The following is a 1,147,551-nucleotide window of genomic DNA, read 5'->3' on the forward strand; positions in this document are numbered from 1 at the left end:
TACCTTCCAACACATCTTCAGGAGGGCCAGGGAATCCAGATGGCTCACCTCATACTCTGATCCCCTGAGTCAAAGAGAACATTGCCATGCAGATGACACTGCAAAGGACCCCCACCCCACTCCACAACAGAAAGGTTGGTTTTAAAGTCTCAAGGCCGAAAGGTATCACTTCAGATTTTTTTATGATGTATAAAATTCCTTGAAATTTCTCAACAATCATTTGATAAAAGGCTATTTTTGTTAGTGACTACAATATAGGGGCTATATGTAAATTGACATCATAGGCGCTTTTTAAATAAGAGTGATGTCTAGCAGGTACATTTCTCAGTTTCATCTCTTGTCATTAAGAAGACCTGGGCTTTTGCCAAGTTCTGCATTTTCTCTTTGAACAAGAACACTGGTCAGTGCTGGGCTCTGGCATCTTCCACGCCCGTCCTTTCGTTGTTGTCTTCATTTTCTCTTGACAGTCACTGGAGTCCAGGGATCCGTGAATGCAGATCTTGAGCCCTTTCTGTAAGTGCCCAAATCTCTCAGTCCGTGCCACCCACCTGCCTCATTCATCACCCAAAACAGGATCTCCACTATTTACTAAGAGGTCTTACAAAGCAACCACCAAACACACTTTGTAATATATTTGTTTATTTTCCTGAAATGTCATGAGTAACATTGCCTTAAAATGACCACAGATGCCAGAGGAGGACTGTGAACTCCTTGTTGTTTTGGAATTTGGACTGAGCCTCCAAGGCTGATGAGGAAGGCTGTTATCTGCCACTCAAAGGGAGGTGCAGTGCCAAAGGAGTTGCTAAGTGGTAACCCCAAACATGGTTATGGCCATATTTAACCCAACAGCTCCCTGCTAGAGTATTTACAGAGAGAGGAAGAGAGATTGTGAGAAGGTTGGGAGTGAACATTTTCTCTGAGGAGACTTGCCAGACTGCAGAGTATTATTATGCTTTGGGGGTAAGAAAAAAGACCTTGTTTTGCTCCATCACAAGCTAGGTAAGGGGAGCTTCCAGAGAGCCCCTCATGATGACTCACTCCCCAGGGATATTTGTAAACAACAGAAATCTGCATGCGCCTCTGCCCCCTAGTCCTCACAGTTACTGTCTTAATCATCAGGAGTGTGTGGCCATCAAGACTTAAATTTGACTCTTAATTGTGCAAGACTGAGGGATGAGGCAGTCTGCAGAGTCTCTCAAGGCAGACAGATCAGAGTGCTTGATAGTGTAAGCAGCACGCCTATCATGAGTCTCTCTTGAGCCAGATGAATGCATAAAAAATAACTGGTCTTGAATCATGTTGATAAAGCCCCTTGTCTGGAGTGAGGCATCCCACAGGAAGAGACCAGAGGCATACAGTTAGAAGGGATGGAGGTGGGCGTGGGGTGTGGGAAATGGCCAACCAGAGGCTGCCTTACTCACCTAGGAATAGGGCTACCGGTGGGTCCAAGTGCAAGGATTCAGAAAGTTTACAAGAGTCCAGAAAAGCAAATGATCCAAACTCAGCATCTGGGTACCTCCCACACTCTGGAGGGCACCATGCTAGATGGTAACCTTTTCAGTCCCCTCCTCCTCTTCCCAGCTCTCAACCCAGCTCTGTTGCAGCCAGAAGAGGCACAGAGAGCAGAGCTGAGAAATCGGGAAATGGAAAAGAAATTGACTGCGTCCCACTCTGCACCTCAGATTCCTGGGTCCGAATCAGGCCATGATGGCAAAACGTGAGAATTTTAAATTGGTTGAGCGGTTCATCACATCATCTGTGTATGCCCTATCCACACCCTTCTGCATATGCAGCTGGTAAATTGTCCTTGACTATTTTCACAGCTAAATGCAATGACTCCGTTTGATGTTTGACCACTGGCCGCTTTCAGGCCCCACTTCCCATCAACCCCTTTCTGCTCCACTCAGAGGCAGGTAAGAAAGACGGAGGTGCGCGCTCCCTTGGCCCAAACCACACAAATACATGACAGTGCAGATTCTACAGATCTTCTGGTCTGTTCCAGGTATTAATAAATTGTCTTAGTTTGAGTGCTCTGTGGTTTCCCCATTGAAGGAGGGATCACTCCTGCTTTCTATATCGTGTGGCTATCAAGAATGATGTTGACACACACGCACCCAGGGGATGTGAAGAAATGTATCACCAATGACATGAGACTCTCATGGGAGAGCATGACCAGCAACCCAGCTGTCTGAGTCGAGTCAGGAACAGCAGTTTGGGTTTCATTGTAGTTACATGGGAAGGGCCTGGGTGAGTCTCCTCAGCTCACAGAGTACCCCCACCCCAGGCATCACCTCAGGACCCCCAGGCTTCCTGTGCTTGCTGGCCAGCTGAGGCAGTCCATGAACAGGGAGGAAGAAGCACTGCAGGGAACATTCCTCCAGCGAGCACTGCTGTGCCGGAGTGCGGCCGGGGGTGTGGCACGTGCCCCAGACGGCTCTCGCTGGGACCACTGACTATCCATCATAAGTATAGCTCTTGATAGATGGGTTTCTAGGGGTATTTTTCAAGTATAATATACAATATTATATTCATTTCAGGTGCACAACATAGTGATTTGACTTTTATTACAATGTGATCACCACACTATATCTAGTAAACCATCTGTGGCCCTGCAAACTCATCCCAGTATTATCGACTATACTCCCCTTACCTTTTCACCCATCCCCCAACCCACCCCCTCTGGCAGCTATCAGTTTTTTCTGTTTCTGTGGTCGATTTTAGTTTTGTTTTGGTTGTTCATTTGTTTTCCGTCTTTCTTTTTCTTTTTTTTTTAAACTTCCACATATAAGTGAAGCCATATTCTTATTTCCTATTTTCATTACTTGTTTCTCCCAACAACAGGTGCCAGAGGCCCTAACTGGCCTACAGGAGAAATAATTGAGCAAATCACCCAGCAACTATGTCGAAGATCTACCGTTGGCTTCTGCAGCTGGATGGACTACTTGTTTTTAATTCTAGAACTTTAGGGTCAGCTCATCACCTGAGAAACTATTCAAGGTACTCTTAAATTTTGAATAAAATACCATAAAATATACTGGGAAAAATTGCTTTTTCTCTCTAGATTTGATCAGGAATTAGCCCAATGGACCAAAAATATCATAAACCCTAAATCTCTCTACCCTCAAAACCCTTTCCTTCTGAAATTGATCACTTCTCATCTACTGAGTGCCCATTTTGACAAGGTATAAACAGTTGAAGCCAGACTACAAGAACCAACGGTGCATATCTCTTCCCAACTCTGTTCTGTAATGTCACCTTGGTAGCTTGAAATCAGCCACGTGGGAGTATTTACACCACAGAAATTGGCAGATGCTCTAAATCAGGACTTTGTATCAGAGAGCCAGTTGTTAAACATTCCCTTGCATATTGCCAGTTAAAGTAGAACTGAGAGAAGGGAGAAAAAGTAAACTCTGAAGATTTTATCAAAATATGGCAAAAATGTATAATTTTTAAAGTGTAATGACTTGATTCTATCTCTCTTTCCTTGGTTCTCACTTGATTTATCTTCTTGCTTGGTCCACATATGAGAACAAAGTTACAAATTGCAACATCGCTTCATACTTCCAGGTTTCATGCATTGTATGAGGCAACCTGGCATCTGCTTTAAGAGCGTGGGCCTTGAAATCAGGATTCTGGCTCTGCCACTTTCTATTTATCTGACCACAGAAAACGTCACTAAGCTGGAAAATCTCAGTTTCTTCATCAGAAAATATAGATAATAAGAACTACTATTTTATGAAGTTATAAGGAGAAATAAATAAGATAATGCCTGGCATATGGTGGGCATCCATTAGATATTTGTTAATTAAATGATGTATGAATGATTATAAAAACATTTTGTCCATGTATGGCATAAGCTAAGTAATTAATAAATGTTAAATAATGTAAAATTAATTTCAATAGCCTAGAATTACCCTTATTATTAGTTAATTCATTTTCTTAATCCTTTCCATATGCTCACCAGTCTCTCAAAATGTTATGTCAGGCCCCATTTTTGAAAATTTGATAACTCACCCTCAGATGAAGCAATAGACATTTATTTCCCCTCCAACAAACAAAGTCCATGCACTGCTCACACCAGCTGGGGGAGAAGAGGCTAGATTAAGGATGGCAGGCTAGGGTTGGTGCACCCACACAGCACACCTTGCAGACTCTGGGCGTGCTATAGCATAGTCTCAGGTAATATTATCAACCATCCTGTGCCAACTGCTTTATACATTTTTACAACATGACCTTTGAACAAGTTCATTCTAACATTTATTTTTATATTTAAAATTTAAAATATATCTGAACAAGTCACTAATGACTTTATCCCTTATAATGTTGAGTTATTTTAGAGATATAAAAAAAAGTGGGGTAAAAGCTTTAACTCAAGAATAGCCCATTGTGTATTAAAAAAAAATACTCCCATATTTTTAAATAAGCTTTATTTTTTAAGTGTTAGGTTTATAGAAAAAAATGAGCAGGCACTACAGAGCGTCCTCATATGTCTCCCCCTCAGCCTTCCCAGTCTCACCATTAGCAACACCTTGCCTGGTACATTTGTTACAATCGATGAGGCAATATCCGTGCATTATTATTAAGTAAAGCCCATAGTCTACTTTTGGGTTCAGTTTTTGTGTTCTGTGAGTCTTGACAAATGTGTCAAAAAGTCCATGTATCCACAATGTCATACATAATAGTTTCTTTAAAAATGCCCCGTGTTCCATCTCCCGCCCTTCATCCCAATGAACCCCCAGTAACCAGTGACTTTTTACAGCCTCCATAGTTTTTTTTTTCCACAATAGCTGGAATCACAGTGTATGTAACCCTTTCAAACTGGCTTCTCTCACTTAGCAATATGCATTGAAGATCTCTCCAGGTCTTTTCTGTGGCTTCTTCTTCTCTCTCTCTCTCTCTGTCTCTCTCTCAAATAGCCAAATAATATTCCATTATGTAAATGTACCAGGTTATTTATCCATTACCTATTGAAGAACATCTTGGTTACTTTCACATCTTGGCAGCCCTCATCTTTTGAAACTGAAATGCTAAATTAAATAGAAAGTCCTGAATTTTATTCACTTACGTTATAGAGCAGATTATATATTATTTCTTAAATTAATGTATAGAAGTATGGAAATGGAGTCATGGATGGTCAAATAAATTGCGGTACAATTTTTTTTAAAAAGAAGACAACAAACCCAGCTTAAAATTGTATCATTTTAAATTTAAACATCTCTATATTTCTTTGAGTATCTGCCTTATCTGGTATCAGGGGTGGATTTATGCCTCTGGAAATTTTATTGGAGAGATTAATGGTAGCAATAACTGTTACAGGAAATAGAGACAATAACAACTATTTGCTCTGGCTTTAAAAAAAAAAGGAAAAATGGAAATAAACTGCAAATGCAATGCGCTGGTAATCAGCTGAGAACAGAAACTTTGCTTTCATATAGTGCTGAGTATATAGCAGCTTATAAATCATATTTATGACAGAGAGAACTTTCATAAGGAAAAGTAACCAGAATTAATGAGGTCTGTACAGATCTATTCCCTGTTGATACCCCACCACTTCCACTTTATTTCTTCTCAATTCCCTAAAAATTGGCACACATTTAAGTACCAGCAGATGACTTGTATAAGTAGTTAACAGCCCATTCTCAGAAAAATTTTATTTTGCTAATCCAGGTTATCTCTTGATCATGTTCTTCCCCTTCTCGTTAGCAGGCCTGTGGGACTGTAGCTCAAGTAATAAGTATGTGCTGGACGTAGGCTCAGGGCGTTCTTGGGGTGGACACTGCCAAAGTATGAAGCCCCGTGCTTGCCCCCTCAGGTTTACCATCCACAGAGGGGAGGAAGATGTGGCCGCATGCCACAGGGCTGAGCAGCAGTGCATGACGCATACTTAAATGATGGTTACACGCAATTCACCCATTAGTGAGCTCATTTGGATGGGAGAGAAATCACGGAGACTTGGGGCCATCAGGAGCAGGTAGTGCTTGGATACTCAGGACACATGGAGGATTGGAGTTGGGGCCAAAACAGAGCACCCCAGTGTGACTGAAGCCGGCAGGATTGGGTGGAGGCACTATGAACAAGCTAATTGATCTAAATCCACTCCTTAGGGCAGACAATATTCTAAAGAATAGTTTCTTGTCTTTATGGGGTCAATATCTGATTTCCTCAGCAGCTGGGTGATCTCTTTCACTTGATGCTTGCACCCCAAAGAGTTTTCTTCTTGTGACTTCAAAGCACTGAATACAACCTGGTTAATACAGAAGTAAATCAGTTTTACTTCGGCCAGGCGCAGGTAAAGACAAACTGGAAATCTGCTCCGGCAAATTTACTCTTTCGAAATGCACCCATATTTCTCCGTTTACTGCCCAGATTTTGGCAAAACAGGTAATCAGAAATTTCCTTTTACCTTTTATATGACATGGTGAAGGTAAACATTATGATTGTTTAATATTAATGTATTTACTTTTAATTTTAGCATTAGAAAAAATAATGTCAAACCACGTAACCACCAGCCAGTACAGAAATAATGGTGGCAGTGTGTTCTGCCCAAACCCAATTCACAGTTGGTAGGTATTAAAATGCTAAAATACAGGAGGACAGCCTTACTAGGCTCTTAAAAGCATTCTTCCTTTTTATCATCAAATCTAGCACATGGTTTTCACAAGACAAGAGTGACTTGGGTTTTCATTTGCAACTTCACAGGGACCATTAAAACAGTGGTTGTAGTGACCATAATAAAGCCGAGTATATTGGCTCACATCAAAATCGAAGTGTGGTTGGCCTGGAAAAAACAGACAGCAACCAAAAAAATAAAATAAAATAATACGTTTTCACAGATGATTGAGTTTTTGAAGCAGATTTAATACCAAAAGCTACGGAAAAACTTTATTTTGCTTCACTAGCACTATTCACTTAACAGATGGTAATTAAAGAAATTAGTAAAAAACCTAAGGGCATCATAATGTGGCAACATTTTAAAAGTTTTCAGGCTGTCCAAAATTTTAGCGCTTGCCAAATTATTTTTAATTAACCTCTGTTCAACATACGTTACTCCTTGGCTTCCTCGTCACACACTCGTTTGTGCTCAGAATGACTCACTCATCTCGTCTGTTCAATATCCTTGACCAGTCGCTCACAACTCTCAAACCTCAGCAGTCCTGAGTCCAAACAGCTGTTCTTATTGTTTTAAAACATCATGTATGGGATATTTGGGTCTCCTCTTTAGTCACGTCAGCGATGGTTACAAATAGGGCAGCGATGACGTGGGACCAAGAGCAATAAAGACCCAGTGTCTAGAAGCTAAATTAGGGGGCCCAAGTGCCCAGATTCTCCCATTTTTATTCAGCCTCACTGGTGTGCCTGTTCTGTGTCCCTAAACTGTCACCTGGTCCTCCTCACACCCCCAGGTTCACGCCATAGGCTCTTGCATTCTTGCCATCTCCACGCTGACAGAGGCAAAGGTTTTCTTCCATCTGTGTTGTCAACCCCGTAGCTCCAACTTAGAGGAGCACTTCTTTCAGTTGCTGACACCTCGAGTGTACGTCCTTCCTCCTATTTTCCTTCAGCTTATGATGTCGTGACACATCTTTCTGTCAGCGAGTGTCTCACCTTGGAAGCTGCCTGAGAGGCTTACGAGGTTCTTGTGATTCTTCAACCTTTCTAAGGGCCTCCGATGTTTTGTCATTCACCTTCCCAGATGGTGCCTCCAGGGATGCATGGGCTTCTTGGCCATGCGTCTCAGCCATCAGGGAGCTTCCCGTCTGATAGGGCAATAGGTGTGCAGACCAGAACTTACACTGCACAGTGAGCGCTCTAACAGAAGTGAGTCCAGGACGCTCGGGCGTGGGGAAGAAGGCACTGACCGCACCCGAGGGTGTCAGAAGAGGAGAGCGAGGAGATCCTCACAGGGGTGAGGAGGCACATGTGGCCGAGCCGAGAGGGAGACCAGGGCTGGGCTCATCAGCCAGCAGAGCACAGGAGATTCCAGAATCACAAGGGCTGGGGCTGGAATTCTTCCTATGTACAGGGAAGTATAAGAAGGTAACATGAGGAAAGAAGAAGAATCCAGATTCTGAAGGTTCTTTCATGCTTAACTATGCAATTTGAGTTTTATATGCTAGGCAATGGAGTGTCTCTGAAGTAATATAAGAAGCGAAATAAGATCAACCTTGTCTCTCAGACAGGGTACTCCAATGACAGTGTGAAAAGCCGCAGGGAACAGTTGGAGGTGCTCTGGTTTCAAGCAACATGGATAAATAGGCCACAATTAACAACAACAAAATTATCACCACGCGTTGTTATCTCACTTCATGGCAGAAATTATTAAACAACTTAGACTATAAACAGAACCAGCGGAGCCGCAGGAGTCACCGGCCGTCTACCTAAAGGGACATTAGTAACGTGTGTCATTAGTAACTTTCGTCACTCTGTCCCTCTACTCAAGAACAGATCATTCAAATTTCTACAGGAAAGACTCTGATTAGCCCAATTTGAACCAACCATTCATGTTCTGGAGACCGAGTTAACTAACAGGTGTGGCTACTGAGTCCCATGGCTTGGAGCTGTTGGTGACTTGCTGTGAATTGCACAGGCAACTACCAAAGAGGGTTGAAAGCAATTGTTCTATACTCAGATGGGAGAGGAGATTAACAGGAAAAATTATAGAACATATTGTATATATATATATTTGTCTGTCAGAAGAATATACAAATTTCGTAAATAATTTGATGTGGGAAACAAAAAAATCAAACTAAAATAGCTCTTCTAGCTTGGAAGATGAAGTAATAGCATTACTGGTCATCAATATAGAAAACAAGAAAGAAAGAGAAGATTTAAAGAGGGAGAAGATGGATTACATCCTGGACCTTTTAAATTTGAGATGTCAAGTCCGGCCGGTGTGGCTCAGTGGTTGAGCATCGACCCATGCACCAAGAGGTCACTGGTTCGATTCCTGGTCAGGATACATGCCCAGGTTGTGGGCCAGATCCCCAATGGGGGACATGCAGGAGGTGGACAATCGATGTTCTCTCTCATCGATGTTTCTATCTCTCTCCCCCTCACACTTCCTCTCTCTCTAAAGTCAATAAAGAAAAAAAGAAAAATTAAAAAAATAAATAAATTTGAGATGCCTGTGTGACACACCCACAAATAGATGCCCAATGGAATTGAGTTCTTCCAAGATTATAGCAGGAGTTGGAGAAAAGCTGATGACTGAGCCAGATATTAAAAACCCTCAAAGTGTGTATATCAGAGACATGAAGAATTTCACAACATTGCATTGTTTATGACCAGAGTATAGGAGAGCTGCATAGTATGAGTCTAGAAATACAAAATTCTTTAAATTTTAGAAAAATGTAGGATACCAAAGCAGCAATGGAGAACAGCGTAAGTGCTTTAAAAATGCGTTTAATTATTTAGGAATGAGGCAAGTAAAATGCTATTAAATAAAAATGGCCTATTAATAAATATAATACTTTTAAACACACTAGTTTTTATAAGTCAGATGTTTGATTTTTTAAGGTATATCCAACATGTGGAAAATAAAATGATAAGTAAATAAAACAAGTTCTTAAATTTATATATGAGACTAACGGAAGGCTTACTAGCCTGTAACAGACCTATTTGGTGCTGAAACAAGAAGTCATCCTATTTGTCGACAGAAAAGGCATCTGACCACTAATTGTTAACATTTTATGTTACCAAAGGAAAGGTATCCTTAAAACTCCAGAAAAGTTGCCACCGAAGAATATTGTGTATTTCCAAATGATCTGGGGAAAAAGATTGTTTTAAAAAAGAGTAATAAAATGACTTCCAGACACTATTCATAAGAAGAGGAGGCTTATTTATTTATTTATTTATTTTAATCCTCACCCAAGGACATTTTTCCATTTTTTGTTCAGATAGAGCAGGAGGGAGAGAGAGAGAGAGAGAGAGAGAGAGAGACATTGACGTGAAGGGACACATCGAGTGGCTGCCACCTGCACGACCCAACCAGGGCCAGGGACAAACTGCAACCGAGGTACATGCCCTTAGCAGGAACCGAACCCCGGTCTCTCTGGACCGCAGGCCGACGCTCTAACCGCTGAGCCAAGCTGGCCAGGGCAAGAAGAGGAGGCTTTTTACTTCAGCCAGTCACCACGTCACTTGTTAGTTCCTGCAGAGTTTGGGAGACGCAGCTGGGGCTGTGGGAAGGACTAAAACGCGGGGCTATTCAGGGCCACAACTGAGTACTTACTTATGGCTCCAAAAAGAGCCTTTCGGGCCTATGTTTCAGGCAGAGAATGATGAACTAATGCTTGTGGTTATATTCCAGAATAAAATGTTCAAAATATTAAAGAACCACTTGATAAATTACCAACATATTGAATCAGTTAAAAAAAAAAAGTATAAACAGAAAATAACACCGAAGTGTTAACAGAGAGCATCCCTGAGTGGTAGGGTTACAGGTGCTCTCTTCTTTAGCTTCTATGCCTAGCTTCCGGAAGCCATTTCTTTGATCACTGACAATCTCTGATGCTACATGCTTAGTATTTGTTTTATAATCAGAATAAAGCAACAAATGCTACTAAACTTAATAATAAATATAAAAGATAAATTACATGTAGAAAATTGTTCCTGAATTGATAGGTAGAAAATTGGAAAAATACAGAAAAGACAAAAAATTTTAATATTTTGTTTTTCTTCAGACTGAAAAAATTAAATAAAAGTATGTGCCAAGAGCTCATGGCTGGTGTTCAGTCCTCCCCTGACTCTTACTCCAGGCCCAGCTCTTCGCTCCTCCTCCCTCCAGGAGGAAGGTGTTCTCATCTCCCCGCTGCCTGAACTCCTGCAGCCCTGAATATACATTCGGACCCTCTCTGCGTTGGAAAGGGCCTGCAGTCTGGGTCCCTCCAAAGGCTTGATTGAAGACCACCACCACCGTCCTGGGGGCCAGCCAACTGCAGGGTTAACTCACTGGACAATTGCAAAAAGGATCCTTTTTGAGGGAAGCCTGAAGACACAGCCTCTTTCTGCCTAGATATTAGTGCCATGAAGGAACTAAGAAAGAGAAAGCTCTGTGGCTTTAACAGTCAGCACCAGTCAGACCTTTTTAAGAGTTTGCTTGGCGAGTAGCCTGTTAAAAGAATGGAATCATTTTTCTATGGGATTTGCTAAAATGCTTTTCCCTGCCCTAGGCCACCAACATACTTGTCCTGTATAGAAATACTTTGAACAATTTGACATAAGAATTTATAGTCTTGTTTCCTTCAAGAAGAACAGAGTGCTTGGTTATAGTATGCATGTGTGTGTTTTTTTTTTTAAAAGCAAACCATGAGTTTATTAAGCTTTTGTCGTTAAAATCATTTTCAAAAGTAGTGAGTCCCCTTATTGTTTGGCAGGTGCTTGGCATTTGGTTTCATTGATCTGTGCAATGGATAGAAAATAGAATTGAAAAACACTTTGAACGTCATATTAATCTGTATAGTATAGAAGAAGAGCATTTAATGGACAGTTTAAAAGAACACAGAATGTAGAGGGTAGTCAGCCTCACGTGAATTGAGTTTGGGGGATAGAGAAGAGAAATTTCCCAGCAGCTTGTATGGCTAATGAGATTACTGGAGAGAGAATACTGAGAAGCAATTTTCCAACTAGGAGTTTCACCAAGTGTGGATTCTGGGCCACACGTGGAAATGTCCTAATAACAGATGACACAGAGGTGGAGGCCGCCTACCAGAAGGAAATGGAGCAACGTGCTTCTGCCCAGCACTGAGTGTGACACTGACTGAGCAACCACATCTGAAGGAGACTGATGGATGCATACAGGAGCAGGTGCAGGCTCTCTGGGAAGTCACCAGGCTCTGTTTTGGTACAGTGAGTTCTACTCCTTAACTTTATTTAATTCATCTGGTTCTCTCCTGCTGTCCTGTTGGCATCTTTTAATACTAACAGTTAATTTCCACTCTTAATTTGTCTTTGTCCTTGTGAAAAGTTCTTAGCCATTTTTTCTCACCTTCACTAGTGAATCGCTCACGTCACAACTGACATTGTCAAGGGTCCTTCTTCCATGGCCCTGAGCTCACAACTCCTGCAGCGCAGTAACTTCCCAGGAAGTGACTATGAGCCCCTCGCCCCTAACTCCAACCTATCATCCTTTCTCCCCACCACACAAAAGAAATTCGAATTTTTGCCTAAAAATATTATTAACATCCTGACCTCAAAGAGTGGATTCTTTTATCTCTCTGTCTCCAAATATGTTATGTATACATGCTTTTCTCAACTTCTCCAGCAGAGTTACACTTCTGATTTTTTCCAGAAGCTATATTGTTCTGTGAGAGTCCTAGTGAAACTATCAAAGGTCACTACTAGCAAGAAGAACATTTGGGCAAAACTCCCTTCCTCAAGGACCTCAGCACTTCCTGACAGAGGGAAAATAAAAAAATTCTAAAGGAGGAAGAAAATTAATGAGAGTCATCCCAAAAGCGCACCGTATGGTCCACAAAATGTGCTGACGGAAGCACACAGATTCTAGAAATCAAAAGTGAAGAGCCCTCACGAAGTAGGTCATCCTTCATAACCAGATTCCAAGACCAAATTTCTGTTGCATGAACATCTCATACTTCTAATTTAGCTCACCTCTGTTGTCGTGTGTCTTTTAAAAGTGAATTCAATTCTCGCCTCAGCATGGTTCATATCTGTGGTATAGCTAAATGGCCTCGTCTTAAGAGCGTGATATTGTGAAGAATATGTTTCCCAATTATAACATCTTCTGATTCAAACAAAAGAAGAGATAGAGATGTACATCTGAACTGCCTTGTCACAAAAATTGAATGTTTGTTCAGAAGCAGGAAAGAACTTTCCTGGCTCCCTTCAGGGCAAGTTTCTCAAACTTGATATTATTGACTTTTGGGGCTAGTTAATTCTCCTCTTTACAAAATAGACTTTATCTCTTAGAGCAGTTTCAGGTTCACAGCAAAATTGAGTAGAAAGTACAGACAGTTCCCATATACCCCTTACCTGCCATAACTCCTTTTGCAAGGAGTGTTATAAAATGTTCAGCAACATTCCCCGGCCTCTAGACTCTAGATGCCAGTCACGGCCCCCAACTGTGACAAACAAAATTGTTACTAGTCATTGTCAAATGTCTCCTGGTGGACACATTCATCTTTGGTTAAAAACTACTGTTTCAGAGTTTGGCCTACAGAAAAAAATAGAAGGCAGTTTCTGTCTTCAAGTTTCTTAAGAGACATTATTTGAGCTGTGTTTGACTGAAACAGAAGAACCTGGGTAGATGTCTCATAATTATTTAATCTATTCGTATAAAACCATTACAAACTCATTATAAGTATTCGAGAAAGATAAGACAGTTGGGGTGGGAGAAAAGGGATTATGGGAGGGGCCAGAGACGTTCCCTAAGAAAGACTTGGCGCACAGTGCTAGTGCAGGGTCTGTCTCCAGCCTTAGAGAATCACATGCTAATACACTTTAAAGACTTGCTAAAGAATTGATCAGACTCAGGGTTTCAATTCACAGGAACAGAGCTCCCAAGAGATTATAAAATAGAACAACCATGACTATGTGTTAATTTGCAGTGAGAAACACCACTGTGAAAGGAACTGACATCCATTCTGGTCGTATCTGCGGTCCCCTGAGTGGGTTAGTTGCATGAAGACAGTGGCAGGAGGAAGCTTAGTGAGCATGGAATTCACAACAGGGGAAACAGACTTGTGATCTGCCAGTGTCAAGGGCATCTAGGTTTACTTAGCCTGACATGCCCATGTCTATGTCAGGACCTTTCCCTTTGCGCCAGGCAGCTCTGGGAAGAATCATGTCTGAATTAGTGCTTGCACAGGGTAATGGGCTGGAGAAACATCAGAAAACTTGCTAAAATTCAAGTTCTGATTTAGTAGGACTGAAATGGGGCCTCATCACCAGCATTTTTAACAAGCATCCCAGGTGCTTGTGAAACACTGGTCAACTTTGTATCTGTTTTTTTTTTTTTTTTGCCTCTGCTTCCCTCGGATCCTGACCAATACTGCTAAACAGTCTTTCTCTTGGCCTGTTACCTTCAGAGTTTGCAGTAAAGCTTGCCGGCCTGGAAAAGTCTTTCTCCCAGGTGACGTTGAATATATGGGGATTGATTTCTACTCGATCAGAATGCCAACCAATCTTTCTTACTTTCTTATTGAGAACCAGAAGGCAGGGACACCACAGTTTCAATCCCATGTGACACTTACAAGCACTAAAACCAAAAAACAATGTTTTTCATAAAACAGTGTTCAAGGTAATCGACTTGAGGAAAAGACAATCCTCTCTTTTAAGTGGAGTGAGACCTCTGTGTTGTTGGTTTTAGGTTATTGCTTTCAGTGGTATTACCAATCAGGAGAGCAGAAGCTCATGTAGTGAGTCACGGGCACCCCCACTTCTCTCCCAGGCCCCCAGTTCCTAAACAGAATGTCCTGTTCTTCCTATTAGAACCCATCTGTCCATTCGTTCTAGAAACATTGACTGAATGTTTATTGTGGGGAAGCTGCAATCCTCAGGTTTGGAGATGTGGCTGCTCTGCAGTGCAGAGTTGTAGGGCTGGGACGGGGTGGGGGGTGAGGTCTCCTGATGCAAGGGGGAGGAAGAAGCTAACTCTAACAGAGTAAGCCGTGGTGTGGGAGGGGAGAAAGCACAAGCTTCCCAGAGCAGGTCACACCTGAACTGAACTAAGAGGGCCGAGAGGAGCTCACCCCGCAGACCTACAGGGTGAAATGGAAGGTGCAAAGACAGAGAGGTGTGAGAACCTGGTCAACTTGAGCTCCGCCACTGATTTGGCTGGAATATGGGGGTACAGGGAGATTGCGATGTAATGGTAGGTAAGGCTCTTGCTGAGGAGTTTTGACTTTGTGGATCAATGTGGCGATGAGTCCTCTACTGATGGGCACTTGGGCTGTTTCCAGATCTTGGCTATTGTAAATAATGCTGCTATGAACCTAGAGTTGCATATATTCTTTCTGATTGGTTTTTGGGGTTCTTAGAAGATATACCCAGAAGTGGGATTGCTGGGTCAAAAGGTACTTCCATTTTTAATTTTTTTGAGAAAACTCCATACTGTTTTCCACAGTGGCCGCACCAGTCTGCATTCCCACCAACAGTACACTAGGATTCCCTTTTCTCCACATCCTCACCAGCACTTGTTGTTTATTGATATATTGATAGTAGCTGTTCTGACAGATGTGAGCTGATAGCTTTCTGTAGTTTTCATTTGCATCTTCCTGGTGATTAGTAACCTTGACTAATTTGTTTTTAAAAGTAGATGTTTGGCTTTCTTATGTTTTTATCTCATAGAGCACCAGTAGCCTCATTTGGTACCTGCACCCTGACTTTCTCCAAGACATACTGGCCTTCAGACTGCATGAGCTTGTCTAACCTGCACAGGATCTTTGCCCTTCATCAATTGTGAAACCGAAAACACAGTAAAACCTAAAACCGTGATACGAAACATCCTTCCCTCTTGGGCTCACATTAACAAAGGAACACAATTGTGTGAAGAGCAATATTTTAATTCAGTTGTTGTCTAGGACTAATTCTTTTATGCAGTTTTAAAGTACTGAGAATATTTTTGTTTAATCGACTCACTTATCCAGATAACTATAGTCCTTCTAAATGGTTTCATAGGAAACACATTTATACTTTCTTTAAAGATGCATCCAGTGATCAAAAGAACATCAGGCTCATAGTACAGACAAAGTCCCTCAGTGAAAAATATTTCCTCTGTGCTTCACTCAGCTGAGCTCATGGATCCCTTGACTACTCTGAATTTCCAGCAGGTTTTCCTGTGGCCCAAAAAAAGGTCTGGAGTTATGGGGCCAGGCTGAAGTCAGAACCACAGATAATTCCGAGGAGAGAGCCCCATGGGAGAGATGAGCTCTCTGCAAGCTAATCCTCCCCAGATTTTCCCATTTCTCCCCATTTATGAAAATGATGGTATTTAAATATCTTTCACAAGAGAACTCCAGTTTGTGTTAAAAATCACAAGAAATCAGAAGCTTCTGGATAAGACAAGATCCAGAAAAATCAGTTTACTTTAGCCCAAAGCTCATTTATTTTCATGATGTAACAAGATCATGAAGATCATGGTTGTTCAGTGTTGTTACCTTAGATGACTTTTCTTATTTATTTATTTATTTATTTATTTATTTATTTATTTATTTATTTTAATAGCAGGACATACTCATCAGCCAAGAAGGAAGAGATACTTATTTTCGCTGTGGGAATTTATATGAATCCATAAAATCTAGCCTGTTTCTATGGTTCCCATTTATTCCCATTTCTTGCTTCTCCCTCTGTCCCTTTCTCTTCTCTCTCTTTCCTCTGCCTGATCTTAAACCAATTTGTACAATTATCTCTTCCTTCTCAGTTTTGAGTGATACTCTCTCTTATACTTGCAGACCCTCAGGCCCAGAGGATAATATGATAGTATGTGCAAATCAAACTTGTTTATTTTACTGAAATCTTGACCTGGAGACTGTCATTTGCGCTCAATCTCACTGTAAATAACTGATTCTGAATTTTATTTTCCTCCTAAAAATGGTGATCTTCCCAGATCTCTAGTCCTTTATATGTTATTTCTCTGTACAATGACCTGTTTGAATAGTTTTAGGTCTTATACAATTGACCACTTAAATGCAATAGTTATATGCTTAATTGATTGTTTTCTTATATACATATTTCTTTTATTTATTTATTTTTTTATCCTCACCCGAGGACATTTTTCCATTTTTTTGTTCAGGTAGAGTGGGAGGGAGAGAGAGGAACAGAGAGAGAGAGAGAAAAACATCGATGTGAAAGGAACACATCGAGTGGCCGCCACCCGCACAACCGACCAGGGCCGGGGACAAACTGCAACCGAAGTACGTGCCCTTAGCGGGAACCGAACCCGGGTCTCTCGGGACCGCAGGCCGACGCTCTAACCGCTGAGCCAAACCGGCCAGGGCTACATATTTCTTTTAAATCCCCACCATTTTTAGTTGTGTAGTTTTAGAGGATTTGGGACTATATATCAAGTGAGATTTGGGTTCAAAAGTTACTCTTCCAACATTCTGTGCTGAAGGGGAAATTCCTTTTCACAGTCCTATTCCTTTTGTTACCAATTCACTGTTTTGTGTGTTTGGTTTTTTATGTTTATTTGTTTTCTTTTGTTTTGTTTTTTTTAGCCTCTCTGAGTCTCAGTTTTTTAATCTGGGAAACCAAAGATAGTTGACTATGTAGTTCATAATGCCCATTTGAATTCTAAAATTTTTGTAACTTTGTTAATAAATCAGCAGTTTTTCATTGTTGCAAACATCTTTATTTTTTTTAACTTTATTTAGATGGTTTATTATTGGTAGCAATATAGGTTTTGTAATTTTTAAAATTTGATTTGGGGTGACTTTGGTTGATAAAATTATATAGGTTTCAAGTGTGCAATTCTTTCAGGAATTATTTCTATAGTTCGTCACAAACTCCTTTAGAAGCCCCCTCAGAGAACTAACCAAAAATATGTGCTAAGATCATGATTCAGCCCTGGCCGGTTTTGCTCAGCGGTTAGAGCATTGGCCTGCAGTCCGGAGAGACCCCGGTTCGGTTCCCGCTAAGGGCGGGTATCTCAGTTGCAGTTTGTTCCCGGCCCGGGGTTGGTGGTGTGGGTGGCAGCCCCTCGATGTGTCCCTTTCACGTCGATGTTTCTCTCTCTCTCTCTCCCCCTCCCACTCTATCTGAACAAAAAAAAAAAGGAAAAATGTCCTTGAGTGAGGATAAAAAAAAAAAAAAAAAAAAAAAAGATCGTGATTCATCATCATCTAATTTCTCTAAGCAGCAGTTTTTACGTAGGTAGAATGGGACATTTTTAGACCCCTTTAAGATCTATGATGCTGCCATACATGTGAAGGATTCCTGCTGCCATTTCAATTTAGGATTATTATTATTATTATTTTTTGCTACAGATAAATGTATGTTTCCTATTGTCAGAAACTGAAAACTCCAGAACCCTAGTGCATTTCCTGGCTTTAAGAGAGTTTGGAACCAAATTCATTGTCCAAAAATTATAATATGCCAAATGCTATAGCTAGGAAAGCATCTATTTCATTTCAAATGGATTTTGTTCTCTATTATCCTCAAATGCCTTGCTTGGAGAGCTCTAATTTGTAGGTGTGAGCAGAATACAAGGCTTAAATTCAATTCACAGTACAATCTCCAATTCCATGCTGATACATTTTCAGGTTCTTGGTTACAAATTAATCCACTAACTTCTGTTGGCAGAAACGGAGAGTAAAGATTTATTCTCCCCTGTAGGCATCTCCGTCAGGGGATTAAGAAACTCATTTGAAAGATTAGAGTGGGAGAAAACGGTGTCCTAGAGGCATCCATAGGAGGCCAAAGTGGACAAGCTGTCCAGAGACTGTAGCAGATTATGCAAGAATTATCTGCTCACCTGTGTTCCAATGGAACTGCTTTGCATGCGCAGATCCTGTAGGTTTCTCAAGCCTGCTCAGTTTTCAATCTTCTAGACCCCAGGGGGCATAGCCAGTGCAGCATAATTGCACATGTTCTCACGCTGAGAATGCTAACTACTTGGTTCCTTTCCAACTCACAGGCCTTCTTTCTGGGCTCAGGACTATGGTGTTTTCTCAAGTCAAAGCAGCCACATACACGGTTAATGTGCCCTAAAGACGTGGAGTGCACAACCTGCACAACCATAGCATCTGCTTTATGGAGCATTTCTCATAATCTGGTTCAGAACTCTTTTTGGTTCCCACTAGTGGCTTTGATCAGTACAGCAGTACTCAGACTCTAATAAATGTTCAGCAATCTGTGTCTAAGGAAACTCAAGATGTCTTTTTTTTTTTTTTTTTTTTTTAAGAATAAATAGTTTATTGATTTTGAGAGAGAGAGGAAGGGATAGAAACACCAATGTGAGAGTGTAACATCAATCGGCTGCCTCCTGCATGGGCCCCATTAGGGATCAACTGGGACATGTGACCATGAACGGAACTGGTGCACAGGATGATACCAACTAACTGAGCCACACTGGCCAGGGCCTGATGTCTTTTAAAACCACACGACAGATACTATGCACTGAAGAGAGTTACCACTTCTTTTTGAACTACCACTTTCCTGTGTCCAGTATGAACTCAGCAGATAAGGAGGACATTAAAAAACAGTGATGGTGATTTCTGGGAAACAATAAGGAAAGATAATGGATTCAGTTACTGGTGTTATTTTTTAAATAGTTGTCTAAAATAACTCTTATTTATTCAGTACTAACAAAGTAGAAATGGGTTTTAATGTCATAGTGGAAATTAGTTCAGCTTAGATTTCCAGTGACATTGTAAAAATGACTGCAAGAAAGATGTAGAGATATTAGTTTGACTCATCCTTAAAAGCCAAATGAGATCTAAACAATCTTTGAACTTTTATGAGCATCACCTCCAGATTGCACTTGAATGGCTAAACTCTTGGGCTAGAAATAATCTTTGCTCAGTCAGATCCTAAAAACACTATCTGTCTGTCTATCTATCTATCTATCTATCTATCTATCTATCTATCTATCTTTGCTATATTCCAGTTTTAGGAGAAAGGAGCACAGTATCAAACAGATCATATTCACATTTTCAGAGTAGGTTCAATTTATTTCTCTATCATGTCAAAAGACAGAGGTGATTGAATGTGGTTGAAAACAATGATGTTACAGCTGATGAGGGTCTCAAACATTCACACACTATTTAATTGTCTCCATTTAGCCAAACATTCTTTTTCAAGCAGACATAAGAAAAGTGCATGGTTGAAAACAAATTCCATAGTAAGAGAAGAAAAAAATGTTTGAGCTGACTCCTGAGTTATTACTTCCTTAGAAAATGAAAATCTCATGATAGGATGTGAATATAGAAATGAGATCCACAACCTTGGATTTGAAACTAGTTTATGAAAAGCCTGAATTGGGAAAGATAGATTAACTATTAGATTATGTTAAAAAAAATTAAATTTCACAGCTAAATGCCTTTTTAAAGGAAACTATTTATTAGAGCATTGCTAGAAGAAAGAAAGAGAAAAAGAAAGATGAAAGAAAGAAAGAAAGAAAGAAAGAAAGAAAGAAAGAAAGAAAGAAAGGAGGAAAGAAAGGAGGAAAGAAAGGAAGGAAAGATGGAAGGAAGAAAGGAAAAAAGAAAAAAGGAAAAAAGGAAAGAAGGAAAGGAAGAAAAGAAAGAAAGAAAAGAAAGAAAGAAAGAAAGAAAGAAAGAAAGAAAGAAAGAAAGAAAGAAAGAGAAAAAGAAACAAGGAAAGAAAGAAAGGAGAGAGTAAAGAAGGGAGGGAGGGAGGGAGGGAAGGAGGGAAGGAAGGGAGGGAGGGAAGGAAGGGAGGGAGGGAGGGAGGGAGGGGAGGGAGGGAGGGAGGGAGGGAGGGAGGAAGGAAGGAAGGAAGGAAGGAAGGAAGGAAGGAAGGAAGGAAGAAAAGAAAAAGGAAAAGAAAAAGAAGACTGGGCTTGGGGCATGGGGTCTAAACCACCAGCCACATGGCTAGGTAGGAAAGATAACATGTCTATCATCCCAGAATTCTGCAAGTGTATTTATACATCAAGTATGGAGAGAAAGATGTAAGCTGTTCTGAAAGGATTTACATCAGCTATAGACAAGGGACGGGAGAAGGTGAAGCAGGGCTAGTCCTGGGACAGGAACAGCAGAGCCCCCAGGGAGAAGTGTCTGTTCCTGTGGGTTAGCTGTGGGCACCAGATTCAAAATTCATGTGTATATAAGAATCAGAGGCTCCTGGGGTTCTATAGTACCTGGCTATTCTCTATTTTGCATAATTGCAGAAACAGCCACCTGGAAATTAATTCTAAATTTCAACAGATATACAGAAATGTGAGTCATCTTTTGTCAGAACTGGTCCACAGCTATTATCAGGTTTTGTCTTTCTCTCTCGGGCCTCTGTAATTTTAATTTAGAACATCTCAGAACTTTTTCTGTCAATTATTTCTTGAAGTTTGTTTGAGAATCTCATAGAAATTTCCCCATATGCAGATCTTGTAGCTTTTCCACACCTAAGAATACCCAGGCTTCTATACTCCTAGCATCCCCAGCATTGTGAAATATGTCCACCCCCAAACCCAGCAAACTGACTACACAGAGACCAGCACAGCATTCCACCCCACCTTGCAAACCAACAGGAAGCTGTTTTTCTACTTTACTACTCTAGCAGGAAGAGGACCTTCTCACTTGAAAATCACTCATCCCATAAAAGACTATTGCCATTCAGCCAATAAAAAGCCACTACACATCAGGAGTTGTAATTCCTTCCATTGGACTCTCAATTAGAACAGCCCCTCTGAACATCCCCTTTTTGCTATTAAAGAACTAGTCCCTCCTTTGCTCCTTGGACTTTCACAGGGTTCTCTATTAGACCAGCTGTCAAAATTGCAAATCTTTGTTGTTCCTGAAGAAACCCATTTTTCTGGAGTAGTACCTGGCTATCTATTTGTTGTAGGTCAACATAGTGAAACAGTATAAACATACCTAAGAGTACATAAAACATAAATTAGCAGCTTATTGAAAAATAAAGCAAAAAAAAAAAATCTGTAAACTCTACTCAGGTATAGTATGTCCCAGAAATTCCTCTATCCCTTCTCTATCCTTCATTTCCCACTAGGAACCAATCCTAAATTGTATTATAACCACCTTGTTGATTTTTCATTAAAGTTTTATTACCAAATTGTATATCCCTAAACAATTTAGTTTAATTTTCCTGTTTTTAAACATTTGTAAGTGGAATGATGCAGTATGTGTTCTTGTATGTTCTTTGCTTAACATTATGTCTTTAAGATTTATTAATATTGTTGTGTGGGTACCTAACTGAATCTGTAACTTACACAATGGGAAATATACAGCATTCTACTGATGAAGAATATTTTGTTTCCACTTTTGGTCTATAACCAAACGTGGCAATGGATATCCTTAAACAGGTATTATTGTTTCCATAAGCATGCATTTCTGTAAGGTGTATCCAGGAGTAAAATTGCTGATCATAGAGCATTACTATAATCAACTCTAGTAGATGATCTTAAACATTAGTCCAGAATTGTACCAATTTATACTTCCACCAGCAGTGGAAAAATATTCTCGCTTGCTCGACAGAATTAGAGATTTATTAAATTTTGCCATTATACTAGGTGTGTAGTGACATCTCACTGTGGTTTTTATTTGCATTTCTCTGACGGCTAATTAGTGTGGACGATAAAAAAATGAGTTCTGGGAAGGTAACCTTATAGGATGATCTGATCATAATTTCCTAAATAGGCAGGTCATGGTGAGTAGCCACACCCCAGGCATATAACTTTAGTAGAAGGCTTATCTTTGAAGTAAGTGAGCCCTGTTCATTGTCCCTGTGCATCTAGGTTAATGCCTCTTAGAAATGCTTCTTTTCAGACCCCTTCTTCTAAGGAATGACCAGGCTCAAAAAGAAATGTGATCTCATTAACTATCCTGTAATTTTATCACATTTCTGTCATGTACTCTTCCTTATATTTCTTCCTTAATTCCAAATGCATAAAAGACGCTGTAAACTGTCATTTCTTGGAAGCATTTTTTCTGTCTGTTGAGATTTTGCCTCCAGTGGTATCTTCTTGGACTCAAATAAAGTCATAAAAATCTCTACAGGTTTGTATGCTTTTTATGTCTACAGAGGTTGATTACCTTTTTATATGTTTATTGGACATTTACATTTCTTCTTTTGTGAAGTGACTTTTCCCTGTTTTATTTTATTTTTTGTTTTTAATTGATTTGGGATACATATATTCTCAAAGTGCACCTGTAGAAAATTGTATGTGTTACATATAAATTCTACCTCTTTAGATTGCCTTTCAGTGGTGTCTTTTAATGAAAAGACACTCTTAATTTCAATAAAGTTGTAAGGGAGAAAAATTAATTTTCCCTCTACCCTTATAGATTTTTGGCTGAGATAATAAAAGACAGATTAACAGGAGAAAAATAAACAAATTTAATAACATGTATACCTCCTGTATATACAGGGATATCTAGGAAAACCGAGTAACTCTTCCAAATGGCCCTAGCCAACACCTTAATATCTCCAGCTAAAGACAAAAGAATATGTTGGGAGTGGGGAGCCAGTTAAGGGAGGTTACTAGGAAAATCACTGCAAAAAAGGGTAAGATTGTGATACAGATGTAAGTCTTTGTCTTTTCCATTGAGAAGCATTTCTAGAGATTTAAAGTCCTCCTTCTCTTTCTGGTACAGAAATTCCCCTTAGAAATGCAAATGTCTCTTACGAATCAGTAACTTTTACTCTGGTTTTCAGAGCTTCTCCTCTGTATGGAATTTCTTTAAAAAAAAAAAAATAACCAGCCTAAAATAGTGCTTGTGCCAAAGAGGCATTTCGGGGTGACATATTCTGCTTCCATTCAAGATTAAATGTATCTATTTTTTCAGGGATAGTGGTTTTTTTAATCTTATTGCAGGCAAGAAAGGGGCCACATACTAAACCTGACCAGCTCAGCAGAGGCCTGCATGGAAGACCTTACAAGCTCAGAGACTGAAAGTAGCCATCTAGGATGGTCTGAAATTAAAAGTTCTAACTAAAAGTGAGTTACGCCCCAGGCCCGTATCTTCCTTGACACAGGTCAGTCTTTACCCATACTGAGCCTGTCTATTACCTTATAACATACCTTTGGAATGTCAGAGTAACCCCCTTTATGCCAGACCCCTCGGGGCACAATCAATTTCCCACCAGAGCAGGAGACCAGGAACCCCTCATTGTTATTGCTTAAATATCATCTACATGTGCTATACATGTTCACTGTTACGTATCCTATACCCACCAATGCAAAAGAAGTGTTTATATCTTCATTTTACTCCTTATCCAACTTCAGGGAGTTTCCCGCTTTGCTTTCTTCCACTTCTCTAATCTACCACCAGTGAATTTCATGTAACCCTCCTTAGCTCTCCTACTTTGAGTGTAACGTATAAAATAACTGCAAAACTGCCATTCTCTGGAGTGTTTTCTCAATCTATTGTGATTTTGCTTCTGGCCAATTGTTGTCCGTTTGGCTCAAATAAACTCTTTTAAGACCTTCTTTTAGGCTGGATGTTGTTTTGTCGACAAATATTTATGAAATTATTCTCTAAATGTTGGTGGCAGCACCAGGTGTTAGACCAGAGGGTCAGACTGGACCTTGGTTCAGCAACCTTAAAACTTGGTTCAGAATTTGGTACTTGAGTTCTGGCTAGGAAAGATTTCAGAGGCAAGGCTATAAAAGAAGCTTCATTTAGAAAGTCACAGCCTGGCTGGTGTGGCTCACTGGTGGAGCAACCCATGCACCAAGAGGTCACCAGTTCAATTCCCAGTCAGGGCACATGCGCAGGTTGTGGGCCTGATCCCCAGTGGGGGGCATGCAGGAGGCGGCTGGTTGATGTTCTCTGTCATCGATGTTTCTATCTCTCTCTCCCTCCCCATTTCTCTTCCTTTAAAAATCAATAAAGAAAAAAAGAAAGTCACAGAAATACAAGTGAGCTATAGAAGAAATGGGCTCAGGAAACAAGTTACAGATGCAAAAGAAGGACCCTTGGAGCTTAGGAGAAAGAGAGAGGCAAGGAAAATAGGCCTGGGGGGGGGGGGGGGAGAAGGGAGGCGTGGACACGCTCCTAAGAGGGAGAGCGCTAGGTCCTTCATCCTAAGGGATTTTAAGGATGAAGATTTCAGTGGGAGGTCTCAGCGGAGGATCTCAATAAAATATTTATCAGCTTTCCAGGTATATCCTTTTAGGGTCACGGTCTCCATGGATTAGTAGGCACCAGGGCAGGGGGTCATTAGTTAATGCAGCTGGTCTTGACTGTGGGGTGGCTTGTCTGGATTTGATGCTTTTCTGTGCCTGGAGCTGAAACCCAGCCGAGGCCTAGATGTTATCACTAAGGGTTAATGTGTAAGGGAGTGGTCACACAAGGGGCTGCATGAGTCTCATGAGGCCGCTCTTTGGTGCCTTTTTCCTCCTCTAAGGGGGTTTACCAGATGACTAACTACATGGCAGGGGAAGAAAGGTCAAAGGAGGGTTTGAACCACACGTCAGGGAATGAAAGGACACTTTACGGTGAGGGGCTTGTTTTGCTCATTGTTGGGTACCTGGAGATTTCTGCCCTAGTGACCTTCAGTAGGTACCTGGCCCATTGTCCTTGCTCTGCTCCTGTCTATCTAATTGCCTACCACATAAAGTCATGAAGATATTATTCTATATTATTTTGTGAAAGCTTTATTTTTTTTATTTTTACATTTATGACCATGAAGTACCTATAATTTATTTTCATGAATGATGTGAGGTTGAAGTTCTAGTTTTCCCCTGTATAAACCCAATTGTTCCAACATTATTTATTGAAAAAGGTTTCAGCCCAGCCAGAGTGGCTCAGTGAATTGAGCATTGTCCCAACCACCAAAAGATTGCTGGTTCAATTCCTGGTCAAGGCACACTCTCAGGCTTTGGTTTCAGGCTCAGGCCCCATTGGGGTGCCTGTAGGAGGCACCCAGTCGATGATTCTCTCTCATCAATATTTCTATCTCTCTCCCTCTTCCTTCCTCTCTCTATAAAATCAATAAAACTTATTTTTTTAAAAAAAAGAAAAAAATGTTTTAATTTCCAACTGCTCTTAAGTGCCACTTTTATCGTAAATCAGGTGACCACATATTTAATGGGTCTGTTTCTAAGCTCTCTTCATACTGCATTGCTCTTTTATCTTTCCTTATGCCAATTCTACACTTGGTATAAGTTAATTCTTAATTGCTATAACTGGGAGAAAGGCTAAGCACTAAGGAGCCTAAGGCTTATATAATTTTGTGTTCTTCTGTAAGAAAACAAATTTGATGAATCTAAAATTGGATACAAAAGTGACTGAGAAAATAAACTACAACAAATTATTAATTTTAAAAAGCTGACAAATATATCACTTAGAAGTTATTTTCCTATTTTTTTTTTTTTTTTTTTTGGCTAAATAGTCTCTGTTTGCCTTTTCAGAGAATGATGATTCTGTAATCTCATTTTCAACTAAAAATGGAAAAAAAAAAATCAGTCTTTCCTCTAGCACAGCTCATCAAAATTTATATCTCATTTTGTGGTTTCGGAAAGTTTTGTTCAGCTTTCAACTCATCGTTGTTTAAAGATGTAAATATTTTTGTCAAATTTAGAAAAACAACCACGACAATTTTTTATACCTCAGTTATAGAAATACTATTTGTGTACTGCTCCAAGTTTGTGCCTTACAAATAGATAAAGTCTGATAATTTCTACATTGTAAAAAATGCATTTTTTTTTTTAAATGTACGGTGAAATCATGATTTTATATCCTGCATTCTCTTGCCTGAGGGGAAGCAGAGTTCACCACCCCAAAAATGTACCTTTTGGGATATTGCTTTTTTTAAAAGTTGGTTATTTTTAAGAAATAAAAGACTCAGGAATAACCTTTGACCCTCCCCTTACCTGCCTAAAGAAATTCAGATAGAAAAACCTGCTGAAAGGAAGGAAGCTATTACCTTAGTATCATAATACAAACTAAATTCAGCAGAGTGAAACCAAGCAAAGTCTGCTGGACTCCCATCTGTGTCACATGGTTCGGGTGGGCCAGTGAGAATTTATTGACCAAATTTTTGCTCTCATTTACCTGTGAATCTCCTACTTTTCCTTTAAAGACCCAGACCCCTGCCTCCCTCCCCTTAGTCCAAAATGATATATAAGCCTCAACTGACCAATGCAGTCCAGGGTCTCGAATTCTCAGCGAACCCCAGTATAAACATATATAATAAGTTTGGTCATTTTCTCCTGTTAATTTATCTCATGCTGATTGAAAAAATTTTCCACAGAGTGGCTTCTGCCACCATTTTTTACATCTGTTTTCTCCTCTACCACCCACACACTTCTGGCTCCAGGCATCATAGGACACATTTATGTATTGTTGTAGCCTCTGGCCTCACATCTTCAGGTCACACACTGAGAGTTAACACCTGGGATGTAGGCATATTCCTGGAATCCATTCTTACAATTGAAGGCTAACAATGAAGTTACTGAATATGGACGTGACTTAGATCTACATAAATATATCACAGTAAGTTAATATTAAAACTAATATTAAATATACACCCAATTCAAATCTCCTCATGTAAACCCCACAAATGTTCACAGCCATTCCAAAGTCAGCCAACAGAGAGAAAAATATGAATTCAGAGAGGAAACACACAGCAGTCTTATCTGGATGATTAAAGTATCTTATTCAACATATTTTACTAAAATGTATAATCACGTGAACACAGTGTTAGGACATCTCCAAGGGTCCTGAAAAGGGACAGGTCAAGCTCCATAGTAAATCTGCCTCTGACTATACGTTTAATTTTCTAATATTTATAGCTGGTATAGAAATATGCAATGATGTATATTTAGTAAGTCTCCTAAATTCTCTTAAAACTAAAATTTCATATGTAGTTTCATTTGAATTTTTATTTCAAAATTATATAACTTATAAAAATATTACTTCCTTATTGTTTCTTAGAGCTGTATTATTTTTCTTGGCCAAGACCCTTAGTATCCAGATAAATGAAGGCACCCTTAATTTCATTCTCAAAGTATGCTAGCAAGTACAGTGCTTCCTGTAGATGTCTTTTAGTTACTCTTCCCAATTTATGAAACTATTTTTTTTCTACTTTTAAAGTTTTTAATGACGAAGAGATGTTGACTTCTTTGAATGGTCTTTCTGCAGCTACTGAAACAATACTATAATTTCCCTCCTCTAATATCTTAATATGGAAAATTACTTTGATTGACTTTTGGATGTCAAAGTCATCTCTAGTTTCTGAGATTAACTCAAGTTAGTCATACATCTTACTCCTTTTAGAAATTGCTATATTTTTTATTGATTTTCAAAAGATTATTGCATCCATGTTTATTGGTAAGAATGGCTTGTACAATTTTATTTCCCTGGTTTAGTATCAATGTTACGTTATCTTCATAAAATGGCTTGGGGAGTCTACCCTGTTACTCTATTACTTGGAAGAGTTTTGATAATATTAGAGCCATTTAAACTTGGAGGTTTTTTTATTTGTTTGTTTATTTTATGGTAAATTTTTTATTTCTAGTTCTTTAATGATTGTAAGTCAATTATTTAGAGTTTCATTTTTTGGCTTCTTGTGTCAGTTTTGGCAAGTTATATCAATTTAATTCTCTTTTAACAGGACCAATTTTTGGCTCTTTTGATCCTCTCTATTGTATGGTTTATTTTTATTTCAGGAAGTTCTACTGTTATCTTTATTTATTTTTTCTTCTTTTTGCTTTTCTTGGCTTAATTTCCTCTTCTTTCTATAACTTCTTGAGATGGTTGCTTACTTCACCTATTATCAACATTTTTTCTGATAAATGTATTTTAAATAAGAATACCCTATAGGTATGATTTAGCAACATCTCCCAAATTATAAAATCTTATATTTAAATTATCATTTAGTGTGAAATATTATCCAATCTATTATGATTTCTTCTTTGAACCATATGTTATTTACATAATTATTTGTTAAATTTTCAAACATGAAATTTCCTAGTTTTGTGGTTGTTTTCTATTTCTAACATAATTGCCTTATAATCAGAAAACAAAGTCTATAATGTTTTAATGTTTTACAGACTTTATATGTGTTGAGACATGCTTTATGGCCAATATATACGGTCAATTTTTCTAAATATCAGTATGTGCTTAAAAAGACTGTGAATTCTGCAGTTAGGTATATAATTTTTTTTAAAAAATGAAAGACTATATCCTGATGCCATGTAATACTATCAAAGCAAAAGAAAAAAAAAAGAAAAAAAACTGAGTTACCTGAACAGTATTAGAAATCTCTCTTGTTCTTCCTGTGCTTTTTATGACCCTAGAGTTTTTTTTAAAGCAGCTGGTTGTGAGATAGGAAACACAGGGCCAGTTGTGTCTGCAAATGGGTTTTTCAACTTTGCTCATCTGAGAGGCCCATAGCGGTGTGGTTACATCCAATTTTTATTTTATATTTTCCCCATAAGCCAAGAGACACCATATTTTTAGAATTTCAAATGTCAGTAAATAAATAATGCATCTGGGAAAGAAAAATTTGCTGTTAGTAACGTACACCCACTAATCTATGAATAACTATAAATTTAATTCTGTTTCTTAGAAAGGAATGTCAAAGGGTAATGTTTGATTTTGTTCATTTTTTAAACCTGGACATTCATTTTGAACTTCACACTGTTGCATTCAGAGTCAGTTGTACTTTCGGCCTGTTCCACCAAACATTCTAAAGAATCTTTTCTAGGGAAAGTAATTTCTTCTGTATTAATAACCTACCTAGAAAACAGTAGTGCCAAAACAGTGGGGGTACTGATCAAAAGAAAGACAAGACAATGAACTTCTAGTGAGTTTATGTAACTAGAAATGCATAAGACCAGTTCACAGGACACCAGTTGATGCCCAGATGGCATGAAGCATAGTGATAGAACAAGTCTTCTTTTGAATCTTGTTTTAAGTTGTCCAAGTTCAGGCAGGAGTCCTCAAAGGCTGTGGCTCCATTTTTTTATTAAGTTTTCTATTATTTTGAATAAAAAGGTTTGAACAATAATCACTGAGAATGGTAGTACTATTCAAGAGGTGAAAACAAAGAAGCTGAGTGGACAGGAATACTCCCACCCCTTCCCTTGGTGTCTGTGACCTTGAACAAGGAACTTAACCCTGGTAGCCTCCGTTTTCTCATCTGTGAAACTAGAAATATCATACAAACATTGCAAAATTTCTGCTGAGTTACATGTGAGTAATCCTATGTGTGACTACACAATATACACACATGTTGTGTGTCCACATTGCTTTGGAGATCTAATTATTTCTATGATCATTAGATTAGTATTGGTATCTGGAGGACACAGAACCTGTAATTCAAGGGGAAGGGCCTTACTGGTATTAGAGGCAAATGGATCAGGCTTTTAATGCAGCCAAGTCTCTCCTTGTGGCTGTTTCCCAAAAGCAACAATTTCCATTTAATTCTTTGGCAATACAACAAGAAGAAGTGCTTTTCAGATGACAAGGTCCACTCTATGACACAAGTGGCTTTTACACAGAAAATAACTGGATAATGAAAGCAATATTCAGAGCCTCCAGTCAGACATTATCCTTTTTCATTGTGATTCATTTTGCTTCAGGTACAGACATCTTGGTGTCATTGTGTGGTCTGGTTCCTTTTAGATGTCCTTTCAGATAAAAAGGAAAATAATTTTTCAGCCTTTCTCAAACAGGAAAAGCAAAATGCAACTAATTTATTTATGACTCTTTTTTGTTCAACTCAGTAAGTGTATTTTCTTTTTTTTTGAGCTTTGTTCCAGAAAAATAAAAAATATGGTTCTTTTTACCAGAAGGATTTGAGAAGGGAGTATTTGCTGAATGTCATCAAATAATTCATAGTGTTACTTTGGATACTCCACCAAGTTGTCTCTCTTTGACGTTTCATCATGGAAAAAATGGGTAGTAAGAACTTGTTTCTTCTTTGGGCAAAAAGACAATACAGATACTGACAACAGTAGCTGATTTTTATTCATCACTACCTATGAGCCAAGCATTACTTTAAGCACTTCACATTGATAGTGTTTAATCCTCATTATAACCCTATATTGAAGCTTCTAATTCTGTCCCAATTTTCAGATGAGAAAATGGAGGCCCAGAGAGATTAAACAACTTGCCTGAAGTCACAGAATCTTGCTGCTTTTCCAGTGAAATGACAGAAATAAGTTCTCATCCCCAATACCAAACATTTGGTGCTTCGGCAGAGATGCAAAACTGTCAGTATTGGAATTACTCTAGTAAAGTTTGTCTGTTTTATGTAAGGTGGTAGCTAAAGCCAGGCATGTGATTACTTTCCGGACAAGAAAACCTGGTTCTTTGTAAACATCACAACATACAGAGGGTATACTTCTTATCATTATCCAACAGTAACTTCGGTGTGTGGACCATCCTTTGAGTTCTAAGGCTTTATTTCTCATACTTGCTTTTTCTGAAAGTCTTGGCTCCAATGGACTTGCTCACGTCCCAGCATTCCCCACGCAATACTGTGAGTCTCCACGAAGCTCGGTGCTGCTATGCTTCCTAACATCCTCGCAGCAGCCTTTCTCCCCGTCGCACACGTCCTGAGGTTGTTTGACTTCAGCGGAGCCACAGTACAAAGGAGCCTGCCAAGGAAGGGAAGAATTGAAATCGATGCGACCTCACTTGCGTTTCTTTTTCTGTTCCTTCTCACATTGTTGTGGGAGTAATCTCTCTTGAGTATCAGGCAGCTTTATTGATTTCCATTTTTCTACCACAGAAAATGAAAGTATCACCTTCCTTGCCAGGCCTCCCCGATGGTGTTGTGCTCTGACATCCAACCTTGACTCGCATCTATCAGCGGGATAGAATTGCCTAATCGTTTTCGGCCCCCTTTTCAGACGTTCTGCCTTGCTTATTTTTAATTTTTGCATTCTCTTTTATATTTTTAAATGACAGATGACATAAAATATTCTATTAGTTTTAGGTGTACAACATAGTGATTAGACATTTATATAACTTATGAAGTGATCACCCTAATAAGTCTAGTGTCCATCTGACACCTTACATAGTTATTACAACATATTAACTATATTCCCCATGCGGTACTTTACAACCCTATGACTATTTGTATATCTTAATCCCTTTGTTCAATTTTTTCAATAAACATTTCTTGAGCACCTACTAGGTACCAGACATAGAGCAAGGTGCCTGGCAGAAATGACTTCCTCTCTCAGTTCATTTCTGGCTGGTATTTCAGATCTCATCTTTCTACCAGCACACAACTTCTTTGGAAATATTGTGGTTTTCATTTCTCTGCAGTTTCTGAGCACAGTTTTGAGCATTCTTTCTGTTCGAGCTAGTAATTAACTCGCTCTCTGACCCCTGCTTACACTATAAGATCATACTTTCTAAAAGTCCTGTTTTATGCTAGCTCAATCTTAGCACTGGACACACAGTGTTTTCTTCACTTACTTTGCAAAATCTCTAGCCGTGTCCAACATATTATCATATTGTAAGTAGCTTGGCTGACTCATTTAATCAAAAGCCCAACTTTGTTTTTTCTTGGTAATTCAGTTCAGTTTGCAGCACAATTGTTACAAATTTTCAATTTATTTTTGTATCTGTTTTTATAGCTGCCACTTCTACAATGTGGCAAGCTTTTATCCTTAACTTTAAAAACATCATTTCTCAAAGAAAGTTGTTCTGAAATATAGCTTTTTCCACAAACTGAACACTCACAGTGAAGATAGAATGACAGAAATTAGAGTTGAAAAAGATATAAAAGGTCACCTTGCCTTTTTTTTTTAGCATATACAAAGATGTGTACATAATAATGTTGAGTCTATGTAACTTAGCATTTTAAGCTTAGAAAAAAATGTTGACCCCCCTCTCCATTATGTACTTTCTTAGCTATAGGTTTTGCTAAAACAATATGAGCTTTGCTATTCACATTTTTCTTGAAATCAACTTGTACTTTGTAGTAAAACATATGTTTGATTAAAAATTCATTTTCCTTTTAAAGTATAATAATAATTTTCTTTTAACCCCCACTCCCCCTTTTTAAGAGTAGCATTCTTCTTATCTTTTGAAACAAACCACCTCAAAAAACATGAATAATTTAAAATAACAGCAGTCATTTGTTTTTATTTCTCATGGTTTGACAAGAAAACTGATCTCAGTGGGCGATTCTTGTTCAAGGTCCCTTACAGAGCTGCACTCAGATGTTCATGGCAGCTGGAGTCCTCGTGAAGGCTTCTCACACAAGCACCTGCAGCCTGGAACCTTAGCCAGGGCTTCCCGCCAGAACACCTATAAATGCCCTTCCTAGGCAGCCTGGCCTTTCCTCACAGCTCGGTGGCTTGATGCCAAGGCAAGTATCCCAACACAGATCTAGCAGCTTGACCTAGCCTCTGGAGTTACACAGACAGTCACAAAGGAACAGCCCGGTGTACGGTGAGGGCTGAGAGGGGAGAGTTGAGGGAGAGGAGCAGAGCAGGTGGGGAAATCGACTCACCTCTGCATAAGGAGAGTGGCAAGAACATGCGGAATGGGAGAGAGTGTTACTGCCATCTTTGGAAAATAGGATCGTCTACAAGTAGTTACATGATCAACTATTTATTTTTTTGCAAATGCATAGAGAATTAAGGATATCAGCTTAAATATGAATTTCCATTTTGTTCTCACCAAGCCCTACACAGGTGCCCCTAATAGATACAGCAGTGTGCACAGCTGACCACTATCTTTAAGTTAGATGAAATCAGTGAGAAAGAAGAGGTCTTGCTGATTCATAATCTGTACACCTTATCTTTGAGTGATTGGCTCTAATCATATCTTCAATGAGTCTGAGCTATTTCTCTACTTGCTGTGTGACTCTGATTACCAATGGACTTCCCTGGGCTTCAGTGTGGTTAAATTGTCCCCAAGTTCTGCTTTAACTCTGATGTCCTGGAATTCTAACTAACATTTGCAGATCTGAAACTCTATTTTCATCTGCTAAATAAACATCATTACCAGTCCAGTATCACCAGTTAATTATCCTTATGAATGTGCATGTTTATTTTTCTATTTTGAACCCCATGAAAAACCATGAAATCAATTTCTATCACACGCTCTCTCTTCATATATAAGATAAAAGGATTATGTTTCCACTTGGAGTAGAGTTTATCTAAATCACACATATTATTTTTCCTCTCCCTTTTATCCTAGAATGGTCTTTCAAGCTTCAGAAATTTTCCCATGAAAATAATAACACTGTTCAGACAACGTGTCCTTACTAGGTTTGTTGATAACATCATCGGTCTCTATCAAACATGAATCTGTAGTCACATGATGAAATGGAAAATCTGGATTCCATCAGAAGCATGGAACTCACTTGGGAAACTAGTTATTAGTCTGTGGGACATTCACAGCACGGCCAAAACCCTGTGGATTTACAAACAAACATGAAACTCTAATCTCCAGAACAGCCACAAAAGCTATCTAAACCAATGCCCAAAGCAGCGGTCAACAGTGGTCCTTAATGTCACTTATCAGTAATCTTTTATTCCTTGGTCTAGTCACTCTGGATAAAGTATTTGTTAAGTACAGAGATCTTCTCTTTCCCTATCAATTACAACTTTCAGAGTTTAATTCACACCTTCCTGCATCTCCTAAGAGCATTTCTCTGTTCCCCCAACCAAGAGAATTACCCTGTCTCCCTGTTAACAAGGTGATTTTTCTCTACTCCCTCAATTTTCTCCCTCCTATTGTGACCTTGAAATCAATATGACCTTCTCTGATCTTTTATACAGTAAACTACCTCCTGCAAATACTTTTCTGTTCACTCCTATGTCTGAATACAAATGAGCATCACGGATCGAATCCTCTGTGACGATGCCGCTTATATTCATGGCTCTGTTTATTAGCACACTTCCTGACACATAACTAGACATCAGGGAAATTATCTTCCTTACCTTTGTTCATTGTTTTTTTTTGTTGTTGTTGTTGTTAGTTCTAGCCTTAGTCTTAACTGTGCGTTCAAACTGACTTACGGGAGCCCAGCTGAGGATGGCTGAGGAGCTCTGGAGCCTGGGTCTGAGGGCTGCTGGTCAGGGCCCAGGGCACTGCAGGAGAGCCGCCAGAACCAATGAGAATGCAGACAAGGAGCTCTTTCCCACTTCGAACCACCATGACTCCTGCTCCCAAGGGAGACAGTCCAAGGATTCACTGGCCTTTCTCTCCATCCTCAGGTGTCAGCACTCCCTGGAAGCATTTCTAAATGCAGCTTGAGACTTAGGGGACAAAAGAGACCCACGCTGAAAATGCCACTGTGCTCATCACAGCCTGTCATGCCAATTAGCGTTTGGAAAGTGGTTGGACCCAACATCAAATCAGTGAATTCTGTTTACTTAATGATCGCACGCAGAAATATCTGACCACGGAAAGGAGAAATGTAGCTGTTCTAATACTAGCAATGTGTGCTGTGCTGTTTAGGGAGCATCGCCCCACCCGGCCCCGCCCCCTGCAGGCCAAGGCTGCAGAGTCCTTCTGCAGAAGGTGATTTGCACACCCCGTCCACCACTGCAGCCCCAAAGCTGCTTTTCCTTTGCTGGGAGAAAGTACTTATTAAGCAGCCCACTAGGGAAAATATACCTTAAAGCTAAATGCTATTTTTAACATACAGAAAAATTTCTGAAAATTCATACAAATCAGCATAGTTATTGTGCTTCTTTCCTGCCATCCCCCCAAACTAGTCTTTTCTATTAATGGCCAAGGAGAATACACCAATGCAACCTGTTCTTAAAATGTAAAGAGAATACTTATGGCAGAGAATATTCTCTCGAAAAGAAAATAAATATGCATGATTTCTCTAAGAAGCATGATTAAAATAAAAACAAAGAAAGAAAATTTGAGGAAAAATATATACATTGACTCTAATTAAAATTAAAATCAAAGCATATTGAAATAGACTGATAGATCTAGCTGAGAGATTTTTTTTTTTCTTCTTATCATTAGATGCCTAGTATCAGGAAAGTTGAAATAAAAGGCATTTAGGAGCCTTGGAAATTAGCTATATTCCCTTTTTTTTTTTATCCTCACCCAAAGACATTTTTGTATTTATCTTCAGAAGAGTGAGAGGGAAAGAGGGAGGAAGAGAGAAACAGAAACATCGACGTGAGAGAGACACATCGATGTGGGTGCCACTCACACAACCCCAACCAGGGCAGGGGACAAACTGCAACCGAGGTACGCGCCCTTAGCAGAAACCGAACCTGGGACTCTCTGGTCTGTAGGCTGATGCTCTAACCACTGAGCAAAACCGAGCAGGGTTTAGCTATATTTCTTAATCTCTTATATAAAACAAAATCCTGTATTACCATCATATTTGTCTGAAGGTGTATGTGTGTGTAATTGTATATGTAGAATTTTAAAATAATCAAAATTGAATTAAAATTCTTATGCGATCAAAATATCAAAAAAGAAATATAGTGTTGAAGGTGACAAATTAGGCTTTTGGCATCAACTTTTCGGCACCTCTGGGGTGTTTCGGGGGCGGGACAGCATGCTGTGCAGTGGACCAAGGGAATGCTTTGTTCCTGAGAACCGCAGGTCTGGCCTGAGGGTAGCAGATAAGAGGCAGCTGTGCTCAGGGCTGAACACACACTCCTCAGAGATTCCAGGACACACAAACCAGTTATATGGGTGGTTAGTAGGAAGACAGTATTAATTCACAAATCATAAGAGTCACTACTTCTCTTCCTGGTACAAAGAACACTTTGTGCAAACATGAAGACGAAGTGATTAAGTAGGGTATAATATTTGCTTTTAAAATGTCAAAATTGCCAAAGTTTGTGTTCTTGGATGGGTCCGCATATTTCTATTTGGTTAAAAAACACTGGTTAGTGGATATCTCAATAGTTTACATTAAGATAGTTGGAGAGTTCCTTGTAAGAGGTGATTACACCAGGATGACAATTCTTATCACCCAGAATTTAAATCAAAATTGATAGAATTTTAGTAAATAAAATTTATAAAATAACTATGTTCTAACCTATGTCTACAAAATGATGTTGCACAAATTTTTAAGATCCAAAAGTTCTCTCTCATGATTGTACAATGTCAGCCTCTTCAGGGGGTCCAACAGTTAATATTTCATGGCGTGTAAAAGTAATATGAAATTCAAATTTCAGTGTCCATAAATGAAGTACTATTGGAACATAGTCATGCCCATTCATTTATGTGGCTGCTTCTAAGCTACCACTGCAGAGTCAAGGAGCTGGAACAGTGACCTATGACCCACAAAGGCAAAACTATTTACTCTCTGGCCCTTTAAGGCAGCGGTTCTCAACCTGTGGGTCACGACCCCTTTGCGGGTCGAACAACCCTTTCACAGGGGTCGGCTAAGACATAACAGTAGCAAAATTACAGTTATGAAGTAGCAACAAAAATAATTGTATGGTTGGGGGTCACCACAACATGAGGAACTGTATTAAAGGGTCGTGGCATTAGGAAGGTGGAGAACCACTGCTTTAAGGACATGTTAGCCTAACTCTGCTTTACAACATCCCTAGAACAAAAACTCGAGAGTCTTTTTTTTTTTTTTTTTTTTAAGCCAGGGAGTTTAAAAAATAAAAATCATAGCTATCTAACAAGACAGCAAGAGTTTTCTTTACAAGGTTTTGGTTCCTGTGATAGCAACACCAGCATGCTCACTTGGGCAGCTGGAAGAATGTGATTTTGAGCTATGAGGGAAAATGTGGGTGAGCCAGTAAAATAATACATGAAAGGGCATAGTGTAGGCTTGAAATCCCTGCTAGGCTTGAGAAAATAAAGTGGGTTCCAGAACGTGTGCCTGTTTGCATTTCTTTCTGGCAGGCATGTAAAACCGAACTATTTATAGTGAGTCCAGCAATGGCTAAATGCATATTAGCTGAAGAACTACCTAAGAAAATAGCGAGAGCAGGTCTTTGGAGAAGAGGAGGAGGAGGAAAAGCGACCTTAAATAAACCAGAACAGAAAAAAGTCAAAGAAAAAGAAGAGTGGCATGCATATTTGAAAACATGAGACGGCGTGGCTAACACCGACTTGCAAAGTTTACTTTTAACCAATTCTGAGGAGTTCCCTTTCTCTCCAGAGTGCCTCTGATACGGGCCACGGGGTGTTTCCAGGTCCAATCCTCTAATCTGTACTTTACATTCATTCCAACATGTAAGTAGTGTTTCCAGTGGCCTGTACAAGGCATTTGTCTGACATACTGAGATTGCTCTCTTCGAGCAATGATCAATTAACAGCCACAGCTCCATTTACAATACCCCTGCCAATATAAAACAGAAGAGGAGAAAGAAACCACCCTGTGAGGTGTCTGGTTTTATTCTCTACTCCCTGCAGGTCAAGGAAACAGAACCAGTCTACATGGTTTCAGGTTTCCAGGGCAGCTTGTGGTATTTACTGGCATCACAGTACAAGTCAAATGAGCAAATCAAACTGCTAGTGTTGTGAAAAGAGCCCAGAGCTTGGAGGGAGCCCTGTGCAGGCCTCTTGCGTGACGCAGAGTCATGCTTGGGCTTCTAGAGCCCTGAGGATGTACCAACTTGAGCATATTTTAATATACGTCACTAGGATTCATCTTTTCCTTTTAAGTCAAAGCACCAGCTCCGTGCATCAGGACTCAGGCCCCCGGGTGTCTAAACAGTGCCTCGGTGCAGCAGAGCTGGCCCTGGAAAATCAGAACATGCCTCTTTCAGGGACAACTGTTCCTTTGGGGCCAGCATTGCATTATTGCCTCCTTGGCATAGCCATGGGCTGTGTCACTACCTTAACTGTGTGGCTTTATCTGGTTTTGATTTGATTGCCCTAATTGATTTCTTTAGTTCATTGAATTTGAGCAGCTGCTCTAAAATTCACTCCGCCTTTTTCTCCTATCATCTGTCCTTGCATGCAGCTCCTACATATTGGAACAAGAGGCACTTTTGCTAAAACAAGTAAATTGTTCCTAACTAACTGGGTGGGTTTCGTCTGATAGATCTGATTTTCACATCTCTTTCCCTGGGTTGATTCGGCCATTATTCTGAGCTCTGGTTCTAGTTCTTGCGGCTGTTTCCAGTAATTGAACAAGCAACAGACTATAATTTAGCAAATGGCTTTTAGCTGTGGGTTAACTTTTCTCCAAGTGTAATGCCTCAAAGTCCTTATTTCTCACTCATGCTTAGTTAGAGCCTTCACTTAATGTCAGAATGTATTGTATGAGCCTGTAATATTTTTAGCAATGTTAGAAAATTGGCAATCACTACCTAAAATGCAATGAAGATGAGAAATAAAGTAATAATGGGAGGTGAAATGAGTGTTAGAGGTTGGCAATCGATGGGAAGTGCTGAGAACACCATTTGTATCTAACACTTGCAGAAGAATAAGACCTGTGCATAGAGAGAAAGTTTCTGTATCTTTTAGGAGCCTTATAGCAAATGTAAAAGTACATTCACATCTAATGTAAATGTAAAATGTACAGAGTTAGAAAGTATATCAACTTTATTTGAGAAACACAACATATAGAGTAGTGATTCAAAAAATTACTCCTCTTTCTATTCCATTGAAAACTCTGAAATTATCTAGAGTCCACCCTTTTATCAAAATGTTCAATAGTGTGTTGATAGCTAAGAATTAAATTACCTCTTTGTGGATAAAGGGAATACAGGATATTTAAAGAGTCATTACCAACCTCTTCAACAAATCAACTGAAAGTGGCAGACAGTGTGCATGGGTGACTGTTCTAACAACTACAGAAGCAATATGTAACGTATGTTAAACAGGTCTTTAAAATTATGACAGCCAATGTGTTATAAGCAAAAACATGATTTCACTTATATATGGAATCTGAAGAACAAAATAAATGAACAAACATAAGTGAAATAAGCTCATAGACACAGAGAGCAGACTGATGGTTGACAGAAGAAAGGGTGTTGGGGAACTAGGTGAAAGAAGTAAAGGATTAAGAAATACAAATTGCTAGTTACAAAATAGTCATGGAGATGAAGTAAAACATAGGGAATATGGTCAACTATATAACTAGAGATGGTGCTAGTTGGGATACTGGGAACTCTGTGTAAAGTATATGATTATCTAACCACTAAGTGGTATACCTGAAACTAATACAAAATAAAATTGAAAGAAAACACACACACACACACACACACACACATATACACACTGGATTTGAAATAAAAATGCCTGCATGATTTTTCACAAGTCACTTAAATTTTCCAAATCTTGGTTTTCTTGCCTTTAAAAACAGGATTAGAAATTTGGGCTCTCCATAGAGTTTGAGGAAATGAGATTAATATGTGCAAGACATTTACATAAGATCAATTCATACATTCGGGAGCAACTATATGTAATTTTGGCTTGACAGACTTCTCCGATGGTACTAATTTTTATTTCTTGAACACTTGCTACATAATAAGCCCTCTGCTAAGGGCTCATAGTACACTTCTAATCTTTATAGCAACCCTGAGAAGTTAGGTATTGTCATTATTATTCTGACTATAGGACACGTTTTCTAAGAACTTAGTTTCTATTTGTAATACACAAAGAGTTTCTTTACCTACAGTATTGTAGACAAAGGCCTCAATCCAGAACTTTCTTTTCTCATTCTTTAAAAACTGGCTTCAGCCTCACTTGTACCTGCATGCTACACCTAGGACCCTCTTTGCTTCTTTGGTGGCAATTCTTACCTTATAAGACATGTCAGGACTTTGGGGAGGGGCAGGAGAAAGAAAATCAGGTTTAAATATATGACATAAAAACAGTGATCTGGGAGAAAGGGATTGCAGATAAAATTAGAATTGTAAGTCTGGAACTAAAAGATGTTAATGATGCTGTTTGTTAAAGGGGGAAAAAACTGTTCATTAAAAAAGTCTCTCTTCCATTGTAGTTTTATTTGTTTCAGAATTGTGAGAGTGAGTGCTTCCCTAGAAGCATTGCAGAATTAATTCTATTATTTTCTAAGTAGAAGAGACATCTTGATGAATGACAGTGGAGGGATAGAGTGGAATGAATGAGAGGTAGCGAAAGTCTCCTGTTGGGTTGCCAGAGCGGAGTTAAGTGCACAGCTCCCAGGCCTTGCTGGGCTACAGGCTCTGATTTTATCTGGGCTCAAGGGGTGCCCGCTGGAGTCCATACCTCATGCTGCAGGCTTTGCTAAGGAACCAAGCAGAGCATATGGTGCTTTATATTAAAACCTTTGTGGGTTCCCCCCCCCAAAGAATAATAAATTGTTAGTCTTCAAAGAGACATGATGAAATATATCAGGAAAACTGTAAGTTTGTGAATGAGAAAATGGATCTTAAAATAGCACCCTTATTCACACACTGATAAATTACAGAAAAAAATGCTGTCACAGCTCTGCTAACCCTAAATATTGCTGCAACTCTTGTCGAGCCATTATTTAAGGAAGAAGGGCTCATTATGACATACATGGCCCATAGCCACGTTCCCTTTGTGGCCCCTTCCTAAAAAAAAAAAAAAACCCCAAAACAATGTGTGCATTTATTTATATTATATTTTATAACTCTATTTGTATAAAGATGAATATATTAATATTATATATTGAAACATTTTATTGAACCTAAGCGTTCATTTTTTCTTCTGATTTTAAAATAAATGAAAACATTTTTCATGGACTTTTAAAAGCATGGTGGGCCCCAGGTACGGTGCCTGCTTTGAATGATGGGTACATCTGTCTTGATGTAATTTATTTTTTAAATGCTTAATTTCTGTAACTACACTCATAAATGAAGATGGCGTCTCTTTTAAATTAAGTTGTGTTTAAATCACATTGCTGCTGTTATAGCTAAGTCTTATTTTTTTTCTTTTTCATTTCATCATGCTAAAAAATGCATCCTCATATTCTGCTTTGAAATTTAAGAAGCTTTCTTTCTGGACTAAAAAATTTTAAACTTCTGAAGATACAGGAAAATAATATTCATTCTCTATATAAATTCAACATAGAACTTTTAAATCTGCTTTATTAATTGTGCTATTTACATGCTATTTATCTTAAATATTTATCTTTTGCCACATTAATTCATCAAAGATTAAGGGAAATGTGTTAATCTCTTCAGTTCTACATTTTTAGAAATTTTTTCTTTTATTATTTAGTGTTTTTTTTCTTTATGTATCTCAATGGGATGTATTCAATTCACTAATCTTCATTAAAATTACTATCACTTCAGTCCCACAGCTAACATTCTTTATCTTGCATTTTTGTCTGATATTAACTGTTGCTTTGCTTTCCTTCTCTCTATTTTTTGTGTGCATGTGTGTGTGTGTGTGTGTGTATGTGTGTGTAACTCATCTTTAGTGTTGAATGTATTACAGATGTTCCTCCCTTTTTTTTCCCTATTGACACCCTCTTCCTCAATCCCGCCCCCCCCCCCCCGCCTTCCCCACACTATTGTTGGTGTCCATTGGTTATGCATATATGCATAAAAGTACTTTAATTTATCTCATCTCTCCCTTCCTCCCCGCTTCCCTTTGAGGTTCATCAGTCTAATAACCAATTTGTACTTCTTAATTCCTTCATCTTTTTCACCCATCCCCCAGCCTCTACCCATCTGGCAAACAACAAAAAGTTCTCTGTATCTATAAGTCTGTTTCTGTTCTGCTTGCTCATTTTGTTTGTAGATTTAATTTTGTGTTTTGTTTTGTTTTGTTTTGTATGTGCCCCTAGCAGGAACTGAACCTAGACTCTCTGGTCTGCAGGCCGACGCTCCAACTGCTGAGCCAAACCGGCCAGGGCTGTAGATTTAATTGTTGATAGATATGTATTAATTGCCATTTTATTGTTCATATATTCTTCTTCTTCTTCAAGATGACCCTTCAACATTTCATATAATACTGGCTATGGTGGTGATGAACTCCTTTAGCTTTTTCTTATCTGGGAAACTCTTGATATGTCCATTGATTCTAAATGATAGCTTTGCAGGATAGAGTAATTTTGGTTGTAGGTCATTGCTTTTCATCATCTTGAAGAACAAAACTCCAGGGAAAGAATTAAACAAATGGAGATAAACAATCAGATTCAGACTTTAAAACACAGGTTATAAGGTTGCTCAAGGAACTTGGTGAGACATTCAAGGAACTTATTGAGACCTTCAATGACCTTAAGGAGACCTCCAAAGAACTTAGTGAGAACATCAACAACATAAAAAAGGACCAGTCAAAAATGAAGGATGCACTAACTGAAATAAAGACTAATTTACAGGGAATAAATAGTAGTGTAGGTAAAGCCAAGAAGCAAACCATTGATTTGGAATATAAGGAAGCAAAAAACACCCAACCATAACAGTAAAAAGAAAAAAGAATCCAAAAAAATGAGGATAGTGTAAGGAGCCTCTGGGACAACTTCAAGCATGCCAACATTCACATCATAGGGGTGCCAGAAGGAGAAGCGAGAGAGCAAGAAATTGAAAACCTATTTGAAACAATAATGACAGAAAACTTCCCTAACTTGGTAAAGGAAACAGACATACAAGTGCAGGAAGCACAGAGAGTCCCAAACAAGATGAACCCCAAGAGGCCCACATCAAGACACATCATCATCAAAATGCAAAAGGTTCAAGACAAAGAGAATCTTAAAAGCAGCAAGAGAAAAGCAGTTTGTTACCTGCAAAGGAGCTCCCATAAGACTGTCAGCTGACTTCTCAAAAGAAACTTTGCAGGCCAGAAAAGAGTGGCAAGAGATATTCAAGGTAATTTTTTGCTTTCTCTTTATTTACCTACTATTCTTATATTCTTTTTTTTATATCACTTATTGTATATTTTATCTGTATAGCCTGTAAGTGGATATTGTTTTTGACTCAATATGAGTGGTTCTTTTTATTTGTTTCTTTATTAGAAATATTTAACCCATTTGTATTTTTCTTAAAACAAATATTAAAATTTTATTCTATCATTTGTTTCTAAACTATCTGGATTGGATTTTTGTGTTTTATTTATATATTCATTTATTTGCTTTTATTCCAGAGAATGCTTTTTTGTCCTTTTTCTATATGGACTATTCTTTTTTTGTTTTGGTCTATCCTACAATATACTTTATTTTTTATTTTGCTGATATTAACCTTGCAATTTGTAAGAGTAGCTTAAAGCTCTTTTTCTAATTACTAGACACAAAATTTAAATCTTTTGAGTACTTGAAACAAATATGTTTAAAACATTTTTATTTGTTCTTCTTACATCATGAATTTTTAATCATTATTAATACAATTATTTCAAATACAGAATATTATCATTTTTACTACCACTATTTTTACATTAATAAAATCTTTTTAACATGTTCTTTTTGTTTTTAACAGAAAATTTCCCCCTCTCATTTCTGTATTTCTACAGGTTGGGGGTGGTGGAGGAAAACGTTCCTAGCTTATTAGCATGGTCTGTGATGTGAATTTCCCACTGTTGAGCTTACAGTTGGTATCAAGTCTTGGTTGGTTGGAGTACAACTTCAAATATTTTTATTGGTTAAGGAGAGATCATTAGCCCTCTTTCTGGTTCCTAGCATATTTGAACATGCTGTTCAGACCCATCCACACACCAGTGATAACTTCATTATTTAAAAATTCTTGGGGCACAATCTTTTCCATCAAAAGCCTATACACTTTGTACCATTGTCTTCAGCCATTTACTATGAAAGCACATTCATCAGATGCTGACCTAAATTTCCTCTTATGTAATGTCATCATCATCGTACTACTTACCATCTGCTTTGTCTAGCTATACACCTGATTTTCATGTTCATCTAGTCGCTTGTCATAGCCAACAACCACCTACCCCTACCCTCCCACACAGTTAAACCAATAATCAATTTTCATCCTTACATTCATTCATTATTCATTTATTCAATAAAGTTTTATTGAGTGAGTACAAAATGTCCTGCCTTTTTTCAAGATGATCACAAACACTGCAGTAAACGAACAAGCAGGCAATGACAGCAGAGATTACTTGGAGGCCTGTCCTCAGGCAGGGCAGGAGATGGGGGGCCTAGAGGAGCTCAGAGCATAAGAATCCATTCTTTCTTTCTTCACATAGCCATGCTAGAAAGGACCTCCTGATCTCCTACTGGGACATTCTAATAGCCTGGTAAGGATGACTCTGCTTCAGCCTTTTCCTCTAAATCCAGTCTCTATTGTCACCAAAACTTATCTTTCCAGAGCCTTAATATGATCAGTCATGGATGGCTCTGCCAAAAGCTTTGATTCCCTATTGCCAGTGATCCTGTCTTCATTTCAAATTTTGACATATTTTATTTAGCATGGATATTTACATTAATTTTAATGTTTAAAAAAACAATGCATGGAAATTTAACGCATCCTGATTACTGAATTTTTATTGCCCCTCTAGATTTATTTTGCACCACTCTAATCCTGGGCCTAACCAGGGTAAAATCCAGACTCTCTGGCATACATTCTGAAGCCTATGAAAGCTCGTGCACGTTTACCTCTCTTGTACTCCCTTTCTTGACTCTTCCTTAAACCTTTGAAATTTCCACCGAAGTTGAACAGTTATTCTTTTCTGTAACTTTTTATTGAAGTATAATTAACTTGCCATAAAATTTATTCTTTAAAAATATAGATAAGATCTTTAGCATAACCACAAAGTTATACAATCATCACTACTATAAAATTCCAGAACATTTTCAGCACCCCAAAGAAACTATCCACCCATTAGCAACCACTTCCCTTGGCAACCACTAATCTGTCTCTATGAATTTGCCTATTAAGCATTTTTCTTAAGGCAAGATATGTTCATCCTTGCCTTCTGCCTTTACCTGGAGTATTTTTTCTCTTTTCTTCTATCTTCTTTTTGAGACAAAATCATACTCATCTTTTAAGACCCATATTAGATCTTACTAACATTTTCTCTATTCCTGAAAAAGATCAATGGCCACCTTGTCCTTGCATGCAAGGCACATTTTATACATTGCTACCAAGACACCTGTGACATGTTGTTGCCACCAATGTTTGTCTGTACTCAGTGGTGAGATCTTTGAATGTAGACTTAAAATGTAGGGACAATTGGTTTATTTTGTGTCTTTTCTTCCCCAACATTCACCCTCACATTAAAATATGCTCTCTTTCAATTCCTTTGGGAAACTACTTTTCCCACTTGATTAATTTGCTGTGATAGGGCTGGTCTTCTTGGTATTTTCTGCCACCTATGTGGGATATACATAGATCACAATATCCTGTTCTGTTGGCTTATGTTATTGGTTCACACTGGCTATGTGACCCAATCAGAGCCAATTAGAACACTCTGTTGGGACTTTATATATGAGTCTGGTGAGAAAGAAATCCTTCTTTTCCTATTGGGTCAGATGTTATAAGCATGTGACTTAGATAGTACCTGTGTATAGAAGATCCTGAGACAATGAGGCGAGCTTAGCAAGAGAAACTGAAATAAGAGATGGAGGGAAAAAGAGAGTGTCCTGAAAGTATCATCTAAGTCCCCAGAGAAAGAGATTAATGCCTAAAGTCAGCTCCTCCTTTCTTTCTTTTTTTTTTTATCCTCACCCGAAGACATTTTTCCATTTTTTTGTTCAGATAGAGCAGAAGGCAGAGAGAGGAAGAGAGAGAGAGAGAAACATCGACGTGAAGGGACACATCGAGTGGGTGCCACCCGCACGACCAACCAGGGACGGGGACAAACTGCAACCGAGGTACGTGCTCTTAGCGGGAATCGAACCCCGGTCTCTCTGTACCGCAGGCCGACGCTCCAACCGCTGAGCCAAACTGGCCATGGCAGCTCCTCCTTTCTAACATCACAAGAGCTGTTATATTCCTTTAGTTAAATATATATTATGATAGTTAAATACACTATTTTCGTATTCATTTTTCTATTATTAAGTACTGAGTATGGTGCCTGGCTTGCACATAACAGATACTCATAGGCATTTGTTAACACAATGGGCATGATTAATTTTACAACTTCTTATAATTAAATGAGTCTTTCTTATCTCAAAGCTCTGTAACCCTGAGATTTGCTGGGATTAAATTATGGGACAAAAATCATATCTCTAGGACCAGTTAACAATTTGTCACTTATTTGATGTTTGATATCTATCCTATTCTTCTTTTCATCCATCCCTGGCTCATAATTTGAAAAGGTAAGGAATGTTCTGGCATAGAGAAAACCCATGGAAAGACTTTTCACGGCATAAGTGCTGCCACAGGCCTCAGAGGTTCCTGGAAGCCCCCGGGGCTGAGCATCTGGTTCCAGGTATAGTCCAGACTCTTTGACCAGCTTATTGTGCAACTTGAAGAAGTCATTTGCTTTTTTGGGGAATTTCAACTTCCTCACTTGAAAAATTAGGTTTTAATTAGGTGATTTCTAAGATTTCTCCCACCACTGATATGTTGTGATTTCATGAATCTTTGCAAAGATGTTTCATCAAAATGAATTTGGTTGTGTGGCAAAGATAGGACGACAGTGTTTCTTGTATTTGCAGGTATGGCCTGGTATTGATTTTTTTATCTTAAAATATATAGCATGCACTCTGTCAACTTGTACCTCTGAAAGATTATCATTTGTGGAACTCAAATAATATAATTAAGATACATTTCCAGATATAAACAAATATATATCTATGTGTAGGTAAAATACTCTATTGTGGTCTTCCATTTTTTTTTTTTGGGGGGGGGGGGATGAAATTAAGAACACTGCTTGAATAGATAAAAGTAATTATTGTGTACATTGTAGTAAAACATTATTGATTATAAAAGCAATCTCCTTTTCCTTTTAATGTAAAGAATTTGGCCCCAAGAAAAATATCATTCAGTAAGTTGAAAATAATACTTTTGGCAAATAAGAGGTTAAAATGGCCACACATCAGACTAGGAGTCATAATATTGTGAATACTTTTACTGTGCTTTGTAGATTTCAAGTTCCTCTCTCTACTGTTAATATTACAACTGTGCCCTGAGAGTTTCTTTCATCTCTAGAATCAGAATTTAATTTTTCTCTGTCTTTTGACTATGACTGAAGAATGATTTATTAAGAAATATATAAAAAGAAGAAAATATCTGTGCATGTGTAATGTCCTAGGCATTCTCTTATCAATCATCTCACGTCATTTTCACACAATCTTTCTATAAATATTACTATATAATGAAACTAAAGCTCAGAAAAGATAGCTGCTGGAGCAAGAGCTGAACTCTACGTGTGTCTGACTTTATTGTATGTAACATATAATAAGATTTCAGAAGGAAGGGTTAGAAGGTCCTTTTCATTGGAAAAGGGTTAACAGTTTGCTATTTGCTTTATAGAATATTTAAGAACCAATAGCAGCTTCAAAATTGATGACAAATCAGTTTGTTTACTCATAGTAATAAATAGTTGCCAAGCACTTAGTGAGAGCCAAGCCTTGTACAAAATACTGTATGTGTATAACCCCATTTAATCTTTATACAAACCCTGTGCAAAAAGAGCTATAATTATTGCCACTTTGTAGATTTACATTTGCCCAAGGTGCACAGTTAGTAAGAGGAAGAGATGGAAGCCGAGTCCAACGCTCCCTGACTCAGAGACCCAAACTTTATACCATAATGCCAGGAAATGGATTAAAAGGGGAGCTGGATTCTATACCAGCCTTCTGCTAGCTCATTGATCAACTCTTATACCAAATTTAAATGCTCTTGTCCTTGGCGGTCTCCTCTGTAAAATTAGGAGGTGGAATGAGAACATGCTAAGAATTTCTTCCTCTTTTCCATATATTATGAGTTTCTATGGCCTGAGGGAATTCTCAAATGTACAAGAATAAATATCTCCAGACTTATTCTGCTGGACTTTATTTTATTTCATTTTTTAGTGTGTGGGGTGGGGGTTTGTACACTGAAGGAAGCAGCGGATAAGGCCCCTCATTTTTTTTTTTATGAATTTTTATTTATTTTTTGTTACAGATATTTTACCTTTTTACCCCATTGGCACCCCCCACCCCACCCCCCCTCCACCCTGTCCCCGGCTTAGTTGTCCATGTCCATTGGTCATGCACACATGCATATAAGTACTGTGGTTTATCTCTTCCTACCCCCCCCACCCCCCATCCCCTCTTCTGAGGGATGTCAGTCTATGCCCTACTTCCATGTGTCTGGGTCTACTGTATTCCTTAGACTGTTATGTTCATTATATTCCGTATATAAGTGAGATCATGTGGTATTTGTCTTTTTCTGCTTGGCTTCTTTCACTTAGGATAATACTTTCCAGGTCCCTCCATGTCGTCTCAAAGGATAAGAGATCTTTATTTCTTACCGCTGCATAGTACTCCATTGTGTATATGTACCACTGCTTTTTTATCCATTCGTCTACTGGTGGACACTTGGGCTGTTTCCAGATCTTAGCTATTGTAAATAGTGCTGCTATGAACATGGGGGTACATATATTCTTCCTGATTGGTGTTTCAGGCTTCTTAGGGTATATTCCCAGCAGTGGGATCACTGGGTCAAATGGAAGTTCAATTTTTAATTTTTTGAGGTAGCACCATATTGTTTTCCATAGCGGCTGCACCAGTCTTCATTCCCACCAGCAGTGTATTAGAGTCCCCTTTTCTCCACACCCTCGCCAACACTTGTTGTTTGATGATTTGTTGATGGCGGCCATTCTGACAGGTGTGAGGTGATACCTCATTGTTGTTTTAATTTGCATCTCTCTGATGATTAGTGATGTTGAGCATTTCTTCATATGTCTCTTGGCCATTTGTATGTCCTGTTTGGAGAGGTGTGTATTCAGCTCCTCTGCCCATTTTTTAATTGGGTTCTTTGCCTTCCTTTTGTGGAGTTGTATGAGCACTCTATATATATTGGAAATTAACCCCTTATCTGATACATCATTGGCAATGATGTTCTCCCATACAGTGGGTTGCCTTTCCATTTTGATGATTGTTTCTTTTGCTGTGCAGAAGCTTTTTAGTTTGATGTAGTCCCATGTGTTCATTTTCTCCTTTATTTCTGTTGCCTTAGGTGATGGATCAGTGAAAATTCTGCTGCGTATGATGTCCGAAATGTTGTTGCCTACATTTTCTTCTAGAATTCTTATGGATTCACGGGTCACATTTAAGTCTTTTATCCATTTTGAGTTTATTTTTGTGTATGGTGTAAGTTGATGGTCTAGTTTCATTTTTTTGCATGTAGCTGTCCAATTTTCCCAACACCATGTATTAAAGAGGCTGTCTTTACTCCACTGTATGATCTTGCCACCTTTGTCAAATATGAATTGAGCGTATTGCCTTGGGTCCATTTCTGGGTTTTCAGTTCTGTTCCACTGGTCTATATGCCTGTTCTTCTGCCAGTACCAGGCTGTTTTGGTTACAGTCGCTTTGTAGTATATCCTGATATCTGGTATTGTGATCCCTCCAACTTTGTTCTTCTTTTTCAAGATTGCTGTGGCTATTCGGGGTCTTTTTTGGTTCCATATGAACTTTTGAAGTATTTGTTCTAGTTCTATGCAATATGTCGTTGGTATTTTGATGGGGATTGCATTGAATCTATAGATTGCTTTGGGTAGTATGGACATTTTAATGATGTTAATTCTTCCAATCCATGAACAGGGTATGTGCTTCCACTTTTTTATATCTTCCTCTATTTCTTTTTTCAATGACCTGTAGTTTTCTGCAAATAGGTCCTTTACTTCTTTGGTTAAGTTTATTCCTAGGTATCGTAATTTTTTTGGCGCAATGGTAAATGGGATTGTTTTTTCAGTTTCTCTTTCTGTGAGTTCATCATTGATGTACAAGAATGCCGTCAATTACTTGACATTAATTTTGTATCCTGCTACTTTGCCAAATTCATTTATTAAGTCTAATAGATTTTTGATGGAGTCTTTAGGGTTTTCTATGTACAATATCATGTCATCTGCAAATAATGACAGTTTCACTTCCTCCTTTCCAATTTGGATCCCTTTTATTTTTTCTTCATGTCTGATTGCTGTGGCTAAGACTTCCAGTACAATGTTAAATAAGAGTGGTGAAAGTGGACATCCCTGTCTTGTTCCTGTTCTTAATGGAAATGTTTTTAGTTTCTGTCCATTGAGTATGATGTTGGCTGTAGGTCTTTCATATATGGCCTTTATTATGTCGAGATAGGATCCCTCTATTCCTACATTGTTGAGCGTTTTTATCAGAAATGGATGCTGGATTTTGTCGAATGCTTTTTCAGCATCTATTGATATGATCATGTGGTTTTTATTCTTCATTTTGTTTATGTGGTGTATCACGTTTATTGATTTGCGAATATTGTACCAGCCTTGCATCCCTGGAATGAATCCCACTTGGTCATGGTGAATAATTTTTTTGATGTATTTCTGGATCCGATTTGCTAGTATTTTGTTCAGGATTTTGGCGTCTATGTTCATCAGGGATATTGACCTGTAGTTTTCTTTCTTCGTAGTGTATTTTTCTGGTTTTGGAATTAGAATTATGCTGGCCTCATAGAACGTGTTTGGAAGTCTTCCTTCTTCTTGAATTTTTTGAAATAGTTTGAGGAGAATGGGTGTTGGTTCTTTTTTGAATGTTCGGTAAATCTCCCCCGTGAAACCATCTGGGCCTGGGCTTTTGTTTGCTGGGAGAGTCTTGATTACCTCTTCAATTTCCTTAGTTCTTATTGGTCTGTTCAAGTTTTCTATCTCTTCCGGGAATAGTTTTGGGAGACTGTGTGTTTCTAGAAATTTGTCCATTTCACTTAGATTGTCGAATTTGTTGCCATATAGTTGTTCATAGTAGTTGTTAACGATCTTTTGTATTTCCGTGGTGTTGGTTGTTACTTCTCCTCTTTCATTTCTGATTTTGTGTATTTGGGTTCTCTCTCTTTGTTTCTTGGTGAGTCTAGCTATGGGTCCATCAATCTTGTTTATCTTTTCGAAAAACCAGCTCTTTGTTTCATTGATCCTTTGAATTGTTTTTTTGGTCTCTATGTCATTTATTTCTGCTCCGATCTTTACTATTTCTTTCCTTCTACTTGCTCTGGGTTTTCTTTTTGTTTGCTTTCGAATTCTTTAAGTTGTGAGGTTAGACAGTCAATTAGAAATTTTTCTTGTTTTTTGAGGTAGGCCTGTAGTGCTATGAACTTCCCTCTCAGAACTGCTTTCGCTGCATCCCATAGATTTTGTGTTGTTGTGTGTTCATTTTCATTGGTTTCCAGGAAGTTTTGAATTTCTTCCTTGATCTCCTCGGTGACCCATTCATTGTTTAATAACATGCTATTTAGCCTCCATGTGTTGAAATGTCTTTGCATGTTCTTGTTGCAATTGATTTCTAGTTTCATGCCATTGTGGTCTGAGAAGATGCTTGATATGATTTCAATCTTCTTGAACTTGTAGAGATTTAGTTTGTGTCCTATCATGTGATCTATTTTGAGAATGTCCCATGTGCACTTGAGAAGAATGTGTATTCTGTAGTTTTGGGGTGTAATTCTCTGTAGATATCTATTAAATCCATTTGGTCTAGTGCTTCATTTAGAGTCTCTGTTTCCTTGCTAATTTTTTGCCTAGAGGATCTATCCAGTGCTGTCAACGGGGTGTTGAAGTCCCCTGCTATGATTGTATTGTTGTCGATTTCTCCTTGGAAGTCCTCCAGAAGATTTTTAATATATTTTGGTGCTCCTGTATTGGGTGCATATATGTTTATCAAGGTTATATCTTCCTGTTGGATAGATCCTTTCAATATTATATAGTGGCCTTCTTTGTCTCTAGTTATGGTCTTCATTTTGAAATCTATTTTATCAGATATGAGAATTGCTACCCCAGCTTTTTTTTTGCTTTCCATTTGCTTGGAAAATTTTTTTCCATCCCTTCACTTTCAACCTATGTGAGTCTTTTGTTGAGAGGTGGGTCTCTTGTAAACAACATGTAGATGAATCATGCTTTCTTATCCAATCAGCTACTCTGTGTCTTTTTATGGGAGCATGCAATCCATTTACGTTTAAAGTGATTATTGATATGTACTTATTTATTGCCATTTTTGTTTAGTGTGATACTATTTTTCTTCCCATTTCTACTGCTAATTACAGCAGTCCTTTTAACATTTCTTGCAGTGCTGGTTTGGTGCTAATGTATTCCCTTAGCCTTGTTTTTTTGTTTGGGAAGCTCTTTATTTGATCTTCTATTTTGAATGATAGCCTTGCTGGGTAGAGTAGTCTTGGATTCAGATTCTTGTTTTTCATGACTTTGATTACTTCATGCCATTCTCTTCTGGCCTGTAGTGTTTCTTGTGAGAAGTCTGCTGAGAGCCTTATGGGGTTCCCTTTGTAGGTAACCTGTTGCTTATCTCTTGCTGCTTTTAGGATTCTCTCTTTGTCTTTAATTTGTGGCATTTTAATTACTATGTGTCTTGGTGTGGGCCTGTTTGGGTTCTTCTTACTTGGGACTCTCTGTGCTTCTTGAACTTGAATGCCTTCTTCCTTCACCAAATTAAGGAAGTTTTCTCTCACTATTTTTTTTTTTTTAATATATTCTCTATCCCTTGCTCATTTTCTTCTTCTTCGGGGACTCCTATGATGCGAATATTATTACGTTTCCAGTTGTCCCATAGTTCTCTTAAGCTGTCTTCCTGCTTTTTAATAGTTTTTTCCTTTTGTTTTTCTGATTGGTTGATTTTTTCTACCCTGTCTTCTAATTCACTGATCCGGTCCTCAGCTTCCCCTACTCTGCTTTTTAAACCTTCCAATGTGTTTTTCATTTCGGATATGTCATTTTTTATCTCTTCTTGTTGGTTTTTAATTTCCAATTGGCTTATTTTCAGTGTCTCTATGTCCTTACTCATGCTGTTCAGCTTCCTCAAGATCATGGCTCTGAATTCTAGCTCTGTTAACATGCCTAATTGCTCCACATTGATCTCATCTTCTGTGGAGGTGTCTTGCTCTTTCATTTGGCTTCTGTTTCTGTGTTTCACCATTTTGGCTATCACTGTGGGCTTGGAGCCTGTCAAGTTCTCCCTGTGGGTGTTGGTGTTCTGTTGTTTGTGGCTCCCTCTCCTGTGTTTAGATGAGCGAGGGAGGACCCACGTTGAACACCACTGTCAAGTCTTACTTTCCTGGTTAAAGTTGCCAGCCCAGGAAAGGTACTGTTATCCTCTAGCTTTTTGCCTGGAGGCTAGCAGTCTAGGTTAATTGATGAGTTTTGGGTTGTCAATTGATTGAAAAACTCCCTCTGGTGCTCAGCCAAGGGGCTTTCAGGAGGGTGGGGCAGATGCTAGTTGTTAGTGAGCCTCAATTAGCACTTCAATGGCCCACAGGGTGGGGTTGGATCTCCGAGGGAGGGGCTGCTGCCTCTCCTCAGAGCCCTGGGAAGGAGCAATGTGGCCACTTTCCTGAGTAAGCCCCCTCATTTAAAAAAAATTATCTTTATTGTTGAAAGTATTACAGATATCCCCTCTTTTTGCCCCATTGACACCCTCTACCCCTCTCCTGCCCACGCCCCAGGTCTTCACCACTGTATTGTCCATGGGTTATGCATATAAGTTCTTTGGTTAATCTTCTTCTTGCTCCGACCTTTCCCTCTGAGATTTATCAGTCTGTTCCATGCTTCCAAGTAACTGGATCTATTTTTTTTTTCATCAGTTTATTTTGTTCCCTAGATTCCACATATAAGTGAGATCATGTGATACTTGTCTTTCTATGACTGGCTTATTTTGTTTAACATAATAGTCTCCAGGTCCCTCCATGCTGTCTCAAAGTGTAAGAAATCATTCTTTTTAACAGCTGCATAGTATTTCATTGTGTAAGTATACCACAGCTTTTTTTATTCACTCATCTAGTGGTGGGCATTTGGGCTATTTTCAGATCCTGGTTATTGTGAATAGGGCTGTTATGTACATAGAGGTGCATATATTCTTTCAGATCAGTGTTTCAAGATTCTGTTTTTAAGAAGAAAGAGAGAGAGAGAGAGAGAGAGAGAGAGAGAGAAAGAAAGAAAGAAAGAAAGACAGACAGACTTGTCCTACATCTACAAATTGGGCCCCATGTCCATTTTTGATTTGGGAAGTAGCATTGATTTTACACTGCCTGCAAAATAAATACTGATAGAATTCCTGACTCACTCTATACAAGGTGTCCTCCTGGGCACATTTAGAAATAAGTATAAAAGAGTATCATGATTTCTAGAAGAAGGACCTTTTACAATTAGTACTTCTTAAAAAGCAGATTAAAAAGAGAACTGCCCTGGCCAGTTTTTCTCAGTGGTTAGTGCATCGGCCCTTCGGTCAAACAGTCATGGGTTTAATTCCAGTCAAGGTCATGTACCTTGGTTGCTGTTTGGTCCCCGGCCCTGGTTGAGGTTATGCAGGAGGCAACGAGTTGATGTGTCTCTCTCACATCAATGTTTCTCTTGCTCCATCTCCCCCCCCCCCCCCCTCTATCTGAAGATAATTGAAAAAATATCCTTGGGTGAGGATTAAAAATAAAAAAGAGCAGAACCAACATCAAATCCATAGAATTTTTTCTCATATATAAAAATTTGGGTAAAGAGAAAAGTCTCTATCTGTGTTAATCATCAAGGTTGTTGGGTCAGTAGAAATCACAAACTGTACTTTGGTATCTTTCTTCTTGTATGGTTATTTTATAAAAACTGTGTAATATATCCATAAAAATATTGTACACATAAGTGCAATGTGTACACATAATCCATCCTAAGAACTAGAATAGTGGGGGCACCTTAGAATTCCCATCTGCCTCTCTCAGGTTACATTTTCCAACCACCCTCCTGAGGTAACCCCCAACTTAAATTTTGTGCTGATCATTCCCTTGCATTTGTTTATAATTTTGCCATTTGTGTATATATCAGTAATATAATGTTTAGTTTTGCCTGATTTTGAACTTTACATAAATGGAATAATCATACTATATGCATATGTATTCTTCTATGACTTGCTGTTTTTATTCCCTATTATTTTTTTAAGAGTCATCTATGTAGAGTACATAACTGTTGGTTTTTTCTTTGTCACTGATTAATAGTATTTGATGGTGTTAAATATGCTACAATTTGTTTATCCATTTTACTAGTAATGGATATGTAGGTTATTTATGCTTTGTGTTTTGTTTTGGTTTTGCTATTCCAAACTATGAACATCTATTTATCTCTTTCCTGGTATATAATGCAACAGTTTCTTTAGCATTTAAGCATGGGAGAGGCATTGTTGGATCTTAGCATATGCACATATCAGCTCTAATAAGCTAGTATGATATAATAGGTTGTTTTTAAAAATTAATGAATCTATTACAAATATTGAACATTTTGGAGCATGAAAGAAGCTATAATTCTATTGAATTGTAAAATCTGGCTCCCTGGCTGTACGTTAAACATGATAAAAGAATACTGTGCATATTCTTAAATGGCTTTATCCAAGATGTTGATAAAGCCTACTAAAATAACAAGCAAAGCATTCCTTTGAGTGGAGCTTCTGATATAAGGAGAAAATGTCTGTTCATAAGAACTATAAGAAAATCACCATAGGCATGGATAAATGAAGAATACTGGAGACCATTCTGTTCCTAGAAGAATAATTTAGAAAGATAGGAAGTCATATTTCTTTTCTATTAATAATTACATAGTATTTATATTATTTTAGTCCCCTGAAGATGACCAACCTTCTGTGAGTTCTATATCAATAAATATAAGCTTACAAACTAGGAACACAGAATAATCTATATTGAATTTGCCTCACCCCACCCTTTACACCTTCACCTCACCCTTTACACCCTCACCTCATCAATCCTCCTCCCTACTCCACCCCCACCACTTTCATCCATTCTGGTTCAGTCCTTGTCAATTCTAGAATAACTCTCCTTATGTTCTCTCTTTATCTTTTTTTTTATCCTCACCCAAGGACATTTTTTTCATTTTTGTTCAGATAGAAGGGGAGGGAGAGAGAGGAAGAGAGAGAGAGAGAGAGAAAGAAACATCTACGTGAAAGGGACATATCGAGTGGCTGCCACCCACAGGACGCAACCAGGGCCAGGGACAAACTGCAACTGAGGTACATGCCCTTAGAAGGAACCAAACCTGGGTCTCTCTGGACCTCAGGTCAATGCTCTAACCGCTGAGCCAAACTGGCCAGGGCCTCATGTTCTTGATGAGACTCCACAGAAGTCACAGTGCAGTCAAAAAATAGCTCAGCATTCTCTAGGTAATTGACATTTTAAGGGATATGTTCTTAGAAATAAAAAAGACAATACAGAGGCCTTGTTTGTTTTATGAGTTTATACTTTCCTTACATTATGAAATCTCTTGGAAGATGGCTCTCAAAAAGATTTGCCCGAGTGACCCTCTTCGGTAGTTAATTTCCAACCTGCATGCCATGGATCTCAGTGGACACTGAGAGCTGTTCCGAGTGAACAGTGACTCCATGTGTACTGATAACATTGTCAGGGAGCTAAATAAAGGGTATAGTGCATCTCACACACCTATGGCCAGTGGCTACTCAAATGTATGTAGATAATGTTGTGATGAGTAAATGACAAATGTATTTTACATCATAGTTTAATTCTATGTAGCATTTTTATCCTCTTACTCAATGGATATATAAATTTCAGCTAGTGTCATGGAAGTGAAAATAAATTTTTGATATTAAAAATTTGGGGAACAACTGCTGTATAATATCTCTAACATTATATAGAGAGAGCTATAGAAATATATACCTATAGGGGCGAATGACTGCTTCGGACTGATGGCATATTTTCACCGCCTCCGTTGTGGTTTTCTGGTGACCAGGTTGGTGTGCCGTGGCGCCCAGGAGGCCTGCAGCAAGGTGATGATGGATAGTCTGAGACTCGTGGCGAAGGAATTTCTCTAGTTCGGATTCAAGATTAAGAGTGTGAAATAGAGGAGAAAGAAAAAATGGCGGCAGAGTGAATGGAAGATACACAGACCGTCTTCCAGGACCAAACTGGAATTACAAGGAAAATAAAGACAAATTGTCAGGAAAAAGCAACAGAAAAGCAGCTTGGAAGACCATGTAACCAGGGACACTGACTCAATCCTGGTAGGCTTGTGGAGACATGAGAGGGGGCTGGGAGCCCATAGACAGCAGCGGCCTGAGCTGTGAATGCGCCCTCGGGTTACACTCCCAAGCAGCTCCACAGCACAGAGCCTGGATAGAGGCTGCAACAGCCACAGCCACTCACCTTGGGCTCCGGCAGAGGGAGGGCAGACTGGAATGGAACTGTGTGGGGACACTCTGGATCTGGAGGGCACTCAGAGCTTTTGCTGAGTTGTGGCACACAGGATGGTGGTTATCTTACTCCTTCCCAGGGCTCTGGGGAGAGACGGCCCCTCCCTGGGTGATTCAATCCCACATGGTGGCCATTGAAGTGCAAATTGAAGCCCATTAACAACCAGCATCTGCCCCACCCTCCGGAAATCCCTTACTCTGAGCACCTGAGGGAGTTTTTCATTCAACTCAGAAGCCAAGGCTCTTCAGGTAATCTGATAGCCTCCAGGCAAAAAGCTAGAGGACAACTGTACCACTCCTGGGCTAGCAACTCTAACCAGGAAAGTAAGACTTGACACTGGTGTTTAAAGTGGGTCCTCCCTGCCTCATCCAAACCCAGGAGAGGAAGCCACAAACAGCAGAACACCAACACCCACAGGGAAAGTTTGGTAGGCTCCAAAGCTCATGTGATAGCCAAAATGGTGAAACAAAGAAACAAAAGCCAAATAAAAGAACAAGAGACCTCTACCAAAGATGAGATAAATGAGGTGCAGTTAAGCAAGTTAACAGAACTAGAATTCAGAGCCATGTTCTTGAGGAAGCTCAACAGTAGGTGTAAGGACATGAGCACCATGAATAAAGACAGAAAAATGTTGAAAATCAACCAGTTGGAAATTAAAAACCACCAAGAAGAAATAAAGAATGACATATCAGAAATAAAGAACACATTGGAAAGTCTAAATAGCAGAGTAGAGGAAGCTGAGGACCGGATCAGTGAATTAGAAGATAGGGTAGAAAAAATCAACCAATCAGAAAACCAAAAGGAAAAAATAATTAAAAAACAGGAAAACAGCTTAAGAGAACTGTGGGACAACTGGAAATGTAATAACATTCACATCAGCCCTGGCCGGTTTGGTTCAGCGGTTAGAGAGTCGAACTGTGGTCCAGAGAGACCCGGGTTCAGTTCCCACTAAGGGCATGTACCTCGGTTGCAGTTTGTCCCTGGCCCTGGTTGGTCGTGCGGGTGGCAGCCACTTGATGTGTCCCTTTCACGTCGATGTTTCTCTCTCTCTCTCTCTCTGTCTCTTTCCCCCACTCTATCTGAACAAAAAATTGAAAAATGTCCTCCGGTGAGGATTAAAAAAATAATAATAATAAAATAACATTCACATCATAGGAGTCCCCAAAGAAGAAGATGAGCAAAGGTTAGAATACATTTAAAAAAATAGTGACAGAAAACTTTCCTAATTTGGTGAAGGAAGAAGGCATTCAAGGTCAAGAAGCACAGAGCGCTCCAAGTAAGAAAAACCCAAACAGGCCTACACCAAGACACATAGTAATCTAACTGCTAAAAATTAAAGACAAAGAGAGAATCCTAAAGGCAGCAAGAGATAAGCAACAGGTTACCTACAAAGGAAACCCCATAAGGCTCTCAGCTGACTTCTCAACAGAAAGACTACAGGCCAGAAAGGAATGGCAGGAAGTAATCAAGGTCATGAAAAACAAGGATCTGAATCCAAGACTACTCTACCCAGCAAGGCTATCATTCAAAATAGAAGGTCAAATAAAGAGCTTTCCTTGCCCTGGCCAGTTTGGCTCAGCGGTTAGAGCGTCAGCCTGCGGTCCGGAGAGACCCGGGTTCAGTTTCCGCTAAGGGCACATACTTCGGTTGCAGTTTGTCCCTGGCCCTGGTTGGTCATGCGGGTGGCAGCCATTCGATGTGTCCCTTCACGTCGATGTTTCTCTCTCTCTCCCTTCCTCTCTCTCCCTCCCACTCTATCTGTACAAAAAAATGGAAAAAATATCCTCGGGTGAGGATTAAAAAAAAAAAAAGTAAAGAGCTTCCCTGACCAAAAAAAAAAGGCTAAGGGAATACATTAGCACCAAATAAGCACTGCAAAAAATGTAAAAAGGACTGCTGTAATTAGAAGGAGAAAGAGGAAGAAAAATATAACCACACTAAACAACAATGGCAATAAATAAGTACATATCAATAATCACCTTAAATGTAAATGGATTGAATGCTCCCATAAAAAGACACAGAGTAGCTGATTGGATAAGAAAGCATGACTCTTCTATATGTTGTTTACAAGAGACCCACCTCACAATAAAAGAATCACGCAGGTTCAAAGTGAAGGGATGGAAAAATCTCCCAAGCAAACGGAAAGGAAAAAAAAAGCTGGGGTAGCAATACTCATATCTGATAAAAAAGATTTCAAAATGAAGGGCATAACTAGAGACAAAGAAGGCTACTACATACTATTGAAAGGATCTATCCAACAGGAAGATATAACCTTGATAAACATATATGCACCCAATATAGGAGAACAAAAATATATTAAAAATCTTCTGGAGGACTTCAAAGGAGAAATTGATAGCAAAACAATCATAGCAGGGGACTACAACACCCCACTGACATCACTGGATAGATCCTCTAGACACAAAATTAGCAAGGAAACAGAGACTCTAAATGAAGCACTAGACCAAATGGATTTAATAGATATTGACAGAGAATTACACCCCAAAACTACAGAATTCACATTCTTCTCAAGTGCACATGGACAGTCTCAAAATAGACCACATGTTAGAACAAAAACTAAGTCTCTACAAGTTCAAGAAGATTGAAATCATATCAAGCATCTTCTCAGACCACAATGGCATGAAACTAGAAATCAATTGCAACAAGAACATGCAAAGACATTGGAACACATGGAGGCTAAATAGCATGTTACTAAACAATGAATGGGTTACCAAGGAGATCAAGGACTAAATTAAAAACTTCCTGTAAACCAATGAAAATGAACACACAACAATATGAAATCTATGGGATGCAGTGAAAGCAGTTCTGAGAGGGAAGTTCATAGTACTACAGGCCTACCTCAAGGAACAAGAAAAATCTCTAATAGACTATCTAACCTCACAACTTAAAGAACTAGAGAGCAAACAAAAAGAAAACCCCAGAGCAAATAGAAGGAAGGAAATAGTAAAGATCAGAGCAGAAATAAATGACATAGAGTCCAAAAAAAACAATTCAAATAATCAATGAAACAAAGAGCTGATTCTTTGAAAAGATAAACACGATTGATGGACCCTTAGCTAGACTCACCAAGAAACAAAGAGAGAGAACCCAAATACACAAAGTACAAAAGATCATTAACAACTACTTTGAACAAGTGTATGGAAACAAATTTGACAATCTAAGCAAAATGGACAAATTTCTAGAAACACTGGACCGGGAAGAGATAGAAAACTTGAACAGACCAATAACAACAGAAGAAATTGAAGATGTAATCAAGACTCTCTCAACAAACAAAAGCCCAGGCCTGGATGACTTCACAGGGGAGTTTTACCAAACATTCAAAGGAGAACTAACATCCATTTTCCTCAAACTATTTCAAAAAATTCAAGAAGAAGGAAGCCTTCCAAAGTCATAGTATGAAGCCAGCATAATTCTAATTCCAAAACCACAAAAAGACACTACAAAGAAAGAAAACTACAGGCCAATATTCCTGATGAACATAGATACCAAAATCCTGAACAAAATACTAGCAAATTGGATTTAGCAATACACCAAAAAAATTATTCACCGTAACCAAGTCAAGTGGGATTCATCCCAGGGATGCAAGGCTGGTACAATATTCGCAAATCAATAAACGTGATACACCACCTAAATAAAATGAAGAATAAAAACCACATGATCACCCTGGCCTGTTTGGTTCAGCGGTTAGAGTGTCGGCCTGCGAGACCCGGGTTCGGTTCCCGCTAAGGGCGCGTACCTCGGTTGCAGTTTGTCCCCGGCCCTGGTCGGTTGTGCGGGTGGCAGCCACTTGATGTGTTCCTTTCACATCGATGTTTCTCTCTCTCTCTCTGTTCCTCTCTCTCCCTCCCACTCTACCTGAACAAAAAATGGAAAAGTGTCCTTGGGTGAGGATAAAAAAAAATAAAAAACCACATGATCATATCAATAGATGTCAAAAAAGCCTTCGACAAAATCCAGCATCCATTTCCGATAAAAACGCTCAGCAATGTGAGAATAGAGGGATCATATTCCAACATAATAAAGGCCATATATGAAAGACCTACAGCCAACATCACACTCACTCGGCAAAAACTAAAAGCATTTCCCTTAAGAACAGGAAAAAGGCAGTGATGCCCACTTTCGCCACTCTTATTTAACATAGTACTGGAAGTCTTAGCCACAGCAATCAAACAGGAATTAAAAATAAAAGAGATCCAAATTGGAAAGGAGGAAGTGAAACTGTCATTATTCGCAGATGACATGATACTATACGTAGAAAATACCAAAGACTCCATCAAAAATTTACTAGACTTAATAAATAAATTTGACAAAGTAGCAGGATACAAAATTAACGTCAAGAAATTGATGGCATTCTTATACACCAATGATGAACTCACAGAAAAAGAAACTAAGAAAACAATCCCATTTACCATTGTGGCAAAAAAATTAAGATACCTAGGAATAAACTTAACCAAAGAAATAAAGGACCTATTCCCAGAAAACTACAGGTCATTGAAAAAAGAAATAGAGGAAGATATAAAAAAGTGGAACCATATACCCTGTTCATGGATTGGGAGAATTAACATCATTAAAATGTCCATACTACCCAAAACAATCTATACATTCAATGCAATCCCCATGAAAATACAAACGACATACTTTACAGAACTGGAACAAATACTTCAAAAGTTCATATGGAACCAAAAAAGACCTCAAATAGCCACAGAAATCTTGAAAAAGAAGAACAAATTGGAGGGATCACGTTACCAGATTTTAGGTTATACTACAAAGCCACTGTAATCAAAACAGCCTGGTTCTGTCACAAGAACAGACATATAGACCAGTGGAACAGAACAGAGAACCCAGAAATGGAACCAAGGCATTATGCTCAATTAATATTTGACAAAGGTGGCAAGAGCATACAGTGGAGTAAGGACAGCCTCTTTAATAAATGGTGTTGGGAAAATTGGACAGCTACATGCAGAAAAATGAAACTAGACCATCAACTTACACCCTACACAAGAATAAACTTAAAATGGATAAAAGACTTAAATGTGACTCATGAATCCATAAAAATCCTAGAAGAAACTGTAGGCAACAAAATCTCAGACGTCATAGGCAGCAGAATTTTCACTGATACGTCACCTAAGGCAATAGAAACAAAGGAGAAAATGAACACATGGGACTACATTAAACTCAAAAGCTTCTGCACAGCGAAAGATACAATCATCAAAACGGAAAGGCTACCCACTGTATGGGAGAGTATAATTGCCAATGATATATTAGATAAGGGGTTAATTTCCAATATATATAGAGTGCTCATACAACTCCACAAAAGGAAGGCAGAGAACCCAATTAAAAAATGGGCAGAGGAACTAAATAGACACCTCTCCAAACAGGACATACAAATGGCTAAGAGACATATGAAGAAATGTTCAACATCATTAATCATCAGAGAGATGCAAAACAACAATGAGGTATCACCTCACACCTGTCAGAATGGCCACCATCAACAAATCATCAAACAACAAGTGTTGGCGAGGGTGTGGAGAAAAGGGGACTCTAGTACACCGCTGGTGGGAATGCAGACTGGTGCAGCCACTATGGAAAACAATATGGTGTTACCTCAAAAAATTAAAAACTGAACTTCCATTTGACCCAGTGATTCCACTTCTAGGAATATACCCTAAGAAGCCTGAAAAACCAATCTGAAAGAATATATGTACCCCCATGTTTGTAGCAGCACTATTTACAATAGCTAAATTCTGGAAACAGCCCAAGTGTCCATCAGTAGACGAATGGATCAAAAAAGCTTTGGTACATATACACAATGGAGTACGATGCAGCTGTAAGAAAGAAAGATCTCTTATCCTTTGAGAGGACATGGAGGGAAGGACCTGGAAAGTATTATCCTAAGTGAAACAAGCCAAACAGAGAAAGACAAGTATCATATGATCTCATTTATTTGTGGAATATAATGAACATAATAGTCTGAGGAATGGGATAGTTCCAGAAATGTGGAAGTGAGGTACAGACTGACAATCCCCAGAAGAGAGAGTGGTGGGGGAGAAATAAACCACAGAACTTATATGCATGTATGCATGTGCAATGGACATGGACAACAAAGCTGGGGACAGGGCAGGGAGGGAGGAGGAGGGGGAATCAGTCGGGGGGAAAAGGAGAAACATCTGTAACAAAAATAAATTAATTAATTAAGAAAAAAATAGTGTGAAACAGAGGACGTGGCTACCTATCCATCCGCCGGCCTTTGTGGGGAGCAACTGCGAGGGACAAGGGTTTGCATTTCGAAGAAAATTGAAGATTCAGCAAAATTACAAGAAATTGCTATGGCAGAATAAAAAGGCTCAAACTTCTCAGGAATCCCAATTCAGAGACTGATACCCTGAACATCTGAAACATCTCCATTTAGCTGAAGAGAAAAGACTCAGGAAGTAACTTAGAAAAAAGTTGTCCAGCCTTGTCAGAACAAGTTAATCAGGTTTTGCCAGCAGAGCAATGTAACATTGACCAGGCTTTGTCTGAAGAACTTGTAGCATTGACCAGCCTCAGCCAGAAGAACAATGTAAAGAAGAAAGGGTGAACTTCATTACTATTCCAAAGAAAAATAAAAAGAAAACATCAAATCAAAAAGCACAAGAAAAATATGAACAGGTACAAGCTAAGCGTGCTGCTAGAAAACAAGAATTTGAGAGGAGAAAGCAAGAGAAAGAAGCTCAAAGGCTCTACAAAAAGAAGAAAATGGAAGTATTTAAAATATTGAGCAAAAAGACTAGAACGGGTCAACCAAACTTCAATTTACAGGTGGAGTATCTTCTTAAAAAAAATACAAGAAAAACAATTAAATCAGACATTTTGTTCTCAATCAAGGGTTAAAATACCTGCTGTCTATTGAACTCTGTGTATGTAATGTACTTCCTAATAATTCACTGAATTTGTCAATATAAACTGGATTGCTAAACTATACTAAATATATTATGTCCAAATACTTTTGTTCTTATAAAGGGAAATTTTCTATATATGCTCTGTGGAATATAATTTGTTTCTTATTTATTTGTCTCTGAAGGAAAGGTGACCTGAAAAACTGAAAGAACCTTCTATTTGAATGACAGATTCAAGCATTCATTATTCATTACTGTTGTACCACATAAAATTCAGATGGAATAAAATGTTTTGAAAATAAGGGAGCAGAGCTTTCAATGGAGCATTTCAATGAAATTTTTCAATTTTGTAATCAGCAGTTACAGTTTTAAAATTCATTTTAATAATAGAGGCAAAGACTCTCCTTGGACTTTCTAACTTATTTTACATTAAGCACATGTTACAGGGGGATGGACTTCCCAGAAACCTGAGGGCATGATACCTGGGTGTTGAAACTACCTCCTGTCTCCCACATTTAACTGTGGGGTCTTTATAAAGCAGAGATTGGGGAGAAAACTTGAAAAGCTTGATATTTATAAACATTCCAAAAGTGGAAGTACATATATTGTTAGTGCAAGTTCTTGGGTACTCGGCAGTAGCGTGGCAAGAATTAAACATTCCAGATCCTGTTATTGTGTAAGACATTGTCACTGGAACATTATTGGTATTGTCTCTGTTGGCACACTTGTAAGCTGAGATAGAGTACTGAAATCCTGCTCTTCCTACTTCCCTGCAATTTCTGCAAAATGAGAAAGGCTTGACTATCATCTTTTTAAACAAATGATATTTGTGAAGCATTGAATAATAAAGTTTGTAAAATATTTTAAAAAAGAAATATATACATATACATATCTAGATATTTTATAACAATTCACACAACCAGAAGATGGGAGGATATTAGGGAAAAATTTCTGTAGAGATGTACTTTCTAGCTCTCTGAGACAGCATTTTAAATTATTAAACAGAATACATAACATTTGTACTTGAACATCTTAATTGTAAACAGATAAATTAGACACCACCATAATTCAGCAAGATTTCTCACACTGCAAAAAGAACACAGGGTCCCTTTTAGTTGTATCCTTGTAAACATTACTTATAAATCACTAAATATTTAATAGGAAGAGGCTCAAAAAGCAAGTTGATTGAGTATGAATCAGAAAATAAGTATGAAGCAAAAATTAAATAGCAGTAAATATCTTATTTATTGTCTAGGTTTTGAAAAGTTAAGGTTCATTTTGTTTTCATTTTGCCAACTCAGTTTTGTCTCTAAAGCACACAATTTCTTCCAGACAAGATAATAATTATTAGCAGCCTTGAATATATATGTGGGTGTTATTTTTATTTTCTCATCATTTGAGCAAAATTTCCTTGAATGGAAGAGAGAGATCTTTTCAAAATAGCATAAAATGATACCCCCTCTTTACGACTCAATTTGAACTCTTCCAAGATAATAAAACTAACAAGAATGATCCCTCACATGGCTAAGACTCAGCATAAGGATTTCTCTTGCTATCGCCCCTCAGAGAACTGTTATGGAAAATCACTAAACTGGCTCCTGACAGTGTTTTCATATATAAAACAAAATATAAATGACAGTATTTTCATTACTGCTAATAATGAAAATATTGATGTCTAAATATTTATACTCAGGAAAAATGTGAGATGAGAGCTTGACTGAATAAAACATGTGTTGATCACTAACACAGATTTTTTAAATTTATAAAGCAGTCAGCATCTAATGTCCCACATGGGGTTACATCTTTTTCCCTAGTGATGCTTAGGAGAGAGAGCGTTAAAGTGAAAAACCAAGTGAAGGAAATATATTAAGGAAAATGATAAATTTAAGAAAAATTCTTAATTAGATGGTTCATGAAGTCCCTACTCTTGTTTGTTATTTTTTCTCCATGGGTTATTTAATAAGTAACATGCTTGAAAGAGTTCGTGTAAACAGTGTCTTGGCAGCAGGGAAAGGTAAGATTAGAACTAACTCCTGCAATAGGTCCTGGCAGCCTCGTTGAACTGAGCATTTCTTTAGTGTGAGTTGACGCACAAGAGATTATGTGTAGGACAGTTTGTTCTTTGTATCTGCTGTATTTACAGATGTGAAAATATAGATACCGTAGAAGACATACAGATGAAGAGCCAGTTGAGAACATTTAAATCTGTTACTCTTTTAACACAGTTACGATCCTTGCTTTTGCACTTCAGTAGAAACTTTTATCTTCCCCTACAGAAATAAAAGATTGCCCTGCAAAGACCTGGCTAATGAGAGTTCATGTTTGATGCTCCCTAGCTGGAGCATAAGGGGGGCGCCTTTATGGAAGTGTTCGGAGAGTCTGACTAGCCTTATCTGCTAATAAACAGGGGACACCTATGAAGTCAGACTCCTTGTAAAAGGCTGGACCTCAGCAGTAATCACGCCAGAGGAGTTCATCTGTTCAGAACGATATAATTTCCTTCAGATCAGGCAGTTCCTGAATAATAATAATTTCTTATTTTGAGAGGACAATGATACCCATTTTCCCTCCTAACACTTCCATGTTGCTGTAAGAAGGTCCTTTGGCTACCAAATACCTACCTAGTGGTAACTCTATGGTCTTTCAACTACTAGATTAAATTAACTTTCTCCCCCAAAGCAAGAGGGTGCCTCTTTTTACATGTTTAATTTTTGCTTATACTTAAAAAATATATATTACTAATTTGCTCAAATTAAATTACTTAACCTCTCGAAATCCTAAAATGTAAATCCATGAAGCGGCAGAAACTCTCTCTCTTATTGCACAGGGTTTGTATAGGGATTAAACGAGGTTGTACATATATAGTGCCTTGTACCATATCTCTGTCTCAATATTCCCAATTGAAAGTTTTGTTTCATTGGCTCTGACTGAGTCGCATGCCCACTCCTCAATAAATTACTGCCACCAGGAGACTGCAAGAAACAGTGTGCTGTTAGACATGCCTTTGTCACATGCTCCACTCCTAGAGCTGAGGGTGGAGGCCCACCTGGACTAAAAGAAAGAGAGTTGGGAAGAGAAACTTAAACTAAAACTGGAGCCTTTTTCCAAAAGGAAGGTGGTTTCTGGGGACACAAACTAGAAAGTTCACTGCTTCACCCCCCTGGAAGCTTCTGCTGTCAGCTTATCAGATACAATCTGATCAAATGCTGTTCTTTCTGTGTGTGTGTCAAGGATGTTTAACAATTCACAAATAGAGGTATAATTTTATAAACCTACCAACATGTATTCTCTAATACAATATTTGCAGTTTAAATAAAATTCTTAACTATCTTGAACTCAGTATTAGCTATTCCTTAAGTGGGTCCTTTGCACTAACATGCACAAATGCTTGTAATTTTAATCCAGAATGTGGAATTCAAATTTTACACTAGTCAATTTGAGACAAAGATAAAATTAGGATAATTTACAATTGCATAGATGTAAACAAGGTCAATAAACTCTTTCCTCCTTGTCAGGAAAGCATTATACAATGCTGCATTTAATGTATTACTCCCCCTTCCATAACAGGAAGAGCAAGGATTCATTACAAACACGGTGAACTACAAACATTCCAAGTAGAGCATAAAGATACTATCATATTTAATATCACATTAAGTACTCATAATTTCTCATTCTCTGTTTTTAATATCATGCTCCTTACAGTTCTATGACAAAGTCATATTTTATTCAATTTCCAAACTGGAACACATTTTGTGCTCCATTTCCCTTCTCTTTCTTCATCTGGTTAACTGTTGGGCATGATTAAGAGGTACCACATCTTCCAAGGAGCCTACCCTGACAGCCCCTCAGCAGCTAGTTTTCTCTTAGAATCCTGTAATTATCTCTTATTTCTATCAGGGCATTTGTTACACTCTATTACAATTTTCTGTTTCCACTCCTCATAACCATAATCAAGCTTAAAACTCATCCATAGCTTTGCTTATCTGTCACTTTAAATTTCAGGTCTCTGCATAGCATTCATCACTGCTGACTATTTTTCTTAATCATTAACTCATTTATTTCTTATTTGTGTGCCCCCAGCCAGAAGGACACTCCATGAGAACGTAGACCTTGTCTTCTTTTTTCTTTACATATTTCTAATGCCCAGAAAAATACTTCAATAAACAATTAGTTGAATAAATGACTCCCCCATAAGACACCTTGAAAACAGACTCTATCTTAATAATCTCTATTGATGTGACATTATCTTTGGCATATCAAATGCAGTAGTCTCACTAATTTACTCAGTAGCTATTTGTTATTTCTGTATCCAAGGTATTGGATGATGAATCCAAGTGAGAAAAACAAAGTCCAGGGACAAAAACGCTCAATCCACCAGGAAAATCCCCAAGAATACAAATGCAAACCAATTTTCCCAAGTTCTCCTAACATCCAGAATCATCCTTTAGTTTAATCATATAATATAAAATAATTCAAGAACTCACCCAAGTGAAATCTAGCATCCTTGTTGATACTGCTAAGAATTCATTAGGGAAGGGGGTTTGGTTAGTTTCAGAGGCCATCTGTCACATCTGTCACCTCTTGCTCCAAATCCATTCCTAAGCTCCATTTTTGTTTGTTTTTGTTTATTTGTTTGTTTGTTTTTATCCTCACCCAAGAACATTTTTTTGTTCAGATAGAGTGGGAGGGAGGGAGAGAGAGAGAGAGAGAGAGAGAGAGACATCGACATGAAAGGGACACATCAAGTGGCTGCCACCCACACAACCAACCAGGGCCAGCGACAAACTGCAACCGAGATACGTGCCCTTAGCGGGAACCAAACCCGGGTCTCTCTGGACCACAGGCTGACGTTCTACCTGCTGAGCCAAACTGGGCAGGGCCCAAGCTCCATTCTTGATGTCTTCATGCTGTCTTACTTACTATAGCTGTTGCCTATTATCTCCTCACAAAAGAAAGTCCACACTTTATTCTACCAAACACAAACCTGTTGTATGTAATTGCCTTGTAAAAAAGATTTAGGAATTTAGGGGAAAATTATAATTTAAAACAGAAAACAATCTATTATTATTGAATAGCAGCTCCAAAAGCTCACCGACTTTTCCCAAACAAGAAAGCTCTCACTACCCCTTTTTTCTCCTTAATCTCCAATCTGCCACTGTATTTCTAGAACCTTCCTCCACCCACAGAGATCTTTCTCCCAGAAAATTTCCATTACTTTTTTACCCAGAAATTTTAGCTTCCTTTGTATCACACCTTCTCTCCTCAGTGAGTCCATGGATTGCATTAATGGGGGATCACCAATAGGCTTTCTTAAACAAGAGTTATTTATACCTCTAGATCAAGGAGTGACTTGATTTGAACAGAGCAAGACAAAATACAAACTTTTATCCCTGTTAAATTTCATCTTATTATATTTGGCCCATAATTTCAACCTGTCAAGATCTTTGAGCATCTTGGTTCTGGCGTGCGATATATTCACTACCCCTGCCAACTTCATGTCAAATATAACTTGCTTAAGTGTGTTCTCTGTTTTCACATAAGCCACCAAAAATGGCTAATAGGCATGTGTTGTTTTGTTACAGGTTTCCAAGAGCTAAAAAAAAAAAAAGATACAAATCACCAAATGAGACATCTACAGACAAATATCTTCACACTGAGAGTGAAGGTCTCATGTTCAGGCAGGTGCGTCCCATTTCTCTTGATAATCCCATCACAACTTATTTTGAGGTATGGGTTGCTCTGGCGAGGGAATGAGGTCTATAACGAGCACATGCCATAAAATATAGTTTATTGTGGCAGAGCCAGGGCTAGTCTAAGGCAAATGAGAGGCCAAAGAGAAAATTTAAGACGTCAATCACTCTCAGGGTCCTGCAAAAGCGGGGTAGCACTTGCACAACTTTGGGAGTGAGTGCCTCCTTACATTTTGTACCTAGGCTTCCCATCTGTCATTCTAGTCAAGGTCCCATAATGAGAAGGAACATTTAACTTACAGAAAGTGTCTTTGTCCAAATTTGGTCCTTCAGCCTGAGCTTGAGCTGCCTCACTTCATTGCTAGCTGTGCCCCCCAGCTAGTAACCCGAACCATCCTCGAGCTGTGCTTAAACTTGTCTTCAGTTCATCTCACTAGTGATTCAGAGACCAGGATTACTGAGGGAGAATTCCAGTATCAGAAATAATTTAAAAATAGGCTTAAACAATCTTTTTATTAAAAACATAGACCAAAAAGGCCAGTTTTGTTATTCAATACATTTTGCAACCTTCTTTGTCAGCCACTGTATTATTATTATTTTTTTTCTGTTTTCCTTTCCCCGTTTCTTTGCAGTTTGGTCCACCAATACCATCACTTCCAGGAAAACCAAGTTCAAAATTAATTCTAGCTAAGAAAGTCTACTGGGATCTTCTTGGTAACCTTTTTTGGTGTATGCAACTAACTTGCTCTGTCCAGACCTCCCACTTTTTCTGGAGGTCTGTATAACTACTCTGTGTCCAAATCCTGGTCCCCTGAACTGATGCTTAGGTGATCATGTAGCTAAAAGCCACAGTACTTCTCCCTCTTCCCTCATACCTGTCACTGTTACACCAGCGCTGCTGAATGCCTCTGGAGGTTATGTTCTCTGCTACAAACTTATGTGTATCCCTTTGCCTGTGACATACACCACACACACACACACACACACACACACACACACACACACACAAACTGTTAACCTGGTCGAATACACACAAATCCTAACTCTTCTTTTCTTTTTAAATACTAGGTATTTTGCCCTGGCCAGTTTTGCTCAGTGGTTAGAGACTCGGGTCGGCCTGGGGTCCTGAGAGACCCGGGTTCAGTTCCCGCTAAGGGCATGTACCTTGGTTGCAGTTTGTCCCCAGCCCTGGTTGGGTTGTGTGCAGGTGACGGCCACTCAATGTGTCCCTTTCACATCGATGTTTCTCTCTCTCTCTTCCTCTCTCTCCCTCCCACTCTATCTGAACAAAAAGGTAAAGAAGTATCCTCGGGTGAGGATTAAAAAAAAAATACTAGGTATTTCATAGTTATTTGATGAATGGATGAATGAGCAAATGAGAATGAACAGTAGAGAGCAGATGTTCAACACTCAAGAAGCCATTATTAAATTAACTGAGTTGCTGATCTACCTTGCAGGGTACGAACACTTGGGAGCCAGGCAGACAACAGCTGTGATATCTGAGTGTCTTCACTACAACTACTCCCCACCATTAAGCATTCGAGTCGCAAAATTAAAATGGACAAGTTCAAAGCCTAGTTAATAAAGGGGATTCTGAGAAAAATAATAAAAATGGTATCATGCATGTGTGCTCATGCGCATACACACATAGATATAAACTCTAAAAGACAGCCTGTCCCAGAACCAGCCAAATTCTTTGTCACGCTTGCTTGCCCCAGTATCACCCTTTTCACTGTTTAAAACCAAGTGGCCAAGGTGGAGATTCTCAATGAATATATGATAATGTATTGTGCTAACTTTATGTAAGACAGATTGCATCCCCCCTTAACATTTTAAAATTTGATCCAACTGGATTAAAATTTAATGGTTTTATTTTTGTATTTGCACATTCTCTTATGATCTTTTCACAAGTCCTATTTGCTTTTGCAGCAACTATATTTTAAGGCATCAGGCATTACAAGAAGTACTAGGAATACAGCAGTGAAAACATTCACAATCTCTACCTTCACAGAATTTATTAACTAGAGGAACAGACAAAATTAACCTGTACTTCAGGAAACATTTGGTTAAAAATTTACATATCTCATCTCCAAACACCCCCATTAAAATGTTAAGAACTCACTAATTAGAGAAAGAAGGGGAGTTATAAACAGATGAGAGATTTCAGAACATTTTTAGAGTACATAAAGGAGGTGGAGATGTGGTCACCGATAAATTAGGTCAGAGGAAATCTCCAACCTAGAATACACAGACAGGTGAAGAATCTGAACTCATCTCTAATGCAGAATCTAGGCAAGGCTTGGGCCTGGAAAGTGCTACACTCAATTCAGGGCAAAATTAGACATGAGGTTAAGAGCAGGAGCAATAATATGATGTGTGTATGTGGAACAGTTGATGACCCCTCACAAATATATTTCCTAACCTCCAAATGAAGCAGGCTTCTATTTACCAGGCAACAGGGCATTTCTCTAAAGAGCTGAGGAGCCCTAGAGAAAATACCTTATTTAAAGTGCCACCGATAGAGGAACTTTAATGTATGGTTCCCTCAGCAGGACCCCACCCCCAAGGCCATTACTCTTAAGAGTGCTTACTTGTCAGTTAGCACTGTCCTCGTATATAAAGCTACCAATCAGGTTTTTTGTTTGTTTGTTTGTTTTACCAATTTATACATTAAAAATAAAAAAGACCAAAAAGAGCCAAAATGCACCAGAAGCCCATAGAAAAATTTCAATACGAAAGAGTGGCCAAAATAAACTAGCATAAAAACCAAATTAGAAAAATGAGAAAACAATAACAAACTTTTAATTATCTTAAGAGACTCGTGAAGAAATTGAATCCACAGAACAAGAATAAGCAGCTACAAAAGGAACAACCAGGGAATCAGAAAGCGCCCTTGTATATGATATATATTGCTGCCAAAGTGTCATTGGTGGATTGAAAGATAAAGGTGAGGGATTTTCCCTGAATACATAGTAAGACACAAACAAAAAAGGAAGATGGAAGATAGAAGCAAGGAGAAGCATCCCAGAAGGTTCAACATCTGATTAATAGAACAGAATCTCTAGAGATAAAGAACAGATAAAAATAAAAGAGGAAAAGGATCAAATAAACAGTTGAAGGTAAATCTCCCAAGTTAAAAGATTCAAAGCCTCCAAACTGAAAGAGGCCGTAGAATAACTAGAACAATGAATTCTAATAGACCACATCTAGATTCCTCAATTCTGAATTTTGGAGCATCAGATTTGTAGACAAGGTTTTGAAACCTCTCAGGAAAAGTTGGGTCATGTACAAAAAAGAGAGAATCATAAGCATGAGTATTTTGGTTTCTTTTGTTCTTTGTTTTTATCAGCCACAGTGTTACTGGAAGATATGAAGCAATGTCATGGGAGTTCTGGGAGAGAACAATTTTCAGCCTAGAGCCATTGTCAAATGAGTCAATAGACTTTTTAAAAAACATTTCAAGCATGTGAGGAATCAGAAAAATTACCTTCTCAAATTGGCAGATGTAGGGAAGTCTCGAGGTACCAGCTGTGCTCATGTTTAGAAAAGAACAAATACAAATAAGAGCAGGTAGAGGGCAGGCACATAGCTGTGAATGAAGATCGTGAAAACATCCAACCTTATGGGACAGTTAAATGATCGTGATCCATCCTTGGAGCCTGGTCAACTAAATGTCACAAAAGGCTATTTGTTGACATGTTCATTATATGTTAAGTAATAAAAACTGATCCCTTAGACAGCAATTTACTAATAATATGCCATATATATATGGAAATGCAAATACACACACATGCACACACACACGGGTGGGCAAAAATAGGTTAATAGTTGTTTGCTTAGAAAATAATACAATATTACTAAATAAAATAATAAACTGTTTTGTGTATTCACAACTGTAAACCTACTTTGTCTAACCCACATGAACACATATGAAATAATTTTTTTATTTTAAATAATTTTATTCTAAAATTTTTAAAAGGCAATTCTAGCTTTACAGGAAAAAAATCCTGAAAATACAGAGGTCCCATACACCTTTCCTTTCTCCCCTCAATTTTTTTTTATTATTTACATCTTGTATAAGTATGGTATACTTGTTACACTGGTGAATCAACATTATCAGTATTATTAACTAAAAAGTTTATAGTTTATAGGAGGGTTCACTCTTGGTGTTGTATCTTCTTTGAGTTTGAGAAATGATTTTTAATAGTGTTTTTATCTAGAGTTACAGATTTTTTTGGTAATATCTATTCCCCCCAAATGAATATATATTATTTTTATGATAAAGAAGCATTTGGTCATTGTTGTTAGGTTAAGTAAACTAAACATGCTGTCTCTACTTCCTCATTTTTGTCATTTACTCCTAAACCCTCCTCCATCTAGCTTCTATCCTCAAGTCTTCATAAAGGTTACTTTTCACCAAGATAACAAATGGCTTTCTCATAACAAAGGTACGTGGATGCCTTTGTCATTATTATAAAATTTTCCCATTTTTTAATGTTATTAATCACTCTCTCTTTTAAATTCTCACTTCCTTTGACTTTCCTAAGCCCAGGTAGTCCTAGCTTCTTTCCTACCACTCAGTACCCTTCCCAATATCCTTTCTGAACCTTTCTCCCTTGTCCCACCCCATTGCTGTCAGCACCCTACCTTTGGCCTTTGGTTGTTCTCTCCATTCTTTGCTGGGACAACCTATATATTCCCATGAATTCAACTGGCATCTCCACGCTGTCGACTCTGCCATCTATATTTCCAGGTCAGATTTCTCTTGGAGTTTCGAAACCCTAAGGCCAAGCTACCAACCAAATATGTCCACTTAGATGTGTAAGACTGGTTGTATTATCTTCCTTCTTGACCCCATGCAAACCCGATTCCTCTGTATTTTCCATTTCAGTTTGTATACACTATTTTCACAAGCCAGAAACTGCCATATTGATTTCTCCCTGATTCATTCTACATGAGGTCTGTCTAGGACCCCTCCACTCCCATGTCCCTTGGGTTGGCTCCTCCTCACCATTTCTGCGACTTGCTCCTGTATAAATACTTTCATCACTAAAATTTTCCCTATAGTGATACAATAACTTCTAAGTGATCTCCTAGCCCCTAGTCCTCTCCAATGGTTTGTACCTCCCCACCCAAAGCACATCTTCCTGAAATGTAAAACGTCCCTTCCAATCTTTTGCTCATAATTATTAAACGTCTCCCAATGGCCCTCAGTAAAAATCTTATCCCATAAGAGGCTTTTTTGGTTTGATCCTTTCTCTCCAGTAAAGACTCATATGTTTCCCATTGCCTCCTGGACTCCAGAGCTCTCCATGAACTCGTCTCCCCTCAGAAACAGCCTCCTTCCCCACACGCCGCCTTCACCTGGGCCCTGTCACCCATCCTTCTGGAGCCAGCCTGGGCACTTCCTCAACGAAGTACCCAGAAATCGCCCCACTTACCATCTTCATTTGTAAATTTCTTGTACTATAATGTGAAGTCTTAATGGAAGGAACCACATTTTTCATTTTTATTAGATAGAACTGTATAAAATTGTGTGTGTGTGTGTGTGTGTGTGTGTGTGTGTGTGTGTTTAAGGTCATACATTCCCTAGGTCATATATTAGCAACTTCATGCAATATAACTGAATATATCCCAGCACTTACCATAATACCTAGCACTTAAGGAATGTTAGACAATGTTTTGTTGAAGAAAAAAAATGAATAGGTTTTTCTAATATTGGGTGGGGGGGAATTATTCTTGACATCTGGGTTTGAGATTTGTCTGTACAGTTTAGGAATAAAATAATAAAATCTTCATTGTTATAGGATAAGATCAAATATTTAGTATTTTAAAACCAGAAATTAAACTGTCATCATTTAAGTCAGCAAAGTATGTTAAATTAATGATTGTGACCCTGGCTGATGGGGCTCAGTTGATTCGAGTATTGTTCCATACATCAAAAGGTTTCAGGTTCAATTTCCAGTCAGGGCACATAAACCTAGTTTGCAGGTTGATCCCAAGTCAGGGTGTGTGCAGGAGGCAACTGATCAGTGTTTCTCTCTCACATTGATGTTTCTCTCTCTCTCTCTAAAAATCAATATTTTTTTAAATTTTTAAATTAATGATACCAGCTATACTATTGTTTTGAAGTCTATCACAAAATATCTCTAAGCCAAGAAAAGAATCATTAGTTGGAATAGGAGACATACTAAAAAGCAAACAAAATGTATTTAAGTTCTTAGTATATAAACTACAGAGGTTTTTGTTTTTTTTTTAATGTGATCTACATGATGAGACTCCTTTCATATGGAAGAGAGAAATAGATTGGTTATTGAATATTCTGTCTTCTGCTTCTCTGTGGTTAATCTTCAGTTAACAGTATGTGGTAAAATCGAACACTTTTTCAGTCATCGGCTTACATGGATGTTTAAAAGAAGGTTACCTGCTGAACTGAAAATGAAAATAATATTGACTGAACATAGTGGAATCAGTTGGGCCTTTTAGTGTTTTACATTTGTTTGTTTCCTACTAACTTTCAGAAGGGTTGACTGATTTTGATCAAATTTGCTGCACTTCAATTTCAAGTATCAAGATCAAGAGTAATCTTAGAAGAAATCTTTCAGGGTGCAAAGTTTGTCTCTAGGAAGTTCCTGACATTCAGGAGAGACCAAAACTCTGCTGGAGCAAAATCACAAAGTGGGTCCAATATGTCCCAGATAGCTTCATATCTGTGTCTTCTATATTTCTCTCTATATCATGTCTCTTTCCCTTCCCTCATGGGACCAGACTCATTTCTGACCAGAAACTGAAAGGTCTTTCCCTTGACATAGGAAGTGTAGGCTTCAATAATAAGAGCAAGAGGTAATAGAGGCAGGTGGGCGTTCCCTCCGCCCCGAAAACCCTCCAGCTTCCCTCTTGCTCTGTGGAATATGGTGCAATAGGAATTGTAAAAACATGAAAAAATCATTTAACCTCTCTGAGCTTCTATTTTGTCATCTGAAAAAAGAATGAAAATACTACGTATCTCAAATATGTGAGGGTTATATAAGAAACTGCATAGACAGATCATAACAGAGTATCTGACATAGCGAGTGCTTGATAACTGTCACCTATTGATAGTACATATTTCCAAACAGGTGATGTGGAGCTTATCATTCCAAATCAGAAGTAAAAGTTGTGTATTTTCACTTCTGTGGGCTTGTGTATCCATCGACCAGATCACCCCAATGGTAATATTTATAATACAATATACAATCCAAAAAGCTGATATTGGTAAAATCCACAGTTCATTCCATTTTCACCATGTTTGTGTGCATGTATTTGTGTGTGTATGCATGTGTGCGTGTTTGTGTATGCAGACCTATGAAATTTTATCATATATGTAGATTTGTGTAGTCACAGTGATCAAGATACAGCTGTTTCACCATCACTCTCCATGGTGCTACCCGGTTCTGACCTCACCTGCTCTCCTCGCTCGCCATGCCTAACCTCTGACAAGCAAATAATCTGCGCTTTATCTCTATACTGTTATTATTTCGAGAATGTTGTATAAATGGAATCACATAGTATGTAACCTTTTAAGATTGGCTTCGTATATTCAGCATAATTTCCTTGTGACACTTCCAAGTCATTATGTAGATCGACGGCTTGTTCTTTTTTATTGCTGAAGAGTATTCATGATATGGAAGTGACACAGCTATTTTAACATTTGTTAGGAAATATGAGTGGTTTTAAGTTTTTGGCTTTTAGAAATAAAGGGGCTATAAACATTTGTTTTCAAGCTTTGTGTGAACATAAGCTTTTAAACACTCAAGTTAAAGTTTAGATGCCTTCTAGACCCAGGAGAAGGAAGCAGGGGTCTGGGATCCCAAAAAGGAAGTAGGGAATTCACAGGTAGATGAGAAAAAGCAAACATGTGGCAAACACATTCTTGCTGGGCCACCCAGAAACAGTGGGACACAGGAGGGAGTCCAATAAACAAGGCTGGCTAGATTTCACCCTGTCTGCCATGCTTAATTCACATATGCTAAGGTGAACAGCTAAAGTGAACAGCTTCCTTTCTTTAAGCAGGTTTTTCTATCCGAATTCCTTGAGGCAGGTAGGGTGGAATGTCAAAGATTCTTTCTAAGTCTTTTGTTTCTTAATAGCCAACTTAAAATCAATATCCAAAGTGGCATATTTGGGGATGGCAAACTCTGGCTCCCCTCACAGTGAAAAATAAAATCCATATTCAATCTATAGCAGGTAATACATTACCTTTATCTTTGGCTAGATTGTCTGCTACACACATCTTTCCTGGTAAATTTAACCAAAGACTTCATTTTGAGGCAAAACTGTGAATATGAACAAGTTGTCCCCGCAATTGACTTTTATTTTCGTAGGACTCGGTCAGCAGAAGCATTTGTGAGTGTTTGCACATGCTGAGAAGTGAACCAGTGCTAGGAATTTAGAAAATGTGACTATGATTAATAGCAGCTAGAAAATATTCTTCTTAGAAGAATCTAGGGTTCCCACATACTTTGCCTTTCAATTTCTTTAGCTTCTTGAAAAAGTTATAAAGTCAATTATGAAGAGGAAGCTATTAGTAACCAGGATATTTGAGAGAATGTCCTGAAGTAGGACTTCTCAGAAGAATTGATTGCTGATAGCCTTTAGGTTCAGTCCATTTAAGATAAGATTCCTAAAACCAAAGCTCCTCTTCAACTTTGTTTTTATCCATAAATACATATATGGGATCTTACAATCATTTCATTCACCTAAGCAGTCATACTGCACAAAAACCAGACAAACTTTCGACTCAAAATACATCCCTCTTGGAAGGGGTCCCTGGAAGACTCGGTGCCGAGAAAGCTTCATCTCCTGGCTTAAGTGATTTTCCGCTCCTGGGACGATGTCCTATTATTTTATTTTGTGCCTCACTGAGTAGTTCTCACTTATTCAGTTCTGTTAATTCCCAAGAAGCATTTTATTTTTTCTTCCTCCTTTGGCTTTTTTCCCTCTTGTCAGAAAGAGACATCAATCCCACAGTTGTTTTTTCCTCTTTTCTGCAAGAGTAGAGTTCTAAAATTATTTCATTGTGCCAGGTGGTGAGGTCTTTCCACCCTCTTGTGAATGCTGTTGACAGAACTTAAGCCATTGTCACAAAATATATAGTTTACAGACTCCTCATTTGTAAAGTTAACTTTATTCTTATGATGCACCTTTCAAAACTGTTCCAATCTGTGAGTAGCTACAAAGAAGCAAATCCTATTTGGATAGTGAGGGGCGCACTCAGCACTCTGGCACAGAAAACTGCAGGAGTTTTTCAAATGCTAAAATATCTGTAAGTATTTAGAGGGGGAAAAAAGAAGTGTGCATTGCAAACGTCAAAGTAAGTTTATTTACACTGAAGGATCATGATCACTAATTCGATCAAAATTAGAAGAATAATCACATGAAAAAATTACGTGAAAGGGACATTTACGTGTTCTCTTTTAATGAAGTTTAGTAATTACTTTTTCTGAGATTCTCTCCTTGAAGAATCTCACAGAAATTCAGGGTGGGAGGGACTAAATGACCCCCAGATATAACCACAACCCTGAAAAATGATCAGTGGACATATTCCTAACCACCATTAGCAATGGGAATGACAATTTCCAAAGACTGCTTTTTTTTTTTTTACCTTGGATTTCTGGCTTTCCTGGAATAACTCAGTGCCTTTAAGTATAAGTGTGCCAAATTACTACTGCCCCCACCCAGGAGGCTGCTTCCTCCTCATCTATAATCGTTCCTTGTAAGGAGCCAATATTTTCATCACTAAAACTTGGACTCATCGGTCTTAGCTTTGCCTTCTTATACCACACAGGAGAAATCTAATCCGCTTTCTCTGTAAAAACACTGGGCAAAATAAGCCAGTCAGAGAAAGACAAGTATCACATGATCTCATTGATTTATGGAACATCATGAATAAAATAAGCTGCCAATCAAAATAGGTCCAGAGACATGGAAGTAGGAACAGACTGACAAACTTCACAGGGAAGGTGGGTGGAGGGTTGGGAAGAGATAAACCAAGGAACTTATATGCATATTTGCACAATCAATGGACACAGACAATAGTTTGGGGAAAGCAGGAGGGGGATGGGAGTGGGGAAGAGGGAGTCAATGGGGGACAAAATGGTGTGGGGGGAGACATCTGTAATACTTTCAACAATAAAAAAAACCTCGCTATATTCAAAGACCACCCATCATGTGGCCTCCCTCAAGTCTTCTTCCCTATAAATTAAACATCTTATTCTTCTACAACCATGGGATATGGTTTCTAATCCACTAGCTATTCCAAACACCTCCCTCTGGATAACCTTCAGGAGTCTCTTTAACTATCCTTGAACAGATGATTCCTGGTGAGGTCTAATCAATGCACAATCCAGCATGACCACTTAGACACTTTCTATAAACCTACCCAAACCACAGGAGCTTTCTTAGGGAACACATCTGCTCCTTATTCATTGAGTTGACAGCTGGCTAAACCAAATATCCTCTATCTTAGAATTGTGCAATTTGACTTCTAAACCCAAACATATAATCTTGCATTTAGAGCTCTTGCATGTCTTTATTATATTTACCTGAACATTCAAGCCTTTTAAATTTATATTTGAGTTTTGCTTCTTTATTCAACATATTAACTATTCTTTTTAATTTTTGAATCTCTGAATTTTATTAATATACCACCAATATATTTTTTGAAGTCCATTCATTAAAACTGTTGAATAGAACAGAATGAAACAGTCTTTTGTTATATCCCCAACAGAAATATACCCAGATTGACATCAATCTAATAACCTTTCCCATTCTCTTTTGGGAATAACCACTCTGGCCCAACTATTCCAGCCTGACCTTCAGAAATAATCACCCCTCTCTACTGTTTCCTTTAAACATCGGGAGAAATAGGAAAAACCACAAAGTTTTACAGACACACAATCACTTCTCCCAGGCATTCAAAGTCAAACACAGTGGCAGATACAACTGAGATTGTTATTAATTATGAGCAGCAGAATGAATACATATGGGGATTCTATTTTGGTTCCAGCGTCCTTTGCATAGCATATACTGTACATATATCAATCCAACTGCCTTATACTCTACTAAAAAATATATGCTAGTGTTTGATCTTAAACCAAATTCAGGGCGGGTTAAGAGGGCAAAGTTAGAATCAATGACCCCAAGTTTTAGGAAGAAAGATACTGGCTTACTACAAGGAATGACAAATATCATGTGGAGGCAATTTCCTAGGTGGAGGCAGTGGTTATCTGATGTGTTCACACTTAAAGGTGCTGAATTATTTCAGGGAAAGGAAACAAGGTTTAGTCTCATTGCATTACCTCTCTGTACTGAATCACTCCCAGAATCTATCTCATGTCCAAGGAAATGAACCAGTGTCCTCATCCTACCCGCCCTCTATCTGCCATAGGGTCCAGCCTGACCCTTCAACAGCTGGAACTCTCTCATACCCCAGACTTGTCTTTACCACATCCTCACCCAAACTGAGAACATACATCCCAGGTTGGAAGTTCTCTTAAAAGATGAATATATTACTAAGTTAACCTTATATGTGCATTTGAGTTAAGGTGTTAATACTGATGATAATTATAAATATCAACATACCAATTAATGTTTGCCTTTTGATAAAAGCTGACAGTGCCCTGAACCAAAGAAGTGTATAGTGTATATATTATGGGTTCTTGACATTCATATCAAGGAAGCAACTGTTTTCCTCCACTGACATGCAAAAAAGCCCGTAAGCCATTCCTGTCCTCCTCCAAGGTAGAACTGATCACTATATTTTTATCTTATATATTAATGACCAGACCTATTAACCTTACCTAGTTAGAATTAAATAGAGTCTGGGTAAGAAAGAGCTTTTGCTCCAAAGTTCAGTTTTCTATTTATTTAAAAAAACCTAAATGAAAACAAAATGTTAGAAATATTTCAAAAGGCCATTATTCACAAAAACAATAGTCATAATACCAGTGTCACCAAGGCATATAGCTACCAGCCCTGGAATGTCAGCGTCCGTTATAAAAGCTCCCCCACACCCCTGAAGCTGCACCCCATCTTCACAGGAAATCATAATCAAAATTTTAGAACTGTCATAACAACATCTGTTCCCCTGAAAACTATTTATCAGATCTTGAGTGTTTTATGATATTTTTTTATCACCCACCCAATTTAATTGAAATTAAACTAGTTCACATGCACGGAAACATAAATGTGCATTTTTGGATTGTTTAAAATAAATTTCAATAAAAACTTTATTAGTCTCTTATCTCTGGCAATCTTAGAGCTTACCAATAAAAGGACTTATTTTCAAAGGTTTGCATCAAGTGGTTTATTATTTTTTTTAAAGTATCATTAAAATGTACAAATCACAGTTTCATAAGGGTGTAGAAGGGATTTTGAAACATTATCTTAAGCTTTTAACTCTATAGATTTAAGCCAAAGCTAAACTCAGAGAGAAGAATAGCTTTTTTTTTTTTTTTTTTTTTAATGGAGACTTACTAAAAGGATTTCACAACCAAGAGCATCCACAGTGTGTCATCTATCCCGTTAAAATAACATCCTGGTCACTGACAGAGATCATAACAACCCTTACTTGCCTGAATTTTTCTTTGCGGCTGTCCTGTCTCCTAGTGTGGGAAAGAATAACTCCTTCTATCCTAAGGCATAATGTACTCGAATTGTGCATAATGTAGCTCTTCTCGAGCTATCCTGATCTGTCTTTTTCTCAAGCTCAAATTCAGTAGGGAGTCCAGAGGAAGATAGAGAAGAAATTTTTACAACTTTTATCTCCCAGAAATTTGGTTTGTGGAGGCTCAATATGTCTCAGATCAACCCCCCGAGTGTGTTTTACAGTGATAGTGATGATGGACATTCACAGTCGCTGTAAGCTGGTTGCTATCCCCCCTTTGCGGGAGGGCAGCAGGTAACAACAAGGATTAGAGAATCATGTTGTGTGGGTTCACATTATTAACTGTTAATACTGGTTAATTTGGCAAGTCACATAAACATTTTTAGTTTCTGTTTCCCCGTTCACAAAAATGAGGATAATAATAAGTTTGATGTGAGGAGTTAATACCAAAATGTAGGAGACTTAGTCCTGAGCATACATAAGCACTTCAGAAATGTTGGTTTTTTCATCATCAACATCATCATCTTCATAGTGTAATGAAATTACTTACTCTGGATCATACAGTAAAAGTTTAAACTAAGACTGTCTGACTCTAAACATCAGGTTTTCTGCCTCCCATGTTGTCTTCATTATGTTTAACTTTGAACTACATAAGTGAAGGACAGAAGATAAAAAAAATATCAAGCATCACGAGGAACTAGTAAGTGAAAAGCACCACTTATCAAGAACCAGCATGCCTTAGTTAAGTGATTCTAGTATAAATGTTTCTAAGTCATCATTTCTTCAACCACACAGAAGGAGAACCTTAAATCTCCAATAATGTTACTTCATATTTTACCTTCACAATAACCTATGCATCAGACCGGGCCGATAACATTATTTCTGAGCACAAGTTCAGAGAAGATCAACATTTACCCAGATCACTGAGCTTCTAAAGGTGAAACTGGGACCCAAAGTCAGGTCTCAGGTTTCCAAGCCTGGAACTTCTACAACTATTTATTATCCTGACTTGTTACCATAAATTATTTGTTTGAAGGCTCGCTTTACTTTTATTGTTGTACACATAGTGGGTTGACCCTGCTCAGTAAAATGTGTTCATTAAATTTCTCAGGGGAAGCCAGCATACCTGTAAAACATTACCGGTTGAAAATCATTTCCGCACTCCAAATGAAAGATTTTTATTTTTATGCTACCCATGGTGTTTTTAGCAGGTCCTAAATTGATGTTATTAACATTGACCTTACTTACAATGGATTTGGCTGATTATTAATCAGATACACAGTCCCAGCATCATTTTAGTGAGCATTTCATACTAGCTGTCTTGAGCCTAATTATGAATTTTCTAAATAGTAGCTCTGGCTATATGCCTTTCAATGTAGTTGGTTGAGTCTAAACCACACAGATCAGTCTTTTTGCTTCTCTGCCTGTAGCAATCTGTGTTTACAGTACTCTGTTATCCTTTGAAATTGTTTATTACAAAAGATTTGCCTATGTAAAGATTTTGCAAGCATAGTAAAGATGGATTTTAGTACAAAATAAGATGATCTTACAGAGATATGCAAGAACGTTCACAAGTGCATTTATTAATATTTGATGCACTTAAAAAACCAAAGTGAAGGGGTAAAAGCATCTGTGGTGAGATGAACATATGTAGCAAGTTTGTTCACTGCTTGCTTGAGACTATTGATCTGCCAATATACATGCTGGGTATTTACTCAACTTGTAAGTGTTAAATCTGAGGGATCCGTTAAGAGAAGAATTACAGTAAAACAGAATAAGTTAGTACCAATAATAGAAACTATTAAAATGTATAGAGAAGGTTGTTCCCAACTCAATTTATAGTTACCCTTGTTCAACCATGGAATAAATTATGGATATAAATTATTTCAGCCAATACTTAATAATTTGCAACAAGGGCATAAGGGAGGGATGGTGTCTTCCTATCTTATGAAAAATACTTCCTGATGAATTTCGATGCTAATCTCCAAATATTCTGTACACTGTAATCACTATTGCAAAGAAATAAAAGAACCATAAGTGCATTAGAAGCAGAATGAAAAAGATATGGAAGCAAATTAAAGAGACATTTAGGCTTTTGGGGGAAGAAAAGTAGACGTGTGTTTACTTAATTTCAACATTACTGAACAAAGTGCTGATATTATAACTGGTTTGAGGAATGTGCTTCCTTTGAAAGTCTGAATTTCAACTATAAAACTACCCAAGAGTTTTGTCTTCAAATACAAACATAAACATACACCAGCAACAACCCTATCTCCCCAAAGCATTACTATATAAAGTTTCATTTTATGCCTAGATATTTTTAGAAAAAAATGGCATCCTTTGCCAACACTGTGTAGAGAAATTATTCAGTTGCTTTTAAACTTTATGTATTCGCCCAAAATGTTGCTCTTGTGCAAATGTATTGTAATTATTCTAATAGAATGTGTGGCTACATTTCAAGATGCTCTATTAAACCAATTACTCATTCAAATCTCTACTGGCTCTTTCTTTTTTATAAGCAGGAGGCGGTTGGAAGTATATCACACCAGATGGAGTGGGGAATATATGCTCAGGGTGGGTAACACTGACATCAGGGATAGAAGTTTCCAGAAAACTATCTAAAAGTGGAGAAAAGTGCTCATTCTACTTATTTTGTCTTTTTGATATGGATCTTACAGAGGACAGCATATGCAAGCATATTTCCCAGATGACTGCCCTCAACAAGGGGTGCAGTCATGCCTCACCAGCAGCATACATTGTCATGCCATCCCTCACTTGTAGAGTCCCATGGTGGCTTACAATGGTACCCTACCTTGCTGTTAGCCCTGCTAGGCTTCCTCGACACAATTATCAACTAGGAAGCCTCCCACATCTGCTCCCAGGTTCTTTCCTCTCTAGAAGCACTGATTCTTACAGTGGCCAAGATGGGTGGCACTATGGAAGTCATCCTGTGTCCCTAGCCCAGGACATGGCCACTCCTCTGTGGCTCCCCCATCTCCATGATACAGTGGTGACACCTGGCTACAGAGCTGCCAAGTTTTCTTGTTCAGGTAACCATCAACATGGCTGTGTCCTACTGTTGGGGACACTGCCCTGGGATAGAGCATGAACCTTGCCCTGAGGCTGCCTCCCTGAGGCTGCTTCTCCTTGACGGTGCTTCAGAGCAAATTCAGTCCCTTCAGAGATTCATGTATCATTCCTCCCCCCACATTTTAGGGGTTGTGCCTCCTCTCTGTTCACAGGAACTAGGAATAACCCTCCTTCAACATCACCCTAAGAATTGGAAGTGACTGGTTCTTCTTTTGCTTCTACCTGGAGATTATTTTCTATTAGCTTATGATTTCTTCCTGCAGCTCATCAACATCATCATCCCAATTGTTCTTTATGTTTTTCTTGGGCATTTATTTCTTTTATTGAAAACCTAAATTAGAGATGCAGAGAAAAGTGAAGTTGATTCAGCCTTCCCGGTATATAACATTAGCTAATAAGGAGACAGGTTTTCTTCCACAGAAGCACTGGTTCATATCTATTTGGTCCCCAGATCCCATGTCTGTCTTCCCTCTACCCCACTGTTCTACCATATAACTCAAATGTCCTTCAGCAGCTATATTACAGAACAGCCCCCTCTGTAATTTAACTGAGAAGCAACTATTTCTTCTGATCTTGCAGAAGTCTTCAGTTGGCATCCTGTGAGTGACTCAATGTTGTTTAATAATCTTAATTTTAATGCCAATAGAAAGAGGTTTTGTCAGGTTTAATAAATCTTTACTATTCCCTATTGCAATACACTTTGCTGGCTTCACTTACTTGCATGATCTGAGGTTTAGGTCCCTATGGACAATGTCCCACAAAAAATCTCAATTACAATTTTCACTGCAGAATCACTAGTATGTTTGCATAGTGCCTGGCACACAAGAGGCAGTAAATAAGTATTGAATGAATAAATAAAGAAATACCAACTTTTATTTGAAAAAAATGCATGTATGAGTGAAGAAAGATACATAAAAATATAATAAAATGCACTTCAATAATGAACTATACTAATATCTGATTGCACAGTAAAGCACACCTCAAATTGTCATGCTTCCCCTAACACTTCATTCCTGAAATTTAGTCAGCTCCTGAATAACACCAATTTCCCCCATCCCGGCTCGGTTAGACATCTCTCATTTGTTCTCCCTTAGTACACTGTTCTTAAGGCTTATAGTAAAAGTATTTACTAAGTTCACCTATTACCCTACATAAATCATTCACTAGTGTATATCCTATGTGAGGGCAGGTTATCCCTACCTGTGTCCTATTCAGAGCTGTATCTGTAGCATCCAGTAAAATGCCTGACTCTTTAACACTTAGTGGGCTCTCAATTAATATCTGTTGAATGACTAAATGGACACTTGGATTTACTCAAAATCTTTAAAGGTCTTAGCTCCCATTTTATTTTCTTGACCTTATATGAGGAGAGATCAATCAAAATTACATCCAGACAAAAACATTCAAGGAAAAAGATGTGTCTTTCTAGTAGTTTGAAATTCTTTACAACTACTCTAAAACAATGAGCGGCGAAGTTGAGTAAGAGTACTTGTGTTTGGAAAAGGAAGAGAGAGCACAAGAGAACTCAGTGGAAGTGAACTTGTGCTTCCCAGACCATAGATTGTCTCTCGGGGGTAACAGCGCAATTTCTGATCTGTGAGCTGTGAAGTTCTGTCAAGTGAGAGATAGAACAAAGAAATCTTTCTTTTAATGACAGCCTGCACCATCTGCCAGGAGCTGCCCCTCAGGACCTGACCTGGATAGGACGGCTCCCTGACTATGAGTAGTCCTTCACAGCTTTCAGCTATACATGTTCTGGCAGAAAGAACTTGGTACTTCTTAGTGAACTCAACAAAACAATACTTCAGTACAATTTTTTTTCTACTACTTTATCAACTTTTATTTTGCCTAATTGGTTAGAATCCTCAGATGTGCCTTTGAGTTTAAACACCATCCTTAGAGGAAGGTTGACATCCCCATTCCTAAAGTTCTAGAAACCCTGCTGTTTGCAACTCAGCCTAACCATAGTCCAAAGTGTCTTCCAAAAGAGACATACGGGCAGACACAAAGATAACTCAGGAGAGCTGCTGAAATAGTGTTGTCACCTTATCTTTAGGTCCATTGAGGTACTAAGGAAGAAAAGCTGGACATTCAATTGCAGAGTCTTCAGTAATACCATGTCATAGAATAAGAAAAAAAATGGATTGACAAAAAAACAAAAGGAAGATGTTGAAATATACTAAAGGAAGCAGGATAAAAACAAAGCTGAGGCTATGGAGATAAGATGAAACATCTGGATATGGGACTAAATTGCTTTCACAATCCACTAACCAAATTCAAGTCTTCATTATCTATCTCCAGTACCAGCTTATGAACCTGGAGATACACATGGTTCAATCTCAGGGCAATGTTTTGATCAAAGAAGAATCAAAACAACCAGAAAAAACTTCCTTAATTGTAAATTTTTACTCAGAGTTTTTGCTGGCATTATTCTAACACCATGAAGAGGATCCAGATACATAGAGTTAAAAAAGCATATTTAGCTCCCACATGTCTCCTGCCCCCTTCCCTCAGACTTTGCTGCACTGCTTCAATATCTCTTTCCAAATTCCCCCCAAATCTCTTCCCCTCACCTCTCTTATCCCAGCTCTGGTCTACCTCTTGATCTCTGTAACCCTCCACTTTTCTTATCTCTCTTCTTCCATCTTTTTCTTCTTGTCATCTTTTTTTTTTTTGTTTTTTTTAATCACATGATCCCAAAAAGTGAATTGGGCATTTTCAGATAATTTCTCTGAGATTGGAGGAAGGAGAATCACTGAGGACATAGCCAAAACTGCCTTTTGTAAGTATATTGAAAAAGAAAGACTGGATTCAATTTTTTTGCCCTAACAAGACAACCAATCTTCCTACCTTAAGTCTCTTCAAGGTTATATAGTGCATAATGGGAAAAGGTGATGAGAGAGAGGCACAAACAGCATCACTCAGATGTCTAATGTAACTGAGTGGATGATGCTAATAAATGTTCTTGGTATGGTCCATAGATCTTCACATTCCCCCTGGAAGTATACATAAGAAGAATCCTGATTCTTTGGCTCTTGGCCCCTGAACTATGAACTGTTTGAACCAATCATGGTACCTTTGAAAGTATTAGCTTATGTGCTTTCTTTAGTAACCATTACATTTCTATCACTGTAGCTACATGGATAGATTTTTTTTTGGTATGGGTTTTCAACATCATTATACAAGCTACTTATAGACACCCTGAGTCCAGTATTGGATTTTCACTGTTTGGGTTGTTGATTAGAGTGCAGACTGGTACATGATCTTGGTATTTTTTTTCTCTCTTTTGTCCCTGACCTGAATCTATAGGGTGATACAGTTACCTATACCATTATTGTGTGTTGTGTATAAGTGTGTGCATGTGTGTCAAGAGCTTAATCAGCATAAAAGACTTGTAAATAGTTGCCTCAAGAGTTTTTGATGATCATAGAACATTTTTTAATTAAACATCTCTTATTGGAAACCAATACATTTGAACTTAAATAACTATAACTAGGTCTTCATTGTTCTTAAATATGGAAGATTTGAAATCCTTTGACACCTCTTTGTTATTTCTTTTTTTTTTTTTTTTTTGTATGTGGCCCTAGTGGGAACCAAACTCAGGACTCTCTGGTCTGCAGGCTAACGCTCCAACCGCTGAGCCAAATTGGCCAGGGCCTCTTTGTTATTTCTAATGTCATATCAAAATCTATGGATATACCTATAGACACATTCGCTCTACTCCTGAAAATTTTATTAGGTTTTCTAATTTTTTTTTCATGACATCATAGTTTATCACTAAAGTCTTGGCATGTTGTTAATAGGACACCAAAATTCAGGTTTACACAAAATTTATGTGACCTTACTTGGAAATAGAGTTTTCAAGTCTGAAAATACTTAAGATAATATCATACTGCAATAAGTTGGCCTCTAGATCCCATGACTGGTGTCTTTATAAGAAGACAAGGCACACAGGGACACAGAGGGGAGAATGCTATGTGAAGATGAAAACAAAGAAGATGGGTCTACAAGCCAAAGAATGCCAGGGATTGCCAGCAACGATCAAAAGCTAAAAGAGACAAAGAGGATTCTTCCAAAAGCCTTCAGAGGGAAGATGCCCATGCTGACACCTTAATTTTAAACTTCTGGCTTCCAGGCTGTGTTTTAGTTCTGTTGTTTCCAGCTTCCAAGGTCTTGGTTCTTTGTTACAGAAGCTCCAGGAAACTAACACAGGAAGTATGTCAAGGAAGCACAGAGATCTGCTATTTCTTTACATATTTAGTAATTTTTAAATTTTATACTAAACTTTGTGGGCAAGCCATTGAACAGGCTGAATTCTATCACTAGTTTCTGAAGAATGTTGATATTTGTTTTAGGAAGGAATTCATTCAGCTGGACACAAACTATAACCTCTACTTCTCTTGCATTTGGTAGCAGCTAAAATTTCAGTCAGTTTTCTCACCTTTTTAGCTCTAGCTCTCTAGTTTTTGTGTAATCTCTTTAATGCTTGTATAATCTAGGGTTTAATGATGTGGATATAGTTTTTTAAATAGAATTTTAGTGCTTCCACTCTGTAGATTCCTCTTTTTCAGCATGATTCACTAACTTTCCAGTCATGGCAGTACTTAACTTTATCCATTGACTCCTTTAGTCAGCAAGACAGCAGTTTTCTGCTTCACTGTAGACTGGGGGGAAAAAATCCATATAAATGGTAGTATCTTTCAGTTCTGTTTCTTCAAAGATGATCTTCTTCGAGTTTCTGCCTGCTTTTATCCTATACACATATCTTCAAATATTGCTTATTTAAGTGGTAATTTGTACAGGGCTTATAACTGTTGTCTGCAGTAGGATCAGCTAAAATCAAGATGATCCATTATTACTAGAATCAGCACCTCTTCCTTTTTACTTTTTTTTTTTACAGCCATGGACCCAAAGCTGGGTGAGGAGGGGCGTGTGGGAGATTCGCAGAGTAAAGAGGTCCATCGCTGGACTCCCAGGCAAGGCCAAGGAATGCCTGTTCATTTTTTATGATCTCTTAAGGACCTTCTTCTTTTTATTCCCTTAAATATATTAAACAAACTCATTTTATATTTAACATCTAATCATTCTAACTTTTAATATTTTATAGGTCCATTATATCTTTTTTCTCTTATGTTGACTTTTGTTCTTTATCTATTTGTGAATTTTTTCAGTTCATGGATTTATATTTATTGGTACTTTTTTATACTTTGAGGAATGCATTTAATGTTCTTTCTTGAAAAGTATCCTTATTTTTGTTTCACTTTCATTTTTTGGTTTGTTTATTTTTGTTAGCCATGGAAAAGGAACATCTGATTAAAAATCACTTCAAATTAAATTCTTTTTGGTGGAGAAGAACTAGGTAGTGACAGTTCTGGCTTCAGACCCACATGAGAATTTCTTCCCTGTCCATCTAGAGCCAAATCTGTGGGGAGCAAGTTTCTTTATTTATGTAGTTCACTCTTTAAGTGTGGGTGTTGCACTTCAAGGATTTTGTTTTTATAAAAGGATCTCTAATCCAATTTTAAATATGGGGATTAAATATTATTTCCTGAATACACCCCTTTCCCAACACGGATACCATATGTAAAGAATTTTTTTTTTTCATCCTCACCTGAGGACATTTTTGCATTCATCTTCAGATAGAGTGGGAGGGAGAGAGGGAGGAAGAGAGAGAGAGAAACATCGATGTCAGAGAGACTCATCAACTGGCTGCCACCCACACAATCCCAACTGGGGCTGAGGACAAACTGCAACCAAGGTACATGCCCTTAGCGGGAACCGAACCTGGATCTCTCTGGTCCACTGGTCGATGCTTTAACCACTGAGCCAAACCGGCCAGGACTGTGGAGATTATTTTTAGGTAACTGAGTATTAGTATATAAATGATGTATTATAGAATTGTACACCTGAAGCCTATATAATTTTATTAACCAATGTCACCCCAACAACAATAAAAAATAAAATATATTAAATGAAAAATAAGATATTCAGAACAGCATGGCTTCAGTGATTGCTTACTTTACTAGATTTTTCTACTTTACTATATTTTTTAAAATTAAAGTTCAGTGACATATTATATGAATTTTAAGATGTATTACATATTTATTCAGCATTTACATACTTGACAAAGTGATCATCCTGATAAATGTAGTAATTACTTATCATTATAGTAATTATAATACTATTAACTATATTGCTAGATTGTACAACATCCCTGTGCCTTATTTAATAACTGAAAGTTTTTAGCACTTATTCCTCTTCACTATTTTTACCCATCCCTCGATTCTCCACCTCTGGCAGCCATCAGTTTGTCTTCTCTATATATGAGTCTGCTTCTATTTTATTTATTTATTTTTTTTGTTCATTTTTTTTTTTTTTTTTTTAGATTCCACATACAGGTAAAGTAAAATAATTTGGCATTTGTCCTTCTCTATCTGACTTATTTTACTTAGCATAATAGCCTCAAGGTCCATCCATGTTGTTGCAAATGGTAAGATTTCATTATTTTTTACAGCTGAGTAATAGTCCATTATATATATAATCTCACATCTTGTTTATCTATTCATCTATTGATGGACACCTAACTTGCTTTCATATCTTAGTTATTGTGAATAATGTAGCAATGAGCATACTGGTCAATATATTTTTTCAAATTACTGATTGGATTTTCTTTAGATAGATGCCCAAAGGGGAATTGTTAGGTCATATGGTAGGGAGTTCTAGCTTTAGTTTTTTGGGAAACCTGCATACTGTTTTCCATAGCAGCTGCATCAGTTTGCAACCCTACCAGCAGTATACAAGGCTTCCCTTTTCTTTGTATCCTCACCAACACTTATTTGTTGTCTTTTTTATTAAAACACATCTGATAGGTATGAGGCGATATCTCACTGTAGTTTTGACTTGCATTTTCCTGATGATTAATAATGTGCATCTTCTCATATATTTGTTGGCTATCTGTATGTCTTTGGAAAAACGTCTATTCAGGTGTTCTGTCCATTTTTAAATTGGACTTTGTTTTTTCAGATGTTGAGTTGTATGAGTTCTTTAAAAATTTTTTTATTTTATTATTTTATAAATTTATTTTTCAATTACAGTTAATATACAATACTATATTAGTTTCAGGTGTATACCATAGTGATTAGACACCTCAACAAGTCTCGTACCCATTTGACATTATACATAATTATTACAATATTATTGATTATATTGCCTATGCTATAATTTATATCCCTGTGTTTCAGTTCTTTATATATTTTGGATACTAACCCCTTATCAGATATGTTATTTACAAATATCTTCTCCCGTTAAGTGGGTTAATGGTTTCCCTCATGTTGCCAAAGTTTTTGTTTTTGTATTTTAATATGTTGTAATCCTATTTGTTTATTTTTTTTTCTTTTGTGGTCCTTTTTTTAATTTTTGGATATGTCCTTAATGTCAAAAAGGTTACTGCCTGTGTTTTCTTTTAGGGATTTTATGGTTTATGGTCTTACATTTAAGTCTTAAATCCATTTGAGTTTATTTTTGTATATGATGTAAGAAAATGGTCCATTTTTATATTTTTGCATGTATCTGTCACATTTTCTCAACACCATTTATTCAAAGAACCGTGTCTTTCCTCCATTTTCTAGCCTCCTTTGTCGTGGATTAATTGACCATGTAGATTTATTTCTGGGCTCTCTATTCTCTTCCATTGATCATATGTCTGGTTTTGTGCCAGTACCATACTGATTTAACTACTGTAGCTTTGTAGCATAGTTTGAAGTCACCGAGTGTAATACCTCCATCTTTGTTTTGTTTTTTTTCAAGATTGCTTTGGCCATTTGGGGTTTTTGTGGTTCCATATAAGTTTTAGGATTGTTTGTTCTAGTTCTGTGGAAAACATCATTGGTATTTTGATAGAGACTATATTGAATCTGTAGATTGTTTTGGGTAGTATTGACATTTTAACAATATTAATCTTTCAGTACGTGAGCACAGTACAGTTGTCCCTCTCTACTTCGAGCTTTGACGTTTGCAGCCTCACTCTATTGTGTTTTTTTCAAATATAGCATAGTATTTGAAAAAACCATGATAGAATGAAGCCACAAACATTGAACTGCAAAGTGGCAAGAAAAAACTGTATAGTAAATAAAGAATCCTACTTTGCAGAAATTCATTAACCATGATAAATGAGGGCTGACTGTACATCTTTTCATTTATTTGTGTCTTGTTCAGTTTCTTCCATCAAAGTCATAGTTTTCAGAGAACAGGTCTTTCACCTCACTGGTTAAATTTATTCCTAGGTATTTTATTTTTTTTTTTGAGGCAATTGTAAATAGAATTGTTTTCTTTATATCTCTTTCTGATAGTTTATTATTAGTGTGTAGAAATTCAACCAATTTTCATACATTAATTTTATATCCTATAACTTTACTGAATTTATTTATTAGTTTTAACAGTGTTTTTGGTGGTCTTTGGGATTTCCTATATATGGCATCATGTCACCTGAAATTAGTGACAGTTTTACTTCTTTTTTCTAATTTGCATGCTTTTTATTTCTTTTTCTTGCCTAATTGCTGTGGCTCGGCCTCTACTACTATGTTGAATAAAAGTGGTGAAAGTGGCCATCTTCACTTGTTCCTAATTAAAAATAACAGCTTTCAGTTTTTTTCCATTGAGTATGATTTGGTTATAGGTTTGTCATATATGGCCTTTATTATATTGAATTATGTTCCCTCTATACTCATTTTGCTGAGAATTTTTGTCATAAACAGACTTTGAATTTTGTCAAATGCTTTTCATACATCTGAGATGATCATAAGATTTCTTATTCTTCATTAGTTAATGTGGTGTATCACATAGATTGATTTGTGAATTTTGAACCTTTCTTGCATTCCACTTGATCACAGTATATGCTCCTTTTAATGTATTGTATTTAGATATTAGTCTATAATTTTTTTCTTTTTTGGTCTGGTTTTGGTCTCAGGATAATGTTGGCAACAACAACAAAAAATAATTTAGGAAGCATCCCCTCCTCTTCAATATTTGAAAGACTTTGAGAAGAATATGTATTAAATTAAATTTGAATGCTTGAAAGAATTCACCTACAAAGCTATCTGGTACTGAATTTTTGTTTTGTGGGAGGTTTTTGATTATTGTTTCATTATTCTTACTAGTAATCAGTCTACTCAGATTTTCTCTTCATGATTCAGTCCTGAAAGTTTATATGATTCTAAGAATTCATACATTTATTCTAGGCTTTCCAATTTGTTAGTGTATAGCTATTTATAGTAGTGTCTTATGATTCTTTGTTTTTCTGTGGTATCTCTGGTAACTTCTTTTTTATTTTTTATTTTATTTATTAGCCTTCTCTCTTTTTTTCTTAGTCTATCTAAAGGTTTGTAAATTTTGTATAGTTTTCAAAGAATAAGTTTAGTTTCATTCATTTTTTTCTACTGTATTTTTGTCTGTATCTCCTTTATTTCCACTTTGATTTTTATTTCCTTCCTTCCACTGACTATGGACTTAATTTTTTCTTTTTCTTTCTTTTTTTTTTTTTTTTAGTTCCTTTAGGTGTCAGGTTAGTTTGTTTAGTTGAGATTTTTTTTTTTGTTTCTTGAGCTAGGCTTGTATTGATATAAAATTTCCTGTTAGTGCCATTTTGCTGCATCCCATAGATTATGGTATCAATTTGGCATTGATTTCTTCATTGACACAATAGTTGTTTAGTAGTATGTTGTTTACTTTCTACACATTTGTAATTTTTCCAGTTTTCTTCTTGTAGTTAATATCTAGTTTTATGCTGCTGTATTTTAAAAAGATGTTTGCTATGATTTAAAACTTCTTAAATTTATTGATTGTTTTGTGTCCCAACATATAGTCAATCCTGAGAATTAATGTTTCATATGCAGTTGAAAATAATGTGTATTCTGCTGCTTTTGGATAGAATATTATGTATATATTATCTATTAAGTACACCTGATTTAATGTGTCGTGTAAGGCTGGTGTTTACTTGTTGAATTTTTTTCAGGATGATCTATCCCCTGATGTAAGCAGATGTTAAATTTCCCTAATATTGTAATATTGCTGTCAATTTCTCCCTTCAGTTCTGTTATTAATTGCTTTATATATTTTGGTGCTCCTATGTTGGGTGCACATATATTAATGAATGTTATGTCTTCTTGATGGATTATCTCCTTTATCGTTATGTAATATACATCTTCGTCTCTTATTGCAATTTTGGCTTGAAGTCTTTTTACTCTGATGTAAGTATAGTTACACTCATTTCCTTTTGGTTACCATTTGCTTAGAGTATCATCTTTTACTTCTTTAGTTTGAACCCATGTTTTTCTTTAGAGGGAAGATGTATCACCTGAGGCGGAATATAGTTGGATCTTGTTTTTTAATGTACTCACTCTGTGCCTTTTGATTGGTGAGTTCAATCCATTCACATTTAGGACAATTCTTGGTCTACTCTATGAGGACTTACCACTGTCATTTTACTCTTTGTTCTCTAATTGCTCCATGCCTCCATTGTGTCTTGTCCCTTGTGTATCTGTCTGCCATTTTAGTTTGGTGGTTTTCTGTGATATTTTCCCCAGTTTTCTATTTTTTAAATGTTTCATGTCTGAGCTCTGAATTTTTTATTTGTGATTGCCATGTTGTTTATATAAAGCCTCTCATAGATAATATTGTCCTTTTTCTACTGATTGTATCTTATCTTCACTTGCCTATACAGCTTCCATCTTTTCCCTCCTCGTCTTGTATGTCTTTGTTGTCAAATATATATTTTTTTACAATGTGAGTTTGTTATAAAATTAAAGTGGCTATTTTTAATGCTTCTTTTCTCTTAACCTTTATGATATATTTATTGATTAACACCTTATTCTGAAATATATTAGCAATATTCCAACCTATTTTTCTATTTATTACATTACTCAAAGTTTTGTATACTTTTGATTTTTCATTTCAGGTAGAAGAGCTACTTTTAACATTTCTTGTAAGGCAGATCTAGTGCTGGTGGACTCCATCAGCTTTGTTCATCAGGAAAAACTTTCATTTCTCCATATCTAAAGGATAACTTTGCTGGATAGAGTATTCTTGGCTGGCAGTTTTAATCTTTCAATATTTTTATGTCATTCCACTTTCTCCTGATATGCAGATAGCTTATTGGGGGAAACTTTGTAAGTCACTGGCTCTTTGTTCCTTTGCTGTCTTTAAAATATTTTACCATTGACTTTCAGCAGTTTTAATATAATGTGTCTAAAAGAAGGTCTTCTTACATTGAGGTAATTAGGTGTTCTGTTTGCTCAGTGGACTTGTATATCCAGTTCTTTCCCCAGGTTTGGAAAGTTTTCAGAGATTATATATTTAAATAAGCTATCTACTCCCCTCTCCCGCTCCTCTCCTTTTCAAAAACCTTTTATTATCCTTTTATTTATTTTCTAAAGGAATTGGATAGTTTTCATAGAATTTCTTTATTTAAAAAAAAAAAAATCTTATTACTCTCCCCTACATGAATGATTTTTACATTTTTATCTTTGAGCTCACTAATTTTTTTCTTCCATAGGGTCTGCTCTATTTCCAATAGATTCTTTTTCTCATTTATTTAATTCTTCAGTTCCAGAATTTCTGTTTGGTTTCTTTTTTAGAGCTTCAATCTCTTTGATAAAGTATTCCTTCTGTTCCTTAATTTTATTCCTGAGCTACTTGATTCTTTTTAGAATTTCTGTTCATTCATTTTATTCCTGAGCTCACAGAAATGTATTTTTTAATTTTATTGTAGTTCACTATGTTTCTTCATGACAGCTATTTTGAATTCTCTGTCATTTAGATCTCAGAATCTCAGGATTCTGGAGATTGTCATTTTTATTTTGTGATAGCATGTTACTGTGATCTTTCATGGGTCTAAATAAACTGTTCTACTGCCCCTATTGAAGTAGCAAACACCTTTTTTTTATTTAGGTAAGGCTTTGTTTACTTTGATTCTAACCATTCAACAGGTTGAGAATTGGAGGGCTTGTTTTGTTTTCCAGTACTTGGCACTACAGTACAAATCTTTGGTTTCTCTTGCCTAAGTTGCCCCTGGTTATATTTGAGAGCTAGCACTTTCTACCCTTCACTGCCTCTGCCAGAGGTGTTGCTGGTGCTTTTCTTGTCACTGCTTGTGACCGCAAACTCACTGGTGCCTTGTTAGCGCTGGAGTCACTGCAGTCATAGGGTTTCACTGCCATAGTAACCAGGATAGCAGGTGCCTCTGCTATGTCTGTGTTTCTCTTGGATCACTGACATTATCTATTCCAGTGGAGGATGGGGTGGGAGCCAGGGTCACAGATACCTCCATCTCGTTTGGTGTTGTTGGCTTTGCAGGTGCTGACACCTCCCCTGGAGTGACTGCGGTGACAGGAATATCACCACTGCTCCTTATTTCTCTATGGCCTCAGGCACTGTTGTAGTTAGGATAAGTACATCCCTTCATCTTCATCACTTCATCATCGAACAAGTTGCCCTATTTTCATAGGTTAGTGGTTGTGTGTAAGAATTGTGTGTGTGTGTGTGTGTGTGTAATTAAATGTACAATAATAATAATATGGTATTTGTAACATCTAATATGTCTTTTTTTCTCTTATTTTGTCTAATATATTGGGTAATACAAGTGTAATGGTGACTAAAGGGTGTTATTTCATGTCTAGAGGGCTCTAATAATGTTAAAAAATGTATTTAGAAGGTTGTAAACAGGTTTTCTATGCTTTAACTGTGAAAATATTTGATTTATAAATAAAGAATCCTACTTTGTGGAAATTCATTTATCACTATAGAGTCTGGAACTGATTAACTGAGATAAACTAGGGCCGACTGTATGGGGGGAAATTGAGCTGTTTGGCCTCTGGACGAGGGCTGGTGAGCTGGTTTTCTCTCACTGCTGGCAGAGGCCTTTGTTTCTTTGGTGAGTCCTTCCCCAGGGGGCAGGTGGCTGCCATATCTGGGACTCCAGCAACCTGGCTCACACTGTTTGCCCCGCCCTGGTGATTCCCTGAGATCCTACTCTGCCCAGCTTTTGGGCCCATTCAAGCTGTTTCCAGTGGCTTTACCATAGGTTTGGCCTCTCTTGGATCTTGCTTCAGCATTTCCTAAATTCTCTCAAACAAGCAGCATCTGGTCTCAGCGAACCCCATGCCTCTTGTTAAGTGGCCCGAGGTCTGGCACTAGAAGCAGCCAGCTTTGGTTCACAACTTGGATTTTCCTGGGCACCTCCAAGCCCAGTACAAGAAGCAACTATTGGCAGATCACTTTGTAGCTAATGCCAGGTAGCCCCAAGTAGAACACAGGCAAAGACTGACCTTACCCCAGAGCCAGCACACCCAGTTGACAGCTTCAAACCATATTGAAACACCACAACCCAACCACCTCCACAAGTGACACACTCAGTGAGTGGACTCAGTGGGTACCAGACCCCTACTAAACTGAGTCTTGCTCTGTGTGGTGGGCCCCTACACTGCTGATACTCCAAGGTAGTCAGAGGCCAGTGGTCAGTGGGCACAGCCAGTTCTTACAGCTGATCAGCCTGAGTAAATCCCTCCCATTGACATGCTAACACCAAACAAGACTCAATTACAACAGAAGGGTGTACAGTCCATACTAGGGGTACACCTTGAGGGCCCAGCTGGGGTGATCAAGGAGGCTGTGCCACTGGATCCTACAGGACACCTACAGCAATAGGCCATCCTACAAAGCCTAGGAGGCATAGCAACTCTACCTAATACATAGAAACAATCACAGGGAAGCAGTCAAAATGAGGAGACAAAGAAACATGTCCCAAATGAAAGAAAAAAACAAAATTCCAGGAAAAGAACTAAACAAAATGAAGATAAGCAATCAATCAGATGCAAAGTTCAAAACACTGATTATCACGTTGCTCAATTAGTGACATAGTCCAGGAACTTAGTGAGACCTTCAAGGAACTTAAAAATACCTCCAAGGAACTTAGTGAGAACATCAACAACATAAAAAAGGACCAGTCAGAAATGAAGGATGCACTAACTGAAATAAAGAATAATTTACAGAGACTCAATAATAGAGTAGGTAAAGCCAAGAAGCAAATGATCGATTTGGAATATAAGGAAGCAAAAACATCCAATCAGAATGGCAAAAAAAAAGAGAGAGTCCAAACAAATGAGCATAGTGTAAGGAGTCTCTGGGACAACTTCAAGCATGCCAACATTCACATCATAGGGGTGCCAGAAGGAGAAGAGAAAGAACAAGAAATTGAAAACCTATTTGAAATAATAATGATAGAAAACTTCTCTTACTTGGTGAAGGAAACAGTCACACAAGTCCAGGAAGCACAGAGTCCCAAACAAGATGAACCCAAAGAGGTCCAACCAAGATTCATCATCATTAAAATGCCAAAAGTTAAAGACAAAGAGAGAATCTTAAAAGCAGCAAGAGAAAAGCAGTTCATGACCTGCAAAGGAGCTCCCATAAAACTGTCAGCTGATGTCTCAAAAGAAACTTTGCAGGCCAGAAAGGAGTGGCAACAGATATTCAAAGCAATGAAAACATTGACCTACAACCAAGATGACTCTATCCTGCAAAGCTTTCATTTAGAATCAATGGACATATCAAAAGTTTCCTAGACAAGAAAAAGCTAAAGGAGTTCATCACCACCAAACCAGTATTATATGAAATGTTGAAGGGTCTGCTTGAAGGAAAAGAAGAACAAACATGAACAATAAAATGGCAATTAATACATATCTATCAACAATTGAATCTACAAACAAAATGCGCAAACAGAGCAGAAATAGACTCTTAGATACAGAGAACTTTTTGTTGTTTGCCAGATGGGTGGGGGATGGGTGAAAAAGATGAAGGAATTAAGAAGTACAAATTGGTTGTTAGACTGATGAATGTCAAAGGGAAGGGGGGATGGCGGGTGGGATGAGATAAATCAAAGAACTTGTATGCATATATGCATTACCAATGGACACCAACAGTAGTGTAGAGAATGCAGGAGGGGGGTGGGATTGGGGAGGAGGGGTCAATGGGGGAGAAAAAAGGGGACATCTGTAATACATTCAACAATAAAGATAAGTTTTAAAAAGTGTTTTAGTAGATATATGTTATTCTTAGCATTTTTACACATGCTTTTGCCTTCTCAGATTCATATTTTTTAAAATGCTTAAGATAGAGAATACATATTATCACAAACCCCACAAAAGACAGATTGTCTTTCTATGGTACTTACTACCAAACCAGGCATCATTGAATGGAAGGTGCTATCAATTAAAATTTGATCTGAAATTTTCATAAATTACCAGGTAACCACAATATTTACAGAGAAAAAGAGGAACAGAATTTCAAACATACAAATTTTTCATGAAAACATGCTAAAAATAGACAAACCTAAGATACTAAACCAGTGCTCCAACTATTTTAAACTGGTCTGTTATTTGCTGGGATCAGTCTCATCTCTAGAGGCTGGTTTCTGATGCTATCATGTTTACAAAATATGAGGCTAGTCTTCACATTTAGATTTTGATAATTTTAATATTTTGGACATATTGTTAATATTACATTCTAATATACTGTGCAGAGTAGGCATGTAATAGAAGTAGAGTGTTAGATGTGGTAAGAACCTTCAAAATCTTCTAATTCACCTTCTTCAGATGAGAAATCAAGAACTAAAAGGTGAAATTATTGACTTAAAATCATTCAGCAAGTTAGCAATGTCTTAACTTGGGACACACATGCTGATCAATATATACAAATGTGGTTTTTTATGTGCAGTCAAATTTGAAAAGTAAGATGGGTGTGAGAAAGATAGCCATCACAGGAGTCTTTCAATATTCCAAGTACGCCTGAGCAAACGCTTGTCTCTAATAGGATTTCTGAAATATATATATATTTTTATTTAACAGACCTTGCTTTCTCTCAGTTAATATTCTTCATTGCCCACTGCTTCCTGATTACAACTACATTCCTAACACTGCTCCTCACAGAGAGAATAGTATTAGAACAAGTAGACTCTGGCCATTTCCCCAGTCACTTGTTTTGTAAACTTTCCATTTTTTGCTCTCCTCTTGTGCCTAAATCAAACCTATGAAGTCCTGCTGCATAGCTCCCTTTTATCTTATATTGGCAAGGGTTCTTTCTCCTGCAATCTGATGTACAATTGAAATTTTCAAACTGCTAATCAACAGCACGGATTCCTGGGTCGGAAAGCAGACCATCTGTGTGCCAAACACCTGGGCGTAAAGAAGGAAGACTCTCATTATTGATTCAAAACATGAATATAAATTGGTGAACTCTGGAATGTTACCAGACAATATGCCAGAAGGTGCTAATGAACGAAAAACTTCACACAGTGCCCTGTAGATGTTGCTTCAACATCTCTTCAGCTTTTCTTCTTTTTGTCCCTTTGTACAGAGGGCTGCCAGACTTAGCAAAGAAAGCACAATGTGTCCCATTACCTTTGAGTTTCAGATTAACAACAAATAGATTTATAGTATAAGTATGTCCTGTGAAATATTTGGAACATACCTATACCAAAAAATTCTTATAGTTCATCTGAAATTCAAATTTAACGTGTTTTATATATTGTATCTAGCGTTCCTATTTGTATGCAAATACCTTTAGCTATCTCTGAAGATAATCTGGGCTTTCCTGTGAGTTAATATGTGATTTTCACTAATTTTGGGGAAAGAGCTATTCGGTGAGTTAGTAGTCTTACAAAATTTGCCTCAAGTCCTAACCAGGGAAGGTATATTGGATAGTTCACAAAGTGGGCAAACATTTCCTTAAAGGGTCAAATAACAAATATTTGGGGCTTTGAAGGTCATATAATCTCTGTTGCATCTCTTCCTTTGTAATGTGAGAACACACAGATATTACATAAATAAATAAGTGTGGATGTATTCCAATAAAACTTTGTTTACAAAATTAGGTGTCAGGCCAGATTTGACTCACAGGCTGTAGTTTTCCAACCCATGTTACAATTGAACTTTCATACCCTCAGCATCAGTCTTCAGTTCTACCCTGGAGCTGGAGCCTGTTTTGAGACATCTTGCCTCAGCCTTATGATTTTTTCCCATGGGCCTGATTTTGCCCTAACTAGTTGGGCAAACTTCTGTGCTGTCCCAGGGAGTGAAGGTGCTCAGCCAAGGCAAGGAGCTCTGTGCATGGAATTCTTTGTATTCACACAGCTGGCCTGGCTTGTGCCACTTGGGACCTGGAGTTTTCCAGTGCTCCTGGGAGGAGGCATTAGAGAAAGACACCCTATGTTTAACTGCCCTGACACCCTTCTCCAGGGAAGACCTATGAACCTGAGCCAAAGGGCTGGTGTACACTTGTTCACTGTGTAAGCAAGAGTAGAAGAACCTCTAATATACAGTGGAATCTTACAAAGAATTAACAATACAAAAAATTAAAAACAACAATTGAACTAACACTTAGTCAATATTCCAATGACATTAAATTATTGGGAAATAAGTCCAACTGAATTTAGCTGGAGTCTCAAAAATCATAAAATTTGGATACAACTGTACTCTTTTTAAAAATCATAAAAATAGCAAGATTTTAAGAGAAACAAAAACCAATCTTTTAAAGATATACTCTGAAAATGTGTACTCTATCCTCTGCTATTGCAGGGAGATGAGAATAATCAAATGATCACTTGGGTTTGAAACACTAATTCAAACTAATTAAATTTAGCCCATTATGCTGTTACTTGGTTCATAATACAGATAGATGCTGTCATTTAGGCAAAGTATTATATATTTTAAAAGGTGAATAGAAATATTTAAAATTAAAAATAAAGATAGGGTTGGCAATTTGAAGAAGATAAAAAATTTAAATGAGAAATAACACTGAAGACGGGCAGTGAGAAAGCATCTTGTTACACAAGGGCAGCTGAAAGGCAGACAAACAGGATATGGCTGGTAGGATCAATGGAGAGAGACACGTCTTGAGTAGTTTCCATGACTCACTGCTGAGCCACAGTAACCAGAGAAGTGCAGACCGATTCGAATGGATACAGGGTAAGTGAATAGGGCATGCAAGAAAAGGGGCAACTAGAGTCAAGGACCAAGAGAGGATGCAGTGGGGTGATATCTTAGAGAGATACCCCTCCTGGCGGGACATGTGGAAAATCGAGACACAGACATTGGTTTTATTTATTATCTCTTGCCAGCAACTACTTGTTTACAATACAAGGGTTAAGTCAAAGATGACGGGTGCACCTGATGATGACAGGAAAGTCTTTTTTTACAGTGTGTTTTGCTGTCCTAGGGGTTTAGTCTGCCAAGAAGGATTCAAGCATACATTTAAAATCAATCATGCATGTGACAGCCAACAATGCATTTCAAAAGATCCCTTGGAACAAATGGTTCACTTGCTAAATTTGAGGCACAGATAAAGAGATGCAAAAGCAAATTAAGTGGAAAATAATCACTTCATTAAATGTCTCTTTTTTTTCTTTTCATCCACATCAAAGCCAGAATCAACCTCACACAACAGTAACTGTGGAAATGATTGAAATAAAGTAAAAAAAAAAATTATTGTCATTAAATACCTATCCCCACAGCAAAGGAATAGATCAGGCACAATAACCAGTGGAAAGAAATGAATGAATAATGAATAAGCACAATACCTATTCTGTAAGAACTCAGAATTAAGCTGATGATTGAGAGAGTGTGTCAGAAAAACACCCAGTTGTCATGATATCGGAAATGACCGACATTCTTTGTTAGAATTTGCTAATTTGTAAGATAAATTTTCCCCAAGGTAGAATTCAAATCTAGAGGAAATGGCTCAGGAACCCTTTAGCCAGACATAGTTATTATCACAAAAACAGTAACTAAACTAATCTTCAAAAGAATTTATATATTCAGACCAAATTAACTTTTAAAAAAATGTCTGGCTCCTATGTCAGTATTTTGCATTTGTCACATTAAAATATATAAGAAAGTCTTTATTCTGATGACTTCACTAGATAACATCAAAGGCAAAATTTATTTTGCTGAAAGCATAGTAACTAATCTTTATTGAGCACTTTTAAAGAATCAAGCATGGTGATAAGTGCTTCTGTATAACAGCCCTGGGAAGAATATATTTTACATATCTCGATATATGGAAAAAATGAGGTTAAGTAACTTTCTAAGAAACACAGCTAAGTGATTGTGCAGGTCTTCTACAGCAGACCGTCCCACCCAAAACCTGGGTCTTGATCACTACTGTCTATGACAGGGTTGCCTGCAGGCCCAGGCGAATGGTCACTCACCACTGCAGGCAAAGCCGATGAGGGCCTCATTAATTAGTGTTGGTTGTGCCTGGGTTCGCTGGAGGAGGTTCACTGTTCTGAGTCACAACCATGGCTCGTCTCTTTACTCATGGTAGTGGTTCCTGGCTGGGAAGGTGATCTAATGGGGTCTGGTATCACCACACTGACTTCCAGAGTTGATTCTGCTGATGTGACTGGCTAGGCAGGTGTGCCCTTCTCCCCTCTCCTGTCTGTGGGCAGCCCTCCAGAGGCCCAGACTTGGGTTGTGAATATTCATAGAGGCCTTTCCAAATTCCTGATGGAATTAATCTCCATGCAGTGACTGCTGAGGGCAGTTTAAGGATCAAAGTATGATCCTTAAAACAGCAGAGCAGAAGCACCTGGGGGCTTGCCAGAAAGGCAACTTCTTCTGCCCCACCTCAGACATACTACTAAATCAGTATCTTTGGAATCTGCGTTTTATTACGATCCCTAGGTGAGTTGTAAGCACATTACAGTTGGAGAAACATCAGCTTAGGGGACTTCCTATGGCCATCACTTTTCCTCGTGTTTAGACTCTCCATGGCTGTGTATCACGGGAGTCTTTCAGGACCCTCGAACCCAGGGCAGCCACTCTCACCGAGAGATTTCCCTGGCTGGAATACTAGATACCAGTTGTAGCTACTTGAAAATGTCCCTTGTTCATAGAATTGTAAACTGTGTGTTTCTCTTGGAGCCCTAGTGCTCCTCAGATTCCCAAATGAAGTCAGTGACACAAAAACTTCACCTGGGGATGAGACCTGCCACATCCCCCTTACTCCTTGGCTTTGGTGTGCTTTGTGGCATGAAAGCACTCGAAGATGAGGCTGACAACCACACATTCAGTCCAATGTAAAATTGTGAAATCATGGCATCTAACAGTCACAATTTAGTGACAGATTTGTGATAGAGAAATACCACTCCTGCCTCCCATTCTTTCCTGGCTGTCTCAGCAATCACCTTTCCCTGAATGTTTATTTAATATTCAAGAGATTAATTTTGATTAAGTGTCTAGTCGTATCCTGCCAAACAAAGGTTTATAGTCTACTCAAAGGGGTGCCGTGGGTGTATAAATTATGGAAAGACAATACAAACACAACAAGGAGTTGTAAACAAAATCACCAATTGTTTATGTAATGGCCTGGATGGAAGCTCTGTGGGAACAGAATCTGATTGCCTTATTTATGAGCAAGTTCCAGCACACAATCCATGATAAAATAAGAAAACTAATCTTGCATTTTAATCATCTAGAACTAGGGGTCTTCAGTGCAGACTGCAAACAAATCAAGCAGTCAAAAATCTCCGTTTTTTTAAACGTGGTTTGTGCAGATTTCCTTCAACTTTAAAATTAATTTTCTTCCTATTTTTCATCTTATACTAAAATGTACCCCCACCTGTCTCCACATCTCACTTCCTCCTTGTCTATCTCTGTATCTGTTACCCTATCCTTGAAGTTTTTGCATCTCTTTCCTTGTGATCACATGACTTATTTTAGATCTGGCCAGAGTTTCTTCAGAAGGTTTCAATCTGGATTCTTTAAAAAAAAATTTTCTTTATTGATTTTTATAGAGAGAGGGAGGGAGAGGGGGAGAGAGATAAAAACATTGATGAGAGAGAACATCATTTGGCTGCCTCCTGCATAACTCCTACTGGAGATTGGGCCCACAACCTGGGCATATGCCCTGACAGGGAATTGAACCTGCAACCTCTTGGTGCATGAGTCAACACTCAACCACTGAACCACACCAGCCAAGCAACAATTGAATTCTTAACCCAGAATTTAAATTTATTCTGTATCCTGGACAAAGCAGAAATGAGATTTGTAGAGACAGACATGCCATAAAGGCAGATGCCAAAATAGAGACTTAAGAAAAGACAAATATCAAGGAAGGCAAAATTCAGGTAGAAGAGAAATGAATCAGTAAATACATAAACAGCTAGACAATGAATCAGAGATAATAAAGAGTCTGTAAAAAGGACCAGAAGATTTCACAAGATCTAGACAAAAGACCCTTGACTAATCACTATCTGGGTGTCTGAAATTTTGTACTTATATGTACAGCCAACTTAACCATTATATAAATTAAATAGCACAGTCAATATTCAATTGTCAATGTACTTGACTATTTTTGCAGGTGGAATAGTCAAAGTCATTGTTATATCAAAATTTGAGTTAAATGTTTTTATTTTCTAATATTGTATTAACATCAGTAAAATGATTGTATGTACCACATATGACTTATCAAAAAGTAAAGTAAAGAGCCCCGGTCAGTTTGGCTCAGAGGTTAGAGTGTCAGCCTGCGGACCAGAGAGTCCTGGATTCGGTTCCCACTAAGGACACCTCGGTTGTAGTTAGTCCTCAGCCCCGGTTGGGGTCGTGTGAGTGGCAACCAGTTGATGTATCTGTCTCACATTGATGTTTCTCTCTCTTTCTCTCTGTCTCTCTCTTTGTCCCCTTCACTCTATCTAAAAATAAATGGAAAAAAATATCCTTGGGTGAAGATAAAAAAAAAAAGTAAAAGTCAAGAAGTACTTTGGTAGGTGAGCAGTATAGGATATATAGTCTTTTTTTTTAATATATATTTTTTCTTTACTGATTTTAGAGAAAGAGGAAGTGAGAGGTAGAGAGAGATGAGAACACTGAATGGCTGCATCCTACATGCCCCCCACTGGGGATCGGGCCCACAACCTGGGCATGTGTCCTGACCCGGAACCAAACTGGTAACCTCTTGGTGTATGGGTCAGCACTCAACCACTGAGCCACACCAGCTGGACTGTAATGTAGTCTTCAAAGCATCTTCCAATCTATGGGTAGATCCAAACAGCCTCAGATTGTCAAGTGTGCGACTAATTGGTCTTCCAATAAAAACTGGCCATGCAAAACTCCACTTTGATTCATATGGTTATCTAAGCATTTGATGTTTACCTCATATTTGAAAAATAAAACATACAAGCAAACATATCTAAAAATATTGTTTATGTGATAATATATTTTTTTAAAGTGATGCTAAACATAAAATTCAGGATAAAAGTCACCTCCCAGAAGGAAGGCAATGAAACGCGATAAGGAAAAGCACAACGATTTGTGATTATCTAATTCTTTTATTTGTAGTTCTTAAATTGGGGAATGAATATTCCTGTTATTACTGGACATGCCTTATTTGTTACATATCTTAATATGAATAAAATATTTTTTTTAATTTTTTAAACAAATCATCTAAAATTTTTATTATGCCACCAAAGCCACAGAATGCCAAATGTAGAAGAAAACAATTATGAAAATTAATATTTGAAGACTAATTATATGGGGATTAAAGGAGGCTTACACCTTGAAATATTTTTCTAATTGAGTTGAAAGCAGAGAAGACATCACTCTGCCAGAGAAGCAAAGGATACCTGGGCCTTCTGTTTCTTGATTGTTCACTAATGTACGAAGGACGATTATTTTTCCCAAAATAATTCTAAGCAGTGTTTCCCAGAGAAACTATAAGTTTTGCAGACAGGCCAAGATGGGTTTCAAAATGGAACGTTTTTCATAAATACCAGAGTAACACTTATTTTAGTTTCAATAAATTTCTGTAAATGCCACAAGAGGGTTGAAGGATCTACTATATTTTTTTTTTTCTCTTTTGATTTTTAAAAGCTACATCCATGAGAACAACCAGAAAGTAATAAAGACTTGTTGAAAAAAACTTTATCAGTACATTTGAATATCTTAGGTTATGGATATAGATAAATGAAGATGGGGCACCATAAGGAAAATTTACAACTTGTTGAATGACCTTGCCCTAAAAGTGCTCACTCATTGGTGAGTGGTGTACCACAGGGCTCTTCTGAGCCTCGGGCGGTGAAGTAGAAGTAGTCTTTATCTGTGTAGCTGATTACATGAAAATGAGAAAATTGGCTAATAAAATATAGGCTATAATCACTATCCCAATGTCCTTCACAAGCTAGAAAAGTGGATCAAATTCAACAAAATATATTTACTAGGAGTATATGTAAAGTCGGATGCTTAGTTTTTTTAAAATACAGTAAGAAAGTATATGTGAAAAGAAAAATTACTACAAATGAATTTGATCTCTGTCTGTATTAATAAAAGTAAACTGTACAGAAGATGAGAGGTGATCATTCTCTACTCTGAATCGGCCCATCTCCACTCAGGAAGTTTTGTACTTATTTTTTAGCACTTAGTCTTAAAAGAAATATTGAAGAAAACAACCAGGATAATGAGTTGCCTTAAATCAATATCACATATGCAACAGTGGCTGTCTACACCAGAGAAGAGAAAGGCATGGATAGCAAGGAAGGAAACGTTAATGTTCGACACTATTTACAACAAGAATAAAGCAAGATATTTTTGAGAAGCTATTACTAAGGCATAGCAGGAGCAGAGTTGTTGAGTGGGTGACATGAAGTATAAGTGATGGAAAGAATTACAAAGCCTGCCTCTCCTCATCTCTTGATTAGTACATGGTCAGCAAGGGGGTAGGGGACACTTTCTTTCTCTCTCTCTCTCTCCATACACACAAAACAACAACCAATAATAAATAGTAACTTGCCAAGTGTTTAATATACCTTATGTCATTTAATCATTCTTCCAGTGAGGAAGATACTATTTTTATTCCCACTTCTTTGATAAAAACAAAACAAACTGAGGCTCAGAGAAGTCATGCAGCCAGCAGATGGTGAGAATGACATTTAAACTAAAGCTGTTTCTGGAAACCATGTTCTTATCTCATTAATCCAGTGATCCTCAAGTCTATCTGAACATTAGAATGACCTGGATTGTTATTTTAAAATATCAGTATTTGGGTCCAATCCCCAGAGATTCAGATTTAATTGGTTTGGAGTGAGGCTCAAACAACAGTATAAAAAAAGAAAAATTAAAGAAACTCTTCTCAAGGTGACTGTAGTTTGTGAACTATAGCACTATGCTATTCTGTTTCTTCTTCTACCATTTCTGTGGTAGAAATAATAGCATAAATCAATGTCAGCCCAGCCAAAGCTGGCTTTCCACCACTCCTCACCTCTAATTCACCTCAGAAAGCATTAATCAGGCTTCCACACTCACCATCCACTCGACCTACACATGCTAACGCTACCAATTAACTGCTACCTGAAAAGCCACAGTCCTTTAAATACACCATCTTCCTGCATCATTTCACACTGTGCTCAGAGCATCATGCTTCAAACCATGCCTTTTCCCCATTCGGTAAAGAATGCTGTCTATGTAACTGTCCTGCAGTTCCCAATGAATTTGCTCTGTGACTATAGCTTTTTTATTTCTTTGGGTTCCATCTTCACTGTCTACCTTTCTCAATGAGCACATTTGCATTCCTGCAGTGATATCACCCACTCCTACATTATTAGCTATCCCCTAAGAAAACCAAACCTTCTCTACCTCCAACCCAGTCTCTCCCCTGGGCCTAAGTTCCACACATTCAGTTGCGTATTCCCTATGTCTCAGCCTGCTTCATTGCAGACCAAGGGTGCTGGATCTTTGGGGAGTTATGGCCAGGACCCTGGAGTCTCTTATTTGTACAGGGCCTGTTGTTTTATATATTGTGTTAGGGCAAGGTGGTCATTTACTCGTCAGCTCCTGAGGGTGAAGTAGCCTATTATGCCTTCCAAGCCTACCTCTTTAGCCTCAGAGAGCATTGTACTAATGATGACAAGGAAAAGTTTACTAAAAACAATATTTTAATATAATGTTAAGGAAAAAAGAAATCAAGGCAAGTATGTTCTGTTAGGTCCTTTGCCTATCTCCAGATTCTTTTATATAGTTTTTCTACCTGAACTCAAGCCAAAGGAGAAATTGCTCACACTCATGGTTGATTTTCTATTTCTCAATTTTTTCTTTATCTGATTCTTTGTACCAACTCTTTTTTACTGCAAATATTTAAGTAATGAAATGTAATTTATTTCCCTATTAATTATATATAGTTGATGTATTTTTCTGCTTTTTTTCTTATTTCTGAGATTACACTTCTTAAAAGGTGCCATCCTAAATAAGTATGAATTGTTAGTTATAAGTATCAGTTTTTGATAACACAATGTTCATTAATTTTACCCTGTAAGGTAAAAATACTTTGAAAAAAATACCTTTTTTATTAGTTATTTTTAAATTGTATAACATTATTCTCAATAGTTATAATACTGGCAATATTAGTAACAATAATAGGTAAGTTATTTTATGTAATAAATTTTTTATGATTTATAATGCCTACTATTACAGTTCCATCTTAAATTTTTATCTCTAATATATCAGAACAGAAAAACATTATGGCATCCCATTCTTTATTTCACTAGAGTTACAAATGAGTAATATCTTAAAGATATAAATTAAGCACCTGTTTGAATAACTGAAGTCCAATGTATATGAGTTGCAAGCTCAAAGGTGCTTGCTCAATATTAAATGATAATTATCTGGGTGGATGTGCCATTTCATTCATAATAAGGCACAAGTGCTTTGTGATTTATATAAAGACACAAATCCAATGAGGTGGTTTGCAAAGGTAATAATTCCATTACTGAATATATTAACTTTGTCATATTAAAATAATCTCCCAATATTAAATCTTTAAATCAATTTCTGTAATAATTTCCTTTTGCTTACAAGTGAATATGCATACTGTGCATACTGGATGTGAAGAGTCTCACTTTTTGCTTCATGAATTTAACATATATATATTTTTAAATAATCATTTTCACTATGTTCCAAGTAAGACTTGCTGAAACTTGCCTATGAATACAAAAATTCTTCAAGATATTTACATTTTTTAGTTCCTACTTCAAGCCTATCTCTAAACTGAAAGGTTTAGATAAGATGGTTCATAATCTACTCTGTGATAGAAAAGTTTGAATCAAAAGCTGGAACCTACTGCCATTTTCAATATAAATTTTTTAATAGATCATTAATAGAGAGAAAAACAAGTCGTTTTTATGGGTAACTCACCATCAAGAATGTTCTTTATGGTATTCAATTAAGTATGAAATAGGTTAATTAAGGTTGGATTTCCCTTCATGGTAGCACTATCTAATCTGTAAAACAAAAACTTGATGAGAAATATAACTGGTTGATGTATTTCTGAGTAGTAACTTTAGGAAGAATTGCCTATTATAGACTAGCTTTGGTCAATCTCAGAAGTCAAGCATTTGACCAATACCCACCTGGCCTCTGTGACCCACACACTTACATAAACTACTAGGCAGTCTGCCAGACACTTTTTTCCTGAAGGCTGTGGGCCACAGAAATGCAGATTGAGACATAAATGCTGCCAACACAACTTCTCTTCTTGGGTTTCTATCTAGTAATACTCAGCCAAAATGAACAGTCTTCCTTCATCCCCTATCTCACATCCCCACTGCAGTGTAACCTGAATGTATTAACAATGGAGAATTTTTAGTTTGATAGAGTCCTAGCATTAAAAACAGAAAGTAAATAAATAAATAAATAAATAAATAAATAAATAAATAAATAAATCAATCATTGAAAGTTTAAGGGTAGAGACCAGGAGCATTGATTTCCACAGATATAAATTGGGGTTTTGCAGTCATGTGCCAATGAGGTAGAATGTCAACAGACTAATCTCTGCTCTAGCCATAAGATATAAGGAGTAAAATGCTGCTAAATTTGAAAACAAATACTAGGATTGATAAAGTCATCTGTTGATTTAAACAACTGACAGTGTGAGTGCTCTGAACTCAGTCTGCGGATTACTTCCGGACTAAGCCCTCAACCTGCGTGCTTCCTTCTACAAGTTAGGGATCAGGTACATCTGGATTTCTGGTCCTTTTCAGAACGTCTCGTGCCCACTGAAGATAGTGCAGTGCAGTGGCTAAGAGCATGAATGGACTTTGGAGTTAGACAGTGTGGATTTGAATCCCTCTTGTGCCACCTACTAGCCAAGTGGCCTCAGGAAGTTTATTTAACCTTTACTAACCTTTGTATTTCTTCCAGCTGTAAAGTGGAAATAATAATACCTGTGAGTTATTAACAGAATCAATTGGGATATTCTGTGCAAAGAAAGTAGCATTATGCCTTGCCTATAATAAATACTGAAATGGTAGCTAGAGTGCGAGCAGTTTTATATTCTTGGATTTTTATACTTGCTAGAAAGTGATCAAGCTTAGAAAGAAGAAATGAGTCTTTCTTCCTTAATACTCTAAATTATAGCTCCATTTCTTCCAGTGTTGAGCATCTTTCTTAATTTTCTAATAACATATTACAGATTAATTATAAAAACAGTTATAATTTTAATAACCAGTTTTGAATTTATATGTTCAAAAATTTGTGTGAATGTGTGTCTTTGTTTTCTCCCCATTTCCCTCAGACATGTTTTCTGTGCAATAAATTCAGTGGTCAAGTGCAAACTAACTACCTCATCTGTAAAGCTTTTTCTAATCTATTCAGAAGAATTACTAGCCTCCTCCCTTGTGTTCCCACAAAGGGTATAGTATTTACTTGAGTATTTTGGGTTAGTTTTCTATGTATCTCTCTCCTTTGACAGCATGTAAGCTCCTTGAGGGCAGAGACTATGATTTACTTGACCTTATTGAACTTAGTGGTGTGAAAACAGCTTTAAAATACATGCTTAGAAAAAAGAAATACTGAGAGTCATTCTGGCCAGCAATGTCATTTGGCATTTGGAGAGCCACTAGGGATGGAAAAGTACAACCAGACATTCTGTTCGATTTTCTATATAGTAAATGCCACAGTGAAAAGTGACTAGGCATTTGAGAGCCCCTAGAGTGTCACATTTTGAAGCAGAAGCTTTTGAGTGCTGTTTTAGGATCCATATCTACTCTTGATATTTTGTCATTCAAAGACAATGCACAGCAGAACATGAAATATCAGTAAATGACCTTTTAATTCTTTGCATTTTTCTTTTTTTTCTCCTAAAAATAAGAGAATATATCTTTAGTCTTTGGAGATTATCAACTACTGAAGATTTCGACAATAATGATGTGGTTCTGTTGCACTTCTAAAATTCTCAAGATACAGATATAAGTTAATTCAAAATTTAGCTTATATTTTTAAAATATAAGATGGATGAAAACGGAATAATTCGTGGTAATCATAGTCTTGTGAGGTCAATGCCATTAGTGATAGTGATCTGAGTGTTAATTCATACTTGCTGAGTATGTCAAAATATCACTAACTTTATCTTTGGTAAAATTTATTTAAAAATTATTGGTGATTTTGCCACTTAATCAAATGAACACTTTATTTACATAAATGGAATTTTTTAGGAATGTTGTGAAAATAAGGTCCAATAAAAAAATCAAATAACTATTACAAAAAAGATATATCTCATCTTTTCAGATTTAGAAGGAAAATATCACTCTACTATCAAATGCAGCTACTTACCAATACATAAACAAGATAATCAAACTAATAGAACAAGTTAATAGTTGAAAAAGTAGAAGTTAGGGGGCCAATTCCTTAAATAAAGCAATCTTCTAAAAAACACAAAAAGAAATAGACAATCTGAATATGCCTATACCTATTTTAAAAATTAAATCAATAATAACCTTCCAAACAGAAAGCACCAGAACCAAGTGGATTAAATTCCATGGGTAAATGCTACCAAACATTTCATGAAGAAATTATACCAATTTTCTATAATCTCTTCCAAAAAATAGAGGTAGAGGGAATACTTCTTAACTTATTCCACAAGGGCTAATACCAAAACCAGAAAAGGCATTACAAAATAGGAAAACTACAGACCAATCTTTCTCATGACCATGGATGTAAAAATCTTCAACAAAATATTAGAAAATAAAATCCAACAATATATAAAAAATATTATACACCACAACCAAGTGATATTTATCTCACATATGCAAGGCTCATTCAACATTTCAAAATCAATTAATGCAACCTATGGTCAATAGGCTAAAGAAAAAACATTAAGTATTAATTAATTAATATTAATATGAAAAAGTATTAAGTGATGTAGAAAGAAATTTGACACAATTCAACACCCATTCATGATAAAAACAAACTCAGCAAATTAGGAATAGAGAGGAACTTCTTCAACTTGATAAGGAATATTTACAAAAACCCTACAGTTAACATCCTACTTACTGGTAAGAAACTTGAAGCTTTCCCACTGAGATGAGGAACAAAGGCAAGGATGTTCCTCTCATCACTGCTTTTCAGCATCATACCAGAAGTCCTATCTAGTGGAATAAGACAAGAAACAGACATTAAAAGTATACAAATTGGGGAGGAAGAAATAAAACTGTTTTTGTTGGCAGATGACATGATTATGCAGTAGAAAATCTGAATCAACAACAAAAATCCTGAGCCTAATAAGCAATTACATACATGAACATTTAAAAGACAGAAAGAAAAAAAAAAAAGGCCAGCCAGTGGAGCTCAGTGGTTAAGCATCAACCCACAGACCAACAGGTCACTGATATGATTCCTGGTCAGAGCACGTGCCCAGGTTATGGGCTCAATCCCCAACAGGGAGTGTGCAGGTGGCAGCTAGTCAATATTCTCTTTCATCAATGTTTCTGTCTCTCTCTCTCTCCCTCTTCCTTTCTCTCTCTCTAAAAATCGATACAAACATATTACAAATAAATAAATAAAAGACTGAAAAAAATAAGCAATTACAGCAAGGTTGCAGGATACAAAGTTAATATAAAAAAAGTCAGTTGCTTGGCTATGTGCCAGCAATGAACAAGTGGAATTTGAAATTAAAAACATATCACTATTCACTTTAGATGTTTATCAAAGGTCTTTTATGGGGAAGTAAGTAAATATATAAAATAAATGTGTGATATAAGTAAATGTTGGCTTTGAAGAAACTTTTGCAAACTTAGTTGACACAATTTTGGATCAACTGAAAATAAGCATGACTTTTGAAATCTCTGAATTCTTTGGTTCTTCTCAGTATTCTTTCTTTATCGAATTTATTTATTATTACAATATATAATTATAAAGACTTTTGACAGGGTTGTGTAATTTTTTAGCATGGGTAGATGGGAGTGTTGCTTGTATGTTACCATACAGTTGACATATATTTTTGTCTATCCTTTATTTTCTTAGTAGTTTCATGCTATGTATGTACCATAACCAATGTATTGCCTATGAGAAACATGGAAGATAATGTATTTACAGCTATTGTTACAAGTTTATAATGTATTTTTCTATCTTTTTTATATGCATGTTATATAATATTTAAAAAGAACATTTTTCTTGATTAAGAAAACGATACAGCACTCAAAATCCACAATTTTGATCACTAAAAGTTGCTCATTGTTTTGCAGTATTTTATCATATTGGGTGTCTTGGGTTTTTTAGTTAGCTAATAAATGAATACATTGGATAATTTGGGGCTTCAGCTGGGATTTTATATAGTTGCATTGTAATTCTTTGGTTCTTTGCTATTTTTATTAACCCATGACATTATTTTAATAAATGTTATAACACCAAACAAACAAAAAACCCCACACATTACCATTTACATTAATGCTAAAAAGAACTAGGTATATTTTTTCTTTTTTTTTAATCCTCACTAGAGGATATTTTTCCATTTATCATCAGACAGAATGGGAGGGAATGAGAGAGAGAGAGAGAGAGAGAGAGAGAGAGAGAGAAACATCGATGTGAGAAAGACACAGCGATTGGTTGCTTCCCACACAACCCTGATCAGGGCCGAGGACTGAACCACAACTGAGGTATGTGCCCCTGAATGGAATTGAACCCACAACTCTTTGGTCCACTGGCCTACATTCTAACCACTGAGCAAACTGTCCAGGGCAGAACTAGGTATATTTCTAACAAAATATGTACAAGATCTAAATGATGCAAGCTATAAGGTTTCGATGAACAATATCAAGGAATAACTAAATAAGTGGAGAGAGAGTTTATGTTTGTGGATGGAAAAGCAATATTGTCAAGATGTCAGTTCTTCCCAGCTTGATCTGTAGATTAACCAAAATTCCAATCAAAATCCCAGCAGTTATTCTGTGGCTATTGGAAAACTTATTCTAAAGTTTATATGGTGAAGAAAAAGACACACAATAGCTAATTCAATGTTGAAGGAGAAGAACGAAGTCAGAGGACTGACACTACCCACCTTGAAGATTTATTATAAAGCTATAATAATGCAAACAGTGTGATACTGGCAAAAAATACATAGAGAGAGAGCAATGGAATAGAATGTAGAGCCCAGAAATATAGAGCCTCCATAAATATAGTCAACTGATCTTTCACAAAGGATCAAAAACAATACAGTGGAGTGAAGATAATCTTTTCAGCAAATGTATATTGGAACAATCGAACATCCACGTGAAAGAAAAAAAAAAGGATTTAAACACAGACCTACATCTTTCACAAAAATAAACTCAAAATGAATCTAGATCTAAATATAAAATGCAAAACAATAAAACTCCTAGAAGATAACATAGGAGAAAATCTATTTGACCTTGAAAATGGTGATGACTATTTAGATAAAACAGCACAGCACAATCCATAGGAGAAAGAACTAATAAGTTGGACTTCATTAAAATTCAAGCCAATTAAAAACCAAAACCTCCTTCAGTAGGTGACTGGATAAATAAACTATGGTAAATCCAGACAATAGAATATTATCTGACACTAAAAATAAATGAGTTATCAAGCCATGAAAAGATACGGAGGAAACTTAAGTATATATTACTAAGTGAAAGAAGTCAACTTGAAAGTCTACATACTGTATGATTCCAACTATGTGCCATTCTGGAAAAGGCAAAACTATGGAGACAGTGAAAAGATTAATGACTTCCAGGAGTTACAGTGAAGGGAGGAATGAATTGGTAGAGTCCAGATGAAGTTTCGGGCAGTGAAACAATTCTGCATAAATGATACTACAATGGCAAATATATGCCATTATACATTTGTCAAAACCCATAGAATGCAGAACGCCAATTGTGAACCTAACCTATACTATGGACTTTGGGTGATAATGAGGTGTTAATGTAGGTTCGTGGATTGTAGCAAGTGTATCACTGTGGTTCAGGATGTCAATAGTGGGAGAGGTTGAGTGGAGGGAGGGGCAAAGGGTATATGGGAACAATCTATACTTATTGTTCACTTTGCTATACCCTACAACTGGTCTAGTATAGAAAGTTTATTAATTTAAAAAATCTTCAAGTAATACCCATGGACCAAGAGGTTGCTGGTTTGATTCCTGGTCAGGGCACATGCCTGGGTTGTGGGATTGATCCCCAGTGTGGGGGTATGTAGGAGGCAGTCAACTGATGTGTCTCTCTCACCAATGTTTCTATCTCTCTCTCCCTCTCCCTTTCTCTCTCTCTAAAAAAAATCAATAAAACATATTTAAAAATAAACCTTCAAATAGCAATGCCATTTCATCTCTGCAGACTAGTACTTAAAAATTGAAAATGTCATCCAACTAAATGTGTCAAAATTGAAAATAATGACTTTACTGTATGTATACAAAACTACTTATCATGTAAGATGGGAAATTTTTTTCATGTTCTTCTTCCTCTAAATAATGAGTAGACTTTGTTATTATTCGTAGACTACTGACAACTGAAAAATTGCTCTCTAACTTATTTGATCCCAAAACAATTTTTAAATTATGATGTATTGACAGACCCACAGCAAGAACTCATTAATCAATGAATGGTTCATGTACCTTAAACACTGAAAATGTCACCATTGAGTGCTAAAGACACAAAACCAGAAGATGCCACATGAACAGATGGCCAGCATCAGTCTTCCAACACCCAAGTGTTGGTGGATGCTGCCTCTGCTCTGACAAGCTGACCAAACAGCATGTGTCAGGCTCTTCCTTTATTGATTTCCTAATATTCTTGGGAATTTCTTAAAAGTTAGATTCTAGCATAATAATAAAAAAAAATATATAATTATCTTAAACTTTTTCTTACATTTAAAATTACATCTTAAAATATTGTTAATTTCTTTTTATAGAACACTTATTAATATCTCTAGAAACACTAGTACGTACTCTATAGTACACGATCTGGAAAATTCTGCACTAGGTGATTAAGCCCCTTTAGAATAAAGGCAGAATATTCCATTGTAAGACCCTAAGTGCGAGGGGTGGGAGGCGAGTATGTTCTCTTATCCTGGCAAACATTGGCAGGAAGTTTGCTAAGCCATAGTGTCATTTCTACTCTTAAGAGACACTGCTGGAAACACTACATGTTATATTCCTACAAGAGTTATTAGCTTCCTGATGTACATGTGCATGCTGAGCATGTTAGGGCCAGCAGAAATTATAACCTGTTCTCGAAGATGAAGAACCTTTAAGAAATGATGAATATTAAATTCACAAGTCAGTACTCCGTGTGTGTTTTAGTTTGATATATGGGTCTCTCAGGATCTCTAAGCTCATCAACCCACGATTTCTCTCCTCACTCTATACAATTATCCTGGAAGGAATATTTTCCACACAAAGAAATGAGACAAGGGGGTTTCTGGTCAAGATGGTGGCGTAGGTAAACGTGGTATCACCTCTTCCCACAACCATATCAAAATTACAACTAAACTACAGAACAACCATCATTCAGGACTACCTGAAATCAAGCTGAATGCAAGTTCTACAACTACAAAATTAAAGAAGCAGCCACATCAAGACTGGTAGGAGGGGCGGAGGCAGATGGGCTGGTCCCACACCCATGTGTGGCGCATAAAAATCAGGAGAGATTGATTTTTAACACCTTGGCTGGGAAGATCCTCCCTGAGGAGAAAGGGGTCCCCATCCCACACCAGGTGCACAGCTTACGGTTCCAGTACCAGGAAGAGAAGTCCCCATATCTTCTGGCTGTAAAACCAGTGGGAACTGAGGATGATGGAGGTTGAGGCTGCTGGATCCCCAAGAAGTTCTTCTTAAAGGGCCCAAACATGGACTTACTCTGACTTGCTCCCTCTAAGCTCAGAGGGGAGGCAGCTTGAGGGGCGCCAGAGACACAGAGGGGCGCCAGAGACACAGAGGGGAAAACTGAGCTGTTTGGCCTCGGGACAAAGGCTGGAGAAGTGGCTTTCTCTTGGACAGACGTGTTGGCAGAGACTGATGTTTCTTAGGTGAGCTCTTCCCTGAGGCAGCAGACAGCCACCATATCTGGGACTCCAACAACCTGGCTCACACTGTTTGCTTTGCCCTGGTGATTCTCTGAGGCCTCTCCACACCCAACTTTCAGGCCCACCCAAGCTGTTTCCAAAGGCTTTAACGTAGAATTCACCTGTCTTGGATCCTGCTTTAGAGTTTCCTAAAATCTCTCAAACAAGCAGCATCTGGTCTCAGCAAACCCCATACCTCTCATTAAGTGGCCCCAGGCCTGGCACTAGAAGCAACCAGCCTTGGTTCATAGCTTGGCATTTCCTGAGCACCTTCAAGCCCAGCACAAGAAGCAGCCATCTGCAGATCACTCTGTGGCTTATGCTGGTGTCCCTGGATAGAACACAGGCAGTGACTGACCTTGCCCCAGAGCTAGCACACCCAGTGGACAGTTTCAGACCACATCAAAACACCATCACCCAATCACCTCCACAAGTGACACACTCAATAAGCGGACTCATTGGGTACCAGAGTCCTGCTGAAGTAAGTCTTGCTCTGTGTGATAGATCCTGCTGATCCTCCAAGGTAGTCAGAGGCCAGTGGTCAGTGGGCACAGCCAATCCTTGCAGCTGATCAGCCTAAGTAAATCCCTCCCATTGATGTGCAAACAGTAATCAAGACTCAATTACAATAGAGGGTGTACAATTCATACTAGAGGTACATCTCGAGGGCCTAGCCAGAATGATTAGGTAGGCTGTGCCACTGGATTCTGCAAAACACTCACAATAGGCCACCCTATTAAGCCTAGGAGACATAGCAACTCTACCTAATATGTAGAAACAATCACAGGGAAGCAGCCAAAATGAGGAGACAAAGAAACATGTCCCAACTGAAAGAGAAAACAAAACTCCAGGAAAAGTTTTAAACAAATGGAGATAAGCAATCAATCAGATGCAAAGTTCAAAACACAGGTTATAAGGTTGGTCAAGGAACTTAGTGAGACCTTCAAGGAACTTAAAAAGACCTCCAAGGAATTTAGTGAGACCTTCAAGGAACTTAAAAAGACCTCCAAGGAACTTAGTGAGAACATCAACAACATAAAAAAGGACCAGTCAGAAATGAAGAAATAAAGAACTAACTGAAATAAAGAATAATTTATAGGGAATCAATAGTAGAGTAGGTAAAGCCAAGAAGCAAACGATCGATTTGGAATATAAGGAAGCAAAAACATCCAATTAGAACGGCAAAAAAAAAAGGAATCCAAACAAATGAGGATAGTATAAGGAGCCGTTGGGACAACTTCAGGTGTGTCAACATTTGCATCATAGGGATGCCAGAAGGAGAAGAGAGAGAGCAAGAAATTGAAAACCTATTTTAAATAATAATGATAGAAAATTTCCCTAACTTAGTGAAGGAAACAGACATACAAGTCCAGGAAGCGCAAAGAGTCCCAAACAAGATGAACCCAAAGAGGTCCACACCAAGACACATCATCATCAAAATGCCAAAGATTAAATACAAAGAGAGAATCTTAAAAGCAGCAAGAGAAAAGCAGTTTGTTACCTACAAAGGAGCTCTCATAAGACTGTCAGCTGATTTCTCGAAAGAAACTTTGCAGGCCAGAAAGGAGTGGCAAGAGATATTCAAGGTGATGAAAAGCAACAACCAAGATTACTCTATCCTGCAAAGCTATCATTTAGAATCAATGGATATATCAAGAGTTTCCTAGACAAGAAAAAGCTAAAGGAGTTCATTACCACCAAACCATTATTATATGAAATGTTGAAGGGTCTTCTTGAAGAAAAAGAAGATAAAAAATATGAATAATAAAATGGCAATAAATACATATCTATCAAAAATTGAATCTACAAACTAAATGAGCAAGCAGAACAGAATCAGACTCACAAATACAGAGAACTTTTTGTTGCTTGCCAGATGGGCGGGTGCTGGGGGGATGGGTGGAAAAGATGAAGGAATTAGGAAGTACAAATGATGAACCTCAAAGGGAAGGGGGGAGGGAGGGTGGGATGAGATAAACCAAAGAACTTCTATGCATATATGCATAACCAATGGACAAGGACAATAGTGTGGAGAGGACAGGAGGGGAATGGGATTAGGGAGAAAGGGGTCAATGGGGAAAATATGGTTGGACATCTGTGATATATTCAACAATAAAGATGAGTTAAAAAGAGAAATAAGAATGATACTCAATATCTCTACTTCATATCTCTACAGCAGGTGTCATACTATTTATTTCCATCTGCATTGTATGTTGAATTGAGTTCACTAGAAACCTCAATTAGTGCCAGCAAATAAGTCAGAAAAAGATTTCATGACTGTTAGCTTAGAATGTATGGATGGCAGAGGCCAAGTGAAAAAACATAGAGTATTGTTACCACAAATCATTCATGGAGACAGAATATTATCGTGTGATGCAGGTTCACCAAAATGTTCTATCCATGCCACCTAATAAATTTATTTTCTTTAAATAAAGGTTCAATTACTGAAAGAGGACTAAAAAGCTTTTTTCCCATTGTATAATAAATGCATTTAAAAACTCATTACACTTTATGATTGTGACATAAATATATTCAATTGATGCAAAAAGAAAGCATATAAAACTTACTTGTGGACCCCCCAAAAGGTAATTTGCACTGTAGAGACAAAAGAAAGTAATCTGTAATAGAGATTATTTTAAAAAGCAAAACACTGTCTCAAAAATTTGCTTGATTTCTATTTTCCAATATAGACATTAGCCTAGCTCAGTGTTTATCCATGGTTTAGTCATATATTGTTGCATATCTAAAGATATCGTAAGCTAACAATCCAATCCTGCAACAAATATCAGTTTGCTAAAGAAAAGCACACGTTAGGGAGTAAGAGCAGAGCTGCAACAAACCATCCTTCAACGCTGCCTCGGTGGAAACCCAGACAAGGAAGGTGCGCAGGCAAAGCGTGGACACCACGCTGTGGAAACACTAATACTTGCTTTACCATCCTTGTATACATCATCTTTTTCCCTGGAATATAAAAATTGTACACATTGTATTTTATGTTTCCAAAGTTAAAACAGATGAATGTGTTTTATCTGAGAATTTAAAAGTAATGGCTCTGATGGCTCATGTTTCAGAAAATATCACAATATTCTAAATCTTGAAGAGGCTCAACGTGGTATTAGCTCTATGTTTATTTTGAATATTTTAGCTCTTCTAAATTAAGAGGAGTGTATGGAACTTGCAGTTTCTGCTGTGTAACTTGCTTTGAGAAGGCAGTATTCAGTTCGTTAGTGTATCTCATTTTCCAGAGAAATTTCTGACCCTGAAGAAGCAATTAAGGAAGACCTCTTCCTGGCTGCTCTGCTGAATGTTCTTAGTGCCATCTGCTGCATGCTTCCGGCTACTGTAAAGGGAACTACTTTAGTTAATTCAAGTTTATGAGTCTAGAAGGAGCTGGCATCTTATTTAGCCATTTGCAATCCATGTGTGGGGGAAAAAAAACAAACAAACTATAATAGCATTTTCACATAGAAAATGCTTTTGGAACTATCTTAGAAATAGTTAACAATAAAAATTAGCTTTGTGATTATTACACTAAAAATATTTCTTTAATGTATTCTATTTCCTCTATTTAAAAAGTCTATGTGTAATCATTCCCTTTGACATTTATCAGAAGCATCAGCTTCAGCTCTTCTAAAGTTATTATTGTCTTTCTGCCTGCTCCTTAGAGAAGTAACAAATCTGTTGTATTTGGAAACTGCAAAAATAATTTAATGACACTAATAATAAAGTTTTTTGGGGGATATTCATACTTTAAAGGGTATTTTATTTTAAAAAATAAATAGATATTAAAAATTATATAAGCCCATTATTGCAAAGAGTATTTCCAAAGATACATGTCGGTAGCTAAACTACTGCCTAAGTGAAGAGGAAAATCTGCTTGTAATTATATTATTTTGCAGAATAGAAAAAATGCATCCATGTAGTCAACCCTCTGACTCCTTAACCAACAACATTTGGAAACATGATCTGTAACTCTTCTGAGGACTGGTGCGCATCATGTAACTATATCCCTTTGATACTTTATTTTTTTTTACTTAGGTTGTCTTTTTCTTATATAAAATTCATTACTGTGATATCTGGTGTATGTTAGGGTGGCTACCAGTTAAGACAAAGTTCTTGTATTTATCCTGATTCTAGTCTGTTCTCGTGTTCTAATTCTGAAGATCACAAATGTCCTTAGAGTTCAAGCAAGTATGCTGCTTAGACAACCCTATTGTTTAATAGACCCTCTTCTAGGTCTCGGCTCACCTGGTGGATCATTCTTTGGATCAGTTGCAAAAGGTTCAATAAGTACTAAATTTCAACTAGATTTTCACACTGGCTGTAGCACACATAATGAAACATGCTCTGTTGAGATAATTACATAATTTAATCCTTAACAGTCAAGTTTATTACCTAAATATGTGGGTATAAAATACTCAGAGGACTGCCACAATCTTGATCTTTTAAACTATCTACTAGCAACAATTACACTTGTGATAATGCACTGCGCTAGTTTTCATTTTTGTTCCAGAGAATGATACCTTCCTTTCACCCTGTCTACAGACCATGCCTCATCTGGCAGATAATTAATTCAAGAATCCTATTCCCTGTGGTGTTTTAAGACCATAGCCTCTTAAAAGTACACAAGCCACTTCCTTTATATGGGAAATGAATCAGACAGTGTGATAATGCAAAAGTTGTTTAATTATTTATAAAACAAATCACAATTGCAAAGTTATAAAGAAATTAGAAGCATTAGAGTAAAAGAACAAATGATCAAAAGCCCTGCAAACTAATAACACATATATTGTCAAGATACTGGAACTGTCAGGACTCGAAGAAAGTGTCAGTGATTATTCTAAAAGCCAATTGACTAGAGTTGACAAAAATCTTTCCTAAACACTGAAAATAAAGTAATATTTAGATTTTCTCTTTCTGTCACTAAGTGTTAGTTTATGTACCACAGAGACAGAATTTCACCATGTTTAATGAAATCCTAGGAATTCTTGTCACTTACACCCTACACTGATTAGAAAAAGAGCACTTCTCCTAGAATGCCTATTTCTTTCTAAGATCCCTTTAGTTAATTGGTAAATGAAACCATGAGACAGCTATTGTACTCTGTCTGTCCTAGATATCCCCTTGCCATGTTCCATCCAGTATCCAAGTTTTGATGCTCTCCTGATGCCTCTTTTCTCAGATCCAAGTAATCTGATAAACCCATTCTCTCTACACTGCAGCACCTTGATGAGTTTCCTTTCAAGGGAGAGTTTACGTTATAAGAAACTATATGGGTATAAAAACACCTTCAAAACACCTGGATGTGCACAGTCAACCTGGCCACAGCTGTGTTGGGCCAGGCTTGCTTATTGATTATGGTTGGAAAGTGTGTGCTGCATACACTCAACATTTAGTCTTTTTACTTGACATTATTTAACCCATAACTATTTAAAAAAAAAAAAAAAAAAAAAAAGCAGTAGTGAAATAACAGTTTTAAGCCAAGTTCATTTTGCTCCAAAATATATTTCTTTTTCAGAGAACTACACCTACAGCTATCAAGAGAGCTACATAAAAGCCAGAATTAGACTGAGGACATCTTACAAGTTTCTGCTAGTAATCTTAGCCTGTTCTGTTCAGAGTTGGTTAAAAAAATTTTTAAAAAAATTTTAGATAATTTTTCTACCTTCAGGTTGATTTAATTCTTTAAAACTATCCCCTAACTCAGGCACCTTTCTTCTATCCTGACATATTTAACATATAGTCTAAGTCATGGCACATGTTATTTTAAAATATTTTCTGTTATCTCTCTGTAGGTGCCATTTACACTTAGTTCAATCTTTCCACATCCCCCACCTCACCAATTCCTCTCTCATATTTCTTTTTTACCTTCCAGAGAAGGGACTTCCTAAAACATTTCAGAGAAGACTGTAAAGGTCTAGAAATAAATTCAGTAAAATAAGTCTGGTGAATATAAGATAAGATTTGCAGGAATCCGTTTGGGTGATAAAACAGAAAGGAAATTCAGGATTTGCTGTGATGAGAGAATAGAGTTGTGCATTTTTAGGTAACAGGGCAAAACAGAAAGTCTCTTGAAAACCAACACATCAGTGTACAGAAACAAATTGCTTCTGAGAGAGCCCTTTTTGGTGTTTTGTCAAGCATGGAATGTCCCAAATCTAGCAGGAGAAATGTGAAAAGACACTCCTAAGGCCCACTTGGATTCATCTTTGTGCAAAGCCTAACAATTAAACAGTAGTTCTATCTCCTAACAGGAGCACACACTCAACTCTCCCCTGGGCATTTACAGGAACGAGACTAGCTCTCAGGAGACAGGTAAGGAATCTCAAATTTCTCTGTGAGTTTGCCGCAGGGTAAACATTCTCTGCCCACTGAAGAAACTTAAAACACTCACAAGCCTTGGGTGAGAATGTCTTCATATTTTCATATATTTATTGTACTAAATATTACTGTAGATGATATAGTAGCTTTGGTTTCCTTCACCCCTTGTTTTTCTGATTGCAATATTCACTCTATTTTGCTGAGTAAACTAGATCGATTTTCACGAGATAAGAAGTAGTATAGTGTAGGAAAATACTCTTTCTGCTTTGTTACATGATAGTACTATACAGTCCCATGCAACTACTTTAAGTTTAGTATTGAAAAGGCACCTGTAATCAGCTTTTCAAAATTACTAATCGAAGTGCCTAAAAATATAAGTAACGCTTCCAAATGAACATGGCTATGAAAGTCAGCATCCTTGACCCCACTGGAAAACATAGAAAAGCCACAAAAATCTGAAATCTACATTTTTAATAAAACTAGGAGAAAGCTGTATTCCACATTCTCACCAACACTTAGTGTGGTCAGTGCTTTTAATAGTAGGCATTTGCATAGGTGTGTAGTTGTTATTTGTTCTGATCTTAGTTTGCATTTACCCATAACCAGTGATATTGAGGATCTTTTCATGTGTTTATTTTTCATCTGAATATCTTTGGTGACTTGTCTGTTAAAAGATTCTGCCAATTTTTAAATTGACTTGTTTTTCTTATTATTGTGTCTTGAGAATTCAAATTTTGCCAATCTGTTGGGGTGGGGGTGGGGGAGGGAGGCACAGTAGTATTGTTCTCTTATTATGATTGTTAACTGTCATTTCCTGATTATAAATAAAGTCAACCACTTTTGGGTTCATTGGCCTTTAGGACTATTTTTCAGGGAAGTGCCTATTCATGGACTTTGCCCATTTCTTTCCATTGGTTTCTCTCTCTTTTTTTTTTATTGATTTGTATAAGCTTATTATATGCTATGAATATGACTCTGTTAGCAAATATCTTCTCCCACTCTGTGGCTTGATAATTATATTACCTTTTGATGAATAAAATTTGTAATTCTAACATAGTCTTATTTATTGGTCTTTTCCTTCATGGTTTGTGTTTTTGTGTCTTATTTGAGAAATATTTCCTTTCTCAGATATCAATAATATATTGTGCAGACTTATTTCTAATAGTTTTATCATTGTGCCTGCCCCTTTTAGGTGCCTCATCATCCACCTGTGAAAGATGTAAGATAGGGATCTCCACTTATCTTTCTACATATATACTTAACCATTACTGCACTATTTGAAAGATACCATTTTCCACTGGTTGCCACTGCTTTAGTACAATGTCCATGCATGTATGACTCTGTTTCTAGGCTCTCTCTTTCATCTCATTGGGTGGTCTTAATTATTCTACACTGTCTTAATGCTACTAAGTCTTGAATCTTTTTGAGATATCTGATAACTTGTTATATTTCACAGACTAACATTTACCACTTTGTTTATTTTTCATTCCTTTATGCCTCTCAAATTTTTCATCTGGGGTAATTTTTATTCTTAGTAAGACATCCTTTAGAATTTACTTTTAATATGGTTTTGTGGGTGTTAAACACTCACATTTTTTGTTTGTTTGTTTGTTTATCTGAAGATTTTCCTTAATTTTAGAGGATAACTTCACTGGCCATCTACTTAAAGCATTGAAGATACTATTTTACTGACTCCTAGCATCCTTGGTTGCTGTTAAAGGAGTAAGTTGTCAGTCAATCTGCTGTTACTTTGGAGGTATTTAGTCTACCTTTCCTTACTCCTGTTGTGTATAAGATTTTCTACTTGCCTTAGGTATTCTGCATTTTCATTACTGTATGTCAACATGTGTGCTTCTATTTTACTTCAGACTTCAGATCATTGTAAATTCACATATAGAAGAAATAATACAGAGATCTCATGTATGCTTTTCCTAGTTCTCCCCAATGTTAAAATTTTGTAAAACTATAGTATATTATCACAATCAGAAAATTAACATTATCCAATCCTCTTATCTTTTTCAGATCTCTCCAGCTTTACTGGTACTTATTTTTATGTGTTTAGTTTGATAGAAATTTATCACATATGTAGGTTTATGTGTCTCTTACCCCTGTCAAGATAAAGAATAGTTCCAAAGCCATGAGGGTCCCTCAAGTTGCCTTTTTATTGTTGTACCATCTCCTTCTTGCAGCCTCCTGAGTCTAGGGAGACAAACTACAAAACTCAATTCCTACCCTCATTGTTTTAGATCTTCTCAGTGTATGTTCTATGTCCCTTAGTATGTCATTTGCATTTTTCATCTTTTTGTTCTTTTATGCTACATTCTGGAAAATTCATTTTAACCTACCTTTTAGCTCACTAAGAGTCTTTTCAGCTATTTCTAATTAGTTGTTAAATCTTTTCACTGAGTTTCTACTCTTTTTTTCCTCATCAGCTAACCAGAACTGCTTTTTTTTTTTTTTACTGAAAATACATTTTACATATCAAGTCACAGCATAAACACCTAAAATTATTTTTTTTATTTTTTTAAATAACAGTTTATACTTAACATTATTTTCTATCAGTTTCAGGTGTACAGCCTAATGGTTAGACAATCATATACTTTATAAAGTGTATCCACTGGCACCATATAGTTATGACAATATTATTTATTTTAAGTGATTTTATTTATTTGTTTTTTATCTTTATTGTTGAAAGTATAAATCAAAGAAGTTCCATGCATATATGCATAACCAATGGACACAGACAACAGTGAGATGAAGAGGGGGTTGGGTAGAAGTGAAGAGGAAAGTGTCAATGGGGGGAAAAGAAGGGACATCTGTAATACTTTCAACAACGAGTTCCTAATTTATAGTTTTAGAATGAGAAGATTGAGTTGATTTGTTTAAATCAGTGTATTTTCAAAATAGCTTTCCGTTTCTTATGCCTGTTATTTTTTTATATATTTAACTTATAAGCATAAGCTGCCTTATGTCTATTAACTTAAATATATGAATTCTTAATGATTTTATTCTAGTGTTTTCTTTTTCTTAAAAAAATTTTTTTTCTTTACTGATTTTATAGAGAGAAAGGGAGGGGGAGAGAGAGATAGAAACACCAACGACAAAACATCAATTGGCCGCCTCCTGCATGCTCCCCACTGGGGATTTCACCCATAACCTGGGCATGTACCCTGACCAGGAATCAAACTGGCGACCTCTTGGTGCATGGGTCGATGCTCAACCACTGAGCCACACCGGCTGGGCTCTAGTGTCTACTTTTCTATGCTGGTTCTAATTTATGGTATTTTCTTTTCTTGTGTGTCTGATCATTGTATTGAAAAAAAATTAATTGTAGAAATAACATGGGGCCTCAAAGGAGAAGTTTCATTTGCTTTTGTCAGGGGCTTGGGGCTCTATGAAAATGTTATCTACTGGGGATGCCGGTTCAAGTAAGGGTTTCTTTCTTTCAGGTTTGCACTTCCTCAGAGGGTATAGCTCTTTTCAAACCCTGCAATTAGGTAGAAATTGATTTTGAAGTCTGTCCTTTTGCCCCAGGAGGCTGCCAAAACAGCTCAGTTCAACAGCCCTTCCTTTCAATAAACGAATATCCTTTGGACGAAAGCAGCTTTTAGTTTTGATCCTAACCCTCTGAATTTTCAGCTTATCCTAGATTAGAGCTAGGTAATTCTTCATTATCTTGTTAGTTCATCTATGCTTTTAGAATTTTTTTAAACATTTTATTCAACTTTTGAAAGTTATCATTCAGGATGCTGAAGAACAACTAAATATATTTTAATTATTTGAAAGTTTGAATCATATAAATGTAATAGCAATTTAGAAATCACACATACATACACGCATGTACACTGTGGAAGGATTCCAAACATGCACTTGTGGGAGTAGAAAAATTTGGGAGAATTTTATCACAGCCATCCATGCCATAATGCTCTGTAAAATCAACCACATAACCACAGAGTCTGTATTTTGTTATTTACTTTTGGGGTTTAAAAAAACAAGACGTACAGATTGCTAAAACTTCTTGGCACAGATACAACTAAAACACAGAATGGAGCGTGGCACTGAAGGACAGCAGACTTATTTTCCATATCAATCACATAAGTTCATATACTACTGAAAGTTTCTAAGGCAGCTGAATTTAAAATGATGTATCAGTTATCTTTTTTATTTTTAAAAACGGTGCCTTCACATTAGCTAAAAGTCAAAGATGGTAGCTGTTACTGTTAACATTCAATTTGTCTTCAGAAGCCTGCTGAGCTCTGGGGAAAAGTCCCTCAATGGAGTCCAGGAAGATAAGAGAGTAAGCTCAGACCTTGATCTACAATTAATTGAAGACACAGCTCTATATGGCAGCAGCAATTTCAAAAGGCAATAGCTAAGAGCCTCTTCATCATGGCTCCTTGAATAGCAACTATTCCTTAAGCAAAGAGGGGAAAAATTAAGATAACATTAATAAGGAAAAAACACAAGGACCCACATAAGAAAATCTCAAGAGTATATGCTTGACAAAGATGTTTCTATTGAATATCCTGTATAATAAAGCAGCCAGGTTGGTAGCTCATAATGTGAACTGAAAAATGGTAAGATATTTTCACATAAGAAGAATCATAATTTAAATGAAGACATAAGATGATGTGAAATATTTATAAGTAAATCCCATTTAACACTCTCTATAAATGCTTTCCACTTAACCTTAGTTAAAGTATCCCCAGACAACAAATTCACTCAGATCTACTGTGCTTTACGCTCAAGACATTTTTAACACTCTACGTACAGCAATTGTAAGAGTCAATAGTAAAGATTTGTGAGTTATCAATATCCTGTTGTTCATCTCTTCTTCCTACCAAAAATGCTTTAGTAATGTCAGAGGGGGTTTACAATGAAAAAGGATGTTTAAGAAGTTGCACCAGGGTTGACTCATTCTGAATCGGATGTACTCTGATAGCCCCTGGGTTGTTCTCAGATAACATTAATGTCTCATAGGAAATGAACTATCGGAAGACATTTCTCCAGTTATTACATTTATGAATATGAGTTTGCCCCACAACACTTATTTGAGATAGTTTTTTTCAATTTTTTCATTAAATATTGTGTAGATTCAAAGATATGAATAAAATGTGTTAAGTGCAAAAACAGCAATGCAATACTTCGACAAACACATGCTAACCTACAACCAGTTTAAGAAGTTCAACATTACTGTCACTTTCTAAGCCTCCTAAATGCTGTTCTCCAATCTCATCCCTTTTCCCAGCCCTTCCTCTCTCTATCCCAAGTAACTATAATCGTATTTTTTTGTTATCCTCACCCGAGGATATTTTTCCATTTTTTGTACAGATAGAGTGGGAGGGAGAAAGAGGAAGGGAGAGAGAGAGAGAAACATCGACGTGAAGGGACACATCGAGTGGCTGCCACCCGCACGACCAACCAGGGCCGGGGACAAACTGCAACCGAGGTACGTGCCCTTAGCGGAAACCGAACCCGGGTCTCTCCAGACCGCAGGCCGATGCTCTAACCGCTGAGCCAAACTGGCCAGGGCTATAATCGTATTTTTATATCATTCCTTTGATTTTTAAATTGTTTACCAAGTATATTTATATATGCAAACAGTATATTGTTTACTTTTCTCATGGTTTAGTACTTTATATAAATGGAATTATCAATGTCTTCTTGAATTTTATTTTTTCCTTAGAGATTCATAAACATTGTATGTGATTGTAATTCATTTATTTTCCAATTGTTTACTATTCCCTTGTAGGAATATTCCAAAGTTTATTTATTCAGTCCACTGTTGGGTTGTTTCCAGTTTTGTTTTGTTTTGTTTTTGCTGTTAACAAACAGTGCTTCTAAAATCATCCTTACACATTGTTTCCTGGTATCCATGTGTATGTAGTTCTAGAGAATATAGTCGGGAGTGAAATTTGTAGGTCATAGAACTGGTATACCTTCCACTCAAATAGAAATATAAAATATTTTTGAAGTGATGGTTCCAATGTATGTGTCCATAATAAAGAAAATATCATATTCTCACATGCGTTAACATCTCATTATAGGCTTCATTTCTACTCCTCTGTTTCTGAATGAGAGTGAACCTCTTAAATATTTTCTGACTTTCTGTTTCCCTCAAGTGAAATTACTTCACCATTTTCCCACTTTTTCTCATTTTGGCCCATTTTATTACATTGTTTGTCTTTTTTCTGTTGATTTTGTGTGATTTCTATAATATCCTAAACTCTATTTTTTGTCAGTTATATATATTGCAACTATCTTCTCTTTTTTGGTCTTTTTATTTAATGTATGGATATTCCAAACTTAAGTTTTTTACTTTAATTTACCCATTAATGCATTTTATGCTGTAAGCATAAAAATAATTCTCTATCATTACATCAACTGGAAATTATTTTTTGTAATTACTCTTTACAGTTTATCTCAGTAAGGCAAAGTTTGTTCTGCTCAGCAGTGTCTGATCGCAATGAAATGAAGTTAGAAATAATTATTTTTGTGTTTGTCTTTAGGCCTAATTTTATTTTTTCCCATAATTATTCCAATTCTTTTTTTAAAAGGTCCCATTATTATCATTAATATGAAATGCCAATTCATCATTAATAGAGTTAATATATGTTTCATTCTGTTTCTGGGAACTCTTCCTGTTTTGTTGACTACTTTCATCATATCGTTTTGGTTCTGCTCTTCAGTATAAGTTTTAGAATCAATTAGTTTCCTAAGTTCCTTAACAGAATAAAATATATACAAACAACAACCAAAAAAAACCATGCAAAATCATCAGAATTTTTTTTTTTTAGAATTTCATTGTATTTACAGATTAACTGAAGGGAAAAGTGAAATTTTTAATATAATATCTCCCAATTCATAAACATGGTGTTTGTCTTTATTTATTTAGGTCTTATTTAATATTGTTCAATTAAGCTTTATAATTTTCCCACTGAATCTCTTGAATATTTGTGATAATTTATTCTTAGATATTTAACTTTTTATTTCTATTTTTTAATTAATTTATTTATTTTTGTTACAGATATTTCTCCTTTTTCCACCCTCCTTTTCCCTCCCCGCCCTGTCCCCAGCTTTGTTGTCCATGTCCATTGTTCATGCATCCATGCATATAAGTTCTGTGGTTTATCTCTCCCCCACCACCCCCTCTTCTGGGGATTGTCAGTCTATACCTCACTTCCACGTCTCTGGGACTACCCCATTCCTCAGACTCTTATGTACATTATATTCCACAAATGAGTAAAATCATATGATACTTGTCTTTCTCTGTTTGGCTTATTTCGGCTTAGGATAATGCTTTTCAGTTCCCTCCATGTTGTCTCAAAAGATAAGAGATCTTTCTTGCTTACAGCTGCATAGTACTCTATTGAGTATATGTACCACAGCTTTTTAATCCATTCATCTACTGATGGACATTTGGGCTGTTTCCAGATATTAGCTATTGTAAATAGTGCTGCTACAAACATGGGGGTACATATATTCTTTCTGATTGGTGTTTCAGGCTTTTTAGGGTATATTCCTAGAAGTGGGATCACTGGGTCAAATGGCAGTTCAATTTTTAATTTTTTGAGGTAACACCATATTGTTTTTCATAGTGGCTGCATCAGTCTGCATTCCCACCAGCAGTGTACAAGAGTCCCCTTTTCTCCACACCCTTGCCAACAGATTTCAGGTTATACTACAAAGCCACTGTAATCAAAACAGCCTGGTACTGGCACAAGAACAGGCATATAAACCAGTGGAACAGAACAGAGAACCCAGAAATGGACTCAAAGCAATATGCTCAATTAATATTTGACAAAGATGGCAAGAGCATACAGTGGAGTAAAGACAGCCTCTTTAATAAATGGTGTTGGGAAAATTGGATTGCTACATGCCAAAAAATGAAACTAAACCATCAACTTACACCATCAACTTACACAACAAAATTTCAGACATCATAAGCAGCAGAGTTTTCACTGATACATCACCTAAGGCAACAGAAACAAAAAAGAAAATGATCACATGGGACTACATCAAATTCAAAAGCTTCTGCACAGCAAAAGATACAATCATCAAAATGGAAAGGCAACCCACTGTATGGGAGAGCATAATTGCCAATGATATATCAGATAAGGGGTTAATCTCCAATATATAGAGAGTGCTCATACAGCTCAACAAAAAAAGACAAAGAACCCAATTAAAAAATGGGCAGAGGAACTAAATAGACACCTCTCCAAACAGGACATACAAATGGCTAAGAGACATATGAAGAAATGCTCAACATCACTAATCATCAGAGAGATGCAAATTAAAACAATGAGGTATCACCTCACACCTGTCAGAATGGCCAGCATCAACAAATCATCAAACAACAAGTTTTAGCAAGGTATTTAACTTTTTAATGTCATGGTAAATGTTATATTTGACTCCATTTTCTAACTCTGTATTGCTAATGTATAGAAATATGAATGAAATTTTTCATGAATCTTTAGAGGATTCTACATAAATAAAAAAATTATTCCATCTGTGAAAAAGTAAGAGATTTCAATATTATCTATCATTTAAACTATACGAAGTGCCTAGTTATGTACCCTTCTCATTTCTAATATTGTTATTCCACTCTTTTATAAAATTGGTAATTAAGTTCATTGGGGTGACAATTGTTAATAAGAGTATATAGGTTCCAAATGTACAGTTCCACAATATGTCATCTGTATGTTTATCACCCCAAAGCAAATCTCCAGTCACCACATATTCGCCCCTGATCCCTTTTCCTCTGGTAACCACCATATTGTTATCTGTGTCTATGATGTTTCTTAATTTATTTTTTTCCTTTCTATTGAATTTATTGGTTACATTAAAGGTGACATTGGTTAACAAAATTATACATGTTTCAGGTACACAGTTCTATACAATATCATCTGCACAATGTATTGTGTGTTCATCACCCCAAGTCAAGTCTCCATCCATCCCATTTATACTCCCTTTACCTCCCACCACCTCCTCCTATGCACCTTCTCTCTGGCAATCCCCACAGGAAATCCCCACACTGTTATCCATGTCCCTAAGTTTTTTCCTTTTTTTACTCAATCCCTCCTTGTTTGTTTGTTTGTCTTACTTGTTGCTTTCAGTTTTATATCCCACATAGGAGTGAAATCATATGGTTCTTGACTTTTTCTGTCTGACTTATTTTGCTTAGCATAATATTCTCAAGATCAATCCATGTTGTTGCAAATGGCAGAATTTCCTCTTTTCTTATGGCTGAGTAGTATCTCATTATGTGTACCACATTTTATATATACAATATATATAACGATGCATATCTTTGTGTGTGTGTGTGTGTGTGTGTGTGTGTGTGTCTGTTTAGTTTTACCAGAGTTTGTCAATTTTGCTATCCATTTCAAATCAATTTTTGGCTTTGTTCATTCTCTCTATTGCATGTCTCTTTTCTTTCCATTGGTTCTCTATTATTTTCTGCCCTCTATTTTTTTAAAATATTTTGTATTTATTGATTTTAGAGAGGAAAGGGAGAAGGAGAGAGATAGAAACGTCGATGAGAGAGAACATCGATCGGCCTGACCTCTATTTTCAGAGGGTAAGTTCAGTTTTTGTTTAATTTCTTAAACTCATTTACTTTGAAGTTTTAAATTTATTAACATAATGACTTAAAATCCTATATTTTCATCTAAGAACCATGTTGGCTTCATCATATAAGTTTGATATGCAGCATTTTTGTTATTCTTCAGTTCCCAGTACTTTCTAATTTTTTTTTTTTCCTCACCCGAGGACATTTTTCCATTTTTTGTTCAGGTAGAGTGGGAGGGAGAGAGTGGAACAGAGAGAGAGAGAGAAACATCCATGTGAAAGGAACACATCAAGTGGCTGCCACCCGCACGACCGACCAGGGCTGGGGACAAACTGTAGCGGAGGTACGTGCCCTTAGCGGGAACCGAACCCGGGTCTCTCAGGACCGCAGGCCGACGCTCTAACCGCTGAGCCAAACCGGCCAGGGCTCTAATTTTTATTATGATTCTTTTTTCACTATGTGTTGTTAGAAATGTTTAATTTCCAAAAGTAAGAGTTTTGTCTACTATTTCTAACTTCATTTCACTGTGGTCAGAGAACTTTCTACATGACACCAGTCATTTAAAGTTTAGTGAGCCCTGCTTTATAGCATAGTATGTGGTTCATTTTGTAAAATTTCTAAGTGCCCTTGAACAAAATGAGCATTTTGCAATTGATCCATTCGGTTAAGCTGATTAATTGTGTAATTCATATCTTCAGTTTCCTCATTGACTTTATGTGCCTGATCTCTCAGTTATTAAACAAATGTGTTAAAATTTCTCACTCATCTTAAATACATATATATGAAGACTATTACTAAGTAGATGCATATAAACTAAAATTCTTAAATCTCGCTAGTAAATTGAAACTTCTCTTCACTCTGTAATTACTCTTTTATCTCTACTAATATTTTGTCTTAAAATATATTTTGTCTGAAAATTACATAGTTATAGAGTTTTTTTTTTACTTTCATTTGTGCTATATATCTTTGTTTCACCCCTCCATTTTCAAACTATGTCCTGAGGTTTTAGATGAATCTTTTATTTTTTAATCAAGACTAAAAATTCTTGTCTTCTAACCAATCTTTAATTATATTTGAATACTTTTATATTTCTGCAAATACAATTAGAGGACGATTTCCCCAAACATCACTAAAACACTCTAACACTCACGTAACAAAGCACCGAAGATTTCTACATTACATAGAACATTTTCAACCCAATTTACCAAATTAATTAGTGCTAAATGGATGTTATTGAGTATGCTGTGTCTAGTGTGTATTTATTCTGTGGAGTACTGAATGCAAATTACCTTGACTTTCTATGCTTAATAATAAATATGTACTGTTATATAACTAAACAAAGAAGTTATATGTTAAATATAGTAAGGATTCTATTTAAATTGGAGCTAGGTGTTAGTGCCCCAAGATAACTGTCAGAAGCACACACAAAAGCTAAACCCTCAGGAAAATAACAATAGCAAAAGATAACACATTACCAGGAAAACAGCTGAGTACTTTTGCAAAAACTAAAACCTCTGCAAACGTACAGAGAACTGAACTTTTTGCTGCTATGTGGGTGTATCATAGTTGGTTTTTTATTTCAGATATAAACATTTTGATAAAGCATATGAAAGGCATTATTGCAAATATCTAGCTACTAAGAGCTCAGAAGTGAGAAAAAGCTCTCTTTGGAATTATTTCTACTATCCTATGTGTGTGCTTTCTATATGTCCTGCCTTATTTGATTCTATCTTATTGTCCTACCTCTTTTGTTTGATTCTCTTACTTTTTTACAATATTGATTAAATGTTTTTTCTTCTCATTTTTTCTTTCCACTTATTTGAAAATTATACTTTTTATATTTACTCTTCTATTGGCCAGCTTAACATGTTCAGAGTGCCTACTTAACCTATCAAAATCTGAAATTACCTTTTTCACATTTTTAAAACAATGACCTTATTAAACCTTTATATCTGATGGTGCCTATATGTAATTATTATTGAATATCATAGTTCTATCATGTTATTTTAAAGATTTTTGTATTGATTTTTAGAGAGAGAGAAAGGGAAAGGGAGAGAGAGAGAAACATTGATGTGAGAGCAAAACATTGAGCAGCTGCCTCCCACACACACCCCTCATCGGGATCAAGCCTGAAACCCCAGCCCTCACCTGGAATCAAACCAGTAATCCTTCAGTGCATGGGATAATGCCCAACCAGCAGAGCCACACCAGCCAGGACCATAGGTCTATTTTGTTTTAAACACAAAGAGAAATGTTGTTTCATGCATTCAGTGTTGTTTATTTTTACCCACATATTTGCCACTTTCTTCTCCAACCTTTTTTTTGCATCTTCCATGTAGAATGCATTTCCTTTTGACTGGAGTGCAAAGAGAGTACTTTTGGTACAAATCCTCTCACCTTTTCTCATCTGACAATATTTTTTCTATCTTCAAAGTTATTTTGCTAATTATATAATTCTAGACTGATAGATGTTTTTTCTCATCACACTGAAATATTGCACTATTTTCTGGTTTCCATTGTTGTTGCTGAGAAGTCAATTATCAGCCTAATCATACTTCCTTTCTCTCTGATAGTTTTTTTATAAAAATGTTTCTGCTAGTCTATGGCATTCTTTACTTTAAGTTAGGTAATTTAGGTGCTTGTTTATTTTTTATTTATTCTACCTTAGACTCCTGAATCTATAGATTGAGAGGTTTCCTCAAATTGGCAAATTCCTCAGTCTTTTTTTGTTTGAATGTTACTACCATGTCATTCTTTCTCTATTTCTAGAACTCTGATTATTTTAATTATATTAGAAATTTACACTCTGTTCTCCCTGTCTCTTTTCTGCAATATTTCCTGTTTTGCTCACTGTGCCACATTCTGGACAAATTCTTCAGATTTGCCCAGCCAATGCGGCTCAATGGATTAAGTGAAGTCCCATAGACTGAAAGGTCCCGGTTCAATTCTCCCTCAGGGCACATGCCCAGGTTGTGGATCAAATCCCCAGTGGAGGGCATGCAGGAAGCAGCCAATCGATGTTCTCTTGCATCGATGTTTCCGTCTCTCTTCCTCACCCTTCCTCTCTCTAAAAATAAATAAATAAAAATAAATAAATAAAAATAAAAACATATTTTAAAATTATTCAGATTCATCATCTATTTCTCTAGTCATTCATGAAGTATCTAATCACCCATTAACCCTAACTACTGTTTTTATTTAATTTTTTTTTCATTTCTGAAAGTTCTATGTTATTCTTTTTCAAGTATGCTTGATTAATTTTATAGCATTTTATATTTTAATCCTCCTTTTAAAGCAAATATTTTAAAAGTGTTAAACACAGCCATTTTACTGTGATAAATCCATATTTAAAAGTGTGCTGGTTTCATTCAGTTATTCAGTTTACCAAATGGTGCTCATTCATGTTGTTCTGTTTCCTTGTGTGTTTGCAATTTTGACAATGAGTTCCCATTGGGAATGTCACCTGCAAGTATTCTTTAAGACCTGGCTTGATAGTGGATAGCATGTTTTGAATTCATTTTTTTCCAAGTTCCTGAGGACACTGACAACCTGGGACATCTTTAAACAAACATACCACCAAGTAGCCTTTTTGAACCACCTAGATGACATGACTTCAATCTGTAAATGGTTGTGTACTGATCCATTAAGAATTGTTGGGAATGCCTCTTTTCCCATAAAGCTAATGTCAAGTTTTAAGATAGATAATTTTCCTTTCAATTTTTTTCCAATTAGTCTTTTAATTAAGAATTTAGCCCATTGATGTTCTGTGCCAGGACAATCATCTATTAGACCCCTACCTTGAGTAGCAATGCCTCCTGCCACTCTCTGCCTTCAACCTTAACACCCTGTGAAAACTGGATTTCAAGTTCACTTAAATTTGACAAATATCTTAGGATGGTAGCTCCACTTACCTGTCAGAATTCTCATTTCCATTAGTTTTTTACTTCTGAGGGAAGCTGGATCAAAGTGTATCTTTTTCCACAATACCAGAAACAGACCAATAGTATGTTTCCTTATTACCTCATTAAAAATTCAAGAATTAGTTGGAATTGCATACAATGCCTATGTCTGAAGACAACATTAAGACTCTTTTTTTTTTTTTTTATCCTCACCAGAGGATATTTTTCCATTTTTTGTTCAGAGAGAGTGGGAGGGAGAGAGAGGAAGAGAGAGAGAGAGAAACATCAACGTGAAGGGACACATCGAGTGGCTGCCACCCGCACGACCAACCAGGACCGGGGACAAACTGCAACCGAGGTACGTGCCCTTAGCGGGAACCGAACCCGGGTCTCTCTGTACCACAGGCCGACTCTCCAACCGCTGAGCCAAACCGGCCAGGGCACATTAAGACTCTTGTGTTTATTTAACTAATATTCTTGCTCACGCACCATTTTCAACTTGCATTGTTTCCACTTCAATTGCATTTGAATCCACAGGAACCCCTCAAAAAAATCTTCTACATAAAGTCTGTGACCCCAACGGCACCATGATACATTTTTTTTTTATTCTCCTGAAAAGGAAATGAAATAACACTCCATTTCTTGTGACCTCCCAGAAGACAGAGAATACATAATGTCATCAAATTCCCTGTTAAGTCTTTCTTTTTGTTTGTTTTTTAGTTTCCTTACCTTTGAAATTACATTTGCTTGCAATTTGTGTTTCTATAAAATAATAGAGACAAACAAGGATCTCAGTGTCCTAAATGAGGTAAGAAATTTGTGTTTGGATGTCACTATATGTCTACAATTTCTGCTCTAGGAAAAGTAATGAAGGGAGTCGGAACATCTGCATCTTGACTGGTAGCTCTTTCTGGCAGTGGAGACAAAGAACCGGGACTTAGAAGAAAAAGAAAAAGAAAAAAAAGAACAGGATAGAGAGACTAAGCCTACCTAAGTTTATATACATAGGTGTTTCTGTGTATTTACTTCAGTTTTAGAGCAACTAAAAACACCTTAAATCTGTATGGCTGAGCAATGTTGAATTGGCCAGTTAACCATGTTCCTTTTCAAGATAAAAAGAAATTCAATAAATGGATAACTATTCCAACATGTTGTGACTCTTACTTTCTTATTTTCCCATAACAAAATAAGAAGGCATCTATAGCTGTTATTTAACATTTACAGAGCACCTACCAGATGTTAGGCACTTTGCATGCATCATAGACTTTAATCCTTCTTCTTGTAACCCTTTATTGTCTCCCATTTTGAAAATGAGAAAATTATGGTATAAAAAAAACTAAAAAATGTGTCCAAGTTTACTCATATGTTAAATAGAGATACTGTAATTTAAACTAATCCAGGTAAAATCTCTGATTCCTCTAGTATAATTTATAACAGGAAAAAAATCTAGCAAAAGTTTAGTCATTTTTAAACCAAAAATTGGAACATCATTCAAGGAGTGTTAAGAAAATAGGAATAATTTCATAATTCAAATTTGAGGAGCAGTTTTAATTGTCTATCCCTAAACAAGGAAGCTTAAGGATCTTAATAAATTAGTGAAAGCAGAAATAAAGCTAATGTTTTAGAGGCTATATGTGCCCATACGTGTATATCCAAGTTGTATATATGTAAAAAATAATCACTACCTATAGAAAACATGTCTTTGATTAAGAAAAGAATGCTTTAAAACAAGCTTTGCCATTACAAAAGTAGGTAAATTTATTCACGGACAACATGATAGTGAAAAATGTATTAAGTCATTTTATTCCTTTCAATAGTTTCCCATTCTAAAAGATTTCCTTCTAACCCAGAGACCATTGTTATATAATAAAAGTATTAGTCACGATAGTTCATTCATGTATTATTAATTAAAGAAAAAAGTATAGTCAGTTGATATAATTCTTCTAAAGTTATGATAACAAAATTGTGTGTTTTTATTAAATTTCTTTAAAAAGATACAGTAGGGCACAATGGAAATACAATAAAATAACACTCAGACCGAATTTTCATGCTTGAATCCCTCAATAAATACCTCTAGTAAATTGTGAATAGGCAGCTAAAAACCATATTTAATTTACTTTGCTGATTGGCATTTTATTACCATCCTACCCTAAAGAGCTCTTGTATAAATTTAAATGGAATTAAATAAAGCTTGAATAAACCTATAGTGTCATTTAAAGGATCTTTATTCTAATGCAATCAGGAAAGAACGTCTCAAAGAGCCCTCAAAACTCTGAACCAACTGGCCATTCATTTATTCTCTGACTCTTGCTGCCTCTTTCATTTCTGTCCTGTGATACAGGCAGAAAGAAATGTTAATTTTCATGTATAAATGAAACTATAGTGCTTTAATCTTCTAGAATAGTATTGAGATAGACATGCTTACTAACCAGTTGATTACCTAGTATTGTGTACATGGAAAGATTTTATTTTAAATAGTGAAAACTTTTTCATATAAATATCTAGCATCAATTTCCAATGCACATACTAAAAATTAAAATTCTCAATATAGAAACAAATGGTATATAGACTAATACATATTTCCAAACAACAGCAAGCAAACTCCCCACTTCAGTATCTTCAAAAGCTGCCTTAAAGAGTTTGTCCAAAGCAGGATTTCTTAACCTCAGCGCTATTGACTTTTGGGCAGGATACATCTTTGTTGTGGAAGCTGTCCTGTGCATTGTAGGATGTGTAGTAGCATCTATGCTCTGTACCACCTGGACACCAATATCAATTCCTCCCTATACTCTCAACTTCCCCTACACTGTGCCTACCAAAAATGTCTCTAGGCATTGAAATATCCCCTTGGGAGTAACATCACCACAGGTGAAAAGAATTAGGTCAAGATGAATGAATGCATAATTAAAAACACTCTAGTTGGTCTTAGATTATCAAGTTTTAGATAATCTTTCTATAATTTTATGTTATCATTTAAATCTGTTAAAATAGTTTTAAAGCTTTTGAAAAATTACAGTAGATTACAGGCTGCATTAGCTAGAGATAATATCTGCTCTAGAGTTTTGACACATGGTAAGCACTCAAATAACAAGTGTTACATGAATTGATGAATGGCTGAATGAATAAATTCTCAATAAGAGAATGAGATAGCCGTCTTGTGTAAACCCAGGTAGGATTAGTCATGACCTAGCTAACCACTTTAGAACTGTACAGTAACAAGCCCACTTAGGAATCGGGGCCAGGACTGTGGAGAACAGCACAAATTTCAGGTGTGGGTAGGAAATTATCTGCTAAGCAGCCATTGCTTCATTTAAGGCTCATCCTGTAGAACCATGAAGTCGGAGGTCATCCAAAATATATAACATAGTGCCCTAAAGGAATTTTGCAGCCAAGATGACATCCTCAGGTTCAAGTGGATGGGCAGGTAGGCAGCTGATACTTTGGAAGTTGGTTAACCAGTAGTGGCACACCAGTCACCATTCTGAGACACAAGGTTAAGACTTTAATTCCTGGGGGTGACTGACAAGAACAAAGCTGAGAATTTCTCATGCCAGGTTATTAGACAACAGTGAAAGGAATTTAAACATAAGAATGACTGTGATTCATTTATCAGAGTTGAAGCCCTGGGTGGGCCCATAATCTTCCCTCTTACTGCATGAGTAGATAATTCTTAGTGGTTTGTATGTTGATGGGCAATATTTTAAAGCATTGGATTGCAATTATATTAATACATATTATATGTTTATGTAACACTTACTAAGCTATTCACATGCACACACAATCATAATTTTATAGTTAAAAGAGTCAAATGCTGAAAATTATTTTGGAACACAAATATTATTCTGAGTAAATGTGCTCTTACAGTATACCACAAGAAAAAAGAAATGACAATTCAAAGAATTTGTTAGACACTTATAACAGAAAAAAAGTCATCACAGAGATCCAAAATCTCAGTTCTGTCCATTCAAGGGCTTTGTGGTGACCGCAGACCTTCCTGCCCTGGGAATACCCTGACAATGCATTATACAAACAGCACCAGGGTGCTCCTAACTGCTGCCTAAGAAACAGCACAGACTATTCCAGGGAGGTCAAGGAAGTTTCTACTACTGCAAATATGCCCATCTGTCACAGTCCAAGGACTCACAATCTGGGATCCATAAACCCCAGGTTTTATGAATTGCTTCAGAGTGTCTGTGAACCCTAGGAATTGTATGCAAAATTATGGGTATGTTTTTCACACATTTTCTAAGGCTTTTACCCAATTCTCAAACCTTTGTCATCCAGAAAAGCATCAGAATCATAAATTCAAAGATATTCTACAGTGATGAAATCAACACATCAGCAGACATCTAAAATATCACATTTATTTTAGAGTGAAAGAATTAAACACCTATTACCATTTGAATATTGCTGTTAGAAGTATAATGATATTCAAAGCTATATATCTTAAGGTTTGCCTTGTTGAATTATATTTAGTAGCCTTTAATAAAGTATTGTTAATTAATAAATGAATACATAGCTTAATATATTTAAGATATGGTTGCTTTCATTGCTTTTAACTTTCACACATAGTTCACCTGAAAGCTATCATCTGCAAAATTTCAAGTTTCATTTCTGGGTTATCTCAAGGTTTATCCATAAACCTTATTTTTTTTTACAAGTTCATATTTCTATAATTTTATGTGCCCACTAAATTTCAGTTAAATGTTAACAAGTACAGAAACTAATGTTTTAGAAAATGAATCAGCTTCTTTTTTTTTTTTCAAATTGCATGCTAAATCACAAATTGAACCCCAGGTAAATCTTGACATGCATGAACGTTAGCAGCAGTGGTGATCACTCTGCATCAGAGCTATGCTAAGGTCCTGGCATGAGCTGCTTCATTTCAGCCTCACAAAAGCCCTGTGATAAGGGTATTATCATCCCCACTTTAAACATGAAAGAAATGAAGACTTAGGGAAATTCAGTAACTCAGCCAGGAACCTGGATCCCACAGCTTATATGTTTTATCTGACTCCAAATCCTGGGCACTTTAAAAGCAATTTATTGGTATTTATTGCTCCACTTTCCATTCTCATCATGAAAACAATATTGGGTCTGGTGGCTTCCAATTTCTTCCTCATTTTTAATCTTCCCAGTCACATCACAAAATGTCTTCTTCTTTAAAACAACTTTAATTGTGTCCCTCTTTCCCTCAATATGCTGCCATCTCACATAGAAAGTAACAAGCAAAAACAAAACCAAAATCTTTGAAAAGATGCCAAATAACACTCCTTCTATTTCATTGACCTTATCAAAGCTTCACACCGTAGTAGCAAAAAACAACAACAAAATAATGGAACAACTTGGCTGTGATCCCACATTCCCTCTCTCAGGACACTTGCCTCTCCTACAGATGGACTCTTTTTGTCCTGGAGGATATGATAACTTTCTCAGCCTTCATTACAAATAAAATATAAAATAAAATAAAATAAAACAAAACAAGTGCACTGATTATCCAATATGCCTCTTCCTTCCTTCCAGGTAAAACTAAACATGAGACGAGTATATTTATTAAATTCCCCTCTTTTGAAAAGATTAGATATAAAAATGAGAGCTTTTATTTAAAATGCTATAAAAGAGCTGAGAAGCTGTCCAAGTTGTTTCAGACTCACCACAGACAGTGAAATGCTGTCAGTTGGGACTGCAGCTCGGATGCCCACATGCCGGCTGAGCTGCAGGGCCCGTGAGAGCGGCTCTCATGACCACTTGGGTCTCACATGAGTCAGCACTGCATTTGGTTAGAACCTTCCTCAGATCCAAAGCCTCTGCTTGCTGCTACCTCTCTCCTACCCTTCAGAATCATTATCTCCACTCCCTCCCCTGATTTTTATTTCTATAATTCTGCAAGAGAAGACAGAACAGAAACAACAACTTCTTCAAATAACCTCTGATCAAATCAAAAATCCTTATCTCATTTGATTTCTTTCCAGCATTTCCCTGTTAAAGTTTCTTTTTTGGCTGCTGTGGCAATGATCCTCAGTGGTTACTCAGCTTCCTCTATTCCAGTCTCTTCCCCTTCTTTTTCCTTCTCCCATACCCTAAATGCTCATGGGTGCCAGGTGTGGGTCCTCAGGCCACTTTCTTTGTCGGTAAATCTCCATGATTTCCCTGATAATCTGATCCCAACCTATTACTTTCATCACGTTTATAGTTCTCAAATTTTGATTGCTAGCTCCTCCTTGAGTTGCAGAACCATATAGCCAATGGACATTTCCACTGGGCTGTCCCAGCAGGTGCCCCAAACTCCGTATCAAATAGAAGTCAGCATCTTCCCCTTCTCCAGGGGGCCTCCGGGATGGTCTTTCCTAGTTCAGTGAACAATACTACAACCCGCCCAAGATACTGCTGTCTGAAAACTGAAGGTTGGGCTTCACATTTGTTCATGGATTGGTAGCCATCACTCACGTCCAACATAGACCCTTCATCTTTGAATCTCCAGTTTGGAGTAGTGTGTTCCACACACAGGTGCTCAAACTTTTTTTTTTCTCTTTAAACTGGACTAATATCAAGTGCTTTTCTGAAAGTGGAAATAGGAACATGTAATTTTTTGCTTAATATTCTTTAGTGGCTCCCTATTCAGTTCATGATAAAATCCAAAGTTCTTGCTGAGAACCTTCGCCATGGAGTCCTTGCCTTACTGTCTCCTCCTTACAGTCCCGACTACCTTCAAAAACTCTCTGGGCTCCAGTGGAATCCAACTGTTTCTCACTCTCAAAGAATGATCACCTCTCAAGACTTCACATTTTCTCAAATGTTTTTTCTTTGAATATCTTCCCTTGTGTTTTCACCAAAGTCCATTTATTCCTCAAGGACGAGATCAGCTATTGGTCCCTTCAGGAAACCCTCCGTGGCTTCCCATAACATCCCGTGTGAACTTCTGTGAACTCATCCCCACGTTATAATTACTTGCCCATTTACCTATGCCGCGACTGGTCCATGAGCATGATAAGAATCAGGACTATTTTTCATCTCTGCACCCACACCAGCTAGCATCACACCTGATGATGAATGATCACTCGTCGAAGAGCTGAAAAGGTTTGGGGAGATGCATGAGATTCATAAAGAATGCTCTCTTAATTTCTCTTTGGGAAAAAAATAAAAAAAAAGGTAAAATGTCAGTACCACTAGAGGGCACAGAATTATAACAGAATTTCCCACTACATCAGCTCAAAGATGTTTTCTTTCTGTATCAACCTCTTCACACAGCTTCTAAATATATGAATCTTAAAAATATCAAATAACTGTATTTAAACTACTTCCAGAAAGAAGCGTTTAAGTAGTGGGCTGAAATAAAGAGATCAACGCTGTCCTAACACATCAGAAGACATGAAATCAGCTATAGCCAAGCACAATAAACAGGGTTTTTATGACTATAACTGAAGGTGTGTTAGAAAAAAGATCAAAATGTAATTTCAGTAAACTGATACTATAAGATTTGTGACTATTTTATAATGTTCAATACAAAAAAAAAAAAAAGACCTATGAAGGGAAACCCTTACTTTGTCAAAAAAAAATGAAGAGGAATATTGAGGCTATTTCTGTCTTTAGAATAAAACCCCAAAGCCTACTTCAAAACAACAAATAGAAACTTTCTAAGAGTTTTTTTTTGTAATGAGAAACTGTCAAGATTACTAATATACAATAATAGGTAAGCATTTTATTTCAAAAGTTAACACAATTTAGTAGTTTAAAATATTTTTTGTCTGTGTTTGTTTTTGTTGGCTTTGTTTTCTTTATTTTTATTTTGGACACCATTACAGATGTCCCCATTCCCCCCACCCCCACCCCCCGCATTAAATACCATAAGTTTGAATACTGGCTCAAATACTTACTAGTTTTGAAACATTATTAACTTGTCCACAGCTCAGTTTCTTCTTCTGTAAATTGGATAATAATGCAATATCTATCTTATGGGACTATGGTCAGAATCAAGTGAAATAATTCTTATCAACCACAGTGCCTAAAGCACAGTAATAAAAAAAAAAAAAAAAAAGCTAAAATTTGCTATTATTTTGCTTTGATAAGGGTGATCAGCATATTATTAATTCTTAAGTAAATCAATTTTGATAGTTGCTGGAATGAAAATGGTAAGAACTTTGGGCCCTTTCCTCCCTATTTATTTGCTCTTTTACCAGTCCCTCTTCACATCTACATACACTCACACGACACTCTTTCTGCATCCTTGAGGCCAAGGCTGTTCTGAAAGGGCCATGTCTCATTCCCTGTGTGGGACAGGGCTAGGATCCCTACTGTGTTAGAACCTTCATGTAGTCTGTCCAGGCTCAAATGATCTCTGATGTTACCCTGGGTTCTCCAATTAATTTCTGCTTGTTGGAGAAACATTTTGAGAAACTTAGCATCATATCTCTTACAGATAAGAATTCTTGATTGATTAAAATGGTACTGGGGTACACAATGCTGATATGTTTTAAATAATAAGAGTAGGTAAATGTGTTTACTGAACCAACGGTTATAATAAGTGCAAATGCAATTACGGTTGCTATGATTATTGGTTTGGTTATCATTTGAAAGAGGAAGAAATAAAGCTGAGAAAATGGGTAACATAGTTTAAAGGGCTTTCTATGCCACAGCAAGAAGACTTCCTTCTACCTCTAGGCCTACAGGCAAACAAGAGGCTCAGGCAAGTAACTGAACAGCAGCCAACAATGGATTTCTATTTCTTCATCAGTAAATTCCCTTTGTGTCCTAAGGTTTTAGAAATCTATTTATCATTACCACTCTGGTCGGCCCAGGAGTGTCACAATGGCTCAGGGTACAGTCATAGCACTAACAAGTGGCATTTATATTTCTCACTAGTTGATCAGAACTTCAAACATGACTTGATGGGAGAGTATGTTGAGGTGGTAGGGCTGGGGTTAATGGGAGGATGGGGAGGCACAAGGAAGAAGAAAAGGGGGAGGGCATTTTGTGAAACCAGTTCAGATCCAGCTATTCTGCCTTAAAAGTCTTCCTGGGCATCTCTAGCTCTTGTATAGAAATTTCAATATTACTATTTTAGAGTACCTTGAGAAGAAAAATATAATGGGATAAAAACACACTAAAATAAAATATTTGAAGTAAATATTTTCAGTTGAATCTATCTCCATGTAGACATCAGAGAGTAGGAGTTTCCATGATCAAGTTTCAGGCAGGCACCTTACAATGTGTAGAGAATGAGTGGTTAAAGGCAAATCCTTCTCCAACACATGGGGAGGGCCAAACAACTCACATCTCTACACCAGCAATAAACTTTTGCCTCTGAAAAAGGTGTTGGCTTTTAACTTGTATGCCTCTTTATAGTGCTCTATTGTAATTATTTATGCACAGAATATACACTATATGGTTTTACTCTTTGCCCAATATGCCCATCCTCTTTTCTGATATTTAGGTTTTAATATTTCAGCAAAAAGAATGAAAGGCAGTTTCCTAGCAACATATGTATTCAAAAACACAACAGAATAAGCTTAATCACAATACTTTGCCCACCTCCCCAGTTAAGTCCTGCCTTTTGGGGGAATTTAGCAGGTAGTAAAGGAAGTGAGGTACATACAAAGAATCTGATAGGGCCCTGCTGGCTCAGTAATTGAACATTGACCAGGCATTATGAGGTCACCGGTTAGATTCCAGGTTAGATTCCCGGTCAGGGCACATGCCCAGGTTGTGGGCCCAATCCCCAGAATTTGATAGGAGAGGCTATGCAACCTCACTTGGCCTTCCATCTAGAACAGGCAAGGGCAGGATGGTTAAGTCTTGCAGATAAATGCTGCTCTTAGAACAGTAGTAGTAAGAGACATAGAAATAAAGCCACGTGTATTTTAATACAGATTTCTATTGCAGATGCGAACCACTGGGTGGAAGTCATACTGAACTAGAAGGCAAGATGGCTGGGTTCCTACTAACCCACATACTAACTACCTGTGAACGTTGGGGTGGGTCTCCTTCCCTAGGTTCTCTTTCTAACTGGAGGTTACTCTAAGAAGAGATGATCCCAAAGGTCCTTCCCAACTCTAAACCGCTACTGATCATCAGATCTGATTTTTTATGTTTAATGGCATTTGTTTAATCAACATCACGGTTTCACTAATATTATTGCTGCACCCCCAGTAAGGCATCACTGGGTAATTAAGCAGCTGGCTTTCTTCTGGGGAAAGATCCATGTCCCGCCTTCCAGTGACTTCCTGCCTGCCCACCAGGCCCAACAGCAGGAGTGAGATGGAAGTGGTCTGATTTAGCAGCAGCGGTGGTCAAAGTTTGCAAGAAAAACCTCTTGGTTGAGAGGAAATGGTTTTCATTTTCCTGCCTACAGAAAAGCCAAGGTTTTCAAGTTTAAAGAGTGCACGCGAGTCATTTTAAGTCTCTAGATCGTTCTCCCTGAAAGTCCCTGTACAGAAACTCCGCAGGGAGTCTAAATATAGCAACAGCAAACTCCCCCCAGCTTGAAGCCCCGGCCCTCGCGCGCAGCCCTAGGATTGGAGAGCTTGCTCCAGGGCGCTCTCTGCATCTGCCTGGAATAGCAGGGAACCAAGCAATCTCTCTTGCACCTCCACAGAGCGTGGGTGTGAAGTGTAATAGGGGAAAGCGAGAGTAACTCTGGGTATTGGTGCTTGGCGCTCAGTCATGTGGCACTTCTGCCAGCTGCATGGAGAGGCTCTGGGGCTAGTGCCCGCCATGGGCAGTCTTCCGGGGAAAAGAGGGAGAGAAAGCAGGGTCCTGCCAGTGGCCAGGAGCCGGCAAGAGGGCTTCACGAAAGTAATAGCCGTAACAATAAAAAGTAAACATAAAGCATTTAAATGGAACTGCTGCCAGAGGCAGAAAGGAGCTGTCGCTGGCGTGGGTGTGTGTACAGGACAGAGTTGGGAGAATATCTATCTCAGGGGCGGAGACAGCTGAAATAAGACTTTTGCCTTAGCACTGCCTGGGTTTTAGGCTTCTGGAAGGAATAAGGCACACAGGGTCACTACCTTGCAGCTATGTGCTGTGGTTTTGTGGTAGACGCTTAGTTCTTCCTTCAGTTTAACTTGGTGATCGTTTTCGTTCATTCTGGGGAGGTCTGCTCTGTTAGAAATTCTCAAGCCTGGTTTCCTTTCAATTTCCCCACGCTGACTGTGATGTGTCACTGCTTATACTTTATAATACAGTGTTAACGCAGGCCAGAGGCCGCAGCCGGTGACACTGTGGCCTCCCTCCTCGCCAAGGGCTTTGGGCTGCCCAAGTGTCGGTGGTGGTGGGAGACCCAGCAAGTTTTAACTCTGGAAACGTCTCTCACGGTACAGCACACAAAGGTGGGGTGGAGACTCGGAGAAACTGGTGTCCTGGGCTCTCCACCCCCCAGGATTTCCCCCAAAGACGCTGGGTCCGCCGCTGCCACTGCTGAGACTTCGCAGTTTTATGACGTTCTCGACTTAAATGGAAATTTCTTGAAGGAGGGAAGCGGGTTTCCCCCCCACACACACTCTTCGCGCCACTGTCAGGGGGAGCCCCCAGGCAGGTCGTTAAACCGTGGAGGGGCCACTTTGGAGTTTTTATGCTCTCCCCATATTCCACCTCCGGGCTGGGAAAGATGGAGAGTTTTACTCGCGGGCTTGCTGACTGAGGCTGGGATGGTAAGACACAGCCTGCAAGCTGGAATGAGCCGCGGGGAGATGCCCGGTCCCCGCCTCGCCGTCTCGGCAGTCATGTCCTGCGGGGCTGCACACTGAAGAGCCGTGCGGGACCCGAGAGCCACTGCCCGGAGCGTCGCCCTGCGCGCCCGCTCTGGGACTGGTTGGTACCTGCACGGCAGGTCAGGGCCGTTCCCGCTCACACACCCCTTGTAGAAGGATGGCAGGACCTGGTGCAGCAGCGTAGCGACGGGAGAGAGCAGCGACCTGCATCTGCAGCTTCTCCTCTGGGCACGAGGCAGACTTAATCTTCCGGACAGCTCCAAAGCCCCAGAGAAAACCAAACCAAACTCGCTCTTCGGAAAGGGGCTTTCGAGCCCCGACCCCTCCGAGGGAGGGGGACAGACGCAGCCTGGGCGTGGAAAGTGGAAAGAGAGAAGAAAGGGGGAGCCTGGGGCTGGGTGTGCGCGCGTGGGAGCGCGCCTCTGAGCGACCCGCACTACACGTTCCAGCCCTGGGGCACTTCGGAAGGAGGAGTGGTAGCCACGGGAATCAGAGGGAACAAGAGAAACCCTCTCAAAGTGACGCCCCAAACAGGTCCGGATTGAGAATTCGAAGCTAAAGGCTGCTAGAAATTGGGACTCCTCTTCCTCCTCCGCACACCCCGCTCCACCCCAGCCCCTAAGCCCCTGCGGTTTGCCGGCTTCTTGCTTCTCCGCCCCCGACTCAGAGGTCGAGGGCCGGAGGGACCCAGGTCCGCTGCGGCTTCCTCCTTGAAACCCGCCAGCGCGCATGAGGCCGCTGCCCCCGCCGCAGGCACTGGCGCCCCCCTCGCGGTGCCCGTGGTGATGCCATGCCCCGCCACCACGCGGGAGGAGAGGAGGGCGGCGCCGCCGGGCTCTGGGTGAAGAGCGGCGCGGCGGCGGCGGCGGCGGGCGGGGGGCGCCTGGGCAGCGGCATGAAGGATGTGGAGTCGGGCCGGGGCAGGGTGCTGCTGAACTCGGCGGCCGCCAGGGGCGACGGCCTGCTGCTGCTGGGCACCCGCGCGGCCGCGCTCGGCGGCGGCGGCGGCAGCGGCGGCGGCGGCCTGAGAGAGAGCCGGCGGGGCAAGCAGGGTGCCCGGATGAGCCTGCTGGGGAAACCGCTCTCGTACACCAGTAGCCAGAGCTGCCGTCGCAACGTCAAGTACCGGAGGGTGCAGAACTACCTGTACAACGTGCTGGAGAGACCCCGCGGCTGGGCATTCATCTACCACGCGTTCGTGTGAGTACCCGCGCCCCACGCGCGCCCCCTGCCACGCCCGCTTCCAGGGGCCAGTGTGCCTGCCCCCTGGGACGCGATCCGCGCCCACGCCCTTGCCCGGCGCGCTCGCGGGCTGACACAGGCGCGTACACACACACACACACACTCGCGCGCACACGTGGTGGCTTTTATTTCTTTGCACGTGTTTATGGTCTTCCTCATAGAGCCTTCCAGCTCCCGCAGCCCCACCTCTCCCAGCTCTCCAAACTGAACCTTCTCTCCGAGCACACCCAATAAGCTGTCCGGCAGCTTTAGGCACCAAAGGCGGGAGCCAGACAGACGTGAGAGCGAAGCTGCGCGGATAATTGGGAGCGATTAGGTCTCGAGACACGTCAACTTCAACCAAGCGGGGCGCCTGGGAGCTGGGAAAAGCAAAGGGAGGGCGTGTGCCCGTGTGAGGCTTGTGAGAGTTTACTGGCGAGGTTAGGAGGTGATGGCGGGGTAAGTGGAGTGGAGAGAGTCCTGGGGGCGGAGCCGGGGAAGCTGCTGTTTGGTGGCAAGAACAGCTCAGTTTTAAGTGCGCCCGGAAACACGCCTAGCCACCACCAACGGAAAATCTGTCAGTGTATGTAGGTAGCCCTTCCTGCCACAGAGGTGGCCAAGGTCTGGAAGAGGCCAGCAGGGCCGAGCGAGGTGATGCTCCGGAGAAAGTGGTAGAGGCCAGGGGGCAGTCTGGGGCGCAGGAGCCCTGGCCAAAGTGCAATAGCAGACGCGCAAGTGGGTTGCCCAGGACAGGGATCAGGCAGTGGGTTAAGTAGGTATTTGTGGCGCTGAGTCAAAGTGTGTGTGTGTGTGTGTGTGTGTGTGTGTGTGTGTGTGTGTGTGTGTGTTAAGCCATCACCATCTAGCAGAGAATTCTTAATGAGAAAATGATTGGAAGCAAATGTTTATTTTTCCCTTAGGCATTTAAAACCTTTCAGTGGCTTTAAAGTTTACTACTGTTTTTCCCACAACGTCCATTCATTCAGTCTCCTGTAGAGTTAGGTTTATCTGGACATTTAAAGGTACTTTTATGCCATTACACCCCTTTAATTCCCCCCCTCTTTTTTTTTTTTTTTTTGTCCTGATTTTTTTGTGTTAAAATAAAATATAAAGATGTCAGCCTTAGGAGACCAGTGGAGAAAGTTGCAGCCACTGATACTTCCTTGTTTCCTAGTAAATGGGTTTTGAACACGTGAACTAGGTTTCTTTTAGAAATGAGGCATGCCATCCAAACATAGCTCTCACCTCGGATGGGGGATTGGCACCGACAGCAAAATTTTTTGAAATAACATGGAAGAAGGGGCTGGTTTTGTAAATAGGTGAACCTGGAATTTGACCACGTCCCTAGGAGTCAGGAAATTGGTGGAGTCTACAATCTGTGGGGCTCTGGTGTCTGGAAAATTTTACAGTCCCAGATTGATGTGAACATGTAGCATTAGGTAAAATATTCCAGCCAACTTTCCATCTTACAATGTACACAAGGAGAACGTTGTGTTGCATTATTATTACATCAAAAGGTATAACTTTTATTATTCACTTATGTAAAATTCACATTGATTTAGATGTGATTACTGTAATATATGATAGACATAGAGAAACACTACTGATACTTTTCATGTTCAACCTTTTCGAGTTGACATACAATTAATCCTATTACCTAATGAGCCTAATAAATTATTTTGACCTGTCAGGATCTACTAAAACATTTAGCAATAATGATCTGTGCTCAATTTGGCAGCAAAATATATACTGTATGGATAATGACTTTTTTTTTTAAAAAAAAGAGTATGCTCAAAATATTCATAGCTTTGAATTTGCATTATGATGCCATTCATGGCATTTAATTTTTGGTAAAGTATGCATTGTGTATTTAGAGAGGGTTAAAGACAAAGTTGGTGCTCACACTTTGTATATCCTATGTGTTGCCCTTGAACCTGAATGAGTGCTTCTTGTAATGCAACATATTTTACCCCAAATAGGTTCACATTTAGCAGAATTTCTAAATTTTGACAAATTATTTTTTCAAGAGGTTCCAGTTTGGATAATTCTCTATTCACTAGGTTTAATCAGTCTGTCGATGTCTTTAGTGGTCGATATGAAATAAATTATGTAGTTTTCAGTATGATATGCTAATGTGAAGCTTTGTATTATACATTTCTGGAGTCTGAAACTATAATGTTTGAGCCATTAGATAGGGGTGCTAGGTCCACATTAACATAAAAAGGGAATGAATAGTATCATTTTCAGGGAGGATTGTGCAACTACAGCCGAACCTGTGGGTCGGCCATCTTTGTCAATTGTTGTTTGTAATTTTAAATGAGCTTTAGAATAGTTGGATTTTATGCATTAAGTTAATAAAGGAAAGTTACTTTGAACTGTGAATCTAACAAGACTATTAAGAATAAAGGACATTATAAGAAAACTATCTCTAGAGGGGTGTAACTAACTCATTCTCTGCCAGCCTGGGAATCCCCAAATCTAACTTTAATAACAGTTTTTGTAGCACATTAAGGTTCTTGCCAAGAACAAGTGCACTGTGATTAATGAGGTACTTCAGGGATGGATTTACTTGGTAGACCCAAGTTTTCATTGCCAAGAAGCAGGAAAAGTGTGTTTAGAGTTCTGTTTCAGGTAAAGAATTTTTTTTGTTAAATATGCAAAAAATCATTATTATAATGGTATTTTAATGGTATAAAATGTGGTGTCAAGTATATATATTCTAGCCTACTGATGAGATAGATAGTTGGCAAGAACAAGAGATGACCTATTTCAAATATTTGCTTCCAATCTTTATAAATTGGTGATGAGAGGGTCTATTTCCTTACTGCTCTTTAGGATTTACCAGATAGCTATGTTTCCTGGTTTCTTGTTTCCTGTCTTTAGCTCTTCTTCAGTTTAATAGACAAGATATTCAAGTATGAGATGACATAGTTCTTTGAATGTTGTTTGTCTATTTTTAATTCCTTCTCTTTTTAGGAAAAGTAGAGAAAAGTAATAGTGGTAGGAGAGGTACACATCATGGGGCTCCCTGTATAAATCTGCATTGGTGCAACAAATGTGGTATTGAGAAATAACATGGGAAACAATATGGCAGATACATGTAATTCATCACTTTGTACAGTGTATCTTTGTCTGGTGTATTACCATAGATTAGAATTTGTAGATATTTTAAACTAGAAATAGTCCAGTCACCCAAGTTAGGAATCTGGAAGTCATCCTTGATGCCTTTGTTTTCCTCATACTTGCTCCTAATGACCATTCAAATGATCATTAAATTCTGTGTATTCACTTTCTAAATATTTTTCAAATCTTTTTCCTTTTCTCCTTTGCTGCTGCTGTTTCTCAAAGTTTCTCTATTAGATTATGTGTAATATCATCCTACTTAATCATCTAGCTTCTGTTCTCAGCATTCCAGCTCTGTTTTAACACCATAATGTTCTCCCTAAAATGCAGATCACATCATGTAATTTCCTTGATTAAAATCTTTCCATGACCATCTACTCATTCATTCATGCATGCATGTATCTGCCAACATGTAAGTGCCTAGTATGTGCTGATTCCTAATTAATAAGACAAAGGCCTCCATTTTCAAGGAGGGAATAACTACACAATGGAATGACTACAAGCTTGTAAACAAATATGAAACAATGTTATCTGTGCTGTTGTTGGTATAAGTACAAAGTCTCAAGGGAAAAGAGAGGGAAGTAGAGATGAAGGCAGAAAGGTAAGCCCAGGTTTCAAAGAGGAAATGAAGAGTGAGCTGTTTTTACAAATGAGTAGTTAATTTTTAGGTGGTAAAAGCAAGGGGAAATGAGCAATCCTGTTAGAGAAAACAGCTTGGGCAAAAAAGTGGAATTGTGAATCAACACAGTAATTCTAATACTGTTAAGTATTTGCAGAATGAAGACAGCTGCAAGAAAGAGAGTAAATTAAAGGCATATACACCTGACCTTAGATGGCCTCAGATCCTGGCCATGAAATCTGGTCTTTATCCTGTAGGCAGTAGTGGTCACTGAGTGGTAATACTCAAAGTAAAGATGTAATCAGATAAAATTTGGGGGAATATCTGTCTTTCATTGATTCAGTAAATGGACCAAAGGGTGCAAAATGGAGTCAGTATGGCCTGGAAAAGATTATTGCAGCTGGCCAAGTTTTCTATTTATTCTTATGTTTATTTAATCCATAAATGCATTCTACAAATTTCTGTTTGACTATCCACTACGTTTCATGGACTGTTCTAGAAAGGTGAGAGATTATTACCTAAAGAACTTAGGCAGTAACTGTGGGGACAAGAAGAGTCTAATTAGAGAAATGTTAAGTAGATAGACTTGGCAAATTCTTTTCACCAGTCTAATATGTAGTGTGAGAGGGATGATTCTGACTTGGGTGATATGGACAATGGAAGTACCCCAAACCAGTATTATATGAGACAAAGGGTGAGGGATACACTTTCAGGGAAATATAATGAGTTTAGATTTGGACTTGATGAGTTTCAGATGTTTGTAAGACATTTAGGTGGAGATTTTAAGTGGTAAAGAATTGTGAACCAGGTACATTCAGTCTCTTTCAACCAGAACCATTTTAGGCAAGTAGAGAGCACTCCAAAAAAATGGAATGAATAAATAAATGAATACATTTACAGATACAGTGCTTAATCTAAATGTCTAGATTAGCTAGTCATATTTGGAAGCCTCTAGCAATTCTGTGGTAGTTAAAGCAATGGGTAGAATGAGTGAGATAGCTCAGAGATGCAGAGTAAGATGTGGGTAAGGTGGAGGACAGAATCTGGGAAATACCAACAAGAAGCAGTGAATGGAAGACTGAGAGTCCACAGAAAATCATGACAGAGCAACCAAAAGGCTGAAGAAAAAGCCAGGAGATCTTATTTTCACAAAAGCAAATGAGGGAGTTTGTAGAATGCTGAGGGTCATAAATGTGATGGAAGGGGACTGAGGATGTTAAGAGTTGGGAAAGTGGAAACAGTAGGGTAAGTTAAACTCCCAATTCCTTGCAACAGTTCACAAGACCCTTCATGACATGGACTCTGCCCATCTTTCTTGCCTCGTCTCTAATTTACACCCTGAGCCTCAGACATACCATTCTGTGTCTCTCTGCCACACCTTTACTTAGTCTGTTCTCTTGGACTCCTCACTTCTTGCACTCTAGCTGTCCAGCTCCTACTGTTTCTTCAAAACACAATAGAAGGATGACTTCCTCTTGGGCACCTCTCCCCACCTGCCAGAATGATCTGGATACCCCTTGTCTCAGGTCCCATGGCACTCTAAGAATTATAATGGTGCTTGTTCCACTGCATTGTCATTGTGTGCTACCTGGTCTGTCTCTCCCACAGGAGGTGAGCTCCCCACACAGAAAATATACTTATCTCTGAATCCCAAACACTCAGCACGATGTGTTATATCTAGTAGATCTTCAGTAAATTCTTGCCTAATGAGGAAGGAAGTAATTTTCCTTGGAAGTTTTCCTTAGAGGAATTTCAGAATGAACCAAAGCTGAAAGAACTACCAAGTCTTTTTTATTTTCTTCGAAGATAGTGATAATTCATTTAAGAGGAAAAAGGTATGGGGCTAGAAGTAGGAAACCAATTTCTTTGCTTCCAACTTTCCCACTAATTTGGTTTGTGACTTGGAATAAGTCATTTCACCCTTTTGAGTCTCCAAAACTTTATCTGTGAAATGGGCACAATAGTGTCAGTGATCCAGCCAAGACGATAGAGAATACTGTGGATTATTTAAATACTATTATAAAGAAAAATAGTATTTGTAATATGAAGTGATCTGATTTTTTAAGCCTAGGACATATGCTAACAGGTTAATGGTGATTTCTTTTGGGTGATAAGATTACTGCTGATTTTTATTTTACTGTTGACAGTACTATAAATGTCCCCCATTCCCCACACCTTTGCTCCCCTCTACCCAGCCCCACCCCAGACCTTCACCACTCTATTGTCTGTATCTTTGGGCTATGCATATATTCATATCAGTTCTTTGGTTAATTATTTCCTGTCTCCCCCACCTCCCTCCCCTCTGAGATCTGTCAGTCTATTTCATGCATCCATGTCTCTGGACCAATTTTGTTTATCAGTTTATTTTGTTCATTATATTCCACATATAAGTGAGATCATGTAATATTTGTGTACCTCTGACTGGCTTATTTAGCTTAACATAACAATTTCCAGATCCATTCATGCTTTTTTATCCACTCATCTACTGATGGACACTGGGGCTATTTCCAGATCTTAGCTATTGTAAATAGAGCTGCTATGAACAGAGGGGTGCATATACTCTTTCTGATTGGTGTTTTCAGGATTCTTAGGATATATTTCTAGAAGTGGAATTATTGGGTCAAACAGCAGTTCCATTTCTAATTTTTTGAGGAAACAACATATTGTTTTTCATAGTGGCTACACCAGTCTGCATTCCCACCAGCAGTGTACTAGAGTCCCCTTTTCTCCACACCCTCACCAAGTACTTGTTGTTTGTTATTTATTGATAGTAGCCATTCTGGCAGATGTGAGGTGACACCTCATTGTAGTTTTAATTTGCATCTCTCTGATGATTTGTGACATTGAACATTTTTTCATATGTCTATTGGCCACTTGTATGTCCTCATTGGAGAGGTGTCTATTCAGGGCCTTTGCTTCCCCCACCCCCCCTTTTTTTTTTAACATTTTCTTAACCTCTGAGCTTCAGGGCCACCTCCTAATTGGTTACTTTAACTTTACTTCCAACTCTTAGAGAGGTCTATGGCACATAGTAGCCAAAGTGATCTTTCTAAAGAGTTAAACAGAACCCATCACTCATCTGCTTGGAGGAGGAACCTGTTGTCATTGCCTGTCTCTACCCAGTTCCTTAAAGTCAGTAACTCTCTCCATCTTGTTCTCTGTGATATCATCAGCACCCAGATTGGTCTGCCACATAGAAGATGCCCCATGCATACAGATTGCTTCACTTACTGATACTCCACAGCTCCAAAATGTACTGTTGGTTTCCTGGTGGAAGATAGAATTTGGCTCTGTTAACCACTCCCTGTGCCAGGGCTCAGTTAGACCTGATGAATAACTTTATTATTTACAAATACATTCTATTCTGAATTAAGTCTATTGAAATTGTTCACATTTAATTTTTACATTTGCATTCCTTAAAAATCACTGGTTTCCTTTCATGTAGAGAGGACTTCTACAAGTTATACTGCTTTATACCCTGCTAACATAAAATGCTCAATGTAGCCTTTAAATCAATCTGTTTCCAGAAATTTAAACTGTGCTATTGTATTTTAGGACCATATTATAATTAAAATGTTGAAAAGTATTAAAATATTAGTATTGGGAATGTGATGGCCTAAAAGAACGAAAACATAAGAAAAGACTATTTCAAAATGAAATGGTCTTAATATATGAAACACTATAAACACAGAAGACAGCCAGCAACTTTTTGATTATTGCTTCTGAAGAAATGGTGCCAGTTTCAATTTTTAATTGCAAATGGCTATTTTGGCAGCTGAAAATGCCAGGAGAGCATGTTTTATCCCAGCTCAGTGGTGTGAAACTACTTCAAGTCCAACTGTTGAACAGCCATAGCTCATACTTATGTTTAATGGTTCGTAGATGTTTCCATTTTAATTTCCTTTTTTTTCAACCATTTACAAGAATTCTATTTGAAGTTTTATTTGGCTGCAACCTGGGAGATAGATTGGCCACACAACTGCATGTTTTAATAATTATTGAAATTTTTTGATGGGTCTCAGAGTTTCAGGTGATCTTTTGATCCTTTTTTATCAGTTCGTCTAAAGAATGAGTTTCCAAAATGTTATTGATGTCATCTGTTTCTAAACTTAAAAATAGTTTGACTTTTTTTATTATACATGTATAATACATGTATCACATATATGTGCACATATGTTCCATACCCCCACAACATATACATACACACACTATGTCCTTCAGCAGAGAATGTATTACTGCAAATATTTACTTTTATCTTGTTTTTTCTCTTCCAAAAGCAAATAAGACATTTGAGTAAAATGCAATTTAAAAATAAAAAGAATCTTAGTTACTCTTGATAATGTGGAGATTATATTATAATTTGAAAGATATTTAAAATTAAGTTTATATGAAAAGATGCACTTTTTACAAACTTAGTCATAGTATTTGTTATTTGCATTTATAGTGCCTGTGAGGTAATTCTAGAATCTCTATTCCTTCTTCAGTCAGTGGAAGGATGACCTTTTATAATGATCATGTTATAATTTCTCTCTTTTAAACAGTCAGTTGAGTTTAATATTTAATTAACAGCCATATGTGTACCAGTTAATGGGCCAGAGGCTGGTGGTTCAAAAAAGGAAATGATGTAGACCTTGACTTCAAAGAAATTCCACTGGGGAAGATGATTAGATTTGAACTCAATGATCAACTTTACCTTTATCAATTTGATGATTATGAGCAAGTTGGTTCCAATACCATCCACTTAATCTGTAAAATAGGAGTAATGGTATTACATCAAGGTATCACTATATATATATATATATATATATATATATATATATATATATATATACTGGTGGCTACTATCAAAAATGTAAAGAAAAATACAAGCAATGTGGTGGAGGCCTGTATTGCTATGTTAAGGTCCAGATTTAGATGATAGGCAGTCTTTGAGGCAGATAGGGTTTTGGCAGGTAATCATGCCATTCAATTTCCATTTTAGATTGCTCACTCTGCCAGCTATGCTATGAATAATGGCAGAAAGGGGACACACTGGATGTAGGAGACCCATTTTGGAACTGTTGTTCCAACTTAGGCAAGGTATAATTAGAACTTAGACTGGGGCAATGGTAGTATAACTAAAGAAAAAATATGGCTACTGAATTGAAATGTATTAATGAATAAGTGAATGTGGAAGATGAGGAAGAGGGACAGATTTGTTATTTACCGATTCCCAGTTTGAGTGGTTGGTTAGATAATGGGGTCATTGGCTGAGATCAAGAATTAAGGTGGGCCCTGGCCGGTTTGGCTCAGCAGTTAGAGCGTCGGCCCGCGGACCAGAGAGTCCCACTAAGGGCATATACCTTGGTTGCAGTTTGTCCCCAGCCCTGGTTGGGGTCATGTGGGTGGTGGCCACTCAATGTGTCTCTCTCACATCGATGTTTCCCTCTCTTTTTCCCTCCCGCTCTATCTGAAGATAAATGTGGAAATGTCCTTGGGTGAGGTTTAAAAAAAAGAAAAAAAAAAAAGAATAAAGGTGGAACAAGTTGATGGCAATGTGAAGATGATAAGATAAATTTAGCTTTGAAGATGCTGAGCTTTCAGTGACTGTGGGACTTCCAACTGTGTATATCCAGCAGCTGTGAAGATTTAAAACACGTTAAAATACAGACAAAATATAACACCACAAGGAGAGTATATAAGTCAAGAGGGCAATAGCTCAAGGATGGAAACCTGGGGAATACCAACATGTAAGGAGTAAGCAGAGAATGAAATAGAATAGATGGCATGATGCGTGGAATCACCAGACCAAAAGACGGTCAGGTGGTCATGGAAACCAAGGATATATAGAGCGTTTCGAAACAGTCAACTATGAAATGTAGACAGTGGGAAAGAAGATTGTTCATCACCAACATTGGTCATTTGGAAGATTGATTTTTTGATGAACACTGTTCTAAATGCTTTATACACATCAATTCTTTTAATCATCAGAAAAGCCCTAGGATGTATTATTAGTATCGTCTCCCTTTGACAGACCAGAATTCTGAGGTGAGGCAAAGTTCAATAATCTTGGTAAACAACTGAGTTAATGGCAGAATAGGGCTTTGAACCATGGCAGGTTGAGGCATGTTCTTAGCCTTTTTTATGGATAATGCCTGTGGGCCCAGGCCTCTTTCTGTCATTTGGATAGCATAATTACAAAAACTGTTTCTAGGTGTAGTATAGCTCTTAGCACTATACTTAGTGCAGTAAGTCCTCAATGTCACTGATAGATTCTTGGAAATTTCAACTTCAAGCAAATGATGTATAACAAAACAATTTTTTTTTTATCATCTAATTGATAAAAACAAGAGTTAATCTCCTACGGCATATTTTTTTATTATAAAAGCATCACTTCTAAATAAAGATTCGAAGACTTCCAATATTAAACATTGAAATAAATTTGAGTTATACATACATTTAAGAAAACTTAGTAAGAACAAGTAAGACAATTATTTTCTAACCCACTTATTCCAGTTCAGGATTCTGGGTAGCTGGACCCCATCCTGGCAGCCCAGGGTACAAGGTGGGAACTCACCCTGGACAGGTCACCTTTCTGTCCTGGGACACACTCACACACACCCCAACTCACTCAGACTGGGACAATGCAAACATGATAATTTACCCCCTGTGCATGTCTTTGAGATGTGGAAGGAAAACAAAGTACCTGGAGAAAATTTACAGAGACACGGGGAGAAAGTGCGAACTCCAGAAAGTGGCCCTGGCTGGGATTCACTTTTTTTTTCTTTCATCAATGTTAAAAGAAATAATGTTGAATGAAAAGATGTTGTTCAAGGACCTACTGTATATCCATGGTAAATATTTGTTGAAAAAAAAATGATAGTTTAAATCCCTTATGATCTAGTATCAGAGAATTACGTATATAACTTGGTAGTATTGGGAATGTTAGTTTCGGTCTTCAAATTCTAACTAGCTCATGTTCTAATTTTCCCATAAAGTTTTTTCTGGTAGCTCTGCCTTATTTCCTTAGCTTTATTTACCTCCCATAGCTTTTATTATTTGGACCATGTATTTTTAGCTTTTAATTACATTTTTGCATTGTCCTTTAATTGAATCGTTTATCTAATTCTTTACAAAAAAAATGTGTCTAAAGAAATCAAAATACGCTCTTCTTTTGTATGTCCTATGACATTATGCCAAGGTTTGTATTCTTTATTTTTAACCAAAATTTACCTAGCATATTGCTACCAGGGGGACTATTTGAATGTTACAACTTTTTTTCCAAACAATTTATTTAAGTTCTCCTAGTTTAAATTATGAAGCAACTTGTATTAAGGACCCAAATTGCTATAGCAGCTTCTTAATACCATTTCCTGTGAACATTAAATTCCTAATTTATACTTTCATTGCAGAATACCTATGATTAATTTTTTAAAATGCCAGTTTAATAATGGCTGAACATAGAACCATTTGCTCCAAACTGATTTTACAGAATTTTCTTTCTTTAAGTGAATAAATGAAATACTCTTGTTTTCCTCACACTAATGTAAATATGCCTCTTTGTCTCCCCTGCCACACAGACATTTTTCTGGGCATTTTTTCCTTTCTCTCTTCCATTTGTCCTTCCTCTCCCCAACAAAATCACTCCTAGTTGTTGTGTTTCTTTTTTTCTTCTTCTTCTCTCTGCATCTGTCTTTCTGGAATGGTGTTTCTCTTCATTTCTTTTTACCATGTTGTATAATTTTATTTCTCTTCCTTTTAAAGCTGTCTGCTCTTAATCAAGAGATGCATTGACCCTGTAACTGTTTACAAGCTCCAAGACTGCACTGCATGAGTAGACTGGAACACCTAATTTACACATCGCACTGCAGTTAGTGACAGGCCTCTAGAAGGATGGGGGGCGGGGTTAGAGAACCCTCCCTTTCTGGGAGTTTTAGTTAGGCTCAGATTTCTTAGAAAATAAGAAAGTGAAGGCTTAAAATTGCTCTGAGGTTTTTAAATATCTGTCTGTCCATACATTATTTCTGAAATCTGGTGGTACTCAGATATTCAGTGAATAATTTTTAAAAAATCATACTTTTCATTTTGGAAGTTGACTGTTGTGTACACTTGAGAAACACATTAGAAGTTATTTTCATTCTAGATGGAATTATTATAGAAAAAAGGCACATTAAAGAATTCTAAATATGTTTGTACCATAGTTAAAAGCAGTTAACTTAAAAATATTTCTCACATAGACTGTTATAGTCGTTAGGAGTTTCCTTACTCATTGAGCCAAGAAATAGATCTATAATTTGGCAGCAAAGAGCTGCAATTTCCCTGTTTAATTGGGAAATTAAAACATAGACTCAAAATGCAAGTTGTCATAAGACTACACATGAGATAGACGGTCACCTGTAGTTTTCCAAAGCATAGACCTTTTGAATGCTATTCCCATCACCTTTTATAGAATGGGAACCAAGTTCAGGAAGTCCATTTCTCTAAACCTATTTTCTCTCACACCTGATTGAATCTAGGACTGATGAAGTTGTGAGAATTTAGATCCTCCTCTCTGTGTTTTGAGTCATTGGATCCATTTCTCAGCTTTCTGATTTGCAAAATTAAGACATAACTCTTTAGTGTTTGACTTCATGCTATGTGTAAGGCCCCAAGTAGGATCTACAGGACTGAATGGAAATAAATGCAGCCTGTTCTCTCAAGAGGATATTAATTTCTCATTTACTGAGCTACAAAAACCATCTCTCTGAATTGACTTAGGATAAAAGTAAAGGTTGGCCCTTGTCCAGCGGCATTTGGCTATTGCTCCTACTGAAGGGATTTACTAGGTAAACTCTAGGATCACCACATAGAGAATTGCTGAATGTCAGTTCTCTTGACCCCTTGGGAAAGTTTGGACTTCGGTGTTCAGCTACCTGTGCAGGTGGGCGGGCATTCTGCTCAGGGCATTCCCACACAAAGACCAAACACAGGAGTTCCCACTGATCATAGTAATTTCCAAAGAGTAGCAATTAAACTAGTTAAATTAAATGTTCTAGTTAATAAAACATTCTGAACATGTTTAATTTGCTCCAAAGTATTTTTAAAAATAGAAAAGAAACTAATGCTTCTTTATAATACTTTGGGGATATTATTTTTTTCTCCCTAAAATGGCTTATGAAAAATAATATAATATAAAGTGTGTTTTTTTAAGTCAAATGAAATGCCTCTTTGTTTTCTGCGTACACTCTATGTTTCTAATATTATTAATTTTTTTTACTTTAGTACATGGAAGGAAAATATTATACCCAGACTTTCATGGCCCCTGTTCATTCACTCATTTATTCTTTCTTTCATTTATTCAATATTTGAGTGCCCACCACAAACTGTGTTCTTGAAACATTGTAGAAATACTTCTTCCCATTTGATTTCGATTTACTCTCTTCAGGCGTGTGAAAAACAGCACTTTTCCTCAACTAGAGAGTGGCACTTTAGAGTGAAGGTAAGGTCAGTAAGTGTAAGAATGTTTGTTCATTGTGATCCCTAAGGTACTCTTAACCCAGCTCCTTAAGATTACAACCTAACCTTTCAGGAGTATTTCTGAAGTCGATAGGCAGTCTGGTTAAGGAGTTACAAAGTGACATTAAATTAGCTTTCCATTTACCATGACAGATGATAAAATCCTATAGTAGTGTTGTGTTGCTCCATCAAATGGAGAAGGCAGCCCGGCCGATGTGGCTCAGTGGTTGAGCATCGACCCATGCACCAGGAGGTTGCTGGTTCAATTCCCAGTCAGGGCACACGCCCAGGTTGTGGGCCCAATCCCCAGTGGGGGGCATGCAGGAGGCACCAACTGATATTCTCTCTCATTGATGTTTCTATCTCTCTCTCCCTCTCCCTTCCTCTCTCTCTAAAATCAATAAAGAAAAAAACATATATTAAAGTTAATCATTCCTTAAACAAAAAAAAAAAGGAAGAAAAGGCAGAAAAGTTGAACGGAAATACCAAAGACTTTGGGAGAACACATTTATAACCTTCAAGATAGGGTCTTGAACCCAAAGGGGCTTCTGTTCTTACTCATGCCATCCTTGACAACCAGAAGAAATGACAGTCACTTTATTTAGGGACAACATTTTTACCGAGCTTGAACATTCAAATTGACATCCAAAATTTTTTTTCTAGTGGGAAAAAAAAGCTAGACAATTTTTTTTTTTAATTCAGATCCACCAAGGGAAAAACACACTCACGGAGATGGTTTAGAATCAGCCCAAAGGAGCCTGCTACCCTAGCCATGGAGTCTTATTTCAGTCTTGCACTGAGATGGCCTTGCAGACCTTCCAAATGTAGGATAGGACACACGTAAAGAAAGAAAAAAGTATTCAGTCATCACATTTGTGCCAATCATGTTAACGTCATCAGACCACCAGTTTGATGTGACCTTACTTCAGTGACCCATTATTCCCTTCTGTCAGGGAAAGCAACAGAAGGCATTCCGCTGAAGGTGGAAGTTACCTTTAGCAGGAAAGATTTCCTTACATGGTTCCAGAGCTTTTGTTTCCAGTGTTGTACTTGATGTGTTACTTTACAAATTACTATTCACAAACTAGTTGGGTCATGCTGCTGAGAGCTGTTTTCCAGAGCTGGTGGGTATGGAGTTTTATTCCAGGCTTCAGGGCAGGAAGTGAATAATAAAAATACGTTTACAGATGGCACCAAAATGAGGTCACCTAGACAACCTTAAACAAGAAGAATCAAGAAACTGTCCCATTGTGCTGAAGAAAACAGACTCTTCCTCTAGTTCAAGGGTAGATACCATAATTCACAACTGTCATCAGTGAGAAATCATGCATTCTTTTCCTCCAAAAAAGGTTAATAACAATTACCTGCATTTTTGGTTCTTTGTTTTGGTTTGTTGTTGGTCCGACGTCCCTTTCCATGTTGCAATCCCAGTATAGATTTCCAAAGCACATGGCAACACATGTTAAAGATCTATTCACAGTAAATCTGTTGTAGGTTATTTTTTTATACCTGCGTCAAGAACCACATGTGACACTGGTGGTTACTCCAGAAGAGTGTCTGGGAGGAGGTGGCATGCAAGGGCCTGGCTGGAGGTTAGTTCTGGGAACACTAAAAAAGAGAGACTAGGAAAAAGTGCAAAGGGAGAACAGGAGTGTCTGGTCCTTGAGTCTGGTAGGCAAACGAGATGAAAGAATCCGAGTTCTAAGGTTTCAAGCAAATGTGACTATGAACAAGCAGAAGTTGTTAATTCTGTTTTGGGGGGAAACTGGATGTACAAGTGGACAGGTAACCTGTTTGGACTTTGGGAAAGAAAGACAGAGGGCCATTACCAATGAGGTGATGGATAAAAAAAAGTAATAAAGGTGTTGGGAGAAGAATGTCAGGAGCGAGGTTTAGGAATACCAGCACTTGAAAAGGAAAGAAGAGAAAGGGGTTTGTGACAAAGACAGAAAGCGAAAGACTAGGGCAATACAGCTCCACAGGAGGGCCAAGCTTCAAAGAAGGATTGCAAGGAATTGAGAACATTATGAAGAAGAGAAACGAAGATGTAGGTGTAAAGAGAGCAATAATGTAGAAAGCCAGGATCAAGGAGGAGGGGCCAGAACCTGGAAGAAGACCTAATGGTCTCAGAGTGGATAGCATCAGCAGTGGATAGGAAGTCATCCAATATCACGGGGGGAGGGGGGGGATTATGTCCTGAAAAAACTGCCAAAATAACCCACCTACTAGGTAGTGTGCTGGCACAACAACCCGAGTCTCAGAAGGCACCCCACAGGGCGAGGGGTGTCCTGGAATGAGGTCTGCAGGAGAGAGTGGTGTTCAGAGAGCCTCCGTGAACAGGAAACGCGGTTTGAAAGCAATCTTGCAGTCCTTAAGAGAGATGCTGATAAGTGCAAAGCAGTTCTAAAGAGGTTGAGATAAGGCACCGAGCAGTGCTTGGAGAGGAAAAGGAGGAGACAGATTAGGCTGCGTAGCTGACAGCTCAGTGCCTGGAGTGACGGAGAATGGCCACTTAGGGAGCAAGAGTCAAACCACACGTTTCTGTAGTTCTCTAAGCAGCTGGAGGTCCGGACAATATACAGGCCTAGAGAAAGGGCCCCCCTAGAAGGGAAAAGATGAAAGTAGTTAAGAGAAGATTCGAGAAGAAGAGAGAGAGGGATTTGAGGTAAATATGAGTTTGGAATGGCGTTTCTGGGGTATGATCAGGCAGCAGGGGGAGGTGGATACTGTGGTTTTTGACAGCAGCAAAGGCCCAGTCATGGAGGACCCAGTGTGTGGGATTCTAAGAATCTCTCTGACAGTGGTGTGCGGGGGGCAAGGTCACAGAAGATGGAACCCAGAGCTGGCAACTGTGTGTCCAAGGTAAATCAAATGCAAAGTGCTCTAGAAACCCCCCACAATGAACATGTGCGACCCTGGACAGATCACTGACATCTCTCAGCACTGACCACCTGGTGATCAAGTAGAAGTGTGCAAGTGTGAAAGCTTCTTGTACAATTGCTGGCACACACACACAGACACACACACACACACACAGTAGTTTTTATACTCTTCTCCCTAACCAAATGTAGTCTTTTAGCCTCTTCAGAGGAGAGAATATTGCAATAATAGGTCCATGTAAAAACATGTGCTTGATGAATAAATAAGTGAATCAATGAATTGACATAATACATTATTTATTTTACAACAGCATTGTATTTGGTGACAAGAGTATATGGTCAGAAAGTTTCTGTTATCTGTACAAGCTCCCTGAGCCTGAACAAAAAGATTTCTCTCAGAAGTCAAGAAGCACTTTATAATCCATTTATTTTTTAATACATGGATAAAGCTTAAATTTGAAAAAGTTGCCAGAGGTTGCTGCTTTGACACATTCAAGTGTTGGGTTATAGGGCTGGAAGGACCTTTGTCACCTGCTCTAACACTGTCCTTTTTCAAATGGGAAAGCTGAGACTGGGAAAATGTCAAGGAGCTTGGTCAGGACCAAACACTGAGTGTCAGCGACGGCCAGGCCTTTCCACACTCAGAAATGACTTCGATTTTAAGTCTTGTGATCTGCCTTAGCCTCCCTCTCGTGAAGATTCTTGATGGTTAAAAATAAATAAATAGTGACATTTATTTCAAATACTATTGTTGGTGCAACTATTATATGACAAATATTATATTAAAAAACATTTTAGTAGCTTTTCATTGTGTATATTGACAGAGAAAAAAAATATTTCTCTCTTTCAGCATTTCCTAAACTCCAACAAGAGATATTCATTTCTATGACTTTTCTTTCTTCTAAAGAAATCCTGAAGAAAGGATCTCTTTGAGGGTTAAGAATATATTTACTTTCTCTTTATAGTCTCCAATAAATGGATAGATCAAGTAAGGAACAAATTAATATTTATATCTTCAGTCACAACACTGTGGGTTCTTTCCAAATATGAAAATTTTGTGAGAAATATCTCCAGAATTTGAGCAAATGGGAGTGGAAGTGGAAAAGAGTATGTATAAATGTTATATGAGGATTTCAAAAGCGTCTTTCTCTCCCTCTGTCGCTCTCATGGTAGTTGGTAAATTCATTAGGGGAAAGCAAATGTGTTCATCCAGAAATTCAAATGAGCTCAAACATCTGTATTAAAATGTGCCATGTTAAACAGATCTAGCACTCAGCTTACATGTCCAAGAGAGCCTGGGCCACCACAGTCATGTGTAGACAGGAGCAGCAGGACAAGATGACCCTAACTTCTGAAAGTCCTTGTCCAATTTTATGACAGTTGAGGCACACACCGAGCTTTGAGAGCACGATATCTATTTTTTTTTTTCCTAATGTGAATGGTGAAAATTTACTTAAACTTGTTTTCACCTCCTGATATTTCTTTGTGTATATCTAAAAAGCTTTTCATGGTTAGTATTATCCTTAGAAACTTAGTGGTTCCAATAATAAATTATGAGGAGAAAGAAATTCTGGTGGTTGTTTACAATGGTTGGCCTGTTCATGGCCACTTTTTCATGTGAGTCACATGCACACATTGAGAGGTTGGTGTGTACTTGATGTGCTTCTTCAGACCCCTTTCTTTTTGGCTGGGAAAATTTCCAGGCAAAGAAGTGACTTGGAGAAAACGAAGTCATTTATTCTTACAAACAATTCATTATGCCGATAGTTATTCCCATGAGTTTTGAAAGTCTGCAGTATTCTTTCTTGGTCGTCATAACCCCCCTCACTGTTGTCCTGATTCAGAGCTACTTCATCCACTACCCAGACACAGCCGGCAAGTGTGTCGCAGGGCAGAGAACAGGTAAATGAGAGGCCTGCTGTTCTTTGGCACATATCTGTTGCCTCTTTTCCTTAGAGAAGAGAGTTGGTTTGGTGCCACAAGATAAAGAGCACTTTACAAAGGTTGCCCATTGTCATGGAGCAGATTTGTACACAAATGTAGAGCACTTACATTGGCCCACAAATAAAGGGACCCCGAAGCCATCAAACCTGACCTTACCTAGTCAAGAAAGTCTGGTTATGTGGCTTTTGTTAAACATCCTCAGTGTGGTAGCCACTGCTCAGCCCCAGCAGACTCATAGGTCAAATTTGCACCTTGTGTATTAATGTCAATCTATAAATTTCCATGGCTTCTGAACACAGCCTCAGCTGTTAGGCATTTGTTGCAGAGGCCAGAGCTTTCTTTCATTCAGAGATCTGCGTTGTTTGAAAAGATGTAAGCATAAGAATGTTCCCTGAAGTATTGTTTTATCATTTAAAAAAAATACAGAAACAACATAAAACTCTATCATTAGCAACTAGCTAAATCAATGATGGTGACATTGTCCAAAGGAAAACTGCATTCTTTGAAAAGAAAAAAAAGTATAAGTTCATGACATGGTTTCTAAATGAATAATTAGGTGAAAAAAAATCAAGGTGTAAAACGGTGTACATAGTATATACAGTATCGACTTTTGTAAATAAAAAAATATACACATACCCAGTAGATTCTCACTATTCATGGTACTTATGGTCTATAAAGTCACTGCAAACCAAGAATTTGGAATACTGAATGACTGCTCCTGGCAGAAATGCAGGGTTGAGCTTTTTGGAACTTTTAGGCACATTTTCACCAAGCAATCAATGCATAACCTGGTTTTATGTGTGTTTCTATTTGAAGACACATTATTTCACATGTAGTTGATTTATTCACAGTGAATTCATAGCCAGTAGCACTGCAACTCACATCTGAATGAAGTGTACCTTAGTTGTATGCTCTCTAGAAGCCACATTGCATTCTTCTTGCACTTGAGAACATGAGAGAGCCCTCAGCACTATAGTGGGGGCCATTTGAACAGCAAAATCACCCCCACAAAGGGCAAAAAAGTGACATTAAACAGACCCAAAAAGGACACTTGTTTACAATATGAGAGCTGAAACAAGATGGTGGGAGGATCACTATGTTCATTGTCAGTTGGAAAAGTGGGCGTCAGGAGACTCAGATTTTTGGCCGCCCTTTGCATGTCCGCAGATGACCATGAACGCCCAGCAAACATCAGTGTCAGGGTTACAAACAAGTGTTAGGAGTAAGCAAATTCACAAATATGACATCTGCACATAATAAAGGTCAGCAGTATATGGAAATGCACCCCCCACCCCTGTTTTTGCACATAACAAATGGGAAGTTTCTGAAAGAACTAAACTGCTTGATGGAAGGGAGCTCTGGAGAATAGGACTATAGAGCAGGAGTGAGACAAGAGGCACCTTTTCTTGTAACTCTCTCAGTCCCACATGACTTTTTTTTCTTTACTGTGAACATAGCATGCACCTGTCCCTCTCTCTTTCTCTCCCTTCACCACCATTTATCTCCATTCTCTCAACAAGGCATGTGCATTTTCTGAGGAGTTCTAGGGACATCATTTTATTTGAGCCAAATTTATCATAATGAACACCCATTGAATCAGTCTCTTATAAAGTTGGTCAATATACAGGGTGTCCCAAAGAAATGCATGCAGGTGTCTGTAGATTCTATTACATTTTGAAAATAAAATGTATTTTAATAACCACTGGTTTTATAAGAATTCAAAGTTGCATATACGTTTTTTTTTAGAACATGAGAGAGCCCTATAGTTTTTGCAGATGACGACTGTTTTACAGATGTAAAGAATGATACTCAGAACATGAGTTCTCTGGGTAAAGTGTGTTACAGAATATTACCCTGTCTCCCAGCACGCCAGGAAAGCCCGGACTTCAGGGCACATTAAGTCTGCCAAATATTCTTTGTGAAATTTTTACCACAGAGTGTAGAATGGAAGCTTAATAAGTAGGAAACAACTTAAATAATATCAACGATATAATGACAGGTATCAAATAGGTAGACGGTATATGTGTGGAAATTCCAGGTAGAATTCCAGGTTCTGATTTCCCCTCACCTTCCCCTTGGTGGCAGAAGAGGTGGCAAGTCCCCAGGTTGGTCCCCACTGGCTTCATGCTGGGCTCAGTCAGAGTTCTCGAGTCCCACCTTCCCCAGGACAACCAGAACTCAAGAGCATCCATTTCTGGCTTGTCTTCAGCTCACAGGCTTGGTTTCTTTGATTATTTTGAAATCTTGCCATTCAAAACTTATAACTTTAGAAAAGAGGAAAAAACTTTAATTTTGTCTAGTGTGTCTTTCCTTGCATATGCCATGGTGTTCTTCCCTCCCCCCCCCCCCCCCATGAAAAACCTGAATAGAAAGTAACCTCCCTAAAGGCTCTCTTCCTAATTAATCTAGAAGTTTCCACTCCCCCCACCCAGGTACTTCCTGTGATATATTATAGCCAAGCTGACGATAGGTAAAAGAAAAGATATATAAGGCATGCCCATATCCAATTATGGCTGGGATTCATTAGTCTCCTATGTCATCTTGTGCCTGTTGTGAGTTTATCATCTAAAATAATTCAAATTTCTGAATAATTGGATTTATGCCATCCATCACTGTATCTCTTCTCAAACATTGAGAATATTGTCTTTTAAATATGTTTGTATGCATATACACATATATAATCAAAATGTGTGAAAACACCCCTTCATTTGTGGAAAAAAAATATACAGGCTTGTAAAGAATAACTTTAGCTATGTTTAGCAAATAAAAAAAAATAACTTTAGCAACAAATGGTGAGTTTATTTTAAGAATAAATTTTTTAAATGTATGTACCTCTAAAAATAAAAATAGAAATATTTCTCAAACATTATTTTTCTTACCAAATATGACAGTTATCCCCAAATGGAACAGATTGTAGTTATTACCAATCTTATGTCTGCAAAAGCACAAGGGTTTGGGAAGCATATGGATATCTATTGGTCTGCATACTTTACAGTTGTGTCTGTACAAAGGAGCATTCAGTACAGTAAAGGGAACTTTTTGGATCAGAACTTGTGTGTAGTGATTGTGCTGCACTGGTCAAGGCTTTCTTGAGGTCAAGGATGCCTCTTGGCTGGTAACTACCTGGGATCAAGTTCTCCCTGATTGGCTTAGTGTCATTTGGTCCAGAGTATACATTGTAAGATGGTACAGCTACCCAATGGCAAGTGCACAGCCTAGATACATTGTTACCTTCTAGCCTGTCTGTGAGCATTGAGATATGAGTCACCCTTACTTTGTATTCTTTAGTCACATTTGAAGCGATTCTTCTTGCTTACTAGCCCTATAATACTCTTTAATGATTCAGAAGTCTCAAATGCACTTAACTATTTAATTCTCTCTTTGTAGACAGAGCCATGTGTAAAACCAAACCATCATCAGAAGGCGCCTTAGTAAATGTGTAAGTGTAGAACAGTCAGATTCTGATAAAGTCTTATAGATCTGGGTCCATTGCCTATTCCTATGCTAATTCTGTACAAGGGTTGCTAATAGATCCCTCCCATGCACATCCCCTGCTAAGATAACTATTGCCTAGGCCATGGGCCCCATCCAGCCTGCTACCTGTTTTTATAAATAAAGTTTTATTGGAATACCATCTACATGTTCATGTGTGGATTGTTTATGGACTGTTGTTATGCTGTAACAGCAGAGTTAGGTAGTTACAACAGTTACCTCATGTCCCACAAATCTGAAAATGTTTACTACTCTGCCCAAGTCAGAAAAATCTGTTCTCTGTCATGCGCCCTTGCCCTGTTGGGAGGTGACTTATGGAGACATGGGATAAAACACAAACATGGTAAGTTTGATGTTAGTAGAGTTGAAATTGGAAGCATGCCATTGGTTGGAGTTCAAGTCATGGCCAGTGAGGGAGAGTATAAGGTGGAGTTATGAGGGAGCAGAAACATGACTTAAGCAGAGGAACCTAACCAGGAGACAAAGGGCAGTAGGTCAGAGCCAGAGAAAAGCAGAGATATCATAAGATGAGAGAGAAAGACTATATTGCCCTGAGACAGAGATTAGCCTGTTTCTCCAGCTCCAGGGGTTTCTGACAGCTGCCCAATCCACAGGTATACGTACATAAACCTCCTTTGTGTGTATAAGGCCTGGGGATCTTTTTGCAATTAAAAGAGAGAGACTAAAAGAGACTATGTATTATATATTTGGCCATATCATGGGGCAAATTTAGTTTCTTTATTTTTAAATTCCCATGAGAATAATTCCCCTTTTGGATCTCAGTATTGCCAATAAGCACCAATAAACTAGCTTGGGCAGGAAAGTCATTAGATGTTGTGGAAAAGGGCCATGTTGATAGAAAACTTCAATGTAATGTTAACCTCAGTCAAGATATCTCATGCTTAATAAGATTAGCATTTTTCATTTTTTTTATTTGTTCAGTCATTCAGTAAATATTGGAGACCTACTAAGTATAAACAAATGTGCATAACAGCTTGATGGATGAGAACCTGTACATAACAAGACCTACTCCCAAGGAACACAAGCAATCTTCTAAGGAAGTTGGTCCAGGTACACCAACAACCACCACACAGAGAAACCAGTGGTAATTAAATTTAGTAAACATTTATAGCGGACTCATTATGTACTGAAGCGTAATGCCAGGAACCATGGATACCGACATGGATGAGGCTGAGACTTTGACCTTGGAAGAACAGTAGTGTTGTACAGAAGAAGAAGGGAGATTGCTCCTGCCACAGAGACCAGGGAGGGTATTGTGGGGAGTTGGACAGATGGGCACATGAAGTATAATTAGATTGCCCACTGCAACATCAATGGTAATAGAAAAATTATATATCCGTGAAAAGAATAATGAATAAATAGCTGTCAGCGTCATTGTATGATAAAACACCATCCAGTAGTTGAAAGGATGCATTGGAGCTACATGAATTAATATTGACAAATTTAAAACCTAATGTCAGACAAAAATAATGTGCAGAAACATCCTTACAGTATGAGACCAACTACATAATATTTTAAAATACAGAAACCAATATTTCTATATTGCTTAGACTAGCATACATATGTGGTATAAATATTTTATATTGTTTAGAATTGATAGATACAAGGGAAGCTTTTAAATCTAGGAAAAGAAGGAGGGAAGTAGGATTGAGGGGTCAGGTTTCAACTGTATCTGAATATTTAATTCTTCTTTTTTAAGGCCTAACGCTGAAGGAAATACAGTAAAATGGGTGATGGGTACCTGGACATTCATTTTACTATTCTCAGACCTTTCCTGTTTGAAATATCTCAGCAGAGGAAAATAGGAAGTCTAAGTGTGTTTTTATGGAGACATTCCAAAGAAAGGAAATGTGAATGGTTACACTCAGTTAATCTCCGAGGCCAGATGATGTGGATTAGAATAGAGTTTTAGCTCTGAGATGCTAGGTTTTATTGTGTACTTAATCATACCAGTCAACCAAGTGAAATTCACTTTGTGACAGAGTCAAGATGCTAATTCTTGTGCTCAAACTAATGAATGAAGCCTGGAGATTGTTGTGTTTGAGCACAGGCTTCGTCCTGCCCACAGGTGTGCCGCTGTGCATATATGGGCATCAGCAGAAAGGTTCTGAGAACTGAGGGGCAAATATGTCAGGAATCCCTGGCCACTACTTCTACTGCAAAGACTAAAGTTCCAAACATTTTGAGGCCATGAGAAAACTATGAACCATCTTCTTAAACAAATATGCACATGTATATGTATATGTACATACACATACGATCGCATATATTTCCCGAAGTTCATAGACTATGGGATCTGAGAACGTTGGGTAAGGACCTAATGGATAGACACGTTGGCTTAGATAAATTTGGTCAGATCCTCCTGTGAAGACAACTAATGGTGCAGTATCTGGGACTATACACAGGTTGTAGAGCTGCAAATTTCCTAAAGAGTTTGTGTCACTCAATGAAATTTCATAGGTGCATTGATTTAGATAGCGTGATAGCCATCATCAATCGTGGAGCACAAATGACCAACATATACAGAATCTGCCCTAGCTGTAATGGTTTTATAATAATTGTTGAATGATTCTTTCCAAAGTGAAGCCACTGGACACAGACAATTGTTCAGCTAGTCCTGCCACCTGTAGTGCAAACATCAAGGGTGGTGTAATCCAGCTGAGAGGCAGCATGTGAAAGGAAATTCAAATGACAAGTAAAATCTTGGCATCAGACTCTGACCACCAATGTAGAATATGACTCAGGAATAAAAATTTGTCAAAAGGTCAAGAAAGCATGAACTTAACACATTTTTATTCACCAAGTGGTAAATAGAAATGAAATCCCAGAAGCTTGGTTCGTTGAATAAACATTGCAGCGACTGACATATCCAAATATATTTAATACAGTCTCTCATTGCTAGTGTTATGTTTTTTTCTGACTGTTATACATTTTTATTCATGATTTAAGCACTTAGTAACTCTTTTATAATATTAAACTCCATTTTTCATTCTTCTGAAATATATTTATATCATTATTGGTTTGATCAGACAATTAAAATGCACTTATGTGAGCTATAAACTAAATTTCTTTTTCTTTCTTTGTTCTTATAATTTAATCTGTATTAGATCATTCATCTAGTAATTTTTTTTCTTATAATTTACCCTAACCATTTTTTTTCTCTGAACAGGCTGACTAGCTGAAGTATATAAAAACAATGACTCATGGGCATCTATTTTGAAATAACCAATATAAATAGGTGCAGTCTGGTTATACCACATTTTAAACAACTGTCCAGCCAAATGAAATGCAAAGAGAAAAAAAGTACTGCAAGTACCTTGAAATGTGTGTTTCAAGCTGATTTTCAGAACAGGTTCACATTTATACAGCTGTGTAAAAAGCAAGGTGAAAGAAAGAAAGAGAGAGAGAGAGAGAGAGAGGGAGGGAAGAATGGAGGGAGGGAGGGAGGGAGGGAGGGAGGGAGGGAAGGAGGGAGGGAGGAAGAAAGAAAGAAAGAAAGAAAGAAAGAAAGAAAGAAAGAAAGAAAGAAAGAAAGGCTAGAGAGAGAGAAAGAAAGAGAGAGAAAGAAAAAAAAAAGAGAATTCCAGAATATTTTCAGACTGGCTTAGGCATTTTGACATTTTGCTATTTTTCTCTGCCAGGAGAGTACATGAATGGTTTGCCCTCTGGGGTAAAAATCCATTTAAAAGAGAAAATATTTTAAATTCTTATCTTTACAGAAGGAAAGAAAGAGTAGTTCTTAGTCCTGGGAGGGGAGGGCATGCATGTGTATGGGAGGGCACAGTGAAATGTATTCATCTAGGGTCTTATTTATTTGTAATTATTTCCTTCCTTTTTTTGTTCATCACACATTTATGAGTTGAGCACTGGTGATATAAAGATGAAAGACATGGTCCCTGTCTTTAAATAGTTACAGTTTTAAGGGAGAAACCTGAGGAAACAACAGTGTGTATGCCATGAGAACGCATTAAGCAGTAACTAATTCTGTGGGCCATGGCGAAGATGTTTAAGTTTGGTGGGTGAAGGATGTGAAAGATGAGCTTGTTTGAGGAGACAGGTGAGAAGGAGTAGGAACAGAGGCCAAATACAGGACAAGATAATTTGTGAACTCCTGTTGTGGACTGTAGATTTTACCTTGTGACGTAAAGGTAATATTTCTGCCTTCTTGGTGCTTGTTCTCAAGCGTTTTTCCACATATTTAATGTAGCTAGCTTCCTCCTCACTGTACTAAAATTACCTGACTACCCTTTAGTCTGCTCTGTAAACTTCTCAAGAGTAGGAACAGTACTTCATTTATCTCTGTTCCCTTGTGCCTAGCATAGGACCAGGGTCTTTTGGTGGAACTGAATGAATGAAAGCATGGGTAGATAGATGTATGGATGGATGCTCTTACTTATAAAGAAATGTGCTTGGGCTATGATTGCTTTAATGGGAAAAACAACATAGGAAGAAAAAAATTCAATACATTGGGTGTGGTAGTATGTAAAAATATTTTTATTAGAAATACTCTTGGACTTTGTTACAAATTAGAAATTATTTCCTCCCATGCCTGGTCTTTCCAAAATTTCACACTCATGCATATACTGGTACACTTGTTGAATTGTTGGACTACACTGTTTTTGATTTGGAAGTATATTCTTTCATTGAGGTGACAGCTTTCAACTAGTAAAGAAAATTTTCCAATTAAAACACTCTAATTGTGCAATATGTACCTCAGTTTTGTGAAAATAACCAGCTTAATACACTGGCAAAAAATCTTAATTCTGTTAAACTCTTTAAATGGTATTATTACATGTCAAAGAGTACACCTTTTAACTACCAATGGAGGAAAAATAAAATAGCTCTGGAGACACAAGGATAGCAAGCGGACACTGGAATTTTTGGGAAATGTCTGCGGTATTTGGGTTTATTTTTAAAGGAAAGAAAAAATTTCCATAAAATTTTATAACACAATAACATTTTTAAAAACATTTATGCATAAGAATCTTTATAATGCTGATGTAAAGCTCACATTGTATTTTATTCATGAGCTACTATTTCTTTTTTGATGGGGGTGGATAGGGTAAGAAATATGGTTTCATAAGCTTCTTCCATCTCTGTTAATTACCTCTTCCTTGTTTTTCAATGCTCACGCTCACACCTGGATATCCGCATCTTTTATTTTTTTTTATGGGACCTATGTGTAAACAACCGTGTACCATACATAAATTTAAAAACACTCCAAATGCTCACTAAGACATTAAAAGGAAATCAAACATAAAACATTCTGTAATGTGTAGGCAACTTTAAAGCACTTGAGACAGAAGAAAATAAAGAGAGAAAGAGGCATTCTAGTTTTGTGTCTTGTTTCAGAAAATGAAGAAGTTTTTATTATTGCTTCCTCAGCAGAGTGGGACATTAATGCCTCTGTGTCATTGTCTCCAACTGGGAGCCCCACTGTCATTTTTATCTCCCCCCTTCTTTACCCCCAGTGCTCCTCTCTCCTTTCTTCCTCATTTTCCTCCCCACTCTCCTTTCTGCAAAAAGCCCACAGAGCTCAGTGGTGATTCTCTAGAATAGGACTGAGATCTCACTTCCTTCTAGTTCCTACCTGTGCCACGCATGGTCAGGGGTGTGAAGAGGGCCCGGATATCCTTGGATCCTTCAGGCTTTTTCTGATCCTCATGGCAGCCAACTTCTCCCCTCACCCTGGTCATGAGAATTGCTCAGGGGCCTTTGGAAATGTGGAAGTTACACTCATTGATATCAAAATTGCTGTATTCTGCTTTAATCCTGAAAAGAGTACTGTATTAGTGAACAAAGAACACTCCATGCTCATCAGAAGACAAGGTTCAATTCCTCTTCGCAAGTTATTCTAAGTTTGATCTGAAACAAGGAAGCCTCCAGGTCCCAGTTTCCTCATCTGTAAAATGAGACCGGTTAGACCTACCTCCCCGAGGTGCTGTTATGATGGTGGGAAATGATACCAAGTGAAAAGCCAGGCACCCGCCTGTGCCAGTACGTCTCTCCTTCCCTCTGGGCTGCGGTTCACACGCCCGGGCGCGCGCCCCACTGCAGTCCGAAGCATCACTGGTCCCTCGCAGGTTACAGGACTCATAGTAGCATTGTGTACTGGAGTGTGTTTATTCTGCAAGAGTAGTTTTAGTTTATTTTAAAAGAGAGGGCCATCTCCCTTGGGTTCATGCAATCTGTTTCAGCTGCCACATTTTCTCAATCTCCCATGTCTTGAAGCCTTTGTGCTGGTTCCAGAGGCAGGTTGTCAGAGTCAGTGGAGCGAGCTGGTTACCGCGCCGCTTGATACGCTGACTGAGTCTCTCTCCCCCTGGTCCTTCAGTTTCCCTTGAAGGATCCCCTTTGGTTTGAGTCCATTTTTTATGAGTCTGTTTATGTAACGTTATCTCCAGCTCTAATTGTGAAATTTGTTTCGTAGATGTTAATTTTCTTTCAATACTATTCAGAGAGAAGAAGATAATGGATGGATGGGACGCAAAAGAGCAACCTAAAAACAAAAAAAATGCCTTGATGCACTTTTACTGCCTTCTGGTGATTTTTTTATCAGCTACATTATTTTATAGTTGTGGTCATTATAGTACTTATTAAATAGTTATTTGGAATAACTGCATTAATGTCAAACTCTGAATATCATATTTGCAAATGTGGCATTTTATGTTGTTAGTGCAAATATGTGCCTGTTGCTAAATGTGGATACAAAAATACTAAAGATAATTATTGATCAAAGTAAAGTGACAAGCCCCGGTTTGGCTCAGGGTTTAGAGCATAGGCCCGAGGACTGAAGGGTCTCAGATTCGATTCACCATCAAGGGCATGTGCCTGGGTTGTAGGTTCAATCCCCAGCCTTGGTTGTAGCTTGTGCAGAGGCAATCAATCAAGGTATTTCTTTCACATCAATGTTTCTCTCTCTCTCTCTCTCTCTCTCTCTCTCTCTCTCTCTCTCTCTCTCTCCTTCCCTCTCACTCTATCTAAAAAATCAATGGAAAAATATCCTCTGGTAAGGATAAAAAAAAGTAAAGTGAAAATATCTTAATATTTTTAAGACCATGATTTTCTAATGTTTATAAGAGAAAATATGTGGGGGGGGGGGGAATATAGATTTTTATGTGCTTAACTATATTTTGGAAACTTATACAAACTCCTGCATATTGATAGTTTCATATACAATTACATATTATTATACTCAATAAGTATTTGAAATACTCCATTTTTCTCATATGTAAAATAGAAATAATAGTAGTAGTGCCTTCTCATTGAGTTATTTTGAAAATTAATACATACACAGAACTTAACCCAGTGCCTGGTATGCGGTAAGCACTAAATGCTAGCTATTATAATTGAGCTCATGCCATAGACATATCCCAGAATAAGGCCTAACATTTTAGATAGGGGAAGACAGAAAGGAAATAAATAAATTACTTCCTGTTTTGAGAACATGTGATATAAGAATAGAGGGAAATTGGATTGGGATCTAGGGGCAGGGACTTGAGAGTGTTCTGGGATTTGAGAGAGAAGAAAAGATACTGAGTTGTGTTTGGGATACATTAGATTTAAAGTAATAGAAGGTCACTACAGTGAAATGTACTGTGACCACCTCAAGGCCTGGGCTAGGATGTTTAGGTTATTAACTTTCTTTTTCAAGAATCTATTGTGGACCAGCTGTGTACTAGATATGGTGCTTAGGTGAGAAACCTAGGATGGAAATATATAAATTTATGACTCCATTCTAAGGGAAAGTTAGGAGTGATAAACAATGTGCTAGGCATGAAGTGTTGGTTAATAATTACAAACCACAAGGGAGAGAAGAAGGAAGACATCTTCAAGGAACCAACCCAAGAGACTGAAGGCATATCAAGAGAATGTTGTATTAGGAGAGAAGAGAGCTTCAAAAATTGTGGATGTTCAGAAAAATCACTTTTATGGGCATTGAATATGTTTTTAGAGTTTAGGATCATTCTTAGAAGTACAGTGATACAAATAAAGATAAAAATTATTCTTGGCTTATGTCTACCATATTTACAAGTGGAAATGAGTACACACATCTGCTTATTCTAATATGAAACCTTTGGTTTCCTAAAAATACAGGTATAGAAGCAGTTGTTCAATGAACAGTGAGGGATGTGCTGTTGCCTAAATCCTGATTAAGTGGGCTCACATGTTTGGAAATGCTTAGTTATGCAATTGCATGCATAATTCATAATACACTAGATATATTTCTGATAAATAACACTTTATTTTATGTTTGGTAGCAAGGATTTTTTTTTTAGGAAAAAATTATAGCTCACTATCTTCAAATGTAAGGAGACAAATACAATATAAATAACCAAGACACAAAGGAGAGTGTGTTGATCAGTGTGAGACATTTCCAAAGGACTGTGAAGATTCTAAAAAGAAAGAATCCATCTGGTTGAGATTTAGCGAGAAATGAGAAGCAGGAGTGGAGAGTGATGCCATGTTCTCATCAACGGGAACGTGGAAAAAGATGTAGAGAGAGGCTTGGTGCACGGTGTTCCTGGGGAATGACTGTCCTGTTGGCTAAAGTCAAAGGGACACAGAAGTGGGAGAATAGTGGGAACTTAGGATAGAGAGGGTGGTGTGGGGACATACTAGGAGTGCTCGTTTGAGGAAATTCTGGTTGATTCAGTAGGCAATGAAGAGCCATTCATGGACTTTGAGTAGGAGAATGCTACTGCTGGAGTTTTCACTTAGAAGACTGATGTGACAGCAGTGCCTAGTATGTTCTGCAATGAAGACAGATGGGAGTTGGGAAAACTGACTGAGAACCTGTTCTTATAGCCCAGCAGTTAATAAAAGTCTGAACCAGGATGGAATGAAAAGGAAGACTCTACATGTAGTTCTTCCAAAATGCAAATATGTGGCAACATTTCATGTGGAATTCCATAGAGCACGCGTCCGGATAGTTGTTCTAAGTTTCCACTTTGCCCTCAGATATTTGGCACAGTCTGAGCTGTTCTCTGATTTGGCACAGGTCAACCTCAGCCGAAGAAGACAGCTTTTGTTCTGTGTTAATGGGATCCGCTCACCTTCTCAGGGCCTCAAAGTGGATATGTAGGTAAAGTCAGTTGCCACTTCTAGTCTGCTAGCCCTGAATGCTCACACAGCCAAATCTCACTTGGGATTCAGGACCACATAAATCAGTATGGACATATGAACTGGTTGCCCCAGTGGTTTTAGAGACACTACTTAATTACTTTAGAAAGACAACTAACTGCTCTCTTCGCCCGCTATAATTTGGACATTGCATGTTTGTCCTGTAGGTTCAGTCCTCAAATGCGCTCTGCTTGGTATTCCATCAGGAGCAACCGGTATGCTTGAAAATTTATTGCTTCATTTATTTTTCATAAATCTCAGTTTCCCACTCGGTAAAAAATAAATAAATAAATAAATAAATAAGCTTTTAGTAAAGGGCATTCTAGTTAGTGATGTCAAATTATTTATTCATCTATTACATCTTTGCAATATTAAAATGCATTTAATTGTAATAAAACTTCTAACACAAATAACTATGAAACAAGAATCAATAGTCAATCCATCATTCTTGGTCTTGTTTTTACCTCCTTTTCACCCAATGAAAAGTAAATTTAGTTTTATTCATTTTAATGAATTAAATAAACATCATACACTCAATTTTCTGGTATTTATGCTCCTTGAGAGTGTTGCCACCACACACATGAATGTCCACTCTGTGAGCCCCTTATCTCTGGCTCTGACACTTTTGTTTGGACCTAATCACTCCCATTGACCAGTGCATCTGGAATACATTTGACCTTGTCACTGGGTGCTTTAGGACATTATTATGCAACATCATAAAACAAATTATTTTTTAACCAAAATTCTATGAATCAAGGTACAATTTAAAGCCTAATAAAATAGTGGGAAAGGAGAAAAAGAAAAGACCCATGTTTTAAAAATCCATTTTACAAATATTTTTGATCTTCCACTCAAATACAGAAACTAATCAAGTCATATTTTTTAATTGAGAGATGTCTTACAAATGTGCAGTGATTTTCAAAGTATCACAGAATTTTTTACCATCTATTTTCAAAATACCTGTTTATTAACTTAGTTGCCAACTGAGATCTTTTCAACAAAATAAGTTGAAGTATTATAATGTATTTTCTCAGAACAAAAGAGATTATTTATTTTACTTTTGAACCTTTTCGAGTTTGCCTCATGAGCTGTTAAAGCCTAAAGGAAGGAGCAGGGTCCTGTTTGCTCACAATGGATTCTAGGAGGTGCTTAATAAGTTCACTCCGCTTAGCAGAACATGCCAAGACTATAAAATGCTTCCCTCAAATATAGGCTCTTATAAATAAAAACTCATAGCTTATATACAAATGATGTTATGATATAGCCATAGCTATTATATTTGCCAAATTTGTATAATTACTATGATTTATAAAAGGATTTAATGCAGCCTGTAAAGCAACAATAGTCTATCTTTGATATTCCCAAATCAACCCATTCTCAGTTGTTATTCTTACCTTGCAACTTCTCCAACTTCACTCTTTTGAGGCAGGTCTTTAGAATCCAAGGCACTCAAATGATGTTAGGATGTAAATATCACCAGAGTTCTCACAATGTTTTCATTTTAATTCATCAATTAAATTCAAATCAGTTATAGTTAATTATGGTATTTGGGGCATCTTTAGTCCAGGAAGTATTGTGGGCAGCTCAAGAAACTTTTCCTGAAACTTCTGAAGTCCTTCCTTCTGTGCTTGAATCTCTGATGAAGATTTAATCTCTGTTCCAAAATTTTGATATTGAATGAACAGATGCCCAAGTAGGACTCTTTGAAAATAAAGTAGGTTTGTTCTGCGGATTGGTTACATTTATTTTTAACTTAGAAAGTCAATTATTTAATTCTTAGTGATGTGAAGACAGTTCAATTTTAAAAATAAGAATAGAACAGCTAGCGGGAAGGGGGGGGGAGTAAAGCCCATGGAGAAGCAACCTCCATTGTGCCCTCGCTTCTAGCATGCTTCTTCTATTCTACATTCTCAATCTTGCAAGTTTCTAGATTCCTTTAGATCCTTCTGAAAAGTCACCTCCTCTCAGAAGTCTTCCTGGGACTATACTAATCCAGTGAGTGACTCCATCCCTATGCTTCCTCAGCACCGTAAGAGCCTATACTAGAACACATAGAAATGTATCCCTCAACAAATGTATCTCCCATGTCGGCTCCTCTAGGCTCCAACTTGGACTCATCGTCTTTATTCCCAGTGACTGGTTGACTGAAGGAAGAAATGCTAAGTTAGTGGAGACTATTGCCAGCTTCCAATTTAAATTGTGGTGAGTTATTTTAATGTCTGAATGTTGCAACTAATGATTAGTGTTCCTTGGATCAACAATTGAGATCTCACCTTTCTCAGTATTGGCTCTTCCTGTGTTCTTACTCAAATATACACATTTCATGATAGATGTTTCTTAGAAGCATGCATTTTTTTTTCCACAGTGATCTGTTGCTTTAAAGATTAAAATTTCCAGATATATTTAACAACATCCAGACAATGCCAAAGTTCACCATGATGCATCTCAGCAATTATTCAGAGAATTTAAGAGCTTTAAAAAATATCTCTGTCGAGGAAAAATTAGTTAACTGTGGTTAAATGTCCACTTTGATTGCCTACTTTCAACTTGCTATGTCACATTTTGGTCTTATCCTGGACAGTGTAAGTTGATCAGTGGCAGTTTCACTTAAATCTTCAGCTCGGACCTCTCCCCTTGTTTATCAAAATGCTTCCTTAACATCTTCATGTGGATGTCTGATAGGCATCTCTTCTTGAACATGAACAAACCCGAATTCCTGGCCATTCTTATTTCCTCATCCCAAATCTACATCTGCATAATCATCCCCATCTGGCATCTTGCCACTTAGAACTCCATCCTTCTAGTCACTCAGACAAAAACAAATAAAAACTCCCAACAAACAAACAAATAAACAACCCGCCCCACAATTTGTAATGGTCTTGACTCCTCTTTCTCTCAAACCCCATGTTCTGACAATAAGGTAATCCCTTTGTGATATCTCTGTAACTTTCCCACTTCGAACCACTCCCACTTTCAAGTTGCTGGTCACTGCATTGGCTGCTCACATCATTTTCTCAGGCTGTTCCTGTCCCCTCCAGTCAATTGTCAAGCCTGAAACTTAGGTGAACCTTTTAAGACTTAAGTTAGATCATGTATTTCCTCTGTTGAAAATTCTCTACTGATATCATTGAAATGTTATGAACTTCATTAATAATAACTTCAGTTAATTTGGAGTTGATCACTTACACTGTAGCAGAGCCTATGCTAAAAGCGTACATGCCTATTCTCATTTTATCCTCACCACAATCTCTTTATTATTGCTAGCTTTCACATGAGAAAACTGAGCTAAAGCAAATTTAAACAACTTTCTGAAGATCACCCCGATAGTGAGGTAGCAGAAACATGCTTTGAACTTAAGCATCCAGATTCCAGAGCACGGACACTAAAAAGCTAAGTTCAGTTTTCTTGCCTTTCTTTGTAACTGTTGAACCTCTTAACACGGTGTATGGTTATAATCAAGGTCTATCTGATCATCCATTTACTATCAATGAAAAGAGCCAACAATAAGACGCAATATATTTAGAAGATAACTTTGTGATGAAGTTTCTTAGTATCCTGTTTATGTAAGAAGTAATTAGTAGTACACTGAGTATCCACCAAATATTTCTCTTGACACTGATGGACACAGTAGTGTTTTAGTCTGGCTGTAGCTACCGCTGTTAAATTTTAATGTTTATCTTGCACTCAAGCTCTTATTGAAATTCTGCTATCAATGCCTTTTTTTAACTTTTTCATCATCACTGTATTTTTAAAATCAGTGTTCATTAAGATGATAAGTGAGTGTAAATGATGAGTGCTGTTCTCATAAAATGCATTAATAGATTCTATTCCTTATGAGAACTAGCAGGAACTAAAAGTAATGCAATCATAGGTAAAGGAAAATTTTAGTTTAATTGGGAAGTGTTAATGTTACTGTATTTTATAAAACTATTAATGATGATCTGTTCCAAAATCATTAAAACCTAAATATTGGCACCTTGACCTGTTTGGCTTAGTGGTTAGAGCGTCAGCCCATGGACCAGAGAGTCCGGGTTCGGTTCCCGCTAAGGGCATGTACCTCAGTTGCAGTTTGTCCCCGGCCCTAATTGGGGTCATGTGGGTCAGAGCCACTGGATGTGTCTCTCTCACATAGATATTTCTCTCTCTCTCTTCCTTCCTCTCTCTCTCCTGCTCTATCTGAAGATAAATGGAAAGATGTCCTAAGGTGAGGATAAAAAAAAAACACATAAAGCCCTGGCCAGTTTTGCTCAGCGGTTAGAGCGTCGGCCTGCGGTCCGGAGAGACCCGGGTTCGGTTCCCGCTAAGGGCACGTACTTCGGTTGCAGTTTGTCCCCGGCCCTGGTTGGTCGTGCGGGTGGCAGCCACTCGATGTGTCCCTTCACGTCGATGTTTATCTCTCTCTCTCTCCCTTCTTCTCTCTCCCTCCCACTCTATCTGTACAAAAAATGGAAAAATGTCCTCGGGTGAGGATAAAAAAAAACAAAAAACAAAAAAAACACATAAATATTGACATATGATTTAAAAAGCACTGTTAAAAATATATAGAAGACTCATTTTTATGGGTTACAAACATTTCTAAATTACATTTGAATTTTTTCATGAAGTGTAAGCAAGTATAAATGTCATAATATATTTTTCTGTCTCGATATTTATCAAGATATCCGCATCTAAATAACTGTCCAAGGGAAACTTGTGATATGTGAGACGTAACTCTCTTGCCAAGAACTAAGCCACTAATATAGTCTTTAGTACTTACTGTTTTAGAAATGTAAATTCAATATAATTTATTATTATTTCTAGTTAAATTATAATAATCACACATTGAATGAGTAAAACATAAAACTGACATAATTTTACACCTTACTGTACTTTTAAAACTTGGTTAATTTTTATTTGTTGTTACCTTGAAGCCTTTGGACTTATTTAGCATGCTCACTGTTATGTGGTTATATAATAAAATTAATAAAAAGTGAATTCCTGCCTTGAGGTACTATTCTTGAATTGAGAGTTACTTTTGCAAAAATACAAGTTGACCCACCATCCACAACATTATCAAATTATTCTAATGTAGTTAAAAGCATACAGAAGACTTTTTTTCTCATCGGAGTCGATTTCTTTACATGTCTACCACTTATTTGGCTTTACTTTTTTGTAACGATTTAGGCTTGGACATGTTTTTAAGATTGCCCTGTATTTTCAATGATATATACACCATTGTCGATCACTAGAGTATAGTGAATAGTTGACCTTCAGACACAAAGACCCTGGTTTAAAGGCTGGCCTCTTACTTAACTAGTTTTGTTGGCTTTGTTGTTTGGTCAAATTATTTAATCTTCCTAAGGGTGTTCTTCATGGGTACATATATGTAAAGCATTTAGCTTACTGCTTGCCACATAATAAGCTATTTTTCTAGATTTACAGAATCTCATCTTGGGCTAGATATGCTTCATGAGATGAAAGACTGGACTGCTTCTCAGTTATTTATTTTAGCCCCCAGTATAGTAGAAAGGGTCGCATCCAAAATGTACACAGGTGATACAGGGCACCTGTTCATGATCCCCCACATAGTAAATCATTTTTCATTTGACGTTTGTTTAATTTTTTTCCCTTTCCTAAGCCTCTATTTGGCATGATCTTTCTTCCTGTTTCTCTCCTTGTCTGATGCATAATTGTTCATCTATTTTGAATGCAATATTTAATTTACTTTGTTTCTTCTCAACATTTACATCCTGAACCTTATGGTACAGCCGAGAATTATATTACCATATAAGTACATTTGCTTTAGTCCCAATTAGTTTCATTTTTTTCTAATGATTAAAAGTACCACACACGAACAAAACATATTCTAAGAATAAGAGGAAAAGTAAAAATGTTGTCTTTTCCCTGAATAGTAATAGATCAGCAGTTTGTTTCTCTTTATTCTTTTAGCTACTCAAGAAATGTGGTGGTGATATGGCGACATACATAACTTTTGTCTGGAATGTTTTCACAAATTGAGAAACAAGTGTGGAGAAGCTACTAGATAAGTAGCATTACACTATGCTTATGAGAGACAGAAATTAAAAATTAAGTGATGTCCACCAATAATCAAACTGAAACAACTGATCAAAAACTCATTATCTCCTCGAAAAAAATTTTATCTAAATCTACATCTATATCTATCTATCTATCTATCTATCTATCTATCATCTATCTATCTATCTATCTATCTATCTATCTATTGATCTATCTATTTGAAGGTATATTTGTCTTTCACTCTAGAAAAGGCTCATGGTGTCATTAAGCAAATACAGTGTTTTAGAACTGACTCTTTATCCTTTCAGAAGATTTCTTATTTTGTTGTTATTCATTTATTTAAATCACCATAACTTTGGTAAAAGAAAAATAAAGGAGACTACTTTTGACATCTAAAACCTATAAATAGGAAGATCTGGAATCATTGCCAAACTTGATCTGAACTTACAAAGGCATCGAGAATAGTGTTGGTGAGTTTTATGTTGCTCTTTTAGAAACCTACCAAAAGAAAATATTTTAAAGGTCTTCAGGAAAACTCATGCATGGTACAGCAGCAGTTGCCTGATCATTAAAATAATCATGTTCTCAAGGAGACTGAATGTTCACTTCAAGATTCATCAAGTATGTGAAGATCACATATCAGAATTATAATCATACTTGGTATTTAGCACAATTCACTTCTTGAAGGATATACTTTAGAGTCAGTTGTTACAAAATATTTTATCTTCTACATATAAATGAGGACACTGAGCTGTACTGAGGTTTATCTCTCTGGGCTCTCTCCTTATTCTTCTATGTGAGAGGCATGGAGTATAAACTGTACTCATCAAATCACAGGCTGAGAACATAATATGGTCAAATGCTTGTTTTAAGGCCAGGAACTTTATTGGAATAATGTAACTTAAATAAATAAGTAGAAATAAGGCTTACTATTTAAAACTCTTACTATTGCTATTAAATCTTTGTCATTAGTCTCATAAATCTCCCTTAAATTGCTAAAAACATGAAGTGGTTAGCTACATAGATGTTTTATCAGATAAGTAGACAGACTGTGGTTTACTATGTGTGGATGTATTTTTGAATAAAAGCATTATTTTTGAGAATAAAACAAAACTTTTAAAAATTTGCAACTGTTTTGCTTATAAATGAAAAAGTTCCCCTTTTACATGATAGTATTTTTATATTACCTATAGCAACAATTAGCATTTTCAGTTCGGGGACTGTAATTTGTGAACAAAATCCATTTGTGTAGCATGATGTTTAAACATTTTCAGAGTCTAAAAGCTCTATTGTCATCATTTATATCCACCCCAAAATTTCCATGAATTTCTGGAAAGAGAATCAGTAACATTCTTGTAAGGCTTTAATTAGCTCAGTGTGATTATTCACACTATAAATTGACCATTACAGAAGAAACCACATTGAGAATCCGGACTTGTGTGAAGTCATTAGAAGCTTGGTAGCTCTTCCCCAAGAAATCAAGCAACTGTCTTTCTGTGTAAATGTATTTTTCATGGATAGTCTACCCTTTCTAATTTCCATTGCTTATCCTCGTTGGTGAAAATGATCAAGAGCTCTCTTTGTGAGGGTGGTTACAGTGTGCCAGAGATTATGTACCCTGCTTCTTATTGTCTTTGAGAAAATACCCTTAGAGGCCATACCTACCACTGGTATGTATTGTAAGATGTGGAGTGGAGGGAGCTGTTTCTTTTGTTTTCTTTTTCTTTTTATATTGTTGACACTATTGAAGGTGTCCCCCATTTCCCCCCATTTTGCCCACCTCCACCCAGCCCCTGCTCTCCCCTCACACTATTGTCTGTGCCAGTGGGCTGTGCATATATGTTCTTTAGCTAATCCCTTCATCTTTCTTTCATCCAGTCCTCCCTTCACCCTCGCCACTGACAGCTGTCAGTCTGTTCCATCTATCCATACCTCTGGTTCTATTTTGTTCATTGGTTTATTTTGTTCATTAGATTTATTTTGTTCATGCAATTGAGATCATATGGTTTTTGTGTTTCTCTGACTGGCTTATTTCACTTAGCATCCATGCTGTCACAAAGGGCTTCACCCTTTACCTTCATATGCAGGGAAATCTAGGCCTTTTCCTTTTGCTCCTCTATAGAGGACTGTGGCTGATCAGTTTGTTTTGAAAGTTGACAGTTTAAAAAAATACAAAAATCAAAAATCACCATTAGGTAAACACCACAAAAATCATTGTTGTCAGCAATATCTACCAATAGGTGCTAAAATGAGTAGGTGAAAGCTAGAGGAAAATGAGGATATTTGCATAGTCCCAAAGTATCAGCTCCCCTCACCCCAGATATTTATTAATTAAGTACAAGGGACAAATAGTCAGTTTGTAATGGAGAAACTCAGATGACACCACTTTACCCAAATCATCAGTTAATATATCTATGTTATATTTCCTATATTGGTAATAGGACATACTAAAATCACATATCCCTATATAATGGTATTTATGTTAATAATACATAACCTCAACTTAATAATAAGAAAAATCCAACTTGAGGAATATTCTGCAAACTAACTGAAGTCATCTTCAAATTTCAAAATAATGAAAGGGAAAGAAGGAAAAACCATCAGAGATTAGAGAAGACTAAAGAGATATGACAAATAAATGCAATGTGAGATCTTGGTTTGGATACTGCAGAAGAATAAAGACATTAATGGAAAAACTGGAATGTGATGCTGTTAATTTCTTACTTTTAATAAATGTACTATTTATATAAAATGTTGCCTTAGGAAGGCTGGGTGGAAGGTGTTCAAAAATAAAATTCAAATGAATAAATTTGAAGATCTAATTGACTTTATTCAATGAGTCATGAATCAACAGCATCTTATCTAACAAATAAAAAGCAACACAGGGGAGCTGTACAAAATGGAAGGCTTTTATAGGCAAAAAGGGAAGAAGAAACGAAGTTTCTAGCAAAGAATGTATTATTTCAGGCAAGGTCACCTTCTTCGGTGGTGGTGGTGGTGGAGGGGGTGTCCAGCAGATAGATTACTTTACTAGTGCTGGCCAGGTAATTCCAGATTAACTGGTTAAAGGTCGCATTCCTGGGAGAAGATAGAACTGCAATTAAGTTTTGGTTTGCTGATGTGGGACTTAACGCAAGTGACTCCATTTTGGGCCTGTTGCTTCTTTTTGAGCAAGAGTATATAGGGACTCTCTCTGCTGTATTTGTCTCTTTTCTGTAAGTCTAGAATGAATTGGAATTTTTAAAAGTTATTTTAAAAAAACTTGACTGTTCAAATAAATATTATTCGATTGTGTTGACGAAACATGATTACTGAGCACCCACCATGTGCTTATACACTGCAGAAAATATGATGATGAGTAAACACAGTTTCTTCCCACCAAGAATATATAGTTTGATGAAAGCAATAAAATAAATTAAGCAGTGGCATGAGAGCTAACACAAGAGAGGCAAAGATGACCTTCTGATGAGGCTGTATATGTGTGTTTGTGTGTGTGCATGTGTGTGTCTGTGTTAGGTGTTGTACATTAAAAAAAAACCTTTTGAGTACAACATAATAGAACTTGAAAACTAGATTTCACTTTGACAGAAAACAAGGAAAGGTTCCAGGCAGTGAGATCAGCATTAAGAAAGCAAGAAAGTAAGGGTGTTTGGGATTAATAGGTAGCCCACCCTTCATGTTTGGATAGTAAGCCTGTCCCCTTGGCTTCCTGTAGAAGTGCTGATCTCTGAAACCAAGGGGGGAAACAGCCTCACCTTGGGGCTTATAATGGATGTGACACCTGTAGTGATCTCTGAATTGCCTTAGGGATCACGCTTCCCTTTCTTTGAAGAATAGTCCACTCCCACTGCCGTAAAGCTACTTCTTCTGGTCCTATAGAACTGGAGAAGTCTGACAGCTTTCCTCTCTCTGTCTCCTTTAGCTCACACTGGCCATTTCTGCTGTTATAATGCCATCTCTATTCCTGGCTTCTGCTGAGATGGCTGATTAAATCCTTGAGTGGAACCCATGATCTCTGTATCAAATGATAGTTCAGCTACACCTCTACTGTTCTCTTTCTTAATCACAAGCTTTCTCTTTCACTCTCTCTCTCTCTCTTTTAATATGGATAGGCAGAGAATTTTTCAAATCTCCAATTTCTATTCCTTTTTTGCTTAACAATTCCTTTCTCAATTCATCTCCCTAATTTCACATCGTGTGATAAGCAGCAAGCTACACCTTCAATACTTTGCTTAAAAATCTCTTCTGCTGGGTAATTCTCATTAATCACAAGGTCTGCCTTCCAGAAAACACTGGGCCACAATTCAGCCACGATCTTTGCCACTGTATAGCAAGGAATACCTTCTCCTTCTGTTCTGTCTGAGACCTCACCGAAATGACACTTAATATTCGTATTTCTACCAACATTCTGCTTATGATAATTTATGTATTCTCTAAAAAGATGAAAGCTTTCTTTTCATATCTCCTTTTTTTTCCTGATCTGCCCCAAGAATTGTCTTTAACATCCATGGTTGTACTAACAGTCCATCCACGTCAATCTTGACTTTCTCTAGCGTGCACCTCAATATTCTTGTAACCTCTACCCATCGCACAATTCCAAACCCACTTCTACATTTTTAGGTATTCTTCACATCAACACTTTCTTTCTGGGTCCCAAAATCTGTCTTAACTTTTTTAAAAAATATTTTTTCTTTATCGATTTGAGAGAGAGAAGAAGGGAGAGGGAGAGAGAAATATCGATAAGAGAGAACATTGATTGGCCACCTCCTTCACGCCCCCCACTGGGGATCAGGCCCACCACCTGGGCATGTGCCCTGACCAGAAATCAAACCACTGAGCCACACCAGCCAGGCAAAATCTGTCTTAACTTTAATTCCCTCCATAAAGACCCTGTCTCCAAATATAGTCACATTGGGGATTGCGGCTTCCACATGTGAATTTTAGGGGGACACCACATTAAGTCTGTAACAGTGGACAATCTGAAAGAGAAGTATGGAGACTGTTGAGTTTCAAGGGGACTCTCAAGTGAGGACTTGCAGGTCTGTGTTGAAGGCTTACTGTTTGTTTATGGTCAGAGTAGCCAGAAGGATTTCTCATAGTTTACTCAGGTTGTCTTAAACCTTATCTCCAAACCACATACCAGTGAGTTCTTGGGTTTTGTTTTCTAGAAAGACAAGATAATGACAGTGAATACATTTTTATTCACCACTTTAAAATTGTGCTGCCTCTTGGGTTTAAATATTTTAATATTTATGCAAGAAATAGCATCACTTTTATATAATATGTAGTAATTTCACCTTTGTACATAACAGAGTATACTAAGATTACCAAAGTAACCATGACAACAAGCTTTCTTACAACCCAATCTATCATGGCAGAGCACATGGGCGGGCCAATTCTCAGCAGGGATATTTGTTTGTAGTGATATACCCGTATAGCTATAGATATATAAGTATATACATGATAAAAATTGTTAATATATACAAATATCCAAATATTAACAATTTTCAACAGAAAAAAAAAAAAGACAAAAAGATCCACTAGGAGTGTATCATAGGCTTTGGTATGAACAGGCAGCCTAGTATTTTTTAAAATTAAGACTATAAACATTTTGGTGTCAGAAGTCCCAAATTCGAGTTTAGTCCTTGCCACTCCATGGTTGTACATTCTTTGGAAAGTGACCATTTCCTGGGGCTTCAGTTTCTTCATCTGAGGAAAGGAGGAGCCGTATTTCCTGCCAGAACTACTTGTCAGAATCGGAAGACATCAAGTCCCCAAATGGATTTTATAAAGTGCTACACATTTGAACTCATTATTTCATTGCTATAATAGTGATTATTTTCTTATATTTATTACTTTCACATTTTATAATTAAAGATTATAGTAAATGTCTGGAAATATCATTATTACAATAAAAATGATAGAAAAAGAAGCACTTGTTTTTAAAAGCTTAAATGATTCGTAAGAATAATGCATGAAGAAGGCCAATACATAATCTGATAATTGCCTTCAAGCCCGTGAACACTATTCCAGAGACTTAATAATGATGAGCAGAATGGGAAAGTTCAGCATGAGTTATTTAGGCTAATTAAACAAAATAACTTGGCAATAGTGAAAGTCACTGCAACGTAGAATTGGCTTCTGGGGAGGTTGTGGAATCCCATGTGTGGCAGCTGTCCCATTGGCTGGGACCAGTGACCTCCAGTCTTGCCTTGGAGTGATGGACTCAGACTCCAGAAACCCAGGGCTCTTGTGAGCTTTGTTCTCTGTGCTTCTGTATAAATCTAGGGTGCTGGGCTAGTGGGGAAGAGAACTGCTTATTTTCCTGGTAATGATTGTTTACCTACAGAAAAATAAATGAACAACAGAAAGTCACACACTAAATACACAATGCACCAAGTGTTTTTCTCTCCTTGAAAACAAAAATGTTCAATTTTTATTTTAAAAAATCAGAATGAAATTTATTTCATGAGTATGGTAAATATTCAAACAGAGTTATTTTCAAGGTTGTATTCATTTAAGGTGATTTAGGTGAGGGAGAAGACAAGAAAAAGGGGTAGAGAAGGAATGGGAGGGAGGAGTCTGAGGGGAGGGATTCAGACGACAAGGGTCACACATTGAAGAGGAGAGGTGGAGATGGAGAAGGGTGAGGAGAAAGTGGACTGAGGATATGCTAGATTTAGTAAAGGGCACACCCTACTGTTCATTTAGACTTTGAAATCAGCATTGTCATATCCTTTATCGTTTGCTTTTCAAAGTTGGCTAGCTGATTAACTGTTTCGTCCAGATTTTCAATCCTCTAATCCCTTTACTTTGGTGCAATAATTAGAGAGGGCCACCAGGGTGGACCCTGGACATTTTCTAGACTGCAGTGACAGTGACAAAGCAGTTTCATCTGGTTGAAGTCAAACCAAATGTTTGCAGACCAGAAGTTCTTTACTGAAACTCCACGAAGAGGTTAATGTGAATCAGTTTTTTATTTCTAGACTCTCCACCACTCTCAATATAATATTATACTACAAGTATTAGCAAATTCTTTATTTTATTCTAATGAAACTTATAAGTTAACTTTGCAGATTTGAAGACTGAAACTATGCAACGAATAATAAGAGTCACTGCAGATCCCTTTTGGAAACAAAAGAAGGAAAACCTATCTGTCTGTCTGTCTGTCTGCCTATCCAACCATTCATCCATTTACCTGTCATCTCCCTCCAGTGTTTTGTTTTGTTTTTTAGAAAAAAATATTTTTCACTTTCTCAAAGCCTTGATAATAATTAGAGTTAAATTTCTTAACTGGATGGGTTGGAGGAAGGATTCAAGATTTACTAAATGGATAGAAGTTTTTAAAAAGGTTGGGAGTAGGTATGGCAAATTGTTTTTTGACAATTTAAATAAGGCTTTGCTATCAACTCATTTTAAAGCCTCTGTTTTACAGAATAACTCTTTAATTTTTATTGTTCAGTGAGTAAATATGTATGTGAGCATAACTGCATGGATGCTACTAGATCTCTTACTTTAAGTAATAAAATTATTTGCATAAAGACTGCTTTGTAGAAAGTTTTTTGCTAGTTGCACTTTACACATTTTATTATGTAAGGTGCTGTATTCCGTTTTTAAAACGTCCAGTGGTAAATTTTTGCTTTGCTCAGGTCTTCCTGAGACAAAACAAAACAAACAAACCTTTTCTCTGTTTATAGTCCCCAGAAGACATTATATATTAGTACCTAGGGATTACTTGATTTTCAAAATTAAATATCCAAAATACTCTTAAGGACACATTAGGCTTAGTCATGAACTTATTTATCAAATTAGTTATACTTTCTCTCCAAGCGCTTTCCAAAAAAATATTATAAAATTGTCATCTGTTGCAAATAAAAGTTTAATTCCCAGGGAGAATTACAGAAAGAGATCTAAATTATATTAATAATGTATCTTGTGACTGAAGTAACATGTACGCTAAAACACTACATTTTTTAATTCTGTTGTGGAAAGCCAGTCTGGGGGCCTTTGATTTCAGGGTCTGATTTTGGCCCCGGTGTCTTGCAGACTTGCTCCCTACACAGACAAATGACAGCTCTCTGAGATTAACCCTCCTGGTTAAGTCTGAGTGACTGGACAAGAGTGAGAACTGCCAGTAAGATAATAACTGAAATTTCCTGGCATGCTTCTGAAAGTGTGTCACAATTTTCCAGAAAACTCTGCTTTTAATGGAATTTTTATTTCACTTTAGAATCTTTTTTTTTTTTTTTTTTGGACTTATACAACAGAAATGTATTTTCTCACAGTTCTGAAAGTTGGAAGTCCAAGATCAAGAGATCAAGGTATCAGCAGGCTGGTTTCTCCTGAGGCCTCTCTCCTGGGCCTGTGCATGGCCACCCTCCCGCTGTATCCCCACATGGTCCCTTCTCCATGCGCTACGCAACCCTGGTGTCTTTGTGTGTGTCCAAATGTCCTCCCATCATAAGGACATCAGTGAAATTGAATGATAGGGTTCTTGTAAAAATGCACCAGATAATCAGTCTCCTACTCAAAATTTAGTTATGTGCATACTTGTCTAGCTTTGGAAGAATACAACAATATTTAGATTATATTCTACATGACATAAAGATGCCACCTTTGCTCATTCAAGGAACTAGAACACTATGTACAACTTTGTTATAGACCCCTTTTTAAAAATCAGAACTAAGGATTTTATTGTCGTCCAATTATTTCACCTGAAATAAAAACGTACAACACAGAATCAGTGATAGATTCTTTTAAAGTAAGCCTCTGGGTTTTGTATTCTTGTAGCCTTATACTATTAATTTTTAGAGTGGTGGTTTTATGTGATGGGAACAGTGGCTTAGAAGAATCGATTCGTTTCAGAATTGAGGAAATAAATCGCTGGACATTTTAACCTAGTTTACTAAGACAGTCTTTCCTTTGTTTTTAAAATACATCCAGACTGAGCCTCTTATCGATTTTGAAACCGTGTATTGCTCCTTTTGTAACTGTTTAAATAAATTCAGCACATTCTTTCTTTGGAGCTACTATTATAGGATCTGATTTCATTAACTCTTACAAGGACCTTCTAACTTTTGAGGTTACTAATGGGAGGTGACTAACCTGTGTGAGTTACTGTACATCCCATTTGACACTCCATTTAAAGGGCTAGGTACTCTCCCTTTTCTTAAACACAGAGACACCTCCTAGGGTATGAGCTAGGAATAGGAGATGTGTGTGGAAATGCAATACATCCAAGAGTAATGGAGAAATTTCTTTCTCTCTCTCCTTTTTTTTCTGGATTGTTTAAATGTTGTTTTTCTCTCTCATGAAGTAATAGAAGTCCCATTATAAAGTATTTCACTCAACTATAAATTCAATTATGCGGAGGTGGTGCATGCTCAGGGATAACACAGGGAACACCATATTTCTGTTGTACAGACAGAAAAACAAGACTTTGGTAATTAGAAAGAAATTTTACTATTCATTTCTTTATAATGAAATTGTGGCATTAATTGACCAGCGTGACTTTTTTAAAATGCTATTACTTACCCTTTATTAATATCTTATTTTTGCATCTTCCCATAAATTTGACATTCTTCTTAAAATTTGTGTGAAACCTTTGTTTTCCTCATTTTTTCCTGATTCCTTATAAAAATTCTCATTTTTAAACCTCTCTCTGTGAAGATGAAATTGATGGGCCTAGGTCTTTCCCTTTGTTTTCATTCAAGAGCCGGGTGTCAGAGCAGTGGGCAATATTTTGGGGTCACAGAGACTGTTTAGGTCTTGGGTACAATTATTTTTTTGGTTAGTATTTTTTTCTTCTCAGCTTTGTTTTTGGCCTGTGTGTGTGTGTGTGTGTGTGTTTTCATTAGAAGCTTTGGAATTTTTTAGGCTTATCTTCTTGGGCTACCAAATCAAATTAGTTTTATAACTGTGGTCTCAGTGTGTTTTGTTTTTCTAACAGTGGGTCTGCCACCCTGGTTCACAGGATCAAGTGCACAGCATGCTACACTAGTCTCTGAAGCCTCCACTGCCCTGCCCCTCGGCTATGACATGGGACAAGTCAGCCTGGGGTTAGCCACACCAGCCTGGTCAGTAAGTGGTGAGCACTCTGGGCCTTTCAAGTGCAGCCCTGCAGACACATCAGCATCAGCCCTTCAGTTTAAGGATCTCTCCAGGAATGTTGCAGACTGGAGAGTTCCCAGATAAATTGGGAATTCAGGAATGGGAATGTTTAAATTAGGATGACAGAAAATAACTTTTTTAAGAAGAGAGGAATCTTGTGGCAAAGATTGCCATCCCTGTTTGCCATACTAAGAACTTTTTTTTTTTTTTTTAACTACTTCAATTTATCTTGAAAGGTGATCCATTTCTAATGTCACAGAAGAAATGTTTCTGTCACAAGCATTTGACTGTTGCTTGCCTTGACCTATTAAACCTTTTCTGGTCACTGATGAACTTGCCTATTTTTGTTCTGAATACATGTTTTGGAATATGGTCTCAAAGTCTAGGTAAGAGACTGTTTTAACCTTAGTTTGTATCTGAACCTAGCACAGTCCTAGGGAACTCCTTTTATTATTATTATTATTATTATTATTATTATTATCCTCACCTGAGGACATTTTTCGATATTTTGTTCAGATAGAGTGGAAGAGAGAGAGAGAGAGAGAAACATCGGCGTGAAAGGGACACATCTAGTGGTTGCCACCCGCACGACCCAACCAGGGCCGGGGACAAACTGCAACCGAGGTACGCACCCTTAGAGGGAATCAAACCCAGGTCTCTCCGGACCTCAGGCCAACGCTCTATCTGCTGAGCCAAACTGGCCAGGGCCTAGGGAACTCAACTGGATGAGAAATTAATTCTGGACACCTCCGATGTTCAAAATATAGAGACCAACTAAGAATTCCTTACAGAGTAGATGTACCGCTGCTGAACTCACATATCAAAACACAAAGTTGAACAAGCATCCTTGTTTGCTTCCTTTCATTTTTCATTACATTGATTGATACCACATGTCTTTCTTAGGTGATTTTTTTTTTCTGGGTGGTTAGTAATTACTGTCATTATCGTCTGTGATATATATGGCAGTGCTCGGATAGCAGCTATTCTGCGTATAATCAGATGAACAAGATATTCTGTTTGGCTTTATTTATGGAAAAGAAGATATTTTATGAAATTGTGGTTAGAGGCCTGTTAGCAAAAAGGATGAGTGGTTTCTTGGAATTCTAATTTGAATTTTGGAGAGAAACAGAGAGAAGTGTCTTGTTGTAGAGCTAAATCGATTTGTGCCGTTGTTTCTCTAGTTGAAATCCGTGGATTCTATCAGAAGATTCTATCACTGGGGTAAGAAATAATTCTATGAAAGGACATTATACAAGGCTGGGGAACAAAAAGATGATGACGATGATGATAACAATACTATCAGCTCACTCTGTGCTCAGCACATCAAGCACTTTAAATGTATTAGCAGGTTGGAATCTGACCACCCTATGTGATCATCCTCATTTTGCAGATGGAGATATTGAGGCCTAGAGAGACTAAGGAACATTCTCAAGGACATAAATAGGGGAATCAGGATTGCAATCAGCCTGTCCAGGGCTTGTGCTCCTAATCGCCACATTGCTACACTTTATTAAGTAAAACCTTGCATTAATGGCACTTCCAAATGCATTTCCTTAAAAAAATAAATAAATAAAATAGCAACAATGATGCTATGTGTGTGTGTACATTTTAAAATAAAAATTACATTATTTTTTTTGTTTTTCTGGGAATTTTCATTGTATGAAGTTGCTAGAAGACCAAAATATAAAACTCGGCATTTTCCCAACGTGTGTGTATGATGCTCCAGGAAGTATTTAAGATGTCTTTGGAACAACATTTAATTTGCAAGATCTTTTTTTATTAATGTACTCAGTTAAGTTATTATTCCTTTTGTACTTTGGGTACGTTCCATGTTTGATCTTCTGCTGCTTTCAAGAAGCCACACAATATAATTCTTAATTTCATTTTGACTCTGTTTCATTCCAAACGCAAAAATAAACTTAAAAATGCAAAGCACTTATTTTACCTATGAGAAAAGCCAATAAAAGGAAAAAATGACCCAAGGCACTTTTTTTTTTCAAAGTTTAAAATTGGCAGGAAATTTTGTTTATAAAACTATGGAAACCCACTTGAGATTCACATGCAAGAATTTCAGAGCTTATTTTGCTAATGCCGCGTCACTCAGCCATTCCCTGATCCTCGCAAGGTGAGCCTGCAGTGGATGCTTGTTTTGGAATAGGATGACGAAGACAGACAAGAATTTTGAGATACAACTCACATACCATATAATTCACCCTTTTAAAGTATAAAATGCAGTGGTTTCTAGTATATTCACAGACTTGTATAATCATCACTATGTAATTCCAAAACATTTTTATCATTCCAAGAAGAAATTTCATGCTCATACATAGTAACTGTTGCTCCCCACCACTACCATCAGCCCGAGGCACTTCCAATCCACTTTCTGTCTCTATGGATTTGCCTCTTCTGGACATTTAATATAAATGGGATTATATAATAGGTGGCCTTTTATGCCTGGATATATATATATATTTTTTACTTGAAATACTGTTTTCAAGGTTCATTGATGGTGTGGTATGTTATCAACATGCCATTCCTTTTTTGTCAAATAATATCCCACTATATGAATAGACCACATTTTATTTATCTATTAATCACAAGATGGATATTTAGGTCATATGCTACTTTCATACTAAAAATCTGAGGGACAGAAGCAGGAATTTAATCCATACTAATTTGCAAACAATAATGAACACTCTTGCCTTCTTTCACATGCTAACAAAGTCACAGTCTATGAAAAGAAAATAACTTTAAAAAGAAAAACCCTGGCTTTCATTTGCTCAGGTAAAGAGAACCATGAGGATTTGTTTTTTCCCCCCACTATAATGCCTCAGCAAGTTAACATCGCTTTTCCTTACTTTGTCTGACATTTGGTAATACAAATTCACTGGCTAGAACAACAACAGCAACAAATCCACACCAACAGAAATATAAGAGAAAATACCTCTTTTAATTGTTTTGAACCCATTGAAATCTGAAAATAATCAGTATAGTGCTATAAAACCAAGAGTAAAAATTAGCATTATGTTTTCCTCATTGTCTTTGTTGGATTATTCCCAGATAACCCACAAGGAAACATAAATTTCAATTTATAGTGAATTTTATGATCTGATATTTTAAGTGGGTGTTTAGCAAGTGGCAATAGAAGAAAGAGCACTAGACTACAATTACTTACTGCAAATCACAAGCTGCTAGAAATACTACTTACTAATTATGTACCAAAGAGCTTGAGTGAGAAGGCGCGGACCAGCGGTGAAATTGCGCATCACGGTCTGTACTTTCTTCTGTAACCACAATGCACCGTGACCTGTGCGGTCATTATACGTCTCTGAGGGGACACACTGGTCCTGTGTGTTTGGAAAACCACAGCGCAAGGGAGTAAGAAATAGGCACGAGGACTTGCTGTGTGATGGTCTTTGTCCAAAACTACTGTAATGATAATAATAACAAGGATAAGAGGTGATAGCAGCAGCTGTTATTCATTGAATACTTACTGTCTGCTGGACACTTTGCATCTATATTGTACCTCCTCACAATCTTCCAAGATTTATTATCACCATTTATTTAAGTTAAATTTATTGGGGTGACATTAGTCAATAAGATTATATAGGTTCCAAATATATGAGTCTATGATACCTCAGTGTGCCCACTGCCCAGAGTTCCTTACTTCACTTTATTTCCTTTCCCTTCATGCCTAGACATCCAGCGCTTAGACATCCAGCGTCTCCAACCATTCTTGGCTACCTACGTATTAGGTACATTCTCATCATCTATTATGCACATGGTATGATTGGTCTCTACAAAGCAATAGATTAACAGACAGATAGATAATAGATAGATAGATGATGATAGATAGATAGATAGATAGATAGATAGATAGATAGATAGATAGATAGAAAGAAAGAAAGAAAGAAAAAATAGGTCCACTGTGGTTCTCCCAGCCCCCTTCTGGATGTGTAATTCCACTTTGCTCATTCAAGGTTGATCCTTAGTCAGGTCCAGAGGCTCTTGCTTTGCACTAGCAGATACTGCACCCCACACTCCCCCAAAACCCGGTGGTTCTGACAAACAGGACACTGGCCACTTGTCCACTTTAAGGCACATCCACATAGTGGGGTGAGAGCTTGCACTGACAAAATATTTGGGCTTCTTCCCAAGATATTACTTAACTGTTTGCCTGGAAAACTGTCCAATATGACAGACAATAAAAGCTTCCAAAAAACTTTTGATGTGTTTTAGGGCAGACCAGCGTCTGCCACCTGGGCCCTGCTCTGTTCCTTGTCCGTGTGATGCTTGAAAACACTTCCCTTTGGGCTGCGTTTCTTGGCATACGACATTGTCTCTCCTTTACTCTGTTTATACATCAGGCCAAAACCAAATAAGCACAAAGAAACACATAGAATGAAGAGAAAAACAGGCGCTAAAAAGGGGTTTCAGAAATATCATCAAGAACATCTTTTGTGCAGCACAGCACTTTTCAGGGCTATGTAAGATCTCCAGGGTAAGCAGGTTCTTAGAGTTCATTCTTGTAAGCGCTTTTTTCCTCCTCCATTGTCTAAGTCTCGATTGGAATCCCAGTGTTCCATTTCAGTACTTCTTTATCTCTGCCCGTCTTCATTTGCTGCTTTTTATCATGGGTGGTTTGGGAAAATAGATAAAGAAACTGGTCAGGGTGCTCTCCCTTCTGGAGCACACCCGGTCCTTCATCTTCCCCTTCCCCCACAGGCATGCATCTCCTATTCCCCCGGAAACTTGCAACCAGGGGAGCAATGGGCAGGGTCGGCTTGTCCCAGGCTAACCCCCTGATGCTGTCCCGAGGCCCCCTTTTCTTGGACTCTCCAGTGAGCTGACAGCAGCTCCACCTTGGCTCATTCCCATAATGTTTCTGGAGAAGCAAAGCCATTCTGCCTTGGCTCACTCCTTTCCTATAACTTTGCTAGAGAGCCAAAGTAGCCTGACCTAGTCTCTCTCCTACTGCTGCTTCTATCCTTGGGCTTTGCTTGTTCCACTGTCTCCTGCTCTAATAAACGTACTCTCAAAATACCCTAGACTCATGTTGTGAAATCTTTCCTGCACAAAGTCAAGATCCCACACACTGCAGGTTGGCCCGAGGCTGACTCACTGTGAACATGGCCCCCTCTGGTAACATTCTCTAAACAAAAGAGAAACAACAACAAAAAAGGAAACTGGTCAGAATTGTACCTAAAAGAAGTTACAGGATCCCTGTGACAGAATGAGGTTCTTCTTATAAATAAATGCATGAGTTTTATAGCTTAGACCATGTGCGATCAATTTTGACTGTCATCGGATCTTTTAAAGTTATTGCTAATTTTTCACCGAGGTTCAATACAGTTGAAGCTCTGAATTAGTTTTGTGGAGCTAGGTGAGGCATGGTCATGCATAAAAAATAAAATACAAAAGTATTTTAGAAAATGGTCAATATCATTCTTTATACCCTTTATTAAAATTGCACTATTTTTTTCTATAGAAAATATTTATTTTTTATTACATTTATTTATCTAATTTGTTTCAACAATATATAATAATGCAAAATCTTATGATTGCCAAAAAGTGAGTTTTTAACATTTTCAGTCTTTCAGTCTGGTTGTTTCTTTATTGTACCCAAGTTGCCAAAAAAACATATAAGCTCAGTAAATGTTTATCACCTCCAGAAATATTTTATGTCAAAACAGAGCACATTCAGAGTAAAAGCAATTCTTTAGAGTGAGAGAAGCATTGCAGCTATAAAACTAATTGGAGTTTTTATCATTAAAAATGTCACATTAAGTCGTTGAACATTTTTGTTCATTTTGTTCTTGCAGTTGGGAACTTAATTTACTGATGGTCTATCTATAATTAATGTGGAAGTTTAAAGTAAACTCACAGAGGCAGCCTCTGGAGCCCTCTGGTGAGACCACAACCCCTGGGCCACTACCCCTGTCACTCTCCGAATGTGTGGCGCTCTCTAAACAGCAGCAGCAGTTGGGACGGAATGAGCGAGGGCCATGACAGGGAGGCAGTGACTAGTGGACCCCAAGTCATGAGTCTAATTCTCCTGTGGATGGAGTTGGCTTTCACACTGGAAAAACAATACGGAAAATCTCTAGCAAAAAAATAAATAAAAACATTCTGTAGCCTCAAGCATCATCTCAAGTTCATCTGGGACGCTCACAGACGTCACCATTTGTAACAAGGGACACTAGGTGAGAGAGCACTGGCTGTCAACCAATAAAGACAAGGAACATCCGGTGGTCGGAGGGCTGGAGCAGCATCCTGGCTTACAGAGTAAAACACATTTGTGATAGATCCACACCAGAAGGTTCCAGTCTCCAGGGAACATGAAATTTCAGAGGGGTGACACCCTTTTATAGGAGCTGAGAAGTTAGGTTCAAATGAAAATGCAAATACCATATATACAAAGTATTAAGCAAATTGTAGTTTATCTGTTATATTCAGTTTTCTGTTTTTACTGTTGAGCTAAAATTTACATAATGAAATACACTACAATTCAGTGACATTGCATAAAGTTTCATAGAAATTTAATTATGTTTAGTTTTTTTTAATTAAAAACAATTTTTAGGCAACCTCACTTTTGAAGGAAAAATAACAAAACAAAACCCCATGGCAAGTTGACAGTATCTGATTTAGTAATTGATTTATTTAAGAGTTATTTAGACTTAAAGAGTACAAGATTAAATTTGTAACATGTAAATTTTAAAACCTAGCTGCAGTAGCTTGCAAAAGCATGAATAGAATCCTTTTACCAGACAATTATACATAGTCACACTCCCATGCTTATTTATATAATTGCATCATCATCATCATCATCATCATCATATCTACAAGTTATCATCATCATCATCATATCTGCAAGTTACTCTCCCTGAATTTTAGACCTGCTTCCAGTTCTCTGTGCTTCAGTTCCCACTCTTCTCTTTGCCTTACCTCCCTCGATAAATAGTGTTTCGTGAAAGCAAGGCTTGTGTCCTATTTAGGGTTGTGGACAAAGCACTAGTAAAATATCTTGTCATACATTGTTGAATTGAATTGACTTAAACAATGCAAAACATTGATGTTAGCAATGACTAGGCGTCTTTCCACAGAAGACTTACAATGCAAGAGGCAAAGCCTTTGTGTGTCAACACAAATGATGCTGCTGCCCAAGCTGATGACAGCATCCGTTCCCCAGGCACACACAGAACTCTGAGATGGTAGTGACACATGTCTTCTGGAATCCACTGCCAAAAAACCCTAACAGCCCCATTGTTTAGATTCCGTAAGCCACAATTGTGCAAGTGTATTTTTTTTTTTATCCTCACCCGAGGACATTTTTCCATTTTTTTGTTCAGATAGAGTGGGAGGGAGAGAGAGGAAAAGAGAGAGAGAGAAACATCGACATGAAAGGGACACATTGGGTGGTTGCCACCCGCAAGACCCAATCAGGGCCGTGGACAAACTGCAACCGAGGTACGTGCCCTTAGTGGGAACCGAACCCGGGTCTCTCCAGACCACAGGCTGATGCTCTAACCGCTGAGCCAAATCGGCCAGGGCTTTTTTTTTTTTTGCAGTTCTTTTCATTCTTTGACTTATAAGAAAGATGCTAGTGTATAGTATTTATTAAATATCATTTAGAGTACTATACATAAGTTATATATAAATGGGCTTTAAAGAACATAAAAAGAATGAAAAATCGCATTTATTCCTTTTGTATCAGATAGTGATTCAAAAATATCCAGAATCATTGACTGTTTAATAATTGCATTTTTTAACCTAAACTAACTGACAGAAAATTGGCTTTACTTCTTAGCATAGTTTCTTGAAAGCTTGAATTCAAATTAAAAACCAGTAAATTCAAAAGGAGCTATAGTTATAGTTATAGAGTACTTGACATAATGTATTTGAAATGGATATTTGTTCCTTTCACCTATCTCGCTTTGCCTTAGATTTGTGTCAGTTATATGGTTCTTCTTCATCGCCTCAATAATAAAGAGATTTCAAATTGTAATGTACAGTTCTATTTTTAAAAGTAGGATTTACAGACCAATTTATAAACCCTGTGATTTATGAAATGTTTGTGAACAAAACTTCCAATGTCTTTGGAATGATCCAAATGAAAGGGGTCTTGTATTGAGCATTTTGCCAGTTTGAGACCTGCCTTTTACAATCGCTCTGCAGTTGACCCTTCAGTCCTATTTCGAGTTACCAGATGAAAATAGGGTTTTCCTTCAAGTGGTGGTTGCTAAGGGCAACTGTACTGACGCCAAAAGATGAATACTCTACCACCTTAGTATAATGCCTACTTTGTGAGCTAACTAAAGAGCTAAATTGCAGTGAAAGAAGTCATATAAATGTGAAATATCAGGAAAGGAACAGAAACAAGAATATTAGAGATGTGAAAATCAGAAAGAGAATTACCACCAGCACTTCCTTGGTAATTGCCTGACATTTTGGATCAATATTCTAATCTGAACACTGACTGCATTTTCACGCATCACAGCTAAAAATTAGCAACTGTCTTTTGTAACAGAAATATATGTCATTAGTTCTTAGTGGATTTGAAAAAAAAATTGCAAGTGAGGTTCTGATGGGTTGCACAGAGAAATACTTGTCAATTTTTAAATCTTGAATCTTCAAGCACAAATAGCTTGTGCCACCATGAATGCTTTAGGTTATTTGGAAAATTTGTTGCAGATAGTTCCTAGTAACTGAAGTTGCACCTTAGATTGTTTCATGATCATGTTGGTTTAATTAGAGAGACTTCATAGTCCACATTATGTATTTTAGCAGCATTTATAACTTCTTTGACCAATTGTGCTATTTTAATACAGCCATTGTTATGACTGCCAAAGTCCTGAAGAAACATCTCCTTCATTGTATCCTCAGCATTGCAGTTTTTGAAGGGTGAATTCATTACTCCTTTATTGGCATCTGCTCTGTCACAGACTGATTGGGAAGATGGACATAAAATCAAGTAATTACAGATTAATATACTTTGAGCTCTAATTAAGCCATAAATAGATGTTATAGGAGCACAGTGAAAGAACTGTGTTCACTGATTAGGTCAGATTTAGCTGGTGGATATGTGTGAGAAACATCTGTTTGCAGCAGGGTCACTTCCTTGATTATCAAGGTTCATCAAACTGGTTGTTTCTTTGCAGGTCTCTTTCCTTCCTCTCTGTTTCTGAATCTAATTTGTTGGTTAAAAAAGATAACTCAACTAGGGAAGACTCTTCCTCCCAGAGTGGGGATTCTAGAATATAGGTTTCTCTAAGTAATATATTCTGTGTGAGCATGAATGGTTTTGACATTTTCTAAGCAGAAGGATGGAGAGGAGAAAGAGTTCAATAGGCACAGCTTGGAATAGCCTCTGCTTCCCAAGACAGTCTAACTTCAAATTGACCCCCTTTACCCCACTAAGAACCTCCTAATCGGAATTTATGTCCTGATGCTCTTGATCCTGAAAATATGGTCAATGTAGCAAAAAGACCCATATGAATGAAGGCAGACTTGCATGACATTGCTGTGATGTGGTGCAAGGTTTATGATAAGGCACAACATAATTGAGATTAGAAAGGGATATAAGATATATTGTAGAAGGTTTTGCATATAATACTAAGAAATGTTGTTGGACTTTATCCTCCAGGAAGGGGAACAATCAAGTTTTCAACAAGGGAAGAGGCATGATCATTTTTTAAAAAGAGAATAATTCTGGTAGAAAACTGGAGAATATGTTGGATTTGAGTTTTCAGGAAAGAGATTGGACTTGGAGGTAATAATTTATGAGTTGCTAACTTATAGCTAATAATTAAAGCCATGGGTGGGAGGATCCAGAGAAAGCAGGTAAAATAAGAGGACAATCAGGAAAGAAGGAAGGAATTTTTAGAAGTGTCTGTGGAGAGGAAAGGAGGAGGAATAAGCGAACAAGACTGTGAGGGAGTGACTAGAAAGAAGAGCACCAGGAAAGTGTGTTTAGGGCCCATAGGGGAGAGCATTTTCAGATAAAGTTAGTAAGGGACACCACATGCTGCCAAGTTGTCCAGTAGGATGGAAATGGAAAAAGCACCAGTGGATTTGGTGAGTAAAAGGTCATTGGAACCTTAGTGTTGTTTGGGTTCACTTCATAAAGTCTGGTTTGTTAGAAGAAAAGAATACAGTTAGTAATGGGGTAAAGGATTTTCTGGGGGCAAGAGAGAGAACCTAATGGAAGAAAACTTTTGCTTTAGAGAGCAAAAAGGGATTACAGGAAAATGAAATGAATCTTATGGCAGTAAAGGAAGCCCTAATTATAGAATTATAGGACGACTATTACTGGTTTTTTAAATTGTACTACCGTAGGCCAAGACTCCACTTAAACTATTTCAGAGAGGTGAATATTTTAATTGCTTTTATTAACTCCACATTATGAGCTAATAAGCAGAGGTATTAAAACTAGCACCCTACTGATTTAATTTGGAGAGAGACGTTTATATTAGCTGTTTCTAAGACTTTTCTTTCAACCTTTCTCAAAGCCAGTTATTTGGCAATTGGTTCCTGATTTTGAAAGAAGTGCTGTAGTAAAGAAAGAAATATAGCTTCAGATATTTTAATTTCTGAGGGTCTTAGAATTCCATATTTCTCTTATTTTCACTGTGTTTTGGAAAACTGGTTAGTTTAAATTTTTAGATTTAATTCCTTCCTTTGCACCCTTATTTGTGAATGCCAGCTGCCTTCTGCCCAACAAAAAGGAAAACAGTTTTTCCAGCTCACCTTGTTTTAGGTAGCAAAGTCAATGAGGGTGTATAGTGAGAAATAATACATATTTATTGTGCAAAATATGGACAATTATTTTTTTCTGGTAATTGTTGTCATCTGTCTTATAATATATTATTTCCATGAGAAATAGTATTCAGAGAATATGCAGCACATTTGCCCCTTGGATGGGACACCCACATTATGGCCCTCAGAGGCCATGACCCGGATGTACCCCAACCCTGGGAAGAGGACTCCGTCTGCAGATAAACTAGCTGGATGGCTGAGGATTTCTGTTAATTTGGTCTGATTGTCTGGCATGGTAACAGATGCACCCTTTCTTTGTGTCTGTCCTTTCTTGTCATGGATTGAAAGGAGTCGTGGGGCAGAGTTAGGAGAAAATGCAGTGGCAGAGAAGGAAGTAGTCCTAGAATCTAGTTCTGACTTGGACCCATATTAACTCTGTAATTGACTGTGAACAAGGCAATGAAGTTCATCAAGTTATAATTTACTCATTTATAAAATAAAGGCAATAATACCCCCCTGACGACCTCGAGGAATGGCTATGACCATCCAAAGAGAGGACACCTGGACCAACAACCTGAAGAAGTATGTTGTTGTCCTTCCAAAATTACACCTGTCTCTGTTATAGGACAAGCACTGTGAAATAAATGATCATTGTTGTAAAACACCTCTGTATTTCATGACTCAGTGTCATTTCAAAAGGACATTAATTTCTGCCTAAACTCAATAAGGTTTTCATTTCTCATTTTTTATGATGAATTTTTTAAGCTCACAAAAAAGTCCAGCAAATCATAAATGTTCTTGTATCTTTCTATTTTCCTTCAGATTTTCTTACAAGCAAATGAAGTTTGTAGATTCTGCTGAATCTATAGTTACACATTTCTTTATGTCCCACAAACATCACTTTTATGTAGAATCTTGAGAAACTCTCCACGTGTCCAAAAAGACGTGAAGTTTTTCGTAACAGTGATAATCAAGTGCCCCTAATTAATGAAATGTGCAAATAGTGAAAAACTGTACAGCAACTAAAATAGCATTTTAATAAACCAAATTATAATAATCTTAGAAAAAATAACTATTCAAAACATATTTGTACAAAGAGTACTTGAGAAAATCTAGGTATGAAAATATATTTAAATATTAGACACTTCATAAAGTAAGGTATATTCTCTTATACCCTACTCACCATAATTTTTATATAATCTATTGGTATTGTAAACTAGTGTATTGGGCTTGCATGAGATAAGTACAGGAGAACAATAATACATCTCCAAAAAGAATAGTAGGTTAATAAATAAGGCAAGACCTATTTTGCAATTTTAATACAATGTTTCTATGCAATGCTGGGTGGCAACTCTCCATACTCTCTCTTAATGGATTACAATAGAAGAAGTGCCATAAATTAGTGTTATTTAGGGGTTGCTTAAAGAAAATCTGGCATATTAAAACAAGGGCTTAAAATATATGGTAAATATGAGATTTCCTAAAATAAGACACTAGGATTTACAATTGTAAACATCTTAGCATAGGGACACCTATAGTAGCTTAAGTATGGTTCAATATACCAAATTTATTTTTTTCAATACTCAGAAATACAGTTATTGTATAAGAAGTAAAGGTATATCCATAGCTTGAAAGATAACCGTTTTAGCACTAAACAATGGTTGGCACTTCAATACTACATATTAATAACTGTAGTGATAAACTACTGCAAATGAGGATGACCAGGTTACTGCTGTGCACACTTTCAAAACCTGATAGTTATAGTCAATCATGTATCCTTCTTCATTTCCGTATCTTGCCATGTTCATCACTGTGAAACTGATGAAATAGTTTTTTAACTCATTCCGTAAATCTACTATGTTATAAATCAGGTGATCATTAAACAGGATTTAGTTTTGTGATTTCATTCAACTAAAGAATTAGTGAGTGACCTTTTCCCTGTGAAATAGTATTTCAATGGGTATTGATTCTGCAGATATACTAAATCGTGTTTTTACTGGCCATTCAAAATGTTCACTCATACCCTGGATGCTACCAATGATATATTTCTGGACAGCATTTGAAATGAGTAGAGAGCGTGTGGGATGCAGGGAGGAAGGAAGGGCATGTAGAATGGTTATAGATGGAGTAACTCACAGCTGTGTTTATTTCAGGGCTTCTTCTGCTGAAATTTAGAATACAAATCCTATGTTCATTCCTGGAATATTTTTCTCTAAACTATATGCAAAGAAAGCAGGTGAGAGCAACAAAACAAACTAAAATCTGAGATGAATTTCAGAATTGGAAATTTTAAAAGAAATTAAGAAGCAGGAAAGTGTTTCTCTAGTCTTCCTTGTGGTATGAAATATTATTTAGCAGATGACGGTGTCAGGTTCAAACTAACGGTGACTGAAGATGAGATCAGTGGCTAAATGCTGACAAACTGCCATTACAGATTTGCAAAATCTCCAATGGCCATAAAGGGATTTAAAAATACTTTTATTTGCCAGCTGAGCAAGACCTTGCTTAGCTTGACTCTTGACCTCTAAAATGAAGTGGTTTAGGTAAAAAATGTTTTTACTATGAGAATTAAATTATCTTACTTGGCTGCCTATATCATCAAGTGAGTTAAAAGACTGCCAAATCTTCAACTTTATTGTGAGCTTCATAAATATTGCAATTACAAAACAAACAATAGCACTGGCCAGTTTGCTCAGTGATTAGAGTTTCAGCCTGTGCACCAAAGAGTCCTGGGTTCAATTCCAGGTCAAGGGCATGTACCTAGGTTGCAGGTTCAACCCCCCCGGCTGTGGTCTGGGGTAGTGCAGGGAGCAATCAATCGATGTGTCTCTCTCACATTGATGTCTCTCTCTCTGTCTCTGCCTCATCTCCCTCCCTCCCACTCTCTAAAAATCAATGGAAAAAATATCCTCTAGTGAGGATTAACAAACAAACAAAAAAAGATGGCTCTTTTAATGTCAAGAATTTATCATTTGATGAGTTGATGTTTTATTTCATACTAAGAACCTTTAGTCACATAAATTTCATTCTTAGGCACTTAGTTTGGTTTATGCCAAGATAAAATGACTAATTTGACTTTTGGTTCATTTGAAAACTTAGCATACTATAGATTAGGTTTAAGTAGTTTTATATTGGCCCTGGCCAGTGTGATTCAGCTGGTCGAGCGTCATCCTGTGCACTGAAAGGTCTCAGGTTTGATTCTCGGTCCGGGCACTCTCCCAGGTTTCTGATTTGGACCCTGGTTGGGGTGAGATCAATGTCTCTCTCTCTCTCTCTCTCTCCCCCTCCCTTCCTTACTCTCTCAAATCAATAAATAACATAGTTTTAAAAACAGTCTTATATTGGAGAATGTCCTTTATTACTTTTTTTTTTTTTTAATCCTCACCCAAGTGGAAGGGAGAGAGAGGAAAAGAGAGAGAGAAACATCGATGTGAAAGGAACACATCGAGTGGCTGCCACCCGCACGACCAACCAGTACTGGGGACAAACTGCAACCGATGTACATGCCCTTAGCGGGAACAGAACCCGGGTCTCTCTGGACCATAGGATGACTCTCTAACCGCTGAGCCAACCAGCCAAGGAGTGTCCTTTATTACTTATACTGTTGGATTAAACTTCTGTAAGCAAAATAGCATTTATTAAATCTCTTCCTGGCATCATACTTCCTATGCAGCACACCTTACTTTTCATGCATAATCATTCTTTATTTCTGTTTCTTCATCTGCAAAATGGAGATAATAATAAGAGCCATCTCAAAGGCTTGTTTGAGAATTAAATTGGATCATTTATATAAAACACTTAGAACAGCAGAAAATAAGCACTCAATAAATGGAAAATATTAAAATCAGATATTTAAATAATCAAAACAGTCAATGAGATTGTCATTAATATTCTTTTCCAATTTGTAAATGTACAAGTAGCTCACACAGCTGGCAAAGCTGAGAAGCAAACCCAGTTCTGTGTGGTTTCAGAGTTCAGCCCCGTAGCTACAATCAAAGAGCTTAATAGCTATTTTATTTTATTTTTTATTTTAAAATATTCCAGAGTCTTCAGATGAACCCTGCCGTGAATAACCCCATTCCTCGCATCATTGTCCTAGCTCTGCTCAGGCTCATTCATCTCTTTCCCATTCAGTTTTTTTTTTTTTTGTAAGAAGATTCATCAGATTAGATGGTATTTCTACATTTAGAACACAATATCCAATTCTGAGATTCTCAACCACAGTGCCAGTTGTTAGATGTGTCAAAGGTAATTTCACTCATAACAATAAAATAGTACAATGGAGAACTAAAATTTGCAAATGACTTTTTAAATGTGAATTATACCAGATGCAAGATGATCCCAAAAACAATGTCCCATTCACTTTGTTATAAACACATGCTTTTTTTTTTATCATTGAATATATTTAATTTTAAAATTAATTTAATGTTTTGTAATACAGTGACTTTATTTTTTCTCTTTAATTCATCTTTATTGTTGAGTGTATTACAGATTTCCCCTTTTTTCCACCATTGTCCCCCTTCTCCCCAATCCCACCCACTTCCAGCCTTCCCCACACTATTGTTGATGCCCATTGTTTAAGCATATATGCATGGAAGTTCTTTGGTTTATCTCATCCCTCCATCCCTCCCTCCACCTTTCCCTTTGAGGTTCATCAGTCTAACAACCAATTTACAAACACATGCTTTTTTAAGAAGAAAAGCAGAGGTAGAGTCACAAACCTTCCTTGGTCCTTGGGAAATCTTACATAAACTACTGACCTATAGTCCTCACAATTCCAGGAGAGGGTCTCCATGATATCCATCAAGGTCGCTGGGGTGAAAGAAAGTGGCCAGCAAACCCACCTTTCAGCTAAATCTGTACAAAGGTTTTCCTCCTAACTTAACTGCTCCAGTAAGGAAAAACTATCAGTATACCCAGAGAATCATCAGATACCCTGTAAGATGGGCACCAAATGACATTGGGTCACTCTTCTATCATCTGACTACATTGCTGCTTACTAAGTTTATTTACATTTCAACTTGTTTTAGAAAGCCTAGAGTAACAAGTTATAGGTGGGACTTTAATACCAAAAGCACAGGGGGAAATTTTTTAGTTACCTGAGTTACTAAAATGACCCTCTGAGAAGATGGAAAAAGTGCACCTTTGTGCACTCTGTAGAAGATGATGCATACCAGCTCATGGTAAAGGGATGCTTCTGAAAACTTTGTGTCCGTGAAAGTTTAACCAGCAATTCAGAAAATCAGCTAAATTTGTGTGTATGTGTGTGTGTGCGCGCGTGCGTGTGTCTGTGTGTGTGTGTGTGTGTGTAGTTGAGCAAAAGTTAACCACAACTAACATAATGTTTAAAGTTTTTTACCCTGACTTCAGGACTTCTGGAAATGGTTAAAAAAATTGTTTTAGACCATTTTTTTTACTTCCAAATTACAAGTACCAAATATTATAATAAAAATTTGCAAATAAAACTATCTCAAATCATCAATAGCAAATTTAGTAATTTTATAAATAGGCAGTATTATAAATTTTATAGTTAAAAATTATTTTGTGTTTTATGGATATGGAGGGAATAAAAAGTGTTTTGTGGATTGGTTTTTGATGTAGTTAACAAACTGTTACATCACTATACATCACTATTAAGAGAATGTTCAACTAAATTGTTCAATTCTTTCCCAGAAGGAGGGACTTGTGGATGCTCAGGGTGGAGCTACTTTCTCCTTCTGTCAAGTTACTTAGCAACTATCTTCAACAACTATCTTCATGGCTGGGCTGTGAGGGCCACGAGGGTGGACTGCTCATTCCCACCACCCAGGAAGGTTGTATAACCATCAAACTTTGACAACTGCACTTCCGAGTCAGTCCTTTCAACATGAGAAGTTATAAGGGAGATAAAATCAGCTGCCCTGTATTTTGGAGAAGGGAGTGGTGGGGTGGTGACATTTTTGTCCAAGTTCCATCTGACCATCTAGTCTTAGCTTAGCTTCCTGGCCACCCTGTATTTTCTGTTTCCAGGCCCAAGTGTCTATGCTGTCTCATCCTTGTTTTGTAATTATTTGTTGTGTTTGTCTCCCCCAGTATATTAACTTTGGGGGAATATGAATAATGTCATACCAATTCAACAAAACCAGAAGGGCTGAAAATATCTAGTTAAACCATTTCTTAAAAATATTTTATTTGGCCAGAACCAGGATACACAGACTTAAATTCTTACAATGAAGCATTTGCAAAGAAGCCAGCTCAGCCAATAAACTAACACGTTTAGGTGTTTTGATGTATGTCAGCATTTTTAAGTAATCATTTACTTGGTCTGATTTTTTTTAACATTTTTTTTTTTCATTCATCCAGTTCCGTTTGTAATGTGTACTTTAATTTTCAGCTAAATTGCAGGAATGTACATGGCCCTGGAAAGGAAGTAATTACCCAGGATGAGGACATCTGATATATTTGTTGTTCCTGTGGAACTTATAAAACTGCTCATTCTAGGAGATTTTCTCTTAAAATAAGGTTTTAAAATAAGGCAGATTCAATAAATGGTTTACTTATGACTGCTTTGAAATACCAATACTTTGTACCACATTTTTGTTTGCCTTAAAAAAATATGGCCAAGTCATACTTTTCAATAATTTTTTAAAAAGTGAATACTACCTGAATTCTCTCTGAATACTGATAATTGTACATAACATAAGGTGTTAATTATGTATTTAAAATGTTATCAATAGTTTCTATGCTAGGGCTCAGCTTCACATTTTTAATGTTTTCATTACCATAATTAGGTATTTGGGGAGATCATTTCCTATGTTCTTCCTTTTTTATGTATGTAACATATATCTTTAGAAAATGTATTTCTTCCTATATTTATGAAACTGTCGTAGAATCATGTTAAATTTATTTTTAAAAGACTATAATAATCATAAAGATCAAATTGAAAATTTGCAAGTTCATTATTTAAGTCTTTAAATAATACATTGACAACACACATGTTCTCCCTATGCCTTTATAAATTGCCCTGTTTCTCCTTTCTCACCATTTCCTGGTGAGACTCCTGAGAGATGTGTGTAAGAGATGCTCAATAAATCCTTTTAAGCAACTGCAATAATGACTTCCTTTGCTTAGAATGAAATATTTAATCTTTTTCTCCCCAAATCACATATAGAATGACATATGCCAACAGTAACTTTATAATGTGAGGGATTCCTTCCTAATAAAAAAGAGATATAAATATGAATTCAGATTTTCCATATATCTTGTTCTGGCTTTTGGAAACTACAATCTTGGTCTTTCTGGAGGAAAAATTGTTGTTAATGATGAAAAAGTATTTCCATTTATATAAAATGTAAAGGTTCCTCTCTGACCATTTCTGCAACTAGAAGCCTTTTTCAACATGAAATGCTCTTATTTGATATTTATATATCTCTGACTTTCTACTCTATTCTATTACAAATCTCTTGATTTAGTGATACTATGTAAGACACGTTATTTCTTTCCCTTTTTCTTCCTCTATTCCATTAAGTTTATTGCATTTAAAAATGATTACAATGCTATTGCATTAAATATACAAGTTATTTACAGAGATGTTACAGTTTTAAATTGTATTATGACCCCTCAGTTCAGAAGCAATGAGAGGCACTCCACTGCTTATACAACAGCTTAGCCTGCTTTCAAGTTATTTTCCTACTTGACTCTTTCTTAGTATCTTTGCCTCAAATGAACTGAGTCAGTAGTTCTCAGCGATTTCTGTTCTTTTCTCTCTCTTTGCCTTTGCTCAATCTCTTTCCTCTGTTTTTGAGTTCAAGTTCCATCCACATTGGTTCCCTCAACAAAATAGGTGGTGACTTTCTTTTTTTTATTTATTTTTTTATCCTCGCCTGAGGACATTTTTTCCATTTTTTGTTCAGATAGAGTAGAAGGGATAGAGAGGAAGAGAGAGAGAGAGGGAGAAACATCAACGTGAAAGGGATACATTGAGTGGCCGCCACCTGCACGACCAACCAGGGCCGGGGACAAACTGCAACCGAGGTATGTGCCCTTAGCGGGAACCGAACCAGGGTCTCTCTGTACCGCAGGTTGACGTTCTAACTGCTGAACCAAACCGGCCAGGGCGATGGTGACTTTCTTGATTCTTGATCCTGAGGTGCCCTAAGTAACTATTCATTCACTGCGATTTAGATGGTTAAGCTGTGAGGAGAGAGGTCCTGGATCATTAGAATTCATTGCATGTCTATCCATCATCAGTAAGCTTATACAGTGGAAGCTAAAGCTAGAATATGTCTCCATATAGAATGCAGTTATGACTACTTTTGCCAGTGTTTGGTAAGTATGAATAGGACAGATATGTTGCAAGACATAGATAGTAGAATTGCCTCAATAGAGTAGAAGAAATACTAGTTGCCTCTCTGTGGATACTGTATTTTCCTAAGTGTAAAAAAAGTTTAAGTAGGTGCAGGTTGAAGTGATTTTAATTGTATAACTATTCTTAAAAATATGCCTAGAGAGGTTTTCATTCCCTTTTTAAATTTTTTTTCGATTACAGCCGACATACAATATTATAATGGTTTCAGGTGTACAAGAACAACACAGTATTAGACATTTATATAACTTATGAAATGACCACTCCAATAAGTCTAGTACCTATCTGACACCATACACACTTAGAATACTATTGATTATATTCCCTATGCTGTACTTTACATCCCTGTGACAATTTTTATAACTGGCAATTTGTAATTTTTAATCCCCTCAACCTTTTATATTCACCCTCCGCCCCCCGACTTAACCCTGTCCTATCCGGCAGCCATCAATTTGTTCTCTGTATGAATAGACCAATTCCTGCCTCCAGCCTCCCTTACCTGAGGTGGCAAACATTGTGGTCACCCCCCCCCCCATTATTCCTCTTCATGTAATATATGTTTTATTTCTGGAAAAAAAAATTTCTCTCTGTATCTATGAGTTTGGTACTGCTTTTGTTTGGTTTTACTGTCATTATTTTTTTAGATAAAGCACAACCAGTAAGATAAATGGAAATTTGTAAAACTCAATTTCTCTATCTGTAGGATTGTGTGGTCCCTTTAAAAAGTAAGCTGGGGAAGAGGGAATTTTTTTCAAAGCAATTATCAGTCCTAATTTTTAACACAAAAAGAGCTGTCATATTTCATGCCTTAATTACTTCAATTGGAGAGCACATTTGTTACATTGTTATAATGCTGACAAGCTCAAATTCCCTGAAATAAATGATAAAAATAATAAGTGTAGTATAAGATAAAAAAGTATCCTTTTTGATAGTACTGTCTTACTTCTAAAAATGTGTTTTGAGTATGAAAGTTAAACAAAAGAAAGAATAGCAAACTATTAAAATGAAATGTTACATATGCATAAATTATTTTGCATTACACATTTGACAGATGTTTACTGCATAAAAAAACTGGTTAATTTATTTTGGAATTTTGGTTAAATAAAATAGCAAAAATCAGAAACACTAAACATTATAAAATTAAATTTGTTTAAAATGGCATTCAGACTGTAGTTGTATTTTTCTCTTTTTAGAATAAATTATTGATTAGTTTAAAAAAGAAGCACTTTATTCACCATTGTAAATCTGGCTATTATTGTATTTTCTTTCATTAAAACAGAAGCATTTAGATACTCAGAACAACTGAAATACAAAGCATGTTTTCTGTACAAGTTGAGAGATTCTGGTAAATTTAAGATTTAAAAAAATTTATTATAATTGAAATTTAAAAGATGTCTGTTTTAAAGTCAGAATATAATTACATATATATTACACATTCATCTGTTATTATTTTATCTATTCATCTATTAGACATTTACTACTGTTTTCTCTTTGCCAGGCAATGATAGACACTCAGGATAGAGAGATGAATCAGACCGCCCATTCCTCAGGGATCTGCAATACAGGAAATGTAAATAGAATAGTGATCTTACTTTGCTCACGGCCTTGTGTTGGGTTCTAAAGTATTTTTTCTATGTGCTATAATACATTCATATATGTGTATATCTTCATAATTGCAAAAATCTGAGAACATATGTGAATGTGTGTGTGTATGTGTGTGTGTGTGTATATATTCATGTTTTTAATCCATTTGTTTCATATTCTTTCCATGTCAAATTATATCTTGGTATTAGATTAAGTAAATGAGAAAGCACATCAACTCTGTTAAGCTATAGCTTATTTTGTTGATTTCTAATGTGGCACAATACATTAGTGTCATAATGGCCTTGAATGCCTCAAGGTGCCTTCCTAAAATACCTAAATTAAAACCAAGTCATAATTTAACCAAAAGGAGAATATAACTACTGCAAATATTCATGAAAAGAAAAGTATAGAATAGTTTTTCTATAGTAAGCCACACTATTCTGTTCCCTTCCTGTCAAAAGAATAAAACTTAAAACCACGTGTAATAATTTTCTATGCTCATTCATATTCATAAACATGAGTATACCCACACCAATGTAATCATTCTACCTATATTGAGATACTTCTATAAACAATTTGTTAACTTAATTGTTTCTTGGTTTCAATATCAGGGACAGAGATGTCCTAGCCAACATGATCATACAAACTGAGTGTGTGTATGCATCTATACCCATTTAGACATGTGTAACCACCAGGGTTTCCAACTGGGAAGGGCAATTAGCTACTTCATAAATGGTTTTCATGTTTGTATGGATATCCATAAGGTTACCCGATTTTTTAATAGTATTGACCTTCTTCATTACTGAATGTAAAATGTGAAATCTCACAATGTCGCTTATCTCACTAGTGAATCAGTGTTGATACTCTTTTGAATATCAAGGCAGAAAACCCTAATTAAATTAACATATCAATATCAATTTTCTTGGTATTCGGAGTGTTCTATATATGATCATTCTCCCTTCACCTGCAGGGATTATCTAGCTTTTGATTATGCATGTGTGTGTATATGTGTTTATTTTTAAATAATTTTAATGACATCATACTGTGTATCTGGTTTTAGTAGGAAAAAAATTAAGTTTATATTTGTCAATTGAAATGAATAATATTTAAAAACATTCAAAAATAGCCCTTAAGATTTATTATAGCTAAGATAAAATGCTTAAGAATGTTGAATTTATTTCATGATCCTTGACTCTCCTGGAATTTTAATTATAAACCTGATAAAGCTCATTTGGGACAGAAGAGAGACTAGATACCAATTATAATGTTTAAATGTGTATGTTAATCATTCAGTAGCCACAGAACTTCTTAATAAAATCTGAATCAAAAAGATCCCCCCCCACCCACTACTACCCAGAGCAAATAGAGAAGTGCCCAGGTCTGCAGCTGACATTCAGGCATTTACTTCATCAGCCAGGAGTCAAGAGTCTGACTCGGACCCGGCCTTCTACCCCAGATCAGCTCCAAAACTCTAGTTCTTTCTGGTTTCAGATTCAGACCTTTACTTCCATTTCTCTTTGATCAGTCCTGGAGCTGTATCCTCCTGCCCCCCCCCCCCCCCCCCCCCCCCCCGCATCATGCCCTTCCTCTGCCTCGGAAGTGCTCATCTGGGCTTTGGGCCGCTTCCCAGGAAGTCACATCACTTCTTTAGATTCCACAACTGTTTTTAGGAAACCCACCTCTTGCTTAGCTATACTTTTTATTTTCCCTCCGTTGGCATCCTGTTGTATTTCCAAAGCAACCTCCTTCTCTAAGCTGGGAAAGAGTTCTCTTACCCCTTTTTATGTCTTTGCTTTCTCTCACCCTTACTTCCCACAGTGGGACTTTGCAAATGTGTTCTCCGTGACACACAAAATGCCCTTTCCTCTTGATTTTGCCTTACAGACCCTATCCAGTGTTCAGATCCCCTCTGAAATCGTGCTTTCCAAGAATTTCCCCAGGGCTCTCCACCCTGGACACTTTTTAAGTCACCAAAATACATATTAATTAGCAATACTGAACATCTAGAATTCAGTGTTATACTGTGACATTGTCTCTCTAACCTAACATGTGATATTGTCTCTGTATTACATGTAATGTGTGATCTTGTCACTGTAACAGTTTTTCAAGAGAAAGAGCCAGGTCTTATTCTTCTCTTGATCCCCACACAGAACACAAAGAGACCTATCAGGTACTCAGTAAATTCTTACTTATTAAGTAGATTACAAAGGTCATTGCGAAAACTTTAAGTCAACAGTGTTCAGTCAGAGACAACTTTGCCTCCTCCCCTGCCCCTGACCAGGGAATATTTGACAACGCCTGAAAACATTGTTTGATTGGAAGGCCCTACTGGTATCTACAGCAGCCAGGGATGCTATGAAATATTCTACAGTGCACAAGACAGCCCCATGAGAAAAAATGATCTCAAACCCCAATATGTCCATAGTGCCAAAGTTAAGAAATCTTGCTTAAATGGACGCTACATGTAACTGTAGACAATCAAAGATCTTACATAGTTTCTCAAAAGAAAGACTTCCAGAGATTTAGCTAAGAGATGCTATTACATGCAATCCTCCTCTTTCCTCCCACTATTTATGGAGATGAAAGAAATACTCAGAGATAACCAGAAGTAATTTTTGAAGTTAGTTCTTTAAATACTCGTAGGGTCCACCACTGTATTCATCAAAACACAGTAGGGACCACTTAATCCTTTCATAACAGCATTCTTATTCCAAAATTTACTTTTTGATCTGTGCTATTCAGCATAGTTTTTACATTTTCTTATTCATATTTCCTCCTAAAATGAGATTTTTGCTGTGAATGTATTTTTGATATTTAAATTTAAATTACAACTAAGTGGTAAAGTATAACATTTTTAAAATTATTGTTCATATTCATACATTTTATATTTATCAATATACAAGATTGGAAAAGGGCAGGGTAGAAAAAATTTTGCAATGTAAAAGGGAAATTATATTAGACATTTTTATTTTTTGTTTTCAATTTTTTTTTCTTTATTGATTTTAAGAGAGGAAGGGAGAGGGAGAGAGAGAGATAGAAACATTGATGAGAGAGAACATCAATTGGCTGCCTCCTGCATGCCCCCCCACTGGGGATTTGGTCCACAACCTGGGCATGTACCCTGACCGGGAATGGAACTGGCAATCTCTTGGTGCATGGGCCGATGCTCAACCATTGAGCCACACAAGCCAGACTAGACATTTTTAAAGACATGAAATTATTTGGAACTTTATCCTATCGCAAAAAGAGAAAAAAAAGCTATACATGAGCTCATTTAACAAATGAGCTTTTTTTTTTCAAACTTTCCTCTAGATAAAAAGACAAGTCACAATGGCAGTAGGTATAGTTCTTATGGCTCAGGTACTTTTCAACAAATAATCAGGTTCCTACTAGGATATTTGGGAGGAGAAAGAACACAGTTCTCTAAGAAATTGCAAATTACATGTATAGGTTTTTATTAAATTACAAGTGATTTTTTATAAATTCAAAAATAATATATTATCTAAATATTATATTAATAAGTTTTCCTCCCTTTTAAGATTTTCTAAAAATAAAACAGGCATAGAGAACATATTTACTTTTTCAAAATTATTTGGTTTGGAGTAGGAGTCATTCTGAATGTGTGTTTTTATTGCCTTGTTTTTAAGACATTTATTTCAACCCATACAAAACATTCAAATAATTTGGTCCTGAAATCCCATTCATTGGTGAACTAAAAGACCATCCAAATAAATAATAATTTGGGATTACGATTGGCCTTTGGAAAGGAAATATTTCTAGAAGTAAAAATAGTTATTCTCTTTCTCCTGTAATTTTCATAGCACTCTGAAGGCAGTTTTACGGCCTCTAACAGAGATTTGGCCCAGAAAATGCATGTTTAAACTGAGGGTGTACCCCTGCTAAATCAAAATGAATTGTGAAATAGCTAGAAATGCCACAACTTCTCTTCCTGTTCTGCAAATTGTTTCAAGATGTTTTTCTATAAACTTTTACTACTTTTGCTTTTTAAAAAAATTTTATTCATTCATTCAGCAAATATTTACTAAGAACATACCATCTACCAGCCACTAGTCTTAAGTGCCCAGTTACTGGTGAGCATGACAGACATTCTTCCTGAATGAAAGAGATTACAATATGATGAGGCAAACAGATAAGAATCAAAGACTTATACAAATAAATGCACTCATTTATTATTTCAAACAATATGTATTGAGAGGGGCCCTGTGTTCTAGACTGCTCTAGACTTAGAGGCTATAGTGCCAAAACCTTGGAAGCTTACATTCTGGCAGGCAAATAAGACAGTAAGCAAATAAAAATAAAAGTAAATAGATAGTATTATGGTTGGTAGTACTGTGAAAGAAATAAAACTATGTAAGGGCATAGAAAGTTTTGAGGGTTAGAGTAATACGTTTAGAGACACAATGGTAATGGGTGGCTTCTCTAGGGGATGTTTGGATAGAGACCTGAATGAAGAGGGAGTGAGCCATAGGATAAAAATTCCAGGTGGGAAGTGCCTGGATCAGCAGGGGGACTGGAGTGATTGAAGGAGAGTGCTAGGAGATGAGGTCAGAGAGAGAGGAAGGGGCAAGGTCTTGTACACGACCAACGGCTGTGGGTATTGCAAACTGTGGAAAGTTCTTAGTGACAAATACAAGGGGTTAAAAGAACATATAACAGGGAGTCTAACCTAAGAAATTAGGGGAGGCTTCTTTTGAGGTCTGACCTGTGTCCCCCAACTTCATATGTTGAAGTCTTAAAACCCATGTGATTGTGTTCGGAAAGAGGGTCTTTAATGAAGTAATTAAGGTTAAACAAGATCAGAAGGGTGGGATCTTAATTCAATAGGACTGGTTTCTTTAAAAGAAGAGGAAGAGCCCAGCTGAGATGGCTTAGTTGATGAGCATCATCCCATGAACTGAGAGGTTACAGTTTGATTCCTGGTCAGGGCACATACCCAAGTTTCGGGCTCAGTCCCCACTAGGGGGCATACAGGAGGCAGCCAATTGATGTTTCTCTCTCACATCAATGCTTCTATTTCTCTCTTCTTTCCTTTTTCCCTAAAAATCAATGTAAACATATTTTTAAAAATAAAAGAAGAGAAGAGGGAGAGATACCAGGGTTCCATGAACAGAGGGAAAAGACTATGTTAGGATACAGTGAGAAGATGGCCATCCATCTACAAACCAAGGAGAGAGGCCTCAGGGAAAATCAAACCTGCCAACACTTTGAATTGGACATCTGGCCTCCAAATTGTGAGAAAACATATTTCTATTATTTAAGCTGCTCAGCCTTTGGTGTTTTGTTAGGGAGATGACCTCTGAGCTGAAAACTGAAGGATGACTAGAAAAAGTTAACCACTTGAGGTGAAGCTTAAGGGAACAGTGTGCAAAGACCCTCTACATTTGGAAAGCACATAGCATGTTGAGAACCTGAAAGAAAGTCCACTGACTAAGCCCTGAGAGTAGAGGTGAGAGCAATATAGAGAGAGATGAAGGAGGTTGAGGGACGTCGAATCATAGAGGGTCTGATAAGCTCAATAAAGGGGCTGACATGATCATATTTAGTGTTTTAAACATCATCTGTAGCAGAGAATTGGAGTAGGAAAAGGGTGGGTTCATGAAGACCCTCTCCAAAGTTCTTAGAGAAATGAAGTAGCTTGGACCGCAATGGTGACCATAAAGAGGGAGATAAGTGGATTGATATTTATAAATGAAGTTGACAGGACAAGGATTTCTCCCACATTTCTGGGTTCTGCAGATGAAATGAAGTTGATACCATTCTCGAGGTGGGGGACACTGAACTCATAATTTTTTCCTTAAACCTGATCTGTTCCATTTTGGGCATGTTGAATTTGATGGATCTGGAGGTCAGAGAAGAGTGCTGGAGATACAAACTTGAAGGTCCCTGGAGCATATGTAGTGATGGAAACCTGCTACAGTATAAGTTCTCTGTAGACAAGGATTGTATTTGTTTTGTTCACTGATGTATCCCAGATGCATGGAATAGTGCTGACATATGAGAGGTACTTGATCATATTTGTTGAATGAATGAATGAATGAATGAATGAATGAATGTCCAGGGAGAGAGTTAACATGAAAAGAGAAATAGGGCTAGAATGAAACCTTGAGGAATACCAACATTTATAGGCTGGGTAGAAGAAAATGAACATGCAGAGAAAGAGCAAAGGAATAGGCAGAGAGAGGAAGAAATACACTGAGTGCAGTCTGAGGTTCAGGAAGCCAAAGAAAGAGTGCTTTAAGAAAAGCAAATCTATTCTCTGGAGTGAGTGGCATGCAGTAGCAAGCTGAGCTCATTGAGAATACTTCTAAATCCTAACAGACAGTCTTTAAAATGCTTGGATTTATTTATCACTGTCATTAATCTGGGAATCAAGGAAGATTTGATTTCTTATATGTCACATTTACCTCAAATAATAGTCCCTGGAACCACCTTTGAAAGCACATCTCTGACACATTCCCAGCATGGGCGTATATATAATTACATCATCATTCCTTGCATTAAACTGTGATCATGATGACAGTTGTAAAAAAATGCATTCAAGTAATAGAACACCAGTAGCTTTTCTTGACAAGTTCACTTGTAGTCTCCTCTCTGGATGAAAACTCAATCACATGTTGCCCTTTTTTCTCCCCTCTTCCTCCTTTTATTTCACTCTGTACTTCCTTACACCATACATGAAACAGACTTTATTAGCTTCATGCGTAACCACATGATGAGTCATAATTAAGATTTGGTTGAGCGTTAAAAAATACTTTTAATTTGCCAGCTATATAATTTCTAAAGAAGGAAAAAATAGACTGATTTTAAGAAGGAAAATGATATTTTGGTACAGATTATAATTAATTTCTCAGGTTGTGAATATAATTTGTCTAATTATAGTTATTCTCATAGAGATTCTCTGCTTTGCAGCGGAGCTGTGGGACCCTCTGGGACCACTTCTCACTCATGAGCGTGGTTTTCTTATAGCTAAATTAGGATCACAGCTCTCAGCCTGGAGATCAAAGATATTCATCAGAAAACCCTGCCTCTCCAGCTCCTCTGAATGGCCTCTTTCTTGAGGTAAATAATTCACTTGACTTTTACATGTTATCATCTGTAATGGAAAGAATAGGAGAAAAGTCATTAATTAGTCCTTGATTTACATCTCAATTATATTTATTTTTTTGTTTTTAATTTTTTTATTTTTCCATTTTTTTTTTTCAGACAGAATTGGGAGAGAGAGGGAGGGAGAGAGAGAGAAAAAAAAAAAACATCGATGTGAGAGAGACACATTGATTGATTGCCTTCTGCACGACCCAGAGACCAAATCACAGCCTCACAACTGAGGTACGTGCCCTTAACCCGAATCAAACTCGTGACTCTTTGGTCCATGGGCCGAAGCTCTAAACACTGAGCCAAACCAGCCAGGGCTATACTGTAAATATTTAACTTAAGGAATACTTCTCTCTCTCCCTCCCTGCTTTATTTTTCTTCAACACACTTATGCTACTTGAAATTTTATGATGTGTTTATTTCTTTATTTGGTCTTGGTCACTCTTCCATTGAAAAGTAATCTGCATGAGAACAAGAACACTGTCTCTCTCATTTTTCTGCATCTCCAGTCCCAAAACTATGTCTGACATACTGTAGAGGCTTAGTAATATTACAGAACAAATAAATGAATAGATGCTTCAAGCCCGATGGCAGGAGGGGGATACAAAAATGTTGGTTGAGTTTATAATTTAGTATGAAAAACAATCCTATTATCAAATTACACATTTGAAATCCAGGAAACATTATGGCTTGTTAACATCTCTGGTTGACTTCTCCTAAGCTCCAGCCCCACAGTGGATGTTTTCAGAAAAAAAAAAAAGAAAAAAAGGCCCAGTGGGCACTTTGATTTTGAGGTATCCCAAACACCATTCTTTTTTTCTTTTTCCAGGCCCCACCCCACCTTCACACTTCTTCCTCCTCATCTTCCACCTGCTCATGTGAGTTATAAAACTCCTTTATCTCCTTCAGGTATCCAACCAATCTCCAAATTTCATCAATTCTGCCTCTGCAATGTCTTTTATGTCCACCTTCCAAACAACTTGGCCCCGGCACTGGTTTGTGGGATAACCCCCCTTCCTGACCGCTGCTGTTGCCTCCTAAGGTCTTCTGGCACCTCTAGTCTCTCTCTCGTCCAGGCAATATTCCATACTGCTAGCTGAGAACTATTACAATAAGATAATAATTAGTTGATGTGAATATTAATCAATCAACAAATAAACATTCATTAAAACCCTTTTATGTGTCCATTCTAGGCTCAAGGAATAGTTCAAGCCCACACAAGGCTCTTGGTCTTACAGAAGGACGTAGAGACTCAAAACCCTCATGTCACCGCTTTTCTCAAAAATGTGCAGACTTCTTTCCAGGAGAAGTCAGCTTAATCCCTTAAAGTGATATTTTCAAACTTTCTTGCCTCTCTAGCTTCTAGCTTCATTCCAGACTGTTCTTTAGACCCTACACACAAACACTCTATAAACTCCTGTGTTGTTTCCGGAAGGGCTTTGCACTTCACCCTGGGTTGTGCCATTTGTTTAATCTCGTTCCCTTGACTGGAATGAATTCCTCTTTCCCTTTACACACGTGATAAAATCCCACTCATTCTTAGAAGCCGAACTCAAATGTCAGCTCACCACTACCCAGGCAGCATTGAGACTTTTCTGTTTGCTCACAGACTTCATTTATCCCTCTGTAAAGGCACTTATATGTGCTGGGGAGTAGATTCTGAGCACCTTAAAGACATGCTCCTGGTGAGTCTATATTTTTGTTTAAGGCCTCTGTATACTGTCTTGATTTCTACCTGATTACCTATTTGAGATTTTAAGTTTCTATCAAATGCTACCTTTCTAAGGAGTCCCCAGATTCTCTCCAGTAAAGTGCTAGCCACGATTGTGCAAGGCAACAATCCCTGCTCTTTCTCTAACCATTTGGTAGGAAGCCTCACACTGTGTTTAGAGTTGAAAATGGAAACGCATTCTCCAATCATTGAAATAAAGCCTTGATAGAATATCCTCTGTAATGTGGTGAAATACTTTGCTTTCCCGTCTTTCTCAGGAGCAGTTACTTATGTACTTCATGCCTAATATCATGTGGTTACAAAAGGATTTAAAAATCTCTTTTATGGTAAATATGGGTAGTGGTAGCCTAGGGTATTGTTTGATAGCTATTGTGCTTTCACTAATGACTATCTGATTCAGAACTTAATTGTCAACTGATATATATGAGAACTCCTTCATACACTGGTTGATTTCTGTCAGTTTCTAAATGATAACTGCTAATGTCGAGGCAGTTCAAAAATAGCAAAACCTTGATTTCCCGTTAATATCCTGAGGATCATATTCATGGGCACCAAGGAGTCTGGGCAATAAATCTGATGGGTTTTTTGCCATCATATTTAGAATAAACAAATTAATGCTGGAAACAGTTTTTCTAACAGGAGATAATAAAGGAAATGGGCAAGCAAAAATAAATGTTACAAAGAGGGAAAATAAAGTCTCAGTGAGCAGATTAATTGCTTTTGCAAATTAGATGGAGCTTTTTAAATGTAGGCAGGAGTTTTAAAATTACACAATTCAACTAAATAACATAATATTTGTTCCTGTCATTGAATAGTTGTCTTTCTGTTGGAGCCCAGATTGATGCTTAAATATGTTTTATGACAAAGAAGCATTTGCCAAATTATTTACTAGTAAATATTTCTTTGATAGAACTGAGGTAAGTCACAGTGTGACTAATCCCTAAAGTGGCAAGTTTCAGACAGGTTATTGCCCGGTGGGTGTGGAGAATCAACTTTGCCCCTGTACCTACTCTGAGATCAGTAAAGAAGCACCTGTGTTTGTAGCACATAGAAAGACCAGTAGCTAGGTGTTCGCAGATCAACCAATTTCCCCTAACCTGTATCAAATCCCCAGGCCAAATACCTTTTGTCTCTGGCTTTCTCTTGCAAGCAATGGCTTTCTCTTGCAATTTTTGGCTATTAATCACAGCTACAGTCTTGCACATGTTGTAGGCTCTCAGTAAATGTTTTCCCTTTGATTATTACAAAGGATTTTTGGTATAGAGCAGCAATTTTCAACCAGTGTGCCACAAAATATTTTAAAACAAGCAATACCTGACTATTTAGTCAGGGGCACTGACCTCTTTTTCCTTAGATTGCTAAATTTAAAAAAATGACAACAGCCAAACATGACAATAACCATCCGGTGTGAATAAACTAAATCATACCTTTTTTTTTGTCAGATCAGCAAAAAAGTATGTAATATATTTTTTGTTGTGCCACAGAATTTTAGCAATTAGTTTACGTGTGCCGTGAGATGAAAAAGGTTAAAAATCACTGGTATAGAGGTTCAGACAAGATTCTGAAACATAGGATGAAAAGTGGAAATAGTAGAAGAAGCCAATTCTAAAGTGTGCTGAAATTGGCTCTCCATCACGTAGCAGTGGGCCTCCCCGGTCCCCGCCTAACACATAAAGAGGTTGGACCCTCTTGCAGGCTGAGGTCATGCACCAATTTAATAACATATAATTCATTCTGTTGGGTTTTCTCAAATTGTATGTATTTAAGGTGTGTAACATGATGCTTTCATATACATATACATATACATATACACATACACATACACATACACATACACATACATATATACATACAGATACATAGTGAAATGAATACTAAAGTGAAGGTAATTCACATATTTATCTCCTCACTTAATTAGCTGTGTGTGTGTGTGATGAGAGTACCAGAGATCTACTCTCTAAGCAAATTTTCAGTGACAATACTACATTAGCCACCGTATGTACATTAGATCTCTAAAACTTCATCTTGCACAATTGCTTGCTTTGAAATATAGACATACTTAAATACAAAAGAAAATCATTTTAAAAATGACATTTATAAAATAGCTTAAAAATAATATTTGGTTTTGTGCTGTGGAATTTTAATGATAATCAGATAAGAATCTAATGCTGTGAATTTCTAATGGTATTCTCATATTGAGTTCATAAAAATGATAATTATTTCACAATATCTGAATAGCCTAATATTGCTTCAATTTTTATCTATGTTGAAAAATCATATCTAAAAATAATTATTTATAACATATTGGAACTTAAGAGTTGTGATTAATGTTTATAGTATAATTACTTTTATATTGTTACATGCAAAATAATGAAACTATAATTGAGATTATAATTGAGCTCCTATTTTAAGGCAAAGAGAAATCTTGTATGGTTTGTTGAGGATGAAATGTAATGAGAGAATGTTGCCTCAGAATATTAGAGTCTGCATCCAGAAACATGATATTTATTTGTATCATAGACAAAATAATGCTGCTGATTTTATGGGCTGTTTTTTTTTTCTTAGTTTTGAAAAATACTTTCACATAGAGCACTGTTAATTTACATGATTTTAATAGATTAAAAGATAGCTGATGAGATCATTTTAATTCAACATTAGTTATCAAATTTAAAACTCTTATGCTCTTAAACTTTTCATATTCCTTCTGATCTTTTATTTAATGCAAGTGTTTTATAACATACATACACATATTTAAAGAAAATATATTACCATATTTATAACTTATAACAATAATTTTATGAATGTCACTTAACAAATGAAACACCTTTTCGGAAGAGCATCTAAATAATATTAAATCATCAAGAAGCCTTAATATCTGGGATTTGATATTTAAAAAATAGACAGTAAACTACATATGTCTTTTTGGAAGAAAGACCTAAAAGTTAATAAAAATGATATAAAGAACTGGCTGTGGAAAAAATTCTAAATTGAGTTTAAAGAAACAGATCTTTTCCATAGACCCTCTAGGGGACATTGTTCCCACTGTATTTTAAATTTTAATACATTCTATTTGTTTGTGGATCCTTTCAGTTCTATTATTCAAATTATTTCACTTCTAAATATATAATTTTTGAAAGGTTTACAATGTCCTATGGTGATTTCCTTAGGGAAAAATCATCATCATCATCATCATCATCATCATCATAAAATGATGATGAAATAAAATTATTTTTTTAGGAATGCATCTTTAGGGGGTAAATATAAAATACTAAAATTCAATAACACATACCTTGAAATAAGACAATGGGAGTTGATTTTAACAAGCGTCACCATAAAAAACTTTCCACTTACTCCAATAATATTGCTATTGTTAATATTATTTTAGAGCTCTTCTTCTGGATTTGCCTTTGTAACCTAGTCTTGAACACATAAAACAAAGTTCTAATATATTATAGTTGCATCGTGTTCTTAACCCAAATGTCATTGTCCACTTTTACTTTTTATCATAAGGGACTCCAAGTGACCTTTTCCAGCCTCCCAAAATAAAATTCATTGCTTGAGTTTACTTAAAAGAGTGGGACACAGTTCTGAAGGAAATTAAAAAGTGATTTTGAAATGTTTAGCTTTTCACGATAATAAATGTATTACCTAACAAAGTAACTGTTTTATAAAAGAAAGCAATTATTTCAATGTACAAGATATAATATGTGCAGTCAAATGTTTTTTACCTATATTTAAAGTTTATGAATGAACTAACATAATAGTGTGAAAAACTATTCTTAACGTCAAGGAAGCATTTAAAAAAATTTTTTTTTAAGTTTTTTGCTTAGTTGAATATTTATTTGGCTTTTGCAATACCAAAAGCAGTAGGTGAAACCCAACTGTAGTGGCTTCTCCAGAGTCTTTAATTGTTAATCTCAACGGAAGCTTTACTTTCTACAAATTAACCCTGGGGATCACGTTTTGTAAGGTTGGGTATATAGCCCCAAGATTAAGTTTATTTTCATGTTTTTATGACATGATAAGGCCACATCTATTTGGTTCATTGGTGTATGACTGTCATAGTACCCAGTATATAGCAGGTGTTCAGTTACTGTCTATTGTGTGGATGTTGGATGTCAGACACATACCTTGCCATGTTTAGGTTTCCTGATATTTGAGAGAAGTATTCAACTTAGATGACACAAGAGTGAAAACTGTGTTTTTGCAAAAGCAATTTTTAGAGAAGAGATTTTAGGCATACTAATTCATAAAGTAACACATAACTTCTTGTTTCACTTTATCCACTATTTCCCCAGTGCCATCTCAAAGTAGCAATTTAAATGTATTTATGCATTCAATCAACACAACATTTATTAAATACCTACTACCTGCCAAAGAGCATTCTAGGGACTGGAATAATAGCTATAAACATGACAGAATTCCCAAGGAGTTTGCGTTCTAGTGGGGAGAGTGATGATTTTCAAAGATATTATAATTCATTTATAAACACTGTTTTGATTGTTGACAAAATGTGAGCAATGATGCCAGTGTAGTGGGATCACACCAGCATAATTGGATGAGATGCATACACTGTATCACAAAAGGGAGTACCAGTTATCTAGTTTGAGCAAATCCAGACATTCAGATACCTAACACCTAGCATACTTTTACCAATGTTGTAAATGGCCTGCTTAAGAGGAATGGTTGACCACCTTGAATTTCCCAGGAGTTACAAAATAATGTGTTCTGGGAAAACGTTCTTGGATGACATATGCTTTCAGAAAACAGCACATGTGAAGTGTCAATACAGGAACATCAATTTTTGGTATAGTCTTTAATAAAGGCTACAGACAGTGCAGATCTTTATCTTAGCGTTAGCCACATAGTTAAAGGGTTATAGGCCCAGCATCACCTACGTCATTAACTGAAAACCCCTCTCCGCCTCTGGCAACCATCTACTAAGCCAGAAATAAAACCTGGTGAATACTTTTGTTTATGTATTCGTGAAAGAGTTTCCCTAAAAGCATGAAAATATTCTTAGCATTAAGAAGGTGTTATAAAATTCCTTTATTTTTTAAAGTTCATTTGTTGTGTAGACATCCACTCAGCTTTGACAGTGCGGCACTACCAGTAGTAGCTGGAATCCTGCCGCGGAGTCCTCCCTAGCATGACCTCACATGCCTCTTTTTCTCCCCGTCAGACATCACACTGCCAATCATTAGCTCTAAATCTCTAGAGGCCACAGATTGTGTTTCAAACAAGCACCCCTTCCACTCCCCACAGCCACCCAAAGCATATACAAAACTTCATGCATGGCGCACCAGTAATATTTTAGAAATTGGCAAAGAGCTATGGAGAGCTCTCTCTTCCTTGCCTTGAATTGCTAAACATTTCCCTTGAGTGGCTTTCCAGAGAAACTGAGGTTGCCCTAGCAGCCAGCATTTACTTTTTCTTTAGATATATATGATCTTATAAAAGAGTTCCTCTGAACTGATCTTTTAGAGGGTTTGAATAGTTAATTATGTTACAAATGTCAGCCTCATCTTTGGCTAGTCTGCCTACTCTGCCTGCCAGTGTCCCATCAACAGTTGGTAGCATTGAAACAACAGCTGTCTTATCTTTATCTTGCTTTTCACTTGGAGATTCGGGAGCTAAGCCAGGTTTTGAGACTCTTCCCTTCTGCTCCTTCTTATGGTATAATTTGAAATCCTTTTACATATTTGGGATACCCAGACCAGGAAAGACAAAAAAACCAGACGTTTTCTCCCTACTCAATATAAGTTCCATTTTAGGCCTGCTATTATGTGTGCTTATATTTTATCAGTTGTTCTTTTTGTATTGACATGTAAAAATATTCTAGCTTTGTTACCTAAAAATAGTTCCTAAGAAATAATTCAAACATGGATGTAAAATGTAGTCAATGAGAAAAAAAAAAGACACTGCTGGGACCAGAAGAGAGAGTATTTGTTCAGCATTTATGTATGTATATATGTATTTATTCATTCATTCGCTCATTCAATAACTATTTATTGAGCTTCTACTGTCAGAATCTGCAGATCATACAAAGATGAACAAAACATAATTGTATTCCCTTAAAACAAGCAGTTTAGATGGAAAAATTATAATCTTGTCCTAAACCAGCACGGGTCTAAACTCCCACTCAGATTTTCAGGCCCCTCCTAAGCTAGGTTTTCTGATGGAGAATGTGTTATTTGCTCTGGGAAGTACTTTGAAAGATTAATACAATCTCCCTTCCCCAAAGATAAAGCCCATTAAGGTGAAAAACAAAGGCATAGGTTTCTCCAGATGTCAGGTGTCCCTCATTGACCCATTCTAGTACTGCTTCCAAAAGTAACTCCACTCGGAAGCCCCTCCTCTCAGGGGTTCCCTCCTCTGGGTGCATCCTACACTTCTTAAGTAATGATGAAACAAGAAAAAAAAATAAAGTGACTGAAGTTCAGCTATATAACAGCAACATTTCATTCGATTTTCACACTGATGAGATGCGGTAGATAATTTTGCCTGTGAAAAACCCAGATACTGAATGCTCAAATCAGGTTCAAAGCCAGGTCTATGTAACTCTAAAGCCATATGCATTTTTTAAAATCCTCACCTGAGGATATGTTTATATTGATGTTTTTTAAGACAGAGAAAAAGAGAGAAACACCGATGTGAGAGAGAAACATCGATGTGAGAGAGAAACATCAATCGGTTGCCTCTCGTGCGAACCCCTGCCAGAGATTGAACCCACAACCTAGGTATGTACTCTGATCGGGAATCCAGTATGGGATGATGCTCCAATCAACTGAGCCACCCAGCCAAGGCCATATGCATTGTTTAAGTCATAACTTGGTAATGCTCTAGTTAGAGGTCTTTCTTCATGAAGGTGCCATTTTTTTTCTGGGCAGTGGTAGTCTAGTAGACCATTTATGGGTGGCGTTCATAGGCTCTACTCTTGTCAGTCTATACTCCATTGCTTCTTCAAACAACTCCTGAGATTAGACAGTACAGTGTTGCTCTCTCAACCCCATCTACAGAGCCTTCTAGTGGTAGCAACAGTTCTCAAGACCTCTCTCAAGGCACTTTCTTGGGCACCCCTGATTTAGGCCCTCTTGGCACAATACCAGAGAGTCAGAGTCTTTCACCATTGGCCCAGACTGCTGAAGGATCTGGCAAGAAACTCATACTCTTCATTCCCATCCTTCTTATGCCTGATATGTAAACTCAACTCTGGTGGAAACTCAATAAATGTTGAATCAACATTAGAGACACCATCCAAAGCTGTATCTGTCTGGCACCCAAGACAGTGCTTATCATAATTTTATCATTTGGCCTCTGGAGTGTTTTTGTCCCACACAAAGAGCTTCAGAGCTTTGTGTCTGTGTCATTATGTCAGCTTGTAATAGTTTTACTATCTTCTCCATTGCTCTTTTACTATCTTCTCCACGGCTCACTTAACCTTTGCTGCTTTTAATCTGCCATGGAATAGAGGCTTTTTCACATTGTATCTAAAATGAGAGATGACAAGACTCCCAAAAAAGGACTCCTATGTATTCACTTAAATTTCTGAATCTACGGAATTAATTGTTGCCATTTCAGAGGACGTTCTGCCTACTCCATGGCTCTCTGTTATCTCATGTTATTTGCATCGCTGCATCTTTGGAACAAGTAATGGATATTTCCTTTTTTCTTTGTTTTTACAGATTCTAGGCAACGTTTGAATGTGTAATTTTCTTCAATTTCTTTCTTATATAGCCATTTTTCAGCCAAAGAGGTTTCTGCTAATCTGTAAAAATCCTTCTTGGAGGGAACCATGATCAAATTAGTGTGGAGTGATATGTGATATTCGATGTGATTCATAATTGCTGTAATCATAAAGCTCCCAGAAATGTAAAACAATATGGAATCTTAGAGAATATTTTGTCTAGTCTTCTTATTTTCAATTTGGGAAAATGTAGGCCATGGGGATGAAGGGATTTGTACAAGGTCCCAGAAATAGTGGGCCTAGAGCCAGGATAAAATTCCAACCTCTTGTTCTCAGTCCATAGCTTCTCTCTCTCTCACCCTATGATTTCTATTTAAATGGATTAAATGGATGAGTAGAGCAGTAGTTCATCTTCGGTGCGTGAGCATTCTGCAGAGGACAAGGCACAAAAGTAGGAAGATATGAATTTAGGAGTCAGACAATGACCAAATGCCAGTTCTGTCATTTTCTGGGTAGGTGATGTTGGACAAGGTATTTAATGCCTCTGAACTTCAGCTTTCTCATCCATAAAATGAAGATTATAATACTCACCATGGAGGGTTGTTTTGACTGTGAGGATTAAATAAATTAATACTATAGAGTGCTTAGAACAGTACCTGGTTTATAGTAAGTGTCCAGTAAATCAGATGATGACAATTCTCAGATCTCTTTTTCCCCTTTATCATAAACAAGTACCTTTTTTCTCCTTTAAGCTTAGAAGAGTGACTTTTTGTTATAGTTATTAGTTTAGGTTTTTGATAAATCTAATAAGTGAATTAGTTTATAAATAGGTTATAAATGTACATTTGATTTTTATATTTGTTTTCTTATTTCTGATCTGATTCTTTGGATAAAATAGGAAAGGAGTTAGTATAAATTTGTGAAGGCATTTGAATGTCATAGATTAGCATTTCTCAAAGCATGACATTATATCACCTGCATCAGAATCAACTGTGGGAATGTTTAAAAATGACTTCTGAGTTCCACCACAAACCCAATAAATAAGACTCTTTACCAATGAAGGGGCCTAGGAATCTTCATTTTATAACAAACTCAAAATATGATTTTTACACAGTCTAATTTTTGAGATCCACTGCTGTAGATGAGTCATCCTAAACACCCAATTCCCTGACCTAAACTATTACTTTAATCTTGCTATTTCCTTGCTTAAATACCCTTCAGTAGTTCCCACTAATCTCATTTGTCAAGGAGGGGTGTCACTATCAGTTTGTAGAAACCTGCTGGTCTAGTCCTGTGATAAGCTGAAAAAAATGTCTCCCAAAGATTCCTAGTGCCCAGAATCTGGGAATAGGGTACCTTAGATGGCAAAGGGTCTTCGCAGATGTGCAGAAATGAAGGATTTTGCGATGGGGAGATTATCCCTGTTATCTGGGTGCCCATGTAATCATAGCATCCTAACAGAGAGAAACAGGAGGATCAGAGTTAGTACTGAAGACCTAAGCAAGAGGTTGGAGTGATGGCAGGAAGTGGTCCTGAGCCATGGAAGGCACACAACCTCTATTAACTGAAAAAGGGCAGGACACATTCTCCCCTCACAGCCTCTGGAAGGAACCAGCCCTGCTGATAATTGGCTTTAGCCCAGTGAGACTGATTTTGAATTACTGACCTCCAGAACTACAAGATACGAAATGTGTGCTTTTTTAAGTTAATAAGTTTGTGTCAATTTGTTGCAGCAGCAGCAGGAAACTGATACCTTTATTTTCTCCACGTTCTCAATTTTTCAGACCCTTGGCTCCTCTCTCACTGGGCCTGGCACTTTCCCCTGAACTACGTTGTGCTTTCTCCTCTCTGAGCTATGCTCTCTTTCCAGGCACTCTTCCTTTACTCTCCCTCTGTTAGTCCAAGTCACTTTAAAGCTCTGAATAAATCCTTTCTCCTATTTGTATAAAAGCCTCCCTTGTCCCTCCTAGCCAAGAGGAAGTTTTCCTTCCCTGAAGCTCTAAGGCAATCAGGATCTGTGCAATGTACTGTGTGTCCCACTAAGAAAATCTCCACCTAGGAGTAGTTAAGTGCAGAATCTCTCAAATCAGAATGCCTGGGTCTAAATCCCGATTCTTCTACTACCTTGAAGAAGTTTCTAAAGTTCTCTGTCTCACCCTGGTTGTTTTGGCTCAGTGACTGGAGCAAGGGCGGGTACCTGGGCTGCAGACTGAATCCCAGGCCCTGGTCATGGTTGTACAGGAGGCAACCAATCAATGTGTCTCACATAGAGGTTTCTCTCTCTCTCTCTTTCTCTCTCTCTCCCCCGACTCTCTCTCCCCCCACTCTCTCTTCCTCCCTCCTTTCAACTCTCTCTAAAAATTAATGAAAATATATCTTTGGGTGAGGATTAAAAAATAAACAAATACATAAATAAAATAAAATTCTCTAAGTCTCAGCACCTTCATTTGCATCAAGGACTGTGAAGTCTAGAGATGCTCTACACAATAGTAAGTTGACCTGAAGGCCGAATCAGAGTAAGGACTCCGTATGTGTTGGTGATCATATGAAATATCTCTCAGCGTATCTCTGATTATTGTCTGAAAGAGCTAGTCCATCATGCTCAATTTTTAGTGTGTTTGTGTTTTTTATTTCTCTGTTAACTCCACGAAAGTAAGCGTGATAATAATTATAACAATAGTAGTAGTGATAATTAATAATAATAGTAAAGTGATATAATGAAAGGACCATGGGTTTTTGGAAGACTTTGTTTTAGTTCTACCTTCAAAATTTACTGGCTGTCTGAAAAGAAAAGGAATTGAGTTTCTTCATCTGTAAAATAGGAATAATAATGTTATTTACCTCTTAAAATTTTTTTCAGGATTCAGATCACACATTTAAAGTCTTAGCACAGCACCTAGAAAATAGTAAGAGTTCAGTACACATTAACTATTGTTATTGGTAATCACTATTTAATTTTCTCTTTACTTCTTTTAATTTTTTTCTTTATTGATTTTAGAGAGAGAGGAAGGGAAAAGGAGAGAGAGAGATAGACACATCAATGAGAGAGAACATCGATTGGCCGCCTCCTGCATGCACCCCCATTGAGGATTGGACCCACAACCTGGGCATGTGCCCTGACCAGGAATCGAACTGGCGACCTCTTAGTGCATGGGTCGATGCTCAATAACTGAGCCGGGCTCTCTTTACTTATTTTTATTCTATAATATAAATATTGAGATTTCTGTACTTATATATACAGTACCATGAGGAGTAGGAGGAAGAAAAATTGAGTATCTATCTAATATCTAATGTCACATTCTGTTATCACGTGTGTTATGGAATACAAGTCTCACAGACCTTTAGGGCTCACTGTTGGAGCAATGCTTGAGCTACAAGAGTGTGCAGGAAATTCATAATGCCTGCCTCCCTCCCTCTCATCCTCAGTTTCTTCTTTCTTTCCTTTCTTTTTTTCATTTATATCAGGTGAGTGTATGATTAGATTTTTGAAACATTTTTTGAAAAACAAAAATCTGTGATTCAATACATTGCTATTCATCATTACCTTCCCTTTACAACCCTTCATGCTATTTAAGTGCAGCTGAAAGCTCTCCTATCCCAGTTCATTTGAATTTAATTTTCAAATGAGAGTTCATGAGCTACTATGCTAAAATTAAAGTCTATTACATATTCTGCATTTCCTTTGTCTGCTAATGTTATAATATGATTTTTAAGGAATTGAGTTTCTTTAGACATGATTTCTTCTTTAGAAACTCAGGCTTATTTGCAAATCTTTTATCTGTTTACATGTTTATATATTTTATATAGCTATATTCTCCCTTGTTACCCTCTATTTTGGAGAGACTTGGAATTATTCATCTTTAGTTAAGCCATATAAAATAGTTCCACATCACCAAGGAAATATGATACGAGAATATTAGGAAGAATTAGTAGTAATGACTACTTTTGTTGTTAGAAGCAAGTGGGGAAAATGAATCTAATTACTATTTTTTAAAAAATAATAAGTATACTTAAATTTACCAAGTGCATTTCTCAGAACTTGGCCCTTGTCATTTATTATTTTTAAAGCAAGGAAAGATTACTTCCTCTTCTTTTTCCTTAAGCCACTTTTATTCAACGAAGGACTTAATTTTGTAGATAATTTAGGGGATTAAATTTACCTAAAAGGCACCTGGGAATTTCTCCTATGATCTGTGGGACAGTCTGTTCTTTGTGTATTTTTGCTAGAATATAACAAGGGCAATCCCTGTGGTTGTAGGCTTTCCTTGGAAACTTTGCTCAGTAGCCCAGTGCCTTGGAAAATTGTCTATTCTGCTCTAAGGAGACATTCTGACTCTGGGCTCACACACACACACACACACCCCACAAGTGGATTTTAAATGAGAAATGGAGAAGTCATTTGACAAAGTAGTAAAAGGTTGCTCTGTTGAAAGATTTATGCCCCATGTCCCTCCTTAGTTACCATGCATGAGTGCCATGGCTGAGAAGTAAGAGGCAACTCTGAACAAAGTCTGCACTGCCATAGACTTTGTGGCATGTGGTTTTACTCAAAAATAATATAAATAAGCAATAGCTCTTGCTCATGAAAAATGTCTGTCTGTGTGCCCTCTGGGTGTGGGTCTCTCAGTTAACAAGAGGCATGTGAAGTCAGAGAGAAAATATATTGTTTAACTTACCATAGGCTTCAGAGCAGAAATACAAATTATGTTATACTTTATAACATAGTTGCATTAGGAAAAGGAAACAGCAAATTTAAACAACTTGATATAACCCTAATAATGTTTTAGTTCACCTATGGTGAAATTAACAAACTATTTTAAAGAATATGTTAAAAATTGGTTTATATACTAATATAAAATATGTTTTTTATTATAATTTTTCCTACTTTCCCCTAAACATGATTCACTTTAAAAATTAGCTAAAGGAGGAACCATATCTTTTAAAATATTCTTTTTAATGCAGTATCAAATTATATTATAATCTGATGACAAGATAACACTAAGTTATATTCAACTCTTAATATGTAAACATATGTTCCACAAATGTGTAAACTTTTAATATATTTAATAAAGTTCAAGTAACAATTTTTTTTTCCTCACACAAGCTCCCCAAAACTAATTGATCATATTGATTGCTGTGTTCGTTGAGGAATTTTATTGATTAACTTAAAAGTAGTATATATGGTGGAGCATGACTTTTCTTTAATAAGCATAATAGGAAAAAATAATTTCTATAAGACCTATTTTTAATCACCAAAGATAAAATAACTTAGTTATTTTTATTCTTAGCAGGAACTTCTCCCTTTTTTTTTCTTTTCTTGGATTTTTGTATTTATAAGTCCCTTTTAGTATATATATATATATATATATATATATACATATATATATATATATATATATTTAATTTTGCTAGAACCCTATTTCAGATTAGAATATTTGATTTTTATAGTAAAGATAATTTGTAAAATCAGCTGTATTTTGTCAGAGTTTATTATATAACAAAAATAAATGCATAATTATCTTTTTTTTTTTACTACTCTTTCCTAAAATGCCTTACTGCCAAAGTAATCCACATGCAGAATGCATGGATTCATTGTATATAAAAATTCTCATCTCATATAATCTAAGAAAAAAATGTAATTTGGTTAAAAAAATTTACTTAATAATAATAACATGATTCCTTAAATTTATCAGAGAAACCAAGGTATTTGCAAAGTATAAAAAAAATTTGGTTTTTAATATTGTCACCTTCTTACAACAAAGGACATTCTTTTATAAATTTCAAAGTTCAAAATAACAGGGCACCTTTTAAAATTGTTGTCAAAGGTGAGATTGGGTTATTATTATTTTTTTTTATCCTCACCCGAGGATATTTTTCCATTTTTGTACAAATAGAGTGGAAGGGAGAGAGAGGAAGGGAGAGAGAGAGAGAAACATCGACGTGAAGGGACACATTGAGTGGCTGCCACCCGCACGATCAACCAGGGCCCAACCAGGTCCGGGGACAAACTGCAACCGAAGTACGTGCCCTTAGCGGGAACCGAACCCGGGTCTCTCCGGACCGCAGGCCGACGCTCTAACGGCTGAGCTAAACTGGCCAGAGCGTGAGATTGGATTATTAAAAGCAGTGTTAAGTGGAGAATAGATGATGAAATTTTGTTGAATACATACAAAAATATTAATAGTCTTTAATTATATATATATAAGACTATTATGTATATATATGGTTGAAAGAAAGGAAGGAAGAACAATGAGGAATAAAATTAAGGGAATATTATAGACTTAATGATTGTGGCCTCCCAAAATACATGTTGAAATTCACCCCTCAACATGATAGTATTCGGAGGTGGGGTCTTTGTGGGGTATTCGGATTTTATGGTGGCACTCTCATGAATGGAATTCATGCCTTATTAAAAAAAAAAAAAAGACGAGTTTGCTCTGTTTCTCTGTTCTCTGCCTTGTGGAGTTACAATGAGAAGATAGTTAGTTGTCTATGAACCAGGAAGCAGGATCTCACCAGGCACCAGATCTGCCAGCACCTTGATCTTAGAATTTCAGCCTCCAGAATGTGAGAAATGAATGTATGTTATCTAAGCCATCCATTCTACGATAATTTGTTGTAACAGCTTAAACTAAGATAAAGAGAAGATATAAAAAGAGGGAGTAAAGACAAAATAAAGGCCTTAAGTTCAGTGGCATGTTGTTTAGAAGTAAGCTGTTCAGATCACACTTACTCATGGTATTTAGAAAAATTGATTTATTTTCAAATATTTATCAGTTGGTTAGCTACTACAACAATCCATTCCTTACACATAGAAAAGTTTTCTCAAAATGGGGCAAATATAACCATCACCTTATTCTGCTTACATTCCACTTGCCAAAGCAAGTCACCTGGACAAGCCTACCATAATTGAGAAAGTAAAATATGCTTGGATTCTGATGGGAGGTTGTTCAAAGTTACATGGCATATGGCATAGCTATGGGAAAAGCTGAGAATTGCTCCATCTTCTAGATCACAATTATTTACACGTCTTCCACATACAAAATATCTATACCTAGTAATCTCATTTCCCTAAATATCCCAAAACTATTATTAATTTATAGAATCAGTTTCAAAGGTCAGTATTTTATTATTTATATTAGTTCCAGATGCAGCTCCTTTTGATCTGGATACTTGTATATTTCAAAGACAAATTTCCAATCCCCCACAACATACACTCCCAACATATAATTGTAAAAAAATGGACAGTATGATCACAGTGAACACTCCATTTAAAACAGGGAACAATGAAAGATACATACCAGTCACTGATCCATAGCAAATCTGAAATTTCATCAGAAGATTGTTGCCAGGTCTTCCTATCTTAGATTAGGTGCAGATTCTGCTCCCTGGGAATTATCCAGAAAGGAAAGAAAAATTCTACCAACTCTTGCCTTGGTGGATGTATTAAAAAACCATCAGGATTTTCAAGATAAGTAAAGAAAAAAATTTTCCGTTTATTTTTGACATTTTATGTGCTTCTTTAATATGACATTTTTTAGAATATCATTACACAGGTCTGCAGATTGGTTAAGTTCTTGGTAATATGTACAAATAGTCTTTAATTTTTTTAAATTATTTGTTTAGTTTTCCAGCTAAGTAATATATTTTAACATCCCAAACATCAAAAAGTATACAAAAATTTAAAGTGAACAATTTACCTCCCAAAATGTTTTTACTTTCTTATTCTTTTTTTTTTTTACACAGAATAGTAACATACTGTAAGCATTATGCAACATTCTTTTTTTTAATTTAACATATCATATATTTTTCTATAGAAGCATAAGAAGACTGTTCTCATTATTTCTTAGAGGTATATATTGTTACATTTTATGGTTATGCCATAATTTACTTAATTACTCACCTATTAAAAGACAGGATGTTTCACATGATTTGTTATTACAAATAATCTTGCAATGAATAATCTTGTACATATATCTTTTCATACATTGGTGAGTATATTTGTAGGGGTTGGGGGGGGAGGGAAATCCAGAGTTGGAAATGTTGAGTCAAAGGTTTATGAGTATATTATTTAAAAAGAAACTACCAAAATGTCATTGAGGTAATATCTTAAAATACTATTCCTACCAACAATATAGAGAGGGCCTCTCTATCTGCAGCCTTGTCAACAGTGTGTTTGCAAGCTTTTGGCATTTGGACAATTTTCTAAGTGCAAAATTAAGTTGCACTTCATTTATTATGAATGAGGAAGAATTTTATTTGTTTTTAAGAGCTATTTGTATTGCCCTGGCTAGTGTGGCTCACTTATTTGGGTGTCGTCCCATCTACCGAGGTGTTGCCAATTGGATTTTGGTCAGGGCACATGCCCAGGTTTCAAGCTTGATCCCTGGTGGAGGGCATGCAGGAGACAGTCGATTGATGCTTCTCTCTCAGATATATGTTTTTCTCTCTCCCTCTCCCTCTCCTCTCCTCTTCTCTAAAAATCAATTTTATAAAAGAGCTATTTGTATTTATCACAGTACTTAAGTATTGTTTCATGAATGTCTCAGTTTTGTGCGTGCATTTGGGGAGGGAGGTGTCTTAGTTGAGGGAAAGATGGAGAATATAAAATGTATTACTTATCATTTGAGTGTTTGAGTGAAAAAGGTTGAAAAATACTACCTTAGAGGGCAAAAATAATCTGTTGATAAAAGAGGACTGAAGACATTGCCCCTCCAAGTCCTTCAGATTCAAAACAGCCTCAGGCCCTGAGGCCTAATTTACCTGGAGGAGGAGTTCTGGGGCTGCTTTCAATTATTAGACTTCAGTATAGAATCCAGATATTTTGGTGTGTAAAAATTTATTTTTTAAATTACTATATGTATATCAAAATATTATATTACATTTTAGGTTCTCAACTATAGCCATTTAATATTTCTCATTATATCTAAAATTATATGCAAATAAATTGGTAGGATTTTCAATTCACATATTTGTTGGAATATCTTATCTTTCTTGATTTTTTTTATTTCTACTGTCATATTGGATTTATTAAATTACTTTCCATGGTAAATTATAAGAATGTGGAGGGTAGCACAGAAAATTTTTTTAAACAGGAATTTAAACCAAGATTTCTGTCAGTATGGAATGAATAAGTAAACTGTAGTACATCTGGGGAATGGAATATTATTCTGTACTAAAAAGAAATGCGCTATCATGCCATAAAAACACATGAATATTATTAAGTGAGAGAAGCCTGAATTTGAAAAACTATATACTGAATGACTCCAACTATTTGACATTTTGGAAAAGGCAAAACTTTGAAAACAGTGAAAAGATTAAAGGTTTCCAGGGTCTGGGGATGGGAAGGATGAACAGGCAGAGCACAGAGGATTTTTAGGGCAATAAAACTATTTTGTATGATACTTCAACGATGGATACATGACATTATACATTTCTTAAAATTCATTGAATTTACACCACCACGCATGAACTCTAACATAAACTATGGACTTTGGATGATAATAAGGTATCAATGTAGGTTCATCAGTTTCGTAAATGTACCACTCTCATGGGAGATGTTAATAATGTGGGAGGTTGTCCATGGATGGGAGCACAGTCTACATGGGTTAGCTCTACTTTTTCACTCAATTTTGCTGTGAACCTAAAACTGTTATAAAGAATAAAGTATATTTAAAACATTTAAAAATATATTAGGGATTAATATAAAAATTATGAAAAGAGCATAGTTGTGAAAAAATATAAACATCAGTTCTTCATTGGGTAATTCCATGGAGTCACTGCCAAAACAGCCTGACAATGGTGTTACATCTGAAGGACAGAAGCAACCATTTGTGATGCATTATATGGGACCAATACATAAGATATCAGAAAAAAAATTTAATTTTAGCACATCCTGTTCTACCAATGACTATCCCACTAACTTCTTTGATTTTTCTCTGCTTAGTCTCCATTGCTTCTGAGCATCTTTCATTTCATAAGAGAAATTCTGAGCTTTTGCCGCTTCACTAAATTTAATTTTAAAATCTATTCTTTCTTAGAAACCATAAATAGACACCACTTTTACAAATATAACATTTAAAGAAAAGCATAGTCCCCTAAATAATTTGCTTCTCTATCAGAGAAGGCAACAGAGCTACAGATGGTATGTTCAGTGAGCCGAGAACTTAGGGCTGAGAAGCTATTAATTCTCACAGCAGCTCTTCTACTATTTTATGGTCCCAGGAATTGATGTCATTCAGAGTCTGCTTCATACACTATAAATCTATAAAATGAGAAAATAAAATTTAACTCTTGTTCTTAAGAATATTTGCAACATTATAAGCTTAGACTATTGTATTCGTTAGTTATCTATTGCAATGTAACACATTGTCACAAACTTAGCAGCTCAAAACCAAATAAGTTTATTGTCTCAAAGTTTCTGTGGGTCAGATGTCTAGGCACAGGTTCTCTGAGTTCTCTGCTCAGGATCTCACTAGACTGAAATCAAGGTGTCAGCCACCAAAAAGCGAAGTACCTACCAGAGAAATAGTATTTCCAAGTTTTTATTACAGTAATCCCTTAGCCTTCTCAGTCAGGTTTGATGTTTTCCTAGGATATAGTAGCATCTGCAGAGAGCCACTCTAGTTTTTTCATTCCAATGATCTCCAGTTCAAAAATACTTAGTGAGTACCTCCTCCTTGCCAGTTCAAGGCACGGGAAACACTAGATGAGTAAGAGGCCCTGATTACAGGTTATGAATGATCTGGTGGTGAAGCAGATTGGGAAAGGATGTTAAGGGAGACCAAGCCTGAATCATTTTGAGAGGAGGAAAGAAACTTATAGAGTAGCTGCCAGGATCAATTTGTTTTGAGAGAAACTTTCCTACTGTTGTGTATCTACAAATTCTTTGTAAATAATAGATTTGCAAAGGGGAGCTGTTGTAATGGGACACAATGAAGCAGTCTGCAGCGATAGTCTGAATTGATGAGGACTGTTAGAATACAATAGCTAAAATGAGATGCTCCATGACAGACCACATCCAAAAAGCACTTTTATGACTATGTTTATAGTGAGAAGATAGAGCCATGTTCACCCAGCACATAAGGAAGATGAAATTCTGACTAGAAAATTAAAGGGTGGATAAAGACTTTCCTAAGCATAGTTACCCAAATGGAAGGAAAGAGTCTGGGAAGTAGAATTGTCTGCTGAAAGTTTTGACAATCTGCTGGTACCATCTTATACCTTGAACTCGAGGTAGAATCTTAGGGATTCTAGCAGCTAATTCCTGTCAGGTCTTGTGTTCTTGTCCAGCCCCTTCCCTTTTACTCTAACTATGACTTTATTAATGCTGGAATTGAACATCTTTTTGGGAGAGAGACCTAGGAATTTTTCCAGGATTTTTGGCGATTTGGGAGTTCATGTTCCAGGGCTTGCGGTATAATGAACTTTGTAGCTGAAGTAACACCACTAGAGGGCTCTCTCTAAGGGAAGGGCTTGAAAATGTGAGGATGACCTTAGTTACCCATAAAATAAGGGAGAGAGTCTCTGATGGGAGTTTGGGTGGAGTCACTGATGTGCTTGTTCTTTCTCTGAGAGTGGAAGATAGGAGTCAGAATGTTCAGGAAAGTTGACTTGGCAATGAGTTGAACCTTAGCTGGCTTGAGCTTGGATACAAGATTGCCCAGTTAATGATTAAGGTCTCAAGTGTTCCCTGAAATCATATGATGTTTCTTTTTCTGTGGCCTTTCTAATAGTAAATAGATAACCAAGAAGAAGGATTTAATTGAAAGGATGGTGCCCCTCAGCTTTTTACCTCCTTAGGAGGCAACCAGTGAGAAAGAGTTCCAGAGGGTGAATGACTATGGAGGAAAGAATCCAAACATCTCTTAGGACATTGTTTCTCAAACTTAAATGATCACATGAATCTCCTAGAAATCTTATTAAAATGCAGGTTCTGGCCCTGGCCAGTATGGCTCAGCAGTTAGAAAATCAGCCAATGGATCAAAGGGGTTCAAGTCTAGTCAGGGGCACATATTGGGCTGCAGGTTTGATCTCTAGCTCCGGTGGAAGTTGTTTGGGAGGCAACCAATCAATAAGTCTCTCTCACATTGATCTCTCTCTCTCTCTCTCTCTCTCTCCCTCCCTCCCTCCCTCCCTTCCAGGTTCTTTAAAGTCAATGGGGAAAAAAAAATACCCTTAAGTGAGGATTAAACACAAACACAAAAGCAGGTTCTGATGTAGTAGGCTAGAGGTATGAAGCTGGTGAGAATGTGCATTTCTAACAAATTCCAAAGTGATGCTAATTCTTCTAATTCACAGACCTCACCTGATGTAGCAAAACTTTGAAGCATCAAGACAGGGAAAACATACCCTAGGACTTGGCTTATCTAAGCAACTGAAGTAGGAATTAAAGAACTATTCAGGAAGACTTAGAGATCTCAAGGAAAAACCAAAATTTAAATATACATATTTAATGAAGTGAACTGTTAAGGTCAGTAGAGAACAGGAAATCTGGCAATTACTAGAGAATCAGGCAAACCTAACTCTATTCCCTAACTCTGAAGGATATGATCTGTTCTAAATTTGAAGGGCCATTTAATGCCAGCTAGCTAAAGAACTCTGCCACACATCATACCCTACCCTACCCCCACCGCTCTTCATGCCATACCATTTATCCCATACCAGCCACTGGCTGTCAACTGCTTTTATACAGTAAGAAAGCAACTGAAAGTCCCTGGTTTATAACTATTTCAGGTTGTCAAATATTCTAAAGTGATTTGGTGATGGGGGGTGGTTGCGATGGTGTTTGAAATCTCCCTAGGGGTGGGCAATGGAGGAAGGCTGGTTGGAAGATAACTTCAGTACTCTTTATTGTAATAGATCATTGGAACATTTAACACAATGCAATTAAAAGATCACCAAATAATTGTATTCCTTTTTAACCAAATGCAGTAAAATTCCCTTGTATAATAGATGCTGTTATATACAATCTTAGAATTAGTTTTCAAAGTTCATAAGGGTTACAAAAGTTCTACTTGATCTGCTCATATACAAATGTGACTTCCCCTGCTCCTCTTTCCACTGCTATTTTTAGCAGCTGTCCTACTGGAGATCAGCTTTCTGCACAGTGTCTGATATAAATAACCACAGTTCTCGAAGTATGATCTGCTCAAGATTTACAGGTAGTTCATGGACTGATATCTGGTTATTTATATTCATGATTTGGCAGTTATATGCTTTTGTTACTAATATAAATTCTTTTACATAAAAATGCAATAACCTTACATCTGGCCTCCGTAGTTTTATTAAAAACTCTAGTGTTCCTAATGAGCAGGTGAATCAAGTTTGGACACTGCAAGGACATGAACAAGCAGAACTGGTGGACTTTTGAGGCCATGCCCTCGAGTTGGAATTTCTGTGGGAGACTTCGGGGAAGTCCAGACGCAGAAATGAACATAATGTACTCAATAGAGTACAGCTATCTGATTTTCCACAGGTCTGCCCTGATACCTTTCAGACCTAGGGAGTGTGAGCTTCTGCTTATTTTTATGCCTCTTACACTGTGACCAAAAGAAATCTTAAATATTCTTGTTTCTTAAAAAAAAAAAAAAGTCAGCAAAAACTGCAATATAAAACTCATTTAAAGGATAAAACCATCAAATATCATTTTTATTTTGAAATTATCCATGTTAAAAGCTACTCTCTCTAGCCTCTGCACGAAATTCTGCAAAGACGTCGAGCAGTTTAGATGTATCTTGATCTAAAATGCACTCTTGACTTCAGGTAATATAGCAGCAGTCATTAAACACTTGGAAGATTTAAAGATCAAAATATAGAATAGAAATAGAAGTGTAACTATATACAGAAAAGCATTAATAAATAGGTAAACTATAGTTTTCCTCTACTGGTAATGAGTTTAAATATTAAGTCTAATTAATGAACTCTTTCATAATATAAATTATTCATTTTATTAAGTATTTTTCATTTTAGTCATTAAAATGTAATTTAATTATGTTAATATAATGTTAATGAAATTTAATCTAATATTACCATACAGCTTCATAATTTGAATTTTAAAATGAATTTGTAGTAAATAAAAACCAATTTTATTTTTATTTTTCATTATGCAACATAATAGATGAAAACAGAACATCAGGGCAATTTCACAAATTCAATTTATTAGCTTCTATAGTAGTAACCATACCAATATCATGCTGCAATAAACATATGCCCTTTTAAAATCTAGATCCCATTTTTGTTGTTAGGACTATGCTTATATTAACTTTGTATCTATTTTAAGCAACTTATAAAGGAAAGAATGCTGGACCTAGATTCAACTTTCTGGTTTGTATTCTTACCAGGTCTGTAACACTAAACCTTAGCTTTTTCTCTGTGGTGATTTGGTAATTCTAATCTATATCCTGCCTATTTTATGGAGAAGGATTAACTAGGTGAAAATAAAATATTGAATGCAGTATGAGTTGTTGTTATTGTATCTCTCAGGATAAGCTAGGTTTCACTGTAATAACAAAAGAAAAACAAAGCCCAAATCTCAAAGGCTTGAATAATGGAAGTTTATTTTGTGCTCACCCTTCATTCACCTTTATGGAAGCTCCGCTCACTGTAATGCCCATGATATCTTGTGAGCCCAGACCCCAGAGCTCCATGCCAACTTGTGCTTCCATTATCACCAGGTGAGGGGAAAGATGCTGGCAACTTAGGCATTGAAAAGTTTCTCCCAGAAAGAACACACCAAGTTGGCTCACATGCTCACATTTTATTGGCCAAAGCAAATCACGTGGCCACATCTACCTTCTGCCCAGTGAGGAAGCTCTTCAGGCTGGGAGGAGAGGGCAGGCATATCTGTGAAGAGCTCTAACAGTATCGCAAGTATTTACACGTGAAACTGTCATTCATTCATCCTAACACGAATTTAGTGAAGAAATTATGCAGGGTGGGACAAAAGTAGGTTTATAGATATGAGTACATGAAACAGAGTTTATTCTTGTATTATAACTTATTAATTATTGTATTATTTTCCATACCTACTTTAGCCCCACCTGTATTTTTCTTACAATGGTAGGGAACACCATTTTCTACTATGAACTATGGAAGTGTGCAGCCAAGATTTGAGAAAGAGAGATATTATGATATGAAATAAATAAAAATCAAAGGCATATGCATTGTTATTAGGAACATTATATATAGTATATATATATTTGTATGTATATGTATTATATATGTATTCACATTTATGTGTGTGTGTGTGTGTGTGTATAGATATAGATATGGATACACACACTAAGAAAGGCAGAGGGACACAAGCTTGCTGAGGAATCCTATAGCTAGACTGGGGAAAGTTTTTTTTGGAAACAGAAGTTAAGAACTGAATATCGAATAATGGGATGGAAACAGTTTTATGAAGAGGAAAGGATGAATTAAAATGCAAAGAAGAAAAATTCCAACTCAGAAATTCTGATGTCTGAGCTATTCTTAATGAGCACATTTATGTTGTTTTTGCTAAAATATCAGGACCTTTTAATTTAATGACTCAGCTTTTCTGGTTCTCTGTTTCTTTTGCTCTTTGTCTTATTGCTTCGCCATTTAAAAACCCAGCAATGGCCCTGGCCAGTTTGGCTCAGCAATTGGAGTGTCTGCCTGCGTTCCAGAGAGACCCGGGTTCGGTTCCCACTAAGGACATATACCTCGGTTGCAGTGTGTCCCCAGCCCTGGTTGGTCGTGTGGGTGGCAGCCACTCGATGTGTCCCTTTCACATCGATGTTTCTCTCTTCCTCTCTCTCCCTCCCACTCTATCTGAACAAAAAATGGAAAAATGTCCTCGGGTGAGGATAAAAAGAAATAATAATAAAATAAAAACCCAGCAATGAAAGAAACTTTAGAAACTATATTTCTATGTGCACAATTCTTAAAACTGGAAAGATCAATTAGGAAATCACGGGCTCCTTCATACTTCTTCTGTCACCTCTAATCACTTAATTGCTCGAATTGTGCTCTCCAGACTTACAATTCATTATAGTATCAGATCAATAACTGATTAAATGTTTATATTAAGTGAGTGTGTATGACTTGCACACTTGCAATTTCCAGGAGCCACCCTAAATCATTTAGCATGTTTTTCAATAATGGCAGCAATCAAGGCTAGGATTGTTGATGGTACTTGCAACTTTTCATTCCTTTTCCTAAATTTTAGCCTATGTTTACAGGAATGTTGCAACCATGCTCTCTTTAAACTGAGCTACAGTATATTTTGGTTTGGAATTAAAGCAACTTTTTGAGACAGAAATTAAAGTACTATTTTGTAGTCATTATGAACCTTCAACTTTTCCTAAAGGAGACGGTTGTAAATATTTGTTTTTAGGGCTACCATTACAAATGACCACAAACTGGGGGACTTAAAACAACAAAAATTTATTCTTTCAAAGTTCCAGAGACCAGACGCCTGAAATCAAGGTGTCAGGAGGTCATGCTTCCACTGCAGGCTGCAGGGAAGAATTCTTCCTTGCCTCTTCTTTGCATCTGGTGGTTTCTATCAACCTTGGCATTCCTTGGCTTGTAGCTGCATCACTCCCTTCTCTGTCTCTGTCATCACATAGCTGTTTTCCTTCTTTTTCTCTGTGTATCTGTGCAAAATTTTATCTCCTTATACGGACACCCAGTCATTGGATTTAGGACCTAGCTTAATCCAGTGTGACTTCTTCTTAACTATATTACATCTGAAAGACTATTTCTAAATAAGGTCATAGTCAAAGGTACCAGAGGTTGGGACTTAACCTGTCTTTTGGGGGAACGATTCAACCCATAACAATGGCATTATAGAAAACTTTCTGTACTTCTCCAGCATTCTGTCTATAGGATTCTGTAGAATACCTTCTCTCCCAGGTTAAAAATACATGACAGATACTAATTTCATCAGATTCTGATTGCCAGACAATAATTTCCCCTTGCTTCTGATTGCCACTTAATTTAAAATTCTGCATCATTGTTTACTTGACCTAAGACCTGATTCCTTGATATCGGCTCTTCTCTTGCTCGTGATTTTCTCAGTGGAACTTGTCAAACTTTTCCTTCTTTCTGAAAGCATTAGGAGGCAGTTCAAATGAACCAGAGTAGACATGCCAGTGATCAAAGGTGAGTCACTCTTTCCCACTCCTGTCAGGGATCTGCTGACAGATACTAAATCGTAGCTGTCATTAAACTGACTCTGAAGCAAAGGTAAAAGAAAACAAGGTTGGCACTACTTTTAATGAAGATATTTAGAATTGTTTTTCTCTCTAACTCTTCAATAACTACATTAGATACATTTAGCAAAATGCTTTTGTTTTTTAATCTAAGAAAAACCTTGGATCATCACCTTTTCTTTCAAAGTAACATTAATATAATTTTGAGTATAGTAATAATAGAAAACGTTAGGAGATTCAATTTAGGATAATAAATTGAGACCCACTCATGCCAGATAATAAATTGAAATGCAATAGCACCCTTTTATACTGCATGGCCATGTTAAACTACTATAGACCATACATTATGCATGCTAATGTAGTAGCTGCTCAAAGTAATGAAACCATTTGATTCTATCCAGCAGAACTGCAAACCTTTATAATTATAGTAACAAAAGTTGATATGTTGTAGTGTAAACCTTGCCTAGAAAGAAACAAGGGTATGGATTTTTAGGTCTCTTAAGGATTATATTACTTTATAACTCTAATACGTACCTGTCTCTAGTTCAGGGGTTCATAACCTAAAGTCCAGAACTTGGGTAGAATCTTTATTTTCACTAACTTTAATATTTGATATCGTCATCAATTACGAATGAAAGCAACAAACCACAGTAGTATTGGCACCAATGGAAATTAGATCATTTTAGAACCACAACATAGTTACTAAAAATACATGAAATGTAAGTTATTCTCATCACCACTTCAAAATTGTTAGCTACCAGCCCTGCAGGTAGACCTTTTTATTTAATGCATTAATAAATAATTCTTTTAATATTTTGATAATAATTTCTATGTAACTGTTTTATTGTATTATGTTTATTTTATGTTTTTAATAAAATTGTTCCATAGCTTCACGGGACTGCCAGAGTGGCCCACGACACAAAAGAGGTTGAAAACTTCCTTGTTAGTTGTAATACCTTCTATTTCACAATAGCAAGTTAACAGTTGGCTCAAATGTCGGCATCCATACTACAACTTTCTCTCTTTTTCAGTCAACCAATTTATTTATCATCTGAATTATTGTTTTTAGAATACTGTGATACCCAACATTGGACTAAATGACTGAAGATAAGGGTCATAAAAAGAGAAGTATAAAAAGAAAAGTATAACATATAATTCCAGTCCTCAATTGCATTACAGTCTAGTTAGTTATAGAACATGAATTGCTATTGTTCATACATCTTAAAATAATGACTTAATTTGTATAATGTTTTTTTACATGTCTTCCGAGTGCTGTCCTGCATAAGAACTCACTGGACAACATCAACCATGTTGTTAAATTAGTAGAACAAGCACATACCAGTTTGTAAGTAAAGAAGTGACTTTCCCTTAAGCAGAGAAAAGACAGAGTAAGAAAAGGGTCAGCTCTTCGAAACTATAGTTCATTAAGACTTTTCATTTCATGTCACTAGTTCCTTATAAATCTCATACGTTAGAAAACCCCCAGTCTTTTGCAGTATCCGATTCATACATTTCTCAAATTATGAGATGGTTTGTTAGGAATAAAATAGGTGTGAAGACCTCAAAAGAGAAAGAGGGAGAAGGATGTTGGAATTGGAAAAGTAGCTACTGTCCATGAACTTGGACACAGCTGATGTGCAATTCTTTTTTCATCCCAGGGTTTTCCTGAATGCAAGTGCTCACAAAAGCTAGGAAAAGAGATTATTCAAGTTGCAGAAAAACCAACCTGGTTTCAATATCTCCTTCTTGGTTGTAATCTTCCTGTTGAGGAATTGTCTCTAGGATTTATTATTATTATTCAAAAGGTGTTTCGTTAGAGCATTACTTGACAGCCTGTTACAAATGAGAACATTGAGCCTCACCCCAGACCTACTGAATCAGAATCTGAATTTTAACAAGGTCTTCATGTGATCTTAATGCACATTAAAGTTTGAGAAGTGCTGTTGACTTTAAGTTCAGCCTTCATAACTGAGAGATGACTGGATTCCTACACTTTGCTCTTCAATAGTTTGATTTTTTTTTTCCTGTTGTTTGTACCTTCACCAATAGCTCTGAGGCCCATACCAACAAAAATACATTAATTATTTGGGGTGAAAATTTCTTTGAATCAGGCAAAATGTTCCCAAGAAGGTTATAAACAAATTTTCATAATAGAGAGCCCAGTGTGTTAGAAAAACCAGCCCCTGTTGACACTACAGACTTGCAGGAATGCTCAGTGAATGTAAGTGGTGAATGTGTGGAGAGAGCAAGAAGGCCCAAGTATTGCATTAGGCAAATCATAAGTGCATAGTGTGCCAGAGAAAACTAATGTTTTTCCTGTACCAGCTCTGACATGTTCATACATGAATGTATTTCATTCAGAAAAAGTAAAGGCTCTAGAATGGCAGAGTCTGGCTTTACGAGAAACAGATGTGTCATGGTTCACCCACTCCCTGACCACCTGTGGTTTGCCCATGACTCAACTTTCTGAATAAAGGGAGTTAACTTTTGGATCTTGGACAAATTTTAAATTACATATTTATTTTCTTCCTCCTTATATTTCTCTTCCCTGTTTATTGCTATTACAGAGCCTTACCATTCGGGGAAGTTTGAATATCCTACAGAAGGAATTCTCAACATTCCGAAGCATTTCCCTGTAAAAGCCAGCCCTTGCTCTGATATTTAGATTGTGGTTCTGCAAGAAATTCAAACAGAATACCAACGTATCCAGCCAATTAGAAAGAGTGATTTTGGCTTATAGTTTAAAGCCACCTGGTTATGAGGTGTTTGTGCTCACTGCTTATTTTGTAGTTGGGGCAGGAATTATTCTCACTCAGAAATATGCTTTTAGATGCCATTGGTCAGTCACTTATTCCTCAGCTTTCCTTATTCATGGAACAATGTGGACAAAATTTAAACCTTTCATATTCAACAAACTTTAGTACCTGCTGTTAAAATTCACTCTGAACCGCTTCATTCTATTGCTCACAAGTAGCCAAAAGTAAGGATTTGAACTTCGTTACGTTTTATTTCTCCTGCCATGCTCTGCTTTCCATTCACAGAAACGGGCAGGGAAATGGTCCAAACACAGGTAGGTGGATGGAAAAGTACAAGGCACAAATAGCCCACATAGGGAACAACCATGACTTGAATGGTCACTGACAATATTTTTAAAAAATATTTTTATTTCCATTGATGTAATCAACTTAGGGCTGTTTTTGACATACCATTGAGGCTGGAGTTTTTAAAGAATATTTTTTATTGTTTCTTCAGAAAAGATTATGTAATTAAAAGCAGACATATAAATTAATGCTGCCTGTCAAAAAAGTGCTCATCATTTATGGGTCAGATTACAATGACAACATTATTTTAAAAAGCAAATCCTTTTTTAAAACCCATAATTACTTCATTTTCATAATTTTTCAGTCAAAATGCAAATAACATAGAATTTATATTCCATAAACCTTGATCTATATATCTTGCTATCAAAATGCTGTCCGAAATAGCACATGGCAAGTTTTACATACTTTTTATAAATGGGGACATGTAAGCGGCAAAGAAGTAAATAACCTGGCCACAGTGTGAGTCATTCAGAAAGCTTAAAAAGGAACTCCCAAATGTATTTCTTAAATTAGTGTTTCATGATTTCAAATGCACTACCTCTATCCAGAGTGAAAGAATGTTCTGAAAATAAATAATCCATAAAGTCTGATATGATTAAGTATTAATTATTTAGTTATAAACATTTATTAGAAACCAACTTCAATGCCATTTTTGAGATTTAGTTTTCAGAAAAGAAAATATTGCATTTCAACACTGTGGGTTTGGAAACATAGCTCTACTTAAAGTTTACTCAGGTCAGATAACCTTTAGTAAATTACCAATATATTTTGGTATTTATTAATTTTATTAATAACAAAACCAGATATTAAATTTTGGTCATAGGCAGAGCTATAGAAAGTAATAAGCTTTCTAAAAAATGTTTTAAATTACTTTTTTATATTTTAAATAGTTTCTTGAGATATAATCTACATGGCAGGAAATTCACCTGTCTGAAGTGTATAATTCAATAATTTTTAGTAAATTAACCAAGTTGTTCACTGACATCACCATCCAGTTTTAGAACATTTCCATCAATTTAATAATTGATAGAAATTTAAGAATTTCCAATTTGAGAATCCAATAAGATCCCTCATACCAGGTCACATGCCCATTTGATTTAAAAAGTTACAACACTGCCCTGGCTAGTGTGGCTCAGTTGGTTGGGCAACATCTCATGCACTGAAGGGTTGCTGGTTCACTTCCTGGTTGGGGTACATGCCAAGGTTGCAGGCTCGATCCCCTGTGGGGGGAATGCAGGAGGCAGCCAGTCAATCTTTGCTCTCAATTTTTTATTCTCACATCAATGTTTCTCTCTTTCTCTCTCTCTCTCTCTCTATCAGTGCAAAATAAAATAAAATAAAATAAATAAATAAAAATATTTTTTTTAGGAAATGAATAAAAAGTCACAGCACTATCACTTTAGAATGTGAAGTTACCCTATATGATCAAATATGGTTCTATTTGATACATTAAAATCTCTGAATTTTAAGCTAAAAAGCTTTGAATTAAATAGATACATAACAAAAATGCCTGGCCCATTGGTCACACTGATACTGATTTTTGTATCTGATAAGAAAAGCTACACTGATACTAAAAGAATGTAACTTGCCCAAATCCTTTTACCTCATTAGATTATCCTAAAAAAGAAGTTTCACTTTTCAAACCTTCTACTTTCATCCCTTCAATATATATTTAGTGAGTTTTATCAATTTATGTCACTCAAAAATATATATTTTCAGAATCTGCCAGTTGACCAAGGATATTATTTCAGATGTTCACTTGGATAGATCTGGCAGTGGGGTGCAAAAAATGGTAATTTATGGGGCCTACCATTCAGAAGCCAACAATTTGGCTCAATGGAAAACTCTGTCCAAAATAAGCTTTAATATAGGAAGGGTCATACAAAGTAGTAGTTGAGGAGGAAGAGGCACAGAGGGAGTGTGAGAAACAGAATTTGAACTGAATCTTAAGGGATTGACAATACTTTTGATAGAAATGTTGAAAAGTAATTCCAAGAAGAAGGGGGATACAGTGTGAACCAAGGCATGGACTCACGAAAGTACAGGGTGTATTAGGTAATGAATCATCTGGTGTAATTTGAGCTCAGAGTGGAAAAAAGGATTAGAAAATATGGATGAAAATAGGGTGAAGCCAAATTTGAGAAGGTTTGATAGCATGCTATGGAGTTAAGGCTATCCTTTACATAATGGGGAACCAAGAAACCATGCTCGGTGAGTTTTTCTGTCATCAAGTCACATTCTCATTGGTTACAAAAAGGAGAAATGTAAAGAAAATATACATATTTAGAGTGAAAAACCATCCAGTATTTTGAACCACTTGAAACTGCCATTTCTGAATGTCAGCAACAGTCAAATATCACCATTTTTATAGAGTTCACCTTAATAAATTCATCTTCGAATTATGTGTATTTTACCTTTGACTTCTTTTGTGAAAAGACATTGCAAAAATGTAATGTAATTAAGATATAGAAAGGCATCACTGTAATTTAGTGCAAAAGGCAATGGATCGATTCTGTAATTTTTTGATTACCAACAATTCTAAATATATTCTCAGGTACATTGCATACTGCTATTTGTTAGTTGTTACTAGACATTTTAAAGACAATTAATGGTCAAAATGTTTATATAAATGTCTCCCAAATCATTAGCAAGTAAATGATAGTGCTAGGATTCAAATAGACATCTTTTGCTTTTTGTTTTGGTTTTAGTTTTTGCTACACATCGAGGTTAAGCTATTTCTGCACCATGACCAGCAGTCCTCTAGTGGAAAATCAAACCTTTGTTGAGCACCTGTCCTGCACAAGACACAGAATCAGGGGCTAGGTAAACAGTGGTCACCAAGAAAGATATTGTCCTTTTTTTTTTTTTTTTTTTTTGGTATGTGCCCCTAGCAAGAACCAAACCTGGGACTCTTTGGTCCGCAGGCCGACGCTCCAACTGCTGAGCCAAACTGGCCAGGGCTGTCCGTTTTTTTTTTTTTTATAGAACATATATTTGAGTCAGGAGGCAGATTTTTAAAACACTAATTGCAACTATTTGCTTCACTAAAATCAAGCAATGCGCTTCAAGACAGAGTCCAGAAGAGTGGGTAAAAGGAGGAACGTGATCCTCACAAGTGGAAGAATAACATGTAAGCTAAGACCTACAGATGAGTCAGAGTGAACAGGTAAAGGAGATAAAAAGATTTTAGACAAATAATAACATAGGTAAAGATTTTTGTTTTCTTTAAATAATAACTATGTCTTGAGGCACATAAGCTTAGAAGTAAAAACCAGGACATCAAAAACAAGACTGTCACTCTGGCTCTGCCCCACCTATCTTCAAAATCAACACCAGTGTTTTGTCTCTGTCTCCAGATCTTATCTCAGATGTTCACTTACCACAGTTCACTACAGGAGTAAAGTCCCCACGCCTTCCTGAATTGCCTACATCCAAATGTGCACACAGTTTACACTGACAAGCCAGGATATCCAGTGTGTGCAAAATAGGGAATTAGACTAGGTTATTTGAAGCTCTATTTTCATCCTAATAATTTATAATATTGTGTTTCTGAATTTTACAGGTACCAATACTACTCTATGAACAGATGGTTTTATGAGAAACAGGGCACAGAGAATAAGTGCAGTGACAAAGGGTAGGAAGTGATAATCAACTGATCTAGATTCTTCTAAATTCTAGAAGAATCCTTTCTGAAGAGACAAGAAAACTATGCACCCATTATGAATATATGAATGTTATCTATAAATTAATAATTAAAATATAATGCAGTTTCTTGCTTACTAAGAATATAGAAAAATTGCTTTGATACAGGAAATAATTTATTGGTTATAACAAAGAATGTCAAATAGTAATTGAACTATATAAGATAACCGGAGAAATACTTTTGAGACTTGGAGGAAGAAATCTGACTTTTGGATATTTTTTCATTATTCTTTCTCTGGCATTGAATTCTTGACTAAAGCAGAATTTTTATTTTAGCTTCTCTACATGCAACAGGCTTCATTTATGTGTCTTTCCCTTCTGAATGTCCCATAAGACACCCTGTCAGATACTATGATCATTCTAAAAATGGTTTTGTTTTCAATATTATTTTTACTTAAGTCAAGTTTATTGAGGTCCAATTTACATGGAGTAAATTCACCATTTTTAGACATACATACAATTTGAAGAGTTTTGAGAAACCTATGGAGTCATGTAACCAACACCACAATCAAGCTGCAGAATATTTCCATCGTCCCTCCAGTTCCTCCATTTCTATTCTCTCATTCTAGTTCCTAGCAATCACTGATCTGATTTCTTGCCCTATAGTTTTACCTTTTCCAGAATTTCACATAAACTTTTTTCACTTGGCATAATATTTTTGAGGTCAAACCATTTTGCTGCATGTATCAGAGTCGATTCCTTTGTTTTTGAGTTGTATGTCATTATGTAGATGTACCACAATTTGTTTGTTCTTTCACCAATTGATAACTATTTGGGTTATTTCTAGGTTTTGGTGATTATGAATAAAACTGCTATAAACATTATTGTAACAGTCTTTTTTAAAAATATGTTTTTATTGATTTTTTTAGAGAGAGAGGGAGAGGTAGAAACATCAATGGACTGCCTCTTGCACGCCCCCTACTTGGGATTGAGCCTGAAACCTGGGCATGTGCCCTGAACAGTAATCAAACCAGGACCTCTCAGTCTGTGGGACCATGCTCAATTCACTGAGCCACACCGGCCGGGCTATAGTATCAGTCTTTGTATGGATATTTTATTCTGGTAAATATGTAGGAGAGGGAATCCTGGTTTATGGTAAGTGTATGTTTAACTTTATAAAAAACTGCCAACTGGTTTTCCAAAGTGACTATGTTATTCTGCATTTCCATCATCAAGGTATGAGGTGTATAATGGTATTTTATTGTAGCTTTAATTTGCATTTTTCTAATACCTTATAAGGAGGAACAGTTTTCCGTGTTACTACCCATTTCTCTTCTTAGGTAAAGTTATCTTTGTAAATATTTTAACCCTTTTTGAATGGGTTGTTTGCTTTTTAGTATTGATTGTAAAAGTTACTTGCAAAAATTTTGCAAATTTTTTCTCCAAGTCTATGACTTGTCTTTTCATTTTCTTAGCAGTATCTTTTTAAATTGCATAGATTCTTTGAGATTTCCTACATAGACAATCATGCAGTCTGCAAATAAAAGACAGTTTTATTTATTGATTTTTAATTTGTATACCTTTTATTTCTTTCTTATACATGATTGCATTGGCTAGGACTTCTTTGATGATGCTGAATAGAAGCAGTGAGAGCAGTCTTGCCATGTTCTTCTGATCTTAGGTGAAAGCATTCAGTATTTCTCCACTAGGTGTGACGATTGGAGGTTTGTTGTAGGTGTCCTTTCTCAGGTTGAGGAAGTTCCTTTCTGTTCCTCATTTACTGAGGGTTTTTTAATAGATTCTTAATTTTGTCAAATGATGTTTTCTATCTATAAAGTAGATTATATTTTTTATTAGTGTGTTTCTTTTAATCTGCTAGATAGTAAATCAACCTTGCATTTCTAGGATAAAGTTGGTCATAATGTGCTTTTTTCTATATCACTGGATTTGGTTTGCTAAATTTGTGTGTGTGTGTGTGTGTGTGGTTTGAGAACGTTTATATTAGTGATCCTTAACTGAAGACAATTTTGCTCTTCAGCAGACATTTGGCAATCTCTGCAGATATGTTTTGTTGGTACAACTGGGAGGAAGGGGGAAGATTGGCATCTAGTGCGTAGAGGCCAGGGATGCTGCTAAGCATCCTAATTACACAGGACAGCCCTACAACTAGAATTATCTGGACTCGAATGTCAATAGTGCCACTTGAAAATTTCTGCTTTATATATCTCAAATCTTTTAAACTTGTTCAGATTCCTTTTATGACCCAGATTATTACTATCTTGGTGAATGTTCAAGGTACACATGAAAAAATGTGCATTCTCGTCCAGTCGATGTGGCTCAGTGGTTGAGCATAGACCCATGCACCAAGAGGTCGCCAGTTCGATTCCTGGTCAGGACACATGCCCAGGTTGTGGGCCCAATCCCCAGTGGGGGGCATGCAGGAGGCAGCCAATCGATGTTCTCTCTTATCGATGTTTCTATCTCTCTCTTCCTCTCACTTCTTCTCTCACTCTAAAGTCAATAAAGGAAAAATAGTTTTTAAAAAAAGAAAAGTGTGCATTCTCTTGATGTATGGGGGATGTTGTATAAATGTCAATTAGATCAACTTGGTTGATAGTGTTGCTTGAGTCTTCTATACCAGTGATACCTCGGTTCTCGAACATAATTCGTTCCAGGAGGACGGTCGAGAACCGAATTGTTCGAGAACCGAGGCAATGAAAGCGAGACTCCACAAAGCGTGACTCTCTCTCTGCACTCACACTGATGACGCAAGCAAGGCGCGCTGGGCCGAATGAACGCCATTCAGCTCAACTCGGCTCATCTCGGAAGTTCGAGTTCCAAATATTTGTTCGGATTCCGAGACAAAAGTTTCTCGAATCTCCTGGTCGAATACCGATTTGGTCGAAAACCGAGGCGTTCGAGAACCGAGGTATCACTGTATTTTTATTGAATTTTCTATCTACTTGTTTTATAGATTACTGAGAGAAAAGTGTCATAATCTCCATCTATAACTGTCAGTTGTATCAGTTTTTACATCACATATTATGAAGCTTTGTTGTTAGGTACATTCAAGTTTTTATAAGTTTTTGAAGAATTGACCTTTTTATCATTATATAAGGTACCTCTTATTCCCAGGAATATCTCTTGTTCTAAAGTCTACTTATTTTGTATCAATAAAGTCACTCCAGCTTTCATTTTATCAGTGTTTATGTGGTGTATTTTCTCATCCTATAAATTTTAATCTATCATCTATCTATCTATCTATCTATCATCTATCTGTATCTATCTAATCTATATCTATATTTAAAGTGTATTTTTGTACACAACATGTAATTGGGAGTTTTTTTCTAATTCAAGTTGACAATTTCTGTCTCTTATTGAATGTGTTTAAAGCATTTACATACAAATGTGATTATTGAGATGGTAGATTTAATCTACCATGTTGCTAACTATTTTCTATCAGCTGCATGTGCTCTTTCTTCTTTTTTCTTCTATTTCTAACCTTGGGTTAATTAAATATTTTTATGATTCTATTTTATCTCTATTGTTGGCCTATTAGTTGTTCCTCATTTAAAATTTTTTAAGTAATTTTTCTAGAGTTTACAGTATACATCTTTAAATTATCACAATCTACCTTTAAGTAATTTCATACCTTTTCACCTGTGCTGTAAGAACCTCACAAAACATATTCCATTTACCCTTTGCCATCCTATGTGCTATATTGTCATCTATTTTACTTCTATATATTTTATAAACTTTATAATACATTTTTACTATTTCTGCTTTAGACAGTCAATTATCCTTAAAAGTGATTAAAAGTGAGAAAAAAATCTTTTATCTGCACCTCTATTTTTACCACTTCCAGCGCTGTTTATTTTTTATATTGCTCCACATTCCCATCTGGTATCATATGCATTCCTTCTGAAGAACTTCCCTTAACTTTCTTGTACCATAGTTTTGTTGGCTTCATGCCTGTTCCCCAGAGGCAGCTGGTCACCTCCTGCATGTCTGTGCCACAACATGGACCTCTCTAGCTCGTTTCCTGCTCCCAGGGTTTCTCATGAGCACCTGCTAGAGAGCCATGGACAAGAGTTTATGAGTCAGTGTGGACTCCTCTGTGTCTGAAATTCCCAGCTATTTCAAACTGACAGATTAGTCCATGCGGACCTTTATAAATTCATTAGCATTTTAGCAATTTCTCCTTGACCCTTTTTAGGGATTGCCCCTTTTTTTCCATACTTGGTCAAAAACAAAGCACTTTTGCATTGCTTTTGGAGGGGCTTGTCACTCTTTGGGATTTAGTCTACTTGGTTGCTTTGCACCTCAGCTCTTCAATGGGCTTAAGGAAAGTTGTAAATGTGTACACCTCTGGCTCTTGTTCACCGATGGAGAGAGCAACACTCTCTTGTGGTTTTCTATGTACTCTACCTCTGTTCAAGTGAACCTCAACCTCCTCTTTCATCCCTTAAACAAAGACAAGCGGTAGTTGATTTAGGATCTGAAATGTTTCAAAGCATTTCGGAAATCCATTTTGATGTATTTTAGAGCAGAGCTCATATTGTGTAATATATTATCTAAGCTGTTGATTTTTCAGAAGGATATGTGTTACCTACTAATTCCTTGTGGAGTTTTGGATTTTAGAGATTTATTTATCATGATCCCACTAGGTCTATTTCTACTTAGGCATTAAATCATTTTACAAAAAACAGTAATTGTGAAAGTACTGTGAGTTCTATGGTTGAGGCTGGGAGGTGTCTGGAGGTGATGGCATGTGATCAGATTACCCTTGAGGTGTGTTTAATTACTATTTATTACTTCTTACTCATTTTAATTCTTATAAGTTTCATACATAAGATTAATAGCCAACTGAACATATTTATCATTTCTTATTTATATGTACTCAAATAATTTAAATACACATATGTGATAAAAGTAAAATAAAATAATTTAAAAATGATAGTTACTTTAATTTTTTGAATCTGGACTGCATGCAAAAACGTTTTTCAAGATTTTCTTAAGATGCATATACATTATTCAATAATAATGAAAGTCAGCTTCTGCATATTGAAAACTGCCTTCTAGAAGTATAGAATGTAATATAGCAATTCAAATATAAGGAATAATGTTAATGCCCATAAAATAATTTTGCCTTTATTTATGCTGAGATGAAGTATTGTGAGGAAATTGAACATTATAAGTGGATCAATATAAAAAGAAATTCAGCTATCATAGAGCATCCAGTCTGGCATTTTTTTTTAAGGGCTAACCTTGTGAGCACTATATGAAAGAACTCAGTCAGACTGAATGATAGGAGCAGTGAGTGATTAAGTGGTTTGCCCAGTAAGGCACCCCAGTAGAGGCTGCTCACATCACACTGCATGAGCAGCGTGCATTTAAGGGTTAAATGCACACTGTAAGGCACCACTTAAGGAAAATATATACATTCTTCATGTATGGGTCTTGATTCTTTCACTTTTTTTGAATTGTCCACTATAGAAAAATCAATGTAATTAGGAAATTAACACTTGGTTTAAATCCATTTCTAAGAACAGAAGAAAATTTATTATGAAGTTAATTATGAAGTTACAGGCTAATTCAATGAACTCTATTTGAAGTTGGAGGAGTTTAGCATTTGAATTAAAGTAATTCAAGAAATATTGAGTTGCCGGGCCCAGAACAGGTACTTCAGCAGCTGTGATAGCATAGACCCTGTTCGCAAGCAGCTTCCAGTCTGGTAATGGGATTAGGAAAACTCAGTACAAAGGCAAGAACATGGAGCCACTAGTGTAAGAGGCACCTGTAGGATTCACAAGGCCCAGGGATCTCTGGTGCAGCCAAAGGAAAGAGAACAGGAGGATGGAGATCATGCCAGGAGGGCAGTGTTGAAGGAAGAAGATAAAAAAGAATCCCTTCTTCTCAGCTGCATGAAACTATTTCTAAGATTATAGCTTCAAAATTGATCTTTTCATCTTTTCTTTAAGAACATAGAATTCCATGCGCAATTAATTCACTTACCTCTCGCCAGCCCTCATTTCTCCCATCAATAACTACACCACTTTAGAACTATTATTATTTTGATGTGATTTATATCATATTATATTTTCAGGATTTCAAGACATTCTTATGAGAAGATTTTAGTACTCTGTGTAGAAAAGCATTACATGACCAAATCTGTAGCCACAGATTATCCAGTGGGAAGCTCAAAGACATGTGTAAATGTTCTCAGTGTCTTCAATAATCACCTAACTACAAAGTGCTTTGGTCAAACTAGAATTCAAAATGAAGTAGAAAGCTGAAGCCTCCATTGAGAACCAGGATAGACAAGAAGCCTTTAACACTACCCACTGCCAATTAGGAAAACTGTAAGAAGTATACAAATGAGTAAAGGAATAAATGAGATTTAGGGCAATTGTAATATATTTAGTCAAGTCTTATAATCATCTTTAAATAAACTTACTCATTTAGACTGTGCACCATGTGTTGATTATTTACTATTTTTTAAAATATTTTCATTAATTTACCATTATAAAAAAAATAGTAAGTTATGCATCTCTAAGTAGGAAATGTGTCAGAGCTCGGTCTTGTCCGGGGTTCTTACTAACTTGGTTGACCTAAGATACAACCTAAGGCATGAAAGCATGCCAGGAAGAAAAATTTACTAACTCTACCTGGAAATGCCAGAAATTTCAGCATAAATAATTATGAAAGAGAATATGCTGAAACTAAAGGCTTATTAAGTGGGATAAAGGTATCTTTGGCTTTCAGTAACTTTCTATTGGACAAAACACCTGAAGCCCAAAGAAAGTTAAAAACATCATGTGATGCTTCTTATTCCAGATGAGCCTGGTTCTCCAGAACAGAAGCACTACTGAGCAGCGATCAAAACTGTGTAAAATCCAAAACTTTGGGAGCTAAATGACCACCTCATTAAGATTTCTTTCTCGAAGTGTGCAGGTGGGGTCTAAGTCCAAAAATAGATCTATAAATTTTGGAGCTATAAAGCCTGAAGTCAGCAGACACAAATCTTACCAAATATATTTTCTTTTCTCCAAGTTTTTGGTCTTTCCCACTCCAGTTATAAACAATAATAATAGTAATAATAATTATGGTAGAAGAATGAATGATTAATTCAAGCTGATTTTGGCTAAGGTTAAAGGAGAGGCACATCTAAATTGACTCCATATGATAATGGTCTATTTCCATTTTTATTTTACTCCCCAATAGAATAATGATCATGCCACTGAACATTTTGGAGTAATTATTTCTAGTAGAGGCATTGCCCAGGTCTTACCTGTGCATAAATGGAGACCTGTTTCCTAAAGGGTAGATGACCATGACTTCCAGCTTACCTGATACAGTCCCAGTTCATGCCCCTTTCACTCTCAAAATATGGTTTGGATGTAAACATAAAACGATAGCTTATCTTGTTAATGAACCACTACTCTCAAGATAGCTCCTCCCCAGAGGGGAAACTGCTAGCTAAATATACCCCCAGGTAGCGTTACATACTTCTGAAAAGTAAACTTCATACATTTCATAGTCCCATTAAAAGAACTAAAATAAAGCACAAAATAAGTAAAGGGATAGATTCACACACACTTTCATCTTTCTTCGCATTGAAGTGTTTGTGAGACTGAGAAGTCTGGTAAGAAGTAAAGGGAAGAAAGAAGACAAGACAAACAAATGAGACAACCCTTACTAAGGGGGAGAGAACATGAAGAAGCTCTGTGACTGACCGGAGCAGACCGCAGCACTCAGCGTTCCTGTCCCGGAGTGACACGGAACTCTTCCGAGCAAATAATTTCCTGAGAAGGGGAAAGGAACCTTTTTCCAGATGACAGACTTTCTCTTCACAATGAGCGTGTGCCCCTGTTGAACTTTGTCTATACTTGGTAACTTTTATTAATAAGCCAAGTCCAGTAAATCATGTCGTACCAAGAAAGGCTGTTGTTGGAAACGAGCATTAACCTCCAGATTTGGGTCTAACGGACAATGGTAGCAAGGTCTCTTGGGTAAAGTTTTATGAGCAATTAGAACTAATTTAAAAACACAGGCTTGTCAGCACCTGAACAAGTGGAAAAAGAAAGCCAGTGACTTGACTTCTGATTTCGAGCTGCACCCAAGTTAAAGCTGAATACAATTGTTTTTTCAGAAGTGTATATGGCAGAGGGTGGGGGGTTATGTGCATGGGATGAGAGGGTTTGTAATCTTACGTACCAGATTAGTTTTGGAATAAAAGTGAAAGGCATTCTTAGTTGCTTTCAAATTCTCTAAAAATAGCTACACGTCTCTGCCAAAGCTAATATAGACAGGATTCCCATGGAAACCCTCTGGGCTAGAAAGGGCGGGTATTATTTTTTCACCAGCTATTGGTTGAATAACTGTTGCCCATTAACACATCATTCTTCTTCATAATGTAGGACTGTATCTATTGTCAAAACTGATGAGCAAAACCCTAAAGGCACCCGCTTATCAGGAATACTTATCTAAAGGGGGAAAAAGTACAGTAATGACGGTACTTAACAGAAAATGTTCACAAGGAAAGCTTAACAGAAAAAAAAAAAAAGAAAAAGAAAAGAAACACAGGCCACCTTGTTTTACATGCTGTGCTCTCACTTTTAGTTTTTGTAACTAGTTTATAATTCTTAGTTTGAGTCTGTGGTCATGGCTAAGTTTTATTACATTAATTTTCCCATATATTTATCTGCGATCATAGTCACTCTCTTATGATTTTTTTCATTTGGGTAGTGCCTTTTTTTAAATCTTCACCTGAGAATATGTTTTTCCAGTTATTTTTAGAGAGAGTGGAAGGGAGGGGGAGGGGACAGAGAGAGAAAAGTCAATGTGAGAGAGACACATCTATTGGTTGTCTCCCATATGCATTTTGACCGGGGTCAGGGACCAAACATGCAACCCAGGTGGGTACCCTCGACCTTTTATTGTTCGGGCCAACACTCTAACCACTGAACCACTCCAGCCAGGGCAGGGAGGGGTGCCTTTTTAAAAATGTATTTGTCAATTCTGAGGAACAAAAAATTCAAGGATGTAAGGTAAGCTTGCACTTTGACTTTGTGAAGTTAGCCCTTGGTAGCTTCATTTTCTTCACTTTCAGATGAAAGGTATAATATATAAAAAAAATATATTAAGAGCCAAGAATAATCAATTTATTGGTCTCTCTTCTCTTGGAATTATAATACCCTTGGGAAAGGAACTTTGACAAAATAACTACCTATAAGCTATCATTTTATAGATTCAGAAATAAGAGGAGTTTCAATATTTTTAAAAAATACATAAAGCAAGGACACAGTAAAATTATAAAGGTATCTTCCACATAAGTTTCAATAGATAAAAATAAATAATTTATTGACTAGCTGATAGTCATTTAAAAAATTCTATAGCTTTATTCTTTGATTTTATTTTTTCTTCCTTGAGCCTTCTTTGTAATAATGTGTTTTTCTAAGCTACATTATAAATAATAATTAACATATGCACATGATTCTTAATAACCTACTAAAACATGTCCATATATATTAGATTTAATCGATCACAAATATAAACATAAAAGGTTACAAAGTCATAATTTTTCCAGTATTATTAAACAATATACATATTCTTTAAATGTCATTTCATTTCCCTATCTGGTCAGTGTCATTTGACTTACAGTTCTAAAAGATGTCTTTGCAGTTACTGCAATATGCATATTTTCTTCTCTAGTATTCACATCTTTAGATAAAAACTGGGGAGGAGATGCAATAACTGAAAATATTTCAGCTCACTATCCCCAAGTATATGGTAAAGTTGCATTTGAGGATATTCTTATCCCCAATAGCAGTAGTAGCAATTGGAAATAAGCCTTCGATAAGCAGAAGTTACCAGGATTCCTAGATCATATCTGGAAGTGTCCAAGGCCACTGAAAAGGTCTGGTTTTCCTCTCCTGTCACAGTGGCGAGAGGCCAGTGCAGAGGAATTTGTGGATCTCCCACACACCCTCTTCCTCACTAGAGCTGGGCTTTGGGCATGTCCAGGAAACATCTTTCTTCCCAGCCTTATCTACAGGAGATATCCACTATTAGTCAGAGAGAAACCCCTTAGAGAGGCCCAGTCCGTCAAAGCTGTCCGCTGGCATCCTATATATGATAAATTCATGAAACCACATTAAATGTTTGGGGCGGGGAAATGAAGAATAGGGTATCACGATCTGAAAAAAACATGTTGAGGTGTTTGTGTGTGTGTAACTGGACAGATGTAAAAGTATTAGTGCGCCCTTCCTACGGAGTGGCAGCAATCTTCCCTGCTGCACCATGGCTGCCCGCAGACCCCTCGTGAAACCCAAGATCGTGGAAAAGAGGACCAAGTAGTTCAACTGGCATCAGTCAGATTGATATGTCAAAATTAAGTAGAACTGCAAAAACCTAGAGGTATTGACAATAGGGTGTGCAGAAGATTTAAGCTCCAGATCTTGATGCCCAACATCGGTTATGGGAGCAACAAGAAAACAAAACACATGCTTCCGTAAGTTTCTGGTCCACAACATCAAGGAGCTTGAAGTGCTGCTGATGTGCAACAGATCTCACTGTGCTGAGATTGCTCAGGTCTCCTCAAAGAACCACAAAGCCATGTGGAAAGTGCAGCCCAGCTGACCATCACAGTCACCAATCCCAATGCCAGGCTGCGCAGCGAAGAAAATGAATAGACAGATTGTGTACACATTGTATTTGTGTTAATAAAACCATAAAATTCTGCCAAAAAAAATATTAGTGCATGCTTTTGATTGTGTGAGAAAGCATAAAGAGGTGAGAAGGAGAAATACAATGTAAAAAGCATAGGCTTATGTTTGAAACACAGCTTTGCCACTAACCAGCTGGGTCATCAGAGGATGTTAATTTTTTTAGTATGTTTTTAAGTTGATATAGGGTGGGACAAAGATAGGTTTACAGTTGTGAGTACTCAAAACAGAGTTCATTCTTGTATTATTGCTTAATAATTATATTATTTTCCATATAAACAACTGTAAACTTACGTTTGCCCCACCCTGAACTTATCATTTATCATTTTAATCAGACATTAGCTTTCACAAGTGGTCAAGCAATGCTGGACATTGCAAGACTCTGAAAATATCAGAACCACAGGCAGTGTAGTGTGGCCAAAGTTGTGATACTACTGGAATCTATGAAAAAGCTCATTTAGATGAACATCCAAATTTGGGCAGTTTTTCTTAGGCTCTAGAATAAACACAGCCTATTATACGAATAAGAGGAGGATATCACTCAGTTGTGATTAAATGAGTAACTAATACTATGTGTTGTTTGCTCCTATTTGAATAAGTTATATTTACTGCTGTGCCTCAAGAATCACTTAAGTATATTATGTTTATTTTAGTTAAATTTTTTCTTTTTATGCTTTCTGCTAAATTGACCTATTATTGTCATTTTAATTTGATTTAAACATTTAATCTCATCTTCCCAAGATATAGTTAATTGGGTAGCACTGAACCATTTTAGTAATGCCTATAGTAAATACACACACACACACACACACACACACCTACACAATTATATTCATAAGCTATTATCCAGAATCAGACCTGTTTTGATATAATAACAATAAATTGATTTCATAGATGGTAGATTTTAGTTACCTATGAGCAATGTAATATATTACTTATTTATTACAAATATAAAAATTCTTCTTCAAATAAAGATATGTCTTCTTATTTGTTTTTCAGAAAAAATGTTAGTGCCCTGGGTCCTAGATGTGTCACTTCCAAGTATATTGAACAATATTAACAAACCTTACATTAATTATTTTGTAAACAGGCCTAATAGCCCCACAGACAGGATGTGTTGGCCTTAACGGCATGAGTTATTTCTTATAAACACTATCTGTGTAGACATTTGAAAGACACAGCGTGGGAGTTTAAATTACAGGTCCAAGAACCTATTTTTTGTCTTTCTCCCACACATATACTCATCCCGTCATATTCTTTTCCAAAAGTTTTCAAATTCCAGTGTTTTTCAATAAATCCTTTCTTTAAATAAATATAAAGTATCAGTTATAAGTTGTGTTTGGTGCCCTTTTTTGTCTTGTGTCAAGATTCTTCCTATCTGAATGCTTAAACTGTAAATTCTTACAATTCTCCTACTTTAGTAGCAGGAAAAATTATGCTATCAGAGGCAAGGTGTTCATTTCAACTACAAGACTTCTATTATAATTTCTATCATGAAAGGAAGCCTCCGGCTGGTGTATTCTCTGAATTCCTTAGTTAAGGTTTGGCAAAGTAAGGAGAGAGAAAGTCTAAAGAGGAGGATGTATAGAGGAACATTTTCAATTTTTCATGTTCCCAAGTAGTCCCTTGAACTGGAGTAATCATGGGCTGTTGTGGAAAGAACAAAACATCTGGGAAGAGAAAAGAAACTTGAACTGAGTTCTTGCTTTATCATCTCGTCTCCTATCCTTGGAAAAGTCATTCATCTCTTCACACTTTAATGTCCATCTCAATATACAATGTTAATGAATATAAGAGTGCAGATCGAGAGCTTGCTTTTGTAAAATGGCTCTATAAACTCTAAGTTACTATACAACAAAAAGATCTTATGATCGTTATCTTGATCATAGCTATCTAGAAAAAGAAAATCTAAGTAATGCAAGTCACTGGAAAGGTCACACTCAGAACACCAAGCATATGTTATGAATATATAACTCCGAATCATAACGAAACCCCCTGCTATGTTATTGGGAAATTTTTCCCAATTAAAAATTTCACTCATTTAGCCTGGCCTGTGTGGCTCAGTGGTTGAACATCGACCCATGCACCAAGAGGTCGCCTGTTTGATTCCTGGTCAGGGCACATGCCCAGGTTGTGGGCCAAATCCCCAGTGGGGGGCATGCAGGAGGTGGCCAATTGATGTTCTCTCTCATCAGTATTTCTCTCTCCCTCTCCCTCTCTTTCTCTCTGTCTAAAAATTAATAAAGAAAAAAAATTTTATTAAAAAATTGCATTCATTTTAAATGACAAAAATAAAAACAAAAGAACTGTATGAGACTGTACAGAATATATTCCTCTAACTAGAAATTGGTGTTTGGTATCAGATAAGATAAAAAATATAAACTTATTCAATGCAACAAATAAAGATTAAGCATCTATAATATACAACCACTATACTAGGTACTAAGGATACTGTGTTGAACAAAGAAAACACAATTCCTTGTCTCTTAGAGTTTCTATTTTAGTTGAGGAGGGGAGGGAAAGGCAGACAATCAATCATCAATAAGAAGAATATCAAGTCAAGATAAGGGCCATGCAGAGAAGAAAAAAAAAAAAAAAAAAAGTGCAATGAGTCAGAGTGACTTGTGTCTACTTTGCACTAAGTGGTCTGGAAAAGTTTTTTATGATGAGGTGATACTTAAGCTGAAGTCTCGGTGGCCAAAAATAAACCAACCCTGTGAAAATTGTGGTGTGAGTGTTCCATAAAGGAGGACCAATAAGTACAAAAAAGGTCCTAAAATGGGAATGAGCTAGAGAGTCGGTTTGACTAGAGTGTACTGGTCAAGGCGGAAGTGTGGACTAAGATGAGGAGAGGTAGGCAGAAGATGGCTCGTATCTACCTTTTTATACCACAAGTAAGGAGTTGTATTGTATTGTATGTATTCTGTTCTGTTGGGTTAGATTGTATGATGAGTCACCATTGGGAAGTTTAAGCAGAGAGTGACTTGATCTGATTATCATATATAAAATACAATGTTATTTGCTCTACGTAGATTAGAATATAAGAGGAAAAAGTGGAAGCTGAAAGATTCACTAGGAGATTATTGAATTGTTAAATAAGAGACCATAGTGGTTTAAACTAGGATAGGAGTAATAAAGACATTTATTTACTCATTCATTTATTCAACAATATTTGTTGATGGCCTACTATGTGCCAAATCTAGATTGGGCATGCAGCAAGGTCAAAAGCATAGAAACTGCCTTCATGTAGTTTATACTTCATGGAAGATAGAGATAGTCAAGGGGAATGATTCATGATAGGACTATTTTAGATAGGCTGGTCAAGGAGCACCTCTGGTCAGACATAAATAAGTGAGGGAGCAAGCACTGCCCTTATCTGGAGAAGGGAGGACTCAGGCAGAGCAACAGCAAGAAGATCCTGGGGTGAGGCTGTGCTTGGAGAGTGGCAGCAACAGTACAGCTGGAGGCAAGTGGAAAGAACTGTGGTCTGGAGGCTACCAGGGCAAGAGCATGAGAAGCCGAGTAGGTTATGTTAAGGAATTTAGATTTTTTTCTAAATTGTATGAAAAACCTTGAAAGGTTTTGGAGAGAAGTTTTATATTTTAAAAGAATTGCTCTGGAGGGTAATGGGGTATATTGGAGCTTTCTGTCCTTTCTGTTCAATTTCTTTAAGTGATTTTAGAGAGGAAGGAAGTAAGGAAGAGGGCAAGAGAGAGAGAAAGAGACAAAGAGAAAGAGAGAGAGATACATCAATCGGTTGCCTCCCATATGTGCTCTAACTGGGGTTCAAACCCCCAACCTAGGTGTGTGCCCTGACTGGAATGGAACTAGCAACCTTTCGGTGTTCAGAATGCACTTCAACCAACTGTGCCACACCAGCCAGGGCTGCTCAACTTTTCTATAAACCTAAACCTGCCTCCCCAAAATTCTATCATTATTTTTAAAAAGCTATAATCTGCATAGCAACCAACCACATAAAATATCCAAAAATAAGTTTAATGAGAAATATGTTAGATTTATGGGAGAAAAAACTATGAAACAACATGAAAGTGTATAAAACAATACAAAATAAAATGAGTAATATATTTGAGTTAAAAAAAAAAAAAGGACGGGAGAGGAGACTTGGCTGGTGTGGCTCCCTTGGTTGGAGCATCATCCTATACACCAAAAGTTGGCAGGTTCAATTCTTCAGTTCCCTATCAGGGCATATGCAGGAGGTATACAATCAATGTTCTTCTCTTACATGGATGTTTCTCTCTCTCTCTTTCTCTTCCCCACCCCTCTCCCTAACAATGGGTGTGGTGTAATAGAAAGGAAGCAGAAGGACCTATTTGGAGACTGTTGAAGTAAACTCAGTAAGACATAATGGTAGCTTGGGGCTGGGTTGGTAGGGGTATAAGTAAGTGGTAAGAAGTGTTCATTTTCTGGATATTGAAGGTAGAGACTGCAGGATTTGCTAAATCATTGGGTATTGGGTGTCAGCATAAGAAGCCAGGAAAATACCAGGGATTTTATCATAGACAATTAAGTGAATAGTGATGCAACTTGCTGGAGATGGGAATGGGAAAACACTAAATGTAGGGAATGGTAGAGAAGGGTTGGGGACGAAGTGTCTGTTTTTAGACATGTTAAGTTTGAGATGCCTGTTAAGTATCAAAGTGGAATTTTCTAGCAAGTAGTTGTATATATAAGTTCAGAGTAGGAGATGAAAGTAGAGATATAAATTTGTTTTATCACAACATATAGCATGAAGATAGTATTTAAGCTATAGAACTAGGTAAAAAGTGAAAGTAGTTAGGAAAGAGAAGAGAATAAATTTAATTTGTATTTTGAATACAGATAAGAGAACTTACTGCTGAATTAGAGAAAGGAAACAAGGGTAAATTATTGGCTTGAATGACAAAGTATATAATGGTATCATTCAATGAGTTGGGTAAGACTAGAGAAGGAGCCAGACAAAATGCATTTGTAGGGAAGGAATCAAGAGTTGTCTTCTGGCATATTAGATTTGAGAACCTTGTTAGACATTCAGAGGAATTTTTTAATATGCAATAGGTTCTAAAACCAGGAAGGGGTGACATCAGCCAGTGGTGCTAGAACAACTTGATAGTCACGCAAAAAAAAAAAAAAAAAAAAAATGACTTTACATCCTTACCTCACACCACATACAAAAATAACTTGAGATGGATCAAGACCTAAATGTTAAGAGCTAAAGAGGAAACACCCAAGTACTCATCAGCTAATGGATAAAATGTATAATTCAGCAATTAAAAAAGAGTGAAGTGCCTGGCCAGTGTGGCTCAGTGGATTGACTATTGTCCTATGGACTGAGAGGTCCTGGTTCGATTCCTGGTCAGGGCACATGCCTAAGTTGCAGGCCTGATCCCTGATGGAGTGCATGCAAGGGGCAGCCAATTGATGTTTCTCTCTCACATCAATATTTCTATCTCTCTCCCCCTTTATCTCTCTCTAAAAAAGTCAATAAAACATATTTTAAAATCAATTTGAAAACATTTTAAAAAATAAAAGGAATGAAGTATTAATACATGCTACAATATGAATGAACCATGAAAAGAATATTGTGTCACAAAAGACCACATATTGTGTGATTCCATTTTATAAAATATTCAGAATAAGCAAATCTATACAGACAGAATATAGATTAGTGAAAAACAGAAATAATAAGAATTATGCCCTGGCCGGTTTGGCTCAGCGGTTAGAGCGTCGGCCTGCGGTACAGAGAGACCCGGGTTCGGTTCCCGCTAAGGGCACATACCTCGGTTGCAGTTTGTCCCCGGCCCTGGTTGGTCGTGCGGGTGGCAACCACTCGATGTGTCCCTTCACATCGATGCTTCTCTGTCTCTCTCTTCCTCCCACTCTGTCTGAACAAAAAATGCAAAAATGTCCTCGAGTGAGGATAAAAAAAAAAAAAAAAAAAAAAAAAAAAAAAAAAAAAAAAAAAGAATTAGAACCAAAATCAATGAAACTGAAAACAGGAAATTAGTAGAAAAAAAATCAGTAAAACCAAAGTTGGTTATTTAAAGCAATCAAAATCAATAAGCCTCTAGCCAGACTAAAAATAAAAGTGAAGGGACGCAATACCAGAAATGAAAGAGAAACCATGCATATTACAAGATAATAAAGAAATATTATAAATAATTCTATGTTCATAACTTTGTTAACCTAGGAGAAATGAAGCAATTCTTTGAAAGATATAATATGCCAAAATTCACCAAAGAATAAATAATCTGAATAGGCCCATTTCTATGAAAGAAATTGAATTAATGCTTAATAACATTCCAAACAGAAAGCACCAGCCACAGATGGATTCACTGGTGAATTCCAAACATTTCAGAAAGAAATTATACCAATTATCTGTAATCTTTCTCACAGAATAGAAGCATAGGGTATATTTCCTAATTTACTTTATGAGGCCATTACCCTAATTCCAAAATCAGACAAAGGTACTACAAGAAAAGAGAAATACTGATCAATATCTCTCATGAACCTAAATGCAAACCTTCTCAACAAAATAATAGTAAATTTAATCCTTTATACACCACCACCAAGTGGAATTTATCCCAGGTACACAAGGCTGCTTCCAAAGATGCAGGAAAAGCATTTAACAAAATCCAACACCCATTCATGAAAGTGGATTAGTGATTGCCTGGGGCAGGTGAGAGGGAGACAGTTAAAAGGAAGTGGGAAATGATTGCTAAAAAAATATATAGTTTTTTTTTTAAGGTGATGAAAAGCTTTAAAGTTGATTGTAGTAATGCTTGCACAAATCTGAACATAACTAAAAACCATTGAATTATACACTTGAAATGAGTGAATATATGGTATGTAAATTATATCTTATGTTATAAGAAAAAAAATAAATAAGAGGAGAGAAGGCAGACCAGCAGAGCAGTGAACAGTGAACCTGAAGAGGAATTCATGAAATACATTTTCACAGGATCAGAGAAGAGTGGGTTTCTAGAAAGAGGGAATGGTGAACTGGAATGGATGCAGAAAAGGAGGTGAGAAAGGGAAGATGACATAGCTTCTTCAAGAAATTTTGCCTACAGTGTGAGTAGAGAGATGGGACAGGAAGTGGGTTAAAGTAGAGTGACTTTCATTGTTTTTGTTTATTTGTTTGTTTTGTTTCAGAGCAGCTTTGTTCTTCAATGTGATTTTTCTAGTACAAAAAGGAGAAATTGATGCTGCAAGAGGGAGATAGTGAATAGCTACCTGAACAAAGCTTCTGAGAGAAGACGGAATCCATAGCCTACTTGGAAAAGAGATGAACTTTGAATGGGAGCTGGGGTCATTTATCCAACAAAATTAGAAAGAAGACAGAATGGGTACAAATGAGTGACTCTAGTTTTCATATCAATCTAGTTCATGAGGTTTGGGTGCTTCTTTATAGCTGCCTTGTTTATAAAAACATTGTGTGTGTGGGGGGGCGGTTTGTGTGATTTATTTTAGTTATAAAATCCATCTTTTGATTCCCTTTTGTCATGTTCCAGTCTGGGACTATCCCACATGGTTTACATGTATACATATTTCACTGTCTGCTTTACTGTTGGAGCTATGTACTGGGCTTTGGAAAAACAATTATTGCAGTGCAGGAGAGGAAAGCATTTTATCATCTGGAAGAGAATCATGCCCCAAATAGCCAGTGTCCCTATTCCTGTCTCTAGCCAGGAACTCCCCAACACTCCTCTTCCCCAAATAATTTTTTATTTTTATTTATGCAGTGATCAGAAAAGGATAAGCTACCAGTAAAAGAGCAGAACAGAGTAGCAAAATTTAAAAGTAAAACAGAAATATTATGACATTCTACCACATAGGTAGAGAACAAATGCATATATTTTCAATTTTGTTCATCTCTTCAAAACTGATTTTGATTTTTGAAAGTAAGATAAAATCAATGGCATAATGTTTAATGTTATGCACATAACAAAAATACAGCCTTTAATGTAACAGTTGTGTTCTGGGATGTTTGATAGAATTAGAAAGTACTAAAAATAATCTAAGCATAATCAAATGCGAAATCATAGACACATCACAAAATGCAAAACCTACCCATATTTTTTAATCCTCAGAATCATCTGGGGAGTTTTTGAAATAAAATATCAATGCCTAAATTTCATCTCAGATCAGTTAAATCAGAATCTCTGGAGGGGGATCTAAGCATTGATTTTTTTAAAGTTCTTTAGGTGGTTCTATGTGCATCCAGAGTTGAGAACCTTTGGCCTGACCATTGAGGATGTCTTGTAGAAACGCACAGATCTATACCATGAACTGAAATTCTGATAAGTGCAAACTTTCTACTACTGAAATCTGGAATGGGGGGGGGGGACAACACTAAAATGCAATTCTACACCTTTAGAAATATCTCATTTTACAGCTTTGACAGGCCTTTTCTTTATTTCAAGTTGGGGAAATAGAACTAGAAGTTTAAGACTTAGGAATTACAAAGGACTCAACAGTAGTAAATTCAGCTGAAGTGGCAAGTCAGCCAGACTCTAAGAACTATTTTTAGCCCTGGCCAGTTTGGCTCAGCGGTTAGAGCTTCAGTTCCCGCTAAGGGCACGTACTTCGGTTGCAGTTTGTCCCCGGCCCTGGTTGGTCGTGCGGGTGGCAGCCACTCGATGTGTCCCTTCACGTCGATGTTTCTCACTCTCTCTCCCTTCCTCTCTCTCCCTCCCGTTCTATCTGTACAAAAAATGGAAAAATTTCCTCTGGTGAGGATAAAAAAAAAAAAAAAAAAGAACTATTTTTAAACCCTGTATTGACAGGTGATACCTTTTATCACACTCTCCTGGAGTAGATATGACTTTTAAAACCACATTGAATAAAAGAATAGAATTGTGTAGATCTGTAAACAGGCAACAGCATGGAAGTCCTCTCAATACCATCTTAAGCAACAGCTTGAGAATGGTTAAGTGGGAGATATGTCTTAAAAATAGATTTTCATGCCTCATTTGACCAAAATTCCTTTTTGGGATAAATAAGCTTAAGATAATGTTGGTAGTTTTATTAGGTGAAATCATTTTATCTTCAATAGTCCAAAAAAAACAGAAGCAATGGGAAGAGAGGAAAGAAGTGGAAGGAAGATAGGTCTAGTTCTCCAGATGACAGGCAGCTGTTACATTCGAAGCCACTGGGAGACTTCTCACCTACTCTTTTGCTTTTGTATTAGACATTAGAGCATCAGTAGATGCTTGTGAGGAATTTTCATGATGACTTGATGTCTGAGGAAGAAGAATGACAAGTAGATTTTCTTTAGGGATTTAAAAGGAATAAAATATGATGAAACTAAATATTATAAATTTGAAAGAAATAAAATACAATGACACAAAGTATAATCAGCAGAACAATCAGTTTTGTTTTTAAAGACTGTAAGATGACCTGAACTATTTTAAAATTAAGAACATTCAGTACGAAATAAATAATTATTTCAAGGAGAAAGGAACCATTATTCATAAATGTGGGTCAATATTATTTTTCACACTTTTAGGGTACCTATTGCATGTGGACCTAGATATTACAATTTTTGTCTGTTACAGAGCTTCATTTAGTACTTCCCTCTGAATATCATAAAAAAGCCTGAACTGAAAATACGTACATTAGGACTTTTTGTGCATACAGTCATAAAATAGTAATATTCACTCCTAAAGGAGCTTTGTGCTTATAGTTATCAATACTACAGTGTGATATAAAAATTTGAGAGAGTGGATTTTGTATTAAGTGTTCTTACCACACTAAAAATATTTTTTAAATAAATGTACAACTACAGAAAATATGTCTGCATTCATCCACAAACTTTTATTGTTTACTAATGTGCCAAACACGGTATCAGAAATTCTTATATATAAGTAAATAAATAGGAAATTCTGTCAGCCTTCAAGGAACCCTCAGTCTAGCAGCAGGAGATTGTAGGGGGATTATAATCAAAGAAAGGCAATACATCAGATGTGCTGAAAGAGGTTCTTACACCCAGAGAAGCAGAGCAGATAAAGGAGGGGCTACTTACTGGAAATGTGAGCAAATGAAAGAGAAAAGGCTTTGCTGCATGCATGCAAGTTTGTGTATCCAGATAGGAAAGGCTACTGAAGGTAGTGACAAGAGCTGATCTCAAAAGGTGAGACGGCATTCAGAGCTCGGACGATGGGCATGTATTCGTTTACTCTCACTCAAGAAAATAACAAATAATATACTTGCAATTGAATTAAACTTACTTTTTTAAAATTAAAAGATCAAAGAATGGGATGTTTCACCCATTAGGAAACCAAATTATTTTCCAGTAATTTTTAAAATGTTGCTGATGATAATAAATAGGAAGTATCTTTTCATACTTCATAAAAATGGGACTTCTGTGATTCGGATTCCCGAAAGCTGAGAAGCTGAGGAGGTTGGTACAAGGGAGTAGAGGATGGGATCTATGGACAGGGAATTTAAGGATAGGGAACAAGGACTTTGAGAATCCTGGAACCATTGTATGCAAATCAGGTGTGTGTGTGTGTGTGTGCGCAAGCGCACACTTTCTTGGGATGTAATGTATAGTTTTCAACAAATTCTCAAATGATTTATGACTCCAAGAACATTGAAATCTTTTGCCTTGAATACAAATTTATTTTACGTATCTTATGATAGACTTTTCTCCAATTCAACATCCTTATTATTCTGAATTTGTAAAAAATCTTGCACTATGAAATTTGACTCTAATGTAGTTCTTGATCTATTTTATCTCTGATACATTTATATTTTTATACTGAATATATTTTAGAGTAGTCACTACAGAAAATACATTGTTATAAAAGATGCTATACAAAATCACAATGTAGGACAGAATTTGTAATCAGCCATTGCCATAGCACACCTGCTACAAAGTGCAATGAAGAGAGTCTTAAGGCTAATTTTTGAAAAGAATAATAGTTGACAAATTTTAGAAACTGGACAGCAGTTCATAGTTCATGGTAAATTGTTAAGTGGTTTTATATGCTACGTAGTAAAATTTCTTTTTTATTTTAGTAAAATATATAGGCTTCATAGAAGTAAAAATTTATAACCCATTAATTGTTGCTTGTTGGGTGAGAAGACATTATTTCTTTCTTATTTCTTTTAAAACAGACTTCATTGAACAGCAGCATTTGGAAAAAAATAACAGTACATTCTCCCCGACTCAAAACCCCTGAGAAAGTTTGGGGAGAGTGTTTTCCTAAGAACTCTGAAACTACCAAAAAAGTTGCCTTTAATGAAAAGATAATGTTTGCACATCCACCCACCACACCTGAATTTTGATGGCTACTTTAAGGGTATCAAACAGAAAGGTTAAAAATTGAACTGAACTGCCAAGGACATCTTTAATGTCAATGTCACAGGTAATCTGGATTTTAGTCTATCAATGTGCACTTTGAAATACACTCAACATTGAATATATGGATAAACAAAAGTAATAATTGTGCAGAAACTATTCATTAGTCTTAATATTTTTAAATTTAAAATTTATATCTGAAAATTATGTTTTAAAAAAAAACAATGAAGTTCAGTATAGTCACCATTAAATGGTAAGGAGATTTATCAAAATTGCAAATTCTGAATAAAAATATATATTTTTCATTTCCTCTATTGATATCATTAGTTTAGGGTTATAGGATAGAAAGCAAATGTCAATATTTAAATATTAATATAGGATATAACATGGTATCTTCCAAAGTGACAATTTTTTATCAATCATTTTAGCATTTAACATAATAACAATGATAATATATTTTGATTACAGAAGAAGTACATGCAAATAAATGCTGATTGTGAGTTTAAAAAAATTATTTTTAAAAGAGAAACCTTTTTTTCCTCCTTCTTTAACAACAAAAATATTTGGCAAAAATCAATATCAAACTTTGTAAAATGCATATGGAAGTACAAAGAATCAAGAATAGCTGAGGTTTTCTGGTGGATTTGCATTACAAAACACAAGCCCTGTTATAAAACAATAGCATTTAAGATAGTGCAGTATTGGTTTGAGAAAGAACAGCAATAAATCAATGGAACTGAATAGAGTCCAGGAAAAAACCCCACACATAGACCCCTGATTTATGACAAAGACGGCACTGTGGTGCAATGGAAAAAAAGATGGTTTTCTTAGTAAGAGCTGCAAGGTCAATTGAATAGCATTATGGGGGGGGGGGGGGATGAATCTTGACCCCTTTTCACATTGTACACAAAAGCCAATTCTAGATGAATTACAAATCTAAGTATAAAGGTTAAGGGGAATAATAAGTTTCTAGAATACTGGTTGGCAAATTTTTCTTAAAGAACCAGAGAGTAAATATTTTAGGCTTTACAGACCATACATCCTCTGTTGAGGCCACTCAATTCTCTGCCATTGTAATAAAATCAATCATAGATTATATGTAAGTAAATGAGCCTGTCTGTGCTCCAATAAAACTTTATTTGCAAAAACAGATGACAGGCTGGATTTGGCCTGTGGGTCAAAATTCCTGTTTTAGAACATCTTTCTGACCTTGGAGTATGCAAAGATTTCTTAAACTAAATACAAAAGGTGGTAATAAACTTTTTAAAAATTTGATAAATTAGATAGACTACATTAAAATTTTTAATCTATTCATCAAAAACACTGTTGAGATTATGAAAAGGCAACTCAGAAAGTAGAAGAAAATATTCAAAATACCTATGTACATCTCAATTAATTTTCACAAACTGAACAAACCTAGGAAGCCAGTGTCTAGTTCAAGAAACAGAATATTACTGCCCTCCACCCCTGAAACTTCAGGATTAATATCCAGAATACACACACACACATCCTACAGATAAATTTCTTTTTTCAAAGAAAACCCAACAGAAAAAAAAAAAGAAAAAGGAATTCTTGAGTAAAAGTTTAACAAAAGGAACTCCACATAAAATAATATCCAGTTGACCAATAAACATAAGAAAGTTTCTCAGCCTCATTAGCTTTCAGGGAAATAAAAAATAAAACTTCAACAACATACTGCTATGTATACACAAATGAAAAAGGGAGTAGGGGGAACAATTCTAAGTATCATTGGATGTAGACAAATGAAATTCTCATTCTGTTAGTGAGAATGTAAACAGGTATAATGCCACTGGGAACTGTATTAGCTACTTGAGGTGGTTATAGGTATATCCTATAATCCAACAATTCCATTCTTTGGTATAAAATCAATATAAACATGTCCATATGTTTACTATAAGACATGTACCTAAATGTCCATAATGGCACTATTCATAACTGTCACAATCCACATCAACAGAACATAAATATGTGGTATATTCACACTGTAAAAACTATACAGCATTGAGAAAGATCTGCAACTGCACATAAGTAAATGTATTGTGGTATGCTCACATAATATATATTCACACTACATAGCAATAAGAATACTCTATAACTACGTGCAATAACATGGATAAATCTCTCCAGATTAACCCCACAAAAAAATATGGATTGAATGGAGCCAGACACAAATAAATGCATAAAATGTGATTTTATTTGTATGAAGTTCAAAAACAAACACAACTTATCTATGCTGTTAGAATTTAGGATCATGATTACACAGAGGTGGGAGAACATAATAACTGGGAGGAAACAAGCATGTGGGTGCCCAGGGAGGAGCAGGACAGTAATATTCCATTTCTTGAACTAGGCATTGGTTTCTTAAGTTTGTTCAGTTTGTGAAAACTAATTGATATATATATTTAAATGTATTACTCCATGTTCATTGTATTTTGCTGTAGTCTACTGTATAGGGGCTTAAATTCATGGAAAAGGATTAGATTAGCATCAGGACAAATGAGGGTAGTGTTCCTTGGCTCCCTGTCCTCTTCTCTGCTTCATTTTTATTTTGTTCTTCTTTTACTTCTAAATTTATAAATTTGATGTCCCCAAAATAACCTATAATCCATATGCCATTACTGATAAAAATAAATGATTGAATAAGTTGATGAATGGGAGAGAAGAGACAAATCTCCCACATAGAAGAATTCAAATGTGTAGATACTCTGCCCTCAAGAAGATAGACTATACCCCGTGCCCCAAGAGTACACTGAATATAGTAGCTTCCTTCCAGAGAATACAGTCTGTAAAGGAGGGAAGAGTAACTTTACAGTGTAAAACTGGACAACACTACCTCAGCCAGGTGATGAAGGTCAACATCATCACTGACAACCCATATTGATAGTACGTACTTTTAATATGATGTGGTAAGAATGATACTTTATCTTCATGGCCTTCCTCCAAAACCCATAACTCCACTTTAATCATGAAAAAAAAGATCAGACAAGCTCAAATCGAGGGATTTTTCACAAAATAGCTTACCAAGTTCTCCTCAAAACTGTCAGTCATCAAAAAGCAAGGAAAGCCTGAGAAAGTGTCAAGAAGAGCATAAGGATGTATAACATCTAACTGTAATGTAGTATCCTGAATGTGATACTGGAACAACAACAACAACAAAAAATACTAGGCAAAAACTTTAAAAATCTGAGTAAAATATGGTAAATATACTTTATTTTCATATATATACTGTACTAATGTAAGGTGTTAGCAGTAGGGCAAGTTTTGTGCAGATGTACTGGAATTCTCTGTACTATTTTTACAACTTTTCTGTAAATCTAAAATTATTCCAAAATAAAGTTTCTTTAAAAAAACCCACATAATAAGCTTCAACCAGGAAACATGACCTAGAGAATCAAGTTACTAACAATAAAAAAATACAAGAGTAGGAAACAAAGACTAGTTTTATAACCCAAGAGCTAGTTATAATTCAGTAATTATTCTTTGCTTTCTCCACAAGTTTAAATGCATTTCTAGTGATTAAACTTTGTGAATGTGAATTTTTTTTTTTTACTTCCACACATTAAGGTGGGAGCTTTATGCACTATAACTTGATATGAGAAATTTTAAGTTAAACTCTTTATATATGAAATTCCATGCAGAAGAGCTGAGTGATGAAATAAGAAATGTTTTTGTTAGTAATTATAGACCATTAAAAATAAATTTTCACTCCATTACACTCTTTCAACAAATATAATAGAAGCATCATAGAATGTTGGAACTGAAAGGGGCATTTAAAAGATTAGTTCAGTTCCTTAACTTTATATGAAATAACTGAGTTCCAGAGAGTTTGGGTCTTGCCCAGGGTCATAATAAATTGGTGAGAGAGCTGGAATTCATTTGTGTATTTGAACAAGCATTTACTGAGTATTTATTATGTTTCAAGCACTATGCTAGGTGCTGGAGATATAAAAATGAGTAATATCTGCCCAGCATGTGTGGCTCAGTTGGTTAGGCATCCTCCTGTGCACTAAAAGCTTTCTGGTGTGATTCCAGTCAAGGGCACATACCTGGGTTGAGGGTTTGTTTCCCAGTTGAGGGTGTACAGAAAGCAGCCGATCGATGTTTTACTCTTATATCACTTCAGTGTTTCTCTCTCTCTCTGTCCCTCTCCCTTTCTCTCTCTAAAAACCAATTTTAAAATCTTAAAAATAATAATAATAAGTAAGACTTTATCTGTCAGGAGAAGGAGGCAGGGGAGGAGAGAGGCAAGCAAATGAATGGATGATCCAGTGCAATGTGGAAGCAAGCCAGTAGACATGAGTACAGGGTGCCGTGAAAATGAAGGAGCAGATCACCTGACACAGCTAGGTATTGCCTGAGCCTTTGCAAGATGGGCAGAATTTATACAGGTGAGGAGACTGGGGATAGATATTCCAAGCAAAGCTGATCACATGAGCCAAAGACAGAAGAGAAGTGAAATAATGTGTTGCACAGGAAACTGGGCAGTCTGCTGTTACTATGGAATAGTGTGAGCAGGGAGCAGGAATAGTTAAACTGAAATGCTAGATCATGAAGAGGGTTTTGTGCTGTTTAATGAATTGAATCTTTATCCAGTAAGAAATGGAAGGTCATTGAAAATTTCTGAATTTTAGCTAGGTTACTGAGATGATTTTGTGGAGGATAGATCTGAGAAGGACAAGATCAATTACTGGGAACTCTGTCAAAGAGGCTTCTGCAATACTCAAGAGACAGATGGTAAAGGGCTGGTTTAGGAAGGTGGCTGTAAATATAGAGAGAAAGAAGTGTAAATGTTTAAGAAAAATGAGGGGTGATAATTAGATGGGGTGAGGTGTGTGGGGTGGGTAGATAAAGGTACTGGCCAAGGAGGCTTAAGTGGGCCCTTAGTTTGGCTGTAGGTCTTTAGAACCTCAGCTCTCAAGAAGCACACATGACCCCTGGACTCCATTTACCATTTGTCTACCTCCACACCAGGAAGCAGCTCTGAATATCCACAAATGGGACATTTTGAAATAAGAATTCGAAAGAAAACAAATAACAACAACAAAACCCAAAACTCTTTTCCTAGGATAAAAGATACCTTCTTGCCTTATGTTCACATAATCAAGAGAGATCATGGAAGTGATTCTTTGCAGAGCCTAAAGGATCTGCTTCTAAGGCTTTTATCTTCACTTCTAGGCTACAGAGAGCCTACCCTAAATTTTACATCTTCCCCAAAAGGGCCACCACCTTGAATCCCTGCCCTGATGCACCCCATGTAAGGCTTTGGTGCCTGTGGATGATTTTACTGCCAATCAGAAAGAATACGGGGAAAGGATCAGAAGGAAAGATACTGAGTTCAGCTTTAAACAAGCTAAATTTAAAATGCCTGTAGAATATTCAGTGGGAAGCATTCAACAGGCAGTTGGATAATCAACTCTGAAACCCTAGGAAAACTATAGTTGAGAGTCATAGGTTGTAGTAAAAAAAAAAAAAAAAATCATGTAACCAGTGTGGCTCAGTTGGTTGAGCATTGTCCTGTGTACCTGGTTTTGTCAGGGCACAAGACCCAGTGTGGCAACTGATCAATGTTTTTCTCTCATGTTATGTTTATCTCTCTCTCTTCCACTTATTTCCTCTCTCTAATGTGTGTGTGTGTGTGTGTGTGTGTGTGTGTGTGTTAATTATAAACATTTTTAAAAAGTAATCCAAGTGATTACCATTTCTCAAGGACACCTTCTAAGATACAAAAAGAACAATGGAAAACAGCAGGCTAAAGATTCAAGTCATAAAATCACCAGCATTTGAAATAGAATAAAAGTCTTCAGTAAAATTTCAATAAGATAGTCAGAAATCAACCAGGAAAACTGGAAGAGATTTGTAGCCCAGTGCATAAAAATTTAGATAGTTTTCAGGAGGGTCTGTTCAATGGCATAGAATATAGAAGAGCCACTAAAAACAGAGCCTCAAAACATCCATTAATCTGGCAATGAGGAGGTCATAGGTGACTTCAGTGAAGTGATTGTCCTTAATTGCAGTAGATGAATTGATAAGTATGTAGGTGATGAAGAAGTAGAGATTGTTTTTCTAGACCATTCTTGAATAGTTTGGATGAAATTAAAAGAAGAAAAGCAAGAAAAAAATCTAGAGGAAGAGCCAAGGGAGACTCTCGTTGCCTGTTTTATTTGGAATGCGATGTTCAGTATGTTTCACAGGCTACAAGGACAGATGCCAACTATCTAAGCAGGTGTTGATGAGAGAGACATGATGAGGCAGAGCTCTGGAGGAGGCTGGATAGGCCTGGGTAAAGGACACACATAGAAGAAAGGGTGTGTGTGTGTGTGTGTGTGTGTATGTGACAGAGAAGGTGGTGGGGCACGAGGAAGATGAAGATCATACTTAAATATTTTGACTGTAATTTACTTATTTATTCATATTTATTTTTTTCTGGTAGAAGGTAGAGTCATCTGCTGAGAATGGGGAAGTTAAGTAGAGTCTTAGGAGAGCAGCAAGGGTGTGGATGAAGACTTAGGAATGCAGGCAAGGGCATTACTTAAAAATAAGAAGAAGAAACTGAAGCTGTTACAAGTGGGAGATGACCTAATGTTTGACAGTAACAATCTACAAGCTTGTATGGTTTTTTGTTGTGCTGAATTAACAGAATTTTTAAAATGGTGTTTATTAAGTATCTCTTAATATATTCTTGGCATTATGCATTCCAAGCATTACCTCAATTTCAGTGGATATGTATATTACCCCAATTTACAAGTTAAGTAACTTCTCCAAGGTTGCACAGCTGGTGAAAAGGCGGGGCACAGTCTGTCCAACTCCAAAGCACATGTTGTTAGCCAATATGCTATATTTCCTTTCAAGGAGTTAGAGTTTTAAGAATTGATGCAACATTTTGCCTAGCCTCAGGGAATTTTTAATCCACAAAAGAAGATATGTCAATGAATAATCACAAGCAAATGAGAGGGGTTGATATGTACAGAGAGCAGAAACAAGGAAACCATCCCTTTGAGCTTTAAGGAAGACTTGTCAGGGAGCTGACACTTAAGTACTTAGCAGATCTAAGTCAGTATTCGCCAGATGAACAGTCACAAACCAGACTCAGGGAGTGTATGTACAAAAGCAAGGAGGCCTGGGAAGGCATCACATTTGTGTTCAGTGCACTTGGGACCCAGGGTGATTGTTGGGTGAAGGGTGTAAGAGTTAGACAAGATACAGGATGAGGTATTAAGGATATTGAGAACTTACTTTATCTGGTAATCAACAGGATGGCATGTAAGGTTTTAAGGAAGAGAATGACATCAGTTTTTGAGTTTTAGAAATGTGGCCCTACCAGTAACAAGCAGTATGGATTGTACAACAGGAAGACTAAGAATTATTAAAATTAAAAGCTGTCACACTAGGTGAGGCACTATGTAAGTGATTTATACAGATTCAATGATTTGATCATCATAAAACCTCTATGAGGGAAGTGTAATTATTCCCATTTCACAGATGAGGAGACCAAGACACTGATAGTTTAAGTAACTTTTCCAGGATCTCCAAGCCAAAAGGTGAAAGAGGCAGAATTCAAACACAACAGACTGGCTAAGGCAAGGATCTTAGTTGGAAGCCCATTGCAATGATCTCAGGTAAAGCTACTGAGAGGACCAAGCCTAAGTGATAGCAATGGAGCTAGAGAAGAAGAAATCTGTCTCAGGTTCCTAGATCTGAGCCCAGTGTTCTTGACATTAGGGTTTTGTTTTGTTTGTTTTTTTTAGTTTTGCTTTTATATGTAAACATAGATCTCATAACACTTGAAGTGGGTTGAATAGTGTTCTCCCAAAATTCGCATCAGGCTAGAATCTCAGAATGTGAGCTTATTTGAAAACAGGATCTTTGCAGATGTAATTAGTTTTTAAGATGAGGTCATACTGAAGTAGAGTGAGCCCTAAATCCAATGACTGGTGTCCTTGTAAGACGAGGAGAGGACACACAGAGAAAAATGTGAAAACAGGGACAGATAGAATGATTCAGCTGTAAGCTAGGAAAGGCAAAGTATTGCAAGGACCCCGCAGAAGCCAGAAAGAAGCAAGAATTTGTCCCTAGACCCTTCAGAGTGAGCATAGCCCTGCTGACAGCTTAATTGCGGACTTCTAGCTTCCAGACTGTGAGAGATTAAATTTCTGTTATTTTAAGCCAAAAAGTTAGTGATAATTTGTTACATCAACCCTAGGAAACTAATACAGCTTTCTTTTCTCAAGTTTAATTTCTACTCAGGGTCATATCCTTATATATTTATAATTGCATACAAATAAGTGCATAGTTTTTGGAGGAAACATCATTCACAGTTGACGCTCTCATGAGGCTGCCATCTTTATTGCATTTCATTGCCATCTCCCCAACAGACTAACCTCATTTGGATTCCCTGGGGCAGATCTTGCTATCACCTTCATATTGTTACCCACACTTCAAATATTTCAGACTCCAAAACAGAAGCCTGGCAGTAACCTGAAGTTAAAGCTCACTTTATAATCAAAATATCTACCTCTATGCTTGGAAAAGGTATAAAAATAGTGCTCAAGCCTACTTTAGGCTTGACTTTTGCATTGACCCAGGAGTTGACTGAGTTTGCTGTTATTCAAGACCAGAAATATCAGGAGCTGTTTGCAAAGCACATGATAAGCGACGTAAGCAGTCAAACTCAAAGGGAGTCTTTTCACGCCTTCTTTGAAACCCTGAGTTTCCACAACGTAGAATTGTAGGATTTTAGAGCTAGCCAGATAGCATTGACATGTAACTGCTATGTGACAAAAAGGAGTTAAAATTATTGTAATTTCTACACCTAAAATGGCATGGATTTAACTTTAACCCTACATCATTTATTTTTTTCTCTGCAAACTATTTTCTCGTTGACATGTCACTTGTATTTTTTACCTGCTTCCCAAGTGCTATGGGGTTGGGTTTTTTTTATTATTTTTTCAAGAAAAAAACTGGACACAAATATATGGGAGATTTTCTGGCACTGCCTATTCATACTCATCAGTCACAGAGACACCTAGCACATACACACACACACACTCCCACAAGAGCTTGAGGTGCAACTTGATGGTAAAGGGAGAGACTTGGTGACTTGAGCAATTCTGCTCAGAGCATCTTTTCCACTTTTGCTACCTGGTTCCAGACAATGTCATCCATTTTATACTTTCCGATAAGTAAGAATATTATAAGTTGTGGGTGCTTAAGGAGGTAAATGACGACTACCCTATTCTCCAGAACCACACATACACTGTAACAAAGCTGGTACCACTTTGCTCTTCAAATTCACTCCTACAAGGTTTTTATGGTTGTTGTTTTGATAAATTAATTATATTAGGAGACAGATGCAGGCCTTAGGGTCAGTCATGCGGAGGTTCTAGACATTTCGATTTTAGCTGTATTTCCTTTTCATAGAAGTCCCTCAACCCTCTGTGTCATGTGATCTTCATTTTATTTTATCGCATCACTTAGCTGAATTTTATTATTTTTTATTAATTTATGCATTGATTTATTTTCTATCTATCCACAGTAGCAGACTCTTACCTACCTTACTCGCTGCATGACCTACAGAACCTAGAGCTGTGTCTGTTGCCAGCCAAATGCCTGTTCAATGAATGGATCAATGTGTGCAGGGTAGATATCCCAGGAACCACAAGGAGTGGGGATTGAGAAAAAGAAGCCGCGATGGAAACTAAAAATATTTGAAAGCAGAGGTTCTTTAGCAGAGGAGTAGCAGCAAGGGCTTTATTAGCGACCTGAAGGGAAATATTGGGTAATGTTAGAAAAGAGTTGCCTTCCCAACCTGCAGAGACAAAGGAGGGAGGCATCCAGAGATTGGGCACAAAGCAGTGATGGGTCAGGGACAAAAGGTCAATTCCTAAAGTTATGTCATGTGGACAGGTATATAGAGAGGTGATGGGGGATATGGAAGCTGAACATTTCCAGAGGTTGCCTCTAAAGTGTGACAAGTAAATCAGACTCTCAAAAAAGGAAGTTGCTGAATTTCCAAGTACCATTTTCAGGGCATTTACAACAAAAATATGCATTTTGAAATTCTATATTTACGTATATACTCCATGAAGAAGGGCATTGTAATATAGTAGTGATGGGCAGAGCAATAATATTATTGGGTTAAAAAAAAACACAATTTAGACTTCAAAATAAAATAACTAAGTTAAAATATGCAAAACACAGTCAAGCAAATATTCAGGTAACATTACTTGGTTCTGGAATATGCCTTTGCCTGTTCTTTCTACATCTGATCCCGCAAGGCTTTATATAGGAAACAAGAAAGGCTTATTTCACACAAAGCATCCTAGGTATGTATTTCCAGATGATGAAAATTGTAGAAAGAAAGCAGAGTATGTCACTGTGCTGGAAGAAAAGTGGAGAAGTGTGGCTAGACCAACATTATCCAATGTCACCTAGTTACATTAAAAAGTTCCGAATAAATAGCTCGAGGGGAAAAAGACATTTTCCTTTTCTGAGTTAATATGTCTTTGTGCTGTTGTCTGGGCATCTTTTCAATTTTCCTTTGTTGACTTGGCTGTTTTTGGATTGGACGCCTCTTTTTTTCTTATCTGTGTCGGGAGGAATGTTTTTCCGACCAGAGCCTGGTGACATTGCTGGGATGGCAAGGCTTGTGTGAGTTTACCACAGGATACAAAAGCCTGTGTTGCACATAATCATCTGAAATACGTCCTATTGTGCCCGAAGGCTCACCAAATGGGGACCTAAGATGAACATGACAACATGGGAAGCTGCCCCCCCTACCTGTTCTGCCTCTATACCTCTGCTGGTGATTTCATTTTCCCTCCAATACTGGCTCTTTGTGGCCAAGACCCTGAGCACACATTCAGCAAAGAGCTCTGATCAAACTCCCCTTTGCTTAGGGAGAACATGACCACGATGTCAGGGGAAGGCGTGTGTTACTGACTGTGGTTCTCAACTACCAATGCTGTTCAAGGCATTGTGCTTCTCCTTTATGAAACCTTTTCCTGAAAATTCTGAATCTGATGCGCAAGACCTGATAGGGAGGGAAGAGGGGAGAGAGCAGAGGGATAAGACAACTGGACCGGATGGAAGATGGGAAAGAGGTGCAGTCATTGAGAGAAAAATTTAAAAAGACTTTAATTGTGACATTGCTATAAATAACAGTTACTATGTTAGTTAAAATCGTACTCACTGCAGGTAATAGAAAATTGGACTAACAGTGGCTTTAACAAGTTCAGGATTTATTTTCTCACACAACAAGAAATCTAGAAGTCAAGCCTCTGCTACGTCATTAAGGACTGGGGTTCTGTCTGCTCCGCCCTCTTCAGCTTGTCATTGATATTAAAGAAATATTTTTTTATTCTAATACTATAGCCAGTCTATGTAAGAAGCCAAAATAACCAGAAAGTTGTGTGGAGAACTTGGACTATGGTCAGGAAAGCAACTTGAGTATCCATCTTCAGTCTGTCCACGCCCATCAGCATCCAGGGCACTTAAGTCAGCATGCCAGGGCACATTCTTCTACCTCGGGGCTCATCTGGGCCTGCCAGCGTTCACCTCTTCACCTCAGAGACCGTGGCGTTCCTCCATTTCCAAACTTAACCAGCTTCTGCTGATTGACACATTCTTCTGTGTACTCACCAGTTAATCCACCCTTATCTGCCTGGGGGCCATTCTGTCTCTAATAAGATTTTAGTGATGTCTCTTCTGATTCACTATGTGTGTGCTGCTTTTATAGCTTTCTCAAGACCTATCTGATTCTCCACCACCCTTTTTTTTTCCCAAAAAAATATTTTTTTGGTTGCCTCAATGCCTGTAGCCTTACACAATTTACATTCCAGTTGTTGCTTTCCTGGGTATCTGTAAGTCTCCAGCCTGACATGTCACTTAAGTGTTTGGTGGATAAGTTCGTTGGTAGTTGAATGAATGAGTGAATGGATGAAATGTCAGAATGGAAAGAAAGTTACAAAAAATACATAGGAATTTTGCAGACCATGTATTGTGGTTACAGTGAGTTCAAAATCAAATTCAAAATCAGATAATTCTGACTCTGCTACTTTCCCTGGAAAGCATCATGGGAAGATCACTTCACCTCCTGGAGACAAAGATTTTGGATAGTATCTATAAGATGGAGAGAGTGACGCACTTCACAGAATTGTGTGAGGATGACTTATCAAATACAGTAGTTCCTGGTATAATGTCTGCCCCACAATAGTTCCTTAATAGAAAGTTTTTCCTTATTCCTTCTGCCTAGCTAAGGGATCTTTTTGTACCTGAATTGTTTCTAGTTATAAATAGTTTGCAGTCTTATTTATTAATTTATGCAGCTAATAGCAATATTAATAAAGATGACTTGGTAAAAATTATTTATTGTTTGAACATATATTTTATAATAAAAATTTTAAAATAATATTAGGTCACAAAATTTTATACTGGACCTTACAGTTCAATACCATGGCTCAAATAATAGCTTTCCTCCCCATAATATAAGCATTACATAAACCTATGCATTTTGTAAGCCCTGTCCCTTTTTACATAACATTTTTTCCAAAGGCTTCTTAAGTTTTGAATTACTTCATTTGAACTCACGTCTCATATTTTATATACTTAGAGAAAACATGTCTGTCATTAAAAGTATTCTGCTTTCCTATTTGTTGGTTCCAGAATAGTCATAGCATTATAAAGAATTAAAAGCTTCTGACCCAGGCTTCATGTCATAATCACCTGAGGAGATAACTTCAAATTCCAGTGCCCAGCCCTACTCCAGATCAGAATCTCTGAGGCTGGAGCCAGAGGGAATCATCTGTTTTCAATCTCCCAGATACCAACATGCAGCCAAAGTTGTCAGCCACTAATCTATCCCACCCTCGGCGGTTAACATATGAGGGGAAATGAAGCCTAGAGGTTAAATGATTTGCCAATGCCCCTTAGCTGAACTGGAACTGAAACCTAGTGTTTCCATCTCCAAACCAATGTTCCAAGCGAATCCTGAGCCTAGAATTTTAGGATGCGCTGTCTTCTTGATGTATACAAAAACCTTGCTATATGGAATATTGCTTAAATTAATTTGAATGTATGGATATAAAGAGAATTTACCAGTGATAGAAGAATTAAAGTATTGATTTTCCATTTTTCTTTAAAGTTTATATATTATATATGGTGACTCTTTCATTACTGGGTCTTTTGTTGTGAGGTGGGGATTCTCATTTCCACTTATAAAAGGAGGAAATTGACACACAAGGAGGTCAATGGACTTGTATTAGTTACACAGCTAGTGAGGAGTAAAGTCAGAAAATGAACCCCAATCATAAGCCACAGTTCTATCTTTCCTTTTCCTGTCTAAAAATAGAACCTTATATTTTTGTGATTCTTCACCTTTTCTGATATTTTTTTCTGCAGACATTATTATCTCAACTGATTTAGTGATAGTTTCATTAACTCTATAGCAAAATTCTCTTTATTTGAAAAAGTGAAAAAGATACATGAAAAGGTTAACTTACAACTTTTACAGGCTGTATCCAAAGGTTAAAAATTGTCTAAGGCAGCTCAGTAAGATTTTATAGGGCTATTTCTCTGTTACATTTCGTGTGGAGAGTGTCATTCTGTTTGGGGAGGGCTGGGTGGAAAGGACCCATTGGATAGGAGTGGTGAGCAAGATGTACTTCCATTTCATGAAGGGCCATTTTATAATGGACTTGGATGGGTCCCAGTGCGAGAGAATAGATTGAGATAAGGGAATGTGGTAGTGCCCAAATAGAATCAGAACTAGATTCAACTTGTCAAGATAAACATTTAATATAACTTCTCTCCAGAATGTATTCAACATTAACAGCTTTTTGAAGTAATGCTTTTAGTTTTTTAAAACTCATACTAACAAGTTTTTCTTTATTCTCCCTTGAAATCTAGATCTTTGGCTCTTTATAAAATGAAAGTAATTACAAGAAAACCTTCCAAAGCAGTGACAGTTCCTACGTGTAAGGCTGTGAAGCCTAGGGAAGCGCAGCCAGCAGCGTACACACTGGAAGGCAGTGAAGGTAAATTTGGTGGCTAACGCAGTTTGGCATCAACTTGAGCTACAGATTAAATATAGGAAAATAATACATAAACACTTCATTCTGTATAGGTTAAAACCTATTTGAAAAAACTAGTGTGGTAATGAAAGTTAACAAAGTTAGAAGAATAAAGCACAAAATACTAAATATAAAAATAAAGAACAGAATTTTTTAGGTCCAAAAAACAGTATTTAATGTTTGTTTATTCAACAAAGATTTTAAATTTTTTTTTTTATGGTCACCCAAGGATATTTTTCCATTTTTTGTTCAGATAGAGTGGAGGGAGAGGGAGAGAGAGAGAGAGAGAAACATCAACATGAAAGGGACACATTGAGTGGTTGCCACCCACACAACCCAACCAGGGCCAGGGACAAACTGCAACCGAGGTACATGCCCTCAGCGGGAACCGAACCCAGGTCTCTCTGGACCACAGGGCGATGCTGTAACCGCTGAACCAAACCTGCCAGGGCAAGATTTTAATTTTGAGTGTCTTCTATGCACCAGGAATTGTTCTAGGTCTGGAGGTAAGAACGGTGAACAATACAGACAAGGACCTTGCCTTCCAATGGCGTGTTTTCTAATGGAGGGAAATCACCAGTAAACAGTAAGAAAGTCAATAAACAAGATCATTGAAGCTATTTGGGTGCCTGATGGAAATGAACAGGGTGCATTCTTAGAAAGTAATTGGTGATGGGTGACAATGATACCTTCCATAAAGAGGCAGGGAGGGTTTATCTGAAGTGATGACATTTGCAGTGAGATCTACAGGCAAAGAGCCAGCCACTGGCTGAGTTAGGGGGAGAGCATGTGAGGCAGCGGTTCAGTTTATGTAAATAGCTAAGGTAGCAGCTTTGCATAGGAGAGTTCTGTGTGCGTGTGCGTGTGCGTGTGTGTGCGTGTGTGTGTATATGCATGTGTATGCACACACACACTAAATGACAAAGTGCAACATCAACTAGACAAGTATCTAGAAATTAGGATGAAAAACTTCCCTTGATGTCATATTTTGAGGTGTTTTAACTCTGTCCCTTCCTGCCCCCATATTTTCTCCCATCTCAAACACATGTAACTTGGCAGAGATTTAAAATACTGACTTCCAGAAAGGTGCATCTTGATCTCTAGTTCAGAATGCCATAGCAATTGACTTCTGCCTATGCTTGGTTGGTGGGTGGTTTTTGTCAATTCAACTATTTGGAAACCATTAGCAAAGAAGCCTCCTATATTTTCATGGAAAAAAAAAAACAAATATAACAACACTGTCTAAATTGAGACTCCCAGAAAATAAACTTGTTTGGATACCATGAGTATAAAACCCTGTTTTGACCTTCATTTCTTAGTCACGGTGGCAAGTCAAACTGTTAAATACATTTGTGATTCTATGGAGAAAGCTAGTGTTTTATATCCCAAATATGTCTAAATATTTATTCCCTTTGTGCTTTATTCAAACCTCATCTTATAGCCTTTCTCTTTTACCACATTCATTTATTTCTAAAAAATCACTGTTCATAAAACTTTTGCAAAATCTTGTTTTCAATTCAAGCTGCTTGTTGCTGCTGTTTCTGTTTCAGTAGGGGAAGATCTTGCCATGCCATTCTTTTGACTCTTGGAGCACAGTAAAATAAATATTAGAGGTATCCTCTTCTACCAGTATTTTTGAATCAATGTTTTTTTTAGGTGTCTTACAAGTAAATCATCTCTTGAATGAAACAGGTCTTTAAATGAACATGGCTGTTAAAATGGCTACATTTTGGTCATCACAGTCATGAATCAGAGCATTTCCATGATGGTTCCTGTGTTTTTTATTTTAATTCAGAATTTTTTTCAACTGTCTTTGAGATGCTATTACAATTCAACCTACCTCTCATGTTTTATATGTCTTAAAACATGTTGCTACCATATAATAACTAGCAGAGCATAGCTGCAGGGTTCCAATTACTCTGGCAAAGGAACTTTATTACGTTGTCTACAACTAAGCATGTAATTAGTGTCTCTATTTTGAGGCCATTTCAGCCAATTTAAAACCCAGAGACTCCCCATACATACTGAGGGATGCATAGGAACACAGGTGATATCTTCATTGCAGTGAACAGCTATGCCAGAGGGATTTGGGGAGGGCTATAGAATACTTTATGCTATGTTGTAAATATTTTATTGTAACTAAAGATGTGGTACAAAATAAAACCTGTAACTCAAAAAAGTCTCAGTGAGGATAGAATCTACCCCCTTCTCCCCAGAGAGAGTTTTTCAAATGGATGAGATCTTTTCAGGTTGTCGGTGTCTGGGCAGAGGTCAGAAATGCTGAATGTCTCCGCAATGCATGGGGTTATTGCACTTTCAAATCCTCCTGGACATTTATGAAGTTAGAGAGCCTGACAGCATCATCTGAACTTAAGCCTAACTCCCTTTTGCAAATATACACAAAGTATTTTTGCACGATCGTAATACTCGCTGGATTTTGCCAGTATGCAGCTACTGTGTAAATTGAGACAACTGTAGTTAGTTTTATTTGGAACTTTACAAAGAGTTGATCACCATTAGAAAAAAAAATTATGCTATTGATGGCAGGCCCAGCTTGTATTTGAGCTGCCAATAAAACATCCTGTGTTATTATAAATTTGCAGCAGTTGCAATCTCAAGGATTCTGTGCTTAGGTGCCATCATCCAACAATTTAATTATACCTTCTAATCAAATGCATCATGCCCAAACATTTACTTATTGAAGTACATTTTTTTTTTATTATGGATTACTTCCCTTATGTTTTCTTTATATTACAGGTCTTTGAAAAATTGTGTGTTTAGGCAAATTATTTTATTTCTGAATTTTATTTCAGGATATTAGAGGGGCATTGTAAAATAATTATATTATTAAAGGAGAGTTAAGGTTAAGAAAAATTCTTCTAAAATATGTCACTCCTCCAAGGGGAAAGAGACACTGTACATGCGCACACGTGCATTTTAGTGCAACGAAAGGAAAGGCAGAAAAGGAGCATGAAGAATTGACCTTGATTTCAGCTCCTACTGTGTGTCAGGCCCTGTGCCCAGCCTTCAAATGCATGATCTCATGTGTGTAGAGTGCTGAGAAATGCCACGTGTGCTTTGGATCTCCGGCCGAGTGCCATACTGGGAGCTGTCGGCTTGACATTTGGAGAGCAGACATGGCGTGGAAATGAGTAGATGAATATTCTTGACGTTGTTGGAATGTTAAAATTATTTCAAAGTTCTATTAAATAAGTGACAGTCTCAGAGCCTGATTTAGGGTAGCTAATAAAATTTTCACATTATCGTGAAAATTGAAGTCATAGTCGATGCACACACGCATTCATGTGCACGTCAGTGCACGCTGGGACTCTCGTGCTTCCTATTTATAGCTTTCGGGACACATCCGCAAGTGATAAATGAACTCTGAAATGCTCCACATGTGTTTATATCCACTTTTAGTTATGGAGTTGTTTCAAAAGTAGTATCTCCACTAAGCCAAATCTCAGGCATTTAGAAAGGACAAAAAAAAAATTAAATTTCTAAAATAAACTGGAAAAGGAAAAGAAAACCTAAGACAGAGAGATATGACCATCATAAATCTGACACAAAATCATTTTTTTAAAGTATGATCTGAAAACCAAACTTCATCAGAGTTCAGTACTAATCCTTCTTTGTTGGTTGATTAACATTTATAAAGACTGACAAAAGGGGACATTTTGGATACACAGGTATTGCCTAGACATTTTTGAGCACTGAAGATAATTTTACTATATGCTATTTCAGAGAAGTCAATTTAAAGATATTAAAATTTTGAATAAGTGACAGATTGTTTTCTTTTCCAGAAGCTAAGAAAGGCTAGAGGTATTTAATGAGGATATTGATCAGTGCTCTTGTTTTTGACTAACCTAAGTATGCTTTAAAGAAGAATAGACAATGTAGGAGGGGCCGACTTCAGGAGAGTGTCCCTACTCTGAAAAGGTGGCCTTTTGCAGACACTGCAAGAAATTTGAAGGTAACTAGAGTTAATCATTTTAAACCACTCTTTCTTGGGTTTCCTTTATTGCAAGTTGTGGAAACCCAAATAAAACTGTTTTAAGCAAAAATGAGAATGTATTAGCTCACTTAAATGAAAGTCTGAGGGTGTCACTTACTTCAGGCATAGCTAGGACTCAGGTTTTGTTGTTAGATTGGCATCTATCTCTCTCTTTTACGTTTTTGACTGCTATTCTTCCTATGAGTTAGCTTCTCTCTACAGCAGACTCTCTTGATATGCTGGTTGACAGAAGCACCATATTCAAATTATCCTTATCCAAACAGAGTGAAACTTCCTTTGTCCAAAACTGTGAATAAATAAGTGCTGGGATGTGTCTTATTAAACCAGTTAAAGTCACATGTACATGAAGCAAATACTGTGATCTGGGGTATGGATAGGTGATGCTGATTGGCCTGGCAGATGTCATGTGCCATCATGGGGGTGGGGTGTCAGCTTCATCACAACCTGGGCCAAATGCACTGATATTGGAGGAGAAGAGATTCTGTATCTTCCAACTGCTTGCTGGTCCAACCCAGAGGGAACAGCCAGATATTAAGAAAATCTGTTTTACATATATTGCAGTTACATAAATCCTAATTTTATTCATCTCCCTCTTGAGATGTAAGAATGCATAGTTAGGAGATGACAGAATTTTAGAACTGAAAGAGACTTTGTAAATTAGTAGTTGAAAAGCATCAATTTAAGTAATTTTTGACAATGCGCTCATCTTTAAATTGAGTCTTGCTAATTGCAAGAGCTGGTTATCTTACAGCAGTGAAAAATACTTGAGTAGAGTAATATAAAATATGAATCAGAATTTTATTTAAAGCATTCAATGTGCATTCCAAAGTAAAATGCAGGGGTCATTACAAAAGTTTACATAAAATTTAAAAAACAAATCCCATCTTTTTCCCTTCCCAGCTGTGTTATCATTTCTAAAGTTTTTATTTTTATAGTAACTTGTTACTCAAAGATGTACGTTGAAGAGTAATTCTGATTTTTTTATTTTTTATATTTTGTTTCCTCTGATCATTATTTTTTCTAATTATTGTGGATAAGCACAATTAGTATGCCCTTTTTGCTAACAGAAATTATTTCATAAATGTATATGTTCACTTCAGAAAACGTACACCTTTAAAAGAAATGCAAAATGAAACCCAAATTGACAAATTCTCCCCATCCTGACAATGATGTGAAACAGGTATCATTTCAAAGCAAGCCAGAACCACAGAGCGCCAAAGAAACTCATTTGTGTCTGCAAGTGCTTATCTTGGGTCATTAGAACTGGTGATAATGAAGCCAAGGTCAGGCCTCTGATCTCTGGGAGTGCCTGCAACACCCTGGATGTGAGACCACAGACCATAGCACTGTCTTTGTCATTAGAGGGCATCTGACTTGAAGGATATGCATAGGGTAAGGCAGAACATTCTTCAGCCTTATAAGCGCTTCTGCAGAGCATGTTGTCTTGTGCTAGTAGCCAGACTTTTCATTTCAGAGGCATTTACATCATAAACGGAAATTATAAAATGATGGGGAAAGTATCAAACTGATTTTTGCTGAGCCATGAAAGTTTATTTAAGGTTTCAACATAATTAGATGTCTTTGTCATATTAAAGACAGTACTATTAAATTTTGCAGGAAATGCTGATTTAAAAATTTGCAAAGGTCAAAAATTGAAATACAAATAGATACTGTAATGGGATTAAAGGGCAAGAAGAGCTAATGGCGAATCTGTTCATTGAATATAATGAGATTATTCTCAGGCAGATGAGTCCTCAGCTTAAACAAGAAAATGAGCTATACAAAGCAGACATGTAATATCGCAACTACCGTGAACTCACTATCTGTGTTTTGTTAATACATCTCCATCCTGATTTCTTTGGGGAAAACAAAAACATTTATCATAGAACCTCAGCAAAGTTTCATGGAAGTAATTGAATTTATATTTAATCCTAAATTTACCTGTGTCAACTATTTATTAACTATTCTATATAGTCAGAACAGCATATCAAATAAAAATTCATAATGACTTAAAAATATTCACAATGACTTTGACATATCAATTTTTTATTAAAATCTTAAGCATAAATACTATTTGTTTTAATTACATTGGCAAGAACCCCAATATGCCATCAGAGCTCAACCAGTTAAAATAATGATATATTTAATAGGTTATTATAGTGATATTATGTAGTTCAATTGAAATTTTAATTGTGTAAACAGGATACATTTTATTGGGCTTTTATAGAATAGCGACAGCTACAACAAAATTGTGGTGTGAATAAACAATAAATATCAAATTCTGGCTAGTATTACTAGCAGAAAAAATCAATATATTAAGTTATTAGGATTCTAATTGCAGTTGTTTAAACTTCATTAATTTTTTATTAGAATTATACCTTCTGTCTTCATTATTAGTCACCATTAATCAGTTCCTGAGTGCTTAAAATAAGAATATCACCATGTATAAGACATTGAACCAGTCACTATGGGGAAACAAATAAATGTAAAAATCATAGATCTTCTTAAGGAATTTACAGCCTAGATGGGATGCAAGATATAAAATACTTAAAATAACAATTAACAATATAAAGCATTCTGTGTTAGCCAATATGTGATTAGGAGAGTTAATGCCTAATAACTCAAAAGCAGAGCAAGACTATTATGGAAACTGAACTAGGTCCTGAGAGATTAATATAATTCATATTAGTGAAATGTGTTGAAAGTTCACAGCTATGTCGAGATATATCTTATCTAAATATTTTTATATGTAATCAGTCTACATTTTAAAAAACATCTTTTAAGCTAATATTTTAATTTCAGGTGTGAGGTTTCATAAAGACACATTATAATAGATAATGTGATTTACAAATATGAATATTCTCAGGTGGAGGTCCAGAATGGGATTGAGCAAGCCCTGAGTTCATGCTGACTGACATTATTAGTCCAAAGGTCAGTCATAATATTCTTTCTTATTATATCATATTTAATTTTTAAAATTGTGCTTGTCCACTTTATCTCCTATTTTCAATATATATTGTGTGGGATAGCTTTTTACATTTACAAATAGTTATTTATATAAATGGACAAACAGCATGTTAGTCAGATTTCTCCAGAGAAACAGAACTCATGGGATATTATAATATTTTTTGACAGAGAGGGACAGAGCGGGAGACAGACATTAGTTTCAAGGAGCTGGTTCACACAGGTGTGGGGACTGGCAAGTCTAAAATCTGTATGGCAGACTGGCAGGCTGGAAACAGACAGGAGCTGATGCTGCAGCCTTGAAGCGGATCTTCTTCCTAAGGGAAACCTCAGTTTTCTCCTTTTGGCCTTTCAACTGTTTAGATGAAGCCCACATGTTATCCAGGTAATCTTCTTTACTTCACATCAACTGATTATAAAGGTTAAGACACATCTACAAAATACCTTCGCAGCAACATCTGGAGTAGTGTTTGGTAGCTGAGAACGGCGGCATAGCCAACTGACCCATGGAACCAGCCACCCCACGTGGCTTCTGGTGTCCTTGTCCCATTAAGTAACTTCATTGACTTAAAATTATATGCGTAGCTTCAACAGGAGAACACACTTGTAGATTTAACTAAGTTATATACCTCATTTCAACCCATGAAGAACACAGAATCTGTATTCTCTACAACCCAATCTAGTCACATTTTCTTTGAGATCAAACGTGTAGGCTCAAGAATTGGAATGTGAAATGAGTATGAGGAAGGCATGGCAACTGGCTGTTAGCATAACAGTCCTTAGCTCTGGACTGCCCCAGAGTGCTGTTCTTGAATGAGAATGATAACCAGCCTTCACCCAGCATGTGCCAGGCATCAGAGCCCAGGCCAGGAGCCCTTCATTCGCCTCTCATAAAACTCTTCCAAATAGTGTCCCAGAGCCTCAGATCTGTGGCCTTCCAGTTGATGCTGAAGAAGTACCAAGACTGCTTGGAAAACATATATGTATATTTCTAATTTTCTTTAATTATCTTTATTATATCAAAATGTCCTAATTACTACATTCAGAATAATTCAGATTAAAATAAGGGTGGGAGGGAATAGTTCACTTTGATTATTAGCACCTTATCATTGAGCCCTGTAGATCACATAATCTAAATAATCAGACTAATAAATAATTATAGGAGAAGGCCTACCTTTATTCCTACCCACACACCACATCCCAAGTTATAGTTTTGAGTTTCAAGGAGTAAAGTCACTTTTTTTTTTTTAATAAAGTCTCATTTAACCTCTTGTCCTTTATGCAGCAAAAACTGTGGTAGCAATTTTAAATTACTTAAGCATTTTACACAATGCAATAATTCTTTTCGTGCTTAATCTGCTGATGAAATTAACTGCTGACTCAGTTCTGGTCCCTCGTGCAGGCAAAGTAGAACTTGACTTCATGTCATTGTTTTCCCTTACAAAGAACTCTATCTGTGTTAGCTATAGTCTCATTTCAAAGATCAATACAGGGCGGATTTCTAAAGATGGGCTTTTGGTATATTTTCTAATCAAAGTATTTGGTTTAGAAAGAGCCTTGATATCTGTATCCTCTGGTCTGAGAGCTAATGTCCACAGCTAGTTAAAAACAGAGTAAAGACCAGAAATCAGACCCCTTCTCCTACTCCAGCTGCCGCCCAGTCAATAACCCTGCATTCTGGTCTTATTAGAGCTCAGTCTCATGAAACTCATTTCTTCTTGTAAACTCTTACTTCATATAAATACGCCTCTCTTTCTAAGGAAGTATAACAGGAGCACTGTACTGTAGAGAATGATCCTATGTCCTTGGGATTCTCCCACAGCACTATCAGTCCCTGGGCTGCACCAGTGTTAAAGTTTCCAGGGATAAGAAGGGAACTGTTTTTAAGAGATTGCACCAGGACATTTTTTGTGATGTCTAACAGCAGTACCTGACCTTATTTTTGAGTCAACCTCAGAGTCCAGTGTCAGGCCAGCTACGATGAATATTGGTCTTAGCCCTAATCGTTGTTTCTATTGTTACACTCTCATTGATTCTGGTTACAAAAGAAACTCCATTTTGAGAGTGGTGGGGGAGGGGTGTGGAATATCATCATGTACGGGTTCATTCTCAACATTTTAATTTTTGAAAACACAAATCCATGTAATGGACTCAAGATAATATCTGGACCAGGAACAGACACTTAATGGGGAAAAAGTCACCACGCTGCCTACTTGCTGGGTCCTAAAAGCCATATTCCCCTAAATTTGGTATGGCAATTGCCAAGCCTATACATTTCTCTCAGGATCTTAACTCTCATAAGTTTTTCTAAGAATTTATGCTTCATGGTTTCAGTTTCCAAACGTAGAGCTTGCTATCTATACCAGCTAGGTCTGCCCACTGTGTCCACACCTGAATATCTCCACAGGCACTGGATCTGTCCTATAAATTAGTCTCATACTTGATTTCCTCTCAAAATTCTGGACCTTTGGCTACATTGTATTAATGTTTTAAATGCTTGCTGAAAAAGAAAACATACTCTTAAATTGTTCACAGACTGTAGTCCCTGGGGAGTATTGATCCTTCTTATTGTCCTCAGATACTTCTTACTTAATTTATTATTTGGCTAAATGCTTAATTCCACAATCTTTCTCATCTCCCCACCCCCCAAAATGGTTTTTTCAGATATCTCCTAAGCAAGATTCTTCTTTATTCTTAGAGAAATACAAGCCCAATAATCTTTCTTTGATAAATTTAGTAGTTATAAATAGGTGCATGTTAAGGAGAGAAGTAAAGCATTACAAATTATAAAACTTAGACTATTGAGTATAAGCAAAAGCATTTATAAGTCACATTTATGTGACCTTACATTTCGCTATTGTGGATTTTTGAGATGCTTCATCGTATACATCACTTCTCCCCGGTGTCTAAATTCTACACAGAGGCAACTGGCAATAGAGACCTGAAGAAGGAGGCAAGATGGAAGTGGAGCCCAGACATATCTTGGACTTTGACGTCTCTCTCTCTCTCTCTCTCTCTTTTTTTGGTCCACCACAATTCTCATTTTTTTACTTTCATGATGCTAAACAAGTTCCATGTGCCTAAACAGAAATTGAACTTTGCAAGAGTATTTTCTCTTCTTTTTGGCATTGATTGGGATCCTTGCCAAATAGTGCTAATTCCTTAGCTATATTAATAATGTCAAAAAGGGATAGAGGCATCATTCCCAACAATATTGATAGAGCCATTTGGCGTAAGTAACAAGACAGGCAAAACTGCAAAAGGTGACAAAACCTGCACCCTGTCAGGAAAGGGTTAGTCATCATTTAAGTGATGCCCTTAAAATATGTTTGCACCTTTCTCTTATTTTACTGGTTGCAAAAGTAATATACATTTAATGGGTAAAATTAGAATACTAAAAAAAAGAAAAAGAAAAAAATTTTCTAATAATTCCACTATTTGAATACCACAATTACTTCTAATATGTTGCTTTATTTCCTTCTGAACTTCTTAGAATGTATGTATTTTAACCATTTTGGGTCATAATATATATTCTATTTATATTCACTTAACTTTATAACATAATCATTTATTTATTTTCTTGAAAACTCTTCACAAAACTCATTTTAATGGTTTGGTAATAATCCATGATGTAGAATTTTTCTATTAATTAACATTTATTTATTTTCAATATTTTGCTCTTACAAATTGTACAATGGTGAACACCTTTATAACAAAACCATTGTGTGTGTGCGCGTGTGTGTGTGTGTGTGTGTGTGTGTGTGTGTTTCAGATTATTTCCCTGGGATAGATTTCTAGAAGCGAAATTACTGTTTCACACATATAATAAAACTGATTTGCGAAAGAGTTGTAGCAATTTATAATTTACACTTTCACCACTCCTTTTACCGAATTAATACTGAAGTCTTAATTACCAAATCTATCTTTGCAGCAAGGTAGGGGTACGTTTTCAAGTACTAACATAAATGTGAATTTTGAAAAAGAATTTGCATAAGAGCTCTTTGGTAATGTGACACTTAGCTGGTGTGCTCTTTCTGAGTGACATAATATTAAATATGGAAATATTAATATTAAAAGAATCATTTAATTGCCATGTACCACTGATTATCATCGGAAAATTACATCATCATGTTCACAGATTTAAGCACTCAGAGTCTGAAAGAATTCAGTACAGACTAATGAAAAATAGCTCTCTTTTATTGTGTTTGTTGTTTGTGTATTTCCTCTTAATAGTTGTATGGTTTTTCTAAGAGTCTCAAAGAGCAGGGCAAAGTATGTGTCTTTTTTCTCCTGTTACTTTCATCCGTACCTGTTAAATTGTTTTTCACATGCTGCTCTTGCCCCTTAAATTCTTCTGATGGGCTTGGAGGAAGACTTTGTGAGCTCCAGTCTAGCGGTTTATAGTGCAAAACGGACTGGCTTGAGAAAATAAGAGTGGAAACCCAATAATAAGCTTACAGGCCAAATCAACAGTATGGAGCTTAATTCCCATACAGTTAGTAATAAATTAATTAATAATTAACAATCAAACAAATATTTATTTCCCAACAGTATGGGATTTATGTTCCAATGACACTTAATTCCTAGGTATAGATATATTGGCTAAACATCTTAAAGTCTTGGAATTTCCAGAAAAAGTTTATTTTTCATTCAGGCCATCTCAGGAAGACCTCTTGAGGTTGCCCAAGCATTATTAATCAATGCTTATTGCCTCACTTTATCTGTTGCTATTTTTTTTTTTTTTTTGTCTCTAGTTTTGGTCCTTAGGGCTTTTGCTCAACTGGCTAACTCCTTACTTTATCTCTTTGAGGACTAATCATTTTCTTCTTTTTAATTTTACTTGTTAATTTTTAGTTTTATTTTTCCATTGTATGGGAATAAAATCTGTGAATAGCTTTATGACTTGAAAATCTCTTTTATATATATACTAAGCATTTGGTACTGTAAGCAGCCTTTGTCTCTCTCATTATTTTTATAGCTATATCCCATTTGTCATGAAGATTTGTCAATGAGAATTCTCTCAGTCTATGTGATAAAGTTCTTTATTCCAGTTATTTACTACTTGAATGTTTCTTTTGAATTACAGTTTATATTGAATATTATTTTGTGTTAGTTTCAGGTGTACAGCACAGTGTTCAGACAATCATACATGTTATAAAGTGCTCCCTCTGATATTACAAGTACCCACCTGGCACCATACATAGTTGTTACAATACTACTGACCATATTTTCTATGCTGTACTTTACATCCCTATGACTAATTTGTAACTACCAATTTATACTTCTTAATCCCTTCACTTTTTTTACCTAGTCCCTCAATCACTCTTGCCCTCTGGCAACCGTCAGTATGATCTCTGTATCTATGAGTCTGTTTCTGTTTTGTTTGTTCATTAATTTTGTTCTTTAGATTCCACATATAAGTAAAATCATATGATACTTTTTTTTCTTTGACTAGCTTATTTCACTTAGCATAGTACCCTCTAGGTCCATCCATGTTGTTGCAAATGGTAAGCCTTCATTCTTTTTTATGGACAAGTATATATATATATATATCACAGCTATTTTTATCCACTTATCTATTAATGGACACTTGGGTTTCTTTCATATCTTGGATATTGTAAATAACACTGCAATGAACATAAGGGTATGTATATTCTTTCAAATTAGTGTTCTTGGTTTCTTCAGGTATTTACCCAGAAGTGGAATTGCTGTGTCATAAGACAGTCTTGTTTTTAATTTTTTTTGACCACCCTCCATACTGTTTTCCATAGTGGCTGCATCAGTCTGCATTTCCACCAACACTGCATGAGAATTTCCTTTTCCCCACATCCTTGCCATGCATTTTTTTTTTTTTTTTTTTTGATGTCAGGATATCCTATAGGTGGATTATGTAAATCAGTCAACAGGGCAGAGTTGAAATAGTGCAAGTTTTGATATTAGAATATCTGGGTTCAAGTACCAGCTACCTCCTATTTATACATGTAATATTCATGCCATAGGACTTTGTTCATAGTAAGTACTTGATAAATTTTTATTTTTACCTCATTATGTTTGTTTAGTATTTACTATGTGTACAGCAATAGAATAGATGTTTCAAAGGTATAATTGATATATGCAGTAGTCATCTTTGCTCTCAAGGGGAAATAAAGTCTATTAAATTAAATTATTATCTAAAAGGAACATCTTTGTGCTTTGAAATTATTTTTCTACTTTACTTATTATCTTCTATCCTGATGAATTTTGAGCTGAGGTACTGGTTCTCACAGTTTGGCGTTTACCACAACCACCTGCAGGAACTTGTCAGATAGATTTCCAGGATACACCCCAAATCAATTAAATAGTGGGGCTCAGGCCATTGTGAAGCACCCGAGAGCTTACAAACCACTAATGTAAATCATAATTAACATTCTTATGTGAGTTAGTAGGGTGTGTGTTCAACATACCTGTTCTTTGGCCCCCAACTAAAACCAACCTCCTAGAAAAAGTGACATCTGAGATAAGACCTGAAGAATAAGGAGTTGCTCTCTCCAGGAGGCTGAGCCAGGATACAGGAAGGTGTTCAGGCAGAGGAAGCTGCCAGTGCAGAGGCCTAGAGAACAAGAGGAGGTGATCTCTGGGGGTAACTGGAAGAAGTTCAGTATGGCTGTTGTGTAGAAAGGGAAGTAGGGAAGGAAAGAAGTAGTGTTAATAAGTTACCAAAGAAGAGTGAGCAGGACCTAGATGTGATCACATGCTTGTTTTACAAAATCCGTCTTCTGGCAGCAGCATGAAGACTTGACTGGGGACAGACACTGAAGGACAGCGTCCATGGCAGCCTTGTCCGAGCAAAGGAAATGGAGGGAAGTGGGCTGACTTGAGAGATTCTTAGGAATATCTTAGAAAGAAGTTGTCCAGCATGATTTTGAATTTTCAACTTCAAATGACTGGATGCACAGTTAAGACAGGAAACAGGAAGAGTATCCACTGAGGCGTGGGAAGAGTGGTGACATGCAACAGAAAGAAGCAGAAACTGAGTTGATTTCTTTTTGTTTGCTTTGGAATACTTCATGAAGGCACATACATCAACCAAATACAAAACATACCTGTTAAGTCTCTATTTCAGTGTGTGAGATGTGACCATGATCAAAGCCATTACCTTTTCATTAGCTATAACTCTACTTCTACCTCTTGTGTTAGTCATCCTGATGATCCCCTGTATCTATTTAAAATAAACCAGTTTAAAGCAGGGAAAAGAAAAGGCCATTAGTATTTGTTATTTTCATGTCTTGTGCCTTGGAACTGACAAGGAGCCTTTCCCAAGCCAGGTGGTGAGTGAAAATGACTGTAAAAGCAACACCACATTTTTTGAGTCACATCCGTGTTGACTAGACACAACTTTGCACACAGAAGAACACGTGTAGAAATAATAATCCATGTGGGGTGGATGCTGACCACATTTGACAGAAATTTGCACATAGGGCACTTCCTTATTATTTTATCATAACAATGTCAAGACAAAGGAGCATTTAGTGACAGTTAATTTGCCCATATAACAGAGATATGCTCTTTTCTAATGCTTCCTCTTACTTTCACTGTTTTCTAAAGTTCACAGATGTGCCCTTGATGTGGTCCGGGTATTTTTGTGAACTGCTGGAAAATTTCACTCACACACTAATGGTTCCAATGAACACAAAATACCTCTTCCAGAGAGCAGTTGCCAATAAGCAGTATTTTTAGAGGCACATGTCACAGTTTCTGTTTGCCTCTGTTGTGACTGTTAATGGACCCTGAATGATTAAGAAACAGCCTCTGATAAAAGGCATTACCCCACTGCTTCATTATATACTATGGACAGTAAATGTTTACTACGCTTTGGGCTCAAGCTAACATGTCATTAAACCGTGTTCCAGTGAAATAAGTTCTCAGAGCATAACTGTTACTCCCTTGAACATGTTTGCCATTTCCCTATGTCTGAAATAGCAAATCATTCCTTTTGGGTTCCTATAGTTAAATGCCATATCATTTGTGCATGCTTCCTCTGGAAGTATTTTAGTTAACTTTCTGAATCTTTGGTAAACTCTGCCATTCACTCTAGAATACTATCCCTGTTTCCAATATTATTCTTCGACCTGTTGAGTAAATTAATCCTTTACAAAGAAGAAGTAGAAGGTTAAAAACACCCAGTATTATGAATCTAAACACTAGAGTTGATATGACATTTTATTGCACAGAACAGATGCACGGTGACACTCTGGTCTGCTGGGAGAGCTTTCCTCTGGGGATTGGAGAACCAGGATTTCGGATATCTGACCAGAGTAGAAATCTAATTTTCTTCCCCATCATACGAATAATGAGAGTATCAAACTTTCGCACCCTCCATCTCTGCAGGGAACCTTTCTATTTCTTCTGCTGTGCTTGAAAATGAACAAGGAAGCGCTTGCTATTGAAAACAGTCCTGGCTGCTATAATGTTAGTGCTAAAAATTATGACCATAAGCAATTAGAGGGGAAAAGTCATTCAGGTGCCATTTTGGCTTTCTGTAAGCCTGGCTATAAAAATAAAGTGCCTCTTTGGGCATGCTTAGTCATTACTTTGGGGTTAAGTATGAAGACAGGGGAAAAAATATCTGAAACATAAACATGTGTTCTTCATTCCGACATATAGAGTTAACCTTATTTTCCACAGCTACAACTCTGAAGAGTTAGTATCTTTTCATCTGTTTTCTAAAACAACATGGTAACATTTTCATGCTGGCCAACCTGGAGGTGCTACGAATACCTGTGTCTGGTTCTCCTTGGTACAGAGTATTCACTTTTATAAACAGATGAGGTTCACTGCCCATGTTTACACAAGGGCAGGAAAATGTCTTCTTGCCCAAAGCTCAGGCATAGCTCATCTCACGTGGCATCGCTCAAGCACAGACCTCACCAGGTGGCTTGAAAATGCAGGGGGAGCTGGGAGTTGCCAGGGTCCGAGCCTGTGTAAAAAACGAAAGTCCAATGTTGTCATTGAACTTTCATAATAATTCCCTGTGCTAAGCTTGAAGCAAAGAAAAATTTTGTCGACAGTCAATTCTGAAAAACATACATGTGGTAGAAAGGAAGAATCATGGAGGGAGGCTTTTTTCTTTCCTCCATTTCCCAGAAGAATCTTTTACTTATGTGTGCTTCCTGAATCTGAAGAAGTCTAATAAATTCCAAATTCTAGAGAATGGCATGAAGGCGCACTTGAATATCATCAGCCAGTGAGGTACTGTGCATCCTCTGTTAGGAAAAATCCTAATTTATTTTTTCTATGTTAGTGGATAAATATACTATAGATAATATATGCAAGCACCTCTTGCCTACTGAAAAAAGGATACTTTCCCACCAGCAGTTCCTTAAGACAAGTTCTTCTCAGAACTGATCCCTGTGCTCTCACAGCTGTGGAGTAGTAATAGCATGTTTCACCACTGGCGTGTATTACAGTCATTCAAGACTGATTCTTTCAGCCTCTCTGAATTGTGAGCCTGTGGATGCTGAGTTCTAAGGACCACTCATCCTTGGAACCCACTTCTAAGACTTGGAGTCCTACTTCTCCTACAAAGCATAGGCCAGCACTTCACCCATAGCAAGTACTAAAATCTCATTGATTGAATGAAGTCATATTGAACAGGAAGCCCACAGAGAATAGCACTTACTCTATGCTGTAAAACACTGGGGGTCCAATTCCATTTAACAGCAAAACTCCTGTGTACTCTGACATGGACTGACTGCTAAAATTGTGTACACAGAGTAACTTGAAGCTGTCATGGTAAAAATTGGTGTGAAAAAGCTAAAGAGCCACTTTGTGTATAGAATATCACTGCTGGTCAGGAATGGAGGGCGGGAGAGGCTTATTAGCGCTGTATAGAATGGAGCCCAGCTGATTGGACTGGCTTCCAAAGCAAGGTCTATTGAGAAGCCACAGTGAGCAGCACATTTCTTACTATAAGGAGACATTGCAAAGGTTTCAGGAACAAGTGAGAGAAAATTATAAGATGAGGAGCAAGCCAAGGTTTACCCTGGGACCTATTGTGGTGAGAATTACTGAGTCAAAGGAGGGGTATTTTTTATTGGAAATGGTTTTTTATTTAAATGGACTGAAATGCACATTTCCCTAGGTGAGTCATAATCCACTGAGAATTTATTTATAAGACAGTGTTACAATATAGTGTACACTGTTTAGAGAAGCGTTCTAAACGTGATTGGTTTCTGGGTGAAATCAAGCATTGTTTTTTTGTTGTTTGTTTTTTACCTAGAGATGCTATTTATTCACCAGTGAAGGACTGTGGTGTTTCATCCACCTGATTTTCGCAGTTCATTATATTTGGCTTTTATCAGCTACCTCTGACTAAAGTGAACAGTCTGAGCAATATATTTACACCAAACAAAATTTTTGAAATAGCCTTCATTTTAGGAACTTGTTTCCAGGATTCTCTTAGTGTGAAGGGCTCACCCTGAGAAGATGTTAGCCAACTGGGGAAAGTTATTTTTGAAACCTACTTGGGTTCAGCTTATTGCCAGATAACAGTAATATGAGTTTACAAGATTATTTATTAGCTTGCAGCACACACGGGAATAGAGAAATAATTTTATGCAAATGAGCCTCTTCCTCTCCTTGCCGCAATTAATAGACATTACCTTATCTTATGTCCACCCATGGGCCACCTTTTAAAGTAAAGGCTTTCACTTAAATTGCCCTATTGTACCCCTTGGACCAGGCATTTAGCAGTCTCTAGGCTATTGATGTGGGCTTGCTGACTGAACTGAGCCCTGATTCCTGGTGCCATCCAGAGCCTAGGGTTCAGGTGGGAGAAGAAGAAAAGAGAACAGGAGGGTGGCTGCCAGAACAAGAGCACAGTGCAGCCCCAAAGCCAGTGAGGCCCAGCTCTTCAGGGCGAGGAGCAGAAGGGAAGGATACAGAGGTGGAAGACAAAGAATGGCACAGCAAAAGAAACAGAAAAGGGCCGGTGCCCAGTGCAGATGGCAGAGGTAGCGTGTCCCCTAGAAAGAGTGCACCTGTGGGGAATGTGGACCTCTGTGAAAAGGTCAGTTAGCTATGTTTTACTGTACCCTTTGGCTGCATGGTGATGTAGCAGTTCACTCCTCAGCCTCCACCCAGGCTGCCTGGCTTCGGATCCTCACTCTGCTACTTACTAATTGTGCCTCCTTAATGGGTGGCTCAAGCTGCCCTTGCCTCTGTTTCTTCATCTGTAAAATAGAGGCTTTAAAATTATTACCAACCTCATAGGTTCCCTGAGGATTACTCACCTAGTATAAAATAGCCTGACTTGTTCCTGTAAAGACCAACATCTAGCACTGGGAGTGAAGTATTTTTACATTGTATTGCCTGTTGCAACTCCAAAGGCATGTTAATTGAACTCTTTAATTTCTGTTCGGCTTTCCTCTACTAAGAGTATTTGCAGGAGTCTTTGTTTCCTTACTCAATCTTATGAAGTAAATTAATTTTAAAATTTAAATCTAGGGGTTTACTCATGGGGAACACCCTAAGCATGAAGGTATATAGTCCTGGTCTTTCCTTTTTTCATCTTGTTCATTGAAAAGGGTCCTGGAGATACTACCAATTCAAGTCACAGTGACAATAAGAGGAGTAATTCTTCCTTGCCTGTTATGGTATACAATTCTTTTAAAGCAAAACAGAACTCTTGTTTCAAGTACAAAAAAATTTAGTATAATAGTCATAATTTTGCACAAATTTTCACATAGAATATTATCAGCTGAATTCAGAAAACAAAAAGCAAATATCAAGCAGAAGAGTTCTTGGAAAGGGGCTGAAAAAGTGGACCTTGGTGAAGAAGTTTGGGATTCAGTTTTTTGTCATCCATTTTAAATGTGTGCATGGAGTTCCAGTGCTTCATGTTTTAGAAGATGCAGAAAAAGAATCAGACAGACATGGGTCTTTTTTGTTTGTTTGTTTTTAATTTATTTTTGTTACAGATGCTTCTTCTTTTTCCCCGCAGACACCCTTCTCCCTACCCCAACCCCCACCCCAAGCATTGTTGTCTATGTCCATTGGTCCATTGGTTATGCATATGTGCATATAAGTTCTTTGATTTATCTCATCCCCTCTCCTCCCCACCCCACTCTTCTGATATTTGTCAGTCTGAACCATACTCCTTTCTATGTCTCTGGGTCTGTTTTGTTCATCAGCTTTTTTTATTCATTATATTCTACAAATGAGTGAGATCATGTGGTATTTGTATTTCTCTGCTTGGCTTATTTTGCGTAGCATAATACTCTCCAGGTCCTTCCATGTCCACTCAAAGGATACGAGATATTTCTTTCTTACAGCTGCATGGTGTTTCATTGTGTATATGTACCACAGCTTTTTTATCCACTCATCTATTGATGGACATGGGCTGTTTCCAGATCTTAGCTATTGTAAATAGTGCCTCAGTGAACATAGGGATACATATATTCTTTCAGATTGGTGTTTCTGGCTTCTTAGGATATATTCCTAGAAGTGGGATCACTGGGTCAAATGGCAGTTCAATTTTTAAATTTTTGAGGTAACACCACAATGTTTTCCATAGTGGCTGCACCAGTCTGCATTCCCACCAACAGTGTACTAGAGTCCCCTTTTCTTCACACCCTCCCCAACACTTGTTCTTTAATGATTTGTTGATGGTAGCCATTCTGGCAGGGATGAGGTGATAACTCATAGTTGTTTTCATTGGCATCTCTCTGATGATTAGTGACATTGAGAATTTTTTCATATGTCTCTTGGCCATTTGTATGTCCTGTTTGGAGAGGTGTCTATTTAGGTCCTCTGCCCATTTTTTAATAGGGCTGTTTGTCTTCCTTTTGTTGAGTTTCATGAGTACTCTATATATTTTGGAAATTAACCCTTTATCTGATGTTTCATTGGCAATTATGCTGTCCCATATAGTGGGTTACATTTTGATGGTTGTTTCTTTAGCTGTGCAGAAGCTTTTTAGTTTGATGTACTCCCATGTATTCATTTTTTTCCTTTGTTTCTCTTGCCTTACTTAGGTATTGTATCAGTGGAAATTCTGCTGCTTGTAATGTCTGAAATTTTGTTGCCTACATTTTCTTGTAGAATTTTTATGGATTCACGAGTCACATTTAAGTCTTTTATCCATTTTGAGTTTATTCTTGTGTATGGTGTAAGTTGATGGTCTAGATTCATTTTTCTGCAGGTAGCAGTTCAATTTTCCCAACACCATTTATTTTTTGTTTGTTTGTTTGTTTGTTTTTTGTTTTGTGTGTGTGTGTGTGTTCAGATAGAGAAGGAAGGAGAGAGAGAGAGAAACATCGATATGAAAGGGACAGAGTGGTTGCCAACCACACAACCCAACCAGGTCTGGGGACAAACTGCAACCGAGGTACGTGCCCTTAGCGGAAACTGAACCCGGGTCTATCTGGACCACAGTCCGACACTCTAACCGCTGAGCCAAACTGGCCAAGGCCCAACACCATTTATTAAAGAGGCTGTCCTTACTCCATTGTATGCTCTTGCCACCTTTGTCAAATATTAATTGAGCATAATGTCTTGAGTCTATTTCCACGTTCTCTGTTCTGTTTCATTGATCTATATGCCTGTTCTTGTGCCAGTACCAGGCTGTTCTGATTACAATGACTTTCTAGTATAACCTGATATCTGGTATTGTGGTCCCTCTTACGTTGTTCTTTCTCAAGATTGCTGAGACTATTTAGGGTCTATTTTGGTTCCATAAAAACTTTTGAAGTACTTGTTTTAGTTCCATGAAATATGTCATTGGTATTTTGATGGGGTTTGCATTGAATCTATAGATTGCTCTGGGTAGTATGAACATTTTAATGATGCTAATTCTTCCAATCCATGAATAAGGCATATGCTTCCAATTTTTTTTTATATCTTCCTCTATTTCTTTTTTCAATGTCCTGTACTTTTCTGCAAATAGGTCCTTTACTTCTTTGGTTAAGTTTATTTCTGGGTATCTTAATTTTTTTGCAGCAATGATAAATGGGATTGTTTTTTTAGTTTCTCTTTCTGTGGGTTCATTATTGGTGTATAAGAATGCCATCTATTTCTTGATGTTAATTTTGGATCCTGCTACTTTGCCAAATTCAGTTATTAAATTTAGTAGATTTTTGATGGAGTCTTTAGGGTTTTCTATGTACAATATCATGTCATCTGCAAATAATGACAGTTTTACTTTCTCCTTTCCAATTTGGATCCCTTTTATTTTTTCTTCATGTCTGATTGCTGTGGATAAGACTTCCAGTATTATGTTAAATAAGAGTGGCCAAAGTGGGCATCCTTGTTTTGTTTTGTTCTTAAGGGAAATGCTTTTAGAGTTTGCCCATTGAGTATGATGTTGACTGTAGGTTTTTCATACATGGCCTTTATTATGTTGAAATATGATCCCTCTATTCCCAGATTGCTGAGCATTTTTATCAGAAATGGGTGCTGAATTTTGTTGAATGCTTTTTCAGCATCTATTGATATGATCGTATGGTTTTTATCTTTCATTTGTTTATGTGGTGTATCACATTTATTGATTTTCGAGTATTGTACCAGCCTTGCATCCCTAGGATGAATCCCACTTGGTCATGGTGAATAATTTATTTAATGTATTGCTGGATCCAATTTGCTAATATTTTGTTCAGGATTTTGGCATCTATGTTTATCAGGGATATTGGTCTGTAGTTTTCTTTCTTTGTAGTGTCTTTTTCTGGTTTTGGAATTAGAATTATGCTGGTCTCATTAAACGAGTTTGGAAGTCTTCCTTCTTCTTGAATTTTTTGAAATAGTTTGAGGAGAATGGGTGTTAGTTCTTCTTTGAATGTTCAGTAAAACTCCCTGGTGAAGCCGTCCATGCCTGGGCTTCTGTTTGCTGGGAGAGTCTTGATTACATCTTCAACTTCCTTAGTTGTTATTAGTTTGTTCAAGTTTTCTCTCTCTTTCCAGTTCTGTTTTGGGAGACTATGTGTTTCTAAAAATTTGTGCATTTTGCCTAAGATTGTCCAATTTGTTGGTATATAATAATTTGTTGGCGAACAACAATTTGTTGTTCATAGTAGTTGTTAACGATCTTTTTTGTTTCTGTGGTGTCAGTTGTTACTACTCTCTTTTGTTCTGATTTTGTTTATTTGGGTCCTCTCTCTTTATTTCTTGGTGAGTTTAGTTAAGGGTACATCAATCTTGTTTACCTTTTTGAAGAACCAGCTCTTTGTTTCACTGACCTTTTAAATTGGTGTTTTGTTTTTTTTTTTTTTAGTCTCTATGTTGTTTATTTCTACTCTGATCTTTACTATTTTTCTTCTTCTACTTGCTCTGGGTTTTTCTTTTTGTTTGCTTTCTAGTTCTTTAAGTTGTGAGGTTAGATAGTCAATTAGATATTTTTCTTATTTCCTAATGTAGGCCTGTAGTGCTATGAGCTTCCCTCTCAGAACTGCTTTTGCTGTGTTCCATAGATTTTGTGGTGCTATGTGTTCCTTTTCACTGGTTTCCAGGAAGTTATTAATTTCTTCCTTGATCTCCTTGGTAACCCATTCATGTTTAATAAAATGCTATTTAGCCTCCATGTGTTTAAATATTTTTGCATGTTTTTGTGGTAATTGGTTTTTAGTTTCATGCCATTGTAATCTGAGAAGATGCTTGATATGATTTCAATCTTCTTGAACTTGTAGAGAGTTTGTGTGCTAACATGTGGTCTATCTTTGAGAATGCCTCAAGTACACTTGAGAAGAATGTGAATTCTGTAGTTTTGGGGTGTAATTCTCTTTATATATCTATTAAATCCATTTAAAGTCTCCATATCCTTGTTAATTTTTTGTCTGGAGGAGCTATCCAGTGATGTCAGTGGGGTGTTGAAGTCCTCTACTATGATTATATTGATGTCATTTTCTTTTTTGAAATCCTCCAGAAGATTTTTAACATATTTTGGTGTTCTTATATTGGGTGCATGTATGTTTACCAATGTTATATATTCCTGTTGGATAGATCTTTTTAAATTATGTAGTGCCTTTCTTTGTCTCTAGTGATGGCCTTCATTTTGAAGTATATTTTATCAGATATGAGTATTGCTACCCCAGCTCTTTTTTCTTTTTCATTTGCTTGGAAGATTTTTTTTTCATCCTTCCACTTTCAACCTATGTGAGTCTTTTGTTGTGAGGTGGGTCCCTTATAAACAACATATATATGAGTCATGTTTTCTTATCCAATCACCTACTCCGTGTCTTTTGATCAGAGCATTTAATCCATTTACATTTAAGGTGATTATTGATATGCACTTATTTATTGCCATTTTTGTTTATTGTGATTATATTTTTCTTCCTATTTCTTCTTCTAATTACAGCAGTCCTTTTAACATTTCTTGCAGTGTGGGTTTGGTGCTAATATATTCCCTTAGCTTTTTTTTTATTATTATTCTTTTTTTGTCTGGGAAGCTGTTTATTTGACCTTCTATCTAGGATGATAGCTTTGCTGGATAGAGTAGTCTTGGATTCAGATCCTTGTTTTTTATTACCTTGATTACTTCATGTCATTCTCTTCTGGCCTGTGGTGGTTCTGTTGAGAGGTCAGCTGATAGCCTTATAAGGGTTCCTTTGTAGGTAACCTGTTGCTTTTCTCTTGCTGCCTTTAGGATTCTCTCTTTGTCTTTAATTTTTGGCATTTTAATTATTATGTGTCTTGGTGTGGGTCTGGGTTCTTCTTACTTGGGTTCTTCTTACTTGGGGCTGTCTGTGCTTCTTATACTTGTATGCCTTTTCCCTTACCAAGTTAGGGAAGTTTTCTGTCACTATTTCTTCAAATATATTCTCTAACTCTTGTTCATTTTCTCTTCTTCTGGAACTCCTAGATGCGGATTTGTTATGTTTCATATTGTCTCACAGTTGTCTTAGGCTGTCTTCTTGTTTTTTAATTGTTTCTTTCTCTTTGGTTCTCCGATTGGACAATTTTTTCTACCCTGTCTTCTAATTCACTGATTCGATCCTCAGCCTCCTATACTCTACTGGTTATTTTTTTTTAATGTGTTCTTTATTTCCGCTATATCATTCTTTATTTCCAATTGATTGGTTTTCAATGCTTCTATATCTTTACTAATGCTCTTGACCTTTCTCATGATTATTACTCTGAACTCTCCCGCTGATACCTTGCTTAATTCCCTTTCATTTATTTCATTTTCTGTCAAATTACTTTGTTCTTTCATTTGGAATTTGTTTCTCTGTTTCACCATTTTGGCTGTCTCAGTGGGTTTTGGAGTCTGCCAAATTTTCCCTATGGGTGTTGGTGTTCTCCTGGTTGTAGCTTCCTCTACTGGGTTTGGATGGGTGTGGGAGGATCCATGGTCTACACCATTGTCAAGTCTAACTTTCTTAGGTAGATTTGCAAGCCCAGAAAAGGTTTAGTTATCCTCTAGCTTTTTGCCTGGAGGCTATTAGTCTCAGTTACTTGATAAGCCTTGGGTTGTAGCCTTCAGCTGAATGAAAAAATCCCTCAGGTATTTAGGGTAAGAGGATTTTTAGGGGATGGGGTAGATGCTGGCTATTAATGAGCCTCAATTTGCATTTCTCTGGCCTGGTCAGGCAGTGTTAAATTCCTGAGGGAGGAGCTGTTGCTTCTCCCAGGGGCTCTGGGAAGAAGCTCTTTGAGTAAGATGGCCACTGTCCTGTGAGGGAGTGATTCAGCAAAAAATTCCCATTGCCATCCCAGCTCTCCCGAGTCTCTCACACAGTTCCAGTCCAGTCTGCCCTCCCTCTGCCAGAGCCCAAGGTGAGTGACTGTAGTTAATTAGTGCTCTGTCCTGGTGCTCTGTGGAGCCAGCTTGGGATGTTAACCCTAAGGGAGATGCTCACAGCTAAAATAGCTGCTGTCTGTGGGCTCCCAGCCTGCCCTCTCGTGCCTCTACAGTTCCTTCCAGGCTCAATTTAGTGTCCACTTTCTTACTATGGTTATATGGTCCTCTCCAGCTGCTTCTCTGTTCTTTTTTTCTGACCATTTGTCTTTATTTTAGTTGTAATTCCAGTTTGGTCTGGGGAGATGGTCTGTGTAGCTTCCATTCACTCTGCCACCATTTTGGAATTCCAGACATGATTTTTATTCTCAAGGAGCTTGTAGAATCAGGTAGGCAACATACAACATGTACATGGAAATTTTACATCCCCAGAACCTGACACATACCTAGGAGATACGAATTACAAATTGCTCACTTTTAATCCCTGAAACATAGCAAAATGAGAAAATATAGCAAAAGATTTTTATAAGTGCCCTAAGAGAGATATAAAAGTCTATAGAGAGATGAGGAAAAGACATGGACTAGCAAACATTTGACCCAGGTCTTCACTGATGTGCAGGACATGTGCTTCATGGGCAGAAAGGACTTAAGCAAAAGCAGTGAGGTCAGAAGATTTAGGAAACAGGAGTAATTGTGAGTACTTTAGTTTGACTAAAGGAAAGTGTTGAGAAATGAGGTTGAAAACCACATCAGCTCCAGACTGATCAAGACCTTAAAAGTTAGGACCAGAAACTTGGATGTGATTCTATAAGCAGTGAGGATCCACGGAAAACATTAAAGCATGGTCAGAGTTGAGCTTCAGGTAGATGAATCATTAAAATGGATTAGTAATTTCCAGTGATGAATACAAGGGGGGTGAGATCTAAACCATCTGGCAATAAGCATAGAAAGGATGAGACCAGTGTAAGAGGCACTTAGAAGTTAAAATTGATATGACTAATGCTGAGCCTCTTAGTAACAGATGATGGTATCATTAGCAGAACCAGGCAGCCCAAAAGGAAGTGCTGGCTCGACAAAGGAGATGATGAGTTTTACCAGGTTCATAGTAAATTGAAGGTGCTGGCAGAACATTCAACATCGGAACTCATGAGAGAGATTTTCAGTGGAGAGAGCATTCACATGCAGAAGATAACTGAAGCCTTGGAATTAATTACAAAGCAAGAAAGCCCCATGAACAGAAGGCAAAGGACAGAGCATTAAGGAATATCCCTACTTACAGAGCAAGCACACACAAAGATGAAGTGAATACCTTGGAGTATCGAGGAAGTCACAGAGGACGAAAGTGTCAAAAAGAAAAGGGCAGAGAAGAATGTTATTGTTGCAAATAAATATGGAAACTGAAGAGAGATGCTGAACTTTGTGACTAAGAAATTGGTGACCTTCTATGAGAGCAAAAGAGCAGTGAGGGCCATAGCCATACAAGATTAAGGAGAGAATGTGTGTTAAGAAAGTAGAATCAAGCTACATGCAAAAAAATGAATCTAGACCATCAACTTACACCATACCCAAGAATCAACTCAAAATAGATAAAAGACTTAAATGTGACTCATGAATCCATAAAACTCCTAGAAGAAAATTTAGGCAACAAAATTTCAGACATCATACGCAGCAGAATTTTCATTGATACATCACCTAAGGCAACAGAAGCAAAGGAGAAAATAAACACATGGGACTCCATGAAACTCAAAAGCTTCTGCAAAGCAAAAGATGCAATCATCAAAATGAAAGGCAACCTACTGTATGGGAGAGCATAATTGCCAATGATATATATATATATATATATATATATATATATATATATATATATATATATATATCAGATAAGGGGTTAATCTCCAATATATAGAGAGTGCTCATACAAAGGAAGACAAAGAACCCAATTAAAAAAGGGCAGAGGAACTAAATAGACATCTCTCCAAATAAGACATACAAATGGCTAAGACACATATAAAGAAATGCTCAACATCACTAATCATCAGAGAGATGCAAATTAAAACAACAATGAGGTATCACCTCACATCTGTCAGAATGGCCGCCATCAACAAATCATCAAACAAGTGTTAGCGAAGGTGTGGAGGAAAGGGGATTATAATACACTGCTGGTGGGAATGCAGACTGGTGCAGCCACTATGGAAAACAATATGGTATTACCTCAAAAAATTAAAAAGTGAACTGCCATTTGACCCAGTGATCCCACTTCTAGGAATATACCCTCAGAAGCCTGAAATACCAGTCAGAAAGAATATATGTACCCCCATGTTCATAGCAGCACTATTTACAATAGCTAAGATCTGGAAACAGCCCAAGTGTCCATCAGTAGATGAATGGATAAAAAAGCTTTGATACATATACACAATGGAGTACTATGCAGCTTTAAGAAAGAAAGATCTCTTATACTCTGAGATGACATGGAAGGACCTGGAAAGTATTATCCTAAGCGAAACAAGCCAAGCAGAGAAAGACAAATATCATATGATCTCACTTATCTATGGAATATAATGAACATAATAGTCTGAGAAATGGGGTAGTCCCAGAGACGTGGAAGTAGGGTACAGACTGACAATCCCCAGAAGAGGTGGTGGTGGGAGAGAGATAAAACACAGAACTTATATGCATGTATGCATGAACAGTGGACATGGACAACAATGCTGGGACAGGGCGGGGAGGGAGGGGGCTGGGGGAATCAGTGGGGGGAAAAGGAGAAACATCTGTAACAAAAATAAATTAATTAATTTAAGAAACATAAAGAAAGTAGAATCAATGAGCATGGAAGGTTTTGTTCAGGATGTTTAGTAATAAAACAGATCTTAGAACCATCTTAATTCTACTACTCTCTTAAATGTCACCAACTTTGTTTGGCAATTAAGGGGACAGTATACAATTAAAATAACCTTGTAAGAATAGGCAGATTTCAATGGGCCTATAAACAGGAAGAAAAGCCCTAGTACACCATACGGGAGTAATTTGAAAATTAATAGTATGTAGTACAAGATATCAAAGCAAGTGGTAACATATGGGATCAAGGACATAATTGATATCTCCCAATTTTATGAGATCTACATTATGCATATAGATCATTGTAACAATTAATATGGTCTCCCAAACAGCTTAGAACTGGCCAGGAGTAGAATTCCAGTGGTGGATGAACCATTTTATGATTCAGCCATGTGGTTGCCCATGGATAAGGCTTGTCTTTCCATGGGTGAATTATCTTATCTCTCAATTAGTCATAATTTTGCACAAATTAGGTTGTCCTTCAACTACCCTTGTCTTAGTAATATCAGAAAAATACACTGAAGAATCTCTTCACAAGAGAGTTCATCAAGATGGAAGAGGAAACCAGACTAAATAATGCATCCAGCAATGAGTGGAAAGACAATTCTCCTAAAACCTGCCTTGTATATGGAAGACAGAATTTAGTGCAAATATTTTATTGACATAAGAAATGTGGAAATATATATGAGGTATTCTTCAGGGGCTGCTAGAACACATTTACTGCCAAAGCGGAGTAGGAATTGCTTCAGAGTGAAATATTAGGGAATATACCATGAAGATCTGCCTACTTCCCAATCAAAAAAGGATATGTAGATGACTCCATCTTAAAAATAAAATGACATTTAAATGTTATTATTATCATTAATATTATTATCAGCATAATAGAAATGGTGAAAACATGTCCTTTCCACTTGCTGTAATATATCTAATTGAGCAATGGTGGGAATAAAGTGCAATTTTTCCTAGTTTAACAATGATTCAATTATAGGAGAAAAATGATCATACTATGTTCATTTTAAGTGTCTAAAACAAAAGAATTCAGATATTTATTGGAGGGTAGATGACTCAAAATTAGATTCTAAAAATATAAAACAAAGGTGTTGCTACAGCACAAATACAAAGGCAGCTAAAAATACAGTATAAAAGTAGGGATAATATTTCAGAAAAATGCATTAAAATTGAGCACCAAATTAAGAAAGAACCACTCAGCACAATCATGGGCCATAATTAAAGTTGGTGGGACTTGGAAGCTCCTCTGACAGCCTCCTGGTTTTAGAATTGAGGAAACTGAGAGCCAGGGTATTCAAAAACCCCATTAAATTAATATTTACAAATAAACCAAGCAAAATTCCTTTAATAAATAAGTAGGGCACATTAAACTGTGACAGATTTTATATTTATATATACATCAGTTAATTTTTTTTAAATATCTAAGCTTGCCCTGGCCCGTTTGGCTCAGTGATTCAAGTGTCAGCCCATGGACTGAAGGTTCTCAGGTACAGTCACCTGCCCTGGTCAGGGTCATGCAGAAGGCAACCAATCAATGTGTGTCTCTCTCACATCAGTGTTTCTCTCTCTCTCTCTCTCTCTCTCTCTCTCTCTCTCTCCCTCCTCCCCCTCCCTCCTTTCCACTCTATCAAAAAAAATCAGTGGAAATATATATAAACTCAGTTTGAATATGGATTAATGAATAAGCAATAAAACTCGACATCACACAAGTAAGAAAATTTGTGCATAAGCATTCACATATACTTATTTAAACTTGTATTGAGTTTGAAAAAATGCTCCTTAATAAAAAAAAATCCATTGAATAGTCATATGTTAATTTCTACATGGTTATTAAAAATCAACTTTCTTGCACAGCCGGTGTGGCTCAGTGCATTGAGCATTGTCCCATGGACTGTGGTCCCAGTTTGATTCCCTGTCAGGGCAAATGCCCAGGTTTCAGGCTTGATCCCCAGTGTGGGGCATACAGGAGGCAGCCAATCAATGGTTCTCTCTCACATCAATGTTCCTATCTCTTTCTCCTTCTCCTTTTCTCTCTCTCTAAAAATCAATAAAAGTAGATAGATAGATAGATAGATAGATAGATAGATAGATAGATAGATAGATGATAGAGATAGAGATAGAGATAGAGATAGAGATAGAGATAGAGATAGAGATATATTTAATCTTTTCCCAAGGATATCTTTCCATTTATCTTCAGATAGAGTGGGAAGGTGGGGGGGGGAGAGAGAGAGAAACATTGACTAGAGAGAGACACATGGATTGGTTGTCTTCCACACGACCCCACTAGGGCTGGGGACCAAATTGCAACTAAGGTACATGCTCTTGACCAGAATTGAACCCACAACTCTTTGGTCCATGGGTCAATTCTCTAGCTGCTAAGACAAACTAGCCAGGGCAATAAAAGTATATTTTTTAATAAATAAATAAATTTGCTTTCTTTATTTATTAAAACCATAAATTTCCAAATTTAATGCATTTTATCAGCACTAATTAATACAGAATGCATTGTTATATAATTTTTAAAATCTTTTTTAGTTTATTACACAAAGTAAGCATATTGCAGGAGAAAACAGTGAAGAAGAGTATTTTTCTGAGTTTTATATTTTAGTTGTGTTTGTACTTGCATATGTGACTATTTTGATTATTGGTTTTATGAAAGCGAAGATCAGCTCATTTGAATTTTACATAAACACTGCCATTAATATTTAATTAAAATCTATGAATTACTTAAAATGAATGTGTTATACAAGCTTGAACTTATATATTCATGAGTTAAAACTTTTGTTATGTGATAACTGTTTATAGAAATATGTCATACTATTTTGCTTCAGTACAATAAATATATAAGCTCTTTGCTGTTAAAAAATGGATGTTTTATATTTGACTTGTATTTTACAGAAGTATAAATATACCATATGGATGATTCTCTTGACCCTTATGCCAAGAGCTTTATGAATTATTTTAGAAACAACCCAAGTGTCCATCAGTAGATGAGTGGATAAAAAAGCTGTGGCACATTTACACAATGGAATACTATACAGCTGTGAGAAAGAAATATCTCTTACCCTTTGAGATCACATGGAGGAACCTGGAAGGTATTATACTCAGTGAAATAACCCAGTCAGAGAAAGACAAGAACCACATGATCTCACTTATTTATGAAACATCATGAACAAAATAAGCTGTTAATCAAAATAGATTCAGAGTAATGGAAGTAGGGAACAGATTGACAAACCTCAGAGTGATAGGGGGTGGGAGGGGTGGGAAGAGATAAACCAAAAAACTTATATGCATATATGCACAACCAATGGACACAGACATTAGTTTGGGTAAAGCAAGAAGGGAGTAGGAGCAGGGAGGAGAGAGTCAAGGGGGGGAAAGGGGGGATATCTGTAATACCTTCAACAATAAAAATAAATAAATAAATAAATAAATAAATTCTATATATTCTAAAAATTGCTTTGCTGAATAAAGACTTATTCACATCTATCAAATAGAGTTTAATAAAAAAGAATTATTTTAGAGATATTTTGGAATTTTTAATAACAGAATTAGTTAACTTGCATAGTTTCCTATTTTACAATAATACTTTAGTTGGATACAAGCATGTGCTTCATTAGATATGACATGCTTTGAAAAGAGTTAATGTCTATATATTAATTTATCATGGGGTAAAAATCTCTACTACTATTGATGTTCATTATTTCATGATTTAAAAACTTGAGAAGTTAGTAACATGTACAGTAGATACAGACAATTAATAATTTATCTAGCTATAAAGTTACTAAATCAACAGTAAACCTGTGAATAAAAACACCAAGAATTTAATATGAACTCATGAAGTCACATACCTTGTTTTATATTTCTTCATAATTTAAAGATCTTTTTCTTTTTTTACAAAATCACTACTGAACTCTAATCTGTTTGGTGTTTTATCCAAGAATATTAAAAAATAAGAAGTCTCTAAAATTACAAAAGTAACCCAAGTGAGGAATATCTAAGATGAATACTCAGTAAAATTTCTAGAGCCCTGTAGATTGGTCCCCTTGTTCCGGGAAAGACTGTTCTCCCTCTCTCATCACCCACTTTCAATGCCCTGGGAACTTCATGGTTAATCAATTGGCATGAGCCATCATGCCTTTTGGCTTCTCTCCCTCAGTGGAGGAACTTCTCACCTATCACGTTTTGCCGGCTCAGCTTTGGCCAGTGCCTCTTGAGCTTCTCCAAAAATAACCTAAGCTTTCTGTTTGTCTATTGCAATAGTACCTGATTTCCACTTCCTGGGCAGCCTATTGACTTGAGAGCCCCATACTTGGACTCTTTCTCTACTTCCTCTCTGGTCTCCTCTACTCCAATGACTTCCTCTGCCCAGTGCTTTTCAGATCTTCACAACAGAGGCTCCTGCAGCCAGGCATTGCACTGCATCTCCACTTCCCTTACTCTCCACATCTAGAGCCTTGCAGCCCATTGTCCTTATACCAAAGTAGACTCATTAGGCTCAGATACTTCCACACTCTACCATACTAACAGTGTTTCAGTCTATATTTTTCTTTGGGAACATCTATCAATTCTCGTCATAGTGTGTGGAAGTTCATGTTAACCAAATAGAGGACCTTATGGTTTCCATTTGAGGGGAAAATGCTATTGTTGTTAACTGCATAAATGGGAGGACTGAGGCATAAAGAGGTTAAGTCACTTAGATAAGCCACCAAGCTAGTGAGAAATAGAGCTGGGATTCCAACCCCAAGAGTCAGAATGCCCAAGTGTATGTTCTTATGAGGGTAAGTGAGAGGGTGGAATATTGAGACTACTGACAAATCTACTAACCCATTACAAGTCACCAGCAGGCCCTTACTTGGTTATGAGTTTATATATAAATTCCAAAAAGTTGGTGTGTTCTTCAATAAGGAGAATATTTAACTATCTCATTTTTCTATAGTAAAAGAATAAAATGCATTAATCAAGAAGACAATAGGCCTGGGGGGAAAGTTCAGGGGAAAAGTGGCAGTTTTTCTACACTCCAGCATCAAATCAAAGACAGACTCACAAAATGACATAGGCAACCCTGGGATATCAATGAAATGCATCATCTCCCTCTGAAATGAGGTTCTGCCTCTGAGCACCAGAGGAGCCTTAGAACTATACACATACAAACTTAGGGTTTTGTCAAGTACTATAATAATGGTCATTTTCCAAATAGTATCTTATGCATTTATCTTGTGATTGCTAGAATATTTTATGAGTACATCTATAAATGTGGAGAAGCTGCATAAATTTATTCCACTGGGCTTTTATCTGGTCTTTGGGGAAGAGAAGCTGATATACAGACAATGAATATGCATGTTGAGAAAAGAATGGAAGGACAAAGAGAGAAAAGGGACAGGTATCACCAAGGAGAGTGTGGCTTTGGAGGCTGATGTAACAGTGAAGATACTGTGGGATGTTGAGATAGACTGATAAGACTGCTGGTAACTGTGTGGGTCAGATGTCAGAAATGGGCAGGGTTGCAACTGTATTTTGTAAATGGTGGTGAAATCGTTCACATAGTTATCTGATATTAGTGTCTAAACCTTTCAAAATGTGTTCACAAAAGGTGCTCTCTACTACTAAAATTCCTGCTCCCTATACCTTCCAGCCATAACATCCCCAATAAAGAACTACTCTAAGGAAGGAATACCAGAGATCAGCCCTGGGTTCTAATTCTCTTCTCTCTAACATTTGGACACTGACAGGCATTATTCTTTTCCTTGAGCTCAACTACAGCATACATATACATGAGAGACAAATTTACTTGTTTTCCTCCCAAATTGCCTTTCATTAAATTTCATGTATTGTGTCTTGTCATTGTGGGAGACATTTGGAGCTAAATATTCTATCACAACTAAAATGCCACAGCCATCTATCTCTCGTTATAAATACATACATATATACATATATATATACATATATATATATATATATATACATATATATATATATATATATATATATATATATTTGCAGAGCAGCCACTCATGAAATTTCAAGGGATTTAAAAATATATATATTATAGTTTTCTCCATATCTGCAGTTACTTGGTAATTTCTGACATTACTCTTCTCTCAAATCATCTATCTCTTCATCACCTTTGCTTCTACTTTTATTAAAAACCAATTATTTTCTACCTGGACTATTATACTTTTCTCCTATTGTGCCTCTTAGGGTCTGGGACCCTAGGACCATCTTCCTGAAGTGCCCACTGCCAAAACTGCCCTCACAAACCTCTGTTTAATGATTTCTACTTTTTCTCTCCAAGCCTCCTGCAATAGTTCTTACTGCCAATAAACCAGAACCAAGGAATTTAGACTCCACGTTCAGGCTCTCATCACACCTCTGAGCTACCCCACGGCATCTCATGTGCCTCCTGTCTGCTATTCATTTCCTGTTTATTCTTATCCCCAAGGACCTAGGCTCAAAGCATGCGCCACACTACCCTTCTTTTCCCCTCAAGAAATCTTGGAAAGTCTAGCTTTTGCATACACTCTTTCCCAACCCTCTTGGGGAAACTATCAAATTCCTGTAATGACTGACCAAGGATGCCGCCTCCCGGGCCTCTCTTCCCTACATTGCCAATTTGAACTTTCCTCGTATGAATCATTATTATAGCCCAGTGTCTTAGTCTTCTCAGGCTGCTATCACAAAACAACTTAGACTGGGTGGCTAAAGCCATAGCCATCTCTTCCTCACAGTTCTGGAGGCTGGAAAGTTCAAGATCAAGGTGCTGGCAGATTTGGTTCCTGGAGAGAGCTCTCTTCTGGTTTGCAGACTGCTGTCCTTTTTTTTCTTTTTTTTGTCAGTTACAGTTTACATTCAATATTATTTTGTAGTTGTTTCAGGTGTATACCATAGTGGTTAGATCATCATATACTTTACAAAGTGTTCACATGGTGTGGAGAGAGAGGGCTGTGATCCCTTTTCCTCTTCTTATAAGGATGCCAGTCCCATCAGGGAGGCCTCAGCCTCATGACCTCTTCTAAACCTAATTACTTCCCACAAGCCCCATCTCCAAATATCATCATATAGGGAGTGAGGGGTCCAACATATAAATTTGGGAGGAAACAAAAGGCAGTCCATACAGCCTGTGTGCAGTCATTGGGGTGACTGCATTTCTACAAACTCTACTAGCTGCAAAGGATGTCTGCAATAAACACTTAGGGATTTACCGCTCGATAAAGTCAGAGAATGACGTGCTGTGTTTTCCTTAGAATGTTGTCCATTCATCTTTCTTTGTGTGGTGTCTGCTAAGCTTTGTTCATAAGATGGCCTGCACCACGGTAACCAGGGGTTAAATCACAAAGTATGAAAGTAGGAGTGACATCCACGGATGCTTTTGTAGAGTGTGCTTCTTCAGTTGTACATCCAGGAACTTGCAGGTACTTCTCTTTCTTTGGGTTTTGTTTTTTTGTTTCTTTAATAAGTTTTATTTCCTACCTGGTTGTCCTAAGCCTCTAGCATTTATTGGAGAATGGGAAGACAAATCAATTTATAAACTCTATGCATTAGTTTTTTATTGCTTCAGAAGCAAATTGCCACAAAGTGGCATGAAACAGCATACATTTGTCATTTTACCGTTCTGGATGTCGGAAGTCCAAAATGGGTCTGAGCTGAAATCAAGGTGTTGGCAGAGCTGCATTCTCTTCTGGAGGCTCTAGGAGAAAATCCATTTCCTTCTCTTCCAGATTCTGGAACACCTGCATTGCTTGGCTCCTGACGCATGTCCTTTGGACCTCTGCCACCATTGTCACTTCTTCTCTGACTCTGACCCACCTACCTCCCTCTTATAAGACACTTGTGATCACGCTGAATTTCAGGATCACCTCCCATATCAAGATACTTAGCTTAATCACGTCTCCCAAGTGCTTTTGCATGTAAGATAACACATTCCCAGGTTCCAGAGATTAGGACATAGATATCTCTGAGGGAGCATTATTCTGCGTACCCTACTCTACTCAGTTGTCAGTATGAACCCATGTGTAATAATGTTCACATACTGAATTGAAAAAAACATTAATATTCAAATAAAGGAAAGTTGTTTTTAAAGATCCCAGCAAGCAGGTGTTTAATGATCGATTGAGCTTTATGTTCTGCTTTATTTATGGAAGGCTATTGATCACATATTCCTAATACACCATGCTGGCTACAATATCAAACTACTGTTGATAACCTGCATACAACACATGTGGCTCATGGGGTATTACAGGGAAATAGTCATAGTATGTGGCATTAAAAACGAACAAGACCTAAAATATTGCCAGAGTCCATTCCATACAAGTGCTTATTGGAATCTCAGAGTTTTCAAATGTTAAGACTATGTCAAATTTCTGAAAAATGCTCCCGGTGACACCCTGCCTATGGTTTTGTTCAGCATTTGTATTTGGACACAAACAGTTTCCCCTGTAACACCCCATGATAGCTGCATGGGGGGCCTGGCATGTTGTTGGCTGGTACTGGGGCCCCTCCAGTCCCTGACCCAGGCTACCAGACACTTCACAGTTCTCTGCTTCTGCCACACAACTGGGGTTGCTCTCTGTGGGCCAACCATATGCCAGTTCAAGACCTCAAAAATAGAGAACATTGGAATGAAAAATTTTTTAATTAACTTTAGGAACAAAACACACATGGGTAGATTGTGGATTGTCAAGACAACACATTCAAACACATTTCACATGGTGAAGTCTGGCCAACTTTAAATCAATGAGTTTGATCTAGTTTACCCACCACATTTGCCTATGATTAATTTTCCTTCATAGGACACAATAGGTAGAGTACTTTTGTGTGTTTTGTTAGAGTCATTTTAATTTTTCCAAATTATTTCTCATAATAAGCAACATTTTGAACGTTTCTTTCCTGTAATTCTTAATCTAAAACAGGAGCACTGTATTCCAATGAGACAAAAATTAAACATTAGAGGCTTGGTTCCCATATTGTTTCAGAAAATGTTTCCCTTTAAGTAATGACTAGTATTTGAAGATTATTATCATCAATTCATTGCAAACTCCCTACCTACTATTTTAGATGTCATTGAGCAGTAGAAATTATCTTTATCAGTTCTCAATCTCTAGTAAATTTAGAGGGGGAGTCTGTGAAATAATAAGAAAAAAAATTAATTTTTTACAAAGAGAAGAAACATATTAACTAAATCAGGAAATTGTTAGTTTTCTTTCTTGTATCAAAACATTCATTACTTTTGACACTTCTTATGTGTTCTTAAAAGACATATTTTTCTCGTCAGTGTTTCCCTTTTTCCACTTGGCAATTATTCTTATTTTCTATTGCCTGACTAAGTAGCCTGACTTTCAATGTACACATTTACTTATTAGGGTAAAGTCAGTATTTCTACCCTGGAATTGGGCATGAGCTCTGCAGTCCAAGGGTAAAGAAGGCCTCAGAAAAACAAAGCTGTGATGGCCCACAGCAGTGACTGGCAGGTGAGGAAGAAGTCACTCTTGACAGTCAGGGAGCAGCTTGATATATGTTAGTGAGCCGCACCTGTGTTCAGCCTCTCTCTCTCTCATCTTTATACTATACTCTCTTTATACTATACTCAATCATGTTTGGATACAGGAGTAGTCACCTCACTTAGTTCTAACACAATTCTGCAGTAATAACGACTTGCCAGTGTGGAAAACTTCCATTATGTTCAAAGCACCTTTCTGGCCATTCTCTCCTTTGATCCTCCCAACCCTGAGAGGTGAGCAGAAAAGACAATAATATTCCCATTTTTGTCACATCAAGAGACCTCTTCAAGCTTCAGTGGTCTTTGAGAGCCTCTGGGCAGTGTCTTCATCTGTAATTGACAGAACTTTGTTCTCAGAGCCTCCTGGGGAGAAAAAAAAGCAAAAGCCATGCAGGTCTGGTGCATCTCTGGTATTCCCTGATGCCTTTCCTCTGTCCCTGGGGTAATGCTCACCCCTGCCTTCAAATGTTTCATGTCATCAGGCTGTCTTTTTCCACATCACCCTTTAAATCTACTCTGAAACGAGAGTATGACACCCAACTCCCTCTGTTCCCCTTTTCTGCTCTGTTTTTCCATTGCAGTTATTCCTTTTCGATGTGCTACACACATAATTCACTCAATCACACAGTGTATCTGTTGTCCAGCTTCCCCACTGGAACACAAGATCCTTGAAGGTAAAGATTTTTGTCTTTTTTTTTAATATTCTCACCTGAGGATATTTTTCCATTTTATCTTCAGATAGAGTGGGAGGGAGAGAGAGAGACATTGATGTGAGAGGGACACATGAATTGGTTGCCTCCCGCTTGACCCCCCCGACCAGGGCCGGGGACCAAACTGTAACCAAGGTACATACCCTTGACTGGAATCAAACCAAGACTCCTTGGTCTGCAGGCCAATGCTCTAACCACTTAGCCAAACCGGCCAGGGCGATTTTTGTTTATTTTGTACGTATCTCTCCAGCAAATGGAATACGGCTTTCAAAGGGCCCCATCAAATGTTAGCATGAGTCACTGGGACTCAGGGCACAAACCCTCAGCTGCTGTTCCACTAGGGGAATTCTCTTATAAGCAAGACAAATACAGGTTAAATTAGAGAACAAACAGTCTGACCTTAGATATCAGCCCTTCCCAGAAACTTGTGAGGCCCCCACTCTCTAATAGGTCGGACCTTGAGAGCCCAGGATACACTAAATTTAGGAGCATGTCCTCCCGCTTAAGGGAGGTGAGTCCCCCATCCAGGTGAGCCATTCCCAGGCAATCTGGGAGGAGCTGTTAGCATCATTCCTGTTTGTTCACCCACACTGGCACACGGGAGGCACTGCATTTTTTGAGTGAATAAATTAATGAATGAAAATATAAATAAATAAATGAAACCAGTCATTTGTATATGAAAGTAAATCACTGTTATGAAATGCATTATTTTTAACTTAGAGAGAGCCTCAATCAAGCAAACTGTGGCAAATAAAGGAGTGATACTTGGGGTCTGGGAGGCCAGCTCATTTGTCCAATCACATCTGCCTTTCTGGGGTCAACCTTAGGTGTTGTGCCAGCAAGCAATGGTACTCCCTGGTTGCAGAGGCACTGACTCGAGGCCCTTTGCCCACCACTTCCCCTCACAGAGCCTTGGCCAGGAGCTGCAGTCTGGGGACTGTCATCGACACATGCCAGTTCCGGGTTTAAATGAAAACTACAAGCTTACGAGGTAAAGATACCAGTTCAGTCTGCTCTAATCATCAAGCGACACATTTATTCATATACGACATTAGGAACACTTTAGTCACCAGTCAGTCTTTCTCTGAGATTAGTCATTAGACTCCTGATTAACCTTGTTAATGCCTTAGGAAAAACCAGATAATTATAATGAGCCAAATTTAGAAACAATAGTCATTTTTTTTTATGTGGATTAGGAATAGTGAAAGTCAGTGTCTCTTATCAGTCTTTTCACCTCAGAAGCTGCAAGAACATTATAAGAAATAATGAAGAGCAAGAAATATGCCGTGCTTCTAACTGGAAAATAAAGGATTATATTTCAGCTTCCTTGGATGCCTGGCTGCTTAAATATAAGCATATTGATATTTAATATTATTTCCTAAGTATTCTATGATTTTAATATGTTTTAAAAAGTACTCCTGATTCCGCCCTGGCCAGTTTGGCTCAGCGGTTAGAGCGTCGGCCTGCGGTCCGGAGAGACCCGGGTTCGGTTCCCCATAAGGGCACGTACTTCGGTTGCAGTTGGTCCCAGGCCCTGGTTGGTCGTGCGGGTGGCAGCCACTCGATGTGTCCCTTCACGTCGATGTTTCTCACTCTCTCTCCCTCCACTCTATCTGTACAAAAAATGGAAAAATATCCCCGGGTGAGGATAAGAAAAAAAATAATAAAAAAAATAAAAAGTACTCCTGATTTTAATAAAATCCACAAAACACATAGATTGATAGGTGATAGATAGATAGATAGATAGATAGATAGATAGATAGATAGATAGATAGATAATAGACACATATGTACATATATGTACACTTATCTATGTATATATTTGCATATATAAAAATACCTGCATGCATATATATGATATCCATGGTAAAGCAGTGTGACTGTATGTTACCCGCATCTGCTTGTTCATTTCCTCTCCCCATGTCCCATGGCTCTCCCCAGACCTCTTGTATTCTCCCCTCCCAGGACCTCTCACAGAGACACCCTTATCAACTAACTACTGCTTATTTCAGAACATTCTTAAAATCTGAAAAATCTCAAGACAACAAAGACATTTATTCTTTTAAATGGAATTTCATGCAGCAGTTATATAGATGAGAGATACTTTGAGCCTGAGGTATTTTTGTAGCATATACCATGCAAAGGAGTCTTATTGGTTCTGCTTGCAAATGAGTTTTACAATAGTATTAAACAATTTTCTCTCTCTCTCTCTCTCTCTCTCTCTCTCTCTCTCTCTCTCTCGACTCTTTTATGCATTTATTTAACACACACCTACTGAATACATTCTAGACACAGTGCTGGGAACTGTGGGAGAGGCTACATAGCCCAAAATCTACGGTATGAATTTGCCACATGAATAGCTCAAACCATTCTGCAGATGCCATAGAAATTCCAGGAGAAAGAATGTGCTGGCCCAGAGGACAAGGGGAGCATTCAGAGAGGACATGGCATCTGAACTAGCAATGATGCCATTAAATATAAGTAGACTTTTTGTAAGTGGAGGAGAAGGCATAGGAATCCCAGGACAAGGGAAGATATGGTAAAAAGCATATACGTGGGAGAGTGAATAGATGTTTGAGACAAGGCAAGTTTTCAAGTTTACATGAAACAGAAGGGTTTTCAAAGAGAGTGGTGGAGAAGTGGAAATGGAAAGATTTGTGGTGGGCAGATTGTGGACAATCTCCAGTGTGAACTCAGGGACTTTAGATCTGTGTACTAACAGATAAGGAGAGCCATTAAGAGTGTCTCTAAGGGCCTGGTCAGTTTGGCTCAGCGGTTAGAGCGTCGGCCTGCTGCTCAGAGAGACCCAGGTTCGGTTCCCGTTAAGGGCAGGTACCTCGGTTGCAGTTTGTCCCCAGCCCTGGTTGGGTCGTGTGGGTAGCAGCCACTCGATGTGTCTCTTTCATGTTGATGTTTCTCTCTCTCTCCCTCCCACTCTATCTGAACAGAAAATGAAAAAATGTCCTCAGGTGAGGATATAAAAAAAGTGTCTCTAAGGAGTGAGGGAGTGACGTACTACTAGGGCTCCTTTAGTAGGGTTGGGCTATGGTATGAAGATCGGTGGGGGTTAGTGAGGTGATATGGGCCTGATTTCAGGGAGACTTTAAAGGCAAGTAAAGCAATTGTGAGGGAGGTATGTGGGCTAACAGAGAGAGAGGTGTCCACAGTAAGCAAGGTGCTGACCCCAGATGTCTGGTAGGATAGTAGGGCCTTTAATGAAACTTGAAAATCAAGAAGAGGGCAATCTCAGCTTCCTACAGGGATTATCATCCATAATCTATAGAGAAATAGAGAAATGGCTAGAGGCTATCCATAGAGAAATGTCCAGCAGACAGGAGGAAAGAGGGGACTGGGTTTGAGAGAGAGAATACTGAAGGTACATATTTGGGATTCACTCCCATAGAGATAAGAATTGATAAAATTGGCAATAAATGCAATATTTGAAGAATGAGAGCAAAGATAACAACTAAGAATAGGATCTTATTTTTATCCAAATTTTAGTGGCCAGCCACCTAACTTTTACTATTCTTCCTGTTTTAGGTGACTTTCTGCACCAGCAGTTCTCAACCACAGGGGTGTGGGGGGCAGTATTAAAAATGTGGGAGGGAGAGGGTGTGGTGCTCTGAGCATTCAATGGGTAGGGGCCAGGCGAGCCTGGAAACATTCCTACCACGTACAGGACAGCCCCCACAACACACAGTTGTCTGGTTCAACATGGTAATAGTGTGGAGCTTGAGAAACCCTGCTCTGTGTTTACCAAAAGAAAATCCCTTCAACATCTTGTTTAGTCAAATATTGTCTCCCAAATACTCTCATCTTTTGCAAGAATTAAAAAAGAGAAATCCTTTCAGAAACAAATAAGCCCTCCCCAAGGGTCTCCAACTTTTCCATCACATTTCTCCGTAAAAGAAACACTAACTATTCAAATAAGAATGCCAGTTCTGGACCAAATTATTTACACAAAAGCAAATAAACGCTCATGTTTCTCAGGTAATTTTAACTTAACACATATATGGTAAAACCACTAGTAGGAAAGCCAGGAAGGAGTGTGCACTTGGTCATATTTGTCCAGGGTGTTCACAGATGCACACAAATAGCAGAGAACATGTTCTTGAGCTTGGGCAGCACAGCCTGCCCTTGAACTTGCCTGCCGGCCAGAGGCAGCAGCGATCCGCCAGCCTGTGCGCTGCCCGCTTGAATTGCTCAGGTTCCTAGTGTTTCTGCACTTGGAAGTAAGATTTCATGTTTGTAACTTTCCTCACTAGATACCTACTTAATTCATTGTGAAAATGAAAACAAAAAGTAAATGTGAAAACCTGGACCCCTGGACAAGTAGCCTGTATAATGGGATGTCGTTTTCATAAATGCATGTGTGAGTCTTTAGAGAGCCCCATACTGAAAATAATAATAGAGTATTAATATTCATTTAACTTTCTAGAAGATACAGTAGAAGAGATTTTGTTTTTCACCTGGTTGGTTTCTAAAATGTCTGCATTGGAACAAAATGTTTAAATTATTAGAAAATAACATTTTGAAAGGTGACAAAATTTTATGTATATTTTTTTAGGATTGCTTTTAGAAAAACCTAAATGTTCTTCCATAAGAAAATATAAAATCAATTTTGGGATATTTATATGATATGATAACCATAAAGCAATTTTAAAAATTACTTATCTATATTTGTCAACATCAATATATCTCAAAAAAGATAAACCTGAATGAGTGAAAGAAGTAAATTACAAAACAATATGTAAAATTATGTTATTTGTGTACATTTAATAAGAAACATTAAACAATACTGTAAATGGTTTATGGACTACGTAGGTAATAAAGATTTTTAAAATGTAGACTGGAAAGATACATACCTGATTTGTGATAGCAATTGTATCGGTAAGGGAGTAGGTGAATACAAAAGGAAGAAAAAAGAACCTCCACTTTATCAAAAGTTTTGCAGTGTTTCTTTTATTTGTTTATGTTTGTTTATTTCTCCCAACTTGACTTACAGCTCTTTATGAACAATGATCACACCTGCTCACCTCTTTATCCATAATGCCTCTCATTATATCTGGCAAATATGATGGTGGTAAATAATCCTCAAGTGAACGAATGAAGCATTGCTATTTTGGGTGTATGGCTCTCAAATGGGATGTGGAAAAGAGCCAGGAATGTTGATTTTTCTTTTGATTCCAAGTCCCATTTGTTTTATGTATTTTCCAGCTGCCCCTCCTCCAAAGAACTGCTGAACTAGTCAGTTTTGTTTTCTTTAACTCTGACCATAACTTAGGTTTTGTTTTTTTTTTATCCTCACCTGAAGACATTTTTCCATTTTTGGTTCAGATGGAGTGGGAGGGAGAGAGCGAAAGAGAGAGAAATATCAACATGAAAGGGACACATTGAGTGGCTGCCACCCACACAACCCAACCAGGGCCAGGGACAAACTACAACCGAGGTACGTGCCCTTAGCGGGAACCAAACCCGGGTCTCTCTGGACTGCAGGCCGACGCTCTAACCGCTGAGCCAAACTGGCCAGGGCAGGTGAATTTTTTTATAAAGTCATCCCCCTATTTTAGTCAATCTCCACATCAAATATGTGATATTCCCCCAAACTCAGAAATATTTTTTTTGCAAGGTACAATAAAAATTTTCTCCAAAGCACTTTGAAGGGTTCATGACTTTTAGAAGAAACAAATGATAAGGTGTAATTCTGTTTAAACGTGTGTGTGTGTATATGTGTATACACACACACACACACATATATAGTTGTGGTAAGAACAAAAAAACACATAACCCAAAAGTTATCATTTTAGCCATTTTTAAGCATGCAGCTTAGTAGTGTTAAGTACATTCACAATGCTGAGTAACAGATCTCCAAAACTATGTCATCTTGCAAAACTGAAACTCTATACCCATCAAACAACTCCCCATTTCCCCTTCCCCCAGTCCCTTACAACCAGCATTCTTTCTAAGAGTTTGACCACCCCAGATACATCATACAGGTGGAATCACGCACCACATGTCCGGTGCTGGGCCGTCTCACCCAGCACAGGGTCCTCCAGGTGCGCCCGAGCTGCAGCAAGCAGCACGCAGTGCTTCTATAAAACCAAACGGATATATAAGAAGCAAAATGGCAAAACTGTGAACATTTGTGAATTTATGGTCAAATATATGAATGCTTGTTACATCATTCTCTATACTTTTCTGTATTTTTTAAGCTTAAAAAAAAAAAGAAAAGAATGTTTCATTAAATGGGGTTTGAGTGTAGAAAAAAAGAATTTAATTGGCTGCAAAGTAACTGTCCTTAAATTAGGATAATTTGCCAACACCTGTACTGCTCAAAAGAAGTAATACTTATTTCCATTTCTGTAAGGTTCGGTATTGAATATTCTGGGTATTCATTTGACTCTGAAGTATATACCGAAATAAGATAAATCACTGGTTTTTGAGTAGTGACTCTAAAGAGAATACCCTTTAGAGTATTATAACTTGAAGAGTTTTATAACTTGCACACCCTGATTCTCCATAGTATGATACTTGTCAAAGGTTTTACACAGAATCATCCCACAGAACATAGGCTGCCTCTTACTAAAAAGGCCAAGACACAATTAAATTCTACCCTATTTGCTTAAGGAAACTTTATAATTGGACTTCTGCTGCAAGACTTTGTTGGCCTTGCTTCTTTTGTGTGGAAATGGGATTATTATGCTGCTTAGAAAGCCAAAGCAAGGTCTATAATCTTTTTTTTTTTTAAAAAAAAGCATGTGTAACTTCCATCAACACATATCCCAAATAATATTCCAGCATTGGTATTTTTGTTGTATGGCTCTCAAATGGAATGTGGAAAAATAGCCAGGAATGTTGATTTTTCTTTTGATTCCAAGTCCCACTTGCTTTATATTATTTTCCAGCTGCCCCTCCCCCAAAGAACTGCTGAACTGGTCAGTTTTGTTTTCTTTCTCTAACTCTGACTATAATTTAGGTGAATTTTTTTATAAAGTCATCAGCATATTTTAGGAAGCCTCCATTTCAGATGTGTGATATCACCCAAACTCAGAAGTGTGTGTGTGTGTGTACACACACACATATGTATATATGTATGTATGTATGTATGTATGTATTAGCAAGCAGGGTACAACATAAATGCTCTCCAAACATTGTAGGCTTAGACCTAGATCAAGCATTTTATATACATACTTGGTTTCTTTCCTCCCCATCATTAACCGTAGTGACTATCGTTTATATATTAACGTGCTCTTTCCTGCCAAGCTTAGAACCATTCTGAGAATAATTCTCACCATTCCACTTAAGTCTGAGGATTAATTGATCAGAATTAATACCTGAGGTGAAACCTCTTACTGCAGGTGTATTACAGAATGCATGGAATCCTTTCTGCTTTATGATCCAGCTAATGATACATTGCTTCAATCATGACTGAGATCATTTTTCCCCTTCCAGTTGCTAGTAGTGGATTACCATCTACTGTCTAGGGAGCAAAAATGACTGTCTCCATGTAGATGACAAAGTAAAAAACATTTTCTCATCAATAAAAATTTCACTCTTTTCTTTCAGCATAAACAGAGTAATTTTTATCAACAACGTATTGTGGTAATAACAATTTATAACAAATTGAGTGAATGCTTCTTGTTTCAGACACTGTGCTGTGTCGTACCCGTATTTCTTCACTGTATCTTTGCAACAACTCTATGCAATAGGTACTATAATTACACAGATAAGAACACTGAGGTGTAGAGAGATAACTTGACCACTAACACCTGAAAGTGGCCGAGCCCCATTTCAAATCCATGAGCCTTGCCCTGTAGCCATCATACTACACTCAGCATTGTGCTGGAGCTGCGCTTACTGGCTCACAAGAGCCAACTATTGAATTTTCAGGAATTTTACAAGTTGGTTGTTAAACATGGCCATTATTAAAAATTAAATTACATAGATTTTTAAAAGTGAATAGATTATATTAAAATCAAAAGTAATAAATTCATTACTCCTCAATTATTTACTATTCTGACTCCTGAGGTCTTTTGTGTCTCCATGGTGGAATGAACTCATGTATTACTGCACTTTCTTCCCAGCTCTGTGTTCGGTGACATCACATTAGCTGCTGAAAGTAACATGGATGGAGAACTGATGGCACAGAAATTGGCAAATGCTATAAACCAGGGTTTTGTTTTCTTTTGTTGAGAGCCAGTCATTAAACATTTGCCAGCACAACACTGACCTCATTGGTGGTAGTGGTCTTGTCAGTTTTGTTTATTTGTTATTTTTGTAGTTGTTTTTGCCATTGGACTCCTCACTGCTGCATATTTAGGGTGAGTTGAGATTTTGGTGGATGCGCCTTATCATAAAGTGAGAAGAATGATGAGCCTCATTATATCGTCTAGTCAAACTGTAGGTCACTAACAAAACAGGCCAGAAGTTGAAGAACAGAAATATTTATTAGTAGAAATAAGGAGAAAATGGGGCATCTGGGTATAAATTGGTGATTATGTGACCCTCAGGTAAGTATCTGAAATTTAGGTTGTACTATTAGAGCAACACTAGAGGATATCTGCAAATTTTGTAATGTGTATATACACCTATTTTTTTTATATAAGCATGATGATTTATTTTATCATCAGCTAGCTGCAGTGTTGGGACCACTGTGCATATGAGATAATTTGTTGTTTCAATTTCTAAGCAAAAGTTGAGAGTTTTTGTAAATAGGGCCATGTCTTTTTATCTTTTTTTTTTTTTTTTCATTCTTCATGCTACCCTTTGTCTTTGCACAGTGTATTACAGTTTATTGGTGCTGATAAATAATTGTGGAATTCATCTGGCTGTAAAACTTATAGCAAGTATTCTCTTTATAAATGTTATATAATGTATTTCTGGAAGTTTCTTAGAATATGGAACAGAGTAGAAAATGTGCATATTTCTGTTCTCACCTAGTACTGCCAAATAGTGTTTTCATTCACATTTTATATGAGTGTTCAAAGGAACAATTTAGCACCTCTTGGAGATGAATATGGGATAAAATATTCAAGTTAATAAATTATTTCATTGTTTATTTATTCATTCACTCAATGAATTTTGCCAACTACAATAAAGTATAAGCCTAATAACTATTTTGTTTAGTACTTACTATGTTCCAAGTTCTAACAGATGCACTTGACTTGCTCTATCTTATACAAAACATACAACAACTCTATGAGGTAGCTATGATTATTCCTTTTTAAAATATAAGGAAACTATTGTTTGGAGAGTTTCAGTTACTTGTCCAGATCTAATCCAAGAAAAGTGTTTCTTATTTCTGAGTTTCTGAATTTAACACCTGTGGTAAGTGTTGTGTGGAATGTCAGCAAAACATGTAACATAGTTAGAAATATTTAACAACTTTCAACCTCATTGGAGAATAGACACGTTGGAATGATTACATAAAAAAGATGACAAAATATCCACTGAGTCACCAAAAAAATAAACAACACATTTTTTAAAAGGCAGAAATAAAGAACTTGCCTCTCGATATGTGATACTGAGTTTCCTTTGGCTAGTCTAAAACATCTGTAGTATTAATCCTGACAGTTCATTTGAGAAGTTATCACATACATGTGCTACTATCCATAATATTCAGAGAATACACTGCGGATTGAATTAATGTGGCTAAATTGAAACCTGTTAATATATAATATGGGAACCAAATTTTTCGATAGGTCTTGCACAGTTTCTTCAGACACCAGCTCTCTGAAGAGGGAAGGTATCACCATCTCGTACCTTAGTAACTCTTTCATAAGCACAACACTGTTGACTACATAATTCCTTTGCTTCTAATGCTTCTTATGTAGTATGCTGGCAAGTTCTCATCCAAGTAGTTCATAAAATAGACCTCTGTGTTCTCTGAAGAAATAAACAAAATAGTATTTGGCAAGCAGACTTCAATAAATAAGCTTCAGTAATTATTCACAAATACCCTCTCCTGTCGTTGCTGTTACTGATACAAACAAACCATAGCTTAATAACATAACTCATAATGGTACTGCTCACAAATCATATCTTTCATGAACTATGCTTTTTATATATGGTGTATTATGCAACCTAAAAGAAGCATCAGCATTTAAAAAAGAATAGTTATAAGCCAAAACTTTGTGAAAAATTAACTTATATCACTTTAAGTAGCTGGTATTCTTTTTATAAATGTTATACAGGGTAAGGCAAAAGTAGGTTTACAGTTGTGAGTACACAAAGCAGTTTATTCTTGTATTATTATTTCTTAATTATTGTATTATTTTCCATATAAACAACTGTAAACCTACTTTTGCCCTACTCTATATATTGTATTTCTGGAACTCTGTTATAATATGGAACTTAGAGGAAATTTTGCATGCCTTAGTTTTGTCCTAGCATTGCTATATTATGTTTAGTTCACTTTTCGTATGGGGCAAATTCAAAATACTTAAAAATAGTTTTTCCAGGATTAATTTTAACTATTTTATAGCCTTTCAAGAGCAATAGGTGTTAGATATTTTCCAGGAATATGTATTTGACTTATAGTCCATATAGAGCTTTTGAGCAAATCAGTAAAAGACATCCTTTGCTCCAAATACTCTTCTTGTTTAGAAATTGTTATACTGGTTTATTTTTTAATTTTCTCTACTGAGATTATATATCATTTTCTTATTTATAAATGTATTTGTTTTGTTACCTTGAGCATATTATAATTGCTGCTTTAAAATCCCTATCTTACAATTTTAACATGTGGGTCATCGTAGGGTTGACATCTATTGGTTGTCAGTGTGGCTCATGTTTCTCTTGCTTTTTGCTAAATAATTTTGAATTATATTCTGAATATTGTGAATGTTAGTTTATAGAGACTTGGAATTCTATGATATTACTTGATGTTTTTGTTTTAGCAGGGAGTCACCTTGGTTAGACTCAACCTGCCAACTGTCTCACCTACAGTAGCTAGCAGCTCAGATCATGGTTCAGATTACGTTGAGTACATCCTGCTGATATGTGCTTTAGGAGTTAGTATGGGTCTTGGGAAGAATTTATACACAAGCCTTGGAATTCCCCTTCTAAGACCCTCTCCTTTCTGAAGTTTTCCCTCACTTTCAGATGGCTTCTTTCTCTGGTTGCCCCAGCTACCCTTAGGGTAAAACTACAAAAAATCTGAAACTCAACCTGTGCTAGTTGTTCCTTCAAGTTTTTACTCCCCTTCACAATTTTCTTACTTTTGTTCACCCTCCAGAGTTTTGGGGTAGATTTTTTTTGTTGTTGTTTGTTTGTTCATTTATTTGTTTGGTTTTTAATATTTTGACCAGAATTTATAGTTACTTGCAAGTGGTTCAGTTAGAAGCTTATTCTTCCACACCAAAAGTGAAAACTCCTATTTTGATTTTATAGGACAAAATATTTTTCTGCCATTTTCCAGAAACACATCACAATAACATGTATATTAATGAAGTCTGTGATTCAAATGGCTCCCTTGAGGGTTAAGCAGTTTACCACCCTCTACATGCAGCAGCCCTGACAGTGTATGCATATTGTTATAAACACACACCGGGACTTTGATGCAGTTGTATCATTAAACCTGTGGGTGACTGTTTCACACAAAATCCAAGGCAGAGTTTTACTTGTGGCCCTAATCCTCACCTTCTCTGAAACACCTACAGCACCCAGACTGTTGAGAATCAATCCTGCTCTCAAGTAACCACAGAAAATGTTTCCATCACTTTCCGAGCCATCCATTCAATTCATACAGGATTGCCAAGAAAATTGAATTTAAATCTAGCCTACTGCCTCTCTCATGGTCACAACTTGTAAGCTAGGGCCCACACCTCTTCATATTACATCTTTTCAGTCACAGTGTGTATTCTTCATTGATTGCTTTTAATAAAGGTATCATAATTCTCATCTGATTTTAAAACGCTATTTTGATCATGAACTTCTGATGATGAAAACCAGCCAGGTACTTACTACTTATATTGAGTCAAAAGTTCTATCTAACTTGAAAACACCTCCTTAAACTGAATGTATCCATTCTTCCAATTTTTTTTACTACTATGTTATGGAAATCCCTCCATCTTTACTCCGCCATAGATATACCATGTCACTCTTCAAACAAAAATTTGTTGTAAAATGCTTGAGATATTGAAAGAAGTATAGATTTCTACATTTTTTTTATTATTAAGACTATGGTGCCACATATTTTACATGTTGTTTTTATTCACCATAAACCCCTAGTTTTTTTTCTGCCAATATTACCTGTGATTATTCCTTAAAAACCATATATGCATAAAAATGCCCCCTTTATTAGGTACATAATGCTAATTAAACACTGAATCCCAGCACTTATTTCTTAAAAGATGTAGAACTCATATGTCCACTTGTATCAATAACAGATTAACTTTATACATTACTGCAATTATTATGAAACCTTTACGTGACCCTGATATTCAAATCAAATACAGCATAAAACAAATATACCAAAAAGTTGAAGTTAAATAACTTTTACAAGATTGTTTTCTGTTTGGATTTTGTTGCTGTTGTTGTTAATTCTCACCTGAGGATATTTTTTCCCTTGATTTTTAGAGAGAGTAGAAGGGAGGGAGAGGGAGAGAAAGAGACATCAATGTGAGAGAGACATATCTATTAGTTGCCTCCTGCAAGCTCCCCTACTGGAGCCAGAGATTGAACCTGCAACCCAGGTATGTGCCCTTGACCAAGAATCAAACCCCCCAGGCTGACGCTTCAACCACTGAGCTACACCAGCCAGGGTTTAAAAGATTGTTTTGGGACCTTGGTTGTGAAGGCGTTTCTAATTGCTATCATATTGCCTCTTGATTAATGCACATAAAGTACAAAAATAATTTTAATTAAAACTAGCTCAAAAATAGAATAAATGAGAACTATCAAAGGATTCCATTAGCTGGAGATTCCCACACATTAAAAGCTAAGGCTCATTAAATATTGAACCAAAAAGTTTCCTGATGGGGGAGGGTCAACTCTAAGAACTAACTTTTGGAAGTTAATGGGATGTGGAAATGAGCATGTCAATATGTTGACATCGTCCATTGAAATAATTTCCAGAAAGAGAACGAAGCATCTTTCTCTCTGATTAAGTTCATTGTCAAGTCTCCAGTGTCCATTGTACTTTGGTCCTGTCTTTATACAATAGGTGGAAAGTGTTCACTGAGCCTGCAGGAAAGACAGCAACAGCAATGACATGAGAATTAACAACTGTGATTCACAGAGTAAGTACTGTGTGCATACACCATGGCATTTGTGTGGCCAAGCAACCTGTGAAGTGGTTATCATAATCCCCTATTTTTAGAGGATAAACCTGACACTCAGAAACATTATGAAGTTAATCCAAGGTCATACTGGTGGAAATGGCAGATCATAACCCACATCCATTGAACTCTCAAGCTTGAACTTGTAACCACTACATGACACAGGCCCCTACACTTCTGAAAGATGAGCTCATTTAACAAGAACATACCTTGTAAACTCTCTGGAAAGACTGCAGACAGAGATGTAAAAATGCTTTAAAAGCCAAAAAATGCTATAAAGAGTCAAGGCATTGTTCCTTTTTGTTTGCTCATTTTTCTTTGTTTTCCCCCTTTTCTCTCATCACACTTGGTAAATAGATGAGTCATCCTGCAAATGTGGGCTTCTCTTTAGTTTATTCATCTCTAAATCAATTCCATAATGAAACATACCCTTCAAAAGCTGAAGACAGTATGAAAATAGTAGAATTCAGATAAAATAAACCCCTTAATTCAAATTCTACTCATTGGTCTATATTTTCCATTAATCTACCTTTCTGTAATGACTAACTTTAAGACAAAAACAAAGGAATCAACTAATAAACCTTACTCAAGTCTTCACTTTTCATATTGTATGAAAGAAAAATTATAATGATAGAAATAAAAGTCCTACATAAAAATCCTTCAAAGTACATAATTTTGGAAAGTAAAACAAGTTGTAAAGCAATCAGTTCTATAGAAATAACATCCCTAACCTCGCCTTAAATTACATGAAGGTTGTGACATTTCATGGCCTCTGGCACAGCTAAATATAAACAGATTATTCTATGCCTGCTCCCTGTGCTTTTACTGACTGACACAACAATTAAGGAAACAAGTTTCCTTTGTAAATTACAGCTCCATGCAGCTTTGAGTAAGCAGAGAGTGTACATTAGAAATATTTTTAGCTTGACATGAAACTTTCCAAAGGCTCCTAATTAAGCATTTAAGCCCAAGAAACTATAATTGCAACTGCCAAAATAACTGGGAAATCATACCTTCGGTGGGATCAATCTTAAACTAAAACTATTGTTTAGAAAATCTAATGGAAAGGCTTTATTCTCCTTCAACATCCTCCTAAACAGAAGGATATTTCTGATATTGCCCACTTCATGAGAAAGTCAGGTGCATTGTTTATAAGCTGAGAGTATGTACGGTAAATGTGTAAGCACATACAGGTGAAAGGAATAACTGTAAATATCAGTCCTTTGTGACGAGAAAAGAAAGCTTCCAATCTTATCTTACTGAACTCTAAAGCAGAGCATCACGTACCCGTGGACAGATGTGGATTCTGGCCGTGGGAGTTCATCTGTCAGAATCACTGGAGGAAATCTTAATGGAATACCGCCTCACTTATAACTTGATCCAAAACCTATTTAATCTTCATAAATGTGCAACATTTACAAAAGAATAATGATAAAGTTTTATGCAAAATAGATCTATACAGCTCATACTTCAAATGTTATTATATAAAGGCGATCTGCTTTTCATAGTTTAAATGCTAAGAGGTTTCAGATTAAAACAGTAGTTGCTTTTAAAGAGGCATTTTCAGTGCCATTAGCATATATGAATTTAAAATAACTAGCTACTATTGTCATAATATGTCATGTTTTGGTCACTGGTACAATAACCTAGATAAATCTTCCATGGATTTTTTTTAGAGGATTTTATATCCTTGCAACTTTAAATAATTAATCATATGGAAGTGATGTTTTTATTTCATTATTTTTCTTTAAACTCGAGGTACTAATATTTATTGGTCAATATCCCAGACCAAGAATTTCAGCAGCAAGAGTGGCACGAAATGTGCTGTTTGTAAAACTTTGGTGACAGCTGACATTTGTGAAATGCTTCCTTTGGGCATCAGGCAGTGCATGGATTTTCTCACTAAATTCCCCAACCACACTAATATTATACCCATTCTACTTACATAAGGAGGCTGAGAGATAGTCAGAGAGGTTAGGGAAATTTGCCCCGGGTGACAGAGTACAGTGTTTGGGTCAGATTCAGACCCAGCCACTCTGACTCAAGGTTCCTCTCTTAACATCAACACTATGTTGATGGGCCAATTCTTGTTAAGTGAGCAAATGAATAAATGATGATACCCCAGCTTAGAGGAAGACAAACTGCGATAGAATATAATGGTAGAATAATGAGGTTTGTTTTCAAACAAATACATCACTCTGGTTTCATGTGTGTATAGTTTCAGGATAGGCCCCTTGGGACACTCTCATCTTATACTAATGACAATTCTCAAAACAGTTGTGGAGCTATCCTTGGGAATTGACTTTAGAGCCAATTTATAAGCCACAAATGTATACAACTTGGCCTGATGGCTTTGTAGTCCCACACATTTTCTTGTAACCCAAGAGGATTATTCTGCATGAGTATGCACATCCTCACCAGAGTTGGATCTGAATGACATTTGGCTGTTAAAAGAGTCAAACCCACCTTCAAAGGGTGAAAATATGTCAACTGCCAAAGTATTTAAAGGAATCTGTCAAAGTTTATTTTAATCAGTTCAAAAAGGCATTGTTTCAAAGGTATAGTGCACTAAATCGGAGCCTACTCATTTGGATAAATAAGGTATTCAGAAGACCCCAAATCGAATTCATTCTTTTAAAATCCAAGTGTGCAACCCCCACCTTGGTCTATGTTTTCTTCCTACCAGAAAACAAGGGATGAGGTAGAGATTACAAAGAATAGCTACTGTTTTTTTCCCAAAAAAATATTATAAGATTTAGGTCCCTAAGAAAAATTATTTGCCCTCCAATTGAATCTTTTAATGGTGATGGTGATGATAGAAATGCTGTCAACAATGATTTACTACAAATAGAAGAATAAAGGGTTTTTAGTAGCAATTGGGAATTGGTCTAAGGCAAAACTTACAAGTAGAATGTTTGTTTTTGGAACCATGACAGGCCCCCTTGTCCTCCATTTCCTCTCCCAAAGAAACTGTACCCCCAATCCCCTCCCTTTCTCTCAGCATCTCAATTCTTGTTCTAGGCTGGGTGTCAGGAAAGTACTAGCTAACGGCAGTTTGCCATGTGACCAACCACTAATATTTGCATGTGCAAATGAATTTTAAAGAAGAAAAAGCAGCCTAACTTTGCCACAGACAAATGCCTCTATCCTCTGCTCCCACTCTCTTCACCAGAGAAAATAAACCAACAGAGACTTGCAAACTATCACTGAACATCAGAAAGAATGTCAGCCCCTTTCTTACAGGGAGGTAACCAAAGAGCTTAAACATTTAAATTAAATTTGCCGTATAACCAGAATAATACTTTTCAAGCAGTAAATATCTGAAGAACACCTTAAATTTCTGGCCTTGTACCTCTATCCAGAAATGCTAGGAAAGAAACCCCCAGTGAAAACCATCCAGTTTCAAAAGAAATACCTGAAACTCGTCTCCCCCATGCCCCAGAGGAGGCAAGGGTTCAAGCGCTGCAGTATTTGCTGAAAGGCCAGTGATGGCCTCCTCATGTAATAACTTCATGCAAAACTCTCAGGAGAACTTTTTAATGTTGATAAGTTTTACTATTGATAAGATTACAATATTGATAAACATTAATATTGATCAATGCTGGTTCATTAATGACAAATATACTTAGTTAACAAAATTAAAATTTTCCTGTACAGTTTGGAATGAAGAAAGTGGCATCTGACCTGACTTTGTAATTCGGATAACTCTTACGCATCCCCCAAAGTTCATCTGACTCAAAAATAAAAATGGCTAGCAGGCAACTTATGAAAACATCATTTTAACCTTCAGATATCTGACAGATGAAGTTAAACATATTTATCTGAGTTAGCTCTACTGTCAGATAACCAACTGTGTATTGATTGAAAGAAAAGAGTAGGACAGTTTAGCTAGACGCTCAACAGAATTTGCAGTGTGAGTTATTGAATTTAAGTGTTCCCATAACAATAATTAAATATGCAAGTAAATAGGGGAGGATCAAAGCAATGGCCGAGGCTCCGTGCAGCTAAAATGCATAAGGAGATGAGGCAGATACTTCTGGACGCCCTCAGAGCCCTGTACTTAAGCAAGTCTCTGAGAAAGGCAGGTGAGTCATAAGCTAGTGTCAGGCTCCATGTGGGCATGTGAAAAATCAATGGTGAGGAAGGAGCTACCACTGAATGCCCACCAAACAGATTCTGGGGAAAGGGGACAAAGAGAAAGGGCTGAAAGATTCCAGCAATTCAGAACTAAAATGGTAGCCCTGGCCAGTTTGGCTCAGCTGTTAGAGTGGAGGCCTGAGGGCCAAAGGTCTCGGGTTCAATTCCTGGTCAAGGGCACCTGCCTAAATTGCTGGTTCAATCCCAGCCCCAGGGTCATGCTGAAGGCAACCAATCGATGTGTCTCTCTGACATCGATGTTTTCCTCTCTCTCTCTCCCTCCCTTCCACTCTATCTAAAATGGAAAAATATCTTTGGGTGAGCCAAATATGTATATATAGATTTTATTAAAAACAAAATACCTGAAATGGCAAACTTGACTTGGGGTGGTGAACATACAACACAATATATAGATGATGTATTATATAGTTGTATCCCTTAAATCTATATAATTTTATTAACCAATGTCACCCCAATAAATTCAATTTTTAAAAAACTAAAATGGTGCAGCCATGCTTTTTATTTATCTTTCCATAATTGTAGGGCAATTGATTCTCTTCAAGAGTGCTACATCAACAATCGGAGAGTCCATGAACCATTGATCCTATCATGTCTTCTCTTGCCACTCAATAACATTTCCTATCCCCACTCCATGGTAGATTTATTTCTAATAATTCATAAACTATTTCAGAGCCTGAAACATCCTGGAATTTAAAATATACACTCAGAAGTAAATCTTAAACACTCTAATTTTAAAAAACATTTTTCAGCATCAAACATAGTTCTTATCTAAAACTATTGGTCTACTATGTTTGTTGAAAATATAATCTTTTGTTTTTCTTCTTATAAACATAATCAATTTATGATTTATTTTTAAAGACAAGAAATTTTACAACATCAAGTTTTTGGGTTTTTTTTCTTCAAGGTAGAAAGTATTTATTTAGAAGCAGTTCTGATTTCCAGAGAGGATTATTATCAGGTAAGAGGTATAAGGCTGGCTCGCTCTTGTATCAACCATTCATAGGAAACAGAATTGCTGTTTAGTCCACTGGAAGATGACTCAATGTCTGGCCTTTCACTGGATCTAAAATAGTTTATCTAGATTTTCACAGTTGGCATGATCTACAGTGACATTTATTTCTGAGTTGTTCAAGGTCATATTTCCATGTAAAGAAGTTATCAACCAGAAGCTGTTTAACTTCAGAAAAGTGCAGATGCCCTATGGGACATCCAGACGGGCCTAAAAGATCTGTGACTACTGAGTTCTAGGCTGTAGAAATTAAGAAACTACAATGTGATTAACCATGAACCTTTAGTTTTCATCCACATACATAGATCACAGTTTGCTTTTACTTTTCTAAATGTGTGAGTCTGGGCTCACAGAATCAAAGCCAACACTTGATTTAATGCTTACAATATGAGCCCTTGAGCAATTAAATTAACTATCATAATGTGAAAATAAAAAAAGGAGGGAAGAGAGGAAGGTTGGGAGAGAGGGAGGGAGGGAGGGAGGGGAAGCAGAGCTGTGGCTAGTTAGCTCGGGCTGTGATTCCCTCGGTTAAATGATATATATTGAGAGCCTACTATGCACAACCAAAGTACTCTATTAATTTCATTGTGACTCCTGGCAAACACATCTTCTGTATGATTCTTGCACCCTACTCTCCTTTAAGAATAATAACCTTGCCCTGGCCGGTTTGGTTCAGCGGTTAGAGCGTCGGCCTGCGGTCCTGAGAGACCCGGGTTCGGTTCCCGCTAAGGGCGCGTACCTCGGTTGCAGTTTGTCCCCGGCCCTGGTCGGTTGTGCGGGTGGCAACCACTCGATGTTTCACATCGATGTTTCTCTCTCTCTCTCTGTTCCTCTCTCTCCCTCCCACTCTACCTGAACAAAAAATAGAAAAATGTCCTCGGGTGAGGATAAAAAAAAAAGAATTATAACCTTTCACACTATTTGTTCCTGGAAATGCCGTGAAAATTGACAAGGCAATGTTTGTGAAGTACGTGAAATCCTCAGATGAACGTGTTGTATAACATGGAAGAACGCTGCCTTTCAGTCCACAGAGTGTGGAGCTTCTGTGACAAGCCAGGTTTTTCTTGTTGGATGCTACTTGCCTGGGGCTATGTTATTATGAGATAGTTGATGTACCTCATTAATGAGTCCATGATTCATGACCCACTAGAAGATAAATTTATGTTGATCAGATTATTTTTACATAGACTAAATGTCTCCTAATCTTTTTCATTCCTTTTGAGTAGAATGCCTCAAACCTTTTTGATTCATTACACTTTTTTTTTTTTAATTGCTTCTTGAGGAACCAATACTCCTTATGTTCAGGAAGATTCTTGTAAAGATGTTCAAAACCCAAAAATAATTGATTGCTTAGAAGTTGGTTTACCTGTGATCAAAGTTAATAATTTTTAAAGTCCTATCAAATTCCTAAAGCATTTAAGAAATTTGCACATTAAAATGATGTATCATGAGATTAAGGTTCATATTGCTATCATTTATCAAGTCATTTAAACATTAGAGAGCAATCCATATGCAGGTTTTTAATAGATTGCTGAACATCTTGCAAATTTATTTTGTAAGTTGACAAAAACTCTACTATTTAAAGTTTTCAACATACATTAGAAATTACTAGTTTAATGACACTTTTTGAAAAATACAATTTTGTGCTCCTTGTAATGTGTGTCAACAGTTAGCAGCATAAAGTAGCACTCAGCAGTCTGGAACTGAGTTCATTTCCAGCTGTTACTCTGGGACTAAGTAAACAAAGGCTTCTGTGATCTACACAAGTCTGGCCACTGGTCCTTCAATTCATGTCATACTTTTCTGGGGAAAACTTTATCCCCATTTGTTTTTTCAATGCCTACACCATTTACTGAAAATGTCATTTCCTAAATAAATTGGCACATACATGACAAAATATAAAATCTTACCCAAGGTAGATTTTAGGTTATTTGGAATTTTTTGATACATAGTCAATCAATATGAATTCCACTAACTTCTCTCTGACCACTATAGTTGTTCACATAAAATCTAAATTGTTATATAAACGTCGTAGGGAGAAATTGATAATTGTTTAAAATTGCCTGTACATGTTAATAAAGTTAAGAATATATTGTACGCCCGGCCGTTGTGGCTCAGCGGTTGAACATTGACCCATACACCAAGAGGTTGCTGGTTTGATTCCTGGCCAGGGCACATGCCCAGGTTGTGGGTCTGATCCCCAGTGGGGAGTATGCAAGAAGTGGCCAATCGATGTTCTCTTTCAGCGATGTTTCAATCTCTGTCTCTCCTTCTCCCTTCCTCTCTCTCTAAAATTAATAAAGAAAAAAATTTATTTAAAAAGAGAATATATTGTAAAACTAAATTTTGTATTTTTTAAAATAATTAAGATGCTTTTTCCAGAGCAAAGTTTATATTTACATGTAGATTAATATAGGTAGAGTTCACCATATTAATCTATTTTATCTAGATAGACAGTAGATTATAAACTGTGTAAATAAAGATACTGAGAGATAGAGGTAATTAACTAATAGACACAGTTGACCCTTGAACAACGCAGGGATTAGGGGCACCAACTACCAATTCTCCCCACAGTTCAAATCCACATATGATCTTTGACTCCCCTAAAACTTAACTACTAATAGCTTACTGTTAACTGGAATTCTTACAGATAACATAAACAGTCAATTAATACATATTCTGTATGTTGTATGGATTATATACTATATTCTTACAATAAAGTAAGCTAGAGAAAACAAAATCAAAAGGAAAAGAAAATACATTTACAGTACAGTATGTATTTATTGAAAAAAATTTGTATTGTTCAAGGGTCAATTGTACATACTATTAACATATAATAAGCTATCTTTTTCATTTTTCTTTAAGAAAAATATATTTATTGAACAGCAAATTTCTCTGAGGACTGTCTAATAATATTAAAATGAACTATGTAACAATATTAAACAGAACACAAACAATAACTTAAGCATAAGTAAGACATACTGCACTATACTATTTGTAGAAACATAAAAATCTACCTACCCCAGCAGTGTGCTAGAAGTGGTTTACACCTGCTTGTGAGAGCTGAATGTTAAATTTTTAGGAATTTTGTAAGCCAGTTGTTATACACACATGTTATTAAATTTATAAACAAAGTACCTTTATTTTTATTGATTTTTTTCTTGATTGATTTTAAAGAGAGAGGAAGGGAGAAGGAGAGAGAGATAGAAATGTTGATGAGAGAATGGCCATCTCCTGCATGCCCCACAGTGGGTATTGGGCCCACAACCTGGACATGTATCCTGACTGGGAATCATACAGGCAACCTCTTGGTGCATGGGTCGATGCCCAACCACTGAACCACACTGGCCAGGCTATTTTTTATTTTCTCAATTAAAGTTTATATTCAATATTATATTATTTTCAAATGTACAACATAGTAATTAAACATTGATATAACTTAAAAAACAATCACCCCCATAAGTCTAGTACCCATCTAACATGATACATAGTTATTACAATATTATTAACTATATTCCCTATGCTGTAATTTACATCCCCATAACTATTTTTTATTGGCAATGTGTATTTCTTCATCTCTTCAGCATTTCGCCCATCCTCCCAACCCTCCTCCCATCTAGCAACCATCATTTTTTTCTCTGGATCTAGGAGATTGTTTTTGTGTTGTTTGTTCATTTTTGTTTTTTGGAGTGCATATGTAAGTGAAATCATATGGTATTTTTCTTTCTCTATCTGACTTACTTCACTTGGCATAATGCTCTCTAGGTCCATCCATGTTGTCACAATGACAAGACTTCATTATTTTTCATAGCTGACTAATATTTCATTGTGTATATGTACCACTTCTTCTTTATCCATTTGTCTACTGATAGGCATTCAGGTTGCTTCTATATCTGGGCTATTGTAAATAATACGGCAATGAACATAAGGGTGCATGTACCTTTTTGAATTAGTTTTTTCGATTTCCTCAGCTAAATACACAAAAGTGGAATTACTGGGTCATATTGTAGTTCTATTTTAATTATTTGAGGAATCGCCACACTTTTTTCATAGTGGCTGTACGTTACAATCCCACCAAAAGTGCGTAAAGTTTCCCTTTTCTCCACATCCTTGCCAACACTTGTTGTTTGCAGATTTATTGATGATAGCCATTCTGACAGGTGAGGTGATATCTCATTGTGCTTTTAATTTTCATTTCCCTGATGATTAGAGATATTGAGCATCTTTTCATATGCCTGTTGGCCATCTGTATGTCCTCTCTAGAGAACTGTCTATTCAGATCCTCTGCTCATTTCTTAATCAGATTGTTAATTTGTTTTTGGTGTTAAATTGTATGAGTTTCTTATATATTTTGGATAACCCTTATCACATGTATTGTTGGTGAGTATCTCTCCTATACAGTAGGTTGTCTTTTGATTTTGTTGATGGTTTCCTTCTCTGTGCAAAAAACTTTTTAGTTTGATATAGTCCCATTTGTTTATATTTTCTTTTGTTTCCCTTGCCCAAGGAGACATATCAAAAAATGTATTACTAAGAGCAATGTCAAAGGTTTGATTGCCTATACTGACCTAAGAGTTCTATAGTTTGGGTTTTACACTTAAGCTTTTAATCCATTTTGAGTTTATTCTTATATAAGTTATAAGAAAGTGATCCAGTTTTATTTATTTATTTTTCCCCCACCACCTCGGTCTGCCCTTCTTCTCCCCATGCCTCCCTCCCTGTCCAGTGATCCAGTTTTGTTTTTGCATGTATCTGTTCAGTTTTCCCAACACCATTTATTGAAGAGAATGTCTTTACTCCATTGTACATTCTTGCCTGCTTCATTATAGATTAATTGACATATACAGGTGTGGAATTATTTCTGGGCCCTCTGTTCTGTTGCACTGATCTAAGTGTCTATTTTATGCCAATACCATGCTCCTTTGATTACTATTACTTTGTATTATAGAACAAAGTACTTTTAAAACAAAATTAATAAATACTGAAAACTCATAAATCCTAAACTTTCTTATCTATGCTCTTGAAGTCATGTATGGTATCTACTTAAAGGAATATTATGTAATTATGAAGTACTGGACATCACTTTAGTGAAATCACGTTGGTAGCTTGAAAAATGGCCTCTGTGGGAGTATTTACACCTTGGAAATCAGCAAATTCTACAGATTGTATTTTTTTCCTTGGGGAGAATTGGTTGTTACAATATTTACTGGCACACTACTGACTTATCCTAACTAAATTATTGAGTAAATTCTAATTCTGTTGATTCTTTATATCAATTACCCTTCTTTTTCTGATAGACTTTAGTGAAAATGAAGAAAGGACAATGTTATATGTTTCAATCTATAAAAAGTATTTTGAAATGTTATGATTCTAAGTCCTCTTCCTGACTGTGAAAGTCAGGTGGGATCTCAGACAGCATGCACAAATTGAGTTCAAGTGTAGGGTTGGCAAATAATGTTGCACCCCTCTCCAGGGCAGCCTTAGCTGGTGCGCAGCCATGTTCAACAGCCTGTTCTTGTGTCCAGTCGCAGGAATGAAGCAGAGTTAACATTTACTGAAAAGAGCAACACTGGGCAAGGGTAAGGGTTCTCAGTCTCTATATAGCTCATTATTGTAATTCATCAGTAGTACCCTTTCCAGCAACACCCAAAACCCTCACAATTCAGTTTCCATTTATTTTTGTTTTGTAGTATATTATCATGTTGTAAATGTTTAGAGAAATATGGAGTTGCATTATTAATATGTACATGGAAATCTTAAAGCAAAATTGTACTTATGACTTAATGTACACTTTCTGCATGGAATCAGTTTGTCTTTTTGTGTAAACCTCTTCCAACAAGGAACATGACAGACCAAATTATGCCAGTGCCTCCTTTGTAGTGAAGTGTCCATGCAGTGAGATTATAAGGACCTAATAAATGGAAATACAAAGAGAAACTTTTGTTTTTAAATCTGCATGCAGCATTCCATTCAAAATTTAAATTGGATTCTTAAATGAGTTCCCCTCCTAAAATATGTAATACAGATCTTTACAACTTAATAGAATAACATGATTGTCCCAACTAGTAAAGTTAGAAAGAGGGGAGAAAGTTGCATGAATGTCAATGAATTATCTCTTTATTCTCTAATTGTATTGAAATTTCAAATAAACCAACTAATAATATTACATATATAATACTTGTAACAACACTTTACTGAAACAACACTAAATATGAGATGATCAGGATGTTATCCATGGTGGCAAAACTGTTAAGAGATTATGTAGCTTTAATAGATGGAAATGTTTCTTTTTACTATTAATCTACGTTTGTTTATGTAAAACACATTCAATATTATTCTACAATTCTGTCATAGTTTTTTTTAAATAATCCAAAAAAGTTTAAAATGTCTTTCATTAATTTTTAAAAGAGAATAATCTTTAAATATAAGCTAAAGGATACTTTTTTCATATTTTAGTTTTTTGAGGGGTTAGATTTTCTATAAACTTCTTTATAGTATTGAAACATGAAGAAATTATGTATAGATTACTTGCTGGGAAGTTGGTATATACACACACATACACACAGGGTGGGGCAAAAGCAGGTTTACAGTTTATTCTTGTATTATTAATTATTGTATTACTTTCCATATGAACAACTGTAAACCTATTTTTTTCTTCCCCATTCTGTATATATATATATATATGCACTCACACAAAACCATGTTACATGGGTGATCAGAGCAAGTACATTAATTTTATCATGCCAGATGAAAAGTGTCGTTTATAGATTCACAATTTTCCTATTGTACTTACATGACCTTGTGGAAGAAAAGACATAATTATCATTTGCAGCGTCCCTGGCCTCACTGAGCGAACGGTTCTTGATATTGACATTTTGTACCATGGATAATGATACTCTTCCTCTATTCAGAGGAACAAGAGTGCTATATAAGCACTCACTCATCAATGACCATTGTTTTATCATCAATTATCACACATTAGAAAAGAAACAGCACCAAGCCTCACCCAGTGCAAATTATTATGTTCTCACTATGCCTCACCCATATTAAACATTCAAATTAAGTTCGTGCTTTTGATAGGGAGATAAGAAATCATGCCATGGCAGACCAAAATATTTTTTATCAGATGTGGCATTTTAAACAAGATAAATTAAAATGATTTAAAATTTAAAAGTTTATTTTTAAGGAACATGAAATTTCTGATAAAAATTAACTAGAAACAAAAATAAGGGTTAAAATTAAGTCTTAGCTACATTAAAGCCATTATTTTACTAAAGTGCTGGGTTTTAAAGAAGAATTATTAAAACAGAAAAGGGTAAAGGAAAGATAAATGGTGATGGAAAGAGACATGACTTGTGGTGGCGAACACACAATATAATAAAACAAATACCAATTTAACCAAAAAATGTAATCTTTGTTTCTGACTATATAAGTATGCACCTATATGCACCAAAAAAAAAAAAAATTATTTAAGCAGAAGAACGTACATCTTAATTTTGTGTACTATCATGTATTATATTGGTAGACAAAATTAGAATACAAATATTTCATTCAGTTCAGTTAAGTACTTTTAGTTATTCTGACAAGACACCAAGGAAATGATATTCATATGGCTTAATATAGTTTGGAAAAGTACCCTGGTGAATTTTGGGCTAATGTTAGACTGGGGGTGGAGAAAGCACTATCGTGGAAAACGAGGGCTTGGAAGTAAGTGGCTTATGAGTCAGGAGTACATTAAGCTGTAGAAATAATGTATGCTACCAGCTGAGATATAAAATTCACCATGCATATTTCACCCTCTGATATAGATGAGATTTTTAATTCAATTTTAGTGACAGGCCCATCTTCTGAAAACCTTAACTAAAAACATTGCTTCAAATTTGTCAGTAAATCAGAGTTTACCTTGAGATTTAATAAATCAAGAAGTTGAATACGGGATCCTTTATAAAAATCATTGTAATTTATATCCATATATCTCAAAAAAAAAAAGCTAAAATGAGGGGTTTTGTTCCTTATAACTTTAGGAAAGTTGAAAGAGCATTTTAAAATATGTGTATTAGACACAACCGCATACAAATGGTGTTTCTGGTTTGGCTCTGCTCTGATAAAGATTCTATCATTTCCATCACTGACTTTTTCCTCAGCTTCTTCAAGCATTTTAAGAAGAGGTTTTCTGAGAAGTCCATTCACATGAAACTTTGTTCTCCATCAGAGTCCCCCTGACATATATTTACATGCTGAATTTTTGTATTGCAGTAGTGCATATGGCTGATGGTGACATCAATTGGGGTAGCCTCATCCTTTAAAGGGTTCAGCTTTTTTCTAGGTGAATTTCAGTATCTTAGATAAGGGGTTTTACATAGTTGGAAAACATATGGCGTAAGAAGAATGTAAAAATAAAAGTAGGCCAATTATAAGTTTACAAAATCCATGATAGCAATATATGTGCGTGTGTGTTTATATCTGTGTTTGTGCGTGCGTGTGTCTCTATGAACAATAAAAATGAAAATGCCAACAAAAATAGAAATGCAGCAAAGAAACAAAAAGTAATAATGCTGGAAGTGAAATTCAAATCGAACGCAAATGGAGTTCTGGAAGAAAGAGCTGAGTGTGGGAACGCTGACACCACCCCACTCAGCACTCTGGGTGTGCAGTCAGGCACTCCTCGCGGGAGGACCCATTGACACACATGAGGAGAGTGGTAGTGATGAAAAGGATGATGACCCAGAAAAAGGGATGCCAGCGAAATAAAAACTCACTTTAAAGAAATTCTCAGGGATGCTTCATGACAATAAAATGTAAAGGATATAATGTTGGAAGCTAATCCGAACCTGAAAAAGAGTATGGCAATTTTCTGAGCCATAGAAACACGCTTTTCCCATATTGCAAGCATCTCACCCTTCACTGAGTGGCCAGGCTGTGTAGCCAAGGTTAAAAGACAGACGAGTGACACCCAGGGAACAGACCAGGGCATGGTTCAAGGACACCGAGAACTGATCACACACACACCAGGCATAAGTGGTAGTGCCTTTACTGGCAGAAAGAGGTGAGAGAGTGCAGGTGCATCCATCCCCACAGCCAGCAGGTCGCTCCACAGCTCACTCGGGTAAGGTAGCTGCACACACCCCATTTTGTGCTGGAGTATCTTTCCCTAATCAGTGGTGGAAGGCCACTCTTTTTATTAATAATATTTTAAATAATAATAGTAATAATAAAAAATGTTACTTATGTTGACTAAGTGAGATGATAGATCTGTTCATTGCCAAGGCCACTCTTGTGGTGTACATGGGGCAAGAAGTTATGTGTGACCAACTTTCCCAACAGAAAGTTACAGAAAGCACTATTCAAACTGTTAATATGCTTTTACAAAGGAGTAAAACAATTTCATTCCCAATGTTTCTAAGGTTTTAAGTTATAGTACACTTAAAATATACTATATTTTACCCTTTTTTCATTTTCCTATACCTTTATAACTGACAGTGAGAGAATTTTTAATGTTTGGACAATTTTTTTTTTTCGTACGTGCCCCTTCTGGGAACTGAACCCGGGATTCTCTGGTCCGCAGGCCGACACTTCAACCGCTGAGCCAAACAGGCCAGGGTGACAAAAATTTTTAAAGATCATGCATCAGTCGTAATTTTACCATTGATTACCAAGATCACTGTGCATGGTTTCATTCTGCAGTCATTTTCACAGTCCCACATGACTGTAAAGCAAAGACTGCCATGTGCTCCTAGCATGTGCATTGTCTACAGGAGGAAAGCTTTAAGGACCAACTACAGTGATACCTCGGTTCTCGAACATAATTCGTTCCAGGAGGGCGGTTGAGAACCGAATTGTTCGAGAACCGAAGCAATGAAATAGGAAAGCGTGACTCCACAAAGCGTGACTCTCTCTCTGCACTCACACTGATGACGCAAGCAAGGCGCGCTGGGCCGAATGAACGCCATTCGGCTCAACTCGGCTCATCTCGGAAGTTCGAGTTCCAAATATTTGTTCGGATTCTGAGACAAAAGTTTCTAGAATCTCCTGGTCGAATACCGATTTGGTCGAAAACCGAGGCGTTCGAGAACCGAGGTATCACTGTAGTTGACAAGATAAAGCCTTTGCAATGGCCTCAAAACTGACCTTGATATTCTGCCTTTTGGATTAAGCATAAAACTAAATGGCTAGACTATAAATGAGCATTTTCTTAGTTAAATAATTTGTGTTTGTGGCATATTTACTAGTCCAGGGAGAGGGAAAAAAAAACAGTGGTTGTTTTATTGACCCATAACATTGATAAGTGAACTGAAGTAATGGGAATTCTCTCAGTAGGCATTACATCATGCAACCTGTTAATTAACAATTGTCTATTAATAACTCACTATGTGTACAGGAGAAAATACAGAATTACATGGTGTGGGCCCGCTTTCAAGGAGTTTGCAATTTAATTAGAGAATAAAATATATTCATTAATTTATTCAATAAACACTACCTAATATGGGCCCAGCATCAGGCAAATACTTGGGATACATAAAAGGACAAAATATATGACGAATTATGCCTCATAGAACTTGCATTCCACAGCAATAATTAAGAAAAGTATAGTTAAGTGAAAAATAATGTGTATCAAAAAGAAGACAAATAGTAAGGGCTTGAGAGGTTGCAGGAAGTCATTGGAGAATGTGAAATGTGAGCTAAATATTAGCGAGTAGAACTATATATGGAGCATGCATAAAATAACATTATTCTAAATTTTCCCAAGGCATTTCACTTTCAAATACTCTTTTGCTTTGAAAAAAAATGTATCTTAAATATAGCAAAAAACTTTCCAGATACTAATCTATGCTTTGGAATTGTTTCTGTATTTCTGCTGAAATATCCACATAGCATCATTGCAAGGAGGCAGCCATTCTGAAGTTCTCTCTGCTTATTAAGCGCAAGACAGCGATTGACCAAAGTAATTTCCGTTGGCAAAGTTCTTCCTCTTCAAAAGGCAACTTTTAAGGCTAACAGCCTTAAACCATCCTCTCACAATATGAACACTCAACTTCTTTCTTCAGACAAATGCAAACTTTTGGTAAAGCTGAGAGAATGCATTCCTGGCAAGAACTACTCTTATTCATCCAAACATATATACGGCATACAGACTGAATTATTCAAAATCATAAAGCCAGAAAATGGCCTTTGTCTTGTCAAGAAAGAACTAATCTCTGAGATTTCCAGCTTTGAAATTGAGAAATGTATTTAGCCATTAAATATATTACAAAGCAGTAGTCTTTAAATGTGCATTTTTATTTTTTTTATTACTCCAGTTCCCTTTTCATACCTGCCTTCAACACCAACACCCCCAAAATCATAAATTCCCTGGGAGGAAAAAAACAAAAACAAAAAACAAACTGTTTTGTGGATCATTTTGTATTTCTAAAACAAATAGACATTTTAAAAATCTATTGGTAAAAATAATGCTATTTTTTAAACATGGGTAGCAAAGATTATTTAATTAAATGTATTCCAATGTATATAGATAACTATGGCTGACAAGTAAGTTAAAATGTCCCCCCCAATTTTTTAGTTTTTCTTTCAAATTGCATCACACATTACTTCTTTCAGTATGGTTTTCTTTGCTTCTCCTAAAATATTTAATCTCTATACTCTTTTTTTTTTTTTTTTATCTTTGTGCCTGCCTCCCTCACTTATTCCTGATTTGTGAATACCTATTTATTTCTTTATAGTTGTGGAATCTTATTGATCAAAAAATATTTTTCCTTTTGTTGTCACTGTCTTTAATAAATAATTATTGATCTTCTTCTCTGTGTAGATACTAGACAGGACACCCAAGGAAAGACACAGCATTTTCTGAAAAGCTAAGGCCCAGTGAAGAGAGAGGAAAGATGAGTACCAAATGCAAATGAGATGAGGTTCAGAATGCTGCATGTGGCAAGTGTGGACACTTCCCCAGCGCTACCCCCACTTTTACTCTAACCTTGTCTTCCTCCGAAGTTCCACCTGCAATGTAACCACACAGCAAATATCTGACACCCCTTATCCAATCTGGTTATTTCAATAAGATTTTTACAAAGTTCTCAGTCTTTCTTGAGGAAAAAAAAAAGGTTTTTTAAAGTTTTGGCATTTAGAAATTGGAGTCCTGGATTCACCTGGACTCATCGTGGGAGTTTGGCTTACTTACCCTTTTCTAAGTTTCAATTTCCTCATCTGTAAAGTAATGGGAATAATAATACAGAGCTGTTCTGTGAATTATATGGAAAGCATAAGTTATGGAAAGCACTTAGTACAATATGAAAAAAATTAGTCAGCACATCCCTGTGTATATTACTTTTTTCTTCCTTTTTAATTTTCAGGGTCAGTGACTTTTTAGAGAATCAGTTTATTCATTCAATGAATAACATTTATTCAATGTTCATCAAGCAGTATTCACTTTCCCTGTAAAAATCCATTCATTACAGGTATAGTTCCTCCTTCAAAAACGATATTTTATTTCATACACTGGAGTATGAATTTAATTCCTAATATCTGGGTTTTTTTGTTTGTTTGTTCTTTATCTTGGAGTTAATGCATTTCTGGCTCACTGCTGCCTTTTATGGTTATATAATCTCTGTGTGTGTGTGTGTGTGTGTGTGTGTGTGTGTGTGTACAAATGTGTGTTGCAAGAATAGAAGGAGAGAAGAGAGATCACCCCTCACTCTGAGTAGTTTTCCCTTTGATTGTATTTTTTGTCCATTTCGTGGAGTTTAGTGATGACACACATCATATTAGAAGATTTATCTGAAGTGTCCTGTGCATACTGGGTTTGAGAGCTCACATTTTCAGGTAGCAACTTAGGTATTGCTACTTAATCTCCTAAAGCAGCACTTTTCTACTCATGTGACACAAGAGGGACACTGGTGTGTGCAAGAATTTTTAACACATGCAATACCTGACTATGTAGTCAGGGGCACTGACCTCTTTTACCTTAGATTGTTAAATTTAAAAATAACAACAATAAACACAACTGACCAGTAGCTGACTGGTGTGAGTGAATTAAAATTGTACCTGTTTTTTGTTAGATTGGCAAAAAAAAATGTATTTTTTGGAGTGCCATAGAATTTTAGTGATTAGTTTATGTGTGCCATGAAATGAAAAAGGTTGAAAATTGCTATCCTAACATATTCCCAGCTCATAGGATTGGAAGAGTGACCACAAAGTCATTTAAAATCCTGGTAAGATGTAACCATAATGGAGAAATCCAGCCAAACTGGGAATCAGCATGTGCCCCATGAACTTTTTTTTTTTTTATTGATAATGACTGGAGAAGAAAGCAGATGGCTTTAGCTATGCAACCAACCAGCAAAATTCCAAATACGTAAAATAAATATCAGGGATTCATTCAGAGGACAATTTAAAGCACAAGTAAATTCCGAAGGGGCCAGAGACAACATTGAAATCGTAGGAGGACCAGTGAGGTGGGTGGAGAGTTAGAGAATGAACTACTGAGTGTCGCCCCAGAATCCCAGGAGCACATAATAGTCCCAGAGATGGAATGTCCAAAACAAAGGACTCAGCAGAATGTCCCTTATTAGGGGTCTCTAGAAAGATTCCTTTAAAAAGGAGTCCTCATTCCCCCTGACCTACTGCAGAAGAGCCCCTTTGGTGTGGTTTTGGATGTCTTCCTCAGAAATCACTTGATTCTATAAGCACAGGTGAGTGCAAAGTAACAGCCCCTCACTTAAGCTTCATGGCCCCTGCACCAAATTTTCTATTGCAATTGTGACTTCTTCAGGAAGATTGCTCCCTAAATGGTACATGTTTTAGGCCTCACGAAACATGGATCCTCCCCCAAATGTCAAATACAGAAACTCATTTAAATGAACTCAAGTAACCCATCTCCCTTGGGATCTTTATTTTTTTGTTTCTGCTTCTCTCACTGTGTCCATTCCGTTTTCCCCACTCTCTGCAAAACAGTTTCCTGCCTGCTCGTGGGTTCCTGGCCTTACTAGATCTCCGGGCTTGCGTGTGGTTCTGGCTAGCAATGGTGCTAAGTTTGGCTCCAATTCGACATGAACTTTCAAACCAAATCCCCACAGGCTAGTAACTGGCTTCTGTCCCTGTGCTTGGATTCTAAATTCCTCAGAGAGAGACCTGACAGTCCAGCGGGGTTTAATTGTCACCTCCAACCCATCAGCTATGACTGGGCTAACCGAAGAAGGTCCAGTCATGGGCCAAGGGAAGTATTTCCTGGGGACTGGGAAGGCAGATTCTCTAAGGAAATGAGGAGTATGAGTAGGTTGGCATGAATGTTATGTCTACTGTATTTAAAAAGGAAGTTGACTCAGTGTTTTTGGTCTACTTAAGATATACTAATAACTGAACAAGAAAGAACGATAGCAAATGGCTTGTTTTTTCCCTGTGATTCACAGAGTGCTCAAAAAATTGTTTTCCTAAGTTTCTTTTTATATATTCAATGATTTTCAAGTTTCTCAGCAAAATGATTTTTAGTTTTCAAAAAACAGTTTTACTAATTTGCAGAATATCTCATAAGCTCACTCTAGTCCTATAGCATCCTTCTGGTCACCCTGTTAGGTTAGGTAAGAAAACTTACCCAGTTTCTTTTATATATCTAAAGATGTTAACACATGTTTGTTTTTCTCTAAGTGAGATATCTTTGCACTGTCATTCATAGAAATATAGCCAAAAAAAGAGAATGGTGTTATTTTCTGTAGAACATAGACTAAAAACAGGTAGCACCTTATGGCAGTCAATTAGACTCAATCCATTTTGTGTGTATAAACATACTGTACAGCCCAGCTGGTGTGGCTTGAGCAGTGGATTGAGCATTGTTCCTTGGACTGAGAAATTCTGGTTTGATTCCCGGTCAGGGCACATGCCTTGGTAGCAGGCTCGATCCCCAGTAGGAGGCATGCAGGAGGTAGTCAGTCGATCAATGCATCTCTCTCACATCAATGTTTCTCTCTCAAAAAAAAGAAAGAAAGAAAGAAAGAAAGAAAGAAAGAAAGAAAGAAAGAAAGAAAGAAAGAAAGAAAGAAAGAAAGAAAGAAAACCACACTCTACAATGTGCAGAGGATGTATTTCTTAGCAAGCAGGTATGTCTAAAATGTGTTAGATGGGAATATTGGAAAGGTATGATCTCAGACTTCTAGAACAATCAGCCTTGTTTGTACACCCACGCTGTATAGCCACAGAGAGACTCCAGTTTTTTCAGACCCTGCCTTACATGTTAATCCTTACAAGTTAGCAGATAGCTCAATAGAGAGTCAAACAACTCTTTTCTCAGTAGGCAGGTTGTGTCATCCTAACACCATAAATCATATCCCCTTTAGAAATGGGCATTTTTTTGATCCAATTGTCTTTTCTCAGTAATGCATTCCTAACATTTACATTTTTAGATTCCTGTTTTTGCATAGATTGCAAAATATTTTTCTCATTAATCCCAATGCATTTTATTGAAAAGACTGTAAAAGGCTTAAGTAAAGCCAAATTTAGCTGATAAGAGAGCCAGCTAGACAACCATTCTGGGGAGAAAAAAAAATGTTTTTACAAAGCTTAATGGTAAGGGGAAATAATAGGTAGTAGACACAAAGAAGACTAGCCAATATGTATCCAGACAACCAAGTGGGTCATTAGTTTTCTCCAAATAGAGGTATTTCTGTGACAAATACTTCTTTAGAATGTTTTTTTTTAATTATATTAAGGTATTTTTTAATTAAAAAAATTTTTTCTTTAAACTATTGGTGAATATGAGTTAAAATAATTACAGCTGAAAATATCAAGTATTTATATTTACAGTATACAAATAATTAGAAGTGTTGTGTATTGTAAGTAAACAGTAAAAATATAAACTTTCTTTCAACCACCACTTTCTCCTACTTTGGAGTTTGTCTCAGTCCATATTCATATCCTTCTTATTGGCACTTCGGAGAGGTTGCAGCCTCCCTCTACAAGTAGCTCAATGCTCATATGTCAAAACTCTGTCTAGACCCTGCTGCCCACGTGCTAAATTATTGGATCTCAACATAACATTCTCTATATGTGTTACCCTTTCCTTGTTCCTATGCACTTTCCCTCATACTCTACACTGACCTGAAACAGCACACATGCTGGCTTTATGTATAGCATGTGAAACTACTTCCAGTGCTACCTGGCTGTCTGTGTTGCTGGTGGTGGCTCAGTGGTTGAGCAAAGACCCGTGCACCAAGAGATCGCAGGTCCAGTTCCTGGTCAGGGTACACGCCCAGGTTGTAGGCCTTATTCCCAGTGGGGGTTGTGCAGGAGGCAGCCAATTGATGTTCTCTCTCATCAATGTTTCTATCTCTTTCTCCCTCTCCATGCCTCTCTCTCTAAAATCAATAAAGGAAAAAAAAGAAAAAAGAATGAAAAGTGTTTTCCACATTATAATTGATAAAGTATCAATGTATCATCAGTACTACTCAGGACACAAAGCTAGTACACATATAAAATAAATTACCGAGTACAATCCTAGTAGTCTTACTAACAATACCAATTCCAAAATACCAAACTCTTCCCTCAGAAGCAATGTTTGCTCACCGAGAATATCTGGGTCAGTACCTGAACTTAGTTAAGCCATTTGTCTTTTCTTTATCTCAGGTATTTTCCTGCAGCATTAGCCTAGTTATTTGCAAAATAACTTGATATTCTCACAAGGTAACACTTATTAAAATGTTAGTAGTAGCCAGAGCTTGAATCAATTTGACTTTATGAAGTCATGCAAAGTTATTTGCAAATGCTAGTTTCTATCAGTGATTACATAATTTTGTTACACACACACACACACACACACACACACACACACACACAAACACACACGAGGTCCCAAAAGTTTTAGTAAGATTTTAGGTTTAGCTAACTTAGAAATATAAATGCTACCACACTACAAACTTACAGAAAACATCATTTGGATGTTTAATTAGTTAGATTTTTTGAAGTAATTTATTTTTGTAAATTTTGAAAACTAAAAGTTTAATTTTGATGTTTTTTTATAGTTTCGGTCATTTACCACCTTCAGGCAGAGGGACTGATCAGCATCCCATGGCAATGGAAAAACTAAAGTCCTAAGATTTACAGGGAGCTTTTCCATCTGGGTCAATATTTGAACATTGTTTCAATTAGCCAAGTTTCTGCCATCTTGAAGAACCACCCCCACGAGAAATATTTTATGTCTTTGACCCAGGAAACATTCGTTGACTACTTTTTACCTTTAGAGTATACAGTGCATTCCCTATATTTCTTCATTTGATCCTTATAGCATCATTGGAGGTCGATATCAGAATTTGTACTTTGTAGATAAGGAACCTGGAGTCTAAAGTAGTGAAGCGACTGTACCATGACACTTCCTGTATGTGAAAACCTGGACCTGGATCCCAAATCCTCTGGATCTGAACCTCAGCTTTTTCCCCCTTGTGTTGCACTCTCCTTTCTGACATTCTGTTTATAGACTCCACTGTCATTCAACTGTGTATATATCTAAGTTATCATGAAAAGGTATATTGAAAGACAGTCTTGGCCAAAATACTAAATACTAACAGGCAAACTATCTCATAGAGATGATCTCCCTTATCCACCATAATTAAAGGAATTAACTAGAATTAATGGATTCACTACAAAAGATTGAATCCTTCTTAGGGTTACATAATGGTCCTGTCATGATCCTACTCTCTATAAGATTCAGTGCATTATCTTCTTGAAAGGGTAATCCTCATGCTGAGACCTTTTGATCATAAGGGATCCTGAACAGGATGTTTTTCCATCCAGAAAACCAGCATTACTGGGATGCCAGCCGGAGACATGTCATGAAAACTTGGCCCCGATTCCAAAGCCAACAGTGTGTTGAAATCAGGGCATATAATTTACTTAGTTCCTGGCTACATACTTTACAACTGACAACTGGAGATTACTAATCATGCCTTCTATGCACATGACCTTCATCCAAGAAGATTGCAAGTCATCATATCAGTTTGTAGTTGTCATAGAACTGTGTAACTCTGGAGTTTTAAGTCCCCAGAATCTTTCATGTGGGTAATTGGAAAGAAATATTGTTTTTCTCCAGAAGACTACTCTACACAGTTCCTCTGTGTGTGTCAACGGAAAGTGCACAGCACATCCAAAAGTGAAAAGAGAACTTCTTGTTTCTAACCAGCCTTGGAAACAAACAAAAATTACAAATTAAAGATCTAAACCTAGCTATCCACCCCTTCAAGTCACTTCCTGGTACCATATTGCTTGCATTGACCTGACTGTTAGCTAATAACAAAATATTTGTTGAACACATACTATTTGCTGGGACCTTTATATAGTATAATCTTAATTATTCAAAATAGCTATTATTAACCTCATTTTATAAACAAACATACTAAGACTCAGATAAATTAGATAACTTTGCCAGATGTCACAGTATGAAATGACAGTCAAGACTGAAATTAGGTCTGTCTGATTCTGGAACCTCCATGTTTACAACTTTATTATGCCACCCTATAATCATCATCTGACTCTCACCACCCCCCCCCATCCTCTTTATCTCAGCCACTTCTCTCTTGGCCCCCCTCTGTGAGGACCTTAGTCTTATCTACTAAAAAGGCCAAAATAAATGACACCAATGTGTGTTAACAGTTAAATGCATAGGTCTGACTCCAAACCATACCTCAGTCAGACCATTTAAATAAAGTCAGACCCTTTGATTCAGTTCAGTCCTTGCCATGCATCCAAATCATCAGTCCATTAATTTAAAAGCATGGGAAGAGTCGCAGGATTTACATTGTGTCGTAATCTAGTGATTTAACTGCAGTGCCTAAGGACATTGAACTTCATGATCCATACCATCAACATTCTCAATACCACTCAAAACATGAGAAGATCTTTCATTGATCTGGAAAACTATTTAAACCTCTTTGTTCTTACCATCTTCCCTTTGTCTGCATGATCTCAAATTATTCCCCCCCCCTAAAATATTTTAAAATTTTTTCTATCTAGCCTTGATGAAATTACTTTAGCCCATTAAGTTCTGACACTGCTACAGCTGATTAAGTTCTGACACTGCTACAGCAAGGCACAGATTGCCTATTATTTTAATAATTGAATGATAAGTATATGTGTATACATAGACTTGAAGGAAGGTCGTACTAAAATACATATGTAAATCAGCATCTGCTTTATGGAGGGAAATAAATTTCTAAATGTTAATCTAATTAAATTTATCACATAAAATTGGCTTGACTTTTGCTTTCTCAGAGTAACTCACAACTTTTTTATACTTATCTTTAAAAAAGGATCTTAAGAAAATATAACTTTGGTTTTGTTCTGCTTGATAGTTATTTAACTTAGAATACTTGCTATTTAAAGCTCAGAGTCTCGCCTGCCTATTCCAACTCTCTGAAGTTACAGGCTAATTTAAAAGAAGTACAGAATGTTATAGAATGAGGGGAATTAGAATACATGCCACTTTGGTGAAACCAACCTGGAGTATTGCTGTGTTTGGTTTAGAGTGTACTTGAACTAAAATATAGAAAATGGAAGCATGTTCCAAACAGAGCCAACAGGGAGGTGAAGGGATTTGGAAACATTTGTGAAGAGGAATAATTGAAGGAACTGAGATGTTTAATCCAAGGAAGAGAAATTGCGAAGGGAATAGAGTAGCTGTTACCAAATAATTGAAGAATTCTTATATGAAAGAGCCATTTAGATCTGTTATTTTAGGCTTGAAGGAACAGAACCAGAACCAATCCACAGAACACCACATAGAGTTGCCTGGACTGTGTCCTGCACAAGGACACCCAGCCAAGGGGTTAAATGAGGGCTGAAATTCTACCCATGTTCCTTTGGCCAAGCCCTATGTCCTGCATTAGATTGTAGGAGGGTAAAGGCCCTTTTGGAAATTAGTCTGTCTATAAGGAGTGCCTTTTTCTAATGTGTACAAAAGCACTGTGTGTGTTGTGTGGGCCTGATTTTAATTTATACAATGAAAACATCATTATTAGTCATTACTTTTCATAAGAAAATGGACCTCTTCAAAAAGTAGTGGATTCTTGGACCTTTAAGTTTCAAGCAATTAGATGACCACCTAAGAGAAATTCATGACACAGAGAGGCACATTCTTCAGCAGCTGTATGGGAAGGACAGGATCTGAGAATTCCAACACTGGCAGAGAATGTTGAGGGAGTGGGCCAAGCTGGAATGGGAGGAAGTGGATTCACAGGTGCCACATTTCATTCAGTGAGTTTAGTGACAGGCAGCGAGTGACTCTGCAGTTGCAGCTAGCATCAAGAAGAACCAGGCAGCCTGACTGGTGTGGCTCAATGGTTGAACATCAACCCATGTACCAAGAGGTTACTGGTTCAATTCCCAGTCAGGGCACATACCCAGGTTGTGGGCCCAATCCCCAATGGGGGACATGCAAAAGGCAGCCAATCAATGTTCTCTCTCATTGATGTTTCTATCTCTTTCTCCCTTCCCTTCCTCTCTCTCTAAAATCAATAATTTTTTTAAAAGAATAAGAAGAACCAGGCAAAGGTAACAGATAAGTGGAGCACAGTCATAGGAAAGACAGGAAATGCAAGCCAAATGTCTGGAGGTAAGAGGACTCCCATAAAAAGGTGGTAGTCTATCTTACAGCTGCATAGGACTCCATTGTGTATATGTACCAAGCTTTTTTATCCATTTGTCTACTGAAGGACATTTGGGCTGTTTCCAGATCTTAGCTATTGTAAATAGTGCTGCTGCTATGAACATGGGGGTACATATATTCTTTCCGATTGGTGTGGAGGGACCTGGAAAGTATTTTCTTAAGTGAAACAAGCCAAACAGAGAAAGATAAGTATCATATGATCTCACTTATCTGTGGAATATAATGAACATAACAATCTGAGAAATGGGGTAGTCACAGAGATGTGGAAGTGAGGTACAGACTGACAATCCCCAGAAGAGGGGATGGTGGGGGAGAGAGAAACCACAGAACTTATATGTATGTGTGTATGAAAAATAGACATGGACAACAAAGCTGGAGACAGGGTAGGGGAGAAGAGAGAGGGAGGAATCAGTCGGGGGGGGGAACATCTGTAACAAAAATAAATTAATTAGTTTAAAAAATAAATAAAATTATTGGAAAGCAGAAAAAAAAAACTTTGAAGAAAAAAAAAAGGGTGGTAGTCTAATGCTCATGAGGATATGGAGAAAAGGGAACCCTTGTGTATTGCTGGCTGGAATGTAAATTGGTACAGCCACTGTGAAAAACAGCATAAAGATTCCTCAATAAATTAAAAATAGAACTACCATATGATCCAGCAATACCACTTATGGGTACATATCCAAAGGAAATGAAATCAGGATCTTGAAAAGATACCTGCACTCCTATGTTTATTGCAACATTATTCACAGTAGCTAAGACATGGAAACAACCTAAATGTCCATTGACTGCTGAATGAATGAAGAAGATATGCTATATGTATACAAAGGAATATTATTCGATTGTAAAAAAGAAGAAAATCCTGCCATTTAGGACAACATGGATGAGACTTGATAGCATTATACTAAGTGAAATAAATCAGACAGAGAAAGACAAATACTGTGTAATATTCCTTATAGGTGGAATCTGAGAAAGCTGAACCCATGGATGGAGAGAATAGAATGATGATTGCCAGGGACTAGATGGTGGAATTGGAGCAATGTTGATCAAATGCTACAAACTTTCACCTATGAGAGGAATAAGTTCTGCAGTCTAATGCATAGCATTCTGACTATAATAATACTGTATCGTATACTTGAAAGTTGCTGAAAGAGTAATCCCTAAATAGCTTCACAATAACAACAACAAAAAGATAATTGTGTAACGTGAAGGGTGTGTTAACTAACAAAATAAGTGAATACGTATAAAAATAAATTTTAGTACAGCTGGTGTGGCTCAGGGATTGAGCATCCTCCCATGGTCCCAGTTCTGTTCCCAGTCAGGACACATGCCCAGGTTGTAGGCTCAATACCCAGTAGGGGGCCTGCAGGAGGCAGCCAATCTATGTATCTGTCTCACATCGAAGTTTCTATCTCTCTCTCCCTTCCTCTCTCTCTAAAAAATCAAGTAAAAACATATTTTTTAAATAAAAAATGATACATTTTAAATAAAAAAGTTTTTTGAAAAAAGATGGTATTTTGAAGAACCTGTGGAGAGTGAAGCAACCCTCATTTTTTAAGGAAGATAATGAAAACAGAGATTCAAGCTCCAGGAACAATGTCAAGAGCCAGTTTCTGGCCAGGTCTTAGTCTTAACTATAAGTAAAACACTCAGATTTAATGTTCACTTTTGGACAGAATCTGTGCTGAGGTTGAGTTTCATGAGTACTGAACCAGAAGTCCTTTTATCCTCACCATCTGGGGAACTGAGCTTGGGGCAGACTGACATTGCAGGGGAGGCTCAAGTGACTCTTACCTGAAAAGAGAGCAGCCTTGTGAGAGCGAGGAACCAGGAACCGTGGACAACTCATTTATTAGGTCAGTGTTTAGACTACAGGGTCTTGTCGGTGTCTCTAATCCTTAAATGCTCTGATTATGTACTACTATATGAACTTTTTGCACTTAAATTTTCCATTTTTACACATACTTTACATAAATATATGCGTGCCTTTCCCATAGGTTTCCTTGCTCATCTTTTATAAGCATAGCACTTGTAAAGACAGAACCTTTTGGCACAGCCTTTTTGACATTCAGTCGCTTCAAGATGTAAAATTTGAAAAAAATAATATTGAGGAAGGTGGTATTTTTAAGTAATGAGCATAAGGAATGCGGCCCCTTCTGTGCCATCCTTCATGATGTTCTCCACTGGGGTAGTGAGACCCAGTGTCAGGTCGGGGTGGACATGCGTTCCAGTGTGACTTCCAGACAGTTTGGGCTCCAGGGGCTTGGTGAGTGTCAGGAAGAAAATGCGAATGACTTTTGTGCAAAGAACTTGACATTAAGAAGTCGAGAATTTAATGGTCTGTTCTTTAGGGCATATCAAAATGTTCCCTCTCTAAAATTGCTGCGTTGAAAAGTCCACAGCATCAAATTGGCCATGTCAGTCCTAGCTGCACATGCTCATACTGTAAAATACAACTATTTTGGACTTGCTGGCATTTTCATTATAATTTTGAATCCTTTTTAAGAACCTTAAAATTTGGACTCATGATATAGCTATTATGTTTTGTAATCAGATAACTGGATTTCTGCTGTGACTACAATGACATCAGGAGTTCCTTGCTTATTTTGATTCGTAATATTTTCATGCTGGTATGCCCTAGGAGCTTGGCAAAAAAATATATATGTATATAAATTCCTCATCTTTATTAAAATGCATCTAAATATTTATTTGTCTTTATTGATTTTTTTTTTTTTTTTGAGAGAGAAAGAAACATCTATTGGCTGACTCCTGCATGCCCCCTACTGGGGATCAAGCCCGAAACCCAAGCATGTGCCCTGATCAGGAATCGAACTGAGATCTCTCAGTCCATGGGATGGCGCTCAATCCACTGAGCCACACTGGCTGGGCATAAAATGCATCCAAATATTTAAAGCCATCACTCATTTTTTTAAACTCATTTTTGTAGATTTTTTATCATAATTCTATTGTTCTGAAAATAGTATATTTTTTTAATGCCCTTTTATCTAACATGTGACCACTGGAAATTTTATACACAGGGGAAAAATATATATACAATATACAAATAATCCAGTAATACAGATTCCTTGTGTATATCATTATAATGAATAAAATTCTACATATAATGCCTAGATTTTTAGAAGTCTACTACTCAGTAGAAGATGATTGTTATTTCCCTGCTGCTTCAGTTTTGTCTTGTGTTACTTTTTCCTTTTATGTTTTAACCATTTGAGAGCAATACTCTAGAAAAGAACAGATTTTCTAGCTTTCAAGTAAATATCCTGAGAGTCAGGACACATTGGCTTGGGGTTGGTCTGACTGATGTTTCACACACAGTATCAGTCACTGTCGGTGAGTGTCTGTATCCTGAGTGCACAGTCCTCAGGGTCCCACCTGTCCTCCCAACTGTCACCTCATGTTTTTGAGGAAAGAACTAGCACCACCATTGTAACAGAAACCTGCAGCATCAAGAGGGGGATTTTTTTTTTTTCAGTTACAGTTTACAGACAATATAATTCTGCATTATTTTCAGGTGTACAGCAAACTGGTTAGAAAATCATGTACTTTCCAGAGTGATTCCCCCCAATGTTTCAAGTACTCACCTGAACACATACATAGTTATTATGAAATTATTGACTGTATTCCCTAGGCTATAATCTATATCTCTGTGACTAATTTATAACTACCAATTTGTACTGCTTAATCCCTTCACCTTTTTCACCCGAGAGGAAGAATTCTTAATTAAATTATTTTTTAATTTGAATAAAAGGTAATTTAAGTATGTATCATTTATATCTTTTTACTTCTAATTTTTTATTTGACCATGTAATGTAGTTACTGATTATGCAAAACCTAGTAAGAAGTTCTGGGAAATAAATCAAAGCAAATTGCTAGCTTTTTCCTTTTTTTCTGTTATATCCCTCTCTCTGTGATATATTTAAATATTTATGTAGTAAATATTGTATGATATGGCTGGCAACTCCTTCATCATTTAATCTGTTAAATAAACAGATGTATGCTGGAATTAATCATTAAAGAAGTAGCTACTCAGCCTGACCAGTGTGGCTCACTGGATTGAGCATCATCCCATGGACTGAGAGGTCCCAGTTCGATTCCTGGTCAGGGCACATACCCAGGTTGTAGGCTCAGTCTCCAGTAAGGGACGTGCAGGAGGTAGCCAAGTGATGTTTCTCACATCAATGTTTCTCTCTCTCTAAAAAAAAAATCAATCAATAAAAAAATGTTTAAAAAGAAGTAGCTACTCACTAAAGTTAAAGATTTATTTTACATTGAGTATAAGTCTCCTATAGTAGTAAAAAGCAGTATTAAATAAAAATATTCTAAATGACACTTGCCATATTAATCCAAAAAGAATAATATTTAACCTAAATATAAACTAAAGCCACTTTGTTGGTTCATTAAATATAGAATGATAAAAGCCAGAGAAAAATAAAAAAAAATAAAAGGAACTGATCCAGGTTCTGTATACATACTCCAATTATACAGGAAAGATGCTTCTTCATTCTCCCACTCCTTTGAATGGATGCTTTCCATCTAACAGAATCTGGGATTGGGCAAGCATATATCTGCAACCTCAGATTTTTTCTCCAACAAACCACTGAGAAGAAATGGTACATTAGAGAAAAAAAAATACTTTTTTTAGATGTATAGAAGAAAGTTTACTCTTTCCTCCTTCCTGCAAGGATGGGAAGTTCCCCCAAAGAGTAAGAGACAAAAACAAAAAAAAACACAGAACTATAGCAAATCAAACAAAATTAGAACTCCAGGGACGCATGCACACTTCTTGGCAGAGTTTCTCTAGTCTTTTCAACCCCCTATAGATTTTCAATAAATATTTGAAAAGTAGAAGGATGGTTGGATAGATAGTGGATGGACAGGTGGATGGCTGGACACACTGAAGAGGACTGGATATGCTTTCATAGCCTTATCCCAAACTGTAGCCTCTGTTTCACCGTGTACTTCTCTCCCTTCACTTTACTTCCTAAAACAGGTGTTGTCAGCACAACTGTGTCATATCTACTATGACATGTTTTGTTATTAACCTGCTACTGAAATGAAGGGCTGAGGGTTTTAAATTATTTCTTATTTTAAGTTAAAACAGATTCGGAGTTCTCTCTATGACAATGTCACTCGCTTATGTGTACTCCGATGTGTTGGTCATGAGTGAGTGCGGAAGGCTGCTCTGTGCGAAACAGAACAGCAGGGCTCGTTGCACCTGTGGCCACTGTCTGGGGAGTCTCAGCGAAAATGGAATTCAGGGACTGCTGCTTTGAAATAGCAATGATAGCTGATACTCATTGAATAACTTCTGTGTGCGGGCATTTTTGCAAAAGCTTCACTTATATTATTTCATTTAATACTCTCAAGAACTCTCCTAAGCAGATACTGTTATCCCTATTTTACATCCTAATGTGGTTAAATAACTGGACCAAGGTTACACAATTAGTCATTGGTAGAGTCAGGATTTGAACCCAGGCCATCTTGCCCCAGGGCTTTTGTTTTGCTGCATGACAAAGAGGGAAATTTTTCATTTTCTAATAAGTGCAAAAATAAGAGTATCTGCATTCAAAGCTACCTTAATGAAATACTTTTTATTACTACCATCTCTGGGGAGTATTGAAATTATGTATTCTGTGACCAAAATTAGAAAAAAAATTATTGAAATTGGTTTTCATATTTTACATTAAATTGTTTTTATATGAAATTGGTCATTTATTTACACAAGTATTGGAGGACCTTTATAATCCTTATTGAATTAACAAATAGCTCTTCTGCTAAAACAAAATGAGAAAAAAATGCATGATTTTTCTGCTCTAAAAGTCTCCAGAATGACAGTTCTCACATTTTTCTTAGAAACCCTTACACATTGAGAGGTAAAATCTCCTTTGCTTTTCATTTAAACTCTACTAGAATTAATACAGCTTTCAATTTCTTTGCAACCAGTGAGGTCGGATTTTCACTGTTTTATAATTCACATAATTTTTCTATTCACCTTTTCTCTCTGGCATTAATATTATTAAAGCTAAAATGAAATGAACCAATCGAAAGTGACATTCAAGTTCAACGGGGTTTCTTTTGTTATAACAACTTATCGGTACTTGTAAGTTATGCTCTTTAGCTCAGGTAACTTAAGGACAATGAATGTAGTTCATGGTTCTGTGTCACATCTACCATAAACATGATAAACCCTGCCTGGAGTCCACCATTGATTTTGCAAAACAACCTCAAACTCCACTAAATAAAGTGTCTCTGCTGGTACCTGCACAATCTGGGTGATACTTCATTTGATCCCGTCAGAAATCTTGTTCTAATACAACCCTTCAAACTTATATTGACAGGAAAAGAACAGAAATGCTTACTGGGTGTTTCTGCTTCCAGATATCAGATGTGATTTATTACTAAGTAAGGCAGCCGGCACAATGGTATTAACTGGGTTAGAAAAGCCTAACTGTGCTCTCTCCTTAATCATATGCGTCATCATCTTAGTATTTAATTATATTTCCAAAGCATCTCAATAGGAGTAGTGTTTGTAGTACATTAAAAATAATCTAGAAAAACTCCATTTTTGCTTACTTGGTAATTAGATGAGCTAAGATCCATGGACCACAAAAAGTCTAAGGTACTCATTTTGATAAGTACATGCATAGATTTTGAAGTATTTCCCTAATATATATGCATATATATCTTTTACAAAACTAATAACAGTCAGCAAGTATATTGATAGAATGAGTTCAGAAGAGACTGTATAAAGTACAATACTCAGTGAAATATGAACTCCAAAATGTATCTTTGGATTAAAGCTCCTCATTTTGCAAGTGACTAAACCTAAATTCAGCTGATATTATATTTAATGTCTTAGTTATGATATCATTTACACATTAAAAATCATAGTTACTGAACCCCAATGAGAATGCCTCTCCCAAACTGAAAAGGCAAATATTTTAATAATATAAAACGTAATTCATCTCTGTTATATTGAGAGCAACCAAATAAAGAAATATCAGAGTTTTAGTTTTCTGGAAAACACACTATCAATAATTTTACCAAAGTAGTCAGGGAAGTTACATATAGGTTTGGTTGTTACACATTCACTTACCTGGAAGAGGTAAATATCACTATATGGAGTATCGCAGAAAAAGTTGTAGAAATGGGGGGGGGCATAATTCTGGGGCTTAAGTGGTCTATCAACATAATTCTTTATTGCAAATGATTTAACAATCATACAATAATTTTTTTAGGGCAGTTTATTTTCACTTTGATCACAGATGTAATAAAACCAAAAGCTATTATTTCTCAAGTCTGATGAGAGTAATTTAATGAGAAGAAAAATTAACAGACCTTTTGTCAAACCTATAATATCATTTTAAAAATCATAATATCTACCTCTTACTATCTGCCACAAACCAGTCACTGTTCTATATACTTGACTCAATGTCCTGTTTCACAGGCACCAAAGTACTCTCATCCCCATTTTACAGATGAAGAAACTAAGTCCCATACACTGCTTAAAGGGCTGAACATGAATTTAATCCCCAGCTGAATCCGTAGCCCATGTGTTTTATTATGTTACGTACTCCCTGAAATATTTGTGTTTAAAACTTCACAGAAAGCACAAAATCATATATTTTGCAAAACAAAAAGACAAATTTCTCAAAAAAGGGACAACAAGGCTTCTAGTCAAATGTTATTTTCTTTACATAATGCTATATGCAGTTATTTCAATAATGTTGCCATTAATTGAAATACTTTGGGAGTCTGGTTCTAAAGTTACAAGTGTTGACAAGGGTGCAGAGAAAAGGGGACTCTAGTACACTGCTGGTGGGAATGCAGACTGGTGCAGCCACTATGGCAAACAGTATGGAGTTCCCTCAAAAAATTAAAAATGGAATTGCCATCTGACCCAGTGATCCCACTGCTAGGAATATATCCTAAGAAGCCTGAAACACCAATCAGAAAGAATATATGCACCCCTATGGTCATAGCAGCACTATTTACAATAGCCAATACATGAAAACAGCCCATGTGTCCATCAGTAGATGAGTGAATCAAAAAGCTGTGGTAACATTTACACAGTGGATTACTATGCAGCTATAAAAAAGAATGATCTCTTACTCTTTGAGACAGCATGGAGGGACCTGGAGAATATTATGCTAAGTGAAATAATACAAGCAGAGAAATACAAGTATCATATGATCTCACTTATTTGTGGAATCTAAGGAACAAAATAAACTGATGAACAAAATAAATATGGAGACATGGAAGCGTAGAACAGACTGATGAATCTCAGAGGGAAGGTGGGAATGGGAAGAGATTAATCAAAGAATTTATACACATATATGCATAACCCATGAACACCAACAATAGTGTGGTGAAGGCCTGGGGTGAGGGCAGGAGCAGGGAGGAAGGTGTCAATGGAGGACAGTAGGGGAGCATTTGTAATACTTTCAACAATAAAGATACATTTAAAAATAAATATAGCTGCCTGTAATTCCTGCAGCACATTTTCTTTGACTATTTTCACCAATAGAAAATCTTTGTTCGTTGGCAATGGGTTTCATTAAGAAGCAGCCTGGAAGCATTTAGAACCTTATTTTATGCATAAGTGAGTGATAAAAGCAGTTAATACCATATTTGCTTAAAATTTTTTACAGCAACGTCTTTGTGACTTCATCATCATAGTGAAGTCAGCCATGATCCCGCAATCCTTTGGCTTTGTTTTATAAGGACTCTCTCAAAGGCATCATGGTTTCTCCATCACAATAAATCTGAGCATTTTACCTAATAATATAAATTTTCCATGAGTAATGTCATTAATATCACAGAAATAAATCATCATTCATCTCACTAAGATTTTGGCAAGTAAACTTTTCCCTGTGTTGCTATTTCAACTGCAGATTATTATGATTCATTTCCAAGTTTTATTGGAAAGAACATATTTTATCACCAGTTACTAATTTCCTCAAAAACAAATTATTTTGTCCACTTCACTTGAAAAAAACACAACAAATCTCAAGTTGTCACTGTGTTTGTTTGTCAGTCATAATGTGTGAGACATCTTGGCAGAAATTTATCTCATTCTTTTTGTTTTCTTCCAATTTTATTATTTTCTTTCTTAAGTTGTTTTATTTTAAATTAAAATGTTTTGTTATACAATTTTAATTATTCAGCCATTATTATCCATAATTTATTTTAATAACCCAGGCCTATGTCCAATTCATTGTTTTTATTGGTCCCTTAGGTTCTTCATGTATTATTATTTGAATCTTTACATTACAGATATGTTCATTGAGAAAAAAAATAATACAGTGGATAATGTAATAATCACCAATATACTTGCCACAATAAAAAATTAACATTTTATGATTATTTTAGATTTTTTGACAAATTAACTATTTCAGTTAAAATTGATGTCTGCGTATATTTTCCCCTCATCTATGCAATATATGGAGTTTTTTGTGTAATTTTTGTATATTATTTTCTATAATTTGCTTTTTTTTTTCTTCACTTGACTTAGTTAATTGCCTTTTTGATGCTGTGGGAAGGTGGCTTTTATACCCAGGGAAAAATATCTATAGTTAGTTATTTGTGTTTAAATTAATATCCTATTTAATAGAATTTTAATTTCAAAGCTCAGCTTTCACGACATTTCAAAGTAAGTTTATAATCTGCAAACTTAATTTCTAACCAAATAGCCAGCTTGAGATGATCATTTTGTTTCCATGGCAAATTATTTTGACATGGGATGGTATGAATAATAACAGAGATAATAAAGAAACAAACCAAATTCTGAATATTAGTAACTTTTGCATTAAATTCAAATGTAGTGATGATTTGTGATTACTTGGTTAATTTCTATGTATACTATCTGCAAAGAGACTTTTAACGGACTCTGACAGAAGGACCTTGAGATTTTTAATTGAAATGCTCAAAAGATTCAACTTTGTAATCAATGGTTAGATGCTCAAAGCAATCGGATTTCTTCTAACCATCCACTTAGATTTATTGTGTGTATAAGCTATTAAACGTATAAGCAGTGTTTGAATGTTTAGGGAGTTTTTTTGCTTGTTTGTTTGTTTTGGGTAGGTATTTGCTGCCATTGTGCATGGTGTCTTTTTTCTATTTCGTTTTCTATGTGGCTATTGCTGCTGAATAGAAATACTACTGGTTTTTATAGATTGGTCTTATATCCCACCAACATGCTGAATTGCCTGTTTAATATATATATATACACTCTTTTATTATTGACAGTATTAAAGATATCCCATATCCCTTACTTGTCCCTTTTTCCCCTCTTTACCCAGCCCTTGCCCCACCCCAGGCCTTAACCCGAGTATTGTCTGTTCATGGGCTATACATATATGTATGTAAATTCTTTGATTAATCTCTTCCCATCTTCCCACCCCCTTCACTCTGAGATCTGTCCATCTGTTCCATGCATCCTTGCTTCTGGACCTATTCTGTTCATCAGTTTATTTTGTTCCTTAGATTCCACAAATAAATGAGATCATGTGATACTTGTCTTTGTCTGATTCACTTATTTCACTTAGCATACTACTCTCCAGGTCCCTCTATGCTGTCTCAAAGAGTAAGAGATCCTTCTTTTTTACAGCTGCATAGTTCCATGTGCAAACGTACCATGGCTTTTTTATCCACTCATCTACTGATGGACACTTGGGCTGTTTCTAGATCTTAGCTATTGTGAATAGCATTGCTATGAACATAAGGGTGCATATATTCTTTCTGATTGGTGTTTTGAGATTCTTAGCATATATTCCTAGCAGTGAGATCACTGAGTCAAATGGCAGTTCCATTTTTAATTTTTTGAGGAAACTCCTTATTGTTTCCCATAGTGGCTGCACTAATCTGCATTCCCACCAACAGTGTGCTAGGGTTCCCTTTTCTCCACATCCGGGCCAACACTTGTTGTTTGTTGATTTGTTGATGGTAGCCATTCTGGCAGGTGTGAGGTGATAGATCATTGGCATCTCTCTGATGACTAGTGATTTGGAGCATTTTTTCAAATGTCTATTGGCCGTCTGTCTATATGTCTCCTTTGGAGAGGTGTCTATTCAGGTCCTGAATAAACTCAAAATGGATAAAAGATTTAAATGTAAGTTGCAAAACCATAAAAATCCTAGAAGAAAACAGGCAGCAAAATCTCAGACATTTCACGTGGCAGAATTTTCACCGATACATCTCCTAGGGCAAAAGAAACAAAGAAAAAAATAAACAAATAACTACATTAAAAAAAAATTCTACATGCCCTGGCCGGTTTGGCTCAGCGGTTAGAGCATCGGCCTGTGGTCTGGAGAGACCCTGGTTTGATTCCCGCTAAGGGCATGTACCTCGGTTGCAGTTTGTCCCCGGCCCTGGTTGGTCGTGCGGGTGGCAGCCACTCGATGTGTCCCTTTCACATCGATGTTTCTCTCTCTCTCTCTCTTTCTCTCTTCCTCTCTCTCCCTTCCACTCTATCTGAACAAAAAATGGAAAAATGTCCTCAGGTGAGGATAAAAAAAAAAAAATTCTACACAACAAAAGAAACCATCACCAAAATGAAAAGGGATCCTATTGTATGGGAGAACATATTTGCCAATGATACATCTGATAAAGCATAATTTCCAAAATTTATAAAGAATTCATACAACTCAAACAAAAGAAGACAAACAATCCAATTTAAAAATGTGCCTATTTAGTTTTAATAGATGGTTTTATATTATCTTGGATTTTGTATATAGATTATCAAATCCATCAATCATCCCAACTTTTTTCTCTACCTTTTTAACTCAAATTCAGATTCTACTCCAGTACAATGTTAAATGGGAGAATTGGTAGCATTTAAAGGGAAGATGGCAAGAACAAAATAAATGGGCAGTTGGATTGATTCAAGGTTGATGGAGTAGAAAGGAATTGAGAAATTAAAGATTATATTTGAAAGTATTAACTGTAATAATCCAGCTAGATGGTGATGATGGTAATAATGATGATTACAGTAATGATGATAGTCAACATCTAATGACTGTTACTACGTATCAGAAATTGTGCTAAATATTTTATATTTGTATCATATTTAATCCTCAGGAAAACCATATGGAGAAGATCATTGTTAGTATCACAATCTTAGGGGTGAGAAAATGACCTAGGAAGTTTAGTAACTTGTTCATGGTCTTACAACTAAGGTTGATAGATACAAGATACAAAATTCAGCTCTCTTCCTTAGAACTCTCTCCATTAAATCATCAGCTAATTTGTTTTGCTCTATGAAGGACAGAGCAGAAGTAATGAACAATGCCAGAACCAATCATTTTAAGCTCATTTCCACTTATTTCTCAAGTCTGTTTCAGATTATTTCCTCGGGTGGTTTTTAAAAACAGAATAGGAACCCATGTTGCCTAGATGCTACTTAGCAATTATCGAGCACCAATTATGTGCTAAGCATGTAACATTCAAAAACAGTTAAAAACAATTTCTTCAAAGAGAGTTCTGAAGCAGACAATTGAGGATGTGACCAACTGTAATTACAGGCAGAATGAGAAAAGTATTAGAAGTAAAAGTCCAGGTAAAATACTACTTGGGATGAAAGCCAGAGAATAGATTAGGTTACCCTTTGAGACATTTTTTCCATCTGGTGATTCTGCACTTCAGTCTTTACTTTTCAGCTTTATGATTGTGTACTTACAGATAAAAAAGTAAAAGACAGAGATTAGTGAATTTCTATGAAGGCTTGCCCATGCACTTGATTTTTTACTCAACAGAATGACATTATACCATTTCACTAAGTAATAATTTTATAAAATATATTATTGCCACTTCAAAAGCCAGAATGTTCCAATTTAAAATGTATAAGTTCAGCACTATTATATATATTTAATCTCTAAGTTTTAGTTCTATTGTGCAGAAAGAGTTCCGTGTTACAAGTGGACATGGATAGTTCTAAGATTCATTTGCATAATTGTTAGTAATGCATAACAGGGTACAGGCACCAGCTAGGAAATATTCCTTTTAAAAGACCTGAATCTGTACAAGCAAATCTTGGGTGAACTTCCAAATACATAAGATGTTATAAAAGTAAAGAAAAATAAAATAATTTATCATTAGTTAATGACCGCAGGAAAAGTACGATACACCAAACATCTTATGACGTTGTTGAAAGAATCAGATTTAAATGCTCAAGTGTTGATACTTTTTCTTGGCTTGTCTTTATCTTTTAGGTATTCATTTTTTTCTAAAAATCAGTACTTTTACATTTATTATTGAGAGATTTGGGGTAATTATGCATATTAGGATTGTTATTATTCTTTTCTTCTCATTAACACACATCTAGGGATGGTTTAACTTATTTTTCCGCATTCAATTGTGAGATGTTTTTCTGAAGAACTGAGGGAAGTCTGACAATAGTGTGTGTATCACTGTTGGAGCTTTATGGTCTTTAATGTTGGAAGCCTCTTTTATTTTTTCATGTGGGAAAAACAGACTTATATCCCATTTTATTTTTCAACTTGATTTAGATAGAGAGTTTTAATGTGACTAACAAGTTATGACTCATGCTGTTGTTGGTATGTAATTAATCACAGGCCTAAGATTTATCAAAAACCCACTCTTCTGTGAGACTTCCAACAGTTTTGAGCCTTAGGCTCACCAATCCTCATTCTCTGCTCTTAAGGTGTACTAGGCAATCATTGTCAGATGAGAGCTGCTGAAAATGAGAAAACTTATGCTGTCTACACTTCTCACAATGTTAAACAAGATATCTTTCCCTCTTAAGCTGTTTTCATCTATTTGCTTATACCACCACTTTCTTCTAGAACAGTTGATACCTCCCAGTGTGTTTTTCTGGTATACTGTCTTTGTAAAACAAACTGAGAAACTATAATGGGAAAAAATCCTAATAAGACTACTTTTCCTGCTAGGCTCATGCTCTATTAAAAATCCCCGAAGCATCCACAGTTGGATTTTATTGACTTATTTTGAAAATTCAGAGCCACAATTTGTTAAAGAGTTTAAGAAAAGAAAAAAGAGGGAAGAATCCAATGTGAAACAAATATGCTGAGGATGGAGCTGACTCGGAAAGAACAAAGTCATCAGAATATAGCATTTGCAAGCAATAGCAGGAGAAAGTCAGAAAGAGAGCACTGTGTATGCGTGGAGGCCACGGGTGCCGAACTGAACAGAAAAGTTTCCACTGGTACCTGCAGGAAAATCTCATGCTGCAACTCATCACACAGCAGGCGGTGAGGGAGAATAAGGCAGCCACCTGAGCTGCCATAAAAGATAAGGAAGTGGAGAGAACAAAGAACACAGAGGCTGGAATCTAAAATGAAGCAGATTAAGAGGAGTGGGAGGGGGGACTTAAAATGTCAAGCACAAGTGAGGCTGAATAAAGTACAAGTTGCTGCTGAAAGGATGTCATTAGTAAAATTAAACACAACTGTATATTACACCAGGAGAACGCTTATCATTGCTTGATACATGTTAGGAATCCATTCCATTAAGGTCATATGCAATATGTCTTCATTTTCTCAGGATTTATATGATGAGATAAATCTCCGCCACATCACATAGGTGTTCAAAGATAGGACTCGGTGAAAATTCTTTACATGTAAAATAGAGGTTTGAATTCCTTTTTTTTTTTTTTTAATCCTCACCCGAAGACATTTTTGCATTTATCTTGAGGGAGGAAGAGAGTGAGAGAAACACATCAACCGGTTGCCACCCACATGACCCCAACCAGGGCTAGGGGCAAACTGCAACTGAGGTACTTGCCCTCAGCAGGAACCATACCTGGGACTATCTGGTCCACGGGCCGATGCTCTAACAGCTGAGCCAAACTGACTAGGGTAAAGGTTTGAATTCTTTAGAAAATGGTTTTTTGCTATGATAGGAATAGTGTTCTTTCTTGAAGATACTCTTTGACCCTGGATATAACCTAGAGACTATGACTGCGTCCATCCTCAGGGATACACTCCACATTCCTTCACATGTGTTCAAGTGAATTGCTGAATCTATGTATAACTTAGTCTCTAGCAACAGGCAACCACTAAGAGAGTTCAATAGAAAGAGATTATTGAAGGTTTTTAACTAGGCATGGCTGGCTTACCATAATAACTAGCACTTCTCTCCTACCACATGCAAGTTACTTCTCTTTGCCTCAGTATCCTCTCTTTCAAATGAAATTAAAATGGCAAACTCATAGGGTCATTGTGAAGAATGAGACAATAAATATAAAGCATTTATCAGAACAACTGACCATTTGATGAATTAAAAATGATTCAACAAAAGTTAGCATCCATCATTTTAGCAGCATCTATTTAAGTTCAGAGAGCCTTCAAATTTAGACCATCTTTGTATATACAACAACTAACTTAGCATATCAGTGCCTACTAAATGATAGAAACTGTATAATATTGCCCAGCCAATGTGGCTCAGTAGTTGAGTGTCAAACCATACACCAAAAGGTCGCTGGTTCAATTCCCAACCAGGGCACATGCCCAGGTTTTGGTCCTGATCCCCAGTGGGGGGGCATGCAGGAGGCGACGAGGAAATGTTCATTCTCTCTCATCAATGTTTCTATCTCTCTCTCCCTCTCCATTCCTCTCTCTCTAAAAATCAATAAAGAAAAGAAAAAAAAACTATATAATATTTCTTTACTGAATAAATTGGTGCATGGTAAGAAAAAGTTTCTGCCCTCAGAATGAACACAGTCAACTGGGAGAGAGAGAAAATGTAGTTGAAACTTATAAAAGAATGTACTAAATGCTATCAAATGAGTAGTTCAGAATACTGAAGAAAGCACTTACCTTTCTAACAATATGGTGGAACAGGTATCCTGAAAGCCCTCTTAAAACATCACCTAGAAAAATGCATAGTTGAACTGCTGGAAAAGTGAAGGCACTCCTCAAAGGCCAAAATTAGGGAGAAATCATGAATTCAAAGAGAAGGCGGTTGGCCCCTGTTATGTGCCATGTGCTTCGGCTTAGATCACACATACACAAGGGAAAGAAGATGAGCCTCAGGCTTGATGACAGTGTCCCAAGTAAAGAAATGGGGGGGGGGGAGGAAGCATCTCTAACAACTCCAATGTGCCAAAATTATTCTGACATTTGAAACTTTACCTCTGGTGCTTCCTGGGAAACGTGTTATACACATCCCTGCCCTGCCCCCCGCCCCGTAGGGTCAATACATTGCATTTGAAGAAGGTGTGATTTAGGAAACAGCCATGAATACACAGTTACCCAGTGCCTTGATGCTTCCCTAATTCTCTGCTGCCATTCAACCCAACGTCTGTCACTGTTACCTCAACAGTAATTTAATTCTCGTCCAGAATTTGAGTGGCATTGAGCTTTGATAGATGGTCATAACATCTTTGTTAGAAGTGATATGCAAATTTTTCAAGAGATTATGTTGCAAGCCTTTCTTCTAAAAGTGAGAAAGACCAAAACACACACACACACAGATTTTTTTTGTAAATCAAATATTACAATGGTAAAAATGAATTTCTCTCCAGCTTTGTCTTAGTTGACAGTTTTTCTGGGGTAAGGCTGATTATTTTTATGATTCCTCATTGAGACTGTCAGATCTGTCTGATTAAGTAAAAACTAGTATAAAGAGATTATATAAAGAATATTATTCATACAATAGTACTCCTTTTAGAGGCTAAAGAAGGAAATTTGTTTTACATAAAAGGAAATTCATGCACATTATGTTATGTTGTTCGCCTTATTTTATCAAAAATATCATTTTGAATTCAATATAGCTTCAGAGGAGCAATTAATCTCAAGGAGATTAAATAACATGGTCACACAACTGTCATGCGGTCAGACAGGGATTTGAATTAGATCTTCCCCTGGAAATTGAAGCTCAAACTAAAACAATTAGACCTGTGTTCTTAGCTCTCAGTGGTTTCTTGCTTACTGAAGGACACGCAGTGGCCGTCACCTGGGATGACCAGAGAACACACACACTTAGGCCTCAGTTCCATGAGTTCCGATGCAATAGATTTAAGGTGGGGTCTGGAAGTCTGTATTTTTAAGAAGTTCCACCATGGTGATGCAGATGCTTATTCCTGATTAAGTAGCACCAAACATGCTACTTTAACTTCAGCTGGGCTGTGGAATGACAAGAATACTGGCCATACATCCAATGAATAATTCAGAAGCATGCCATTTGGGGGGGGGGTGTGGAGAGCAAGATCCTTGTGAAAAGGAAAAAGATAGCATGCATTTATCAAGGATTCTTTCATAAACTACAAAATCAAAGAGTATCATAATTTGAAATAACATTAACTGATACTTTAAATTATTTATTACCATGTACACAATAATGCACTCAATTTGCATGTTATTCCATCACCGGTGATTTATTTAAAACCTATGTGCAATAGGCCTAATGCATTTATTTTATCTTTAACTATATATATTGAAATTGTTAGTCTTTTTAAAGAATGGAAAAAGGACTCATACATTTAAAATAATCTATATTAATTGTCAAAGGATTTATAATGTGTTATAACTCAAAAACTTTTGTATGTACTCCAGAAAATCTACTTACTTGCTTGAAGTTTCAGTGAGATTTTTATAAGTTGTACAAATTCTAAACTTTAGGGAGTTGGGAATTACAGAAAATTTTTTATTTTAAAAATGTGCATGAGTAATAGATCTTAATAGTCTCAATATAGACATGACTTGAGTTCTGAAAGTTTGGTTTTTAGCAAGTCTATTAAGTTATAATAAGATTATGTGTAAATTGCAATAAAGTATCCAATGAAAGTTGGTAAAGGAGGCCACATTATAGTAGTCATATAATTGTCCTGAAAAAGATAGTAGAAAACAATTCTACTATAATTATAGTATTTAAATCAAGTCTTTAAATTGAATGTATGTATGGGGTAAAAGTGTATTCTTGGAAATGACATACAGAAATCAAGTTTTACCTTTGTATGTATACTGCACCCCAAAAACATTCTTTGTAGATTATTTCCTCAATAAAATGTGTTCATGATATCTCCATTATGGGTTAGAGAAGAATTATTTGAAGAGAATCACAAAGAAATACCTAGGTATTTAAAAAACCTTTTAGAGTAGTGGTTCTCAAACCTTGATTAATAAGCAACTGAGGAGCCTGCATCTGAAATGCAGATTCTAGTTGGGGGGTGAGTGGGGGGATTGAGCAAAATAAAAAAGAAAGAATTCATGGACAGGGATACAGTGTGGTGATTGTGGGGGGTGGGGTGAAGGTGGAAGAGGGTATGGAGGGATAAATGGTGATGGAAAAATAAAATAAATCAATTAATTTTAACAAATAAAAAATAAAATGCAGATTCTAGGCTGTAATTGCAAAGATTCATACTCAGAGGTGAGAAATCCAGGAGTCATATTGATGATGAAAAGATGACACACGAGGGAAATGTCTGTTTACCTCTGTACTGAGATGTTGTGAATAACTTCACTGCCTGATTTTTTGCTTACATTTTAACAAAAGCATTTTCTCCTGATATTATCTATTACTTCTCAAAAGTCATTTTTAATAACCATATACTATTTCACCTTGTACATGTACCAAAATTTCTCAATAATCATCACTTTTCCTTAATACATTGAAGATTCTTTTTCTCTTACCCATAATTTTGAAATAACACAGTTAGAAGCAATAATAAATTATTCTTCACTGCTCTACTTTTCACTTGCTGTCTTGGTATAATTTTTAATAATACTCACTTCTACTCTCAGGGTACTAGTTGGAATGACAGATCATGGCCAGCTGAAGTTTTGAGTGCTTCCAATTTCCTAAGTCTCCCAAGTGGTAAAAAGTGATGTTCCTAGAATCTTAGACCCCCCCCTCCCCACCTCATAGTCACTGCTACCTTCAGCTGCGTGTTGGCCACTGAACCATCTCTCAAAAAGATATAGAGAACTTACTCAAATACTGTAGAAACCATACTAAAGGAAGTGTGCTTTGGTATTCTCTTGCTGAGGAATTCTCAGAGTCTTTTTTTAATCCCTAGTAAATTCTTAACCCCCATGTCCTGGCATTACAGTCATCTTAGGAGTTCATTCCAAGCAAAAAGGAAAGCAAGAAGAAGCAGTCAATGTAGAAAACAGACCGTGTTTGAGTAATGGTGAGAAGAGCAGGCTACTGCAGGTGGAGAAGAAGAGGGTGAAAGTGTAAGATTGGCTCACTTTGGGGCCAGGAAAATCAGGAAAACAACTGGAATTTCACTGTATCTGTGATGATAGTTATAGAAGGTTGTTGTTTTCTAATAGGAAAATGAGGGACAGTCAGAGTTGAAGCTGTTGGTTTATTTTTTCTTTATGAACCATTACCACAGTCATTGAGGATTCAACAAAACTAGAACCAAGAGAAAAAGAAATGAGACAAAGGAAGAGAAGTACAGAATGGCTGAGAGCAAGCCGGGGTGCGTGAGGACAGGCGCTGGAAGTGTGAGGAGGTGGAGGACCAGGGCCTGAGTTCATGGCTCTGTTGGTGGGGTGAAGACCAGTAGAGCAGAAACTTTTCTAAGACCAATTTTAAGATCAATTGACTTCTTAGGAAATATTTTTACCTTATAATTAATAATACCTTAATTTTTTTTTAATGAGGTTGTGTCTGTCTTGTCTACACAATAAAAACTCTGTCTCTCCTGCCCATACTACTGATATACAGCAAGGTAGGAATATTTTTCTTGGATACTTTGTTTATCTTCAATAATAAATGTAACAACAATTTGCTGTTTAATTCAATATGCAGGAGAGGTGTGTTTTTCTGTTTATCAATAAAAGATGACACACAAGGGAAAATGTCTGTTTACCTCCATACTGAGATGTTGTTGAGCGAATAACTTCACTTCTTGATTTTTTGCTTACATTTTAACAAAAGCATTACTTTTCAAAAGTTATCTTTAATACCCATATACAATTTCACCTTGTACATATACCAAAATTTTTCAACAATCATCACCTTTCCTTGATACATTAAAGATTCTTTTTCTCTTATCCATAATGTTGAAATGAATATTGCTGTGCAGAAGATTTTTCATTATCTCCTATCATTTAATGAAGGTAAATTTACAATAGTAAAATTACTGGGTCAAGCAGTATGACTATTTTCGATGCACTACTTACTGTGGAAATATGTTTGTACTCTTTGCATATATTCTGTAGTGTGTAAAATTGTTTCTTATGTTTTATTATTTTGATAGTAAACTAATATATATTTATTTTTCTTAATTTAAAACATTTTGATTACTAGTGAAAAACATATTTACTCATAATTTTTTCCTTTTTGCAAGTTTTCTATTTGTGTTACTACCTATTTACTAATTGGGATCATAATATATTTTTTTAAAGATTTGGAAGAGTTTTGTAGCCTATGGCTGTCATCATATTATTGACCATACTATATTTTTTCTCACCAGACTGTGATTTTTCCTTTATATTTCTGAGTATTCTTCTGGATCATACACAAATCTAAAATTGTTACCTTTACTGTGTTATTTTGTACATGTTTTCTGTAACATATTTACATTTTTATTCAGAATGTTTGGGATTCATTGTTTACAGCTATCCCCAATATATACAGAATTTCTTGTTGGTGAATGAGTATGAGACAAAGAGGAGTGTTGTTGTTTTCCTGTTTTGTTTTGCTTTGTTTTTTTTCACAAATAGCTATCCATTTGTTCTATAACAATGTATTAATCCTTCTCCACTAACTGTGACATGTCTTTCATTACAAGTAAAATGAACTTTGTGTACATTTCTTTCTAGGCTATTTCTTTACATCTTTGGTATGTCTAACCTTATGATGTTGCATACCATATTAACTATTATACTTTATATTTTGATTTTTTTAAATTTTCAAAACAGTTCAGGACAGATCAAGATAAATTATTTTAGTTAATTTGAAGTAGATACTCTTCATGTGCAAAATAGATTAGTTCTGGATTCTAAGCAATCAATTACTTTCCATAAAAAGAGTTTTAGGTTCTGTGTTTTAAGAGAAGGAGGCCGTTTAAAAGATGTAGTATTCCAAACCCACATCATTAAGAGAACAAAAGCTTAGCGGTGCTTTTCTCTGTTAATTTCTCTAACCACCTTTCACACTGTGACACCAATGGGAATGTAGGCTTTTCTTTTCCTAAGTGACTAGCACATACAATGAACCATGACAAGTAATTATCATGACCCTTGAAATTTTAATATATATGAACATTGCCAGTGTTATTATTAAACCAATCTGCTGAATTGCCTTCTACTTAATCTTTTCAATAACATGTATTTGAAATTCTTAGCCTTCAAATTAATTCTCAGCCTGCCTGAGTGCTGGCCTTGCATTTTACCACTGAAGGAAGAGGTCCCTCTGCTCCACCACCTCCATCCATATGCAAGGAGAGTCCTAGTCAGAGACAAGCTCAATGTGCAAAGCTGGTAATGGCTAAGCCAAGACTTGAGTCTATGTCTCCTGAATACTATTTTATTACCCTCTCAGCCCTCTTTTATGTCTTTTATCTGTTCTCATGCTATTGTTTTGTTGTCTCACTGAAACACTGTAATAGTAGTTTATCCTCAGTCAGGATAGATATGTATATTTTCTTGTATTCAAAAGTACCATACACCCAGTCTGAACCAGTAGTATTGATAGAAGTGTGTTGATAGGCAAAAACATTTTTTTTCCACAGTGCCTTTACCTAGTATGTACATTTGTTCAACATTTCTATCATCAAGAATTTAGAATTTTGATCTTTGTTTTCCAGACATTTAAAAATATATGAAAAAATATACTTTATTCACAGGCAGATTTTCCATATCCACTTATGTCTCCAGAAAGCATTTACCAACAGAAGCTTAGCATATGGACTTTCTAAAATTAAGAAAACCTTTTTGGAACTCGAAGAGACTCTTGAATAATGCTGGAAGCAACAAGCCATAGAGAATTATTTAAAACAGGAGACCAAAGGAGTGAAGGAAACAATTTTGTGCTATAGCATCAAAGTTCTGTAAATTAGTATGTGATGATATTCAGGGTCATTTAATTTGGTGGCATGAAGGAGAATCAAATTAATTGAAGAAATTCTTATAAATTTATTTTCTTTTTTTTCATTGAAGATACTTGCTAATTTGAATCTACCACCTGTGTTTTAACTGCAATGTTCAACAGTTTCTTTTTATAAATTGAGAAAAATGCATTTAATTTGAAAAATATTTCTCATTCTCTGCAATTAAAATATGTAAATATAATTTAATATTTTTATAAAATGAATACATAATATAGAAAAACCCCAACAGACCTTACTAAATGAGCATTCTTGTAGTATTTTCAAACCTCAGATATTTTTAAATTGAAATACTACTTTAATGAGAAGTTTTCAAACAAAAGTAAAGCTATAGAGAGATAGTCAGATCTTAAATTACTTGAAAGAAAAACGTAGGTGTAAGGGGAAAATTTACAGGTAATAAGATTTAATGGTTGTGAGAAATATGAGATGAAAACTGATAGTGTTCTCTAGAGGAAATAGCTTTTGGGTAGACAGAAGAAAAATGAGGTGTGATAGTGAAATTTTAGAAATAAAGAAAACAGAAACAGTAATAACAGAGAAAGAGCGAGAATTAAAGAGAAGATTAGATCAGAAGTTAGAATATAAGGGATCCCAAAACTTTTTCCTTAATCAGTCTGATGGAACACTAAAACACTAAGAGTCAAATTTTCTGAAGTGAGAATGATGAACTTTGGCCAACGTCAGATTGTTCCTATGTACTTGTTCCTGAGGAAAAGTTACAGTTGTTACAACTTAGGTGGGGAAACAACCAGCCTGTATTGTGTGCACCTATTTGGAGATTTCTTAGTTTCCTCAATATAGAAGATAGACCATTTAAAGCAGAGATACTGAAAGCAGTATCTGGGAGTTTCTAAATAGACTATGGCTAATGCAAAAAAAAATAAAATAAAGTAAACATTCCAAACTGATAATCATAAGCAATTTTACACTAAGTAAGATCAAAGATTTAGGACATCTCATCAGAAAGACTTTAGACATCAAGATCATATTTAGTGGTTAAAATAAAAGATGATCATCAGTGAGAACAATCCTTGATTGTTTCCTTACAGTTAAATGTTACTGAATTTCTATAATGCATATTTATATCCTTGATAATAAAATGTAAGGAAATATATAAATCCCTTTATCAAATACAAATCATATTTTACTTGAATTGCATGATACAACACATTACCACCATCTGATGGTAATATGCCTAAATTGCAGAAATAGTATTTAACTATACAACTAATCTGATCGTTTATAACATTAAATTCTAGGGTTAATTGTGTTTTTATACCTTACACATTTCTAGGAACACACTAATAAAAGTATTAAATCCAGAGTTAGACATGACATTAAAGTTCCTTTCTTTTAACCTTCTCATCCTACAGTTGAAAAAATAAAACCAGAAAGGTAAATCAGCTCAGTGTTACACAATTAGTGACAGAGACAGAAAAGGAAACATCTGCCAGTGCATTTAATGCTTATATTGAATATTATAAGAATTACATTTTTAAGAATTACATTCTTCATCTGATTAGCTGATTAATGTATAAACACTCATAAATGTAAAATCTTTCATTTATTATCACTGTTATGAAATGAAAAGGATTTTTTGTATGTTTGAGGCTGATAAATTATTGTTTTCTGTGTGCTGCTCTCCTATGAATACTTCATCTCTTGCCTAGACCTCTTATTTCTATTACTCAAATACCTTTGAACTTTTTAAAAATTTATTTATTTATTTATTTGTTAATCTTCACCTGAGGATATTTTTCCATTGATTATTTATTAGAGAGAACAGAAAGGAGAGAGAGAGAGAAACATTGATGTGAGAGAGATACATCAATTGGTTGCTTCCCATACAACCCCGAACAGGCTAGGGATCAAGCCTGCAACCCAGGTACATGTCCTTGGCTGAAATTAACGACTGAGCCAAACTGGCCAGGGCCCAATATCCTTGAACTTTAAATTTGGTTTCTCTGAGTTTCTGGACAACTTTCTAAATGAGAAGCTGAAGGAGGTTAAACTTAACATGAGTAATAATATCTATAAAGTGGTGAGCATGGATATGATTTAGTACTCACTGTATGAGCATCACTGAAGCAGGTACATCAACTGATTACCTCGAGAAGCCGTGAATGAAAGACACATTTTCTTAGACATTTGCAAAGGGGAATGGAGGAGAGAGACCCAAGGAAGGGAGCTCAGACACCGGGCCTACACACATGACTCCAGATGTGGCCAAGGTCAGACTGTGAAAAGCTTTGTTAGCTATTCCAACTAAGGAGCTTTGAACTTTATCCCAAGAGTCCCAAGATCATGGAAAGCCCATGAAAAATTTATAGCAGGAAAAATCACAGGACCAGATTTATGTTTTAGAAAAACCACTCTGGCCCTGGCCAAAGATTTGGCTCAGAGGTTAAAGCATCAGCCTGAGGACCAGAGAGTCTTGGGTTCAGTTCCCACTAAGGGTACATACCTCGGTTGCAGTTTGTCCCCAGCCCCAGGTGGGGTCGTGTGGGCGGCAACTAGTCAATGTGTCTCTTACATCAATGTTTCTCTCTCTCTCTCTCTCTCTCTCTTCCTCTCTCTCTCCCTCCCACTCTATCTGAAGTGTCCTCGAGTGAGGATTTCAAAAAAGAAGAAGAAAAGAAAAACAATTCTGGCTCTAATGTGAAGAATGGAGAAAGAGTGGTCAGAGGAGTGAGTGGAGAGTAAGACAGATGCCTAGAATGGTCCCTGAAAAATAAGAGGTATTGACAAGTGACTGCTGAGTGTGTGTGGCAGCAGACAGACCGGTTACGATGCTGTTGCAAAATTCATTCCTGAAAAGAGTTTACCAGGCCAGCAGGGTAGCTCGTCCCAGAGTGTGCATCAGGGTTAAGTGACCAATACCAGTCTGCAAAATGAAGAATATCCTGTGCATTCATGTTGTATGCTGAATCAGAGCCAAGGAAAAACTTTTATTATGTTTGACAAGATGGCAAATCCCCTTTAGCAGTTTCCTTTCCTTAAAGATGTTGCCTTCTTTTACCACTGAGGTTGCATTACTTCTGAGCTGACAGTTTTGGTGATGGCTTCTGTGGTTTGGAAGGCTCGCCTACACATTTTCTTCTTCCCCATTTGGCAGTGTACATTTCTTCCCTCTTTTTTCACAGGAAGATTCAAACACATATAAGTTTCCTAATTATTAACATCTAGGAGAGGAAGAGATTGAAGAAAGTAAGCAGGTCCACACCTGGTGAGTTATTTCAGAGTATTTTTATTAATTGATGTTATTATCATCCCAAATATTGACAGATCAAGCTTGAATAGGATCCAAAATACTCACCATCACTGAAAATAGTGCATTAGTTGGCGGAATTAGGTTGCTTTCACACAGGGCTATGCACATAGCAGGCAAATGAAACAGGCTTAATGGGTTTATTAATCCATAACTTTTTCATAGTGAGCATTAATGGATTAGATATGTTTACTGAATTTATAGATACCTCAGCTAAAGAATAGAGTTTTCCACCTTGGTAATCTGGGGTCCCTCTTGCCTAGTTTCAGAGCTGTTTGATTTCCCAGAACTAGGAACACTGTTTTCCTTTATGATGAACTTATCAGAGAATTTTATAGCCTCATGTAATGAAAAATGTTCAGGCTTCATCTTCATACTGATTTGGGTTCAAATTCAAGTCTTTGGACATTTCAACTTGGCAATCCTGCACAAATTGTCAAACTTTTCTGAATGTGACGCATACCTTTGCATTCTTCATTCATGATGTATAGATTAAGCTTAATATAATTTACATTAAAATCCTAATTGAAATAGTTGGGGTATTAGCTCCAATCTGACATTCCAGGTGTGGTTTTTCTCACCACCAATAGATTTCAGTTAGATTTTAATCAGTGATCTTGTTGATGCCAAACCAGTTTGGGAAATTCTCAGGTTATCTCCTGCAGTAAAATTATAGAAACTCAGACCTAAAATTGATCTTCAAGGCTAGCACATCATCGTGAGAATTTACAGTTATAAAAGGTACCGTGTCAACCTAACTATTCCTTGGAGCAGCAGTTTCCATTGTGTATCCTGAGGACCACTGGGAAAATGAGTCACAGGCAGGGGTTTGTGAGTCCATGGGTCCACTAAGGGTTGTCTATAAAAAAAACAGTATCCCACATGCATACAACTGTTTTCAAAGGTGTATAGATGCTGTTGTGATTAGAAATAACCTATCCAAAGCCTGTTTTGTAGCTAACAGTTACATAAAGTACAACTGCACCCATGTACAACCTAAGGACATTTTAAATGGGCTTCTTATACTTGAAGGGCATGGATTTAGATATAGCAGCTTGGAACACAGAAACCATGGCATGTCCAGATAGCATTTGGAGAGGTTACTGGCTCAGTCCAATCTGGGGAAGAATGTAATGAGGAACGTCATAGAACAGACTAATAAAAGTCTAGAGAAAAGCTAGGAAGGAGGTATGGGCTTGTTTTATTGGTGAGAAACAGGGAAATGATATCATTTTTACATGAAAATTTGTTAATTTGTTTTATTAACAGAAGAAGGTGTTTGAGGGGCGGGGTTATCAAGGCTCAATAGCAGGGCTCTTTCAGGACCAGGATGCCCTGGTGAACTCAGCCTGTTCAGTGCTGACAAGAGGGGGCGGGTGGAGGGAGAGAGTGCTGGTCTCCTGTTCTGAGGCCTCAGCTTCCCACTGACACATCTGCCATGCCACGGGGCTCTCTTTTCCCCATCTGAAGTGTGAAAGTATAAATATGAAGCAAAGTAAAAGCAGATTTTTTTAAAGTAAAATGAAACAGGAAAACTCCCATTGCTATGATTTTTAAAAAATTGTTTTTAGAAAAAGCACCAAGGTCCCAAAGAGCTGAAGGATAAACTTGGTTTCTTTACCAAAGAGAGGGTTCTATGAGGACAGATTGTATGGGGAGGTGAGGAGAGGAGGCGGCGGAAGGACACTTCCAGACAGTGGCGGTCCTGGGAGAGGTGCTGGCTGAGTCCCTACACTCGGGCCTCAGGCCAGGACTTGGGCAGTTATGTATTTATGCACCTGCAAAAGGCGGAGGAGGGAGGAAGCCTTCGGAAGCATGCACGCTCAGCAGGTCTCCGGGGCAAAGGAAACATGCAAAACCCAGACCCAGCCCTGGCCAGTTTGGCTCAGCGGTTAGAGCGTCAGCCTGAGGTCCGGAGAGACCCGGGTTCGGTTCCCGCTAAGGGCATGTACCTCGGTTGCAGTTTGTCCCCGGCCCTGGTTGGTTGTGCGGGTGGCAGTCCCTTCACGTCGATGTTTCTCTCTCTCTCTCCCTCCCACTCTATCTGTACAAAAAATGGAAAAGTATCCTCGGGGTAGGATAAAAGAAAAACAAAACCCAGACCCAATGAACACCCTTGGCTGCCTCCCCACTTAGCAGAGAATGGGCCTTTTCTATGGTTCTGCATTTTTACACAAAGATGCAGAAAGAAAAATTACAAGAATGATACAATCAGAAAATAGAACCCGTTAATTTAAAAAAGGTAGAGTTGGAGTTATTTAGTCATGAAAAGAGATGCCAAAGGAACAACTTAATAATGGCTTTTAGTAAAAAAAAAAAAAAAAAAAAATGTGTTGTGGTGAAAATGCAGATCTATTTTCTTTTATCACTGAGGCAAAATAAGAAGCTATAAGAAAGAAGATCTCTTATCCTTTGAGATGACATGGAGGGACCTGGAGAGTATTATGCTAAGTGAAACAAGCCAAGCAGAGAAAGACAAATATCACATTCTATCACTTATTTGTGGAATATAATGAACTAAACAAACTGATGAGCAAAATTAACCCAGAGACATAGAGGTAGGGTGCCGACTGACAAACCTCAGAAGTGGGGGTATGGGGGGGAGGCAAACCACAGAACTTATATGCATGTATGCATAACCAATGGACATAAGTAACAAAGCTGGGAATGGTGTAGGGGGGATGGGAAGGAGGGTTTCAGTGGCGGGAAAAAAGGAGAAACATCTGTAACAAAAACAAATTAATAAAAAAAAATTTTTTAAATAAAAAAAGAAGTAGTCAGAGGGGTCAGCAAGGTATAATTAGGTTATACACGAAGAATTTCCATACTTCTGGGATGTCTATTCTAATTCAAGGGATGTACGTACAACTTTGCTGCTTCTGATACACTCTGGTTTCTTCTTTTTTTTTTTCTTTTTAAAAAATATTAAATAACTATTGGTTCTTTACTCCCAAATAAAAGGTCCACATTTTTCCATTTGTTAGTCTAAAAATATGCACACAAAAATAATAAAAATGAATCAAATAGCTTCCATATTGAGCAATTTTTCTGAATTTTCCCAAAATAAACATTCCTTAAATCTCCCTGAAAATGACAGATTCTATCTTAAGTATTTAAATTTTAGAAAACATTTCTTTGAAATAAGAAATGTATGTGTCTCTAATAAGGGCTTGAAAATTTAAAGGGTAGCAGGTTTCTTTCTGTGTGATGTGTTTCACCTTGTATACATGCACACACAGACACTCACCATCACACACACACACACTCACCATCACACACACACACTCACCATCACACACTCACCATCACACACAGGCACATTAAGTTTTAAGTGCTGTCAGAAATCTTCAACCATTAGAAAAATGACATTCATTTATTATACTTCTGTTTTCTAACCTTGTGTAGTTATTTTAAATGTAAGATACTATTCGAAAATTAACACATACAAATGAATCTGGCTTGAAACATAAGGTCTATGAAATGCATAGACAGTACTAAAACTCATAGTGAGTACCAAGATTCTCACCTAAACAGAATTTGCACAGAAATTCAGGTGCGAATAGAGACCCACACATGAATTTGCTAATTGAATCCCTCCCTAGACTGTGCCTATTAAGTGGCTTTGGTTTTATCCCTGATAGATAATCTTGGGGAATTGAGACATAGCTATAAAATCAGTCTTTTGAAGGAAAATAATTTGTTTTTATTGTTAAAACTGAGCTATTTTATACAACTCCCCAAATCACAGCAACAGAGCAGAATCATTGGCAGTTCCTATGGCAGCAATTTCTCATGTCCTGTCTTCTCTCCAGACACGTTATTATTTACACAGGACTAGTAACGGGTATTAATTCTTAATACAAAGCAAAAACAATTCAGGTTCCACCCTCAACTTTATATGACCATAACCCAATAACTTCCAGATACCGTGCCTGCCTAGAAATATTTCCGATGAAATTGATCCTGGGGCTGCTCTTAGCCCTTCCGGGGACGAGGTCAGGAGAAAAGGGGGTAAAAAATAGGGACTGCACCGGTGACGAGGAGAGAGGATGGCTGCAGCGAGGGTCCTGGGCCTATGGTCAGTTCGCTCCTCCTCAGAAACAGGGACCAGAGCATGGGGGCGGGATGGGGGGATGGGGGCACCAGATCACGGGGAGGGGGTCAAGAGCACCTGTTGACCAGAGCAGGTGGGGACCAGAGCGTGGGGGGGACGAGAGGGGGGGGATGAGAACACGCAGGGACAGAGCACGCGGGATCAGAGCACACTGGTGTTCAGCTCCATTGCCCCAGCTGTAAGTCTTAGCCGTAAACCTTCTCAAGTCTGAAAGAGAAAACAGTTCCCCAGTTGTCAGTTCCATTGGGGTGAAAGCAAATTCTTCCCTTTCATACCAAACCCGTAAGTTTAAAATGTTTTCCTACATAACTACAGTCTTCTGCAGAATTTGACTTAATAGTTTTGCTTTTATTTACTGAGAAAATAGTTGACCTTAATATCTAATTATATTAACAATGACATATCATGGAACAGGTTGAAAGAATATTTTAGCTTTATTTCAAAAATGGGAGGAATTCCTAACCTCTCAACACCTGATATATCTCACTTCTCAGCACCTCCCAACAGTTGTCTGATCTGTGGGAACATAGCTTTCTGTGCACAGCTGGCCAGCTCTGGTGGTCCAGCAGTGGCTGCAAAGGGCCAGGAGAAATGGGCAGCGGTGTTATTTTGGGCAGTGGTCACTCACTGCACCCAATGAGGATGCCTTTCCCAGGCATCTCGGAGTGTTAGCATTCCAGGATGAACTGGGTAACCTCCTGGGGGTCTGGGAAGACTAGTGAGCTAGAGGAGGGAGCAGCAGGGAGCGTCCAAATCCTATACTTCCTGGGCCATTTTGGTCTCTGGCAATGAAGTGTCTTTATGGTGAGGAATGCTTTTGAAAGGAATCCTTCAATGTGAGAAGTTTTGACTTCTTCAGTCACCCACAGGACGGATTTGAGAGGTGCCAGGCAGACCCTGTACTGAAACACAGATGGCAAATGCTTACATGTGAATGGTCATTTCATTGTCCTCTTGCAGCACTAGGAACACATTTCCTTGCCGTGGAGGAATAAGGCCCTGGGGTTTTTATGCATTCACAGAAATGAGTTCTCCATCTAGGAAGAGAGGCAGGGCGCTCCGGAGGAGTCCAGGACATTGAAGGGAGATCTGATGCAGAAAGAAGGGAGGAAGGGGACAGTATTCAAGTCACCGTGCAGCAGTAACCAGGGACCCCACTGCAGCTGCTCATCTCCCACGGCATGTGGGAGAAATAAACTAGACTGGGTAAATCTTGAGAAAGTGTGAGGCTGGGGGAAAAAGAACCAACATGATTTCAACTTTGCTTTCCTTTTATGTTGTAAATTTTAAATAGTTTTAAAATAATGACTATAATAAGATTGAGAGCTGTGAAAACACTTTTTATTGATCTGGGAACATGGGTGACCTGAAGATAATTTATTCTAGTACAGATTCTGAGAGATTTAAGGGTGTTTTATATGGTGTTTGGCCCTTGGAAGGAGGGCTGCACCCAAGAAGCCTGTTGCCCACCCCCTTCTCCCTCTACCCCTTAACTTGCTGTTAATATTATTGGATCAAGTTACTATAATCTAGGTCAGAGTTTCCCAACCTCAGTACTATTGACATCTGGGGCCAGATAATTCTTTGTTATAGATGGATGCCCTGTGCATTGTAGGATATTAACAGTATCCTTGGCTTCTGTCCACCAGAAGCAATAAAAAACCCCTAGTCTCCCAAGTTGTGACAAATATTTCCAGACATTGCCAGGTGTCCCCAGGGAAGGTGGGGAGATAGTAGTAGACAAAATTGTCTTTAATTGAGAACCCTTGATCTAGCTCAAACTTTCCAAACTGGGCTCTCGATGACACTGTGCTCCATGAAAAAGTCTCGCCTTGGGAACTGGTACACACTCTCTCCCCTTCTTAAAGATTCTTGCTGCACATTAGCATTTTTAAATCTCTCATAAGCCTTGTTTGATTTTGTTTAAACCCAAGCCAAATTTATTTAAGCATGGTAGTCCTGTTTTCCATGAACATCTATCAGTATTTTGTGAGGCCCCATGTCCTGGAAACACACTTTGGATGGGCTTCGACTGATAGAGCTTCGTATAGTGAACACTTTATTTTATTATTTTAATTGTTTCTATGACCAAATATCTCTGAACGTGGAGGTAATCGTTTCTGTGAATATATGTCAAGGTCACAAGAAAGAGGTCTTCTATGAGGAAGAGCAAATTTTATTTCTCCCAGAATCTTGAGAATTTGTGGGGAGAGTGAGAGCAATAGACAACGAGATGAAGCTGACCCCCAGCCAAGTTCCTGATCAGAACTTCAAAGGAGATTGAATGCTGGCTGCCCTGCATTCCTTCCCCTTTAGAATATCAAACCAAACCTAACCAATCAATACAGTGAGAGAGATTTATGACAATACCTGGTCTAAATAACTATCAAGTAAAATTTTGGGGTCCTATATATAAATTGGGGGTTCCTATGCCATATGTCTATGGTATTGTAATGTGTTATGGTGAACAAACAAAAATTCCTGTAAACAAATTAAACAAGTGGTAAGTATTGAAAAGTTGCATGAAGTCCAGAAAGGATTCATAGAGACTAGAGATGGGAACCAGGAAAATGTCAAGGGCTGAAGTGCTCTCTGCTCTTGTGTCGTCTCATCGCAGCTTCCTTTCCCTCTCCTCCTGTCCCTCCATTCTCTCACTCTTTCATCGTTCATCTTTTCTTTTCTCAGAAGGGCTGCTCCATCCTTCGCTCCATGGACAGGCGTCTGCTTTCTCACTGTGTCAGTTCTCATAACTTCACTTGGCACATGACCTTGTTCTGACCTGCGCCTGATTGTGGCCTTGAGTTTATGTGACCTTTTCCCAAATGACTTTTCCAATGGACTACGTAGTTGGCTCTGGATCAGGCATGTTTGCTTCTGGTCTAGTAATCCACAGCTAGGGGAAGAATGGCAGGCACAAAATACGTGTGAGGTAGCCTAGACCTGCTCATTCAGCAGGCTGGAAGGGACAAGGCGGCTCTTAAAGAAAGAGATTATGGGTGAGACAGAAACCCTGAAACATAGCTGTTTCAACCCACTGCCGTGTTCAGTTTACAGCAACGGTACTGATACAAACCGTAATAATAAAAACTAGCACTTGTTGAGTGGTTGAATGCTACCCATATACATGCCAGGCACTTTCCTAAATATTTTTTTTTTGGTCATTCGCTTATTTTATTCTCATAACAAACCTATGAGGTAGATACAGTTATTTTTCCCATTTTACAGGTGAGGAAACAGGAAAGCAGAAAAGTTAATTTCCTCAAATCCAGCGACTGATAAATGATGGAACCAGGATTCAAACCTAGCCAACTGACTCAGTCTGTGGCCTTAGTTATGCTACTGAAACCCCTCTCTAGAAAAAAAATAAAATAAAATATCAGATAGTAAGAATATAGCTTCAGGCAGTTAAATGCCTATCTTTTAACAAATGATCCTGGGTGGGCTGGTATTTCAGAAAAAGCATCAGCCAGTATTAGAGGAAAGCCGCCTGTGGTTATAGATCAATCATGTAGCTGTGTCCCAGGTTTCATGCCCATGATGGATGTGTTCCAGGTGAGCTCATTAGTAATTTCCAGCACTTGGAGTATGCCTATTGCTGGGAGCCCAAGAGCCAGAGCCCAGGGACTGTTCAGCTCAGTCTTGACCCAGCGGCTCACTGAAACTGTCTTGTAGCAGCGTCTCCACCTCCACCTCTTCAAGAGAGGGGTCCTGCATCCCTGCTCACCCTCCAGTCTGTCTGCCTGTGTCACAATCTGTATCTCTTTTTCATCAGTTAATCAAAAGAATAGCTTGATCCCTTCGAATATAATGGTGCATTATGAATCAGAGTGTGGGAATCCACACCTAAGACCATCTGTGACCTTATGCAGATCACTTATTCTCTCCTTCACTCATTCTATTAATAGGGTGGCCATTAGAGCTACTTCCTGAAGACTTCTGCCACTCAAGTGTTATCTTAGAATGAGGAAACTGTAACCTTTAACACTTCCCTGACATTATTACAGTGAAGAAAAGGCCCGATGTTTTTTTCTTTTTCTATGTTCTACATTTTTTGCTCAAAATACTGTTAATGGTTCTGATTCCTTGCCTGATTCTAGGCTGTCTTTTAGAAAACTTTTCTTACTAAATCTTAGCCCATCCTTTATGCTAATATTTAGTCTGGTTTTTAAAAATATAGTGGTTTTGCTACACACTAAAATTAGGATAGATCGGCCATTATTTTTATGGTCAAATATATGAGCAACGACACAGAAATAGGAACACACATGGCAAGTTTAGAGAATGTGTAAAGGTTGATTGAGCTCAACAGTATGTTAAGTGTGGGAGAAGAGTCGGAGATGAGCTGGAAATAATTGACCAGGGTGCTTTCTGGAAAACCCAAGTGTGTAGTGAGTGACAAAGAACAAGACAGTGGAAGCAGGAACATCGGGGTTCGAGTCCTGGCTCTGCTGCTTACTAACTGGACAGCTTTGCTTTCACATGAGAATCTCTTTGAACTTCAATTTCTCTCTAAAATGGGAAAAATATGAGAAACTATTTCACTAGGTTGTAGTAAGAATGAGATGAGCTAAACAATGTCAAATTCTTAATTACACAATAAGTTTTTCATAACTACTCAAATTTTGTCAACTAATCTTTTTTAAAAATTAATATATTTAATTTTCTTACAGATGTTTCTTCTTTTCACCCCACAGATTCCCCCCTCCACCACCCTCCCCGCCCTGTCCCCAGCTTTGTTGTCCACGTCCATTGTTCATGCATATATGCATATAAGTTCTGTGGTTTATCTCTTCCCCCACCACCTCCTCTTCTGGGGATTGTCAGTCTGTACCCCACTTCCATGTCTCTGGGACTACCCCATTTCTCGGACTGTTATGTTCATTATATTCCATAAATAAGTGAGATCATATGATACTTGTCTTTCTCTGTTTGGCTTGTTTCACTTAGGATGATACTTTTCAGGTCCCTCCATGTCATCTCAAAGGATAAGAGATCTTTCTTTCTTACAGCTGCATAGTACTCCATTGTGTATATGTACCCCTGCTTTTTTATCCATTCTTCTACTGATGGACATTTGGACTGTTTCCAGATCTTAGCTATTGTAAATAGTGCTGCTTTGAACATGGGGGTACATATATTCTTTCTGATTGGTGTTTCAGGCTTCTTAGGGTATATTCCTAGAAGTGGGATCACTGGGTCAAATGGCAGTTCAATTTTTAATTTTTTGAGGTAATACCATATTGTTTTCCATAGTGGCTGCACCAGACTGCATTCCCACCAGCAGTGCACTAGAGTCCCCTTTTCTCCACGCCCTCACCAACACTTGTTGTTTGATGATTTGTTGATGGCGGCCATTCTGACAGGTGTGAGGTGATACCTCATTGTTGTTTTAATTTGCATCTCTCTGATGTTTAGTGATATTGAGCATTTCCTCATATGTCTCTTGGCCATTTGTATGTCCTGTTTGGAGAGGTGTCTATTCAGCTCCTCTGCCCATTTTTTAAATTGGGTTCTTTGTCTTCCTTTTGTTGAGTTGTATGACATGTCTTGTTCCTGATCTTAAGGAAAACATTTTTGGTTTTTGCCTACTGAATATAATGTTGACTGTGGCTTTGTCATATATGGGCTTTATTACATTGAAGTATGTTCCCTCTTTTCCTACCTTGCTGAGAGTTTTTATCATAAGTGGGTGCTGGATTTTATCAAATGCTTTTTCTGTATCTATTGATAAGATCATGCGATTTTATCCTGCATTTTGTTTATGTGGCGTATCACATTTATTGATCTGTGGATATTGTATCAACCTTGCAATCCTGAAATAAATCCCACTTGATTATGGTGTATGATCTTTTGAATATATTGCTGGATCTGATTTGCTAATATTTTGTTGAGGATTTTAGCATCTATGTTCATCAGGCATATTGACCTATAATTTTCTTTCTTTTTTTTTTTTTTATAGTGTCTTTATCTGGTTTCAGAATTAGGATAATGCTGACCTTGTACAATGAATTTGAGAGTCTTCCCTCCTCTTGAGTGTTTTGGAATAGTTTGAGAAGGATAGGTGTTAGTTCTTCTTTGAATGGTAGGTAAAATTCACCTGTGAATACATCCAGTCCAGGACTTTGTTTGCTGGGAGTTTTTTGATTACTGCTTCAATTTCATTAGTTGTAATCTGTCTATTCAGATTTTTTTCATTCTTTCTGATTCAGTTTTGGAAGATTGTATGTTTCTAGGAATTTACCACTTTATCCAGATTGTCCAATTTATTACCATATAGCTGTTCATAGTATTTTCTTATTAGTCTTTTTATTTCTTTGGTGTCAGTTTATTTTGTCTTCTTTGTCTTTTTTTGTTGTTGTTGAGTTGTATGAGAACTCTATATATTTTGGAAATTAACCCCTTATCTGACGTATCATTGGCAATTATGCTCTCCCATACAGTGGGTTGCCATTCCATTTTGATTATTGCATCATTTGCTGTGCAGAAGCTTTTGAGTTTGATGTAGTCCCGTGTGTTCTTTTTCTCCTTTGTTTCTGTTGCCTTAGGTGATGTATCAGTGGAAATTCTGCTGTATATGATGTCTGAAATTTTGTTGCCTACATTTTCTTCTAGGATTTTTATGGATTCATGAGTCACATTTAAGTCTTTTATCCATTTTGAGTTCATTCATGTGTATGGTATAAGTTGATGGTCTAGTTTCATTTTTTTGCATGTAGCTGTCCAGTTTTCCCAACACCATTTATTAAAGAGTCTGTCTTTACTCCACTGTATGCTCTTGCCACCTTTGTCAAATATTAATTGAGCATATTGCCTTGGGTTCATTTCTGAGTTCTCTATTCTGTTCCATTGATCTATCTGTCTATTCTTGTGCCCGTATCAGGCTGTTTTGATTACATGGCTTTGTAGTGTAACCTGAAATCTGGTAATGTGATCCCTCCAACTTTGTTCTTCTTTTTCAAGAATGGGGTGGCTATTCAAGTTCTTTTTTGGTTCTATATGAACTTTTGACATATTTGTTCTAGTTCTGTGAAGTATGTCCTTGGTATTTTGATGGGGATTGTCTACTCTGTTTTCTAATTCACTGATCTGGTACTCAGCTTCCTCTTCTCTGCTGGTTAGTCCTTCCCATGTGTTCTTTATTTCTGCTATGTCATTCTTCATTTCCACTTGGTTGGTTTTCAGTGTTTCTATATCTTTACTCATGGTGCTGATGTCCTTACTCATGCTGTTGAGCTTCCTCAAGATCATGGCTCTGAACTCTACCTCTGATAATTTGCTTCCCTGCTTTTCATTGATCTCATCTTCGACAGAGTTCTCTTGTTCTTTCATTTGGGATTTGTTTCTTTGTTTCACCATTTTGGCTATCTCAGTGAGTTTTGGAGCCTGCCAAATTTTTCCTGTGGGTGTTGGTGTTCTGCTGTTTTGGGCTTCCTCTACTGGGTTTGGATGAGCCTGGGTGAGCCCATGTTAAACACCAGTCAAGTCTTACTTTCCTGGGTAGTTTGCAAGCCCAGGAAAGGTTCAGTTATCCTCCAGCTTTTTCCTGGAGGCTAGTAGTCTCAGTTACTCGGTGCCTTGGAATGTAGCCCTGGTATTCTGCATAAGAGGATTTCCAGAGGGTGGGACAGATGCTGGTTGTTAATGAGCATCAATTTGCATTTCTTTGTCTCACCTGGGAAAGGCTGAATCTCCAAGGTGGGGAGAGGCTGCTTTTCCCCACAGCTCTGGAAAGGAACATACTGGCCACAGTCCTTTGTGGCCACAACTCAGCAAAAACTCTGAGTACCCTCCAAAATCCCAGTTGTCCCCACAGATTTCCAGCCCAGTCTGCCCTCCCTCTGCTGTAGCCCCCATTTGAGTGGCTGTGGCTATTTTAGCACTCTGTCCTGGCTCTCTGAGCTGTGGAGCGGGCTTGGTCTTTATTCCCCAAGGGCACTGCTCACAGCTAAGACTGCTGCTGTCCGTGGGCTCCCAGCCCACCACCCTCTTGCGCCTCCACAGATCCTACCAGCGTCCCTGGTTATATGGTCCTGTCCTGCTGCTTTACTGTTGCTTTTTTCTGAGGATTTGTCTTTATTTTAGTTGTAATTCCTGTTTAGTCCTCAAAAATAAGCTATGTAGCTTCCATTCACTCCGCCTCCATTTTCACATCCTCTATGCCTATCTTGTGTGCAGCTGGGGCGCACAGGCCTCTCTGGTGCCGCCACACCCTGCAGGTCCTGCAGATAACTGGATCGCACAGTCCCTTTGGGGACTTGGCTCTATGCCTATCTTATGGGCTGCTGGGTCGCACAGGCCACTCTGGTGCTTCAGCACCCTGCAGGTTCCACGAGCAACTGGATCACACAGTCCCTGCTGGGTCGCACAGGCCTCTCTGGTGCCCTCGCACCCTGCAGGTCCTGCGGGCAGGCGGCCGAATTGCACCAGTCTCTCTCAGGCTCTGGCTTCCCACTGCTCTTGTGAGCTGCTGGACCGCACAGGCCTCTGTGGAGCACCAGGTCCCACCGCTGGTGGCTGGGGAGTGCTGGTGCCCTGTGGAGCTCAACTCCTGCTCAGCTTTTGCTGTAGATTTTGGGGATGGGTCTCAGCTGCTGGTCTGTGCTTCGGTTGCCTGGGTATGGATGTCTGCTCCCCAGCCTCTGTTGCTGGGGGTATATCTAGACTCTGATGGGGCTGCTACTATGGGAGATGGTGCTGGGTTCCTGGCTGTCTGCGGCTTCAGCGACCGGTACCTTGGGAGCTCCACTACTGCACACTGGTCTGTGTTGACACAGAGTGTCCACTGGTCAGATGGTGCCAGGTGTGCTGGTGGGCTCAGGTTGCTGGGCCCTAGCCGCTCCCATTACCTCTTCTGAAGGAAGACCCAGGATCTTCCATAATGGTGGCACGTCCCCGCGGCACAGGGAGAAGTGCCCTGAAGAGCAGCTTACCGTGGTAGCCAGCTGCTCCCGTCCACAGCATAGGAACCTTCTGCTCTGCACCTCTGCACTGCAGGAGTTTGGTCGTCTATCTTCACATCCACTCACACTCTCTCACACACTAGCTCACTCTCTCACACACTCACCCTTCCTCCAGTCCTGCCCACCACAATCTTCTCTTATGCTCTGTTAGCTAATCCTTTATCCTAGAGAGCCTTGAATTGAACATTCTGACAAGAAATTTTCCAATGGACAAAATCAAAACAGTGTATCAATAGTTCATAACTCACTGAATCTAAAACCCAGTTTGGCTTTGTGACTCTAAAATAATAACTTTGTCAGTTAAGGATATAAAGAAAAGGTTAAAACATATATTTCCCTCAGTTTGAAACTTTTGATACTGTCAAAGGATGTTTGTCTAAAAGGGGGAGGGAGATTGCAGAAAATAATGCCAGAAAAATCTATCTATTTACAGCTTAGTAAACAATGGTAATCATTTAAGAGAAATCAGAGGTACTAACCCCAGTTTTATATCAAGACTGACTTTATATTTGTGGCCATATTTTATGTATGCTACCTAATGAATCTAAACATATAGCAAATGCTCAGTCAAGTCCAGTGAATTGTTTAATAGAAGAGTATAACATTTTTCTACTTGTGCATTAGTAACTAATACATACTAGTCTACTTCTTTATATGCTTTTTAAATAAAAGAGAACCATAAACACAGCTTTTATCTTTGGGGATGATGTTGAACACAGTGGTTTTTTTTTTTAGGTCAAGATGTGTTTGGAAAAAGGTACTATAGTAATTCAGTCACACTTTACTAAACTAGAATGTTTGTTAGTACCTTGTGGGTAATATCAGTATCATTCAACTTGGGAGATATTTATACTATTTTCCATTTAAGTTTCTTTTCCTAAAGAATTTTTAATGTGAAAAGAAGTTTTCTTATATTTCATCGTCTAATCATTGCATTCCATAACATGCTCACCTGCGACTTACCAGTCATTTTAAAACAATGTGCAGTGTTGCTGAAATATGAACTCATAACAGATTTTTTAACTATAAAGCAGAAATAGCAATGTTTTCTATACAGAACTTAGTATTGAGTCTCTAAACTCAGTAATTGTAAATAAAAGTTAAAACTAAGAATCACTAAAATCCACTTAGAGGTCTTCAACATAAAGTAAAAGTATCTTCTTGGGTGGTCCTGTGGAGGAGGAAAAAGTTTTACTCAACCCTCTTAGGGACTCTGGGTGGGTTCGAATAGTAAAGTGACAAAGACAGATTAACAGAAGAAAAGGATACGAATTTATTTAACAGAAGTTTTAAATGACATAAGGAAATGAAGACCAAAGAAATAGACCTGTGTGTTTTTATGCTCGGTCTGATGAAGAGTGGAAAATTGTGGAGGAATATGAGAGGTTAAGGATATGAAATGAGTGTAGTAAACTGGAGGACACTTAGCATGGCTGTTAGGATTCTTCTTGGCATTCCTTTGTCTTCGGAGATAGTTACTCCTTTCCTCCTGGAATAAGGAAGACACGTCTCACATCAGATTTTTATGACCTGTTTCAGAGAGGAAGCAGGGAGTGGGGGAAGGAGGCCAGTCAGAATGACCTTCGTTCTGCCATTTTCTCAAATTCATTCAAATTAACATACCCACTATGCCAAGATGCCATCTTTGGGGTAATATGTTCTGAACCCCATCAAGCCCCATCCCCACGTTGGTCATGGGCATCCTCCTGTTCTTGCAGACCCCACTTTCTGGTTGTCCTCCATAGCACATGGCTAGCACTGTCTTGAGCTCTGTCTGTTATCTCAAGATCTGCTCTTCAAGCTCAAAGCTTTCCCTCAGGTGACAGATCCCTTTCCTTTTCCCTTCCCTTCCCTTCCCTTCCCAGAGCAGTACAAATTTAAATTACTTTTGTTCCCTAAAGTATGTGAAAAAGAAAGAGAAGGTGTTTTACTGTTCAATTATTTTTTTCTATAATTTATCATTTTAAGACATGATCTGAATACATTTTATAAATTATGAAAATGTTTGTTTTATTTGAAATAGAACCTACCACTGAAAATTATCTTTCAGTAAGACATTAATAATTATTTTAAAATATGTTTTTATTGGTGTTTTAGAAAGAGAAAGGGAGAGAGATAGAAACATCTATGTGAGAGGGAAACATCGATCAACTGCCTTCTGCACGCCCCCTACTGAGGATCGAGTCTGAAATCCGGGCATGTGCCTTGACCTGGAATTGAACCAAGAACCTCTCAATCCACGGGACAAATGTTCAATCCACTGAGCCACACTAGCTGGGCAACATTAATAATTCTTAATAAAGGGAATCATTTTAGCATATTTTAGAAAGGTGTATAATAAGTATGCTGTTTAGCATCTGAATCAATAAATAAAGTGCTTCATAACACAGCTAGTTCTTTTGTATCTTGTAGTTATATTCCCAAGAAACCAGCATCATCAAAATAGATCTATAAATTATTATTCACTTAAGCAATCAACTTTTTTAAATTGAGCATATACCATGTTCCAGGCAAAACAGTCTCAGTTCTTGGCTTCATGGAGTTTATCATACACTGAGGATATAGAAAAAAAGTAATCCAATAGATATATAATTAGAACTCAGAGTACAGGTTCTAGAGGAAAATAAATGAATACAACAGCAAGAAGAAAAGGTGGCTTTGGCCCTGGCCAGTTTGGCTCAGCGGTTAGAGTGTCGGCCTGCGGTCTGGAGAGACCCGGGTTCGGTTCCCGCTAAGGGCACGTACTTTGGTTGCAGTTTGTCCCCGGCCCTGGTTGGTCGTGCGGGTGGCAGCCACTCATGTGTCCCTTCACGTCGATGTTTCTGTCTGTCTCTCCCTTCCTCTCTCTCCCTCCCACTCTATCTGTACAAAAAATGGAAAAATATCCTCAGGTGAGGATAAAAAAAAAGAAAAGGTGGCTTTGTTGAAATCTGAAGGTTGGCGTCATCCAGGCAGGGTCGAAGGCGGTTCTGGGTAGAGAGAACAGTTTGTGTGAGGGAGGAGCTCGCTTAGTAGTTCCAGGAACCTGAGGGATGTGCTGCAACTGGAGACTTGAAGGAGGGAGGGGGTGGGGTGGGGGGTAGTCCTGCTGAAAGTGACAGTCATTGATTGCAAAGAACCCTGTAAGCTGAGGCAAAGGCTTTGCATTTTTTATGAAATGCCATGAGAAGCCATCTAAAGTTCTACATATAGATTCTTTGGTGTGTGGTCCAGTTGATATTGTATAAAAATCACCTCATCTACCGTGGTGAAAACAGACATGGATATGACAGAGAAATAGCAGGGAACCAAAGAGGCTGCCTCTGGGCAATATGGTGGACCCAGAAAGATTCCTCCGCAGGCGGGAGGTGGAGATTGAGAGCAGAGAGTGTCTGCTTGCTTGCTATTTTGCCTCCAGGGATCCAACCTTCATTCATTTCATTAACGGCCAAGGAAACTAATAAACTGCTCTGCCCCACAGAATTTTATTGGTTTGGGACACATAACTTGGTAGAAAAAAATTAATTAATAGTACTGCTTCAAGAAATTATCAACTGATGAAAAGCTGCAGTGTATTAAAAACTAGCATGCTTAGTTTGTTTATGGAAAACATCTGTCCACAGTGTCTGCTGAGGCATCATTTCTTTCCACTTCTCTCTTTTCTCTCTGGCATTATACTCCGATTTCTGGAAGTCAGTATATTTTAACTATACTTATTACTTCTAATCTTGTAGTTATTTATGTAAGCAATGGCACCTAATGAATCTCTAAGCCACAGATTATATTAAGAGACAATGAGCAATAACTAAGGGGTGCCAGCAACCCTAATGTTCCTTAGAACATTCCATTGAATTCTTTGGGAATGTGGGGGACACCTCTAATTGTAAAAATTCAAAATCTCTCTCCTCTAACATTTTTAAAGAAGGTATAAGTCTTGTATTTTTGTTAAAAATATGTGGAGATGAATGATGTGCTCCAACAAGTTTCTTATTACCATAGCAACTTCTTATCTTTTAAATTCAACAAGTCATTTTTACTACTTGGTAAATGTTCAGATAAAGACTCAGAGGCTTCATTTAGAAAATAAAAATCGAAGCCTTACAAAGCATTGACACAGGAATTAAATTTTACAAAACTGGCAAACTTTGGTCTCACAGAGGGAAATTTTATAGTACTTTCAATAATATTTAGTGGTTCTTTATTAGCCATGTGGAAATTCTAAAACTTTTACAACCCAGAATTCTGTAGTTTTAATATGTGGCCAATATCCCTAAATTAAGTCCCACTGAGTTCAAATATTTCAACTATTACAAGCTTAATTTTTTTTCAGAAAATACGACTTTGTTCATATCTCATTGTGGAAAACTGTTTAATTGGTTTATACTACAAATCAGAGAAGCAAGCCATCTCTTATTTTATGATGACTTGTTTTTTCATGCATTCTCTTATGATTCTGGGGATCCTGAGGTCAAGCAAACACTCTTTCTACAACGACTCTTAGCCCATGTAGATGACAATGAGACTAACACAAAAAGGATTTTAAATAAGTTCATTGCCTTAAAACATACAATCATTTCAGTCTACAGAAATGAGTAAATGGGACAGGTAGGGAGGGAGGAAAAACTGGCTAATTTCTTTCTATCAGAAAAGGAAACATTTAAAGACCATGATGTAAATAGTATGAATGCCAACCCAACCATCCTCTACTTTTCTTTAATAGTATATATTTATTGCTGTCATTAATTGAATTTTCTAAGATTGCATTGGATCCATTTGTTCATATTGTTTTAATGAGGCATATTGATATTACTTTGTAGATGACCAATGCAAATATATTTTCCACTTATTTTTGCAAATGTCAATTCAAGACTCACAGATTTCTAGGCACGTTCCTGGTCACAACAGGCATTCAGCAAACATTGATTCCCATTCCTGTACCTGAGAACTTTAAAGCATTGGAAGAAGAAAAATATTACTTGAAAAACTTAGTTCATGAAATAAATATATGAAAAGGAGGAGAAATAGCCCTGGCCGGCTTGGCTCAGCGGTTTGAGCGTCGGCCTGCGGTCCTGAGAGACCCGGGTTCGGTTCCCGCTAAGGGCAGGTACCTCGGTTGCAGTTTGTCCCCAGCCCTGGTCGGTTGTGCGGGTGGCAGCCACTCGATGTGTTCCTTTCACATCGATGTTTCTCTCTCTCTCTCTGTTCCTCTCCCTCCCTTCCACTCTACCTGAACAAAAAAAAAAAAAAAAAGGAGGAGAAATAGAAAAATTACATATTAAAAAGTGCATACTGCCTAGCACTCTTTAAGCAACAAAATTGTTGCTTCTATTAAAAGTAGACAGGTAAGGTTATTCTGAGAAGAAAACAAAGCCTTTGTGTTAATATCTTTAACATGAGTCAGTCTTCAGGTAAACAACAGATTGCAAACTTCTTAGTTTATGATATTCTAATTTAACTGACTAAATCAGAAATACACTTTGCTTTTAGCCAGTTACACTGAGCAAATATTTTATTAAATGCATCACTGAATTTAGGGAAGCAGATGCTCTAAAATATGCCCCAACATCAAATAGTATGAGAACCACTATATATGCAGTTGAAAGAGCCTATTCTGAAAAAACTCAGAAATCTTAAACATTCCAGTGTGTTTTGTAATTGCGCAGTATGTTATATTTATATTAACATCCTTTCTATATAAGAAGAATCTTAACATTAAAATTTTTTCTATTCCCCTTCAACCACTTCAGTCCATAAAATTTTGAAGAAAATTCACTTAAATTAGGTTTAGTATGAGAGAAGGTAAAGAGAGACCCCATATTTTTCATATTTGTGGTGACATGAGAAATCTTCATTTTATTTTAAATAAGCCTTAATTCAGAAAAACAGAAATCCCTAGATAGATAATATAGATATAGAATATACTCTAATGTATGCCTATATGTGTATCTACTGTATGAAGAAAAATAGTTCTTAATCTAATTGCTATGGACATTAGACATTATAATGAGTTGCTAGTACCCCCAACATAGTTCCCTACTCTGTAGGTGCCAATAAGCTTTTGGTTTTTCATTTATCAATTCCTTCACTCAGTCAACCAACATTTATTAAACATTATGTCAGGCACCTCTCTAAGTGTTTTAGATACAGAGATGAATAAGACTCAGTCAGTGCATTCAAAGACTAACAACGCATCCTAAGGTCATTCCCAATCCTGAATCATGTTTTAGGACTGACTATAGGAGGATCATGTGTATGTGATTTTAGGAGAATAATTATGAGTGTATAATCAATCAGTTCTGTAAGTGATATTTTAAAACTCTAGCCTCATAAATGTTGACTCATAACTGAAACTACTTAACTAGTTCACAGTTCATGAACAAGTACTTTAACTCGCCGATCAATTGAGAAGTTTACATTGTAAAAGGCAGTGCTAAAATGAAGATCTCTTTTGTATTTATAGGATTGAGCAGAGAGTGACTATTGACCAAAAGCTTCATTCATGTGGATGAGGAGTGGAGAGATGAAAGCTTGTGTTGGTTAACCACAGGAAAGAGAAAATAACGTTCAGTGGAATAAAGCCAAATGGACAGTATGAGCTGGTCACTGCTCATGAGCCTCCCACAGGCATATCACATGGCTGCCAGAGAGTGGACTTTCACTTGTCTGGGTACAAGGAAGCATCTGGCATAGTTTCTTACCTATTAAAATTTTAAATATATTAAAAATCTTAACTTTTGAAGTTATAAAACCAACTCCAGGTGTTTTATATGACTGCAAAGTGGTCCATGTACAAACCTTTGTTGTGCCTAATGGAATACATAGAATTAGATTGAAACAGAAATTTAGTAGGATAGAGGAAAATAGCCCAGAGTAACAATATAAAAAATCCAGAACATTAAAACTGTTCATTTTATCCAAGATAATTTAAACTGTGTACAATTTGTTAAATATAATTGTTGACAAAATTAAGAAAGAGTATCAAGAAAACCATTTGATAGATGTTAATATTAAACACAGCCTAGTGACAGGAAATTCCAAGAGCACAGACTATATTTTATTCAATTTTTATTTATGTAAGTTAACTTATTTTCTTTGCCATGAGTGTTAAGATGTTTAGGGTAAGATTTGATGGATAGTCATAGTAAATTACAATTACATGTGCTGTCCCCCAGTTCTTAACATTTGATTTTCTTAGTCTATGTTGATCTTGTTAGATGAAGGACCATTTTTATAGCTATCTTGAATCAGTTGCAAAGAGGCGGTATATAATTTTAAAAAGTATGTACCTTTATAACACAGAGTTGAACAAAGTAATTTATGTAGAGTAGCAGCTTAACACACATTTGCCAATTTAAGTATTAATTTATTAGTGGAGTCTTTCATTAAAAAGCAAATAAAAAGAAAAAGACATCCAATAATTTATTAAAAGCAAACCAAGTTCATATGAGAGGAGCAACTATGGTATTTTTTATAACCTTAAAATCTACAAAGGGAAGTTTTTCTTTTAATATACAATATATCAGTTATTTCCAGAAAGATGGATCCTTGATTTGGCTTTTGTGTGCAGTAGCCAGACTTGGCTTTCTAAATCATATCAAAAACAGAGAGAGCATTTGAGCCATGTTCACTGTTGACTAAGTAATAAACCATAAGGCTTTGGCTAAGTTTTTGAGGTCATGAATATAATGTAGTTAATCGCCTTAGCTAAGACATATGGGCATTTTACAAAAATACCTGTGCCAATGGTCCTTGAAATAAGGTTAAATAGATCTAATTTATGTTAAACTTTAATTAACCATATGCACTACTATGTGTTAATGTTCATACATATGTTGCTTACATTAATTGCTTTCATAAGTTAATTACTGCAACACAAGTTGGCTTCAGTTTATTTGAAACTAAACAAATGTTCACACCAGCTGTGGAAGTGATTGAAGGCAATAAATGAATAAACCATTGGTTTACTTGTTTAAATTAAATTGGCTATCTCAAGCTGTCCTAAGTCTTAAAACACTAAAAAAGACACCTTGGGAGTGATGATTGTGTAATTCCACTTTTAATCACTATTTAGTCATACTTAGTTAAGTAATAAAGTCATGAACCTTTGCATTTGTTTCCATCCTCTGCTCTCTGTAGTTAATTGAGTCATCATTGACTGTGGTTTACTTTTATAGTGACAGAACTGATCTGTACTTTTATTCAATTATATACACCTGGTCTTTATACAGAACTACACAGGCTATGTCATGCCTGATGTCCTTATGGCCACTTTTAACTGGATACTAAAGTTTGTATTTAGAGAGATGATTCATATAGACAAATGACATTTTTTTTAAATAATAGAACTCATCTTTTATTAAAACAAATGTTTACTTATTTTGTTACATCAGTCTGTGCCATGTTGGCCAATATAGTGTGATAATACATTGCTACTAAAACATCTATTTAAAACACTATTTAAAATACTATTTAAAACACTTTTGTTTAGAATCAAATTTCAGGACATCTGATTAAAGATGGTGGATTGAATGCATGCATTTGCCTCTGATCCCTTTATGAAATCCCAATAAAGTGAGTATAAAGAGTTTTTTTTAAAGATTCTAGGACACAGGCAATAAGAGAGAAAATGCAAACAGCAATCCTAGAAAACATATGGTCAAGTGGTAACTGACTTAGCAGAAGCCAGAAAGTTAAATCCTAAATCAGCAGCTGGGAAAGCCAAAAAGCCCCTATTTTGTGGTGCAACCATAAGGCTTAGGACTGTGGCACTGGGCACATCTGGTAGTAGAAGTGAAGGAGGTTGTGACAAAAAGCTTTTTGTAAGATTGTTAAAGACTCAGTTACACACCAGACCCCCTCTTCAACTCCACACAACCATGTCATTGACCCTCCCACACCCTGGCAAAAGAGGGAGAGACTGCAAAAGAGAACTTCCAGACTGTGGTCCCCCTATGCAAGGGAGGGAGTAACACTCTACTGAACACAGGCAGGTAATATGAAAGTTGGCATATAGGTACCCCATCCCCACCTGACTCCCAAAACATTGACAAAGAGGATTACACCCCCAGGCACTGGAAAAGCCTTCTGGGGAATTTTCACAGCCTAAGAACAATGACTTGACTCCATAGAAAAGGGGGCAGTGGAGCAGGTCCCCATGAAAATGCCCAGCCAGATCACCTGCTAAAGCCCACCCAGCTCCCAGTCAGCTTTTAGGCTCCTCACTGAAAAGCTCAGCTGAGGCTGGGGATTGTATGGTCATTTTTTAAATTTTTTTTTCAGTTGCATTCAATATTATTTTGTATTAATTTCAGGCGCACAGTGTAGTGGTTTGACATTCATATACTTTGTAAGTGTTCCCACTGATATTTCTAGTACCCACCTGGCACCATCCATAGTTATTACAATATTATTGACTGTATTCCCTGTGCTGTACTTTATGATCCCATGACTATTTCGTAACTACCAATTTATACTTCTTAATCCCTTCATCTTTTTCACCCAGATGCCCAATTCCTGTCATAATTATTAGTCTGTTCTCTGTATCTATGAGTCTGTTTCAATTTTGTTAGTTTATTTTTTCTTTAGATTCACATATAAGTCAAATCATATGGTATTTGTCTTTCTCTAACTTATTTTACTTAGCATAATACCTGCTAGGTCCACCCATGCTGTAGCAAATAGTAAGATTTCATTCTTTTTATGGCCAAGTAATATGGCATTGTATACCACAACTTTTTTATCCACTTGTCTATTGATGGGAATATGGTTGCTTTCATATTGTCGCTATTGTAAATAATACTGCAGTGAACAAAGGGACACATATGTTTTTATAAATTAGGGTTTGGGGTTTCTTTAGATATATACCAGGAAGTGAAATAGAAACACTGAACATGGATCCTACAAAAAAAAATTATCCAACTCTATGAGAAGAGTGAGAGCTGGGGCACAGAAAAATGTGTGTGTGTGTGTGTGTGTGTGTGTGTGTGTGTGTGTGGTGAGGGTAGAAGGAAAATGAGGAGAAAGGGAGCTACATCATCATCATCCTAGAAGTCAATAGATAATGACTGAATAACCAAGAAGCAGCAAAGAGGCATCTTATTTAGATTACTTTTTAAATTAGGGTAAAATTGTGAGCAGAGAATGACCATTCTCAATAACTACCTTCCTGGAGCTCAACAACTTATTAGACAAAGATTCATTAAAGGTGAACCTTAGGTCTTCAGTTAAGTTGGGTCTTCAGCCAACAAGGTTAGTGGCGAAAGATCATCTCATGTGGCTCAAATGAGATCTGGATACTCAAAAAATGAATACTAAATTATCAGAGAACTAGAAGTAAAAGTACAAAATCCACGGTGTTTCAGTGCCAGAGGTTTTGTGATTTTTAAAAAATCAGTTAGACCTGAAAGCAGTTAGCCTGGAAATAGGAAACTATGTGACTCTCAATTATATGCATGAATCACTTTGATTTTTAAAATCCTAAATTTAAAATTGTAGTGAATGCGTACATAGTTCTCATTTAAAAAAAAAAAAAAAAAAAAAACTTCAGTGAGTACAAGAGAAAAAGCTGCTATTCTTTCTTTACCAATTTCCCAGAGTTTATCCTTTATAACTTATATTCATGTATATCCTCATGATGGTCTACATAGCCCTAGGAATTATTATTATTTTTGGACACCCCATTCTACATCATACCAAATAGCTTAAAATGCATCTATGTCCTGCATTAAATATAAATTGTATGTGGTATAAAATTTAAGAGGATTTTTATTATTTTGCTTTTTAAAAGTATTATTGCTTCAAGGACTTCATTTTACTTATGATTTATTTGTTAGCATTATCAGCTTTTCTGTACTTTATTTTACACTAAAACTGCTTTTTAAAGTGCCTAGAAAATGTTTCTTGAAAATCCTCATGAATTAATGTATAACATTTTTTTTTAACTAAGAATATAATTCTGTCCATTGACTATGATTTATATGAAATGCAAATTAACTATATTGCTTTAAAATAAGGTTGAGCATGAATAAACAAATCAATGCCATTCTTGAGTAACAGTCCTCAATAAAGCAGCAAGAAAGGGGAAATAGCTGAATTTTTTATAAGCCAATATATTTTGGAGTTTGTTAAAGGAAAATTGCCTTCAGATGCTCAGATTGGAAAGAATTCTGAACAAAATTTAAGCTGTTAATTTTAAGAATCTAAGTGAAAAGTCTTAATCAGTTTGAGATTTACCTTGAGAGGTATTACGAAAATAGTAAATGAGTGTCAAAGGGAACTATGAGATTAACCTTTCCTGGTTCATCTCTACATCAGGTTAGTTTCTATCATCTGTCAAAGAATGATACCTTTGCTTCTAGTCCATGATTCTCACAGGATGAGCATCAGGTCTGGGGTAAGGTGGGTGGCAAGCAACTCCACCCTTATCCTTCTGGAGCTTTGTACCTTGCCTCAGACCACATGTTAGCTCAATCCCTGCTGTGAGTACCATGAAGCACCTCTGTCATCTTCATAGGTAGTTCATTGTACTTGATTATTTTGAATTAGGTATAATGAGTTGACCAGTACTTGTCTTCCACTCCATAAGCCTAAGTCTTAAGAGTTTTAAAATATGTATAACAATCGCACATCAACTATACAATGTAAAAATCAATTGCCTTCTCTTCATGTTACAAACTATTACTTCCTTTCTTTAAACTGATTGTATCGAGGTCATGCATCATCTAACAATAACAGTAACTATAGAGAATTTTACAGTTTATTTTTTCATTTGTTACTATAAGCAAATCATTGTTCTAATTTTTAGACAATTTCCTTGATTTCATAGAAATTTTTTGAGAGAGACAATACAAATAATAAACAAGTGAACAAATAAATGTAATTAAATAAGTGAACAAATGTGTTATGTCTCCCATTAAAAGGATAATCCCAGATAGCCATAGAGCAATAAGGGATAAAACTGGGTATTTTAGGAATAGAGGATGTCAGAAGACAGAGGGTCCTCCTTTAGTTTGGTTGGTTGGGCTTCTCTGAGGAGGCAATATTTGAAATGAAGATTGAATAACCACTGAGCAAAGATCTAGGGAAAGAGAATTCTATGCAGAGCTAGTAAAAAGGCCCTAAATAAATTATAGCAACCTATGCAGGGTGGGCAAAAGGAGGTTTACAGTTGTATGTGAAACACAGAGTTCATTCTTATATCACTATTTATTAATTATTGTATTATTTTTCATACAAACAACTGTAAACATACTTTTGCCCCACCCTGTACATAGCAGTGCTGATGATGATGGTGATTGTGAAGGTGATGACAATGACAGTTCTTTTACAAATAAAACTCAAAAACTAAATACAATGCCGATGGCCACATAAGTATAATTGATACAGCCCCAAAACCAAAATATTTAATGACAAGGAGATTTAAAAGGTGACTTGACCAAGAGTTTGTTGGTTCAATTCCCGGTCAGGGCACATGCCTAAGTTGTGAACCCAACCCCCAGTGGGGAGCATGCAGGAGGCAGCCAATCAATGTCCTCTCTCATCAGTGTTTCTATCACTCTCTCCCTCTCCTTTTCTCTCTCTCTAGAATCAATAATAAATAAATAAATAAATAAATAAATAAATAAATAAATAAATAAAAGGTGACCTGAACTTTCACCTTCTGCTGTTATATAAGCGGTGCTCTTAGAGAACTCACAGCGCTCAGGACTCCCCTAACGTCACGACCCCTTAAGCAGTCCCTGAACTGCAGGAGCTTATCCTATGCTGAAGGACCCTGTCTCCAGCTTGATAACAAGCACTCTTCTTTAGTCTGGGTTCTCATCACCTGCATAGCAGCTATACTATTTCACTCCACAAATCACAATGTCACCAACTCTGAAAATGTTTTAAGCATCTCACTTTCTACCCTGCACACTTACTTTTGGTATCCCTCAATGCCGCTAAATCTCCAGCCCATTGGAACCTCCACGCCAGTGATCCTAACACTCTACACTACCCATCACCACCTTCATGTGTTCACTTCCTTCTTTTAACTAGTGCAAATTCCATGTATCTTCACTATGACACTCCCTTGAAATGCCCTCTCCCAACAAAACCTCAGCCTTGACTAAACCCAGTTATTGGCCTTTCCTATTCTGTGCCTGAGAAACTAAACAGCACTTGAGAAAATCACATACCATGTTCACTGGTTCCTTTAAATCCATAACCATTTGTCTCCAATGGTCATCACACCTCTGCTAAGTGTATTTCCCAACCCTCAGGGATAGCTGCTTCAAACCTCTCCCTTGCAGGAGTAGTTTCCTCTCTTTTTTTAATTTTTTAAAAGTTTTTCTTAATTTTTATTGAATTTATTGGGGTGACATTGGCTAACAAAAGTATATAGGTTTCATTCTATAACACATCATCTGTACACTGTATTGTGTGTTCACTACCCCAAGTCAAGTCTCCTTCCATCACCATTTATCCTCCCTTTATCCACTTCTCCCTTTCCCATTTCTTTCCCCCAACCCCCTTCCCTCTTGTAATAACCATACTGTTGTCTGTGTCTATGAGGTTGTGGCGTTATTTTTTATTTTTGCTTTACATCATTCTTCATCGGTATTTAGCATGATTAATGTTTACTTGTTTTTTTTTAAAAAAAAAAAGTAAAACAAACTCCTTTGATCTCAGATCCCCATCCAGCTTTTGCCTACTTCTTGTTCCTCTTTGCAGCATAACCTCTCAAAGGAGTTGTCTGTACTTCCTTAGCTTCCCACTCATTCTGATTCATTCCCACCAAGCTTCCATCTCTGCTTTGCCTCAATAGCATCGCCTCTGCCCTCCTCCCCCTCTGCCTCACAGCAGTATTCCTTGCAGGTGACAGCCTCTTTCTGGAAATTGTTCTCTCTTCATTCTGAGACTCCACACTCTCTCAGTTTCCCCTTCTCTCCTGGAAGAACCCTTCTTAGCCTCTTTCATGGCTTCTCTTCTCTAACCAACTTCTACAGTTGGGATTGTCCCAGGACTCGGCACTGAGCATTCTTTATTTTTAAATTTCCCCTTGATGACAGGTCTTCAAATCTCATTTCTGTGCTGATAATGCTCCTCTTTTATATGCTGCCTTGAACTCTCCTCTAAATCCCGGGCTCACACAACTAGAAGGCTCTTTGACATTTCTACTGATCTGTCTCAGTAACTGGCACCTTCCACTCAGTTGTTTATATTGACTATAAACATTCTTGATTTTTCCCTTTTTCTTGCTCCACATCCAGTCTATCAGCAAATCTTGTCTATCTTACTTCTAAAATATTTCAAATTGTCCATTTCCCCAACTCTGTGTCTTGTCCCCTCCCCTGTCATCTAACTACTTCCCCAGCTTCCACCGTTGCTCCCTATAATCCAATATCCAAATGGCAGCCAAAATTCCCTATAAACTGATAAATTAGATTATGACTCTGTTTTGCTTAAAATTCTCTTGACTTTCTTTTGCCCTTAAAATAAAATCCTAGCTCCTTATTATGCATGACCTGCAAGAAAATGCATGATCTGGTCCTTGATTTTTTCTTCACTTTTCTCTACAATTTTCCTCTCCCTTGCTCATTTCCAGCTGCCTGATCTTTCTATTCTTCAAATACATGAAGATTGTTTCTGCCTCTAAGTCTTTATACTTGCCGATCACTCCACATGGAACACCCATCATTTCTTGCTTTTCTTAGAACTATCTTCTCCAGGTATCAACCCAAATGCTCCTCCATACAGAAGATCTCCCTGATCAAATGATCTAAAGTAGCCTTCCCAGTCACTCTCTATCCCATTGTCCTTTATTTTCATTGTACATGTCACCATCAGAAATTCTCATGCATTTATTGATTTTGTGTGCATGATGTTCCTCCCTACTAGAATGTAAGCTCCATGAGGACAGAGAGCAAAGCCTGGTTCATAGCTGACACTCGGTAAACATTTATTATAAAATTACAGGAGGGGGTTTTCTAAAGGAGGAAAAGTGGCATAAAATGAGATGTTCTATTAAAATGAGTCACATGCAAAGTTTTGGGCTGATGAATTTATCATTTTTTTCTAGCCTGATAAAACTGATTTCAACTATGACATATATTTCAATTATATTTATAAGTATATAAGATTTATTTTATACTTCAATCATAAGTGTGTGTGTGTGTGTGTGTGTGTGTGTGTGTGTAGTCTTTAAAAGTAATAAATCTACTTAACTCATTAAAATATAAATTCTCTAGCAAGTTCTTGGCTTTTGTCAAAACCTCCTCTTGCCTCTCTTCCTCAATTTAAATTTCCACATGTTTAATCTCTCTAGACCTTAAATACTCTGACTCCATCTTAACATTACCATCCTACAAATGTGTTCCTGTGTTTGCTTGTCTCTGTAATTGCCTCAGATTTTCAATTGTGCATTGTGCATAATTTAGGATACAACTATAGCTATAACTATAACTAAGACTGTGAGAGTCCCCAGGGAGCTTAGAGTACGCATAAAATAAGCTAACTCATAAAAGCAACTATTCATATTGATAAATTATACATATAAGTAGGGATTTTAAAGGAGCAAAGTAAAATTTTATTGCAGTAATTTATAATAATGCTTCATAAAAAGGAATTACAGCTTTAAGTGCCCAGAAAACTCACCATCCCCTCATGTTTTGGACATTCAAGGGCAAAAAGTCTTGAAGGCCCTGTGTGGTACTCGATAAACCCAGGTCAAATCCAGCTGCCAGCTGAAGCCGAAGTCACTTTGGGCAAAGAACTATGTCATCTTTTGTTTGAACCAGCAAGAATCTGTGCCAAGGGACAGGATAACAAACCTCCATAGGCATGTGCCAACTCAACCACTTTTAAAAGAAAGTTTGCTTGTCTCCACCACAGAATCATACATTTGTAAAATACAGCACACGTGAAAATTAATATATTTTTTATCAAGTTAAGGTACATTTTAATAAAAAGTAATTTTCTTTCCTTTTGTATACCTTTTAATAATTCTTTCCCATAGCACTTTGATTATGCCAAAGTCATAACTCCTCACCCAAAATGAAGGGCAAAGTGGAACTACCACCCATAAAAAGGGGACCTCAGGGTGGCTGCATGGTCTTGAATTAGCCAAATAACAGGAGAAATGTGTGTTTCCAGAAACTCTAAATAAATTCTTCTGTTCCTGTTATTTTGCATTTGTAAACTTCACATTAAAATAAAAATACTTTCATTGTATCACATCAAATACATTCAGAGTTACAGATTGTGGGAGTTTTTATTTTAAACTCTATGTAAAATTCCAAATATGTTTACATCGACCATAGTTCTTTCAAAATTCTATCATGGAAGTGGAGTAACTGCTGGCTGTATAGTCAAAGGCATAGCTTGGCCATCATCATCTTTCCCTGACCACCTCACAAGTTATTATGTTGAAGTGTGAGTTCGTACTGAAGTACTTCATATACAAACAAAAGATCGAATTTTGTCGGCACAAAGTACTTGCCCCAATTAATCAATTGGTTAATTAATTAAGACATTGAATAAACTTTTATTGAGTGCCTGCAAGGTGCCCAATATTTCCCAAGACACTGAGCTTCTCTGAATAGGGCAGAAAAGTAGGTCAGTGGTTGCCTAGGACAGGGGTGGGAATGCACATGACAGCAAATGAGCATGAAGTTTCCACTCAAACCGATAGAAATTACCTAAAATACAATTGTAATGATGATTGTGCAATTCTGTAATTTACTAGTAATCATAGAATTGTACATTTAAAACTAGTGAATTTACATAGTATACTTTAATAAAGCTTTTTTAAAAAATAAATAACTCATAGTCCCTACTCCCAAGAAGTTTATAGTCTAACAGGAAAAACTGACATATAAATAAAAAAGTACTATAATATGCTGGAGAAATATGGATGCTGTTGACCTACAGTTGTATATAGTTGAAACTCCAAATGATTTAAGTATTTTTTAAAAATTAACATCCTCCTAACTCCACTAACAAAACTATTCCAAACCTAGAACAGATTTCACTCTCTTTTGAGAGACATACAACATCTAAAATTTGGAAAAACTCATTAATCCTTGTGCTGAACTTGCCGTGTATGAGATTAGTTTAAGATATATGGCATTGACATATCTGGAAATATTGCTAATATTGTAAATTTGACATTTGTTGAACATAACAGAACCCTTAGTGCGTTTGGAGAGTGGATAAGAGCTGGGCTGGGGATGATGGGGCAAGCCCTGGCACACTTGTTTGCTTGAACCAGCCCCCAGGCAAAGCTGGGATCCCACCTCAGAGGATGAGTGAAATGGAAGGGGATGGGCAGAGTGGACGACCTCATACTCACCATAGCTTGGAGCTCTGCTTCCACGCAGAAGGAATGAGTCTGCCATTTCAATCCATGCTTCCTATCTCCAGAGACACTTCTCTGCTTTAGGACAATACAAAGGACTCTCGTGCTCTAGGTTTGAAGTAGGAGCCCCATTCTTCCAAATTTTTCTGTATTCCCAATGATATTCCCATTTTAAATCCTAAACCCCTAAACTCCTTTTCAACTTACAGACAACTCTTCCTTGGAGAGACATCTCTCCAACACAGTGTCTGCCTCCCCAAAAGTACACTGGATACCATCTTCTTCCAGCTTGATCTGTGCACCTTAGAGAAGAGAAGCCCCCACCCAGAGGCTCACCGATTAATTCATATATTCTCTCATTCACTCAACAAATATTTATCAAAACATTATTTATTTAAAGCCTATGAAATCAGATACTGTCTCTGGTATAGACCACATAAACCTACGTGGACATCTCCCAGTAGAGAGCCTTTTGTCTGGCCCCTGCCAACACCCTGAGCAGGTGTTCTCACAGCAGAGAAAGTTTGGCATTTCTTTGTAGTCACTTCTGTGGAAATTGAATAAAATGTGAAAATGATTTAAAAGATCAATAGCAACATTTACGTACTGGATTTCTCCATTTTGTAACTAAATGTGAGGCAGCCCATGAAAAAATAGTCTATTGCTCTCTGAGTCATTTTAAGGTATGAAAGAAATACTCATTCTTCTTAAACTGTCTCTCTAGACCTTAGTTTTCTCTATTATAAAATAAGGGGGGTGGATTTATGACCTCCAAGCCTCTTCAAACATAAATTGTCTTTGATACTCTGACTCATACCCAAAATTTAGCCCTTAGCTCCACAGTGAGAAGTAGAGTTTTGAACAAGAATCAAAAATAAGGCTTAATAATTTCACTCCATCTACCAAAGGACACATTCTATCAAGCTGAATTATTTATGCATTATTATCAAGGTGGCTATCATTTCTGTCAAATTATTAAAATTTTATCAGGAAAAGTTTTCTGCCCAGCTCTGTTTGTTTTCACAAATAGAATGGGCGTCACATAATCCAGCCTAGTTTTTGTCTGACTGGAAAGCGTGTTCCCATCCCTCCCCACGCCACAGGGGTGCAGTGCTCCCCGCCAGCCACTGGTGGTGTGGTCCTGGGGCCACTGGGGAAAACAGGCCAGGGGCGACAGGGCCTGTGTGTGACTCTGTGATGCTACCAGCTCTCAGTCGCACTCCCAGGTAGAGACAGAGATGCCATCAGTGTGTGCATCCAAGTGAACCACTCTTCGATCGGGAAAACGAGGCCATTCAGAAGGCGTGTTTGTTCTGCAGGAAGAGGCAGCACAGGATAGTGACCAAGCATGTGGACTCGGAATCTGGGCTACCCGGTTTCCATCATGACTTGGCTCATACTACCTCTGAGACTCGAAGCCTCGGCGTTGCCTGCTGGTGAAATGAGAAGAATGGAGCTGTTTTAAGGGTGGAATAAGGTAGTAGTACGTGTGAAGTATTTAGAACGTACCTGGCACATGATAAACACTCTGTGTTAGTTATCTGTATGCCATACCTCCATGTGGAAAAATTAAATTAAATTAAATAACAAAGAAAAGAACATTTAGATGGGCAAAAACAATGTGGTGTAACAGGAAAGGCACTGCCATTGGGTGGGGTCTTATGGAAGACAACCCAGAAATCCTGCTCTGTAAGGGTGGCCGGAGCCCAAAAGGAGATGTTTATAACGTGCTAGACTAAAGTCTCAATAAGTATTAGTTCCTTCCCCTATCTAGTATCTTTAGTTATCTTTCCTTTTCTTTCTTTTCTGTATCTCCCGCCTTTCCTTCCTTTCTTCTTTCCTTCCTTCTCTTCTCTTTTCTCCACCTCCTCTTTGCCCTCCTCCTCCTTCTCCATCTTCTTCTTTTCTCTGGATACCTGTCCATCTCTGTCTTTATTTTCTCTCTGTGTGTCACTCTCTCTCTTTCTTTCTTTCCTCTTTCAACTAAACTGGTTTCCTCCCCCACGCCACCCACTCTGGGGACTCCGGGGATAAAACTGGGGACAGGTCAACATGGTTCTGACTCTCTTCTAGTTTAATGGAGGAGAAAGGTTTTCTCCAGATAACCTCACTAATGAAGGCATAATTACAACTGTAGACAATTGTCCTGAGCCAACAGGACACTCATTTGTAAAGGCATGTAACAGAAGCCCCTGACCCGTAACAGTGATAGGAGCATTTGCTACCTCCGAAGGCTGTGGTGGAGTTTACCAAGCAAGGGAGGGGCAACATTCTCTGTGAAAACAGTCACTCGTACAGAGACCTGTGGTGATGGTGGGCATTTTATGAATGAGACTGGAACTCGAGGAAAGATGCAATAATGGTGTGAGGCAAAAGAGTGATGCACTGGAGAGATTTGGGGGAAATATTACAATAGCGAACAGAAAGTTGGTTTGCTTTATAGATAACCAAACAAGATCTTGTGATTTATTTCTAAATAAGAGTTTCTTTTGCATTTATACAATCGTGTGTTTTAAATACATGTTATTATTTACTGATTTACCTGGAGTATTAAAATTAAACCTATTTGTCTTGTTCTACACATTGTTTTAACTCAGTGATTGACAATTACCCCGATACATAGCCAAGTACTACTCATCAAGGATTTTATAAAATTACTCTATAAAAATTGACAACTCAGCTCTGTAGCTGTCATGTAGGCATCCAGAATAAGCTCAAAAATGCTTTTTACAGATAAAAAAATTTGAGAGATTGACAGATAAAAGAGTTAAAGAACGAACCCAGTTGCAGAGATTCTGCTTTCACTATACTAATTGCTTTCTAAATTTTCAGAATACTTGAGAAAAACTTGAATATAGAATTGGGGCTTCAAAAGTATAACTCAGTTTCCTAAGTAGAAAGAAATACAGGGTTTTTTAAATTAATTTTTTCTTGAATGTGGTGCTGTAGGGACGCTAGGGTGATGGGGAAAGACTGTGCCAAAGGTGGTATCTAGAGTTAAAATAACCAGTTAAATTAGCCAATAAGTTCATCACTTCAGCCTTGGCCTCTATCCATGTGTATCAACCTATTTGACTGATTTCAGGAAGAAACATGGTTGTGATTTTTAGTGGGAAATAACCTGTTTGAGATCTCAGTCTCTCACTTTTAAGTAGTGTACTTGACAAACCTGGCCAGGTTTCACAGGTTCTTTCAACTTACAGTTAAACTACTCTGAGGGTTGATTTGAAAATTAATCGATTTTTTTTTATTCATTTCATTATCACACTGTTGATGCAACTAACGATGCAATTCAACATTTAAACAGACACAGTTTCCCTCGTTTACTATTAAATACAGTCAGCATAGTAATGCATGTTATTGTACCATGTTATTTTATTTATTTTTTATTTTTATCCTCACCCAAGGACATTTTTGCATTCATCTTCAGATAGAGCAGGAGGGTTAAAGGGAGGAAGAGAGAGAGAGAAACATCAATGTGAGAGAGACACATGGAGTGGCTGCCTCCCACACGACCCCAACCGGGGCCGGGGACGAACCGCAACCAAGGTACATGCCCTAGCAGGAACCGAACCCGGGACTCTCCGGGCCACAGGGTTGTGCTCTAACCGCTGAAACAAACTGGCCAGGGCCCATGTTATTTTTTTAATTAAAGATGTAGTTCAACTGTTTTTCAAGAACACCAATCTCTTCCGTTACTGAAGGATCATCTTGCCCTTCCTGATGCCACATGGTGTCTGCATGGTTACGGCTAACCTGCAACCTTGTGCAGGAGCCTTCACCTCAGTGGGGAACTGAACATTAAGAATCTGGGGACAGGGCAGGGAGGGGGGGCCGGGGAGAATCAGTGGGGGGAAAAGGAGAAACATCTGTAACAAAAATTAATTAATTTAAATTAAAAAAAGAATTTGAAAAATAAAAAAAATAATCTATTAGTGTCAAATGAATGCGAAACTGGTCTCACTGAGGTAAGGGTTATTTTTAATTACTAATAATTTTGAAGACTAAATTACAGAAAATAATAATTTTCTAATGCATTGGCTCTTAAAATTAATCAGGCAACTGGGTTAATAATAGCATATTTTTATTAATCACCTACAAAAACACCTGTACTTGTTCCTCAGTAATCTTCAAAAATTATGTGCTAGGCAAGAAGTGTCAAAGTATTATTTGAAAATTATTGAGTAAATTCTGGGAACAGTGTATTACTAAGAGTGAATTAACTATACTTTTAGTTAGTTGGGGGAGATATGGTGGCATAGAGACCAAGAACATAAACTCTAGAGTCAGACCACCTAGATTCCAAACTTATTTTCAATACCGACTAGCTGTATGATCCTCAGCAAGTTATTTCTTTTTGCCTCACTTTCCCCATCTGTAAATGGGAAGGATAATAATACACAATGATTGCTAACATCTACTGTGCACCAGGCACTGTTATAAGTGATTGAGGGGTGGGGAGAGGAAATAGATATTCTCAGATCAATTATACATTTAATCTTTGTACAACCCTGTGAGGCAGACACTATTTTCCTCTCTTCATGGATAAAGAAACCAAAAAACCAAGAAATAAAACAACTTGCCCATTAGCAGCTAAGTGCCAAAGTCTGAATTTAGACTCAGGGTCTCTAGCCCCAAAGTCTCTCCTCCGCACTACCCTATAATGCCCGAAGCACACATCAGCATAGAGCTATTAAATGAGATTATGTACATAAAGCTCTTAGACTATTGTGTGACTCTAGTAATATTCAATGAGCAGTAATTACTATTATTTATTTGTAAAAACTATAAGCCATATTTTGCTATATGGTGTCTTTTTATTGCAATAAATAATGTTTCACTAAAATTTTCTTTCTTACACTATATTTAGTCATGTTTTGTGGATTTAGTAAGGTTATCTTGAGGTCAACATATAGTAAAGCCATCACACCTTTTCAGTTTCCATAATTTTACACACCAGTGTGAAACAATTGGGGTCAATTTTTTTAAAATCATTCATTGACTTTTTTTTCTACAAATATGTATAGAATAAGGCACCTACTAAATGCCTAGCATCATTGCAGGAACTATTATAGGGCATTCAGCAGAGAACCAGAGAGTCAGGTCCTGGCTGTCACAGAGCTTACCTCCTAGTAAATCATTATGCCGTTGACTCAGTTCCAACTTGAGCCTTTAATCCTGAGGAACAGAGCCACAACCAAAATGAAACCTTCCATTGTTAAACACTTGGGACATTAGCAGGGTGATGCATTACACAGGCCACAGTCCTCTGTGTCACCAGCTCTTCCCCCACACACTTAAGAAAAGGCATTTTCAGGATCACCAAGAACTGTGTCCATAAATGAAGCCCATAAGGAAAGAATGTGCTGGCCATGTTTTCCTCCACTGGCACATGGGTGGATCTCTCGAAAGTCATCCCATTTTCCTTGTCCCTGCATGGAGAAAAGCCATCCGAGTTTCAAAATAGAAGCTGAGGATTTTAAATTCCAAAGGACAGGCTTTGACAGTTTATTTTACTCTCTTGCTTGGTTTTCTCTTGCAGTTATTCCTTTTTTAATTTTTTTCATATTCTGCTATATCAATGTCAACTGAAATGATTAATTATATTACTGAAGGCTTTTTATATCAGATGATGTCCTTTGACTATACAAGGAAAAACAACTCATTATTATAATATTCTTATTCAAGACATTTTTCCCGTTATTTTATTATTTGAGGGGAAATTACTGAGCTTATAAAAATTTTAATCTAAAAATGTAAGGGGAGAGCACAAGTGTTTCTTTTATTCTATAGTTCTGGTGATCTATTCTTAAAAAATGATAGGGGAGAAAGGAAACTTACATCTATTGACCATCCACAAACTTTTTTTTTTTTATCCTTACCCAAGGACATTTTTCCATTTTTTGTTCAGATACAGTTGGAGGGATTGAGAAAGAGAGAGAGAAACATCGACATGAAAGGGACACTTCGAGTGGTTGCCACCCACATGACCCAACCAGGGCCGGGGACAAACTGCAACCGAAGTACGTGCCCTTAGCGGGAACTGAACCCCGGTCTCTCTGGACCGCAGGCCGATGCTCTAACCTCCGAGCCAAAATGGCCAGGACGACCGTCCACAAACTTAACATGCATAATTGTATTTAATTCTCACAACAACTCTGGAAATAAGTACATTTAATCCACATTTAACCACGTGAAACTAGAGAGTCAAGAAAGTCATGTATCTAGTCCAAGTTCACTGAGGTAGCAGAGCCAGGACTATAACAGCTGTGTAGTATGGTATAGTCCATGAAACCACAGTATATTACTTGAACAGAGATCATGCAGATAATTATGAAACCACTGCATTTCAAAAAAGAGAGCAGTTCTGAACTGTCTTTTATAGATTCTATTGTTATATATATATCACATTAATATTAGTATAAAGAACTATCATGATATGCTTTCATGTAATTTATTAAAAACCATTGAATTAATAGCCATCCACAATAATTATAAATCAATTATACTTTTAAGATGAAGTGCTACATTTTTAACAAATTACTTGATAATCCTTTAAAGAAATAAAAATAATGTATTTTGTATAGATAAAATTAACACCTTTCCCTTTCATTTTATTATATACCTTTGAAAGTCATCATCATCAAATAATAGTACACACTGCAATTCCCAGAGGATCAGGGTTTGGCCTGGAAAACTTAACTGAGATAAAAACAAAGCTAGACTTACTATTTATTTAATAAGCCATGAGCCATTTTAATTACAATAGACTTGTTATATAGTGATTTGGAAAATCTTTGTGTCCATTTGTAAGAAGAGTGGAACAAAATCAAAAGCCTACAGATAGCCCTTGCAGGGGGGCTCAGTTGGTTGGATTGTTGTCCCATACACCCAAAAGGTTGTGGGTTCAATTCCCCATCAGGACACATACTTAGGTTTTAGGTTTGATCCTTGTTGGGGGCATACAGGAGGAAACCGATTGATGTTTCTCTCTCTCTCTCTTTCTCTCTCTAAAATCAATAAAAAACATTCTTGGGTGAAGATTTTTTAAAAACAGAAAAAAAGCCTACAGATATTCTATATGACTTTGAATGTAACTGTTCCTTCTAAGAAACCACATGTATCTATTAAATATAATTGGGAAAGAAAAAAGTGCTTGATCTTGCTATTAATTATATTTTGACTATAGAACAACTTGCACACAGAAATCTTCAAGTATTAAAAATACACTTGTCTCATTTACAATGTGAGAGGGAGAAGTTTCCTTCCTCTCATTTTCTGCACAGGAAAATGACGCTGGCAGGTGATGTGTGCAGAGTGCAGGATGAGATGTTTCACCTGCCCAGTCCTTACACGTGGAGCCCGGCTCTCCAGCTGCTCAGTTTCACAGCTCTTCGTATTCGTAGGGCATGCACTTTTAGCTTTCCACCAATGATTACTTTACCTTTATCCCTGGGTGACTAATAGCCACAATAGCCTTTGAACCTCAGTATTAACTGCAACTGTTAGTGAGCTTCCAGAGCCTGCACATAGGCTATCATGGATCATAATTAATAACGATGATGTTCAGAGAAAAAAAAAAGTAAAATTTTGTTCCAACATAGAAACTAATAAATATACTCCACTTGACTAGCTGTTTCTCCTGAGCTTTGAAATAGGCATTGTTTCACACTGCAAGTCTGAGGTCAGCGGTTTTTAATTTACTCTTGTGACCCTAAGTAGGGAGGGAGAGCATGAGGCATCCGAAGTCATTATCATCATCAAAGTCAGCTCAAGTTAAATAATATATTTTGAATGGGATAAACACAGAGGTGTTAAGCTTTAAAGAGAAGGAAGGGGCAGTCTCACAAACCTCAGGACTGAGGTCACCTCTGGGGAGAAGGAGGGAACATGCGATGAGAGGAGCACACAAGGGGCTTCTAACAAGCTGACCACATTTTGTTTGTCAGCCGAGAGGGGTTTGCACATCTTTGTTATCCTCTTTGAAATGAACATATTTTAAATACTCATTGTTATGTGATCAATTTTCTCAATAAAACATTTTAACAGAAAAATAAATAAATAAAATAAAATTGTTATCATCATCAAATAATACTTATTACACAGAAGGGCAAAGTTTAAACTGGTAAATGTAACTGAGATGCAAAACTTCTTGCATACTTAATGGGTCATGAGCCTATTATGTACTGATTTGGGTTACCTAACGGCCAGTGGAGTATCTCTAGGAAACACCAATGGAAGCATTAAAGGTTTCTTATACTTAGTATAGAATCTAGTAGTTATAGTTACACCACATCCAGAAATATTATCCGTTTATCTTTCTGTATTTCAAAAAACAAAAAAAAATGTGATTTATCTTTAAAAAGATCCCATAGCATATGTCACTATCAGTCTGTCAATCTAACTATAATAACCACATTTATTCTGTCAAATATTAAATAATGAGATGGATTATTGCCACCACAGAGGACAGATCTATACATTCATCAGCCACCTCCTGCACGTCCCCTACTGGGGGTCGAGCCTGTACACTGGGCATGTGCCCTGACCAGGAATCTAAGCAACAATCTCTCAGGGCATGGACAACACTCAACCAACTGAGCCACACCGACCAGGGTCAGCTTATAGTTCATTTTGTTTTACAGTTTAATGCTTTAACTAGAACACTGGCTTCTGTACAATTTAGATACAGTAAACATATTTAAAAAAAAAATTTTTAATAAACTTCCGGAAAGTCCTAAGGGGTCCAATTACACAATGTTATTAAGGGTACCAACATGCTGGGGTTTTCCCAGAACAGCAAAAAAATCAATTAATGTAGCACCTCATCGGTTTAAAAAGCAATTATCATATTTCCTCACCATCTCAGGATTAAATTTCATGGTGGTCACATATTTAATTTTAAAATAATTGCTGGACTGAACTTTGATGAACAATACCACAAATTTGAAGGGAATTTTTTTTAACACTCCTTCAGGTCATTCTTACAAAATTCAAAGAAAAACAAAAAAACATTGACTTCACAAGTGGCCAAGACCTTTCTAAACCCAGCTGGCTGATAAATTCAACTGACCTGTCGTAACCACACTTCACAGTTAAGAATCATGAGAAGAAGTTGTTCTGAATCTTCTGGCTGACTCCTCATGTAGAGTGAGCAAGTCTCTTCTGTGACATATAAACAGTGTTTCATTAGGTTTTGGCCTCTTTTCTCCCATGGAAAGGATAATTCTTTTTTTCTTTTTCATGAATTTATGGTCGGTACCCATTTTTCCTCTCAAGGTATGTGTTATGAGAAGAGAGAAAGTGGAGACCGATCATCTTTTACCTTTGCCAGTTACTAAGGTTGCCAGTTATCTTAAACTACCCCCAAGTAAAGCAATGCATGCCTTTATATTTATAAAATATATTCTCTTAAATTATTATCTGTATTTTGATATTTAGATTACTTGTCATACTAACAGATTAACACATGCCGACAGTTCATTTTGGTTATCTTTAAATAGATTCATAAAGAAAGACCTGAAAGTATTTGAGTTTTATCAAGAGAACATAAAGATTTTATGTGATTATTTTAATAACTTAATGTTAACAACATTATCTTCTTGAAATTCCATAGGGCAGGATGCTAGGTAAGTGGACCAAAAGAAGTTTTAAATAGCAAACAAATGCACTTAAAATCTGTACTCCCCTTACTACTTTTTTTTTTTTACTATTTTTTTCACTCTCTTCTGGTTACTATTGTTATTAGATCAATATTGCCCTTGATTGGCATTGTTCATATTTACTTATATTGACTCAGGAAAAGCAGAAAGGAACACTTACATCTTTAACTCATTAAAATTAAAGTAAAACACAGACACAGGTTCTTGGCCATCTTAAATGGGTGCTCCAAGTTGGAAAGTTGAGCCCTGGCTTACGTTTAATATTAACACTGTACAATATTATACAAATAATCTGCCTGTGCTATCTCATAGGCAATATGAATAATGGAAGTATTGTTTCCTCTCTTGAAGCTGTTGTGGCACTTGTTTTTTATGGTCTGGAATCCAAGGGTGCAGGATAAAATTACATGTGGTGAATAGCATTGCCAGCCATGTAAAGTGGAGCAGGACACTTGGATCCACCATGTTGGAACAGAGCCTCCGGGCAAAGTGATGGGCAAGGGCAGCTGTGAATACCCTGTACTTTTATGCCTCTTTTGTTTCTTTAGGATTCATTATGAAACATCAACATTTGTCAATGTGAGATTTTCCTGAGTTTATATGCTGTATGCATATCATAGTACCAATATTATAAACTGTACAGAATAATTTTAATTACATTGGTATAACTTTAAAAGTATTTATATTGCACTCATTTTTATATATCATTCAAGTCAATATTTCATCATATTTAATTTTGGCATTTGTGCTCAATGGACTAGGAATGGGACATTTCTGCAGTGATTAATAAATCATTCTTTCCATTCTTTTTCATAACATAATAAGTCTAGCTGCTACTCTCACCAAAGTTACACTGAAAAGCAAGAGTAATATTTGCTTCACCCTCTTCCTCCCCCAGTAAATTTATTTTAAAAATTATTATCAACTTAAAGCCATATTCAATCATGAAGGAAGACCAAGGCTTCTTCCTTTTCTTTCAAAACACTCTACCCTCTCAAATGGATTTTTATTCAGAACTATCTTGAACAATCTTTTTATTCAAAATTTTCTACCTTTTTTAAATTCCCAAAGGAGATGTAAAAAAATGCTCTTGTTCTTTCCGGAACAGAATTAGTATAAAAATATCACAGAAATAACTCTTGACTATTTTTTTTCAACACCTATCCTGGTAAGCCAAATCACTAAAAATCAAAAATAGCTAAGAAAAACTAAAAATTGTGCTCTCAAGGGCCGCTAGAAATTTGAATCTCTTATTGCTTGTTTTAAAAGTCTGTCTTGATTGTTGATTTTATTAAAAACTGGTAGAATGCCTAATATCACTTTTTTTATGACATGCCACTAGTGGTTATTTTTGGTAAAGAAACTGATTAAAAAATGATCTGTCATCCAGAATTCTATCATCCTTTATACTAATTCACTTGCTTGGAGTCAGGACACAGTTTAGTGTCACTGAATGAAGTTGATGAGGCTATCACTTCACAAGAAAGAAAACTAAAATCGTCCAAAATTCAGGCAGGAAATCCTCACTGATTATTGCCAACTTGTGTGATGCTTGAAAGAAAAGTCCAACTGGTTGGTAATGCTCTAACTGTATGGCTTTATCATGAGTCACAGGGACCATGGAGCCTCTCTCAGCTGTCTCACTGCTTCATTCGGGTGGGCGAGCCAGCTGCTGCACCCTGTATTCACCTGGTCACAGTCATGACTAAGACACTCATGCCTACTGCATCAATGACCACAGTGATGACCACACTGATGTGGGCAGTCAGGCCACAGCTGCGTGTGTGTGTTAGAGGGGTTTGGGGGAGAGGTGGATTTCAAGGGCTGGAGCAATAGAACTATCATCATCTGGCATGGCCCATCTTGAATTCAAAGAACATGTTTTAACTCAGAAGAAGACAATACCATCAAAAGGGAAATCCACATATTAATTCTTTTTGCCTACGAAGATGTCATAAGGATTAATCATCCAAGTAGAACTTTTTATGCTCTGCAAAAGTTCTTATGAAATGAAACTTCTATTAATTATTAGATTAGATATCTAGTTCCAAGACCTTTAAACAATTCTTCTGTAGCCTTTTCTATTGCTGCTTCTTAGATCTGAAAATGAGGATTGTTTCCCTGAAAACTTTTGAGCCTGATTTCCAGTTCTCTCTGCTGTTCCCTAAATCCTGAAAAAAAAAAAAAAAAACAATGTTGAAAATTTTAGAATCTTCACGTGCAGAGGAAGCATTTGAGCATGAAGCAAGAGTGGGTATATTGGGTATATTCTCCCCATGATTTAAATTTTCAACTCTCTCTTTTTTTCCAGAATCTCTTTTCCCAAAAAGTATTTTTCTTAATTTAACCCCTTACTTTGCTAGTAAATAAACCTATGCCTTCCTCTAAGATATGTAACCTAGCAATAATCATGAAAATACCATATATAACTTTACTCACTTTTTATTTAGTGTTAGTATTTTTATTTTATCCTAATCTATAACCATTCCCCATAGAACATTTCAGAGAATAAATGCCTTTTAGGGTTGAGAATTATGTACCTAGAACAAAGGGCAAAATTTAGTTCTTAATACATGACAAAGATGATCTCATTCCTGTAGAGCATAGGAGTAATGTACTTTGAATTTCATATCCAAGTCCACTAAATTAAAAGAGAAATAAAGAAACTTGATGGACCAGTAGTTAACATTTTACCAAATAAAATGGTTATCATGTCTCTGATATTAAGTAGTTTGGCTTGTATAACTGTGGTTAGATGTGAAAGGATAGTGTTTGTGCCTGACAGCTGAGGTCATTACTTAAGAACAATTTGTCCATGTGGGAAAAATGGTCATTGTAAGTTTGCCAAGTTGAAGTTTGGGTGATGAAATGAAGCAAAGAGGAAGGATTCAGTGAGTTTAGTCAAGTATTCTTTATTAGGGATAGTTGTTGTGTCACATAATGAAGTCAACTTCAAAGTTGGACTTCAAAGAAAATGTTCCAAGAAAACACATGTTCACATAAGCATAGACACACAAAGCAAACACAAACACCCAGTGCTCTCTTTTTTACTTATGCCAGCAACTTTACTATTTATTTGGTCTAGGAATTTTTCTTTCTGAGATGCCTCATCATTTAAAATAAATTTTATTGAACATAATGCAAGATCCAGTTTAAGACCTAATATTGTAGCCCAGTGTGGCTCAGTTAATTAGATGTTGTCCCTTGCACCAAAAGGTTGCCAATTGGATTCCCACTTGGGGCACATGCCCAAGTTATAGGCTTGATCCCCAACAGGGGGCATGCAGAAAGCAGCAGATCAATGTTTCACTCTCATATTGATGTCTCTCTCTCTCTCTCTCTCTCTCTCTCTCTCTCTCTCTCTCTCCCCCTCCCTCCCTCCCTCCCTCCCCTCTCCTATCCTGTCCTCTCTCTCTAAAAACCAATACAAAAAAAATTTTTTAAAGACTTAGCATTGTACACTTCTTATACATAGCTCAGAACTCCCTCTAACTCGCAGTACACTAGATTCTGTATCTTACAACTGTTTCAATAAGCACTCCACAATTTTAGAAAGAAAATGGTGGTTTTTTTTGTTTTTTGTTTTTGTTTTTATCCTCACCCGAGGACATTTTTCCATTTTTTGTACAGACAGAGTGGGAGGGAGAGAGAGGAAGAGAGAGAAAGAGAGAGAAACATCGACGTGAAAGGGACACATCGAGTGGCTGCCACCCGCACGACCAACCAGGGCCGGGGACAAACTGCAACCAAGGTACATGCCCTTAGCGGGAACCAAACCCGGGTCTCTCCGGACCACAGGCGGGCGCTCTAACCACTGAGCCAAACCGGCTAGGGCAAGAAAATGTTTTTATAGTGATGTGAAATCACCTCAAAATTGTAAATGTGACAAAAATATTTTCAATTTCTAGGGGAGAAAAATAATTTTAACTCTACCCTTCTAGGTTCTTAAGTGAAACACCCTCTGTAATAAAAGACAAACAGGAGAAAAATAATAACAAAAGTTTAATACCATGTGTACCTGGAAGATACCCAGGAAAACTGAATCATTCTCCTAAATGGTCCAAGCCATCACCTTAAATACTATCTCAAACTCAAGACAAAAGAAGCTGTTGGGGACAGAGGGGATGAATGTTATGGGAGGCTACTAGTAAACAAGGACATATTTGTTATGAAAATTTAAGTTCTTGCGTTCTCCATTGATACGAGTTCCTAGAGATTTAGTCATATTTCTCTTCCTGGTGCAGTGAGGAAGACAGAGATTTTCCTTATAAATTTAAATGTCTCTTATAAAAGGGTAACTTCTACTTAATTTTCAGAACTTTTCCTTTGATGTTTCTTAAAAATAATTACCCTAAAATAATTCTTATGCCAAGCAGGCATATTTTAGGGTGACAAATTCTGTTCCTCTTCAGCCTCCTACACCAATGCTGACCTTTAAACTTAAATCCATTTTATAAATTATTTTCCAGCTTAAACTGAGTTGAGACACTGTGAGTCTCAAAACCAAATTATCAGATTCCACTTTCTTTGAAATTCCTTTTTCAGTTTGACAGAAACACCTTCCTTCCTCAGTAATTTTCTAATTAGCAGAGCTCTTGAAGATGTTTCTCAGGAATATTCTTCGCCATTCATTCCCACTTTTATAATCCTGCCAAAATTATTCCTCAACTGAAGACTTTTTTCTTTAAATAGTATATTTTTGTTGTTTTAAGTAAAAAGTCATAAACTTTTATGCTATATCTAGACTGTAAACTCCAGAAACAGGCATGTTTTCTTTCCTACTTTCCTACTTTTCTGTTTCATCTCAGGACCTAATAATGTGCTCTTGAATGTAGTAAATACTTACTAACAACTTTCCAGCTGACTGGTTCCACATAATTATATTATTCATCCATTCAGTGACTATTTGTTGAGTACCTAGTGTGTATTATGCCTAGTACTAGGCTCTGGATATACTAAGTGAGTAAAACAGACATTGCCCCTGCCCTCACAGATCTTACAATCCAATGATGAAGCTTACAAAATGAGAACTTCTTTTTATAGATATTTTATTCAATAAAGACACATATTTGTACCAAAACTTTGATTAATGAACATTTTCCCAACTGGATTTCAACCTAACTTATAGACAAGTGGCTAAAAATCAAGAATTTCTTCCTATGAACAATAATTTCAATTGAAAATTGTTAGTCACAATGTTATCGGACAAAGTAGGGGGTCCTTTTCCCCACCGTGTGCTAGGGGTGGAGTTCTTATGATATCTCAAAAAAAATTTTTTCTGAGATTCATGTGGGAAAATGAGTGAATTTTATTTGCATAAAATTAAATCTTTGTGTTTTTAAAGTCCCATTTCCCTTAGTCCAGTCATAGAAGAAGTGTAGCTGGGGCTTCAGTAGAGCTAAAATCAGAGCCAGTGTCCAAAGTTTCCTTTCCATGTTGGAGCTGGGTCCAATACAGCATCAGTCTGTTGCAGTCCATTAGTCCATTGTGTATGGGGTCCACATGGCTGTGGGCTACATGGGAGAGTGCAAGAGAGCTCACCCCAAGTGACAAAAGTCCCAAGGGTCCCGAAAAGTACAAGAGAGCTAGATCCGTTGTTCAGGGGATTAAATATCCCAAATCTTCCCACACTTGCTGTGGTCATGAGCTCATTCTGGCCAATGATCTCTGTTCCCAAGAGTGATTGACAGGCGAGCACCTTTTCTATGTCACCCCAACTTTAATGAGCATGTGTCTGTCTTCCGTTTGTTGGAACCACGGGGAGTTAAAGTTGTAGCTTCCCGATGAAGCTGCCCAAATGACATGCCTATAATGGCTGGCTTTCCCCTTTGTTCCTTTCCTGTTATTAATAACTAGGTTCATTACAACAGTGTTAACAAGACCTTACTGGCCCTCAGAATAAGAACTGCTAATTAACCCTTTGGTTCTGTAAGGGGAGATTACTAACTCAATGATACCAAGAGCATTGGTATTGAACTTGTGAAAGAATAAAAATTCAAAGAGTAGGTTTAAAGATCTACGTGGCTTTATTGAATGATTCATGAATCGGGGAGCGTTCTGTTTAGCAAACAGAACAGTGCTCTGAAGAGTTGTACAAAATAGAAGATTTTTATAGGCAGAAAGAGAGTAGAACAAAGAAGTTAAAGGAGTGGATTATTTCAGGCAAGTTCACCTTCCTTTAAGGAAAGCAGAGGGTCAGGGAGTCTTTTCAGGCAGATTACATCAGGAGCACTGACCAGGAAATTCCACACTGATTGGTTTAAATTTTTACCCTTGGGAGAAACTGAAACCGCAGTCAGGCTGGGTATTAAGTGTTGGTGGGGCTTAGCACAAGGGACTTCGTTTTGGGGCTTGGTGTTTCTGTTTTACAGACTACTGTGTGTTTTAGTTGCAGAATATCTTTCTCATATTAAAGAAAATAGAAAATGACATCAACAAACTGTAAAAAGTTTAATATTACTGAAACAACAATTACACTTAAATTTACTTTCCAGTCCAATGAATCATACTAACCTGTCACCTCTGTCCCTCCTTCTTCTTCAAAGAGTAAGACAAGAGCTTTTTTCTTAGGACAGCTCCTTCACCCCCGTGCTCTAGCCCTGCTGCCTCTTTTAAAGGAGAAAAGAATCCCTTTTCCTTCTACCCTTCTAAATTCTCAGCTGGGAGCCTTGTTACAAAGGACAGATTAACAAGAGTCGGGGGGGGGGGGGGGGGGGGGGGTTCGTTAACATGTGTATCTATTATAGACATGGGAGAAACTCTGGGGTGAGTAAACTCAAAGATGTGGCTTCAACTTTGGACTGGAATGACATCTTTAGCTAAAATGAAGGATGATAGGTGTGAGGGTGGCAAGTGACAGAAAAGTGACCAGAAAAAGTGCTATGAACAAGAGTAAGAGTTGAGTGCCTTCTCCACTGATAAGATTCTCTTGTGATTTAGAGTCGTCCTTCTCTTCCTGGTATAGAGAGGGACACACCCTTACAAATGGAAATTTCCTCTCTAAGTATAAATGTCCCCTACAAAAGGGTAATTTCTACTCTGTTTCCAGAGCCTCTCCAAGGTCTGCTGTTTCTCAAAATAATCCTTATGCCAAAATGGCATGTTTTAGAGTGACATATTCTGCTTTGCTTCATCCCCTTAAGGTCCTTTTGTGGCCATTCCTTGTTTGTCACTAAGAAAGCTTGGCCTGTTTGTACCTGCTTCCAGAAAAGACTCTGGGTACTCTCCCTCTGGGGAGAACGTCTGCACCTTTTTGCTCCCCCTCTTCTAACCCCAGGCACATTACCTTTGCCTTTTTCTCTCCTAAGCTCCATGGGCCCTTCTTCTGCTTTTGTAACTTGTTTCCTGAGCCTACACAGCCCAGCTGTCTCAATTCTATTACCTCTGTAATTTCTAAATAAACTTTCTCTTATAATTTGAGTTCTTGGCTCTGAAATCTTTCTTTGCCAAACTAAAAATCTGAGGTCCAATGTCATCGCCAATACCATTGGTAACAAGAGTATCTCCTTATCCAAAGACAACTAGTTTTAGTAAAAATCCATTAAAAGGGAAGTTTGTTAAAATGAGGACTAAAATTTCATAGTAAACCCTGAAAGAAAGAAAAGCTTAGTACATTATCTTGAGACGTAAAGTTAAAGTTTTATTAAAAATTTTAGTTTGCCACCCAGCCGGTGTGGCTCAGTGGTTGAGCATTGATCCATGCACCAGGAGGTCACTGGTTTGATTCCCCATCAGGGCACATGCCCAGGTTGTGGGCCAAATCCCCAGTGGGGGGCATGCAGGAGGCAGCCAGTGATGTTCTCTCTTATTGATGTTTCTATCTCTCTCTCCCTCTCCCTTCCTCTCTCTCAAAAAAAAAATTAATAAAGAAAAAAATTTTAGTTTGCTATTATCAAAATTTATGTAATTTCAACCACATGCTAATTCTTTTAAAAAAAATGAAAAATCAATAGTTGATTTTTGGCCTTTTGGAAAAGCTCATTCCCAGGAGGGTTTCTCCCAGAGCATAGTTGCCACATTGTAAAGAACCCCAGCCATAACAACAGGTCATGCGCAGGAACTCCAGACCACCTCTGCCGCTGAGCCCAAGCTGTAGACCAGAGGTGGGTGCCCTCCTGGTCTCCCGGTCTGGCCACCAGATGACTGCTGTCTCAGTCAACAGCTGACTACAACTACAAAAGTCCCCAAACGAGGGGCACCCAACTCAACTCAAGCAACCCACAAAACCTTGGGAAAGGATGTTATATTGTTGTTTTAAGTCTCAGAAAAGAGTTCATGTTCTGAAACTTTTTTTCTGTCAACATTTCACAATACCATAATGTGGCATCCTTTATGTCATATTACGTTTTTTAAATATCAAAAACTGAATGATTTTTGCAAAAAATAACTAAGGACTTCATTTGCTTTTCCAAGAACCCTCCTTAAACATGTGATAATCAAACCCTTCTTTTTGGAAGTTCTCATTCCATCACCATCCTATTTTTTTCCTTTGAATCAACTGCCAACAGGTCCACCTCTGCCCCCTGCCGTTGTCGCGATAGTTCGGAGCATTATTTCCATAGTTCTGACGCCTCCTCTACCAGCCTCACAGAACTCTGACTGTTTTGCAAGCAGGGAGGGAGTCTTGGTGGGAACCAATTTCGTAAGTGATACATTTGGTAATTAATGTTTCAATGTTTTGAGGACTTTTATTTCCCAAGTCTTGTAATGTTAGAGACTGAAGTGTGAGACAAAAAGAAAATAAGCCGTGATGCGCAGCCTCTCCAGCTCCCTCCCGTAGCTGTGAATTCTGGCAACCTCTTAGAAAGCAAACGAACATTTAAAAGAAAACAAAAAAGAAGGAAAGAAAAGAAAGGCAGTATATGGTGAGAAAGCGCAAATGGCTGGAGAAGACAACACAGCCAATATTTCACCACAATCTTCATTCTTTATCTCATCATTCTGGGCCCAACATGTTTCCTTGGAGTGAATTTATGAGGCTTCAATCATAAAGATCATCCACCAACAAAGAACAATAGCAAAACTGAGTCAACAAAAGCCTCTGGCCACTGAAGTTTAAATTCTTTGGCAATCATTCAAAGTTTTGTTTTTGTTTTTGTTCTTTTGGCGGACTGCAGTACAACCAAGTAAGAATATGTTGTCTCTGGGTTCATCTTCAGATACTGCATGACACAGGACCAAGTTCACTGAGTCCACGCTGAGCCTCTGGTTCCAGCTACAGGCCTTTGTTGAAGAGGCTCCCCTGAAAATCCAAGTGTTTCCCATCCAGGTGTCTAGCTTCAGTGCTGTGTCAAAGAGCAAAGCAGAGTTGAAGGGGGGCAGCAGAAGACCTGGTGGGGTGGAGGTAGCTGCTGAAGAATGAATACAAAGAAGTACAAGATAATGCTGCAGGAAAATGATTTGAGATAACTGAGGCAGCATTCCAGTGTATCCACTTAAGGTAGAGTTATTAATACAGTTACACTTTGGTGAACAAGGAATTAACATAGGGTATAATTGTATTCTCTGAAGATTTTCCAAGGCGCGCGTGTGTGTGTGTGTGTGTGTGTGTGTGTGTGTGTTGGTAAAACTCACACTTCCAGTAAAATTAGAATTAGCTATTTCTTGTTCATCTCTCATCGGTTATAGAAAATGTCACTCAGCAGTAAAGGGTAGCAGGAATCTAAGTTGAAAGCATGATATGGTGACAAATGCACTTTTCTAGATATACAGCCCTTCCCCAGACTAACTGAGCACAGTAAATGGTTGGTTTCATATGTGTGGTTATATCGCCTGACATCTGTTTAATGAGCACACAATGCTTGAAAGGAAGGGCAAACCCCGGTGTTGGACATGAGGGACTCTGGGCCATGATGCAGTTGTAGGGGGGTGGGCATGCACGTGCACCATGCAAAGTCATAATCTCACAGTTTCCGTCTTGTCAGCTGTTGCTACCTTTTTATCTGGTTCCTCTTAACTCAAATTTGTTCTTAGCTAATGGAAAAGGTCTCCCTTTGTTTTCTTCCTACAGATAGAAGTCTCTTGGCAGATTTCTTCAAAGGCAGTTAAGTCAGTAGCATCATGGAAATTTGGCAGTGAGTTGAGGACTAGGGCAAATCTAAACATAAGTTTAGGTTATTTTCACAGGCGACTGTTCCATGATTTTTCATTCCTTTTTTTTTAACACTTAACATAACCTCTCACAACCACCATTCCTAGAGTGAACCTCTTTGTCCATTCTTATCATTGTGTAGTCTGAATAATCATGAAATTTAAATTTAACTTGGATACATAAACATTATGGCAGAACATGAATAAATCATCAAAGACCTTCTGAATCGTTCAGTTTGCACTTCTTTATAGTTAATACAAAAAAATCTAATTGAGGCCTTTGATTAAATAAAAATGGAGCAACTAGATTACTTTGACATACTGCATCTCTGGTAAATTTGTCCTTTGCCCTTTAAATCATTTTTAATTGCTTTAAGTAATGCCAAAATGCATACTCACTCTAATCTATTATAAGTACAAGTAGGAAATTTGTGCCTCAGATAAAAAGAAGATATTTATTGTAGATCATATAATTCACCTTGTGTTGGTTGGGTTACTTGGGGAGTGGTGTAGATTGATACAGGAGGAATTAGGACCTGGTTCTTGAGTAGGGTCTCAGATGTGAACCATCTTGAAACTGAATTATTTTGCATTTTGTACTTTGGAAGCACTGTGATGCACCAAAGTAACATAAAGAAATGGGTCTTCTGGCCGTGGTCAGGTGGCTCAGTTGGTTGGAGCATCATCCTGTATACCAAAAGGTTTGGGGTTCAATTTCCCAGTTGATGTGTATATGGGAGGCAATCAATAGATCTCTCTTTCTGTTCCTTCCTCTCTCTAAGAATCAGTGAAGACATGTACTTGAGTGAGGATTAAAAAAAAAATGGATCTCCTAAGGTTCTATTTTTAAAGCTACTATGCAAAACCAATAGTTCTCAAAATAAGGCAAACCTTAAAATTTTGTAACTGTTAAGTTATTTAGCCTATAATTCTGTGTCACCATTTCATAGAAACTTTTTCTTGGCTGTCAACTAAAAGATAAGGGAATGAAACTAATAAATTTTGGACACACACTTCATGTTAATGCTATACACAGAGCTTTTACATTTGCTTTTGGTGTGTGGGCTAAATCCTTTACTGTATTCATCATTTTATGTAATACTTGGGAACAACTCGGTGTCAATATCTTTATTTTACATACGAAAAGCCACCAAAGCTCAGAGAGATTGTTCAAAGCCATACAACAAGTCAGTTATCAGAGAAGGGATCCAAACCAGGACTGAGTCATTTAACAACCTCATAATTATATTGCCTTTAATGTCTAACCCTCATTCATTGGAAATACTCTTTCAAGGACAAGAGGCATAAATTAAACAATATCTAAATAAGAGCTCTAGTCATATTCCTTGAGGTAGGGAGAGTACTTTAATTGCTTTTCTTACATATTTTTTTTACATAAAATCTTACAGGGAAAACCTATGTTTTAAATAGATGAAAACTGATATTGTCTGATTTCAGGAGGGGAGAAGCAAGTGGAACTCCTAAAACTCTGGCTTTACCCCCTCTCCCATCAAGATGAGCTTTTGACATCTCAAAACTTTATGAAGTCAAAGGTTCTGAATGTTTAGTTACTGTTGGTAGACTACTGAAGAGTTCCTCAAAAGTCAGCATGGATAAAAGCAGATATTTGGAACGCTTGGTGTTCTGACCCGTTACATTACATTGTACAGAAATTAGTTTGCAGACTCAGCAATTCTCCTACTTCACAGTATGATCTTACGTGCATCACTTAGCCTATGGATCTGGGTTTTCTAAGCTTTGAGATGAGTGAGGGTAAACCTAGAACAGTAGATCTCAACCCTGGCTTTACATATATAAAAATCTTTTTAAATTCCAATACCCAAGTCCCACCCCCAGGGCTTCCAATTTGCTTTCATTATGGGATGAAATCTGAACATGAATATTTTTAAATGCTCCACAGATGATTCTAATGTATGGTCAAAATGGTCTCCCTGTGTCTGTCCATTTCCAACTGATTGGTGTCTTATTGTTGAAATGCTAATGAGGACATTCTTCAATATCTCAGCCCTCCTGCTCCATGGCATCGGGAGCTTAAGGGAGGTTCATTTTAAAAATTTAATTCCCCTGGTGTTTATATTGTTTATGGACTAAATTTAACCACATGATTGGACACAGAAAACCTGAGCAAAAGGCTTAAAGGGCTTCCCAGGAAAATATTTCACTCTTGTTCTCATTTTCCTTGTCCAGGTCATTGCAGTGTTTTCTATCACTCATTCTTGAATGCTAAGTCTCACAAATTGTGAAAAAGAACAATTCTGAGCCCTCTTTGAGAATGACTGCATTATTTTACTAAATTTCTTGCGGTCTTCTGTGCCTTAAACACTGATGTATGCCCAGTCTCTCATACAGTAAGTAATGGCACATAATAGGTGCTCCATTTTTTTTCTTATGAAATGAAAGGCATCCAATTTAGCCAATGGATTCTCGAAAGCAAAACAGGGTTATATGAATATGGTTCCTTCATGAAGCTTCAAATTACCCATGACAAGAGAACAATTTAAATTTACTATAAAACAAATAGGCAGTTGACACACTCCATATTAAGGCCTCCTCGCCCCATCCCGTTTACCACTTGAAAAGATAAGTGGTTGATTTTTTTGGAATTATAGTACTGAGGATAAAGATTATCTCAAATAACTTATCCACAACATATAGTTAGAAGAAGCACAAAACTGCTGTTGTGTTCCATTTATGAACACTGTTTCACAGTTGTTTTATATGAGGTATAATAAATCTGTCAATGTAGCCTCAAAAATCTGTTCTATACTCCCTCCCAACATACCCATGGACACAAACAAAGCACTCTCCTTTATCAAAAGCATGCTCACTTGCTAGGTTCTTACTTCAAATTAAGTGTCTGTCTGTAAGCCATTAAAGTCAAATGTTGTCTCTATATTGGATACTGTGGTAGGAAATTTAGATTTTTTTATGTTGATATATTAAAGTACGACAAATATGAAAAACATTTGACGCCTTGCACATGAAATATCCAATAAATATATGTGCAGTTGATGTTGAGCAGGCCTTACACTAAGGTCAAAAATCAGGTGATAATTCCATTGACATTAATGGGAGAATTGCCCTAATGGGCACTTTGGAACATGATTTCTTATATTTTCAAGGTGTTATACTTTATCTGAGAACAGGAGAACACTTGGTGACCATCCATTAGTACCACATTATGTAGAGATTTTAATGTTTCTATATCACAGCTAGGATCAATTTTTTTTAATAACAACAATGAATACAAAACTTTGTGGAAGCTTATATATATATATTACTACCTATTTACTGCAGTAAAAGTGAAAAGGAGGGTTTGAAAGGTGTTTATTCTTCTCTTTTCTCTTCCTTTCTTCTGAGTTATATTTTAATACTTAGGATGTTAACAACCAGCCAGTACTTTTTGCTTTCCCTTTTGAAAATGTGCACTTTAAATCAGATTTTTTTGCAGGAGAAAATGAGTTTAGTAATCTCTGGTGTTGTTATGAGGCAGAGTCTGCATCAATAAGCAGAATAAAATGTGTTTAGCTTTCAGGCTAGGACTGGACAGTAATGATCCTGCAAATCAGAGCTAGAATTTTAGATGCTCTGACTGGGAATCTTGCCCAGGGCCTTTTGGGCTCTCATTTTTGCTGTTTCATATTTGCTATTTCATTTATATGTATCAAATTAACACTAACTTTCTTATTTAGGCAAGAAAAGGGAAATGCTTACAAGGTGCTGGAGTTAAGGAACTCTCCTAGGAACATAGCTCCCAATTAAAGTTCAGGTTTCCATATTTTTAGGAAATATGCATATATGTGGATTATCTATAGACAATCTACAGAGACAGCCAATACACACCCTTATTCCAGAACTGCACTACCAATTAAGGATGCCATGAAAACATTTTAAGAGACAAGGTTTAGTACAACATATCTTAATCTAAAAGGTAATAAACAATATTATTTTGGTTATATAATGTGCTGGACATCCCTGAGATTCAGAAATGTTAAGGAAAATAAGAATTCTTGACCAAAAAGAGGGAGAATGAATACATCACATTTTCTCATTGCAGAGCTTATAATACAAAATGATAGTCTTACCATTTTTTACTTTTTATTGTTGAAGTATTACAGATGTTCCCCTTTTTCCCCCATTGACCCCCTTCTTCCCGCTTCCTCTCCCTCCTACTTTCCCCAACCTAATGTCTGTGTCCATTGGATATGTATATATGCATACAACTTATTTGGTTTCTCTCTTCCCATCCCTCACAACCCCCTTTCCTCTGAGGTTTGTCACTCTGTCCCTACTTTCATGACTCTGGATCTCTTTTGTTGACAGCTTATTTTGCTCATTATGTTCCACAAATAAGTGAGATCATGTGGTTCTTGTCTTTCTCTGACTGGCTTATTTCACTTAGCATAATACTCTCCAGGTACCTCCATGTCATCTCAAAGGGTAAGAGATCCTCTTTCCTATCCTTGCATAGTATTCCATTGTGTAAATGTACCACAACATTTTTATCCACTCATCTACTGATGAGTACTTGGGCTGTTTCTAAATCTTAGCTATTGTAAATAGCGCTGCTATAAACATAGGGGTGCATATATTCTTTCTGATTGGTGTTTCAGACTTATTAGAATATATTCTAAGAAGTGGGATGACTATGTCAAAGGCAGTTCCATTTTTAATTTTTTGAGGATACACCATATTGTTTTCTTTCTTTTTTTTTTTTTATGAATTTATTTATTTATTTATTTTTTTGTTACAGATATTTTACCTTTTTACCTCATTGGCACCCCCCACCCCACCCCCCCTCCACCCTGTCCCCAGCTTAGTTGTCCATGTCCATTGGTCATGCATACATGCATATAAGTTCTGTGGTTTATCTCTTCCCACCCCCCCACCCCCCATCCCCTCTTCTGAGGGATTTCAGTCTGTGCCCTACTTCCATGTGTCTGGGTCTACTGTATTCCTCAGACTGTTATGTTCATTATATTCCGTATATAAGTGAGATCATGTGGTATTTGTCTTTTTCTGCTTGGCTTCTTTCACTTAGGATAATACTTTCTAGGTCCCTCCATGTCGTCTCAAAGGATAAGAGATCTTTCTTTCTTACCGCTGCATAGTATTCCATTGTGTATATGTACCACAGCTTTTTGATTTCATAGAACTAGAACAAATACTTCAAAAGTTCATATGGAACCAAAAAAGACCCCAAATAGCCACAGCAATCTTGAAAAAGAAGAACAAAGTTGGAGGGATCACAATACCAGATATCAGGTTATACTACAAAGCGACTGTAACCAAAACAGCCTGGTACTGGCACAAGAACAGGCATATAGACCAGTGGAACAGAACTGAAAACCCAGAAATGGACCCAAGGCAATACGCTCAATTAATATTTGACAAAGGTGGCAAGAGCATACAGTGGAGTAAAGACAGCCTCTTTAATAAATGGTGTTGGGAAAATTGGACAGCTACATGCAAAAAAATGAAACTAGACCATCAACTTACACCATACACAAAAATAAACTCAAAATGGATAAAAGACTTAAATGTGACCCGTGAATCCATAAAAATTCTAGAAGAAAATGTAGGCAACAAAATTTCGGACATCATACAGAGCAGAATTTTCACTGATACATCACCTAAGGCAACAGAAATAAAGGAGAAAATGAACACATGGGACTACATCAAACTAAAAAGCTTCTGCACAGCAAAAGAAACAATCATCAAAATGGAAAGGCAACCCACTGTATGGGAGAACATCATTGCCAATGATGTATCAGATAAGGGGTTAATTTCCAATATATACAGAGTGCTCATACAACTCAACAAAAGGAAGACAATGAACCCAATTAAAAAATGGGCAGAGGAGCTGAATAGACACCTCTCCAAACAGGACATACAAATGGCCAAGAGACATATGAAGAAATGCTCAACATCACTAATCATCAGAGAGATGCAAATTAAAACAACAATGAGGTATCACCTCACACCTGTCAGAATGGCCACCATCAACAAATCATCAAACAACAAGTGTTGGCAAGGGTGTGGAGAAAAGGGGACTCTAATACACTGCTGGTGGGAATGCAGACTGGTGCAGCCGCTATGGAAAACAATATGGTGCTACCTCAAAAAATTAAAAATTGAACTTCCATATTGTTTTCAATAGTGGCTGCACTAGTCTGCATTTCCACCAGCAGTGTGATTAAGTACCCTTTTCTCCACATCCTTGCCAGCACGTGTTTGAGGATTTCTTGATGGCTGCCATTCTGGCAGGTGTGATGTGATATCTCATAGTCGTTTTAATTTGCATCTCTCTGGATTAGAGCTGTTGACCATTTTTTCATATGTCTCCTGACCATCTGTATGTCCTGTTTGAAGAAGTATATTTAGGTCCGCTGCTATTTTAAATTGGATTTTTGTCTTCCTTTTGTTGAGTTGTATGAGTACACTCTATATATTTTGAATATTAATCCCTTACCTGATGTGTCATTGGCAAATATGTTCTCCCAGAGAGTGGGTTCCCTTTCCATTTTAATGATTGTATCTTTGGCTATACAGAAGCTTTTTAGTTTGATGTAGTCCCATTTATCAATTTTATCCTTTGTTTCTCTTGCCCTAGGTGATGTGAAAATTCCACTGTGCATGATGTCTAAGATTTCTCTGAATACATTTTTTTTCTTTTTTCTTTTTTTTTTGGTACATGCCCCGAGCAGGAACCGAACCTGGGACTCTCTGGTCCACAAGCCGACGCTCCAACCACTGAGCAAAACCGGCCAGGGCATACATTTTATTCTAGGATTTTTCTTTCTTTCTTTTTTTTCTTTTTTATTTGATTTATTGATTTATTTTTGTTACAGATGTTTCTCTTTTTTCCCCCACTGATACCCCCTCTTCCCCTCCCCACCGTGTTCCGAGCTTTGTTGTCCATGTTCATTGTTCATGCATACATGTATATAAGTTCTGTGGTTTATCTCTCCCCCCCCATCCCCTCCTCAGGGGATTTTCATTCTGTACCGCTCTTCCACATCTCTGGGACTACCCCATTCCTCAGACTGTTATGTTCATTATATTCAATATATAAGTGAGATCATGGGGTATTTGTCTTTTTCTGCTTGGCTTGTTTCACTTATGATAATACTTTCCAGGTGCCTCCACGTTTTCTCAAAGGATAAGAAATCTTTCTTTCTTACCGCTGCATAATACTCCATTGTGTATATGTACCACTGCTTTTTTATCCATTTGTCTAATGATGGACATTTGGGCTGTTTCCAGACCTTAGCTATTGTAAATAGTGCTGCAACACACATGGGGGTACATATATTCTTTCTGATTGGTGTTCCAGGCTTCTTAGGGTATATTCCTAGAAGTGGGATCACTGGGTCAAATGGCAGTTCAATTTTTAATTTTTTGAGGTAACACCATATTGTTTTCCATAGTGGCTGCACCAGTCTGCATTCCCACCAGCAGTGTACTAGAGTCCCCTTTTCTCCACACCCTCGCCAACACTTGTTTGATGATTTGTTGATGGCGGCCATTCTGACAGGTGTGAGGTAATACCTCATTGTTGTTTTAATTTGCATCTCTCTGATGATTAGTGATGTTGAGCATTTCTTCATATGTCTCTTGGCCATTTGTATGTTCTATTTGGAGAGGTGTCTATTTACTTCCTCTGCCCATTTTTTAATTGGGTTCATTGTCTTCCTTTTGTTGAGTTGTGTGAGCACTCTATATATATTGAAAATTAACCCCTTATATGATATATCATTGGCAATTATGCTCTCCCATGCACTGGCTTGCCTTTTCATTTTGATGATTGTATCATTTGATGTGCAGAAGCTTTTGTGTTTGATGTAGTACCATGTGTTCATTTTCTACTTTGTTTCTATTGCCATAGGTGATGCATCAGTGAAAATTCTGCTGCATATGATGTCTGAAATTTTGTTGCCTACAGTTTCTTCTAGAATTTTTATAGATTCATGAGTCACATTTAAGTCTTTTATCCATTTTGAGTTTATTCTTGTGTATGGTGTAAGTTGATGGTCTAGTTTCATTTTTTTGCAAGTAGCTGTTCAATTTTCCCAACACCATTTATTAAAGAGGATGTCTTTACTCCATTGAATGCTCTTGCCACCTTTGTCAAATATTAATTGAGCATATTGCCTTGGGTCCATTTCTGGGTTCTCTGTTCCTTTCCACTGGTCTATATGCCTGTTCTTGTGCCAGTACCAGGCTGTTTTGACTACAGTTGCTTTGTAGTATAACCTGAAACCTGATAATGTGATCCCTCCTACTCTGTTCTTCTTTTTCAAGATTGCTGTGGCTATTCGAGGTATTTGTGGTTTCCATATGCACTTTTGAAGTATTTGTTCTAGTTCTGTGAAGTATGTCGTTGGTATTTTGATGGGGATTGTATTGCATCTATAGATTGCTTTGGGTAGTATGGACATTTTAATGATGTTAATTCTTCCAGTCCATGAATAAGGTATGTGCTTCCAGGTTTTTATATCTTCCTCTATTACTTTTTTCAATGTCTTGTAGTTTTCTGCGCATAGGTCCTTTATTTCTTTGGTTAAGTTTATTCCTAGGTATCTTAATTTTTTTGCTGCAATGGTAAATGGGATTGTTTTCTTAGTTTCTCTTTCTGTGAGTTCATCATTGGTGTATAAGAATGCCATCGATTTCTTGAGGTTAATTTTGTATTCTACCACTTTGCCAAATTTATTTATTAAGTTTAGTAAATTTTTGATGAATTCTTTGGGGTTTTCTACGTATAGTATCATGTTATCTGCAAATAATGACAGTTTCACTTCCTTTTTTTACAATTTGGATCCCTTTTATTTTTTCTTCCTGTCTGATTGCTATGGCTAGGACTTCCAGTATTATGTTAAGTAAGAGTGGTGAAAGTGGGCATCCTTGCCTTGTTCCTGTTCTTAAGGTATGATGTTGGCTGTAGGTCTTTTATACATGGCCTTTATTATGTCGTGATATGATTCCTCTATTCCCACATTGCTGAGTGTTTTTATCAGAAATGGATGCTGGATTTTGTCGAAGGCTTTTTCAGCATCTATTGATAAGATCATGTGGTTTTTATTCTTCATTTTATTTATATGGTGTATCACGTTTATTGATTTGCGAATATTGTACCAGCCTTGCATCCCTGGGATGAATCCCACTTGGTCATGGTGGATAATTTTTTTGATGTATTGCTGGATCTGATTTGCTAGTATTTTGATCAGGATTTTGGTGTCTATGTTCATCAGGGATATTGGCCTGTAATTTTCTCTCTTTATAGTGTCTTTTTCTTGTTTTGGAATTAGAATTATGCTGGCTTCATAAAACAAGTTTGCAAATCTACCTTCTTCTTGAATTTTTTGAAATAGTTTGAGGAGAATGGGTGGTAGTTCTTCTTTGAATGTTCAGTAAAACTTTCCCGTGAAGCCATCTGGGCCTGGGTTTTTGTTTGCTGGGAGAGTCTTGATTACATCGTCAATTTCTTCTGTTGTTATTGGTCTGTTCAAGTTGTCTATTTCTTCCGGGTCCAGTTTTGGGAGACTATGTGTTTCTAGAAATTTGTCCATTTCACTTAGATTGTCGAATTTGTTGCCATATAATTGTTGATAGTATTTGTTAACGATCTTTTGTATTTCTGTGGTGTCAGTTACTTCTCTTTCATTTCTGATTTTGTGTATTTGGGTTCTCTCTCTTTGTTTCTTGGTGAGTCTAGCCTAAGGGTCCATCAATCTTGTTTATCTTTTCGAAAAACCAGCTCTTTGTTTCATTGATCCTTCGAATTGTTTTTTTGGACTCTATGTCATTTATTTTGCCTCTGATCTTTACTAGTTCCTTCCTTCTACTTGCTCTGGGGTTTTCTTTTTGGTTGCTCTCTAGTTCTTTCAGTTGTGAAGTTAGAAAGTCTATTAGAGATTTTTCTTGTTTCTTGAGGTAGGCCTGTAGTGCTATGAACTTCCCTCTCAGAACTGCTTTCGTGGCATCCCATAAATTTTGTGTTGTTGTGTGTTCCTTTTCATTGGTTTCCAGGAAGTTTTTAATTTCTTCCTTGATCTCCTCGGTAGCCCATTCATTGTTTAATAACATGCTATTTAGCTTCCATGTGTTCAAATGTCTTTGCATGTTCTTGTTGCAATCGATTTCTAGTTTCATGCCATTGTGATCTGAGAAGATGCTTGATATGATTTTAATCTTCTTGAACTAGTAGAGATTTACTTTGTGTCCTAGCATGTGGTCTATTTTTGAGAATGTCCCATGTGCACTTGAGAAGAATGTGAATTCTGTAGTTTTGGGGTGTAATTCTCTATAGATATCTATTAAATCCATTTCGTCTAGTGCTTCTTTTAGAGTCTCTCTTTCCTTGCTAATAGATCCTAGAGGATCTATTTAGTGGTGTCAGTGGGGTGTTGAAGTCCCCTGCTGATTGTATTGCTATTGATTTCTCCTTTGAAGTCTTTCAGAAGATTTTTAATATATGTTGGTGTTCCTATATTGGGTGCATATATGTTTATCAAGGTTATATCTTCCTTTTGGATAAATCCTTTTACTATTATGTAGTGGCCTTCTTTGTCTCTAGTTATGGCCTTCATTTTGAAATCTGTTTTATCGGATATGAGTATTGCTACCCTGGCTTCTTTTTGCTTTCCATTTGCTTGGAAGATTGATTTCCATCCCTTCACTTTCAACCTATGTGAGTCTTTTGTTGTGATGTGGGTCTCTTGTAAACAACATATAGATGAGTCATGCTTTCTTATCCAATCAGCTACTCTGTGTCTTTTTATCGGAACATTCAATCCATTTACATTTAAGGTGATTATTGATATGTACTTGTTTATTGCCATTTTTGTTTAGTGTGGTTATATTTTTCTTTCTATTTCTTCTACTAATTACAGTAGTCCTTTTAACATTTCTTGTAGTGCTGGTTTGGTGCTAATGTATTCCCTTGGCTTTTTTTTTTTTTTTTCCTTTGGTCTGGGAAGCTCTTTATTTGACCTTCTATTTTGAATGATAGCTTTGCTGGGTAGAGTAGTCTTGAAATCAGATCCTTGTTTTTAATGACCTTGATTACCTCATGCCATTCCCTTCTGGCCTGTAGTGTTTCTTGTGAGAAGTCAGCTGAGAGCCTTATGAGGTTTCCTTTGTAGGTAACCTGTTGCTTATCTCTTGCTGCTTTTAGGATTCTCTCTTTGTCTTGAATTTTGGCACTTTGATTACTATGTGTCTTGGTATGGGCCTGTTTGGGTTTTTCTTACTTGGGGCTCTCTGTGCTTCTTGAACCTGAATGCCTTCTTCCTTCACCAAAGTAGGGAAGTTTTCTGTCACTATTTCTTCAAATATATTCTCTAACCCTTGCTCATTTTCTTCTTCTTCGGGGACTCCTATGATGTGAATGTTATTACGTTTCCTGTTGTCCCACCGTTCTCTTAAGCTGTCTTCCTGTTTTTCAATTGTTTTTTCCTTTTGGTTTTCTGATTTGTTGATTTTTTCTACCCTGTCTTCTAATTCACTGATCCGGTCCTCAGCTTCCTCTACTCTGCTATTTAGACTTTCCAATGTGTTCTTTATTTCTGATGTCATTCTTAATTTCTTCTTGGTGGTTTTTAATTTCCAACTAGTTGATTTTCAACATTTCTAGGTCTTTACTCATGGTGCTCATGTCCTTAACACATGCTGTTGAGCTTCCTCAAGATCATGGCTCTGAATTCTAGCTCTGTTAACTTGCTTAACTGCACCTCATTTATCTCATCTTTTGTTCTTTCATTTGGCTTTTGTTTCTTTGTTTCACCATTTTGGCTATCTCAGTGAGTTTTGGAGCCTGCCAAATTTTCCCTGTGGGTTTTGGTGTTCTGCTGTTTGTTGCTCCCTCACCTGGGTTTGGATGAGCCAGGGAGGTCCCACATTAAACACCACTGTCAAGTCTTACTTTTCTGGTTAGAGTTGCTAGCCCAGGGATGTTGCAGTTATCCTCTACCTTTTTGCCTGGAGGCTATCAGTTGAGGTTACCTGAAGAGTCTTGGCTTTTCAGTTGAATGAAAACTCCCTCAGGTGCTCTGAGTAAGGGGATTTCCTGAGGGTGGGTTAGATACTGATTGTTAATGAGCCTCGGTTTGCATTTCAATGGCCATCAGGTGGGGTTGAATCTCGAAGGGAGGGGCCGCCACCTTTCCCCAGAGCTCTGGGAAGGAGTAAGATGACCACTGTCCTGTGTGGCCACAACTCAGCAAAAGCTCTGAGCGCCCTCCAAATTCCGAGTTTCCCCACACAGTTCCAGTCCAGTCTGCCCTCCCTCTGCTGGAGCCCAGGGTGAGTGGCTGTGGCTATTTTAAAGTCTGTCCTGGCTCTGCACTGTGGAGCCGCTTGGGAATTTAACCCGAGGGCGCTGCTCCCAGCCCCCCTCTCACGTCTCCATAAACCTACCAGGATTGAGTCAGTGTCCTGGTTATGTGGCCCTCTAAGCTGCTTTTCTGTTACTTTTTTCTGACTATTTGTGTTTATTTTCATTGTAATTCCAGGTTGGTCCTGGGAGATGGTCTGTGTAGCTTCTATTCACTCTGTCACCATTTTGGAATCCTCTCTTCTAGGAATTTTATCATTTCATGGGTTACATTTAAGTCTTTTATCCATTTTGAGTTTATTCTTGTATATGGTGTAACTTGGTAGTCTAGTTTCATTTTTTTGCCTGTGACTGTCCAGTTTTCCCAGCACGATTTATTGAAGAGACTGTCTTTTCTCCATTGTATGCTCTTGCCTCCTTTGTTGAATATTAATTGTGCATACCATTTTGGGTTGATATCTGGGTTCTGTGCTCTGTTCCATTGATCTTTATGCCAGTTCCTGTGCCAGTACCAGGTTGTTTTGATTACAATGGCTTTGTAGTATATAAATTGATATCCAATTTTGTGATCCCTCCCACTTTGTTCTTCTTTTTCAAGATTGCTGTAGCTATTCAGAGTCCTTTGTGGTTTCATATAAATTTTTGAGAATTTGTTCTAGAACTGTAAAATATGCCATTGGTACTTTAATAGGAATTGCACTGAATCTGTAGATTGCTTTGTGTAGTATGGACATTTTAATGATGTTGATTTTTCCAATGCATGAACATGGTATATGTTTCCACTTTTTTATATCTTTCCCTATTTCTTTTTTCAATGTCCTGTAGTTTTCTGAGAACAGATCTTTTACCTCGTTGGTTAAGTTTATTCCTAGGTATTTTTATTGTTGTTATTATTGTTTTAGTTTTCCTTTCTGAGTGTTCATTATTAGTGTATAGTGGATGTTAATTTTGTATCCTGCTACTTTGCCAAATTCATTTATAATTATAGTAGATTTTTCATGGAGTCTTTAGGGTTTTCTGTGGACAATATCATGTCATCTGTGAATAATAACAGTTTCACTTCCTCCTTTCCAATTTGAATCCCTTTTATTTTTTTCTTCTCGTCTAATTGCTATGGCTAAGACTTTCAGTATTAAATAAGAGTGGTGGAAGTGAGCATCCCTGTCTTGTTTCTGTTCTTAAGGGAAATGCTTTTAGTTTTTGACCATTGAGTATGATGTTGGCTGTAGGTTTTTCATATATGGCCTTTATTATGTTGAAATATGATTCCTCTATTCCCACTTTGCTGAGCATTTTTATTAGAAGTGGGTCCTGGATTTTGTCAAATGCTTTTTCAGCATCTATTGATATGATCATATGGTTTATATCTTTCATTTTGTTTATGTGGTGTATCACATTTATTGATTTGCAAATATTGTACTAGCCTTCCATTCCTGGGATGAATCACACTTGGTCATGGTGAATCATTTTTTTAATGCATTGCTGTATCCGATTTGCAATATTTTGTTAAGGATTTTGACATCTATATTTATCAGGGATATTGGCCTGTAGTTTTCTTTCTTTGTAGTGTCTTTGTCTGGTTTTGAAATTAAGATTATGCTCGCCTCATAAAAGAGTTTGAAAGTCTTTCTTCTTCTTGAATTTTTTGGAATAATTTGAGGAGAATGGGTGTTAGTTCTTCTTTGAATGTTTGGTAAAACTCCCCCGTGAAGCCCTCCGGGTCTTGTCTTTAGTTTGCTGTGAGTTTATTGATTACATCTTCAATTTCCTTAGTTGCTATTGGTCTGTTCAAGTTTTCTGTCTCTTCTTGGTTCAGTTTTGGGAGACTGTGTGTTTCTAGAAATTTGTCCATTTCATCAAGGTGAAATTTGTTGACATATAATTTTTCATAGTATTTTCTTATAATACTTTGTATTTCTGTGGTGTCAGTTGTTCTCCTCTTTCATTTCTGATTTTGTTTATTTGGGTCCTCTCTCTTTTTTTCTTGGTGAGTCTGGCTAAAGGTTCATCAATCTTGTTTATTGTATCAAAGAACCAACTCTTTGTTTCATTGATCTTTTTGAATTGTTTTTTTAGTCTCTATGTCATTTATTTCCACTCTGATCTTTACTATTTCTTTCTTTCTACTTGCTCTGAGTATTTCATTTTTCTTTTTTTACTTTCTGGTTCTTTAAGTTGTAGGGTTAGATAGTCAATTAGAATTTTTTCTTGTTTCTTGAGGTAGGCCTGTAATGCTATGAATTTCCCACTCAGGACTGCTTTCATAGCATCCCATAGATTTTGTGTTGTTGTATGTCCATTGTCATTGATTTCCAGGAATTTTGGTATTTTTTCCTTGATCTCCTTTATAAGCCATTCATTGTTAGTAACAGGCTATTTAGTTTCTATGTGTTTGAAAATTTTTGAGTCTTTTTATTGTAATTAATTTCTAGTTTCATGCCATTGTGATCTGAGAAGATGCTTGATATGATTTAAATCTTCTTGAACTTCTAGAGACTTAGTTTGGTCCCAACATGTGGTCTGTTTTTGAGAATGTCCCATGTGCACTTGAGAAAAATATGAATTCTTCAGTTTTGGGGTGTAATTCTCTGTAAATACCTATTAAATCCATTTGATCTAGTGCATCATTTAGAGTCTCTGTTTCCTTTTTAATTTTTTGTATTTACAGATTTTGTTATCTTTGGGTTTAGATTCATTTTAGAGTTATTCTTTTTTCCTCCAAAGTGGTAAGATTTCTATCTCGCACTTTTTTAAGGAAAAAACAGTTTCATCCAAATTCTAATGTTTACAAGCTCAAACATTACATATATTACTCAAAAAAAAACAGTTAACTGACATATCTCATTAAAAAACATTTTGTAGCTTGTTGAGTTTAAGTGACTGGTGGTAATTTTAGACCTTTTGGATTCAGTTTCCTTTGGAAGCAGTAATATTGGTTTAAACTATAGATCTAAAGTAAAGTGTGTTAAAAGGGCTCCTTACCTGTGATAATTTAAAAGCAGAAAGTTACAATGGCTATGGAAAAAAAAAAAACATTTTTTTAACCACAGTGCAATACACAGGGCTGCATATATGGAATTCATATTTGTGAATGATCTATTTAAAGCTTGAGTGAAAATATAATTTAACTAATATATTTTTAACTCCAGTTTCTCACAGAACAAACTGTAGCCTTACTGGAATTCAATTTATCATTTATTTTAGTACATGACTATTTTTTGCTATTAAACGCCGTAGAAAACGAGTTGACATCTGCATTTCTAATAGCATGAAAATACCTAAGATCTAAAAGTAGTATTGTTTAGCAAATATACATTACCTAAATGAGAGTGGGAAACATTCATGTTAAAGACTGACTCTAAAACCTTCAATTAGATTGCTATACCTGCTAATCACAGCTTTTTTTTTTAAGATAGCAGGTTATATATCCTGTGAAATTGGTCATAATGAGTTTTAGCGCCTTGTTTGAGTCCCCACAATTATCCAGTGTTTGTAAAAATTAAAAAGAATAAATATGTACTGAACTAGATTGCAGTGATGTGGTCTTGGCCACTTTTTACAATATTAGTTCTCAAGTCATAAAGTGAGTGCCCTGGCAGCTTTGTACTTATTCAATCAATAGACTCGGTCATTATAATTGTACCCTGATACATGTTTGAGTGTAAGCTGTGAAACATTAAGAATGATAGCATCATCTAAGTGGCTGGTTTTACTCCTCTCTGTGGCTCTTACAGTATTATATGTGAATTATTATAAGAACATGGCCAAAATTTTTGTGTTAATCAATAGTAGGAACAAAGCTCAGTGTTTCCAGGTGCCATTTTTCATGTTGTAATTCCTGTGTATTTGTTGATTCTAAAACCTTCATTCACAGTGAAAATATATATTAGGGTACAGAAAGATTTTATTTTTATGTGAACTGTAAATATTTTATGGATTTCATGTAGACCATATTTATAAGATAATATTTTAAGCTCATATTTTACATAAATTGATCATAGTAATACCATTCTTGTTACATAAAGGAAGTTATGTTTAGGTATTTACATATTTTGAAATTTATATGAGTTTATATATAGTCAATCATCATTATTCATGAATTCCACATTTACAAATTTGCTAACTCACTAAAATTTATATGTGAGATGAAAATCAATATTTGTCACTTTGTGGTCATTGGCAAAACAACCAAAAATGTCAGTCTCCTGACGCATTTATTTCCATTAAGTTTGGACAAGGTTACATTCTGCTTTCTTGTTTTAGTTCCCATACTATAAACAACTGTTCTTTTCACGATCTATTTACTGCCACATTTTTCACTTTTGTTGATAATCTCACTATTTAACATGGTCCCCAAGAATAGTGAAGTGCTGACTAGTGTTCCCAAACATGAGAAAGGTGCTGCATTGTGCCTTATGAAGAAAATACATGCGTTAGATAAGCTTCTTTCAGGCATCAGTTATAGTGCTATTAGCCATGAGTTCAACGTTAAGGAATCAACAATATATGTTAAACAAGATGTCTTTAAACAAAAACGCACAGGAACATGGTTATATATTGAATGGTTGAAAACTACTGTGACCAGAGGTTCATGGGAGCCCAACCATGTATTTTTCCTAAAAGCACTGGTTCAGTGGTCACGAATTCAGTGTTCCGTGCAACTTTACAGAACCTATAACTACCACAAATAACAAAAATTGACTGTCTTCTGTTTTGTTCTTTCCTGGAAGCCATTTTCCCAACATTTTATTATGAACCATTATGGGCCGGTTGTGAATGTGAAATATGCCATTTGGGCAGATGATCTTATGCTCATTTTTGTTGGCACTGTTCCTTGACTCACAGCATTAAATAATTTGCAGAAGAAAGGTAGCCCAGTAGTCCCCAGAGCTGTAAACCACTGGATGATCATGTATTCTTAACCTTAAATAATGAGGCTGCTACTAAATTTTAACTTATTAAGTATAGACATTATTGTTTAAATGTTTAGCAAAGTTCATAACTGGGATACGTAGAACAGAGTCCTATTGCTTTAGCACCAGCAACCTCTATCAAAGATTATTATATAAACAGAAAGTAACCTACTGAGTCTATGTATGAGAGGATCTAGAGTATGCTTTCATGTGAAACAGTTGGGTCATGGATCAGGATGTAGCTGAAAGAGACATCTGAGTTTATGCAGATCAACCTCTTGGTTTTACAGAAAAGAAATGCCGAGCCCAGGGAGGTGAAGGTGCTTCCCAAGCCCAGATGGTAGAGCAGATCTGGGGAGGTGCTGCCTTTCAGTCCTACGAACATGCCTCTTGCCATCGCTCACTGTTCCTGTGAAGTCCTGAAGCCAACTAGAAAAAGAGAATACTTTTTTTTAATCCTCACCCAAGGACATACTTTCATTGATGTTAAAGAGAGGGGAAGGCCCTGGCCACTTTGGCTCAGCGGTTGGAGTGTCGGCCTGTGGTACAGAGAGACCCGGGTTCGGTTCCCGCTAAGGGCACGTACCTCGGTTGCAGTTTGTCCCTGGCCCTGGTTGGTCATGTGGGTGGCAGCCACTCGATGTGTCCCTTCACATTGATGTTTCTCTCTCTCTCTCTTCCTCTCTCTCCCTCCTGCTCTATCTGAACAAAAAAAAAAAAAAGGAAAAATGTCCTCGGGTGGGGATAAAATAAATAAATAAATAAAATAAAGAGAGGGGAAGAGAGAGAGAAAGAAACATCACTGTGAGGGTGAAACATCGATCAGCTGCCTCCCACAAGAGCCCCAACTGGGGATCAGACCCATAACCTGGGATTCAAACCTGTGACCTTTTGGTGTGCAGGAGGATGCTCCAACCAACTAAGCCACACTGACCAGGGCAAGAAAATACATTTTACAACTTTGAGATGTCATCCTAAGACCAACAGGAATTTATTGTTATTACATAAACCCATTACTTTTCTTCCTCATTACTTTAAGCACATGTATGAATAGTACTCAAATATTTCCAATTAACTTAGAATCAGAAACATTATTATATCTTTTCATTTTATAAGGGAAAACAATATTCTGAAAGGTCTCTTTCTATTAATTTGTGATGACATTAAAATATTAATATTAAGGCTGAACTGTCATTAGGAAAACAGAAACTCATGACTGGCTCTTGTGCAGATCAAAGTTAGAAGCCATGTGGGGCAAGGTAACATTGCAAAGGAAATGCTTCAAGAAAAATTTACTGCATACAGACTATATTTGGGAGTCCAGCACTTCCTCCATGACTCAATAACTGGCACAGGTGTTTGGCAGGCTCCACCAACAGCTGATTTCAATAAAACCCCCTCAATTGCACCTTGAAGATTTGTTTTTGGAGGGAGTTGGAGAAATTAAGGAGTGAAAAGTGACCTGTTTTATTTCTTTAGCAGTTAGAGCATGCTATACCCTTATAGTGCATAGAGTACAGAGCTATATTTACAGTAGAATATTTTCTTCTACCACACAGTACACTACATGGAGCAAAATTTTAGCACTGACTCCTTTCAGCAGTGACAAGGGATATGGTCCTCATTAAGACATTTTCCATCAGACTCCACTCACACATCAGAAATGAACTGACATAAACTTGATGGTATTAATTTTAGGCTTTTATTTCTCCCTTTTTATTAGCCTCTTTAGGATAGAAACACATTTTTTGCCCTGTAAAAATTTTAGTCAATAAGTTTTTCAACTTCCTCCTCATGACTTGATAACTAGCCCTGTACGTTATAATGATTTTCCATCAGCATAGTGCATTATAACGGCATCATGTAATGGTAAGATGTACTTCTAAAACAAAAGGCATCCCTCTATTTAATTAAAGAAATGAGTTGATGATAAAGTGTATGGTGAAAGCTTTGGGCACATTTATTTTTCAATGTATTTTTTATTCCTTTCTTCTTATTTTCCTTCAAACATATGAACTATCGTTTCAGAACTATACTGTGCTCTTCTAGGGTCTCAATAGGAATAAAGAACGTGTTCCCAGCTTTCAAGAATATAATGTTTGCCATTCCAGGTTCTAAGAAATAGAAGTGTCATTTAAGATATCAAAAATGTGGTGGGGCCCTGGCCGGTTTGGCTCAGCGGTTAGAGCATCGGCCTGCGGTCCGGAGAGACCCGGGTTCGGTTCCCGCTAAGGGCACGTACCTCGGTTGCAGTTTGACCCCGGCCCTGGTTGGTCGTGCGGGTGGCAGCCACTCGATGTGTCCCTTTCACGTCGATGTTTCTCTCTCTCTCTCTCTCTTCCTCTCTCTCCCTCTCTCTCCCTCCTACTCTATCTGTGCAAAAAAATGGAAAAATGTCCTCGGAGAGGATAAAAAAAAATAAAATAAAATAAAAAATGTGGTGGGTAAAAAAGGTGTTCCTTGATCCAAGTAGCAGAAACATGTTACACTAAAATCTTCCCTAGAACTTCACCATTCACAGTAGATGTTAAAGGTGTCTCAGAAGTCCTGAGATACATCCAGTTACTGTTATTCCAGCCTTCCCTAGATGTATTTGACAGAGAAATTGTTTTGTTGGGTCAGACCTATGAAAATCTCTTGGGATACTGGTGTTCTATAAAAAGCAGTTGGAAAATTCTGAATTAAAGAGCCACACACAGGGCATTTTATTATTAACATTTGAGTGAAAACGCAAAGCAGTGAAAGTGTAGAGAAGAAAAAGATCATTGTGACATATGCTGGTGAAGAAAATAATCTAAGAGGAGGTTGGACTTTTATTAAAAAAAAAAAAAAGAATAGTTGAGGAAAAAAGCAGAATACTGAGATGAGGGAGTGAAACTAAAGTTATATCTCCCAAAGTGTTCATGTTGATTATTGGGGGGTGTTGGGGGGTGCAGAAAAGGTGTAAGAATGATTACTAGGCACTTTGACTTTCTAAGCTATATGTTTCTGTATTATTTTCATTTTTGTTTTTACAGTACTTATTCTATAATACAATGGCTTGTTCTTATAATCAGATGATATTTTTCTGAAACTCACTAAGGTTGACCTATCAGATTATCTAAAATGTGTACAGGTATTTACTTCCATGATTCATATATATATTATATATGTGTTTACACATATGTATGTGCATAAAATATTAGCAAACAGGTGTGAAAATACAATGTCTTGTCCAAAAACAAGTTGAAGCACCAACGTCAACATGTGTTGTAAACTCGGTCAACACCTGTTGTTTATTCATCTCTCAAGTATAGCTGACTTTAGGGGTAAGATTTAAAAATGTGGTCTCTTACTAAGTTTCTTTATTGGCTAATCATTCAATCAGTATGTGATAAATTTATACCTGAAACCAATGAGCTGAGGGATAAGCTGAAAAATAGCCAACTTGCAATTCCTTATGATAATTCAGCTTCTATAAGAAAGAACTTTTTGGTGGCTCCTCAATTTCAGTGTATTCCTTTTCTTAAAATACATTTTATTTTAAAAATGGCATATTCAGGTTTTCTTTAATACTTGATAAGCTACCTGTGCCTAAAACACAAGTTACTTTTATCTGAAAATATAACAAGTTTGAAAGTAACTGAACCGAAAACCCTCTAGAAAAAAGAAATATTTTGTAAATATTGTTGTCATCTTGGAAAGTCATTGTTTCCTTCATCTCCCTAATATATTATTTTTACAGGAATTTTTTTAATCTGGTAAAAAGATATATATGAACTTTGTGTTGAGTGTAAAAAAATGTATATCATATATTTTGCAAAGTATACAGATAGAACATGTACAATTGGACCATGTAAAATTGCTGAAATGTTATTGTTTCTGAAACACAATAAAGGCAATTTCATATAGTTCAACCTAATAGTTTAGCTCACTCATCAGTGGTCTATCCTCACTTTGGTAGACAGTTTGCCAATTGTGTTGGGGTGGTATGTTGACTTTTATCACATCCCCATTTTGGGTCAGAATTCTTCTTCTGGCTTTCTCTACTTCTGTGTCATTCTGTTCTGTCTCTTGTTATCTCCTAATGATCACTGGACAGGCTGGTTACTTATAGTAGTCCTTATATGCTGATCCGTTTCTTGGTTGGCAAATTGTCAGACCTCAGACCTTAAAGGTCAGAGGAAGTCCCCTCAAAACTTGATACTGAGTCCATGATACTGAATTCAGTATCATGGACACAGAATTAGTTCACTAATGTTGCTCTGTCTCTATTATCTGTCCCTATTTCTATTACTCTTGATGCTATCTAAGAGCACACAGAGAATTCTAGAAATTCATGTACCTGAGGAGACTTTTAAGGATGTCACCCTCTGATTGTCTGATGTCACTGTGCATTGCTTGGCAGGAGTTCTAAAGGCCTGCATAGAAGACTGGCTCTGGGACAAACACTGTCAGGAAATATTTTCTCCAATTTGAAAAGACATGTGCTCTCTTATGTTCATCTCAGCATTATTTCTAACAGCCAAGATATGGAAGGAACTAAAGTGTCCATCAATAGACAAATGGATAAAGAAGGAGAGTTATTACGCTAAGCAAAATAAGCCAGTCAGAGAAAGACAGGTATCATATGATCTCATTTATATGTGGAATCTAATAAACAAAATAAACTGGTGAACAAAATAGATCCAGAGACATGGAAGCTTGAAACAGACTAACAAATCTCAGAGGGAAGAGGGGAGAGGAGGTGGGAAAAGATTAACCAAAGAACGTATATGCATATATGCATAACCAAAGAACATAGACAGTAGTGTGGTGAAAGCTTGGGTCAGTGGGGAGGCGAGAACAAGGTGGAGGATGTCAGTGGGGGACAAAAAGGAGGACATCTGTAAAACTCTCAACAATAAAGATAATTTTTTAAAAGGAGGTGGTACATATATACAATAAAATATTACCCCGCCATAAAAATGATAGAAATTTTGCCCTTGTGACAACATGGATGGACCTAGAAGGTATTATCTTGAGTGAAATTAGTCAGATAGAGAAAGACAAATACTATATGATTTCACTTATATGTGGTAGCTAAAGAACAAAACAAGTTAACAAAATAGAAACAGACTCATAGATACAGAAAACAGACTGATGGTTGCCAGGTGGGAAGGAGTTGGGGAGCTGATGTTCAACTTCTTTGCAGAAATCTAGGGTAGAAACAGACAGTGTCTTAAAAGAACCAACATTTTCTACTTACTAGTGAATAAATGAATATTAAACATAGCACTTAAGTAACACAAGTTAATGAATGATTATTGAGCTGCTTCTTTGTATGGAGCCTTGGTGGGTAATACCAGTGCCTCGTAGATGTTTAATAAATTTTTCTTAAATTAAAGTCAAAGAAGTAAGAAAAGGCCTGCTCTCAAGGACTTTATAATCCTCTCACAAGAGTACCATGTGTTTGTGTAATGCTTTTATTTCATCACATACATAATCAAATCTTACCTACCCGTGGCACATATTAAAATTCTCACATTACAAATGAGGAAACCAAAGCTCAGAGGAGATAAGAGAGTTGGCCAAGAGTTCTGTATTAATTAGGGTTCTCCTAAGTAACAGAACGAATAGGAGATGTGTGTGTGTGTGTGTGTGTGTGTGTGTGTGTGTGTGTGTTAAGATTAGGGTTATGATATTATAAGAAATCAGCTCCTGTGATTATGAAGGCAAAAAGGTTTCACAGTCTGCTCCCCACAAGCTGCAGACACAGGAATGCTGACGATGTTCTTCAATCCTAAGGCCTGAGAACCAGGGGAGTTGATGGGATAAATCTCAGACCCGGGGCAGGAGAAGATGAAAGGAGATGCCCAAGTTCAAGCAGTGAGGCAGGGCAAAGGGGGTGAGTTCCTCCTTTCTATGCTTTTTATTCTATTTAGGTCCTCAGGAGATTGGATAATGCTCACCCTCATTGGGAAGGGCAATCTACCTTACTGAGTGCACCAATTCAAAGGCTACTCTCACCTGGAAATGACCTCACAGACACACTCAGGTGTAATGTTTAATCTGAGCACCCTATGGCCAGTCAAGGGGACATGTAAAATTAATCATTACAGGTTCCAAGGTAGAAAGTAGTGAAGAGAAACTAAAATCCAGGCCTTCTAATGCTTAATCCAACATTGAGTTTCATCAAACCTCCCTGACTCACTAAATTAAATGAAAAGAGTCTTGGCCGGTTTGGCTCAGCAGTTAGAGCATCAGCCTGTGGTCCAGAGAGACCTGGGTTTGGTTCCCGCTAAGGGCATGTACCTCCGTTGCAGTTTGTCCCCGGCTCTGGTTGGGTTGTGCGGGCAGCAACCACTCGATATGTTCCTTTCACGTCGATGTTTCTCTCTCTCCCTCCCACTCTATCTGAACAAAATATGGAAAAATGTCCTCAGGTGAGGATTAAATAAATAAATAAATAAATGAAAAGAAAATATCTTGGCAAACAGAAGAAAACAATACCCATTCACTTATCCACCAATGCCCCAAATGAGAAAAAGTTGTCCCACTTTCAACATGTGGCCCTCAATTAATAATTGGCTTTAGATACCTGGTTATCATAATTATATCAGATCAATAGAATTATACATTTTTTCATTCGTAAAAAGAAAATGTATGTCTAAAAAAATTTTATTCTACTCCATGGAAAGAGAAATGTTAAAACTCTGGGGTCTACAGTACTTTTTAGAGATGCTATGGATTTTTTTTTCAAGCATTTAATTTTAACGAGTTATTCTTAGATGCATTTTAAAAGTATGTATGGATATAGGCACATTCTAGCATTTGCTGTTTTATTGGAGGGTAAGAGGTTTTTTTAGAAATCTTTTAAAAGACTGAATTATTATGGAAAATCATTTTGAAATTTAAGAACAGTAAATTACTTTCTGTTTCCCAAAGCTTCGTGGAAAAGAGAGAGGCTCTGGAAAAAATGTCAAGCTCTTAAAATTTTACAGTGACGGAAAAGTTGCCTGCTACACGTTGCAGATAATAGTGCCTGGTTAACATGCCATTGCTCTTCTCTCAATGAATGTTTTCCACCATGCAGCGTTAAACAGAGAAGACAAAAATCAAATTACTCCTCTGATTGGCTGAATCAAATGACAAAATGGGCATAATAAAAACAGGAAACTGTTTTTCTCTTAGCTCTGTCAATTGCAAAGTAGTATTAAATTTAGTTATGCAAAAGAAACTTCCAAATGTGTGACATCACTTTGCCTGCATCTATTTGTCTTTTGCTTATTTTTATATTTAAAGAGACAAAAAAGTTTAGTTTTATAGACAATTTTTTCCCCATGCTTTAAAATTGCTTTGAATAAGATTCTTTACATCTGAAACAAATTCTGGAGTAAAAGTACAGCCCAGGTCAGTGGTTCAGCATTGACCCATGCACCAAGAGGTTACCGGTTTGATTCCTGGTCAGGGCACATGCCCAGGTTGTAAGCCCAATCCCCAGTGGGGGGCCTGCAGGAGGCGGCCAATCAGTGTTCTCTCTCATCGATGTTACGTTTCTATCTTTCTCTCCCTCTCTCTTCCTCTGTCTGTAAAAATCAATAAAGAAAAAAAAGTACACTCATGATGGGCATTATGGCAAGAACTTGAATATAAGGAGATACACTGAAAATCTGTCTTGGGGATGAACTGCAGATCAAGAGGATTGCAATGGTCCTGCCAGCTGTGAGTGGAAATCACATTGTTGCCCCGCAAAGGTTGGCAATCTACAGCCTATGTACCAAATCTGATTCACCACCTGTTGTTGTTTTTAATCCTCACCCTAGGATACTTTTCCATTTATCTTCAGGTAGAGCAGGAGGGGGGGGGAGAGAGAGAGAGAGAGAGAAACATTGACATGAGAGAGACACATTGACTGGTTGCCTCCCACCCAACCCTGACCAGGGCCAGGGACCAAACCACAACCAAGGTATGTGCCCTTGACCAGAATCGAACCCAAGACTCTTTGGTCCATGGGCTGATGCTCTAACCACTGAGTCAAACCAGCCAGGACACCACCTGTTTTTATAAATAAAGTTTTATTAGAAGACAGCCACACCCATTCATTTATATATTGTCTTTGGCTGCTTGTGCGCTACAACTACAATGATAAGTAGCTGCAAGAAAGGCTATATTACTCAAAAGTCTTAAATGTTTACTATCTAGTCCTTTACAGAAAAGTTTGACAATCCCTGCTGTAAATCTTTCTCCTTTCCCTTTCTTTCCTGCAACTAGCAATAATTAGTGGGCAAAGACAGCCTGGAATGTCTTATGGCAAGAAATGAAAAATAATGTTTTTCTTTACTGTGCAGGTGATACCTCTGGGTCCCTGCCAGCTTCATGTAGAAGGGCCCAGGAATCAGAAGCCTTCCTGCCACTGCTCTCTGAACAGAAGCAAAACATCAGTCTCCAGAAACCACTGACTTGCTAACTGACAGGGATGTTAGGGTTCATTTAGTGCACTCCAGTCACCTTACTGATGAGAAAACTGAGATATGCTTCCATTTTAAGAGAGAGGCTTGGTGTCCATGAAAACTGAGGATTTAGGGCCAAACACAGTGACCACTTTCAGCTGTTGCATCATTCATCACCACTTAGCATGTTCGAGTTTCAACTCTGCACCTGAAACAGTAACAACCAAATTTAAGTAAACATCTCTAAAATTTTCAGTGAAGGGAATGATATTATATTAAATTCAGCTGCATTTTGTCCCCCTCTCCCTTTTTTTGTTTCAGTTGTGTTTATATCTACATAAAATCACCAACTTCAATGCTTTGGTCACAAGAAAAAAAAAAAAAAAAGGTTAATGTCTGTCTATGTAGCAGCAGCAAAAGAAAGCAGACTCTTTTACTTACTTATCTGACCCTGAAAGTGTGTGCACAGTGTTTTAAGCTGACTGCAAATATATTTTTGGAGGCAGAAAGTACGTGCTGTCTAGTGTCTGTCTACGTCTTGCCAACTTTGCTGGTCCATAAAATAGTTCAGTGACTCCACGCAGTGTGATGCTGGCTTTGAGCTTTCTTTCAACTCAGGTCAGCAACAGCAACCAGTGCCATTGTGGGCTGATCCTGAGAGAAACATGTATCTTCCATATCCCCTGGGCAGGTACTTACATGTGTAGTAGTTTCAGAGTTTATGGTTATTACTCTCTGGAGACATCTGTCTGCTGGGTTTATTTTTTCCTGATGTTGTACCACATCATAAAGTCTACTGCCAAAAGTCCTTTAACTACTCAGGAAGATTTTGTTTTCTGCTGTTTTAGTTACTTTACTACTTTATTTCTGTAAGCCAAATAGAGTAGAGAAAACCAGTAGCAGTTCCCTACTCCCTAGTCATAGCCCTCATAGCATAACCTGGCTTCATTTGGTTAGAAGTTTTTTGCATGTTTGTTTTTTAACATATGAAAAAATATTTATTTTCACTAAGAATCAGGAATACGCAAATGAAAACTATAATGAGATATCATTACCCAAACACACCAGAATAGCCAAAATTTAAATAGACTGACAAGTACTGCTGAGAATGTAGATCAGTCATATTTTGCTGGTAAAAAATTGGTATATCCACTTTGAAAATGGTTTTCATCATCTAGTAAAGTTGAATTTATACATATCCCATGATTCAATATTCCTACAATTTTACTAACTATCCAACAGAAATGTGTGCATTTATATCTAAGAGACATGTATGAGAATTTCAAAGCAGTATTATTGTTAATAGTTAAAAACTGGAAGAAGTACAAATATCCATCAACAATAGAATGAATAAATAAATTATGGTATATTCAGCAAGCTTTAAAATTCTCATTGCATGAGAAGTGATGTGTCCCTCCTGTGTGTATGTGTAACAAAGCTGCACAGAGATTTCCCATGATGTGTGACTGCTCTCAGAAAACTTTTCAGGGAAAACCTATTTTTAAAGCAATTAGATCATATGGATTTAATCAGTTGAAAGGAACCAAATTCACAATAGAATTTTTATTATCAGATATAGTACTTTAAAATAGCTTTTTGTTTGCATGGAAGAATAACTGTAAGCCTATTTTTAGCCACTTTTACTTTTGTTCCCAATAATAATACCTAAATAAATGCACTTCAGAATTTCTATTTTTCATTTTCAGACAATGTAATGGTTATTATCATATATTCAGAGAAAATTGCAATGATTAAGTCATCATTTGTCTAATAAATTTACAACCATTTTTATGGAAAAATGATTTAGGCCAGACAGCTATTGTCAAACATCTCTTAACATATGTTTTCAACCTTTGTCATAACTCACTTTCTTGCATAAACAGACCCTTTGAAACAAAGCATGGAAAATTTAATCCACATGGGTTCATACTATCACAGCTATTAGACTGGATTACTTTCCATGGTGTCAGCACCAAAATTATCTCTTGAAAAGATATCTTTAAAAGGAACATTCACATAGATTTTTCAAATATTGTCTCTTCCTCAACCCTTTACAGATAACTTATATTTCATTCATGGCTAAAATTAGCACGTTCTTCAGATGTGGCCCCTTTCTCCCTCGGGTGGAGCAGATTGCCTGGTCCTTAGATGGCAGCCTGGGTCAGCAGTCATTCATGCTCATTGTAACGATGGATCTGTGCCTGCTCAATTTAACTCATGCCCACGAACTGACTGCAGACTAGCAGCTTCACAATGCTCCTGCCCACTTACTTAGGGCAGGCTCAAGTCGTCTCTCAGAAACTAAACTAAGGAGGGACAGCACCTTGAGTGAGGTTCAGCTCAGCAAAGCTGCGGTGTGTCAGGAAGACACCGGGACTAGTCCACGGTGAGAACGCCTCGGGGCAGGATCCAACCCAACGAGGACAGTGTCATTCACGAGGGTTTGCTTAGACACACGGTCGAATTATTTCAGCATCTCAGGCTTTGCTGAGCATTGTTTCATGTTTCAAATGTCCTGCTTGATAAGCAGAGGTATTAGATGATGAGTGGCTTTAATTCTTGGTCATAATGATTAGCCATGTTAATCAAAACTTGTCGGAATTAGGTAACAATTGTGTATCCATGTGATGCTCACGGAGCATTTTTAACTCGTGTCTATATTTATATATTTATTTGGTATGTTGAAACACAAATTTCCGAGTTTGGTGCTCCCGTTTCATTGTTCACACAGCTCTAGGAGAGAGGCAATGAGGTTTGTGAGGCTTCATGGGACAGAAAGCTGGAGCCTGAGACCACTGACGTGTGACTCGCTGACTGTGGCTGCAGGCAGGAGAAGCAGCACTCAGAAGGGTGACGTTCCGTTATTATATCACATTATTATATTACAGCATGACATTGTGCAGAAAATAGAAAGGAGACAGGCCTGCCCAGAGGGCCTCTCTGGAAGAATGGAGGAATTAATGTTCTGGTGGGGATCTTAAAAACCAGACAAAGGGGTTTGGATATGACGGCAAAGGAGAGGAAACATACATTTTAAAATAAGAAACTGGCATGATAAAAGCAGTGCTTTAGGGAGCAGGGCTGGAAGGCCTATGCGAGCTGAATTCCAAGTGCACTATTCCTTTGGTTTGATGGAGCATGGAATTTCACTTCTGAAATTCAATAAATGTCATCTTTTTAGTAAGACCTTCCCTGGCACTCTGTTCAAACTTTCAAATCCCCCAAAGTCTGCATCCCGTGCTCCTTCTCCGTGTGTGGAGTTTTCCCCTCCTTAGCAGTCCTCAATCTCCCACACTGATGTACATTGTTTATGACCCAGTCTCCTGCTAGACTGTAAATTCTGTAAAGGCACAGGTTTTTGTCTATTTTATCCACTTCTCTACTGTCAGCATCTGAAACACTGTGTCGTACACAGCAGGCCCTGAGTAATAGGTGTTGCCTGAATAAATGAATTTATTAGTACTTGTACGAGGCCTGATTCTGGTTACCAGTAAGAAAGTGGCAAATAGGGAGATGAAGTTCCTGCCCTCAAGGAGCTTACGTTCCAGCAGAGGAGACCAAAATAAACAAGAGTTCCAGATGGTACTCTTTGCTCAGAGGAAAATATAGCAGGGTAATAAGAATATAAAATCTATATCAAGAGTATAAAATATAAAAATAGAATGCTCTCCTGTTGCATGCATTGAGTATATGACAGTAGGAAAGACCATTTTTGTTTTTTTATTTTAAATTCATTATCACTAAACAGTACATACCGGTTTTCAATCTCAATTATATTTTCTGGAAAGGACACAGAAATGGAGCTTACAGAGACAAGAACCTTACTTATGGCTTTCTAAATTGCAGACCTCAGGCCCTTAAGAAATAATGTTCACGTTGCCTTGTTCTGTTCAGCAAGACTATTCATTTCCACGCAGCCAGCCACTGCCAGCACCATCTACCAGGATGAATAACCCGCTTTCTGACTGCTGTAGGAAAAAAGGGACCTTTTATTTAATTTTGATAGTCCACGATTCATTTCATTGATTTTGGACCAAGTAAGCATCTCCATAGAACTCAGACTTGTGATAGGACCCAGAGGTGGGGCAAACATGGAAAAGTCTGAACTTTCCTATCTTGAGACCACTTCTCAAGGAGGTACGATCCTTTTTCAAAAACACAAGACTGTCTAGAGACATGGAAGTAGAGAACAGACTGAAACCTCAGAGAGAAGGGGAGTAGCTGGGGAGAGATAAACCAAAAACTTTACATGCATATGGGCATAATCAATGGACATAGACAACACTGCAGTGAAGGAGGGGGGGCATGGGGGAAAAAAAGGAGAGACACCTGTAATACTTTCAACAATAGAGATTTATCAACATGTATCTGTCAGACTGAAGCAGACAGAGGACACAGAAGTCAAGAAAACAATTTTTTTATCTACTTTTTATTTTTTAATCACAGTGGACATACAATATTACATTAGTTTCAGGTGTACAACACAGTGATTAGACATTTATATAACTTGCAAAGTGATCACCTTTGTAAGTCTAGTACCCATCTGACACCTTACATAGTTATCCAGTATTACTGACTGTGTTCCCTATGCTGTACTTCACATCCCCGTGACTGTTTTTATAACTGGGAATTTGTACATTTTAGTCTCTTCCCCATTTTATCCATCCCCCAACTATCAAAAGGTTCTCTGTGTCTATGAGTTTGCTTCAAGAAAATAATTTTAGTAATAGTAAAAACAAAAGATTTACAACCCTCGACAGAGACTTATTACGAGAGCTAGAAAGTGCATCGAAAGAAACCAATCTTGTCTACCCAGACATTCTACCGAGAAATTCTCCAAAGAACTCTGATATTTACTATGCATTTTTTATTTAATTAATTTATTTTAATTACAGATGTTTCTCCTTTTTCTCCCATTGATACCCTACTCATGTTCCCATCCCTCCCAGCATTGTTGTCTATGTCCATTGGTTATGCTTATATGCATAAGTTTTTTGGTTTATCTCTTTCCGTCCCCCAACCCCCCTCCTCTGAAGTTTGTACAGAGAAAATGGAAGGCATGTAACTAAGAACACATATTTTTTTAAAGACCCACCATCTTTAAGAATAATTTCAGATGGTTTAAAGACCAGATAAACCAGAATATACCACCAAAAAAAAGTCTTTTTTTTTCCTCTTAAAAACAAAAAATGGGACAGACCGAAAAATGGCGGCGGAGTGAACGGAGCTACACAGACCGTCTCCCAGAACCAAACTGGAATTACAACTATAACACAGACAAATCGACGGGAAAAACCAACAGAAAAGCAGCTTGCGAGGACCATACAACGAGGGACACTGACTCCATCCCGGTAGGCTTGCGAAGGCGCGAGACGGGGCTGGGAGCGCACGGTCGGCAGCTCGGCAGCGGCCTTAGCTATAAGCGGCGCCCGCGGGTTACACTCCCAGGCGGCCCCGCAGCGCAGCCGGGACAGAGGCTGAAACAGCCACAGCCACTCACCTTGGGCTCCGGCAGAGGGAGGGCAGACTGGACTGGAACTGTGTCAGGACACTCGGGGTTTGGAGGGCTCTCGGAGCTTTGGCTGAGTGCAGCCACTCAGGACGGTGGCCACATTGCTTCTTCCCAGGGCTCTGAGAGAGGCAGCAGCCCCTCCCTCGGAGATCCAACCCCACCCTGTGGGCCATTGAAGTGCTAATTGAGGCTCACTAACAACCAGCATCTGCCCCACCCTCGTGAAAGCCCCTTGGCTGAGCACCAGAGGGAGTTTTTCAATCAACTGACAACCCAAAACTCATCAATTAACCTAGACTGCTAGCTTCCAGGCAAAAAGCTAGAGGATAACAGTACGTTTCCTGGGCTGGCAACTTTAACCAGGAAAGTAAGACTTGACAGTGGTGTTCAACGCGGGTCCTCCCTCGCTCATCTAAACACAGGAGAGGGAGCCACAAACAGCAGAACACCAACACCCACAGGGAGAACTTGACAGGCTCCAAAGCCCAGAGTGATAGCTAAAATGGTGAAACACAGAAACAGAAGCCAAATGAAAGAGCAAACCACCTCCACCGAAGATGAGATCAATGTGGAGCAATTAGGCATGTTAACAGAGCTAGAATTCAGAGCCATGATCTTGAGGAAGCTGAACAGCATGAGTAAGGACATAGAGACACTGAAAATAAGCCAAATGGAAATTAAAAACCAACAAGAAGAGATAAAAAATGACATATCCGAAATGAAAAACACATTGGAAGGTTTAAAAAGCAGAGTAGGGGAAGCTGAGGACCGGATCAGCGAATTAGAAGACAGGGTAGAAAAAATCAACCAATCAGAAAAACAAAAGGAAAAAACTATTAAAAAACAGGAAGACAGCTTAAGAGAACTATGGGACAACTGGAAACGTAATAATATTCGCATCATAGGAGTCCCCGAAGAAGAAGAAAAGGAGCAAGGGATAGAGAATATATTCAAAAAAATAGTGAGAGAAAACTTCCCTAATTTGGTGAAGGAAGAAGGCATTCAAGTTCAAGAAGCACAGAGAGTCCCAAGTAAGAAGAACCCAAACAGGCCCACACCAAGACACATAGTAATTAAAATGCCACAAATTAAAGACAAAGAGAGAATCCTAAAAGCAGCAAGAGATAAGCAACAGGTTACCTACAAAGGGAACCCCATAAGGCTCTCAGCTGACTTCTCACAAGAAACACTACAGGCCAGAAGGGACTGGCATGAAGTAATCAAAGTCATGAAAAACAAGAATCTGAATCCAAGACTACTCTACCCAGCAAGGCTATCATTCAAAATAGAAGATCAAATAAAGAGCTTCCCAGACAAAAAAAAGCTAAGGGAATACATTAGCACCAAACCAGCACTGCAAGAAATGTTAAAAGGACTGCTGTAATTAGCAGTAGAAATGGGAACAAAAATAGAACCACACTAAACAAAAATGGCAATAAATAAGTACATATCAATAATCACCTTAAACGTAAATGGACTGAATGCTCCCATAAAGAGACACAGAGTAGCTGATTGGATAAGAAAGCATGACTCATCTATATGTTGTTTACAAGAGACCCATCTCTCAACAAAAGACTCACATAGGTTGAAAGTGAAGGGATGGAAAAAAATTTTCCAAGCAAATGGAAAGCAAAAAAAAGCTGGGGTAGCAATTCTCATATCTGATAAAATAGATTTCAAAATGAAGACCATAACTAGAGACAAAGACGGCCACTACATAATATTGAAAGGATCTATCCAACAGGAAGATATAACCTTGATAAACATATATGCACCCAATATAGGAGCACCAAAATATATTAAAAATCTTCTGGAGGACTTCCAAGGAGAAATCGACAACAATACAATCATAGCTGGGGACTTCAACACCCCGTTGACAGCACTGGATAGATCCTCTAGGCAAAAAATTAGCAAGGAAACAGAGACTCTAAATGAAGCACTAGACCAAATGGATTTAATAGATATCTACAGAGAATTACACCCCAAAACTACAGAATACACATTCTTCTCAAGTGCACATGGGACATTCTCAAAGATAGACCACATGATAGGACACAAACTAAATCTCTACAAGTTCAAGAAGATTGAAATCATATCAAGCATCTTCTCAGATCACAATGGCATGAAACTAGAAATCAACTGCAACAAGAACATGCAAAGACATTTCAACACATGGAGGCTAAATAGCATGTTATTAAACAATGAATGGGTCACCGAGGAGATCAAGGAAGAAATCAAAAACTTCCTGGAAACCAATGAAAATGAACACACAACAACACAAAATCTATGGGATGCAGCGAAAGCAGTTCTGAGAGGGAAGTTCATAGCACTACAGGCCTACCTCAAAAAACAAGAAAAATTTCTAATTGACTGTCTAACCTCACAACTTAAAGAATTAGAAAGCAAACAAAAAGAAAACCCCAGAGCAAGTAGAAGGAAGGAAATAGTAAAGATCAGAGCAGAAATAAATGACATAGAGACCAAAAAAACAATTCAAAGGATCAATGAAACAAAGAGCTGGTTTTTCGAAAAGATAAACAAGATTGATGGACCCTTAGCTAGACTCACCAAGAAACAAAGAGAGAGAACCCAAATACACAAAATCAGAAATGAAAGAGGAGAAGTAACAACCAACACCACGGAAATACAAAAGATCGTTAACAACTACTATGAACAACTATATGGCAACAAATTCGACAATCTCAGCGAAATGGACAAATTTCTAGAAACACACAGTCTCCCAAAACTATTCCCGGAAGAGATAGAAAACTTGAACAGACCAATAACAACTAAGGAAATTGAAGAGGTAATCAAGACTCTCCCAGCAAACAAAAGCCCAGGCCCAGATGGTTTCACGGGGGAGTTTTACCGAACATTCAAAAAAGAACTAACACCCATTCTCCTCAAACTATTTCAAAAAATTCAAGAAGAAGGAAGACTTCCAAACACGTTCTATGAGGCCAGCATAATTCTAATTCCAAAACCAGAAAAAGACACTACGAAGAAAGAAAACTACAGGCCAATATCCCTGATGAACATAGATGCCAAAATCCTGAACAAAATACTAGCAAATCGGATCCAGAAATACATCAAAAAAATTATTCACCATGACCAAGTGGGATTCATTCCAGGGATGCAAGGCTGGTACAATATTCGCAAATCAATAAACGTGATACACCACATAAACAAAATGAAGAATAAAAACCACATGATCATATCAATAGATGCTGAAAAAGCATTCGACAAAATCCAGCATCCATTTCTGATAAAAACGCTCAGCAATGTAGGAATAGAGGGATCATATCTCGACATAATAAAGGCCATATATGAAAGACCTACAGCCAACATCATACTCAATGGACAGAAACTAAAAACATTTCCATTAAGAACAGGAACAAGACAGGGATGTCCACTTTCGCCACTCTTGTTTAACATTGTACTGGAAGTCTTAGCCACAGCAATCAGACATGAAGAAAAAATAAAAGGGATCCAAATTGGAAAGGAGGAAGTGAAACTGTCATTATTTGCAGATGACATGATATTGTACATAGAAAACCCTAAAGACTCCATCAAAAATCTATTAGACTTAATAAATGAATTTGGCAAAGTAGCAGGATACAAAATTAACGTCAAGAAATCGACGGCATTCTTGTACATCAATGATGAACTCACAGAAAGAGAAACTGAAAAAACAATCCCATTTACCATCGCTCCAAAAAAATTACGATACCTAGGAATAAACTTAACCAAAGAAGTAAAGGACCTATTTGCAGAAAACTACAGGTCATTGAAAAAAGAAATAGAGGAAGATATAAAAAAGTGGAAGAACATACCCTGTTCATGGATTGGAAGAATTAACATAATTAAAATGTCCATACTACCCAAAGCAATCTATAGATTCAATGCAATCCCCATCAAAATACCAACGACATATTTCATAGAACTAGAACAAATACTTCAAAAGTTCATATGGAACCAAAAAAGACCCCGAATAGCCACAGCAATCTTGAAAAAGAAGAACAAAGTTGGAGGGATCACATTACCAGATATCAGGTTATACTACAAAGCGACTGTAACCAAAACAGCCTGGTACTGGCACAAGAACAGGCATATAGACCAGTGGAACAGAACTGAAAACCCAGAAATGGACCCAAGGCAATACGCTCAATTAATATTTGACAAAGGTGGCAAGAGCATACAGTGGAGTAAAGACAGCCTCTTTAATAAATGGTGTTGGGAAAATTGGACAGCTACATGCAAAAAAATGAAACTCGACCATCAACTTACACCATACACAAAAATAAACTCAAAATGGATAAAAGACTTAAATGTGACCCGTGAATCCATAAAAATTCTAGAAGAAAATGTAGGCAACAAAATTTCGGACATCATACGGAGCAGAATTTTCACTGATACATCACCTAAGGCAACAGAAATAAAGGAGAAAATGAACACATGGGACTACATCAAACTAAAAAGCTTCTGCACAGCAAAAGAAACGATCATCAAAATGGAAAGGCAACCCACTGTATGGGAGAACATCATTGCCAATGATGTATCAGATAAGGGGTTAATTTCCAATATATACAGAGAGCTCACACAACTCCACAAAAGGAAGACAAAGAACCCAATTAAAAAATGGGCAGAGGAGCTGAATAGACACCTCTCCAAACAGGACATACAAATGGCCAAGAGACATATGAAGAAATGCTCAACATCACTAATCATCCGAGAGATGCAAATTAAAACAACAATGAGGTATCACCTCACACCTGTCAGAATGGCCGCCATCAACAAATCATCAAACAACAAGTGTTGGCGAGGGTGTGGAGAAAAGGGAACTCTAATACACTGCTGGTGGGAATGCAGACTGGTGCAGCCGCTATGGAAAACAATATGGTGCTACCTCAAAAAATTAAAAATTGAACTTCCATTTGACCCAGTGATCCCACTGCTGGGAATATACCCTAAGAAGCCTGAAACACCAATCAGGAAGAATATATGTACCCCCATGTTCATAGCAGCACTATTTACAATAGCTAAGATCTGGAAACAGCCCAAGTGTCCACCAGTAGACGAATGGATCAAAAAGCTGTGGTACATATACACAATGGAGTACTATGCAGCGGTAAGAAAGAAAGATCTCTTATCCTTTGAGACGACATGGAGGGACCTGGAAAGTATTATCCTAAGTGAAAGAAGCCAAGCAGAAAAAGACAAATACCACATGATCTCACTTATATACGGAATATAATGAACATAACAGTCTGAGGAATACAGTAGACCCAGACACATGGAAGTAGGGCACAGACTGACATCCCTCAGAAGAGGGGATGGGGGGTGGGGGGGTGGGAAGAGATAAACCACAGAACTTATATGCATGTATGCATGACCAATGGACATGGACAACTAAGCCGGGGACAGGGTGGAGGGGGTGGGGTGGGGGGTGCCAATGGGGTAAAAAGGTAAAATATCTGTAACAAAAAAATAAATAAAAATTCATAAAAAAAAAAAAAAAAAAAAAAAAAAAAAAAAAAAAACAAAAAATGGGAATAGAGAAGATATAGTCCTACTATTGGGGAAAAGTATTATTACAATAACACAGAGAAAGCAGAGCTATTCAAATCTTAACCTATTGCTTTTTTTTCCATCAAAAAGCATGATTCAAGCAACAAAAAATTTTTCTGTATCTATGAGTCTGTTTCTGTTCTGTTTACTCATTTTGTTTGTAAATTCAATTGTTGATAGATATGTATTAATTGCCATTTTATTGTTCATATTTTTGTTTTTCTTCTCCTTCAAGAAGACCCTTCAACATTTCATATAATACTAGTTTGGTGGTGATGAACTCCTTTAGCTTTTTCTTGTCTAGAAAACTCTTGATATGTCCATCAATTCTAAATGATAGCTTTGCAGGATAGAGTAATCTTGGTTGTAGGTCATTGCTTTTCATCACCTTAAATATCTTTTGCCACTCCTTTCTGGCATGCAAAGTTGTTGCTTGCCAAATGGATGGGAGCTGGGGGATAAAAAAGATAAAGGAAATAAGAAGTACAAATTGGTTGTTAGACTGATGAACTTCAAAGGGAAGCAGGGAGGGAGGGCGGGATGAGATAAACCAAAGAACTTCTATGCATATATGCATAACCAATGGACACTGACAATAGTGTGGGGAAGGCAGGAGGAGGGTGGGATTGGGGAGGAGAGGATTAGTGGGGGGATTAAGGGGGGAACATCTGTAATACATTCAACAATAAAGATGACTTTTTTAAAAAAAACATGATTCCAAAAAAGGTCATGATTATGATTTCCAAACCAAAAAGAATGTTGTTGTTGTTGTTTTTTTAATGTGGTGCAGAACCCTGGCCTGTTTGGCTCAGCAGTTAGAGTGTTGGCCCCCAGACCAAAGAGTCATGAGTTCAATTCTCAGTCAAGGGCACATACCAGGGTTGCAGGCTTAATCCCTGTTCCCAGTTGGGATCATGCAAGAGGCAACTAATCGATGTGTCTCTCTCACATCAATGTTTTTCTCTCGCATCTATGTCTCTCTGTCTCTCTCTCTCTCTCTCTCCCCCTTATCTCTCCCTCCCTCCCTTCTACTCTATCTAAAAATCAATGGAAAAATATCCTCAGGTGAGGACTATCAACTAAATTAATAAATAAATAAAATGTGGTTAAGAGAAAATAAAATTATATAATAATCAAATTTTTAGTCATTTTTAATGAGTTAATGTTGCTGGATCTATATTTATTAGGTTATAAGGCATCAAAGGATTCATGGATAAAATTAAAAAACTTTTAATAAACTTTAATAAATCTTGAAAAAGGCAATTGGTGCCATATGACCAGACAGAAGAAAATATTCTGAGTGCCAAAAAGGGACTCTGGACTTTGTATAGTGATAATCTCAGTAACAACTAGAAATATTCTAGATAGAACAGTCAGCAAATGCTTTCTAATAAATTCAAAAGAGTGGCTATGATTTCTAGAAAGCAACACAAATTCACAAGAGCAAGAAACACTAAACTATGCTTATTTTCTATTTCGATAGGTTTGCCAGTTTGCTATGCCAGAGGAATAGAGTAGATAAAATATCTCCATTTCAGAAAAGCACTGAAAAGTGTTTTATAATATCCTTGAGGAAATGGAAGAGAAATTCAAGCCGGATGATAGGACTCCTGGGACGATTCTTAGAGAGAAGTCTCCAGAGACCAGTCAAAGGGTTTGTAAGAAATCTCTGAAGACAAGTGTGGGACATTTGGAAATTCTTGGAGCAAGGAGTTTGTAGCTCATGGTAGGAATAAATGAATCAAAATTAATGTAATACAAAGTAAAAATGATCAATGTAAAACACTTTTCAGAAATTCAAGTGAGAAATCTATTAGGTTTAGTTTACATTAGGTCGAATTTGAGTCAATGGTATCCCTTGCTTCTTTAAAATGAATGTACCTTCAAGCTGCACTAATCCTCCCATTCCAAGTGAAGAGTAGTGATCGCCAAAACCACATCTTTACATTTTCATATTTAGTCAAGTATGTCCCAAATATTCTGTATCATCCAGAAAGGACTTGAGTCTGCTGACAATATACATATGGATAAAAATAAGCAAAGGTCTGTCTTCCCACTAAACTGAAAGCCCCATCAGGCACAGACCATGCCTAAGTCCCCAATACCTGTACATGTTTGTGACTGAAATAACATAGTGAAGGTGAGGTAATGACAGGATGATATAAAGAAGTCAGGTCTGAAGTTGATCCATTAATATGTATCTCAGGACGATCTGTGCCATTTTTTTTTAAATCCTCATCCAAGGCTATTGTTTTTGCATAGAGCAAGAGGGAGAGAGAAACATCGATGTGAGAGAGACACATCAACTGGTTGCCACCCACACGACCCCAACGGGGGGAGGGACAAACTGCAACCAATGTACGTGCCCTTAGCAGGACCCAAACCCAGGTCTCCCCAGTCCACGGACCAACGCTCCAACCACTGAGCCAAACCAGCCAGGGCAGATCTGTGCCATTATTAACATGGGTCACAAATGCACCTTTAAGCTTCCTAGCAGCCAAGGCAAGCAGACAAATGTAAAAGATCCCTGTCTCCATAAAGTGAAACCCCACCATTTTTTCCAGATGGTGTTTTGGTTTGATGGATCATGGAATTTCACTTACTTCAAGACATTTATTTCAGATATTTCTTACAAAATAACTGGGGCTCATCTCTAGAGATTTTCATCAGGTACAGATCCTCCCAGAATCATATTATCCCCCTTGAATTTCTTCTTCTTTTCCTCAAAAATGCTATAAAACACTTTCCAGTGCTTTGCTGAAATCAAGACATTTTATCTATTCTATTTCCCTAATATAACAAGCTGGTAAACCTGTCGAAGCCAGCATAGTTTCTTGATGTTGGTGAACTTTTATTTCCTTCTAGAAATCATGGTTGTTCTTTTAAATTTACCACAAATTATTTGCTTAATATCATATCTGGAATATTTCTAGACGTTGTAATTGAGCTTATCAATGTACAAAGTCTAGAGTTCTCTACTCTTTGTTTTGAGATGCAGAATATTTTCCTCTCTCTGGTCATTTGGCACTTGTTACATTTTTCAAGATTTATTGACGATTATTTATAAAAGTTCTTCAGTTTCATCCACCAATGTTTTGATGCTTTAAAACATAAATCTAGACATAGCAATGTGACTCATTTATTTTTTTCTTTTCTTTTTTTTTTTTTATTGATTTTTAGAGAGAGAGGAAGGAGAAAGAGATGGAAACACTGATGAGAGAGAACATCGATTGGCCACCTTCTGCATGCCCCCCACTGGGGGTTTGGCTCACAATCTGGGCATGTGCCCTGACCGGGTACATGGGTCAATGCTCAATCACTGAGCCACACCAGCAGGACTGCAACATGACTAATTTAAAAGTGGCCAATAATTTGCCCATTGTGTGGCAAAAAGATCTTGAGAGAAATTTCTCACATGATACCTCATTGAGAAAATACAATGTGAAGTACGGAGAAACTCTTAAAATACAGTAAATTGATTAAATGCTTTTTATTCCTCAAGAAAATAGCAAAAAATCAAACACAATTTAGTAAAAATGTCCCATGAGTTATCAAGGTGATGAGGTCCAAGGCCCCAGGTTGTCAATGGCCAGGTTTGCTCCAGGGCCTGTGGTGTGGTGGGAAAAACACAGGAAAATAAGCAAATGAATACCTTCAAGGGAGTGCTCTTTGAAACCAAACTTTTGCTAATAGCTAGGCAGTGGAATGTTTCAATTTAGATTCCCTGGCAAGAATCGACAGTGCAGATATTTTATGTTCGTGACCCAATACTAAATCTTTTGCTTAGACTGAACGATAATGATAGGCCTGCGTCAAACTTTGAGGGATGCAGGAACAAACTGGGTATATCTAAATAACAGTGACAAGGAGAGTGACAAATCTGGACATTGTTCCATATGCAAAGAAGACAAAGAAATTGGCTTGATAGATTTAATCTGAAGACTGACGGGGAAGTCATGATAAACCCAAATATCTGAAGAGCTAACATACGGAGGAGGGAGCACATGTCCTCGGTAGTCCAGAGCCTGAATGCAAACCAGTGAGTCATGGGCCTGAATAAGCAGACTTGACTCGGGGGAAAATAGTCTTCCAACAGTCAAGCCATCTATAACAGGATTGTGCTGCCTGAAGTCCTGGGAGGGTTCTGGATGCTGGGAGGGTTTAAGGAGAACCATCTGCACAACACTCTATCAGTGATGTGTTAAAACTAACCTCTGCCTGGAGAGGAGCTCAGTCAGAAATCCTTCTAGCCACAGGATTCTCTGATCCTGGGGTGAGAGTCCAGCAGAGTGTGCTCTCCGCCTGTGTTAGAGTCCAGGGGCTGCTCGGAGGAAGGATCGTAAACTACTGTGCATTCCCTTGCCTTGTCCTAGCTCATTTACATCAACCATGGTCCTCTACAGAAACACACTGTGGGAGCAGAAACTGCCCTCTCCCATTTCCTCTAATGCCACACACATGAACAGTACATGTCATTTTTTAAAAAAACTGTCCGCTAATGACACGACTTCATAGAGATAGTGTTTATTGATTGAAGTCCTTGGTAATACTTAGGGTATATTGAACTTGAAAAGAAGAATTGTGCTGTGTTTTTAATCAAATATTCTAAATCACCTTTACAGACACCAAAAATGTTATATTTAATTTTTATTGTTATGCAATGGAAGCAGGCATGCTGTGGATAGACATCAGGTGCAAAGCCCGTCTTGTATGGAAAAATTATGCAGAAGGATGTTTTGGAAAGTGCCAGGTTTAGAAAGAAAGGTAAATTTGGGATGCTGGAAATAAAAAATGGTTATTCCTCTGATGGTAAGGTTTTCATTTCATTAGGCAGCATGATCTCTAGGACAGTGTCATGTCAGCCAGCAGGTCATCTAGAGTCACTAATGCATGTGTACTCCAGCATCATAACTCATGAAGCACTTGCCAGGATTTCCATCAAATTGCACTGAAATACACACTTTATCAAAGCAATGCTTTAAAATGTATAAAATGTCAGAGGCAGAGTAGAATTTTCTTTGGAAGTTATTTCTGAAATTATTTCCTTAAAAATCTCTGTAACTTCTTTTTGTTTTTGTTTATTAATCCTTACTCAAGAATATCATTCCATTGAGTTTTTAGACATAGTGTAAGGGAGGGAGGGAGAGAGACAGAGAGAAACATCGATATGAGAGAGACACATTGATTGGTTGCCTCCCACAGGACCCCTACCAGGGCTGGGATCAAACCTGCAACCCAGGTATGTGCCCTTGACTGGGAATCAAACTCATGACCCTTTGGTCCATGGGCTGACACTCTAATCATTGAGCCAAACCAGCCAGAGCTATAACTACTTCATAATAGCATTTTTAAATTTTAATCCCAAGATTTCATTTCTTTTAAGATATTTAAAATCTCTCCTCTTCCAAAGCTTTCTTGGTGGTTCACTCACACAGACAGTTATGCCATGGAAAGCTGACAGTCCAGCAAAATACTTGCAGACAGAAAAAATAAAATAAAATAAAAAATACTTGCAGAGAGCACCTTCTCGGTGGAAATATGTGGTTGTTTTGGTCCACAAAGCCCATGCTGTTAATTTGCCTGCTTCCCTGAGCCGACTTTATTGAGATGTCTACTCTAAACACCAGCTCTTCTTTCCTTAGTGCATTATTCACAATTGCTTGTGAGTGGCTGGGAGTTGTGTTCCTGTGCATGACACTGTGTAACTTGCATGGTTCGTTTGACGAAACATCAGCTGAGCTTTTCCAAATGCTTTGTTTTCATATCATTTTAATTCTTGCTAAATGAACCCAGGCTTGAAGCTCAAGCTTTGGCTGTTGGACATTATCTGTCCCACAAGCACCATGATATTTTCAAGTAAAGCTTTTTCATCAAATTAAATCTGACAAATTGATTCTTAATTAACCCTCAAGAAAAGTTGGTGCTAGTTTTCTAGAGTACACTTAGAGGCCTTTGAACTGATAATATTTTTAATCATAAATGCCCTTCTCCTCCTCTTACAATAATCAGTGCTTTCTAAAGAAGAATTTTGGTCAAAAGGTCTGCATCAAAGAGAATTTCTTCAAAGACAAAATAGCAGTGATTACTTCAGGCAAAATAAAGGCCAGTGGCTGTTACAAAATAATTTTGAAGGAATATGGAACTGGTGATACCTTGGGATTAATGTATGAAAGACAAAATATCCATATTTTTTCAAATGTATCTTAAAACTTACCTGAGTACATTGGTAACCCGTGCCAAAATGAGCCATTTTCCAGCTCTAAGTCTGTCTTTCTAATCCTCCAGCACGAGCATCTGAAAGTCTGTGTGCCATGAACACATCTGTGGTCTGATGAAGCCTCAGAACAATGTTTTAAAATGCATAAAATACATGTGAATACAAAAGAAAAAGATTATGTTGAAATGCTATTATTAAAATGTTACATAAGTTTCTGATATAGTAATATACATGATTCTTTATTAATATATCTTAAAAAAAAAAAAAAACTTGAAGTGGGTCTAATGACTACCATAATCCTGGAATAGTGATGAGCAAAATCAGTATTCAAGATGAAACAATTATGGTTTTATCTAAAATTTTAAAGTGGGATATGAAAATATCTGTGATTCCTATGAATGGGAAGTTGTAAGTACCATTAATACCTTCATGGTCTGTTGCCATGGTAAATGGCAAATGAAATTGCAATTTTTTTCCCACCTACGTGCACAGCCCCGCTAAAATATCCCCAGACCCCTTGGAGACGCCTGGGCCCTGATTAGGATAGCCTGCATCCAGTGACTCTTGCCCCTACTCCACTTTTATTCAACCAGTAGAGAGGTGGAGTGGGGAAGTGGTCAGCTGTCAGCATGCACATGTGTGCATGGGACCCTCAGGAGCAAAGATGTCAGCAGAGCCACACTCAAACCCCAGCCGGTGAGCCTGACGTCTGAACACTGTGACCTCAGAGGGGTCGTTCTGTTGTGTCAGTTCAGTGCTTTTCCAGCCAGAGTCTTTCTCTGGCAATGCTACCAATAGCCAATTCATAGCCAATGCGTTCTTTGTTCTCCAAGATACCATTTTCTAAGATCAGGAAATGTGCCCCAAATATTCTTTATGCTTATTTACCGGAACCTTTCATGTTTGATCTGCTCTTCCCTATGGATAGTATGTTCTATATATTCACTTTCTCTAGGAAGAAGGTACTTTCACATCTCCAACCAGACTTTGTGCCCAAGATTTAGATCCACAGTCTATGTGGTTGCCTAAAATTAGATGTATCCTCTTCTCCAAATCTGTTTTTCCTCCTGACTTTCCTGATATTTATCCTCCTGACTTGTTAGGAGCATCACCAATAACTAGTTATTGAGACTTCAGACTTTCCAACTACCATACCTCCTTCCCAAACATTAATCCCCAATCTAATCATTACGAAAGGCAGGGAGTTTCTATATTTACAGCATCCCTCCAGTCTGTCTCTCTATTCCATTCTCATTTCCACCAGTTACTTTACCACCTAACCTAGATCATTATTACTCTTGCCCCTCCTAACCAACTATTCAAATACATCTTAACATACACTGCTGTCAACTTGATTTGACCAGAGAGCAACTCTGAGGACCTAAAACCAGACCCTGCTATACAAGCTTCTCCCCGGATCAAGTCCCCAGGCTCCCAATTCAGCTACCTGTTTGACCCTGTGCCGCAGTCAAACTCGGTAACTTTTTGTTCCATAAAACAGCAAGAAAATATTTTACCCCGTTTATTTTCTGGTTTGTTGCCTTTCTTACATTGTACCCTCCTTCTGGAATGTGTTTCTCCAGAAACTCGTCTAGTTGAAACCCTACCCTTCCTTCAAAGAGAATCTCAAGCACCACCCATTTTTGTTGACTTTTTTGGTGTGTTTCCACCATTCCCAATTTGATGGAATAGAACCCTCCCCACTTCATCCTCTAAAGCATTTTTCTTAGGACTTATCTGCCTCAATCCTTCATTATGATCCATTATGTTCACCTCACCCATTGTACTAGATTTTAAATTCCTTAGGGGAAGGGGCTGCTTTAGTCCATCCTTGTACCTCGGTAGTGCTCGGCACAGTGTCCTTCACGATGGGTACTCTGTGCATGTTTTCAGTTGAACTGAAATGATTCCTCTATAGAAAATGAATTTGCAGGAATGAACAACCTGAAAATTTCCATGTACTGACAAAGGAGAAGCTAGCCAGCAAGTGTTCACTAACTCAAATCTATTGATTAACTAGTGAATTTTAGTGACACTGTGCTTGCACCTGGCCTTAACCCACAGTCTCATGAACTCGTCATTCCAGCCATTGTGCAACCTAACTCCTGCTGGGCCCTCAGGGCTGAGTTTGGTCAATACTTTCCTAACCCCAAGTCTGGCTTCATGGGCACACCACCTGCGCAGTCCCAGGGAGCCAACACTTAGAAGGGTGCCATGCTTGGTGTCATGTTCTGCTGTCACCATCTTGAAATTCTTTAAATTTTTTAACAAAGGTCCCTACATTTTTCCCTTTGCACTTGCCTCTGTAAATTAAGTGTAATCAGTCCTGCCTAACCTGTCCTCTCCTGTGTGCTTCTGCCATCCTCTCCTGTGTGCTTCTGCCACCCTTTGTTTTTATTTTTTCTGTCTTTACAATCATCACTCAGAATCCTAATTTTCTGTTTAGTACTTTGTGTGCCTCAACAGACCCTAAATTCTGAAGGAAAAAAAGTGAATCCTATTTATTGGTATGAAAAGTATGATGAATACTTATTAACACAGTGTGCTAGATGTTTTTCACTAGTGGACCCTTCCCCTTAGAGACTTCTATTTAGAATGATAACTTCCTCCCTCTCAGTTTGAAGAGATAGATAAGTATCCCCAAAAGCCTTGCCGAGCCCACAGTGTTATCGCCACTCTCATCCATGAGTGCTCATCCCACAATACTGACACGACAGACAGCCAGGACAGACAGTACCAATGTTGCTACACAACATTGAATGAGTTACAAAATGTCCTAAATTCTCAGTTTCCATATCTGTAAAATGGGAATAATGATATTTCTATTCCATAAACCTGTGAAGATAATGTGGGTAATATACGTGATGGGGGCTTAGACCCGTGTACAGCTTGGAGAAAACCCTCTGTGAATGTTGGCAATTATTTTCAGCACATAGAATATAAGCAGTTATGAACTTCCACTCTGGTTCTGTGTTGGGAGAGAAATAAAGTGATACGGAATATATACTATTAGTTAGGAGTCAGGAAACTTTTTCTCTAAAGGGCCAGAAAGTAAATATTTTCATCTTGTGCACCATGCTGTCTCTGTCACACTACTCAGCTGTAGCATGAAAGTAGCCATAGAAAATAAGTAAACAAATGGGTGTGGCTGTGTGCTAATAAAACTTTATTTATAAAAACAGGCATCGGAGGCCAGACTTGTTCCCAAAACCATAATTTGCCAATCCCTGGCTATAGGCCTTTGGGAGCTCCCAGTCAAGTGCAGTAGAAAGACTTCTAAGACTTGTCAGGACGAGCCAGGGGGTAAGGTAGGGGGCTAACTTTACTAAAGAACATGGAAACTAATATTTTCAGGGAGACTATTATATGAACTTCTCAGAGATGAGTAAAAGAAAAACATATGACCTAGAACAAATAGCTTGGGTATCATTGTTTGGGTGTTTTGTTTTGTTTGTATCTTGCTTTTTAGGATCAATAACTTCAACTGTAAAACAGAGCCTTCCCTTTAGACATTTCCTTGGGAATTCAGCTTTCCCTCGGGACCCCAGACGTTCCATATTTCTAGCAATAAAAATCTCTACAGGTTGATTGGTGGAAAAGTGTGCCCCTGATTTCTGCTCCCTGTCACTGTGTATCACTGTGTATAGACAGATAAAGTGGAGGGCTCCTTTCTCTAGTAATTTGACTATAAGGAAAGGAAAAGCACGTGGGTATCGGAGGAAATCATTTCCTTCCTTTTTTATTCTTCTTCTTATTATAAAGAAATAACAAACAAGAATCTATGAGCAATATTGTACTCTGAAAATGAGCCAGGGGCTTCATAACAAGCCCTTAGAACAGTTGACAGGACACCAGAGCAGCTCAATGTGAGGCAGAATTGGCTTCTTTGAATGGAGAGTGGCTGCCCTCAGGATAGAAGAGCGAGAACACCCTGTCTGCACCTTGCTCAGGACCCCTGCTTGGGAAAGGCATTTATGGGAAATTCTCACAGATTCTCAGATGCGGACATTTAGATACAGCATGCAACACACACACACACACAGGCTTCTCCTCACCAACATAGCTGCAAAGGACCCCATCTGCACCCTACAACATGTTGTATTTTGTGATTGAAAATGGCTTGTCCCTTCCAGGGCTTTCGTGACTTAATCAATGCCAATTCAAATGGATCTGGTGCTTTATTCATTAGAAAGAAGAGATTAAATCTGTTGTGGTAAGGCAAAGTTCTCATCGGGTTTCTCTTTTTTGTTGATTTACAGCTTTCTCCTTGTCTTTGGTTGCCTGATTCTGTCAGTGTTTTCCACCATCCCTGAGCACACAAAATTGGCCTCAAGCTGCCTCTTGATTCTGGTAAGTGAAACCTATGAACAAAAATGTACATAAAGTGTATGTAATATAAGAACAGTTGATAATATTTATGCAATGCATTTCATCTCATAAAAGGTTCTATCTAGAAAAAAAGAGAGTTACTGTGAGTATAAACATTTCAAAGATCACTGAAACATTTGTTTATCATTTTAACCTTTAGTCAATCTTCAAGAAGATATAGACATATTCAGGATTGTTATTATACAGTGATATCTCATGTTCTAGTAACATCACAAATGGAAGTGAATACTTGGAAGCAGTTTTAATGATGTTTCTCTATGGTAGCAAACAAATAATAAGAATCAATGTCCATGAGGTTTCTCATTACATTGCTAAAAGTCACAGGATAGAGAGTATTTTCCAATAACCATAGTTTGGCAGTGGCTAAGTATTATTTGATAACAACTATGAAAATATAGCACCTCATTTAAAACAAACACACACACTCCTTCATGGTCTTTTCAACCAACGAAATGCTTTGAGTTTTATTTCTAATACAGTTATCTGGTGAGAAAGTCTACATTTTGCTGTCAATCCTCAACCACACAGAATTGCTCAGTTTATTTTAAAATAGAAAAAAAAAAAAAACAATATATTTTATTGTGAATTATTCTGGGATTTTTTTTTTTTTTTTGAGTTCTTATACTTTCTGTTACAAGTAAATTATAGCACTGTATCCTCAAATCACATCCGATTGAAAGTTTGGTTCATTAACATCCATTTTGACCCTTCTCACTTAGTTAAAAAATATCAGACTTGACAGTCTCAGAACTATTTGAATGAACTCTAAGCTGGAACTCACTTCTGCTGTGCAACCTGATGAACTCCAAAGGAAGAGAGAGAAAGAGGGGATGGGGTTAGATGGCTGTGTGCCCTGGTAAACAGAGGTCGGTTAACTACAACAATAAGCATCTAGTATAAGAAAATTCTTCTTCCCCTCCGCACTCCTCCTTTCCCTCTGAGATTAAGCAAAAAATTTATATGCATTGCCTATGGACACAGACACTAGGGTGGTGGAGGCCTAGGGCAGGGTGGGAGCCAGGTGGTGCAGAGCAAGGGGGAATAGAAAGGGGAGACATCTGTAATACTCTCAACAATACAGATTTTTTAAAAAAACTAAGAGTCACCTATTTAATCAGTATGTGATTGAGCCTTGATAAAACTCTGGATACCAATAATAAATAAATAAACAAAGAAAGAGAATTATTATTTCTTGAAGGTGGAAACTGAAAGATGTCAACTGCTATGACTTGAGTGGAGGGAGCTGCTCTTCTTACCTATGTTTTTATATGGCTGATTTGTGCTTGATGTTACCAAGACTTCATCAAGTCTCAGTCCTATGTCAGGGAGAAATCATTTTTGAGCCTAGAACAAATCTATTCCAATTTATTTTCATACAAATTGTGCTCAGCTCTATATTGCTAATGTAAAGGTTACTCTTTTGAAATGCAACCTATAGATTAGATAGGCAGACCAAAGAGCATACTGAGGATTTGTTCCATTTACAAGGTCTCCCATTGGGTCACAAGTGACCTTTTAGCTTCATTTACCCTTTTGGTAACAAGTGATCTGGGCCCTAGGTTTAGGGTACAGATGGCTTTACATTTCTATATAGAACCACAACTGGGAGTTTTAGAGTGAAAATGTAAATCTGATTGTTAGACTTGGGAACATGAAAAACTGGATCCACTGCATGACCAGTGATAAATAGTATGTGAAAATCAAACATAGAAATGCCACAAAAAGGTTTCTTTTATAACCAGGTCAAGAATCCAAAATGTTAAGTTTAGTTCCTCTATGATTCCACATATAAATGACATCATACAACATTTGTCTTTCTCTGGCTGACTTATTTCACTTAGTGTAATGCCCTCAAGGTCCATCCATGCTGTCACAAATGGCAAAATATCCTTCTTTTCATAGCTGAATATTTCATTGTATATATTACCAGTTTCTTTATGCATTCATTCATTGATGGACACCTAGGTTGTTTATGTCTTTACTATAGTAAATAATGCTGCAATGAAGATGGGGGTGCTGATACCTCTCTGAGATAGTGATTTCATTTCCTTCAGGTATGTACCCAGAAGTGGGATTGCTGGATCATATGGCAGCTCTATTTTTAATTTCTTAAGGAACCTCCATACTGTTTTCCACAGTGGCTTTGACAACTTACTTCCCCACCAACAAGGCACAAGGGTTCCCTTTTCTCCACATCCTGGCCAGCACTTGTTATCGCTTGCCTTTTTGATAAGACCCATTCTGACAGGTGTGAGGGGATATCTCATTGTAGTTTCGATTTGTATTTTCCTGATGATTAGTGCTGTCGAGCACTTTGTCATGTACCTGTTTGCCATTTGTATATCCTCTTTCAGTCTTAAATGCCTTTGGAGTTAGTCCCTTTCTGCAAATGAGGCCTTCGTTTTGAGCATGGTGGTAATGGCTGTGGATACATCTTCTCAGAAAGGTGTTGCTGTACCGCTTTCCTTAGGGAGAGAGTTTTGCTTATCCTCCTATTTTTGTGCTATAGTGATAAATTGTCAGGATGTGTTTTATCCAAAAGTGTATTCTTAAAACCTACCTAGGAATATGCAGACTGTGTTGCAGGTCTAAGATCATACTCATACTGTTCTTCTTCATTAATGTTTTCTTCCAAAACTATGTTTTATTTGGACTAAAAAAAAAAATCAAGTATAGCCATTTTATTCTTTAGTAATTAATAAATTAGTTAACATAGTGTCTCATAAAAGTCCAATCAGTTGTAGAATATTGGGGAAAAATAAAACAAGAAAAATCTTATTGATTTAGGGAATCTCTTTTTTATTCTTTTAACATACACGTTTCAGTAGTTCATCTGATTTCAGTCTCTCTACCCTCTGAACATTTAATTAAACATAATTCATAGAAAACAATTCTGACTCGCAGTGTTTTTAGTTCTCAAGATGGAGCATATCTAAAGTATTGCCATCCAAATAGTAATAAGAATTGCTTTTAAAGTGTTTGCAGATATTTACAATAAAGTCACTTTTGTATACTTTAATCACACATACAACAGAGGAGTACATTTAGAAGAGTTATGTACAAATCATATAACACAGTTGTGTATTTCTTATAACTCTGTCTCACTTGGGTTTTTAAAATACATTAAAAATGGTCCTACAGTCTAACTCTGATTCTATTTCTGTGCAAATAAAAAGCACCCAGAGTTCTGACAGGGAACACACGCCAGGCAAACTGGCCCCTGGACAAACTCCTCAGGGCCCCTTTGACACCTGTTTCTTCCTGTTTCCTTGAGGGCACCAGCATAATAGGTACAAGCCATTTCTTTGGCCATGGTCTTGCTCACCTCCTGGGTCTGAGGCCTTCAGTTCTCCATCCCCAACCCCAAGGGGAGGCGCTCATCATTCTCATCCAGAATTTCACTCCTGATGCTACTTGCAAACTTGTAACTTACTTGCCTCTGTTACCAGCCAAATGAATGCCCATGTTAATTTGCTCTTTTATTCTTTTTAGTAGTATGAACTGGGGTTTCATGATATACATGAGGTTCCCTATTTCTCTCCACAGAAGCAGCGGAGCATACACTGAAGAAAGTGATTGATATCATTGAGTTCAAATTCACTTCTACCACTTTTTAGCTGTGTGACTTTGGGAAATCACTTCCTGAGTCTTAGTTTTCTCATCAGTTAAAAGTGGATAGTAATATACCCTACTTCATAAAGTTGTTGTGAGGATTAAATTCCTGTGCTCAGAACTGGGCCCAGGACAGAGAATGCTAGCAAATATTACAATCACTGGCTCTTCCATACATATAATGAAGGCATTATACACACACAAATATAGGTGAACCATGGAATACTTGAAAATGCTATATTTCAAAAACATCATACTTTTCTAAAAAAAAAAAAAAACAGGTATTTTTACAAGAATTTTCTCATCACAAATACTGTAGTTTAACCTGGAAATAGGAGCACCCCAGTCAGGGTCAAGCAGGAGGCAACCAATCCATGTGTCTCTCTCACATTGATGTTTCTCTCTCTCTCTCTCTCCCTCCCCCCTCCCTCTGTCCCACTCTCTCTCAAAAAAAAAAAAAAAAGGAAAAATATCCTTGAATGAGGATTAATAAAAACATAATAATTCTAAATACTATTTATAAACAGGGAACAGCCTGGCTGTGGGGTAAGTAGTCAGGTGTAAAGCAGCATTGTGCTACTGAAGAGAGTGCTCCTATTTCCAGGTCAACCACAGTGGGAAGTTTCGTTTTGACTTGTTCTGATTTCATTACCTGAGGTTGTATATTTTAGCATTTCATATCCTACCTTCCTGAGAACAATGCTGCTCAGAGTGTATTTCCTCTCGATTGGATAACTTCTTGCCTCCGGATTAATTTTATTCATTTTAGGCCTTTAGTATAGATTGTCCAACACATTGAAAATAGACCCCTTCTCCACTTAATGAAAGTGATGTTTATCATTTGCAACATTTTCACTGAAGATGGTCATTTCTAGAAGTGCCCAGCCACGAGCTGTAAAAGGAATGCCATTATCAATTTTAGCAAGGTAGAGACTGCCTCTGCAAATTGGCGCCTCTATCCTCCTACTGTGTTAAGACTCCAAACCACAAGTGGATTGTACTGAGCATCTGGACAAGTACTCAAACACAAGGTCGAATATTCCGGTTTGCCCAAACATCTGGGTGTTTGGCACCATCTAGGCAGAGCATATGCATATTTGCTGTGTTTGCTTCATGTAGCAAAGCAAACATGGTTTTGCTGTTTCTTTGCACAATGAATCAGTTCCTGAAATGTGTACAAATCCAGTTTAGGCAGATCTAATTATATCTTAAATACACTAGTAGCGTTTACTATTTAAAGAAAATCTGTAGTGAATTCTTTTGTAAAGAACAGTCCTCTTGAAAAGCTAATAACAGCTACATAATTAATCTGTGTCAGTTTGTTTTCTTCTTCTAATGTGGGTGCTCGTAGGGTTTTTTAATTGCTACATAACTACCCATGATATGACACAGTATTGAAAAATCAGAGGGGTTGTTGCCATTTCCCATCAGTCAGTATTAGTTGGGGGGGAGAGATCAGGCACAAACACATTTTCCATCCTTGCAAATTAGAACAATTTGCACATAAAGTTATATAGATTTTTATGAAATGAGATTACACTAAGTCTTTACATTTAAAACTCTAGCATTAAATATTGTAAGAGGGTATAATAGAGTATAAGGATAAGAATCCATTCGAAGATGTTAAATCTTACGTTTGTAATGGAAGTGACAGAGTCTAAGATAATAAACAATCACATATGAGGAATGAGTGATGTTTCTTGTTGCTTATGATACCCCTGTAATTTACTGCAGAAAGCTCTCAGAATATCCCAGTGAACACTGAAAACTGCAATTATTTTCCTTTGCTTGTCTTTCATCTGGGAAAATGCAAATAAACTTTAAAATGATTTATGGAGATTAACGACCCTCATCAATCTGCTGATGACTGAAAAGAAAAAGTCATTTAACACCTACACTGACTCTTAACTGAGGGATAATAATATAGTAAGTTGCCTTATGAAAAGTATTTCAGACATTAGACCAAAGAGTTGTTCAAGTTAAAGACAATAAAATAGTGTCTGAAAAAAAACAGGTTTCTATCTACGGTTAAGGAAAGAAAGAACTTGCCATATTTCCGATGCAAGCATGGGTGTCTAACCAAGTGGCTCGATCTGTATCACAGAATTGCTCTGTATTACAGAATTGATCTGCACAATTTTGTTTTGAGACCTGACCCGCAGCCCAGCAGACAAGCTTAGAGCTCTCAACAAGCCACACTCAACTAGGTACACACTGATACCCTATGTCCTCTTGCACCCCACAGAAGAATATTTGACTGAGAGAGAAACAAGGTGGTATGATAAACATCTTAGGGTTGTTAGAGAGTAACAGAGTCCAAGATGGTTGTAATAATCTTATGATCTATCCAGACTTAATTAATTTCCACAACTTGAAACCTGGGTCAGACACTTCCATCTTCCTGGAATAAATTCTCTCTTCCCTCTGACTTCCCTCAGCATTGGCTACTTGGCATGGTATGTATGTCCTCCCTTATTCATTTATTCAAGAATACTTATGCAGCACCCGGTATGGGTGAAGCGTTCTTTTGGGAGGTAAGGATATAGCAGTGAGCAAAATAGGTAAAATCTATATCTTCAAGAAGTCACATTTTTGTGGGGAAAACACATAGCAAACAAATTTGCAAGTCAGTATTTTAAGTGCTATCAATAAAAGAAAAGCAAGAAAAAGGAATACATGGTAAAGGGTTGTTTCAATAACATGTTTGAAGATGTCCACTGGACAGAATAACCTTACAGCAGAGGCTTCAGTGAAGTGAGGCAACAAGCCAAGCAGAGATTCAGGGAGAGGACATTCCAGGCAGACAGAGCTTCAAGGACAAAAGCCCTGGGCAGGAGCACACCTGCTGAGTGAAGGAAGGGAAAGGAAACCAGGGTGAGCCAGGGGCGGAGTGGAGAAATATGAGACACAAGTTGGATTGTAAATTTCTTGAGAATAGGATCCAAGGCTGATTCAGGGATGACACTTGATACGGTGGTATCTGGTGACAAATGATCAATAAATATTTGGTGAAAGATGATGGCCAATTGTTTAATTATACAACATTCATAGTGAAGTGTTCACAGTATCACGAATATGGCACCACAATTAAAACAAGGTGCATGGACTGCAGTAAGGGAGTCACAGGGTTGAAGCCATTTAGGAAGCAATTGAAATCATTCATGTGAAACATGCTGGAATGGAGGGAGGAGACACACTGGAGCAGTAAGGGTAGTTCAGAGGTTAAGTCAAAGGTGCCTCACAGAAAGTCTGGGGAGGGCTTCTTTTCTCAGAACTGAGACAGTCTGCCACTTGCATACCACTTGGCTCCAGAGTGCAGCCTCCACCTCATCTCACAGCTTTCTGCGCTGTCTGTGGTCCCCATTCGCCCTCCGTCTTCTCGCTGCCTCTCCGGTTTAGATCTGCATCTAGTTCTGACCTACATATCTCAGTCTGGATTTCCCAGCTGGTGCCTGATCCTGTGAATTTCTGTAGATTTCCAGAGATTTCCCTGGATCCTACATATGCCTTCTCCTAATTTCTCCAGGCCCCGTCTCTTAATTCACTGCAGTTTTAACTCAAATATATGCTAAGCACTTCCTACATTCTAGCCTCTGTGCTGGGACCTGGAGTCCTAAATACCAGTAAAATATTGCCCTGCTCTAGAAGTGTATCTAAAGCACATTCTTGTCTCCAGCCTCTGACCGACTAGGAGATGAAAGAGAAATGGGTTAATTTGTTAGCATTTGTTTAAGCCCTGGCCAGTCTGGCTCAGCAGTTAGAGTGTCAGCCCTCAGACAGAAAGGTCAAGGGTTTGATTCCTGGTAAAGTGTATGTACCTGGGTTGTGGGTTCAATCCCTGGTCCTGGATGAAGTCATGTGGGAGGCAACCGATCGACGTGTCTCTCTCTCTCCCCTTCTCCCTCCCTCCTTTCCTTCCTTCCACTCTCTTGAAAAATCAATGGGAAAATATCCTCAGGTGAGGATTAACAAACAAAAAAATCCCACTTTAAGACATATGCACATGAGAGAATAGACCTAGCTCAAATCCTCTATTCCTCATGAAAATCACAAATAAGATTATCAACAACAGTCTTCAATATAGCTTGCTACTAATCATGCACATATCTTTGTATTGGTTTGGTATCGCACAAGGCCAAAAACTAGAAGCAGTGGCTTGGTGCCCCTGTTCCTATGCAGTCATACATCAGGGGTCACAATTAAGGTGACAAGGCACATCATACTTCTCCACAGTAGACCAGAGAAAAATTTTCTAAGCTGTAAATGGCAGCTTGACAAACAATATTACAGGCTGGATTCAATGAAAATACCACAGACCTGGCTCCCTCCAGGACTATAAATCACAATGAATCTACAGAACATTACTGGAAAATGGAGAACAGGAAAGAGATTGCGTGTGTGACAGGCCCTCCAGCCTTGGTCATTGAAGATTCAGTGCTGCAGGATCTCAGCATCAGGGGAAACCTTTGCAGAATAGCTTCAACAAAGACATACAACCGCAGACCTCAACCACCCTTAGGTGAGGTGGGGACAGGGGGGAGTGAGGGAGCACCACCCCTAAGAGTGAGGGCAAGAGGGAAGGTTCACTGTTTCTCACTCCCCTTCCTCTGACTCTACTGGATATTTTTTAATCAGGTGAACTCAAGTACAAATCAATATAAAATGCAACCTTATGAGAAAGAGAAACCCTAACATAATGGGAGAGTGTTACACAGAAGTGAAGGGAGATAATTAGCATTCCTGTTTCTTTGCCATCGTGATAATAAAGACTGGAGAACTTGGGAATTGATTACACATCTATAAAGCTGGAGGCTTTTCTGCCCCAGTTAGCCAACCTATTTGCTTTTCTCCAGCAAGCTCCTTCCTGGATCATTTCCTGGTTTGGACCTGTGGTCCACAGCGGTGGATAATTGCACAGGCAGGGTCACCGTTGCCACGCACAGATAAGCATTTAACTAGTTGAGGCAAGTGAGCTGTGTGATCAGGTTGGGAAACTTGTCTGTTTGCAGAGCCCAGGAAAGAACAATGCACAGGTCTAGGCTGGAGGTTAGATATGGGGAACATCCAGCTGGGTCCTTCAGAAGTCCAACGCTGAAAGGACAGCATTTCCTTGAGTCACCTCTGCAGATTAAGGAATTTTTTTCTTACTTTGAGCTGTTCATTGATTTATCTTTTTCCCACTCATCATATGGTCACTAAGCACCTGCCAGGTAGGCTGCGAGCCAGAAGCACTGCACTGAAATACTCATATGGTCCCCATCCCTGCCTGGGGTGGTTCTTTAAAATTATTTTTCTAGCTAAATCAAGGGGAGGGTTTGAGTTTTATGCATATGCAGTCCCTTCTCTTACCTTACATTTCCACACCACAAATTACCTCATGTGTGATTGTAAATAGAATAACGATGTTCATGTAACATGGAAGTTGAAGATGACTTTCCCAAATAACGGCAGCTGAACATAAAGCATATCAGCCTAGCTGAATGCAGCAAGCCTGAAGGAGAGCAAACTACCCATGTCTGCTTTCTTTATTTTGAACACTTGCTCTGCCTTGGAAGTGCTTTTAGGCAATTCTTCTAGTCTTTGTGTAAAGGACACAAACATAGGGTGATAAAGTAAAGGGATCCATCTTAGCATCACCACATTTTGTGCAAAGCCTGCAACTCTCTCTACTAGGGACATGTGATGTGTGGCCCTTGTCTTCATAACTCAGCACCTGCAGCCTTCCCGACATCCCCTCCCATTAAGCCATCTTCCCATTTGTGCAGTGAAGGCCAGTGTTACTACATTTCCTCATTAGAATTTGACATAGCTTTTTGTTAGACTCTATAAATATAGCCTTCATTTTGATGACATATCTTTTTTATTTATTTTTCAAATACAGTTGAAATTTAATATTTAATATTAGTTTCAAGTATACAACATAGTGATTAGACATTTATATGAGTTAGGAGGTGTTCACCTCAGTAAGTCTAGTATCCATGTGACACCATACGTAGTTATGAGAATATTCTTGACCATATTTCTTATGCTGTACTTTACATCCTCATGACTGTTTGGTGACTACCAATTTCTAGCTCTTAATCCCTTCACCTTTTCACCCATCCCCCTAACTGCACTCCCATCTGGCAATCATCAGTTTGTTCTCTGTATTGCTGATGTTGACATATCTTTTTAACTTTACTAAAATCTTATTAGGATTGTTGTTTTTGAAAGCTCTCTGCTCCATAGGTTTAGAGTGGTTTGCCCTAGCTCAGTATTCATCATAATTAATCTTGTCCTAAAACCAGCAATGCATTTATTGCACTGTGGCCAGAAAGCCAGTGTGTACGTGGGCACACACTTATCTATTCTGCGTACTCAGAGCACACCTGTATTCTGCTTGATAAAGTGGTCTGTTCAAATGAAAGGTATTGGCAGCACTAAGTTGGGGGTGTGCGGTCCTTAGGTCAAATAAATCAGAAGGATAAAAAGCTATATATCAGATTTTTTTTTATCCAAACAGAGTATTTTTTATCCAAACTTTTCTATTCTGCCCTTTTTCCAGCTATGTTAAATAAATCTTTAAGCTCAACAGATCTATTCATCAATAGTTCAAATTTTAAAGTTCAGCTGAAATTTTAATAAAGGAAACTTTTATGCAGTTTAGATAGAAAAACAATGTCATATAGTGATGCAGGTAGAATTAAATTTAAGACTATTTTAATCAAGCAAATTGAAAGTATATTTTTAATTTATCTTTATTGTTGAAAGTATTCTATTAATCCCTTTTTTTCCTCCATTGATTTCCTCCTCCCTTCTCCCCCCCTCCACCCTGCTGCCTTCACCACACTGTTGTCTGTGTCCACTGGTTATGCGTATATGCATATACGTTATTTGGTTTATCTTTTGCTGTGTTCCCCACCCCGCTTCTCTCGGGGGCCCACCAGTCTGTTCCTTGTTTCTATGTCTCTGGATCTACTTTGTTCATTAGATTTCACATATGAGATCATATGACACTTGCTTTCTCTGACTGGATTTGATTTAATAATTATAAACTTCATTTTTCACTTTATTTAACTCTAAGTTTTTTTATATCTTCTCGGTATATTAAAAAACTGTAACATTTGGATTATTCTATCTTTTTCTCTTTTTAACCTAAAATAAAATTTCAAATAATTTTTAGAATTAAAAGATCGAATTCCTTACTTTGCCACACACAGGCTTCTTACATATCTCTGGTCTTTCCTATAAGTCTTTTGTAGGCTTGTTTCGACACCAATTTCCATTAAAATTGTCTACACAGAAATCAGTGTATGTATGTATACCTGTGTGTGCACACACGCGCGCGCATACACACACACACACACACTTTTTTTTAATCCTCACCCAAGGACATTCAGATAGAGCAGGAAGGATAGAGGGGAGAAGAGAGAGAGAGAGAAACATCGATGTGAGAGAGACACATCAAGTGGTTGCCACCCACAGGACCCCAACCAGGGCCGGGGACAAACTGCAACCGAAGTACGTGTCCTTAGTGGGAACCAAACCCGGGACTCCGGTCCATGGGCCGATGCTCTAACCACTGAGCCAAACCAGCCAGGGCCACACACACACTCTTACAATCATACTCAACACTCCAGCAATACTAAACCATGTCTATTTTTTTTATTAATTAATTTTTGTTACAGATGTTTCTCCTTTTTCCCCCACTGATTCCCCCCTCCCCCTCTCTCCCTGCCCTGTCCCCAGCTTTGTTGTCCATATCCATTGTTCATGCATATAAGTTCCATGTCTATTTTGTATGCACACTGCCTCTGTGCCTTTATTAATTTTATTTCTTCTATTTGAAAAACCCAGTTCTCACCACTTCTCTTCACCACCTTGAAAATTCCTATTCATTTTCTAAGTCTCAGCTCATCTCCTTTTTTCCTGGAGGTTTTCCCTGACTCTCCAGATGTGATATTCCCTTCCCGTGTCTAGTGTCCAGTGCAGCTCAGAAGAACTCGCCGATCGCAGCATTCACACTCCCGTGTGATTGTTGATTTTCCAAACACATATTTTATTTTTGGTAGACTGAAAACTACATGAAAATAGGGACTCTCTGTCAGTAGTCTTTGTATTTTCTAGTATGTATGAACCGCAGTGCCTAGCATGTAGGCGATGCTCAACAAATATGTGAAAACCAAATGACGTGGCCATCCAGTCTAAAGACGCCAGCAATAATTCTCCACCTGTAACCTTGTTTGTTGACTCTATGGCATCTATCACTATTTGATATTTTCTTGCTTATTTGTGATTCTTTTTCACTGTTGGCTTCTGTTACAAGAATACGGGTGGACTTTTGTTACTGTGTTCACTTTCACCCGCTGCCTTAACAAAACACCTGCTCGGTGCCTAGAACAAAAAAGGTGCAACATGAAACTATCAAGTGTGTGAAATAAATAAGAAGATCCAGATTTTGCTCTCCTTGACTAATAGCAAGCATTCTAATAAATTAGTTTATAAGTTCAGTGCCTCCAGGGAGACATAAAAATAATCTGATTTTAATTAATCTTTTAATTTTAGCAGTATAAAATTCCAAAAACCAATGTTTTACATGTGTGGAAGACATATAAAGGCAAGTATAAGTATTCCAGAACATACATTTTAAAAATCTAAAATGATTATTTGCTAAATATTACCTTTTTTTTTTTTTTTTTCACTCATTCTCATTTTCTGCTGAGTTTCACTTACCCTTCTGAATCTGGGATAATTAAGTGATTTATGTTATTAAGACAAATCCTCTTACCTAATATCAAAGCAGGCTGATCATTAACAGTAAAGAATAATAATATAACATGAGTCAGTAGCCAACATTAAAAATGAATAAGATCATATAACAAGAATTACTGCAATGACCTAGCCAGTTATTCAACATTCACATATTTTAATTAAAAACTCATTTACTAATGATCTGAGTCATTCACTAATGATCTCTAGAAACAAAAATAGGGACTCATTTCTCTAAACAACTTCCTATGATAGCAATTTAGGTCAACTGAGCTAAATCAAACTAAGATGTACTTATCACTCCCTCCTCAGATCTCATACAATACATTATTTATATTTCATTTTTGACATGTATTTTGCTTTAAACCTTGCATTAAGCAAGTATTTCATTAGTACATATTATGTTCTAGGCTCTATGCCCTAGCCTCCTCCTTAATCTTATTTGGATCATTATGTTTTTTACCTAATGTAAAATTCCAAATGATTTTCAGAATTAGAAGATTCAATTTCTTACCTTGAGAGAGAAAAGCAAAAATGAGAGAGCCAAAAGTAACTGGAATTAGAGACTATGTAATCTATAAATGTGATGGTGTTAGAAATGTGTACCCTGGCCAATGTGGCTCTGTTGGTTTGGAGTGTCTCCTGTACAATGAAAGGTCACAGGTTCAATTCCGCATCAGGGTACAGGCCCAAGTTGCAGTTTTGATCTTCATTAGGGGTCAATATTTCTCTCTCACATCGAGGCTTCTATCTTTCTCTCTCTAAAATCAGTGTTTTTAAAAAAAATGTGTAGAAAGAATAATTGGTTATAACAAAGGGAGTGATTAAAATCCACCCCCCCCCCCATAAGTTAGGAAAGGCTTCCAGAGGTGGGTCTAGAGTCACAAAGGTCTGGGTCAGTCTGGCTAGATTTTAGGGAGGGCAGGTGGACAAACAGAGGCTCAGAGAAAGGTTGAAACCATACTGAGAAGAAGCTGATTTTCCAAATAAAGTCATTTGGATCTTGTGCTGTAAGTGATGGGAATCAAAAGGTTTTAATTAGCACAATGACTTGATCAAATGTGGTGTTGAGCAAAATCATTCTGAGTGCTCCTTGGAGGATAACCAGGATGGAGAAGGTGCAGGAAAGGGGGAGGCTGCTGCCTTGCCCTGAGCCACACAATGAGCATCTGAACTAAGACAGAAGCGGATGGAAAAAGAGAGAAGGCAGAATTCCAGCAGCATTTCTGAGGCCAAGCCAACAAGGGGTGGTGTTTGAAATGAGAGACTGAGGAAGAAGATGCTTGTGAGTCTGACTCTGGGCTGTGGTCAGGTAGTGACACCACTACCCAAGATTGAGAACACAGAACAGGTTCAGAGGAAACATAGTCTGGTTTTTCAAATATAATGTTTCATCAATTTAGGGGCCAACAGAAAGTACTGGAAATATTTTATCTGTAGTTCAGGGGATGTGGGAGTCTAGATTTGGAGATCATGGGTATGTAGGGGGAATGAGAGAACTCTGAGAGAGTGAGAAAATAGTACAAGAAAAGAGTAGCCACCAGTATGGTGAGCAAATCACAGTCTGAGATCAGATGTCATGTTAATACTCTTCTTTATGCCATGTCCCTAGAAACCTGATGCCAAGTATCCCTTCTGTTCAAATTTAGACGTGAGTCATTTCACTAGGTAACTTCCCAGGACATGGCTTACCACCTATGTCATCTTCAACTCTGGAATTTAAAGGCTTAGAGTATTCGCTTACAGCAGTCTTCATCCAAAGTCTTGTGGCTCCTGGATGATGTATGCAAAATTGTGGATGGTACCTTCTTCTTTTGAAGGGGCTATGGATCAACACAGTGCTGAGGATCCAGTGAATTTAATTAAATTTTTAAAAGCAAAATTCTTTAAAAGGTCTCACTGAGAACTGTTTTTAATTATCCAAAATCTAGGATAAAAATCCATGAAGTTTTAGAGTGATTGTAATCCCCTGCTGCTGCCCATTTTCCTACATGCTAGAGATGGAGTTCTCTAAGAAATGGAGCACCTTAGAAGGTTCAGTTCCTTTCACCTACACAAATGTCCAAGGTTGTATGGGATCAGTGCTTTGCAGGAATCTAGCATTGTCCCCAGATATCAGTCATTTTTCAACAATCATTGAATGAATCAAAATCACCTCCTAACACACGGTAGGTAATCTCCTACACCCTTGAGAACCACTCACCTAAGTTTTTGTGAGCTGTAAAAGTCAGCCCTTAGCCTTAAGCTTCTGACATAAGTAATCCTGGCCAAATTACCTTCACAGTACATATCAAAGTAAGAGTTCAATCACAGGCACAAGCATCTGTAACATTAAGACAGAATGATCAAAGGAAAACAATTTTTTACAAAAAGATTTAGTTAACCTACGTGTGTACCTTCCCTTGATATGTCATCAAATGATAGCTGGAAAAAAATCAGTCTGAGATTTTCAGATGAGAGCAGAAAAGCTGAAGAGAAGAAGAATTAATTGCTTGGGAAAATCTACAAGAAAAATCCATCTAAAATGAGGGATTACTCATACTCTTATCTCAGTAATATTCAGAAATATAGAGGGATAAAATAAAATCTCAACATGATTTGACTGTAGCCAGACCCAAAATTCATTCTTATGCTTCTGTCAATGACAACTTTTTTAAATTATAAGATGGAAATTTCTAGCCACTATGGTAAGTAGCCACTTTTTATAAGACTGACATTTCAGATGAACAAAAACATTATTCAAGTAGGTTCTTTTTACAATAGATGAAAAAAATCACCAAAGCAAATAACCACAATCAACTTTTATGACCCAGGTTCCAGCTTGAGGATGCTAGGGTGCAAAGAGCATGCTACTTGCTCAGTGGCCACCCATTACCTTCCCTGGCACAGCTTGGCATTGCTTAAAATCCCCCCAGCATTCAAAATTTTTAACATTTAAGTAATAGTATTAATCATAAGCCATATGCTTTTCTCTTTCTAATTTATATTTTTTGTTTTTCTTTTTCAACTTATCTTTATTGTTAAATGTATTACAGATCCCCCCCTTTTTTTCCTCATTGACACCCTTCTCCCCACTCTGGGCCCCCTCCTGCCTTCCCCATACTATTGTCTGTGCTCACTGGTCATGCATATATGCATATAAGCACTTTGGTTTATCTCTTCCTGCTCCCTCTACCCTCTTCCCTTTGAGATTCTTCAGTCTAATAACCAATTTGTACTTCTTAATCCCTTCACCTTTTTCACTCATTCCCCCAACCTTCTCCCATCTGGCAACCAACAAAAAGTTCTCTGTATCTATGAGTCTATTTCTGTTCTGCTTGCTCATTTTGTTTGTAGATTCAATTATTGATAGATATGAATTTATTGCCATTTTATTGTTCATATTTTTGTTCTTCTTCTTCAAGAAAACCCTTCAACATTTTATATAATACTGGTTTGGTGGTAATGAACTCCTTCAGCTTTTTCTTGTCTAGGAAATTCTTTTTATGTCCATCAGTTCTAAATGATAGCTTTGTAGGATAGAGTAATCTTAGTTGTAGGTCCTTGCTTTGCATCACTTTAAATATCTCTTGCCACCCCTTTCTGGCTTACAAAGTTTCTTCTGAGAAGTCAGCTCATAGTCTTATGAGAGCGCCTTTGTATGTAACTGACTGCTTTTCTCTTGCTGCTTTTTAAATTCTTTGTCTTTAACTTTCAACATTTTGATGATGATGTGTCTTGGTGTGGGCCTCTTGGGGTTCATCTTGTTTGGGACTCTCTGTGCTTCCTAGACTTGTATGTCTGTTTCCTTCACTAAGTTAGAGAAGTTCTCTGTTATTATTGTTTCAAATTGGTGTTCATTTCTTGCTCTCTCTCTTTTCCTTCTGACACCTCCATGATGTGAATGTTGTTACACTTGAAGTTGTCCCAGAAGCTCCCTATATTATCCTTATTTTTTTGGATTCTTTGTTCTGATTGGGTTGTTTTGCTTACTTGTAGTCCAAATCAATGGTTTGCTTCTTGGCTTCACCTAATCTACTATTGATACCCTGTAAATTGGTTTTTATGTCGGTTAGTGTGTCCTTCATTTCTGGCTGGTCCTTTTTTATGTTCTTGAGGTTCTCACTAAGTTCCTTGATGTTCCCACTAAGTTCTTTGAAATTCTTACTAAGTTCCTTGAGGATCCTTACAACCAGTGTTTTGAACTCTGCATCTGTTAGATTGCTCATCTCCATTCTATTCATTTCTTTTCCTGGAGTTTTGTTCTGTTCTTTCATTTGGAACATGTTTCTTTGTCTCCTCATTTTGGCTGCCTCGCTGTGTTTGTTTCTATGTATTAGGTAGAATTGCTATGTCTCGTAGGCTTCATAGGTGGCCTATTGTAGTAAGTGTCCTGTAGGGTCCAAATGCAGTCCACCCTGCTGTTGTAATTGAGTCTTGGTTGCTGTTAGCACATCAATGGGAGGGATTTACTAAGGCTGATTAGCTGCATGGACTGGCTGCGCCCACTGACCATTGACCTCTGACAACCCTGGAGGATCAGCTGTGTAGGGGCCCACCACACAGAACAAGACTTACTTCAACAGGGCTCTGACACCCACTGAGTCCATGCTTTAAGTGTGTCACTTGTGGAGGTGGTTGGGTGGTGGTGCTTCAACATGGTCTGAAGCTGTCCACCGGGTGTGCTGACTCTGGGGCAAGGTCAGCCACTGCCTCTGTTCTACCTGGGACCAGCAGGCATAAGCTACAAAGTGATCTACAGATGGCTGCTTCTTGTGCTGGGCTTAGAGGTGCCCAGGTAAAGCCAAGCTGTAAACCAAGGCTGGCTGCTCCTAGTGCCAGGCCTGGTGCCAGTATGGGGCTCACTGAGGCCAGATGCTATTTGTCTGAGAATTTAGAAAATCTGAAGCAGGAACCAAGACAGGCCACCCTATAGTAAAGCCACTGGAAATAGCTTGAGTGGGCCTGAAAGTTGGGTGGGGCAGGGCCTCAGGGAATCACCAGGATGGGGCAAAGAGTGTGAGCCTGTTGCTGTTGTCCTAGATATGGTGCCCTTCTGCCTGCCCCATGGGGGAAGGGCTCACCAAAGGAACAATGGCTTCCACCAGCACATCTGTCTGGGAGAAAGCTGCCTCTTTGGATCTCGCCCTGATGCCAAACAACTAAGTTTTTCCCCATAAGTCTCTGGCACCTTTCAAGCTGCTTCACCCATGCTGGAGCCTAGAGGGAGCAAGTCTGAGTAAGTTCCTGCCTCCGTGGGTATGCAGGCCCTTTAAAAGGAACTGCCTGGAGCTCCAGAAGCCTCAGCCTCCCTCAGCCTCAATTCCCTCTGGTTTTTACAGCCAGAAGTTATGGGGACTTTTCTTCCTGGCACTGGAACCTTGAGCAGGGGGCCTGGTGTAGGATGGGGACCCCTTGCTCCTCAGGGAGGACCTTCACAGCTGAGGTAGCCCTCCTAATTTTATCTGCCACATGTGGGTATGGGACCAGCAAGTCCACACCCCCGCCCTTCCTACCAGTCTCAATGCGGCTTCTTCTTTAATTTTGTAGTTGTGGGACTTCCATTCAGCTCGATTTCAGACAGTTCTGAATGATGGTTGTTCTGTAGTTTAGTTGTAATTTTGATGTGGTTGTGGGAAGAGGTGAGTACTACATTTATCTACCTGCCATCTTGACCAGAAGTTCTCTAAATTGTTTTATTTTTCAATTACAGTTGACATGCAATATTAGTTTCAGATATATAACATAGTAATTAGACATTTCTATAACTTACAAAGTGATCACCCTAATAAGTCTACCCATCTGGCACCATGCATCGTTATTACAACATTATTGCCTATATTCTGTTAGCAGTACTTTACATTCCCATGACTGCTTTTATAACTAGCAGTTGGTACTTCTTAAACTCTTCCACGTTTCGCCTAATTCCTCAATCCCCTCCTATCTGGCAACCATCAATTTGTTCTCTATATGTATGAGTTTGTTTCTATTTTGTTGGTTTGCTTATTTTATTCTTTAAATTTCACATATAAGTGAAATTATATGGTATTTGTCTTCCCTGTTTGACTTATTTCACTTAGCATAATACCCTCTTGGTCCATCCATGTTGTAGCAAATGGCAAGATTTCATTCTTTTTATAGCTGAGTAATATTTTTATGGCTGAGTAATTTTTTATCCATTCATCTGTCAGTGGGCACTTAGGTTGCTTCCATATTTTGGCTATTGTAAATAATGCTGCGGTGAACATAGTAGTATACCTATCTTTTTGAATTAGTGTTTCGGATTTCTTTGGATATATATCCAGAAGTGAAATTGCTGGGTCAGCCATGTACTTTTCTTAAGATCTTGAACATTCAACATTTGGTCAAGAGATTGAAGAAGATAGTATTATTTTGTTTCTAATCTCTTTAAAATATTCTCACTATACAATCACTCCTTTTCATACAGCCATAAAGTCAGAAAATAAGGGGAACGGTAAGTCTCTTCCCCATTTGGCTTAGTTGTCAGAACAGTGAAGAGTGATCTGATTCTCACTGTCTTCATACTGCTTCAAAGATTTTTGACCCAGATATTTATCAAAGTTGGAGGAAAAGATGGCAATCTTTCCAAACCTATTACAATTGATTACAATTATAATTGATGCTCTAGAACTCCAGCAAGGAGAATTTAAGCCAGTATTACATTCTACAAACTTATAAATAAAAGCATTTTCAATGTTCTGAATTTCCATTTAAATTTATCTTGGAAAGTATATAAAAATATAAGATGATTTTTTGTGTATCTGATATGTGTTTTTTGTTTTGTTTTTCCTTTACTGCCAACAAATGATAGGAAATCTAACATTGTTTCTCGTCTCCTCAGAGCCACTCTTGGACGCTTGCAGTCCAGGGCCACATAGAAGACAGGGAGGAAGTATGGGGTGGCACTTGGCAGTGAGCAGAATAGAATCCACTTGGAAGTTCTAATAATTATCAGAAATCATCAGACAGAGATATTTTATAATATCTTGACATCTGAAAGCTTCTCCTTTTAGCTCTCAGGGAAAGTCTTGTTTTTAGCTTAGATTCTCATTCCTATTCTCTTGCCTGTAATGGAAATACATATGGGTTCTGTCCTAGAGTCCATGCCTTGCTTTCTTGGATCATCTGTGGGTGCCCAGTGGCTCTCAGAGAGAGCGCCCACCTTTACCAAAACCTGGTGAGTAACTAGAGCAGCTATGATGAGGAGACAGAGAATGGAATCTGGCTCCTCCTGAGGCCTTTGTCCTGAATTCCCCATTTTCCCCAGTGTAAAAGCTGAAATTCTTAGAATGACCTAGAAGACCCTACAGTCTAGTCCCCCAGTGCACTCTGTCTTCACCTCCTACTCCTCTTCCCTTATCTGACCTACTCCAGCCACCCCATCTTTATCATATTTCATACCTCAGGGCTTTTGCACCAACTGATCTTCCATCTCTCATCAGTAATCTGCTTGGCTCACTCCCCTAAGAACCTCCAGTCTGTTCAGAAAGGCCTACCCTGAGTCTCCTGTTTAAGGCTGGACACCTGCCAGCTCTCTCCAACACCTTAAACTCCTTTATCTCTCTCTATAGCACTTATCTTCAGGTATATAAAATATACATATTCATTAGATTATTATATGCCTCCCTTGCTAGAAGCATCAAGAGGACAAGGATTTTTTACTCCAGCATCTCTTATGTATTTCCCACATCTAGAATAAATACTGAATGAGTGGATTTACTATATAGCAGTTAGAAAAGTGGTTTTTATATATCAAGCACGGTTCTAAGCATTGTATAAATATTAAGTCATTTAAACTGTGGTAATAACCCTACAAGGCAGGAGTTGTTATCCCCATTATACAGAAAAGAAAACTGAGATGGAATGAGATTAAGTTAAATTGCCCAAAGTCACAAAACTAGTAAGTGGCAGAGCCCCTCCATGCTTCTAACCTGCTCTCTGCCAAATGAATGAATAAAACATGGTGGACTCTCCATTTTTGACACCTTGTCTTAAGCTTCCTACTATGACCAAATTAATGATCCCAGTGTTTGACAGTGATCTAATCAAGTCACTGTGCTGGCCCTCTGCTTCCCTAGAAGGGGAACTTGCAGTTTTTAGTGTTCCAGGGGCTGGTTACAGGGAGTGAGAGGCAAGTAGTCCTATCTGCTGGGACAGGTCACATGAGATACAAAAAGGATCAGAGCAGAACATGCAAATTTAGAGCAAGAGGCTGGTGGAGATAGGCCTGTGGAAATGGGTCTCAGGCCCACTGGGTGAGCTAGAGACCCTTCCTATGGGTCCACCTTATTTTGCTTCCACCAGGCTGGGAACTGCTTCCAAGGATCGCAGTGGCCTAGAGCTACCTGTGGGGCAGACTGACACATATTTACATACTAATTTATGCAGGTAGCTATATATTTTTAGAACGATTATCTCAATGTTTGGAAAACATTTAGGGTAATTGAAAGGGGGTCATTGGAATTTGAGAGGAGGCATATTTCCTACCAATTGTCCATTGAGTAGATACTTAGGGAATTTATGCTAAGAAACTGTTGCTAAATAAAGACCTTGTTGGGTTTTCTTTAATTAATGAGATGACTTGGTTGTAATTGTTCTATTAATTGTTTAAATGCAAATAAGTGCTATTAAAGACCTTGAAAATTCTTTCATCTTAAATACTATATATGTGTTAAAACTTTCCCCTTGGCCTCGCATTCCTATTCTTAATTTGCCTACTACATCCTCTTTTAATCAATGCTACCAAATAAGTGTTACCTAAACTTTAGCAGAATTATCCCAAATTAATGGAGCCAGAAGGGAAGTAATGAGTTGTGTCTGTGCTGTTGAAGAAGAGAGAAGTCCACTGAGCTTGCATTTACTGTGCAAACAAGCAGAGTAAACACACTGGAAGAAGTTTAAAAAATGGGAACTTTAAACAGTATAAACAGTTTATACTCTCTGATAAGACACCAATTTTGGACATATAAAGCTAATGTTTGAAAACTGCTATTTCAGTGACCCTTAGATACTCTTTATTAGGGGAGGAGGGGCAGGGACTGTGAAATGCTTGCTTTAATGCAGTTCTAATCCCTGCCTGTGAGGGGAGTAGCAGGGACGTCTCCACAGCCACACCTGACAAGATGCTGTGATGGACGCAGCTACCTTGGGGTGAGCCTGACAGCGTTTCCTCCTTGGAAGCTTCCTGGTCTGGCCTGGAAGATAAACAAGGATGAAAAGAGGAATGCAGACAAGACAGCGGAAAGAGCTCTTTCCCTTTCCGCCAAGCAATTCTCCAGGGCCCTGCTCTCTTCAACAGACCTCACCTCTGGTTCCTTGTTCTTTTCCCCTCCAGTCTAGCACCTCCCTCCACCACTTCAGTCAGAGTAAATTTACCTTCAGCGCGGCTTCCTCCAGGACTTTTATTTTTTTTAGATATTTGAAATCCAACTTTATTCTGATTCTAAACAGAAAGGAGTGGGAATGACGGTAACAAGTAAGGTTTCACCACTGAATGTTGGGATGTGACTGCAGCAGCCTTATATCTGAAACTCAGTAAGGAGACAACTGCCTTCCAAAACAGCTAAGTCTGCAGGTCCAAAAAATGAAGGTATTTTTTAACTGCCACATTCATTCTGAAGCCCATTCATCTCCTTCAGTGTCCCAAAGATCAAGCACAGCACTCAGCTCTCTAAGAAAGTGGCAAACAGGCCGCAGCACTGACATCACAGGAAAGCAGCTGTAACATTGGTCTTCTGACCCGGGCCCCAGCTCCCTTCATCACAGGCCAGGGTCCTCACCCGGGAGAGAGGTGCTCCGAGCCACCTGCAGACTGTCCTCACCCAGGAGAGTGGTGCTGTGAGCCACCTGCAGACCGTCCTCACCCGGGAGAGCGGTGCTCCGAGCCACCTGCAGACTGTCCTCACCCAGGAGAGAGGTGCTCCGAGCCACCTGCAGACCGTCCTCACCCAGGAGAGTGGTGCTGTGAGCCACCTGCAGACCGTCCTCTCCGGGGAGAGCGGTGCTCCGAGCCACCTGCAGACCGTCCTCTCCCGGGAGAGCGGTGCTCCGAGCCACCTGCAGACCGTCCTCACCCAGGAGAGTGGTGCTGTGAGCCACCTGCAGACCGTCCTCACCCAGGAGAGTGGTGCTGTGAGCCACCTGCAGACCGTCCTCACCCGGGAGAGTGGTGCTGTGAGCCACCTGCAGACCGTCCTCTCCCGGGAGAGCGGTGCTCCGAGCCACCTCTGGATCGTGCTTACACTGCGCTGCCAAAGCTGGGTCTGAAAATGCCAGGTGGGGCAAGCATAGGCATGACAACAAACTCCAAGAGAGGGTCTTCAATCAGTTTTCGAACAAGCCAGAGCAAGGGCTTTTCAGTTATAATTACTTTTGGCACAAATGTCGTAGTACTGAAGATTCTTCTTTTAGTGGAAGACAATTGATTTTGCCTTAATCTTCCTGTCCTTAATACCCACTTTGTTGCCATACATCATGCTGGAACTAATTGTGATGCTTTATTTGTTAAAATGTGAATCGGCCCTCTCATATGTCATTATATTACTATCATGGTCTCCAAGTCAAGTGTCCTATCACCAGGTAGGAATAAGTCTACAACCAAATAAAAGAACAGGAGAGCAGAGCAGGGTTTCAAGTTACTATGGACAGATCGGTTCTCTCCTACACTAAGATTTTTCAGATCAGCCCATCACTGATTAGAGGTCGTTTGGCAGGTGTGTATAATGGGTGACAAGCAGGCAGTGGTATATTAACTAAGATATGCTGATGATGTGAACACAGGTGTTTGGCAGAAATAACATTCTAAATACTATTACAGACAAATAAAAATGATGGCTTCTGTATGCTAGGAGCCCTCTCTATCTGAATTAAAGGCTACATGTACCAAAAGAAGGCATTTGCTCTCCAACAGGCTTCAAAGAAACAAATTGGGATAAAAACATGGCTTAGTGAATAACACAACGGAGAAATGGATTGTGACAGACACAGGGGTATCCCAAGTACTCTTTGAATTCAGCCACCAGGGTAATTCACCATTAAATCAAATCAATAAATATTTACCATGTGCTATATCTTATGTTTAAGGGTCATAAAAAAAATGGTGTTCTCAAACACCTGGAAATTTTCCAAAGTTTTTTTGTTTTTATCCTCATCTCAGTTTTTCTTAAGCCAGTGTGTATAGGAAATATTGGATCCAATATGAAGATTCACATGGCTAATAAAATTGAAACTATTAAAATAAATAATCTTTTATATATTTGCTTTTTCTTTGTGATCTGAATGTTTAAGAGGGCAGAAATCATCAAATTTTCCTTCAATTTAGAAAGTGTTATTAATGGAATATTGTCACAATGTCATTGTTTTACATGCTTTGGGGAGAGTTAACATTTTATGTCTATAAGAGATTGCACTGAGAGTTGATACGCACTTTCTATTTGTGGTGGTATATTCTGTTAATAGGGTCTCTTGCAGATTTTTGTTCTTAGAGTTTTGTCTCTCCTTTTCTTCTGATAAACTTAGATGACCAATGCAGATACCTACTCTAAAGAAAGAGGGAAGGGACAGGACTTTCCAAGCCAAGGGGTCTCTCAATATAACAGCAATTTCTTTGGTCCAAGCAAGGGGAGGTGTAAGGGAAGAGACAAAACTCCCAAGTGAAGAAAGGAAAAAGTTCTGAAAGTTCTCCAAGAGTACACCTCGTCCTGACCTGGATCTCAGCCTCTCAGCAGCACAGAAGCCATCTGTCTTAGTCAGCTTGAGCTGTTACAACAAAATACTGCAGCCTGGGTAGCTTAAACAATAGATGAAAGTGAGAAGTTCAAGGTCAAGGTACCAGCTGATTGGTTTCCCAATAAGGGCCCTCTTCCTGGTTTGAAGGTTCCCACTGCGCATCCCCACTGCATCGCCACATGGTGGAGAGAGGGGGTGTGTGCATGCTGTGGGTTCTCTTCCTTTCCTTATAAGGGCACTGGTTTCATTATGGAGCCCCACCCTCACGACCTCATCTAAACCTGATCACCTCCCAAAGGCCCCACACCATCACACTGGGAGTCAAAGTTTCAACATATGGATTTTGGAGGGAAGCAAACATTCATTTCATTACACTATCCTAACTCTTGTCTTGTCACAGGTGTCCACTTAACCCACAAAAGAAATACCCCGATCAAAGAGAAGATTCACTTTATAGTGAACTTGACTGATGTGTACCAATTTCTTAAGGCCAGGAATATCTCTTGATTGAGTTTGTTTTAAGGAATTTTATAAGTAAGATAAACCCATTGCCAACATATTCTCTTACCATAAAACTAGTAGAATGGCCTAATTTTATTTCTGGTGATAATGTTTATTTTCTCTCTTGTTTTTATTATTGATATATTTATTTAAGTATTAATAATATTTTTTGTTATTTTTCTTTTTTAATTCTAGTTTACATTCAAAATTATTTTGTATTAGTTTCAAGTATACCACATAATAATTAGACAATCATATACTTTACAAAAAAGTGTTCTCCCAATATTTCCAGTACCCAACTGGCATCATACATATCATACACAGTTATTACAATATTATTGACTATAGTCCCTTTTTTTTTTTTTTTTAATCCTCGCCTGAGGACATTTTTCCATTTTTTTGTACAGATAGAGTGGGAGGGAGAGAGAGGAAGAGAGAGAGAGGAATACATCGATGTGAAAGGGACACATCGAGTGGCTGCCACCCGCACGACCAACCAGGGCCGGAGACAAACTGCAACCAAGGTACATGCCCTTAGCGGGAACTGAACCCGGGTCTCTCCGGACCGCAGATGGACGCTCTAACCGCTGAGCCAAACCGGCCAGGGCCCTATGATGTTCTTTACATGCCATGACTGTTTTGTAACAACCAATTTGTACTTCTTAATCCCTTCTCTTTTATCACTGAGTCTCCTAACTCCCCTCCTCTCTGGCAACCATCAGTTTGTTCTCTGAATCTATGAATCTGTTCCTGTTTTGTTTATGTGTTCTTTGGATTCCACATATAAGTAAAATCATATGGTATTTGTCTTTCTCTGTGTGACTTATCTAACTTAACATAATACCTTCTGTGTCCATCCATGTTGTCACAAATGGTAAGATTTCATTCTCTCTTATGACCAAGTAATATTCCATTGTATATATGTACCACAGTTTTTTTCATCCACTCATCTATTGATGGGCACTTGGGTTGCTTCCATATCTTCGCTATTGTAAATAAAGCTGCAATGCACATAGGGGTGGATATATCTGTTCAAATTAGTGTGTTTGATTTCTTTGGATATTTTCCCAGAAGTGAAATTGTTGGGTCATAAGGCAGTTCCATTTTTTATATTTTTGAAGAACCTTTGGAGACTTTCTTGGTGCTTCCATTTTGATCTGATTCCAGGCTTTCAGCTTCAATTCCAAGTTGAACGGTTTTGTGATTATTTCACAAAACTGTAGCACAATGAATATCTGGGTTCAGTTCAAGGTGCAGCAAACTGTTTTCAATTTTCCAGCTTGGAGTTCATGATTCAGAGGTTTAGTTCTAATCCTTGCTATATACACGTGTGGATGCATGCAGACACACCCATATATAAACCTCAAACCAATTAAGACATCATTTGGCTTAGGGGTCCACGTTCTGTTCCTAATGGAGGAAAGAGGAGAATGTGAGGGAAGCCCCAACTGTGCACAGCCAACTTGGGCACTTCAGCAGAGCACCACTATGGCTCTATCTCATGGAGAGACACCCCTGTGGCAGATGGAGCCAGGTTTTACCCTGCTGTAAGATATGAATTTAAGAACACAAAACATGGCCCTGGCCGGTTTGGCTCAGCGGTTGGAGCGTTCACCTGCGGTCTGGAGAGACCCGGGTTTGGTTCCCGCTAAGGGCATGTACCTCGGTTGCAGTTTGTCTCCGGCCCTGGTTGGTCGTGTGGGTGGCAGCCACTCGATGTGTCTCTTTCACATCGATGTTTCCCTCTCTCTCTCTCCCTCCTACTCTATCTGTACAAAAAATGGAAAAATGTCCTCGGGTGAGGATAAAAAAAAAAAAGAACACAAAACATGGACACAGAAGGGATAACTGAGTATCTCCCTCATATCTAATGGTCATTATAGCCCTTTACAGCAGCCAACCCAACCCTTAGTGTTTAAAATCATTACAAGAGGGCAGAAGTCCCCATCATGGCATTCCACCTAGCAACTAGGATGCATAGGACCACCAATAGACTGAACTTGGGGGGAAACCCAGAATGTCCTCTGTTCCCAACTTTGTAATACTGCTCTTCTCCCCAGCAAGGAACACCGCTTCCTGCCCCTAGCCCATACACTCAACCTGTGGCTCCAACACCTGATAAAAACCTGTCCCTAGTCTTCCTTTGGTAACACATTGTAAATCTGTCATTTGGAATGGGACATTTTTCATCTCTTCCTTTCCCAATGCCTCTCTGAGGAACTTTTGGGATAAATGAACACTGTCATGTAAGTGTGGTTAAATACTTTCCAGAGGGAGATTTACATTTTGTCTGGTGTGAAAATGTAAAGGGATAGATTATTTCTAGAGAAGTTTAGGAATCACCCAACAAGAAACAGGAGGCACAGGATGCACTGTATTTTCCTGGTGCTCCTGAAATGAATTCACTTTTCAGTGTCTTCCTAATCCTTCCAGCCAACGAGCCTGCCCAGTTATGCTGGCTCTCAAAACCATCTTCATCACTCTTCCCCAAGGCAGGAACCGTTGATGCCCTCCATACTCTTCCGGTCTCTCCCCCCCAACCCCGCTCCCTACTTCTATGTCTCCCTTCTCTACACACCTCCACTTAGTGTCTACTAAGCAACTCAGTAAAGTTCCCTCATAGTCACCACCAGTGTCCCTGCAGGCATGATTCTGAAGGTATTGATATGTCAGCTCCAGGTCAAGTCAGTCCCTACGATAGAAACACCTATTCCTTCAAATTGTCTTCCAATATACTAATAGTTCATATACTATCCTAAAATGTTAGAAGAAATATAAAAGTAAGCTAAATTGATGATGGCATATGTTTAGGGTCTTTTTCTGCTCTTTGAGGAAACAAAAAAAAAAATCAAAAAATTATTTACTTTTGTATATTTATTTCCATTTAAGTGTGGAGTTATCTCTAGATCTTAATTTTATTTCCTTAATATGCATTATACTAGTAGAACTTTCCAAATTACAAAGAATTATAACTTCAAACTTTCTGAGTGATGCCTTTCTTGGCAATTTACGACTCAGTTTACGTCACACATCCGGTCCCTGCAGGGGTTACGTGAGGAGGCAGGCTGGCCTGCTGCCCTGTGTTACGTTAAGTACACATACACACAAAAAGGAACAAAAATAGCTGAAAATTGATTATGTTAATATTCTGAAGAAAAGCAGTAGTTCCAATTTTGTATATCTAATTAGCCACAGCTCTTCAAAAATTGGTGCAAATGTCACGGGGCTCATAATGTCGGCATTTCTTCTTCACAGAAATGTTATTTGATGGCATAAAACCAGAAAACAAAACTAATGGTCACAGCAGATAGCTTGTAGATTAGAGAAAGGTCAGTGTGTTTTAATGAACAGTGGCCATTAATTAATGAGAAAACAACTAGAACATGAACTGTTAGGCATTGTAAATTTGTGCCCCCCCAAAACCAATCAATCTTTACTTAAAAACCACTTTGAGTAACTCAAGAACAAAATAACTGCAAGAATAAAATTTAAACCTCAAATTATACAGCAAAGTCTTATATATCAATGAAATAGCCTTACAGTTCTGTGGTATGATATATGAAGATCCCTCCTTAATATCTAAGAAGAGGGTTAATGCTACGTTCGTGTTCTCAGTAGATATTCTAGAGAGACTGGCTCTACCCTTGTCTCTTGGGTTTTGAAATTTCTATATGCATTTCCTTAGTCTTTGCGGGAATAGGAAAGATGCTCTTTGTTTTACCAAATTTCTGTGAAGACAAATGAGGGAATACTAAATTTCCTTTAAGACAGGTGATAAAAATAATAAACATTGATTTAGGTCACAGAGGGCTGACAAAGTCAAGCATCTAGGGGGCTCCCACAAGGAAGGACAGAACCGTTGTTAGTAACACCAGCTTTGCATTACAGCTTTCCTCCAAGTAGATCAAGTGCTCTGATTGTTAGTCACTTATCTCGTTAGTAACCATTTGAGTAAATAGCAGGCATCTTATTTCAATTAAAAACAAGCAAGAGAAAATTGATTGGTTTATCCTGAGGTAAAGCAGCAAAGGCACCAGAACCTGTCTCATTGTTGGCCCAGCAAGAATCAGAAGAACAATCCATAAATCATTTTCAACTGAACATAAAAGACTGTTGTATGTCTATCTCATCTGAAAATAAAATAAGGAGACTTTCTCCAAAGGATAATTTAGGGAGCACCATTAAACCAAAGCACAGTGAGGTCAGATCTAGCATCTGGACTTAAAGAGGAACACATTCCCTCTTCTGAGTCAACCCCATTGGTTAGATGATGGGCAGTGCCTTTTTTAACTGACAAATTTTTGAGATAATTATAGATCCACATGCTGTAGTAAGAAATAACATGAGGTATCCTATGTACACTTTACCCTGTTTCTTCAAATAGTAACACTTTGAAAATCTGTAGTATAATATCACAACCAGAATAATAATATTGCTACAATCCACAAGTCTGTTTTAGATTTCTCCAGTTTTGGTCATATACATTTGTGTATGTGGTTTTAGTTCTGTGCAATTTTATTATATGTGGAGGCTCATGTATCTATCACAAAAATCAAGATTACCAAATAGTTCAATCACCACAAGAATCTCTCAAGTTGCCCTTTAATAACCACACCACCTCCTCCTTTTCACCCACCCATCACTCTCCCCCAAATCCCAACTTCTAGCAATCATTTATCTGTTCTGCATTTCTAAAAAAATGTTTTATTTCAAAAATGTTACATAAATGGAATAATATCATAAGTAACCTTTGAGACTGTTTTTTTTTTTTCACTCAGCATAATTCTCTAGAGATTCATTCAAATTGTCTTGTGGATCAACAATTGATTCCACTTTATCGTTGAGTAGTAAACCATGCTATGGATATACCACAGCTTGTTTAACCCATTCACATGGTGAGGACATCTAGACTGCTGCTTTCAGTTTGGGGTCATTATGAATAAATCCCCTATGAACAGTTGTGTACAGGTTTTTGTATAAACAATATGTTTTCATTCCTCTGCCATGAATGTCCGAGAATAAAAATTGATGAGTCATATAGTACCTGCATATTTGTAAGAAACTATAAAACTGTTTTTCAGGTGAGTGGTACCATTTTACATTCCCACCAGCAATGAGTTAATGATCCAGTTTTCCTGCATTCTCCCCAGCATTTTATATTGTCACTATTTTTTAGCCATTCTGATGCGTGTGCAGTGTCATTTCATTGTGATTTGAATTTGTATTTTGTTGAATATCTTCCCCTGTGCTGATTTGCTGTCCTTTGGTGAAGAGTCCTTCATATTTTTTCCCATTTTCCAGTTGAATTTGTTTGGTTTTTTTTTTACTCCTAAATCTTGAGAGTTTTTATATATTCTAGATACTAGTCCTTTGTCATATATGTGGTTTGTAAATGTTTTCCCCTAGACTATAATGTATCTTTGCATTCTCTCTACTTTTGATAAAGCCCAAGTTTTCAATTTTTCCTTTTATTACTTGTGCTTTTGCTGTCAAATTTAACAACTTTTGTTTAGCCCAAACCCCCAAAATTTTATGCTATGATTTTTACTAAAAGTTAAATAGTTTAACATTTAAGACCATGATATAATTGAATTGAATTTTGTATAAGGTGTGAGGTATAGATTGAAGTTCTTTTTCTTTTCCTATTGCTGCTCAATTCTCCCAGCATCTGCTGAGCTCTCACCTCTCACTACTGCTTACTCAGTGACTGGAGATTTTTTAGGTTACTCTTCCAAGGTCTGAAACCAAGCCCTCATAGGGAATACTAAGTAATGGTCTAGCAAGGACAAGAGAATTATGACTCTCGCATTACTTTCCCCAAGGCAGAAGTCATGATCCTGTGATGAAATCCAGTTATAACTTCCTCTTACTTTATTTGGAAATGAAAGATTATTTTCCCCAAAACCTTTAAAAGAAAAGCAGTAGGCAATATTCCTGAACAAGGAGTCCTGAGTATAGAATTTGTAGATTTAATGTATCCTACCTCAGTGCAACATAAAAATGGTGCAATGATGGTCTCCTGTACTTAGAATAATAGTTATATATTTATTATTGTAGAATAATGTCAGCTATTCTCATGGAAAAGAAAATCATGATATGGTAATGCCTGGGTGCTCAGGCCACATTTGGGATCTTTTTGGGTATCCCTGATAATATGACCTGTCACCAGTGGAGCGCCAAACTTTCTGGCACAAGTAGGAGTAAAGGACAGAAGTAGAAAAGCAGACCTGCCGTTAGACCTGGACAGCTCCACAGACATCTTAGGCCTTGACATGTTTTGTATGTGTGGGAAAATGTGCGGGATTAAAAACATGCATCTGGTACTGTAGCCCCCTTAATAAGTGACCAGACCCATTACCTAGATATATTACAAAGCCCAAAAAAAACAAAAAACAAAATCCTCTTGTTGCATAGTTTTGGTCATGTGTGTGTAAAGTCAACTTCGGAGATTTATCCTATAGGTGGTTTTAAGTCACTATAAATAAACAGCCGCAATACTGGAGATTCATTTCCCATTATAAGAAATATTTGTGGGTTACTTAGTGCAAAATAACAGACGGATGGAATGATGTATCTCTACTAGGCATTTCAAAAGTGCAACGTATCATCACTTGCTCTAACTGAAGAAACAGACATTTGCCTGAAATTTGCGACACAAATGCCATTTTTCTAAATTTGATAACGGTTTTTTCCTTGATACATGGGTGGGAGAATGGGGAGGGGATTAGACCCTTGACTTTCGATGCTTTATATTTCTGTGATGTATTGATGTTTTTATAAGGACCATGTATTACTTTTATAACTAAGCAATTTTAATGAAAATCAATTTATAAGTAATAAATTCAATAAAAATTTGAAATATATATATTGTTCTACATCAGCAATTTTCAAGTGCTATTCCACAGCACACTGGTGTGCTGCAAGGATTTTTAAAACATGCAATACCTAACTGTTTAGTCAGGGGCACTGACCTCTTTTCCCTTAGATTGTCAAATTATAAATAACAACAGCCAATACAATAGCCATCCAGTGTGAATGAATCAGAATTATACCTATTTTTCTGGTCAAATCAGCAGAAAATATAATATATTTTTGGTATGCCACCGAATTTTAGTAATTAGTTTCTATGTGCCATGAGATAAAAAAAGGTTGAAAATCGTTGTTCTACATTATAAATGCTGGGCCAACCCTTGTTTAAAAATAAGACAGGGAATTATATTTTAAATTTCAATAAACTCAGTGCCGGTCCCTACAGAAACAACAAGGGGACTGTGATAAGCTTGCTCTAGAGATAATTTCTTCTTAAAAATTCCATTCAGTTTCTCATTCTATGACCCACTGCTTAATGAGCCAATTTACTTGGCCTTTCCCCAAGGTTCACTCACAACTCTTCCTAAATAATCTCAAAGTCATTTTGCTGGAGCAGGTGTTATTTTCTAAGCAGCTCTCACCAAAGGAGAGCATATAATTAACAACCTTCAGATCGAAGAACTCTGGGTCTCATTTCTGGCAAAGCATACATATGCTATACACACAGTAATGTTTCTGAAATTTGCTGTTTTATAAGGAGATTTGGGTACCATAATAAAAGAACTCAGCATATTTTTTAATTGCCCAGGTGAATCTTTATTAAATGATACATTCATTTGTTGTTGTGTTTTGGGGTTTGTTTGTTTTTTCCACAAAACAATGCTTTTCCCTCATTGTCAGAATGACACATAATTAAAATATTTTTAAATTGGTTATGTTATATTTTCTTTTCCAAAAATGCTTCAGTGTGTTCAACATTTTAGTAGTGCCAACAATATAATGGAACAAAACAAATTAGCAGTAGATACTTAGTTCTACTACCCTTTGATTTACTTTATCTTTTTTTTATTATTTATCTTTGTTGAAAGTATTACAGATACCCTCCTTTTTCCCCCACTGACCCCTCTACCCCAAGACTATTCTGTAACAACCTGTTTGTACTTTTAAATATTCAGTTCTTTTTCTCTGCGAACACTCCTAAGGGCTTACAGGTTGTCACTCCTTGCAGCCAAGTGAAGCTCTGTTTTCTGCAAAACTGTCAAGTTGTGTTTTCAGGCTCCTCTCTTTCATTTCAGATACTTCACATGTTCCCAGGTAGCTGAAGTCGGCTACACTGCGTGGGATTCTAGACAAGGCAGATTGGTACTCCGGCCTGCAAATTTAGTATTGAAACTGACTCTTAAATTTGCAAAGTGTCAGAGACTCAAAAAAGGATTGACATTCCATGATAGCACATGCAGACAATACAAGGCCTCAACATTCTCCAGATTTAGTTTGATTTGGAGAAGAGATGTCCTTAAATTGTATAAATTTAACAAATGGAAGTTTTGGATGAAGTGCCTACATGTCCAGATATACCCACAGAGCCTCTAACACGTCTTACTTGATATTTTAGGAGTTCGTGATGATTGTCGTCTTTGGTTTGGAGTTCATCATTCGAATCTGGTCTGCAGGCTGCTGTTGTCGGTACAGAGGATGGCAAGGAAGACTGAGGTTTGCCCGAAAGCCCTTCTGTGTTATAGGTAAATATCGAAGTCCAGATACCTGGATTTCTGCATCCTTTTCTTCTCTCTTCTGTATTGCAGCATTTAATTAATATTAAAAGCTAACATTCGTGGAGTATTCATCATGTCAGGCATTCTCGTGTTTTAAAGGGTGTTGACTCATTTAATCCTCACCACAATACTGTGTGGGAGGTCTTTTTATTATCCCCATTTTACAGATGAAGAAACTGAGGCAAAGAAGAAGTGACATAAGTTACTAAAGTCATCTAGGTAGTAAGTGATGGATCTAGGATTTGAGCCAGGAGATCTGGCTCTAGAACACCCACTTGTATCAATTAAGTTACACTGAACGATATGGTTCTCAGTGTGGCCCTGAATTAGGGAAATATTAATTTCAGCAAGTATGAAAACCTTTCTTCTCCCTACAATATGGGTAATATCCCTTTTATACTTCTGATTAACTGGAATGAACAGAAGTGTATTAGACCCGGTAATGCATGTCGGTTAGTTTCCCCAAGATTGATTACAATTTTGTTTTCCTTTATGTGTTGGTAACTTCACTCTGGATCAAGTGTTTTACACTCTGAAATATGAGTCCCCCACCCTGCAGTCCCTAAGTAAGAATTACATCTCTGCACCTCCCTGGAAGCTGTGGTTTCCGAGGGATTCCATTCACCTAGGTACCAGCTCCAATTATACTTCTTTTTTTAATCCTCACCCAAGGACATTTTTTCATTTTTTGTTCAGACAGAGTGGGAGGGAGAGAGAGGAAGAGAGAGAGAGAAACATCTACATGAAAGGGACACATCAAGTGGTTGCCACCCGCACCATCCAACCAGGGTCGGGGACAAACTGCAACCAAGGTACATGCCCTCAGCGGGAACCGAACCCGGGTCTCTCTGGACCACAGGCTGATGCTCCAACCGCTGAGCCAAATCGGCCAGGGCCAATTATACTTCTTAATGGAGATGCCCTATAGCATTCTGGAGTTAAGATCTGGGATCTTCCAGAATATATTTAAAATGATATTATAAAATCAAAAACTCTAGTACCTTATATCTCAATTAAAAATTAATTTAAAAAAAAAAAGAGTAAGATGCCTACATCACAGTCTTTTATCCCTAAATATTGCCGTATATACTTTCTAACACTAAGGATATTCTTTTATATAATCCTCAGTAAATTGAACATTGATACAACACTTTATCTAATCTGCTGGTTGTATTCCAGTTTTGTCAACTGACCCAATAATGTCCGTTACAGCATTTTTTCCTCTTCAGTACATGATCCGGGCTAAGATCACATATTGCATTTAGTTCTCATGTCTCTTTAGTCTCCTTTAATCTAGAGCAGTTCCTCAGACTTTCTATACCTTGTGACATTGACATTTTAGAAGAATAGCCTTGTGTTCCCCCTTTTTAAAAAATAGAATGTTCTTCTTTTTGAAAAAAAAAAAAAAATCCTATATATAAAGGCTATTACTGTTATTGTTGTGGTGGTTGTTGCTGTTGTTTAACAGCTAAATTTGGTTCTCTTGCTCTTTTTGCCTTCTCACGTCTTTGACAGCCATCAAATCCAACTACTGAAAGTTTTGGGGAAGGCTTACTTACTTATTTCAACTATTTCCAATCTCAGAAAGTGGAGTTTTCATCTGCAAAGTAGTTTAGACTATCCTCTTCATCCACAACAGGCTTTTCATTTTGTTTTAGAAGTTAGAAATTGTTCGGTGATCTTCTTAGGCCCCTCCTGTACCCCTGTTCCCTGTGGCAGGGGGGGAGTGGCTGTAAGGAGGCTTCGAGAATGTATCTCCCCATCACAGGCACTATTGAGAAGAAGCTTTTATTCTACCCTGTTGTGAAGGAAAAGCACTGTCCTGGGAATGGAGGAATGGGTGGGCTCCCCACACACTCTCTGCCACTGAGGTAATTTCGTAGTGTACACATTTCAAAAGAGTCACTATTTATTCAATCAACCTTTATAGAAATTTGGCTGTGTGCAAAGTTCTGGACTGACAATAGTGAAATTCTAAATTAACTCAATCTTAAAATGCCTCATTTGGCCTCTGCTAAAGAATTGTATTTGTCCAGCTGCCTCTCTTCTGAAAGAATAGGCTTTTCTCCTTTTTGGAAACCACTGCTCAGGTATGGAGAAAAGTAAGTGGTAACCCCCAACCATGCAGGCCCATCCAGCCCCAAGCTCCATTAGTGAAGGCATTTGACATTTCTTCCTGGAGACTTTTTTTCTCTTTTTGAATTCTCTGCTCAAGCAAAATCACGGAGGACTGTAACTTGATGTGAAACCAACCACTGCACAACAAGTACTTTCTGTCCTATAAGGGGCCCAGACAAAACAATTCACAAAGCAGATGGCTGGCCAAGACTCACTCAGCTTCTACAGGAGAAGGTTGGTTCATGGATGACTGCAGGAATGTTCCATTCCAGATTTTAAAACCAATTAAAATTTGGTTTTGTTCCAGTTCCAGAGGCAATGCCAATGCATTTCTGGTCCCTATGCTGAAAAGCAAGGTTTTTTTTTTTTCCCCAGATGACTGTTGCCTTTTGATAGCTGTTTTCAACTGTGGGTACATCAGCACATCTTAGTCCTTTAATCTTTCACTTCCTGTCTCAGATCCTTGCAGGTGTACATGTAACATGTGGTTCTAAAAATGATATTATCTGTAATTTTAGACAAGTTTGGACCTGTCAGTGGCGACCTTACAAATTTAGTATAAGATGGTTTAGGCATAGTTTCAGTTTAGTTAACTCTTCAGGCCTTTTCTTCATTTGGATATTTTACCTCTAGTAAATTAATCTCTTTGGAAGAAATTTTCATGGATAAATATATAATGAATCCCTATTAAAACAAAGACAACATTTGTACTTACATTAAGGATAACTATGTATTTTTTTAGTCTTTTATTTAAAGTATAGCCCGGCCGGTGTGCCTCAGTAGTTGAGCATTGACCCACACACCAAGAGGTGGTCGGTTCAATTCCTGGTCAGGGCCAAATCCCCAGTGGGGGGCATGCAGGAGGCGGCCAGTCAGTGTTCTCTCTCATTGATGTTTCTATCTCTTTCTCCCTTCCTCTCTCTCTAGAATCAATAAAGAAAAAAAATTTTTTTAATAATAAAGTATATATAACAGCTTGACCCGTGGTCCAGCTGAATTGAGGTCATAGTGCAATGTGTTCAAATGTGTCTCTTCAGTATGAGGTGAGTAAAATTTCACTTACACAGAGGAACCAAATGTCATTTGCCTGAAGGCAGCAGCCTGTACCAAATGACACAACCCGTTCTGGGCCTGTTTAATAGCTCCATAAAAATGATTGAGGTCACGGGTAAAAAGATAAAATACAATGTAAACTGAACCTTGTAGTTCCTTGTTCAATATAAATTACCATGATGAAATGGAAAAAAGAGTAACATCCCTCTTATCTGTCCAGGATAACTGTTCTGAGTTGGGAATGTAGATAAGATTTCTTAAGACATCATGTATTTGTAAGACTTGATTACTCTGAACATACCAAACATGCACCCAAACATTGTTAGAAGTCTTGAGCATTAAAGGAAAGGATATAGATAAGATTGTGATAAACTGGCTGTGCTTTCAATGTGGAAAATGCTCTCTGTAAGCACAACAATGTTGTCCTTTCCAACTGGAGAGAGAGGGGAGCTACCTTAGTGCTCAGCTAGTAAGCTCCCTATAGCGTTGAGCCCTGTAGACCAACTGATGTTATTTGGATGAGTTTGAGGACCCACAAGCTAATTCCCAAAGACTTTGGACCCTCCACGCCTGAACCACCTGCCCACCCTCTTACCCATGCGCTCTAGCCAGAACCAGGAGCATTTCAAAAACTTGTTGATTTAAGAAATCACAAAACTATTATGTACTTGTGTATGTTGGGAAAACATTTTAAACAACCATTGCTTACCTAAGGGAAGAGAAAAATCTATTTACTTTTTTTAATTAGGTACTTTCTTTCACTACTATAGTTAGTTAGCTCTGGTTTGGGGAATTTGCTTTGAAAACTGGTAAAAATATTTTTTTTAATTGCAAAATTATTCCTCATGCCTATATGTTCAATTACATCTCTCCCCTGTGACCCTGTTGAAATAACATTTCTACAGCAATGGGCTGCCTTACCAATTTGGAGAGTCAAATACATTTTGGGCTGACTATCCAGCTTGCCCTTCATTTACCTGGGCTGGCTGCTTTATAATTTCTCTACATTCAAGCATAAATCACTCACTCAGGGACCTCAGCATGTGTGAATAATGTCAAAGACTTATTTTGTAGTCATTCTTGCTTCACGCTTTTATTAATGACCTACCTGAAAATTGCAAATAGTACCAAAGGCTGGTACTTGGTTCAGGAAAAAGAGCCTAATGTGTCAGGAAGCCAACCAATGACTTCTAACAGTGACTTGTTTAGATTCCCTGGTGACTCTAAAGACAGATAAAACAGGGCCATATTTTTCAGTCTTGAAAGGCATCTCAAGGAAGCAGAAAATACCTGTCTGTTATTAATCTTGAATCTGTATCTGATGCTAAATATAAGTCAATTTCTAAAAGCTATTTAAACAGTTTCCCATCAGTGTAAAATTTCCACAAGAGGACAAAAGAGGCAAAACCACAGCACAGATGTTCCCCCCCATGAACTGAGCACATATGCCTTTGACATGCGGCGTAAGTAAACGCGGTATCGCATCCTCCCACAACCACATCAAAGTTACAACTAAACTACAGAACAACCATCATTCAAAACTCCCTGAAATCAAGCTGAATGAAAGTCCTACAACTACGGAATTAAAGAATCAGCCACATGGAGACTTGTAGGAGGGGCAGAGGCAGAGGGGCTGGTCCCACACCCACGTGTGGCAGATAAAAATCAGAAGGATACCTCAGCAGGAAAGGTCCTTCCTGAGGTCTGAGGGGTCTCCATCCACACCAGGCACCCCACTCATGATTCCAGTGCCAAGAAGAAAAGTCCCCGTTACTTCTGGCTGGAAAAAAACAGTGAGAACTGAGGCTTAGGGAGGCTGAGACAGCTGGAACACTGGGCAAGTCCTCTTAAAGGGCCTGTGCACGGACTTTTCTTACTCACTCCCTCTAAGCTTGCAGGGGAGGCAGCTCAAGGGGCACCAGAGACATACAGGGAGGAACTGAGCTGTTTGGCACTGGAGCAAGGTCTGGAGAGGGGGCTTTCTCCGGGACAAACTTGCTGTCAGAGGCCTTTGTTCCTTTGGTGAGCCCTATCCTGGGGCCGAAGACAGCCACCATATCTAGGACTCAAGCAACCTGGCTCATACTGGTTGCCCCACCCAGGTGATTCTCTGAGGCCCCACCCCACCCAAGCTGTTGCCAGTTGCTTAACCATAGGATTGGCCTGTCTTGGCTCCTGCTTCAGGTTTTCCTAAATTCTTTCAAACAAGCAGCATCTGGTCTCAGATAGCCCCATACCTCTCGTTAAGTAATGCACAGAAACAAATGCAAAGAGGCAGCCAAAATGAGGAGACAAAGAAACAGGTCCCAAATGAAAGAACAGAACAAAACCCCAGAAAAAGAACTAAGCGAAATGGAGATAAGCAACCTAACAGATGCTGAACTCAAAATACTGCTTATAAGGATGCTCAATGAACTTAGTGAGGACCTCAGTGAACTTAGTGAGGGTCTCAAAAGCATAAAAAAAGGACCAGTCAGAAATGAAGGATGCGCAGTCAGAAATGAAGGAGGCACTAACTGAAATAAAGAATAATTTACACAGATTCGATAGAAGAGTAGGTAAAGCCAAGAAGCAAACCATCGATTTAGAATATAAGGAAGCATAAAACACCCAATCAAAACAGCAAAAAGAAAAAAGAATCCAAAAAAATGAGGATGGTATAAGGAGCCTCTGGGACAACTTCAAACGTTCCAACATTCTCATCTTGGGGGTGCCAGAAGGAGAAGAGAGAGAGCAAGAAATCGAAAACCTATTTGGAACAATAATGGCAGAAAATGTTCCTAACTTGGTGAAGGAAACAGACATACAATTCCAGGAAGCACAGAGAGAGTCCCAAACAAGATGAACCCCAAGAGGCCCACACCAAGACACATCATCATCAAAATGCAAAAGGTTCAAGACAAAGAGAGAATCTTAAAAGCAGCAAGAGAAAAGCAGTTACTTACCTACAAGGGAGTTCCCATAAGACTGTCTGCTGATTTCTCAAAAGAAACTTTGCAGGCCAGAATGGAGTGGCAAGAAATATTCAGAGTGATGAAAAGCAAGAACCTACAACCAAGATTACTCTATCCTGCAAAGTTGTCATTTAGAATCGATGGCCATATAAAGAGTTTCCCAGACAAGAAGATGTTAAAGGAGTTCATCACCACCAAATCATTATTATATGAAATGATGAAGGGTCTTTTTGAAGAAAAAGATAAAATATATGAACAAACCAAATGGCAATGAATACATATCTATCAACAATGGAATCTACAAACAAAATGAATAGGCAGAACAGTAACATTCTCATAGATACAGAGAACATTTTGTTTGTTGCAAGATGGGAGGAAGGTTGGGGGAATGGATGAAAAAGGTGAAGGGATTAAGAAGTACAAATTCATTGCTAGACTGACAAACCTCAAAGGGAAGGGGGTTGGGGGGAGGAAAGAAATAAACCAAAGAACTTATATGCACAACCAATGGAAACTGAAAACAGTGTGGGAAAAGGTAGGAGGGGGGTGGGATTAGGGGGGTGGGATTGGGGAGGAGGGACGTCAAAGGGGGAAAAATGATGAACATCTGTAGTACATTCAACAATAAAGAGGAGCCCTGGCCAGTTTGGCTCAGCGGTTAGAGCATCGGCCTGCGGTCTGGAGAGACCCAGGTTCGGTTCCCGCTAAAGGCACGGACTTCAGTTGCAGTTTGTCCCCGGCCCTGGTTGGTCGTGCGGGTGTCAGCCACTCGATGTGTCCCTTCACGTCGATGTTTCTCTCTCTCTCTCCTTCCTCTCTCTCCCTCCCACTCTATCTGTACAAAATATGGGAAAATATCCTCTGGTGAGGATAAAAAAATAAAAAATAAAAAAAACAATAAAGAGGAGATTCCAAAATGGCGGCGGAGTGAACAGAAGCTACACAGACCGTCTCCCAGAACCAAACTGGAAATACAATTATAACACACACAAATCGACAGGAAAAACCAACAGAAAAGCAGCTTGCGAGGACCATATAACCAGGGACACTGACTAGATCCTGGTAGGCTTGCGAAGGCGCGAGACAGGAGCTGGGAGGCCACGGTCAGCAGCTCAGCAGCAGCCTCAGCTGTGAGCAGAGCTCTCGGGTTACACTCCCAAGTGGCTCCACAGCGCAGAGCAGAGACAGAGGCTAAAAAAGCCATAGCCACTCACCTTGGGCTCCTGCAGAGGGAGGGCTGACTAGACTGGAGCTGTGTTGGGACACTCGGGATCTGGAGGGTGCTCAGAGCTTTTGCTGAGTGGCAGCCACGCAGGACGGTGGACATATTGCTCCTTCCCAGGGCTCTGGGGAGAGGCAGCAGCCCATCCCTCGGGGAACCAACCCCACCCTGTGGGCCATTGAAGTGCTAATTGAAGCTCATTAACAACCAGCATCTGCCCCACCCTCGTGAAATCCCCTTATGCTGAGCACCTGAGGGAGTTTTCAATCAACTGACAACCCAAAACTCATCAAGTAACCTCGACTGCTAGCGTCCAGGCAAAAAGCTAGAGGATAACAGTACCATTCCTGGGCTAGCAACTTTAACCAAGAAAGTAAGACTTGACAGTGGTGTTTAACGTGGGTCCTCCCTCGCTCATCTAAACCCAGGAGAGGGAGATACAAACAGCAGAACACCAACACCCACAGGGAAAACTTGACAGGCTCCAAAGTCCACTGTGATAGCCAAAATGGTGAAACACAGAAACAGAAGCCAAATGAAAGAGCAAGAGACCTCCACCGAAGATGAGATCAATGTGGAGCAATTAGGCATGTTAACAGAGCTAGAATTCAGAGCCATGATCTTGAGGAAGCTCAACAGCATGAGTAAGGACATAGAGACGCTGAAAATAAGCCAATTGGAAATTAAAAACCATCAAGAAGAGATAAAAAATGACATATCAGAAATGAAAAACACATTGGAAGGTTTAAAAAGTAGTGTAGAGGAAGCTGAGGACCGGATCAGTGAATTAGAAGACAGGGTAGAAAAAATCAACCAATCAGAAAAACAAAAGGAAAAAACTATTAAAAAACAGGAAGACAGCTTAGGAAAACTGTGGGACAACTGGAAACATAATAATATTTGCATCACAGGAGTCCCCGAAGACGAAGAAAATGAGCAAGGGATAGAGAATATATTAAAAAAAAAAAAAATAGTGACAGAAAATGTCCCTAATTTGGTGATGGAAGAAGGCATTCAAGTTCAAGAAGCACAGAGAGTCCCAACTAAGAAGAACCCAAACAGGCCAAGACCAAGACACATAGTAATTAAAATGCCAAAAATTAAAGACAAAGACAGAATCCTAAAAGCAGCAAGAAATAAGCAACAGGTTACCTACAAAGGAAACCCCATAAGCCTCTCAGCTGACTTCTCACAAGAAACACTACAGGCCAGAAAGGAATGGCATGAAGTAATCAAGGTCATGAAAAACATGAATCTGAATACAAGACTACTCTACCCAGCAAGACTATCATTCAAAATAGAAGGTCAAATAAAGAGCTTCCCAGACAAAAAAAAAGGCTAAGGGAATACATTAGCACCAAACCAGCACTGCAAGAAATGTTAAAAGGACTGCTGTGATTAGCAGTAGAAATGGGAAGAAAAATAGAATGACACTAAACAAAAATGGCAATAAATAAGTACATAACACTAATCACCTTAAATGTAAATGGATTGAATGCTCCCATAAAAAGACACAGAGTAGCTGATCACAAACCATGACTCATCTATATGTTGTGTGCAAAAGACCTACCTCACAACAAAAGACTTACATAGGTTGAAAGTAAAGGGATGGAAAAAATGTTTCCAAGCAAATGGAAAGCAAAAAAAAGGTGGGGTAGCAATACTCATATCTGATAAAATAGATTTCAAAATAAAGGCCATAACTAGAGACAAAGAAGGCCACTACATATATTGAAAGGATCTATCCAACAGGAAGAAATAACCTTGATAAACATATATGTACCCAATATAGGAGCACCAAAATATATTTAAAAACTTCTGGAGGACTTCCAAGGAGAAATCGACAGCAATACAACCATAGCAGGGGACTTCAACACCCTGTTGACACCACTGGATAGATCCTATAGACAAAAAATTAGCAAGGAAACAGAGACTCTAAATGAAGCACTAGACCAAATGGATTTCATAGATATCTACAGAGAATTACACCCCAAAACTACAGAATACACATTCTTCTCAAGCGCACATGGATCATTCTCAAAGATAGACCACATGACAGGACACAAACTAAATCTCTACAAGTTCAAGAAGATTGAAATCATATCATGCATCTTCTCAGATCACAATGGCATGCAACTAGAAATCAATTGCAACAAGAACATGCAAAGACATTTGAACATATGGAGGCTAAATAGCATGTTATTAAACAATGAATGGGTTACCGAGGAGATCAAGGAAGAAATTAAAAACTTCCTGGAAACCAATGAAAATGAACGCACAACACAAAATCTATGGAATGCAGTGAAAGCAGTTTTGAGAGGGAAGTTCATAGCACTACAGGACTACCTCAAGAAACAATACAAATTTCTAATTGACTGTCTAACCTCGCAACTTAAAGAATTAAAAAGCAAACAAAAAGAAAACCCCAGAGCAAGTAGAAGGAAGGAAATAGTAAAAATCAGAGCAGAAATAAATGATATAGAGACCAAAAAAAAAAAAAAAAACAATTCAAAGGATCAATGAAACAAAGAGCTGCTTTTTTAAAAAGATAAACAAGATCGATGGACCCTTAGCTACACTCACCAAGAAACAAAGAGAGAGAACCCAAATACACAAAATCAGAAATGAAAGAGGAGAAGTAACAACCAACACCACAGAAATACAAAAGATCGTTAACAGCTACTATGAACAACTATATGGCAACAAATTCGACAATCTAAGTGAAATGGACAAATTTCTAGAAACACACAGTCTCCCAAAACTGGAACGGGAAGAGATAGAAAACTTGAACAGACCAATAACAACTAAGGAAATTGAAGAGGTAATCAAGACTCTCCCAGCAAACAAAATCCCAGGCCCGGATGGCTTCACGGGGGAGTTTTACTGAACATTCAAAAAAGAACTAACACCCATTCTCCTCAAACTATTTCAAAAAATTCAAGAAGAAGGAAGACTTCCAAACTCGTTTAATGAGACCAGCATAATTCTAATTCCAAAACCAGAAAAAGACACTACAAAGAAAGAAAACTACAGGCCAGTATCCCTGATAAACATAGACGCCAAAATCCTGAACAAAATACTAGCAAATCGGATCCAGCAATACATTAAAAAAATTATTCACCATGACCAAGTGGGATTAATCCCAGGGATGCAAGGCTGGTACAATATTCGCAAATCAATAAATGTGATACACCACATAAACAAAATGAAGCATAAAAACCACATGATCATATCAATAGATGCTGAAAAAGCATTCAACAAAATCCAGCATCCATTTCTGATAAAAACGCTCAGCAATGTGGGAATAGAGGGATCATATCTAGACATAATAAAGGCCATATATGAAAGACCTACAGCCAACTTCATACTCAATGGGCAGAAACTAAAACATTTCCATTAAGAACAGGAACAAGACAGGGATGTCCACTTTTGCCACTCTTATTTAACATAGTACTGAAGTCTTAGCCACAGCAATCAGACATGAGGAAAAAATAAAAGGATCCAAATTGGAAAGAAGGAAGTGAAACTGTCATTATTTGCAGATGACATGATATTATACATAGAAACTCCTAAAGGCTCCATCAAAAATCTACTATACTTAATAAATGAATTTGGCAAAGTAGCAGGATACAAAATTAATGTCAAGAAATCAACGGCATTCTTGTACACCAATGATGAACTCACAGAAAGAGAAACTGAAAAAACAATCCCATTTACCATTGCGGCAAAAAAATTAAGATACCTAGGAATAAACTTAACCAAAGAAGTAAAGGACCTATTTGCAGAAAACTACAAGACATTGAAAAAAGTAATAAAGGAAGATATAAAAAAGTGGAAGCACATACCCTGTTCATGGATGGGAAGAATTAACATCATTAAAATGTCCATACTACCCAAAGCAATAGATTCAATGCAATCCCCATCAAAATACCAATGACATATTTCACAGAACTAGAAAAAATACTTCAAAAGTTTATATGGAACCAAAACAGTCCCCGAATAGCCACAGCAATTTTGAAAAAGAAGGGCAAAGTAGGTGGGATCACAATACCAGATATCAGGTTATACTACAAAGCAACTGTAATCAAAACAGCCTAGTACTGGCACAAGAACAGGCATATAGACCAGTGGAACAGAACTGAAAACCCAGAAATAAACCCAAGGCAATATGCTCAATTAATATTTGACAAAAGTGGCAAGAGCATATAGTGGAGTAAAGACAGCCTCTTTAATAAATGGTGTTGGGAAAATTGGACAGCTACATGCAAAAAAATAAAACTAGACCATCAACTTACACCCTACACAAAAATAAACTCAAAATGGATAAAAGACTTAAATGTGACCCGTGAATCCATAAAAATTCTAGAAGAAAATATAGGAAACAAAATTTCAGACATCATACGGAGCAGAATTTTCATTGATATATCTCCTAAGGCCACAGAAACAAAGGAAAAAATGAACACATGGGACTACATCGAACTAAAAAGCTTCTGCACAGCAAAAGAAACAATCATCAAAATGGAAAGGCAACCCACTGTATGGGAAAACATCATTGCCAATGATGTATCAGATAAGGGGTTAATTTCCAATATATATAGAGTGCTCATACAACTCAACAAAAGGAAGACAAAGAACCCAATTAAAAAATGGGCAGAGGAGCTGAATAGACACCTCTCCAAACAGGACATACAAATGGCCAAGAAACATATGAAGAAATGCTCAACATCACTAATCATCAGAGAGATGCAAATTAAAACAACAATGAGGTATCACCTCACACCTGTCAGAATGGCCGCCATCAACAAATCATCAAACAACAAGTGTTGGTGAGGGTGTGGAGAAAAGGGGACTCTACTACACTGCTGGTGGGAATGCAGACTGGTGCAGCCACTATGGAAAACATTATGGTGTTACCTCAAAAAATTAAAAATTGAACTTCCATTTGACCCAGTAATCACGCTTCTAGGAATATACCCTAAGAAGCCTGAAACACCAATCAGGAAGAATATATGTACCCCCATGTTCATAGCAGCACTATTTACAATAGCTAAGATCTGAAAACAGCCCCAGTGTCCATCAGTAGATGAATGGATAAAAAAGCAGTGGTACATATACACAATGGAGTACTATGCAGCTGTAAGAAAGAAAAATCTCTTATCCTTTGAGATGACATGGAGGGACCTGGAAAGTTTTATCCTAAGTGAAATAAGCCATGCAGAAAAAGACAAATACCACATGATCTGACTTATATACAGGATATAATGAACATAACCATCTCAGGAATACAGTAGACCCAGAAACATGGAAGTAGAGCACAGACTGACATCCCTCAGAAGAGGGGGTGGGGGTGTGGGAAGAGATAAACCACAGAACTTATATGCATGTATACATAACCAATAGACATGGACAACAAAGCCGGGGATGGGACAGGGGTGGGGTGAAGAGGGGGTTGCCAATGGGGTAAAAAAGGAGAAACATCTGTAACAAAAAAATTAATTAATTAATTTAAAAAAGAAAAGGTGACTTCAGCTGCTAATGTGTTCAACAGTTAAATCAGAGATTTCCAGAACTGACCTCTCCACTGCAGATTTGAGACAGTATTGTCTTTGCTTCTCTATCTTCTCCATCTTTTGTTCTACAAGACATTAAATTTTTTTTAAGCCTTTGAACTGCATAATTTTCTATACTTTCTAATCTTTTCTGTTCTTTGGTAGAAATTATATTCTCTCAAATTATCTCCTATCTGCTTCTGCTTCTCTTTAGTTCTAAGTCTCCAAACTACTTCAGCACATATAGACTCCTTCCATGTGATCAATAGACCCTCTGAGGACAATTGAACCCTATTGGATTGATTTATTACAAAACATTAAAGTCATTTCAATTCCTTTAGTTATTAGTAACTGGTATTTATTAACACCTGCTATATGCCAGGTACTGCTCTAAGCACTTTATAAATATCACATCTCATTTTGTGGATGAGGAGGTAGGACAGGGTTTAAGAGACTTGCCAACCGTTAGAAAGATGGTAGGTGAAAGAAAAGGATTCACTGCTTGTGACTTCACTCTAGAAAAATACGCCTATCTAATGAGCTGTTTTTACTTACAGCACTTCTGACACCAAATCTGAGGGGTTTGTTCTCACACCAACCAATTCTCCAACTCTCTAGACACCAACTGTGTGTTTACAACTCAATTAAATTCTGATACTAACCACCCAGAGTTAGTTCAGACCCCACAGGTTAAGGACTTAGTCCCACAAGACTCCCCCTGTGCCACCCCCAGCCTTGACTTCAGATGCCAGCCACAATGAGGTGCCTAGACTACACACACTTCTGTCCAGCTGACTACCAATTTGGGGGTTTTCACAACCCCCCATCTCAAATTTAACAATTCACTAGAATGACTCACAGAACTCAGGAAAATACTTTACATGCTATTATCAGTTTACTATAAAAGATACATTTCCAGAACAGCCAAATGGAAGAGAAGCATAGGACAAGGTATTTGGGGTGGGAAGAATGATTAACATGGAGCTTCTGTGCCCTCTCCAGGCCTCAATGTGCTCACCAACCTGGAACCCCATGGTTCAGAGATTTTTATGGAACTTTCATTACATAGACATGATTGGTTAAATCATTGGCCCTTGTTGATTGAACTCATCTCTAGGCCCTGTTCCCTTCCCAGAGCTTAAAGTTCCAACTCTCTAACCATGCTTTAGTTTTCCAGGTAACTAACTAGTCCTGATCTTAAAGATATCTAGGGGCCCCCAGTTATTGATCTTCTCATTAGCATACAAAAGACACTTAGCACTCCAGAGATTCCAAGGGTTTTAGGAACAGTGTGCCAGGAACCCAGGACAATGACCAAGCAAGTTACTATTTCCCACTGTACCACACAATCCAACTATAAAAAAAAAAAAAATTACCTTTATTGTTTATTAGTATTTTTAAATTAAATTGAATTGAACCTTATTCATTGTCATCAACTCACAAAGAACCTGATACTTTTATGTTCATCTTTAGTAATCCAAGATTTTTGAATGAGAAGCTGGACTTTATAAAATGGCTTTCATTGCAGTATCAGCCCTAATTATACCAGGTTTAGTGTCAGGTTACTTATTGCTCTTCTCTAACCTAAAAGGGAAATTGGGTTCTAAAACAGACTTGCCTTGTATCAAATTGCATATGCTCTTGAGTAATATTATCATGAGGTTCTGCTTGTATTTCCCAATTGTAAATGTCTCCAGGATAAGTGATGTTACTCCCAGAAAAGCTTTTGAGTATTTGCTAACATTAGTAGACTATTGAGAAACCTGTTTGGATAATTACTGACCTGATGCACAAATTTAAACTTTTAAAGTAGCTTAATTAGCTGATGCAACTTAACTATATAGAAAATGCCCTTAGAGGGAAATGAATAATGAATGATTATTTCTTACTCCTTCTACAAACTTTAGTGGAGTGCTGTGATATATTCTACTAATATTCTGTACTATCAAATATTATGTAAGAAAATTCATTCACAAACAGAGAATTTATTATATGCCAAACATCATCTTAAGTGTAAAAAACACAAAGATGAATAAAACATGGTGTCTGCCTGTAAGAGTAGTCTCCTGTGCCCTTAAAGATGTGCAAAACTGGAAGGAGGCAGACTAAATATGGTGATACAAAGTAGAGGTGGTGGTGGTGGAAGTACTCATGGAAGAAGACAGAATCTCATGACTAATTGTAAGAGACACAGGAGCAAAAGGTACCCCGAGTTTTTTTATTATTATTAATTTATTTTTGTTACAGATGTTTCTCCCTTTTCCCCCATTGACACCCACCTCTCGATCCTGTGCCCTCCCCCCACCAGCATTGTTGTCTATGTCCAAACACATACATGCCTGTAAATTTTGTGGTCTATCTCCCCACACCCCTGCCCCCAAGATTTGTCAGTCCAAACCATACTTCTTTCTATGTCTCTGGGTTCATTCAGTTTGTTTGGTTCATTATATTTCACAAATAAGATCATGTGATATTGTCTTGCTCTGATTGGCTTATTTAGCTTAGCATAATACTCTTCAGGTCCCTCTATGTCATCTCAAAGGATAAGAGATCTTGCTTTCTTACAGCTGCATAGTATTCCATTGTGTATATGTACCACAGCTTTTTTATCCACTCATCTATTGATGGACACTTGGGCTGTTTCCAGATCTTAGCTATTGTAAATAGTGCTGCTATGAACAGAGGGCTACATATATTTTTTCTGATTGGTGTTTCAGGCTTCTTAGGATATATTCCTAGGAGTGAGATCACTAGGTCAAATGGCAGTTCAATTTTTAATTTTTTGAGGAAACACCATATTGTTTTCCATAGTGGCTGCTCCAGTCTGCATTTCCACCAGCAGTGTACTAGAGTCCCCTTTTCTACACACCCTCACCAGCATTTGTTGCTTGATGATTTGTTGATGGCAATCATTCTGGCAGGTGTGAAGTGATACCTCATTATTGTTTTAATTTGCATCTCTCTGATGATTAGTGACTTTGAGCATTTTTTCATATGTTTCTTGGCCATTTGTATGTCCTGTTTAGAGAGGTGTCTATTTAGGTCCTCTACCCATTTTTCAATTGGCTTCTTTGTCTTCTTTTTGTTGAGTTGAATGAGCACTCTATATATTTTGGAAATTAACCCCTTATCTGATGTATTGTTGGCAATGGTGCTCTTCCATATAGTGGGTCCCCTTTCCATTTTTATGGTTGTTTCTTTTTAGTTTGATGTAGTCCCATGTGTTCTATTTTTTCTTTGTTTCTCTTGCCTTAGGCGTTGTGTCAGTGAAAATTCTGCTACGTGTGATGTTTGACATTTTGTCGCCTACATTTTCTTCTAAGATTTTTATGGATTCACAGGTCACATTTAATTCTTATTCATTTTAAGTTTATTCTTGAATATGGTGTGAGTTGGTGGTCTGGCTTCATGTTTTTGCATGTAGCTGTCCAATTTTCCCAACACCATTTATTAAAGAGGCTGTCTTTACTCCATTGTATGCTCTTGCCACTTTTGTCAAATATTAATTAATTGAGCATAATGTCTTGGGTCAATTTCTGGGTTCTCTGTTCTGTTCCATTGATCTATGTGCCTGTTCTTGTGCCAGTACCAGGCTGTTTTGATTATAGTAGCTTTGTAATATAACCAGATATCTGGTATTGTGATCCCTCCTACTTTGTTCTTCTTCTTCAAGATTGCTGTGGCTATTCGAGATCTTTTTTGGTTCCATATAAACTTTGGAGTATTTGGTCTAGTTCCAAGAAATATGTCATTGGTATTTTGATGGGGAATGTATTGAATCTATAGATTGCTTTGAGTAGTATGGACATTTTAATGATGTTGACTTTTCCAATCTATGAACATGGTATATGCTTCCACACTTTTATATCTTTCTCTATTTCTTTTTTCAATGTCCTGCAGTTTTCTGCAAACAGGTCCTTTACTTCTTTGGTTAAGTTTATTCCTGGGTATCTTAATTTTTTGCCATAATGGTAAATGGGCTTTTTTTTTTAGTTTCTCTTTATGTGTGTTTATTATTGGTGTATAAAAATGCCACTGATTTCTGGATGTTAATTTTGCATCCTATTACTTTGCCAAATTCATTTATTAGCTCTAGTAGATATTTAATGGAGTCTTTAAGGTTTTCTATGTATAATATCATGTCATCTGCAAATAATGATAGTTTCACTTCCTCCTTTCCAATTTGGATTCCTTTTATTTTTCCTTCTTGTCTAATTGCTGTGGTACCCTGGGTTTTGAGCTTAGTCATCCAACAAACATTTATACAATGCCCACCATTCCCAAGCATGATTCTAGATGCTGGGAGATTGTGTTGCACCAAATGGGCAAGGTCTTACTCAGAGAACAAATATCCCAGTGGAAAAAAACAACACACAAACATGCTTTTGAAAAGCAAGATAATATCAACTGGAGATATGTGCAATGAAGAAAATAAAACAGGGATATGGGGGACTTCTTTAGATTGGTATCCTGAGAAAGTCTTTCTAAAAAGTGGACCCTCAAGTTGACCTGAATATTAAAAAGGAGCCGCCATGAGAAGATTTAGGCACAGATCTTTCCAGGCCAGAAAATATTCCTAAGACCCAATGAGCTTGGCTTGTCCGAGGAACAGACATATGGTCATTTTGGCTGCAGCTCAGTGAGTAGTGGTGAGAGTAGTAGGAGCTGATGGGGATATAGGCAGATGTCACAAGAAGTCACAAAAGGGCCATGAAGGCCATATGAGGGCATATAATTGCCTGATACAAGGCAGCTTCTAAAATTGGGTCACCAGTTAAAAGTCCAATAGATTGGTGGCAGGTATAATGGTGAACATTTGGGCTAAGAAAATAAAAAATAAATTAAAAAGAAAACATTTTGATCAGGAAACAAAAAGTATGTATATACAAAGCTCTGAGTTTTTTAGTTATCTATGCCTGTTTGAACTTCTGTATCTGCAATACACACACTTTACCCATTCAGAAGAATATAAGCCTATTTCTTCTTACTTTTCCACATAGCTATATCTCTACCCTCAGAAACATGAAATTTCAAAACTGAAAAGAAAATGTGTAATATTCTATGAGCCACTGAAATTAGGAGAATGTCATGGAAACTGTCCTACAGCCCACTGGTAACTGTGGCCAATAAACAATCCCCAAGAGCCTGCTTGCCAAGGACCCGGCTGCATCCTCTTCTTTAGGATGTTGGCAGTGCAGAGTTATCTCATTAAAGATTATTTATTTCCTTTGATAAATTGTCCCTTTTTGCCTCGAAACGTTATCTGAAGGCGTATGATCAATAAGAAACATTAAACTGTCACTATGGGGTAAATTTTCAAAGTGGTGCTTGGAATTTGCCAGTATGGGTCCCATTAACTTCCATGGAAATCCTGCCGTTAAGCCGCTGCACGTAGCTTTGAAAATGTTCTAAGTACATCTTTGCAGTGCTTTTTTTTTTTTTTTTAATAAATACCACAGAGCGACTCAGTACACAGCCGATTGCAGTATTTAAGAATGTGGATAATGTACTGTGCAGTAGGAGGCTTTTAAAATTAGATTTTAAAGCTTCATTCCTGTTAAGAGTCACAACAGCAATATAAATACATCTTTAATTCTTCAAAGAGCACCTTTCTATTTCAAGGAATTTGAAGCTCAATTCGAATGTAGAGCTCATATAGCAGCACCATATCCCTCTGAAACATTGTTTATCTCACTCTGTAGACAGAAAAATTGAGGCGCTGTGAAGAGGGGGTGCTTTGTACCTGGTCCCTAAGTCAGCAGTGAAGCTAATAATAGAATGCTGCCTCCCTAGGGCCCGTTGCTCTGAAGCATTGCCTCCTGCAGGAGGCAATTTAATTACAGCATAATTCATTTAATCTACCCATAGAAGAATAATGAGGGTACAGGGAAAATGAGTTTATTAACAGGTTGGTGGAAGACCATGTTACATAGATTAGCAACTTTTTTCTCGGGACCCAGATTTTCCCATGGTATCTGATGCCATGAAAAAAATGATCCCAATTCCACTGGCCACAGTTGGCAAAGGAATTTTTTATTTTCCTCACTTGTTTAAAAGTGAGGAAAAGTTCCAACTGAAAATGCTGCAGAACCATCTTTTTTGTTAGAAATAACTTACTGATTTAAAAAATATATTATAAAAGGAAACAGTGCATTAATTTCCCTCTGGACCCCTTCTGGTTTGAAAGAAAGAACCACATTGTATTAAATGCACAACTCACAGCCTTCCTTGAAACACAAGATAAGTGAGCCTTTGCTTCATTTTTTACTTTTGGTTACTTGTCCACTAATGCACTGTAGCTGTGTACATGCTGATCCATCCATTGCCTATTTCCTGCTTACACATTAAAAAAGGGATAATAGTTTAAAAGCTATATTTAGATAAGAAATCTTCCTTTGAAGCTGAAAGTACCAGAAGGTTGGGAGTTGGGCTATCTAATGTTACATGAACAAGAATAAAATTTCATAGTTTAAATTGTAGATCATATTTATGGACTGTCTCATATAATTGCTATAAAAATATTATTAAATCTGGAAGAGATTATGATACCCATTTCATTTTATTTTATTGCTATTGAATTTATTGGGGTGTCATTGGTTAACAAAATTATACAGGTTTCAGGTGCACAATTCTACAAAACATCATCTGTACACTGTATTGTATATTCACCACCCCAGGCAAGTCTCCTTCCATCATTATTTATTCCCCCTACAACCCCTTCAATCTCCCCAATATGATACCCATTTTATATATTTTTAAATGGAGTGTGAGATTAAGGGTATTATCAAGGGTCACACTGCATGTAAGCAAAACAGTCAGAACACAAAAAGCACAGAGAGAGATTTGCTAAGGTCCCAAGGTCTTTCTACAACACCACATCTCCTTTGGCTACCCACTGTGGCACAGGAGCAAATTAATAAACCATGTGCTGAAGTCTGACTCCCATCCCCAAATCTCCCTCCACCTCTCATTTTAGCTGATGTGAAGTCTAAAAGAAAATAGATGTCAGTGTCATAAAATGTGCAATTCTTTTTCCCATCAGTCATCTTCCTAAGGTCAGGCCTTTTATATCAACTTTTTATTTTGAGATAACATTAGACTTACTTAGAAGTTACAAATATAGTACAGAGTTCTCTTATACCCATGTACTTTCATCCAGTTTCCCCCAATAACATCTAACATAAGTATGGTGCAATTATCAAAACCAGGAAGTTGATATAGCTATATATTACTAATTAAATTGCAGATATTCAGATTTCACCAATTTTTGCATGCATTCAATTTGTTGTATATATACCATATTGAAATTGTATCACGTGTATAGATTAATTTAACCATCCCAATCAAGATACAAAACTTTCCCACCACCCTAAAATATCTTAGAGTGCTATCCCTTGCATTATCCCTTTACAGTCGCTTCCGCCTCCAGTCCTAATGCCTAGGAATTATTAATCTATTCTCCATCACTGTAATTTTGTCATTTTTAAAATGGAATCATAAAGTTGGCTATTTTTTTTCCCCACTCAGCATAATGCTCGTGATGTCCATCCAAGTCACTGCATGTATCAGCAGTTCATTCTTTTTTACTGCTGTGTCGTACTCCATGAGATGGATGTATCCACTTACCTATTAAAGGTCAATGGATTGTTTCTCGATTTGGGCTATCGCAAATAAGGGTGCTATGAATATTCATGTACAGGTTTTTGTATGAACATAAGTTTTTATTTCTCTAGGGTAAATACCCAGGACTGAGATTACTGGGCCATATGGTGTTTGTTTAACTTTATCAGAAAATGCCAAACTGTTTTTCAGAATGTGGTCACTCCTTTCAAAATATAAAAATGCCTAGACTATTTCATGGCAGTAAATTACATCTATGCTGACTTAAGTGACATTTTTTATTTTCATAGAAAATGTATTATTCTGCTTTTTCTGTTTTTTATGAAAATAATTTTTATAAGCAGAAGTTTCTAAAATTCATATTTAACCACTTGGATCAATAAAACAAACAAAAATATAGCCCATTAAGGAGCAATTATTCATGCTCTGATAAATGAATGTAACTTTAATGTTTACATAGATGAAGTATTGAGAGACCAGTTAATGTAAAAAGTCAGTACTGGCCCTGGCCAGTTTGGCTCAGCGGTTAGAGCATCGGCCTGCGGTCCAGAGAGACCCGGGTTCGATTCCCGCTAAGGGCACATACCTTGGTTGCAATTTGTCCCCGGCCCTGGTTGGGTCGTGTGGGTGGCAGCCACTCGACGTGTCCCTTTCACGTCGATGTTTCTCTCTCTCTCTCCCTCCCACTCTATCTGAACAAAAAATGGAAAAATGTCCTTGGGTGAGGATTTAAAAAAAAAAAGTCAGTACTGTACAAATTCCTGAAGGACCGTTACTTAAATCTAACTTTACTTTGCAGAAAGTCCATTTTCAAGCATACTTTAATGAGGCATACTAATTGTGCCTGCCTGCAAAAGGATATATATGTATACAGCTGCCCCTCAGTATCTGCAGGAGTTGATTCCAGGACCTCCACAGACACGAAAACCCTCAGAAGCTCAAGTTCCTTATATAAAGTGGCCTAGTATTTGCATATGACCTACATGCATCCTCCCTTCCTGCATACTTTGATTCATCTCCAGATTAGTTATAATAACTACTATAATGTAAATTATATGCAAATAGTTGTTATACTGTATTGTTCAGGGAGTAATGACAAGAAAAAGTCTGTACATGTTCAGCAAGGACGTAACCATCCTAGGCCTAATTTATAGTGCATGTCAGCAACAAGGTAAGTTTTTTTTCTTCTGAATATTTTTTATCCAGTCGATTGAATCTGTGGATAGGGAACCCATGGATATGGAGGGCCAACTATAAGCACATTAATTAGAGCCTTAAAGTACAACTCCTACAGAATAAAAAGGTTAAAATTACCACCAAGGCCTAGAATTTGAGAGTCTATGTATCTTAAATAAGAATATATATTTGCGAACAGGAGGAGGTGGGGAGGCAACTCTTCCAGGTACTTTCCGAACCTAGAGCTCTTTAGATGTGATTAAATTCAGACATGGTTGTGTTATGGTTCCTAAAAGATGTTAAGTTAATAAAAGGGGCTTTTGAAGCTTGGTTTTGACTGGTTGTTCATTATGGTTCAACCTGTTTCTCCCGGGTTTTCCTGGCCCCTTAATTAGATTCACTGACCCTGCACTGTGCTCCTCGTGTTTCTCCGATCATAGCACCCATCACGGGTGACTGTGGTTACTCCATTCAGTGTCTTCCTGCCGACTGTCCTCTCAGCCCCGTGTGGGCAGGGTGTCATCTGCCTTGTCCACCCATCCAAGTCCCCTCCATGCCCCTTACTATTGTATAGACAGGTCCTAACAGTTTCTGGCCACAATAACTGTGTATTGAGTGAATAAAAAATTCAAAACATTTCAAGCTAGTAAACAACCACATGCAGAACCTTAGAAACCCCCCCACCCCCGTCCGTGGCACCCACTACATACACAACATAAAAACAATATAAGGAAATGAAGAAGAAAGTTGTGACAATTATTAAAGGAATGTGAGACAGAAAGTAGCACCTTTACCTCAGTGATCAAGAGTTTTCAGAAGAATAATTTTTGCCTGCATTTTTTGGTCTCATTATCTCAGTTCCCTACTTTGGTTTGGTCATGTGAAGGTGATGCTATTTTTTAAATAAAATGCTTACTCTGCATGCTTGTGATTAATTATAGGCTCCTTGACAGGAGGCTCTTCTACCCCCATGTTGCCTTTCTCCCAACATTTTTTACTTTTGCCTTTTACAAAATGTTTTAAATATTTGATTTTAGCCCCTACCACAGACTCCAAATCTGGGTTTGGAATGTGGAGATCAAAGTACTGTAGCTAATCCTCAGGACATTTGCCCTCCTGTGACTTAAGAATCCATCTCTTATCAAGTTTCTGTGGTTTTCTGGAGTATTTACTGGTCATAATGTTCAAATGTGCACATCTGAAACTGTTTTCGAATTACGTTTCCTTGATACTTCTCCACAGTCACTGTGTGGGAACAGATCTTGCTCCAAAGGGTACTGAGCTCTGCTAGGCCATCTCCACCCTCCTTATAAAGGATTCCTAGGTGGAAGCATCACATGTTTTCAATAAACCTTGTTTTTTGTTCTCCTTTAAACAAAGCGTGTCTTTTTCAAAACACTCATGATGGTAGGAAAGAAATTGATCATGAAAAGAAAGTGAGTCCAAATTAGGATTTTTCCTTGTAGAATAGTATCTGTTCTGAGACAGTATGTATGTTTCGCAGGCTGAGCTGCCGCTTTTGCAAGTCGGTTACCACGAATTCTAATCCTGTCCTGGCTTGTACTATCTTCTAGAAGCCTCCATGGGACACTATTTCATTCCTTAAGCACAGATAAGAACAGCAATATACTTTGTAGGGTTCATAAACAGCAGCACATAAAAGCAAACATGAAATTAGAATGTTCTAAAATCTGCCAAAACTTCCCTGTATCTAGTGCCAATGAGGGCAAATTTGGGCAAGGATTTTATAATCAAAGATGGAACTTAGATGTGCAATTAAACATTATTTATTTAGTTAATAACACCCCTAAAAGTACATGTACATGGTATGATAGATCTGTTCATGGCAACACATAGGATTTCCCAAATTGTAATGAGTGTCAGGTATTTATATGTGGTTTGTGTTTACTCACATTTACTCCTTTAAAGCACTATCTTTTTATTCTTTACAGAAGAAAAGTCCATTTTCACACTCCAGTGTTTATCCCTAAGGATTTTTCAGGAGCCTAACTGTATCTATTTCTTATTTCTAAAAATAAGAAGTTGTGCATTGAAAAAGATTAAGAAAGCCAGGTGTACAAGGTAATTTTCAATTTCCCTAGATAATACTTAAAATGAATTCCCATCCATAGATGTCCTTTACTTAGTGACATTTTAGCTGAAGTGGCATGTCCATCTGCAAAATCCAAAGAGCACAGTCTATTCAAAGCATTCCCTGAAGATATTCTTTCAAAAACTTTTAGTAGTAGGTGATGATTAATCACAACCTGATGTCTGAAAATAAGTATCAAGTTTCTCAAAGAAAAATTACAGTTCCCAATACTACTAAACATAACCAGCTGCCAAGATTCAAAGAGTCAGTAGTCAACTGGTTAGAATAAGTACAAAACGGAAGTATTGAAAGTTAGGTATTTTGCTTTCATTCTGTAAATTTAAATCTCTAACGACCTTGTTTGAATGTTGATGTATAAACATTCAGGTTATGACACTGAACATGATATCTAAGCATTGGGTTTCATCATAGGATGTTAGGGGATTTTCAGTAGAAGTTTCAACTTTGATCATTCATTGGTTGAAATCTAGTTTGGGGGGTTTTTTTAGACTTGCAGTCAAATACGGGTGTGAGGCTTTGCTGAAATGGAACTGGCTGCAGGTTTTTCATTTGGTACATGTGAAAATAAGTGCCGGAAGAAAATAACGTTGATGTCCAATGTGCAAAATTGCTGCTTCTAAAAGCCTTTTTTTGTAGTTTCTATGTAAAGAAACATAATATATAGCCACTGTGTCATTGCCCTAAAACCTGTCCTGAATCATCCAAAAATATGCATGACTTTTCATGCTTTTGATTTATCAAGGACTGATGGGATTCCTCCTAGGCAATACTCAAGACACCATCGCATGCCTTAAATAGGATAGTTTGCCTCCTAGTCATTCCCAGTGATACTCAGAAGGCAAATGCTTTTTTCCTGTTTTATAAATACAGAAACACAGCTCCCTAACATCCTCCAATCTGTAACCCACATCTGAAATTAAACTTTTGTGGTCACCTTGTGAAGCAATAGTTTCAATAGATTACTGACATTGAAGATTAGTCCTGTGGCATAAATATATCTATATCTATCTATATATATATATATTTTTTATATACACACACACACACACAACAAAACCATCTATTGACAAAAACATCTATTGCCTAAATCCGCAGCCCCGATCTCTCTCCAGACTCCAGCCTCACCTACGTCAACCAGAGGTCTAGAGGGTATCCCAATAGTAATGTGGCTAAGGCCAAGCTGCTCTTCTTTCTGCTATCTCTCCCCCTCTCCCCCTGCCACAGTATATTTCCATCTCAGTAAATCGCCCTTCATTCACTCAATTGCTCAGCCAAGAGCCCTGAGGTCACCCTTAGCTCCCCTTCTTTGTGTCGCACCGCACAATAGTCCTGCAGCAAGTCCTGACATCTCTACCTTCACATGTTTTAAATCCAAACCCTTCTCTGCTCCTCCTCACCTTTTTTTTTTTAATCCTCACTTGAGGATATTTTTCCATTTTATCTTCAGATAGAGTAGGATGGGGAGAGAGAGAGACACATCAATTGGTTGCCTTCCAAACAACCCAGACCAGGGTTGGGGACGAACAGCAACTGAGATCCGGCCCTTGACCGGAATCGAACCAGAGACCCTTTGGTCCACTGGCTATCGCTCCAACCATTGAGCCAAATCAGTCAGGGCCTCCACTCTTCCTCACTTTAACCTGGGTCTTCTAAAGCTGATCTCGCCCTTTGACCAGACCATGGCCAACACTCTAACCACTAAACCACCCCAGCCAGGGCAAAATTCTTACATTTTAATAGCAAAAATCAAGTAACCTATAGTTTGTTAACAAATTGTTGGCTAAGCAAATAAATTTATTGAATTTATTTTCTATCTTACACACATGTGCAATGTTTTGATAGTTTATAGCAATTATTACTTTTATCATTTTAAAACATGCATTTGATTAAAACTATCCAAAGTTTAGCCTATAGTGAGGCCACTCAAAAGAGCTCAAGGAATTGGTCATCAGGAATATTGTATTTGTTGCACTTCTGTTTGTCCCAGAGATAACAAGATGAAATGAGTTTAAAATGCAAAAGAAAAATATATGTTAGCTATTAGGGAAAACTTTCTGAGACTCCAGACAGTTTCTAGGAGTCAAGATATACTCTCTTTACCTCTAGAGAGTTTATCTGTCCTTACGGTTACTAGTTTTAAAGTGTTTGACCATGCTTTGTTTAATCCATGTGATTTAGTTCTTTCCATCATGATTTTAAATTAAGTCAAATGTGGTAAAATAAAGTTGGCCCTCCATATCTGTGGGTTCCACATCTGCAGATTTAACCAACCTCAGATCAAAAATATTTGGGGAAAAAAATTTACGTTATTGCTGATGTGTACTACATACTTAAGCCTATGATGGTTGTGTCTGAACTGAACATGTACAGGCTTTTTTGTTGTGTTATTTTACCCTAAGCAATAAATATTATATCCTAAACAACAACTATTTACATGGCATTTACATTGTATTAGGTATTATAAGCAATCTAGAGATGATTTAAAGTATACCAGAGGATGTATGTAGCTCATATGTGAATACTACATCATTTTATTCAAGGGACTTGAGCATCCTTAGATTTCATATCCAGAGGAGATCCTGGAACCAATCCCTCACAGACACCAAGGGGTGACTGTATACTTTCTAGGAGGTATATTGTGTCATGTAACTGTAGCAACAAAATACATCCCCATGAGTTTAGATATACAATTGACCTTACTTTAACCCAATCTTTGGGTCCATGCTAGGGTAACCTTGAATGTGAATCCACCTATAATGAGGGCTTTTCAGTGACTAATCTCTCTCAAACAGCGTCCAGGATGATCTATTTATATTGGTTTTGTAAATAATAGTGCAGCAAACTTCCACTGGAACCTCATAATAAGCTCTTTTATAGTCCCAATGAGTCTTAAATATTATTCTAGTTTTTACTTTGTTCAAATCTTTGCAGCCTCCTCAAATCTCTAAAATCCATCCATAAATTATTCTAAGTGATTCAATAATCTTCCTAATACCTTATAAGCTTATATTTCACATTTCTAATAAGCTACTTGTAATCAATAACTATTTCTTCACTATTTCCCAATTTGTTCACATGTTAGGAGCTCAGGATTACACACTGTTTTTTTGGTCATGCAATTCGGAGCTCCTCTTTATTTATTAGCAGTACTATTTCTTTCTCCAGCCCCATTTTCTCTTGATGTACCCATAAAAGTACCATCTGTTTTTAGTATCATTTTATGTCTGCTTTAACCTCCTTGCACTTGTCTTTTTCCTGAATGCATTGTGCAGTAACAATTCATTCTTGCTTTATTACCCACTGTTTTCAAAGCCCATCCCTTTCTTTCCTCCCTCATGCCCCCTACCCCGACCCACGTCACCCTGGATTTTCTTTATCCAAGGAACAGTGTGCCATACTTCTTTTTTTAATCCTCACCTGAAGATATTTTTCCATTGTTTTTGTGTGTGTGTGTTTTTTTTTAGATACAGTGAGAGGGAGGGAAAGGGAGAGACAGAGAAAAAAAAAACATCCATGTCAGAGACACATTAATTGGTTGCCTCCAGAACGCCACTGACTGGGGCCAAGGACTGAACCCCAACTCTTTGGTCCATGGACCAATGCTCAACGGCTGAGCCAAACCGGCCAGGGCTGTACCATACTTCTTAAGGGCACAACTTTGGTATCAAGTAAGGGTCAGCTCAGCCTCTTATGGATTTGGACCTTGGCTAATAGACCACTACAACCCTTAGTTCTTCATTTGTAAGAAGAAGATGGTAATTCTCTCCCTACTTCATAGAGTTGTTTAGACTACTAAAACATGTACATCAGGCTTTCCCAGCCTTGGCACTGTAGGCCTTTGGGACTGGGTCATTCCTTTTCCTAGGGCTGTCTTGGACACTGTAGAATGTTTCAAAGCAACCCTGGCCTCTACTTCTAGATGCCAGGAGAAACCCCCTTCACAGTTAGGACAACCAAATAGCTTGTCTCCAGACATTGCCAAATGTTCCTTAGGAAACAAAATTGTCCCCATTGACAATCATTTATGTACGTAAAGCATTTATCACAATGCCTGATACATAGTGATTTAATAAATATTTTTGATATATTGATGGTAAGATGGATAAATGAATATTCATTTCTAATGCAAGTGTCTAATATAATACTTAACATTTAATTAACTGCTTAACTCTCGAATAGTTAAACAAATGAATCTAAAGCCAATGAGCTTCAAGGTGTGCCTATAGTTTCTTCCTTATACTAAAATGTGATATTTTCACCTAAGTCAAAGCACCAATGTTTCAAAAAACATTTTAGATAATTAACTAATTGCACAGCTTAAGCTATTCCACCCAATTTTTCCCAGCTTTATTGACATATAACACTGTGTAAGTTAAAATTTATTTATTTGGTACACTTGTATATTATAAATTCATTATTGACTAACACCTCCATTACATCACATGATTACCATTTTTTTGTGGTGAAACATTTAAGATCTGCTCTCTTAGAAAACTTCAAGTGCATAATACAATATTATTTAATATATTCACCGAGCTGTATATTAAAAATTCAAAACTTATTCATCCTATAACTAGAAGTTTGTAATCTTTGACCAATATCTCCTCATTTCCCCCCATTCCCACCCCCACCCCCTGGTAACCATAATTCTAGTCTCCGTTTATATGAGCTTAACTTTTTTAGATTCCACCTATAAATGATGTACAGTATTTGTCTTTCTCTGTCTGGCTTATTTCACTTAACATAAGTCCTCAAGGTCCATCCATGTTATTGAAAATGTTAGGACTTTCTTCTTTCTCATGACTGAACAATATTCCATTACATATAATACATGTGTAATATACTATCTATGTAATATATGTGTAATATATTATGTATAACATGTCTTCTTTATCCATTAAGTTTATGAACACTTAAGTTGTTTCAAGAAAAATGCTACAATAAGCATGGATGTGCAGATATTTCTTCAAGACCTTGTTTAAATTACCTTTGGATATATATACATAAATAGGATTGCTGGATCATGTGGTAGTTATATTTTTAATTTATTAAAGAACCTACATGCTTTTTTCATAATGACTGCACCCACCTGCATTCCCATCAGTTGTGCACTAGGGTTTCCTTTTCTCCACATCCTCACCAGCATTTTTTATCTCTTATCTTTCTTATAATAACCATTCTTACAAGTGTGAGGTAATAGCTCATTGTGGTTTTAATTTGCATTTCCCTGATGATTAATAATGTTGAGCATCTTTTCATATACCTTTTGGCTATTTGTATATTTGGGGTGGGGTAAAAATGAGTGTGGAAGTGTTCCATGCTCTTCTTTTTTGGGGGGAGAGAGGGTGGGAGAGATGAGTTTAAGAAGGATTGGTATTAATTCTTCTTTAAATATTTGGTGGAATTCACCAGTAAAGCTATGTGGTCCTGGACTTTTGTTTGTTGAGAGGGTTTTGAATACTGATTCAATCTTTTTACTAGTAATCAGTCTGTTTAGACATTTTCTTTCTTCATGATTCAGTCTTGATAGGTTGTGCATTTGTAGGAATTTATCCATTTCTTCTAGATTAGTTTCTAAAGGTTTATTTTGTTCTTTTATTTGGAATATATTCCTCTGTTACTTTCCTTTCCTTGGCTCTCTGTGTTGGTTTCTGTACATTAGAGGAAACAGCCACCTCTCCCAGTCTTGACAGGCTGATCTGTAGATCAGCCTCACCAATCAGCCTCTTCCTGTTCTCTCTCAAACATCTGTTATTGTCTAGCCACTTGCTTAGTTCTCAGTGGCTCCCAATAGTTAAGTATGTGCTAAGGATGGACCCTCCGTCAGTGGCTAGGAAAGATTGATGTTAGGTCCCTTGCTGGAAAAAAACTGGGAGGTGAACATTTTTACCTACTCCCTCAACGCCGAGCCTCCTGTAGAGTCACATGGGAAGGGGAGGGGGAGTGCTCCTCAGAACATTGAGAACTCTTTTTTGTTTGCTTCAGTTTTAGAGGACTCATGAATACAAGCCCCATTGACTATCTGAACCAGGTGATCCAGGGGCCCTTTCCTCAGGGAACAGCTTCAAAAGCTGAGGTGCCAGATGTGTATACAATCTTCTCTCAGAGTGACACTGGCAACTTGGAGAGGGCTGGAGGAGAGGGCAGGGATGGTTCCACCAGCTTCCCTGGTCTTCAGGGAGGATTGTAGCCCTAGATGCCTGCTAACTTAGAAGCCTGAGCCTCAGGCAGTACTGAAGTATACAAATAGAACCCTTTCAGGGAAAGACTGGGAGATGAGCACTTCTGCCTACTTTCTCTGCACTGAGCCCTGTGGTACAGCCACAGTTAGTGCTCACACCCGTTAATAACCGCTTCTTTGTTTGCTATAGCCTTGTTGGTCTCACAGATGCAAGTGCCACTGGTTTTCAGAGATATAGGTGTTTTGGGAATCTGTCCCTCACATGGGAGTCTTAAAGGCAGGGGTCCAAACCCTTAGATGCTCAGGGAGAATCTGGGAGTTGGGGGTTCCCTCCTAATTTTGTGGCATTATGCTGGGAATGGGGTTTATGACAAGAGTGTGTCTCAGCCTTCTTTACCAATTGCAATGTGGGTATTGTATTTTCTCTTTCAACTGATATGTAGGAGTCCCTCAGCTAGTTTCGGGATTTCCTTCAGAGGGAATTATTCCCTGTGTGGCTGGCTGTTCATTCAGTGTGTCTATGGGAGGAGAAGAGTTCAGGAGCCTCTTGAGTGCCCATCTTTATAGACTGCCCCTCCCCACCTTTATAAAAAGTAAATCTTAATGAGATTTGCTTTTAATACACTTTAATGGGTAATCGAAGTGAACATTGACTAACTTAGAGTGTTTTAGATTGATATTCCAGTTGTTAAGCCACTGATGTGGTAAGAGAACAAGGCTCAAGCTACCTTTAAGTGTTTATTAAACTAAGTTCATTCTATAAATACTTATTTAATGCCTACTGTGTTTCAGGCACTGTTCTAGGCACTTGGGATGCAAGTATCAAATTTTGTGGAGCCTCTGTTCTATAAAGTTATATACTAGAAAAATAATAAATACATAGATAGAAGTAAAGATTACTTATAACTTCTAAAATATTAGCCTAAGAAATATTTTAGGTCATACTGGCAGCAAAATTCCAATAATGACTACAACCCAACCAGAAACATTTTTGTGACTGCATTCTTGCCTTTTGGTTGCTCATTTATAATTTCATTTTACTGAACTCTGACATTCTCCTCTGATCTGAATTACAATGAGGGTATTACATTAAATCTGCGGTTACCTTCGCATATTTTGTGACTTCAAGCATTTAGAATATGAGTCACTGTTTGCCTAATTTTTCAAAAGTCTCAAACCAGCAGTGTTCCTTGTACTTGTTTTAGGTTTTCTCTAATGAACTAACTTCATAGCATACTTTTTGTGCTGTAGTATAGCAGAGCTATAGCTGATTGTTTTAAATTCATACCATATATGCCTCACCTTTTTCATTTGTAAAATGGGATCTGTAGAATACTTAACCAACATGGTTGCTCTCAGTATTCAGTAATATAACACTTGAAAACACCTAGAACTAAAGAAAGTGCAGGCACGTGGTAAGTTTTAAGTCCTGTATTTTCTGTACCTTTATTAGTAATGTATTTATTTTAACCCAGTAAATGGGGGTATTTTGCATTTTTTTTCCCTTTGTAACTTGAGGAGAAGCAGGATTACAATGAAAAGTAAAAGCAAACATATTCAGCAGGGCCATATAAGGAATATCTCTTTGTCCGTAAACCACTTGTCTCATGAGTAAATCCCTTTGAATGATGAAAACTGAGATGTTTGCACACTTAACTCTTTCTTTGAAGTTTTCTTTCTGATTTCAAAAGACATAATCAGCCCTGGCGGGTTTGGCTCAGCGGTTGGAGCGTCAGCCTGCGGCTCAGAGTCCCTGATTCGGTTCCCGCTAGGGGCATGTACCAAAAAAAAAAAAAAGACATAATCATTGTTATAAAATCCCAACATTAAAATGAAAAACAATGAATGTATTTTTAAAAATAAATTTATGCTCACAACAAGGTAAGATTTGCTTTCCTAGTTATAGAACAAGATTTTTTGAACTTTCTCATTGATTGCTGTAATATTTTTTTAATAAATAAATAAATTTCCAACATTAGAGAAATTAATAACTTAGGAAGCAAAAACCTATCTATCCAAACCTGGACTCTTTATCCCTAGAGACAATTAATAGCAATAATATGTATATGTTCTCACATATTTTTCCTAGTTATATAGTTATTAAAATAAGATCAAATCGTACATACTGCTTTGCAACTGGCTTTAATTCGCTTATGTAATGTCTTTGGTGTTTGTGTCAACACATTGAACTCCCTCTCATTTTCAACAGCTGCAGAGCAGTGACTGAAGAATGCACTTGTGGCTCTCCATGTATCTACCCACAGAGCCACAGGGCATTCAGATATGATTGGGGAAAAGCCTTTCTACTGACCTTTGTGCTGCCATTTACTCCCCCTCGCCCTCTCTCAAAGTCCTCACCCAAAGGGGAGTGAGACAGAAGATCTTCTCAGATCACCAGGAGACCAGAGCTTTCTGAGTTCAGGGAGGACTGAGCTGAATGATGAGTGCACATCCATCCCACAGTTAATCCTACGGATCACAGAAACATTATGAATGTGACGCCCTTGAAACTCTTCTATGAGTGTAGATGCCCAGTCATGCACAGTCTACTTGAGGCAGGAAGGAAATTTTGAGGATGTTAAGGTCAGGCTAACTTATAAAATTGTCATAGGAGGCCATTCATCCCCACTTCTCGTCTCCAACTTCAAAGCCTACTTTCTATCATTCAGATATTTACCCTTGGAGCGATTAAGTCTTCTTTTATCTTTTCCATGCCTTCATTAGCTGCCTTTTTTCTCTCTCTCTCTCTTTTTAGCTTACAAAAGGGCCGGTTTTTTTTAAGCCAAATGCCAATATGTCAAATTTTAAATATTCATTCCCATGCAATGCACAGTATGTATAATTACATACTCTATTGTAACAAATGTAGTGTTATTTAATTTGTGTACCAAACTTACACATGACTGACTGACCAGGTATAAAGGGTACTCTACACAGAGAGCTTGGAGCATTCAGCTTAGATGAGTCCTTTGTTAAACAGAAAGTAAAGCTGCAGACTCCACAACACGGGACATTTTTTGCAGAAAGGAGCTACAAGCTTCTTTGTCAAGAAAACAAGAGACACGGTTATACCAAGTGGTACTTTCATGGCTGGGCAGGCTATGATGCCTCTGTGGCATCAACCAGGATGCCAGGTGTTAGGAAACTCCTTTCTGCCATGCAGGAATGCTCAGGAAACCAGGGATGTTGGGGAAGGCTGTCCGTAGCTTCAAGGCTCCTGGAACACCAAAGCCATTGCCAATTTGTTGAGGGTTAAGTAGTAAGTGGTTCAAACTTACACAGGTAAAGCATAGAAAGGTCCTAGGTCAGAACTAAGGCAGCAGATAAGGTCCTCTTCTCTGCCTTCTCATGGTTCAGTCATCGCAGAGCCCAAGTAGCACTACACCGTCCTGGGGTTCAAGATCTGGTTACTTGTACCTCAGATAGGCCCAAGTGAACCTTTCTGAAATATTGTTTTGAGAAATAGGAATGCCTTGTCATGCTTCTGACGGCTGTTTCACCCTGTTTCTTTCAGATACCATTGTTCTTATTGCTTCAATAGCAGTTGTTTCTGCAAAAACTCAGGGTAATATTTTTGCCACGTCCGCACTCAGAAGTCTTCGTTTCCTGCAGATCCTCCGTATGGTGCGCATGGACCGAAGGGGAGGCACTTGGAAATTACTAGGTTCAGTGGTTTATGCTCACAGCAAGGTAAGGTTTACTTTCTGAGTCATAGAACAAGGTGTTTTGTTTTGTTTTGTTTTGTTTTTACTTTTTCATGGATTGCTGTAGTATTTGAGAAATCGGTCACAAGCAAACAATCATTTTAGAAATTGGTCCAAGTAATTTGGAGACACAGTATATAGTGGATTGTTTAAAAGTCATCATAAATATCCAAGAAGTAGTCAAACGAATGCAATCATGCATAGATTTGTTTTACTTTCTCAAAAGATTTTTCTCCTCTAAAAATCTCTCATTCCTTTTTTTATCTAGGAATTAATCACGGCTTGGTACATAGGATTTTTGGTTCTCATTTTTTCATCTTTCCTTGTCTACCTGGTGGAAAAGGATGCCAATAAAGAGTTTTCTACATATGCAGATGCTCTGTGGTGGGGCACAGTAAGTACAAAAACCTGTTTTTTACTTATTAGATGTTGGGAAATTTTCTCCTTTGAATACAGTGTAATGATTCTTATAAAAGTTCTCAATAAAAACACAAACGCCCAAAACAGTATGGGAAAATATACAGCACTTATAAGTGTGTAAAGAGTTTGCCCCTTTTTGGCTCAGCAAAGTTAAATTCTCTTGTAAATCATTTGCAGTAATTCTTGAGTACTAAATTGTTGCCAAAATAAAAATATATTATTTTTAAACAGTGATTAAAATGCTGATAGGCTTATTTGTTTATTTTAGCTTCGTGGAGTGCATATTTCAGTTACCAAGTGCTGCATTGGTTTGCCATTCAGCAGAACATTTATCTGATGTAAAAAATAATAAAGGAATGGTAGCTGAACAAAAGTTATAAAAGTAAAATTATGGCACAAAAAAAGTGAAAAAGAGAATACTGATAACCATCTGTGAGATCAGAGATTATAAACACCTAATTTCAAAACCTGCCTTTCAAAAACCTACTTTTCTTTCATATTTTATTAAAGGATAGTTTTCCAAACAAATAAAAGTAATCATGACCCTCATGCAGAAAGAAAGTAAACACATGCTAAAGATTTTAACTCATTTTTTAATTATTTAAGTATTAATGAGAAAACCAGTAAAATGTTACAAACAGTTGAAAAGACTATCCAAAGAATAGAAACATATCAAGATCAAGAATATTGAAATGAATGTGCAAAAAGCTGTGAGACATTTACACAGTGGAATACTACTCGGCTATGAAAAAGAAGGAACTCTTACCTTTTGTGACAGCATGGATGGACATGAAGAGCATTATGCTAAGTGAAATAAGCCAGTCAGAGAAAGATTTTGAATACCATATGATTTCAATTCTATGTGGAATCTAATGAATAAAATAAACTAACAAACAAAATAGAAACAGACTCATAGATACAGAGAACAGACTAACTGCTGGCAGAGGGGAGGGGGTTAGGAAGCCGGGTGAAAAAGCTGAAGGGATTAAGAATAAAATAAAATCATACACACAGACAACAGTATGGTGATTACCAGAGGAAAAGGGGGTGGAGGGAGATAAAAGAGGGTAAAGAAGAGCTAAATGGTGATGAAAGGAGTCTTGACTTGGGATAATGAACACGTAATACAATATACAAATGATATATTACAAAATTGTACATCTGACATCTATATAATTTTGTTAAACAATGTCACCCTAATAAAGTCAATACACATTTTTAAAATTTTTAAAATTATTTGTATTGTTGGCACTATTACAGGTGTCCCTATTTTCCCCCTTGCCCTCCTCCACCTAGCCCCTACCACCCGTTCCCTCTTCCATCACCACACTGTTGTCTGTGTCTATAGGGTATGCATATATATTCTTTGGCTACTCCCTTCACCTTCTTTCATCCAGTCCCCAACCCTGACAGCTGTCAACCTGTTCCTGGTATTCATGCCTCTGTTTCTATTTTGTTTGTCAGTTTACTTTGTTCATTAGATTCCACATGTAAGTGAGATCATATGGTACTTAGCATAATACTCTCCACCTCCATCCATGCTTCGCAAAAAAGTGAGAAATCCATCATTTTACAGCCTCTTACACAGTATTCAATTGTGTAAACATACCACAGTTTTTTTATCCACTCATCTGCTGATGGGCACTTGTTGTTTCAGGATTCTTTTTTTTTTTTTTTTTGGTACCTGCCCCTATGGGAACCGAACCCAGAACTCCCTGGTCTGCAGGCCGACGCTCCAACTGCTGAGCCAAACCGGCCAGGGCTCTTTCAGGATTCTTAAGATATATTCCCAGAAGTGGGATTGCTGGGTCAAAAGACAGTTCCATTTTCAATTTTTGGTGGAAACTCCATACTGTTTTCCTAGTGGCTGCACCAGGTTGCATTCCCACCAACAGTGCCCTAGGGCTCCCTTTTCTCCACATCCTCACCAGTACTTTTGTTTGTTGATTTATTGGTGGTATCCATTCTGGCAGGTGTGACGTTATATCTCATTGTGCTTTTAATTTGTATATTTCTGATAATTAGTGACACTGAACATTTTTTCATATGTCTATTGGCCATCTGTATGTCCTCTTAAATGAATGTGCAAAACTGGCTTCTTCCACAGTGTGAGAGGAAAGCCAAATATGCCACCACAAGACAGAATTTATTTCCATGTCTGTAGACAGGAATTATTTTGCATTGCTACCAGTTATCTACAATTTACAGAGCTGTAAAATTGCTCAAAGGCCAATAAAGGTGCAGAGCCCCATAAAATCAGAATTCAATAACCTGGAAGGGGTACTCTAAACAATGCATAGTTTTCCACTGAAGCAAAATTTCCATACATTGTAAAGAATTTTAAAAACAGTCATTGACTAGAATAGGCCTTACAGGTCACATAATCTGATCACCTATTGAGGAATGTGAGACCAAAGTGACTTATTACCTTATAGCTTATAATTGGTAATGGCCAGAGGAAAATGAACTCTCAAAGCCCTCTTTCTTTTTTTTTTTTTTTTTTAATCCTCACCCAAGGATATTTTTCCATTTTTTGTACAGATAGAGTGGGAGAGAGAGAGAGGAAAAGAGAGAGAGAAACATCGATGTGAAAGGGACACATCGAGTGGCTGCCACCCGCACGACCAACCAGGGCCGGGGACAAACTGCAACCGAAGTACGTGCCCTTAGCAGGAACCGAACCCGGGTCTCTCCAGACCGCAGGCCGACGCTCTAACCGCTGAGCCAAACCGGCCAGGGCTCAAAGCCCTCTTTCCATGAAACTATTGATATTAACTAGATGTGAGTCAGACAAAGATTATCAAATGCAAATGTTTGCAAATATGTTGATATCAACGCATTAAATAAATGTACTGCCTAAAAGGAAAAATAAATTAATGAATCAAATAAAAATAACAGTCATTAAAACATGTACCCTACTAAGAATGCCAAGAGTTAAAGAAATGCTTTATGGAATGTATAAACTATATCTTTTTTATTTTATTCCTTAAGACATTCCAAAAGGGTGTTATGTGAACATCTACAGCATTTATAATTATTTAAAGAGTTTTCCCATCTTTTTGGTCCAGCAAAGTTAAGTTCTCTTATAAATCATCACTAATATTTCTTGAGTGCTAGATTGTTGCCAAAATAAAAATAAATCACCTTCTTAAACTGTGATGAAGACATTGACAAGCTATTAGTTGTACCTTCGTGGAACATGGGTCTCATCAGTTGCTGCATTATTTCCTACTCCTCAAACCTTCTCAAGGAACCAGAACTTTTGCCAAGGACAAGGGAAATTTTTCAGGACTTGTAATAAGCAGAACTTGGTATGTTTGTTGGTTGTACAGCAGCAACAAAATGAGTAAGAATCAAAAATGTATTCACCCAAAGATCAAGATTTTTTTTCCTGAAATTATCAGGTAAATGTCTACAAGATCGTGCCGTTGAGAACAGAGAATTCAGTTGTAATGAACGGGTCAAAAGACAGTTCCATTTTCATTTTTTTGTGGAAACACCTCTCTGCCCCACCCCCACAAGCAATAATGAAAATTTAGAAAGGAGGAAGGTGGAAATCCTAAAAGAGAGCAACCATCTGACATTCTTAAAACACTTCTTACATGGGGGTTGGCAAAAATAGGTTTACAGTTGTTCATATGGAAAATAATACAATAACTAATAAACAGTGATATAAGAATAAACTCTTTCACATACTCACTACTGTAAACCTACCTTTGCCCACCCCTGTCTGTAGAGAGCAAACAAAAATCTATGACTCCCGGCGAGAGAAGCAGAAAATGGAGGCTTTCCTAGCCAATGAGGGGAAGAGAATGTATAAACCCAGCCTTCAAAGCAACAATTTGAATTTAAGTTTAGGTTTTGCTTCTCTTTGATAATTCTAACTGTGTAAACTCCTGAGACACTCAGGTGGCGCCTCTTCCCACTGAAGGCAGTTGTTGGTGAGGTCAGCAGGCAGCTCTTCATCCTTTGCCCCATTTGTCTTCTTTCCGCCTTGTTACTAATAGGAGTGGTTGTATTGTGTGTTAAACAGTGTGTGGGAAACTCTTAATATATCTCTCAGTGAGTCACCAGCTTCTTTCTTTTGCCAGAATAATCCAAGTAGCAGATTTTCTAAGATCGTATCTGTGACTTTGAGGGGTGGGTTTGGGAGATAGCAACATATTTTCATCCATTTCCATTTCAATGGTGCTATTTTGACTGAAATGTAACCTGTACTTGGCAGGCTTCTTGAATGGCCCAATTATATCTCTGTTGTTTTTGTTGGGTTTTTTTTAATCTAGTCTTGAATATGAGAATAAAAATCTTCTAAGACATTAGGTTTCTAGGAATAAAAATGGCCTTTTTGGTTCACAGTGGGTTTGTTGATATTAACTGACTCATTAATGAAGTTATCTAAAGCCTAAAATAATAAGCAAACAGAGGGCTTATTATTTTTATTCATTATAAGAATATATACTATGTCTCCAATGTGAAATAAAATAAACTTAGAATACTATACTTTCCATTATGTTTTAATCAAGACATTAAGGAATATATGGCTGGATACTTTTTAGTTAAAATTGTCCATGTTGCACATAACAGACACCTTCCTAACTATGGAAGTATCAAAAATAGATAGGGAAATGAAAGCATCCTGAATTAAGTGTTTCTAAGTGCAAGGCTTTGGTGAAAAAAAGGAAATTTCCTTTATTACAAAAAGGCCCAAAGTATCAACATTAAGTATCAAAATGTAATTTGTGCTCCAGGACTACAGTATCCCAATGAATTTTAAATATTAACTACTAAACATCTTTCATTAAGAAGATGCTGAGAGAGCCATTTATTTCCAAGAGAAACTTTTGGAGAAATACAGTGGTGTGATCAGCACTGCTTAAAGCCAATAGCAATTCAGGGAATTTTGTTATGATCTCTGAAAACAATTCTGTACTAGTGAATAACAGTACTTAGTAGCTCACTGAGTAAGTGGGATAGCCAATATAAAGGGCCTGGTACTAAGACCATGGCAAGTGTGCAGTCAAGGAAGGTGGCTACTGTTGATGTAGGCATGCTGTGTGAATGTTAGCTGAAAGCACCTTTATAACAAAAGAAACAAGAAAAAGTATATGCTTCATGGCAGACCCAGAGCTTAAGCAAAGAAGCTTGGGAATTGGGGATTTCGAGGGAAAGGTGTTCTGGATTCTGAAGTGGCAACTTAAAGGGGCGTTGATGACCAAGGAAGTGGACGAGGGGTGAGTGGAGGTAACCCTAGTGGCTGAGACGCTGCTAGCTCCTGGAAGAAGGATCTTCAGATTGCTGGCAGAACTCCATTTAATGTTATTTCCTGTTATTATTGTCTTCCTTTTTGGTTGCTTTAGATTTATTCTGAAATATATAACAGGTTTTACTGGAGTTACTTTTTATTTATTATCTTATTACCTATTATTTCTTTTTTTTTTTTTCTCCTTTTGATTTACTTTAGATTTGTTCTGAAATAACTTAAGATTAGGTTTTCCTTGAAGTAATTTTTTCTGGTAATGACCTGGTATGTACCAGATGGTCCTCTTTCTGTTTACTGTGATTCCTATGTTGAAGATAGTGTTGGTGCTGCTTTGTTTTTGTTTAAAAAAGATGATTACAGTAGCGGATAGAATAAATCTACCCTTGAGTAGCATCTAAATACAACCTCCACCTGTGACCATGTGCTTAAAATGATTACTTCAGATATGTAGAAGAATTCAATATCAGCCAGAGTTAGTCCTAGAATTCATGCTGCATATATTAACAGTCTTTCTCAAAGCAAACAATATAGAAGATTCTATGTATAATGTAGTATATTGTGTACTCACCAAGTCGTACCACCTGTAAATTCTAAGAATAAGAAATGGGCCTTAGCCGGTGTGGCTCATTTGGTTGGGCACCATCCTGTACACTGAAAGGTCGCTAGTTTGATTCCTGGTCAGAACAGATGCCTGGGTGGTGGGCTTGATTCCCAGTGAGAGGGGTGCAGGAGGCACTGATTGATGGTCCAATTTCATATTGATGGTCCCATTTCATTCTGATGTTTCTCTTTCTCTTTCCCTCTCCCTCTAAAAGTCAATTAAAAATAATTTTTTAAAAAAGAATCAATGATATACACTGTGGAATAAACAAAAATACCTTTGCTTCTGATAATTTTGAGAATCAACCCTTCTTACATTGGGTTCCCCAGGACGAAATTTTTTCTGCAACTTTTATAAGCTGTTGTTTTCTGACTCAGTGCTGGTACATTAAGTGAAAGTTAACAAAAGTTTCTTACTACCAGTGCATTATTTGATGGTATCAAAGCTTTACTTGGACATGAGATAATCAACATACCAGCTCCTAATTATCCAAGAACATTGTTAACTATCAAGTAATACACATACCCCAGCCACTACTCACCAAAACACTCTAGCTGTTAGGAGCATCAACAAGTTCCATGCCTACCTAATGACATGCATTTATGAAGTGGCATTGGTCATAAGGCTCTTTCGAGAAGTCTTTCCTAAGAAGTCTGTTCTTTGTATAATATCACACATGACTCTGGACACAGTATTATTTTATAAACATTAAACACATGGAAAATAAGAGAATAATAGTCAAGAGACCTGGGTTCCAGTCCCATCATTACGATTTAGTGAAGATATGATATTAAGCAATCATGTACTATCTCTGTAAAATGGAGATGATAATATTACCCAAACACAAAGTTGCTGTGTGCTGAGTGAGATTGGGACATGTAAATGTGCTTTATCGAGTACTAGACCAATGTCAGTTACTCCTGTTATTACATATTTGACCACAAACCTGGAAGAACAATATAGAATGCTAGCACCTGCCACAGCAGAACCCAAACTATATGACGCCACCACCACAGGAGTTTCTGATGTTTAAAGATTGAAAACCTTCCCAATCTCCAAGTTCAAGGTGACCAAATTTTTAAATTAACTATACAGGTTCTCTGACTACCCACCACCTGAAATCAGATGTTTAGGAAGTGGCCCAAGGGGAAGAGGAGGGGAAGTGAGGATAGAGGAGAGAAAAAGAAATTGTTGACAAACTGCCAATGATACTCATCCTCCATTAAAGGATCCCCTTGAAGGACTTTAGGAAGGTCCTTTAAGGGAGGATGAGTATCATTGGCAGTTTGTCAAAATTATACTGTGCTATGGAAATCTACAACTAGTATATTCTTAACTTGTTCACATGAATGCATTGGCTATAAACTAGTATTCATCATGGTACCTTCCAAATCAGACCAACAAATTTTTGTTGATTTTTTTGCTTGAAGGAAAGAAGGAAGAATTTATATCTTCTGGTCTAGAGTTAATTCTGCTATTAAAAAAAAGAAAAACAAACAACTAACCTAACTGATGTCTGAGTTATAATCTGACCATAGCATCTGCCATCCCACTTTTAAAAAATCAGAATTTGCATGTATTTTGCAGAGTTATTCCTAAGGAAGAATTATTGATTGCTAAACACACTAAGTGCTCCCCATGTACCTCAGGCTTTACTACTATAAATACACCTTTATGCCAATATTTGCAACCCCCAAATTCTTCAGAAAATATCTTTTCTCACCTGGGTGACTGCCGTTGAGCATATGGAATATGAGGGCAAACATTTATCTGAGCTGTTCCCCCCACCTGCCAAATCACCTTCGTGTAAATGGTCCAGCTGGAGAGGCAGCGCGAACGACCAGCCTTCCTGAGGCTGACAGGGTGGAGCAGTGGGCTGACGCGTCTTCCTCGGGTCCTGAGCTGTCCCCACAGCCACAGGCTGAGAAAGCGTCTGCCAGCTCCCACCTCAGGTCATAAACTATGGCTGGTAAATGGCACCCTTTCACTTAATCAAAGTATTACTCCTCCTGAAACTGCCCTGGAAGAGGTACTGGAGATGTTTTAAATGTATCTTTTAATTTTTTAAAGTAAATTGAAAATATCACGACCTTTTCAATGAGACTGTAAACACCATGGCTCAAAAGTCAATGAGCAGTGTATAAAAAGGCACACCGCTGTAAAAATTTGGACTTTATTCTGCCCCATCTCCCCTTGCCTGGAACAAGAGTGTGATTAAGCTGTCATTTGTTTGGAGTATGTTATTTATTTATTTGGCATATTAAGAAATATTGTCCTGTGTGGTATTGGCTAATTAATTTAGTGTCATCCCTACAGCAAACCTATGCTTAGGAAATGGCTGACAAATAAATGAGTCAATTAGTAGGAATCAGTAATAAATAAGTACATAAATAAATACATAAATAAATTTTTAAAATTTGCCCTGGCCAGTATGTCTCAGCAGTTAGAGCATCAGCCTGCAGTCCAGACAGACTAGGGTTCGGTTCTTCCTAAGGGCATGTACATCATTTGCAATTTGTCCCCAGCTCTCGTTGGTCGTGCAGGTGGCAGCCACTCGATGTGTCCTTTTCACATTGATGTCTCTCTCTCTCTCTCTCTCTCTCTCTCTCTCCCCCCCTCCCTCCCTCCCACTCTATCTGAACAAAAAGATGGAGAAAAATGTCCTAGAGTGAGGATTAAATAAATAAATAAATAAATAATAAATAAAATTTAATCTATCCAGTACATGTTAGCTAGTGTATCTCTTATAAGCTCTGAAAGTAGGTCAAAAATGGAGTCATAATCCCCATCAAAATACCAACGACATATTTCACAGAACTAGAACAAATACTTCAAAAGTTCATATGGATCCAAAAAAGACCCCGAATAGCCACAGCAATCTTGAAAAAGAAGGACAAAGTAGGTGGGATCACAATACCAGATATCAGGTTATACTACAAAGCAACTGTAATCAAAACAGCCTGGTACTGGCACAAGAATATAGACTAGTGAATATAGACCAGTGAAACAGAATAGAGAACCCAGAAATGGACCCAAGGCAATATGCTCAATTAATATTTGACAAAGGTGGCAAGAGCATACAGTGGAGTAAGGACAGCCTCTTTAATAAATGGTGTTGGGGAAATTGGACAGCTACATGCAAAAAATAAATAAAACTAGACCATCAACTTACACCCTACACAGAATAAACTCAAAATGGATAAAAGACTTAAATGTGACTCTGAATCCATAAAAATTCTAGAAGAAAATGTAGGCAACAAAATTTCAGACATCATACGCAGCCGAATTTTCATTGATACATCACCTAAGGCAATAGAAACAAAGGAGAAAATGAACACATGGGACTACATCAAACTCAAAAGCTTCTGCACAGCAAAAGATACAATCATCAAAATGAAAAGGCTACCCACTGTATGGGAGAGCATAATTGCCAATGATATATCAGATAAGGGGTTAATTTCCAATATATTAAGGAATTTCCAACAAAAGGAAGACAAAGAACCCAATTAAAAAATGGGCAGAGGAACTAAATAGACACCTCCCCAAACAGGACATACAAATGGCTAAGAGACATATGAAGAAATGCTCAACATCACTAATCATCAGAGAGATGCAAATTAAAACAACAATGAGGTATCACCTTATACCTGTCAGAATGGCCGCCATCAACAAATCATCAAACAACAAGTGTTGGCGAGGGTGTGTAGAAAAGGGGACTCTAGTACACTGCTGGTGGGAATGCAGACTGGAGCAGCCACTATGAAAAACAATATGATGTTACCTCAAAAAATTAAAAATTGAACTGCCATTTGACCCAGTGATCCCACTCTTACGAATGAATATACCCTAAGAAGCCTGAAACACCAATCAGAAAGAATATATGTACCCCCATGTTCATAGCAGCACTATTTACAATAGCTAAGATCTGGAAACAGCCCAAGTGTCCATCAGTAGACAAATGGATAAAAAAGCAGTGGTACATATACACAATGTAGTACTATGCAGCTATAAGAAAGATCTCTTATCCTTTGAGACGACATGGAGGGACCTGGAAAGTATTATCCTAAGTGAAACAAGCCAAGCAGAAAAAGACAAATACCACATGATCTCACTTATTTGTGGAATATAATGAACATAACAGTCTGAGGAATAGGGTAGACCCAGAAACATGGAAGCACGGTACAGACCGACAACCCTCAGAAGAGGAGGTGGTGGGGGAGGGAAGAGATAAACCACAGAACTTATATGCATGTGCGCATAACCGATGGACATAGACAACAAAGCCGGGGATGAGGAGGAGGGTGTCAATGGGGTAAAAAAGGAGAAACATCTGTAACAAAAATAAAATTTAAAATAAAATAATAATAATAAATTAAAAAAAAAAAAATGGAGTCATGCCCAATACAGTGAATTTCCCCTGGGCATGATTTCCTCCCGTCCCCTGAAGATCACATATGTTGCCTCTCAAGTTTCCCTGAAACAAGCAACTGTTCCAGGAGCTCCCTGAAGAGCTGGCACCCTTGGGGTCCTGTGCCAGCCCACCTTTCCCTAACTTTAGATCCAAATGAGAGTGATCGTTATTGGGCCCAGCCACTAAAAGATTCACAAGATTTCTGGGAGACAGAGATGGATTTGTTGTTTAGCGTAAGTGTGAGAGAATAAGCACCAAAAGAGCTTCTTCAATTCATGTTCAAAGGTCCCGCCAATAACCGTTAGCAGAGCCTTCCAAGTGCTAGGAAAGGAAACATCATGTAGTTGTACTTTTCCAAGGAGACACACTGGTACTTCAAGGACAGCTTGACCTGCAAGTCCAGAACATCAGTGAGCATCTATGCAAGCCTCATCTGAGGACGGTTTTATTGAAGGCAGCCAGTCGGTGTCTTAGAGAGTCAGCAGCTAGATGGAGTAGATGGGCCTGTGTGAATGCACTGGGAAGGCTCATGTCTTTTTACTGTACATTTATCTATAAAATTTCCTGATTTCCTGTCTAGTGCTACCTCTCTGTTCACATCAGAAAGCCCACTGGTCCCCTTTCAGCCACAGGAAGTGAAACGATGCACACAGGAAACCCCCGCCAACCCCCATCCTGGCCCAGAGGGAGACAAAACGGCCACTGTGTTAGCAGATCCTTCTCAAACCTAGCTAGCCTGGCAATAAAAGGCCCCTATGCTTCCAACCAAGAAACACCCCAAGCAACTTTGAAATCGGAGTGGAGGAAGTTGCTGTGGCCAGCCGAGCTGCTGATCATTCCAGTCCCCTGCACATGAGACACAGTCGTCCAGAAGCCTGAGCCAGAGTGCAGACAGGGTGGGCAAAGTCTGCCACCCCAGAGGGACTCCAGGGTGCTGCTCTCAGAGTTTACAACACTACTCCCCCGCAGACCACCCTGTGAGACTGAGGCAGCCCTCTGGGGGTGAGAGAGCAGGCATTCCTCCCTGCTCAGAGTGAAATGAGCCTCTCATCACTTTGCCATGTTTCATTATCTGAGTTAGAGGCCATGGTTTAAAACCCATTCTCTAAGCACTGGGCCCAGGAGAATAATTTGAATGTATTATTAGAATGTAAAGCAAACCATGAAATGTGACATGATTGCTGTGACCAAACCATGAAATTTCCTCTTCAGTTTATTATTATTAATAAACTTCTGTAAAAGGATTAAGCCATTTTTCAGGGGGGAAAAAATGCAGTTGATTAAAATCTTTTCCATATATTTAAGCTTAGAAACCTGTACTAAATCTGGGCCAGAATATTTTTTCTGCGATCCCAAAGAATTCCTTTGAGAGTCCCGTACTGATATTGTTGGTAGTATTTGATTAGCTTGTTTACTAGGTTCCACTACAAAGTCCCTCTCCTTAACCCTGGATGACCTTCCTTCACCTCTTGTTGATTCGCACACCCTCTCAGAACTTCACAGCCCAAGTCTATTCCTCTGTTACCAGCCTTTTCCTCCCCACAGATAGTCCTGTCCTCTCCTTCCCTGGAAGGGAAGGGAAATGCCTAGAGCAGTCCCACTCCTGTCCTCCACACACAGTGTGCACACCTCTCCCCAGTGTGTAAACGGTGTCTTCACACTGCCCTTCCAACTGTGCCCTTAACTCTATTTCCTCTGCCTCTTTGGTACCTTACCCCAGCATAAAGTCAACACCCCTTCCCTCTTCATACTCATCCTCTCTGCAAACATGCACAAATATACCCTAAAAAGCCTCTGCTCAAGCCAGAGATTTGAGGGAGTTCTTGCCCTATATTTCTTACTCCATTTGTGGCCAATATGCTTAAAAGGATTCTTCATTGATTTACTAAATATTCATTGAGCTCCTTCTACTTTGCGGCAAGCACTATGCTTGATGTTAGAGAGATAACAAAGAGTAAAGATATGGTTCCTCCTTCTAGTAAAGGAAATAAAGCCCCTTCCACCAAAGAAAAATATAGTGAACTACCACTTCTGACAAGTGCTATTACAAACAAATTGAGATGAACAGAGGTCCCATTGTAGACAAAGTGGGCAGGGAAGGCTTCTCTGATGATGGGATCTATTGAAGAAGACCTGAAGGATGAGAAAGAACCCTGGGGCCCTGGCCAGTTTGGCTCAGATAGTTAGAGTGTCAGCCCATGGACCAAAGAGTTGTGGGTTCAATTCCAGTCAAGGGCACGTACCTCAGTTGCGGTTCGGTCCCTGGCCCTGGTCGGGGTCATGCAGGAGGCAATCAGTCCATGTGTCTCTCTCATGTCGATGTTTCTCTCTCTTTCTCTCTCCTTCCATCTCTCTCTCTTCTCCTTCTCTCTCTTTCTCTTTCTCTCTCTCTCTCTCTCCCTCCCTCCCTCCCCTCCCACTCTATCTGAAGATAAATGGAAAAAAAAATCCTCAAGTGAGGGTTTAAAAAATAGAGAGAAAAGAACCCTGGGAAGAGTGGGGAGAAGAGCAGTTCTGGCTGAGGGAATAGGATGCGCAAGGACCCTGAGGCAGAAATAGCCTGGCCTGTTTGAGGAGCTGAAAGGACACTGCGGTTAAAGCGTAGTGAGCAAGGGTGAAATCAGGATGCTCTTGGGGAGGTAGGCAGGGACCAGAGCATGTTGTCCATAGTTAGGAGTTTAGAATTTATTCAGAATTCAATGAGTAGCCATTGAAGGATTTTAGAGAGCAATAAGAAAAGGATGCCCCTTTCAGATGTATGGAGAAGAACTGGAGGGAGGCAACAACAAAAACTGAGAGCAGCCTGCTCAATCATGGTGGTGAGGACAGAGTGAAGGCGTGAGTCGGCAGTATCTTTGGGAGATAGAATCATAGGACTTGCTGATACACTCATGAAAGGAGTGAGGGAAAGGAGCAATGAGGATGACTCTGAGGCATCTGACATGAGCAACTGGACAAATGGTGGTGCTGTGGGTCAGGATGGGAGTGGGGGTACACTGGGAGAGTAACAGGATGGAAAGAAACAAGAATTATTTTAGCTCTGGCCAAGTGGCTCAGTTGGCTAGAGAGTTATCCTGATATGCTAAAGTTGTGGGTTCAATACCCAGCCAGGGCACATACAAGAATCAATTAGTGAGTGCATAAATAAGTGGACAACAAGTCCATCTCTCTATCTCTCTCACTCTCCCTTTTTCCCTTACTCTCTAAAATCAATGAAAATAAGTTAAAATTTTAAAGAAAGAGTTTTTTTAAACATGCTAAATTTAAATGTGTAACATTCCAATAGAAAGTCAAGTGCAGATATGTGAACCTGGAGTTCAGAAGAGGGGCCTGGCCTGGAAGTATTAATTTGGTGTGTTCAGCATTTGAATGGTGTTTAAATCCATGAGAACATTTAAGATCACCTGGAAAGAGGTGGGGAAAGAAAGGGATGGAAGAGAAAGGTAAGTTAGAGGAAAATATAATTTTTAAAACACAAAATGACTGAGAAACAAATGTCAAGAATCCAGTATTCAAAGGCTGACTAGAGTACAAGAGACCCACCTCACAACAAAAGACTCACATAGGTTGAAAGTGAAGGGATGGAAAAAAATCTTCCAAACAAACAGAAAGGAAAAAAAGCTGGGGTAGGAATACTCATATCTGATAAAACAGATTTCAAAATAAAGGCCATAACTAGAGACAAAGAAAGCCACTACATAATATTGAAAGGGTCTATCCAACAGGAAGATATAACCTTGGTAAACATATATGCACCCAATATAGGAGAAGCACCAAAATATATTAAAAATCTTCTTCAAAGGAGAAATCGATAGCAATACAATCATAGCAGGGGACTTCAGCACCCCCACTGACATCACTGAATAGATCCTCTAGACAAAAAATTAGCAAGGAAACACAGACTCTAAATGAAGCACTAGACCAAATGGATTTCATAGATATCTACAGAGAATCACACCCCAAATCTACAGAATTCAAATTCTTCTCAAGTGCATATGGGACATTCTCAAACATAGACCACATGTTAGGACACAGACTAAGTCTCTACAAGTTCAAGAAGACTGAAATCATATCAAGCATCTTCTCAGAACACAATGCCATGCAACTAGAAATCAATTGCAACAAGAACATGCAAAGACATTTGAACACATGGAGGCTAACTAACATGATATTAAACAATGAATGGGTTACCAAGGAGATCAAGGAAGAAATTAAAAACTTCCTGGAAACCAATGAAAATGAACACACAACAACACAAAATCTATGGGATGCAGCAAAAGCAGTTCTGAGAGGGAAGTTCATAGCACTACCGGCCTACCTCAAAAAAAAAAAAAAACACAAGAAAAATCTCTAATAGACTTTCTAACCTCACAACTTAAAGAACTAGAGAGAAACAAAAAGAGAACCCCAGAGCAAGTAGAAGGAAGTAAATAGTAAAGATCAGAGGAGAAATAAATGACATAGAGTCCAAAAAAACAATTCCAAGGATCAATGAAACAAAGAGCTGGTTTTTCGAAAAGATAAACAAGATTGATGGATCCTTAGCTAGACTCACCAAGAAACAAAGAGAGAGAACCCAAATACACAAAATCAGAAATGAAACAGGAGAAGTAACAACTGACACCACAGAAATACAAAAGATTGTTAACATCTACTATGAACAATAATATGGCAACAAATTTGACAATCTATGCAAAATGGACAAATTTCTAGAAACACATAGACTCCCAAAACTGGCCCAGGAAAAGATAGAAAACTTGAACAGACCAATAACAACAGAGGAAATTGAAGATGTAATCAAGACTCTCTCAGCAAACAAAAGCCCAGGCCCAGATGGCTTCACGGGGATGTTTTACCGAACATTCAAAGAAGAAATAACACCCATTCTCCTCAAACTATTTCAAAAAAGTCAAGAAGGAAGACTTCCAAACTCATTTTATGAAGCCAGCATAATTCTAATTCCAAAACCAGAAAAAAACACTACAAAGAAAGAAAACTACAGGCCAATATCCCTGATGAACATAGATGCCAAAATCCTGATCAAAATACTAGCAAATCGGATCCAGCAATACATCAAAAAAATTATTCACCATGACAAAGTGGGATTCATCCCAGGGATGCAAGGCTGGTACAATATTCCCAAATCAATAAACGTGATACACCACATAAATAAAATGAAGAATAAAAACCACATGATCATATCAATAGATGCTTAAAAAGCCTTTGACAAAATCCAGCATCCATTTCTCATAAAAACACTCAGCAATGTGGGAATAGAGGGATCATATCTTGATAATAAAGGCCATATATGAAAGACCTACAGCCAACATCATACTCAATAGGCAAAACCTAAAAGCATTTTCCTAAAGAACAGGAACAAGGCAAGGATGCCCACTTTCACCACTTTTATTTAACATAGTACTGGAAGTCTTAGCCACAGCAATAAGACAGAAAAAATAAATAAATAAAAGGGATCCCAATTGTAAAGGAGGAAGTGAAACTGTCATTAATCACAGATGACATGATACTATACGTAGAAATCCCCAAAGACTCAATCAAAAATTCACTAGACTTAATAAATGAATTTGGAAAAGTAGCAGGATACAAAATTAATGTCAAGAAATCAACAGCATTCTTATACACCAATGATGAACTCACAGAAAGAGAAACTGAAAAAACAATCCCATTTACCATTGCGGCAAAAAAATTAAGATACCTAGGAATAAACTTAACCAAAGAAAAAAGGACCTATTTGCAGAAAACTACAGGTCATTGAAAAAAGAAATAGAGGAAGATATAAAAACCTGGAAGCACATACCCTATTCATGGATTGGAACAATTAACATCATTAAAATGTCCGTACTACCCAAAGCAATCTATAGATTCAATGCAATCCCCATCAAAATACCAACGAGATACTTCACAGAACTAGAACAAATACTTCAAAAGTTCATATGGAACCAAAAAATACCTCGAATAGCCACAGCAATCTTGAAAAAGAACAAAGTTGGAGGGATCACATTACCAGATTTCAGGTTATACTACAAAGCAACTGTAATCCAAACAGCCTGGTACTGGCACAAGAACAGGCATATAGACCAGTGGAACAGAACTGAGAACCCAGAAATGGACCCAAGGCAATATGCTCAATTAATATTTGACAAAGACAAGAGCATACAATGGAGTAAAGACAGCCTCTTTAATAAATGGTGTTGGGGAAATTGGACAGCTACATGCTAAGAAATGAAACTAGACCATCAACTTACACCATACACAAGAATCAACTCAAAATGGATAAAAGACTTAAATGTGACTCATGAATCCATAAACCTCCTAGAAGAAACTTTAGGCAACAAAATTTCAGACATCATACGCAGCAGAATTTTCACTGATACATCACCTAAGGCAATAGAAACAAAGGAGAAAATGAACACATGGAACTACATTAAACTCAAAAGCTTCTGCACGGCGAAAGATACAATCATCAAAAAGAAAAGGCAACCCACTGTATGGGAGAGCATATTTGCCAATGATATATCAGATAAGGGGTTAATTTCCAATATATATAGAGTGCTCATACAACTCCACAAAAGGAAGACAAAGAACCCAATTAAAAAATGGGCAGAGGAACTGTCTCTTTTCTCAGTCCTTATTCTCCTTGTCACCTGTGCGCCTCCGACATCAGGGATCACCTGGTCCTCTGTGAGACTCTCTTCTCCATTAAGTTTCCATTTGTATTACTCATTCTTAGTTCTCTTTTTTGTTTGTTTGTGTTTGTTTCGGTTTTGTTTGTTTGTTTGTTTTTTGTTCATTCTCACCTGAAGAATTTTTTTTTTTTTAGATAGCGTGGAAGGGAGGGAGAGAGAGAAAGAAACATTGACGTGAGAGAGAAACATCAATTGGTTGCTTCCTGCATGACCCCGACTCCCTGGGCCATGAATCGAACCTGCAACCCAGCTATGTGCCCTTGACTGGGAATCAAACCCATGACCCTGCGGTTCGTAGGCCGACGCTCTAACTGCTGAGCCAAACTGGCCAAGGCTGAGTTCTCTTATTTAAAAAAATATATATATTATTATTCTTTGATTTTACTTTCCCTTCTATCCCTTAAATGTCTGTGTTTCCTGAGGTGTCTTAGGGCCCTTTCTTTGAGTGCTTTGCAATCTTTTTATTCACAAAACTTCAACAATCACCCTGTGCCCAAATCCAAAATCCAAATCTCATGCCAAACCCAATCTCTCTCTCAAGGCTCAAGCTGTCTATCTCAGTTTCCTGCTTGACTTTTTCTAGATCAGAGTCGTAGTGACCTTTTAAAAACCCTTCCTTGCAAAACCAAACTCTTCATCTTTGCTCCAAAGTTTTTTTCTTGCTCATTATTATATTTTTATTTATGGTGCAAGTATCTTTCCCTTGAAATGATCAAGTCCTTGTTGACTTAGTCTTCCCCTCCATCCCGGGCAGTCAATAAATGTATTCCCATTGAAGTTCTAAACTCATCTCTTTACCCTCCGCTCCCAAATAGTCCTACTGCCACTGTTCCAATTCCATTGCCCTTCATTCTGTCAGGTCTTGCAGAGCCTCACAGGCCCTGGAGAGGATCTGGGACTATTCTATGGGACATGGGAAGCCCCTAGAGCAGTTTGACCATGGGAGAGACCTGATCTAATGATCATTTTTCAAAGGCACTTCCTGATCTGGTTACCCTCCCCTTTCACTAATCCTCTTTAGACCCACCATCTCCAGCCCGACTGAACAAGGTGTGCTTTCCAGAACCTACCCAATTTGTTCTCACTCCTGTGCAGCTGGTCACCAAATTCCCCCACCCAGATCATCATCTCTGTCTCTTAAAATATTACTCTTTCCTGAAAGCCTAAGTATGATGGCATCTCCCCCGATAAAGCCTCTTCTATCCCCCAAGCTGTGTCTCTGAACTCCCTGGCAGAGTAATTATGCAACCATAATAATACCTGTGTTGCCCTTTTGTAATTTAATAATTTGTGTGTGACATGTCTCCCCTCTTACGCTGTAAATATCTCAGAACAAGAACTATGTACCTTTTATTTTTGTTCCACTACAAATCATAACACGTACCTTGCACACAGCAGACCTTTAGGAAGTGCCTGCCAAGGTAGTAAATGAACAGCCGTAATTAACATAAATTATTGTTTTGTGTACTGATTCAGTCCTAAATCCATGGTGCTATCACTTCTGTATCACTGATGGTTATCCACTTACTTAAATAACCTTTCTTTGAATGCACTTAGAAAAGATGGAAAATTGTGTTATAAAGGAGGAACAAGTATGTAGATTATTCCCTATCTTAAACAAAGAGGAGTTCTGTTATGCGTCATGGAAAATTAAAGCACAGTAATAAAATGCACTACCGAGACGTGTTGAATAACGATTTAGTGAAAACGTTGCTTTGCCTCCTGTTCATAGGTCCTGACTTTCCTCTCACGTACTTAAGCTGCACATTCTATTTATTTTGTTTTTAGATTACATTGACAACGATTGGCTATGGAGACAAAACTCCCCTAACTTGGCTGGGAAGATTGCTTTCTGCAGGCTTTGCGCTCCTTGGCATTTCTTTCTTTGCACTTCCTGCCGTGAGTATCTTTGCACAAATAAAGCAGTTTAAATTAGATCTTAGTGGTTTATTAGTGTGGGCTTTCACAAATTGATATGCCCAGGAACATATCTCTATCATTTATGAATATAATTTTTCTGATATAATGTTGACTTTGCTACATTAAGCTATGTGGATAATTTATACAATACAACGTTCTCTTGGAGACACTTAACCGGGGACTTTGATACCAGCTAGTCTTTATGACCAAATAATAATTCAGCTAGCATCACCTCTCAATTGACAGGTTACTAGTGCATTTAGAATATGTGTAGATTTAAAGATTTCTCTTTAAACTGATGGCTCCAATTTGGTTTGTAACGTGTGCTGCTGAAGAGGCAGATGTGCACACGTTGAGTATTTACCTCTTCCCATCCATCTGAGTGAAAATCACATGACCTTGAAGGGTTTTCAGTGTCAGATGATTTATTCTTTGCGTCATTGTCATTGATTTTTCTTAATGAGCAGTTTCTGCATCTTATCAGAATGAAGCACACATTTATCTTCTCCCAGGCTTCTGATTATTTTCTCCGTAAAGGATGAAGCCTGTCTTTCTGATCATTGTGTCCCCTCTCATTTCCTTAAAGGAAATTGGTCAAGATATTACAATTTGCCTCCATCCGCAAACTCTTACTTTTGTCATGCCACCCCTCGTGGGGGGAACAGAGCAAATAAAAAGGAGTTTTTGCTGCAGTGGCAGCAGTCATGCTTTAGGGAAAATGGCCCTGGTCCTGATCCAGACATGAGCTGACTCCTGCCACAGTCTGCCAACCAGAGACCCCAGGGCACCCCTCCAAGGGAAGCCAGGGGAGTAGGGGTTTCCAGCACCACAGCCTGTTGTTCACAGGGCTCCTTCTCTACCTGTGACTGAGTGCAGAGGGAGCTTGTCCTTCCCACGGCCAACTCCAGACTGACCAGCTGGTTCTGCCCCAACCACACATAATTACCGAGGAGAGACTGAAAAGACTGAAAAGGCCATGCAGGAGTTTGAGCATTAGACCTCATTTTGAATTCCAGTTTCGTCACGAACTACCTCTGTGCCTGTTCTAGTTTGCTAGGGCTGCTGGAACAGGTATCACAGACTGGTGGTTTAACCAACAGAAATGCATTGTCTCACAGTTCTGGAGGCTAGAAGTCCAAAATGAAGAAGGTGGCAGCGCTGGTTCTTTATGAGGAAAGGATGTGATCCTGGCCTCTTTCCTTGGTTTGTAGATGGCCGTCTTCTCCCCGAGTCTTCACATTGTCTTCCCTCCGCACATGTCTGTGTCCAAATTTTCTCTTGTAAGAACACCAGTCTTATTGAACCGGGGCCCACCCTAATGATCTCATTGTTACCTGACTACCTCTGTAAAGAACTTATCTCTAAATAGAGTCCCCCTTCTGATGTACTAGGGATTAGGACTCCAACATATGAATTTTGCAGGGAAGCCATTCAGCCATAACAATAACCTTGGGTACATTTATTCATCAATATAATGAAGGAAGTATTACACCCTGAGAAACTTGGTGAAGACCTATGTGATAATGTAATGTTTTCCTACATGCATCCAGATGTATGTGTTGAGAAATGACAAAACTAAGGACAGTCCAAACAACCTCACTTATCCAAAGTCAACTTACCTGGCAACCTCGACAGTTTAAAAGAGAGCAGGATTCACTCAATAACCAGATTCCCTGCAGGAAAATGCCTTTGGAAGCAATAAGATGCAGTCTTGGACTTTTTTCCCAAAATAATGGCACTAAGTACATGCTGTGTTTGTGTCTATACTTAACCTGAGGCCACATGTGCAACAGCAACTCTAATCCAGTGACAAACTAGACAGGGATGGAGGCGAGCCCTGGACTGTTCAGGTCGACAACAGTGTGTGTGCTGTCCTCATCGGCGAACCGCTGGAGGCCTGTGCACAACCTTTTCTCATTTGAGAGCAACGATGATAGTTTCCCAATTCTTTGACGATTGTAACCAGAAACACAGAGACAGGCTGATAGAACAGACACTACAACAGGAAGGGATGGTGAAAGACTAAGAAGAGAGAGATTAGAAAATCTGTAAGAATCGAGCAGACCTAAGTGTTCCAAATGTGTAAAGACCTGGGGCCAGTTAGTGGTAGGGTCCCGGCACCCCTAAGAGCTGGTTGCATCCAGCACAGGGAAGTATCTGATGCCCATCATGATATTCTGGACCATCTCAGGGAAATTAAACTGTGTTGCTCTATTAAGTTCAAGATCAGAGACTAAATAATCATTCTTGGAAGTGTTTCCCAATAAAATGATTATAATTTTTACATCTGCCAATTAAATTAATATATGTTAGTAATCTAAAAACGTTCTTGCAGAGAATGGAACATTCTCCAACAATACCAAGAAAAGTAACTTTACCATAGATCTTTTTACTGCAACCTCACATTAGGTGCAGAGTTGTCATGTATTTAATGAAAACTAAATTGTTCATATGTACCTTAAAGAAAACAAGGTGGCTGGAAGTGCCACTTGTCTGTGCACCGGCCAGCCGATGTGTTGTCTGACTAAGATTTACAACAGCACATTGGCATTTTGCCAAGAAAGTTAGAGGTGGATTATGGGGTTTCTCCACTGTTTGGTGTTTCTCCTACCCAGGAAACCTGAGGACCAAGAAAGAAAAGAGCCTTTGCCTATCTTTCCCTCAAAGCAGGAGGACTCTCCTGCACATCACAGAGTCCTACAGGTCACCCTTCTCAAGCTCCAGCCCCAGCTCCAGCATCGCCCTGAGGGGCAGGGCGCTCTCCTCTTCAGGATGCTCCCTTCCCACCTGCCCAGAGCAGCTTTCAGTGTAGCCTGTTGGCCATGTGTGGGGTACAAATGAGGCGCATTTAATCTGGAAGAGAACAGGGATAAATATTTGAAATGTTTACTAAAACATGGTGTTTTCCACTTGGTGTTTATGTAGCACCTCTTGGCATAATACTAACATTCAAAACCTAAAAATGTAAGTTATGTGATCTTAGAAAATAGATTAAAACAAAACTCAAATTCTAAAAATTTATATCTGTTAATGTCAATAATTGAAGGAATCACACACACACACATATGTGTGTGTGTGTGTGTGTGTGTGTGTGTGTAGGAATATATATATATATATAAACTTACATTAATATATATAAATAATACACTTAATTTTATTATTATTATTTTAAATCTTTATTGTTGAGAGTATTACAGATGTTTCCCCTTTTTTCCCCATTGCCCCTCCCCTCCTGGTTCCCATCCCCTCAAGGTCTTCATCACCCTCTAGGCTTTGTCCATGGGTTATGCATATATGCATATAAATTCTTTGGTTAATCTCTTCCTGCCCCCCACCCTTTCCTCTGAGCTTCTTTGGTCTGTTTCTATGCCATGTTTCTATGCCTCTGTTTCTATTTTATTCACCAGTTTATTTTGTTCATTAGCTTCCACATGAAAATGAAATCATGTGACACTTGTCTTTGTCTGATTGGCTTATTTCACTCAGCATAATGCTCTCCTGGTCCCTCCATTCTGTCTCAAAGGGTAATAGATCTTTCTTGTTTACAGTTGCATAGTATTTCATTGTGTATATGTACCACAGCTTTTTTTATCCACTCATCTATTGATGGGCAGTTGGGCTGTTTCCAGATCTTAGCAATTGTGATAAACTCTGCTATGAACATAGGGGAGTCAAGACAGTCTCTTCAATAAATGGTGTTGGGAAAATTGGACAGCTACATGCAAAAAAAGTGAAACTAGCCCATGAACTTACACCATACACAAGAATAAACTCAAAATGGATAAAAAACTTAAATGTAACTAATGAAATCATAAAAATTCTAGCAGAAAACGTAGGCATCAAAATCTCAGACATCTTATATAGCAGAATTTTCACTGATACATTGCCTAGAGCAAGAGAAACAAGAAAAAATAAATAAACAAATGTGACTACATCAAACTTAAAAGCTTCTGCGCAGCAAAAGAAACCAGCATCAAAATGAAGAGGGAACCCACTGTTTGGGAGAACATATTTGCCAATGATACATCAGATAAGGGGTTAATCTCAAAAATATATAAAGTACTCATACAACTCAACAAAAGGAAGACAAGCAATCGAATTAAAAAGTGGGCAGAGGACCTGAATAGACACTTCTCCAAATAGGACATACAAATGGCCAAGAGACATATGAAAAAATGATCAATGTCACTAATCATCAGAGAGATGCAAATTAAAATGACAATGAGGTTTCATCTCACACCTGCCAGAATGGCCACCATCAATAAATCAACAAACAACAAGTGCTGGGGAGGGTGTGAAGAAAAGGGGACTTTAGTACACTGATGGTGGGAATGCAGACTGGTGCAGCCACTATGGAAAACAATGTGATGTTTCCTCAAGAAATTAAAAATTGAACTGCCATTTGACCCAGTGATCCCACTCCTAGGAATATATCCTAAGAATTCCAAGTCTTTATTTTAACAGACTTCTAATTAGGTTCACTATGCTATATACTAAGAGAAGTGGAAGAAAATTGGAATAGAGCCATAATGGGATGATGAGCAGACTTAGTTCAATAACTGCTTTAAAGTACAGTCTGACACAAGAGATGTAGCAAACGTTTACCATTGACTAATACATATTTCTAAGCAATACCAATATGATTTTTGGCACATTTTAGTTTGTTTGACTGATGCTAAGGCTGTGGTTTGTAGGGCCTGTCTTCACTTTTCAAAAGGGATTTATCTCTGAAAAGGAAGGATATCTGTAATACTTTCAACAATAAAGATAAATTTTTTAGAAAAATAGGGATTTAACTCTGAACTTCATATCTACACACTAAGTGCTCCAAAATGGTAGCTATTGCTGTTAATTCAATGTCTACAAAATCAGAATTATACTGCATGTGAGTGGCTTATACATAATACATAGTATAAATATATGCTATACATTCTAATGTTTCATATTCTCTTGCATGTTTATACTTCATAAAAATTGACATCAAAAGGAAAATCACCAAATCTTTCCTTAGTGACGTTATATAGCAGAAAAAAATTTAGGAGTTAGGAATGACTATAGTTGATCTGGATTTGAAAATTGAGGGCCATCTTTATGACCTCTAAATGGAGGGGAAATGTTTATATCTAAAAACAAGATCATATGGTGCAGGTTTTTATAAAGTTCAGTTTGAGTACACACAACCTGTATGAGATGAAGATCTTAACAACGGACAGTCTCCGAGAAAGAGATGGAAAACATACCCTATGATGTAATTTCTAATGTTATGATAGTGATTTATCCTAATTAATAATTTGCTCATTAATAGCAAATAGTATTATCATACAACTGTATTATAAACATACAGTGGTCCCCCTTATCCCCGATTTTACTTTTTGTAGTTTCAGTTACCAATAGTCAATCTTGATTGGAAAATATTAAAGAAAGAATATATGTACCCCCATGTTCAAAGCAGCACTGTTTACAATAGCCAAGATCTGGAAACAGCCCAAATGTCCATCAGTAGACGAATGGATAAAAAAGCTGTGGTACATATAAACAATGGAGTACTATGCAGCTGTAAGAAAGAAAGAGCTCTTATCCTTTGAGATGACATGGAGGGACCTGGAAAGTATTTTCCTAAGCAAAACAAGCCAAGCAGAGAAAGACAAATATCACATGATCTCACTTATTTGTGGAACATAATGAACATAACAGTCTAAGGAATGGGGTAGTCCCAGAGACATGGAAGTGGGGTACAGACTGACATTCCCCAGAAGAGGGGGTGGTGGGGGAGAGATAAACCACAGAATTTATATGCATAAATGCATGAACAATGGACACGGACAACAAAACTGGGAGGGGAGGAAGGGGGAGAAACATCTGTAACAAAAATAAATTAATTTAAAAAATAGAAGTCTGACTGAAAGTTTGAAATAGAAATCTTAGAGCTCTACATTAATCACTGTGAATGCTGATTTCTAATGTAATTTGTGGATATATATTCAAATAAATAAAGAACAAGCTTATGTGAAAAAAAGAAAATACTAAATGGTAAATTCCAAGAATAAACAATTCATAAGTTTTAAATTGCATGCCCTTCTGAGGAGCACAATGACATCTCTGGCCCGCATGCTTCGTCCCATCTGGGACTTTGTCCTGTGTATCCATGCTGTGAACCCTACCACTCATTAGTAGTCATCTCTGTTATCAAATCAGTTGTGAGACAGAGAAAGACCATATTCACATAACTTATATTACAGTATAGAGTTATAATTGTTTTTATTTTATTACTGTTGTTGTTAATCTCTTACTGTACCTAATTTATAAATTAAACTTTATCATAGGTGTGTATGTATAGTTAAAAGTAGTATATAGAGAGTTCAGTACTATCTGTGGTTTCAGGCATCCACTGGGAGTCTTGGGACATATCCCCATGAATACCTGGGAGGACTACTGTAATCACATTACTTATCTGGTTATTGTCACAGATGTACTCAGAGTTGTGGCTTCTCAAGATAAGAAGGAAGATTAAAGGTTATCTAGAGTCCAAAAATATCTTAGCCAACTTTTCATTCAGCTGAGACTTACCACCTCCTAAAGAGGAGAAACCCACCACCTCCCCAGGCCGCTGATACCATCTTTGAGTAACTTTAAAGATATAAAGAAAAGAAAACAACCATTCCTTATCTGTGGCAAATATTGACTTCCCATTTACCAGACACCCATCTCTCACCTAAGGGTGAGACTCCTTGAAGTTTAATATAGAGCTAGTAATTTATAGCTATCAAGAAAAACCACAGGCTTCAAAGCGGTGCAGCTCCATGTCCCATGCCAATCAAGTGGAGACTCATAAAGCCCAGAGATTGAATTCAGCAAGCTCCCAAAGCCACCCCAGGGCTGACACACGGCATCTTGATTCCACAGTGTTAGACCAAAGCAAACTGAGAAGAGGGAACATTTCAAAGAGCCATAATTTTGGCAGATCAACATGATATGCAGAAGGAAGCAAACCGGCCAAAAATTTAACATAAATAGAAGATGGACATACTAATCTTACTAACCCCAAAATCTAAATAGGTGAGTCAAAACCAAAAAGGTAGGAATGCCAAGAGTGTGAGATTAAAACTCAGGGAAACAGGAATGTGTTTTGCAATAATAACCCCTGCTCTTGTCTTTACTGTACAAACCGGCAAAATGGAAAACCTTCTACTTCTTAAAAACTGAGTGTTTGTTTCTCATCTGGAAAACTGTCCTTCCCAACCCGCCCCTTTTGGTAGGTGTAGAATTATAGCACCCTGAGGACTAAACTGGGACAGATTTTAAACACAGCCCTTGCTCCCCAGTTTATAAATAGAAATAAAATTGAGTCGTTTCATCAAAGTGCTAGAAAAACTCCCATGTCCACAGCAGAAATTTTAACTGTTCCAAACTTAAAACCTGCTTCTGTCCAAAACCAGAATTCATGTCCTCCATGTTCCATCACTGGATAGGACTATTTACTCTAATTTAGGCATAAAGAAATGTTACAGAGAAAGCCATACGCAAGATATTTTTTAAATGGTGGTTGTTCTTTGTAAGGAGGGTTCCTCTACTATATCATAAGAGACAGTAAATGGCAATGCCTGGTTGATTTACTAATGAACAGAAGTTGTCGTATTTCTAGGCAATCTTTCCCACCAATTCACCATTGGCCACTGGTATTGTGATAGAGGTCAATAGTGTTTGTTTAAATACGTTTGTTATTGTATTTATGGATAGGTTGTACACTATTTGTCTTTGCTCAGACTCATTTTAGAGGTTGTTTTTGTTTTTGTTTAATTTTTGTAATTTTTTAACACTTCTTTTGAAAAAAATCTTGAGTACTATTTTTGCATTTTGTTCCAGGGCATCCTTGGCTCGGGTTTTGCATTAAAGGTACAAGAACAGCACCGCCAGAAACACTTTGAGAAAAGAAGGAACCCAGCTGCCAACCTCATTCAGGTAAATGTCAGTGTAATAAAGAGATGGCAATATCCAGCTCCGTAAGTGGTTCCTGGGTCATTTTCCAGTCTCTCTGCTTCATTGCTTTGTAAAGTTACTGTTTTGTTTTGTGTTTTGTTTTGTTTTTAATGAATCTGGAGCTTAACATATGGTCTTGGATTTGAGCAAGGGTCCTCTCCCCTCAAAACAGAAAAATAATATATATTTTCAGTAAATGGTCCATGCACTGTGCAGGTTAATTTACTATGCCAGCAAGGCCATGCAGAGGTTAGCAGCTGTGTTGCTCCTGGAATAACCTAATAGGTCTTATAAATTACTCAGTGAAATATAATTGATCATTAAGTGATGGAGGAGAACATGGAATTGTTCCCTGCATTACAATTACTTTCTCCAGCCAGATGGATGCCACTGATCTGTGGAACAATGTATCTGTTTAGAATGTCAAGGTTTGGTGCTTGTGGAATCACTTTTAATGACATCTAGAGCAATTACTTGAAATAGTTATCTTATTTTAAGAGCTAGTGGGATTATGAAATACATCAGTGTTTAAGAATATGCAGTCAGAAGCATATTATTTGAATGCTAACTCATAATATGTAGATTGTTTAACATTTTATTTTCTGGCCTATAACTTAGGAATGCCCCTCCTTTTGCCATCTGTGTCTTTTGAGAGTAGCACCATCCCAGAAATAAATTGTTTAAGAACCACAAAATATATTTTTTTATAGATCCACAAGGTGGATTTGGTATTTAATTATGGACACAATGATTATACAAACTAGTTTCCTTCCTGCCTGCCAGCCAATGGGAGGTCCAGAACTCCTCACTAAAGGGGTTTGTGGTGGCGATCTGAGGTGCTAGGAGATTTGTCTTCATGCTGTAGTAACATGCACATTGTTTTCATTTAGATTGTAGGTTTAAGTGGGTGGGTTGTCAGGTTGGGGAACCACTGCACATCCTACCCTTAGCCTTTGCCTGTGGCTGTAATATGAAATACCTCCAGCAGGGATGAAACAAGGGGGAAAAGTAGGCGAGCGTGGTTCAGTTATATTATGAAAGAAATATGTCTTGTATTTGATGACTAAATGAGGATATGATTTTAAATCAAGCTAGTCCTCAACTATTGACCAGAAAATTGACCATTGGGCATGAATTCTAACATGAGCCACTGAGAGTCTCTACCTCTCTATTTTTTATTTTTTTATATATATCCAGGTTTTAAAAGAGCACTAAAGATAAAGTAAGCTTTGTTTCTTTAAGGAAAAGATCCCTACGGGGTAAGAGTTTAAGATCTGAAGCCAGAGGATGAAAGAGGTGTCATACACTCCAGTGTGCATACAGCAGCCCCCTAAACTGATAGCCTTCCACCATTTGATTCTTCTTAACTGGTTGTGAGGTATTTCCATACTTCTAAAGAACTTTTCTCCCTGCTATTTTTATATTTTAATTATCCTATCAGTTATTTGATTCCAGAGCAATGTTTTTCAACCTGTGGATGTAGAAGTTATTTCATGGGTTCCTTACATCCACCCAGCAACAATCCCTGGCACTTAGGGAAACATACATCAACTACTTGATCATGACTAAAGTTCAAATTTATTTAAGACCCTTACTAAGTTATTTATTGGCTTTCATTGTACATTTTCTCATTCAACACTCAAAATATAACCACTTCTGTGTATAGATCTTTGATACATCTGGATATTAATACATATATTTTTAATCCTAGAATACTAGCTAGTCTGTTAAAAAGTGAGCCCTCTGAGGAACTTGTATGCATGTATTCCTTGTGATGATATAGAGTGTGCTGCCCGTTGCAGTAGCCATTAGCTGTATGTAGCTGTTTAAATTTAGAAAGTCAGTTCCTCAGTGACACTAGCCCCATTTCATGTTCGATAGCTATATGTAGTTGTTGGCTATCGTATTGCACAAGGCAGATATAGACACCAGTAGGAGGAACTTTCCTAATCTAACTTTTCATTATCAATTACTAAAGTGTGCAAAAACAATTTCCAACTGAACTTGAAAATAAACTACTACTCCTGCAACAAATCATTGGACCAGAGACATTTATATGTCCACAGCCAAATCAAGACAAGGTCTTCCTCATAGGTAACTCATAAAAGGTAGAGAAGAGGCTGACTGAACAGTTTTGCCTGGAAATCAAGAAGTTTATTTTATGGAACTCAGTTATGTAACATATTGTGATCAATAATAGAACTTGTACAAATGTGGAGTAACAATGGTGTTAAATCATTCATTTTTCTTTTACTTAAAATTTTAGCTCATGTGTTGTTCGAAACAAAAAAGACGGTAAAGTGAAAGGCTTGAGCAGTGGCCGGTGTGGCTCAGTTGTCCCATACACCAGAGAGTCATGGGTTTGATGTCCAGGTCAGGGTACATACTTGGGTTGTAGGTTCAGTCCTCAGTCGGGGAGCATGCAGGAGGCAACCAATCAATATTTCTCTCACACATTAATGTTTCTCTCTTCTCTTCTCTTCTCTTCTCTTCTCTTCTCTTCTCTTCTCTTCTCTTCTCTTCTCTTCTCTTCTCTTCTCTTCTCTTCTCTTTTCTTCTCTCTCTCTCTCTCTCTCTCTCTCTCTCTCTCTCTCTCTCTTTCTCCTTCCCTCTCCCATTCTCTCTCTCTCTAGAATCAATGGAAACACATCCTTGGGTGCGAATTAAAAAGGGTAAGAAAAAAATGAAAGGCTTGAAACACTCAAGAAGCTTTAAAATCTAATCATAGTTTCAGGAGTCAAAGTAGAATCTACTAATTTAAAAAGCAATTGTTTCCCCCATCCAGATGCATTTAATTTACTGATTAGCCATAGGAATAATAATATAATTAAATGTATTCACTGTTCTTCCTTGATGACCCTTAGCCAGAATTCAGGGCTTTAAACCTTGATTATATATTATAGAAATGTATTTTTAAGGATGCACTAGTTTGAAAAGCAAGCTTCATTTGCTGATCCATTTATTTTCTTACTCAATAAACCTGCCTTGGTTTGCTGAACACACAAAGCATCAAGATCAAGAGCAATCTCATTAGTTTTAAGCCAGAGCAACTATCTTTCTAAGAGGGCACTGAAATACCCAAATTGTTTTTTCATTTGGTTGGCAAGACAACTAAATTAACCAGCATTCCAGGGTTTTATGGAAAAGCTTAAAACCCATCCCAACAGCTTACAGCAAATTTAGCTGTGTCAATATATTTGCATGATTCATTTAAATTAACTTTTCATTTCAAGTGAAGCAGTCTGGGAAAAGAAAACAGCTCTCACTAGCATTTTGAATACCTGCCCAAATGTCACACTTTTATTAATAATACCTAAGACTTATGAAGTGCTTTTTAGTTAGCAGAATGTTTCTAATATATTATGTCACTTGATCCTAAGGACAAGCCTAGGAAGAGCTAGCACTCAAGTCCCTAGTGTCTGAATTTGAATCCATTACTCCTTTCAAAGAGCAGCAGTTGGATCCTCATATTTTTGTTACTGAAGCCTTGGGATTAGCATTTCAAGGTACTTCAAAGTCCATGTCAGAGGTTCACGTCTGGAGCAATTGGGCCAGTTCAGGGTGAAGCCAAGATGCTTTACTGGAAACAGAACCAGGGAATTAAGTGAAAATTTGTTAAATAAATGCTGATAGATGGGCTTATTTTCTTGAAAGGACAAGATTAGAAGATGCTTTTATGGAGAAGGTAGATGGCCCAAAAAAAAAATATATCTATCTATCTATCCATCCATCCATCCAGAAACTTTGGCTTTAACTACTAAAATAACTAAGTTTCCACCCAGTTACCTTAAAGTGAGTCCACCAGTCAATAAACTCAAACCACTTACACATATACAGAGCTTATACATATTTTTAGTGCCTCAGCCATAAATAAGAATAGATATAGAAAAAAATTATAGTTATGAAAAATATGACAACAGAGTAAAAAAACAAACAAACAAAAAAAACAAAGGAGAGATAAAATGGTGAAAATTTCCTAAAAAGTAGGAAAAAAAGAAAAGAGATGGAAAATAAGACAGAAAAGGAAAATTGGATGACCCTTCCAGGGATACATCTAAGTAACATGAGTATCTCAAAGAGTACAGGGAAACTAAGGGGAGGATTTTATCAATGAAATGTATTATTATTCTCTGAAACTGAGTGGCCATAGTAAGAAGGCCCACCAAGTGCCCAGCCCTATAATCAGAAAACTTCACACTGAGGATATCATAGTAAAATATTAGAACACTTGCAAAAAGGGGTGGGGGGGTGACCAGTGTGGCTCAGTGGTTGCATGTTGACCCATGCAGCAAGAAGTCGCCAGTTCAATTTCCAGTCAGGGCACATGCCCAGGTTATGGGCCCAATCCCCAGTGGAGGGCATGCAAGAGGTGGCCAATCGATGTTCTTTCTCATCAACATTTCTATCTCTCTCTCTCCTCTCCTTTCCTCTCTCTCTAAAATCAATAAAGAAAAAAAATTTTTTTAAGGTGGGGATTCTAAATATCTCTGGGCAGCACATATCCAAAGGTTCAAGAATCAGGACTATGTTGAATTTCTCATTAGCATCACTAAAATGAAAAGATAATGGAATAATACTTTTTAAATTATGGAGAAAATTATTTTCAACATAAAATTCTATACCAAGACAAACTATTCACTGAGTGTAATAGTAACATAAAGACATTTTTAAACATGCAAAATCTCAAAATTTTATCTTCCTTCCATTTACCCTTACCTAAGAAGCTATTTGGTGTATATATAGCACATTTTCCCCCATTTATCCATTGATGAACAAAGGTTGTTTTCATGTCTTGGCTACTGTGAATATTGCTGCAATGAACATGAGAGTGTGGATAACTCTTTAATACCCTGTTTTCATTTCCTTTTGATGTATTCCCAGGAGTGAGGATTGCTGGATCATATGATAATTCTAGTTTTAATTTTTTGAGAAACCTCCATACTGTTTTCCATAGTGGGATACATATGAGAGAGAGAGAGAGAGAGAGAGAGAGAGAGAAGCAAATCTTGCCAAGTGCAACAACATGGATGGACCTTAAGCGCGTTGTGTCAAATAGCCAGACAGAAAAAGAAAAATACTGCATGGTATCACTTATATGTGGAGTCTTTTTGTTTGTTTGTTTTTTAAGTTAAACTTCCAGAATCAGAGAGTGAAAAGTAGTAGCCAGTGGCTGGAGGTTAGGAGAAATAGGATTAAAAGGGTACCAACTTTCAGCTATAAAGTGAATAAGATCTAAAATAAACTTAAAGAAATAAAACAGAATAAGGTCTAAGACCTAATCTAAAATGTGGTGACTATAGTTGATAATGTATGATATCATTGAAATTTGCTAAGAGAGTAGGACTTAAATGTTCTCACACACACATGAAAAGATAAATATGTGAAGTGATGGATGTGTTTTCTTCTTGTGAATGATTTCTAGTTTCATAAAATTATGGTCAGCGAAGATATTTGATATGATTTCAATATTCTTAAATTTATTGATACTTGTGTCCTAGCGTGAGGTCTATCCTAGAAAAAATGTTTCATGTGCACTTGAATAGAATATTTATTCTGCTGCATTGGGGTGAAATGCTCTGAAGATATCAATTAAATCCACTTGATCAAGTGTGTCATTTAAGACTGAAGTCTCCTTATTGATTTTCTGTCTGGAAGATCTATCCATTGATGTCAATGGGGCGTGTTAAAATCCCCTAATATGATGGTATTACTGTCAGTCTCTCCTTTTATGTTCATCAATATTTGTTTTACATAGTTAGGTGCTCCCATGTTGGGTGTATAAATGTTTACAAGGGTTATATCCTCTTGCTGGATTGCTCCCTATATCATTATATAGTGTCCTTATTTATTTCCTACTGTAGCCTTTGTTTTGAAGTTAATGTTATTAGAGATCGATCTATCTATCTATCTATCTATAGACATAGATATAGATAAATATAGATAGATGATAGATAGATAGATAGATAGATAGATAGATAGATAGATAGATAGATAGATGATAGATAGATAGATAGATAGATAGATAGATAGATAGATAGATAGATTGCTACCCCAGCTTTTTTTCTTTCCATTTGCATAAAATATCTTTTTTCATCCCATTAGTCTATGTGTATCTTTCATTCTGATGTGGTTCCCTTGAAGACAGCATGTATACAGGTCTTGTTTTCTATTTTAAAGAATAGTTTACTGGGTTTTTGCTGTTGTTTTTAGAGAGAGAGGAAGGGAAAGGGAGAAAGAGAGAGAGAGAGAGACATTGATGTGAGACTGCAACATCAATCAGCTGTCTCCTGCATGCCCCCTACCGGGGATCAAGCCCTCAACCCAAGCATGTGCCCTAGACCAGGAATTGAACCAGCAACCTCCTGGTGCACAGGACAATGCCCAACAAACTGAGCCACACTGGCCAGGGCAGATTTTGTTTTCTTATCCATTCAACTATCCTATGTCTTTTGAGTGGAGAATTTAAGTCATTTACATTTAAAGTGATTATTGATAGGTACATATTTATTGCCAATTTATTCTTTTAACTATGTTCCTCTTTCTCCTCCTCCTCCTCCTCCTCCTCCTCCTCCTCCTCCTCCTCCTCTTCCTCCTCCTCCTTCTTTTCCACCTTCTTCTTCTTTGAGCAAGCCTTTAATATTTCTTGTAATATTGGTTTGGTGGTAACAAACTCATTTAGCTTACTCCTTCTGGAAAGATCTTTATTTCTCCTTCAATTTTAAATGATAAACGTTGCTGAGTAAAGTGGCCTTAGTTGTAGGTCCTTGTTTTTCATTATTTTGACTATCTCATGCCAATCTCCTCTAGTCTGAAATCTTTCTGTTAAGAGATAAGCTGATGGTCTAATGGGAGCTCCCTTGTAGATAACTAACTGCCTTTCTCTTGCAACTTTTAAGATTCTTTCTTTGTCTTTAACCTTTGCCATTTTAATTATAATGTATCGTGGTGTCATTCTCTTCGGGTCCACCTTGTTTGGCACTCTCTGCACTTCCTGGACTTGTGTGTCTTTTTTCTTTACCAGGTTAGGAAAGTTTGTTTGTTTGTTTGTTTGTTTGTTTGTTTGTTTGTTTGTTTGAACTTATCTTTACTGTTGAATGTATTACAGATGTCCCTCTTTTTCCCCCATTAACCCCCTATTCCCCAACCCCGCCCCCCTCCTGCCTATCCCACACTATTGTCAGTCTCCACTGGTTATGCATATATGCATAGAAGTTCTTTGGTTTATGTCATCTGGCCCCCCTCCCCACTTCCCTTTGAGGTTCATCAGTCTAACAACCAATTTGTACTTCTTATTTCTTTCATCTTTTTTTTTCTTTTTTTTATTAATTTTAGAGAGAGAGGAAAGAAGAGAGAGAGAAGATTGATGAGCAAAAAACACCCAATCAAAACAGCAAAAAGATTGATGAGAGATAACATCGATTGGCTGCCTCCTGCATGCCCCACACTGGGGATCAGGTCCACAACCTGGGCATGTGCCCTGACTGGGAATCGAACCAGTGACTTCTTGGTGCATGGGTTGACACTCAACCACTGAGCCATACTGGCCGGGCTCCTTCATCTTTTTCACCCAGCCCCCCAGCCCCTGCCCATCTGGCAAGCAATAAAAAGATCTCTGGGTCTATAAGTCTGTTTCTGTTCTGCTTGCTTGTTTTGTTTGTAGATTCAGTTGTTGATAGATATGTATTAATTGCCATTTATTGTTCATATTTTTGTTCTTCTCCTTCAAGAAGACCCTTCAACATTTCATATACTATTGGTTTGGTGGTGATGAACTCCTTTAGCTGTTTTTTTTTTTTTTTTTGACTGGGAAACTTTTTATATGTCCATTGATTCTAAATGATAGTTTTGTAGTAATAAAGTAATCTTGGTTGTAGGTCATTGCTTTTCATCATTTTGAATATCTCTTGCCACTCCTTTCTGGCCTGCAAAGTTTCTTTTGAGAAATCAGATGACAGTCTTATCAGAGATCCTTTGTATATAACTTTTCTCTTGCTGCTTTTAAAATTCTCTCTTTGTCTTTAACCTTTTGCATTTTGATGATGATGATGTGTCTTGGTGTGGACCTCTTTGGGTTCATCTTGTTTGGGACTCTCTGTGCTTCCTGGAATTGTATGTCTGTTTTCTTCACCAAGTTAAGAACATTTTCTGGCACCCCTATGATGTGAATGTTGACACACTTGAAGTTGTCCCAGAGGCTCCTTACACTATCCTCATTATTTTTTGATTCTTTTTTTTTTTTTTTTGCTGTTTTGATTGGGTGTTTTTTGCTTCCTTGTAGTCCAAATCGATGGTTTGCTTCTTGGCTTTACCTACTCTACTATTGATTCCCTGTAAATTATTCTTTATTACAGTTAGTGCATCCTTTATTTCTGACTGGTCCTTTTTTATGTTGTTGATGTTCTCACTAAGTTTTTTGGAGTCCTCCTTAAGTTCCTTGAAGGAACCATTAAGTTCCTTGAATGTCTCACTAAGTTCCTTGAGCATCCTTATAACCAATGTTTTGAACTCTGCATGTTAGATTGCTTATCTCTATTTTCTTTAGTTCTTTTCCTGGAGTTTTGTTCTTTTCTTTCATTTGGGATATGTTTCTTTGTCTCCTCATTTTGGAAGCTTCCCTGTGATTGTTTCTATGTATTAGGTAGAGTTGCTATGTCTCCTAGGCAGTGTAAGGTGGCCTGTTATTGTAGGTGTCTTATAGGGTCCAGTGTCACAGCCTCCCAATCACCTCATCTGGGCTTTCAAGGTGCACCCCTAGTGTGAACTGTATACCCTTCTGTTGTAATTGAGTCTTGATTGCTGTTGGCACATCAATGGCACTCAGGCTGATAAGCTACAAGGACTGACTGTGCCCACTGACCACTGGCCCCTGACTACCTTGGAGGATCAGTTGTATGGAGCCCACCACACAAAGCAAGACTTACTTCAGCAGGGTTCATTGAGTGTGTCACTTGTGGAGTTGGTTGGGTGGTGGTGTTTTGATGTCATCTGAAGCTGTCCACTGGGTGTGCTAGCTCTGGGTTAAGGTCAGTCACTGCCTGTGTTCTATCCAGGGCCACCTGGCATAAGCTACAAAGTGATCTGCCAATGGCTGCTTCTTGTACTGGGCTTGGAGGTGTCCAGGAAAAGCCAAGTTGTGAGCCAAGATTGGCTGCATCTAGTGCTGGGCCTCGGGCCACTTAACAAGAGATATGGGGTTTGCTGAGACCAGATGCTGCTTGTTTGAGAGATGTTAGGAAAATCTGAAGCAGGAACCAAGACAGGCCAATCCTATGGTAAAGCCTTTGGAAACAGCTTCAGTGGGCCCAAAATTTGGGTGGGGCAGGGCCTCAGGTAATCACTAGGGTGGGGCAAACAGTGTGAGCTGGTTGCTGGAGTCCCAGATATGGTGACCCTCTGCCTACCCCATGGGGAAGGGGCTCACCAAGGGAACAACAGCCTCCACCAGCACATCTGTCTGGGAGAAAGTTGCCTCTCTGGCCTTGGCCCCATGCCAAGCTACTCAGTTCTACCCTATATGTCTCTGGTGCCTTTAAACTGCCTCCCTCCAAGCTTAGAGGGAGCAAGTCTGAGTAAGTCCATGCGTGTGCCCTTTAAGAGGAGCTGCCAGGGGCACCAGCAGCCTCAGGGAAGTTTTAGGTCATTATTTCTTCAAATAAGTTTTCAATCCCTTGCTCTCTTTCTTCTTTTTCTGGTACCCCTATGATGCAGATGATGTTATGTTTCATATTGTCCCAGAGGTTTTTTAAACTATCCCCATTTTTTAATGCTTTTTTTCTCGTTGCTGCTCTGATGGGGTATTTTTTTCTACTTTGTCTTTCAAAGCTCTGATCCAGTCCATTGCTTCATCCAACCTGTTGTGTATTCCTTCCAATATATTCTTTATTTCAGATATTGCATTCTTCATTTCTAACTTGTCCTTTTTATGGTTTCTGTGTTCTTTTTCATGCTGTTGAACATCCTTATAATCATTACTTTGAACTCTATAGCTGATAAATTGCTTGCCTCCATTTCGTTTAGCTCTTCTTCTGGAGAATTATTTTCTTATTTTCATGATATATTTAAACAGTGGCATTTTAGAATTCTTGTGGAGAACTCAGGAATATATTCATAATAGGTACATAAAGGCAACTCAAGAAATTAACTAGGATAATAACAACTGCAAGAAGAAAACAAAAATATATTTACAGGAAAGAAAAAGTCATGGTACATCACATTGCTTTACTAGAAACAATAGTTACAGGGTCATAATAAAGCAAACACTAAACTAACTAAAAATTGTTGGTATAAAGAGAAGAAGGGAAGAGAGTATGTAAGTAGGATGCCAAAAATTCAAAAATCAATAAATATAAGTATAAAATAATCCTTGGAAATTAGGATTCTTAACAATAGAAGCAACAGCTGTAAGAATTGAAGGCAGTACCTCTAAGGAACAAAAATTAGAAGTAAGGTGGAGAAAAGGATTACTGTTTTTCATCCTGATCTTTTTTATCTCTGACTTCTTAAATTATATACCCTGAAAATAATCAGTACCATGTTAATTACACCTTTGGATGGTCAGCTAAAATTAAAATTTTTAGAAGGGGTCAAATGTGCCATAGCTGTAATACTCCAGGCAATATAAACTACTCCCTAAAACTTAATTATACTGACATTATTGTTATAATTATAGATTAAATTTTAAATTTGTTTGGCTGCCTAGAGCACTAACGTCCCCTGATAAATGGTAAATTTGGCTTTCATTTTGCTCCATGTTGACTTGTCCTTTGGAGACTATATGCTGTGTAAATTAAGTCTCTCTGTGGCACAATTTTTTTTTTCTTTTTTTTTTTTTTTTTTGCCAACCACTATGTGATTTCGGCTTGAAATATAGGAGCATCAACTACTTGATCTTATGGTTTTGGTTTGGAGGTTCAGCTACTAGAAGAGAGAAAGCAAAGAACAGGACAAAGTTATTAGAGTATAAGAGTAATAGAGTTACACTTCCCACTTCCACTCTGACTGTCAATATCAGCCCTGAGATAGATACCACTTTCTTTTTCTGTACCTTCCATTTCCAAGACATGTTTAGGAAAAGAGCAATGAAAGGAATAAGAGCCTCGCTATTGAGATTAATTTGATAGAAAAAGAGCAAGATGCCAGGTACATTGTTAAGAAAATCTTCAATTTTCTAAAAGTGGCCTCTCTGTCCCCAATTCTTTGTAACATTGGCAGGTGATGTCTTGGTCCCATTTTTTGTTGTATTGTTGTCAATTTTTTTTACTGGTATCTAATAATGCACATGCCTGCTAGGTACTTCTAGTTCTACGGGAGTCTTGCTTTCAAAGTATCAGAGTTCATGTATATATGGTGTTTTGTATGAAAATTGTTTAGTTAAAGCAGCCATCTATGCCATCACAGCATTGAAAGTTTTCTGGGCCTCACTACAGAAGAAACTACAATAATATATCTATGTGTTTTTCCAGATTACTCTAGACCACTCTATAAATTGTGTTTGTACAATATTTGCAAAAACTAACATTGATACAACAATAATTGCTTTATTCTCTATAAGATGCCAAGATGCTTAGCATAAGTTTTCACAGATTTGTAGGATAAATCAATATAAGCCATGTGAGCAGGGCTCTAGGCAAGGAATCCTGCTTCAATTATTTAAACTTTCCTTAATAATATTAAAAAACCCTCAGGTCCTACTATATATTTTTTTTAGTTTTTAATATCACTTCTTGAACATTTTCTGAAGTATAATGTGCATACAGAAAAGAGCACATATCCTAAGAGAATTGAACATTTCTGTGTGTGTAACCAGCACCCAGAAACAGAATATGACCTTTCTGTACCCTTTCTCAATCACTGTTCCCCAAGGGTAACCACTGGGCTGCCTTTTGAAAATGTATTTCCCCTGAGGGGTTTTTTGTTGTTGTTCTTTATGGAAATGAAATCACACAGTATATACTCTTCTGTGTCTTGTTTCTCTCACTCACTATTATTCATGTAAAGTTCATCCATATTCTTGAGTGTAGTTATAGTGTACTCTTACTGTGCACTATTCCATTATATTAATATTCACAAAGTATCTATTTATTCTACTGTTGATAGGTGTTTGAGCGTTTCCAGCTTTGGTTTATGGCATTATAGCACATGTATTTTAATGATCGGGTATAAACATATTTGTTGAGTATATATGTAAGAGAGTGTAGCGATGTCATAGGGTCTGTATGTGTTCAGCTTTAATAGATAACTGCCAGACAGTTTTCCAAAGTAGTTGTGTTGAATTTTAACTTTTTGTTCAGCATACATTTGTTCAATGATATTCTCAGGAAAAGGAACATTATTAGATCACTGTTTTCTTCACTGTAGGTTTCACAATCGTGAATGATGGTTATATAGTAGGAATATGACCTGTTTAAATGAATTTGCTGCACAAAATAGAATGCTTTGATTTTGTTCCTTGGGATTTGGGACGAAACACTTGGTCATTAGAAATGTTTTCAGACTTATTACAAAGGAAATTTGCCAAAATCTATGTGGAAAGTAAATTCAGGCAATCGATTGTTCAGAGGGAAGCTTTTCCAACAGTCATCAAGCAGTCAGCAAAGGACAGTGGAAGGATTCTAAAATCGATCTGAGATAGTGTCAACCCTACCAACCAGTGTAAACCTCTTATTTTATCTGAGCCTTTTTTTTCTCATCTATAAAACAGGGGGTCTTCATTCACACTCTGCGAGGATTACATGGAAATATTTCACATTATATATATCAGGTATAATGATATGAAGTAGATAGAGCTTATGTTTTACATCAAGGAGCTGCAAACATATTCTTAGACCATGACATTAGATCCTCAAGTGCTTTCCAGTTATATTCCTAGAGAATTCATTTTCCTCTATCTTGTTAGCCCTGCTTTCTGTTATCAATGTCTTCCTTTTTAGCATTAGAAGTGTTGCATAGTTCAATTTCATGGAATTTCACTAAATTATTAACATACCCTGGTGGTCATTAGTTTACTAGTTGCATCGTGGGTTTTCAGTAGTCATTTATCTCCATCTTATCAAGTAGTGATTAAAGGGGTGTAGTTGGGCCCTGGCCAATGTGGCTCAGTTGGTTGGGCATTGTCCCATGCACTGAAGGAATGCCAGTTCGGTTCCCGGTCAAGGCACATGCCCAAGTTGAGGACTCAATCCCTAGTTAGGGGCATGCAGAAGGCAGCCAATCACATCACTGTTTTTTTCTCCCTCTCCCTCTCCCTTCCTCTCTCTCTAAAATCAATGAAGAAAGAAATTTAAAAAAAAAAAAAAAGATGTGTCATTGGGTCCTGGAATGCATGTTCATGCTCAGGCAGTTTACCTCAGATAATGTCATAGCTTTTCATAACCAATTCAAAAATTGCTTCATGTTAACTTCGTAGTATTTTTGTTCTTTGGTGTGAGTTGTTTTGCAAAGCAGTCCTACTGATGTGGCTGAACATGTTTAATAGCCCGCTAAAAATGTCAAAGTTGTCGCCACTCTTCGGGTATTTATCAGAACTAAGTATGACAAGGAAAAGATTCTCAATGTGTATTAACTTGATAAAAGCCCTTTATTTCATTCTATCTTCTTCTTTCTTTTCTTTTTCTTTTTTATGTCCCCATATCTATCACATGCAGTGTGTTTGGCGTAGCTATGCAGCTGATGAGAAATCTGTTTCCATTGCAACCTGGAAGCCGCACTTGAAGGCCCTGCACACCTGCAGCCCTACCAAGTAGGTATCAGTGTGACAGCTGGCGCTGTAGTTGAGTCTCTGCAAATTTGAAAAACAAGCCACCCACACACACACGGTGTCAATTTGGGGCTAGTCTTACTCTCTGCTTCTCTTTGAGGGATTCAAACCTGTTTAGCAGCAACTCAAGCACAAAACTCAAGGGACTCAGTATCATTCCTCACCATCTGTAGGTGGGCTTAAAGATCAAAGGAATTTAAACTTTTATAGAGATTTATTTCCACTATTTTACGTTTATTTTCTAATATATCATAAAACCCATCAGAATTCTAAAGATAAGCACCACTATTTTTGAAAATATTCCATCCATCATATGACCCCAAGTGGAGAGTGCTTTGAGAGCAACATATCTTTGCACACTGAAGCTCCTCAAAGTCATTTCTCATCCAGATCCCCTTACAGGATGGTCCTCAAGCTTTCTTCACTTGCAGATCAAATAAATATTAGTAGCAAAATAAGGGAAGAGTTGCCGTCCTAATCAGATTACAGTTTACAAAGAAGCAATGGAAACAAACAGATTAAAATTGAAATTAGCATTCAGAATTTGAAAATATCATTACTTACATTCACATTCCATTGACCAAAGCAAATCACCTGGCCATGCCTAAACTCAAAGAGCACAGGGAAGTAGGATGCTACCAGGTACCTGGAAAGAGAGGAGAACCAAAAAATTATGAGCAGTCCCGATGGTTACCACAATGAACTTTAATTTTTTAAAAAATTCTTATTCTTGGAATCCTGGACTCCAGTTCAACTAGCAGAGCACATATTAGATCAAAATCACCATCTAATTGAAGAACCCTTCATTGAAACAGCCAAAGTATATAAGTCAAGGTGTAAGCTTTCTGTGAGTCACCCAGCTTGATTACAATAGTCAGCTCCTTGGATTGTTCAAATGTCATTAAACTGCTTATCTGATTAAGTATTGTTGTTAGCACCAGCCATTTCCCTTGAAAGCCCAACAAAACCTTAACCTAGTGGCTTCATAGGATTCAAGGCACCTAACTGCTCGACTCAGAGAAACTTCTTTCTTACTGATGTGGGAGAGAAATCAGCCAGGGAAGCCTTCATGATGTGTTCCCTGGAATTGCCATCTCAAAGGAGGTTTGTGATGCCACAGAATGCACACTGTGGAGGGCAGCAGATGCATCATTAACTGACGGGATCTGCTGCATTGCTTCCCTGTTCTGCCCTGGGCTTCAGTCCACAAAGTGTAGGACAACAGCTGGGCAAGATAACTTCTAAGCTCTAATGGGACATGTCTCCTAAAAATTGGTATCAGAATGTTGTTAGCACTAGTGACAGAGAGAGTCACAGAATGCCAGGATTTTAAAGGGGATGAGACCTTAGCAAGGACAGAAGCATGGATGCTGTTGAGTGAATGTGTGGATAAGAACCCTCTTTTCATTTAGACCTTACAATTTAGTTAAATTCCCCTTTTTTGGACTCTTTCAAAGTTATAGTATGAAAAAAGAAGGAATATAACTCTTGTGCTATCTATTTCTTAGGGGTATGAATCAAAACTGGGAATTACAGAAAAATTGTGTTTCTTTTCCTTGTGAAGGTTTCCAGGTAAATGTATGAGAGGAAGGCTAGCAGAGAAATAAAAGAAGGTTCTCCCGTAACTGAAGAGAGGGATCTGTCACCATACATGATTGTTTGGCTTCCCTCTCCCTCAGTTTTTGGAATAAAACTCGTTCTGAAGCCTGGATAAACTATTTCATAATGAGTCAGATTCTTCCAGTGCATAAACTATTATTTTACTTCTCTCTTCTCCTGTGATATTTTCCCTGTTTTAAGTGGGGGCAGGGGTGGGGGGGAATTTATGCAAACACCTGCTTTCTTCCTGTTCCACTTCAGCTATCAACCATCCCCCTCCCCCCTTTCCCTGCACCCCTGGAGACTCCACCGCATTTATTGAATAACAGAGATTTGTCCAGATGACACAGCAGTCACCAGCAAAGCTCACGGGATCCCGGATGTCCTAACAACATTCCCACCAGCCATGCTTCATTGCTCTAAACAATAGTGGTTCTTAATTTTTGTTGTTGTTTTCCTTTGCTAAACCGCTGAGAATGTGATGGCAATTATGGAATTTTTCCCAAGAAAAATCTTTACTGCATAAAAAATTAAAACTTTGCCTACAATTCTAATGTAGTCATAAACTCCCTGAAGCCAACTTCAGAACCTTTGTTTTAGAAAGCAAACTTGCTTTAATGAAGTGTGTAGGTTTGTGAGGAAAATGGTTTGCAGTGACTTAGCGGGATATTTTTACATCTATGAAACTGAGTGGCTTATGAGCACAAAGTGATATTTAGTAAGAAAAAGACTAAAACTTCTTTCTATTTACATAGTGTATTTCCCTCTAACAGTCAGGGCTTAAAGCTTCCTGAGGGAGAGATCATTTCTTCATGCATGCATTCATTCAACAAGGATTCACTGAGCCCTGCTATGTGCAAGGCACTGTTCCAGGAACTAGCAATGCAGCAGTAGAACAAAAAAGCAGGTTGGAATCTCAGGGCTTGGGGAGTATATATTCAAGAGATGCTGGGAAGAGACAATAAAGATAAATAAGGAAAAAAATTAATAGATTAGAGGGTGATGAGTGCTAAAGAGAAAAGTAAAATAGGGAAGAAATTTAGAAAGCATTGGGGACTGCAGTTTTTTGTTTTGTTTTATATAGTGGGAGGGAGAGAGGAGGGAAGAGAGAGTGAGAAACATCAATGTGAGAGAGACACATCAACTGGTTGCCACCCACACAAACCCAACCGGGGCCGGGGACAGACTGCAACCGAGGTACATGCCCTTAGCGGGAACCGAACCAGGGACTCTCTGGCCCACAGGCCGATGCTCTAACTGCTGAGCCAAGCCAGCCAGGGTGAGGCTGCAGTTTTAAATAGGTGGTCAGCAAAGAGATTATATTACCAATAGTATCATCATCCTTACTATCATCATCATCCTCATCATCAAAAAACACCAAGTGTGCTCTTGTTCCCCACAGCGTTTGAGGTGCAGTGGGATACTTTTGACTCTATGACCTCATCCCAGGGAATAAGAGAGGAGAGGCATGAGAACTTTGTGGGAGAGACAGGGGCGGGGTGAGGGGCATACCATACACACTCTAACCTGCCAAGGATACACCTGGCAGTTTTTTATTCTCCTCTGTTACATTTCCTTTGAGGTCTCTGCAGTTGCTATTTCAAATTTTTGTTTTAATAACAAAAGGATTTACAGAGGAAGCTTTTTTTTTTTTCCTTGTCAAAGGGAATGAAGGCTATGCAAAGGGTGAAACACAGGCAAACGTATTATTTTAGGGAATGGGTCAGATATCTTATGCAGCTTTAGGGACTTATCAAGTGCTAAGGATGCCCAGTGGTATCCTAAGAAGTCAGAATTTAGCTATTATCTAATCCAATGCCTTCAATTTATTCATAAGAAAATCAAGACCCTCAAGAAAGTGAGGTGTTGCCCAAGGACACAGATCATTTGCACCAAGTCGCACAGACCTGAATTTGTTAAAATGGGTCATTAAAAACACCACCAAGAGAACACATGCTTTATACAACAGGTAAACAATATCTGCCTCAACAAATAACTGAGGTACAAGTCACACATTAATTAATCCAGATCAGGAACCTAAAGCAGAGGGACTACATACAATCAGTGTGACCAGCACCATTCTAAGAGTTTCTGTTAATGCTGGTTAGATCAGAACGGCTTTTCCTTAACCATGGGTAACTCTGGCTATTGAAGCATCCATAGTTGTTAGTTACATGTAGGTAGTATTGTTTTTGCTAAGTAGATGTTATGCTATCTCTGGTCTGTGCCACAAAGAACATATGTTAAAAGTTGGGTACGTTTATTATTTTTTAAAAATTGCTTCCATGCATCTTGTTTGAAAAGAATTACTTAAGGTACCTGTGTCCCCGATCTCCAATTTGGCCATTATCAAGTGCTATAAATGTATTCACCAGTTTATCATCATTTCTCTTCTGTCTGCACGCACCTGAAGGAAAGAACAAGGGGAAACATCAAGCAGGTTTGTGATCTCTTCTGCTACGTTTGTTTATATATCTGTGCCTAACAGATGTTTTAAATGTGTCTCGTGAGTAAAATCGATCAACAAATAATGATTAAAAGTGACCTTTCGCAAGATTGCCTGCAGAGGTTGCTGTTTTATTGACCCCCCTCCCCCACACCACACACACACACACACACACACACACACATACACGCCCCGCTTCTCAGGAGCATAAGTGCCTTTCCCTAACTCACCCACCGCCTTTTACAATCTGCAGGTCATGGAACATTCTGGGGAGGAAATGATCATTATAGTCTTGGGTTATTCCTTGTTACCCTTTCCCCAGACAGAAGTCTCACCCAATTGTTTAAATCCAGAGAAGCACTATAAGATATACTCCCTTCATCAGGGTCCTTCTTTTAGAGTGAGAAATTGTTTTGGTTTTGGTTTTGGTTTTGGTTTTGGTTTTGGTTTTGGTTTTGGTTTTGGTTTTGGTTTTGGTTTTGGTTTTGGTTTTGGTTTTGGTTTTGGTTTGGCAAAAAGAGCACTGTGAACAGGAGGTGAGAACAGTCCTCTGTGACATCTCCCGCTCACGGAGTGCTGAGGTTTACGTAGGTGACCTGATTCAAAAGAAGAGCCAGCCCATACCTCCATTCTTTGGGAAAAAGAGAATTCTCCCCAAAACTTCACCAAATAATGTAGGGTCATTCGTGCTTTAGAAGAGAATGCTCTATCAGAGTAAACAGCAGAGATTTAGATCTAGAGGGAGGAGGAAGTGAGCAACATCAGTGTGAGTACCAGTAAGTGTCTGAGGATCTGGGTTTGGGAGCAGAGCCCTGCAGGACAGAGCCAGGTGATGGTGTGAGAAGTAGCAGAGGCAGACCCAGCAGGAGAATCCCAGGTGCCTGGAAGGGAAGAAGGGACACAAGCCTTTTTCCTATTATTGCCACTTGCTTCAGTAATGAGGCAACAAAGGTATCCCCTGCCCGGCTAGTCCCCGGGTGGGGTTTAATGTGGGTCCAGGGATTGTACTTTAACTTTGTTAAACTAACAGCATTAACCATCATTAACCATAACATATTTATACAGTACTGAAACCAGTGTTGAAAGTTCCCTTGGAGTGATGAGGCTCTGGTCCCATTTCTACATTACATTAACAACAAAGAAGTTCACAAAACAAACCATAAATGTGTTCCCTTATGATGGGTCACAGGTGTGTGGGATAGGTATGCCAGACAGGGGGCGCCATTAAAGACCCTTCTCTTATTTGGTAGTAATAGAGTTAGAGTAGACTCCACCATCCTTCAGTTGTGACAATGTTACTTGAAAAAATTACACAAAATAAGTCATAGCCATTATCAACTGTTTGACGGTCTTTGGTGATATTTGAAAAGCTTTTCTTATCTCAGAATATTTTAAAATCATAAAAAAAATAGAAGATTAAATAAATGAAAACAAAAAATTGGAGATATATAAATATACAGTAAAAAAATAATACTAAAAATAAAATAAAATCAGAGTGATTTGTCTTCAAATGCTAAGGTCAGAGATCATTTTTGGCACAAACCTGATAGCCACCTGAGAGTAAGGTCACCTGTCTTGGTTTCAGGCTCCAAAACAGAGCTGTTGACACCTAAAGGGAAAGTTTGTAAAGCATGTGGAGGGTCTTACTAAAATGCAACCTGTATGGCAGTCCAGGGTGAGGGGTCACCTTGGGTTGACGCAATGACATTGCACTTTCGAATATCAACAGAACACAATGGCAGGATTCAAAGGAAACTAGGGCCCTTGAGCCCCTCAGTCCAAAATGAAACTCCTAGTCAGCTGCCAGGGTTGAAAATATTCACCAATCAAGTTTTGTAAATTTCATGATGCTCACCTATACCTGAAACATTAAAATGTATTCTGCATACTTCTGACTGAGGTTGTCAAAGGTAACTCACCTGAGGATTTGAATATCTACAGAAAAACTGAGCTAAGCTATTCACTTAGAGAATCACACACAGGGAGTTCTTGCTTCTCTGTGGTCATTGCTCATTTGGCAAAAACCACCTTGAAACACTCCATGAGTGTATTACTATTTAGCATGCATGCCTTACTTAGTGCTTCAGACATGCAGGTCTTCTATCCCCCAAATATATCTCACATCACTCTGTAAAGCTCTGGCAGAGAATGTGCTCAGTAAATAATTCTTGGATAGTGTAATAAAATGTCTCTGATCTCAAGTAATTTACGTAAAAAGAGATAAAGCATCCAAAAAATGAGGGATAGGAGAAATATAAAAGGAAAAAATGAAAAACATTTCAATAATCTGAAGGAAATAAGCTGAAGCTCCCATTTTAGCATGACCTTAACTTTCACCTTGTTGTGTTCCATAGGCAATGAAATTTCTAACATTGCATAATAAATGCAGAGAGACTATTGTAATAACAACAGCAAAAGTACCATCTTAGGAAATAACAAATTGGCCCTTACTCAACCAAAATATGCACATAGGAAAATGCATTTATAATGAGAATTCTCCCATAGCAGAGAGCAGATCTGGGTCCAGAATATTGTTGATTAATGTTCGACCCAATTTTAATTGGAATGATAAACACCGCCCAAGTGTAGAGCACTGGACAGATTGGGGCCATTGGGTTATTGAAGGTCATTCAGATAAGCAAAATAGATACCCTTTAGCCAACTCACCAGGTATCCCAGAGCCTATGATCCCCTAAATCCTCCCTCCTGGTGTTTTGTTGTGTTAAGAACTGGGAGTAACCCAAATGTAGATGAGTTCAATACAGTAGCCAATACCCCTCTCCCTGGTGCCTGGACTCTCTCCCTCCCAAGGAGAAGGCCACATTTGTAGACAAGGTTATACACAGAGTGGTTTTTCTCTCTACAAAGTAGATTGAGGGTCACACTCTTAGTTAACTAGGTTCCCTGCTCTGGAATATTTTCATTAAAGAGATTTTTCTCTTTCCACACTGAGGTTAGGGTATGTTTAAACAAAATTCATCTACAATGTCTTAGGCCGCTAAAAAAGACATCCAGTTCTGACATGGCTTAACATGGTTTGTGACAGATCGAACATTTTCTTTAAAAATACAGTCTCAAGAAGAGCTCAGCTGAAAAACAGTGAAAATCATGTTTCTTTGACTCTCTTTGGTAGAAGGTCAAGTACGAGCTAGTGTTACTCTCAACTGAGCCCCATCTGTTCTTCCTCTACTGAGACCATAGATGCAACTTCTTTAACATTGTTTACTCTTTGTTTTCCTCAGTCTTCCCACTTAAATAGTTCTCCTTTCATATGTGATGGCGAATGTGTTTATTAATTTTATTCTGATTAATCATTCTATTAAGTAATTTTTCCAATTCACTTTTTAAAGACAGTTTTTCTTTGTTTTGGTATAAATTGTCACTTTCAGAGAATAGAATTGGCCTGTAAACCCACCAAGCCAGATTAAGCCAGGATTCTCACCTGAGGTGTTTATGTCCTCATTCCTTCCTCCTTGACGAGGAGGTCAGTTAGCCAAGTAGTTTTTGAATTAGTCATCACACTGGTACAAGGCTTTTACTTCTTCCTTCCTGTTAAGTTTCTATTGCTACAAGAATAGATCACGCCATCAGAGGTCCAGGGAGTTCAGGGCTTATCTATACATCAGATTGCCTCTGCTCACCCTGCCTCCTTATCAACCATTGTTGAATGTATGCTTCGCAGTTAAACTGTGCTGCTCATAGTTTATAAGGAATTAACAGAACCCTGTCAGGCTTCTTAGTAGACGATCTAAAGTTGCTTTGACAGGTACTTGTGAGACTGTTATAAAGACGCATGTCTTAAAAGTTAAAGCATAAGTGAAATTCTTTTATTACATTGCAATCTTGTGCTGCAGTCTGCTTAGTGCTCTGTCCGAATTGCTCCTCCATGGTTGTCTTCATTAGGTTTTGCGGGCATGTGAGGCGCTCAGGAGAGAGCTCTAGAACACTGACGGAAAAGACTATCTTCTGACATTCCTTCTGGATTTATTTTCCATTATTTAAATTTCTTTTTTTCTGTCTGCAATAAATGATTGGCATGTGTTGTAAAATGCAGTAAGACTAAGCTTTTTTTTTTTTTTTTCCCAGCATAGTCACCTTGTGCCCTTATTAACAGTGTTAGATTGTTTCCTTTTTTTTTTTTTTTTCAAAATGTTCTCTTCACAATTATTGATAGAGGGAAAGAAAACACATCATAAGACTTAATTTCTAACGAACTAGAAACCTAGAATCTTTTCTTCCGTCATTTTGAACATGTATCCTATCTGACAATTGGTTACCTATATCAGCTATTACTACAGGAGTTTCATACAAATCCAGAACTTATTTTTTTTTTTATTTCAAAGCAAGCAATGTTATCCACTTCCTATAAATACTCAATTTTTAAAGTTGTGAAATATTTTGTTCCTCAATCATTTGTACTATGTTGCATTGCTATTAATTACAAGGGTTGCTGTATTCTAAAAATATGTATATTCTTATTTTTATATGAATCAGATGCTAACACATAGATTACCATCATTTGTAATGCCTGTTTCAAATCTAATTATTTCTTCCTAATCATTAAGAGCACTAGGTGTATTTTGAGCAGCACAATTAAACTACATAGTTAGTACTTACTGCTTAAATACTCTGTATACTTACATCTGAAAAACAATATAACCAAATGACTTTGTTTTTCAAAATGGAAAATAAAATCCCTCAGCACTTTCCTGGTGGTGAAATGCTTAGTAATGTGCTACTCTATCTCCCTCGCTCCTAGTAAGTTCTGTAGTAATAAGCAGAAGCTCTTCAGAATGTACACCACACGGAACCAGAGGTACCCAGCATCCCAGCTATTGACATGAGACTTGAGAATGCCAACTAACCTCAGGTGCATGACCAGGTTACAGTGCCACCCTACTTGAGCCCTGTCCAGAGACTCACTCTTCCTAAGGACTCCTCGAATGAGGTTTTCAACCCGCTTGTAATTTTCCTTGTTGCCTGTTGCCTGCTTTGATACTCTCTACCCCCAGGACACATGTGTCCTATTGGCAGGGTCCTGCACAGACCTGGCAGTCAGCCCCTTGGCGCCTCCTTGTGGTGGGACAACTGCTGAGCTGCTGCACGCACTGGATCGTTAAGGCTCACTTGCCATATTGTGCCTGAGGCGAGAATTTGTAGAATGCTTATTCTATGAAGGGCTAAAACCCTAATTAAATATAACAATAACTACCGCATTCTAAATCCAAGAGGATTACTGTGGGTTCACAGTGATGCCACACAGTTCCCTGGCAGGGAATATACAGTAGTAGACTGCATGCTGGGCCATTTGAGTTACTTGTACATCTGGTTCATACAGAGGGAAGAAGTCCCTTGCAGAACAGTCGTACAGGCTCCACTGCGTATAGCCCTCAGCTGGGACTGAGACTGCCTAGTAAGATGCCGCAATCAATGACCACAGCGACCCTTTAGTTACTTTCTGCAAAGAGAGACTTCTTTGTTGTTCTCCTGGGGATAATCCTTGGCATTCTTCCTAAAAACAATGATACATAAATATTCCTCAAAAATCATGTTTATTGATGTGTCACATATACACACACACACACACACGCACGCACACACATACACACGCACACACACACACGCAACAGGAAAATAATGAAAACTGCAATGGGCCAGTGAAGAATCTATATTTTTTTAATTAATGTGTGTTTTCAATAACAGCCACCTAATCCGTTTAATAGCCATCTAATCAAGATGCTCTGTTGATTTCCAAAGAGGAAATGAAGTAGAAAAACTAATAAAAGTGAGCTTTTTGTAAGAGGACACAAGAACAGATCTTTCCTTGGAAAATAAAAACTTGCCTGGTTAAAAAGTTCTGGATCAGTATCTTATCCTTCACTTTCATACAATTATGTCAAAACAGAGAGGGAAAATATTATATCCTTTCTTTTTTTTCTAATTTAGAGTTTTTAAAGTTTTCTGATATGCTGAATTAACTTTAAAATAGTTCTTGAGATAAACCACAGAGCTTATATGCATGTATGCATAACCAGTGGACATAGACAACAAAGCTGAGGATGGGATAGGGGTGTGGGTAGGGGGGTGTCAATGGGGAGAAAAGAAGAAATATCTGTAACAAAAACAAATTAATAAAAATAATTTAAAAAAAAAAAACTAGAGAGTGATCCGGTAGGATAAATACTCTACAAATACACATAATTTCCACAAAAATAAATAAATAAATAAATAAATAAATAAATAGTTCTTGAGAATTTTTTAAGATAGTAGACATTGGCAAATAAATATTCATGTAATTTAGAAGGATAGAATGGGAAATGGTACCTATTACATCAACTTTAAGTGCTTTAAATGCTACTAAGATTCAGAGAATAATGTTACTTTCACTTTCAATTTGTTCTTACAGATAATAAAGTATTTCAAAGGGTCAATCTATAAAATATTTTCATGGGAGCAATTGTTTTTAAATATTTTGTTATTGTGAATAAGCCATGGTAGATTTGATGATGATACTTATTTTGGATATTTTTTTCCTTTTTTTAGTAATTAAAATTTCTTTAAAGGAAAAATTAAATTCCATATCAAATGTTTTTATGGTGCATTTATCAGTTTTCGGTTCATTTAATTATCCTAGGAAAGAGATATATCTTGAAAGTTTGAAAAAGTAATTTTCTATTAACTAAAACGAAACCTTCTGTAGTAACTAGAATTGGTTAGCTCCAGAAAAGGTAATTGATTAGATAAAGTAGAGTGAGAACCCCTGTAATGACAGCTGTGTCGACGTAAGCCATTCATTAATCTAAATAAAGGTGCAGAGGTAAGCACATGTTCCTGAACCAAATCATCGTAAATTTCAATGATGGAACAGATGTGCTAACACTGAAGAGAGATTTGAAATTTTTACCAAAAAAAAAATGAGAAGAGTAGACATTTTGGTCACTATCCCTTGAAGGATTTGTTTAAATAATCTAAAGGCTTTGGATGACATGGAGAACCTAGCCTGGGAATAAAAAGATGCAGTTTTATGGTGTTATTGTTGCTGTTGTTTAATGTAATCTACTGTTTAATCACACACTTGTTAAATACAGAAAAAGCCTATGACTGATGGGATTGTTTTAAAGAACCCTTGAACCCACCTGACCCCATCACAAACTGCCCAGCCTGTTCTTTGCATGTGCCTTCAGCTCGCCATGCGAGGTTTAGCTGTGTCTGCGTTTCCAAGGGGAGCTGTCAGTTGCATGGTCAAGTTGTTTATCGTTACTGGGACTTTCTGATCACCATAGTTCATTATTTTATTTGTTTTCATGTAAACACACATAAAACGTGGTGTCTTTTTAGAATATCATTTGTTAAGCAACTAGGCATGGAAAAATAAATGTTACTGTTTCTTATTAGCTGCAAAACACATATCCACTAAACACATTTGCTGTTGGCATGCTGCAGTTGGGGACAGTGGACGTTGCGGTAAGTGGAAAAGACCAGGCCTCCACTCTGTCTCAGATAATCTCTTTCCATGAGAACACTGCCTTCATGCCCCACAAAGGCGGAAGGTCTCAGCTACTCAGAGAAGCTGCTCCAATGACTCCCCTCCAAGATTTCTAAGGCATAACATAGTCGTTTATCAATGAAACAAGAACACAAACAAAATAGGTACACAAAGCTTCTTACAGTTCATGTGACTCCCACAAAAATCCCTTGGCCGTGGTGTTACTTTTGTCTCCGTGTGAGAGATGCGAACTCTAAAACCCAAGTCTTTTGGATTCCAACCTGCCCTTCCCACCACATCACACCACATCTCTGGATGAGGAAAATGTGGAGAAGCATTTTGGATTTTGCTGTCATTGCCCATGCTTCCTTTATCAACCCACAACAGTCCGATCCCAGCTGGCATCTGAGAACTAAATACCTGGACAAATAGAATTTACCAGTAGCTGCCACAGCAAATCAATAAGCCTGTTTAAGAGCAGGAAATTATGTTAGTGAACATAATGCTCATTCTGTTAATCCGTCATCACATTCATTATATGTCGGGGCTGTTCTACCTTGTGTGGTAGCATATGTAAGCATAAAGAAGTGTGGTGCTGTGTTGGTATGGTCAATAGTATGAATGCAGTGCTATCAACTGCTATGAGGTTGCATGAATTTATGGTTATCATAACTTTGCCTGAAATATAAAATGCATGCAGAATGTGGATATATATGTATATGTAACTGTCTCCCTGTTTTCCTATAGAAATGTTTAGAAATTACAAAGAGATATGCTCCCAAATAAAATTTAAAAAAAGTAACTCTCTTTAAAATCTCAAAAGTTGAGGTTGAAACTAATATCTGTTTTGAAAGTAAACACCAAACCAGTTCTTAGTTATTTTCCACGTAGTTTGCGTACAAACCACTGTACTTGATCTCAGACCTTTCTATGATGAATCCAGAAAGGGCGTGTATACCTGAAGTATGAGACTGACTTCAAATGAATGCAAACAGAGAGATTAAGCAAAGCTCAAAATTACAATATGAGAAAAATATATTTCTATGCTCCTACTTGCTGAGAACATCTTATTTATTGAAATACATGACCATATACCATTTCATCAAAATATTTACCCAAGTGGAATAGAAGAAATTGCTTAAAATGGAATAACCATGCCTCTGTTGTCCACAGTCAGAAGCTAAGTTTTAAGGAGCGAGTGCGCATGGCTAGCCCAAGAGGCCAGAGTATTAAGAGCAGACAAGCCTCAATAGGTGACAGGAGGTCCCCGAGCACCGACATCACAGCCGAGGGCAGCCCCACCAAAGTGCAGAAGAGCTGGAGCTTCAACGACAGAACCCGCTTCCGGCCCTCCCTGCGCCTCAAAAGTTCTCAGCCAAAACCAATGATAGACGGTAAGCCCTGTTTTTCCATAACCATTGTTAATTTGAAGGCTATGGTGAGTGAGATTATGAAGTAATTAATTCTCCACGGTCCCACTTGAAGACAGAAGGCAACAACCTCAGGGGAAGAATCGCTCGCTTGTTTTATTGGAGATGTATTCCCTGCCGTGGGCAAATGCACGGAACATGCGTTTACTTTGGGAAGCATGTTTGGCAGCTAAATCTAAATTTCAAAGAAATCAAACAAAATGTTGTTAATCCTGCACTCATATCTACAACACGGCATTATTTATTAGACAAGGTCTGTATCAAGATCAAGGTGACTGTCCTTTTGATGTGTCGGTGCCCTGTGAAGGCCTTGAAACCCTGAGAAAGGTAACTGCACTTTCAGGACAACAGGGAGGGTACTAATTCTCCTTTCTGCTATGCTCTGTTCACCACTAAATCAGAGGCCACTGCTTATCTTCCTTAGAAAGATTCCTGTTGAAAGTTCTTATCTAATGATAAGTGGAATTCAAGTCCTTCTCTCAAGAGGAATTAACCTATTTTATTTATCATACTATGTGGCAGAAGTTTACTTGCCAACACAGTTTATTAAGTGCCACGTAATTTTCATGTTTATAAAATAAAACATTTTCTTTTTCATTTAAGATTAGCTTGGCTCTCCTTTGAAGTGTGCCCCCTGGGATCTCTTATACTGGGCAAAGAACCAAAATCAAATAGCATCTTCCACTAATGCATGAAAACTTCGAAGGCTATCAGTCTTTCTGGTCTCATTCCCTAGCATAACCTGTATTTTCCCAGGCTCTGGAAGCCTGAGGGATAAAATTAACAGCCAGGGGTCATAATCACAGTGATCTCAGGCTCCCTGCAGTGAAATCCCTAAAGCCGAAGTCCATGGGTCCTTCCCAGCCCATTCAGAGATCCTTGGGGACATCCCCACTCTCAAGGGAGCAACGTGAGTCCCTCTTCCCACTTCTTCATTCTCCACAATCCTGTGAGTGCCATGCTGTCCAAGGAGATGCCTAGCATCTGACCTGATGTGGCCCCTCTGACGAGATTTGCAGTTCCCATCCAGGCTGCAGGATGCTGATCCTGCCAGGCTTCCCGCCACCTGTCACTTTGCTAAGGTAGGAAATGCCCCCTCCACAGGCCCTGGACATGCTTCCATCAGGGAGTGTCCTAAGTCCCTGGCAGCCCAGATTTCAGTGCGCCTAGTTTCCACACTCAACTCCCTAGGAATTTGGCTGAAAGCCCATGAACAGCTGAGTCAAGAGTTACCAGTTACAGGGCTTTGTGTTGCTCTCAAAATAGACTTTCTGAATATAAATGAATGCCTCATTTCTGGAAGGTAATTTGGCAACATATATCAAAAGCCTTTACAAATGCCTAAGTTTGGACGCATCCCACCCACCAACTCCACTTCTAGGATATAATCGATACAATGACATGATAGCAGACATTAGAAGTAGTGATGTTATAAGTTAAAAATTGTTGACATGGAAAGATGATCACAAGAAGTAAATTATTCCGTGTGTGTGTGTGTGTGTGTGTGTGTGTGTGTGTGTACTCATAGTAGAAGGTCTGGAAAGAATGACAATGAACAGTTACCTCCAGGTGGTAAAATCATAGTTATATTTTGTTCCTTCATTTTGCTCACCTGTATTTCCACCAAACCCCTCTCCTTACATTGATTTCTTACCAAGTGGAAGGCGCACCAGGTCTCATGCTGGAGATCAGCCTTCTTGAATGCAGACATGGACTGTCTAATGAGGTTTAACAGCTCCTACTACAAATAGAGCTGCTCTATAAGGCTTTACGGCTGCCATAACAGAGGACCACAGGCTGCATGGCTTAAACAAAAAGATTATTTTTTCACACTTGTGTGGGCTGAGAGTCTGAGATCTCCTTGGCTTATAGATGGCTACCTCCTCCCTGTGTCTTCACTTTATCTTCCCTCCATGTCTAGATTTCCTCCTTTATAAGGACACCAGTCATATTGGATTGGGGCCCATGCAAATGACCTCATTTTAAACTAAATATCTCTTTAAGGGACCCCATCTCCAAATAGAGTGACATTCTGAGGTACTGGGGATTAGGACAACAACATATAAATTCTGGGTGAATACAATTCAGCCCATGACAAGTCCCAGCTCCCCACATCACAGACCCCTGGGCAAGCTGGGGTGTGCCTATATCTTCAGGCCTAACCCTGGCTTCACACTGTGTCAGAAGCATAAATTACCCATGATGGGTTCCTACTCTTCCAATGTGGGCTTCAAAAGCATTCGACTCTGTGCTATGAGGTCCTTACGGTTAGCCAAGCACATCTAAACATAAAATTCATAGAACCTGGATTCTGAATATGAAAAATGGATTCTACTTGTATTTTTGGCCAGAGGAAAAACATTTTTCAGACTCCCAGAGTCGGCACTATCCATCACAGTATTTTCTGTGACTGCAAAGATGTCTCAGAGGTCAGACACACAGAAGCAGAAGCCTATTCTCTACCAGATCACAAATTGGATCGGTCCCTGCCATCCATTTTCTACATCACTCCACACAAGTGCAGTTCTGTTGCATTCTAAAGGAATTGCCTTCCTCTGGTTGACGTCCAGCTCACTTAGTTCTGAGTTCCCTAAGTGACGGAGGCCTGATTGCTGTCTTGTTGAAGTGGCTTTGTTGGCTGCCCACTTGGAAGAGACCATGATTCCTGACTCATTTCAATAGTCCAGAGTCTTTACCTCTGACTTAATTCAATGTTAGGCTTTGGGAAAACAGAGTTCTTTCTTTTTAAATATGTTTTTATTGATTTTCTTTTTAGAGAGAGAGATAGAAACATTGATGTGAGAGAAATACATCGATCGGCTGTCCCCTACTGGGAATGAAGCCTGCAACTCCGGGCTTATGCCCTGACCAGGAATCCAACCGGGACCTCTCAGTCCATGGGATGACGCTCAATCCACTGAGCCACACTGGCTGGGCAAGAAGTTCTTTTCTTATTAAAATGAAACAAACAAAAAAATTTAGGTAGCTTCAATTGAAGTAAACTTTACTCCTGAATTATACATCTTTATTTGTAGTACCTCTCCAGGTTTTAAGTATTTCTTTTTTTTTTTTTAAGCCTGACCCAAGGATATGTTTTTTATTGATTTTAAAAAGAGAGGAAAGGGGAAAAAAAGAAAGAAACATTGATGTAAGAGAGATACATCAATTAGTTGCCCCCCGTATGCACCCTGACCAGGGATCGAACTCAAAACCTGGGTACATGCCCTGATCAGGAATCAATGATCCTGCACAGGATGATGCTCCAAACAACTGAGCATCCTGCCAGAGCCAGATTTTAAGTATTTCCAAAATCCACTTACCACTCAGAAAATAATGCACAATAGTACAGCCAACTCCCAAATATAGGGTGAGCAAAATTAGGTTTACAAGTGTTCGTATGGAAAATAATGCAATCGTTAACAAATAATAATATAAGAAGAAATTCTGTTTCATGTACTCACAACTGTAAACCTGCTTTTGCCCCACCCTGTATTTCAGATCTATTTGCTCATTCACATTTCTCATTCCTTCACACATCTTAGGCATTTTGTTGCCCATTGACAGCTCAGGGAGAGTGGATAAATAGCAGAAAGAATAACAGAAATCCAGGTTGCCCTTTAAGTTAATAACTAAGTTACGTTTGGAAAATAATGGGTCTGTCCTTGAAAGATACTATAAAAGGAAAACCAAAGAAATTTTTGGTTAATCTGTAAATTTTAACAATTTCTGTGAAATCTGATATCTTTTATTGCAGATAATACTATTTTTATAATTTAATGATTCTTACAAAAGGTTATTAAATATTCCATGTTGGGGTTTTGTTTTTTTTTGCTATAAATTCTGATGAAATTTACATATTACACTTAAAAAGAGCACAATTGTCTCCTAATATTCTATATTCATAGGTACCAGAGAAATGGAAAATAATAGGTAGACATTGAAGCCAGAAATTTTAAAATGGCAAAAAGGATCCCCAGCCAACATGGCTCAGTGGGTTGGAACATCACCTCATACACTGAAAGGTGGCATGTTCGAGTCCCAGCCAGGCCACATACCCAGGTTTCGGGTTCAGTCCCCGGTCAGGGTGCGTACAGAAGGCAACCGATGGATGTAGCTCTCTCACATGGTTCTTTCTCTCCCTCTCTTTCTCCCCCTTCTTCTCTCTAAAATTGATTTTTTTTTATCTTTATTGTTGAATGTATTACAGATGTTCCTCATTTTTCCCCCATTGACCCCCTCCTCCCCACTCCCCCCCACTCCTGCCTTTTCCCACACTATTGTCTGTGTCCATTGGTTATGCATATAGTAAGTTCTTTGGTTTATTTCTTCCCTCCCCCCAAACCCCTTTCCCTTTGAGGTTTGTCAGTCTAGCAATAAATTTGTACTTCTTCTTCTTTTTTTTTTTTTTTTTTTTTTTATCCTCACCCGAGGACATTTTTCCATTTTTTTGTTCAGGTAGAGTAGGAGTGGGAGAGAGGAACAGAGAGAGAGAGAAACATCGACGTGAAGGGACACATCGAGTGGCTGCCACCCGCACGACTGACCAGAGCCGGGGACAAACTGCAACCAAGGTACGTGCCCTTAGCGGGAACCGAACCCGGGTCTCTCGGGACCGCAGGCCGACGCTCTAACCGCTGAGCCAAACCGGCCAGGGCTAAATTTGTACTTCTTAATCCCCCCACCTTTTCACCCATTCCCCCAACCCCCCTCCCATCTGGCAACCAACAAAATGTTCTCTGTATCTATGAGAATGTTTCTGTTCTGCCTGTTCATTTTGTTTGTAGATTCCATTGTTGACAGATATGTATTCATTGCCATTTGGTTTGTTCATATATTTTATCTTTTTCTTCAAAAAGACCCTTCATCATTTCATATAATAATGGTTTGGTGGTGATGAACTCCTTTAACTTCTTCTTGTCTGGGAAAGTCTTTATATGGCCATCGATTCTAAATGACAGCTTTGCAGGGTAGAGTAACCTTGGTTGTAGGTTCTTGCTTTTCATCACTTTGAATATTTCTTACCACTCCCTTCTGGCCTGCAAAGTTTCTTTTGAGAAATCAGCTGACAGTCTTATGGGAACTCCCTTGCTGGTAACTAACTGCCTTTCTCTTGCTGCTTTTAAGATCCTCTTTGTCTTGAACCTTTTGCATTTTGATGATAATGTGTCTTGGTGTGGGCCTCTTGGGGTTCATCTTCTTTGGGACTCTCTGTGCTTTCTGGACCTGTATGCCTGTTTCCTTCACCAAGTTAGGAAAGTTTTCTGCCATTATTGTTCCAAACAAGTTTTCGATTTTTTGTTTTCTCCCTTCTCCTTCTGGTACTCCCAAGATGCGAATGATGGCGCACTTGAAGTTGTCCCAGAGGCTCCTTACACTATCCCCATTTTTTTTTTTTATTCTTTTTTCTTTTTGCTGTTCTGATTGGGATTGCTTCCTTATATTCCAAATCGATGGTTTGCTTCTTGGATTTACGTACTCTACTATTGAATCTGTGTAAATTATTCTTTATTTTAGTTAATGCCTCCTTCATTTCTGACTGTGCATCTGACTGGTCCTTTTTGATGCTCTTGAGGCCCTCACTAAGTTCACTGAGGTTCTCACTAAATTCATTGAGCATCCTTATAAGTATTTTGAACTCAGCATCTGTTAGGTTGCTTATCTCCATTTCACTTAGTTCTTTTCTTCGGGTTTTGTTCTGTTCTTTCATTTGGGACCTGTTTCTTCATCTCCCCATTTTGGCTGCCTCCCTGTGTTTGTTTCTGTGTATTACGTAACGAGAGGTATGGGGCTATCTGAGACCAGATGCTGCTTGTTTGAAAGAATTTAGGAAAAACCTGAAGCAGGATCCAAGATAGACCAATCCTATGGTTAAGCAACTGGCAACAGCTTGGGTGGGATGGGGCCTCAGGGAATCACCAAGGCGGGTTTACCAGTGTGAGCCAGGTTGCTGGAGTCCTAGATATGGCGGCTGTCTGCGGCCCTAGGATAGGGCTCACCAAAGGAACAAAGGCCTCTGACAGCACGCCTGTCCCAGAGAAAGCCCCCTCTCCAGCCCTCGCTCCAGTGCCAAACAGCTCAGTTCTTTCCTGTATGTCTCTGGTGCCCCTCGAGCTGCCTCCCCTCCAAGCTTAGAGGGAGTGAGTCCTACAAGTCCGTGCGCAGGCCCTTTAAGAGGAGCTGCCTGGGGCTCCAGCCGCCTCAGCCTCCCTGAGCCTCAGTTCCTGCTGGTTTTTCCAGCCAGAAGTTATGGCAACTTCTCTTCCTGGCACTGGAACCCTGAGCGAGGCATCTGGTGTGGGACAGGGACCCCTCAGTCCTCAGGAAGGACCTTCCCAGCCAAGTGTCCTCCTGATTTTTATCCGCCACACGTGGGTGTGGGACCAGCCCGTCATGCTTCCGCCCCTCCTACCAGTCTGGATGTGGCTGCTGCTTTAATTCCGTAGTTGTAGGACTTCCATTCAGCTTGATTTCAGGCGGTTTTGAATGATGGTTGTTCTGTAGTTTAGTTGTAACTTTGATGTGATTGTGGGAGGACACGATACAGTGTTTACCTACCCGCCATCTTGACAAGAAGTCTGAAATTGATTTTTTAAATTAAACACACACACCCAACAAATGGCAAAAAAGAAGAAGTAAACTATAAAGGACTGGTATGGTATTGCCATAACAAATTTATTTTGATCAATATGATATGAATAGTATTTTTAGTTTACGAATCCAAAAATAAGAGATAAAAATGTTTCATTAGTTCATCAATAGTAATTAAGCCTCTCATGTAATTTTTTTAATTAGGTAGGAGATGACTTTTTTAGATTGCACAAGTAAGTGTGACCACGTGGCTTATTCTTTCTGTGTCTGGCTTATTTCATTTAGCTCTGTGTTCTCCAGGTTCATTCATGTTGTTGCAAATGGCAGGATGTCTTTCTTTTTTATGAATGAATAATATTTTATTATATAATTCCACCATAACTTCATTTTCCTATGTATGGGTACATCAAATCATTATGTTGTGCAATTTAAACAAATACAATTTTGTTTTTAAAATAAAATAAAAAGAAATCAGATGGGATAAATTATATTTTTCTTAATATATAAGAGTAATAATGATAAAAGTAACATTTATTGGATCCTTCTCTGCGGCAGGCATTGTTCTTAATACTGTACTTCTATATTTTATTCAATTCTTTCAATACCTCTATAAAGTACATACATTTTTATCCCGATTTTATGGTTGAGGAACCTGAACCTTGAAGCTAAGTAAATTGCCCAAAGTTTAACAGATGTTAAATAAGGGACTCACAGGACACACCCAGGCAGTCTAATTACACAGTCCTCCTGGAAGACACAGTCACAGACGTGCTACCAGATGTCATGTCAATTTCTCTTTAAGCATTTTTAATATCTTCTTTTTCCCCAACCTTCCCCTTCCCACTTCCACTCGTCCATCTTCAGTTGGTCAGATTCTCTTCCCATAGCCATTTGATCCTGCTATCCCATCCTGTTTTTCTCCCAACCTCCGCTGCCAAACCCCTGAACTATCATCACCTTCAAAGACTGCCAGAGCTAAAAGATTAGGCAAATTGGGGAAATCACCTTTAAATGACCCTTCTCTGTTTTTGATCAAGTATCTAGGAAGAGACTTGGAATAGCAGCCGTGCTGGGCTGTGTCTGTTTGCCCAAGGAGGGAGGCAAATGGTGTGGTCCTCTGAGACCTGTTATCAAGATGCAAAAGGTAGTGTCAAGAGATAGACAGCTAATTTAAAACTACAAAGAGAGAGAGAGAGAGAGAGAGAGAGAGAGAGAGAGAGAGAGAGAGAGAGAGAGAGGTGAACAGCTGTCAACAACAGATTAGCTCATGGGAAGGTGGCAAACTGCCAGTAAAAGGAATACCAAGTGGCCAAAATGCACAAGAATGAACCGAAAGGAGAGGTAGGGGAAAGTCCGGATTTCTGATTTCTGATGACTTGTTTACAACCAAGAAAAGCTCTACTTGCTGGACACTGCTGCACTTGGGAATGACTTTCAGAATTGCACTCAATGTGCAATCATCTTTATAGAGGATAAGTAGTCAGTCTAAGGTAGCTCCACCCTGCAGGGCTTAAAAATATCTGTCCCACTTGGCATGCCTTGGGTTTTCAGAGGAGAAAGTGATAGTTGTTTTCTTTGCCTTCCTTTGGCTGCCTACCTTTATATATTTTTTTAAAAGTCTGTCCTACAAACATGTATAATCTGCATGTTTTAACGTGTTTAACATTGTTTTCACTAAGGGTAACATATCAGTTTTGCTAGGCAATTCTCAGAGCTCATGTTGCTGCTTAGGGAGGTACATCCCCACCAGATATCAATGAGAAAGACTAGCCAGACCGGGGGTGCAGATATGTGGGGTTCACCTGAGCAGAGGCTGGGTGGCCTGAAGACGTGAAATATCTTCCCGTCTTGGGGGTCAATACAGGCCAGTTCCCTCATCCAGGCACTGCTAATATCTCTTCTCCCCTTAGTCAGTTAGGATGCAGGTGGTTGCAGGGCACAAAAAAAAGCAAATGCAAACACCAACTTGAACAATAATGACGTTCAGGAGTAGGACAGCTCCTGGCAAGGACCACCTGGGTCTGGCCTCACTTCTTTGTAATCCTCTAGTCTTCTTTTTCTCTGCCAGTCTCTGTGTCCACCTCCTCCTCAGGATGAGAACAAGATGCTATGCAGCTTCAAGCATCTTATCCAGACACAGAATATTGAGAGGCAGAAAAGGGACCGTCTTATGTTGGTATCTCTTCTGAACGTGAGGGAAACTGTCCATTCACATCTTATTTTGCAGAGTTGGGTCTCATGCCTAAAATGATCACTGGCAAAGAGAATGGGCATTGGCAGTCCCCAGTCAGGATCCAGCACCTGAATCTGGGGCCAGACTCCCCTGAAGCACATAGGTTAAGATGGGGGGGCTGAAACTGGATAGATTTGAGGATTCATGTTCAGAGATGGGACATTGGGAAAGCAACATCTAGCAATGTCTGATACAGCCAAATCATTTGTATTTTGTGGTGAAAATGGAGATAGAATGCCCTTAAACATGGTTCCTCTCAAATATTCTGTCTGTATGTCATTTCTGCTCCTCCAAGTGACTATGTTTCTTAAACATAAAAGCCAGATTTAGAATTCTTTTTTTTTTTCCCTGCATTCTTTGGCTACATAATTTTCATGAGACAATGAGCACAGACTGACCTAACTTTCTGAATTTCAAAAGGGAAAAGTGGGTGAAGAATGATCTAGGGAAAAATAAATGAATTCACATTTAGATAATTTAATCTTTCCTCACATACAATGAGCCCATTCGCCATCACTAAGGGAAGACAGTTCAGTTGTCTTCCTCACCTCCTCACCAGCCCTGACGCCTCACTCCTCAGGCTGCTTGCCTTGGGGACTCCTTCTTTCAGGCTAATGATAACTAACTGGGTCTCCCTTAAAAATAACAAAAGAGTAGAAATGCACAGCATGAGCTGCTGGAACCCTCAACTCTTCTTGAAGATTGTAAGTCCGTTCCCTTCCTCTCGTCTCTAACCTCTGTCTTCTGGGTCCACCAATCTTCTAAAAGTCTTTTTTTCATTGACTTTATTGGTGTGACATTGGTTAATAGAATTATATGCATTTCAAGTGTACAATTCTAAAATACATCATCTGTATATTGTATTGTATGTTTACCACCTCAAGTCAAGCCTCCTTCCATCACATTTATCCCCCCTAAACTCCTAAAACTCTTGTGTGAGATGACCAATAAAAGATTGACCAGAATATTGACAAAAAGGAAGCAGTTTAGTGCAGTGGTTTCTACAACTCTCCTAAACTAACAGACTCCTTTACCAACAATGGGACGTTTTTTTCCAAGCAGTATAAATCGTGAGCTATGAACATGTTATACCAGATGACTACACACATGGGCCTTTCATCTTATACTAATCCTCTTCTACCCTGATTTTCCACCGGGGTCTACTTTTCTCATGTTTTTGTTTTTTTTTTTTCAGTCTTATCAGTTGACATTTTTGTTTTGGTGTTTGCCCAAAATGCCAAACACTGCACTGCACTTGACACTTGTCCTGGTTTTCCATAGAGATGGCCCAGCTTCAGCTCAACTTCGATGGTCATTTTCCACAATATGTAATGCTTCCTGGCACTTTCAGAAATTACCTGATAACAACTGCATTGTGTCAACAGAAATAATTTTTTAAGCCTATTCGGCGCTTTTTTAAATTAAATGAATTGGGGTGGTATCAGTTAATAAAATTATATAGGTTTCAAGAGTTTGGTTCTTTGATACACTATCTGTATATTACATTGTGTTTACCACCCCAAGTCAAATCTCCCTCTATCACCCTATATTTTACCTCCTTTATCCTTTACTACCTTCCCCCACAACCCCTTTCCCTCTGGTAACCACCATACTGTCTCTATGAGTTTTTGTTAGTTTTCTTGTTGCTTTCAGTTTTATGTCCCACATATGAATGAAATCATGTTTCTTGACTTTTCCCACCCGACTTATTTCACTTCACATGATATTCTCAAGATCTATCCATGTTGTCACAAATAGCATATATTGTGTTTTGTTATGGCTGAGTAGTATCCCATTGTATATATGTACCTATCTGCTTTATCCATTCATCTATTGAAGGACATTTAGTTGTCTCCATGCCTTGGCCACTGTGAATGATGCTGAAATAAACATAGGGGTGAATATATCTCTGCGAATACATGTTTTCAAGTTTTTCAGATAAATATCAAGGAGGGAGGTTCCTGTGTCACATGGTAACCCCATGACAGAAATAATTCTTATTAAAGCAGTATTCTGTTAGGGCTTCAGTATAACCTGTGTGTACACATCCTTGGCAGGGGATCCCTGACTGAGGAGCATATCCACTCCTCTGAGCTATATCTGTAACAAAACCTTAGGGTTTTCCTTCACTATAGAACAAAAGGATTTCTTGAGAATAACTGGACACTAAACTCTGGAAATTAACACTCCATGGCTCGCTCTATACCACTTAATTGTTAACATAATTCCATGCAAAAGCCTACAGAGTGTGTTCAGTAGGATTCTGAAACACACTTTCAGTTCTTCACTAAGGAATTGGTAAAAACCATTACATGGAGGAATTTTCTGAATTCTGGTCCAAAGATTTCTTTTTCCTTTAGTTTTCTAGGTTCTTCACTCATTTATTCAGTCATTTCTTCATTCAAAGACACACACCTGTACTCTCCTATGTGTTCTATGCTGTTCCTATCTCCCTAAGATCTGCCCTATGTTCCAAAGTTCTTATTATTGGTATTGGTGGTGGGGTAGAGAAAAGAGACCTGTCTATCTCTGGTTATAGACTCTAAGTGACTAAGTATTTATTGTATTTCTGGTAAGTATTGTTTTTTTTGTTTGTTTGTTTGTTTGTTTTCAATACTTTTTGTGAAACTATTGTTCCTAGTTTTTAATTACTGGAGAAATGCATTTCTATTTTGATTGGACTAGAGTTTCCCTGGCTTTCTATTCTAATCCAAGTACTTTGTATTTCTGCCCAGATTTTTCTAGGTTCTGCCCCAATATTTGTTGTCACCCTACAGTGATAAGAAAAATTATATTTTGTTTCTATTGGTGGGAAAAATAGCTTTCTACTTAAGACATGAGCTATAAATGGATTTCATCTCCTCACTTCCAGCAGAAGCTAAGCTGCCAAATGACTTCTGAGTGTAACCTTAAGCCATACCTTTTTGGTTTCCACAGATCCGGGGTTTATTGAGAAACCCAAACTGGAACTCTGGCTTTTGTTTCACCAGCACCAGAAAGTGTGTGTGTGCCAGGGAACATTGGTGCTTTGAAATTAATTAGAATGCTGTATTCGTTATCTACTATTACATAACAATTTGCCCCAAACTTGGCAGTTTAAGACAACAGATCATTATAATCTCACAGTTTCTGTGGTGAGGAATCCAGCAGCAGCTTGGCTGGGTGGCTCCTGCTCAGTATCTCGTGGGGTTGCATTCAAGTTCTCACTGGACACTGAGTCTTCTCAAGGCTCCCCTGGGGGAGGATTCATTTCCAAGCTCACTCAAGCATTTCCTGGCAGTCCTCAGTTCCTCGTTACATCAGCCACTCTATAGGTTGCCTAAATATCCTCATGATATGCAGCTGACAGAGAGAGTACACACTTGAAAGAGAGACAACCCAAGACAGAATCTGAAGCCTTTTATAGCCTAACCTCAGAAGTGACATACCAAAGAAACTTTGCAGTCCAGAAGAGAGTGGCAAGAAATATCCAGAGTGATGAAAAGCAAGAACCTACAACCAAGATTATTCTATCCTACAAAGCTGTCATTTAGAATCGATGGCCATATAAAGACTTTCCCAGACAAGAAAAAGTTAAAGGAGTTCATCACCACCAAACCATTATTATATGAAATGATGAAGGGTCTTTTTGAAGAAAAAGATAAAATATATGAACAAACCAAATGGTAATGAATACATATCTGTCAACAATGGAATCTACAAACAAAATGAACAGGCAGAACAGAAACATTCTCATAGATACAGAGAACATTTTGTTGGTTGCCAGATGGGAGGGGGTTTGGGGGAATGGGTGAAAAGGTGGGGGGATTAAGAAGTATAAATTCATTGCTAGACTGACAAACCTCAAAGGGAAAAGGATTGGGGGATGGAAAGAAATAAACCAAAGAACTTATATGCATTACCAATGGACACAGACAATAGTGTGGGAAAAGGTGGGAGGGGGTGGGAAAAGGGAGGAGGAGGTCAATGGGGGAAAAATGAGGAACATCTGTAATACATACAACAATAAAGATTTAAAATAAAAAAAATAAATAAAGAAGTGACATACCATCACTTCCTCCATATGCTAATGGTACCAACCCTGGGACAATGTAGAAGGGGACTGTACAAAGGGGTGAATATCAGGAAATGGGTATCATTGGGGATCACCTTAGTGGCTGACTACCACAAATGCTTTTTAGTTGAGTATGTCTTTCAAGTGGCAGATTTCTACCATCCCCTGTGATCTTTGCCAGAATCCCAACCACCAGCTCCCCATCCCTTTCAAACATTTCCTTTACCCGCCCACCTCTAAAGTCATTTGGGTTTGTGACCTCCAGGCTAACCATTTTATGTCCAGTATCCTATGTATTCTATATAGTTCACACCCTCAATATTGATCACATTAGAACTAGGCTATTATATCCATTCTTAGTGCTGCCTTTCAAAAGTGATATAAAAAAAAAAAAATAGTGAGCTTTTGATTAGTGTGACAAAATAAAAGAAAATGAGAGAACAGGAAACCAGCTAGTCAGTAGCAAAACCAAAGTGTTCTAACTTCTGCCCCAGAGTTCAATTTTTTACCATGTATGGCTGGCTTCAACTACTTCAAGAGGATGAAGAGATGTTCTTGGTCACTTCAAAGGGCAGAACTAGAACCAACGGTGCAATACCAATTTTTAGCACGATATCATGACAGTCTAGCAATTAGAGACTCCCATGCCAGTAGGATGGAGCCCATCATTGCCATCATTGGAAGCTTTCAATCCAAACTTGGATGGTCAACATTCAGGGATTTCTGGGTCCTTAAAGAGATCAAGTTAGACAACCCTAAGAAATTTTCTTCCAAACCCGAGGTTCTGGAAGTATTCTTTCTGGCTCTTTCTTAACTGTCTCCTCTTATCCTCCCTGGAAATTTCAAACTTAAATGTGGAAGAGGGAGGGAAGGGTCTGGGAAATGCCAGGGGCATGGTTTCTGTGCTGACCCTGGTCTCATCTCTTTGACGCAGAGAGAAGTGCTTCCCACTGCTTCTGTCCTCTCAGGAGTACCCCTCTTTCTCTTCCCTTCCACTGTCAGCTGCAGCCCTTAACTTCCTGAGAAAAATGTCATGTGCCCCACCTATTATTATGAGGTGTGTGTGTCTGCTTCATAACGAAGCATTCACAGAATCCGGATAAGTCTTCAACCGACAGTTTTCAAGTCAAGTCAATCCAACAAGTATTTAGGGGCTGCTGTCATGGCTATCATTTTCCTGGGCACTAAAGAGGATAAAGGTAGTTGACGTGATGACTGCCACCTCAAAGAACTTGCCATTTGGCCTAGCTGGTGTGGCTCAGTGGTTGAGCGTCGACCCATGCACCAAGAGGTCGCCAGTTTTACATGCCCGGGGTGTGGGCCCGATCCCCAGTGGGGGACATGCAGGAGGCAGCCAATCCATGTTTCTCTTGCACTTTGATGTTTCTATCTCTCTCTCCCTCCCTCTCTCTCTATAATCAATAAAGAAACATTATTTTTTTAAAAAAGAAGAAGAACTTGCCATTTATCTATATGTTTTACTACCCAACCCCACTCCAGTTACAATATTGATTGAAACTGGGAGAAACAAAAGGCATCTTCCCCACTCTTCAGACTTCCCACTTTTCAGAAATAACCTGTGGGTGACCTCTGAAATTTGCACAAAGTAAGCACAAAGTTACCCATTACACAAATCACAGAATTTAGCCCATAGTTAAGAGAAGCACTTTGCAGCTGCATGGTGATTTTTCATTTGTATTTTTCAAATTATTTCCTTCAAAGGCACACTTAGTTGTCTGCTTCACAAAGAGAAACCAATATGACACAATTTTAAAATTATATTTAATGGCTTTCATGGTGTGCTCTGCTTGGTAAAGAAGAAAAGAAAAAGGGGGAAAAAGGTTAGAGAAAGGCCAGGATCCTTTTTCTGCAATGGATGGCTAACACAGGCTAACACAGGAAAAAGACATGTGACCCAGGCTGTGCTTTCCGCGATCTACAGCATGAAACTCACTTACATTGTCCCAAATTCCTTTTATTTTATTGTCAATGTCTAATTTTTCCCAGCATTTCCTCTCCTGCCATTTTTTCCTGCTGTTGCCATGTGCAATGCATAACAACAGTTCCTGGTTTCCAAAAATACAGGAAACCTCTGAAGAATATTAACTGGGAAAATTAATCTCTGTACCTCCAGTTACACGGATTCATTTGCACATGAAATTCTTAATTCCCAGTGGTGAGAACTTTGCATCTTTCATTAATCTAATGCAGTAGCAACTGCTGTACCACATCATTCATTCTGTTGGAGTCGGTGACAAATCTTCCCCAAAATTGTTTTGAACCTGTGTTGCCATGATTTTATTTTGGTTGAAAAATGTCATGACCTCATGTTTTCTTACATTTGCATTAGTTATCTGTTGCAGAAAAACTATCCTCTCCCCCATATTCAGTGGCTTAAAACAGCAACTATTTATTTAGCCCACAGTTCTGTTGGGTAGTATTTCTGGTCTTGGCTGGACTCACTCACACATCTGTGATCAGCTACTGGGTTGCCTGGGGGCTGACTGGCCTGAGGGAGACTCAGCTGGGCTGATTCTTCTCTGCTCCACATGGTCACTTGGTCCAGCAAGTTAGGCTGGTTTACATGGTGGTGGTGGGTTCCTAAGAATAATAAGAGCAGCATCTGCAAGACTTATTGAGGCTTAGGTTTAAACTCTCACAAAGTAATGTCCACTGCGTCCTGCTGGCCAAAGCAAGTCATAGAGACGATCCAAATGCAAGAAGTGGAGAAAGAGGCTCCACCCCTTAAGGTGGGGAGCTGCAAGTATTCTGGCCAGTATTGCAATCTACCACCCCAGTCGTTTGTAGCTCATTTACCTTTATTCTTTGCAATATTTTTTTTTATCCTCACCTGAGGACATTTTTTCTTTCTTTTTTTTTTGGTTCAGATAGAGGGAGAGAGAGGAAGAGAGAGAGAAACATCGATGTAAAATGGACACATCGAGTGGCTGCCACCCGCACTACCCAACCAGGGCCAGGGACAAACTGCAACCGAGGTACATGCCCTTAGCAGAAACCGAACCTGGGTCTCTCTGGACTGCAGGCCGATGCTCTAACCACTGAGCCAAACCGGCCGGGACATATTCTTCGCAATATTTTATTGGCTCTATGAACCAATGTGTTAGTGTCTGATTCACTTTTTATTCCTCCCTGTAGTTTCCTTCATTTCTAGAGTCTAAGAAGGAAAATAGCATTGTTAGCACCTAATACATGTCAGGTGCTGACTAGGCATTTTTTATTGGTTCATTCAATGCCCACGTAGCCATTTTTCAGAAAAGAACATTGAAACTCAGAAAAGATAAATAACTTTTTTATGTTGCTAAGTCCAAATGTCAGAGTTGAGATTCGAAATTGCATTTAGATATAATTCCAAAGCTTTTTATGTCCTACCATGCTCCTCAGCATGTTTTTGATCATATAAGTCACATCACTAATAAATGAATGAATGAAACTTGGTATAAATCAGCTGTAAATTTAGTATTAGTCAAATTACTTATCTTCTTTTTCAATTAACATGGCAAATTTGCTCAAGGCATGCCTCTGTCATTATATGTACACTACACATATACTCTCTCTATCCACTCAAATGTCAGTTAAGGTGCCAGTAAGTCTCATTATCTTTTTAAAGCAACAAAACATTGCTATCTCTGGCCTGTCTTGTCTAAATGATTTACACATTGACATTTACTGTCAGTATTACTGATAGGCTAATAAGAATTAAAAGTTTGAACCCAGCTGGTGTTGCTCAGTGGATTGAGCATCGTCCCATATACCAAGAGGTCACTGGTTTGATTTCCAGTCAGGGCACATGCCCAGATTTCAGGCTTGCTCCCCAATAGGAGACATGCAGGAGGCAGCTAATCTATGTTTCTCTCTCATTGATGTTCTATCTTTCTCTCCCTCTCCCTTCCTCTCTTTCTAAAAAATCAATTTAAAAAAAAAATGTATTTATCCTCACCCGAAGACATTTTTTCACTTTTTGTTCAGGTAGAGTAGGAGAGAGAGAGAAAGAAACATCAACGTGAAAGGGACACATCTAGTGGTTGCCACCCACACGACCGAACCAGGGCTGGGGACAAACTGCAAGTGAGGTACATGCCCTTAGCGGGAACCGAACCCAGGTCTCTCTGGACCACAGGCCAACGCTCTAACAGCTGAGCCAAACCGGCAAAGGCGAGGTCAAATGTCTTTGAATGTGATTCAAAGAAGAGAGATCTCATCCTTTTGGAGATAAGATTAAATAAGTCACTGTGTCATTGATTCAGAATGTTTCTCCCTATGGTGAAGTACTGTCTGTCTTGGTCTGGAATGCCAAGAGCAATCCATAGATCACTTCTAATTTGACCTAGCTCCATTATTTTGCTATGCAATGAGAGTGTCTGAGATGTTGTTGTCAGGCACGGACCAATGACTGTCCCAATTATCTGCATGTGGTTAGCCTTTGCTTTGCTATAATCACTTGGCTCTGCTAGGATTGCCAGAACATTTATTCTAATAAAGGCAGTCCTGGTAAAGTATGAATTTCCCTTGTGTTGATTACAAACACTTAGATGATTTACCAGTGGAACTACAAAAACCTACAGAAGTCATTTTGTGTTTGCCCAACACTGGGAGTTTATGTCTCGTTTTTTTTTTTTTGTTTTTTTTTCTGTTGGAAAGACTCAGTGCCTTGAGTGTGGTGAGTTCTCAAACAATTTTTTAATGAAAATTAAATTAATGTGACAGTGTTGAGAAAACCAGTCTTGAAATAAAATGGAACTTGTTTCACAGTCTCGTTCCCCCACTAGGTTGGGTAAGATGAGGCAAGCAACTCAACCTCACTGCACTCTCTCTCACTCTTTCTCTCTCTATCCATCTTTAAAGTAGCAGGAACAATATCCACCTAAAAAGGCTGTGTGTAAAATAAGGAGATACAGTGTGTATAAAATCTTTGTACAATGCTCGGTATATCTTTTGTTGAAAATAGATACACAGCACATTGAATGTATTGCTATCATTTATTAATTCGTTAATGCTAATTTCTGCCTTAATTTTCATGAGTTAAAGTGCTAGACTTGATTAATTTGCATGTTTTCATCTTTCTTTCTTCCAGTACCTGATGGCAGCTTCTACCTATGGTAAACGGAAGTTTGAAAATTATGTTTATACAAACGTTATCCCTCTTTCCTTAGACTGACTTTCAGGAGTCCTCGTGTTGAATAATGTATATAATCACAAAAAGAATGAAGTTATCAGGGATCATTGCCTGGATTAAAGGTGGCATAAATGGTTCATGTTCTGGAGGAGAGGCGTTGGTTCACTAGATGGCAGTACGGTGTGTGGCACATAATCGTTGCTTAGAAAATATTAATTGTGAATGAACGAATGGTGAATAGCTAATGAACAAGTAAATGATTTATTGTTTCGTTATTCAGGGGCCAAGTTATTAAACTTCAGTGATAAAAATTGCTCTGGGATTGTGGAAAGCCCACACACAAATAAGTTGTATCCTTGATGCCCTGGCTGCTTTGGCTCAGTGGTTAGAGCATCGCCCTGCGGACCAGAGAGTCCCGGGTTTGGTTCCCGCTAAGAGCATGTACCTCAGTTGCAGTTTGTCCCTGGCCCCGATTTGGGTCGTGTGAGTGGCAACCAGTCGATGTGTCTCTCTCACATCGATGTTTCTCTCTCTCTCTTCCTCCCTCTCTCCATCCCACTCTATCTGAAGATAAATGAAAAAAAAAAAAAAAAGTCCTCAGGTGAGAATAAAATTTTAAAAAGATGTATCCCTGAAGCATAGAGTGTGATGTCATTAAAAGTGCTTGTTCTGAACCACAGAATGCTGAAGTATTTAATAAATTGGGCATTCGAATGATTTTTTAAGAAGGTAATGAAAGTGCTGCATTGCTTTAGACTTGCAAGTAATTTAAAAAGAACACATGAAAACATGCTTCAGTGTTCCCATTTGAATAAAGATAAACAATATAGTAATATATGAAATTAAAGAGAATGAATGGCCCTGGCCAGTGTGGCTCTGTTGGTTGGAGTGTTGTCCTGTACAGCAGTCTAGGTGCAGTCAGAGACACTCTCACATTGATTGGCTGCCTCCTGCATGACGCCAACCGCTGTCAGGGACTGGACTGCAACCGAGGTACGTGCCCTTAGCTGCAGTCGAACCCGGGACTCTTTGGTCCACAGGCTGATGCTCCAACTGCTGAGCAAAATTGGCGAAGGCCAGGAAGACTGCTTTTAATTGTCAGGAACTGTTCCATGAAATGTTGCCAGCATTTCTGCCAACCAGTGAGTAAGTTTATTTGACAATCCTTAATAAAGAATCTTAGAGAAATTTTATCATAATTAACATAATTTAAGATGCTGATAATGCACGAATTATCTACTCACTCAGCATAAGTGGGATGTTTGATCTTAAAGAGAATATGCAGAAGTGTTTTATTAGTCAGATTCCTTCATTAGTATGCATTAGTATTTCTAATTAACAAGTCTGAGAGCAAACACAATAAAAATCAAGTTTGCCAAATTAAAAGAGTGCTTTTAGTGTATTTGATAAACATGGTTAGATTACTGTTTTGATTGAATCCCACAGTAACCAAGATTCCTGTGGTTGGCAGTCCTGTTAGTCACTTTGTACCTGTCTTGGTTATCAGAAAGACTCTTGGTATCGCAGTGCTTGTACTCAAGTAACATTTATTTTACTTAATAATGATCCCAAAGCTCAAGAGGAATGATGCTGGCAATTTGGATATGCTGTAAAGTGTATGTATGTGTGTGGGAAACATAGTATATAAAGGTTTGCGCACTATTTGAGGTTTCCAAGGTTTCAGGCATTCACTGTGGTCTTGGAATGTATCCCCCTTAGAGGAAGGAGGAATACTGTTCTTTAGGACTCTGTGTTAAATGGGTTGCAATCTGTGTGCATTTCTGTGTACCATCTGGTAGGGAGCATATGAAAAGGGAGCAATAAGAAACCTCAGGACAAAAAGAGAGAGATTTTTATCCTTCATGTCAAAGAGCAGTGGGTGGTTGTTTAAACATCTGAGATAGAATTGATAATGAGATAGGACTGATGAAGTTCAAATAAAAGAAATATTGAAGAGAAGCAAAAATGAAGGAAATGTACCAGGCAGGAAAGACTGTGTCTATAGTGCTTTTCAATCTAGGGTAGAATGCCATGAAATTAAATTAATGAGTTATGATTAGCATTTTATTTTAATGAAATGAAGCAAGGTGAGGTGGGAAGCTATGAGATGAAGTAGGAAGGGATGGGGTTAGATGGTATGGGGAGGACAGAATAGGAAGTAGAATGTGACACAAACAATAAGCCAGTATTGTTTCAAGAGCCTTTTAGGTTTTTTCAAAAGAATTTATATTTTACCTAAGTAATATATATGCCTAATTTTTAGAGTCAAATAGTAAAAATTAACAAAGATTAATCATAGGCTTAATTGTAAAACATAAAGCTAAAAACTTTGTTTAAAACATAAGAGAAGATGTAGAACTAAGGAAAGAGTTCTTAGACTTGGTACCAAAAATATGATCCATACAAGGAAAATTGATAAAGTGGACTTCATCAAAATTAAAAAGTGTTCACTCTGCCAAATACTCTGTCAAGAGAATGAGCGACAAGCTGCAGAATGAGAGAAAATACTTGCAAACCACATATCTGACAAAAGACTAGTGATTCTATTTATATAACATTCTTTTTTTTATTATTGATTTTAGAGAGAGAGGAGGGGAGAGGAAGAGAGAGATAGAAACATCAATGATAGAGAACACTGATTGACCACCTCCTGTACGCCCTCCACTGGGGATCAGGCCCACAATCTGGGCATGTGCCCTGACCAGCAATAGAACCGATGACCTCTTGGTGCATGGGTCAACGCTCAACCACTGAGCCACACCAGCCAGGCTATATAACATTCTTGAAATGACAAAATTTTAGAAATGGAGATCAAGCTAGTTGTTCCCAGGAGGCATGGCTCTATGACTCCTTGTGGTGATGGAAATGCTCCATATCTCAACTGCATCAATGTTCATATTCTGCTTTGCAAGATAACATCATGGAAGAAACTGAACAAAGGTCACATAGGATCTCTGTATTTTTTCTTACAACTGCTTGTGAATCTACAATTACCAATTTAAATTTGTGCTTACAGTTACAAAATTGAAAGTTTAAGTTAAAATAATAAAATTAATTAAAAGTCAAATAATATAAGCCTCTATAACAGAATATGATGGTTCCCAGCCTCAACTCTCCCACTCTACCTCTCAGCCTGCTTTCCAGAAAAAAACATTTCTATCTTTTTGTCTGTTTCTTCTGACATTTACAATTTTCCATATCTTTTTCAATAGTATGTGTGTATAGCTAACTTCAGATGAATCAGTTCTGAACATTAGCTGTTTAATTCCAATTCTACTAACTGAAGATTTAGCTTTTTTTTAACTCTTTCCTTTCTACAGACCTTCCCATCCTTCTGATCTATGTTTTATAATTTTTTGATGTCAAAATTCAGTGTCCACATTGTACATGTGTTATATTGTACTATGATTGGGTTTTGTTGTTTGTTTTTTGCTTTCCCTGTAGAAAATAAATGCCTTGCTTGTCACTGTTGTCGCTTTTATCATTCTTTCCACATCTTCTAAAAATATCTCGGTAAAATTTTCCACAAAGTCATTTGCATCAGGTAACTGATGAGTTTCATTGTGACTTTTCTTGGAGAAGTCTTCCTGAAAACCTTCATCCTCCTTCTGGCTAAGCTGAGTGCCCTCTAAGCCTGCTGCATAGCCCTTATCTTTTGAATTTTTTATTTTCTGCCAGATTGAATTCCAAGTTCACAGGGTCTCATGTTCTTGTCTTTCTTGATTTATTTTTATTTCATAAAATAACAATATTTTTCAGGCAAGGAGTTGGTGTGAAGACAGAGGTATGCCAGCTGTCAATGTGCCTGTCCTCTGGTTCACACAGGTTCTACCCAGACCAATTACTCTCTCCCCCTGCATACTGTGCTCACACAGGGCTTCTCCTTCACCATCATCCTGAGATTCTTCTTGTGGCTCCCATGCCTGGGTCTTTCTCTCTCTTGGTTTATTTTCCCATTTTTTTGAGGTATATCATTCAGCACATTCCAGAGAAAGAATACAAGGAAAGCAATATTTTTTTTTTGAGAACTTAGATGTCTAAAAATGGCTTTTTTCCATCCTCATGCGGCTTGATAGTTTGGCTTGGTATAGAATTTAGGCTGGAAATATTGTCCCTTCAAAATTTTGAAAGCATTGTTTTCAGCTGTTAAGTCCCAAGCCATTCTGAGTTTTCTATGTGAGCAGCAGGGATATTTGTTTTTTTTTTGTTGTTTTTTTTTGTTTGTTTGTTTTTGTTTTTTTTTTGGTACGTGCCCTTAGTGGGAACTGAACCCAGGACTCTGGTCCACAGGCCGATGCCCTAACCGCTGAGCCAAACTGGCCAGGGCTGTTTATTTATCTTTAGAAGTTTGTAGAATTCACTTTTCATCCACAGTGTTCTGAATTTTCATAATGACATTTCTTGGTATGGGCGTATTTTTATCCACTATAGTGGATATTCAAAGGGTCATTTTAAACTAGTAATTCATGACCTTCTGTTCTAGAATATTTTTTTGCCTTTTTTTTTTTTCTTCCATCCTCACCCAAGGACATTTTTTGTTCAGATAGAGTGGGAGGGAGAGAGAAGAAGAGAGAGAGAGAGAGAAACATCGATGTGAAAGGGACACATCGAGTGGCTGCCACCCGCACGACCAACCAGGGCCAGGGACAAACTGCAACCGAGGTACATGCCCTTAGCGGGAACCAAACCCAGGTCCCTCTGGACCGCAGGCCGATGCTCTAACCCTGAGCCAAACCGGCCAGGGCTGCTTTTTTTTTTTTTTTTATGATCTCCTCCTTTCTTTTTCTCTGTTGTCTCTTACGAAATCCATTATTTGGAGATGATTTGTAGACTGGTCTTTGATTTTTCTTATCCTTTGTCTCCTATTTTCCATCTCTTTTAACTCTACTTTCTAGGCATTTTGACCAACTTTATGAACTGACCCTCTAGCAGAGATTTTTATTTCTGCTGTCATTTCTAAGGTTCTTTATTGTTGATGTTAGTTGCTAAGTGTCCCTCTGTTTTAGCTTCCTATTTTTGTTTCATTGACATAGCATCTTGCCTTTTCTCTGTGAAGTTATTAATGACAGTATTTTGAACTCTTCTTTTTCTTCATTGCTGTTTCCTTCTAATTCATTTTGATCTCTGTCCTTGTATGGGAATACTTCCTCAGATATTTAGTAAACCTTAGATGTCTCCTCATAATGAAGTGTGGAAGATGATAAGGGTGACTGGGATTTCCGAGCACATGGTTGGAGCCAATCAACTTTGATCTTCACCATAAGTTTGATCTGTGTCAGCCATTTCTTAGAAAGCTTCTGGTATCAGTATATTTAGCTCTTTTTTTCTTGGGCTGCTCAGATTCCACTGAGAGTTCTTATTCAAACTCTTAGCTGGAAAATAAAGATCTTGTTACATGATGACAGGATGTCAGTAGGTTCTCGAAGATCCTGCTGTATATGGTCTCTGATACCCTGATTTTTGGTATAATATCCATTCTCAACTTGCCTGATGAACCTTCTTCCAAAGACTTCTGGTCAGTCCCCTGCTGGAAAGGGAGAGACAAATATACCCAGGGATGAAGAACAGATTGTGCATGACCCTCCTTTTCTTGTTATCCCCAACGTCCCTAGTGCTGCCAATTCCTGAGGCTTTTGAGTTTCTGAAGTGTCCATTTTGTTGTTGTCCAGCTTTTCCCAGTGTTGGCATAGGGTTTCCTCTCTGGTATCTGCTGGTCAGTTAGGTAAATTGTCCATCTGCTTCCCCACTTCCAAAATTATGCTGTTGCTTGTTGGGGGTCATCAAAACGCAATGAATGACAAGCAGACACAGCCTGGAGTAAGGGGGAGCATCGCAAGGGAGCAAATGCCTCTGATCTCTAGATGTAGCCCAACTTATTTTCTTAGCAGTTCCCTAGGTTACACTGTGTTTTAGGTAATTATGTCCTTGAGATGGTGTCTCTGCTGACCTTTCAGCCAAGCTCAGCATTCTTACTGTTCCAGCTGCACCTGTCTGTTTTCAGCCGAGCTTCTTAACAAACACATTCACTCCCGTGGCTGGTTTTCCAACCCATTTCCAAGATTCTTATTACATTCCTTTCCTTGCATACTTTGTCTTCAGCTAGCCAGGCTGTGAGAATGCATATCTCAAGGTTACATTTTGTTCATCCACCAAACCTCCAACCCTACAGCCTCCTCTCCTATTCTATCCTTTTTTGAGTTTGTGTTTTTAAAAAGTTTCTCATCACTGTAGTTTTAGTGGGTTTTTTATAGGGATAAAAATTAGACGTGTATAGTCAATCTACCATCTTAACCCAGAAGGGAATTTCTTTCACGTGTGTGTATGTGTGATCACAGTGTTAAGTGCACTTCTTATTGTGGATGGAAATCAAAATATTTGAAAACCACTACTAGACCATATCAACAACAAAGTAGTCAAATCTATACAAGGCTAATTGTAGCATGTCTTTACTCTAAAATTCTTTCATGTTACTGAGGGAGTTTTCAAAATGTTTGGGCCTACTTTTTTCAGAATGTGGTATTCACAGAAAACTCTAGATCTAACTTTTTAGGGAAAAAAAAAAGTAAACTGCACTACCTCTGATAGTGTATTCAAATGTGTCTCTTTATTTCTATTCTGGGTACTGGGATTATTTATTCTGGTTCACAAATTTTCTGTTCCATGTTAAGAATATCATAACACCAAAAAAATTAAATAAACAGCAAGCACAACTAAATTATGCAATCTCTATTAATCTGTAATCTTCTATTATGATAACATTTGCTATATAAATTGCATCTACTTTGGTAAAAATACACAGGAAAATGCAATTACCTGTTCAAAATATTAAAATTCTTTAACTAGAATATTGGTTTAAAAACTCAGGATATTTTATTGTGAAACCATATATGTTGCAGATATGAAAACTTGAACTGTTTTTTGATTAAAAAAAAAAATTTTGCTTATCAAAGTTTTTTTTCAAATACTATAACATTTTACTGCTACAGCCTAGAAAAAAATTTAATGAGAATATGTTCACAGGCACATCAAAAAATTTTATAGTGTTATATTTTATTTCTGTGGCAATTCAATGAGATTATTTCCTAGTTTTTAATATGAACTCACTTTGAATTGTTACTTTAAATCTCCTAAGATTCAGAATTGAGTAAACAATGGTCACACAATTAAAATTTCAGAATTTGTCCCTTCGTACTAGCAATATGATGTACTGGGATAAAGATGACACAGAAAAGCACATGGGTATGAATATTCAAAAGTGACAATTCCAGAGTATGATTTTATTCAACAAGTATTTCCTGAGTTCTACTGTAGCAATTATTCATTCTTTTACTTAAAATTCATTTTGCCTCTTAAATATTTTCATGAGGCACTGGGTGGGATTTTATTTTTAAATCCTATACAAATTAAACACTAGGAGGAAAATTGGAATATTTTTTACTGTAGGATCTTGAAATATACTTAATCATGAAAAATCACATACAAAAAATCCACAAGAGAACACTATAAGGCCAAAATCCAGTTTAGCTAGTGAATTATACTTTGTCATCAATAAGATAGAGCAAAGGGGTGTCACTCTCACCCTGACTGGTCCCCTCAATAAATATTAGCACTCTATTCTAGGAGTTTGAGATACACCAGAGAACAAGACCCTGGTTTTTATGGATCTAGCAGTCTAACAAGGAAGATAAACAGTGAACACAACAAGTAAATTGCTTAGGATATTAGAAGCTGACAAGTGCTATAAAAAAATTAAAAGGGGAAAGGAAAGCAGGGTATGAAGATTCAGATTGGTGGAGTGGGAGGTAGCAATAGGTGGTCCAGGCAGTTCTCCTGGAAAACTGATATGGACCAGAGACCTAAAGTAGCTAAGGAGCCTGGAGGTTCTCTGGAGAGGAACATTCCCCAAAGGGAGTCCTACAGAGAGAGGTGCCTGGCTCCTTCCAGGAGCAAGTAGGAGGCCTGGGGACAGAGAAGGGGGCCTGTAAGGAGAGGAGCAAGCAGGAGAACAAGGGGAAATGAGGTCAGACAGGAAGTGGGGAGGGGGTAGACATACCGGGCTTATAAGCCTTGTAAAGACTTGGGCTTTTGCTCTGGAAAAAAACGAGGCACCATTGGACAATTGTGAGCAGAGAGACATGATCTCAATTTTAAAAGGATTGCTCTGCCCTTCATAACCCTATGTCTTGAGCAGGCCATTTAACCTTGCTGGGCTGCAGTTCCTTTACCTATAAAATGAGCATACTATTTCCAATCTGATAGTATTATATTTTAAATTACAGTTCATATTTGTAAGCCACCTCTTATACAAGGACTGAATAAATTACAGCTGTTATTAATAAATAAATGAAAATGCCCAGCTGGTGTGGCTCAGTGGTTGAGCATCAACCTATGCACCAAGAGGCCACTGGCTTGATTCCCAGTCAGGACACATGCCTGGGTTGCGGGCTCGATCCCCGTTAAGAGGTGTGCAGGAGGCAGCCGACTGATGTTGATGCTATTCTTCTCTCATCGATGTTGCTATCTCTCTCTCCCTCTTCTTTCCTCTCTCTAAAAAAAAATCAATAAAAAACATTTAAAAATAAACAAACAAAAATGGGCACCTGCTTCCATGCCAGAGTGCTCAAGGCAGAGGACTTGAATTCCACCACCTCAAAGGCAAAGTCAAGAAATGGGCCATCATGGCCTCTCAGCTGACAACTGCCTCAGGGAAGACACTCATCCCTCACCTTCTTGAAGATAATTCACCAAGTGAACAGGAACACAGTGAAGGACCATCTACCCAACCACAGAGTTTATGCGTTTTTAAAATTCTAAATCCAGACATTATTGAAGTCACATGAACTGCCGTCATGGTGCCAAGAGAAATGCTTTATCATCCATGAAGCAAACGAGCGTTGAGTGTCTTCTTTGCACCCGACAGTGTTCTAGGGGCAGATGGTACAGGAATGAGAAGACAGGAGCTTCCTATCTAGCAAGGAAAGGGGCTTATAACAATCAAATATAACACTATGTAATAAAGACCATAACAGGTATGTGCCCACAGTACAGGAAGACAGGGTTGGGTGGTCTTGGGAATCAGGCTGAGTCTCATGAAGGTGATAGGTTCCTGAAGGGCTCAGGATTGTAGAGCTGAACATGAGACTCTAAATTCTGCTGTGCTGCCCTCACACCTCATGCTCTTTGCTCTGGATAACTCAAAGTGAAAGTGATTGCCAAACTACAAAATATAATTCTTGATTTCAAAATGGCACAAAAGTTATATGCATGCTGAAATTTAAATGGTTTGTTCTAAATATTCTGATAGTCTCCCTGTTTTTTGGTGCCCTTTGGTTGTATTGGGCCATATTATAATCTGCTGACTGCAAATTCAGTCCTCAGAGAGTGCCAGCCAAAAATAAGCAAAGGATAGAGTGAGCTGAGATGTGTAGACAGACCCCTTGGGAGAGTATCTAAAGGTAATGATGTTTAAACAGCACCTCAAGAAACTGGTGTAGTTGGCTGTAGCTGGAGCATGAGATGGAAAGGCAATAATATGAGCCTGGATGGGGGCTTCTGAGCTATAGAATAAAGTTCCCTCTTGTGGCCACCAGGAGTGTTCTACTTCCAGTCTGTGTTGACTTTGACATTAAACATCAATTGACGCAGAGAAGACACAGGAAGGATATCAGCCAACATTTGATAGGATTTGCCTCAGAGTTTTAAAAACTAGGGGAATTTTTCTCAGTCTTTATGATTTCATTTAAAATTCAAATGTTCAAAGTTTTCGCAGAGAGCAAATATACCTATTATAATGAGAGAAAAACAAACTTAAAATAAAAAGTATTTGGAAAGAAAAATATCTAAAACAAAAAATATACTATCTGTAGTATTTTTCTGGGCTCCCTATCAGTGTGTTGAGGGCCCAGTGTGTCTCTCGGTGACCTCAGCATCTACCAAAGGCCTGAGCCAAAGACATAGTGAAATGTGCTATACCTAAGGGCCCAAACAGTTGTTCTAAACTCCAGCTGGATTAAAGGAATTGCCTTTGACTAGCACATGACTAAACTGGAACCTCTAAATTTAGGATGGTATTTAAAGTGTTTAGAAATGGTCATGGTGGAAAGGTAATTGAAATACAACCAGCAGCAGAAGGAAGGAACCCTGGGAAAAGAAATTATAATTCACAACAGGATGTAATTAATTAGTTATCACCATTATTACTAGTGGCCATTTTAATGTGTGTCCCCCATAAAATAATGGAATAGGGTCATCATATGCTTCATGTAAAATCCTAATATAAAAATTTGTTGTGAACGTCTAGCCCTCACACTTTTCCTAGAAGAAACATGTTATAATAATGTTTGCCTTTAAGTTCTGGAACTTAGGAAGTTTTTTTCTTTATTCTAATAGCTTCTCTATGTTTCAAATACTCTGTCTTGAAGAGCATATATTATTTTTGTGATGGAAAAATATCTTTAAATTTCTTAAGGAATTTTAAGAGAAATACAAATAAATTATAATCTCATACCCTAGTACATCTAATTTCACGTCTTCATATTCTCTTCTAGCTGGTTTTCTTTTTATATATCACTGTACATAGTTACAATCAACATGAGTATCTAGTTTCATAGTTAAACTTTATTGAACATCTAAAAATACTTTCATATTATTATATGCTATTCGTAATTATCTTTTTGTAGTTGTGTAATACATCATCATGGTCAAACACTATAATTTATGGTTTTCTACTTTGGGACATTGAAATTTATATAACTACTCTCAACAGTCAACAATGCAATAAACATTATTGCACTAAGCTATCTTTATTTCCTTTTCATTTTATTATTTTTTTTCTTTATTTATATATTTATTTATTTATTTTTTAGAGAGAGAGAGAAACATCGATGTGAGAGAGAGATATTGATTGGCTGCCCCCTGAATGTCCCCCACTGGGGATCAAGCCCAAAACGTGGGCATGTGCCCTGTCTGGGAATTGAACCAGGACCTCGAAGTCCATGGGATGATGCTCAGTCCACTGAGCCACATTGACCAGGCTTTATTTTCCTTTTTAATTTATATTTTTAATCCTCACCTGAAAACACATTTATTAATTTTTAGAGAGAGAGAGACATCAATGTGACCCAACTGGGCATCAAAACTGCAACCTTTCCATGTACAGGACAACACTCCAACCAACTGAGTCACACCAACCAAGGCTAATTGTTTTTTTATTTTAAAAAAATTTTTTAATAGTTTTAACAGTTTACATTCAATATTATTTTGTATTAGTTTCAGTCTTTATTTTCATTTTGAAATTATTTTCCAAAGAAAATTTCTCTGCTTTAAAATTATAAATTGCTGATTGTAAGTTTTTCTATTATTTGATTGGCATAAAAATTTTTTTCAATTTACATTATCACTAGCATTGTAAAAATGTACCAAACTTGCCTCAAGTTTGTTAGATTTAATCTTTATTCTTTTGCCAATTAATAGGTAGAAGTCCATGCTTTCACAAGATTTTAACTGCTTTATTATTTCTAGTCAGTTTGAATAGTTTTTAGTCATTTTTTACTCCTAGTTGTTTCTCCTGGCTGATTTACTTGTACATTTATATGTTGGATTGTGATCCAATCAAACAAGCTCCTTATCCATTATAAATATTAAGTCTTTTTATATATTTTGTTTTTTTCCTAATCAAGCATTTTTCTTTGCATTCTAATTTAGTTATTTCAGGTATTTCATGATCAAAGCTGTCACAGGTCTCATTTCTTCTACTGATGCAAACAGGAGATTATTATTTCTCCACAGACAAGTGTTTTCTGGTAGGTTTTGACACTGATTTTCTTTTGGTCTATGAACATGTAAGCTTCTTATATGTAAAAAGAGTAGTGATGCTTTTGCAAGAGAACAGCGTCAAGGCCTGGAGAGAATGAGGTTTCAGATGGCAGAGGGACAGAGGTCAAGAACTAGAAATCAGAAAGCTGAGGCCTTTAAGCTGAGTAAAAAGATGGTGAAACTGTTCCTATAGCATTAATTTCTCAAGGGATTTGTTTTTTGTTTTTATCATTCATTCATTTCCTGTTGTCTTGTGAAGCACCTGTATTGTCTCAGATATACTCGTGGTACCAGGGGAAATGTGGAGAAAGAGTCCACATGCAATGGCAGATTAGTCAAACCCACTCCTTGGCTCTGGTTGAGAGAAACCAGGGCACGTCATCGTTTCACTACAATACTGGTTGACCTTTGGCTGCCTCTGGGAAACTTTAAAAAAAAAAACTCTGATGCCTGGGTTTCAATCCTCAGTTTCCTAATGTTATTGGTCTTGAAAGCATTGTAAGTATTGAGATTTTTGTAACCCTCCCGGGTTATTCTAACATGTACCCAAGGTTGAAAACCATTATAATCATTTCATTAAAAAATGTAAAAGAGAAATCTAATCTGTAAGAGAAGGTGATCAAGAGAAAGAACTAGAAACGACCTACCCATCCCTGCCTGGTTTAGCTCAGCGATTAGAGTGTCGGCCAGCCCGCGGACCAGGTTCAATTCCAGCAAAGGGCACTTATCTTGGTTGCAGTTTGTCCCAGGCCTGGGTTGGGATCGTGCTGGTGGTAACCAACTGATGTGAGTAGGGCCACATCAACGTTTCTCTCTCTCTCTTCCTCCCTTCCTCCCTCCCTCCCTCTGTATCTGAAGATAAATGGAAAAATATCCTTGGGTGAGGATTAAAAAAATAATAATATTAAAAAAAGAAACTACCTACCTTTTTTCATAAACACCTACATCTTGATAGCAAAACTTCATAGTGGGAACAGAAAAACAGTCTTTGGACACGGCAGAAGTTTCTAGATGTTTCATTACCTCCTCCCTCTATCATCTAAGTTCCAAGTGTCCCTTTCCAAACACCATAAAATAGATTTTCCAAAATGCAGAGGGTCAAGGTATTGGAAAGCAAATCTAGAACACTGCTAGTTAATAGGAAACAGAAGAAGGTTGGGAGAGATAGAGTCACATTTTATACTTCATTTTTGCAGGCACAGATTTTGCACTGGAGTAGGCTCACCATCCGTGGAGGATTGCCCGCAGGGAGCACCTCACACCATTGACATTTTGCCATTCGTAACTCGTGTTCACGTGAGCTTATTATGTTCCCATAACCCACAGCTCCTAAAATGCCAGGACAGAGAGCCAGATGTGTGGTTGGAGAAAAGAGAGCCAGCCTTGGCAGAAAATTTAGCCCCACCCAGGAGCCTTAGAGTTCACAGAGGGTTTTAAGCCTCTAGGAATCATGAGAAAGACATTTAATGTGGTGTTAACCTCCCTGGAAATAAAATTGACATCTCAAGATACTTATGAGACAGAAAGATGGCATTTTCCCCATTTTTCAGCTATAAAATAAGGGAAAACATGTTCTAACTCAGCCTTAGTTTAAAAGAGGCTAGAAAAGATATATTTCTTATTCATTTGCTAAGACTAAACCTACAAAGAAAAAATTTATTTTTTTATTTTTTTATTTATTTTATTTTATTTTTCTTACAGATGTTTCTCCTTTTTTACCCCATTGAAATCCTCGTTTCCATTACCCCCACCCCGTCCCCGACTTTGTTGTCCATGTCCATTGGTTATGCATACATGCATATAAGTTCTGTGGTTTATCTCTTCCCTCCCCCCACCACCCCCTCTCCTGAGGGTTGTCGGTCTGTACCCTACTTCCATGTCTCTGGGTCTACCCCATTCCTCAGACCATTATGATCATTATATTCCACAAATAAGTGAGATCATGTGGTATTTGTCTTTTTCTGCTTGGCTTGTTTCACTTAGGATAATACTTTCCAGGTCCCTCCATGTTGTCTCAAAGGATAAGAGATCTTTCTTTCTTACAGCTGCATAGTACTCCATTGTGTATATGGACCACAACAGTTTTATCCATTCGTCTACTGATGGACACTTGGGCTGTTTCCAGATATTAGCTATTGTAAATAGTGCTGCTATGAACATGGGGGTACATATATTCTTTCTGATAGGTGTTTTAGGCTTCTTAGGCTATATTCCTTGAAGTGGGATCACTGGGTCAAATGGCAATTCAATTTTTAATTTTTTGAGGTAACACCATATTGTTTTCCATAGTAGCTGTACCAGTTTTCATTCTGACCAGCAGTGTACTAGAGTCCCCTTTTCTCTACACCCTCGCCAACACTTGTTTGATGATTTGTTGATGGCAGCCATTCTGACAGGTGTGAGGTGATACCTCATTATTGTTTTAATTTGCATCTCTCTGATGATTAGTGATGTTGAGCATTTCTTCATCTGTCTCTTAGCCATTTGTATGTCCTGTTTGGAGAGTTGTTTATTTAGTTCCTCTGCCTATTTTTTAATTGGGTTCTTTGTCTTACTTTTGTTGAGTTGTATGAGTACTCTATATATATTGGAAATTAACCCCTTATCTGATATATCACTGGCAATGATGTTCTCCCATACAGTGGGTTTTCTTTCCATTTTGATGGTTGTTTCTTTTGCTGTGCAGAAGCTTTCTAGTTTGATGTAGTCCTTGTGCTCATTTTTTTCTTTGTTTCTGTGGCCTAAGGTGATGTATCAGTGAAAATTCTGCTGTGCATGATGTTCGAAATTTTGTTGCCTACATTTTCTTCTAGGATTTTTATGGATTCATGGGTCACATTTAAGTCTCTTATAAATTTTTAGTTTATTGTTATGTATGGTGTAAGTTGATGGTCTAGTTTCATTTTTTTGCATGTAGCTGTCCAATTTTTCCAACACCATTTATTAAAGAAGCTGTCTTTACTCCTTTGTATGCTCTTGCCTCCTTTGTCAAATATTAATTGAGCATAATGTCTTGGGTCTATTTCTGGGTTCTCTGTTCTGCTCCTTGTCTATATGCCTGTTCTTGTGCCAGTACCAGGCTGTTTTGAATCCAGTAGCTTTGTAGCATAACCTGATATCCGGTATTCTGATCCCACCTACTTTGTCCTTCTTTTTCAAGATTGTTGTGGCTATGTGGGGTCTTTTTTGATTACATATGAATTTTGAAGTATTTGTTCTAGTTCTGTGAAGTATGTCATTGGTATTTTGATGGGGATTGCATTGAATTTATATATTGCTTGGGTAATATGGACATTTTAATGATGTCATTTCTTCCAATCCATGAACAAGGTATGTGCTTCCACTTTTTTATATCTTTCTCTATTTCTTTTTTCAATGTCCTGTAGTTTTCTGCAAATAGGTCTTTACTTCTTTGGTTAAGTTTATTTCTAGGTATCTTAATTTTTTTGCTGCGATAGTAAATGGGATTGTTTGCTTAGTTTCTCTTTCTGTGAGTTCATCATTGGTATATAAGAAAGCCGTCAATTTCTTGACGTTAATTTTGTATCCTGCTACTTTGCCAAATTCATTTATTAAGTATAGTAGATTTTTTATGGAGTCTTTAGGGTTTTCTATGTATAATATCATGTCATCTGCAAATAATGACAGTTTCACTTCCTCCTTTCCAATTTGGATCCCTTTTATTTTTTCTTCATGTCGGATTGCTGTGGCTAAGACTTCCAGTACTATGTTAAATTATAGTGGCGAAAGTGGGCATCCCTATCTTGTTCCTGTTCTTAAAGGAAATGCTTTTAGTTTCTGCCCATTGAGTATAATGTTGGCTGTAGGTCTTTCATACATGTTCTTTATTGTATCAAGATATGATCCCTCTATTCCCACTTTGCTGAGGGTTTTTATCGGAAATGGATGCTGGATTTTGTCTATGCTTTTTCAGCATCTATTGATATGATCATGTGGTTTTTATTCTTCATTGTGTTTATGTGGTGTATCACATTTATTGATTTGCAAATATTGTACCAGCCTTGCATCCCTGGGATGAATCCCACTTGGTCATGGTGAATAATTTTTTTGATGTATTGCTGGATTTGATTTGCTAGTATTTTGTTCAGGATTTTGGCGTCTGTGTTCATCAAGGATATTGGCCTGTAGTTTTCTTTCTTTGTAGTGTCTTTTTCTGGTTTTGGAATTAGAATTATGCTGGCTTCATAAAAGAGTTTGGAAGTTTTCCTTTGAATGTTCGGTAAAACTCCCCCATGAAGCCATCCAGGCCTGGGCTTTTGTATGCTGGGAGAGTCTTGATCACATCTGCAATTTCCTTAGTTGTTTTTGGTCTGTTCAAGTTTTTCATCTCTTCCCAGTTCAGTTTTGGGAGACTATATGTTCCTAGAAATTTGTCCATTTTGCTTAGATTATAGAATTTGTTGCCATATAGTTATTCATAATAGTTTTTTTTAACTTTTTTTCTTTATTGATTTGAGAGATAGAGGAAGGAAGAGGGAGAGAGATAGAAACATCGATGACAGAGAGTATTGATTAGCTAACTCCTGCATGCTTGCCACTGGGGATCAAACCCACAACCTGGGCATGAGTCCTGACTGGGAATCAAACTGGCGACCTCTTGGTGCATTGGTTGATGTTCAACCACTGAGCCACACTGACCAGACCATAATAGTTTTTAAGGATCTTTTGTACTTCTCTGGTATTAGTTGTTACTTCTCTTTCATTTGTGATTTTGTGTATTGGGTTCTCTATCTTTGTTTCTTGGTGAGTCTAGCTAAGGGTCCATCAATCTTGCTTATCTTTTCAAAAAACCAGCTCTGTTTCATTGATCCTTTGAATTGTTTTTTTTAGTCTCTATGTCATTCATTTTTGCTCTGATCTTTACTATTTCCTTCTTTCTACTTGCTCAGGGGTTTTCTTTTTGTTTGCTTTCTCGTTCTTTAAGTTGTGATGTTAGATAGTCTATTAAAATTTTTTCTTGCTTCTTGAGGTAGGCCTGTAGTGCTATGAACTTTCCTCTCAAAACTGCTTTTGCTGCATCCCATAGATTTTATGCTGTTGTGTGTTCATTTTCATTGGATTCCAGGAAGTTTTTAATTTCTTCCTTGATTTCCTCGGAAACCCATTTGTTGTTTAATAACATGCTAGTTAGCCTCCATGTGTTCAAATGTTTTTGCATGTTCTTGTTGCAGTTGATTTCTAGATTCATGCCATTGTGATCTGAGAAGATGCCTGATATGATTTCAGTCTTCTTGAACTTGTAGAGATTTAGTTTGTGTCCTAACATGTGGTCTCTCTTTGAGAATGTCTCATGTGCACTTGAGAAGAATGTGAATTCTGTAGTTTTGGGGTGTAATTCTCTGTACATATCTATTAAATTCATTTGATCTAGTGCTTCATTTAGAGTCTCTGTTTCCTTGCTAATTTTTTGTCTAGAGGATCTATCCAGTGATGTCAGTGGGGTGTGAAGTCCCCTGCTATAATTGTATTGCTGTCAATTTCTCCTTGGAAGTCCTCCAGAAGATTTTTAATATATTTTGGTGCTCCTATATTGGTTGCTTATATGTTTATCAAGGTTATATCTTCCTGTTGGATAGATCCTTTCAATATTAGGTAGTGGCCTTCTTATCTCTAGTTATGGCCTTTATTTTGAAATCTATTTTATCAGATATGAGTATTGTTATCCCAGCTTTTTTTTTTTTTTTTTTTGCTTTCCGTTTGCTTGGTAAATTTTTTTCCATCCCTTCACTTTCAACCTATGTGAGTCTTTGTTGTGAGGTGGGTCTCTTGTAAACAACATATAGATGAGTCATGCTTTCTTATCCAATCAGCTACTCTGTGTCTTTTTATTGGAGAATTCAATCCATTTACATTTAAGGAGATTATTGATATGTATTTATTTATTGCCATTTTTGTTTAGTTTGGTTATATTTTTCTTTCTATTTCTTCTACTAATTACAGCAGTCCTTTTAGCATAAATTGTGATGCTGGTTTGGTGTTAATATATTACCTTAGCCTTTTTTTGTCTGGGAAGCTCTTTATTTGACCTTCTATTTTAAATGATAGCCTTGCTGGGTAGAGTAGTCTTGGATTCAGATCCTTGTTTTTCATGACCTTGATTACCTCATGCCATTCCCTTCTGGCCTGTAGTGTTTCTGTTGAGAAGTCAGCTGAGAGCCTTATGGGGTTTCCTTTGTAGGTAACCTGTTGCTTATCTCTTGCTGCCTTTAAGAATTTCTCTTTGTCTTTAATTTTTGACATTTTAATTACTATATGTCTTTTTGTGGGCTTGTTTGCATTCTTCTTACTTGGGGCTCTCTATGCTTCTTGAACTTGAATGCCTTCTTCCTTCACCAAATTAGGGAAGTTTTGTGTCACTATTTCTTCAAATATATTCTCTAATTCTTCCCCATTATCTTCCTCTTCGGGAACTCCTATGATGCGAATATTATTATGTTTCCAGTTGTCCCACAGTTCTCTTAAGCTGTCTTCCTGTTTTTGAATTGTTTTTTCCTTTTGTTTTTCTGATTGGTTGATTTTTCTCTACCCTCTCTTCTAATTCACTGATCCGGTCCTCAGCTTCCTCTACTCTGCTGTTTAGACCTTCCAATGTGTTCTTTATTTCTGATATGTCATTCTTCATTTCTTCTTGGAGGTTTTTCATTTCCTGTTGGTTGATTTTCAACATTTCTATGTCTTTACTCATGGTGTTGATGTCCTTACTCATGCTGTTGAGCTTCCTCAAGATAATGGCTCTGAATTCTAGCTCTGTTAACTTGCTTAACTGCTCCTCATTTATCTCATCTTCAGTACAGTTTCTTGTTCTTTCATTTGGCATTCGTTTCTTTGTTTCACCATTTTGGCTATCACAGTGGGCTTTGGAGCCTACCAAATTTTACCTGTGGGTATTGGTGTTCTGCTGTTTGTGGCTCCCTATCCTGGGTTTGGATGAGTGAGGGAGAACCCTAGTTAAACACCACTGTCAAGTCTTACTTTCCTGGTTAGAGTTGCTAGCCCAGGAATGGTTCAGTTATCCTCTAGCTTTTTGCCTGGAGGCTAGCAGTAGTGGTTACTTGAAGAGCCTTGGGTTCTCAGTTGAATGAAAAACTCCCTCAGGTGCTCAGTGAAAGGGGATTTCCCAAGGGTGGGGCAGATGCTGGTTGTTAATGAGCCTCAATTTGCATTTCAGTGGCCCACCTGGATAGGGTTGAATCTCTGAGGGAGGGACAGCCATCTCTCCACAGAGTCCTTGGAAGGAGTAAGATGGCCACCATTTTGTGTGGCTGCAACTCAGCAAAAGCTCTGAGTGCCCTCCAAATCCCGAGTGTCCCCACACAGTGTCAGTTCAGTCGCCCTCCCTCTGCCAGAGCCCAAGGTGAGTGGCTGTGGCTATTTTAGCATCTGTCCTGGCTCGGCACTGTGGAGCCGCTTGGGAGTGTAACCTCAAGGGTGCTGCTCACAGCTAAGACGGCTTTTGTCTCTGGGCTCCCAGCCTCCCTCTTGCGTCTCCACAATCCTACCAGGATTGAGTCAGTGTCTCTGGTTATATGGTCCTCGTGGGCTGCTTTTCAGTTGCTTTTTCCTATTTGTCTTCATTTTAGTTGTAATTCCAGTTTGGTCCTGGGAAACGGTCTGTGTAGCTTCCATTCACTCCACCGCCATTTTGGAATCTCTCCTAAGAAAAATTTTAAAGACTAAGAGTTGAATTTATGCTGTGAACCATCAAGTTTAGGTAGAGTAATAAAATTCCACACTATAATACCACTGGTGACTGACTCCCATCTTCTGCCCAGGCCTTTTTCTGAACAAGATGGATAGGCTGAATCTCCTATTGGGGGACAGGACAGGATTGGGGGGCAGCATTAGGCTGGGAATGCTCATAATCATTTGGGATGTTCCCAGTTCCATTTACAGTCAGTGCAGACATAATTTCGATACTTTTGTGCTTATCGTGACAGTACATACCTGCTGAATAAGTTTTCCACTAACTTCATAATTTAAAAAAACCCTGTATTTGGCCAAGTAGCTTGATTGGTTAGAGCATTGTCTCCATATGCCAAGGTTGTGGGTTCAATCTCTGGTCAAGGCATATATAAGAATCAACCAATGGATGTATAAATAAGTCAAACAACAAATTGACATTTCTCTCTCTCTTAAAATAATCAATCAATAAATAAATAATTTTTTTTAAAAAGGACCCTGGCCCTGGCCAGTGTAGCTCAGTATTTGGGTGTTGTCCCAGGCACCTTAAGCTCACAGGTTGGATTCCAGGTCAGGGCACTTACCCAGGTTGCAGGCTTGATCCCCAGTGGGGGACATGCAGGAGGCAGCCAGTCGATGTTTTGCTTTCACATCAATATTTCTCTCTCTCCCGCTTGCATCCTGTCTCTCTAAAAATCTTTTTTTTTTTTTTAAGAAGAACACTGTATTTTATAGTGTTTCATTGTGTGGACCTGCATCATAGAGTCATGGTTGGGTGTATTGTATTTTCAAGTAGGAAAATCATTGATACAGGTGTCGAAGTCTCTGCCCTCCCTATAACTTCTCTTGTGCTCCCATTTTCTTAGGTGTAACAGGGGACCATGCTAGAAGTGGTTCTTACTAGATTGCATAAGAGTGAAAGTAGTCACATGCCTATATTGTGAAGGGCAGTGTAGTATACTCTTGTGAATTCTGTACTGGGAATCCTGGTAACGTGCATTACTTGATCTTTCTTTTGGGTAGCTACATCTGGGTTTCTCACAAGACTCCATATGGTACCTGGTGACTTTGGCTCTAGCAACCACTTCACCACACACCACAGACAATTCTGGGGTATGTGTGTTTCCGGGTCTCCTTTGGGGTGTGGAATGGCTCAGCACATGGTCATGGGAACCACATTGCTCCAAATCTGATCCGTTTTCAATGTTGTGGGATCATTTCACCTGAGACCACAATAGCCAGATGCACACAGCTGTGTGAAGGAAAATTTAATGAAGAGAAGGAACTCCAAATGCTGACAAGAGGGGCAAGAAAGCAAATCTGGAAGGAGTCGGGAGTGAGACTCAGGGTTAGGCCAAATTTAACAGTGCATCTCCGGAGCCCACCTGCCTAGATTTAATTTTGCTTCTGTCACTTACTCTCCATATGTCCTTGGGCAAGTTTCTTAGCTCTCTGTGCTCACTTTCATAACCTGTGAAATAAGAACTAATAATAATATGTGCTTCATGGGGTTTTGAGCAATTAATTAAAGTTCTTGGCACATAATTTGATTTCCCTAAAAAGCACTTATTACTATCATTATTATCGTAATTATTGTTCTTCAGTGAAGAATTGGAAACCATAAGGAAAAGTTTTCCCAGTTGTATTAGTTTCCTAAGGATGACATAACAAATAATCACAAACTGGGTGGTTTGAGACAACAGAAATTTATTCACTCACAGTTCAAGAAATCAGGGTGTCCAAAAGCAGAGTGTCACCACAGTCATTTCCACCTGTAGTCTCTCTGGAGAAACCACCGTGTGCCTCTCCCAGCTTCTAGGGTTTGACAGCCATGCTCAGTGTTCTTGGCTTGGAGACGCATCACCCCCGCCTCTGCTTCCATTGCCTCTGTGCTCCTGTGTCTCCTCCTTTTCTGTCTCAGGACACTTTCATTGGATTTAGGGCTCACCCTAATGTAGGATGATCTCATCATACACCTTATCTTAATTACATCTGCAAAGACCCTTATTCAAAATAAGGTCATATTCTGATGTTCCAAGTGGACATGAATTTGGGGACAACACTATTCAATCTACTTCACCAACTAAGAGCAGGTTAGGATCAAATTGGAGGAAGAAACTGTGAAGAGTCCCTCCTGGAAGAATGTCATCTAACCTAGGGCAGGCTATAACCAGCTAAAAGGGTTGTGTTGTGTGGGTGGTCAATGGAGCAGAATGGCTGGCTACCATGAAGATCGTCACTGAGTCAGAACCGACTGACAGTTAGTCAATATACTCTTGTTCAAACTGCGGCAAACTTCTCTGGAGAGAAGTTGAATATACCCACCAAGCAGCACATGTGCTGAGTTCTTCCCCCTGCCCTCTCCTGACATGTTGCATGCCCCTACTGAACCCACTGTTGAACCCTGAACACATTGTAATGCAATGGCAAGGTCCAGGGCTTCAGAGCCTCGAGGAACTGGATTTTCAAAACATGCTCTGCAGCCCTGGCAATTAGCTCCATTGGTTAGAGCATTGTCCCAATATGCCAAGGTTTCAGGTTAGATCTTCCTTCAGGGTACATACAAGGAACAATCAATGAGCCCTGGCTGGTGTGACTCCATTGATTGGAGCATGCTCCCATGCACCAGAGGTCACGGGTTCAAGTCCTGGTCAGGGCACATACCTAAGTTGCCATTTGATCCCTGGTCAGAGTGTATATGGGAAACAACCAATCAGTGTATCTCTCTTACATTGATGTTTCTCTCTCAAACCAATAAATAAATAAATTTAAAAAATTAATAACATGCTCTGCAACTTACTAGCTTCACTTACCACCTTTGTAGCCTCAGGTAAGCCTCAGTTTTGGCATCTAAAAACCAGGCATAATATCACCACCACCTTGTAGAGTTGTAAGAAAACAAATGCATGCAGAAGCTTCACCTAAGTGCCTGTCATAAACTACAGTGAGTGGTTGCTATTACTACTACTACTACTACTACTACTACTACTGTAAGGTCAGAGGGACCATGAAGTGCTGTGAAGACTATCTGCATTTCTTCCCCCACCTCCACTCCACCCTCAGCACACAATAAACTGAGTAAACACACATTTAAGTTGAATTAAATGACACACCAACAGCATTTTATTTTAAGCACTGCTTTCATGAATGGACTTCCAATAGCCTTTCAGTGTTTTTAACCCAACCTGGACAGCCCATGCAAAACCTTTCATGATTTAGCACATGAACACTGGGCAGAGCAAAGGCAACAAAAAACAGTGTTAGTCCTTTAGTGTATGGCAGCAGTTAAAGAGGCTTATTAGTATTTGGAGGCTGTTTAAATCATCTCTCATGTGTGAATTTATATTACTTTATTACCAAAGTAATACATGTTTATTGTAGATATTTTAGAAATATAGCCAAACCCAGCTAGTGTGGCTCAGTGGTTGAGCATCAACCCATGCACCAAGAGGTCGCTGGTTCCATTCCCGGTCAGGGCATATGCCCAGGTTGTGGGCCCAATCCCCAGTGAGGGGCATGCAGGAGGCAGCCAATAGATGTTCTCTCTCTTCGATGTTTCTACGTCTCTCCCTCTCCCTTCCTCTCTCTCTAAATTCAATAAAGAAAAAAAATTTAAGAAAAAGAAAGATAGCCAAGCAAAAGAATAAAATCCTTCTTAATCCAAGATAGATATATAGATTTTTTAATAATATATTGTGATATTTTTTCTAGTCATTAGTCTTCAACATAATTTTTAACAGCTTCCTAATGTTCCATTATATAAACCTACCATTATTCATTTAACTCATCCCCCATTCCAGAAATTTTCATTTATTTTCAATATTATGTTGCTAAAAACAAAGCTACAATGACATGAGTTTATTTCTTACTAATTTTATAAATCCTTACTAATTTGATTTATTGTAACCCTACCCCCTTTTCCAACCTTTGCAATCAACCCAAAAGTTAATTTGCTCCAAAAAAATAAAGTTCATTTGCTCAGTTATGGTGAACTGATCTTATTACCCAACCTGAAAATCTCTCAGCATTGGTTGTGTTATCTTAAGCAAGCTGTCTCCTGTGTCGAGTAACTAATAAGTAGTCAGTGTTCTTGGGTCTGACTGCTGACTCACTTCAGGGTGTGGGGTGTGGAACTAATGTATTGGGTTTCAAGCTCTATAGATAGAGGCCAGTTAGTTAAGAATCCATAGACTGTTTCCCTAACTCCAAACAACTGTTTTTTAAATGCTGGCTGTTAGTTTCAAAGAACTGGGCAAAGGGCAGGAGTGGATCAGCACATCCATCACCACTAAAGGAAAGACTGTGTGTCAACATCTTCATCTTCCCCGTGAAAAACAGCTCAGGAAGGTATTCGTGTCATATGACATAAAGTTGGCGAGGTTGTAGACCAAGAAAAAGGAATGACATTGGGGAAACAATTGGCTGTATATGTATCTTGATTTGTAAGGTTAGTCTGTGAGTTCCCCCCAACTGCTCTGTGAGACAAGTTCAGCAGCATGTTTTAAAGTGCTGGTGGTGGTATTTAACTGGCAGTTTTCTCTTGCAGCTGACACCGCCCTTGGCACTGATGATGCATATGATGAAAAAGGATGCCAGTGTGATGTGTCTGTAGAGGACCTCACCCCACCACTTAAAACTGTCATTCGAGCTATCAGGTTGGTGGAAAATCTCTGACAAAATGATTCAGAAACCTATCTTTTATTATTTGAATTACTATGCTGCTAAGTTCTTTCTCTGGCAGGTAAATCTCCTGAAATAATTGCCGTCTCTTTTCCTGTTCATCCACATGCTTATTAAATTCTGAAATTTTTTTCTTAATATAAAACTCTACTGTGTTCAACATGAAGTATGTTACAAAAGGTGGGTGGGATTTGAAAAGCCATGCCCTGTCGGCGAGGTTACATGAGAACTGGCCTGGTGTGTGAATTGGTTGCTTTTAAAGACATTTAGTGTATAGATGCCGTTGGACTTTTAAAATTACTTTTATGACTTGATGTTCCAATCCATGTTCTGTGCCAAAGAAAAAACCCTCTAGGTTATTTCAAAACAGGTTAAGTTCTAAAAATGGGACCCCGAAAGCATTCTGCAGTTGCTCGTATCCTGCTGGAGGGTAACTGTTAAAAGCAGACCTTAATATGCTTCCTCTACTGATGGCAGAAAGGTAAGCAAGCACCGAAAGCAACTTATTTCCGGGATCTATTCCCTACAAAATATTCAGACTCTGTACTAAATGAAATGCTGCATGCTCAGCCTGACTACTTTAATCTCTCGGGAGAATATGTGTCTGACAGGGCATGCTGAAGGACTATACTGCAAAGAAATACCTCTGATCTTTTTGGCTCTTTTGGCCTCTTACCCAAAAGCCAGGGCGAAGCTTAATAATGAACCCAGTTTAGCTACAGTATTCAAATACTTGGTCTAAGCTAAGATCAGTATGATTGATTGCTCACTTCTATTTTGAGTTGGTCCTTTAGCATTATGTTGGTCCTTTAGATATTGCTTGACTTTATGGTTGGAAGTCTCCGGGAAAACAGAAATGAGTTATAAAGATTTTTTGGTAAATGTTTGTGGGGGCAAAGAAAATCATGGTATGATGAAATGTGTGCCCCAAAATATGCTTAAACATGATCTGTAACAGTACCTAAAAAGAAATGAAGTCCAGTTACTTTCCAATAGAATCTTCAAGCAACAATCCCCGTGAGTTGGGGGGACCCATCTTCTTGTGTGCCCTGGGTCATCCAGATTATGCCTCTGGTCTCACCATAATTGTAGTAACACTCCCAGCCTTTCTCAAAGTATCCCAGCTTGGGCAGTTTTATGATCACCCTACCACTGGGGAACCTAGAAGCCTTGGGTAATATTTAATCCCAGAAAACCCAAGGATATGCAGTAAAATGAAGCCTGAAGCCTTCAGTTAAAGAGATAGAACGAATCTCAAACCACGCTGCCCAGTAGGGTAGCCACTGACCATGAGGCTATTTAAATGAATTAAAATTAAATACAATTTATTTTTTAAATTTATTTTTTTTTTTTTATCCTCACCCGAGGACATTTTTTCTATTTTTTGTTCAGATAGAGTGTGGGAGGGAGGGAGAGAGAGAGAGAAACATAGACGTGAAGGGACACATCGAGTGGTTGCCACCCACACGACCCAACCAGGGCCGGGGACAAACTGCAACCGAGGTACGTGCCATTAGCGGGAACCGAACCCGGGTCTCTCCGGACCACAAGCCGACGCTCTAACCGCTGAGCCAAACCGGCCAGGGCTATTTTTTAAATTTAAAATTCAGTTCATCAGTAGCACTACCGACATTTAGGTGGCTAGTGTCCACTATATTGGGCAGAGACGATATAATACATTTCCATCATTGCAGAATGTTCTACTGGACATTGCTGGTTTAGGAGTCACCTTGAATTCTTTATTCATTCATTATATTCATCAAAGACCCTAAAGCAGTGATTTTCAACCAGTACGTCGCAAAAAAATTTTTAAACATGAATACCTGACTATTCAGTCAGGAGCACTGACCTCTTTTCCCTGAGATTGTCAAACTTTTAAAAATTACAACAGCCAACACAATAGCCATCTAGTGTGAATGCCTTGTCTTGAACCATAAAAACATAGGTCATATAATAGAGTTGTATCTTATTGGTCACGTCACATAATAAGTTTGCATCTGATTGGTTAATCTTGGTACCAGAAATTCCTATTTTTATTTTTATTTTTTATCCTCACCCGAGGATATTTTTCCTTTTTTTTTTTTTTTTTTGTACAGATAGAGTGGGAGGGAGAGAGAGGAAGGGAGAGAGAGAAACATCGACGTGAAGGGACACATCGAGTGGCTGCCACCCGCACGACCAACCAGGGCCGGGGACAAACTGCAACCGAAGTACGTGCCCTTAGCGGGAACCGAACCCGGGTCTCTCCAGACCACAGGCCGACGCTCTAACCGCTGAGCCAAACTGGCCAGGGCAGTATCAGAAATTCTTATATCCAAGTATAGGCACCTGATTTTTTTTTAAAAGTCACTTTGGAGCCAAAAAGGGTAGGTAATTACTATTATTATTATTATTATTATTATTATAAATCAATCAAAATTATACTTATTTTTTTTGTCAATTCAGCAGAACATAATACGTTTTTGGTATGCCGCAGAATTTTAGTAATTAGTTTGTGTGCCAAGAGATGAGAAAGGTTGAAAATTGCTGCCCTGAAGTAAGGGTGGGACAATTCATCCACAGATTCTTCTGATTCGCAGCAAGTACAGTAAAATTTTATCTAATGGGAGCAGATTAGGTTTCCTAAAAGTCATACTTAATCTGGTTTGTGTCATTTCCCAAGACCTGCAGAAGCTTTCTACGTTTGCCTTGCAACCTATAAAAAGAATTGTGAGCTGCAAGAAAGAAAATGAAATAGGTTTATTCTGCTAGCTAAGCAGTTTAGCAGCAGCTTGGGATTTACTGTTTTATACCTTTCTCTTAAAACTTGACTGATTTTTGTAAAGTCCTTTGCAGAATTCCTTTCTTTTCAGAACTCTTTCTGGGTTTTTATTTTAAATGGAAGTTTTTTTATTGCTCCTTTGTGAACCTTGAGGGAGATGTTTTTCTCCCCCATATTCTGATTCTGATTTTGCTTGTTATTACTATTATTAAATATTTTGTTTTAGCAGTTTTTAAATACACATTATTTTTCCACAACTATAAGTGGGTTATTTTACAATTTTATTTTACTTAAATAAAACTGAATTAGTCACTTTAATAAACTCATTTTTTTTATTTTATATTGTTGACACTACTGCAGATGTCCCCCATTTTTCCCGCAATTAGTGTGTGTTTTTTTCTCACTTCTAAATTCCATTTAAAATTATTGGGTTTGCCCAGCCAGTGTGGCTCAGTAGTTGAGCGTCGACCCATGCACCAAGAGGTCACCGGTTCAATTCCTAGTCAGGGCACATGCCCAGGTTATGAGCCAAATACCCAGTGGGGGGCATATAGGAGGTGGCCAATCAGTGTTCTTTCTCTCTCATCAATGTTTCTATCTCTCCCTCTCCCCTCCTCTCTCTCTAAAAATCAATAAAGAAAAAAACAACTTTAATAAATAAATAAAATAAAAGTGTTGGGTCCTATATGAAAACATAATAGCTACATTCAAGAGTTTATAGCTAGCCCTGGCCGGTTTGGCTCAGAGGTTAGAGTGTCGGCCTGCGGTCCAGAGAGACCTGGGTTTGGGTCCCACTAGGAGCGTGTACCTTGGTTGCAGTTTGTCCCCAGCCCTGGTTGGTCGTGCGGGTGGCAGCCACTCAATGCGTCCCTTTCACGTCGATGTTTCTCTCTCTCTCTGTTCTTCTCTCTCTCTCTGTTCCTCTCTCTCCCTCCCAGTCTACCTGAACAAAAAATGGAAAAACGTCCACGGGTGAGGATAAAAAAAAAAAAAGGAAAAGAGTTTATAGCTAATTGGAAATCTTTGACTCTTGATAGTACTTAATTTCTAAAACTGCATAATTAAAAAAACCAATACAATTAACAGTTCTGAAAAGGAGTTTGCAGGTATATGTCCCTAAATCATATTCAAAAGTGTCCTTTTCCTGAGTTTAATTACATAAATAAATTGAACATCAGTTGCCTGGAGTGTCTTTTTCGAGAACATGCTCACCTCTTACAGTGAAGCTGAAATAATATTTTATTTATATTCTACTGATTGCAAGTGTGAACCATCTATTATTCATCTCTAAAATAGTGACTTTGTTTTGGTATTCTCCTTGTTATTTCTGGTTGTTTATTGAATGTGACTACTGAAACATGCCTTGTCTTCTAGTCGCTTTTACAATAATAATAGTTTTTCTTAAAGTCAAATTAAAATTAAAATGTGTAACAGAAAATATGTATTCCACTGCAAAGATGACAGCAGGAAAAATAATCTCATTACCTTCCCAAAGAACAAAGTAGGAATTTTTTTTTTTAATATGTATTAAGCATCTGCCATTTTCTAGTTATTTTTGAGCATAAAGATACTCAGGTAATGTGATGATTAAGACCACTCTCAACCTGTCTGAATTTTATTACCCAAATGCATTTTGAGACTTTATTTTTTTATTATTATTAATTAATTCTTGTTACAGATGTTTTTCCTTTTTCCCCCACTGATTCCCCCCTCCTCCTCCCTCCCTGCCCTTTCCCCAGTTTGTTGTCCATGTCCACTGTTCATGCATACATGCATATCAGTTCTGTGGTTTATCTCTTCCCCACCACCCCCCTATTTAGGGGATTGTCCATCTGTATCCCATTTCCACGTCTCTGGGACTACTCCCTTCCTCAGACTGTTATGTTCATTATATTCCACAAATAAGTGAGATCATATGAAACTTGTCTTTCTCTGTTTGGCTTGTTTCACTTAGGATGATACTTTCCAGGTCCCTCCATGTACTCTCAAAGGATAAGAGGTCTTTCTTTCTTACAGCTGTGTAGTACTCCATTGTGTATATGTACCACTGCTTTTTTAATCATTCATCTACTGATGGACACTTGGGCTGTTTCCAGATCTTAGCTATTGTAAATAGTGCTGCTACAAACATGGGGGTACATATATTCTTTCTGATTGGTGTTTCAGGCTTCTTAGGGTATATTCCTAGAAGCGGGATTGCTGGGTCAAATGGAAGTTCAATTTTTAATTTTTTGAGGTAACACCATACTGTTTTCCATAGTGGCTGCACCAGACTGCATTCCCACCAGCAGTGTACTAGAGTCCCCTTTTCTCCACACCCTCACCAACACTTGTTGTTTGATGATTTGTTGATGGCGGCCATTCTGAGGAACAAGGCAAGGATGCCCACTTTCGCCACTCCTATTAAACATAGTACTGGACGCCCTGGCCGGTTTGGCTCAGCGACTAGAGCGTCCGCCTGCGGTCCGGAGAGACCCGGGTTCCGTTCCCGCTAAGGGCACGTACCTCGGTTGCAGTTTGTCCCTGGCCCTGATTGGTCATGCGGCTGGCAGCCACTCGATGTGTCCCTTTCACGTCGATGTTTTCCTCTCTCTCCCTCCCACTCTATCTGTACAAAAAATGGAAAAATGTCCTCGGGTGAGGATAAAAAAATAAATAAAATAAAATAAACAGAGTACTGGAAGTCTTAGCCAGAGCAATCAGACAGGAAGAAAAAATAAAAGGGATCCAAATTGGAAAGGAGGAAGTGAAATTGTCATTATTTGCCGATGACATGATACTATACATAGAAAACCCCAAAGACTCCATCAAAAGTTTACTAGACTTAATAAATGAATTTGGCAAAGTAGTAGGATACAAAATTAATGTCAAGAAATCGATGGCATTCTTATACACCAATGATGAACTCACAGAAAGAGAAACTAAGCAAACAATCCCATTTACCATTGCAGCAAAAAAATTAAGATACCTAGGAATAAACTTAACCAAAGAAATAAAGGACCTATTTGCAGAAAACTATAGGACATTGAAAAAAGAAATAGAGGAAAATATAAAAAAGTGGAAGCACATACCCTGTTCATGGATTGGGAGAATTAACATCATTAAAATGTCCATATTACCCAAAGCGATCTATAGACTCAACACAATCCCCATCAAAATACCAACGGCATACTTCACAGAATTAGAACAATTATTTCAAAAGTTCATATGGAACCAAAAAAGGCCTCGAATAGCCACAGCAATCTTGAAAAGGAAGAACAAATTTGGAGAAATCACAATACCAGATTTCAGGTTATACTACAAAGCGACTGTAATCAAAACAGCCTGGTACTGGCACAAGAACAGGCATATTGACCAGTGGAACAGAACTGAGAACCCAGAAATGGACCCAAGGCAATATGCCCAATTAATATTTGACAAAGGTGGCAAGAGCATACAGTGGAGTAAGGACAGCCTCTTTAATAAATGGTGCTGGGAAAATTGGACAGCTACTTGCAGAAAAATGAAACTAGACCATCAACTTACAACCTACACGAGAATAAACTCAAAATGGATAAAAGACTTAAATGTGACTCATGAATCCATAAAAATTCTAGAAGAAACTGTAGGCAACAAAATTTCAGACATCATACGCAGCAGAATTTTCACTGACACATCACCTAAGGCAATAGAAACAAAGGAGAAAATGAACACATGGGACTACATCAAACTCAAAAGCTTCTGCACAGCGAAAGATACAATCATCAAAACGGAAAGGCTACCCACTGTATGGTAGAGCATAATTGCCAATGATATATCAGATAAGGGGTTAATTTCCAATACATATAGAGTGCTCATACAACTCCACAAAAGGAAGACAAAGAATCCAATTAAAAAATGGGCAGAGGAACTGAATAGACACCTCTCCAAACAGGACATACAAATGGCTAAGAAACATATGAAGAAATGCTCATCATCACTAATCATCAGAGAGATGCAAATTAAAACAACAATGAGGAGACTTTATTTTTTTTAAAGAATGACATCACTTTTTATAGTACTGAGCAATGGCTATGTTTAGACATTTCCAAAATATGTCTTAAAAGACAAAAGAAGCCCTGGTCGGTTTAGCTTAGCAGTTGGAGCATCGGCCTGCGGTCCAGAGAGACCCAGGTTCGGTTCCAGCTAAGGGCATGTACCTCAGTTGCAGTTTGTCCCCAGCCCTGGTTGGGTCGTGTGGGTGGCAGCCACTCGATGTGTCCCTTTCACATCTATGTTTCTCTCTCTCTCTCCTTCCCACTCTATCTGAACAAAAAATGGAAGGATGTCCTCAGGAGAGGATTAAAAAAAAAATAAAGACAAAAGAATACTGAGTTTTATATTGTTTCTCCAAGATTACCACAAATTATTCTCAAAATATTAGTTAGTGGAAATGCACAAAGTTACTGAAAATGTGTTTTCAAACTCACTACTGGGAGTGCAGACTGTACTTATTTTTAACAAAAAGGTTATATCTTGTTAATAGTTTAATTCAAACAATGTTGGGTCTTTTTTCCACTCAGAAATTAATTTGTAAATAGAAAGATGAAATTAGCTGGGGAGTAAATAGACTGACAAGCAAACCAATAAACTCTTGAACATCCTACACACTCACTTTTCACTATATTACGGATTTGCTAGGGTTGCCATAACAAAATACCACAATATGTAGCATAACCAACAGGAGCTTATGCTCCCACAGTTCTGAAGTCTCATAGTCCAAGATCAAGGGATCAGCAAGATTGCTTTCTTCTGAGGCCTCTCCTTTGGCATGCAGATGGCCATCTTCTCACAGGGTCCTCACATGGTCGTCCTTCTGTGCACCCACTTATCTGTGTGCAAATTCCCCCTTCTTATAATGATGGGGTCAGATAGAATTAGGGCCAACCCCAACAGTTTCATTTTATCTTAATCCTCTCTTTATTATTGTTGTTATTATTATTATCATTATTACTATTTTTTAATCCTCTCCCAAGGATATCTTTCCATTGATTTTTAGATAGAGTAGAAGGGAAAGAGAGAGAGAGAAACATCCATGTGAGAGACACACATATATTGGTTGTCTCCCACACGCCTCCGCCCCCCAACCAGGACCAGGGGTCAAACGTGCAACCCAGGTATATATATGCCCTTGACTGAGAATCAAACCTGAGAGCCTTTGGTCAATGGGTCGATGCTCTAACCATTGAGAAAACCAGCCAGGGCTTAATCTTCTCTTTAAAGGTCCTATCTCCAAATGCAGTCACATTCTAAGGTACTGAGGGTTAGGGCTTCAACATACAAATTTAGAGGATACACAATTCAGTCCATAGCTAATGACAAGACACCTGTTTTTATATCACTGAAAAATATTTTCTCAGGCACAATAAAATTTTCAAATTAAAAATAAGCCCATTAGCCCTGGCCAGTTTGGCTCAGCGGTTAGAGCGTCAGCCTGCGGTCCGGAGAGACCCGGGTTCGGTTCCCGCTAAGGGCACGTACTTCGGTTGCAGTTTGTCCCCGGCCCTGGTTGGTCGTGCAGGTGGCAGCCACTCGATGTGTCCCTTCATGTCGATGTTTCTCACTCTCTCTCCCTTCCTCTCTCTCCCTCCCACTCTATCTGTACAAAAAATGGAAAAATATCCTCAGGTGAGAATTAAAAAAATAAATAAATAAATAAGCCCATTAATTACCCGGATATGTTCCTTCACAATATCAAGCAACTGGATATTTGGGACTATCTGAAGAGGTTGACTGACTTACCTTTCAAGTTTCCACTTCGAATTCTGTAAATACTACATAAGTGTGACTCTTGGGCAAAATTCTACATGAAAATTAACATATGTTCATTTATTTGAAATAAATTTTCAAAGTCATATCCAATAAAACTCTATATTTGTGAAAGGGTCATGGAATAATGATTTTTTAAAGTACAAAAGAAATGTTTGTATTTGTTCTCCTGTACCAAACTGGCTAGATAAAGGCAACATACAAGTGCTGTGGGAAGGATTAGGCAACTGGAGAAAGAATTTTATCTGTTAAAATGTTGCAACGCAAAGCTTACCTGCTTCTTACCAGTATTTTTTTCATAGAATTACTACATCTCAGATCAAAGGCATACTTATGATCTTCAAAAACAATTCTTCTCTCATCCACTTGTTTTATGCAACCATGTTTTCTACCGGCCGTCCAGAAACAAATCAGAATACTGTACAACCTGTTCTTCCTGAGAAGAAAACCAAAACAACCTGATGGAGATTACTCATTCTTTTGAAGAGAAATGACTGAGAAGCTCTTGCTTGTCATGTTCTTAACTTCTCTTAACGTCTCTATGCAATAGTCACCATGCCTGCTATGTTTCACTTATATGCAACCCTTTATTTCCCAGGCCAAACCAGCCTTCTAGAGAATTAAAGGAATAAACAAGGCCTAGGGTGAAAATTCAAAGAATTATTTTTCTTTTTTTTTTGTTACAGATGTTTTTCCTTTTTTACCCCATTGGCACCGCCGTCCCCATCCCCCGGCCATGTCCCCGGCTTTTTTGTCCATGTTCATTGGTCATGCATACATGCATATAAGTTCTGTGGTTTATCTCTTCCCACCTCCCTACCCCCTCTTCTGAGGGATGTCAGTCTGTGTCCTGCTTCCATGTTTCTGGGTCTACAGTATTCCTCAGATTGTTATGTTCATTATATTTCGTATATAAGTGAGATCACATGGTATTTGTCTTTTTCTGCTTGGCTTATTTCACTTAGGATAATACTTTCCAGGTCCCTCCGTGTCGTCTCAAAGGATAAGAGATCTTTCTTTCTTACAGCTGCATAGTACTCCATTGTGTATATGTACCACTGCTCTTTTATCCATTCATCTACTGATGGACACTTGGGCTGGTTCCAGATCTTAGCTATTGTAAATAGTGCTGCTATGAACATGGGGGTACATATATTCTTCCTGATTGGTGTTTCAGGCTACTTAGGGTATATTCCAAGAAGTGGGATTACTGCGTCAAATGGAAGTTCAATTTTTAATTTTTTGAGGTAACACCATATTGTTTTCCATAGTGGCTGCACCAGTCTGCATTCCCACCAGCAGTGTACTAGAGTCCCCTTTTCTCCACACCCTCACCAACACTTGTCGTTTGATGATTTGTTGATGGCGGCCATTCTGACAGGTGTGAGGTGATACCTCATTGTTGTTTTAATTTGCATCTCTCTGATGGTTAGTGATGTTGAGCATTTCTTCATATGTCTCTTGGCCATTTGTATGTCCTGTTTGGAGAGGTGTCTATTCAGCTCCTCTGCCCATTTTTTAATTGGGTTCTTAGTCTTCTTTTTGTTGAGTTGTATGAGTACTCTATATATTTTGGAGATTAACCCCTTATCTGATTAATCATTGCCAATGATGTTCTCCCATACAGTGGGTTGCCTTTCCATTTTGATGGTTGTTTCTTTAGCTGTGCAGAAGCTTTTTAGTTTGATGTAGTCCCATGTGTTCATTTTTTCCTTTGTTTCTGTGGCCTTAGGTGATGTATCAGTGAAAATTCTGCTGCGTATGATGTCTGAAATTTTGTTGCCTACAGTTTCTTCTAGGATTTTTATGGATTCATGAGTCACATTTAAGTCTTTTATCCATTTTGAGTTTATTTTTGTGTATGGTGTAAGTTGATGGTCTAGTTTCATTTTTCTGCATGTAGCTGTTCAATTTTCCCAACACCGTTAATTAAAGAGGCTGTCTTTACTCCACTGTATGCTCTTGCCACCTTTGTCAAATATTAATTGGGCATATTGCCTTGGGTCCATTTCTGGGTTCTCAGTTCTGTTTCACTGGTCTATATGCCTGTTCTTCTGCCAGTACCAGGCTGTTTTGATTACAATCGCTTTGTAGTATAACCTGAAATCTGGTATTGTGATCCCACCTACTTTGTCCTTCTTTTTCAAAATTGCTGGGGCTATTTGGGGACATTTTTGGTTCCATATGAACTTTTGAAGTATTTGTTCTAGTTCTATGAAATATGTTGTTGGTATTTTGATGGGGATTGCATTGAATCTATAGATTGCTTTGGGTAGTATGGATATTTTAATGATGTTAATTCTTCCAATCCATGAACAAGGTATGTGTTTCCACTTTTTTATACCTTCTTCTATTTCTTTTTTTAATGTCCTGTAGTTTTCTGCAAATAGGTTCTTTACTTCTTTGGTTAAGTTTATTCCTAGGTATCTTAATTTTTTTCCGCGATGGTAAATGGGATTGTTTTTTCAGTTTCTCTTTCTGTGAGTTCATCATTGGTGTATATGAATGCCGTCGATTTCTTGATGTTAATTTTGTATCCTGCTACTTTGCCAAATTCATTTATTAAGTCTAGTAGATTTTTGATGGAGTCTTTAGGGTTTTCTATGTATAATATCATGTCATCTGCAAATAATGATAGTTTCACTTTCTCCTTTTAAATTTGGATCTCTTTTCTTTTTTCTTCATGTCTGATTGCCTTGCTAAGACTTCCAGTACTATGTTAAATAAGAGTGGTGAAAGTGGACATCCCTGCCTTGTTCCTGTTCTTAATGGAAATGTTTTTAGTTTCTGCCCATTGAGTATGATGTTGGCTGTAGGACTTTCATATATGGCCTTTATTATGTCGATATATGATCCCTCTATTCCCACATTGCTGAGGGTTTTTATCAGAAATGGATGCTGGATTTTGTCAAATGCTTTTTCAGCATCTATTGATATGATCATGTGGTTTTTATTCTTCATTTTGTTTATGAGGTGTACCACATTTATTGATTTGCGAATATTGTACCAGCCTTGCATCCCTGGAATGAATCTCACTTGGTCATGGTGAATAATTTTTTTGATGTATTGCTGGATCTGATTTGCTAGTATTTTGTTCAGGATTTTGGCGTCTATGTTCATCAGGGATATTGGCCTGTAGTTTTCTTTTTTTGTAGTGTTTTTTCTGGTTTCGAAATTAGAATTATGCTGGCCTTGTAGAACAAGTTTGGAAGTCTTCCTTCTTCTTGAATTTTTTGAAATAGTTTAAAGAATGGGTGTTAGTTCTTTTTTGAATGTTTGGTAAAACTCCCCCGTGAAGCCATCTGGGCCTGGGCTTTTGTTTGCTGGGACAGTCTTGATTACCTCTTCAGTTTCCTTAGTTGTTATTGGTCTGTTCAAGTTTTCTATCTCTTCCTGGTCCAGTTTTGGGAGACAATGTGTTTTTAGAAATTTGTCCAGTTTGCTTAGATTGTCGAATTTGTTGCCATATAGTTGTTCATAGTAGCTGTTAACAATCTTTTGTATTTCTGTGATGTTACTTCTCTTCCATTTGTAATTTTGTGTATTTGAGTTCTCTCTCTTTGTTTCTTGGTGAGTCTAGCTAAGGGTCCATTAATCTTGTTTATCTTTTCAAAAAAACAGCACTTTGTTTCATTGATACTTTGAATTGTTTTTTTGTCTCTATGTCATTCATTTCTGCTCTGATCTTTTCTATTTACTTCCTTCTACTTGCTCTGGGGTTTTCTTTTTGTTTGCTTTCTAATTCTTTAAGTTGTGAGGTTAGACAGTCAATTAGAAATTTTTCTTGTTTCTTGAGGTAGTCCTGTAGTGCTATGAACTTCCTCTCAGAACTGCTTTTGCTGTATCCCATAGATGTTGTGCTTTTATGTGTTCATTTTCATTGGTTTCCAGGAAGTTTTTAATTTCTTCCTTGATTTCCTCGGTAACCCATTCATTGTTTAAAAACATGCTAGTTAGCCTCCATGTGTTCAAATGTCTTTGCATGTTCTTGTTGCAATTGATTTCTAGTTTCATGCCACTGTGATCTGAGAAGATACCTGATATGATTTCAGTCTTCTTGAACTTGTAGAGACTTAGTTTGTGTCCTATCATGTGGTCTATCTTTGAGAATGTCCCATGTGCACTTGAGAAGAATGTGAATTCTGTAGTTTTAGGGTGTAATTCTCTGCACATATCTATTAAATTCATTTGGTCTAATGCTTCATTTAGAGTCTCTGTTTCCTTGCTAAGTTTTTGTCTCGAGGATCTATCCCGTGGTGTCAACGGGGTGTTGAAGTCCCCTGATATGATTGTATTGCTGTCGATTTCTCCTTGGAAGTCCTCCAGAAGATTTTTAATATATTTTGGTGCTCCTATATTCGCTGCATATATGTTTATCAAGGTTGTATCTTTCTTTTGGATACATTCTTTTAATATTATGTAGTGTCCTTCTTTGTCTCTAGTTATGGCCTTTATTTTGAAATCTATTTTATCAGATATGAGTATTGCTACCCCAGCTTTTTTTTTGCTTTCCGTTTGCTAGGAAAATTTTTTTCCATCCCTTCACTTTCAACCTATGTGAGTCTTTTGTTGTGAGGTGGGTCTCTTGTAAACAACATATAGATGAGTCATGCTTTCTTATCCAATCAGCTACTCTGTATCTTTTTATCGGAGCATTCAGTCCATTTACATTTAAGGTGATTATTGATATGTACTTGTTTATTGCCACTTTTGTTTAGTGTGGTTCTATTTTTCTTCCTATATCTTCTACTAATTAAAGTAGTCTTTTTAACATTTCTTCCAATGCTGGTTTGGTGCTAATGTATTCCCTTAGCCTTTTTTTGTCTGGGAAGCTCTTTATTTGACCTTCTATTTTGAATGATAGTCTTGCTGGGTACAGTAGTCTTTGATTCAGATCCTTGTTTTTCATGACCTTGATTACTTCATGCCATTCCCTTCTGGCCTGTAGTGTTTCTGTTGAGAAGTCAGCTGAGAGTCTTATGGGGGTTCCTTTGTAGGTAACCTGTTGCTTATCCCTTGCTTCTTTTAGGATTCTGTCTTTGTCTTTAATTTTTGGCAGTTTAATTACTATGTGGCTTGATGTTGGCCTGTTTCGGTTCTTCTTTCTTGGGGCTCTCTATGCTTCTTGAACTTGAATGCCTTCTTCCTTCACCAAATTAGGGAAGTTTTGTCACTATTTCTTTAAATATATTCTCTAACCCTTGCTCATTTTCTTCTTCTTTGGGGACTCCTCTGATGCGAATATTATTACGTTTCTAGTTGTCCCACAGTTCTCTTAAGCTGTCTTCCTGTTTTTGAATTGTTTTTTCCTTTTGGTTTTCTGATTGGTTGATTTTTTCTGCCCTGTCTTCTAATTCACTGATCCAGTCCTCAACTTCCTCTACTCTGCTTTTTAGACCTTCCAATGTGTTTTTCATTTCTGATATTTTTTATCTCTTCTTGGTGGTTTATAATTTCCAATTGGTTTATATTCTGCATCTCTATGTCCTTACTCATGCTGTTGAGCTTCCTCAAGATCATGGCTCTGAATTCTAGCTCTCTTAACTTGCCTAACTGCTCCACATTGATCTCATCTTCAGTGGGGGTCTCTCGTTCTTTCATTTGGCTTTTGTTTCTGTTTTTCACTATTTTGGCTATCACCATAGGCTTTGGAGACTGTCAAGTTTTCCCTGTGGGTGTTGGTGTTCTGCTGTTTGTGGCTCCCTCTCCTGGGTTTAGATGAGCGAGGGAGGACTCAGGTTAAACACCACTGTCAAGTCTTACTTTTCTTGTTAGAGTTGCTAGCCCAGAGATGGTACTGTTATCCTCTAGCTTTTTGCCTGTAGGCTAGCAGTCGAGGTTACTTGAAGAGTTTTGGGTTGTCAGTTGATTGAAAAACTCCCTCAGGTGCTCATCATAAGGAGATTTCCCGAGGGTGGGGCTGATGCTGGTTGTTAATGAGCCTCAATTAGCATTTCAATGGCCCACTGGGTGGGGTTGGATCTCCAAGGTAGGGGCTGCTGCCTCTCCCCAGAGCCCTGGGAAGGAGCAAGATGGCCATCATCCTGCGTGGCTGCAACTCAACAAAAGCTCTGAGCACCCTCCAAATCCCGAGTGTCCCCACACAGTTCCAGTCCAGTCTGCCCTCCTTCTGCCAGAGCCCAAGGTGAGTGGCTGTGGCTATTTTAGCGTCTGTCCCAGCTCAGCGCTGTGGAGCCTCTTGGGAGTGTAATCCGAGGACGCTGCTCCCAGCTAAGGCCGCTGCCGAGCTGCCAACCATGGGCTCCCAGCCCCTGTCTCGTGCCTTCGCAATCCTACCAGGATTGAGTCAGTCAGTGTCCCTGGTTATATGGTCCTCGCAAGCTGCTTTTCTGTTGCTTTTTCCCTTCAATTTGTCTGTGTTGTAGTTCCAGTTTGGTTCTGGGAGACGGTCTATGTAGCTTCTGTTCACTCCACCGCCATTTTGGAATCCCACTCAAAGAATTCTTTAGTTGCAGCAGTAGTTACTTGACCCTGGCACCACAAAGCTGCTCAGGAGGGGGAGTCCAAGAACACAGCCACTTCTGTGCAGTCTTGGATAACCCACATCATCTCTCAGTTTTTTGCTTTCTCATTGGTGAAGTGAAGATGGTGATAGTATTGACCTTGGAGTCTTGTGGTGAGGATCAAGTGAATTAACATTTGCAGAGCATTTAGGACAGTGCTGGGCAGTGTCAAACGCTATATAAATGCTGCCTATTACAACCTCCAGGTGTCTGGGCTCTTTCACTGCCCACCCTGCATTCAGGCCAGACTCTCTCCTTTCTGAGCTCCACCTGCATCATGGGAGCCGAACACTTCTTTCCCTTCTGAGAGGATTGCTTCAAACTTCCAACCATGTATAGCCATGCCTGCCTATACCCACTTCCTCCCAGAGCACTAGCTGTTATTCCTTGGTGTTAACTCCTCACTATCTTCACTGAGGAATCACTCAACGTAATGCCACTCAAGGCTAGAATAGCAATTTTTTTCACCCAACTGTGAAGCAATGTTCCAAGATCTCCCCCTTTCGCTCTCTGGGTGAGCTTGCTGCCCTTGCAGGCACTCTCCCAAGAAGTAAGAGGACGGTGAGAGGTAGAAGTTACCTGTCGTCTCCCTCCCCCACCCACACAGAGGCCTGACTACAATGTCTTAGTTTCTCCCAGGGAGTCAATTTAAGCACTCAAAAAGGATGTACTGTATTGAGCTTCTGCTCTGTACCGGACAGAGGGATAAACATTAACCCTGCATAGAGTCATGAGGGGCTTCCAGAAAAGTAGTCAATTAGGATACAGAGCAACATATCACTGAAATCATAGATGCCCAGAATATTTGGCCAGACATAATATTGGCACTTACATGGGAGGTGGCATTTAGGAAGGCTTCTTGGAAGAAGGGGTATCCAAGCAGAGATCTGGTAGATGTGTAGGTTCCAGACAGGCTATTGAAGGAGTGTACTTTAGGAAGAGGGAACTGCAGTTGCCAAAAACCAGAGGTGAAGGTGGCCTTAGAAAGCATGTGAGCTGGTCAGGGACAAAGGTTGTGGAGAGGAAAGGTTAGACTGAAAAGAGAAGTAGGGACCATTGTAACAAGCAGGAAGGCATGGAGGCTTTTAAGTTCAGAAATAAATTGATTGGTGCTTTATTCTAACACTTGGAAAGATGACTCTGATTGCAGTGTGAAGAAGGAATTGGAGAGAGGAGACTGTTGTTAAAATACCTGGTCTGCTGGGGTCCTGAGCCAGGCAGTCGGGGTGAAGAGCAGTGAAGGATGGATTTCAGAGCTCCTTAGATATAAAAAAATAGTAAGGATTGAATATTTACTGGTTGGAGAGGACAGAGTGGAAGAGCAGGAGGAATCAAGGGTGATACTTCCAGGCGCCTGGTCAGGCAGAAGCTGGCTTCAGGGGAGATGGTGCATTGTCACGAGTGTTGAGTTTGGCAGTCAGTAGGGCTCAGCAGGCAGGTGATCTGAGGTCCAGGAGACAGATCTGAAATGAGGACAAACTTGGTAGTTGTCAGCACAGAAATAGGTAAATTATAGAAGAGTCACCCAGGGAGAGTGTGGGAGTAAAGAGGCAGGACAGTCAACACACAGAACCTAAAGCTCACAAGAATGTGAGGAGCTGCAAAAGGAAGACGGCTCTGATGGAGACAGACTCAAAGCAGCCAGCCAGACAGACACCAAGAAAGCATGGGGAAGAGGAGCCAGAGGGGTGTTTCCAGCAGGAGGCAGTCAGGGACCAACTGTGTAAACGCTGCCAAGAGGCCAAGAAGATAAAGACTGAAAAGATCCTTCAAAAGTGGCAACAAGGAGGTCACCAGTGGCTTTGGAGAAAAATTCAATAGAGGCAAAAACATTTGAAACCAGAGTGTGAACAGAACACTTTTCTTAAAAAAAGTGTTTTCTAAAAAAACACTTATCTACCAGAATCTTCCACTTCAACGAAAACATAGATAAGGTGTCAAGAACTTCTTCATAACTAGCAAAGACGCATCAGCTCTTGTAAACTTGCTCAGATCTGATCATGGAAGAGAAGAACCACGGTTGACGTGTCGGCGTTTTGGAGGTGGATTATGCAAATCAGTCCTGGCCATACCATGCACTCAGCGATCAGGTTTTCCCATTTTCTTGCTCTTATATTCTTCCTATTCTGAACGGCGTGGACTGGACCATTCTCTTGACCATGCCCTAACACACATCCTCAACTCTGAATTTTTCTCAAACCTCACTTCATACTTCAGACAAGAATACTCCACAAATAGAGAAGAAGAGGCACATGTTTGCCATTGCAGGTTTTTATTACGTACCAGCTGTTTAATCATCACTAGTTCTTTTTTTTTTTTTTTTTATCCTCACCCGAGGACATTTTTCCATTTTTTGTTCAGATAGAGCAGGAGGGAGAGAGAGGAAGAGAGAGAGAGAGAAACATCGATGTGAAGGGACACATCGAGTGGCTGCCACCCGCACGACCAACCAGGGCCGGGGACAAACTGCAACCGATGTATGTGCCCTTAGCGGGAACCGAACCTGGGTCTCTCTGTACCGCAGGCCAACGCTCCAACCACTGAGCCAAACTGGCCAGGGCTCATTACTAGTTCTTAGCTGTGCTGGCAGAGGTAAGGGGTCTGCAGTTCACCAGGAAGACACCCTCGACAGGCAAGTCTGGACTCCTTACGGTGAAGGATGCTGCTGGAAGAACATGTTGTGGATCACTGAGCACCTATTAAAATCGGATCATATCTTCCCTGGAATATTCTTTTTGTTTGTTTCTGTTTGGAAGCTAATTGTGGTCACGCTTTGCTCTGAGGCTACATTAAACTCGTGTTTTCCCTGAAGATGCACTGACTTTGCAGCGTCTGATTTTAACCATTTATTTGGTTACCATTTAAACTGAATCTCCTATTCATTGTTGTGACTGAAAATATTCAAGAGCATCATGAGTACTTTATTCATTTACTTATTACTAGGATTTCATACTGCCAGGAAAATAAAATCCCCAAAGTTAGTTACTGTATCAGTGTTCACAAAATCCAGGGAGGAAAGTTATCCATTTGCAGACGTGGGTTTCACTAATCTTATCTCCGTAAGAGAAAACCCAAACAGAGAAAGACAAGATAACCCAACAAAATGTACAAGCAAGCCTACTGGACTATAGAGCACAACAATAACAAGTGTCAGAAGAACATCCCTACTCCCGGTGGTGGAAACAGTGTGGCCACAGAACTTTCCTGACCCCTAGGTGATCCGAGCGAGATGTCTGCTGGCCTCTGCAGTAGGAACGGCCGTTAGACTGTACACAAATGAAACTAATTTTCATGTCTCTATCAAGAGCTGAAAGCAAGAAAATGAGATGAGTCAGTCCCCCCAGGAACTCCTGGGGTTCCTTCGTCACTGGCTAGGAGCCCAACCTGAGATAAAAGAAGGGTGGAGTCCTGGATATATAATTCTATAGCTAGTTTTGAAGGGTTTTCAGAGTCTAAATACTAGACATTTGACCCTTGAACAACCCTGGAGTTAAGGATGCCAACAACACCCCTCAAAGTTGAAAATTCACATATAACTTTTGACTCCCCAAAAACTTAACTACTGATAGCCTATTGTTGACCGGAAGCCTTACCAATAACATATACGTATACAGTCAGTTAACACATGTTATGTATGTTATATGTGTTATATACCATATTATAAAGTAAGCTAGAGAAAAGAAGATATTATTAAGATAATCATAAGGAATAGAAAATACATTTACAGTATATATTGACAAAAAATTGCATATAAGTGGACCCGTGCAGTTCAAACCCATGTTGTTCAAGGGTCAGTCATGTACACAAACACAAGTCTGTGTTACTGAATCATGTTTATGTATTAAGAGGAAAATAACATTAATAAATCATCTGAACAAGCTGTACATATGCCTTCAATAGTGATCCAATTATCAAGTTCCACAGTTCTGGTTGTCTGCTAAATTTGCCAGTGATCAACACCATCCCATAACTGGTATCTAAAGGGGCTACTTTGGGAGAGATTCAGTGACCAAAAGGCTCTGAGTCACCTCAAGAATGAGCCCTGAGACCCCTGCTTTTAAGGCAGATAGATGCCATGTTTCTCACATTGAGTCAGAAATCAAGGGATAGAGTTTTGCAAACTGGGAAAGGGGGGGATATGGAATGCATGAAAGGAGGGTAAATCAACCCAACTAGCCAACATAGAGTAAGTAGAGGAGTCAGGAGGAGAAACACATCCACACCAAAAATATAAGATCCGGGAATATAATGGGGCCATTCCTGCAGCCTGGAGAAATTCGGTAATAGACCACAGAGGTGGGGGTGCCATCTCCTCCAGCAATCATTTTCTATCACCTCTACCAATCTGGGGTAAACCCTCCTGGTCTGCATTCCTCATCAGTCTGTGCCTCCCACCACCTTCCAGTCAAAACTGGATTATGACTGTCTGCCTGCTTGTCTGTCTGCCTCACTAGACTGGAAGCACTCAGTGGCAGGGTTTATTTCTCCATCCGTGTATCCCTGACATCCAGCACAGGGCATGGCATATAGTGGGCATTCAATAAATGTCTGATGAGTGAGTGAATGAATGAATGAATGAATGAACAAATTCCTGAGTCTCACTCAGCAAACACACCTTTGGCATCACTCGGGGAAACAGCCACACTGAACTCTCCTGAAGAGCTCCAGACTCGGATGAATCAGGCTCTAGAATCCTATCAGGGCTTCCGGTGCAGTGACTGTCGCTTTCCACCAGGACTGCAGAGGGGAGGAAGCTGGAGGCCAAGTGGTCACTGGAAGCTATTCAACTGCTGACATCACTGCTGCTCAGTGCCTTGTATGGTGCCCAGAGCACCACAGAAGTTGCCGAATGATTATTTATTGAAAGAATGAATGAATGGTCACTTGACCAACCCTTTCCCTCTGAAGAGAGTCATTTGAAAAACCAGTTGAAGTTCTTGCATGAAAACTCCAGGCCTCAGTTAGGGGAGAGGGGCCTGGAAGCACTTGGGTTCTGATTGGAGGCCAGACACCAAGGCACACTGACACTCTGCCTCGGGAGTGCAATCTGTGTGACTTGGAAGACGTGCGCAAAACCCAGTATCACTTCTGTGAATGGAGGCATGGAGTATGCAGATTGTTCTACCCCCACCACCCCAATCCCACTCCATTTTAGCAGTTCTCAACTTAAGCTGCATGTTAGAATCACCTGGACCACACCTGGATTGGTTAGGACAGAATTTCTGAAGTGGACCCAGGCTGTGGCATTTTTCAAAGCTCCCCGGCTGACTCCAGTGAGCAGTCAAGCTTGAGAAGGACGGCTGTCTTTCCAGTCAATCAATCTGCCTCTTCAGTTCACGGTCCGCTGAGCCCTCTCCGCCCTGCACATGGTTTGGCTGCTGGCCAGGCCCTTCCATCTGTTTGGTGGCAGCAATAGTCATTGCCACTTCTGTTTTCTAATCATTATCTCTTCATATTCATATGCAATGTTTTACCCTGATTTACAGGACTGGAACAAGACTTTTGCAAGATTTTATAATTCATGGCAGCACAACAAATGCACCTACATTTTCTTATAAGTGTACATGTGTTGGTGTGTATATATAGATGGAATCTATCCAGAGTTTAACTTTGCTTTAGTTATGTCTTCGTTCTCAGAAAACTGTGCGAGCAGACTTCCTTTAGTTTCAAGACCAGGTGCCGGTCTACATTTGTGATGAATCTTTTCCCCCCTCTAGTGGTACTTCTGGGGCATGTCAGCTTTGTTCAACAGGTTTCCTTTCTTTAGACTCTCAGCCTGTTAGTTTCCAACAGCTCATAGGAAGCTGGCTTAAGGATCGGTTGCTCTTTGCAGCTGTATTGACTTCATGGTGCAATTTACCCTCATGAAGAGAAAAAACCAATGAGTGTAACTCACTCCTCATCCTTCTGTTAGTCCTCCAAAGGACCTTACAACAATGTGTCAGAACAGGCCATTCACGTAGCAAAATTTTATTGAGCACCTGTTATGTACCAGGCACATATGAGTCAAACAAGCTGTTTCATATCAAAGTATCTTTTCTGTTGATGTTGTTTTATGTTAAAATGTTAAGATCTTAATATTAAGATAATAGTAGAGCAACATGTTTAACTCCGAGCAAGTTACTTAACTTCTCTCTGCTTCTGTTTCCTTAGCTGCAAAGTGGAGATGACAATAGCACCCTTCTCATAGGGTTACATTCTAAAGTACTATCGGGCATTGTTATCTTTATCATTGAATGTATTCTAAAGGTCCTAATTTTACTCTAGAATGATTTGCTCAAACACTTCTTTCTGCCCAACAATGTATAGATTACATTAAATCTCTTCAATAAGCATATAAGAGGCCACCAAGTTCTGCCTCTTTTCCCAGGCCAGTTCAGAGAATTTCATTTATTCCTAGCTTCCAACCATTTCCTCATGGTTCTTCCTATCTAGACCAGGGTTCAGCCAACTAGAGGGGGGCCAAAAACGAACCCAATGCTTGTTTTTGTAAGTAAAGTTTTACCAAAACATATCTACCTTCATATGTGTATGTCCGGTCAATGGTTGCTCCCGCGCTACAATGCAGAGTGGAGTGATTTTGACAGGGACCATAGGATTCATAAAGCATAAAACATTTACTGTCTGGCCCTTTGTCTAGACTATGAGTTGCTCTGGGCATATGCCCAGCTGCACTTGGGGAGTAGATCCATTATACTCAGGCTAGGCTATGCGAGAACCAGGATGGGAAATCAGCTTCCCACTTCCACCTGCCAGCCCAGGACACCCCTACCCCCAGCTCTCCTTCCTTCCCCTCGCTTTGTAGTAAACAGTCTTAACAACTGAGCTGCAATGGCCTTGAAGAGAAAAAAAAATCAAAAAATTGAAGTCTTTCCAATTCATAGTCTGACAGCTATTTTTGGACATTTTCTTCAGTTTTGAGCACCCTCATATCTTCCCTGAAATTGAGAATTACTGAATGTCGGGCTTCATTTCTTCCTGTAAATAACCATTAAAGGGGCTGCTCACTCCTGTTCACAGAAGCTCATTGTGCCCTTGCAGCTAGTAGCTGGGAAATACAGCCAAGCAAAACTGACGACTACAGTGAGACTAATGGGTATTTCCGACATCTGGGGCAGAGTAAGCAGAGGGCCCTGGAATTTGTGGTAACATGGAAAACATTACAATTTTGGGGAGTGGGGAACATTCTGGCCATGGACTAGATCCTGGAGAGGACCCTTCATTGAGAGAATGAAGGTGGCCAGTTTCCAGTGTGGCTCAGTGACTGAGCGTCGACCCATGCACCAGGAGGTTGTCAGTCAGGGCACATGCCCAAGTTGTGGGCCCGATCCCCAGTGAGGGGTATATGGGAGGCAGCTAGTCAGTGTTCTCTCTCATCGATGTTTCTTTCTCCCTCTCCCTTTCTCTCTCTCTGAAATCAATAAAGAGAAGAAGGTGGCCAATTTGAAGGGCATGAGATCCCCTTTGGAAAGATGGAGATAGAGTTGGGTTAAATAGACTAACATGGCCTCAGACTTACTTGTCAGAGTGTCAGAAAGCACAGGAAACAGCAGTAGAGAGCCTAGACATTTTCCTTAACCTTTACAAGGTTGCCTGCCATGATCCACCCTGTGATGCTAGCTTAGTGGAATGGTGAAAACACAGGTCGTGGCATCAGCAAGAACCTGCCTCTGACTAGCTGTGTGACCTTGGACAGGTTACTCAACCTCCTGAGCTTTCACCTGACCTAAATATCCAAGGTGGGGAATTCTTAGAGTTTTTGTTTTTTGGTTTTTTTCTTCAGATAGAGCAGGAGGGAGAGAGGGAGGAAGAGAGAGAGAGAAACATCGATGAGTCTACATCGACTGGATGCCACCCACACGACCCCAGCGGAGGCCGGGGACAAACTGCAATCAAGGTACTTGTCCTAAGCAGGAACCGAACCTGGGACTCTCTGGTCTGTGGGCCAATGGTCTAACTGCTGAGCCAAACTGGCTAGAGCGGAATGCTTAGAGTTTTAAGTTGACATCATGCAGGCAGAGGGGTCAGTGTTGTGCCAGCTGTCCAGCAAGTTCCTCACTATTGGAGACCCCTCGACAGTATGTTGATGTGGACAAGATTGTGTCTTGCTCACCTTCATATCCACACTGTCCAGCTCTGTGTCCAGGACATAACAACTAGGCATTCAGGTCAAGTTCATTGCATGCTAGAGACAGAAACAGTTTTAGACATCCCAGTGATGACCAGAGAAATGAGGAAATGCTACAGGGACCAAGGATGACACAACGAACTTGTCAAGAGATACTTTCTCACCCTGGCCAGTTTGCTCAGTGGTTAGAGCATCCGCCCATGGACCAAAGAGTCTTGGGTTCAGTTCCGGTCAAGATTACATACCTCAGTTGCGGTTTGGTCCCCAGCCCTGGTCAGGGTCATATGGGAAGCAACAAATCAATCTCTCACTCTCTCTCTCTCTCTCTCTCATCCTCCCTCCCTTCCTCTGTCCCTCCTATTCTGTCTAAAGATAAATGGAAAAATATCCTTGAGTAAGGATTTTAAAAAAAAATGCTTTCTCAAGCTTAGCTTTATCTCTCAAGTTTTCTGCTCTAATTTCATTTATTTATTTATTTATTTTTAATCCTCACCCAAGGATATTTTTCCATTTATCTTAAGAGTGGGAGGGGGGGGAGAGAGAGAGAGAGTGAGAGAGAGAGAGAGATGTGAGAGAGACCCATTGACTGGTTGCCTCCCTCAGGACCCCGACCAGTTCCAGGGATGGAACCAAAACTGAGGTACACGCCCTTGACTGGAATCAAACCCGAGACTCTTAGATCCGAGGGTTGACGCTCCAACTGCTGAGCCAAACCAGCCAGGGCTCTGCTTTGATTTTAAATTATGAAAATCATATCCATTCCCTGGAGAACTGAGAGGGGATTGGATGGAGGGAGGAAGGCTGAGGTAATTGAATGATATAGACATCTCAAATCACCTGAGCCTGACCACAAAGGGCCTTCACTCAGAAAGGATCATCATGTAATGGCTAAAGTGGTCAGGAACCCCTGGGCGGGTGCCACACATTTATTCCTCCTTAGAGTGACATGGTTTTTGGAAGCACTTCGAGTAGTCTCTTAGGAACAAAAATAAATAAATAAGGTTTTATTCTTTTTACACTTTAACCACATGTTTTTATCTCCATTTCTTGATGATCTTATGATACTAAATTCATTCAGCCAACATAATGACTATCCCATCAAACTCTTCCAGCTGCTCACCCTGGGCAGTTTCATTTTGCGATGAGCTCTCTCTCCACATTTGGTACTTGCTGAATTACGGTATGATTTTTTTCCTTAACTTTCAATGTTTCTGTCTTTCTCCTTACTTCCTCATAATGACAGCTTATTGTTGTGACTTAATGGCTTTGTGAACGCTAATTATATTAGCTATCTAAGGGAAAATAATATTATATTTTATGACTTTTCAGAAGAAGTTCTATTTAAATAACTCTTTTCTATAGCAGGCAGGGTCCTGACTATTAATGAATGAATAAGCATTTTTTTTTTTTTTTACTTTAGAAAATATTTGTGTATTCATGAAATAGAGTCAAAGGTTTAGGCTGTTCCTGAAATGTGCCTGAAGACCTCAGATCTGTTCTGAGACATTCTTTTGAGAAGATCTTCCAAGAGTGTGCCTCACCCCAGATCACAAACAACTTTGAACAACCCGAGAGTAGCTAGACTTGGCTCATTTCTTCCTCAAGCATCTCTACTACTGGCCAGGGGTTGCGTGGGATGCTAGGGTGAAAACCCAGTGTCTGATATCAGTAGATCCAGTGTGTGAGACAATGCCACAGACTCAGCTACCTGACAGTGCATTTGACTGCACAGAGCAAGACCGTCTACCTCTGTGGGGTGGTCAGGAGAGACTGCCTAGAGCAGTCAATGCTCAAATCTGGGGCAGTTAGCATTTTAGGTAGAATGCCAAGGCAGAATGCTGAGAAATTAGTGCTTTGGTGACAAGAAAACCCGGAGGGGCTGGAGTGTAGCTTCGTGCAGAGGAATGAATAGAGATGAGCATCTGGGGAGAGAAGGCGGGAGCTCTCCATCTGTTACCCCATTCCCTCTCGAGTCGCCCACCCAGTCTCCTAGTATAGCTTCTAGACCAACAAACCTCTCTTGTCTGTTAACTACTGCACCAAGTATTAGATTATCAATAGGGAAAGACACCACCCTGCATTCGAGGACCTCATACAGTCTGGTGGGGGCCAATCTATAAGCAAATATATACAATGTGGTGTGTTATGTACTAAAATAGAGGTTGATAGACAACTGACTAACTGCCTTGGAAGAATTACAAAACTTTCCATTAAAAAGTGACTTTAGAGCTGAGCCTTAAAGATATCATAGAATTTCAGAAAGAGGAAATAGCATAAGAGAGTATTTGATGTATATATTTGATTAAATGGTGTTTTTGTGAACCTACAAATATTTTCTTTTTTTCTGGAACCTCAAGTTCCAAGGAAGAAGTAGGAGTGGCTGAGGTGAGAAAGATAGACAGAGGCCAGTCTATGAACAGCCTTACAGGCTGTGCTAAGGAATTGGGTGTTTACCCAATAGGCCATAAAAAACCAATGAAGGCATTTAGCGGGCGGGGGGGGGGGGGTGTAGAGGGGAGTTAATATGGTCATCTTTGCCTTTCGAAAGGTTTATTCTTTCTTAGTCTATAGTAATGCAGATGAAAAGGAGACAGTTTCGAGAGCTATTAGTACATGCTTGGTTGCCCTTAGAAAAGGCAAAATGACTGTCATTATTCTTTATATAAATTATTGATTTCAAAAACGCTTATGCTTTTTAGACATTCCCTTCACATTTATAAAACATATTACCTGAGTTACAATTCTCACATCACATCTCAGACTTCTCTGATGTTTCAACACACAACAAAACCAGTTAAGAAAATCTATTTAATCTCCATCTTAGAAAACTTAATTCTTAATAGGTGAGATGGTTTTATACACTCAGGAATACACTGGCAAATGCTATCTCAGTGGGTTTTGGAGCCTGCCAAATTTTCCCTGTGGCTGTTGATGTTCTGCTATTTGTGGCTCCCTCTACTGGGTTTGGATGGGCGTGGGAGGATGCATGTTAAACACCACTGTCAAGTCTTACTTTCCCGAGAAGATTTGCAAGCCCAGGAATGGTTCAGTTATCCTCTAGCTTTTTTGCCTGGAGGCTGTTAGTTGTGGTTACTTGTAGAGCCTTGGTTTCTCAGTTGAATGAAAAACTCTCTTAGGTGTTTCGCATAAGAGGATTTTCTGAGGGTGGGGCAGATACTGGTTGTTAATGGCCTCAATTTGCATTTCAATGGCCTACTTGGGTGGGGTTGAATCTCCAAGGAAGGGGCAGCCGCCTCTCCCAAGAGCCCTGGGAAGGAACAATATGGCCACTGTCCTTCGTGGCTGCAACTCATCATGAGCTCTGAGCCCCTCCAAATCCTGAATGTCCCCACAGAGTTCTAGTCCAGCCTGCCCTCCCTCTGCCGGAGCCCATGGTGAGTGGCTGTGGCTATTTCAGCACTCTGTCCCAGCTCTCTGCACTGTGGAGTGGGCTTGGGAGTTTAACCCCGAGGGCACTGCTCACAGCTAAGACCGCTGCTGTCTGTGGGCTCCCAGCTCCCCTCTCGCACCTCTGCAATCCTACCAGGATCAATTTAGTGTCCCTTGTTATATGGTCCTCACAAGCTGCTTTCTGTTGCTTTTTCCCAATGATTTGTCTTTATTTTAGTTGTAATTCCAGTTTGGTCCTGGGAGATGGTCTGTGTAGCTTCCATTCACTCCACCACCATTATGGAATCGCTCAAACATATTTCCTTTACTTTCTGCTGATAACTCTGATTAAATGTCTTTACAGTTAAAAAGAAAACTATACTGACTAAAGAAGAGATGGGAGGAGAAAATGTGGTAGGGAGAGTAAGACTATTAGGGATATTCTTGGATATCTATATTCTTATGGATACCATATATGAGGATGCATATTAACTAGACTCGTTGTGGTAATAATTTTGTAATATATACAAATATCAAATCATTCTGTTGCATACCTAAAACTAATATGATATGTCAGTTATACCTGAATTTTAAAAAATGATATGTATTATGGATAAATGATTCAAGAATAATTAGGACACAATTAATTTGAAGTTAATGCAATTACAAGATAAAGTTTGGGGCTTTTTAACCAATAAAGCAATTTGGATTCCTTGCAATCAGCTATCACTTAGGATAAGTAATGAGCATGCTTTGTTTAAACTCTACATTTATTCCTAATCTTCCCACTTTCCTCCAGGGACAATAAATTTTGGTTCGTAGAGGCTCATTGACTGATTCCCAGCCTGGAACCCATGAATGTGATAATGGGAGTCTATAAGCCATTTAAGAGTTGAAAAAACATCAAGACTTAACATTTACCTGCAGTAAGGCTGCACCGACTCATTAAACTGTTATGCTTCTTTGCTTTCTTCAGGAACTATATCAGATTATTGCAATCACTGGTTATCTTAGGCAGCTTAGCTATTTATGGCACCATGAAATTTGTTAATAAAATAATGTTTTAAAACATGGGGCCCATGTTGGGGGAGGCATAATTATTTTAAAAATATTTTGCCCTGGCCAGTGTGGCTCAGTTGATTGAGCATCATCTTATGCACTAAGAGGTCTACAGTTCAATTCCCAGTAAGGTCACATAGGGGGTGTGCAGGAGGCAACCAATCGATATTTCTCTCTCATCAGTATTTCCCTCCCTCTTCCTCTCCCTTTCTCTCTCTCTTTAGAATCAATGTTTTTTAAAAGAGCATATTTTAAATGTAAAGCTTAGACATCCAAACTTAGTTGATGACGTATTATGTCTGAAACAAAAGAAACGTGGCTAGTTAATCCAGCAGATTATATTCTGTATAATCTGCAGAAATAATTTATAGAACAAAATTTTTGTAAATTTCTATACGAATGTACATTTTTTTTGCAGAGAATCCATCTGCATCTCAATAATGAATATTGTTACATAAAGGACCATTTTAACAACATTTATATTTTATAAAGGATGCAATCATTAGGTGTTATATCTTGGACTTTTGGGGGTCACATGGAAAAAGGAGAATTGCATTTTAACCTCAATTTTAAATTGGTGTTTCAATGAACATTAAAAAGGTGCAACACTTCATAGTGCCTTTTTTAGTATGTTTTTCTACTCTCAAGGTGTGCCCCATGTGAGATAAAATTCTGAAACTGTCCACTGTAATCTCAGGCTTTTATGTTGCATTTTCATGGAAGCCTAAAATAATTTGATGCATGACTTTCTTCCCCAGAGTTTCTTATATTTTACTAGTAAGCTATTTTTGTAGCTTTTTTATGAAGTAATAAAGATTAATGTGTAATATGTTGCTCTTACAGAATTATGAAATTTCATGTTGCAAAACGGAAATTTAAAGAAACATTACGCCCATATGACGTAAAAGATGTCATTGAACAATATTCTGCTGGTCACCTGGACATGTTGTGTAGAATTAAGAGCCTTCAAACACGGTGAGCGATGAAAATGGTATTTGTTGTAAAGGAAAGACACAGAAACTATCTGGGAGGAACACTGAAGAAGAAAAAACTCAAATTCCATAGTTCTAATTCATTTTTAGTGGAAAACTGGACCTTGCATTTAGCATAGATTTTATTTAAGGATATAAATCAGGTATTAGAAGCCTCCAACTATACAGAGTCTCAGTTTCCCCATCTGTGAAAACGGGGATAGTATTAGTTGCCATGAGGACTGAATGAGTTAACACACATTAAATGAGTACTCCATAAATGATAGTGGCTGTTCAGATGTCATTTGATTATCACTGCTGCTGTTTCGTTATCACCTAAGAATGGTACTAACCATTCTTCAGGAATAAACTAGTCTTTCATTCAACTTTACCTTTATCTAGCCCATAAACACAGACCTTTTCCTCGTCTGACCACCCAGAGCACTTCAAGTCCACTACGGAGACAACAGCACTCTGGATCTTGGAATACTGTGCCAGAGCCAAGACTGAAAAATGACTGGCTGGCTCTTGTATTATTTCCAGCTGCAAGTTTGTTCTCCTTCTTATGACTGAGATGGGGCCTTTCCTTTCCTTCATGTCTTGCAACTGCTAAATACACACTGTCTTTCCAGTGAGCATCTAATTGAATGATAAAAGAAATGAATTCAATGCATTATGCCAACTACATGTGTTTGATTGTCTTATCTTCAAGGCAAGATGTTTAGTCAATTCAGTTTTTTTTTAAGGATCTTGCTTTACTATCAGGCACAAATTACCAGCATTTGTAATTAAACAGTTGTTAGAATATAGGGACTGAGTCTGAAACCTTGGTTTATATGCCCACAGCACATTTAGCCCAAGGTGAGGGATATATGAGACCCTTAGTAAATACCTGTTGATCGGTTACAACAACAAAAATTATAATTTGTTTATTCATTCTTTCAACAGATAATTGTTGAGCCTGTAGTGTGTGCCACATGCTGTGGACATCCAGATATTAATAAAATAATGACCCCATCCTTCTGAACTTGCAGTTTAATAGCTTAGATGGCATGACAGAAGGTAGGCTTGCCTGTATCTCTATGCAGACAAAGTAAACTGGAAACTGGAACTGGTAATTCAGTTCAAACCACACACACAAAAGAAGGAAGTACTGTAATTCCCATTTAGGCTGATCAAGTCTCCTTGGGAATTCTTTTAACTCACCCTGTGGTCATGTTACAATCTTTGCCTAGGTGGTAACTGTCTTCCAAGTCCTTTACTAGAACTATCTGTGGCTCCCAAGATTTTTATCAAATTGAACTGCTACAAAATTTCCAGAACTAATCTAGAGTATCTAGCTCATGTAGAGTATATTTTCCAACTAGAATTCCAAAAGCTTTCTTATCTGCTGTCTCCCACAGACCAGTACACAATAAATGTTCATTGAATAAGCTATTAATGGGGAATAGCCATGATTATGATTTTGTTAGACTTTAAGTAGTTGAATTCAGGAAAATCTTGATCAAAGATGGAAACAGACAAATTGCTTTGTAGGTTAAGACAATTTTTCTTCCAGAAGATCACCCACAGGTGGTTTCATCATGTACCAAAATAATGATAAAATTAATCTCATGTGTAATTCTCATGCTAAGAAAATAAGCACATCGACTGGAATAAGTTCATTTTTATTTCATCTTTCATAAATTAAAGATCATTGTATTTGATTTTTCTTTTCAAAACACTTCATTCTAACCTAGAGCAACCTCCATCCCCAGCACTCATAATCAGATGTCCTCTTTCTCTGATAGTGTTGATCAAATTCTTGGAAAAGGGCAAATCACATCAGATAAGAAGAGCCGAGAGAAAATAACGGCAGAACATGAGACCACAGACGACCTCAGTATGCTCGGCCGGGTGGTCAAGGTTGAAAAACAGGTACAACTGAACGATATTGGTTAAAATTTTCAGCCAGAATTTTTTTTAAAGATTTTTTTTTTATTGATTTCTTTTAGAGAGAGAGGAAGGGAGAAGGAGAGAGAGAAACATCGATGTGAGAGCAGAATACCCATTAGCTGCCTCCCGCATGTCCCCCGCCAGGAATCGAGCCCACAGCCTGGACATGTGCCCTGACTGGGAATCAAACCAGCATCCCTTCAGTGCATGGGGTGCCGACACCCAACCAACTGAGCCACACCAGCCGGGGCCACCAGAATTTTAATCAAAACTGATTATAAGCAATTGGATGTATTTTAGTGATTAATATATTTTAAAAGTAAAATCAAGAAATAAAATCAAGAAAAAGCTAATGAAATTAAATATTTTTTGTGCATAGACAGAATTATCTAAACACTTGAACTTTCATATAAGGAACAGAAAATTTCATCTTATCACACAAGAAGCAATTATAGACTTTGAACAGTAAGATAAAAAATATCTATTTTTTATTTGTGTTTTGGTTATTTTCATTGTCTCTCTTTTAGGTCACTCTTTTAAATAAAATAAAAAAAAACTCATTATCACTATTATAGTACACTGAATGTCTGTTAACCCTCAGGCTGCATCTCATCCAAAGACCCTTTTCCAGAAATCAAATTGCTCCCCCAGTTTAATTATAAATAGTTCAGGTATTAATTCTAAAGCATTTTGTGTCTTTATTTTTAAACTTGGAGCCACCTGGACTGATATTTAAGGTCTTGAGTTTATTACAGAATCAGTTCCTTCCTGTAGTGCAGCAGAATTCCAGAATGTCTTCAGAGAAAAGTCTTAGGAAAGGCAACCTGACTGGGCTGGGGAGTCCTGAAGTTGCATTTGTACAGTGATTATATGGTTTTTGAGACTATCAATTGTCCTTTTTTTTTTTAATCTTCATCTGAGGACATTTTTGCACTTATCTTCAGATAGAGCGGGAAGGAAAGAGGGAGGAAGAAGGAGAGAGAAACATCGATGTGAGAGAGACATATGGAGTGGTTGCCACCCACACAACCCCAACCAGAGCCAGGGACAAACTGCAACCGAGGTACGTGCCCTTAGTGAGAACCAAACCTGGGTCTCTCTGGTCCGCGCGTCGACGCTCCACTGCTGAGCCAAACCGGCCAGGGCTCAATTGTCCATTTTAAAAGAACTGGGGGGGAGTGGTGTTGATAAAGATCACATAGAGGCCAAAGCCTCCCTCTCCTCTCAAGTCCTCCTTGACCCACCACTGCCAAACGTCACATTCTAAACTGGTACAAAATGGGGAAAAAAAATTTTTTTTAATTAAATAAAATGGTACCAAAAATCAGGTCTGCATTACCCTTACACTCCATATTTTAATGTCTTGGCACAATCTGATTTTATTTTTTTAATTCTAGAAGTGAAGCCCAATCTTAATAACAGCTTATACTCATATACAACCATTTTCCCCATTTCCAGGTACAGTCCATTGAGTCCAAGCTGGATTGCCTACTAGACATATATCAACAGGTCCTCCGGAAAGGCTCGGCCTCTGCCCTCACGTTGGCCTCATTCCAGATCCCGCCTTTTGAATGTGAACAGACATCTGACTATCAAAGCCCTGTGGACAGCAAAGACCTGTCCAGCTCCGCACAGAACAGTAGCTGCTTAGCCAGATCAGCTAGTGCCAACATCCCTCGAGGCCTGCAGTTCATTCTGACGCCAAATGAGTTCAGCGCTCAGACTTTCTATGCGCTTAGCCCTACTATGCACAGTCAAGCAACACAGGTGCCACTGAGTCAAAGTGATGGCGCCTCAGTGGCAGCCACCAACATTTCAAACCAAATAAATGCGGCACCTAAGCCAGCAGCCCCAACAACTTTACAGATCCCGCCTCCTCTCCCAGCCATCAAGCATCTGCCCAGGCCAGAGACCCTGTACCCAAACCCCACAGGCTTACAGGAGAGCATTCCTGATGTCACCACCTGCCTTGTTGCCTCCAAGGAAAATGTTCAGGTTGCACAGTCAAATCTGACCAAGGACCGTTCCCTGAGGAAGAGCTTTGACATGGGAGGAGAAACTCTGTTGTCTGTCCACCCGGCGGCACCCAAGGACTTGGGCAAATCTTTGTCTGTACAAAACCTGATCAGGTCGACAGAGGAACTGAATATACAGCTTTCAGGGAGTGAGTCGAGTGGCTCCAGAGGCAGCCAAGATTTTTACCCCAAATGGAGGGAATCCAAATTGTTTATAACTGATGAAGAGGTGGGCTCGGAAGAGACGGAGACAGACACTTTTGATGCCATGCCGCAGCCTGCCAGGGAAGCTGCTTTTGCGTCAGACTCTCTAAGGACTGGAAGGTCTCGATCATCTCAGAGCATTTGTAAGGCTGGAGAAAGTACAGATGCCCTCAGCTTGCCTCACGTCAAACTGAAATAAGTTCCTTGTCTTCTTTCTAGGCATAGCAGTTCCTTTAGCCATACATATCATTGCATGAACTCTTTTGAAAGCCCTTCTAAAATTGAATTTGCAAGAATCGGGAAGAACATGAAAGGCAGTTTATAAGCCCATTATCTTTTAATTGCATGAAAATGCATGTTTAGGGATGGCTGAAATTCCAAGGTACATCAACATTAACCCACTCATTTAGTAACGTACCTTGAGGTAATAATCCTGAGAAACCAAACACAGCTAACGCTGTGGGGTGTGTGGAAATTAGGTCACTTAGAAGATTTAACTCTGGATTTTGAGATTATGGGAGTAAACGCCTTCAAATTTCAGCCATTTCTGCTTTGCGATTAAATGCAAAATACATTTTCAAAATCAGGCCATAATGTATATTTAAACCCAATGGCACTCATCAACAGCTGCTGACAAGGTACCAAGTGAAGCAGAATTGGGGACTAGTAGAAATGGCTGCTTATTTCAAGATATATTTGCCAACCCATTCCTAGTCAGTCATGTCATTATTAATGTAATATGAATGTCGATACGTGTGCTTTTGGTGATTTCATGCTGTGGCAAGCAATTTTGCACATCATTTTCATGTTGTCCTTTATGACGAGAATGTTCTTCAATTAGAAAATGTGCAAATCATGCAGTTCAGGGCCAGTGGGGCAAATAAACTGACTATTGGATACACTTGACTTTATGGAAACATATTCCCTAATGGCCGGATCAATTCTGTAAGTGGTCAACTTCTACACAACAAGTGAAACACCAATCGGTTGAAAGGCCAGTGTGATTGGGCTGACCTCTCGGCAGTGGCACCAGCCCAGGCTTGCCAGTCCCACCCACACAACGGGGGAGTGTGAGAAGCTGTCCCCCCTTCGCTGACACACAGGCAGGATCCCAGGGAATGAGACATGTGAGTGAGACTGAGATGGAAAAGGCCTGAGAAGACACCACACCGGGAAGTAAGTGAAGTTCAAGAAAGTGATTTCCCCTCAAAGGGCAATGAGAGGGAGAGAAACAAACCAAAATAAAAGAACTCGATTTTTTTAGAAAATGAATACTGCGAAAGGAGTCAACTACCTAAACATCTTATTCTTATATATAAACAGAGAATTTTGCAAGGTATTTATTTTTTAATATGCCCTGAATGTTTTTTGCTATTATGTAGTACATTTTGCATATGAAAGGCTAAAATGAAACCTCCTTTACTTTTTATACAGTAGTGAACATTTTCTATTATCCCCAAGAATGTTGCCCCAAATCTGAAATTATTGGTTCGGTTTCCTGGTATAAACATTTACAGTTAGAAGCCAGGTAACACGGGCAGGGTCTGCAAATCAAAACACTTCATCATTTAACATGACAGCAAAAAGCCCAAGAAACACAAAATTAAAAAATGTGTTAGCCAGAAAGCAAACAATGCTGACTGCTTGTTAGTAACCAGTCTAGTTATCTCAGCCGAGGCAATGAATGGCCTTCAAAAGGCAAGGAGAAGCAAGAGAGCACTTCGATTCAATGTCCTAGCCACAGAAGGACATTTTGAAAGGTTCTCCTTGGCAGAGTGCTGCCTCCTTCTCCAGCAGCCCAGAAGAATGAGCAGGGGGTATCGACTGGGAACCCAAAGACTGAAATCCAGCAGTCCTTCCCCGGTCTCTCTCACAGCTGGCTTTCTCCACCCTCGACTCTCTCCTTAATTTTCTTCTCCATTAACTGCTTGTCAATTCTCTGCTACTATTTTGCTTCTGAACTTCACCTGCCCTTAACCAGCCTTCATCCCCAAGTAAACCACTTCTCCACTCTACCCAAAATGTGCTCCTCAGCCTTTTAAAAGCCTTGTCCCTTTTGATAGACATTGAAATTTTGAAAGCTTCCTCTTCTCAGCCGCCCCACAGTTCTAGCACACCCTGGAGTGTATCATTCAGAATCTTCTTGGCTGCTGGAGACACAGAAGACGGAGCCTAATTTTACACTCCAGTTTAAAAAATTTTATCAAGCATTTAAAGCAATTATTTTTGTTTTTGAAACATAGAATCTTAATAAATTATCAAATGCAATTTTTTATCTACCCATGTCTCCACTCGACCTGAAGTTGTGATACATCCTCTGGAGGAGGTTGCACACACACATGCACGCATGCACACACATGCACACACACTTCCACTGACCTAAAGCCAGACACCTGCCATGCACTCGAAGGAAGAGGAAGGAGGCAGCAATTTTCAGGTAGCGCTGATTCTTGGACATCCTCTGTCCTGGCTCAAACCCCACTGGCAGCAGAAATTCTGAATGTATTGGGGACCCCTCCTTGGGCCTCTTTAGGCCTCAAACACAATACAGTTCATCCAGAATTGCTAAAGACAGAAGATTCAGAAACAAAACCTGCAAACATCATTGAGGTCTTATTTACAGCAAAATGTGATCAACCACATTTATACAGTGAGAAACATTTATACATTGAAGTCATGACCATATTGTGTCTATCTTACTCTAGCACAAAAAATTTCTTGGATGTTCAATGATAGTTGTATTGTGTGGAAAACGTAGGGTTCTATCTGTTGTGTTTCTCTCTAGAGAATTCAGAGAGGTCTCCCATTTATACCTAGCAAAGTCCCTTTGGTCAACCCAAATGGTGTCTTGAAGCACAGTTTAGCTGAGCACTGAGTTACCACATGCTTTCTCGGCTCAAGTCTGTCTGCCCTCTGCCACATGCAGGGCTGACCAAGCTAACACTTAATTGCAAACATCCCTTATATGAGGTTAACTAAAAACTGTTTTGTGTCTGATCTAAATGTTTGCATTGTGTTCAACTGAATTGATACCTGTCAATTGCAAGCTTTGTTTAAAGTAAGGCAATTTATTGAGTTTTTAAGTCTTTATCTCCTATTCAAAGGTGCCTTTCTCACCTCCCATTGACTCAGTGATTCTGAAAGTTCTTAATTTACAGGTAAAACAAGTCTAATAGAGAGGAGGACACCAGGCACAAAGTGACTAATTTTCATGCCCATTTGCAAAGTAAAACTATAAGGAATAATGAAAATATGAGCAACTAAATTAATGGATCGCTTCAGAAAATATCATAAATATTACCTTATCTCCCCAGAAGCTGATATTTTTTTTTTTGCCTTAAAATGACTTTGTTTTTTGTGTTTTTGTTTTGTTTTTGTACAAGAAACTTAATATAATTACATGCATTTAAGTGAGCGGTTCTACAAGTCATGTATGACAATGCAGTTGTCTGTTTCCTGAACACAAATAAATCAGGAATACCATATCCATTTCAAGCTACCATTAAAATGTCATTTCCTTTGCTCTCTCTTACTGGGATTATTTGTTTTAAAGTAAAACATTAAAAAGATGTCTATAAACAACTAATGTGGCTGTTTTTATCTGGAACTAACTGGTGGGTTGTGAAGTGACTGATCTCAGTCAACCAAACTGTATACAAAATGACCATATACAAATTTGGAGCTAAATTATAAAAATTCTCTTTTCGCAATGTTGCTGAAGAAATAATTGGTAATTTGGGGAGGGGAGAGGTTTGGAAATGTTTTTGAGGGTTTTATAAGAAAAATAATTTGATGTTGATTTGATTTTTTTTTTTTTTTTAGTGTGATATATCAAAACTCAGATATCAGTGCACATGAGCTTTGTGTTAACTATAATAAAAGGGTTTGTTAAGCAGGTGATAAGAAGTGGTGGCCAGGCAGTGCCCAAATGCTGCAGCCCCTGGCCCCTCACAGTGACTGCTTTTAGCACCTACCCAGCTCTGTCTTACCAGGGGAGGGCTTCTGCTCCACAAGGAATCTTTTCCTTCTTTCCTAATAAATCCCCAGTCTTTCTGTTCTGCTAGCAACTTTGCCCTCGGTGTCCACAGTTAATTCTGTGGGGATGATTTCAGTAGAGGCTCAGAAGGTGAGAACTCTGGAATATGGGCAACAGAGCCCTGACAGAGGCGCTTGAGACAGTAGGAAGAAGAATGAGGATAGCATCAGGGGCCTTCCCATCACGGCTCTAAATGAGACGGAAAAGGTATGTGCCCATTCTACCACCTTCCAAGAGACCAGTGAAGATAAAACTGCATGCGGCGAACTTCCGGTCAAGATGGTAGCGTAGGTAAACATGGTATCGTGTCCTCCCACAACCACATCAAAGTTACAACTAAACTACAGAACAACCATCATTCAAAACCGCCTGAAATCAAGCTGAATGCAAGTCCTACAACTACGGAATTAAAGCAGCAGCCATATCCAGACTGGTAGGAGGGGCGGAGGCGGATGGGCTGGTCCCACACCCGCATGTGGCGGATAAAAATCAGGAGGCTCCCGCGGCTGGGAAGGTCCTTCCTGAGGACTGAGGGGTCCCCGTCCCACACCAGGTGCCCCTCTCAGGGTTCCAGTGTCAGGAAGAGAAGTCGCCATAACTTCTGGCTGGAAAAACCAGCAGGAACTGAGGCTCACGGAGGCTGAGGCAGCTGGAGCCCCAGGCAGCTCCTTAAAGGACCTGCGCACGAATTTATCGGACTCTCTCCCTCTAAGCTTGAAGGGGAGGCAGCTCGAGAGGCACCAGAGACACACAGGGAAGAACTGAGTTGTTTGGCACTGGAGCAAGGGCTGGAGAGGGGGGCTTTCTCCGGAACAAACGTGCTGTCAGAGGCCTTTGTTCCTTTGGTGAGCCCTTCCCGGGGGCAGCAGACAGTCTCCATATCTGGGACTCCAGCAACCTGGCTCACACTGGTAGCCCCGCCCTGCTGACTCCCTGAGGCCCCGCCCCACCCAACTTGCAAGCCCACCCAAGTTGTTGCCACTTGCTTAACCGTAGGATTGGCCTGTATTGGATCCTGCTTCAGGTTTTTCCTAAATTCTTTCAAACAAGCAGCATCTGGTCTCAGCTAGCCCCATACTGCTCATTAAGTAATACACAGAAACAAACACAGGGAGGCAGCCAAAATGAGGAGACAAAGAAACAGGTCCCAAATGAAAGAACAGAACAAAACCCCAAGAAAAGAACTAAGTGAAATGGAGATAAGCAACCTAACAGATGCTGAGTTCAAAATACTTATAAGGATGTTCAATGAACTTAGTGAGAACCTCAGTGAACTTAGGGAGGGCCACAAGAGCATAAAAAAGGACCAGTCAGAAATGATGGCTGCACAGTCAGAAATGAAGGAGGCATTAACTGAAATACAGAATAATTTACACAGATTCAATAGTAGAGTACGTAAATCCAAGAAGCAAACCATCGATTTGGAATATAAGGAAGCAAAAAACGCCCAATCAGAACAGCAAAAAGAAAAAAGAATCCAAAAAAATGAGGATAGTGTAAGGAGCCTCTGGGACAACTTCAAGCATGCCAACATTCGCATTTTGGGGATGCCAGAAGGAGAAGAGCGAGAACAAGAAATTGAAAACCTGTTTGAAACAATAATGGCAGAAAACTTTCCTAACTTGGTGAAGGAAACAGACATACAAGTCCAGGAAGCACAGAGAGTCCCAAATAAGATGAGCCCCAAGAGGCCCACACCAAGACACATCATCATCAAATTGCAAAAGGTTCAAGACAAAGAGAGAATCTTAAAAGCAGCAAGAGAAAGGCAGCTAGCTACCTACAAGGGAGTTCCCATTAGGCTGTCAGCTGATTTCTCAAAAGAAACTTTGCAGGCCATAAGGGAGTGGCAAGAAATATTCAGAGTGATGAAAACCAAGAACCTACAACCAAGATTACTCTATCCTGCAAAGCTGTCATGTAGAATCGATGGCCATATAAAGAGTTTCCCAGACAAGAAAAAGTTAAAGGAGTTCATCACCACCAAACCGTTGTTATATGAAATGATGAAGGGTCTTTTTGAAGAAAAAGATAAAATATATGAACAAACAAAATGGCAATGAATACATATCTATCAACAATGGCATCTACAAACAAAATGAACAGGTAGAACAGAAACATTCTCATAGATACAGAGAACATTTTGTTGGTTGCCAGATGAAAGGGGGGTTGGAGGAATGGGTGAAAAAGGTGAAGGGATTAAGAAGTACAAATTCATTGCAAGACTGACAAACCTCAAAGGGAAGGGGTTTGGGGGGTGGGAAGAAATAAACCAAAGAACTTACATGCATAACCAATGGACACAGACATTAGTGTGGGAAAAGGCGGAAGGGGGGGCGGGAGTGGGAAGGAGGAGGGGGTCAATGGGGGAAAAATGAGAAACATCTGTAATATATTCTACATTCAACAATAAAGATTTAAAATTTAAAAAAAGAAATCAAACATACACATACCTTAAACCCACCATTCCACTCTTAGATATTTAAGCAAGAGAAATAAAAATATATATCTACAAAAAAAAACACTGTATGCCTCATCCTGGCTGGTTTTTCTCAGTGGTTAGCGTGTCGGCCTGTGAACCAAAGAGCCACGGGTTTGATTCTGGCCAAGGACATGTACCTCGGTTGCAGTTCGTCCCCAGCCCCTCTGGGGCCATGCAGGTGGCAACCAATCAATGTGTCTCTCTCACACTGATGTTTCTCTTTCTCTCTCTCCCCCTCCCACTCTGTCTGAAGATGAATGTAAAAATATCCTCGGGGGAGGATTGAAAAAAACAAAAACAACTGCGCATGGAACATGCCTAGTTGACCGACTTCAAAGTGTAGACCAAAGCAGTACCTTCACCCCCACCATTTAAAAGCAAAATACACTTAAGACAATTATTCTGCCCTAACCACTGATAAATATAAGCTCTCAGACCTTGAAGCGGCCACTTTTAGTAGCCTGGTTTCAACTGCCTCCAGAATCTAGTACAGTCAAAATGGCTTCTTTAATAAAATTTTTAAATTTTCATTACTTACAGTAAGATTTCACCCTATAGTCTACCTAATTCCAAATTTTTGAGTTTTTCACATTTCAAAGTAAAAGTTTTTCAGACACATTATGTGCAAACCACAGGTTGATGCACTGCCCTGGAAATCACAGCCCCACAAAACCAGTGAATGTAACACGTTTTCTATTCAAATAAATAAATAAATCGAAAATCCAAAGGTACACTGGTATGGTATATTTCTCTTTGCCCATTCACCAGTCATTTCATTTCTAGCATAATCTTGTTGACCAGTCTGAGACCAGCATGCTCTAGGACAGACATTCGGTCCCAGCAGCAGCTCCCATACACCGTCACAACGCCGACACCTACTTCTTCACCGATGCGCTCTTTTCTTATCAGTGGTAATGTTCATCTCCACAAATTGCTGCTCTTTCCTTCCTTTCCCCTTTGCCTGCATTGCTGTGACCACCTTCCTGGATTGTCAACCACCAGGTTGCCTACGACCCCAGGTAAGTAGGTACTCACACCTTCCCATTGCTACAGCTCAGGGTGCCACTCGCTGTCGTGTAAGTCACGAGCACATCACACCACACACATCCCAGATTATAGATGCTTCTTTCTGAGCATCTCTGAAGCTCCTCACCTGAGCCCTCCGGGCAATGCTGCAACACCACCTCCCGCACAAGACCCCACCGCCGGGCTTGGTGGTGGGGCCTCCGCCACTCCAGGAGGGAACCCCTTGCCTTTAAAGAAAGACTGTTCTGCCCTGGCTGGTTTGGCTCAGCGGTTAGAGCATCGGCCCGCAAACCAGAGAGTCCCGGGTTCAGTTCCCACTAAGGGCACATACCTCGGTTGCAGTTTGTCCCCGGCCCCAGTTGGGGTCATATGGGTGGCAGCCACTCGATGTGTCTCTCTCACATCAATGTTTCTCTCTCTTCCTCCCTCTCTCCCTCCCGTTCTATCTGAAGATAAATGCAAAAATGTCCTCAGGTGAGGATAAAAAATAATAATAATAAAAATAAAGGAAGACTGTTCTTCTCAGGATCCCTGAGGCCCTGGCTGCCCCTATTCCCTCTCTCCTTCCCCACATCTACAGCATCTCACTCATTCTTTTTCCTCATAAACATAAGTAAGCTTCTCCTGTGTTACCAACAATGCTTGAGAACTTACCTTCCTCTTTATTTCACTGGACATCTCACCTTTAGAACAAACTACATATAAGAGAAATTACATACAGCTTTCTCATTTCCACAGCATCTGTCTTCTAACCAGTACCTGACAGACAGTCAGACCCAAGCCTGCCCAAGACCACAGAACAAGTGCTTAGAGTCCATCCCTGAGCTTCTGAAACTGATGATGCAGTGAGCACGTTCAATCAGCATCCCTTTTGGCCTTTCTGAAGTAGTGGAACTGTGACTACTCTTTTTTTTTTTTTTTTTTTATCCTCACCCGAGGACTTTTTTTGTTCAGGTAGAGTGGGAGGGAGAGAGAGGAAGAGAGAGAGAGAGAGGGAAACATCGATGTGAAAGGGACACATCGAGTGGCTGCCACCCGCACGACCGACCAGGGCCGGGGACAAACTGCAACCAAGGTACATGCCCTTAGCGGGAACCGAACCCAGGTCTCTCGGGACCGCAGGCCGACGCTCTAACCACTGAGCCAAACCGGCCAGGGCCTGTGACTACTCTTTTAAAACTGATTCTCACCCTGGCCAGTTTGGCTCAGTGGTTGGAGCATTGGCCTGTGGACCAGAGAGTCCCGGGTTCGGTTCCTGCTAAGGGCACGAACCAAAAACAAACAAACAAAATAATAATAAAAAAACAAAACAATAATATAAATAACTAAATAATAAAAAATAAATATAAAAATAATAATAATGAAACTGCTTCTCAGTTTGCCTCCAACCCTTCAGGCTCAATCATCTTTATTCCCTTTTCCAAGCTCCTGATTTACATGATTTAGCTGCCAGTGTGTCCTATCATCAGCCTCTTCCCTTTTCTCCCGACCCTCCCCACTCTCCCCAAGGTGGTCTTATCTGTGATCTCAACTAGCAATACCAGATGAGCTCACCCAACCACATCTCCTGCCCAGATTTCCCTCATGAGCTCCACATCTAAGTGTCTTTATTGAGCCCAAGGCTCCTCAGATGCCCCAGATTGAAACTCCTTGAGAGCAGGAACATCTCACTGGCATTATAAACTTAGGTTTCTTACACCATGCCATGCCGTGAGCACTCAATAATGTTGAGTGATTGAAAGTGTCTTGGTCTCTCCAGGCCTCTTACTCAGCTTTCAGTAACATCCAACCTACAACCTCAGCAGCTTTTTAGCCCAGTGCAGAGTGATCATCAAACGTCATCCTACTGTCACAGATTTGATCTGCTACTTCTCCCAAAGCTCTTAGTACTTTTCTAAAGGGGCCTGGGAGGCAATGAATGCCAAATAATGAGTAATCATATTTGAAAGAGCAGCCCCTCCCTCGGCCCCAGCATCTTTGGCCTCTGTCCCTCTCCATCCCCCAAACACAAATGACCCCATAGATGACACTCATGCCAAGGCTTTGCCCATTTACTGAGAAAACTGACCTCTCTCAACTTCACTTCAGGTTCCAAAGAAAAGAAGGGTCTGGTCTCCCTTCCCCTGTCCCTGAGCCCTGTAGCAACACATTGCTGCTCCCCACTTCTCTACTCCATATCCTACCAATGTCAGGTCCTTATCCAGAGCCAGTCTACAGGGTCTTTGGATCCCAGACTTTAGAACAACAATCATACTTAATGACTACCCAGGATTGTGCCAATAAATGCTTTCCAGGTATCATTTCATTCAGTCCTCACATTGCCACAGGTGGTGTATCAGTCAGGATGCATTTGGCTGCAGGTACATGAAACCCCCTGCTGAAACAATCTTAAACATAAGGACCTTCTAATATCTAACATGTCTGAGGTCCAGGGGTAGGGTGGCTCCAGGCGAGTACACTTTGCTCAATCACACCATCCAGGTTTCGGGTTCCTTCTCTGCCTTCCTCCTTGTCAGCAGGATATTATTTACGGTTCCTCTCATTGTCCACAAGATGGATGCCAGGGACAACTGGTACCGTACACCTCGTTGATCTGATCTAACAGAGGAGGTGAGGAACCCTTTACCCAAGAATGGAATAAAATCCTTTCCTGATACCTGATTAGACTAACACAGGTCACCTTCTCATTCCTGAACCTGGTCACAGTCACCATGTGTATGCCCTGATTGGCTTAGCCAATAAGAACCCCTCCTCCCCACCTTTGAAACTAGGAAGGAGAGACCTACAAAACTATAATTGTTAGAAGAAAGTCAGTGAATGGATGTAGGCAAAATGTATATGCTTACGATACCTTTATAGTAACAGGTGGCTGCTGTTAGATGAGAGAATGACTGCCCTGAGAAATCAGTAACTTGCCAAAGACTGTAAAGCTCTTTAGTGGTAGAGCAAAGACTTAAATGCATGTAGTCTCACTCCACTGTGTGAGATATTAATGCCTACATTAATGCCCGAGTTGTGCCCACACAGTCATCTTTGGTGACTGGGACTTGGAGATCAGAATTACTGCCCCAAGCCTAGACCAGTGTGGCTCAGTTGGTTGGGTGTCTTCCCGTGAACCAAGAGGTCATCAGCTTGATTCCCGGTCAGGACACTTGCCTGGGTTTGGGCTCAGGGCCGGGCATGCAGGAAGTAGATCAATGTTTCTTTCTCTCTCTCTCTCTCATTCTCTCTCTTTAAAAATCAATAAAAATACTTTTATTTTTTTTAAAGAAAAAAAAAAAAAGACTCACCCAAGAAGGCAAAACGTTAATTTGATAATTCTTGGCATGAAACTTAATTAAGGGAGAAAATAGTCTTTTTGCCAGTGTTTTTACAAAAAAAAAAAGTCTTCCCTCCCTCTACTTTATGAGCCATTAATGTTTAAATTATTAATTAGGAAGCAAGCATGATATTCCCTTTAAGAACAGTGTGGTTTGGTTTTCTTCCAGACAGATTCATGAGTATTTTTCTACCACGAACCTCATCTGACTGCTGTTTAATAACTGGCCAAAACCCATAAAACTAGCAAACCTCGCTGGCTTCAAAAGTAGGTTTCGAATGCAAACATTTCGTAGCTTTCACCACCGCCTCCGCTGAGTCCAGGTCGCCCCCCTCGCCTGGCCCGCCTCGCTCCCTGGGCGCCCGGCTGCCGGAGCGGGCGGAGGCTGGGAGCCGAGTTCGGGTGTAGCTCTCCAGGGTCTTGGGTGAGAGATTCAGGTGTGGATCTGGCATGCAGGATGGTTCTAGAATGGAGATGTGGCACGCCTTACTAATCACTGTGTTCACGGCTTCAGAGAACCTCAGGACCCTTTGCTGCAGAAGCCCTCCCTTCCCCATCGCACCCCCAAACTTCTGGCAGTCGGGACAGTGCCCGGGACTACATCCGCAGGCTGCACGGCCTGCTTCCCCAGGCAGCTGGGGTGGGACCACTTCCTGTTTCCATCTAGGCACAACCCTCCACACTCCTTTCTTCTCTCGTTTCTCCATCGTTTAAGGCACAGGCGGATCCTGGGGCTCCTAGGGAGGGTCTCTTCTTTTCTAGAAGCCCCTGTTTTGAACCAGGATCCAGGCTCCAGGCCTGAGAGAAGTCATTTGTGAAAAAGCTGCCTTTTCTGTGTCATACTCCTTTACTGGGGTGTCTCCAGGGGGCCGCACAGGGGCACATGGTGGCCCCCGGATCTCAGCAATGCACCTGCCAGAAGCCCCTCTGGGCCACACGAGCTTGTCCAAAGGAAAGAGGCCAGCACATCAGAGGCATTGCACATTGACTCACTTATTTTATTGGATGACTTTGCCCACAGAACACTTTCTCACCTTTAGGAGACGTCTCAAATAGATGCCTAGAAGGCCTGAGACAGAATTAGGCTACAAATTCAAACCTCCCGTCAACACCCTTCACATCTTACTCATCAGTGGCTAAGCAGAACTTCCCCTCACATCTTAACTGCCCTGGGACCATCGGTCTTTTATTACTGACAGAGTGAAATCTAACGGAATCCAGAAGGACCAGCCCACCGGTGAGGCAAAGCCTGAGAAAGCCTAGGATGGACAGGCCTGCCCACCCTGACTGGCAAAGTCAGGGCCGTGGGGTGCCGCTGAATACGGGGGGTGGCTGCCAGGTCATCCTTGGTCAGTGACTGGCTCCGGACATGCTGCAGCATCTCAAGGCCTGCGGAGAGTGTCCTGATGAGGCAGAATCCAAAACAGGGCCCCCAAGTCAGGCCAGGATGCCGAAGGGAACCCTGAGGGGTGTTACCCCACCCAGCCTTCCTGGCTGCCCCATCCCACAAAGGTGGTTATGGCTCCGGCCCCAGCTTCTCAAGGGCTCCAAGGAGCACCTGGATTCCCAGCCACCCAAGACACCACACAGCTCCACCATCACCCTCAACCACAATCAGCCAAGGACACCCACCTTGGGCCTGCCGGTCCGAGTCCCCACTCTCCAAGTTCCAGACCATGAGGCACAGCCACTGCCTGGCCTCAGGTGGTCCGACAACAGTGACGCGTGTCTGGCCTGTGGCTGTGAACCAGCTTTCCAGCTGGATGAGGCAGTGGCTGTGCACCTCCACGCGATGAAGGTCTGCGTCCTGGCGGCCTGCGAGCCCAGAGAGGGACTCATAAACTACAGTGTGGGGTGGGGGCATCCCAGGGTAGGGACCTGGGACAGAAGAAGCCCAGAAGAAAGGGCTGGAGAGGGGTGTGGGCAAGGGCCACCCACCAAAGATGCGCTCCTCCTGCTCCTCCTCCATGTAAAATATCAGTGGAAGATGGAAGTTTTTAGGCACCGTCCACCAAGGCTCCTCGCCGTAAGCCCTTGTTTCCATGTCCAAGCTGCTCCTTCCTGATTCAGAACAGGGACAAGCTCAAGAAACCTGTCAAGGAAGGACTTGGAAGAAGTCAGGAAAGGCCCAGGCCCTGGATATCTTATTAACCCCACCTCTTGGAACACCTTAGGGAGGGGCGGCCTATCCCTCTAGCTCCTCGCAAGAAAATCCACTCCAATCTTAATCTTTTCATGCCAAATTGGACTATCTGATTAGTTCTTGCCTCTGTGTTACCCAGATATTCAAAATTATCTTCATTCTAATTTCAAAATATTTTGGAGCAGCTCCGCCAGGCAGGGGTTGAAGGAGAGAAGGGACTGGATCAAGAAGGCTCCGAATGGCCCCCCTGGATTTGGACAGGTGCTGTTTCAGTCTGTCGGCACTGCTTTCACAAAGTAGCATAGCCTGGGTGGCCTATAAACAAGCATTGATTTCTCACAGTGCTGGAGGCTGGGAAGTCCGAGATCATGGCACCTGCAGGCTTGGTGTCCGGTGGGGGCTTCCTGGTTCGTAGACAGCCTCCTTTTCAATGTGTCCTAGGGGCAAGCAGGCTCTCCCGGGCTTCTGGTATAAGGACACTAATTGCATTCATGAGGAGGAGCCCTCCCAAAGGCCTCACCTCCTAATACCATCACCCACATGTGAATTGGGGGGCACACAAACATTCAGACCATAACAGTTACTGCCAGCCAACCAATGACTACACGTGTGCAGTCAAACGAAGCGGAGCTTGTTTAGGGCGCTGCGTCCCGAGACAGGAAGCAGCACAGAAGCACAGAGTCTCTTCATAGGAGGCGTTTTGGGGAGTCTATTTTGGGTTTGACTGGGCGAGGCTAAGGAGCACTTGGAAGAGTAGAGGTCAGTTTTGTAAAAATGGGGCAATTTGGTGTTTGTCTTAGCAATTTTTATCTGGGAGGCAAGAGGTTCATCTGGTCTTGGTTTCAGGGTCTTTTTCTCTATCTGGTTTCAAACACAGTTACAGCGTGAGTGGTCTTTCTACATCTTATTCCATCACAATCACTAATTGGCCTTGACTGATTAAAATATTCAGATGATTACATTTGGTAGGAAACATGCAAGTTTACCTGTCAGCTTCCAGCAGCAAGCTCCTAGGTGTGTTATTTCACTTTTTGATCTCCCCTTTCGGCCTCAGTCCCCAGGACGTTCATCTGCAGGGTTCAGATCCACTCCATCATCAGGATCCACTGACCACAAGGTTATCTGGAGAACACTGCCTGCATCCGCACTACTGTTTGTCTCTCCTTTACCTTTTGATGCAAGATGAGATGTTGAGTCACATAAATAGACAATGACTGCACAGTAGCATTTGAGACTGGTAAGGATGCATGGGTCAACTACAATGCAGGTAATTACCAGAAACAAAGTGATTATTAACCCTATTAATAGGGTGCAAAGCAAAGAGTCTAGATTTCAAAACCAGGTCATGATATCAGGTCCCCAAACCCATTTGATTTTGTTCTGTAGAGCCAGTTAGTCTTGTCTTTTAACTTCACCACAGACTGCTCTACCTGGCCAATAAACAGTGTTTTAGGTAAGTGCTGCAAGCACATTTACTATAAAACAGAGCTTGTAGCTAGCCAAGAAGAAACCAAACTCTATGTAATCATTCATAACCACCATGAAACTTAAAATAAACTAGTTTATTGGTCCTCCTGAGCAGAGGTAATGTCATTTATGACTTCTGGTAGGGTCAGAGACAAATTTTGGACTACCTTTCTAATTGTATCATTCCTACTATTAGAACTGGAGCACCCAGAGTAGAGATGAAGAGGGGGTCAGTTATCTCTCTTGGGAACTTCCTAATTAATCCATGCTTTCCTCGTTCCAGGTCTCTTTCTCAGAGAACCCTAATTTCCTATAGGAGTAGGTGTTTCAAATATTGAAGTCTCTTACAGTTACTTCATCTATGCAAGATAGATTTTTGTAGCCCTGGCTGGGTAGCTCAGATGGTTGGAGTGGCATCCCGATACTTCAGGATTGCAGGTTCAATCCGCCATCAGGACACATACAAGAATCAACCAATGAGTACATAAATAAGTGGAAAACAAATCAATGTCTCCCCCCACTTCCCCTGTTTCTGAAAAATCAATTTTAAAAAACATATACTTGGGTAAGGATTAAAAATAAGAAGAACGAACGTTTGTTTTTGTTTTTGTTTTTTTAATCCTCACCTGAGGACATTTTTCCATTTATCCGCAGACAGAGCAGGAGGGGGAGAGAGGGAGAAAGAGAGAGATCTATTGGTTGCCTCCCGAATGAGCACATGCCCTTGACCGGAATCAAACCCGCGAGTCATTGGTCCGTGGGCCAACTCTCCAACCATGGAGCCAAACTGGCCAGGACAGAAAAAAACATTTTTTAAAGATAGGTTTGTGTAATAATTAGGTGAAGGCCTGATGTTCACATAAAGAGTAGTACCTTAGTGTTGCACAAACAAAATTGGAAAATAAGTATTATTAATCACAATGAAAGTGGGACAATTATTAGTCCCTTAACATATGGTTTGAGCAGAGGCTGGGGAGTCACTGAAGATAACAGATTAATGTGGCAAGGAGAGCTTCAATATTTGTTTCTATTCCTGTAAGTTTGCTTCATAAGTGAGCATAAGTATTTTGTTATTTGGGATCAATGTTCAATTTTGATAGAACCAAAGGTTAGGATTCACACTGTGAGAAAATTCAAATTCCAGAAGGGATCTATAGAAGAAAATCTACCTTTTAAAAAAGTGTTGGAATAAAACAGTTATCAAATTTTTCTTAGTCAAATCAGGTGAAGGATGACAAATCCACAACTCAATTTGATTAAGAGCAATAGCTATAGCCTGAGAAAAACACACAAAAGAGTTTTGCTTTCCTTAGGTGGCAAAGAAAAATTACAGAGGGTTAGGATACAATGTGTAGAAATGTGAAAGAATGGAGAAACTTTTGGTTGGCCTCTAGGGGGCATCAAAGTACAAGGATAAGTAGAGCAAAATGAGAACAGGAGAGCAGAGATACCAAAAATCTATCTTGTTTTGTTGTCTTTAGTGGAAGCTATCTATTTCATGTCCTCATTAGCTTCATCTGTAGGTCTTGGTTTGTTGGTCTTCTTCTAAATATCATTTACATCTGGAAGATACTTATGAATCATCAGTTTAAGAATTTCCAATGAAATCCTTTCCATCAAGCTAAGGGGATAGTGTTTTGGGAATTTGAGTCTTTTTTAAAATGCTAAATCTCCAGGTTCCTAATCATGCAGAGTCTGATTAGGTGGATATTTGGGGAATATTGCATTTATCTATTGATGAAGCTGGATGCGTCAAATGAGTTCTTTGTAAAACTTAGAATTGTAAGTTTGCAATATGGCAGAGTATAGGTTCAGAAGTGAATTCCTAAATGAATCCTCTATGAATCCCAGGAGTTGATCTCATTGTCATAGAGGCTAATAGCAATTCTCAGACGATGGGCGTTCAAGAGTCTTGGAGAGTATTCTCAAATTAAGTTTTAGAATTGGTTTGTTTGTTTTTTTTTGTTTTTTTTTCTAGTTTTTCTCAACATAGATTCGGAACAGTGAAGTTTTTCTTTTTAAATAAAGAACATTTTGGAGCTGTTTTTTAGTAACAAGCACAGTGAAATGTGTGCCCCATATCACTGACGAAATCAGCTGGAATTCCTTAGGTCCAGAAAAACAATCAAGCAGTTTACCCTCAAACCTTAGCTATCCATCAGCAATATCCTCACTCAGGTCTGAAAATAAGCAAACAATAGCCAGCACATACTTATAAGCCTTCACGGGGAGCTGTGCCCGGTGCTCCTTCTCTAGCACAATGGTAAGCTTAGGTATTTCCTCCGGATTCCGGCCCATTACACTTTGAATGAGCCTCCACTTTTTTATTATGACTGCCCCCTTGGGAATAGCAAAACTTCTAAAAGTTCTTTAAGTTCTTGTCATTTTTTACGAGATTTCCACAACAAGTAAAAACAAAAACACACTTCTCGAAACCAATATAATTTTATTGACCAATCGAATCCCAATAAATTTTTAAAAAAATAACTAGTTCCAAAGCTTCCTGAAATGGACCGATCCAATTGCATGCCTATATAAATATGTAGTTTTTTAATCTCTGTTAGCTGGCAAGCTCAAGTGAGGGAGAACAGTCTTTTGAACTGATTTAATTTCTGGGAGAAGGTGATATTCCAATGGCAAGTTGCTCTGTAATAGCATAGAATACTGGAAAATTTTAGTTTACATTTTTAAGTATAGACCATTCATAAGCAGTATTAAATAATATTTTGTTTGTTTGTTTGTTTTAGAGTTTAGGGTGGAAGAGGGTTTATAGTGGAGTGGGACAGAGAGAAGGCTACTCCGTAGGCAGAGCAGCCTCATAAATCATCTTAAGCAAAGGAGTTTCAGGCAAAAAAGAACCAAAACTGTACCCTAAGATTGATGAAATAATCATGAAGTCTTCTTCCTCAAGTAGGGAAAAGAGGGTTGCCAGGAGATTTACAAGGTCACTGATTTACAGAACTACAGTAAAGCAAGGATAGTACTTGCTCCATAGGATATACTTGCAACCCTGTCTTCTTTTATTTCTCTAAATTATGAGGACTGTAACCCCCTAAAGTGTAATATGAATGTCACCAGTTGACAAAGAATTTTCTTTTTTAATATCAATGTGTTGAGCCCTGGCCAGTTTGCTCAGTGGTTACAGCGTCGGCCTGAGGTTCAGAGAAACCAGGTTCAATTCCCACTAAGGGCACATACCTGGTTACAGTCTGTCCCCAGCCCTGGCTGGGTCATGTGGGAGGCAACCACTCAATGTGCCCCTTTCACGTCGGTGTCTCTCTCTCTCTCTCTCTTCCTCTCTCTCCCTCCCACTCTATCTAAAAAAAAATAAAATAAAATAAAAATAAATAAATAAAAAATAAAATCAATGTGTTGACAGTTGTTGTATCAATCTATATGACGAAAAAGAGGTTTTTGTTTTAACTTTACAAGTATACATCATTTTATTATAAATAATTAACTTAGGAAAACTCAACTTCTCTTTTGTCCATTTTTTATATTATTCTAATTTAGAAACCAAAAACATACTCATAATGTATTTGAGTTATTCAAAATCTGGAGATTGTCAAACAAAACTGAATATTTCTATTTTTCTTTCCTTTATAAACTAAAAGAGCAAAAACCAAAATAAAAGATATCTTAATGGCTTAATTATTTTGGATTTGGGACCTGAATTTTAGGGGGGTAGGGAATAAGAAGATATGTCTTAGACTAAAGCACTAGTGGTTGAAACAGTAGAAAAGTTATGAATTTGGGATGTATTTTGAAGATAAAGCCAGTAGGATTTCCTGACTTCAAGATTTGGGGCAAGTGGATCAAAGAAGTTTTTAAAAATCAGATTTGAGACTGAGTAGTGTCCCCTAATGTCTTTCTACTTTTTCTGTAGCAGGGGCAATTTAAGGCTGCATGCCCCACCCCACCCCCACACCCCACACCCGCTTTAACATGTCCCCAGGTGGTATTCAGATAAGAGGGGAGTCCAGGGCCTGGAAGAGATGTGTGTAGTTGGGATGGTCAGCCGGGACCAGCTGGTGGCCCTGTAAAACTTCCCATACACCCACCCCCACACTCCCCTTTTGTGTTGCCTGCTGGGAATACAAGAGCAGAGACCAGGAGAGAGAAACATGTTATCTCAAAGTCTGGGCAGGGCAAGTGTGGGGACCCAGACTCCACCTCCTAGTCAGCCCCCCACTTAAGGCAGCCAGATCAGCCGGCAGCTCAACTCTTTATCTGAATCATCCTGAGATTTTCCTCTTGGTACACTGGCTTTGGGTGGTAGGACACTGCTTTTAAGTGTCAACCATCTGACTTTTCCAGTTCCCATCTGTGCTGTGAGGTTATTTGATGTTGCACATCACAGACTGAACTTTGAAAATTTTCTTTTAAAATAGATTACTTTCCTGAGGTTCCCATGTGTGGCCTTTATGTTGGGGGCGGGGGGCACACAAAAAGTAAACTTTCAAACATTTGTGACACTAGCATTATCAGGAGACTTGGATTTCTACTTTGAGAAAGCTGACCTTGTAGTTTGCTTTGTATACATGTTGACATTTACTCTCTCCAACATTAACCCTTTGGTGATATAAAGCAATAGTTTAACTTTTGTGGTAAAGCTTTAAAATAAATCAGATTCAAGGTAGAAGAACTATCTTTGAACAAAAAAAAAAAAAAAAAAACACTAATTAATTTATTCATGCAATATTACACAAATTAACATAATTCCAAAGTACCACAATGGGACCCAAAACAATTTGAAATAGTGTGGAAATAGTGTGCTGTGGATTATCGAATGCCAATAATGCACAGTCTTCGTTACCTCATAATTTAGAGAAATAAAAAAGGCAGGGTTGCAAGTAAAACCTATGGAGTAAGTAATCACCTTGCCTTACTATAGTCCTGCGAGAGTGCAGAATACTTAGCTCTTGGGTTTGTCTGCCTCCTAATGGATGTGGACTCAGAGCAACAGCCACATCTGAAACCAGAAGTGTCAGTAATTTTCTGATTGCAGAGTTTTGTTTTTATTTTATTTATTAACTTTTTTTAGAGAGAGAAACATCGATGAGAGAGAACATTGATTGGCCACCTCCTGCATGCCCCCCACTGGGGATCGGGCTCATAACCTGGGCATGTGCCCTGACCGGGAATCAAACCAGCGACCTTTTGGTGCATGGGTCGACGCTCAACCACTGAGCCACACCAGCCAGGCTGATTGCAGAGTGTTTTAAAAGCAAGAAAAGATTCTAATAAGTGTGCATTCAAAAGATATATAGTTTCTATCAAATCCCATATGAGATTCTAGAGGTTTCGTATACGTTGGCAAACAGACTATCGATGAGAAACAGAAAGATTCCAATTTATTTATTTCATTTAATATGGCTTCTCAGGTTCCCAGGTCATTCAGAAATAATATTTCTTATTTAGTAGCTTTTTCACTCTGCCAGTCTCTGGCTGACCATAGAAATGTCTTCAACTCCCATATGACTTCAAAATATAGAAAAAAGACTGGCTACAAGTCTCAATAAATTTAAGAAGATTGAAATCATATCAAGCACCTTCATTGACAATGGTATAAAACTAGAAATCAAGTACAAGAAAAAAATTGAAAGATACCCAAATAACATGTTACTAAACAATGAATGGGTTTACAGTGAGATAAAAGAATATATCAAAAGATATCTTGAGACAAATGAAAATGAAAACACAACAACCCAAAATCTACAGGACACCACAAAAGTAGTTCTAAGGGGGAAATTTATAGCAATACAGGCCTACCTCAAGAAACAAGAAAAATCTCAAATAATCAATCTAAATTTACACCTAAAGGAACAAGAAAAAGAACAGCAAACAAAGGAAAGCGAGGAGAGGAAAAAACTAATAAAGATCAGAGTGGAAATAAATGTAATAAGAGTCTTAAAGAAACAAAAAAGAAAAAATATATATATATATAATTGATATTTAACATTATATTAGTTTCAGGTGTACAACATAATGATTCAATATTTGTATATATTATGAAATGATCGCCACAAGTCTAGTTAACATCCATCACTACACATAGTTATAATTTTTTTCTTATATTGAGAACTTTTAAAATCTATTCTTTGGCACAACACAGTATTATTAAGTATAATCACCATGCAGTACACTACATCCCCAGGACTTATTTATTTTATAATTGGAAGTTTATACCTTTTGACCATATTCACCCATTTTGCTTCCTCACCCCACCATGTGATATTTTGATGTATGTATATATTGTAAAATAATTACCACAATCAAGCTAATCAATGTATCTACTCTTTAGCAAATCTCAAGTGTTCAATACATTGTTATTAACTATAGTCACCATGCTGAACGTTAGATCTCCAGAATTTGTTCCTCTTATAACTGAAAGTTCAACACCCTCCTCCCATTTGCCCTCCAGCCCCTGGTAACCACAATTCTACTCGGTTTCTAGTAAATTATTTTAGATTCCACATATGCATATGACCTTTATTGTTTTGAGGTGCGTTTGTTCTATGCCTAATTTGTTAAGAGTTCTTATCATGAAAGGATATTGAGTCTTGTCAATAATACTTTCTTGACATCCAATGTAACCAATGTTTCTTATGACTTGCAGTTCAAAGTATCTTACATGATTGCTGTTCCTTTTGCATACTTTTTATTTGATTGATTGTGTTCACCAATGTTCTGCTTTTTGAAGGAAGGTAAATGAAATATAGGTAATCAATATTTCATCACATAATATCTTTTTTATTTAAGAGAGGATGGTAGGGAGAGAGCGAGAAACATCAATGGGGATGTTAGAGAGAAACATTGATTAGTTGCCTCCTATACACACCCTGACTGGGGATTGAACCTGCAATGTGCCCTGGGAATGTGCCCTGACCCAGAATCAAACCTGCCACCTTTTGGTGTACAGGACGATGCTCCAACCAACTGAGCCACACTGGCCAGGGCAAAAACTTAGAATTTTTGATATACATTGTGGGTGAGGGTATAGAGAAATAGATATTCATATATACACATTTGGCAGACGTGTAAATTGGTCAATGGAAGGAAACGTGGCTATATCCATTAATACACCTTTAGGAATTTATCCCACAGATATACTTACACATGTGCAAAATAATGTATGACACAAGGTTATTAATTGCAGTATTGTTTGTTACAAAAGATTGAAAATAACCTAAAAGTCCTTCAGTATGGGATAGGTTAAATGTCACATCCATACAATGGAATACTATGTATGTAGCTAAAGAAATTGCAAGACTTCCGGTCAAGATGGCGGCGTAGGTAAACGCGGTATCGCGTCCTCCCACAACCACATCAAAGTTACAGCTAAATTACAGAACAACCATCATTCCAAACCGCCTGAAATCAAGCTGAATGCAAGTCCTACAACTACGGAATTAAAGCAGCAGCCACATCCAGACTGGTAGGAGGGGCGGCGGTGGCGGAGAGGCGGCAGCGCGACGGGCTGGTCCCACACCCGCGTGTGGTGGATAAAAATCAGGAGGCTCCAGCGGCTGGGAAGGTCCTTCGTGAGGACTGAGGGGTCCCCGTCCCACACCAGGTGCCCCGCTCAGGGTTCCAGTGCCAGGAAGAGAATCCCCATAACTTCTGGCTGGAAAAACCAGCGGGAACTGAGGCTCAGGGAGGCTGAAGCGGCTGGAGCCCCAGGCAGCTCCCTAAAGGGCCCGCGCACGGACTTATCGGACTCTCTCCCTCTAAGCTCGGAGGGGAGGCAGCTCGAGGGGCACCAGAGACATACAGGGAAGAACTGAGCTGTTTGGCACTGGAGCGAGGGCTGGAGAGGGGGATTTCTCGGGGACAAACGTGCTGTCAGAGGCCTTTGTTCCTTTGGTGAGCCCTTCCCGGGGCGGCAGACAGTCGCCATATCTGGGACTCCAGCAACCTGGCTCACACTGGTAGCCCCGCCCTGCTGACTCCCTGAGGACCCGGCCCGCCCCACACAACTTTCAAGCCCACCCAAGCTGTTGCCACTTGCTTAACCATAGGATTGGCCTATCTTGGATCCTGCTTCAGGTTTTTCCTAAATTTTTTTCAAACGAGCAGCATCGCGTCTCAGCGAGCCCCATACCTCTCATTAAGTAATACACTGAAACAAACACAGGGAGGCAGCCAAAATGAGGAGACAAAGAAACAGGTCCCAAATGAAAGAACAGAACAAAACCCCAATAAAAGAACTAAGCAAAAGGGAGATAAGCAACCTAACTGATACTGAGTTCAAAATACTGCTTATAAGGATGCTCAATGAACTTAGTGAGAACCTCAGTGAACTTAGGGAGGGCCTCAAGAGCATAAAAAAGGACCAGTTAGAAATCATGGATACACAGTTAGAATTGAAGGAGGCATTAACTGAAATAAAGAATAATTTACGCCCTGGCCAGTTTGGCTCAGCGGTTAGAGCGTCAGCCTGCGGTCCACAGAGACCCGGGTTCGGTTCCCGCTAAGGGCATGTACCTTGGCTGCAGTTTGTCCCCGGCCCTGGTTGGGTCGTGTGGGTGGCGGCCACTCGATGTGTCCCTTTCACATCGATGTTTCTCTCTCTTCCTCTCTCTCCTTCCCACTCTATCTGAGTAAAAAAATGGAAAAAATGTCCTCGGGTGAGGATAAAAAAAAAAAAGAATGATTTACACAGCTTCAATAATAGACTATGTAAATCCAAGGAGCAAACCATCGATTTGGAATATAAGGAAGCAAAAAATCCCCAATCAGAACAGCAAAAAGAAAAAAGAATCCAAAAAAATGAGGATAGTGTAAGGAGCCTCTGGGACAACTTCAAGCGTGCCAACATTCGCATCTTGGGGGTCCCGGAAGAAGAAGAGAGAGAACAAGAAATCGAAAACCTGTTTGAAACAATAATGGCAGAAAACTTTCCTAACTTGGTGAAGGAAATAGACATACAAGTCCAGGAAGCACAGAGAGTCCCAAACAAGATGAACCCCAAGAGGCCCACACCAAGACACATCATCATCAAAATGCAAAAGGTTCAAGACAAAGAGAGAATCTTAAAAGCAGCAAGAGAAAAGCAATTAGTTACCTACAAGGGAGTTCCCATTAGGCTGTCAGCTGATTTCTCAAAAGAAACTTTGCAGGCCAGAAGGGAGTGGCAAGAAATATTCAGAGTGATGAAAACCAAGAACCTACAACCAAAATTACTCTATCCTGCAAAGCTGTCATTTAGAATCGATGGATATATAAAAACTTTCCAGACAAGAAAAAGTTAAAAGAGTTCATCACTACCAAACCGTTATTATATGAAATGATGAAGGGTCTTTTTGAAGAAAAAGATAAAATGTATGAACAAACAAAATGGCAATGAATACATATCTATCAACAATGGCATCTACAAACAAAATGAACAGGTAGAACAGAAACATTCTCATAGATACAGAGAACATTTTGTTGGTTGCCAGTTGGGAGGGGGGTTGGGGGAATGGGTGAAAAAGGTGAAGGGATTAAGAAGCACAAATTCATTGCTAGACTGACAAACCTCAAAGGGAAAGGGGTTGGGGAGGTGGGAAGAAATAAACCAATGAAATTATATGCATAACCAATGGACACAGACAACAGTGTGGGAAATGGTGGGAGGGAGGCGGGAGTGGGGAGGAGGGGGTCAATGGGGGGAAAATGTGGAACATATGTAATACACTTTACATCCAAAATAAAGATTTGAAAAAAAAAAAAGAAGAAATTGCAAGGGCCTTGCCAGTTTGGCTCAGCGGTTAGAGCACTGGCCCACGGACCAGAGAGACCCAGGTTCCTTCCCACTAAGGGCACGAACCTTGGTTGCAATTTGTCCCCGGCCCCAGTTGGGGTCGTGTGGGTGGTAGCCAGTCGATGTGTCTCTCACACATTGATGTTTCTCTCTGTCTTCCTCCCTAGCTCCCTCCCACTCTATCTGAAGATAAATGCAAAAAAAAAAAATGTCCTCAGATGAGGATAAAAAAAATTTTTTTAAATGAAATTACAAGGAAGCCCCACTGGTATGGCTCAGTAATTGAGTGCTGACCCACACACCAAGAGGTTGCCAGTTCAATTCCCGGTCAGGGCACATACCTGGGTTGTGAGCCAAATTCCCAGTGAGAGGCATGCAGCAGGCAACCAATCGATGTTCTCTCCCATCAATGTTTCTATCTCTCTCCCTTTCCCTTTCCCTTTCTCTTCCTCTAAAATCAATAAAGAAAAAAAAATGTTTTTTAATAAATCACTAGGAAGCTCTTAATGCTCTAAAATGAAACCATCTGGGCCCTGGCCGGTTTGGCTCAGCGGTTAGAGCGTCGGACTGCGGTCCGGAGAGACCCGGGTTCGGTTCCCGCTAAGGGCACGTACTTCGGTTGCGGTTTGTCCCCGGCCCTGGTTGGTCGTGCGGGTGGCAGCCACTCGATGTGTCCCTTTCACGTCGATGTTTCTCTCTCTCTCCCTTCCTCTCTCTCCCTCCCACTCTATCTGTACAAAAAATGGAAAAATATCCTCGGGTGAGGATAAAAAAATAAATAAATAAAAATAAAATGAAACCATCTGGCCCTGGTCAGGTAGCTCAGTTGGTTAGAGCGCTACCCAGATACACCAAGGTTGCAGATTCAATTCCCAGAGTACATACAGGAATCAACCAATGAATACATAAATAAGTGGAACAACAAATCTCTCTCTCTCTCTCAATAAAAAGAAAGTGAAATGAAACCACCTGTAAATATATATATATATATTTTTTTTTTTCCTCACTCAAGGACATTTTTGTATTTATCTTCAGATAGAGCAGGAGGGAGAGAGGGAGAAAGAGAGAGGGAGAAACATCGACTTGAGAGAGACACATCGAGTGGTGTCTCACTGGGGCCACTCACATGACCCCAATTGGGGCGGGGGACAAACCACAACTGAGGTACGTGCCCTTAGCAGGAACTGAACCCAGGACTCTCTGGTCCACGGGCTGACGCTCTAAGCGCTGAGCCAAACTGGCCAGGGCTGTAAATATATTATTAAATAAAGTGGGGAGGCAAGGTGCTAAAGAGTGTATTGCATGGTACTATTTGTATAGAAAGGAAGAAATTGTGTATATATGCGTATTCACCTAGAAATTAAGATTTCACAAGAAATTAGAAAGACTGCCTACAAGAAATGAAAGTATGGGTGAAGAACAGGGTTCTTTGCACTCCCCCAGGGAACCACTGGCCAATTCCCTGTAAAACACTAGGAGAAGGGATCCAACAAAGGGGAGATAGATGTATGCCCACTAAAGTTGGGGTGACATAGGGAAGGTACTTGGCTGTTAGTCACACCTGAGAACAGAGATCATTGGACAGTATGAGTGTGGCCACTGCAAGCACACAAAAATTTGGGAATACATAGTCTCCTAAACAAAAGAGTTCTCTCCCTTGGCACTTGGCTCATGAGGGTCTTTTGTACCTGCTCCTTTGCATTTGCCTGTGTTTTCTCCATAGCCATCTGACCATGTGGACCCTACACACAGTGGACTAATGGACTGCAGCTGGGAACACAAGCTAAGCTAGGCTGAAGCTGTATTGGACTATGCCTTAACATGAAATGGACAGTCTGGACACTGACTCTGATTTTAGCACTGCTAAAGGCAAAAAAAGACTTCCTTGGTGGGACTGAGGGAAAGGAAAACTTGGAAACTCAGGGGTTTGAGTCCACAGAGATAAAGCTTTCTACAATACCTTATTCTCTCCTGTGAGTCTCAGAAATTTTCTTTTCTCAGGATATCACAAGAAATCCACTCCCACTAGATGGAGACGAGGATCTTGTCCCTCCATTAACAAAGTGAGTAAAACAGGCAGATTTTATACCTTTAGACAAAGAAATAATACATTTGTGAAGAATAAACAAGACAAAGGGATTTAGACTTGGGATAGCAAATTAGTAAATAAATTAAAAGGTTTGTTTATGAGGCTTTCTTTGCCATATATTTTCTGTTTCTGGTGATAGGGATGTGTCTCTTCCTCCTGGTACAGGGAGGGTACCTTTCACATCGAAGATTTATATTCCATTTGGGGGGCAGGGACAAAAGAGGATCAGAGTATACTTGTGGCATCAGCTCTTTCTTAAGTAACTTTAATTCAAAATAGTTAATATGCCAAAGTGGCACATTTGGGGGCAGCCTTCCTTGAACCACACTAGAGATATGTATGTATAAACTCATTGTGAGAAAAAGTGTTTTCTGTTCATTTGTGTAATTAAAACAGCTAGCGCAGAGTTAGATTTGTTGTGCTGAAAGTTTGAATAGAGTCAGGATTGCTTTAGATTAATAATTTTTAACCGGTGTGCTACAAGAATTTTTAAAACATGCAACACCTGACTATTTAGTCAGGGACACTGACCTCTTTTCCCTTAGGTTGTCAAATAAAAATAAAAAAATGGCAACAGCCAACACAACCATCTGGTGTGACTGAATCAAAAATTATACCTATTTCTTTTGTCAGTTTGGCAAGAAATCTATTTTTGATGTGTGGCAGAATTTTAATAATTAGTTTATGTGTGCCAGAGATGAAAGGGTTGAAAATCGCTACTTTAGACCTTTGGCAATCATTAAATTCTTCCCTAGGGATGTTTTTGTAAACCCAGTGTTGACTCTTGTCCAAAGGTCAGTCATATATATTTATCTCCCTATGCCTTAGTAACCTGCTTCATTCCTTTAAAGTTCCCCCCCACCTCCAATATTAGAATAAATTCCTGTCCATTAAAAAGACTTGCTTTCATTTGTTCAACAAGGAATTATTGAGTGTGTACTATATGGCACACACAATGCCAGTCCTCAGGGCTACAATGTTAAACAATTGGTTTCTAGAAAATAGCTTCATTGAACAATCATGGAGGATTTATAATAAAGTCAAACAAAATAACATTTTTTTCATTAAAAATAGCTTTTATGTGTAGACTATTTATGTTGCCAATCTGTGAATGGACTGAATTCTTTACATACATTCTCTATAGCACACACATTCTCTATAGCTCAGCTCTAGATTCAGACCACTTGGATTCACATATAAACTAATCAGGGAGCCTATGGAGCTAATTATGATAGTTGATCATCAAGAAGCAACAACAGGCCCTGGCCGGTTTGGTTCAGCAGTTAGAGCATCAGCCCTCGGACCAGAAAGGCCTGGGTTTGGTTCCCACTAAGGGCACGTGTCTCGGAGTTGCAGTTTGTCCCTGGCCCCGGTTGGGGTTGTGTGGGTGGCAACCACTTGATGTGTCTCTCACGTCGATGCGTCTCTCTCACATTGATGTTTCTCTCTTCCTCCCTCTGTCCCTCCCGCTCTGTCTCAAGATAAATGCAAAAAAATATATATATATATATATATATCCTCAGGTAAGTATAAAAAAAAAAAGAAGCAACAGGCCTGGCAGGTGTGGCTCAGTTGGTTCAGTGTCATCTCATGCACCAGAAGGTCATGGTTCAATTCCTGGTCAGGGCACATGCCCAGGTTGCAAGCTCAGTCCCCAGTAGGGTCCATGCAAGAGGCAGCCAATGTTTCTCTCTCATTGATGTCTCTATCTCCCTCTCCCTTCTTTTCTCTAAAATCAACAAAAACATATTTATTTAAAAAGAAGAAGAAGTACAAGAAGCAACAACAGGCCAAGCTGGAGTGGCTCAGTTGGTTAAGCATCAGCCCAAGCACCAAAATGTAGCCAATTTGATTCCCTGTCAGGGCATATACCCAGTCAGGGAGTATATGGAAGGCAACTGATCAATGTTTCTCTCACACATTGATAATTCTCTCTCTCTCCCTTCCTCTCTCTCTCTCTAAAAATCAATAAACTATTTTTTTTAAATGAAGAAGAAGAAGAAGAAAAAGAAGAAGAAGAAGAAGAAGCAGCAATAACAGAAAGTTTCCAGAACAGCCAATTTAACAATGAGTAAGCATAACACTGGTGTAACTGGTAATTCTACACATTAGCATTCTACACTTTCTTCTCAGACAAAGTCAAATATGTAACAATAATATCAGCATGGCAGCGGCTGTGAATTTATAAAGTATTTATATGTTTCTCTTCTTATATACTCCACACTCTTGTTATCCTCATTTTACTATAAAGAAACTGTTTTTAAGACAAGTATCACTAGGTGTCTGACTAGTAATGGTAGAGTTTAGATTGGAACCCAACTCTCCAAGTACTAAGGTTTCTACTCCTTCCACTGAGGCATGTGCTCAATGTTTATAAAATAAAATACTTTAAGTAAATTCTCTCAAGGTGTACCTTTTTTTTTTTTTATCCTCACCCGAGGACATTTTTCCATTTTTTGTTCAGATAGAGCAGGAGGGAGAGAGAGGAAGAGAGAGAGAGAGAAACATTGATGTGAAGGGACACATCGAGTGGCTGCCACCCGCACGACCAACCAGGGCCGGGGACAAACTGCAACCGAGGTACGTGCCCTTAGCGGGAACCGAACCCGGGTCTCTCTGGACCGCAGGCCAACGCTCCAACCGCTGAGCCAAACCGGCCAGGGCTCAAGGTGTACCTTTTAATTAGCATAATTAAAACTACCACCTGTTCCTTAGAAAAAATTCTTCAAAGAGGTTATGACTAACATTCATTACAAAGGCACAGACTTTCTTAGGTATTTGGTTTGTGACTTCTCTAACAAGGGTAAGCAATTGAGGCTATTTGTGGTCATGGTTAAAAATCCTTTGTCTTTGGTTCTTGATTATGATTTGTTCTTGAATAGCTAATTAAAAACTTATGGTGTGTCCTAAGGAAATAGAAACAAAAGAGAAAATGAACACATGGGACTACATCAAACTCAAGAGCTTCTGCACAGCGAAAGATACAATCATCAAAACGGAAAGGGAGAGCATAATTACCAATGATATATCAGATAAGTGGTTAATTTCCAATATAGAGAGAGTGCTCATACAACTCAACAAAAGAAAGACAAAGAACCCAATTAAAAAATGGGCGCCCTGGCCGGTTTGGCTCAGCGGTTAGAGCGTCCACCTGCGGTCCGGAGAGACCCGGGTTCGGTTCCCGCTAAGGGCATGTACCTGGTTGCAGTTTGTCCCCGGCCCTGGTTGGGTCGTGTGGGTGGCAGCCACTCGATGTGTCCCTTTCACATCGATGTTTCCCTCTCTCTCTCTTCCTCTCCCTCCCACACTGTCTGTGCAAAAAAAAAAAAAAAAAAAATGGGCAGAGGACTATTTACAATAGCTAAGATCTGGAAACAGCCCAAGTGTCCATCAGTAGATGAATGGATAAAAAAGCTGTGGTACATATACACAATGGAGTACTATGCAGCTGTAAGAAAGAAAGATCTCTTATCCTTTGAGATGACATGAAGGGACCTGGAAAGTATTATCCTAAGTGAAATAAGCCAAGCAGAAAAAGACAAATACCACATTATCTCACTTATATACAGAATATAATGAACATAACAGTCTGAGGAATAGGGTAGACCCAGAAACATGGAAGTAGGGCACAGACTGACATCCCTCAGAAGAGGAGGTGTGGGGGTATGGGGGGGAGATAAACCACAGAACTTATATGCATGTATGCATAACCAATGGACATGGACAACTAAGCCGGGGACGGGGCGGAGGTGAGGTGGGTGGGGGGTGCCAATGGGGTAAAAAAAGGTAAAATATCTGTAACAAAAAAATAAATAAAAAATTTATAAAAAAAAAAAAAAATGGGCAGAGGAACTAAATAGACACCTCTCCAAACAGGACATACAAATGGCTAAGAGACATATGAAGAAATGCTCAACATCACTAATCATCAGAGAGATGCAAATTAAAACAACAATGAGGTATCACCTCACACCTGTCAGAATGGTCGCCATCAACAAATCATCAAACAAGTGTTGGCGAGGGTGTGGAGAAAAGGGGACTCCAGTACACTGCTGGTGGGAATGCAGACTGGTACAGCTACTATGGAAAACAATATGATGTTACCTCAATAAATTAAAAATTGAACTTCCATTTGACCCAGTGATCCCACTTCTAGGAATATAGCCTAAGAAGCCCGAAACACCAATCAGAAATAATATATGTACCCCCATGTTTGTAGTAGCACTATTTACAATAGCTAAGATCTGGAAACAGCCCAAGTGTCCATCAGTAGATGAATGAATAAAAAAGCAGTGGTTCATATACACAATGGAGTACTATGCAGCTGTAAGAAAGAAAGATCTCTTATCCTTTGAGACGACATGGAGGGACCTGGAAAGTATTATCCTAAGTGAAACAAGCCAAACAGAGAAAGACAAGTATCATATGATCTCACTTATTTGTGGAATATAATGAACATAACAGTCTGAGGAATGGGGTAGTCCCAGAGACGTGGCAGTGGGGCACAGACTGACAATCCCCAGGGGAGGCGATGGTGGGGGAGAGATAAACCACAGAACTTATATGTATGTATGCATGAACAATGGACTTGGACAACAAAGCTGGGGACAGGGCCAGGAGGTAGGGGGAAGGGGGAATCATTGGGGGAAAAAGGAGAAACATCTGTAACAAAAATAAATAAATTAGTTAATAAAAAAAGAAACAAAAAAAATTTATGGTGTGTGATATTTGTGGCCAATTAAATCTATTTGACTCCTGGACAATTACTATATGATTACATTTATATGAACTATCTAGAATAAGCAAATTCATAGAGACAGAAAGTATATTAGAGGTACCAGGGGCTAGGGTGAGGAGGAAATAAGAGTTTTTTGTTTAATTATTAGACTTTTTGTTTGAAATTGATGGTGATGGTTGCACAATAGTGTGAATATAATTAATGCCACTGTACTGTACACATTAAAAATGGATAAAATTTTTATATTGTGTAAGTTTTAAAAATTAAAACAAAATTCTTTGACCATCGAATATGCAAGCTCCATAATAATAAAAGAAAGTAGACTTTGATCCTAATATATCAGCAAAAAGTCTCTAAGTACTTCTTGACTAACAAGAAATAGTCACATAAGTGTTAGCTCCAAGAAAAGTTGCATTTCTTTTTTTTTTTTTATCCTCACCCAAGGACATTTTTTTTTTTTTTCATTTTTTGTTCAGGTAGAGTGGGAGGGAGAGAGAGGAAGAGAGAGAGAGAGAAACATCGATGTGAAAGGTTTCACATCGAGTGGCTGCCACCCGCACGACCGACCAGGGCCGGGGACAAACTGCAACCGAGGTACGTGCCCTTAGCGGGAACCGAACCTGGGTCTCTCAGGACCGCAGGCCAACGCTCTAACCGCTGAGCCAAACCGGCCAGGGCAAAAGTTGCATTTCTAACTTAAAGCCAATGCTATTGATGACAGAAGTGTGCATTTAATCATTCCATAAGCTTAGAAAATTTCTTACAGGGAATCCAAGAGATGAAGGAGGAGAATAATATACTTTGAAGCCAAGATTCAAAAAGCACTTCTATGTAACTTCAGAAAAATTATTAATTTCTCTAATGTTTAGTTTCCTTACCTGGAAAATGGCATTAATGATTCCTAATGCCCAGGAGTTGTTAGATTACATATGTTAATGTGCCTAACTGCCAGGCTGCACTTTGTCTCACCTTCAGACATGGGTGGGTTGCTCATGAAGGCACTGGATCCGAACTGCAGGTGGGGATTGTCTGGTGGGGACTGTTGGACTGCCAACTCTAGTACCAAGATTTGAGTTGCTGGGGCCCTGACTCTGTGGGAGCCCACTGATGAGTGGAGTGGCAGTAAGGGCAACAGCAGCTTGAAAATTCATCCATAAAAAAGTTTAAATATGGCCCGGCCGGTGTGGCTCAGTGGTTGAGCATTGACCCATGCACCAAGAGGTCACTGGTTCAATTCCTGGTCAGGGCACATGCCCAGGTTGTGGGCCTGATCACCAGTGGGGGCATGCAGGAGGCAGCCAATTGATGTTCTCTCTCATGGATGTTTCCATCTCTCTCTCCCTTCCTTTCTCTCTAAAATCAATAAAGAAAAAGGAAAAAAAAAAAAAAAAGAATTTTAAATATGGAGAAGAAAGTTCATAGCATTACAGTGCTATCTCAAGAAACAAGAAAATTTTCTGCTAAACTAACTAACCCTAAAACTTAAAGAATTATAAAGAGCCCTGGCCAGTTTTTCTCAGTGGTTAGAGCATTAGCCTGCAGACCAATGAGTCATGGGTTCAATTCCGGTCAAGGGCACATGCCTTGGTTGCAGTTCATCCCCAGTCCTGGTTGGGGTCATATGGGAGGCAACCAGTTGATGTGTCTCTCTCACATTGATATTTCTATCTCTTTCCCTCTCTCCCTCCCTCCCACTCTATCTGAAGATAAATAGAAAAATGTCTTCAGGTGAGGATTTAAAAAAAAAAGAATTATAAAGAGAACAGAAAGAAAAACCCAGTATAAGTAGAAGAAAAAAAATAATAAAGATCAGAATGGAAATAAATGACATAGAGACTTAAAAAAAAAATAACACAATATCAATGAAACCAAGAGCTGGTTCTTTGAAAAAATAAGCAAGATTGATGAACCTTTAGCCAGACTCACCAAGAAACAAAGAGAGAGGACCCAAATAAATAAAATCATAAATGAAAGAAGTGAAGTAACTACTGACACCACAGAAATATAAAGGTTTATAAGAAAATACTATGAGTCCAACCGGTGTGGTTCAGTGGTTCAGCATCAACCCATGCACCAAGAGGTCGCTGGTTTGATTTCCAGTCAGGGCACATGCCCTGGTTGTGGGCTCAATCCCCAGTGGGGAGCATGCAGGATGCAGCCAATCGATGTTCTCTCTCATCGATGTTTCTATCTCTCTCTCCCTCTCCCTTCTTCCCTAAAATCAATAAAGAAAATACTATGAAAAACTATATGCCAACAAAATGGACAAATTTCTACAATCACACAATCTTCCAACACTCAACCAGAAAGAGTCAGAAAACCTGAACAGACCAATAACAACTAGGGAAATTGAAGCAGTAATCAATAAACTCCCAGCAAACAAAAGCCCTGGTCTGGAGGCTTCACAGGTGAGTTTTACCAAACATTCAAATAAGAACTAACACCCTTCTCCTCAAACTTACTCCAAAAAATTCAAGAGAAAGGAAGATTTCCAACCTCTTTTTATGAGGCCAGCATAATCCTAATTCCAAAACCAGATAAAGACACTACAAAGGAAGAAAATTACAGGTCAATATCCCTAATGAACATAGATGCCAAAATCCTTAACAAAATATAAGAAATCAGATCCAGCAATATATTGAAAAACTTATTCACCATGACCAAGTGGGATTTATCTGAGGGATGCAAGGCTGGTACAGTATTTGAAAATCAATGTGATATACCACATAAAGAAAATGAAAAATAAATATCATATGATCATATCAATAGATGCTGAAAAAGCATTTGACAAAATCCAGCGTCCATTTCTGATAAAAGTGCTCAGCAAAGCGAGAATAGAGAGATCATACCTCCACATAATAAAGGTCATATATAAAAAACCTACAGCCAATATCATACTCACTGGTCCAAAATTAAAAGCATTTCCCTTAAGAATAGGAACAACACAGGAATGTCCAGTTTCACCACTCTTATTCAACATAGTACTAGAAGTCTTAGCCACAGAAATCAGACAAGAAGAAAAAATAAAAGACATCCAAATTGAAAAGGGGAAAGTAAAGCTGTCATTATTTGAAGATGACATGATATTGTACATAGAAAACCTAAAGACTCCACAAAAAAATTACTAGCTCTAATAAATAAATTTGGTAAAGTAGCAGGTTACAAAATCAACATCTAAAAACTGTTGGCATCTGGTCGGTGTAGCTCAATGTTTGAGCATCAACCCATGCACCAAGAGGTCACTGGTTCAATTCCTGGTCAGGGCATATGTCCAGGTTGTGGGCCAAATCCCCAGTGGGGGGCATGCAGGAGGCAGCCAATCAATGTTCTCTCTCATCGATGTTTCTATCTCTCTCTCCCTCTCCCCTCTTCTCTCTCTCAAATCAATAAAATAAAACAAAATTTTTTAATAAAATAAAATTTAAATTGTTGGCATTTTTATACACCAATAATGAACACACCAAAGGAGAAATGAAAAAAGCAATCCAACTTACCATTGCAGCAAAAAAATTAAGATACCTAGGAATAAACTTAACCAAGGAGGTAAAAGACCTATTCTCATAAAACTACAAGACATTGAAAAAAGAAAGAGAGAAAGATATAAAAAAGTGGAAACATATATCATGTTCATGGACTGAAAGAATTAACCTCATTAAAATGTCCAGCACTGGCTGGTTTGGCTCAGCAGTTAGAGTGTTGGCCTGCAGTCCAGAGAGACCCAGGTTCGATTCCCGCCAAAGGCATGTACTGCGGTTGCAGTTTGTCCCCGACCCTGATTGGGTTGTGCTGGAGGCAGCCACTCAATGTCTCCCTTTCACATTGATGTTTCTCTCTCTTTCTCTCTTCCTCTCTTCCTCTCTATCCCTCCCACTCTATCTGAACAAAAAATGGAAAAATGTCCTCAGGTGAGGATAAAAAAATACATAAATAAAAAAATAAAATGTCCATACTACCCAAAGCAATCTATAGATTCAATGCAATCCTCATTAAAATACCAACAGCATATTTCACAGATCTAGAACAAATACTCCAAAAGTGCATATGAAACCAAAAAAGACCCCAAATAGCCACAGCAATCTTGAAAAAGAAAAACAAAGTAGGAGGGATCACAATACCAATATCAGGTTATACTAAAAAGCCATAGTAATCAAAACAGCCTGGTACTGGCACAAGAACAGGCATATAGATCAATGTAACAGAACAGAGAACCCAGAAATTGACCCAAGACATTATGCTCAATTACTATTTGACAAAGGTGGCAAGAGCATACAATGGAGTAAAGACATTCTCTTCAATAAATGGTGTTGGGAAAATTGGACAGCTACATGCAAAAAAATGAAACTAGCTTACACCACACACAAGAATAAACTCAAAACAAATATATGACTTAAATGTAACTCATAAAACCATAAAAATCCTAGAAGAAAATGTAGACAAAATGTAAGCAAAATCTCAGACATCACATGGAGCAGAATTTTCACCAATACATCGTCTAGGGCAAGAGAAACAAAGGAAAAAATGAATAAATGGGACTACATCAAACTAAAAAGCTTCTGCACAGCAAAAGAAGCCAGCATCAAAGTGAAAAGGAAACCCACTGTATAGGAGAATATATTTGCCATTGATACATCAGATCAGTTGTATCAATTTAATTTCCAAAATATATAGAGTACTCATACAATTCAACAAAAAGAAGACAAACAATGCAATTAAAAAATGGGCAGAGGACCTGAAGAGACATTTCTCCAAACAGGACATACAAATGGCCAAGAGAAATATGAAAAAATGCTCAACATCACTAAAAGTCAGAGAGATGCAAAATAAAATAACTATGAGGGCTGGGCCAGTGTGGCTCAGTGGTTGCGCATCAACCCATGCACCAAGAGGTCCCCAGTTTGATTCCCCGTCAGGGCACATGCCCAGGTTGTGAGCCAAATCCCCAGTGGAGGGCATGCAGGAGGCGGTCAATCTATGTTCTCTTTCATCAATGTTTCTATCGCTCTCCCTCTCCCTTCCTCTCTCTCTCTAAAATCAATAAAGAAAAGAATAAAAAAAATGTTTAATGACTATGAGGGATCACCTTACACCTGCCAGAATGGTGGCCAACAACAAATCCTCAAACAAGTGCTGGCGAGGGTATAGAGAAAAGGGGACTCTAGTACACTGCTGGTGGAATGCAGACTGAAGCAGCCACTATGGAAAACGATATGGTATTTCCTCAATAAATTAAAAATGGAACTGCCATTTGACCCAGTGATTCCCCTTCTAGGAATAGATCCTAAGAAACCTGAAACACCAATCAGAAAAAATGTATGCACCCCAATGTTAATAGTAATGTTATTTACAGTAGCTAAGATCTGGAAACAGCCCAAGTATCCATCAGTAGATGAGTGGATAAAAAAGCTGTAGTACATCGACACAATGGAATACTATGCAGCTGTAAGAAAGAAAGATTTCTTACCCTTTGAGTTGACATGGAGTGACCTGGAGAGTATTATGCTAAGTGAAATAAGCCAGTCAGAGAAAGACAAGTATCACATGATCTCACTTATTTGTGGAATATAACGAACAAAATAAGCTAATGAACAAACATGGAAGTAGGAAAGAGTTTGACAAACCTCAGAGGGAAGGGAGGTGGAGGGTGGGTTGAGATAAACCAAAGAAGGTGTATGCATATGTGCATAACCAATGGACACAGACAAGAGCGTGGTGAAGGCAGGAAGTGGCGGGAGTGGGGAGGGTTGTGTCCAGGGGGAGAAAAAAGAGGAACGTCTGTAAAACTTTCAACAATAAAGATAAATTATTTTTTTTTAAGAATTTAAAATATGGCCCGAAGCTCAGGGGCCTTTCTGAGCTTCCCTGAAAACCTGTGTCTCCCTGCTGCCAGCCAGGGCAACCCGTGGACCCACAGAACTGAGGGAGGCACCTGGCTCTGAGATTCAGGTATCATTTTCCCTGAGGTGTGACTATGGAAGTGAGCCATGATTTGGATCCCAAGTGCGCAGCCCCTCCTTCCTCATTTTCGTCTTAGGAAGGCTCCCTGAAGACAAATATCCAACTTCGTCATTTATTTGGAAGGAGAATGATACTGAAGCTCTTTTTATTTCCCCTTGAGAACAGATCTGGTCCCTAATTTTTAGAGAAAAATTCCTTACATTCAGAACCCAGGATAAATTAAAGGGAGTGCCTTAGAAGCAACTGCGTAATGTTTAGAGGCACCAGGAAAAGTCATCTTTTAGATTTATTAACTCCTCGTTGTGTTATTCCCTCACTTGGCCTCTTCTCCACACTTTTTTTTTTTTCCAGGGGAAGGAGAAACAAGGGTGGGTGAGGTGGGTATGGGAAGGAAGAACAAAGGAAGCAGCCCTGCTGCCCCCTGAGGAGGGGGCAGGGTAGGCGGTTAGGGAAGAAGTGGAGAGGGACGGGAGGGGGGGGTGCATACACTGGCCCACGCACGTGCTGACTGTGGAGACACCCACCACCCACCGGACCGACCTGGTCCCAGAAGCCTGAACCCTTCCCCACACTTTTAAAGTGGCATATTATGGTCTAAGTTGAGAGTTTGCCAAGCTTTTGGCCATGGCTGAGACATCAATCTCTTTTGTAATTGAATCTATTCTCCAGAGGTGATGTGAGCAAGCCAGGGCCAAGCTCTTTGTCTTTGCCCTAACTAGACATTAACATATAAACACAATAATAAATTGGCCCCTTGAAGTCTTTCTCCTTAACCAATTATCTGGCAATTTCCTGCCTTCATTAAAAGCTGTTCAGGGAGTAGGACACAGATCTTTAAGAGCATATTTAAGAAGCCAGTTTCTTTGCAATTCAGGAAAAGTCATTCAGGCAGTGGGGACATCTGCTTCTGACTTTTTAATTGATTTTTAGAGAGAGGAAGGGAGAGGGAGAGAGGTAAACATTGACCGGGTGGCCTCCTGCACACTTCCTACGAGGGACTGAGCACAAAACCCAGGCACGTGCCCTGACCAAGAATTGAACAGGCAATATTTCTGTGCACGGGGCTACACCCAGCCAACTGAGCCTCACCAGCCAGGTCTGCTTCCAACTTTTCTTAAAGGTCAATATAGGCATGGAACCCTCCCTTCCAGCTTGCCTCATCCCTGATGTAGAGTTCTCTCTTGTGCTTTTCTACCTTCAGATTGCAGCATAACTAAGTATGTATATAAATAAAGCTTTTATTTCTGTAGTGATTATATGGGAGTCCAATGTGATTTACAGAGCAGACTGAAATCATTCTATCTAAGATATAGGAAAGAATCAAGGGGAATGTCTGGGCTGCAAATGTAACCTTTACAAGGAAGGTTGTCTCATCCTATTATCTTCCTCTACTTCCCAAAGATAAGTATCAATTTATTCTCAATGATCAGAATAATGCCAACGTGGACAAAAAAAAAAAAGGGTTACATACTAAACCTGACAAGCTCAGGAGAGACCTGCGTAGCCAGCCTTACAAACTCAGAGACCTAAAGTAACCCCATAGGATGGTCTGAAATTAAAACTTCCTAACTAAAGGGGAGTCGTGGGGCCCAGTCATGTCCTAGGGCAGTATCTTCCCAGACAAAGGTCAATCTTTACCTTAACTGAGCCTGTCTATTGTCTTTTTGCATCTATGATAACATACCTTTGGAATGTCGGAGTAATTTCCTTTTTCCAAACCCCTCAGGGCACAATCACTGCACCAAAGCAGTGGACCACAGAACCCTCATTGTTATTGTTATCATGTTAATCATTAACTGTTAACTATCCTATACCCACCAATGTAAAGGAAGTATGTGTCTGTTTGGTCTTACTTTTTATCCAATCTCAGAGATTTCCCTGCTTTTCTTTCTCCTGCCTCCCTAATCTATCGCCAGTGGATTTCATGTAACCTCTTACAATTTCCCCCTTTGATTCTGATGTATAAAATAAGTGGTAAAGCTGCCATTTTCTGGAGCATTTTCTCAATCTGTTGCAATTTTGCTTTCTGACAATAGTCATCAGTTTTGGTCAAATAAACTCATAAAAATTTTCTACATTGATAACTAGATCCTTGTAAGCAATTAATTTTGTTCAGTGTGAGAAGGAGCAGCCTTTGCCGCCCCAAAATATCCCTCTTTGGAATATTAATTATTTTAAGCTAGCTTTTTTTATATAGTTGCCTGTTGAAAATGACTGATCTCTAGTAAATAGATGGCTGCTGGCTATGATATTTGGAGGAAAAGAGGAGTCGCTCAAATAGTTAAGAGACTTAGAGGAAACCATTTCAGAATTAAAAGGGAATTAATATGGTTTGATTTGTACAAAAATATCATAGATACTCAGGAAGCTGAGAATACCTCCCAGAACTATCTTCCCAGACATGGATCCATACAGCAAGAAAAGAAATTTTAAAAGGTGGAAGGCATCTGGAAGTACTCTAACATATTAGGAGAATATTACAGCCCAAATCTTTGAGACTGTGGGACTGTTCTGAAACTTGTTCAAGGTACCCTCTATGACCAAGCAGTGTTACATAATTAAAATCAACACTGGTATCAGTTAAAGTATATAAAAACAACCAACTTGGATTCAACTTATCTGATATAGAAATTGACATGCTCTTATACTTTGCTTGTAATATTGCTACTGTTGTGGCACAACAGAGTCAAAGAAAGACCACTAGAGAATTGAAGACCAAATAAGAGCCATTTATTAGCAGGCCAGCATCTGATTCTGAACACCCCTGTAATTAGCTGGCCGGTGTCTAATTCCGAACATCCCAGTGACAGAGTCTTCAGGAGATCAGCCTTGATATGCTTTATTACAAGCCTTTTATACCTTACAGCAAAAGTTTAATGATATAAGAAAATAGGATCTTCTTGACATAATGCCCAGGGCTACAACAATGCAGTATAGAATTAAGTTTGCCTTTCAGATAACAAGAACACCCAGGTATTTCAAGATATATTGGGTCACACTTTGCCCCGAGCTGCACAAACACAATGCAAGCCTAATTTCTTGAGATTGTGGGGGAGGTCGAGTCTCTGACTCAAGACTTCCAGGCTCTGTGGACTGGGTCAGACATGTAGCCGGCTTCCAACAATTTCTGGGTTCAGGGAGTATTCCAATTTACTGACGTTATTTTGATTTCTATCCTGTTGATTAAATTCTTTACAAAACAGGTTCAGCTAGAGGGCACAGAGTGACTTTCCCAATCATCAATTATGGAACTATAAACAAATCAGCACCATAATTTACCAATCATCAATTATGGGGTTATGAACATGTCAGCACACTACCTTCAAGACTAAATTTAATAAATCAAATAACCAAACAATGTCCTTACTAGCTAATAAGGCAGCATACCTAATTCAAAAGAGTTTTGGAGTAATCTGGAGATTTGGGATTCAAAATTGTAACTACGGAATTTTTGGTCAGGTATTTATGTTAGCAGCCAAACAGCACCAGAATGTTACTGGTGATTGGACATCATTTCAGCGATTTTGGTGCTTGAGGCCTGGCTAAGAAAGAATTCAGAGTCAAGACTCAAATACAAGCAAAAGTTTATTCAGAAAGTCACAGAGATAGAAGAAGTAAGCCAGCTGGCCTGCATGGGGTCAGGAAATGAGTTACAGAGGCAAAAGAAGGGCCCTTAGGGTTTAGGAGAAAAAAAAGGCAGAAATATGCCTGGAGGAAAGGCTCAGGCAGGCTGGGGCTGGCTGCTCAGGGGAGAATAAGCCCTGGGGGGGAAAAAGGGGTGCAGGAAGTTGCAGGGGGTGGGGGACTTAAACTGGCTATTTTTGAAAAACAAAAGACTCAGGAAGAACCTTGAACCTTCCCCCTAACTCGCTAAAATAACTTAGATAGAGGACCTGCTCCAGGAAGGGAGCTATCTTCATAGATAACTATAGTTAAATATGAACAAGTGTGTAACAAACAGGGAGGAACCTAGCAAGACCCATTTAATCAAAGTCATCTCTGTGATTTTAAGATGGCCCAGCAAATATTTGTTTATCAAACATTTGCTTTTCCATCTCCATGCGAATCGCTTTTCTGCCCTTTGAAGTCCCAAACCACCCCAGACCCTCTTCTTAGCTCAAGATGGTGATAAACCTTACTGCTGATTTGTTCTGATTCTCATATCTTATGAAAGCTTCATATGTACATATATAATTAAATTTGGTTATTTTTCTCCTGTTAATCTGTCTCGTGTCAATTTGATTATTAGATCAGCCAGCAGAACTAAGAGGAAAAAGAGGGAAATTTTTCTCTCCCCAGGTGAATGAGTAAATTATTGCTATAATTTAACTATTTCCCTGTTAAAATTTAAATTTTTTCTAATTTTAAATTATTATGCAAAAAAATTTTCAATTAAATATTTTGCATGTCTCCTTTTGAACACCTGTTTATCTGTAGATGTGAAAAAGTAAAATTTGAATGTCTAAGGCAATGTTTTTTTATTGTAATCAATAATTTTAAAGATTTTTTAAAATTTTAACATTTTAAATGGAATTAATACTGTCAGAATGTCCCAAGTAGCTATACTGATTTATATCCCTACCAAGAATATCAATGTGCCCTCAACGTTGATATTTTCCATCTTCAATTTTAGCCAGAGGGGGAGAAATGGCATCTCTCTGCAGTTTTGCTTTGTTTGCCAGCAGTTACTAGTGCAGCTGAGCATCTTTTTATTTGGTCATTTTTATTTCATTCTTACTTCCTCATCTGTGTATTGCCTATTTGCCCCTTTTTTATAAGCTTATTTGTCTTTTTCTTATATATACTCTTTTAGTATCTATTCCAAATATTAATCTTTTATCCACTATATATGTTTTATCTTCCTTTTGACTGTATTCATGGCATTTTTGTCCTATGCAACCTCCAAGCCCATGCCCTCATCCTCTGCATAGAAATGGAATGATGACACTAAAACTTTTCTTGTTTACCCCCAACTGATTCAAGTCTTACTATCTCTTTCAGAGGAAATATAGTATGGGGGTTAGAAGCACAGACTCTGGAGGCAGATTGCTAATGTTCAAGCAGAGGTTTAGACACTTACTGTGTAACCTTTGGCCAGTTGCTTAACCTCTACAGATCTCACTTACATTCTCTGTAAAGCAGGAATGTGAGGATTAGATTGGTTTAAGAGCTTAAAACAGTGCCTGGCACATAATAAATACTATGTTAAGAGTTAACTCTTTCTGCCCTTTTCATATGCTCCCTCTTTCCTTCTTTTCTATTACAGTGTTCTTTCTCTCTTTTTTCCTTACTGTTTCCACACTACGTCTTTTTTTTTTTTTTTTTTTGGTACGTGCCCCTAGCGGGAACTGAACCCAGAACTCTCTGGCCCACAGGCCAACGCTCCAACCACTGAGCCCAACCGGCCAGGGCCACACTATATCTTTGACTGAATATTATCCCTTAAGAAACTACTGGTCCAACAATAGCCAATATGTCATGTCATTATTTTAAGTGACTTCCAGATGATACAAATATATCAAAGTTTAAATAGTTTACATTTTAAAGACATTTGACCCGCCCTGGCTGGTTTGGCTCAGCGGTTAGAGCGTCGGCCTGCGGTCCAGAGAGACCCGGGTTCGGTTCCCGCTAAGGGCACGTACCTCGGTTGCAATTTGTCCCCGGCTTTGGTTGGGCCGTGTGGGTGGCGACCACTAGATGTGTCCCTTTCATGTCGATGTTTCTCTCTCTCTCTCTTCCACTCTATCTGAACAAAATATCAAAAAATGTCCTTGGGTGAGGATAAAAAATAAAAATAAATAAATAAAGATGTTTGACCCATTTTGAGATGTTGAAATCTGTGTTTCTGTCTATTTCTTTGTTTAAAATGCCTCGAGTCACTGACAATAGAGTGGAAATTAGGGTATCTGGGTTAATTTTCTCTTTATATTGCTAGTTTCCTTATCTGTAAAATATCTTTAGGAATGAATGATAAGAAAAGTTCAAGATTTGGATAAAGACCCACTAGATAGAAAGCTTGCTGCAGATTCACAACTCAAACTAAGTCATCCAGGGAGGAAGGGGAAATTTCAGAACTGAGCATCTCAGTGATACCACTAGGACCCAGGCATCTCCACCCCTTCACCAGGGCTGACCTGAGTGCAATACCACTCTGGGTCTGGTTGCCACCGAGCCCAAGTTTGGTGGGCAAGAATAAGAAGGCGAGAGCTGATTTCTAGCTGCCAGCACAAAAATGAAAGTCCCCTGTTGCTAGAGGAAGTTGCTAGGAAATGAGGCTCCAGTGTTGGTAGGCAGGCTGATCTCTTTTACTGAAGCTATGTGGTTTCTTACCACTGTCTGGGAGGAGTGCCTGGCCAAATCAGAAGCTGATAACCCAAGGGTCTTTAGAGAGTTTTTAGGCTGGCAAGCTTCATCAATAAAACAACAAATAACAAGTTTGTTGAAGATGTGGAGAAAAAGGAACCCTCATGTACTGTAGCCACTATGGAAAACAGTAGGGAGGTTCCTCACAAATTTTTCAATGGAACTGCCTTATGATGCAGTGATTACATTTCTGGGTATTTTTCTGAAGAAACCCAAAACACGAATTCAAAAAACTATACACATCCCTATGTATGTATCCCTATGTTCATTGCAGCATTATTTAGAATAGCTAAGATATGGAAGCAACTCAAGTGCCTATCAATGAACAAGTGAATAAAATAAAATAAAATTGTGGTGGGACATATATACAATGGAATATTACTTAGCTACAGAAAAAGAAGGAAATCTTACTGTTTGGGACAATATAGATGTAATACCACTGTAATTAACCTAGTTATTACTAACAGGAAAGGAACAATGGGGGAAGCCAGATATTAAAGGCATGTCATTTGGGCAACTTAGCCAGGAAACTACAACTTTACACCCCCACCCAGGGGTCCAAGAAAGGGGCGACAGATACATGCCCAGTCAAGTTAAGGTAACGTAGGGAAGGTGCTTGCTGTGAGTCGCGCCTGAGAACAAAACTCATTGGCCAGAACGGGTATGGCTACTGCAAGGGTTCAAAATTTGGGATATTTAATCCCTAAACAAAGGAATGGTCTCTCTTGGGTTTTTGGTTCCTCTGGGCACACGTGGCACATGGCTCACACTTGGCTTCCCTGCATTCACTATGTGGACCCCACATACAGTGGACTAATGGGTTGCCACTAACCTGATGCTGTACTGGACCCAGCTCCAACATGGAAAGGAAACTTCGGACACTGGCTCTGATTTTAGCTCTCCTGAAGGGATGTAATTCCACTGAAATAAAGCTTTCTACCGTATCTCATCCTCTCGTGGGGCTTCCGGACATGCTCATTCCAACAGTGCCTGGAGAACCCCACTTTCACTGTTAACAGATGGGCCTGAGGGTATTATGATAAATGAAAGAAGTGAGTTAAAGAAAGCTAGATACCATATGATTTCACTTATATGTGGAATCTAAAGAACAAAATAAACAGACAAAATTGAAACAGAGTCAAAACAGAGAACAGACTGATGGCTGCCAGAGGGGAGAGGGAGTTGGGGACTGGGTGAAGAAAGGTGAGGGATTAAACAGTGCAAATTGGTAGTTAAAAATGGTCAAGGGGGTGTAAAGTACAGCATAGGGAATATGGTCAATAATATTGTAATAACTATGTATGGTGCCAGGTGGGTACTGGAAACATTGAGGGCAACACTTTGTAAAGTACATGATTGTCTAACCACTATGCTGTACACCTGAAACTAATATAAAATAATATTGAATGTAAATTATAATTATAATTATAATTATATATATATATATATATATATATATATATATATATATATATATATAATACAGCCCTGGCTGGTTAGGCTTAGTGATTAGAGCATCAGCTCATGGACCAGAGTCTTGGGTTCAATTCGAGTCAAGGGCATGTACCTCGGTTGTGGTTCAGTCCCCGGCCCTGGTCGCGGTTGTGCAGGAAGCAACCGATGGATGTGTCTTCTCTTACGTCAATCTCTCTCTCTCTCTCTCTCTCTCTCTCTCTCTCTCCCCCTCTCTCCCTCTCTCTCTCCCCTTTTCTCCCACTCTATCTGAAGATAAATGGAAAAATATCCTTGGGTGAGGATTAAACACACACAGAATATATTCTTTGATGTCTGCCATCCAGAAGGTGCACATATCAGCATGTATTTGGCAGCCAGCCAAATAGACTGGGGATTAAGATATATGCACAGGAATTTACCTGGGGCTTTCTACTAGGTCAGCTGTTGTCAGTAGGTCAGATGTACAGGATTTTTTACCTGGAGCTTGCAACTGGTATGTCTTTGTCTTTATGTCTCACTGTGCTAGTTCTCAAAAAAATTTGGCGTGAGAGGTCCCAGTCCATGCAGGGTGTTTGTTATGTCATTCTTGTGGCTTTACTGCCTGTAGCAATGAAGGGCTTTTACTGTCTTAAACTACTCTGGAGGTGAACTTTCTAGATCTTGTGAGGGCCGCATTCTTTGCACTCTCTTGTCAATGCGTCTTAGTTTCTTGGTTATGCCACAAAAGGCTTATTAGTTTGAGATGAATAGATCATCAATAGCTGGACCATGGATCCTTTGAAATGGAAAATCTTCTAAATTGGGGAATTTTTAGAGAGCTCTCGTCTTAAACAGCTGTAGATGGAGCCCTGGCTGGTTTGGCTCAGTAGTTAGAGCGTCGGCCTGCAGTCCAGAGAGACCCAGGTTCGGTTCCCGCTAAGGGCATATACCTCGGTTGCCCTGGTTGGGGTCGTGTGGGTGGCGGCCACTCTATGTGTCTCACATCGATGTTTCTCTCTCTCTCTCTTCCCCCCTTTCTCCCTCTTGCTCTATCTAAAGATGAATGCAAAAATGTCCTCGGGTGATGATTTAAAAAAAATGTAGATGGAGCCCTGGCCGATTTGGATCAGCAGTTAGAGTATCAGCCCACAGACTAAAGAGTCACAGGTTCAATTCTTGTCAAGGACATGTACCTCTGTTGTGGTTTGGTTCCCAGAAGGTCCCATGGAAAGTAACCAATTGATGTTTCTCTCTCTCTCTCCCTCCCCCTCCCATTCTATCTGAAGATAAAATGGAAAAATATCCTTGGATGAGGTTTAAAAAAAAAAAAGTAGATGGAGCCCTGACCAGTTTGGTTCAGCGGTTAGAGCGTGGCCCAAGGAAGGCCCAGAGTTTTGGGTTTGATTTTGGTCAAGGGCATGTACATCGGTTGCAGTTTGGTCCCAGACCCTGGTCGGGGTTGTGCAGGAGGCAACCAGTCGATGTCTCTCTCACATTGATGTTTCTCTCTCTCTCTCTCTCTCTTTCTCTCTCTCTCCCTCCCACTCTGTCTGCACATAAATGGAGAAATATCTTCCAGTGAGGATTTTTTTTAAAAAGTAGATGGAAAGGAATACAATGGCTAGCCTCCTTTATTTGAGTACTCATTCTAGTAATCCTTTGTACTGCCTTTCCACTCTGGAGAGACTATTAAATGGTTACCTTTAAAAATAAGGCCACCTGAAAAAATGAATAAATAAATAAATAAATAAATAAATAAATAAATAAATAAATAAATAAAATAAAGCCCAACTAAGGGCCTTAGTGAATGTCTTAAACCCAGGGAGGATCCTCAAAAGTTTTTGTAGATGGATCAGCATCCTGAGGTTAATGAATAGATGAAAAGACAGGATAAAATGGGAGACAGTCTGACTAAACCTGAGATAATTTCAGAGCCTGATCAGAATTTTCCCAGATGTCCTCCTCTAAGCTAAAATGAAACTGTATAAGGATTTAGTAAAGAAATATAATATAGTTAGACAAGTGGATCAACCTATAATGTCATTTGGGCAGCAATTCAATTCTTTTTACCACCCCAAAATCTCGAAAATTATTTAATCTGATCAAGTTTCTGATCATCTTTTAGATCTTATCATTAAACTGGGTAAAATGTTGCAGCTCTCTAGCAGAAACTGATGGCTTCATAAAACTGGTAACAAAAGATCAAGATAAATAAGAATTAATTGCATGGGATTGAATGTGATGAGGATAATTTTTATGACTTGTGTGGAACATTGCTGATTTATGTTTATTTTCCAGATTCAGGAACTGTTTACTCTTAAACTACCTATAACTTAGAGCAATTTGGTAAGTTATACCTCTTAGTGTTAAAAAAAAAAAAATTCCAACCAAGTAAATTTGAAGATCTAATTGGCTTCATTCAGTGATTTGTGAATTGTTAACAACTCATCTGGCAACCAGAAGGGTCCTCTAGTTTGTAGGGGGTTATAAAAAATGGAAGGTTTTTATAGGCAAAAAGAAGGTGGGACTAAAAAATTGAGTAGATTATTTTAAACAAGAACACCTTCCCTTAGGGGAAGGCAGGGGTCCTATCGGGCAGATTACCTCACTAGTCTGGATCAGGAAATTCCAGACTGATTGGTTTAGAATTCAACTTGTGAGAACCTAAAATTGCAATTAAGATTAGGTACCAAATCTGAGTTTGGTATCACGGACTTTTTTTTTTTTTTTAATCCTCACCTGAGGCTATTTTTCTGTTTATCATCAGATAGAGTGGAAGAGAGGGAGAGAGAAACATCCATGTGAGAGAGACACATTGACTAGTTGCCTCCCTCACAACCGGACCAGATTTTCTCTCCTTTGTGTATCAGTAGCTTGTCTATTAATGGGATTAGCTTTCATAAAAGGGTGATTATTCATAGTAAATGGGTTCTTAAGTCTATTTTCTGTAGCTGTATTTCCTCTACAAGTTTGGTTGTTTCCCTGTGTCTCCCAGTGGAACAGTTTCTGGGGTTTCTATTTGAGTTTTGGTTTTCATAATTTAGATTAAGGGATGGTCTAAATTGTTTAGGCGACCAAAAGGACCTTGTAGATTTAGGTCTACATGAACTATTTTGGTTGGGTCCATTTACATTAGTTATAGACCTGTTTTGTCTGTATATTTCAGTGTTAAAGATATAGCTTTGATCTTAACTTAGTTCCTTAACTATTCTTATCAAGTCAGTGAGCTCCCCCAGGGTTTCTGGTGCTTGCAAATACTGTAAATAGGCTTTTCTGTCATGTGGGGGCACAGCTTTTAAAATGACCTTTGTAATTTGTTCTGTTGCTTCAATATGTACCAATGAGGGTGTCTGTCCTCTATCATAAATAATAATCAATAGTCTTAATTTTATTATTACATTAATAGCTTCCCCTGTTGTGTTTCATGAGATGTTTTAAGGGATAATATTAGGTATAGGCCAGCTTAATCTCTCGGCTGCTACTACCCAGTCAAATCTACCATCAATATTAATGGGTCTGAGGTGCACAATCTCTGCTCCTATGAGGATCAAGTGGTGTTCTCCTTTGGATCATAAACCAATACCCACTAGGTATTTGTGCCTAATCCAGTTTGTTGGGATTCCATTCTAATTTTTGTTGTTTGTCTAATCTAGTCTAAATTCTCTCTTCAGTATGTCAGTTTGGTTCCATATTAGCATTTTTTGTGGGTTTTTTTGTTTGTTTTTTTTGTTTTTGTTTTTTTAATCCTCATCCGAGGAGATTTTTCCATTTTTTGTACAGACAGAGTGGGAGGGAGAGAGAGGAGCAGAGAGAGAGGGAAACATCGATGTGAAAGGGACACATCGAGTGGCTGCCACCCGCACAACCAACCAGGGCCGGGGACAAACTGCAACCGAGGTACATGCCCTTAGCGGGAACCGAACCCGGGCCTCTCCGGACCGCAGGCGGACGCTCTAAACCGCTGAGCCAAACCGGCCAGGGCTGTTGTGGTTTTATCTGTTCTCATGAGCCTAGCTTCTAGCAGGTTAAAGTTACCAGGATCAAAGGGGTTAAAATAATCATTGTCCTTTGGGGTTTGGATTAGTGGCCTTAGGAGCAAAAGGGTTTGGGTTTCTTCCTACTCTGGAGATCCCTTTTTAGTGCTAGCACTTTTCCTTTTTGCCCATGGGTATCTGTGTTATGTGATGCTGTTAAAAAGATAACTGAGCCCTGACTGGTGTGGCTCAGTTGGCATCATCCACGCATGGAAATATTGTCAGTTCAATTCCCTGTTAGGGCACATGCCCAGGTTTCGGGCTCAATTCCTAGTAGGAGGTGTGCAGGAGGCAGCCGATTGATCTCTCTCTCTCTCTCTCTCTCTCTCTCTCTCTCTCTCTTCCCCCTCCCTTCCTCTCTCTCTCTCTAAAATTAAGTTTTTTAAGTTTTTTAAATAAAAGAGCTGGAATTTGTTCTTTATTTGCTCTTTTTAATATAGGCTATAACTCACTAGGTTGGATGATCAATCCAACATCTGGAGCTTCCTTAACTGTAAGTTTTGTCCAGATTAACTCTTCAGTGGTCTCCAGGGATCCTTAGAAGTTAATATATAATCCGTTCTACCCCTAAACTACCTCTTGAATAATTTTGGTAGGGTTAGTGAGCAAGGCATATTTGCTATTGTCCTCCTGCCTTTTACAATAGCGTTTAAAATGTTCATTATAGAGATACTTAATAGAGCATTATGGATTATTAATAATATGGTAAAACAGTATTAAAGTGATTACTGCAGCCATCATTAGCATCCAAATTATAACAGCTCTATCTTTTTGTCTATTCATAGACTGTTTATCATTTCAGTAGGATGCCATAGATAATAAATAGTATAAGTTTAAAGTTTGTCAATCCAGTAATGGGCTTTACTAGATTTTGGTCAATTACAATTTTAACATAATTTATCAATCTGCATTTCAAATTTAGCATGTAGTATGATATATCCCATAGCACCAACCAATTTTTTAAAATTTTAGTTATTAATTAACAGAGAGAGAAAGGCGGGGGGAGAGAGATTTGTTGTTCCACTTATTTATTCATTCATTGGTTGATTCTTGTGTGTTCCCTTGACCAGGGATCAAACCCCCAACCATGACACTCTAACCAACTGGGCAACCCAGCCAGGGCCCCAACAAATTTTAATTATTACTTTTGGGTTGGGTTGCCAGCTCTGCCAATTGTTTAGGTTTTGTTTTATGGGAGGCAGCAAGAATTACAGTCAGAAAGTGATTTTTGTCTTTGTCAGCAATCTATTTAACACAGGTTCACTGTAGGAATATCATAATTTTATAAGCCAGTAGCATACAAGATAATATCTCTTAATAAACCAAATACCCTGGCCGGTTTGGCTCAGCGGTTAGAGCGTCAGCCTGTGGTCCACAAGATAATATCTCTTAATAAACCAAATACCCTGGCCGGTTTGGCTCAGCGGTTAGAGCGTCAGCCTGCGGTACAGAGAGACCCTGGTTCGGTTCTCGCTAAGGGCACGTACCTCGGTTGCAGTTTGTCCCCGGCCCTGGTTGGTCGTGTGGGTGGCAGCCACTCGATGTGTCCCTTCACATTGATGTTTCTCTCTCTCTCTCTTCCTCTCTCTCCCTCCCGCTCTATCTGAACAAAAAATGGAAAAATCTCCTCGGGTGAGGATTAAAAAAATAATAATAATAATAATAATAAACCAAATAAAGAAATAATACTCCAAACAAATGACAGATTGATCAACCTATTGTTCCCAGCAAGGGGAGATGAGAAAAATAAAGTCCAAGTTTTAACAGAAGTGTACTTTTTTTTTTTTTTTTTTTGGTATGTGCCCCTAAGCAAGAACCGAACCCAGGACTCTCTGGTCCACAGGCCGATGCTCCAACCACTGAGCCAAACCGGCCAGGGCCAGAAGTGTACCTTTTTATAAGAGTTGGCACTTAGGACAGAGATGATTTCCAGCTGCAAGGGCAAAAGTGAAAGTCTCCAGTTGCTAGAGCATGTCGGTAAGGAACAAAGACTCCTGTGTTGGTAGATGGGCTGATCTTCCTGAGGCCACTGAGAGGTTTCTCTTGCTGTCTAGGAGTGCCTGACCAAGACGGGAGCAAATGTCCCAAGGGTCGTTGGAGAGTTTTTAGGTTAGGAAAAAATGGCCTCACCCAAACCAAAACTCTCAAATAGTCCTTACAAACCCTCAGTATTTATAGTCTAAATGTCCCCTTGCCATACTTGCTTCTCCACATGCTTTCCCCTCAGCAGCTGGGCTGCTGGCTGTTTATCAAGGACAACAGATGTAGAATGATGACATTCTGGCATGACTTACTTCATACTTACATCAAAGCAGCTTTTTTCCTTTGTCATAAATAAATGGATTAAAACAACTTCACTTAAGTCATAAACAAGTGGATTTGAAATCATATTAAACCAATACACACTTTAGCTAGAATATTTCAGTTGTTTTCTTAAATTAAAATAAGCTTAGTTACTCAGGGTATCTTTTTTCAACAATAAATATTTATTTTAATTGCAGTTTTATAAAAGAAATGATTAAAGGAATTAGAGGTAGTTCAGCAATAAAAGGAACTTGACCAAATTTATGACAAAGACCCGAAGGGTCTATGGGAGAATTTCTCACACTTTATGTGATCAGGACAGCCTTACAGGAAAACTTTGTTTATAACATAGCTCTATGGTTATAACAGCCCTCCCCTTATCTTCCTCTTCCCATCTATAAAGCACTTCCTCCATCTTTGTCCCATTCTGTGTGCATGGGTAGCTTGCCATGTCTGCGTGCACTGGACTGCAATCTTTTCTTTTTCCGGAATAAATCCTTTTGGTGACAGAATACCTAGTTGATTCTTTTTCTCCAGTCAACAGGCTCTAGTGAAAACGAGGAAAGATATATAAAATCTGAGAATTGTCATTATATAAGAAGTTAAGTGGTTAGTTTCAAGAGACAGATTCTGGCTCAAAATGGAAAAGAGCTTCCAACCATTAAAGCTGTTCAACCAGGCATATAATATGCTGCCATTGTATAAAGTAGAGGATAGAGTGGCATCTTTCCGTGGGACATTAGGACCAAAAGTCATCACCTAAGGTGAACCCTTGATAGTTTATGATTAAGTAAGAAGGTGAATTGACATATTGAACCATTATAATCACACTCATTATGGTGACTTGCTCACACACTGAGTGGCCCTCAAAAACCAATGGAACAACAGAGTCACTTCCATTTCACACTTGTACAATTTGTTTCTTACTTCCCTCCCTCCCCTCCTTTACACTCTTTTACTTATTTGGTTGAATCTGATAAGTTTAAGTGCACAAATCCACTTTATACTGACATATATGCTTATAGAATCTTGTGTGTGTGTGTGTGTGTGTGTGTGTGTGTGTGTGGTATGTGCCCCTAGCGGGAACCGAACCCGGGACTCTCTGATCCGCAGGCCGACGCTCAACCACTGAGCCAAACTGGACAGGGCACTTATAGAATCTTTCTGAAAAGATAAACAATAAACTGAACTGTGGTTGCCTCTGGGGAAAGAAAAGTGATTCCAGAGTGAGAAGAAAATCCCCATGTGTTTTATATCCTTTTAAGTTCTTTAGTATGTCCTTATATTTTTTGTTAGTTACTAATTCTCCTGGTTTAATAGTTTCTTTGCAGATGACTATGCTTATTGACTTTAAAGGAAATAAAACTATTATTTTCCAGTTTAGTTTTGTTTTGTTTTGTTTTGTTTGTTTTTTGGTACATGCCCCTAGCGGGAACCAAACCCGGGACTTTCTGGTCTACAGGCTGATGCTCCAACCGCTGAGACAAACTGGCCAGGGCTATTTTCCAGTTTTTGATGATGAAAACAAAAACTAACAGGAGAATAAAAAGAATGGTACAGTGAACACCCACAATTTCCATCTTGACTCAGTAATTTTATTATCAGTTTGTCCTTTTTGCTTTATAGCTATATGTATATATTTATAAATTAATATTTTTTGCAAAACTATTTGAAGTTGCTAAAATTATAATAATCACACCTAAATACTTCAGCATGCATCTCCTAAGGATAAGGTGTGGACTTTTTTATTTTTAATTCTGATAAGGCTTTAGGTAATCAAATATCTAAACTTCTGGCAGTGACACAACATAATCTGGGTTCTTCAGAGACAGATAAACTTTTACTGCCCATCCAGGCTTTTGGTCAAATACTGTATGTAATAAGATTAATTCCTGACATTTGTCAAGTGCTTAGTAACTTATATTCTCTCCTATCTTGATTCACTAAACTGTATGAGCTGCCTTTGCAATCAAATATTATCTCCTAAGTTTATATTTAAGTAAGCTGAAGCTGAGAGAGGAAAATTAATTGCAGAGAGCATTCAAATAGTAAGTGAGGGAGTCAGAGCTGAATTCCCAGCCTCCTGACACTAAATCTAATGCTTTTCTACTAGAGTAGTTGTCAAACTCTGATTCCAAAACTTTTTTATATTCTTAAAAATTATTGAGACTCCCCCCAAAGAGCTTTTGTGTACATCAGTTATATTATCTCTTGATACTTTATTAGAAATCTAAAGTAAGCTATAAAATATTCCTTTATTTCTTTAAAAATAACAAAATACACACGTGTCAAAATAACATTTTTATGGAAAAAATGTATTTTCCAAAACAAAAATGTTTTATTGAGGAGAGGGGCATCAATTTTACATTTTTTGCAAATCTCTTTAAGGTCCAACTTAATAGAAGACAGCTGGATTTTCATAGCTGCTTTGCATTCAACCTGCTATGATATCACATAATACCACAGGTCATGTAGCCTCTGGAAAAGTTCACTCTACATCTGTGAAAGAATAGAGTAAAAAAGACTAATAAAATCTTAGTATTATAAAAATAGTTTGACCTCATAGACCCCCTGAAAGGTTCTTAGAGACTCCCTGGGATCCTCAGGCCACAGGCTTTGAGACCTTCTATTTCAGGGCATATTCTAGATGATTATGAAATAATAAGCTCTAGCAACATTTAAACTCCTGAAATGACATCCTTAGAAAAGAAGCTTCTAATCCATGTGCATTATAGCATGGTCATTGAAGTAGGTGTTAGGTTTTGGAGTTTCATAATATCAGTAAGAGATTTAGGGTCACAGCAAACGCTTTTTTTTTTTTTCTTGGTGTTTTTTAATACTAAGAGGCAGCCTGTTGTCTGATATTTTCTGGGCAAGCAAAGTTCTGGTAACATCAGAAGTGTCAATCATAAGAAATAATGAAATTCTTTTAGCACCAAAGTCTAGCAGGAACTCGCCAGCCTACTGCCTGGACTTTTGTCCTAGTCTCACCACTTCCATTTCCAAGTCTATAAAAATGGAAATAATAATAGTACCTTCCTCGTAGTGTTGTTATAAAGTATTTAGACCACAATAAATGTTACTATATTAGCGGGTTGGCACTGTAGAAATAATCCTCATCCTAGTACATCCAGTGCTGGGAGACATGAATCTCTGAACTGTAGCTAACGTTGGTAAGTAAGTAGTGTGTCTTTCCTTATCCCACAGTTTTGTGACATTTATTATTGAGGAAACAATGTAACTCAAAGAAGGCCTGTGTTCCAACCGGGATTTCTCCATCCTTAACAGTGAGGGCACCAAAGGGGCTGACTGGAGGTTGCGCTAGGCACTGCTGAGATTCTATTGGCTAGCCGGGGTATGAGGGAACCAATGAGAGAGCGGCCCTGGAGGGGGCGGGGCATACGAAGAAACAAACCTGGAGCTGTGGGCTGACTGTGAGCAGTCTCGTCCTGCCTCTCGTCCACATGGGGTTTTCTCTTCCTCTAGATTTCATCCCGGCTATGGGCGATGGCGCCCGGCCTGATGACCCTGAGCAGAACGAATGGCCCAGGGACCAACAGGAAGAGTTTCCAATCCAGGAAGTGGCTCCTTTTCCACAATTACCGTACAGGTTGAGGGTTAAGTGCTTTCTGAAACCGTCAGTGCTTCACGTGGAAGCGTGTCTGCTGGAAAAGATATTCGGTAAGTGCGCTCGAATTTTTACCACTCGGTCCCACCGCGGTCTCCCGTGTCCACCCTGAGCCACCTACTGCAGACCTAAGGCAGTGGCTAGAGTCCTGCAAGCCAGGATCTCGGTGACGTCCTTCCCCGCTCCTCCTAGCCTTACCCCATACCGCCTGATCCTCCAGGAACCCTCCATTCCACACAGGTCCAAACAGAGCCCTCCTCCCGACGTTCGAACGGGAGTTCAAAGTCCTGGTCCAGATGGGAGAGCCGGACCCCGAGGGCAAGGTTGAAATCAATATCACGGGGAGACACTGGTACCCGAAGCGTGCCAAAAAGATGATTCTCAACTTGGCCGAAAAATCCCGAAGGAAACGGTATGGAGGTAAGGAACTCCCTATGCAAAGGCTCTGGGTGCTGCAGACCTAGGCTGTGTGTGCTAAGGGATCTTTAACTTCCACCACTCCCCTCCCACGAGACTGGGACTTCTTCACGTCCTGGGATGCTAGGATTCCTGGGGCTCCAGAGTGATCACGGAACCCTCCGTGATTACTAGAATAAGGCATCGTGGGCGGCAGCCAGAAAACCCAAGGAAGAGATTTAAGGAAGTCTTAGCCCAGCCCCTTCCCCCTGGTCTAACCACCTGAATCAATCTTTTCAGAGGTTGGGAGGACTCTTTTTGTCCCCCCATTTTCTGAGATAGGACTCCAGCCTCAGAGGTCCTGGGTCCAGCGGTTCTCAGACTTAGAATGAGCTCTGTGAAAATGTAGATTGCCCAGCACGACCTCCTCTCTACCGCTCCTCCCCACCCAGGAGTTCGGTATACTGGCAAACTACTCAGTCTCCTCGCTTATAAAACGGGTCTAGTGATAGTCGCATATATACAAGTTTTTTTTCCCCACGGATTAAATGAATAAATACACCAAAGCATTTAGAATACGTAGAAAATACTTGACAAATACGCTATCATTATTTTATTGGGTGTTCTGGGTGATTCTAATGTAGGTGATCTGCTCTGAGGTGACCGGCGGGGTAGCCTCAACAGTGTTTTCTGTGGAGTCACTTTCCTTCTGTGTCTGTATGTTCTGGGCAGAGTACATGCTCAAGTTCATGCTTTCCTTCCAGGTGCAGGGATGCTCAGGAAGCCTGGAAACCATGAAGTATCTTGAAAGAAAGATCATACGTTCCAGTGCTTTCCTCTCTGCCCCGTGATGAACGAACTGGATGAAGCCCTGTAGTTACTGGAAATAGATCGGGAGACTGTCTAGGAATCTGTTCCCAAAATAATGTGATCTTTGTGATTAGGACCTCAGTGCAGGGGCATTGGTCTGGGTCAGGAGCCTTGGTCTTCAAGGCCCAGTGTGAATCCTGCCTTTGCTCCTGTGACTGAAGGGAAAAAAATGTTAGTGCTCCACTACCCTTCTCCTGCATAGACACTTGTTTAGAGATTCAAATGAGTCATAATAAATACATTTCAAAAGATATATACGTGGATTGGTATTTATTATCAAGAAAATTTTCTTGTTCCAAGATGGGAAAAGGCTAATAATTATAAAAGATTGGTTCTGCTTTTCATAGTGTTTTATACTAGATAGGTGTGGGGAGGATCTTTCATGTCCCGGGAGCTTTTGAGGATAAGGAAGAATGTTTTTATTTCATTAATGCTAATGTTGAAGAAATAAGTCTATTGTGTTATGTCTTTTTTATAGCTTAAATGGCAAAACACATACTCTCAGTGAGTATGAAACCTAAGACTATAACAAAAGCATCACTATGAGTTTCTTCGTTATTCCTATAATTTATATAGAATAGGATAGCTTTCCTGGATTAAATAATTTTATTAGTTTACTTTTTCAGAGTACTACCATAAATAAAAGTAAAAGGATTCTATCTCAGCCCAACTGAGATTGCATATTCTAGCTCACCAACAATTACTTCTGGTTTAGCTCCCAAGATCTAAATAGGTCGATTCTGCCCCACTGCACCCCTTTTTTTTATTTTAAAATATTTATTGAGCATTGGATGTGTGGTAGGTTCTGTTAAGTGTTTTACAGACACTTGACTTGATCTTTAAAGTAATTCTATCAAATCATAATAATGCCATGAAAATGAATGCGATACTTCACAGATAAGAAAACAGCAAAGTGGGAACATCAAAAAATGTGTTTCCTGCCTGTTTGTCACATGAAGCTAGGAACTACTTTCTGGCATTAGGGATGATGCTCCCATTTTCTTTTAAACCTGAAGCCCTAGGGACATAGTTACACACTGGATTATTGACTGTTACAGTGATTGTCACATTCATCAGCCAGTTAGCCCTAGTTAGCGCAAATAATGGTATCAATAAAAACCACATGGTGTTTGACCATATATGAATCCCCGTACATGCTACACAGTATCAAGAAAAGTCCCTGCTTAGTTTCATATTAATAATCAGGAAAATTTACTGAAATGTTTTTTCTCCATTTCCCTCAGCAATAACATGGGACCCCAGATTCTTTTTAGCCTGAAGAACCAAAGAAACAACTTGTTGCTGGGCTTTTGAAAAAAGCCTCTGGTAGTAGGTGCATGGTGCCCACCCAGGCAGCCCTTTGGGGGTGTGGCCAGGGTTAGTCACCAGCAAAAAGCACAGATCTGGTAAACAGGAGGCTTCAGGGGAGCTCAGCTGACTCTGGGTCATGTGACATGGGGGAAACTAGGACAGAAAGGCCAGGCTTCCCCTTGGGCCTCAGCAATGAGCTGCAACCTGCAAAGTAAGCTTTGGAGGCCCACCTGCCTAAATGGGAAGAGCTGCTTTACGCAGCAGTTGCCCCTTATTCACCGGGATACATTCCAAGGCTCTCAGTGGACAGTACCTGACATAGTGACATATTATGTTTTTTTCCTTTACATACATACCTTTTCCCTTTAAAAAAGCACTTTATGGCTTCTCTTTGGTATATCTGAATTGCCAGCATCACTACTCTTGTGCTTTGGGGCCACCGTTAAGTAAAATAGGGGTTAGTTGACTACAAGCACGGCAATACCACAACAGTCAATCTGATAACTGAATCAGCTACTAAGTGACTAAGGGAAAGGAGCATATATTTCCTGGAGGTGCCAGACAAAGGGCTGATTCATGTCCTGGGCAGGACAGAGCTGGACAGCAAGAGATTTTTATCACACTAAGAAAGGCATGCAATTTAAAACTTACGAATTGTTTCTGGAATTTTTCATTTCATATTTTCAAGCCATGGCTGACAGTGGGCAGCTTAAACAGCAAATAATGGAGTGACTGCTGTAAGATCATTCGATCATTCGCGGTGGCCATGATCAGATAGACTCTTAGGAATTCTTATTTGAGGTCATCTCAATCCAGGGTGGCCCTCAGATGCTCTGGGGTCTAGGGTCACAGAGACTGCCCCCAAACCCCACCGCAGGAGGTGATTTTTCAGCTCTGTCACCATCTTTGTCGATGGACCATGGGGTTCTGCCCCCACCACCATTGGAAGAGGCTGTGTTTCATCTCCATCTCCAGCTGCGAGCCCACCTTCTCTCAACTCACCTCACCCCACCCCTCACAGCCTCTGCGTACATGGGGATTTGGTAGAGGAAGTAGCTTCCAGCTAGAGCTGTCTTGGCTGTTTTATTTCTAGTTGTTATGTCTAGTTTACTTGCTGCAGCCTTGGGACTTTGGCTTGTTTCTCTCCTTAATGACAAGCTTTGTGTGATGAGTGTTTATCATTATATCATCTTTGTCATTCTATGTATTGACCTGCTCTATTAACATAATTGAAAACTTGTTTTGTTTGCATTTTATTTAAATTAGAATTGTCAGCTAAAGACTTCTCTCCCGGATAATGAGAGATCCAATTTGCATAGTAGCTATTTTCTTAGGACATTTGTCCAATCCATTATTATTGTGAGGCATGGTTAGACCCTCTTTGCATTTTGTCTTGTGTGCAATCATCATTCTTTCTTATCCTTCCTTTTCTTGGTATAATTCCTACTTTTCTCACATTCCTTTGGCAGATTCACAGTTTACTAAATCCACCCTTCTCTACTTATATAGAGAAAATGTGCATATTTATATTTGATAATTATATCTACACTTAATAGAATAATACCCAGATATTTACTCTCCTACCAATTATTAAAGGTTAAACGTGCATTTTTTTTATTAATTATAATCATCTGTACATTAACTTATCACTTAGATCATGATTAAGAATGGGGGACTATAGGAGTAGATAACATCCCTTCCAGGTTCTTTGGCTGATCTAATAATTAAAGTGACGTAGGACAGTCAGTGTTGGAGCCCAAGGCAGGCTGACCCAAGATACCCCACAACGGCATATTGATTACTTTGGATTATAGTTACTTAAGAAACTGCCCTTGCAAGAAGAAAACTCTGACCTCTGTGTTCCTCTAAAAGCAGAATATAAATCTCCATGATAGGTGCGCTCCCTGCTGCCGAGGGCTGAGAGACAACCTCACCACAAGGGTTAAAAGAATCCAGAGTCAAAGCTTATATAAACAAACCTTGTAAGTCCTTTACTAATTTACTACCCAAGCCCAAACTTTGTTTAGATTCCTCACTAATACCCAAACCTTGCTCAGATTCCTTTCTAATGAGCACTTTTTTTTCTCCTGTCAATTTCTCACAAATATATTGTTTGTCTGAAAAATACAAAAAGTGCCTACTTCAGTCATTTCTTTGAGCCTCATTTTATGATTCGATCATCTGTGGATATTGCTTTAAAATGATTTCAAATCTACTTGTTTATGACAAAGAGATAAAGTTGCTTTGACATAAGTATGGAGTTGGGTTGGGATGTCATCATTCCACAATACATTGATATAAGAATGAAAACATCTGTGCCAGGAGGTCATCATTCACATCTGTTGTCCTTGATAAGCAGCCCAGCTGCTAAAGAGCCCTGCTGGGGGCTAATCAATAAGAGTGTGTGGAGAAACGAGTATGGCAAGAGGACATTCAGACTACAAATACTGCGAGTCTGTGGGGACTATTTAGGAGTTTCGGTTTTGGTGAGACCATTCATCCTTCACCTAAAATCTCTCCAAAGACCCTTGCGACATATGCTCCTGTCTTGGTGAGGTTGCTCCTTGCAGATAGTGGTGAGACACTGAGCAGTGCTCCTTGAAAGAGTCTGTTACCTAGCAACATGTTCCTGCAACAGGGGCCGTTTACTTCTGGGCTGGTGTGGAACAGAGACTGTTCCACGACGTGACCACTGGACTCTGAGCTGGACTTGGGCCAGAAGGGGGAGATTGCTTCCAACAAGCCCTCTCAGAGACTGTGTAATCAGTGTTTGCTCTGACATAAATCAGTACCCCTCCCCTGCCCCCTACCATGTGCTGGTTCCTGGAACAGGCCTTTGTCCTGACCTGGTCAAGTATGTAAATAATTTCCTGTACCTGATAGCACTCACTTACTAACCCCTTTCTGCCCTATATGATTATTTGTCCCTTGTTAACTGGCACAGAAATCCATTTGGACATCTTGCAGCCACTCAAATCATACCTCATATGTACGTTTTCCCTTAACGAACTATTAATTATTGGACTGGAATGTCCAGACCCTATTTCCAGACTTTCCCTGCCCTTGGTTACAGACATAGGTTTGCAATCCTGAGACCTTTCCCTGAGTCTGTGTGTACCAGCAGCTGGCAGCTGGAAATCAACTCTTGGGTTGGTCAAGCGCTCTCCTGGGTACCTATTCATATAAAAGGTAAACCTCATATTAAATTTGGATGTTACTCCTCTCATCTTCCCGTGTGGAACAATAGTGTGATTAATCTGTGACTTGTTTGGAGTATGTTATTTCTTTGTTTGGTTTATTAAAATATATTATCCTGTATGCTACTGGGTTATAAAATTATAATTCTCACACTCAACCTGTGCTAAATAAATTGCTGTCAATGCCAGATTCAGTCTCTGAGTATAACTTTTAGTGCCTCCTTCAAAACGAAAACCAAACAGCATCATATTATGATTATCCCCTGTGTAAGTGTTAAATTGTTTTTCTTTTCCTCCTGTTAATCTAGTCTTGTGTTAAGCTTATTATTTTATTATTAGTCCAGTGGTAAGAACTAAAGAAGGGTGGGGCACGGGGGTGATAATCTCCCCCTCCCGAAAACAGATTAACGGGAGAAAAACAAGTTTCCTACATGCAGGAGACTCATAAAAACATGAGACTTCCCAGCAGTCAGATAACTGGGGCTTATATGCATGCCGTCCTGAGCTCAGGCGAAGGGGGTCGAAACCCAAGGCTTCAAAGAGGAGCAAGACAGTTCACAGAAAGATGAGAAAAGCAGATAGTTTGTAAACAAATGTTTGTCATGCCATGCAGATAAGCCTTTCTGATATAAAAAATCATCTCTGGTATTAGCTCTCTTCCTGGTACAGGCCCCGAGTCAAAATTCTTTTAAGCAGTTAAGGGGAGGTAAACAACTCTTCCTAAATCTGTGGGGCCCCCGCTTGTCTACGGCTCAAAATAATCCATATGCGAAAGTGCCATATTCTGATCCCTCTCAGGACTAAAAAGCTGATTGAAAGCTTTTAGCCCATGGTGAGAGCTTGGCAACTTTGAGCTCTACCACTGTGGTCCCTTGGTTGAGGAACCCTGACGTCAGTATTCTGAGCTGGTCAGATTCCCTGGGAAGAATCCTGAAGTTTCCTGCCTGGACAATAAAGGTTTGGCACCAAAGTTCTGGGACCAATTCGGGGAAGAAGGCTAAATATCTCAACTTTTTTTTTCCCCATCTTCACTCGAGGATATTTTTCTATTTATCTTCAGATAGAGTGTGGGAGGGAGGGAGAGGAGGGAGAGAGAGAAACATCAACGTGAGAGAGACACAGGATGGGGACAAACAGAAACTAAAGTACGTGCCCTTGACCAGAATTGAACCCGAGACTCATTGGTCTGAGGGCTGACGCTCTAAACCACTTAGCAACTGGCCAGGGCTAAATATCTCAACTTTTAATAATCAGTAAGCATTTAGTCACTTAGCCCTTTTGTTTATAAAATGGTTTAAGTATCCCCACCTTAATTCTCCTTTTACTTTTTCTCCCCAAACAATAAATTCAGTGTTTTTTTTCTTTTTTCAATTTTTATGAATTTATTTTTGTTACAGATGTTTCTCCTTTTTTTCCCCTGGACACCCTAAACTTAGTTTCTTGCCAATAGTTGCCCAGTGGAACTGAGTGGGAGCAGAGATCCAGAGATAAGAACTGTCAAACATCTTTTACCCAATCCTCCTCGTCCTAAATACCACCAGCCCCCAGTAACCTCCAGATCCTGAGAATTTTGAGAATTCTGCAACACAAATTGTATTGGCTTAGCTACATCAGAAAGCCAAATCCTAAATCAGTTTCCACAGGTCCATCTGTCTTCCAGTTTTCTTCTGCACCTGTAGTCCCTATTTCTTGGTCTTACAGTTTTTTTGTTTCTTTACTGGAATCTAATGGAGTTTTGAAATGTAGTGTTCCATCTGCCATTTCCCTGGAACCTCTGGTGTGGGATGATTTTTTACTCCTCCTAAAGCATATCCTTTAAAAGTTTCATTCACAAGGTCTATTAGATGGTAAGCTCTCATTTTAGCCGCCCCCCCAAATACCTTCATTTCATCTATGTTCTTTTTTTTAAAATTATTCTCACCTGAGGATATTTTTACATTTATCTTCAAACAGAGTGTGAGGGAGAGAGAGAGAAACATTGATGTGAGAGAGACACATTGACTGCTTGCCACCCGCATGACCCCAAATGGGGCTGAGCACTAACCACAACTGAGGTATGTGCCCTTGGCTAGAATTGAACCCAGGACTCTTTGATCTGCCGGCCGACACTCTAAGCGCTGAGGCAAACCGGCTAGGGCTCATCTGTGTTCTTAAAGGACAGTTTTGCTAGATGCACAATCCTTAGTTGACTATTATTCTTTCTCAGCCCTTTGAAGATCTTAGACCAGTGAGGTCTGGCTGCCATTGCTATTAAGATTTTTGTATATTCTTGTTGTTTTTTGTTTGTTTTTCTTTAAAGGTTCTTTTATGCACAGAGTGGGTGCGGGCTGTCCTTGGCAGCTGCTTTCCTCCTGACAGCCAGGACTGCGCTCACCTCCCACCTTATTCTTCGTACAAATGTGTGTCCCTACCCTTTTTTTTTTTTCCCCCAGAATTTGTATAAGAGAATATCTGAGCCAAACAGAAGATATGCCCGGCTCCACCCTTTTATTGATGAGTTTGAGAGCCCACTTGCCCTTGGAGGTCTCGGAGACCATGTCCCACAGGAACTTGATGTGCTTGGAAAGGCAGTGTGGCGGCAGTTTTGTCTCAGGACCACGGTCCTGGTCACCTTGTGGTCCCTGCTGAGACCCACAGCAATCTGGGTAGCACACAGTCCCATAGTGCAGTGGAAGGGGGTCTAGTTGTTTTTATAAACCCTGTGGTGCCTGTCATCATTCACCCTTTTTGGTTCTAGATTGTATCTGTATCTTCTGTCTTTGTTTTTTAGTAAGGCTTGTCAAAATTCTTCTTACTGATTTTTTTTCCCATTTATCTTCAGATAGAGGGGGAGGGAGGGAGAGAGGGAAGGAAGAAGAAAGGGAGAGAGAGAGAGGAAGAGAGAAGCATGGATATGAGAGGGACACATCAACTGGTTGCCTCCCGCATGACCCCAACCGGGCCAGGGGACTGAACCACAACCGATGTACCTGCCCTTGACTAGAATCAAACCCGCAACTCTTTAGTCCATGGGCCGACGCTCTAACCACTGAGCCAAACTAGCCAGGGCGTTCTGATTTTTTTTTTAATAAACTGAATTTTTAGACTAGATTTAGATTTACAGAAAGATGTACAGAGAATACCCGTTTACCCTACACCCAGTTCCCTCTATTATCAATATATATTAGTATGGTATGTTTGTTATAATTGTTAAAAACAAGAGAGACCCAAAATGGAGTCACTTATGTTATTAAACCTTAAGTATCAGTATAGACTCATGACTTACTAATCTTTTTAAAGAACCAGCTTTTGGGTTTTTTTTCTCCCTATTTTGTGTGTGTTTTATATTTCATTGGTTTCTGCTTTAACCATGTTATTTCTTGCTTTTGGTTTCCTTAAAATTATTCGGTTTCCTCTCATTTTTAGAGTTGAATGTTCGCCTCATTTGTTTTCATTCTTCCTGATAACTGCAGTACAAGTGGAGAGATCAGGAGTTTTCCCTCGCACCCTCTCCACCCCCGGGCGCCCTCTGCAGACGCTGTCAGGTGGCAGGCGTCTCATCTGCCCCCGAGATGTCGGACTCCGGGTCCGCTCTCACAGCTGCCCTTTCTCTCGGGGTATCGGCCCACCGCTCCTGACCTCCCTCTCCTCCTGAACTACCCGTGAAGGACTGTTGCTATTGCTCTGCACTATAAATACCCCTCACTTCAAATTTCCACAGGCTAGCCCTGGCCTCTCTGGCTCAGTGGTTAGAGCATCGGCCCGCGGACCAGAGAGTCCAGGGTTCGGTTCACACTAAGGCACATGCCTCGGTTGCAGTTTGTCCCCGGCCCCAGTTGGGGTCGTGTGGGTGGCAGCCACTCAATGAGTCTCTCTCACATGAATGTTTCTCTCTCTCTCTTCCTCCCTCCCTCCTTCCCACTCTATCTGAAGATAAATGCAAAAGTGTCCTCAGGTGGGGATAAAAATAATGATAATAATAATAATATAATAAATTTCCACAGGCTTGTTTTGCCATAGAAAGACAACTGGTTACTTTTTACTGTTCTTCTTTTCACGTCTTGGAAAAAATCCCACAATCTCTGAAAAAAACTAGACACTGACTCTGATGGGTGGCCTCCATGCCCTTTTACCTGCTTATTATGATGTTTTATTCTCTATTATTTTTAAGAGAATTATGGCATTTCCAAATTTGGTCAGTTCCTAGTTCCAAAAGCCGATCCCAAAGTTAGCCACCAGAGGGAGCACAATCTTTTTTTCCCCCCTCTAGATGGAGCATAATCTTATCTTAGTTCATTTCCAGTTACTTCCTTAGAGGTAAAAGGCTTTTTGCCTCAGAGTTTTTAGGCTGTTTCCAAAGCATTCCAGTTTATTTGTTAGTTTTCTATACATAACTATACTAGAAAGGTAAAAGGCAAAAGTAGAAATTCTTAAGCTTATACAAGTGATTAAGCAAAAACGGCTACTCAGGAAGGTAAGACTTCCAACCCATTTGAGTAGCCAGTGAGAATTCTGCACCTATTCCCAGCCTTATCCTGCAGCCAGACCACATGGAAATGTCTCAAGGAAAAAGATCCTGTTTTTTGCTTAGTTTTAAATAAATCTATTTAGCTCAACATCATTAATCATCAGAGAGATGCAAATTAAAACAATGAGGTATCACCTCACACCTGTCAGAACGGCTGCCGTCGACAAATCATCAAACAAGTGTTGGCGAGGGTGTGGAGAAAAGGGGACTCTAGTACACTGCTGGTGGGAATGCAGACTGGTGCAGCTACTATGGAAAATAATATGGTGTTACCTCAAAAAATTAAAAATTAAACTTCCATTTGACCCAGTGATCCCGCTTCTAGGAATATACCCTAAGAAGCCTGAAACACCAATCAGAAAGAATATATGTACCCCCATGTTCATAGCAGCACTATTTATAATAGCTAAGATCTGGAAACAGCCCAAGTGTCCATCAGTAGATGAATGAATAAAAAAGCAGTGGTACATATACACAATGTAGTATTATACAGCTGTAAGAAAGAAAGATCTCTTATCCTTTGAGACAACATGGAGGGACCTGGAAAGTATTATCATAAGTGAAACAAGCCAAGCAGAAAAAGACAAATACCACATGATCTCACTTACATATGGAATATAATGAACATAACAGTCTGAGGAATAGGGTAGACCCAGAAACATGGAAGTAGGGCACAGACTGACAACCCTCAGAAGAGGGGGTGATGGGAGTGGGAAGAGATAAACCACTGAACTTATATGCATGTATGCATAAGCAATGGACATGGACAACAAAGCCGGGGATAGGGTGGGGGGGATGGGGAGGAGGGTGTCAATGGGGTAAAAAAGGAGAAACATCTGTAACAAAAACAAAATTAACTAAATCGATTTAGTTGTTTGTTTTTAAGCAGTGAAGTGAAAATTCAGAACTCTGACAGAAATATATCAAAGAGGATGTCTTATATAGTTTACATAAGATAACATTGGTAATAATTAACTATTACCCACACTGATTTCTCACTCTCTGCTCTTGGGGGTTTCTGTCCTTGAACTATATCAAAATTCAAAACTATGAAGAAAAAGAGAGACTGTGATAAAGAGACCTTCTCCCCTCATTCACACCTGAAATAACAGAGTCACTCACAGATCACCTTATTAATTATTAATTAAAGCACTGAAAGCCATGCCTCTTCTATTCTTTAAAGAAATATTACAACGCTGAACATTCAGAACTTCGGGACAAAGAGCAATGTGTATGTATTTTTAAGACCCGACGATGCTTTCACCTTCCCTTCCTCCTCCTGTTTGCTAAAACTTGTCTAATCTCTCAAGCATGGTCCTTGCTTTTCTAGGCTCTATTAGTAACACTTTATTGTATCAAGCCTGTCTTTTGTCCCAGATGATGGAAGAAACTTCAAACAGTGTGATGAGCTGTGAAATGGGTCAAGCCAATCATCCTTCTAGAATCAACCTAGGCTGAAGCAAGAGCGTGAGGGAGAAAGCCCTTGGCTGTCAGCAGTACGGGCCTGGCCCCCAGGAGGAGAACCGCGTCGCTGAGGGCATGCGCTCTCCTCCAGGTCTCCAATTCCAGGGCCTGATCCAGGTGAAGGAATGAGGTGGGAAATGCTCACCACAACTCAGGATAACTACGAAGTGTCCTCCTTGTTCCAGAGAGGCCAGGGGCAGGGGGATTGGGACAGGGGAATTGGGGGGAGGGGAGGGTTGTTAATACCATCACCTGGCCTACATTTAGCTCCCTTTTGCCCTCTGCCCAGTCCTGCTTCCTTCTCCCCGCCACAAATGCTGGTCGAAAGAGCACTCCCTAATGAGCAGCTTTCCACACTACTGCCATCTCAAAATCTGCTTCCTGGGAAACATGACCTGCAATCGTTACCTCAGGAGTGGTTCTAAAAAATGGGCAATAGCTCTGGCCGGTTTGACTCAGCGGTTAGAGCGTCGGCCTGTGGTCCAGAGACCCGGGTTCGGTTCCCGCTAAGGGCATGTACCTCGGTTGCAGTTTGTCCCCGGTCCTGTTTGGGTCATGTGGGTGGCAACTACTTGATGTGTCCCTTTCATGTCGATGTTTCTCTCTCTCTCCCTCCCACTCTATCTGAACAAAAAATGGAAAAATGTCCTCAGGTGAGGATGAAAACAAAAAACGGGCAATAATATGGGGTTTGGGAGCTGGATCACTACTGCCTGGCGAGCAGTGAGGACCAACTATCACTGTTGGTTGGTGGAACACAGATAGCCTCTGGCACAAGTCATGATTAAATTGTTAACCTTTCATCACTAGTCAATTTGGAGTGCACAATATTAAACCAATCTGATAGAAAATAGAATTAGGTGGCTACTGCTAAGCTTGACTGATGCTCTAACCTACAACAGTAATTCTCAAATTTAAAATGCATCCAAATCACTTAGAGGGCATTTTGAAACAGACTGATGCACCCAGTCTCCAGAGGTTCTGATTCAGTGGTGGGTTCTGAAACTTTGCCTTTCTAAGAAGTTCCCAGGTAAAGCTGATGCTGCTAATTAGGAACCACTGCTTTAGAAAATGCAATGAAAAATTGAGTGTAATTAACTTATATAAGTGAAAGTTAAATGTAAAAGACGGAGGCCTCATTGGGATCTAAGAGGTTCTCATCTTCTGCAGCAGGAAAGCAGAAAAATCTGAGGCTCTGGCCTTAATCAAAAGAGTAACGCCCTGGCCAGTTTAGCTCAGCGGTTAGAGCACCGGCCAAGGACCAAAGAGTCAAGGGTTTGATTCCAGTCAAGGGCACAAAGTACCTCAGTTTCAGTTCATCCCCAGCCCTGGTCATGGTCATGCACGAGGCAACTAGTCAGTCTCTCTCACATCGATGTTCCTCTCTCCCCCTCTCTCTCCCTCCCTCCCTCCAACTCTATCTGATAATAAATGTAAAAATATCCTCAGGTGAGGATTTAAAAAAAAGAGTAGCCATCCCCAGCCGATGTGGTTCAGTTGGTCGGGCATTGTCTCATGTACCAAAAGGTGGCCAGTTTGATTCCCATTCAGAACACATGCCCAGGTTGCAGGCTTGAACCCCAGTAGGGGGCGTGTAAGAGGCAGCCAATTGATGTTTTGCTCTCACATTGATGTTCCTCCCTCTCTAAAAATCAGTTTTAAAATCTTTGAAAAAAAAAAAAGAGGAGCCAAGTTCCAAAAGTTACACTTCCAATGAAGGGAGGACTGGTATGAAGGTTGGAAAAGAATGAGACCTTGCTATACAGGTTGGGACATTTGAGTTGAGGCCCCTGAAAATCTTTGAATTCTCAGATTCCTCTGAATTCTTTGAGCCTGCATAACTGACTTACCTGAAGACAGCCACCTTGCCCAAGATCACATTCCCTTCCAGGACCAACCCACATCCAGTAACTGACTGATGTAAAGAAATAAAGACTTGGCTCTCTTACCCCAACTCAGGACAGCTGGGGCCTTGCATCATCATAATTCAACTTCCCCCTTTTCCCAAATCTGACTTTCTTTCTCTCCCTCCACAGATGTTGGTCCCTACTAAGCATCCTGCTTAGGGACATGGATATTCATCACAGAACCTCCTTCCCAATGTGCACAAGGAACCCAATGTGCAATGCATGATGAGGCTGCTCAAGGTTCCCTGACACCCTCATCAACAGCCACTCACAGCTTCAGATCTGCCAGAGATAACTAGCTATCACAATAACTAGTGTGACACAATTCCAGTAAAAAAAAAAAAAAAAAAAAAGCCAAAACTTGACATTGTCTGCCATGCTTTTCACTCCTTACTTCATGGTAGGATGCTACAGAGCCAAAGTTTTGGGAACAGCCACCCTCCTTGTGTTCTAATTCCTTCCAGAAGAGTATGTGTTAGAGACCAAAACTTGGTGGGGGGCAGTTAAATGTACATAAAAACATTGATGGGGAACATATTACAGCTGCTGATCTTGAGCCATTTTTTGTAATAGAATGAGGTATCATTAATCTTAAGACTTCACCTAGTTGACAATAGATTTAGTATAAGGAGGATAAGAAAAATGCAGACTGATGACTTCTGTTTCAAGGAGGATAAGGAAAGGATAGTGGCAGAGCACGAAAGAGAAGAGGTGAGAAATAGTTCTGAAGAGAGTAGAGTGTACCAGAAAAACCCAGGTAGCTGGGAGCGCCATTGGAGATAGATAATCATGCAATACCAATAAAAAACACAGTAGGGTCTGGCCGGTGTGGCTCAGTAGATTGAGCATCGTCCCATGGACTGAGAGGTCCAGGTTTGATTCCCGATCAGGGCACGTGCCAGGGTTGCAGGCTTGCTCCCCAGTGGGTGTGCAGGAGGCAGCCGATCAATGTTTCTCTCTCACATCGATGTTATTATCTCTCTCCACCTTCCTCTCTCTAAAAAAATAAATAAATAAGAAAATAAAGCCTGGCTGGTGTAGTTCAGTAGTTGAGCATCGACCTATGCACCTGGAGATCACCAGTTCAATTCCCAGTCAGGGCACATGCCCAGGTTGTGTGCCAAATCCCCAGTGGGGTGCATGCAGAAGGTGGCCAATCAATGTTCTCTTATCGATGTTTCTATTTCTCTCTCCCTCTCCCTTCCTCTCTCTCTAAAAATCGATAAAAAAAAATTAAGAAAAACAATAAAAACCTATTTTTGAAAAAACAGTAGGTCCTGTTATGGAAAATGATAAGCTAATTCTAAAAGTATTACAAATACATAAGTATTAGAAATACAAAGGGCCAAGAATAGCAAAGACAGTCCTGTAGAAGAAAAGTAGAAGGTACAACTCATTCTATTAGACATCAAGACTTCTCTTAAAGCTGCAGTAATTAAGACAATGCAATTTTGGTGTGAGAATAGACAACTAGACCAAAGAAACAAAGCAGAGAACTCTAAAATATACTCATGTACATATGGAGACTTTAAAGAAGGGTGGTTATAGTTATAAAAAGGTCAACACAAAGGATCCTTATGTTATTGGAACAGTTCAGTATCTTGCCTTTGGTGGTGGATACACAATCCTACATAGGTGAGAAAGTTATATAGATCTTAATTCATACACATACCCACACACATACAAATAAAACTGGGGAATAAGGTCTGTATCAATATCCAAATCCAGGTTGTGACATTTTGGTATAGTTTTTCAAAATATTACAATTATGGGAAATTGGAAAAATGTACAAAGAATCTTTGTGTATTATTTCTTACAACTGCATGTGAATCTATAATTATCTCAATTAAATTTCCAATTAAATAAATTCTAGATAAATTCTAGATTAAATGCAGAAAAGCAAAATAATAACGTTTCTAGAAGACAAATGGGGCCTTATGACCTCAAAGAGGAAGAACTTATTAAACAGGACACAAAAAGCACCAATTACAAAGAGAAAAAAATTATAAATTGAAGGGCATTAAAATTTTTAAAAATATCTTCAAATGATACAATTAAGAAAATGAAAAGTTGAACCACAGAGCAGAGCAGATCGATATTTATAACACATAAGATGAACAAAGGGTTCATATCCAGAATACATAAAGAGCTCCAACAAATCAATAAGAAAAACACAGACAACCCAATCAAAATATAGGGAAGGGACAAATGAGCTCTTTACAAAAGAATAAAACCATTAAAAAGTTCTCAATTTTACTTGGGAAAATACAAAACAAAATCACTGTGAGACAGTATTACCCACAAGAATAATAAAATTTAAAACTGAAAAGACCAAGTTTTAACAAAGATGATGTTGAACAATATGAACTCTCCTTTTTGTGTTAGGAAAAGTATAAATGACAAATTTAGAAATTACTTTTGCATCACCTTTAAGACTGAAAAAATATATATGCGATATCTCGGCAATTCTCCTAGGTAAGTTCACCTGATCTAAACTTCTAACTATGTATATATCTACCCCCAAGATATATGCATGTGCGTGTACACTGGGAGATTGCTATGAACTGAATTTTTCTTCCCCCAAATTTGTATGTTGAAGCCCTACACCCAATGTAATGAAATACGGCCTAATTAAGGTTAAATTAGGTCATAAGGGGAGAGCTCTAACCTGATAGGACTGGTGTCCTTATAAGAAAAGGAAGAGACTCACAGGCGCCCACCCTCACATGCATTCTCTCCTTCTCTCAGCACACACAGAGGAAAGGCCATGTAGGACACAGTGAGAAGGTGGCCATCGGCAAGCCATCTGCATTTATTTCTATACATACTGATATAGAATAATCTCCAAGATAAAATTGGGTTTAAAATATACATATCACCCTGACCGGTTTGGCTCAGCGGTTAGAGCGCAGCCTGTGGTCCAGAGAGACCAGGTTCGGTTCCCGCTAAGGGCATGTATCTCAGTTGCAGTTTGTCCCCGGCCCTGGTTGGGTCGTGCGGGTGGTGGCCAGTTGATGTGTCCCTTTCACGTCGATGTTTCTCTCTCTCTCTCCCTCCCACTCTATCTGAACAAAAAAAAAAAAAAAAAAACGGAAAAAAAAATGTCCTCGGGTGAGGATAAAAAAATAAAATAAAATAAAATAAAATAGACATATCAATGAAACATATTCCCACATATTAAAATAAATATATATGAGCATATATTAAATATGAAACCAATCCTAATGACACCTTGGATCTTGAACCATCTAGCTTCCAGAACTATAAAAAAAAAATTTGTTGTTTAAGCCACCCAGTCTGTGGTATTTTGTTATGGCAGCCCTAGCTGACAAATATAGAAACACATATAAGAATTCTTATTGTAGCATTCATTATAATAGCCAAACTGGAAACAACACAAAAGTCTATCAATATTAGAATGGATAAATAAATTGTGGTATATTTCTACAATGAAATACCATACAATAAGAAAAATGAATGAAACAGCTACAAGTAACAACAAAATGGATAAATCTCACAAAAGGACAAATCTCTTGCTGAATATATAAAGTTAGACATGAAGTCATACAATATGTATTCTTTTACTCTAACATTCATAAATGTAATTTGATGTAAGTATAATGATGCAAAATGTAAGTATAATGTTTAGAAATAAATGCTTAGGCTGGCCAGTGATATAGCTCAGTGGTTGAGCGTTGACCCATGCACTCAGAGGTCGCCAGCTCACTTCTGGGTCAGGGCACATGTATGGGTTGTGGGCCAAATCCCTAGTGAGGGGCCTGCAGAGCAGCCAATCAACATTCTCTCTCATCAATGTTTCTGTCTCTCTCTCCTTCTCCCTTCCTCTCTCTCTTAAAATCAATAACAAAAAAAAAATTTTTTTTAAAGGAAATGAATACTTAGATGATAAAATTACAAAGAAAAACAAGGAAGTAATTACCATAAAAGAATTTTTATTAAGGAAGGGAGTAACTGAAGACTGCAAAAAGGACTTCTAGGGTGCTTGTTGACAATAGTCTATTTATTTCATCTAGATGATTATCACATGGTTGGTCAGATTGTGATAATTCATTGACCTACACGTATGTGTTTTGTGTACTTTCCTACTTATGTACTATATTCCACAATTCAAAAATTTTAAATATTTCTGGGAATGAAAAAGTATCCAAAAAAAACACTTTGCTAGGAATTCATGCTACAAATATCCTCTGACATATGTTGCTTATTATATCAAAATTGCCTACTAAAAGTTGCCTAAGCCCTGGTCAGGTGGCTCAGTTGATTGGAGTGTCTTTCCACACACCAAAAGGTTGCAGGTTCAGTTCCCAATCAGGGCATATGCCTAGGTTGCAGGTTCAACCCACAGATGAGATATGTATGGGAAGCCACCAGTTGATGTTTTTCTCTCTCAAATCATTTTTTAAAAAAGAATATGTCTTCAGGTAAAGATTAAAAAAAAAAAAAAGTTACCTAAAAGCCTGTCAACTTAGACCAGTAAAATAAGTCATCTTATTTTAATGTCATCATACAACATCTATACACTAAAATACTAGTTAGCATTTTTAAATAATTTATTTCTATACATACTGATATGGAATAATCTCCAAGATAAAATTGGGTTTAAAATATACATATCAATGAAATAGATTACCACATATTAAAATAAATATATATGAGCATATATAAAATATGCATATAAAACACAATATTTCCTGGAATATTTTAGCATCTTGTGGTCTTGTGGTGTCAATAAGAAAGTTCTCAGGAAAAAAAGTCTAGATACATATAGAAAGGACACACCATAAAAGTAAACCTGGAAGAACTCTCAACTTGAAAGAAATGGCCAAAGCTGAAACAACTTGAGCAACAAAAATAATAACAGTATTGAGCTCTACCCAAAATATTTTTTAATCCACAGTCCCTATTCATATAAATAACTGAACATAAATAAATAACCGATATGAATAACTAAAAATTTGGAGAGAAACAAAGCAACAACTCTTCCATTTAGAAAGATTCCAATTAATAAATGTAGAAGGAATGCAAGAAATAGAAATTTGTCATTAGAACACCACAGTAACCACTGCCTCAAACAAGATTTATCAACAGATGCTAAAATTTGACAAGTGAAGGTTTAAGCACAAACGAGATATTTACATAGTCTCAGAGTATCTCCCCCAAAATATTTAGAGATGGAAAAATAGTAAGTTTACTGTGGAAAATCCAGAAGAGTGATTTCTTTGCCAAGGGATCAAGGTGAACATCACTAGTAGAATTAGGTGGCTACTGCTACATAACATCATACATCTTGTAGCATGCTGTAATGAGAAGGGCACACTTCCCATTACTGCATAATGTCAGTCTAAGCACTAAGAAAAATCAGACAAATCTACACTGAGGGACACACTACAAAATGACCAATATTCGCCCTGGCCAGTTTGGCTCAGCAGTTGAGCATCAGCCTGCAGGCCAGAGAGTCCCAGGACTGGTTCCTGCTAGGGGCACATACCACAAAAAAAGAAAAAAAGAAAAGAAGAACAAAACGACCAATATGCTTCCAAAATGTCAAGGTCATGAATGACAAGGAAAGATTGGGGAACTGTCAAAAATGGGAAAAAACAAAGGGGACATGACAACTAAATATGATGTGGAATTATAAATTGGATCCTCAAACAGAAGAAACTACATTAGTGGAAAAACTGTTACAATCCAAATGATTTTTCTGTTTTCAAAAAATGTTCTGTTATGCAATATGTTTACCTAAGTGGAAGTTGGGTGAAGCACCTATTGGAACTCTCTATACTATTTTTGCAATTCTTTTGTAAGTCTAAAGTGAGCCCAAAATAAAAAATAAAGGGATAGAACAATGTATGAAATATCTTCCTGCACGTGAAAAAACATCTATATATGTACATATAAAATGTGCCTAAACAGACACAGAACCTCAGAGTAGACTGGATGAGTGAGGGGCAGGAATGAGAGGAACACATACCTTTCTCCACATACCCTTTGTATTTTCTGAATTGTCTACTGTGTACATGCATTATATAATTATGGAACTAACGTTTTAAGAAAAATCTATGCGAGGTTGAAAAATAATGGGTGGGTTGAGAGACTTTACTATAAAAAGACCTTCATCCTAATGATTGGCTCGGGTTTCACAGAAGTAGACTGTGAACAAGGTCCAATTTCCTTTCAGGATCCACCAGCCAACAAACAATATGTCTAATCTCGGATAGTTTTATTTTCCTTTTGGGGTCTTAAAAAGTACTGAAACCCAAATAATGTATAAATATATTTCCTGGTAATATTATTGCATCTCTAGAAATACATATAACAAATTGTGTCCCACTCAGTTATTAAAATAAATGTAGAGCCCTGGCCGGTTTGGCTCAGGGTTGGAGCATCGGCCTGCGGACCAGAGAGTCCCGGGTTCGGTTCCAGCTAAGGGCATGTACCTTGGTTGCAAATTGTCCCCGGCCCCGACTGGGGTCATATGGGTGGCAACCAGTCGATGTGTCTCTCTCACATCGATGTCTCTCTCTCTCTCTCTCTCTCTTCCTCTCTCTCTCCCTCCTGCTCTATCTGGAGATAAATGCAAAAATGTCATTGGGTGAGAATTTAGCAACAACAACAAAAAAAAATGTAGAGATAATGAAGAAACTAATTTAAAGTCATGATATTAGCATTTCTCTAACTGGTTTTAATGAAACTATTATAATCTATTTTGTATTCACTATAATAATTAGGGAGAAAGATTGGCACACCCTATAGAACGGCGAGGGGGTGGATGTCTCATGCAGTAGCACCAGCACCTCTGTAGACTGCATCCTCAGTTTGAACTTCTTGCCTAAGAACTGGAAATACTAACTAGTTTGAAAATGGAAAACCAGCAACCAGTGGATTCTCCTCAAAAAACCAAACAGTTTATCATTTCAGAGGAGTTAATTGCAGAAGGAAAATGGGTCAAGTTTGAAAAAACAACTTACATGGATCTTACTGGTAAAACAAGAACTTGGGAAACTGTGAAATGTGCAACCAGGAAAGGACAGTCGGCTGACGGTGTGACGATTATCCCAGTGCTGCAAAGAACTCTTCATTATGAAGGTATCGTTCTGGTGAACCAGTTCCGTCCACCCATGGGAAGCTACTGCTGGAATTCCCTGCAGGTCGCATAGATGACAATGAAAGCCCAGAAGCAGCTGCTCTGCGAGAGCTGGCAGAAGAAACTGGCTATAAAAGTGATATTGCTGAATGCTCTCCAGTTATATGTATGGATCCAGGTTTGTCAGACTGTACCACACACATCGTGACAGTAACTATTAATGGAGATGAGGCTGAAAATGTAAGACCTAAGGCGAAGCCAGGAGATGGAGAATTTGTGGAAGTAATTTCCTTGCCAAAGAATGACCTGATGAACAGACCTGTAGCACTGGTAGCTGAAGAACATCTGACAGTGGATGTGAGGGTCTATTCCTATGCACTGGCGCTGAAACATGCAAACACAAAGCCATTGGAAGTGCCTTTTCTGAAATTTTAAGGCCAGAGGAGAGCAGCAATGTTTTTGTAAATGAGTCCACAAGACCTCTTCACTAAGACTTTGTATTCAGCTAAGTTTAATGGAAATTTGAAATTACCTTTTTTCATAAAACAACAAAGAATGGAAATAAATAAATAAATAAATAAATAAATAAATAAATAAATAAATAAGAAAGATTGCATAAGAGATGAGATTTCAATCCCAACTCTGCCACTCACTAGCTGTGTGACCATAGGCAACTTGCTTACTTTCTCTGTGTCTGAGTTTCAAGGGAATAATCAGAGGATCTACCTCATAAGGTTGTTTGAAGTATTAAGATCACACATGTAAAACAGAACAGGACCTGGCGTTTAAGGTCTCAAATGTTAATAAATATATTTTGAAACTGTTCTAGCTACTTTTAAAGTGTTTAGCATTTAAGAGGGCCTCTATATATTAGATCTGCAACTGTTTAAGTTCTTCAACTCCCTGCCAGGTTGGCTCAGCAGTTAGAGCATAGGCCTGTGGACCATGGACCACAGACCAGAGTCGCCAGTTTGATTTCCGTCAAGGGTATATACCTTGGTTTTGGTTCCATCCTCTACCCTGGTCGGAGTCATGCAGGAGGCAACCAATCCATGTGTCTCTCTCCCATTGATGTTTCTCTCTCTTTCTCTCTCCTTCTCTACCTCCTTTCCTATCTGAAAATCAATGGAAACATATCCTCAGATGAGGATTAAAAAAAAAAAGTTCTTCAACTCCCTCCAAATTGGCTTCTAAGAATTTCATAGCTACAACTGAACTGTTCCTGCAAAAGTGAGCAGAGAACTTTTTCGCAACGGGTTTGCCACCAGAACACAGGTGTTGTGAAAACCGCCACTAAATCAAACCCAAAATGGGAAAAGACAAGACTCAAATCAACATCGTCGTCATTGGACACGTAGGTTCCAGCAAGTCTACCACTACTGGCCATCTGACCTACAAGTGTGGTGGGATCTGCAAAAGAACCATTGAAAAATTTGAGGAGGTGGCTGCTGAGATGGGGAAGGGCTCCTTCAAGTATGCCTGGGTCTTGGATAAACTGAAAGCTGAACGTGAGCGAGGTATCACCATTGATATCTCCCTGTGGAAATTCGAGACCAGCAAGTATTATGTGACCATCATTGATGCCCCAGGACACAGAGACTTCATCAAAATATGATTACAGGCACATCTCAGGTTTGTAAAATTAATAATTCTTTTGAAAGTTACTCTTTGGGTTTGTCTTCTACATTGGGTCATCCTTTTGAAGAGTTTCCACTTAATAGGATATGGTTTTGTTTTCTTTTAAAGGCTGATGTGCTGTCCTGATAGTTGCTGCTGGTGTTGGTGAATTTGAAGCAGGCATCTCCAAGAATGGGCAGACCCGTGAGCATGCCCTTCTGGCTTACACACTGGGTGTTAAACAGCTGATTGTTGGTGTTAACAAAATGGATCCCACTGAGCCGCCCTCAAGCCAGAAGAGATACGAGGAAATTTTTAAAGAAGTCAGAGCCTGTATTAAGAAAATTGGCTACAACCCTGACACAGTAACACTTGTGCCAATTTCTGGTTGGAATGGTGACAATATGCTGGAGCCAAGTGCTAATGTGCCTTGGTTCAAGGGATGGAAAGTCACCCATAACGATGCCGATGCCAGTGGAACCACACTGCTTGAAGCTCTGGATTGCATCCTACCACCAGCTCGTCCAACTGACAAGCACTTGCGTCTGCCCCTCCAGAATGTCTACAAAATTGGTGGCATTGGTAGTGTCCCTGTGGGCAGAGTGGAGACTGGTGTTCTCAAACCCAGCATGCTGGTCACCTTTGCCCCAGTCAATGTAACAACTGAAGTCAAGTCTGTTGAAATGCACCATGAAGCTCTGAGTGAAGCTCTTCCTGGGGACAACGTGGGCTTCAATGTCAAGAACGTGTCTGTCAGAGATGTTCATTGTGGCAGTGTGGCTAATACAGTAAAAATGACCCACCAATGGCCCTGGCCAGTTTTGCTTAGTGGTTAGAGCATCAGCCTGTAGACCAGAGAGTCCCGGGTTCGGTTACCACTAAGGGCACGTACCTTGGTTGCAGTTTGTCCCCAGCCCCGATTGGGGTTGTGTGGGTGGCAACCAGTCGATGTGTCTCTCTCACCTCGATGTTTCTCTCTCTCTCTCTCTTCCCCCCTCTTTTTCCCCACTCTATCTGAAGATAAATGCAAAAAATTCCTCAGGTGAGGATTAAAAACAAAAAGAAATGACCCACCAATGGAAGCAGCTGTCTTCACAGCTCAGGTGATTATCCTGAACCATCAGGCCCAATCAGTGCTGGCTATGCACCTGTGCTGGACTGTCACACCGCTCATATTGCTTGTAAATTTGTTGAGTTGAAGGAGAAGATTGACCATTGTTCTGGAAAAAAAGCTGAAAACTGGCCCTAAATTTTTGAAATCTGGTGATGCTGCCATTGTCAATATGGTTTCTGGTAAGCCCATGTGTGTAGACAGCTTCTCTGACTATCCCCTTCTGGGCCACTTTGCTGTTTAGACATGAGACAGGCAGTTGCTGTGGGTGTCATCAAAGCAGTGGACAAGAAGGCAAATGGAGCTGGGAAAGTCACCAAGTCTACCCAGAAAGCTCAGAAGGCTAAATGAATATTATCCCCAATACCTGCCACCCCAGTCTTAATCAGTGGTGGAAGAACGGTCTCAGAACTGTTTGTCTCAATTGGCCATTTAAGTTTAATAGTAAAAGACTGGTTAATGATTACAATGCACTGTAAAACCTTCAGAAGGAAAGGAGAATGTTTTTGTGGACCATTTGATTTGTATTTGTGTGTGTGTGTGTGTGTGTGTCAGTTTTTAAGTTATTGGTTTTTAAAATCAGTACTTTTTAATGAAACTTGACCAAAAATCTGTCACAGAATTTTGAGACCCATTAAAACTAAGTTTAATGAGAAATCTTTGTGTTTTTGTTTTGTTTTGTTTTGTTTTGTTTTTTATCCTCACCCGAGGATATTTTTCCATTTTTTGTTCAGATAGAGTGGGAGGGAGAGAGAGGAAGAGAGAGAGAGAGAAACATCGACGTGAAGGGACACATCGAGTGGCTGCCACCCGCACGACCAACCAGGGCCGGGGACAAACTGCAACCGAAGTACGTGCCCTTAGCGGGAACCGAACCCGGGTCTCTCCGGACCGCAGGCCGATGCTCTAACCGCTGAGCCAAACTGGCCAGGGCTGTGTTCTTTTGATCAACACTGTAACTTTCTGTTATACTACTTAGGTAACTAAGACTTCAGCATTGCCCATAACATATTTCTGGTGTTATAGCTGCTGATACTTCAGAATTGGATGATTCTATTAACTTTTTTTTTTCCTGGGTGGGAACTTTGGGTTTTTTGCCCCCCCCCCCCTTTGTCTTAAGGGGAGGAATCTGTTTACATAGTTAAAACTATAGGATGGGGGGGGTCTATAAGTGTAACACTAAATAGATAGCATAGATGAGCAAAGAGAAACTTTATGTGTAAGCTAGTTTATAAAGGCCAAATCATGTTATATTAAAGTCCACATGTTACAAAATTTTGTAGTTGCATCAAATATTGAGTAAATTTGTTGGTATGCCAAATTCCAGTTTTCCAGTTTTACTGGGATGTGAATTGATGTTTACAAATACTGAGGTGTAGTTTAAAGGACATAAAGTGAGGCTTAAATACTACTGAGCACTGTCTTGCTACAGTTAATTGTATCTAAATTTCAGGAAAAATAAATGATGCTGGAAGTTTAAAAAAACAGAAGTGAGCAGAGAGCCCTATGTATGTACACAAACCAAGGGGCAATCCTTTGCCCTCGTCTGACTGGACTGCTGGGCAGCCTTCCCCACAACTTTCTCTTTGAAATTCTCCCCTCTTACTGGTAGGAACTCAGGCAAACATTGAGAGCTTGAGTCTAAAGTCACAGCAGGTTGGCTTCATTCAGGCCCCCAAAACTGTGAAGAGCTGAAACTACTTTATAAAAATACTTTTTCTTTTCCTCATTATAACCTGGAAGGAAAACTGACTCACACAAAACCAATAAAAATCATTTATTATAAAACGTTGAAACTTCCCTTAAAAGAGTTAGAACCAGTGCCCCCATCCCCTTCCTCAACCCCATTTTCATGGCACAAACAAAACTAGATGGAGTCCTCCTGACCTCCCGGCCATCATTCCTTCCGCAAGCAATGCCATCCTGTCGTCCGCTCAGCCACAAGCACACGGTCCGAATAAGGAATTCAGGGCAAGTCCCAGCCTTAAACTGAGCGCCCCCAGGCCCGCGCAGAATTTTGCAGCCGTCTGGCTCCGGCTCTGGCTAAAAAGAAAGCAGCTGGTTGGGTACAAGCCTTCTGGGGAATACCGGAGGGCGGTGGTTTTATAATGCTGGCAAGCATCAGAATCACCTGGACGTTCTTAAAACCCAGGTTACAGTACCCCGCCCCAGAGCTTCTGATTCTGTGGATCTGAGATGGGCTCCAGAGTTTGCATTTTTAACAAATTCCTAGGTTATGCTGAGTCTGCCGGTCGGGGGACTATATTTTGAATTCCGGAGTCCTAGTACATGTAAGTGACAGAGCCGGCACACAGAAAGGTTTGGCGGAAGACAGACCCCTAAAGAGGTGCCCTGAAGACTCCCGGGGACTTCTAACCCTGGAGTGCACAGATATCCTAAACTTTCCATATTGGGGTCTAGCCACAGACTCCTGCACCGCATCTGGCTCTTTGCACTCAGGAGCCAGGACCCGCACCTAGGGATAGACTCCGTGGTCGGACGCAGAGCTGCCCCAGGCCCTCAGACTGCAAAACTAGAGTGAGCCAGGAAAGTGCGGGGACTGAAAAGCACCTTTCCGGACCCCTGGGCAAATGAAGCGTCCCTACCGGGGCCCCCGAAGTCACTCACCTCGATTTCGCTGGATCCGAAGCTGGCAAGCCATGGTCATAATCAGGGCCATGGTAATGTACTGGCAAAACGGATCTCCAACGATGAAGATCAGGACTCCGCATCCTGGGACCACACTCACCGCGAGGGAAACCCGGAACCACCGCAAGTAATCCATCAGCATTTCGCCGCTCTGACCTGGGAAGGAAAGGGGGCGTTAAACCACTGAGCTGGCGGGGAGAAAGGGACCCTATGTGATGGGAGAAGCGAGGTTCAAGTCACGAAGGAAAGGGGCAGAGTCCACCCAGACTGCACCAATATATAGTTTAGGATTCCAGAAACTTTCGAGGGTCACTGGATTAAGGACCCCCACCCCGCGAGAGAACTAAGTAGGTAGGCCCGGGACAAGATGCGACTGGCAGGACCTCCAAGGGCAGGAGCTCCGGGGTCACTCACCAAACAACCTCGGTAACATCCACAACTCGATGTAAACGATCTCTGGGTTGGGGTAGTCTTCTAATAACGAACTCAGCATTTGGATGCCACGAAGCCTTCTGCGCTGGCGGGAAACAGAGAGCGACATCCTGCCCAGAGCCGCGGGGATGTGGGGTGCGGCGCGATCCCCTTTTGGCGCCTCCCGGCCCGCCCCTTCCGCGGCCACTCCTAGTGCCCGCACCTGCTCCTCCAGTCCCGCCCGCGGCTCTCGGATGCTCCATCTCTGCCATCCTCTGAACGCACATTTCCTGCTCCGGGATGCGCTCAGTCACGGCCGCTGCCACTCGGTTGCCCCTTCTGCTGTCTAAAGGCCCCGCAACACATCCCAGGCCATCGAGGCTCCAAGTTTGTGAGATTCCCTGGAGGAAGGACCGGCTCCCTGGATGCCAAGCGGGGGGGGGGGGGGGGGGCTGCATTCCACCATCCCCCAAAGCTTCCACGTCTCCTAGAAGGCCCTTCGCTCGGGGTCCACATTTTCCCGCAGCCGCGGAAACTACACCTGCCCTCCGGAGGGTAACCTGCGACCGTGCGCGGAGCCTGCGGTGGGACTCAGAGCAGTGTTGACCGAGTGCCCTCAGCGGGCTGTTGGCTTAGATGGTGACCTCCTGCAAGAAAACTGAGGCTCCCAAGATGTGAAACAACTTGTTTGGAGAGGGAAACTTGCACGTCTCCGAGGTTCTGTGGCTCCAAGATTCTCCTGCCCCGGCATCTATTTTACGGACTCGAACTACCGCGCTGAGTGGCGTGAACAGAGAGCAGATACCAGGACGAGGCCGGTCCTCTGGACCCTGAGAGGCAGATGGGGTTCCGCCGTGGGTGCCGCTTTGCCTGCCCCGCACCTCCAGACGTCCCAACGTTCCGGTGCCCAGCAAGGAGCGCCCTCCTTCGCTTCTGTGACCCCAGACATCGGGTAACCCCCGGGGATCGCTAGAACCTTCAGACCGGGAAGACTCACAGCTGGATGGAGTCGGTGCGCAGCCGAGAGAGAGCTCCAATCCCATGCGTTTCAGGTTGCACCAGACACATCAGCTTCGCTGATTTTGGATGAACTTTTTCATCTGCTTTTATTTATTTATTTTTTTTTTTAATCCTCACCCGAGGACATTTTTTCCATTTTTTGTTCAGATAGAGTAGGAGGGAGAGGGAGAGGGAGAGGGAGAGGGAGAGAGAGGGAGAGAAACATCGACGTGAAAGGGACACATCGAGTGGCTGCCACCCGCACAACCCAACCAGGGCTGGGGACAAACTGCAACCGAAGTACCCGCCCTAGTGGGAACGGAAGTGGGGTCTCTCTGGACCGCGGCCGATGCCCCAACCACTGAGCCAAACCAGCCAGGGCTTTCATCTGCTTTTAAACCACAGATAAATTATGAAACGCTTGTATGCAATATTTGAGCTGTGGTGGTGCACTTGATAGAATTCACACGTAAGTGACGCCATTTCGGTGAGTGGGGTTAAGTGTCTGTAATAATTTCCCAGGCCTTGTCTTTTCACACCTGTTCTTCTACTCTCCTTAACAGAGATTATTTATTTTACCTATTACATGCAAACAAAGATAAATATTGTTGGGTTTACCCATCTGCCTTGCCAGGCAAAAGACCTTATTTAGACAAAATACCTCTCTTTCAATCACTAGTAAACTTTTTAAATCCTTTCTTTGAGCATTCACCTTACCTTGTCTCTTAATCTGCTTCCCTGCAGTATTTTTCAGAACTATCTATGACCATTAGCATTGTGGCTCAAGAGCCTGAGCTACAGTTAGTGGTGAACACCTAGCCCCTGACTTGCAACTCTGGATTTGGATAGCTCCAGAGACCTGTGCAGAAGAGGTCTCCTGGAGGTGCCCACACAGCCTTCACAGCTCACCAGAGCTGGAGGAGCAGGGAAGTGGGAACAAATTGGGGAGATAGTATACTGTGTCCCCCAAAATGTATATACACTTTAACAGCTGATAACTAACTTAATTTTTACTCCTTTTCAGGTTTGACTGATTTAAAATAATGGATGAAGCCAGACTGAGCTTTGAACAAAGAAAATTTATCCTCTAGTGCTACTAGACTCTTTTTTATGAGGATACATAAAGGATAAAGTTTACGGTACAAAACTGGCAACAGTTGACAAGTTGAGGGTCCACAACTACCAAACAAAATGATTCTTGATGTTCATGATTCCAGTGCTTCGAGTTGTCAGCAGTGCTTGGACTGGTCCTCAGTTTGAAAACAGGCATTGACCAAAAAAATTATTCATGTCTGTCGATTCTTTTAAATTTTGAAAATGTACTATAGCTTAATAAATAATGACTCTATAATCATTCAGAGTATGTATACATTTTTGGGAGGACACTATATATATATATATGGGATAGTACTAGACCAATCTTAAAGTTCTGATTTGTTATTTATGGGTTGTGTGATCTTAGGCAATTTACTTCTATGAGCTTGGCTTTTCGAAACTAAAAAGGAAATAAAGCAAGACCTTGAATAACTTGTTTCAATCAACTTGGATTTTGTTTGTTTGTTTGTTTTTGTTTTTAGTATGTTTTTATTGATTTTTTAGAGAGGGGAGGGGAGAGAGAGAGATAGAAACATCAATGTGAAAAAAATATGGATGGGCTGCCTCCTGCAGGCCCCCAACTGGGGATCGAGCCTGCAACTCTGGCATGTGCCTTGACCAGGAATCCAACCAGGACCACTCAGTCCATGGGACAATGCTCAATCCACTGAGCCACACCAACCTGGCTCAATCAACTTGGTTTTATTATAGTGTTGGTGTGGAGAAAAAAAATCAATTCCCAGTCAGGGCCAATGTCTGTGTGGGGTTTGTACATTTTCCCTATGTCTTTATGGGTTTCCTCAAGGTACTCCAGTTTCTTCCTACATCCCAAAGATATGCAATGTCAGGTGAATTGATGAGTCTAAATTGTTCCAGAGTGAGTGTGAGCGCGTTAGTGCACTCTTCAATGAATGGGGTCCTGCCCAGGATTAGGTCCTGCCTTTCATCTTGAGCTGCCAGGATGGTGTCCCACCACCTAAAACCCGGGAATAAATGGGTTGGAAAACCATTATCTTAATCTTTCTTAAATGTATGTATCAATTACATTTATTTCAAAGCTTAATATTAGAAATGTTGGGCTTTTTTCTCCTTTTTCATTTTTATTTATTGATTTTAGAGAGAGAGGAAGAGAGATATATAGAGAGAAACATTGCTTTGTTGTTCCACTCATTCATGACTTCATTGTTGCTTCCTGTATGTGCCCTGACCAGGATCAAACCCAAACTCTGGCATATGAGGAGGACACTCTAACCCACTGAGCCACCTGGTCAGGGTCTTTATTTAGAAGTTTGGTAATGTTTTTGTGACCAGAAATATGCTGTAGGAACTTAACTCTTTTTTAAAAAATTATTTTATTAGCCTATAGCAAAATTGGTTTCTTTATTAACATTATGCTTAAAGTTTAGTTTCTAAGAACTTATTGAGGACATTAGGTTAGTTAGGACTTACTATAATCATCTTTTCCTTGCAACAAGTAGAGGGAAAAAAGCTCAAATATTTAAGGGCTACCAGGCATAAACTATTGCTGGTATTATTTTTACATGAGTGTTTTGTGGGAAAATGCCCCCCCCCCACCCAATCAATTCCCCCATAGGTGAATGAGGAAGGATAGAAGTATTGGCTCCTCTTAATGTACCTGCCTTCATGCCTTGCATTACAATGGCTGCTTTTAGGATAAAGCATTCTTGAACCAAAGGCACGGAACAGTATTTTAAAAGTCTAGTTCTTCTCCTGCCATTGCTACTTGACATTACATGGATTAAGGGTTTAGGACCCAAGGTCAAGATTCAGCACAGTCACAGAATTTTATAGACTCATAATGTTTTCAGTTATTTCAGGGTCAGACATTGACCCCTAAATAAGGTAGGGCATACTAACTATAGCAAGAGATTTACCCTAAGATCCTCCAAGTTGTACAAGTCTGTCAAGTTTGCATATATAGCCCCCAACAAATTCTCTAAGGCAGCACTATCCAATAGACCTTTTTGCAATAATGAAAATATATATTTATGTTTTCCAATATGGTAGCCACTAGCTACATGTGACTATTGAGCTCTTGCAATATGATTAGTGATATAAAAAATTGAATTTTTAATTTTATTTCAATTGCCACATATGGCTAGAAACTATTGTATTAGACAGTGCAACTCTAAAAAATTCATTATCCACCCCTCTAAGAAATTCATTACTTACCTCTTCCCCCCCAAATTAATAAACATAGATTTAGAATTTAACAAATATTGTTGAAATAAATAATGGCTCAGTTGGATGGAGCATCATCCTATACACTGAAAGGTTGCAGGTTTGATTCCTGGTCAGGGCTCATACCCAGGTTGCAGGTTCAGTCCCCAGTTGGAATACATACAGGAAGCAACTGATTGACATCCTAATGTTTCTCTCTCTCGGGAATTGAACCGGCAACCTCTTGGTGCATGGACTGATGCTCAACCACTGAGCCACGCAGGTCAGGCTAGTAAGCAGACTTTTTTTTTTTTTTTTGGTACATGCCCATAGCGTGAACTGCCCACCCCCCTAAAATCAGTGAAAACATATCCTTGGGTGAGGATAAAAATAATAACAAGAAGAGAAGCTGCTCTGGCCAGTATGGCTCAGTTTGGTTGGGCATCATCCTATGAAATGAAAGGTTTCTGGTTGGATTCTGCGTCAAGACACATGCCCATGTTCAGGGCTCCATCTCTGGTAAGGGGCATGCAGGAAGCAGCTGTTTGATATTCCACTCTAATGTCAATGTTTCTCTCTCTCTCTCCCTATACCTTCCTCTTTCTCTAAAAACCAATAAAAAGATCTTTAAAGAAAAAAAAGTAAAACTAAGATGATGGGAGATGGTACTGGGAGATAAAAGTAAGGGTTGGGGATGTATTTGTCAGCTTTTGATTTTGTTATGCATATTACAAAGAACCACAAACTCTCAGTGGCTCACAACCACAAAGTTTTCTTTCCCTTTTATATTACTTATTTGTAAGTTGTCTTCACTCTGGGACCCAACTAAAGGGGCAGCCTCCATCTAGAATATGCCAGTCTTATGGCAGATGAGAAGGCTCTTGAAACATCTTCACATTTCATTGGCCAAACGATGTTAGGCTTCATCATGTGACATGAATGAAATGGGAAGAGTAGAGGAAGAAAACAAAAAACAAAAAAACAACCCACATGTCCATTATAGAAAATTAGTTAATAGGATTATACAGTGTTCAGAAGGCAATTAAATTTGCGGTACATCCATACAATGGAAATTACTCAGCAATGAAAAGAAATGAGCTATCAAACCACAAAAAAGCCATGGGGGAAACTGAAATGTATATTTGCTAAGTGAAAATAAGCCTGTTAAAAAAGTCTGCATGCCCTGGCCAGTTTGGCTCAGCAGTTGGAGCGTTGGCCTGTGGAGTCCCGGTTTGGTTCCCGCTAGGGGCACATAGCAAAAAAAAAATCTGCCTACTAGCCCGACCTGTGTGGCTCTATGATTGAGTGTCAATCCATGCACCAAGAGGTTGCCAGTTCAATTCCCAGTCAAGGCACATGCCTAGGTTGTGGATCAATCCCCAGTGGGGACATGCAGGAAGCAGCCAATCAATGTTCTTGCTCATCAATGTTTCTATCTCTCTCTCCCTCTCCCTTCCTCTCTCTCTAAATATCAATAAAGAAAAAAAAATTTGGCCCTGGCCAGTTTGGCTCAGCGGTTGGAGCGTCGGCCTGCGGTCCGGAGAGACCCGGGTTCGGTTCCCGCTAAGGGCACGTACCTCGGTTGCAGTTTGTCCCCAGCCCTGGTTGGTCGTGAGGGTGGCAGCCACTCGATGTGTCCCTTTCACATCGATGTTTCTCTCTGTCTTCCTCTCTCTCCCTCCCGCTCTATCTGAAAAAAAAAAATGGAAAAATGTCCTCGGGTGAGGATAAAAAAAAAAAAATTTAAAAAGTCTGCCTACTATATGATTCCAAATATATGACAGTGGTAGTTGCCCTGACCAGTTTGGCTCAGCAGTTAGAGTGTTGGTCCTCAGACCAAAGTGTCTCAATTTTGATTCCCAGTCAAGGGCATGTACCTGGGTTGCAGGTTCAATCCCCAACCCCAGCTGGGGGCAACCAATCAATGTGTCTCTCTCCCCCTTTCCCTTCCTCTCTCTCTAAAACTAATAAAAACATATTTGAAAAGAAAAAGAAACTATTTAGGAGGTTGGAGATGCAGGAGTAGAGTGGGGGGGGGGGGTGCTGACCTAAGTAACTTTGGAAATGAATGGCATCTGTAAAACTAAAAGCAAAAGAAACTGCACATAAGTACTGTACTGTAGTTGATCAAATTGGTTCCCACGGAGGTATGAATTAGCTATTCTGAAACTGCTATACATATCCACCAGAATGGACAATTAAGTAAATGAATGGTGGATGGTGAAAGCCAGGTTTCTCACTGTTGGAGTAGGAATTTACAGGCAATGATCTATGATCTATACCACATAGAATTATCTATGGAGCAATGGATTACAGTTGGAGACATCAGTAGGAAGTCATGTTTAATTTAATAGATACTAATGGTTAATATAGAAATATTTATAGATGAATATACTGGTTAATAAACACATATATTTCTTTGCTCTGTCAGTTGAAATGGCCTAAAAGAAACTCCAATAGAAATAAGCACATCTAGCATCCATTTTGGTTTCTAATACCATTCTCCATTAAAAGGGCTCCTTGGAAAATGGCCAATTCTAGAACTATGAGCCTGAAGCATCTTGTAATAGTAGAAAGTAAGCCCTGGCCGGTTTGGCTCAGCGGTTAGAGCGTCGGCCTGCGGTCCTGAGAGACCCGGGTTCGGTTCCCGCTAAGAGCACGTACCTTGGTTGCAGTTTGTCCCCAGCCCTGGTTGGTCGTGAGGGTGGCAGCCACTCGATGTGTCCCTTTCATGTCGATGTTTCTCTCTGTCTTCCTCTCTCTCCCTCCCACTCTATCTGAACAAAAAAATGGAAAAATGTCCTCGGGTGAGGATAAAAAAAAAAATAGTAGAAAGTAAGAAAGTGCTCAAAAATTTTTTTGATAGGGGTATGTCAAAGGAACGCAGATGCCAAGTGGAAGAGTTCCCAATGAAAACAAAGCCAAAGCTGTAATGATTTGTTGAAGATTTTTGTTTGTTTTGTTTTGTTTTGTTTTTTGTTTTATTTTTGGTACATGCCCCTAGCAGGAACCGAACCCAGGACTCTCTGGTCTGCAGGCCAATGAATCAACCGCTGAGCCAAACCGGCCAGGGCAAAAGTTGTAATAATTTGAACAAAAGAAATAAAATATTAAATTATAACCCAAAGTATATAATAAATATCCATGATTGTATAAATTAATAAATGCAGAAGAAATAAATGTCATATACAGAAGAATTTCAAATAAATTATGTAGATATCCCACCCTAACCATAACTGCCCACTCCATACATGTAGGCTATGCCTAGTCACTTCCTTCCAAAGAGTACAGCCTGGAAAGGGGGAGAGGGGCAGGCATGGAATAATAAGTGTACAGTGTAGATTACTGACCAACACTACTTTAGCCAAGTGATCAAAATCAACCTCAACAGCCATTATGTTGATAGTATATACCATTGACATGATATGATGAAAATGGCGCTTAACCTCTGATGTTTCTCCCAAAGACCCATAATCATGAGAGAAACGTCACCCAAACTCCAGTAGAGGGGCAGCCTATAATACATCTGGCCAGTATTTCTCAAAACAGTCATCAAAATCAATAAATTTTAGTTGATTCTCCAATCTCAAAATGTCTTTTTATTTTTTAAAACTTACCTTTACTATTGAATATATTACAGATGTCCCTCCTTTTCCCCCTATTGGCCCCCTCCTTGCCACTCCTGACCCTCTCCTGCTTTCCCACATTATTGTCTGTGTTGATCGGTTATGCATATATGCATATAAGCTCTTTGGTTTATCTCTTCCTGCCTCCCATCTCTCTTTGAGGTCTGTCAGTCTAAAAACCAATTTGTACCTCTTAATCCCTTCCCCTTTTTTTACCCATTCCCCCAACTCCCTTCCCATCTAGCAACCAACAAAAAGTTCTCTGTATCTATGAGACTGTTTCTGTTCTGCTTGTTCATTTTGTTTGTAGATTCAATTGTTGATAGATATGTACTTATTGCCATTTTATTGTTCATATTTTTTATCTTCTTTTTCTTCAAGAAGACCCTTCAACATTTTATATAATACTGGCTTGGTGGTGATTAATTCCTTTAGCTTTTTCGTGTCTGGGAAACTCTTTTTTTTTTTTTTTTATCGTCACCCGAGGATATTTTTCCATTTTTTGTACAGGGAGAGAGAGAGGAAGGGAGAGAGAGAGAGAAACATCGACGTGAAGGAACACATCGAGTGGCTGCCACCCGCACGACCAACCAGGGCCGGGGACAAAGTGCAACCGAAGTACATGCCCTTAGCGGGAACCGAACCCGGGTCTCTCCGGACCGCAGGCCGACGCTCCAACCGCTGAGCCAAACCGGCCAGGGCTGGGAAACTCTTTATACGTCCATTGATTCTACATGATAGCTTTTCAGGATAGAGTAATCTTGGTTGTAGGTTCTTGCTTTTCAGCACTTTGAATATCTCTTGCCACTCCTTTCTAACCTGCAAAGTTTCTTTTGAGAAATCAGTTGACAGTCCTATGGGAGCTCCGTTGTAGGTAACTAACTGCTTTTCTCTTGCTGCTTTTAAGATTCTTTCTTTGTCTTTAACCTTTTGCATTTTGATAATGATGTGTCTTGGTGTGGGCCTCTTGGGGTTAATCTTACTTGAAACTCTCTGTGCTTCCTGGTCTTGTATCTCTGTTTCATTCACCAAGTTAGGAAAATTTTCTATCATTATTGTTTCAAATAGGTTTTCAATTTCTTGTTCTCTGTCTTCTCTTTCTGGCACACCTATGATGCAAATGTTTGTACATTTGAAGTTGTCCCAGAGGCTCCTTACACTATCCTAATTTTTTTATGGATTCTTTTTTCTTTTTGCTGTTCTGATTGGGTGTTTTTTGTTTCCTTATATTCCAAATCGATGGTTTGCTTCTTGGCTTTACCTACCCTACTATTGATTCCCTATAAATTATTATTTATTTATGTTAGTGCCTCCTTCATTTTTGACTGTGTGTCCTTCATTTTCATGCTCTTGAGGCTCTTGCTAGGGTCACTGAGCATCCTTATTACCGGTGTTTTGAATCTGCATCTGTTAGCTGGCCTATCTCCATTTTGTTTAGTTCTTTTCCTGGAGTTTTGTTCTGCTCTTTCATTTGGGACATCTTTATTTGTCTCCTCATTTTGGATGCCTCCCTGTGTTTGTTTCTATGTGTTAGGTAGAGTTGCTATGTCTCCTAGGCTTCCTAGGGTGTTCCATTGTAGTAGATGTCCTGTAGGGTCTAGTGTCACAGCCTCCCTGGTCACCCAGCTGGGCCCTCAAGGAGCACCCCTCTTGTGGACTGTATGCCCTTCTGTTGTAACTGAATCTTGATTGCTGATGGAACGTCAATGGGAGAGATTTACTCAGGCTGATCAGCTGCAAGGACTGACTGTGCCCACTGACCACTGACCTCTGATTACCTTGGAGGACCAGCTGTGGAGGGGCCCACAACATAGAGCAAGACTTACTTCAGCAGGTCTCTGGTATCCACTGAATCCACTCCTTGAGTGTGTCACTTGTGGAGGTAGTTGGGTGGTGGTACTTTGACTTGGTCTGAAGCTGTCCACTGGGTGTGCTGGCTCTGGGGCAAGGTTAGCCACTGACTGTGTTCTACCTGGTGCCACCAAGCATAAGCTACAAAGCGATCTATCATTAGCTGCTTCTTCTCCTGGGCTTGGAGGTGCCCAGGCAAAGCCAAGTTGAGAACCAAGGCTGGCTGCTCCTAGTGCTTGCCTGGGGCCACTTAGTGAGTGGTATGGAGCTTGATGAGACCAGATACTGCTTTTTTGAGAGAATTTAGGAAAATCTATAACAGGAGCCAAGCCCTGGCCGGTTTGGCTCAGCGGTTGGAGTGTCGGCCTGCAGTACAGAGAGACCCGGGTTCGGTTCCCGCTAAGGGCACGTACCTCAGTTGCAGTTTGTCCCTGGCCCTGGTTGGTCGTGCGGGTGGCAGCCACTCGATGTGTCCCTTCGCATCGATGTTTCCTCTCTCTCTCTCTTCCTTTCTCTCCCTCCCACTCTATCTGAACAAAAAATGGAAAAATGTCCTCTGGTGAGGATAAAAAAAAAGAAAGAAAGAAAAAAGAAATATAACAGGAGCCAAGACAGGCCATCCCTATGGTAAAGCCACTGAGAACAGCTTGGGTGGGCCTGAAAGTTGGGTGGGCAGGGCCTCAGGGAATCACCAGGGTAAAGCAAACAGTGTGATCCAGGTTGCTGGAGTCCCAGCTTTGGTGGCCATCTACTGCCCCAGTGAAGGGCTCACCAAAGGAGCAACGGCCTCCGCCTGCACATTTGTCTGGGAGAAAGCTACCCTGCAGCTCTCACCCTAATGCCGAACAACTCAGTTCTTCCCCATATGTCTCTGGTGTCTTTCAAGCTGCCTCCCCCACGCTGGAGCCTGGAGGGTGCTTGTCCGAGTAAGTCTGTGGGCGGGCCCTTTAGGAGGAACTGCCTGGGGCTCCAGCAGCCTCAGCCTCAATTCCAGCTCATTTTTACAGCCAGAAGTTATGAGAACTTCTCTTCCTGGCACTGGAACCCTGAACTGGGGAGTCTGGTGTGTGACCGGGACCCCTCACTCCTCAGGGAGGACTTTCACAGCAGAGGTAGCCCTTCTGATTTTTATCCACATGCGGGTGTGGGACCAGCCCATCTGAGCCTCCACCCCTTCTACCAGTCTTGATGTGGCTTCTTCTTTAATTTTGTAGTTGTAGGACTCCCATTCAGCTCAATTTCAGGTGGTTCTGAATGATGGTTGTTCTGTAGTTTAGTTGTAATTTTGATGTAGTTGTGAAAGGAGGCAAGTACTGTGTTTACCTACGTGCCATCTTGACCGGAAGTTCAAGATGTCTTTATAAATCCCTTAAACAGAATAACAGACTTCCTTGTAATGAGCAGACTATAAATCCCCTGAGTTTCCTGCCTTATGCTTTAACAGTGCAGCTGGTTTGCCCAGCATATATACCTCGAACAATGTGAGCACACACTCACTGAGTTAAAATAAACCCAATCACACATTGCTTCAGGAAATGTTTGTTTTAAATAAAAATGTATCAGTTTACATGCAAAGAGAAAATAAATCTTCCTATCTGCCACTGTCCATATATTGGGATCCATTACTGCTTCATATATTGGGATCCATAAAGGTGACAATAAAATCTTGGAAGACATCTCAATAACTGAAAAAGCCCAACAGAGGTACATTTGCAGAGAATAAAGCTGCTCGGGACAATAAAAGTGTCAGGTAGTTTGTGGCTTTTTGTTGTTGTTGGTAGCTGATGCTGTGCTTTTTTTTTTTTTATCCCCACCCAAGGACATTTTTTTTTTTTTTTCATTTATCTTCAGATAGAGCAGGAGGGAGAGAGAGAGGAAGAGAGAGAGAAACATCAACATGAGACAGACACATCGACTGGTTGCCACTCGCACAACCCCAACCAGGGCCGGGTGCCCTTAGCAGGAACCAAACCCGGGTCTCTCTGGTCTACGGGCCAATGCTCTAACAACTGAGCACCCACCAGGGCTGATGCTGTGCTTCTTGCTTTGCTTTTGTCTGGAACTATAGCAATCTGTATGGTCACCGCTCCCCTTCTGCAGAGCTAAGGTTCTGAGCTGCCGTTGTACCAGGAAGCCCTTCAACTATCCAAACCAGCATGTTGAGACTCAACCTGGGCCATTCCCCATGTGACAATCCTTCCTATATATGAAAGAAAAGATTTGACAAATAGCAACTAAGAGAGCATGACACTCAAGTCTTGAGCCATTCTCTTCCAAAACAAAATTTACATGACTTACAACCCTCAGCACAGAGGGCAGCAGGAATGAGGAAATCAAATGTTCTTTAAAATCTTTATTCTGCTCCAATCAGGATCCCACTGACCACTTTGTAATATTTTTTTCTTTATTAATTTTAGACAGAGAGGAAGGGAGAGAGAGATAGAAACGTCAATAAGAAAGAACATTGATTGGCCACCTCCTGCCCACAACCTGATTATGTGTCCTGACTGGGAATCAAACTGGCGACCTCTTGGTGCGTGGATCAACGCTCAACCACTGAGCCACACCGGCCAAGCCCACTGACCACTTTGTAATGTTTCTATAAAAGCACAAACAAAAGCAGCATATAAATGCCCTGAACAACAGGTAAGCTGTTGTTATGAATGTTATCACTATCGCAGGTATAAAAATGAGAAGCAGCTTTTTCATCTCCAACAGACAACAGATCTTTTTTTTTTAATCCTCACCCGAGGATATGCTTTATTTTATTGATTTTTTTCAGAGAGAGAGAGGGAAAAAAAACCATTGGTGTGAGAGAGAAACATCAATCAGTTGCCTCCTGGATGTGCCCCAACCACCACCAGAGATCAAACACACAACCTCAGTCTGTGTCCTGACCAGATCTGAACCTGCCACCTATCCAGTGTACAGGAGGATGCTCCAACCAACTGAACCATCCAGCCAGGGCTCCAACAGATCTATGAGGCTATGTCCTCAGAGCTTGACCATAGCCAACCACTCTGCATAGTTCTACCGCTCCAAAGAAGGGACAGAGCTTCAACTTTCTAACTTCTTCTTTTTTTTTTTTTTTTATCCTCACCCGATTTTTTTGTTCAGGTAGAGTGGGAGGGAGAGAGAGGAACAGAGAGAGAGAGAGAGAAACATCGATGTGAAAGGGACACATCGAGTGGCTGCCACCCGCACGACCAACCAGGGCCGGGGACAAACGGCAACCGAGATACGCGCCCTTAGCGGGAACCGAACCCGGGTCTCTCAGGACCGCAGGTCGACGCTCTAACCGCTGAGCCAAACCGGCTCTAACCGCTGAGCCAAACCGGCCAGGGCAACTTTCTAACTTCTTAAACTATTCAAGTCAATAAAAACCTCACTAGCAGAAGGCTGGCTGACAAACCTATGTGAATAACATCTAATTATTGCTGAATAATATCCTGAGTAGCAAATAAAGGGATTTTCATTCCCCCAAAATTGAATAAAATGTCTATAAAATTCTCAGTTTTACACTCACGGCTATTTAAAAGAAACAACTGATTAGTTTAGGACCTGGTAAAGAAATGGATGTGTTCTTGACCTCTGGCTACAAAGTCGCTTAAACCATTTTAGACTTACTACAGGAGGAGGCTACAGAACTCCCCTAGACTGAGTGCAGTTGTAAGACTTGCCCTCAAGTAAATGATAATTATGCTGAAACATGATAAATAGATGCACTTGGAAGTTCTTCCCTTTCCTCTTTTCTTTTAACTTTTTTAATGGCCATAGAATGGTATAGAATAACTGCCAAGTCACAAAAATTCACTCTTTGTTAATGTTTGTGATCCCAGAAAGAACTCTGTCCATCTATGTAAACTGCGGGTGAGTTTTCATCCATCGTTGTCTGGGCACATCGACCCATCTTTACGTGGTCCAGAAAAAAAAGGTGGCTGCCATGTGTGGCAGGCTTCAGATCTCCTTCTGTCTCAGCGCTGGGCTCTGATCTTGGTCTTGAGTGGTAGTGATTCTCTGGTGAAGGTCGATTTGTCTTCACGTTGGTGACCTTGGACAGCTCTCTCAGACAGGTCGCACCCAGCCCAGCTTGTCCAGCAAACAGTGAAACTTTGCCTGCTGTTTGCAATAGCTGCAGGCCGGAACCATCGATGCAGGTGCAGTGTTCTGTAGAAGCTTCTGCTCAGTGACGCTTTGTCTGCATGAAGAACTCCAGAGCGCACCTGTTGACAAGCTTACCTGTCATGAGACACCGCCCTGGGTCTTTCTCTTCCCAGCGGCACGGCATGAACTCCTTGTCGGGATTGTGGCACTGATGGGCCGCAGCTGGAGGCACAGCAGCACTGACTTTCCCCTCCTGCACTTTCTGGTCCTCCAGAGTGGGCAGCTCCACTGTTCCCAGCGTGGTGTCGGTAGCCCCGACCCGGATGAGGGAGCTGCCGCTGCGTCGCCCCATCTCCTTGAACTTCCCTTTCGACCACCGAGGGCCACCTAGCGGCTCTCATATTTTCCTTTTAAATCCTTAACGGCCCTGGCCGGTTTGGCTCAGCGGTTAGAGCGTCGGCCTGCGGTCCGGAGAGACCCGGGTTCGGTTCCCGCTAAGGGCATGTACCTCGGTTGCAGTTTGTCCCCGGCCCTGGTTGGTCGTGCGGGTGGCAGCCCCTCGATGCGTCCCTTCACATCGATGTTTCTCTCTCTCTCTCTTCCTCTCTCTCCCTCCCGCTCTATCTGAACAAAAAATGGAAAAATGTCCTCGGGTGAGGATTTAAAAAAATAAATAAATAAATCCTTAATGATCTATGCGGAGTTTTAAGATGAAAACTGTAATTATTTTAGGCTTAAAAAGTGCCTAAAATTTCCAAGTCAAAGGCCACTTTTTTTTTTTTTTCAAAGGCCACTTTTACCTCTTAAATAAGACACCTAGGAACAGGGAGCATTAGAATCGGCATAAATAAGATTTTTAGCTCCACCTAGTGGTCGATAATGGGATTAACTCCTGAAACAAATTTGCCAAATTCTCAGATGTGAGCATTCTTAACAGAAGGGATGAGGGGTGAATGTCCATATGTTAAGTTAAAAGAGCACTAGGTAAAACAAGCATGATCAAGTGTTAGTCTTTGTCAGTGTTTGTGTTTTTTAGCTCTGCTCTTCAAAGATGACCAAGAACTGACCGACAGTCTACTTTAGAATTAGTCCCAAACTAAAATAATATACAAAAACAAAGTCAGAGGACTGACACTACCTGACTTCAAGAGTTACCTTAAGGCAACAGTAATCAAGATAGTGTGGTATTGGCAAAAGAATGGACAAATAGATCAATAGAACAGAATAGAGAATCTAGAAATAGATCCACACAAATATAGTCAACTGATTTTTGACAAAAGAGCAAAGGCAACACAATGAAGAAAAGATAGCTTTTTAAAAATATATGTTTGTTGACTTTTTAGAGAGGAAGGGAAAGATAGAAACATTAATGTGAGAGAGAAACATCTATTGGCTGCCTCCTGCACACCCCCTACTGGGGACCGAGCCCACAACCCATGCACGTGCCCTGACCTAGAATCAAACCAGGATCTCTCAGTCCATGGGACTGATGCTCAATCCACTGAGCCACACAGGCTGGGCGAAGAGATAGCTTTTTTAACAAATAGTGCCAGAACTAGATAAGCACATAAAAAAAAAATGTAGACACAGACTTTACACCCTTCATAAAAATGAACTCAAAATGGATAACAGTTTAACATAAAATGAAACCTATAAAATTCCTAGAAGGTAATTTTTAGATGCCTTTGGGTTTTGGTGATGACTTTTTTTTTTCCCCTCACCCGAGGACATTTTTCCATTTTTTGTTCAGATAGAGCAGGAGGAAGAGAGAGCAAGAGAGAGAGAGAGAGAGAGAGAGAGAGAGAGAAACATCGACGTGAAAGGGACACATAGAGTGGCTGCCACCCGCATGACCAACCAGGGCCGGGGACAAACCGCAACTGAGGTACATGCCCTTAGCGGGAACCGAACCCGGGTCTCTCTGGACCGCAGGCCGACGCTCCAACCGCTGAGCCAAACCGGCCAGGGCTGGTGATGACATTTTTTTAACTGAGGTATAATGACATATCACATTACATTAGTTTCAGTGTACAACATAATGATTTGATATTTGTATACCTATGAAATGATTACCACAATAAGTCTAGTTAATTTTCGTCACCATACATAGTGAGAAATTTTTTTATTTTTTTCTTGTGATAAGGACTTTTAAGATCTATTTCTTAGAAACTATCAAACATGCAATACAGTATTATTATTATTATTATTATCCTCACCAGAGGACATATTTCCATTTTTTGTTCAGATAGAGTGGGAGGGAGAGAGAGAGAGTAGAGAACATCGACGTGAAAGAGACATATCGAGCGATTGCCACCCACACAACCCAACCAGGGCCAGAGACAAACTGCAACCAAGGTACATGCCCTTAGCGGGAATCAAACCCGGGTCTCTCCGGACCACAGGCCGACGCTCTAACCGCTAAGCCAAACCGGCCAGGGCCAATATAGTATTATTAACTATACTCACCATGAAGCACACTACATCCCCATGGCTTATGTATTTTATAACTGGAAATTTGTGCATTTCAATCCCCTTCACCCAGTTTGCTCACCTTCACCCCCACCTCTGACAACCTTGTCTGTACTCTGTATCTGTGAGCTTGGTTTTCTTGTTTTGTTTTTAGATTCCACATATAAATGAGATTATATGGTATTTGTCTTTCTCTGTCTGACTTATTTCACTAAGAGTATCCATGTTGTTACAAATGGCAAGATTTTGTTATTTTTTTTATTGCTAAAGAATATTTCATTGTATAAATTTGTGATGACTTTTTAGATGCAATGCCAATGGCACAATCCTTAAAAGAAATAGTTGATAAGCTAGACTTCATTAAAATTTAAAACTTCTCTATGAAAGACACTGTCAAAAAAATGAGAAGAAAAGCTATAGACTAGAAGAAAGTATTTGCAAAAGACACATCTGTTATCCAAAATATACAAAGAACATTTGAAATTCAACAATAAAAAAAAGAACAACCTGATTTTTAAAATGGGCAAAAAATTTAAGTAGACACCTCACCAAAGAAAATATACAGGTTGCAAAAAAGCATATGAAAAGATGGTCCATGTCATTAGAGAACTGCAAATTAAAAAAATAAGATACCATCTATCAGAATGGCCAAAATTCAAAACACTGACGACATCAAATGCTACCAAGGATGTAGAGCAACAGGAACTCCTATTCATTGCTGATGGAAATGCAAAGTGGTACAGCCACTTTTAAAGATAGCTGGGCAGTTTCTTATGAAACTAAACATACTCTTATCATATGATCCAACAATCACACTCCTTGGTATTTACCCAAAGAAGCTGAAAACTTATGTCCACACGTACACCACATTTATAGCAGCTTTATTCATAATTTCCAAAACTTGAAAGCAACCAAGATGTTCTTCAGTAGGTAAATGTATAAATAAACCATCCAGACAACGAAATACTATTCAGTGCTAAATATAAATGAGCTGTCAAGCCATGAAAGACATGGAGGAAACTTAAATTCATATTACTAAATGAAAGAAGCGAACCTGAAAAGGCTACATAGTATGTGATTCCAACCATAAGACATTCTGGAAAAAGCAAAACTATGAGAAAGTAAAAAGATAAGAGGTTGCCAGGAGTTTAGTAGGAGGAAGGGATGAATAGGCAGAGCACAGAGATTTGGGGCAATGAAACTATAATACTGTAAAGGTGGATACATGTCATTATACATTTGTAAGAACAACACCAAGAGTGAGCCCTAATGTAAATATGTACTTTATTGGTGATAATAATGTATCATTGTAGGTCCATCAAATATACCACTCTGGTAAAGGATGTCAACAGCTAAGGAGGCTGTGTGTGTGTGCCTGTGTGTGAGGAGGTTTATGGGAATTCTATACTTTCCGCTCAGTTATTCTGTGAACCTAAAACTACTCTAAAAAATAAAGACTATTTTTTAAGTGTAGTAGGTGAGGCAACTCTCAACCCATTGTCCTCATTGAAGTTTTAGAAAGGAAGCTTAATCATTGGTAGAAATTTGATTGAGTAAGTGCAGAGAACTTCAAAAGTACCACTCAGAGGACTTGACCTACATTCTCTAGAATTTGGGGGTGGAGCGGTCGTACCTGGCCCTTGCCTAAGTATTCCAGAGGCAAGAGGCTGGCTAGCTACTCTAGCCCCTATGGGCAAGATCTTCTCCTGACTGCCAGGAGAAGAGGCTGCACTTTCACAGAGAGGGGCAAAGGCACCTGTTTCCATGGGGTCCTTGAAATGCAGCCATCTTTGTTGTCTTGAAGACAACAGTAAGGTGACCGAAACCAACAGGGTGGTTGGAAGCAAAAGATGGGCATGAAAAAAAGAGAAAGAGTTCAGTTCAAGACAAAAATTGAGTACTTTTGAGAAAGATTTTGTTAATGTGCCAGATCCAAAAATTATTAGATAGGGTTCCCATCTTTGTGCTTTTGAACCAATGGAAGATATATAAGTATTTAAATAATTCCAATATAATATAATGCTGAGGAGATTAGATTTTATCCTGTAAGAAATGGATGCCTCTGCTATTGAAGTATTTAAGCTGTCAAGAGTCACAATCAAATTAGGTGGCAATGTGCATAGAGCCAAATATTGAGGTAGAGAGACCAGTTAGATCACAATATCAATTGCAAACTTTGAGTGCTAAGGGCCTGACCTAAGATGGAAGTCAGCATGTAAAAGAGGCAATTCAAGCAAAATCTGAGCAGGAAGAAAAACCTGGCTAAGCTTTAAGACTGATTAGCTTTAAAAAATGGGGCAAGGAAAAGAGTAAAAAAGAAAGCAAGAGAAAAAACAAGATACTATTTTATTCATACCAGACTATCAAAACCGGTACATCATTTTTTTTGTGAGAATGTGAAGAAACTGGAAACTTTATGCACTTTAAAATTAAAACTGATATATAAATAAATAAATAAATAAATAAATAAATAAATAAATAAATAAAATAAAATAAAAAAATAAATAAAACTAAAACTGATGTGACCATTCTGGTGTATAATCCAACTACACTTAGTGAAATTAAGTATGAAAGTATAAGCATACCCTACATCACGGAAAGTGCACTCCTGGATAATTCCCTGAGAAACTTCCCCAAATATCCACAAGAGAGCAGGTACAAAGATGTTCATCATAGCATTGTTTGTGGAAGTAGAAAACTAAAAACAGTCCAAACGGCCTGGCCAGTGTGGCTCAATGGATTGATATAGTCCCATGGACAGAGAGGTCCTGGTTCTATTCCCTGCACGTGCCCCACATTTCCAGCTCTGTCCCTGGTGGAGGATGTGCAGGAGGCAGCTGATTGATGTTTTTCTCACATCAATGTTTCTATCTCTCTCTTCCTTCCTCTTTCTCTAAAAAAAAATCAATAAAACATAAAAAAGTAAAAAACAGCCCTGGCCATTTTGGCTCAGCGGCTGGAGCATCAGCTTGTGGACCAAAGAGTCTCAGGTTCAATTCCAGTCAAGGGCATGTACCTCGGTTGCAGTTCGGTCCCTGACTCTGGTCAGGGTCGTGCAGGAGGCAACCAATTGATGTGTTTCTCTCTCTTTCTCTCACACTCTACCTGAAGATAAATGGAGAAATATCCTCGGGTGAGGATTTAAAAAAATAATAAATAGACACATCAAAATTACAACTAAACTACAGAACAATCATCATTCAGAACCGCCTGAAATTGAGCTGAATAGAAGACCCACAAGTATGAAATTAAAGAAGCCACATCAAGACTGGTGAAAGAATCCTCGGGTGAAGATTTTTTTAAAAAGACTCAGTTACAACAGAAGGGTGTAGAGTTCATACTAGGGGTACACCTTGAGGACCCATCTAGGGAGGCTGTGACACTGGGCCCTATAGGACACCTACAACAATAGGCCACCCCACGAAGCCTAGGAAACAAAGAAACTCTACCTAATACATAGAAACAAACACAGAGAAGCAGCCAAAATGAGAAGACAAAGAAACATGTCCCAGATGAAAGAACAGAACAAAATTCCAGGAAAAGAAATAAACAAAATGAAGATGAGCAATCTAACAGACGCAGAGTTCAAAACACTGGTTATAAGGATGCTCAAGGAACTGATTGGGAACTTTAAGGAACTTAGTGAGAACTTCAAGGAACTTAGTAAGAACATCACCAATGTAAAAAAAAAAACCAGTCAGAAATGAAGGATGCCCTAACTGAAATTAAGAATAATTTATAGGGAATCAATAGTAGAGTAGGTAAAGCCAAGAAGCACACCATTGATTTGGAATATAAGGAAGCAAAGAGCACCCAATCAAAACAGCAAAAAGAAAAAAGAATGAAAAAAAAAAATGAGAACAGTGTAGAGCCTCTGAAACAAATTCAAGCATACCAACATTTGCATCATGGGTGTGCCAGAAGGAGAAGAGAGAAAGAAATTGAAAACCTATTTGAAAAAATGTCAGAAAATGTCCCTAACTTGGAGAAGGAAATGACATAGAAGTCCAGGAAGCCCAGACAGTCCCAAACAAGATGAACCCAAACAGGTCCACACCAAGACACAGCTTCATCAAAATACCAAATGTTATAGAGTATAAACAGAGAGAATCTTTTTTTTTTTTTAAGGGAGAGGTAGAAAGAGGAAGAGGAGAGATGCTGGGAGAAGAGAGGTGGAGGAAGAGGAGGTGAGGAGGAGGAAGAAGAGGAAGAGGAGGGGTCAGAGGTGTGGAAGAGGAGGAGAGAGGGACAAGGAGAGAGGAGGGGAAAGAGAAACTCAAAGAGAAAATCTCAAAAGTAGCAAGAGAAAAGCAGTTAGTTACCTACAATGGAGCTCTCATAAGACTGTCATCTGATTTCTCAAAAGAAACTGCAGGCCAAAAAGAAGTGGCAAGAGATATTCAAAGTGATGAAAAACAATGACCTACACCCAAGATTACTCTATCCTGCAAAGCTATCATGTAGAATCGATGGACATATAAAGAGTTTCCCAGACAAGAAAAAGCTAAAGGAGTTCATCACCATCAATCTAATATTATATGAAATGCTGAAGGGTCTTCTTGAAGGAGAAGAACAAAACTATGAACAATAAAATGGCAATAAATACATATCTATCAACAATTGAATCTATCAACGAAATCAGCAAGCAGAACAGAAACAAACTCATAGATAAAGAAAACTTTTTGTTGCTTGCCAGATGAGAGAGAGCTGGGGGAATGGGTGAAAAAGATGAAGGAATCAAGAAGTACAAATGGGTTGTTAGACTGATGAACCTCAAAGGGAAGGAGGGAGGAGGATGGGAAGAAGTAAACCAAAAAACTTCTATTTATATATGCATAACCAACAGACACAGACAATAGTGTAGAGAAGGCAGCAGGGAGATGGGACTGGGGAGGAGGGTCAATGGGCAAAAGGGGGAACATCTGTAATACATTCAACAATAAAGATAAGTTTAAAAAATAAAAAGTTTTAAATCTAAATGTCCAACATATTGGTGAAGGATCAGTAAAATATGGTAAATGTGTACTTTGGAACACAAAGGAGCTGCCAAAAGCAATTAGCTAAAGCTATGCCCAAATTAAAACGCACAATAATTAAATCTATAGCACAGTAACATTTGTATAAATTTTAATCATATACATACACAAAGCCATACAATATTTTTATAAGATCTTATACAAGGCATATTTGAGTCGGAGCCTATGGAGATGGGGAAGAGTGAGGATAAGATAGGTGATCAAGACTGACCAGTTTGATTCAGTGATTAGAGCACAGGTCCAAGGATTGAAGGGCCTCGGGTTCAATTCCTGGTCAAGGACACATACCTGGGGTTTTAGGTTCAATCCTCAGCCCTAGTTGGGGTCATGAGGGAGGCAACCAATCGATGTGTCTCTCTCACATCCATGTTTCTATCTCTCTCTCTCCCTACATCTCTCTCTAAAAAAATTAATAAAAATATTTTTTTAAATCAATGGAAAAAGAATAGCTAGGAAAACACTGAAATGAAAGACCTATGAGTGAGGACAAGCCCTATCAGATACTATACTGTACTACAAACTTCATAACTTAAAAAAAGGTGGTATCAACACATGAATAGACAAACCAATGAAATAGGACAGTCCAGAAGTAAATGCAACGATATACAGAAATCTAGACTATGATAAAATTAGATCAGTGGAACAAAGGTGAACTTATCCTATCCATATATTAGGACAACTGGATAGCCATTTACAAATAGAGAAAGCTAGATCCATTCAAATCACACACAAGAATAACCTGCAAGTGGTTTAGGTTCAGTCTATGGGAGGCTCTGATAAGAGATGGAAGGTGAGAGGAGAGTGAGAGCAGGGTGTGTGTGATCTCTAGGAACACTTGTGTTCGTTCTTACAGAAGGGGGCTGGGGCTACTTTCCCAACCTGTTCCTCCCAAGCCAAGAGAGAGATTTCGTTCTGTGTCCTCTGCAATTGGTGGAACACAGAGACTGGTAGGTGAGTCTTTAGACCTGAACAAGTCTAAAGGCAAAGGGACAGCGAGCTGCCCAAATAGCAAAACAAGAAGAGATGAATGAAGAAGTGCTTCCCTGCCAGCAGGGCAAAAGTGAACATTTCATGTGGACCTAAAGGGGAAAAAAGCCACTTTGAGTCATCCTGGAAAAGAAATGCAGCGCAAGAGAACTCCCTGGAGGGTGAGGAGCCATTCCAGACTTTATTGCAGTCCTCTCATGGGTTCCTCAGAGATCTCTCGGGGCACAAAAAAAGGGGGTTCTATGGAAAGTAACCTTGTGGGATATCTGCTCATAAATTCCTAACTGGGCAGGACATGGTGAATAGACACACCCCAGGCCTATAACTTTTTTTTTTTTTTTTTAGAGAGGGAGGAAAGAAGAAGGAAAGAGACATAAAAACATCTATTGACTACTCCTTGCACATCCCCTACTAGGGATCAAGCTCACAACCCAGGCATGTGCCCTGAACAGGAATCAAACCGGTGACCTCTTGGTCCATGGGTCAACGCTCAACCACTGAGCCACACCAGCCAGGCAGCAGGCCTATAACTGGTAAAATATTTCATCTTTGCCTTAAGCAAGGTCTGTCCCTTGTTTTGTACACTTAGGTTAAACACGCTCAATAGAGCACCCGGTGTTAACCATGCTGTATTTCATCACTTTGGCTTCCTCCCAACTCCAAGCAATCTTCCTTATATTCCTCATCTCAAATGCATGAAGGAAACTGTTATTCCCAGAAGCATTTCTCTCAGTCTGTTGAGATCTTGATTCCAGATGTATCCTCTGTTTGGTTCAGATAAATTTTTATGAAAATTCACTAGAGGGTTGAACATACTTACGTCAACACCCCCGAGGCCTTCAACCTACATGTCCTCATCTAGGGTGAGTCTTTCTCTGGCCATTTATGATTGCCTCTAGATCCTAGGTAATATGAGACTGGATTGGACATGTTAGTATCTCAAAGCGACAATTTAAGAAAGGCTATGGAATCTGCTTGAGATTTTTTCAAGGTGTATAGAAAAACAATTTGAGCAAATTTAATGGGGAATAGTGAGCGAGAAAAAAGCTACTTCTTGCTTTTACAGGAATACTGTAAGTATTGGACCAAGTGCAATTCAATAAAATACTGGTTACACATGCCTACTAGATACAAAAATAATGTTTAATAAGCTTATTGAGAAAAAGAGCAATAAAAGCAACAATAAGAATGTTACCGGAATGGGACCTGGCCCTGAATGTGTCTGCCTGGGGCCAGCCAGTGATGTGTGGGTTCTTGACTTCATGCAGAAAACATTTCACAACACGGTCCAGGTAAGTTTGAGAACATTTATTAAAGCTGGGGGTGTGAAACAAGACAGGGCTGGGAAATGAGCCTGGGCTGGGCTGCTTTGGCTCATTGAGGAGTCAGAGAAAAGGGGGCTTTGGGGACAGGTTCAGGGGTTTGTCTTTGACGAACGGCTGCTGCCCATTGCTGCCCATCGCTGCCCTGGTCACAAGCCTCGTGAGGTCCCTTAGAGTCTAGGATATGCATGCCTGTGGGGGAAAGGGTGGGGATGCGGAGGCACAGGCGTGCTTCTGGGAGGGAGAGATTGTTTGGACCTTCCTTTTGAGGGGTTTTAAAGGCTGGGCATTTAGAGAAAGTCTTAGGGGAGAATCTCAATAGAATATTCATCAGCTTTATGCTGATGTACCAAAATGAGGTTTATTCTCTTAACTTCATCTGCCCTTGGGTGTGATTGGCAAATGGCATTAATTGGATTTATGCTGTCTGTCTCCCTTTTAGGATGATTTAAGCTTTTTACCCTCTGATTGGGAAAAAGTGCAAGCCATTTACTCATATTTTATTTAATTCTAACTATTTCAAATTTACCTTAAGTGTCCCTGGTTTAGGGAAGAGACGATTTACTAGATGGTTATAAACTGCTGTTTAACTATCTGTCTGTTTCCCTGTTCCACTTGTCCTGGCTTACTATCCTGTCTCAAGGATAGCTAGTATTCCCTGGCCAGTGTGGCACAGTGGATTGAGTGTTGTCCCATGGACTGAGAGGTCCCGGTTTGATTCCCAGTCAGGACACATGCCCGGGTTTTGGGCTAGATCCCCAGTATGGGGCATGCAGGAGGCAGCCAATCAATGTTGCTCTCTCACATCCATGTTTCTATCTCTTTCTTCCTCTCTCTCTAAAAAAAAATTAAAATTAAAAAATCAAAATAGCTAATATTGCCTTGGCCAGATAGAGCATCATCCAGATACATCAATATTGTGAGTTCAATCCCCTGTCAGGGCACATACAAGAAACAACGAATAAGTGGAACAACAAATTGATGTCTCTCTCTCTCTCTCTCTCTCTCTCTCAAATCAATCAATAAATGAATTTTTAAAGAATGGCTAATATTTATTGAGTGCTTAATAGCTGCCTGATACTTTTCTAAGCCTTTAAATATATTAACTCATTTAATCCTCTTAATTTCATGAAATACTGTAATTATTACCCCTATTTTCAGATGGAGAAACCAAAGCACTGTTTAAAAAAAAAACCAAGCCCAGCCGGTGTGGCTCAGTGGTTGAGCGTCAACCCATGCACCAAGAGGTTGAGGTTCAATTCCCAGTCAGGGCACATGCCCAGGTTGTGGGCCCAATCTCCAGAGGAGGGCATGCAGGCGGCAGCCAATAGATGTTCTCTCTCACCGATGTTTCTATCTCTCCCTCTTCCTTCCTCTCTTTCTAAAAATAAGTAAAGGAAAAAAATTAAAAGAAAAAACCAAAATGGTGTCATTTGAGCTAAAAGCCTGTGATACCTAACGTAAATTTAATACCTGATCTAATTTCAACCTCTCCTAGAAATATAGGCAATCTGCATAACAAAAACTCTTCCCTTCTCTTACCCTAAAGAAAAGATTTCCCTGCCTAAAAATAATCTTTTCTTTTGTCATCAGGTCCCTTGCTCCACTCCCTTCTTCCTATAAAAATCTATTTTGCAAAACCCCTCTAAGCACCCTTTGTTCTTTAGATGGGGGGAAATTGCCTGAGTCATGAATTGCTTAATAAAGCCAATTAATATCTTCAAAATTTACTCAGTTAAATTTTATTTTTTATTTATTTTGCTTTGTTAAACTCAGAGTGTTCCTCTCCATGGAAATCTTTAGTAAAAGGTGAAAGATTTATGCGATCTGAAGAGAAACCAGAGTATAAGTTAAATTTTGGGGGGGTTTTTTTGTTGGTTTTTTTGGTATGTGCCCCTAGCGGGAACCAAACCTGGGACTCTGGTCCGCAGGCTGACACTCCAACCACTGAGCCAAACTGGCCAGGGCAAATTTTGTTTTTTTTAATGGCAGAATATATATAACTTAACAAAGGTCTTGCAGCTATTAACTTTTCATACCACTCCGCCATTTCCTTGTAGGTAGAGTGAGCAGAGAAATCTCTTCGTTCCCATTATTGTTACCAGAAAGGGGACTTGGCCCTGAGCAAAGGGAGGTTTTAGGGGAAGATCTCAATAGAATATTCATCAGCTTTATACTGATGTAACAAAATGAGGATTATTCTCTTAACTTCATCTGTCCTTGGGTGTGGTTAGCAAATGGCATTAATTTGATTTCTGCTATCTTCCTGCGTGAGGTGATTTAAGCTATTTACTCTGTGGTCCCAGAGAAGTGCAAACTGTGCACTCTTAAGTGTCCCTAATTTAGATAAGATAGGATTTACTGGAAGGCTGCAAACTGCTTGGCATCTAGATTTGCTAGATGGCTGTAAACTGCTGTTTAACTATTTGTCTCAATTCTACTTGTCTTGGTTTACTGGCCTGTCTTACCATCACAAAAACTAAGGGTAATTCTTTTCTTTTTTAGACTCATGCTTGAAGCATTTAAATACATCTATGCTGGTGAAGAGTAATGCAATATTGTGATTTATAAAATATATATATTTGGCCAGCAGGTGTGGCTCAATGGATTGAGCATGGTCTCATGGACTGCGAGTCTTGGTTCAACTCCCAGTCAGGGCACATGCCTGGGTTCCACCCAGGATCCACCCCCAGTGAGGGGTGTGCAGGAAGCAGCAGGTCAGTGTTTCTCTCTCATGTCAATGTTCCTATCTCTCTCCCTTCCTCTCTCTCAAAAATCAATAAAAATTTATTTATTTATATATATATTCATTTAGATAATCAAAATATAGTTCTTATATACTGTATATATGAAGTTCCTGGCTCATAGTTCCCAAAATGCTTGGAATTTCTTGTGAAAAGAGAGATTACAGGTGTCTTTTGTTATGTTAATAAGGTGACTTTTGAACCATACCTATGGATGAGAGCTAATTCCTGGGGAACCAACCATGTGATTAGAGGGTTGGAACTTTTAGTCTTACCCTTGGATTTTCAAGGAGGGGAGAGGGGCTGGAGAATGAATTAGTTATGAATCTCCAGTTATTTAATCAATCGTGCCTACCCAATGAAGCCTCCATAAAAACCCCAAATGACAGGCAAAAGATCTTCTGGATTGGGCGACATATGAAGATTTGGAGAGTAGCATGCTAGAAGCATGGAAGCTCCGTGTCCTTTCCCCGTACCTTGCCCTATGCATTCCTTCCATCTGGCTGAGTTCAATCCTTTTAAAGTAATTCTGTAATCTGATGAGTAAACAGGTTTCCTAAGTTCCACGAGCACAGTAGCAAATTAAAGAAACTCAAAGAGAGGGCCATGGGAACCTCTAATTTATAGACAACCAGACATAAAGGTAACAATATGGACTTGTAACTAGCATCTGAAGTCCAAGAAAGAGGTCATTGGGACCTCCTGTCTGTAGCCCATTGGTCAGAAACACCTGGGTTTATGACTAGCATCTGAAGTGATTTGGGGGGGTGGGGCAGTCTTGTAGGACTAAACCCTTTACCTGTGGAATCTGATGCTATCTCTGGGTAGATAGTGTCAGAATTGAGTTGAATTCTCAGATACCCTGCTGGTGTCTGAGAATTGCTTGTTGGTGTGGAGAAGACACACACACACACACACACACACACACACACGGGCATCGGGCCCAGAAACCCAAAATAGGTAAGAATTGAGAACATTCGTTTCCTCTCAACTTCCAAATTAAGAATGGACATAGGGTCAAATTAACCAAATTAATTTATTTTAAGCCAATGGCTCTCAAGGATTAGTGGCTGGCTTGTTAAACCACAGGTTGCTGGGCCCACAACATAATTTCTGGTTGAGGAGGTCTGGTGGATCTGCAAATTCAAATTTCTAACAAATTGATGCTGTGGACCAGGTACAGTTTTGAGAATAACTGTATTAGGATTCTTCTAATCTTTCTCAACTTGGATTTTCTCATTGGTAAAGGGGGCATAACTACTATTATTACACATTTGGCTTCAAGAGTGAATGCTAATTCTATATAGGATGTGTTGATGTTTGAAACTTTGTGCCATAGCTATCCACATTCAAATACATGGACACGACAAGGAACTCAAATAACAAATGGAATGAAGAGAAGGGGAGTACACCTTCCTAAGCTAGACGCCCTCTTTCAGTATGCAAATATAATAAGCTTTCTAAAAATAATTTTATTTATTGATTTGAGAGAAAGGAAGGGAAATAGAAACATCGACTTGTTGTTCCACTTATTTGTACACTCATTGGTTAATTCTTGTACGTGCTCTCACTGGGGAGCGAACATGCAACCTTGGCATCACGGAGACAATGCTCTACCCAACTGAGCTACCTGGCCAGGGCTAATAGGTTTTTTATGTGTCCTGACAAAAATAAGAATGTTTCATTTAATATATATACACACTGAAGTTGCACTGTCTGTAAATTCTACTTATTCTAAGATTAGTAGGTGAGAATTCCCTTCAGCTACCCAAAGTGTAAATATCCCTCTGGTCTGTGTTAAAGACATACCCTATTCAATACCTAAGCACTAAATGCAAGCAAACTAGAAATGGGCCCTGCAGAACCATGTGGCTGTATGTACACAGCCCTAGCTGTAGTTCTAGGGAAAAGATTCAAAATTGAAGTATGAGAGCCTTTCCAAATAATACTGCAAAGAACATCCTTGTATATGGTAACGTGTTAATAATTCCGTAAGATAGCTCCCAAAAGTTACCTTGAATTGTAGTGTTGATACAGAATGTCAGGAAAACATTTCCCAAAATGGAATTATCTTTTAAAATAATGTTCACCAACTTCACAGGTAAAAAATTGTATTTAATTGTGTCACTTTGAATTTCTAAGTAAGAGCGAAGCTGAATACTTTCATAAGCATGTGATTATGTGTGTTTCTTCATTTGTGATTTACCTAATGTTCTTTGTGGATTGTTCTATGAGAATTTACTTTACTCTCTGATTCATGAGAACTACTTTACTACTCATGTATTAGACATTTGTTAGTCCTGATGTTGATATCTCCCTTACCCCAGCCATTTTTTACTTTATTTAAAGAACAAAACTTTTTTTTTTTTTTTTTGCATTTATCTTCAGATAGAGCAGAGGGAGAGAGGAGAGAGAGAGAGAGAGAAACATCCATGTGAGAGAGACATATCGATTGTTTGCCACCCACACGATCCCAATCAGGGCCAGGGACAAACTGTAACCGAGGTATGTGCCCTTAGCGAGAACCGAACCCAGGACTTTCTGGTCCACAGGCCGACTCTCTAACTGCTGAGCCAAACTGGCCAGGGTAGAACAAAACTTTTTATGCTCTAATTAATCTATATTCATCTTGCTCTAAGATATATGATAGAGGTCTACCTTTGCCTTTTAATTAAATGGTGAGTCACTTATTAGAAAACTTTTTATAGTTTATTCTTTATTGACTTTTTTTTTCCTCACCCAGGAACATTTTTGCATTTATCTTCAGATACAGCAGGAGGGGAGAGAGAGCAACATCGATGTGACTGGCTGCCACCCACACGACCCCAGCCTGGGACAAACTGCAACCGAGGTACGTGCCCTTAGCGGGAACAGAACCCGGGACTCTCTGGTCCGCGGGCCGACACTCTAACCACTGAGCCAAACCAGCCAGGGCTTATAGTTTATTCTTTTTTTTTTTATCCTCACCCGAGGATATTTTTTGATATTTTGTTCAAATAGAGTGGGAGGGAGAGAGAAACATCGATGTGAAAGGGACACACCGAGTGGTCGCCACCCACACTACCCAATCAGGGCCGGGGACAAAGTGCAATCGAGGTACATGCCCTTAGCGGGAACCGAACCCGGGTCTCTCCAGACCGCAGGCCGACGCTCTAACCGCTGAGCGAAACAGGCCAGGGCTTATAGTTTATTCTTAACTGTAAATTTCTTCTTACTATAAATAAAAATGTGATCATTCTCTAGTGTTGGACAATTGAAATTTCCTCAAAATATCTTGGACTTCTTTTCATATTAACACATAATTTTTACATGTAACTTTTATTATATAGTATTATAATCCTATTTAATAGAAGTAAAGTGATTTTTTTTCGGGGGGGGGGGGTACATGCCCCTAGCAGGAACTGAATCTGGGACTCTCTGGTCCGCAGGCCGGCGCTCCAACTGCTCAGCCAAACCAGCCAGGGCAAAGTAAAGTGATTTATTAAATCTATCCAGACAACTTTGCTCCAGCATCATAAAATTCATCACCCAGTGTGGAAAAGCATCATAGATTGAATTCTAAAAAAAGGAACCCATCGTCCTGGCCGGTTTGGCTCAGCGGTTAGAGCATAAGCCTGTGGTCCAGAGAGACCGGATTCGGTTCCCGCTAAGGGCACGTACCTCGTTTGCAGTTTGTACCCGGCTCTGATTGGGTCGTGTGAGTGGCGACCACTTGGTGTGTCCCTTTCACGTCGATGTTTCTCTCTCTCTCTCTCTTCCTCTCTCTCCCTCCCATTCTATCTGAACAAAAAACAAAAAAATGTCCTTGGGTGAGGTTAAAAAAATAAATAAAAAATAATAAAATAAAATAAATAAAAAAAGGAACCTGGGGAAAAGTCAAGTAATCCAAAATAAACATTCACCTTGGAAAGTCACGTTATGGGGCTGGAAATAAGAGCCATCCAGAGGCTGACGGGGAAGTGCCATTTGAGAAAACTCACATCTCTCAACACCCAGATGTCCACCTGCTATGCTGGCCCAAACCACACACAAAACCACCATCTGGAACACGGGGGATGGCCTTTGTCCACAGCACTGATTATCTTCTACCCTTCACCAGACAGACAGGCCTAGAACCCTTCCCCTCAAACTTTATGAAAGTCTCTAAAAGAGGAATTGTCCAGCTGTTTCCCCCTTTAGTTCTCTCCCCTTCCACAGACCCAAAGTCCTATTTCACTCCACTCTAGCTCCCCATTTCTTTGCCCTACTTGTCCCCCATTAAAGCCCCATGCCTGTGACAGAAGCTTAAGCTAAGAATCCAAGATGGTTGGGCATTTTCTTGTTTTCTGTTTTTCTTTTTTAGTAGTACAACTGAACATTATTACTATTATTATTATTATTTGATCCTCACCCGAGGACATTTTTGCATTTATCTTCAGATAAAGCGGGAGGGAGAGGTGGAGGGAGGGAGAGAGAGAGAAATATCGATGTGAGAGGGACACATCGACTGGTTGCCACCCACATGACCCCAACTGGGGCCGGGGATAAACCACAACCCAGTTACATGCTCTTAGCAGGAACCGAACCTGGGACTCTCTGGTCCCCAGGCTGACACTCTAACCGCTGAGCCAAACTGGCCAGGGCCAACTGAACATTATTTAATTTGAAAGTTTAATAAAGTTAAATCTTATATATCTCTACTGCAACAACAGCTATGCTTTCTATTACAGTTAGAATTTAAAAAAAGAAAGATAATAAAAACAAAGATTAAAAATGAAGAGGTGCTTGCTGCGGCAGCACATATACTAAAATTGGCGGGATACAGAGAAGTTTAGCGTGGCCCCTGCGCAAAGATGACACCCTAATTCGTGAACCCTTCCATATTAATAAAAAGGAAGAAGAGAAAAATAAACAAACAAAAAAAAGTTAGTAAGAAAAGCAAAATCCCATGAAATTAGGTGCAGCTGAAATTTTGACAGCTGGAATCAAGTTAGTACAACCTGGAACCTCCATCACTGCTGCAGAGATTCATTACAATGCGACTGCCTCCCTCTGGACAGACTCTAACTTCAAAGACATGCCAAATAGATAATCCTCCTCAAAAAATATTCTTGCTCCTGAGAGGTTACATACAATTGAATATTTCAGATTTCTTCCATGTATATAACATTCCAGATACACATTTTCTGAAAATAGTCCCTGAAATCCTGAAAATGCCCCCTGGCCACATCTTCATTTTTATTTTCTCCCTAGAAGAGTGTTCCTGGGGAGACAGCAAAGTGACAAATGTTTCTAGAATAAATAAACAAAGGAGGCAAGGCAGAGGGACTAGAGAAAAACCAGGATCTAAGCTGAGATCCTAGCTGGGGGGAGAGAGGAACTAAACTACTGAAATACTATTTCCTGTACTATTCAGGAACTAAACTACTAAACTACTATTTCCTATAGTTCTAAGGAAATAAAAACATTAAAAATGTTTTTGCCACCCTGGCCAGTTTGGCTCAGCGGTTGGAGCGTTGGCGTGTGGACCAGAGTCCCGGGTTCAGTTCCCGCTAGGGGCACGTACCAAAAAAAAAAAAAAAATGTTTTTGCCATGCTCTGGTTTAGTTGGCAGAGCATTGTCCCATGCACTGAAAGGTCATGGGTTCGATTCCAAGTCAGGGCACATACTCAGGTTTCCGGTTTGATCCCCGATTGGAGTGCATACAGGAGACAACCATTCCATGTTTCTGTGTTACATTGTTGTTTCTTTCTCTCTCCCTTCCTCTCTCTATAAAAAAAAAAAAAAGAAATATTATATTAGATTGAGGTGTACAACATAGTGATTCAACCTTTACATACCTTGTAATGGCCCTGGCCTGTTTGGCTCAGTGGTTAGGGCATCGACCCACAGACCAGGAAGTCCTGCTACTGGCACGTCCCTCGGTTGCAGTTCGTCCCTGGCCCTGGTTGGGGTCGTGCGGGTGACAACCAATTGATGTGTCTCTCTCACATCGATGTTTCTCTCTCTCTCCCTCCCTCCCACTCTATCTGAAGATAAATGCAAAAATATCCTCGGGTGAGGATGAAAAAAAATAAATAAATACATACTTTACAATGTAATCACCACACTAAGTCTAGTAACCATCTGTCACCGTGCAAGGTTATTACAATATTGTTGATTGTATTCCCTGTGCTGTGTACTATGTACAGACAACTCTAAAGACTTCAACTGGTGTTAATACTATTAGAATAAATGAATTCAGTCAAGTTGTACAACACAAAATTAATATACAGAAATGTATTGCATTTCTATATACTAATAACAAATAATCAGAGGAAATTAAGAAAACAATCCTATTTACAATTGCATCAAAAAGAATAAAATACCGCCCTGGCCAGTTTGGCTCAGCAGTTAGAGTGTCGGCCCGCGGACTAGAAAGTCCTTGGTTTGGTTGCTGCTAAAGGCATGTACCTTGGTTGCAGTTTGTCCCCGGCCCCAGTTGGGGTTGTGTGGGTGGCAACCACTTGATGTGTCTCTTTCACATCGATGTTTCTCTCTCACTCTTCTTCCCTCTCTCCCTCCCGCTCCATCTGATAATAAATGCAAAAATGTCCTAGGGTGAGGATAGAAAAAAAATAAAATAAAATACCTAGAAATAAATGTAGCTAAGGAGGTAAAAGATCTGTACTCTGCCCTGGACAGTGTGTCTTAGTGATTAGAACATCAGCCTGCACACCAAAGGGTTTTGGGTTCAATTTTTGGTCAAGGGCACGTACCTGGATTGCAGGTTTGATCCCACCTAGGTGGGGGTTCACAAGCGAGGCAACCAATGGATGCGTCTCTCTCACATCAATGTTTTTTTTTCTCTCTCTCCCTCCCTCCCTTACTTCCACTCTCTCTAAAAAAAACAATCAATGGAGCCCTGGCCAGTTTGGCTCAGCAGTTAGAGTGTGGCCTGTAGACTGGAGAGTCCTGGGTTCGGTTCCCCCCAAAGGCACGTACCTCAGTTGTGGTTTGTCCCCAGCCCTGGTTGCGGTTGTGTGGGTGGCAAACACTGGATGTGTCTCTCTCACACTGATGTTTCACTCTGTCTGAAGATACATGCAAAAATGTCCTCAGGTAAGGATTAAAAAAAAAAAAAACAATCAATGGAAAAATTATCCTTGGGTGAAGATTAACACCAACAAAAAAAGACCTGTATTATGCAATCCCTATCAAAATACCAATGGCATTCTTCTCAGAACTAGAACAAATTATCCTAAAATTTATACAGAACCACAAAACACCCCCAATAGCCAAAGCAATCTTGAAAAAAAAATTGGAGGTATTGCATTCCCTGATTTCAGACTATATATTACACAGCTATAGTGATCAAAACAATGTGGTATTTGAACATTTGAGATCTTGCTCCCCAACACTGTCATCAATTTGGCTCAAATAAAATCTTACACAAAAACTATGTGATATTGACATAAAAACAGACACATTGATCAAGGAATAGAACAAGTCCAGAAATAAACCCTCACTTTATATGGTCCGTTAATCTATAAGGAAACAAGAATATACAATGGAGAAATGACCGTCTCTTCAATAAATGGTATAGGGATAACTGGACTAGAAGCTTTTCAGACAATTCACTGTGCTGGCATGTTTATAACCCCATAATTGATGATTGGTAAATTACTGTGCTGCTCCATAATTGATGATTGGGAAAGTCACTGTATGCCCTCTAGTTGAACCTGTTTAGTCAAAATAACCTTAGTAAATTGGAATACTCCCTGAACCAAGAAATTGTTGGAAGACAGCTACGTGGCTGACAGAGTCCACAAAGCCTGGAGGTCTTGAGTCAGAGACTAGGCCTTCCCCATAATCTCAAGGAATTAGGCTTGCATTGTGTTTGTGCAGCTCGGGGCTAAGTGTGACTCAATGTATCTTTAAATACTTGGGTGTTCCTGGGCGTGCCTTGGTGTTCCTGTTATCCATAAGGCAAACTAATTCTATACAGCATTGCTGTGGCCCTGGGCACTATATCAACAAGATCCTATTTTCTGTAAGGTATAAAAGGCATGTAATAAAGCATATTGGGGCTGATTCTGAAGACTCTGTCACAGGGGTGTTCGGAATCAGACGCCGGCTGGCTAATAAATGGCTCTTATTTGGACTTCAATTCTCTAGTGGTTTTTCTTTGACTCTGGTGCGCCACAACATTTGGAGGCCCCAGGGCTGGTCTCTGAGAACTCGGGGATCAGTCGCCAGCTGGCTTTGCTCTCTATTCGGCTTTAGTTTGGCTCTGGTGGTCTCTAGGTTCTCTTGCGCCACAACACTCACCACCTGCTTAAAACCCCTGGTGGCTTCCTCTGCTCTTAGCATGGTGGGCAAGGCTTTGGGCCAACTGTTTCCTCCCCTTTCTGGCCTTGCCCCAGCACCAGACTACTGTCTGTCCCCAGGTTTCTAGAGAGCTGAGTGTTACTGCTGCCACTCAGTTATCACACAGGAATCACTTCCTCCAAGAACCTCCCCTGACCTCCCTGCCCAGGTCAAATCCCCACCACAGTTTCCCAAGCACCCTCAAGCTCCTCAAAAAACAGCAGTCATACTGTCACTGACACTTAGATACACATAACACCCCCAACCAGGCTAGAATCTGTCAGACCACCAGGCCCTCCTGTCATCAGAGGTTGATAGACTTAATCCAGTCCACCCAGAGACCACGGCAGGGGAGACCTCTTTCCCTAGAGGTCCTTGGTCCCTGGAGTTCTAGCAGATCACCCCTTGCAGCTCACAAGAGGAGTGAGATTAGTTGGGCCCTACTAGAAGCATTCACAGCAGCTAGGAATCTTGGCTTCCCTACTCCACTCAAAATAAAAACCTTTCACAGCACTATTTACAATAGCTAAGATCTGGAAACAACCTAAGTGTCCATCAGTAGATGAGTGGATAATAAAGCTGTGGTACATGTACACAATGGAATACTACGCAGCTGTAAGAAAGAAAGATCTCTTATCCTTTGAGACTACATGGAGGGACCTGAAGAGTATTATGCTAAGCGAAACAAGCCAAGCAGAGAAAGACAAATATCACATGATCTCACTTATTTGTGGAATATAATGAACTAAACAAACTGCTGAACAAAATTGTCCCAGAGACATAGAGGTAGGGTACAGACTAACAAAACCTCAGAAGAGAGGGTGTTGGGGCGGGGGAGAGTTAAACCACAGAACTTATATACATGTATGCATAACCAGTGAACATAGACAACAAAGCTGGGGATGGGGTGAGGGGGTGTGGAATTGGGGAGGAGGGTGTCAATGGGGGGAAAAGGAGAAACATCTGTAACAAAAACAAATTAATAAAAATAATTTTAAAAATAAAAATACCTTTCATATAGCCCTCAAGAGATTATATACATATAAATATATGTGAATCCTAGGAGATGTGATTAATGGGCCTTGGTTTTCTAATCAGCAAAATGGTAATATTGAGAATTGAGTTAATGCAAGAGGTGGGTTGAGTTCCACTGGCAATTAGTGCTGGCTAGTGTCAATCACTTATAGCCAAAGGATTTCACTAAATAGGATTTTGTTTTTATCAGATTTTTGTAAACCCAGGTTTGTCTGGATTATATTACACCCTAGTTTTATCTCCTCTCCAAATCTCTTTAACCCTCAAATCTGACCTTCCTTATGGCAGACTTTTCATCTCCATTACAATGCAACTTTGTTTTGTTTCCCATAATCTTTGTACTTACCTTTGGTGAAATACTGGTCAGGAGCTTCAAATTAAAAAAAAGGGGGGGCGGGGGAGCAACCACTCCAAGACAACCATTTTTTAACCCTCAGGCTGTTATTTCAAAACTTTTCCTATAAATTTTCTCCACGCTTTGTGTTGTTCTGGGTTTTATTAGGGTTGAAAAATCTTCAGTCCAGGGCATGCATGGAATTTATGGCATATTCTTAAATTTTCAACTTTTGTGACACATTAATATAAGCTGCCTTCTACATTTAGAAGCACTGCCCTTAGGATAGAATTTCTAGACTTAAAAGGACAAGGGCAGTTTTAATGTGCTTCATTCACACTGCAGAACTAGAGTTCACAACTTTCCAGCACATACAATCATTCATTGCCCACCCAACTCTTCGAAGGGTGCACTAGCTAAGGGTAATTAGAAGATTCCACAACTGTTGGTCCACAAAGCAGACTCCATCAAGAAGTACTGAAGACAGGGAGGCTCATCACATAATAGCTCAGCAAAAAAAGTTTTCCTGTTGTCTCTGAATGAGGTTGTGGGGAAATAGGCAATCTTACATATATTGGTGCTGGGTGTGAAATTATTTCAAACCCCTTTGGAAGGCAAGTTAGCAAGTCTAGCAAAATATATAAAAATATATAATATCTAGCAAAATTATATATGCTTTCTCTTTGGACCAGTATTCTCCCTTTGGGAATTTAACCTACAGTTCCTTGATGGACATGCCACATTTGTCCATTGAAGAAGACAGCTCACTATTAGTTTTATCTCCCATTATTGATCTCTGATAGTCAACACTTGCTGTGTGATGCCTGTACCCTACATTTATAAACAGCTAAACTTCACAATTTCATGTGGAGTCAGACATTGTTATCCTTAATTTGGAGACTGGGAGGGTAGAACTTGGCTAAGGTCATAGGGCCAGAAAGTTCCCTAAGTGGGGTTCATTCTGGTTTGGAACTACCAAGCTAGTCTCTACTAGTAGTCCCCATTCTGATGGCTCCTCAACAAATCACGGGTGATCCTGATCTAGGGTAATGCCATTACCCCCAATTTCACATACCCTTTGGGGGCCTAGTATAGCACACAGTTCTGTAAGTGTGGTGGAGAATCCCAGAGACCCTTTCAAGAGTTCTATTAGGTATGTGGAAAAGGAAAACCTATCTGTAAGGCTGAATTTTGTTCAAACTCCAACCTAAACAACACTATGCAACACACTGAATGCAGATGAGAACACAGCTAGCAATCTTCTGTTGAGTATACAAGGATATAAAACTACTACACTGAGAAGGTACTGTCGCTTCTGTATTTGTTTTGTAGAATATTTGCTTTTCATTTCATACATGTTATGTTAACCTATTACAGGGCTATTATTTTTAAGAGTCCAGGTCAGTTCCAGACCATATCAAGATGGTCCGGTTTTTGGTTGGAGATGCATCTCAAAACTTGGCTCCTAGACCCCAGTCCTTTTTTTTCACCCTAGGGTGTTCTTGGATCTCTACACCTAGCTTTGGAGGGGGTGGGGGTTCAATTAAGGACTAAGTACAAGATCTATCTTAGCTATGATGTTATCTCCAGTACTTCAATCAATAGTCAAGGAATTGCCCTGGCCAGTTTGGTTCAGCGGTTAGAGTGTCGGCCTGCAGTCCAAGAGACCCGGGTTCGGTTCCCGCTAAGGGCACGTACCTCAGTTGCAGTTTGTCCCCGGCCCTGGTTGGGTCGTGCGGGTGGCAACCACTCAATGTGTCCCTTTCACGTTGATGTTTCTCTCTCTCTCTCCCTCCCACTCTATCTGAACAAAATAAAAAAAAAAAAAAAAAATAGTCAAGGAATTATTTATTGAAGAATTTATTCTTTAATTAGCAACCCTGGGAAAAAGCCAAATCAGGACTCAGAGGCAAATGCAGAAATCCACAGCTGCTTTCCCTTGTCAAGCTGGAGCAGAGTTTAAACCAGGCCAGACCCACTCCAGATCTGGCCACAGCCTACTGTCCACATCCTGGTCCCAGAGAGTAGGTTGTAAACTGGCTTCACTTCATGGAAGGGCTTAGCTCAAGGGCGTTCATGGCTTCCTCAAGTTTGAACATCCCTGCACCAGAAAGCAAACAATAGTAGGTGTGCATGAGAAGGTAAGGTCCTGGCCAGGCGTTCTGGGGCTGGGATTATCGGGAAGCTCAGAACGTGGGACCACCGGGCCCATTCCAACATCCTCCAAGAAACTGGAGGGGGTGGGGGTTGAGATCTCAGATAATCCTGCTCTAGAACCAACCCTGGGCCACCTCTCAGCATAGTCTTACTCCAGGGTCCCAGCCAGTACTACCAAAGGAGTCTCGGGAACAGCCCAGACACCAAGGGCCCCGCGGGCGATGCCCAAGGTGTGGTGGCTGCAGGAGGAAACAGGAGGCATGGGTGTTAAGGGCTGAAGGAGAGGGAGTGAAGCTGTGTGCCCCCACCCCCTCCGACCCCATCACCTTGTAAAGGGCCTCTTACCTCGCTCCAGCCTCAGGCGGTGCCTCTCGGCCATGGACTGGAGCATCCACTTGGTTCGGAGTTTGTACAAGTAATTGCCGTAAACCACAACCTCGGTGAGGTTCGAGGATTCCAGAACCTTCAGCTCAAGCATGGCTTTGCTCACTTGTTCGATGTATGGGATTCGAGATCCTCCCGGGCCTGTTTGGGGAAGAGGGTGAGCGCTCCGACCCCTGGAGGCCGAGACGCCGGGGTCGAGGAACCCGAGGCAGGACTGGGCTCACTTACCAAACATGGCTTCCAGCAGTTGCGTCTGGACCTGGAACACCTCCGGATCTCTCAAGTCCTCAGGAACTTTCACCCACGGTGGGATATCTTTCCGTTTCGGCAGCGTCCCCATCTTGAATGCCTCGAAACGAAAATCACGCTCGGAGTTAGGCTAGGCCTGAGAGAGTGGCCCAGCGCCGCGGCGCGCGCGAAACTTGAACACTTGGGCGGGCCCCGCCCACAACGAGGCCCCGCCCCGGAAGGGGCCCGCCCCCAACCTGACGGCCCAATCCGGGACTCACAAGGCTCTGCTCGCTCGCTAGCCCGCTCGCCCGCCTGCCCGCCTGAGCTCTAGTCTACAGAATGACCTTTACCCTTTCCCGAGCACTGGTGGGCCCAGCTGTCTCCGACTTTTACAAGGGTTTCCACCTGCTTTGGCTCCTTCTTCCGCACCAGAAGCCCTTGGGCCTTGGAAGTTCACGCAACGGAGGCACTACTCTTGCCCCAGGAACGAGCTGTTGGGCCTGAACCTCAGAAAGCGGAAATTCAGGTTTGAGGGTGCGAGGACCACCCAGGAGTTGGGAGCTGCTAAATCGAGTTTCAGCCTCCCACTTTTCAAAGGAGGGTGTGTTTCCCTTTGGCCCAAGAGGGCTGGATCCCGGGCCTTCACATCGCAGGTGAGCCCTGCAACTCCTGGGAACTCAGGAGTAATTCCTGCCATTTAACAAAAAGGAAAACGAGATTAGAAAATTCATTGTCTTCAAGGGACATGATGGGCACTCTAAAGTGCTCCCAGGGTTCGAGTTCCTCGAAGACCTTGGGACTGGAACTTTTGAATCTACTCTGATTTCGAAGCTTATCTGTGCCCTGTCTGGCTACTGGAACCAAACCGTATAGTCCAGGCTTCTGTCTCTAAATAAACTTGTTTATTTAAAACAAACAAACAAACATATTGTTTGAAGCGATGTACTAGATTCACCTGATGAGGGTATGAATTCAATGTTTTAGGGCTCCCTAGATGGAAATGAAGCTGGCTTTTCCAAGGGCCATGTTTTGGTAACATGTAATAGTCCCTCCGCTGGCTATTATGACCATGACTTGTTTGAAAATTATTATTTTCTTTCCTAAAATTATAAAAATCAAGTCTTTAGTCCTTAGGCTCCCAAGTTTCACTTTCAAACATTATCATATTCATAAGCCTATAAAGTTGGTTTTTGTTGTTTTTTTAACCCTCACCCCAGAACATACTTAGAGAGAGGAAGGGAGAGAGCAAGAGAAGAAAGAAACTTCCAGGTGCATCAATCAGTTGCCTTCTGTGCATGCCCCAACCAGGAATGGAACCCAAAACCCATGTATGTGCCTTGGCAACCTTTTGGTGCACAAGATGACACTCAACCAAGTGAACCATTCCAGTCAGGCAGAAAATTTTAACAATTACATTTGATGGTCTCTAAATGACACAAAGTTCCACTGACAAACTTAATTATCTAAACATCCTCATGTATGGCAAAGAGCATTGCAAGGTACTTTTGGTCTCAAATAACTTTCCAAAGGCTAAATAATTCCTATAAATCAAATAAATAAAACTTTTTGTGTTGAACTTGAATTTCTCTTTGGTAATCCAATACTGCATATAAACTAAGATTTTATCTTAACCCACATATTTAAATCAATTAAGTAATTATGTTTTAAATTGGAGTTACAAAATTATTTCTCTAATATGTTAAATTGTCTAAAATATTACAGGAAGATAAAATACCATGTATATGTATTTTTTCCTTTTTAACCACTGTGAAGAATAAAGGACAATAAACTGCTTATATTAAAATGTGTACAATTTTCCCTGGCTGGTTTGGCTAAGCGGTTAGAGCATCGGCCTGCAGACAGATGGGTTGCTGATTCTATTCCTGGTCAAGGCACATACCTGGGTTTCGGGTTTCATCCCCCAGCCTCTGTCTCCTTCCTTCCCTTCCACTCTCTCTAAAAATCAATGGGAAGGCCCTGGCCGGTTTGGCTCAGTGGTTGGAGCATTGGCCTGCGGACCAGAGAGTCCCTGGTTCGGTTCCCGCTAAGGGCACATACCAAAAAAAAAAAAAAAAAATCAGTGGGAAAATATACTTGGGTGACAATTAACAACAACAACAAAAAAAAAAGTGTACAGTTTGACCAGTATTGACATATACTGGAACATCCAGTGGAGCCTTCACTGTAATCAAGGTAATGCACATTTCCATCATCCCTAAGAGTTAGCTAGTGTCTCTTTCCAATCCCTTCCTCCCTCCATCCCCTTCCCCAGACTATCACTTCCTGCTTTCTATTACTATAGATTAGTTTTCATATTCTAGGATTTCATTCAAATACAGATTCCTTTTTAACACAATTACTAATACTAATGGTTTCAATTCTTTTAAATATTTCTATACCCAATTCTGAAACTTCAAGAAAGTAAAAGATCTTTACTTACACACACACACACAACAACAACATGCATAGAACTTCAAGTATCCTCTTATGTCAACTAAGGAGAAATAATACCATTCTATGTCATTTTGGTATGGGAAACAGATTGCAGCTAGAGATTTTCATGGGGATGCTCCCTGGATTGGCTTCTTCTCGGCAACACTGATGAGACCTCAGACTTCAATTTATAGTTCCTATGTTAACGACTCCATAAGCTCCAGGGAAGACAGTTATGGAGCCCAGATCCTTGGGTTTCAGTTATATATTCACCTAATTCTTCTGCCTACCCACGAAAGTTCATTAAATCTACCCTGTGACCTTTTGATTACCCTTCTTTGGCTCTTGATGCATATTCTGCTCAGGTCTCAAGACTGTGGACCCTGTCAAACACCTACAAACTTCTCATGCACTTATTTGGCCAACAGAACTCCCATTGAGATGCAAGAATAAGCCTGAATTCTGGGGATCTCAGCCAGCTGGTTCTGGGCATGCCAGCCCAACTACTGATGTGAGAGCTATCTAGGTTTATCTTTCTGAGTAACAGTTAATAAGTAATGCTTTCAGCTGGACAGAAAAACCAAGAAAAGGAAATATAATTGTTAGAGAATTAAGCCATCAGAAATTTCAAGGGACTCCCCTCGAATGTCCAAACCACATGGAACACCTGCTGTTGGCTGTGCTCAGCAGTCTCAGGTTAAGGAAGAAGCTGGAAATGTGGTGGCCTCTGGGAAAGGAACTCACTGGTCAAGGTTCTGGAGGAAGTGGGGTACTTTAGCCCTTGAATACCTTTTTTACTCCTTGAGTTTTTCTGTGTGTGTGTGTGTGTGTTTAATTAGGTTTTCCATTAACAAGTTATTCCAGTTCCTCAGGAATGCTAAAATAGTCCCATTAGAACTGTCTAGCACCAGTCCCTGATATTCTCCTGCTGTTGGATCTTCCCTACTGCTCTGGAGCTTCGCCTCTCCCTCCCAGAGTGCTGGGAAAAGGGCGGGTCCGACGGAACCCGCAGCCACGAACACCTGTGCACCTGTGAGATCCGGGGAAAAAAGCTAGGCAGCGGAATTTGAGAGGCAAGGCCTGGAATCCAATGAGAAGGGCACGGATGGGGTGGGGCTTGCCACAGCCCTTGAAATAAAGCCCAAGGCTGAGAGCAGCTGCCGTAGCCAGGCCCAACTGTGACCTTCCGGCCTGCATCAACACCACACCATTCATTGCGAGGCCAGCAGCAGCAGCAGCATGGCCACCCCCAAACCCTTTCCGACGCTTGTGCAACTGGAGCAGCGGGAAGGGGCGCCCTTCCAGATGCTCAGTAACATCACCAAGCGGCCCTACTGGTTCCACTCCGAGTACCTGAAGGCTCCGAAGGCAGTTCACCTCGAGGCGTGGCTGGTGGAAGCGATCTTCGGTGAGAAACCGGAGAGGGGAAGCCAATGCGACCTCCTTCCCCAACTCCTACCCACCCTGTCGCCCAGGCTGGTCGCACCTCAGGGCAAGCCTCTTCTATGTCTCTCTGACCGAAATCCAGTGATAACCCTCCACCTACTGCTGCCTCCCCTTCACTTTGCTTCCCCTTTCCTTGTCCCACCCCTCTTTTCTCCCTCCTGCGCAGGCCCTGGAGGAGAGCACATTCCCCACGTCGAGTGTGTGTCGCAGACCCTGCTTCGCGTTAATCAGTGGAACCCTGAAGGCGATGCTGAGATTTTGATATTTGGTCGGCCTTCTTACCAAAAGGATGTATCAAAGATGATCATGAACTTAGCTAACTATCACCGCCAACTCCGGGAGCAAAGTACGGGGCCAGGAAGAGTGAGGGAAAACCCGGGCAGGCCTTGGGGTTCCTTGAGAAGGATCCTGATGCTTCCTGGCTGTGCCTGGGCTGCGGTCTTATCCCCTTAGTCAGCCAGGAGTGGGTTTCCTCATTGCAGGGGATCTAGAAGGCCAAATTAATCCCGTGTTCTCAGATTCCGGGCCCCCACCCCTGCAGCCCCTATGGATGACACCTGTAGTGGAGAGAGTATGGGGACACCAGTGCGGGCTTCTCACAGTGCTCTTCTTCCAGGCACGGGGAGGAACACTGTCCAGGAGAACAAGACCCAGCGCTCCCCCGACACAGCCGGGGAGGCGGCCACCCAGCGCTCCCCGGACGCTACCCAGGAGGCGGCCACCCAGCGCTCCCCCGACGCAGTCCGGGAGACCGCGACCCAGCGGTCCCCCAACGCAGTCCGGGAGGCGGCCACCCAGCGCTCCCCGGACGCTACCCAGGAGGCGGCCACCCAGCGCTCCCCGGACGCTACCCAGGAGGCGGCCACCCAGCGCTCCCCCGACGAAGTCCGGGAGACCGCGACCCAGCGGTCCCCCAACGCAGTCCGGGAGGCGGCCACCCAGCGCTCCCCGGATGCTACCCAGGAGGCAGCCACCCAGCGCTCCCCCGATGCTACCCAGGAGGCGGCCACCCAGCGCTCCCCCGATGCTACCCAAGAGGCGGCCACCCAGCGCTCCCCCGATGCTACCCAGGAGGCGGCCACCCAGCGCTCCCCCGATGCTACCCAGGAGGCGGCCACCCAGCGCTCCCCCGATGCTACCCAGGAGGCGGCCACCCAGCGCTCCCCCGACGCAGTCCGGGAGACCGCGACCCAGCGGTCCCCCAACGCTACCCAAGAGGCGGCGACCCAGAGCTCCCCCAACGGTACCCAGAGCCAGGTTCCCAGGTTATGAAGGCATTTCGGGTCCCTGGAGCGAGAATCTGGCAAGGTTCAAGTGGAAACCCCGATCTGGGGAAAGGAAGATGTGAGTTGTTCTTGATTTCCCCTCCCCACCTAATCCCACCCAAGTTAAATGTTTGCAAACACGAGTCTAAAGTTCTAACAAAGAACCTACTTTCCTTAATAAAGAATCAAATTTCCCTACCGTCTGTTAACTGGTGAGGCACCTTCCTCCAGCAGCCGGTATCTGCTCTATGCTGCTTTCTAGCTAAACGCAGGTGAGCCCTGTTGGGTTTCTGGCCGCTAGAGGCCGCAGTCTTCACTGGCAGGTGCTTCCTTCGTGCTCTTGAACCGCACACACCTGACTTTGCCGGGTGAGAGGACTCCACAGCCTGTCCTCACAGGGAAACCTCTCCAAACCTTTGGTAGGGCACCCTTGTCACCTTTAAAAAATTTACACTATATTTCAAATATACTTCAATTTAAGGTGTTTAACATGTTAATTTGATATATTTACATATTATATGATTGCCATTGTAGCAATAATTAGCACCTCTGTCAGGTTTGGCTTCTGGCTCCAGGCCGGCTTGGACACTAGGTGCCTGCTAGAAGGAAGCAAACTTAACAGCTGGGTGCTCAGATTAAGAAAACAATAGTAAACACCAATCTTAGTGTTAGGAAAACTTTCATTTTTAAAATATCAAGGGAGCCCTGACCAGATTTGCTCAGCGGTTTAGAGCTTCAGCCTGCGGTCCAGAGAGACTCGGGTTCGGTTCCTGCTAAGGGCACGTGCCTCGGTTGCAGTTTGTCCCCGGCTTTGGTTGGGTCGTGTGGGTGGCGACCACTAGATGTGTCCCTTTCACGTCGATGTTTCTCTCTCCCTCCCTCCCACTCTATCTGAACAAAATATGGAAAAATGTCCTTGGGTGAGGATAAACAAAATATCAAGGGAACCTAACTAGAAAGACCAGGGGCATGGTATGTCTATCATAGAGCCTTTGGTTTCCATTAATAGATGATCACTCCAACTTTAAATAAGCATTTATTTCATAATAGGAATAAAGATATAAAGTTAATATAGTAAGTTATTGACTGCTTTTAGAAGAGACAAGAAAAGCCTAGGTACTTCTAGTCAAGACTCAAAATCAATGTAGACTCTAAGTTTCAGTTGAGGCTACAGGGTATAACAAGATTCAGTGTTGATTCACCCTCACCCCCACCCCTCCTTTAAGTAGTACCCACATGATATGAGCAGCAGGTAGCAAGCCAATGGGAACATTTAGAAGTCTCTGGGTATTCCAAAACTTTCACAAAAATACCATACACACACATGAGATGATTTTGTGGGGGGAAAATGGTGAGATAAAACATCCTTTTTTGGAGGTTGGAGAGAGCCAAGAAAAGGAGGTTGAACCTGAAATAAAGTAGTTGTGATGAAACACAAGATTCTCTATGCATGTATAGTGTTGATATTTTCTAATTTATTTAAAATGTTTTATTGATTTTTGTGGTGTTTTTTTTTTTTTTTTTTTTTTTTTTTTTTTGAGAGGGGGGGAGAAAGATAGAAACATTGATCAGCTACTGGGGATCAAGCCTGAAACCCAGGCATGTGCCCTAACCAGGAATCAAACCTGCAACCTCTTAGTGCATGCAGTGCTCAACCAATGAGCTACTCCGACTGGGCTATAGTGGTGTTGTTGTTTTTTTTAAAAAAAAAAAAAAAGCATAGTCTTCTCAAAGCAGGTCATGAAATAGTGCCACCTGAATTTTCACCAAGATCAAAGTCCCTATCTTACACACCTTCCTATCTGCCCTCTCAAATGTACTTACAAGAAATCACTTTTAACAGTTTAACTTGTACTTTTTTATAGTTGCACATAGTCTTTTTCTTCCAACACCTTGATTTTCCTCAGTATGAGTACACTTTAATCTTTCCTTACCACTGGTTGATTAGTTTCCCAGATTTCTCAGTTACAAACTGTTGCATTGGATTTCTATTTGCATCTTTGTGTCCATGTTGGAATATGAGTTGCGGAAAAAGTAGTTTTACAGTTGTGAGTACACAAAACATTTTATTCTTGAATCATTTTTTAAGATGTTTTTATTGTTTTAGAAAGGGAGAGATAGAAACACCAATGTGAGAAACACTGATAGGCTGCCTCCTGCATGCCCCCTACTGGGGATCGGGCCTGCAACCAGGAATCAAACTGGGACTTTTCATTCCATGGGATGATGCTCAATCCACTGAGCCACAAGGGTGGGGCATTATTTCTGTATTTTCCATACGAACAACTGTAAACCTACTTTTGCCATATTCTGTATTTCTATGGGAGAGTTTCCTTCCTAGAAGTAGCATTGCCCTGCACACCAAAAGGTTGCGGATTCAGTTCAGGGTCAGGGCATGTATGGAAAACAACTGTTTCTCTCTCACATTGATGTTGCCCTCTCTAAAAATCAATAAGAACATATATAAAAAAACAACAAAAAAAAAACAACCAAGAGCCCTGGCCAGTTTGGCTCAGTAGTTGGAGTGTCATCCCACAGACCAATGAGTCTCAGGTTCAGTTTCAGTCAAGGACATGTACCTCGGTTGTGGTTTGTCCCCGGCCCTGGTTGGGGCCATGCGGGAGGCAACCAGTCAGTGTCCCTCTCACATAAATATTTTCTCTCTCCCTCCCACTCTATTTGAACAAAAACCAGAATGAGCCCCTTTAAAATTGTTATACTGCCCTACAAATTGGTCATACCAACTTATTTTCCCACTACATGGTATAAAAGCTATTTTGCTATACTTACCCAAACTCAATTGTTACTAGTCTATCCACATGTGTCACTTTTTAAAAATTTGTTTCATTCTCCATCCCACTATTTTAACCATGTAGCTTTATAGAAGGGTAAGCCTACTCCCACAGTTCAAGTTGGCAGTCTTGGTCAATTTTTTTCCAGATGAAGCAAAAAAAGTATGTATAGATGGCTTCCAAATATATTGGTTTTGTTAAGGTATACAAGAGTGCTCATTTTATTCTTCAAATGACATGTACATTATAGATGCATGGACATATGTATTTTACCAGTTAAAAAAGTGGTAAATCAGATTCTGGTAACTGAGGTCTAAGGTAGTCAATGGAAGGTCATCAAGGAACAAGGGCAAAACCTACAGGAGTCTAGAAAGTGATTTTTTTTTTTGTACATTTTTTTCTGGTAAAATGATTTATGGTTAGTAAAGAAGACAGTCTAAACAGTTTTTGATTAGTCTGACTAGAGAGAGGCACAAGGAAAAAAGTTCATCGTTGACAGAATCTGTAGAAAATGTTTCAGTTTAGCCATGGAGCACACATGACAGCCTGTCTCAGGGTTTTCCTTCAGCTTCATTTTAAGCCATGTTGACACTGGATTTTCCCCTTATCAGAATTTCTCAACTCCGCACTTTTTTTTTCATCCAAGGACATTTTTTTTGATATTTTGTTCAGATGGAGGGGGAGAGAGAGAAACATCGATGTGAAAGGGACACATGGATTGGTTGCCACCTGCACGACCGAACCAGGGCCGGGGACAAACTGCAACCCAGGTACGTGCCCTTAGCGGGAACCGAACCCGGGTCTCTCCGGACCGCAGGCCGACGCTCTAACCGCTGAGCCAAACCGGCCAGGGCCCAACTCTGCACTTTTGATCAAAACAAGGCCCTTTAAAATATGACTAAGAGTGAGACAAAAATAAAAATCCATGTGCCCCGATGTGATGCACTGAGTACACAATATGATTTATCTAGTATTTATGCCAAAAAATATATAACCTAACTCTAACCATGAGGAAACAAAAAACAAAAGCAGGATTATAAATAAGGGAAACGAAAAAACAGAACTGCAGACAGAACAGTGAATACACATTTTGGGGGCTGGGTAAACTGGTTGGCAGAAAAGTTTAGTGTGGACAGTTTGTGTTGGAGTGGAAATTTTCAGTTTATGGAATCTCTGGAAAATCTTAAGGTTTTAGCTGTGGAGCATGTGACAAGCTATCTTGTGTCTGCCTCTGTACTTTCTGTTCATACTTACAATTTAGTTAATAGACTTCTGCACTAGTAACCATCTTCAGAATTTTTCACTAGACACCTAGGAAAACATTGTTCACAGTTTTCCCAAGTCCTTCTGAAGCACCTGTATAATGGCAGGGGGTCTTTTAAATTCTCACCTGAGGATGTTTTTATTAATTTTAGAGAGAAAGGAAGGGAGAGAAAGAAACAAAATAATAGACTGGGTGGCTTAAACAAGATTTATTTTTCTCAAAGTTCTGAGGGCTAGAAGTCCAAGATCAAGGTGTTGCCAGATTTGGTTTCTTCTGAGGCCTGTCTCCTTAGCTGCCTTCTTTCTGTGTCTTCACATGGTCTGTCTTCTGTGTTCCCCCTATCCGTGTCCATATTTTCTCTTATAAAGACACCAGTCATATTGGAAAAAAGCCCACTCATATAACCGCATTTTACCTTAATTCTTTAAAGACTATCTCCAAATAAACTCATTCTGAGGTAATGGAGATAAGAAGTGTAGGATCATTTAGTCATTTAATTTTAAATAATCTGGAGGAAATTGGAATACATTTTATGCATGAATCCTCTTCCTCCAAATAAAAGTTCAAAATGTTCAATGGTTTTGAGAAATTCCACTAGGAAAACCTGCCAGAATATTTATCAGATTTCTACAGAATAACCTGGCCAATGAGGTTCATTTGGTTGGAGCATTGTCCCATACACCAGAAGGTGACAGGTTCAATTATCAGTCAGGGCACATACCCAGGTTGCAGGTTCAATCCCGGTGGGGGCACATGCAGGAGGCAACCAATCAATGTTTCTCTGTGTGTGTCTCTCTCAAATCAATTTTTAAAAAGTCTACAGAATAAAAGCAAGAGTTCCTAAGCTTAAAAGTAAGGATGAGGGGGAAATCACACAGAAAACAATAATTGGTTTAACTACATATGATAATTTTTCACATGCAAAAAAAATTGAGAAGCAAAGGGGTAGAAAATATTAGTTATAATGGACCAAAAATGAGAAGTAGGAACGTGATCATTATCACTTGTAATCAAAGAAGCATATTTTAAAAGGTGTGGTGGGGTGTGTTTAAAAACCCTTGCAGACAGCTAAAACCCTTTACTGCTAAGGGGTAAAGAAAGTGCATGAGTTAAATCAAACCTTGTGTCTGGAGCCACAAAGCTCTTGGCAACCTCTCCCCCCAAGAAATCTGCTTCCTGAAAGGAAGGGCTCAGGGCTATTTTGCACAAATTGGTCATGGCTATTTAACTGGTGGATGGGAAAACAAATCAGCAGGTTCAGGACACCTGTGTAGGCCTTAGATGGAAAGCAGCCAGCCAGTCTGGGGACAGAACACCTTCTGTGGGACAAAATATCCAGGAATCCAACTCTTCTCTGGTGAATCCCAGTACCACAGAATGAGTGCTAATGGCCTCAGCTTTCCTTGTTGGATACCCACCCATGTGCACAGAGGGAAAGGAGACTCCACTCAAGATGAAAACACACATGGTGCTACTCATGAGCCAAACCAGCAGCTTCAAAGTGAGAGCCTCAAAGGAGAATCAATGGAATTACCTATGAGCTTGTTAGAAATGCAAAATCAGCCCTGGCAGGTTTAGTTCAGCGGTTAGAGCGTCAGCCCACAGACCAGAGACCCCAGTTTGGTTCCCACTAAGGGCACATACCTCACTTGCAGTTTGTCCCTGGCCCTGATTGGGATTGTGTCTCTCTCACATCGATGTTTCTCTTTCTCTCTCTCTCTCTCCCTCTCCCTCCCTTTCTTCTTCCTCTCTCCCCACTCTATCTGAAGATGAATGTAAGAGTGTCCTCAGGTGAGCATTAAAAAAAAAAAAGGAAATACAAATTCTGAATCAAAATCACTGGAGGAGCATTAAACTGTTTTAGCAAGCTCTCAAGGTGATAATTACACATGGTCAAGTATAAGAATAAATGATGCAAAAAACCCAAAGCATATTGATCGTGGCCTGACTCTGACCATAAAATCATATAGAAACTAAGAAGCAAAAAAAACCACCCCACATATCAAGACATGCACGAACAGTCAATCTTTTATTACTTTGCTTAATTTTAAATGAGCAAAGATCTTTATGCCATTGGACAAAAAGGAAATTCATTTCTTTTACTACAACAGCACTCACGTTTGCATCAAAATAATCAAACCATTATCCATCAAGTAAAAGGAAGAAAGAATGCTGAGATTTAAGGATACTTGCTTCTTTTGAACTTCAGTAGCAGAAGCAGGTCGGTTGTCCTAAAGCTCCTGACACTCCTTATGCAACAGGAGGCTGGGGAGTCTGGGGACCTAATGCACAGGCCTTCAAGAACTCCTGAAGTTGTTTCATCTTCTCATCTGAATAAGCAAAAAGGCTCACTGTTTCAAGTTACTCTGTCGCTGTGATGGGAGGAGAGGAGGGATGCTGGCAACACCATTTCTCAGGGTAGAGGTTCTGAACTTGGGATCTGGGAATTGTGCTGTAACCCAACTGAGGCTGGCATGGGCAGTGATGGGCCTGAATGTGTCAGATCTCAGATTACTCCCTCAAGGTCCTCCTCACAAAGGATGCCCAGGGTCTGCCTGCAGCATACTGGAATTGGGAAACTGCAAAAAGTACTGGGAATGTAAGAGAGGCTGGAAGGAAGCCAGGTACGGTCCAATGGGTCACCCATGGCTCCCCCCACATGCAGGTTTCAAAGACCCTCACCTCGGGCACGATGTTCCCGGTGCCTTGATGCCAAGCTTAGGAGCATGCTTTTTACCCGATTTTGTACACGGGGCTGTCCAAAGACAGTGATTTCGACCAAGTTCCCGTAGTTTACTGGGTCCACGGTCAGCAGGACCTGGTTCATCCACTCTATTTCCGGAATTAGGACTCCGTCTGCTCCTAAACCAGAAGAGAGAGACTCTGACTCGAAGGTCAGGAGGAGCCGGAGTTGAAGGCAATGCCGTCCGGAGGAGGAAGAACTGGAAGCCGGCATCACGGCGTCCAACGTGGCCTGGGAACTGGGGAAAGACTGGAGGGGACTAGGCCACCCGCGCACCCGGGGTCGCTCACCGAAGATCACGTCAGCCAGCCATGCTTCCAGGTAAAACACCAACGGGTCTCTCAGTTCCTGCACAGGAAACCACCACGGCCGGGTGCGAATTCGAGGTAGTGGAAGTGGTATCTTCAGCAGCCCATCCAGGGACTGGGCGGACGTCCATTGATCCCCCTGGGCCGCGGCACCTGGATGGTCGACCATACTAGGACCAGCCGGCCAAGAACGAGATCCAGTGGCTCCCACAGAACGAATAAGGTGAGAAGCAGGTGCCTCCTTTATGGCTTCCGGGAAGCCCCGCCCCTTCCGGAGTTACACGCCCGCCCCCCCAGCCCAATTGACGCTGGGTGCCCGGGGCTGCGGCCGGGGCTGCTTGCTGCTCTGCATCAATCACCAGAACTTCCTTGTCAACCTTGAATTAGTATTTATCTGGTTCCACCTGGGTCTCAGAGGTGCTCCGCGGTCATCTCCACCAAGTAAGGTATCACTTGGCCTCCGAGTCTCCTGCCCCCACACATTGCTGACTAACAGTGTGGTTTGAATTGGCGACTTTGTTGACTGGGAATCACTTTCAGGGCCTAGATTAAGGTTTCTGTGCTACCTTGCAGAAGTAGGTGGGTAAATCAGGCCGAGGGCAGCTCATGGAATGTACGTTTTTCTCTCTTCTGCTTCCTATTATCTTCTGACTCTCTGGTTAGTTACTAATTCTAAATCACTCAAGCAAGTGTTTCCTATTTTAAAATATGAGTCAAAGGTGTTCCTTATAGAAAACGTAGCAAGTATAGACAAATCCCATTTATTTCAAAACACTAAGACAGTTAATGTTGATGTACATTTTCCCCAATGTTCTTAATTTTAGTTAAAAATTTAAATTATGAAAGATTTCACACATTCAAATGTAACAAACATCCATGAACAACCTCTACAATATGTTAACATTTTCCCACATTTGCCTCACTTCTCTCCTCTTTAAAATAGATACCACTAAAACATCTTTCCTTTCTCTCCCTACAGGAAATCATTGTCCTGAAGCTGGTGTATATCATTCCATACATGTTCTTATACTTTTTCTAGTGCATCTCTAGAAATATTGTATGGTCGTTTTAGAACAGATAACATCTGCTGTACAAACTGTTTCGTTCTTGCAACTAGCTATTTGTTTGTTTTTTAAATCATTTTAAATAATTTTGTACTAATTTTTTTAGAGAGAGAGAGAGGAAGGAAGAGAGAAACAGCATCAATCGACTGCCTCCTGCATGCCTCCTATCGGGTATCCAGCCCCAAACCTGGCATGTGCCCTTGACTGGGAATCCAACCAGAAACCTTTTGGTGCACCGGATAATGCCCAAACAACTGAGCCACACAGACCAGGGCTTAAAATCATTTTAATGGAAAATTTTGATCATTTATATAAGGGAGATAGTATTGATATACTGAATTCCCTTATCCACATCATCTGGGTGTCAACAGTTATCATTAGATAATCTGTATTAGAGAAGAAATTGGCCCTGGTCAGTTTGGCTCAGCGGTTAGAGTGTCAGCCGGCAGTCCAGAGAGACCAGGGTTCGGCCCCACTGGGGGCACGTGCCTTGGTTGCAGTTTGTCCTGGCCTTGGTTGGGTCGGGCAGGAGGCAGCCACTCTATGTGTCCCCTTCACGTCCCTTTCACATCATTGATGTTTCTTTCTCTTTGTCTCTTCCTCTCTCTCCCTCCCACTATCTGAACAAAAAATGGAAAAATGTCCTCCGGTGAGGATAAAGAAAAAGAGAGAGAGAAGTTGAATCTAACTTTGGTGGATATTATTCTTCAATTTAATTTATTTTTAAGTTGATTTTAGAGAGAGGATGAGAGAAAGAGAGAAACATCGATTAGAGAGAACATCGTTTGGCTGCCTTCTGCATGCCCCCCACTGGGGATTCGGCCCACAACCTGGGCAGGTGCCCTGACCGGAATCGAACTGGCGACCTCTTGGTACATGGGTGGACACTCAATCACTGAGTCACACTGGCCGGGCTTCAGTTTAATTTTAAAAATCTACATAATAGCCCTGGCTGGTGTGGCTCTGATGGTTGAGTGTCACCTCATACACCAAGAGGTCACCTTCTCCCCTTCTCTCTCTCTAAAAATCAATAAAAACATTAAAAAATGTTTTTCTTTATTGCTATTAGAGAGAGAGAGGAAGAGAGAGGGAGAGAGAGATACAAACATCAATGAAAGAGAACATCAATTGGCCACCTCCTGCATGCCCCCCACTGGGGACTGGGCCCACAACCTGGGCATGTGCCCTGACTGGGAATTGAATCCGCAACCTCTTGTTGCATGGATCGATCCTCAACCTCTGATCCACACCAGTCAGGCAATAAATACATATTTTAAATAAATAAATAAAAAGCTATATAATAATGCATGCACATTCTAAAAAACAAGTCTTGAGGATATAAATATATGAAAGTTTTTTCTTTAATGTAGTCTTCAGTTTCTTACTAATTCTTTGTCAATTGTGTATATTCTGAATATCTTCTAGTTTGAATTGTCTTTTTAGTTTCTTTAAGGTGTCTTTTGATAAATAAAAATTTTAATTTTAATATAGTCGAATTAATCAATCTTTATAGTAAAGTGCCTTGCTTAAAAAACCATTTCCTGTGGAAATTGGAAATTGGCTGTTAGTGGGCCATTCTCCTGTGTCCTAGCTCATTCTCTCATCTTTCCAAGTGAAGGATTATGGCCGCCATTTTGGGTTTTGAGAAGATAGATCCTTATTCAGTATCAGAGGAGAAATGATACGATTTTGCTTTCATTCTTCGATTTGAACCATTTCATCTGACAATCTTTACATTCTGTGTTATGAGGGTGTGGGGATTTCCTCATAGATTATTTTTGTTAATTAGCTTGGATTTCCAGGAAACCTTTGATGTAATATTTGTGTTTGGAATTCCATGTCACTTGCTTTTAATTCATGCTTACAAAACAAAACTTTTACTTTCATTGATTATGTCCCTTTATTCCCCTTCTAGAGTATTAGACTGTAACTTAGCCATTTTTTTTATTGCTTCTTGCTCAGTTTGATCTTTTTCAATCATTTCTCCCCACTACATTTTTTTTTTCTTAATCCTCACCAGAGGACATTTTTCAATATTTTTGTTGAGATAGAGTGGGAGGAAGAGAGAGAGAGAGAAACATTGATGTGAAAGGGACACATCGAGTGGCTGCCACCCACACGACCCAACCAGGGCAGGGGACAAACTGCAACCGAGGTACATGCCCTTAGCGGGAACCGAACCCGGGTCTCTCCGGACCACAGGCTGATGATCTAACTGCTGAGCCAAACCGGCCAGGGCCCCACTACATTTTTTTAAATAGAAAACAATTTCCTAGCTTTTCACTTTAGTTTTGAACTCAATAGTGACTTGGTGTTTCATTTTCCTTTCTCTATCCCCTCTTTTGACTTAGACCCCCAATTTATCACCTGTTTCCTCCTCTGACTCTCAACAATGTTCTGTACTGAATTAATGTCTTCTACAGAAAAGAGGCAGTGGCTTGTTTCAATTGAATGTAACAAAGCTTACTTCTGCCTAGATGGGGGGGCCAGAAAGGAATTCTTTGACCTTATTGAAGTAAATGGAATATACTGTATGTTTGTTGTATTCCTTAAGAAAATTCGGTTTTGCTATAGAAAAACAAATAGCACCCAACAATCATGAGGCATCAAATGTTCATGCCTTAAATCTTTGGTAACACCCATCTTGGTCTGATGTGTCCTCTACCCAGAGTCATAAGATAAAATTCACAGCTTCTCAGCACATCAGCAAGTTACAGCTGTGGCCAGGTATACTTGTTTCTGGGTCTCTCCAACTGAACAGCATGTGTTTCCTTCTGCCCTCCCTCAAACCTCAAATGCTGATGCAGCAGATACAAGACATATGAACATTGCATAACACAGGATTCATTGGTGTGGCTTTTTGATCCTGCCTGCAGTCTAACCTGTATGTTAACCTATCCCATCTCTCTTTTTACTTGCTTCTACTGAGAAAATGTTTTAAATTGATTCAGTAACTTGTGTGATTTGGTCTGCCTGTGACCCCTGTAGCCTCCTACCTCATACTGTACTTGGAGCCACCACTGCATCAGAGTAATCTGCCACTGTAATGGCTAGCAATGTGAAGGGGATGCAGTTAAAAGGCACCCCAACTGAATGGTAAGAATCATCTTTTCAAATCAAAGAAATATTCAAGAAGGAGCACTTCAACCCAGGAGGACTACTAAAAACTGATTCATGGTATTAAAAAAAAGATTAGGAAATAATATTCAAGATGTGAATTGCCTTGTGTGTTTGCTGTATTAATAATAATCAATTTTGCCATGTAGAGAACAAGAGAAACAAATGAAGATAGATGAAACTAAGTATAGATAGCAAGTCATTGTGAGACATGTTAAACATATTGCAAATAGAGTTTGTCTGTCCTAAACATAGGAAGAGAGAAGAGCAAAATGAATTACTATATTAAAGCACAGATCATATTACCTCCAGATTGACAGTTATATCATTCCTAAATGTGGCACCTATTTTGTTGTTGTTCTTTGATTTATTTCATCCTCCCCATCCCCCGCACCCTTCTCCTCTGACGTTTGTCAGTCTGAACCATATTCCTTTCTATGTCTCCGGGTCTGTTTTGTTCATCAGCTTTTTTTGTTCATTGTACTCCTATGGCACCTATATTTGACTCGATGTTTTGTGCCCCAAAAATGCAGATAAAAGCCATAGCTGCTCAACAGGTTATGGATGAGGTACAGGCAAGTTACAACTATGGCAAGGAGGACTTGCCGCTTTGTCTCCCCAATAGAGTAAGTGTGTGTTGGCTCCAGTCACACTGCCCAGCCCCCAAGCTCACTCTCAACACTGATCTTATAATCTACCATCAGATGGAAAGGATGATGAGGCAGAGAGACAGAACTCAGGCTCACTGTATAACAGAACATTTGATCACATGATCCTTCTACCCCACTTGCACTTATCCTAAGTATATTAATTTACCCTCACCTCCCCACACACACTTGTTTCTCACTGTATGTTTTAGGTTGATTCAATAAAGTATTTGATTTGAGGATTAATTTGGCCTATGGCCTGTTCTGTGATATCATGATGGCTTGCCTGGTAAAGTTCTCAAGACTACCAACAAATAAAATTAATTTCTTTTCACAACATGGGTGTACATATGGAACTGAGTGAAAGAGAGAAGACTATCATGAATGAAAACCAGCACCAGTTTTCATTGCTGGTAGTGTTTACCAAGATAGACTACATTCTGGGCCTTAAAACATACCTTAACAGGTGGGAAGAGAGATGGATTTGTAAACCATAGAGGGAGGTTCTGTCTACCCACGCCTGCTTCTGTGCAGAGATCCCGGGTGAAGACACCATCACCCTCTGATCAGGAGGAAAACCTTCAACTGTGGACTTGGGGGATAAGAAAGAAGAATAATACATTAAACTCAAAGTCACTGTACAGGATAGCAGTGAGATTCACTTCAAAGTGAAAATAATGACACATGTCAAGAAACTCAAAGAATCATACTGTCAAACACTGGGAGTTCCAATGACTTCACTCAGGTTTCTCTTTGAAGGTCAGAGAGTTGCTGGTAATCACACTCCAGGAGAACTGAGAATAGAGAAGAAGATGTGATTGAAGTTTACACAGTTTAGATATTTTCTTTCTCTCAATTCATTTTTATTTTTAAAAATTGTTCTTTTGGGTGTGCACTCTCCCTGCCAGGAGTATACCCGTGCCTTTCCCTTACTTCTCTTCTTCCCCCACAGGCATGCATCTCATAAATTCTAAGGGTCCCCATGAGACTTGCAACCAGGGGAGCAATGGGCAGCAGCAGCTCATTTCAGGCTAACCCCTCAAAACTGTCTTCAAGGCCCTATTTTTCTCTGACTTCCCAGTGAGCCAAAGCAGACCAGCCTAGGCTCTCCTATTGCTTCTTCTCTCCGAAGCCCTTTCTTGTGTCAGTGTCCCCAGTTTTAATAAACATGCTCTCAAAATTTTTTTAAAAAATAGTTTTTTTGTAATGTGTTCAAAATAGAATTGAAAACTCTGGTAGTTTGAAAATACCTGGTAATTCTAGTGCCCATTATTCATTGTTTGTTTTCATTGTGCTGATTTTTGGTGATCAAACCTCAGCACTCCTTCATATTGCCCTCTCCTTTATAAATATTACATGTGTGCACAGGGAGGCCACCTTTTTAGGACTGTGCATTTTCAGGCTTGCAACAAATAAGGTTGACCTTGAACAATGCAGGTGTTCATAAAGACTTTTTATAAATTTTTTTTTCTTTATTGATTTTAGAGCAAGAGGAAGGGAGAGAGAGAGAAACATCGATGAGAGAGAACATCAATTGGCCACCCCCTGCATGCCCCCCCCCCCCGAGCTGGGGACCAGGCCAACAACCTGGGCATGTGCCCTGACCAGGAATCAAACTGGGGACCTCTTGGTGCATGGGTCGACGCTCAACCACTGAGCCACACTGGCTGGGCCGTAATGATTTTTTAATTGGCCCTGAAGTTCTAGCATGTAATCATTTCACTCCTGGACTATGACTTTAAGTGAGAGATGGAAGTTTTAGTTTCAGAGAACTAAACTGTGTAAAAATGACCTTTTCTTAACTCAAAGCTACTTTTAAATTTAAGGGTCTAAACCAAAAGAAGAGAGATACCAGGTTGGAGTCAAGATGACAGATAAAGTGAGATTAAAGACTAACTCCAAAGATGGCTTCACTGAAGAGAAAGTGTTTGAAGAGTAAAGAAAAATCTTGTCAGAAGATCCCAGAAAGGTTCTAATTTTCATTAGCATTTAATAAAGTAATTCATGCAGAACTGTATACAACAGAACACTTCTCTTTTTTATTGTATTTATACTTTTTGGCCTGAGATATGGGTTTTAAGTAGACATTGTCTGTTTCAGCTTCAATAAAATAAAGAAAATATTTGTAAAAATTGTTTTAAAAAAACAACCCCACCTTATCAAATTTAAAACAATAGATATCATAAAATGTTTGTTGTTAAATTTATGACAAAGACCTTAACCTGGACAGAAACTGGGAGGACCTATAGGAGGAACTATCACACTCAATGTCATCAAGAGAGCTCTGTAAGCCCTGACTGGTTTGGCTCAGCGGTTAGAGCGTCCACCTGTGGACCAAAGAGTCGCAGGTTTGATTCTGGTCAAGGGCTCGTACCTCATTTGCAGCTCAGTCCCTGGCCCTGGTTGGCCCTGCTTGGGGACATGCGGGAGGCAACCAATTGATGTGTCTCTCTCTTGTCAATATTTTCCCACTCTATCTAAAGATAAATGGAAAAATATTCTCAAGTGGGGATTTAAAAAAATAAATCTATGTTTACAATATAGCTCTATGGTCGTGACAGCCTCTCCCCTTAACTTCCTTCCCTATTCCAGAAAGTACTTCTTTTATCTTTCTCCAGTTCAGTTTGTGTATGTGGCTCACCATGTCTGCACTGGATTGAAATTCTTTCTTTTTCCTGAATAAATCTTTTGGTGACAGAATACCTAGTTGATTTTTTTTTTTAATCCTCACCTGATGACATTTTTCCATTTTTTGTTCAGATAGAGTGGGAGGGAGAGAGAGAGAAAAAAACATCGACGTGAAAGGGACACATCGAGTGGCTGCCACCCACATGATCCAACCAGGGCCGGGGACAAACTGCAACCGAGGTACATGCCCTTAGCGGGAACCGAACCCAGGCCTCTCTGGGCCACAGGCTGATGCTCTACCGCTGAGCCAAACCGGCCAGGGCATAGTTGATTTTGTTTTATGGTCGACAGTGTTCTCGGACCATAAGGAATTGAACTAGCAATCACCAGAAGGATAGCTGAAAAATCCCCAAATAGTTGAAGATTAACACATTTCTAAATAACACATGGATCAAAGAAGAAATTTCAACAAAAATTATGAAATAGTTTGAACTAAATGAAAATTAAAACATGACTTAAAATATGTGGGGTGTGGCCTGGCTGACTGGCTCAGTTGGTTGGAATGTCATCCCTTGCACCAAAAAAAGGTTGTGGGTTTGATTCCTGGTCAGGGCACAAACCTAGGCAGCAGGTTCAATTCCCAGTTGGGGTGGGTAAGGAAGGCAACAATTGATATTTCTCTCTCACATGGATGCCCCCCCCCCCACCTTCCTTTTTCTCTAAAATCAATTAACATATCCTCAGGTAAGGATTTTTTTTTAAAATAAAGAAAAGAAAAAATTTGCGGGATACAGTAAAAACAGTGCTTAGAAAAAAATATATAGCATTGAATGAATATATTAGAAAAGAAGAAAGATCTAAAATCAATCATCTAAGTTTTCACCTTAGGAAACTAGAAAAAAAGAAGGGCAAATTAAATTCAAAGTAAGTGGAAGAAAAATTAAAATTAGAGAAGAAATCAATGAAATTAAAAACAGAAAGTCAATAAAACCAGAACTGGTTCTTTGGAAAAAAAATAAGTAAAATCAATAATCCTCTAGGCCGGCTAACTAAGAAAAAAGAGGGAGGACACAAATTGCTGGTATCAGAAATGAAAGAGGGGCCAGCACTACAGAGACCATTATCTTTTAAAAGATAATAAAGAAATACTATGCCCACAAGTTTGATAATTTAACTAAAATGAACCAATTCCTTGAAAGACATAATCTGCCAAAACTAACACAAAAAGAAATAGACAAACTGAATATGTCTATATTTATTAAAGAAATTGAGTCAATAATAACTTTGCAAAAAGAAAGTACCAAGCCTAAATGTGTTCATTGGCAAATTCTAACAAACATTTAAGAATTTATACCAATTTTCTACAATATCTTCCAGGAAATAGAAGTAGAGGGAAAACTTCCTAACTCATTCTATGAGGCCAGCATTGCACTAATACCAAACCAGATGAAGTCATTTTGAGAAACCACAAACCATTTCTCATGAACATAGATGCAAAATAATCAATAAAATATTTGTAAATTTAATCCAACAAAATTCCTTTGCAGAGATCATTAAAATTATCCTTTTGGATTAAAGACAAGAGAATACAGATTAAATACATATCACATTTATCTTTTTATCTATTTCCTGGGTGCTCCAATAGCACTATAGCCCTATTTGTCCAGAGATGATCACATTAAGAGTTACAGTTGTCCCGCCAGTGTGGCTCAGTGGTTGAGCATGGACCCATGAACCAGAGGTCGCCAGTTCCATTCCCAGGTGGGACCAGGTGGGATCCCAGATCCCCAGTAGGGGGCATGCAGGAGGTGGCCAGTCAATGTTCTCTCTCATCAATGTTTCTCTCTCTCTCAAATCAATACAGGAAAAAAAAAATTTTTTTTTAAGTTATAGTTAATTCCGTGTGAGTTAATCCATTCAACCCAGGATGAACCAAGTCTGGTAAAAAAAAATTTTTTTTTTTTTTTGTCTTCAATCCTGGGCACAGACCACAGTTCCTAGCATCATAATAGATGCTATCATGTTTGATGGGTGATTGACAAGAGATTTGTTCAGACGATTTAAAGATCCTAATCAAAGCAGCTGGCTTGGCCTGGAATAATACATCCAGCCACGAAGCTTCAATGATGGAGGGTGTTAGGCATTTACTCAGTTTATTTCATTAGTTCTAAAACTACACCAAACGTTCAGGTCAAGTGTTGAAGCCACATCTCTCAGGTCCAAGATTTTTAAACTATGGGTCATTTGTAGATTACGACCAACATTTTGAAAACTAATATAGGCTTAATTATATCAAAGTACTGCTCGCATAGCGATGGTATATGCTGTTTTGTCAACCTTTCATTTCAATGTTTTATGTATGCCTTGGCTCACGCTGTGAACGTGACGCTGCTTCAGAGTCGTGGTTAAAACCACTCCCGGGGTTTAGCACAGAAAAGCGCAAAGCGAGTTTCAGGCAAGTCCCACGCCTGATAAAACACAGAGGTCGGCGCATCGATTCGCACAGACGTTCAGCTCACACGGTTAAAAGAGCAGATTGGTCAAACAGCGAAAGGTCCCGCCCACAACGTCTCGTCCACCAATGGATGTGAGGTCGCGGAGGGTCGGCGCGAGGGTGGGGCGAGCCTCGCGCGGGCTCCCGAAGTAGCGGCTGCGTGGATGTTCTCGTAGGTTAGCCGCACGACGGCACGGTCGGGTGGTGCACAGTCGGACGTGGGCGACGTCGGGCGCGCAGAATCTTCCTCACGGCACCATGTCTCGGCAAGAAGCAGGCGCCAACGCATTCTCCTGGGTTGTTGCTTCTCAGCGAAGCTCGTCCATGTCCCAGGCTCCGGAATGGAGGCCGACGGAGGAGCCGAATCGAAGAGGTCGGGGGCGCCGTAGGGGCGGCAGAGGCGGTGACTGGAGGGACACCCCCAGCCAACAGCAGCCTGTGGCTGATGGTGCCTGGGAACCGCCGCTCTGCTTTGGATTGAAGAACGACTGGGTCGGTGTGGTGATCGGTGAGAGCAGAGAATGGGCGTGCGGGGGCAGGGCAGAGAGAGGAGAATGGGTGGGGCCAGGGGCGGAGCCTGGGCAAGGGCAGCCTTGGTGTTATTTCTGTTATCTTCTGGTACTAGAATGATGTCGTTTAACACAACATTTGATGAGTATAGAGACACTGTTTTGGTAGAGCAAACTCTAGAAGACTTACGAAGTCTCTGGGATGAAAGATCAGGCCATTGACACCTTCCCCAAAATGAACAACAAAGCAGTGTTGAAATCAATCTGAGCACCACATAGAGTCATTAACCAAAGATGAGAAGGAGGAGCGTTAGCCATATCTTGCACGTAGTTTAACTTAAGTATGATTTATGTGCTTAACAACAGGATATTTTTCTTACTATATCTTGAGTGAGTCTTAGAAATTTATTTTTGAAAAGCATTTGGGTTTGCCCCATTCGTTGCTGTTAAGTCTGAGGATGAATTCCAAAAATTGGCCATTAGGTATGGGAGCTAATATTTTGTTTCACCCACATTTTAACCCGTTTGGGGGGAAAAAATGAACAGATTTTGTAGGTTGCTAATAAATAGAGCAATATCAGACTGATTGCTTGACCAGCCAGAGATTAATTGACCCCTCAAGGTGGCCCAGGCTCAAAGAGCTGAGTGGTGCTCCATAAACCTAAGCCAATGGCTTGCAATAAATCTCACTTAACCTCTCAAAACTTATTGAACACCTGTGAAATGCAGCACTGTGCTAGAGAGCACCCACTTAATGTTCATTCTGGATCCAATTTTTAAAAATAAATACAACTTTAATTTACACAACAATTTTAAGTGTACAGTACAGTATTATTAACAGGAAGAACAATGTTGTATAGTAGGTCTCTAGAACATTTTCATCTTGCATGGCTTAATCTACTCATTTCCAAACCCATCTCCCATCCCTGGCTGCCACCATTTTGCTTTGTTCCTCTAAGTTTAATTACATTAGACACTTCATAGAAGTAGAGTGATGTACTATTTTTTCATCATTGCCTTATTTCACTTAATATAATGTCCCCAAGTTTCATCCCTGTTGTCACAAATGGCAGGATTTCTTTTTTCTTTTTTTTTTCAGGCTGAAAACTTTCATTGTATATATATGCCATATTTTTTTTTAAATATGTTTTTATTTTATTTATTTATTTATTTATTTGAGTGAGAGGAAGGGAGAGATAGAAACATCCATGTGAGAGTGAAACATCAGCTGCCTCCTGCATGCCCCTTCTGGGGATTGAGCCGGCAACCCGGACATGTGCCCTGACCTGGAATCAAACTGGGACCTCTCAGTCCATGCGACAGTGCTCAATCCACTGAGCCACACTGGCCAAGCTACATTGCCACATTTTCTTCATCTGTTGGCAGATATTTAGGTTGTTTTCATCTCTTAGCTATAATGAACAATGCTGAAATGAGCATGGGAGTACAGATATTATTTTGAGATCCTGAACTTTAATTCTTTTGCATAAATACCCAAAAGTGGGATTCCTGGATCATACTGTAATTCTATTTTTAATTTTTAAGGAACCTCTGTCCTGTGGCTACAACACTTTACATTCCCATCAACAATGTAAAAGGGTTCCCTTTTCTCCACATCCTCTCAAACACTTATCTTTTTATTTTTTGTAATCTCTTATTTTTTTGATGATGGCCATTGTAACATTTATGAAGTGATTTCTCAATGTGCTTTTCAATTTGCATTTTCCCTGATGATTTCTGCATCTTATCACTGTTGGATATTTGTATGTCTTCTTTAGAGAAATGTCCATTCAAGAACTTTGACCACCCTGGCCGGTTGCTCAGTGGTTAGAGTGTCAGCCCATGGACTGGAGAGTCCGGGTTCGGTTCCCACTAAGGGCATGTATCTCAGTTGCAGTTTGTCCCTGGCCTCAGTTGGGGTCATGTAGGTGGCAGCCACTCGATATGTCTCTCTCACCTTGTTGGCCCCCCCCCCCCCCCCGCTCTATCTGAAGATAAATGCAAAAAAAATGTCCTCGGGTAAGGATAAAAAAAAAAGACCTTTGACCATTTATGAAAAAAAAAATTTTTCTTTATTGTTATGAGAGAGAGAGGAAGGGAGAGGGAGAGAGAGATAGAAACATTGATGAGAGAGAACATTGGGAATCAGGCCACAACCCGGGCACGTACCCTTCCGAGGAATCGAACCAGTGACATCTTGGTGCATGGGTCAATGCTCAACTACTGAGCCACAGCAGCTGGGCCCTTTGACCATTTTTTATTGGATTTTTGTTGCTGTTGAGTTGTAGTGTGCAAAGGTTCCAATTTCTCCATATCCATGTATCTAATTAGTTTGCTTGGGCTACTAATGAATCCTTAGTATCTACCTCCAGAAGAGGAGCCTCCTACCACACACCAAAATTTGGAATAGAAAACACTTGCTTCCCTTTTTCCAAACTGAACGTGGCTATTGGATCCTAGGAGCCTTTGTTTGGATGATTTGGGAAAGTAGGTAAATCTCCCTTACTAATTTCAACTTGCTTTATTAAAACACACACACACTCACAAACATTTCCTTTATTTTTAAAAACAGGTCGTGGTGGGTCAAAAATAAAAGACATCCAAAGTACAACAAACACCAAAATACAGGTAAGTGATCTGTGTTCTTAAATCCAGAAAGAGCATAGTTTATTCCTAACTCTAGTTTCTGCTCACTTGTTAACATACTGTGGTAACTTAGATAAATTGCCAAAGCTCTTCATACTGCCATTCTTTTTAAGACCTCGCCTAAGCTTTGGGCCATTCCAGGTCTCAGTTTTTTAATCTATGGAGGTAAAAAAAAAAATTTTTTTAAAGAATTTTTCATTGATTTTTAGGGAGAGGGGTGGAGAGAGAGAGAAATATTGATGTGAGCAAAACATCAATTGGCTGCCTCCTGCACACCCCCTTCCTGAGATTGAGCCGCATCCTAGGCATGTGCCCTGACCAGGAATTGAACTGGCAACTTTTTGGTGTACCGGACAATGCCTAACCGACTGAGCCACACAGACCAAGATAGAGGTAAAAATCTTTAGAGATAATCTTCATTGAAGAATGATATCTCTGGGGAATATCTGTCATGCCTTTCCTGACCCCCATTCCTCAAACCTTGAACTGTCCCTGTTTCCCAGTTTCAGTAAGCAGCCACGTCATTCACCAAATTCCCAAGCCAGAAATCTCAGCTTACTGACTTCTCATTGTCCTATAACCAGTCCATCATTGTTGAGTCCTTTCTATTTCCTGTATTTCTCAAGGGAAATACCATCACTTGAGGCATTATCTCCTGACTAAAGCATCCTGCTTCCAGTGGTCCTCCTCTAACCATTCTCCACTGTGGTCAGAATAATCTTTCTAAAACACAAACTATGTATGTTAATGATCTTCTTCTGCATAAAAGTCTTTCATAATATCTCAGACACTGATTGATAGCAGTACTATATTTACTTTATACTTTTATATTATTTGAGTGATGGAGAGGTGAATGGCAAGGGGACTTGAATCATACCAAAATTTTCCCTTGAATTTAGGTAATAAATGGGTGTCCTGACGCAGAAATCAAAATTTTTGGTAGCAAAGCAATGCAGACAAAAGCAAAAGCAGTGATAGATAATCTTGTTAAAAAACAACAAAACTACGGTTCACAACCCAGAATTGGTAAGTAACTTTTGCCCACTAAAGCCCTGTAAAATTTTTTAAAATTTCACTCAGAGTTATAAGCCATGCTATAGCTGATGCTTTTGATGATAATAAAGCTTTAGGTTGCCATCATTAAGTCTAGTCTGTTATAGAAATTTTTTTTCTATGGAATTCTAGGATACATTTCCCTTAAATGAAAACACTTAATCTCCTTGGTTAAGCCTAGCAGTTCTACTTTTAGCTACAGATGAGTAAAAAAAACAAACTAACCTTTTTAACATACTTCTATTAATGATAGAGTAGGGATTAGTCCTCGCCTCCTGTCTCTATGGTCTCTTCCCTGGAACTGACTGACTTTGAAAACTGCCTAATTATTTGGTATTTTTAAAATCTCAGATCTGCTTGGAGTAGAGAAAAAGCCATTATTGAACCATTTCCAGAAGCAACAAGGAAGTAAAAAAGAACAGAGCTTTGGATTCAAATGGCAGCATTGCCTCTTAATGTTTCTTGGGAAGGAACCTCTAAGACCCCATTTCTTTTCTTTCTTTCTTTCTTTTTAAATATGTTTTTATTGATTTTTTTTTAAAGAGGGGGGGGGCATCAATTGGCTACCTCCTGCACATGCCCAACCCAGGATTAAGCCCACAACCTGGGCATGTGCTCTAATGGGGACTTGAACGAGCGACCTTTCAGTGCACAGGATAATGTTCAACCAACTGAGCCACACCAGCCAGTTCTAAGACTTCATTTCTTCATCTGTTAAGCTGGGGTAACCTCAGCTCACAGGATTATAGTGAAGATTAAGTGATATGTGTGATTATTAGTAGACACTAGGCTCTCATGCTATTTAACTTCTCTTCTCCAATAAGTTACATTTTTTCCCATTTCATAAATCTGAAGTAGATAACTGATGACAAAAACCATGACCAGGATTGTCATCATACTATAGCACTAAAACCGTATTTTATATTGCAAGCATTATTGTCTGGTTATTAAAACACAACATAGTAAAATGGTTTTGAGGATTTTGTACTGGTATGATTTGTTTTGAAACTAATTAGGTAAAAATGTTTTAACAGATATTGTTGCATTGCAACCTTCTGTTCAAAGAGATGCAAGGGCAGATGACAGTGTTGTTACAGAAGATCAGCCACTAATTGATTGGGATCAAATTCGAGAAGATGCTTTGAAATGGGGGGAAAAAAAGTGGGCAGGTTAGTGCTGTGTTCAAACATTTACACATGGTGCTGGGTGTTTCTTTTAATTGAGGTTTCCTCTATAAAATGTGTTACTTTTAGTCCTGAGGTCTATATGAGAAATGATAGTAAAATTTGCAATGCTGCAGTTAGTTCCTAGGACATGATACTTTCTACATTGTCTGTGTTATGATTTATGCGGTAAATGGGAAATTAAAACATTTAACTTACCTACTCCTTGTCTTATTTGAGGTAACTTACTGTAAAAGTTTAATAAAATAGAAAAGCAGGCCCAAGGGGAAAATGAAGGAATAAACATGCTGACCATGAGTTATTAATATTGTTGCTGTGATTGAGTAAAAATTGATCTTGGAGTATCCTGACTGATAAGGACCAAATAAAAAGGGAAAAACATTTAATAAGTGTACAGTTCTTGAGAAGAGATGCATTTTAAAAATTTATTTTATTTTATTATTGATTTTTTTAGAGGGAGGAAAGGAGAGAGAGATAGAAACATTGATGTGAAAGAAACATCAATCAGCCCTGGCCGGTTTGGCTCAGCGGTTAGAGCATTGGCCTGCGGTCCAGACAGACCCGGGTTCGGTTCCCGCTAAGGGCATGTACCTCGGTTGCAGTTTGTCCTCTGCCCTGGTTGGGCAGCCGCTCAATGTGTTCCTTTTGCGTCGATGTTTCTCTCTCCCTCTCACTCTATCTGAACAAAAAACAAAAGAAGTGTCCTTGGGTGAGGATTAAAAAACAACAACAACAACAGCCAACACAACAATAGCCTTCCAGTATGAATTAATAAAAATTACACTCATTTAAAAAGAAAGAAACATCGATCAGCTGCCTCCTGCACACCCCTCACTGGGGATCAAACCTGCAACCCGAGTGTGTGCCCTGACCAGGAATTAAACCAGGACCTCTCAGTCCCTGGGACGACACTCAACCCATTGGGCCACACTGGCTGGTCAGTTTCTTTTATTTTATACTTAATCTTATACCTAAGGATTTCTATCTTGTGTGAAAAATGTAATTGAAAGACAAACCAAAAAGGGAGATCTAGATTCTGGCATATGCCTGGCTGTCAAAGTATGGAACGACTATCTAAAATTATATGCATGCAAGATGAACTTGATATGTATTTTGGTTGATTTCTGTTACTTTGAATAAGTATCAATGAAATGTAAGTTGTCATTATTTACCAAAGTTTGAATTTTTATCTTTGTCTCAGATTTACCCCCAATTAAGAAAAACTTTTACATGGAGTCAGAAACAACGAGATCAATGTCACAAGCACAAATAGATGTTTGGAGGTGGGTTGCTTTATTCTTTAAGTGAGTATTTGTATAGTTATGTTATTAAATCAACTCGGGCGAAAATTTGAAATGATTGCATTTGAAGTCTACACCTTTCATATTCAAATGAAAACTTGGTTGCATCCTATTTGATATATTTTAAAGCATTGCTGTCCAGTAAAACTTTCTGCAAAGATGGAAAATGTGCTATATTTGTGTCTTATACAATGATCACTATCCATATATAGCTATTGAACACTTAAAGTATGGTTTGATAGAGGAATCAAATTTTTATTTTTTTATAATATGTTTTTATTGATTTTAGAGAGACAGGAAGGGGGGGGGGAGAGAAACATCAATCCTCTGCTTCTTGCACACCTCCTACCAAGGGTTGAGTCTACAACCCGGGCATGTGCCCTGACTAGGAATTGAACCAGTGACCACTCGATGCATAGGATGATGCTCTACCACCTGAGCTACAGTGGCTAGGGCAAGGAAAATTTTAATTTAAAAGTTTAAATTTTAAAAGACCCATGTAGCCTGGCAGGTGTGACTTGGTGGTTGAGCATCATACCATGCACTGAGAGGTCACTGGTTCGATTCCTGGTCGGGACACATGCCCGGATTGCAGGTTTGATTGCAGTAGAATGTGTGCAGGAGGCAGCCAATCGATGTTTCTCATTGATATTTCTGTCTCTCTCTCTCCCTCTCCCTTCCTCTTTCTCTCAAAAAAAAAAAAAAAATCAATGCAAAGATATATTTTTTTAAATTTTTTTTCTTTATTGATTTTAGAGAGAGAGGAAGGTAGAAGGAGAGAGGGATAGAAACATTCATGAGAGAGAACATTGACTGGCTACCTCCTACATGCCCCCCACTGGGGATTGGACCCACAACCTGGGCATGTACCCTGACCGGGAATCAAACCAGCGACCTCTTGGTGCATGGGTCAATGCTCAACCACTGAGCCACACCGGCCGGGCTCAATGCAAACATATTTTAAAAAATAATAAGAATAAAATTTAAAAAGACCCATGTGGTTAATGCCTGCTCTATTGAAGAATAGTTTTATAGAATTTTTTTGCAATTGTTGGAAATCATAAGAAATTGATCTGATATCTGAATATTAGATTAATTTCTTACTCATCAGTCCTTATCTGGAATTAAAGGTCCTAATGGCAATACTTTGTTTCTATTAACATCTGTTATAAAACTAAGATTGTGCCCTGGCCGGTTTGGCTTGGTGGTTAGAGCATCAGCCTGCGGACCAAAGAGTTCCCAGCCCTGGTCGGGGTTGTGCAGGAAGCAACCTGTTGATGTGTCTCTCTCATATTGATGTTTCTTTTCTCTCTCTCCTCCCCTCTCTCTTCCTCTTACGCTATCTGATGATAAACAGTAAAATATCCTCGGGTGAGGATTTAAAAAAACTAAGATAGTATAGCAGAAACAACGGTAATTCTAGGGTTGGGCTAGGGCTCAGAACTTGGACAGTAACTGATATTTGAGAAAAATTCCCACTTCATAGGATTGTTGAGGTTAAAATAAGGAAATAAAACCCTGGCTGATATGGCTTTGTTGATTGAGCATCACCCCTTGCACTGGAAGGTCGCCAGATCGATTCCTGGGCACATACCCAGGTTGCAAGTTGGAATTCCAGTCGGTTGGCCAATGTTTCTCTCTCTTAAAAAAAAAAAAAATTAGCCCTGGCCGGTTTGGCTCAGCGGTTAGAGCATCGGCCTGCGGTCCTGAGAGACCCGGGTTCGGTTCCCGCTAAGGGCATGTGCCTCGGTTGCAGTTTGTCCCCGGCCCTGGTCGGTTGTGCGGGTGGCAGCCACTCGATGTGTTCCTTTCACATCGATGTTTCTCTCTCTCTCTGTTCCTCTCTCTCCCTCCCACTCTACCTGAACAAAGAATGGAAAAATGTCCTCGGGTGAAGATAAAAAAAAAAAAAATTAAAAAGACATTTTTAAAAAGTAATGTGCAACATTATAGGTCCTCAAGTGTTTGTCAATCTGATTTTAAACCATGAAGCATATAATTTTCAGGCTCTATTCTTAACTTTTCCATGAAACTTTCATTGGCCCCTTCACACATACAAGGTAATTTTTTCCTTCTTTCTGCGACTATTCTGATAAGAAAAGATGTGCTCATTTCTATGTCAGTTATTACACTTTACTATAATTGTACTAACAGTCGGGTTTCAATCATTGCAGTTGAATTTCTAGATATGACTTGAACTAATGCTAGAAAATTTCTTGCTTGGGGAATGAAGTGACCAAAGCCAATAATATTTTTTCTGTTTTTTTCCTTAAAGGAAGGAAAATTATAATATAGTGTGCGATGACTTGAAAGATGGTGAGAAACGTCCTATCCCTAATCCTACTTGTACATTTGAGGACGCCTTTGAATGTTATCCTGAAGTTATGGAAAACATTAAAAAGGCAGGTTTTCAAAAGCCAACACCAATTCAGGTATGCTTGAGTAATTCTGTAATTCTAATATTTTACTGACCATTTTCCCCCCTAAACAATATTTGTTAGATGTTAAATCACCAGGGAGCGTTCAGCTGTCTATTATGAGCACTCTGCCAGCACTTCCTGCACCCCCAGTTCCTAGCACTCAGAAAATATTTTTGAATGAAGTTTGGGACTGAGAGATGGGGACACTTGACACAAAGAAATGCACTTTTTATATTACTGTTTATCATTCTGTTTCAGTCACAGGCATGGCCAATAGTTCTACAAGGAGTAGATCTTATAGGAGTAGCCCAAACTGGAACAGGAAAGACACTGTCCTACTTAATGCCTGGATTTATTCACCTTGACTCTCAACCAGTGTAAGAATTTCTACACCTGGATTCTCTATAGGGGTTTAATAGATATGGATACCAAAAATTCACTTTAAATTTCTTTGATATATTGTGCCAGTCAGAAGGTAATGCCTAGTCTCAGGGAAATACTCTTGCACTGTACTGGTGAAAGTATGAATTGACAAAATATTTTTGGGAAGCAATAGGTAGTACCTACCAAAAGTCTTAATAGTGAATATTGGAAATAATTTGTGTAAATTATCATGTGCAGTACAATTGTGTAAGAGAATGTTTGAAGGAGGGGGAGGGAGGGTATCAAGGGGGGGGGGAAGGAGAAACATCTGTAATAAAAATAAATAAATACATACATACATACATACATACATACTAAAAAAAAGAGAGAATGTTTGACACAGGAAAGCATTGGCCATGTTAAATGAAAAGGCTTCTATCTGGGCCCTTAGATTTTTTTTGTCTTGTTTTCTTTCTATATTTCTCTACTTTTTATGATGAATGTATGTGACTTTGACACTCATTGCTACAAATTTTGAAAGTACTGAATAAATGTACCATGTATCTGAGACAGGACTTTAATAATCTTTTTTCTCTCCACAGAGCTAGAGAGAAAAGGAATGGACCTGGCATGTTAGTCCTTACACCCACTCGAGAATTAGCTCTTCAAGTGCAAGCTGAATGTTCTAAGTATTCATATAAAGGTCTTAAAAAGTAAGTCATTTCTTTGGCTATCCCTGCATCAGCATCTTAACCATTTGTAGATTTATACATTTTCCTATTATTTTTCACACATTTCAAAAATCTGATTGGCTCAGTATGGGTCAAGTATAGTCCCTGACCCATATCAACTGTAGCCAGGGCTGTGGGGTCAATAGTAATGATGCAACCATTGCTCTTTTGGAAACACCACCACTGTGGGTTGATGGGTGTTAATAACTCTCAGAAAGGGGCAAATACTACTAAAGGCATCTGATATTTTTAAAAATTTGTGTACCCAATATGCTTAGGTTGTTTGGAACTTTGAATTGTAATGGGACATTCTTTGCCTGAACATGAACCTCTGTATTTTTTTTTTTTTTAAGTGTTTGTATATATGGTGGTGGAGATAGAAATGGACAAATACAAGACCTGACAAAATGTGTAGATATCATTATTGCAACTCCTGGAAGATTGAATGATCTGCAAATGAATAATTTTGTCAACCTGAAAAGCATAACCTACTTGGTAATCATGGAGTAGGGGTCTGGGATCCTGAAAGAACTGAACTCTTCTTAAAAAACAGTCTTTTTGAATGGCTGTCCATTTTATAAATCCTAGTAGGAATAGTTCCCATTCCCTCTACTATGTTAAAACAAGGGTTTTAAGATAATTTTATTTTAATGTTCTTTATAAATGTTGGGAAAATGTAGATAAGTACAAAAGAAAATCAAAACCCACATGGATATTTAGACATACTGTTTTTTCATTAAATAGATTTAGAAACTATTAGCCAACTTAAAAATAGTGAAATCAATTTATGTTGCAACCACAGACCGCTTACTTTCTCCTGGAGAAATTAAAATAGTGGCTTAGGTACAGGGAAAATGAGAAAAAACTACCTCGGTATTATATTCATAAAGAGAGAGCTTATATATTAGCTATCTCTCATATCTAATCTAGCCACAAACATTAAAAAAAATTTGTTTTCTTTATTCATTTTTAGAGGGAGAGGGAGAGATAGAAACATCGATGAGAGAGAACATCGATTGGCTGCCTCCTGCATGCCCCCCAGTGGGGATCAGGCCCACAACCTGGGCATGTGCCCTAACCAGGAATCGAACTGGTGACCTCACGGTGCATGGGTCAACACTCAACCACTGAGCCATACTGGCTGGGCTAGCCACAAATATTTTTAATGCAGGTATTAGATGAAGCTGACAAGATGCTGGATATGGGATTTGAACCCCAGATAATGAAGATTTTATTGGATGTGCGCCCAGACAGGCAGACCGTTATGACAAGGTAGGTATATGACTAATTGCTAGCCTACAACATAGAAATCAGTGGACTAGACTCCGTTCTTTGGTTGATTTGCCCACAGAATTTTCCAAGCACTTCTTGAAAGTATTTTGAGATCCTTAGGTGAAAGATAGTATCGCCTAGTATACTTAGTATATTACTTAGTGTAGCAACTCAGTGTATCAGTCTAACAAGGCATATTTGGTTTCCTAATTTACACTAGAGATTTCTATAAAAACATAGAGGGGACTCCTGGAGGGGAGACTGGATTTCATAGTGGGGTCTTACATTTGAATAAGTGATCCCCTGTCCTTAGGGGTAAACATTTGATTACTGAATACTTTTTGCCTAAGGTAAAACTGAGGAAGCAATGATTGTTATTTAAATGCAGAGTGATCTCTCCCAAGGTGTCTCGGTTGGACTTTTTCCAAGGCACCAAAAGGCTGCTAGTTCGAATCCCCTTCAGGGCACGTGCCTGGGCTTGATCCCTGGTAGGGGTGTACAGGGGCAGCAGATCAAAGTTTCTCTCACACATTGATCTTTCTCTCTCCCTCTTCCTTCTCTCTCTCTAAAAAAAAAAAAAAAAAAATTTTAAAAATCTTTTAAGAATAAATAAATGCAGAGGGCTCTGTAAACCACTTTCTCCTTAGTGTCATTAGCATAAAAAATAGTATATAATAGATGAACTATGCTAAATTTCCTCACTTTGTTTTTTTTTTTTTAAATATGTTTTTTGTTTTTAGAGAGAGAGAGAAACATCAATGTGAGAGAAACATCGATCGGTTGCCTCCCAGGGGGACCAAACTCACAACCTTAGTATGTGCCCTGACCAGGAATTGAACCAGTGACCTTTTGGTGCACAGTGAGCCACACTGGCCAGGGCCCTCACTTTATTTTCTTACTAATATCCCCATCTAATGACTGTGAAAGTATAAAAGATGGTTACTTTCATAATATACATTTGGTTAAGATATATTTGAATTTGTATATCCTTTCATAATTACATTTAAAATGTTCTTTTTTGGCCGAACTCTTAGTTTTGCCTGCTAACAATATGAAAAATACAAGGCTTTTTTTTTTTTTTATATAAAGTCCAAGAGAAATCCAATAGTTGAATTCATTTTACCTTTTCAAAGATTAGAATTTAAGGTATAAGTCTCCTTCACCTTTGGTTTATAAACCTGTTTATTAAACATATTTAAAGGTTTCCTCTGGTAGCTTCACTAAAGTTGAGCAATTCTTTGTGAAGCATATATTTTCTGTAAAATCTGTCTTATTGAAAAGTACTAAATTTGTCTTTCATATGATTTATTTTCAGTGCAACGTGGCCATATGCGGTCCGTCGACTTGCACAATCTTATTTGAAAGAACCAATGATTGTATATGTTGGTACATTGGATCTAGTTGTAAGTTTTTTTTATTACTATTGTTAAAAAAATTTTAAAATTTTTAAATATGTTTTACTTGAGTTTCTAGAGAGAGAGAAAGGAAGAGATGGAAAGATCCATGTAAGAGAGAAACATTTATCACCTGCCTCCTGCACACCCCCTCCTGGGGATCAAGCTTGAAACTTGGGCTTTGCCCTGACCAGGAATCAAACCAAGACATCGCAATCCATGGGATGATGCTCAAGCCACTGACCCACAGCGGCCTGGCAAAAAATTCCTTTTTTTTTAAATGCAAATAGAAAACTTTATTTGATTGCTTAAAATGCTATCACATTTATTCTTTATTAAATGTATTGGGGTGACATTGGTTAATAAGATCATACAGGTTTGATTTCCATGATGCACGATCTGTATATTGCATTGTGTGCCCACCACCTAAAGTCAAATCATCTTCCAAAATATACTTTGTGTTTTGTCAAATCTCCTCAGCCCATTCCCTAATTTTACAGCAAATACCAGATCCATATGATTTAAAAAAAAAATTTTTTTCGTCATTGATTTTAGAGAGAGAGGATGGGAGAGATAGAAACATCAATGAGAGAGAACATCGATTGGCTGCCTCCTACATGCCCCCCACTGGGAATTGGGCCCACAACCTGGGCATGTGTCCTGACCAGGAATTGAACCAGCGACCTCCTGGTTCATGGGTCGACACTTAACCACTGAGCCACACCAGCCGGGCTAGATACATATGATTTTATCCATAAATACTTCAGTATATATGTCTAAACCACCAATTTAAACATAACTATAGTATATCTCACACCTAATATTTTAATAATCCTTTAATATCATAGAATATCCAGTGTTCCTATTAACCCTGTTAGAATTGGGTTCTGAACAAGGTCTATCTACATCTGTGCATAATTTCACCCTCATGTTCTCTTTTTGTGAAGTTGATATAGATCAGTGGGTTCAGAGAGCTCCATTATATCTCCTTTCCATGATAAAGTTCTCTGGTCTTTCACTTAATAATTGTAATTGGCATTTTAATTAATCATTAATGAAAATTGCCCTTTTTTATTTCATCACTAATAATAATAATGGCTCATTGCCTAGGCTCATTTAATTAAATTTCATGAAAGGATAAATCCTTGGTTTGTTTCTTTCATTAATTGCTATAAAAATCTTATTTTATCTCTGGGTCAAAAAATGGTACCAATGGTATTTTGAAATTTTGCATTAAATTGTCAAAATACTCATTGAATGGAAACTCTTGTGTATAAGCCAATCCTCTTCCTTCACTGTAAGCGCTGTACTCAAAATTCATGATAGTTTTTGTAAGGTTAGCCTCACCCCATGGTTATTTCTTTTCCTACAATGGTAACCAAACGTTTTCAACATACTGCCAAGCATTCAAAAGTTTCCTGTGCACCTGAAACCTGTATAATTTCATTAACCAGGTTAGCCCAAAACATTCAATAAAAAGGAAAAAAAAGAAATCTAAAAAAAAATTTTTTTCAACTTCTCTTGGGGTAGTAAGTGATGAAAAGTGAAAGGCTGAGCTATGAATTTGTAAGTAGAAATAGTTTTGCGAGGACCTCCTTTTTTCCTGTTAGCAGTTCATTAAAACATTAACCAATGATGGACACAAGATTTATTCTGAGCCCAAGTATGGGATTTGCCCAACAATGTTGATGTACTATGATCTTTTTATTTTTTAGGCTGTAAGTACTGTGACACAAAATATAATTGTCACCACAGAAGAAGAGAAACGATTTCATATACAAACCTTCCTAGAGAGCATGTCTCCCAAAGACAAAGTCATAGTGTTTGTCGGCAGAAAAGCCGTGTAGGTATTTTTTTCTTTTATATGCTTAGTCATCAGTCAGATTTATTTATTTAGCATTATTTCTGTTTGTATACTAATTTCATATGTGGGTGTATATGTCAGATTTTGCTAATAGAAGTAAAATGGTGAATTGATGGTGGTATTAGAATAAACACTTAAGATTGCTGACTTGATCTTTTGCTTCAGTGCTGATCACTTATCAAGTGACCTGATTCTCCGACATATATCAGTAGAGTCTTTGCATGGCAACAGAGAACAGAGTGATCGAGAGAAAGCATTAGAAAACTTTAAAACAGGTACATTTATGCAATTACTATTTGTTGCATTTTATTTTTATTTCTTTATTTTTTAAACCCTCACCCAAGGATACTTTTTCCATTTTTATCTTCAGATAGAGTAGGAGAGAGAGAGAAATATTGTGAGAGAGACATGTTGATTGGCTGCCCCCCGCTCAACCCCGACCAGGGCCGGGGACAGAATCACATCCAAGGCACATGCCCTTGACTGGAATTGAACCCGCAACTCTCTGATCTGAGAGCCTACGCTCTAACCGCTGAACCAAACTGGCCAAGTCCTTAGTTTAAAGACCCCAAAACTATACTTGTTAGAGCTCTAAATTCTAATCAGATTCTCGGAACTATCCAAACTCAGAGAGCTAATGTTTAAACCTGGATGTCAAGGCAATAATTTGCAGTGAGGGATATTTCTATTAATTTACCTGAGGCACATGTATCTTTGTGATATGGCTCAGATGATTCAGGGATCATTTGTTGAAACATGGTATCTATTGTGTTGTAACTTGCCAGCAGTTAAAAAGGACTAAATATCCCTTTCCCATTTTCACTTACCTTAAGTGTTTTAATATTAAAGGCAATAATACTTCACCTGATTAGATATTAGGGGAACATATAATTTCTGATTTGTCTTAGGTTGGTTAATGCAAGAATGACTATATTTTTTTGGCTTTACTCTTTAGGTAAAGTGAGAATACTTATTGCAACTGACTTAGCATCTCGTGGTCTCGATGTCCATGATGTCACACATGTCTATAATTATGATTTTCCCCGGAACATCGAAGAATATGTGCACAGAGTAGGGCGCACTGGAAGGGCAGGGTGAGTAAGCATAATCTACCCATTCAAAGCTAACCCTGGATCCTCACTACTCCCCTAACACATTTTTACCTAGAAAACTCTTTTGTTCTCTTGCCTGTAAATTGTCTATCACCCTATAACCTGCTTTACTACTTTGTTTCTGTCCAATTGGCCTATTCCAGGTTCAACCAGACCCCTCTGTGGTTTGCTGCATGGAACTTTCCAATTCCACTCTGCTTTATATTTATGGTACCACGAAACTGATATGTACCCAATAGTTACTTTTCTCTAAGTTGGCGTATGTAAGAGGACCTTTCCTCCCTGAGAGCACTACTGTCACAGACTCCTTGTAACATGCTGTTTAAACAACTGCAGAGTATTTAGATTCCATATTGCTGTTTGAATGATGCTAAATCCTGCTGTATGGTACATATTTGGACTTGTTAAGGAGTTGAGGTTTTAACTTATATGCATATATGTGTAGCCAATGGACACAGATAATTCTTCATTGAAGGCAGGAGAGGGGGCAGGAATGAGAGGAGGGTGTCAGTGGGGAAAAAAGGAGGGACATATGTAATATTTTCAACAATAAGGATAAAACATTTTTTTTAAAAGACAGGGTTGAGGTTTTGCTGCAGCTGTATTTATTCTGTTTTGCTAACTGAATAATGAATATAATTATAAATCTAATTTCATGAGTTTTTCCCACCCTTAAAGGAGGACTGGAGTGTCAATTACCCTTATCACTAGAAATGATTGGAGGGTTGCCAATGAATTAATTAACATTCTGGAAAGAGCAAATCAGGTGAGAATATAAAACTCATTAGAACGCTACATCATATCACTTTTCTAATGTTCAAATATTTTCATTTATTCTAAGTACTGGGGCTTAGTGCTTACGAGGAAAGACAGATAGATATTAAGCAAGTAATTAAACATGTTATGAGCCCTGGCCTGGTTGCTCAGTTGGTTAGAGCATCATCCGGATACGCCAGGGTTGTGGGTTTGATCCTGGGTCACGGCACATACAAGAAGCAATCAATGAATGTACAAATAAGTGGAACAACAAATTGATCTCTTTCTCTGTCTCTCAAATTTAAAAAAAAATGTCATGAGGACTATAGCCTAGCAAAGACGAGAAGCTATAATATCATATAATTGGGTAATCTAATCTAATGGCAGTGAGGATCACTGAAAACCTGCTGAGGAAGAAACCAGTGGGTTAGGAGAGTTGTAGAAGAATGGGATAAGCATTCCAGGAGGGGAACATATTCAGGCCTAGAGATGAGAAAGAACATATAGAAAGTGGCACCAGGTGAGGCAAGTTAAGGGCCCTAGGAAGCAACTGGGGGCTATACAAATGGGAGTAGTATAATGATGGGGTTTTAAAAAGTATGTTTTTTTATTTTATTTTAGAGAGAGAACCAAACATCCGAGAGAGAGAAACATCCACTGGCCATCTCCTGCACACCCCAAATGGGGATCAAACCCACAACCTGGGTTATGTGCCCTGACTGAGATTGAACCACCGACCTTTTGGTGCATGGGACAAGACTCAACCAACGGAGCCACACCGGCCAGGGCATGATGGGTGTTCTTAAGATCAGTCTGATTTTGTAGTTTGAAGATAAATTCAGAGTTTAATATGGAGGGAGACATATTTTGTTCTGTTTGAAAGATGTCATGTAATCACTTCTGGACGGTCTCTGATTGAAATGGTTTGGAGGCATTTTAGTATATTGTAGAAAAGCTGTTATACTAAATGAATAATCTTAATCCTAAAAATGCATGTAATGGTTTCAGAGTATCCCAGAGGAGCTTGTACTGATGGCTGAGAGATATAAGGCAAATAAACTGAAAAAAGAAGGGGAAAAAAAACTGGGAAGACCCCAAGGAAAACCCAAGAAGTTTTATTATTAATGTCTATATTGAAAAGTTGTCCCGGTCTACGTATAGGAGGTAAAATGTGAATAACGCATGGTCTTTCAAATGCCTGTTTTCTTTAACTAGGCTTCATTAGTATGTTTACTGCAATCAGCATTGTCTCTAAGAGTTATTAACATAATAAATTCTTAGATATTATGCTTTACCTGTTACTTAAATTCCAGTTAATATATCTTACTTAAAATTAGAACTATTAATTCAGAACTGAGAAAATAAACTATATTGTACAGAAAGATCAAAAGTATAATGGAGTCGGTAGAGGTATTAATTGTCATAATCTCTTCTGAGCAATTTGGTAATGTATCAATTAAAATTTATATGTATACACCCTCTGGGTCCAACAGTTCCTGTGGTAGGAATGTATTCTATAAATGTCTGCATATACAAGTAAAGGTTTATTATAGCAATATTTGTAGTAGGAAAAGACTATAAATGTCCAGTAGGGCATGATATGAATAAACTATGGAGAAAATATTTTTGCAAATCATATTTCTGGTAAGGTATTAATATCCACAGTATAGAGAACTAAAATTGAACAAAAACAAACAACCTGATTTTAAAAAATGGGCAAAGAACTTGAACAGATGTTCTCCAAAGAAAATACACAGTGTGGAGCAATAGTAGATTTACTGTTGTGAGTATACAAAACACAGTTTATTCTTGTATTATTATCTATTAATTATGGTACTATTTTCCATACCAAGAACTCTAAATCTACTTTTGCCCCACCCTGTACAAATGGCCAACAAACACGAAAAGGTGCTCACTCTCACTAATCACTAGGGAAATGCAAATCAAAGCCACAATGAGATCACCTCACACCCATTAGGATGGCTGCCACAGGATGGCCATTATCAAATAAACAGAAAATAAGTGCTGGCGAGGATGTGGAGAAACCAGAACCCTTGTGCACTGCTGGTGGGAGTGTAAAATGGTGCATCCACTATACAAAATATAGGAGGTCCTTAAAAAATTAAAAATAGAACCATTCCTGGCTTGTATGGCTCAGTGGTTGAGCATCATCCATGCACCAGTTCGATTTTCAGTCAGGTTGTGGGCCCAATCTCCAGTAGGGGGCAGGCAGGAGGTGGCCAGTCAATGTTCTCTCTCATCGATTTTTCTGTTTCTCTCTCCCTCCCCCTTCCTCTCTCTCTAAAATCAATTAAGAAAAATTATTAAAAATAGAATCCAGCAAATCTACTACTGTGTATATATCCAAAAGAATTGAAAGCAGGGTTCCTAGGAAGCATTTGTATACTCATGTTCATAGCAGCTTTCTTCATAAGGGCAAAAGGTGGAGACAGCCCAGGTGTGAATCCATGGATAAACAAAGTGGTGTGTGAGAAGAAATTCTGACACACTACAAATGCATGAACCTTGAGGACATTATGTGAAAAGATATTATGCTAAGTGAAGTAAAAGCAAATATCGTATGATTCCACAATCAACAAACAGACAAAGTGGTTGCCAGGAGCTAGTGGGAGAAGGGAAATGGGGAGATGGTTAATGGGTCTAGAGTTTCAGTTTTGCAAGATGAAAAAGGTTTGGAGATTAGTTGTAGAACAATGAATATAATTAACACGTTAACACTACAGAACTGTGTACTTAAAAATAGTTAGGATGGTAAGTTTTGTTATGTATTTCATCACATTTTAAAATGTTTTAAAAGATTTGGGAACAGTAGTTTATGTTTTTTTCTGCTTGTTTTTCAGAATTCAAGATTTTCTTACAAATACATTCCTTAAGCTGTATGGACGTGTGGAAACATGCTGGCAGTGTTTGAAAAGACTTGACTGATTCTTAAAATAACAGTGTATTAAAATGTAGAATTCGATATTTTATACTTTAATAAATAAGAAGTATTTAAACTTGAGTTGAAAAAACTGTTAATAGAAATTAAGAAATAGTATTAAAATTTTTTCAGATTTTACACTTTTTATTTTTTTAAAAAGTAAATTATTTTTCCTGTAATGTTGCCATATTAAGGTCAATCTTTAAAGGGTTTAAGTTGTTTGGATATTGTCATGGAAGTGAAAAAGACACTGTTAACAAAATAAAAATTTTCTATGATAAGAAGATAAGCTGATCTCTGTCTTTCTGTGTAGCCCTTTAATTTTGTGTTTACTAAATAGTATTTTACTTGAGGGTTCTTTGACGTGATTACACTTCACCTACCTTGAAATGAAAGAGTAAAAGGATTTCATGGGAACAAAATATGCAGCGGCCATTTCTTACATTTCAACCCAGAGCTCCATGCTGAAATCAACCCTTGGAAAGTAATTTCATTTCCATGAAAGCTTTGACTAATGATACCTTTCCCTTAGAGTTTTTCTGTTGTTTTTTTTTTAATCCTCATTCAAGGACATTTTTTGCATTTATCTTCAGATAAAGTGGGAGGGAGCAAGGGAGGAAGAAAGAGAGAAACATCGGTGTGACAGAGACACATTGAGTGGTTGCCACCCACATGACCCCAACCAGGGCCAGGGACAAATTGCAGCTGAGGTACATGCCCCTAGTGGGAACCGAACCCAGGACTCTCTGGTCCATGGGCCAATGCTGCAAACCAGCCAGGGCTCCCTTACAGTTTTGTGTACGGTTTTCTGTATTCCAAATATGATACTTACTTGTATTAACATTTAGTATTTATGTTGGTATTAATATTTATGTACAATTAGGCCTTCATCATCTCATCATACATTATTAATGCAATAATAGTTCCCTGGTATTAAGGTTAACAAGAAAACAGCGCTGACCGGTTTGGCTCAGCGGTTAGAGCATCAGCCTGAGGTCCAGAGAGACCTGGGTTTGGTTCCTGCTAAGGGCATGTACCTCGGTTGCAGTTTGTCCCCGGCCCTGGTTGGATCGTGTGGGTGGCAACTACTCCATGTGCCCCTTTCACGTCAATGTTTCTCATTCTCTTTCTTCCTCTCTCTCCCTCCCACTCTATCTGAACATAAAAATAAAAAAAAGTAAGAAAACAGAAAGGAAATAAAGATAAAAGTATAAATTAATGAATTAGAAAAGGCAGATGTCAGTGAAAACCAACACTTGATTCTTTAGTAAGACCCATCAAACAGACAACATTTCTGGTAAGTCTGAGTGGGGAGGGAAGAACAGCTCTCCCTGCTCTACCTACCTTAGGAACATAGAGGCATAAATGTTTTAGAATAGTGTATAACATTCTGTCAACAGATGAATTCATAAGCTTGACTGTATTTTCCTAAGTTACCAAAATTAACTCAGGTAGTTCAGCTGAATAGACACAACAGAAACGTGGACGGTAACCAATCAGAGGCCTCCAACAAGAGGGCAAATCCTGTATACCAGAACATTTCAAAGGATGAGTTTTTCAAAGCTCATTCTATAAAGCTAGCAAAACTGGTATCAAAACTGAAAACCGGCATTAAATCAAGCCATTCTCCCTTCCTACATAAATAAAATCTCTGGACAAGAACAGCAATCTGAGGTCTGCAGTGGAATGAAATGGAAACACAAGGAAGGATGAGGCAGCTCTATCTACACAGATGTGAAACCAAGGTTCATATTGCTCAGTGGTCCAAGGAGCCCCCAGAAATAATCCTGATTTGAGGAGCTTCCTTTGCTGACTGCTTATGTCCCCCAGAAGCCTGGAAAATGCAAAAAAAAAAAACAAAACAACAAATCCTCTTTAGAGGGAGGAACCTACGTAGTAGACCAAAAAGAATCTCTAGAATAATAAACAGTACTCAGTAAAAAACAAAACAAAACCAAAAAAACACCATGCACCACAAACAAGAACCAGAAGACAATAGAAACAGCAGTAGCAAACTACAAACACTGGAATTATCAGACACATAAAACTAATTACGATGTAATTAAATAAACAAAATGCAAGCTTCAAAATAAAGAGTAACATAGCAGATTAGAAGGAGAACCAGATAAACTTCTAGAAAAGAAAAACATCTAATAAAAATTTCAAACTCACCCTGGCCGGTTTGGCTCAGCGGTTAGAGCGTCGGCCTGCGGTCCTGAGAGACCCGGGTTCGGTTCCCACTAAGGGCATGTACCTCGGTTGCAGTTTGTCCCCGGCCCTGGTCGGTTGTGCGGGTGGCAGCCACTCGATGTGTCCCTTTCACGTCGATGTTTCTCTCTCTCTCTCTGTTCCTCTCTCTCCCTCCCACTCTACCTGAACAAAAAATGGAAAAATGTCCTTGGGTGAGGATAAAAAAAAAAAAAAAAAAAATTTCAAACTCAATGACCACAGGTGAAACCAGGAAAGTGCAACGACGATATTGTTCAAGCCAAGGGATAGATAGGAGAATATGATATTATCTTCCCTACTGTTGTGTATAATAAAAATAAGAAGTTTATCAGAGGATTAGACATAATTGAACACTGAATAAGTAAACTAGAAGATGAAACAATCCAGATTGCAGCACAGAAAGACAACGAAGATGGAAAATACAAAAGAGTGTTAGATAATGAAAATTCAGAAGTTCTAACATATACTTAACTGGAGTCCCAGAGAAGTGAAAGAGATTAGGGCCAGGCCCATATTTGAATAGATAATGGATGAATTTTCCAGAATCAATGAAAAATATCTACAGAATCAAACTCTAAAAATCTCACACAGGATAAAAAGATATATACAATTATATATGTAATAATGAAATTTCACAATACTAAAGACAAAAATCTTACAATCAGCTAGAAAAAAATTAGGTTAGCAATGCTATCTCTCTAGGTAGTGGAGTAAGAAATTTTAACTTAATTTTTTACATTTAAATGTGAGTATCTTATTTTGTAACATATTTAAATGGACACATTTTAACATTTTTTCATTTTTATCAAAAAGTCATATATGCATAGTATACAGAAGCAAACAATTCTAAAAGATTATTTTTACAAAGTAGTTCCCAACCTTTCTACCCTTCATTTTTCATTACCAACATGCAACCATTTCATCTTTTAGCAGATTCTAAATAACATTCTTTTTTTTTTTTTTCCGAATCTTTATTGTTGGATGTAAAATGTATTACACATGTTCCATATTTTTCCCCCAGGGACCCCCTCCTCCCCACTCCCGCCCCCCTCCACCTTTTCCCACACTATTGTCTGTGTCCATTGGTTATGCATATAAGTTCTTTGGTTTATTTCTTCCCACCCCCCACCCCCAACCCTTTCCCTTTGAGGTTTGTCAGTCTAGCAATGAATTTGTGCTTCTTAATCCCTTCACCTTTTTCACCCATTCCCCCAACCCCCCTCCCAACTGGCAACCAACAAAATGTTCTCTGTATCTATGAGAATGTTTCTGTTCTACCTGTTCATTTTGTTTGTAGATTCCATTGTTGATAAATATGTATTCATTGCCATTTTGTTTGTTCATATTTTTTATCTTTTTCTTCAAAAAGACCCTTCATCATTTCATATAATAACGGTTTGGTAGTGATGAACTCCTTTAACTTTTTCTTGTCTGGGAAAGTTTTTATATGTCCATCGATTCTAAATGACAGCTCTGCAGGATAGAGTAATTTTGGTTGTAGGTTCTTGGTTTTCATCACTCTGAATATTTCTTGCCACTCCATTCTGGCCTGCAAAGTTTCTTTTGAGAAATCAGCTGACAACCTAATGGGAACTCCCTTGTAGGTAACTAATTGCTTTTCTCTTGCTGCTTTTAAGATTCTCTCTTTGTCTTGAACCTTTTGCATTTTGATGATGATGTGTCTTGGTGTGGGCCTCTTGGGGTTCATCTTGTTTGGGACTCTCTGTGCTTCCTGGACTTGTATGTCTGTTTCCTTCACCAAGTTAGGAAAGTTTTCTGCCATTATTGTTTCAAACAGGTTTTCGATTTCTTGTTCTCGCTCTTCTCCTTCCGGCACCCCCAAGATGCGAATGTTGGCACGCTTGAAGTTGTCCCAGAGGCTCCTTACACTATCCTCATTTTTTTGGATTCTTTTTTCTTTTTGCTGTTCTGATTGGGCATTTTTTGCTTCCTTATATTCCAAATCGATGGTTTGCTCCTTGGATTTACATACTCTATTATTGAAGCTGTGTAAATTATTCTTTATTTCAGTTAATGCCTCCTTCAATTCTAACGGTGTATCCACAATTTCTAACTGGTCCTTTTTTATGCTCTTGAGGTCCTCCCTAAGTTCACTGAGGTTCTCACTAAGTTCATTGAGCATCCTTATAAGCAGTATTTTGAACTCAGTATCTGTTAGGTTGCTTATCTCCCTTTCGCTTAGTTCTTTTATTGGGGTTTTGTTCTGTTCTTTCATTTGGGACCTGTTTATTTGTCTCCTCATTTTGGCTGCCTCCCTGTGTTTGTTTCAGTGTATTACTTAAGGAGCGGTATGAGGCTAGCTGAGACCCGATGCTGCTCGTTTGAAAGAATTTAGGAAAAACCTGAAGCAGGATGCAAGACTGGCCAATCCTATGGTTAAGCAAGTGGCAACAGCTTGGGTGGGCTTGAAAGTTGTGTGGGGCGGGGCGGGGCCTCAGGGAGTCAGCAGGGCGGGGCTACCAGTGTGAGCCAGGTTGCTGGAGATCCAGATGTGGCTTCTGTCTGCCGCCCGCGGGAAGGGCTCACCAAAGGAACAAAGGCCTCTGACAGCATGTTTGTCCCCGAGAAATCCCCCTCTCCAGCACTCGCTCCAGTGCCAAACAGCTCAGTTCTTCTCTGTATGTCTCTGGCGCCCCTCGAGCTGCCTCCCCTCCGAGCTTAGAGGGAGAGAGTCCGATAAGTTCCTGCGCGGGCCCTTTAGGGAGCTGCCTGGGGCTCCAGCCGCCTCAGCTTCCCTGAGCCTCAGTTCCCGCTGGTTTTTCCAGCCAGAAGTTATGGGAACTTCTCTTCCTGGCACTGGAACCCTGAGCGGGGCACCTGGTGTGGGACGGGGTCCCCTCAGTCCTCAGGAAGGACCTTCCCAGCCGCGGGAGCCTCCTGATTTTTATCCGCCACACGTGGGGGTGGGACCAGCCGGTCGCGCCACCGCCCCTCCTACCAGTCTGGATGTGGCTGCTGCTTTAATTCCGTAGTTGTAGGACTTCCATTCAGCTTGATTTCAGGTGGTTTTGAATGATGGTTGTTCTGTAGTTTAGTTGTAACTTTGATGTGGTTGTGGGAGGACGCGATACTGCATTTACCTACGCCGCCATCTTGACCGGAAGTCCCTAAATAACATTCTTATTTGCCATGGTCTTAGTTTTTCAATTTGGTAGTTCTACTAACTTCTCACCATAAGATAAATAATCAAACTCTTTCATACCTGTGATGGTCAGACTCTTAGAGTGGTTCCATAATGCCCTGCTCCTGGGGTTCATATCCAGATAGGTAGCAAATAATTTAACCTAATTCAAAGAGGGGTTCTTGCCTTTGCTGTTGGCTTCTGGGATATAAGCACTAAGCACTAAGAACATACAAGAAATATCTAATAATGTGATTGGTGGTGGTGTTTGAGTCATACCACTTAACTTCTAGAGGGATTGGAAACTGAAGTTAGACATCCAGGCAAATAACCACGGACATGTAATAAAAACTGTGTACTGAGGCTTAGGCAGCTTCCCTGGTTGGCAAGCGTCCATGTGTATTATTTTCCATCAATGCCAAGAGAATAATGCATCCATGACTCCACAGAAGAATAGAAGCCCTGTGTTTGGTACCCTCCTGACCTCTGCTCTAGGCCTTTTTCCCTCTGCTAATTTTAACCTGTATCCTTACCCTGTAATAAGCTAACCACGAGTTAAAGGTTTCAGCATGTTCTGTCTTTCGAGTGAATTATCAAACCTGGGAGTGAGTTGGGGAATCTCCTGAAACTGCAATTGTCAAGAGTGAGGGTGTTTTTGTGGGGACTGTTTTGGATAAACTGACACAACATCCTTGAGTGATTCCCATCCCCTTTAGTATGGGTGAAACCTGTGACTTGCTTCAGACCCATTAAATATGGTAAAGGCGATGGGATGTATGATTACATGTATGTAATCATGTTAAAGAAAATGTAGAGCCCCTCTTGTTGGGATCTCTCCCTCCCATGCTGATTTTGAAGTGAGCAGCCGCGTGTGGGGGCTGCCAGTGTGGGGCGGTCACATGCAAGGAACCGAAGGCAGTTTCTAGCAGCTGAGGACAACCTCCAGTCAATAGTCAGAAAGAAGCTAAGTCCTCGTCTTACACCTCTGAGGTACTGAATACTGCCAGCAAAAGTGGATCCTTTTCCAGTCACACCTCAGGTGACACTGCAGCCCCAGCTGACACCTTGATTGTAGCCTTGTGAGACCCTGTGCAGAATCTTGACCCACTGAAACTGAGATAATAACTGTGTTAAGTCACTGAGTTTGTGGTAACTTGTTGTGCATGATAGGAACAAATACAATCCAACCCACTCTACCACCACTATCACCACTCAAGCACTCAGCCTGTTCCCTCTCCTCCCCAGAGAATTCATCATCATCTTGATTGAGATGACTAGCCAATGGTTATGTTACTTGACTTCATAAATAGGTACAGCTGACCAATATTCTCAAATGAGACTGATGACTTTTTTTTGCACACATCCGTTTTATCTGAAGTAGCTTAGATTTTTTTGTAGACTTTATAAACATTATACACTAAGGCTACACTAAATTTATTAAATGAGATTAAATCAAGCACAGGAGGAAATGATGCAGTCAAGGGACATGGTAAACATGAGATGAAGCTGCTGCCAATGGAACAGGGCATACTGTTTCATAGCAAACTATTTTTTAAAAATATTTTTATTGATTTTTAGAGAGAGAGAGAGAGAAAGTGAGAGGGAGAGACACCAATGTGAGAGCCAAACATCAGTTAGCTGCCTCCCGCACGCCCCCTACTGGGGATCAAGCCTGCAACCTGGGCATATGCCCTGAGATGGGAATCAGATCGGCAACCTTTGGGTGTAAGAGGTGATGCCCAACCAACTGAGCCACACTGGCCTTGGCACAAACTACTTTTTATAAGTAGAACTAGTACACTCTAAAATAATGATAAAAAGTATAGTATAGTAAATCTGTAAACCAGTAACATAGTCATTTATTATCAAGTATTATGTACTGTACATACTGTATGTTATTCAACTCAGGTTTGTTTACACGAACATCACTATAAACAAGTGAGGACTGTTTGGGCTATGATGTTACCATGGCTACGTCTCTGGTTGATAGGAATTTTTCAGCTCCATTATTATCTTTTTTTTTTTTTTGAACCCAGAGAATATATTCTTTTAATTGAAAAATTCTAGTTGCTTCGTAGTTGACCTTTTGATACAAAATGACCTATTAAATTTGCAATTTGTGGTGTTTGATGTTGAGGTCCATAGGACAAGCTAGGGAGTCTTCAAACCTTGAGGTGAATTCCATGAGGGGGTTATTTGGCTTTTGAATTGGTTTTTCCTTGTCTAAGAGGTAGCAGCAGCAACAGCGCCCACCCTCTGGTCAGCTTCTTTCTTGGCATGATGAGCCTGTAGAATTGCCACAGCTTCATCCACCTTGGAGCGGAGAGACTTGGGGGATTCCAGCATGTGCAGCAGCTGGAAGCTGTTGATCTCTAGGAGCATTCCCATATCTTCCCAGCCAGGTTTGAATGCACGGTTTGGAGGAGTGGGAACAAACTTTCTCCCAGCACCTGCTTCTGTTCCTGGGGGGGGGGGGGGGTGCTGCGGCCAGCATGGAGGCAGTCAGGGGCTCCTGCCCCTCATTACTATCTTATGTACCACCATCATATATGTGATCTTTCATGATGTGGCACATGACTGAATCTAAAATACATTTTAAAACTTCCAGAAAACAATAAAATAGCCAAAAAGAAAATGTCCAAAATATAGGAATAGAAGAAAGTGAACAAACAGCAGCTGCCACTTGGTAAATGCTGCCTGAGCACAGAGGAGACAGGGTGACACTGTATTACACACCTGTTTCTTTGAGTTTTGAACCATGTGTATGTATTGCCATTTCAGAAATATGTATAAAAGTACTACTAAAAAATGTTACATTTTATATTTATCCATGTGTATTAACTTACCCAATATTTTCCTATAAAATTTTGAATTTCCTGAGACAAGTAAAGACAATGTAGCCCTGGCCGGTTTGGCTCAGCGGTTAGAGCGTCGGCCTGCGGTCCTGAGAGACCCGGGTTCGGTTCCCGCTAAGGGCATGTACCTCGGTTGCAGTTTGTCCCCGGCCCTGGTCGGTTGTGTGGATGGCAGCCACTCGATGTGTTCCTTTCACATCGATGTTTCTCTCTCTCTCTGTTCCTCTCTCTCCCTCCCACTCTACCTGACAAAAAATGGAAAAATGTCCTCGGGTGAGGATAAAAAAAAAAAAAAAGACAATGTAGAATTTATTTTTCATTTCCTTCTTACCCATCCTAACATTTATTTTATTTTATTATTTTTTTTGTAATCATCACCCTAGGATATTTTTCCATTTATTTCCAGACAGAGTGGGAGGGAGAGATAGAGAGAGAGAGAGAAACATCAAAGTGAGAGAGACACATCGATTGGTTGTCTTCCACATGACCCTGACCAGGGCTGGGGATGGAACTACAACCCAGGTACATGCCCTTGACTGGATTTGAACCCGTGACTACTTGGTCTGCCAGCTGATGCTCTACCACTGAGCCAAATGGGCCAGGGCCATGCCATCCTAACATGTAGGATGGGACATGGCTTCAAATATATTTGTATGTTGAACAAAGCCCACCAGTTTTATGGAGGCAATGGTCATTTCCAACATTGCTGTTGCAACCTTCCACATTTGTGCTTGGTGAAAGGCAGTGTTCAATATGCACTTGATGAATTAAGGTGATAGCTTTATGTATTTTGTTCTTTTCATTCCAATGTGGTAAAGCTTTTAGATTTTAAATACTGCTTTTAATGTGTATTCCTTGACTAATCCCTTTGCCAAAATCCTTTTATACCAATTAGAATTTATAAGACAGAGCAGAATAATTGTTTATTCATCAATCATTGCTGTGAGAAATCTCAAACACTCCAATTATTATAGTCATTATAATTTTTGACTCTTTTTGAAAATATCACATGATCTCATTTACATGTAGAATCTAAAAAAAAACTGATGAGAAAATAGGTCCAGAAACATGGAAGCATGGAACAGATTAACAGATCTCAGAGGGAAGGGAGGGACAAGAATTAAGTAACCAAAGAACTTATATGCATATATGCATAGCCCATGAACACAGACAATAGTGTAGTGAAGACCTGGGGTTAGGCAGAAGCTGGATAGAAAGGAGCAAAGGGAGAGAAAATGGGGGACATCTGTAACACCTTCAACAACAAAAATAAATAAAAAAATATATAATTTCAAAATTCAACAAAAATTGGATATCCATTGCTTCTTTCATATTCAATTTTTTTAAACATAAATTCTTTACTTTTTCTATTAATTTTGTCTCGAGAGAAGAAATTGAATCCAGGAATAAAGAAATGCTCAAGATATTCTTTCTCGAGGCACTGAAGAAAGTATTGCACACATCTGTCAAAGCAGAGCTCCAGGTCTTTGGATTGCCACTCACTGTCTTGGGGGTTCTCAGCACACAGGTGAAAGAAGGCAGTTTTCAATTGGTAAGAAAAGAATTTACTCAGTTCCTTTTGATTTCCAAACTTCTCTTTCAATTGCTCTAAAAGATACTTCATTAGTTTTAAACAATCTTTCCTGTTAGATATAAAAAAGAAATCATTATTTTTACTTATTTACAACTTGCTTCATTCCACAAAGAGCTATAGGCATCTTACAGGAAGATGCAATAAACAACACAGATATAGCACAGATAGACACACACAAAAATAAACATGTATAAATATAATTATAGTCACTATAAAACCTGATTTTTTCAAATATATACTTTGACGTTTCAAAAACATATTTTTCCTGCCCTCTTCCCCATTCCTAGATTCAATATTTTATTCTATCAGGATTAGTTCAACTATGAAACTGGCAGATAATCATATTATTTATTCATGCAATGATTTTTGTGTTGTTAGGCTACAAATATTACATTATTCATCCAGTTATTTCATAGTTGACAAAATGTACTGTTTTTAAAAATATTTAGCCTTATCAGAAATATGTTTTCTTAACACTGGCTTCAAAGTCTGTACGTGGAGCTTTGAAGAACCTCCTGGGCCTCCATGCTGGACATTCTGGTTTTGCTTTTAACTTTTGTGAACCTTACACTAGGCAACTGTAGAAACTCAAATGAAGAATTCCTTTTCAGTCTCATTTTCTATGGTGGGTATGCTACCAAAAAAAATAATAATAATAATTACCCATCTTTTAGTTTTGTTTCAAATTTAGCCAGTCAGTTCCTGGCCTTCAACGCAGCCAAACCATCCAAAGCAAGCACCAGTATCCAAAAGAGTGGTCCTCTGGCACCCTCTCATTATGTGACATTAATATTCATTACCTTGAAGCAACCAGAATACTAAGACAGGACAACTGTTACGGCTAATGGTGGCTCGTGTTTATACCCTCTTATTCATCCCTCTGATCCAGGTTCAGGACTATAACCTCTGGCCTTGCCTTCTAACACTCTTTCCTGGATCCTTGGATCTGGCTTCCCTGGTTTCATGCTCACCCTGGAGATAATATTTCAGGTCAGTCCAGCCATGTGTAGACCCCAGGACTCAACCCAGCAATGCTCATACTTAGGTATGAGCTGTGGAGTCAATTAAAAAATAAACATTCCATAAACAAGCCCCCATTCAACAAAATAAGGAAGTTACCTGCAACATTTCACCCCATCACATTCACAGCACGTTTTAGCTTTTCCATGATTTTGCAAAATGTTCTTTTCAATGTGAGAGAAGGATAGCCGCCATGTATTTTCTTAATTTCCCAAAGAAAAATAGAAAAGTAATTTACCCAAAGCGTCCACATATAAACAACACATTTAAGTGATTTCCTTCACTGAAATGTCATTCTGAAAAATTTCTAGGGGCAGATAGACCAAGGAAGTGAACAAACAAATTATGTAATTACATATTAAAAGAAGTCATTTCAAGCAAACAGAGGATCAAGATAGAAAAAATGGGGGTGGAGGGATGCTTACGATAGCCAGCCATGTAAGATGTATTACTTTCTATATACTGCTAAATTCAGTTTGTTAATATTTTGTTTCAATAATATTTTGCATAAATTTATTTAAAAAACATTTTACCATCCTTACAAGTTTTGGTATTCATGTAAAATGAGCTAGGGAACATTTCTATTTCTTGGGAGAGTTCATGTAAGAATAGATTTCTCCCTTTCTCCCCAAGGTTTATCATGGCTAGCTCTTTCACACTTTGTCTTATTACTTACTTGGTTTTATACTGGGCATGCATCATTGATTTATAGTTTAAAAACCAATCAATATCATGTCACATTAACCGAATCAAGGAGAAACATATGATCATCTCAAAAAAGCAGAATAGGCAGGTAATAACATTTAACATTCATGCTACATTTTTTTGAAAACCCCTCTCAGCAATTTAAATCTGTATGGAATTTTGATCTGATGAAAGACAGATTTTAAAAAGGACGCAACTGAGTGAATGGAAGCTAATAGACCATCTCCCAGTATCAAACTGGAATTACAACTAAAATAATACTAATTGTCGGTAAAAAAAATAACAGAAAAACAGCAGGAGAGGACTTGTATAACCAAGGACATAAAGAGGACACTAAATTGAGCCTGGTAGGAACTGCGGAGGTGCAAGAGGGTGGGCTGGGAGTCCACAGACAGCATCTGTTTTAGCTGTGAGCAGTTCCCTTGGGGTTAAAATCCCAAGCTGGCTCCACAGCACAGAGGGCCAGGACAGAGCACTAAATTAGCTACAGCCACTCACCTTGGCTCCAGCAGAGGGAGGGCAGACAAGACTGGAACTGTGTGGAGACTCGGGAGCTTGGAAAGCTGGGAAGGCAGTGGGAGTTTTGTGCTGAACACTCCCTCAGAGGACAGTAGTTATCTTACTCAACGCGCCCTTTCCTAGAGCCCTGGGGAGAAGCAACAGCCCTTCCCTCAAGAATTTAATAGCACCCTGCCAGGCCAGAGAAATGCAAATTGAGGCTCATTAACAGCCAGCAAGCATTTGCCCTCCCCCCCTCTTGGAAATATTCTTATCGTGAACACCTGAGGGATTTTTTCATTCAGTTAAGGCCTTCAACGCATAGCTCATAAAGTAACTGAGACTAATAGACTCCAGGCAAAAAACTAGAGGATAACTGAACCTTTCCTGGGCTTGCAAATCTACCCAGGAAAGCGCTGGCCGGTTTGGCTCAGCGGTTAGAGCGTCGGCCTGCGGTCCGGAGAGACCCGGGTTCGGTTCCCGCTAAGGGCATGTACTTCAGTTGCAGTTTGTCCCCGGCCCTGGTTGGTCGTGCGGTGGCAGCCACTCAATGTGTCCCTTTCACATTGATGTTTCTCTCTCTCTATCTCTTCCTCTCTCTTCCTCCCACTCTATCTGTACAAAAAATGGAAAAATGTCCTTGGGTGAGGATAAAAAAAAAAAAATCTACCCAGGAAAGTAAGACTTGACAGTGGTGTCTAACATGGGTCTCCTCCCCCCACTCATCCAAACCCAGTAGAGAAAGCCACAACGAGTGGAATACCAACACCCACAGGGAAAATTCGACAGGCTCCAAAACCTACTGAGACAGCCAAAATGGTGAAACAAAGAAACAAATCCCAAATGAAAGAACAAGAGAACTCTACTGAAGAAGAGACAAATGAAATGCAGTTAAGCAAGTTAACAGAGGTAGAGTACAGAGTGATGATCATGAGGAAGCTCAACAGTATGAGTAAAGAACTCAATAGCATAAGTAAAGATATAGAAACATTGAAAATCAATCAATTGGAAATGAAAAACCACCAAACAGAAATGAAGGATGACATAGCAGAAATAAAGAACCACTACAGTAGAGGAAGCCAAGGACTGGGATAGTGCATTAGAAAACAGTAGAAAAAAAATCACCCTATGAGAGAACCAAAAAGAAAAAACAATTAAAAAACAGGTAGACAGCTTAAGAGAACTGTGGGACAATGTGAAATGTAACAACATGTGCATCATAGAAGTTCCAGAAGAAGAAAATGAGCAAGGGTTAGAGAATATATTTGAAGAAATAGTGACAGAAAACCCTAACTTGGTGAAGGAAAAAGGCATACAAGTATAAGAAGCACAGAGGGCCCCAAGTAGGCCCACACCAAGACACATAATAATTAAAATGCCAAAAATTAAAGACAAAGAGAGAATCCTAAAGGCAGCAAGGGATAAGCAACAGGTTACCTCCAAAGGAACCCCCATAAGGCTCTCAGCTGACTTCTCAACAGAAACACTACAGGCCAGAAGGGAATGGCATGAAGTAATTAAGGTCATGAAAACAATTATCAGAATCCAAGACTACTCTCCAGCAAGGCTATCATTCAAGATAGAAGGTAAAATAAAGAGCTTCCCAGACCAAAAAAAAAGGCTAAGGGAATATATTAGCACCAAACCCACACTGCAAGAAATGTAAAAAGGACTGCTATAATTAGTAGATGAAATAGGAAGAAAAATATAACCACAATAAATTAAAATGGCAATAAATAAGTACATATCAGCCCTGGCCGGTTTGCTCAGTGGTTAGAGCATTGGCCCAGGGACCAGAGAGTTCCAGGTTCGGTTCCCGCTGGGGGCATGTACTCGGTTGCAGTTTGCCCTGGCCCCGGTTGGGGTCGTGTGGGTGGTGACCACTCGATGTGTCTCTCTTGCATTGATGCTTCTCTCTCTCTCTCTTCCTCCCTCTCTCATCTCCTGCTCTGTCTGAAGATTAATGCAGGAGTGCCCTTGGGTGAGGATAAAAAAATAAAAAATAAAAAAAATAAGTACACATCAATAATAACCTTAAATGTAAATGGATTAAACATTCCGATCAAAAGACAGAGTAGCTGACTGGATAAGAAAGCATGACCCATATATATGTTGTTTATAAAAGACCCACCTCACAACAAAAGACTCACATAGGTTGAAAGTGAAGGGATAGAAAAAAATCTTCCAAGCAAATGGAAAGGAAAAAAAAGCTGGGGTAGCAATACACATATCCGATAAAATAGACTCAAACTGAAGGCCATACTAGAGATAAAGAAGGTCACTACATAATATTGAAAGGATCTATCCAACAGGAAGATATAACCTTGGTAAATATATATGCACACAATATAAGAGCACCAAAATACATTTAAAAACTTCTGGAGGACTTCAAAGAAGAAATCAACAGCAATACAATCATAGCAGGGGACTTCAACACCCCACTGACATTACTGGATAGATCCTTTAGACAAAAAAATTAGCAAGGAAACAGAAACTCTAAATAATGCACTAGATAAAATAGATTTAATAGGTATCTACAGAGAATTACACCCCAAAACTACAGAATTCACATTCTTCTCATGTACACAGGGGACATTCTCAAAGATAGACCACATCTTAGGACACAAACTAAGTCTCTCCAAGTTCAAGAAGATTAAAATGATATTAAGTATCTTCTCAGATCACAATGACATGAAACTAGAAATCAATTACAACAAAAACATTTAAACACGTGGAGGCTAAATAGCATGTTAATAAACAATGAATGGGTTACCAAGGAGATCAAGGAGGAAATGAAAACTTCCTGGAAACCAATGAAAATGAACACACAACAACACAAGGTCTATGGGATACAGTGAAAACCATCCTGAGTTCATAGCACTACAGGCCTACCTCAAGAAACAAGAAAAATTTCTAATTGACTATCTAAAGAACAAAAAGAAAACCCCAGAGCAAGTAGAAGGAAAGAAATAGTAAAGATCAAAGAAGAAATATCAACATAGAGACTAAAAAAACAATTAAAAAGATCAATGAGCCTGCAGTCCAGAAAGACCCGGGTTCGGTTCCCACTAGGGGCACGTACCTCGGTTGCAGTTTGGCCCTGGCCCTGGTTGGGTCATGCGGGTGGCAGCCACTCAATGTGTCCCCTTCATGTCAATGTTTCTCTCTTCCTCTCTCTCCCTCCACTCTATCTGAACAAAAAATGGAAAAAATGTCCTCGGGTGAGGATAAAAAAAAAAAAAGATCAATGAAACAAAGAGCTGGTTCTTTGAAAATATAAATAAGATTGATAGACTCTTAGCTAGACTCACCAAGAAACAAAGAAAGAGGACTCAAATAAACAAAATCAGAAATGAAAGAGGAGAAATAACAACTGACACCACAGAAATACAAGGGATCTTTAACAATATTAAGAACAAATTTACGCCAAGAAATTGAACAATCTAGGTGAAATGGACAAATTTCTAGAAACACATAGTCTCCCAAAACTGAATCGGGAATAGATAGAAAATTTGAACAGAACAATAAGAACTAAGGAAATTGAAAATATAACCAAGAATCTCCCAGCAAACAAAAGCCTGGGCCCAGATAGCTTCACGAGGGAGTTTTACCGAACATTCAAAGAATAACTAACACCCATTCTCCTCAAACTATTCCAAAAAATTCAAGAAGAAGAAAGATTTTCAAACTCATTTTATGAGGTCAGCATAATTCTAATTCCAAAACCAGATTAAGACACTACATAGAAAGAAAACTACAGGCAAATATCTCTGATGATCATAGATGCCAAAATCCTCAAAAAATGTATTAGCAAATCAGTCCAGCCAGTGTGGCTCAGTGGCTGAGCGTTGACCAATGCACCAAGAGGTCACCGGTTCAATTCCCGGTCAGGGCACATGCCCAGGTTATGGGCCAAGTCCCCAGTGTGGGGCATGCAGGAGGCCACCAATTGATGTTCTCTCTAACTGATGTTTCTCTCTCTCTCTCCCTCTTTCTTTCTCTCTCTCTCTCTCTCAAATCAATGAAGGGCAAAAAAAAATTTTTTAAATATTGGCTAATCAGATCCAGTAACACATTAAAAAAATTATTGCCCTGGCCCGTTTGGATCAGTGGTTTGAGTGTCGGCCCATGGACAAGAGAGTCCTGGGTTTGGTTCCCACTAAGGGCACGGACCTCAGTTGCAGTTTGTCCCTGGCCCTGGTTGGGGTTAAGTGGGAGGCAGCCACTTGATGTGTCCCTTTCACATCTCTCTCTCTCTCTCTCTCTCTCTCTTTTCCTCTCTCTACCTCCCACTCTATCTGGAAAAAAATGGAAAAATGTTCTTAGGTGAGGATATAAAAAAATATCTACTAGATTTAATAAACGAATTTGGCAAGGTAGCAGGACACAAAATTAACATCAAGAAATCAACGGCATTATTATACACCAATAGTGAACTCACAGAAAGAGAAACTGAAAACGCAATCCTATTTACCATTGTGGCAAAAAAATGAACACATGGGACTACATCAAACTAAAAAGCTTCTGCATAGCAAAAGAAACAACAATCAGAATGGAAAGGGAACTATCAAAATGGAATAGGAGAGCATAATTGCCAATAATACATCAAATAAGTGGTTAATTTCCAAAATAGACAGAGTACTCATACAATTCAACAAAAGGAAAACAAAGAACCCAATTAAAAAATAGGCAGAGGACCTAAATAGACAGATCTCCAAACAGGACATACAAATGACCAAGAGACATATGAAAAAATGCTCAGCGTCATTAATCATCAGGGAGATGCAAATTAAAACGACTATGAGATATCGCCTGACACCTGCCAGAATGGCTGCCATCAACAAATCAATAAACAACAGTTGCTGGCGAGGGTGTGGAGAAAAGGGGACTCTAGTATACTGCTGGTGGGAATGCAGACTGGTGCAGCCACCATGGAAAACAATATGGTGTTTCCTCAAAAAATTTAAAAATGAACTGCCATTTGACCCAGTGATGCCCCTTCTAGGAATATACCCTAAGAAGCCTGAAACTCCCATCAGAAAGAATATATCTACCCCTATGTTCATAGCAGCACTATTTACAATTGCTAAGATATGGAAACTGCACAAGTGTCCATAAAAAAGGTGAGGTACATATACACAATGGAATGCTATGCAGCTATAAGATCTCTTATCCTTTGAGATGACATGGAGGAACCTGGAGAGTATTATACTAAGTGAAATAAGCCTATCAGAGAAAGACAAATACCACATGATCTCACTTATCTGTGGAATGTAAAGAACAAAATAAGCTGATGAACAAAATAGACCCAAAGACACAGAAAGCAGTATAGTTCAGATTGACAGACCTCAGAGGAGGGGGCAGGTGAGAAGGATGAGATAAACGAAAAATCTTATATGCATGTAAGGGTAACCAATGGACATGGACAACAATGCTGGGGGATGGGCAGGATCGGGAGCAGGGTGTCTGGGGGTGAGAAAGGAGAAACATCTGTAACAAAAATAAATTAATAAAAATTACAAAAAACATAAAATAAAAAAGATGCAACTACATGATAATATAAAGCCAAAAGTTGAGGTTTTCCCCTTGAAATCAGTTAGGCAGGATGTCCGCCATCCCTGTTTCTGTCCAACCTGCACTGGCTCTCCTAACAAGCACAAAAAGGGGAATAACACTGGAAAGAGAGAAACAAAGCTATCACTATTGATAGATAATACCACTGTGTGTGAAGAAAATATAAAAACAACAACAACAACAACAAAAAAAAACAGGTGACAGGTATGTGTGAATTCAGTAAATTCTTCTGCCTACTTTTCTACTGGTTTAAAATTCTCAGACTAGAAAGTTACAACTGCTTATGGTTAAATCTAACAACTAAAATTTCACTAAGAAGAACAAAGTGGGAGAACGTGCCCTACAAGATATCAAGACATATAAAGACACATTATGTTCGACTGTCTAGTATAGTACAAGGGTAGACAGAGATTTTAATGGAACAGAACAAGAGTGTAGTAATAACTGTACAATGTATGGACAATGACTACATGGAAGAGTGGTACTGAGCCAGGTTGCTCATTGTTACCGTATACATCCGTTTATCACATCCATTTATGCCATTGTGAAAGAGGCAAAACTATAGAGATCATAAACAGATCAGAGGTTGCCAGAAGTTTGGAATGGGAAGGGTGAAGAAGGAAAGCTCAGGGGACTTTCGGGGCAGGGAAACTGTTATTTAAAGGCAGATACATGATGCAACGCATTTGTCAAAACCGATAGAACTTGATAGCACAAAGGGTGGACCTTGATATATGAAAACTTTAGAAAATCATTTAGGAGGTCAAGGGGTCCCAGAAAATATGCAGACTGAGAAAGGGGACTCTAACTGCATTACACATGCAGGAAACAACCTTCCTGAAAGGGGTTTGGGAAAAAGGTGTTGACCTAAATTCCTTTGGAAATGGTCTGTAAGACTGACGGCAAAAGGAACTGTCCATTAGCACTGTACTCTAGTTGATAACTGTTTCCCATGGAGGAATGGCTTTACAGTTTTGAACGAACTATACTGGAACTGAACAATTAAGCAGATAGGTGGCAGAGGTGGGAGTCAGGTTTTTCACTGTTGGAATGAGAGGTTACAGACAGCAGGAGAGAAAGAATGATCCAGGTGGTAATGGACTACAATTAGAGATAGTATGAACTCGGGTATAGCTTAATATACACAACAGGTAATTGCATATAAAAATATTTATAGATACGTGTATGTTCTGGAGTTAGTACACACATATATTTCCATGTTCCTCCAGCTCAGAGCACGTGTACACATAGCACCCAGATGGTGGTTTCTAGTGCATTCTCCAATAAAAAGATCCAGGGGTCCTTGGAGAATGCACTAGATTTTGGAACTATTGCAGGAAGTACACAAGATGAACCTGGAGCACCTTGCAGAACTAAAAAGTGAGTTAGTGCTCAAAACAAAACAAACAAAAAAACCCTATAATTATGGGGGCATGTGCAAAGGATACAGGGAACCAACGGAAAAAGCTACTAAAGTCAGAAAAAATTAAGCAATAAGATTAATAAAGTGGTATTGGATTATAGCCCAAAGTAGAAAGCAAATACATGACTATATGTTGATATAAATGATTGAGTAAATTACTAAATAGGAGAGAAGAGATAAATCTCCCATGCAGAAAAATTCCAAAAAATCTGTGTAAATGCTCTGCTCCTAAAGAGGTGGCAAAACTCCCCACTCCTTAAATGTGAGCTGTGCGCAGTGACCTCCTTCCAAACACTATGAAAAGGGGGGAAATGAGTAACTTAGTGGAGAAATCTGACAAACACTACCTCAGCCAGGTGATCAAGTTCAACATCAGCAGTGCTGCGTCATGTTCATGGCATGTATCCTTAATATAATGGATGCAGATGACATTTTAGCAATCTGATCTTCCTCTCCCAAACCCAGAACTCCAGTCTAATCATAAAAAACATCAGGCACGTGCCGTATGAGGGGCATTCTACAAAGTATCTGACTAGTAGTCTTCAAAACGGTCAAGGTCATCAAACACAAGGAAAGGCTGAGAAACTGTTCTAGTCAAGAGGAGCTTAAGAGACATGATGGTGAAATGTAAGGTGGTGTCCTCCTTGGGATCCTGTAACAGAAAAGGACAAACTAAGGAAATGTGGATAAAGAGTTGTTTGGAGAGGCTTGGTAACTAGCCCAAGATCACACAGCTAGAAAGAGAAGCAGCCTCGGGATCCTGATCCAGAGCAGTCTGACGCTGCGGCAGTTCTGCCTTTCTGTATTAAAATCAAACAAAAAAGAGAACATTCAAGTGTGGGTAGTAGACATTTCAAAGCCGAGTATTGGACATTACTGCGACTATGCTCTTTTCAATTCCATCGGCTCACCAAACTCTGCTCTTGGAACCTATTTAGCCTGATGACTCTTAAAATGCCGAAAGCAGTAGTTGATCTTTTCCCCCCTACTTATCTTTAAATAGAGTAGGAGGGAGAGAGGGGGAGAGAAAGAGAAGTAGAGAGAAACATCCATGTGAGGGAGACACGTTGCCTCTCAAATGACTGAAATCGAAACCATGACTCATTGGTCCACCAGCTGACACTCTACCACTGAGCCAAACCAACCAGGGCTAGTAGTTGATCTGTTACTGCCCTTGTATGTAACATTCACAGCTCTTTCACATGTCTTTCAATTAACCTTCACATTCAAGATACCTTGAAAACGATTTCCTTCCTTTGCAAACTTCGGTACCACGTAAAATGGCTGTTGTCTTAGATTTTTCCTAACTTTTGCTCCAAGCCAGTTCCTGATGGGCAGGCCTTCCTGGGTGCTGGCTGGCCAGCTGCTCTTTACTTTCAAAGCCAAGATTATATCCACAGATATTTCTTTAGGTTTACTAATAAGAAGTGTTACAGCAGGACACCCTTTCTTCTGCTTCTCCACACTGACATCTGTATTTGTTTAAACATAAAAGGAAAAAAGGGGGCTCATCAATCTAATTTTCTTGAAAATACAGGAAAAATAATATAACCATAATTGGAGAACTAGAGAGCGTTACGGTGAAAATTAGTTCCAAAGCAGAGACTGACCCCACAGGGCAAAGTGTTTTACTCATTTAGACAATGTTCATTGATGCCTATCATGGCACCGAGACACTTCACCAATCTGTGTAGCATAGATGTTGAGGAGTCCCTGAAAATTTTGGGGTGTGAGAGTGCTTTGATTACATTTTCATTTAAGTTGATTAATGGCAGTTTGGAGAGAAGCCTGGAAAAGAGGCAGATGAGTGGCAGGCAGGAGCAAGTGATCAAGACCACAGAGGACAACAGGGGGAGAGGAAAAGAAAAGAAGACCACAGCAGTAGCCCAACACAAGAGCGTGGCTGCCTGTGGAAGCTAAGAGGCAGGGAGCATCGAGACACGGGGGCAATCCATGTGCGTCGTGGTGTTATTCACAGCAGCCAATACATGGACACAACCAGAGACCACTGACAGGGGGATAGATAAACTGTGGTATGTATAGTCATAAAGGGGAGATATTGTTCCAGACCACTGCAATAATGTCAATATTACAGTAACTCAAGTCACATGAATTTTTTGGTTTCCCAGTGCATATAAAGTTATATTTGTTCTATACCGAGTTTATTAAATGTGCACTAGCATTATGTCTAAAAACACAATACATACCTCAACAAAAAATACTTTATTACTAAAAAATGCTAAAGCAATATCTGAGTATGTTGGAAAAGAGCACCAACTGACTTGTTCAATGCAGGGCTGCCACAAACCTTCAGTTTGTAAAAAACACATTATCTGTGAAGTGAAATAAAATGAAGTGCAATAAAATGAGGTATGACCGTACATACAATGGAATATTATTCAGTCTTAACAAAAAAAGAGATCCTGCTATTTGTGACAATGTGGATGAACCTGGAGAAAATAAGCCAGACACAGAAAGGCAAATGTTGCATGATCTCATTTATATATGAAATCCAAAAAAGTTGTTGCTCAAAGGGGACAAGGGTGCAGTTAGGTAGGGTGAGTCTAGACATCTAATGAATATCATGATGACTGCCATTAATACTTCCATACTGAATAATGGAAACAGTATAGTAGTAAATACTGTGCTAAGAGAGTAGATTTCAGGGACTCTCACCATACACAAATAAAGGTAACTATGTGAGACAATATGTTAATTAGCTTGACTGTAGAAATCATTTCATTGTGTATATGTATATAAAAACATCTTAAAATATATACTATATTTATTTTTTTAAAAGACACAGGCAGCAGAAGTTACAGCAATTAAAGATGTGTGCCTCCGTTGGTTGAGTGTCATCCTGTGCACCAAGGGGTTGCAGGTTTGATTCCTGGTTGGTGCACATGCCAGGGTTGCAGGCTCGATCCCTAGCGGGGGACATGCAAGAGGCAGCAGACGGATGTTTCTCTCTCACATTGATGTTTATCTCTTTCTCTCTCCCTCTGCATTTCTCTCTCTCTAAACCAATAAAAATGTTTTTTAAAAAAGGTTCAAATCAACAGACTACTGTTAGATGGACTGAATCTGCAAAATAAGGAATAAGGTAGGAGGTCTGGGATGCCATCCTAGCTTGATGTTGATTCCATTCTTCAATACAGAGTAAGCAAGAGGAAGAGCAGTTGAGCTGATATGAACTTCATTTTAGACACACCGAGCCCTGGGTGCCTGTGGGACACCCAAGTGGAGAAGGCCACTGGGCAAGTAGCTGTGGAGGTCAGAAATAGGGGAAAGACCTCCAGATGAGAAATGTTGGCTTTGAGATGTGGGGGTGTAGAGGCAGTGATTAAAAACTATTCCCAGATAACATTTCTGGAAGGGACCACATCTCTCTCACACCGATATCTCTCTCTCTCTCTCTCTCTCTCTCTCTTTCTCTCTCTCTCTCTCCTTCCCTTCCCTCCCTCCAACCCTCCTTCCCTCCCCTCCTATCTAAAAAAAAAAAAAAAAATCAATGGAGATATATCCTCAGGTAAAGATTTAAAAAATAAAATAAAATAAAAATAAGAGGCCATTATTTTGTAACTAAAACCTGGCTTCTCAATGAACATAAAATAAAATCTGAACCTCTTTCCAGGATCTACAAATCCTTGAAGAATCCGATCCCTGGCCTCCTCTTCAACTGCATTTCATGTGACTCTTCCCCTTGTGCACATGGGCCTCTTTTCTTTATTTTTAATTTTTTAAATTGATATTTAGAGAGAGAGAGAGAGATCAATGTGACAGACAGATTGGTTGCGCCCCACAGACACACCAACCACACCCCAACCCTGCAACCTGGGTATGTGCCCTAACTGGGAATCGAACCTGCCACTTTTGGTGTATGAAATGGTGCTTCAAGTCAAGCCACACAGGCCAGGGCACATGGGCCTCTTTTAGTTCCTTGAGCTTGCCCAGCTCTTTTCTGCCTCAGGCCTTGCTCCATCACTCCAACTGCTACACTTCTCCCAGTTCATTCCCTTCAGAGCACTCTTGTGTCTACAAGATTCAAGCTTCAGGAGGGGATCCTGTGATTTTATTCAACCACATGTGCCCCATGGCACAGGCAGCAGTTCAAAGGAGACCAAAATAGAGCCAATCAACATTTTAAAAGAATACCAGGAAAATACAGTAGAATAATATCAAGAGTAAAGAGTTGTTTCTGGGAGGGAGAAGTCAACAGTGTGCTGCAGGGAGGTCAAGAAAGATCAGGAGAGGAGTATACACTGGCAATTAGTAGGCACTTCAAAAATAAAAGTCAAAATCTTACCTGCAATGTTTTTAACTTCATCCTTAATGATTTTCATAAACTTGGACAGCATCTTAGAAGCTGATAATACTCCGTCTTCTAAAAACTCATTCAGAGGGTGTCCTCTGGGATTTCTTTTCAACTTCACAAAGTAATGAGCACCACTGTTGTGATATTCTTCTAGCTGAATTCTGGGGATGTCCAGTGTGAGCATAACATCAAATTCATTAGGAGCAGAAACCTAAGAAAAAGCAAAAACAACAGTGAAATGTTTGCTTGTGAATATTTTTGAAGAAACTGCAATTTTTTTTTTTTTTTTTTTTTTTTTATGTGCCCCTAGCGGGAACTGAACCCAGGACTCTCTGGTCCGCAGGCGGACATTCCAACCGCTGAGCCAAACCGGCCAGGACAGTATTTTTTTTTCTTAAAATTTCCAATTAAAATCTTATTTTTAAAACAAGACTCCTAATATTTATATCCTCTGGGAGTGGGACTAGTGGAGCTGGGAAAGTATTATTGGTTTTATTTTTTATTTTTATTTTTGTTAATCCTCACCCAAGAATATTTTTCCATTGATTTTTAGATAGAGTGGAAGGGAGGGAGGGAGAGAGAGAAAGAAACATTGATGTGAGAAAGACACATTGATCAGTTGCCTCCTGCTTAACCCTGACTGGGGCTTGGGATCCAACCTGTAACCCGGGCACATGCCCTTGACCAGGAATCAAACCTGCAAACCTTTGGTGTTGAGCTGATGCTTTAATCACTGAGCCAAACTGGCTAGGGCTAGTATGTAGGTTCTATACACATTTTTCCTTCACCATGAGTACATATGATTTTTATAATTTAAAACCATTTAAAATGATATCATGTAAGCTTTAAAAACTTGTAGCAGTGTTGTTGTGAGTTTAAAGATTAAAGACCTTGAAGATACTACCTTTTATATTACAAGAAACACACTGCACAGTGGTCTAAAAAGATGTGTGTATTTACCTACTGGCTAGATGAGCAAGGGCCTTCTCCTTATATCTACTGGTCCCCCAAGCAAGTGTGAGCTCCAAGTCATGTACAATATTAGTGTCTTAGAACCACAGCATTTGTTGAAGCTTCAAAGAATGTTTTCCATTCTCACAATAATAACAATAATTAAAGCAATTATAATAAATGCTTGTTTTTTATTGTTGTTTTCTTTATTGATTTTAGAGAGAGATACAAACATTGATGAGAGAGATTGAATGGCCACCTCCTGGGAATCAAACTGGCCTCCCCTTGGTGCATGGGTTGACAATCAACCAGAGCCACACTGGCCAGGCTAAACGCTTGTTTTCACTATGCTAAAAATGCCACAAGTCTTTTACTAGTTAGGATATGCTGCAAGTACAGCTATTAGACTGCACTGTTGAACATGGTACCTAATAGCTGTATGTCTCTTGACCACATGAAATGTGGCTAGTCCAAATTGAGATGTACTGTGCTGTGGACTGGGCTGTGTACATCCTCCCAAACTTCATATATTGAAGCCCTAACTCCCAGTATGTCTGTATTTGGAGACAGAACTTTTAGGAATTAATTAAGGTTAAATCAGATCATGAGGGTGAGTTTCTCGTCTGATAGGATTGGTGACGTTGTAAGAGGAAGAGAGAAAGATGGCATTATCGCTGTGCGCACACACCAAAGAACACACTGAGGACACAGGGGAAAAGTGGCCATCTGCAAGCCAGGAAAAGTCCTCACCAGAACCTAACCCTGTTGAACTTCCAGCCTTCGGTACTGTGAGAAAAATAAATTTCTGTTGTTTAAGCCACGCAGTCTATAATATTTTCTCATACCAGCCCAAAGCTGACTAAAACATGCTGTAAAGGTGACATCTGAAAGTAATGTTAGGGGGAACAAATTAAGAGCCCCCGAAGATACACTCTTCCATAAAAGCAATAAGAAACATGGAAAGAAATGGTCTAATTCAGCTCTTTCAAAACGCTGTAAATTAACCAAAGGCTTACAACAATCCAAGGAGGATTTATTCAAGAAAAATGGATGAATGATTCTGGTCAAGATGCTGCAGTAGTGGACACTGTACTCAGCACCTCCCTTAACCACTTCAAAATCACAGAAAAATCAACCGGGAGGACCATCGGAAGACTGACTAGCTGAACAGAATTCGGGTAACGAAGGATGTAAAGAAAAAGTCATATCGAGACTGGAGGGAAGAGATGTGAAATGGGCTGGCCTAACACACGTGTTGCATTGAGAAACCAGAGAGCTATCTCAGCTACAGAGGACTCCCCCGAGGACCGAGGGGTCTCAGCCCCATGCCAGGCTCCCCAGCCCAGAACACCAGTGCCAGCAAAAGGAGCCCACCTAACAGCTGGCAGTGAAAGTCACTGGGGATTCGGTCCATCTCAGTGAGACAGAACACTGCTGGCAAGCCAGGCTCCCTTTAAAGAGCTGGCACACAGGCTCTCACTCGCAGGCACTGGGGCTCCAGCAGAGGGCCAGCAGCTCGTAGGGGCGGAGGGAGGACAGGCACCAGAGATACTCAGGGAGAAACTGAGATGTGTGGCTTCAGGGCAAGGGCTGGATGGATGGCAGGGATGACTGCTGTGGTCCCTATGTTGAGCCCTCCTCCTGAAAAGACAGCAGCTGCCATGTTTCCTGTGTTGGGCCCTCTCCCCACACAACCAAATCTGAATCTGCATTATCCTGGTGAACTTCACCGACACCACCCTGATGACTCCCTGAGATCATGCCCCGTAGCAAAGGTCCACAGGCCCAAGCAGGTGGCGACTGGCCTCGGTGTATACTGAGACTTTTGCTGAGATGCCTCAGGCTCGGCACTGGTGCCAAATATGAATCTGAATCAACCTGGTGATCACCACTCCCCTCAGCCTGGTGACACTCTGATGCCCAACTTGCATGCTGCCCAAGGCTCTTTCAGCTGCTGAGTCTTACGGGCAGCTGGCAGGCAATAGAAGTGCTCAGAGTGCCTTATGCCCTTTGGTGACTTGCCCCAGGCCCAGTACTTGTGGCAGCCAGCCTCGGTTCACAGTGTGGCTTCTCCTACACACATCCAGGCTCAGCACAGACAGCATCTGTTCCAGAGCCACTCCAAAAAGGCACCAGAACCAACAAAACTGGTGACTGGCTTCAGATCACAACACAGCACCACCTGATTAGCTCCACAAGCAACACACCCAAAGGGTAGCCTCAGCAGGTACCGAATACTATGGTGGCGAATCACACTATGTGGGGTCAGCCTCCACACAGAAGCTCATACACTGAGGTCATGGCCAATCCTCACAGCCAGTCAGCCTGACCATCAATTCCATCTGCTGATTTGACAACAGCAATCAAGGCTCAACTAACAAGAGGGCACCCACAACTCACAAAAGGGACACTCCTGGAGCAACCAGCTCAGCTGACCAGGAAGACTGTGCCACTGGGCCCCAAAGGACACCTTCTAAAGCCACCAAGTCAAGACTGAGAGACATAGCAGATCTACCTAGTACATAGAAACAAACAGAGAGGCAGCCCAAATGGGGAGACAAAGAAACATGTCCCCAATGAAAGAAAAGAGAATTCTCCAGAAAAAGAACTAAATGAAATGGAGGCAAGCAATCTAACAGATACAGGGTTCAAAACATTTGTTAGAAAAGGATACTCAAGAAACTTAGTGTAAACTTTAACAAAGATAAAGTAAGCTTAAAAAAAGACATAGAAATAATTTGTTAAAAGTCAGAAATGAAGACTACAATAACTGAAATAAAAAATACACTGGAGCCCTGGCCAGTTTGGCTCAGCAGTTAAAGCATTGGCCTGCGGTCCTGAGAGATCTGGGTTCGGTTCCTGCTAAGGGCATCTACCTCGATTGCAGTTTGTCCCCAGCCCTGGTTGGGTGGTGCAGGTGGCAACCACTCAATGTGTCCCTTTCACATCAATGTTTCTCTCTCTCTCTCTTCCTTTCTCTCCCTCCCACTCTAAAAAAAAAAAAAAAAGGAGCACCTAAATATAAAAAGCAAATATTGATGTACATGAAGGCAAAGATCAACAGTAATAGAGGCATGGTAGGGGACTTTAACACCTCACTGACATTAATGCATAGATCTTCCAGACAGAAAATCAACAAGAAAACATCAGCCTTACATGGATATATTAGACAAAATGGATTTCATCTTCAGAGCATTTTATCTCAAAGCAGCAGAATATACATTCTTTTCAAGTGCACATGGAACATTTTCTAGGATAGGCCACATGTTAGGCCACACAACAGTAACAATAAATTTAAAAAGAATTAAATTCACCCTAGCCAGTTTGGCTCGGCAATTGGAGCATCAGTCTATGGACTGAAGGGTCACAGGTTTGATTCCCAGTCAAGGGCGTGTACCTCAGTTGCGGGTTCAATTCTTGACCCTGGTTGGGGTTGTGTGGAAGGCAACCAGTCAATGTGTCTCTCTGACATAGATGTTTTTCTTTCTCTCTCTCCCTCTCTCTCTCCCTTCCACTCTCTAATAATCCAATGCAAAAAATATCCTTGGCTGAAGATTAACCAAAAAAATGAAAATAAAAAGACTGCAATCCTATGAAGCATCTTCTACAACCACATTGATATGAAACTAGAAATCAATTACAGGAAAAAAACTGAGCAAACACATGGAGGTTAAATAATATGCTACTAAACAATGAATGGGTTAACAATGAGATCAAGGAAGAAACAAAAAGATACCTTGAGACAAATGAAAACAAAATGAATCAAAATGTATGGGGCACAGAAAATGCAGTCCTAAGAGGGAAATTCATAGCAATACAGGCCTACCTCGAGAAATAAGAAAAATCTCAAATAAAAAAAGCTAACCTTACACAACTAATTAACTAGAAAAAGAACAATAAATAAAGCTCACAGTGGACAGAAGAAAAGCAATAATAAAGATCAGAGTGGAAATACACAAAGTAGAGTTTAGCACTGGCTGTTGTGGCTCAGTTGGTTGGGCATCATCCCATGTATTAAAAGGTTGCCAGTTCAATTTTCTGTCAGGGCACATGCCAGAGTTGCCAGTTCCATCCATCATAGGGACCATGCAGGAGGCAGCTGATTGATGTTCCTCTCTCACATTAATGTTTCTCTTTCTCCCTCTCCCTTTCTCTCTCTCTAAAAATCAATCAAAATATATTTTTTAAAAAGTAGAGTCTAAAAAAAAAAACAATGAAACCAAGAGCTGGTTCTTTGAAAAGATAAACAAGATTGATGAATCTTTAACCAAACTCATCAAGAAAAACAGTAAGAGGAACCATGTAAAAGAAAAATCAGAAACAAAAGAGAAGTGACAACTCAACCACAGAAGGACAAAGGACTATAAGAAAATAGTACAAACAATTATATGCCAACAAATTGGACAGTTTTGAAGAAATGGATAAGTGCTTACAAACATACAATTTTCCAAGACAAAATATAGAAGAAACAGAACATCTGAACAGACAAATTACTACAAACAAAATCAAATCAGTAATTAAAAAAAAAAAAAAAACTCCCAGCAAACAAAAGTCCTGGATTGATGGCTTCACAGGTGAATTTGACCAAACATTTAAGAATGAACACCTATCCTTCTTAAACTATTCAAAAGAATTTAAGAGGAGGGAAGGCTCCCAAGCTCACCAAGGTCACCATTACCCTCATTCCCAAACCAAAGACATCACACACAATGTCCCCGATGAACATAGATGAAAAAGTCCTCAACAAAATATTAGCAAACCAAATTCAGGAATACATTAAAAAGATCATACACCATGATCAAGTGGTATTTATTCCTGGGATGCAGGGTTGGTTTAATATCCACAAATCAAATAAAGTGATACATCACATAAACAAAATGAAGGATAAAAATCATATGATTATATCAAAGGATGCAGAACAACATTTGATAAAATCCAGCATCCATTTGTGATAAAAGCTCTCAGCAAAGTGGGGAAAAAGGAAACATACCTCAACATAATGAAAGCCCACACATGACAAACCCACTGCTCAACAGGGAACAGCTAAAAGCATTTACTGTAAGATCAAGACCAAGCAAGGCTGCCCACTTTCACCACTGCCACTGGTCTGGAAACAAATGCCAATCAGAGACCTCTTCCTAAACCTTCAATTTATACTGGAATGATGGCTTTAATAAAAAAAAAAAAAATCCATAAACAAATGGAGACGTGGACTACACACATAAGAACAGTTACATCTGACCTGTATTTAGGAAGTATGCTTTTTAGTATCTGTAGGAGATTTTCTCTTAAATGTTTTTAACATCACTCACTGCGAGCTTCCCATAGCACCTGAATAAGAAATTGAGAGTCCTGGCTGGTGTGGCTCAGTTGATTGAGCCTCATCCTGTGCACCAAAAGCCGCTGGTTGAATTCCCCATCAGAACACATGCCTAGGTTGTGGGTTCGGTCCCACGTAAGGGTGTGAGTCCAGGCAACCAAACAATGCTTCTCTCTCACATAGATGTTTCTCTCTCTCTTTCTCCCCCTCTCCTTTCCTCTCTCTAATAATCAATAAAAACTTTTTTTTTTTAAACAAAGTAAAAACAAACTGAGGCGAGAGTGGTTGGAGAAAGAGACTGAAAATACTTTTCCTTTGAAGTACAGATGTCCTCATAGGAAAAGTTTCTTAGATATGTTAATTTTGTGTGTTTTTTCGAAGATTACATCTAATCATCCAAGTCATAATCTGACCAGAAAACACCAAGTGTAGCACTGTTGAAGAAACACAATACAGGTCTGCTTGAATGAATTAATCGATACATTTGACTTCCCCCAAAAGCAGTGTCTTGACAGTGGCTGCCAATCAATCTAGGCGGGCTCTATGTTCGTGGGATGTAGTGATGATGAATAAACAAAAGAAGAACTGTTCGTGGTTTTAATGAGAACTAAAGAACTAGAGTCTGAGATTCTTATGAAGTAAAGTAGGAGGTGGGGAATATCCGGGTGGTTGGAAGAAGGGTTAGGAAGACCAGCCCAGCCTGGGACAGAGGAGTGCAGGCCATAGGTAGCTCACCTTCACTTGCTCATAGTAGCTCCCAGTGTTTAGCAGTGAGACCCCTTTGAATTCGGACTGCCAGCTCTGCAGTCTTCGTAGCAGGCAGTCCACGATCTTGTTTACAATCTCCGCTGCCTCTGAGATTTCCTGGCGGCTTAGCCTCAACTTCTTCAGCACCGCCCGGGGTTTCCAGCGGCCCGGTAAGGCCGCCTTCTGGCCGAGCCTACGGGCTGGAAACAGTGGTTAGTGGCCCAGGACCTCAAAAGGCTTAGATCTAGTTCTCTGCTCCACAGCAGACCGAACGACCCTCCCGCTTCGAGTTCCAACCCTGGGAAGCAACGGCTGCCCGGCTGAGAGAGGCTCAGGCGCGACCGTCATACCTGCCAGACTCTCCACCGCGTCCTCCGCACTCAGAGGTGCCTTCTTATGGCGTGCTCCGCCCTTCCGCCGAGAGGAAGCCAGGGGAAGAGCAGGCAGCTGGTCTATGGAAGGCTCCGGCCCCTGGGACACACGCTCCTGACTGTCCAATGCTCTCTCGCCGATCAGGGGTGCCACCTTTGTGGGTGGGCCGCCCTTGGGGCGAGAGCCAGCCCCGGAAAGAAGAGGCTGCGGGGCTGGGGGTCGCTCCAGCACTTCGGGCATATCTGCCAGACTGTCCAGCCGATCCTCGCCGCCCAGAGGTGCATTGTTGGTGCGTGCGCCGCCCTTGGGGCGAGATCTAGCTTTGGGAGGTGGTGGCTCAGGGGTTGCAGGGGGCTCTGGCTCCTCATTGCCTAGGACGGCAGCGCTCAGAGCCTTCTTTTTGGTGCGTGAGCCTCCCTTGATTAGAAGTGCAGCCTTGGGAAGGGGCTGATGATGAGCTACTACAGCTTCCAGCCCTTCGCCCAGAAGCTTCTGCAGGTCTAAGACGGATTCTGCACTCGGACCAGCCTTCTTGGTGCTTACTCGGCGCTTGGGACGACATCCAGCCACGGGAAGTGCAGGCTCGGTGGCTTCGAGAGGCTCTGGCTCTTCCACGACAGGGCCGGCAGGGCTCAGGGGCTGCTTCTTCTGCATGGCGCGTACGCCTCCCTGGTTTAGAGGCGCAGCCTTAGGAAGACCGGGCTGCGGTTCTGCGGGAGGCACCATCTTTTGGGGCACAACAGTCTGTCCAACCACAGAGCCCTCAGCCGTCCGAGACGCCTTCTGGGCGCCTAAGCCACCCTTGCAGCCAGACACAGCTCCCGGAATGGGCGGCTGCGGGGTTGCATGAGGCTTGGACCTCTCAGGTTGATCTGTCAGCCAGCCCACCAGGTATTGAACAGTCGGAGGAGCCTTCTTGGTGCTTACACCGCCCTTGAGGCCAGATCCAGCCACAGGCAGTGCTGGCTCAGTGGCTGCGGGAGGATGTGGCTGTTCTACAACTGGGCCCCCGGAGCTCTGAGGCTTCTTCTCGGCGCGTGCGCCTCCCTTGATTAGAGGCGCAGCCTTGGGAAGGGGCGGCTGCGGGGTTGCTGGAGTCTCCTGCCCTTCCACCCTAGCCGCCTGCAGGTCCAAGACGGGTTCCGCACTCAGAGGCTCCTCCTTGGTGCCTGTGCCCACCCTGGGGATAAGTCCTGTGCCCAGATGGGGCGGCTGTGGCGCTGCCTGTGGCTTCCCGACCTGACTGGGCACCGAGTTCTCAGCGCTGAGAGGCGCCTTCTTGGTGTGATGGGCGCCCTTGCCGCGTTTCCCAGCAATGGGAGGTGGTGGCTCCGTGGCTGCGGGAGGCTCTGGCTCCTCCACGACTGGGCCTGCAGCGCTCAGGGACTTGTTCTCCTTGGCGCGGGCGCTTTCCTGGCTTAGAGGCGCAGCCTTGGGAAGACCAGGCTGCGGTTCGCCCGGAGGCACCGGCTCCTGGTGCACAACCGTCTGTCCATGCACTGCGCCCTCAGTGGCCAGAGGCGCCTTCTCAGCGCCTAAGCCGCCCTTGCTGCAAGACGCAGCTCCCTGAAGGGGCGGCTGCTGGGTTGCATGAGGCTTGGACCTCTCAGGTTCATCTGTCAGCCAGCCCACCAGGTCTTCAACAGTCGGAAGAGCCTTCTGGGCGGGAGCGCCGCCCTTGGGTCGAGATCCAGCCACAGGCAGTGGTGGCTCAGTGGCTGCCGGAGGCTCTGGCTGTGCATGAACTGGGCCCCCGGCGCTCTGAGGCTTCTTCTTGGCGCGTGCGCCTCCCTTGATTAGAGGCGCAGTCTTGGGAAGGGGCGGCTGCGGGTCTGCAGGAGTCTCCAGCCCTTCCACCCTAGCCGCCTGCAGGTCCAAGAGGGGTTCCGCACTCAGGGGCTCCTCCTTGATGCGTGTGCCCACCCTGGGGATAAGTCCTGTGCCCAGATGGGGCGGCTGTGGCGCTGCCTGTGGCTTCCCCGCCTGACCTGGAGCCCGGTCCGAGGCGCTGAGAGGCGCCTTCTTGGTGTGATGTGCGCCCTTGCCGCGTTTTCCAGCAATGGGAGGTGGTGGTTCCGCGGCCTTGGGAGGTTCTGGCTCTTCCACGACTGGGCCCGCAGCGTTCATGGACTTCTTCTCCTTGGCCCGGGCGCTTTCCTGGCTTAGAGGCGCAGCCTTGGGAAGACCAGGCTGCGGTTCGACCGCAGTCACCGGCTCCTGGTGCACAACCGTCTGTCCATGCACTGTGCCCTCAGTGACCAGCGGCGCCTTCTCAGCGCCTAAGCCGCCCTTGCTGCAAGACGCAGGTCCCTGAAGGGGCGGCTGCTGGGTTGCATGAGGCTTGGACCTCTCAGGTTCATCTGTCAGCCAGCCCACCAGGTCTTGAACAGTCGGAGGACCCTTCTTGGCGGGAGCGCCGCCCTTGGGTCGAGATCCAGCCACAGGCAGTGCTGGCTCAGTGGCTGCCAGAGGCTCTGGCTGTGCATGAACTGGGCCCCCGGCGCTCTGAGGCTTCTTCTTGGCGCGTGCGCCTCCCTTGATTAGAGGCGCAGTCTTGGGAAGGGGCGGCTGCGGGTCTGCAGGAGTCTCCAGTCCTTCCACCCTAGCCGCCTGCAGGTCCAAGAGGGGTTCCGCACTCAGGGGCTCCTCCTTGATGCGTGTGCCCACCCTGGGGATAAGTCCTGTGCCCAGATGGGGCGGCTGTGGCGCTGCCTGTGGCTTCCCGACCTGACTGGGCACCGGGTCCTCAGCGCTGAGAGGTGCCTTCTTGGTGTGATGGGCGCCCTTGCCGCGTTTTCCAGCAATGGGAGGGGGTGGCTCCGGAGCTGCGGTCGTGGGGGGCGCTGTCCCCTGGACCGGATGCCTGAGCCAGTTCATGGTTGCCTGGAGGTTCAGCAGAGCCTTCTTGGTGCGTTCGCCGCCCTTGCCGCGAGATCCAGCCCCGGGAAGGTGCGGCTGCGGGGTTTCAGGACTCTCCAGCCCCTCGGCTAGACCCCGCTGTTGGTCCAAGACCTGTTTTGCACTCCGAGCAGCCTTCTTGGTGCTTGCACCGCCCTTGGTGCGAGATCCAGCCACAGGCAGTGCTGGCTCAATGGCTGCGTTAGGATGTGGCTGTTCTACAACTGGGCCCCCGGAGCTCTGAGGCTTCTTCTTGGCCCGTGTGCCTCCCTTGATTAGAGGCGCAGCCTTGGGAAGGGGCGGCTGCGGGGTTGCTGGAGTCTCCTGCCCTTCCACCCTAGCCGCCTGCAGGTCCAAGACGGGTTCCGCACTCAGAGGCTCCTCCTTGGTGCCTGTGCCCACCCTGGGGATAAGTCCTGTGCCCAGATGGGGCGGCTGTGGCGCTGCCTGTGGCTTCCCGACCTGACTGGGCACCGGGTCCTCAGCGCTGAGAGGTGCCTTCTTGGTGTGATGGGCGCCCTTGCCGCGTTTTCCAGCAATGGGAGGGGGTGGCTCCGGAGCTGCGGTCGTGGGGGGCGCTGTCCCCTGGACCGGATGCCTGAGCCAGTTCATGGTTGCCTGGAGGTTCAGCAGAGCCTTCGTAGTGCGTTCGCCGCCCTTGCCGCGAGATCCAGCCCCGGGAAGGTGCGGCTGCGGGGTTTCAGGACTCTCCAGCCCCTCGGCTAGACCCCGCTGTTGGTCCAAGACCAGTTCTGCACTCCCAGCAGCCTTCTTGGTGCTTGCACCGCCCTTGGTGCGAGATCCAGCCACAGGCAGTGCTGGCTCAGTGGCTGCGGGAGGATGTGGCTGTTCTAGGACTGGGCCCCTGGCACTCAGAGTCGTCTTTTTGGCGCGTGCGCCTCCCTTGATTAGAGGCGCAGCCTTGGGAAGGGGCGGCTGCGGGGTTGCTGGAGTCTCCTGCCCTTCCACCCTAGCCGCCCGCAGGTCCAAGACGGGTTCGCCACTCAGAGGCTCCTCCTCGGTGCCTGTGCCCACCCTGGGGATAAGTCCTGTGCCCAGATGGGGCGGCTGTGGCGCTGCCTGTGGCTTCCCGACCTGACTGGGCACCGGGTCCTCAGCGCTGAGAGGCACCTTCTTGGTGTGATGGGCGCCCTTGCCGCGTTTCCCAGCAATGGGAGGTGGTGGCTCCGTGGCTGCGGGAGGCTCTGGCTCCTCCACGACTGGGCCTGCAGCGCTCAGGGACTTGTTCTCCTTGGCGCGGGCGCTTTCCTGGCTTAGAGGCGCAGCCTTGGGAAGACCAGACTGCGGTTCGCCCGCAGGCACCGGCTCCTGGTGCACAACCGTCTGTCCATGCACTGCGCCCTCAGTGGCCAGAGGCGCCTTCTCAGCGCCTAAGCCGCCCTTGCTGCAAGACGCAGCTCCCTGAAGGGGCGGCTGCTGGGTTGCATGAGGCTTGGACCTCTCAGGTTCATCTGTCAGCCAGCCCACCAGGTCTTCAACAGTCGGAAGAGCCTTCTGGGCGGGAGCGCCGCCCTTGGGTCGAGATCCAGCCACAGGCAGTGGTGGCTCAGTGGCTGCCGGAGGCTCTGGCTGTGCATGAACTGGGCCCCCGGCGCTCTGAGGCTTCTTCTTGGCGCGTGCGCCTCCCTTGATTAGAGGCGCAGTCTTGGGAAGGGGCGGCTGCGGGTCTGCAGGAGTCTCCAGCCCTTCCACCCTAGCCGCCTGCAGGTCCAAGAGGGGTTCCGCACTCAGGGGCTCCTCCTTGATGCGTGTGCCCACCCTGGGGATAAGTCCTGTGCCCAGATGGGGCGGCTGTGGCGCTGCCTGTGGCTTCCCCGCCTGACCTGGAGCCCGGTCCGAGGCGCTGAGAGGCGCCTTCTTGGTGTGATGTGCGCCCTTGCCGCGTTTTCCAGCAATGGGAGGTGGTGGTTCCGCGGCCTTGGGAGGTTCTGGCTCTTCCACGACTGGGCCCGCAGCGTTCATGGACTTCTTCTCCTTGGCCCGGGCGCTTTCCTGGCTTAGAGGCGCAGCCTTGGGAAGACCAGGCTGCGGTTCGACCGCAGGCACCGGCTCCTGGTGCACAACCGTCTGTCCATGCACTGTGCCCTCAGTGACCAGCGGCGCCTTCTCAGCGCCTAAGCCGCCCTTGCTGCAAGACGCAGGTCCCTGAAGGGGCGGCTGCTGGGTTGCATGAGGCTTGGACCTCTCAGGTTCATCTGTCAGCCAGCCCACCAGGTCTTGAACAGTCGGAGGACCCTTCTTGGCGGGAGCGCCGCCCTTGGGTCGAGATCCAGCCACAGGCAGTGCTGGCTCAGTGGCTGCCGGAGGCTCTGGCTGTGCATGAACTGGGCCCCCGGCGCTCTGAGGCTTCTTCTTGGCGCGTGCGCCTCCCTTGATTAGAGGCGCAGTCTTGGGAAGGGGCGGCTGCGGGTCTGCAGGAGTCTCCAGCCCTTCCACCCTAGCCGCCTGCAGGTCCAAGAGGGGTTCCGCACTCAGGGGCTCCTCCTTGATGCGTGTGCCCACCCTGGGGATAAGTCCTGTGCCCAGATGGGGCGGCTGTGGCGCTGCCTGTGGCTTCCCCGCCTGACCTGGAGCCCGGTCCGAGGCGCTGAGAGGCGCCTTCTTGGTGTGATGTGCGCCCTTGCCGCGTTTTCCAGCAATGGGAGGTGGTGGTTCCGCGGCCTTGGGAGGTTCTGGCTCTTCCACGACTGGGCCCGCAGCGTTCATGGACTTCTTCTCCTTGGCCCGGGCGCTTTCCTGGCTTAGAGGCGCAGCCTTGGGAAGACCAGGCTGCGGTTCGACCGCAGGCACCGGCTCCTGGTGCACAACCGTCTGTCCATGCACTGTGCCCTCAGTGACCAGCGGCGCCTTCTCAGCGCCTAAGCCGCCCTTGCTGCAAGACGCAGGTCCCTGAAGGGGCGGCTGCTGGGTTGCATGAGGCTTGGACCTCTCAGGTTCATCTGTCAGCCAGCCCACCAGGTCTTGAACAGTCGGAGGACCCTTCTTGGCGGGAGCGCCGCCCTTGGGTCGAGATCCAGCCACAGGCAGTGCTGGCTCAGTGGCTGCCGGAGGCTCTGGCTGTGCATGAACTGGGCCCCCGGCGCTCTGAGGCTTCTTCTTGGCGCGTGCGCCTCCCTTGATTAGAGGCGCAGTCTTGGGAAGGGGCGGCTGCGGGTCTGCAGGAGTCTCCAGCCCTTCCACCCTAGCCGCCTGCAGGTCCAAGAGGGGTTCCGCACTCAGGGGCTCCTCCTTCATGCGTGTGCCCACCCTGGGGATAAGTCCTGTGCCCAGATGGGGCGGCTGTGGCGCTGCCTGTGGCTTCCCGACCTGACTGGGCACCGGGTCCTCAGCGCTGAGAGGTGCCTTCTTGGTGTGATGGGCGCCCTTGCCGCGTTTTCCAGCAATGGGAGGGGGTGGCTCCGGAGCTGCGGTCGTGGGGGGCGCTGTCCCCTGGACCGGATGCCTGAGCCAGTTCATGGTTGCCTGGAGGTTCAGCAGAGCCTTCGTAGTGCGTTCGCCGCCCTTGCCGCGAGATCCAGCCCCGGGAAGGTGCGGCTGCGGGGTTTCAGGACTCTCCAGCCCCTCGGCTAGACCCCGCTGTTGGTCCAAGACCAGTTCTGCACTCCCAGCAGCCTTCTTGGTGCTTGCACCGCCCTTGGTGCGAGATCCAGCCACAGGCAGTGCTGGCTCAGTGGCTGCGGGAGGATGTGGCTGTTCTAGGACTGGGCCCCTGGCACTCAGAGTCGTCTTTTTGGCGCGTGCGCCTCCCTTGATTAGAGGCGCAGCCTTGGGAAGGGGCGGCTGCGGGGTTGCTGGAGTCTCCTGCCCTTCCACCCTAGCCGCCCGCAGGTCCAAGACGGGTTCGCCACTCAGAGGCTCCTCCTCGGTGCCTGTGCCCACCCTGGGGATAAGTCCTGTGCCCAGATGGGGCGGCTGTGGCGCTGCCTGTGGCTTCCCGACCTGACTGGGCACCGGGTCCTCAGCGCTGAGAGGCACCTTCTTGGTGTGATGGGCGCCCTTGCCGCGTTTCCCAGCAATGGGAGGTGGTGGCTCCGTGGCTGCGGGAGGCTCTGGCTCCTCCACGACTGGGCCTGCAGCGCTCAGGGACTTGTTCTCCTTGGCGCGGGCGCTTTCCTGGCTTAGAGGCGCAGCCTTGGGAAGACCAGACTGCGGTTCGCCCGCAGGCACCGGCTCCTGGTGCACAACCGTCTGTCCATGCACTGCGCCCTCAGTGGCCAGAGGCGCCTTCTCAGCGCCTAAGCCGCCCTTGCTGCAAGACGCAGCTCCCTGAAGGGGCGGCTGCTGGGTTGCATGAGGCTTGGACCTCTCAGGTTCATCTGTCAGCCAGCCCACCAGGTCTTCAACAGTCGGAAGAGCCTTCTGGGCGGGAGCGCCGCCCTTGGGTCGAGATCCAGCCACAGGCAGTGGTGGCTCAGTGGCTGCCGGAGGCTCTGGCTGTGCATGAACTGGGCCCCCGGCGCTCTGAGGCTTCTTCTTGGCGCGTGCGCCTCCCTTGATTAGAGGCGCAGTCTTGGGAAGGGGCGGCTGCGGGTCTGCAGGAGTCTCCAGCCCTTCCACCCTAGCCGCCTGCAGGTCCAAGAGGGGTTCCGCACTCAGGGGCTCCTCCTTGATGCGTGTGCCCACCCTGGGGATAAGTCCTGTGCCCAGATGGGGCGGCTGTGGCGCTGCCTGTGGCTTCCCCGCCTGACCTGGAGCCCGGTCCGAGGCGCTGAGAGGCGCCTTCTTGGTGTGATGTGCGCCCTTGCCGCGTTTTCCAGCAATGGGAGGTGGTGGTTCCGCGGCCTTGGGAGGTTCTGGCTCTTCCACGACTGGGCCCGCAGCGTTCATGGACTTCTTCTCCTTGGCCCGGGCGCTTTCCTGGCTTAGAGGCGCAGCCTTGGGAAGACCAGGCTGCGGTTCGACCGCAGGCACCGGCTCCTGGTGCACAACCGTCTGTCCATGCACTGTGCCCTCAGTGACCAGCGGCGCCTTCTCAGCGCCTAAGCCGCCCTTGCTGCAAGACGCAGGTCCCTGAAGGGGCGGCTGCTGGGTTGCATGAGGCTTGGACCTCTCAGGTTCATCTGTCAGCCAGCCCACCAGGTCTTGAACAGTCGGAGGACCCTTCTTGGCGGGAGCGCCGCCCTTGGGTCGAGATCCAGCCACAGGCAGTGCTGGCTCAGTGGCTGCCGGAGGCTCTGGCTGTGCATGAACTGGGCCCCCGGCGCTCTGAGGCTTCTTCTTGGCGCGTGCGCCTCCCTTGATTAGAGGCGCAGTCTTGGGAAGGGGCGGCTGCGGGTCTGCAGGAGTCTCCAGCCCTTCCACCCTAGCCGCCTGCAGGTCCAAGAGGGGTTCCGCACTCAGGGGCTCCTCCTTCATGCGTGTGCCCACCCTGGGGATAAGTCCTGTGCCCAGATGGGGCGGCTGTGGCGCTGCCTGTGGCTTCCCGACCTGACTGGGCACCGGGTCCTCAGCGCTGAGAGGTGCCTTCTTGGTGTGATGGGCGCCCTTGCCGCGTTTTCCAGCAATGGGAGGGGGTGGCTCCGGAGCTGCGGTCGTGGGGGGCGCTGTCCCCTGGACCGGATGCCTGAGCCAGTTCATGGTTGCCTGGAGGTTCAGCAGAGCCTTCGTAGTGCGTTCGCCGCCCTTGCCGCGAGATCCAGCCCCGGGAAGGTGCGGCTGCGGGGTTTCAGGACTCTCCAGCCCCTCGGCTAGACCCCGCTGTTGGTCCAAGACCAGTTCTGCACTCCCAGCAGCCTTCTTGGTGCTTGCACCGCCCTTGGTGCGAGATCCAGCCACAGGCAGTGCTGGCTCAGTGGCTGCGGGAGGATGTGGCTGTTCTAGGACTGGGCCCCTGGCACTCAGAGTCGTCTTTTTGGCGCGTGCGCCTCCCTTGATTAGAGGCGCAGCCTTGGGAAGGGGCGGCTGCGGGGTTGCTGGAGTCTCCTGCCCTTCCACCCTAGCCGCCCGCAGGTCCAAGACGGGTTCGCCACTCAGAGGCTCCTCCTCGGTGCCTGTGCCCACCCTGGGGATAAGTCCTGTGCCCAGATGGGGCGGCTGTGGCGCTGCCTGTGGCTTCCCGACCTGACTGGGCACCGGGTCCTCAGCGCTGAGAGGCACCTTCTTGGTGTGATGGGCGCCCTTGCCGCGTTTCCCAGCAATGGGAGGTGGTGGCTCCGTGGCTGCGGGAGGCTCTGGCTCCTCCACGACTGGGCCTGCAGCGCTCAGGGACTTGTTCTCCTTGGCGCGGGCGCTTTCCTGGCTTAGAGGCGCAGCCTTGGGAAGACCAGACTGCGGTTCGCCCGCAGGCACCGGCTCCTGGTGCACAACCGTCTGTCCATGCACTGCGCCCTCAGTGGCCAGAGGCGCCTTCTCAGCGCCTAAGCCGCCCTTGCTGCAAGACGCAGCTCCCTGAAGGGGCGGCTGCTGGGTTGCATGAGGCTTGGACCTCTCAGGTTCATCTGTCAGCCAGCCCACCAGGTCTTCAACAGTCGGAAGAGCCTTCTGGGCGGGAGCGCCGCCCTTGGGTCGAGATCCAGCCACAGGCAGTGGTGGCTCAGTGGCTGCCGGAGGCTCTGGCTGTGCATGAACTGGGCCCCCGGCGCTCTGAGGCTTCTTCTTGGCGCGTGCGCCTCCCTTGATTAGAGGCGCAGTCTTGGGAAGGGGCGGCTGCGGGTCTGCAGGAGTCTCCAGCCCTTCCACCCTAGCCGCCTGCAGGTCCAAGAGGGGTTCCGCACTCAGGGGCTCCTCCTTGATGCGTGTGCCCACCCTGGGGATAAGTCCTGTGCCCAGATGGGGCGGCTGTGGCGCTGCCTGTGGCTTCCCCGCCTGACCTGGAGCCCGGTCCGAGGCGCTGAGAGGCGCCTTCTTGGTGTGATGTGCGCCCTTGCCGCGTTTTCCAGCAATGGGAGGTGGTGGTTCCGCGGCCTTGGGAGGTTCTGGCTCTTCCACGACTGGGCCCGCAGCGTTCATGGACTTCTTCTCCTTGGCCCGGGCGCTTTCCTGGCTTAGAGGCGCAGCCTTGGGAAGACCAGGCTGCGGTTCGACCGCAGGCACCGGCTCCTGGTGCACAACCGTCTGTCCATGCACTGTGCCCTCAGTGACCAGCGGCGCCTTCTCAGCGCCTAAGCCGCCCTTGCTGCAAGACGCAGGTCCCTGAAGGGGCGGCTGCTGGGTTGCATGAGGCTTGGACCTCTCAGGTTCATCTGTCAGCCAGCCCACCAGGTCTTGAACAGTCGGAGGACCCTTCTTGGCGGGAGCGCCGCCCTTGGGTCGAGATCCAGCCACAGGCAGTGCTGGCTCAGTGGCTGCCGGAGGCTCTGGCTGTGCATGAACTGGGCCCCCGGCGCTCTGAGGCTTCTTCTTGGCGCGTGCGCCTCCCTTGATTAGAGGCGCAGTCTTGGGAAGGGGCGGCTGCGGGTCTGCAGGAGTCTCCAGCCCTTCCACCCTAGCCGCCTGCAGGTCCAAGAGGGGTTCCGCACTCAGGGGCTCCTCCTTGATGCGTGTGCCCACCCTGGGGATAAGTCCTGTGCCCAGATGGGGCGGCTGTGGCGCTGCCTGTGGCTTCCCGACCTGACTGGGCACCGGGTCCTCAGCGCTGAGAGGTGCCTTCTTGGTGTGATGGGCGCCCTTGCCGCGTTTTCCAGCAATGGGAGGGGGTGGCTCCGGAGCTGCGGTCGTGGGGGGCGCTGTCCCCTGGACCGGATGCCTGAGCCAGTTCATGGTTGCCTGGAGGTTCAGCAGAGCCTTCGTAGTGCGTTCGCCGCCCTTGCCGCGAGATCCAGCCCCGGGAAGGTGCGGCTGCGGGGTTTCAGGACTCTCCAGCCCCTCGGCTAGACCCCGCTGTTGGTCCAAGACCAGTTCTGCACTCCCAGCAGCCTTCTTGGTGCTTGCACCGCCCTTGGTGCGAGATCCAGCCACAGGCAGTGCTGGCTCAGTGGCTGCGGGAGGATGTGGCTGTTCTAGGACTGGGCCCCTGGCACTCAGAGTCGTCTTTTTGGCGCGTGCGCCTCCCTTGATTAGAGGCGCAGCCTTGGGAAGGGGCGGCTGCGGGGTTGCTGGAGTCTCCTGCCCTTCCACCCTAGCCGCCCGCAGGTCCAAGACGGGTTCGCCACTCAGAGGCTCCTCCTCGGTGCCTGTGCCCACCCTGGGGATAAGTCCTGTGCCCAGATGGGGCGGCTGTGGCGCTGCCTGTGGCTTCCCGACCTGACTGGGCACCGGGTCCTCAGCGCTGAGAGGCACCTTCTTGGTGTGATGGGCGCCCTTGCCGCGTTTCCCAGCAATGGGAGGTGGTGGCTCCGTGGCTGCGGGAGGCTCTGGCTCCTCCACGACTGGGCCTGCAGCGCTCAGGGACTTGTTCTCCTTGGCGCGGGCGCTTTCCTGGCTTAGAGGCGCAGCCTTGGGAAGACCAGACTGCGGTTCGCCCGCAGGCACCGGCTCCTGGTGCACAACCGTCTGTCCATGCACTGCGCCCTCAGTGGCCAGAGGCGCCTTCTCAGCGCCTAAGCCGCCCTTGCTGCAAGACGCAGCTCCCTGAAGGGGCGGCTGCTGGGTTGCATGAGGCTTGGACCTCTCAGGTTCATCTGTCAGCCAGCCCACCAGGTCTTCAACAGTCGGAAGAGCCTTCTGGGCGGGAGCGCCGCCCTTGGGTCGAGATCCAGCCACAGGCAGTGGTGGCTCAGTGGCTGCCGGAGGCTCTGGCTGTGCATGAACTGGGCCCCCGGCGCTCTGAGGCTTCTTCTTGGCGCGTGCGCCTCCCTTGATTAGAGGCGCAGTCTTGGGAAGGGGCGGCTGCGGGTCTGCAGGAGTCTCCAGCCCTTCCACCCTAGCCGCCTGCAGGTCCAAGAGGGGTTCCGCACTCAGGGGCTCCTCCTTGATGCGTGTGCCCACCCTGGGGATAAGTCCTGTGCCCAGATGGGGCGGCTGTGGCGCTGCCTGTGGCTTCCCCGCCTGACCTGGAGCCCGGTCCTCGGCGCTGAGAGGCGCCTTCTTGGTGTGATGTGCGCCCTTGCCGCGTTTTCCAGCAATGGGAGTGGGAGGCTCCGGATCTGCTGGAGGCGGAGGCGCTGTCCCCTGGACCGGAAGCCTGAGCCAATCCACGTTTGCCTCCAGGTTCAGAGGCGCCTTCTTCGTGTATTCTCCGACCTTGCTGCGAGATCCAGCCCCGGGAAGGCGCTTCTGCGGGGCTGCGGTTCGCTCCCGCACTTCGGGCATATCTGCCTCACTGTCCACCCGGTCCTCGCTGCTCAGAGGTGCATTGGTGGTGCGTGCGCCGCCCTTGCGGCCCGATCTAGCCGTGGGAGGTGGTGGCTCCGGGGTTGCGGGAGCCTCTGGCTCTTCCCCGACTGGGCCCGCAGCGCTCCGGGGCTTCTTCTGCTTGGCGCGTGCGCCTCCCTGGCTTTCAGGTGCAGCCTTGGGAAGAGGTGGCTGCGGGGCCGCGGGTGGCTCCAGCTTTTCGGGCATATCATCCTGACAGACCACCAGGTACTTGCACCTCAGAGGTGCATTCTTGGTGAGTGTTTCGCTCTTGGGGCGAGCAGCTGCTTTGGGAATTGTTAATTCCTGGGCTGCGGGTGGCTGTGGCCCTTGGATGCCTGGGCCGTCAGCTTTTAGTTGCGCCTTTTTGGTGACTGTGCCGCCTTTGCTGGGAGAGCCAACCTTGGGAGGTTGTGGCTCCGGAGCTGCGTTTGGCTCTGGCCCCAGTCCCTGAGTCGTCTGCCCTGCCCCAGTCGCGCCCTCAGCTCTCATTGGCGCCGTTTGGGCGCCCGCACTCTGAGTGCTTACCTGAGGTCTCTCCTGGGATCCCGGGTCGGTCTTCTGCTGCGGGGATTCCCACGCCCTTTTGGAGCCGGAATTCTGTTCCTTGTCCCGGACAGCTTCGGAGAAAACCGAACATTCGCTGGACTTCCTTGGAGTGGGCTTCCTCGGCAGTGGCTTGGGCGGGTCGCCCTTCTCACCCCGCGCTGAAGCTTTGGGCGTCTTGGCGCTCATCTTCGGACCTGCGCGTGTAGCCTTTCCGCGCAGAGGATCCGTGGCTGGCGCTCTCTCTACCTGGAAGGTGTCTCTTAAGCGAAAAGGCCTCGTCTAGAGAAACCAGTTGTTGCGGCTGGTGGCGGGAAATGAAATTTGAAACTTAAAATTGAAAGTCTGCTGAGAAAGCAGCGAAGACGGCAGGGGAGGACGCACAAAATGTGAAGCCACGTAGGGGCGTCACCTGGGAGCCACGCCCCCCGCTGCAGAGTGGGCGGCCCAGGGGCCGGGAGAGAGTCGCTGCCACCAGCTTGGTAAGCACTCAAAGCCTAACCCGCGAGAAAACACTCTCAGGAATAGTCACAGTCGGACGCATTTGCTGGAATACCAGCTAAAAGAGTTTTGGAAAACTACAGGCTTTCTCGCCCATTGAGGTTGACAAACTTTTTCAATGTAAGTTTAAAAAAGGGTGTTTTTTATTTAATGGGAAATAGAAAACGTTCCCCTTTTACAAGGTTGAAAGTGATTAAGATTCATTATATTTGAAATAATTTTTTATTTTATTTGACTTTTTCTTTCCCTCGCTGGATACAGTGAACTTAATTGCTGGTGCCTGACAAGCTAGGGCTCCCTAAGCCCCTCCCCTGCTTCAGGGAGTCTGCGATGGAAACTTGGAGGTCAGGAGATCCTCAGTGTGTTGGGGGATCCATTGGGGGCAAGACTCCCCAGCAGCTGAGGGCCTCTCTTCCTCTTGTTGGGGCTGGTGGTCCAGGGGGTTCTTACTCCTTGGAGGTCATGTGGTCCACCACCCTATTTGCTGTAGCCAAATTCAGTGTCATGCCAGGAAATGAGCTTCACAAAGTTGTCGTTGAGGGCAGTGCCACCCCAACACTGGAATGGGTGTCACTGTTAAAGTCACAGCAGACAACCTGGTCCTCAGTATAGCTCAGGATGCCCTTGAAGGGGCCCTTTGATGCCTGTTTCACTACATTCTTCTTCCTTTTAATATGTTTTCATTGGCCTTGGCTGATTTGGCTCAGCGATTAGATTATTGGCCAGTGAGTCATGGGTTCAATCCCCTCAAGGGCACTTATCTCGGTTTCCGGTTCCTCCTGGCCCTGGTTGGGGTCATGCCGGAGGCAGCCACTCGATGTCTCCCTTTCACGTGGATGTTTCTCTGTCTCTTCCTCTCTCTATTTCCCACTCTATAGGAACAAAAATGTCACCCCTGGTCAGTCTGGCTCAGCGGTTGGAGCGTCGGCCAGCGAACCAGAGAGTCCTGGGTTCGGTTCCTGCTAGGGGCAGGTACCAAAAAAAAAAATGTCCTCGGGTGAGGAATAAAAAAATATATCTATATAATTTATGTGTGTGTATATATATATGTTTTCATTGATCTTTTTAAAAAAGAGAGGCACAGAGAGAGAGAGAAACCTCGATATGACAAAGATACATCGATACATAGATGGGCCATCCCCTCCCCCCTGCCCACAAGCTCCCCACCAGGGATCCGGCCCCACAATCTGGGAATGTGTCCTGACTGTGAGTCCAACCAGGACCTCTCAGTCCATGGTACCGATGCTCAACCACTGATCCACACCAGCCAGGCTCACTACATTCTTGATGTCACTGTATTTGGCAGCTTTCTCCAGGTGGCAGGTCAGACCCACAACTGACACATTGGGAATGGGGACATGGGAAGCCATGCCACTGAGCTTTCCATTCACCTTATGGATGTCCATAGCCTTGACAGCACCAGCAGAAGCAGGGATAATGTTCTGAGCAGCCCCTCGGCCATCAAGCTACAGTTTCCCAGAGGGGTCATCATGGTCTTCTGGGTGGCAGTGATGGCATGGACTGTGGTCATCAGTCCCTCCACAATGCCATAGTTGTCATGGAAGACCTTGGCCAGGGGGGCCAAGCAGTTGGTGGTACAGGAGGCATCGCTGACAATCTTGAGGGAGTTGTCATATTGTCATGGTTCACACCCATCACAAAATGGGGGAATCTGCAGGAGCAGCAGAGATGAGGACCTTCTTAGCTCCATCCTTCAAGTGAGCCCCAGTGTTCTCCAAGGTAGTAAACACACCAGTGGACTCCACAACATACTCAGTACCAGCATCACCTCTTTTGATGTTGGCAGGGGTCTCGCTCCTGGAGGATGGAAATGTTCTTGGCCTTGACGATGTCTTTGAACTTGCCGTGAGTAGAATCTTACTGGAACATGTAGACCTTGTAGTTGAGTTCAGTGAAGGGGTCATTGATGGCAACAATATCCATTTTGCCAGAGTTAAACGCATCCCTGGTGACCAGGCACTCAATACAGACAAATCTGTCCACTCTGACCTTCATCAGTATCTCACGGTTGCAGCTGGCCCTGCGCAGGAAGACGCGGCTGACTGATGAACAGGAGGATCAGAGAGCCTATGAAACTTTTTGAAAGCACACACAATCTTTTTTTTTTTTTTTAATCCTCACCCGAGGATATTTTTCCATTTTTTGTACAGATAGAGTGGGAGGGAGAGAGAGAGAGAGAGAAACATCGATGTGAAGGGACACATCGAGTGGCTGCCACCCGCACGACCAACCAGGGCCGGGGACAAACTGCAACCGAAGTACGTGCCCTTAGCGGGAACTGAACCCGGGTCTCTCCGGACCACAGGCCGACGCTCTAACCACTGAGCCAAACCGGCCAGGGCAGCACACACAATCTTAAAGAAATCATGTGAAGTTTGTATTCATGAGTTTTATCCATCGGTTCTCAAAAACCCATCAAAGAATTATACACTTTAAACAATGCATGGCTGTTCAGATTCCAGAGTATCACAATACAGGCTTTCAAAAATCCATTTCTAAAGCCAAGCTCTTTACAGAAATACATATGAGACAGGAACCCCTTGGGTTTAGAATGCCTTATTTACTTTTTTAAAATCATACCAACTGTACTATTTTTAAGTGTACAGTTCAGTGACATTAAATACATTAACATTGTTTTGTTTTTGTTTATTTGTTGTTGGTTTGTTTGTTTTTTAATCCCCATTTTTTGTTCAGATAGAATGGGAGGGAGAGAGAGAGAGAGAAACATCGACATGAAAGGGACACATCAAGTGGCTGCCACCTGCACGACCAACCAGGGCTGGGAACAAATTGCAACCAAGTTATGCACTCTTAACAGGAACCAAACCGAGGTCTCTCTGGACCGAGGCTGATGCTCTAACCGCTGAGCCAAACCGGCCAGGGCTACATTGTTATGCAGCCATCACCACCATGCATCTCCAGAACTCTTCACCTTGGAAAACTGAAAGTCTGTACCCATCAAACATTAAAACCCCAGTCTTCCCTCTCTCTAGCACCTGGCAACCACCTTCTACTTTCTGTCTCTGAATTTGACTAGTCTAGGTATATAAGAAAGTGAACCACCCAGTCTTGGTGGTTTAATGACTGGCTGATTTCACTTGAGATAATGTCCTCAAGGTTCATCCATGTTGTTGCATATGTCAGCCTTCCTTTTTAAGGCTGAATTATTCCATTCTGTGTCTATACCACATTTTACTTATTTATTCATCTGCCAATGGATTAATTTTTTAAAGTGTTTCCTGAATCCAGTACGTCGATATATCCTTCTCTTTGGTATAAAGAGGTTTTCCTATATCCCAGGGCAGTGAGCCCTGGTGTGAATTGTGATGTGAGAGATGTATATATTTTTTCATTGTAAAATGGAAGGACTGTTGTATAGTTAGGCCTGTTTGCAAGCTGATCAATCTCACGGAAGAGTAAACTGGAAGCTGAAATTTGGAAATACATTTCCTTAAAACTGCAAGTGTACATGGGTGGTCTTCCAGGATGCCCAAGGATGTGCCTGCTCCATTCTGAAGACCTCTGCTCTATGGTTCTATTTTCCTCTTCCAAGGGCTCCAGTTGCTTGTCATGGAATCCAGAAAATGATTCCACAGATAGATTAAGGTTCAAATATTTTCTGATGAGAAATTTTTTATTCTTCTTTTTCTTAATTATTACAGTCATGGTAGGAAAAAAAGGGGCTTTTACAATCCAGGGACCTGAACACTGTGTTTCTAGGTGTTCAGTAATTTTAGTACATCATCTCTTAACATAGATATATCAATCAGTTCAACTTAAGATCAATGAGGATTCCCTTAACTCATAAGTAGGATGTGCAGAAAAGGGTTAACTCAGCAGAGTTAGGGTGTTCAGACTGCACATTCCAAAGAAAGGACTGGCCCCTGACAGACTCCTGGGAGATGACTTCTAAGCCGCTGGAATATCCTGGCTGATAAAAGTGTCTTAATATAGCCCCGGCTGGGTAGCTCAGTTGGTTAGAAAGTATTATTCTGATACAAAAAAGTTGTAGGTTTGATCCAAGCTCAGGCCACACACAGGAATCAACCAATGATTGCATAAATAAGTGGAAATCAATCTCTTTCTCTTTCAATCAACAAATAAAAATATATTTGTAAGTGTCTTGTATATACCTGGGGCTCTGGGCTATGCCAGATAGTGTACACTAAGAATGTGATTTCGGATGGGTCCCTGGTCTAAGCAGAGGGATTGAAGACTAAGTAGCCAGGTTAGTCATGCAGGCACAGTCATAAGACTCCCAGCACTGGAAGAGCAGGGTGAGTAAGCATAGTTTACCCTGGCTCCTCATTACTCACCCCACAGACATTTTTACCTAGAAAACTCTTCTGTTCTCTTGCCTGTAAATTGTCTATCACCCTATACCTACTTTGCTACTTTATTTCTGTCTAATTGGCCTGTTTCACGTTCAACCTGACCCCTCTGTGTTTGGCTGCATGTAACTTTCCAATTCCACTCTTTGCTTTATATCTATAGTGTCACAAAACTGATATGTACCCAATAGTTACTCTTCTCTAAGTTGGCGTATGTAAGAGGACATTTTCTCCCTGAGAGCACTACTGTCACAGACCCCTTGTAATGTGCTGTTTAAACAACTGCAGAGTATTTAGATTCCATATTGCTGTTTGAATGATGCTAAATCCTGATGTATGGTACATATTTGGACTTGTTAAGGAGTTGAGGTTTTAACTTATATGCATATATGTATAGCCAATGGACACGGATAATTCTTCATTGAAGGCAGGAGAGGGGGCAGGAGTGGAGAGGAGGGTGTCAGTGGGGAAAAAAGGAGAGACATCTGTAATGTTTTCAACAATAAGGATAAAACTTTTTTTTCTTTAAAGACAGGGTTGAGGTTTTGCTGCAGCTGTATTTCTTCTGTTTTGCTAACTGAATATTGAATAAAATTATAAATCAAATTACATGAGGTTTTTTTCCCCACCCTTAAAGGGAGACTGGAGTGTCAATTACCCATATCACTAGAAATGATTGGAGGGTTATCGGTGAATTAATTAACATTCTGGGATTCTGGGAAGAGTACATCAGGTGAGAATTAAAACTCCTTAGAAGGCTACTTCATATCACTTTTCTAATGTTCAAATAATTTCATTTATTCTAAGTACTGGGGACTACTGCTTACCAGGAAAGATAGATTTTTTTTTCTTTTCAAATTTTATTTATTATTAATTTATTTTTGTAACAGATGTTTTTCCTTTTTCCTCCATTGACACCCTCCATCTGATCCCACCACCTCCCACGCCCTGTCCCAAGCATTGTTGTCTATGTCCATGGTTATGCCTACATGCATATAAGTTCTGTGGTTTATTTCTTCCCTCTCCTGCCACCCCCCCCCACCTTCTCTTCTGAGGTTTGTCAGTCTGTACCCTACTTCTATGTCTCTGGGTCTATTTTGTTCATCAGTTTGTTTTGTTCATTATATTCCACAAATAAGTGAGATCGTGTGATATTTGTCTTTCTCTAATTGGCTTGTGTCACTTAGCATAATACTCTCCAGGTCCCTCCATGTCGTCTCAAAGGATAAGGAAAGACAGATATTAAACAAGTAATTAAACATGTTGTGAGCCCTGGTCCGGTAGCTCAGTTGGTTAGAGAAACGTTTCAATAGCCATGGTTGCGGGTTTGATCCTGGATCAGGACAAATACAAGAAGCAACCAATGAATGCCTAAAGAAGTGGAACAACAAATGGATCTCTCGCCCTCCTCCCCCACTCTATGTGGAGATATGGAAATATATCTTGGAGTGAGGATTTAAAAAAATGTTATGAGGACTGTAGCCTAGCAAAGATAAGGAGCTATAATATCTTATAATAGGGGAACCCAATCTAATGGCAGTGAGGATCATGAAAACCTGCTGCGGAAGAAACCAGTGGGTTAGGAGAGTTGTAGAAGAATGGGATAAGCATTCCAGGAGGGGAACATATTCAGGCCTAGAGATGAGAAAGAACATATAGAAAGTGGCACCAGGAGATGCAAGTTAAGGGCACTAGGAAGCAACTGGGGGCTATACAAACGGGAGTAGTATAATGATGGGGTTTTAAAAAGTTTTTTATTTTTTTATTTTTTTTATTTGAGAGAGAGAGCCAAACATCAATATGAGAGAGAAACATCCACTGGCCATCTCCTGCATACCCCCAAATGAGGATCTAGCCTGCAACCTGGGTTATGTGCCCTGACTGAGAATTGAACCACCGACCTTTTGGTCATGGGACAACACTCAACCAACTGAACCACACTGGCCAGGGCATGATGGGTGTTTTTAAGATCAGTCTGATTTTGTAGTTTGAAGATAAATTCAGAGTTTAATACTCAGGGAGACATTTCGTTCTGTTTGAAAGATGTCATGTAATCACTTCTGGACGGTCTCTGATTGAAATGGTTTGGAGGCATTTTAGTATATTGTGGAAAAGCTGTTATACTAAATGAATAATCTCAATCCTAAAAATGCATTTAGTGGTTTCAGAATATCCCAGAGGAGCTTGTGTTGATGGCTAAGAGATATAAGGCAAATAAACTGAAAAAAGAAGGGGAAAAAATTGGGAAGACCCCAAGGAAAACCTAAGTTTTATTATTAATGTCTATGTTGAAAAGTGGTCCCGGTCTACATATAGGAGGTAAAATGTGAATAACGCATGGTCTTTCAAATGCCTGTTTTCCTTAACTAGGCTTCGTTAGTATGTTTACTGCAATCAGCATTGTCTCTAAGAGTTAACAGAATAAATTCTTTTTTTAAAACTTATCTTTATTTTTTATTGTATTACAGATGTTCCTCATTTTTCCCCCATTGACCCCCTCCTCCCCATTCCTGCCCCCCTCCTGCCATTCCTCACACTGTTGTCTGTGTCCATTGGTTATGCATATAAGTTCTTTGGTTTATTTCTTCCCACTCCCCCACCCCCCTTTCCTTTGAGGTTTGTCAGTCTAACAACCAATTTGTACTTCTTAATCCCTTCACCTTTTCACCCATTCCCCCCAAACCCCTTCCCATCTGGCAACCAACAAAATTTCTCTGTATCTATGAGAATGTTTCTGTTCTGCTTGTTCATTTTGCTTGTAGATTCAATTATAGACAAATATGTATTCATTGCCATTTTGTTTGTTCATATTTTTTATCTTTTTCTTGAAGAAGACCCTTAAACATTTTTTATAATAATGGTTTGGTGGTGATGAAATCCTTTTGCTTTTTCTTGTCTGGGACACTCTTTATATGGCCATCGATTCTAAATGACAGCTTTGCGGATAGAGTAATCTTGGTTGTAGGTTCTTGCTTTTCATCACTGAATATTTCTTGCCACTCCATTCTGTCCTGCAAAGTTTCTTTTGAGAAATCAGCTGACAGTCTTATGGGGGCTCCCTTGTAGGTAACTAACTGCTTTTCTCTTGCTGCTTTTAAGATTCTCTCTTTGTCTTGAACCTTTTGCATTTTGATGATGATGTGTCTTGGTGTGGGCCTCTTGGGGTTCATCTTGTTTGGGACGCTCTGTGCTTCCTGGAATTGTAGGTCTGTTTCCTTCCCCAAGTTAGGGAAGATTTTGGCCATTATTGTTTCAAATAGGTTTTCAATTTCTTGTTCTCTCTTCTCCTTCTGGCACCCCCAAGATGGGAATGTTGGCACACTTGAAGTTGTCCCAGAGGCTCCTTACACTACTCTCATTTTTTTTTTGGATTCTTTTTTCTTTTTGCTGTTCTGATGGGGTGTTTTTTGCTTCCTTATATTCTAAATCGATGGTTTGCTTCTTGGCTTTACCTACTCTACTATTGAATCTGTGTAAATTATTCTTTATTTCAGTTAGTGCTTCCTTCATTTTTCTTCCTCTTTTTTTTTTTAACCTCACCCGAGGACATTTTTTTTGTTTTTTGTTCAGATTGAGTGGGAGGGAGAGGGGGGGGGAGAGAGAGAGAGAGAGAGAGAAACATCGATGTGAAAGATAGACATCGAGTGGTGCCACCCACACAACCCAACCAGGGCCGGGGACAAACTGCAACCGAGGTACATGCCCTTAGCGGGAACCGAACCCGGGTCTCTCCGGACCTCAGGCTGATGTCCTAACTGCTGAACCAAACCGGCCAGGGCAGTGCTTCCTTCATTTCTGACTGGTCCTTTTTTGTGCTCTTGAGGCCCTCACTAAGTTCACTGAGGTTCTCACTAAGTCCATTGAGCATCCTTATAAGCAGTGTTTTGAACTCAGCATCTGTTAGGTTTCTCATCTCCATTTTGCTTAGTTCTTTTCCTGGAGTTTTGTTCTGTTCTTTCATTTGAGACCTGTTTCTTTGTCTCCTCATTTTGGCTGCCTCCCTGTGTTTGTTTCTATGTATTACTTAACGAGAGGTATGGGGCTAGCTGAGACCTGAAGCTGCTTGTTTGAAAGAATTTAGGAAAACCACCCTGGCCCGTTTCGCTCAGCGGTTAGAGTGTCTGTCGGCCTGCGATCCAGAGAGACCCGGGTTCGGTTCCTGCTAAGGGCGCGTACCTCGGTTGCAGTTTGTCCCCGGCCCTGGTTGGGTCGTGCGGGTGGCAGCCACTCAATGTGTTCCTTTCACATCAATATTTCTCTCTCTTCCTCTCTCTCCCTCCCATTCTATCTGAACAAAAAATGAAAAAATGTCCTCGGGTGATGATTAAAAAAAAATAGAAAGAAAGAATTTAAGAAAATTGAAGCAGGATCCAAGACAGGCCAATCCTATGGTAAAGCAACTGGCAACAGCTTGGGTGGGCCTGAAAGTTGGGGGGGGGGGAGCAGGGCCTCAGGGAGTCACTAGGGTGGGACTACCAGTGTGAGCCAGGTTGCTAGAGTCCCAGATATGGCAATTGTCTGCCACCCCAGAGAAGGGTTCACCAAAAGAACATAGGTCTCTGATAGCACATCTGTCTAGGAGAAAACCTCCTCTCCAGCCCTCGCTCCAGTGCCAAACAGCTCAGTTCTTCCCTATATGATTCTGGTGCCTTTCAAGCTGCCTCCCCGACGCTGGAGTCTGGAGAATGCCAGTCCAAGTAAGTCTGTGCGGCGGGCCCTTTAAGAGGAGCTGCCTGGGGCTCCAGCCGCCTCAGCCTCCCTCAGCCTCAGTTCCCACTTGTTTTTCCAGCCAGAAGTTATGGGGACTTCTCTTCCTGGCACTGGGATCCCTCAGTCCTCAGGGAGGACCTTCCCAGCCGAGGTGTCCTAATTTTCATCCTCCACAGGTGGGCGTGGGACCAGCCCCTTGCACCTCTGCCTCTCCTACCAGTCTCGATGTGGCTGCTTCTTTAATTTTGTAGTTGTAGGACTTCCATTCAGCTTGATTTCAGGCGGTTTTGAATGATGGTTGTTCTGTATTTTAGTTGTAACTTTGATGTGGTTGTGGGAGGACACGATACCATGTTTACCTAGGCAGCCATCTTGACCAGAAGTCCTTAACATAATAAATTCTTAGGTGTTATTCTTTACCTGTTACCTAAATTCCAGTTAATATCTTACTTAAAGGTAGAACTATTGATTCAGAGCTGAGAAAATAAACTTTATATTGCACAGAAAGATGAAGAGTGTAATGGAGTAGGTGGTGGTAATGTATCAATTTTAAAAATATATACACACATACACACATGCACATACCTTTGGATCCAACAATTTCTTTTCTAGAAATGTATTCTATAAATGTCTGCGTATACAAGTAAACGTGTATTATAGCAATTTTTGTAGTAGGAAAAAAACTATAAATGTCCAGTAGGGCACCATATGAATAAACTATGGAGAAAATATTTTTTCAAATCATATTTCTGGTAAGGTATTAATATCCACACTATAGAGAACTAAAACTGAACAAAAACAAACAACCAGATTTAAAAATGGGCAAAGAATTTGAACAGACATTTCTCCAAAGAAGATATACAATGTGGAGCAATAGTAGGTTTACTGTTGTGAGTACACAGAATAGTTTATTCTTGTACTATTATTTATTAATTATGGTATTAGTTTCCATACCAAACTCTAAATCTACTTTTGCCCCACCTTGTACAAATGGCCAACCACATATGAAAGATGTTCATTCTCACTAATCACTAGGGAAATGCAAATCAAAGCCACAATGAGATCACCTCACACCCATTAGGATGGCTGCTACAGGATGGCCATTATCAAATAAACAGAAACTATGTGCTGGCGAGGATGTGGAGAAACCAGAACCCTTGTGCACTGCTGGTGGGAGTGTAAAATGGTGCATCCACTTTCCAAAATATGGGAGGTCCTCAAAAAATTAAAAACGGAATCCACACCCAGCTAGTATGGCTCAGTGGTTGAGTGTCATTCCACGCACCAAGAGGTCACCAGTTCAATTCCCAGTCAGGGCACATGCCCAGGTTATGGATCCAATCCCCGGGGTGGGGGTGGGGGCAGGGGCGGCATGCAGGAGGCAGGCAATTGATGTTCTCTTTCATTGATGTCTCTATCTCTACCGCTCTCCCTTCCTCTCTCTCTAAAATCAATAAAGAAAAATTATTAAAAATAGAATCCAGCGAATCTACTACTGTGTATATATCCAAAAGAATTGAAAGCAGGGTCCCTAGGAAATATTTGTACACTCATGTTCATGGCAGCTTTCTTCATAATAGCAAAAGGTGGAGGCGGCCCAGGTGTGAATGAACAGATAAACAAAGTGGTGTGTAAGAGGACATTCTGACACGCTACAAATGGGTGAACCTTGAGGACATTATGTGAAAAGATATTATACTAAGGAAAGTAAGAGCAAAGACTGTATGATTCCATGTACCTGAGGTACCTAGTCAACAAATAGAGACAAAGTAGAATGGTGGTTGCCAGGAGCTGGTGGGAGAAGGGAAACGGGGAGATGGTTAATGGGTCTAGAGTTTCAGTTTTGTAAGATGAAAAAGGCCTGGAGTTTAGTTGTGGTATAACAGTGAATGTACTTAACACTTTTACACTAATGAACTGTGTACTTAAAAATGGTTAGGATGGCAAGTTTTGTTATGTATTTCATCAGAATTTAAAATGGATTAAAAGATTCGGGAAAAGCAGTTTATATTTTTTCCGCTTATTTTTCAGAATTGAAGTTTTGTTTTGTTTTGTTTTTATCCTCACCCGAGGACATTTTTCCATTTTTTGTTCAGATAGAGTGGGAGGGAGAGAGGAAGAGAGAGAGAGAAAAACATCAACATGAAAGGGACACATCGGCCCTGGCCGGTTTGGCGCAGCGGTTAGAGCGTCAGCCTGCGGTCCACAGGAGATCTGGGTTTGGTTCCCGCTAAGGGCATGTACCTTTGCTGCAGATTGTTCCCGGCCCTGGTTGGGTTGTGCGGGTGGCGGCCACTCGATGTGTCCCCCTTTCACGTCGATGTTTCTCTCTTTCACTTCCTCTCTCTCCCTCTAGCTCTGTCTGAATAAAAAATGGAAAAATGCCCTCAGGTGAGGATTAAAAAAAAAAAGAAACTGCCTAGGTAAACATGTGCAGGCGTAAAAAAAAAAAAAAAAGTGACACATCGAGTGGCTGCCACCTGCACGACCAATCAGGGCAGGGACAAACTGCAACCGAGGTACACGCCCTTAGCGGGAAATGAACCTGAGTTTCTCTGGACCGCAGGCTGTCGCTCTAACTGCTGAGCCAAACCGGCCAGGGCTAGAATTGAAGATTTTTTTATACATGCACTCCTTAAGCTATATGGATGTATGGAAATATGCTGGCAGTATTTGAAAAGACTACTGATTTTTAAGATAACAGTGGTTTAAAATGTAGAATTCAATATTTTATGCTTTCTTTAATAAGATAAAAAGCATTTAAACTTGAGTTGAAAAAAATTTTAATGGATATTAATAGCATTAACAATTTTTCACTTTTTATTTAAAAAAATAAAATAAAATTTTCTCACCCTGGCCGGTTTGGCTCAGCAGTTAAAGCTTCGGCCTGCGGTGCGGAGAGATCCGGGTTCGGTTCCTGCTAAAGGCACGTACCTTGGTTGCAGTTTGTCCCTGGCCCTGGTTGGGTCGTGTGGGTGGCAACCACTCGATGTGTCCCTTTCACGTCGATGTCCTTCTCTCTCTCTCCCCCTCCCGCTCTATCTGAACAAAATATCGAAAAGTGTCCTCAGGTGAGGATAAAAAAAATAAAATAAAATTTTCTCTCCTGTGATGTTGCCATATTAAGGTCAATATTTAAAGGGTTTAAGCTTGTGCCCTGGCTGCTTTGGCTCAGCAGTTAGAGTGTCGGCCCACGAACCAGAGAGTCCCGGGTTCAGTTCCCACTAAGGGCATGTACCTCGGTTGCAGTTTGTCCCCGGCCCCACTTGGGGTCGTGTGGGTGGCAGCCAGCTGATGTGTCTCTCACATCGATGTTTATCTCTTCCTCCCTCTGTCCCTCTCACTCTATTTAAGATGAATGCAAAAAGTGTCCTCAAGTGAGGTAAAAAAAAAAAAAAAATTTAAAGGGTTTAAGTTGTTTGGATATTGTCATGGCAGTAAAAAGACACCATTAACAAAATAAAAATTTTTCTATGATGAGAACATAAGCTTATCTCTGTCTTTCTGTATAGCCCTTTAATTTTGTGTTTACTAAATAGTATTTAACTTGGGGGTTCTTTTACATGATTACACTTCACCTACCTTGAAATGAAAGTTTAAAAAGATTTCATGGGAACAAAATATGGACCAGCTGTTTCTTACATCTCAGCCCAGAGTTTCATGCTGAAATCAACCCGAGGAAAGTAATTTCATTTCCATGAAAGCTTCTTTGACTAATGATACTCCCCCTTTCCCTTACAGTTTTTTTTTTTTTTTATCCTCACCTGAGGATATTTTTACATTTTTTTGTTCAGATAAAGTGGGAGGGAGAGAGAGGAAGAGAAAGAGAGAGAAAAACATTGACATGAAAGGGACACATCGAGTGGCTGCCACCTGCACAACCCAACCAGGGCAGGGGACAAACTGCAACTGAGGTACGAGCCCTTAGCGGGAACCAAACCCAGTCTCTCTGGACCACAGGCTGACGCTGTAACCGCTGAGCCAAACCCGCCAGGGCTCCCTTACAGTTTTGTGTACACTTTTCTGTATTCCATATGTGATACTTACTTGTATTAACATTCAGCATTTATGTCGGTATTTATATTTGTGTATAATTAGGCCTTCATCATCTCATCATACATTGTTAATGCAATAATAGTTCCCTGGTATTACTATTAAGAATATTAACAAGAACTCAGAAAGGAAATAAAGATAAAAGCATAAATTAATGAATTAGAAAATAGAGATTTCAGTGAAAACCAACACTTGATTTTTAAAAAATATTTTACTCTTTTTTATTTTAAGTTTTAATTTTTCCTTTATTGATTTTAGAGAGAGAGAAAGTGAGAGGGAGAGAGAGATAGAAACATCAATGAGAGAGAACATCGATTGGCCGCCTCCTGCATGCCCCCCACTGAGGATCAGGCCCACAACCTGGGCGTGTGCCGTGACCAGGAATTGAACCAGTGACCTCTTGTTGCATGGGTCGACGCTCAACCACTGAGTCACACTGGCTGGATCAACACTTGATTCTTTAGTAAGACCCATCAAACAGACAACATTTCTGGTAAGTCTGAGTGGGGAGGGAAGAACAGCTCTCCCTGCTCTACTTACCTTAGGGACATAGAGGCATAAATGTTTTAGAATAGTGTATAACATTCTGTCAACAAATATGAATTCATAAGCTTGACTGTATTTTCCTAAGTTACCAAAATTAACTCAGGTAGTTCAGCTGAATAGAAACAACAGAAACGTGGACGGTAACCAATCAGAGGCCTCCAACAAAAGGGTAAATCCTGTATACCAGAACATTTAAAAGGATGTGTTTTTCAAAGCTTATTATACAAAGCTAGCAAAACTGGTATCAAAATTGAAAACCGGCATTAAATCAAGTCATTCTCCCTTCCTACATAAATAAAATCTCTGGACAAGAACAGCAATCTGAAGACTGCAGTGGAATGAAATGGAAACACAAGGAAGGATGAGGCAGCTCTATCTACACAGATGTGAAACCAAGGTTCACATTGCCTCAGTGGTCCAAGAAGCCTCTAGAAGTAATCCTGATTTGAGGAGCTTCATTTGCTGACTGCTTATGTCCCACAGAAGCCTGGCAAATGCAAAAGAACAAATCCTCTTTAGAGGAAGGCTCCTGTGTAGCAGACCAAAAAGAATCTCACGAATAGTAAACAGCACTCAGTAAAAAACAACAATCATGCACCACAAATAATAACCAGAAGACAATAGAAACAGCAGTAGCAAACTATAAACTCTGGAATTTTCAGACATATTATAAAACTAAGTACTATGAGTAGTCCGGCCGGTGTGGCTCAGTGGTTGAGCATCGACCCATGCAACAAGAGGTTGCCAGTTCGATTCCCAGTCAGGACACATGCCCAGGTTGTGGGCCCAGTGGGGGGCATGCAGGAGGTGGCCAGTCGATGTTCTCTCTCATCGATGTTTCTCTCTCTCTCTCCCTCTCACTTCTTCTCTAAAAATCAATAAAGGAAAAAAAATAAAAATAAATAAATAAAACTAAGTACTACGAGTAAAAAAAAAAACCATGCATCACAAATGAGAACCAGAAGACAATACAAAGAGCAGTAGCAAACTACAAACTCTGGAATTTTCAGACATATAAAACTCAGTACTATGTAATGAAATAAACAAAATGCAGGCTTCAAAATACCTGCTAGAATAGTAAACTACAAAGAGTGACATAGCAGATGCGAAGGGGAATCAGATAGGACTTCTAGAAAAGAAAAAGATCTGTAATAAAAAATTTCAAACTCAGTGACCACAGATGAAACCAGGAAAATAGAATGACAGTATTGTTTAAGCCAGTATTTTTCAAGCCAGTATTGTTCAAGCCAGAAGATAGATAGAATATATCACCTTGTCTACTTTTGTGTATATGTATATGTGTGTATAATAAAAAAATAATTTTAAGGTGTTACCAGAGGATTAGACATAACTGAACACTGAATAAGTGAGCTAGAAGATAAAACAGAATCCAAATTACAGCACAGAAAGACAACAAAGATGGAAAATGCAAATGAAGGTTAGATAATAGAAAATTATCTAACATACACTTAACTAGAGTCCCAGAGAAGAGAAAAAGATTAGAGCCAGGCCAATATTTGAATAGATAATGGGTCAGTTTTCCAAAATCAATGAAAAATATCCACAGAATCAAACAATGAATCTCATGCAGGATAAAAAGATATGCACAATAATACATGTAATAATGAAATTTCACAATACTAAAGACAAAAATCCTACAATTAGCCAGAGAAAAATTAGGTTAGCAAAGCTCTCTCTCTCAGTAGTGGAATAAGACCTTTTTACACGTAAAAGTGAGGATATGACTTGGTTACGTATTAATTTTAAATAGACACGGTTAAATTTTTTTTCATTTTTATCAAAAAGTCATATATGCATGTAGTATACAGAAGCAAATGGTTCTACAAGGCTTATTTTGTTGTTGTTGTTGTTAATCCTCACCCGATGATATTTTTCCATTGATTTTTAGGTAGAGTGGAAGAGAGGAGGGGGGGCAGAGAGAAAAACAGCTATGTGAGACACATCTATTGGTTGCCTCCTGCATGACACCGATTGGGGCAGGGATCAAACCTGCAATTCAGGTACCTGCTCTTGACCGGAATCCAACCATGTGGTCTGCTGAACCAAACCTGCCAGGACTACACGGCGTATTTTTAAAAAGTAGTTCCCAGCGCTTCTACCCTTCATTTTTCATCACCAACGTGCAACCATTTCATCTTTTAGCAGATTCTAAATAACATGCTTATATGCCATTGCACTGGTTTTTCAAGTTTGATAGTTCTATTAACTTCTCACCATAAGAAAGAAAATCAAACTCTTTCATACCTGTGATGGTCAGACTCTTAGAGTGGTTCCATAATGCCCTGCTCCTGGGGTTCATATCCAGATAGGTAGCAAATAATTTAACCTAATTCAAAGAGGGGTTCTTGTCTTTGCTGTTGGCTTCTGGGATATAAGCACTAAGACCTAGGAACACACCAGAAATATCTAATAATGTGATTCGTGGTGGTGCTTTGGGTCATACCACTTAACTTCTAGAGGGATTGGAAACTAAAGTAGACATCTGGGCAAATAACCACTGACATGTAATAAAAACTGTGTACTAAGGCTTAGGCAGCTTCCTTGGTTGGCAAGAGTCCATGTGTATTATTTTCCATCAATGCCAAAAGATTAATGCATCCATGACTCCACAGAAGAATAGAAGCCCTGTGTTTGGTACCTCCTGACCTCTGCATAGGCCTTTTTCCCTCTGCTAATTTTAACCTGCATCCTTACCCTGTAATAAGCTAACCACGAGTTAAAGGTTTCAGCATGTTCTGTCTTTCGAGTGAATTATCAAACCTGGGAGTGAGTTGGGGAATCTCCTGAAACTGCAATTGTCAAGAGTGAGGGTGTTTTTGTGGGGACTGTTTTGGATAAACTGACACAACATCCTTGAGTGATTCCCATCCCCTTTAGTATGGGTGAAACCTGTGACTTGCTTCAGACCCATTAAATATGGTAAAGGCAATGGGATGTATGATTACATGTATGTAATCATGTTAAAGAAAATGTAGAGCCCCTCTTGTTGGAATCTCTCCCTCCCATGCTGATTTTGAAGTGAGCAGCCGCGTGTGGGGGCTGCCAGTGTGGGGCGGTCACATGCAAGGAACCGAAGGCAGTTTCTAGCAGCTGAGGACAACCTCCAGTCAACAGTCAGAAAGAAGCTAAGTCCTCGTCTTACACCTCTGAGGTACTGAATACTGCCAACAAAAGTCGATCCTTTTCCAGTCACACCTCAGGTGACACTGCAGTCCCAGCTCACACCTTGATTGTAGCCTTGTGAGACCCTGTGTAGAATCTTGACTCACTGAAACTGAGATAATAACTGTTAAGTCACTGAGTTTGTGGAAACTTGTTGTGCATGATAGGAACAAATACAATCCAACCCACTCTACCACCACTATCACCACTCAAGCACTCAGCCTGTTCCCTCTCCTCCCCAGAGAATTCATCATCATCTTGATTGAGATGACTAGCCAATGGTTATGTTACTTGACTTCATAAATAGGTACAGCTGACCAATATTCTCAAATGAGACTGATGACTTTTTTTTGCACACATCCGTTTTAGCTTAAGTAGCTTGGATTTTTCTGTAGACTTTATAAACATTATACACTTAGGCTACACTAAATTTATAAAATGAGATTAAATCAAGCACAGGAGGAAATGATGCAGTCAAGGGACATGGTAAACATGAGATGAAGCTGCTGCCAATGGAACAGGGTATACTGTTTTATAGCAAACTATTTTTTAAAATATTTTTATTGATTTTTAGAAAGAGGAAGTGAGAGGGAGAGACATCAAAGTGAGAGCCGAACATCAATTTAGCTGCCTCCCACAGACCCCCTACTGGGGATCAAGCCTGCAACCTGGACATGTGCCCTGAGATGGGAATCAGATCGGCAACCTTTGGGTGTAAGAGATGACGCCCAACCAACTGAGCCACACTGGCCTTGACGCAAACTACTTTTTATAAGTAGAACTAGTACACTCTAAAGTAATGATAAAAAGTATAGTATAGTAAATCTGTAAATCAGTAACATAGTCATTTATTATCAAGTATTATGTATTGTACATACTGTATGTTATTTGACTCAGGTTTACATGAGCGTCACCATAAACATGTGATGACTGTGTTGCACTCTGATATTACCATGACTACGTCCCTAGTTGATAGCCATTTTTCAGCTCCATTATTATCTTATGTACCACCATCATATATGTGGTCTGTCATGATGTGGCACATGACAACATCTATAACACATTTTAGCCTGGCAGGTGTGGCTCAGTGGTTAAGCTCTGACCCATGCACCGAGAGGTCGCCAGCTCGATTCCTGGTCAGGACACATGCCCAGGTTGTGGGCCAAGTCCCCAGTGGGGGGCATGCAGAAACATCCATGTTCTCTCTCATTGATGTTTCTCTCTCTCTCTCCCTTCCTCTCTTTAAAATCAATGAAGAAAAAAAAAATTTTAATAAAATACATTGTAATACTTCTAGAAAACAATAACATTAGCCAAAAAGAAAATGTCCAAAATATAGGAATAGAAAAAGTGAACAAACAGCAGCTGCCACTTGGTTAAATGCTGCCTGAGCACAGAGGAGAACGGGTGACATTTCATCACATACCTGTTTCTTCGAGTTTTGTACCATGTGTATGTATATGTAAAAGTGCACTAAAAATGTTACATGTTTTATATTTATCCACGTGTATTAACTTACCCAATATTTTCCTATAAGATTATGAATTTCCAAGACATGTAAAGACAATGTAGAACTTATTTTTCATTTCCTTCTTACCCATCCTAACATTTAGGACAGGACATGGCTTCCAAATATATTTGTATGTTGAACAAAGTCTCCCAGTTTTATGAAGGCAATGGTGATTTCGAATATTGTCTTTTGCAACCTTTCAAACATTTGTGCTTGGTGAATGGCAGTGTTCAGTAAGTACTTGAAGAATTAAGGTGATAGCTTTATATATTTTGTCCTTTTCATTGCAACCTGATAAAGCTTTTAGACTATAAATACTCCTTTTGATTTGTATTCCTTGACTAATCTCTTTTCCAAAATAATCAATCCTTTTATACTAATTAGAGTTTATTAAGATAAAGAGAATGTTATAATTGCTTATTCATTTTCATCCATCATTGCTGTGACAAATTTCAAACACTCCAATGATTATAGTCACTCTAATTCTTGACTCTTTTTAAAAATATCACATGAGCCCTGGCTGGTCTGGCTCAGCGGTTAGAGCATCGGCCTGCGGACCAGAGAGACCCAGGCTCAGTTCCCACTAAGGGCATGTCCTTAGTTGCAGTTTGTCCCCGGCCCTGGTTAGGGTCTTGTGGGTTGCAACTACTCGATGTGTCTCTCTCTCATCGATGTTTCTCTCTCTCTTCCCCCCTCTCTCCCTCCTGCTCTCTCTGAAGATAAATGCAAAAATGTCCTCAGGTGAGGATAAAAAAAAAACAAAAGAAATAAAAAAGAGCAACAACAAAAATATCACGTGGTCTCACTTACATGAACAAAATAAACTGATGAAAAAATAGGTCCAGATATATGGAGGCATGGAACAGACTGACAGATCTCAGAGCGAAAGGAGGGATGGGAAGAAAGTAACCAAAGAGTCTCTTCCTCTCCCTTCCTCTCTCTCTAAAATCAATAAAGAAAAAAAAAATTAAATGAAAGCAACCAAAGAACTTATATGCATATATGCATAGCACATAAACAGAGACAGAAGTGTAGTGAAGACCTGGGGTGGGGTGGGAACTGGGTAGAGGGGAGCAAAGGGAGGGAAAATGGGGGACATATATAATGCCATCGACAACAAAAATAAATAAAAATATATATAATTTCAAAATTCACCAAAGATTGGATATCCATTGTTTCTTTCATATTCAATTTCTTTCAACAGGAATTCTTTACTTATTCTGTCAATTTTGTCTCGAGAGAAGAAATTGACTCCAGGAATAAAGAAATGCTCAAGATACTCTTTCTCGAGGCACTGAAGAAAGTATTGCACACATCTGTCAAAGCAGAGCTCCAGCTCTTTGGATTGCCAGTCGCTGTCATCAGGGTTCTCAGCACACAGGTGAAAGAAGGCAGTTTTCAATTGGTAAGAAAAGAATTTAGTCAGTTCCTTTGGGTTTCCAAACTTTTCTTTCAATTGCTCTAAAAGATACTTCATTAGTTTTAAACAATCTTTCCTGTTAAATAAAAAAGAAAATCATTATTTTCACTTTACAACTTGCTTCATTCCACAACGAGCTTTAGGCGTCTTACAGGAAGATGCAATACACAACACAGGTATTATAACACAGATAGACACAAAAAAAATAAAGATGTATAAATATAATTATAGCCCCTCTAAAACCTGATTTTTTGAAATATATGATTTGAAGTTTCAAAAACATATTTTTCCTGCCCTCTTCCCCATTCCTAGATTCAATATTTTATTCTATCAGGATTAGTTCAACTATGAAACTGGCAGATAATCATATTATTTATTCATGCAGTGATTTTTGTGTTGTTAGGCTACAAATATTACATTATTCATCCAGTTATTTCATAGTTGACAAAATGTACTGTTTTTAAAAATATTTAGCCTTATCAGAAATATGTTTTCTTAACACTGGCTTCAAAGTCTGTACGTGGAGCTTTGAAGAACCTCCTGGGCCTCCATGCTGGACATTCTGGTTTTGCTTTTAACTTTTGTGAACCTTACACTAGGCAACTGTAGAAACTCAAATGAAGAATTCCTTTTCAGTCTCATTTTCTATGGTGGGTATGCTACCAAAAAAAATAATAATAATTACCCATCTTTTAGTTTTGTTTCAAATTTAGCCAGTCAGTTCCTGGCCTTCAACGCAGCCAAACCATCCAAAGCAAGCACCAGTATCCAAAAGAGTGGTCCTCTGGCACCCTCTCATTATGTGACATTAATATTCATTACCTTGAAGCAACCAGAATACTAAGACAGGACAACTGATACGGCTAATGGTGGCTCGTGTTTATACCCTCTTATCCCTCTGATCCAGGTTCAGGACTATAACCTCTGGCCTTGCCTTCTAACACTCTTTCCTGGGTCCTTGGATCTGGCTTCCCTGGTTTCATGCTCACCCTGGAGATAATATTCCAGGTCAGTCCAGCCATGTGTAGACCCCAGGACTCAACCCAGCAATGCTCATACTTAGGTCTGAGTTGTGGAGTCAATTAAAAAATAAACATTCCATAGACGAACCCCCATTCAACAAAATAAGGAAGTTACCTGCAACATTTCACCCCATCACATTCACAGCACGTTTTAGCTTTTCCATGATTTTCCAAAATGTTCTTTTCAATGTGAGAGAAGGATAGCCGCCATGTATTTTCTTAATTTCCCAAAGAAAAATAGAAAAGAAATTTACCCAAAGCGTCCACATATAAACAACACAATATTTAAGTGATTTCCTTCACTAAAATGTCATTCTGGAAAATTTCTAGGGGCAGATAGACCAAGAAAGTGAACAAACAAATAATGTAATTACATATTAAAAGATGTCATTTCAAGCAAAATGAGGACTAAGATAGGAAAAATGGGGGTGGAGGGGTGCTTACGATAGTCAGCCATGTAAGATGTATTACCTTCGATATACTGCTAAATTCAGTTTGTTAATATTTTGTTTCAATAATAGCATGAATAAATTGATTTAAAAATTTTATACCACCCTTACAAACTTTGGTATTCATGTAAAATGAATTAGGGAACATTTCTATTCCTTGGGAGAGATTACGTAAGAATAGATTTCTTCCCTTCTCTCCAAGGTTTATCATAGCTAGCTCTTTTAAGCTTTAACTGTCCTATTACCTACTTGGTTTTATTTTGGGAATGCAGGATTGGTTTATAATTTAAAAACCAATCAATATAATCTCTCACATTAACAGAATTGAGGAGAAACATATGATCATCTCAAAAAAGCAGAATAGGCAGGTAATAACATTTAACATTCATGCATCATTTTTTTTTTTTATCCTTACCCGAGGACTTTTTTGCATTTATCTTCAGATAGAGCAGGAGGGAGAGATGGAGGAAGAGAGAGAGAGAGCAACATCAATGTGAGAGAGACACATTGAGTGGTTGCCACCCACATGACCCCAACCAGGGCCGGGGACAAACTGCAACCAAGGTATGTGCCCTTAGTGGGAACAAAGCCCGGATCCTCTGGTCTGTGGGCCAATGCTCCAACCACTGAGCCAAACTGGCCAGGGCTCATGCATCTTTTTTTTAAAACCCCTCTCAGCAATTTAAATCTGGACAGAAACTTGATCTGATGAAACATAGATTTTAAAAAGGATGCAGCTACATGATAACATATGGCAAAAAGTTGAGATTTTTCCCTTGAAGTCAGTTAGACAGGATGTATGCCATCCCTATTTCTGTCCAACATGCACTGGCTCTCCTAGCAAGCACAAGAAACAGAACAGCACTGGATAGAGAGAAACCAAGTTATTGATAGATAATACTATTGTACATGAAGAAAATGCAAAAGAAGTCAGGTGACAGGTATATGTGAGTTCAGTAAATTCTTGTCTACTTTTCCACTGGTTTAAAATTTTTCAGACTAGAAAGTTACAACTGTTTATGAGTAAATCTAACAAAAGATATACAACACTTCTGTGGAGAAAACTCTAAAACTTCACTAAGAAGTATTAGAGGAAGTCTAAATAAATGGAGATATGCACCTGTCTGTGAATTGGAAAAGTTGCTATTATAAATGTATGCAGTCTTCCAAAATTTATCTATAGATTCCATGTACTCTCAATCAAAATTCCAAAAACATGCTCTTGTGGAATTTGACAAGATGATACTAAAATTGTTATGAAAATACAAGAGTCAAGAATATCTCACACATTCATGAAGAAGGACAAAGTGGGAGAACGTGCCCTACCAGATTTCAAGACATACAAAGACACGTTATGTTTGACTATTTAGTATAGTACAAGGGTAGACAGAGATTTTAATGGAACAGAACAAGAGTGTAGTAATAACTGTACAATGTATGGACAATGACTACATGGAAGAGTGGTACTGAGCTAGGTTGTTCATTGTTACTGTATACATCCGTTTATCACATCCATTTATGCCATTGTGAAAGAGGCAAAACTATAGAGATCATAAACAGATCAGAGGTTGCCAGAAGTTTGGAATGGGAAGGTGAAGAAGGAAAGCTCAGGGGACTTTCAGGGCAGGGAAACTGTTATTTAAAGGCAGATACATGATGCAACGCATTTGTCAAAACCAGTACAACTTGATAGCACAAAGGGTGGACCTTGATATATGTAAACTTTAGAAAATCATTTAGGAGGTCAAGGGGTCCCAGAAAATATGCAGACTGAGAAAGGGGACTCTAACTGCATTACACATGCAGGAAACAACCTTCCTCAAAGGGGTTTGGGCAAAAGGTGTTGACCTAAATTACTTTGGAAATGGTCTGTAAGACTGACGGCAAAAGGAACTGTCCATTAGCTCTGTACTGTAGTTGATAAGTGTTTCCCATGGAGGAATGGCTTTACAGTTTTGAAAGAACTATACGTGTTTACTGGAACTGAACAATTAAGCAGATAGGTGGCAGAGGTGGGAGTCAGGGTTTTCACTGTTGGAATGAGAGGTTACAGACAGCAGGAGAGAAAGAAATGATCCAGGTGGTAATGGACTATAATTTAAAATAGTATGAACTTGGGTATAACTTAATATACACAACAAATAATTGCATATAAAATATTTATAGATACTTGTATGTTCTGGAGTTAGTACACACACAAATATTTCCACGTTCCTCCAGCTCAGAGGGTTGACACCCTCATATCAGAGCACGTGTACACATAGCACCCAGATCGTGGTTTCTAGTGCATTCTCCAATAAAAGGATACAGGGGTCCTTGGAGAAATGGCTGATTCTGGGACTGATGCAGGAAGTATACAAGATGAACCTGGAGCACCTTGTAGAGCCAAAAACTGAGTTAGTGCTCAAAACAAAACAAACAGTCCTGGCCGGTTTGGCTCAGCGGTTAGAGCGTCGGCCTGCGGTCCTGAGAGACCCAGGTTCGGTTCCCGCTAAGGGCACGTACCTCGGCTGCAGTTTGTCCCCGGCCCTGGTCGGTTGTGCGGGTGGCAGCCACTCGATGTGTCCCTTTCACATCGATGTTTCTCTCTCTCTCTCTGTTCCTCTCTCTCCCTCCCACTCTACCTGAACAAAAAATGGAAAAATGTCCTCGGGTGAGGATAAAAAAAAAAAAAAAAAAAAAAAAAAAAAAAAAAAAAAAAAAAAAACAAAACAAACAAAAAACCCTATAATTATGGGGGCATGTGCAAAGGATACAGGGAACCAACTGAAAGAGCTCCCAAAGTCAGAAAAAATTAAGCAATAAGATTAGTAAAGTGGTACTGGATTACAACCTAAAGTAGAAAGCAAATATCCATGACTCCATGTTGATATAAATGTTTGAGTAAATTAATAAATGGGAGAGAAGAGATAAATCTCCCATACAGAAATATTCCCCCAAAATCTGTGTAAAGTTTCTGCCCCCTCTTAAATGTGAGCTGTGCACAGTGACCTCCTTCCAAACAGTACACTATGAAAAAGGGGGAAATAAGTAACTTAGTGGAGAAATCTGACAAACACTACCTCAGCCAGGTGATCAAGTTCAACATCAGCAGTGCTACGTCATGTTCATGGCATGTATCCTTAATATAATGGATGCAAATGACATTTTAGCAATCTGATCTTCCTCTCCCAAACCCAGAACTCCAGTCTAATCATAAAAAACATCAGGCACGTGCCGAATGAGGGGCATTCTACAAAGTATCTGACTAGAAGTCTTCAAAACGGTCAAGGTCATCAAACACAAGGAAAGGTTGAGAAACTGTTCTAGTCAAGAGGAGCTTAAGAGACATGATGGTGAAATGTAAGGTGGTGTCCTCCATGGGATCCTGTAACAGAAAAGGACAAACTAAGGAAATGTGGATAAAGAGTTGTTTGGAGAGGCTTGGTAACTAGCCCAAGATCACACAGCTAGAAAGAGAAGCAGCCTCGGGATCCTGATCCAGAGCAGTCTGACGCTGCGGCAGTTCTGCCTTTCTGTATTAAAATCAAACAAAAAAGAGAACATTCAAGTGTGGGTAGTAGACATTTCAAAGCCGAGTATTGGACATTACTGCGACTATGCTCTTTTCAATTCCATCGGCTCACCAAACTCCGCTCTTGGAACCTATTTAGCCTGATGATTCTTGAAATGCCAACAGCAGTAGTTGATCTGTTACTGCCCTTGTATGTAACATTCACAGCTCTTTCACATGTCTTTCAATTAACCTTCACATTCAAGATACCTTGAAAACGATTTCCTTCCTTTGCAAACTTCGGTACCAGGTAAAATGGCTGTTGTCTTAGATTTTTCCTAACTTTTGCTCCAAGCCAGTTCCTGATGGGCAGGCCTTCCTGGGTGCTGGCTGGCCAGCTGCTCTTTACTTTCAAAGCCAAGATTATATCCACAGATATTTCTTTAGGTTTACTAATAAGAAGTGTTACAGCAGGACACCCTTTCTTCTTCTTCTCCACACTGACATCTGTATTTGTTTAGACATAAAAAGAAAAAAACGGGGTTTATCAATCTAATTTTCTTGAAAATATAGGAAAAATAATATAACTATGATTGGAGATCTAGAGAGTGTTACGGTGAAAATTAGTTCCAAAACTGAAACTGACCCCACAGGGCAAAGTGTTTTACTCATTTAGACAATGTTCACTGATGCCTATCATGGCACCGAGACACTTCACCAATCTGTGTAGCATAGATGTTGTAGATGTTGAGGAGCGCCTGAAAACTTAGGGGTGTGAGAGTGCTTTGATTACATTTTCGTTTAAGTTGATGAATGGCAGTTTGGAGGGAAGCCTGGAAAAGAGGCAGATGAGTGGCAGGCAGGAGCAAGTGATCAAGACCACAGAGGACAACAGGGGGAGAGGAAAAGAAAAGAAGACCACAGCAGTAGCCCAACACAAGAGCGTGGCTGCCTGTGGAAGCTAAGAGGCAGGGAGCATCAAGACACGGGGGCAATCCATGTGCGTCGTGGTGTTATTCACAGTAGTCAATACATGGACACAACCTGAGTCCACTGACAGGGGGATGGATAAACTGTGGTATGTATAGTCATAAAGGGGAGATATTGTGGGTTCAGTTCCAGACCACTGCAATAACCTCAATACTACAATAACTCAAGTCATGTGAATTTTTTGGTTTCCCAATGCCTGTATTTACAATGGAATATTATTCAGTCTTAACAAAGAAAAAGATCCTATTTGTGCCAATGTGGATGAACCTGGAGAAAATAAGCTAGACACTCTCATTTTCTTATCATTCAATCTGCAAGTCTCTCCCTGTCCTACTCATTAGATCCCTCTTCCTCCTATTTCCACCAAGCAGGTGTCCATTCACATTTCAAAGGCCACCCCTGAAGATGTCCTCTGGATCCTCACGATCTCGAGCACCTTGCTCTCCAGTTGTTGCCTCTTCTGCATCAGTGGATTCCCATCCCTGCTGGATCATTCCGATGTGCATACAAAGGCTTCCAGCTTTTCTTATTTTAAAATTTACCTCTCTTTTGACCCTATATCACCCTCCTCTCCATACTTACCCATTTTCCTTTGCAGCCAAAACTTTTTAGAGCTGCCTACACACGCTATCTTTACTGCTTCCCTGCTGTTTTTCCCTTGTATGATCCTGACTCACCTGTAGCTGCCAAGTCCAAGTTACCAATAATTTTCCCAAAATCAAAGACCAAATACGATGGTTTTCTGGATGTCATTAGCATTCTAAACACTGACCACTGCTCCTGTGAACACTCAGTCTCCTTGTGCTCTTTCTCTTCTCCTCAACTTCTAATGGGATCCTCTTCTTACCCTCTACTTAATATTACTATTTCCTCCCGTCCTATCCCCAACACTCCTGATCCCTCTCACTTTGCTATACTTTTTCCCCATAGGACTTACTCATTTCTGGTATACTATTAGATAATTATGTTTTCCATTTGTTATTAATTGCCTGTCTGACCTTACATAATTATAAGGTACAGAGGGTGAGGATCTTCATTTATTTGTTCATTAACATATCCAAAACATCTAGGAATATTAATTATATTAATGGATAATCAAGGAATATTAATTATATTAACGGATAAATTAATCTATGCTCTCTAAAGGGCCACTTATATGCTGACATGCAGCCCAAAGGTATCCTCTGAACTCCAAACCCATCTCTAACTACCTACTTGACACATTCCCTTTAACACAGCATAGGAATCTCTAACTTAACATAACCAAAGCCAAACCCTTCATTCCCCCAAATGTGTCCCTTCTCCGTCCTTCCATTCTAAGTCAATGGCATAATCAATCTATACAGGTGCTCAATCCAGAAACCTGGGAGCCTTCTCCAATTCCATCCTCTCTTTCATCCCTACACTTAATCCAAAGTCAGCACTGCTACAGGTTGGGCGTGTCTGTTTCTGTCCATCCTATCATTCCACCACATCCCCGTCTTTTCAATTAAACTATTAAAATATTTTCCTTTCTAATCTCTTTATTTGCCTTCTTATAATATCTTCTCCATAGAAGCCAGAGTAAACTGTTAGAAATACAAAGCCAATCATTATTTTGTAATTAAAACTTGGCTTCTTAATGAACATAAAATAAAATCTGAACCCTTTTTCAGGATCTGCAAGTCTCTGAAGAATCTAGTCCCTGAACACCTCTTCTACTGCATTTCATGTGACTCTTCCCCTTGTGCACATGGGCCTCGTTTAGCTCCTTGAGCCTGCCCAGCTCTTTTCTGCCTCAGGCCTTGCTCCATCACTCCAACTGCTACTACTTCTCCCAGTTCTTTCCCTTCAGAGCACTCTTGTGTCTACAAGATTCAAGCTTCAGGAGGGGATCCTGTGATTTTATTCAACCACATTTGCCCTGTGGCACAGGAAGCAGTTCAAAGGAGACCAAAATAGAGCCAATCAACATTTTAAAAGAATACCAGGAAAATACAGTAGAATAATATCAAGAGTAAAGAGTTGTTTCTGGGAGGGAGAAGTCAACAGTGTGCTGCAGGGAGGTCAAGAACGATCAGGAGAGGAGTATACACTGGCAATTAGTAGGCACAATTACACCTTTAAGAATAAAAGTAAAAATCTTACCTGCAATGTTTTTAACTTCTTCCTTAATGATTTTTCTAAACTTGGACAGCATCTTAGAAGCTGATAATACTCCGTCTTCTAAAAACTCATTCAGAGGGTGTCCTCTGGGATTTCTTTTGAACTTCACAAAGTAATGAGCACCACTGTTGTGATATTCTTCTAGCTGAATTCTGGGGGTGTCCAGTTGGAACATAACATCAAATTCATTAGGAGCAGAAACCTAAGAAAATGCAAAAACAGCACTAAATGTTTGCTTGTGAATATTTTCCAAGCCACTGCAATTTTTTTCTTAAAATTTCCTCTTAAAACCCTCTTTTTAAAAGCAAGACTTCTAATATTTATACCCTCTGGTAGTGGGACTAGTGAAGCTGGGAGAGTATTTATTGGCTTTAGTTTATAGGTTCTATACTCATTCTTTTTAACATGAATACATATGATTTTTATAATTTAAAGCAACTTTATTTTATTTTTTACTATTTTATTTCTCACCCGAGATGCTTTTCTATTTATCATCAGAAAAAGTGGGAGAAGAGACCCAGGTTCGGTTCCCACTAAGGGCACATACCTGGGTTGCAGTTTGTCCTCGGCCCTGGTTTGGTCGTGCAGGTGGCAACCACTCGATGTGTCCCTTTCACATCAATGTTTCTCTTTCTCTCTCTCTCTCTCTCTCTCTCTCTCTCTCTCTCTCTCTCCCCACACACACACACTCTATCTGAAAAAAAAAAAGGAAAAATGTCCTCAGGTGAGGATAAAGAAAAAAAAAGTGGGAGAGAGAGAGAGACAGAGAGAAACATCGACTGGTTGCCTCCCAAACAACCCTGATTGGGGCTGGGGACCAACTGCAACCGAGGTACGTGCCCTTGACCAGAATCGAACCCGTGACTCTCTGGTCCGTGGGCCAATGCTCTAACCGCTGAGGCAAACCGGCCAGGGCTATTTTTAAATTTTTAGTCTTTATTGATTTTTAGAGAAAGAAAGGGAGAGGGAGAGAGAGATAGAAACATCTATGAGAGAGAACATCAACTGGCCGTCTCCTGCACACCCCCTACTGGGGATTGGGCCCACAATCTGGGCATGTACCCTGACTGGAAATCAATCCAGAGACCTCTCAGTGCATGGGACAATGTTCAATCCACTGAGCCACATGGGCCGGGCAGTTTTATTTTGAGGTTAAAGCTTAATAAAATTAAAGACCTTGAAATGTGCCATCCTTTACATCACAAAATATGCACTGCAGCCACCTGTCACAATGGTCTCAAAAATGTGTGTATTCACCTATTGGCTAGATGAGCAAGAGCCATCTTTTTTTTTTTTTATCCTCACTTGAGGACATTTTTCCATTTTTTTGTTTAGACAGAGTGAAAGGGAGAAAGAGGAAGAGCGAAAGAAACATTGACGTGAAAGGGACACATCGAGTGGTCGCCACACGCACAACCCATCCAGGGCCGGGGACAAACTGCAGCCGAGGTACATACCCTTAGCGGGAACCGAACCCAGGTCTCTCAGGACCGCAGGCCGATGCTCTAACCGCTGAGCAAAACCAGCCAGGGCAAGGGGCTATCTTCTTATACCTGCTGGTCACCCAAGTGAGTATGAGCTCCAAGTCATATACAAATTAGTGTCTTAGAACCATAGCATTTGTAGAAGCTTCAAAGAATCTTTTCCATTCTCACAATAATAATAATAATTAAAGCAATTATAATAAATGCTTGCTTTTACTAGTTAGGGTATGTTGCAAGTACAGCTATTGGACTGCACTGTTCAACATGATACCTAATAGCTATGTCTACTGACCACATGAAATGTGGCTAGTCCAAATTGAGATGTGCTGTGCTGTGTACTTAACCATCCTCCCAAAATTCAGATATTGAAGCCCTAACTCCCAATGTGTCTGTACTTGGAGACAGAACTTTCAGGAGGTAATTAGGATTAAATCAGATCATGAGGGTGGGTTTATAATCTGATAGGATTGGTGACTTTATAAGAAGAGGAAGAGAGAAAGACTGCATTTTCCCCATGCAATTCTTTGAAGACTCTACAAATTAACCAAACACTTGCAACAATCCAAGGAAGATTATTCAAGAAAAATGGCTGAAAGGTTCTGGTTAAGATTGCAGAGTAGATGGAGACTGTACTTGCCTCCTCCTATGACCACATCAAAATTACAACTAAATTACAAAACAATCAACCTGGAGAACTATCTGATAACTAGCTGAACAGAAGTCCTGTAACTAAGGATATAAAGAAGAAGCCATGTTGAGACTGGTAGGAGGGGAAGAGATGTGAAATGGGCTGGCCTAACCTATAGGTTGCAATTGAGGAACCAGAAAGATATCTCAGCTACAGAGATCCCTACTGAGGACCAAAGGGTCTTGGACCCACGCTGAGAACACCAGTGCTAGAAAGAGGAGCCCACATAATATCTGCCTGTGAAAATCACTGGGGATTCATCCATGTAGGTGAGACAAAACGCTGCTGGAAACCCAGGCATCCCTTTAAAGAGCTGGCACACAGGCTCTCACTCGCAGGCACTCACTGGGGCTCCAGCAGAGGAACAGCAGCTCAGAGGTCACCAGAAACACACAGGGGGAAATTGAGTGTGTGGCTTCAGGGCAAGGGCTGGATGGACGGCAGGGATGACTGCTGTGGTCCCTATGTTGAGCCCTCCTTCTGAACAGACAGCAGGTGCAATGTTTCCTGTGTTGGGCCCTCTCCCCACACAGCCAAATCTGAATCTGCATTATCCTAGTGAACTTCACCAACACCACCCTGATGACTCCCTGAGATCATGCCCCATAGCAAGGGTCCACAGGCCCAAGCAGGTGGCGGCTGGCCTCGGTGTATACTGAGATGTATGCTGAAATGCCTCAGGCTCAGCACTGGTGCCAAATCTGAATCTGAATTAACCTGGTGATCACCACTACCCCCAGACTGGTGACACTCTGACATCCAAGTTGCGTGCTGCCCAAGGCTTTTTCAGCTACTGAGCCTTACCAGTAGCTGACAGGCAGTGGCAGTACTCGAGGTGCCTCTTGGTGACCTTCCCCAGGCTCAGTACTTGTGGCAGACAGCCTCGGTTCACAGTGTGGCCTCTCCCACACACATGCAGACCAAGTATAGACAGTGTCTGACATTGGCCTGTGTCAGAGCCCCCCTGCCCCAAAAGACCCAGAACCAACAAAACTGGTGACCAGTTTCAGACCACAACACAGCACCACCTGATTAGCTCCACAAGCAACACACCCCAAGGGTAGTCTCAGTAGGCACCGAATACTATAGGATCAGCCTCTCCAGAGAAGCTCATACACTGAGGTCATGGCCAATCCTCACAGCCAGTCAGTCTGACCATCAATCCCACCTGCTGATTTGTCAATAGCAATTAAGGCTCAATTAACAGGAGGACACACACAATTTACAAAAGAGACACTCCTGGAGCACCCCACTCAGCTGACCAAGAAGACTGTGCCACTGGGCCCTAAAGGGCACCTTCTAAGGCCACCAAGCCAAGACTGAGAGACATAGCAGATCTACCTAGTACATAGAAACAAACACAGAGAGGCAGCCAAAATGAGGGGACAAAGAAGCATGTCCCCAATGAAAGAACAAGAGAATTCTCCAGAAAAAGAACTAAACAAAATGGAGGCAAGCAATCTAACAGATACAGAGTTCAAAACACTGGTTATAAAGTGATACTCAAGGAACTTAGTGAGAACTTCAGCAAAGATATAGTAAGCACAAAAAAGGACATAGAAGTCATTAAAAAACAGTCAGAAATTAAGAGTACAATAACTGAAATAAAGAATACACTAGAAGGAATCAATATCAGATTAGATAAAGCAAAAGACTCAATCAGCCATTTGGAAGACAAGGTAGCAGAAAACAATCAGAACAGGGAAAAGAAAAAAAAGATAAGATTGATAAACCTTTAACCAAACTCATTAAGAAAAAAAGTAAAAGGACCCATGTAAAAAAAAATCAGAAACAAAAGAGAAGTGACAACTCACACCACAGAGAGGCAAAGGACTATAGGAAAATACTATGAACAATTATATGCAACAAATTGAAAAATTTCAAAGACATGAATAAATACCTAGAAACCCACAATCGTCCAAAACTAAATTCAGAAGAAACAGAATATTTGAACAAACCAATTACTACAAACCAAGTCAGATCAGTAATCAAAAAACTCCCAGCAAACAAAAGTCCTGGACTGACGGCCTCACAGGTGAATTTGACCAAACATTTAAAGAATGAACACCTATCCTTCTTAAACTATTCAAAAGAATTTAAGAGGAAGGAAGCCTCCCAAGCTCATTTTATGAGGTCACTATTACCCTCATTCCCAAACCAAAGACATCACACACAAAACACTATAAGCCAAGGTCCCCAATGAACACAGATGAAAAAAATCCTCGAGATATTAGCAAACCAAATTCAGGAATACATTAAAAACATAATACACCATGATCCAAGTGGTATTTATTCCTGGGATGCAAGGTTAGTTTAATATCCACAAATCAAGTAAATTGTTATACGACATAAACAAAATGAAGGATACAAATCATATGATCACATCAACAGATGAAGAAGAACATTTGACAAAATCCAACCATTTATGATAAAAGCTCTCAGCAAAGTGGGAATAAAGGAAACATACCTCAACATAATAAAAACCCATATATGACAGACCCACAGCTAACATCAAACTCAACAGGGAACCGCTAAAAGAATTTTCTGTAAGATCAAGACCAAGACAAGACTGTCCACTTTCACCACTGCCACTGGTTGGGAAACAAACGCCAGTCATGAACCTGCTCCTAAACCTTCAATTTATACTGAAATGATGGCTTTAATGAAAACCACTCACGAATAAATGGAGCTGTGGAATACACACTTAAAAAGTTACATCTGGGTCTGGCTGGTTTGCTCAGTTAAGAGCACTGGCCCTGGACCAAAGGGTCCCAGGTTCCATACCTGGTCAAGGGCACCTACATGGGTTGCAGGTTCTATCCCCTGCCCCAAATCGGTCTCTCTCTCTCTCTCTCTCTCTCTCTCTCTCCCTCCCCCCCTTCCACTCTATCTAAAAATCAATGGAAAAAGAAACAAACTGTCTATTTAGGAAGTATACTTTTTAGTACCTGCAGGAAATTGTCTCTTAAGGTTTTTTTTAAATATCACTTACAGTGAGTTTCCCATAATAAATGAATAAAAATTTGAGGAGAGAGTGGATCTGCAAGGGCTGGAGAAAGAGACTGAAAATACTTTTCCTTTAGAGTGCGATGTCCTCATAGGAAAACGTTTCTTAAATATATTAATCTTGTTAATTTTTTCACAGATCACTCCTAATCACCCAAGTCATAATCTGACCAGAAACCACCAAGCATAGCACTGTTGGAGAAACACAATACAGGTCTGCTTAAATGAATTAATTTATACATTTGAATTCTCCCAATAGCAGTGTCTTGACAGTGGCTAACAATCAGTGTAGGTGGGCTCTGTGTTCGTTGGATGTAGTAATGAATAAACGAAAGAATAAATGTTCGTGGTTTTAATGAGAACTAAAGAAATAGAGTCTGAGTTTTTTATGAAGTAAAGTCAGGTCCAATAGGAGGTGGGGAATATCCGGGAAGTTGGGAGAGGGGTTAGGAAGACTGGCGGCGTGCTGGGGATCCCCAACTCACCTTCACTCGCTCGTAGTAGCTCCCAGAGCCCAGCAGCGAGACACCTTTGAACTCGGACTGACTGCTCTGCAATCTTCGTTGCAGGTGGTCCACGACATTGTTTACAGCCTTTGACGCGTTTGAGATTTCCGAGGTCCTTAGTTTCAACTTCTCTAGCACGGCCCGGGGCTTCCAGGCGCCGGGCGCCGGCTGTCTCAGGCAGAGACTAGGTGCTGGGACTAGCAGGACGTGGTCGGGGACCTCTGTGGGCCTAGACAGAGGTCTCCGCTGCGCACCGGAGCGCGCGTTCCCCTCGCGGCGAGATCCAGCCTTGGGAAGGGTCGGCCTCCTGGCTGCAGGGGGCTCCGGCCCCTCGGCCAAAGCTGCCTGCCGGTCCTGCCGGTCCTCCGCGTCCTCAGCGCTCAGAGGCGCCTTCTTGGCGCGTGCGCCCCCCTCCCGGCGAGATCCAGCCCTGGGAAGGGGTGGCCCCCGGAACGCAGGGGGCTCCGGCCTCTCGGCCAAAGCTGCCGGCCGGTCCTGCCGGTCCTCCGAGTCCTCAGAGCACAGAGGCGCCTTCTTGGCGCGTGCGCCCCCCTCCCGGCGAGATCCAGCCCTGGGAACGGGTGGCCCCCGGAACGCAGGGGGCTCCGGCCCCTCGGCCAAAGCTGCCTGCCGGTCCTCAGCGCTCAGAGGCACCTTCTCGGTGCGCGCACCCCGCGCGCGTACCTGCGGTCTCTCCTGGGGGCCCGAGGCGCTGGGCTTCGTCCGGGTGGTTTCCACTGCAGATGGCTTCCGCTTGGCGCCATTCGCACCACGCGCCGAAACCTGGGCGGTGGCGGCTCCCGCCTTCGAACCTGCCTTCGTCGCATTTCTGCGCTGAGGATCCATGGCTGGCGCTCCTCGTTACCCGAAAGTTAACTCAGCTTCGCGAAAAGGGAACGGTAGAGGAACCAGCCCTTACAGCCAGCCTCCGGAACTGAAACTTAAAACTTTAAGTCTGGCGGGAAGGCTGTGAACCCAACCGTGAACCGCGCACGCAGTGTGAACCCACGCTGGGCGGCCACGCTGGGAGCCACGCCCCCGCGGCAACAGCGTGGGCGGCCCACGGTCCAGGAGAGCGCTGATGTTCTCCTGCTCTGATGCCATTGCTGCCACCAGCTTGGTAAGCACTCAAGACCTAACCCCCGAGAAGCAGGAAACACTCTCAGGAATAGCCACAGTCGGACGCATTTGCTGGAATACCACCTAAAAGAGTTTTGGAGAACTACAGGCTTTCTCGCCCATTGAAGTTGACAAACTTTTTCAATGTAAGATTAAATAAGTTTTTTTTTTTTAATTTAATGGGAAATAGAAAATGTCCACCTTTTACAAAGGTTGAGAGTGATTAAGATTCACTGTATTTGAAATAAATTTTTATTTTATTTGACTTTTTCTTTCCCTCGCTGGGTACAGTGAACTTAATTGCTGGTGCCTGACAAGCTAGGGCTCCCTAAGCCCCTCCCCTGCTTCAGGGAGTCTGCGATGGAAACTTGGAGGTCAGGAGATCCTCAGTGTGTTGGGGGATCCATTGGGGGCAAGACTCCCCAGCAGCTGAGGGCCTCTCTTCCTCTTGTTGGGGCTGGTGGTGGAGGGGAGTCTTATTCCTTGGAGGCCATGTCGACCATAAGGCCCAACACCCTATTTGCTGTAGCCAAATTCAGTGTCATACCAGAAAAGTTGTCGTTGAGGGCAGTGCCACCCCAACACTGGAATGGGTGTCACTGTTAAAGTCACAGCAGACAACCTGGTCCTCAGTATAGCTTAGGACTCCATTGAAAGGGCCTCTTATGCCTGTTTCACTACATTCTTGATGTCACTGTATTTGGCAGCTTTCTCCAGGTGGCAGGTCAGATCCACAACTGACACATTGGGAATGGAGACACGGGAAGCCATGCCACTGAGCTTTCCATTCACCTTACGAATGACCTTGTCCACAGCCTTGACAGCACCAGCAGAAGCAGGGATGATGTTCTGAGCAGCCCCTCGGCCATCAAGCTACAGTATCCCAGAGGGGTCATCATGGTCTTCTGGGTGGCAGTGATGGCATGGACTGTGGTCATCAGTCCCTCCACAATGCCACAGTTGTCATGGAAGTCCTTGGCCAGGGGGGCCAAGCAGTTGGTGGTACAGGAGGCATCGCTGACAATCTTGAGGGAGTTGTCATATTGTCATGGTTCACACCCATCACAAAATGGGGGAATCTGCAGGAGCAGCAGAGATGAGGACCTTCTTAGCTCCATCCTTCAAGTGAGCCCCAGCGTTCTCCAAGGTAGTAAACACACCAGTGGACTCCACAACATACTCAGTACCAGCATCACCTCTTTTGATGTTGGCGGGGGTCTCGCTCCTGGAAGATGGAAATGTTCTTGGCCTTGACGATGCCTTTGAACTTGCCATGAGTAGAATCCTACTGGAACATGTAGACCATATAGCTGAAGTCAATGAAGGGGTTATTGATGGCAGCAATATCCACTTTGCCAGGCATCCCTGGTGACCAGGCACCCAATACAGACAAATGTGTTCACCCTGACCTTCATCATATCTCAGGGTTGCAGCTGGCCCTGCACAGGAAGACGTGGCTGTCTGATGAACAGGAGGAGCAGAGGGCCTATGTGACTTTTTTTTTTTTTTTTTTTTTTTATCCTCACCCAAGGACATTTTTTGTTCAGGTAGAGTGGGAGGGAGAGAGAGGAAGAGAGAGAGAGAGAGAGAGAGAGAGAAACATCGATGTGAAAGGGACACATCGAGTGGCTGCCACCCGCACGACCGACCAGGGCCAGGGACAAACTGCAACCAAGGTACATGCCCTTAGTGGGAACCGAACCCAGGTCTCTCGGGACCGCAGGCTGATGCTCTAACCGCTGAGCCAAACCGGCCAGGGCCCTATGTGACTTTTTGAAAGCACACACAATCTTTTTTTTTTTTTAATTTTCTACCCACTGATATCCAAAGAGCATTTTATTTTATTTTATTTTATTGATTTTAGAGAGAGAGGAAGGGAGATGGAGAGAGAGATGAAAACATCAATGAGAGAAAACATCGATTGGCCGCCTACTGCATGTCCTTCACTGGGGATTTGGTCCACGACCTGGGCATGTGCCCTGACCAGCAATCAAACTGGCGACGTTTGGTGCATGGGTCGACGCTCAACCACTGATCCACACCGGCAGGACAGCACATACAATCTTAAAGAAATTACGTGAAGTTCTTATTCGTGAGTTTTATCCATTGGCTCTCAAAAATCCATCAAAGAATTATACATTTTAAATAATGCATGGCTGTTCAGATTCCAGAGTATCACAATACAGGCTTTCAAAAATCCATTTCTAAAGCCAAGCCCTTTACAGAAATACATATGAGACAGGAACCCCTTGGGTTTAGAATGCCTTGATTACTTTTTTTAAAATCATACTAACCGTAGTATTTTTAAGTATACAGTTCAGTGACATTAAATACATTAACATTGTTATGCAACCATCACCACCATCCATCTCCAGAACTCTTGATCTTGGAAAACCGAAACTCTGTACCCATTAAACAGGAACACCCCAGTCTCCCCTCTCTCCAGCCCCTGGCAATCACCTTCTACTTTCTATCTCTGAATTTGACTACTCTGGGCACCTCAGGAAGTGAGCCACCCAGTCTTGGTGGTTTAATAACTGGCTTATTTCACTTGAGATAATATCCTCAAGGTTCATCCATGTTGTTGCATATGTCTGCCTTCCTTTTTAAGGCTGAATTATTCTATTCTGTGTATATACCACATTTTTTTTATTTATTCATCTGCCAATGGATTAAAAATTTTTTATCCTCACCGGAAGACATTTTTTCATTTTTTGTTCAGATAGAGCAGGGGGGAGGGAGGAGGGGAGGGAGAGAGAGAGAGAGAGAGAGAAACATCGATGTGAAGGGTACACATCGAGTGGCTGCCACCTGCACAACCCAACCAGGGCCGGGGACAAACTGTAACCGAAGTACATGCCCTTAGCAGGAACTGAACCCGGGTCTCTCCAGACCGCAGGCCAAGGCTCTAACTGCTGAGCCAAACCGGCCAGGGCTGGATTAATTTTTTAAAGTGTTTCCTGAATCCTGGACTTTGATATATACTTCTCTTTGGTACAAAGAGATTTTCTTACGCCCCAGGGCAGTGAGCCCTGGTGTGAATTGTGATGTGAGAGGTGTATATATTTTTTCATTGTAAAATGGAAGGACTGTTGTATAATTAGGCTTGTTTGCAAGCTGACCAATTTCAGGGAAGAGTAAACTGGAAGCTGAAATTTGGAAATACATTTCCTTAAAACTGCAAGTGTACATGGGTGGTCTTCCAGGATGCCCAGGGATGTGCCTGCTCCATTCTGAAGACCTCTGCTCCATGGTTCTATTTTTCTTCTCCAAGGGCTCCAGTTGCTTGTCATGGAATCCAGGAAATGACTCCACAGACAGCTTCATGCAGTCTTCCAAAGTCTTCAAAAGTCCACTGGTATTTTCTTAATCAAAAACATGCAAGCAACAATCCAGACCAGAATTAAATCCTTCTGCTGCTGACCTGTCAAAGGAAGAAAAGTTGTTCCTTGCTCAATCTTGCTGCAGCAACCAGTGTCCAGATCACAGAGAAATGACTTTTTAGTCAAGTCTTGACATGAATCTTGGTCTTTAGCAGAAAAAACACACACGGGATTCACTTATAGGTATATATTTTCCCTTGATTTCACATCTTATCTTTTATGTTTCATGTCTGTCTCAGTAATTCACTTAGTCACTCAACAAATATTTGAGTGTCTTCTATTCTATATTCTTTTTTTTTTTTTTATCCTCACTCGAGGACATTTTTCCACATTTTATTCAGATAGAGTAGGAGAGAAAGAGAGAGCGAGAGAAGCATCGACATGAAAGAGACACATCGAGTGGTTGTCACCCACACGACCCAACCAGGGCCAGGGACAAACTGCAACCGAGGTACGTGTCCTTAGCGGGAACCGATCCCGGGTCTCTCTGGACCGCAGGCCAATGCTCTAACCACTGAGTCAAACCGGCGAGGGCTATTCTATATTCTTGAAATATATTGAGAAACAAAGACTCTTGCCCTTTTGGAGCTTACATTTTGGCATGGAAAAACAGACAATAAACATACAATAGACTATGATAAGCCATATTGAAAAAGGAAAAAAAATAAGGCTCTGGCCAGGTAACACAGTTGATTAGAGCATCATCCCGATATGCCAACATTGTGGGTTCAATCCCTGGTCAGGGCACAGACAAGAATCAACCAATGAATGCATAAATAAGTGGAACAAATCCCTCTCTCTAATTAATAAATACAAAGTTTTAAAGAAAAAGGGGGGGGGAACAGTGAAAGAAGGATCAGGAATGAGGTATGGTACAATACTAAAATACTGCCCTGGCCGGTTTGGTTCAGCGGTTAGAGCGTCGGCCTGCGGTCCTGAGAGACCCGGGTTTGGTTCCCGCTAAGGGCACGTACCTCGGTTGCACTTTGTCCCCGGCCCTGGTTGGTTGTGCGGGTGGCAGCCACTCGATGTGTTCCTTTCACATCGATGTTTCTCTCTCTCTCTCTGTTCCTCTCTCTCCCTCCCACTCTACCTGAACAAAAAATGGAAAAATGTCCTCGGGTGAGGATAAAAAAAAAAACAATACTAAAATACTGAGAGTGACATTTGAGCAAAGATTTAAAGGAGGGCATACCCAAGGGAAAAGCATTCCAGGCAGAAGGAAAAGTTAATGCAAAGGACCCAAGCTGGGACTATGCCTAGTTGTTCAAACAAGTGTGGCCAGAGCTTGTGAAGTATGAGATGTGTCAGTTATCAGCTCACTGTCTCTCAGCTGCATATATATACCCCTCAATATATGCCTTCTGAAATGACAGAACTCTTTAAGCATTTCTTTTTTGAAAAGCCCACTACATTCAACTTTCTCAGTAGATGCTGTTGAAGGACATTGCAGGAGGAAGAAGTTTCTTGCAATGTCCAGCATAGTGGAGAGAGTGGAAGGCAGTTGAGTAGGGCAAAAGTTGGCCTCGTGGGTATGAGAAAATCTGATAGAACCTATCCCAGGCACAGGCCTAGAAAGTGATCCTTCTGGGATCTTGCAAGTTTGGCCTGGCCATAACCTGTCTACAGCTTACTAGACAGAGAAACCAAGATTTCTGCCTGGCCTGCATACAGCTATCTGTGGGCCAGAGGGTAGATCAACACACCAGGCAGTTTATCTTTTTGCAAACCCTGTGTGCAACCTGCTTGTGGCCCAGGAAGTCCACACAGAGCTGCTGTTCCCTCTGCAAGCTTCCTTGTGTGGTCCATGTTCTATGAAGGTCTTTTGCACTTGAGGTCTAAACCCCTTCCAAGTTTATTCTTCTTTGGGCATTCTCCCTCGCCCCTAGAGTGCTATATAGAGATCCTTTACATCTTTTTTTTTTTTTTTTTTTTTTATCCTCACCCGAGGACATTTTTCCATTTTTTGTTCAGATAGAGCAGGAGGGAGAGAGAGGAAGAGAGAGAGAGAGAAACATCAATGTGAAGGGACACATCGAGTGGCTGCCACCCGCACAACCAACCAGGGCCGGGGACAAACTGCAACCGAGGTACGTGCCCTTAGCGGGAACTGAACCCAGGTCTCTCTGTACCGCAGGCCGACGCTCCAACCGCTGAGCCAAACCGGCCAGGGCAAGATCCTTTATATCTTGTATTCTTTTTTTTCCCCAAGGATATTTATTTATTTATTTATTTATTTATTTATTTATTTATTTATTTATTATCTTTATTGTTGAATGTATTACAGATGTTCCTCATTTTTCCCCCATTGACCTCCTCCTCCCCACTCCCACCCCGCCTCCTGCCTTTTCCTACAATGTTGTCTGTGTCCATTGGTTATGCATATAAGTTCTTTGGTTTATTTCTTCCCACCCTCCAACCCCCTTCTCTTTGAGGTTTGTCAGTCTAGCAAACAATTTGCTCTTAATCCCTTCACCTTTTTCACCCATTCCACCAACCCCCTTCCCATCTGACAACAAACAAAATTTCTCTGTATCTAGGAGAATGTTTCTGTTCTGCCTGTTTATTTTGTTTGTAGATTCCATTGTTGAGAGATATGCATTCATTGCCATTTTGTTTGTTCATATATTTTATCTTTTTCTTCAAAAAGACCCTTCAACATTTCATATAGTAATGGTTTGGTGGTGATGAACTCCTTTAACTTTTTCTTGTCTGGGAAACTCTTTATATGGCCATCGATTCTAAATGACAGCTTTGCAGGATAGAGTAATCTTGGTTGTAGGTTCTTGGTTTTCATCACTCTGAATATTTCTTGCCACTCCCTTCTGGCCTGCAAAGTTTCCTTTGAGAAATCAGTTGACAGTCTTATGGGAATTCCCTTGTAGGTAACTAACTGCTTTTCTCTTGCTGGTTTTAAGATTCTTTCTTTGTCTTGAACTTTTTGCATTTTGATGATGATGTGTCTTGGTGTGGAACTCTTGGGGTTCATCTTGTTTGGGACTCTCTGTGCTTCCTGGACTTATATGTCTGTTTCCTTCACCAAATTAGGAAAGTTTTTGGCCATTATTGTTTCAAATAGGTTTTCGATTTCTTGTTCTCTTCTCCTTCTGGCACCCCCAAGATGCGAATGTTGGCACACTTGAAGTTGTCCCAGAGGCACATTACACTATCCTCATTTTTTTTTTTTTTTATTCTTTTTTCTTTTTGCTGTTCTGATGGGGTGTTTTTTGCTTCCTTATATTCCAAATCGATGGTTTGCTTCTTGGCTTTACCTATTCTACTATTGAATCTGTGTAAATTATTCTTTATTTCAGTTAGTGCCTCCTTCATTTCTGACTGGTCCTTTTTTATACTCTTGAGGCCCTCACTAAGTTCGCTGAGGTTCTCAATAAGTTCATTGAGCATCCTTATAAGCAGTATTTTGTTTGTTTTTTTATCCTCACCCGAGGATATTTTTCCATTTTTTGTACAGATAGAGTGGGAGGGAGAGAGAGGAAGGGAGAGAGAGAGAAACATCGACGTGAAGGGACACGAGTGGCTGCCACCCGCACGACCAACCAGGGCCGGGGACAAACTGCAACCGAAGTACGTGCCCTTAGCGGGAACCGAACCCGGGTCTCTCCAGACCGCAGGCCGACGCTCTAACCGCTGAGCCAAACTGGCCAGGGCATAAGCAGTATTTTGAACTCAGCATCTGTTTGGTTGCTTATCTCCATTTCGCTTAGTTCTTTTCCTGGAGATTTTTTCAGTTCTTTCATTTGGGACCTGTTTCTTTGTCTCCTCATCTTGGCTGCCTCCCTGTGTTTGTTTCTATGTATTACTTAATGAGAGGTATGGGGCTAGCTGAGACCAGAAGCTGCTTGTTTGAAAGAATTTAGGAAAACCTGAAGCAGGAGCCAAAACAGGCCAATCCTATGGTTAAGCAACTGGCAACAGCTTGGGTGGACCTGAAAGTTGGGTGGGGCGGGGCCTCAGGGAATCACCAGGGCAGGGCAAACAGTGTGAGCCAGATTTCTGGAGTCCCAGATATGGTGGCTGTCTGCTGCCCCTGGGAAAGGCTCTCCAAAGGGACAAAGGCCTCTTACAGCACGTTTGTCCCGGAGAAAGCCCCCTCTCCAGCCCTCGCTCCAATGCCAACAGCTCAGTTCTTCCCTGTATGTCTCTGGTGCCCCTCGAGCTGCCTCCCCTCCAAGCTTAGAGGGAGAGGGTCTGGTAAGTCCGTGCGCGGGCCCTTTAAGAGGAACTGCCTGGGGCTCCAGCCGCCTCAGCCTCCCTCAGCCTCAGTTCCTGCTGGTTTTTCCAGCCAGAAGTTATGGGGACGTCTCTTCCTGGCACTGGAACCCTGACTGACTGGGGTGCCTGGTGTGGGGCGGGGACCCCTCAGTCCTCAGGGAGGACCTGCCCAGCCGAGGTGTCCTCCTAATTTTTATCCACCACACGTGGGTATGGGACCAGCCTGTCTGCCTCCGCCCCTCCTACCAGTCTCGATGTGGCTGCTTCTTTAATTCCGTAGTTGTAGGACTTCCCTTCAGCTTGAATTCAGGTGGTTTTGAATGATGGTTGTTCTGTAGTTTAGTTGTAACTTTGATGTGGTTGTGGGAGGACGCGATACCGCGTTTACCTACGCTGCCATCTTGACTGGAAGTTCCTTATAATTATTCTTTATTACAATGAATTATTTTTATATTTTGTATCTTCTGCGTAATCTGTGTGATTTTTCTCTCCTTATTGGATCCAGACTGCTACAGAATTGGTGTTAGTAGTAGTCCCAAGAGATAGACTACCTAAAGACGGGTTTGGGGGGATTGGCTTGGTTGTACCCTTAGACTTGAGTACAGTGCTCAAGGAGGAGAAACCATAAAAATAGATTGAGAAGGGGAAAAAATAGATTGGGGAGTAGCAGCCAGAAAAGTAGGAGGAAAACCAGAATATCTTGATGTCTTGGAAGACAAAGTATATCAAGAAATGGCTGTGAAGGAAAAAAAACATTAACACTTAAAATCTCCATCTTCTTGCCTATCTGTAACTGTTCCTATTGCCTTGAATGAGATTCTTCTGGAACATTAAATACCTACCATAAAGTTTGTGGGAATATGGGTGTACAGAGCAAGGGAATAAGGAAAAATATTCCAGGCTGAGGGAACAGCAAATGCAAAAGTTAAGAGACTAAGAAAGTATTTGGAGAACAGATGATAAGGATTCTTCAATAACTTTTCTGTCCTTTTATGAATTACTTGAAGTCCATTTCATAAGTCAGTTCCATTGTGAAGTAAGCATTCCCTGTCATCTGCCATGGACAGGATCACTCCCCCTCTGCAACCTGTAATCGCAGCTCACTGTGGCTATATTATGACATTTAATGTACTGCCTCACAACCGTATGTGTGCCAATTACTAGTCTGCAGACTCTTTGAGGACACGGAGTGAGAGTATTTGTTCTTGTAAGCCCATCCTTTCTCCGAAATGGTTAGAAAATTGACCAATTTATAACTGACCTCCTTTTTCTTCTGTTGTTTATATATACCCTGCCTAAATGGACCATAAAACTATTCCTTTCAATAGCAGAGATTTTCTACTTTTCTCATCACTCAACAGCTAATAGACTTGAAATTAACTAGAGAGTAGAAGGAAAGGAAATTCATTAACAAGTAAGTTATCTGGGTTTTAAAATATTATTTGTACGGGCCCTGGCCAGTTTGGCTCAGTGGTTAGAGCGTCGGCCTGAGGTCCAGAGAGACCCGGGTTCGGTTCCCGCTAAGGGCACGTACCTCAGTTGCAGTTTGTCCCTGGCCCTGGTTGGTCGTGCGGGTGGCAGCCACTCGATGTGTCCCTTTCACATCGATGTTCCTCTCTCTCTCTCTCTTCCTCTCTCTCCCTCCCACTCTGTCTGAACGAAAAATGGAAAAATGTCCTCGGGTAAGGATAAAAATAAATAAATAAAATATTATTTGTACGGTCCAAATATTTTCTGGTGACACGTTTTTTATTCTACTTTTTCTTACCTCTCTTTTCTGTAACCATAATAGTTTGTTTGTTTTTAATGCTTTTACAATCCAGGGACCTGAATACTGTGTTTCCAGGTGTTCAGTAATTTGGGTAGATCATCTCTTAACATACATATATCAATCAGTCTAACTTAAGATCAAAGAAGATGCCCTTAACTCATAAAAAGGATGTGCCATAAAGAGTTAACTCAGCAGACTTAGGGTGTTCAGACTCTGCACATTCCAAAGAAAGGACTGGCCCCTGACAGACTCCTGGGAGATGACTTGTAAGCTCTTGGAATAAAAGTATCTTTGTATAACCCTGGCGAGCGGTGTCCCAATATGTCAAGGTTGTGGGTTCAATCCCTGTTCAGGGCACATACAAGTATGAAATAATGGCATAAATAAGTGGAACAACAAATTTCTCTCTCTCTTTCTCAATAAAAAAACAACAACAACTTTGTAAGTGTCTTTGTATATACCTGGGGCTCTGGGCCATGTCAGATAGTTTACACTAACAGTGTGATTTTGGATGGGTCCCTGGTCTATGCTGTAGTGATTGAAGACTAAATAACTAGGTCAGTTATGCAGGCACAGAGTCATAAGGCTCCCAGTGAAAACCCTGGCTACCCAGGTGTGGGTTAGCTTCCCAGGTTGGCAATACTTTGTATTGTCACACATCATTTGTAAGCACTGTCCATGTGACTCCAGAGGGAGACACAACTGGAAGCTTGTGCCTGGTCTGTTCTGGACTCTGCCCTGTGTACCATTTGCCATGCTGAATTTAATCTGCATCCTTTCACTGTAATAAACCAGAACCATGACATAACAGCTTTTCTGAGTTCTGAGAGTCCTTTGAACTTATCACTAAACCTGAGGATGGGCAGCCACAGCCCCTGCTGCCACTGTCACAAACACCACCTTAGGCAAGGCAACAATATGCCCAAGATCCTCTAACTCAATCTTCAGAATTCCCCAAAGCCTGGTCCCAAGCTTTGCTCACTGGGGACCTTCAAGCTGGAGAGCAACCTAACTAGTTTAATAGTAAATTTCAAGGAGGGCCTGTCAACAAATGACATACTGCAGTAGTGATCCAGACACAGACCCCAAGACCCTACTGCCATCAGTAAAAAACAGATGAGCAACCCCACCTTCTCACCACCCAGCCACATCTCCACTCCAAAAGCCACCCCCTCCTGATCCACTCTAGAGGAGAAAACTAGCCAGAAATAAAATGTGATTTCTTCCTGGAATGAAAAAAAAAATGTATATCTGAGGATGGACAACAGTATGGTCATTACCAGAGGGATATAGGGGTTGGGGGAGGGAGTAGAGGGTAAAGTGGGGGATAAATGATGATGGAAAGAGACATGACTTAGGGTGGTGAACACATAATACAATATACAGATGTTGCATTATAGAACTGTACCCCTTAAACCTTTATAATTTTATTAACCAATGTAACCCCAATAAATTAAATTAAAAAAGAAGATAATATTTACATCATAATTAATGTGAGGAGCAAATGAAATAATTATATAAAGTAAAACACAAAAAAACCACCTGAGGATGGTCTTGGGGATCCTCAACACAAATGGTAACAGACTAACTTCAGCATAATGAAGAGCTTTATCTTCTTTTATAGTGGAAATCTGGTTAATCATACATCTATCCCTGCCTAAACATCTTATCTTTGGTTCTATAGGAAAGAGAAGGGTCTCATTTAAATATATGTCATGTGGCCCGGCCAGTGTGGCTCAGTGGCTGAACATCGACCCATGCACCAAGAGGTCACCAGTTCAAGTCCTGGTCAGGGCACATGCCCAGGTTGTGGGCCAAATCCCCAGTGGGGGCCAGCATGAGGCAGCCAATTGATGTTTTCTGTCATTGATGTTTCTCTCTCTCTCTACCTCTCCCTTTCTCTCTCTCTCTAAAATCAATAAAGAAAAAATAAATATATATGTCATGTGAAGATATTAGTAAAGTTAAAAATGTAGGCCAGTGATTCTTTTATTAAAGACTCAAGCTATTGACTTTAACATATTAATAAAATAATGTATAACCCTTGAAGATGACATAAACTTGTATTTATTGTCATAAAAAATGTCCATGATAAACTATGATGTGCAAGAATAGATTATGAAACAGTGCACATATCCCATTTTCATGAAAAATATAAAATATATTTATAGTTAAAACTTAATTAAAATCCAATGCTGGCTACAGTGTGATGAAATAATTTTACACTCTTAGTACAACCTGACACAAAGTTTTTAGAAAATTAATTTAGTGGTTTTCAAATATGTCTTTTTACCCAGTATTTTCACTTATAGAAAAAGTCCAATAAATTTAAAAATGATACCTGTACAAGGATGATCATAATACCAAAAAAAATTAGTAAAAACCAAATGCCTAGTAATTGGAGTTCATTAAATAAATCATGGTTCACATACACAATTGAATAGTATATATCACTAAAAAGTGAGATAGATTCATATATACTGGCATGGAGAGAGTCAAAAAATATATTGTTAAAAAAAGAAGCAAACTTAAGAACAATATAATCACATTGTTATATGTGCAAAATAATAGTAGTGTTAGTATTCAATTAAAAAACTAGGAAGAATTAGAAAATGCTGACAATGATTATCGAGGTGGGGATTTGAAGGCCTGATGGAAGTTATAGGTTCTTTAACTCTCAAAAGTTTCGTATTTCTGTAAGATTTAAATTGTGTATCAAGAACACTTATTATTAATGTAATAAGACAACAAAATGATATATTTGATAGATTTTAATAATCAGAAAAATAAAACTCCCACACAGGTTGTTTCACTCTTGAACCAGTGAAAGTTTTCTTAAGGAAGGCTTTAAAAAGATCAACTTCAAAAGACTGGGCATTTAACCTTCAACCTTGGGATTTCCCTAATGAGCCGTCATGAATCTTTCATCCACAAACGTACTTGAACTCCTTCCAAATCTATTCTTATTCAGACTCTTGTCATTATAAACAAACGGAAGTCAAGGTGATAGTGTGCCACAAAATTCAAAGAATCTGATAAAGCAACGTGATCAAAATCACTGTTCTAGGCGGCCACCTGGCGATCAGGGCTGCAACTTGACTGAGAAGACCGAAAATCACACCGAGTGGGAAGCCTCACTCCAGACCCGCCGGTAATCAAACAACCTGCACGGACCACGACACAGGTACACGCCCCAAGACCACCAGCGCCGTGACCCGGTCTAGATTGACCAGTCAAGTCGCGCCAAACCGCCAATCAGCGGCGACGCTGGACGGAGACGTGCTACGCCGTGACGTCAGAGCAAGGTGGCTGCGCCCTGAAGATTTACTCCCGTGCCCTTAACGTGTGCGCCTCGCTTGTGTCAGGTTCAGACTGCCTTTCTCCAAGCATGTTCTCCCTCCGAGGTGGTGGTCGCTGGATTGCGGCTTCCCTCACCAAACAGCACCCGTTGGCCCGGTTCAGCAATGACGGCGCTGCGCCCAGGACTCCGCACTTCGACGTGGTAGTCATAGGCGGAGGACACGCGGGGACCGAGGCAGCCGCCGCTGCCGCTCGGTGCGGCTCCCGAACTCTGCTGCTCACGCACCGCGTGGACACGATCGGTGAGGAGTACGGTGGAGTGGGGCTTTGCGTAGGACGCAAATTGCAAATAATCCTGTTCTACCCCTTCCAGGGCCTGATGTGGACAATCTGTTCCCTGTCCCAAGGCTGCTGAGAACCCTGGTGTGGGTGGTTTTAGCCCGATTTGTGCCTCGCAGGCGGGCCCAGGTCAGAACTCTGGATTAGGCTATTTTGGGTACCGCGGATTATGCTGCTGTTGACAGAAGTAATTGCCTGGGGGTTGTAGGGCCTCGGGAAAGGGGAAAACTGAAAATTCTGTAACTTGCTGATAGCTTCTTATTTCATTGTTGCCATTAACCCTTACTAGCTTGTTGCTTTGGATAAAAAGTGAATTCACATTATTAGTGATCGTTTATTAAACAACCTTGGTATTTTTCTCGAGATTTTGTGAAGCCCTCTTGAAGAAGGATGCTACCTTTTGTTACATTCTATATTTCTACTGGATGTTTGTTCCCCACTTTTGTGCTCAGGATTCGACGGTGCTTTGTGGGTTTTTTTTGCCTTTAATAAGGCAACGGTTGGACTGCCATAATTTGCAGCAAGACCGCGTTCTTGCATTATGATAGATGCTAGCTGAAACAGTATCTTGTGCCCAGCCAGTGTGGCTCACTGGTTAAATATCGACCTATGCACCAGAAGGTCACCGGTTGGATCCCTGGTCAGGGCATATGCCCAGGTTGGGGGGCCGATCCCCAGTGGAGGCATGCAGGAGGCGGCCAGTGGATGTTCTCTCTCATAGATGTCTCTCTCTCTCTCTCTCTCTCCCCCCTTCTCCCTTCCTCTTTCTAAAATCAATAAAGAAAAGAAAATTTTAAAACGGTATCTTGTAAATCATGCATGCCCATGTCTCTTCTCCTGCATTTTGCTTAAGAGTGAATAGTAATTAAAATACTGTTTTGTAAAAATTGTGAATAAATTACATATTTGTATACTGAAATACTTTTTTAAAATTGCCATCCAGATCGTAACTGTAAAGAAATATATACACTAACAGTGATCCTTTTGGAGAGAGACTATATGATTACCCAAAAGATTACATTTTACTTATTATATAATATTGTTTATAGTACTACCTTTTAATAATAATAACCAAAAAAGTATTATTGAACTGAGGTGAACATTATATAGTATATTATATAGTTCTGTCAGAGATAAAGGGATTCCCATCAAAACTCATATTCATATTCTCAACAAAATATGATATGTTTTAAACTAAATACATTTCAGAGATACTTTAATAACTCTCATAGATGAGCTTAGTGAATAACAATACTGTCTTAAAATCAAAGTTTTATTTTTTTAATGTAATTTGATATAGTGGAGTATTAGGTAATTCTGCTTGACTTAATAAAGATAGATTTGGTTGAAGGTTGAACTTCTATAAGAATACAGACTGCAAGATTTGTTCTTTGGGGGGGGGGGGGGTACGTGCCCCTAGCCGCTAGGGCCTAGCGGGAACTGAACCCGGGACTCTCTGGTCCACAGGCTGACACTCCAACCGCTGAGCCAAACTGGCCAGGGTGCAAGATTTGTTCTTTATTATCCTTTGCCAACAGTGAAATCAGAAGCAGACAATCTTCTATTTTATGCTAACTTGGAAAAGAGTGCTTTTTGGCAAGCTTATTTTTGTCCTTTCACAACAAAAAAGACAAGCCTTCTGAGCCTGTTTATTCTATGTTGTATAACCTACACATTTCATGGAGGTTGTTGTCCATTAAAAAGGTTGTTAGACATTTCTGAATTTTATTCTAGGCTCCACTGTGCATTATCTGTATGATCTTGGCTAGGGACAGTTTATCTAAACCTTACTTTCTGTATGAAATTGAAATAATAGTACCAACTTCATCAGGTTGCTGTAAAGTTTAAGTCAGAAAATACATGCAACTCATCTAAAATAGTGCCTGACCTATATTAAGTGGTCAGATGTTAAATATTGCTTTAGCATGAGGTTATCTAGCCAACTTAAATTCTTTAGAAGAGTGAAAAATTAATGGATTTATACTACTACCACTGCCCACCTCAAGTACTGATGCACTTGGGATGTTAGTAACCTCTATTTAAGAGCACTGGTGACCAGTAGATCTTATTCTAACTCCAAATGATTGGGATGAATGCTGCTTCCTGAAGTTCTATGTTGAGGACTAAGCAAAAGAAAGTGACATGTTCAATTTTTATGCCTATAAGAAGAGATGCTCTGTGTTGATACATATATTTCTTTGAGAAAAAGTTTTCAGCAATTTAGAAAGATGAGGATTTTGCCTGGCTGGTGTGGCTCAGTGTTTGAGCATTGACCTATGCACCAAGAGATAGCCAGTTCGATTCCAGGTCAGGGCACATGCCCTGGTTGTGGGGCAAATCCCAGGGGGCATGCAGGAGGCGGCAATCAATGTTCTCTCTCATGGATGTTTCTACCTCTCTCTCCTCCCTTCCTCTCTCTCAAATCAATAAAGAAAAAAAAATTTTTTTTAAGATGAGGATTTCTTTGCTCTTGACTTTCACAAATGTAAATTTTATTAATAGGTTTATAATACAGCACACTAATTAAATAAAGTGCCTAGAAGTTGTCTAGTTTTGTGATGGAATTTCAGTAATTTATTCCTGGTGTTTTAGGGTTGTTTTTTTTTCCTTCTGTGTATGAGGAGACTCATTTCTGGGGATCAAAGTTTGAAAAAATGTCAGAAACTAGTGGGATTCGGAGATTTTTGTAAAATTAACATATATAATGGAAGTTAAAAGTTATGTCATTTTCTCTGGCTGGGTATCTCAGTTAGTTAGAGCATCATCCCAATAGACCAAAGGTTGCATGTCCCCAGTCAGGACACATAAAAGAGTCAACCAATGGCCCTGGCCGGTTTGGCTTAGCGGTTAGAGCGTTGGCCTGCGGACCAGTGAATCCCAGGTTCAATTCCTGCTAAGGGCACTTACCTCAGTTGCAGTTTGGTTCATCCCAGGCCCCAGTTGGGGTTGTGTGGGTGGCAACCAGTTGATAAGTCTCTCTCATATCGATGTTTCTCTCTTTCTCTCTCTCTTCCTCCCTCTCTCCCTCCCGCTCTATCTGAAGATAAATGCAAAAATGTCCTTGGGTGAGGATAAAAATTTAAAAAAAAATCAACCAATGAATGCATAAATAAGTGGAACAACAAATAAATGTTTCTCTCTCTTCTTCCTCTCTCTCTCTAAAATCAATTTTTTAAAAAAGGTAAGTCATTTTGATGAGTAGCAATATCTAGAACAGGGATGGTCTGGAGCCAGACACACAATTTAAACATGTGAAGCTAGACGGATATAAAACAATGTGGAATACTGGGAACAGCGGTGAACTGGAAAATACATTCCCATTCATTGTTTTGTTCATTTTTAACAAAATCCTTATGTGCACTGAGCAAAACATCATAGGCATACCACTGGGTTATAACCTCTGATCTAAAAGTATCTTCCCTCTCTAAAGATGAGAAGAGGATTACTTAAAAGTGATACAGAGTAGACCTGGCTGGTGTTAGAGCACCAAAGGGATTCAGTTCCCAAGCAAGGGCATACCTGCATTGCAGGTTCAATCCCTGCCCAGTTGGGGCATTTGTGGGAGGCAGTCAATTGATGTGTCTCACATGCATGTTTTTATCTCCCCCCCCCCCACCCATCCCTTCCACTCACTCTACAAATCATTGGAAAAAATATACTGGTGTGAGGATTAACAAAAATCAAAAAAAGAGTAGTACAGCCCTGGCCGGTTTGGCTCAGAGGTTAGAGCATCGGCCTACAGTCCAGAGAGATCCGCGTTTGGTTCCCGCTAAGGGCATGTACTTCGTTGCACTTTGTCCCTGGCCCTGGTTGGGTCGTGTGAGTGGCAGCCACTCGATATGTCCCTTTCACATTGATGTTTCTCTCTCTCTCTCTTCCTCTCTCTCTCCCTCCCGCTCTATCTGAACAAAAAATGAAAAAATGTCCTCGGGTGAGGATAAAAAAAAAGAGTAGTACAGAGTTAATAGGAAAAATATTATACCTGGTGATATCATTCCACATTTCTGTATATTTATATTTTGGCTATATTAATTACAAACAATTCAGATGTTTTAGGTGTGATTAAGTTATTGTGTGTGTATTTTTTTCTAAACAAAAAAGTCCTTGTCTGAAATATAGGATGTCCCCCCCAAAAAATGTATACACAATAAAAGTGTAATTATAAAGCCAGTATTTACTAAAATACATTTCATTTTCAAAATGTAACAGATTCTCTAGACACCCTGTATACTTTTTTGGGGGACACCCTGTATTTATAATTGGTATGATCTGGGAGAGAGGGAAGTAGGTTGAGCTATAAAAGACATAAGATTGGATCTGGGTTGATAATTGGAAATTAATTACATTATTTTCAGTACTTCTTATTTTTTAGATTTCTTTAATAAAATATTTTAACATATGTGAAAGAATATTTTGACTTAGAAACTCGGGAGTGCAAATCGGTTGCTGTCATATAAAGTTAATACTAAGATAAATAATTCACTATTTATACTTATTGATTTTATACATGGTGTTTGGAACACTTTTCTAAGGCACCCATGTAAGGATACTTTTATAAAGAGTAATATTTTACACATTTGAGAATAGTTTTTAATGGTGCTAGTGAAGGAAAATTATTTACTATTAAAAATAAATGTAAAAAAACAAAGAAATTATGTGAATTTTAAAAAGTAAAGATTAGAAGCAAAGAATATTTTACACTGACCTGGAAAAGAAATTAAAACAATTATTAGTAAATGTTATTTATTGTTTACTCTATTCCAGACACTTTTATGTACACTATTTCATTTTGTAAGTAACAAGTTCTTACACAATTAGTTTAAACAAAAAAGAGAGTTTTTTTAACAGGAAGTCTGCAGGTCGATCAGCTCTAAGGTTGGTTAAATCAGCACTGTCACAATGTCCAAGGATTCAAATTCCTTCCATATCTCTGTTATGCCACTCTTCAAGTCTTCACACTAGTTATCCTCGTGATTGTAAAATGGCTGTAGTAGTTCCAGGTTTACACCCAGATATGACAACTTTCAGCAGAAGGGCATTTTTCCCCTCCTTGTATCTTTTTTTTTTCAATATGTTTTTATTGATTTTTTTAGAGAGGAAGGGGGCGGGGGGAAAAACATCAGTGTGAGAGAGAAACATCAGTCGGCCGCCTCCTGCACACCCCCTACCTGGGATCGAGCCTGAAACCCGGGCATGTGCCACGACTGAGAATGGAACCGGGACCTCTCAGTTCATGGGACGATGCTCAGTCCACTGAGCCACACCAGCCGGGCTTGTATCATTTTAAAGAAGAGAGGAACAAAAAAACCTTTTTCCTACAGCCTCCCCCCTGTCCCAACTCCTCATGACTTATTTCACACTCTTAAACCAGACACTGGCAAGTAGGAACAGGATTACCATATTACTTTCAATCAATAAAGATTTACTCCTAAATTGAGTTTAGGTTACACTCCCTAAACACAAAATCTCATAAAGAAGTGTGTTTACTTAAATAAAATTGTGATTCCATTCCAAAGGAAGGAGAGAAATAATCTACTACAACCTTTGAGCTCTGGCCAGTTTAGCTCAGCAGTTAGAGCGTCAGCCTGCAGACCATAGAGTTGTGGGTTCAGTTCCGGTCAAGGGCATGTACCTCTGTTGCGGTTCAGTCCCTGGCCCTGGTCAGGGTCGTGCAGGAGGCTACCAATTGATATGTATCTCTCACATCAATGTTTCTCTCTCTCTCTCCCTCCCACTCTGTCTGAAAATAAATGGAAACATATCCTTAGGTGAGGATGAAAAAAAAAAAAAACCTTTGAGGAAACCATATGAGTTTATACCTCCAAATAAGACTAGGGAAATAAAAAATTTTTTTTAGGGAGGGAGGGAGAGAGAGAGAGAAACATCAATGTGAGAGAGACACATTGATTGGTTGCCTCCTGCACAACCCCGACCAGGACCAGGGACTGAACCACAACCGAGGAACATGCCCTTGACCAGAATTGAACCCAAGACTCTCTGGTCCACTGGCTGACGCTCTAACCACTCAGCAAAACTGGCCAGGGCAAGACTACAGAAATATAAATAAAAGATATAAAATATGGTTTCTACTTTTAGGAAGCTTATAGTTTAATTATTTCTGCAAAATAAGCAAAAAAGCAAACAGATGGCATTTATAGAAGACATAATTGATTGTAACGGAACCAATGCCAATGGACTTCTTAAAAGTATTCTTGATTTGGGAATGTTTCACTAGGTAAAGATTTCAAAACCACATTTTTAAAAAACTAAATTTATTAGGGTGACATTGGTTAATAGGACCATATAGGTTTCAGGTGTGGGTTTCTATGTTACAAGATCTGTGTATTGCATTGTGCCCATCACCCAAAGTCAGATCATCTTCCATCACCATATAAGGCCCCCTTTCAACCTCACACCCCACCCCCTTCCCTCTGGCAACCACCATGCTGTTTGTGTCCACAAGTTTCAGTTCTATATCCCACATATGAGTGAAATCATAATGGTTCTTAGCTTTTTCTGCCTGACTTACTCCACTTAGCATAATATTCTCACAGTCCATCCATGTTGTCACAAATGGCAGTATTTTGTCTTTTCTTAGGGCTGAGTAGTATTCCATCATGTATATGTACCATATTTTCTTTATCCAATCCTCTATGGAAAGACACCTTGGTTGTCTCCATGCCTTGGCCACCATGAATAATGCTGCAGTGAACATAGGGGTGCATATATTTTTGTGAATACATATTTTTTAGTTTGGGGGGTATATACTCAGAAGAAGAATTGCTGAGTCATATGGTAACTCTATTCTTAATTTTCTGAGGAATCGCTAGACTGTTTTCCATAGTCTACATTTCTACCAGCAGTGAAGGAGGGTTCTCTTTTCTCCACAACCTCTCCGACACTTATTATTTATCTTGTTGATAATAGCCATTCTAACAGGTGTGAGGTGGTATCTCATTGTAGTTTTGATTTGCATTTCCCTAATTGCTAGTAAGGTTGAACATCTTTTCATATCTCTGTTGGTTGTTTGTATGTCTTCTTGGGAGAGGTGTCTGTTCAGGTCCTCTATCAATTTATTAATTGGGTTGTCAAACCACATTTTAAAGGAAAAGGCAACCTAATGAAATAGTAAAAATATGCATCAGGGAAAAGATTGAAAGGAAACTACAGGCAACGGTTTGTCTTCCAGAATGGTCTGAATGACTCTTGCATTCTACTGGGACTTTGGACTTCTCTTTTTTGTGTTTGTTTCAAATTTCTTATTTTTTATCACATGAGGTAATTCTAGTCACTTGTACAAACATTTCCCCATTAAACACTCGCTATTGCAAGGTGCTCATTTATTTATTTTGTTGGTTTTCTTTAGGTCAGATGTCCTGTAATCCTTCCTTTGGTGGCATCGGAAAGGGGCATTTAATGAGGGAAGTTGATGCTTTGGATGGTCTGTGTTCCCGAATCTGTGACCAGTCTGGTGTACATTACAAAGTATTAAACCGGTGTAAGGGACCAGCTGTTTGGGGTCTAAGAGCTCAAATTGATAGGAAACTCTATAAACAGAACATGCAGGTAAGAATAGGGCACAAAAGCAGGAGAAACTGTAGTGATTGTTTAACTGGCGTTTCAACTTGCATTCTCTTTTGACAGAAAGAAATCCTAAATACACCACTGCTTACTGTTCAGGAGGGAGCTGTAGAAGATCTTATTCTTACAGAACCAGAACCTGAGCACACTGGGAAATGCTGTGTCAGTGGTGTTGTTTTGGGTATGTACTAGTTATAGACGATAACAGCAGTATCAGACTCCATGTACGCAGTTCATTTTAGAGCAGAGTATGGAGAAGTTTTACTTATTCTAGGAAATTGTGTGTTTTCTCTTCATGGATGAGGAAAACTGTTTTAAAAAATCATAATCTTTCATTTTGACCTTTGTGAAGCTTAGTCAAATTATGGGCTTATGTGTACTATATATAGGACATTAGCCTGCATAATGGTGTCTATTTTCTCTTGATGTTTCTGTTGTACTTTTTATTTTTCCTAGTTGTGACTTTAAGCTTATATTTTATAGGATTATTATATGTTTTTTTATTTAAAAGAGTTATGTATTAATTTTTTAATTAAAATAACATATGCACATACTTTTTATGAAAACCAAATAGAATTTAAAAGTTTGTATAGATAAATAATTATCTCTATATCACCTCTAAAAACCTAATAGATCAGTTTTTTTAGCTGTCACTTCTGATCTATACTTACATATTTCTCAACAATATGCTTATATTTTTACTTCCTAAATTAGTCTATTAACTTTTTTATGATAGCTCTCTTTATTTTATTTTTTTTTATCCTTACCCGAGGACATTTTTCCATTTTTTGTTCAGATAGAGTGGGAGGGAGAGAGAGGAAGAGAGAGAGAGAAACATCGACGTGAAAGGGACACTTCGAGTGGCTGCCACCCACATGACAAACCAGGGCCAGGGACGAACTGCAACCGAGGTACGCGCCCTTAGCAGGAACCGAACCCGGGTCTCTCCGGACCGCAGGCCGATGCTCTAACTGCTGAGCCAAACTGGCCAGGGCTAGTAGCTCTCTTTAATCCCATGCTTTCCTTCTCTTTATCCTTCCAACATAATTATACCATAAATTTTGGTTGATTGTATTTATATTATGATGATTATTTAAATATTGTTCATTGCAGATACAGGTAGTGTATTATGTTTGTTTTTCTTTCATATACCTCTTTGTCTTGCCTTGGGTTAATAATTGCTTTATTTTTTATTTGCTTATTTTACCCGTGTACTTGTTCAACTTTTCATCAGGAAAAAAAAAAAAAAAATACCAAACTATCATTTTTTCAATGCTCAAATAATCTATCAATTCTGTTGTTTTCTTTGATGCTTCCTTTCCAGAAATATCAACTTCAACAATCCCCCACAATGCATCTGCTGTAATCAGGACAGTTGCTCTTTAGGCCTTCTGCACATATGTTATTTTGAGACTTCCTTTACTTTGCTGTTACATCATCCCTTGTTTCCTGGAACTTATGTCTGTCTCTTTCTTACTACCTCATTTTGCCAGAGCACATCTTCCAGTAGCTTCCTAAGAACAGATACATGGGAAATAGATTTTTTTGAGTCCTTGTATATCTACAAATGTATTATTCTCCCCTTAGACTTGATTCTTAATTTAGCTGAGAATTCTAGTTTACATCTTTTTTCCTGAAAATTTTGACAGTCTTGCTCCTCTGTTTCCAACTTCCAGTTTTGCTGTGAAGAGGCTCAGTACATATTGACTTAAACTTTTTTGTACATGATTTCTTTTTTCTCCTTTATGAAAGCTTCTAGGATCTTATATGTGTCTCTGGTTTTCTGAAATTTTTAAATGATCCCCCACAGTGTGGTCTTTGTTTATTTATTGTGGTGGAGTACTAGGTGTTCTCCTTAAACTAGAAATCTGTGTCCTTGATTTCTAGGGTATTTTCTTTTTTATTTCTATATGCTGCCTCTCTGTAATTCCTTATCCCTTCCTGGATTGGTCTTCTAGGTTTCTTCTATTTTTATATTTTGTCATTTTGCCATACTTTCTTATTTATACTTTCATTTATATACACTTTTTAAAAAATTGTTTCTTTTTTTTAAACCCATCTTTTTTTTTATGTTTTCTTTATTGATTTTAGAGAGAGAGGAAGGGAGAGGGAGAGAAAGATAGAAACATCGATGAGAGAGAACATCGACTGGCTGCCTCCTACACATTACCCACTAGGGATTGGGCCCACAACCTGGCCATGTGCCTTGACTGGGAATCGAACCAGCGACCTCTTGGTGCATGGGTTGACGCTCAACCACTGAGCCACACCAGCCGGACTGATTGTTTCTTTTTTGTTGTTTTTTTAACTTTTTATTTATTGATTTGAGAGAGGAAGGGAGGGTGAGAAGGAGAGAAAGGGAAACATCTATTTCTTGTTCTACTTATTGATGCATTCATTGGCTGATATGCCTCCCACAGGTGCCCCAACCATGCCAGTGAGCACACTTGCAACCCAGTATGTGCCCTTGATTGGGAATTGAACCTTCGACCCTTCAGTGCACGTGCTGATGCTCTAACCATGGAGCCACACCAGCCAGGGCTGATTGTTTCTTCTTTTTGTAACATCTTGTTCTTGGTTTCTGAATTTGATATCTTCTATAATCTACATAAGGCTGTTAATGATCGATTTTTGAAGTTTCCTTCTGGTCTTTGTATTTTCTCCAGATGTTTTTTTTCTATTTATTTGGGCGGCTTACTTTCTTTTTTTAAAAGATTTTTTATTGATTTTTAGAGAGAGAGGAAGGGAGAGAGTGAAACAGAAACATCAGTATGAGAGTGAAACATGGATCAGCTGCCTCCTGCATGCCCCCTGGGTCCCCTCCCAGGGATTGAGCCAGAAACCCGGGCACGTGTCCCAACTAGGAATCGAACCCGAAACATTTTGGTGCATGGGATGACACCCAACCAACTGAGCCACACCAGCCAGGGCTGGGCTGCTTACTTTCATGTACATAACTTTCTTCAACTATCTAGGGAATTTTGGTTTTCTTTTCATATTTTTAAAAATGAAGCACTAAAACACTGATTAGAAGATTTGTGAATGCAACTAATTTTATTGCTTGGCTGACTCTTTACTCTGATTAGGGATTGAACTGACTTTTTGGGGGGGAAACTTCCAAATGTTGATGTCTGACAGTTCTCAGAATCCCTGGTAGCATCCTGGGAACAAAATGTTGAGAAAACCTCTGGATGGTGTGGCTCAGTTGGTTGGGTGTTGTCCTGTGCCCTGAAAGGTTGCTGGTTAGATTCCCTGTCGGGGCACTTATCTGGTAGGGGGCATGCAGGAGGCAGCCATTTGATGTTTACTTTCACATCTGTTTCTCTCTCTCTCTCTCTCTCCCTCTCCCCCCCACCCCCTCTCTGTCTAAAAATCAGTTTTTAAAAAAATAATGAGAGGAGCTGTGCTGAAGAATCTCATTTAAAAACAGACCTTGGGCCCTGGTTGGTTTGGCTCAGTGGTTAGAGCATTGGCTCTCAGACCAGAGAGTCCTAGGTTCGGTTCCTGCTAAGGGCACGTACCTCAGTTACAGTTTGTCCCTGGCCCCGGTTGGGGTCATATGGGTGGCAACCAATGTGTCTCTCACATCGACGTTTCTCTCTCTCTCTTCCTCCCTCTCTCCCTCTCTCTCTATATGAAGGTAAATGCAAAAATATCCTTGGGTAAGGACAAAAATAAAAAACGAAACAGACCACCCTGGCCGGTTTGGCTCAGCAGTTAGAGAGTTGGCCTCTGGTCCAGAGAGACCCAGGTTCGGTTCCCGCTAAGGGCGCGTACCTCGGTTGCAGTTTGTCCCCAGCCCTGTTTGGGTTGTGCGGGAGACAGCCACTCGGTGTGTCCCTTTCACATCGATGTTTCTCTCTTTCTTTCTCTCCCTCCCACTCTATCTGAACAAAAGATGGAAAAATGTCCTCGGGTGAGGATTAAAAAAAAAACACAACAAAAAAACCAGACCTTGGCCCAGCCAGTGTGGCTTGATGGTTGAGCATTGACCCATGCACCAAGAGGTTGTTGGTTTGATTCTCAGTCAGGGCACATGCCCAGGTTGTGGGCCAAACCCCCAGTGGCAGCCAGTCGATGTTCTCGCTCATGGATGTTTCTATCTCTCTCTCCTTCTCCCTTCCTCTCTCTCTAAAATCAATAAAGAAAAAAAAATTAAAATACAGACCTTGACTTAATTTCCCTATTATAAAATAATTTTTATTATAGATTCATTCATTTTTTTTTTTTGAATGGGGACTACATACATGGTAAACAGTTTAAAGTGGACAAAAGAATATAAAATGAAAAGATGGTCTCTCTCATTTTGTCCCCAGCCAGTTTTCTTCTGGAGTATTCCTAGTGTATTGTGGATCTTTCCATCTTCATGTGTGTGTGTGTTTTGCATAACAGCGTACTATACACACTGTTCTCTACTTTTAACCACTTAGTCTATGTTTACTTTGCATTTGGTAGCTATGTTTTGTTTTTAAAAGCTTGTACTTTTGTTCTGGTGATTATTTTAATAACTAAGAGTTTATATTGTATGCTTAATCTTTTTTTTTCTCTGTCAGTGTTTATTGACTTCCCATTATGAACAGTTACTAAATTAGTTTTATTTTCATTTCCTTTTCTCTCCTGCTTCCTGTCGTCTTCAGATTTAATGATTATATTATTTTTATTAGTGTAGACTGTTATACCTTTAAGTTACTTATGCTTTTATTAATTTTATATCTTTAAATGCTAATTTTTTAACCTGTCCATATTTTATAGACTCAGTAACACAATTTTTTTCTTTAATCCTCAACTGAGGATATTTTTTTCCATAGATTTTCAGACAGAGTGGGAGCAAGGGACAGAGAGAGAAAGAGAGAAAGAAACAATCATGTGAGAGAGAGACATTGATTGGTTGCTTTCCTTACGACCCCAACCAGGGCTGGGGATCCAACTGCAACTGAAGTGCAAGCTCTTGACTGGAATCAAACCAGCAACTCTTTGGTCTGCAGGTGGACACTCCAACTGCTGAGCCAAACCAGCCAGGGCAATAATACAATTTTTATTATAGTAAGATGTACAAAACATAAAATTTGCCTTTTTTTTTTTCAATCCTCACCCAAGAACATGCTGCTGAGTGGGGGGAGAGTGAGAGAGAGAGAAAGAGGTAAAAAAGAAAGAGAGAAACATCAATCAGTTGCCTCCCATATGTCTCCGACCTGCTTTGACCAGGGATCGGACCTGCAGCCTAGGTATGCGTCCTGACTAGGAATCAAACTGGCAACAGGACGATGCTCAACCAACCGGGCCTCTCTGGCCAGGAGCTTCACCCATTTTTACGTGTACAGTTCAGTGCCATTAAGTACATCCACAATGTTGTACAACCGTCACTATCCATTTCCAGAACTTTCTCATCCTAAATTGAAACTCTGTACTTTAATTAAACAGTAACTTCCCATGACCCAAAGAATAAACCTAGATTTTTCTGTAAGGAAATCTGTCTGTAGATATAACCTTTATGTGTAGATTTCAACTATTTCTCTTAATTGAGCCCCAAGCTTCATTCCTACATTCCTTAGTTCTCATTCTAAGTACTTCAGTTTCTGGGCCTTTGTAGGGCAAATTTGTTTGTCCCCATTGGTGTATTCTCTTCAGATTATTGATTTATAGCTTTCTCCCCTTTGCTAGATCAGTTATCACTCATCCAACCACTTTCTGTCTTCCAAAATATTTTGAAACGTCTCATCTCTTGACAAGTTCTTTCATTGTACTTGTGGTTTTCTATCCTTTTTGCCCCTTTATTTCATTTTCTTAGAGTTTCAGGAGGGAGAAGAAATTATATGAGGTAGTCTATCAGATTTAACCAGCAGTCTAATGTTAATTAACTTTTTTAATCAACAGATTTAATCATTTTCAGTGCTGGCATAATTTTAGGAACATGAGGATTGGTGATAGCACATTGTGTTCTCCCTCTCAGCTTTCTTGGATTCTAGAGATTGATAACATGTAGCCTTCTTACTCATTTAAAGTTATTTCTAAAGATAAAGTTTTTCTGCAGTTCTAATGTAAAACAGTCATATCCCAATTTGATCCATGCTAACAATTAGAACACGAATTTTACTCTCTTTCCTATCCTTTAGAGGATGGAAGCAAAGTCTATGCGGACAGTGTGATTCTGACTACTGGGACATTTCTGAGAGGTGTGATTGTAATTGGATTGGAGATGCACCCAGCAGGGCGTTTAGGAGATCAACCTTCCATAGGGTTGGCTCAGACTCTAGAGAAGTTGGGATTTGTGGTGGGAAGATTGAAGACTGGGACTCCACCCCGAATTGCCAAAGAATCTATTAATTTCAGCATTCTAAACAAGCAGACACCAGATAATCCACCCATGCCATTCAGCTTTATTAATGAAACAGTGTGGATTAAGGTAAGATAATTTATGAAAATCTGGTTTTACAGCTAAATACTAACTATTCACAGCAGGATATAGCCTCCTTCCCTCCCTCCCTCCCTCCCCCCTCCCTCCCTCCCTCCCTCCCTCCCTCCCTCCCTTCTTTCTTTCTTTCTTTCTTTCTTTCTTTCTTTCTTTCTTTCTTTCTTTCTTTCTTTCTTTCTTTCTTTCTTTCTTTCGTGATTTCTCTTTCAATAGCAATTCAGTTTACATCACTATTACTTAGGGTGTGGGGGGAAAATCTTTCAAAGGATTAGCTAATTTGGCTGATTGGGTCATTTGCCCATATGTTTTTAAGTTTCATTACTTCAATAACTTCCTATTTAAACTTTGTGAAACAATCTCAGACCTACAGAAATGTTGCAAGACAATTAATCTGTAAACCACTGAAATTCACCCATTGTTAATATTTTGCCATATTTATACCTCTAGATATATATTATATATATGGTATATTATATATATGGTATAAAACAGTAGTATACACATTCATTCTTACTCTTCTTTTTTGTCTGAAACATTTGAAAGCAAGTTGCAAAGATCATGACCCGTTAGTCCTAAATACTTCAGCTGTATTTCAACTAAGCTCAGAAATATCCTCTTACATAACCTCGGTGCAGTGATGAAATTTGGGGAATTTCACACTGATACAATAGTGTTTTCTAATATAAAGTCCGTAGTCATATTTTGCTGATTGTCCCAAATTGTCCTTTACAGCAACTTTTTTTTCCTGATGTAGGATCATATATTGCGTTTAATTACCATTTCTCTTTCATCTGAAACAGTTCTTCAGTCTTTTCATGATACTGACATTTTTTTAAGAGTACAGGTTGCTTTTGCCTGTCTTTTGAACATTAAAAATATACATATTATATTTTTAGAATTGAGGAATAATAATTGATGGTCTTGGTTTCTTGTATCATTTTTTTTCTTTTAAATATATTTTTATTGCTTTTTCGAGAGAGAGAGAGAGAGAGAGAGAGAGAGAGAGAGAGAGAGAGGAAGGGAGAGAATCATCGATCAGCTAGCTGCCTCCTGTACGCCCCCTACTGGGGATCAGGCCTGCTGCAGCCCAGGCATGTGCCCTTACTGGGAATAGAACTTCCAGGGACCTCTCAGTCCATGGGAGGACACCCAATCCACTGAGCCACATGGCCAGGCATGAGTGTTATCTTATTGAATGGCTTCAAATTTTGCTTTTTTTTTTGTAAAGTTACTTGAATGTTTTTTCTTTTTGAAAATGTAAATTGTGATGATATTTTCTTGGTGTGTATGTTTTAAAACTTTTATTATAAAATTTTAAGTTTACAGAAAGTAGAAGAGCTCTGGCTGGTTTGGCTCAGTGATTAGAGCGTCAGCCCGCAGACCAAAGAGCTGCGGGTTCGATTCTGGTCGAGGGCACATATCTCGGTTGCGGTTCAGTCCCCAGTCCTGGTCAGGGTCGTGGGAGAGGCAACCAGTCAATGTGTCTTTTTTGCATTGATGTTTTTTTCTTTCTTTCTCTCTCCCTCCCTCCCTCCCTCCTACTCTGTCTGAAAATAGATGGAAAAATATCCTCAGGTGAGTGTTTAAAAACAAAACAAAAGTAGAAGAAATTGTATAATGTCCATCACCCAACTTCAATAAATAACTTTTTTTGGCATTCTTGTTTTATCTTTCCTCAACTCTTTCCTCTTGCTGAGTTTAAGCAACAGTCCCAGACATCACATCACTTCGCTTATAAATACTTTGGTGTATGTTTAACAAATAAAAACTTTGTAGAAATTAACCACAATACCATTATCACACCCAGCAAAACATAATTTCTTAACATCATTCAATATTCAGTGTTTAGTTTTCCTTGGTTGTTTTTTACAGTTCTTTTAAAGTGTCTATTTAAAATGTTTACAGTTTATTTATTATTTTTTAAATATGTTTTTATTGATATTTTAGAGAGGGAGGGAGAAAGAGAGAGGAACATTGATGTGAGAGAGACATTGATTGGCTGCTTTCTGCATGCCCCCCACTGGGGGTCGAGTCCACAACCCAGGCATATACCCTGACCGGGAATTGAACCGAGACCTCTCAGTCTATGGGACAATGCTCAATCACACTGGCTGGGCTACAGTTTATTTTAATGTTTCTTTACAGTTGTTTTTATTTGAGCCAGGAACCAAATAAGGTTTATACATTGCATTGGATACTATGCCTTATAATAGCCACACACCCCCCCTTTTTTTATATTTATATGTGGAAGAAATTGTCATTCTGTAGATTCAACATTCTAGATTTGTCTGATTTCATCTCTCTTGTGCCTTAAACGTGTTTCTCCATCCTCTATATTTCCTGTAAACTAGAACTTGCTTAAATTTGGGTTCATCTTGCCCAGGCCAGTTTGGCTCAGCGGTTAGAGCATTGGCCCGCGGACCACAGAGCCCCAGCTTTGGTTCCCACTAGGGGCACGTACCTTGGTTATGGTTCGTCCCCCCGGTTGGGGTTGTGTGGGTGGCAGCTGGTCGATGAGTCTCTCTCACATTGATGTTTCTCTCTCTTTCTCCCTCCCACTCGATCTGAAAGATAAACGCAAAAATGTCCTTGGGTGAGGATAAATAAGTTGGGGGGGGGGGTTCATCTTTTGTGTTGTTTTTGGCAAAAATATTTCATAAGTAGTACTTGGCATTATATATAGATTTTATTGTCTATAAAAGTAAGTGGATATTATGTGTGCAATTTATTTGAATAAGAGACAAATTAGTAGAGGAGCAAAAGTGTTATAATTAATTCATGTGTTTTAGCCAGAAGATCAGCTGTCATGTTATTTGACTCACACCAACCCTAGAGTGGATGCGATTGTCCTTGAGAACCTGCACCTTAACAGTCACATTAAGGAAACTACAAGAGGACCCCGGTAAGGACAAAATATCACCACTCAGTTACTTAAGGAATGATGCCAACCTCCTTTTGATTGTTTCATTAAAACTTTTTTATTTCCATGTCCTGTTCTAGATATTGTCCTTCCATTGAATCAAAGGTTTTGCGTTTTCCAAACCGTCTACATCAGATTTGGTTGGAGCCTGAAGGAATAGATTCTGACCTCATCTACCCCCAAGGGTTATCTGTGACACTACCAGCTGAATTACAAGAGAGAATGATCACATGCATCAGAGGCTTGGAGAAAGCTAGAATGATCCAGCCAGGTAAAGACCATCACAGCTGCCCTTCCGTAGGAGCCTAGCATCACCTGAGCAGTCAGTGAGGCAGTCTTAGCTATAGTCATGGTTGCTGAGAGCCTCAAAGGACAAACCCACCATCTGTGCATTTAAAATAGTCTTCATTTTTGAAGAACATTTAATGATAATCTTTGCATCTCTACCTTGAGGCAAATCCAGTTCTGTTCTTACTTATTTTGTACCATTTGTTACATCAGGCTATGGTGTTCAGTATGATTACTTAGACCCTCGTCAGATCACTCCTTCTCTCGAGACGCGTTTGGTGCAGCGGCTCTTCCTCGCTGGACAGATAAATGGCACTACTGGTTATGAGGAGGCTGCAGCGCAAGTAAGAGTTTGTTCAAACGTTAATGTAAACAGAAAGGGACTATTTAACTGGTGGTCCTCCTTTTAATGTCAGTTATGATAATTACATAGATCTGAGATACAACTTATAGCTAGTAGAAGACATTTTTGTTTTAGGATATATGGAGATGGCTAGTATATACAATAGGGTTTTTTAAACCACTTGTGGCTTTATTACTCTTTTAAAATAACTTTATTGAAAATTATCATATATTATCCCTTTGAAGTGAGAAGTTATATTATTTTTACTTGTAAGTGGGAAAAGGCTAGAAAAGTTTTACAGGTGGATTTTTATTTTTATTTTTATTTTTATTTATTTATTTATTTATTTATTTTTAAATCCTCACCCGAGGATATTTTTCCATTTTTTGTACAGATAGAGTGGGAGGGAGAGAGAGGAAGGGAGAGAGAGTGAGAAACATCGACGTGAAGGGACACATCGAGTGGCTGCCACCCGCACGACCAACCAGGGCCGGGGACAAACTGCAACCAAAGTACGTGCCCTTAGCGAAAACCGAACCCGGGTCTCTCCGGACCGCAGGCCGACGCTCTAACCGCTGAGCCAAACTGGCCAGGGCTACAGGTGGATTTTTAAAATATGATCTCATCTAGGCCTTTCAGGAATGTATTTTGAAAACAGTGAATCATAGCATTGTAAAGTGGTACATTATCCATATTCTGTTTCTGAATAAGGTTCAGGTTTTCTTCCTCTGTTCTATCCCTTCTGGACAGTGCCTGCTTTCTTACTGCCCCATGATGTTTTCTCCAGGTAGTGTTCTGAATAGGATAGCTCTTTGTTCAGTTCATAATGGCCTTTTAACCATTTCAGTCCTCTTGTAGGGTGTGATAGCTGGAATTAATGCAAGTCTTCGGGTCAGACGCAAGCCTCCTTTTGTTGTTAGCCGAACAGAAGGCTACATAGGAGTTTTGATTGATGACCTTACCACGCTGGGCACCAATGAACCATACCGAATGTTTACCAGCCGAGCGGAGTTCCGTTTGTCACTGCGCCCTGATAACGCCGACAGCCGCCTCACATTCAGAGGTACTCTTCACTGAGTCTGTCTACCAGGTTTACTTCTTTCAGACCTCTCTTATTATATTCTCTCCTGCTCTCTCTCTTCTAGGGTATACGGAAGCTGGCTGTGTGTCCCAACGAAGATATGAAAGGGCTTCTTGGATGAAATCTTCTTTAGAAGAATGCATTTCTGTGCTAAAATCCATTGAATTTCCAAGTTCTAAATGGAAAAAGTTAATACCAGAGGCTTCTATAAGTGTGGGTAAAACTGTCTCTCTCAGGTATGCATTTTTAATATGAATTAAAGAAATTACAAATTTACAGAAAAATGAAATCATTTCAGAGGGACATTATTTATAGACTCCTTCACTACTCACTGTAAATGAAATTTACTTTGGGCTTCTCTTCAAAATCCTTTAAATGTAACTTATCTCCTTATTCAGTATTAAAATATTCATGATACTAAATTATTACTTTTACTTTTGATATAATTTTCTATGGCTCCCATTGAGTTCTTCTGGCTTTGCTAAGGTATAGAGGGTACAAACCAAGAATATAGTTATCTGCTTGCTTTTACATGCTTAGAGCAGTTGGGGTGGTCTCCTCTTGTCTGTGAGCTATATAGCAAGGATACTTCTTCGATTAAACAGAGAGTATGTCAAGTAAGTCTTTGGACTTACTTCAGTAAACCTTTGATACATTTAAGGGGGAGGTTGTCCTTGTCTTTATCATTCTGGTTATATGGACTCTGAGTCTAAAGCATATTAATATAGAGCTTTTTGCTTCAGAGATATATTCCTAATGACCTTGAATAAAAAGTTTTCATATTTTGCCAGTGATTTTCCCCTGTTAAAAAAAAAGTAAGCTAATAAGGTAGGGTGGGTGCTCAGAAGGCATAAATCTGCAATGTTGTAGCTTAAAGCATATATGGAGCATTGATCTTGCAGCTGTGTCTCCAGTATATTTTTCCTTTGTTTTTTTAACTTTTATTTTCCTTGTGAGGGGTTTTTGGAGATTTAAAGTTATACCTATTTTAATACTGCTTATACGTATTTATTATCTCTAGTCTTTCCAAATGCTGTCTCTTTAATTAACAGCCTGGCATAATATGTTTTTGTTTGGCTTTCATTTCATCATGGCATCTTATTGTTCACAACTTCTGTTCCCAGGTTTTTTTTTTTTCATGGGAATTTCCCAAAGCACTGGCACCTCTGTTAGAGAATATTAAGCAGATTTTTAATTATAGTAACAGTAATTATTATTTATTTATTTATTTATTTATTTTATCCTCACCCGAGGATATTTTTCCATTTTTTTTTGTACAGATAGAGTAGGAGGGAGAGAGAGGACGGGAGAGAGAGAGAGAAACATCGATGTGAAGGGACACATTGAGTGGCTGCCACCCGCACGACCAACCAGGGCCGGGGACAAACTGCAACCGAAGTACGTGCCCTTAGCGGGAACCGAACCCGGGTCTCTCCGGACCGCAGGCCGACGCTCCAACCGCTGAGCCAAACCGGCCAGGGCAGTAACAGTAATTATTAAAGAACTTGCATATTAGTCACCCAAATCAGAGGATCTCATTCATAGGAATGACAGCCCGCCTAACAAATAAGGGTGATAAGTATATTTGTTTACCAGCTAAGTGGCACGGAGAGATGATAGTAGTATAAACACAGTTTATCACTGTAATTCAGTTTTCAGCTGTTTGTTTGTTTGTTTAAATTTAGGAGGGTTCACATTATTTCAAACTTTGCACAAGGAATTTATAACATATTTTGTCTCAATCAAATATTGTACTATTTCAAATTTATATAATTAGAATTTGCATTAAATGTGATTGATGTATTGAGGTCATAGTGAAAGCAGGGGAAGTGATTGTTTTCAGTCTAAAATATGATAAAAATATGTAAAAGGAGACTGCAGTTTCATATTTTTACCAAGCTAATCCCATGAATAGCCATTTTGTTAAGGTGGTTTTTTTTTGTTTGTTTGTTTGTTTTTAAGTAATTGAACCAAATAAGCAGGGTCCCAGTCCCCATATTTGATTTCAGCAGAATATTTAGTTCTAGCATTCAGCCTCCCTAAATGAACTCACTTCTTTTTAATCTATTTTTTCCTTTTTAAAAAACAATTTTTATATTTTGACTACAGTTGACATTCAGTATCCTAAATGAACTAACTTTATCAATACCTAGATAGATAAAACGAAAAAGATAGAAAGTTGGTCAAAATACATTGATCGCTTGTACTGCATACATGCCAGGCTCTGTGCTGAGCATGGACGGACGAGCTGAACCAGACTCTGAGCGGGCATTTTAACCAGAGGTACACAGTGTGCACACTCATGTCCTGTCAGGAGTATAAGGACACTGATGTGCGAGGTAGCTCAGAAATTCTCTTGTCTTCTACTGGAGTGTGAGAACCTGTCCTTTCTGTGCCAGACCTCTGTACCCTGAGGCTTAGGCTTGATTCAAAGCATGTCTTGAAGTTTGGACCTGAGAACAGTTCCAAGCCTTGTAAACAAATTATTTCATTTTGTTGTTTTTTTTTTGTTTGTCTGTTTTTTGTTTTGTTTTTTTTTATCCTTACCCGAGGACATTTTTCCATTTTTTGTTCAGATAGAGTGGGAGGGAGAGAGAAGAAGAGACAGAGAGAGAAACATCGACGTGAAAAGGATACATCGAGTGATTGCCACCCACACAACCCAACCAGGGCTGGGGACAAACTTCAACCGAGGTACGTGCCCTTAGTGGCAACCGAACCCAGTTCTCTCTGGACCGCAGGCCGACGCTCCAATCGCTGAGCCAAACCGGCCAGGGCTTATTTTCTTTTTTTGTAAGTTAGATGTTCAAGGGCTTTTCTTCCAGGTCACCATCCTGCTAGATCCCAAGGTGTAACTCTTTTTTTGGTTAGTCATTAGGAAGTATGTTCTACAATTTCTGAAATTGACAACCATTACCCTTTTGGAGCTTAGGGTTCTGTGACTTCAGTATAGCTTATCTGATGAGGCTCTGTAACTAGTTGTCCAGTTCCTTGTGCAGAGAGAATGTGTGGGCTTTCCTAGAGCAGGCCTTCTGAGGGATAGATGAGTCAGATATCTGCAAAGGTTATAATGCATGACTGTAATAATAGAATGGGCTATAAAGAAGGCTGGTGGGAGGCCTGCGAAGCCTTGGGCCCCTGGATGGGCAGGTCTGACTTTCTGTTGACTTGATAATTAATTGGTTTAATTGGTTTTGGGTGGACAGAATTTATCAAAAAGGCAATATATTAAAAGAGGGAAAGATCAAAGTTAGTAAATAAAAATAAAATGAATCAAGGCAGTAAAGGTAGGGAAACTGTACGGATCAGTGAGGCCTTGTGAGAACCAAACAGAATAAGAGGGAAACTGCAGAATGTTTTGCAGCCTTGGAACAAGCAGGAGACCTCCTTCAGCTGGTTCCGAGCATGCAAAAGGATAACTTATATGTATAGAACATGGGCTTCAATGGTTATAACTTAGATATAAATTCTTAAGGAACTCAATCAAACCCTTGTTATCAGAGGATATTCTCTCCTTACAAGAAAGGAGGACAAATGGGTTATAGCAATGCAACCATTACCAACAACTCATTTCTCATGATAAAGGAAGGGAATTGGGGAGAATCACACATATCTTACTGAGGTTCTGTGTTGCAGATGTTGCTGCATTTGTTCACTGTACTAGGAAAAAAGTAGGTATATCTTTTGGTATTATTTATTCGGAGATTATTATTTCAAGGAATCCTGTTCTTAATCTGTTTTATATGATATGGACCTCCATGTTAATGAAATGTGTGTGTATTTTCAGAGCTCTAGATGTTTTGAAGTATGAGGAAGTTGACATGGATTTATTGGCCAAGGCTGTTCCAGAACCCTTGAAGAAGTACACTCAATGTAGAGAGCTAGCTGAAAGACTGAAAATAGAAGGTAGGAAATACTTCTTTTACTTAAGATGCCTATGTATACTCTCTTTTCCATTCGTACAAATTATGAGTGGACAGCAGATCCATTAAGAGCTCTGTTTTAAGAGGAGCCATTATTACCATAGGACCAGTATAGTCTGGGAGCATTGTAACAGGTGGGAGCTCGTTAGGAATACAGAATCTCAAACTCCATCCCAGGCCCACTGGTAAACTTCTGCCTTTTAACAAGACCCCCGGGTGATTCGTGTGCACATTTCAAGTTTAGGAACTGCTACTGTGAAGCTCTCCTTAATAAAAACAACACCTTTTTATTCCCCTTGAACTTTCCTTTTACAGTTTCCCCATATAATGTTCTAATGATGAAAAAAATAATACTGTGTTTGGCTTTGACAATATACTGGAATACTGTACCATAAAAAGATAATTATTTTGCTTTTTTTTTTTTTAATCCTCACCCAAGGATATTTTTCTATTTACCTTCAGATAGAGTGGGAGGAGGGGAGAGAGAGGGAGACAGAAACATCAACATGAGAGAGAAACATCAACATGAGAGAGACACTTCAACTGGTTGCCGCCCACACGACCCCAACAAGGGCTGAGGACAAACCGCAACCCAGGTATGTGCCCTTGACCACCTTGACTGGAATCGAATCTGCGACTCATTGGTCCGCAGTCCGACACTCCAACCATTGAGCCAAACGAGCCAGGGCTTGTTTTTGTTTTCATTTTTTGAAAATATATTTTTATTTACTTTTTTTAGAGATAGAAACATCGATGTGAGAGAAACATCGATTGGCTGCCTCCTGCACGCCCTCCACCAGGGATCAAGCCCGCAACCTGGACATGTGCCCTGACTGGGAATCAAACTGGGACTTCTCAGTCCATGGGGTGATGCTCAATCCACTGAGCCAGAGCAGCCGAGCTTCAGATAACTTATTTTGTATCAAGCAAAGAAATTCATACTCTGGGTCCTACTCTGGATCAGTGTATTGACCATCAAAACCACAGATGACTTTGTTTGTTTGTTTGCTTATTGATTTTAGAGAGAGAAGGAGAGAAAGAGAGAGACATTGATTTGTTGTCCCACTTATTTATGCATTCATTGGTTGATTCTAGTATGTACCCTGACCAGGGATCAAACCCACAACCTGGGTGTATTGGGATGACTCTTTAACCAATTGAGTTACCTGGCCAGGGCCCACAGATGACTTTTTCAAAGTTTTCATTATGGAAAGTTTCAAACATAAAAATACTGAGGATAAGATCAGTTTCTTTTTTCCTGGGGTGGAAAATTATGTGGAGAAAAAGGCAGGGAACAGAGTGAGATGGGGAGAATGAATGGTATGAAAAGTTGATGATGTCCTGTTCAGACAGGAAAGGACTTTAAGCTCCTTGGGGCCCGGTGTAGGGTGTAGGTGGTAAGAATGCTACATTCCTCCTAGCAGTGGCATTTCTGTCAGTTCCAGAGCGGTCTTTCACCTTCCTATTTATAGGATGACCCACGTGCTGCCAGCCATCCCAGCATGCAAAGTAACAAAAGTCTAGCAACAAAGGAAACCCACCTGAACTCTAGAGTCATTCTTTCAAGTGACCAGACACTCGTAGTATACCAGTGTATAAGAAGTAATGTTGACCTTTTATTTCAATATTATGATTTCTCTCCTAAATAAAAATTACTTTGCCCGTCTGCTGTGGCTCAGTGGTTGAGCATCAACCCATGCACCAAGAGGTCGCCCAGTTCGATTCCTGGTCAGGCACGTGCCCAGGTTGTGGGCCAAATCCCCAGTGGGGGCCATGCAAAAGGTAGCCAGTCAGTGTTCTCTTTCATCAATGTTTTTCTCTCTCTCTCTAAAATCAATAAAGGAAAAAAAAAATTTTTTTAATTATTGAACATTTAGGCTCTGAGCACTGGAAAAAGGTGATTAAATTCTACATTTTATTTAATTAATTTTTATTTATTTATTTATTTTTGTTACAGATGTTTCTCCTTTTTTACCCCATTGACACCCTCCTCACCACCCCACCCCCGCCCCATCCCCAGCTTAGTTGTCCATGTCCATTGGTTATGCATACATGCATATAAGTTCTGTGGTTTATCTCTTCCCACCCCACCCCCCCTCTTCTGAGGGATGTCAGTCTGGCCCTACTTCCGTGTTTCTGGGTCTACCGTATTCCTCAGACTGTTGTGTTCATTATATTCCGTATATAAGTGAGATCATGTAGTATTTGTCTTTTTCTGCTTGGCTTATTTCACTTAGGATAATACTTTCCAGGTCCCTCCATGTCGTCTCAAAGGATAAGAGATCTTTCTTTCTTACCGCTGCATAGTACTCCATTGTGTATATGTACCATTGCTTTTTTATCCATTCGTCTACTGATGGACACGTGGGCAGTTTCCAGATCTTAGCTATTGTAAATAGTGCTGCTATGAACATGGGGGTACATATATTCTTCCTAATTGGTGTTTCAGGCTTCTTAGAGTATATTCCTAGAAGCGGGATCACTGGGTCAAATGGAAGTTTAATTTTTAATTTTTTGAGGTAACACCATATTGTTTTCCACAGTGGCTGCACCAGTCTGCATTCCCACCAGCAGTGTATTAGAGTCCCCTTTTCTCCACACCCTCACCAGCACTTGTTGTTTGATGATTTGTTGATGGCGGCCATTCTGACAGGTGTGAGGTGAAATTCTACATTTTAAACTTGGTTTGCAATTTAGTCACCAGGTTCAGGTTAGAATAATCCAGAATAATTATCTTTAACTTGTTTGTAGATAAAGACTCTAATTCATATCCATGGTTTCAAAGAAATCATACTAAGTTAAAACATAACACATACCATTGGTTTTCAAATTACTTCACAGATTCTCCACTAGGCAACAAGTTTCTTGAGGGCAGAAATCAATTTCTGATTTTTTTTATTATCTCTCATGTTTTCCTATATACATATCTAAAAGATTAAATAAATATACTTTAACATATGTATTAGGTTCATAATATCTCATTTTTATTCCATGATCCCTTACCAAGTCTTTTCATGAGTCGTAAAAATGTATTACAATTTGTTGTACTAAATTGTTCTATTACCATGTTGTATTAAGCCCTTTACATGCATTATTTCATTTGATACTTATAACTGTCCTGTGAAGGATAGGTATTAGCATTATTACCTTAATTTTATAGATAAATGGTAACTTGCCCAAGAATATACAACTGATGAGTGGCAAAGCTGGGATTTGAACCTAGCTGGTCTGACTATAAGGCCTGTGCACTTCACCAGTACCTTCTGTTGCCACAAAGACCATCAGAAGTCTTCTAGGTCAGCCCTTAACATTTCTAGATAAAGGAACTGAGGCCCAGAAAGATACTGACATGCCCTTAGTCATGGGGTAATTCATTGGTAGGGCCAGGATCAGGGCTAAGGTTTTCTGGCTGCCAGTCAAGTGATGGGAGCCGGTGCTACCACTCCCGCCCCCCTCCCGCCCCCCTCCCGCCTTTTCCCACACTATTGTCTGTGTCCATTGGTTATGCATATAAGTTCTTTGGTTTATTTCTTCCCACCCCCCCTCCCCCCAACCCCTTTCCCTTTGAGGTTTGTCAGTCTAGCAATGAATTTGTACTTATTAATCCCTTCACCTTTTTCACCCATTCCCCCAACCCCCCACCCATCTGGCAACCAACAAAATGTATTCTGTATCTATGAGAATGTTTCTGTTCTACCTGTTCATTTTGTTTGTAGATTCCATTGTTGATAGATATGTATTCATTGCCATTTTTTTGGTTCATATATATTTTTCTTCAAAAAGACCCTTCATCATTTCATATAATAACGGTTTGGTGGTGATGAACTGCTTTAACTTTTTCTTGTCTGGGAAACTCTTTATATGGCCATTAATTCTAAATGACAGTTTTGCAGGATAGAGTAACCTTGGTTGTAGGTTCTTGGTTTTCATCACTCTGAATATTTCTTGCCACTCCCTTCTGGCCTGCAAAGTTTCTTTTGAGAAATCAGCTGACAGCCTTATGGGAACTCCCTTGTAGGTAACTAGCTGCCTTTCTCTTGCTGGTTTTAAGATTCTCTCTTTGTCTTGAACCTTTTGCATTTTGATGATGATGTGTCTTGGTGTGGGTCTCTTGGGGTTCATCTTGTTTGGGACTCTCTGTGCTTCCTGGACTTGTATGTCTGTTTCCTTCACCAAGTTAGGGACATTTTCTGCCATTATTGTTTCAAATAGGTTTTCAATGTCTTATTTTCTCTCTTCTCCTTCGGGCACCCCCAAGATGCGAATGTTGGCACGCTTGAAGTTGTCCCAGAGGCTCCTTACACTATCCTCATTTTTTTGGATTCTTTTTTCTTTTTGCTGTTCTGATTGGGCGTTTTTTGCTTCCTTATATTCCAAATCGATGGTTTGCTTCTTGGATTTATGTACTCTAGTATTGAAGCTGTGTAAATTATTCTTTATTTCAGTTAAAGCCTCCTTCAATTCTGACTGGTCCTTTTTTATGCTCTTGAGGCCTTCACTAAGTTCACTGAGGTTCTCACTGAGTTCATTGAGTATCCTTATAAGCAGTATTTTGAACTTAGCATCTATTAGGTTGCTTATCTCCATTTCGCCTAGTTCTTTTCTTGGGGTTTTGTTCTGTTCTTTCATTTGGGACCTGTTTCTTTGTCTCCTCATTTTGGCTGCCTCCCTGAGTTTGTTTCTGTGTATTACTTAAGGAGCAGTATGAGGCTAGCTGAGACCAGATGCTGCTCGTTTGAAAGAATTTAGGAAAAACCTGAAGCAGGATCCAAGAGGCCAATCCTATGGTTAAGCAAGTAGCAACAGCTTGGGTGGGCCTGAAAATTGGGTGGGGCGGGGCCGGGCCTTGGGGAGTCACCAGGGCGGGGCTACCAGTGTGAGGCAGGTTGCTGGAGTCCCAGATATGGTGGCTGTCTGCCGCCCCAGGGAAGGGCTCACCAAAGGAACAAAGGCCTCTGACAGCATGTTTGTCCTGGAGAAAGCCCCCTCTCCAGCCCTCACTCTAGTGCCAAACAGCTCAGTTCTTCCCTGTATGTTTCTGGTGCCCCTCGAGCTGCCTCCCCTCCAAGCTTAGAGGGAGAGAGTCCGATAAGTTCCTGCGCAGGCCTTTAAGGAGCTGCCTGGGGCTCCAGCCGCTTCAGCCTCCCTGTGCTTCAGTTTCCGCTGGTTTTTCCAGCCAGAAGTTATGGGGATTCTCTTCCTGGCACTGGAACCCTGAGCAGGGCACCTGGTGTGGGACAGGGAACCCTCAGTCCTCAGGACGGACCTTCCCAGCCGAGGTGTCCTCCTGATTTTTATCGGCCACACATGGGTGTGAGACCAGCCAGTCTGGCCACCGGCCCTCGCACCTCCGCCCCTCTGCCCCTCCTACCAGTCTGGATGTAGCTGCTGCTTTAATTCCGTAGTTGTAGGGCTTCCATTCAGCTTGATTTCAGGTGGTTTTGAATGATGGTTGTTCTGTAGTTTAGTTGTAACTTTGATGTGGTTGTGGGGGATGCAATACCGCATTTACCTACACGGCCATCTTGACCCGAAGTCCCAGAACTATTTTCTTTTTTTTTTTTTTTTTTATCCTCACCCGAGGACATTTTTCCATTTTTTTGTACAGATAGAGTGGGAGGGAGAGAGAGGAAGAGAGAGAGAGGAACATCGACGTGAAGGGACACATCGAGTGGCTGCCACCTGCACGACCAACCAGGGCCGGGGACAAACTGCAACCGAGGTACATGCCCTTAGCGGGAACCGAACCTGGGTCTCTCTGGACCGCAGGCGGACGCTCTAACCGCTGAGCCAAACCGGCCAGGGCCCAGAACTATTTTCTTGAAGAAACATCTGATCTTTAAGATTTAAAATTCAAACCCACAGCCTATTAAGGAATGTTCCACCAAAATTTGTACTGAGAAGAAATGCAATTTCTTTTAATTTTCCAAATTTTTGAAATGAAAGGGACATGCAGTAAACTACAAGGTAGACTGTTGTAGTTAATATGTAAGATACCCACTTTCTTTATTTTAGCTTTGTTTTCCTCCTTTGTGAAAGAGAACATGTACCCCACCTGTCTCATGGTGCTGAGATAGGTGATGAATGAGATAATGTACCAAAACCTCTTTGTAAATTGTAAAAAGCTATAAAAATGTAACTTGTTCATATAATCTTAGTATCATAACATAACTTATTTTGTTCACCAGCCACTTATGAATCAGTATTGTTCTATCAGCAACAAGAAATCGAGAACATTCAGCGAGATGAAGCTCTCCAACTGCCAAAAGACCTGGATTATCTGACTCTCAGGGGTGTGTCTTTGTCCTCTGAAGTTCGAGAGAAGCTACATTTCAGTCGCCCACAGACGGTAAGAAAACAGGCAATGGATAGGAACAGGTTATACATTAAGAGCCAGTGCTTTAATTTTTTTAAACCTGGAATTACCATGGCCACATAACTAAATGGTTTATTTCATCGTAAAAACACCTCTTATCTTCAATATCTGTTTCTATGACAGATATATATATATATATTTGTAAATGAGAGATGAAAAAGCTTAGTCTGAATAAATAACCAGAAGTCAATAATTTAGTTGATTATGCCCTGGCCAGTGTGGCTCAATTGGCTGGGCATCGTTCCATGCACCAAAAGGTTGCTGGTTCCTCAGTCAGGACACAAGTCCGGGTTATGGGCTGATCCCCGGTAGGGGGCATGCAGGAGACAGCCAGTCATTGTTTCACTCTCTCATCAATGTTTCTCTCTCTCCCTCTCCCTTCCTCTCTCTCTAAAACAAAAATGTTTTGTTTTGTTTTTTTAAGAAGAATTTGGTTGATTATAATGTGGTGGTTTCAGATTACTACTCGGATCTTTCTCTAGGGAATCCATAGTGTGGCCTTGAGAGCTACTAGGAGAAAGAGGGGAGCCAAAGAGGTCCCACACCCCATGCTTTAGCCTAAGTATGTATGTACACACATGGTGTGTATGCACATGCATGCACACTCATCTGAGTCTATAAAAACCTTTATAGTGTTTAGTACTAGATTTCTAATAAATAGTTAAAGACTGATAGGCTGTATTTATTGATTCTAAGATGTACATTTTAGCATCTCTGAAACTGAGTTGTACCTTAAAAATTGGTGGTGTCATAGTTTAATGAGCAGAGGGTTTTTTGTTCTGTTTTGTTTTTGTAATGATTCATAACAGTAAAGGAACATTTAACAAAAATATGGTCTGTAAAAAAAAAATTTTTTTTTTTATTCTCACCCAAGGACATTTTTCCATTTTTTGTTCAGATAGAGTGGGAGGGAGAGAGAGGAAGAGAGAGAGAGAGAGAAACATCGACGTGAAAGGGACACATCGAGTGGCTGCCTCCCGCACAACCCAACCAGGGCCGGGGACAATCTGCAACTGAGGCACGTGCCCTTTGTGGGAACCGAACCCGGGTCTGTCTGGACCGCAGGCTGACGCTCTAACCACTGAACTAAATCGGCCAGGGCTGTAAAAAAATTTTTTAATGATTTTTAAAGAGAGGAGTAATTTCATCAATATAATATGGTGTTCTTAGCACCAGTCATCATGGAAACCAGGCAAGCAAGCCTTAAATTTTAAAACTATCTATATACTATTCATTTTGGGTTTATATTTTTGTGGATAGTCATAGGCTGCACTGCCCAAGATTATGGCCACTAGCCAACTAGACATTTACATTAATTAAAATTAAAGAAAATTTAAAATTCAACTTTTCAGTCATATTAGCCACATTTCAGTGCTCAGTATCACATATGGCTAGTGGCTGCCATGTTGGACAGTGCACTGTTACAGTGAAGGTGTTATAGAAATTGTCCACTGTACTGGAAAATTCAGTTGACAGCACTGGTCATCAAGTTCACAAGCCCTTACCCACAGCTCTGAGTACAAAAAGCTCAGATGAATGCTTGCTGCGGACTCACTCCTTCGGTGGCAAACTGACCTGAACTGGCACGAGGCTATTTAGTCTTTACACCACTTAGAGTTAATCTTCATATATTTCATTGTAAAAATACAACAGAAATAATGAGATTAATTATAGAGTGCTGCCCAACATACTGCTGGGGATGTTCTGTTAGTTTAATGAAAAGAAAAAGTAGGCACTGTAACATCTGAGAGTTATGTGATTTTGGACAAGTCATTTTAATTTCTCTAAGCCTCAATTTTCCCATTTTTCAAAAATGAAGATAATGATAATAATCACATTTTCTTTATCTACTTTATAGAGTTTTTTTGTTGTGTGTTGTTGTTGTTGTTTTGTTTTTTGTTTTTTTTAGGTACGTGCCTCTAGCGGGAACCAAACCTGGGACTCTCTGGTCCGCAGGCCAGTGCTCCAACCGCTGAGCCAAACTGGCCAGGGCTATAGAGTTATTTTGAAAAAATATTTTATAAACTATAATATACAAAATGTCAGTAGGAGGAAAATTGTATTTGACATGGCTCACATTGTTTCTCTTGTGGTTTTTATTCATAGATTGGGGCTGCTAGTCGTATACCTGGAGTGACGCCTGCTGCCATCGTCAATCTGCTTAGATTTGTGAAGACCGCTCAGCACAGGCAGGCAGCTATGAATGAGCTGCCCAAAACTGATCAATGCTTATGTGATACAGACAGACTTGAAGAGAGACAGTTATAGCTTTCTATTCATAAAAGACTATTAATCAGTATAAGAGTGTAGATAGGAGATAAGTATTTCTATTTAGCACCTGTTAAAATATAACCAATTAGTTATTATGGCTTTGTCATTAATTTATGAGGAAGACAGATAATTATCATTGTGCATCTTTGTATATCTGAAAAAATAGTTATAAATTCTTAATTTATATTCTTTCTCTCGGGTGCTCTAATACAATAAGCCTATTAATGTAACTTTGTGCAAAGTTCACTAAAGAGAGATATAGTGGACCTAAAACTAAAGCTGGAAAAAAATCTTAGCCTGCAAATTTGCCTACTCATAAGGACTGTGTAATTAAATGCACCAAATTAAGTCTTGTCTTTCAACTTGTTTTGAAAGTTAGCTGTCTTCTGCTTGGTTATGCTAGGTTAGGAGGCAATTTCAGAGCCTTCGAATTCTTAGGACTAAAAATATGAAACTACAAAATTATACAGAACCATTCAGCTGATTTCCATTATTGGAATATAGTATGGAGGGTGAAAGTTGACTTCTAAGCTTTCTGTACTTCTGCAGGAAATCCTCACTAGTAATTGTCTTTGAACATGAATGTTCGTTAATTCCTATAAAATAAGAGCATTGGAAGTCATCATAGTTTCCTGTCATCCACAAAGTGGAAAACTTGGTAACCTGGTTAAAGCAGAATAAAGTAAAGGAAGAGAGAATAAAGTAAAGATAGTTATTATTTTTTTTAATCCTCACCCAAGAATGGATTGATGGATATATATATAGATATATATATTTTAGACAGGGAGGAGTACATCTCTCTCATCGAAGTGAGAGAGACACATTGACTTCTCCATGACCTCAACCAGGGCGGGAGATCAAATCTGCAACCCAGATTCGTGCCCTTGACCGGGATCAAACCCATGACCCTTCGGTCCTCAGGCTGACGCTCTAACTGCTGAGCCAGGGCAAGGTAGTTATTTTATATCATGTAGTCTTTTTAAAAGAATAGTTTATTGATTTTTATAGAGAGAGGGAGAAACATTGATGTGAGAGTACCACCTCGATCAGCCCCTCCTGCACACCCCTAACCAGGGATCAAGCCCAAAACCCAGGCACGTGCCCTTGACTGGGAATTGAATCAGCAACCTCCCAGTGCACAGGATGATGCCCAACCAACTGAGCCACACCAGCCAGGGCCATATAATATTTTTTTTTAATGAAACTTTCATGGCCACAACTTTTTAATATTGAAAGCAAATCCATAGTAATTTGTGACTGGTGTTTCCCTGTTTTTAAGTCAGAATTAACAGAAAAATCAGAATGATGCTGACATTCCTCTTCCTTTCCAGTACTTCCAGGATATGTAGTCACAAGGTTAGGATGGGATGGCTGCCTAGGCCCTTTGACTGGCTCCTCAGACACCTGGACCTTTCTGGAGAGACTGGAGGAAGAATTCAGCCAAGTGGGCCAGAAGGCCCTACCTGTCTCTAGAAATGCCAACTCTGATCTGTCATCTGCCTAAAGACACTCCCATGTCAGCTTCCAGCCAAAGCAGATACCAGGATAGTTCTAAGAACCCTGAAGTCACATTGACTGCAGATCTAGGAGTTATGCCTGATTATAGGTAGAGGCAGCCAAATATCTTGCTCTAATTATATATGGCCACTTGGAAGTAGCTCAGTTTTCATGGATTTGTTTAATCTAACTAGTCTTTCCATAAAGCAGTCAAGATCAGTAGCAAGTAAAAAATACTTGTAATGCTGGATCATTTAGCAGTGATTAATTCTTTTTGATATTTGATTTAGTAATTTCAAAATATGGTAACTTTTCTTTTAGTTACTGTGGCTATTCTGGGCAGAATTCTTACTGCAGAGGCAATGTTTATTACACTACTACATTATATTTTTTTAAATGAGGTATTTTATAGTAATTGTTTTGCACTAAAAAGGAAACCAGTGTTTTTATATATTTTTTTCTGATTAAATTCAAGAATAAAAGCAATGAATGGAGTGCTTATTGAATGGAATATAACAAAAATTTATTTTGAGAAACAGAAAGTTCCTAAATGCTTTGTGAGTTTCTTGACATTTGTTATTTGGGGCTAGTGACATTATGCATATAAAGAAATTTAAGTTTTATAATGCAATTCCATTACAATAGTAACTCTCACTGAAAAATGTTAATGGAAAACATGTGTAATAGGTTCTGGCATTTAGTTTAGGATGTGAAACTTTAAATCTACAATTTAAAATAACATGTTAGTGTATGTATGAACAATGGACATGGACAACAAAGTTGAGGACAGGGTGGGGAGGGAGGAATCAGTGGGTGAAAAAGGGGAAACATCTGTAACAAAAATAAATTCATTAAAAAAATAATAATAAAATAAAATAAAATAATATGTTTGTCCAGCTGCTGTGGCTCAGTGGTTGAGCATCGATCCATGCACCAAGAGGTCGCCAGTTCGATTCCTGGTCAGGGCACATGCCTAGGTTGTGGACCAAATCCCCAGTAGGGGGCATGCAGGAGGCAGCCAGTCGTTCTCTCTCATCAATGTTTCTGTCTCTCTCCCTCTTCTTTCCTCTCTCTGTAAAATTCAATAAAAAATAAATAAAATAACATGTTAGCTTGTACAAAACTGCCTGACCTAAAAGAATTTTTATTTTTATTTTTAGAGGTAGAAAGAAGCAAGTCAGCTGGGCTGTGTGGTCTCAGGAAACAAGTTACAGAGGCAAAAAAGGGAACTTGGAGCCTAAGAAAAAGAAAGGCAAAGGTAATGTGCCTGGGGAAAGGAGAAGGTTACTAGAAAGAAAGGGAGGCCCTGGCTGGTTTGGCTCAGCGGTTGGAGCATCAGCCTATGGACCAGAGAGTCCTGGGTTCGGTTCCCACTAGGGGTGCGTGCCTTGGTTTCAGTTTGTCCCTGGCTCCATGGGGTTGTGTGGGTGGCGGCCAGTCAATGTGTCTCTCTCACGTCGATGTTTCTCTCTTCTTCCCTCTCTCCTTCCAGCTTTATCTAAAGATAAATGCAAAAAAAATTTTTTTTAAAAATAGAAAGAAAGGGAGAAAGGCTTGGCTGTGCTCCAGAGAGAGAGAGAGAGAGAACCCAAAAGAATATTTTTAAACAGCCTACCTTCTGGTGCTGCTAGCCAGAGTGCTATAGACTATGAAGCCCTAGGAAAAAATCAGCTAAGAATGTAACCTTACTCTGTTATTTCAGAGAAATCCCCCAATTATGACACTAGTCAGCCTCCAACGGAAGTTGGCCACACTTGTGATTTCCTCTACCCACCACAGACCACACTGCCTAGTAATTATAAAAGCTAGATACTAAAATTCATTTTAACAGAAACACCACAGTAAAAAGAGGAAACAGCTAGGAGACACTAAGAATTTGTAAAATTATTGGGGGAGGAAGGATAAAGATAGGGATCTCTGCTAGATTAAACCATCATAGCCTTGAATTATAAAGTTACCTTACAGCTAAGAGTTTGGATTTTATTACTGATTGTTTCAAATTTTTTGGTCATATATATATATATATATATATATATATTTTTTTTTTTTTTTTAATACGTTTTTATTGATTTTTGTTGTTGTTGTTAGGGAGGGAGAGAGAAAGAGAGAAACATTGAACAGTTACCTCCCACACATACCCCAACCGGGGATTGAACCTAAAACCTGGGTATGTGCCCTGACTAGGAATTGAACCGGCAAACTTTCAGTGCACAGGATGACATTCAACCAACTGAGGTGCACTGGCCAGGAAGGTTTTTTATCTTTTTATTTATTTATTTATTGTTTATCCTCACTCGAGGGCATCTTTGCATTTATCTTTAGATAGAGCAGGAGGGAGAGAGGGGGGAAGAGAGAGAGAAACATTGACTGGCTGCCACCCACACAACCCCAGCTGGGGCCGGAGACAAACTGCAACGGAGGTATGTGCCCTAGCGGGAACCCAACCCAGGACTCTCTGGTTCACGGGCCGATGTTCTAACCACTGAGCAAAATCAACTAGGGCAGTTTTTTATCTTTTTGTTGTTAATCTTCACCCGAGGATATTTTTCCATTAGATAGAGTGGAAGGGAGGGAGGGGGAGAGAGAAATATGAATGTGAGAGACACATCGATTGGTGGCCTCTAGCACAACCCCAACTGGGGCCAAGGATTGAACCTACAACCCAGGTATGTGCTCTTGACTGGGAATCAAACCCGCAACCCTTTGGTCCTCAGGCCGATGCTCTAACAGCTAGGCCAAACTGGCCAGGGCTTTTTGTTATTTTTTAGTTTAAACTTAGATTAGAATAGCCATGGCTTTTCTACTTCAGAAATATCAACTTTGAGAAAAATGCCCTTTCCAAGAGAAGTCAGAAATACCAGGAAAGCCACCAAAAGAGACTAGGGGCTCATTCAGAGCTGGAAAGCACACAGTGAAGATAAACTGTTCCTTTTAGGCTCCCTCTTCACAGTACTTCTAGTGTTGCACTTTTCATTCCACCTTAATTTTTAATATCTGTCTTACCTTAACCTCTTAACAAGATAAAAGCCTCTTGAGTGCAGTCAGTGACATAGCTATAGACATTCAGGACATGCTTTCTGAATGAAGAAATGAATATTACTAAAGGTAAGAGATGGTGATGTTAAAACAGATGAATAAATGGAATAATAAATATTTATGACATAAATATTAAGAACTACATACGTTAATGTCTGCCTTTCTCTTGCTCCATAACTCTTTTCTTTCCACTCTCTACAGCTTCATTTCCTTCCTATCTCCATGTACTGTCCCTGCTTTTCACTGCTCCAAATGTGATATTGAAGCTTATTTTTATGATATTCATTTATTTAATTTCATTTGACTTAAGCAGATGTTTAGTATTTCCTAATTTACAAGCCAGATTAAAGACACAACAGAGTGAAAAGGTCAATTCATGGAATGAAAGAAAAAAAAAAAAAAAAAATATATATATATATATATATATATATATATATATATATATATAAAATATATCTGGCAAGGGGTTAATATTTAGGATATATGAAAGACTCCCACAACCTCCCCCCCCCCCCAAAAAAAATATTTTAAAAATGGGCAAAAGACTTGAATAGCCATTTCTCCAAAGATACACAAAGGGCCAATAACCACATGAAAAGATGTTCAACTGTTACTGGTCATTAGGAAAATACAAATCAAAACCACAATGGGATGCCATCTCACACCTTTGAGAATGGCTATTACCAAACTGAATAAGAAGTGTTGGCAAGACTAGAAAAATTGGAACTCTCATGTACTATTGGTGGAAATGTAAAATGGTACAGCAGCTATGGAAAACAGTATGACAATTCTCTCAAAAATTAGAAGTAGAATTACTATATGATCCAATAATTCCACTCCTAGGTAGTATATATACCCAAAAGGATCGAAATCAGGGTCTTGACCGTTGAACAGAGTTATGCTCATAGTAGCATTATTCACAATAGTCAAAAGGTGGAAGCAACCTAAGCCTATCCATCAACAGATGCATGGATTTACAAAATATATAAATAAAATGGAATTTTTTCATCCTTTAAAAGGAAGGAAATTCTGACATACTATGACATGGATGACCTTGGAGGACCTTTCACTAATAAGTGAAAAGCCAGTCACAAAAGGACAAATATTGTGTGATTTCATTTATATGAAATACTTAGAGTACCTAGGGTAGAGTGGTGGTTGCCTGGAGTTGCAGGGAGGAAGGAGTTGGGAGTTGACAGTAATGGCAGAGTTTTCGTTTTTCAAGGGGAACAGTGTTCTGGAGGAAGATGTGGTGATGGTTGCACAACAGTGTGAGTGTGCTTAATGCCATTCTACACTTAAACATGGTCAGGATGGTAAATCTTACGTGTGTGTATTTCACCACAATTTTTAAAAAGCCAAATGAGTTCATTTGTACATGTATCTCAAGACTCCAAAACCTATTTGGTTTATTTATTGATAATTTAACCCCTGCTTATTTCTAGAAATATAGTTGAGACATTTCAAAGAAAAGAGAACAGTTCAAAATTTAAAATCAGCTGAGGAAAAGGTAGATTACACTTAAATGTTAAATTCTAGCTCAGGGCTTCCTAGCAGTGATACAGTTCTGTCTCATCAGGGGGACCAGGAAAAAACTTTTTTCTGTTACTGAAATCTAAAAGCAAGTTGTCACACGATCCCATAGGGAAAATGCTTTCATTAGTGATTTAATAAAAGAAAAGAAGCTACTACCTAATGTTTGCTGTGTGCCAGATATAAAATTAAGTGCTTTGCATGCATTATTGCATTTAACTCACTGACAGAACTGTTCCCGATTCCGGAGACAAGGGAAACAAGATTCGGAGACATTAAGTAACTTGCCTGTGATAAACACTACTGTCTTCCCAATAACCATGTCTGTCCACTGCCCTCTGCCTTGCCAAAAGAACCATGCGTTTGTGTACTCCCTTCTGAAGCCCAGGAGCTAAATCCTCATTAGTTTAAACCAGTCTTGGTCATAGCAGTTCCCCAGCATTTGGCCTAGGCCTGAGGCTGGTGTGAAACTGATCCATGAATTATAAAGGGAATCTTCTGGATGGCTTCTTTGCCATTAAAAAGGGCACCTTTTTAAGGTGATGAAAATGTTCTAAAATATTAGATTGTGGTGATTGATGGTTGCACAATTTTGTGATGATACTAAACACCATTGAATGGTACACCTTGGAAGGGTGAATTTCCTAGTATGACGTCAATAAGCTCTTATGTAAAAAAAAAAAAATTTATGATTGGCAAGCCTTTGAGCAATGATTCTTAAATCTGATTGGACATCAGAATTCCCAATAGAGCCCTGGCCAGTTTGGCTCAGTGGTTAGAGCGCCGACCAGCGGACCAAAGAGTGACGGGTTTGATTTCAGCCAAGGGCATGTACCTTGGTTGCAGTTTGTCCCCGGCCCTGGTCGAGGTTGTGCAGGAGGCAACCAATCAATGTTTCTCTCTCCCTCCCTCCCTCCCTCCCTCCCACTCTGTCTGAAGATAAATGGAAAAATATCCTCAGGTGAGGATTAAAAAAAAAAGAATTTCCAATAGAGCTTATTCAAGTAGATAGCCAAGCCTTATTGCAAGTGATTCAGTTGGCCTGGAAGGGTCTTGGCATCTGGAACAAGCTCCCTAGGTTACTCTGATGCCAGCCAACTGTGAGAACCACAAGCTTGCCTCAATAAATATCCATTGTCGCCCTGGCCAGTTTGGCTCAGCAGTTGGAGCGTCGGCCTGCGGACCAGAGAGACCCATGTTTGGTTCCTGCTAAGGGCACGTACCTCGGTTGCAGTTGGTCGCTGGCCCTGGTTGGGGTCATGTGGGTAGCAACCCCTCCATGTGTCTCTTTCACGTGGATGTTTCTCTCTCTCTCTCCCTCCCTCTCCCCCTCCTGCTCTATCTGAAAATAAATGCAAAAATGTCCTTGGGTGAGGATTAAAAAAATAAATGAGTAAAAATAATAAATATCCATCGTCTTAGCCGCTTTTGGCAGAAACTAAATTGCAATTAATGTGACAGTGTCGCTGGCTCAGGAACCTGGAATACAAATAATTTGTATGTGCAGAAAATGGAACTTGCATTCTATTACAGAAATTCAAGTCTAATGAAAAGCCACTCCACATTCCAATGAGAGGTAGGCTGTGATGATCTGTGGGCAACATCTCAACTTTTTTTCAAATGTAAGTTTTAAGCCACTTGAATGCCTGCCTGGACAAGTATAGGCTGAAGTGTAAGTACTGTTCTCTGAAATTTGTTTCAGTAATTCATATACAAATTATATTTCACCAATTTTAAGATGCATGTTTTTTCCGTATTTTATCATCTCTAAATTGGTGTATGCCCTGTAATCATGCCCTGGTATCTTACAATTATAATTGTGCCTTCCAACTGAAAACATCTTAGATGCAATGAAATACTGTGTGTTTATACTGTTACAATAGAAAATATATTTCTTACTGTAAACGCTAGTAAAAAATGTTTGAAAAAGCCCAGCTGGTGTGGCTCAGTCGTTTCAATTCCCGGTCAGGGCACATGCCCAGGTTGTGGGCCAAATCCCCAGTGGGGGCATGCAGGAGGCGGCCAGTTGATGTTCTCTCTCATCGATGTTTCTGTCTCTCCCTCTTCCTTCCTCTTTCTCTAAAATCAATAAACTAAAAATATTTTTTAAAAAAAGTTTGAAAAAGACTAATCTGTTTGAATAGCACCACTCCCTGAAGGGAAAATTCCAATACATTAGGATTCTTTTACATCAATGTATTCCTTAAAGTAAAACAAAAACATTTTAAAGCTTTTAAAAACAAGTCTTATTGCCCAGCCAGGTGTGGTTGAGCATTGTCCCATTCACCAAGAGGTCACCTGTTCAATTCCCAGTCAGGGCACATGCCTGGGTTGCAGGCTCCACCTCCACTAGGGTGGATGCAGGAGGCAGTGATGGATGTTGTCCCATTGATGTTTCTATCCTTACTCTCTAAAAAAAAAAAAAAAAATCAATAAAAATATATTTAAAAAATAAATAGCCCTGGCTGATTTGGCTCAGCAGTTAGAGTGTCGGCCTGCAAACCAATGAGTCGCGGGTTCAATTCTGGTCAACGGCATGTACCTTGGTTGCATTTATTCCTGGCCCTGGTCTGATCATGTGGGAGGCAACCAGTCAGTGTGGCTCTATCGTGTTGATGTTTCTCTCCGTCTCTCTTTCCCTCCCTCCCTCTCTCTCTATCTGATAATAAATAGAAAAAAATATCAGGTGAGGAATAAAAAATAATGAAAATTAAGTAAAACCACGTCTTATTTATATCTTCCTATGCTGTAGCTTGGTTAAGTAACATGAGTAAAATATAATTGCAAGTTGCTGTTGAACTTGGGTCTCAGGTATTCTAACTTCACAGTACCTTTCTGCCACTTACAATGGGTTTTTTCTTCCGAAGGACCAGAGGGCCTCCACTAGATAAAACATTTTTCTGTTTTTTCCAGACCATCTAGAAGTCTGTTTCTCTTGGTTTAACCTTCAATTCCCATTCCCCTCCTTTGTAGCCTATTTCATTGTAAGCATTTATGAAATCGTTGTGCTTAATGAGCCATTATAGCACTCATCTAATGTGTTATCCCAGAGTTTAGAGGCTGAATGGGGGATTTAGAGTGTTAATTTCCATTTGAACAGCATCCTCTGCCAACTTAAAATACTCCTCATATACTTGAAGACAATAGTACATTTGTAGCCTTGGCTGGATAGCTCATTTGGTTAGAGCATTGTCCCAATACACCAAGGTTGTGGGTTCAATCCCAGGTCAGGGCACATACAAGAATCAACCAATGAATGCATAAATAAGTGAAACAACAAATCTGTGTTTCTATCTCCCTCCCTCTTCCACTCTCTCTAAAAACAAATTTTTAAAAATTATTTTAAATAGTATATTTTTAGAGTTTGCTAGGGTAAAAAACTATTTTAATGTAGTGCCTTGTAATTCATTTTTAGTCTGTTTTTAAATTATTTTTTCTTTATTGATTTTTGAGAGAGGAAGAGAGAGATAGAAACATTGATGAGAGAGAACATTGATTGACCGCCTCCTGCATACCCCCCACTGGGGATTTGGCCCACAACCTGGGTATGTGCCCTGACCGGGGATCAAACTGGCAACCTCTTGGTGCATGGGTTGATGCTCAACTACTGAGCCACACCAGCTGGGCAGTCTTTACTTATGTTCATTGCTCTTTGAATTCTCTTTTAGAGTTGGTCACGCCCTTTTAAAACATGGACAATCCAAATTTAAAACAGTATGTTGATACATTAAAAAATATATATACTGCCTAAATTTAAAAGGAAACATTTCTATAATACACCATATTTAATACAAGATCTTCCAGAATCGTGTGTGTGTGTGTGTGTATGTTTCAAACAATGAAAGAAAACTTAACTGAATTATCTGTATTTCCAGTTTCACAAAGAACAACCTCAAGGGTGGGGCAGTTTAACAAACTTCAGAGTCAGGTATCAGAGCTTTGAAGAAAAACACTCATGAGCAGTTATATATGAGAAACAGAGTTCCAAGACATACATTCCCTAACTTCGACACAAAGACTTCATTCACTATGAGAAAGTGCTCTCTGTATCCAACCATAACTGAATAAAAACCACCTTATTTCTCATAAGACATTTAACTGAGTTGCCAGCTCTATGCAGAATCCTGTAGGAGGCTCAACAGAAGTCCAAAGGGTCAATCAAGAAGGTATGACAATAGCTAAAGTGAGGGACTGCAGGTCAAGGCTGTGTTGGTCCCTTCCTTTTTGCAATAATACAGCTGCACCCCTTACAGTTCACTGACTACAACCCAGGCCTTAGAAAATGTTGCAACCACTTCATTAGCTCCAGGCGGCACTGAAACTCAAATTGCTTATGTGGCAAATCCTACAGTTTACTTTAGCACCAACTAGGATATAGTCATCACATGATTTTACTGAAAATCTAACCAAGTAGAATATTTTTTAACACTGGTCATCTGTCCTTTGACCTCTAGAAACCACACTTCCAGGATCACATCACACGGTCTATCAGCTTTTGCTGCCAGTTACTCTCACTAGAATAAACAAAACGACCTACTTATATGTCTGTTTTAAAGTCTATTTTGCATTAGACAAGCAATAACTCACATTTTAGACAGTATCTCAAAAGAGATTGTATTAAAAGCAATATCCGGACTGCATGTGCTGTTGCTTTGATCTATGTGTCAAGTTTGACAGAAAGCCTAAATTACCTGAACTCTTTTTAGGAAAACCATGATTGCTTAAAACATTTAAGCCCTGGCCGGTTTGGCTCAGCGGTCCAGAGACACCCGGGTTCGGTTCCCGCTAGTGGCACGTACCTCGGTTGCAGTTTGTCCCCGGCCCTGGTTGGGTTGTGCGAGAGGTGGCCACTCAATGTGTCCCTTTCACATCGATGTTTCTCTCTCTCTCTTCTTCTCTCTCCCTCCCACTCTATCTGAACAAAAAGTGGGAAAATGTCCTTGGGTGAGGATAAAATAAATAAATAAAAATAAAACATTTAAATTCCTAGTACCCACCTTGACCTTAGATTTCAATGAAACATCAAAGTTGATTTGAGTGGGTTAGATTAAAAGGCTTTTAAATTTTCTTAGATTTTTCTGATTTATATAGTTATGAAAGTAAATTTAAAGCTATCACCTACTTCACCTTGCGTTTTCCAAACATTTGATAAAATTGTCATCATGATTACCTTGTGATTAAAATGGTGAAATATGACCTAGATAACAATCTTGGTAATGTAAGATTATTAGGTGTATTAGGTGAATTTGCAATTGGCTAGACTAATCAAAGAACATTTCTTGCCTGGTTGGTGTGGCTCAGTGGTTGAGCATCGACCCATGCACCAAGAGGTTGCCAGTTCAATTCCTGGTCAGGGCACATGCCCTGGTTGTGGGCCAAATCCCCAGTGAGGGGCATGCAGGAGATGACCAGAGCCCACATTTTTATTTAACAGTCTAAATAGCAGGCTTGAGATTCAAAATTATCTCAACAAATATACTTTGGTAATGAAAAATGATAATATTACGGGAAACAAACTAGGTGAGAGGTATGTGGAAACTCTTATCTTATATTTGCAACTTTTCTATAAATTGAAAGCTACTTTAAAATAAAAGGCTTGTAAAAAAAAAAAAAGTATATAAAAAAAACATGCAAATACAGTTTAAAGGATGTCTTCTTCCTAAAATATAATTTACCTTAAAAATATCAGGTAGCCGTGGCCGGTTTGGCTCAGCAGTTAGAGTGTCAGCCTGCGGTCCAGAGAGACCCAGGTTCGGTTCCCGCTAAGGGCACGTACATTGTTTGCAGTTTGGCCCTGGCCCTGGTTGGGTCATGCAGGTGGCAACCACTCGATGTGTCCCTTTCATGTTGATGTTTTTCTCTCTCTCCATCCCATTCTATCTAAACAAAAAACGAAAAACTGTCCTCGGGTGAGGATTAAAAAAAAAAAAAAAATCAGGTAATGGTTGTTTACCATAATCCAGAAGTACAATGGAGTTGCTAAAAGTAAATTGTGATCTTCCAAACAACTGTAATAATAAAAAGTACCTTTTTCTCCCCGGAGCACGCCCACATCTTTCTCTTCTCCCTCTTCTTCCCCCACAGGCATGAACCTCCTAACTCTAGGACCCCACAAGACTTGTAACCAGGAGAGCAATGGGCAGTGGCAGCTCGTCCCGGCTAACCTCCTGAGCCTGTCCCCAAGACCCCCTTTTCTCTGACTTCTCAGTGAGCCAAAGCAGTTCAGGCTAAGTTTATTTCTTTTCTATAACATTTCTGGAGGGTCAAAGCACCCCTCTCAAATCTCTCTCCTGTTGCTGCTTCTATCATAGGCCCTTTCTTGTTTCACTGTCCCCGGCTTTAACATTCTTTCAAAGTCACCTGGACTCATAGTATGAAATCTTTTCTGCACAAAGTCAAGAACCCTCACAACTAAAAAGTAAGCACTAAAATAAGTAAAAAACAAAACAAACAAACAAAAAACCCAAAAAAATAAAATTAAAAATACCTTTTATTGGCCATTTACAATAGGCAAGGTACTGGCCTAGAGTCTATATCCACTAGCTCATTTCATTCTTACCACCATCGCATCCTCCTGGCCCATATGGCTCATCATCCCATTCACCAAGATGTCACTGGTTCAGTTACCAGTCAGGGCACATGCCCAGGTTGTGGGCTCCATCCCCAATGAGAGGCATGCAGAGGGTTGCTGATTGATGTTTCTCTCTCTCTCCCTTCCCCTTTTTCTAAAATTAGTAAAAACATTAAAAAAACAAACTGTATTATGCCCATTACATAGATAATAAAGGGACAGCTTTTCCTTACTTTTACCACTGTTCTTCTAGTTGAAATGCATCAATTTAGGGAACTAGAGTCCAAATAAGGTGATTTATCTCGAGTCACACTAATAAAAGCACACTGTAGCCCTGGCTGGTTCGGCTCAGCAGTTAGAGCCCACAGACTGAAGAGTCATGGGTTCAATTCCAGTCAAGGGCACGTACCTCAGTTGCAGTTTGGTCCCAGGCCCGTCGGGGTTGTGCAGGAGACAACCAATTGATGTGTCTCTCACATCAATGTCTCTTTCTCCTTCCCTCCCTCCCACTCAATCAGAAGATGAATGGAAAAATATCCTCGGGTGAGGATTAAAAACAAAACAAAATACTGTAGATTAAGAAACCAGTCTTTCATTCATCCAAAGCTATAATATATTCAATTTTAGTGAAAACACTTTAAAAGCTATAAACTGGGAAGAAAAGAATGGGAAGCATCTAGAAACCATGTGACCTAGGGTTAAGAAACTGCCGTAGGAACTGAAAGTGACATAGGAATATTGATTGGTGTCTTCACGTAAATCGATGGCTCTGGTAAAAAAGAGAATGAAATTGTTCATTTATCCTAGAGACTAGTCTAGGTATAATGATTGTAAATTACCAGCAGGCAAATTTAAATAAATACCGAGAAAAAAATTTATCCAGCAATGGAATGACATAGGAGCCTCCCTCCATACTTCAGTGTGTCGTCTGTAATATGGATACAATACCTGCCCCCACGAAGGTTGTTGTGAGGATTCAGTGAGATGTCTTTGCCCTCCGATATATAACAAACATCGATGAGGTAATCAAAGATTTCAATGAAAATATTCAAAGTTGATTTGAGTAGGTTAGATTAAAAGGCTTTTAGATTTTCTTAGATTTTTCTGAGTCTTTATCATTGCAAGGCCAAATTAAGCCTTATATGTTGAGATGTGTAAGAAGTAACACAATGTGTTCATATTATCCAATTCAATAACCCCTACTTATCCTTCAAATTCAAACTATTCCTGAAAAATACCTTCTCTAGCCAATCCAAATTATTTCCGTTTTACTCTTCTCTCTCATGGTATCCTTCTATTTTCTTTCATTACATTGTCACAGTTCTTCACTGTCCTACAGAATCTCAGTGTAGCACTCATTCAAATTATTTTTCTTCCTTAAAAATTTAATAACAAAATTAAATTTAAAACTTTTTTTTTAATCCTCACTTGAGGACATTTTTCCATTTTTTGTTCAGATAAGAGTGTGAGGGAGAGAGATGGAGAGGGAGAAAGAGAAACATCGACGTGAAAGGGACACATCTGAGTGGCTGTCACCCGCAGAACCCAACCAGGGCTGGGGACAAACTGCAACTGAGGTACATGCCCTTAGTAGGAACCAAACCCGGGTCTCTCTGGACCGTAGGCTGACGCTCCAACCGCTGAGCCAAACCGACCAGGGCTAAAACTTCTCGTAAAAATTAATCTATTACTGACCTGGATGGTTTGGCTCAGCAGTTAAGAGTGTCTGTCGGCTTGTGGACCAAGGAGTCCTGGGTTTGATTCCGGCCAAGGGCACAGCATGTACTTGGTTGTGGTTCATCCCCAGCCTCAGCTGGGGTCATGCAGGTGGCAACCAATCGATGTCTCTCTCTCTCTACCATACTGTCTGAAGATAATGTAAAAATATCCTCAGGTGAGGATTAAAAAATATATATATATATTACTAATGGCTCAGCCACTTTGGAAGTTTTACAGTTCCTTATAGTTAAGCCATAACACGTGCCATATGACCCAGCAATCCCACTCCTAGGCATTTAACACAAGTAAAATGAAAACCCCATAGTCGAACACAAACCTGTATGTGGACATGTATAGTGGCTTTATTCATAATCGTCCAGAACTGGAAACCAAATGCCCCACAGCTTGGAATGAATAAACTGTCTCACATCTATTTAAAAAGAACAATTACTGATATATGTAAAACACATCTCAAAGGTATCATGGAAAGTGAAAGAAACTAGACTCAAAAGGCTACATACTATATGAATCCAGACACATGATATTGGTACAAAAACAAAATCATAGGGAAAGAAGATCAGTGGTTACCAAGAATTAGGGAAGAGGGTAGGTAATGACTACAGAGACACAGGGAGTTTCAGGGGGAGGGTGGGTGGAACTTTTATTGCGATAAGCTGTATACATGTCAAAACTTGCAAAACTGTATACTGTAAAAGGGTGAATTTTAGTGTATGTTAATAAAAATGTGGGGAGAACTTTTTTTTTCATATTAATTTTTAGAGGGAGAGGGAGAGATAGAAACATCAATGAGAGAGAACACCAGAGTGGCCGCCTCCTGCATGCCCCTACACTGGGGATTGGGCCCACAACCAGGCATGTGCCCTGACTGGGAATCAAACTGGTGACCTCTTGGTTCATGGGTCAACACTCAACCACTGAGCCACACTGGCTGATCAAAAGTGGCAAGAACTTTTAAATCTCTTGCTTATTTAGGTTTTAATATTCTTTGCTTGTACAGCATATAATTATTGTAACATCAATTCAGCATTATCTTTGTTGTCACGTCTATCCCGCAGAGACCAAACTGAGCTTTAAACACTTGGAGACCCAGGGGCCTAGTAAAAGCAGTCCAAGATAATGGCAATATTCCTTCTACTTGTTTCACTCTTTTCTGCTGGTGACTGCTGGACTACAGCAAAACACCTATTTAGAAAACAGCAAAATCATAGGGTCCCTTTCATATTTCCACTGGATTAAGTCAACCACCTTTCAAGAGCCATGTGGCAGTTTCCTAACAATGTTAATACATTTTTCTCTTCTAAATTACTACCAAGTGAGCAAGGAATGTATTTACAATAGTTACGCTTACATTCTAGTTTTAACTAGTCATGAAAGTTCCCAGAGATATGTAAATAAAGGGTGACTTGGATGCTACCTGGGTGATAACCTATGGGTTTGTATGTGAAAAAAAGTTATGAAGAGCAAAACCAGATCAGAGAAGGGAACTTTAGGAAGTTAAAACAGAAAAAAAGTTTAAAATGTATTATTCCCCCTCCTCTCATCTGAAACATGCTGTCCTTCCATCGTAACGAATCTAAAATTCATACTGTTCACTCCCTTCAAGCTATGGATCAGAATCCCAGAATGCAATTTTCTGAACTGACTGGATATATTTCTGCAGCATTTCATGACAAATGAACTAGAATTTGACCAAGACATGTAAGGCCATTTTGACACACATGAAACTAGTTGTCACCCATTATTTATCTAGAGTTGCCCATTTTAGGAACTGTGACTATAGCCAAGAAAAGCTTTTGGCATAAGCTCAGTGCTCAACTCAGCAGAAAAGATTACCAAGGTAAATACATTTTTAATAAAAATAAAATCCATAGCCCTGGTAATATCCTTCAGGATTTTTGCACCCCATACTGATAATCAAGATCTGTTCACCATTGATTTGTAGTCAATAGCCTTTACTGGGCAGAAACAGAACTCAAATAACCAAACGAATGCCGCCCATGTGTTTGAAAAAACTGCTTCTGCAGTGCCAATCTTGCTGCTACATCAGACTTTAGTCAACTTCCTAGTTTTAAATATTGACACTTTCCTGCAAAATTATGGTCAATTTACATTTTTAATTTTTTTTAAAATCCTCACTTGAGGGTATTTTCCCATTCATCTTCAAATAGAGTGGGAGGAAGAGAAACACTGACGTGAGACACATTGATTGGCTGTCTCTCACAGACCAGGGCTGGGGCCCAAACCAGAACAGAGGTACGTGCCCTTGAACGGAATCAAACCCTCAACTCTTTGGTCTGTGGGCCGACACTCTTAACCAGAGCCAAACCGGCCAGGGCTGGTGAATTTATATTTTGTCTCTAAGACAAACTATAAGTCGGTGATTTTGTCTGTTAGTGCCATGGGGGAACTTTTTATTAGCTGCAGATAATCTGATCAGAGCCAGGGATATTTAATCAGAATCGCGTTGAAATCATTTGGCATCCCCATAGGAAGATATATATGCTGTCATTAAAACACCAAAGTAATGTTGACAACCAACCATATGCATTCTTCATGGAGAAAGCAATTTCACTGGGTTAAATGTTCAGAATTTTAACTAGACTGGGTTCTTGGTCCACCTGGGATTTGGGAGGTAAATTACCAATAGTGACTGATCACAGAAAGGTGAGGGTATCACTTGTGTTCTGAAATGACCAAAACCTAGTTATTTTGCATTGCCTATTCTGGGCATAAGATAAAAATAGTTTAAAAAAGAAATCAGATGTGACCCAGCCCGTGTTGCTCAGTTGGTTGAGTGTAGGTCCCTCACACCAAGAGATTGCGGTTCAATTCCTTCCTGGTCAGGGCACATGCCTGGGTTTCTGGCTCCATCCCCACAAGGGGGCGTGTAAGAGGCAGCCAATCGATATAAAGTTGCCCTGCCGGTTTAGTTCAGTGGTTAGAGCGTCGGCCTTAAGTCCAGAGAGACCTGGGTTTGGTTTCTGCTAAGGGCACATACCTCGGTTGCAGTTTGTCCCCAGCCCTGGTTGGTCACGCAGGTGGCAGCCATTTGATGTGTCCCTTTCACGTTGATGTTTCTCTCTGTTCTTCTCTCCCTCCCACTCTACCTTAACAAAAAAATGGAAAAATGTTCTCGGGTGATAAAAAAAGAAAAAAATTAAGTCGAAAATGATCAAAAAATCTATTAAAAGAAAATCTTATTTCCTTAAAAGCAACCTGTGTTCAACGCCTGAACTGGACAGCCTTTACCATTGTCTTTCATATCCTTAAACCACACCAGAATTCCTAGGAACTTAAACAAGATCCTGAGATGTCTACATAGATATTACAGCAGTTGGGCAATTTAAACTATGGTTTCAAGCACCAGTTTGTGGTATTCTAGTTTTATAAAACCAATTTAGTGACCACCAGTAGGTGGCACTCAAACCAGGCAATTGTCCGGACAAGCCTACACATAATGGGTTGTGGAGAGGAAGCTGATAAAACAACTCCTGGACTCTGGTTCCCCTTCCTCCTATCTTTTCATATAGGGGGAGCTCTTCTCTGTAGTTAAACTGATGGGGCAAGGCTCAAACAATCTTATTCTAGTAATTCCTACAGCTGTGTCAAATTTGCTTCTATTATCAGCTACCACTTATTGACCACCTTTTAAAAAGAACTATGTATTTTGTCTCATCAGCAAAGAAGCAACAGTTGTAAGAACTCAGGGAGAATAGTTGCCTCATGGAACTATGGAGAAAGCTTTTTGCCTTTTTTTACAACCCTCATCAATGCCTCAGCAGCTAGTAACTGTAACAGCATGTGACCTAGTTTGGAATTAAAGAAAATTTAAAATTTTGAAAAATCATCTAACAGGACACATTTCACTTATAGAACCCTACCCTTTACAGAACACAAGTGGTCTAATTTTGCCGCTTTCCACTGGGTACTACAAATACATAGAACTAGTTTTCAAATGAAATTTATTTTTCAAGTTGTTTTGACTTGTCAACTATCAAAAAACAATTTACCAGATGGCTGTTGCACCCAAGTAAACCAATTCAAATTTAAATGATAATCTTCCCTTTGTAAGCAATCACTACATGCGAACTACCAAATTATTCCAACTAGTTTCAAGTGCTCCTTACTTGCATCCTATCCAACCATCACATTTTAACAACTTTTAACTGTATTTTCCAGTAGTTTTTTCAAATGGCACACCAAGCAAAACTTCAAGAAATTTTCAAACTAATCACCTCCTACATTTGTCCCAAGTAGCTCTTTCCCCTCATTTATGCAAATTTGCCACTACACACCTCTTTTAACTCAGTTTAATCTCTAATGTGGCAATGTTTCTTCGTTCAACTTTTAAATTCCTTTTGGAAGTAGACTTTGAAATATTCAAGTGACAGCACACACTAAACTTCCAGCATCATTTATTTTTCCTGGAATTTAGATACAATTAACTGTAGCAAGAGAGTGCTCGATAGTATTTAAGCCTCGTTTTATATCCTTTAAACTACACCTCAGTTATTTGTAAACGTCAATTCACATCCCAGTAAAACTGGAAAACTAGAACTTGACATACCAACAAATCTACTCAATATTGATGTAACTACAAAATTTTGTAACACGTGGACTTTAATAACAGAATTTGGCCTTTATAAACTAGCTTACACAAAGTTATTCTTTGCTCATCTGTGCTAATCTATTTAGTGTTACACCAATACCATAGCTTTAACTATGTAAACAGATTCCTCCCCTTAAGACAAAGGGGGGGAACGCAAAAAACCCAAGTTCCCACCCAGAGAAAAAAAATGAAGTTAATAGAATCATCCAATTCTGAAGTATCAGCAGCTATAACACCAGAAATAGGTTATGGGCAATGCTGAAGTCTTAGTTACCTAAGTAGTATAACAGTTACAGTGTTGACCAAAAGAACACACAGGTTTCTCATTAAACTTTGTTTTAATGGGTCTCAAAATTCTGTGACAGATTTTTTTGGTCAAGTTGTTTCCATTAAAAAGTACTGATTTTAAAAACTAATAACTTAGAAACTGCCACACACACACAAAAAAACCAAATGGTCCACAAAACATTCCTTTCCTTCTGAAGGTTTTACGGTGCATTGTAATCATTAACCAGTCTTTTACTATTAAACTTAAATGGCCAATTGAGACAAACAGTTCTGAGACCGTTCTTCCACCACTGATTAAGACTGGGGTGGCAGGTATTGGGGATAATATTCATTTAGCCTTCTGAGCTTTCTGAGCAGACTTGGTGACTTTCCCAGCTCCAGCTGCCTTCTTGTCCACTGCTTTGATGACACCCACAGCAACTGTCTGTCTCATGTCACGAACAGCAAAGCGACCTATTAAAACAAGTATTTATTACCGTTAGAGATACTTGGTACACAAAAGGAATTTTTCATCTTAAAGTAAAATTCCTAATTATATTAAGTAGTCAATCTTACCCAGAGGGGGATAGTCAGAGAAGCTCTCAACACACATGGGCTTGCCAGGAACCATATCGACGATGGCAGCATCACCAGATTTCAGAAACTTAGGGCCATCTTCCAGCTTCTTCCCAGAACGACGGTCAATCTTCTCCTTCAGCTCAGCAAATTTACAAGCAATATGAGCTGTGTGACAATCCAGCACAGGTGCATATCCAGCACTGATTTGGCCTGGATGGTTCAGGATAATCACCTTGGGAAAAAAGATTTGCATTTCCTGAGTCTCAAAAGACAATTAATGGCTCCAGGATAAAGAACTTAACATTTATAAAGTGTTACCTGAGCTGTGAAGCCAGCTGCTTCCATTGGTGGGTCATTTTTGCTGTCACCAGCCACATTGCCACGACGAACATCTTTGACAGACACGTTCTTGACATTGAAGCCCACATTGTCCCCAGGAAGAGCTTCACTCAGTGCTTCATGGTGCATTTCAACAGACTTTACTTCAGTTGTTACATTGACTGGAGCAAAGGTGACCACCATGCCGGGTTTGAGAACACCAGTCTCCACTCTGCCCACAGGAACAGTACCAATGCCTAGAATGTTTAGGGAATACAGTCATTAAGTACCTCTGTGAAGGAATTGTGGCCACCCTTTCAAGTTAGCATTTGATATTTATGTTCAACTTACCACCAATTTTGTAGACATCCTGGAGGGGCAGACGCAGGGGCTTGTCAGTTGGACGAGTTGGTGGTAGGATGCAATCCAGAGCTTCAAGCAGCGTGGTTCCACTGGCATTGGCATCTTTACGGGTGACTTTCCATCCCTTGAACCAAGGCATCTAAAACACAAGATTATCATTGTTATCTCCCAATCTTGCCCACTCTCTCTTCTCTTCCAACCATCTTAAACGTCACCTACATTAGCACTTGGCTCCAGCATATTGTCACCATTCCAACCAGAAATTGGCACAAATGCTACTGTGTCAGGGTTGTAGCCAATTTTCTTAATATAGGTGCTGACTTCTTTAACGATTTCCTCGTATCTCTTCTGGCTGTAGGGCGGCTCAGTGGAATCCATTTTGTTAACACCAACAATCAGTTGTTTAACACCCAGTGTGTAAGCCAGAAGGGCATGCTCACGGGTCTGCCCATTCTTGGAGATGCCTGCTTCAAATTCACCAACACCAGCAGCAACTATCAGGACAGCACAGTCAGCCTTTAAAAGAAAACAAGACCATATCCTATTAAGTGGAAACTCTTCAAAAGGATGACCCAATGTAGAAGACAAACCCAAAGAGTAACTTTCAAAACTTTCAAAAGAATTAATTTTACAAACCTGAGATGTGCCTGTAATCATGTTTTTGATGAAGTCTCTGTGTCCTGGGGCATCAATGATGGTCACATAATACTTGCTGGTCTCGAATTTCCACAGGGAGATATCAATGGTGATACCTCGCTCACGTTCAGCTTTCAGTTTATCCAAGACCCAGGCATACTTGAAGGAGCCCTTCCCCATCTGTAGGGATTAATTAAGTATGGTTACTCGGTAACTAATTCATGCTCCAACGCCAACTTGAAATTTGTTATCCCAATATTTGGCAGTAATAGTCGATTACAGTTTACAACTGCTAAACCCAGGTGGCTTTACCTTCTTCTCAGAAGATGCGTTACAGAGCAGTGTTTCAACCCATATGTTAGTTTATACCTTTAATAGCATGACGTGCAGATGTAGACTGGAGACCACTCTTTGGGAAATGACCACTTAATAGACTTGCTGGCACTGAGTTTAATTATCTACCTTAATATACCTACCTCAGCAGCCTCCTTCTCAAATTTTTCGATGGTTCTTTTGTCGATCCCACCACATTTGTAGATCAGATGGCCAGTAGTGGTAGACTTGCCGGAATCTACGTGTCCAATGACGACGATGTTGATATGAGTCTTTTCTTTTCCCATTTTGGGTTTGGTTTAGTGGTGGTTTTCACGACACCTAAGTTTGGGGGGAAAAAAAAAAAAAACACAAAAAACCCCATTAACTTAAAACTCCGGTCCCACAGCTTGAGAGTAAGCCACGGTCCAAAAAGGGCAAATTCCAAGGAGAATTTCAACCAATGCCAAGCTGGCCCAACTCTGGTCTCCACCCACCAAGTGTGGGGCAACTCCATCGCCGTCCCCTCCCCCACCCGAGGAGCTCCGCTCCCCGGCCAGAGTGAACTCGAGGTGCCAGGACGGCGGCCGGCACACGGTGGGGTCACAGGAAGCAGCAGTCGAGGGGGGAAAGGCCCTTCTCCTTTGTGCGGTGACTCACCCGCCCGCCCCGGGCCGCCCGTCCTCCATTTTGAGCTCCCTGCACAGCGCCGGCGAGCGGCCATCTTTCCGCGCACGCAACTGGTGCCGAGCGGGAGGCGCGGCCAAGGCGGCACGAGCCCGGCACCGGAGCCGCCCGGCCCAGGCCCGCTCCGCCGGGCTGCCGCCCGCCCGCCCGCCCCGGGGTCGCTGCTCGCCGACCCCGCCTCGCCGGACATGTGCGTCGGGCCGAGGGCCCCGCCGCCGCCCTCCGCTCCGCGCGGGGGCCCCACACCCCGACGGGCGCTAACGAGCCCAGTGGGCCGAGCCCTCGACCAACCTCGGCTACACTCTCGACGTTAAAAGCAGCAGATACTTTTTTCTGAAAACTCAAATGGCCGGACACTGGAGGCTCCGGGACAGGCGAGAAGGTGCGGCGGGGTTCGCACGCGGCGGGCAGGGCGCGCAAACCAGGCCTCAACTCAAGCACGAGGCTTAGGGGGCGCTCCTGGGGAAGGCGCAAGGCCTCGAACTCTCCCACCCACTCACGACCCGAAATTCGGGGTCAAGAACAGCACAAGGCGGCTCCGTGGCCCCGCAGGCGAGAAAGGCACGCGAGGGCCGCAGCCCGCTCCAGGAGGCCCGGCCCGCGGAAGCCACGCCCGGTACTCACCTGTGTTCTGGCGGCAAACCCGTTGCGAAAAAGAACGGTCAGAAGGACTACCGCACTTATATATGACTCTCCCCCACCCTCGGGAAAAAGGGCGGAGCTAGTACACGACACGACTTTCCCAGTTTACCCCGCGCCACCTCCACCAGGCACCCGTTCAATCGCCGTCCCCTCCCCCCACTGTTCGGAGACCGTGGGCGATGGGCGTTCAGCCCACTGAAGAGCACACGTCGCCTCGCGCATGCTCCTCTCCACCCCGCTGACGACGAGGGCGAGGGGTGGGGAGCGGACACCAGCGTTCCCTCGAATCTAGGTTAGTGGGAGTTTACCGACGGTCCCTGGGATTCCCCGAGGCAAAGGCTAGTCCTCCTTTTGTATGAATTACTCTCAGCAGCAGCTGGGGGATGGGACGGCGAGGAGATGGTGGGGCGGGGACGCCCAGACCCTTTCCTCTACCGTTCCTGGTTTAACTGCAAACATGATATCAAGATTGGGGTATCCCTTCATCCCGCAATACACCTTCCGTTCTCACCTTTGTCCTCTCGCAGGTCCGGAAAAAACCCCTTGAACTGCTTCCTCTGCCGGTCGCACATCCACACGCGGCTGGCCCCTCCCCGCCTTTGCCCCCCTCGCCCCTCCCATCCAAAGAGTACAAGGCCCGGGACCCCGGGCAGCGCGCTTAAGAGACAGCGAGTAGTCAACTCCGTGGCCACGAGCCCCACGAATATGCTACTGATGTAGCCACTTGCTTGTTCTAGTCAAAACTAGCTGCTTTTATCGAAGCCCTTGTCACACATTCACCCCATGGTACCACACATCCAGTTTTTCAGTTTTCGATAGACTTCAATGTTAGAGTTTGCTTACTTTTACCTCTAGTTTTATTATACTAAATGGACCTAGATTGTGTGGCATCCTCGTGGTACGTTTTTTTCCAGTTGTACACTCATTTGATTGCAAGCATGAGAAATCGAAAAAGAATTTTCAAATTCAATCTTTCCAAATGATTTCATGTAGAAACAGCATCATCAAGATTATCCACCCAGTGTGAAATCACTGCTTCTTAAAAATCGCCTATGACATTTAAATAAATGGCTTCATTTTCTGTCGTCCTATTGGTTGTAACTAAATATTAGCATAAATCTAGGGCGAAACCTGGCTCAATGAGGCCTTTTTGGTTGTCAATCAAGGCAGACTAAGAAATACTTCTCCCAAGAAAGAAGAACCTTTTTCTTTAATGAGCTAATTAATAATCATTATGATGTCTTCCAAGTATAGAACATCTTTGCAACATCTCCAGCCAATCCATTAACAAATATTTGAAAACCTACTATGTGTCAGAGCTAAGCAAAGCTCTGTGGCATGTACAAACCAAATACTTTTAGAGAGGAATCACAATCAAATTGGAAGAGGAAAACTGATATATAAAACAATTGGAAAACAGTAAAGGCAAACGTGTGTTTACTTTCTATTTCATTGTAGAATATAGTTCTAGTCCTAGCTTTCAGTTAATTTCTCATAATCCAGATGCCTTTTTTTTTTTAATGAAAAACTGTATTTTGGAATAGCCTTCATGTGTTTTCTTGTTTTACCACTATTTGTAGATAGAAACTTCTAAAAAAAAAAACAAAAACAGGTTTTCCTGTTTCTTCATTAAGATGTTTCTAGCCTTCTCAGTTTAACTTTGAGATCGTTTTCATGAAACTAGGGCATATAAAAGTTTCCCTAGAATACATGTAACATCTTTTTCTAGCAACAAAAACTTTTTCTATAATGTTTGTCTTTCTAGCTTCTCTTCTTTCGCAAATTCTTTTTTTCTCGTTGCATTTTCCTAGTAACCTAGTGGGCACCACTGAGTGGGTGCTATCATTAATGTCGCGATAATGGTCCAGACTTAGTGGGGGGAGGGGAATCTCGAATCATATGGTGAGATGAGGTTGCACACTGGCCACAAGCCTTATCTTGGGGCAGAGCTAACACTTCTGCTCTCCATCGTGGCCGCAGCGGGACGGGAACGCGGGTCCCGGAGAAGCCCCGCGCAGCTTAGGGCGCACCTGGGTTCCGAGGAAGGCAGGCTGGGGTGGCGCAGTGGCGGCGGTCACCGGGTGGCGAGGCGGGTGCACGGCGGTCCTTCCCTCGCGCCTGTTCCTGGGACCGCGCGGTCCGTGCTTCTCGTGCGCTCCGACACCTGTGGGCGGCCAGGACCTGCGACGCAGAGCGGGGCAGCTCAGGCCCGCTGGCTTGGATCTGCGGAGAACCGAGGTCACCCTGCTCCGCCACCGGACACGCCCCCAACTTGAGGTCATTTTCTTTGGTCCTCCGAGTGCGGAAGGAAGCGCCTGGGAGGAGGCATAAAATCTCACGTGGCTCAGAGTGGAGGTCGGTTTTCGTCACGGTGGCTTGGCCTCTAAAAGATTGAAGCAAATACTATACTTTTTTTTTAAGCTCTTTTCCCCAGATCCTATGTTTTTAAACATAATCCTATCTCATTTTCCCCACGACTGTACAAGCAGATACAGTATGCCTTTTACCAACCTGAATGTTAAAACGGTAACAGTAACATTGTTGAGGCTTGTGAATGTGCTTTTGGGACATAATCTAAGGTCGTATTTTGCTTAAGATTTTTCTTAAAGTTGCTCATACTATTTAGAGTAGCAAACTGTTAAAATACATTGTAGTAAGCATATACAAGATCCTTTAAAAAAGGATTTAGTTGTTAATGTACTTAGTAAAAGGGTGAACACTAATAGTTCTTTGATATCTGTAATTGTGATTCACCAAGCGTCTTTCAGTATTGACTAATCACTCTATTGGGCCTAATTTAAAGTAGCTTTTAGTAATTACATTTTGCCGTGGTTTGCCGCGTTTCCATCTTGCCCATGCCAATTAAAAATGAGTTTTTAAAGGATATTTTAGAATATGATTAAAACAAGGAATATTTGGCTTGAGAATCCAGGTTAAATGATACTTCAGTATGCCATGCACCATTCTAACGTTTGCAGTATTTAATATAACCCCACCACCCTCATTTTGCAGATGGTGAATCTGTAAGCCAACTGATCGTTTATGCATAATAAGCAAATGCAGACATATTCTTTTTTAAAGTTTCACCTTTTTTTTGCACAAAATGGTAAAATACAGTATACACAAAATACAAAAAAGCAATGTACCTTGATTTTTTTTCACTTAATACTTCTTGGAGATCTTTTCTCTTGAGTACATTAGGGCCCAGCAGAGCAGATTTGGAACTCAGGAATCTGGTAGTTAGTCCTAACTTCTTCCAGCAGGTCTAAGCAATAGCATTGAAGTCAGAGAATCAGGGACTCAGTCCTTTCTCTTCTGCTTACAGAGCTGTAATGGGCAGCAGTTCTTGGTTTCTCAATGCATCTATAACAGGGCTGCTCATGATTCAACCTTAGCACCTACTTCACAATTCTTTTTTTTTTTTTTTTGTATGTGCCCCTAGAGGGAACCGAACCTGGGACTCTCTGGTTCGCAGGCCCACGCTCCAACCGCTGAGCCAAACTGGCCAGGGCCCTGCTTCACAATTCTAATATGCAGTGACATGAAGCCATATGGGGGCACTCAATTATCTAGTTAAAACTGCGTTTCTATAAGCTTTTTGGCCATGACCTGCCCTCAGTTGGTTTGCCTTGTGACATTGACTTGACAGTAGAGAAAATAAACTCATTGGTATCTCTTTATTTCTAAAAGTTTTGAAACAGGTAATACATGTACATAGTAAAAAATTATACAGAGGTTATACAGTGAAATGTTACTCTCCTTTTAGGGATTTAAAGACAGTCTGAAGAATATGCCAGGAAGTTTAAGGAAACTAAAGGTGTTTCTATTACTGTTCTCATGACTCCAAAGCCAATGCCTACCAGGATAGATGCCCTCTCATTTGGTTTGAAGGGAAGGATAGCTTTTCCCTCACTATTTTTTGTGAATCCACATTTTATAGACAGTATTCATTTCAGTATTTCTATGTCTTCATAGGTGACTTAGTGGAAAGAACACTGAACTAAAAGAGCTAGAGTCTATTCCCAGCAATTTTATTTATTGGCTGTGTGATCTGGAATAAATCACCACTGAGTTCATTATCCTACTGTAGATATCCTAAAATATCTAATAATACTTATTGCACAGAACTGACCATTATGATGAAATGAGAAAATGTACCTGAAGATGCAGATCATTTATACAAATGTTAGTTCTCATTATAATTAGAAAGTAACTATTTGCTCTTTAAAAAAGAAAAATCTGTTCAAAATATAGAGCAATTTACCCTATCAATTATCATTATTAATTCTAATAATGAGTACTATTTGGTCCATTTTATTTACATACAGAACTAGAGATTTACCAATACATGGGATACTCTGTGTGTGTGTGTGTGTGTGTTATGTAAGTGGCAGAGACTTTCAAATTATGGCATTCAGTATATGTTGGCCATTGTACAGGACTTCAGTGGTCAGTCTTTATTCATCCATCCATCAACATTCACTGAGCAGCTACTGTGTGCCTGGCACTTAGCTAGATATTGAGGAGACAAAAAACAATCACCGTTGGATGATGTGTGGGACAGAGCCCTGGAGAGGTAGAGAGGGGGAACACTAACAGTGAACAAATGATTCTAGGGGAGTGTGAGTGCTGGAACCAGGTAAGCCTAGGGTGCTTTTGAACACTCAGGAAGGACCTGGACTGGGGGTGTATATGAGGACAGCAGGAGGGAAAGTATGGGTAGAAACTAAGAAACCTTGGAGCATGAGTGTTTTGGGTGACTGCCCTAGAAAAAAAGGTGGGAGAGGGAGTGTTTGCTCCTCCCTGGGTAGGAACAGAGAGCAAAATATATCCCTCTTGGGTGTTCACTGAGCCCCCACACCCCCAGGGACCTGTGAAGAACATTGGGGCCAAGTCTTGAATCCATAGCTTATTGGCTGTATGGCTCTGGGCAAGTTATTTAGCTTCTTTAAGCTTCAGCTCCCTCATCCATAAACAGAGAATGACAATACCCACCCCATAAGACTACTATGAAAATTAGATAAGAAAAGTATCTCAAGTGCTGAGCATGTTTTTTTGTTTTTTGTTTTTTTTGCACCAAGTTAGAACAATAATTGGCAGGGAGTTTTTTGTTTTTTCCTTTTTGTTTGTTTTTACACATTGCATTATAGTATAGTGCTTTCAGAGTGAGGCAGTTCAGCAGTCAGAAAGCCTTCACTCAGATTTCTGTTGGCTCTGTCACAGCTAGCGATGGGATGTTTGGCAAGTGATTTAACCTTTCTTTTTTAAATTTTTAAATTTTTATTCCTCACCTGAGGATATTTTTCTGTTTATCATTAGATAGAGTGGGAGAGAGAGAGAGAGAGAGACAGAGACAGACAGAGAGAAACATCAATGTGATAGAGCCACATCGACTGGTTGCCTCCCTCACAACCCAACCAGGGCTGGGGACAAACCACAACCAATGTACATGCCCTTGATCAGAATCGAACCCGCAACTCATTGGTCCACAGGCTGATGCTCTAACCACTGATCATACCGGCCAAGGCGTGATTTAACCTTTCTAAGCCTTGGTTTTCATATCTATAAAGTGTAGATAATAATAAATAATATCTACCCCACAGGTGAGGATAAGACAATCAATGTCAAGTACTTAACGCAGTGCCTGGCACCTGGCACCATTCATTGGTAAAATTTACCAATAAATCTTCAATGTTGCTCGTTATTTTGTTTTTTGTTATTTGAGAATCCTCATGAACTGGAATCTTGTCAGAGAATGAAGTTCCTTTACTAAGAAAATGCCAAAATGACCTTGCTTTTTTTATTATTTAAAATTTTCATTTATTGATTTTAGAGAAAGAGAGGAAGGGGGTGGGGGAGAGAGAAAAATATTGATTTGTTGTTCTACTTATTTATGCATTCATTAATCAATTCTTGTATGTGCCCTAACCGGATTGACCAGAAATCTTGGCTTATCAGAACAATGCTCCAACCAACTGAGCTACCGGGCCAGGGCCCACAATGATCTTGCTTTCATCTCTATGATTAATATCCCTGAATTTTAGGCTTGTTTATTAATTTCCCTATCAGCTTCATTTTCAGAAATTTAAAGATGTTGTGTGTGATTTTATATTCCTTTATTTTTGTTACAGATGTTTCTCCTTTTCCCCCCATTGACACCCTCCTCCAAAGATGTTGTGTGTTTTTTTTGTTTTTTTTTTATCCTCACCTGAGGGCATTTTTCCATTTTTTGTACAGATAGAATGGGAGGGAGAGAGAGGAAGAGAGAGAGAGAGAGAGAGAAACATCGACGTGAAAGGGACACATCGAGTGGCTGCCACCTGCACAACCAACCAGGGCCGGGGACAAACTGCAACCAAAGTACGTGCCCTTAGCGGGAACCGAACCCGGGTCTCTCAGGACCGCAGGCCGATGCTCTAACCGCTGAGCCAAACCGGCCAGGGTAAGATGTTGTGTTTTAAGTATTATGATGTTAGAAAGGTTTAAAAACATTTTTAAACTAGGATTTTTAAAAATTAAAGGCAGCAGAAATAGTTGCTTCTAATTCTAAAGTCCTGTCACATCCTTGTACTTTCTAAGATTGAATGTCCATCCTTAAAAAAATGTTTTAGTTTGGTATCTTTTGAATTGTTGCTAGGTCATCTCCCCTGTTTTTCTAGTACCATCTGCTTCCAGTATATCTACTGGCAAGCTGCTCTTGCTGTAGAAGGAACTTTGCAGACTTATTTTTAAAAAACACCCAACCATTTTATATGATTGTTATGGAAACAGCATGTTACACAGTCATTAATGAAAAGGGAAAACCAGGTCTTAGTGAGAAACCACTATGGTAAGCTGCTAATTAGATTACCTTCTTTCTTTTAGAACACACTCAAAATGAAAAAAGAATCTGAAAGCCATCTTGTGCATAAAAACTGTCAGTGATCTCTCCATGAATCTGTATATATACCACCTGTGGATCCACTGCAGAATAACCACTACCGTCCTTTTTTATATATACTATATTATTTCCATATTTGATTTCATTAATCCCAGCCTTTGCCCTCAAGGTCTACAATAATAAACTCTCCAAGCTAGAAGAGAGTTTAGTTTTCATCTAGTGAATCCCACCAATTTCACAGATAAGGAAAAGTGTCAGAATGAGTGATTTGCCCAGTACTTACATAGCTAAAGATAAAGGCTGCTCTTCCTCTGGCCTCTGTTTTTTTGCCTTTGGTGAATCAAGTAGTAGGGATTAAAAATGCACATTCTAGATCTCAGTTAGCTAAATTCAAAGTCTATCTCTGATATTCATTAGCTATGTGGCCTTAGGCATATAGTTAACCTCTTAAAGTCCCAGCTTCCTCATCTGTAAAATGGGGATATTACTTATTTATAGAGTTGTTATGTGGATTAAATAAGTTTATATATATGTATATATATATATATATATAAATGTTCCTTACATTCTCTAAGAATTAACTATTATTATATTGTCAGTTTTGTTCATAACTCTATCCTCAACACCTAAAACAGTGCCTGCACAATAAATATTTGTTAAATGAATAAATCAGTGGATGAAGGATGAGGTAGTTGTATCTCTGTACTATTATTGACTAATTGACTCAAAAAGGGTTTTTCTATATTTTTGTGTAGGGATGGTCCTCACTGTCAGACATCACAGATTAGTTTCAGTTGCAGAAGGTAAATGAAAGCTGTAGGAAGAACTACTTAATTTTTTTTTTTTTTTTTTTGGTCTACATTAGTTAGTGTGTGTGTGTGTGTGTGTGTGTGTGGTTTTTTTTTTTATCCTCATCTGAGGACAGTTTTTGCATTTATCTTCAGATAGAGCAGGAGGGAGAGAGGGAGGAAGAGAGAGACACATCGAGTGGTTGTCACCCACACGACCCTAACCGGGGCCGAGACAAACTGCAACTGAGGTACATGCCTATAGTGGGAACCAAACCCAGGTCTCTCTGGTCCGCGGGTTGACACTCTGACCGCTGAGCCAAACCAGTCAGGGCCATTAGTTAGTATATTATGGAGAAATAGTGGCTGAACATTTCCCATATTGGTGAAGGACAGAGACAATTCACTCACTGGAACCCAAGCAGGATAATAAAACCTTTCTTAGGTACATCATAGTCCAACAGCTAAAAAACAAAAACTGAGAAAAAAAACTAAAAGTGCTCAGAGAAATATCAGGAAGCCAGGTTGAAATGACTGTGGACATTTCATCAGAAACATGGAAGCAAAAAAGATGGATGAACAATATCGTGAAGTGCTGAAGAAAAAAATGATCAAACCTGACAACCTAGAATTCTTTATGCAGTGAAAATATCCTTCATGAATTAAGGTGACATGCACTAAAATGGCTAAAATTAAAAAGACAGTACCAACTTTTGGCAAGCAGTTGGAACTAACATGGCTAGTGAGAATGTAAAATGCTACAATATCTCAGACAAACAGTTCAGCAAGTTCTAAAAAACATAAACATACATCTACCAGATTACTACTATGAATTTACTCAAGAGAAATTAAAGCATATTTCCACACAAAGACTTGGGGTCAAATGTTCATAGGAGCTTTATTTGTATTACCAAAAATGGAGAACAACCCAAATGTCCATCAACAGGTGACTGGATAAACAGATGATGGTATATTCATACACTAGAAAACTGTTCAGCAATAAAGAGGAATGAACTATTGATACCTGGAACATCATGACTGACATTCAAAATGATTGTGCTGATTGAGGAAGCCATACAAAAAAGAATACGTGCTATAATTCTTCATTGATATAAAACTATAAAATGTAAATTAATCTGTAGTGACAGCACATTGATGGTTGCTGGAGGCTGGGGAGGAGAGAGAAGAGGGGATTACAAAGAGATGTGAAGAAGCTTTTTTGAATGATGAAATATTCATTATCTCAATTGTGGTGTGATGATTCATGAAGGTGTACATATGTGAAAATTTATCCAAGTGTCTATTTTTAAATTTTCTATTGAATTTATTGGGGTGACATTGGTTAATAAAAGTATGTAAGTTTCAAGTGTACAATTCTATAATACATCATCTATATATTGTGTTCTATGTTCACCACCCAAAGTCAAGTCTTCTTGTGCCACCATTTATTCCCCCTTTATCCTCCTCTCCCTCCTCCTACCCCTTTCCCTCTGGTAATCACCATACTTTGGTCTGTGTCTATGAGTTGTTTTCAAATTGTATACTTTAAATATATGCTGTTTATCTTATAACAATACCTGAATGAAATTAGGAAAGATAGAGGAAAACAAAACAAAAGAATGAGGGTAAAATGGATACATTTTAGGATAAAAGAAAATGAAGAGAATTTGTTGCAGCAGACTTGCACTATAAGAAATGCTATAGGAGCTCTGGCTGGTGTTGCTAAGTGGTTAGAGCGTTGACCTGCACCCTGAAGGACGGTGGGTTTGATTCCTGATCAAGGGCATGTACCTGGGTTTCAGGTTCCATACCCAGCCCCAATCAGGTATGTGCCGGAGGTAACCAATCAATGTGTCTCTCTGACATAGATGTTTCTTTCTCCCCTTCCCTTCCTTCCACTCTCTCTAAAAATCACTGGAAAAAATATCCTCAGGTGACGATTAACGACAACAAGAAATGCTACAGGATATTCTTCAGGCTGAAGAAAAATAATACCAAATTGAATCTCAAATCTTCAGTAAGAAACAAAATGGAAATGATAAATATCTAGATAAATATAAAATACTACTTTTTCTCCTAATTTCCTTAAAATACATGACTATTTAAAGCTAAAATTATAGCATTGTCTTACAGGATTCATAAAATATGTGGAATGAATACATGTAACAACTATAGTTTAAAGGACAGGTGTGGGCCTATAGAGTTGTAAGGCTTCTACAGTGTACAAAAACCCAATGTTAACTCGAAGTAGATTGTGAAAAGTTAAGGATATATATTGTAACTCCTAGAGCAAAACTAAAAATATAACACAAAGAGATATAGTTAAAAAGCCAGTAGCTAGAATGGAATTGTAAAAGAAAATCTAAACAGTCCAAAAGAAGAGGAACAAAAAGCAGAAGGGACAAAGAAAGCAAATAGTAAAATGGTAGATCAAAATTCAACTGTTTCAATTACAATAAATGTTAATGGACTAAACATTCTATCTAAAAAGCAGAGTTTGGCCCTGGCCAGTTTGACTCAGCGGTTGAGCGTCAGCCTGCGGACCAGAGAGTCTTGGGTTTGGTTCCGCTAGGGGTATGTACCACCAAAAAAAAAAAAAAGAAAAGCAGAGTTTGTTAGACTGGATTTTTACAAAAAGCAAGATCCAACCATATGTTGTCTACAAGAGACACGTTTTATATATAAAGACACACATATTATCATGTGAGATTTTACTTATTTTGCCACATTGAAAATGGCTTTTAAATTTTGCCTGTCTTAATCACTATACCAATAAGACAAAAATAATAATAATAATAATTATACGCTGTCCAGGATTGTAGCAGTTAAAAATAATGAGCTTTGCAAATACTATTTGTGGAATTATTATTTGCTTATAATAATCAAAATATATTATTTTACTCCAGTCATTCCATTGTTTCTTTCTGAAGAGGCTTATCAATATTTAATGTAAGCATTATCCTATTTAATAATACTATCCTACTTAATAACATATTTTTATTATATAAAATAATTGAAATCGGGCTTTTGGAGTCAACTATTCCTGAATTACTCTTGGCTCTGACATTTACTATGTGTTCTTAGGCAAGTTTCTTTCTTTTTTTGCCCCCTCTTTCTTTTTTCTTCTTTTTTTTCTTAGGCAAGTTTCTTAAATTTATTTATTAAGCTTCAGTTCCTTCATCTGTAACAGGATTATGATATGTCATGGATTAAATGAAAGAATGTAATGGGAAATGCTTAGCACATAGCTTGGCACACAGTAAAAACTTAATAAAGGGTTGTTATCGACATCATCATCATTAATGATCATAAGAACGAATTCATATATCTTATTAAAAGCATATAACAACCAATGAGAAAAGACTTAAAAAAATTTTTTTTCTTTATTGATTTTTTAGAGAGAGAGGAAGGGAGAGGGAGAGAGAGAGATAGAAACAGCAATAAGAGAGAACATCGATTGGCCACCTCCTGCATGCCCCCCACCTGGGATTGGGCCCACAACCTGGGTATGTGCCCTGACCGGGAATCAAACTGAAGACCTCTTGGTGCATGGGTTGATGCTCAGCCACTGAGCCACACCAGCTGGGCAAGAAAATACTTTTTAAAATTTTATATTTCTGTTGTACTTTCTACAAATTCATAACTAACACTATATATTATTGAAATAAAATACTGTGAAAAAAGTCCACAACAACCCAAAGGAAACAAAAATACCCCACTCTATAACAATCCTATAAATAAGTTTCTGCAAAATTAAATTGGTGTCTATCAAAGTCTTTCTACATTTGAAAACTTTAAATTCTGACCCTGAACTTTAACAGTCAAATGAAGCAAATGAGAGCCAGCAGCAGAAGGAGTCTATTATTAGATTTCTAACCTGAAGCAAAATTGTCTGCGGAAACCCTCTTTAGATGTGGGCATGCCCATTATGTGACAGGAATGTGGGAGAACAAAAAAAGAACTGTAGCTATGAATATGAAATGGAAACCGGAACCTTCAGTGTCAGAATGCCTAAGTGGAAGACAGGATTCTATGAAAATTTGGAAAACGCAATTTGTCTTGATTAACTATCATAAAATGAAGCAATCAGTACAGGAATATTTTGTTTACGTAACTTTTTAAAATTTTATTTTTAATTATTTTTATTGATTTTAGAGAAAGAGGCAGGGAGAGGGGGAGAGAGAGAGAGAGAAACATCGATGAGAGAGAATATCGATTGGCTGCCTCCTGCATGTCCCCCACTGGGGATTGGACCCACAACCTGGGCATGTGTCCTGACTGAGAATTGAACCTGCAATTTCTTGAGGCATGGGTTGACGCTCAACCACTGAGCCACACTGGCTGGGCTACATAACTTTTTTTTTTTACAGCACAAATGGCCAGAGGAGCCCTGGCCTGTGTGGCTCAGTTGGTTGGACATCGTCCTTCACACTGAAAGGTCACCAGTTCCATTCCCAGTCAGGGCTCATGCTGGGGTTGCGACTTCAGCCCCAGTAGAGAGCGTGCAGGAGGGGGCTAATCAATGTTTTGTTTCACATGGATGTTTCTCTCTTTCGCTCCCTCCCCCTTCCTCTCTCTCTAAAAAAATCAATAAAAAACTTTTTTTTTTTTTTAAATGGCTAGATGAATTGGTAAGCTGAACAGACAGAACTCAAGCATAGCTGGCTCCACCTCCTCCCTCAGGTGTCATTCCATCTGCTGTGTTCTCAGAGGAATCTGTCTGAAAAGCTTCCCTGTTATTTTCCATAATATCCTCTTCTTTGTTTTCTTTTTACCACTTATCACAACATGTAATTATTTTATTCACTTGGCTACTGTTTCAGCTTTGTCTTTACTAAATGTAAACTCTATGACAGCAGAGACCTTGTAGTCTTTCTTTCTTTCTTTCTTTCTTTCTTTCTTTCTTTCTTTCTTTCTTTCTTTCTTTCTTTCTTTCTTTCTTTCTTTCTTTCTTTCTTTCTTTCCTTTTTACCATGGAACCTAGTACCTGGCATATAGTCGATGGTCAATAAACATTTGTTGAATGAATGATTGAATGAATGGAGAGGGAACCTAGGAATGCAACAGTCTGCTTCACCTCAAGTAAATGTCTTCCACTGACACAAGTACACTGTCTTCAGTTTGAGACTCAACCATAAAAACCTTCCTTTGGCGCTAAAAATCATTCTAAAATTCATGTGTTTTTCAATAGCCCACCTAATGGGCCCTGGTCTCTCTCTTTTTCTATTTTGGACTGGCACTGTGTTTTCTTGTTTGATTTTTTTTTTTTTTTTATACCCCAGCCTTAGTGTGGGCAGGGAACATCCTTGACTTTGTTGTCTTAATGTCTGCTTAGCAAATAGAAAATGACATTTTTATGGGGCCTGAAAAGAGAATTGATCACACTCATAACTGGGATTGGCTTAGAAACAATTAGAGGGTGGTGAGGGCTGAGGGAGCTCGTTGAGAACGAAGATATGTTCTATTTCTTCATCCATTCACCCACCCACCCATCATTCATCCTCTCCTTCAGTAATTATAGCATTTACTTAGTTCAGACCTATACCAGCACTGTTCTGAATGGTTTATGCATATTAATTAATTTAATCCTTACAGTTACCCTACTGTTATTATCCCCAGTTTATAAATGAGAAAACCGATAACCACTTTTTAAGCATTATTGCTCAGTGGTCTTTGAGAAGGAGCTGACAATCTTTCTAATCAGATAGATAATGTAAGTTAAAAAACACTATGATAATTTTCCAAATCACCTTTGACCCATGAAATCATAATGGAATCGTATTTAAGCAAAATTACATAATACTGTCCTAGAATTATGGGAAGTGTTGCCATATAACAAACGTTAGAATGAATTCAGTGCTCAACAGGAGAAATGAGTGAAGTGCTGCAGGGAGGGAGCTGGGGGCATGGCAAGAACGTGGCATTGGGGTTGGAGACTTGGGGTTGAATCAGGTCTCTGCTCCTCATGAGCTCTGTGATCTTGGGCATTGTGCATAAGGTTCAGTGAGAGCGACAGTCTCTAGAGGTCTTTCCTGAATTCCCTAGACCCTCTGCTTTTCCATCCCTTTTGCAATGTCTTGCGTGTCATTTGCCATATAGAAAGTACTCTTGATATGACCCTCTTTCCCTTAGATTATAAATTTCTTCAGAGCAACAATGTCTGGGTATCTTCCTGACCACCACTAACTAGGGCCTGGGTGAGCCTCTCACTCTAGTTAAATCTGACTGGTTCCTCAATCTCACCTTCACCTTCTCAGGGAAGCTTGCCCTGACCCTCTCTTCACACCTTCTACTCTTCCCTCACCTCCCCCCCCCAGCAAAGCTCTGATGATTTCCTTTGCATAAACTTTTATAGAACCAAGTTTCTCTATTGTCTTCCTTTGAAGTGCTTGTTTTAGTTTGTACTTGGATTATAGTAAATGTTTAATAATCCCTCAATCCCTGCAGCTACACAGGCCTCAAGAAAGCAGGGAGGGATCAGGTGTTTGTGGTTCATGGCTGGACTCCCTGTTTCTGGGCAATCCTCACAGAGGATATGGGTCTTGAAGGTGTAAAGGATTTGTAATTCAAGACATGTAAATTCGTGGTTTTTGTTTAAGGAAAATGAAGTAATCCCATGTGTTTCTAGAACAGTGATTCTCAACCAGGGGTGATTTCACCCACCTCTCCCAGGGAACAATTGCCAATGTCTGGAGTCATATTTTTAAAAAGATTCTTTTTATTTATTTACTTTCTAATTTATTGATTTTAGAGATGGGTGGGGGGCAGCAAGAGAGAAACATTGACGTGTTGTTCTACTTATTTTTTTTTTGTTTTTTTTTTATCCTCACCCGAGGACATTTTTCCATTTTTTGTACAGACAGAGTGGGAGGGAGAGAGAGGAAGAGAGAGAGAGAGAAACATCGATGTGAAAGGGACACATCGAATGGCTGCCACCTGCACGACCAACCAGGGCCGGGGACAAACTGCAACCAAGGTACATGCCCTTAGCGGGAACCGAACCCGGGTCTCTCCGGACCGCAGGCGGGCGCTCTAACCGCTGAGCCAAACCAGCCAGAGCTTGTTCTACTTATTTATGCATTCATTGGTTGATTCCTGTTTGTGCCCTGACTCGGGATCGAACCTGCAACCTTGGCCTATTGGGATGACACTCTAACCATCTGAGATACCCAGCCAGGACTGAGACAGTTTTTATTGTCATGACTTGGGGATGCTACAGGCATTGAGTAGGTGAGGCTAGGAATGCTGTGAAATACCTTGCAGTGCTTAGGACAGACCTGCACAACCAAGAATTATGGACAATTCTAGCTCAACATGTCAGTAGTGCTGAGGTTGAGAAACCCTGTTCTAGAATAGGCAAAGCTGGGTACACAGTTTGAGGCTTTATCGTGAAAAGCTCCAAGTATGCCTTTACAATCTCCAACACTGATTAGGAAACACTTGTACTAACAAATACTTGTGGAATGAATGTAAGACTTGAAAAACCAGTTAGATGCTAAATTCAGGGAAAATGTTAGAGAACATTTCACCAGATACAGAATGGAATAGGAAGTACTTTTCCTCTGTGGTCAGACAGATGTAGGTTCAGTTCTCTCTAGGCATATGTCGTTTTTCAAAGTGCCTCCCTCTAGAAAGAACCATTGTCCATTTCCACAGAGGAATGAGCAGTAAGTAATAGTTATTTCTTTGAGTTACACTTTACTGGCAGTTTAATCCTATTCGATGAATGACTGTGCAATCTCATTAAATTTCAAGAATAGATAATAGAAACAAAAAAGTCTTTGGAGAGTTGACAACTTATGTGCACACAAATACCAGCACACAGATGTTTACAGCAAGATGTCTGAAGGATGTCTTGGTTGCTTACAAGTTTTGGCTGACCATACTTTTTGGACCTGAAAAAATAAGTAATTCAAGTAAGAAATAGTACATATTTATTTATTTATTTATTTATCCTCACCCGAGGACATTTTTCCATTTTTTGTTCAGGTAGAGTGGGAGGGAGAGAGAGGAACAGAGAGAGAGAGAGAAACATCGATGTGAAAGGAACACATCGAGTGGCTGCCACCCGCACAACCGACCAGGGCCGGGGACAAACTGCAACCGAGGTACGCGCCTTTAGCGGAACCGAACCCGGGTCTCTCAGGACCGCAGGCCGACGCTCTAACCGCTGAGCCAAACCGGCCAGGGCGATATTTATTTATTTTTATTTTTTATCCTCACCTGAGGACATTTTTGCATTTATCTTCAGATAGAGCAGGAGGGAGAGAAGGGGGAAGAGAAAGAGAGAGAAACGTTGATGTGAGAGAGACACATCGAGTGGTTGCCACCCACACGACCCCAACCGGGAATGGGGACGAACTGCAACCAAGGTATGTGCCCTTAGCGGGAACCGAACCCGGGACTCTCTGGTCCGCGAGCCAATGCTCTAACTGCTGAGCCAAACTGGCCAGGGCAGAAATAGTACAGATTTAATAAAATATATTTTGGTTTTCTGAGGTTTAAAAAAGTTAATACAAATAGATTTTAAAGATATTCTGCCAAAACTCAGGAAAATTTTGAGATTCTTCCTAAATAGATATTTATATCTAGAAACAACACTTGCTTAATCAAGAGGTAGCCCAAATTTCACCCTAATTTTACCTTAGTCTATGTGCATTTAAGTATAAACATTAGTATTAAGTTTCATTTCTAGACTTTTAACAATGCTTAATAAACAAAAGCAGAATATAGTGGTAAATTTTTACTTGACTCTAAATTTGTTGGCTATAAAAAAGCACAAATAGCCCTGGCTGGTTTTGCTCAGCAGTTAGAGCGTTGGCCTGCAGTCCAGAGAGCCCCGGGTTCAGTTCCTGCTAAGGGCGCATACCTCGGTTGCAGTTTGTCCCCGGCCATGCGGGAGGCAGCCACTTAATGTATCCCTTTCACATCAATGTTTTGCGCTCTCTCTCTCTCTCTCTCTCTTTCTCTCTCTCCCTCCCACTCTATCTGAACAACAACCCGCCCCCCCCCCCCAAAAAGGAAAAATGTCCTCGGGTGAGGATAAAAAAAAAAAAATACAAATAGGCAAGGACCATTATTAAAGAATGAGAATATCCAGTGAGGGAGAGAATATAGGGAAGTAGGGACTCATATTTTTGGTGGGACTGGGAATCAATGTAGTCTTTTTTTTTTTTTTTTTTTTATCCTCACCCGAGGATATTTTTCCATTTTTTTTTGTACAGATAGAGTGGGAGGGAGAGAGAGAAAGGGAGAGAGAGAGCGAAACATCGATGTGAAGGGACACATCGAGTAGCTGCCACCCGCACGACCAACCAGGGCCAGGGACAAACTGCAACCGAAGTACGTGCCCTTAGCGGGAACCGAACCCGGGTCTCTCCGGACCGCAGGCCGACGCTCTAACCGCTGAGCCAAACTGGCCAGGGCTAGTTTGTTTGTTTTTTTTTTTTTTAAGGCAATTTGACAATCTCTTCCAAAATTTTAAGTAGCATACTCTTTGACAGAGCCTTCTAGAAATTTGTTTTATAAAACATATACAAGGGCTACACAGAAAGATGCTGGCAATATATTAAATGAAGAAAACAAGGTGTAAGTAATAGCAATGACCTCATTTAAATATATATTTGTGTATGAATTAAAATATCTGGAAGAGGATAGCCCCAAATGACCCCAAAGTGTGTAAACTGATTACCTCTTCAGAAGTGGGATTGAAGGTTTTATTAGTTTTCTATTGCTGTGTAATAAATTACCACGAACTCAGCGACTTAAAACGAACACTATGAAGTCACAGTTTCTGTCGGTTAGAAGTCTGGCACAGCATGCCAGGGTTCTCTGCTCAGGTGATTACAGGCTGAAATCAAGTTGTTAGCTGGGCTGCACTCTCATTGGAGGGCTATGGGGAAGAATCCACTTTCAAGCTCATTCAGGTTGTGTGATACTGTGGTTTATAATAAGAAATATATATTTGATATTTCTCTCAGTTTCTGACACAGAGCTCCTAAGACTCTTGGAATTTCGTAAGTGATGAGATTGATAAAGGTGTCTTCTGTTGTCTTAATGAGGTGACTTTTGGACTCTCACCCAGGAGGGGCTGGTTGCCAGGAGAACCAACCATGGAATAGGGGAGGGGGAGGGGCTGGAGGTTGTGTCAATTGCCAATGGTCAATAATTAATCAATCATGCCTATATAATGAAATCTCCATAAAACATAACCCCCCCCCCAAAAAGATGGGGCTCCAAGAGCTTCCAGGTTGGTAAACATTTTGGGGGGAGAGTGGTGTGCCTGGAAAAAGCAGGAAACTCCTGTTTGAACGTGACCCATACCTTGCCCTATGCATCTCTTCCGTCTGGTGTTCCTGACTTGTATACATCCTTTTACCATAAACCCTTTATCTAGTAAGTAAAATGTTTCCGAGTTCTGTGAGATGTCCTAGTAAGTTAAACAAACCCAAGGAGCTGGGGTCCTTGGAACCTTCAATCTATAGCTGGTGAGTCAGAAGCAGAGGCTACAACCTGCCCTTGGTGATTGGTGTATGAAGTGGGGGGTGGGGGTGGGGGGACAGCAGTCTTGCAGGACTGAGCCCTTACATAACCCGTGAGATCTGACTTGATCTCTGGGTAGATGGTATTAGAACTGAGTTGGATTGTAGGACACACAAGCTGCTGTCTGAGAATTGCTTGATGGTGTGGGGACTCGCACCCCTCACCCCAGGTCGGAATCAGTGACCAGAATTGTTACTGGCAAAATCCCATTTCTTTTATCGTAGTAGTTATGAAACGGAAGTCCCATTTCTTTGCTGTCAGGCAGGGGCTGCTTGGTCTTAGCACCCGAAGGCTTTTTGAACTGTGCCATGTGGTCCCTTCCAGCTTCATGCGTGCCTGCTTAATCCTTCTCACACGTCAAATCTCTCACTTCCTCTTCCATCACCATGCAGAAAAAACTCTCTGGTTTTAGATGACTCATGTGGTTAGATCAAGCCCACTCGGATAATCTTCTATGTTAAGGTTGATTGTACCATGTAACTAACATAACCCAATCACCAGAGTCAAGTTCATTGTATTCTCCATCCATGGACTATGTAGGCATGTATACCAAGGGGACAGGAAGTCTTGGGGGCCATCTAACAATTCTGCCCTCCCAAAGGGTGGAGGTAAAGGAGGGGTATTTTCATTTTGTACTTTATGCATATCTGCAATATTTGAATTTGGGGGGGAAAATATGTACTATTTTTTTAAATTCCTTTTTTAAATAAAATAATGCTTTATTTAATTTTATCCCCCCTATATGTACTACTTTTTGTAAGGTAAAATGTCTGGAAATATATACTCTAACATTTTAACAGTGTCTAGGTGGTAGGAATAAAAATTTGTTATATAAGCATATAATAATCAACTTTTTATCATATAAGTTATTTCCATTTTGAAATAAAATTTATGCTAGTTATAGACTGAAGCAGTTCACAGAGTTTATATTGATGTCAATTTGGCTAACCATAGTTTTTTTTTGCAGTGGTTATAAATATACGCCCTGGCCAGTTTGGCTCAGCCGTTGAGTGTCGGTCTGCGGACCAGAGAGTCCCAGGTTCGGTTCCCGCTAGGGGCACGTACCACATACACACACACACACACACACACACACACACAAATTAAATAAATAAATAAACATCCTGATAACGCAGCATGGTGCAACTATGACTGGATTTGAGGAGAGTCCAGATAAATCGCTGGAAGATACACACACAGGTTATCAGGAGCACTGCAGAGAGAGAGCATTAGGGCAGAAACAGCCTCTGAGGACTTAGGTTCCAGGGCCACTGACTGGCTGGGGGTAGGTCTCACGGTTTTTCTTCATTCCTTACTCTTCATCTGTAAAATGAGGGGGTTGGACCAGATGAACCTGAAAATTCAATATTTTTTTCCTCGCTTTTTTTGAGATTGTTACCATGGTTTCTGACAAGTCTCCTAGTATTGCCATCCTAAATAAACACCAGGTTGGAAGGATTATTAGCCTGATGGTGAGAGGTGGGTTTTATGTTTGTTTGTTTGTTTGTTTTATTTTGTTGTTTTGAATTATCAGTATATTCCCTGACAGGAAGTGTTGAGCATTTGTATTTATAATAAGTTCCCAGGTGAGGCTGATGCTGTGGTCCAGGAACATACCTTGAGAACCACTGGAGTAGAGTACGTTATAGAGGATGTTCAGGGAAGGCTTCTCTGATAAGATGACCTATAAGCAGACATCTAAAGGAGCAAGCCATGTGGGAAGAGCTAGCACATTCCGGTCAGAGAACAGAAAGTGGGAGTCCCCGACATGGGCATGTACCGGCGGTGTTTGAGAAATGGCGAGGGGAAGAGTGGAGAGGAAAAGAAGGTCATAGATTTTTTTTTTTTTTTTTTAATTTATCTTCAGATAGAGCAGGAGGGAGAGAGTGAAGAAGAGAGAGAGAAACATCGATGTGAGAGAGACACATCGAGTGGCTGCCACCCACATGACCCCAACCAGGGCCAGGAATGAACTGCAACCAAGGTACATGCCCTGAGCGGGAACTGAACCTGGCTTAGTCTTCCCACTAAGGGCATGTACCAAAAAAAACAAAAAACAAAAACTCTGTCCTTAGTACTTTCATTAGCGCCTGGCTTTGTTTATCTTTGACAAAATGTACACAAAACACACACTGTCCATTAATGTGTACTTAATTTAACTCATTGGGTATCCAGTTATGTTTTGGTGAGATTTTAAATAATGACTATGTTGCTAAAAATCACATTATCTGTTTTTAGGCCCAAAAGCTGAAATAGCCTTCTAATAAACAGAGGTGGAAAGGAAGTTTTTAGAATCCAGTAGGAAGAGGGAGATAGCGTTCACAGTCCTCTCACCACCACTTCACTTCTCCAAGTTTCTCATTGATTTATTGTGTGGGGGAGTTTGCTTCTTTGTCTGGTGTTGATTGGTTGTGAAGTTTGAATGTGAGAATTGAAGAGTAATTGGTTACTATGTCAAAGCAGTATAAAATAACCATAAAAAATGAGCTTGAAGAGGTCAAACATCTTTTCTTCCCTCTGTGCTATACACAATGCACAGGGTCAGGTAGAAAAATCTATTCCTTGTATAAAATAATCAACCTTTGAAAATAACCCAGAAAGAGCATTTGGGGGGGGGGGTATGTGTGTGTAGGATTTATTGTGGTAAAAAATACAAAACAATATTTTTTATTTTAACTATCCATAAGTGTACAATTTAGTGGCACTAAATACATCCACAGTGTTGGGAAACCATCACTACTATCTACACCTAAAATTTTTTCATCATTCCCAACAAAATCCCTGTATCCATTAAACAATAATTCCTCCTGCTTCCCCTCTCTGGGGGCCCTGGTAACCTCTATTTATTTTCTACCAGAAAGAGCATTTTTAATATTATAGCTGCTCGTGAAGAAATTTTATTTACCTTTCATTAAGGATTAATCTGACCATAGTCTGATCTAAGTGCTAGTAATATGACTATGCATGAGATACATACTCCATTATTGCCTGCATGCAAGTCAGTCACATAAACATGTAAACAGTCAAGTATGATAGCAAATGTGAAAGAGTAGAAAACAATTATGTTGGTCTCTGGACCCTGGTTCCTGGCACAGAGCTCCTAAAACCCTTGTAATTTCCTAGTGATAATAAATAGCACTAGGAGCATCGTTTATTCTAATAGCTGGTCTTTGATCCTGGTTCCTGACACAGCTCCTAAATCCCTACAATTTCCTGCATGATGGGGGTCTCTGATGTTCTAATGAGGCTACTCTTGGTGGGCTCCTGGATAGAAAGACTAAGCCATAATTAGACACAGGGAACTTTCAGCCCCACTGTCCATCCTCTGGAAAGGACGAGGGGCTGGAGACTGAGTTAATGCTTGAGCATCATGAGGAAGTCTTCATAAAAACCCAAAAAGTACAGGGTTTGAAGAGCTTCTGGGTTGCTGAATACTTGACAAAGCTGGGAGGGTGCTGTGTCTGTAGAGGCCATGGAAGCTCCTCATGCCTTGTTCTTCGCATCTCTTTATCTGTCTGTTCACCTGTCTCCTTTGTAATAAACCAGTAAACATACATGTTTTTCTAAGTTCTGTGAGCCATTCTAACAAATTATCAAACCCACAGAGAGGGTTATAAAAACCCTTCTGGCTGGTTGGTCAGAAGTGACAATCTGGCCCTGGTCAGTTTGGCTCAGTGGTCAGAGTGTGGGCCCACGGACTAATGAGTTGCAGGTTCAATTCTGGCCATGGGCACATACGTCCATTGTGGTTCATCCTTGACCCTGGTCAGGGTCATGTGGGAGGCAACCAGGCAATGTGTCTCTTTCACATCGATGTTTCTCTCTCTCTCCTTTTCTCTCCCTCCCACTCTATCTGAAGATAAATAGAAAAATATCCTCGGGTAAGGATTAAAAAAAAAGAAAAAAGAAGTGACAATCTGACTTGGTGATAGGCATCTGAAGTCAGAGGCTATCTTGTAGAATATGCCCTAGCCAGTTTGGCTCAGCGGTTGAGCATCAGCCTGAGCACCAGAGAGTCCCGGGTTCGATTCCCGCTAGGGGCACGTAACACCAAAAAAAAAAAGAATCTGGCACTAATTCCAGGAAATAGTGTCACTACCAAATCGAATTACAGGACAACTAGCTAGTGTCAGGAAAACCAGTACATCTGGTGTCAGAGGTGAACAAAATGTTGTGTGAGAGCAAAGGAAAATAGGAGTTTGTCCTCAGACATCAAATAATATAAAACAATGTATTACACAGAATCCTTGTTTTTTTTACATAATTTATTGTGAGGTGATCAATGTCAACATATCATATATCACCACTTGCTTCTATTCATATCTTCTGAATCAATTCTCCATTTTTCCTTCTAAAGTGTTGCATGCCTCACGTGAGGCCATGCAGAATTTTAGACCCCACAGTTAAGGATGTGAACATTTATCTGCAGCAACCTATATGCTCCTTACCTGCAGTTGTGCTCCTAGTGATTTTTTCACAGCCATCCTCTATGACAAGTTTTTGTAAAACATTTGTCATGACAACCTTCCTATATCTCCAAAATGCACAGGCCCTGTTGCACCTCGAATTGCCCAGTGATGGGCCACTGGTGCTTCCTTCCCTTGATGGCCATGTAGAAATAAGCAGACTCCTTTTTGATTCAATAACATCAAATAGGAAATATCAGTGCTGTATTAAGAATAATATATTTTGCCCAGCTGACGTGGCTTAGTGGACTGAGCATCATCCCATGGACTGAGAGATCCTGATTCGATTGCCAGGATATGCCTGGGTTCCGGGCTTGATCCCCAGTAGGGGACGTGTAGGAGGCAGCTGATCAATGTTTCTCACCGATGTTTCTATCTCTCTCTCCCTTCCTCTCTCTCTCTCAAAAAAAAAATCAATAAAAAAAGAATATTTTTACTTAAAGTCATTTATTGAGTTCAGTTTAAACTTCTACTGTAACCTCTACCAGGAGTTGGTAAACTTTTTCTGTAAAGGACCAGATAGTGAATATTTTTGGCTTTGCTGGCTATGTGGTGTCTGCTGCAAATACATACTCAACTCTGCCATGCAGTTCCCTAGCAGCCATAGACTATATGCAAATGAATGGGTGTGGCTGTGTCTCAACATGAATTTATTTAAGAATACTGAAACTAGCCCTGGCCGGTTTGGCTCGGTTCCCGCTAAGGGCAAGTACCTCAGTTGCAGTTTGTCCCCTGCCGGTTGGGGTTGTGTGGGTGGCAACCAGTAGATGTGTCTCTCTCATGTTGATGTTTCTCTCTCTTTTCCCCCTCTCTCCCTCCTGCTTTATCTGAAGATAAAGGCAAAACAAAACAAAACAAAAAAACTGAAACTAGAATTTCATATTATTTTCACATCATAAAATTTTAATCTGTTTTTGTTTTTGACTATTTAAAAATGTTAAAATCTTTCTTAGTGCTCAGACCCAACAAAAACATCAGATTTGGCCTGTGGGCCATCATAGTGTCACTACCTCTGCTCTTGACTAATTTTTTGTTTGCACTGAGTTCTTCATAGCTTATTTAGGCCCATTGAGTTCCACAATTTGTAAAACATCTTAACATTTCTTTAGAATGTCAAGCGCCACTCATTCTGAATAGTGGAAGGACGGATCAAAATACAAAATCTTACTCAGGCTAACAGGTTATTATTCTTTAAGTTAAGACTATGCATGGCACTTTAACATTCTTGCCAATTATTCTTTTCCAATACCTCTTTTATTTAAATCCTCACTGGAGGATATTTTTCCATTGCTTTTTAGAAAGAGTGGAAGGGAGGGAGGGAGAGAGAGAGACACATGGATTGGTTGCCTCCGGGGCCAAGGATCAAACCTGCAACCCAGGTGCCCTTGACTGGAATTGAACCCTCAACCCTTTGGTACTCAGGCCAATGCTCTAACCACTGAACCAAACCAGCCAGGGCTCCAATAGCTGTTTTTGAAGTCACTCACACTTCTAGTCGCATAGTAGGCATGATCTCATCCTCTTCATCCCCAAATTCAGTCATCATTTTGTTCCACTTAATCACTTTTTGTTTTTGTTTTGTTTTTTTATCCTCACCATAGGACATTTTTCCATTTTTGCTCAGATAGAGTGGGAGGGAGAGAGAGGAAGAGAGCAAGAAGGAGAGAGAAAAGCATTGACATGAAAGGGACCCATCAAGTGGCCACATCATGATCCGACCAAGGCCAGGGACCAAACTGCAACCGAGGTACATGCCCTTGGCTGGAATCGAATCCTCGACTCATTGGTCCATGGGCCGACGCTCTAACAGCTGAGCCAAACCAGCTAGGGCTTCACTTAATCACTTTTAACTTTATCTTCATCAGTGTTGAACTGTGTTCCAGTACATGAAGAGTCGTTTTGTAATAATCTCGTTAAATAGCTAGCATTTTTGTTTGTTTGTTTTAAATCCTTACTTGAGGATATTGTCCCATTGATTTTCAGATAGAATGGGAGGGAGGGAGAGAAAGATAGAGAAAGAAACATTGATGTTAGAGAAACATATCTATTGTTTGCCTCCCACACGACCCTGACCAGGGCTGGGGATTAAACCACAACCGAGGTACGTGCCTTTGACCAGAAAGGAATCAAACCCCTGACTCTTTGGTCCACAGGCTGACACTCTAACTGCTGAGCCAAACCTGCCAGGGCAGCTAGGGTTTTTATTGTTTTTAAGATGAAACTTAACTCAATTTGTGTGGCTTATGTTGCAACTGTGATGAGTCAATATCACCTCATGAGTAGCTTTCGTTAAAATCCAAACTGGTTGCACCCAGCCATTGTGGCTCAAGTGGATTGAGCATCGTCTCATGGACTGAGAGGTCCTGGTTCCCTTGCGTTTCAGGCGCGGTCCCCAGTGGTGGTGCGGGGGTGCAGGAGGCAGCCACCGATCGAAGTATCTCTCTCACATTGATATTTCTATCTCTCTCTCCCTTCCTCTCTCTCTCTCAAAAATCAATGAAAATTGGTTGGAAACTTGGAGAATGGGAGTGCAGTGATATAGTCAACTGTAGTTTATTCCCTGTTCAGTTCTGTGCTAGGTTTAACACAATTTGTATGTGACACAGGAGCCTTGACAAGGAAATGAAGACCTGAAGAAATGGTTGAACCCGAGTGTTTTTATACTAGGTTTGATGAAGAGTGGAAAGTCGTGAAAACAAACAAACAAACAAACATGGTAGGACAAAAGGGTATGAACCAAGAGCAGTAAACTGGGGGAAATTTGGCATGTCTGTTCATTCAGATTCTTCTCAGTATCCTCCTGTCTTTGAGGGTAAAGATATTCTTTCCTTGCAAGTATAGGGAGGGCATTTCTCACAAGAGGACCTTAGGATCTGCATCAGGAAAGAAAAGGGAGGTCTCTAATTCACTGTTTAAAATATCCAATATGTCAAAGTCCATATTTGGGGGTAGTGTGTTCTGAATCCCATCACAACTCTTACATGGGATAGATATTGTAGCCATTTCACAGGTGAGGAAACTGAAGCTATGAGAAATTAAGTCTCTCAAAGTGGCAAGTTGCAAGTGACTGCCTGGTTCCACAGCAAATTCTTCCTCCTTCACCATTCAGATTGTTGAGTCCAATCTCCTCCATTAAGGAAAGAAAGAGTTAACATGGGGAAAATAACTGATTTACTTCCCACTTCAGTGACCTATAGTAATAGCAATTGCTGGAGTCAGTATAATGAGAATAATGTACCTTGGCATGCTGATGGAAGAAGTTCATACCAGACAACCTGGTCTATAAGACTGTGTGTTACATTGGGCTAAATGCTGTAAAGGGAACATATTTGAACTAAAATTTAAAGCATTTAATCTAAATTTAATTTTAATTTTAAAATAAAACTATAGTGCTAGACTCTATCAAGGAAGGTAGGCATATGATTTGATGTCTGCCACGTTTGCAGAGATCATTTAAATTGGTCCCCAGAAGCCATGACAAAAGACCTTTAAGTGTTCTTTATGGAAGAATGAGAAAAAAAAAAAAACCCAGAATGTCTCCTACTTAGATTTTAAGTCTTAGCTCTTTTAACTGAGGCCCATGCTGGTCAGCAATGGTAGTGCCACTTATGGATCAAGGCCAAGCTGCCACCAAAGCATTTAATCGGCCTACCTAGTGTTACCTACCAAACTCCCAGGAGTTAGAAGGAAGGGTGCTGAGAGCATTGTCATCCCGGAAAGAGCTTTGTCAAGACATGTAGTGAGGTTAGGAGATGATAACTTTGGTACAGAGAACAAGGAGAAAGAGAACCAGCCTTGGATGTCCAGCAAAACAATAGTCATCAAGACTATGTTACTAGAGTGTTGTGATTAATGTTCACATATGACAGAGTGCTTAGGTTATTTTTAAAAATAAATCTTCCATTGAGCGCGAGTATATTGGAACTCTCTGTGCTCTCATGGCGAATTTTCTGTAAATCTAAGTTTATTCCAAAATATAGTTTAAACATTTATTTTAATGACATTTTGACTACTTCTCACTTCATTTGGTGGGGAGGTGGGAAGCCATTCCCTTCTCCAACAGTGCTTTTTGTAAGTCCCATGAAATCCTACCAGCCTTTTATTATTAGAAATAAAAACACTGGGTAGTTACCCCAAAAAGTTAAACCTCAATAACCAGTGTTTGTTCTCACATAGGAATGAATTTTAGTTTCAATTTTATTTACACTGTTAGTATAATAACCCTTTTTCTAGTTCATCTGTAAAATATAGACCATTAAAAATTTCATTATGTACATTTTTAAATATAAATAAATTGAGGCATTATAATAAATAAGGAAAGGGATAATGTTATAGCAGAAACGTCTAATGTCTTATATATGTAAAATTGAATTATCCCTTCCCATCTGACTTCTCTTTTGCTATCTGAACCTAAAAGAAATGAAAGTTTCATCACTAAAATAAATTCTTTGCAGGGATATCCAACTTTTTCAGTAAACGATTTACAAACAGACGAACCTTTGATAAGAGGAGATTAACATTGGTTTACTGAATCCCAGGTGCTTTACAAATGCTGTCTCATTCACTCTTCACAAAAGTGCCTGCCGGTGTGGTAGGTATTATTATCCCCAGTTCACCTGTGAGGAAACAAAGATTCTGAGACATTAACTAACTTTTTACAGATCTGCAGTTACTAACAAACTGGAGGCAAATTTTAATCCCAAATCTGACTGATTCCAAAGCCTTTTGCCCCCACCCCACAGAGTTTAGCAAGAAATGTAAAACCTCCTTCCCATTCATCGAAAATATATTCTTTCTACAATGTCTACACTGGAGTTCCCGTATACCTGTATCATGCTGAATTTATTTGATAGGTTAGAGAATGGCATATTTACAGAAATAAATGGAAGAGAAAGTTCTTGATTCTCCTTACATGTTATTACTGGAGTATCCAAGAAGAAAGGAATTCTGAAACAAACCAGCAATGCAGAACAGTAATGCAAAGATGTTCATTGGGGGAGAAAAAAGGATGTTTTTGGTGGTGAAATAAGTTTGAGAATTCAGCTTACTATTCCCACTAGGATATTAATAGTGAACACTATTTAGTAAAGGCTCTGACAAGACCTGTAGTCAAAACTGTTTAACTGTTTCACTGAAAATGTCTTCCTGGTGCTCTCCCTCTCGAGCACCCCCTGGAGCATGCCGATGCCTTTGCCACCCTCCCGTGCCTTTCTCTTCTCCTAAACTCCAAGGGCTCTTCTTTCGCCTCTGTAACTTGTTTCCTGAACCCGTTTCTTCTAAGGCTCACTTCTTCTACCTTTGTGACTTTCTAAATAAACTTCTGCTTATGGAAAAAAAATTCTTCTTTACACTTAAGTGATTGCTAACTTTAATGCTCTACAGTATTTCTCAAAGTGTGGTCCATGATGGATATACAGTAGTATTGCCCAGTATATACCCTAACAATGCGCAGTTTGGGGCCCTGCCCAACCTCCGATCAATTGGATATAATCTCTGGGTAAGGGCCTGGAAGTTTGCCCATGTAACCAGCTCCCCAAGTAATTCTATATACATTCAAGCATAAAAAAGTATTGGCATCTTGCACATGCTCTCCTACAGTGCTGCCAAGAACTCTGAGTCAATTGATTCATTTTTTTTTTAATCCTCACCCGAGGACATTTTTGCATGTATCTTCAGATAGAGCGGGGGGGGGGGGGGGGGGGGCGGGGGGCGGGGGGGAGAAACATCAATGTGAGAGAGACACATCGAATGGTTGCCACCCACATGACCCCAACCAGGGCCGGGGAAAAATTGCAACCAAGGTACGTGCCCTTAGCAGGAACCAAACCCGGGACTCTCCAGTCTGTAGGCCAATGCTCTAACCACTGAGCAACTGGCCAGGGGATCAATTGATTAATTTTTTTTTTTTTTTGGTATGTGCCCCTAGTGGAAACCGAACCCGGATCTCTCTGGTCCGCAGGTCGACGCTCCAACAGCTGAGCCAAACTGGCCAGGGCTCAATTGATTAATTTTGATGACGCTTTGTGGGCAGCCTTGAACGCCAGGTTGTTAGGGGAAGTGAGAGTCTCCAGATTAGAAATGTAAATAATCAGTCACAGGGATTAGACATTGCAGATCACTTTTACATGCAAACAGATACAGCTCCTTTATTTTCACCTTCCATTGTTTTAGTAGGCTTTTCGGAGAGTGTTGAACGTACCTGACATTCCTACTTAGAAGCAGGCAGCTTTCAACACTTAATGCTATCAATGACAGAAATATTTCCTTCTGTCCCTCCCCTTTTCATTGTCCTTCCTCTTTTGTTTCTTTTTTTTCTCTGTCTAGTATGAAAACGCTAGACAGCGATACACTAAAATGTTAATAGTGGTTGTCTTTAGTTAGTGGGGATGTGAATAGGTGATTTTCCTAACCCTTTTGTATTTTCAGGTTTGCTAATGTTAAGTCAGTCAGCAAACTTAAAACCATTAGGTATGAGAATGGAGAAATCTGTGGAGGGAACACCCCAAACCACCCACTGGCTACCTTAAAAGGTGGTAGAGTAGTGTGAGGCATTATATCTCTCTGTTTCTTCAATGTTAGGTATACCTTTTGAAAATAGTAAAAAAAAAAAAAAGGAAATAAAACTGTTCTCTAGGTTTTATTTTCCCTTCTGCCCTTTTTCCCTGGTTCTTGCTGATCCTATCTTGTCCCACCAACTGTGATTTCTCTGTCAGGGAAGCAGCTGATGACATTGCTGGAATGAAAGAGCCACTGTGTGGGGTTGCTATGTAAGGACAGACCGCACAGCGTTTATGTATGGCCTCTTTCTACTGGAGGGTTAAGATTCCTCTTTATAATTCCACGGCTATTTTTAACATCCCTACAGGGTGAAGAGAAAGCCAGGCCCTGAATCTTTGAGCTGGTCACAAGTTTTCTAAATCTCCGTCTCCCCTAGAGCAAATAATAAAGAGCCGAAGAGATCACCTAAGTTTAGAAAGTGGTCTTGGATAATCATTTCTGTCCACTCTTAAAGAAGCCAGACCTCTTAGTTATTAAAAGGCCATAGGGAAAGCAGGAAAACACGTGCATAGTAACTTGTGTTGGGGAAGGATCTTATAGTCTTTTGTATCCTCTCCAGCACCACTGTACTTTGTCCTCTAAGCGTGAATGAAGAAAGCCCAGACAGTGGACAGCCTAGCACATCCGGCAAAGGGAAAAGAAACTTCAGCCCAGGCACTCAGTCCTGGGCCAAGTGGCCTTAATAACTTCCCTCATTGCTTTAGAGACTAATTTTTCAGTCTGTACTTGAAATGGGTTATAATTGTCCACTGAGCACAGAGGGAGAAGCTAAATCAGCCCTTGGAGAAGGCACCACTGAGCCGGCTGGCTGTCCTTGAGCTGCTCTTGAGAAATCACATCCAAGAATTGAAAACCACGGCAGCTACGTTGGCTGCGCTCTTCTCTCTAATAGGGAAATTGAGTTTAGATCCACAGGCAGCAGTCATTTTTAGGTGTATGGGGATTATTTTATCGATCTCAAGTTTAGGTTTTTCTTAGAAATGTGAAAACCTCATTTAAAAATGTTAAATTAGTACTAACAGCAAAAGTCCCTTGACTCTTCAGAAAAATGGGAAAATAATTTTGGGCATTTTCACCATGGTAAATGGCTATGGAGGGGCATTCACATTTATTGTTTTGTTTTGTTTTTTATCCTCACCCGAGGACATTTTTTTTGCAATTTTTGTACAGATAGAGTGGGAGGGAGAGAGAGAGAGAGAGAAACATCGACGTGAAAGGGACACATCGAGTGGCTGCCACCCACACGACCGACCAGGGCCGGGGACAAACTGCAACCGAAGTACATGCCCTTAGCGGGAACCGAACCCGGGTCTCTCCAGACTGCAGGCCAACGCTCTAACCGCTGAGCCAAACCGGCCAGGGCAAGGCATTCATATTTATTGTTACCGCTGCTGTTTGGGGGCTCACCCTTTGTAAAGCTACTAAGGGTAGACTTCAACTATACTTGCTCTCAACTTTCTTTTGATTTGGGGTTACTCTTACATTAGAGACTAAACATAGGCTATTTATTGCCTAAGATTTCAGTGAGACACAGAGAATAAGACTTTAAAAAAATTTTTTAATTGATTTTTAGAGGGAAAGGGAGAGGGAGAGAGAGAGAAACATCAATGTGAGAGTGAAGCATCCATCAGCTGTAAGAGAACTTAAAAAATAAAGATAGCCTAATGAACACTCTAGTGAGTATGCTAATGAATGACCATTGATGTCCTTGAGGTCACTGGAGGAGACAAGCATGAATAAAAAGTAGTAAATACTTTAGTATTGTATTAACAGGCTTGCTGCATCCTCCACCCTTGAAGTAGGTGGTTTCTGGGCACCTCAGGGTTGAGGGTATCTAGGATGAGTTCAGTGATTATCTGGCTCTGCTCAGGGCAGTGGCATTGAGTAGGAGGGAGAGCCATAACTTCTGAAAGTTGGGGGACAGAGCAGCACATGGGGTCTACCAGGAGCAGCTCATCTCCACCAAAGACAGAGGCTGACCTATTCTCTATTTTTTATCTTTCTTCACTAATTTTGCACTCTCCTATCACAGTTTTGTTCTTTCTTCATCCACACTCCAACCCTTCCTAGCTACTCACTGAGCAAAAACAACAAAGTTGCCATGCCTTAAGTCCTAAGTTGGGGTGTGTAGTAGGTCGTTGGCTTGGTTCTAAGTGGCTAGAGTCAAGGGCTGCTCTTGTGTTTTTATCTGATTAGAGAACTAAGAGGCAAGTTTTCAACATCCACCCCTTGCAAATTTATTCTCTTTTTCTATGTTCTTTTCAACATGGTTACCAAACCCTTTTGGCTTAGTTTTGAATATACATATTTAATTTATTGACTTTAGAGAGAGAGGAAGCAACATGTTGCTCCACCCACTCATGCATTTATTGGTTGATTCTTGTATGTACTCCAAATGAGGATTGAACTCACAACCTTGGTACCCTGAGGATACTCCAACCCACTGAGCTACCCAGCCAGGACTGGCTTAGTTTTGTTAACAGACTTTATCTAGAACCCACTTCTTTCCAGTGTTGACTACTGGAATTAATGAAATGAACAGAGAGACACATGTTCTATTGGTCCAAGATCTGTGGCGTCATCACAGAAACCCAGGAAAAGCTCACAAGAATCTATGAGGCAACTTCGAAGTGTTTAGAAAAACATTACTTGGTATTAGGCCTAAAACGTCCTGTGAGGTAGGTACTGTTGCTCTCCATCTGAAATACCACAGAATGAGGACCAAGGGTGGAGGGATTGTCTCAGGCTTACACACAAGGAGCAGCAGAGCCCAGTCGGTGCAGGCCTTTGATCATTAGCCCTGGACCATTTCTACTATCACCACCAAGTTTTTCAACAGTACATGGGACAAAAATCCATCATTTTCCTTTTCCTTTTGAATGACTTAACCTTGGAATTATTCAATCTCTTGCGCTCTTTTACTGAATCCAGATCTTTATTTCAGCAACATCTCAAGTGATTTTTTGTTTGTTTGTTTGTTTGTTTTGTTCAGATAGAGTGGGAGGGGGAGAGAGAGAGAGAGAGAGAGAGAGAGAGAGAGAGAAACATCGATGTGAAGGGGACACATCGAGTGGCTGCCACCCACACAACCAACCAGGGCCGGGGACAAACTGCAACCGAGGTACGTGCCCTTAGCGGGAACCGAACCCAGGTCTCTCCGGACCGCAGGCCGACGCTCTAACGGCTGAGCCAAACCGGCCAGGGCTCAAGTGATTTTTGTATGTACATTAAAGTATATAACAAGCATTGCTACTCTATTGTGCTGCTTTGGCTGAAGAGTTGGAGGAGGAAAAGTCTAGCAACTGGGACATTGATTGGGTGGCTTAAAGATTAGGAGACAGAGGGGGGAAGGGACAGGGTCCACAGACATTTAAAGAATGTCTGCCATTTAAACTCACTGGCAGCCACGCATTCCTGCCCCAGGCCTGTGGGATTCCTGCATATAAATCTGCAGAAAATAGGAAGCCATATGCAACTTAACATATGAATCTGCATTGCTTGCTATTCGTTTTGCCATGGCATTTTGAATAATGCTGATCAACAGGAGGATAATCAAATTAGCTACTATCCCACTCTCCATCAGCAGCCTGCATTTATGACTTGTAGACAGGAAAGGGGTTTCCTGGCCAGCAGAAGCACTCACTTTCCTAGAAATTGGTCTGAAGCACTACCGGAGAGAAGCTGGAGAGATAGTAGCTCGAATAATTTTCTAAAGCTTTTCTGCAAATGCTAGTTTAATTGTGAATAAGATGGTTTATGCAGTCTGCAGTCCTCCTTCAACAGACACTCTGCAAGGAAATGTGCCATTTGACTACTTTCTGATTTGCTCTTTATTCACAGTCAGATTCAAGAAGAGTTTATTGCTCCCTAATTTGAAGCCACACTGGAGTTTACAGTGTCACTCTTATTACATGCCATTAAACTTCAAAACATTTCTATTCTCCAAGGCTATAGTCCCAATTTACTACTAGAAGTTAACAAACTATATATTTAAGGACAATTTTGCATTTGCTCAATTAGTAGAGAATGTGCTAGGCTCCAAGATGTATAGGTAAATCAAACAGAACAAAAGGGTTGACAGTCTAAAATAAAGTAAAACAGCAGCAAAATAAAAAAAACAAAGCAAAACAAAACAAAAAATTTGGCAGTCTAAAGGGAAGATAGACATATAAAATAATAAACAACAAAATAGCATTTTGGGTCAGCACAGAGATTATGTAAATATACATATATCTTAGCATTTCCGGTAAGTAATTTGCTCCATTCTCTGTGCTGGTCCAAAATGTTTATTATTGTTGTTGTTATTATTATATATAATTTATTTTAAAATATTTATTTATATACCTATATATAGGTATATATGTGTGTGTGTATATATATATACACCTATATATAAGTATATATATGTATGTGTGTGTGTGTGTGCAAAAGGAATGGGAAAATAATTTAATTCTTTCCCCATGTCTGACTTTCCATGTACTGATTTATGAGATGCAACTGTCAATAACCTATGGCCAATTTTGTTTCATCTTGTCCCCACTTATTTATCCCCTCTCCTACAGAAGTATTTTGAAGCACATACCAGCCATTATAACATTTTGTGGAAAAGTGAGGTTTCTTTGAGTGAGGTTTTAAAGGATGCCTAGGGCCCGGGCCGGTTTGGCTCAGCGGTTAGAGCATTGGCCTGTGGTCTGGAGAGACCTGGGTTCAGTTCCCGCTAAGGGCATGTACCTCGGTTGCAGTTTGTCCCCGGCCCTGGTTGGGTCGTGTGGGTGGCGAGCACGCGATGTGTCCCTTTCACATCGATGTTTCTCTCTGTCTCTCTCTCTCTCTCTCTCTCCCTCCCACTCTATCTGAACAAAATATCGAAAAATGTCCTCGGGTGAGGATAAAAATAAATAAATAAATAAATAAAATAAAGGAAGCCTAGGAGTTCACTGTACCAAGAAGAGGCTAAGGAGTCTTCAAGTGGAAGGACTGGCAGGAAAGTGGAAGTCGTAGCCCACATGGGGTTTGGCTTGAGGGAAGAATTTTATAGGTATTTGTGGGAAATAAGGTTGAAAGGAGAGTTAAGTTAGAATGTAAGCTCCAGAAGGGCAAGACTGTGCTTGCATTATTTGTCCTTGGATGAAATCCTTTGGATCCCCAAGAGCCTGGTGGAGAGTAGAGCTCACAGGCTGTGAAAAGAATAAGTGAAGGTGGCAGTAGACCATGGTGGCCTTGTACTTTATTTGTGGGCTATTGAAGCAGTTACATTTCATTAATCGGGGAGCGGATTGTCGTGATCACATGGTGTTCGTGAAAGATGGACTTAAACAGAAACAAATATAATATGTCATAAGTTCGCCAAATTCCATGCAGGGCCTCGGCAACAACGCCCTGATCTAATGCACCTCCTCACAGCTGAGCCTGCAGAAATCAGGAACCTCATCAAAACTTCTTTTAAACTTTTAAAGTAATGATCATTTCTGATTTTAAAAAACCTATTATTTCATAGCATCGAACTCAGGATAAAATAGTAAAATAAAACATAAAAAATATTTTCAAGTACTATATAAATGTAACACAGCAATATTTCACAAGCTATTTTAACGTATAAACTATGATTACTGCCCTGGCCGGTTTGCTCAGCGGTTAGAGCATTGGCCCTCCGACCAAGGAGTCTCAAGTTCAATTCTGGTCAAGGGCACGTACCTCGGTTGCGGTTCATCCCCGACCCTGGTTGGGGTCGTGCAGGAGGCAGCCACTCTATGTGTCCCTTTCACATCAATGTTTCTCTCTCTTCCCCTCTCTCCCTCCCACTCTATCTAAACAAAAATGGAAAAATGTCCTCGGGTGAGGATAAATAAATAAACAAACAAACTATGATTGCTTTGTATAATTTGATTTCCTATTACCTTGAGGGAGCCAGGATAACATATCCTCCAAGCAGGCCCTACAGGGATTGCTGAGAGAGGCTTTCTAAGGTGTCTCCAGACCATTCTCGGCTTGCAGGGTGGAGTCTGATGTCCCTGCCCTCAGCCCGCTTTGTGGCAATTTGTGGTTGTGTAAGAGAGCAGGGTACAAAGTGCACATGTAACGCTTCAATTTGCATTCATTTGGTCTGTTACTCATTTTATCTATAAATTGCCTATAGGTCGGGGATGAAGGTACATTGGAAGATGAGTGAATGAATGAGTGATTGAGTGAAGGGAAGATGAGTAGAGGTGGAAAAAGGTGAGGGACTAGCAGCATTTTAATTGCCAAGGACTGTGCCCTGAGGTCAAAGTGGGTAAGTGGGTTCTTGCAGTGGCTGTGAATACAACGGGCCAACTGGGGATGTCTGGTTCCAAGTTCCATGCGTGCCAGGATGACCATGATGTGGCTCAAGGTCTTTCTTCTGCAGCTCCTGTAGGAGCCCCCAGCGCCTTAGGGCAGCAGTTCTCACACCTCAGGATACACACTCAACACCTGGAGGTCAGGTGAAAACACAGATCGCTGGGCCCCAGAGTTTCCAGTTCTGTTGGGGCTCAATCATTTGTATTATACAAATTTCAAAGTGATACAATTTTTACTGATCCCTGGACTGCACTTTGAGAACCACTGCCTGAACATGATGACTTTAGCAAATCATGTCTCAGAGATCAGATTCAGAAACCTAGCAGCCTGCTAATAGTCACAGAGCTTGCTCAGGGCCGGTTCCACGTACTCCCACGCCTCTGCCTGTCCTGAGTCCTGCCAGTCTTCAAAAGCCATTTCAGAAGAGGTTGTTTCCCAGTCATTTTGCACTGTTGCAAGTTTCCCAGTTAGTTTATGTGCATGTCGAGTACAATAGCTGAATAAGTATGTTTTTTAGATATAATGTCTTTATACATTAGGAATGTCACTACATAGACTGTAGGATAATTTGAAAGGATTCATATTGTAAATGGAAGACTAGGCTGCTGTCCTAACTGAACTACCACTGGGAAGCACGTGGTTGAATTCTATGGGCTCCAGCAGAAACCTAGCTGTAGGCTGATGCTTCCTCATTATGTAACTTGCCCCCTTTTTTTCCTGGCTCCCTGAGTGTTGCTATTTTCCCTTCTGCTCACTCTAATATACACACTGGTTTAAAATCCCTGGAAAACTTGTGGAAACACGGCAATTTGGAACAGAGCAGCAGGAGTCAAACAAGGCATGATGAGCAAGCAGGCTTTCAGCCAAGAAAGTTCTTCATTATAGTAAAAATTACTACCTTTGCACTGAGCTCTCTCCAAACTCTCCAGGCACACAGCGCCAGGGACAGAGCAGGGCCAAGAACCCCAGGGAGGAGGCGGAGCTCTGTTCAGCACACATAGTCCACAGTCTCCCTGTTTAACTTAAATGGATCCTTGGTTAGGTCCTTTTTCTTTGTGTGTCTATGCATTTTACTTAACCATTTCACGGCTAGTTTCCTAGTGAATTATGAGCAAGTGATTTTAAATACAGCTTTGTTGTGTTATATACATTCATTTTGTCCATTTGTTCAGTCTCAGCTATTTGTTCATTAAACATTGATTCAGTGTCAGGTGCCATACTTGGCATTAGAACCACAAAGATGAGTAGATTGTAGTTTCAGACCAGCAGTGGCTTTCGGGGTACTTGTGGAGATAAAACATGGGAGCAGATCATTCCAGCAAAGAAGTGAGTATTGAAATAGAGGTATGTACAGTGACTGATAGAGCAGGAAGGGCTCAGAGAAGTTCCCCAGAGAACGTGACAATGGACCTGAGACTTAGGGGATGAACAGAGACATTTTAATGTAGGTGAAAGAAACAATACATGTAAAGGCAAGAAGGTCAGAAAGAGAATGACTTACTGAGAGTGGCTGCCTTGCAGGGTGTGGCAAGGGACAGGCAGCAGATGGGACCAGAAAGGTAAACAAAGACATCAAATAAAGCAATTGTACCTGTAACCAGATCTACCAGTTTTTGTTCTGAATAATATCTTTTGGAATAGATTGGTTAACTATAAGGTAGGGAAAATTCAGGAAGTGTGTGATAACTAATTGTGGAGTTTTTAACATATTAATTTTAACCTTAAAGACAATTGCCTTTGTTTATAATAAAACTGAAAACAAGTATTCAGCTAAATATGTATTAGAGCCCTGCTGGTGTGGCTCAGTGGTTGAGCATCAACCCATGCACCAAGAGGTCACTCGTTCAATTCCTGGTCAGGGCACATGTCCAGGTTGTGGGCCAAATCCCCAGTGAAGGGACATGCAGGAGGCAGCCAATCGATGTTCTCTCTCATCGATGTTTCTATCTCTTTCTCCCTCTCCCTTCCTTTCTCTCTAAAATCAATAAAGAAAATAAAATAATAAATACATAAATAAAATGTTGCCATAGTTTTCAAATTTGCATTTGCGGTCTTGAATGTCTAGAGAGTGATGTTCTAATGAAGTCTGCATTTTTCTTTTGTATTTTTAAGTACAGTGTTTTAGTCCATTCAAACTGCTACAATAGAATGCCATAGTCTGGATGGCTAATAAACGACATTTATTTCTCACATTCTGGGAAGGCCGAGATCAAGATGCTGGCAGATTTGGTGTCTGTTAAGAGCCTTCTTCCCTGTTTACAGACAGTTATCATGCCACTGTGTCCCCACATGGCAAAGGAGCTCTCTGGGGTCTCTTTTATAAGGGCATGAATACCAGTCATTGGCTATTTTCTCATGACCTAATCACTTCCCAAATACCATCCCATCGGGGGTTAGGTTTTAACATATCAGAGAAGAACTGCATTTTGGGGGATACAAACATTCAGTCCAAAGCAACATGGAAATCAGTTTTGATCAAAGCACAGTTCTTCTCTGATATGTGGCTATCAGATTTTTTTTAGACTAGTAGAGTTATAGCATTCAGAAGAATTTATGTGTAATACAAAAGAGAAAGGGAGAGAAACAGTCTTGGGGAGAAGAGAAGATTCTGGTTGTTGGTGAAGGCTCAGAGAGAAACCAGTCTTTAATTTATATTAATTTACTTATTTAGATTTTATGAGACATTTTTTTGAGCCCTACAACATGACAGGAGTGAGGCTTGATGAGGAGACAGGGATGAAGGGCCTGATTCCTGCCCTCAAAGACCTCAAAACCTGAGGTAATGAGAAGTTATAATGAAGTATGATAAGTAATTTACCAGAAGTCACCTCAGAGTGTTACAGAGATACAAGTAAACAGTATCTAACTCTATTTTGGGGAAGGAGTGTATGAAGGTTTGGGAGATAAAAAAAAAATGCACCCAAACCAAGATGTGGATATTTTACTTAGGTCTTTTTAAAAATTATTTTTCAAAAAATTGCTGTTTTATCAAACATTTCAAACATTAAAAAGTACAGAAAATGATATGATACCCTTGTGACTATCATCCAGATTTAACAGATGGTAATATGGGTGTAGTGATATTTTCTGTACTTTCCAGTGTTGGAAATGTTTCCTAGAACAAGGCTTGGATCCCACACCCTGGCAAGCTCTTTTGCAATTAGATATTATAAATGGTTTGGGGGTGACACCCCTGATGTATAAACTCTAAATCCTAGTAAACCCTTTGGATCTGCAACCTCATCCGGCCCTCACTGCAGTCCCCAGCAGTATGCCAGACGGAGTGTGAGGTCTCATTTTGTAATTCAGGAACCAAAGGCACAGAGAGAGTGATAGGAATAAATGCTGTAAGAACATATAATTTTATTAGAAACACTAATAAGTAGGTAGTAGCTTCTTGGTATGAAAAACCCACCAGAGGCATTTTTTTCCTATAAAAGAAATCCTAGCAGCGAACATTTGTAGCATTGAGAGCTTACAAGGGGTTCACGTGCATTTTAGAACACAAGCCTCCACAAGCTGTGAGATCCATGTAATAATCCTCCGTTTAGGGACTGAGCCTCAAGGAGACCTCGTGACTTGCCGGCCAGCGCACCAGCACCGAGTGGCAGGTCTCTGGTCTGGGAGCCCATGCATCTCACTACGCCACGTTGCCCAGCATAGTGCACAGTGCATATTCGCCGAGACAGATGGGCGGCGGGAGGCTTGCACATCCGGGGCTCTGCTTTCCCTTCCAGTGCGGGGGCTGTGAGACCTGTGCCCTGCAAGTGAACGGTAAGGTCTGTCTGATTCAGATCCGGTGCCCTCACACCCGGCGTGATGACCTGGGCGCATCCGCTGTTTTATCTCGCTCCCGTGGTGGCATTTTTTCCAGTCCATTTTCCTTGTTGCTGCTTCTCTTCAGTTTACAGCCCTATAGGTGTCATTGCTCTTGTCAACCTTTCTGCCAAATTCCTCGCCTCAGCAGTTGGCCTAGGATACCTAATCCGATCCTTAGCACCCTGCCAGGAAAAGCTGCCATATCGCAGGGGAAAATTCGGCTTCCTGAGCTGCCTCCTGGCACAGGGCTCTTGCTTGTCCAGCTTTGGGCCAGCCCCAAAGGCTATGGATTCCAGGAGAGGTGACAAATGCCTGCCCTGGCAGACGAAGCAAGCGCCGGCGAGCTTGGGAGTGCAGTGCAGTGGCTGCCCTGAGAAGGGACTTCTGTGTTCCCAGATGATGCCTGCACCTGCACTGGCCCACTGTGGGTGAGGCCTTCACAAGCACCAGATCCTTGGGGATCTTTATTTCCAGTCCACTCGTAGGCCACTGAAAGCAGCTAAGCGGGATCCAAAACAATGAGCTACCAATCTTGAGAGGCACCTGATAGAGAAGTCTGGGCCTAGAGAAGTCTGCAGACCTGGATTCAAGGGTTGGCTCTGATGCCGGGATGTTCTTGGATGCTCCAGAAAACTCTGACTTGGTCTGGCTTAAACAAAAGGGAAATTGATTACTTTTCATAACCACAAGGAGGGTGAGCTCCAGGCCTTGTGTGATCAGTGCTTCAGTGATGTCACTAAGGACACTGGGTTCTTCTGTGACGCCATTTCTGCCATCTTTTTTTAAACTTTTTGATTGAGTTTATTGGGGTGACATTAGTTAATAACATTTTATAGTTTTCAGATAATTCTCTATATCATCTGTATATTGCGTTGTGTTTACCACCTCAAGTCAAGTCTCCTTCCATCACCATTTATCCCCCCTCTCTGCTCTTCTACCCTCGACCCCCTTTCCCTCTGGTAATCATCACACTGTTGTCTGTGTCTGAGTTGTTTTTATTTTTTTGCTTAATCCCTTCACCTTTTCCACCCAGCCCCACAACGCCCAGTGTTGGTGCCATTCTAACCTCAGTCCTGCAAGTTCCCCTTCGTGGTTCCAAGATGATTCCCAAGGCTGCCAGGCAACCAGAACTATAGGCTTTCCTGTCACTACTCATAGGTGGACGCCTCTCCCAAACAGGGACTATAACTCCTCTGCTTCAGTATGATCGGCCAACTTAGTTCTCCAGCTGCCACTCCTGGACCAATATTGGGGATGCGACACTGACGGGCTCAGACCCGCTTTGTCCAATATAGAGACCACTAGCCACGTGTGGCCGTTGGGCACTTGAAAAGTGTCTAGTCTGAATTGAGATATGTTCTAAGTGTAAAATTCTGTCTCTGTCTTCCTATCACACAAGTAAAATATCTTTTAATGTTCTTTATATTGATTACATGTTGAAATGATAACCTTTTGGGTATATTTAGTCAAATAAAATTTATTATTCAAATTAATTTCCCATTTATTTTTACTCTTTTAATGTGGCCCCTAGAAAATTTAAAATTACACATGCAACTCCCTTTGTATTTCTCTCGGGTTACACTGACTCAGACAAATCAGGGCCTACTTCCAGAACCAGAGATGGACAGTACCTGAGTAAAACCATAGAATCCTCTTTCAGAAGGAGGAATCTTTTTCTTTTTGAAATAATCAATACATAATTTTTCTTTGCAGATAATTAACAGAGAGGATGGACGAAGGGTGAACAACGTGAGGCCATACATTCCCTGAGAACTATTTATGTGGAAATGTGCTGTGCTAAGTGTTGTAGGGGGAAAATTGCCGACTGAACAGGGGATCAGATATGTAGGCATGTGGATGGCGCTGTTAATAAAAGCTGGAGGATTTCAGACTTTGGAGAGAGAGTTTCCGTCTTGTGTGGCAATGGGATGCCTGTTTGATTTGGGTCTTGAAGGTAGATGGGATTTCAAGAAAAGAAGTCAGGGGCCGAGAGTTGGCTTGGAAGGCATTCCGGGGAAGGGAAAAGCAACAGGGAAAATGCTGAGGCAGGAAAGTGTAAGCTGGAGTTTTAGTTTAGTAGAAGCTGAGGGTTAGAGGAAAAAATGATTGGGTCACACTGCTAAAGGCCTTATGTGGCCACTGGGGTGAATGCTAGTGGCAGCTTTATTCTGGGATGGCTGATGGGAACTTTATTAAAGAGCAATGCGCAGCAGTAAAACACATCCTTAAATACCTTAGCAAATGAGCTTAATTAAGCCTGTTCGCACATCTATTGCCCTTAGGAAGTGTTCACCGTCTGGTCAGTCAGCATGATTTAGTGCGTGGGTGCATGGTCCTGGCAGTAGACCACCTGGGTTCTAATCCTGGGTTGAAATCCCATCTGTGCAATTTTTAGAGGTAAGATTTTGGGCAATTTTCTCAACCTTCCTTTGCCTTAAGTTCCCTATCTGTAAAATGGGAATGATAACACTATACTTACTTCTTAAGGTTATGAGGATTAAATGAGGTAATACTATGGAAAGTTCTTAGAACGCACAGTGTATGCACATAGTATGTGCTAAGCTTTTGTTTAAAAAATTGTTTGGCGCTCTGGCCGGTTTGGCTCAGCGGTTAGAGCAGCGGCCCACAGACCAATGAGCCGCGGGTCCGATTCCGGCCAAGGGCACGTATCTCCAGGCCCTGGTTGGGGTCTGCGGGAGGCAGCCACTTGATGTGTCCCTTTCACCTCGATGTATCTCTCTCTCTCTCTCTCCCTCCCACTCTGTCTGAACAAAAAAAAAAAAAAAAAAAGGAAAAGAAAGTTCTCAGGTGAGGATAAAAAATAAAAATAAAAAATTGTTTGGCTATTGCTGACTACACGTAGCTAGAAAATTCTCTATTTTTTCAAAATCTGTATGTATGTAAGTAACAATTGTATGTATATAAAGATAATGCACAGAGAGAATCTCTCCAGAAGAAATGCCATTGTCAGGTCAGTGTGGCACAGTGAGGCTGTTTCCACATCCCATGCAACACGGACTAACCCTGCTTTGCTGATGTCCACAGAAATCACTGCAATGTTCTTTTAAAAATACACCCATCTGCTTCCCTCCCTTCCTCCTTCTTTTTTACTGGAAGAGTGTGAAGAGTAAAGAATGTTTTTTGAATTTAGATAAATTGCTCAAATCCCCCAAGGTGACCTAGCTTACCCCACACAGGTGTAATTACTAATAGCATTCCTTTCCCTCTTAAAAGTCTTGGTTTGGATGGTAAGGTCATCTCATCTATGGGAACAGGAGAGGGATTGCATGTATTAGTGTATCTAGGGTTGGGGGTATTAGTATATGGAGGGGTAGTGTGCTCTTGGAGGTGGGGAGAGAGATTCAGAGGGGCAACTTGGGCTTTGGGCTGGCAGGAAGCTGTCCTGGGCAGAGAGCCCAGAGGCCTCCGGGGCCAGGGGCATTGGCCTGCCGGTTAGGCACCAAGGTGGTGCCCCCTTTCCCGGCAGAGCGGGTCGGCAGAGAGGGGAGGGGGCATCACCCACAGGGCTGAGTGGGCTACACTGAGGTGCGACCCCTGGAAAAGCCCAGGCGGCTGGGGGTGGCCCTGGGGCCCGGCCTGTCCTGGGGGCACTGATGGGGCTGGCCGGACATATTCAGAGCTGGCCTACCCCAGCCAGGTCGGCTTTTCATCCCAGGCACCGGCAAACACGCCAACGACCAAAACCAGGGTGTTAAACATTCTATTGATCTTCTCATCTTGGCTGCAGCTGCTGTGTTCCTCGAGAGTAATTGAGTCCCAGACAGGAATCCCCAAGCTCGACACATTCTGTAGGAGACGCTGCATTGTCCACAATCTTCTAACCGCCAGGCCTCAAGCCAACATCTCTGAGTCCCTGTTTGTTTCTGCTTAAACGGCCAGAACCCTCTGCTGTGCGAAGGAGCTGGCCTTCTCCTCCTTCGCGGTCCCTGCGCCCCAGGCTGGGAGCAAAGGTTTGCCACGGTGCGTTTTTTTCAGAATAGTTTTCGGGTGAATTAAGAAAAGGTTTGCGGGGTTCTGCCCAGGGCGGGTGGGGTCGGGTGGGGGTGGGGCGCGGAGGAGAGGCTCCTGGGTCTGCAGTTTGCCGCCCGGGGGACCCTGGCCTCTGGGGACGAGGCCTGGGACCCTTCCTTTTGGGTTCCACAGCGCCCGTGGGGGTTACAAAATTATCATACGGTAATTACACTGCAATCCCAATAGCTGGTTCTGCATTTTCGGTTAAAAATGAAAGAAATGAAGGTAAGAAATATTCACTTTTTTTTTCCCCCCAGTATCCCTGCTGCCAAGCTGCGGGCAGCCCCACCCTGTCCGGGGGCGGGCGGTGTAGACGCAGCCGGGCGGGTGTAGACTCCGGCCCCGGCAGGTCCCGAGGCCCCGGGTGACTTTCCATTGTTCGGAGCCCGCGCCCGCCGCGCCGCCGGCCGAACTCTCAGTTCTCTTTGTGTTTCCTCTGGGCCAGCGCGCCCACATGGTTGCTCTTAGTCCTCGCTCCTCGGAGAAAAATCTAGTCTTTGATAGTTCTGATTCACAGATCAGCTCGATGTGAGTCAAACTCCAGCTTCCTGAGAGCTATAAATATCTGTCCACCTCACCCTGGGGGGAAGTGCCCACAGTTCATGTTTCGCCACCAAGTGGCCCAAATCTGGAGGATTTCTTTGAAGTCCAGGGTAAAATGATCCGCGCACTATCAGTGGTTTTTAGGGCAGTGAAACTGCGTGTATTCCATGCTTGGGGGGTGAGGGGGGAAGGGGAGAGAGAGGGGTGTGTGTGTGTGGTAATTTAATATCATTTATTTAAAAAATATAAAATCCTTACAATGAAAACAATGAATGTAAAACTGGGATAAGGAAGTAGAGAAAAATAACAGAACTGAATGGCACCCTCCACCGGTGTCTGGTTTTTGGGCAAGTAAATATGGGTCATTTGGCATGGCCTGTGAGCTGACATGAATATCAACAAGGGCCACTTTGTAGGCCACAGATGCCACTTGATGCCCAGGCTGAGGTGTAAAGCTTGAAGGGTGACGAAGCTAGAGGGGGGGCACTCCTGCCTAGAGCTCCAGTGCCAGGGACCTGGGGTTTGGGGGCTGACCCTGAGCATTTTTGTATATTTTTAAATGTATTTTTTCCTGATTTTAGAAAAAGCCACTTATTTTTGAAAATTTAAAATAAATAAGAAAGTAAAAGAAAAAAAAAATTAGTAACCTACTGCTTCACTATCCAGAAATAATTCCTGTTAACATTTTGGTGTTTATAATCAGTTTTTTCCCCATACGTATTTTATTTAAACAAAAAATGGAATCACTACACTCAAGATAATTGAAAATATATACCCACACAAAAGCACCTGTAAGTGAATGTTCATAACAGCGTTCTTCATAACTATCAAAAAGAAAACACTCCAAATATGTCCATTAGTTGATGAATGGGTAAACAAAAAGTGGCACATTAATTCACTGGAATATTATTTGGCAATAAATAGGAACAAAGTATGATACATGTTACAACATGGAACTTTGAAAATGTTGTGCTAAAAGGAAGAAGCCAGATACACAGACCACATGCTATATGATTTCATTTGCATAAAATGTCCAGACTAGGCAAATCTATGGACAGAAAATAGATCAGTGGTTGTAGACTCTGGGGGGTGCGGGGGGATGGGGAGTGATTGCTAGTGGACAGGGGTTTCTTTGTGGAGTGACAAAATATTCTGGAATTAGAAATGTGATAGTTGCACAACGCTGTGAATATACGAAAAACTACTGAGTTGTATACTTTATCACTTTATTTTTATTAAAAAAACTTTTTATTTTCTTTATTGATTTTTAGAAAAAAAGGGAGAGGAGAGAAAGAGATAGAACATCGATGACAGAGAACATGGATTGGCTACCTCCTGCATGCCCCCCACTGGGGACGGGCCCACAACCTGGGCATGTGCCCTGACCAGGAATCAAACTGGTGACCTCTTGGTGCATGGGTCAATACTCAACCACTGAGCCACACCGGCTGGGCTGAGTTGTACACTTTAAAGAAGGTGGATTTTATAGTATGTGAATTATATCTTAATAAAGCTTTCATTAAAAAACAAAATGTAGCCCTGGCCGGTTTGGCTCAGCGGTTAGAGCATCGGCCTGCGGTCCGGAGAGGCCCGGGTTCGGTTCCCGCTAAGGGCACGTACTTCGGTTGCAGTTTGTCCCCGGCCCTGGTTGGTCGTGCGGGTGGCAGCCACTCGATGTGTCCCTTCACGTCGATGTTTCTCTCTCTCTGTCTCTTCCTCTCTCTCCCTCCCACTCTATCTGTACAAAAAATGGAAAAATGTCCTCAGGTGAGGATAAAAAAAAACAACAAAAAAAAAACAAAATGTAATCACACTGTACCTAGTAATATATTATCAACATTTCCCTAATACTTCCAATAACTATTCTACTGTAGCATTTTTATTTTTAATTATCCAAATAATGCACATTCATTATAAAAAAATAAGTAATGCAGAAGAGTAAAAATTAGAAAGTGAAGTATTTCTTTGCCTGCCCAATTTCAACACCTGTAGAGTACCCACTTAAAAATTATTTTTATCTTATACTCTTCTATTCATAGAACCTAATGGTTAGTCCAAGCCCATGGTCTTGTTTTATTTTAATTTTCCCCTCCTCCCATCTCTACTGGCATTCTTCTCCCTTGCATGGTCACAATGAGTTGTTATATGTTCTAAATTATGCCAGTATCTGGAAAATATCACATTTTTGGTATGAGTTTCTAATTTTCAGAAGTGACATTGTGCTATAAATCTTTTTTTCTTAATTCAATACTTTTTGAGGTCTCTGCATGTTCCTGAGTGATATTATTCCATAGTAAACAAACACCACATTTAACTTATAGATTTCCTCAATGAGGGGCACCTGGGCTGCCACCACTGTTTATGTAACAATAAACAGTGTGGTGCATATGCTCCCTTAAAGACTTAAACAAGAATTATTCTGTGACATATACCCACCCAGGTGTGGGGCATTATATAGGGTCAAACTGTGTATTCTTATTTAATTTAAATACAAGTATTTTGCTTTCTGGATCAGATATGCCATTTTATAGTCTCTCCTCTTTCTTTGCGGACAAGAATGTTCATCTCCCCACATCCTTTGCCAATCTTGGGTAGCATTAAACTTTCTAATTTTTGCCAATCTGATGGGCCTAAAGCAGCGGTTCTCAACCTGTGGGTCGCGACCCCTTTGGGGGGTCAAACGACCCTTTCACAGGGGTCGCCTAAGACCATCGGAAAACACATATTTCTGATGATGATTCATAACAGTAGCAAAATTACAGTTATGAAGTAGCAACAAAAACAATTTTATGGTTGGGGGTCACCACAACATGAGGAACTGTATTAAAGGGTTGTGGCATTAAGAAGATTGAGAACCACTGGTCTAAAGTAATATCTCATTATAGTTTTAGTTTGTATTTCCTTTTGTTTCTGCAATTACTAGGAGTTTGATCATCTCCTCATACAAGTGTTTGACATCTGGCTTTCTGTTAATTGTCTTTTCATTGTTGGCTCATTTTTCTTTTGGGTTTTCTGCCTTTTTCTTGTTTAGTTAGAACTCTTTGAGTATTCCAGATATTAACCTCTTATACTGACAAGATGTTACAGTTTCTCCTCCATTCTGTCATCCATTAACTTTGGTATATTTTACTGAACAGAAGTACTTAATTTAATGTAGTTAAATCCATTTATTTCCCTCCCCTATTCCCAGTCTGTAAAGATATTCTCTTTTTTTTCTATTCACTTTCTAATTTTACTTACTATTATTAGTAGATCTTTTTCTATGTACATATCAACATATACATAATTTGCTGTTTTTTTAATAAGATAAAACAATTTATATATTGTTAGATAACTAACTCAGTCTTCAACAAAACGTATGAGCATTCTCCTATATCTCTATCCCTCTGCTCTTTTTTATGGCTGCATAGTATTCTCTACTATGAATGTACCTGAACTTATGTATCGATTTTCTTATTGATGGAAAATTTATAATATTCCGAAAAATGTTTGGTGCTTATTCAAGTATTTTTTAGGCAAGATCACTATAGGTAGAATTGCTGGTTCAATGAATATATTTATTTAATTTTGATATACTGCCAATTTGCTCTCCAAAAAACAGTGTAATGTTTATGCTCATTAACAGTGTTCAAAGTGATTTCCCCCCCCCCTTATTCTAATGAGGCTTATTTCATTACTTCTTTAAAAAATTAAATTTATTGAGGTAACGGGTTAATACCATTATATAATTCAGGGGTACAGGATTAAAATTTGACATCTATTTATTCTATTGTGTTCTTCCCATCTGGCCTAGTCTCTTTTCATTACCATGTGTTTGACCCTGTTTATCCTCTTTACCCTCCCCCCAAACATGATTTTTAAGAAAGACAGCATATAGTGTGGGACTCACGAGATTCTGTTCTAACATCCGAAAGGCCTGGTTTGACTCTCGTCTCTGCTGCTTACTGTGTGACTTTCTGTTTCCTCATCTGTAAGTGGTGGTGCTGATATCTACATGCTAGGGCTATGGGGAGAATGAACTAAATGCTAAGTATAGAGCCAGCTACTCATAGTACCTGGCACCAATTCTCTACTCTGGAAAATGTACAAATATTGTTATTTATGATATTATAATACTAGATACGTGTACATTGACTTTGGAACACATCTTCGCTATTTCCTTATCTACTTTAGTTTTTATTCAATTGACAGTCTCAGATGTCCTGGTTCAGGCCCTTCCACCCTTTACTCATCTTTTCAGCCTTCTCAGACTCACAGTGGAAGAACGGGGACTCAGAAAATGTAATACGGTGCGCCCCGTGCCTGCCTGCTGCTCAGGCCAGTGTAAGCCTGCAGACGTTCAGTATTGCTCCTCACCAGCCTTCTTAGTGCCAGTTTCCTGTGTGGTCAAAGTGAGAACAGAAAGGACTGAGGGAACCGCACAGAAAGAACTTTGGCACCCCATCAAAGTGTCCAAATTATCAAAATTTTCAAACTGGTATGTTAGTAGAAATAATGAGTTTTTTGTTTGTTTTATTTTTTCTTCACAAAAGCAACTAAATTGTGTATTGGCATGCCTAGGTTTACAGAAAACATTTTAAAAATGTGTGGTACTATAGAATAAAGATAGAATAATTAAATATTCCCTAATATTATACATGGAGCTAAGATCATTATACAAAAAATCCCCAGTTGCTTTGGAGGCCAGGGTTGATTTTACAACTTATTCTGGGAGAAGGTAAAACTCTTCAGTGTGTAATTATGCACAAGGCTTCTTGTAGGGTTTGTTTTCTTTTTTATTATTTTTTTCTTTTTATTTATTTATTTTCTTTATTGATTTGAGAGAGGAAGGGAGAAGGAGAGAGAGACGGAAATATTGATGAGAGAGAACATCAACTGGCTGCCTCCTGCATGCCACCTGTTGGGGATCGGGCCCAAAACCTGGGCATGTGCCCTGACCAGGAATTGAACTGGCGACCTCTTGGTGCATGGGTCTACGCTCAACCATTGAACCACACGAGCTGGGCAGGTTTGTTTTCTTAATGAATTAGAATCTACTTTGGCCTGGCCCATGTGACTCAATGGTTGAGCATTGACCCATGCACCAAGGGATCGCTGGTTTGATTCCTGGTCAGGGCACATGCCCAGACTGTGGGTCTGTTTCCCAGTGAGGGTAGTGCAGGAGGCGGCCAATCGATGTTCTCTCTCATCGATGTTTCTGTCTCACTCTCCTTCTCCCTTCCTCTCTCAAATCAATAAAGAAAAAAAAAAGGAACAACTCTGTCCTTTAAATAGTCACTTGATTCTGTGCTAGGGACAAATGTTGTTAAGAAATTTTCTTTGGTCTAATGTAATGGTAGAGCCAGTGGGCTTGTTTGGCTGAAGTTGGCATTCGGAGCCCAGGTTACTGGGTGGGTCCCTGGAAGGGCCAGAGACACTCCACTAAGAGTCAGAAAATGCATCTCTGACCACAGCTGTAACTAGGCTTGCTCCCTGCGTGTTCAGGGTTCTGTAGTATTAGGTGAGGTAACCACGTGACAGTACTACACCAATGCTGTTACTGATCAGATGGATCACATGCTTCTCTGCAGCTGGTGAGATGAACTTTCTGCCTCTGATGATAGGACAACAGAGAGCACTGCACACCTCAGAACTATTTCTATGTCTTGTTTTGTTTTTTATCTTCACCCGAGGACATTTTTGCATTTATGCTCAGATAGAGCGGGAGGGAGAGAGGGAGGAAGAGAGAGAAACATCGATGTGAGAGAGACACATTGAATGGCTGCCACGCACATGACCCCAACCAGGGCCGGGGACAAACTGTAATCCAGGTACGTGCCCTTAGCGGAACCAAACCCAGGACTCTCTGGTCTGTGGGCTAACGCTCTAACCGCTGAGCCAAACTGGCCAGGACTATTTCTATGGTTTTAAAACAAGGGCAGTATGCCCTGGCCAGATAACTCAGTTGGTTAGAGCATCATCCCGATAGGCCAAGGTTTCAGGTTCCATCCCTGGTAAGAGCAATTACAGAAGTCACCCAATGAATGCATAAATAAGTGGAACAACAAATCAGTGTTTCTCTCTCTCTCTCTCTAAAAATCAGTTAATAAAAAAAAATTTTTAAAGGCATTGTAATAAATATTGTATAGGTAATTTACACAGTATATACACTTGAATTTCCTCTAACGCCTGCCTGCTAGTACTTCTCACAAAACAGTCCTTGAGCTTTAAAGAGACCAGACTGCAGATCCCATCCAGACTGCAGATCCCATCCAGACTGCTTTTATCTCAACAGACTTCTGTGGGAAGCTCACGTTTCAGACTGTGGAGTGAGTGTGAAGTTGTAAAATGCTTAAAAGCTGGGCTATTTGTTGTGCTTTGAAGGACCACGGGGCAGTATGAACATGATCCTGAGAGGAGAGGGCTGTTGGAAGTGCTGGCCTGTTTCAGTCCAAAGGAGCACTTCAAGAAGAGATTTAACACGATCTTTAGGACCGCAGGCTTCCCCTCGCCCAAAGTGCAGCTCACCTCCGCGGGGGGCGTGTGTGGGGTGCAGGCCTTGAACTGCCTTTTCAGCTCGTGGTGCAGAAGTGGTTTCTCACTGGCAACCACAGGACGGCCAGTGACGCGGAACTTCGAAGTCTCCTCCTCCCCAACATCCAGATAAAGTGAAAGTAAATAGGCGCTTGGAAAATTACTAGTGTTTTTCCTCGCCAGGCACAGGGCGGTGGGAAACCTGTTGCATCTCCGTTCCTTTGGGCACCGCCTGTGCTCACCGCGGGCCATAGCAGAGCTCCCGGGTTTTCTGTAGGACCCTCTTAGCACAGACTTCAGACGGTTGTCTGCTCATGGTTGCTCTAAAAGGAGCAGGCATCTGCGAAGGCTTTGTGATCCACCTTAATTTCCATTTCCATGACAAAGATAATTTATTCTTGAACTGAAATGAGACATTTATTCACCCCAAGTCTATTCATCTCAGGCAGTTACGTGCTTTTCCTGAGAGGAACCGGCTCATTTCCTATAGTGCCCTTCCTGCCTTCAGCTTTAACTACTATCAATATTTTTCTGTTTGGGGAATTTTAGTTTGAACAGCAGCGATAAGCCACCTTTTGAGAGGAGATTAGATTTTTTACTTTGCAACAAGGTTTACATTCAAACATTCCTATTTCTGGTTCTTGAAAACATAACAGAGGCTGAACTAAGACATTACAATGGTTAATACAAACTGCTAGCCTCAGCGTTTGTCTCCATTTCTTTCGTAACTGAGCCTCAAAGACAGTTGGCATGCTCGTCCCCACTGGGTTTAACTGTTTGGTGGATAATGATGTTCTACATGGAGGGTTTCAAAGGCTGGAACCCAGGAAGAAAAAGGTTTGATAAATTAGAATGTGAGCTCTATGAGAAAAGGGATTGGCTGTGTTCCTCCGCTGTATCAAAGGTGCAAAGAACAAAGCCTGGCTCATGAAGAATGCTCAATGAATATTTGTTGTGTAACTGGGAAGAGAAGTATTTTGCCTATATAGAGCTAAGCTATTCTCAAACACTGTCAAAACCATGTACCAATAGCTGCCACTTATAACATTTTGAGGTTAGCATTTCTTCATTCAAAGGTGTTGGCATATTTAACTATTTTTTGAAAAAAACAACATGTATATGAGAATATATCTCTCTCTATATATGTATGTGTGTATTCAATTTTTTTGTCTGTTTAACCAAAAGGTTATTTTCTAAATATTTATGAAGCAACTGAAGTATAAGACGAAGCATATATAGTTATGAGGAAGATCATGTTGAGATGAATCAAATGGACCCTGCCTTGAAGATGCTCAAGATGAATCTGATAGGGAAATAGACAAACGTGCTCACGTGCGTTGTACAGAGAAAGCCACGGAGGAAGCGGATCCAGGAGCCTGCCTGAGTTCCAGGGAGGACTGCAAGGAGGGAAAGGGCAGTGTCAAATGCATCTCTATATCCTTGTTGCCTGGCAGAGTAGACAGATATTCCCATTTGTCAAATTAATGACTGAATGCATTCACGGATAAAGAAATTACCTATTCCTCATAATTGAACCTGAATCCTTGAGTTTAAAATAAAGAAGAAAAAATGTGGTGTTTCTGTGGATTAAAGGAAAAGACCACATCTAAATCAGGGAGGGTGGAAGAAATCAGGGGTGCTGAAGGAGGTGAGGATGAAGAGCAACTTTCCAGGCCCAAGGGATGAAATTAGTAAAGGTGTGGAGGGGGAGGGGAGATGGAGAGCCCTGGGAGGAGTAAGTGGCCAGATGCAGTTGCCACCGGGTGTGGTGGGTGGGAGGTGGGTGGAGCTTGAGCCTAGTACTGTGGCAGGCTGCTCTAGAGGAGTGGATTGCATAGGGAAGGCAGGCCAAGGGGTTCCCCCTGCGGCAGCATCCTGGCCTAGGAGATGAGGAGTACTGGGACCATTAACCCAGCACTGCTGGGAAGCTGGACAGAAGAGGATCTGACTGAAAAGGCAGTGAGACCCTTTAGCTTTTCTATTCCAGTTGGAAACAAAAGCCACAAGAATCTTATTAGTAGATAGCAGAGGGATTAAAAAAAATTCCAGAGACTTGAAAAACTGGAATGGAAAGGCAGGTGGTTAATTAGACACAGGGCTGGGGGTGGGAGTCTAGAGAGAAGGAAGAATGAAAAATGACTTCAGGTCCAAGCCTAAGTGACTAGGGAAAATCATCTTTTCACAGGAACAAGTGGCAGGAACAGCCATTTGTATTGAGGATGGAAATGTGGGAGTGAAGTTAGATTTAAACAAGTCTTAGGTACAAAGAAGACAGTCAGCTGGGGATGTCCAGCAGGTGGTTGAAAACCTGGTGGTGATTATCTAGTGGCTGAGCAACAGATTTTTTAAAATGATGTATTTATTTGAATAGGTTATACTACTGTCACTTTTGGTTGAGTGAAAATTAATTCTCCTTCCTACTGTTGGTTGCCTCTTTTCTCTCTCCAGAGGCAGCCACAGACTCCAGTTTCTTGAGTATGATTCTGAAGATACTCTGTGTGTGTGTGTGTGTGTGTGTGTGTGTATACATATGTTTCTGTCCCCAGGAAGGTTTTGTATTTTTGTTTTTTAAAGGCTAGAGAAGACTTGTGTGTCTTTGAGACAGAAGGACAAGAACAAGGAGAGGTAGAGATTAAAGAAGCAATTAAAGCCCTAACCGGTTTTGCTCACTGGTTAGAGCGTCGGCCCGCGTACCAAAGAGTCTGGGTTCGATTCCAGTCAAGGGCACGTACCTCGGTTGCAGTTCAGTCCCCAGCCCTGGTCGGGGTCGTGTGGGATGGAGGCAGCCAATCGATGTGTCTCTCTCACGTCGATGTTTCTCTCCCCCTCCTACTCTATATGAAGATAAATGGAAAAAATATCCTCAGGTGAGGATAAAAAAAAAAAAAGAAGCAATTAAAAAGGAATTACTGAACCACAGTCGTAGAGAAGGTAAGAGCGGACAGAATCAGTGCTGGACTAGGAAGGGCAGGTGGGCGGCAATGTGGTTTCCGACGCCGCACCACTTGTCCGGCCCGCCCCCCGCTGCTGTGCGGAGATGCACGGAGTGGTGGATGGGTGGCTGCCGGAGTGGGGCAGAAAAGATGTGAGACAGCCACTGTGGACACAGAAAATATCATAAAACTGTCAGATCTAGACAATCAAAAAAGGTTTATTTTGACGATTTATAAAAGAAATATCACCATTGCAACTTGAAGCTATTTACAAATTTAAAAATAAATTTACAGAAATTATTCACATATTACATTAAGCAGTTTTATTAAAATGGTACAGGTAGTGTTGAACAAATGCAACACAACATAAACCAAGTTTTAAATCACATAAATGCCCTCAAAGCATGTTCAATAACCACTGAAAGATGGTCCAGGAAAAACTGGAAAAATACGATTTCAGGAATCAGTAGAAAGATGATTTTCACCTTTACATCACAACTGGTCTCAGGAGATGTGGTCTTTACAAGTCACTGAAACCTTAAACTGCAACCAGAATCTTACATTTGGATAAACAACTGGTATAATTCATAGAATATAGGACTTGGAATTTACACTGTGATCTCCTCAAAGGTAGTTTTAATCAAGGATGATATTATTTGTGGTTAATTGGACATTACACTTTACTTTCCTAGGTTATATGCCAATCAATATTCCTGGGAGGGGAACGTCTGAGGATTCATCAGAACCACGGCTGTGCATCTCAATGCTCCTGCCTACTCAGGGCTTTATCTACACGTTAACAGCCCCCGGGGGAAGAACACCATCCAAAGTTTTGGCCCTGAGCCTGGTCTTGGCTGCTGCCGCTGATAACTGCTGGGCACTGCCCCTGAAGCCAAGAAGGGAATGCTTGGCAGCTGCCCGGGCCTGCTTCCCTCAGCCCGCTGCCAGGCCAGAGTATAGAAGGGCCGGCAGCTCCATGAAGATATTCAAGTTTAAGACTAAATGTCAGGGATTGCTGATGACAAATGATTTTCATGAGGAAAATGCCTAAAAATAGGTGTTTACCAAGACCTGAGATTTATTATGTAGTTTAATTAAGCAAAGGTACAGAGGAGTCCACTTCAGCTCATTCCTAGGGACGGCCCTTAAAATAAACAGAACTCCCCTACTTCACATTGCTGACCTGCAGCCAGGTATGCGACCCTAAAGGACAAGGCCCAGCATACATGTTTTTAATAACTAAAAATAGCAAATTTTACTACTCTGGCCACTAGTAATATTTCATGATTACAAGCCTTAAAAATTTAATACACATACAATTTTTTCTTGTATATAGAATGCTTACACATTAAAATATCAAAGGCACTTTTAGGTTACATGATAGACAAAAATACATGAATAGAGACAGGATTTTTTGGTTCCTTCAGTTTCTGTGTCCGTGGTGATCGAGGGCCCAGTTCTGCACTTCACCTTTAGCGAAGAGTGTGAAGACAATGGCACCAAATATGTTAATAGCAGCAGCGATCCAGAAAACAGTTTGCCATTCTTTAATAGTGTTCTATGGAGAAAGAAAGAAAAAAAAAACGCACATGCAAGTTTCTTGTTTGTAGTCTACTTTATAAAAAGGTGGTGTCACAAGACTGTTACAATGGTAACATTATTCATAAAAGAAATAAGCCCAGCCCTGGCTGGTTTGGCTCAGCGGTTAGAGCGTTGGCCTGCGGTCCTGAGAGACCCGGGTTCGGTTCCCGCTAAGGGCGCGTACCTCGGTTGCAGTTTGTCCCCAGCCCTGGTTGGGTTGTGTGGGTGGCAACCACTTGATGTGTCCCTTTCACATTGATGTTTCTCTCTCTCTCCCTCCCTCCCATTTTATCTGAACAAAATATCGAAAAATGTCCTTGGGTGAGGATAAAAAAAAAAAAGAAAGAAAGAAGCCCAGCGTCCAGTAGCAGTGAGGCTGTAATATATTTGTTCAATGGAATATTAGACAGCAATGAGAACGAATGAGTTACAACAACACAGATACATTTCACAAACAAAATGTTAAGCAAAAGAAGCCAAACACAAAAGAGTACACTCATGGAGAATTTATATAAAGCTTAAAGAATCAGACAAAACTAATCTATATGTTAAAAGTGGGTGTTCTTGGTAGGAAGGGGTACCTGGGGGCTTTGCAAGGGAGGTGTAATGTTCTGTTGGGTGCTGGTTACACAAATGTACTAACTTTTTGAAAATTCACTCAGCAGTATACTTAGGATATTCTGCTGCTAATATGTATTTCAAAAATACATATTAACCCTGGCCGATTTGGCTCAGTGGTTAGAGTGTTAGCCCACGGACCGAAGGGTCTTGGGTCGATTCCTGCTCAAGGGTACGCACCTGGGTTGCAGGTTCCATCCCCAACCCCAGTTGGGATTGTGCAGGAGGAAACCAATTGATGTTTCTCTCTCACACCGATGTTTGTCTTCCCCTCTCTCTCTCCTTCCCTCCTTTCATTCTGTCTAGAAATCAATGGAAAAATATCCTCAGGTAAGGATCAACAAAAAACAAACAAAAATACATGTTATACTTCAATAAAAATTTTACTAAAAATGTGTGGCATGTCCTTGAGTCAAACATTACGAGGCAAGTGTTATGTCTGCATATCATCTCCCAAGTTCTTAGGTGGAAAGGTCAGGAGCAAATCAAGTAAGGACAAATTAAGACGGACGTAAAGTTTGAGGCCTGGCTGGAAAGATTCTGCATGGCTCTTGAATGGCACCCAAAACAGGACATGCACTGGATTTGTCAATAAGAGATCAATAAAATTGTTCAGTGTACAGTCCACTGGTATAAAAACATCAGGCAGTTATCTAAATTTCTGGGTCACATAACTAACTTTAACAATCATTTTTTGGAATGTAACTAACTTTAACAATCATTTTTTGGATTTTTATGATTTCAATCTAACCACAGTGTTACATTTGCAACATGAAACAAGCAAACACACACACACACACATAACCCAGTAAAATTGGCAATAAGAAAGAAAAAAAAAGCAGTAGAAAGCTAGTATAAGGTCGTTTACTTAGGAAAATAGGAAATCAGGAAGAGAGGAGCACTGTGTGGTTGTTATACTTAATCTGAGATGAATGTATTTTGGTGAAAAAAATCTTAGCAATCCACCTGAAATTTTAGGGACTCTTTAGCTATGCTAACAGTGTGTCACCGTCCTGGAGGAGGAGTCAGTCAGTAATTACATCAGGTACCAGAAAGAACTGCTTATGAAAACTTCTTAGGATCCCTGACACCAAGCTTCTTCGTATGATTTCTGGGATAAAATAATACCTCATTATTAGGAGGCAATGGGTGACTTAAAATCAAGTGTACCAGAAATCTCACACAGGTCCTAGTTGGCTTTAAAAAAAACTCCACTAGATAAACCACAGAACTTATATGCATGAATGCATAACCAATGGACATGGACAACAAAGCCTGGGACAGGCTGGTGGGGGTGGGGGTGGGGGGAGGGGGGAGGAGGGTGTCAATGGGGTAAAAAAGGAGAAACATCTGTAACAAAAATAAAATTAAAATTAAAAAAAAAACAACTCCACTAGTTTTTAGAGAATGCTATTTTGTTTGTAACAAAACGGAATCTCAGACACACTTTGAGTTTTAATTATTTTTTATACTCTGACTCATTCCACAAAGTTTTTGAGGAAATGCAGTAAATTTTAATTGTAAGTGATCATAATTGTAAACAGCAAATATATTTTTCCTTTTTAAAAATAACATCCTTTAATAACACTCAACAGATGTTTTAATTACATATCCAAAATCCAGTTCAGTTCCCACTTTACAAACATTCAAGACTTTAATTCAGGAATCCGTGTTTTCCAGCATCAGCACTAGGAATATCATAAAGTGACATTAACACATGGTAGTGTGTTGACTTTCTTTTGTTGTCACAATGTTCGATGAAGATAAGGTTAAACATTCTGATGAGTCTATATAGAGACACAGAGTTTTGGGAAACACTTTCCTAACACACCTTTCTATTATGTGAGAAAACAGTGATGAGGGGACTGACTCATTTAAGTAAGGGATTAGAGATGGTGGGAACAGAGATGAAATAGAAACAGTATCTGTGGTAAATACACACGGGTCTGACATCAGTATATTTGGTAATAGGAAAGTTTGTAAGCATATCCTGAAATTCTAAGAATTAGTGTTAATTTGATCACAGAGACAAAAGAGAATTAAACCTCTAGTTTAAGTCAGCTTCTTGAAGAATGTATTTCACCAGCCCTTTAGATAATTTTAAAGAGCAGAAAACGAGTTAGAAAGGGCAGTTGAGGTCATTTATTTTGATTTCTAACACAATGTAGGAAATCTTTCCTGTTGCAGAGTCTCTGCTTACTGATCTAGCCGCAGGCTGCCAGCTGCAGGCCGGCCACTCTGCCCCCCCTCCCCCCAGGGCTCAGGGCCTCTGCACAGGCTGGAGGCAGCTCTTCCCACAGCCTGGCCACTCCCCTAGCACTCGAGCTCCACAGACGGTTCTTTCCTCTGTGCCCAGAGCACTCGGCACATTGTCCTTTATTTGATTTCATATGATCTCTAAATGATGATTTTCTCAAGTGCAGAAACTTGTCATTTTTTGCCTTTGAATCCTCAGTATCTGGCATATTAATAAGCACCAAAGAAATGCCTTCTGAATACATGTTTGACTGTTTCAGAGCTCACCAATTCATAAGGCAGCCCCTCCCACAGAGCAACAGCTTTAAACAAGAAACCTCCTATTGTGTCCTCACCACATCCCTCCTCCGTCTTGGTGGGACTGCTGAGAACAAGTCACCATCTTTCATATGGTGGTCCTTTGAGCATGTGACACTTATGTCCTCCCAAGCCTGCTGCTTCTCTAAACATTCTCAGTTATTTCGACAGTTCTGTATTAATTTTCACATGAGTTCCTGACACCTTACCTTCATGCATCCCATTCTTGAATAATTATACATTACCAATTTCTTATTCATTCAAATACAATACTCAAGTCACTTATCTGTTATAATAGCACAACTTTTAAGTACTGGTGTAGTTTCAGCTCTAAGATCTTTGTTTAACATCGTTCTATTATTCTGTCTAAAATCCAAAGAATGTTCTTTGAAAATATACATTCCTACCCTTTAAGACCTTTACCTTTTGTTGCTATAAGAAACTGTCTAAAAATAAACATTCAGAATTTTACCCTTAATTAAAATACACTCAACTTTGATACAGATGTGTAGCTTCTAGTGAACTGTTTAGAACTTTTCCGTTTATAAATTAATTATCTACTTACCTCAGGGGTCAGACTTTTAGCAATGACAGGCCCAACCATTCCTGGAATAGTGGCGAATGTATTTGTGATGCCCAGGAGGATACCAGCATACCTGTAGAAACATTTTCATTCAGGTTCACATCGTATCATACATTCAAGTAGCTGTATTCTTATAAAATTTTATGTCTAAATGAAATGCCTTACTGGAACAGGACACTACTGAAATGTTTAGCTGGTGAAAAACTGCATTCTAATAGTTAACTAGCATTCTAACATTATTTAAACATGGCCATTAAAATAAATCCCTTTTATAGTGATATATAAAAGTGCTGAGATATGATTTTCATACATGAGCATATCTAGATAGGAAGCTTGATCTGTCTTAAATTTCTTCTAAGTTAAAAAGTTTATTTCCTAATTACAAAATGTTTCATTGTTGAAAACTTAAGAAAAAGAAAAACATTAAGAACATAAAATGATCTATAACCCTTCTATATATAGATAACATTTTGGTAAATGTCCTAATTATTTTTTCTGTATAGATATATTTCTAATATATTGTTGTAGAAATGAGATCATATTGAACACCAATTTTACAACTTACTTGCTCCACTTATTACATATCTACCTATAGTTAAATCCCTGTGCACTGTCCCAGATGTAGACAATTGGGTCTATAGTGTGTGTGTAAGTGAGACAAAAAATGCATTTTTAAAAGCTCAGAAAAAGTCCTGATTTATTTTAAGGGTAAATCTTAAGGGAGTGGGATATTCTTATACATGTTTACATGCAAATCTTTAAAGAATTCCTGCCTATATTTGGGAAATGCTAATGATCTGTTGATTTCTCCAGTACATAAAAAATGTATATAGACTAAACAAGGCTACCATAGCCAAGATCTTAGGTAACATCCTAAAAAGAATGACAAGCTTATCACTTTCTATTAAAAAATCATATTGGACTTGTAATCAGGAGACCTAAAGATTCCTACCTAGTTCCACCATTAACCATCTGTGCAACCCTGGGCAAGTTAGTGATAGATTATTTCCCTTATCATTGATGGGTTTATAGATGTATACAGGTAAAATATCTGGTGGTCCCAGCTGAGCACCTGCATATCCCACCAAGTATATGAAAAGAAAAATTTTAAGGGCAACATACATACGAAAACCTTGCACACCTACACTGATGATTTAATGCTTTCTGTAGTCTTCTGCCTGATGTGCAATGGCCTAGCCCTGGTTCATCTACCCAGCCTTGTTTTCTAGTACCAGACAGTATAAAACTTCAGGTACAGACAGCTCTCATTCTAGTTGCTCACTCTGCTATGCTCATTCCTGGTACTTATCTTTATTCATACTAGATTCATTATCCCAAATCCTCACTCTGTCCATCCAAACCACTTACTTGGCACCTGGGATGAAGCTTTCTCTGTCTAGTTTGGCTCATACTGAGCTCTGTCTTCACAGAATCTTTATTGCCATTAGAGCTAGTACTACATGTTTTAAGAGGTAACTGTTCTCTAATTCATGTTTGCCAATTCTGATTCCATAGTCTCACTGCAAACTCATGTTTTACTCCCCTTTATTATTTCCAGTGGCCAGTACAACATATGCACTCATTCAATACACGTTGACCAGAGAAGGTGCACATGACCCAGTTGTTCGAGGCCCCTTCCATGCACCCATAGGGCTCTGGCTACACTGACTGTTGGGGCCCCTGTCCCATGGAGACTGGCACCCCTCTTGGGCATTGGCCCCAAAGTGTGACAATCCCTGATCAAGAATTTCATATAAATGGAATTATATAGTATGCAACCTTTTGAATTACATATTAGGGCTGCTGAGCATCACTCCAAGTTGTGTGGATCAATAGTTTGTTCCCTTTTTATCATCCTCTAACTGAAGGAACTGGGATTTTATGCTGTAGATAGCCTACTTTCTGCATTTTGTAGATTGCTTCCCTGGGGTATCATTTAACATAGTAATATGTCCCCTGTATTTCCTGTACACTGGTAGTATCTAGAGTATAGATCCTACAGGGTTCATTAGATTTAGGTTTGATATTTTTAGCAAGAAAACTTTAAGGTGTTGGTGTAGTTAAAAATCAGTTAAGTAAATGGCATCTATTATTTTTCATAGAAATCACATACACATAGGAAAAGTCCAATTAGAGCTTTTAATTTTTATGATAGGGTTATAAAATAAAATTACAGTAAAAATTGATGAAGCTTGATGTTTATTACTTTTATAATCTTTTTTTTTAAATTGATTTTTTTTTTTTTTTTTTTGAGAGAAAGAGGAAGGGAGAGAGAGAGAAACATCCATGTGAGAGAGATACACCTCCGGCTGCCTCCTGCATGCCCCCTACTGGGGATCAAGCCCGCAACCTGGGCATGTGCCCTGACCAAGAATTGAACCAGGACTGCTCAGTCCATGGGATGATGCTCATCCACTGAGTCACACTGGCTGGGCAGTCTTTTAATCTTTAAAGAAATTTTTTTATTGATTGATTTTAGAGAGAGGAAAAAGCAGAGAGAGGGAGGGGGAGAGAAAGAGAGAGAGAGAGACATCGATTTGTTGTTCCATTTATCTATGCATTCATTGGTTGCTTCTTGTATGTGCCCTGACCAGAAATTGAGATGACACTCTAACCAACTGAGCTACCCAGCCAGGGTTAGTTTGTATAATCTTAATGTTGGAGAATACTATTTCTATTAGGGTTTAAGATCATCAGTACCTTGCCTGCAGATCACTGATCTGAAATTCCTCTCCCCTTTTTAGATATGGAAAAGTGCCTGCTAAGGATTGTGTCCTCCCAAAATTCATATATTAAAGTCCTAATCCCCAATGTGACTGTATTTGGAGACAGGGCTTTAGGAGATCATTAAGGTTAAATGAGACAAGGGTGGGGTCCTAACACAATAGGATTGGTGGCCTTATAAGAAAAGGGAGAGAGAGAGATGCTCTCTTGATCTTGGTGAGGAAGTACTGAGGAAATACCACATGAAGACATGAAGATGGTGACTCAAGCCAGGAGGAGTCCTCACCAGAACCTGCTCATGCTGGCACCATGATCTTGGACTTCCAGCCTCTAGAACTGTGAGAACATAAATTTGTTTTTTAAGATACCCAGTCTATTTTGTATGGCAGCCTCAGTTGACTAATACAGTGCCTGAATAAAAAACCCTGTTGAACCGAATCCAATTATGTATGAACATCAAAAATTTTTATGTTCAAAACTCATGCATACGGGATACAATAACAAAACCATGTGGCACAGATCTTTTTGGCTTATGCCCCTTAGGGAGTGTATCTTAAATTAACCAAGCTTGGCAGAACCTGTCTTTTTTTTTTTTTTTTAAACCATTAACACCTTGGCAGTAGGAGTAAATGACTGCAATGTTGCCAGGCTTTTTCAGTGACAGATATTAAGTGCAGATGAACGTTGTGAAATTCTAAATGTCAGCACCAAGAAACTCATTCAAGTATTTATATTACACTAGGCCAGGAAGGGCCATGAAAGATTGATGACTGCTTGGAAAAAACTTGTTGTATGGACTTAGTCTAGATTCTTTGCTATTAGAGTATTAGAATTCTGGGAGATTAACAGTTAAGAATCTACCCAATTCCCTTGAATCTGGGCAACAAAATTATCCATAGAAAATCCCTATTTCAGTCTATAGAAGAAAAGGCTTAGAAAATACCATGTGCGTATTTATATGTTAATAGAACACTGTTTATTGCAAAACCATATGTCAGGCACGGTTCTAAATATATATATTTAATAAACTATATAGATATAATTCCATTTGAATAGTAAACTCAACCCCATGAGGGGTGATTATTATCTTCATTCTATAGATGAAGAAAGATTATAACATGTTACCCAATTTGTCTGTTTCTAAATCAGTACTTACTATTTAAATATTATAATCTATAATGCTGCCTTATTAAGAACATAACCATTACTGAGTTTAGTCTGTAGGAAAGACCAATTTTCCCATTCTTAATTTTTCACTACACGCCTCAGTGCTGAACACTTAAAGGTCTGAGGGGCTCAGTGTTGTTCCAACCAGCAGTGTCATTCACTGCATGGGCACTCACTGGTGACCAAAGACAAAAAAACAACTATGCAACACTGTCCTAAGACACATAATCCCCAAGTTAACCAAGACACAGGGAATTAGAAACAACTATTATGCTTTGAACAAAGAAAATTCTAGCAGGAAAATAAAAACCAAAAACTCATCTGAAGGATTGAATCAAAATATAATGGAGAGAAATAATTTTGACTTCGATGAGATTTATAATTTTACAGCTGTATAATTTGAAAAGTTACATGTTGTTCATACATACATACATACATATATATGTACATATGGTGATCACAGCCATACACTTTGTACCCAGGTCAGCTTAGAGCACATAGAGCATTCTTCACTATCCAAGGCCTACAGGCACTTACCGTCCTCCTAACTTCTACAACTATTTGCTGGCATCATTTATGTCACTGAAAGGTTTAGCTTCATACCATGTCTAGATAAATGTCTTTTTTGACTTATAAGACTCACAAAATGCTAGGGCTGGACCAGGGTCTTTAAGATGTAGAGTTCAAGCACTCAGCTTATGGTTGAAGCCCAGTTGTAGGACCCCGCCTGCAGGTTGTTAAGTATGTACTTCGGGGCATGACCCTATCACCCTCCAGGCCAGCATATGCTTACACGAATGCAATCAGGGAGCATTACTTTCATATTTCTCTTCAACATTTGTTACAGTGCCTGGCACAGTGCTTGTGAGAGGACTGGATTCATTAATCAGCTTGCTGGGACACTAAAAATTCATAATTGCAAATCTACCTAATTGTATATCTAGTTCATTTTCTTCCTTCCTGTTCAAAATGACACATTGAAAGATCTTGTTTGAATCCTGATATACCAAATATACTGTGGTTCCTCTATGTATGAAGCTAAAAATGACATTAGGTTCATTAGAGGTATTAGACTATTTTGCTATCTTGGTTCTTAGTAATCCAGTAGTGGCTTCCTTAGTGATCAATATTTTCTTTTCTAAGAGCTCACCAATGACCCCTTTAATATTTTACTTGGATTGATTTGTGACACTGGTAACGGCATCTGACTCAAAGTTTGACAGGAAATAATAATTGTTCATTGTATTTTGTGCAGATACATTTATTACATTATGAACTATGTGTTATGTGTGTTCTATTAAATCCTCACAATAATTTTAGAAGGTAGGTACCATGCACATTTGTTTTTTTTTTTTTTCTTCTTCTCTAGCATCCACTTTCATCTTCTTTTAACAATAGCTCCAATTTCTATTCGATAATCCAATTTCCTTCACTGCCAGTTTAAGAGAGCAGAGTGGGACCCTTGACAGATTCCAGAGCTTCTGACAGACTTCAGGCACCCGAATCCTGAACTGCATTTTCACTCCATGAAGTGGAGTGCGTGGCTTACTATCTTCCTTTTGGCTGGGTGGCTGCTGAGGCAACTTTATGTTCCCTGTCATTTTTCTTCTCATATTTATTTACTTAGTTTTCTAGTAAACTCACATTAACCAAGGCAACCAGAGTATGTGTCTGTTCTCTGTAATGGGTTCTTTATTCTGAGTTCTCAAAATAACTTCTAGTTTCTCTACAATGACCAGTTTTTAAGATCATCCAAATAAGTAACTGAGAGGCACTTTAATGTAGCAGAAGAGCCCTGGACCCTGGATGTAGAAGACCTGATCCATGTCTTAGATTCACCATTTACTAGCTGTGATTTTAGAAGTCAAGGGCTCCTCTGTGCCCAAGTTTCTTCATCTTCAGAGTGAGTCCCATGTTCGTATCTTTGTGTGTTGTAGTATATTTTACTAAGGACCTGCTCAGCATCCATTCACATGGTTTGAGGGGCACTGACTTCTTCACCTCTAACTTTAGGGGTGAGTGTTGCTTGTCCTAGGTATTCCCTTGAACACAGGGGTTGGTTTAGGGGTGGATATGTGACTCAGTTTGGTTCAATCAAAATGAAGCCCTCTCCCAACCTCTTATTTCCATGGTTGAGAGAGGAACAGATTCTTTTTCTTTATCGCTTGATGTGAATGTAATTCTGGGTTACTGGCAATCATTTCATTGTGCAGACCCAGCCTTAGGATAAAACTAGTATCATGAAAGGCAGAGTAGAGTGGAAAAGAAGCCAGTGTTGATAATATTTAGTAGACAGCTGGATATCAACTCTAGCCTGAAGTCTTAGGATTTTATACAAAAGTGAATCAAGAGATTATGCTGTTTAGCCAGCTTGAATTAGGATTTATATTACTATAATTAAAAGCATCTAAGAGATTAACACAGCCTAGATCTCTTTTGTGCCGAACTCTCAATTCCCTTATCCCTCTGACTGTTCACCAACCCAAAGCTCGTCCAATAGCACATTTTCAATCCTACACTGGGGCTGCTGAATGCCACAGAAAGAAATAACAACTTAGTACAATAATGAGAGTACAAAATTAGTCTCTAATTTCAGCAGATCCTCATCAATGCCAAAAATCCCTTCTATGAATTCTTAGTGACTATTTTTCTCAGTAGCTATTTCGAACCATTATCATTTTCAAGTCTTTTATTCTGCCTATCATCTTTCTTAGTGACTCCTATGTCACAGAGAAATCAAAGACTAGAAGTTAAGATTTTTCAACCTATTGCTGCATCTGACACTGTTGATTAAGCCCTCCCTTTGGGGATCCCAACCTCTACTTATTTTCCTTCTCCTTCTCCTGTTGCTTCTTATCAATTATCTTTGCATCAGGCTCTTGTTTCTCTTAATGGATTCCCAAGGTTCTCATCACAGTTTGCTGAGTAATTTTATCCAATTCCATGGCTTCATCTAGTACTACTCATATACTGATGACTCCTAAATCTTTCTCTCATCCAGATCTCATTCTTGAATTGAAGACTGGATAGTCTTGGTTTCCTTGACACCACATTCTTGATTTTTCTTCTATCTCTCTGGTTGTTCTTTTCTTAGTTCTCTTTTCTGGTTATTTCCTCACTTTCTGGTCTCTAAATATTTGTCAAGATTCAGTCCTAGGCTCACTTCTCATTCCACCCTCTCTCCTCAGGCAATCCTTGTCTTTAAATACTCTGATATGTGGATTATTATTCCCTAATCTTCATTTCCAGCCAGACTGCTTTCCTGAGTTCCATAGTACAACTACTATTTTCTAGATGTTTTCACAAATATATAAAATTTAACATGTTTAATCTTTTCATCTTCTCTCCCAAGATGCTTCCTCCTTCAGGTATCCTACTTCAGTAAGTGGCACATCTATCTACCTCAGTTGCCCATGTAAAACATCTGGATATTATCATCCTTGATATCTTTCTCACTTTTCAGGTCTAATAAATGTCAAGTTCCAGCTATTGTATTTACAACATATCTATATCTTTATATTTCCTATTATACCCCATCACCTCTTACCTGGGTTATTGCAATAGCTTCCTAATTGGTTTCTTCTGCTTGTACTCTTGTCTACACAAGAGTGGTCTTAAAATACAGGAAATGTTATTTCCTACTTGCTCTGGACACAATATAAAATGCTCACTTTAGGTTCCTGCTTACTCCCACTGGCTTTCTTCTCTGTATCTCAGCCACAAACAGCCATCTCTTAACTAAGTATACTGTTATGGACTGGATGTTTGTTTCATAGGGTCTTTAGGAGGTGATAAAGGTTAAATGAGGTCATAAGGATAGGGGACCTAATCCAGCACAGCTGGTGCCCTTATAAGAAGAGTAAGAGACACCAGAGTCTCTCTTTGAACACATGCATACATGCACACACCTAGGAAAGGCCATATGAGCACAAAGCAATAAGGCAGACCTCTGAAAACCAGGTAGAGAGCTCTCACCAGAAACCAACCCTGCTGGCACCTTAATCTTGGACTTCTAGCCTCTAGAACTGTGAGAAAATACATTGCTGTTGCTCAGGCCACCTATTCTGTGGTATTCTGTAATGGCAGTTCAACCAAGCTAAGATATGCACAATTTCTTTTTCCTCTTGTGTAAATTCTTGTCAGAAAATACCACTCCCTTTTTACTTGGCTAACTTCTTATTTATTCTTTAGGCTTTAGCTTAAAGATCACTTCCTCAGAGACTGTCCTTTATTCCCTGAATTATATTATATCCCACTATTATATTCTCTTACTCTCCCCCATAAAAGTTGGTTTTTATTTGTGTACTTCTTTCATGTCTATCACTCTAGACTCAAAGCTCCACAGGCCAGGACTGTGTCTTTTATGGCTGGCACCTGGCAGGCATTTGATAAGTACTCATCCAAGAATTAATTATAATATATTACAATTGCTTGTTTTTGTTGTTTCTTTCCTCAACTAAACTAATCTCTCTTTATGCAAAATAAAACCTTGCAAGGAGGAGCTAGGTTTTATCTTTTGTAGAGTCATATAAAGTGCTAAATGTATAGTAGGTACTCTACAATGTCATAAACAATAAATGTTTGTTGTATGAGTGAGAGGCCTGGACTAGACCAGGGCCTTACACTTGAATGTGCATGCGAATCACCTGAGGATCTCAAAATTCAGATTTTAGTTCAGACAGTCTGGGGTGGCGCCTGAGATTCTGCATTTCTCATGGGCTCCCATGTAAGGCTGATGCCTCTGGTCCATGGACCATACTTTGAGTAGTAAGAGACAAGACTACCCTAAATCTTTCCTAGTTTTAACTTCATATAATTCTATAAACCACATAATTGAACAATGTCATCTGTTTAACTTATTTCAAGAGAAATAATTTCTAGGTTCCTTTTTAGTCAGTGGCATACATAAATATATTTCAGTCCTTGCATTATTTGCTATTTCCTTGAATCCTTTTTTGGGGTAATCAGGCTAAGGTTCTAATTTGTAAATCTCAAATACATACCTCAAGTCACTGTGCAGCAACTTGTTTAGTCAAGTCAGCTTCTTCCTATCCTCTCTTCTACAGAAATGGCTTCTATGCCTTTATTCCTTCAACTTCAAGGGGTTCTTTATTATTTCAGTTATGTTTGTATCAGATCTTTCAAATTACCACTAAACTTATAAAAGTTTTTTGAAATTAATTTGTTTTTCAAATATTCTTTTCTTTCATCATTATGTTGAACTATTTTAGTTCTTAACTCTCCAATATGTATACTAAATAAACATTTACTAGCTTGTAAGGTTTACAAAATTCTTCCCTCTATTTAATTTTTTTTCTTTTGACAAAAGTCTCTGGTGTATTCCAACATTAGACATTTAGTCCTGTGATTAAAACCAGAGAATCATTCATCCAACAAATATTTACTGAGCATGCTCTATGTGATAGGAACTATAAAATAAAACTTTCATGCGTGATCAATCTTGGGATGTGAAAAAATGATTACGTTGCTAGACTGGATAAGACATATCTTCAAAGAGTTTTTTGATCATGATGGACTTCCCACATACAGTGTAATATTATTATTCTGATGATCAGATCCTTATACATTTAAAAATTTAATTCAGCCACTACATTTATATTAAAAAGACAAAATGTTTTATATTTAACCAGATCAATGTAAACTTCTAACTTAAAAATAAAAATCATATAAAACTGTACAAAGGTAAGTTTGAAATTCAAAATTTAAACACTGCAAATAGTGTAACTAATGTGTTTTTTTTTTACCCTAATGCAGTAATGTATGCAACAATAACCTTAATTTTAGCTTTTCTTTCTCAGATGCTCAACTTAAAAAAGTACTTTATTCACAAGTGAGATTTTATTATGAGTATGAAAAACAAATTCTGACAACATAAATCCAAATTCAATCATAGAAAAGGGTGGCTATTTTGTAGTCAGTTTATATAAAAATATTACTGTTTAAGACAAGTAGTTACCACTATCAAATGAGCAACTACCACATTCATAACCACACAAAAGAATAAGCTCTCTAGACTTAAGCATTTTTACTTTCACTGGAATTCTGAATCTTGGGAGGGTCCTTCCATCCTAGGTTCATGATTAGATTATCAAAGGTATAAATTATTGAGATAAACTAATATGCAGTCATGTATTATTATTAATATAATTAAGTCCATGAAAAAATTATGTGAAAGTAAACAGATATGTGAAAAGTGAATACGTAACATATCTACAGAATATGGCTGAACATTAAAATATGTCTATTGAAATTGCTTTGATATGGGTATAAAAGAGTTGAGAGGACTGTTCGGCTGGTGTGGCTCAGTGGCTGAGTGTTGACCCATGCATCAAGAGGTTACCGGTTTGATTCCCAGTCAGGACACATGGCCAGGTTGTTGGCCTGATCCCCAGTGGGGAATGTGCAGGAGGCAACCAGTCGATGTTCTCTCTCATCAATGTTTCTATCTCTTTCTCCCTCTCACTTCCTCTCTCTCTCAAATCAATAAAGAAAAAAAAATTTTAAAAAAAAGTTGAGAGGACTAAATATCTTAATGAGTAAAATCTCATTTAGATGTATTATTTCCTTTCTATTCCTAATCTTAGCAAATATCACATTTTCTATTTAAATCTCAATTTTATTCTTAATAGAAACTTACATAGTATCCTGTAGAATTCACTATTATGCAGTTACTTTTTGTAGTTATTTATTTATTTATTTTTTAATTTTATTTTTATTTATTTTTTTTGTTCAGGTAGAGTGGGAGGGAGAGAGAGGAACAGAGAGAGAGGGAGAGAAACATCGACGTGAAAGAAACACATCGAGTGGCTGCCACCCACACAACCGACCAGGGCCGGGGACAAACTGCAACCGAGGTACGCGCCCTTAGCGGGAACCGAACCCGGGTCTCTCAGGACCGCAGGCCGACACTCTAACCGCTGAACCAAACCGGCCAGGGCAGTTATTTAAATACATATACATATAGCTGATATATAAACTCAGTTATTTAACCTATCTATTTCTCTAATTAAAAGTTACGGTTAAAGAAATGAAGAGATAGCTAAACAAGTTTCACATTTCATTTACTAGAATTAGGAAATAATAACATTAAAGGTAATATTGATTTTTAAAAAATCAATATTATCCTCACCTGAGGATATTTTTCTGTTTATCTTCAGATAGAGTGGGAGAGAGGGAGAGAGAGAGAAACATCGACTGGGTTGACTCCTGCATGACCCTGACCAGGGCCAGGACCAACCGCAACCGAGGTACATGCCCTTGACCGTAATCAAACCCGAGACTCATTGGTCCTCCCGATGCTCTAACCACTGAACAAAACTGGCCAGGGCAAAGGTTATATATATTTTAAGTTGTCCTCTTTTGCTAATTTTGTGGAGAAAGGTGTCACTACAATTCACTATAAAAAGATTTATAGCCCTGGCCAGTTTGGCTCAGTGGTTGGAGCGTCTGCCTGCAGACCAGAGAGTCCCGGGTTCGGTTTCCGCTAGGGGCATATACAAAAAAAAAAAAAAAAGATTTACAAGTCTACACTGATAAATATAACTCTCTAAAGGGCTGTAGGATCATGTTTTAAAATCTCAAAGATAAGAAAGTGAAAAAAGCACTGGGTGGTTTGGCTCAGCAGTTAGAGCGTCAGCCCATGGACCAGTGAGTTCCCGCTTCGATTCTGGTCAAGGATACGTACCTCGGTTATGATTTGTCCCTGGCCCTGGTTGCTGGTTGGGGTTGTTTGGGAGGCAGCTATTCGATGTGTCCCTTTCACATCAATGTTTCTCTCTCTCTCTCTCTCCCCCTCCCTCCATCCCTCCCACTCTACCTGAACAAAAATAGAAAAATGTCCTCTGGTGAGGATAAAAAAAAAAAAGGAGAAAGTGAAAAAGGTTTAAAACAAAGCCTACTAGGTGACTCAGCAAATAAAAGATGTAAAAGAAACAATTTAATAAAAGTGCAGACTTCTGTTTCTCTTTGTAAATAAATCTTTGACAACTGTCAATGCTTTATGTGATTTCTAAGTAGTAATTAGGATTTTCTTGTGCTTGCTTTGGCAGCACATATACTAAAATTGGAATAATACAGAGAAGATTAGCACGGCCCCTGTTCAAGGATTACACAATCTGTGAAGCATTCCATATTTTAAAAAAAAGAAAAAGAAAAAGAAAAGAGATTTTTCTTAGGAGAGGCAATACACTTAGTAATGAAAGCATATCATTTCTGCTAGGGTCTTGATTTCTAAATACCATTCCTCACTAAAGGGAGCCAGGGCTCCTTGGAGAAAGAGCTGATTCCAAAGCAGAGAAAGTACAAAATGAATCCAAAAGATCTGGTTGTTCCATCAATAAGAAAGCACTCAATATATAAAAAAAGATGGGGCATGAAAACAAATCACAGGAGTCAGCTAAAAGCACTTCCATTGGCCAAAACTCAGATAATGTAAGCATGAAAATAAATAAGAAAAATAAGGGAGTGTAACTCATTAAATAAATTAGGAATCTCTAAGTCCACTCCAATGATAGATAGATAAATGGAGGAGAAGGGGAGATCTTCCTTACAACGGAATGCCAACTGATACATGTGGAGGATAGGGCTGACATATTTTCATTTTGAAACCATCGTAGTAAAATCAGGTTTGGCATGGATCATCAATAGACACTAAATCTAAGGTTGTGGAGGTGAGGGGAGTTTGATGGGGAGCAGGATGTTTGTATAATCTCAAAATGTCTCTCCAGAGATGCATTTTTAGTTGAAGAGAAGAAAAGTAACTAGTTATTAGAGAAAGTTGACAACACCTCGACTAGGTTATCAAAATTAACATCACTAGAGTCCTTGAATGTAATTTCCTGAGGAGGTCACAGGCTAGTTATTCTGGGCAAAGATACATTATCTAAATTTAATAATGATGAGATGTGAGACAAATCCTAGTCGAGTATGGACATTCCAGGTATACAGACTACCATGAGCAAAAGGCCAAAGGTAGGCAAGTGTGGCGTGCATGTGTGTTGGGGATATTTTTAGAAAATAACGAGTAGCTTAGTTTAGCCAGGGCAAAGAATCCCTAGAAGACAAGGTGAGGGAGGGAGGAATAAAATTATAAAGATTGGTTGAAGTTATAATGTGGAGGATTTTGCATGTAGGCTGAGATTTCTGTATTTAAATTTAACAGAGTATATAAAAATTGATTTTACTCTATATGAATAGTAAAGAAAGCTGTAAAGAAAAATGTAGTAAGATCAATACACAAATAGTTTTTCAGGAAGAATTTCAACATGGTACTGAATATGAAAGTCTATTTTCATTCTTCTATTCATGCAATTGACTGAGCACTGACCATGGCCCAGCACAGGGCCAGGTGCTGGTGCTACTGCGGTAAGACAGACTTAGCCCCTTCACTCTTGGAGCTTACAGTCCTGGAGCTTTTGCTTAGGCTACCTTTGGTTTCAAATGGTTTCTTGTTCCAATGCGTAACTGTTACAGGTTTTCTTTCCTTGGTTCCCCACTGTTAAGGGTAAGGCAGCACTTATCATACTTTCTCAGTATAATCAGCTGGAGTTATAATGTATTTTAGGTAATGTTTTTATGGAAACACTGTGTACAGAGGTGATGATAGTTAGAAATTTAGATTTATTTTAATTTTTAATTTTTTTTTAGAAATTTAAAAACAGCCCTGGCCGGTTTGGCTCAGCGGTTAGTGTCGGTCTGTGGTCCAGAGAGACTTGGGTTCAGTTCCCGCTAAGGGCACGTACCTCGGTTGCAGTTTGTCCCCGGCCCTGGTTGGTCGTGCGGGTGGCAGCCACTCGATCGATGTGTTCCTTTCATGTCGATGTTTCTCTCTCTGTCTCTCTCCACCCCCCCTACTCTATCTGAACAAAAAATGGAAAAATGTCCTCGGGTGAGGATTAAAAAAAAAACAAAAAAAAGAATTTGAAGTCATTCCTAGAGGAGTCATTCATAGAAAGACAGAAAGTGGAATGGTAGTTGCCAGGGACTGTGGGAGAGGGGAAATGGGAAGTTTGTGTTTAATGGGTAGGGAGTTTCAGTCTGGGAAGATGAAAAAGTTCTGGAAATAAATTTGTGGTGATGGTTGCCCAACAATGTTAATGCACTTAATGACACAGAACTGTGCACTAAAAATATAGTAAATATTATGTATATTTTATCACAATTAAAAAATAATTTAAAGTTAATCACAATCACAGCCAATATTTATATTAGTACTCACGAAGGAGCAATATCCAGGTGGTTGATGCTAAATCCAGAAGAGCAAAAGCCTCCCAGTGTTGTTGATATGGTTAGGAATGCCACAGCCAGAGAATAATCACAACCTATAAACCCAGCAGCTACCAGGAATACTGCAGGCCCAATCATTCCTGAAGTTAAAAGGTTATAAAAAGAAAAGAAGCCCCAGCATTAATATTTGCTTGCTCTACCTTAATACAGCATAAATCTGAGATTTGATATTACTGCCACCTACTGTACAAATATTATACTGCCTAGAATACTAAATTTAAATTATCTAGTTTCATGAAAAAACTTGCGGAAAACATATAAGCATAATGCAACTAATATAAAAGTACAAGGAAAATCTCATTATGCAATGCCCCTAAATCTATATGAGACCAAGACTCAGCTTAAGTTCTACAATGTTAGAGAAAAGAGCAGGAAGAGAATGCTTGAAAAATATGGTTCCAGAGAGAGGCAAATAGTTGATACAGAGTGTGATTTAAAATTCAAAGAAAATAAACTAAATTATAGTAAGCTCTGTTGGATAAAGTTAGAAAAACACTCCATCTTGGTTTTAACAATAGAAAACAATATGCATAGTCTCTTATAGGCAGTTAGGCATAGAACACATGTAACATAGGAAGGGACTTAAATGAGTGGGCTGTCATTTTTTCTGTCTGCAGCAGTACAATCCTATAACTCTCTGTGAGGATAGAATTGTTGTATTTGCAAAATTAACGTCAAGAAATCGACGGCATTCTTATACACCAATGATGAATTCACAGAAAAAGAAACTAAAAGAAAAAATCCCATTTACCATTGCAGCAAAAAAATTAAGATACCTAGGAATAAACTTAACCAAAGAAGTGACGGACCTATTTGCAGAAAACTACGGGACATTGAAAAAAGAAATAGAGGAAGATATAAAAAAGTGGAAGCACATACCTTGTTCATGGATTGGAAGAATTAACATCATTAAAATGTCCATACTACCTAAAACAATCTACAGATGCAATGCAATCCCCGTCAAAATACCAATGACATATTTCACCGAACTAGAACAAATACTTCAAAAGTTCATGTGGAACCAAAAAAGACCCTGAATAGCCACAGCAATCTTGAAAAAGAAGGACAAAGTAGGCAGGATCACAATACTGGATATCAGGTTATACTACAAAGCTACTGTAATCAAAACAGCCTGGTACTGGCACAAGAACAGGCACATAGATCAATGGAATAGAACAGAGAACCCAGAAAATTGACCTAAAACATTATGCTCAATTACTATTCAACAAAGGTGGCAAGAGCATACAGTGGAGTAAAGACAGCCTCTTTAATAAATGGTGCTGGGAAAATTGGACAGCTACATGCAAAAAAATGAAACTAGACCATCAACTTACACTATATACAAAAATAAACTCAAAATGGATAAGACTTAAATGTGACTCGTGAATCCATAAAAATCCTAGAAGAAAATGTAGGCAACAGCCCTGGCCTGTTTTGCTCAGCGGTTAGAGCATCAGCCTGCAGTCCAGAAAGACCCGGGTTCGGTTCCTGCTAAGGGCGTGTACCTTGGTTGCAGTTTGTCCCCGGCCCTGGTTGGGTCGTGCGGGTGGCAGCCACTCGATGTGTCCCTTTCACATCGATGTTTCTCTCTCTCTCTCTCTCCCTCCCACTCTAGTTGAACAAAAATGGAAAAATGTCCTTGGGTGAGGATAAAAAAAAGAAAAGAAAGAAAATGTAGGCAACAAAATTTCAGACATCATACACAGCAGAATTTTCACTGATACATCACCTAAGGCAACAGAAACAAAGGAAAAAATGAACACATGGGACTATATCCAACTAAAAAGCTTCTGCACATCAAAAGAAACAACCATCAAAATGGAAAGGCAACCCACTGTATGGGAGAGCATAATTGCCAATGATACATCAGATAAGGGGTTAATTTCCAAAATATATAGAGTGCTAATACAACTCAACAAAAAGAACCCAATTAAAAAATGGGCAGAGGAGCTGAATAGATACCTCTTCAAACAGGACATACAAATGGCCAAGAGACATATGAAGAAATGCTCAACATCACTAATCATCAGAGAGATGCAAATTAAAACAACAATGAGGTATCACCTCACACCTGTCAGAATGGCCGCCATCAACAAATCATCAAACAACAAGTGTTGGCGGGGGTGTGGAGAAAAGGGGATTCTAGTACACTGCTGGTGGGAATGCAGACTGGTGCAGCCACTATGGAAAACAATATGGTGTTACCTCAAAAAATTAAAAATTGAATTGCCATTTGACCCAGTGATCCCACTTCTAGGAATATACCCTAAGAAGCCTGAAACACCAATCAGAAAGAATAGTGTACCCCCATGTTCATAGCACTATTTACAATATCTAAGATCTGGAAACAGCCCAAGTGTCCATCAGCAAACAAATGGATAAAAAAGCAGTGGTACATATACACAATGGAGTATTATGCAGCTGTAAGAAAGAAAAATCTCTTATCCTTTGAGATGACATGGAGGGACCTGGAAAGTATTATCCTAAGCGTAACAAGCCCAGCAGAGGAAGACAAATATTATATGATCTCACTTATTTGTGGAATATAATGAACATAACAGTGTGAAGAACAGGGTAGTCCCAGAGACGTGGAAGTAGGGTATAGACAATCCCCAGAAGAGGAGGTGGGGGGTGGGGTGGAGAGATAAACCACAGAACTTATATGCATGTACACATAACCAATGGACATAGACAGCAAAGTTGGGGATGGGGCGGTGAGGGATGCAGAGAAGAGTGTCAATGGGGGAAAATGGAGAAACATCTGTAACAACAACAAAAAAATTGTGGTATTTGTATATACTGCAACTGCAACTGAGAAACTTAGTTTTAAATTGCAATTAAATTTAAATAGCGACATCTGGCTGGTGGCTACCGTACTGAACAGAGCAGGTCCACAGAAAGCCAAAAAAGAGATAGGCCTCTTATTATTTTTTTTAATCTAAAGGGATTTGTTTCACTTGAAAATGTGGAATAATTTCTTGAGAGTTGAAGTAAGTAGTGGAACAGTACATCAACTTTCAGTGGTACATGCCCAGAGTTGTTTACAGAATTATCCCAAATGATCCTATTTGGGATAATTCTGTAAACAAATGTACTACATGCATTAAAATATACTGTTTTAATATGTGAACAAAATCAATGACTAATATTATTGTGTGTACTTTGCCTTACACTGTAAACACAGTAAATAATTGTGAGCCAAAACAAAACCCAATTCACTTCACTTACCTATAAGGCTAAAAACTCTGCGAACACATATAGTTGAAAAATTCCATTTTGCTCTTAAATGGTCAGCAGCTTGACCAGACATGATCATACATAACCAACAGCCAAAATAAGGCACTGCAGATAAAATCCCATTCTGGGAGGAATAGAAAGATACAGGATTAATTATGGTGGGAGGAAGAACCAAAATGCATACACACTCATATCTACCACTCAGAAACAAAGGAAATCATACCAAAAAACTATTGATTTTTTTTTTTTTTTTATCCTCACCCGAGGACATTTTTCCATTTTTTGTTCAGGTAGAGTGGGAGGGAGAGAGAGGAACAGAGAGAGAGAGAGAGAGAAACATCGATGCAGGGCCGGGGACAAACTGCAACCGAGGTATGTGCCCCCAGCGGGGACCGAACCCGGGTCTCTCAGGACCACAGGCCGACGCTCTAACCGCTGAGCCAAACCGTCCAGGGCAAAAAAACTATTAATTTTTATATAGTTATAGTAAATAAGTTTGGTTTGTAGAAGGATTTTAGAATTCAGTTCAGTGCAGTCCCATAGTCCAATCTGCTCAAGGCAATCTTGAATGTTATTTTGGGACTTGGGCTATAGCTTCAGCGAGAGACAAGTCTTCCTATTAGCCTGTGGATTTTCCCCACCAAACAGTTTCTGTCTTCAATTTTCACTTATTTATTTTTAAAATATTTTGATTATAAAATAAAACAGATACAGAAAACACATAAATCAAATGTATATCTTAATGAATTATTCTTAAGTGAGCACCATCTAGATCAGGAGACTGGTGCACTAGCACATGCTTTGAGCAGAGGACAAAGGCTGCGACTGAGAGACACTCTATCTCTTCCTTTAAGTTACCACCTAAACAAAATGAAAACACCAGGAGATATGAAACAGAATTCATCATGGAAATGTGTTATTTTCTGTGTGGGAAAGCTTTTTAGGAAATTTTACAAATTCTGTAAAATAAGTAACACACACTCAGAAAAGAAGAAAATTTTTTCTGCTATTCATTTTTCCTCAGCACAAACCTGGGGTGCAAAGACTAATTCTGATAAAAACAAGTGTGTTTTTATCACAAAGGCAGAAAGATATTTTATCAGTGATATTTAAATCTTGTAATAATTCCATTTAAGCATTACTCATGGTGCAGACCAGAAAAATTTAATATTTTAAATTTAAGTGTGCTTAGGATAATATTTTATTTCTTTCAGTATAGTTTGTGGTTTTCTGTATTCAGATGTTGTATGCTTCCAGGTCTTCTGTAATTGAAAATTTTTCTTTCTTTCTGGTATTATGCTGTGTAATTTCCTCTTTACATTTTATTCCATTTAGATTTTTGCATAGTGGGATGACATCTATCATTACTTGTGGCAGAATCCGACACATGAATACACTGTAGCAAATAGAGAAGTGAATATTTGGACCTTGTTCTTGTTCCTTGGTGGAATAAGGCTGATAGTTCATCAGAGTTACTAAATTTTTCCTAAAACTACAAAAATCTTCAACATTTATTCATTCCATGGGCATCTCTATAGTTATTAAGCTTTCTGTGCAAGGATACGATTCCTTGTATTCATTTATTTAAAAAATTGATCTCAAAATATTAATATCTAAAATAGGATAATAGATAGTCCCGCAACTCTCACTGAATTGTAAGAAATAGGGATGCCGAAATTGGAAAAAAGTAGGAAAAAAGAAAAGTGAGGATAATTAATGAAATGAAACTTACATAAAAAAGCAAGCTTAGCCAAGCCGGTGTGGCTCAGTGGTTAAGCATCGACCCATGCACCAGGAAGTCGCCGGTTTGAATACCAGTCAGGGCACATGCCCAGGTTATGGGCCCGATCCCCAGTGGGGGGCATGCGGAAGGCGGCCAATCTATGTTCTCTCTCATGGATGTTTTTATCTCGCTCTCCCTCTCCCTTCCTCTCTCTTGAAAATCAATAAAGGAAAAAAAAAAAAGCAAGCTTATAACAAAAGATCAAGAGCTTTAAAAATTTTAATTAATGAGAGACTGTAATTTTAAATGCAAAGCTTCTCAAAGCAATCTTTATACTAAGCAAAGGCCATTTCATGAATGTAATATATTGATTTTTAAGAAAAAAATCCATGTTAGAAAGAGGCTTCCATGGGGTCAAATATATGATGATGGATGAAAACTAGACTTTTGGTGTTGAACATGCGATAGTGTGTACAGATATCAGATTATAATGTTGTATACCTGAAACTTATATAATGTTATTCATCAATCTTACTTCAATAATAAAAAAGTCTTCTATATAAGTAGAGAATTATTGTCAAACTCTATTCACATTTCTTTTAATATTGATTCAGAAAGAAAATGCCTTTTGTTTATATAAAAATACAAGATAAAAGATTTTTGTTTTAAAGTCTTTCATTATAGAACTTTAAAAAATCCATAAAAAATAGATAAAGGCAATTAAGTGCACAACAGTAATTACTGGTCAGCTATTGATATTTCATTCTTTTCATAGTTCTCCCAGGAAAATATCAAATGGAAACATCAGTGGAATAATCTTGAGATTTGCATGCAATTCATCACTGTAGTAGATTAGTCAGGTTCTAACAGATAATCAAGGTTGCTCACAACAAATCCATCCCATGCTACTGCCAAAGCCTTGTTTCTGTTTAACTTCTGTCAGTGCCACTTGTGAATATATTTTGGTATAACTGATCTTGCTTTTCAAAAGTAGGCAGAGGAGTTCTTCATAGCTCAGCTGCCTGGGTGAAGTTCAAGGTCTGGTCCACAAGGCCAATATTTTTGGTATGCTTTGCAAGACAGGTGCTGAAGGTACACTTTAACAATGTTTAAAGCTGGTTACGTCCATGTAGTCAAGTTTCCCAGTCAGTCTTGCTACCTTTACAGTCACCATCCAGGCTTCTTCTTCACTCCTAGGGTGTCAGGGCCCAGGGCAGGCCACCCCAAGTAATCCCACAATAGTATATTGATTATTTTGAACTAAAATCACTTGAGAAGCAGCAGGAATGGAAGGAGCTCTTTGACTCCTCTGTCTCCCTAAAAGCAGGAAATAAATCTCCATGTGATAGGTGCTTTCTTTGCTCCTGAGAAACAACCTTATCACAAGGGTTAAAAAATCCAGAGTTTAAAAGCCTGTATAAGGGGAGACGGGGACATCTGTAATACTCTCAACGATTAAGATTAAAATAAAAAGTTTTATAAGCCTGTAAAAACAAACCCTGTAAAGTCTTTACCAATTTACTACCTAAGACCAAGCCTTGCTAAGATTTCTTACTAATGAGCACTTCCTTTCTCCTGTCCATTTCTCATAAATTTATTGTTTCTTTGTCTAAAAAATACAAAAAGGTTCCTGGTTCTATCAGTTCTTTGAGTCTCATTTTATGATCTGAGCCTCATATGGTGATTCCCCATGTGTATGTACTAAACTGGTTTTTCTCTTGTTAATCTAGTCTTGTGTTAATGTTATGATTTATTACTAGTCCAGCCATAAGAACTAAAGAAGCATAAAAGGTGGAGAATTCTCCCCTTTCCCCGACAGTTTGGGTGAGCCAGTCAGGAAACCTTACCACTGGGAAAAACTGCCTTTTTCTGGGACTATGGCAGCTAAGAGATCCTTGGGAAAGGTGACAATGAGATGGCAAACAGGTAAACTTTTTCTTACCTTGTCAGCCTCCCAGAATCTCTGTCTGCAGGGTCCAATGGAAAACAAGGTGATGAGAATTTTATTGTTTCTTTCTAAATGTAGATGAGCAGGAAAGTTAGAGAGTTTCTTTCACTCCTGCTGCTTCTCAAGTGATTTTAGTTTAAAATAATCAATATGCCATTGTGGAATATCTTGGGGTGGCCTGCCCTGGACCCCAACAAGGGCTATCTTTTACTTTGTGGCTGAGTGTTATTCCATTTTATGAATATACCATCTTTTTTTTTAGGTTGTTTCCACTTTTTGAGTAATGCTCTTATAAACATTTGTGTACATGTATTTGTGTGGACATATGTTTTCAATTCTCTTGGGATAGATCTAGGAATGGAATTGCTAAGTCATATGATAACTTTGTGTTTAACTTTTTTTTGAGGAATCAACAAACTCTTTTCCACAGCGGCGACATTGTTTTACATTCCCACCAGTAATGTATGAGGGTTTCATTTCCTCTACTTCCTCAACAACACTTGTTCTTTTCTTTTTAAAATTCTAATAGGTGTGAAGTGGTATATGGTTATGATTTTCATTTACATTTCCCTAATGACTAATGGTGTTGGGCATGTTTACATGGGCTTATTGGCTATTTGTGCCTCTTTGGAGAAATGTCTAGTCAAATCCTTTGCTCATTTAAAAGTGGGGTTGTCTGTTTATTATTGAGTTTTAAGAGTTCTTTATATATTGTGGGTACTAGACCCTTATCAGATATATGTTTTGCAAACATTGTCTCCCATTCAGTGGGTTTTCATTCTTGACAGTGTCCTTTATGATGCACAAAAGTTTTTAATTTTGCCCTGGCTGGTTTGGCTCAGCGGTTAGAGCGTCGGCCCATGGTCCAGAGAGACCCAGGTTCGGTTCCCGCTAAGGGCACGTACCTCAGTTGCAGTTTGTCATGGGCGCCGGTTGGGGTTGTGTAGGAGGCAACCACTCGATGTGTCCATTTCATGTCAATGTTTCTCTCTCTCTCTCTCTTCCTCTCTCTCCCTCCCACTCTATCTGAACAAAAATGGAAAAATGTCCTTGGTGAGGATTAAAAAAAAAAAATTTAATTTTGATGAAGTACAACTCACCTATTTTTCACTTCAGTTACTTGTGCTTTTGGTGTTATATGTAAGAAACTTGCCTAGTTCAAGGTCACAGGGATGTATATTTTCTAGGAGTTATATCATTTTAACTCTTTCATTTAGGTCTTTGATCTATCCTTCAATTTGAAAGCAAAAATACTGTCAATTTTCCTTACAAACTGTGCCTCTTTTCTCTTTAGGCTTTTCCTCAATCTCTTTATTTTTTTATAACAACATAATTTTCTTTATACTTTAAAAAAATATATTTTTATTGATTTTTTTGGAGAGAGACTGAAACATCGATGTGAGAGAGAAACCCTGATCGGCTGCCTCCCGCACGGCCCTTACTGGGGATCAAGCCCGCAACCTGGGCATGTGCCCAGGTTGGGAATTGAACCAGGACCTCTCAGTCCATGGGACGACACTTAATCCACTGAGCCTCACTGGCCAGTTTCCTCAATCTCTTTAAAGACAAAATCCATCAGTGTACATAGAGATAATAGGAACTACCTCAGTTGATGAGTTCAAAGGAACTGGCAGTTTCAGGAAGGTCCTTCGTATACAGCTTTACAACGATAGCCCTTCCGGTGCCTAAACGATGCTGCAGAGTGGTCTCTGCACAAGAACCTTGCACCTCCCAACTCCTCCTCAGCTGCCAGCAGTCCCACACCATCCCTCAGAGAAGTGAATACTGGTGCCACTTGAAGTTGTCATCAGATATCCTGGCATGTTACTAGGAGGACTTTATGGTTAAAGGAGTCCCAGCCAAAAGATATCCCGAATTAAGAGTTTACACACACTGAGAAAAGAAAGAACAACTGTGAAGCCAAAAGATAAGTCTCTGAAGTTTAGTATAGTAGAGTAAAATGGAAGATACAAAATAACTGAATTTCATATGGCTAAAAACAAATTCTGTGTGTAGTTTAAAATCTATACTCTGTATAAGAAGTATATGATTATATTTTCTTACCTCTTGAACATTGAACCTTAGGATCTCTTTCATATAAGTAGGCAATAATGTCAGCAAAGTATAAAAAATCCAGTTATAAGAAAAGTGTGCAACAACAATAGCCCAAAGTGGCAGGGATTTTAGGATGGGTATCCACGGCACTGATTTCTGTGAAGAAAGCTGAAAAAACAAACCAAAACAAAAAAAACAGGCACATTTAGGATAAGCTACAGTTATGTTTTGCCATGTTTGGATCTGTACCTTATCAGCTATAATTCCATCTAGAACACATTATCAGCCTTGATTAGTAAATTCCAATTTTTTAAACCAACTCTTTTAAATTATTAAATAGTAATAAAAAGTCCATTTTCAGATTTGAAGAAATGTAATTAGAGTGATAATGTTAACCTCAAACACTTCTTTTGAATGGTAGAAGTCACCTGCAATATTAATTTCTCCATCTGTAAATTAGAGAACAGTTTCATAATCACATTCAGAGGTTGGCATAAGGAAGGGCAAATGAAAGAGACTGCAAGCCCTATTAGAATTTGTATTTCATTATACAGTCTTTATTATTAAATTACAATGATTTATAAGAACTGTGCAACAGGAGGGTTTTTTTTAATGGAGCTATCTGGAATAACAGTCTTTAAAGTAGGGTATAAGTACCCCAGGGATATGTAAGAATGCAAGATGATCCACCAGGGTGTGGAGAGACATATTAGAACTTTTATCTATACTCACTTTTACTCTAAAAAAGGAAATTAAACTATTAATATTTGATGAGTAGCTTGGCCCTGAAGTATGTCAGGTGTAAAAGAATAACAGCAAAATGAGTTGATATTGTCAGGAGAGCAATCTAAAATGGAGAGGGGAAGCCTCCAGCAAGCTGAATTAATATACTCCCTCCTGTAGTTAATACACTACATCCTGATACAGCTCCTGGAAATGACTCTGCATCACTAAACTCTCTTTTAAAATATAAAATTTCCACCTAGCAATAGATATAAGCAATTAATCATGTATAGTACAGTGTAAGTCTGCTTGCCAGCATCAATCACAGCTCTTTCAAAGCAACTTGCATAACCCTTCGGGAGCCCCTCTATTTCTATCCTTATATTCTATCCCTTTTATCTTTCTTGGAACACAGTAGGGTTTCTATTCAAATCTGTGTCTTCAAGATTTGCAATTCCTAAAACAAACAAACAAACAAACACACAAACAAATAAAGTTTTTATTTGCCTTGTAGCTCTTGGTTAAAATTGATTGACACAGACAATCATATACCGTGTGATTTCCCCAGTTCAAAGGGGTTAACCGTGTCCTAACTTGTTTGTTTGCCCTCTGTGCATTATAGCATATTATGGTTTATACCTGCCTTTTAAAGTGGATTTATGAATTTTATCGGCAAGTTTTAATTAAAACAAATCTCACAAAATCAAGAGTGTCTTAAAAAGATAGTTATAAAGAGTCAATAGCCTGGCTGGTGTGGCTCAGTGGACTGAGTGTCATCCCATGTACCAAGAGGTCACCAGTTCAATTCCTGGTCAGGGTACCTACCCATGTTGAGAGCCTGATCCCCAGTAGGGGGCATGCAGGAGGCAGCTGATCAATATTTCTCTCTCAAGTTAATGTTTCTATCTCCCTCTCCCTTCCTCTCTCTCTCTAAAAAATCAATAAACACATACACACACACACACACACACACACACACACACACACACACATATAAAAGAGTCAATAGAAAGGAATTCTAATAATGTAAGCACAAGGAACAATAAGAAAACAGTAGAGCTGACACTTCCTCCTATGAGTTCGTCAACTGCCTCATCAAGCAAAATAATGGCAGACTCATCAAATACAACATATTCAAACACACTGCTCTCATTAAATAACATTATTATTACTAATTTTTAAGTGATAAAAAGGTTTATTGCATTTTTTCACCTTAAAAGGCTATTTTTATATTTTTATAGTGTACATAACTACAGTAGTATATGTAGATAACCTATGAAAAAATATATATACGCAAATTGTTAGCCCCCCCCACTGTTCTATTTTTATTTATTTTTTTGTTATTCTTACCTGAGGATATTTTTCCATTGATTCTTAAATAGAGTGGAAGGAAGGAAAGGAGTGAGAGAGAGAAACATTGATGTGAAAGAGACACATCAACTGGTTGTTGGGGATCGAACCTGCAACCCAGGTATGTGCCCTTGACCAGGAACTGAACCTAAAATTCTTCGGTCTGAGGGCTGATGTTCTAACTTCTGAGCCAAACTGGCCAGGGCACCCCCCTCACTGTTTTATTGATGCATGATCAAGAAAACCTGGAACACCCCAATATTTTTAAAAAAAGAAAACCCGGAGACCACTGGTCTGGGGCATCCATTACATTTTCTATATGTGGTTTCTTTATCAAAATCTAGAGCAATCTATGTTTCTGCCTCCAGGGTTCACTCTTATTTCAAAAAGAGGAAAAACCAGTATTAACCTTCTTACAGAAAAAGTATCTTTTTCCTAGGTACTTTTTTTCTTTTTAAATCCTCACCTGAGGATATTTTTCCATTTATCTTCAGATAGAGTGGGAGGGAGGGAGGGATGGAGAGAGGGAGGGAGAGAGAAATATTGATGTGAGAGAGAGACATCAACAGGCTGCCTCCCGCATGACCCTGACCAGGCCAAAGACAAACTGCAACTGAGGTACGTGCCCCTGACCAGAATCAAACCTGCGACTCTCTGGTCCACAGGCTGACGTTTTAACTGCTGAGTCAAACCGGCCAGGGCATAGGTACTTTTTATTTGACTTGGTAGCTATGCTCTTGTGTTCTCCACTATATATCAACAATGTAGGAGATATGGGGGAAGAGAAGGAGAGGGAACACTTACTCTTATACAGCAGTGGTTGTTAATTCCAGCTATGCTTCAGTATCACCTTTGACATTCAAAAAATACAGATGGCTGTACTCTACCCCAGGTCTATTGAATCCAAACAAAAACAAAACCTCTGAGTGCAGGGCCAAGGTGTATATTCTAAAAGGCTTCATTGGTGATTCTATAAAGCAATGGTTCCCAACCTTGCTGTATGTTAGAATCACGTGGGGAGCTTAAAAAACCTTGAGGCCAAGATCATACCCCAGACCAATTAAACCAGGTTGGGGGTGGGTATGAGGTAGGTGGCAGTATTTTTCTTTTAAAGATACCCAGGGGATTTCAATGTGTATCAAAATTTGGGACCCACTGCTATAGAGATTAAAGAAGTCTGCAACCTTCCCTTCCACCCCCATTATTTGAAAAGCTCAGAGACAAGAGGAAGTACAAGACCAGTCTAGAGGTTTTGGAGTTTAAAGGAATTTGAAACACAGATCTTTTTATGTGGCTTTGAAACCCACAAAGAAAATGAATCACACTTCTGTGTTGAAAGGTACAAGTTTAAATGTATCTGACCTCTGGAAACTAAATATATTCTGAATAATATATCAGCCTCCCGAAAAGATGAACTTTAGTGTGAAATATATAATAATTTTAAGATTCCTGCTGTATGTACTTGCAAGTATTGACAGTGGTGTTTTATTTTATTTATTTAGTTTTTAGAGAAAGGAAGAGAGAGAGAGAAGCATCAATCTGTTGTGCACCGCAATGAACCTGCCACCTTTCAATGTATGGGATGATGCTCTGGGAGGATGCTCCAACCAACTGAACCACAATGACCAGGGCTTGACAATGCAGTTTTAGAAGAACACATGGCTCTGATAATAGCTTTTGTAGTGTTTCACTAGTATTTAGGCATAATCTTGTTTGTAAAAATGAAGCAAATTTAGCCATACTGGCATAATTTTCACAGCCTATAAATATCAACTGAATTTTTGATAATCTGATGTTTTTTTTGAGAATCACCCAACCAAGACCAGCTACAAGTGGAGAGTGACATCAGCAAGATGGCTGAATAAGATGTCTTGACTCATTTGGCATCCATACACAGATAAAGGTGCTTTTATGGGAGCTGTGGGACCCAACACCATTTGCTAAGGGACCTGGGAGGATTCTTTACACCTGTGCATTGGGTAAAAGACATATAGAACTTGGTCCCAGCTGTGAACCCTGAAGGTGTTGTGAACCAGCTTCAGCTCCTTTTGGCTGAGGTTTGGGAGCCCTTGGAGAATACTGACTTAGACAATCAGCCACAGACAAAAAAAATCCTGCCATTTGCAGCATGAATGGACCTTCAGGGTATTATGCTAAGTGACACAAATCAGACAGAAAAAGACAAACAATGTATGATATAATATGTGGAATTAAAAAAAATAAGGAATTTATAGAAACAAAGTGGAATGGTAGTTGCCAGTGGCTGAGGGGTGGGGGAAATGTTGGTCAAAGGGTACAAATTTCCAGTTATAAGATGAATAAATTCTGGGAACCTAATGTACAACATGGTGACTAAAGTTAATAATACTGTGTTGTATACTTGAAAGTTGCTAAGAGAGTAGATCTTAAATGTTCTCTTCATAAAAAAGAAATGGTAGTTATGTGAGGTTTGGAAAGAATATGATATGCACATGTTACAGCTTAGTATTCATTTGTAAATTGGGTACATAACAACAGTTTTCTTTTCTCCCAATAAGAACTGTGAGATCAATTTATAGTATTTCCACATTATAAGTTATGTTTCAAGGAAGAAAAATCTTCATTTATAAAAACATTCAAGTCAAAATGGAATTTTAAAATGTTTCTAGGAGAAATTATCCGGCAGACACTAAAAAATTCTTCAAGGTTTTAAGATAGTGCTAATAGAACTTTCTACAATGATGGAAATGTTCTGTATCTGTGTTTCTCTGTGTAGTAACCGGTAGCAACATGTAGCTATTAAGCCCTTGCAATTTGGATAGTGCAAAAGAGGAACTACATTTTTAATTAAATTGGTTGAAATTAAAATTTAATAGCCACGTGGGCTAGTGATTACCATAATGGATGACACAGGTTTAAGGTAAGACCTTAATAAAGTACAAAACAGCTTATTCTGACATTCTAGATCTAGAAATTCTCTTGCTATTGTTTCTAAAATATTACTGTTAGAGAAGACTTGTGAATCAAGCATTGTCCACACATACACTCTCTACGGCTTCATTAACCTTAATGTTGGCAAAAACATTAGAGCTCTACATTATTCTAAAATGCCACTGTGATAAATAAAAATATACTGGGAAAGAAATTTTAAACTGCTCAGATCATCTTCTCAGCCAATATTTTGAAAGCAAATTTTCTTTAGATATTTGAATGGTAGTGGAATTTCTGAAAGAACAATCAATGAGGTCTTGAATCTTTTTTTTTTTTTTATCCTCACTCGAGGATATTTTTCCATTTTTTTGTACAGATAGAGTGGGAGGGAGAGAGAGGAAGGGAGAGAGAGAGAGAAACATCGACGTGAAGGGACACATCGAGTGGCTGCCACCCGCACGACCAACCAGGGCCGGGGACAAACTGCAAATGAAGTACGTGCCCTTAGCGGGAACCGAACCCGGGTCTCTCCGGACCGCAGGCCGATGCTCTAACCGCTGAGCCAAACTGGCCAGGGCAAGGTCTTGAATCTTATATAGAGAATCATTAAATTTGTAAATAATAGCTAAACCAGCTTTTTCCCATACAAACAAAAAAGGACAAACTACAAATATTATTTGTTGTTAAATGTGTTAATTTTCTATAATATAGGAAGGGTAAGGTTATTTAACAAATATTTGAGCATCTTCTACGTGCAACTTCACAAAAAAGTGTTTTCCTGTCAAATGCAAGTAACAACAAATTAATTTAGAAAAAGTTGCATGCAATAGATGTTCTTAATTTACAGCAACTAAATATTCAAACCAAGGCACCCATTTGCTTCATCATGTTGCCAAATTGTATATTCTTTCTTAAAGGTATAAAGGAAAAGCAAAACTGTTATAAAACATGCTTTTCTCAGGAATTAAGTAAAGAAAAGAAAAAAACAAAACAAAACACCAATACCAGATCTCTAGGAACGAAAACCTCTATGGGTGAAGTTGTAATGTCTTTTCACAATTTATTGAAAAGAGATCTTCAAAACAGAGACGATGATGATCTTAAAGCACTCACTGGTATAGAGCTCACTAGTTATGAGTTGGCCTGAGTTTACCTGTAAAGTGCCCTGAAGATTTTATTGCTCTTTGTGTAACAATTTCTAAATCATAATTAGAACTATATATGCTGTCATAAATGTAAGATCTACTTATTGTAAGAGTGAAATCACATTTCTGCCTATAAGTATTGACTTTTTCTGAGCTTGATAAGTGAGAAAGCATTCTAACTGGAATCCTACCTATCTGGCTTAGGTCTTCTCTCCACACAGCTCTAATGTAAGCTCTCTAAAATGTAAACCTCATTCTGTCACCAAGCTTATAAACAATTCATGGCATCCCAGTACCTACGGGATAGTCTAAACTCCTCAGTGAGACACAATGGACCCTCCGATCAGACTTCTGCCTACCCACTATATCTCCTGCTGCTCTTTGCTTTTTATGTTCAGCCATAACCACCTGCTGTGCTTCCTGGCAGATATCACCCTCTTGTCTCCTGTGCCTTCATTTACAGCATATTCTTGGCCTGGAATGCCTGCACATCTCTCACTCCCCCAGTATGTCTGGCTAACTTCAACTTCCCTTTCAAGATTGATCAGATATAGCTTTTATTAGTGAGAAAGAAAAAAATCAGCCCCAGTCTATTGTTACCTGAGCTTGCCTGCTTCCAACAACTAGGTCATGGTGTTCAACCACTAAACTTGAACAAAGCCACTCTATAAACGATGGAATGAGACAAAAACAAGACCACTCTAAAATCATGTCTGAGCACAGACAAAAACAAGAATGCTATAAACCACAAAAAGAAGCAAACATTTCCTCTCCTGGCTAACAGCTTTAGCCCCTCCTTTCAGATAAAAATTAAGATGATAATAGAATTTCTAATACTTTCTGGCAGTACCAAATCAGTAGTTCTTTAAATCCTCCCCAAAGTCAATTAATACAAGTCTAAACTATAATAAACTCCTCTCAACTCTCTCACTGAGATGCCCTATGTTTCCTCAAGATGTTCTTTCTCCCTCACTGAAACAAACCAAGAAACCCAACTTCGTTCAACTACACATCTGTTCTTGATGGTCTTTGGCCAGAGGGGATTGACTCCAGAAGGTTTTTCCTATATATCCCAAGCTGGCTGAGGCGCCCCCCCTAGGTTCCAAAGATTTACTGTGTGTGTGTTTTATAGCACTGAATCATGGAGACTGTACTATATTGAAGTTCATTTATGTCTGTCTCCCTCTGGAGATCACAAATCCCACAAGAACCATGTTTTGTTCATTCTCGTTCTCTTATTAATTTTTAAGTCCTCAGTACCTGACAAAGAATCTAGGACACAGTAAGTTCTCAAAAAATGTTTAAAGGATGAATAAAGTATAGCAGATGTTGTATAGCTCTTAGATCCAAGATTAAAGGTGGAACTTCATCAAACAGATCATTATTTTATGACATTTTCATCTACAACATCATCTGGATTAAGAATGCAGTTTGGGGTTCTATGAAACTTAATCCTCCTAACTCCTCTTGCTTCTGAATAGTCTACTTTCTGAAGCATATGAAAGAACAAATTAACCTTAGTAGAGAAGGCTTTGAAAAAAATCTAAAACTAAAAAGTTTCAGAAGCCCATAAAAATAATAGTAAAAATAAAGTATTAGAAGAAGCTAGCTGTTGGCCATTAATGCTGAGAAAAAGTAACAAAAACATATCAAGTTTTATGGGGTAAGACCTATTAACAAGGCATTAAATTCTTTTCATCTGTTCCTTCAAGGGAAAAAGTGGGTGATTCATTTGATTAACATCACGAAGGACACTAAGATCTCAAAGTAACTTTCCTTATTACATAGCTGATTTCTTCCAAGTTTTTGCCAAACTTTGGCAAAGAACAAGAGATACCATGTTTTCTAAAGTTCAGCAATTTGCAGAGACATTTGTAGCAAAATTTAAAAACTTAAAATAAATGTAAATGAGTAAGTGTTTAAATATTGCCTGGCTATACTATATATAAAGATGAAAAATATCAATAATAATAACTTAATGGGCAAAAAAAGTTTCAAATGAAACATTTTATGTTCCTAAACTAATAAAGTGATTATGAAACCATTAAAAAAGACTATTTATATTTTAATTTTCCTAATGTTTTCATATTATCTTTTATTCTCTCCAAAAGGCAAATATTTTATTTCCATGGCTTGACTATTTACTATGTTAAATTATGACAGACTTTCATTTCTGACTTGCTATAGTGTTTGATTATGTGATAGAAATCCAGCTTTAACAAAATAAAATTTTTTTCTAAATATCTGAGAGGGCAATTAGGTATATATTACATTATTATATATAATAAATGTGCTGTCCTCGTTAAATCACACTCATTTAAAATACAGGTAAAAAAATACTAGTTAGTTTTCTAACAAGTAACATTTAGAATGTAGCTATTATTCTTTTTATTTATTTATTTTTTATCTTTATTATTGAATGTAGAATGTATTACAGATGTTCCACATTTTCCCCCCATTGACCCCCTCCTCCTCCTCACTCCGCCCCCCTCCCGCCTTTCCCCACACTATTGTCTGTGTCCATTGGTTATGCATATAAGTTCTTTGGTTTATTTCTTCCCACCCCCCCAACCCCTTTCCCTTTGAGGTTTGTCAGTCTAGCAATGAATTTGTACTTCTTAATCCCTTCACCTTTTTCATCCATTCCCCCAAACCCCCTCCCATCTGGCAACCAATAAAATGTTCTCTGTATCTATGAGAATGTTTCTGTTCTACCTGTTCATTTTGTTTGTAGATTCCATTGTCGATAGATATGTATTCATTGCCATTTTGTTTGTTCATATATTTTATCTTTTTCTTCAAAAAGACCCTTCATCATTTCATATAATAACAGTTCGGTGGTGATGAACTCCTTTAACTTTATCTTGTCTGGGAAAGTCTTTATATGGCCATCGATTCTAAATGACAGCTTTGCAGGATAAAGTAATTTTGGTTGTAGGTTCTTGCTTTTCATCACTCTGAATATTTCTTAACACTCCCTTCTGGCCTGCAAAGTTTCTTTTCAGAAATCAGCTGACAGCCTTATGGGAACTCCCTTGTAGGTAACTAGCTGCCTTTCTCTTGCTGCTTTTAAGATTCTCTCTTTGTCTGGAACCTTTTGTATTTTGATGATGTGTCTTGGTGTGGGCCTCTTGGGGTTCATCTTGTTTGGGACTCTGTGCTTCCTGGACTTGTATGTCTGTTTCCTTCACCAAGTTAGGGAAGTTTTCTGCCATTATTGTTTCAAACAGGTTTTCAATTTCTTGTTCTCTCTCTTCTCCTTCTGGCACCCCCAAGATGCGAATGTTGGCACGCTTGAAGTTGTCCCAGAGGCTCCTTACACTATCCTCATTTTTTTGGATTTCTTTTTCTTTTTGCTGTTCTGATTGGGTGTTTTTTGCTTCCTTATATTACAAATCAATGGTTTGCTTCTTGGATTTACGTACTCTACTATTGAATCTTTGTAAATTATTCCTTATTTCAGTTAAAGCCTCCTTCATTTCTAACTGTGCATCGATCATTTCTGACTGGTCCTTTTTTATGCTCTTGAGGCCCTCACCAAGTTCATTGAGCATCCTTATAAACAGTATTTTGAACTCAGCATCTGTTAGGTTGCTTATCTCCATTTCGCTTAGTTCTTTTCTTGGGTTTATGTTCTGTTCTTTCATTTGGGACCTGTTTCTTTGTCTCCTCATTTTGGCTGCCTCCCTTTGTTTGTTTCAGTGTATTACTTAACGAGCGGTATGGGGCTAGCTGAGACCAGATGCTGCTCATTTGAAAAAATTTTGGAAAAACCTGAAGCAGGATCCAAGACAGGCCAATCTTTTTTTTTTTTTTTTTTTTTATTTTTATGAATTTTTATTTATTTTTTTGTTACAGATATTTTACCTTTTTACCCCATTGGCACCCCCCACCCCACCCCCTCCACCCTGTCCCCGGCTTAGTTGTCCATGTCCATTGGTCATGCATACATGCATATAAGTTCTGTGGTTTATCTCTTCCCACCCCCTACCCCCCATCCCCTCTTCTGAGGGATGTCAGTCTGTGCCCTACTTCCATGTGTCTGGGTCTACTGTATTCCTCAGACTGTTATGTTCATTATATTCCGTATATAAGTGAGATCATGTGGTATTTGTCTTTTTCTGCTTGGCTTCTTTCACTTAGGATAATACTTTCCAGGTCCCTCCATGTCGTCTCAAAGGATAAGAGATCTTTCTTTCTTACCGCTGCATAGTACTCCATTGTGTATATGTACCACAGCTTTTTGATCCATTCGTCTACTGGTGGACACTTGGGCTGTTTCCAGATCTTAGCTATTGTAAATAGTGCTGCTATGAACATGGGGGTACATATATTCTTCCTGATTGGTGTTTCAGGCTTCTTAGGGTATATTCCCAGCAGTGGGATCACTGGGTCAAATGGAAGTTCAATTTTTAATTTTTTGAGGTAGCACCATATTGTTTTCCATAGCGGCTGCACCAGTCTGCATTCCCACCAGCAGTGTATTAGAGTTCCCTTTTCTCCACACCCTCGCCAACACTTGTTGTTTGATGATTTGTTGATGGCGGCCATTCTGACAGGTGTGAGGTGATACCTCATTGTTGTTTTAATTTGCATCTCTCGGATGATTAGTGATGTTGAGCATTTCTTCATATGTCTCTTGGCCATTTGTATGTCCTGTTTGGAGATGTGTCTATTCAGCTCCTCTGCCCATTTTTTAATTGGGTTCTTTGTCTTCCTTTTGTGGAGTTGTGTGAGCTCTCTGTATATATTGGAAATTAACCCCTTATCTGATACATCATTGGCAATGATGTTCTCCCATACAGTGGGTTGCCTTTCCATTTTGATGATCGTTTCTTTTGCTGTGCAGAAGCTTTTTAGTTTGATGTAGTCCCATGTGTTCATTTTCTCCTTTATTTCTGTTGCCTTAGGTGATGTATCAGTGAAAATTCTGCTCCGTATGATGTCCGAAATTTTGTTGCCTACATTTTCTTCTAGAATTTTTATGGATTCACGGGTCACATTTAAGTCTTTTATCCATTTTGAGTTTATTTTTGTGTATGGTGTAAGTTGATGGTCGAGTTTCATTTTTTTGCATGTAGCTGTCCAATTTTCCCAACACCATTTATTAAAGAGGCTGTCTTTACTCCACTGTATGCTCTTGCCACCTTTGTCAAATATTAATTGAGCGTATTGCCTTGGGTCCATTTCTGGGTTTTCAGTTCTGTTCCACTGGTCTATATGCCTGTTCTTGTGCCAGTACCAGGCTGTTTTGGTCAAGACAGGCCAATCTTATGGTTAAGCAAGTGCCAACAGCTTGGGTGGGTCTGAAAGTTGGATGGGGCGGGGCCTCAGGGAGTCAGCAGGGCGGGGCTACCAGTGTGAGCCAGGTTGCTGGAGTCCCAGATATGGCGGCTGTCTGCCGCCCCAGAGAAGGGCTCACCAAAGGGACAAAGGCCTCTGACAGCACATTTGTCCCGGAGAAAGCCCCCTCTCCAGCGCCAAACAGCTCAGTTCTTCCCTGTATGTCTCTGGTGCCCCTCGAGCTGCCTCCCCTCCAAGCTTAGAGGGAGAGAGTCTGATAAGTCCGTGCGCGGGCCCTTGAAGGAGCTGCCTGGGGCTCCGGCCGTTTCGGCTTCTCTGAGCCTCAGTTCCTGCTGGTTTTTCCAGCCAGAAGTTATGGTGACTTCTCTTCCTGGCACTGGAACCCTGAGCGGGGCGCCTGGTGGGACGGGGACCCCTCAGTCCTCAGGAAGAACCTTCCCAGCCAAGGTATCCTCCTGATTTTTATCCACCACTCGTGGGTGTGGGACCAGCCCATCTCACTGCCGAGTCGCCCCTCCTACTAGTCTCGATGCAGCTGCTTTAATTCCGTAGTTGTAGGACTTCCATTCAGCTTGATTTCAGGCGGTTTTGAATGATGGTTGTTCTGAAGTTTAGTTGTAACTTGGATGTGGTTGTGGGAGGAAGCCATACCGTGTTTACCTACGCCGCCATCTTGACTGGAAATCTATTATTCTTTTAATAAATAACATATTTTACTTTCTATTAATTAAGAAAAAAACAACCTTAAGACTTAGTTGATAATCATTACTCCAGAACAAACCAATACTTTGTACATTTGTTTCATTTGCCTGCTCCACTTTGCCGACAGCATGCACAATAAAAAATATCGATTAAAAATTGGTATCATGGGCTTTTGGTAGAGAAGGCAGTGTAGTTTAAAAAAAGAAAAAAAGGTATCTTAATTCGGTAGGAAAAAAAATTCAAAATTATTTTAAAAATATGCAAAGTCCATACCTGATTTTTTAATGATGAAAGAATGTATTCCTTTTCCTGGTGAGAGATTGTCTTGTGAGTTTCTGGTGTCTCACTAACTAACCAGATCCATAAAACAAACCAAATAATTCCAACTATACCTTAAAATAGAAAAATAATAGTTAAATAAAATTAGAATGCACCAACAGTCACTTTTACATGTCTTGAAAAAATTATGTAACTATAAACTCAATGTAAAATTAATTTCAGTTTAGTTTTCAAGTTTTTCTCATAATTATTTAATGGAATAATAGCTATCTGTATTATTTCCTATACATTTTGAAGAGAACAACTTTTGAGCGTATGACTCTGCCTATCAGAGTATATTAGACAAATCTTTTATTTTTATTTCTTTATTTGCAAAAGTTTATTTAGAAAGTCAGAGGTAGAAGAAATAAGCTGTGGAAGAAGTGAGCCAGCTGGGATTTGAGGGCTCAGGAAACAAGTTACAGAGGCAAAAGAAGGACACTTGAATTTAGGGGAAAGACAGAGAAAACGCACCTGGGGAAAGGAGAGGGGAAAAGGCATGGGTGTGCTCCAGAGAGAAGAACGGGCTGACAAATGTTTTAAAATATAAATTTCCACAAGCTATTATTTCCACAGGTATCTGTTATTGTTTATTGATTTGTTTTTTTGTTTTGCAGATAGATTTCCTGCATAAAGTGTCTTTGTGGCAATCTAACTGATTAAAACCATGTATCACTATGCTAATGAGACTGAGAAAGGCCCTGAGACAAAATTAAAACTACTGCAAGTATCCTACTTTGCTTGAGAAGAAATTTTTCAAAATATACATTTCTATAATATCCAACATAGTAATTTTTGATAGTAAGTATAGCATTTAAGCCTGGGATTCAACAGCAGTTTCTATTGAGAAATACTCTGAAACTAATATCAGGTCAAAACTTGGCTAGGCCCAGCTGGTATGGCTCAAAGGACTGAGAGTCGTCCATGGACTGAGAGGTCCCTGTTTGATTCTGGTCAGGACACATGCCCAGGTTGTGGGCTCAATCCCCAGTAGGGGGCGTGCAGGAGGCAGCTGATCGGTGTTGCTCTTACATAGATGTTTCTATCTCTCTCTCCCTTCCTCTCTCTTCAAAAAAAAAATCAATAAAAACATAATTAAAAAAAACAACAACTCAGCCAGATTATTTTAACCATATCAACTTATAATAGGTTATCAGTGTTTTAGAGCTTTGTGGTGTAGGAGACGATTACTTCAGTGAGTTGGAATATATATTTTTAATCAATTATGAAACCACTATTACATTTTAGATTTGTTACATTATAATTTAGGTTAAAATTTTCAATCAACTTACCAAAAAGGTAGAAGACATAAGTCCAATTCATATAGAAGCAAATTATTCCAGAAAGAGGAAGAGAAATTACTGTCCCAAGCTGTGCTCCTAGAACAACAAAGACTTTGTAAGCTTTAAGAAGATGGGTAACAGATCATGGAAAAAACAAAGATTCAGATCCTACAAGAGCTGAAATTAGTCACATGTAAATACCCATTTTCTTAAGGAATCATTTTCTAGAAAACTCACAATATGTAAAATGTATACGTTAATATGTGGTTCCATTAGTTACAACTATTGATGAGCTAGAAGTCATCAATCAATATAAGACCTATTATAATATGAGCTAGTAAATGCCATGTGTGTTAGGAATCCAGGTATCTGGGGTTCAAATTTGATTCCCAGTTAGGGTGCATATGGGAGGCAACCAATCGATGTTCCCCTCTCTCTAGAAAATCAATAAAAACATGCCCTCAGGTGAGAATTAAAAACAAAACAAAAAAACCTCTGGTGTTTCCCCATTGTATTTTGGGAAAAAACATATTCATTCTTTCCTGTTGTCTGTAAGGGCTGATATTATCTGGCTCTTGTCTATTTCTCTAAGCTCTTATGCCATACCCCTTTTATTCATTATGTTCTAGTCACCCACAGTGGTTTTTCATTTTTTTAAATCCTTATGTATTTCCTGTCTGAGAGCCTTTGCACACGCTGTTCTAATTGGCTGGAATGTTCTTCCATCTGCTCTTTGCATGAATAGTTCATTCTTATCCTTTAGATTTTAGCTTGTAAGTCATCACAGCGAGGCCTTTCTCAACCACTGTATTTAAAAGCAGTCAGGTCAAAAGTTTTAATTCAGTTAATGGAAGAAAGGTTAAAGTTCTTGTGTAATCTGGTAAAATTATGATTCACATATAAAGCTCATGTTCTCACTTACAGGTCAAAATGATGACAAATAAATGTGTAGAAAAAGATATATGAAGAGAGGTTGAGCCCTGGCCGGTTTGGTTCAGCGGTTAGAGCGTTGGCCTGCGGTCCTGAGAGACCCGGGTTCGGTCCCCGCTGGGGGCGCATACCTCAGTTGCAGTTTGTCCCCGGTCCTGGTCGGTTGTGCGGGTGGCAGCCACTCGATGTGTTCCTTTCACATCGATGTTTCTCTCTCTCTCTCTGTTCCTCTCTCTCCCTCCCACTCTACCTGAACAAAAAAAATGGAAAAATGTCCTCGGGTGAGGATAAAAAAAAAAAAAAAAAGAGAGGTTGAGAGTCATGATATGTGTATTAGACAATAATATTAGAAATCACAATTTAATGATAAGTGTTCAATTTTCAGCCACTGGGACTTTTTAAAAAAACAGCATTCTCTATACCAACATCTGAAAAGTCAACATTTTTTGAAATAAATGATGGCAGATGAAGAAAATGACATTGTTAATTAAGCCACATTGCTATATACAGTTGAGCCAGAGAAAACAAATTAATAATAAAGATATACCCCTAAAACTTAATTTTCCCCCAAAGGAGGCATCTGACATTGCATGATTCTGGTGTGCAGCCACTTTTTCTCCAAGGTTGATATGTAAATAACAAATTATAGCAAAAGTTTTCATAAGAATAGTTATCTCACCTGCGTATGAAATGCTAAGAAGTTTGCTTCTTTCAAGAGGGGGAGCCCAAGCAGACCACATGGCATGCATGGCTGGAAATGTAACACCCTGAGGAGGGGAAAAGGAAGTTTCTGATGAAATATAAGTTCGTTTTGTTAATGTTTTAAATTCAGTTGAATTTTGTTGCAAGAGAAATTTCTGAGTAAGAATCAAACCAGAATAAGGTTCTATGAAGTGAGATGTCTTTACAGTGTTAAGTGAAAATACCTTACAATGAAGTACTTTCTTTCTTTCCTTTTTTAATCCTCACCCAAGGATATTTTTGGATTCATCTTCAGATAGAGGGGGAGGGAGAGAGGGAGGAAGAGAGAAAGAGAAACATTGACGTGAGAAAGACACATCAATTGGTTGCCACCTGCACAACCCCAACCGGGGATGGGGATGAACCACACCGAGATACGTGCCCTTAGCAGGAATTGAACCTGGGACTCCCCGGTCCACGGGCCAACACTCTAACCGCTGAGCCAAACTGGCCAAGGCATAATGAAGTAGTTTCAAAATGTGAACAAAACCCTGGCCGGTTTGGCTCAGTGGTTAGAGTGTTGGCCCTTGGACCAAAGAGTCACACGTTTGATTGTGGTCAAGGGCAAGCAACTCGGTTGGGGTTTGGTCATCGGCCCTGGTTGGGGTCATGCAGGAGGCAACCAGTTGATGTGTCTCTCTCACACTGATGTTTCTCTCTCTCTCTTTCTCTCCCTCCCACTCTATCTGAAGATAAATGGGGGAAAAAAATGTGAACAAAATGTGTGGATTCTGTGAACAAAGAATATTTACTGTAATCCTTACAATAAATCTAAAAGAATGTACTGAAAGATGACATAAAGGATCCCTCTCAAAGTTAATTTTACTCACTCACTTTATTAATGGCCTGAATGAAATGGAAATGTTACCAATACATAACTTTTAAAAATACGGAGTTAATACTTTGGGATACTGTAAGAAATTGAAATTGATCTTAATGGATAGAATAAATGGTTTGGGGAAAAAAATGAATTCGATTAGAGAGTGTTTATAGTTTTTTTTTTCTTTCTGGGGATAACTAGCCTAGTAAATGCCAATTATGCTATGGAGAGGCAATGGAGCAGTGGAGGCAGGAGGCTCACAGATTCTTGGGACAGGAGGAAATGCTACAGAAATATGGCACCAAAAAGGTTTTAGTAGATTCAAACCAATGGATTCACAGCTTTCCTTGGTCACACACTTACTGTGTAGTCTCGGTTAATCTTAAACTTCAGTTTCGTTGTGTGTGAAACAGAGATAACACACCGCAGTTTGCATGATTGTTGTAAAAATAAATAGATAGTGCTATTATTAATGGAGAGGAGAATACATGCTTTAACACTTTGTACTTTTTGCTTTTCTTTCAAAAAGAAAAAAAGAAAGAAATACCAGGAGAAGCAAAAATGATTTAGACAGCATTACAAATCGGTAAGAATCTGCATCATGGAGCAACAGGAGAAGTCATTACAGAATAAATCTTTAGATGTTTGGAAATGTCCACAGAGATTATATTGTAGAAAACTTTATTATAAAACCCTAGGGATACCCTGGCCAGTTTGGCTCAGCAGTTAGAGCGTTGGCCTGTGGTTCAGAGAGACCCAGGTTCGGTTCCCGCTAAGGGCATGTATCTCGGTTGCAGTTTGTCCCCAGCACTGGTTGGGTCGTGCGGGTGGCAGCCACTTGATGTGTCCCTTTCATATTGATGTTTCTCTCTCTCTCCCTCTCTCTCTCTCCCACTCTATCTGAACAAAAAATGAAAAATGTCCTCGGGTGAGGATAAAAAAACACACAAAAAACCCTAGGGACCATGTAGGTATATTTATGGTGAATCAGATGCTATGGGTGAAAGATGCTGACCTAAGTTTCTGGATGAGGTAGTGCACAAGTGATACATATTGCAGAAATAAAGAAAGACAAAAGAACATCAGAATAAACACAACTTAAATTCTATTCAGAAATAAATCACTTGAGATAGCAGTAGTAATACAATCAATATACTATAATGGAAAATTAGTGGCATAAATAGACAGTATGCTGCAATGTGGAAATACATGCAACAAAGAGACTCGATATTTGGAATGGAGAAAATATACTATAATTAAGTATAATTTACTTAGGTAAGGCGAAGAGAAACCTGGTAATACAGGGTTAATTTTTATGTTATAGTCAAGAGGATTTTATTCAGTATACCTCTATCTGATAAGGACAAAATAAGTGTTTAGATGAGTGAGCAAAGCTTAAATAGTAGTTGGCAATTTCCAAAGTATTCTAGCAATCATTATCCAATTTGAGCTGTGAATAAATATGGGGCAGGTATTTTAGTCCCAATTTTTAAAAATAATGGAACTGAGGCCTAGAGATTAGGACTTATCTGAGGTTTTCATAGTGAAGCTATTAATCAAACTCTGCTTTTATAATTCCAGTTAGTGGTTTTCCAACATAGCAGAATACATTACTACCTAAAATAACCTTCATGCTCTACACCAAACCCAGAGGCCACTATTTGGCTTGGGTTAAAGAAATGTTAAGAGCCCGACTGGTATTGCTCAGTGGTTGAGTGTCAACCTGTGCACCAGGAGGTCGCTGGTTTGATTCCCAGTCAGGGCATATGCCCAGGTTGTGCGTTCGATCCCCAGTGAAGGGCATGCAGGAAGTGGCCAATCGATGTTCTCTCTCATTGATGTTTCCATCTCTCTCCCTCTCTCTTCCTCTCTCTCTAAAATCAATAAAGAAAAAAAATTATTTAAAAAAATGTTAAGAGAGAGCAAACTAAATCTATGCCTTGGTTTCATGGGTAGAAGTTCAAAGTTAGAAACAAAGAGACCATTTCTTAAAGATGGTGATACATATGATGAAATGCAAAGGAGAAGTAGAAAGGAGAAAAATACAATTTTAAAAAATGATAAAAGCCCTGGCTGGTTTGCTCAGTGGTTAGAGCGTCAGCCCATGGACCAGAGTCCTGGGTTCAGTTCCTGCTATGGGCACATACCTTAGTTGCAGTTTGTCCCTGGCCCCAGTTGGGGTTGTGTGAGTGGCAACCACTTGATGTGTCTCTCTCTCACATTAATGTTTCTCTCTCTCTTTCTCCAGCTCTATCTGAGGATAGATGCAAAAATGTCCTCAGGTGAGGATAAAAAAAAAAAAAAGATAAAAGTCTTAGGAGGGGATGGAAAAAAGACATAAAAATTAATAATAACAATTCTAAAAGCAACAGAAAGACCAGAAGAATCATAGAACCAAAGAAAGTTATACAAAATGATAAATACTTTGTCTCTCAATTAGGGGACCAGAAGAAAGAACAAATAATAAAGAAGAAGTTCTTTGCATAGAAAAAAAATTTTAAAGTAAAAAAAAAAAAAGTTAATCCAATAATCTATTGTGTAAAATGTGTTTTAGATCGGTGTAATCAATGACACAGCAGAGATAAAAACTATGGCAGGAGCTGAAGAGGTCTATCTTAATGGTTCTAATATCTTATCTCCTAAAGTGAGAGAGAGCAGGGAGAGCTGTGAAAGGTCCCCTGGAAAACGTTTTCTCTCCTCTTTGAGTAAAGCTTTGAATTTCAGGTGCTCCCACTAGAGACTTTATTAACAACAAAGAAAATCTATTCAGGTTATTTTCTAGTTAATAATTTTTTTAGTTAAAAAATAAATCGCTATTATTTTCTGATATCAATTTTTGGTTCATATTCATACTGAAGAATGATATTTTTAAAAAGACAAGAAAGTGATATAAGGTAAGAAGAAAAACAGAAGAGAGAAAAATTACCTCTCCTAGTCCTTCTAGTGCTCTGAGCATAATGAGAGCTCCAACTCCTAAATCTGCAGCAATGGGAGTAAACAGGGTGAAGACAGCAGTGCCAAGGATCCCAAATCCTAGCAGCAGTTTCCCCCCCACTTTGCTGGCAACATATCCTCCAGGAATCTGTGTGATGATGTAGCCATAAAAAAAAGAACCGAGAATCCATCCTTGAGTTTCTGCATCCCATTGGTACCTTTTACCCTATAAAGAGTAGAAGGGGAAAAAAGACAACCTTTTAAGACCTTCATTAATAAACAGCTCCTTTACCTTTCTGGCATATAAGTACATAAAAATGTAATTCTTAACCACTGTTTTAGACCGAAGAACACATAAACTTTCTACAAGGTAGGTGAGTCAACATGATAGAAATATGCAGTTTCTAGAAACAAATGGAAAATAATTAAAAGTAAAAAACCTCAAGAAGGCTTGCTATTTTATGAAACTAGATTACAGGATGAGTTGCCTTGTAATGATCATGACCAAGAAGGCGGAATAAAGGGCATAGGCTTAATCTAGAAAGTTACTAAATAAGTTACTATAATGGCTGAACCAGGCTTTGAAGCAGGCTCGGGTTCCAGGCTAGCTCTATTACTTACTGGATTTCTATTTTGGGAAGAGTAAATGAAAAAGGCACATAAAATGCAGCCTGACACATACTAAGTGTTCACTTAATGTTGGCTATTAGTATACATAAGTATAGATCATTAATATCTCCCCATTTCAGACCAAGCACTTGAATAAGCATATAGTACAATACAAAGAGCAAGAATTTAAACCAAGCCACAAATTTCATGTTAATAGAAAATGTCTTTTAATTAGTAGCAACACATAATAAGGCAATGATGAAGATTTAGTAACTGATCTAAACATCTAACATATATTTTTTTGTTTGTTAATTCTCACCCGAGGATATTTTGTCCATTGATTTTTTGAGAGAGAGTGTAAGGGAGGACAGGGGGAGGGAGAGAAAAAGAGAGAGAAACATTAGTGTGAGAGAGACACATCAATTATTTGCCTCCCAAATGTGACCCGACTGGGGCTGGGGATCAAACCTACAACCCATGTATATGCCCTTGACTGGGAATTGAACTAGAGATCCTACAGTGAGAGGGCTGGTGCTCTAACCACTGAACCACACCAACCAGGACAAATATCTGACACCTTTCATACATGTAGCTAATGTATCAATAACCATGCCAGGATTTCTTTCTGGTAAGGCAGATGAAGGTGAGTAGCTAGATTAACAAAAGCAATTGCCAAAGGGAAAGATACAAAACAAATCCCTAATTACCCTTGTTTATGGTATCAATTTGTGACTTATCTGTACAATGCTAGGACTTTAGTTATCCAGTTATACATCATAGATTGGCATGGTGAAAGTGGGTGGTATGTATGTACTCAAATATGTATTTGGCAACATTATTCAAGTCAAATGTAAAGATTTTTTGTACATGTGCTTGTTTGGGCAGAAAAAACTCTTCCCTGATTAGATGCTCTTGTTTTAAATGGCAGAGGAGACTCACCCAAGTGTGATCTGGCTCCTTTGTGAGCACTGAATATGGATGAAAATATACTCATAAAAAAGGACACCAGGCTTTTCTCCCTGTACTGTCTCCCTGTGTGATAAGCAAAATAAAATATAGTCACGTGCCACATAATGACATTTCAGTCAATAATGGATCACATATAGTAAAGTGGTCCCATAAGATTATAATGGAGCTGAAAAATCCCTATTGCCCAGTGACATTGTAGTGCAACACATTATACAAATACTTCACATTGTGTTACAATTGCCTACAGTATTTAGTACCATAACATGCTGTATAGGTTTATAGCATATGAGATGCAGGGGAACAGAATTTGTCATTCCAAAATATGTCTATTTGGCCTAAGGATTATTTTAGGCTGGTTAATTTTATTTATTCATTTTTTCATTTATTTATTCATTTATTTATATATCTATTTATTTATCCTCACCTGAGGATATTTTTCCATTGATTTTTTTGATAGAGTGGAAGGGAAAGAGGGAGAGAGAGATTGAAAGAGAGAAACATAAATGTGAGTGAGACACATTGATTGGTTGCCTCCCCCACAACCCCCCCCGACCAGGCTGGGGATCGAACCTGCAACCCAGGTACATGCCCTTGACCAGGAATCGAACCCAAGACCCAGTGGCCCTTGGGCTGACGCTCTAACCACTGACCCAAACCAGACAGAGCTGCTTACTTTTATTTTAAACTGCAGATATGGGAGAAGCTCTGAAAACCAAGTAGAGGTTACCCTGTGAAGAGATTAGCCAAACAACATATATATGCATAGCCCATGGACATAGACAACAGTGTAGTTAAAGCTGGGATGGTGATGGGTCAAGGTGGGAACTGAGGGGCATCTATAATAGTGTCAACAATAAAAATAAAATAAAAGACATTTAGATTTGTAAGGGACATCTCCATTTGTAAGGGTATTCTCCTCTATATACCTGGAAGGTGGGGATGACTTCATCTCTAAAATCTCTAATCGGTGAAGAACATGACTTAAATTTCCATAACAAACTTACCCTTGTGTATTGGGCTTTTCCTTTTAGACTGACAAACAAGCAAACTTTCTACAAGGTAGGTGAGCCACCATGGTACAGATACTCAATTTCTAGAAGTTAATGGAAAATAACTGACTCCCCAGGCCCTCAACATCTTTTTTTGTCTGCAGCTGAAGATAGTCTTTAAGATGATGGCTTCAGTCATTTTGGCAAGTTACTCAGTTTCCCTGGGTCTCTCCCATGTATAAAGGAAGTGTACATGCCATTATACTTTTGTTTTTCTCCTGTTAATCTGTGTTTTATTACAGGGATGTCTAGTCAATAACTCATAAGGGTAGAGGGAAAATTATTTCTCCTCCCCTGCACTGAAACAGGCTATATCACATAGCTTAGCAGGTGTACAGCAGGAAATACCATCTAAGTTTGTGTAAGTGCGCCCCATGATGATCACATAATAACAAAATCGCCCAACGATGCGGTTCTGAGAATGAATCCCCGTCGTTAAGTGGCACATGACTGTATTTAAAGCATTTAAAACTCAATTCTGAATAAACGATGAACAAATACTTACTAATTCCACTATAACCTGATGCAGGAAAAATGACTTAAACAACTTAGGTTAAGCATGTATGAATTTTGGAAAAGAATATCCTAAGAAATTGATCTGATTTTTTTTTTTTTTTTTTTGCGGTAGTAAATGAGCTAATTTATTTAGAAACAGCCAGTTCCTTTCCGTCATATCAGTAGACACTCAACATTTGTTCACTTTTCAAACAAGTCATGTAACAACATGGACAATACTTTATATTATGTTTAAGAAGCAAAACACTAACACCAGCTCAGCTCTGCAACGGAGCAAATGGATACATAAAACAGAGGAGGAGGAAAGGAACTAGAATCCCAGCCATTCCACCTCTGCGTGGAGATCAAGTAATGAGTAAGTTTTCTCTTCTTTTCCAAATTGTCTTTTAAGAAGAAAATACTACTTTTATAACAGACACATTTCGTTGTTTTAGTAAAAGGTAGTTCTGAAACCTGAGAGTTCTTGAAAGAGACAGTATGTCTAGAGATGGGCGGTTTTCGGGGCGCGGTTACGGGTGAGCCCTTCTCAGTGCCACCTTCGCCCAGCAGGGGTCTCGCTGCCCCTCCTTGTGGTCGGGGGACACCAACCGTCACCGGAGTATTCCAGAGAAGGCTCAACAGAAGTCACTGTCACTGGCTCCTACTAAAGAGGAAGCAGGGCAGCTAGCGGGCCTCTGCGGATACTGGAGACGTCTTCTGGCCGCCACCTTCCAGCAGGCTCTTCTCAGCAGCAAGCAGTAAGAGCCACTGAACGAGCCGCGGCCCAGGCACTGGCCGGGGACCATCTGGTTGTGGGGGAGCGGCATGACATTTCCTCCTTCTCCTTTCTGAGTAGGCGCTGTTCCAGCCAGCACTGTGTGCCGAGCCCTCCTGGGGACTTGGGGACCTGGTGCCGCGGCAGGACTGCATCTATGGCTCTTTATTCTGGTGGTTGGCGTCGTTATGCTCTCTGCCGTCCTCCATGCTGTGGAATCCTCACCTGGGACCGGCAGCTGGTTCTTCCTGCCCGACACATAACATAATGTCAGGTAGCAGCAAGGACTGCGACGTGGACACCTTCAGGATGCAGGCCAGGACGCTCCACCGACCCTCCTGCCACCGAGCAGTGGGGGCGCCTGAGTCAGGGGCAGTCCGGGCGACAGTCTAGAGGCTGGTACCGCGGCAGGACCGCTCCAGCCCACATTCCTGCAGATCCCTGATCTGATCTTATTTCTCATCCTGCGGTTGAGATGATTTAAGCTCTCCTGCAACAGTAGCCTTATAAATAAAACAGCTATTAAATAACAGTCCCATAAAAACTATTCAGCAATATCTTAAATAATCGTATTTCCTGGTGTGAGGGAAGAAGAATTTTTCTTCTACCCTCCTAGGTTCTTTTGGATGGTCTAATAATTAGATCAACATGAGACAGATTAACAAGAGAAAATAACAAAATTTAATTATGTATGTGTGAGAACCCACATGCATGAGAGAGTCAGAGACCCCACATACACGAGAGGGTCAGAAACAGAAAGGAAAAATGAAGTGTGTGTGTGTGTGTGTATATATATATATAGTTCTGAACTAAGGATAGGATAAGGCACCTAGGAGCTTCAGAGGGGCGGAAGGTCACTGCAGAACAATAAAAACAGCTGATGTTCAGTATTTAAAAGTATTTTGCCCTGGTCATTTCTGGTAATAACTCTTATTATGGGCAAGGCCCCTAATTTAAATTCTTTAAGGGAGCAGTAGAAGTTTCTCATGAGGCTGCAGCTCAAAATAATTCACATGCCAAAGTGGCATATCTTGGGGTGATCTGTTCTGAACCCCTTCAGCCCTGCTTTTTAAACTTCCTGAGAAGTTATACATTCTAGAAGCTGGGTTGATACATTGTTCCATATCTCATTAAAGCAGTCTCAGTCTTGAAAATAGATCAGTTTAGTTAAATTTCAGGAGCCAGTGATGCAGGTGGGTTCCAAAGGTAGGCCATTGGTGCAACCAATCAGATATTTAAGAAACATGGAAACAAAGAAAAACAATAGTTAATGACCGAGCAGACTATAATCCCAGTTTCTGAGTTCTGAAGGAAGGTAGTCAAGAAAATTTCTAGATATCTGGCTCAAATCATTTTCAGATGGAGTGAAAGCAGGCAGTGATAATTTGATAGATTGTCCTGGTTTGAAGTTTGAAAGTCGCTGGTGATCTTTCTGCAATAGGAACTAAGATTGTCCACATGAGCTGTTGTGGTGATTTCTCTGAAGTTTACATCAGGTTGTACAACTTTAGCTTTCATGGCTTTGGGAAAAGGGCAGTTTTAGTTCTCAATGGGAAGGAGGGAGAAAGAGAGAGGAATATCAATGTGAGACACATCCATATAACCCCTACTGGGACCAGGGATTGAACCCAAAACCAAGGTATGTGCCCTTGACCAGGAATCAAACCTGAAAGTCTTTGGTCTGAGGGTTGACACTCTTAACTGCTGAGCCAAACTGGCAAGGGATGAAAGTCTTTGCTTTTAAATGCACTTTTATTTTATTTTATTTATTTTTTATCCTCACCTGAGGACCTTTTTCCATTTCTTGTTCAGATAGAGTGGGAGGGAAGTAGGGAGGGAGAGAGAGGGAGAGAGAGAGAGAGAGAGAAACATTGACGTGAAAGGGACACATCGAGTGGTTGCCACCTGTACGACCCATCCAGGGCCTGGGACAAACTGCAACTGAGGTACATGCCCTTAGGTGGAACCAAACCTGGGTCTCTCTGGGCTGCAGGCCAACTCTGTAACCACTGAGCCAAACCGGCCAGGGCTTAAGTGCACTTTTAAATGATCTAATCTAATTGGAATGTTCTTCACAACTGCCATTGTAATTTTAGGTTTATAATTTCCTTGAGGGCTGGAAGCAGTTTGGTAGGACCCTAGCCGTAAATAGAATTTAGCCCATATTTGTTTGGCCATGTTTTGGAGCTTCCAACCTGATGGTTACCAGGCTGAGTTCTTAGGACACAAAAATTTTAGGTTGTCTTTTAGTAAGATTTTGCCATTTTTTACCTTTTCTTTTTTCCTTAAGTGCAGGATAACTGTACTTCCAGTGTCCTTTTAAAAAAACCAGTATCAGCAATTATCTGAAGCAATTAGGAAGGGGTCTGAGTGGACTTTGATTTTTGTTCTAATTTCTGTCCTTCCATCTTATTAAGGGAAGCTTAATGACCAACAATTATAACAAGATGAGAGCTGTCTAAAATATTTTTTCTCTTTCGTCTCAATTTAGAAGTTTTTCCAATTCAAAGGATCCATCATCTGACGTTGATGAGTAAGATCTTCTTTTTCTTTTTCTTTTAATCCTTACCAGAGGATATTTTTCCATTTATCTTCAGATAGAGTGGGAGGGAGAGAGAGGGAGAGAAAGAGAGAGAGAGAGAGAGACATCGATGTGAGAGGGACACAGCGACTGGCTGCCTCCTGCACGACCCCAACCAGGTTCCGGGGACAAACTGCAACTGGGGTATGTGCCCTTGACCGGAATCAAACCTGTGATTCATTGGCCTATGGGCCAATGCTCTACTGCTGAGCCAAACTGGCCAGGGCAATGAGTAGGATCTTAACAGCAACTCAAACCATTAAGAACTATGGATATAAGAGACATCCCCAAAGAAGAGTGCAAAACCATGCAACCCTCACAAGATAAACTTCACTCCCAGAGTTAGAAAGAGCAATTCCAAAACACAATGAATCATGTGTTCCCCATTCCTTTTATATTTACTTATTTATTTTCATTGATTTTGGAAAGGGAGAAAGAAACATCAATTTGTTGTTCCACTTATTTATGCATTCACTGGTTGATTCTTGTATGTGCCCTGACTGGGGATCAAACCCACAACCTTGGCCTATCAGGGCGATGCTCTAACCAACTGAGCTATCCTGTCAGGGCCAACCCCCACTCCTTTTAATAGAGTATTTAGATTTCCTCTGCTTGGATCCACAGCCTACTCAGCTTCCCACCAGATGCATATGCAACCTCTGAGTGGTGGAAAACAAGGGTGAGGGGCCCCGTTTTTACCATTTCTAGGAGAAAATGGATAGATATAGAAAACTCCCTTGAAAGCATGGCATGGTCATAAAGGCCGAGCTCTCAGGACATATATCAAGATGAAAGAAAGGAAAAATACCAAACAGGGACAGAGAAAAACAGAATTAACAAAATCTATGCACAGTCACATTAAACAAACAAAAGTCACTAAGCCTAAGAAACTAGTTTAAAAAATGTTTTCTCCTGCTAACCTAAATTTAGAAAAGAAAAAAAAGAACTCTGATCACTCTAATTCCACCCAACTCTGCAGGTAGAATTGGACTGGACAAGAATTCTTACTTTTTCTTTTTTGCTGGCTCATGTCAGAGGTCCCAAGAATTTCCTACTGCAGTATGTCAGAGTGAGCAGAAATGGCCTGTGAGATACCCTGCTCACAGTGCTATGTGGGAGGAAGAAATTTTCCTCTACCCTCAAGGTTCTTTTGGCTGGTCTAATAATTAAATCTATATGAAACAAATTAATAAGAGAAAGTAACCAAATTTAATTATATATGTACATATGAAAACCCCACATACATAAGCGGTTCAGAGACAAAAAGTTAAAATGAGGTATATATGGCATTCTGAGCTAAGGATGAGGTGAGGCACCTTTGGGCTTCAGAGGAGAGAGGTCACGGTAGAATGACAAGAACAGATATTTAGTAATTAAAAGTTTACCTTCCCTGACCTGGCCGGTAGCTCAGTTGGTTAGAGTATTGTCCCTAGATATGCCAAGATTGTATGTTCAAATCCCTAGTCAGGAACTCAACTAATGAATGCATAAATAAGTGGAATGAATCAGTGTTTCTCTCTCTCTCTCTCTCTCTCTCTCTCTCTCTCTCTCCATCTCTTTCTAAAGCCAATCAATCAATCAATACAGAAAAAAGAAGTTTGTCCTCCCCTACAAATAGGTCATGAAAAGTTACTTCTGGTGGTAACTCTCGTTATGAACAAGGCCCCTAATTATAAAATTTTAAAATGTTTTTTTTTGCCCTGGCCGGTTTGGCTCAGCGGTTGGAGAATCAGCCTGCGGTACAGAGAGACCCGGGTTCGGTTCCTGCTAAGGGCACGTACGTCGGTTGCAGTTTGTCCCCGGCCCTGGTTGGTCGTGCGGGTGGCAGCCACTCGATGTGTCCCTTCACATCGATGTTTCTCTCTCTCTCTCTCTTCCTCTCTCTCCCTCCTGCTCCAGCTGAACAAAAAATGGAAAAATGTCCTCGGGTGAGGATAAAAAAAAAAAAAAATGTTTTTATTGGTTTTAGAGCAGCGGTTCTCAACCTGTGGGTTGCGACCCCTTTGGGGGTCAAACGACCCTTTCACAAGGGTTGCCTAAGACATAGCAGTAGCAAAATTATAGTTATGAAGTAGCAACGAAAATAATTTTATGGTTGGGGGTCACCACAACATGAGGAACTGTATTAAAGGGGCGTGGCATTAGGAAGGTTGAGAACCACTGTTTTAGAGACAGAGATAAGGAGGGAGTGAAGGAGGGAGGGAGAGGGAAAGGGAGAGAAAGAGAGAAAGATAGATAGATAGATAGATAGATAGAGAGAGAGAGAGAGAGAGAGAGACATTGGCTGCCTTCTGCATGCCCTCTACTAGGAATAGAGCCTGCAACCCAGGCATGTGTCCTGACAAGGAATCAAACCTGAGACCTCTTGGTGCATGGGACAATGCTCAACCAACTGAGCCACATGAGCTAGGGCCCCTAATTTAAATTTTTAAGAAAGAGATAAAAGTTTCTTGTGAGCTCAGAGGGTCACAACTGCCTTCAGCTGAAAATTCACATTACAAAGTGGCACATCTTGGGGAGGCCTGTTCTGAACCCCTTCACTGGTATGCTAAACAGGTTTTTCCAAATTTTCATCAAGGACAATATGTTTATAGAGGAAAGTGACAACTTTTCAAACAGATCAAGGCTTATTACCCATGCCGAACATATTACAGCACAGCAGCAATAGCTAGTTACAAGTTACTGTCCAGTTCCTGGGAAAACACAAAAGAAAGTGATTCAGAGTTTACATGAAGAAGTGTTTTTGGTTTTTCGTAGGATGAAGAAACACCTTTTAATATTTTTACTTGGATATATTTTAAGATTAAGATTTGTTTAAAAAATAGTACTTACTGTTGAAGTACGAAGAACTTTATTGGAAGTAGAATGCTCTGCACACTCTTTAGAAGTTCTGTTATCTGCTAAAGTTGTATTTGAATCAACCATATCCACTAATGCAACACTCAGATTCACACGTAATGCATAGAGAACAAAGAAACCAAAAAAGGCCAAAACTGCTAAGTTGTAACGAGCAGAGCAGCACACTGGAGCTGAAACAAAGAGTGGGGGAAAACTTTCATTAAAAGAATAACTTAGATGATATTGACTAAATTACTGAAGAGGTTACTTTTTCAAAGTGCACAAATTAATAAATCATGAATATTTTTCTGAGAATATTCTCAGATTAAACATATCTAAAAATATTTATCAAAAAGAATTTGCTCCTGGTATCTGTAGTTTTGATAAACTACACTGTTTAACACAGAGCCTGCACTGTATGAGTTTCTTAAAACATGGAGGAAATAGCTTTATCAACTTTGCTCAGAAAAATTTCCATTTCAGAGTCAATACTGAACCACTAATTCCTGTCAGCTGGCAAAAACATGAGAAAAATAGGTAAGAGGGTTTAATGGCATCACTATTCCTAAAAAAACTGTCTAAAACATGCCCAATAAGTACTTGAGTACTCACTACAGCACAGCATGTATGCTACTGACTACAGGTTCGTAGCTATCTCATTGTAAATGTAGCACAGCACAAAAAGTTTACTGCCAAGGCTAGTTCCTGAAATGCCTCTTGATAAATTTCTTACCTTGAAAAGTATCCACAGAGGCTGGGTTTGAATTAGAAGCCATGATTAATATTTAAGGCTCTCCTAAACTAAATGTATTTAGGAATCCAGAAGCAAACTTGCAGAATCTATGACAGTTGCAGGATCTGTGACTGTTGCTCAGTTGACCATGCTTAAAGGGCCACAGTAAAAAGTGACATAAGTGAATGTACCACAATGATGAAAGCAAGAAAGAAGAAAGAAAGAAAGAAAGAAAGAAAGAAAGAAAGAAAGAAAGAAAGAAAGAAAGAAAGAAAGAAAGGGAGGGAGAGAGAGAGAGAAAGAAAGAAAGAGAGAAAGAGAGAAAAGAAGGCAGAGTAGGCTGGAGGAGCCAATGAAAGGAGGATCATGTGAGCAGAGTCTGACCTATTTTTAACTCTAATTATAAGTGTATGAATATATTTTCTCCTTTTACTGAGTTACGCGCGCACGTATATATACCCCCCACCCCCACTCAGGAATCCTGGTGCTTTCACTGACCTAAACTCACACAAGAATACATTTTTCAGAGTACTAACGTTTGGGTACTGATTCAGAGTGACTCAGACGGAAGCATTTATGAATAGGGCATGACTATACTTAGGTATATATTAATATGCTACATTCCAACTTACTTTTCCATAAGGCCTCACACACTTAAACAGCTGCTATAATTTTCCTCTGAGCAAGATTTATATCTTTTAACAGAAAACTTTTCATCTGGCATTCTTGACTCCTTTTTCAGGAGTACAGTTATCAGAATTATGGCCCCACTGCCAGAGTAGGTGCACACACATGAGAACTGCATTTCCAAGGCTCCATTCATGTTGTCTCTGTTATCGAAATCTAGACACATCTGCTCTCTGCTCCAATCAAATGGGCAGTAGTCTAGTTAAGGACAGTCAAAATACTGCAAGGCATGCTTAATAGGAGGGCACATTTTTATTATCATTTTGTGTTAGACAGTAATATACAAAAGTCTGAAAGGGGACTCATAATCTTGACAAATTTGGGCTAACAGAATGTATTACTTTCAATAATTTGGAGCAAGAAAAATTTAGATTTATATACAATCTGCTGTGCCAACACACTATTTACAAAGTTCATTATCTACTTCAGCAGAGGATTGACAAGATGTGATTTATGGTTTAAAGAGAGCTTCTCTGGTTGCTGTGTGGAGATTACAAAGGGGAGAAGTGGGAATTGTGGTAGGAGATGCAGACTCCGGGAGATTACTTAAGGGACTATTGTAGTTTTCCAGGTAAGAGATGAAGGTGTTTTAAACTAGAGCAAAGCAGAGGCAATGGAGAGAAATGGGCAGATTTGAGATAAATTTAAAGGCAGAACTGACAGGCCTTGCCTATGTATCGGATGTGGGAGTAAGTAAAAGGGAGGAATGAAGTTTCAGTTATTCTTACTCTAAATAATTATTTTATGCTATCCTGATTTGATATGTTATTACCCCATTCTGTCCTTATTTGCAATTACCTTATTTTATTGTATGTTACTACTTTCTCCCCACATGTTGCTTGATTTAGACTCTGATATACCTCATCATGTGATTAAGATGTGAGGCTAAAAGCCTGGGAAGTAAATGATTTCAAATTATTAGTGATATTACTTGAAAATATGACCTAGAAATTATGGATCTACCAACTTTAACTTTTTGGGGCGCAGTCAATAATCAGAAAATAAAAAAAGCCATAGATGCCACAAAGTATATGGCTGAGGTTTTAAGAACTATTAAAAATAGATGGTTACTATCTTTATAAAAATTGTTGCTGATTACAAATCAGTCAGAAAAACTTTATTTCAAAGAAGTATGTCAGTAAAGCAAAATGTGCCTGTGAATTTGATAGTGTCTGAAATTGGTCCAACGAAAGCATGCTTGCATGACAAAAAGACATAACATACACTGATCATCTGACACATTGAAATCAAATTCAAAGCAAAATCATGCTTGCATAACGAACAGAGCACCCACGAAAACAAACATCCGCTTCTCAAATAAACTTAGGAAATGTGGAGTAGGTGTAGCTGAAAGAACACAGGCTAATTTAGAGTGAAGCAGGTGGGGGAAAGAACCTCAGTTCTGATTTTCACCGGCTGTATAACTTTGGGGAAGTTACTTTTAATTCTCAGGTTCTAGGCTTTAAAATGAAGCGACCACCATCCAACTCACTGGGGTTTGTGTGGATTAAATAAACTACTATAGAGCACTATAGTAGGCACCCACTAAAAATGAGTTCCTTTCCTGTTGACCCTGGAGAAAATTATACCAATATGATAAAGTGCTACAATATATGTGTGTTATAAGGGACCAATAAATCACATTAATCTGTGCACACGTGTGTGTGTGTGTGTGTGTGTGAGAGAGAGAGAGAGAGAGAGAGAGAGAGAGAGAGAGAGAGAGAGTCAGGGAAGTCCTCTTGGAGAAAGTACATTTGCACTGTCTTCACCAATGAGCAAAAAGACATCAGATAGATTAGAGGAGGTAGAACAATGCAAGCAAAGACAGCAGTATGTACAGAAGTAAGGAAATGAGAAAGGCAAACACAGGGAGAGCAGAAAACGTCAAATAATTTGATGTGGCTGGACTATAGTACTGTAGTAACTGTGAGTGGGATGGTAGGTATTGAGTTTAATAACAAAAAGTAATATAGCCCTGGCCAGTTTGGCTCAGTGGTTGGAGCATCGGCCTGAGGACCAGAGAGTCCGGGTTCAGTTTCCTCTAGGGGCACGTACAAAAAAAAAATAGGTGCTTGGTACTACACTAGTCCAAGTGTGATTGCCTATATAAGGGTTATTATAAAGATCAACTGAGTTGGTACATGTAAAATATTTAATTATTAATTATTATTATTGCTTTTTCTGGATAGTAGAAATTGAGGTCATTTGTTAGGAATTGAGGTTATTTCTCATTTGTGAGAAATTAGATATTGAGAAGAGAAGTAATAACTTGTTGAAAAGAGTAGGGGTGTGAAGTTCCCAGTGAAACATACTCTTAAGAATAGCCAAAGCAATCCTGAGGAAAAAAGAACAAAGCCAGAGATATACTCCCTTACTTCAGATTATACTATAAATAGAAAATAATCAAAACAGCTTGGTATTGGCAGAAAACAAGACATACAGACCAATGGAACAGAACTGAGTGCCCAGAAATAAACTAACATGCACATGGGCAAATAATTTTTGACAAAGGAGCCAAAAACATATAGTGAAGAAAAGAAAACCTCTTCAATAAATAGCACTGGGAAAATTCAAAAGAATGAAACTAGACTGCTATTTGTCACCATACACAAAAATTAACACAAAATGAATCAAATATCTAAATATAAGACCCGAAACAATAAAATACATAGAAGAAAACATAGGTTCTATACTTACAGACCTTGGTCTTAGTATTTTATGAAACTGTTAACAAAATAAAATGGCAACCAACTGAATGAGAAAAAATATTTGCAAAGAACAGCTCTGACAAAGGGTTAATATCCAAAATATATAAAGAACTCATGCAACTCAACAACAAAAAGACAATCAATCTAATTAAAAAATGGGCAGAGGACCTGAACAGACACTTCTCCCAAGAAGACATACTAATGGCCAACAAATATAAGAAAAGATGCTTAATTTCACCAGCTATTAGGGAAATGCAAATCAAAACTACAATGAGACACCACCTCATACCTGTTAGAATGGCTATTATCAACAAGACAAACAAGTGTTGGAGAGGTTGTGGAGAAAAGGGAACCCTCATTCACTGCTGGTGGGAATACATACTGGTACAGCCACTCTGGAAAACAGTTTGGCGATTCCTCAAAAAATTAAGAATAGAGTTACTATGTGACCCAGCAACCCCTCTTCTGGGTACCAGAAAAACTTGAATACATTTATCCACAAAGATATATGTACCCCTATGTTCACTGCAGCATTATTCATGGTGGCCAAGATATGGAAACAACTGAAGTATTCTCTGATAGATGAATGGATAAAGAAGATGTGGTACATGCATACAATGGTATACTACTCAGCCATAAGATGATATATTGCCATTTATGACAACATGGATGGATCTTGAGAATATTATGCTAAGTGAACTAAGTCAGATGGAAAAAGTCAAGAACCATATAATTTCACTTACATGTGAGATACAAAACTGAAAGCAACATATGAATGAACAAGACAAAAACTCATAAACACAGAGACAATAGTATGATGGTTACCAGAGGGAAAGGGGAATGGGGTGGGGGAGGTAGTAAAGGGTAAGGGGGTCAAATATATGGTGATGAAAGACCTGACTTTGGGTGGTAAACACACAATGCAATATAAAGATGATGTATTATAGAATTGTGCACTTGAAACCTATATAAATTGTGTTAACTAATGTTGCCCCAATAAATTTAATAAAAAATTTTTTAAGAAGTGAAAAAAGTAACTAGAATTATCTTGTTCTCGTGTTAGATTGTACATGTAGATATTATTACTAAAGCCAGGACGGGGGTACCTCCAAGAGTGAGAGTAAAAGGAAGCCCCTGGTACCTCTTATAAAGTTGTTATACTCATCTTTACCTTTACCATCCCTTTTCTCCTGGTGTTCCTCTCTTGTCCTCCTGCTCACAGCATCCCGGACACAGAGCTTAATTAAAACTAGTGTTGACTAATGCAATACCCTATAACTGTAGGTGCCTCTTCTCTAAAATATTTACCATATTAAAATTTTTTTTTTTTTTTTTTCGAGCCAGAGGAAGTGAGAGGGAGAGAGAGAAACATCGATGAGAGAGAACATTGACTGGCCACCTCCTGCATGCCCCCCACTGGGGATCAGGCCCACAACCCAGGCATGTGTCCTGACCTGGAATCGAACTGGCGACCTCTTGGTGCATTAGTTGATGCTCAGCCACTGACCCACACTGGACGGACTACCATATTTTAAACAGTCAAAAAGAGTGTTGTGGCTATTTTCACTTCACTTTTGTTCTCCAGTGGGTATGTAAAGAGTAAAAATAAGAAGGGAAACTGTTGGCTTTGGTTGGATAGCTCAGTTGGTTAGAGCATCATCCTGATACACAAAGGTTTCGGGTTCGATCCCTGGTCAGGGCACATACAAGAATCAACCAACGAATGCATAAATAAGTGGAACAACAAATCGATGTTTCTCTCTCTCTCTCAAATCAATCAGTATTTTTTTTTTTTTTTAAATAAGGGAAATTGTAATAATGAAGTCGCCTCAAGTCAGAAGGAACAGGGCTAAAATCTATACATTCGACCCATGAATCAAGTCAGGATTGTTTTTAAAAGCAATGCTATGAGCCTTGGCCGGGTCAGTTGGTTGGAGTGTTGTCCCATATACTACAAGGTTTTGGGTTCAATTTCTGGTGAGGGCACATACCTACATTGCTGGTTCAACCCTGTTTGGGGCACATACAGGAGGCAACCAATTGATGTCTCTCTCTCTCTCTCTTTCAAATCAATAAAAACATATCCTCCAGTGAGGGTTAAAAAAAAGTAAAAAAATAAGTAAAAGCAACTCTGAGTTAGTTTCTTTTTCTACCGACTTTATTGAAGTATAGTTTATATAAAATAAAATACACCCATTTCAAGCCAGAGTTTGGTGAATTTTGGTTAATGTGTATTTCTGTGCACCCCAATCAAGATGTAGAACTTTTCTATCACCCCAAGAAAGTACTCTTGTGACCCTCTGTCATCAGTTCTTTCCTGCCTGTAGCCTCAGGCAACTACTGATCTGCTTTCTGTTATTACAGATTAGTTTTGCTTGTTCTAGACCTTCATGCTGATGGAATCATATGTTAATATGGTGGGTTCTTTTTCTCAGTGTTTTTGAGATTTTTCCAGATTGTTGTGTGTGACAAGAGAAAAATTCTGAGATGCCCTACATTAAATTACACTAGGCCAGAGGAGACAAGTCAATAGAATTGAGGGCAAGAAATCAACAAAAGACTATACATATTCCTAAATGTATGTTGAAACTATAAATCAACTTCCAGGTGGCTATTTCATCTCTTATCTAAAAAGACAGTCCACTATCAGAGAACCTGGCATCCTGTTTATGCATAAACTTTCTAAACTATATTATGGACTATACACCTATCCGCAAACTAGCCTTGCTTTACACCCCGCTCCCCTTCCCTTTTATCTATAGCCAATGTAAATTCTTTCAAAACAACTTACATCTTTCTCCCCCAAACTCACTACATAAAAGAGCTGTCAATGCTAGGATGGCAGACATGTCTGTCCTTTCCATCTAGTCCTGTTGCTGATGGTTTAGACTGTATGTCCTAGGACCTGGTCCTTTTCCTGACTAGCATATTGCTCAATAAACCTTTTCTTTCAGAAAAACTTTCAGCCTGGAAGGTTATTGTTTAACATGTGTATCAGTAGTTTCTTTTTATTACTGAGTAGTATTCCATTGTATGGACATACCACAATTTGTTTAACCATTCATCTGTTGATAGATATCTGGGTTGTTGCCAGTTTTTTATTATTATAAATGCAGCTGCTATGTTATGGTAATGTACATTTAACTTTCACAGTTTCCAAAGTAGTTCTACCATTTTATACTCTTACCAGCAAAATGAGAGTTCTAGGTATTCCATATCTTTGTCAACCTTTGCTATCTTCAGCCTCTTACATTTTAGCCATTCTAGTGGGTGTGTAACGACTCATTGTGGTTTTAATCTGCATTTTCTTGACAACTAATGATGTTTAATATTTGAGCTAAAATTACACACACACACACACACACACACACATCTCCCCCCAAATTGTAACAGACTTTAGTAATCTCTAAGGAATCTCTTTATTATGGCATTTGTTTCTATATTTCCATACTAGATTATTTTACAGAAGAAAACTATTGAAATCTAACACTATATGCTACAGAAAAGATCAGTTTATGGAACTAAGTCCAACTCCCAGATAAAACATCACAGTGGTACAGTATTTACATGAGCGTCCAGCAAAACAAGCTCCCAGCAGCTAGATGGAGCTAGAATGTTGCCACCTCTACTACTGCCATCTGGTAATGTTAAATTAAAAACAAAACAAAACAAAACAAAAACCAGGGGCCTATACGGTTCTTGGTCCGGAAAAGTCAAATTTCTAATTCAACTCTTTCTTATGCCACATCTTTGCAACTATAGAATGCAAGCAAATTGTTTTGTTCTTTAGTTTTAATTACTTTTAAGGAAGTTATATTACAAAAATATCAAATAGCAAAATACTTTAATTTCCCTGCATTCAGGGAGCATTGCTGCAAGACTTTTGGCAAATTACATTTATAGATACATCTTGAGGATTACCAAACTGTTTCCTAACTTACATCGCACGACTAAAAAACAGTGCGCAGCACTTTTAATCTCTTACTGCACAATTTCAAGATATTCGCTGGGTTATGCAATAATTTCTATTCGCATGGTCACAAATGTAAGCCTCAGTCCTTTTCTGTCTCCCATCCTTGCCAGATCACATGTTGGCGAACAAGCAGCTGCGGAAACCTGGAGGTGACAGGGAGGAAGAGCCAGCGGCGCTGTCCAGCCCGTCACTTTGCAGGTTTCTCCCCCAGTTCGCTCATACACGGGGTACTTCGTCTGGCCCTGTGCCTATAGATTTCATTGATTTATAGATGCTTCTCCAGTTCATTCTCCCACGGGGTTCCCCGCCTGATACTACCGAAAATCGCCAGGAGCCCAGTGACGGCGGCGCGGTCGTTCTCCGCCCAGGCCCCGCGGGGCTGCAACGGCCGAGGTCCCACCCGAAGCACCGGCTGGGCCTGGCCTCGCGGTCCTCGCCCGCCCACGGGGTCCTGGGACGACTTCTGGGCACCGGAACCTAAGGGGCTAAGTGGGGTCCTCAACGGGCTCCTCTATCCTCGAGTCCCCTCGCGCCTTGGCTCCCCAGACTCCCGCCCGACCCTCGGCCTAACCAGCTCTGGCCCCATAGGCCGAGGGCGCGGGTACTCTGGCCACCCAGCTCCGGGACAGCCGTCGCCCTAAGCCCTTGGATCGCTCCGCTGCTCACCGGCTTCCGCCTGCGGGGCGTCCTGCAGGAGGGGTGTACTGTCTGAGACCTTGTCGCCTTCGCTGGCGGACAGGCCTGGAACCGGAGACCTCATGACGCCTCCGGGGAGCCGGTGTGCGATCTACCGGCTCAGGGGAGCGCTGCGGCCCGACAGAGAAGCCGGGGAGCAGCCCCCAGCCTGGCAACGCCCCTCAGCCACGTCCTGTCACCACTGTCCCACCCAGCGGCGGCCGCGCTGACTCCGCCCCCGCCGCCATCTTAGCTGTGGGCAGTTCTGGAATGGGAGAGCGGAATTCTGGGAGCTCTGGCTTGGCGGGGCGTGGTCCGCGTTTCAGTGTGCGGCGCGCGGGTTCCGACGAACAATGCTCGGGTCTCCTGCGCTCCGCTGTGCATCCGCCGGGCCACCCTGGCGGGACAGGGAGTGGGAGCCTGGAGACCAACCAAGGGAATTGAGCATGATTAAGAAGAGGGTTTGGATCGAACCTAGGAAGTGGGTGGTGTATATTCGACGCTTATTTATTGTCAATTGCCATGACTGTTAGCAATCCTCGTACTATCTACCTGTGACCGCATATTGTCCCTAAAATAGTTTTGGGAAGGAGAAACAGTAAGTGGAAACATATTGCTGAGGCCCATGAAGTTGCCGATAGATTTTGTAGGTCAAAATAACCCAACATCGGCAGTTTCATGTGATTCAACCTGTAGAATCTTTTGATGTATATGTGTATTATGCCTCCCCAGGTCTGATGTTTCAAACAGCTTCTCCTGGTGTTTGCTGACTCTGAGAAAGAGAAAAAGGAACTAGGAAAAAGGACTGGCTTGCAATTGGGGGTTGTGCTGGGTAGGAGGGGGGGCGGGATGGGGCAGATCTGGGGCCCCCTGGCCAAAGGCTTCAATTCATCAGTTATTGTGGGTTGTGAAGATATGGATGTAAAGGAAAAAATATGTGGTAGACGTCCTTGGGGAGTTCATTGTAGCCGAGAAAGACTCACAAGCCAGTAATTTTTTTTTTATATGAATTTTTATTTATTTTTTTGTTACAGATATTTTAACTTTTTACCCCATTGGCACCCCCCCCCCCCACTCCACCCCACCTCCGCCCCGTCCCCGACAAGCCAGTAATTTAATAAACTGGGTCGGAGGTTTGACGAGGTCCACGTGGAGATCAAAAGGGAGGGTCACCCTTGCCCCACAAGGAGGGCTGGGATTTGTGAAGGTATTCCTAACCTCCAGATCAGTAAATGCTAGGGAAGTGATCAGGTTGAAACAAGAAATCAAGCCTTGTTTCTGAGTTACATGACGTAGTAATTGGATGTCCACAAAATCTTTAAGCATGCAGACTGGTGAAGCCACTATGGAAAACAGTATGGTGTTACCTCAAAAAATTAAAAATTGAACATTTATTTGACCCAGTGATCCCACTTCTAGAAATATACCCTAAAAAGCCTGAAACACCAATCAGAAAGAATATATGTACCCCCATGTTCATAGCAGCACTATTTACAATAGCTAAGATCTGGAAACAGCTCAAGTGTCCATCAGTAGATGAATGGATAAAAAAGCAGTGGTACCTATACACAATGGAGTACTATGCAGCTGTAAGAAATAAAGATCTCTTATCCTTTGAGACAACATGGAGGGACCTGGAAAATATTATCATAAGTGAAACAAGCCAAGCAGAAAAAGACAAATACTACATGATCTCACTTATATATGGAATATAATGAACATTTACAGTCTGAGGAATACGGTAGACCCAGAGATGTGGAGGAAGGGTGCAGACTGACAACCCTCAGAAGAGGGGGTGGTGGGAGTGGGAAGGGATAAACCACAGAGCTTATATGCATGTATGCATAACCAATGGACATGGACAACAAAGCCGGGGACACGGTGGGGATGGGGAGGAGGGTGCCAATGGGGTAAAAAAGGTCAAACATCTGTAACAAAAAATAAATAAATAAATAAATACTCTCTGAGGAAGGGATTCCAGCTTTTTAGGATCCTTGTGGAGCAATGCTGCTCAACTTAAATATGCAAGAAATCACCTGGTAGAACCTTTTAAAATGCAGATTCAGATGTATCAGGTCTGATGAGGCAGTAAATGGTATGTGTCAACTTGGAGGGTGTTTTTGGGTTTAAATCAGTGAGTTCTGGGTAAAGCAGATTGCTTTCCTTAATTTGGGTAGACTTTATTCAAACAAAGGCCTGAGTGGAACAAAAAGGCCAATTCCCTGAGCAAGGGGGCAGTTTCTAGCAGACTGCTTTCAGACATCATTTACACCAGGGGCTCTCCGAGACCTCCAGACTGTTGGACCACATTGTAGATTTGGATTTGCCAGACTTCATAATTGCATGAGCCAGTTCCTTATAATAATTATTTTCACACACCTATATCCAATTGGTTCTGTTTCTTTGGAAACTGACTGGAATATCTGGGATGGGCCTGAGGTTCTGTATTACTAAGAAGTTCCTAAGTGACCACACTTTGAATAGGTTATAGAGGACATGGACCAGGGAATAAAGATTCCAAGAGATTTGAAAGATTTCAAACCAGAGAAGATCCTTTATAAAAAACACTTTTTATTTTAGAAGTTTTAGGTTTACCGAAACGTTGTAGAGATAGAATAGAGTGTTCTCTATACCCTTTGCCTAGTCTGACCTGTTAAGGTTTTACATTAGCATTGGTCACAACTAATTAGCATATCTTGATAGATTATATTAACTGAAGTTCATACTTTATTTAAATTTCTTTAGTTTTTCCTTCTTTTTTCTGTCCTAGGATTCCATCTAGGATATTATATTACATCTAGCATTTGTGTCTTCTCAGGATCCTCTGTGATAATTTCTGACTTTTCCTATTTTGTTGACCTTGACTATTTTGTACAGTACTGGTAGGTCTTATAAAAAGTCTCTCAATTTGGGTTTGTTTGATGTCTTTCATAAAATTAGTCTGGGTTATGCGTTTTGGGGAAGAAGACTGCAGAGGTGGTGTCATTCTCATTATACAATTACAAGGGAATGTGCAGTTCATATAACTTATCACTGATGATTATCACTGATAATGTTAAACTTCATCATATGCCTGAGATAGTGTTTGTCAAGTTTTCCCCCCTGAAAAGTTACTCTGTTCTTCCCCCCCTTTCCATACTTTTCTCTTTGGAAGGAAATGAGTATGTGCAGCCTCTACTTAAGGGGGAGGGAGTTATGCTCTACCTCTTTGAGGGGCAGAATTCTTTTGTATGGGAGCTTTGTCTATTCTCCCCCATGTATTTATTTATTCAGTCATTTGTTAATATTGGTATGACTCATGGTTATTTATTTTATACTTTGGGTTATAATCCAACAACTGTGTTATTTTCTTGCTCAAATTGTTCTAGATTTGGTGATTGGGAGCTCTTTCGGTTGACTTCCATGTCCCTTTTGCATGCCTTTATAGTGTTTTTTGAGCACTGCCTTATTATATGGTATATTAAGATGTTCCATGTTCATCCTATATAATCGCTACTCCTGCCATTTCTTCAAGTTGAATGATATTAGAAATCAAGATGGGCACTTGATGTGCTTCTTGCTATTGCATTGTTATTTATTTTTCCCCTTCACAATAACTTCTTTTTTAAAAATTAATTAATTAATTTATTTTTGTTACAGATTCCCCCCCCCCACTGATTCCTCCCTCCCCCTCCCTCCCCTCCCTGTCCCCAGCTTTGTTTTCCATGTCCATTGTTCATGCATACATGCATATAAGTTCTGTGGTTTATCTCTCTCCCACCACCCCCTCTTCTGGGGATTGTCAGTCTGTACCCCATTTCCACGTCTCTGGGACTACCCCATTCCTCAGACTGTTATGTTCATTATATTCCACAAATAAGTGAGATCATATGATACTTGTCTTTCTCTGTTTGGCTTGTTTTGCTTAGGATAATACTTTCCAGGTCCCTCCCTGTCATCTCAAAGGATCACAATAACTTCTTTATTGAGTTGGCATTGAAAATCAACCTCAATAGCTACTGTGTTGTTATTGATTTTAGGCCCAGAGATGGTATTTTCTTTTTTGTTTTATTTTATAATCTTCCCAAGAGGATTTTTAAAAAAGGTTTAAGATGATACCATTTTCTTCCTTATATCTGGTGTTTACTTCCTGACCACTCACTACTGTAGAAGATTGTTGTTGATATTATTTGTTTTTTGGTAGGCAATTCTTTCCTTTACCGATATTCTGAACCAGTGCTATTGAATAGACATATAATGCAAGCCACATATATCATTTTAAATTTTCTAGTAGCCACATCAAAAACTTAAAAAAAAAAAAAGACTCCAATGGTGAAATGGATTTTAAAATATACATTATTTAACCCAATATATCAAATATTTTATTAATTTAACACCTAATCAATATAAAACTCTTCATGAGATAGGTTACATTCTTTTTTCTGTATTAAATCTTTGAAACCTGGTGTGTATTTTATATTTACAGCACATCTTCATTAGGAACAGCCACATTTCAAGTGTTCTTGGGCTACCATATTTGACAGCACACTTACCTAAGACAGTTTACTAGTGTATGAGTCATTTCCTGAGAACAGTAACCTTGACTTACTGTACTTATCTTCCATTCTCAGCTCTAAGCAGAGGAAACAGCTTAAGAAATATTTATGGAGCCTTATATTATATGTGAGGTCCTGTCCTGGTTGCTTTGGGAATATACAAGAAGTATAAACATGGCTCTACCTTCAAGGAGTTTATAAGGAATATGTACCTCTAAGGAAATATTTCTTAATTACTGTCCAAGGGAAGTATAAATATTTCTCTGACAATTATGAAATTAGAGGACATACAGAAATGTTTTTTATTTATGTTTTCTAGAGAGCAAGTGATATATGATTAATGTATTCCAGAGGAAGAGCAATACTATTTTTAGGAAGGAATTTCAAAAATGGATAGTCTAGTCATACTTTCCCATATCCAATTTCTTTTAGGCAGCTGTACTGTCAGATGTTCTCAGTGATCAAAATATGAACAAAATAAGATAGGTAAATGTGCCGTTTTCTGTTATGCTTATATGTACTCAATGTTTGCATAGTCAAATTTAAGTTTCCTCAATTTGCTTCTTAAAACTTTTTAGTACAATTTTGTTTAGTTTTGAAATCATTTCAATGATAAGTATATATTTGAAGTCAGTTGCTGATTATAAATGTCTTGTTTGGTCAATTTTCTTAAAAAAATTTTTTTTATTGATTGATTTTAGAGAGAGAGGAAGGGAGAGAGAGAAACATTGATTTGTTGTTCCACTTATTTACACATTCACTGGTTGATTATTGTATATGCCCTGACCAGGGATTGAACCTGCAACCTTGGCATATTGGGTGATGCTCTAACCAACTGAGCTACTGGCCAGGGCCAATTTTCTTTTATTTACTTACTATAAGTGAGCTGAAAAAGCAGCCACGTTAAAAAAAATAAAAAGATAAAAGTAATGTTTCCTCTGTGTAAAGCCTGAAAGAGACTGATATGTAAAATTTAAATACACTGAAAAATTTAAGATGTCATAGTTTTATCTCTTCAACTCCAGGGAGTTTAAAATAAATCAATTTTTTGCAAGTGTTGTGAAATAATAGTGAAGCAGATAGCAAATCAGCTGGGAAAATCACACAAGAAACACAAGAAACAGAATGACCTTCAGAAATAAGCGAAAAGTGCAAAACAACTCAAATTGAATGACTCAGGCAGATAAGAAGATTAAGGGCCAAATCTGTTCTTCTAACTAATATGAGAAGCTACAGTGCTGTTGACTCAGCCCTTCCTGAAGATCATTTTTGGTTAGAATTTTCTCTACATATACATTCATATTTTCTGACAAATGAAACACATACTGGCTCAGAAACAAATTGCTGTTTTATAACAGAAAACATAATGAGATCAATGGAATCTTGATATTAAAAAGTGCTACAGCATCATGATAATCTGCTGATAAATACAGCAACACCTTATTTTCCCAATGGATGTATTCTTAAAATTTTATAGAAATTCAGCCATATTTAAGATGACACATAAGAGTTTCCTATGTTTTAGAGAAGCTATTATTAATCCTTTTGTAGAGGGATAGCTAAATTTTCATTTTTTAGGTATTATTTTTTTAAATTCTCACCCGAGGATATTTTTACATTGATTTTTAGAGAGAGTGGAAGGGTGGGGGAGAGAGAGAAACATCAATGTGAGAGAGATACATCAAATGGTTGCCTCCCACACAACCCTGACTAAGACCAGGGATCAAACCAGCGACCCTTTGGTCTGCAGGGTGAAGCTCTAACTGCTGAGCAAAACTGACCAGGGTTAGGTATTCTTTTTTTTTTTTTTTTTAATCCTCATCAGAGGGTATTTTTCCATTTATCTTCAGATAGAGTGGGAGAGAGGGAGGGAGAGGGAACATGAGGGAGAGAGAGAGAGAAAAATCTACGTGAGAGGAACACAGTGACTGGTTGCCTCCTGCACAACCCTGACCAAGGCCGGGCACAAACCACAGCTGAGGTACGTGCCCTTGACAGGAATCAAATCTGCTGCTCATTGGTCCTTGGGTTGATGCTCTAACCACTGAACAAAGCCAGCCAGGGCTAGATATTCTTTCAATAGGGCACATTTACACCGGTTTTCTCTACCAGTACTTTAAGTAAAAAGAAAAATTATGTTTAGGTTATCTTTATGAGGTCCTCCAGAATAAAAATTGCAATCTTACCAATTTTACAAATTGTTATAATGCTAATAAATTGGAATATTAAAATTTATTTAAAAAAAATTTTTTGCTGATTTTTTTTTGTAGAAAGAGGATGGGAGAGAGAGAAACATTGAACAGTTGCCTCCCATATGTGCTCCAACCAGGATTCGAACCCACAACCTAGGTATGTGCCCTGACTGGGAATTGAACTCAAAACTTTTTGGTGTACAGATGACGCTCTAACCAACTAAGCCAGGGCTATGTCCCTTTCTATTTTTAAACATTCCATCAGAACTGGTTACATCAGTTGGTGAGATGACTCCAATCACCAATAGACTCCTTTTTGTTTGTCTACAAACAAGCACCAAAGAACGAAAATACAACAACAAAACTCAGTCTACAGAATGTAATTCATCAATACCCCTCAACCCCAAAGAGAAACCAATAGCAAAATACACAACTGACATCCTTACATATAAGGAGAGCACTTAAACTCAGTCTCAGACTTAATTTAAAAGATGTGGCTATAAAATAATGAGATTGTGTGAAAGAGAGATTTAAGAATTTGGCCTTTAAGAGAGTTTTAGGAGGAAAGTTCTAAAATATTTTAAGAGATAGAAATTGGAGAAAAGGTATTTAGTCTGTTGAAGTTTGCATTCCATTTTACATTAACTTCTATTTATTTGAAAAAAAAAATCCCTATATTGTCTATTGTTTTATTGTTACATTATTTTCTCTCATGTAGCTAAGCTGACAGCTTGGCTACAGTGATGTTAACAGAGGCAGACCCCACTTAAGATGTTTCGTGGAGAAGAACATCAGTGAACTGATAAGGAAAAGCTGTCTTTTATGGGGACTATAAGGTGGAGAGGACTTTTACCTGAAGGAGAAGAGATGATCACAGGAAGACCAGAAATTAAGGTTTTTAACTTCTTAAAAAACTCGGTGCCAACAGTGCTTACAAGCTCTTCACTCGTGGTAAAACCCACCCACCCATCACTATGGTTCGATGTAACAGGATACATTGGACACAGTACCTGCTATGTGTCAGACACCATGGTAAGCAGTTACACATTATTTAATTCTCAAAGCATCTACAGGTCTAGGAATCATTATTCTCATTTTATATCTAAGGAAACCCGAGCTCAGAGAGTAACTTGATTAAGCACAACGATTTGAAAGTGTGTGTTTGTCTTACCCCAAACCTCACGTTCTTTCCACGCTGCCTTCCAGTAGGTCACCTATGTAATTCCCCATTCATAGGGTGCTAAAATTTGCTTGGCTTAGATGTTGGTTCATAATCTCAACCCACCATCAATGAGAAGGGTTTGAAGATGAGAGCTAATTGGTATGCTGGAGAGTACATAGGATTAGAGCTGAGGAGGCCAGATTCTATCAAGTCCAAGGGACTGGCAAAGGGTTGGAAATGGGGACCCCAAGAAGGTTAGAAGGCAGGTAGACACAGGATGCCAAAAAAACATGGATAAAAAACTTTTGATGACACTTTGTCCGAAAAGGTACCAAATGGCCTGGAAAGGATATTTTGAAAAACAGAAGTCGGTCCCAGTGCATTTATTTACAGGGCTATCCTAAAGTGGTGCGCGTTTGGACTGGGGTGGGGTCTGCTGACCTCATCACTTCTGGTAGCTTTCATTGTGTCTCATTGTTGATGTTTTATGATTACTTAGGCACGCGAATGAATAAATTGAATGCTATTATGAAGGTCTAAGGAAATTAAAACTGTCATACCTTTGTAAAGCTTGGAAGAGACTTTCAGTGAGAGCTTTGGTTGTGTCTCAGAGTCATGGATTTTCACTGTTGACTTTTTTTCTGATTTTTTAGGCAAGAGAATTTGTAAACTGAATGCTATGATGCAAGTTTAAGGAAATTACCCTACCTTTGGATTAGATTACCATTACGACATTAAAAAAGATATTCTAGTTACTACCCATTTCAAACCCAATCATTCCCCACACTGTCCCCTTCATTGCTGTGCAACAGGTGGTCCTACCTGAAAATCTAGGCTGTGTTCTAATCCAGTTTCTTATGGCCTTTAGTCACAAGGGAAAAAGATCAGCACAATCCTTCAAAAACATTTCAAAGCACATGCCTTAGAAAAAACTTTTCATTATGAAAAATTTCGAACATGCACAAAAGTAGAGTGAATAGAATAATAAAACACTATTGACTGTTTATTTCATTCTGATGATTATCAATATTTTGCTAGGTTTGTTTCATCCATCTCCTATTTTGCATAATCCCCCCATTCCCCCACAGCCATCACAGAACTACTTTAAAGCAAATTCCAGACATCATTTCACACATTTCAAGTAAGGGCTTATAAAACAATGATGCTGCCCTGGCAGGTTTGGCTCAGCGGTTAGAGTGTTGGCCCACGGACCAGAGAGCCTGGGTTCGGTTCCCACTAAGGGCATGTACCTCGGTTGCAGTTTGTCCCTGGCCCTGGTTGGGGTCGTGTGGGTGGCAACCAGTTGATGTGTCTCTCTCTCATCAATGTTTCTCTCTCTCTCTTCCTCCCTGTCTCCCTCCTGCTCTATCTGGAGATACATGCAAAAATGTCCTCAGGTGAGGATAAAAAAACAAAACAAAACAAAAAACAATGATGCCATTATCAAACCACACAAATTGTACAATAATTCCTTAATATTACCTATTACTCATCCATATTTAAATTTCTGCAGTTGTCTCAAAGATATCTTTTTACAGCTAATTTGTTAGAATCAGGATCCAAAATAGATTCTATTTAAATTGGTTGATATGTCTTTAATTTTCTCTCTCTCTTTTCAAAAAACATTAATAGATTTTATTTCTTAGAGTAGTTTTAAGTTTATAGAAAAATTGAATAGAAAGTATAGACAGTTCCCATAGTATCTGTCGCCCTGCCAGCTTCCCGTTACTAACATCTTGCATCGGTGCACTGGTGTGGTACATTTGTTGTAACTGATGAACCAACAGGGATATATAACTAACAACTAAAGTCCAAAGCTTACATCACACTCTGTATGCTGTACAGGTGTATGGGTTTTGCCAAAAGCATTAAGTCATGTGTCCACCATTATAGTATCATGCTATAGGATAGTTTCTCCGCCCTAAAAATCTCCCAACGCTCCACCTATCTATTCCTCCCACCCCAGGCAACCAATGATCTTTTTACTGTCTTTATAGTTTTGCCTCTTTCAGAATGCCATATATTTAGAATTATATAGTATGTAACTTTTCACACTGGCTTCTTTCACTTAACAATAAGCATTTAAGTCCTGGTCAGTGTGGCTCAATTGGTTGAGTGTCATTCCATGCACTGAAAGGTCGCTGGTTTGATTCCAGGGAGGCAACCAATTGATGTTCTCTCTCTCTCTCTCTCTCTCTCTCTCTCTCTCTCTCTCTCTCAAATCAATAAAACATATTGTTTTTTTTAAGAAAGCATTTAAGGCCCTGGCCGGTTTGGCTCAGAGGTTAGAGCGTCGGCCTGCGGTCCGGAGAGACCCGGGTTTGGTTCCCGCTAAGGGCATGTACCTCGGTTGCAGTTTGTTCCCGGCCCTGGTTGGTCGTGCGGGTGGCAGCCACTCGATGTGTCCCTTTCACGTCGATGTTTCTCTCTCTTCCTCTCTCTCCCTCCCACTCTATCTGTGCAAAAAATGGAAAAATGTCCTCTGGTGAGGATGAAAAAAAAAAGAAAGCATTTAAGTTTTCTTCGTGTCTTTTTTGTGACTTGACAACTCATTTCTTTTTATGGTTGAATATTATTCCTTTGCGTGGGTGTACCACTATTTATTTATATGTTTACCTCCCGAAGGACATTTTGGTTGCTTCCAAGTTTTAGCAATTATGAATAAAGCTGTCACGAACATTTGTGCACAGGTTTTTGTGTGGACACAAGTTTGCAACTCATTTGGATAAATACCTGGGAGCACATTGGATCACATGGCAGGAGGATGTTTAGTTTTGTAAGAAACCACCAAACTCTTTTAAACTGGCTATACCATTTTGTATTCCCACCAGCAATGAATAAAAATTCCTGTTGTGTCCAGCCGGTGTGGCTCAGTGATTGAGCATCAACCCATGCACCAAGAGGCCACTGGTTCGATTCCCAGTCAGGGCACATGCCCAGGTTGTAGGCCTGATCCCCAGTGGGGGTGTGTGCAGTAAGTGGCCAGTTGATGTTCTCTCTCACTGATGTTTCCATCTCTCTCTCCCTCTCCTTTCCTCTCTCTAAAAGCAATAAAGAAAAAAAAATTTTTTTTTTTTTTTTTTTTAATTCCTGTTGCTCTGCATCCTCACCAGCATTTGGAGTGTTTTGGAGTTTCATCATCCTAATAGGTATGTATTGCTACCTCATTGTTTTCTATATTTTCAATTCCCTAAAGATATATGATGTTGAGTTTCTAAGTCTCTTTAACCAATAACAGTTTTATACCTTTCTTCCCTTGCCATGCCATTGATTTGTTAAAGAACCCAAGCCATTAAATTTTGTAGAATTTCCCACATTCTGACAGAATCATGATGTGTAAAGTGTACGCCTTTTTGATGGCGGTTTAGTGCCATCTTTATGTTTGAAAGAGAACACACAAAAGAGATCCCATTGGGTGAAAGGACCCAAGAGTCTATTGTAGTTTATGTATTAATACTTAAATGTAATATTTTAAGATATTTTGCTTACACATGCATAACATTCTTTGGGGATTCCTTACACATTTCAGCTAACAGGTTTCTTTTTATATAATTTGATTTTATATTAACTGGTAGGGTAAAAAAAACCTTTGGCAATACAGAGTTAAGGTCATTCAATTCTATTCAGTGGTGTCATTTTGAAAATATATTTTCTAAAATGCTTTAGGCTAAGAATACATTTTGGAGAATCCATGTTCTAGCTCTCTTCAGGAACAATGAGAAATCCAGGGAAATATCTGATTTAAAATAGATTTGCTCTGCCCTGGTCGGTTTGGTTCAGTATTTAGAGCATTGGCCCAGGGACCAAAGAGTTGCGGGTTCGATTCTGGTCAAGGGCACATACCTCTGTTGTAGTTTGTGTCTGGCCCTGGTCAGGGTTGTGCAGGAGGCAACCAGTCGATGTGTCTCTCACATCAATGTTTCTCTCTCTCCCTGCCTATCTCCCACTCTGTCTGACGATAAACAGAAAAATATCCTTGGGTGAAGATTAAAAAAAAAAAAAAAAAGATTAGAGAGGGTTCTAGTAGCAGATTTTATTTTCTGGCTTATAGTTGATGTTTTGATCATGACGTTCCTGTTCCTTGAGGCAACAATTTATCTTGACAAATAGACATTTTTATCTTTTAGTAAAGGATCTACTACTTTATGGTTTATTACTCTCTTAATTCCTGTGTTTTGTGGTAATGTGGAAGGTACTGTGAGTGTTGTTGGTGATCTATGGACCGATGCACATAAGAGATTGAAAACTGAGTTATTAAGAAGTAAACTTTCTTTTTTAAGAAAAATACGGATTTTATTTGTTTGGAAGGAATACATCAATTAAAAAAAATAAAAATTTCATTTCTTGAAAACCATAAACTATAATGTACTGTTATCATCAAACTTCCCATCTCATATATACATATATTTTGGATGACACATTTTTATCAAGATGTCTAGTGTTCCTATGGAAACTGTTCATCAGTGTAGGCAAAACTGGGGTGCCGCTCAGACCGATTCCGGTACAAAATGAGTCTCTTAAATTCTTTGCCCCATTGCTAATTGGGGAAGCAGTTCACTACCGTCTCCTGAATGGGATTGATGTATATCAGTTAATTTACTAACATATAATAATTTGCGCCATGTGTAAGTTCAAAAATGACATAAAGAGATGGTACTGAAGCATCTCACAGAAATATACTTAAGACTTCAGTGTTGCCTAAAGAAACCCTGCATCTGTATAATTGAATGAATGAAATTGCTGGAGGTAGTTTTAGCTATCTTGAGGGAATGAGATCACACTAGAAATTATTTCCTCAAATTTTGGGAACATTTAAAACTTTCTGATAGGAATGGAGGAAAAGTAGAGAAAAGGTAAATTTTTTCCCCCTAATAGTTCATTATAGACCTGGTAGGTATAGAAAAACAGAAAAACAAACAAACTTGATTCACCTGAAAGTAGATTTTAGAAATGTATTAGCATTTTCATTTATTTTCTCTAGTAATTAATGGAATGATAGCTATTATGGTTTCTGGATATGGCTCTAATTATAGATTTTTGATATAGTATTCCTCTTTTTAAAAAAAGTTGTATGAATTTAAAACAATTTAGAACTGATGTTTTTATCATCCTTAAAATGGAATTAATACCAGGCTTTAGTTTAATAGCTACTATGATATAATGTGTGGTCATTCTGTGGCAGACTTCTTATCTCATTTAATCCTCATGGCTCCCTCCAAGGTGTTATGTCCATTTCACAGACAAGTGCCTTGGGGCTTGGAGGTGGTGAGCATTTTGCTCATAGACACAGATAGGAAATGATAGAGAAAGGACCTGAACCTAGGTTCTATCTTCTCAAGTTCAAAAGTCTATCTGAGGTTTAAATAATATGCAAGATGGCAAAATGCCTGGAACATGTGTTCCATGAATGTTGATCGTCTTCCTTTCCTTTGTCTTTGGACCATAAAGAAGAGAGTACCCCTCACCCCTTCATGTGCATTTTCCTCTTCCCACAATTTTGCACCTAAACATGTAAGATCAGTGTTGTTACTGATCATTAGGCTACAGTGGGCTTATTTTAATATATGATTTCCATTCAACAAAAGTGAAAACCTTCTCTGGACCAAAACCCAAACAAATAAAAAATGAAAACAAACAGAACCCTCTTACATCAGAGTGTAACACTGATTAATTCCAAATAAGAGATTAGCATAATGATGGAGTTTGGGGTTGATGATGCCTTTTGAGTGCATGTAAATTAGAGATGAAGCTATAAATGGGCCATGAATGGACCTTACCATGCATGCACAGGGCTCCAAATTGAGGGCCTGGGCCTGGTATTGTTACTCAGGACTACTTCAGAGTCTCCCATTGGTTTGCTGTTCTCCACAGCTGCCACTTCTGGAGATGCCTGAAGTTGGTAGATCATTCAGGTCTACCCTGAGGATTTCGGTGTTGGCCCAGAGTAACCTCTCTTCACAGCAAATGTTTAAATACAACGGAAACTCTTTTAGAATAAGTAACCCAGTCCTACGTTCAGGTTCTGGAGAACCTGTTCTCTAGGAAATACTAGTGAAAGGTACTTTTAGGATGGGTGGCATTTGTCCTAAGGTTAAGCTTGGCACTGAATTGAAGTCATCTTCAATTTTTATTGAGGGAAAGTGAAATTCTTTTGTCCACAGCGATGTCTACAGGGCTATTCACAATCAGAATGGTAATCCTGAAATCCCTGTGATCTCATGTTCATGTACTTCCCAGCATCCCATATAGCTGAGCCAATCATCAAACTGTGGTATAGGTTGAAGTTATAGGTGGTCTCTTTTACTGATATTAAAGCAAGCGACATTGAAACAGTTGTTTTCAGTAGATTCCTAATTATATAAGATATATATATTTAAATCCTCACCTGAGAATAGTTTTCCATTTAGAGGGGGAGGGAGAGGGAGAGAGAGAGAGGGAGAGAAACACACACAGAGAGAAACATTTATGTGAGAGAGACACCTCGATTGGTTGCCTCCCAGGTTGCCTCCCACAGGGCCCTTGACCAGAATTGAACCTGAGACTCTCTGGTCTGAGGGCCGACTCTCTAACTGCTGAGCCAAACCGGCCAGGGCTATATTTCTTTATAGTTGGAAATATGTTTCCATAATACTTTAATCAATAACTTTTCTTCTATTGTCAAATTGTAATAGGAATGATATTTTTCTCTCCTCCTTGGTTCAACCCAGTAAGCATCCACTCCGAGGCACAGAAAAGAATGAGGCTCTACAGTCACGTGCCACCTAACAATGTTTTGGTCGAAGACAGACTGCATATTCAACAGTGGTCCCATAAGATTCTAGTGGAACTGAACATTCCTATTGCCTAGTGATATTGTAGCTGTCCTGTCATTGTAGCACAATGCATTACTCATGTGTTGGTGGTGGTGCTGGTGTAAACAAACTCACTGTGCTGTCAGTCACATAAAAGTACAGCACATGCAGTTATATATAGTACATAATAATTAATAATGATAACAAAGAACTATTTCACTGGTTTATGTATTTACTACGCTACTTTTTATCCATATTTTAGCGTGTGCTCTTTCTACTTATTAAAAAATGTTTGCTGCAAACAGTATGCCCTGTTAGCTGTCAACAGCCTCATTTATCTCCTTTTGATTGTGTCTCTTGATTGCATCATTTTTCCTTGTGCTTGGTTTAATGTCATGTTGTTTTTGTACAGTAACATGCTATACAGGTTGTAGCCTAGGAGCAATATTATATGGCGAAGGTGTGTAGTAGGCTATACTGTGGTAGGTAGTTAGACAGACCTGAGCAGGGCAAGGATGGTGGGCCAGGTACAGAAGGTCACCAGCAGGTCCTGGTCAGGGAATAATGTCGGAGGCAGTGAGAATGGCACCAGGTGTCAGACTGGTGGGGCCAGACTGGACCTGGGTTCAGCAACCCTGGTACTTGAGTTCTGGCTAGGAAAGAATTCAGAGCCAAGACTCAGACTATAAGAGAACATTTATTTGGAAAATCATAGAGGTAGAATAAGTAATTTGTAGAAGAGATGGGCTTAGGAAACAAGTTATAGAGGTAAAGGAGGGGCCCTTGGAGCTTAGAAGTGAGGAAAGTAAAGTTGATGCACCTGGGGAGATGGAGCTGGAGGGGGGGAGGGTTGGGGGAGGGGAAAGGAAAGGTGAGGTAGTGCTCCAGGGAGGGAGAGCAGGCTGGATCCCCTGTCCTAAGGGTTTTAAGGGTGGAGATTCCAGGGGAGACCCCAGGGGAAGATTTTAATAGGTATTCATCAGATTTCTGTGTGTGTCCTTTCAGGATCAGGGTCTCCACTTGATTGATTGGTTGGTGCCAGGGCAGGTGGTCATTATTCAATGCAGGTAGTCCGGAGATCAGCCTTGGGGTGGTGATGCTTCTCTGATTTTGCTGCTTTTTTGGGCCTGGAGCTGAAATACAACTGAGGCCCAGACGTTATCTCTAGGGAGGAAAGGTCAGGGAGTCCAAACCGTATGACCAGCTAGGGAGGGAGAGGTCCCCCTGGGGAAGAGGTTCCACCCTACAATTGTCCTTTGGTAGGCACCCAGAACTTTCCGCCCTGGTGACCTTCTGTACCTGGTCCATCGTACTTGCTCTGCTCACAATACCATCTGGGTTTGCGTAAGTACACTCTATGATGTTCACACAGGGACGAAATCACCCAACCACGCATTTCTCAGAATGTTCGTTAAGTGGTACACGACTGGGTATATCCTGTGGCGGCTCCAGTAACATACTGCATCAATTGCTGCGACCACTAGGTGGCAGGCTGGTGCAGAATGGCAGCACCCTAGGCTGCTTTGGTCACAAGCATGGTGATAAAACCACTTACAACAGGCTTTTCCTGGACTCAGAATGCACACTGGATGAATCAAGCATCTGTCTGTCACCTTAGGGACCTATAGCCCCAATTACCATTCCTTCTCATTTCTGCTTTTAGGCCGTCAAACACAAAAGACTAAGCTATCTCAGATAATAGGGCTATTTCTGCTCTAGCCTCATGTGATCCCTGGGCCCCCTAGATAGACATCTAGTACTCAGAGGGGTCACAATCTAAAAATTTTAGTCTTTTCAGAAAACTCATAGAAACTTGTATTGAAAATTTAAAAACGCCGGGAGTGGTGATAGGAATGGTAAAGAAGGGTTTATTGACTAAAGTCCCTGGAGAGATAAAATTACCTCCCCTTTCAGTGTTTATGAGAAATTAAAAGGTTACAGCCTAACTTGGCTTCCAGTGATCCATCCCTGGTTGGGATCCAGTTCTTTTCTCTTTCATGATACTCCTTCCTGCTTCCCAGAGGCATTGACTCCAATAGTGGCATCCAGTATCTCAGCTAAGATAAAACAATTTTTGCTTCCATATTTTTTTCAGATTGGACAAAATCTATTTTTGGCTCAAACTGATCTGCCTTAAATGATCTCCAGGGGTGTGATGTTGTCTGGTTCACTTACTGCCTCTGATGCCTGAATCTTCCCAGACCCAACACCAGCCTCTCTCCTTCCTCCCAGCTCTTGTTTCAGGGCACTGCCTCTGGCTTCAGTGCCAACATATCTCCCTCAGGTGTGCTAGCTTATATCCTTGTGCAGAATTCCAACTCTGCCCTGCTAGTCCTGCCACCGTGTTACTGATTAGGCTCTACCGCTGGCACCCAAACTTCTTGCCTATACTACTCTTCTGTTTTAAGGCTCTTGATGCTGCCACCATAAAGCCCATGCAACTCTAATTTTTGCATGTCCCTTTGGTTTCTTGCTGGAAACTAATTAACAGAAAATTCAAGAGATCCTACAGACAAATTCTCAGAACTAATAGAGTCCAGCAGGGTTGCTGAATGCAAGATCAACATACAAAATTTAATGGTATCTTTTATACTGTTAGTAATCCATTAGATAATGCAATAGATATACCACTTATAATAACATCAAGGACTATACATCTAACAAAGGATGTGCAGATCTTTATGTAGAAAAAGTATACAATGTTATTGAAGAACATAAAACATACCATGCCCATGTATGGGAACATTCAATTTCATAAAGGTGTTGATCCTCCCTATATTAATCTATACATTCAATGAAATGAAAACAAAGATGCTGCCATGCTTTCCCCCTGAAACTAGACAAATGCTAAAGTTCATATAGAGGAGTAATAGTCAAAGAATAGCCCACAGCAATTCTGAAAAGGAACTAGGAGAAGCAATTTACCTATTAGACAAACATCAAGATGAGACAAAAATGTATTAATTAAAGCATATGATATCTGGCCCAAGGTAGACAAATAAATTGATAGAAGAGAAATGAGAGCTCATAAATAGACTGAAGCATTTATGGCAAATTGATATAAATGTGATATCTATTCATTGGAATTTCTTTCTGTAAGTGACAGAGAACACAGTATAGCAGTGGCTCAAACAAGATAGATGCTATTTCTCTCTCACCTATTGGTCCAGAGGAACTCAGGGACTTAGACTTCTATTCCTTATACAACTATGCATGGCTTACTTTTCTAAACTCAGCCAAGGGCTCAGGATGGCCTCTCTAGTTCCAGGCAACGTGTCTGTATTCCACCAGAAGAAAAGAGGCTAAGAATGGGAAAAGGTCTGTCTCCTCCCTTTGGGGACATTTCCTGAACGGTGCATACACTACTTCTACTAACAATTCTTCCACCAGAACATGGCCACACCCAGCTGCAAGTAAGGCTGGAAAATGCAATGAACTCTGCATGCTCGTGCTTCCCACTAAAGATTCTGTTACTGTAGAAGGAAATGGAGAAAGGACATTGAAGAAAATTCTGCTCAGCTGGTAATGCGAATCAGTGGAAGAAAGATTCATTATTTAATACGTGTGTTGGAACAGTGGATTCATATGGAAAAGCACATAATGGGAAATTTTAAATGGATTAACTTGTAACTGTGAAAAGTAGGATATTAAGACTTCTTGAAGGAAACAGGAGGATATCTTTATGACTTGCAGTAGGAACAGATGATATTTTTAAACAGAAGACATAAAGCACAGCTCATTAAGTAAAAGTAGTCTGATAAGTTTGTTCACATCATAATAAAAACCTTCTGTCCCACAAAGACAAGAGACTGAGGAAGATATTTGTAACTTACATGTTAAGACAACATTTTGTAATTTGTAACATATCAAGTTTCTACACATCTGTAAGAAAAAAACAACCTAGTACAAACTAGATGAAAGATCTCATGAGGTAATTTATAGATGATGACAACAGAATGACAATTAATACATGAAGATATACTCACCCTCACCAGTAAAAATGTTGAGTGGAAGGATGCATTCTCAATTACAATGATGGTTGCTTCCGGAAGACATCAATTATCTAGTGAGGAAGAAGAATAGGATTGGAGGAGAGATCAAAGGCAAATTTAACTTGTTATATAGCTCCTAGTCTTTAAGTTAAAAGAAAAATAAGGAAAGGAACAAAACAAAACCACAAAACCCTCTCAATAAGGCTTTTCCCAACTTCATTTGCACACTCTTACATGGGGCCTGCTGAAGTCTGCCCGTCGTCTGCGGCAGAGTAGAGGGGACGCTGGAGTGTGGCAGTACTCTCCCTCCCTGAAGTCTGCACATCCTCTGCAAGGCAGAGTAGAGGGGACGCTGGAGTGTGGCAGTACTCTCCCTCCCTGAAGTCTGCACATCGTCTGCAGGGCAGAGTAGAGGGGACGCTGGAGTGTGGCAGTACTCTCCCTCCCTGAAGTCTGCCCATCGTCTGCAGGGCAGAGTAGAGGGGACGCTGGAGTGTGGCAGTACTCTCCCTCCCTGAAGTCTGCCCATCGTCTGCAGGGCAGAGTAGAGGGGACGCTGGAGTGTGGCAGTACTCTCTCTCCCTGAAGTCTGCCCGTCGTCTGCGGCAGGGTAGAGGGGACGCTGGAGTGTGGCAGTACTCTCCCTCCCTGAAGTCTGCACAGTGCTGGTCCCTTACAAGGCCATGGTTGAGGAGGGTGGCCCACCTTTTGTGCAGAAGCCCTGTGGCTCTCATTCTCTTTTATTTGTTGTCATATCTCCATAAAGAGAAACACAGGAATCCTACCTTGTTTTAGAAGAGGATCCCTGCTCATTCCTTACTCTTATGAAAGGAGGGTGCGCCCTTTTCTCTGACATCTTCAATAAGCTTCTGTTACTCTCTGACTCTTGGGGGTAGACGGGATACCTGAATCAATTTGTTTTCTCTCTTGGCCGACTGTCCTCCGGGCTATAGCCCAAGAAGTCTCTCTTTCTTTTTAAAAGATTTTTAAAAAATTGATTTTTAGAGAGAGAGAGAAAAGGGAGAGAGAAACATCAATTGGCTGCCCGCCACCTAAAAGGGATTGAGCCTGCAACCTGGGCATGTGCCCTGGAATCATACTGTCAACCTTTCGGTGCACAGGATGATGCTTAACCAACTGAGTCCCACTGGCCAGGGCAAAGCCCAGGAATTATTTATTTATTTGTTTTTTATCCTCACCCAAGGACATTTTTTTCCCCCATATTTTGTTCAAATAGAATGGGAGGTAGAGAGAGGAAGAGAGACAGGGAGAGGGAGAAACATTGACATGAAAGGGACACATCAAGTGGCTGCCACCCGCATAACCGATCAGGGCAGGGGATGAACTGCAACCGAGGTATATGCCCTTAGCGGGAACCGAACCCGGGTCTCTCTGGACCACAGTTTGATCCTCTAACCGCTGAGCCAAACTGGCCAGGACAGCCCAGGAATTATCAATAAAGATAGTCATCAGATAAAATTCTGATGGTCCTTGATCCATTGGTCATGCCTAGGTAATTAAAAAAAAAGAAAAAAGGCACTGTGCAGTAATAAATTATTTCAGTAATTGGAAGAGGCATCTGAAATGAAGTCCTCATTCATGTCAGATTTCTTAACATATCTAAAATGAAAACATCATCTCTCTCTCCGAGGGACCACACAAAGGACTCGTTTGGTAGTGGTGGTGGGGTGACGGGTCCTCTGGAAGCTGAAGTGAACATTTGGTTCCTGTGGAAGCAAGGAGCTGAGGAGAGCAGCAGTGTGGCAGGGATGAGCTCACCCTGGGAGGGAGCGGAAGCCAAAATGAGCTAAATGTGAATGAATGAACACAGGCTCAGGGTGAGTCTTGAGGTGGGGACTGAATGGAAAAGCAAATCAAACCAGGCTGGATGAGATATCAGAAATAAATCCAAGGTCCAGAGGCGGTGACCACAGAGAGTAAAACTGGGGACCACAAACCCAGGGACTTGGATGTATTCGTGATTCACTTCTATCTTGTTTGTTTCTGTTTCAAGTCCTTTTTATTTTTATACATTGATTATTTGGCTTATATTCTAAATATATTAAACAGATATAATATACACAGATTTGATGATCTGTATATTGTTTTTATTCCTTTTCCTTTATATAATTTCTATTTGCAAAAATCTGTAACTTGACAGAAGTTCAACAAGCACACACATTTTAGCTTCTGGAGATAAATATATTCTTATAACAGCCCCTGAAGCTTTTGACTAAAACCTGATGGTGGAAGAGTATGCTGTACACACACACACACACACAAATATGGAAGAATGGGTGGGAAAATTGCCTTCCAAGCCAAGAAGGCTCAACCTTCGTGGAAATCATTGGTCTCAGGGGTGTGTTGTATCCTGTGGGGCAGACAGGAGGTGGAAGATCAGCAGTGAGGAGGAAGGGGCATGCACAGCTTTGAGGGAGTAGGAACATGCCAGGCTTCCCCAGGGGAGTCCCAGGTAGAAAGGGCCTGGAAGTCTGGCTCTGACTTCGGAGTTCTCCCCCACGAGGAGGCGGGTCAGTGGGCAGGGAAGGCACCTGGAGTGGTCCAGGGCTGCTACAGCTGCTTACTGTGCCCTCAGGGACCCAGGTGCTGTCCACCTTTCTACCTATCCACCCTCCTTCGGTGGCTTTCCCCCTCTGGCCGCAAGGTCTGATGCCTGTGTTGGGCAGAATGGAAGCGGAAGAGCCAACGGCCCTCTCTCTTGAGGTGTCGCCTTTTTATTTAGGGAGATAATGCTTGTCCTGCAGTCTCACTGTGCAGAATTAGGTCACATCGCCACCCCTCGTTGGATCGAGCCTGGAGAGGTGTATTTCAGCTTTCCAGCCTCTCTGACAGAGGGAGGCAGTAGCCAATCTGCAGACTTCATTTTTTTTTAATCCTCACCCAAGAACATTTTTGCATTTATCTTCCGTTAGAGCGGGAGGGAGAGAGGGAGAAACATTGATGTGAGAGAGACACATCGAGTGGTTGCCACCCACACAACAAACTGCAACTGAGGTACGTGCCCTTAGTGGGAACCGAACCCGGGACTCTCCAGTCCACAGGCCGATGCTCTAACCACTGAGCCACTGGCCAGGGCAGCCTTCATTTCCAAAGCAAGTAGGTGGCTCCACAGGTACCCACAAACCAAAAGTGAATAATGAAAATGTAAGGCAAAGAGAAACCAAGAAGTTAAAATGTGGATAACAGGGCCAGGCAAAAGTATTAGGTCAAAGCGACAATTAACTTTTTGTGTCTACATAATCTTGGCCAGGTTTTAAAATCTTGACATACAGTCTTGGCTCTCTCTTTTAAAAAACACACATTTAAAATTTAAATTTAGTGTTTAAGAAATTCCACATAAACTTCGTTTAAAGACTCAAATAATTCTACAAGTAGAAAACCAAAAGAAAAACCAGCAGTCCCCGGCACCTTCTGTTTCCAGCAAAAACCTTTTTATTTTTATTTATTTTTTCTTGTTATCCTCACCCTAAGACATTTTTTTAATTTATTTTTGTTCAGACAGAGTGGGAGGGAGGGAGAGAGAGAGAAACATCGACGTGAAAGGGACACATTGAGTGGCTGCCTCCCGCACCAGGGCCGGGGACAAACTGCAACCGAGGCACGTGCCCTTAGTGGGAACCGAACCCCGGTCTCTCTGGACCGCAGGCTGACGCTCTAACCACTGAGCCAAACTAGCCAGGGTGCGAAAGCCCTTTTAAACTGAGAATGTTCTTTCTTGGCATTTCTAGCTCAAGATTTATCTTTTGCATCAGCTGTCCATCTCTTCATTGAGGTCTTAAATAGATATCTTTCTTAGACTGTGGTAATTTGGGACACAATTTTTGGTCATCATTTTCATTTTCTCTGTGTAACAGTTTTCTGAATGAGTAATATTAGCCATTTTTTTGTCCCCCCCCCTTTAAACAGAATTTTCTTGTATTATTGTATAAATCTTGTTTTGATCCAAAAAATGTTTTTATGGAGCATTTCAAATATATACAGAAGCAGAGAGAAGAGTACAGTGATTCCCTGCATACTCTCATCACCAGCTTCCACAATCATCGACTCACAGCCATATGATTCCATCTCTGCCCACCTGCGTGTCCCCTTCTGTATTAGTAGTAGTAGTAAAAGATACAGAACATAACATTTACTATTTTAATGATTTTGAAGTGTACAGCTCTGTGAAATGAAACACATTCGAATTCCTGTGCAACCATCACCACTATCCATCTGTAGAACTTTTTAATCTTCCCACACGGAAACTTGCTACCCTTTAAACAATAACTTTATTCAAGTTTCTTCTTAGCCTCTGGGAACCACCAGTAAAATGTACTTTGTACCTTTATGAATTTGACTACCCTAGGTACCTCATATAAATGGAATCATACAATAGTTGTCCTTTTGTGTCTTGCTTATTTTATTTAGCATAATGTCTTTAAGGTTCAAACATGTCATAGCATGTGTCAAAAATTTCTTTCTTTTTAAGGCTGATTAATATCCCATTGTATGTACGTGCCACACTTTTTGTTTATCCATTCATCTGTCAAGAGACACTTAGGTTACTTTAACCTTTTGGCTATTGTGAATAATGTTTTTACAAACATGAGTGTGTAAATATCTATTTCAGTCTCCACTTTAAATTCTTTTGGGGTATATATTCCAGAAGTGGACTTGCTGGATCATATGGTAGTTCTGTTTAGTTTTATTGAGGAACTGCCATACTATTTTCCATAGTGGCTGCACCATTTAACATTTCTACCAGAAATGCACAAGGGTTTCAATTTTTCTACACCCTCTTCAACACTTATGTTTTAATAATAATAATAATCTTAATAAGTCTAGATTGGTTCCTGTATTATTATTACTATTATTATTATTTTAATTTTTTATTTATAAATTTGTTTTTGTTATAGATGTTTCTCATTTTTCCCCCATTGACACCCTCCTTCTTTCCCCCCGCCGCCTCATCCCCAGCTTTGTTGTCTATGTTCATTTGTCATGCATACATGTATGTAAGTTCTGTGGTTTATCTCTACCCCCACAACCCCCCCTTCTCTGAGGTTTGTCAGTCTGTACCCCACCTCTATGTCTCTGGGTTAATTTTGTTCATCAGTTTGTTTAGTTTATTATATTCCACAAATGAGATCATGCGATATTTGTCTTTCTCTGCTTGGTTTGTTTCGCTTAGCATAATACTCTCCAGGTCCTTCCATGCCATCTCAAAGGATAAGAGATCTTTCTTTCTTACAACTGCCTAGTATTCCATTGTGTACATGTACCACAGCTTTTTTATCCATTCATCTACTGATGGACACTTGGGTTGTTTCCAAATCTTAGCTATTGTAGGTAGTGCTGCTATGAACATAGGGGTACATATATTCTTTCTGATTGGTGTTTCAGGTTTCTTAGGGTATAGAAGTGGGATCACTGGCAGTTCAATTTTTAACTTTTTGAGGTAACACCATAGTGTTTTTCCACATCAAAACAGAAAGGGATCTCACTATATGAGAGACCATAATTGCCAATGATGCATCAGATAAGGAGTTAATTTCCAAAATATATAGAGTGCTCACACAACTCAAAAAAGGAAGACAAAGAAGCCAATTAAAAAATGGGCAGAGGACCTAAATAGACACCTTTCCAAAAAGGACATACAAATGGCCAAGAGACATATGAAGAAATGCTCAACATCACTAATGGTCAGAGAGATGCAAATTAAAACAACTATAAGGTATCACCTCATACCTGTCAGAATGGCCGCCATCAACAAATCATCAAACAAGTGTTGGCGAGGGTGTGGAGAAAAGGGGACTCTAGTGCACTGCTGGTGGGAATGCAAACTGGTGCAGCCACTATGGAAAACACTATCATTATTTTTTTATAAAATGAAAATCTTAAAAAAATTTTTTATATTGATTAAATCATTGTTTAGATCCATGTGATCCAGTATGGTAACTGTAAGTCACATATTGCTAGAAAAATTAAATAAATAGAACAATGATCATAATGATCGCTAGCATCACAAAAGGATACATCCAGACACTATAAATCTCCTGATAGAACACAGCACCACCTAAGTGGTCTTGTCAAATTCAAATTAAATATAATTAAAAATTCAGTTTCTCTGTTGCACTAGCCACATGTCAAATGCTCAATAACCTCATGTTGCTCATGGCTACTGTGTTAGGGCAGATGTAGAATGTTTCCATCAGCACAGAGAGTTCTATTGGACAACACTGGTCTAGATCTATTAATTCATTAAGGGTTGTGATATGGTGCTATTCTATTTCTAACATTGATTTTACATTTACTAGCTGGAAAATTTCTATAAAGATAAATTTCCACTTATCTACTATTTGGTTACCAGTGATGCAATACATGTTGAAAAGTCAGGATGGAGCTCAATTCTTTTCCTTTAATGAGATTGATTCTATAAGTTATACATTAATGAACCATGCTCACACCAACACAATTATATAATTATTTTTTATTGCAGAACCAACTAATGAATTATGGTTACACTCCCCCCCCCCCCCCCCCCCGCCACTGGCATTTTTCTTTTTCCTTGAGTTTCTAAATTCTCTTCCTTTCCATTGCACTGTTTTACATTATTATAGTCTCAATTTTCTCCCCTGGCTCTATATCACATTTATTCTATTATGATTCTTTTTTTCCCCTTGAGGCTTATTCCTTGACTTTTTCTTACTGTTGGAACTTCTCTCTTCATTGCTCTCTATTCATTTCCCTGAATCTTATATCTTCCCTTTTCTTGGCTTATTTCATTGGTTTGCTAAATATGTCCTAAAGTCACTTCCTAAAGAGAGTTTATGGAAGGCAAAGTTTCTGAGTCATTCCGTTTCTGAAAATGTTTTCATTCTATGTTTACTTGTTTGATAGTTTGGTTGGACAGAGAATTCTGATTTTAAATTCTGGACTCTCATATAGAAAGTTAAGAATAAGTCTCATTATTATTATTCCTTGTTAATTTCAACAACATTCCTTGTCTTTCAGTGGACCGGGATTTCCTCCTCTGCCTTTGGGTATAGTAAAAAAGATTCTCAGGGAATTTTCTGGTGTTCTGTGCGGGATTTATCTAACTAGTTCTCAAATGAAGATGAATGTAAATAGACAATTTCATACATAATATTTATGAAATGTTACAAAATCTGAATGTGTGAAAATTAAACAATAGATGCTAGGATGTGGCATATGCTCTAAACCAGTAACACATGTTTCTCTCTTGTTCTCCCAAAGCCAGCTTCCCTGGTCTGAGAATTAAGGCAGCAGCAGAGTGGTTCCTCTATTATCTCGGTGACCCTCATTCCTCTACCCTTTAGCATGTGTTAATAGTAGTTCACCTCATACCTCAGGATTGAAGTTAGAGGATATGAAAGGAAAGTGTGATTCAGCTGGAAAAGACATGAACAACATCTAAAGATGGTTAAAAGGAATTTGTATCATCTTTGAGAGAGGGTGAGGTTGTTTTTGATTGTATGAGGGATAGTTGCATCACGTTAAGTAAAAGCATGAGTTTTCTATTGTCTTTTTTTAAAGTTAAGCATGGCTTAAAGGGGCATGTAGAGATGCCAAGTTGATGAGGCGTCGACTTTGGCAGTTTTGTACTGTGTCGACATATCTAAGATGGAGTTAAATTTCTCAGAATTCCTCTCTATATACGGTTCTGAATGGGTGTTGTCTGTAAGAGATATTTTACGTGAATTTGCAAGCGAGCAGTATAGCAGAGCTGTCTGTTTTACTCGCTGAAGGTCGGTGCAGTGTGTGGGGCAGGTAGACCGCTTGCCCATATTGTTTCTGATCTGCTAGCTGACTTGGTGGGTGAGGGGAAGTAATGGGGCCTATAGCTCCTCCAGTTCTCAGAGGATCTTCTCCTTGAGCTTACTGAATTCGGAGCCCAGCAAATATGCAGCTCTGGGTGAAAGGTAACAGTTTCTTCTGCAGGTTACCTGTAACATCAGAGCTGGAGGTAAAGACATCGGTTCCAACTCTCCCTCATGTTTCCTTGTTCTCCTTCACATTTAGCTTTTGTCCCCAGGCTGACTTAGGGTGACTTTAGGCTCAACACAGACACAGGTACAGTGGCTGCTCCACAGCTCTTATAATCACATAGAATGGGTGTCTGCTAGCTGACTAGAAGTTCTGCTTTTCTCACTGAACCACACCCTAAGACAAGTAAGGAGGGACATGGGAACAGAGTGGGGTTCTTATGCCAAAGGTCATTCAGTTTTCATGGAAGGCAGATACATAATTTTTAAAAACCACATTTTTATTGATTTTAGAGAGAGAGGAGGGAAGCAGGAGAGAGAGAGAAACATTAGTGTGAGAGAAAAATACTCGATTGGTTGACTCCTGTATGCACCCCAAGTAGGGACCGAACCCAAAATCTGGGCATGTGCCCTGATCAGGAATTAAACCGACGACCTTTTGGTGCTGGATCAGCTGTTGGGGAAAGTCTGTTTTATAAAACAGAATTTAAATGTAATTTCATTTTTCTAAAACTAAAGTACGTTTATGTGTACATACATATTACAAATAAATGCACTGAAGAAAGACTTGAGGCGTAGTCACCAAAATGATATCAGTATCCTGATGATTACCTATATCTGCCAAGTTTTCTACAATAAGTATATATATTATTTTTTTTTATTTTATTTTTGTTACAGATGTTTCTCCTTTTTTACCCCATTGACACCCTCCTCCCCATTCTCCCCACCCCGTTCCCTGGCTTTGTTGTTCATGTCCACTGGTTATGCGTACATACATATAAGTTCTGTGGTTTATCTCTTTCCTCTCCCCACCACCGCCTCTTCTGAGGGTTGCAAGTCTGTACCCTACTTCCAATTCTCTGGGTCTACCCTATTCCTCAGACTGTTATGTTCATTATATTCCATATATAAGTGAGATCATGTGGTATTTGTCTTTTTCTGCTTGGCTTCTTTCACTTAGGATAATACTTTCCAGGTCCCTCCATGTTATCTCAAAGGATAAGAGATCTTTCTTTCTTATAGCTGCATAGAACTCCATTGTGTACATGTACCACAGCTTTTTTATCCATTCGTCTACTGATGGACACTTGGGCTGTTTCCAGATCTTAGCTATTGTAAATAGTGCTACTATGAACTTGGGGGTACATATATTCTTTCTGATTGGCATTTCAGGCTTCTTAGGGTATATTCCTAGAAGTGGGATCACTGGGTCAAATGGCAGTTCAATTTTTAACTTTCTGAGGTAACACCATATTGCTTTCCATAGTGGCTGCACTAGTCTGCATTCCCACCAGCAGTGTACTAGAGTCCCCTTTTCTCCACACCCTCGCCCACTCCAACACTTGTTGTTTGATGATTTGTTGATGGCAGCCATTCTGAAGGAGTGAGGTGATACCTCATTGTTGTTTTAATTTGCATTCTCTGATGATTAGTGATGTTGAGCATTTCTTC

At 39.3% G+C, this 1,147,551-nt stretch overlaps 11 protein-coding genes, 2 non-coding genes and 7 pseudogenes across 17 annotated transcripts; 10 read left to right on the top strand and 10 right to left on the bottom strand.

The window, feature by feature from the left end:
• Positions 1–6,335: 6,335 nt before the first annotated feature.
• LOC118621462 lies at positions 6,336–64,630 on the top strand (annotated as a pseudogene).
• An 87,991-nt stretch (positions 64,631–152,621) lies between these two features.
• KCNQ5 (potassium voltage-gated channel subfamily Q member 5) lies at positions 152,622–693,915 on the top strand. Of its 5 annotated transcripts, XM_036248149.1 has the most exons (15): positions 152,721–153,130; positions 496,732–496,822; positions 529,875–530,001; positions 563,535–563,710; positions 563,993–564,118; positions 582,912–583,022; positions 590,907–591,002; positions 604,664–604,758; positions 608,789–608,815; positions 613,581–613,637; positions 617,481–617,701; positions 659,808–659,916; positions 688,434–688,565; positions 690,352–690,478; positions 691,955–693,397. In XM_036248149.1, exons 1-15 carry the CDS (start codon positions 152,721–152,723, stop codon positions 692,912–692,914), a joined length of 2,865 nt encoding a protein of 954 aa, XP_036104042.1. In that variant the 3' UTR covers positions 692,915–693,397. The 5 variants fall into 5 exon arrangements, with proteins under 5 accessions (XP_036104044.1, XP_036104045.1, XP_036104042.1 ...); XM_036248151.1 differs by lacking the exon at positions 613,581–613,637 and having other exon boundaries at positions 152,622–153,130; XM_036248150.1 differs by lacking the exon at positions 608,789–608,815.
• Positions 693,916–704,785: 10,870 nt separating this feature from the next.
• On the bottom strand, positions 704,786–709,486 carry LOC118621463 (putative KHDC1-like protein). Its single transcript, XM_036248761.1, has 4 exons — positions 709,363–709,486; positions 705,517–705,639; positions 705,211–705,393; positions 704,786–704,967 (listed from the first exon to the last, which is right to left on the bottom strand). The coding sequence occupies exons 1-4, from the start codon at positions 709,484–709,486 to the stop codon at positions 704,786–704,788; spliced, it is 612 nt and encodes a 203-aa protein (XP_036104654.1).
• Positions 709,487–747,314: 37,828 nt separating this feature from the next.
• Positions 747,315–748,916, top strand: LOC118621464 (oocyte-expressed protein homolog). Its single transcript, XM_036248762.1, has 3 exons — positions 747,315–747,531; positions 747,719–747,898; positions 748,639–748,916. Exons 1-3 carry the CDS (start codon positions 747,315–747,317, stop codon positions 748,680–748,682), a joined length of 441 nt encoding a protein of 146 aa, XP_036104655.1. The 3' UTR covers positions 748,683–748,916.
• Positions 748,917–767,960: 19,044 nt separating this feature from the next.
• On the top strand, positions 767,961–768,682 carry LOC118621820 (annotated as a pseudogene).
• An 862-nt stretch (positions 768,683–769,544) lies between these two features.
• Positions 769,545–771,458, top strand: LOC118621037 (annotated as a pseudogene).
• A 16,137-nt stretch (positions 771,459–787,595) lies between these two features.
• On the bottom strand, positions 787,596–790,402 carry LOC118621466 (annotated as a pseudogene).
• A 9,014-nt stretch (positions 790,403–799,416) lies between these two features.
• On the bottom strand, positions 799,417–799,540 carry LOC118622029 (annotated as a pseudogene).
• Positions 799,541–805,197: 5,657 nt separating this feature from the next.
• LOC118622063 lies at positions 805,198–805,304 on the top strand. The gene has a single exon (XR_004957901.1). It is a non-coding gene; the product is annotated as a U6 spliceosomal RNA (small nuclear RNA).
• A 6,873-nt stretch (positions 805,305–812,177) lies between these two features.
• On the bottom strand, positions 812,178–813,016 carry DPPA5 (developmental pluripotency associated 5). Its single transcript, XM_036249487.1, has 3 exons — positions 812,905–813,016; positions 812,638–812,817; positions 812,178–812,236 (listed from the first exon to the last, which is right to left on the bottom strand). The coding sequence occupies exons 1-3, from the start codon at positions 813,014–813,016 to the stop codon at positions 812,178–812,180; spliced, it is 351 nt and encodes a 116-aa protein (XP_036105380.1).
• Positions 813,017–816,579: 3,563 nt separating this feature from the next.
• Positions 816,580–818,058, top strand: KHDC3L (KH domain containing 3 like, subcortical maternal complex member). The gene is made up of 3 exons (XM_036248763.1): positions 816,580–816,748; positions 816,953–817,139; positions 817,305–818,058. Exons 1-3 carry the CDS (start codon positions 816,580–816,582, stop codon positions 818,056–818,058), a joined length of 1,110 nt encoding a protein of 369 aa, XP_036104656.1.
• A 6,286-nt stretch (positions 818,059–824,344) lies between these two features.
• LOC118622025 (oocyte expressed protein) lies at positions 824,345–825,327 on the bottom strand. Its single transcript, XM_036249488.1, has 3 exons — positions 825,141–825,327; positions 824,790–824,969; positions 824,345–824,437 (listed from the first exon to the last, which is right to left on the bottom strand). The coding sequence occupies exons 1-3, from the start codon at positions 825,325–825,327 to the stop codon at positions 824,358–824,360; spliced, it is 447 nt and encodes a 148-aa protein (XP_036105381.1). The 3' UTR covers positions 824,345–824,357.
• Positions 825,328–835,366: 10,039 nt separating this feature from the next.
• Positions 835,367–854,636, top strand: DDX43 (DEAD-box helicase 43). Its single transcript, XM_036249046.1, has 17 exons — positions 835,367–835,616; positions 838,190–838,245; positions 839,163–839,289; positions 840,351–840,485; positions 841,702–841,783; positions 844,077–844,233; positions 844,480–844,598; positions 845,187–845,297; positions 845,669–845,810; positions 846,487–846,587; positions 847,903–847,990; positions 849,697–849,824; positions 850,011–850,120; positions 850,801–850,939; positions 851,636–851,723; positions 852,722–852,877; positions 854,575–854,636. The coding sequence occupies exons 1-16, from the start codon at positions 835,367–835,369 to the stop codon at positions 852,836–852,838; spliced, it is 1,950 nt and encodes a 649-aa protein (XP_036104939.1). The 3' UTR covers positions 852,839–852,877; positions 854,575–854,636.
• Positions 854,637–862,248: 7,612 nt separating this feature from the next.
• On the bottom strand, positions 862,249–932,999 carry CGAS (cyclic GMP-AMP synthase). The gene is made up of 8 exons (XM_036248764.1): positions 932,133–932,999; positions 926,452–926,671; positions 923,605–923,841; positions 919,508–919,610; positions 918,106–918,446; positions 865,594–865,696; positions 864,384–864,523; positions 862,249–862,487 (listed from the first exon to the last, which is right to left on the bottom strand). The coding sequence occupies exons 1-8, from the start codon at positions 932,997–932,999 to the stop codon at positions 862,249–862,251; spliced, it is 2,250 nt and encodes a 749-aa protein (XP_036104657.1).
• Positions 899,074–900,540, bottom strand: LOC118621241 (annotated as a pseudogene).
• Positions 933,000–933,748: 749 nt separating the features above from the next.
• On the bottom strand, positions 933,749–934,690 carry LOC118621240 (annotated as a pseudogene).
• Positions 934,691–945,984: 11,294 nt separating this feature from the next.
• On the top strand, positions 945,985–978,178 carry MTO1 (mitochondrial tRNA translation optimization 1). Its single transcript, XM_036249075.1, has 12 exons — positions 945,985–946,261; positions 953,665–953,864; positions 953,943–954,060; positions 959,993–960,282; positions 963,081–963,193; positions 963,292–963,482; positions 963,713–963,843; positions 964,701–964,905; positions 964,988–965,159; positions 968,711–968,829; positions 975,035–975,195; positions 977,329–978,178. The coding sequence occupies exons 1-12, from the start codon at positions 946,048–946,050 to the stop codon at positions 977,488–977,490; spliced, it is 2,076 nt and encodes a 691-aa protein (XP_036104968.1). The 5' UTR covers positions 945,985–946,047; the 3' UTR covers positions 977,491–978,178.
• Positions 978,179–996,268: 18,090 nt separating this feature from the next.
• Positions 996,269–1,000,390, bottom strand: EEF1A1 (eukaryotic translation elongation factor 1 alpha 1). Its single transcript, XM_036247685.1, has 8 exons — positions 1,000,266–1,000,390; positions 999,119–999,296; positions 998,643–998,822; positions 998,226–998,522; positions 997,995–998,145; positions 997,644–997,900; positions 997,323–997,557; positions 996,269–997,220 (listed from the first exon to the last, which is right to left on the bottom strand). The coding sequence occupies exons 2-8, from the start codon at positions 999,260–999,262 to the stop codon at positions 997,096–997,098; spliced, it is 1,389 nt and encodes a 462-aa protein (XP_036103578.1). The 5' UTR covers positions 999,263–999,296; positions 1,000,266–1,000,390; the 3' UTR covers positions 996,269–997,095.
• Positions 1,000,391–1,053,964: 53,574 nt separating this feature from the next.
• On the bottom strand, positions 1,053,965–1,119,569 carry SLC17A5 (solute carrier family 17 member 5). The gene is made up of 11 exons (XM_036247686.1): positions 1,119,413–1,119,569; positions 1,110,640–1,110,836; positions 1,101,322–1,101,555; positions 1,097,514–1,097,601; positions 1,095,914–1,096,000; positions 1,094,577–1,094,695; positions 1,082,179–1,082,337; positions 1,076,435–1,076,567; positions 1,073,139–1,073,286; positions 1,058,993–1,059,083; positions 1,053,965–1,055,233 (listed from the first exon to the last, which is right to left on the bottom strand). Exons 1-11 carry the CDS (start codon positions 1,119,504–1,119,506, stop codon positions 1,055,099–1,055,101), a joined length of 1,485 nt encoding a protein of 494 aa, XP_036103579.1. The 5' UTR covers positions 1,119,507–1,119,569; the 3' UTR covers positions 1,053,965–1,055,098.
• Positions 1,070,955–1,071,058, top strand: LOC118622056. The gene has a single exon (XR_004957894.1). It is a non-coding gene; the product is annotated as a U6 spliceosomal RNA (small nuclear RNA).
• Positions 1,119,570–1,147,551: the final 27,982 nt, after the last annotated feature.

The sequence above is a fragment of the Molossus molossus genome, unplaced genomic scaffold (assembly GCF_014108415.1).
Source record: "Molossus molossus isolate mMolMol1 unplaced genomic scaffold, mMolMol1.p scaffold_m16_p_8, whole genome shotgun sequence".
Classification (NCBI taxonomy): Eukaryota; Metazoa; Chordata; class Mammalia; order Chiroptera; family Molossidae; genus Molossus; species Molossus molossus.

Bases quoted from the DNA above. Each gene is read 5' to 3' on its own strand.
- LOC118621463 (XM_036248761.1), bottom strand. From the start codon at position 709,486: ATGGGCCGGAATCCGGAGGAAATACCTAAGCTTACCATTGTGCTAGAG. The intron at 705,394-705,516 runs GTGGGTGGCCCT...CTGGGCTCGCAG, and splicing joins GCAGGAGGAGCGCATCTTTG to GCCGCCAGGACGCAGACCTT. The intron at 704,968-705,210 runs GTGGGTGTCCTT...CACTCTCCGCAG, and splicing joins CTCGGACCGGCAGGCCCAAG to GCCTTGAGATGCTGCAGCAT.
- DDX43 (XM_036249046.1), top strand. From the start codon at position 835,367: ATGTCTCGGCAAGAAGCAGGCGCCAACGCATTCTCCTGGGTTGTTGCT. The intron at 838,246-839,162 runs GTAAGTGATCTG...CCTTGAATTTAG, and splicing joins CAACAAACACCAAAATACAG to GTAATAAATGGGTGTCCTGA. The intron at 849,825-850,010 runs GTAGGTATTTTT...CTTTTGCTTCAG, and splicing joins TTTGTCGGCAGAAAAGCCGT to TGCTGATCACTTATCAAGTG.
- CGAS (XM_036248764.1), bottom strand. From the start codon at position 932,999: ATGGATCCTCAGCGCAGAAATGCGACGAAGGCAGGTTCGAAGGCGGGA. The intron at 919,611-923,604 runs GTATCTTGAATG...TGGGAAATTAAG, and splicing joins GGAAGGAAATCGTTTTCAAG to AAAATACATGGCGGCTATCC. The intron at 918,447-919,507 runs GTAACTTCCTTA...TTTATTTAACAG, and splicing joins GATGGGGTGAAATGTTGCAG to GAAAGATTGTTTAAAACTAA.
- EEF1A1 (XM_036247685.1), bottom strand. From the start codon at position 999,262: ATGGGAAAAGAAAAGACTCATATCAACATCGTCGTCATTGGACACGTA. The intron at 998,523-998,642 runs GTTTGTAAAATT...TTTCTTTTAAAG, and splicing joins TGATTACAGGCACATCTCAG to GCTGACTGTGCTGTCCTGAT. The intron at 997,901-997,994 runs GTAAGTTGAACA...TAAACATTCTAG, and splicing joins GGATGTCTACAAAATTGGTG to GCATTGGTACTGTTCCTGTG.
- KHDC3L (XM_036248763.1), top strand. From the start codon at position 816,580: ATGGCCACCCCCAAACCCTTTCCGACGCTTGTGCAACTGGAGCAGCGG. The intron at 816,749-816,952 runs GTGAGAAACCGG...CCTCCTGCGCAG, and splicing joins GCTGGTGGAAGCGATCTTCG to GCCCTGGAGGAGAGCACATT. The intron at 817,140-817,304 runs GCCAGGAAGAGT...CCGTGTTCTCAG, and splicing joins CTCCGGGAGCAAAGTACGGG to ATTCCGGGCCCCCACCCCTG.
- DPPA5 (XM_036249487.1), bottom strand. From the start codon at position 813,016: ATGGGGACGCTGCCGAAACGGAAAGATATCCCACCGTGGGTGAAAGTT. The intron at 812,818-812,904 runs GTAAGTGAGCCC...TTCCCCAAACAG, and splicing joins ACTGCTGGAAGCCATGTTTG to GCCCGGGAGGATCTCGAATC. The intron at 812,237-812,637 runs GTAAGAGGCCCT...TTTCTGGTGCAG, and splicing joins CCGCCTGAGGCTGGAGCGAG to GGATGTTCAAACTTGAGGAA.
- KCNQ5 (XM_036248149.1), top strand. From the start codon at position 152,721: ATGCCCCGCCACCACGCGGGAGGAGAGGAGGGCGGCGCCGCCGGGCTC. The intron at 564,119-582,911 runs GTAAGTACAAAA...TTTTGTTTTTAG, and splicing joins ATGCTCTGTGGTGGGGCACA to ATTACATTGACAACGATTGG. The intron at 604,759-608,788 runs GTAGGTATCAGT...ACGCACCTGAAG, and splicing joins CACACCTGCAGCCCTACCAA to GAAAGAACAAGGGGAAACAT.
- MTO1 (XM_036249075.1), top strand. From the start codon at position 946,048: ATGTTCTCCCTCCGAGGTGGTGGTCGCTGGATTGCGGCTTCCCTCACC. The intron at 960,283-963,080 runs GTAAGATAATTT...CATGTGTTTTAG, and splicing joins ATGAAACAGTGTGGATTAAG to CCAGAAGATCAGCTGTCATG. The intron at 963,194-963,291 runs GTAAGGACAAAA...GTCCTGTTCTAG, and splicing joins GAAACTACAAGAGGACCCCG to ATATTGTCCTTCCATTGAAT.
- LOC118621464 (XM_036248762.1), top strand. From the start codon at position 747,315: ATGGGGTTTTCTCTTCCTCTAGATTTCATCCCGGCTATGGGCGATGGC. The intron at 747,532-747,718 runs GTAAGTGCGCTC...CATTCCACACAG, and splicing joins TCTGCTGGAAAAGATATTCG to GTCCAAACAGAGCCCTCCTC. The intron at 747,899-748,638 runs GTAAGGAACTCC...CTTTCCTTCCAG, and splicing joins CCGAAGGAAACGGTATGGAG to GTGCAGGGATGCTCAGGAAG.
- LOC118622025 (XM_036249488.1), bottom strand. From the start codon at position 825,327: ATGGTCGACCATCCAGGTGCCGCGGCCCAGGGGGATCAATGGACGTCC. The intron at 824,970-825,140 runs GTGAGCGACCCC...CTTCTGGTTTAG, and splicing joins GCTGGCTGACGTGATCTTCG to GAGCAGACGGAGTCCTAATT. The intron at 824,438-824,789 runs GTGAGGGTCTTT...TTGCTTATTCAG, and splicing joins CCGGGAACATCGTGCCCGAG to ATGAGAAGATGAAACAACTT.
- SLC17A5 (XM_036247686.1), bottom strand. From the start codon at position 1,119,506: ATGAGGTCTCCGGTTCCAGGCCTGTCCGCCAGCGAAGGCGACAAGGTC. The intron at 1,073,287-1,076,434 runs GTAAGTGAAGTG...TTTTAACTTCAG, and splicing joins CAGAGTTTTTAGCCTTATAG to GAATGATTGGGCCTGCAGTA. The intron at 1,055,234-1,058,992 runs GTAAGTAGATAA...CTTTCTCCATAG, and splicing joins CTAAAAGTCTGACCCCTGAG to AACACTATTAAAGAATGGCA.